General features: G+C 51.9%; 286 protein-coding genes across 286 annotated transcripts; 140 read left to right on the plus strand and 146 right to left on the minus strand.

Moving 5' to 3' along the window:
- Window positions 1-6: 6 nt before the first annotated feature.
- On the minus strand, window positions 7-1347 carry HER10_EVM0007453 (glucose inhibited division protein A; the record flags this gene model as incomplete). Its single annotated transcript, XM_035477008.1, is given in 4 exon segments — window positions 7-49; window positions 64-836; window positions 909-1173; window positions 1244-1347. The coding sequence occupies 4 exon segments, from the start codon at window positions 1345-1347 to the stop codon at window positions 7-9; spliced, it is 1185 nt and encodes a 394-aa protein (XP_035335085.1).
- Window positions 1348-3141: 1794 nt separating this feature from the next.
- Window positions 3142-4960, minus strand: HER10_EVM0001583 (Sec1 family protein; the record flags this gene model as incomplete). The annotated part of the gene is made up of 2 exons (XM_035471327.1): window positions 3142-3756; window positions 3821-4960. The coding sequence occupies 2 exons, from the start codon at window positions 4958-4960 to the stop codon at window positions 3142-3144; spliced, it is 1755 nt and encodes a 584-aa protein (XP_035334655.1).
- Window positions 4961-5797: 837 nt separating this feature from the next.
- Window positions 5798-7116, plus strand: HER10_EVM0005527 (uncharacterized protein; the record flags this gene model as incomplete). The annotated part of the gene is made up of 2 exons (XM_035475140.1): window positions 5798-5844; window positions 5910-7116. 2 exons carry the CDS (start codon window positions 5798-5800, stop codon window positions 7114-7116), a joined length of 1254 nt encoding a protein of 417 aa, XP_035334948.1.
- A 51-nt stretch (window positions 7117-7167) lies between these two features.
- On the minus strand, window positions 7168-8273 carry HER10_EVM0011157 (CAAX amino terminal protease; the record flags this gene model as incomplete). Its single annotated transcript, XM_035480595.1, has 3 exons — window positions 7168-7650; window positions 7721-8104; window positions 8178-8273. 3 exons carry the CDS (start codon window positions 8271-8273, stop codon window positions 7168-7170), a joined length of 963 nt encoding a protein of 320 aa, XP_035335351.1.
- A 6567-nt stretch (window positions 8274-14840) lies between these two features.
- HER10_EVM0005248 (uncharacterized protein) lies at window positions 14841-17848 on the plus strand (the record flags this gene model as incomplete). The annotated part of the gene is made up of 3 exons (XM_035474870.1): window positions 14841-17029; window positions 17110-17534; window positions 17589-17848. 3 exons carry the CDS (start codon window positions 14841-14843, stop codon window positions 17846-17848), a joined length of 2874 nt encoding a protein of 957 aa, XP_035334932.1.
- A 756-nt stretch (window positions 17849-18604) lies between these two features.
- On the minus strand, window positions 18605-21778 carry HER10_EVM0006388 (MBOAT family protein; the record flags this gene model as incomplete). The annotated part of the gene is made up of 4 exons (XM_035475974.1): window positions 18605-19035; window positions 19105-20126; window positions 20210-20323; window positions 21702-21778. The coding sequence occupies 4 exons, from the start codon at window positions 21776-21778 to the stop codon at window positions 18605-18607; spliced, it is 1644 nt and encodes a 547-aa protein (XP_035335014.1).
- Window positions 21779-22292: 514 nt separating this feature from the next.
- Window positions 22293-23631, minus strand: HER10_EVM0002353 (UDP-galactose transporter; the record flags this gene model as incomplete). Its single annotated transcript, XM_035472068.1, has 4 exons — window positions 22293-22726; window positions 22796-23176; window positions 23229-23319; window positions 23383-23631. 4 exons carry the CDS (start codon window positions 23629-23631, stop codon window positions 22293-22295), a joined length of 1155 nt encoding a protein of 384 aa, XP_035334714.1.
- Window positions 23632-24576: 945 nt separating this feature from the next.
- HER10_EVM0002990 (short-chain dehydrogenase) lies at window positions 24577-25694 on the minus strand (the record flags this gene model as incomplete). The annotated part of the gene is made up of 2 exons (XM_035472681.1): window positions 24577-25512; window positions 25572-25694. 2 exons carry the CDS (start codon window positions 25692-25694, stop codon window positions 24577-24579), a joined length of 1059 nt encoding a protein of 352 aa, XP_035334762.1.
- Window positions 25695-26808: 1114 nt separating this feature from the next.
- HER10_EVM0000230 (ARD/ARD' family protein) lies at window positions 26809-27541 on the minus strand (the record flags this gene model as incomplete). The annotated part of the gene is made up of 4 exons (XM_035470023.1): window positions 26809-26940; window positions 26991-27050; window positions 27106-27417; window positions 27512-27541. The coding sequence occupies 4 exons, from the start codon at window positions 27539-27541 to the stop codon at window positions 26809-26811; spliced, it is 534 nt and encodes a 177-aa protein (XP_035334560.1).
- A 6165-nt stretch (window positions 27542-33706) lies between these two features.
- HER10_EVM0011193 (uncharacterized protein) lies at window positions 33707-36027 on the minus strand (the record flags this gene model as incomplete). Its single annotated transcript, XM_035480631.1, has 2 exons — window positions 35892-36027; window positions 33707-35808 (listed from the first exon to the last, which is right to left on the minus strand). The coding sequence occupies exons 1-2, from the start codon at window positions 36016-36018 to the stop codon at window positions 33707-33709; spliced, it is 2229 nt and encodes a 742-aa protein (XP_035335355.1). The 5' UTR covers window positions 36019-36027.
- A 195-nt stretch (window positions 36028-36222) lies between these two features.
- HER10_EVM0009293 (uncharacterized protein) lies at window positions 36223-38233 on the plus strand. Its single transcript, XM_035478784.1, has 4 exons — window positions 36223-36703; window positions 36791-37122; window positions 37192-37460; window positions 37520-38233. The coding sequence occupies exons 1-4, from the start codon at window positions 36234-36236 to the stop codon at window positions 38114-38116; spliced, it is 1668 nt and encodes a 555-aa protein (XP_035335224.1). The 5' UTR covers window positions 36223-36233; the 3' UTR covers window positions 38117-38233.
- Window positions 38234-38625: 392 nt separating this feature from the next.
- HER10_EVM0006067 (uncharacterized protein) lies at window positions 38626-39649 on the minus strand (the record flags this gene model as incomplete). Its single annotated transcript, XM_035475664.1, has 5 exons — window positions 38626-38768; window positions 38838-39151; window positions 39230-39342; window positions 39403-39505; window positions 39570-39649. The coding sequence occupies 5 exons, from the start codon at window positions 39647-39649 to the stop codon at window positions 38626-38628; spliced, it is 753 nt and encodes a 250-aa protein (XP_035334993.1).
- A 1080-nt stretch (window positions 39650-40729) lies between these two features.
- Window positions 40730-41274, minus strand: HER10_EVM0009242 (uncharacterized protein; the record flags this gene model as incomplete). Its single annotated transcript, XM_035478734.1, has 2 exons — window positions 40730-40793; window positions 40847-41274. The coding sequence occupies 2 exons, from the start codon at window positions 41272-41274 to the stop codon at window positions 40730-40732; spliced, it is 492 nt and encodes a 163-aa protein (XP_035335221.1).
- Window positions 41275-41560: 286 nt separating this feature from the next.
- Window positions 41561-42713, plus strand: HER10_EVM0002009 (alpha-ketoglutarate-dependent 2; the record flags this gene model as incomplete). The annotated part of the gene is made up of 5 exons (XM_035471739.1): window positions 41561-41782; window positions 41840-42012; window positions 42070-42148; window positions 42199-42585; window positions 42654-42713. The coding sequence occupies 5 exons, from the start codon at window positions 41561-41563 to the stop codon at window positions 42711-42713; spliced, it is 921 nt and encodes a 306-aa protein (XP_035334690.1).
- A 3912-nt stretch (window positions 42714-46625) lies between these two features.
- On the plus strand, window positions 46626-49327 carry HER10_EVM0005103 (uncharacterized protein; the record flags this gene model as incomplete). The annotated part of the gene is made up of 9 exons (XM_035474728.1): window positions 46626-46787; window positions 46861-46983; window positions 47059-47162; window positions 47224-47424; window positions 47481-48031; window positions 48086-48359; window positions 48430-48605; window positions 48661-48844; window positions 48900-49327. Exons 1-9 carry the CDS (start codon window positions 46729-46731, stop codon window positions 49325-49327), a joined length of 2100 nt encoding a protein of 699 aa, XP_035334923.1. The 5' UTR covers window positions 46626-46728.
- A 1686-nt stretch (window positions 49328-51013) lies between these two features.
- Window positions 51014-53281, minus strand: HER10_EVM0007824 (uncharacterized protein). Its single transcript, XM_035477368.1, has 7 exons — window positions 53087-53281; window positions 52784-53027; window positions 52636-52725; window positions 52344-52555; window positions 51802-52276; window positions 51497-51738; window positions 51014-51405 (listed from the first exon to the last, which is right to left on the minus strand). Exons 1-7 carry the CDS (start codon window positions 53249-53251, stop codon window positions 51172-51174), a joined length of 1662 nt encoding a protein of 553 aa, XP_035335112.1. The 5' UTR covers window positions 53252-53281; the 3' UTR covers window positions 51014-51171.
- A 660-nt stretch (window positions 53282-53941) lies between these two features.
- Window positions 53942-55561, plus strand: HER10_EVM0006757 (uncharacterized protein; the record flags this gene model as incomplete). The annotated part of the gene is made up of 1 exon (XM_035476334.1): window positions 53942-55561. One exon carries the CDS (start codon window positions 53942-53944, stop codon window positions 55559-55561), a length of 1620 nt encoding a protein of 539 aa, XP_035335036.1.
- A 1763-nt stretch (window positions 55562-57324) lies between these two features.
- On the minus strand, window positions 57325-59055 carry HER10_EVM0007244 (uncharacterized protein; the record flags this gene model as incomplete). Its single annotated transcript, XM_035476805.1, has 1 exon — window positions 57325-59055. One exon carries the CDS (start codon window positions 59053-59055, stop codon window positions 57325-57327), a length of 1731 nt encoding a protein of 576 aa, XP_035335075.1.
- A 1224-nt stretch (window positions 59056-60279) lies between these two features.
- HER10_EVM0004751 (3-hydroxyacyl-CoA dehydrogenase) lies at window positions 60280-61255 on the plus strand (the record flags this gene model as incomplete). The annotated part of the gene is made up of 2 exons (XM_035474384.1): window positions 60280-60451; window positions 60483-61255. 2 exons carry the CDS (start codon window positions 60280-60282, stop codon window positions 61253-61255), a joined length of 945 nt encoding a protein of 314 aa, XP_035334891.1.
- A 784-nt stretch (window positions 61256-62039) lies between these two features.
- Window positions 62040-62939, plus strand: HER10_EVM0003123 (low-density lipoprotein receptor YWTD; the record flags this gene model as incomplete). Its single annotated transcript, XM_035472809.1, has 1 exon — window positions 62040-62939. The coding sequence occupies one exon, from the start codon at window positions 62040-62042 to the stop codon at window positions 62937-62939; it is 900 nt and encodes a 299-aa protein (XP_035334774.1).
- A 230-nt stretch (window positions 62940-63169) lies between these two features.
- Window positions 63170-64607, minus strand: HER10_EVM0012085 (epoxide hydrolase; the record flags this gene model as incomplete). Its single annotated transcript, XM_035481488.1, has 4 exons — window positions 63170-63262; window positions 63328-63613; window positions 63672-63861; window positions 63923-64607. 4 exons carry the CDS (start codon window positions 64605-64607, stop codon window positions 63170-63172), a joined length of 1254 nt encoding a protein of 417 aa, XP_035335428.1.
- A 1097-nt stretch (window positions 64608-65704) lies between these two features.
- Window positions 65705-66851, minus strand: HER10_EVM0005047 (uncharacterized protein; the record flags this gene model as incomplete). The annotated part of the gene is made up of 4 exons (XM_035474672.1): window positions 65705-65958; window positions 66020-66369; window positions 66438-66667; window positions 66747-66851. 4 exons carry the CDS (start codon window positions 66849-66851, stop codon window positions 65705-65707), a joined length of 939 nt encoding a protein of 312 aa, XP_035334917.1.
- Window positions 66852-67456: 605 nt separating this feature from the next.
- HER10_EVM0006202 (alpha-N-arabinofuranosidase A) lies at window positions 67457-69712 on the minus strand (the record flags this gene model as incomplete). Its single annotated transcript, XM_035475794.1, has 7 exons — window positions 67457-67728; window positions 67798-67930; window positions 67987-68481; window positions 68537-68715; window positions 68787-68863; window positions 68931-69507; window positions 69562-69712. The coding sequence occupies 7 exons, from the start codon at window positions 69710-69712 to the stop codon at window positions 67457-67459; spliced, it is 1884 nt and encodes a 627-aa protein (XP_035335004.1).
- A 3429-nt stretch (window positions 69713-73141) lies between these two features.
- On the plus strand, window positions 73142-74324 carry HER10_EVM0011592 (pyridoxal reductase; the record flags this gene model as incomplete). The annotated part of the gene is made up of 4 exons (XM_035481020.1): window positions 73142-73211; window positions 73278-73369; window positions 73428-73863; window positions 73933-74324. 4 exons carry the CDS (start codon window positions 73142-73144, stop codon window positions 74322-74324), a joined length of 990 nt encoding a protein of 329 aa, XP_035335384.1.
- A 611-nt stretch (window positions 74325-74935) lies between these two features.
- Window positions 74936-77664, plus strand: HER10_EVM0001695 (uncharacterized protein). Its single transcript, XM_035471435.1, has 2 exons — window positions 74936-77176; window positions 77252-77664. Exons 1-2 carry the CDS (start codon window positions 75110-75112, stop codon window positions 77579-77581), a joined length of 2397 nt encoding a protein of 798 aa, XP_035334669.1. The 5' UTR covers window positions 74936-75109; the 3' UTR covers window positions 77582-77664.
- Window positions 77665-77846: 182 nt separating this feature from the next.
- HER10_EVM0005046 (primary-amine oxidase) lies at window positions 77847-80174 on the minus strand (the record flags this gene model as incomplete). The annotated part of the gene is made up of 3 exons (XM_035474671.1): window positions 77847-77916; window positions 78610-79728; window positions 79789-80174. The coding sequence occupies 3 exons, from the start codon at window positions 80172-80174 to the stop codon at window positions 77847-77849; spliced, it is 1575 nt and encodes a 524-aa protein (XP_035334916.1).
- Window positions 80175-80847: 673 nt separating this feature from the next.
- HER10_EVM0002967 (uncharacterized protein) lies at window positions 80848-81847 on the plus strand (the record flags this gene model as incomplete). Its single annotated transcript, XM_035472658.1, has 4 exons — window positions 80848-80909; window positions 80988-81224; window positions 81305-81603; window positions 81663-81847. 4 exons carry the CDS (start codon window positions 80848-80850, stop codon window positions 81845-81847), a joined length of 783 nt encoding a protein of 260 aa, XP_035334761.1.
- A 326-nt stretch (window positions 81848-82173) lies between these two features.
- On the minus strand, window positions 82174-84690 carry HER10_EVM0005783 (uncharacterized protein). Its single transcript, XM_035475387.1, has 6 exons — window positions 84528-84690; window positions 83876-84319; window positions 83486-83793; window positions 83275-83408; window positions 82574-83216; window positions 82174-82517 (listed from the first exon to the last, which is right to left on the minus strand). The coding sequence occupies exons 1-6, from the start codon at window positions 84574-84576 to the stop codon at window positions 82470-82472; spliced, it is 1626 nt and encodes a 541-aa protein (XP_035334967.1). The 5' UTR covers window positions 84577-84690; the 3' UTR covers window positions 82174-82469.
- Window positions 84691-85422: 732 nt separating this feature from the next.
- On the minus strand, window positions 85423-86548 carry HER10_EVM0012720 (phytanoyl-CoA dioxygenase; the record flags this gene model as incomplete). Its single annotated transcript, XM_035482108.1, has 3 exons — window positions 85423-85774; window positions 85887-86262; window positions 86329-86548. The coding sequence occupies 3 exons, from the start codon at window positions 86546-86548 to the stop codon at window positions 85423-85425; spliced, it is 948 nt and encodes a 315-aa protein (XP_035335479.1).
- A 2709-nt stretch (window positions 86549-89257) lies between these two features.
- On the minus strand, window positions 89258-90746 carry HER10_EVM0010415 (brix domain-containing protein; the record flags this gene model as incomplete). The annotated part of the gene is made up of 2 exons (XM_035479875.1): window positions 90205-90746; window positions 89258-90154 (listed from the first exon to the last, which is right to left on the minus strand). Exons 1-2 carry the CDS (start codon window positions 90631-90633, stop codon window positions 89258-89260), a joined length of 1326 nt encoding a protein of 441 aa, XP_035335300.1. The 5' UTR covers window positions 90634-90746.
- Window positions 90747-90918: 172 nt separating this feature from the next.
- Window positions 90919-92969, plus strand: HER10_EVM0010213 (DEAD/DEAH box helicase; the record flags this gene model as incomplete). The annotated part of the gene is made up of 6 exons (XM_035479680.1): window positions 90919-91232; window positions 91293-91436; window positions 91677-91841; window positions 91903-92469; window positions 92532-92611; window positions 92660-92969. The coding sequence occupies exons 1-6, from the start codon at window positions 90972-90974 to the stop codon at window positions 92967-92969; spliced, it is 1527 nt and encodes a 508-aa protein (XP_035335288.1). The 5' UTR covers window positions 90919-90971.
- Window positions 92970-93426: 457 nt separating this feature from the next.
- HER10_EVM0003139 (kinesin motor domain-containing protein) lies at window positions 93427-96435 on the minus strand. The gene is made up of 4 exons (XM_035472824.1): window positions 95656-96435; window positions 95362-95595; window positions 94498-95097; window positions 93427-94439 (listed from the first exon to the last, which is right to left on the minus strand). Exons 1-4 carry the CDS (start codon window positions 95995-95997, stop codon window positions 93447-93449), a joined length of 2169 nt encoding a protein of 722 aa, XP_035334776.1. The 5' UTR covers window positions 95998-96435; the 3' UTR covers window positions 93427-93446.
- A 2423-nt stretch (window positions 96436-98858) lies between these two features.
- Window positions 98859-101572, plus strand: HER10_EVM0008736 (uncharacterized protein). Its single transcript, XM_035478246.1, has 2 exons — window positions 98859-100262; window positions 100324-101572. The coding sequence occupies exons 1-2, from the start codon at window positions 99461-99463 to the stop codon at window positions 101277-101279; spliced, it is 1758 nt and encodes a 585-aa protein (XP_035335185.1). The 5' UTR covers window positions 98859-99460; the 3' UTR covers window positions 101280-101572.
- Window positions 101573-101818: 246 nt separating this feature from the next.
- HER10_EVM0000952 (uncharacterized protein) lies at window positions 101819-102515 on the minus strand. The gene has a single exon (XM_035470716.1). The coding sequence runs from the start codon at window positions 102421-102423 to the stop codon at window positions 101917-101919; it is 507 nt and encodes a 168-aa protein (XP_035334612.1). The 5' UTR covers window positions 102424-102515; the 3' UTR covers window positions 101819-101916.
- Window positions 102516-104771: 2256 nt separating this feature from the next.
- Window positions 104772-107551, minus strand: HER10_EVM0009346 (Brf1-like TBP-binding domain-containing protein). Its single transcript, XM_035478836.1, has 2 exons — window positions 106511-107551; window positions 104772-106477 (listed from the first exon to the last, which is right to left on the minus strand). Exons 1-2 carry the CDS (start codon window positions 107126-107128, stop codon window positions 104930-104932), a joined length of 2166 nt encoding a protein of 721 aa, XP_035335231.1. The 5' UTR covers window positions 107129-107551; the 3' UTR covers window positions 104772-104929.
- Window positions 107552-108475: 924 nt separating this feature from the next.
- Window positions 108476-109219, plus strand: HER10_EVM0010606 (uncharacterized protein). The gene is made up of 2 exons (XM_035480060.1): window positions 108476-108673; window positions 108721-109219. The coding sequence occupies exons 1-2, from the start codon at window positions 108598-108600 to the stop codon at window positions 109215-109217; spliced, it is 573 nt and encodes a 190-aa protein (XP_035335312.1). The 5' UTR covers window positions 108476-108597; the 3' UTR covers window positions 109218-109219.
- A 138-nt stretch (window positions 109220-109357) lies between these two features.
- On the minus strand, window positions 109358-110534 carry HER10_EVM0007510 (uncharacterized protein). The gene is made up of 3 exons (XM_035477065.1): window positions 110142-110534; window positions 109832-110076; window positions 109358-109773 (listed from the first exon to the last, which is right to left on the minus strand). Exons 1-3 carry the CDS (start codon window positions 110379-110381, stop codon window positions 109503-109505), a joined length of 756 nt encoding a protein of 251 aa, XP_035335091.1. The 5' UTR covers window positions 110382-110534; the 3' UTR covers window positions 109358-109502.
- A 334-nt stretch (window positions 110535-110868) lies between these two features.
- On the minus strand, window positions 110869-112096 carry HER10_EVM0003481 (signal peptidase I). Its single transcript, XM_035473156.1, has 4 exons — window positions 111874-112096; window positions 111609-111823; window positions 111494-111546; window positions 110869-111439 (listed from the first exon to the last, which is right to left on the minus strand). The coding sequence occupies exons 1-4, from the start codon at window positions 111952-111954 to the stop codon at window positions 111270-111272; spliced, it is 519 nt and encodes a 172-aa protein (XP_035334808.1). The 5' UTR covers window positions 111955-112096; the 3' UTR covers window positions 110869-111269.
- A 938-nt stretch (window positions 112097-113034) lies between these two features.
- HER10_EVM0012160 (uncharacterized protein) lies at window positions 113035-114387 on the plus strand (the record flags this gene model as incomplete). Its single annotated transcript, XM_035481561.1, has 6 exons — window positions 113035-113136; window positions 113197-113418; window positions 113486-113822; window positions 113875-113993; window positions 114051-114228; window positions 114287-114387. 6 exons carry the CDS (start codon window positions 113035-113037, stop codon window positions 114385-114387), a joined length of 1059 nt encoding a protein of 352 aa, XP_035335430.1.
- A 2945-nt stretch (window positions 114388-117332) lies between these two features.
- HER10_EVM0007839 (uncharacterized protein) lies at window positions 117333-120189 on the plus strand. Its single transcript, XM_035477382.1, has one exon. The coding sequence runs from the start codon at window positions 117805-117807 to the stop codon at window positions 118750-118752; it is 948 nt and encodes a 315-aa protein (XP_035335115.1). The 5' UTR covers window positions 117333-117804; the 3' UTR covers window positions 118753-120189.
- Window positions 120190-121409: 1220 nt separating this feature from the next.
- On the plus strand, window positions 121410-127807 carry HER10_EVM0006925 (uncharacterized protein). The gene has a single exon (XM_035476496.1). The coding sequence runs from the start codon at window positions 124674-124676 to the stop codon at window positions 127347-127349; it is 2676 nt and encodes an 891-aa protein (XP_035335053.1). The 5' UTR covers window positions 121410-124673; the 3' UTR covers window positions 127350-127807.
- Window positions 127808-129447: 1640 nt separating this feature from the next.
- HER10_EVM0009789 (breast cancer protein) lies at window positions 129448-134624 on the minus strand. Its single transcript, XM_035479263.1, has 2 exons — window positions 131282-134624; window positions 129448-131219 (listed from the first exon to the last, which is right to left on the minus strand). The coding sequence occupies exons 1-2, from the start codon at window positions 133219-133221 to the stop codon at window positions 130910-130912; spliced, it is 2250 nt and encodes a 749-aa protein (XP_035335259.1). The 5' UTR covers window positions 133222-134624; the 3' UTR covers window positions 129448-130909.
- HER10_EVM0011396 (sterol desaturase family protein) lies at window positions 129635-130648 on the plus strand (the record flags this gene model as incomplete). Its single annotated transcript, XM_035480829.1, has 2 exons — window positions 129635-130050; window positions 130144-130648. The coding sequence occupies 2 exons, from the start codon at window positions 129635-129637 to the stop codon at window positions 130646-130648; spliced, it is 921 nt and encodes a 306-aa protein (XP_035335369.1).
- Window positions 134625-137057: 2433 nt separating the features above from the next.
- HER10_EVM0008516 (ubiquitin-conjugating enzyme) lies at window positions 137058-138426 on the plus strand. The gene is made up of 2 exons (XM_035478034.1): window positions 137058-137465; window positions 137553-138426. The coding sequence occupies exons 1-2, from the start codon at window positions 137442-137444 to the stop codon at window positions 138021-138023; spliced, it is 495 nt and encodes a 164-aa protein (XP_035335167.1). The 5' UTR covers window positions 137058-137441; the 3' UTR covers window positions 138024-138426.
- A 130-nt stretch (window positions 138427-138556) lies between these two features.
- HER10_EVM0011471 (TBC domain-containing protein) lies at window positions 138557-143391 on the minus strand. The gene has a single exon (XM_035480903.1). The coding sequence runs from the start codon at window positions 141571-141573 to the stop codon at window positions 138832-138834; it is 2742 nt and encodes a 913-aa protein (XP_035335378.1). The 5' UTR covers window positions 141574-143391; the 3' UTR covers window positions 138557-138831.
- Window positions 143392-148181: 4790 nt separating this feature from the next.
- HER10_EVM0009162 (uncharacterized protein) lies at window positions 148182-150102 on the plus strand. Its single transcript, XM_035478661.1, has 3 exons — window positions 148182-148983; window positions 149226-149338; window positions 149409-150102. The coding sequence occupies exons 1-3, from the start codon at window positions 148904-148906 to the stop codon at window positions 149687-149689; spliced, it is 474 nt and encodes a 157-aa protein (XP_035335216.1). The 5' UTR covers window positions 148182-148903; the 3' UTR covers window positions 149690-150102.
- A 4815-nt stretch (window positions 150103-154917) lies between these two features.
- On the minus strand, window positions 154918-157064 carry HER10_EVM0011096 (HIT domain-containing protein). The gene has a single exon (XM_035480536.1). The coding sequence runs from the start codon at window positions 156819-156821 to the stop codon at window positions 156231-156233; it is 591 nt and encodes a 196-aa protein (XP_035335345.1). The 5' UTR covers window positions 156822-157064; the 3' UTR covers window positions 154918-156230.
- HER10_EVM0011680 (aldo/keto reductase) lies at window positions 155078-156030 on the plus strand (the record flags this gene model as incomplete). Its single annotated transcript, XM_035481104.1, has 2 exons — window positions 155078-155575; window positions 155635-156030. The coding sequence occupies 2 exons, from the start codon at window positions 155078-155080 to the stop codon at window positions 156028-156030; spliced, it is 894 nt and encodes a 297-aa protein (XP_035335392.1).
- Window positions 157065-157336: 272 nt separating the features above from the next.
- Window positions 157337-157820, plus strand: HER10_EVM0012682 (DNA directed RNA polymerase). The gene is made up of 2 exons (XM_035482072.1): window positions 157337-157664; window positions 157739-157820. Exons 1-2 carry the CDS (start codon window positions 157462-157464, stop codon window positions 157761-157763), a joined length of 228 nt encoding a protein of 75 aa, XP_035335475.1. The 5' UTR covers window positions 157337-157461; the 3' UTR covers window positions 157764-157820.
- A 15-nt stretch (window positions 157821-157835) lies between these two features.
- On the minus strand, window positions 157836-162213 carry HER10_EVM0003281 (uncharacterized protein). Its single transcript, XM_035472963.1, has 3 exons — window positions 159469-162213; window positions 159101-159412; window positions 157836-159048 (listed from the first exon to the last, which is right to left on the minus strand). Exons 1-3 carry the CDS (start codon window positions 159548-159550, stop codon window positions 158249-158251), a joined length of 1194 nt encoding a protein of 397 aa, XP_035334792.1. The 5' UTR covers window positions 159551-162213; the 3' UTR covers window positions 157836-158248.
- Window positions 159905-162049, plus strand: HER10_EVM0003863 (uncharacterized protein; the record flags this gene model as incomplete). Its single annotated transcript, XM_035473526.1, has 1 exon — window positions 159905-162049. The coding sequence occupies one exon, from the start codon at window positions 159905-159907 to the stop codon at window positions 162047-162049; it is 2145 nt and encodes a 714-aa protein (XP_035334834.1).
- A 584-nt stretch (window positions 162214-162797) lies between the features above and the next one.
- HER10_EVM0000836 (glycosyl hydrolase family 53) lies at window positions 162798-164116 on the plus strand (the record flags this gene model as incomplete). Its single annotated transcript, XM_035470603.1, has 3 exons — window positions 162798-162865; window positions 162967-163934; window positions 163989-164116. 3 exons carry the CDS (start codon window positions 162798-162800, stop codon window positions 164114-164116), a joined length of 1164 nt encoding a protein of 387 aa, XP_035334607.1.
- A 1916-nt stretch (window positions 164117-166032) lies between these two features.
- HER10_EVM0005697 (Mpv17/PMP22 family protein) lies at window positions 166033-168554 on the plus strand. The gene is made up of 4 exons (XM_035475303.1): window positions 166033-166851; window positions 167116-167206; window positions 167287-167831; window positions 167887-168554. Exons 1-4 carry the CDS (start codon window positions 166783-166785, stop codon window positions 168001-168003), a joined length of 822 nt encoding a protein of 273 aa, XP_035334961.1. The 5' UTR covers window positions 166033-166782; the 3' UTR covers window positions 168004-168554.
- An 841-nt stretch (window positions 168555-169395) lies between these two features.
- On the plus strand, window positions 169396-171043 carry HER10_EVM0012106 (phosphoglycerate kinase; the record flags this gene model as incomplete). The annotated part of the gene is made up of 3 exons (XM_035481509.1): window positions 169396-169461; window positions 169788-170208; window positions 170277-171043. 3 exons carry the CDS (start codon window positions 169396-169398, stop codon window positions 171041-171043), a joined length of 1254 nt encoding a protein of 417 aa, XP_035335429.1.
- A 439-nt stretch (window positions 171044-171482) lies between these two features.
- On the minus strand, window positions 171483-172081 carry HER10_EVM0006301 (DSS1/SEM1 family protein; the record flags this gene model as incomplete). Its single annotated transcript, XM_035475890.1, has 3 exons — window positions 171483-171522; window positions 171584-171698; window positions 171940-172081. 3 exons carry the CDS (start codon window positions 172079-172081, stop codon window positions 171483-171485), a joined length of 297 nt encoding a protein of 98 aa, XP_035335011.1.
- Window positions 172082-173284: 1203 nt separating this feature from the next.
- On the minus strand, window positions 173285-179995 carry HER10_EVM0000608 (uncharacterized protein). Its single transcript, XM_035470382.1, has 4 exons — window positions 179878-179995; window positions 179741-179815; window positions 175726-179687; window positions 173285-175677 (listed from the first exon to the last, which is right to left on the minus strand). The coding sequence occupies exons 1-4, from the start codon at window positions 179878-179880 to the stop codon at window positions 173544-173546; spliced, it is 6174 nt and encodes a 2057-aa protein (XP_035334586.1). The 5' UTR covers window positions 179881-179995; the 3' UTR covers window positions 173285-173543.
- Window positions 179996-180552: 557 nt separating this feature from the next.
- HER10_EVM0011341 (uncharacterized protein) lies at window positions 180553-183760 on the plus strand. Its single transcript, XM_035483145.1, has 6 exons — window positions 180553-181158; window positions 181218-181344; window positions 181404-181534; window positions 181590-181870; window positions 181923-182920; window positions 182970-183760. Exons 1-6 carry the CDS (start codon window positions 181136-181138, stop codon window positions 183510-183512), a joined length of 2103 nt encoding a protein of 700 aa, XP_035335364.1. The 5' UTR covers window positions 180553-181135; the 3' UTR covers window positions 183513-183760.
- Window positions 183761-184254: 494 nt separating this feature from the next.
- Window positions 184255-185016, plus strand: HER10_EVM0008292 (uncharacterized protein). Its single transcript, XM_035477819.1, has one exon. It carries the CDS (start codon window positions 184274-184276, stop codon window positions 184922-184924), a length of 651 nt encoding a protein of 216 aa, XP_035335148.1. The 5' UTR covers window positions 184255-184273; the 3' UTR covers window positions 184925-185016.
- Window positions 185017-185493: 477 nt separating this feature from the next.
- Window positions 185494-188943, minus strand: HER10_EVM0001046 (nitric oxide synthase; the record flags this gene model as incomplete). Its single annotated transcript, XM_035470807.1, has 4 exons — window positions 185494-187599; window positions 187664-187802; window positions 187859-188407; window positions 188462-188943. 4 exons carry the CDS (start codon window positions 188941-188943, stop codon window positions 185494-185496), a joined length of 3276 nt encoding a protein of 1091 aa, XP_035334617.1.
- A 2957-nt stretch (window positions 188944-191900) lies between these two features.
- Window positions 191901-196204, minus strand: HER10_EVM0001678 (GMP synthase). Its single transcript, XM_035471418.1, has 23 exons — window positions 195857-196204; window positions 195145-195325; window positions 195044-195092; window positions 194978-194990; window positions 194807-194858; window positions 194655-194741; window positions 194563-194585; window positions 194409-194499; window positions 194262-194284; window positions 194200-194205; window positions 193815-194013; window positions 193729-193761; window positions 193529-193670; window positions 193277-193481; window positions 193126-193155; window positions 192859-192942; window positions 192698-192805; window positions 192606-192642; window positions 192503-192528; window positions 192431-192450; window positions 192264-192336; window positions 192119-192206; window positions 191901-192049 (listed from the first exon to the last, which is right to left on the minus strand). The coding sequence occupies exons 1-23, from the start codon at window positions 196049-196051 to the stop codon at window positions 192045-192047; spliced, it is 1770 nt and encodes a 589-aa protein (XP_035334667.1). The 5' UTR covers window positions 196052-196204; the 3' UTR covers window positions 191901-192044.
- Window positions 196205-196392: 188 nt separating this feature from the next.
- HER10_EVM0000753 (uncharacterized protein) lies at window positions 196393-198032 on the plus strand. The gene is made up of 3 exons (XM_035470521.1): window positions 196393-196486; window positions 196542-196722; window positions 196811-198032. The coding sequence occupies exons 1-3, from the start codon at window positions 196469-196471 to the stop codon at window positions 197575-197577; spliced, it is 966 nt and encodes a 321-aa protein (XP_035334599.1). The 5' UTR covers window positions 196393-196468; the 3' UTR covers window positions 197578-198032.
- An 810-nt stretch (window positions 198033-198842) lies between these two features.
- Window positions 198843-200745, plus strand: HER10_EVM0001829 (uncharacterized protein). The gene is made up of 2 exons (XM_035471564.1): window positions 198843-199976; window positions 200036-200745. Exons 1-2 carry the CDS (start codon window positions 199534-199536, stop codon window positions 200247-200249), a joined length of 657 nt encoding a protein of 218 aa, XP_035334677.1. The 5' UTR covers window positions 198843-199533; the 3' UTR covers window positions 200250-200745.
- A 308-nt stretch (window positions 200746-201053) lies between these two features.
- Window positions 201054-202850, plus strand: HER10_EVM0000729 (Mov34/MPN/PAD-1 family protein). Its single transcript, XM_035470498.1, has 3 exons — window positions 201054-201286; window positions 201412-201890; window positions 201956-202850. The coding sequence occupies exons 1-3, from the start codon at window positions 201233-201235 to the stop codon at window positions 202521-202523; spliced, it is 1101 nt and encodes a 366-aa protein (XP_035334595.1). The 5' UTR covers window positions 201054-201232; the 3' UTR covers window positions 202524-202850.
- Window positions 202851-205034: 2184 nt separating this feature from the next.
- HER10_EVM0009563 (adenosylhomocysteinase) lies at window positions 205035-207326 on the plus strand. The gene is made up of 2 exons (XM_035479048.1): window positions 205035-206393; window positions 206458-207326. The coding sequence occupies exons 1-2, from the start codon at window positions 205493-205495 to the stop codon at window positions 206904-206906; spliced, it is 1350 nt and encodes a 449-aa protein (XP_035335242.1). The 5' UTR covers window positions 205035-205492; the 3' UTR covers window positions 206907-207326.
- Window positions 207327-207979: 653 nt separating this feature from the next.
- On the minus strand, window positions 207980-209607 carry HER10_EVM0008625 (D-isomer specific 2-hydroxyacid dehydrogenase; the record flags this gene model as incomplete). Its single annotated transcript, XM_035478140.1, has 4 exons — window positions 209290-209607; window positions 208913-209127; window positions 208373-208791; window positions 207980-208324 (listed from the first exon to the last, which is right to left on the minus strand). The coding sequence occupies exons 1-4, from the start codon at window positions 209328-209330 to the stop codon at window positions 207980-207982; spliced, it is 1020 nt and encodes a 339-aa protein (XP_035335176.1). The 5' UTR covers window positions 209331-209607.
- Window positions 209608-210520: 913 nt separating this feature from the next.
- On the minus strand, window positions 210521-212121 carry HER10_EVM0009011 (glutaminase; the record flags this gene model as incomplete). The annotated part of the gene is made up of 2 exons (XM_035478514.1): window positions 210521-210588; window positions 211143-212121. 2 exons carry the CDS (start codon window positions 212119-212121, stop codon window positions 210521-210523), a joined length of 1047 nt encoding a protein of 348 aa, XP_035335205.1.
- Window positions 212122-213173: 1052 nt separating this feature from the next.
- HER10_EVM0004083 (uncharacterized protein) lies at window positions 213174-217915 on the minus strand. Its single transcript, XM_035473738.1, has 4 exons — window positions 216150-217915; window positions 215985-216041; window positions 214598-215081; window positions 213174-214504 (listed from the first exon to the last, which is right to left on the minus strand). The coding sequence occupies exons 1-4, from the start codon at window positions 217032-217034 to the stop codon at window positions 213624-213626; spliced, it is 2307 nt and encodes a 768-aa protein (XP_035334851.1). The 5' UTR covers window positions 217035-217915; the 3' UTR covers window positions 213174-213623.
- Window positions 217916-226576: 8661 nt separating this feature from the next.
- On the minus strand, window positions 226577-228413 carry HER10_EVM0008347 (beta-xylosidase; the record flags this gene model as incomplete). The annotated part of the gene is made up of 3 exons (XM_035477873.1): window positions 226577-226885; window positions 226947-228282; window positions 228340-228413. 3 exons carry the CDS (start codon window positions 228411-228413, stop codon window positions 226577-226579), a joined length of 1719 nt encoding a protein of 572 aa, XP_035335156.1.
- Window positions 228414-229147: 734 nt separating this feature from the next.
- Window positions 229148-231438, minus strand: HER10_EVM0003646 (uncharacterized protein; the record flags this gene model as incomplete). The annotated part of the gene is made up of 5 exons (XM_035473312.1): window positions 229148-229584; window positions 229666-229972; window positions 230072-230901; window positions 230964-231229; window positions 231272-231438. 5 exons carry the CDS (start codon window positions 231436-231438, stop codon window positions 229148-229150), a joined length of 2007 nt encoding a protein of 668 aa, XP_035334819.1.
- Window positions 231439-232673: 1235 nt separating this feature from the next.
- HER10_EVM0011642 (urg3) lies at window positions 232674-234378 on the plus strand. Its single transcript, XM_035481068.1, has 4 exons — window positions 232674-232957; window positions 233021-233348; window positions 233409-233582; window positions 233637-234378. The coding sequence occupies exons 1-4, from the start codon at window positions 232802-232804 to the stop codon at window positions 234272-234274; spliced, it is 1296 nt and encodes a 431-aa protein (XP_035335388.1). The 5' UTR covers window positions 232674-232801; the 3' UTR covers window positions 234275-234378.
- Window positions 234379-238105: 3727 nt separating this feature from the next.
- HER10_EVM0001589 (uncharacterized protein) lies at window positions 238106-243806 on the minus strand. Its single transcript, XM_035471333.1, has 2 exons — window positions 242507-243806; window positions 238106-242459 (listed from the first exon to the last, which is right to left on the minus strand). Exons 1-2 carry the CDS (start codon window positions 242947-242949, stop codon window positions 240605-240607), a joined length of 2298 nt encoding a protein of 765 aa, XP_035334657.1. The 5' UTR covers window positions 242950-243806; the 3' UTR covers window positions 238106-240604.
- Window positions 238488-240326, plus strand: HER10_EVM0003734 (uncharacterized protein; the record flags this gene model as incomplete). The annotated part of the gene is made up of 1 exon (XM_035473398.1): window positions 238488-240326. One exon carries the CDS (start codon window positions 238488-238490, stop codon window positions 240324-240326), a length of 1839 nt encoding a protein of 612 aa, XP_035334827.1.
- Window positions 243807-244145: 339 nt separating the features above from the next.
- HER10_EVM0007425 (tetratricopeptide) lies at window positions 244146-245279 on the plus strand. Its single transcript, XM_035476981.1, has 2 exons — window positions 244146-244431; window positions 244489-245279. Exons 1-2 carry the CDS (start codon window positions 244365-244367, stop codon window positions 245010-245012), a joined length of 591 nt encoding a protein of 196 aa, XP_035335084.1. The 5' UTR covers window positions 244146-244364; the 3' UTR covers window positions 245013-245279.
- A 349-nt stretch (window positions 245280-245628) lies between these two features.
- Window positions 245629-248887, plus strand: HER10_EVM0006930 (tetratricopeptide). Its single transcript, XM_035476501.1, has 3 exons — window positions 245629-246933; window positions 246982-248094; window positions 248149-248887. Exons 1-3 carry the CDS (start codon window positions 246030-246032, stop codon window positions 248586-248588), a joined length of 2457 nt encoding a protein of 818 aa, XP_035335054.1. The 5' UTR covers window positions 245629-246029; the 3' UTR covers window positions 248589-248887.
- Window positions 248888-248959: 72 nt separating this feature from the next.
- Window positions 248960-251025, minus strand: HER10_EVM0010543 (anthranilate phosphoribosyltransferase). Its single transcript, XM_035479999.1, has one exon. The coding sequence runs from the start codon at window positions 250297-250299 to the stop codon at window positions 249052-249054; it is 1248 nt and encodes a 415-aa protein (XP_035335307.1). The 5' UTR covers window positions 250300-251025; the 3' UTR covers window positions 248960-249051.
- A 1132-nt stretch (window positions 251026-252157) lies between these two features.
- Window positions 252158-254805, plus strand: HER10_EVM0005542 (diacylglycerol kinase catalytic domain-containing protein). Its single transcript, XM_035475155.1, has 4 exons — window positions 252158-252853; window positions 252921-252977; window positions 253043-254061; window positions 254156-254805. The coding sequence occupies exons 1-4, from the start codon at window positions 252685-252687 to the stop codon at window positions 254507-254509; spliced, it is 1599 nt and encodes a 532-aa protein (XP_035334950.1). The 5' UTR covers window positions 252158-252684; the 3' UTR covers window positions 254510-254805.
- Window positions 254806-256455: 1650 nt separating this feature from the next.
- HER10_EVM0013239 (uncharacterized protein) lies at window positions 256456-257197 on the minus strand (the record flags this gene model as incomplete). Its single annotated transcript, XM_035482603.1, has 2 exons — window positions 256456-257007; window positions 257138-257197. 2 exons carry the CDS (start codon window positions 257195-257197, stop codon window positions 256456-256458), a joined length of 612 nt encoding a protein of 203 aa, XP_035335520.1.
- A 1094-nt stretch (window positions 257198-258291) lies between these two features.
- HER10_EVM0008085 (uncharacterized protein) lies at window positions 258292-258723 on the minus strand (the record flags this gene model as incomplete). The annotated part of the gene is made up of 2 exons (XM_035477619.1): window positions 258292-258639; window positions 258697-258723. The coding sequence occupies 2 exons, from the start codon at window positions 258721-258723 to the stop codon at window positions 258292-258294; spliced, it is 375 nt and encodes a 124-aa protein (XP_035335134.1).
- Window positions 258724-263745: 5022 nt separating this feature from the next.
- HER10_EVM0001743 (uncharacterized protein) lies at window positions 263746-264393 on the plus strand (the record flags this gene model as incomplete). Its single annotated transcript, XM_035471480.1, has 2 exons — window positions 263746-263994; window positions 264064-264393. 2 exons carry the CDS (start codon window positions 263746-263748, stop codon window positions 264391-264393), a joined length of 579 nt encoding a protein of 192 aa, XP_035334671.1.
- A 417-nt stretch (window positions 264394-264810) lies between these two features.
- Window positions 264811-267055, minus strand: HER10_EVM0013278 (sulfate permease; the record flags this gene model as incomplete). The annotated part of the gene is made up of 4 exons (XM_035482642.1): window positions 264811-265494; window positions 265562-265702; window positions 265754-266652; window positions 266722-267055. 4 exons carry the CDS (start codon window positions 267053-267055, stop codon window positions 264811-264813), a joined length of 2058 nt encoding a protein of 685 aa, XP_035335522.1.
- A 4607-nt stretch (window positions 267056-271662) lies between these two features.
- Window positions 271663-273975, minus strand: HER10_EVM0006646 (oxalate decarboxylase family bicupin). The gene is made up of 4 exons (XM_035476226.1): window positions 273010-273975; window positions 272735-272949; window positions 272555-272679; window positions 271663-272501 (listed from the first exon to the last, which is right to left on the minus strand). Exons 1-4 carry the CDS (start codon window positions 273370-273372, stop codon window positions 271807-271809), a joined length of 1398 nt encoding a protein of 465 aa, XP_035335029.1. The 5' UTR covers window positions 273373-273975; the 3' UTR covers window positions 271663-271806.
- Window positions 273976-275822: 1847 nt separating this feature from the next.
- Window positions 275823-277202, minus strand: HER10_EVM0000262 (CFEM domain-containing protein). Its single transcript, XM_035470052.1, has 2 exons — window positions 276519-277202; window positions 275823-276459 (listed from the first exon to the last, which is right to left on the minus strand). Exons 1-2 carry the CDS (start codon window positions 276742-276744, stop codon window positions 276047-276049), a joined length of 639 nt encoding a protein of 212 aa, XP_035334565.1. The 5' UTR covers window positions 276745-277202; the 3' UTR covers window positions 275823-276046.
- Window positions 277203-278084: 882 nt separating this feature from the next.
- Window positions 278085-282122, minus strand: HER10_EVM0010207 (uncharacterized protein). The gene is made up of 2 exons (XM_035479675.1): window positions 278631-282122; window positions 278085-278571 (listed from the first exon to the last, which is right to left on the minus strand). The coding sequence occupies exons 1-2, from the start codon at window positions 281534-281536 to the stop codon at window positions 278487-278489; spliced, it is 2991 nt and encodes a 996-aa protein (XP_035335287.1). The 5' UTR covers window positions 281537-282122; the 3' UTR covers window positions 278085-278486.
- Window positions 282123-286224: 4102 nt separating this feature from the next.
- HER10_EVM0008400 (uncharacterized protein) lies at window positions 286225-288010 on the plus strand. The gene is made up of 6 exons (XM_035477924.1): window positions 286225-286572; window positions 286642-286661; window positions 286733-286769; window positions 286823-286890; window positions 286947-287419; window positions 287483-288010. Exons 1-6 carry the CDS (start codon window positions 286386-286388, stop codon window positions 287922-287924), a joined length of 1227 nt encoding a protein of 408 aa, XP_035335160.1. The 5' UTR covers window positions 286225-286385; the 3' UTR covers window positions 287925-288010.
- A 150-nt stretch (window positions 288011-288160) lies between these two features.
- HER10_EVM0000742 (uncharacterized protein) lies at window positions 288161-292112 on the minus strand (the record flags this gene model as incomplete). The annotated part of the gene is made up of 7 exons (XM_035470510.1): window positions 288161-288784; window positions 288850-289568; window positions 289610-291033; window positions 291098-291219; window positions 291279-291442; window positions 291640-291916; window positions 291984-292112. The coding sequence occupies 7 exons, from the start codon at window positions 292110-292112 to the stop codon at window positions 288161-288163; spliced, it is 3459 nt and encodes a 1152-aa protein (XP_035334597.1).
- Window positions 292113-293751: 1639 nt separating this feature from the next.
- Window positions 293752-294569, plus strand: HER10_EVM0005192 (uncharacterized protein; the record flags this gene model as incomplete). Its single annotated transcript, XM_035474815.1, has 3 exons — window positions 293752-294015; window positions 294087-294201; window positions 294265-294569. The coding sequence occupies 3 exons, from the start codon at window positions 293752-293754 to the stop codon at window positions 294567-294569; spliced, it is 684 nt and encodes a 227-aa protein (XP_035334929.1).
- An 843-nt stretch (window positions 294570-295412) lies between these two features.
- Window positions 295413-296447, minus strand: HER10_EVM0008742 (uncharacterized protein; the record flags this gene model as incomplete). Its single annotated transcript, XM_035478252.1, has 1 exon — window positions 295413-296447. The coding sequence occupies one exon, from the start codon at window positions 296445-296447 to the stop codon at window positions 295413-295415; it is 1035 nt and encodes a 344-aa protein (XP_035335186.1).
- A 664-nt stretch (window positions 296448-297111) lies between these two features.
- On the minus strand, window positions 297112-299867 carry HER10_EVM0005554 (uncharacterized protein; the record flags this gene model as incomplete). Its single annotated transcript, XM_035482986.1, has 3 exons — window positions 299608-299867; window positions 297220-298883; window positions 297112-297164 (listed from the first exon to the last, which is right to left on the minus strand). The coding sequence occupies exons 1-3, from the start codon at window positions 299712-299714 to the stop codon at window positions 297112-297114; spliced, it is 1824 nt and encodes a 607-aa protein (XP_035334951.1). The 5' UTR covers window positions 299715-299867.
- A 1170-nt stretch (window positions 299868-301037) lies between these two features.
- On the minus strand, window positions 301038-302938 carry HER10_EVM0003259 (salicylate hydroxylase). Its single transcript, XM_035472942.1, has 6 exons — window positions 302397-302938; window positions 301869-302335; window positions 301757-301817; window positions 301505-301700; window positions 301365-301443; window positions 301038-301309 (listed from the first exon to the last, which is right to left on the minus strand). The coding sequence occupies exons 1-6, from the start codon at window positions 302814-302816 to the stop codon at window positions 301183-301185; spliced, it is 1350 nt and encodes a 449-aa protein (XP_035334789.1). The 5' UTR covers window positions 302817-302938; the 3' UTR covers window positions 301038-301182.
- A 1695-nt stretch (window positions 302939-304633) lies between these two features.
- Window positions 304634-306578, minus strand: HER10_EVM0008748 (phosphate transporter). Its single transcript, XM_035478258.1, has 2 exons — window positions 305004-306578; window positions 304634-304951 (listed from the first exon to the last, which is right to left on the minus strand). Exons 1-2 carry the CDS (start codon window positions 306517-306519, stop codon window positions 304698-304700), a joined length of 1770 nt encoding a protein of 589 aa, XP_035335187.1. The 5' UTR covers window positions 306520-306578; the 3' UTR covers window positions 304634-304697.
- A 2785-nt stretch (window positions 306579-309363) lies between these two features.
- HER10_EVM0008934 (uncharacterized protein) lies at window positions 309364-310125 on the minus strand. The gene has a single exon (XM_035478439.1). The coding sequence runs from the start codon at window positions 310018-310020 to the stop codon at window positions 309685-309687; it is 336 nt and encodes a 111-aa protein (XP_035335199.1). The 5' UTR covers window positions 310021-310125; the 3' UTR covers window positions 309364-309684.
- A 530-nt stretch (window positions 310126-310655) lies between these two features.
- HER10_EVM0011180 (high-affinity methionine permease) lies at window positions 310656-312919 on the minus strand (the record flags this gene model as incomplete). Its single annotated transcript, XM_035480618.1, has 9 exons — window positions 310656-310959; window positions 311022-311274; window positions 311327-311638; window positions 311701-311794; window positions 311852-312114; window positions 312186-312251; window positions 312297-312453; window positions 312547-312614; window positions 312667-312919. 9 exons carry the CDS (start codon window positions 312917-312919, stop codon window positions 310656-310658), a joined length of 1770 nt encoding a protein of 589 aa, XP_035335353.1.
- A 2174-nt stretch (window positions 312920-315093) lies between these two features.
- On the plus strand, window positions 315094-316772 carry HER10_EVM0011977 (putative FAD dependent oxidoreductase; the record flags this gene model as incomplete). The annotated part of the gene is made up of 6 exons (XM_035481383.1): window positions 315094-315618; window positions 315672-315831; window positions 315900-316092; window positions 316159-316332; window positions 316381-316573; window positions 316635-316772. 6 exons carry the CDS (start codon window positions 315094-315096, stop codon window positions 316770-316772), a joined length of 1383 nt encoding a protein of 460 aa, XP_035335415.1.
- A 135-nt stretch (window positions 316773-316907) lies between these two features.
- Window positions 316908-318596, minus strand: HER10_EVM0012894 (histidine acid phosphatase; the record flags this gene model as incomplete). Its single annotated transcript, XM_035482273.1, has 1 exon — window positions 316908-318596. Exon 1 carries the CDS (start codon window positions 318411-318413, stop codon window positions 316908-316910), a length of 1506 nt encoding a protein of 501 aa, XP_035335494.1. The 5' UTR covers window positions 318414-318596.
- Window positions 318597-320448: 1852 nt separating this feature from the next.
- HER10_EVM0012495 (capsule polysaccharide biosynthesis protein) lies at window positions 320449-321411 on the plus strand (the record flags this gene model as incomplete). The annotated part of the gene is made up of 2 exons (XM_035481889.1): window positions 320449-320631; window positions 320698-321411. The coding sequence occupies 2 exons, from the start codon at window positions 320449-320451 to the stop codon at window positions 321409-321411; spliced, it is 897 nt and encodes a 298-aa protein (XP_035335457.1).
- A 358-nt stretch (window positions 321412-321769) lies between these two features.
- Window positions 321770-322648, plus strand: HER10_EVM0002351 (short-chain dehydrogenase/reductase family oxidoreductase; the record flags this gene model as incomplete). The annotated part of the gene is made up of 1 exon (XM_035472066.1): window positions 321770-322648. Exon 1 carries the CDS (start codon window positions 321878-321880, stop codon window positions 322646-322648), a length of 771 nt encoding a protein of 256 aa, XP_035334713.1. The 5' UTR covers window positions 321770-321877.
- Window positions 322649-323727: 1079 nt separating this feature from the next.
- Window positions 323728-325421, plus strand: HER10_EVM0013287 (flavonoid 3',5'-hydroxylase; the record flags this gene model as incomplete). The annotated part of the gene is made up of 3 exons (XM_035482650.1): window positions 323728-323938; window positions 324050-324668; window positions 324731-325421. The coding sequence occupies 3 exons, from the start codon at window positions 323728-323730 to the stop codon at window positions 325419-325421; spliced, it is 1521 nt and encodes a 506-aa protein (XP_035335523.1).
- A 76-nt stretch (window positions 325422-325497) lies between these two features.
- HER10_EVM0012572 (uncharacterized protein) lies at window positions 325498-328187 on the minus strand (the record flags this gene model as incomplete). The annotated part of the gene is made up of 4 exons (XM_035481965.1): window positions 325498-326227; window positions 326322-326572; window positions 326656-327005; window positions 328106-328187. The coding sequence occupies 4 exons, from the start codon at window positions 328185-328187 to the stop codon at window positions 325498-325500; spliced, it is 1413 nt and encodes a 470-aa protein (XP_035335465.1).
- Window positions 328188-329041: 854 nt separating this feature from the next.
- On the plus strand, window positions 329042-330205 carry HER10_EVM0010881 (ACC synthase; the record flags this gene model as incomplete). The annotated part of the gene is made up of 1 exon (XM_035480326.1): window positions 329042-330205. One exon carries the CDS (start codon window positions 329042-329044, stop codon window positions 330203-330205), a length of 1164 nt encoding a protein of 387 aa, XP_035335330.1.
- A 2236-nt stretch (window positions 330206-332441) lies between these two features.
- On the plus strand, window positions 332442-333218 carry HER10_EVM0009041 (uncharacterized protein; the record flags this gene model as incomplete). Its single annotated transcript, XM_035478543.1, has 1 exon — window positions 332442-333218. The coding sequence occupies one exon, from the start codon at window positions 332442-332444 to the stop codon at window positions 333216-333218; it is 777 nt and encodes a 258-aa protein (XP_035335208.1).
- Window positions 333219-333265: 47 nt separating this feature from the next.
- Window positions 333266-334879, plus strand: HER10_EVM0001875 (uncharacterized protein). The gene is made up of 2 exons (XM_035471610.1): window positions 333266-333631; window positions 333730-334879. Exons 1-2 carry the CDS (start codon window positions 333470-333472, stop codon window positions 334597-334599), a joined length of 1032 nt encoding a protein of 343 aa, XP_035334680.1. The 5' UTR covers window positions 333266-333469; the 3' UTR covers window positions 334600-334879.
- A 114-nt stretch (window positions 334880-334993) lies between these two features.
- HER10_EVM0002460 (benzoate 4-monooxygenase) lies at window positions 334994-336186 on the minus strand (the record flags this gene model as incomplete). The annotated part of the gene is made up of 3 exons (XM_035472170.1): window positions 334994-335308; window positions 335368-335650; window positions 335720-336186. 3 exons carry the CDS (start codon window positions 336184-336186, stop codon window positions 334994-334996), a joined length of 1065 nt encoding a protein of 354 aa, XP_035334721.1.
- Window positions 336187-336255: 69 nt separating this feature from the next.
- Window positions 336256-336684, minus strand: HER10_EVM0008256 (benzoate 4-monooxygenase cytochrome p450; the record flags this gene model as incomplete). The annotated part of the gene is made up of 1 exon (XM_035477785.1): window positions 336256-336684. The coding sequence occupies one exon, from the start codon at window positions 336682-336684 to the stop codon at window positions 336256-336258; it is 429 nt and encodes a 142-aa protein (XP_035335146.1).
- A 609-nt stretch (window positions 336685-337293) lies between these two features.
- HER10_EVM0008544 (glycosyl hydrolase family 43) lies at window positions 337294-339272 on the minus strand (the record flags this gene model as incomplete). The annotated part of the gene is made up of 5 exons (XM_035478061.1): window positions 337294-337326; window positions 337389-338390; window positions 338464-338742; window positions 338808-338970; window positions 339040-339272. The coding sequence occupies 5 exons, from the start codon at window positions 339270-339272 to the stop codon at window positions 337294-337296; spliced, it is 1710 nt and encodes a 569-aa protein (XP_035335171.1).
- A 2515-nt stretch (window positions 339273-341787) lies between these two features.
- On the minus strand, window positions 341788-342894 carry HER10_EVM0010535 (uncharacterized protein; the record flags this gene model as incomplete). The annotated part of the gene is made up of 2 exons (XM_035479992.1): window positions 341788-342515; window positions 342573-342894. The coding sequence occupies 2 exons, from the start codon at window positions 342892-342894 to the stop codon at window positions 341788-341790; spliced, it is 1050 nt and encodes a 349-aa protein (XP_035335306.1).
- A 1284-nt stretch (window positions 342895-344178) lies between these two features.
- Window positions 344179-345952, plus strand: HER10_EVM0003947 (major facilitator superfamily transporter; the record flags this gene model as incomplete). The annotated part of the gene is made up of 5 exons (XM_035473608.1): window positions 344179-344302; window positions 344462-344496; window positions 344544-344811; window positions 344862-345032; window positions 345087-345952. 5 exons carry the CDS (start codon window positions 344179-344181, stop codon window positions 345950-345952), a joined length of 1464 nt encoding a protein of 487 aa, XP_035334842.1.
- Window positions 345953-346239: 287 nt separating this feature from the next.
- HER10_EVM0007654 (uncharacterized protein) lies at window positions 346240-347623 on the minus strand (the record flags this gene model as incomplete). Its single annotated transcript, XM_035477204.1, has 5 exons — window positions 346240-346460; window positions 346513-346635; window positions 346712-347014; window positions 347110-347173; window positions 347243-347623. The coding sequence occupies 5 exons, from the start codon at window positions 347621-347623 to the stop codon at window positions 346240-346242; spliced, it is 1092 nt and encodes a 363-aa protein (XP_035335101.1).
- Window positions 347624-348310: 687 nt separating this feature from the next.
- HER10_EVM0003484 (uncharacterized protein) lies at window positions 348311-352894 on the plus strand (the record flags this gene model as incomplete). The annotated part of the gene is made up of 9 exons (XM_035473159.1): window positions 348311-348338; window positions 348394-348544; window positions 348598-348821; window positions 348893-349251; window positions 349310-349411; window positions 349467-349626; window positions 349691-350001; window positions 350061-350284; window positions 352681-352894. The coding sequence occupies 9 exons, from the start codon at window positions 348311-348313 to the stop codon at window positions 352892-352894; spliced, it is 1773 nt and encodes a 590-aa protein (XP_035334810.1).
- A 727-nt stretch (window positions 352895-353621) lies between these two features.
- On the plus strand, window positions 353622-354855 carry HER10_EVM0002484 (uncharacterized protein; the record flags this gene model as incomplete). Its single annotated transcript, XM_035472193.1, has 3 exons — window positions 353622-353722; window positions 353774-354377; window positions 354427-354855. 3 exons carry the CDS (start codon window positions 353622-353624, stop codon window positions 354853-354855), a joined length of 1134 nt encoding a protein of 377 aa, XP_035334722.1.
- Window positions 354856-355483: 628 nt separating this feature from the next.
- Window positions 355484-357715, plus strand: HER10_EVM0009034 (uncharacterized protein; the record flags this gene model as incomplete). The annotated part of the gene is made up of 1 exon (XM_035478536.1): window positions 355484-357715. The coding sequence occupies exon 1, from the start codon at window positions 355922-355924 to the stop codon at window positions 357713-357715; it is 1794 nt and encodes a 597-aa protein (XP_035335206.1). The 5' UTR covers window positions 355484-355921.
- Window positions 357716-357982: 267 nt separating this feature from the next.
- Window positions 357983-360257, minus strand: HER10_EVM0003702 (uncharacterized protein; the record flags this gene model as incomplete). The annotated part of the gene is made up of 8 exons (XM_035473367.1): window positions 360000-360257; window positions 359873-359944; window positions 359698-359811; window positions 359561-359635; window positions 359466-359493; window positions 358438-359409; window positions 358241-358377; window positions 357983-358150 (listed from the first exon to the last, which is right to left on the minus strand). Exons 1-8 carry the CDS (start codon window positions 360204-360206, stop codon window positions 357983-357985), a joined length of 1773 nt encoding a protein of 590 aa, XP_035334824.1. The 5' UTR covers window positions 360207-360257.
- A 527-nt stretch (window positions 360258-360784) lies between these two features.
- Window positions 360785-363933, plus strand: HER10_EVM0012531 (ENB1 protein). The gene is made up of 5 exons (XM_035481925.1): window positions 360785-361965; window positions 362022-362045; window positions 362122-363502; window positions 363578-363672; window positions 363746-363933. Exons 1-5 carry the CDS (start codon window positions 361625-361627, stop codon window positions 363771-363773), a joined length of 1869 nt encoding a protein of 622 aa, XP_035335460.1. The 5' UTR covers window positions 360785-361624; the 3' UTR covers window positions 363774-363933.
- A 1450-nt stretch (window positions 363934-365383) lies between these two features.
- Window positions 365384-366214, plus strand: HER10_EVM0003350 (uncharacterized protein; the record flags this gene model as incomplete). Its single annotated transcript, XM_035473030.1, has 3 exons — window positions 365384-365586; window positions 365648-365665; window positions 365759-366214. The coding sequence occupies exons 1-3, from the start codon at window positions 365479-365481 to the stop codon at window positions 366212-366214; spliced, it is 582 nt and encodes a 193-aa protein (XP_035334798.1). The 5' UTR covers window positions 365384-365478.
- A 623-nt stretch (window positions 366215-366837) lies between these two features.
- HER10_EVM0011275 (asparagine synthase) lies at window positions 366838-369167 on the minus strand (the record flags this gene model as incomplete). Its single annotated transcript, XM_035480711.1, has 4 exons — window positions 368966-369167; window positions 368352-368914; window positions 368034-368292; window positions 366838-367964 (listed from the first exon to the last, which is right to left on the minus strand). The coding sequence occupies exons 1-4, from the start codon at window positions 369150-369152 to the stop codon at window positions 366838-366840; spliced, it is 2136 nt and encodes a 711-aa protein (XP_035335360.1). The 5' UTR covers window positions 369153-369167.
- A 1638-nt stretch (window positions 369168-370805) lies between these two features.
- Window positions 370806-372462, minus strand: HER10_EVM0006903 (N-alkane-inducible cytochrome P450; the record flags this gene model as incomplete). The annotated part of the gene is made up of 4 exons (XM_035476476.1): window positions 370806-371227; window positions 371295-371832; window positions 371902-372109; window positions 372167-372462. 4 exons carry the CDS (start codon window positions 372460-372462, stop codon window positions 370806-370808), a joined length of 1464 nt encoding a protein of 487 aa, XP_035335051.1.
- Window positions 372463-373439: 977 nt separating this feature from the next.
- Window positions 373440-374411, plus strand: HER10_EVM0001839 (uncharacterized protein; the record flags this gene model as incomplete). The annotated part of the gene is made up of 2 exons (XM_035471574.1): window positions 373440-373475; window positions 373542-374411. The coding sequence occupies 2 exons, from the start codon at window positions 373440-373442 to the stop codon at window positions 374409-374411; spliced, it is 906 nt and encodes a 301-aa protein (XP_035334678.1).
- Window positions 374412-374584: 173 nt separating this feature from the next.
- HER10_EVM0004803 (uncharacterized protein) lies at window positions 374585-377092 on the minus strand. Its single transcript, XM_035474435.1, has 2 exons — window positions 376553-377092; window positions 374585-376489 (listed from the first exon to the last, which is right to left on the minus strand). Exons 1-2 carry the CDS (start codon window positions 376957-376959, stop codon window positions 374764-374766), a joined length of 2133 nt encoding a protein of 710 aa, XP_035334898.1. The 5' UTR covers window positions 376960-377092; the 3' UTR covers window positions 374585-374763.
- A 1027-nt stretch (window positions 377093-378119) lies between these two features.
- On the minus strand, window positions 378120-380135 carry HER10_EVM0005154 (uncharacterized protein). The gene has a single exon (XM_035474778.1). The coding sequence runs from the start codon at window positions 379591-379593 to the stop codon at window positions 378133-378135; it is 1461 nt and encodes a 486-aa protein (XP_035334927.1). The 5' UTR covers window positions 379594-380135; the 3' UTR covers window positions 378120-378132.
- Window positions 380136-384844: 4709 nt separating this feature from the next.
- Window positions 384845-385366, minus strand: HER10_EVM0012926 (uncharacterized protein; the record flags this gene model as incomplete). The annotated part of the gene is made up of 1 exon (XM_035482303.1): window positions 384845-385366. The coding sequence occupies one exon, from the start codon at window positions 385364-385366 to the stop codon at window positions 384845-384847; it is 522 nt and encodes a 173-aa protein (XP_035335498.1).
- Window positions 385367-386123: 757 nt separating this feature from the next.
- HER10_EVM0012636 (uncharacterized protein) lies at window positions 386124-387686 on the plus strand (the record flags this gene model as incomplete). Its single annotated transcript, XM_035482029.1, has 3 exons — window positions 386124-386654; window positions 386869-387132; window positions 387207-387686. Exons 1-3 carry the CDS (start codon window positions 386241-386243, stop codon window positions 387684-387686), a joined length of 1158 nt encoding a protein of 385 aa, XP_035335471.1. The 5' UTR covers window positions 386124-386240.
- A 426-nt stretch (window positions 387687-388112) lies between these two features.
- On the minus strand, window positions 388113-389951 carry HER10_EVM0009703 (uncharacterized protein; the record flags this gene model as incomplete). Its single annotated transcript, XM_035479183.1, has 1 exon — window positions 388113-389951. The coding sequence occupies one exon, from the start codon at window positions 389949-389951 to the stop codon at window positions 388113-388115; it is 1839 nt and encodes a 612-aa protein (XP_035335254.1).
- A 418-nt stretch (window positions 389952-390369) lies between these two features.
- On the plus strand, window positions 390370-391898 carry HER10_EVM0010520 (uncharacterized protein; the record flags this gene model as incomplete). Its single annotated transcript, XM_035479977.1, has 1 exon — window positions 390370-391898. Exon 1 carries the CDS (start codon window positions 390549-390551, stop codon window positions 391896-391898), a length of 1350 nt encoding a protein of 449 aa, XP_035335305.1. The 5' UTR covers window positions 390370-390548.
- A 194-nt stretch (window positions 391899-392092) lies between these two features.
- On the minus strand, window positions 392093-394642 carry HER10_EVM0010850 (uncharacterized protein; the record flags this gene model as incomplete). The annotated part of the gene is made up of 2 exons (XM_035480297.1): window positions 392093-393860; window positions 393921-394642. The coding sequence occupies 2 exons, from the start codon at window positions 394640-394642 to the stop codon at window positions 392093-392095; spliced, it is 2490 nt and encodes an 829-aa protein (XP_035335326.1).
- Window positions 394643-395144: 502 nt separating this feature from the next.
- Window positions 395145-397496, plus strand: HER10_EVM0012349 (glycosyl hydrolase family 7; the record flags this gene model as incomplete). The annotated part of the gene is made up of 3 exons (XM_035481745.1): window positions 395145-396738; window positions 396801-396940; window positions 396998-397496. The coding sequence occupies exons 1-3, from the start codon at window positions 396091-396093 to the stop codon at window positions 397494-397496; spliced, it is 1287 nt and encodes a 428-aa protein (XP_035335444.1). The 5' UTR covers window positions 395145-396090.
- A 441-nt stretch (window positions 397497-397937) lies between these two features.
- HER10_EVM0010327 (glycosyl hydrolase family 7) lies at window positions 397938-399111 on the plus strand (the record flags this gene model as incomplete). The annotated part of the gene is made up of 3 exons (XM_035479790.1): window positions 397938-398012; window positions 398112-398580; window positions 398639-399111. The coding sequence occupies 3 exons, from the start codon at window positions 397938-397940 to the stop codon at window positions 399109-399111; spliced, it is 1017 nt and encodes a 338-aa protein (XP_035335297.1).
- A 1443-nt stretch (window positions 399112-400554) lies between these two features.
- On the plus strand, window positions 400555-403260 carry HER10_EVM0008302 (ubiquitin domain-containing protein). Its single transcript, XM_035477829.1, has 3 exons — window positions 400555-401609; window positions 401759-402553; window positions 402625-403260. The coding sequence occupies exons 1-3, from the start codon at window positions 401607-401609 to the stop codon at window positions 402745-402747; spliced, it is 921 nt and encodes a 306-aa protein (XP_035335152.1). The 5' UTR covers window positions 400555-401606; the 3' UTR covers window positions 402748-403260.
- A 186-nt stretch (window positions 403261-403446) lies between these two features.
- On the minus strand, window positions 403447-407218 carry HER10_EVM0006627 (uncharacterized protein). The gene is made up of 4 exons (XM_035476208.1): window positions 406555-407218; window positions 406073-406493; window positions 404024-406019; window positions 403447-403961 (listed from the first exon to the last, which is right to left on the minus strand). The coding sequence occupies exons 1-4, from the start codon at window positions 406857-406859 to the stop codon at window positions 403813-403815; spliced, it is 2871 nt and encodes a 956-aa protein (XP_035335027.1). The 5' UTR covers window positions 406860-407218; the 3' UTR covers window positions 403447-403812.
- A 236-nt stretch (window positions 407219-407454) lies between these two features.
- On the plus strand, window positions 407455-408777 carry HER10_EVM0003797 (mago nashi). The gene is made up of 6 exons (XM_035473461.1): window positions 407455-407629; window positions 407684-407721; window positions 407787-407882; window positions 407938-408001; window positions 408056-408143; window positions 408205-408777. The coding sequence occupies exons 1-6, from the start codon at window positions 407481-407483 to the stop codon at window positions 408343-408345; spliced, it is 576 nt and encodes a 191-aa protein (XP_035334831.1). The 5' UTR covers window positions 407455-407480; the 3' UTR covers window positions 408346-408777.
- Window positions 408778-412647: 3870 nt separating this feature from the next.
- HER10_EVM0009096 (vacuolar import and degradation protein) lies at window positions 412648-413973 on the plus strand (the record flags this gene model as incomplete). The annotated part of the gene is made up of 4 exons (XM_035478595.1): window positions 412648-413211; window positions 413270-413420; window positions 413482-413839; window positions 413907-413973. The coding sequence occupies 4 exons, from the start codon at window positions 412648-412650 to the stop codon at window positions 413971-413973; spliced, it is 1140 nt and encodes a 379-aa protein (XP_035335213.1).
- Window positions 413974-414384: 411 nt separating this feature from the next.
- Window positions 414385-416190, minus strand: HER10_EVM0009689 (uncharacterized protein; the record flags this gene model as incomplete). Its single annotated transcript, XM_035479169.1, has 4 exons — window positions 414385-414545; window positions 414653-414858; window positions 414950-415800; window positions 416077-416190. 4 exons carry the CDS (start codon window positions 416188-416190, stop codon window positions 414385-414387), a joined length of 1332 nt encoding a protein of 443 aa, XP_035335252.1.
- Window positions 416191-416827: 637 nt separating this feature from the next.
- HER10_EVM0005396 (ribonuclease P 40kDa subunit) lies at window positions 416828-419013 on the plus strand (the record flags this gene model as incomplete). The annotated part of the gene is made up of 5 exons (XM_035475016.1): window positions 416828-416971; window positions 417051-417195; window positions 417251-417415; window positions 417477-417605; window positions 417667-419013. 5 exons carry the CDS (start codon window positions 416828-416830, stop codon window positions 418161-418163), a joined length of 1080 nt encoding a protein of 359 aa, XP_035334938.1. The 3' UTR covers window positions 418164-419013.
- HER10_EVM0009476 (ankyrin repeat protein) lies at window positions 418213-418908 on the minus strand (the record flags this gene model as incomplete). Its single annotated transcript, XM_035478962.1, has 1 exon — window positions 418213-418908. One exon carries the CDS (start codon window positions 418906-418908, stop codon window positions 418213-418215), a length of 696 nt encoding a protein of 231 aa, XP_035335234.1.
- A 275-nt stretch (window positions 419014-419288) lies between the features above and the next one.
- Window positions 419289-422637, plus strand: HER10_EVM0012662 (fungal tRNA ligase adenylyltransferase). The gene is made up of 2 exons (XM_035483184.1): window positions 419289-422139; window positions 422198-422637. The coding sequence occupies exons 1-2, from the start codon at window positions 419836-419838 to the stop codon at window positions 422447-422449; spliced, it is 2556 nt and encodes an 851-aa protein (XP_035335473.1). The 5' UTR covers window positions 419289-419835; the 3' UTR covers window positions 422450-422637.
- Window positions 422638-422897: 260 nt separating this feature from the next.
- HER10_EVM0010032 (uncharacterized protein) lies at window positions 422898-425236 on the minus strand. Its single transcript, XM_035479502.1, has 5 exons — window positions 424951-425236; window positions 424519-424881; window positions 424341-424463; window positions 424230-424288; window positions 422898-424178 (listed from the first exon to the last, which is right to left on the minus strand). The coding sequence occupies exons 1-5, from the start codon at window positions 425024-425026 to the stop codon at window positions 423171-423173; spliced, it is 1629 nt and encodes a 542-aa protein (XP_035335276.1). The 5' UTR covers window positions 425027-425236; the 3' UTR covers window positions 422898-423170.
- Window positions 425237-428010: 2774 nt separating this feature from the next.
- Window positions 428011-428711, minus strand: HER10_EVM0001561 (fungal hydrophobin; the record flags this gene model as incomplete). Its single annotated transcript, XM_035471305.1, has 2 exons — window positions 428121-428711; window positions 428011-428058 (listed from the first exon to the last, which is right to left on the minus strand). The coding sequence occupies exons 1-2, from the start codon at window positions 428568-428570 to the stop codon at window positions 428011-428013; spliced, it is 498 nt and encodes a 165-aa protein (XP_035334653.1). The 5' UTR covers window positions 428571-428711.
- Window positions 428712-432812: 4101 nt separating this feature from the next.
- On the minus strand, window positions 432813-435387 carry HER10_EVM0010147 (26S protease regulatory subunit 6A). Its single transcript, XM_035479616.1, has 4 exons — window positions 434883-435387; window positions 434392-434807; window positions 433705-434339; window positions 432813-433648 (listed from the first exon to the last, which is right to left on the minus strand). Exons 1-4 carry the CDS (start codon window positions 435191-435193, stop codon window positions 433628-433630), a joined length of 1383 nt encoding a protein of 460 aa, XP_035335282.1. The 5' UTR covers window positions 435194-435387; the 3' UTR covers window positions 432813-433627.
- Window positions 435388-435636: 249 nt separating this feature from the next.
- On the minus strand, window positions 435637-436930 carry HER10_EVM0003920 (uncharacterized protein). Its single transcript, XM_035473581.1, has 3 exons — window positions 436274-436930; window positions 435978-436142; window positions 435637-435907 (listed from the first exon to the last, which is right to left on the minus strand). Exons 1-3 carry the CDS (start codon window positions 436609-436611, stop codon window positions 435853-435855), a joined length of 558 nt encoding a protein of 185 aa, XP_035334840.1. The 5' UTR covers window positions 436612-436930; the 3' UTR covers window positions 435637-435852.
- Window positions 436931-437468: 538 nt separating this feature from the next.
- HER10_EVM0004892 (uncharacterized protein) lies at window positions 437469-438659 on the minus strand. Its single transcript, XM_035474520.1, has one exon. The coding sequence runs from the start codon at window positions 438516-438518 to the stop codon at window positions 437526-437528; it is 993 nt and encodes a 330-aa protein (XP_035334903.1). The 5' UTR covers window positions 438519-438659; the 3' UTR covers window positions 437469-437525.
- Window positions 438660-438996: 337 nt separating this feature from the next.
- HER10_EVM0004911 (MYND finger) lies at window positions 438997-440748 on the minus strand (the record flags this gene model as incomplete). The annotated part of the gene is made up of 3 exons (XM_035474539.1): window positions 438997-439891; window positions 439955-440207; window positions 440307-440748. 3 exons carry the CDS (start codon window positions 440746-440748, stop codon window positions 438997-438999), a joined length of 1590 nt encoding a protein of 529 aa, XP_035334905.1.
- A 1883-nt stretch (window positions 440749-442631) lies between these two features.
- HER10_EVM0012697 (uncharacterized protein) lies at window positions 442632-444122 on the minus strand (the record flags this gene model as incomplete). Its single annotated transcript, XM_035482086.1, has 1 exon — window positions 442632-444122. One exon carries the CDS (start codon window positions 444120-444122, stop codon window positions 442632-442634), a length of 1491 nt encoding a protein of 496 aa, XP_035335477.1.
- Window positions 444123-445000: 878 nt separating this feature from the next.
- On the minus strand, window positions 445001-445441 carry HER10_EVM0000616 (uncharacterized protein; the record flags this gene model as incomplete). Its single annotated transcript, XM_035470390.1, has 1 exon — window positions 445001-445441. The coding sequence occupies one exon, from the start codon at window positions 445439-445441 to the stop codon at window positions 445001-445003; it is 441 nt and encodes a 146-aa protein (XP_035334587.1).
- A 3062-nt stretch (window positions 445442-448503) lies between these two features.
- On the plus strand, window positions 448504-450408 carry HER10_EVM0012902 (uncharacterized protein). Its single transcript, XM_035482281.1, has 3 exons — window positions 448504-449057; window positions 449120-449975; window positions 450030-450408. The coding sequence occupies exons 1-3, from the start codon at window positions 448626-448628 to the stop codon at window positions 450344-450346; spliced, it is 1605 nt and encodes a 534-aa protein (XP_035335495.1). The 5' UTR covers window positions 448504-448625; the 3' UTR covers window positions 450347-450408.
- A 134-nt stretch (window positions 450409-450542) lies between these two features.
- Window positions 450543-453385, minus strand: HER10_EVM0012078 (uncharacterized protein; the record flags this gene model as incomplete). The annotated part of the gene is made up of 10 exons (XM_035481481.1): window positions 453245-453385; window positions 453061-453183; window positions 452908-453008; window positions 452726-452848; window positions 452124-452668; window positions 451785-452058; window positions 451556-451731; window positions 451317-451497; window positions 450999-451247; window positions 450543-450808 (listed from the first exon to the last, which is right to left on the minus strand). Exons 1-10 carry the CDS (start codon window positions 453307-453309, stop codon window positions 450543-450545), a joined length of 2103 nt encoding a protein of 700 aa, XP_035335426.1. The 5' UTR covers window positions 453310-453385.
- A 1116-nt stretch (window positions 453386-454501) lies between these two features.
- HER10_EVM0001246 (uncharacterized protein) lies at window positions 454502-455290 on the minus strand (the record flags this gene model as incomplete). The annotated part of the gene is made up of 1 exon (XM_035471001.1): window positions 454502-455290. One exon carries the CDS (start codon window positions 455288-455290, stop codon window positions 454502-454504), a length of 789 nt encoding a protein of 262 aa, XP_035334629.1.
- A 1012-nt stretch (window positions 455291-456302) lies between these two features.
- On the plus strand, window positions 456303-458204 carry HER10_EVM0010157 (general amino acid permease AGP2; the record flags this gene model as incomplete). Its single annotated transcript, XM_035479626.1, has 4 exons — window positions 456303-456802; window positions 456862-457024; window positions 457090-457652; window positions 457733-458204. 4 exons carry the CDS (start codon window positions 456303-456305, stop codon window positions 458202-458204), a joined length of 1698 nt encoding a protein of 565 aa, XP_035335283.1.
- Window positions 458205-458957: 753 nt separating this feature from the next.
- HER10_EVM0006536 (CVNH domain-containing protein) lies at window positions 458958-460333 on the plus strand. Its single transcript, XM_035476119.1, has one exon. It carries the CDS (start codon window positions 459105-459107, stop codon window positions 460233-460235), a length of 1131 nt encoding a protein of 376 aa, XP_035335020.1. The 5' UTR covers window positions 458958-459104; the 3' UTR covers window positions 460236-460333.
- A 110-nt stretch (window positions 460334-460443) lies between these two features.
- On the minus strand, window positions 460444-462159 carry HER10_EVM0009473 (NAD-dependent aldehyde dehydrogenase; the record flags this gene model as incomplete). Its single annotated transcript, XM_035478959.1, has 2 exons — window positions 460607-462159; window positions 460444-460555 (listed from the first exon to the last, which is right to left on the minus strand). The coding sequence occupies exons 1-2, from the start codon at window positions 461974-461976 to the stop codon at window positions 460444-460446; spliced, it is 1482 nt and encodes a 493-aa protein (XP_035335233.1). The 5' UTR covers window positions 461977-462159.
- A 552-nt stretch (window positions 462160-462711) lies between these two features.
- Window positions 462712-463863, plus strand: HER10_EVM0002191 (uncharacterized protein; the record flags this gene model as incomplete). Its single annotated transcript, XM_035471914.1, has 3 exons — window positions 462712-463052; window positions 463112-463427; window positions 463486-463863. 3 exons carry the CDS (start codon window positions 462712-462714, stop codon window positions 463861-463863), a joined length of 1035 nt encoding a protein of 344 aa, XP_035334701.1.
- A 4973-nt stretch (window positions 463864-468836) lies between these two features.
- On the plus strand, window positions 468837-469604 carry HER10_EVM0011452 (uncharacterized protein; the record flags this gene model as incomplete). The annotated part of the gene is made up of 2 exons (XM_035480885.1): window positions 468837-469126; window positions 469193-469604. The coding sequence occupies 2 exons, from the start codon at window positions 468837-468839 to the stop codon at window positions 469602-469604; spliced, it is 702 nt and encodes a 233-aa protein (XP_035335374.1).
- Window positions 469605-472379: 2775 nt separating this feature from the next.
- Window positions 472380-474456, plus strand: HER10_EVM0008797 (L-ornithine-N5-monooxygenase; the record flags this gene model as incomplete). The annotated part of the gene is made up of 7 exons (XM_035478306.1): window positions 472380-472806; window positions 472876-473070; window positions 473160-473491; window positions 473548-473675; window positions 473738-474039; window positions 474097-474198; window positions 474257-474456. The coding sequence occupies 7 exons, from the start codon at window positions 472380-472382 to the stop codon at window positions 474454-474456; spliced, it is 1686 nt and encodes a 561-aa protein (XP_035335189.1).
- Window positions 474457-474808: 352 nt separating this feature from the next.
- HER10_EVM0008674 (F-box domain-containing protein) lies at window positions 474809-476314 on the minus strand. The gene has a single exon (XM_035478187.1). The coding sequence runs from the start codon at window positions 476233-476235 to the stop codon at window positions 474970-474972; it is 1266 nt and encodes a 421-aa protein (XP_035335181.1). The 5' UTR covers window positions 476236-476314; the 3' UTR covers window positions 474809-474969.
- A 679-nt stretch (window positions 476315-476993) lies between these two features.
- On the minus strand, window positions 476994-478709 carry HER10_EVM0007837 (uncharacterized protein; the record flags this gene model as incomplete). Its single annotated transcript, XM_035477380.1, has 1 exon — window positions 476994-478709. One exon carries the CDS (start codon window positions 478707-478709, stop codon window positions 476994-476996), a length of 1716 nt encoding a protein of 571 aa, XP_035335114.1.
- A 5121-nt stretch (window positions 478710-483830) lies between these two features.
- On the plus strand, window positions 483831-485624 carry HER10_EVM0012889 (major facilitator superfamily transporter; the record flags this gene model as incomplete). The annotated part of the gene is made up of 2 exons (XM_035482268.1): window positions 483831-484097; window positions 484152-485624. The coding sequence occupies 2 exons, from the start codon at window positions 483831-483833 to the stop codon at window positions 485622-485624; spliced, it is 1740 nt and encodes a 579-aa protein (XP_035335493.1).
- Window positions 485625-487836: 2212 nt separating this feature from the next.
- HER10_EVM0001390 (uncharacterized protein) lies at window positions 487837-488604 on the plus strand (the record flags this gene model as incomplete). Its single annotated transcript, XM_035471138.1, has 1 exon — window positions 487837-488604. The coding sequence occupies one exon, from the start codon at window positions 487837-487839 to the stop codon at window positions 488602-488604; it is 768 nt and encodes a 255-aa protein (XP_035334637.1).
- A 665-nt stretch (window positions 488605-489269) lies between these two features.
- On the minus strand, window positions 489270-491310 carry HER10_EVM0002861 (phospholipid-translocating P-type ATPase). Its single transcript, XM_035472555.1, has 4 exons — window positions 490910-491310; window positions 490422-490847; window positions 489652-490365; window positions 489270-489586 (listed from the first exon to the last, which is right to left on the minus strand). Exons 1-4 carry the CDS (start codon window positions 491116-491118, stop codon window positions 489364-489366), a joined length of 1572 nt encoding a protein of 523 aa, XP_035334758.1. The 5' UTR covers window positions 491119-491310; the 3' UTR covers window positions 489270-489363.
- Window positions 491311-491944: 634 nt separating this feature from the next.
- On the minus strand, window positions 491945-496201 carry HER10_EVM0013006 (phospholipid-translocating P-type ATPase; the record flags this gene model as incomplete). Its single annotated transcript, XM_035482378.1, has 2 exons — window positions 491945-492395; window positions 492453-496201. 2 exons carry the CDS (start codon window positions 496199-496201, stop codon window positions 491945-491947), a joined length of 4200 nt encoding a protein of 1399 aa, XP_035335507.1.
- Window positions 496202-498439: 2238 nt separating this feature from the next.
- Window positions 498440-499948, minus strand: HER10_EVM0000202 (cutinase; the record flags this gene model as incomplete). The annotated part of the gene is made up of 1 exon (XM_035469996.1): window positions 498440-499948. The coding sequence occupies exon 1, from the start codon at window positions 499154-499156 to the stop codon at window positions 498440-498442; it is 717 nt and encodes a 238-aa protein (XP_035334555.1). The 5' UTR covers window positions 499157-499948.
- A 2064-nt stretch (window positions 499949-502012) lies between these two features.
- Window positions 502013-504589, plus strand: HER10_EVM0007986 (uncharacterized protein; the record flags this gene model as incomplete). The annotated part of the gene is made up of 4 exons (XM_035477524.1): window positions 502013-503489; window positions 503540-503617; window positions 503670-503842; window positions 503894-504589. The coding sequence occupies 4 exons, from the start codon at window positions 502013-502015 to the stop codon at window positions 504587-504589; spliced, it is 2424 nt and encodes an 807-aa protein (XP_035335127.1).
- Window positions 504590-505790: 1201 nt separating this feature from the next.
- Window positions 505791-506404, plus strand: HER10_EVM0010601 (uncharacterized protein; the record flags this gene model as incomplete). The annotated part of the gene is made up of 2 exons (XM_035480055.1): window positions 505791-506198; window positions 506303-506404. The coding sequence occupies 2 exons, from the start codon at window positions 505791-505793 to the stop codon at window positions 506402-506404; spliced, it is 510 nt and encodes a 169-aa protein (XP_035335311.1).
- Window positions 506405-508453: 2049 nt separating this feature from the next.
- HER10_EVM0003621 (uncharacterized protein) lies at window positions 508454-508912 on the minus strand (the record flags this gene model as incomplete). Its single annotated transcript, XM_035473289.1, has 1 exon — window positions 508454-508912. One exon carries the CDS (start codon window positions 508910-508912, stop codon window positions 508454-508456), a length of 459 nt encoding a protein of 152 aa, XP_035334816.1.
- Window positions 508913-509671: 759 nt separating this feature from the next.
- On the minus strand, window positions 509672-510550 carry HER10_EVM0012961 (Zn-dependent hydrolase; the record flags this gene model as incomplete). The annotated part of the gene is made up of 1 exon (XM_035482335.1): window positions 509672-510550. The coding sequence occupies one exon, from the start codon at window positions 510548-510550 to the stop codon at window positions 509672-509674; it is 879 nt and encodes a 292-aa protein (XP_035335501.1).
- Window positions 510551-513790: 3240 nt separating this feature from the next.
- HER10_EVM0012974 (uncharacterized protein) lies at window positions 513791-515515 on the plus strand (the record flags this gene model as incomplete). Its single annotated transcript, XM_035482348.1, has 1 exon — window positions 513791-515515. The coding sequence occupies one exon, from the start codon at window positions 513791-513793 to the stop codon at window positions 515513-515515; it is 1725 nt and encodes a 574-aa protein (XP_035335505.1).
- Window positions 515516-515767: 252 nt separating this feature from the next.
- Window positions 515768-518767, minus strand: HER10_EVM0011941 (uncharacterized protein; the record flags this gene model as incomplete). Its single annotated transcript, XM_035481349.1, has 7 exons — window positions 515768-516045; window positions 516110-516744; window positions 516814-517164; window positions 517222-517585; window positions 517644-517801; window positions 517853-518582; window positions 518650-518767. The coding sequence occupies 7 exons, from the start codon at window positions 518765-518767 to the stop codon at window positions 515768-515770; spliced, it is 2634 nt and encodes an 877-aa protein (XP_035335413.1).
- A 1351-nt stretch (window positions 518768-520118) lies between these two features.
- On the plus strand, window positions 520119-521153 carry HER10_EVM0004070 (uncharacterized protein; the record flags this gene model as incomplete). The annotated part of the gene is made up of 3 exons (XM_035473727.1): window positions 520119-520302; window positions 520366-520606; window positions 520646-521153. The coding sequence occupies 3 exons, from the start codon at window positions 520119-520121 to the stop codon at window positions 521151-521153; spliced, it is 933 nt and encodes a 310-aa protein (XP_035334849.1).
- Window positions 521154-521681: 528 nt separating this feature from the next.
- On the minus strand, window positions 521682-523925 carry HER10_EVM0011153 (cytochrome P450; the record flags this gene model as incomplete). Its single annotated transcript, XM_035480591.1, has 8 exons — window positions 523411-523925; window positions 523312-523348; window positions 523168-523259; window positions 523032-523116; window positions 522462-522969; window positions 522232-522398; window positions 521780-522177; window positions 521682-521726 (listed from the first exon to the last, which is right to left on the minus strand). Exons 1-8 carry the CDS (start codon window positions 523675-523677, stop codon window positions 521682-521684), a joined length of 1599 nt encoding a protein of 532 aa, XP_035335350.1. The 5' UTR covers window positions 523678-523925.
- A 616-nt stretch (window positions 523926-524541) lies between these two features.
- On the minus strand, window positions 524542-525830 carry HER10_EVM0007919 (uncharacterized protein). The gene is made up of 2 exons (XM_035477459.1): window positions 525307-525830; window positions 524542-525228 (listed from the first exon to the last, which is right to left on the minus strand). The coding sequence occupies exons 1-2, from the start codon at window positions 525706-525708 to the stop codon at window positions 524836-524838; spliced, it is 795 nt and encodes a 264-aa protein (XP_035335123.1). The 5' UTR covers window positions 525709-525830; the 3' UTR covers window positions 524542-524835.
- Window positions 525831-528421: 2591 nt separating this feature from the next.
- On the plus strand, window positions 528422-529617 carry HER10_EVM0005081 (zinc-binding dehydrogenase; the record flags this gene model as incomplete). Its single annotated transcript, XM_035474706.1, has 2 exons — window positions 528422-528635; window positions 528704-529617. 2 exons carry the CDS (start codon window positions 528422-528424, stop codon window positions 529615-529617), a joined length of 1128 nt encoding a protein of 375 aa, XP_035334920.1.
- A 542-nt stretch (window positions 529618-530159) lies between these two features.
- HER10_EVM0006756 (uncharacterized protein) lies at window positions 530160-532154 on the plus strand (the record flags this gene model as incomplete). Its single annotated transcript, XM_035476333.1, has 1 exon — window positions 530160-532154. The coding sequence occupies exon 1, from the start codon at window positions 530280-530282 to the stop codon at window positions 532152-532154; it is 1875 nt and encodes a 624-aa protein (XP_035335035.1). The 5' UTR covers window positions 530160-530279.
- A 519-nt stretch (window positions 532155-532673) lies between these two features.
- HER10_EVM0011890 (uncharacterized protein) lies at window positions 532674-533942 on the plus strand (the record flags this gene model as incomplete). The annotated part of the gene is made up of 3 exons (XM_035481303.1): window positions 532674-532788; window positions 532845-532997; window positions 533056-533942. The coding sequence occupies exons 1-3, from the start codon at window positions 532731-532733 to the stop codon at window positions 533940-533942; spliced, it is 1098 nt and encodes a 365-aa protein (XP_035335410.1). The 5' UTR covers window positions 532674-532730.
- A 179-nt stretch (window positions 533943-534121) lies between these two features.
- Window positions 534122-535920, minus strand: HER10_EVM0009740 (uncharacterized protein; the record flags this gene model as incomplete). The annotated part of the gene is made up of 6 exons (XM_035479216.1): window positions 534122-534331; window positions 534403-535080; window positions 535137-535301; window positions 535383-535482; window positions 535559-535678; window positions 535802-535920. The coding sequence occupies 6 exons, from the start codon at window positions 535918-535920 to the stop codon at window positions 534122-534124; spliced, it is 1392 nt and encodes a 463-aa protein (XP_035335257.1).
- A 1115-nt stretch (window positions 535921-537035) lies between these two features.
- On the minus strand, window positions 537036-538438 carry HER10_EVM0000699 (uncharacterized protein; the record flags this gene model as incomplete). The annotated part of the gene is made up of 6 exons (XM_035470469.1): window positions 537036-537376; window positions 537442-537775; window positions 537832-537912; window positions 537946-538052; window positions 538115-538327; window positions 538393-538438. The coding sequence occupies 6 exons, from the start codon at window positions 538436-538438 to the stop codon at window positions 537036-537038; spliced, it is 1122 nt and encodes a 373-aa protein (XP_035334593.1).
- Window positions 538439-539454: 1016 nt separating this feature from the next.
- Window positions 539455-541949, plus strand: HER10_EVM0005079 (C6 zinc finger protein; the record flags this gene model as incomplete). Its single annotated transcript, XM_035474704.1, has 7 exons — window positions 539455-539520; window positions 539574-539601; window positions 539976-540112; window positions 540159-540272; window positions 540331-540614; window positions 540692-541416; window positions 541498-541949. The coding sequence occupies 7 exons, from the start codon at window positions 539455-539457 to the stop codon at window positions 541947-541949; spliced, it is 1806 nt and encodes a 601-aa protein (XP_035334918.1).
- Window positions 541950-542079: 130 nt separating this feature from the next.
- HER10_EVM0000347 (elongation factor 1-gamma) lies at window positions 542080-542899 on the minus strand (the record flags this gene model as incomplete). Its single annotated transcript, XM_035470132.1, has 3 exons — window positions 542080-542235; window positions 542308-542606; window positions 542662-542899. The coding sequence occupies 3 exons, from the start codon at window positions 542897-542899 to the stop codon at window positions 542080-542082; spliced, it is 693 nt and encodes a 230-aa protein (XP_035334571.1).
- Window positions 542900-544262: 1363 nt separating this feature from the next.
- On the plus strand, window positions 544263-545810 carry HER10_EVM0012878 (uncharacterized protein; the record flags this gene model as incomplete). The annotated part of the gene is made up of 1 exon (XM_035482258.1): window positions 544263-545810. The coding sequence occupies one exon, from the start codon at window positions 544263-544265 to the stop codon at window positions 545808-545810; it is 1548 nt and encodes a 515-aa protein (XP_035335489.1).
- Window positions 545811-546641: 831 nt separating this feature from the next.
- Window positions 546642-548262, plus strand: HER10_EVM0005876 (cutinase). Its single transcript, XM_035475479.1, has 4 exons — window positions 546642-547300; window positions 547494-547611; window positions 547674-547753; window positions 547844-548262. Exons 1-4 carry the CDS (start codon window positions 546971-546973, stop codon window positions 548147-548149), a joined length of 834 nt encoding a protein of 277 aa, XP_035334977.1. The 5' UTR covers window positions 546642-546970; the 3' UTR covers window positions 548150-548262.
- A 409-nt stretch (window positions 548263-548671) lies between these two features.
- Window positions 548672-549516, minus strand: HER10_EVM0008257 (uncharacterized protein; the record flags this gene model as incomplete). Its single annotated transcript, XM_035477786.1, has 2 exons — window positions 548672-549260; window positions 549461-549516. 2 exons carry the CDS (start codon window positions 549514-549516, stop codon window positions 548672-548674), a joined length of 645 nt encoding a protein of 214 aa, XP_035335147.1.
- A 2600-nt stretch (window positions 549517-552116) lies between these two features.
- HER10_EVM0000358 (uncharacterized protein) lies at window positions 552117-553740 on the plus strand (the record flags this gene model as incomplete). Its single annotated transcript, XM_035470143.1, has 5 exons — window positions 552117-552373; window positions 552433-552454; window positions 552505-552833; window positions 552889-553305; window positions 553377-553740. 5 exons carry the CDS (start codon window positions 552117-552119, stop codon window positions 553738-553740), a joined length of 1389 nt encoding a protein of 462 aa, XP_035334572.1.
- Window positions 553741-554474: 734 nt separating this feature from the next.
- HER10_EVM0011383 (alpha-L-fucosidase) lies at window positions 554475-556926 on the minus strand (the record flags this gene model as incomplete). Its single annotated transcript, XM_035480816.1, has 2 exons — window positions 554475-556763; window positions 556837-556926. The coding sequence occupies 2 exons, from the start codon at window positions 556924-556926 to the stop codon at window positions 554475-554477; spliced, it is 2379 nt and encodes a 792-aa protein (XP_035335368.1).
- Window positions 556927-558803: 1877 nt separating this feature from the next.
- On the minus strand, window positions 558804-560877 carry HER10_EVM0001574 (uncharacterized protein; the record flags this gene model as incomplete). The annotated part of the gene is made up of 4 exons (XM_035471318.1): window positions 558804-559825; window positions 559899-559982; window positions 560053-560644; window positions 560773-560877. The coding sequence occupies 4 exons, from the start codon at window positions 560875-560877 to the stop codon at window positions 558804-558806; spliced, it is 1803 nt and encodes a 600-aa protein (XP_035334654.1).
- A 2705-nt stretch (window positions 560878-563582) lies between these two features.
- Window positions 563583-564950, plus strand: HER10_EVM0005146 (uncharacterized protein; the record flags this gene model as incomplete). Its single annotated transcript, XM_035474770.1, has 1 exon — window positions 563583-564950. The coding sequence occupies one exon, from the start codon at window positions 563583-563585 to the stop codon at window positions 564948-564950; it is 1368 nt and encodes a 455-aa protein (XP_035334926.1).
- Window positions 564951-568486: 3536 nt separating this feature from the next.
- Window positions 568487-570526, plus strand: HER10_EVM0010403 (C6 zinc finger protein). Its single transcript, XM_035479863.1, has 3 exons — window positions 568487-568718; window positions 568784-568792; window positions 568849-570526. Exons 1-3 carry the CDS (start codon window positions 568618-568620, stop codon window positions 570374-570376), a joined length of 1638 nt encoding a protein of 545 aa, XP_035335299.1. The 5' UTR covers window positions 568487-568617; the 3' UTR covers window positions 570377-570526.
- Window positions 570527-571481: 955 nt separating this feature from the next.
- HER10_EVM0001418 (uncharacterized protein) lies at window positions 571482-573331 on the plus strand (the record flags this gene model as incomplete). Its single annotated transcript, XM_035471166.1, has 3 exons — window positions 571482-571612; window positions 571678-572192; window positions 572241-573331. 3 exons carry the CDS (start codon window positions 571482-571484, stop codon window positions 573329-573331), a joined length of 1737 nt encoding a protein of 578 aa, XP_035334640.1.
- Window positions 573332-573701: 370 nt separating this feature from the next.
- Window positions 573702-574229, minus strand: HER10_EVM0008943 (FAD linked oxidase, N-terminal; the record flags this gene model as incomplete). Its single annotated transcript, XM_035478448.1, has 1 exon — window positions 573702-574229. One exon carries the CDS (start codon window positions 574227-574229, stop codon window positions 573702-573704), a length of 528 nt encoding a protein of 175 aa, XP_035335201.1.
- A 1889-nt stretch (window positions 574230-576118) lies between these two features.
- HER10_EVM0012200 (saponin hydrolase) lies at window positions 576119-578101 on the plus strand (the record flags this gene model as incomplete). Its single annotated transcript, XM_035481600.1, has 1 exon — window positions 576119-578101. The coding sequence occupies one exon, from the start codon at window positions 576119-576121 to the stop codon at window positions 578099-578101; it is 1983 nt and encodes a 660-aa protein (XP_035335434.1).
- A 791-nt stretch (window positions 578102-578892) lies between these two features.
- Window positions 578893-581566, plus strand: HER10_EVM0001877 (uncharacterized protein; the record flags this gene model as incomplete). Its single annotated transcript, XM_035471611.1, has 2 exons — window positions 578893-579350; window positions 579490-581566. Exons 1-2 carry the CDS (start codon window positions 579181-579183, stop codon window positions 581564-581566), a joined length of 2247 nt encoding a protein of 748 aa, XP_035334681.1. The 5' UTR covers window positions 578893-579180.
- A 4474-nt stretch (window positions 581567-586040) lies between these two features.
- HER10_EVM0012189 (uncharacterized protein) lies at window positions 586041-588043 on the plus strand. Its single transcript, XM_035481589.1, has 4 exons — window positions 586041-586420; window positions 586493-586756; window positions 586813-587449; window positions 587506-588043. Exons 1-4 carry the CDS (start codon window positions 586187-586189, stop codon window positions 587916-587918), a joined length of 1548 nt encoding a protein of 515 aa, XP_035335433.1. The 5' UTR covers window positions 586041-586186; the 3' UTR covers window positions 587919-588043.
- A 1783-nt stretch (window positions 588044-589826) lies between these two features.
- On the minus strand, window positions 589827-593495 carry HER10_EVM0008476 (fungal specific transcription factor domain-containing protein; the record flags this gene model as incomplete). Its single annotated transcript, XM_035477994.1, has 6 exons — window positions 592248-593495; window positions 592167-592186; window positions 591991-592091; window positions 591713-591937; window positions 591046-591660; window positions 589827-590988 (listed from the first exon to the last, which is right to left on the minus strand). The coding sequence occupies exons 1-6, from the start codon at window positions 592315-592317 to the stop codon at window positions 589827-589829; spliced, it is 2193 nt and encodes a 730-aa protein (XP_035335166.1). The 5' UTR covers window positions 592318-593495.
- Window positions 593496-597990: 4495 nt separating this feature from the next.
- On the plus strand, window positions 597991-601903 carry HER10_EVM0008875 (fungal specific transcription factor). The gene is made up of 4 exons (XM_035478383.1): window positions 597991-598872; window positions 598978-599482; window positions 599539-600280; window positions 600336-601903. Exons 1-4 carry the CDS (start codon window positions 598675-598677, stop codon window positions 601696-601698), a joined length of 2808 nt encoding a protein of 935 aa, XP_035335196.1. The 5' UTR covers window positions 597991-598674; the 3' UTR covers window positions 601699-601903.
- A 633-nt stretch (window positions 601904-602536) lies between these two features.
- On the minus strand, window positions 602537-604251 carry HER10_EVM0000636 (glycosyl hydrolase family 7; the record flags this gene model as incomplete). The annotated part of the gene is made up of 6 exons (XM_035470409.1): window positions 602537-602881; window positions 602966-603046; window positions 603122-603414; window positions 603485-603575; window positions 603634-603837; window positions 603871-604251. The coding sequence occupies 6 exons, from the start codon at window positions 604249-604251 to the stop codon at window positions 602537-602539; spliced, it is 1395 nt and encodes a 464-aa protein (XP_035334590.1).
- A 4383-nt stretch (window positions 604252-608634) lies between these two features.
- HER10_EVM0005408 (snf5/smarcb1/ini1) lies at window positions 608635-611094 on the minus strand. The gene is made up of 2 exons (XM_035475027.1): window positions 609165-611094; window positions 608635-609112 (listed from the first exon to the last, which is right to left on the minus strand). Exons 1-2 carry the CDS (start codon window positions 610809-610811, stop codon window positions 609017-609019), a joined length of 1743 nt encoding a protein of 580 aa, XP_035334941.1. The 5' UTR covers window positions 610812-611094; the 3' UTR covers window positions 608635-609016.
- A 549-nt stretch (window positions 611095-611643) lies between these two features.
- Window positions 611644-614367, plus strand: HER10_EVM0000564 (uncharacterized protein; the record flags this gene model as incomplete). Its single annotated transcript, XM_035470339.1, has 1 exon — window positions 611644-614367. One exon carries the CDS (start codon window positions 611644-611646, stop codon window positions 614365-614367), a length of 2724 nt encoding a protein of 907 aa, XP_035334582.1.
- Window positions 614368-616061: 1694 nt separating this feature from the next.
- Window positions 616062-617047, plus strand: HER10_EVM0006815 (SCP-like extracellular protein; the record flags this gene model as incomplete). Its single annotated transcript, XM_035476390.1, has 2 exons — window positions 616062-616345; window positions 616705-617047. The coding sequence occupies 2 exons, from the start codon at window positions 616062-616064 to the stop codon at window positions 617045-617047; spliced, it is 627 nt and encodes a 208-aa protein (XP_035335043.1).
- Window positions 617048-617641: 594 nt separating this feature from the next.
- On the minus strand, window positions 617642-619876 carry HER10_EVM0004752 (uncharacterized protein; the record flags this gene model as incomplete). The annotated part of the gene is made up of 5 exons (XM_035474385.1): window positions 617642-618280; window positions 618335-619188; window positions 619257-619417; window positions 619474-619538; window positions 619601-619876. 5 exons carry the CDS (start codon window positions 619874-619876, stop codon window positions 617642-617644), a joined length of 1995 nt encoding a protein of 664 aa, XP_035334892.1.
- Window positions 619877-620519: 643 nt separating this feature from the next.
- On the minus strand, window positions 620520-622658 carry HER10_EVM0007920 (major facilitator superfamily transporter). The gene is made up of 4 exons (XM_035477460.1): window positions 622183-622658; window positions 621917-622129; window positions 620999-621860; window positions 620520-620933 (listed from the first exon to the last, which is right to left on the minus strand). The coding sequence occupies exons 1-4, from the start codon at window positions 622630-622632 to the stop codon at window positions 620728-620730; spliced, it is 1731 nt and encodes a 576-aa protein (XP_035335124.1). The 5' UTR covers window positions 622633-622658; the 3' UTR covers window positions 620520-620727.
- A 1491-nt stretch (window positions 622659-624149) lies between these two features.
- HER10_EVM0003683 (uncharacterized protein) lies at window positions 624150-625712 on the minus strand (the record flags this gene model as incomplete). The annotated part of the gene is made up of 3 exons (XM_035473348.1): window positions 624150-624631; window positions 624693-625629; window positions 625695-625712. The coding sequence occupies 3 exons, from the start codon at window positions 625710-625712 to the stop codon at window positions 624150-624152; spliced, it is 1437 nt and encodes a 478-aa protein (XP_035334822.1).
- Window positions 625713-626339: 627 nt separating this feature from the next.
- HER10_EVM0010498 (uncharacterized protein) lies at window positions 626340-628415 on the plus strand (the record flags this gene model as incomplete). Its single annotated transcript, XM_035479955.1, has 6 exons — window positions 626340-626407; window positions 626475-627057; window positions 627112-627579; window positions 627633-627739; window positions 627787-628009; window positions 628068-628415. 6 exons carry the CDS (start codon window positions 626340-626342, stop codon window positions 628413-628415), a joined length of 1797 nt encoding a protein of 598 aa, XP_035335304.1.
- A 1082-nt stretch (window positions 628416-629497) lies between these two features.
- On the plus strand, window positions 629498-631328 carry HER10_EVM0000744 (uncharacterized protein; the record flags this gene model as incomplete). Its single annotated transcript, XM_035470512.1, has 4 exons — window positions 629498-629720; window positions 629771-630188; window positions 630242-630793; window positions 630839-631328. The coding sequence occupies 4 exons, from the start codon at window positions 629498-629500 to the stop codon at window positions 631326-631328; spliced, it is 1683 nt and encodes a 560-aa protein (XP_035334598.1).
- An 829-nt stretch (window positions 631329-632157) lies between these two features.
- HER10_EVM0002791 (peptidase family M28) lies at window positions 632158-633702 on the plus strand. Its single transcript, XM_035472486.1, has 2 exons — window positions 632158-632985; window positions 633041-633702. The coding sequence occupies exons 1-2, from the start codon at window positions 632285-632287 to the stop codon at window positions 633519-633521; spliced, it is 1182 nt and encodes a 393-aa protein (XP_035334750.1). The 5' UTR covers window positions 632158-632284; the 3' UTR covers window positions 633522-633702.
- Window positions 633703-636646: 2944 nt separating this feature from the next.
- On the plus strand, window positions 636647-637360 carry HER10_EVM0003495 (uncharacterized protein; the record flags this gene model as incomplete). The annotated part of the gene is made up of 2 exons (XM_035473170.1): window positions 636647-637307; window positions 637335-637360. 2 exons carry the CDS (start codon window positions 636647-636649, stop codon window positions 637358-637360), a joined length of 687 nt encoding a protein of 228 aa, XP_035334811.1.
- Window positions 637361-642195: 4835 nt separating this feature from the next.
- Window positions 642196-643426, plus strand: HER10_EVM0002180 (uncharacterized protein; the record flags this gene model as incomplete). The annotated part of the gene is made up of 3 exons (XM_035471904.1): window positions 642196-642820; window positions 642876-643105; window positions 643163-643426. The coding sequence occupies 3 exons, from the start codon at window positions 642196-642198 to the stop codon at window positions 643424-643426; spliced, it is 1119 nt and encodes a 372-aa protein (XP_035334699.1).
- A 243-nt stretch (window positions 643427-643669) lies between these two features.
- HER10_EVM0002778 (3-hydroxyacyl-CoA dehydrogenase) lies at window positions 643670-644518 on the minus strand (the record flags this gene model as incomplete). Its single annotated transcript, XM_035472473.1, has 1 exon — window positions 643670-644518. One exon carries the CDS (start codon window positions 644516-644518, stop codon window positions 643670-643672), a length of 849 nt encoding a protein of 282 aa, XP_035334745.1.
- A 1157-nt stretch (window positions 644519-645675) lies between these two features.
- On the plus strand, window positions 645676-647482 carry HER10_EVM0002999 (asparagine synthase; the record flags this gene model as incomplete). The annotated part of the gene is made up of 4 exons (XM_035472689.1): window positions 645676-646293; window positions 646349-646768; window positions 646819-647355; window positions 647411-647482. The coding sequence occupies 4 exons, from the start codon at window positions 645676-645678 to the stop codon at window positions 647480-647482; spliced, it is 1647 nt and encodes a 548-aa protein (XP_035334763.1).
- An 851-nt stretch (window positions 647483-648333) lies between these two features.
- Window positions 648334-650537, plus strand: HER10_EVM0009181 (uncharacterized protein; the record flags this gene model as incomplete). Its single annotated transcript, XM_035478679.1, has 4 exons — window positions 648334-649037; window positions 649095-649261; window positions 649322-650135; window positions 650198-650537. The coding sequence occupies 4 exons, from the start codon at window positions 648334-648336 to the stop codon at window positions 650535-650537; spliced, it is 2025 nt and encodes a 674-aa protein (XP_035335218.1).
- A 362-nt stretch (window positions 650538-650899) lies between these two features.
- On the plus strand, window positions 650900-652608 carry HER10_EVM0007221 (uncharacterized protein; the record flags this gene model as incomplete). The annotated part of the gene is made up of 4 exons (XM_035476783.1): window positions 650900-651276; window positions 651336-651806; window positions 651857-651998; window positions 652074-652608. 4 exons carry the CDS (start codon window positions 650900-650902, stop codon window positions 652446-652448), a joined length of 1365 nt encoding a protein of 454 aa, XP_035335073.1. The 3' UTR covers window positions 652449-652608.
- Window positions 652609-656152: 3544 nt separating this feature from the next.
- Window positions 656153-658474, plus strand: HER10_EVM0009895 (uncharacterized protein). Its single transcript, XM_035479367.1, has 2 exons — window positions 656153-657657; window positions 657713-658474. Exons 1-2 carry the CDS (start codon window positions 657425-657427, stop codon window positions 658368-658370), a joined length of 891 nt encoding a protein of 296 aa, XP_035335267.1. The 5' UTR covers window positions 656153-657424; the 3' UTR covers window positions 658371-658474.
- A 502-nt stretch (window positions 658475-658976) lies between these two features.
- Window positions 658977-661186, minus strand: HER10_EVM0005404 (uncharacterized protein). Its single transcript, XM_035475024.1, has 3 exons — window positions 659926-661186; window positions 659709-659873; window positions 658977-659651 (listed from the first exon to the last, which is right to left on the minus strand). Exons 1-3 carry the CDS (start codon window positions 660949-660951, stop codon window positions 659331-659333), a joined length of 1512 nt encoding a protein of 503 aa, XP_035334940.1. The 5' UTR covers window positions 660952-661186; the 3' UTR covers window positions 658977-659330.
- A 798-nt stretch (window positions 661187-661984) lies between these two features.
- Window positions 661985-663654, minus strand: HER10_EVM0008686 (CoA-transferase family III; the record flags this gene model as incomplete). The annotated part of the gene is made up of 5 exons (XM_035478199.1): window positions 663376-663654; window positions 663288-663319; window positions 663104-663230; window positions 662548-663052; window positions 661985-662490 (listed from the first exon to the last, which is right to left on the minus strand). The coding sequence occupies exons 1-5, from the start codon at window positions 663544-663546 to the stop codon at window positions 661985-661987; spliced, it is 1341 nt and encodes a 446-aa protein (XP_035335182.1). The 5' UTR covers window positions 663547-663654.
- Window positions 663655-663876: 222 nt separating this feature from the next.
- On the minus strand, window positions 663877-667525 carry HER10_EVM0007684 (CoA-transferase family III). Its single transcript, XM_035483045.1, has 6 exons — window positions 666484-667525; window positions 666107-666421; window positions 665642-665778; window positions 665443-665589; window positions 664873-665385; window positions 663877-664820 (listed from the first exon to the last, which is right to left on the minus strand). The coding sequence occupies exons 1-6, from the start codon at window positions 666522-666524 to the stop codon at window positions 664102-664104; spliced, it is 1872 nt and encodes a 623-aa protein (XP_035335104.1). The 5' UTR covers window positions 666525-667525; the 3' UTR covers window positions 663877-664101.
- Window positions 667526-667685: 160 nt separating this feature from the next.
- HER10_EVM0009185 (arsenite efflux transporter) lies at window positions 667686-670381 on the plus strand. Its single transcript, XM_035478683.1, has 3 exons — window positions 667686-667877; window positions 667966-669908; window positions 669988-670381. The coding sequence occupies exons 1-3, from the start codon at window positions 667802-667804 to the stop codon at window positions 670330-670332; spliced, it is 2364 nt and encodes a 787-aa protein (XP_035335219.1). The 5' UTR covers window positions 667686-667801; the 3' UTR covers window positions 670333-670381.
- A 4509-nt stretch (window positions 670382-674890) lies between these two features.
- HER10_EVM0008538 (transcription factor TFIIB) lies at window positions 674891-676690 on the plus strand. The gene has a single exon (XM_035478055.1). The coding sequence runs from the start codon at window positions 675622-675624 to the stop codon at window positions 676531-676533; it is 912 nt and encodes a 303-aa protein (XP_035335169.1). The 5' UTR covers window positions 674891-675621; the 3' UTR covers window positions 676534-676690.
- A 309-nt stretch (window positions 676691-676999) lies between these two features.
- On the plus strand, window positions 677000-679379 carry HER10_EVM0011352 (transcription factor TFIIB). Its single transcript, XM_035480785.1, has one exon. It carries the CDS (start codon window positions 677816-677818, stop codon window positions 678863-678865), a length of 1050 nt encoding a protein of 349 aa, XP_035335366.1. The 5' UTR covers window positions 677000-677815; the 3' UTR covers window positions 678866-679379.
- A 267-nt stretch (window positions 679380-679646) lies between these two features.
- On the plus strand, window positions 679647-682391 carry HER10_EVM0000371 (chromatin remodelling complex subunit). Its single transcript, XM_035470156.1, has 3 exons — window positions 679647-679837; window positions 680134-681220; window positions 681271-682391. Exons 1-3 carry the CDS (start codon window positions 679777-679779, stop codon window positions 681743-681745), a joined length of 1623 nt encoding a protein of 540 aa, XP_035334573.1. The 5' UTR covers window positions 679647-679776; the 3' UTR covers window positions 681746-682391.
- A 1586-nt stretch (window positions 682392-683977) lies between these two features.
- On the minus strand, window positions 683978-685348 carry HER10_EVM0008892 (O-methyltransferase; the record flags this gene model as incomplete). The annotated part of the gene is made up of 3 exons (XM_035478399.1): window positions 683978-684752; window positions 684811-685061; window positions 685124-685348. 3 exons carry the CDS (start codon window positions 685346-685348, stop codon window positions 683978-683980), a joined length of 1251 nt encoding a protein of 416 aa, XP_035335197.1.
- A 781-nt stretch (window positions 685349-686129) lies between these two features.
- HER10_EVM0011635 (uncharacterized protein) lies at window positions 686130-687553 on the plus strand (the record flags this gene model as incomplete). Its single annotated transcript, XM_035481062.1, has 6 exons — window positions 686130-686297; window positions 686363-686735; window positions 686804-686921; window positions 686974-687038; window positions 687099-687129; window positions 687190-687553. The coding sequence occupies 6 exons, from the start codon at window positions 686130-686132 to the stop codon at window positions 687551-687553; spliced, it is 1119 nt and encodes a 372-aa protein (XP_035335386.1).
- A 15696-nt stretch (window positions 687554-703249) lies between these two features.
- Window positions 703250-704245, plus strand: HER10_EVM0006069 (meiotically up-regulated 80 protein; the record flags this gene model as incomplete). The annotated part of the gene is made up of 1 exon (XM_035475666.1): window positions 703250-704245. One exon carries the CDS (start codon window positions 703250-703252, stop codon window positions 704243-704245), a length of 996 nt encoding a protein of 331 aa, XP_035334994.1.
- A 2210-nt stretch (window positions 704246-706455) lies between these two features.
- On the plus strand, window positions 706456-707446 carry HER10_EVM0011447 (uncharacterized protein; the record flags this gene model as incomplete). Its single annotated transcript, XM_035480880.1, has 3 exons — window positions 706456-706698; window positions 706729-706894; window positions 706936-707446. 3 exons carry the CDS (start codon window positions 706456-706458, stop codon window positions 707235-707237), a joined length of 711 nt encoding a protein of 236 aa, XP_035335373.1. The 3' UTR covers window positions 707238-707446.
- Window positions 707447-707660: 214 nt separating this feature from the next.
- On the minus strand, window positions 707661-709422 carry HER10_EVM0002793 (uncharacterized protein). The gene is made up of 2 exons (XM_035472488.1): window positions 709271-709422; window positions 707661-709208 (listed from the first exon to the last, which is right to left on the minus strand). Exons 1-2 carry the CDS (start codon window positions 709298-709300, stop codon window positions 707793-707795), a joined length of 1446 nt encoding a protein of 481 aa, XP_035334751.1. The 5' UTR covers window positions 709301-709422; the 3' UTR covers window positions 707661-707792.
- Window positions 709423-712392: 2970 nt separating this feature from the next.
- HER10_EVM0011199 (uncharacterized protein) lies at window positions 712393-716063 on the plus strand. Its single transcript, XM_035483141.1, has 4 exons — window positions 712393-714096; window positions 714160-714660; window positions 714713-715186; window positions 715236-716063. The coding sequence occupies exons 1-4, from the start codon at window positions 713432-713434 to the stop codon at window positions 715549-715551; spliced, it is 1956 nt and encodes a 651-aa protein (XP_035335356.1). The 5' UTR covers window positions 712393-713431; the 3' UTR covers window positions 715552-716063.
- A 407-nt stretch (window positions 716064-716470) lies between these two features.
- On the minus strand, window positions 716471-717804 carry HER10_EVM0012789 (splicing factor 3A subunit 2). The gene has a single exon (XM_035482174.1). It carries the CDS (start codon window positions 717596-717598, stop codon window positions 716876-716878), a length of 723 nt encoding a protein of 240 aa, XP_035335484.1. The 5' UTR covers window positions 717599-717804; the 3' UTR covers window positions 716471-716875.
- A 1189-nt stretch (window positions 717805-718993) lies between these two features.
- Window positions 718994-722505, plus strand: HER10_EVM0013142 (uncharacterized protein; the record flags this gene model as incomplete). Its single annotated transcript, XM_035482509.1, has 1 exon — window positions 718994-722505. Exon 1 carries the CDS (start codon window positions 719263-719265, stop codon window positions 722503-722505), a length of 3243 nt encoding a protein of 1080 aa, XP_035335515.1. The 5' UTR covers window positions 718994-719262.
- Window positions 722506-724878: 2373 nt separating this feature from the next.
- On the minus strand, window positions 724879-726117 carry HER10_EVM0005951 (uncharacterized protein). Its single transcript, XM_035475552.1, has 2 exons — window positions 725739-726117; window positions 724879-725686 (listed from the first exon to the last, which is right to left on the minus strand). Exons 1-2 carry the CDS (start codon window positions 726056-726058, stop codon window positions 724903-724905), a joined length of 1104 nt encoding a protein of 367 aa, XP_035334985.1. The 5' UTR covers window positions 726059-726117; the 3' UTR covers window positions 724879-724902.
- Window positions 726118-726387: 270 nt separating this feature from the next.
- Window positions 726388-727722, minus strand: HER10_EVM0010295 (GDSL-like Lipase/Acylhydrolase). The gene is made up of 2 exons (XM_035479759.1): window positions 727377-727722; window positions 726388-727304 (listed from the first exon to the last, which is right to left on the minus strand). The coding sequence occupies exons 1-2, from the start codon at window positions 727435-727437 to the stop codon at window positions 726574-726576; spliced, it is 792 nt and encodes a 263-aa protein (XP_035335295.1). The 5' UTR covers window positions 727438-727722; the 3' UTR covers window positions 726388-726573.
- Window positions 727723-730496: 2774 nt separating this feature from the next.
- Window positions 730497-731186, plus strand: HER10_EVM0007467 (C6 transcription factor; the record flags this gene model as incomplete). The annotated part of the gene is made up of 1 exon (XM_035477022.1): window positions 730497-731186. One exon carries the CDS (start codon window positions 730497-730499, stop codon window positions 731184-731186), a length of 690 nt encoding a protein of 229 aa, XP_035335087.1.
- A 105-nt stretch (window positions 731187-731291) lies between these two features.
- Window positions 731292-731825, minus strand: HER10_EVM0012267 (glutathione-dependent formaldehyde-activating enzyme; the record flags this gene model as incomplete). The annotated part of the gene is made up of 1 exon (XM_035481665.1): window positions 731292-731825. One exon carries the CDS (start codon window positions 731823-731825, stop codon window positions 731292-731294), a length of 534 nt encoding a protein of 177 aa, XP_035335439.1.
- Window positions 731826-732356: 531 nt separating this feature from the next.
- Window positions 732357-734060, minus strand: HER10_EVM0003388 (glycoside hydrolase; the record flags this gene model as incomplete). Its single annotated transcript, XM_035473066.1, has 2 exons — window positions 732357-733064; window positions 733164-734060. The coding sequence occupies 2 exons, from the start codon at window positions 734058-734060 to the stop codon at window positions 732357-732359; spliced, it is 1605 nt and encodes a 534-aa protein (XP_035334802.1).
- A 918-nt stretch (window positions 734061-734978) lies between these two features.
- On the minus strand, window positions 734979-737385 carry HER10_EVM0003651 (uncharacterized protein; the record flags this gene model as incomplete). Its single annotated transcript, XM_035473317.1, has 4 exons — window positions 736998-737385; window positions 736696-736796; window positions 735817-736608; window positions 734979-735462 (listed from the first exon to the last, which is right to left on the minus strand). Exons 1-4 carry the CDS (start codon window positions 737151-737153, stop codon window positions 734979-734981), a joined length of 1533 nt encoding a protein of 510 aa, XP_035334820.1. The 5' UTR covers window positions 737154-737385.
- Window positions 737386-738722: 1337 nt separating this feature from the next.
- On the plus strand, window positions 738723-740702 carry HER10_EVM0007060 (uncharacterized protein; the record flags this gene model as incomplete). Its single annotated transcript, XM_035476626.1, has 7 exons — window positions 738723-738948; window positions 739058-739393; window positions 739479-739867; window positions 739962-739996; window positions 740057-740250; window positions 740299-740476; window positions 740537-740702. The coding sequence occupies 7 exons, from the start codon at window positions 738723-738725 to the stop codon at window positions 740700-740702; spliced, it is 1524 nt and encodes a 507-aa protein (XP_035335064.1).
- Window positions 740703-742801: 2099 nt separating this feature from the next.
- Window positions 742802-744011, plus strand: HER10_EVM0010820 (polysaccharide lyase family 3; the record flags this gene model as incomplete). The annotated part of the gene is made up of 6 exons (XM_035480268.1): window positions 742802-743039; window positions 743157-743276; window positions 743325-743422; window positions 743477-743542; window positions 743597-743692; window positions 743754-744011. 6 exons carry the CDS (start codon window positions 742802-742804, stop codon window positions 744009-744011), a joined length of 876 nt encoding a protein of 291 aa, XP_035335325.1.
- A 1571-nt stretch (window positions 744012-745582) lies between these two features.
- HER10_EVM0004508 (uncharacterized protein) lies at window positions 745583-746603 on the plus strand (the record flags this gene model as incomplete). The annotated part of the gene is made up of 2 exons (XM_035474150.1): window positions 745583-745823; window positions 745891-746603. 2 exons carry the CDS (start codon window positions 745583-745585, stop codon window positions 746601-746603), a joined length of 954 nt encoding a protein of 317 aa, XP_035334879.1.
- An 89-nt stretch (window positions 746604-746692) lies between these two features.
- Window positions 746693-748827, minus strand: HER10_EVM0012056 (multicopper oxidase; the record flags this gene model as incomplete). Its single annotated transcript, XM_035481459.1, has 5 exons — window positions 746693-746894; window positions 746951-747176; window positions 747233-747809; window positions 747902-748396; window positions 748489-748827. The coding sequence occupies 5 exons, from the start codon at window positions 748825-748827 to the stop codon at window positions 746693-746695; spliced, it is 1839 nt and encodes a 612-aa protein (XP_035335422.1).
- Window positions 748828-749304: 477 nt separating this feature from the next.
- On the plus strand, window positions 749305-751547 carry HER10_EVM0003659 (plasma membrane iron permease). Its single transcript, XM_035473325.1, has 4 exons — window positions 749305-750158; window positions 750230-750678; window positions 750743-750941; window positions 751001-751547. The coding sequence occupies exons 1-4, from the start codon at window positions 750003-750005 to the stop codon at window positions 751298-751300; spliced, it is 1104 nt and encodes a 367-aa protein (XP_035334821.1). The 5' UTR covers window positions 749305-750002; the 3' UTR covers window positions 751301-751547.
- A 3634-nt stretch (window positions 751548-755181) lies between these two features.
- Window positions 755182-757041, plus strand: HER10_EVM0004186 (uncharacterized protein; the record flags this gene model as incomplete). The annotated part of the gene is made up of 4 exons (XM_035473838.1): window positions 755182-755384; window positions 755439-755591; window positions 755645-756522; window positions 756578-757041. The coding sequence occupies 4 exons, from the start codon at window positions 755182-755184 to the stop codon at window positions 757039-757041; spliced, it is 1698 nt and encodes a 565-aa protein (XP_035334857.1).
- Window positions 757042-759782: 2741 nt separating this feature from the next.
- Window positions 759783-760952, minus strand: HER10_EVM0012876 (uncharacterized protein; the record flags this gene model as incomplete). Its single annotated transcript, XM_035482256.1, has 1 exon — window positions 759783-760952. One exon carries the CDS (start codon window positions 760950-760952, stop codon window positions 759783-759785), a length of 1170 nt encoding a protein of 389 aa, XP_035335488.1.
- Window positions 760953-764793: 3841 nt separating this feature from the next.
- HER10_EVM0009505 (uncharacterized protein) lies at window positions 764794-765273 on the plus strand (the record flags this gene model as incomplete). The annotated part of the gene is made up of 4 exons (XM_035478991.1): window positions 764794-764855; window positions 764917-765035; window positions 765094-765104; window positions 765181-765273. 4 exons carry the CDS (start codon window positions 764794-764796, stop codon window positions 765271-765273), a joined length of 285 nt encoding a protein of 94 aa, XP_035335237.1.
- Window positions 765274-765514: 241 nt separating this feature from the next.
- HER10_EVM0007175 (glycosyl hydrolase family 43) lies at window positions 765515-767179 on the minus strand (the record flags this gene model as incomplete). The annotated part of the gene is made up of 2 exons (XM_035476740.1): window positions 765515-766576; window positions 766628-767179. 2 exons carry the CDS (start codon window positions 767177-767179, stop codon window positions 765515-765517), a joined length of 1614 nt encoding a protein of 537 aa, XP_035335071.1.
- Window positions 767180-772364: 5185 nt separating this feature from the next.
- HER10_EVM0001981 (intracellular hyphae protein 1) lies at window positions 772365-772969 on the plus strand (the record flags this gene model as incomplete). Its single annotated transcript, XM_035471712.1, has 2 exons — window positions 772365-772427; window positions 772547-772969. The coding sequence occupies 2 exons, from the start codon at window positions 772365-772367 to the stop codon at window positions 772967-772969; spliced, it is 486 nt and encodes a 161-aa protein (XP_035334689.1).
- Window positions 772970-773451: 482 nt separating this feature from the next.
- On the minus strand, window positions 773452-774399 carry HER10_EVM0003054 (uncharacterized protein). The gene is made up of 2 exons (XM_035472741.1): window positions 773981-774399; window positions 773452-773923 (listed from the first exon to the last, which is right to left on the minus strand). Exons 1-2 carry the CDS (start codon window positions 774360-774362, stop codon window positions 773538-773540), a joined length of 768 nt encoding a protein of 255 aa, XP_035334769.1. The 5' UTR covers window positions 774363-774399; the 3' UTR covers window positions 773452-773537.
- A 3281-nt stretch (window positions 774400-777680) lies between these two features.
- HER10_EVM0002787 (AMP-binding enzyme) lies at window positions 777681-779911 on the minus strand (the record flags this gene model as incomplete). Its single annotated transcript, XM_035472482.1, has 4 exons — window positions 779452-779911; window positions 778123-779369; window positions 777934-778058; window positions 777681-777876 (listed from the first exon to the last, which is right to left on the minus strand). The coding sequence occupies exons 1-4, from the start codon at window positions 779546-779548 to the stop codon at window positions 777681-777683; spliced, it is 1665 nt and encodes a 554-aa protein (XP_035334748.1). The 5' UTR covers window positions 779549-779911.
- A 610-nt stretch (window positions 779912-780521) lies between these two features.
- Window positions 780522-783685, minus strand: HER10_EVM0001387 (sugar porter family MFS transporter; the record flags this gene model as incomplete). Its single annotated transcript, XM_035471135.1, has 3 exons — window positions 780522-780700; window positions 780755-782179; window positions 783635-783685. The coding sequence occupies 3 exons, from the start codon at window positions 783683-783685 to the stop codon at window positions 780662-780664; spliced, it is 1515 nt and encodes a 504-aa protein (XP_035334634.1). The 3' UTR covers window positions 780522-780661.
- A 40-nt stretch (window positions 783686-783725) lies between these two features.
- On the plus strand, window positions 783726-784751 carry HER10_EVM0002698 (uncharacterized protein; the record flags this gene model as incomplete). Its single annotated transcript, XM_035472400.1, has 1 exon — window positions 783726-784751. Exon 1 carries the CDS (start codon window positions 783828-783830, stop codon window positions 784749-784751), a length of 924 nt encoding a protein of 307 aa, XP_035334735.1. The 5' UTR covers window positions 783726-783827.
- A 315-nt stretch (window positions 784752-785066) lies between these two features.
- On the minus strand, window positions 785067-786906 carry HER10_EVM0004594 (uncharacterized protein; the record flags this gene model as incomplete). Its single annotated transcript, XM_035474230.1, has 2 exons — window positions 785067-786269; window positions 786322-786906. The coding sequence occupies 2 exons, from the start codon at window positions 786904-786906 to the stop codon at window positions 785067-785069; spliced, it is 1788 nt and encodes a 595-aa protein (XP_035334882.1).
- A 7483-nt stretch (window positions 786907-794389) lies between these two features.
- On the plus strand, window positions 794390-796603 carry HER10_EVM0012378 (PhoD-like phosphatase; the record flags this gene model as incomplete). The annotated part of the gene is made up of 7 exons (XM_035481774.1): window positions 794390-794864; window positions 794918-795043; window positions 795106-795262; window positions 795316-795416; window positions 795465-795593; window positions 795650-795759; window positions 795818-796603. The coding sequence occupies 7 exons, from the start codon at window positions 794390-794392 to the stop codon at window positions 796601-796603; spliced, it is 1884 nt and encodes a 627-aa protein (XP_035335446.1).
- Window positions 796604-797038: 435 nt separating this feature from the next.
- Window positions 797039-798670, minus strand: HER10_EVM0004502 (uncharacterized protein; the record flags this gene model as incomplete). Its single annotated transcript, XM_035474144.1, has 3 exons — window positions 797039-797848; window positions 797906-798226; window positions 798296-798670. 3 exons carry the CDS (start codon window positions 798668-798670, stop codon window positions 797039-797041), a joined length of 1506 nt encoding a protein of 501 aa, XP_035334878.1.
- A 2704-nt stretch (window positions 798671-801374) lies between these two features.
- Window positions 801375-802622, minus strand: HER10_EVM0010941 (uncharacterized protein; the record flags this gene model as incomplete). The annotated part of the gene is made up of 1 exon (XM_035480385.1): window positions 801375-802622. The coding sequence occupies one exon, from the start codon at window positions 802620-802622 to the stop codon at window positions 801375-801377; it is 1248 nt and encodes a 415-aa protein (XP_035335338.1).
- Window positions 802623-803420: 798 nt separating this feature from the next.
- Window positions 803421-805199, minus strand: HER10_EVM0010024 (sulfite oxidase; the record flags this gene model as incomplete). Its single annotated transcript, XM_035479494.1, has 2 exons — window positions 803421-804897; window positions 804997-805199. The coding sequence occupies 2 exons, from the start codon at window positions 805197-805199 to the stop codon at window positions 803421-803423; spliced, it is 1680 nt and encodes a 559-aa protein (XP_035335275.1).
- Window positions 805200-808519: 3320 nt separating this feature from the next.
- On the plus strand, window positions 808520-810107 carry HER10_EVM0004321 (FAD binding domain-containing protein; the record flags this gene model as incomplete). Its single annotated transcript, XM_035473970.1, has 4 exons — window positions 808520-808978; window positions 809056-809483; window positions 809539-809747; window positions 809833-810107. 4 exons carry the CDS (start codon window positions 808520-808522, stop codon window positions 810105-810107), a joined length of 1371 nt encoding a protein of 456 aa, XP_035334864.1.
- Window positions 810108-811315: 1208 nt separating this feature from the next.
- HER10_EVM0009477 (methyltransferase domain-containing protein) lies at window positions 811316-812873 on the plus strand (the record flags this gene model as incomplete). The annotated part of the gene is made up of 9 exons (XM_035478963.1): window positions 811316-811417; window positions 811473-811496; window positions 811567-811660; window positions 811737-811778; window positions 811826-811980; window positions 812037-812074; window positions 812130-812267; window positions 812320-812739; window positions 812813-812873. 9 exons carry the CDS (start codon window positions 811316-811318, stop codon window positions 812871-812873), a joined length of 1074 nt encoding a protein of 357 aa, XP_035335235.1.
- Window positions 812874-813537: 664 nt separating this feature from the next.
- HER10_EVM0012321 (methyltransferase domain-containing protein) lies at window positions 813538-815099 on the plus strand (the record flags this gene model as incomplete). Its single annotated transcript, XM_035481718.1, has 8 exons — window positions 813538-813768; window positions 813830-813859; window positions 813928-814012; window positions 814060-814101; window positions 814159-814313; window positions 814375-814412; window positions 814473-814610; window positions 814676-815099. Exons 1-8 carry the CDS (start codon window positions 813715-813717, stop codon window positions 815097-815099), a joined length of 966 nt encoding a protein of 321 aa, XP_035335441.1. The 5' UTR covers window positions 813538-813714.
- Window positions 815100-816140: 1041 nt separating this feature from the next.
- On the plus strand, window positions 816141-818065 carry HER10_EVM0000466 (uncharacterized protein). Its single transcript, XM_035470247.1, has 3 exons — window positions 816141-816553; window positions 816618-817219; window positions 817276-818065. Exons 1-3 carry the CDS (start codon window positions 816268-816270, stop codon window positions 817867-817869), a joined length of 1482 nt encoding a protein of 493 aa, XP_035334578.1. The 5' UTR covers window positions 816141-816267; the 3' UTR covers window positions 817870-818065.
- Window positions 818066-818373: 308 nt separating this feature from the next.
- Window positions 818374-819557, minus strand: HER10_EVM0012545 (uncharacterized protein; the record flags this gene model as incomplete). The annotated part of the gene is made up of 2 exons (XM_035481939.1): window positions 818374-818816; window positions 818879-819557. The coding sequence occupies 2 exons, from the start codon at window positions 819555-819557 to the stop codon at window positions 818374-818376; spliced, it is 1122 nt and encodes a 373-aa protein (XP_035335462.1).
- Window positions 819558-824667: 5110 nt separating this feature from the next.
- Window positions 824668-830459, plus strand: HER10_EVM0012016 (uncharacterized protein; the record flags this gene model as incomplete). The annotated part of the gene is made up of 8 exons (XM_035481421.1): window positions 824668-825612; window positions 825673-825781; window positions 828004-828551; window positions 828604-828728; window positions 828792-828940; window positions 828993-829204; window positions 829256-829433; window positions 829493-830459. The coding sequence occupies 8 exons, from the start codon at window positions 824668-824670 to the stop codon at window positions 830065-830067; spliced, it is 2841 nt and encodes a 946-aa protein (XP_035335418.1). The 3' UTR covers window positions 830068-830459.
- A 260-nt stretch (window positions 830460-830719) lies between these two features.
- HER10_EVM0012324 (uncharacterized protein) lies at window positions 830720-832455 on the plus strand (the record flags this gene model as incomplete). Its single annotated transcript, XM_035481721.1, has 3 exons — window positions 830720-830897; window positions 830957-831660; window positions 831718-832455. 3 exons carry the CDS (start codon window positions 830720-830722, stop codon window positions 832357-832359), a joined length of 1524 nt encoding a protein of 507 aa, XP_035335442.1. The 3' UTR covers window positions 832360-832455.
- A 122-nt stretch (window positions 832456-832577) lies between these two features.
- Window positions 832578-833631, minus strand: HER10_EVM0005086 (protein tyrosine phosphatase-like protein; the record flags this gene model as incomplete). The annotated part of the gene is made up of 4 exons (XM_035474711.1): window positions 833287-833631; window positions 832959-833172; window positions 832730-832869; window positions 832578-832651 (listed from the first exon to the last, which is right to left on the minus strand). The coding sequence occupies exons 1-4, from the start codon at window positions 833501-833503 to the stop codon at window positions 832578-832580; spliced, it is 645 nt and encodes a 214-aa protein (XP_035334921.1). The 5' UTR covers window positions 833504-833631.
- An 897-nt stretch (window positions 833632-834528) lies between these two features.
- HER10_EVM0003006 (dihydrolipoyllysine-residue succinyltransferase) lies at window positions 834529-836339 on the plus strand. Its single transcript, XM_035472696.1, has 2 exons — window positions 834529-835746; window positions 835810-836339. The coding sequence occupies exons 1-2, from the start codon at window positions 834634-834636 to the stop codon at window positions 836104-836106; spliced, it is 1410 nt and encodes a 469-aa protein (XP_035334765.1). The 5' UTR covers window positions 834529-834633; the 3' UTR covers window positions 836107-836339.
- Window positions 836340-837097: 758 nt separating this feature from the next.
- HER10_EVM0003238 (oxoglutarate dehydrogenase) lies at window positions 837098-840343 on the plus strand (the record flags this gene model as incomplete). The annotated part of the gene is made up of 3 exons (XM_035472922.1): window positions 837098-837331; window positions 837395-839771; window positions 839826-840343. The coding sequence occupies 3 exons, from the start codon at window positions 837098-837100 to the stop codon at window positions 840341-840343; spliced, it is 3129 nt and encodes a 1042-aa protein (XP_035334788.1).
- A 530-nt stretch (window positions 840344-840873) lies between these two features.
- HER10_EVM0003804 (flavin containing amine oxidoreductase) lies at window positions 840874-843946 on the plus strand. Its single transcript, XM_035473468.1, has 5 exons — window positions 840874-841544; window positions 841616-841849; window positions 841924-842106; window positions 842162-842257; window positions 842338-843946. The coding sequence occupies exons 1-5, from the start codon at window positions 841066-841068 to the stop codon at window positions 843890-843892; spliced, it is 2547 nt and encodes an 848-aa protein (XP_035334832.1). The 5' UTR covers window positions 840874-841065; the 3' UTR covers window positions 843893-843946.
- A 480-nt stretch (window positions 843947-844426) lies between these two features.
- On the plus strand, window positions 844427-845437 carry HER10_EVM0001352 (uncharacterized protein; the record flags this gene model as incomplete). Its single annotated transcript, XM_035471102.1, has 2 exons — window positions 844427-845012; window positions 845082-845437. The coding sequence occupies 2 exons, from the start codon at window positions 844427-844429 to the stop codon at window positions 845435-845437; spliced, it is 942 nt and encodes a 313-aa protein (XP_035334631.1).
- A 963-nt stretch (window positions 845438-846400) lies between these two features.
- On the plus strand, window positions 846401-847219 carry HER10_EVM0002682 (uncharacterized protein; the record flags this gene model as incomplete). Its single annotated transcript, XM_035472384.1, has 3 exons — window positions 846401-846617; window positions 846675-847039; window positions 847106-847219. 3 exons carry the CDS (start codon window positions 846401-846403, stop codon window positions 847217-847219), a joined length of 696 nt encoding a protein of 231 aa, XP_035334733.1.
- Window positions 847220-849694: 2475 nt separating this feature from the next.
- Window positions 849695-851531, plus strand: HER10_EVM0002060 (uncharacterized protein; the record flags this gene model as incomplete). The annotated part of the gene is made up of 5 exons (XM_035471786.1): window positions 849695-850027; window positions 850083-850289; window positions 850486-850715; window positions 850848-851368; window positions 851425-851531. The coding sequence occupies 5 exons, from the start codon at window positions 849695-849697 to the stop codon at window positions 851529-851531; spliced, it is 1398 nt and encodes a 465-aa protein (XP_035334694.1).
- A 1673-nt stretch (window positions 851532-853204) lies between these two features.
- HER10_EVM0004808 (putative exonuclease) lies at window positions 853205-853963 on the plus strand (the record flags this gene model as incomplete). Its single annotated transcript, XM_035474440.1, has 2 exons — window positions 853205-853818; window positions 853906-853963. The coding sequence occupies 2 exons, from the start codon at window positions 853205-853207 to the stop codon at window positions 853961-853963; spliced, it is 672 nt and encodes a 223-aa protein (XP_035334899.1).
- A 202-nt stretch (window positions 853964-854165) lies between these two features.
- HER10_EVM0004848 (oxysterol-binding protein) lies at window positions 854166-855739 on the minus strand (the record flags this gene model as incomplete). The annotated part of the gene is made up of 2 exons (XM_035474479.1): window positions 855415-855739; window positions 854166-855305 (listed from the first exon to the last, which is right to left on the minus strand). The coding sequence occupies exons 1-2, from the start codon at window positions 855457-855459 to the stop codon at window positions 854166-854168; spliced, it is 1185 nt and encodes a 394-aa protein (XP_035334901.1). The 5' UTR covers window positions 855460-855739.
- Window positions 855740-856472: 733 nt separating this feature from the next.
- On the minus strand, window positions 856473-858894 carry HER10_EVM0010786 (serine carboxypeptidase). Its single transcript, XM_035480235.1, has 6 exons — window positions 858675-858894; window positions 858498-858610; window positions 857766-858435; window positions 857299-857686; window positions 857154-857225; window positions 856473-857090 (listed from the first exon to the last, which is right to left on the minus strand). The coding sequence occupies exons 1-6, from the start codon at window positions 858804-858806 to the stop codon at window positions 856600-856602; spliced, it is 1866 nt and encodes a 621-aa protein (XP_035335322.1). The 5' UTR covers window positions 858807-858894; the 3' UTR covers window positions 856473-856599.
- A 741-nt stretch (window positions 858895-859635) lies between these two features.
- On the minus strand, window positions 859636-860911 carry HER10_EVM0007275 (uncharacterized protein; the record flags this gene model as incomplete). The annotated part of the gene is made up of 4 exons (XM_035476834.1): window positions 859636-860064; window positions 860134-860425; window positions 860486-860746; window positions 860808-860911. 4 exons carry the CDS (start codon window positions 860909-860911, stop codon window positions 859636-859638), a joined length of 1086 nt encoding a protein of 361 aa, XP_035335077.1.
- Window positions 860912-863202: 2291 nt separating this feature from the next.
- Window positions 863203-865385, minus strand: HER10_EVM0008328 (major facilitator superfamily transporter; the record flags this gene model as incomplete). Its single annotated transcript, XM_035477855.1, has 7 exons — window positions 863203-863333; window positions 863395-863807; window positions 863873-864099; window positions 864136-864297; window positions 864397-864860; window positions 864914-864992; window positions 865053-865385. The coding sequence occupies 7 exons, from the start codon at window positions 865383-865385 to the stop codon at window positions 863203-863205; spliced, it is 1809 nt and encodes a 602-aa protein (XP_035335154.1).
- A 2639-nt stretch (window positions 865386-868024) lies between these two features.
- HER10_EVM0002456 (RTA1 like protein) lies at window positions 868025-871318 on the minus strand. The gene is made up of 2 exons (XM_035472167.1): window positions 870885-871318; window positions 868025-870815 (listed from the first exon to the last, which is right to left on the minus strand). Exons 1-2 carry the CDS (start codon window positions 871160-871162, stop codon window positions 870146-870148), a joined length of 948 nt encoding a protein of 315 aa, XP_035334720.1. The 5' UTR covers window positions 871163-871318; the 3' UTR covers window positions 868025-870145.
- On the plus strand, window positions 868932-869945 carry HER10_EVM0012534 (uncharacterized protein; the record flags this gene model as incomplete). The annotated part of the gene is made up of 1 exon (XM_035481928.1): window positions 868932-869945. The coding sequence occupies one exon, from the start codon at window positions 868932-868934 to the stop codon at window positions 869943-869945; it is 1014 nt and encodes a 337-aa protein (XP_035335461.1).
- A 5574-nt stretch (window positions 871319-876892) lies between the features above and the next one.
- On the minus strand, window positions 876893-878416 carry HER10_EVM0004375 (uncharacterized protein). Its single transcript, XM_035474023.1, has one exon. The coding sequence runs from the start codon at window positions 878053-878055 to the stop codon at window positions 876937-876939; it is 1119 nt and encodes a 372-aa protein (XP_035334866.1). The 5' UTR covers window positions 878056-878416; the 3' UTR covers window positions 876893-876936.
- Window positions 878417-879906: 1490 nt separating this feature from the next.
- HER10_EVM0011647 (membrane-associated progesterone receptor component 1) lies at window positions 879907-881057 on the minus strand. The gene is made up of 2 exons (XM_035481073.1): window positions 880751-881057; window positions 879907-880695 (listed from the first exon to the last, which is right to left on the minus strand). Exons 1-2 carry the CDS (start codon window positions 880807-880809, stop codon window positions 880236-880238), a joined length of 519 nt encoding a protein of 172 aa, XP_035335389.1. The 5' UTR covers window positions 880810-881057; the 3' UTR covers window positions 879907-880235.
- Window positions 881058-882171: 1114 nt separating this feature from the next.
- On the minus strand, window positions 882172-883080 carry HER10_EVM0000299 (scytalone dehydratase). The gene is made up of 3 exons (XM_035470087.1): window positions 882934-883080; window positions 882781-882878; window positions 882172-882710 (listed from the first exon to the last, which is right to left on the minus strand). The coding sequence occupies exons 1-3, from the start codon at window positions 882965-882967 to the stop codon at window positions 882267-882269; spliced, it is 576 nt and encodes a 191-aa protein (XP_035334566.1). The 5' UTR covers window positions 882968-883080; the 3' UTR covers window positions 882172-882266.
- Window positions 883081-884437: 1357 nt separating this feature from the next.
- HER10_EVM0000173 (uncharacterized protein) lies at window positions 884438-885491 on the minus strand (the record flags this gene model as incomplete). The annotated part of the gene is made up of 2 exons (XM_035469967.1): window positions 884438-885142; window positions 885180-885491. 2 exons carry the CDS (start codon window positions 885489-885491, stop codon window positions 884438-884440), a joined length of 1017 nt encoding a protein of 338 aa, XP_035334553.1.
- Window positions 885492-886253: 762 nt separating this feature from the next.
- Window positions 886254-887237, minus strand: HER10_EVM0000624 (alpha-L-arabinofuranosidase axhA-2; the record flags this gene model as incomplete). The annotated part of the gene is made up of 2 exons (XM_035470397.1): window positions 886254-886472; window positions 886551-887237. 2 exons carry the CDS (start codon window positions 887235-887237, stop codon window positions 886254-886256), a joined length of 906 nt encoding a protein of 301 aa, XP_035334589.1.
- Window positions 887238-888735: 1498 nt separating this feature from the next.
- On the minus strand, window positions 888736-890166 carry HER10_EVM0002452 (MIP family channel protein; the record flags this gene model as incomplete). The annotated part of the gene is made up of 2 exons (XM_035472163.1): window positions 889669-890166; window positions 888736-889525 (listed from the first exon to the last, which is right to left on the minus strand). The coding sequence occupies exons 1-2, from the start codon at window positions 889971-889973 to the stop codon at window positions 888736-888738; spliced, it is 1095 nt and encodes a 364-aa protein (XP_035334719.1). The 5' UTR covers window positions 889974-890166.
- Window positions 890167-890746: 580 nt separating this feature from the next.
- On the minus strand, window positions 890747-892095 carry HER10_EVM0004571 (uncharacterized protein; the record flags this gene model as incomplete). Its single annotated transcript, XM_035474209.1, has 2 exons — window positions 890747-891408; window positions 891471-892095. 2 exons carry the CDS (start codon window positions 892093-892095, stop codon window positions 890747-890749), a joined length of 1287 nt encoding a protein of 428 aa, XP_035334881.1.
- A 2391-nt stretch (window positions 892096-894486) lies between these two features.
- On the plus strand, window positions 894487-896973 carry HER10_EVM0009549 (kelch repeat protein). The gene is made up of 5 exons (XM_035479034.1): window positions 894487-894743; window positions 894797-894892; window positions 894955-895654; window positions 895709-896029; window positions 896095-896973. Exons 1-5 carry the CDS (start codon window positions 894599-894601, stop codon window positions 896606-896608), a joined length of 1776 nt encoding a protein of 591 aa, XP_035335240.1. The 5' UTR covers window positions 894487-894598; the 3' UTR covers window positions 896609-896973.
- Window positions 896974-897455: 482 nt separating this feature from the next.
- Window positions 897456-899111, plus strand: HER10_EVM0001388 (uncharacterized protein; the record flags this gene model as incomplete). The annotated part of the gene is made up of 3 exons (XM_035471136.1): window positions 897456-898018; window positions 898074-898778; window positions 898826-899111. The coding sequence occupies 3 exons, from the start codon at window positions 897456-897458 to the stop codon at window positions 899109-899111; spliced, it is 1554 nt and encodes a 517-aa protein (XP_035334635.1).
- Window positions 899112-899256: 145 nt separating this feature from the next.
- HER10_EVM0011822 (uncharacterized protein) lies at window positions 899257-902306 on the minus strand. The gene is made up of 2 exons (XM_035481241.1): window positions 901617-902306; window positions 899257-901556 (listed from the first exon to the last, which is right to left on the minus strand). Exons 1-2 carry the CDS (start codon window positions 901970-901972, stop codon window positions 899258-899260), a joined length of 2655 nt encoding a protein of 884 aa, XP_035335405.1. The 5' UTR covers window positions 901973-902306; the 3' UTR covers window position 899257.
- A 243-nt stretch (window positions 902307-902549) lies between these two features.
- HER10_EVM0005441 (uncharacterized protein) lies at window positions 902550-903532 on the minus strand. Its single transcript, XM_035475059.1, has one exon. The coding sequence runs from the start codon at window positions 903362-903364 to the stop codon at window positions 902687-902689; it is 678 nt and encodes a 225-aa protein (XP_035334943.1). The 5' UTR covers window positions 903365-903532; the 3' UTR covers window positions 902550-902686.
- A 3793-nt stretch (window positions 903533-907325) lies between these two features.
- HER10_EVM0010214 (glycosylhydrolase family 61-5) lies at window positions 907326-908463 on the minus strand (the record flags this gene model as incomplete). Its single annotated transcript, XM_035479681.1, has 4 exons — window positions 907326-907379; window positions 907438-908103; window positions 908167-908316; window positions 908371-908463. The coding sequence occupies 4 exons, from the start codon at window positions 908461-908463 to the stop codon at window positions 907326-907328; spliced, it is 963 nt and encodes a 320-aa protein (XP_035335289.1).
- A 3002-nt stretch (window positions 908464-911465) lies between these two features.
- Window positions 911466-912818, plus strand: HER10_EVM0005460 (mannan endo-1,4-beta-mannosidase C; the record flags this gene model as incomplete). The annotated part of the gene is made up of 3 exons (XM_035475076.1): window positions 911466-911636; window positions 911711-912037; window positions 912111-912818. The coding sequence occupies 3 exons, from the start codon at window positions 911466-911468 to the stop codon at window positions 912816-912818; spliced, it is 1206 nt and encodes a 401-aa protein (XP_035334946.1).
- A 365-nt stretch (window positions 912819-913183) lies between these two features.
- HER10_EVM0007883 (uncharacterized protein) lies at window positions 913184-914675 on the minus strand. Its single transcript, XM_035477423.1, has 5 exons — window positions 914519-914675; window positions 914307-914454; window positions 913986-914238; window positions 913801-913926; window positions 913184-913747 (listed from the first exon to the last, which is right to left on the minus strand). Exons 1-5 carry the CDS (start codon window positions 914622-914624, stop codon window positions 913187-913189), a joined length of 1194 nt encoding a protein of 397 aa, XP_035335122.1. The 5' UTR covers window positions 914625-914675; the 3' UTR covers window positions 913184-913186.
- A 1489-nt stretch (window positions 914676-916164) lies between these two features.
- HER10_EVM0012437 (uncharacterized protein) lies at window positions 916165-919049 on the minus strand. Its single transcript, XM_035481833.1, has 4 exons — window positions 918522-919049; window positions 917599-918255; window positions 917295-917474; window positions 916165-917240 (listed from the first exon to the last, which is right to left on the minus strand). Exons 1-4 carry the CDS (start codon window positions 918579-918581, stop codon window positions 916404-916406), a joined length of 1734 nt encoding a protein of 577 aa, XP_035335451.1. The 5' UTR covers window positions 918582-919049; the 3' UTR covers window positions 916165-916403.
- A 1371-nt stretch (window positions 919050-920420) lies between these two features.
- On the plus strand, window positions 920421-922561 carry HER10_EVM0004287 (fatty acid hydroxylase). The gene is made up of 3 exons (XM_035473937.1): window positions 920421-921611; window positions 921693-921759; window positions 921854-922561. The coding sequence occupies exons 1-3, from the start codon at window positions 921044-921046 to the stop codon at window positions 922188-922190; spliced, it is 972 nt and encodes a 323-aa protein (XP_035334861.1). The 5' UTR covers window positions 920421-921043; the 3' UTR covers window positions 922191-922561.
- Window positions 922562-923148: 587 nt separating this feature from the next.
- On the plus strand, window positions 923149-924274 carry HER10_EVM0008025 (uncharacterized protein; the record flags this gene model as incomplete). Its single annotated transcript, XM_035477562.1, has 4 exons — window positions 923149-923433; window positions 923506-923557; window positions 923614-923853; window positions 923933-924274. Exons 1-4 carry the CDS (start codon window positions 923372-923374, stop codon window positions 924272-924274), a joined length of 696 nt encoding a protein of 231 aa, XP_035335130.1. The 5' UTR covers window positions 923149-923371.
- Window positions 924275-924964: 690 nt separating this feature from the next.
- On the plus strand, window positions 924965-926926 carry HER10_EVM0003534 (uncharacterized protein; the record flags this gene model as incomplete). The annotated part of the gene is made up of 1 exon (XM_035473208.1): window positions 924965-926926. The coding sequence occupies exon 1, from the start codon at window positions 925268-925270 to the stop codon at window positions 926924-926926; it is 1659 nt and encodes a 552-aa protein (XP_035334812.1). The 5' UTR covers window positions 924965-925267.
- Window positions 926927-927023: 97 nt separating this feature from the next.
- On the minus strand, window positions 927024-928683 carry HER10_EVM0000521 (uncharacterized protein; the record flags this gene model as incomplete). Its single annotated transcript, XM_035470299.1, has 3 exons — window positions 927024-927941; window positions 928005-928591; window positions 928650-928683. The coding sequence occupies 3 exons, from the start codon at window positions 928681-928683 to the stop codon at window positions 927024-927026; spliced, it is 1539 nt and encodes a 512-aa protein (XP_035334580.1).
- A 668-nt stretch (window positions 928684-929351) lies between these two features.
- On the plus strand, window positions 929352-930896 carry HER10_EVM0004923 (uncharacterized protein; the record flags this gene model as incomplete). The annotated part of the gene is made up of 2 exons (XM_035474550.1): window positions 929352-929740; window positions 929771-930896. The coding sequence occupies 2 exons, from the start codon at window positions 929352-929354 to the stop codon at window positions 930894-930896; spliced, it is 1515 nt and encodes a 504-aa protein (XP_035334910.1).
- Between the last annotated feature and the right edge of the window lie 2026 nt (window positions 930897-932922).

Genomic DNA, 932922 nt, shown 5'->3' on the forward strand with positions numbered 1-932922 from the left:
AGGCCGCTAATTTGCTTCGTTTCGAGCGTCGCCTTGAGACTCCGAGGGTCTATGTAGTCGTACTCGACACCGTATCCCACTTGTGTCATGACGCACTTCTCCAGGCCTGGAATCGAGCGCAGAATCTGTCCCTGAGCCTCTTCCGGTACGGTCATGGACAAGCCGTTGGGATATATGAGGTCGCTGTCGAAACCTTCGGGCTCCAGCCAGACAAGATGCTTGTCTTTGTCAGAGAACCGGGTGATTTTCGCCTCTAGCGAGGGGCAATATCTCGGGCCCCTGATGGTTTCTCGGATGTGTATCGTCTTATCCAGGTTGGCCCTTACAATGTCATGCGTCGCCTCATTCGTATAAGTGACCCAGCAGGACAATTGCTCCTCCACGGCCACTCTATCGTTCAGGAAGCTGAACGGCATCGGCGGGTCGTCTCCGGGCTGCCTCTCCAGCTGCGAAAAGTCAATGCTGTCTTTGGCGATACGCGGCGGCGTTCCTGTCTTGAGCCTTCCTAGGCGAAAACCACTGTCATTCAACGACTTGCTTAAGCCAAAAGATGCATCTTCTCCTATCCGTCCCGCGGGATACGCTTTCATGCCGATATGTATCTCGGCGCTCAGAAACGTGCCCGTCGTAATGATTACTGCGCGTGTAGGGAGAACCTCGCCAGACTCAAGACGCACTCCTGTAATCTTTCTCTGGACGGTACTCGTGGCGTCTGCGCTCTCACTCGTGACGATATCGGATACACTACCTAGCACGATGGACAGGTTTGGGTACGTTTCCAGCTCTTCTCTCATGTGCTTCTGGTATAGTTTTCGATCAATCTGCGCTCGGGGTCCCTGTAAAAATTGACGGGTTAGCGACTACAAAGATTCCTCCGAGAAATTGAACTCTGCATGGAGCTTACATACCCAAACAGCCGGCCCCTTGGTCCGATTCAAGACCCTGAACTGCACGCCAGCCTTGTCGATGACCCTGCCTGCCAACCCGTCAAGAGCATCGATTTCGCGAAGTATGATCCCCTTGCCGATGCCGCCAAAAGATGGATTGCAGGAGCAGGTGCCGAGGTTCTCGATCTTCGGTGTGACCAAAGCTGTTCGCGCGCCGGTTCTGGCAGCCGCTGCGCATGCTTCTGCGCCCGCGTGGCCGCCTCCCACTACAACGACATCGAATGGTCTGGAACGTTCGTAAGCTATGTGCGACTGGCGCGCGAGAGGTGTATGTTCTCGGTATGCTGCAGACTGACCTGGTGCCTTCTGCGACGTCTGCGAAGCCGCGCCTACCGAGCTGTCGCAAGCTTCTGGCAGCAGGACGTGGGCGCAGCTTCAAGGCTGCTGAAAGGGATCGCATCGCCTATGTTAACGGGCTAAGAGACTACATGCGCTCCAGCAGATGAAAATGCGACTGACAAGCTCGTGCCCTGGGAACTAGAAGCGAGTTTGAAGGCTGAAGTTCTCCTAGTTTGTATCCAGAGTTCCTCTGCGCCATTGCTCCCCCATTGATTTTTTTGGCCCCTTGGTGCCACAGTGTAGTGACATGATCGGTGCACGGCGGTTACAAACACCGACTGCAGGGGGGTACTTTAGTTGTAGCTTCTTCAATTGACCAACGGGCTATCGTCGCCAATGAGCATCTTCTAAGGAGTGCTATGAGCCTCTCAACAAACTCATCGCTACCTTATTCCGTATATCACATGAAACTATGAACAATAATATCGCACCAAATAAACATTGCTTACTTTCTCGTCCAATCTTAGAAAGCATAATGGCTGAGCGTTTATTTATTTTATATTTCTACCTTTACTAGCTACTCGGGCGGTTCTCAATATCGGTTAAATAATATTAATATATAATATTAATAAATACTCCTACTATCTTATTAAACTATTTTTATAATTTTTTTATCTTTTTAATTTTCCTCTTATAAAGTTTATAACTACGGATTAATAATAATATTAAGTATATAATTATTTCATAAGCTTATTTATACTTAGTTAAGTTCATGGCCTTTTTAAATAATAATAGCTTATAATAATAATATAATAATAATATTAAAAATACCCTCGTTATTATTATTAAGAATAATACTAATTATTAATATTTAGTATACGTTAACTTATACTTATACTATATATTTATTATCTCGTTTTTTATTACTATTATTATATTATTATTATTATTATTATTATTATTATATTATTATTATTATTATATTATTATTATTATTATTATTATTATTATTATTATTATTGAACTATTTATTTTAAGAATATAATATTAAAATACTAACTTATTGACTTATAAAGCTATTTTAAAGCGTATATTTAATAATTTAATCTTATTAATATTATACTTAACGATCTTAATTTATAAAAATTATTTAAAAAGTATAAGTTAGTTATTATTAATTTAAAAATCCGAAACGTAAATACTTTTATAATTATTATTATTATTAATACTAAATTTATATAATATAACCTTAGTTAAATACTTAATTAATTTTAATATATAATTAATACCCTAGTATTATAATAATAAAATAAGAGATTTAGGAAAACTAAAAAGAGAAATTTAGAGTTATTAGAAAGGTTAGAAAATAAAAGGTGGTTTTCAGCGATTTAGAAGGCGATTAATATATTACAGCGGGATTATTAGTATCTTAGATTACGGCCGGCTATTATTAGTTGTGAAGTTTGTTAAGTAATATACGTAATAAAAACTCGATATTGACCCTCGTAGACCAGCTTGCCCGTAGGGCGAAGATGGCCCCCAATGAGGCGGGCCGACCCCAAAGGGGGCTGAGCGTTTATATCTGCTGGGGAATAGCATATTTGATGGTCGCAGCCAAGACTCCCAGTGATAAGTCATGTCCCTAATCCTCCTCCGTCTTCGTCTTTCCTTGCGCCATACGAGTACGTCACAGAGGGGCTTGTGGTCCTTTCTCCCGCACTCTGCCAAATTGCAAATAGAGTACAGACATTCATTCCACGCACAATTAGCCTAGTTGAAGAGCATCTTGGCGCACAACAAATTGATGCCCGGTGACCTTGTGTGTTGCTTGCGAAAGGGCCTATGAGTACATGCAGACATGAGAATTGCCGATGGTCACTGAGATCTCGAATGTCCCAAATCGACTGCTCTCCGTCTATCGCCTTGTGCCAGGTTTCTGCGTCTCGGGCCACGAAGATACAGCATCATCTACCTCTTCCAAGAAGGTAGCCGAGTTGTGGACTGTAGTGCCTCCTAGTACCAAGCGCACACCTGGCGAAGATGCGTTGATTGTCGCCACCATCTTGGCCTCCTCGTACGTTGCCCCACCGACTATGAAGACAATAACGTCTTGCGGCTTGTCTCGAGTAGTTCCTCCGCCCTCAACAAAGGGATACTGCTGTTCTTTAAGTCGTCCCCGAATCAGATTCTGAAGCGTACTTTCAAGTAAGGGGCTATGCTGTGTGTAAACGTTCTCGACGCCCTTTAGCCCCTTAAACCTGGCACCAGCTCCTCCAAATATGCCACCCCCCTCGAAAATGTCTGCAATGCCTGCTTGAGCCTGTGATTGCTGCAATGAAGATTGATACTTCACAAGCTTGGAGATGAGGTCTGCTCGCCGGACTGAGACCCCGCCAGCGGCCACCAAGAGGTCCACGAGCATGGGAAGTGCGTTGGACGGATTGCGCTCATATCGTAGAGCATAAAGGGCGACTAGGCCAACCTTGCTGTCGCTTGTCACCTTTGGAGACTGGATAAGCTTTTGAATATTCTGTTGGAAGAGTCAGCTTCTGGTATCTGCGCTGGGAAGCCGTACTATGATTGTCGGATAATACCTTGAGATCAGCCGCATGGTTGTCGTTGCAAGCGAGACTTTGTTCCAGCTCACTGACTTCGAGTAGGTTCTCGGCTCCAACACGTCTACTCAACTCTGAAACCAAGGTGACGTGCTTGCTAACATTTCCAGATAGCTTGCGGAACTCAGGGTATTCCTCAATGAAGCGCTTCATGTCCGATATTGACTCAATATTTGAGCTGTTTTGTGTCTTTGACTGGTATTGCTCCACGTAGTCTTTGATGTTGCCGCCCAAGTCACCAAAGTTGAGATACATGTTCTTCTTGAAGAAAGGATCCTGATCTTGCGACAAGACAATCTCCTTTAGCTCCGGGCGAATATCAGGTACATCGCTTAGGTCAACTCGGCCGTTGGTAATACCAAGAAGATGATGCACCATGGCTTGATATGTCCATTGCGTGAGAAGTGGTGTTGCTGGATCCTCGCGCCGGTCGAGCACGAGCAGGAGAGGAGGCGTGTCCACCTTCCGGAAGTCGAAAAGCTGCTCCTCTTGTGTAATACGATATCGCACTTCTGTAGCCAATTTCTTAGTTAGGGGGCTGGTCTTGGAGTATCTGATCAGCGGTTTCTTCTTGAGTGCAAGAAGCACAGCAACAAGTCCGTCAGCACTTCGTTGCAGGGCGTCTGGGTTCCACGTGTCTGGGTTGCTGCCCCACAGACGCTGATGGGGAAGGCTGAGTCCAAGTGAGAACAGATCGGGGTTGATGACGATGAAGTCGGCAAACTGCTCCTGAACCAGCTTCACAACCTCATGGTCGTCAGCCTCGGCAAGTCTTTCTAGTGACGACTTCTTGACGACGTTGGTGAAATACAGATGATACTCTCCGTACTTCGGCTCTCGTAGTTCATCAATAAGGAGTTGAATGGAGTCTGGCGATGGTCGTACAAGACATAAACATCGTAAGTGACGCATCTTCTCTCTGTTGGCGTTATCAATACGATCAATGAGATAGACCTCGTGATTCAGCAGTGCTGACTGAGTGATGGCAGTGGACACAATAGGAACTGTCTCGCGGTCCAGCAGCAGAACCTTCATCTTTGCCGACTGTGTCGACGATGAAGAATCAGCGGACTGAATCATACGAGAGACATAGCCAGCCACTGCTTGTGCCACGTCCATGTTGGCCAGCGGCGCAGAGCGCAAAGGTCGAATGCGTGTTGAAGTGTGTTCGATGGAGGAAAGGATGGGAGACGTCCTTCGGCTGGTGGTGGCGATGATTTGAGAACAGTAACCGATGCTCAATGAAATCCGTGAATTCTCTTAGCGTGGTATTCGGCGGTGTTGTGTCTTCGATGAAAAAAGACGAATCGCTGGATGAGCGGAAACGACGTCGTTCGCAGATGGCGGAGTTGACTGGGACAGCTTGCCTGAGCTCCCTGGCCTGCGTGCCTACCACGCCTGCGTACCTTAGGTACCTCATCCTTGGTAAAGTACCTTCGACATTAGGTCCCCCCACAACTCTAACAGCTTTCTAAGCTGGGTATACCACAGATTTCCCAGCGCTCGAGTCGGAATGCCAACTTATAAACAAGGATTGGAAGAAATAGGTCTTCTTCGTTAGATCTTTCTATGACTTGATTGTTGTGATATTGCATACATGTTGAGTGGTACTATATACTTCACCATAACAGTGGAAACTCCCGCGGGATGATTGTGCTTGATACAGTGACTAGCCTCCTCGGGTCAGCTGTGGGTCCTGCGAGCAGTGACGTCCAGGCCACTCCACAGTGTCAAAACTGTTAGTCAAACACCTCAAGGCCGGATGGCACTTCATCGCGGCATTCAAGCAGCATCTAACAGGCTTCTTTCACTAAGATCCACCTTCCAAAGCCACAAATCTTACGACGGTCAAGTCCTCGTCGATGATCCTGTACTTCGTCCCCGGTGAGCACATTTCAGAGACATACTGTCTACTAAGCTACTTGGACGATCGATTCATCTTTGGCCACCATCACGATGGCAGGCCTTGCCGCTGACACTTGCCCAGCAAAGGCAGAACCAACGTCAGTTCTTGTCCCATACACACGTTTCTCTGAAGAGTACTCTATACTAATTTACAGCGTTATAGCCTCTCCTTCACGCAAGGCCTCATTCTTGGCCAGCTATCAGTGGTTCTCGTTCTTACTGCCTTCATCAAATTCTTCATCTTCGGCGACCCTCCCTCACCAGAGGTGACAGCATCACTGAGAGCAACAGAGCGTCGGTCAAGGACACTGACTCATAAGCGCTCTCTTCTCAGTCTTCGGACGGCGAACGCAAAGCATGGCCAGCAGACGCTTAATCGGAAGAAGTCGAGCGTCCTCCGGAATCCCCCGAATCTTACCATCGGTTCCATCCTCAGCAAAACCTACTACAATGTCGATAGTCACCAGCCAGAAAGTTTGGACTGGTTCAACGTCCTCGTGGCGCAGACGATTGCCCAATTTCGAAGCGACGCACAGCATGACGATGCCATCTTGAGCTCTCTCACCAAGGCACTCAACGGAGGATCAAGGCCCGATTTTGTGGACGAGATTCGCGTGACGGAGCTGAGCTTGGGAGAGGATTTCCCCATTTTTAGCAATTGTCGAGTCATACCCGTTGATGAAGACGGTTTGAACTTGGGTAGCGGCAGAACTCTCAACGCGAGTGCCGCAACGAGGGATGGCGCGAAGCTGCAGGCCCGGATGGACGTTGACCTCAGCGACATGCTCACTCTCGCTATCGAGACAAAGCTTCTTCTCAACTACCCCAAGAACCTCAGTGCTGTCCTGCCCGTGGCACTCTCAGTCTCTGTCGTAAGGTTCAGCGGCACCTTGTCGATTTCCTTTATCCCGAGCAACCCTTCACAATCCACCCCGACCATGATGACTTTCAGCTTCATGGATGATTACCGCCTCGACCTGTCAATCAGAAGCCTTCTCGGAAGTCGTTCAAGGCTGCAAGATGTGCCCAAAATTGCTCAACTGATCGAGTCGCGGTTGCACCGTTGGTTCGATGAGCGGTGCGTGGAGCCGCGGTTTCAGGAGATCGCCTTGCCGAGCATGTGGCCGCGCAAGAAGAACACCAGGGGCCCTGAAGATGGACTAGCCGAGATCAACGCGTCGGTGAGCAGGGCAAAGGGAAAAGATATCAACCCGAATCTCCGCGCAGAAGCTCGAAGGGAAGTTGAAGCGGAGGCAAGGACGCAGACAGGTCGGGAGCACGATTCGTTACGTCGACGCAGGATGCGTAGTGACGACGGGTTGACGATGCCCGGCGCGATGCCAGGGCTAGATATCGATATGAAGACCTGATGTGGACATTGCTGGGGCAGTATCTAATGTATTTACAACCCACAACGCACCTCAGAGTCCCTGCGGAAACAGGCTCGCCGAGGTCTGGGTCAATGGTAACAAACTCCTCCACCAAGTAACGGCTCCAGCGAGTAAAAGCACATAGTAAATCAGCGTCCATTTTCGATTATCGGCAGGCGTATAGTGTCCACTGACGTGCCAGTAAGGCTCGACAGCCCCCCAGAAACGGGGCAGGCCCATTACATTGCAGAATGCGTGCACCAGCACGATGGCTAGTAGGCTCCCTGAGCGGAGGAAGAGGAATGTGGCATAGGCGCCGAAGAGAGAGGTGTAACTGAACTGCAGAATTGAGCGTGCCACTGCGGCGACCAGAGGCACCTTGGGGTGGGAGATGCGGAACTCATAAAAGTGATGAACATGAGCAAAGCCGAAGATGACGGGAGACAAGAAGACGGTTTGTGTCAATGACATGCGAGCGCAGAGCATCAACGGAACTGAGGCAGAGCGAAACAGCATTTCCTCAGTCAAAGGTCCCTTGGGATCGTATTAGCATCCCTATAAATGGAGCAAATGATACGTCTGGGGCTTCCTTGATGCAACTTACCATGACAATGTTCCGCCAGGTTGTCAACTGTGTCCAGATACGGATAATGGGGCCAAGACCGCGCCAGTCTTCCCAAACGCCTTCTATGAGAAGAGTCTCGTACAGCGGAGCAGCAAACAGGATTGCCGTAAGCATAAGGCATAATGCGGACTCGAGTATGCCGATGGGCCAGTATCCCATAGCATGAAGTGGTCCATAGGGTAGGGTGCCGTCAGGTAGACGGGCCAGGATGATGTAAGTCAGGGCGGAGCATGATGCAGTAGAGAACAGGACAGATCTGATGCGCGTGCGAATGACGACAGGGTCGTCTCTCGACAGCGTTGGTGATGGACGGCTGGCAGGCGAGATGTAGAGAGGGGCCACGTAGATGGCAGTATAAACAACCTGGGCAGGCGAATTAGCGATTGAACAAGCACGTTGACGGAGGTGGAAGGAAGTGAGAAATCATTCGCCCTACCAGCATCGCGCACGCCGTCAACGGCTGTATGAATGGAGGGGCGCTCCCGGGAAGACTTGTGCCAGGCCGCAAGTCGGGGCTATTGGACGAAGTCATGATGAATACCGCCGGCGCGACCGCGTTGCCCGAGATGTCTGTAGTAGTCGGGAAATCAACTCAGCACTTGGCTACCAATCCCCAAGGCATGTCAAGAAGCGGCTATGAATATCCCCTGAGTTGTTTCTTCAACCAGGTATCATGGTAATTACCTACTGGAAGAGGTGAAGTGAGGAAATTACATAATCGTTCGGACATTCCGGTGGAGCATAGAGCCCGCGTACCTTAAGGTAATTACAGTGTACGGATATTCGCAGCTGCATCCAGCTGTCAGCGTGTCACATACACAGTAGGCTGTAGTTACCTGACGCAGTCGAATCTTCTTCGCTTTCAATGACCCCACAACATCCAATGCGGGAACCTGCGCAGCACTTCTGAGTACTTGTCACACGACGGGACATGGGGGCCTGGAGCGAAATACGCAAGGTACAGAGTACGGAGTACGGATATGAGATCTCACTTTCGACTTTCAAGATGGGAAATGCCCCTGCGTCGTGCTTTCGAATTGGGAAATTGGATGCTGAGCTGTCAGACACCTGCGGGACCGCAGTGGCCATGATTCAATTTGTGCCTGCAGACTATTGTGCAGTAGCGCACAGGTGCTACGGATACATGTGCCTTTGGGCCCTTTGAGGGGGACACTACTGCATGCGCGAGGGAAGGGACACCGACAATATGCTGAACAGTGCAAACGCGAAGCGTCCGCGAGGTGGACGCGCCCCGTTGGTGTCGTGGCATTATCCATGGGCGGAAGGGATTGTCACCGTATCACCATTAACAATGACAAGGCACAATTGGCAGTCTTGGAGCAAAGCAACCTTACCTTTACTCAGTGGTGAGTGACCAATCAAAAGAGTCAATTGGAACTTCTCACAGAGAAACATGCTGCCAATGAGAAGGACGGGACGCCTGACTCCATCGCTGCCCCTAAAAGGCTGTTCATGGAAATTAATCCCTCTTGCAAGTTGCCAGTCTCCCGGTTCCAGTTATCCAGCATGCATCACGGCCTCAACCTGCAACTAGTCTTCCGCTCAAGGGCGTATTCGCAGTATTCTCATTATGTCCGCCTCATCTTAGTATACCCGGCTTTTCTTGTGCAAAAGAGACAGTGGCTCGGTGTATGTGGGGCAAGAGTTAAGACAAGTGACAAGCCTCCCAACTCTTGCTCTTGTCAATTTGTCCCCGTCCCACGTGAGAGGGTCCAGCTTTTGTTTCCTTGCCATGTGCATCTACCCATGCAAGTGCACGACTCAGGAATATCGAGACTGACATAATTTTCAAAATTTATCCGCGCTTTGGACACAACATTTCTTGTATTCGTACAAACATAATTGAATCACGATATCCTCTGTACGATTCGTGGATATCTAGATTCCAGAAGCATTGAGCTCAGATGTAGCCGGGTAATCGTGAAGCGAGCGAGTGTTTGAAGCTTCCCCGTCTTCATAGCAACGGGCCACCGAGCACTGTCAACGACGACCGCCATCGCTGTCCAAAGTCCCGGCCCAGGCGGTGTAACTTCTGCGTACGAATACGCGCTCGAACCTTTTGCGGTCGTGAACAGAGGCGGGGGGACTCAACAGGCTTTTGATAGTGATTCAAATTGGGACTCTGCCCCGGATCCCAGAGTTGTTTACAACACTTCCGTTTGCGGTAAAATAGTCAACAAAGTGGCCAAGTTTTATCCCCCGCCCGGTTTCTCTATCCGCTGTATCGCAAATACGAATAGTGCAAGTTGTGCTTCAAAAAAAAAAAAAAAAAAAAAAGAGCCCCGCACCTCATCAAATATTCGACAGACATGGGATGATGGGAATTGTGGGATAAAATCCACCTGCGCCAGCTGGCACCTTGTTCCCCAAGGTGCAACCCAGACGCGACCTCGGCCAAGCTACGGATGAATACCCTTTCACTGAAATGTTTGCAGTCTGGACATGCCACTCAGCGGCTATGGCCCAGAAGCGACAACCAACCACAGTGAGGTCGCAGATGGTGACAAGCGCCTGAAAAACCGCCCACGCCATTTCCTCGACTTCCCCGCGCATCCTGGAAGTCTCGTCCTCCTGCTGCTGCTACTGCTGCTGCGACTGGGAAATTTAACAAGTGCGAGTTACTTTGTCAGAACCCATCCGCTGGCAAGAAAAGAATGAAAGCAAAAAGCGACGTAACATCGGGACACAAGACTTTAGCTGTGTTTTTGCGGACCAGCCTCTTCTACTCCAGGTTACACCCTGCATCTCACCGCCAAAGCTCAGGTGTGATCCTGAGATGACGGTCATTGTGGCCCAGGAGGGGCTTATTTCGGACCACTGACGATACTTGGGAATGCCAACCTCCGCTGATGCCGGCGTTGGTGTCTGGACAGAGAGGTGGTTTTTTCCCTTCTTTTTTTATCTTTTTTATTTTTTCATCTTGCCAACCAAAGTCAGTGCAGCACGGCGCACCGGATGACAGGGCACGGCGACTCGCCGATGCGGGCCATATCCGCTTCGTCTACGGATACTTGCTTGCCTACATTTTGCGACGGCGTGTACTCAGGCCGCTGGATGGCCGCCCGTCACTGCAGCAGCAGAGGCCAGTGTCCAAACAAAGTGCTGCAAGCTGGTAGAACTGACAGATTTGGAACAGTGATGATGGTGAGCACGGATTCCCTAGAGCGAGAAGATTTTGAGCTTCCTGTTGCTGATGAGCTAGGTATGTCTCAGTTCACCTTGAACTAAGGTACGGTCTGATGCCTCTACTCTTTCTGGGCTAATGATGAGTTGGTACTCCGGGGCCACCCTGCTTCACCGAGGTGAGCCCACCTTAACGGTTTACACTTCCTAACCGTACACACTTATACATGTGATGATGGACACCGTATCCGTAATGTGCCAATGTCTCCGTTCTCATTGAGTTGTCCAGCTGTTCTCTGCAACTCGTCATCAAAGACCCAAGAAGCTGGGTGGACTGACAGGGAACAAGGGAACACGGGATCGTGGAAGCATGGAAGCATGGGTGAGGAAACAATGATGATGGGGCCCATTGGATTGAATTCAACGCCGTGGATCGTGCGTATCCGTTCTCTCAGTTTCCCTCACAGACATGGCGCGGAGAGCGGGAGCTAATCAGCTCACGAATGGGCGCTCCGAGGCCTTGAGGACTGGACGGTTCACCACATGGGATACTTTGTATAAATGCTGGATAACCTACCCTGGCTTCGCTGTGTTCCTTCATGTCTTGGGGCTCCGTTCCAAGGACCGTGTTTTCAAGGCCATGGAGGCGCGCTACTTAAGTGCAAGGGACGTGCTCTCAAAACAAACCGTTTTTTTTTTTTTTTTTGAGACTGGGAAAGCTGAGCTACCTAGAGCCTGCTCATTGTTTTCTCCCATCCCCAAGACTGTCCGGATACTGCGTGTGTAGGTAGGTATCCGTACTTCGTAACTGCGATGTTGGGGGCGTTTCTTTTTCCACGTTCACGCTCACTCTTACCGTGCTTCATTATGAACAAGCATGATGCTCCGCACTCGGCTCCGTCTGCCGGTAAGCCATGGTATCCCAAGCTTCAAGTTATCCGTACCTCGCCTATATCTTTCCCATTACTTTGGGATCTGGGTACGTACGCTACGCAGTAATTAGTGTTCCCGATACCCATATCTCGTTTGCTAGGCTATAGAGTAGTTTCAGTCTTCCCTGCCCTACCTACGTCGGTCACTAAATAGTGCGGCATCATCCGTATGATATGGTAACTTTACCCCAAAGCCGCATCTCGGGCTCTCAGCCCAGGACGCCCTTGACCTTCTGGCCGTTTTCCTTGGTGGCGCCGTTGAGCAAGCGGTTGTCCTTGGCCGGGTCATCCAGACCTTGTGCTGGCTCACGGGTCAGGGAGCTCCTTGGGGGTGACCTTGGATCGGGCGTTCCTCACAGCGGCGGTTTGTTTTGTTTTCCTCGCCAGACTCTGCGAACCACGTCAACGTCGGAGGGGCATAATTGATAATAATAGCTGCTGCTGTCGTGTGTTGCAATTAGCAGCCGTGTGTCAAAAAGGCCTCGACCCCATCGCCATAGCCGGATGGCACTGCTACCCTCCTCCTCCTTCTTCTTCTCCTCCTCCTTATTCCTCTCCTTTTCCTTGTTGGAGATCAGCTGGTGAAGATAAAGGACGTGGTTCTTTCCATTGGAGGACAGCTGGCGCGCTTCAGACTCAACAACCCGAACCATCAATCAACCCAGGGCCGATCCCATACGTCGAAACGGCTATCGAATCGTCCCCCTTTCCTACCAATACACTAAGTATTCCGCGTCGCCCACCGTGTCGGAGTGACTCTAGCCAGTTGGGTCTCCCGCCGCCGCCCCCCGGTTCTCTGGCTCGAGCCAGTCCGGCCGACATTCCACTTACAGACGGGTGCTGCAGCATAGCCGCCATCAACCATTGCCGCGCAAAAGTCTGGCCCAGCTTTCAAGCCCCTGATCTGGCTCGAGTGTCGAGTGTCGAGTCTCGAAAGCAGCCCTGGTCGGTTGGTATTTGAGGGTGTCAAGTGTCGAGGCCCAACCTTGCCGCTCATTCGGCCACTGCCACTGCCAATTCGAAGCAGCACCCCATAACTTGTGCAGAAGTCCCCGTTCTCCATACGACGCAACGAGCGCCCTCGACCGCCCTTTTCGCATCCAGGGCAGGCCCACTTCCGCTTGAGCGAGCAAGAATTGTCGTCGCGCTGTGCTGTCAGGAATCAGAAGTCGGAACCCAGGAGTCGGACCTGCATAAGACCCGCAGTCTCTCTTTCGAACAGAAATCGTCCAAAACGTCGGCTTGACTGGCGACTGGCGACGAAATAGCCGCTTGGCTGGAGACTAACTGTTCTTGCATCGCGATTAAGGTAGGCAGTCGTGGACGGGGAGCGACCTGTATCTATTTATTGGAGGGGGAAAGCGAGGTTAGTGGCCGACAAAATTTCTTACCTTTCTCGCCTCTCCTGCCTTCCATTCTTACCTGAGGTGCCTTCCAAGTCCAGAATTCGAGGCTTTTGGTATCCGTAAGTACCTTACCATTCATGAGTACCTACCTATCTTACTTACCTGTCCGTACGCTGTACGGTGTATACGGATACCTGAGAAGTAGAGGAATGGAACACCACCTGTTTCTCATCGTCTTTTCCTGCTTTCCTCCGGCTCCTACCTTGGTCTGCTTCCATTCCCACTCGTTCCTCTCCTCCTGCCCTGAGGCCTGCTCTGTCACCCTGTCTAGCTCTTCACCACGGGTATCCTTCACCTGCAAGATACCCTGCACTTGCTGCTTCACCCCGGTCGTTCATTGCGGGCCTGGTATCCGTAGTGTACCTGGCTGTACCTACCTAGCCTGGCTCTCTCTGTCTCTCTTCCCCCACACACACGCAAACGCACCTCAATCACCTTGTACTTGCAGGCTTGCAGCAAGGCTTGTAGAGCAGCAGATGGGAGAAGGGGAGGCTAGAGCTTCTTGTCCACTTCCATGAGGTGGCAGCCAGAGCTCCGAGGTGCCCACCCCAAGGTACCTTAATGTCGTCTGTCCGCCGTCGGGGTGTCTCTTCTGGTCTTCTACTCCTCCTCCTACGCTCCCGAAATTCTTTTCCTTTCCCCCTTCCTTTTCGCCCTCTGTCTCTCTCTCTCCTCCTCCGGCCCTGTGCCCATCTTTCGTCGTGCTTGCCGACGTCTTTTTCTTGTCTCGTCTGTTCAATTGCATCTCAAGGCCATTTCGCCTGTAATAATCTCACACTCTCATTTATCGTCTCTCGTGACGTCTTTTCTTTGCCTTTTCCCTTGTTCTTCTTCATTGCCACAATCTTTTATGCCTATAGTACATTATCTTACCCATCTCCGAATCCAGTCAATCACTCACTCATCTCACCAAATCTTGGTCGCCGCGGCTTCTCCATACGCAACAACGTAAACCACCAACGAAGAATTCCAGTCAGCCCACGCGCCATCCATCGACGACACTCTCTCAACCAACACACATTTACACACCTGTCAGGTATCTTAATGAAGAAAAGCGGCCTTCTCATGCATTTGGAGCATTTTCACCTGGACCGATTCACTCAAGTTGAGCAACACGGAACCTCCCAAGCTCAACCACGACATTGGACGTCTTCGATTCGACCAAATCTATTTCGACGGAATCCCCTTTGAAATTTTCAAATTACCACCACGAATTTTGACGGCCCTGAGCTACAGCTACAACTACAACAGCCAACTACTTCCACACACCCTTCTCTACAGCGCTGCATGACCTCGAGAGCCGGAATTCGCACATTCAAAGCCAACTGTGATTGTTTCTCACCCTACTTTCAATTCGAGATAGCTAGAGCACAGACCGAATCGGTGTCCGTCACATTCGTCCCCCCAGCCGTGCTGGTCTCGAGTCAGCCGCTCCGAGAATTCCATTGCGCTCGGCCCCCGCCTGCTCCCGCAACCGCCCTATCCCGTTAAGCTTGGGTGCCACTCGCACTCCATGGCCCGGATACCCCACGCCGACAAAGACTACCCGCCTCGACCCTTACGCTTGTCTGCGAAAGCCACCGGTTTCTCCTCCCTCCCGCATCCACCTCACGGAGCATGTCCGGCTCCGGGTCCGGGTCTGGGAGCCCCTCCCGGGGCAGCCCTTCCCGGTCCCAACGGAGGCCGTTGCATGAGCGCTCCAATTCCCAGTCTAATTCCCTAGCCATCCGCATCGTCCCCTACAGTCCGCCTCGTCCAAGCCACAAAAATCGAGACTCAACCGCCTCAGCTTCGTCATCTCGCACCCCCACATCGACGACCGCACTCCTATCTCCCAACCCATCAGGTTACGATCACACCAGCTATTCATGGACCGACGACCGCACCGCCAGCCGCGCCAGCGATCGCTACTCCCACAGACGGTCTCACTCTTCCAGCACACGAACCTCAGTGCTATCGCCAGCCTCCTCAACCTTCCCATTGGTGAGCGCCAAGGATAGCGGTGTTTCAGGCTCGAAACTGCGATCCGACTCCTTGCCCGGCGACGAATCGTCCCCCACCACCCCTGTCCCTACCACTCCACCACATCAGACCGATATTTCCCACGTTAATGCACGATCCCGGTCTGCCCAACGCAGCGCCGACAATGAGCCTGTCACACCCTCAGCAAAGCGCCCCTTGTCCCGCCGTCGCAATCTCATTACGCTCAACGCCGATGGCAAGACCTTCTCCCTATTGCCTCAGGGGCAGCGGGCCGGAACCCAAGGAGACCATGCCTCTAGCACCGCCCCACGGTTATCACTTTCGACTACCGCCTCGCATGAGCGCCTTTCAGACGCCTTCAGTGAAAATCGTCCCAGCTCAACCGTGACTTCCTACCCGGATCAAAGCTTCGCTTCCACGTTGACCCCGGCATCCTCGACCACGCAATTAGCAGGTGATTCTATTACCAGCACAGCCGGGTCTTCGTCGTCTCCCTGGAACTATCGAATGGTTGGTGGCCTACGCAAGGTTCCCAACACTCCTGATCTCAAGCAGAAGCAGAAGTCGACGCTACTCTACCCGGAATCCGATCCAGCCTCATCCTACCCGTCATCCCCATTAGGTTCTCGACTCGCGCCGCTGCCAGAGGCGCCGATCGCTGCTGATTCGTCTGAATCTTCCGAGCCCCACGATTTGCAGCCCAAAACCTCCTTTCAGTCATCCGTCACTGCGTCCACGACTTCAGAAAAGACGAACTACAAAGTCTACGGCTCCAATTCTCCCCAGGCGACCGACGCCGACAGCGTTTTACATGCGCCATCAACGACCTCCGAGACAACAAACTACAAGGTATTCAGTTCCAGCTTACCTTCTTCGCCCGAGCGGGAGGAGTCGTTGCAACCGCCAACCTCGAGCCACTCCAACTACATAGTCCTTGGCCGGTCTTCGCCTCCAGAACCATCTTCTGCCGAGAGAAGTCCCCCAAAGACGGCCGATAGCGAACAGAATTACGTTGTGCTCGGCGCATCGTCCCCAGCACCATCATCCGTCGCCTCTAGCCGCCGTTCCCGTATCAGGCCCGAGTACTCGCAGGAAAGCCTTTTGGTGGCTCCGCTGAAACCGTACAAGGCGAAGAAGAGGACCAACGAAAGGTTTGGATACTACAAGTCGCGTTCGAGGGATTCCTTGCGCCGTGCAGCGTCGGTGAAGTCGATTTCCGGCTCGCTCACTCTCGAAGCAGCCCAGAGTTTCCTCGCCTCTCCTGCTGCATTCTATCGATCCCGTGTTCTGGCCAGCCAGCCAGGTCGGCAGCCTGACGCGCAAGCTGCGCCAACGGAACCCGCCCCCATTTCTGTGCCTGCTGAATCCCACATGACCACTCATCCTCACCAATGGAGCTCACAACTATCCACCGTGATTTCGGAGAGTGAGGGGGACAGCGAGCCTCCATCACGTTCCGTGTCCCCATGGTCTGTACCTGGGAGACGGGGTAGCATACCGTTGAGCAGCCATAGCCGGCAGATGCTTAGCATTTCGTCGTCGCTAGCTGCAAACGAGGAGCGCTCACTCTCTCACTCAAGATCCTTCACGGACTCTCTTGAACGCCCTCAAGCTACACACAGCAGAGGGAATACGCTTCGCATGGTCAGCGATCGAGACGAACATGGCGACGGCCTGGCAGAGCTGAACCAGCTACATCAACGTCCTTCCCGGACCGGCCTTTCAAGCTTCTTCTCGAGTTCCTCGTCTGACCGGAACCTCCACTCCTCTAGTAGCTCCCGTGCGAACAGTTTGAACTCGGCGTCCATTCCCGCTTGGGCCAAGTAAGTCAACCCGATGTCCTGCAGGAAGCATTGTGATACCGGTATTTGGACCTCAAGCTAATGTAGTCGTCTACCTGTAGATTCTACTACGGAAGCGGAGAACGTCGATTCCTTGCCAGCTCGGGAGACTCAGTTATGTCAGATCCGAATGATAGCCGGCCACCAAGCTCATTCCAAAGCCGTTCCCCCAGTGTCGAACAGCTCGCCATGAACATATACAGCCCCAGGCGACGGCCAAGGGAGGTAAACCTTGCCAACCCTCGGCCGCTGTCAGATGTCGGCTCCATGGAAATCAGCCAAGCACCGTTGACAGACAACCGAATGCGCAGCGGGTTAAGGAAGAAGACATCCAGCATCTGGTCACCCCACTTGCGGCGTGATCAGAGGGCTGGTCGCCACAGCATCTGGGAACCACCTTCTATGACGTGGTCAGCCGAGACGAGCATGTTGGGGAAGCGAAACGTGCAGGTTGCTTTCTTCGCTCTGGGATTCATTTTCCCATTTGGTGAGACACTCCTACTCAACGGCACTGTATTGACACAAGGCTAATCTGAGCCAGCATGGATGATTGCTGCCTTCCTTCCACTACCCCCTGACCCTCAAGCTGAGATGGCCGAGCGCGACCCACGATCAAGCCTGTTGGACGAAGAACGAGACCTTCCTCGGAGAGTTGCGGCGGTTGACGAGACTCTTTTCCAAAGCGCCCGTTGGTGGCGTGCACTTAATCGGTACATGTCCGTCATTGGTCTTCTGGTCGTTGGCGCCATTGCGGCTCTCGTTGTCGTCGGCGTAAAGCAAGGCTGGGGCCAAATGGTGTAGCTGCCTACTCCAAGCCGCCTCCTTTCTAATTGTATGCACCACCTCAAACAAAGGGATTTGGTGCCCGAACACGCCGCGGTACATGGCTTTTGGCCTCAGCAACAAACGAGTATTCATCAAAAGCATCATTGGCCGTTGAAATTCAGCGCACCGGCATCACGACTGGGGTAACGACTTAATCCCTTCACGAATTTACGACATCATTTATTTTTTTTTTCTATTATAGACATGCACATACCAAGTTTTCTCGGCGGCCGGCCATGGGGCCTTTTCTATCGTCCAGTCTAATGGCTCCGCACAATGACGACGGTTGCTAGCCATACATAGTTCGCTGTAATTGTACACCTGGCCAGATTGAGCCATACCCTTGATGACAACATGATGGCATTTCCTTCTGATTTTCTCTCGTTGGGCGACTTGGATTGCTTGACGATACCCCCCTTGGCTTTACACGGGAGTCAAACATGCTGGGATTGGTGTTGGGTGATTGGAGACGACTGAGCCAGACAGTGGCATCACGTTGCTGTTGTGGGATATAGACATCATATTATAATGGTTTAGTTCTAGATCTGCATAGCCTGCAATGTCTAATGACCTGCCCTTGTAGGGCATCTTACAATCCAATGCCTGGCCCATTTCGCGACCTTGACAACAGTTCTAGACCCATCAACCCTGTTTTCATGTATGCAGAAACAAGGGCCGCTCTGGATGGAGACGGGAACAATTATCTGCAAAGATGCCGCCCTTTCCCGGTCTTCAAGTAGCTTTGCTTCTTTGTCTGGCTTCCACTTCGGCTTTGATTTCCTCCATGGCCTCGTCGATCTCTCGCTGAGGGTCCGCCGACACACCCAAGACTGGTTCCCGCCCTGTTAGACTGTCTTGGCTCAAGGTACGGGTCAGCTTGGCACCGCCTTTGCCTTGACGTGCCTCGAGTTGCTTGCGAAGGATTTGTTTTGCCGGAGAGGCAAAGAAGGCCATGGAAAGCGCAGTGCCGACAATGGTATAGAAGTAAACACGAGCCCACACCTGGACCGAACCGGAGAACTCTAGAACAAGGAATGGGGTGACAACGAAGGACATGCCAATTTGAGTAACGAAAAGCGAGAGGACGTCGTAGTAGACCTTGTTGGAAGTAGGCGCACCACTGGTCGCGTCGAGGAAGAAAGCGCGAAAGTAGCGGCGATAGTCTATCATAGATGTTAGTCGATCATAGCACTCTTCTAAGCCTGCAGTAGCTCTCTCGTAGGTGTACTTACTCTTGGCTACAGTCTGGATGAAGCTGGCTAGGATGAAGCTCATGTAATAGCCAGGATAAAAGCCGTGCCAGAGCGCACTAGTACTGAACGTGAGAAGGCTGGCACGGAATCCGGGCTTTTTACCAACAGGCGTAACCCGAAGGTATACATAGTTCCTCAACCAATTGTTGGTGTTGATGTTCCAGTTGCCAAGGTAGGCGCGCGTGTTCTGGGCTGTCTCGACGCCCCAAGGGTTGATGTTTTGTAACCTGTTCCATGATACTTTACCGGTGACAGGATCAACACCATTATAGCCCAGGCCGGCCAAGATACAGGCGCCCTCGGTCAGGCACCAAACTCCATAGTATTTCAAACGAGCGGTAAATCCGACCATGTGGAGAATCCATACCCTGTGGAAGAACCCATGATCCATGTACGAAGGACTCGTTAAGTAGGTGATTGGGTAGTAACCAGAGAGAATCATGAAAAGCGCAATCCACCCCAGACCACTGGCAGCTTTCAAGGTAGCAGGTGTCCCACTGCGAGGGATCTTCCTCTTCTTCCTGACAGGAGGCTTCTTTGAGGGATCGACTTGGGCCGGAAGGTCAAACATTGTAGTGTCTATCCATTTGCGATAGTCGGTGTAGTCAAAAGCAGGTCCGGCGAAGAGCGAAGGAAAGAAGAGTACGTACCCAGCATAGTCCATGATACTGGGTAGCTCGATCAGTCTTCTCTCTTTTTGGTACTCAGATACCTGGTCGTCCGGGAGCTGACCGTCCGCGACGTTCCAGCAGAAACCGCTAAGCTTCATCAAAAGCACCATCTGGGCGCCAGTGATATCGACGGAAGACGGGCTATTGGTTACTTGACGAGCGATGTGACTTATGGACATGTGGCCCATGAGAAACGTGAAGCCGACCCATGGCATGAATGGGCTGGTGCGCATGTACTTCGCAATGCTGTAGATGCCGGCAGAGGCAATAGCAAGGGTGCGCACTCCATCCCACAAATCGAAAAGCCCGACAAGATAGAAAGTAGAGGTGCTAGTCCAAGAGTCGAAGTGTCAACGACAAGACCAGTTGGAAGAGACAAAGGAAACAGCTTGGGTATCTGCTGGGTAGCATACCTTATTATGAAGAGGTTTTTGAGGTCAGGCCTGGAGTCGGGAACTCGTTTGAGATATGATATGAGGAACGAAAAGACGAGCTTGACTGGAAGTCGTGATGTCAGTGCTGGTGCTCTATTAGGGACGGGGCTTCGTAGAGCTTTGCGATGTAGCCGAGCTTGATGGGATGGACCGACGTTCGTCTGGAGATGCGCCGATGCGCGAAGCAAGAAGCTCGAAAGCTACAGAGGCAAGCAAAAGTTAGCAAGAGAGGCTTCAGTAGTGGAAGAAGCCGGCATAGGTAGAATTAGCAAGGTATTGGTCGAGGGTGCACTTTACGTACGCTTATGGATGAAGGGCAACATATTGGCTAGAACTGCCGTTGCCACTTATCGAATAGATCCGACAACGACGACAAGGTGCAAGGCTGACATGCAGTAGGAGAAGACGATGAAGTTACGCTTAGGCCATATCTCTTTGAAGATGAGTTAGAGGAGAAGCGAAACACCGAGAGGTGGAGGCTCGGAGAGATCGACCTTGCGCCGAGGGAAAATAAGCGATTACTTGGGGAGTTGTCGAATGAGGTTTTTTGACTCTGGTGATGGATGTTGGGATCATGTGGCGGCGTGCCAACTTCGGATGACGGGGCGGGAGCTAAGCGGGCAGGAGACAGCTGGTTATGCCAACACAGCTATGACTGCGGATCGTCCTAAAGAAAAAAAAACACGAACAGCAGCTTCGTGTGACGGCTGGAATGGCACGTGGACCTGTTGGCGATGGGCTATTGTCAGATCGCAAGGGGGAGGGGACGGTAAAGGCATCCCCTGGAACTTCTACCCCCACTTACTGAACAACGCCAACGGATTTCCTTGCCTCCTCTCATTAGAAGAAACATTAAACTTCGGAGAGAGAGAAGAAAAAATAAATCCTATTTTTCTAATATTATTAAAAACTCTCTTTTTAATAGAGAAAAAAATTAATACGAAATTATAATTCTTTTTACTTTATAAAATTTATAATAAGAAATCTTAACTTATATTATAAGCCACAGTACCTATATTTCATAAATTATTAATAAAAATACGAGAATTTCGAAATATATGTTTAATTAACTTATACTACTCTAAGTTTGCCTTATGTGGTTTTCCGAGGCTACGCGCTAGAGGAAGCTTGGAGCAGTGTCCACCCTAACGTACCGTGGAGTGTGATGTCACGGGTCTTGATGACTGGTAACTACATACCTCAGGTATGTTCTACCTTACTTCATACAGTTTTATAGAGAGCCCCACGGGCATCAGTTCCAATCTTTTCAACAAGAACCACTATTGCTTCCTCCCTCACCTAAGATTGGGGAGTTAAGTAATGAGTTACCTTAGGGTAGCCTAGCAGTTCAGGTGCGAAAGACACCTAGGTCGTCAAGCCATCTAATCAAAACATGTTGATGGCTCGCATTTCTCTCTTGAGGACCGTTTACTACTTCAAATCCCACGAAGCAAGCTGCCCCCCTCTAAGCTTTGACGTGGGTACGTGGGGCGCTGTCAGCGTCGCAATTTTCTTCAACCGATTGGGGCGCCTCGGAATATTCAACATCTCAACCAAACTCACCGCCACCTCTTGTTGAATCAATCGTTATAATGGATCGCAGATATGTCGCCCCCTGCCGACCATTTCCTAACGGGAATATTGTCAGGGCCTGTGTGGAATCAGTGTCATGGCATTACAACATTGCTACATACTCCATAGTACTGTGCTATCGTTCCACATTCATTTCGTCAGCAAACGAAATGTTGCAGTATTCTAACGCGCCTTTTCGTATCTTATCATCTCGTGCTTCTCCTTTTTCCGCTCTTCCGCCCACATCCCAAAGGCTGAAGCATGCATCGTGGCACAGGTTTTCTTGTCTATTCTGATCTCAAGAGCAGAGCGAAGCCGAACCTGGCCGAGTTCGAATTGTATTGCGCCCTCGGCCATCACTCCCACACGGCTGTCCAAAATGGGATAGATGACGGCCGTCATCAGCGTGCCACCAACACAAGGTTCTCACGTGGACAAGCTGCGCCCAAAACTTGCCTCTATTCCGGCAACCTTTCCATACTAGCAGCCACTACTTGTTTGCATCCCTATTGCTTTGCGAGCTCGCGCTCATGGGTTGTGTCGTCGGCAATGACATCTTGGAAGCCTCCGTCTGACGAATCCTTGCCCACGCGTAGACAATACCGCTGATGAAGCCAACAACAATAGCCGACACACTGCCAAATGTGACAGGGGCGTCGAAGAAGACCAGACCACTGATGGCGATGGGAAGCTTGTTGAGCGCGCCAACCACGGAGTACGTCGTTGACGAGGTCACACGAATGCACCATGCAGAGCAGTAGGATATGAAAATGGCGCAGAGTCCCGAGTAGATCATGCCGACAAACAGGCTGTTGCGCGACTCGACGGGGAAGTTCTTCTCGATGTTTGCCGAAGACCAGTCCTCGGCAAGGAATGTGCAAACGATTAGGACGGGAATCGTCAAAAGGTTGTTGTAGAACATGGCTTTATAACACACTCGTCAGCAAATTCTGCCAATCAGTGGGGAACGCCTGAACGTTCAGGGCAACTCACTGTCCCAGTCCTTGAAGTTCATCTTCTTGATAACTTTGCGCATGCCCAGCACATAGGCCGCAGTGCAGCAAACGTTCATGCCCATCCACGCGTACCCAGCGTTCAAGGTCGAAACGGCGGCAGAGGCTTCGGCAGACTGCGAGCCACCTCCAAGAGCATGCTGGACATCAGCCCAGGCGGCAACAACGGAGCTGAGGACCATCAGGCCAAAAGAGAGAAGGGCAAGAGGGCTAACACTGCCGCCGAACCACAAAACCTCGCCGTACGCGATGACGATGATGGTCAAGTTCTTGAAGATGGTGTATACCGGCACAGAGAGAAATTGCAAGGCCTTGGTGCCCGTGTAAATCATGCCAACCAGGAGGAGTGCGATAGGGAACCCTGCAGATAGTAAGCTTTGGCCGATGCCTGCATCACGTGAGACGAGACCAACATTTCTTTGCCTTGTCAGTGTCGAATGGCGCCAGGTTCGTAATCATTCCGAGGTTCTTGCACACGATAATGGTAAGGATGCACACGATGGACTGGATGACAGGGCTGAGTTAGAGGTGGTCGTGACTGGGGATTTGCCTTTGGATAGAACGCACCTGGACAGCAAGGTAAAGAAAGTTGAGGTTCCAGAACTGGCCTGAAACAACATATTTGTTGACGACTGTCATGCTGATGGAAGAGAAGCAGTAGGCGAGAATGGCAGCGCCGGGACTGTTGTCAATCTTGCTGATTGGCGATCCCAGAGTAGGACGCGGCCTTGGAGGAGGCCGAGCCAGAAAGCCATCCTTCTCTCCAAATGACTCGGAGGGGCGGAGCTCGTAATCCTCGTTCTTCTTGTCCGACATGATGGCGCTTGATGTACAATTGTCTAGACGGTATGTCAAGTTGGCAGTGGAAGCAAGCTGGCTTCAACGGGTTTGGCGCGGGATGCAGCCGTAGAGCTTGCGAATGCGCCGAGATTCGGTAACGGGGAGAATCGTGTATGAACGGCCTCGCGACTTCGACGAGGTAGAAGGTAGTGATGGGTTGATCGAGTCGTAGCTGCGGTCCTTCACGCTTCGTTGTCTGCGGACGCGGTGATCTGGCTCTAGGGGAAGCGTTGTTGAAGATCTGGGGTCAAGAAAGAAAACGGAGGTTAAGGGGGTCAAATGCTCTTGGGCATTAATTAGAACGAACGGGACGGGAACGCAGGGGAACACGCGTGCGCCTACCTATCAAGGGTCACGGAATTTCATCTCAGATTGGATGGCCTTAGTGCTTTCTACAGGCCAGGTGGAGAATTTCGGGGCACGTAAGCTCCCCAAATACCGCCCGCGACAGCCCAGTCAAGGAGCCATGAAAGTATCTTTGGTAAGAAGGGATGAATGCAAGGGACCACTGGACACCTGGCAGACCCAGGGGTGCACCATTCCAATTCGACCACAGGGCACAGTAAGGGAAAGTGTCACGCCGCCTCACCCTGTCCCTTTTTCCTCCTGGTTTTTTCCTCTTTGCTTTTCTTCTTATTCTTCAGAACTACATAAGGCAAGACCGTGAGGTTGGCCCCTGGCGCTGTCTTTCGGGATGATGCCTACCTATCCGTATATGCCTAGGTAAGTGAGATATTCGCACTACTTTCTTGTAGAAGAATATCCCCGATGTCTGGCAAAGCTTGAAGCACCGAGAACTCCTTGCGCATTGCAGTTTACGAGAGACTGGAGCCACCGTTCGCATCTTCGCATCTTCGCATCTTCGCCATTGAAACAGAAAAACGAAGAACTCAAATTTCACTATAACTCGGTACACAACTCCTACGCAGTCACCTGGCCAGGCGCATCCTGCCCAGAGTCGGCCATGCTTTCATCGTGATCTGCTCGCGCCTCCTTTCCCTCCCCTTCATCAGGCGGAGAGGGGAAATTCAGATGTTTCCAATCCTCCAATTCTTCGGTGACGGACCGCAGCCTATCACGAATACTCTCTATTGCATAGCTCCCCAGAAGGAGCCGCAGCGGGGGGTACGAGCAATGAGCTAATTGCCAGACGAGCTCCGCGCACTTGACGGCGCTTGTCGGCTGCCGGTCACCGAGCCACTGAACCATTCTTTTTGCATGCAATGCTGGTGATGTTGCCTGTGCGTAGGCATCGCTCGCAGGCTTGATGAGGAAATGACCCCAGGTTGGTAAGGGCGTCGCAAGGGTATCTGGCTCGTCCCTTCTCACGAACCCTGGCTCTACGAGTGTTGCCTTGACGTTGAATGAGTCTGTCTCGTAAAGCATAGCTTCTATGAGTCCCTCGACGGCATATTTGGTGGCACAATAGGGGCCGAGGCCTGGAACACCCAGAGCTCCTGACGTCGAGCTGAAAATCAGGTAGCGGCCGCCGTTTTGTTGGCGAAAGTAAGGTAGGCTGGCTTGGATAATGTTCAAAGTGCCCATGAAGTTCGTCTCGAACTGATTGCGGATCTCGTGCTCGTCCTGGTCCTCACATGCTCCAATTACGCCATAGCCAGAACAGTTGGCTACGACGTCAAATCGCTGAAACCGCTCCAAGGTCCGTTCAATGACCCGCGCTACTGAGTCTCTCGCTCGAACGTCACACAGCATCCCCAAACAATTTTCATTGTCCTGCTGTGCTACCATTTCCTCCGGCGTCGTCTCGAACACACGGCCCACGGAAGTGACGAGATCTCCTTTGGACAAGGCGGACTTGACAAGAGATCTACCCATGTGGCCGGTTCCACCAAATACCTGCACAGGAAGTGCTCAGTCAACGTCAGAAAGTAACATGAGGGTGTCCCATCACTTACAACCCAGACCAGCTGCTTTCTCTCGCCGTCAAGTTGTGGTGGATCACAGCTAGCTGGAAGTTGAAGCTTCACTCTTGACGGTCCATCCGCGGGAGTCGCGCTGTTCTCGCTACACACGTCCATCGCGCTCGTTTCACAGACACTGAGTGGTATTGCGAGCTCTACGTAGCTCTACAGATAAGCTCGCGGCCTTTTGGCAGTCGGTATGGAAGCAGTCTCCAGAGGGGCAATCGTTGCAGCTCGTTCGTTACGGAAGAGAGTTACTAGATGCACTATTGACGATAAGATGTAAGGAAAGGGAACGGTAAAATGCCGGTGGCTTTATAAAGTGAAGATATCCGAGCCATTAAACCAATATAGGGTAAGACAAGGTATGAAGAAGAAACGTAAATCGAATGCGAGATTTCAGCTTGCTCAGTGCATCCACGTGTGAGACGAGGTGAAGGTTAAGGTAAGAATTGGTGGCCTTGGGGAAGGCCTACCCGAGCAAGGTACTTTTGCCTGCTCCAATGATACTGAGACCGATGAGGATGTGGTTGTTGAAGGCCGCAAGGTGACCAGTGCTGATTGCTGAATGAGCCCGGCGATTTCGGTAGATGAGTACTGGTATATCCGTACCCCACTTCCCCATATCCCCTTTTCAATCCCGGTACATGCATGAGCGGCTGGGTAACTGTATAATTAACAGCATGTCTCTCACTCTCCATGCATCTAAAATTAGCTTCTGATGCTGGTTTTCACGATCCTCAGCCACAGGATGAATGTCGGATGATTATCGCATCGGCTCCTCATGACCGTCAAGGTAGGTGGGTAGGTAGGTAGTGCTGGATAGGCCACTCCCATTCTCCGCTGTGTACTGGTTCCAGCAGAGCAGTGCTTGATCTTACGGGTGAGCGGCCTTTCACCGTTGGCATCTCGGGGTTGGCAAGCCGGTCTTCATGTGATGGAGGAATCAGACAACAGGGACAAATCTCGTCAGACCTTGTTGTATTTGCGCCGTGCAGTAGAAGGAGATGTCAGTATAGGCATTGCCCAGTCTAGCGCTTGTCTGCCAAGTCGTACATTAGTCAAAGAGGTGCCTTCACAGCAAGACTTGCTGTACTCGGAAACATGATTAGAGTGCAAAGGATCCCGCAAGTGACACGAATCATCTCCATACTCCCACTAGATATCTTATCCACATGCTTCGCTCATGCCCACAGACTCTCCCACATGTACCATGTCCTTGGCTGGTTGTTCATGCTGACACGCCGTTCTGAAGGTATTGCTCAACATATTCTTTCCTGTGCGGATTCACATCAAGATCCTTCGTCCTGTTCAAAGGGGTCCACTTGGGCTCATCTTTGAAGAGCCTCATTGCCTTGATGTACTTTTCACTGTTAGCAAACTACACAACATCTGGGTACATGCACTGCTTACGTTCGACTCGTCGGTTGTAAAGCGGTGGTAGATGCCAGGAGGCAGGATGATTAAGTCGTCCTGCCAATGGTCAGCTGGTTGCAGCGCCATTTGCCGACGAGCATGGCGATATTACCTTCTCAACACGGATACGAACCCAAGCGTCATCGGCGCTTCTGACGTCAAAGAACCCTTGACCGTCGCGAACATAGCGAATTTCCTCATCCTCGTGCAAGTGCTCGTGGAAGAAGGATTTAACCTTTTCCTCATAGATCTCGCCCATCTTCTCTGGCGACACAACAATCTCGTCTCGGTTCCTATAGCCGCGGTCCGAAGCCAGCTGGTTGACCCCATCCAGATTGGGGATTTGGTGGTAAAAGACACCAAGCTTCTTCAGATCTTCGACGGTAACCTCCTTGCCAGAGTCATGTGCCAGGCGCTGGTCACCCTATGGTGTCGTTGATAGTCAGTGGTTAATTATTGCCGACGACTCAAGCTTTGGTCATTTTGAAGATTTAAAGAAAGGCTTCTTCTCAACTTACATCAAGGCCGTCATACCAATAAGCCCTCATGTTGGTGAGTGGGTAGTGTATCGCAAGCCTGAGAGCTGTGCGTAAATGAGACTTGGAGGTTTTGTATGCCTGTATAGATGGCACTGTAAGTATTTTGTATCAAGAATATTCCGCAAAGTAGAATATCAAAAGATTCTGTGGTTGGCAACAGTATTGAGCTGGTATTACTTCGATTGCGCTCTGGAGGCAGTAATGAGGTCGGGTTCACTTTTTGTATTTGAAATGACGCAATTGGCTCAGCAGGTGGGGTCATTAGAAGAGGTGCTGAAAATGAAGCGTGTCGTTGTCCGTCCATCCGTATCTATCCGTACGGACCTGGTCTACCTCTAGGTACCTTAAGGTAAGTCAGGTAGCACGTGGGCGGGGCTGCCATAGGTCATTCCGGCTGGACCCCACCACCGGCGCGCGGCAGCAGCCCGGCCTTCCTTTGCGACCGCGCATGGAAGTCAAGACGGCCGGAGTCGGAGCCAAAACCATCGCTTGAAATGTGAATTGGCTACCTCAAGGGAACTGAAGAAACAGCAATGCCAGCCGAAGCATATTGATTCACGACATATTAGAAGAGGAGACGCACGTTGCGAAGAGAACATGGATAACAATGCATGAAACACTTACGTTGACATGTGCTTTCGCCTGGCATAACTGTCGGGTGTGGAAGTTAGCTCCAAGGTATCTATGCTTATGGCGAATTCAAGCCTGAGGTGCTTCGTTGATGAAGATCATGCATGGATACAAAGACATGTGCCGCTTAATGGCGGTATTGATACCCCAACGCCAAGAACCATGCAAATATTGCTAATCCCACCAGCTTTTCCGTCTCCATGTTCTCTTCGCAACGTGCGTCTCTTTGCCCAACATGTCCCGTCATCGTACATCAGCAGCAAGCTCTGGGCCTCCGGCAATGGCAATCTCGTTGTTGATGCCATCAGCTGTTTCCTCCACCTGCCGCCTCGAAAAGCCTCCTCCACCAGCCTGGAGGGTCGAAAGGACGCGACCCATTGTGCAAAGGCGGGTATACATCAGTAAAGAAGTACCAGATGTGACCGATCACCACGCCCATAATTTCATCCTTGGAATAGAGCCATGGAGGATAAGACTGAAGGCCATCAAAACCCACGGTAAGTAGGGGCTGTGAAGACCAGCAGTCAAGGAAGCTCAATCTCGTATCCGGGTTACGCCGCGACCAAATATAAACGAGAGTTGAAGAGAGTGGGTGCCCCAAGAACGGCATCGAGACCAGTGGCGACAAGAGAAGAAGACTCGCCATGGAGTAAACGAGCAACCAGGAAAAGTGTGCTGGGAGCGGCCAGAGGACTCCTCGAGTAATCGCGCGTAGCGCTGAAGGAAGTAGACGTGGAATAGCAGATCGAGCGAGAATGGACCGAAGTAGAGGAACGTAGTAAGAAGACGCCAGTACTATGAGGACATTCAGTGATCAGCAACCCTAACCTAACCTAACCTAACCCTAACCCTAACTAACTAACCTAACCTAACCTAACCTAACCCTAACCTAAGCCTGTATTAATATAGTATTATTTAATAAAATATAGTATTAGTACTTATAAACCTCCTTTTTGGGGCCTACTTTATATTATAATTAATTAGAATCCGAGCTATTATTCAAGATAATAATAAGGTTTTATCGAGACTTAAGAATATTAATTTTATATATATACTTATTAAAATATAAAAAGTTAAAACGGGCTAAATAAGAATAGCTAGTTATAAAAGTTAATTAATTATATTAGTTATAGGGTAGAATAAGAAGGATTAATAAGGGTATTAAGTTTTGTATAATTATTATATTTTATTTATATCAAGAAGGAAATAAAGGTATAAATTACTTATTTTTAAAAAAATTTAAAAATATTTTAAAAAATTAATTAAAATAATAAAATAAAATATATTTAGTATATTTTTAAAAATATTTTTATATTTTTAATAAAAATATAGGATTTTTAAGTATAATATTAAGTATATCCTAAAGATTAAATAATATTTTAGTAAAGAAATCTATTCTAAATAATATAGGGTTTTAAGAAAACGTTTTAGTTTAAGAAGAGGATATAATAATAATTTAAAAAAACGAGATTTTATTAAAAATAAGGTATTATATATAATAAAAATAAATACGTTTTAAATAGCTTAATTAAAATAATTTATAATTAAAAATAGGATATTTTATAATTTATACTACTTATATTATTAGCTTTCTTAAATAATATCTCCTCCGTTTTTAAATAATTATAACTTAAAAGGAATAAAAGTACTAAATACGCTAAATATGATTCTAAAAATTAATAAACTACCCGTACTATTTAAGTATTTAAATTATAATATTAGTTTTTATTTTATAATCTTATTTTATATTTTATACTTTATTCGTTTTTAAAACTTTATAGCCTTTAATTATAAATAACTAGGTAATAACGGGGTATAAATTTAATTTTAATCTTAAAATAGTATTTAAGTTAAGTATAATTCTCGTTATATTAATTATAAAGGGTAAATAATACTATATAAATATTATATAAAATTAATAAATTTATAATAATAATAATACTATAATTAACAATACTATAGTTAACGATGCGTTAATTAATAATAATTTATAAATAGCTCTACTACTTACTATTTATATATTTATAATAATATAATTACTAGGATTTATATTTATATAGTGCGTTTATTATAACGTAAGCCTTACTATTATTTCGAACTTCAAAAAATAATAATACTTTTTATATATCTTAATACCTGTAATAATAAAAATAATAATAGAGGATACCTATAATTATTATTTATTAAAGAATTTTGGATATTTTTATTTTTATAAATAGTAATCCCTTTATATATTTAGAAAGGAAATTTATATTTTATTTTTAATTAGATCTCGAGATTAAATTACGTTATATTAAGAAACAACGGGTTACTAAAAATGAATTATTTATAATAAAATAGGGTATAATTTAACTAACCTCGTTATATTTAACTAAAAGTTTAAAAAGATATTTTATTTAAAACTATTACTTATATATAGCTATAAATTTAGCTAAGTCATTTTAAAAAACGACTATTTAATAGTATATAATTAATTATTAACTAGGTACGACTTTTAAAAATAAAATCAAATTTAAAATAAATTAAGTTTAATAAAAAAGATTTTTAATTATTAAGAAATAACTAAAAAAAGAGCGAGTTTTAAATAATATTATATAACTATTATAATAAGGGAATCCTTAAGGTTATTAAATATCTAATTTTAATAAATCTTTTAATTATTAAGTAATAACTAAAAGAATTATATAAATTATTACGATTTTTAGGTTATTACCTAGCGATTAAAAGAATTAGTAGATTTTATATAATTCTTTCAATTACTAAGTAATAATTAAAAGAATTAATAAATTTATTAATAATCTTTAGGTTAATACTTAATAATTAAAAAATTAATAAATTTTATATAATTTTTTAACTAAGTAATAACTAAAAGAATTAATAAATTTATTAATAATCTTTAAGTTAATACTTAGTGATTAAAAGAATTAACGGATTTATTACTAATCTTTAAGTTATTACTTAGTAACTAAAAGAATTAATAAATTTAGGTAATTAAAAGAATTAACGGATTTATTACTAATCTTTAGGTTATTACTTAGTAACTAAAAAATTAATAAACTTAAGTAACTAAAAGAATTAATAAATTTAAATAACTAAAAGAATTAACGGATTTATTACTAGTTTTTAAGTTATTACTTAGTAACTAAAAAATTAATAGATTTATTATAATTCTTTAGTCGCTTTAATTCTTTAGTCGCTTTATTATAATTTAATTATTTAAATAAAATAAAATACGAGTTTTTATTAATAAAGTATTATATAGCTACTATAATAAAGTAAGTTTTTATATTTAAAAATATTTCTTTTAAAAAAGTTTTTATATATATAAAGAAACTATAATCTTAATTATAAAATTATAGAGTCTTAAAAAAGTTTTTAAAATAGAAAATATATTAGTCTTTTTTTTTAAAAAAAAAGAAATAAGAATTTTAAATATTTATTTAAAGAAATTGCTTTTTAAAAAAATAAAAGTTGGTTTTTGAAAATTCTTTAAACTTAAACGGATTTTGCCTACTTAATTACTATTTACGATTACTTAACCGTTTACTAAACGGTTATTTATTTTATTTATATACGATTATTTATTTTATTTTTTATAAGCGTCCGTTTTTTATTTTATTATATAATTATAATTACGTAACTTATTTATAATTCTTTTATTTTAAGAAGAGTTATTCTAAGTTCGTATTTATATATATATAGTATAATAGCTGCTATAGGTTCTATAAGGCCGCCCTAGTCTTACTATACGTATTAGGCGTAATATTTAAAAAAACTATTTATACTTATAATACTATTTATTTAGTATTCGTAGCCTTAACTTCTATTAATATACTTACTATAACTAGCTAGCTATAATACTAACTAAAAAGTAAACCAGTTTTAAAATAACCGTATTTATAATTAAATATAGTACTATTAATATCAATTAACTCATAACTAATTTTTTAATAAGCTTACTTATTTTAAACTCGTTACGATATATATAGTATTTAGATTATTAATTATTATTAAATATTAATCTTAATTATTATAACCCTTATATTTTACTAGTGCCGAAATTTTTTTTATATAAACTTAATTATTAGTAGGCTATTAACGTAAATAATAGATGTTAGGGCTTTTTTTATAGAGTTATTATACTATTACCTTTTAGTAGTCGATAGCTTACTACCTTTTTATTTAGACTTATTTATTAGCCCTATACGGATAGAATGCTTGCTTCAGAGGCCAAGCGCCTTATAGCGCGCCCTATAGCACTTTTTGTGTTACACTTAATCCCCACAGAATCTTGTATACGAAAGGGCGCGCCCATTCCCAATTGACCTCCCCACCTTGTCCTTCATATAAATGCCCTTGGAAACCTAAGTTCTGCAGTACTTAAAGGCGACGCCGGAAGTCATAGCTGTTGTCTTGCTATTCGCTACTATCTATCTCCAAAACCCCACCACCATGGATCATTCTAGCCTTCACGAATTTATCATCCTTTCATTCCTTAGAAGGTCGCGCCCACCGACGATTGGCGAAATACAGATACAGTTCAGAGTCGACGAAAGAAGTGCACGTCAAAGTCTTCGAGCCTTAGCAGATTACCATGGTGTCGTACTACATCCTGAGTCCGACGAAATCTGGATCTGCCATCCATTCTCAGCATCGCCTACGACTTGTGTCGTATCCTCCGATAATCGTCAGTGGTGGGGGAACTGCGCTTGGTGTTCGCTTGGCGTCATGCATCTGGCAGATGGGACCACAACCCTCACAACAAGGGCTGGCGGGATCGGAGAAGCAATTTCAATCACGGCCAAGAACGGGTACCTGTCAGATGCGGATTATGTTGTGCATTTTCCAGTTCCTATGAGTAAGGCATGGGACAATGTCATTTACACCTGTTCTGTGCAGCTCCTTTTCCGAGACGAAGCTCAGGTGGACGAATGGTGTGCTACAAGGGGGATTCCGAAAGGAGATGTCCGACCTTTAAAGCAAATTTGGGAATTTGCGAAAGAATGGTATGGCCAACACGCCAATGCGAACTGGACAAAATGGACATTGTGCGATGCGATGAAGATCTTCCATCGTCACGGTTTAGACGGTCCAGTGTGGGATGTAGGGGAGACATCACGCCGCTTCTGAAATAAGGTCTCCAATGCTTCGCGGGACTTGTCTCAATACACCCTCTCGTGGCAATTATTCCTCATTATCACCAGTAACATCAGTCTGGGCAATTCATTTCCCTGTCTCACTGTCCTGATCTAGACATGTTTATCGACTGGTGCTTAAAATTTGCGTTTTACGCAGGGCTGATATGTGAGATTCAATATGTGACATTGCGCACGCGCATCGTGAACAAGTCTCCTTTCTTTGCTATATGGATATAAATAATAAATCAATTGCTTGAAGTACCTAAGACAATGTGAACAGAACGAAGAACGTACATGTATTCAGCGCGGGCTGCAACCTACCAGGTTCATTATGATTCATGAGCCATTCAGAAGCTGTGTCGAAGCCCCGAAGGGTTTGCCAAACACATCAGACACCGCATGACCTTTATTCGACACACCAGCCCAGGTCCATACCATTCACCATTGAATCAAAGAGGGCTTCTACATCTCGATCGGAATACGGAGCAGGTGCCGGCGTCTCGGAACGAACCTCGTCTTCCGTAGCCAAATCGCCAAGAACAACGGCAAATACACCAGACAAGAGAGACTTTTGATCCATGGCGAGATGAGCCAGCAAGTCTGTGCTTGCGAGATCAAATATCTGCACTGCCAACGAGATCAGGCGGAAGAGCAACGAGGAAGTTGTCTGTTGCTGGGGAAATGTCACGATTTTGGCATTGTTGTAGCAAAGGGCTAAAATTTTCAAGTCTTCGTCGACAATGTCGTTTTTGTAACACAAGACGAGAAACATGGTCGCAAAGCTGTACGAGATCCATGTCGAGTCTACTGAATATTTTAAGCGATTGATGGCGTCCATGTCGGGTGTGTAGCTACCCGTCGGCAGTGCTTCAACCGTCTTGTAGTTTGCCCACGGCTGGTGTGTGGATTGTTCGGAGAGCGCGAAGATAGTAAGGGCCGCTGTGTGTAAACTGACTTCCAGAGCCTGGAGCATGTAGATAGATATGCGACCAGGGCTTCCTGACGCGCGCAACAACGGCGTAAGACAGGCGCTATTGATGGAGAGACGATAAGACCGCAAAGTCGTGAAAGGCATTTGGTAGTGCTGGATTTGGTCGCCAATGACGGGGTTCCAGTCCGCCTCAAATGTATCCAGTTCCAGATTCACCTGTTGCAAGCAGGCGGCATCTAGGGAGCGCGCATTGGGGCTTCCACTGCGCCTTACGGCCCGTTTGAGAATAGAGACTAGTTCGCATGTCGCCGAACTCCTCGTGTCGTCAGGATGACTCGCGCTGTGATGTGATCTGAAGCAATCAACAACCGCCACCACCGGATCTGGGTTCAGTGTCGCTGGGAGACCGCTTGAAAGTGTCAAAGCAGCATCGCAAGTGAGCAAATTGATCCAGACACGCAACCGGCCTACATCCTCCAATGTTGGCGTTGAACCCTCGTTCGAGTCAAAAGGGAGTACAGCATTCTGGTGCAGCCCGAGAAAAAGGGCATAGCGGATAGCCAGTCCCAGCATGCTCCAAGCCGAGATGGCATTATATCTGGTCGACCGCGAAGGGTTGCTGATGTTATCAATCGGCATCCACTGTATATACAGGAGTATTGCGCGGATATGGTCTAGATTCACGTCGGCCAGGTTTGGCCTCAGCAGGAGACGGCTCAGGGAGTGGTCAAGAAGCGAGACGAGAGCCATGTACCGACGTTGCGCATCGGGGGTAGACGTATTGGTGAAGCGATATCCTATGCAGCAGACGGATATAAACAGCGTCGGGCAGGCTCGGCGGATGGCGGCCGCCGAGGTCTGGGTTTGTGGGCAGAGCACCGGAGCCCATTTGTGGCAGTGATTGAAGAACGTGTCGAAGCTTTCTTGGGCCTGATCCGTTGACATGACACCACACATTATTGGATCTAGTGCCTCGTTCTCCATGCTCATGTCACTGTTGTCGTGGCGCAAATGACGAAGCATCGACATAGGTGTACCAAAGTCCACTACACCCTGAGCATCGCTTCGGCGCCCTGGACCACCATCCTGGAACATCGCGGGCCCGCTGGCGAACACTCCGTCCTTACGGATCCTTGCTCGCTTTGGAATTGGAGGTATTGCTAATTCGTTGACCTCATCATACGATCTGCGAGTGCCGATCATCGTTTGCGGTAGATGCGAGTTCGTGATATCCGTCCCACTTGTGCACGAACCTGGAGTTTTGCCCCCCTGTGCGACGATAGTTGTGGCAGTCCTGAGATTGCGCACGGTGGTCTCCAGTTGGTTGATGCGATCGTTCTGCTCATTCATCTGCTTCTGCAGTCGATCAAGCTTGCGGGCGTTTCGGCTGGCAGCATCTGCATCATCCAATCCCTGGTCATTGGTGGCGGTGGTGAAAGAGCACTGAACGGCCGACTGTGCGCATCGCCGACAGGGTCGTCGAGCTTGGTCTTCCGGTGCCGATGCCGAGAGGCCGGCGCCGCTGCCACCGCCAGGTCCCGAGCACTTCTGCTTACGACCGCGACATTGGATACAGGCTACGCGAGATAGACTGGTCAGCGCGCCATGCAGCACTAGGAACAGTAGCAGGAGATGGCACTGGGGGAGATGGTAACGATACCTTTGGAAGCCCGATGAATCTTTGCCGGGCGTGGTCCCCCCGCGCTCCTGTCGGCGTCGGTCTCGATCGCCTCTCCCGGCAGGACCTCGTCGTCGTCGAAATCGGCAACCAACCGACCGTGATCCATGATTTCCTGACTGTGTCCCTTGCCCACAATTCCGTTGTCGGGTGCTCTTATTACTAAAAGAGAAAGCCAGCAACAGCGCTAATAGACTTGAGGTTCTTATCGCCGGCATCGGGCCCGTGCCGACAAAGCCGAAATTGATAACAGCGATAGTGATAACACAATGTTCCCGAGGTCGTGTGGAAGCCCGAAGTACTTGAACCACCGGGCTGGTACAGATGATGATGCAGAATTCTGGCCATTATTCCAAGGCTTCACCAAGGAACAGTCACCAGCTCGCTTGCATCATGCCCTCAACGTCGATCTCGTCCGCCGAGACGCCCAAGGCCGCATCTAAGAGCCCCATGGACGACAGCAAGAATTTTGAGATGCAGGTGGGAACCACCCTCGAGGTTCCGGCCCCCGGCATACTAGATGCCGTGCACACCGCCGAATATGTCGAGTATCTCCGCCTCAAGGACCACTTCACGGCCAACCCCAAGGCACACCGGAGCATGATCAGGCGCCTCGATGCCCGGATCCTGCCATTCTTGTTCATGTACTACCTATTGAACTCGATTGATCGGACCAATGCTGGCAACGTGAAGATCTACACCTTCATGAAAGACACCAACATGACCAACACGCAGTTCAACCTAGCCCTGACGTGGTTCATCATCATGTACGCCATGTTCGAAGCACCATCCAAGTAAGTCACTTTGCATCAGGTCATACTAACGACCACTTACCTCCGTATCCTCTCTTCGGCATTGCTGACCTTTATCATAAAAAACAGCATGATGCTGCGTCGTATTGGTCCCCGTTTCTGGCTGTCGTCACTCGTTATCTGCTGGGGCTGTGTGACTCTTGGCGGCGCCTGGGTCAAGAGTTACCACGATTTTGTTGTCTGCCGTGTATTGCTCGGGTTGTTCGAGGCGGGTATGTATCAAGGCTGCTTTTATACGATCAGTTGCTGGTACCTACCAAACGAGCTACAATCGCGTTGCGCATGGTGGTACTCGGCGACTCTGCTGTCCGGTGCCTTTGGCGGCCTGCTTGCATACGCCGTTGGCCCCCTTCAGGACCATCATGGCCTGAGGCAATGGCAGTGGCTGTTCATCATCGAGGGTATGCATCATCTCTGTTACTCGGCTATCATTGATTCGTTAGTTTGATATTGACTATATTTTCGTCCAGGATGCATCACCATCGTGGTTGGTTGCCTCGGTCTTCTGCTATGCGTAGACTTCCCCGAGAAATGGAGCTCCCGATGGTTCAGCGAGGATGAGATGAGGTATCTCAAACTTCGCGTCAAGTACCGTGATGGTCCTGTGCCTCCCGACATGACATTCCGTTGGAGTGTTTTCTTTGAGGCCGTCAAGGACTGGAAAACCTACCTTGTTGCTTCACTTCTCGCATTTGGTGGCTCTGTACCCACATACTCGGTCAACTACACCTTAGCAACGGTAAATTTTCCAGGGAGTGGTATTGGCAAAGGCCCGCTGCTAACATTCTACTGTAACAGATGGTAAAGAGTTTGGGCTATTCCTCCGTTCAAGCCCAGGCATTAACGTCTCCGCCATATGTATTTGCATTCTTTTGCGTTATCGCCATTGCATTCTACTCTGATCGGTACCAGTGCCGGGCGCGGTCTTTGATCATCAGCTACACGGTTGGCACCATCGGTATTATCATTCTGTGGCCTTCCCTCTACTACCCCAACCTCTCAGGGCTCAGTTACTTTGCTCTCTTCCTCGTTATCGCTGGCTATAACATGCAAGGCCCTGCCGTTGGCTCGTGGCTGGGCACCAACGTGCGTAACCCGGCCAAGCGAGCCGCCGCAATGGGTTGGATGTCGACTTGGGGCCAGCTAGCTGGGGGCTGCATCGGCGTAAATATCTTTGTTGGCAACGAAGCCCCTACCTATCGCTCCGGCTTTATCACCATCATCGTTCTCGTTGCTGTAGGTGGCTATGGCGCCTGTATCACAAACTGGTATTTACTCCGCCGCGCCAACCTTCGAAAGGATCGTATACCCCTTGCAGAAGTAGAAGGAAAGTACACCGAGAAACAACTAGCCGAGATGGGTGAATACTCGCCGTACTTTAGATACGTTTTGTAAATCGGAATCTGGTATGAGTGGACTGGGATAACACGCGTGGTGTGGGAAGTCTGCGTGTAGTAGACGGGCATAATAGAAGATGCCACCCACTTGGAGAATTTCTGTTTTCGGGTCGCAGCGATTAGTTGAGCACTGATACATTGTTCAAATAGCAACTTAATCAAATCCAATGTTAATCTTTTCAAATCATGTCACCATACACCTTTCAGCGCGCGATGATGTTGTCCCACATCAGCACTAGTTTCATGATGTCTTGTTGGTAATGTCAAGCTTAATAACAATGCTCAATAACATGACTGATCCAAGCAGTGATGTGACAACACTTGAGGTTTTGCGCAAGTCAGAAAATTCTCATTCACATTGTTTTATCAGTGAAAACTGCCCACACGCACTATGGAGACTCGAGCATCTGTCAGTGGCCTAAGCTTAGATTGTAGACACTCAAGGACATGGAATGACATTGTTTCACAAAGCCGTTGTGTCATACCATTAATCCCTTGATCTATAGGCTACGCCGTCTTGGAGTACTTTGCCTCCAATTGAATCATTTCTTCAAATTGTGACATCAACCTTTCTCCTTCAGTTTCTCCCAGTTTCAACAAGGGCCGTCTGGGGTCTATCCCATACCCATGTAGCTTGTGTAAAACATATTCTTCACAGGCTAGTGTCAGCAAGAGTAACACAATTCATCTTCACTTTGAACTCAAAAGTGACAACTTACTCATTCCCCTTACACCTGCAGGCACAGCTGCCACATCAGCATTAGACAGAATGGATTGAATCTTATCTGCTTCTTGTCTTTCATCTTCTGTCGGATTGGGCTTGCTCAGGAGTGCCCACAGCCGCATAGAAGCAGCCGGGGCAAAGTTGGGTATGCCGCTGACGGTGCCATGGCCGCCACTTTTCATCCACGGTGTCAGATCAGAGATCAGCCCATCCAAGAGAAGGAATGGATATGGCCGGCATGTATTGACCGACGGCTCGTTATTGATAAAGGATGAGAGGCGGACCAACTTCGAAACACTACCGCCACAGCTACCCGAGACGATAATAAGTATTCTAGAGGCCACAAGAAAACATGGGTACCACATTAAGTACCACATTATCACGTACGTGAGTTTGACGCCGCACAAGTTAGGTGCCTGGCGTATCACAGCCTCGATTACAGCCGATGACATGTCCAATCCTCCCGCATTCGCTGGGAAGTTGTATAGAAAGAGTGGAATCTGGCAGTGTCAGGGAATCTTTACCAAGGATTTGAATCATTCAGTGTCAGAGGCACCCACAGGCGATTCCTTGCAGATATCGACGTAATACTGAATGATCTGGTCCTGGTCGGTGCTCAAGCTTGCAGCGTAATAAGCAGGAAGGATGACTAGACCTGCATCTCTGTCGGGTGCACATCTTAGCAGAAAAATACGGGGGATATAAATAATCGATGCGCAGTACATACGCCCCGGCATTGCCAGCCGCATGTGCGAGTTGAACTGTCTCTCTGGTACTTGAACCGCCCACACCTGCCACAATGGGCATGTCCGTCAAGCCAGCATCGTCGAGTGTGCGTCGTATGAATCTGATGAGATCCACTCTTTCCTCTGGAGACTATGCATCTCGATGATTAGAGAATCGTACCCTGGGATGAAGTATCATCTAGAGTCTCTATGCATACCAAATGTACTGCTTCGCCAAGCGACCCCGCGCACACAGGATCTAGATGAGTCAATGCTGGGTACTTTATCTAGTGGATTGATAGGTTGTTATTGATAACCTACTGATTCCTCTTCTAGCAAGATCTTGCGTAGTTGCTGGTTAGTCAGAACTCGTACTCGGGGTGGTAGTGATGGCTAACTGAGTAGATGCTTCTCATACGATTCGTAGTCGATTTCTTGCTTTTCATTGAAGAAGGTCGGTAAGGGTCCATAAGCCCCAGGATTCAGTATCAGGCCCATTGTGATCGTCTTGGTGTAGAACAAGGACGTAATTCTAATGATGTTGTTTATCGAACAATACGTTTTGGCAATTAATTAATAGACCTTTGACGTTGGGCCAAGTTAAGCTGGGCCATCATACAAAGATAATGAGGTTAGGCACTCTTTGCGTGAAGGGTGGGGCTCGGTATCTAATCAATCGGCCCGCTTGCCGACGGAGCCGACGGGGCCGATAGGCCTTATCAACCGGCAGTGCTTATCAAGTTAGATTTCCTTCCGTCATTTGGAATTTAGAAGCTCCATTTCGAAGATAGCCAGTACGACTGTCTGACAGGACAAGGTACACATCTAGTCTTGGGACTTCACCCTGGCTCGGGTGAATAATGCTCTCAGGCTGCACTCAATGGGTCGCGTCCATAACGCCGGTAATAGTCGACGTAGCAACTTGTCGTTAGTCTGCTACCGTTGAAACAGTGATAAAAAAATTTGTGAACATGAATGGCTAGGCACACTTCAACTGTATTCGTGATAAATTTTATCTGTCCAAAAGACTCTGCAAGGTGCCTTCTTGATAGAACAAGTAACCGGAGAGCACCCTATAGAATCTCGGCCATCTTTTCGCGTAATGTAGAAATCTAATATGCACAATCCCGAATGACATCCACTATACGTGAATCCTCAACCTCTACAACTTGGAGATTTTTGAATTTTTCTGGCCGTTCAGTTGTTCCCTCCTGAATGTGGCAGTTCTGGATAGAATATGTCAGTTCAACGCCATCGGTTAAGTTCAAGGATAACGAACCTTTCCTCGTCTGCTAACTCGAAAAGAACGTCTTGTGCGCCTTGCCAAAGGACTAGCTGGCCCAACGGCCTAAGATTCTCACCACCTTCGGTAATTGTCAAGAAGTGATTTGCAGATAAGGCACCCATCTTGCTCGCGAACGATACACCGCCGTAGCAGAAGAGAAGCTCCGTCTCAGAATAGCCTCCGGGGTAGAAAAGAATCTGGCCGGCACTGGGGTGGCTCGTGTGGTTCTCAAACGTCAGGCCAAGATCCTGATCCCCCAGCGGCACCCAAACCGCTTCGCCGCTCCAACGGACGTGAATGACTTGTTGTCGGTACGGTAGTAGTTTTCGAAACACCGATACCGTCTTAGGAGCCGCCGGCTCAAAGGCGGCCAGGAACTGGTACGGTCCAGCTGTAATAAGAATTTTGTCCTGAGATGTCATTTTGCGACGGTAGTTTGAGTGGCGTGGCTCAAAGTTCACTGACAGAATTGTAATGAAGCAGTACTCAAAGGTTCAAGCAGTACGCGGACTTTGTGTGTCTGTTCGATGCAGGCTTAGGCCCTATCGGTTCGGTCGGCCTCTGCATCATCGGTCTAGTCGGCAACTGAGCCGCTGGCTAAGTGGAGACTCGTGTGTGAGATATAATCACCAGAGTTCTAGCGATGAAGCTCACTCCATCTGATAACTTTATGTCTAGAGCTACGCAGTAGGCTACCCTAGCGCCATCATGTCGGCCATTAAGATGATCCAGAGTCTCCCGCGGACGTATCCGAACACGTTCCCACCTTCCAAACAACCAAGTGCCGAGAGCCGCGGTGGCAACCACCAGCCGATTCAGGACGGGCATATTCTCATCACTCCCGTATTACATGATGGGATTTCATCATTTGGTGCAAAGATTGATGGGATTGATTGGTCCCGTCCACTTCCTGCCGATGACATCGAAAAGGTGAGCGCTTCTGATTGAGACAACCGAACTTTGCTGACCTTTTGATATTCTGAACAGCTCAAAAGGGTTATAGATAATTACGGCATCCTGATCTTCCGCAAGACTGGACTGGACAACAAAGGCCACATAGCCTTTGCTAAGAGGCTGGGCCGGGAGCTTGAGATCAACCCTTTCTTCTACGGCATTGAGAACGACCGCATAGGTGATCCGCTATTGTGGGACGTCAGCAAGTATGATGAAGCTAGGCTTGACAATGTTCTATAAACAGGGGACTGACTATTGTGCAGTATCAATCTCGATGGAACCATTGTACAGCCTAATCAGAGACGTTGGGATCATAGCTTAGGCAATGCTTTGTGGCATACAGTCAGTCCAGACATTGTCACATGGCCTCGTCACACAACTCACAGAAACAGGACTCTTCATTTCACCAGCACCGCTCGAAGTACTCGCTGCTTTTATCCCACGGCAGCCCAGCCAGAGGCGGCTCGTGGACGCATTTTGCCGACACGGCGCGAGCATATGCAGATCTCTCAGAATCCAAGAAAGACGAGTTGGAGGATCTGATCATTGAGCATGATTTGTGGCACTCACGCCGTCTTGCCTCTCCACAGGCCTTTGCACAGCCCCTAGAAAATGAGCGGGCCGCTGAAAAGTCGGCGTATCACCGACTCGTTCAGGTTGGCCCGGATGGGAGAAAGACGCTGTATCTGGCCGCGCACGCCAAGCTCGTCGTAGGGCGCGGCTTTGAAGAGAGTCAGAAGTTGATTTGGGAGCTCATCAATCACTGCACACAGTCCAAGGTAATCCTGAAGAACACCGATGAAGCTTAAATTAGCTTCAATGGATCGAAAATGCTGACCCCTACTAGTATGTTTTCAGTATGGAGTGGTTGGAAGGTGGTGATATGGTGTGGTGGGATAATCGGTGAGTGTGTTGTCCCTCTGCCCTGTACTATTGTTTCATTCCTAGAACAACTGAGATGGCACAGTATGCTTACACTGAACAACTAACAGAAAATCCATGCATCGCGCGAACCCCTACAACGCCGAGATGACTGCGCGTGATGTGCGTCGAGCCACCGTAATCGATGACGGGCCTCTAGCATTTGGTGTAAGCGAGGAGGAGCTAATGGTTCATGAACGCGTAAATTAGTTTGGCAAGCATTGAGAATGTTGAATATTGAATAAGTGCAGCGCGTCGTGTCTTCTCGGATCATACGATTAGTAGGCCGTCCAAAATCACAATTGAAGCTAGCCAACATGCGTCTCTAGCGATCGTGCGACGTGCCGGGTCCGAAGCCCCTACGCACCGCGACTAGTGCGCCAGCGATTCACGTCTATCCTGACGCCAGATCCTTGGTGCGACCCGAGAGTCAGCCTGATGGACTAGCGGTACAGTGTCCAAGCAACGGCGAACCCCGTCGACACATACTGAAGGCGAACCTTCTGGCTCTGGCCATTAGTGGTCCACTTGAAAGCACGGGCAAAATCCCGTGCCCAGTCTCGGTGGCTCCGAGGGGCAATGCGGGCTTACTGGTGTTTCTGCACCACCGCACTTCTGAAATAAGATACGGGCGTGTCACTCATATCATGCTACATGGGTTACTTAGGCTTGAAGACGCCGGTATGGCTATTCACAGCGGATAGCAGTCACATCATCGATGGGACCGCGTTATCAGGCATCCCATAGACGTTTGCCATGCTTTCTAGTGCTGCGACCAATCTCCATATGTCGCAAACGAGAGGCGTGGGGTATCAGGCCCTACATTAGCACTGCTGTTTGTAATGTGTTCTAACCGAAGCCAAATCTTTAGTATCTTGTTTAATTGCGATATATTTTGCTCTGGGATTATAGCAGGTACCAAACCGGCAGCTATCTCTAGATGTTCCTGTCAATCTGTAGATGCACCTTGGCGTTGCCCTGTTCGAGTTTTTTCTGCCTAGGAAGATATAACTCCCACTACACCTCCTGCTAACACCCGCACACCCGCCTACACGACACCAAATCCTTCGATTATAGTGAGCATATGGAAGGTTAGAAGCAGCCCGAACTCGGCCACCGTATTTGGAGACTTAAAGAAAAAGGGGGTACGGGGAGCAGGAACCAGAGACAGGGTATCAATCATTCGCTAGGTCTACGACTAGAGCCAAGCTCTACTTTGTGAGGTCACATGTAACGACAATACTATTTAAACTCATCTCTCATATTAAATGAGCCCTGAGGAGCGAGATCACAAGCTCATGTCCATGAATCAGCCAGCGGAACCGGAGACAATACGCCCTGCCCTTCTGGGCAAATAACCACTTCATGTAGTAACCACGAGAGGCGGTCAAACAACTAACCACAATTAAATGCTCGAGATTATAAAAAATGAATCTTCGGACCAGAAGGCATTAGCAATACCTGCTGTCAAGGCTCAAAGCAACACTTTCTCCGGTCCCCGTTAAACTTAACCACCTACTAGCAGTTTATCATTTTTCATTCAGACTCTGAGCAATATCTTTCGTGTCCTGATTCCTCTAGAGTGTTGCTTACCTTCTCTTCCGGTGAAAAAAGGCCGCAGGTCATTTCGCCTACGGATACTCCGTACGACAAAATGATCTTGGCAATGTTAGAGGCTAAATGCCCGGGAGATAAAGCATGTGCTCTGCCCATGCCCATGGCACGTCCCTAACACGTCTACTCCCTAGTTGACCCATGTAATACACCGGGCCGGCACCTCAGGGCAGAATTTGTGTACCCGGTGGGATAGCTTACTTTCGAGCTTTCAACAGACACCGATTCAAGCACCAATGCGATGAACCAGAAACTCTGAACGTCCTTCACAACAGCACAAAGCTATACCTTGGGTCAGCTGCAGTCAGGTTGTGCGGGCCCTTCGCAGCTGTGAAGATTTCAAGTTTGACCAGGAGAAGGAGGTTGGAGGGGAAGAGGGATGACAAAGTAGGGCCATGAAGAAAATAGGGACCTGACTCGAGGCCTCAACTTTCGCCCAGTGCTTTGGAGATACATACTATAAATATCATCGTGGGACGTGAAACCTTGGCATCAGTATGGAGAACTGAAGGCAGGATTTATCGAAAGGGCTTTGCTCAACACAGCTCGCATGTTGTCTATACTCCTTCATTGAGCCTAGACTTTGTGGACCATGGACTTCGATAATACATGTCAAACTTTCCCGAAATAACAAAGTTTACCCTTCCCATTCCATCCAGGGCAGATTATTGCTAAATTCGCCTGACTGAATTCCTGCGAAGCACCCACTTGCGCCTCTCCCAGAGTCATGATTATAATAAATATAAGAACACACAACTATCCATCGATAATCATTTCCATCATCGCCACAACCTTCATTGACAATCATCACTTCGGTCTTCACTTTCGTTCTCACTTTTACAAAAGTCTTTCTTTTACTTCTCTCTTCTCAACGGCATATCTCCAATTCCGTAAACCTCACTATGCATACCTCAACCATTTTCACGGTCGCTATTGCTGCTTTTGGCTTCTTTGGCGAAGCTTCAGCATACTGCAACTGGAATAAGAAGACTGTCGAGAACTGCTGTTATCGCGATAACGACGCAAGAGTCAGGCAAGGCGGTTATATTAACTTCCCGCAAGGCACAATTTGCCCTGAATCCCACTCCAATACCTGTGGCGCGGACTGCTGCACATTTGATACTGGTCTGGGTATCGGCTGCCCCAAGTAGGCATTTGTCCGTATCTGTTATGATGCAACTCGATAGTAAGCTTCGGTTCAAATTCTGGTCTTACCCAAGATGATCTAACATCAATTATCAGGCCGCCATTGTCAAATATACGAGCTCCAAACATAGAGGCCTTCACAGCAATCCTCTTTTGTCTTCTAGTCTTAGTGTTCACGTCGTTCTCGATATACCTTTGACGGTATTGCGTTGGCCATGAGTTGATCTGGGAACCTCAAGTGGTATTACAGACTTGAAGTAGGACTTGAATCAGACTTAGAATTAGATTGAAATTAGGATCGCTTATAGAGGCTTGGGCCTTAGAAAGGGAACTCGTTGCCATCTGTGCTTTTCATCCTTCACTTTGACCAGCTCCTATAAGTTGAGTCTGTTGTAAGAAGTGACCTCCATCAATTGACATTACCATTACACCTGAAGGCCGTCTTTAAAATAGTTTTATTGATTAATTTGGTTCATGTTTATCTTTTTCCTATCGTTACTTACATAATGACAGGGCTGTAAGATTTGATAAGTGAGTTCTCATGAACCATGACTAGAACAACGGATCGATCGGGCAGATATATGCAAGACAATCGATGTGGCTCAGATCACAAAAGATCTGCATGGTCATGATTGCTCAAAGTTTGCATCAGGTCAACGGAAAACCGGCAATAAGTTCTGTGAAGCTTTAGAAAGACAGCCATAGTTCAAATTCCACATGCTGAGTTATCCACGTAGTTCTGGTTTGGACTCTGTTGACCAACAGGCTATACCTACGGCACGGGAAAACTCGAATAATCTGGCGATTCTAGTAGTGGACTTGGGTACAAGATTCGCAAGCGGGCGATATCACCGAGGGAAATTCCACAAATTCGACCAAATATCCTGTCGCGGCGTCTATGCTCCCGGTGATGTATCTTCGTGCTATCATTCTTAGTTGAGATCTAGCACGGATCCGGGGATACTTTCCACATTACGCTCAGCGCCGGGCTCAGTCCCGAGAGCGGGGTTCGCATCCAGCCGGGGAGATGCTGTGGGGACGCATAGTCGGATACATGTCAAGTGGGGGTGTTATCCTCCGAGATAAAGGAACCCCACCCACAAAGCCGCCTATTTATCGCATCTATCATCTTCGAGTCATCATATCATCGTCTTCCTATCGTTCTTGCGCAAACATCAAGTAGCTGTTATACGCAGTGTTGTTCATATGACTGTCAAAGCCAAAGAAAATTGAGTCCGGCAATGTCAGCAAGGACCGTTGTTGGGAGAAACCGTGCCTCGAAAAGGCGCACACCGAAAGCGTAAGTTATCATGGCTGCTCCTGTCAACGGGACTTGATCGGTCATGTTTGTTGACGATTCTTCGGCTGCGAAGCTGCACAAGATGCCGCGATCAAAAGATTAAATGCTCGGGTTCAGACCCCTGTCAACAATGTAGCAAGAGAGAGCAGGATTGCGTCTTTCCTGACGAGTCGCAAAAGGTGGTGGTCACCAGGAGGTAAAACTTTAGTCTGGTCGATTTACTTCTGATATCAAACTACTAGTACTCGGTTCACTCACGAAATGGCTCTAGGTACATCAGCGACTTGCAAGAAAAGCTGGCCGCATCCGAGCGGCGAGCATCTTTGATGGTCTCACAAGACCCGCCATTGGATGAACATTCAAACGACAAAACTCGTCAGAGCAGACTGTTCTTTCAATAACTACGCTCAAGATCAAATACTAACAGATAATACAGTCGAAATCCCTGACGACGCCACTGAAAGTTATCTTTCGACACAGGACCGAACAGTGGGAACCATTTTCCCTATTACGCCCTCATCTTCGACTGTACTTGCTTCATCTCTTGGCGTTCATGTGCCCACAAACGAGGCACCGCTCACAAATCCACTTGCGTTCCATACAATAGACTGGGTTCCTGGTCCTAGTGGTACTCCCGGTACGTCTGAGGCGCCAGGTTTTTCCGGCGCAGTACGCTAATGCTTGCCTAATCAGTATTTATGGGAACGTCTTCCAATTGGGCTTTCAACCGACGGGTTTTATCTATGACCCATGAAGCAATCACCGGCACTGCCTTGTCCCCAGAGAACCTATTCTTTGACGGAAAGGTTTACGACTTGAAGTGGGATGGAGGCCGAATTCCATCTCCAGGGGATGATTTCAGCCTTGCCAGTTTGCCAACTCAGGATTTTGCAATCTATCTGATTAATTCCGTCAAGTTTCACTGCTGCCGGCTGTTCTATCTGTTTGAAGAGGAAAGTTTCATGGAGCATTTTGCCACATTCCACGCAAGTGCCGCGGATCAGTCAAAGGTCCCCCGGCTGTGGTTTGTTCATTACCTCATTCTACTAGCATTCGGCAAGGCGTTTATTGTACAGACATCAAAGTCACACCAACCTCCTGGGGCAGACCTGTTTGTGCAAGCTATGAAGCTTATGCCGGACTTCACCTTCTTCGAGTGTGACTATATAGAAAGGATGCAGGTAATTTGCTGTACCTCGCTGTATCTTCACTGCATCAGCTGTCGGCCCGCCGCTTATCGATATGTTGGTAAGCCATGCCTCTATTTCTGACCTCAGCTTCTGATAAACCTCTTCCAGATTGGACAGGCACTTAGCACAGCGTTTGAACATGGCCTACATACCGAGATGCAGAGCCACCACCTAAACGAGACATATGTTCAGAGGTGCAGGCTAGTATGGTGGACAATATATGTCTTGGAGCGTCAAATGTCAGCACTTATGGGAGTGCCTATGTTCATCTCGGATGAGTGCGTCTGCACACCGTTCCCCATATTTTACGAGCAAGCACAAAGAACCAGCGCTTTGCACATACAGATCAAGTTGGCGCAGGTACTGGGGCAGATCCATCAGAGTAAGGCGAAGAGTCATGTACTCACCTTGAGCTTACTACCATCGCTCTGGTGGCTAACATCTTGCACTAGCTGTTTACGGCATTGAAGGACAGCTCGACAGTCGCTACTTGGGTGCCACAAAGGCTGTTCTCCAAAGTATAGCAGGCCTCGCCACCGACCTCCATGGTTTGTTTGACATAGACTCCAGTGAGAACACATCCGGAGTCTCCCGTGTCTCGGCACATTTGCATCTTCAGTACCACCAAGTATGGAGACATCAAACTTCGGTATAGAGAGAATGCTAACTTGGCCTATACGAAGTGCATCGTTCTAACCACCAGACCGCTATTATTCATATTCCTACAGTGCAAACTCGGCCAATCTGAAGCAGTGCTGATGCAGTGGCTGCATTCCGATAGCATCAGAAGCTTACTACAGGTTTGCACAGATTCTTCGCGACAGATAATCAAAATCTTATTGAGATTGTTGAGTCATGGTTTACTGGGTAAGTTGCTCAATTATTCTTTACAAGAAGAAGTAGCTCATTTGATGGATCACAGAAAGCTTCCTGACATTTGATCTGGATGCTACATCAACAGCTGCAGTCGCCATGTCTATGGCTGCAGCCATTGAGCCGACTTTGATTTCCGACCAAGCAGCATGGTCCCAACGGGTGTTCCTCATTCTCGAAGAAATGAGCTCTCACGGTAGTAAGATCGCAGGAATGATCTCATCTGAACTGAGGCAGCTTGATAATTATCTTCGCCATCTCAATGCAGGCGAAGAAGTCCCAGCCCAAATTCATGGGACACAGCGTACTGCCTCTACAAATGATGTTGCTTTATACCCAACAGACCAGGCCCTAGGTTTAGAATTTGAGCAAAGCCTGGCGATGGAGGCCGAGCTTAGCACAGACCTTCTGATTGATATCGCTAACTCGCTGGATCCTGAGAGCTTGAGCTGGGATTTTCCCGTGGCTGAAGGTTAGCGGACAGCAGCAAGTCAACCAGACCTACGATACACATCAATATTGTCTAGGAGGAACACAAAGTGGCCATAAGTTGAATATAGTGTGCATCTTGGTCAATTGAAAGTATGTCTGTTCAGATTCCCTGGAATCATTTCCCGCCTATGGTGTCTTGCTTGCGCACAACACACTTTTGTAAAGATCAAGAATCATTTTTCTTCCACAGAGATGGCATCGGCCCTCCTTCTCCATATAACGGATCCTTAATCGGGCCAGGGACCTTCTCGCACCTTCCCCGTTTCTCGTCTGTTTCCTGAACTGAATCCAATGCATACTCCATATCATAAGGCTCTTCCCTAGAGTTGAAACCCGTCTCAAAACCTCGTCAGCTCCTTATGCACATATCGTATGATTGGAAGCGATGTTGAAGTAGTCCTTACCAAAGCATAGAACCCAATTATCTCATAGTCATCCTCAGATTCCCTGACAAAGTGTGTCACTCCTGCCTAAAATAAAGAAGTTGGTATAAGTAGCTCAGATCCTGATCGGGTTCTGCCGATGTTTAGTAACTTACTGGCCATGCGAAGACGTCCCCAGCACGAGCAACAAATTCGACACCCACAGGGTTGCCGAGCTCATCGGTGTCTGCGTCAAGAGGAGATTTCCCAAGAACATATGTGCCGCTGCCATGTAAGACAGTGTATGCCTCGTGTGTTGTCAAATGATAATGGGGAGTAGCTGCGAGTGTTTCGTTGGCGATCTTCCAGTGACCCCCCTTGACCCACTCCGAGGTGTTGATCGCCTCTAAAGCGCCTTCCACTGTTTTGTTCTCCAGCGCGTTTCTATACACAATGACAGGGAATTTGGAATTTGGAGAATGAGGGGTGGGTGGGACATGAAAGGTCTCTGGGGAGATTGGAGATGATGCCATTGGAAGGAACAGTAACTGTCTAGATGAGGGAGACGTTGTCGGCGATAGGGTGATGAATGGGTCAGTCAGCCCGACTACCTAGTTTGTGACCATCATGATATTTGTACCTTGCTTCGACGGAGCTCCAGCGCGATCGACAAGGATTGCCCGTCGTGCCTCGACCGTGAAACAAATGCAATGTGCGGGGGAGAAGTCACCGGGAACTGGGTCCGTAGACCAAAGCAGTGACGCCACAGTCTTGCAATGGGAAATCGGATGCGTTTCCCGAGAATCACCCCCCGCTTCAACATCACCCACGACGAGAGTGGTATGTCTATCCGAAAACCGGCAGTCCTACCACACCCAATAACCTGGCGGCATCCACGATATCTCATCATTTGCTGGGCGCCAATCAACGATACCTTGGCCGGTTTTGGCACCCAAGCCCACCAATGTCGAACACCTAGTACTACCGGCACGGCATCTTCAACAGCCAACTGTGTGACGATGTGCCCAAATCCGAAGCCGTTGACAGTGAAACAGAAAGAGCTTTGCGATACTGTGGTTATTCCAAATTCCGCTGTGCCACACAAACTTACCGGTCGGTTTGCCAGGCGTGCCTCACTTCACATCAAGCCGACAAGTAGAATCTCGGTTCTGTTACTGCATGAAGTATCATAGGCAAATGAGTACATCCAGTCGCCCAACTTTGGCTATCTACCTAGGTGGTTCCAACACGACTGGGTGCATCGTAGTCCAAAGCCACGTATAAGTGATTGATTTGGGAAAACTGTAAAGGTGGCCAAGTTCGTTTAGCAATGTTCGAAGGCTGAGGGACCTCATACACGAAATGATTAAGCTTCAAGATAAGGTGGTTATTTAGCTACTCTCTAGATCAATCTAGCATAGACACTCCTCTGCTATTATCAATCACAAGCTTGTTTAGCCCATGGGCTTACCACAATTGTACGTAGCTGAAGAATCTTCTGATCTTCGGCTGCTTGTAATATTCGTCCAGTTGCTTTATCTCCTCAGGTGACAGCTCTCGCCGACCAGTGATGCAGTCTGCTGAATTCGGATCACGCCAGGGTGTTCTATAGATAATCTTGTATCCAAGCGTTGCACCGAGGATGAGAATGAGTCCGATGGTGTATTGGAAAAAGTTCTCCGCCGTGAACCCCCCGCCACCCTAAGATAACCCAGTCAGCATCTTTGTAGGACAGAAGTGAGAAGACATAGGAAATCAACGATATCTTGCATCGAAATCTGAAATCACTTACGATAGGGTTGATGCCGCAGGCTAGACACGAAGCCAGTAGAATCAATGAAACGAGCATTAACCAGGCAGGAGCCAAAGGCCATGCATATGATTCCCACGCATATGTCTGCGAAAAAAGAAGGTCCCCTTGTGCCTTGATGGCGCATCTGAATCGCCAATTGGTGAAGGAGATGATGATCCAATTGGTGAAGAAAGACGCACTAGTGATCGAAACCAACCAGTTCAAGACCTTGATACCATCCCCTATAAGTATGTTAGCAGGAATTCGCAATCAGAACACTCTGCTTTCAGTCTCATGACACTTACCCGACAGCTGTATGTACGACAGCACAGCGGCAACGACGCACGTCACGAGCAGCGCCAGCCTCGGCCGACCCTTGTCGTCGACTCTGGCCAGGCGACCTGAGATAAGTTTCTGATGCGACATAGAGCGCAGGACTCTAGACGACAAGTATACTGATTCGGCGGCGATTGCTAGAACTCCACACATCATCCCAGCATTCAGGAGCGAGGATATGCCACGAATTCCAGAGCTCTCTACAGCGATAACAAAAGGAGATGCAGAAACACTACTGCCACCCAGCAGCCTTTCATCGTCCGAGGGTACCAAAATTGTAATGAATATGACACTAAGCATGTAAATGAAGTTGACTCGGAATGGGACGAGCTTTGTTGCATGGGCCATTGAAAAGCGAGGACTATTCGCCTCGCCTCCCATGATGCCGACGAAAACTTGGTCGCCAACGGCCCATGTTGCTAGTAGGGCACAATTCGCGAATCCCTGTACACATGTACTTAGATATTAGCTGCATCCAATTTCATTGCCAAGAACTGAAGTCAGTGCTTACGGTGAATCCGTTGAGAAATGGCGGCAGCCTTGTCCAGGTTTCTCCCCGGTGCAGATAACCGTTTGGCCCGGCTCCAAGAACCAACGCTAGTGAGAGTATAATTATGATCAGGAAGAGGAAGATTTTGATTATGGACGTGACATATTCAAACCAGGCGAAGGCTTTGTTGGGAAGAAGGAAGATGACGAAGCACGCGAATAAGAACAAAGAAACTGATGAGGAAAATCAGCTTCAATTCAACGCCAAGTAGAGTAGTTGGCATTCAGATCAAACGTATACGCGCGAGACTTACTAGTTGCCGCTTGTGGAAACGATTCTGGGGCCCAGAATCGAAGGAGAACGTGGAAGAATCCCGCTTCAGCTGCTACTATCGCGGCCCATCCTTCTCGAATGTTAGTAACAGCAAGGTCTCAATCAGGATCGCCTTTTGTCTCACTCACCAAGCCATTCAGCGAACCCAGCACCAAACGCCAATGCTGGATCGACCCAGCGGTCAGCGTAGTCTATATAGTTACCGGATACCGGAAAAGCAATTGTCATTTCGGAAAGTGATTGAAGGACGGCCCAAACACAACTGCACACCAAAAAATATGCAATGACCATATTGCCGGGGCCTCCAGTAGCTAAAGCCTTGCCAGTTGCGATAAAGACGCCGCTTCCGATGTTGGAGCCAAGAGAGATAATCTATTTTCATAGTGAGTTGAGCTTTCGCGAATGGCTTCTCGCCTGTATTGAAGACTGACATGAATTTGACGCGGAGAAATGGACCTATGGAACTCGCCGTTTCGGTCGTCTTCAACCTGACCCACAACAATACTACGCGTGGGTTGCAGGTCTTGCACGCCGGTCTTTTCATCCCCCAACTTGTCATCATTGCTGATGGGAAAGGATGATGTAAGATGCGACATCGTATAGCCGGTCAGGAAGACTCAGTGTGTGGAAAGCGGATGGTAAATCATGGTCAGTCGGAAGGCGGGAAATCGGGGACCCGTCTTATGTGTTGCCGCAATCCGCGAAATCCACATCACGTTACTGCCAGCTTAAGGGAGATAGCAAAACGTGTTCGGCTGGTTGTTATCATCGGCAATTAGAAAGTGGCATGTTATCCCGCCGGCGGCATGCGCCAAGTCAATATGCGAGATACTCCTGCCCTTTGCCCGTTTACGACGCATGTCCTCTGTTGAAGGGTTGATGGACCGTCCCTCCACAACCTGAGTGCCGCTACGGGAAACGCATCCGATGATAGTCAGGGAAGGGAGAGCGCCCCCAGGAGAGTTTGTCATCTAGTTGATTACTTGGTATGTCACTAACACTCTGTGCCTGAACTAATTGTTATCGGATGGCAAAGCCGTGGAACACTGGCTGATAACGTAGGTGCAGGGAGATGTGATCCAGTGTCTCTACCATTGGCGACACTCGCATTGATGTGTAGGACGCAGCTGAACGACAAATGCATTCGTCGATTCGATTGAGATAAAATAGGCAACATAAATATAAATGAGACTCCTATAATGATGATAATTCCTCGATACATCCTCAGACAATTCCATAGCCATCACGTTTCTAGACTTTGAGGAACAGGAAGCTTCGATTTGACAATGCCGTCACACACCAAAGAGCTGCATTCGGACGTTATCGTCATTGGTGCAGGGTTTGCCGGATGTTACCTTCTTCGCAACCTACGCAAACAGGGATTCCAAGTCCAGGTCATTGAAGAAGGCCACGGATTGGGAGGCGTTTGGTGGCACAATCGCTACCCCGGCGCCCGTGTCGACACTGCCACGCCATTCTATGAGTTTTCTGATCCTGAGCTCTGGAGAGAATGGGCTTGGTCAGAGAAATACCCCAGTCAGCCTGAGATTCTCCGATACTTCGAATTTGTTGACCGTAAGTGGGATCTTAGTAGGGACATCACTTTCGGCGCGAGGGTCACTGATGCAACATTCGATGCACACACCAACCGTTGGAATATTGTCACCGACCATGGCCAACTCATGTCAGCTCGCTTCCTGCTACCCGCGATGGGTTTTGCCGCCAAGACATACATTCCCGATCTAAATGGTCTTGACAGCTTCGATGGATCATTGATTCATACCGCTCATTGGCCTCACGAACCATTGAATCTTTCCGGCAAACGCGTGGGCATCATTGGGACAGGGGCCACGGGCGTTCAACTGGTTCAGGAGATAGGTCCAGTCGCCGAGAAGCTCATTGTTTTCCAGCGATCACCAAATTGTACCATGCCGATGAGGCAGAGGTTGTCGGTGGATGGAGAGCCAGACAAGAGTGGCTATGCAGACCTTTTCTCCCAAATGAAGAAGTCTAGGGCCGGCTTCACATACCCAGTGGTCACCAGGAAGGCCATGGATGACACACCAGAGCAGCAGCAACACCTCTTTGAAAGTCTCTGGGAGGAGGGCGGATTTGCGCCTACTCATGGCAATTACTCAGACTTCATGACAAACCTGGAAGCGAACCACCTGTTCTACAACTTTTGGCGGGACAAAGTTCGACAGAGGATACACGTGGATGACCCTGAATTGATCGAGAACCTTGCTCCATGGAACCCGCCCTACCCATTTAGCACGAAACGGCCATCCCTTGAGCAAAATTACTACGAGATTTTCAACCGAAATAATGTCAGCCTCGTCGCCTTAAAGAAGAATCCCATAGACCAGATTCTACCAAACGGAGTGAGAATGGAGGATGGCACTGTCCATGAGCTTGACGCTTTGATCCTCGCAACGGGGTTCGACGCCATCACGGGAAGCTTCAGCAGAGTCAACTTCCGTGGTCTGAAAGGCAGGTCACTGAACGAAATGTGGAAAACTGGAACTCGCACGTACCTGGGTATGACGACTTCGGGTTTCCCGAACCTATTCTTCCTGTACGGGCCACAGAGTCCGACCGCAACTGCTATCGGGCCAGTCATCTCGGAGATACAAAGTGATTGGATCATTGAGACACTAGTTCGTCTACGGGACAGGGGGCTGTCAAGAATCGATCCTCAGCCCGCAGCCGAACAGAGATGGGGACGTTTGACGGCCGACTTTTGTAGCGCAACGCTTTTATCACACAACAAGACAACCTGGTACATGGGCGGCAACATTCCTGGAAAACAGCGTGAAGCTTTGAGTTTCATGGGTGGAATTCCGGAGTATCAGGATGCCCTTAACAATTGTCACTCGAACGATTTGCTGGGATTCAACTTCTGCTAGTTCAGTCAAGGCTCTGAGTGGCCACCTACCTCTTACTTTAGTTAGCAATCTAGTAGAGGGTTGATGAACCATGATATAAAACCAGGTCTCAAGATTTCCATATTCGCTTCCTATAGATTCAGCTGGACTCCAAGGCGTCACAAGGAAATCAAGAACCCCATCAACCAATTTGATGTGTAAAATACCTAGTTCACCCATGCCTACATGCAAAAGCACCCCACCATCACCGCCATCATCTATTACCTTCTTCAAGTCGTAAGGTACATTCATCTTTTGAGGGGGAAGCCCTGGGACAGAGCTAAGTACAAAAGTTCTTCCTGTGACGGTATTGGGAATGACTAATCTACGTCATTGCCCTTTTCAACTGCGCCTCAACGTATTTTATCTTAGTGCTTACTCGGATCCATTCTGAACTGCAAACGTCATTCGTTAATAAAAGGTGTGTAGCATGGCATGCAAAGGATTGGGCATGACGAGTGAAATCATCGAGTATATAAGTACGCTCGCGCCTCTATGTCGGATCCCAAGTCTTGATGATGCTCTTTGATGAAGCACAACTTGTAGCCGTCAAAAGCCACCGACAGCTCCCCTCGGATAGTATTCGTCTTTACGGACCGGCCTTGGCTTCATGCTACGGCACTTAGATGGATATGAAGCTCATCATAACTGGTGCAAGCGGCTTCGTAGGAACGGAGTTGCTTAAACAGAGTCTTCGTATCCCTGCAATAAAGACAGTCATTGCTCTTACTCGACAACCGCTGAGGATATCAGCAGAATCCAGTTCCGATTCCGACCACTCAAAGCTGAAAAATATTGTTGTTGAAGGTTACGACCAGTACTCTGTCGAAACTAAATCAGAGTTCGCCACTGCTGATGCGTGCATCTGGTACGCTTATTCTATATGCTCCAAACTTGACTTTGGAGCTTGTGCTAAAAGTGATCTTCCGTGGGGCGATAGGACAGTGGCTATTACACCCTCAAAATCGACATTATATGACTGGAATGAGATTTGTCGAGTTTGTTACGAATCACCTCTCGCCGGGTTGCGAGCAATGCTGGAAGCCCGTAGCTCCTCGACGACTAACAACGACAAGAACACACCGTTCCGTTTCATATACATGAGTGGTGCCAAGACAGAGAGAGACCAGTCCAAAACTCCAAGCTTCAAGCCTGAGTACTCACTTTTGCGGGTGTGTCAATTATTCCCGCCCTCCCCATTCTTAGTGACACTCTGACACTAGCTCCGGCTTGTAACATTGAGATTTATGTATCACTTTGTTCATTTTGCTTCATTTCTGACGCTTTTGTACGACAGGGAAAAACTGAGACTGCGGTCTTGGCTCTCGCTAAAGAGCATGAAGCACAACTCGATGCCTGTGTTGTCAAGCCTGGGCTGATAACAGCACCCAACGACTTCCTGAAGATGGCTGTTGCGTGTGCATTGTGGTGGACTGTGTCATTACCAAGTATTGGGGTTAGAGAAATCTCGACTGCCATGTTGAACCAGTCCTTATTTGGCTTTGAGAAGGACACGCTTGAAAACGATGATCTTCTTCGTTTGGGGGAAAGTGAACTTTAAGCTGGCCCATTAAGAACCTTACCTTTGAAACTTTGGATGTGACGATATCTTTTTAATTTTCTAAGGGTCTTACGCCACCTATACGAAGACATTCCAACAGCAGCTACATCAGCCGTGTCACGTTGCTTTGCGTATATATAACATGAGTGTACTTTTTTGAGATGCAATTATTACAAACATTTATTCAACGAAACCTGACGGATTCGGCCTTCTCGAAGGCGTATGGAACGCTCGGAGTTTTCCATTCGGGGGATATTTCCTTTTCCCCCTCAAACTTGACCACAGGTCTCAAAATACTCAAGCGCTTCCTGTTGAAGGCACTTGAATCAAAGCTCTGGAACCATTCGCCTTCAGGGTTGAAGAAGTCACCAAGAACCTTTGTCCACCCATTCCAAACAGTCACTAGGAGATCCAGAACATGATGAGCACCTCTCATCTCACCCCATTGGAAGCGCTGCTTGCATTCTGCCACAGTGTTTTCAGGGTAGAGGCCGACCTCTTCGGTGAGGGCATAGGCGTTAACGCCCACGAGACTGGCGTGTGAGTAGTAGCTTCCCCCCTCAGTCGCGCGCCGCTTCAGTCCTAGCATTGCGCCAACCGCGCCCAAGACACCGGTGGACATGTCGGAAATGGGCAAGCTCGGAAGAACAGCCTCGTTGTTCGGAAGTCCCAAAGATCTTCCCGTAACATAGGCAGAGCCAGCCGCAGCATCGGCGATTTGTTGCCAGCCGGGCCGCTCAGCATAATATCCGTCCGGTCCATAGCAGTTCTCGGTGACATACACGATTCCTCGGCCACGGTCACCAGCCATCTTCAGGAGATCATTCAGTCCAAGGCCAAATTTGGGCATCTTATTGATGCGGAACCCCTGGATGAACACATCGCAGTCGGAAACGAGCGATTTAAGAATCGAAGCATCCTCCTCTTTTCGCAGATCGATGGCGATCGTGCGCTTACCAGCGTTCAACGAGAGCTGCATGATGTTGATGTCCGGAAGGTGGGGAGGGTTGACGCGAATTACATCTGCGCCGTATGAAGCAAGAATGGTCCCAATCTCTGGCCCAGCGATAACCCGGGTCATTTCCACAACCTTGACCCCTGCCAAGGGCCGTTTGTCGTCGGGGCTGAGAGGCGGAAACGCGATCGGCGGTGTGGGCATCGTCTGCTCCTGCTTCTTTACATTGACTAGAGGGTGCCTAGAAAGGGACCGTCCCATCTCAGACTCCCGCCACTGCTTAGGCGTGAAGCAGATACTGCCGCAAAATCCATTTAAGAGATTTGTGACCTCCATTTTCTCTGGGCTAAGCTTTGAGGTGCGCTCAGCAATGTGCGCGGCCGCCTCATCGTTGGAACTGATTGGTGCTGATGGGTCGACGCCGATAGATCGCAGGACCGGATCAGCGTTCATGCTGCCGTGAAGAGAATACCATACTTCAGGATCGCTGGTTGGGTAGAGGCCAGTCGCACGGTATTTGAGAGGAGTGTCGGTCCAACCCCGTTCCCAATCAGGCAGAAGGCTCTTGAGCTGGCCTTGCTTGACCATGCTGACAACATCGACACCATCGAGGAACGCAGTGGCTATACAGCCAAACCAGATAGCTGCGTGTGTGGTGTTGACAGATATCAGTCTGTCCTCCTTGTCGACGCCGCGGATGGACAGAATTTCATTTGCAAGCACGCCGGTCATGGCGTGAAGGGCGGCAGCGACAGAAACTGCCTTGATGGGACCGGGGATGACGGGGTACGCCTCTCCGGTAAATCTGACTCGAGAAAGAAGACGCTCATCTTGAGTGAAGCCCGGTGTTTGGCTTGCTATCAGACGAAAGATCCGCTCGGTGTCTTCGGGTACGGGGGTGAAGGTCTTGTCTGTGAAGGTACCCGGACCGTAAACATCGGGAATCCTTTCTGATGCCATAGTGACGGGCAAATTTGATAATTATGGAGTACGAGTCTGAACAAGGTGTATGGAGTTGTGCTGGTTCGAGAGGGATCCGTTCGAATGTGGTATGTGAATGTGTTGATGAAGAGGAAAGGTCGGTTAGCCAAGAGGGTGGTGGATATAAATATGGTGTTCTTCAACAGCCTTCGCCTCAAGAGATATACTGTTGCCAACGACGGGCCTTGCGGATGTAAAGCGGAAGGTGATACCAGGGAATTCGGAAGGACCGCAAAGTGACGCGGTGTGACCGCTATCGAAAATTTGGCCCCTGAAGCATTGCGGGAATATGCAGCACGAAGCCGAGGTTGTGGGGAAGAGGACGGAGAAAAATGACGTTGCTCGGATTCACATCGGTGCCCAGTGTGAGCCGAATGCTGCGGAAATGGGGTCCACATACCGGGTGCGATATCAACGCGAAAGCCGGAGGTCGAGGCCGAGGTCTCCAGCAAAGGCTAGGATTATTAGAAGGGCTGGTACTTGCTGACGTAGCGAAAATGACGTTGAGTCTGCAAGGAGATCATCATTGGCCACTCCGTATCCCGTGTCGGTGTGATGTTCACCTTCTTCCGCTTAGAACAGAATCATGGTCCAACTCGTGGAAATCCATTTTAACAGATTAGAAGTTTTCTGGAACATTTAGCGGCAGCAATGTGGGGGCCGGGAGAGCCAAGCTCTGGCGATCCGGAGCTGGCGCGTGAGTCGCGGACCCGCCTCTCTGATTCCGCGCGCGGAATTATTCCCGTTACCCCGTAAAACGGTGTCTTCATCGGTGTCCACTCATCGGCGTTGTGGGCTCTTCACAGTTCAACTCTTCGGAGTTCGAGACTTTGAGCCCCAACATCGGCCCGGTGATATTCTTCTCCCTCTCGGAGGCGCCGGCAAGCAGGTTCTTGTTCCATGTGCTCACGATGACCCGATCTCTTCATTTCATGATGCTGGCTTTGTTTTCAAGATCAGCCACTGCGGGTAATCTATAGATGCTTGCTATGCTGCTTTTTACCATAAATGTCAGACTTCACCTTTCCCCCCGGCGACTCTGCTGCTCCGTCTTGCTTCTCTCAATCTGGAAATCTTAATCAACTGCAACACTCAACCGTCATTGAATTTAGATACTGCAACATAGCAGCCTCTTTAAAACCCACGCCGTTCTAAATTTTACGAAAGAACTCCCCTGCCCGCATTTTGATCTTACTCTTGAATATGTCACATATTCAAAAGGTCGCCATTGTTGGCTGTGGCTCTATTGGAGCCTCTTGGGCTGCTCTTTTTCTAGCACAGGGCCTTCAAGTATCAGCTTTCGATGTCAACCCTGCTGCCGAAACGTTCCTTCGATCCCTTGTCACTGACGCCCTGCCTATTCTTTCGACGCTGGGTCGTCAAGAATGCCACAGCGAAAGTGGAAGACATTTTTTTCACGACGAACATGGCCGAGGTTCTCGTGGACGCCGATTTTGTGCAAGAAAACGGACCGGAGAAACTAGATTTCAAGCGGAGATTGTTCAACGACATGGCGAACATTGTTCGGCCAACCACAATCATTGCTACCAGCAGCAGTGGCCTGACTTGTTCAAGTATACAGCTTGGAATGGATAAATCAAGCCGGCCTGAACGATGCGTTGTTGGCCATCCTTTCAACCCTCCGCACCTCATTCCCCTTGTGGAGGTAGTCGCCGGTGAGCAGACATCATCTGAAACTATCAGTACCACCATGGAGTTTTACGAAAAGATGGGGAAAAAGGCAGTGCACGTTAAAAAGGAAGTTGTCGGTCACGTCGCCAACCGTCTCCAGGCAGCCTTGATGAGAGAGGTCATGTACCTACTACAGGAGGACGTTGCCGGGGTTGAGGACATTGACAAAGCAATGAGTTATGGGCCCGGTCTTCGATGGGGCGTAATGGGTCCGAACATGTTAATGCACTTGGGAGGCGGTGAAGGCGGAATCGAGTACATGGCGGATCATTTGCTGGGTCCCTTGATGTCTTGGTACGCACCTGAAGATCCTCAAGTCACGGCAGAATTGAGGCAGAAATGGGTCTCAGGAACGAGGCAGGCCGTGGATGACAGGGCTTACAGACAACTCGCGAAGCAGCGAGATGAGGAGTTGGTACGACTCCTGAACGTGAGGAAAGAGTGGGATAGCTATGCAGAAACAAGCAAGAACCCGGTCGCGGAGTAGCATGGAGGGTTGACTCACTGCATGCGAGCTTTTCGTAACTCTCCATCTAGATCTTATCCTTTGATATCCTCAGCATAGACTTGATAGTACAAATGATCCGTCATTTCGGCTTTACTGAACCAGAGCATGCAGCTTGAGTAAATGCTCAAATGGGTGAATGAACAATAGTACAGTCGCCGAGTGCCAAAAGCCCAGGCTACTAGCGCAAGTGTTCAGGCGCAGTGGAATCCGAGTTTTTGGTATGCCACGTTCTTTGCTCATCGATCCATCCTTCGTTCGTAGCAGTGATCTGCCGATTCTACCAAACGCTAATGGCCTCTCTACCGGGGTGCCATGTGGGCGGAACAGGGGGTGGATACCAGATTAGCGGAAAGGGAGGCTCCCTGATCAGTGCGGAATCAATCCCGTTCAGAAGAGGTTGGGTCCGTGTTGCATGACAACAATGTGGACACAATAACGTTGTGCGCGTGTCACGAAGACCGAAGTGCGAATACCGACTTCCATTTATCGGGAATACAGGAGTGGCCGAGAGCGAATCGACACGCAAAGCAGGGCAATGACGATACTACGAAAACGAAAACTTTTCCACTTCGTTTAATGATTCGAAGGCTTTCATGAAAACAAATACGTCCCCATGCAGGAAGTGCCAGGTCATAAAACAAGTCCTTGGTCATATATCTGATTCTAAAAAAATGATCGACCGAAGTTTTTTGATCAACTGACTATCTTAACTTATTGCATTGCCATTCGACACCTTAATTGTAACCCTTGTTGGGCAGGCGACATGGGCTCTCAAATCCAACAACGCCTGTACATCCTGGACACCGACCTATCTCACCCTCCCCAAAGTCGCCGTGGGCGCATCTTATCATGTCTAACAGACGGAAGCGACCTTCGAACAGTAGTCGACAACATGGTAAATCTGCCCGACGGGATTGTGATTGATCATGCCAAAGGTCATATGTACTGGACCAATATGGGATCTAGCTTGAAGTCCAACGACGGCTCAATCGAGCGCGCCAACTTGGATGGTTCAAATCGACAGATCATTGTGCCAGCAGGTGCCATTGGTGTTTTCACACCGAAGCAAATCACCATCGCCAAGCAGAGTATGAAGCTGTACTGGTGCGACCGGGAGGGTATGAAGGTCATGCGGTCCAACTTCGATGGGTCTGATGTCGAGGTCCTCGTCTCAACCGGCGACACCAATGAAAAGAGGGTGGATCAAAGAAGGTGGTGCGTTGGAATTGCTGTAGACGAACAGCAAAACGTGTTCTACTGGACACAGAAAGGACCATCCAAGGGCAACCAAGGGCGGATTTTCCGCGCACCTATACATGCCTCATTCGAAGACCGACTCCATCAAATCGAGATGGTGATCGGCGAGCTTCCCGAACCAATTGACCTCGACATTGACGAGGAAAGTGGCGCTCTATATTGGACAGATCGAGGAGATCCTCCTGCTGGAAATTCACTTAATCGAGCCATGATGCCTGATGGCGAGAAACACGAAACTCTGGCAATACGATTACACGAAACCATTGGTCTATCGTTGGACCAGCGGGAGGGTCTAGTCTACGTGACAGACCTTGCCGGTGGAGTCTACTCTGTTGATACGAAAACGTACAAGAAGACGGTATTATTTTCCGAACTGGGTGACATTACGGGGATCGCAGTTGTATAGTCCCATCAGGATAGCGAGTTTGAAGAAATCAAAATGGAACAACAAGGACAGAGAATCTAACATATGTTCAAATCTCCATCAATATTATGACTTTCGGAAGGCATTGGTGACCCAAAATGAACTGTGCCATTGTGATGAGACGTATCACTAACACGAGATGATTCATAGTTCAATCCTCTGATCAAGCACGACCAGAAGTGGACGACCTCACGCGCCTGGACGCTAAACCATCAAAGCCCAATCAGTGGTCGAGCAACCGCTAGAAACTCTTCAATGTTCTGCAGGAAGATGCTAGGTTGCTCTAATGCCGCAAAATGTCCTCCCTGTATAAGTTTAAAAGTTAGATGTACAACATGAACACAAGAGGTATTGATGGAACCAGGCATACCTTGTCATTGCGCTTGTAAAACACGAGATTTGGATAGACCTTCTCAGCCCACGCTTTCGGCAAGAGAATATTCTCTGCTGGAAAAACCGAATAGCCAAATGGCTTTTCTTTGGATGTTGAAACAGAAAAGAGGACATTTGCTGCTGCTGCGCTCGCGAGAGCACGATAGGGATACATGCTCCTTGGGAAAGTGTCTGTGTACCAGTAAAAGCTCACCATAGTGAGAATTGTGTCAACAGAAAGTGGATAACGGGAATCAGGCCACTCGAGGAACTTCTCGCCAATCCTAGATAGTGTTAGGCAACGACAGTATCTTGCAAGTCAAGCCGTCACATGGAGCTTACCAGGCCAACATGGCAAGTGGGCTTGATGATAGGACGAGGCCAATTGTCGAGGGTCTTAGACCATGTTCCAGAAGATACGACGACCCGGTAGCGCTAAAGTTCAGCATTCGCTGTACGTGCTGTGCCTCATCTTCGGAGATGTTGGCCGTAGTAAGAAGCTCGTCTTGGGATGATGGAGCAAGCATATTGACTGTCTGAGTATTAGTCCAAATCTGAACACCCACTGAAAGTATGGAGCAAATATTGCTTACTGTGGAAGGCTTTGCATTGTGGGTGATTCGCTGACAGAATTCTGGCGAGGAAGCTGCCGATATCGCCGCCCTGGGCAACATAGCCTGAGTTGAAGCCAAGAGTGATCATAAGCTCGTTCATCAGCCTCGCCGCTGTTTCAAGCGTGAGTTCAATATCGACTGGCCCACCCGAAAGTCCATAGTTAGGCAGAGAGGGAACAATGACATGGTAAGGAAGTGTCTCTGGAGTATATTTGCTTTTCAGAATGTCGAGCAACGGAAGAAACTCGAGAAAAGATCCGGGCCACCCATGCAGAAAAAGTAGCGGTAAGGCATCGCTTCTCTTGGAGTAGAGACCAACGAAATGGATGTTTGTCGGTCCAGCATCGACGTCATTAATGGTGATGTTGAAGTTGGGGAAGCTATTAATGCGGTCTTCTTGCTTTCGCCAGTCAAGCTCAAGCCACGCATCTTTTGCTTCAGCGAGCCAATTCCTGGTAGTTCCAAAGTCCTTATTGTCGTGTTTGTTGTACCAGGTTTCGGAACCGATCTTTGAAGCAGAGAGGAGAGATGCGAAATCTTCGATCCTGGAATCAGGAACGTGAAGGTTGAACTCCTCTTGGGGAGCCATTGTGACTCCCGGTGTCGTCTCGAGAGCCACGGTATACTGAAATAGGGTCAAGAAGGTGGGCAGTAGTGGCCACATGTCCTGCGGTTGTAATTGATATTAAGTTGACAGAAAGACTACGAGTGCAGGAAAAGAAAATCAAAGTTCATTCATCTGTTTAACGCACAACCTTATATCGTCAGAAAAACCACACAATGGGAACTAATCACTATCCGTGCTGATCTTTCAAAAACTGTTATCAAATGGCGAATAACAACAAGTTGGCCACCGAGGAAAGAATACTTTGGTACTAAGAACCCCCAATCAGGCCCATAGCAATGAGACTCGGAGCAATGTTAATGCCGCGTTCGACTCGGGCGCTATGGTATGGGGATAATGATCCTTGGACTGGAAGACTTTGGCGAAGGCGAGAGTGGGTATGATCATTAGTCACGCCTGGTCACGTTCGACCGTCGGACGCGGAGCCCGAAGCGGAGGACTGTCAGGATGAAAGAAATATGTTAGTCGTGTGCATATCTCACCCAGGGGGAAATTCAAGCCAGTCAGCTCTAACTTTACGCCCCCGCAAATGAACCCCAAGTCAGGGAACTAATGCTGCGACCTATGGGATTGTGCCAACTATAACAATTTGCCCATGCTCCTCATTGTCAATGGCGTTTCCTAGAATACCAGATTCCCATTGTATCAGCCATACAATATCAACCTGACCAGTTTTAGTCCCGGACCTATTAGGTCCCTAATTACTACGGTAATGCAAATGGTCCCAGCCCCCCTCGCGATAAAAGAGCAAACAAAGATGAAGGACCACACATGAGCAACATGTCCTTGTCTGAAACCGTGGGTTCTGCGATGACGACCTGGGACAATGTCTCCGGCACCCTAACTTGCTACCTTGATAATTACATGTACTTGAGAGAAATTGATCGAGTAGACGAGCCTTTTAGCTAGTCACACGGTTTCCGTGAACCAACAGCTCATACTCGACTCAGTTATCTACAATATTTCGATGAAACGTTCACTTCATTCGAGAGGTGCATGCGTCGATCCTAGGAACTCCAGTTGAGATTGAGCCATTCGCAGTGATGAGTGTGAAGCACTGATAAATTTTGAGCTACGTTGAGGGGAAAGACAGTTAGAGATGCGCTCGGTAACATTGCGCCGCCATTTCCGAGACACTATCGACCTTCCCATGACTTTTGAAGCATTTCCCTCACCCCAGTAACCTTTAGGTGTGGAAATACCTGATTCAGGACCCTATCCTTTGGGAAATCGAAGAGACCTTCAGTGACCCAGAAACCAAAGGTGGAGAATAGCTGTTGAGTCCACTGTTTCGGGAAATACGAGTATGCAGCAACCTGGCCTGGCAGCTCCGTGATCTCGCCAGATTGGAGCTTCTGAACGCTATCGTATGTCACATGAAATTTCTTCCCTATCAACAATCAAAGTCTTAGTAAGTCGATCATCATGTACTTTAGGGAACTAGATATCACCTCCACGAGCCTCTTCGGCAATTCCAATGAATTCTTCCCAGGTCATTTCGTCGCCAATGAGATATGTGTCGTGCTCCCAAGTGGCTAGGTCGAGAGCTTCCACGACGAATCTGGCGACGTCTTTGGTATAGGTGAATGTCATTTTTTGTTTTCCATCTCCAGGTATGGATGCTCGCCTGTTGGCCATGTCAACAACAAAGGTTGTTTGCGGAATATAGGTCTCGATATGGGGCATTGCGTAATAGTCGAGGAACCACCCGCAATTGAATGCTGTCCATTCAAGTCGCGATTTTTCCAGCTCTCTGTAAGAAGCAATGTGCTGGAACCCGTGTGGCAAAAGACTCAAATAGCTAGAAAGACTCTGGTTAAGTAGGTGCATACTTTTCAGACAAGCACGCAGCGACTAGAGTTCACTCACTGAGTAGACGGTCTCACTGCCCAGCTACTACTAATGAAACGCTGCGTAGAACTGCTCTTATCGGCTGCTTGAATGAGGTTGACTTGAGCCTGGCCAACTCCAATGATGTGGAGGGCTAGAGCTGATATCACCGTGTGGATCTCGTGGGTTTCCAAGGTCGTCTGCAGGGACGTTCTGTCGTCGTAATCAACTGCCACAACAGGAACTCCAGCTTCATCTTCTGCCGCTTCCTGTTTACGAATGACTATTGTAAGCACAAACGAATTTATAAAAGGGAAAAGGCTTCTTGGAAACACGATCATGGCGTACCGTACGAGAGAGGATGATGGTGGAGTGTCTCGGATCGTTTTTGAGTGCATCCACAATGCTACGCCCAACGCCGCCAGTTCCTCCGGCAATGGCAATGTTCACCATGTTGAGATTCGCCGTATCAGATGACGTGTGACGTAGAGAAAGAAATGAACTCCAGTCGTGGAAACCCAAAAGAAAACTTGAATTTGGCGGGTTGGTTTGCCGTCAAGCTGGACTTTTGACCAAGTATTTTGGGACGCTTAGAATTCAATTTAATAGGCGTAGTCTTCGGTCGAACTTCGTCCGTATAATTCCCCCACAAGAGCGTAGATGGAGCTGAAACTTGACACCCCCCGCCCGCACACCTCAGCCGCATGACGGTCAACAAAGCAGGTGGCAGAATTGGGCGTTGCAGGACGGATTGATAATTAGACCGTCGGTAAGATTGAAATCAGCTACCCATGTGATCGTCCTAACTGACTGGCCACTTTCACGACGCAACACCTCCTGGGAAAGATTTTGCAAGGGCTGTTGTATGAAATAATAGGCCAAGACAGTCTACGGACAATATTTAACCATATCCGTAACTATTTTAGAATGAATCGAAGTTCAGACCGTCGTATGATGACTCAACCGAGGCTATGAGCGTAATCACCAACGGTCGCACTTGTTGCATCAAGGTCACCGCAATGATCCTTTTAAGTGGTTTACGTTGACGTAAATCTACCTCAGGCTGCGAGAACACCAACGCCGAACTGCCCTAGTTCGATGGTAAAAACACCATCAGGGTCTCCAGAAACTTCCAGCACAGCGGGCGCGGAAACGAGCGTGGGATTTTCGACCGAGTTAGCATCATCAGGGCTGGCAGTGATTGAGGTAAACGATCCCTTAACGTCAGCCTTGCCAGGGATTTGTATGCGAATCTCGGTCGAGTTGGAAGCATAGTTGGCGAGTTTTACGATCACTTGGCCCTCTCCTTTAATGCTTGCTGCCCACCAGACTAGGTAGACAAGAATTTCGTGGTCAGTTGCTGTCAAAGGCTTGAGAGTAGTGAGCGAACTGAACTCACCAGGGTTGAGCTCTGCATCAGCTGTAACGGGGACAACAACATCGCCATGGTTATTGGCAAACATCCTTTTGACGTGATAAGATGGAGTATAAACGATGCCATCGGGTTTGTTAGTAAAGGGAATGAGGTTGGGCTAGCCAAGACAAGTCAGCTTAACATGTATATACAGTGAGAGAATCAGTATCTTACCGTCCATTGGCCGTTGACAGGGTCGTAATTCTGTAGTGTAGGTGCGTAGGCAGCTAGTTTGATCACATCCGCGTTACGCTCCCAACCCATCATATAGACTGCCTCGGAGCAGGCGCCTCGCATGTCGGACCATTTGACGCCCCACCTGGCGTATTCACCGATGAACACGGGATGAGCGCGATCCCAGTCGTCATAAAAGTCATATGCGTTGATGTAATTGTCCGGCACATTGTAGTCGTGGAAGTCAAGCCATGCGCCTTCGGGGATTGGGTCCGGCAGACAGGCTCGGTCAGACGTAGAGGTAAGGACAGTTATTTGCGGATATGCTTCCTTGATAGCATCGAAAAATTGCACAAAGCGCTGCTTATAAGACTCACAGCCGCCGGCGAGGTTGTCCTCGTTCCCAACCTCGACGAAGTTGAGCTGGTACGGCTCTGGGTGTCCCAGAGACGCGCGAAGTGCCCCACCTGACGTTTTGATGTCACCAATGACGAACTAAGGCGTTCTTTAGCAAGTACCTGATGCGTAGTAACGTAGGTAGACAACATACCTCAATCTCACGGATTGCGTCTTCAACATACGGCTCAAGCTCATCTCCTACTAATGGTGGGAGTCCCGCAAGTCCGAGACCGGCCCATACGTCCAGGATAGGCTCCAAGGACATGTCCTCACACCACTGCAAGTATTCCATGAGGCCAAGGCCGTCAGTGTTGGCATATCCCCAAGTCCCTATATAAGTGCCAAGAACATCAGTCGGTTGCCTCACATTGCAGTAACATCAAGGTGCAGCGAGGCCCTACCCCAACGTCCTGGTCGAGATTCAAGAGAACCTATTGTTTCATTCCATTTCCAGCGGTCATGCGGGCCGCCTCCCTCACTGTATAATAGGTAGTTAGTGATTGGATCTTGGACTTGCAGTTGATAAGGATACCGAGGCAACTCACAGATTGTTACCCCCAGGGAATCTCAGAAACTGGGGTTTGAGATCTACAAGGGCTTCGGATAGATCGACTGTCAAGCCGTTCTCTCTACCTTTGAAAGTAGGAGGAAACAAGGTCGGGTAACCAAGATTGATACTTCCGCTAGTCAGAGTCTCGGCCAAGATCTCGAAAACCCAGAGATTGTTCCCATCGGCGGCGGCTGTCGTCCAGAATCCGGCTTCATATCGCGTCCATGAATCGGCCTTGGAGTCGACGGGAATGATAGCCCAGCCATGTTCGACATCAGTCTCATTGCTTAGAAGACGGATCTTGACATTGCCCTGAAAATCACCACGAAGCCAGAAAGTGGTGTTGTAGTATCCGCCGTTCACGATGATGCCTCTGTAGCCAGGGTTCGCAACGCCAGTGAATCCACCAGCGCCGGTGGGGATTGTGATTTTGAGGGATGAAGTAATGGCGTCAGTCAGTGGTGTTTGGGCATCATGGGAGATTTCCGCCGCGCCATAATGAACTGTCCAGGGGTCGAGGGTAGTCACACCGCCTTGAAATGCGTTATTTCGTAGTTGCTGTGAATAGAGACCTATCACCGGTTTTAGCTAATTGTTATGTTTGACGGGCCAGGGGTCAACTGTACCTCCGTCACCACTGTTGCTGATATCCTCAAACATAAGACCGTGGAGCAAAGGGCTTAACTCATGGCCAGGACTTCCAGTATCAACCTGAAGCAGGAGTGCCCCTGCCACAGTAGCTGTAGCTACGATGCTAAAGAATTGAGAACAGTGCATGGCTTAGCTTGAAGTCAAAGTCTTGAGAGATGAAGGTTGCTACCAGGATTAACTCAGTCACAAAGCAGCCAGTATTCTTACTATATATCACCGATCAATATTGCCAACCATGACTCAAGATACTTTCATGTATTGGATACGCTCCAATGGCGCTTAGACGTCTGGCATATCATCTGGCAACTGACAACTTACGAGTTCCAATTACTGGGAAGAAGAAGGCAACAGGGTCGAAAGAGGAATGAAAGGCATCACTGTTGCCCATCGCCATCGTGATTGGTGGCGAAAAAGAACAGTTCGGCTCGAGATCTCTCCGTAGATGTTTCTATGTTCCTAGAAAAGTCGCGGAAGTCTGAATGCAAGACGAATTAGTGGGATTGCCAAGATCGAGGAGCTCGTTCAGGTGGAGGCACATATGACAAGCGACCACCCAGGTGGCCATCATGCCAAGGAGGCATTGTGAAGGAAGGTCAAGTTAGCGGAAAGTCGTGCTCGCTTCTAGCCGCAAGCGCTGATATACGCTCCTCTCCGAAGATTGCGGGTAGCTTTAACGGCAAATTGTGGAGTAACCACGAGCATCCCCTAAGTAGCATGTGGAGAGGTGCTTACTTTGGATGGCGCATACAGGGTGTTCGGCATCAAATATAGAGAAGTTACAACACAACCGAAAACAAAAGTTTACTTTAACATTCACATATGAAGAATTAGTTTACGTAGAAGTATTAGATTCTTCCTGGTCCTCATTTCTCCGCGTCTTATTCCTTGGGCTCGCGTGTCTCCTGACTTGGCTGGGGGCCTCATCCCGTGGGAGCCGACAGAGCCGCTCCAATAATGACCTTGCGTTTGACTTCGCAATGTGTTTACTCCCCGATGAACAATAATTGTCAACTTTATTCGGGAAAAACGGCCGTCTATCCTCGGAGGCCTGAATGATAACACGCCAACTCACATAAATGACTACTATAGATGTGTCGAGGTTGCTGGAAGCCATGCGGATCCTAGCAGTTGCTCGTGTACATGTCAATGGCCCAGGGTAGTGACAAGAACCGTTATTCTCAACAATTCCCACTAATCACAGCTTTATAAATATATCTAGATACTCTCTTCGACATCAGCCTCCTTCAAAAGAAAACTTGAGCTTTATGGCTAAGTAGGTATTAAGCGTTTGTGGTCTCCGTGGATATCTCTTCGTGTTCGCAAAGACATTGGTTGCGCGGACGTTCGAGAAATGCAGCTGATCGCTCGTGCAAAGAGAAGCTACTAGAATAAAAGTCCATGGGGATTAAATGTTTAGACGCAAAGTTAGAGAGCCCGTCAAGTTTGTTAGAAGCAGAGAGGGTGCAGAGGCCGAATCACTGAGGGATGTTGGTGTTTACACTATCAGGAAGTAGCATTCCTCTAAAGTAGAGCCTAACCTCTCTCAGTAGATTATCATGCCGATCAAATGCTAGAAGAGACTTTCTTCCTGTATAATAGATGCTAAGTCTCCCCTTACCGATATCCTCTTAGTGTTTTTGACCGAGATTTACGTCCATATCTACTCAATCAGTAGCAACACCTGCCTTAATCCGCACAAGTGCGCTCTCACTCTCGATGGTACGTCTAAGAGCGGCGTAGACCCGCTCGTCGCGCGCCATGTTATACTAGTGAAAGGGCCTTCTGAACTGGTCAGGCTGTGATCTTAAGATTGGCCTATTTTAAACCAGTCACGTAGAGATTCAGCAAGTCCTTAGTCAATCGACATAATATGTTTGAAGGAACGACTAAAAAACGTCAGGTATCACTGGGACAACATCGTAGACTTCTCGATTGACCCGAGCAGTAGCTTGTACCCCTCGCAACTTCATCTTGACGAGCTATAAGAAGAATACCATGGCAATGATCACGGATGGGTCCGCCTAAATTTGGAAAGCTAAGGTGGCTGAGCGTACTTCCAATCTTTTATCGCTTGATACTTATTATTTGCTCTAGGCTGAAAACACTTACGTGTCGCGACCAAATCCTCATCTTGAATTATTCTGATAGCTTTTTCGTGGAAGCTCAACCTAAAGCCCAATATCTGTCTGCCTATCCGCCGTAGCTTTTCATTGGCAACTGCACGGGGTTAAGTCTTGATGGTCCGACACGTTGAAATTATATAGGTATCGCACAGATGGCTAGAGGTACTCGCAAGGCCTTATTGGGATACATGTAGTAACTGTCCACCTGGAGGTGGTGATATGTTCTCACCTCCTTGTGCGCTGGACAGCGGAATCGTCATGAAATACCTACCTTATGCTAAGAATGGCCAGGCGACCAATTTTCCAGCCGCCATATTGAACGAGGAGAAAGAAGAGACTATGAGTACGTTGATGAAGGCAAATGGACTAGACGGAGCATAGGACCCCCAAAAGAGGTTAGACATCGTTAAGCAGCCTGGCATTGGCTTGAGAGACGTGAGATGCACGGCACCCAGCTAGATGATCGAGGTTTTTACGGCTGCGGCCCAATGTAAGGATCAATGCCGACTGTGTTGGTGAGATGACTCGAATCGGAATAGGGTCGACATGGAATGAATGGGGCGACTCAGCAAGGTCAGCCGCTGATGTCTGGAAGCCATAGCCATCCGGGCTCTATTTGCAGCGAGAGCAGGAGATCAGCTCGGCAGGATAGATGAGCCCACATCGTCGTGAGGAGTCTCGAGACTGGAGAGGTGATAGCAAAGACTGGGTTCGAGAGCATGCCAGGGTTTGAAGATCGTCTTGTATGGATATTCAGGCATTAGATACTATCTTACACAAGTACCTCAGATATTGTCTTGAGGTAGCATCATCAAGTGTGTCTGCCTACCTATCTCTCAAGACCCGAAGGATCTACATGTTTCTTATTTTAGGCAGCCAAGTTAACAGTGGAAACGCATCCACTCACATTTGGGTCTTTGGTAGACCACGCCCACCGAATTGGACCTTTGGTTAACGCTTAAGAATGCTGCGTCGTCACTCAGGGCATGTCGAGCTAAATCCGATAGAATCGCCCAATAAGGGATGAGATCTCCCTGCACCGCCAGCAGCAGCCTGTGAGTGAGACGGACCGGATCTTATCATAAGCTCCGTAAACCCTACCAAGGCCCACCCGAGACCGACAGAAGTGGCTGAGGCGGCGGCCGACCCCGGCCCATACGCCTGGAGATAATTAGCCGGACTTAATTTCTGGGGACACTGTACTCCGTACCTGAGCACTACCTATGGTGGTAGGCATTCCTGCAATGACTGGCGATGGCGACGGTTTGGATCGAAATCAAGTGTATATATACGCAGTTAAGATACCTCTCAACGATTTTGAACTTGGAGCATTATCAATCCAGCATTTTTTACAAGACATCTACTTTGTACACTACACCTTAAGCACCATACCCTGTCGAAGTTTGGTACCTCAATCTTGGTCATCGTCAACATGAGCTCCACTACAGCCACCAAGACCATTGTCGGAAAGTCCATTGGGCCAACCGGCTACGGACTGATGGGTGAGTTCGTTGAATTTAAAAACAGGCATCACAAGATTCTGTTCTTTTGCTGACAATGATGCACAGCATTGACCCGTCCTTGGGACCAGATTGACTTCTCTGTTTCAACCAAGTTGATGAAGACTGCGCTCGAACAGGGTGCCACCGTTTGGAACGGGGTATGATTACCATCAACGAAGGCCATTCTTGATAGAAGATGAACTAATACGGAAGCAGGGAATCCACTACGGAACTCCTGACAGAAATTCCTTGCACCTACTCAAACACTACTTTGAGCAAAACCCACAGGATGCCGACAAGGTCGTCCTCAGCATCAAGGGCGCCTATGACGGCAAGACCCACATCCCGGACTGCAGCCCGGAGGGCATCCGGGCCTCCGTCGAAGAAGCCGTACGAGTCCTTGGTGGCTGCAAAAAGATTGACGTCTTCGAGTGCGCTCGAGTCGACCCCAATGTCCCCATCGAAACCTCCGTCCAGGCCCTCGCGGAACTCATCAAGGAAGGCAAGATCGGCGGCATCGGCCTTAGCGAGGTCAGCGCCGCGACCATCCGCCGCGCGCACGCCGTGCACCCCATCGCGGCAGTCGAGATCGAGCTCAGCATTTTCACGCCCGATGCCGTAACCAACGGTGTCGCCGAGGCATGCCACGAGCGTAAGTCTTTTGCCATCCCGGGTCGCATTCTCACAATATAGCAATGATTAACTCGAACAACTATTATAGTCGGCATCGCTCTCGTCGCCTATAGCCCCGTCAGCCGCGGCCTCCTCACCGGCGAGTTCCGCAAGCCTGAAGATCTCCCCGCCAACGACATGCGCCGTATGTTGCCGCGCTTCAAATCGGACGCGTTCGTCCAGAACTTCAAACTTGTCGAGGCGGTCGAAAAGATTGCCGAGCGCAAGGGTGTGACGGTAGCGCAGGTGGCCATCGCTTGGGTGCGGCGGCAGGGAGCCATCCCGATTCCTGGGTCGACAAAAGCGGACCGAGTGGTGCAGAACTGCGTAGACGTGGAGCTGAGCGACGACGATTTGAAAGAGGTTTGGGCGCTGATTGAGAGCTTGCCCATCGCAGGACAGCGCTATGGTGGCAAGTTTGAGCAGTATCTTAACCAGTGAGGATTGGCCGTTTTTCCATGCTTTCTGCTTGATTTGTAATATATCTCAAAGTCTTCAGAGTAGCGGAAATGCTACTATAATATACAAATGTTGCCTTAGACGATGGTAATCGCTTGCTGTATTGCACACCTAGGCAAATGCCTGGAGTAACTACTTCTCACACATTGATTTAGCGTCCACAACAGTGTCAAAGCGCTGGTGGTTTACCAGCACGGCTGTCCTTTCGCCAGTCGCCAAGACGGCGAAGATGATGTTGGGAGAAATGTGCAAGGGCCAAGTGTCTATTTATAAGGCACGTTCATCCATTACCTGCCTTATTGCGTTCTGACTCAGGGATGGTGCGGCGCATGTTGCCTGCGGTTCATCCTCGACTTCGATTCCTCTTAGCAGGTTGAAACAATGTGCAAGACCTGATTTTTTGCTCTCCACGCCCAACAGGATCATGAACATTACTTAGTAGATATGCTGGATTACCTAAGTACCTTACCTTTTGTAACGGCCCACTGGCCATAGCCACGTGACTGCTCTTCAACCGGCCCTACTCTCTCGCTCGCAGGTGGTGAAAGCTTCAATGCCCATCTATTCACGAGCCTCCGAACTTCGGAAGATCCCGTCCGTCTCACCACTAATTGTTTACATGCTTGTGCCAAGTGTTCGAGTCGATCATTGAGGTTTCACTCCGATATTCTCTCTTTCTCTCTCTACCCTTGCTCCAAAATTGCGGTACCACTCTGATACCCCTCTCGGTGTCTTTCGCTCATCTACATCGGCATATAACCGCCATCATGCTTTCTTCAGGCTTACTTTCAACCTATAAACAATACAAGCGCGACACTGATGCCGTTGCCTCGTGGCTGGCTGCCACCGCGATAAGCTCCGGCTACTCCAAGCCCCTGAGTGAGCCACCCGCCAAGGCTACGTCTTCAGTGCCCACGTCTGAGAGGTTGAAGGGCAAGGCGCGGAAGGAGGCTAAGAAACAGGCTATCATCAACCCATTACAGGCACCCGAGGAGAAAGCGCATGAGGACACGACGCCGAAACACATCATCGCTATCAAGGATTTCCTGCCACTGGCCCAATTCGTCGCGGGAAAGTTGTCCGACTCCCTCAAGGTCCCAGAATCGTTCATGTCATCCCTCAACCGTGTCATTGAAACTCGCAAGCGGTTCTCAACCATGCTGGGAGGTATTCGAAGATTCAAGGACTACCGTGGGGACAATAAACATGCTTTCTTTGTCACCGTCCTTGAGCGCGTTCGCGATGCCTTTAAATCCCATGTGGGCGCGTTCGACGTATCTGCTCTACAAGACGCGACCCGTGGCATCGAAAAGACTCTCAAGAACGGTTCAAAACATGCTGACGGACCCAAAAATATGTTCGCTATCCTAGACGTGTACGAGCCATCTGAGGACTTCCTGGCGGCCCCGAACATCGAGCGTCAGGCTAAGGTTCCTGAAGTCTTCATGGCTGAGGAAGACGACTCCGATACAGCAGCCCTCTTCATTTATACTGCGTACCTCAAGGATCTCGGCCAACTTCGCGAAGAGATCCTCCAGCTCTGGACCGAGTATAGATCAGGAGATAGAGACCTCGCCGCCGTTTCAATTGCCACCAATACCGCTCTGCAGCTTGCACGCAATATGGAGCAAGAAATTGCCTCATCGATGGAGAAGCTTGGAGGTGCCATGGAAGCCATCCAAATGTTCTATGAGGCTGCTTGCGCAGCTCAAGGCCAGGACCCTCTTGATAAGCAGTGGGGTGATGATTTGAACTTCAACTGCTACCAGGACGCCTCCGACCTCTACTTCACTACTCTCAGTCTTCTTCACGCCTTCAGCAGCAGCGAATCGCCCTCAAACATTCCGAATTATAACGGGAAGTTCGGTTGGTACAATGATAAGAAAAGAGGAACCACCGCCCGCGAGCGATGGGCAGAGGATAAGGCAGCACTCCTTGAAGTCTTCGCGGATCAAACCATGCTCGTTCAGCTGTTTCGAGGATCCCCGGTTCAGGATGAATTCACCAAAGGATTGAAATACGTGATGGACACGGGTAAATTGGAAGTATGGCTATGCTTCTCCGCCCAAGTGTACCTCGACATTCTCAAGTCCCTCGGACCCTCAGTTCGAAACGGGGAGAGGGATTTCCAGCGGTCCCTGAAGCCGATTGCAGACAGTGTCGAAGAGGCTCTGCGTATTCGCAGCAACCGAGAGGGTGCGGTCAGGGAGAACATGCAGGATCTTCGCAAGCTGGCAATCTTATGGGGGCCCGGAAAAGACCCATTCAACGCCATTCGTATTGCATCGAGGCTTCAGACAAGGACTTCTAACTTCTTGGAACATCACCCGATGTACTGCGGTCTCTTCTTGCATTACGTCCGAACTCTCTTCCACCGCGTGGGGGCCGAGTATGCTGCGAAGCCGGGTAACGTGATGCACGGCATCCAGCTCTATCAAGCTCTCCAACAGGAAGGCTTCTTGCAAGACGGAGACAAGTGGGACGCTCTGGATTCAATGATGGAGCAACAGGGCCGGACCGCCTTCTTTGTCGGCGATCCCCCAGTGAACCCAGAAGCGTATTTCAAGAACTTTGGACTCTCAAAAGGAGTTTCGGCTGCGCAATGGATTCAGAAGCGCAACAAACCCAACAACAATCGCGTCATGACCTCAAAAGCTGGCATTCGGATCATGAAGTTCAAGGGAGTCTGTTCTTGTTTGTTTGCCCCTAGGGTCTTGGACAACTCGGATCCCAGAGGCCTTAACGCGGACGTTATTGATCAAATCCTTGAGCGAAGTGGCTGGCTTAACAAAGCAGGCAACGACGGCACCCCCTCCGACCCCGAAAAGCCCAAGGTAAGATACTATGAAGCTCTCTACCATTACCATCAAGTGTTTTTTATAGTCTATATGTCTGACAATCTCCAATAGAAGCACCGTGCCCTCCTCCTATCTGAGCTAGTTCGTCAAGTCGCCCTTGCAGTTCATGACGAGGTTCCTGAGCTCACTCTCGACTACTTTCACACCGACCACCTTTGCAAGGCTGTTTTGAAACGCGTGCGAGAAAACGTAGATGTCAAGAATGGCGGCTCGATCGAGTCCAGTCAGCTCCGTGCGCTTCAAGCAGACAACCCAGGAGATACTGTAGGCATCGTTTTCGCTGCGGTTGTTGGCCACGTACCCGTTCTTTTTCCAGACCAGAAGGCGCCTCTCCGAGAGGCAGCTGAAGCTTTCAAGAGCAAGCATACCTTGGAAGATTAGTCGGCCTTATTATGTGTCGCCCACAAATGCTCTAGAGAACGAACCGTAGCCGTCAGGTTATTATATCCAATGTATTGATCAGCATTATTTTGAAGTATCCACCCATGCTTGTGCCTTGCCATTAGGAGCTACCTCATCTCCTGACATGGCGTCAAGCGGGTGACGGGATGCTCTTTCGATAGACTGCTGATCAGTGCATGCAGTAATGCCAGCTTGGGTTGGGTCACAGTGAACTGGACAAGGTGGGATCGCAGCAATGGCGGTGTCATCGAGCAGTAATTTGCAACATGTTCAATTGATTCGGTCGGTGCTTCATTTCCCAATTATCAGGCACTCTAGCATTATCCACATGAGGGGCGTCCCAGATAATTGAACATGGCACAACTAGTAAAGATAGACAGCTACGTCAATGGTCCTTTACGAGTGTCTACATCCGATACTTTATATAGTTACTTGGACCCCATTGGCACTTTACAGACGTGGTGCTTATGGGTTCTAATGGCATCCAGGAGCAGCCGAACTCTGATCATGGAGCATCGATTGGTTGTCACGTTGGTTGGATCTCGGAACGTCGTTGGAAGGGTTGAGGTCGAAGAAACTTGTTGGCTTCAAGGTACATGACAACTTTTCCGCGGGCATAACAGGGAAGTCTAAGAATTTCCAAGCACGGTAAGTATCTTCTTCGTCAGAAGCATAGGAAGAATCATCTCGTACCTTCGGGGCGTGTGACGTGTGTCAGACCAAACGAGTGCCACAGAACAACATCTTCAGCCTCAACATTTTCCGCTCGTGCGGCATACTCTGCGAGGCCAGTATCCTCTCGGCTTTGATTTGTGAACTCTCCAGCAGCCCAAAGTTCGTCATCGCGGTACCGAGTAACCCAAATTGGCTTGGACGCGAAAATTCCGCGTCGATGATTAAAAGTCCCGGACCCCATCATCAGCATCTGGGTAGGCGAAGCATGAAGCTTGTATCCAGCCAGCTTTCCCGATATCTTGTTCCTGCGAGCCGGATTGATAATTTTGTACGTGCGAGCTTTTGTTAAATCGAGATCGTAACCACCTGGTGAAACAATAGGTGTGGTATCAAGTCGGAACGCACATCCGTAGGGGTCGAGCTCTGGATCGTCTCGTACAGGGATACAGTCCTCGTAAACAATTGTGTTCTTTCGTGCCCCATCAAGGATGGGGTCTATTCGGACACAAAAAAGATGCTGATGGTTGACAGCCAAGACTCCGGGTGCCACAACTGTCCCCCAAGGCGACGTCTTGAGTTCGGGACGGATTGGCATAGTGGAGACAATTCCAGTTGCTCGCACCTCGATGTGAATATTCGCGGCTTGATCCAGAACATATGCCAAGATGTATTCGTAGTTGGCTACAGTGGAAGTGCACTGGACAACGAGCTTTCGGTCCCGGACTACAGAAGACTTCATGTTGCGAAAGTTCGTGTGTTTCCAGCCAATTCCATCATCGATCTCGTGCATGCAGACAACGTTCGGCATAACAACAGGTTCTCCTGTTGCTGAAACCCGAACGCCATGGAAGTAGGCAATGTGGCCTAAACAGTCACAGCCAAGAGACAAGCTATTGGAAGTGAGACCGAAGCCGGAGTCGCCGAGGTCGAACGCTTGCTTCCGGTGGTAAGGTGTTCGGGGATCGCCATAAGGTACCGTCATCTCACTCATCGATACCCGGTAAAACAGAGGCCGGTCTTCGTAACGTACGTCGTGCAGAACTGGGCCTTCACGTAGAGACCATCCCAGTTGGAATTGCCATTTCTGCCATGATACCGTACGATTGCTGATGTCAAATGAAGGCCCTTCTGGTTGGGCGACTTGTAATGGCTTCAGGTCTTTTCTAAATGCGTCGGGTCCGAGAATGTTTGCGCTGTACTCAACTGGATCGACAGGCATCCAGGGTTGTGTTTCATCGTCGATCCCATCATCGATCCCCAAAGGAAGCTTTTGCAGCTCAACTAGCTCAAGAGTTTGAGCGTCGAAGATAGGAGCAAGAGGGAGTGGAATGGAATAGTGGTTGGCCTCGTCGTCATCGTTGAGGGCAAGATACATGTAACATTGGAAGAGACGGCGTCTCTCTTCGGCATCGTCAGTTCCGTAAGCCCAAGGGTCATTGAGAACTCGTGCTCTATATCATATCATGTTAGTTAGCTATGGCATATGGAACTCAGGGAACTTAAAGCCTCACCCCTTGGGCACTTTTAGCTTAGCGACCTCGGCCAAGACATCTGGATGGTTGTTGCAAGCGGTGGTAACGAGGTCGTATTCGACCCAGTCCACTGGCCCCTGGGCGTCAGGAAGGTCGTCCGTCTTCTCGAGAATTCCGCTGGTTATGTTGATGATTCCTCTGCTCATAAATTCCTTTCGCTTCTGTTGATAGTAGATCCTAGCTCTGCGATCGGGCACAGGGCCGCGCTCCAGTAGGTGAACCAAGGTCTCATCTTTTGAAGGCTCGGCGAGATCGATTACTTTGAACCTGATTTGATCTCTCTGTAGGCTCAGTCCTCTCAACAGGACCCGGGACGCTTGTCGCACTTCGTTGACAGATAGGGGATCAAGGGGGTGTTTGACCATGATGACAAGTTAATAAGGCTGGTGACAGATGAGAAAGTGCAGTGCTTGAGGGTGAATATGCGGTTGCGTTCAATTGGTAGCATCAAGTTCAGATGTTACATGTTTCCATACAAATATCTACAGAACTTAGGCTTATGATACACTCCTCTTGAGCTTATGTGTTCCGAAAGATCCTTGACTACCTGAAGTCATTCGATTCGTGTTGCGGACTTACATGTTTCCCAAACGGGACATACTTCCAGCAGCGATTCTCCACGTCCCAGTATGGAAAGAGGGGCAACCTGTTTTCCTCACGCGGGGTGAGAATGATCCCATCCTAATTACCAAACAGAAATAACTGCACTCTCAGACCCGATTGCTTTGAAAACATGGCATTAGAATAGAACACGCGCATCACCTGGCAAACCAAGCGTATCTTCTGGCTTGAACAGGAAAGACACCCAGCTGGCCCCTTCAGAGTGGACCCTCCGTCAGCACTGCGAAGGAACACAGCGCAACGCGGGGTAGCCCAACATGGCCACCATAACCGATCTTACATCTTGCGGCAGCCGCGACTAACAGATCCTCATGAGATATATATGCTTCATGCTCCAGAATTTCGCTTCCCTAGATATGATCAGAAGCTTCGTGGCCAAGTACCAACCCACGGCAACTTCAACAACTTCATCCCACCATGTCTGACTTCAGGGGCGTCGATCTTACTGGTAAGACAGCCATTGTCACTGGCGCTTCACGGTGAGGAATCGGCCTCCTTTGCCAGTCTTTTGGCTCTTTTCTTTTATTAGACTACAGCTAATGTTCTTCATTTCACAGGGGAATAGGTGCCGCAATCGCGAAACAACTTGGGAGGCGAGGAGCGAATGTCGTCGTCAATTTCGTGACAGACAGCAGTCGCCAGCGAGCTGAAGACATCGTCAAAGACATCCAACAGCACGGATCGAATGCCATTGCGATTCAGGCAGATATTGGGAAACTATCTGGAATTTCTAAACTCGTTGATGCCACGCTAAGGTTTGGCGGAAATGGCAAGATCGAGATTTTGGTCCATAAGTCAGTGCCAGTTTTCGGTTTCTTTGGCTTGCTTCTGGCGATTATGTGTATGGTTCTAATACGTTTCCTCTGCTTCTCAGCGCGGCCTTGGGTGTTGACGCCAACCTCAATGAAGTCACCGAGGACTTGTATCTCACTCACTTTGACACCAATGTCAAGGGACCAATCTTTCTGACCAAAGCTGTCGTGCCGCACATTGCCCGAGGCGGTCGAATAGTTTTTGTTTCTTCTGCAGCTGCTCGTCTTGGAGTCGCTGGGCAAACCGTATACGCTGCTACAAAAGCGGCCAATGAGGCACTTGCACGTGTGTGGGCCAAAGAGCTCGGTCAAGAGCATGGCATTACTGTCAACTGCGTCAACCCTGGCCCGGTGGCTACTGGTAGGCATCTCACATCCAAGACGCCCTTCGCAGCAAGACTGACATGTCTTGCGACATAGATCAGTGGAACGAAAGCGATGACCAGTTTAGAAAAGACATGGAGCCCTTGATCGAGTCTACACCGGCTGCGGCGAGAATCGGAGAAGTTGATGATGTCGCACCTCTCGTGGCATTCCTTTGCAGCAGTGACGCTCGGTGGACTACTGGGTCAGTCCTCTGTGCAAATGGGGGCTTGTATAATTAAGTAGGTAGACGAGAAGTACGCCGTTGACATCAGATGCGCCGATCAACGATGAATTGAAAACATTGCAATTTTGAGAGACTTTTGATACTATTCAACGCATCATATCAAATACTGAATCACGGCTTGGTCTTTCCAGACACACCGATGTGTCTGTAAATCTATCCAGCTCCTGCGTCGCTTCCATCCGGCCCATGCCAAACAAGCTCTATGTGGGTATCATAACTCTCACGGTTGAGAGGGCTGAATTACAACGGTCTAATATCACTTTCTTCCATATTGAAAGCCTCTCTTTGGTATCTGTTCACTATGAAACTTGGTGGTTGTTGCCCAGATTTAGTCAGGTAGGTGTATTATGGCTCATTGGCAACTTCCTTCCGAATCCCGCGCTAGGCTATTTGAACAAGTTGTTTCAAGGTTCCCACGACATATCATGGGCAGACTTCAAGGTGCCGGGACTCGGGCATCTCCATTAACGATTCTATCCCTTCAGAGATGTTTCCAGGGTAAACATTCGAAGACTGCCGTTCGGTGGTTGGGAAATCTTTCCTTCATCGCATCTTCCGAGGGTCTCTCGTGGTATTGAGAGTTGGTGAGCCATTTTGGCATATCTCTGCATATTTGTTCAAAAGAAAAGATAAGCGTGTTGCTGCTGCATACTCTCAGAGCATGTCTGTATTCAAATGAGTATAAATGTTGAACCAAGGGGGAATCCAGGTCTTTACTCACAAATTCCATCCAGGGAACATTCGTCCAGCCCCGGGTTTTCAGCCTTCTTTCCTCCCAAACCCCTTCAAGGACTTCCATCATGGCTGCATGTTGAAATCCCGTGGAGCGTCGAATATTTTCAATACAAAGACTAGCGTAGTGTATCTGGTGTCTTTCAGATGTCTCGGTTGCCGCCAGAAATAGAGGGAACAACAGCCGCTTGAAGAATGGCGAATCCATTGAAACGTTTGCACGGCAATCCAGAATTGCTGATACCGATGGCCTGATCCTAGGGTCTTCGCAGGGAATGGCGAACGTATCAGGCCATCGTAAGATTCTCAGCAGACTAGCATGTCGAAAAGCCTCTGCGATCTGTCTCCACTCCGGATGTGGTGTGGGATATTCGATCGTGTCGAGATCGAGGTCGCGAAGAAAGCTCTCTGCCTCATTTAATCTGGTCTGAAAGTCGACGGTAGATAACAATCCCTGCATATTCTGCTTGGCTGCTGCTATTACGTCCCCGATTCTCAAGAATATTACAGCGGGACAGCCAACCAAAGTGTGCAGGGCTGCGTGTGGACTAGTGATGTTTGCAACACATTTTCGGACATTCTCGGAGTAGGTGAGCTTCTCGGCACCACTGAATCCTCTTAAGACATCCAACCTGATCAACATATTTGTTATTAGAAAGTTTCGAGATCGGTCACGAGGACTAGACTTACCATGATAATGCAGACAAAAAGAAGATGGTTGCTGCAGACCGCCCTGCCCTTCCTGAAGGGGATGCAATTCTTCCACAAAGGAAGGACACACCATTCAAATGAACAGCATGAGCAGAGATTCCCAGCTCGCATATCTAGACATCATGCATATGATTGCTTAGCCAACGAGACTCGTGCTGTGGAGCAACTTGAAATGGGTCATGGGCCTCACATCATGAAGTACCAAAAGGAAGATTATCGCTAGTGCAGCCTCTTCTTCAGCTTCTGTAAGTCCGTAGATTTCTTCCTTGATTAAAAGGGAGCTTAGACCGTTCAATGCAGCAACACGGTGTTGTAGGGCAGTGGCCATGTCAACTTGGTTAGCACCTGATGGTGATAGGTGCAGATGGCACGCGGTAAGCCCCAGGACTGCATGGAGAACACCTGTGTGATTGTAGGCCAGTGGGAGGACATGTACGCGGAACGGGTTGTCAACGCCTTCAACGACAATTGTCAGATGATGGCTCAGCTCTCTGTCGACTACGAACGGTTGTCAGAAACGATGATGTCACACTGGCTGAAAGAAAGATGGAAGGTTCCGGGCGGTCGAAGAGCAACTTACAGTAAACCAGCAACTTCTGGCTGTTACTTGTGAGTAGTAGATCGTCGACAGGGTGCCCGGTGATTGTTGCCGGTGACGGTGCGCCAAGGGATCGGTCTTGGGGCGAGGCTGGAGAAGCGCCTTGTGACAAAGTCTGGAGGAGGCGGCGACTTTGGCTTGGGTGATCTGAAGAAAGTGAATTTGGGGTCGATGTTGGTGAGCTCAGGTTTTGGGCTGGAGTAAGCTCGTTGGTGGGTAGGACATCAGGCTGAACGCGCTCTTGCTCCGCTTCTGGGTCCCGCTCCTCGCCAGCGGTCATCAAACTGGGCGTCTGTAATGATTCACAGAATTGGAATCGAGGAGGGTAGCCCTCACAGTGTAAGCCCTTTGACTTGCATCGATTGCAGACAGGGCGCGCGCGGTCACACTTGCGGCACTTCTTTCTACAGGTTCCGCATGCTGGATCTGTTGACGGTCAGCGACGAAATCTGAGCGGGAGCTGAGGCATAATCGGGTAGTAAATCGCACGCTCAGAAATCATGAGCGACAGAATGTCTCGCTGCTGAAACTTGTTCCCAATCTGGCTCAACAGGACCCGAGCAGGGACTGAGTGCCCGCTAGTGCAGTTTTTGGGTACAAGATTCAGAGCAAGAGAGGGGAGAACCGAGCTGACCTTTTCTGACGGCTTTCGAGCCCCTGGCCATTGCAATGTTGGCACGCATTTCGCATCCGAATCTCGTAGACCTTGTCGTGAGGTATGATCACCAAATTCGTACGCAACTATCCGACCAAATGTTGGGAGCAAGTGGAAGAAAGGCCGGCGGACCAGAGAGTCTCGCCCGATGTTGGGTTCATGTTGGATGTTCAGGATTGGACGCTTGGGCAATCCATGTATTCCGTACAGCCTAAAACCTACCTTGCCGTAGAGAAGAGCGGTACGTAGTGCAGGTGTGCAGCCTGCAGGTAAGCAGCATCCGCTAAGGTGGCAGTGGAGTCATGACAAAGGAATCTGAATTCCGCGCCGGGGACAGCCACCCTTGAGACAACGTGTTGTCCCCAGTCTGGCGCCTCATACTAGCACCCACATGATATGAAGCATTACAAGTTCGGTCGAACTATGATCATCGTTAGTGTCGTTTCATTTGCTCTTGTTTTCGGGTGACTTTGGGAAGACTCGCCAAAGGCTTTGCCACTCAATATGATTCCGAATGACATGGAGGTGCCGTGGTGACCGTTGCTAGTGAAGCATTAAGAATGATGGTCATGGCTGACACCGTTGAGGAAACAACTTTGAGGCCATTTTATACAGTATTTCAGTAGACCAGAATATAAAATGATTAAAGTCTAGTGTTTTCACTGGTAAGGTTTGGCAACGTCGTGAATTTAATTGTTCCCTTGATAATTCATGTAGGCTTTTGACAACCGATGATTCAATGTCACAAACTACCTTGCTCAAGATAGGCGCTTCCTAAGCAGCCAAGGACTATATCCGCTGGCCCCAAGCTGAGAAGCTGAAACAGGGCTTCCAACTTCCATATAATCTCAACTGACTGCGATTTTGTTGTCCATTAAAAGTCGGAAGGACGCCCGTCGCCCTTCAACTCGGGACGGAGCACAAAGATTGGATCCATCTGATCAACGTACCCACAGGCTGGATCGCTCATTGAATATCCCATAAACTCCTGGATGGGTTGATCCAACTTTTTTGCAACATCTTGGGGCACAGACAAGAATTGATTCTCCTCCTGTCGGAGATAGCCTCGAATCGAGAACGTTGCAAACATCAGTCGTCTCTCATTCTTTGTTGTGTTGTGGCCTCCAGCATGGTACGCGGATGCCAGCATGATGAAGGCATCACCTTTCTCCATCTCGGCGTAGATGCACTCCTCTACTCGAGGTGGCATGTGTCTATCAGTGCCCCTTCAAGATCATGGCATCAGCTCATCTTTCTTCCTCGGTTCGAGGCCAGTTTGATCGAGAATGCGTCGACTATCAGCGCCTTAGCGCATGGATAAGGGACATTATTGCTTACCACAAATGGCTCCGGGGAATGAATTGCGTTCCACCGTTCTCCTTGGTGACTTTACAGCCAGCCACGAAGAGCCCAACAGCTGTTTCCCGGCCCTTGTCTCGCTCATCATCCCATTCACTCACCTCTTGATGATAGTTGTGGCTGATGTAGTCGTCTCGGTGCAAGGGCTGAGCTTTGCCCCCAGGCCCAATGCTCATAGCAGTACAGGAGTGAACATATGGCTTCGACACAGATTCCTTCTTCTCGTTTCCCCACCAGAACCAACTTCGGGTGGTCAAGAAGTGCTCACACACCTTTTGGTAGACTGGGTTCATGACTTGTGTTTTGGCATACGTAGGGCTGAGAGCCAACAAGGCTGGTGCCCGCTGAGTCTCCTCTGTGATAATCGTGTGTCAGCACAGATACATCAGTCCGTCTTGACGTAGACACTATAGATACTTACTTGGAAAGAAGGAGCCATTCCATTCCACATCATTTTCAAGGCGTTCGCGGCATTCTTCGTGAGCTTTGTCGACATCAGCGACAGGGACCAGATCTCTAACGAAGACGCCCCCGTCACGCTTGAGGAGGTAGATGATGTCGTCCAATGGTGTGTCGGCGGAGACCTTCTGGACCTCAGGTCCATACTTAGCCCTCATGTCAGACACTGTGGATGAAGACATGATTCGATTTCAGTGTCCGAAAACAATAGGTATGTCGAGAACAAACAATGTACCGAGCTTAGTCGTCGCGTGCTCAGGGCTAAGGGGACTTTGCAAAGAGAAAATGGTTTATAAACCACGAGGATTCAGTGTACAAAAGCTAATGCACTCCGTAACGTACCTTGAGCATGATGGGGGAATAGTATCCGTAGTCGTAAGTTGCAACAGGGCTATGCTTGCGACTCCGCACAGTAGTGTTAAGCTGGCTGCCGAAGTTTATCCTCTCCTTCAAAAAGGTTGAATATACTACCTAAAAAGGAATAAGAACACACTCATGCGAGATGGATGGGTGGGGTTAACAAGACCAGCCGTAAGCATGCGCTTTCCATTTTGCACTACCTACCTTAAGTATGTACTTTATGCAGCTAACAACTCTGGTCTAGTTCTGCACGGTCCGAGGAAGTAGAGAAACACAGAAACATCAACTTTCAATCTGCACCTATTGTCATCAAGACAGGGTCAATGTGGTGAGTCTGATTTTCGCATGACGACAAGAACCCAGAGTGGCATAGTTCAATCATGTCCACCAGCCGGCTCAGAATGATCACGTCCACAGATAGGGCGCCAGGTGAATTGTTGCAGTACATGCAAGCTTCTTTAAGCTATAAGCACCATTTGAAGACTGAGAATCCCGGGGTGGGACTCGACGCGGGGGGTAGACAAAGGTGTTTAGCGACCGTTTTGCCTGAAAATATCGCGAGCGTGTTCTCCCAGCCCGTTCTCTCGATACTGCACCGCCCCAGACATGGAAGGTGCGACATAGTGATTTATCATTACATCTCAGATAAGGCATGCAGCTAGGCCAAGATTGACGGGATTTCTTTGATCCATTACAACCCCAATGACGGTGTTATATGATAGATCTCATGGGATGTATAAGAACTGAAGAGAGGCTCGCAAACACCTGCCCAGCGAGTGAAGGTAACGTGTCGTACCAAATGCCTTTGATGTCCTCTACAGCCTACTTCTATGAGGCATCATTTGAGAGAGAACCATTTGGAACCTTGCAACTCGTGAAGCATAGCAAGATAGCCATTCTCAATCGCGTAACAACTGTCAGTTCAGGGAAAGACCTGAATGAACCAGCAGCAGATACAAACTCTACCCTCCTTCCCTCTAGATCACAAGACCAAGATGACATCTCTGACGGTACACTCGGCGGCCCAGTCGATCTAGACGATGCCATTTGGAGGGCTCATAGCAGTACCGTAGCCCTGCGGCGCCATTTCAGCTACCTAGGTGTCAGCTCTAGGCTTAGGGTTCTCCATCACCAACACATGGACTGGATACCTTGTACATTGTCGAATACCACGGATGGAACTATCAGATAACTGCTATAACACAGCAACTTCCAACAAAATCCGATTTACGCGGATTCGTTATCTTGCTTCTTCGGCCTCTTGGCTGCTTTCGTGGCTCACTTCATCACTACCCCACCCCTGGTCTGGGTGAAATTGCTTCAGCTTTCCTGAAAGTTGACTACGATATCCCATGCTTCCAGCCCACCTCAGTCCATAATACTCTAGAATCATTGATCTTACGATAACAGTCCAGCGGTGATTAACAACATTTCTGCTGCATCAAGGCACCTACCATTGGCTAATCAATATGAGACGATCCACGGGATATTAGTTTCGACGGATGCCAACTCTGGCTTGGTGGATCGCCACGTTCTTTGTTCTCTGGTCTTTCTTTGCATGTGAGCCCGACGAAGCTAATCAGATGCTGGCGAACGCTTTATTAGGACTGGCAACAAACATATCACTCTGATCCTGTCCGCATACATTCTGCTTGTAACCTAGGTTTGTCGAGGCCTCTGGCCCTCTACTAGGGCATTGTGGGCCGAAATTGACTTTCTTCAGTCTGCGTCCCATCTCAATGTTGTGACATCAGCAGTTTTATTCCTGAGTATCAACGTATGTGATGCCACAGGAGTTTCTCCTGTCCCAGGGCGGGAACAAATCACTTTTTTCTCGCTATCTGAACCTGGGCCGGTCAGGGTTCGTTTGTAAGGTGTTTTCTGTCCTGTTGAGTGTCGTTGTGAGGGCCACTATCTGCATGCCAACAGCGTTTCCAGGACAGCTGGGTCCAAGAACTAAGTTACACCCGAGTCTTGGGCTTTTGGGTATTGTGCTCCCGTTGCGGTTCTTTGAAACAAAAGAACTTCCAAGGGCCCATCAATGACTGGGACATGGTCAAGGCCCTCAAATCGGCTGGCACAGCGCAGAGTGTCAAAGAGACTAGATGATAGTACCTCTGTCGCTAGTAATGAGAATGTTTTGGCTTCTTATCGTTGAGTAGCCTCAATGTCACGTATGACTCTCACAGTTGGCTGGGATAATATCTCAAGACGCTTCTCCGCGCTGCAATCGGTCTGCGTTGACGGAGGGGCAACCCGGCCGTTCCGAGACGACGATATTGCTCTTGCTTCCAAAATGTGGCAAGGCGGGAATCGGGCTGGCCTTCACATCTGAGGTGGCAGATGCCACGCTTTCAACCTCTTCGAAGCTCCAACGGCTCTGGAAACTGTTTCGTCTCAGACGAGGGAAGTATGACTGAATAGCTGTTTTACTGCAATAGGATTGGCTGATATGCTTTAACAAATGATCAAAGTTGTCCATTTTGGGTATTATCTTAATAGGGGCCAAGAGACCACGCACATGGCACTTTTCAGCCTTTGGTAATCTCGTCTTCCTCGTCCTCCCACTCGCCCGTATCCTCCATGGCCTCATTGACCTGGTATTCGGCATCCCCAGCCAGACTCTCGCTGTCAAATTCGTCGTCATAGTCCATGTCCACGTCACTGTCATCAGCCTCCTTGCCCTTTCCGGCATTGGCTTTCCGCTTCTTTTCGACGTTCTCCTTTTGTTGCTTCCGCCTGGCCTCCTTCTCCTTCTGTCTCTGCTCCCAGCGCTTCTCTAACTCCTTTACCTCCTCCTTGGTCTTGTGGACATACTCGTGCCACATCACCTTTCCAGAGCACAAGCCCTCCTCAACCTTGGTCAGACGCAGTCGCATACGAGGACCCAACTCGACGAGCTTGACGGCACGCTTTTCAACGGCATCATCCTCATCGGCCATATCGTCGTCGACCGGCGCAGCGCTCTTCCTGATCTTCTGAGCCTTCTGTTCCTTGACCTCGACCTCGGCATCACTGTCGAGCTCGCTTCCGCTGGTTGCGTCGGTAAGATATCCGTCCCCGTTCTCTCCACCCTGAAGAAAGTCGGCGATATCTTCCAGCTTTCCAAGATTCGGCACACCCCCCTTTCCGTTTGTCTTTGAAGCTAACAGCTTCTCTGCCTTTTCGAGTCTTCGGAGTGGCCTTGAGATTCCTGTTGACCGTGTGGTAATGGCGTAGTGCCGCATGTTGATGATGAAAGATCCCTCATTCTCCGGGTCCTTTTCGCGGTTAAGCAGTAACGTGCGCTTAATCTTGTTCAGGGGCGTCGCATTCGGGTTCAGCGGAGGGAAGACACTGGACCAAACGGAGGTCACCAAGGACTCGAGATGTTTGGGCACCTTGGATGTTGCGTCGGCGTCGGGGGTATGGAAGTTGTTCATGACGAGCTGGAATGGTTTAGCAAGAACTCGAGCGGGTAGGGCAATTGATGTCGTACCAATGGCGGAGCAATCTGCTCTTTTCCACTGCCCTTGGGGCGTCTCTGGGACTTCTGTACATCCTTGCACAGAGAATATTTCTCGACCCGGAAGTTCAGTGTAGGGCCTCGAGGTGTGAGTGCCACGCGCAAGTTGGTATTGCCGCTCTCTGATCGCGAAAAAAGCATCAGGTGAGTGACGCCGAGGGGGCCGGTCATGACAACGTAGTCCTTCAATCGGTTTCCTCTTCTCTCCTTCATTCGACTGGCAGTCCCCGGCTCCATGACCTTTCGGAAATCGGCAGCAAGTTGGCTTACGCTGGAGCCAACCTCACCGGCGCCGATGCGGATGACCATGCTCTTGGGATCCTTTGCGCCATTGTTCTCGCCGGCGGTGGCAGGGTTGCTGGCACCGAGGTGCGTCCTCTTCTTGACTCTCTTGCGCGCCATCTTTTGTTGGGTTCGGGGTGGTGATTGGCTTGGGATAAGAAAATCTTGACGTTGATAAGTTGTCGAGGATCCAGAATCCGCAATTCGAAAAGTAACTGGGCCTGGGACGAGACCTGGATGCTTTGGTCGTCTGCAGGAAATTTTTTGGCGGGGCCCGGTCGATAAGAACCAAAAAAACAGCCTTCACGTGCTGATAACACTCATGTCCCCACTAAAAACTTTCCCAGAGCGTGGGATGTCATCAAGTCGCGGCCACTGCTAAACTTTTTGCACCGAGGCCTTCGACAACCGCTTTTCCTCTTTGCGCCACACCGCACAGCGAGTTGTTCACGACGAAGATGCCTTCCTCGACGACAAAAAAGGTGACATCGAAGGCGAACATGCCTTCTTCCAAGCGACAAAAGGTGGCGAAGACGGGCTCGTCTTCCAAATTGTCTCGCAAAGTCGAGGCGGAAGCTTCTCCATCCCCAGCAGCCGAATCTGAAGCCGGATCTGATTCCGAAGACAATGTCGCAGCCGATGCCGATTCCGATGTCGAGATCAATGCTGACGTTACTGCCGATGCCACTGAGGAAGTGACCAAGAGCTTCAAGGAGCTGGTAATTTGCAACCAAGACCCCTCCTCCGGCCCGTGATGGTCTCTAATGTCAATGTTCCAGGGTGTCGTCGAGTCCCTATGCGAAGCATGCGAATCTCTTGGATACAAGAAGCCCACGCCTATTCAGGCTCAGTCGATCCCTCACGCCCTTGCGAATCGCGATATTATTGGTCTGGCCGAGACAGGTTCAGGAAAAACGGCGGCTGTCAGTAGACCATTTCTTCCTTCCATGCACACCTTCAGCCCACCTCGGAACCGTACCATGAAAGCCATATAGGGTCGAGACGAATATGCAGGCTTGGCCAATTGTCCAAGACCCTTGTGGACTTGTAATGTGAAGAACCGATCGTCATCAGCTTTCACAAATACACTGTCGTTTTCCTCTACGCGTCACGACTGTACGGACTACAAGGTTACCCATGCAGCCGCTAACTATCATTCACAGTTCGCACTCCCCGTTATTCAAGCTCTCTTGGAGAAACCTCAACCGTTCTTTGGACTTGTTCTCGCGCCCACAAGAGAGTTGGCGGCACAGATTGGTGCGCAGTTCGAGGCACTTGGTAGCCTGATCAACTTGCGATGCGCCGTGATCGTCGGCGGTCTCGACTTCGTTGAGTCAACCCCCTCATAGATCCCCCCGCCGCAGAGGATGCTAACAGCTCGGACAACAGGTCTCTCAGGCCATTGCTCTCGGAAAGCGCCCCCATATTCTCGTCGCTACACCCGGACGTCTAGTTGATCACCTCGAGAAGACCAAGGGTTTCTCCTTGCGCTCGCTGAAGTACCTGGTGATGGACGAAGCCGACAGGCTGCTTGACATGGATTTCGGCCCGGCCATCACCTCTCTCCTTAAGTTTCTCCCCCGCGAACGCCGAACTTTCCTCTTCTCTGCTACGATGAGCACAAAGATTGAGAGTCTGTCCCGGGCCAGTTTGAGAGACCCCGTTCGCGTCAGCATCAGCTCCAACAAATACCAGACCGTCAAGGGGTTGATCCAGCACTACTGCTTTGTTCCTCATACGCAAAAGGACACCTACCTGATTTACCTTGGTAACGAGTTCGCCGGCAAGCGCATCATCATCTTCGCCCGCACTGTTGCGGAGGTGCAACGGTTATCGATCCTTCTGCGTGCTTTAGGATTCTCCGCCATCCCTCTCCATGGACAGCTCAACCAGACTGCGCGTCTTGGTGCGCTTTCCAGGTTCCGTGAAGGAACTCGCCAGATTTTGGTCGCTACTGTGAGTCTATGACATACACCGCGCTATCTCTCTCTCTCTTTGGCGAAGCTAATTAGTACCAGGATGTCGCTGCCAGAGGTCTTGATATTCCGCTCGTCGACGTTGTTATAAATCACGACTTGCCGCAGGACAGCAAGACCATGTATGTCTTACCCGCAAGCGAACAGGTTACCGTGGCTAACCACATCAGGATTCATCGAATCGGTCGTACCGCTCGTGCCGGAAAGTCAGGCATTGCCATCAGTCTAGTCACACAATACGACCTCGAAATCTACCTGCGAATCGAGGCCGCCCTTGGCAAGAAGCTGACCGAGTACCCCACGCAAAAGGACGAGGTCATGGTCTTTCAGAGTCGCGTTGAGGAGGCACAAAGACATGCTAGAATGGAGATGAAGAATTTGATGGAGAACCAAGGCAAGAAGGGCTCGACTCTGAAGGGTGGGAAGAAGGGTAAGGGCAACAAGAGGCGTCACGACGACATGGACGCTGAGGAGGGCTAATTATTTGATACCTATCTTTTTATTTTTCGGGAGTTTCCGGTGTTGCTAGTGTGTCTGAGATCGTGAGACAGCTTTCAGCACTGTTGAGGATCGAACAAAGCTTGGGTTGGCAGAGGGTTGCAGATGTCTTCCGTTTTTGTTCTGGTCAAGCATGCCGTTAAGATGAAGGCGTACTAAAAGTGATTTAAACGTGAACCCCTGTCATCAGGATTTCGCATCATGTTGTCTCTGCTAGCTGCGGCGGGCGGAGTTGAAGAGAATGGCTGACCAGTACTTTTGAGAATAAGTGAATTAAGTAGTGTAGTAAAACAGTCGTCTATCCTTCAGACTCGTTGCAACATCAGACTCCTGTCCTGAAAACAACGCCAATCCCGACAGAAAAAGAAAGAAAGGTCCAACATGGGTATATGCCGAGAAACAAGCGCAACCCCCGGCGCAGACAACTCCCCAGAGACTTGGTTGGTACAAAGCAGTCAATTAGAACTCATCGTCGGCGACCGTCTCCCATCGCTTCGTCGCGAGCTTCCGCATCTTCTTGGGACTCCCCGAGCTGCCACCAGTACTTTCGCTGCTAACGCGTAGTTGCTCCATCTTGCGACCGAGGTTGCTCACACCGGTGGGGCCGCCTTTGCGGCCACCAAAGTCTTCGCGTTCTTGGAGTGGCTTCCGCTTGCTCGGGCTTCTTTGCGCGAGCTCCCGCTTCAGGATCTCGTTCTCCCGTCGAAGTCTTTCGTTCTCGTCTTCAAGGTCCTCGACGAGTAGGTTTTCTTTGTCCTCGCCGGCCTCGTCGTCGATCGTTAGGCCAAGCCCCTTTTCGAAAAGCTCCATTTTACGATCCCAGTGCTCTTCGCCCTTCTCTTGCTCTGCAGCAAGGGTTGCTTTCCAGCGGGCCAGCTCTAACTCGAAGCGAGCGTCAAACTCAGCCATGCAATCCTCGCGTACTGTCTGCTCTAGCTCCAGCAGCCTGTCTTCCATGCTGAGCAGATGTGCTTCTGCGGTAACTCTCATCTCGCGTTCGTTGTCCAGCTCGACATGAAGGTTGGTTATCTCTTCCTGCATACGAGCAATTTCCAGCGCCGCATGCTCCATGAGCACTCTGTCTCCGTTATCTGAATTTGGAGAGAAGTTGCGATGGCCAGACGATCCGTGGCCAAAGTATCCTCGGCGCTGTGGAGGCAAATCAGGGGATCTCATTCCTGACGGCGGGTGCGCTGATGAGGGTGTGTCGGCCAGAATAGTCGATGTAATGCTGGGAATCCGAGGAATCGTTACTTCCCTAGCAAGGGCGCTATATCTGAGAATCTGCGAGGTCGCATTGGCGTCGCCGTGTGCATCGGCAGTGACGATCATAATGCCTCGCTGGGCATTCCGACGAGGCACAACACCCGCAGATGATGAAGACGACGCCGAGAATGAGTTTGAGAACAGAAGCTCAGTCATCTTACATTGCCGGAATGGCATGACAGTAGGCTATGTTGTTTTACGTTAGTTTTGTCCTGATCGATGGTCTGCAACCGACTTGACGTACCTTGCTGCTGTTGCCCATACCGCTCTGTGCCTGGAGACATTGACCGAGATACATCAGACTCTCGTTGATCTTGCCGGCTTCGGCGAGAGTTGCGCCTTGTGTCTTGGCATCTCGGGCACGCTCGGAGCCAGCCAAGTCAACAATAGTCAGAGTGTTGCCGGTCCAGGATCGGTAGCGTCCTGCTCTGGATCTTTTCTTCACCTCAACACAGAAGAATCCGTGGCTGCGTGAAGAGACACTATTGCTGCCTGTTCCAGCAACCTGACGCTCATGTAAACCTGCCTCCAATACCATGATAGCTTCTCTCATGGTCGTACACGCAATCTTCTTCAGTCCAGCCACAACCTTCCTATCGGAGGACTGCTCGGTTGATTTGAAGAGTAGAGGCCGACGCCGGTACTCTTTCGTAGCGTTGGATTTGATCGGCGGGGTTAGGAGATCGTAAATTTTGTCGTTGTAGACCTCGTACATGGACAAAACGACGGCGTAGTCTGAATCAGGGTCCGAAGACATGTTGACGGAGCTAATGTCAGGAGCTGAGGGAAGAGCCGAGGGTCGCTGCAGGGCGCGTCGAGGGGTTGGAGGCGGACAGTGTTCACCCTTTACTAGTTGTTTAGCTGTGTTCTTTACTTTGGATGCCGCAGTCACAGCCATGAAGTGCTTCTCAGCGACGTCTTCATGAATCTGGAAGTCTTCCCGCACTGGCGTGGAAAAGCGATCACGAGGCTTGCCCCTTGGATGGTCTGGTGTCGACGGCACAAGGCGTACACCTGTCAACTCGACTGGCGGCTGGGACTGCTTTTGCCTCTGGTTGTGTGCGAAAGGCTGAAAGGGAAATTCGAGGGGATGAACAGGGGGTCCTACAAGCATCGGTGTTCCCGCTCTTGAACCTCCGCCGCGGGACGAGCCAAAGTCTGCAAAGACAGTCTCGAGGAAACACGGTGCGGATATGATGGTGGCATCCGAGGCATCTGAAGACTGGAGAGATCTCTCCAAAGTCGGTGAATCGTACATGTTGGAGCCAATTGATCTGAAGACGACGTCGAGCGCGAGTTGTGTCATGCCTCGTGTTGAGCGTGAGCCAAGAATAGTGTGCGACTATACAATTTGTTAGCACAAGTAGGCCAAGATGGGTTACCGAATACAGCTCGAGACTACCTTTCCTGATCCAGTGACGCCCAGGGTGGCGATCAGAGCATCGGTACCATGTCCACCATGAGGAGCCAGGACACCCTCAACAAGTGAGGCGATTCCTGTGCAGTGGAAAACATCGAGCTGAGAGGCCTCTTCTTCGAAGACTCTGGTGAAGGCAAACTTTTCTGTCGATCGTTTGCGGTCGTTGGGAGGGTTCAGTGTGATATGGGTTGGATGAGAGCCCTCGTGGGACTCTTCGACATCGACGAATCTGTCGGACGAAGCTGCGCCAGCCGGGGGCGGTCTCAAGCGCAGGTATACCTGGAACAGGTTTGCCGACGACTTCTGCGGTAATGCGGAATCCATCTTTCGCTCTGTTGTTGAAGTCCCTCCAGCGTGGATTGAGTAGATTGGCGATGTTTCTGCTCAGGGGACACGCGATTGTCGTGTGATTGATGCTCTTCGTCGAGGTTGAATATCTAGAGCTGGGTCGTCTGGGTCGCAAACGATGCCGATGGGACAAAGAGACACAATCCTTGTTTACTGCGATGACCGGGCAACGAGATAAGATAAGCGAGGTGGAAGCGCCTGATTAGATAAGCCATTGGGAATAAGCAAGCACGTACGGTACCTTAGGAAGGGACGTGCACGTTGATGTGCCTGGCCCCCTGGCAGAAATCTGATCTCATCCCCACTAACTTTTTTTTTGCACGGTGCTCCCCGCTGAGACAAAGTCCCTAGTGGGGCCCGTCTACCTATACGTACCTTCCTGCATGTTGGCGCCGGGTCCGACCGATGGGGGGAGGACCTCGAGCTGGGAATTCACAGGTCCAGTCCAACTTCACGTCTCCTTTTGCTCACTTGACTTAGTCGGTAATTACCTTATGGCGAAGCGCCCTTTCTGGAAGCTATCCGTTGTCAAGACTCAGCAGCGGCACTGCACTACATACGGCCCGACTTGTCAGACAATTTTGTGTCTTTGTTCCTGAATGTGGCAGCATTATCCCTCGGTCATTGACTTTGAGTCAGACCATTAAAGTGTGTAGTCACCACAGGGGCAATCTTTAGGTAGGTTGACTGGTCAAGCCTAAGGCAGGAAATATAGACCGAGTCTCTCACTGCAGTTGCTGTAGGCATGACAAGAGCTATGCCAGCTCGCCTCCCTGTTTTACAGAGCTCTGCGTTTTCTTGCATGTAATAGTCCCTCGATCAAAGTTTTACTCAGGCTCGTAGGTAAAATGTATGAGGGCTGCACAGGCATCATCCGGCTCGTCAACCCCTCATTTCCCGTCAGTGAGTCATGAACGACAAGAAAGTCAGACAACGCGGACCAGTGCCGTCCAAGGCTGATCCCAATTCCTCCCGCATGACTGGTTGAAAATTTGGACATGAAGCACTGGGCCCTTTGGATGGATTGTGGTTGGATTGAGTTGAAAAAATTTACGAATAGACTACGGGCAGCACCGAACCTCCGAGGAGCCTTGGGCCCGCCTAGGCCGGAGCTCGAATACCCTTTTTTTCCTATGGGTTATTCCCAATCTGCTGGTTACCACACCTGAATCTGGTTGACCCCTCCGAAAGCTACGTACCTGAAAAGGACACTTGACTTTGAGTCTTCCATTGTAAGGTATTTGCAAGATATGGATCAGAGAGAGAGCATGGAGTTCGCTTCCCACAGATAGGAATGAGTCAACAGGTGACTCAACAATTCTCAGACAGAGCAACTGATGTCCAATGACTCCTTTGGATGACCGAAGTTACGTTGTGCTCAAGCGGCTGTTGGTCTCGAGACGTAGACTGATGAGTTGGCCCCTCGATTGCCCCTCGGTGATGCCCCTCGAACAGACGACCTTGCGAGCCGAGGCGAATCAGGAGACCGCCTACCTAATACGCATGCTGGATGCCAGATGCCTGTGCAGGCAAGCGGTGGGCCGTATCCCGAGCTAATACGGATACTTTGTACGGATACAGATGCATTGGGTGATGGGAAACTGCAAAGTATGTACAGATATGGCCAGTACCTACGGAGTAGTGAGTGGGGTTACGTGAGAGGAATTTGCTTGGTGCTTGTCAAGGCTCAAGAGGCAGAACTCAGGAGTCAGGAGCTTGACCCTGTGGAGACCGCAATGCACAATCTCGAGGCCACAGCTGCGCCTCTCCCCCATCTACGAGTAGTAGCCTATGGGTTGCTCCCAGTTGACACCTGGACTTGCCGCTGTTCATGAATGAAGCGTCAACGCTGCGTTGCGGTGTACGATGGGTGGTGACCACCTCCCTCTTCCGCTATGGTCAACCATTCGGATCAGCAAGACTACGACAAACAACTCTCGATACTGAGAAGAGCCTACGCAGTGTGTATGTGAGCCCAAGAGGTGTTCGGCGGGTCATGAGGGAAGGATTGGATATTGGATCTGCCACAATGGAGGAAGGATCAGCTTGTCCCCCCTCCCCCTCGATCTGGACCAGCCTGACGGGTGACAACAGATGGAGGGGTCAAAATCCATTACGGAGTACGTAGTGTGTTATGTGCCTGGAAGAAGAGCTTGGAACAGACGGGAGAGTGAGGTGACACAGGTCGAGGGAGGGGCAGAAATGGTTTGATGAGGTTGACGTTGCTGCCACGGTTGCGTGCTGTGCTGTGCTGTGCGTGCTGCCGCCTGTGAAAGGCACCTACCAGGTTCGAGGCGAGGAGGGGCGCGGTTGACTTGCTGTTGCTAGCCTTTCCACACAGGGTCCTTTCCTCCACATTTCACTGACATTATCCACTAAATGACGCCGTATCTCCAGCGGATTCTCAGCGCCTGCAGGGCAATTGTAGGAGCGCCGGGGGGGGGAACAGACCGCGAAAAGGCGGTGACGGCGTGCCGGATGAGGGATAGCGCCGTCTCGCTACCCACTCTCAGCAAACCAGAGTACCAGACAATGGCAGCAGTGGGAAGGCACTCGGGGCCGCAGATTCCCACACCTTGAGACCCCACCAGAACGGGAGACTTTCAGCATGGAGAAGGAGGCACGGAGGAAAAAGTTTGGGCGACAAACGGCAACAGCCACCAGGTAGGTACGTATCCCACACTACGTACCTACAGCGTAGCAGCCCACCAAAAAAAAAAAAAAAAAAAGTTCGATTGGGTGCTCCACACCCAAGGACGGGGCGACTGGGGGAGCCATATTATTTTCGGAATCCCGGTGCCTCTCGTCCTCTTCCCTCTTTTTTTTCCTCTCTTCCATCTCAACCATCAAAACCAATTTAACCCCACGAGACAACGAAGTCGCCCTACAACCTTGAAAAGGATCTAGAAACAAACACACACTTCGTCGAGAATCATGTCCGCCGCTTTCGCTGAGCTGTAAACGCCCACTGCGGAGGTGCCCCTGCGCAGGCACCTCTGCAGTCCAGCAGCCCATCGAGACATTCAATCCATTCTGTTTCCCGACGAAGTTCACACAGGCTTTCACTGTCCAGAGCCCTCATTGAGAGGACGTCTCTGGCCCATTGACGGAAGTCTGCATCGCTTTTCACTAGAATCGATCAACAAGCCCACTATTCACCGGGCTACGAGAAGCCTATTCGCTTGAAGAAAATATCTTCACCTCCACCTAATCCGACTACCACGACCCCTCCCTCTATCCGACCTAAGACACGATAATCCAGTCGCCGCCCTAGACCTACAAACAAGGCTCACCAAGAGAGCAAACTACATACAATACACAACCATACACATTGTTGGGCATTCGCACGGCATTGATTAGCGCCGGTTTTCCAGACAAACTCCCACCCCTCCGAATACTACCATATTGGGTTTCAACCCCTGCCTAACCACTACCAACCATGTCACGCAACGTTCGCAACAAGGCTTCTTCGGCCTCGAGAAAAGCCGCCAAGCGTCGCGACTCTATTACCTCTTCGTCCTCCTTCGACCTGTCTGACGAAGGAGGATATTCTGCTGTCGAAGATATCAGTGATTCTTCTGACGATGACGAGGAAGATGTCGACGCGGCCGAGGAGGAACATATTCTCCACGAGGTGCTACCTACCCCCAGCATCCCGATTCCTCCCCGGCCGCCCATTGTCCAAGAAGAAGAGGATGATGACGATGATGATGATGATGACGACGACGAAGAAGAAGAAGACGAAGAGGAGGGGCAAGAGCAAGAAGACGAAGATGATGGCGCAGCAGACATTGAGGATGCCGCCAGTTGGGATGGTATCATGTCAGAGGTTGACGAAAGTGCTGCTTCTGATCACCACCACCGTCCTGCGGAGCGCCACGTGCGCTTCGATGTTCCCTCGAGTGATTCCGACTCCACCGATACGGAAGATGATCATGCCGATTTCTTCCCCGACATCTTTGTCGATCAGAGCTCTCTCGATCCAGCCTTCCGTCGCGAGATTGAAAAGGATGATGAAAACGACGAGTCTGAAAACTCAAATTCATTCTGGGACTACCATGGCGATTATCATGGAGCCTATGGGTACGCCCCTGACGCAGACTCAGATATTGAGGCTGTCGTTCAGGAACTTGGCGATGATGATACGCCGATTGCTACTCCCATGACCACCGGCGAACTCTCTGAGATGCCCACTCCGGTCGCAGCGCTTGAGGAAACCCAAGAGCTAGACGGCTATGAGAGTGAGTTTGCTCTTTGTGACAAGAACAATGAGAATGTGTGATTGCTAACTCGCCCAACTAGCTGATGGTGATACCACTGAAGAAGATGAGCCGGAGCCAGTTGTCCGCCGCAAGATTAAGCGTCCCGAACCCTCCGCGGATCAGTGGGATGATTCCGACACGGATCATCCGGTCAAGGGCCACCGTGGACAGCCGCGTGTCGGCCGCTTCAACCTCGACAACTCTGAGCGGAAGCCCATTGCTGTTGTGAACCCCATTTCACGAAAGATGATGATCTTCACTCCCCATCGTCGCCGTCAGCTTGATCTGTCTCCCGAACAGTTCAACTTCCAATTCCTGGCCCCCATTGATGAGAACCAACCCTCTCCCATGATGAGCAGCTCTGCACAGATTATGATGAGTGCAATGTTCTCATCCAATACCTTTGGTGACTACCTCAACACTCAGGCCATGGGACCTACCGAGGCCTTCTTTCCCTTCCAGTCCGAACCCAATACTGCCGATGAGAGCTCGGATGTTGGATTCGATGAGGAGGAGGATGACGAGGTTGAAAAGTCTCTCAACATCAGCGACTTCATCGAGTTCGACGAGGGCCGGTCCTCTGCCGATGAAGACGAGGACAACCAGTGGGACGCCGATCCCCTGAACTCCACCCCTGCTCGACCACGCACCGCTTCCAGCGATGTTGACCTCCACTCCCACATCAACGCCACCAACGTGGGAGCATTCCGTCGCGACCAGATCAACCAACGTCTCATTCTGAGCGACAAGGCCACGCAAGACTCCCTCGCCCTAAGCAGTCCATACAACTACACTGCTCTGCGTGGTCTCAAGTCAGATCGCTTCGAAACTGCAGCCGTTCCCTTGACGCCCCTTCGACGATCCAAGAAGCAGATGCGTGACGCAGCGCGCAGTCCTCTAGAGTCCATGTCACAAAAACGCAAGGCATCTAGTGAGATGCCCATGGGCCACAAGCGCCATCGCAGCATCTCGGACGTCAACTTGCTACACATCTAGCCGATGCCGTAGTGTTTGACTTTTCCGGCATGTTTAATGCGACAAAAAACGGTTGAGGATGGCGTGGCAAGGTGTCCTCAAGTAATAGGCACCTGCCATCCCTGGCCTCATACACATTGGCTATCGTTGCCCTATTGTTTTCTTATGTTACACATTCTTACACTGCCCGTCGAATCGACGGGAATGACGGTAGACAAAAGCGCAAAAGTCATAGACCTTGAAAGCAAGTGTCTGAAGAGCGAACAAAGTCAGCCCCATACAACCGACCAGTTTTTATTGGTGGGAAGAGTCTCCCTGTCACGGTCTGAAGCTGCAGCCTGTTTCCTAGTTTCGTATCAATGAAAATCATGATATCCTACCTTGTGTGCCGTTATTATGTGCCTGTCTTGCATTACCTAATCAATCCTGTGACGACACATTGGTCCGCGCTTGGGAGCCATAACGATGGGTGAGATAAGACTCTAGATTTGCGTTTGCTCTGCACGAAGATATGTCCAAAGACATCAAGTATGTACAAGAAGGGGTTCATCGTCCAGTCTCCTCGAGCCCGCCCCAACCTCACAACAGTCGTTCTTCATTATAAATAACTCTTCCAATCCTCTCGCTCATAAGTATTCCAGCCGGCCGATGCATTGACTCAGCTGTAAGTGTCAATGGCATTGTTGAACGCCGTATCAATCGGCTCAATCAGCGTCTTAGCGAAGGCCTGCAACGCCTCGGGGACCTTCTCAATGACAGCCGCGCTGAACTTGTCCGTCGCGCTCTGCTCGGACTTGAGGTTGAGCAGGATGACGGGGCTCAGCAGGAGCTTGTCAAACTTGGGCTTCGCGTCGACGACGGCGGTGAGCGTGGTCTGCACGCCGCTCGACAGCTTCTGCGTCGCCTGCGCCACCCCGATGGCCTCGAGGGCGGTCAGGGGCTCCGAGTCTTCGGCGACCTTGGTGGCCTCGTTGATCTTGATGAGGAGCTTGGTGGAGTCGATGATGATGGGGAGCGTGCCGAAGAGGCCGCCATCCCAGGACGACACGGTGTCACCCAGCTCCGTGTTCTGGGCCGCGATCTCGTCCATGGCGGCCACGATGGCGGCGCCGTCGGCGAGGACTGAGGTGGCGAAGAGGCCGAGGAGGGAAAACTTGAGAAGCATGTTTTCTGTGGTTGAGGGTCTCTGAGGACTAACACAACCGAGAGCTTTGCTTTAGTATTGAGAAAGGTATAGATCTGGATCTGAATCTGAATCTGAGGCTGCTGATTGACCGAGACACCATCCTGAATATCGCGACCTTCACCAGCTCTTTATACTCATTGCTCGTACGATTCCAGAACATCATCGTTGTCCTCGTCACATCAACTACATTTTAGCTTGCATGTTGGCTCATGTTCCTCCGCCTATCACGCCTATTCAACATCTAGCGACCTTCCATCAAGGTCATATTCGCCCGCAAACACCATCGGTCAAGGACACTCAATTACCACATCAAGACTTAGGCGACGTAGGATCGTGCCGTCCCAATCCTGGAAACCAGAAAGCTTCACATGCCCCCTCGGCCGAGAACCCCATGTGCTCATCTACCCAACGTGCCCCAGCTCCCCCACAGAACAAACACCTACCCGTGTCGTCCCCATCACGAACACATGCTCAGCCAGCAGTTCACGACACCTCCAAGCCGAGGAGCGCAGGGATCTTACCCCAGATTCCGGCCTTCCTCCCCCCTGAACACCCCCGCTGATCTGCCCTCTTTCCCCTCATGCAAGCCTTGCAAGGTGCCTGCCGATGTGACTTGCCCGACACGAGAGTAGGTGCGCAAACGCCCGCCATTGGACGGCGTAAACACAGTCCGGCTCCGGCATTGGCCTTTTCTTTTCGCGACTCGGGGCGGGTGGCTGACTGTGAGGGCGGCCAGACATCATGGTTGGTGCGAGTTGGCGGGCTTTTAGCCTTTTTGGACCTGAGCCAATGGTTCCTCCGAGCTTTTACTTCGTCTAATGAGGCGGTTGACATTGGAGGATGCGATGGCAGGTTTGTCATTTCCTTCTGTTCTGACGAAATATGTAAAGGGCGATTGAGATTCGGGTTGGCTGAGTACGGCAGCCTACATACCTACCTACACTTTGGGGACCTTGTCACTCCAATTGGCAAAGTCTAAAGACAACATTGATTGAGCTTAATTGCCAACTACATGACCAGCTCCATCTCGCCTTTCCAAATCCGGTCTTTCCGTAATCTCGTGAACATGGAGGTCTTCTTCTACTGTACAATTATGTTTATCTTCGTGGGCATAATTCAAGTCAGACAGTCCTTCAAGTGATGCCAAATCCACCTCTGCACGTCTAATGCTCTCATACCCCCAGCTATAACTCGACGTCCAGCCAGGCAGAAGAGATCACAGGAAATGAACTCAGTCGAAGTGACAAAAAAGTGGCAATTTCAAGTCTAATTCTAGAGAGTCTGGCGGTTATGGGAACGAGACAGCAGGGGCGTCATTGAGTTGTCAGTCATACTTGATGAGAATGGTCCGAGGTACCTACCGTCAACACATGCCCCAACACATTGATGGTAAGTGACAAGAAAGACACCAGATAGTCATAATCAATTCTATGTTATCCCTCCCAAGAAAGATGTGGAGAACAGAACCATATTCCATGATCGTATGCGCCCAATTACCACATAGTTCTCCATCTTCTGCAAGACCAATTAAGTCAGATGTGTATAAGCAGCCGCTATTCGGAAACCGTTGCCATTCACACTACAAGACCCACTTATTGACAGCCAAAACAAAGCAAGTCTGGCCACCCTTACTCTCCAAATCTCATTCAAATTGATCAACATTGTATATCAAAAGGATACGGACAATTCCCATGGGAATCAAAAATCGAATCGACCGAGCTGGGACTCGAACCCAGAACCTTTGCCACCGGAAAGCAACGCGCTGCCATTGCGCCACCCGGCCGTATCCTTTGTTTTCCGATGAAAGCCGAGGCCGGCTGACTGCTGAAGGAGCTCTGCGTGTGCGAAGCAAGAGCTTCTCTGGCCTCCCCTTCGGCGATGCGGGAGCTAGGGGCCCTTGGCCCTTTAGCGATAGCCTCTGGTATATGCGCGTTATAAGTTCCAAGTCTAGGTGAAGAAGGCTTGAGGGGTGACGGATGGCGGCTGCTTGAAGGCTGCTTCAATGTCCGGCCGGAACAGGGTGGGTCGCGGACGGCCCAGCGTCTTAGACATGACGGAAACTTCAATGACAGCCGGAAAGGCAGGTGAAGGAAGCAAGGGGCATCCGCAATTTCCAAGCTTGTGACTTGTTGACATGGTAGCTTTTGTGATTTCATTTCAACAATATGGATGCCAGGGATCGTCCAAAAGGATGCTCCAAGTGCGGAAGCGGGGTCGCTTTCAAACCATCACAGCTGATGGTGAAGATGCTGGTGGTAGTAGATATCACAAACACGCCAGTTGAGTCGAAAGGTCCTGCCAAAAAGTCTATGCAGATTGCTGTTCTGGTCTAAGATGCTCTATCCATAAGACGCGCAATCATGTGCATGGGCAGCGCAGCCGGGCCTCGACAAATTCGAAGCTCATGGGGTATCAAACACAAGCAAGCCATCCTCCACGATTGGCCCAATTCCTAAAAGACAAGACATTGCGCGACTGAGTATGCTCACTCATCGTCGTCGTTGAGACCAAAGTCGTCGTCGTCATCGTCTTCGCCCATCCCCTGATCGTCCTCATCGTACATGTGGGATTCGTCGCCCATGTCATCGTAGTCATCCCCACCACCGTACTCGTCGTCTTGGTGCTCATGGCCCCCGTCGCCATCAATGGGCTCGATTTCCTCTTCTTCTTCGTCGTAGTGGTCATCCACAACACTAGGCGCCTTACTCGTAGGACGGCTCGCAGCTTCACTCTCAGGCCGGGAGCCAGGGTCACCTTGACCAGCGACGTCGAACATCTGCCGGATAGCCTCGTAGTTGATGCGCTTCGAAAAACCACGCTCCTTCATGACATTCACAGCAGCCTCGCCCGGTGTGCTGGCAGGTGTCGTCTGGCCTTCGCCAATACGAGGGCGCTTCTTCCGCTTGCGATCCTTCTTAGGCTTCTTCTCCTCCAGCTTCTTGCGGAACAGACGCTCCTGCGACGCGCGCAGCCAGTCTTTGTTTTCATTGACCCACAGAAGCTCCTTGATCTTGATCTCATCAGGAGTCAACATGCAGTTCGCAACTTCGGGATCATCGGCGAACTCGTCTTCGCCAACCTCCGGCGCCATTGAGACAGCCTTGTCTGGTTGCTGCTGAAGGGCCCAGATCGAGTGGATGCGAGCTCGTTGCTCGGCGTTGCTGAAAGCTTTGGCGTGCTCGTAGGTCTCGGGATCATTCATAATTTCCGAGATCTGATCTTCCATCTCGGCCTCATCTTCCTCCCACTCTTCGTTGATTGGCAACGACGGCTTCGGTTGCCGCGTCTTTTCACTACCAGCATCCGTCTGCGATGACTCTTCGTTTTCCTTCTCGGCGTCGCCGAATTCTTGAGCCAGGCCCTCAAGATGTTGGGTGCTGTTAGCATCCCTTAAAGCTGGCTCGTTGACGGCAATTTTCGACGGGAGAGGGGGGATAATGTAGCCGTCCTTATCTCGGCGATACTCAATAGTCGGCGCTGCAGACAGATCAGGCGGTGGCAGAGAGGGCGCAGGTGTCGTTCTGTTGTTATCACCGTCGTCTATGATAGTTCGCTTACGCTTCTTGCCAAGCTCTGCCTGTTGCGCTTGCCAAGCCTCGGTGTTCCGGTAGAAAGACGGGGGGTCGTGAGAGCTAGAGCCGAAATCTTGGGACAAGAAGTCTTCTACCGTCATTTTACTGGTCTCCGTCACGTTGAACTCCTCGAGACGTTCCTGGATGGTGTGGTTCGTGACCTTAACAATATAAACAACTTCTCGAACGGTTCGCCGGAAGTTGTGCATCCGCGCAGCCATCAGAAGACACGCTCCACAGATACCAGACGGACGACGGCCCATGACAATCCAATCTTGCTTCATGCGGCGGACAAGGCGGACAGCATCTTCGGCGACTCGATTGGTCATATGCTTGAATTCGAGCTTGGAGGCGAATCGGTAGATGATGTCTTCCGGGAAGACCGGAGACTCTCCGCTTGGGAAGAGGCAAAGAGTCCTGGTCAACGCCTTGAAGGTTCTTCCTAATACAAACACGTTGACCTGGATAATGTCACCGATATCGATGAGCATGACGCGACACGGCCTTTCCATTCTGCATGCAGCGTAGAGGCAGACAGCTGCGACGGTGATGATCTTTCGACCCTGCGTGAAACCTGACTGGGAGGCGAGCTTGAAACACTGCACAGCGGTGTTGACAGTGTTATCGCTGAGATTGAGGCGCTGAGCATAACCCTGCATCAGGGCGCGAGCCTCGCGGATGGTCTTCTCTCTGTCGTCGGAGCCACCAACGCGGCGAAAGGCTGGGCCCATGCTCCTCACACCAGCTTGGTCAGCGGCGATATAGCTTCCCTGTACCATGGCGGCACCGGAAGAGGTCTCGCCAAACTGAACTTCGGCAACAATGTTGCTGTCATCGGCGACTCGACCGCAGGTTTGACAGATGCCGTCGACGACATTGGGCTTGACACAGGCCTTGTTCGGACATTGTGGACGATTCGAGATGGCGACAGTAGGGGGTCTTGCTCGGTTCTGTTGTGCCTGAGCAGCAGCGTTGGCTGCGGCGGCGGCGGCACTAGCTTGCTGGCGTTCGGCTTGCTCGCGAATGGCTCGAATGCGGTTTGGTGGTTGGAAAGGCTTCGACTTGGCAGCCGGCTTTTGGGACTTCTTGGTGGGTGTTAGGAAGGAGGACATTGTTTCGATGTCGGCGCCCTGCGAAGGCGGAGGCGACTCGATGGGGTGTCGGGAGGCCTAGGAGAATTTTGTCGAGAAAAGTAGAGTTGTTTGCAGCATGGGCGTTCGGGAGATGCGGAATGCGAAGTTGTGAATGGCCTCGTGAACGTCCCCTTTCCTCCAGCACCAGGCTACAGAGGTTGCCAGTCTACTTCACCTTCGCACCTTCGACAACGTGGATAAAGACAATGGCGTGCGCAGGCGTGGCTCGGTGGGAAGTTGTCGACGCGTTCGGTGATGTGGGCAGTAGAAATGCGATGGGCGAATAGAGTGTAAGTGAATTGAAGACGGAGTCTGCTATGGATTGTCTGCAGAGGGATACTGGTGGTTGGCGAAATGAGGTGAAGAATGGGAAATTTTGTGGGGTTGGCGACGAGATGGTCGAGCGGGGGAAGGTGCACGTTTGTGAGATGGGAGGCAGGTGCGCAGTCAGTGGTGGGATGTAGGCATTTGCTGAGTCAATCTCCGTTACCTTCCATAAAAGGGAATATCCACTTTTTCGTGTTTGTTCCAGAGCTGCTGGTTCGAATCTGCGTCCGTCTTCACAACTATTTCAACAACGCAACGGAGATATCTACAGCCACATCTACCGCCTCACCGATGTGGCTGTTGAGATTGTTTGTCCCTTGAACTGAAGGTTGCCTGTTATCGACTTGAAGAACTCGATCGGTTGAACTTACCTTGCTGGAACTGCTTCCTAATTAGGCAGTATTCCCAGCAATGCATATCGGCGGAGACTCCGCTGGTAACCGGCGCCAGCCAATCCTCTGGGCTCTCCCACCTGCGGGCCGAGTCACTTCTGCTTTGCCCCGCGTACTGAGGGAATCGCGGGGCAACTTGCAGTGACATGTAGGTTCAAGCGAACATTCTCTCGACACTTGTCCTGATCATGAGGCCTCTTTGGATTCATAAGCATTCTAAGTGGGAATGAAGACTCGCGTAGCTTCTCCTTTCAGGTCTATAGCGCTACGAACTGATACTCCTCACCATGATTCTTTGTGTTACTGGCTCTTATGAAAAGCCCGGAAACCCAATTGCGCTTTAAGTACTGTGAAATCGGTTTCGGTATGGGCGGCTTATCGGCCCATTGCACCGTCACAACGACACAAGGTGAAGAGACCCTGCATGACACCTTAGATCGGCAAACAACCTACAAGTATGAATACTTCGTGTTGCTTACTGCGGGGCAAGTGCGTGAAGTCACCAAGTAGGTAGCTTACTTGGTAACTCTCACACCATCTGCACTGAAGTGTCCGGTGCAGAAACAGCCGCAATACCACTCTTGCTCAAGCCTATTTAAACCTCCAAGCACCCATCACTATTCCATACCTCATTTTCTCAACTTCGGTAGATCCACGCAATTCATACACATTAACTCTCTTTATTCTTGGCGAGTACCACACGATCAAGATACCCTAATCTAGTTAATCATGTCTTCCTTTACCCTTTCCGCTGCCCCCAACACAGACGTATGGAAGAAGCCGCCTGCTCACAACGTCTACGATGGTAACTTCGACTCCCTCCTCACATATGCCGCAAGTTAACAAACCCAGCTCCCACAAAGACGGTTCCGGCCAAGCCCCTAAGCCAATTCAAGTCTGCCAAAATCACATTCACCGCAGATTGGACCGAACAGTACGACCAAGCAGGCCTCATCGTCACCTTTGACTCTAACTCTGGCCGCGAAAAGAGATGGATCAAGACCGGCCTGGAATACTACCAAGGCACGCCACAGCTCAGCACCGTCGCCTGCGACCGCTGGGCCGACTGGAGCATTACCCCTCTCGCCGCCTTTGAGGACACCAAGAGCATCACTGTGCTCATCGAACAGGAGCGCGACTTCATGGGCCCGAGCTTCTGGGTGTACTACGTGAAGCAGGACGGCACCAAGTTGCCGCTGCGTGAGATTTGCTGGGTTTTTGGAGACGATGACTGCACTGGCAAGGATTGGAATCTGACTGTTGGCGCTCTGGTTGCTCGGCCTGCCAAAGATGCCAAGAGCGATCTTGAGGTTCAGTTCAAGGATTTTGACGTGCAGTGGTCTGAGTGAGCGTTGAACAAGATAGCTAAATACAAAGAATGTATCTATGACAATTTCGGTGCTCGAAAATGGTACAATGCACATCTTCAAAGATGCAATGGTCACAGGCAATCGAAGTCGTGATTATAGATTATTTATTATTTAATTAAGTCTAGTATGTCACGGCCCAGCGCCATGAACATTGTATTACATTGCTCGATGGAATTCAGCCCCCTATTTCCAATATTCGGGTATCATCCGTTTTCCATACCAAGTATCCAAGGTCCTCCTCTGCCCTCATCCAACAGTGCTTGATCAAGCTCGGCTTCCGGGGCCGTAGTACGTCCCGTCTAGGCCTGTTTCGGCTGCCCTCTCAGTTGTATCAACATTGGCTCCTGTCATTTGGCCTTTGTCATGCTGCGGTTGAAAAGAAGATTGCTGCGGCGAGTACGGGTAGGGCTGATATGAACCTGCAGGCTGCATCGGCGGCGGCCCGTTGATTGGCACCATGTAAACGGGAGGGGGGCGAGCATTGCGCTGCTTGCATTCAATACAGGCGCGGACGAAGAGGGTGAAATTGTCGATACTATGAGGTGTCAGCGATCATCCCGAGGCTTTCCGAAACACTCATATCGAGTACTTACAACAAGAGGGCAGTGAACGCCATTACAGTATCCTGCATAGAGGTGACCTGGCCACCACTCAACACCCACGACCGCGGACCGTCGCGGAGGATAACATTTGCAATCTCCCATCCCGTGGCCACCATGAAGACGAGCCAGAAGAGCAAGTGCATTCCGACGTGAGCTCCGGGATGGATTCCACGCCTCCCCCCTCTCGCGCAGATGGTGATGAGTTCAGAGGTTTCCCAACACACAAGGGCGGCTGCCTACAAGCCGGTTAGATATCAAGTGTTCCCAATTTCAACCGCCATGCTAGGAGCAAAATGCTTACGGGGAATCCGCTGAATACAAGATAGAATGAACTTGAAAATGAGTAAAACATGAGAGAGAGCGAGATGCCGAGGACGATGGCGCTGAACGCAATATTGAAGCCGCGAATGACAATCTTTGCTCGGTGCCATTTTGCGCTGAACGGGATTTCTCGAGGAGCTTGTTGCGCGTATGGCACGTAGCCTTCGAAGCCATCAGGCGGTGCGTACTGCGATTGTGGTGCGTACTGGGTTGAAGCCATGATGAATCCGAGTGGCTCAGTGAGCGTCTTACACACCTCGACAGCGACTTTGCAATACGAGAGTCCACGATTCTGGTGTAGTCCGAACCGCAAAATGAGCGACAACGAAGCCGATGGCGCTTTCAACGCGAACCGAAAAGGAGCAAGAGGCACAGGCGTTGGCTCAAATTTTCGGCACCGGAATTTTGGCTCATTTTATCGCACGACTGTGCCGCTCTTCTAACGGTTTGGTGCATGATACAGGCACCGGCGCGGTAACAATCGCGTCCCAAAAAGGACGGCGCCCCTGGGCTAGAACCAGTTGGCGGCGGAGATCAGGGTCTTGCCATTGGACCACTATTTTGGCTCATATGGGCCTTAAGCAGAACCCTGTCAGCTGTGCCGCTGGCTGCCTACACTACTGCGTAGACACAAAGAAACCCCAGTTCGCGCCACGAGAGCTGAAGATGCACTACGATTGCGAGATCGAGGGAATGACGGTCCTCGAGGGGATGAGAAATATATTGGGACTTATGCCTGGACCTCGGTTGCCGCTGCGCTGGAGGTTTTCTTCCACTGAAAGATCTGGCAATATGACTCTCTCATGTCTGTAAACCCCAGCATTGGTCGTCAGCTATACAATGGTAATTCTTCCGGATGTCTGTCTCAGTTCACAGAAGCGCAGCGGTGGCTGGCAAAGGCCCCACCAAATATTATGTACGAGACCGAGGCCCCCTCGGTCATCGAAATCAATCAATCCAAGTATCGCCGTCACGGCTACCCAGAAAACCGCGAATGTGCTGTTTCTCCAATATTGTTGGTCTCTGCAACGACTTTCGCGATTCGGGCGCTCGATGGCTCCTGGCTGGTCTCGAATGTAGGTATCAATTTTTGGCCATAATGACGAGTCTACTCTCTCTGCAGCACCACTACCAAGCCCATTATTCCCAGCATTGCCGTCTTCAACCACGGATATTCTGAAAGGAGGATCGTAACGTAGCCGACGAAGGGGATGTATGCGACGACGCTGCCGATGATGTCCTTGCGCACAAGGTAGTCCTGATCCTTGGCATAGAGCTCTGCTTTTTGTCAGTCTTTACTCACGGAGAACTCTGAGGGACGGAGCCACGAACCAGTGTCATCGGAGTTGTTGTTGTCGCCCTTGGTAAGGAGCTTCGCTTCCGGTCTTTAACGAGCCTCTCGGTCAGCAAGGAAGGCAATGGGAGACAGAGTGTAAAAGTAGCTTACCCAGAGCCGAATCTGCGAACCACTCTGTGAACAATGGGAATGTTCTTGCCCTTGACTTCGTAGACAACGATCTCGCCAACGTCGGTTTCCTGGATCAGGTTGCGGTTCCATAGGAAAAGGAGATCGCCTCTCTGAAAGGCAGGCTCCATGGAACCACTGAGAACGACTACAATCGGGCTGGGGGAATCGGAAATCACGGAAAGACCCTTCCACATCTGCCACTGAAGTTAGCAAGAGCTTCTTTGGGGAGGGCCGATGTGCACACCATAAAGGCAGTCGAGAGGATCAGCGCAAAGTTGAGCAGTTGCGACGCTGCCTGGCGCGGGTTTCCGAGACTCGACAACATGTTTCCGGCGGTTCTGATAAGTGCGGGCGGTGTTGTTGGTAGCGTCGTCGGTGGTGGCAGGTTTCGGGTCGTGATGGTCAGTTTGGAGTTGAGTTCTGGCCAGCAACGCACCTTCCTTGAAGCTGGAGGCAAGAGCAAGAGCACAGGCCAGCTGTTTTGCAGACGTGGAACGTGTCAATGGAGATCCTGAGGTACGTACTCTGCTTATCTTATCGGTTCTCGCCAACGGCCGGCTCAAGACGGGTGTGGTGCACAGACCACCGTTTATTCTCCTGCTTGGAGCTCTCTGGTCCAGTGAGCCTGCCTCATCCAACATCTCCAAGCTGCGAGCTGCACCTTCTTCGTAGGTAGAACCACAGAAGTCATGGTACATGAAGTATTCCTGCAGCTTAAGCATCAATCGAGTCCAATGTAAACCATAACATGCGTTGAGCACCATTCCTCCTGCAGGAATGTGCTACAGGTCAAACACAATAAGCTCCTGCTCACCATAGGTAAAGTTAGGATATTCGCGTTCAAGTGAAATACAAGAACTCACCAAAACCCATCCTGGATTTCCCAGTATCAAGTTACAGCCCTGATCTCTTTATCTGATCTCAATGGCTTACTTGCTATCTACCACAAGTGGCACGCACAATGTCTTCCTGACTGACTGACAGCCGACGCTGCCCGTTACCTTCCTTCCTAAACCTCAACTGGGGCATCACAGACCACTCACTTCCGTCCGCTATCGTGGATGAATGAGACAGGCACATATGTCAGACATGACTTCCTTCTTTGGATGTCATAGCCTACATCGGCAGTCGCAGATTCACCGACAGGTGGAAGGCAGCAGCTCCCTTCTAAAATATTCCACATGTCTCTGTCCCACGTTCTCCCATCGCATCCCCCTTCTCCTTGACCTGACATCCTCTCTCAGTCTTTTCCTCAAGCTCTTTGCCTGGTATTTGCCAACAAGCCGTCAGCCTTCTTCTGTAGATCAAGCATTATCAGGGCACCCAAAGCATCATCTCCCCCAGATTCCAAACTTCGACGACCTCTCTTCAGTATCCTGCCTACCCTCCGTGAGAAGCCACCGTGATGGACGCCTCCGTCACCACTCCGTTGCTCCACGGGCAGTCAGAATACCATGATGGACATGGTCTGCCCACGCCGGCATCCTATGGCCAGGTTCAAGACCATGTAAGCTCCATTGTCAATTACCAGGCATCTCCACGGCTTCGATTAACCTGTCTTCTTTAGCCTGCGTTTCTCAGAGCATGCCATTCACCCTGGCGGTCCTTCTCCCAGAACCACTTGTGCTGGGTTCGAGGTGGTATCGTTGCTTACTTGACCGCAGTCGGAGCTACGGTTCTTGATTACAAGCTGCGAAAAGAAGAGTCTCCCTACTCTGACTGGCGAGTGGTCTTTGACTTCTCCGTCGTCACCTTTTCTCTACTCTTGGCCTACCATGCGGTCGTACTGGTATGTCAACCAACAGCGTAGGTATCCTCGGTGATGACTTGTTGCTGACCTCGATCATTAATCCTAGGGCTGGACCTACACCCATCTCTATCATCCACACATCGAGGAGACCAGCACTGGCTGGGAGTATTGGGCATTGAGAACCCTGTCACTGCCTTACGACATGGCCAGTCTTCGCAAACAGTTCTACTTCACCTTGTTCTACACCATCACAACTGTTTTTACCTTCATGAACACAGTCATTTACTGGTTTGTTACCTTGGAGCACGACGACAAGAACACGGGAGAGCCCCCCAAGCCTCAGCCATCCGGAGGCTCCGCCATAGCCAACATGATTGGGGACTCTTTTGCATCCGAATGGACCAGCTTGGAAGACTCACACAAGAATGGGCCACATGAACCTTGTAAGCCATGACGTCTTGTTGATGTTAACTTGGTCTAATACCATAATCTCAGTCACGGAGATTTTCGGAAAGGGCTGGTACAAGGCCTTTGTCATCATCAACCTCTTCGGCATCACATCGGTCGTCTCTCTCATTGAGATCTTCTGGCTCAACAGCATCAAGCGCCCCTTTGTGAGTTGTCTTGTACCTGAGGCAAGAAACATACACTGACACGACTGGAACGGGCAGGGCGTTGGCGCACACACCTTGGGCGTCATCTTCTTCGCGGGTCTCTATCTCGGTTGGGCAGCCATCGGCAAAGTCGAGACTGGCGCCGATGCCTTTTACTGGCTGAACGAGAAGAATGTCGGATCCCGTGAGGCCGTGGTGGCATCGTCGATTGGATTTGTAATCCTTGCTCCCATCAGTGGGTTCCCTCTGGTACTTGGTGACTTTGACCAAGGTGATACTGACTTGTCGACTAGTGTACGCATTCATGTATGGTCTCGTTGGTATGCGCGAGAACATGGCCCGAGCTGCCCACACGAGACGGGTTGCCGCCGCTGCCGCGGTGGCGGGCCACTGAGGGACTTTCGGTCTAGACGGGTCTTGTCGGAGATGAACGGGGCAGGCGACGGGCGGTGAGCACGGCGGTGGTGGCCGGTTCCATCGGGCTTGGCCATGCGTCGTTGATAGGTACAGTGGACGGATGCCTCAGATTGTAGGATTGATAAGGCATGCATCGGGCTGGAGTCGAGGATGGTGTAGTGTACCGCTCGAGGCGGTGGAGGGCAAGATGCCAGGGAGGGTGAACATACGATTACCAAAATAACCTAGAGCATTATGACTTCCAACACGCAACTCCTAGATCTCCAGGGACCGAGGCACTGTCTGACGAATGAATTGTGATTGCTGGGAACTTGGAAGGGGAATCCACGACTAAGGTTGGCAGGTAATGGTATCATGGGGGTTGACGGGACGGGACGCGAGGGGAAGAGTGATGGATGGATCATGGAGCTGGGGGCAAGGAGCGGTGTTGAGGCGGTGATGCAGGTCACTGGGCTTACCGACGATGAAGACAGGCGGAGAGCAGGGATTGGGGGAGACAAGCGAGCGGGACGGGGTCGTGGTGGCTCTTGATGATTGGCGGCGGTGATTTTGTGCCTGAATCTGCCCGACTAGCGGCAAACGCCAATCTCGAAGAGGGATGCAAAGTTGACGATGTGATTTTGTCCGAGGAGGAAGTGGGAGGGGGGAGCAAGAGGAGGGGTTTGGTTGCAAGGGTTCGTGGATCGATCTATGGGCCAGAGAGACCAATACTGGGATATTGGGCTGAGAAAGGAGGAGGGGTTGAGAGTCGAGACGAGCCGAAGGAGGATTCTAGAAGTTGAGTCCGAAGCAACGGCATGACTGGCCTGGCAACTCAGAAGTGACTGAGGTATCCGTAGGTAAGGTAGGTGACTGATTATGGAAAAGAGTTGTCGTTCATGCGGCTTTGAGCGAGTTTGGATGGGGTTCAGAGTGGTTTGGATGAAATAAAGTTAGGTTGTGGCTAGTGAGACAGTGAGGTCTGAATGCGTTCACGACGGCGCTACTGAGACCAATGTGAAGCAGCCTGGGAGAGAGAAGGTAGACGCTGGCGAGCTCTCAGTCGTGGAAAGGCAGTGAACTGGGAGGAGGAACTGCGTGGTAAGGCACCTACACGCAAGTTCAGGTCTCCAAGTATTGCAGAGAGCATGAGGCTCTATCCAATCCCGCGTGGCAGGGCGGAAGCTTGGGCGATCCGGGGGAGGCGGCGATGAGGAGAGAGATGCAGAGGTGCAGAGGGTGCAGAGGTGCAGAGGGTGCAGAGGGTGCAGCATCTCGAGCAGTCCCGATCCTGCGAGGATAGAGTAGATGGCAACCATGGCAACCGTGGGCGGCATGTCCAGACGACGAACTCACCAACCGGAAGGGCAGATGTCGAGCCGTCAGTGAGTTGGCAGCTTGGCCGAATCAGTCGGATACCTTATCGATCACGGAATCTAGGTAGGTTGTTGGGCACTTTGATGAGGGTAGGTATGGGTGCTCATGACCCGGGCAACGAGCCAATGATGGTGCCAAGGGGTCGTCGACCGCCTTCTCGCGACTTCTTCTGGTGTTCATGAGGGATCCATGAGGCAGGTATCGTTTGACTCCTGAGATGCTGTCCTGAGGTGTTCAGGAGGTGACACAATCCTGAGGTGTCGAGTCCGAAACTGAAAGAGGGAAATGAGAAGAACCACCAAGGACTCGCGCAACTGAGGGAGCCCCGCGTTGCGACGACCTCACGTGCGGTCCTGACGACAGCGCATGCGAGGATGGTGAGGTGTCTCCGGATGAGGTTTCTTGGGCCGCCATTCCCGACTTTGGACCCTTCCGAATGTCTCTTGGCGGATTCGGGAGAAGGAACAAGAGGTACAAGATGGATGTACTTGAGCCAAGCCCAATTGAGAACATGAGGTGAAGAAAGATACCTGCCCAGAGGTACCTAAGTACTCCAGATCCAGTCTGCCAACGCACCGGGAGGCCCGTTCCCAATCTCGGGGGGGTCGGAGAAGGCACGGAGGGGAGGGGGAGGTCTCTGGTCTGGGCCCAGGGCCGATGGCCGGTGACCGTTTTGTTCCAGGGAGCCTCCACAAGTACCGGTATGTGTTATTGTACAGTACTTCTGGCACACGCATAGACATACTATGCGAGGAGGTACCTCAGATAAGAAGTTAGACTCAACTTTTAGGTCTGCTCCTGAGGCAAAGGGGGAAAGTGTCGGGTGCCTTAGCGGCTACTCCCCGGTTGGAGGCACGGCGGTTCCATGGCGGATACCCTGAGAAAAGATAGGTACGTATTTCTCTCACAATCATTCGTGTCAGTCTTCTATTGCGTATCCGTCCAGTCATAGAGCCGTTACATCTTGCGAGTAAGGTACTTGCTGCCATCCTGAAGTCACTCACTGCTTCCATGTCCTTGTTCCATTGGTGAAGCACAGAGAAGAGAGAGAGCCTAACAGTCTGCAACGGTGGAAGCTGAGTGGTAGACTGGCAGTTGGCAAGTACCGCGGGTGAAGTCACTGACATCCCCGACGTTCCATTTTGGTCGTGGTTAGGCTGAGATGCTGCCTGGGCTGTCCATGTCTGCCCGGTCCGCAGCTGGCAATGTGCCCCAACAGCGTTCATAGCCGTTCAGCTCTTTGCACCAGTTCCAGGTTTCCCCCTTCAAGCGTCAGCAACGCGCGCCAGTTGTTTACCCTGCCTGGTGAACATCAAGTACCTTCTGGCGTGAAGAGGGTGCTTGCGAGTACTTACAGTGAGTGCTTGGTGTTCGTCCTATCAAACACGCGGCTCGCACTACGCAACACACCTCCCGCCGCCACCCAGAAATGCGGCGGTTGGGAAGACGCCAACCAATGATACCCTACCAAAGAAGAGATCCAGCCTAAGAACATCACCAACTTAACGTGATGGTATAAATATGAAAGCCCCCCCTCCGCAATCCACCCCTCTTCCCTCTTGTTCTCCCCCTCCCCCCCCCTCAACCACAACCAAAAAAGGGTCGCAAAGTTGCAAGTTGGGAATACCTCCTTGGGCCGTTCGTTACTGAATTCCCTTTCCATAGGAGGCATCTCTCACCCCGGACCCCTAGTCAATCTTTTTGTGTGTCACTCGTCCCTCACTTCTCTCACTCTCTTCTCTCTCTCGCTCTATCCCCCACCACCCCCCTCCGATCCGAACACCCCTCCAACTTCGTCATTCCTCCCTCTCCTCTATTCGCTCATTTCGTCGCTCTCTACAAGTCTTCTTATCCCATAGACAAAGACATATAAGGTCCCTGGGCAACGCGCACTCCATCGTCTCAGCTTCCCTTGTCTTTAGTTTATCGTTCCCCATTCGAGTTGTCATTCCTTAATCAGAACAACAACATCAGCAACAGCAACAACAACTTCTTCGGGCCTACAACGCCCGCTCTCTCTTAGCAAACCACAACCGTCATGTCGTTGTTCAAGCGTACCTTCAGGTCGCAAGACCCCAATGTCCGCGTCGACAAGACGTCCAGGCTGAAGAAGTCAAGCTCGATCCGGGATCACCAGAAGCTATCGAAAATGCAGCAGTCCGTCAACGAGAAGCCCGCCATGGCCCCACCAGCCGCCCCCGCGCCGCTGCCGACCAAGACGGGCAAGTCCGTGGCCCCTTCACCCATCGTCACCTTGACCGTGGGACGCGAGGGTCGACTGTTTGCCGCTCACGAGGACGTCCTCTTCCAGTCGCCCTTCTTCGAGGCCGCCTGCCGAGGCCAGTTCTTCGAGTCGCAGAGCAAGAGAATATCCCTCCCCGACGAAGAACCCGAGATCTTCTCCTCCGTCCTTGAGTACCTCTACAAGGGTGACTACTACCCCCGCCTCGTCCACAACAGGCACCGCAACTCTTGGGAGCTCGAGGACGCCGTCAGAGGAACTCCCCAAACTTCCCCCAACCCCGAAAACACCCCCCGAGGCGGCCGCGCAGCCGCCGTTCCCTCTACTCCCACATCAACAACTACCGGTACCACCGCGAGTGAGGCAACAATCTTTGTCTCGGGCTGCGGGCAACACATCCTCCGCGACACCGTCATCTACTGCGCTGCGGAGCGGTACGGGCTCGAGGAGCTCAAGCGCCTGGCTCTGCGTAAGCAGGGTCTCCAGTCCGGTATTGATATCGGCACCATCCTGCGCTCCGCCCAGTACGCCTACGCCCACACCCCCGACTCGGACTCCCGGCTGCGCGCTCACTACCTCGCCCTGATCATCAGATGTCGCAAGACATTCAAGAGGAGCGGAACCATGCAAGCCGAGATGGAGCGCGGCGGTAGCAAGCTCTTCTTTGACCTGTTCGTGGCCATGTGCAACCACCTCGACGACGTTATCGACCACAGCAACGCGCGAACACCCAAGACCGTCTGAGAGGTTTCGGTTGACTTTCTTGGTCTTGTTGGTTGAGTTGACTCTCGACCAGACACAGCCAGAAAACACATGTACAAAAGCGATCATGGTACTGTCACGGCGTTCAACACGGTTGTTTTTCTTGTCATTTTGGTCCTTTGCCTTCCGGATTTGCATCACAAGGATAGGAGGTTGTCTTCTGAGAACTGCGATCCCACGGAGGTCTGCTTTTCATGCCGGCACGTCACTTTCTCCCCTCTCTCCCACACCAGATTGGAATCGTCACCATTTGGGAGCTGTCTTTTCTTTCTGAAAACCCATCTCCACTTCTCATCGAGGTTGGCCGAATAAACCTTTCTGGTGGATTACCGGAGTCGAGGAGGACTAATACCCCCCGCAAACGAGATACACTCCTCCCGCTCTTCTTGCTTTCAACTCTCTCTTCCGCATCATCTGGACAAAGATTCCCCCAAATACAGGATATACCGGGCCCGGGCGGTTTTTCTCTATCTCTCCATTTTACCAATCACTGGCGTCTACCCCCTTCTGAGCTCTAGTACTTTACTCCACGTTCACTCGTAGGTGGTAAGGGAACGGCTCAAACGGCTCATCAGAGAGCGAAAAGAGGAGGAAGTCGAAACGGAGAAGAGACTTGTTACCTTTTGATTTTACACAAAAACACAAAATAACGACAAAAAAAAAGACACCAACCCCAGCACCAAGTTTGTTCCACTCTTCAACTACTCTGCTTACTTGGGATCGACAATTTACGGGGGACGGCGCAACTCCAACAACAACTCTCATCTCTCCATCGGGAACAACGGATTTTGGGCGTTTACGGTATTAGACATACCGGGGCACATCAGTTTGGTGCCAGCTACCATAACAGATTGTGTTTTTTGTCTTCTTTCCATCATTTTCTGAGATTACGGATGTCTTGAGGATACGTACGGGATGTGCCCGCCTCCGACTCCAGGGCAGGCCGAGGAAAAGATCATGTACAACTCTCAACAGCGCAACAAGGACCAGACTTTTGCGCTCTTATTCTTCTTCTTCTGGCCTTGCCAAATCAACAACTCAACAATAACCAAAAAAAACGGAAAATCTCCCAAGCAAACAAAGCATGTCAAGACTGAACGACTTAACACACCACATGCTTTCGGATCTCATTTGTCTCTGGGAATTTTAGGAGGATGCAACTCTTGTTTTTTCACGCGGTTTTCTGCATTGGTTCCTGCTTTTGCGATATAGCCTAGGCGGATTGGGAATATCATCCCTAGTGGATTGGTTCTCTTGGACCTGGCTTGAGCCCTCGTCAGGGCGTGGTAATGAGAAATTTCGGCCACCTCATGGATTGTTCTTCTTATTCTATGTGACTGTTTGCATGTTTCCAAGTGACTATATGCCCTGTGTGATTGGCTCTCTTGATGTATACCCGCATGTTAAGTGACTCACGAGCCTATATCCAGTTATGATTTCAATCACCTAGTAATCACCACTCCAAGCGTTTCTATCAAATTGTGATTGACCAGTCACTCATGCCATGCTTCCTCTGACGATCCGCACACCTTCCAGAAGTCTCGGTCATAAGTTCAAGTTGCCTCAGCGATCGTCAGGCGACCAGAGACAACATGAGAAAAAGCAGTCATACAGGGGCCATCTGCCCATTTATTTGCTTTTCCAAGAGAGACAAGAACCTCAAACGAACGCCGATCCCCATTCGACAATGTAGCGAGACATAAAACACGACTGCACCTATTTGAATTAATCAACAAGTATTCGCACGTAAGCACGGGTTTTGACTCGACGTTATGATCGTTTCTCGGCTCTATCGCAGTGATAATATTGTTGTTATTGTTTGTCTCGCCACAAGGCACAGACGTCTGCGCTCGTTCGTGGTGGCAAGTACCACTCGCTACCCAAGCGACCCGAGTAACGTGCGACGTCGCCGGCGTGATGTTGCACGTTCGTCCCCTCTGGCGCGGCGGTGCCTGGGAGATGTGGTACAGATGTAACCTGCCTTTTGGTTATCGAGGCGCCGACTCGGCTCTGTGGCCTGTGTGATGGATATGAACCCCCAAAGTTCGGCACTTGAGTGAGGCTGCTCCGACTACCACAGTTCTGTTTCTTTGGAACATTGTAGACATGTCTGTTTGTAAATGTCGCGTAGAGATGGGATAATGTCACTACAGATGTTGTAGGAAGTATAGAAGTCATAAGCAAGATGAAGCCCGTCCTCTGCAGGTCCCGATTTCCCTTTTGCGCAATCTTCTCTCATACACTAGGTCCCCGAGTCCCTTCCAAACTGTAAACATTTGGCCGGTGAGACATTTTGCGGGTGGGAAAAGACGTCAGGTGCGAAACTAGTCAATCTGCACGACACAATGAGACCGCGGGACTCGGGAGGCGACTGCGTTAGGCTTTGGGGCCTTGCCAGCGTGCCATCGGTGCAGCAAAGTGTGATGTGATGCAGACTGACTAAATGAGACTATGAGAGACAGGTTAATCAGGGACGGGCGGGCGCTGCACCAGAACCGAGACTCGGAGGGAGATCGTGTGTGACCCCTCGCATGCTGGGTAGGCACGGCAGGGTTCGGTGAGGAGTGGGATATATAGTTGCTTTCGCCCGTCTGGATGTTGTGGTGTTGGGCTTGACTTGGAGTTGACCTGAATGCTCATTGTGCGTTAGCCACTTCGAACCCTCCAAGAACGACCTGTTTTGCCCCGGCGCTCGTTCAACCCAGCCACAGTCAATCGAACCCAGCTTTGTTAGCGTATTGACCGAATTCACCACTGAGAGAGAAACTTTGGCAGCAGCGATAAAACACGAAGGGTAAGTTTGCCATTTATCTCCTAGTCCTTGGCGTAGGTTTGCGCAGCTCGTCTCAAGTCCGTCAAGACTTTCGGGAGCTGAGCACCCCGGAACGTTTGCCGGGCAAGAGAAGCTTCTCTATTGTTAGCGATTCCCGCATCCCGCGTCTGCCCCCGCGTTCTTCCGCCGCTTTCGTTTTTGTTTGCTTTCTGGTCTTGTCTTCTTGGCTCGGATTATTGGATGCTGCGAGCTTCTTTGTATTGCAATTCCTCGGATGGAATTCCCGTCCCTTGTTCCCACCGAGTGGACAGGGCCCTTGTTGGTATCCGCACCGGGCCGGAAAAGCGGGGTCTGAAATGCTGCAGTTGGGATTGGTCAATTGCCGGAGCTTTGGGCCAGGGGTAAAATTGAACCCTTTTTTTGAGTTTTTGCGCCTTGCTCAAAACACGTGGTTTACCGTTTAGCAGTTACTCTTTTTTGTTTTTATTTGCAGAGGAAGGAGGGATTGAGTTGACTGGACTGTTTCAAGCTGACAGGTGTGATAAGTATCAATTTCAGGATCCTTCCTTCTGTTGCGCGACGACTTCCATGAGGCAGTTGCGACTCTGAAGCTATCGTCACTGGTGACCTCCCGTTCCTTCCTCTCGAATTTTGGCCCCGGGTGGCCCCTGTCATCTACCCCACTCTTTCGGTCCCGTGCGCCTGGATTGAGATTTGCACCTGGAGGGGTCGACTTCAGGCACAGGCAGGAACTTTCTATCGCACTTCCACTGCAGCAAGTTACACCTTCCACTGCAATCTGAGCATTGGGCAGCGGGCTTATTCGTACAGGTCTGCGGGTGAGCGAATCTTCTTTTCCTTCCATTCATCTTCCAATTTAATTTGCCCATCTCACCCTCGTTTCCCCTTGTCATCGTCAAAAAGTTCCTTCGAATACGCAGTCGAGAGTGGGTGCAGGCGAGGAGCAAGCCAAAGTTGGATGCCCATCGTCATACGGCACTCATCCCTCCCTCGTCTCGTTTTCATCCAGTCTTATCCAACTGCGCCGTCAATTCTCTCCAGAGTACCATTCCCCTGGGTGCTGGACATCAGCTATCGTTGAGCAGACATGGATGGAACATGATTCGCCCTTGCGTCCCTGCTATCTTGTCTGATGTGCTATCGGCATTGCGCAGCCATCCCAGTGGTGACGCCGCACCACGCAAGACGTTTCAATGCACACTGCGAAAAGAGAGACGCATTCCCCAGCCCAGCAGAAGGGGGGGGGGGGGGGCTTGGGGGTCAATAATACCATTCTGGGGCTAATAATACGGCCGTTGCGCCATGTTCAGTCACAACCACCACCTTATTCGACAGACCACCCAATATTACCTTCCGGTGAGATGAGGGAGCGCAATCAATAATTCAGGTCATACACTTTTGTCCGACTGTCCGTCATTTTCCCATTGACACATACTTTCTGACTTGCCGCCTTGGCTTGGGCTACCTTACGGAATACGGATACCTGCCGATACATCTCGCTTTTTCAAGATTCAACGCCCTTTGGCTTTGTCTTTGGGCCGCCGCCGCCGCCGTCGCCGCCTTTCTTTCACCTGTCAATGCGACGCTGGGCAACTGGATCAATCTGAGCCTGACTTTTGGCTTCCCACGTCTTCCGCGCTTCCATCGCCTTTCCCTTTTCTCTCGGCTCACTCTCAATTTTTCTGCCTGACCCCCCTTTATCGACTAAATCCTTCCTCCATCCCCGATCTGGTCAAGGGCAGAGAGATCAACGCCCAGAATTAAGAGTCCTGCCTGTCAACCATACTTTTGTCGTCACTCGGAGCAACCAATTAATCGATCTGGAGTCGGACTGTGTCAATCATTCCGCCCAATTCCAACCCACGCACCACTGCCAATCACGTCCAACAACACCCACCCACCATCTCTCTTCTCAATCTCATCTGATCGAGCGCAAGGGGCGGACAAAAAGTGAATTTTAACAATTCCAGGGGCATAACCACCTATGCTTTGAGGGCAAGGCCGCAATGCCGCAACAATAATTAGAAGACAACCAAGAAAACCTCGAGCACGGCCCCCTCTTGATCTCCTCTTCTCGGTCGATCAACGCGAGAATCGAGACAAGACGAGACAATCCGCAAGAAAACCAGAGACGCTATCCCGAACACGCTCCGCTTCACCCTGTCTGCAGCTGCAGCCACCGCTGCCCGCATCAACGTACTCGTACCAGGACGCCAGATCCATACCCTTTTTTTGCTTTCCTTTACACTACATGCAGTACGCCGCCAGTACCTGACAGCTACCTCGCGACCGCTGCTGGTCATCCTGCATGAACACAGACGCCGGCCTCGCTGGTTCTGGACACCGGACGCTCCAGAGTCTCCCTGGCTCTATCCACCACTCGCAGTTGGTCGCCCGCGCCTTTCCTCGTGCGTCTGCGCTCCCGTAGCCGTACCAAACCACCATACCTTGCCAGGCACACCAGGCTTGTCGACCTTACCGACTCCGCGTACCTGCGCCAACGTCTGCTGGTCACGTTCACGTTCTCGTTCTCGCCGCCGGTGTTCAGTGCTAGCGAAAAGACGCGAGCCTTTCCAGGCCTTTCTCTACACCCGATCCAGAGTGAGATCCTATCCCTTTCCTCGCCAATCCGCCGACACTCGTGGACCGTGGTGCAGCCCGGATCCCGATCGACGCACGGTAAGGGGCTCGCGGCCGCCCTAGTTCACCGTTTCCATTGTTCCTGCTGGGTCTGTCACTGTCACAGTCGCAGTCGCAGTTGCAGCTGCCACCCGGACCCTCTTCTCATCCCATCTCACCACCCGTTGGGTTGTTTGTACGTACAGAGTACTCTCGCTGTACGACTCTGCTTCTGGAACGGTACTGCATCCTGCACACTGCACACTGCAGCCTTTCTGCTTGCTGCCCACCACAAGCACGCCGCCCCGACCGCCCGCCCGCCTACCGCAGCAGTCAGTCCAGCAACTGTTCCGTGCCCTCTCCTGGATCCTGAGGCCGGTTCCGTGTCGTCCTGCGCTCGCGTGGTCTGCTGGTCTGGTTTGGGCACTTTGGTCTGGTCTGGCGTGGTCCGTCGACTACCCGTAACCTCTTTCTTTCTCCCTGCGTCGCCATGGACGACTACGATCCAAACTCAATCCCCCCTATCCCCCAGCGCTACCGGAATCTTCAAACCCCTGAACCTCAGCCGCGCAACCGCTCTCTTCCACCACCTCCTCCGTCGCGCCACGCCGATGCTGTTCCCAGCTCTCCCGAGGTCATCTCTTCTCTCATCACCAGCTTTGCCGTCATAACCAAGCCCGCCGACCAACACTTTGAGCGCAGCACCCCGAGCTTATCAGTTCCCGCAACCCCTCGCCAAGGCAGCTTTGGAGTCGACTACGGCGCCTTTCACCAGCCCTCACTCGAACAACTCCGGAAAGAAGACCTGCCACTCGACGAGATCGCCGCATCCGCCCCCGTTATTCGAACCGCCAAACCACCCTCCGGATTCTCGCCCTTGACCGCCCCCAAGTCCTCACCCGCTCGCGACGGATCCGGTGGCCTCAAGTCCCTCTTGCGAAGTTCTTCGAGGCCCTCTTCCAAAGGTTCACTTGGGTCACGGGATGATGCGCAGAGCATAGGCAATCTTTCTGTAGAACGTGGCTCTGCGCCCACCCCAGAGCTCAAGAGACAGCGCTCATTTGACAGTTGGGGTAAGAAGCAGGGTAGAAGTCACAGGGGATTAATGTACATGAGTTCCAAAGAGCGACTACGAGAAAAGGAAGAAAAGAAGCGCGCGAGTATTGGCGACCGCAGTTCCAGCAGCTTCACCGGAGCCTCCCTACGACCCGATCCCTTCCTCGCCGAGACGCCCATCAGCGAAGAACCCGCCTACACACCAGACTCTCCTACCCGTGGAAGCGCCCGCAAACACCACGAAATGGCGAGCCCAGGCCCCGAAACCGCCAGCAGCCCTAGAGCGATACCCGCGCGAGACTCGTCTCTCTTCAAGACGGGAGCGAATGCAAAGAGATCCTCTACGAGATCCTCTAGATCAAAGAGAGAAAGCGCCAATAGCACCAACGAAATAATATTTGAAGGAGAGGAACAGACCTCTTCAAGGGAGGCACCGAGGCGGAAACACTTGTCTCGCCATGCTTCCGAAAACGACCTCGCTAGAGCATCGGCCGACGCATCCGGAAGGTCTTTCAGCCGCCCATTCTTCGAGTCCAGGCATACCGAGAACTTTCTATCCACAGGACCGTTATTTGAAGAAGAGGACGTGGAGGATAGTGCACCGTTCCCCGCTGTTGCTCAAGGTCGTCGTCGGGATGAGCAGATCGCCGACCGGAATAGTAGGCGCAAATCAACACGCGAGGCCCCAGACGCAGGTGAAGCCATCAAGATGAAGCGCAGTAGCTCCAGACTCAAGCGGCTCTCCCAGCCGCTGAGTCCCAAGGGAGATGAGTCGCAGGCCAGCTCACGCAACTCTGCAGCGTCGCCCGATCCACGCAACAGCATGCCAGCAGGGTATGAGCGTCCCCGCAGTGCAGACTCGATTGACGATGCCGTTGAGTCGTACCTGTGTTCTCCTCGCCTATCGCAAAAGATCCGACACCCGCAAACCGGGCGTGTGATTTCCTTCTCTGAGGTGGGAGATGCAGATGGCTCGGCTGTGTTTTGCTGTGTGGGAATGGGATTGACGAGATATATCACGGCCTTTTACGACGAGCTCGCGTTGACGCTGAAGCTTCGTCTCATTACACCCGACAGGCCTGGCGTTGGCGATAGCGAGTCGTACGCCGATGGAACTGCGACGCCACTCAGCTGGCCCGATGATGTCTATGCCATTTGCCAGGCGCTGAAGATTACCAAATTTTCGATCCTCGCCCACTCTGCGGGCGCCATTTACGCGCTGGCTACTGCTCTCCGGATGCCCCAACACATTCGGGGCAAGATCCATTTGCTCGCGCCCTGGATCCCGCCGTCTCAGATGAACGTTTTTGGCACGTCGCAGGCGTTACCACCGACCAACGCGATTCCTACCTCGCAGCGCATCCTGCGAGCGCTCCCGACAACCTTTTTGAAGGCTGCCAACAGCTCGTTCATGTCTGCGACGAGTAGTTCCATCACCAGCTCGCTGCCCAAGAACCCCAGACGCAGCAAGCGCAAATCGACCGCGACCACTGGCCGGGACACCCCGGCGACGCATGGGAGCAAGCGGGACACGACACCCCACCTCGACAAGGAAAACCTTGGCTTGAATTTTGATCGCAACAGCACAGGTGACGACCTGTCTGGTAGACCTACGCTGCCCGCCACAGAGACCATGGATAGAATCAGGCCAACCGGCACGGCATCAGCGCAAGGGCACTACGATGCCGATGCACAGGTCATTGCTGCTGCGTCGGATGCGTTGATGGATAAAGAACGTCAGACAATCTACGACACGAGATTGACGCACGCCATTTGGGAGCTGGCCACAACAGGAGCCAACCCTGCCGTAGACTTACTGGTCTGCCTGGAACGCAGGCACACGATCGGTTTCCGGTACGTTGATATCACACGGCCTGTCGTTATACACCACGGCAGCCGTGACACCCGTGTACCGGTTGACAATGTCAAATGGCTTGGCAAGACGATGAAGCGCTGCGAGGTGCGCGTTCTCGAAGGCGAAGGCCACGGCTTGATGGCGAGCGCTGGTGTCATGGGCGCGGTGCTCATGGAAATTAGCAAGGAGTGGGACGACTGGCTGCGAGCCACTTCCAAAAAGGACGACCGCGGCCGGAGAACTGGTACGCGGTAAGGGGACCTCGATGTTGAGGTCAGGGATTCCCCCATTTTACGGTCACATTTTTTTTTCTCTTTCTTTCTTTCTACCTTGGACACTTGAATGACCTTGAACCATTGATGATTTGACCTACACCTCTGATTTATATCCAATACCTACGTAGGGGGGAGTTTTGTAATTATTCTCAGGCGGCCCATGTATGATGCGTGGTTGGATACCTTTTTGCGTGGCATCGGCGTCGAGCGCGTCTGCAGGCTTAGGGCGGGCTGGTTGGTTGATTGGGAGTCATGGGGACGAGCTTCGAAGGGGTTCCGAAGCCGTAAGGAAAAAAGACACCAGGGTCGGCAGGGTTATTTCATGAAGCGGCCATTGTTGAAGAGCATCGCTCCATAGTATATAGCAGTAGTACAGCATCGGCTTGTTTTACCGCACAGTAGCTGCGGACAAACACCGAGTAATGTGTTAATACGATCTCCTTTGTGGAAAATAATGTCTTTCGGCAATGTCTGACGGCTTTCTTGTGGCTCTTTTCCTTTTAGGCCTGAGTACCTAGTTGTCTTGAAGTCGTCCAGGTTCCATTGCCTCCAGAGACCTCAAGGGAATCGTAGTGAAAAACATGATCTACGACCCTCCTCGTGGAATCCATATCCCACCTTTGTTGGTGTGCTATTCTCTCTCCCTTGCCCGAGTCTCATTCGAAATAGATAATTGAGTGGAAGTTGACAAAGTGAGATTACCTCATGTAAGGTAGTGAGAACCAAATACATAAGACTACCCTCTCATAGGAGCTTCCATACAAGTTGCACAACGGCCACCCGAATTTCACAATGCCGCTTCCCGTCTGACCGATCTCACTCTTATCTGCGGCTGAGTCCCAGTGCGGATCTCGATCCAAGACATGCGCACGCAAGCCCACCCGCCCCAATATCCACCCACGCATCCACACAACCTCTCCCAGCCCAACTTAGTCCACAACAAGACCATGGATTGTCATCAAACCAGGCGAAGTGCCAGAGTGGTTAATGGGTGTGCCTCGAATTAACTCTGTATTTTCAGAGCCTTTGTAGCACATGGCTTCGGTCGCGCAAGTTCGAATCTTGTCTTCGTCGATATTTTTGGATTTTTGATGGTTTTGATTGGGTTTTGGGGGGATGTGTGTGGTTTTTTGCCCTTTTGCGCTTGAGGAAGGACCCACTGGGCCTCCTTAGCTTTATTTCTGGTTCTGATACTCTCTCATTGCTCTGTTGTGTCGTGCCGTTGCTGGCCGACCTGAGGAAGTCAGCTTGGCCAACTTCAAGTGAGAGATGTCACGGTCTACAGGACTTAAAGTATCAGGAGAAGAAAATGGTGGAGAAATGACACCACGTTATGCTTGAGGTCATTTAGAGTTATCTTGGACAACGACTCAAACAGAGTTGCTCTTACACATTATACCCCCTTCTGCTAGCCTGGCCTACCACTCTTTGTTCCTTGTCCTACCTATTCCCATCTAGCCCCCTCGTAAAATCCAGGGCAAAAAACCGCAGACCAGCGAGGACAAATACTGGAGATAATACTGGAGAGGGCGGGACTTAAGAGAGCGATCACAGCTGAAATCTAATGGACTCAAGAAAACTGTCTGTCACTGGCCAATTTGTGGACCGAATAGTCAAAGAAATTTTTGTCCAGGTCGAGGAGCAAAGGAAGGCAGAACACCAACCCTACGATATGTAGGATCAGGACGAACCGTCTTAAAGCAAGGTTTCGGGCCATGATTCTCCAAGACCAGCCCCGGGCCGGTGCGACGGAGCAAAGTGGGGCCAAGCAGTCCGCGACGAGGTCGGAATGCAGTCCGGCTTGGGACGATTAGGGAAGCGACCTCCTTCCTCTGCCGAGTGGTTGAAGTTTGATTAACGACCTAACTTTGAATGTACGGAGAAACACTCTCAGGCCTCAACCATCTCAAGATACCCTGTTTGATGCAGCTCTGGCGCTAGTTCATGGTGGGACGCAAGAATCAACACACCCATGCGACGCTACGTCATGGCTGCCAACGTGCGCCTGGATGATGCTGCTGCTGCTTATTTACCATGCGCCCTCCCATCCATAAGCGCAGCCCTATCACCAAAGCCATGAGTTCTTTGCCAAGTCGCAAAGTCTATCGCCGTTCTCAATCTTGAGACTGATATCTCCATCAAGACTTTGGTTTCATCCTCTTGAGTTGGACTCACCTACTCGACTCTAACTTCACTTACACCTGACCTCAGCCACACTCATCTCATCTTATAGCAGCAGCTCACCACACCTACACACTCAACACCATGGATATCCTCCTCTCCCTCCCGATAGTCTCCTACTTCCTCGCCCCCTCCATAACCTCCTGGACGACCTCTCTCAACCTCCTCTTCTTCTACATGACCTGGACAACCCTCGTCCTCTCCCACGGACCCCTCAAGATCCAGCTTCTCGGCGCCGTCGCCATCCGCCTCATCCTTTGGCTCATCCCCTCCCTCGCCTTCCTCCTCTTCGACACCCTCCTCCCCTCCCTCTCCGAATCGATAAAGACCGCCGGCGCCGCAGCTCTCCCGCCAACACACGGCCCAACCATTCTCAAGACCCTCGCCCTCGCCCTGTTCAATCTCGCCCTGTCCGCCGCTCTCGAGGGGGGCACAAGCCTGGCGTACGCATCCTACTTCCGCGAACCCCTCTTCCGCGCATCCTCAGCCCTACCGCTGCCGTTCCAGCTCATAAAGCACGTCGCCTTCCTGATCGCCGCACGCGAGGTCCTGACTTACTACATCCACACGCGCGTCTTACACTCCCGCGGCAGACGCCTCACTTCTACGCGCGTAGGCAAGCTTCATGCTTCGTACGCCCATGTCCGCGCCGCGCCGCCATTCTCGCTGATGCTCTTCGCCGACCACCCGATTCCGTTCCTGCTCCATCGCATCGTGCCCATCTTCGTGCCGGCTGTGGTCCTTCGTCCTCATCTATTGACGTACTTTCTGTTCGTTGGCTTCTGTACCATTGAGGAGACAATGGCCATGTCTGGGTACAGCGTCGTTCCGGGTATCGTCATGGGCGGAATCACGCGTCGGACAGCGATTCACTATGCTGGGCAAGGGGACGGAAACTTTGGTGCCTGGGGTGTGTTGGATTGGGCTCATGGCACGAGCGAAGGGCAGGACGTGATTGATGATATGAAAGCTGAGGCGGAGAAGCACCGAATCAAGGAGCGTAGTGAGAGGGCGGCCAACAATGGTGTTGGATTCGTGCAGGGTGGCATTCAGGAGTTGAAGAAGGGCCGCGGACGCAAGGGGAAGAAGAGCAGCTGAGGAGGATTTTACTGGTTTCTTATTTCCTTTCTTGTGAGTTTGGATGATTCTGCTGTGCGATGAATGCAGTTGCTTGTTATATGTTTCGAGGATACCCCCCCAAATCGCCAAACACGTCTAAGTATCTTATATATATACCGACAAAGTCTACACCAAACCGTGTGTTCCAGTCCCCCAGGTCCCTGATCCGATGCGCCCAAAGGCAGGCTCCTGTATATGTGTAAGCAAATCCAGTGAATCAAAATGCTGCCTACCGCCCTTCTACACCCAGTTGTTCTTCTTCTTGAACCACTTGAGCGTCTCCAGCGCCGCCTGCACACGCATGCCCAACCTGGCATCAAACACAAACGCCTCCCACGCGACGACCTTGTCGAGCCACTCCTGGCACTCGTTCATCTTCTTCTTGCGGTAGTCTGCCACCGCCTTGACCTGACCCTCGGCGTCTGTGGGCTCGTCTGCCGCGGCCTGACGCTTCTCGGGTTGGCAGCACTCGAACCAGGCCACGGCGGCCATCTCGTAGTGGGCTGTCGGCAGGGGATACTCGTCCTTTGTCGGGCCCTTGAATGCCGCTCTGTCATGTCGTTAGTACCAGTCTTGCGAATGTTACTTCTCAGAGGTCACAAGCCAACGTACCTGTCTGCGTTGAGGACTTCCGTCTGCAGAATTGTCCTCGCGTCCTCGAAGCGTCCCAGGGTCCTGTAGATAGCCGCAAGGCAAATCGACCGGATGGAAGCCTCGTCGGGCGTCTTCTTGACCTTCTCCAGGGCCTCGGCCGGGAGAGTGCACCGCTCCCATCCCAGACTCTTGATCGACATGTGCAGCTCCTCGTCGTTCATCCTCTTTGTACCATTCCACAAGCTGACCATTTCCTGCGCGGGGCTGACGCAGACGGCATCCGCCAAGTCGACCTTGAACTCCTTTGCGCGCTCCTCCCACTTTTGAATCTTGCGCGTAATAAAGGTATCAAACGGAAGCTGGCGCGCCATGAACTTCTTCCGTCCTGCCGTCGTCGGCGCCTTGCGGAACAGCTCCTCGGCCTTCTTCTTGCGGCGGCGCATCTCGTCCTCGTCCTTCTTCTCGGCGTGGAAGGCGTCGCGGTACAGCTCGAGCTCGGCGCACCCGGCCATGTAGTAGTACAGCGTGTGGCTCCAGTCGTTGAGCTCGAGGCAGCGGAGGAACGTCTTCTGCATCAGCTCCCAGTCCTGGTGCGACATGGCCGCCAGAGCGAGCTCAAAGGCGTTAAGGGCCGTGACCTGACGCATCTTGGACTCCTGGCCTGTCGTGAGGAGTTTAATGGCGTCAGCGAGGTTGCGCTGCTGCGCCAGGACGCGGGCTTCCTCCACGCGCCAGAGGCGGGAGTCTGGGTACCGCGTCCGCATGGAGGCGAGGAGGGCCTCGCACTTTTGCGCGGGGTACCCGACCATCTCGGCGTTGGCGTCAAAGTCCCGTTCCGCGGGCGTGATGTCTGCCTGGCCCAGGAGTCCGTTGTAGTAGCCCAGGAGGATCAGACCCGACACGGCACCGTTGAGGTTGTCGAATTGTGTGCTCTTCCAGAGCATGCGCACGCCGCGCTCGCGGTCGCCCCGGAAGCCAACAACGTACAGTAGGCGAGAGAAGGCGGGCGGGACCATGCTGAGCATGAAGAGCAGCATGCCGAAGCACATGTTTGCACCGCTGTGGATGAAGGCGTCGACGGGGTTCGAGAAGACGCCAGAGTCGGCGTCCGAGTCGTCGGCCATTTGCGAGGATACCTGGAGAGGGGCGAGCTTGGCATCGCCTGAGGGTGTCGATGTGCCGGAGTCAAGACTGAGCGTGGCCAGATCCTGTGCCGGTGTCTCCAACGTCGCTGAGTCGTTCACCTTCTTTTCCGCCGGGGTGACCGCTCCCGATTTGGGGACCTCGTTGGCGTCTACAAACTCAATGTCGCTATCGGACTTGCGCTCCAGGTCGGCAAACTCCTCGTCGTCAAAGCTGCCGGGCATCTTCTCCTCGCTCATCCGTTGCCGCAGCGGCGGCGGGTCAGCCTTGTTCTTGTCCTTCTCCAGCGCCTTGGCCTCCTGCATCATGATGCTGTCAAGGGTGACAAACGCCTTGCGGAGCTTATAGAACCCCTTGAGAGCTTCCGTCAGACTCTCGTGCAACACGGCTACGACGGCCGCCATGAGCTGCGACTCGGCATGGATGAGTAGGAACTCGGTGCCCGGCGCGTAAATCCTACTGCTCGTGGCGTCCCGTTCTGCCTTTTTGTAATCCGCCCATGCTTTCGCTTCCGTGTCGGCCAGCCGTTTTGAGGCCTCGTTCATGACTTCCTTTTCGAACCCTAGGACGGAGCGGAGGAACGTCGTCATGGCCAGGCCCAGCTGGTGAAAGGCCGAGTCGCCCTTGCGCAGACGTTCCTCGGCGCCATCAATGTCGTCGTTCATGATGAAGGCGGCGGCTACCATGGCCTCTTCGATATCGGCCATTTCCTTGGCGGAGAGTTCCTTGGAGGAGAGGTTGACTGACGACGCGGCCGGGCTCGCATTGCTGCTTACCTTGCCCGCCGAGCGGAACCACGAGCCCAGTCTACTCATACTGAAAGCGTGATGAGAAGGGCCAAGAGTGAGTGCGTATGTATTTCCTACGGGCAGATTGCAACGTGGCCCAACTACAAGAAGAACAAGAAATTCACGAGACGGGCTGGTTTGTCACTGAGTCGGGACCTCGGGAAGTCGACGGGGATGACTAGAAACCGGAAGTGCTCCGGCGAGTCGCTGACAGAGTGTGAGAGTGAGAGTGAGAGAAGCTCGCGGCAGGCAAAAAGGGCCGTGGATCCCCAGCGGCGGACTTTGGGCGCTGAAACAAACACGGGTCGACAGAGTCCGAATCTGGAATGCCGATTGGCGAAGGTGATGACGTCTTTTGCCTAGTTTGGCCGCCTCGTGGGAGTGAGTGAGTGAGTTGGCTTGGTTTTGTGTGCTTGCAAGTGTTTGTGAGTGTGAGTGTACCAGTCTGGAGCTCTCTGGTGGAAGCTTCGATTTCGTCCCTTTTTTTTCTTGGTGGCAACCCGGAGCTGGCTGGGAATAAAAAACGGACGCAAGGGTGCTCGATAAATGGCGCTGTTCGGCGAGGATAGAGATGGAGACAAAGACGTGGGAAGCTAAAAACTGAGATGGAGAAGTGAGAGCCGAAAGCGGTCGAGAGCGCGTGCTCAGTCACTCAGTGAGCTTGTGCTGCTGGTGGATCTTTTGCTTGTGGAAGAGGAGAGCTCTGAGGATCAGAAGAGATGTCCGGGTGTCCTCGGTATCATGGGGTAAAGGCAAGGCTGGAGGACGAGCTCTTGCCGGTGACGACGTTGATGTGACTGCTGACGATAAGGTGAGAAAGTTAGAAAGGCTGGCTTAACAACAACAGCATGCGGTAAGAAAAGGGAACAAATAAGCCAAGCCACGGCAAGGTATGGTCGAGTACATGTATGAAAAAAGGCTTAGGTGAGCGGCGGCGAGTGAGAGCGCAGCTTAGTTGTTGAACAAGTCAGGGGTGCACGTACTGAACCAGTGAACAGTATGCAAAAGTCATTACCTTCAGTAATACAGAAGCGGCGTCAGATGGGCCAAGAGTTCGCAACGGCCGTCATTGACAGGCAAAAGTGAGATGGGCCAGGGGTGCTTTGACAAAGTGGGTGTGGTATATGCGGTGAGCGTTGCGCGTTACCGTACAACTGACGAAGAACTGCCAAATACACGTATCCGCGGCTCCAGGGCATGAAGAGGTGAGGTCGGAGAGGGGTGACCGGGCCTTAAAGCAGTTGTACCTTCGATCCAGGTGGCGCGGGGCACGAGGGAGGGAGGTTGAGAGAATGGGCTCGGATGGGTTCCTAGAGCTGGAGCTAAGGGTTATTCGTTCATGCGCCAGCGAGTCCACCGGTCGAGAATTGAGACGGGGGTGTTGATGGATAGGATGGGATGGGATGGTGCCGGTGCTCGTGAGCGTTGTGTGGATGTATATTGGTTTGTGTACAGATATATTGAGTCTATGGGTACACAGGCGACTCTAGAGAGAACCTGTAAGGCGTTGCTGTAGGCAGATCCGGCTACATCGGCCGGAGTATTGTTCTCTTAAAGAGAGGCGCAGCTCCGTTCACGAAAGTACCCATACGGAAGTTGTGGTGAGCTCTTTAGAAAAGACTCTAGGTGAGTACGCAGGCACAGAGAAATTGGCCGGTCTTTCAAGCATCGAGCAAGGCAAAAGCGGCCAATTCTTCTGACCCCCGCAGGGTGAGAAAGGTAGGGCTCCTTCACAAGAGAGTTGAGTGATGAATCACACAGCTATCCACCACAGCTTCAGGGCCATTTTACCAGGGAAGATCCGCTAGCGAGAACCAGAAGAGAGACTGGACCTGCTGGAGAGAGTGAGCAGAAGAAGAAAGTTACGACCTGTGCAGAAATAGCGTCGTATTCCGTGCCTTTGAGTGGTGGCTGAGCCTGCCGCTTCCGCATCCGCATTCGCACTTTGGTGTGTCCTTGATCCATCGGCCCCAAGATATCCACGGATAGTTGGATAGCTCATTGAGTGTCACTAATCCAATACTGCGGTCAGTGGGGGATGGCCCCGGGGTTATCGGGTCGTTCGGCTGCTGGCAATCCCCGAGTTACATCGGGGGCGCGTGCCTTTACTCCCTCCGCTCCGGTCCTCATCAGCCACTTTCATTATACTGTATGTTGAAGAATTTTCGTATCCTCACAGGAGAATGGATTTGCTTATGTCGTACGGTGGATAATTATTTCCCGATCAGTGAAAGCTGGACAGAGGCAAAGTGAGAAGCAGCCGGGAAGCCCTGACGATGCATATGAGCTAGTCTGGACTGATCCCTCTGGTATTCTCGCGCGCGGGAAGCGATGATTCAAAGTCTCCGAGACTGAAATCGAATCAACGCCGGGAGACGCCATTGCTAAGCAGCCTAGGGCCTGGGCATCGCCGGACCCAAGGAACCCTAGCCAAGAGATCATCCGCTACTGCATCTTGCATTGCAGGCAGAAGCTGGCGGCGTTTTCCTTGGTCCTTCTCCGACCGTCTGGTCAGCATGCACAGCATGGCTGGTTGAATGAAATAGGGGACACATGTTAAAAGTCACATGTTCAAGGTTTGCCATGTCTATCACAGATGGAAGGGCAATGGTGTTCTCGACCGGGTGACCTGGTCGAGAGAACGAGGAATAGATAATGTCCGTGACATTTGCAAGATAGTGAAGTTCTGTCTACGGCACCATGAGCGTCGACTGACGAAAGTTTCCTTCATCTCAGCTCCCCAGACATCCGTTCCGATGCAAAGATCTGAGATGGCAAGCAATTCCCCCTTCAGGATATGCATAACGTGCCCGGCTCGTTGTGTCCCTTGGTCCCCGGCCGCGTCGGTGCCTCGCAAGCAAGCCGCGCAACCCACACAGTAGTGGGCTCGCGTGCTCAGTCCCCTCAATATGGACGAGGAACGCAGACAGCCGCTGCCAAGAGGTAACGTGGGAGGTAAAGGTGACAGCCATAAGTAGAGGCACAAGCATACGCCGTGGAGTGAGAAGGCGAACGATTTTTAGAAAGAGGACATGCCTTTTACATTAACTCTTGGTGACACGAACATCTCGCTTCGTCTTGATTTACTGACTGAGTGGGATTTGTTGGCCGGTGTTAGAGGAGAGGCCCAGGCTCCGATTCTGTCTCAGCGTCTGCTTCTGGTATTGATGCGGTGACAACCTTCGCTGGTCCTCAGAGGTTGAAAAGTCATCGCATTAGAGGATGAAAAGGACCTGTTGCGTGTATACTGAAGCGTGATACAAAAGGGTCACCGGTCCAGAGAGTATCATGGTCGCTACGATGTTCCATCCTAATTCAAGCAGTCCATGTGTGCAACTCCGAATCTAGAGGTTCAAAAAACTCTAATTCACTTGAAGCGACATCTTGACGTCCCAATGAGATGGAAGATGAACTAGATGATCGACTTCAGTCATGGAACAAACACAAAAAGGGTTGAGCTCGAGGCATCTCATGGCTGAGAATGTTGGTCTGCTCGCACAAGCTAAGTGTTGGTCAAATTCATGTTAGTGAATAGGTATTTTGGTCCCTACATCACTGAGATTGGTCCATTAGACAATCCCTTGGATAATAAGCCCATAAAGCAAGCTGAAGAACAGGAGTATGGAGGATCGTTGACCATTGTTGGATAGGCCCTGCTTTTCTCAAGTCTCCGGTACCTGAATGAATCTCAATTCCCTGATGCCTCAGCTGAATAGTGGCGCCGTGTGAGTCTTTACCCCGCTGCGTCACTACCTTAGGTACCTTGGGCTGGGCTCATGCTGAGTGTAAGGTAAGGGAGGTAAGAAGAACCGCCCTTGGCACTGCGACGCTCCAACCTGGCTGCCTCTGACCTCACCCCACCACGCCTTTGAGGCAGCTACCCCGCCATCGGCCGAGACACCAAGCTGACTACGTACTTTTCCAACCCAAAGCAGAACACCACTGCCAATCTGGAAACGACATCGTCGCCAACATCCTCACCAACCTCGACACGGTGTCTGCCATTTCTGCTACCAGTATCCGACATGCGAAACTGCCTTAAAATCTAACAGGAAAACTCTCCCTCCAAACCTCATTCGTCAACAGCTCTCCCACCCTCCAAAACTTCACCACCCAGCTGTCGTTCGAGAGCTTACAACCTTGAGGGTCCCCGGTTCCCACTCGGCAAAGCTCACCGATCACCTACCCAAACTCAGTCCCAGCATCAACACTCCAGAATACACAACCAACACGCAACATCGCCCATCATGTCGAGCAAGCGCATCGCCAAGGTACGCCAAACTCCCTCTCGCAACCCCCAAATCCTCCCCTACAAACGACCACCATCCTTGACTAACCCCCAAAAACCACACGCGCAGGAACTGACCGAAGTCACCACGACCCCTCCCACGGGCATGACAATCACCCTCGCCCGCGACTCCGACCTCCACGCCTGGCACGTCTCCCTCACCGGCCCCGAAAACACCCCCTACGCAGGCGGCACCTTTGCCGTCCTCGTCGACCTCCCCAAAGACTACCCCTTCAAGGCCCCCGTCGTCAAGTTCGCCACCCGCATCTACCACCCCAACATCACAAACGACGCCAACGGCAACATCTGCCTCGGCATGCTCAAATCCGAAAACTGGAAGCCCGCCACCAAGCTCGCCGCCGTCCTCGAGGCCGTCCGCTCCCTCCTCGTCGAGCCCCTGCCCGACGACCCCCTCGAGGCCCGCATCGCCGACGAGTTCAAGAATAACCGCCCCGAGTTTGAGAAGAATGCAAAGCAGTACGTCACGCGCTACGCAAAGGGCCCGGCTAGCTTTGCCGCCTCTGAACCGCCTGCCAAATGAAGCGAGCATCATGGCCAGTAATAGCACGATGTGCGTAGTGTCTTCTCAGCCACGGCGGGGCAGAAGAGGACGTAAGCACGACCAGAACACCACGAGAGCTCCTGGGGACTCCAACCATTTTTTTCGAGTGATTCAAGCAAAGAGTATAGAAAACGACGGCGTTGGTCGGTCCAGACAGTGAGCATTAACGGCGTTGGGGAGATGGGATTTCAAATTGTTCCATGCTTTTCCCATGGATTTGGAATAGTCTCTAGACTTTCAGAGGGCATGAGCAGAGCTTTGGCAGCCAACAGCCGGTCCATTGCGTGGATCGGTAGTCTGGACTGTCCCATATTATGCACTTTATCTAGGACGGCGTTCATATTAGATTGTTACAGGACGCTGAATCAAATCACTCATCATCACCTCCTGGAATTGACATAGTGGCATTGTGATCATCTGAACACTCGAAGCGTTGCTCATGACAACTGTTTAGAGAAACGAATAGCACCAATCATAGAGACTCGCAGGACTCAAGGGGCACAAAGAAAAAGCTTGGGCATTGTGTGATGCTAACAGACATCGTATCTACAACTTGGTGAGACTGTTCTTCACCCGTTCGGGCACTTCCTCCACATATGTTCTATGCCGAACCAAAAATCCAATATGCTAGGGGCGTGACCGCGCCGCCCTCTTCTAGAATGATATCCGTTTTCGCTTCCCAATGGTGCCGCATGCCATGTAGTCATTACCCTTGAAATGCAAATATTCCCTTAAACGCCGTGGCTTAATGCATGCATGCAACTTTTGTTCCTCCTCTGTGGCCGGCTCACGATACCTCTGCCGATCTGCCCAGCCTCCTACGTCCAAAAATGGTGCCTTTCCTACGGACCTCGCCTTCGGCTTCCGTAGCGTTGGCGCTGTCCACGGCGCCTGCGTACGTGGCGGCTCTTTGATGCTCTGTCTGGACTTTTACACGCCTTTCTTCCCGCTGCGTATCGATTGTATCTTGACTGATGTGCCCAAAACCGTTGCGACGCTTGAAACAAGCCTCCATTAGTGCATTGGCGTCCAGCAGCTTGCGAGGCATGGCTTGGATCACGGAAAACATCTCCATGGGATCCGTGACAGATCGAACCTCGTTTTCTCCAAGCTTGAAGATAGCCAAGGCAATGCGGAAAAGAGTCTTGGAGCCTTCGTAAAAGATGACGTCCCATACACGCAATGTGCTCTCAATAGGCAGGGTACCAATGAAACAGCTCATAAACCACGCCGTCATGCAAAGTGTGATGGGCGGCAGGCGGTTGGACGAGATGCTGGGTTGGTTCTTCCTCCTGACCCTTGGCTTCTTGACTGGCTTCACCGGCCGCGCTGCGTTCGGGTCGCCTTCCATATCGTCGCCAATCTTGGCCCAAACAGCAGGCATGGACTCCCTGATGGCATTCATCAAGACACCAAGGTCCACCTTGGAGCCTTCGAGACTCATCTCGTGGGTGCCGGGCAAGTATAGGCGGGTAATGACATTCAACAGCCAGAAGGCCTTTTCTTCCGAATCCATGAACAGAAGGAGCAGGCCAGCTAGGAAGTTGAGACTTTGGCAGTATCCGATGCGTGGGTTGTAAATAGCAAATGCGTGCAGGACCCGTCTCAGGGAAGTAATGATCGCAGGCTCATTCTTGGCCTCGCTCTCGGAGTCGTCCGTTAACTGAATGTCCCGAGTTGGTTCCGTGTTTGGCTTCGACGCCATGCTTGCAGGCTTGAACTTGACATTGTCCGGGAATGTCCGGTGAAGATCTCGCTCAATAGCCTCGACATCAATGTCTTTCGCCTTCTTCTGCAGGAGAGTGTCGTATAGACCTGAATGTTTCGCCAAAATGGCGGGGCCTCCTGCGTAGTAAAACCAGGCAGCCCCTCTCCACTCGGGCGGAATGCCTTTCCGCACAAAACGTTTCGCCTTCGCACTATGGGGAGGGAATCGTTCAGGTTGGTTCGTCATCAGTCCACTTTCCTTCATGAAAGTAGTCCACTTCTTGCGCCGTCGGTCAAGGTAGTCAGAGTAACCCTTGTCCCAGGCATCATACTGTTTCCTGGTGATATGTTGGTTGGCCTTCTTGAAGCCATATCGGTCTCGTGCGCCTGGGTCTTCGATTTCGACTGGCTCGAGATCTACGGCCGTTCGCGCAGAAGAGGTTGATGGGCTGTTCAGCTGCGGAGACGTAGCTGGTGTGTCGGCCTGAAGAGACTTGGCAGAGTCTCGCTTCTCATTAGTATCTTTGTTATCGTTGTTTCGATCATAGTCCGTCAAGCCGAGCTCCTTTGGCAAAGATGCTGGGTATTCAGATACCCTGAACATCTCGGTCGATTCGCGAACGATTGTGTCCGAAGTCGGGACAGTCAATGAGGTGGCGGCGGGCGCGGTCAATGGTTGACTCAGAGCCTCCAACATTCTCGTGTTCCGCCTGTTGATCTCCGCCGCCGGAACGGGACGCACGTCGTCGTCGTCGTGGTCTTCGGGGCTCGAGTCGTCTCGGAAGCCCTTTTCGTACATCCCCATAACGTCGTCGACACTAAGCTCCTCCCCGTTAGCGTACAGCGATGGAATCGAGCTATTCTTGGTGAGAACACTGCTTCTTTCCGTCACGTACGTTCCCTGTGCACTGGACGCAGTCATCTGAGATCTGTAACTCGATCTCATCTCGTCTTCACCACTCATCCATGGCGCCTCCCTGGCATATGTAGATAGGCCAGAGCTCGAGCTGTCGACACGACCGTAGGCCATTGGAGGACGGGTGAGGCCTGACGGAGGCGGGGCACTTCGTAGACGAGAGGGGGCGCGAGGTTCATAGAGGTCACCTCCCGATGCTGGAATCGAGGCAAACGTCGAGGCCGACCTTGCAGATGATCCGGACTGACCCCGTGGCCGCGGCCATGCTTGATGATGGGAATTGGGGTCAGAACGCGGCTCTGAAGGAGAGTAGTTGGCTCTAGGTCGGTATGAGTCTTGTATCGGTTGCTTGATGCTCGGCCTTCTCGGGCGAGAGAAGTTGTCGACCTGCATGGTGTCGATCGAGGAACGGTCGTCTTCGTCGTACGGGATCGGTGATCTGATCGAGCGAGCGGCTCTGCTTGTCCATTCGTCGGCGCTCAAGTCGTCGTCAAGGTCGTGACCCGGCCTCGGTGCCAGCGAGGGGAACGTAGGGGAGGAGGGGTAGTGCTGGGCGGAATCATAGGTAGGACGTCGAGGGGACTGAGGCTGCGACTGGGGGCTCGTCGAGTTTTGTTGCATCCCAAAATTGCTCGAGTTGTTGGCGAGCGAGTCCCAGCGCGGAGGGGATGTGGGCAAGGGATGTGCATGTGGTGGGTAGGCTGCTGGGAAGTCGGAGTTGGGACGCTCTGGAACGTCAGAAGTTGAGATGGGTTTCGGATGGGTCCGCCTTGAAGCATAAATACCGAATTGGCGATGCTTCATGCTATTCTGGCGCTGGACGGTAGGGTCCTGATCCGCCATGGCTCCGGGGGTGATCTGGGCGTCGGGATGGCCAGAGTCCGCTGCCATGGCCATGAGGGTCATCGTGGCTGACTCCCCAGGCCGTTATATGGCAGCAGCAAGTTTTACTCGAGCAATTGGATTCGCAGACAACGCGTTGAGACTGCCAGTGACGGTGTTCCTTTGCGGGTCTCTTTGTCGGCAAAGTTGTAGTTGATTGTAACTGGTGTTACGATAGCGAAGTCAAGTATCTGTAATGGTTTTGCAAGTTGATTGTGGTAGGGCAGTCAAAAGCGTTCCTGACGATAGCATTGCGGCACATGCATAAACCTTGCGTTTGGCAGCAACCCTCTTTGAATAGTCTCAGCAGGTCGCGACGGGTATTGGTCGGGCGGGGCTGGTTCCAGTGGTTGATCGCTGCTGGTAGCCGGGATATGGCGGGATGAAGAACGGTCGGTGCGAAGGTGGTGCAGAAAAAAGGGTGACTATCGGGACGAGTCGAGCAAGGAATGGCAGGTTTCCAGCGTCACAGGGCGTAGGAGACGAGGTGATACCCTGAGTACAGTTCATGCGCATGCGCATGCAAACTGGGGGCTGGATGTAAGGGGTGAAGTTGGACGTCAGAGATCGACCAACAGCTGAGTCAATGGGCGTCGTTTGAGCTGGGAGGTAGTAGGCCGGGAGTTGCGAAACAACAGATGCAGAGAGCCGGCGACGAGGCGCTCAGGCAAGTACAGACGGATCAATTGCAGATGCAGGAGATTGTCGTCGTCTTTCGCCGTGGTGGGCAAAGTGAGGAGAAAGCAAGGGAGCGGTATCCGATCCGGGTGGTGCGGTAGGCTGGCACGCTGGGTAGTATTGTGGTGTTGTGGCAGGTCTCCAGTGCTCCTCTGAAAGTCCCCAGTCGGCCAGAGATGTTGAATTGGATTGGACGAAAGGATGGTGGTTGGCGGAAGTGTTTTGGGGGGAGACCTGAATCTCCTTTGGGGGCGGATGCCTGTTGTCGCAGATGAAGATGCTAAAACTGAAGCGAGCGTTTGGACCCAGACGGGGGCGTCGTCATTGGCTCAAGCCCAGAACGGGAATATGAAAACAAGAAAAAAACAATAAAAGAGGACTTGTCGAAGGTCGAGAAACGATGACGGGATTCCTCAAGGGTTCCAGTCCCCAATTGTGCAAGGCGTTGGTCTCCTTCTTTTTGTTTTGGTGGCACTGAAAGTATCAGGGCGAGTTGGGCATTCGTGGCGGCGCCAAGTTTGAAGTGTCTCGGAGACGAAAGGGCGATTGACTCGTGCGTCAGATTTTGGGCGACGCTGCCACGAGGCAGAAGCAAAGAAAGACGGCGGTCGGGTATCGGAAACGGTTGGTGATTGGTTACTCTTTGACAGACGGATCGTCTCAGTATCGTGCAGTCAGCGTGCGAGTAGGTTGAAATACGGTCGAGAGTGGCCGAGCGATGGAACGAATGGGAAGTTTGCGGTGCTCTGCTTGGCACCTTGAGGAAAAAGTAGACAGGAAAGAAAGTGCAAGACAAACTCGAGTCCCAGGTGAACGAACGGACGGAATGAGAAGAAAGAGGAAGAGAGGAAAAGGAAAAAAAAGATGTTGAAATTCGGGCCAATTGCGCCGACGAGAAGCGCGGCGTCGGATGCCGAAAAAAAACGGAAAACAATCTTAGAAGGAGGCAAGGAACAACCAAGGCTGCATTAAGGAGGGAAAGAGCCGCCAGAAACAACGGCGAGGAAGCTGCCCTGGGCTGATGTCGCTCTTGCTGTTGCCGTTGTAAGGTGAGGTAGTCTGCACTAATGGTGGATTAAGAAAGAGGAAGGAGCGATTGGATGCCAGTGCGGACGCAAGTTGCAGGTGCAGCGCAGGCAGGAAGGTGCAAGTGCAGGTGCAGGTGTACCTCAGCAGACAAATGCAGGAAGGTGCAGGAGATAATTAGTTCTAGGTAAGGTTAAGGTAAGGTAAGGTAGAGAAGGAGGGATGGGAGGGGAGGAAGGGAGGGAGGAACGAGGCCCAAAGATGATGGAAGGCGAAGACAAGAGACGAAGACGACGACAGCAACAACGGCCCAAAGAACAAGGAAGGGAAGAACGACGGAATAAGATGAGGAGATTGGATAGACTTGGATCGTCCTCGCTTTCCCCTTGCTCTCTCGCTTGTCCTTCGCCTGACGTGGTCACTCCCTCGATATCATAATCCCTAACGACTGGAAATTCAATATGCTCGTCCACCAACTTTTTTTTTGTGAAGCGGACGGACCATCAGAGAATACGCCAAGGCAATTTGTTATCAAATTCCAACCTTCCGCTTATGATGGTGAGCAGACACCTCAATCTCTACCTTACTTCGCTGCTCGTATGCTTACTTACCAAGTTTCCACTGAACAGAACAGGGACACCTACGCCATAGTATAGGTACTCCGCAACACACGGAGTATCCGTACATTAAATCAGTTCTATCCGTACGATGGCGGGAGCGGACACTGAGAGACACCCGCCAACTCCGAAGGGTCGCAATCAACATGGAATGGAGTCAGTCATTCACGTCTCCCTCCTACCGAGACCGAGACTAGGACCAAGACCAAGACCAAGATCCCAAGAACCAAACAAACCAACGACCAACCTGAACCCCCATCCCGAAAAGGAAGAAAGCCGCCTTCGCAACGACACAGATTGATTAAAAACGGTGAGAGAAGAGAGTCAGTCAAAGCTGGTGCCAGCACCACTTTTGCAGCCCATCCTCGACTCTTGTTTCCCCCAAATCGTCGCTTCTCACAAGCTCCCAGGTGTGCTTCGTACAGGTGCTGAGAAAATCTCATCAATCCGATTCATCACTCCATCCATATCGTCACCAAATTTCGCACACCTGCTACTAAGGACCAAGGTGCCATCCTTCCCCGCAGTCACTCGTCAATCATCTCTCAGCATTCCACCTAGGCCTGGTCAAGTCGGTCAGCGCCTGTTTCCAAGGCCCCATGTCGCCCTGGTCGCCCATGTCCACGGTCCTCTTCTTCCTGGTCACGTCCCCGTTTCTTCCTTCGAGAAGCAGGATCCATCAACTCGGGATGTGGCCCTTGGACAAGAGTACCTGCATCTGCCACCAAATTCACCTGATGGCATGTGTACCGTCGTCTCATGTTTCTTCCAGCGGGTTTCTCGCCTCCCTTGCATCACCCGCGCCCAATAACGTCCTGGGTGTTATTACCACGGCGCCTTGACCATTTCCCTGCCTGGCTCGCGCATCCGGAACGTGCAACAATATTTCGATATGACGCCCACTCATGAGCTGGCGAGAAGAGCAAAATCGATAGCGACAGGGTATCTACACAGGCACAGGGAAGAACTTTACCCAACCCTTAAGCCCTGGACAGGGGAAACGCGGGCGGTGGGTGACTTCGATAAGCACTCTCATGGCATGGTGTCGCATTATTGACCCTAGTTCACAGGTATCCGTACTCGAGGACTAGGGAGAGCAGCAGCACAACCTTACCGATATCTCATACATATCCGAACGAATATCCGTACTTCGTACCGTTGGATGCCATGGTGACACAAAAGTCAGAGGAACAAGACCAACTCTCACCACCAGCAAACGCCGCAACGTCCCGATATCAGACGCTGAGACGCAACCCAACCGCTTGCAGGGGGCTCAAGCAGCGCCGTTACCTGCAGGGGCCAGCGAACAAGGCCTGTCTCCTGTCCGGCGCCGGCGGCCCTTCCCACTGGGACAGTTTGGGGCCGGCCCTCCACCTTTGGCTCGCTGGCTATTCCACTTCGCGGGAAGAGGGTTTGCTAGCGTCTCTGGTGCCTGAAGCTATTCCCAAACGAGTATTCATCATCCACTGCCCAATCACTTTACAATTTCCCGGCCCAGGGCCCGGTAACGTACCGTAACGATCCTCACTGGCCAACTCTCCCTTTTCGAGCCGTCTCCCAGAGAAAATCTGCACCGCCATCGGCATTCTCAGCTTGTTGACCCATTCTCTTCTATGGAGAACTCTGTATGCATCAGGTAGGAGAGGCTCTTTTTCCTCATGTTTTTCTTTCCCAACCCGTCGTGCTTTGGACCCAGAAAACGCCGTTGGCAGGGCTCTCTGGTCGCTACTAGCGTAGTCTCTCCTTAGTCTATTCTCGAATTTCTTTCTTTTTCCACATGACCCTATTCTGCTAGGTACTGTTCTCCATTTGGAGATGCTTTCTTTTTGATATCCAGTTGTGGAATGTGGACCGACTAAACGGTCTTGGGCATTTGCTTTTCCCGCCAACAGCATTGCCTTGGCTTTGGTTAGGGTTGCTTCTCTAAGTGCCATGTTCAATGGTGAATGAGATTTTCACTGAGAGAACCGAGGTCATGTCCCAAGTAAGATGTTTTCATTCAGCAAAAGTACCCTGGATGCTCTCCCACGAAGACTACGGCTTTTCGCCGCTAGGAGGGACAACGGGTACCAATCTGGCGGTTCTCATGCATATCGCTACCAGCGGGCATGCATCATCCCTTCTCACGCCGGCCGCTACTACATTGATCTCGATCATCGGCTCCATCACAAACAAGGCATGGAGAAGTTGTTCTCGTTTATTTTCTCGCTTCGCCTCGCCTGAATTCCATCTCGATCCTCGTGACAGAGCACTCGAGCTTGAGAGTTGAGCGTCGAGACTCCTGTCCCGGTTTTCTTACCTGTTTCTTTCGAGCAATCAGGACACTCCATTTTTACACGCTGCCCCGGCCGAGTACGAACACAAACACTACCTACCCTACTATCGCGCAATTTTCCAGGCCGCCATCTTCCGCGCATCGCCGACGTGTCATCGATGGACACTTTCGGCGGCTGCTCCGATGGGCGAGTCCAGCCCAGATACCTCCAAAGCATATCGTACCTCTCCCTTGGGCCTTGGCTGAAGCTGTGCCAAATCCGAAATGTTTCCGGAGAGCCGGATACTACCCAACATTCTCAATAGACTCCACAACCATACACACCATAAGCATAGTCAGGAACGAGCTCGGCCATCTCAGGAACACGCAGAGCATTGGGCACGGAAAGCGTTCAGTCCATATCTCTTCGGGCTGTCCCGTCCCCGAGCTTTCTATAACCTCTTTCTGTTACCGTTATGGCTTTCCCTTGCCTCGGACTATCGACGCGTCGGCCCTCTCAAGATATCAGATCGGCAATGTCTCATCCTCCCTAGAAACACCATGAGGGGAACCTTCAACCTTGGACTAGTCAGATTCGTGGTCCAACTACTGCCAAGATGCAACTCTTTCTTTTTCCAATTCTCGGTCACCCTACCCGAGCGGCTAATGAGTACCAATAGCCATGATCTTGCGATAAACCGATAAGAGATAGGAAGGAGCACTTATTGCCCGTCACCGTCGGCAGCACCCGCCAAACATAATGGGCAAAATCAGCAGGCCAATGGTGGGTGCTTTGAGAGCTTGCCGCCTGCTTCTCACATTTTTACACAACCCTTGTCGGTGTGTTTGGGATGCAAGTCGCAACCAGTGCTCAGTAGCACGTGTTGGCAAGCCAGGGCAGCCTCTCTGCAGCATGAGAGCACTTTGCGAGTGTGGTCACACGTCACGTACGCGACGCGCCCTTCTGCCAGTATGGCAAACCAGCTCATATCTATCCTTTCGGGTCCGCCTATCTTGGAGGATCCCTTCCAGTCATTGTGGACTAATTGGACGGACTCGCTACCTTTTGCATATCTCTCATTCTGTCATTTTCTACGTCAGCTCCATCATGGCATGCGCTGGTATTGAGGATATTCGCTATCGAGCCTCAAGGCTGTAAGTACAGACTTGAGCAGATAGCGGAGAGGCGGTAATGCAGCTCAAGGTCTACCTTAAGGTACCTACGAAGTAGTCCGGGTCGGGCGTAGGGATGCTACGCAAAGACGGATTAAAGACGGAGCGAATTGTCTTTGCGACCCGGATGGACTGGGAGTCACTGGACGGGACTTAGGTTGGTACCTGGACTCGGGAGACTAGCGCACGTGATGACGGCGTTCATGACGTCCCGTTCCGGGTAGAATCACGTCAGTGTGCGGTCGGCTATCATGGTGTACGGAGTACCTTAGTCCTTCACACCAAGGGTGTGTACTCATCGAGAAATTGCTAGCGATTGAGGACTGCCATTGGCTTTCCCTGCTACAGCTTTCAGCTACGGACGCGGCTTTTGATTGACACAGGGGGGGACACCAGCAGCAACCGAGAGCAACGCAAGTTGGAGGCGGAAAGGGGGGAGGGAAGACTGAGAGAGGGATATTGGGGAGGACTCTGGACGACGGGAAGAGGGGAGGGCTCTCTTCTCTGAGGGCACAGGATCGGAGCTTCGTCTTCTTGTCTCCCACCTCGGTGATGCTGCTGCTGCTGCTGCTGCTTGCTGCACGCACCTTAGGTTCCGGGCAGGGATGGTGATGCTGTTGCTTCCCCAGAAAGGTCCGAGCTCCTCGTGCTCGACAGACCAACCAGAGCGTCAGACTCCGAGTTCGAAAGCTGACCGTCGACCAACTTGCACCGCGCCAGTCTGCTTGGTTCCCTGTTTGGATCTTCCACCCAACCCCGATTCCTCCGCGCACGCCTACGTTCACGCCCGCGCCCGCGCACCCTCGCCCTCGCGCGATTCTCTTTCTCTCTCCCGTCTCTTGCGCTCACGTCTCTCCAGTCTCCCCGTTCGCTGGTCGTCTCGTCTCGTCTGTCTCTCTCTTTCTCTCCCCTCAGTCGCCCGCTTGCACCCCCCGACAATCGACTCGAAGTTCCCCCAGCCACCCTCTGGTCCTCCACCCATCCATCCACCTTGGTCTCCCTCCTCTCAGTCCTGGCCTAGTTTCTTGTCTCTGGGCCTGACTGGGTGACTGGGTGAAGCGGGACTGGGTGTTGCTCCAGCTCAGAGTCTCTGGCACTTTGTTCCTTGGGACCTCTACGGAGTAGGCTTTGGCTCTTTACCTTACCTCCGGCCGGCTCTGCCTCGCACACGCTCCCTCGCAAACAGGATGGTAGAACGCGCACCACGGAGCTGAGAGAGAGGGAGCTTCCCTACCCCCCTCCTCAGTCTTCACTCTCTGGCGCACCGCAACGCACCACACCGCACCACAATGCCTCGCACTCCCTCCTCTCTTCTCTTCCTCGCGCCCGCCCATTGCGCTCCCAGAGAGCCAGAGCTACCACCAGTCGACTCGCACCCACCCACCTTTGACTTTGCCCCGTCCTCCCCCCATAGCTTTCCTTGCGCCAACCTACCTACCTTGCCTACCTTTCGTCCTGGCCATCCCCCAACTCTCTCCCTCTTCTCTCTTTACTTCTCCTACATATCTCTCTCTCTTCCCATCCCTCTCTTGCCTGTCTCCTACTGAAATCTCATCCCGAGACAACCTAACACACCCAATTGAACCCTCCGGAGCTTCATCACACAATGTCCACCCGCAAGAGAAAGCAAGAAGAGGAGGAGGAGCTTGTCTCCCTTCCCGATGACGACGGTGAAGAGGAAGAGGAGTAAGTCGTTCCTATCCTGCCCATGCCGTCGACCTTCTTTGAAAGTAGTAAATATCAAGTGATGTTTCTACTCAGACCTTGAACTCGTATGCGCAGACACAGCTATCTTGTCATTGAAGCTCCAATGTTGCCGTAGCTATGCGCCGGGCCCATCCGAGGTACTGGAAGCATTTTCGCGTACACAACCGCTGTCCGGCATGCCATCTCCCTCAACCACACAACTAACAAGGCTCACCCATCAGGTATGAATCAGAGGAAGACGGAGAGGAGGGTGATGACGACGTCGAGGAAGAGGAGGAGGACGAGGAGGAAGAGGGAGATGCCGAGGAAGACGGAGACGCCAACGGCGTAGACGGTAAGCCCACTCGACAGCGCCCTATACACCAATCCATCTAGGACGGACAGCTAACGTGCAGGGCCCACAGAGAAAGCTCCTCCATCGAAGAAGCGGAAGACCGAGACCGCTGCCACGGATGATGCGGCCGACGCTGAGGAGGCCGCCGATGAGGAGGAAGAGGCTGAAGACGAGCCCGAGGGTGAAGACAACGCTGAAGAAGAGGAAGAGGAGGCTGAGGCCGACGAGGAAGCTGCCAACGGCGTCGAGGACGCCCCTGCCAAGGGTGATGTCAAGGCTGCCGAGGCACCTGCCGCTACCAACGGTGATGCCGCCAAGGCTGTTGCTGCTGGCGGTGACACCGAGGAGTAGACTCGTAGTGTGTTCTATATAGCAGTATCAATCTTCCACTTTAAGTCCATCGGTCTTTTCATGTGCGGTTATCAGTTGTCCAGTAATCTACTATGATGTAAGAAGGGGAGCGTCAAGAACATCCTACTTTGATGGCGTTTCCTCCGTGATGTGACGCGATGCACCTTCATCCGGGATGTTCTGCCAATGACAATATGATGTAAATCAGCATCTTCTGTATGCGATGTAAATACCTAGGAGCTGTGTTCAGCTTGCGACAGAATGCGACAGTCCTCAGCAATGGCCCTCACATGCCAACCACTTGGATCGCTCTCAAGCGCACGGATGTGGTTCGTTTCGCCTCCTTTCCTTCGGACTGAGGGGGAAACTTTGGGAACATTTGCGTCGAAACGAAAGAAACCCCAAAGGTAGACCAGCAATTTGAGGAAGACGTAAGATAATGTTCAACATGTATATATCTATATACTTCATTTCCATAGATTGGGTGTCAATTGAGATGCAGACATACCCGATACTCGACACTTGTTCGGCCTGCTCTTCTTTGCGCGCCTCTACTTGCAAGGTACCTTGTCCAATGAAGTATTATTCCCCCTTTTTTCCAACCCTTTTCGAAGACAGACGTTGGTCCTCTGTGCGTGTGCCTGTTCTCTGGTTGGTTTGATTGCCGAGTGCAGGAAAAGACGGGTGTTGACTGGCCGCATAAAAGGTCCCCGTCGGCCTTTTGAGCGACGTTCAATTGGGGGGCAAGTCTTGGGGGCTAAAAAAAAGGGCCGGGCCTTCCGTCCGGCTTTTCGGCTGAGGGTTGGGTTCCGGGGATCCGCTCACGATGGGCGGGATGGGGCCGGGTGGCCGGGGGTTTTACATCTTCGGCTCCGGAAAGGGAAGAGAGAGAGAGAGAGAGAGAGAGAGAGCGAAGGGAAAGGGGAAAAGGCTTTCATCTCACGACGGGAGAATTCTCGCCGTCGTCGATGAACGAATGGGTCATTCGCTGTACGCGCCACTTTTGCCAACCAGAGTGCTTGCTAGCACAAAAGGCAAAAGATACATGCAACACCAGGCATTCGCCGGTCGTCTCCGACCCGACTACTACTCCGGCCCTCGCTGGTTTATCGATAGGAGAGCGGACGGGATCCCGAGTTCTCCAGTGGGTGTGGTCGCATGTGCTGGATTGAAGGAGTGGCGATGCTCAAATTGTGTGGAGGTTGGTTGTGTGGCTCTGGAGAAGGGTCTGCAGCCTGGGCCTGAGCGGTTCCTGGATTCTATGGGTATTGAATGATATAGAAAGGCTGACTGGTTGCAGCTTAGTTCGGCAGATGTTCAATACCTCGTCCATTACTGTAGTGGTCATTGACTAGCTTGCGGACCTACTTTCGCTCGGCGTTCTCCATGTCCACTCTCGGTCAATACAGGATAAAAACTTGATAACGAGTACCAATGAAGCAGATACTTCCAGTGGGATATGAGGAGCAAGACCTGCTTGGTGATATGGACTTTGGGTGGCCGTGGCATAATAAGGCAAGGCTCCAGTTTCCTCGTAGATAACTTGATGATTAAGACTCACCAGCTAAGGGCCCTACAAATCATTCTATCTGCCTCTCGCTCACATGATCATTCAAAAATTACATGTTTCTGTCACTAGAAACACATGGTGACAGCGAATAGTCCGAAAATCACAAGCTCTCGAGCGTTTGGGACTGGATACCCATCAGCTCATATGCGTTCCAACGTGCTTTCTGTGTTTGAGTTATACCACTCTTTTGGAAAGACAACGCGCAAAACCCTTGGTGATTCTATCACGTAATGTACATCTCGCCGGATTCAGTCAGCAAGATGTGTCAATACGAAGTATCCTCAAAACCACACACAAAACACTGAAACCCAGTGGCACGACAGAGTTCCCGCACGACATACGGCTCAGACTTCTGGAGAATCCATGACAGGATTCGTATAAAAGCATTAGTAAGGAGTACTGTAATAGCAAATTTGTCTCGCGTTCTACAGTCCATAGACCCGCGTACGTCGTAAAGAACCCGGCAACGTCTCGTAGGATTCACAGAACATATCCGACGCGAATAAATATATCTCACTATTTATAGTTGTGTCACCTTCCAAGAACATTGTAGCCTTCTACATCACCTAGACTGGGTTTATGCTATGTAGAATACTCTACCAATAGTCCTAGAGAACGAGAGCCACTAGACTATCTAAGTGCCTGTGTCTCTAGAATTGATTCACGTTTCTGGTTGGTTTCAGTGAGCGTGTGCTTTTCCTATGTGATCAGAGTGGTGGTGAATGCTTAGGAGCGTTATATGGTGGCTAAAGCGAGGGTTTCTAGATATTACTTTGCGTACTAGGTGTGAGGTTGAAAAGAGGAGAAGAGGATGGGGAGAGATAAGGTGATTTAGTCAAATATCTTCTATACATTGATGAGCCAGATGTGAAGAAGGTAGCTCGTCTCTCAAGTCCTCATTACCGCCCGCTCACCTCTCCTTGCCTCATCCGCCCGGCGTACCCAGCAAGTAACATCACCGCAAGCGTAGCCAGCAACCTCTGCCGGCCGATAACCTCCCATTAGCGGCCTTCTCCCTAAGGGGCGTTTACTTTCATCAGCTGTAAGCAAGCTAGCTCCTCCCAATGATGGTAGCCGTTCCAGTCAGTGGATAGACTACCTCCAATCCTGTTCCACAGCAGCCGGAAAAGGTACCACAGCCCATGGCGCAACATGTACCAAGATAAACAAGGCCCCGGCACTAGTATGGGGTAGCTTGAACGGATCAAGCAAGGGTACATCAGTAATCTCGTGCCGAAACTTGTACTTGGCTAGATGAATATGGGGGATGCCATGATAGAGTTTGCGGAGTATCAGATGGAAAACAACCCGGCGTAGACCCGGGTCAATGAGAGGAAGCATTGGTGACCTCGGGTAGTCTAGACTAGGACAAGATCTAGGGCACTGTCAAGTGTGTTGTCACATGAACTGCAGGGACTTGGGAAGATGGGACTGGCAGGGGCTAGCTAGATGTATCCTGAAGTAGGCTTGGTCTCTGCGTATTGGGTAGCCAGTCTCTATTATGGCTGAGTAGACTTCAACAGCAAGCAATGTACGGTAAAATGGACCTTGTCAGTCTAAGACAGTATCCAGGCTGTTACCAAAGGCGCGTTGTGATGAGACTATTGAACAAGCAGGCCACACTGACCTGAATGACTCTGCAAACTCAATGTCACCATTGGCTACGGATGCATCAAGCCCATTCCGCTAACCTCATCTCATTCGACAATCACGCCACTGATGGGGTCAGTTGAGTACCCTAAACCGGGACATTTTGGACATTGCCGAATGACCTATCCGGCTGGAGGCGATCGGCCCGAGTCTCGGGGAGATAATGTGACGTTGTGCTTAAACCAACGACATGTCATCGCCTCTTGGCCTTACTGTGAAGCATTCATTGCAACTTGCCATCGACTTTTCCTGGCTTGTGATAACTTGAAAGGGAAGTCCCAGCAAAAGGTCGACAGCAATCGTGGGCGTCGTATGAGCCAAATATCAGAAAGGAGAGGGATGGCCGTGACTACCTCAGCCTAAATGCGTCTTTTTGATGCCAACATCCATGGAGCAAAGTCTTGGCTTGCGACTGTTACTAGAGAGAGACGTGACGACCTTCGCAATAAGGATACACGGAGCGGCTTCGATACGGGAGATGAGATGTGATACAGGCTCTCCGAGAATCGAATCTACACCCATACAATGCCGAAGGCCTGGGAGTTTGATGACTACATTTATATTATAGCGCATCAGCGGTGGGATGTAGCAGAGCATATTGACAAGAAGAGGCTTGGAGTATTAAAGAGAAATGAGCAGAAGAGGGGAGAAGACAGCGAGAGGGGAATGGTTTCCTTCCATGGTATTCTTGTACATTCTTTCTTCGCAACATTATTCTTCAGGAAAGAAGAAACAACACGAGTGTCACAGAGTGCAAAGAGTCGTGGCAAGGTGGGGGAATAGATGAGTTCCTGGCAAGACATTCGTGCGGCTGGAGAGGGACACCAGCTTGCGCCCAGGTTCCGCAGGCCCGGGAACTGGGCGTCAAAAGTCCACAACTAGACGCGCGATGAATTCAAGATTATTATCACAATGTGGCAGTTGTCGCATATGTGACGTCCTGGCGTCCTGTTGGTCCGGCAGAGGCGACGCCAACGGGGCGAAGTGTGAGTTTCATGGGAACTTGGGAGGTGAAGGCGCAGATTGAAAAAAACAAATATGGCGCGTCGGTAGACATTTGCCCGGTCCCAGCGACGCGGATTGGGACGGGTAACAAGCGGTGCCAATCAGGCGTGTTGGAAACGAAACGGCTGATGGTGACTAGGTCCAGGCTGGCTTGGTTTTTTTCTGCTCGGCGCGAATCCCCCGGCCGTTTCTTTATTTTCTTGTATCTTTGCCCCTCCATGTACTCACCCCGCTGAGTTGTCAATGACACAGTGAGAATGATGAAGGACCATGATGTAGAATTCTAGGTAAGAGGGGATAACGGACCGAGAGATGGAGGGCTGGAGGAGGGTTCAACTGGTAGAACTGCTCTCTCGGGGATAGCGGCGCCATAGTAGAAACCAGATTGCCAACTCTGACAGTTGAAGGATCCATTAACAAAGTCAAGAAGGCACAAGACAATGGAACAGAAACGCTGGAAGCGGATAGGTTGGCGGGTCGCAGGTTGGCAAGTTCCCGCGCACCGGCGCATCGAGGCGCATCCAACGCGCATAGAAGAAAATGGAGAAAAAAAGATACAGCCCCCGGTCCCCTGTTGCTCCTGCGTCATTCCCAGGCGCACACGAGGTGGGGGGAGGGGCAACTTGCCGCAACTCTGGACACTCTTTTGGAGGGGGCAGGATCAGGGGTTGGCTGGGGCCAAACAACTCAATGGACTGGACCTTCCTCTCCTTCACCACCTACCTCATGTACCTACCTACCTAAGGTAGATACCTAGAGAGAAGGAAGGAGGGACGGGAGAAATAGATACCTCGCGCTTAGGAGCGTTATCTACCGAACGCAAGTACTCTAAGTGACACTAACCTCACCTTCCACACTTACACCCGACAGTACTTCAGGTACTAAGTAAAGTACATGGCGGGTAGGTAGATAGATATGCGACCAAACAGAAAAGATCAGGTGCAAAGGATACCGAGCTCATTATCATCCAAGTCGTAGCTTCCACTGCCTGCTTACATGATTTCCCGCCGTCTTGAGCGCATACAAAAGAGCACTCCCCCATTCCTTCCCGAAGAATATCTTGCTATTCCACGATAACTCCTCTCTCTTCTCATATCGAGTCCTTTACGTTCTATCCCAAGATACCCCCGACTCTATAGTATACACCTCAAATACTGCCCAAAATGTCCCAGACCTCCCGCACCTTCACCCTCAACACGGGTGCCAAGATTCCCGCCATCGGCCTGGGAACCTGGCAGTCCGCCCCCAACCAGGTCAAGCTCGCCGTCGAGGCCGCCCTGAAGAACGGCTACCGCCACATTGATACCGCCTTCGCCTACCAGAACGAGAAGGAGGTCGGCGACGGCATCATTGCCTCGGGCGTCCCCCGTGAGGAGATTTGGCTCACCACCAAGCTCGACAACCCCTGGCACAAGCGCGTCCCCGAGGCCATTACAAAGTCCCTCGAGAACCTCCAGACCGACTACGTCGATCTCTACCTCATGCACTGGCCCTCTAGCACCGACCCCGACGACCTCAAGAAGCACTACCCCGACTGGGACTACGTCGACACCTGGCGCGAGCTGCAGAAGCTCGTCGACACCGGCAAGGTCAAGAACATTGGTGTCTCCAACTTTGGCCTCACCCACCTCGAGCGCCTCCTCAACGATCCCTCCACCAAGGTATTTCCTACAACAACATTCTCTCCCTTCAGCCATTTCCATACTAACTACAGACCCAGATCGTCCCCGCCGTCAACCAGATCGAGCTTCACCCCTGCAACCCCTCCCCCAAGCTCCTCGACTACTGCAAGTCAAAGGGCATCCACGCCACCGCCTACTCGTGCCTGGGCAGCACCGACTCCCCTCTCTACACCAACCAGACTCTCCTCGAGATTGCAAAGTCCAAGGACCGCACTCCCCAGCAAGTCCTCCTCCAGTGGGGCTTGGCCAGAGACGTCAGCGTCATCCCCAAGTCCGTCTCCGAGGGCCGCATCAAGGCCAACTACGACCTCGACGGTTGGTCCCTCACCGATGACGAGATCAAGAAGATCTCCGCCATCCCCGACCGCTTCAAGGTCTGCGACGGCACTTTCCTTCCCGACGGTGTCAAGGTCTTCTTCGGCGATGATGAGTAAATGTTCGGTTTGGGTAGCAGTGTAATGAGTGTGAGAAAAAAGTGGTGGACTCACATAATGAGTTAAAAAGAAACGAAACAACGCTACGGCGTGATAAGACATGCTGCTACGCATAGGCAGCTAGGACATGACAGTCCTTGGTATACATGAAATGAATAAACGAACTTAAAAAACAAGAAAAAGCCTATTCGTCCTACCCATCAAAGCTTCGGCTTGTGCTTCTCTTCCCTCAAGATATCAGCCACGTTCTCCCGCAACTCCTTTGCAAAATGCTCCGCCTCCTCATCGTCCAGCTCTTCCCTCCGGCCCCGCCCAAACATGGTGAAGCTCTCGCTATAGCGCCCGCTCGCGCGGATCTCGGGTCGCGGAATGAGGTGAAAGTGCATGTGCATCACGACCTGCGCCGCCGCGGCCCCGTTATTCTGCACCACGTTCCAGTCCTCCACGCCCGTCGTGCGCGCCAGAGCGTTGGACAGCACGCGCAGGTACCGGCCCATCTCGGCCGACTCGTCGGGTGAGGCGTCGGTGAGTTTCGGGCGGTGGGCGCGCGGGCAGAGGAGGAGGTGGCCGCGGGATAGCGGGAGGATGTCGAGAAAGGCGATGAGGAGAGGCGTGGAGAGGACGACGAAGGCGGGCGTTGGGATGCGGTTTGGGTCGAGGGTCGAATTGTCGCCTTCGTCTTGTGGGGGTTTGGAAGGGTCGTAGGGCGGGTATTCTGTTGCGATTACGCAGAAGGGACATTGGCCTTCTGGGTGGGATACGCCCGCGTCGAATTGGGAGTTTGGTGTCATGATGGGGTGGTCGGGGGCGGTATCGTGGTGTTTGTGGTGGTGTGGAAAGCCGGGGAGAGCTTTGGCATTATCGGGGGTGTAGATGTGTTGGGGGAGTCTAGAAACGCCCGCTGCGTTGTCTGATGTCGTTCTGAAAGTATTACAGAGTTCGAAGGTATTTTATGAGACTAGCGAGGAAAGAAACGAAATCCAGAGGACGGTGCGAAAGACGTGAGGTTCGTTGGACAAGCTGCTGCGTCCAAGAGGTGTTTCTTCCAAAACCCCAGGAAGCTCTCTCTCTCTCTCCCCAGGAAATCAGGGCGGCAGCAAGGTACGGGGGAAGGTACGGATGGCAAGCGATAACCTCGGGAAGTGGGCCAGCTCAGACGCCCCACCCGATTCATCAGAGCTCCACCACATCACTGCAGTACACACCGCCCAACTTTCTTCCTTTTTTCTGCCGCTCCTATGCGCCTTCACCGCCTGACAAATTGTCATCCCAGCCCCACCACGCCTTCTGCCTGCATTTCCAATCCCGCCGCCTCTCTGAAGAAAATCGCCAAAACTTCAATATCCGACGCGCCATACCACTACACCCCCCCGAACGTAACGACTCCCTCCACCGCCCTTTTAACCCTCGAAAGACGCAAATCACTGAAAAATGTCCCGCGAAGCCTACCAAGTCCCCACCGCCGGTGCCGCCTCCGCGCCCAGCGCGGCCGCCTACCAGTCCTACGGCTCCGAGGGCCCCCAGATGCAATACCTCTGCGGCGACTGCGGTCTCAAGTTCCAGCTGCGTCGCGCCGATCCCATCAGATGCAAGGAGTGCGGTTGTCGTATTCTTTACAAGGAGCGGACCAAGAGGTGAGCTTTTACATGCCATAGAGACGGGTAGGGAATGTGGTATTGGGAGAGCGTAGACTGACTGTGTGGGATAGAATGGTTCAGTTCGAGGCGAGATGATTGGGGAGTCAAAGAATGATTGGCAGAGAGAGAGAGAGAGTATTTGATATTCGCGCGACGTGTGTACGCTGGGGGCGGGATAGCAGCAGCGATGTGGCGCTGCGCAATCGAGAGTCGGAATTGGATGACACACGAGGTGGTAGACTCGAGACTGCATGGGAAGAGAGTCTTGGCTGTCTGCCAAAGAGCCGCATATTCTCCAGCAGGGAAAGAGTCTCGTACGAGGGACACGTATGACAAACAGCCAACTATCAAAGCAAAGCCACAACGCATGTGATGCGCAAGGGCTGCGGGAGTTCAAGGTGGGGGGACCAAAATCAATTCATAGAGCAAGGCATTCTTCTGCACCTGTTCCTTCTCCTTTTTTCTTTTCGAGGTATCTCATGATAATGCAGCAACCGTCTAAAACGCCATCCCCTTGCCCAATTGTTCGTTCATTCTATATCAAATAAATGTGACCTGCGCCGCACGTATGCTGTAGCACCTCATGTCGGTCGCGTGTGCAAGTACTTTGCAAAGCTGCCATCAGCCATGATGGAGTCGCCCTCAGCCTCCATGGCCGCCTCGTACCGGGCCTGAAGACCTTCGCGATCGTCCTCGTCATCCGGCATATCGTCGTCGTCCACGTCGCTGGCGACATCAACACCATCGTCATCGTCGTCGACGGGCTTGACAACCATTGGCTTCTTGCCCGCGTCTACCGACATACCCTTCATCATCTTCTCAACCTCGTGATCACGGGCCAGGCGCTTCTTTTCTTCACGCTCCTCGCGCCTGCGCTTCAGCTCGGGGAGGTAGTCCTGCTTGAATTCCTCGGCCTTCTCCTCCACCGCGGCGAAGAACTCGTCCATGCCTGTTCCCAGACGGGAGCTGACGGGAACGAAGCTCAGGTGGGAGTAGAACTCCTCGAGCATAAGACTCATGGAGTTGAGGAGACTACCCATGTAGCCAGAGCCGCCGCTACCACCCTCAGACGTTTCGTAGCCGCCAATGACGTCGCTCATCTCGTCTTGCTGAAGAGCTTGCTGGAAAGCCTCAAAATCGGTCATCCACTCCTTGGCAAACGTTGCGTCTTGCACGTCGGTCTTGTTGAATACCAGGATCATGGGGAGCTTGGTCTTGTAGAGAATACTGCAGGCGTACAGCATGTTGGACATGAATGTGCTCGTGGAGGTGGTTCGAGGGGTATCGATAACGTAGGCGATGACGGTCGGGAAGGAGGACGCGAGAGACTCGAGAAGAATGGTTCCACTGGCGGACCAAACGAAAACCTCAATCTGTCCGGCTGCGGCGGTGTTAGCAAAGGGTGAGTCTGCCGAGGTATCTTGCAGCCTTACGAGTATCGACAAGAATGTTCTTGATGGGCTTCTTGTCGGGGTTTGTCGGATCTGGCGCAGCGCGCTTGTCGAGCAGGTTGACAATTTGATCAACCTTGGTTGCAAAGAGGTTTAGGGACGTCAGGATACCACCGTTCGGTCCCAGGTTGTACTGCTTCATGACCTCCTCATAGTTGACCGAGTCGCGGATGTCAATGTTGCTTTCGAAAGGGACGTTGAGCACGGCGGGATCCAGGTTGATTACGTAGGGAGGATCCTGCTTGCCGTGCAGGTATGAGTTGATGCGTCGCATGAAGGTCGTCTTGCCGGAGCCTGGTAGTATTGGTCAGCGACACAGTGAGCGCAAGACGCGGTTGTGTATGCCTTACCGGCCATGCCGACGACGACGATGGCGGTCGGAGTTTGAGTGGCCGCATTCTCGGCGGGGGTTTCTGCGGATGTTGAAGCCATTCTGATGTGGTGGGAATTTGCGTGTGGCTCTCCCAGGCGTGTTTGATGTCCAGTAGAAGTGCTCTCTTACGGGCGGTCGCTAAGAAAAAAAGTTCTGGAAGAGTTGCAAGAGCTGAGTGCCCCGCGCGGGGCGTCGGAATGAACGAGACGCCCCCTGTAAGTTGCAACGACTACGGATACGCAGTAGGTAATCAGACGCCCCCCGTCATTGCCAAAATCTTGCTGGCCCGTGCTGGGAAAGTGACGTTCCTCCAGCGTCGCCAATTCGTTCAGGGAACCTGCAGAAAAACAGGCCACTGCAGCTGGTAGCTCCATCGTCAACTAGCAAGCTTCCCACCTCTAGGCACAGCAATGATGGACGGCCTCGACGAATTTGAAAAGGCCCTGGCAGCAGAGAAGGGCGAGAAGGAGCGCATCGAGCGCGAAAAAGAAGAGCGCCGACAGAGGAAGAAGCAGCGCAGCCACCATCACCATCACCGCGATCGGTCTTCTGACAGACACCGAGACCGCGATCGCGATACACATCGCAGTCGAGATGGCGACCGCGACCGAGACCATGACAGGCATCGACAGCACAGATCCCGCCGCCACGAAGAAGATGGGGATGATGGTCACAGACACAAGCGTTCTCGTCATGAAAGGGACGACGAGGAGCGGCGATCGAGGCATAGGCACAGAGAAAGAGACGACGAGCGGCGGACGGACACACACGAAAAGACGTCAGACCCGAAAGAGGACTTGCCTATTCCGGATGAAGAAACACCCCAGAACTCCAAGGACACAGAAGCACCACTGATGCGCGATTCTTGGATGACTGCGCCGTCGGCTCTCGACATCGACTACGTTCAGCGGAAACAGAAGGAGGTTAAGCCGCCACCACCAAAGGAAGAGGCTCCGAGAGTCATTCACGAAAGAGAAATCAACAGAGACTTCGCTGAAGTGGATAATATCCCGACATCGGATGAGAAGGCTGCGACAGCAGAGCGGACAGTCAATTACACATTCGGAGACAATGGCTCCCAGTGGCGCCTGACGAAACTCAAGGGTGTCTACTCCATGGCTGAGGAGTCTGGCCGGTCGGTTGAAGATGTTGCCCTTGAGAGATTTGGTGATTTGCAAGAATTCGACGACGCGAGAGAGGAAAAGATCGAGATGGACAGGCGCAAGGTGTATGGAAGTGGCTATGTGGGCAAGGAGAAGCCTACGGGAGACCTTTATCGCGAGCGCATGGAGAAACGCCGACAAGAAGAGACACCCGCCGCGCGAGACGATATCCACGATGTGGAACAAGGCGTCATCATCCCCGACAATGCCATGCAGCATACGCCCATGGACCAGACCGCGTTGAACAGAATGCGAGCTCAGATGATGAAGGCGAAGCTTCGCAGAGCACCAGATGCTGCCAAGTTGGAAGCCGAGTACAATCAAGCCGCAGCGAATTTTGCCACGAACGGGCCGCAGTCTGTTGTTCTCGGTGTCATGGATAACCGAATGCTGGCAGGGACTCGTGGTGAGGTCAAGGCCATCGAAAACAAGCGTGGGCGAGAGCGCGGGAACGTTGAAGCCAACGAGGACATGTCAATCGAAGACATGGTTCGCGAGGAGCGCAGGACGCGCGGTCAAGCAGGCGGCGAAGGTATGCGGCTCGCTGAGCGCATTGCCAAGGACGGTAAATTTGACGACGACCTCGATTACATGGACGAGAATGCGGACAAGCTTGCCAAGCGAGTTCACAAGTCCGAGGTTAACCTCAAGAACGTGGCTGTCAACGAATATCAAAAGGTGTCACGGATATTGGACAATTGTCCGTTGTGCCATCACGAGGACAAAGGACAGCCCCCTCTGGCACCCGTCATCTCTCTTGCGACGCGCGTGTTCCTGACACTGCCCACGGAACCTGAGGTCAGCGAAGGCGGCGCTGTCATTACGCCCATGGCGCACCGCAAGAACCTGCTGGAGTGTGACGACGACGAATGGGAAGAAATTCGAAACTTTATGAAGTCTCTGACGAGAATGTACCACGAAAAGGGCCAAGAAGTCATTTTCTACGAGAATGCAGCCACGCCGCAGAGGCATCTCCATGCGGCCATGATGGCTGTGCCGATCCCGTACGAAGAGGGCGCGACGGCTCCGGCCTACTTTAAAGAGGCCTTCCTCACCACGGAAGATGAGTGGTCGCAGCACCGGAAGATAATTGACACGGCCGCCAAGGCAAGAGATGGCATGGGCAGGACGGCGTTCCGGAGGAGCATCGCAAAGGAGATGCCCTACTTCCACGCGTGGTTCACGCTCGACGGCGGCCTCGGGCACATCGTCGAGAACTCTGACCGGTGGCCGAGAGGAGACCTTTTTGCAAGGGAGATAATCGGGGGCATCCTAGACGTCGGCCCGGACGTGATCAAGAAACAGGGACGGTGGAACAAGGGTGACCGGAGAGTCGAGGGTTTCAAGAAGAAATGGAGGAAGTTCGACTGGACCCGCGTCTTAGCCGATGGTTAAGCTTAACCACAAATGGAACGTAATTATCATGGCTATATCAATATCCAGAGCATCGACGTGATAAACCTCGGCTGAGAGTTCCGAGAGGGCCGTGGAAGGGTTGGTTCAAGGTCTGGGAGAGGCTGGCACGTTGGCTGGGCCCCCCAATTCCAATATGTTTTTCTCGAAGCTTCATCCCCGCCCCCGTCACCTGATGATGCCAACGGCCACCCACGTCGAGGCCCAGACTGCTGGAACTTGGCACCCCCAGCCAAACCAACGAAGCTATTGTTGCTACTGTAACTCGTTGGAGGCACAATATCCGAAAATTGCGGGCGAGCAGGGGCCCACCACCTCCAGGTCGCGCAGGCGCACCAATCGTCAGCGTGCCGAGTCTGGGGTCTCCCCCGGTAACCCCGCGATGAGTCCCCGCAGTTCGGGCCGTCTCCATTCTGTCAGCTGCTGCTTTGCCTGCCGTCTTGAGTGCTTCTGCCCGCTGGGAAATCTTCCGTCGAATGGTCACATTGGCCCGAGAAGTGAAAGAGAAAAAAAAAACAGAGATTGCCGAGACCCGTGACGACTGACAGCTCGCTTGCGTTTATTTTGAACCCTTGCCAGAGTGGTGAAATCATGGTTCGACTTGATGCCTAGCCCGGTGGGCGGTGAGGGGGTTGTTAAGATTGATATATAACACGGCTGTTGCGTCGTCGAGGGAGAGGTTGGAGGATTGGCTCTTTGTGTGTCTCAACCGCTGTGATATCATCTCATCATGAAGTTGCTCTCTCTCCTCGGCCTCACGGCTCTGGCCACGGCTGTTCCGGCCCCGGAGCCCGTCAAGTACGTTCTGACCACTTACATCTCGTCACTTACACCAAAACACCTACCGTGAGGTACTAGAACAATGTCAACAGAAGGCTAACATGAAGAAACGCAGACAGCCCCGGCCCCGGTCACGGCAAGCCCTTCTTCTACAAAGGCCACGACCTGAGCTCCCTCAAGATGCTCGAGGAGAACCAAAACATCTACATTGACACGGCGCGCGGCAACGCGACCCGCCCGGCCGACGACATCCTCGCCGACGGCGGCATGAACGCCGTCCGCCTCCGCCTGTGGGTGAACCCGCCCGACGGCACCTACGGCCTCAACTACACCATCGACCTGGCCAAGCGCTTCCAGGCCAAGGGCCAGCGCATCTTCTTGGACTTCCACTTCGCCGACAGCTGGGCCGACCCGCAGAAGCAGCCGCTGCCCGCGGCGTGGCCGACGCAGCTGGAGCCCCTGGCCGGCACGCTGCGCAACTACGTCCGCGAGACGCTCGTCGCCTTCAAGGACGCCGGCGTGACGCTGGACATCGTGTCGTTGGGCAACGAGCTCCGCCACGGCACGTTGTGGCCTCTGGGCCAGGCGAATGTTGACGTTCAGCCGTGGTCGGCGCTGGTCAAGAACTTTACCAACTTTGCGACGCTCTACAAGGCCGCGCGAGCGGGTGTCAAGGACGCGACGTGCGCGGGCGTGCCCAAGCCCGAGGTCATGATCCACCTCGACAACGGCTGGAACCTGACGCTACAGGAGCGGTGGTACGGCGCGCTCGTCGACAACGGGGTGCCGCTCTCGGCGTGGGACAGCTTCGGGTTTAGCTTTTACCCGTTCTACGGCACGTCGGCGACGTTTGCGAACCTCAAGAACACGCTCAAGGTGCTCGGGGAGAAGTACGGCAAGCCGATGCAGGTTGTCGAGACGGATTACCCTGCCATCTGCAACGGGCAGTGGAACCCGATCCCCGAGTCGTCGGAGCCGAGTATCCCGTACAACGTTGATGGTCAGGTGCAGTGGATGAAGAAGCTGCTCAAGACTGTGAGGGAGACGCCCAAGGGTCTTGGACAGGGTGTTTGGTACTGGGAGCCTGGTGAGCACCACTTCCTCTGGGTTGACAATGAGTTGAGATGCTGACTTTTGATAGCGTGGTTGAACAACACGAGCTTGGGAAGTGACTGCAACGACGCCGTCTTGTTCGAGCCGGATTACAGCCAGTGGCCCAAGACATTTGGGTACTCGCGCTCGTCTGTCAATGTCTACTTGGAAAAGTAGGCCGGTGCGTCGCACTGAGAGCAGGGAGGTCTAGGTTGAAATCTGAAGAGTTGCGGTCCGGACTTCGGATAGCTGCCGTTGAGCAAGGGCACAAGAGCAGAAGTCGCAAGTGGCAGGGGGGATATGAACTGCTGCTTGAGTCAGAATAGTTTCGATGCTAATGATAATTCAAAAATACCCGAAGGTTACGGAATCCAATTTGAGTTGGCTCTTGGGATAGTCTCAATAATTCTCACTTGACTCGTCGGTGGTGACTGTTTTGAGTGAACAAGGCTATGAAAGTATTTCCTTCCGTATGCTTTTGCTTCTATTCTTTCTGTACTCAGCTTACTGGCCAGTCTGCTGTCACTGGTGATGCTTGACTTCGTGTGAACTTTGACTGTGATAGCTACAGCAAAAGACTGAAGCGGGTTCCGTGGAAAGTGCCACTCATGCCCCTCAAACACTTAGCACACCCACCAATTGCGAGCCCCCTTTTCTACTGTTCAACTTCACAGTAATTACCCGGCTCTCGAGAAGCGAGCCGCATCAGGTTGCGGAAAAGGGGGGTATCTGTCCGGGAGGTATGTTGCGATGGTGTTGACGTTGCCGGCGGCCGGCAGCTTGTAGATGGTAGCATTGACACGGTGAATGCCCCGACTCAGTCGAAGGGTGTCTTCATCTCTCCATACTTTTCAACCATTATTCTCGAGAGATTAAGCAGGAGGGAGGCCTTGAGAAACAAAATGTGACAGATTAAACAAAGTGGTATGCCGCGATCAGGTAAGACGGTCAGGGTTCATCCTGCCAGGCAGGACCCCTATGTTTAACAAGCTCATGCTTTCACCGCAGCGCCGTTCCGTAACTCTGTTTCGATTGAGCGCGAGGCGGGAGGGCGTCATAGTCATAGCCTTTGGACACATGAGATTGTTGAGAAGGCAAGTGGTTTGTTCATCAGCCGGTCCGTTCTACAGGAGGTCTTTTGAACGAAAAAGCTTGACAAGCACACAAGCACACAAGCAGGCCAAGCTGGTAGTAAGTTGGAAAGTACGTGGTGAGAAAAAGAAGCTTCACCCTGGTACGTCATCAGCCATGCGATGGGAATGGGAAACAGCGGTTACCCCACGATTGTACGCGTGTATGAAACGGGAGCATTGATCGGGAGAGCGAGAGTCGTGTTTGGGGTTTCTGTGCAGGGACGGGGCTAAAGGGTGTCAGTCGGTTTGAAGAAACAGATGAAGTTTGTGGGTGGTAGTGTGTGCCGTTCCATCTGAATAAGGTGCCTCGCACACATGAGGTTGTTGTTGTTTGGATGAATACACAACACTGTTGGTATGAGGAATGAGGATGTGAGGGTCGGTGTAAGTGAGTGAGGTGAGGTGAAGTGAGGTGGTGAGTGACCTTGGATGGACACTGAACGGTGAGAGGACCCAGGAGGATGCGGGAAGGAGCTGGTGGGAGGCGCAGGCTGGTAAATGCACTGTGCGGTATACGGAGGGGTGCGGCTTCGGTAGGGTCGGGGCCCGTCGGGGAGCTCTTGAGGTCCGCTGTCCATCCGCAGTGTCGTTGTCTGCCCCATGTTTCTGTCCAAACTTGAGCCGTGAGACCAACTGGTCAAGACTTGTCAAGATCCATTTTTAGCCATCTTGGGTGGTTGAGGTTCTGCCTGATGGTGATCTGTGGGGAAGCGGAAGGCGCCAGCGACACAGTGTTAATCCTGAGGAAGGCGTGGCTTGGGCCGACTTTCCGCCGATGATTTCGCAGACAGGAGGGAGGAAAGAGCTCTGCTGATGCCTCACCTTCCTTTCGTGGACGGACATACCTAGGTAAGGTACCTACCTTAAGAGAGAGGACAGGAAGATACTTGTCGGTTGTATCTTTTAAAGTTCCATTGCTTTGAAGCACGCAAAGCAGCAAACCTGCAGCACCATTCCATCGTCTTATTTCCGCCTCTTCTTTACCACTCGAGCAAGGCAAAGAAACCAGGATTAATCTTTCTCGGTTGCAGCGCGCTTCATTACCTGCCGTGCCTGCCATTGCATTGCTCCATTTCTTTTTAGATCCTGTCCCTCCCTCTCCTATAACCCCCGTCGCATCCGTCCTACACTACACATTACTCTCGCCAAGTTTGAAGATCCTTCTTCTTTATTGCTGCTGCTTCATCGGCCTCGCCTCCCCGACTCTCTCGGTCAACCGTCTTTCTGCTTTCTGTCAGACCAGCGGGAACAAAACCTCCGTCGCCTCCCCTCCAAATCACCCAAACCAGCGATACCGGCCAATCATCCGCCTCCCGTGCGCCACAACGAAGCACATCAGTTACCCTTTTCTCGCTACGGTGTCGTCATTTGTCACTCGTCACTCCCCGTACCCAGCCTTTCGAAGCCATCCGCCTGCAGAAAGCACATCCAAGGGTCCTCGTCACCCTCGACCATATTTTTCATCCCTCCCATCGCCCGTCGATTTGCTTGCCAAATCGTTACCTCACGTCTGAGAGGCAATAGACGAATCGATAGCGGCGCACCTTATCGATCCGGCTCCCCAAGCCCGAAGCCAAAAAGCACAAACCAACAGAACCGAACCACCGCCCGGTCGCCGCCTCCTTCTCTCTCATATTATTCTTTTCTATCATTTCCTTCTTCTAGAACCTCTTTCCCACCCCGGGCGCCTCCTCTGCGTAATCCGTCACCATGTCGTGGGAACTCTCTCGCCGTCGCATTGTCCGAGCTGTCAACAGCAAATACATTTATGGACGTCTCGTATGCCAACCCCTTCCATAGCACTGTCGTACCTACCTGCCTGCTCCATTCGTTGCTTTTCGTGTTGCTCCTAGAACATTCCTCACACGATTGAATCTGAATCCTTGCTTGGCTGTCTTGCTTTCCCGTCCGCCACCTCCGTACTACCATTTGCACTTGCGCTTGCGCTTCCGCTGTCTCCTATCGCTGCATCTCCTCCATCTACGCCTATCGCGCCGCACCTGATTAAGTCAACTTTACGCTGACCTGCGAACCTACCTATAGCCACTGCTTCACGCAATCATCATTCTTATCGAAATGGCGCTCGTCGCCCGGCTGGTGTCCAAGTTCAACCAATACTACGATGAACGGCCACGTACGTGCCTCCAAGAATCCCACATCCAGAGTTCGCCACACCATGATCCATCATTCATACTGACTCTATTGTCGCAACAGTGCTCACCATGATGGTGACCAACGCCATCCTCGGTGGCATCGCCGATACGACCGCACAGACAGTTACCGCCCTTCGCCTGAAGGCCGTCCGTAAGCCCGGCGGCGTCGACAAGGACGATGGCATCGCGATCGAAATCCACGACCTCGACCGCAAGAACCCCTTCTACGAGAAGGACCTCATTCCCAACATTAGCAGCCTGCCTCCTCCATTCGATTTTGAGCGCCTGACTCGCTTCATGGCCTACGGTTTCGGCATGGCGCCCCTCCAGTTCCGCTGGTTCAAGTTCCTGTCAGCCACTTTCCCCATCACCAAGACCAGCGCCTTCGTCCCTGCCATGCAGAGAGTCGCATTTGATCAGCTTATTTTTGCGCCCTTTGGTCTGCTGTGCTTCTTCTCTGTCATGACGGTTGCCGAGGGTGGTGGACGTCGTGCCGTCATGAGCAAGTTGCGCGACATGTATATCCCCACGTTGAAGGCCAACTTCATCGTCTGGCCTGCCGTGCAGGTCGTCAACTTCCGCCTGATGCCCATGCAGTTCCAACTGGTAAGTTCGGAAAGTTGAACGGGAGACACTAGTAATACATGCTAACACTACGTAGCCCTTCGTCTCCACGATCGGTATTGCCTGGACCGCCTACCTCTCCCTCACCAACTCATCTACCGAGGTCGATAACCGCCCCGGCGCCCGCGAGGACGACCACATTCGTCTCAGCTAAACTCACCACCTATACTTGATTTCCTCGCATTTTCAGTCTGCAGGTCGGCATGGGTCAGGTCTGGTCGACACCATGGCGTGCACACGAGAAGGTTATACCAATGGAGCACAGTCGTGCTTAGAATTTATTCGATCGTTATAAAGAAAAAGACAGCAACGGCATTAACGGCATCGGCTGCTGCGAAGGGTACAGGCGTCTGGTGTTTTGGATCCGAATGATTGGTTTAGGAAGGCCCTCATTTTATCGTCTCTCTTTTGTAGTAAGCAGTTGTAAAATGCAACGAAATTGAACAAGACAGTTCATCGATGATATCTGATGCTTTGGATAAAGTGTGGTCTGAGAATGTTGTAATGGCTCCGATTTTGGACCGGCGGATCTCTCGGTGATATTTGAAGCTTGTCACTGAGAGCAAACCCCGGTCACCTTGGCTGTTGAAAATTATTGCTATAACATACCACAGCATGCTTGGTGCACAGTCCTCGGTTCAGGACTGTTATGTACCAACAATAGCGTCTGAAACGGAACCATAAGATAGCCAAGATGCTGCAGGCTCTTTCCGTGTGTTTTACCCTGCCTTACATGTCTCTGGTATCGGGCGATAGGTATTTTGGCTACGGTCCGTTGATTCCGGGCGGATGGCCGTGACCGGGGGATTGGTTGAGGAAAGCGCAGTTTCTGTGAGGTATCAGACTACCATCACGTCACACACCCATGGCGGGGCAGGCCGCAAGCACCAGCACCGCAAGCACCCCCGTTGTCGCAGCTGGCCGATTTAGTGGAAAAGAACTAGACAGGGCACCTAAGGCAAGGTAGGTAAGCAAAGCTCCCCCCACTGATAGGCCAAATCTAGGTATCTATCACCCGGGCATGGATAAGGTACAGTACTTGCAGGCGTGCAACAGCAGGGCCGAAAATCAACCCCGCCAACAGAAAAAAAAGTCATGCAAAAAAACCGCCGAGCGAAAATGCCCCTCCTTCCATCCTGCTTGCTCTAGGTACCTTACCTTACAGCGTCCGAGTCGCTGGCACTGAATGACAGTAACAGCAGCACCCCACCATTGCAAGCTTCCCAACGTGAGGTGCCCGTGTTGAACCACTCGAATTGACTGATTACTGCATGTTTTACCCCCCTGCCCGCGCCGTTCTTAGAAGTGTCCGGCGTGGTGTCCAGTCCCTCCCTCACTCACTCCATCAGGTCCAGCCATCCCACCTTGGGCAAGGTAGGTAGCGTGTGCGCGTGGTAGCTAAAGTACCTTAGCTAAATATACCTCAGACCTTTTACTACTTCCTCAACGTCTTCCCTCCCCTCCTCCTCTTCTTCCTCTTTCTACTTCTTCAACCTTCAACTCTACCCTTCATCCTCACACATTTGCGCCCCTCACAATCGCAATCATGTCTCTCGCCAACAAGCTCTCCATCACCGACGTCGACCTCAAGGGCAAGCGCGTCCTCATTCGCGTAAGTCATGCCACTCTTACCATGTCAACGTCCTGGCCTTGAGCGGTGCTGGGGACGGTTCTGGTGTTGGTGGTGGTTTTGTTGCTGCTGCTCAAATTACCCCACCATGCCACCATGCCACACGTACCCGCGCCTGAACCCGGGTATCACCTCACACCCGTTCCGTATTCTGGCGATACGGGACAAGCCGCGGGTATTCGACTCGGCCACCCTGCACATGCTTTCTCTGACGGCATTGGAATACACCGGGAACGCTGGGCACGCTTTCAAAAGCCACGGCCCACTAAGCCGGAAGGTTGAACTCCCCTTGCTAACCCCTCACCTAGGTCGACTTCAACGTCCCCCTCGACGCCGACAAAAAGATCACCAACAACCAGCGTATTGCCGGTGCCGTCCCCACCATCAAGTACGCCATCGACAATGGCGCCAAGGCCGTCGTCCTGATGTCCCACTTGGGCCGTCCCAATGGACAGGAGAACCCCAAGTACAGCCTGCAGCCCGTCGTCCCCGAGCTCGAGAAGCTGCTCGGCAAGAACGTCCAGTTCGCCAACAACTGCGTCGGCAAGGACGTCGAGGACCTCGTCAACAAGGCCACCGACGGCCAGGTTGTCCTCCTCGAGAACCTGCGCTTCCACATTGAGGAGGAGGGTTCCGCCAAGGACAAGGAGGGCAACAAGACCAAGGCCGACAAGGCCAAGGTTGAGGAGTTCCGCAAGGGTCTCACTGCCCTCGGCGACGTCTTCATCAGTGAGTCCTTTACTCTTGACTGCTATCGAGAACCCCGTCCTGTCTCGGAAGCTAATAAGTATAACTAGACGATGCCTTCGGCACTGCTCACCGCGCCCACTCCTCCATGGTCGGTGTCGACCTGCCCCAGAAGGCCTCCGGTTTCCTCATGAAGAAGGAGCTCGAGTACTTCGCCAAGGCCCTCGAGAACCCCCAGCGCCCCTTCCTCGCCATCCTCGGTGGCGCCAAGGTCTCTGACAAGATCCAGCTCATCGACAACCTGCTGGACAAGGTCAACACCCTCATCGTCTGCGGTGGCATGGCCTTCACCTTCAAGAAGACCCTTGAGAACGTCAGCATTGGTGACTCCCTCTTTGACGAGTCCGGCTCCAAGACCGTCGGCAAGCTCGTCGAGAAGGCCAAGGCCAACAACGTCAAGCTCGTCCTCCCCGTCGACTACGTCACCGCCGACAAGTTCGACAAGGACGCCAAGGTCGGCTCTGCCACTGACGAGTCCGGCATCCCCGACGGCTGGATGGGTCTCGACTGCGGCCCCAAGTCCATTGAGCTCTACAAGCAGGCCATTGACGACTCCAAGACCATCCTGTGGAACGGCCCCGCTGGTGTCTTTGAGTTTGACAACTTTGCCACCGGCACCAAGTCGACGCTCGATGCCGCCGTCGCCGCTGCCGAGGGCGGCAAGATTGTCATCATCGGTGGTGGTGACACGGCCACCGTTGCCGCCAAGTACGGTGTCGAGAGCAAGCTCAGCCACGTCTCCACCGGCGGTGGTGCCAGCTTGGAGCTTCTCGAGGGCAAGGAACTGCCCGGTGTCACTGCTCTGTCGAGTAAGTAAATCATTCCTCGTATAGTGGAGGATGAAACCTCTATGGACTCGATCGGTCTGATAGATGGGAAAGGCCGCGCTGGTAAGGCCAGTCTTTAGGACTCGGGATGTAAGAAATGCGCGTGCGGGAATGCAACGAACGCAGAAGCCCATGCCCGGGAAAAGGAGGGGCGCTCATGATGAACGTAATGCCCTCGTGTCATGTCCTAGGATCATTAAACATCACGATATCAAATAAACAGTAAAAGTAGAGACACGTCTCGTTCCAAGGGAAATCCAAAGGGGGATTTGGAAAACCTCGCGTGCCCAGTTGTGATTTCATTTCTGGTATGTCGCCAGTCGTATAGTGCTCGTTACGTAGAGTAGTCTATGCCGTGATTCCCGCCAAGTTCACCCATGCGTCATTCTGCCTCCTGTCATCGTACCACACGCACACACCGCGAGTAGCTTATCGTCTCTTGGATGCCTCGACCTTCTTCAACTCCTCCCTGTGGTGTTGTCAGTACTCCTGTTATGGGGGTGATCTCAGAGGGTTGGGGATTGCCATACTTCAACTGCGCCGAGAAGTCGTCGGTCGTGTCATCGTCGTCCCAGCTCTCCTCCCACAGGTGCTGCGTCGAGCCACTGCCGCCCGCAGCCGCCTCGGTCTCTTCCTGGGGCCAGTCTGTGGTAGATACGTTAGCATACTGTCTTTCTTCGCAAATAAAGCAGATACAGTGTGGCGTGTCTGTCTATGTTGGCCAGGTATGATGATTCCCCTCCAACGTATCTCGAGGTTTCGATGAGACAGATGGACCAAGTGATACCATCATCAGTCCTCAATCATAGTAAAGCCGAAGCAGTAGATGCTTCGTCAAACACCATGGAAAGGAGATTATCGCCAATGAAGGATGGAGGAGACATACCATCAACAGGGAAATCCTCGAATTCGTCGTCCTCGCCGAGCGCGGGCTTCTTCGCCGCCGCGGCCTGCTGCTGCGTCGTCTCGTCGGCCTTGGGGTCCGCGGCGGAGGCGGTCTTGTCCTGGGGCTTTGCGTCCGAGGCCATTGTGTGGGATGTGTGTGTGTCTTTGTGGTGTGTGGATTGAGGAATGCCTTGCGCTTCCCTCTCGGTTGTGCGAGATTGCGATTTGTCGTCGAAGGAAGGGTAAGATTGACCGGATTCCTAGAGAGTTTTTCTTTCGTGGGGTTTCGCAGGTTTCGCGGTGTCGCTGGTTGTGATTGTGGTTGGGTTTGCGGTGTTGGAATTGCGGGTTGGTGATGGCGATGGTGTTGGGAGGAGCTAGCTTGCTTGCAGGCGATGGAGAGGTAGCAGGCAACGCGGGCGGACGGTCGGTGGTGGAAGGTTGTCGACGGGCGGAAGTTGCCGGCTGCGGCTGGCTGGCGTTGCTGCTGCTTTGCTTGCTGGGTGCGGCGGGCTGAACAGGCGGCACTGGGAAGGCGTAATGCTGGCCCTGGCGTCGGAGGTGGGGTGTGGGATTAGCTTACCGTACGTCCCATAGGCTCAGGTGGGATTGACGTGCACCCCCATAGCAACTCTCCCCCACCAAGCTGAAGTCAAGCCGGTGAGAATAACTTCTTACTTGACGACGGTGTTTTGTCCCAAAAGTGTCTGGGTTACTCGGTTCATCTGACTGCTTCACTTTTTACGATTGAGAAGATCCAAAACAAAGTCGTAAACCTTGGGTTCGCGACAAAGACGGGAAAACTGCCGTCTGAAGCTAAGGCAAGCATCTACGTACTGTTGGGCACTCTGTTACATCGAATACGCAAGCGTGGCCATATTTTGTCCTTTTGAAGTGGACACTTATTCAGGCAAGAATAGGAAGTAAAGAGCAGGAGAAAATCAAGAAAGAAGATAGAATATTATGACGTATGGATAGCACTTTGAGAGCTGGCACTTTACAGCCTTTTGCCAAAGAGTGAGTGGTCCAAACCAAAATCCGGCTTGAACGCCAGACTCCCGTGATATTCAAGCATATCCATACTGATTCCGCCTCTCAACATCCCTCAAACAATCGTTGCAATATCCCGCCTCCCAGCGCGTCTCATACCTCAAACTCAGCAGACACCGACCGCGAGTCCTGCCCCGCGAACATATGTCTGTCCCGTGCTCCACCGTGTGGCGGCAGTCCTCCTTCTTTACCTTCCAAATGGTGCACATGATCATGAGCTTGCTGTCTTATAGAGATCAATAGAGAAGTAGTGCAGACCTAAGTTCTTGAGGTAAAAGTGATTTTGGAAACAACGGTGTGGAATCACTGAACTGTTCAAATTCATGTTTCGAGCATCTCATATATATGGATACCCCAAACGCTGATGACTGTGTGCTTCTCATGAATCGCACTTGCTATATATAACCTCTGACTGTTGAACACACTCGCCTTGACACAACCTAGCCGGTGCGGTATCCGATGTGACCAAGGAGAAAACACTGTGACAAATAACGCCTGTACACCAAGAAATTACTTCCCGACGTCCGCCAAGGTTTCTGAAGACTGTCGAGTGTTCTACGCATCCTCATCTTCGTCTTCCTCTCCCTCTTCTTCTTCGTCTTCGTCTTCCTCTTCGCCATCGCCTTCACCCTCCTCGGCTTCCTCATCTTCACCCTCTTCGGCTTCCTCATCTTCATCACCCTCCTCTCCATCTTCGGCCTCTTCTTCCTCATCGCCTTCTTCAGCCTCTTCGGTCTCCTCGCCATCTTCAGCTTCTTCGCCCTCTTCACCCTCTTCGCCCTCTTCACCCTCTTCACCCTCTCCGCCTTCCTCGCCCTCGTCGCCCTCTTCACCTTCGGCCTCGTCGCCTTCTTCGGCCTCGTCGCCTTCTTCGGCCTCGTCGCCTTCTTCGGCTTCGTCGCCCTCCTCAACCTCCTCGCCTTCCTCGCCTTCCTCACCTTCTTCAACCTCCTCACCTTCCTCGACCTCCTCAACCTCCTCGCCGTCGCCCTCTTCTTCTTCTCCTTCCTCCTCCTCACCCTCCTCTTCCTCTTCACCCTCCTCTTCCTCTTCACCGTCTTCGCCCTCTTCGTCATCGCCATCACTAGAATTGTTCGCCTCTTCGGCGCGACCAGAATCCACGCTCTTCCTGAGATTAGGGAACATGAGTGAAGGAGGGGGCTGCTCATCCCAGTCATCCGGAACATCGCTAAGTTCACTCTCATCATCTGCGGAATCGTGAATGCTGCCCCGCGGACTGGACGCTGCCGTGGCCTGTGCAAGCGTTTCGTCCCCTTCATCAACATCCATGGCAGTGTCGTCCTTCATCTCCGTGTCCTCGACCTCTTCGACGGTGTCTCCTTCGTTGAGCTCCTCGGTATCACTGCCCTCCCCGGCGTCTCCAACGGGAGTGCGCGTTCCGTTCCTGCCACTCGAAACCGAACCCACACGAGATTTGGAGGGAGCAACTGATGGCTTTGGCGCTTCACCGTACCGGGCAAACGCCTGTTCCGCCTTGCGAATGATATCAGGCCGACGAACGCCCGCCCTGCGCCTGGGTGCTGCCTCAAGTGCCGATGCCGTCTTGTCACCTTCACCATTGGCCCCCGAGTCTTGCGCCGATGATGGGTTCAGCAGGTTGCCCAAGGAAGTCGATGGCTTGAGCTCGATGCCGCCATCAGCTTCTTCTCTGGCGCGAGCCCTAGCACGTGCTTCGAGAACTTCGTGAGGCTCGGGGCCGGGCAGCGAAGGGCCGATTTCCTGGTAGATGATGGCGTAGCAGTCATTGATTAGGTCGTCAATTGCCCCAGCCTTCATGAGGCCGCCGTTGAGCTTCTTCAGTTCGATTGTCTCCTTCAAGCAGTTGAAGGCGGGAATGTCCGTTGCTGGACCTCCGGCCCACTCCGTGATACGATCTGCCATGATCTCCAGTTCCTCCATCGACGTCGACTTGAAAGCGTCTTCCAACGTAGGAGAAATTTGGAAGCCCTGCCGCAGAAGCCTAAGGTAGGCCATGGAGCACATCTGCCACAAGTCGCCAAAGTGGTAGAAGTCGGCGCCCTTCTTCCGAAGTCGTCTGAGAACCATTTCCAAGTTCACTCTGTCGTTCATGACCACCAAAATCTTGACCATGAAGCGAATATACTGGGATGTATAGACGTGGTGGCGTCCAGAACGCTCCGCGTCGCACTTCCAGACATTCATAACCATTGTCTTGGTAAACATGGATTCTCGAAGGACATTGAAGGCTGCCTTGGCTTGCACAAGCTCGGGTGATTCGCCATCCTCATCGAAAAGCAGGCGGGCATGACGCATAATGATACGGTGCTGCCAATTAGACTTGTCCTTATCCCGTAAGTGATGCAAATTCCGGATCACGTATTCCTCCCAATCTTCGTTGTCGTCAAGAGTGATATCGTCTCCGAGTTCCATACCAAATGGTTGCCTCGACAGAATGTCTGCGCCCTCTTGTGGCTTCAACTCGCCTCGAACAACCAATTTGTACACTATCGAGACGATCTTGTAGTGCGGCTCCAAGATAGGATCGCTATGCCGCGATTTGGGCACCGCCGCAACAACTTCGACGGCGTGTTCGAGGGCCGAAATCAAGTACTCAAGTGATGGGCGGGTCTCCCGGTCCTTTTTGCTAAGCTGGTCAATGGGCTTCTGGTACATTTTCCACAAGCATTTGGTAAGCATGTACGGATTCCTGTTCAGAGTCAGTCAAGTTTCGGCGCAATTATGAAGGACAACGAACCTCCAGTCCATTGGTTTACGTCTCATGGCCCGTTTGAACAAGCCAGCTGCGTATTTCCAGACTTTGTAGTCTTGCATCTGGTCGTGAAGGACCCTTTGGAAGGTTCCATTTCCCTCGCTTTCGATGAAGAATCTCTCTTGGTCCGCATGTTGGAAGGGCTCCATAGCAAGAGGCTCGCGGCTGGATGCGTACAGGCGCATAGCAAAGTTATGATAGAGCTCGTAGAGCGGATCCTCATCCTCGTCATCGATCTCTGCCTCCCAAGAGTTGGACAGCGCCAGGGTGTAGCAATGAATCGAATTCCGCTGGAATTTGAGCAATTCGCCGCGTTCCTTGTTCATCTTGTCGGCCGACCACAACACAGCCTCATCGAGCTCGTAGTCGAAGCACTCGGCTAGGCGGAACCAGGCATCCCATTTATCTGGGGTGAACTGAAGTTGCAGCCGCAAGAAAGTGGCCGCGAGCCGTAAGTCGTCAGTTGCACCTGGCGTTTGCCGCTTGCTCAAATCCACTTGCTTGAACCTCGTCAGGGCAATCATGCCTAGGAGGAAGAACCAGCCGTGTCTGGCTAGGGCGCTTTCGGGAGTGTTTACAGCTACGACGTCCAACTGAACACCGCCGGTGAGGGCTTGGTAAAGCCGAAGGGGGTGGATCGGCCGCTTCAGATACTCGGTAAAGTTCCTCAGGTTGTGAATCATCTGAGGTGTCGACTTTGTCTGTCCAATGGCTCCTTGCATGTGCTCGATGGTCGTTTTGAGGTCTGACTTGAGGAGGTCCTTTCGGGGCATTCTCCTTGCCAGGACCGTAATCTTGTCCACAAGCTGCATGGCGTTGCGCTTCTCGAGCTTCTCTGGGGGGCAGCCATGGTCCTGAACCTCTCCAGCACCGACGCCAAGTTTGAGACCGTGGAGGTCGTAAAGCACTTGCCCAAGATAGTCTTCCCAATTTTCGATCTTCTTGAATTTGAGCAACTCGACCCGCATCATCTTCAAGAAAATCTTGTTTGAGGCTTTACAGCATTTCCTCAGCCCAATTACCTGATGAATTGCAGACAAGAAGTCTGCCAACTCCATCTCAGGATTCGGGAATATCTTTCCGTTTTGGTTTACACCGACCTTGACGACTGTGTACTGGAGGCACCATACACGCACTTGAATCTCACGCAGCTTGTTGAGGAAAGGCTGGAATGAGGGACTACTCGGCGGGACACGTGTCATACCGATGCGAATCTCGTCCTCATGCATTGCCGATACGTGAAGCATGCAGCTCAACTTGATGAGAGCAGCCGATGTCGACTTGAGATGGTCTTCGTCGACAATGTCGTAAGCTGAGCTGTCATTCAATGCCAACGAAAGTGCCGTGATCAGTAAATCATCCAGCGATTTGAGCATCTTCAACACTAACGGCGGCCTAGTTTCTGGAGCGTTCTTGAGATAACTGTCGCTTTCCAAGTCCGCCGTGAGCATCTCGATGGCTTTGAGCTGGCATGAGAACTGTTTCGTCGAATATTTGATGCTGGCATACGCGTCGCTAAGTCGTGTCCAGAGGAAAAGACGTAGTTCCGTGCTAGTTCCCAGCAAAAACCTCCAAAGATCCTGGAGGCTCTGGCTTGCACACTCCTTGATGGGCACTTTCTTCGTTTTGGAGCGGCCAGATGACTCTTCTCCGTCTTCTGCCGAGTCTTCGGATGGCAGGGTGACGTAAACAGACCCTGGGTTCAGGACGGGCTCAAGGTTATCAATGACGGCGACTGGGTCGCTGACATTGTCCTGGAAGAGTCCCAAGAAGAAATCCATAGTGGTCAGCTTAGAGATCTCTCTATCGGCCGCCGCCTCCGAAATTTCAGGTATGACCGGATTGTTCGGAAGGAGTAGTTGATCAATCCCACTTTCTGCGAGGAAATCTCGTAAACTTGTCCAGCACTGCAAAATGTACTCTCTCGACGCGTTCTCCGTGAGAGTTGTCGAAAAGATGGCAGCCCAGAGGAAGCGGCCTGTCAAGTTTTCGTTGCCTTCTTCTGCGGCGTCCCTCAGCAAAGCTGAAGCCATGTCTAGCCATCGACCCAAGCGACCCCTGGCTTCAACGCGGATGCTGTAGTCAACGACACTGTTGGGGTTGGTGATTCTCTCATACACGTCAAGGTGGATCTCGAAGAGCATCTCGACGATGTTTTTTACAAACCCAAATTCCTTGTTCGCGTCGTCTGATTGTCTCGCGCGGTCCAAGTCGTAGTTGATGGCTTGAAGGATATCCTGATCGAACCTACTGATGACTTGGACGACGGCCGTCTTCAAGACATCTGACCACTTCGTTTGGAGATAGCTGGGACATATAGTCTTGATCCATTCGTACGCAACATCCTGGGCAGTCATCCAGGAGGAATTTACGCGCTTTACAAAAGCAGTGATGCCCTGCGTCTCCTTGAAGGGTGGTATGATTGACATCTTCTGAGAAACCCCTTTGGCATGCTCAAGGAAAGAAGACAAGCTCAGTGATGCCTGTGCCTGCTTATTGAGCAAGATTTTCGCATTCTCCTCGCTGAAAGAGACGATCGCATTGCGGAGATCCATGGTCGCTTGGTTTTTTATGGAAGCGCCGCGTTCCTCTGCAGCAAGGGAGTCCAACACTTCGCTGATGCGGTCTAGAGTGTCCTGGTTCGTGACTCCGATGTTTTCCAGCATGTTCTTAGTAGCTTGGAACAAATTTTGGTCGGCGGCTTGATAAGGGGCCAGCTGGGACGCAAGCACGGCGCTTGGGTCCGGGACTTCTTCTGCGGCTGCTGTCTCTCGCCTCCTAATACGCTTACTCCTTTTTTCGACGAGGCTCTCCTCCTCTTGGCCCTCGGGATTGCCAGCTGCTGAATGTGATCGCTTTCGAGAGGGCTGGGAGGCGCTTCGACCCTTGCGAGTGCTCTCAGCAGGTTTGGGAGTTTCCTTCGCAGCGGGCTCCACGCTCTCTGTCTTTTCCGTAGTTTCCTGCTTGTCCTCCTGTGCCGAGTTCTCGCCCTTTTCTTTGCCATCCGAGCCGTTTGCTTGTACTTCCTGCTCCGGTTGGCTTTCCATAACCACGTCATCATCGTCATCCGTTTCAGGAAGCTCAATGACAATGCCGCGGCTTGTCTGCCCCATTTCGAGTATGAACTGCACGAGTGCCATACCCAAATCGGCCCATGATGCAGTTGGGACCTCTACAGTAAGACGGGCGAGGCCAGCTTCCTCGACATTGGTGCGGGCGGACCCAGTTTCCTTGATCGGATTCGGCAAATACGGTATGGGATCAATGTGTCGTTTGATGAAGTTGGGCATGTCTCTCTTTACCCAAGGACCCATGATGGGGTGAGACAAGGCGACCTCGTCCGACAGGGCTTGCAGCTGGTCCTTGAGTTGTTGACCGGCGAATCCTTCTGCCAAAGATGGTGGCTCGACCTCAAGAACAGCGGGGTCATCGTCGAGTTCGATGGCAGCTTCGAGGCAGTATCTGTTGATTCTGGAGCTCTTCAAAGATGCAGCAACGCGAGCTGTACGACGCCACAACTCTGCATCGGATGGATCGCGGTCAAGAGCGGCATTGAAGTCAACCAGAGCGCTATGCATATTTTGGAGCGCATCATCCTTCTCGAAGTAAGAAGATGCATCGTCTCCGGCGGCTCGGGCGGCATGTCGGGTGCGATCAAGAAGAAATTGACCGCGATTCTTGTATGCAAGGAAGAAGGCTTGGGGAAGACTGCTGCCGGTGGTATCAACATCGGCGGATTGGAGATCGAGAGTGCCGGCGAGAGCGGGATCGGCGAGCAATTGATCTGGTTGCCTTTCTGCCCTTTCGTACTCGGTAGAGGCCTCGGGGTATTTAAAGATTTCGGACTTGAAGAGATCGTCGTAGGCGTCGGAAGCTTCATCGAAGAATCGAGGGCCTTGAGCATGCAGCTTCAGGGCATTCTGGAAGCGCTTGAGAGCTTCATCGACCTGGGGAGTAGTCAGTATTGGTTGGAATATCGGGGCGATACATTGGCGCGTACATGCAGCTCGCGGGTGGTGTCGACCTCATCATCCGAGTTCTCCTCGGCTTCGACGTTGATCGCTTGGAAAGCCGGCTACGTGCTGGGATTAGCTTTGGTCGCAAGGCCAAATGATTGATGACATTTCATAGACGAACCATATTGTCGGCAGGGTCTTGCGACCAGATTGATTAGAACGGCGATGTACTTTATATAATAATGTGCGATATGAAGGAGGGGATCGGATGTTCAAAAGGATGTGGTTCTAGACGAATGCGCAGCCATAATGACCTTGGGGAAAATCGATGCGCGTGGCTTTGAGGATTGACGCGACCTGAATCCAGGAACGTTAAATTGGTTGCTTGCTAGCGGTACGTATCGCATGGAAGGTACCTAGAGCCCACAGGGCACTTACAGCTTTCGCGTCAGACTCTGGCCAGGGGTTAGCTTCAAGCTTCCACCTCCAAAATCCCTGATAGGCTGATAGGCATACCTCAGGTACTCTGTATCCGTACAGGACAATGGCCAAGGCTCAAGGGGTTGCGCTGTTCGAGTGTCCGTGCAGCGACTCTAGCGAGGTGCCTTACGTAAGGATTCAACTCAAGCTGGCATCTCAGCACCTCAGGAACATGGCAACGCAGCTATCTTAGGTAGGTACCTAGGTAACGCCTACCTCAGGTACGGAGTAGTGTAGAGGTGCGTTGGACCCACCCGGTCCTGGGCCCGGCCACGTTTGAGTCCCGCCGACCGTCGAATGGAACTTGGGAAAGCGCCCGTGGTCTAATTAAATCGTGGCTCTTTGGCGGTTGGCCCTGTCAATCATCCTCCAGCAAAGCAGCGTGGCAGCTCCATCTGCTCTCCATCTCGTCTGTCCCCTGCCAATGACAGACCTCAACTCCCTGTCAGTTGCACAACGTCAATCATTATCGAGGTGTTCCAAGCTGGCAACACGTTCCCAGTCCTAGACTCCTGGCACACATACGGAGCACGGAATACGGAGCAGGTAAGTACCTATTGAGAAGAATACAGAGAGTCGTGGAGTCCAAGCTTGCCCACAGTGCCTACCGTTACCACCTACCTACCTTCCTTCCCCAAGTGTCCAGTTCACGCCGCACGCTGCACCGCACGCCGCAATCCCACCTCCAAGTCCACCTTGCACAAGCTGTGCACTTCAATCCTCCATCCCTCGTCAATCTCACCGACCACACCTCGAACCGCCTTCGATCACCAACACCCTTCCCTCTACTCCCAGCCATTCTCTCGAGCGTGCGGGCCAGAATCGCTCATAGGCGCCTTCTCCTGCGCGCACACATGCATCGAATCGTTCGCTCATAACACCGTATCCAGTCCATCCTCATCGAGAGCATTGCTTCCATACTGCGCGCCGCCAAAGCTTGACACGCAACAACCGCCGCCATGGTTGCGCCGGCTGTGCCCGAGTGAGTCTACCATCCCCATTCCATCCGTTCACTGCTTCTATTTCTAATCTGTTTGCCAGGCTTACCGAGGAGATTCTCTCTGAATCAATTGAAGCCCGAACCGAATCCCTCATCTCCCTTCGGGAGCTTGGCCCTCCCGATCTTGTCCATCTCCTGAAGCAGGCCACGAGAAACCCTGGCAAGCAGGTAAATGATAATTCACATCCAACAAACCTATATCTGTGCTAATTAGCGTCGTGCTGTAGATCGGAGTCTACCACCACGTCACCGGTGTCGACGCTTCGTCCTCGGCCAGCCTTGCTGCCTACATCAACACCCTGACCTACCGCGAGCATGGCCAGGCTGTGCAAACGAAGATCTCGGAAGGTCTCTACTGGTACGCGAACCTTTTCAACATCAACACAGAGTTCGAGTGGCTGATCTTCTGCTAGCTGTTACAATGCCTTCTCTCGACTCGACATGCGGGTTCATGTAACGATCCCTGGAACCGTCGAAAGCTACTGTGTGGACGAGCGAGGCGAGAAGCGCAAGGCGACGGATGACTTGTGGCTGGAGACCTACCTGTGCAGCGTCCTTCGAGCCTACTCTTACGCGGATGATGGTAGCGGAGAGACGATTCGGAAGATTATGGGTGTGCGCAGATACAACCCTGTTACCAACACCGAAACCGAACATCGCTTCCTCGGCGCCGCCGAGCAGCTCTTCTTCCGAGGTACGCATACATCTGAGAACAATTCAGGGTTTCTGTGCTAACGGTATCGTAGGCTGGCAGCTGGGCTCAGACTCTGTCGTTCAAGTGCCGAACAATGTCTCGAACCACCTGACCGCGGGCCTCTTGAAGTACTTCCAGACCACAGGGCGCCATGCTTCCGGCATCAACCTCTTCGAGAAACTCAGAGACCAAAACATCGAGGTCTCCTCCCTCTTGGCCAAGGTCCTCTTCATGGGCAATGAGGAAGTCCAAGGTGTCAAGGTGCTGCATCAGGCACTAAAAGAGTCGCCGATGGACTACGTTATGCTCGATACGCAAGCCGAGTTCCTCCTCAGAAAGGCGCAGACAGCCGCAACGCCAGAGTTGAAGGAGGAGAGACTTCGATTGGCCCTGGGCTGCGCCGACCGCAGTACCATTGCCGCTCCTAGTGAATTCGGCACATGGGCGAGACTGGCGCAAGTCTACGTGGCAATGGAGGACTGGGAGAATGCCTTGACCATCCTCAACTCTTGCCCCATGTTCACATATCAGGACAAGGACGCGCCTCAAATGCCTGAGCCCAAGGATGTTCACCTCCCAACTCTTCCCGAGACCCGCTTGGATGAGATTGACAGCGAACCCGAGTCTAGATACTCTGAGCAGGTCGATGCTAGTCTCCTGAACCTTCGTGCTTCGGTTTATAAGGGAACCTTCAAGCAGGCTTACGGCATCCTGACCGAGATGACTTCAAAGATTGGATGGGATCAGCTTCTCAAGATTAGAAGCACAGTCTTTGTCATGGAGGACGAATACCGCTCCGAGAAGCAGGAAACCTCGCAGCCTCAGCGTAACCCCAGCACCGACGGCCTTCGTGGAACCCCAGACGCGACAACGAATGGCGACCGATCAGACTCGGAAAGTGACGACGAAGAGGGAGATGAGGAGAAGAAGGCGAGACCAGCGGATACTGATTCCACTGCCGAGACATTGGCACCAAATGGACAGACAGAGGCTGTGGAGAAGCCTACCCATGCCATCGACCCTGGTGAACTGAAGGGCGATGCGGAGAATGTAAGTGTTCAGTCTTCCCCTTGGCTGAAGCCATGTTAACACTAATCAGGGTGCGCAGACCGACGACCATCTCTCTAAGCTGAACAACAAGCGGCTTTGCGAGCGCTGGCTTGACAGCCTCTTCATGGTGTTGTATGAGGATCTGCGCGTCTACACGATCTGGCGCACGCAAATGGCCCAGTATCGCGCGCAATCTATGCAGTATAAGAAGTCGGCTGAGGAGTGGGAAATTCTGGGCTCTCTGGCGGAGAGACTTCAACACCCAGAAGAAGCTGTCGAGGCCTATAGAGCATGCCTCGCCGCAAGATTCAGCCCCAAGGCCTTGACTGGCATCCTCCGTGTGTTTGAGGAGGGCAAGAACACTCGCGAAACCGTTGCATCGGTCATTCGTCTCGTCACCTGGCAGTACAGATGGTACTCTGAGTTCTCACCAGAGCTCCTCCACACAGTTCGGACACTCATTGAGGACGAGGGTGCAGTCAAGATCAGAAGTATCATCCAAGCCACCAGCCTCCCTCAGAACGTGCTCGATCTGACCCATCACTATGCTGCACTTTGCGCCACTTTCCGCAGCAGCGGCACCGACGGTTAGTTTGGGGCGTTTTTACGCGCCAGGGGCCGAGCAATAGCATCGGAAACAAGGCGTTGATGAATCGGAGGGATTTTGTGGTTCAAGATTTTCAAGCCTAGGATGTGATTTGCAGGATGCAGTTGGGCACTCACATGTTCGACCATCACAGCGTGCATCAAAGTCATCTCGACAGCACGCTATGCTGGCTTTGATTGAAAAAGAAAAAGAAACATAGGCTGCCCTTACTTGGGATTCAGGGCTGTAACGCAGAGTCAAATGATACCTAGTTCTTCACTTGAGAGATGAAAGTTCAGATTGGACAATATGATGTGAACAAAGAGGTTGTGTACTGAGAATGAGCTTACAACAGAATTCTGGGCGGGCCTCAACAACTTTCCGGAGCAAAGTGCCCGTAGGAACGGAGCCCACCGGGGCCGGCCCGCTCATTCAGATTCATCCTATGTATAGCGCCGATCACGCAGCAAAGCTTTGAAGGGGTACTGATATCACCTCTACGTCAAACCGTGGATTTTCTGTCCAAATCATGGCCGCATTGAGGGTCTCTGGGGTTTGGACGATAATGCGGTGGTGGCGTGGCATCTGGGCAGTTCGATCAGTGTCGATGAGATATCGATGAGATAAAACCGTCCCCACCAGCACCACAATTTGGCGGATGTAGTGATTTCATCGCACAGCGATGGGTGATATCACGAAGATGACGTCGCCAGGTTTGGCTTGAGATGGCAAGGCTGAATCAGAGTCGAAGAAGAGTACATAAGTTGATGATTGCAGACCGTAGAATGCCTACTCATCATTGCAGTATCAAGCAGACCAGGCCTCCAAACACAACCTTCAAACAACTCGTTCACAAGGATCACCATTTCATTCCACTTATACCCAACATTTCAAACCACGACTCAAGTCAAATCCTACAACTACAACATACAAAAATGGCACCCTCAAAGGATCAGCTCATGGAGACGGCAGCCCAGGCCCAACTCGACATGAACACATACCAATCCAAAACGGGCGCCGCCCGCCCCCAGGGCAACGACGACGCCGGCGTCTCCAACATTCAGACGGAGAATCGCTTCCCGGGCGCCACGGTGACCGTCCAGGGCGACCCGATCAACAACGTCTCGTACAAGCCCGAGCAGCCGCCCAAGAACCCGGCCGACAACGACGACGACGTCGTTCCCGCCAAGAAGATCTCTTCGCTCGGCACACAGGACCAGAAGGACGATATCCTGCTGCAGGGCGAGGGTGCCGTGCGGAATAATGTGGGCACCAAGGCGCCTGGTGTTGGCGGGGAGAAGTTCCGCGGTTCGGATTACTATGTTCCTGAGAGCGTGCCGGATAGCATCTCGGCGGAGGGGAACATTGCGCCTGAGAGCGTGACGCAGGCTTCTGCTGAGGCCGAGAACCCTCGGTAAAGGGTGAGGATTCGGGAGTCTGATAGGGATTACTTTGGTTATGTTATGGATTCTGGAAGGATACCAAGCATTGTATGGTTATTATGATCATGATGTACAACAGTTATGAATCTGCCGAAAGGCTGTAAATCATATGCATATCTGCAACGTGAATCGGAATCAAGTGATACAATCGGGAATGAAGTAAGAACATTGATCAAGGGCATTACGAGATACCTTGGACAAAAATGGATGGTCTCCGTCACCGAGCACTAAATATCAGCCACCCGAGATGCGTTACTATCGTATTCAGAGAGAACTATCTAGACCTAAAGGCACAAGTAAAGCCCAGTTACAGCATGTATGGTGCCACATAAAGACAGAGTTATTGATCAAGTTAATTGGATTCTAATATGACTTTTCATGAAGTACTTCTACATAGAATATTCGATTCTTCACCCTTCTTATAACAATATGAAATCCGCCAACGCCTCGCTTTAAATCAACCCAATCCGCCGTCTAATCTATAATGCGCATGCCATGAAAAAAGAAAAAAAAAAGGAAAATGAGAAAAGGCTCAAGAAACGCCCTCAAGTAGCAGGCTGGTAAACATCAGCAATAAACCGATCGCCCAACACCTCCCTAGCATCCCGACCCAACACCTCGCTCAAATTATTCAAGAAATCATCAACGGCCCTCGGCCTAGCGCACGCAAACACGAGAGCGCCATCCTCGATGCTTTTTACTAGCTTCTCCCTGACGCCAGCCTCGAGCATCGCATCCTGCGCCCTCCTCTTCTCCTTGTTACTCCCCGTCAGCCTGAGGATATCAAGGATGCCGGCCTCGCTTGCTTCCTGTACCGCTTCGCGCACGAGAGACTCGTCGGCCGCCTTGAAGCCGGCAAAGAGGCTGATCGCGGGGCCCTTGGCGGACTTGTCGCCCGAGGAACGAAGACGCTGAAGACGGTTCTGCAGGAGTCCGCGGACAGGAGCCATGCCGGATCCGGTTGTGAAGACGATCATCGGCTTGTCTTGGTTCTCGGCCATGGCCTGCAGGTGTGACGAAGGACGGATCTTGCAGGTCGCGGCGCCAAAGGTCTCGAAGCAGTTGAGATACTTGTCCGAGAACTTGCCGTTGGGGTGGTGCTGAACCAGAAGATCCAGCGTGTTTCCGTTCTTTTGCTTCGTTCTCGAACCGTCAGAGGCGATGGAGTATTCCCTCGGCTGGATCGTCGGCATCGCGTTGCACAGCACGTCCAGCGTCACGGACTGTCTCCAGTTGGCAGGAATCTGGTGGACCACATTCTCAATTGGAACCTTAGCCAGAGTCTCCGGCTGGGGAAGAGACAGCCACTCCGCCCACTGTGTAGACTTGAAAGGCTGGTCCAAGTCGGCAAACCGCTGGAAGAACTCCCCCACGGTAGGTTCACCGGGAAGACTCAGCCGCTCGTCGGCCTGCACGCCGAGGGCGCCCAGGACGCGAGACACCTTGTTCTGGGAGTTTGGCGGCAGAATCCAGACGCTGCCCATGGTCGGGTACTCGCGATCGCCCAGGTCGAGGGTGACCCTCTTCATGCCGTCCGCGGCGGTGCCCAGGACAGGCTGCCCGACGACCTTTGCCAGAAACCACGGACGGGTGTCAAAGGGTCTAGCCTGGCGAGCGGTCCGCTGCACGTCACTCGTCTTGTTCTCGTCTTGTGGCGGGCTCGACTTTTGAAGCCCCGCGAGAACCTGATCGAAGAACTGGCCGAGGACAGACCACGGAGGGTTCTCTGTCGCGGTGTCGGCTTCACGCATGCCAATGAGTCTCTGGGCGTCACCCTTGCTCAGGAGCTCCTCAATGTCCATGGCGGCCTGGTTGTAGGTGTCGGCGTACTCCAGCGAGCCGTTGGCGAAGATGGCATACTGGCACGAGATGGCCTTGGGGTTCCTCGCCAGCGCATCGGCGAAGGCCTTGCCGTTCTGTGGGATCTCACCGCGACCCGTCGTGCTGGCGACGATGATCAGCACGTCATCGGGCTCGACCATGGAGATGGGCAGGGCATTGAGCGTGCACGGAACCACGACGGACCCCAACTTGGGGTTGATGTCGCACGCGTGCTGCAGCTGCGCGCACAGCCTCTTGCAAAGCTTGATCGCGACGTTGCCCGAGCTGCAGAATCCGATATAGATCCTGCGCCCGGGCCCCCGGGGGCTCAACGGCGTCAGAGGCGTGGTGGGCCTGAATACCTGCTGCTGCTGCTGCGAGGCCGGAGGAGGGATGGGGAGAAAGGTCGGCGGGGAAGAGGCGGTGCCGAAGGGGGAGACTGGCGTGACGGGCCTCGTGAGGGAGATGGACGGCACCACGGGGATGGAGATGTTGAGCTTCGTGTCCGAGGCGAAGTGGTGAGAAGGCCGCGCCGCGGGGCGGGCCTGTCGTTGTCGGCGCCAGGCCTTGATGGGATCTTGGGCGTGGCGGCAGATCAAGGGCTTCGGTTGGTAGTTTGGTGAGCCGCCGCGGTGCCAGATGGGGATGATGGATCCTTGAGGCGGTGCCAGCCAGTACGGGTCAGAGGGGAGGCGGAAGCCGTTGTTCATGAGGTGCTCGTCATCGAACTGGGCGAATTGCTCGGCCGCGCCAAGGGAATCTGACATTCTGACACCCGCCTGAGCGAAGGACCAGTATGTGGCGTAGTTGAGCTCGAGCTGCGCGCGGGACTGGTTGGTAATGTTAGCAGACGCATCTCAGGTGTAAGCAATATGTAAGAGATGAGATGCTTACCAGCACCGCCAGACGCTCGTAGTCTGGGAGGTCATCTACATCGCCATCGACCAAGCCAATCGCCTTGGCGACCTGCGGAAGCGCGTTGTAGCGGAAGGAATCTGCGAGATTGCGAACACCAATCTCGGCGTCCATGAACCTGCGTTTGCTTTGTCAGTGATGTAATTCTTGCACCTCAGAATAAGTTAAACTCACCACCCAATAAAGGGCGCAGCGGTGTACTGGACACCGCCGATGCTAAAGCCAAGGCGGCTGAGTGCTGGCGCAGGAACCCAACGCAGGCCAAGGGTCTCGAGCTCGGGGTGCTTGGGATGGCGGATATGCACCAGAGGGAATGCGTCCTTGGGGAGCTCGGTGATGACGGGCTCTTCTCCCTCGGCCATGGTGACAAGGGGAAGCAGATCCCATTGTGAGCGGAAGCGCGGCGGTGTCCAGCCGAGCTCGATAATGGCGTTTGTGAGTTCCACGTTGGCGGGGTCTCCGAGGATTGTGCCGTTTGATTGTTGGTACTTTATCCGTGTTAGTCGACTTGTTCGGTTCTCGTATGGAAGGGGAGAAAGACTTACCCCTGCAAAGGACAAGAGTTGTGAGTTCCAGATCATGGGACCGCGGCTGTCAATGTCTCTGGGAGGGAAGACAAAGACTGTCGGGTTGATTTCACCCGAGTTGTAGGCCACTCTCAAGTTCTCAATAAGAGTCTCGGCCATCTTTTTGCTCGTGCGAACATGTCTCAGGTCGCATAGCCTGCCAGAGAGTATTAGTAACTAACTCAAAATCGCTTCCGAATCTTTCTCATACCTCAAGTTGCTATACTCTGATCGCATGATGCACTTCCGAGCATGCTTCCAAGCCGTCCGAAGCCCGAACTCGAGTTCTTCAAAAGTCTGCGTCCACAGGCCACCCACCAAGCCGACCGTTGCTGCCGGTGGCGCCTCCGATCCGCATTCGGACGCCGTTGTGAACTTGCCCTCTGTCGAGTTCTTTTGAATCTCCTGAAGGACCTCGTGTGCCCGGTGGTGCAGCTGCTCCGTGTCAATGAGACCGTCCTTGTACATTTGCTGGAGGAAGTCGAGCGCATCCTCGCGGACTTGGGCGTAGGACTGATTCCGGCCGACGCGCTCCTCGTCCATGTGCGTCATCCGACCGGACTGGCAAAACTTTGTCGTGCAGCCCGTTGAAGAGAGAGATGGGTATTGTGAGCGGATGTTGGCGAACTCTTGTTCCGCTGAGATTTGCCGCGGCGGCTGGGCGAGCGTGCCTTGAAGGAATGGACACGCCATTTTGTCGTGTGTGAGTATGTGTGTAAGTATGTAAGTTGAGATTGGTAAGACAGGGATATCGACCGGGGAAGTCGAATACTACTACTTCTTTTCCCCAAGACTTTTGAGGGTACAGATCCCAAAGAGGCTTAAAGCATAGAAGTGAGAATAAGGTATAGTAACTTTAGTGCGTCTGTAGATCGGTGTTATTCAAAGTGCGAGTCAGAGTGGAGTCTTTGAGTGAAAATTGGTGATGGCGGCATCGGCATCCAAGCGAATGACTAAGTTTAAGCGCCAGTTAGTGGTTGTTGGTGATCTTCCAGACGGGAAACCCAAAAAAAAGAGTGGACGAACCCTCCAACTTTATAACACTCCAATGTAAAACAAAGGAAATAAAGGACAATAGACTCGAGACCAAAGCAATCTTAGGACGACTTAGTGTTTTGGAGAGAGCTGAGCCCTGCCGTGGACGTCCATCTTCCTGATTTGGCTTTGCATCACCGTCTGATATTGGACACACCGGTCCCCCTTCCTTCTGGAGCAGCCACATGGGCCCGCTTCCCTCCAACAAGATGCTTGCACATCAGTCAACCTCGTGCTCGAGGTAATACAATCAACAACCACCACTATGTGGTGAAGGCGGGGTGGTACATGCTGTCTCAGGCAGGCTGGTGCAACTTTGGCTGAATCCATTGGCAAGGGCTGGTTGTCGAGAAATGTTGTTCAGCCCCCGAATAAAGGGGCAAGCTGTATGGTTCCAAAGCCACCGCAAAGTCAACACTTGTTCGTTTACGAAGCATGGGAATTTTGCACACGAGGCAGTAAACGGGCATGGGCTTTTACGAAAGTGGGGGATGACGGCGATGAGAGCGTCCTAGCGCTGCCATTCCATCTGACATGGAGGGCAGTCCTCGGGACCGATGTTGTTAGCTGACCGAAATGTTGTTGGTGAGGAGGAGGCTGAGCTGAGGGAATCTCTCACTTCTCACTTACAACATGCACGGCCGTTTCCCGCTCAAGTTAACCTTTTCCCAAACAAACAGCTTCAATCGTCGATGAGGGGTTTGTCTCTCTCTGTCTGGTGTTTGGTTTGTTGTGTTCTAACCCTTACTCTCTCTCCCAAAACCTCGGCCCAAGGACCACTTACACGGTACCGATCCATCGGAGTACACAGACGTACGGCACCGATTGAGTAATTATCTGTAGATCACGATCCGCGACATTATACGCAAGAAATGACACAAAGTTGGCTAATGAATACAACTGACGGCTGACTGCAGCGGGCTTTCTGCGAATGATTGGCAACTGTAGAGTCGCATTTGGGCGTAAGTCGGCAAACTCGAAGGAGTGTATCCTCCGGGCCAACACTCAGCCGTGCTGAGTGAGGCGATTCACACCCACCAGACGTGAAATGTCTCCCATTCGGCGTTAGGCGCAGATGCATCACGAGACCATTGGGCCTCATCCGCCAAGTGTGCGTGTGTTCGCTAAGTGTGTGCGTGTTATGTGTGTGCCTGTCTCGTCTGTCATACGGCGTAATTAATTGCCAATTTCTCCGCGGCCGAATCTAGCGCGCGCAACTCGCGTGGCTCGTCAACGCCATTGCATGAGACTCTTCAAGCCATGGCTGCCTTTCAAGACCTCAGCCGGGCCTAGACAGTCAGCCCATTTACCCCCCGTGATGGCTAATCATGGCCTTCCATCGTTGGAACTAACGATTTCGAAATGTAACAGAAACCCTTTTGGAATGTTCTATCGAGCCCGTGGCGTTGTCTCTGTTCGGATCCCGGGTTGCGAATTTCGTTCCGGAGGCCATGAGGAGGCGATATAAGTATGTGGGAATACAAAACTTCAGTAAATATAGTGAGGCGCTGATCTAGAAGGTCTCGAGGCGGACGAAGGCGGGCTATCGAACGTGAATATCGCGTGGAGGCCATGCCTTCTTGCCCTCACTTATTCGCCCTTCGCAGCTGGAGCCGAGGTGGCTGAGATTCGTGATCCAAGACAGGAGCAGGAAACGAGGCAAAACCTGAACTCATCTCCCCCTTGTTCCTGAGGCGCTCGCCTCAACTCTTCAGCAGCGCCTTCTGGAAGACCACATGGCAAATAAGTTAAAACAGCAATCTAAAAACGGGGCGCGTTTCGTGCGACGTTGCGAATTGTGGGATTTTCTAGAACAGAGTGAAGCCGCTTCCAGGATCAACTCATTCGGTCGCGAAAAGAGTGTCTGTCGTTCTCTCTTTCTCTAACATGACATCAAATTGCGTGAAACCAAACTCGAGATGTCAAGGCGGTGGCACAGCATGAAGATGGGACCGCCCCGCCCGGATGAGATCTGCAAGACCGAGCTTGACAGCAAGCAGACCCGGGGTTTCTTGCAGGGCAAATCCGCAGTCGGCGGGCCTTGAAAATCTGCCTTCCGTATCTTGCTGGTCCTTCCAGGTTAATTGTATGGTGCTGTTGGGGCGTTTCGGCCGATGACCGGTGGTGCAGCTCGACGTGCCGCTGCTGCATCGTTAAAAGAGGCTTTCGAAGCGGTGCGACGTCGCCAAGGCTGGAATGAAGACCTTCCAGAGACGAATGATACTCGTCATGTCGTAGATGTGCAGCAAAGATGCTCAAGGTTCTTGGCTCTCAGCAGAAACCGAGGAAGTTCTCCATCATTGGTGTGATTTGGGTTGGACGCCAGCGAATTCAAAGTGGTGTTACCGGTACGTCTGTTTCTGTTAGCGGGATGGTTTCGCAGACTAGGGAGATCGACATGCGCGGACTGCTGACTAGCTTGGGCACGCCAGGCAGCGTCTGCTTTGGGCATTGCCGGATCGCAAGCTGTCTTGCTTTCACGTTGGTTGCGGTCGAATGAAGGAAATGACAATGCTGAAGTCGTCAAAATGCTCCATTAGATGCAGTCTGAGCAATGATGATGCGAGATGAAGACACGAACACGAACGATAGAACTCTCGTCCAACGTGGCTTTTGCGGCAACATTCTGATTCGTCCTCGCGGATAATCCATGCCACGGTTCGGCTCGACTGATATTCACCGAGGGATCCAAAGTTTTGACGAAAAAAGACGTGAGTTTGCAAGCCTGAATCTACTTGTTCTATCCAAAGTTCCCAATTTTACTCTGTTCTCAGTTAGCGATGGGTCCTAATGAGTACCTGCAAAGATGAGATAGGTGATTCAAGCTACGAACCCATTTCGATCGTTCCGGGGGGCTTCGACGTGATGTCGTATGTGCAGCGGGCGACGCCGTCAACTTCGTTGATGATACGGGTCGAGATCTGGAGGATGAAAGTCAGTAACCAAAGACAACGAGGAGGAGGAGGGGCTAGTCATACCCTCTTGAGGAGGTTGAAGTCGAACTCGTAAGGCTCCGCGGACATGAAGTCCAGAGTCTTAACGGCGCGGAGACTAAGATTGATTGTCAGCCGATTGATCGAGGGAGATGACAGGGAGACAAGCGAGCAAGATTGCTAGCAAGAGGGGCATTGGTGACGGCGCTTACATGATAATGTAGCCGTAAACCTAGGAAAGTTAGTCATCTGCATTATCCGCATATTGGAAGGGGGGGACATACTCTGGCATCACCTTGAACTCCAACAGCTGCAGAGACATCACTCGTTAGTAAAAAAAACCGGCCGGCGTGACAGGTTTTGAACACCAAAAGTCTGGCGACGTACCCTTGTTGGAATCCACAGCAGCATATGCTTGGGACATCTAGAAAATGGTCGGTAAGCGACTGTGCCAGAAAAGTTAAAGGGCTGACACTCACCTCGTTGTAGATTCCGGCTTCCTTGATCATAGAAATGAAGATGTTGTCGGCAGCACGGGCAATGGCGACTCTCTCGGGTGTCACCTCTCCAATAATGCGGATGGCAATCTGACTGGTGTTAGACTAGCTAGGTGTTGGACGGCTGGCGATCTGGTACTTACACCGGGGCCGGGGAACGGGTGACGCATGACCAGATCCTGGTGGATGCCCAATTGTCTGCCGAACTCTCTAACCTCATCCTTGAACTATTTGTGAAAGTCAGTATGGGACGCAGAAAATACTCTAAGCGAGAGCGAAAATGCAGTGAAAGTGCGACGCAGTTTCGTGTCGATCAAATAGACAAAACCCCGCTTTGAGTACATGTCCTACTGTCATCCGAGTGTGACAGATCACAGGATGAGGACGGAAGAGGGCTTGGGGAAACGAACCAATTCTCTGAGGGGCTCGATGAGTTTGAGCTGCAAGAAAGTTAGCTAGAGTAAACAGAGGACAGAGATTGGAAGCGGTGTGGTCTAGCGACCAGGGAAGCGGAAGACCCCCTTCCCGTAAACACTCCAGCTGCTTCAGAAGAATCTTTACCTTCATCTTCTCCGGAAGTCCACCGGTGTTGTGGTGAGATTTGATAGTCGCACTGGGTCCCTTGAAGGAGAGGGACTCGATAAGATCGGGGTAAAGTGTGCCCTGGAGGAACCAAGTGATGGGTCCGGCATTCTCGGTGTTCTCGGCCTCCTTCTCCAGTCTAAGAGCCTCCTTCTCGAAAAGGTCGATGAAGGTTGCGCCGATGCTGCTACCGTATTAGAGAGGTCAATACATGTAATCAAATATACTGACATCTTGCGCTTCTTCTCGGGCTCGGTGACACCCTTCAGGCGGCCAAGGAACAACTCAGCTCCGTCAGCGACGGTGAGGTTAATGCCAAGGTGCTTCTCAAGAGTCTCCTTGACCTGCTCACACTCGTTAAGACGCATGACGCCTATCACATTGGACTCAGTATGCCGTTTTTGCGCTGATTGTGGTGCTGGAGTGCTTACCGTTGTCGACGAGGATGGCGTGGAAGCGGTCGCCTGATGAAAGGTTAGTCTCCTCCTGAGCTTCTTGGATGAGCATCCAGTCATACCAATGGCTTCCTTCATAAGCTTGGCGGCGACAGTGGAATCGACACCTCCAGAGACAGCGCCGATGACCTGTGCCTTGTCGCCGACAAGGTGTCTGATGCGGATGATCTCCTTCTGAATGAAGTCCTCCATCACCCAGTTGGGTCTGGCACCACTGATATCAACGGCGAAGTTCTTCAAGATCTCACTGCCGCGAGGTGTCTAAGTTGCTATGTCAGTGTGCGTTCGTGTCATCAAAACTGTGCGGATGGTGTCTGAGCCGGCGGTTCTCCATAATAATCAACGGCCCCATAACGGGCGCCATGCTGATCGCCGGAAGATGGTCGCCGTACTCGGCGAGGAAAACGCCTCCGTGCTAAGAGGATTTTCGGAAGTTATTTAACTTACGTGCTCCTATGAAGAATTAGTCGAATTCCTACAGAGGTTCAGGAGAATTTGGTAGGACTAACCAGCTCAGGGTGGAATTGGACGCCTGTAAGATTCAGAGTATTAACTTAGCCATAGTCCAAAGCGCAGAGAGGATAATAAATGATAGAACGAGTTGGCGTGGATTCGCCAGACTGCATGATGTTGGATCTTGATCGGGATCGACATACCGTAGATTGGCTTGGTCTGGTGGGCGATTCCGGCATACTCAGAGTTTGCCGTGCTTGCAACGACGGTGAATCCTTCGGGAAGAGCCACCAACTGCATTGATGTCAGATCAACTGCTTGGAAACGTCCAACCGCTCTCTACCAAGGCTAATTTACCTTGTCAAAGTGACTCATGTATGCTACCGTCAAAGTCAGCGTTGGGAAACAGAGTATCAAGGGACGTCTGCAAAATTCGGAAGCTCGCTCACCTTGCATTGTCTCTCCCAGACCAGCGAAGAGGCGATCGGTGTGGGAGTTGCCGGAGTTGAGGATAGTGACATCGGCGTGACCGTACTCTGCATAATGGACAGGTCAGAGTGACTGTTCTATATCCCAATTTGATCCCCTAAGAGTGACTGACCTCGGGCCTCTCCACGAGCCACGTTCTTGGAGTTGATTCTCCAGGCAAGTTCCTGCGCATAATCAGCCGGCTGTTCGTCTCGATAGAATGTACCGCCGGAGTCATGGTGTACGACGAGGAAGCGTCCCTGTGCAGTCGAAAATCAGGGGAAAATATCGGATCGAGTATTACCTGGCAACCGTAGCTACACAGGTCAATCAGTACATATTTTCGCAATGAACGTAATGGCTGACATACCAGATACCCAAAATGGGAACACCGAGATCAAAGATCGCGGGGTCGACGTCTTTACAGTATCAGAAAGAGCTCTACTCTACTTGCTCAAGAGGTTTCCTTACGAGGAGAGTCCTGGTCGTAGACGGATGAGGGACCGCCAGACAAAACGATACCCTTGGGCTTGAAAGGAAGATCGGCCAGCTTGGTTGTGCAAGGCAGCATCTCAGCGTAGACCTTGAGGGATCTCAGGCGACGGAGGATGAGATGGCTGGTCTGGGAACCAAAGTCGAGAACGAGGATGGTCTAAATCGCAGTTTGTCAGTTATCCGAAAGCAACATGACTTTTGCAGCCCCCAAGAACTTTGACTGTATCGACATCGTTGACGCCTGATGACTCGTTGTGGTTGTGTGGAGAATCGAGAGTTCGAGTGGAAGGGTTCGATAGGCGCGCGCTGTGTGCTAAAGCTCGTCGCATACCCGATTATACAAGTTCTGGTATTGAGGAAGTTCTGCGCGGTCAATTGACTGCTGCTTTTTCGACTCCTCCGGTATGACTCCCACTACGCCCTTAAGTTGTGTTGCACTCGCGCACGCGGCAGTAGTCGTGATCCAAGACTGTCGCAGGGTATTTCGATTCGCAATGTCGACTCAATGCAGAGCTTCTCGCGAATAGGAGATTTCGGGAGGTCGGTTTCGAGAATTTTAGCACTTTTTCGAGGTACTGGCTGGTCGTGTCGGTGACCGCGATGTGTTGTGGGCAGCGGGTTCCACACAGTCAAAGTTCCTGGGGGTCGCATTGGGGGGCATTGATGAGGGGGAAGGGAGTAGACGTACGTCAAACATGTTGTGAGGCGCCTCGGCCTCGGCTTCGATAGCGCTCGCCATCTTGAATGCTTGCTTGCTGGAAAATGGGAATATGCGTGTTGTTGGCGGTCGTGTGTTTTGCGGCGAGAAGAAAAAACGAAGGCGGAGGAGAAAAAAGTTTTGGTCAGAGTCAATCAATCGACCCGGCACGGCACACCAGCGCATGGCGGGGGCGGGGCACTTTCTGTTCCTTATCTTATCGCTCCAGGGGTCCACCTCAGCCACATTACCTACACACAGCTCCAGCCACTCACTCCATCGGTGTAAATGAATTCAAGCAGTTGAAGAAGCTGAAATGATTATGGTTGTAAATATTCCTTGTGATGTTTTCTTCAAACGAATCAAGGCAGTGTTAACAAACTCAAGCAAGGAAGCCTCCAGATGTAGTGAAATGATTGTCACTTTCAGATGCCTCAGGGCAAGTACTATCAAGGGCACTGGACTGAGCCCATTTCAGCAAGGATGATGTCATTCATCGCTCCAGTGACATGGCCAAACCTGCCGATATTTGCGACTTATCTCAAAGACATGAGCAGTGCTTCTCATCGATATTGGTGTCAAAATACATGAGAACATTCCAAAATGTATGAAATATACGCTGTGAGTACATTCTACCTGGGGCGGTTAAGCCCTCGCTCTCGACTGACAGAGCCAGGCCGGTGCTGCGGCGGCGTTCACAGTAGACTGTCTCGTCTACCCTCTAGACACCATCAAGACCAGATATCAGAGCCAAGACTTTGTCAAGACGTATGCCTCAACATCAGGAAGCAAAGCGCCCCTCTTCCGGGGCCTTTACCAGGGCATTGGAAGTGTGGTGCTGGCCACATTACCGGCAGGTTAGTACATCAAAAGTCTCCAATGTGTTCTCACGCATCACGGCGAGATACGATATGAACGGTACTGATAAGCTTGCAAACTTGCCAGCCGGGATATTCTTCGCCACGTATGAAAGCATGAAAAAAACTATCTCCAGCACTGATTTGCTCCCTCAACCGTTTGTGCATGCCTCGGCCTCGGCCATCGCAGAGATGGGCTCATGCCTAGTTCTCGCACCAGCAGAAGTCATCAAGCAAAATGCGCAAATGTTACGGAAGCAAGACAACAGCGGCAACGGTACCAGGCGATCAACATCCCTCGAGGCCCTGCGACAAGTCACAAGTTCCGGGGCGCAGAGGCGTCTCTTCTCCGGCTACACAGCCCTCGTCGCGCGCAACCTCCCCTTTACCGCAATTCAATTCCCCATCTTTGAGCACGTGCGAAACACGGTCTGGACCTCTCGGTCGCAAGGTAGGGCAGAGGGCGAAGAGCAAGGGCTCGTAGAAACAGCCGTAGTTACGGGTACCAGCGCGGGCGCAGCGGGCGCGTTTGCGGCCTTCATCACTACGCCGAGCGACGTCGTCAAGACGCGGATGATGCTGAGCGCGGGAGAAGCCGGCGATAAGAGCCACAGCACTTCGTCGCCTTCACATGTTGAGAAGTCGGCGAGTCCTAGGTCGAAGCCGAAGCGCGGCAGCTTGAAGGTGACGCGGGACGTGTATCGACGACACGGCGTGCGCGGGTTGTTCCGCGGTGGAGGGTTGCGTGCCGTGTGGACGGCCGTCGGCAGCGGTCTCTACCTGGGCACGTACGAAATGTCAAAGGTCTGGCTCACTCGGGGCAAGGACGAATCGGAAGTTGTCGGAGGGCTGTAAGGACGGGCGGAAGAGAAGCAGCAGAGAAAACGTGCATATGTGAGATTAGCAGGGTGCATTTCGAGAGAGATAACAACCGGCGGTGACGGCGACAGGAACCTAAGAAAGTTTGCTGTAAGTGTATCTCTCCGGATACGTGTATCTATAGAATTGGGTTTCTGTTATCAGCATCAACTTATCAAGGGCGGCAATGATATGAGATGCATGGAGGGAGCCGTTCCGAAGATCACGTCGTGCCAAATCGTCTGGTGGTTGTTGAAAGTCGCAGATGTGGAATAGGGAGATAAAGTGAAGCGGCGGGAGTGACTGAGGAAGACAAGAGAGTCTCCGAAACACGGCCTGGACATTGACACCCGACCACCTCAGTGACAATCCAATGTTGCCGCATTGTTGGGGTGGATATTTACCCGCCGGTACGTTGATGCCGGGATACGCCAGCCTGCCGATGCCAAAAGTTGTCGGCCAATAGTTTCGGTGTGATAGAGCACAAGTTGCAACTCTGCCGGCCCCTACAAAGTCAGAATGCAGAGATGAAGGCAAAAAGATGCGCACCGTGGCACCTTGAGGGCTTCCACAAACTTTTGCTTCTTTTCTTCCTTTTGCCATAAGGTACCTTTACCTTTACCAACGTTGCCAAACCATCCCATCCACCTCAACCTTTTTGTTAGCCCTACGGCTAGAACGGTTTTGGTCGGCCATGGCCCGGTGTAGCGTCAGTGAAGAATGCGGGGGAACTCGCTGCTCCAACTCGTCGTTTGGGCTTCTAAAGCAACACCACCACCAGAACCAAAACCAGCCAGGCTTGGCCGTCCGTTCTTTTCTCCAGAGACGAGCAAGCCATCCTTTGTCGTTAGCCCAGAGTCTTTCTGGTGAGTTTCTGGCCCCAAAATCCTATGTCTAGGTACGCCTAACCCAGCACTCCATGTTTCCCCCTTCTTCGGTGCTGCTCTTATTGCGCTTCTGCTTTGACAATTAGCAAACGTAACTCAAGTGTCCCGTACTTCTGTGTAACTCGACTCCCTTCCTTTACCGTTTTCTCGAAATGGTCGTGCCAATGAAATTAAAAGTCTAAAAAAAACCGAGTCCAAATCTCAAGAGGCGCATTGCGCATCATATCCAAAATTACACACGTCTCTGGCATCAGAACCACATCCGATTGCGCAATCCCTCCAAAACTGGTCGCTCCTCTGCGCCCATCGGTACCGTCCGTACTCCGTACCGAACCGCACCATCATCCATGGCTGTCCCATGCTTGCATGCTTCCCCCCTACTGCATAGCATGCAAACGTCCGGCAAAATTCTTTTTTTCTTCTCTCTTTCTCTTTTTGAGATGATCCATATCTTGGGTTAGCCCGCCGTGCCCGCCTGGCAGCCCACCCGGGTCGCAGATTTGCTACCTAGGCAAAGTCCAGTCCCATGCAAAAGCCCAGAAAAAGGGGTCCCAGACTGCCTGAGCATGGTAGAGGGATGAACACCGCTTCTTTGACCGGCACACCGGGTTGGTCAGCTGCACTTGACTCGCACCGAGTCGCTCGACGGTGTGTAAGGTGTTAGTCGCTCCCGACCCACCTGGGCTTGGGTTAGGCAATCCCGTGTCGAAAAGACGTTTCCTCGACGCCCCCTGCCCGACACGTCTCTGACTCTGGATGGTGTGCTGTGCTGTGCTGTTCTTATATTTCAGTCTCGACGCTCATTTTCGTCCTTTCGTCTTTTTGATTTTCAGATGTTTGTCGTCCTTCTGTCCCACATAACGAAACACCATAACGTAGCCTCAACTTGTGCTGAGCCGAGTCTGCCACTTACACCACTCGCTCGTTGCTTCACCCACATCATTTCTCGGCAATCTTGAACGGCAAAACCTTCAAGCGCCCTCTGGGATACCTTGATCCAACAGCTCAAAGCCATCCGGCTTTTCATTTCAGCACAATCACAGAGGCATTGCTCCAGATCATCGTCATGACTGCCGTTGTGACCACAGCCCCATTGGGCGTCGACCTTCTGGCCAAGAGCATCAAGGAGAACACAGCCATCAACATTGCTGAAGTCGACATCAACAACACGGACAGATTCCTCATCCACTCTCCCTATACAGAACCAGAGCACTTGCTAGATCTCGAGACCCTGGATGATGAGAACGCACTCCTCGCCAGGGCGTTGTCTCAGATGGAGTGCCTCCGCGCGGACTACGCCACGGCCGGCTACGTTGAATCCTTCAATTGGGACCAAGTTCTCGGCGAGCTCAAGCGCCTCGTCCAATCCACTGGGAAAACATTCAAGGAAACTTCCTTTTACATTGTGGCATTCCGCTCGACGATCCCGCCATCAACAATCTACGAAGATCTCGGCGTTCTGGACAAGGCCGCGCATGCCGAAGCCAACCAATTCGGGGGTTTCTTGAAGTAAGAGAAATGACGAGGAAACAGAGACAAAGAAGGACAAGAGACTAACTCGCCCACAGGTATTGGTTCGGAAGTCCCGACTCAGAAGGAAGAAATTTGGCAACGTGCGTCTGGCGGTCGAGACCAGATGCCGTCAAAGCCGGCCACGGTCAGGCTCATCGCCGAGCAAGTCGTGCGACAGCGTCCATGTACTCGTTCTGGAAGATTGACCGACACCGCCTCATCGTTCGTGACGGGGCCGAAAGCTGGGAGATTGTCGATTGGGTTGACTGAGAGCACCCTCTTTCAGACGGACGGGCAGGTAAAACAAAAGCGACTATTTGCGGCGTTTGGTGATTTTGAGAAAATGTCGCAATCGGGCTGGTAAATGAGCAATGAGACACCACAAACAGAGCGTAGGGTACGCCGCATAAGAGGGTATGACATGGGCGCATTTGAATACTTTAGCATTATACAGCCAAGAAACCATTGGCTTTTCCTCCATAGACGGCGTAATAGACAAACGCATAGATCCAACGCGCCGTACCTATCCCACCTTACACTTGCATCCAATTGATGGTCCTGTTGCAAATCAATCTGGTTGATGGAGCGAAAGACGAGGGGATGATCGTGAGTACTGAAGCAGGTGAGAGAGCTCGGACTCCCAGAGGCGCTGAATCACGGCCGTGATGTACCATTTCCATTTTATCGACATGTACAACTCGACATGGGCACATAACACCCCCCGAGTGATATCGCAAAATGATGCTCAGGAGCAGGAGAGTCGAATGGGCCAGGTTATGAAGAGGAAGATGGAAGGAGGGAAGCGCAGGACGACGAGATGAGACGACGTTGAATTTAAACTCGACTTGAGTGCTTTCGGCGTGGGGGCAATGAGTGGGATGCCCTCCCATTCAGGACGTGGCGTGTGGAATCTGTTACGGATCACCGTGGGAGAGAAAGACGGCGGTGTGGGTCCGTCCACGGCCGGTCCGGAGGGGGTGGGCTTAACGAAGCCTGAGGGGGTGAGAATATCACAAGACCTTTTCTCCAGTGAACTCTGCCGCCTGACACCGCCCGACAGCCCACAATCCCTCCCACAATTCGTTGTAGCGAAAAGTTCGATATTTCGCAACACGACGAGACGACTGCCGCCCCCCTCCTCGAATTCCGACCGCCAAGTTAACGCGACACCAACGATCCCGCAGCCGCAGACTCAAAACCAGGTCACCGAATTTTTGAACCTGCACGAATCTCTCTCCGATCGTATCGCAAATATGGGTGACGTTATCAAGGAGGTGCCGCTCACGGCGGTCCGCGTTGAGGCCCTTGTGAGTCCTGCCCGAATTCTGCCCCACCTCTCCTCACATTGGGGCTTCATGCTGCAGTGCAGTCATGATGGAGGGATATATGGTAGAGGATGTTGTAATGTCGCTAACCTCAGACGTGTCTCTAGGTGGTGATGAAAATCGTCAAGCATGGCTCCGCGACCTTCCCCACGACCGCCACCGGTTCCATCGTCGGCATGGACGCCGACGGTCTCCTCGAGATCACAAACACCTTCCAGTTCCCCACGGTCGACGTCGCAAGCACCGACAGCCACCAAAACAGCCACCAGAACGATGCCTCGGCCCTCGCTGCCGCCGCTCCCCGCCAGAAGGCCAACATCGTCTACCAGAACGACATGATCAAGCACCTGAAGGAGGTCAACGTCGACGCTAACAACGTCGGCTGGTACACCAGCGCTGCCATGGGCAACTTTGTCAACCTCAGCTTCATCGAGAACCAGTACCACTACCAGAAGGACAACGAGCGGACAGTCGCCCTCGTCCACGACGTCAGCCGCAGCTCCCAGGGCTCCCTGAGCCTGCGCGCTTTCAAGCTCACCCCGTCATTCATGGCCGCATACAAGGAGGGCAAGTTCACGACCGAGAGGTATGTTGGATTGTTATAAATGAAGATCTGGAAACCGACTGGGATGCTGACATTTCTCATTATAGCCTGAAAGCCTCTAAGCTCACCTTCAAGGACATTCTCGCCGAGCTCCCCGTCGAGATTCACAACACCCACCTCCTGACCTCGTTCCTGCACCAGCTTCCCGGCCTCCCCGAGCAGGACAAGATCGAGTCGCCCAACTCCTTGTCGGATCTGCGCGACGACCCCCTCAAGCAGCAGCTCCACCCCTCGGTCGAGAACCTCGACCTCTCGATAGACCCCTTCCTCGAGAAGACGTGCGACCTCCTGCTCGAGAGCATCGAGTCCCACTACACCGACCTCAACAACTTCCAGTTCTACCAGCGCCAGCTCGGCCGCGAGCAGGCCAAGATCACGCAGTGGCAGACCAAGCGCAAGGCCGAGAACGCGGCGCGCGCGGCGGCCAAGCAGGCGCCGCTGCCCGAGGACGAGTGGCAGAGGCTGTTCAAGCTGCCCCAGGAGCCCAGCCGGTTGGAGGGTATGTTGAACGCGAAGCAGGTGGAGCAGTACAGCAAGCAGGTGGATGGATTCACGGCCAACATCAGCGCCAAGATGTTTGCCGTCAGGGAGAACCTGCTGCCCAAGCGGGCTTAGATGGACGCTTAAGGCAGGCTTGGGTCATTATTTCGCGGCTCCGTGGATGTGGACGGACAAGAACCAAAAACGGAAGGCCGGCGAGAGACGAAGAAAGGAGGGGTGCAGTGCAGAGGAGGAGAGCAGAGTCGAGGCGAGGGCAGACACAAAAAGGAGAGGAATTACCTTAGAGAACAGGTGTTCTGGGAATGATGAATGATCTGGGGCAGCGGATCAAAGCATTCGAAACGGCGTTACGGTAATTAGTCCCAGGCAGTGTGTACTGAGTCGATATTCGATGTCTTTTCTTGCATTCCAGAGCGACGGGCTTTCCTCTCTGGGTCGCGGCATATTTCGGGCCTACCACGGTCTACGGCCGACGTCGACTGAAGTCTTGCGAGTAAAGGGGTATCTTGAAGCCGTGAGGCTGTGAAAAGACGAGGCTGTCATGGTATGGACATGGCATATCGGCGGTTCGAGGCCATCTTTCTGCCTGGGAGATGATACGTCCGGATACACGAGTAAAAGGTAACACGGCCAAGCAGTGGGTTATCGAGTGCGTTTATCAGTGGTAACATCAAGTTGTATGTGGCCCAGCGGTGAGGCGCTACCTACCTAGCTGGCTTTGTCCGCGGATACTCGTCCGTAAAGCAGAAGATGGAATCAAGCACATTGAACAGCAAATATGAAGTATCCGTCTATGTCTCCGGACAAGTCGGCTTCAGACGCCTCGTCCCAAAGACCACCCCCAGTATCGTCCCTGACCCATGCTATATATTAGCGACAGAGTGTACTCATCGGTCCTTATTAGCTTTGACAGCCCTGGCTTGCATGATTCGTCTGGTCCCGTTGAGGATACTGCCCAAAGTCAGTCTACTCGAGAGGGAGCGGTCCTGAAGTGAGGTACGTGGTGCGTTTGTGTTCCCCGAGGGCGATGGTTGGTGGGGCACAAATCGAGGGGTTTCACGCTCAAAAGGGACTAGCGCAAGAAAACGGTAAAAACAAGGGGAAACAAAAAGAGGTCGACCTCTCAGATTGAGTCTCGGCGGCACGCCTGGCGCGGCGCGGGCGGGCACAAGCGGCTGGCCCTGAAGCTGTTGCTGGCCAGATGGGAGAAAAAAAAAATTGAATGTCAATGAGGGGCACATTTCTGTATTTTTCTGAGGTGCCCGTCTTCTCCCCATCAGGGTAGGTACCTGCTCCCTATCAGATCTGCATGTATCTTTGCCGCCCACCTCAAGCGGATTGAGCGAGGCAAATGTATCTTTTCCCTTTGAATTCACTCACATTGGCAGTATTTTTTCTAATTACCCGACCTAACCTTACCTTACCTAAGGTAAGCTACCTTCCTTACATACCTTACCTCCGAGTAGGTCGGTCCCGGCCTACGGGGTGCTCTGAGCTTTCGCAGTTGTGTTTCCGAGCGGCAACGTAATAAGGGCCTTCCTTGGACTGAGGTGAGGTGAGCTACCGGTACCAGAGGTACCTACTCAAGGGATCTACCTACCTTACCTAAGGTAGAGCTTACATTCCAGAGCTTCCTCCCTTAGGTCTAGCCCTCCCTTTGCCTTCCATGTGCGCCGCCCTTTGTGGCTTATCAAAAATGGGAGCTTCGAATGGAACTTGGAAGGGTAGGGGAAAATGCAAAACGCCAATTGAACGACGTTGGATGAGACAGGAGTCGGTGTCTTGGGCCAGACAATGACTGACACCTCAGCCAGCACCTCAGCCAGTGACAGCGGACCGGAGAGAAAAGTCTGGCAGAAAAAAAAGAACCAAAAAAAAGTACCGGGGAATGGAAGCCGAGCTATCTGATTCGTATCCGTACCTTAGCTACGGCATGGTAGGGTAGGTACATTGCCCCTCCTCTTTTGCCTCCTTTCACCGCATGGAAATGGTCTGAGAGAAGCTCAAAAGGGAAGGGTTCTGGGGCCCTTGAGAAAGTCTGATTGTCAGATATGTGACGGAGGGAATGTACATCTGTTGCATTGTTGGACCCGAGTTATGGCGAGGGATAGCAGCAGTCAGTATCCGTAGGTGTCGGAGCTATCATCAGCCGAGGGGCATGTCCGTCTTTTCCATCTCAGTAGGTACCTGGTGTACTTGGGTTGAGAACAGCACTGATGGACAGATAGCATGTACTTCTTGCTATCGTCTTGTATCAGCTCCAAAGTCTCGCGGAGCCATGACCAGCAGACTGAGCATCGGTGACCAGTAGAGAGCAACATGGTGTGTCCACTGTCGAGGACGAGGTGCCCAGACAACGACCAGACACTGGCAAAACCCCACCCCGCCTGCCACACCTCGAGACTTCAGTCAATTGGAAGGCACGGCGTGGGTGAGGAGGAAAGAGCATTGGATCGAATTGTGAAGTTTTTTGCCCCGCCTCAGGCTTCAGGTGGGCTGCTGGCCTGCTGCAAAGGCAGGAAGTCCCCGTCCCCCAGTCACTTTTTTACCCCTCCTTCCCACCACTGGCCACCTGCGGATACCTCAGTCTGAACTTGTGAACTTGGGAAGTAGGTACGGAGATCATGTAGAGACAAGTACCTTTTTTATCACCGTACCTTACGCCGCGCTTCGCCGACACACAGCAACACCAGGAAGGCAAAAAAAGGCAAGAAGGAGGTACCTTTTGTTGACACAGCAGGAGCAGCAGAGATTTCTCACCTACCTAAGGTACCTTACCTACCTCAGGGCAGTCTGGATTCCCGACATCTCATCCCTCGCATCCCGCATCCCTCCCACTTCTGGCACTCCCACTCAGGCACTCACACACCGCCCTGCCTTCCTGCCGTCCCTGTCCGTGTCTGAACCCCTCCAAAGTCCAAAAGCCTTTTTTTTTACTTCTTCTACCTGCCCTCCCCCCGCCAACTACCTTTTGAATCTTCTCCTCCTGCTCTCCTTCTTCATCCTCTCTTCTTCTCTTCTTCCTCTTCTATACCCCCTTCCTCCTCCCCAAACCAACTTTTACCATCACCACAAACTTCACAATGGCTGCCCCCGCCAACAAGTTCAAGGTCGCTGACCTGTCCCTTGCCGCCTTCGGCCGCAAGGAGATCGAGCTCGCCGAGAACGAGATGCCCGGTCTTATGCAGACTCGCGCCAAGTACGCTGCCGACCAGCCTCTCAAGGGTGCCCGTATCGCCGGTTGCTTGCACATGACCATCCAGACCGCCGTCCTCATCGAGACCCTCACTGCTCTCGGTGCTGAGGTTACCTGGACTTCCTGCAACATCTTCTCCACCCAGGACCACGCCGCCGCTGCCATTGCCGCTGCCGGTGTCCCCGTCTTCGCCTGGAAGGGTGAGACCGAGGAGGAGTACAACTGGTGCTTGGAGCAGCAGCTGTCCGCCTTCAAGGATGGCCAGAAGCTCAACCTCATCCTCGACGACGGTGGTGACCTGACCCACCTCGTCCACGAGAAGTACCCCGAGATGCTCAAGGGCTGCTACGGTGTCTCTGAGGAGACCACCACCGGTGTCCACCACCTCTACAAGATGCTCAAGGACGGCAAGCTCCTTGTCCCCTCCATCAACGTCAACGACTCCGTCACCAAGTCCAAGTTCGACAACCTGTACGGCTGCCGCGAGTCCCTCATTGACGGAATCAAGCGTGCTACCGATGTCATGGTTGCCGGTAAGGTCGCCGTCGTCGCTGGATTCGGTGATGTCGGCAAGGGCTGCGCCCAGGCTCTGCACACTATGGGTGCTCGTGTCATTGTTACCGAGATTGACCCCATCAACGCCCTCCAGGCCGCCATGGCCGGCTACGAGGTCACCACCATGGAGAAGGCCGCTCCCCGCGGTCAGATCTTCGTCACCACCACTGGCTGCCGTGACATCCTGACTGGCGCTCACTTCGACGTCATGCCCAACGACGCCATTGTCTGCAGTATGTCCAATCTCCCTTTTTACCTGTTTCTTCTCCAGTCCAGTTGACTAACCCCCGCCTCCAGACATTGGTCACTTCGACATCGAGATCGACGTCGCCTGGCTCAAGGCCAACGCCCAGAGCGTCCAGAACATCAAGCCCCAGGTCGACCGCTTCCTGATGAAGAACGGCCGCCACATCATCCTCCTTGCCGAGGGTCGTCTGGTCAACCTTGGCTGTGCCACCGGCCACTCCTCCTTCGTCATGTCCTGCTCCTTCACCAACCAGGTTCTTGCCCAGATCATGCTGTACAAGTCCGGTGACGCCGCCTGGGGCCAGAAGTACGTCGAGTTCGCCAAGGCTGGCAAGCTCGACGTCGGTGTCTACGTCCTCCCCAAGGTCCTTGACGAGGAGGTCGCCAGACTCCACCTGTCCCACGTCAACGTTGAGCTCACCGAGCTCACCAAGACTCAGGCCGACTACCTCAGCATCACCGTTGAGGGTCCCTACAAGAGCGACATCTACCGCTACTAAGCGGCTTCCTCTTTGTATCGTCCAATCTTTTAGCGACTGGATTTCTTCAACATTCCGACTAATGACTTCAACGAGCGTACACCATAACATTTGGCAATGTGTGTTCTCAACAGCATGACTTGCATGACACATCTGGGAAGGGAATCTCGGCTGGGGGCGGTTACGGGCTGGAAACTCAAAAAGCTTGGGGGGCCTGGCTGCGAGATTTTTCAACAAAAAAAAGGCGTTGGCTTGTGAATAGTGATTCCCCAGACCATGGCATCTGTATTTTGCTTTCTTCGGCCCGACTCTTGGGGAGCGGGAAAAAAATAAGGGACTCAACCCCCGGACATGGGATTAGGGGTTATGGGTAGACAACTCGACGACTAGGGCCCGTCAACCGCGGTCCGCATAGATGAATATATGCGTCTTTCGAGCAACAACCTTGATGTGCCTGTTGATTTGTGCCCTCGTACTGTCTGATCTTTACCACGTCATACCTAGACATTCGACGCGTGAGACTGCATGCCCACTGCAAGTTTGCCCTCAATCATTACCGCACCACAGTTACGCCCTGAAACTTTGGACGAGTGCGTCCTGGTATCTGTATACGAATCACTTAAGTTGGTGCCGCAGGAGGGGCTCGGAGATGCCATCCTTCTGAATCCCGAAGATGGCAAAGAATTGCAGTAAGAAGATTGCAAGAGCAGGGATTTGCTTTGACTTACGTTCTATGGACCATAGGTCAGCGTGCGTAGTCGGGAATCCGGGGATCTCGCCTAGGGATCCGCCCTTTCTCGGTACGTATATCATGCAGTATACTTCCATGAGGCACAATGCAACTTGGGTGTTACTTATTCCAGCCCAGACATGGAGATGTTATCGTGGAATATGTTCCAAGCTAATGTCTATCCAACATCCATGTCAGACGATAACAATGTAGTCTTTTCCTAAGCTATACGTCCTAAAGATTACATGTCTCGTGTAACTTCCAGTTACATAGACAACCTTATTTTCGATATTTTTCTAACATCTTTAGAAGACAAAACGTCTGCCAAAGACTCTTTACCATCTCCTTTTTTCAACCACGGACCCTAAGCAACAAGCCCCTTTTGCTCAACAACAACACTGTCCAACTTCGCCTCCGTCACCGCCCTCCTTACATTCCCAATAGCCCACTTCTCCATCTTAACGGTCGTCTCGAGCGTCCAGGTGCCCATGTGCGGAACAATCAGCACATTGGGGTTGGCGAGAAGGCCGGGGTGGACCTCGGGCTCGTTCTCAAAGACGTCGAGACCCGCGCTGGCGACTTTTCCGGAGTCGAGGGCCGAGACGAGCGCAGCTTCGTCGATGACGGCGCCGCGGGCCGTGTTTACTACCACCACGCCAGGTTTCATGAGGTCGAATTGCGGGGTTGAGATTATGTGGCGGGTGTGGGCCTGGTTTTGTCAGTGGTGAAGGGGATACAAGGTATGGTGGTTACGTACGTTTAGAGGCAGGTTGAGAGAAATCACATCACTCTCCCGCAACAACGTCTCGAAATCAACGTAGCTGGCACCGCACTCCTCCTCCAAATGGCCCTCGAGCCTCGTACGGTTGAAATACCGCACCTCCATGCCAAACGCCCTCGCCTTCTTGGCCATGTTGCGCCCGATGCCGCCCATACCTAGGATGCCTAGGATTTTCCCCTGGGGGTCGCGGCCTAGCGGGGGAGGGGGTTGACCTTTCCATTTCCCGTCGCGGATGGAGAGGATGGAGGCGTTGAGGTTGCGAAGGGCGCCGAGGATGAGGAAGATTGCAATGTCTGCTGTTGCGTCGTCGACTGCGGTGGGGGTGTTTGAGACGAGGATGGGGTTGGGGGAGCGGGATGTGCAGGCTGGGATGTCGATTTGGTCGTAGCCGGCGCCTGGTGTTATTTAGTATCTGGTGTCTGATTCACTGCTACTGCTGAGGAAGTTGTGATGGGGAATGCGTGATGTCGAGTCTGTTTTGAGCGTGTGAGGTGGAAGAAGGGGAGGGAGGCTCACCATTGTGGCAGATGAAGCCTACGCTGGAGGGCAGAGCGGCGATGAGCTCGGCGTCGATGCGGCCGGTGATGTGGACGCTTGCAAAGGTGCGGTAGATTGCATTTACGCCGTCGAGGGCGCCGGACTTGCACTCCTCGAGGAACTCGGCGCGGTTGGTGGCCTTGGGCTTGATGATTTGGGCGACGTCAGCGAGGGAGGCCCAGGTGTCGTGGGCGCTTTTGGGTTGTGTATGTCAGCTTTGGTTTGGTGCGTCTGGTTGAGATGAGGAAGTGTGGTATAGGGGTTTTGGTGGGAGGATGTGAAGATGAGGCTGAAGGTTGGTTGAGGATTATGAGATGGGACTGGTTAGGATTAAATGATGAAGAGGGGAGACGTACTGCTCGATTTGGCCCAGTTGGAGAACTATGGGCTTCGACATGGCTGTGATATTGAGAAAGTTGGCTTGGGATGAGGTTCTTCTGAGGTGTATCTGTTCTTGAAAGAATTGGACATGAACTATGCGAGGTATTGGTTAGCTCCAAACAATGACATCCGGTCCACTGCGTCGCGTTCTATAGCAAATCGAAGACTCTTCCGAAGCAGAGGGAATTCTGTGCTGACTTTTGGCAAGAAGACTAACTCACTAGACTAGCCAGCCTGACTTGTGATGGCGAAATATGAGGTGAGAGCAAGTTTCGTCACCTCGCCGAGTTGATGCCGCGAAGTCGGAGTTGAGATACAGCGGCGCGGGGTGGCTTTCCCGTTGGGAAGTCGACTCAATTGGGAAAGTGGGGGTTGATCAGCGGGGTTGAGCTCAATTGGTCGCCCAAACTCGTCTTCTTTCGACAATTTCACCTGTACCTTATGCTTGAGGGGGCTGAAGAGAAGTGATGTTACTCGATTGTCTATAAGGAGGTTTAGATCGAGCTTCCAGATTTTTTGGTTACAGGGTTATCTGACAGGTTGGACTATGTGTCTCTGCAGGGCGTGAGAGGGCGTGAAAGGCACCCCGCCAGACCCGGCATCTTATCTCAGCCGCGAGTCGGGGGCAATGTCATACACTACGATTCCTTCGGGAAGAAGGCCGAGTCAAGACTCGGGGTAAGCGTCAGTCATTGCCAAGTAGATCGGTATCTTCAATGAATATGGTAGAGGTGAGAGACTCTTGTGACGTCTCAACTTTGTGCAGGATCTTGTTCATGTAAAAGTTTAGACAGGTGAACGCACGTACATTGGCGGCTCCAAAAACTAGGCCTATCTCTTGGATTGAGTTTGTTGAGATCAAGAGACCAATGTCGCCTAAACGTGTAAAGCCAGATCATCAGAGATGCTCATGAAGGGGGACAACCCCTTGTGCGTAACTCATGCTATATATGGCCCCCATGAGCATTGAGAACTTTTCCGGGGCCTACTGCAGCTCTGAGCTGGAGCAAAGGCGAGATCTATTTCTTATGGGAAGGCAGGGCGAACTGATAGAATGGTGGGTACTATAGACAAGCCCTCACAAACCACTGACTTGCCGTATGATTAACGCTGGATATGACAAGAGATCGAAACATGATCTGCTTGTCGTGAGAAGGCTCATGTATAAGACATCATGCTTAAGGTTTATGATCAGAATAAATCCACTCATAGCAGCCCCGGTCTTAAAATGGTCGGTTGGTTGAAAGAGACAAGTTGACGAGTGGGTATGCTGCCTTCTCATCATTGCGTTTCCTTCTCGAAGGCTATCAGAGTGCCCTAGATTAACCCCCAGCAAGTCAAGATTGGCGACGACCGTCTTCCCATAGGTCAGATATGAAAATGGTATCATTGAAGCACTGCGATAATCACCAACTATCCTCCTTAAATACAGCCTGGCAACCCATTCCACCAATGAAATCCCTGGCATCCTTCTCAGACTTGAATACATGCGGATGCGGCTTCTTCTCTCCCTCCGCATCAACCTCCATGCCCAACACCCCGTTCGGGTCAACGACAACAACACTCCGCTCATCCAGCAGTAACCTCCTAATATTCTCATGAACGATCCTCTTGGCGATATTATTCAACGAATACGCATCCCGAAACGAGAAAACAACCGCACACGCATTCTCATGCCTTCCCGACCCGGGATCCTCCGGATCCGGCGACCCCAGCTCCCTCGCCAGCGCCCTCGTCAACCTCTCTGAACCCGCGAACCGCACCGCGCCGCGAAGACTGAAGATGACCACCTCGCGCTGACAATTCGGGTTATGCGGCTCATGCGCACCCGCAACGAGCGTCGCCACCGAAGTCCTCACCGTCGCGCTGGCAATCTGGCTCACGTCCATCATATGCAAGCCCATATCGCGCGAGAGCTGCTCGCACATAGCCACCCCGCGCACACTATTCCCCCGCTCGTCGAGTTTCGGCGAGAACGAAGCGAGGCCGACTTGCCCCGGGAGCGCGCCGATGATCCCGCCCGCGACGCCCGATTTCGCGGGGATCCCGACGTTGGAGACCCAGTCGCCCGCGGCGTCGTACATGCCGCACGTGGTCATCACCGACAACACCTGCCTCACGCTGGTCTGCGGGATGACGGACTCGCCCGTCAGGGGTTGCACGCCGCCGTTGGAGAGCGTGGCTGCCATGACGGCCAGGTCGCGGACGTTGACGCTGATGGAGCACTGCCGGATGTACCCCTTTACGGCCTCGCGCGGGTCGCAGGTGATGATGCCCGCGGCCTTGAGCATGTACCCGATGCCCATGTTGCGGTCCGCGTCTTTGAGCTCCGCCTCGTAGACCTCTTCGTCTACGTGCAGCTGGCGGCCTGCTAGGCGCGATAGGGCGGTGAGGATGCGTTCTGTGCGCTGTTCCAGCGTCGCAGAGGGGGACACGACGAGGGAGTGCGCCGTGATGGCGCCGGCGTTGATCATGGGGTTCATTGGCCTGTTGGACCCGCGCTCTAGGGAGAGGCGGTTGAAGGCGTCGCCTGAGGGCTCGACGCCGATCTTTTCGAGTACGGCAGGGAGGCCTGCGTCCTCGATGGCGAGGGCGTAGACGAAGGCTTTGGAGATGGACTGGATGGAGAACTCGACGCGGTCGTCGCCTGCCGAGTAGAGGTTCCCGTCTACCATGGCGAGTGCGACGGCCATTTTGGACGTGTCTGCTTTGGCGAGCACGTCAATGTAGCCCGCTGGCGCCCCGGCCTCGTTGGGGCGCGCATTCTCGAGGACGCGGTTGAGGTAATCCGGGATGGGGGATTTCATTTTGGTGTAAGTGGGATGTGAATCGTGAAGCCACGGTGAGAAGGAGAAACTCATCGTGAGTTTCTTCTTTCGATTCGGGACAAGTGGGAAAGCGTATATGTTGTAGCTTGTACTTGGCGCTTACTAACAGCCCGTTTGTGCTGTTTTCAGCAGTTTTGCAGTTTAGCGGAATTCCGCGAGCCCACGCGATGGTACTGGCAAGAACGCCTTTTTCTGTTCTTGTCAACGGGAACCGTTTTCGTTCCGTTGGCAAAGTTTTCACTAAGATGGTCGTGTTAGATCAACTATCTGTCGGGCTTTGGAACACCCCCCCACCACCGGGACTCAACGGTGAGGCGAGCGAATGTAAGACCTACAGTTGAGAATGAAACGTCGAGTAGAATCCGTGAAGCGTACCGGTAGTTGGATGATAATGATGAGAATGATTGAAAAAAGAGCAACTCTAGTCCTTCGAAAATATCCCGGAAGCGCTGAGTCGCCGTGAGCTCTTTTGATTGTAAAAATTGCCAAATTCGGTAACCCTAAGTGTTCCACCTCGAGATCCGAAGCTGGTCGTAAATACGACAAACGCAAGGTTTTCCTTAGGTAAAAGGACCGGAAAATTTCGTATCTCGAGTTTCAACACCACAACCAAATTTGAATTAAAGAAAAAAACATCGCCGACATCGCATGGACCCCAAGAATAGGCACCTTGGCAAACAGAGGTTTGGCGAAAGAGTAGCATGCATTTCCGAATCTGCATCGAACCTCGCTAATCGCCGGCTAGGCTCTTCAATCGTGGTGACTTGCATGATCCCCGCATCTCATCGCTACAAAGGGTCCTCAATATCGATACGTTGATCATGCGTCTCGCTGGGTGGTCGACATCTCAGTCAACGTCATCATCGTCGTTTGGCATACAGCCTCGCAATACTTGACATCGATCTTCAGTTTCGACTATCAACCTCAAGTGGCATAACCAAAAACCTCATGGCGTCTACCAGACACAACGATGCTAGTTCAGAATTTCTTGATTTCTACTGGCCTTCCAAATCCAGGATCGAGGCCATGCTGTCTAATATCGTACAGAGCATCAGCAGCCTCTAGGTCTAGAAAGTCTGATAGCTTCCTCCCAGGAAAGTCCCAAGGGAGATCTCTACCAAGCCTCCCATCCCCCAAGTCACTGGTGCACTCAAAAACCACTTTTTCTTTTTCTTCCCGCCACACCGCCGCCATGCCTGAATAATCACTAGTTTTTAGGGGGGAACTACTTGTACAAGATGATGCCGTCGGCCGTGAAACTATAGGACGAGCAGCAGCGTATTGCCACCCGAATGCTTTGATGCAAAAAAGGAAATTGAAATCACAAAAGGGAAGAAAGCCATGCTTCCCTCCCATCCCTGTGAACGCCTCCGAAAATACACGATTTTTTGGTTCTCCCCCGCCCCCTTTGAGCCTGGAAAATGCTGCAGAGTGTGAATGCTGATAGGAAAAAAACGAAAAATCTGGTTGGATCATTATGATCAAGGCTGTGCTGGAGCAGCCTGGTGGGGGTGTGCCGCAATGTTGACCCCGGGACTGATGTACGCTCTGATGGCAATCTCGCCGAATCGCCGGACCACATTTGTTGTTCCGCCGGTCACTTGAGCCTCATCCTGAATGAACTTGTTCGCCACGAAGAGTCGGTTCTTAGGGTCGGACTCGTCCATATGCTGGGGCACATTCCGCTCGAAACCGACTTCCACGCGAGGAGAGAGCTCTCGCGAGATGGCGATGGAGTAGATGAGATCTCGGTTCTCTCTACCACCGAGCTGCATTCTGAGTTTGCCGAGAACCTCATCACGCTTTGCTGGGTCGTAATAACACAGATACTGTGCGAGGTTATACCAGAACTCAAACTCCTGCTCGCGATGAGGCTGGGTGTCAGGAACAGGAGGTGTGAGAGGATTTGAGGACAAGAAGTCGCCGCAGAGGAGGGTCTCCATGACCTTGACTCGGTTGGCTGCTTCTGTCAGGTCATCCGGAGGTGGCAGAACCTTGGCATCGGCGTTGGACGAAGGAGGAGCGCTGTTGCATGGCAAGATGGCCAGGGCCCAGATCAAGCGAGTCTCGAGAACTCCGGAATGGGTCATCTGGGTGTGGTCATTGGCCGGGACAGACTGAACAATCTTGAGGAACGAGGCAAATTGGCGCAAGAGTTGCTGGCTGTGCTCAAAGGCAAACTTTCCCTGGGCATCCTGCTTCTGGAAATAGTTTGCCTCGAAGAAGGACTGGAGGCCGACCGCGTAGACCTCGCGATAGACGTTGATGATCTCGGTGAGTAGCTCGGGAGTGAGGGCAATCTCCTGGGTGGGAGCAGCGGGGCCCAGGAGGCCGATAAGGTCATCGACCTTCATTCTGGTGGCTGTGTAGGTCGTGTTAGTATGAGGGTTTGAGAACGAAGCAACAACGGCTGAAAGAGAACAAGGCATGTACAATGATAGCGGGAGGGTCGCACCTCTGAGATGGTTGTCGAAGCCTGCCCTTTGCTCGCCCGAGAACGACTGGGTCTGAGTAGAGTGTAACGTTGCCGGGGCGGGTAGGTTTTGCAGAGCTGGATCTATCGGGGCCGCAAAGTCGTAGGCGGTGGGCTCGGGTTTGATGCCGGACGCAGCAGAATTCAAGGCTGGATCGAGAGGGGCGTGCGAAGATGGAACGGGAGGATTATACGAGCTAGGCAAGACGGCGGGCTGGTTTCCGTACGGGTTTGATGGAGCTACCGGCACGGGGACTTGAGGCGCGGCAGGCGTTGAAGGTACAGTCGGGACCGGAGGTGGGACGGATGATGGCACGGACGGGATGGTCGGCGTCGGCACCCGCTGGGCGTTCGGAGCGGGCTGGATTACGGAAGGACCTGGCTGCTGCTTGAAGATGGGGTCGTATCCCAAACACTCTCGCTTCGACTTTTTACAGTTGTTGCAGGACGGGTGAGCCTCGTCACACTATAAGAGATGGTTAGAATGGCGGCTTTTACTGAGAAAAGGGCTCAACCAAGAGAAGCCTCGTGAGCGAGGGATGAGAACGGCAATGAGTATGTATGTGTAAGACAACTGGGAATATGAGAGTGGAGGGAGGAATGCGACGGGTGAATATGCAGATGCCGTTTGCGGGCGACGATGGTAGGGCTGTGTGTGTGATGTGTGTGTGTGTGTACTGGGGACGATGATGAGGTAAGGTGAATGGATTCGAGTTGGAGTCGATGAATGTCGCAGATGGGACGAGGCTAGGCCCAGCTCAGGTAGCGGCAATCGTGACCGATGGGTGAGGGTGGCTGGTGCTTGGAGTTTTTGGAGGCGTGTCCGTCCAGGTTCTCAGTGGTGTGGTGGCTTGACGCTTGTCCTGAGGCCCAAACCAAGGCTTGGAGGCTTAACTGGAAGGGAAGGGAAGGAAGGAGGGAGGGGCTTTTCTTGCCGGGCAGGCGGGCGCGGCGGTCGGTTGGCCGTCGGTTCTGCAGGAACGGAAGATTGCTCCTCCTTGCGGGCGTGGGCGCGGGCGCGATCCCGGAACGTGGTTCAAAGGCATGGCTCCCGTCCTCGCTTCGCAGTAGCTCCAGACCAAGCGAACATCAAGCGACCGTTTTTTTTTTGGCGAAACCACGACTCGGTTCGCTTATCGTAAAGTTTGTTTGTTTCTTTGCCATCTTTTGCATTCCCGAGCTTTTCCAAATGTTGCCTTCCATGCGCCCGCGCGCTTTCTCGGATGGGGAGTCTCGAGAAAATTTCCCCAATTGCCTCTTTGCCTCGATAACGCCCAATTCGTAGCGGGGATAGGGTGATATGAAAAAAAAAAAAAAAGCTGGGAAAGAAGGACAAACAGAGCAGAACTTCACGAAAATCATTACTAACCTTGATACGGCGTTTACGACAAGTTAGGCAACCTGTCTTTGTGCGGCGCTTGATCTCCTAATAAGAAAGAAAGGTAAACCCCAACCGTCAGCTTTTATCCAAACGAGCCACTGCTACTGCCGGAGCAGCCTTCTTCCGTCTCTTTGCATATCCCTTCAAACATACCTTCTTCGGCCCACCGGGACCGCGCATCAATCTAGGATCGTGCCCGTGGGGGATTTGATATCTCAGGTGGTTCAGATCCTGCGTCATATATGGGTTGCTCTGTACTCCCGGCGGGAGGTAGTATTGCATGCCTTGGTTGGGCGCCATCTGCATCTGCATCGGCATCGTCTGAGGAGGCGGCGGCGCACTTTGTTGGTAGTGGTGTTCGAGGCTCTTCATGCTCGGCAGAGAAGGAATCGGCGCGCCAGGACTGGCTCGATATGGGTCCGCCTGAGCTTGCGTCTGCTGAGGGTGGTAGGCATATTGGTTCGGCGGCATAGGACCAGGTGACGGGAAGGCATTCGGGCTCGGGTAGCCTCTCTGGGAGCCATGAGGGTGCTGGTTATGCGCCATGCCGGGCGAGTGTGACTCCCTCGCGTCGCCGTTCTGCTGGCCGTTCTGCTGAGGAGGGAGAGGCGCAGGAGCTTCCACAGTAGGCGTAGTAGACTCAGTCGCAGTCGAAGTCACAGTCGCAGTCGCGCTCGTTGTCGAAGGACCAATCGCAGGTGCCGCAGCAGTGGCAGGTACGGACGCGTTCGCAGTCGCGACGGACGGGGTCTCGGTGGAGAGAGTCGGTGTATCGATGGAGGTCAAGGTCGGTGTCGTGGAGAGGGGAGCTGCACCAGGAGCAGGAGCAGAAGCGACAGGAAGAGGAGGAGAGGTCGAAGTATTCGGGGGAACGATAGAATTAGTAGAGGTTGTCGAGGGATCCGTACTAGGAGCGGCGACGTCGTTGACATCAGGCACAACTGGCACAGGCACAGGCGCAGGCACAGGTACAGGCACGCTGGAGGTGCTGGCACTGGTGCTGCTTGTGCTGATGCTTGTGGTGTCTTCTTGAGCCATTTCGATTTTAATTAGAAATTTTTATGGAGCCACGATTGGACTTGTGAGGTCGACCAGGGGAAGAGGCGTGGATGGAAGGAAGCAGCAGCGTGGATGCGCGACACCCTGGGTGCAGGTTGATCAGGAGCTGTGCCTGGTGCGTGGTCCCTGTTCTCAGCGTCGCGACTCGAGGCGAGATTTTTTTTTTCGTTTCCAGTCTGGCTTGTGGCTCGACTGCTGCTGCCACTTGCTGCTGGTCCTGGGACTGACTGGGAGGAGGCGGGAGGGGGTGCGGAGGAGCGGCAGCAGGAGGAGGAAAGGAAGGGTACGCGTAGGGGTGCCTGTGGGTGTGTGCGAAGGAGGAATTCGACCTGGGGTGGGCGCCTTTTCGGACCAGTGTCGTCAAGCAGCAGCGCGGAAGGAGGTCTTTTCGGGACCGGGACGAGCAGAGAAAGAGAGGAGAAGGGCGATTGTGGATGGCCAGGAGTTTCTCCTGCAGTTCTGGACCCCCTGTGCCGCTGTGTGTCGAATGTGCAGTGCAGTGTGCAAATCCAACGTCCACCTCAGTGTGCAAAGTCAAGCAAAGCACGGATTGTCTTGCGCGCAAAGTGGCAGAAGACGTTGTTCGGGTGGGTGGTGTGGTGTCGGCCGAGAAGGAAGGCCTGCACTAAGGCAAGGTAGGGAGCGGCGCGCGAAGAGGGAGAATCGAGCAAGCCAGTGGCCCAGCCAGATCTGCACAATTTTCGCGCGACGGGTGCTTGGGTGCGCGGGTACTTGGTGCTGGGAGCAGGACCTGGGCCTGGGATTGCTTGGATGCTGGATGCTTGCTTGGATGAAGGGGACTCGTCTTCCCGTTTCTCGGCCCCAATACTAACAGGCTGTTTCCACGCGTGCGCGCAGGACGGAGGGGCCAGGGGGTGGTCGGGGTACGGAGTATATCCGTCGTCGTCTACCACTCTGGGCTTGAGCCTTGAGCACTCGGTACTGAAGTATCCGTAGGTATGGCAGTCTGCGAGGTGTGACTGGGTAAGGTGGTCTTGGTTCCGAATGTACCTGCGCGTACCTTACAGAGAAGGCAAGCCGGAAGCCGCAAGAGGGGTCGAAGTCGGGACGAGGCCAGTCGAGAATAAGATGGTGTCTGGTATTGGTCAGGGAAGACGGCGTATTGGTGGTGCGGGTGGATCTATCAGAAGGAGGCGGTAGAAGAGGCGGATGATGTTAAGGGACGAGACGAGGAGACAGCGCGGGCGACAGGCACAGGTACAGGCACAGGCATTGGATGCCCATGGGTAAGTTTGAACGAGGGGGTGAATTGTGCTGACTTTCGTAGTGTATGTACGGAGTAAGGAAGTTTGGTCACTGCTTGCTGGTGGTGGTCGTGCTGCTAGGTACTCGTTGTGTTGGGTGGTGGGTAGTGCGCGATGTGAAGGTCCTATTCTTTTTTTTCCCTTTCTTCCTTCTCGAGGGTGGGTCAGATATTCGGAAAGTGAAGGCAAAGGCGCAGGCGCAGGCGCAGGCGCAGGTTGACGGGCCGGCGAAAAGTCTTGGCCTGGCGGCTGGGACACCCGGTTTGCTGGCCTCAGTGGCCTGTACGGAGTACTGCGTAAGGTAAGACCCCACCCCACACGACGGATCACCCCCCACGACAGATCACCTAAAATAGACGATTTTCTGGAGTTTAACTTCTTAACGTTATAATTATAAATTCGATTATTAATAGTACAACGCTATTAAATCTGAAATTCTAAATATATACTAATAAATTAAGCTTTTATTATATCGTTTATAAGCGTTAAAACTATAACTAAGCGCTACGAACGAGCTTTAGCCTCCTTTTTTATTTTTATAATAACCTTAATTTATATAAATTACTTATTTAAATTTTAATATATTTTTATTTTTATAATTAACTTATATAATTATACTTAAACCTCTAGTAACTTAATAACTAATTAAGTATTAGCTAGGGCTATATTTTAAGTATTTACTACTTATTTATTTTATTAAATATTAATTTATAAATAACGGAATTATAATTAACCTCGCCCTTACCTCGTACTTAGAACTTTTAATACTTTTTAAAATTTTTTATTTTTAAAGGTAATAATATTATAATCTTAGGTATTTGGCCTCTTAGTAATAAAAGTTTTTATAATAATGCTTATAAAATATTTATAAACTACGCTATAATAATAAATTTATTAAATAGGGTTATTTTATATTAACGGGCTATAGCCCTATTATTTTTAATTAATATATATATTTTATTTTATAAATACTTATTCTCGGGCTTAGAAATAATAATAAAAGAAGTTCTTTTTTAATTAGTATTAAGTTAAGTTAAAGACCGTAATTTATAAGCTTATTATAATAATATATTTTAAGTAATAAGAATACTAAGATATTTAAGGGCTAAGTATTATAATTAAAATACGGTAATAAATAATATAAATAAATACCTTAAAATAATATTATTATATAAAATTATTAAAAACGTAATTACTATAATTATTAATAATAAGTAAATATTTAGATTAGAATTTCTTAGCCTATTTCTATTTACGGGATAAATATTTTAAGTAGTTATTTTAATTTAATTATATTTAAAGTTTACTTATTTATAAAAATATAAAGCTTTATAAAGTATAATTTAATATCTTTTGGGAACTATTATTATTATATTATTTATTTTAAAGATAATTAATATAAGAAGTATTAGCTAATTATTAACATATATTTAAATATAAATATTTAAATACGGTCTCCGGGGTTTAGATATAAATATTTTTTTAAAATTACTTAGTATTAAATAGTCCTTATTACTCCCTTTATTAATCCTATTTTATTTATATTTTAATAAAAAGACTTGAGATTTTATTAATATCTAGGATTATTAAGATTTTTAAAAGCTTTTATAATATTAATAATAATAAACTTAACGTATTTTAAATTTATATAATAGGCCTATAATATTAATAGCGCAGGATTCTGTTATAAAAACCTATTTATTTACTTCTTTTTAAGTAAGTACTAGTTACTATTTTATTAAATAATATGCGTTATAAACTCTCTAACTTAAGTATAAGTCGGAGTAAATCCTAGCTAGCTTTATATAATTACTTAATAAGCTAGGGATTACTCCTAGTATTTACTAAGCTTTTAATAATCCTTTTTTAACTTCTTAATTATTATAATATTTTTTAGTTAGCTCGAAAAGGTTATATAGGGGATTCTTTAGTTTATAAAGGCCTTTTAAATCAACTTACTAAAGCTAACGTTTATTAGCGCGTTTTTAATATATTCTTTTATATATTTAAGTATAGCGAATCTATTAATAATTTTAGTACAATTTTTATAATTTTTTTTAATTATTTAATACTTACTTAGCGTAGTAGTAGTGGTGTTGAAGGAGGGAAAAATGCGGCCCAATCGAGTGATCTGTCGTAGAGGGTGATCCGTCGTGTGGGGTGGGGTCTTACTCCGTAGTGTAGGAGGATTGGAGTGTTTGGAGTGTTTGCTGCCCAGTCCAGTATCCAGGATGGTGGAGAGTGTTTGGGAGAGAAAGACGCGGGTCAGGGTTGACCGATTGTGTCGAGGTTTGCAGGGGGCCGTTCGAGATCAATTGTGGCCGCCGCCGCACGTTCGCAAAGGCCCAAAGAGAATTATGAAAAGAGGCGAACGGAGTGACGGGACAAGTGGGCGGGAAAGGCGCGGGATCATGGGATGGGGAGGCAGGAATTGGGATGGAAGGAAGAGGAAAAAAAAAAGATTTCGGTGGAATGGGCCAAGCTCAAGGTGTGGAAAGGTCAGCGGGAAGGAAGCTAAAACTTACCTTACTGCTCAGCTAAGGTACCTACCTTCCTTGGGTTACCTACGGGTAAGGTGGTGCTACCTTCCTCAGTAAGCTCGAGGTATGGTGGCCAATCATCAATAGAATTAATTGACTTTTTTTTTTCTTTCTCTTGAGGTTCTTCCGTCCCTGCACACGTTGCTTCGTCTTAGGTAAGGCAGGTCGCGACTTATGGTACCTAAGGTAGTCAGTTGATAGGCAAGCACAGCAGGGACGATGGTGCTAGGTGAACTTTGCAGAAAGAGGAAAAGACCAGCCGCGCGGAAGGCAAAGTCTAAAGACAAGATGGCGCCAATACGCGCGAAATTCACCCCGATTTCATTTGACCAAATGGCACGGCCGCTGTCCACGTCCATGGCGCCTGCCAACTTTGGTCTCTGTTGGGCAAGTAAGCACATCAAGTACCTTAAGTTAAGTACCGTACTACACAGTAATGGAAGGCACAAGCACCGACTGCAACTTCCTTCTCAGAACTCGGCCTGCTCCTTCCATCTCTTGATTTTTGTGATTGGCTCGGAATCACGAGAATGGTAAGTAACCACGCAGTACCTTACTTACTTGAAGGTACATTACTAAGGTAGATTGAGGTAACTGACCTCAACGTCACGTCGAGTATCGACATCTCAAGGATACCTTGCCTTCAGCCAACTTGCCATTGCCTGCCAACCTGGAAATGGCCGACTTTGACACTGACAGCATCTCGTTTGGGCTCTTTGCAGTTTGCTGCACCACTAGGGGATTTTAGCTCAGTGGAATTCGTCCCGACCTTTCCACTAAAGCGAGCCGCCACTGTTCGTCCCCGTCTCACTCTCGACGCACCTCATGTACTCCATGTACCTTTTTATGTATCCGAACCTCATCACACTCACCCGAAGCTCACCTCACCTATTAATTCCCTCCAGGTTGAATATTATGCTGGGTAAGGTACTAGGTATTCAGTGTGGACGTGGAAAACTTCCCGAATCGTCCCTCTACCCGCGACACGCCTCTAGCTTGCTTCCATCATCGATTCAACCGGGCCACTTGCAGCCTTGTTTGGTCCGATGCCCGGGACATGCCCTGATGCCACGCATACCGAGGTGCGTACGGAGCACGGAGCCATCCTTTTGTTTCCCATCCTCTTCCACATCATGAGATGAGGGGGTACAACATGTCAAAAGACGAACCCTCTCTGTCCCCTTGAATGCTTAACCACTTGACACTTGTGACCTCCAGGTTGACACAAGTTAGAAAGGCGCAAGAGGTCACCGGTCGACTCTTTCATAACCTCTAACCTGCCTAGACGCGATCCAGAAGGAAACCACTCATTCTGTGACTCGGAAGAGGGGCTCCCCAACTCCTGTCGGCCCCGTGTTGGCCACCCCCGAGCCTTGAACCCAGGTCGCCCAGCGAGTGACAGGCCCGTTTTCTGTGGCTGGAAGCTCGCTGCAAGGTGAATATCGAACCATCCGCCCAGGACCGCCCCCCTCCTCCCCTCCTTCAAACATCCTGGCCCGTCCAATCCCCAGCCGACGGGACAGTCTTAGTCAGATGCCATTCACAATGGAAGGCAGGCAGGTACGAATAACCTACGATTTCCCGTACCTACCTATCCTCTGTCTTTCCACCTTACCACACACGTGTCACAGTAGGTAGTGTGTAACTGTACCTACCTTACCTAACTTACTCCGTGAATAGGTAAGGCAGTTGCGGATACTCCGTACCTTCTTTACGGATGGATACCCACGAATAAGGTAAGGTACTTTGCACCTCGGTCCGCCTGCACCGAAATCGCAGGTCCCGTCGCATAGCACAATCAACACTTGTGCAACACTCGTCCATCAGTCACACCGAGCGAGGTTGAAAAAGGCAACATGTTTGATGAAATCGCTCTTTGCAATACGACTATATAATTGCCTTCTATATTCATCATCAATAATACCCGTTCTAAGAGAAGCAAAAAAAGGACTCCGATGCAGGCACCGCTACCGTACTGCTGCAATTCCCCGTCGCACACGATCAGGTACCAAAAGGAGACTTGCCTTGCCAGTTCCACCAGTATCCGAGGTACTTCTGTCAAAAGTCCCACCACCTCCTTCTCCAGCCACTCATGCGCCTGCAGTAGCTTCGTCTCACATGTGCGTTACGTAAAGGGGTACCGTGGCCGCATGTCCCACCAGCTGGTCTGGCCGCGTCTCCTCCACGTACTCTCGCAAATCCGATGCAATTTCAACACTCTCAGCCAAGCCACCGCGGCCACCCCCCCATGCAGCAAATCGTTGCTCTCAACGCCTCGTACCGCACCTCTTCGCATGAAGTTGCAATTCCACCAAAGCCACACTCGCAGCAGATCATTGAGGCGCTACCTTGAACTGACCTCATCTTCAATTTCAGCCCTGCACTTTCGAACCCTCTCCTGCTCTCTTGGGCCGCAGAATATTGACCGACGACATCATCGACATATCGTGGACGTCGTCAACTTGATCCAAAAGAACATGAGATGATTTCCGCAATCCCTTCTCAGTCCGTCGCAGTCTCCGTCCCTACGGATACATACCACGGAGTCTTACTACGGATACCCTCTAGTTGAGTCTAGCTTCTTCTTGCTGCTCTGCATCGTCATCTTCCAGGCCAAACCCTCCTCAATCTATCCCACTCTACACCATCCCCGGCCCTGGTCTCTCCTGTGCTACCTTGTCCTGTTTGCTCTACGGATACTCTCAAAGGTACTCCCGGTGAGCACCCTCCTATCATATCTCCTCTTCTTCTCCCCCTTTGTGTTCGTTGACTTTGCAGCTCCCCGTTGGGCCCCTTGTCCCGCTCGCGCGCCCTTGCTCCAAGTAGAGTTCTCGAAGCCCGGTGAACTAGCCCGGCGTCCTATTCGAGTCGAAGCTTCACACTGCCAATATATCCAGTTGCCTCAGCCAGTGCATACGGCTATTGTCTACTCGGTGTCTCCAGCCAACATTACTCTTGTCCCACATCCAGATCAGCATAGCATATGCAAAGAACTGGACACCTGTCAAGATGTGACTACCTAGGACATTACTGCCTGAAAGCCAGCACCGGCCGGCCTTCGCACCGTAGAGCTCCGGAGCACATGTGAAAGCACTAATAGGAGTTGATGCGCCGCGAGCATGACAGGTCCCAATAAGAAGACCGCCCGGGGAGATTATCCCGTCAATCGATGCCCGTCAATCCCCGTGGGATCTGCTTCAACGTCATCTCAGCGATCGTCTTTCGTCTCTATCCTCCGCAAGACCGCCGCCAGGTACGACTACTCAGTCAAGTAGGTAGTCAATAACGACTAACAACCAATATCCGCACGGCTGGCTTATTCCGCCCTCCCGTCACTGCAAACAAGCACTTCGTTCATCCCGCCTTCTGTCTTGCCCGCCTAGCATGACCCATGCTCGCATCCACACTCGACCAGCATCTCCTTTTTCAGCCTCCATCTCGTACCCAATAATGGGGGTTTCCAACACTCATCTCCAATCGTCCGTGCTTCTTCATGCGTCGCCCCAGGGTCGAGAGAACTATTGAATTCCCAAGCTCTTGTTTGGGGAATCGAGCATGTACGCAATGCTTCGTCAATCTCATTCGCAATCTCTGCCTACGCAGCTTGCTCCGTCTTTTACCCAAAAATCATCAAGATACCCATGGCTCTTAACGTCCCCACGGTGGTATTGATATAGCACAGCCGGCATCCCATGCCTGCACCATGTCGCGTCGCGTCGCTTCGTTAATCGCCCACCGTTGCAACCGCCCTTTTTTACCTTTTCGTTTCCCCGCATATCCGGAGCTTCTACGCACTTCCCTCACGAGGTTAGTGCAGACCTTCCGAGCTCATTATTGCCAGCCGAACCGGGTGCTTCCCCCGCCAGTATCGGACACCATCACCATGTCCGCCCTTTTGTATCTTGATGCAATTCCTCAGTCTTGCAATCGACAGTACGACTGTCTGTACATACATATCGCATTCGGAGTGACTTCCATTTCCGCAAAAAAGGCCCGATCGCCAGAAAGGTGTCACACGACATTGTGTACACCCCTTTCTCCTATCCGTACCTATGATGAGCCAGCAGAACTTCATACGCAGGTGGACTTTGCGAGACATTACCACGTTGCCGTTGCGCTGTGGCCCCAGCGTTTTGTGCCTGAAGATCCTTTCCGTCTTTGCTTGCCCAAATGCCGATAACCTTGTCTTCTGGCCGCTCTGCGTGGTGTATCGTTCAGAGGCTCAATCTACTAATGTCTGGACCGCCTATACTGAAGTCGGCTAAGTATGACATCAAGTCCGAGACGATCTCTGGCTGCGCAACACGGCAGTCTTGTACATATCTCTGCTACTTCCGGGTTTTCCGAGCGTGCATGTTCGTGAGACTTGGAGAGCTTTCAATCCCCAGATAATGTTGTCTGCCCTCCGAATCGAGCAAAACTCGACATGCCCCTCCCCGTCCTGATGAACACAGAGTTGTAAATGCATTCAGCTGTTCAGTACTTAAGGCCTAGCTTTTATTTTCGCGGGATAGCAATAGCTCACAATTCCTTCTTGTGGAGGTCGAGGGTCTGGAAATAGACAACTTCAAGTGGCTCGGGAGCGTCTGGAGCTTGTCGCCACGCCGAGCACTGTCACACTCTACCTTCTCGCAACGAAGGTGTCTAAGTACAGATAGTATTCATAAACAGCGGTCATTCTCCGGGGGGTATTCTTCATAGTATACCTATCTGCTGATGGACTTTGCTCATGATTGAAATGTCTTTTGGGACTCCTTGGTTTGAATTTCGCCAATTGGAATGACTTGCAATATGAAGGCTGGTCACATTGTTAAGTACAATGTCGGAGGTGCTTGTTCTCTGGGGCACTTGCCAAGCTCAGAGAATGGGCCAATGTTACTTGTCATTGATAGAGCCTTGGGACGTTGACAAATAGGTCGGTACTTATAGTATCACAACGAGAAATAGCAGCGGTCTTTGACTTTGGTAATAGCAATGGCAACAGATCGATTCGTATAAATACGCTGGTCATTCTGCGTACCGAAAGTCTATGGAGATCAAGTCGTCGCTTCCTTCCCAGAAATGGCGAAGGACCTAGTTCTCCTTTAAAGACTTCATTACGTGGTGGCTTGAGAGCAGCGGTCGTTAACACTGGATAAGTTGTCGAATGCTCACTCAGATTGCCACTTCCTAGGTCTGGACATCACCTGGCAGGTATTCCTGATTGTATACAAGGACCTGTATGGACTTTGCGAGATGGAACTCCCGCTACATTGGGTCAACTCGCACGTATATCAAAGCTCGACCAGAACATCACTCAAACCACTCTCATGACAACCGGTACGCATCCAGGCCAGATTATGTTGTGGTGAATCTCCTCGCCGCAACGGACCGAGTATAGACTGGAGTCTGGGCCGTCGACGGCTAAATAAGGGGCAAAGCGGTCAAGTTACCGACGGGACTCCATTTGCCGATAGTACACCACCTTGGATATCGTAGCCGTCGAAAGTAGCGTCTCTGAGGAACATAGGGGAGATGAATCAGAAGATCTAGTTCACGTTGGCTTCGTTTGTGCGGAAAATCCCAAGATGATTATCGGTCTCGCGTGAACATCACTACTACAGCTCATCGACATCAGACAAGCACAAGCGAAACAAACAAGGTACGGAAATCTTCTACGCAGCTGCAGAAGTGAAGGAGCGGCCTTTGAGCCCGCCAGTTTGCCTTAATTCAAGTACTACGCCCAATTATCATAGTCCGGTAGACCCTCGTCAAAGTATACCTCCTCGACGCGGTTGAAGCCCACCTCCGGAGCGTCGTATGGCCACGGTTCGCCGTTCCCGCTAGCGAAGAGAGCGAACATCGATCCCTCAAAGTTGGGATACCCGGGGTTTGAGCTCATCTGTTTGGAATTGAATGTCTTCAACCATGTGGGCGAGGTTGCGTTGCTGCGAGAGTAGCCGAGGGAGTATTCTAGAGGCGAGGCGCGGATGTGAAGTGTTAGATCTGCGGGGATCATTGACTCGCTGAGAGGGTATTCGGTTGACTAGAGGTAAGGTAAGAAAATAAGCACGTAGTTAACAATTTGAGAATGCGGGAGGACCTACATTGGGTCGAGTCGTCGGACCGGTGGAAGTCGGCAAGAGATCGACGTACAAACACAGCCTCGTCGTATTCCAGCATCCTCTTACGCCGATATCTTGATGGTTAACTTCACTCAGATACGACGCGATCCCAACCGAATGCCTCGGTCCCAGTCCAGCTGACGTCGACGACAGTCTAGCTGAGAAAGTCATGTTCAACGACGTCTGCTTTCGAAGCACAGCAGCCGCCGTATCTCGGTCCCCGAGCGTGAAGACGTTGGGATTGAACACGATCCCCGAGTCGTTGGCAACTACTCTCTTCCCCAAACCACCCGTCGCCGCCGCACCCTTGAGCCGGAAGTTCTCCGTGTAAGGCGTCCGCTGCTGGTACCAGCTGATTCCCAACTTTGTACCCGTGAACTCATCAACCCATTTCGCCTTGGGATACTCCTGATCTGGCCCTTCGACGCTCTTACTCAACAACAGAGGCTTTCCGCCGTTCATCGTCGGCCATCCGTCCTCCCAGTCAACCTTTACCAGAAACGCCTCGCGACCGAGCGGCGAGGCACCCTTTACGTTTCGTCTTGCCAATAGGGAGGCGTACCACTCCCCATCGGGCGTGTCAGTAAACGTCGCATGGCCAGTCGACTGCACCGTGAGCTTCGGGTCAGCGCCGTTGTAGATGAGCGGGTTCGTCGGGGAAGGTTCCCACGGGCCCTGGGGAGACTTTGAGCGGCCTATCGTCGCGCGGTGGCCGGTACTCGTGCCGCCTTCCGCTAGGAGGAGGTAGTACCACTCCCCGCGCTTGAACATCTTAGGACCCTCTGGTCTGGAGCTGGGCAGTTGCGGAAGTGTTCCGTTCCAGATATTGCGGTAGGGACCGATGCATTTTCCTGTGCTGAGATCGATTTCGCATTGCGTTATGCCCCATAGCCGGTCGTAGTTATTATTAGGCCCCATGAGGTTGAGGTAAGATTTCCCTGTCGCCGCGTCGTGGAAGAGGTCCGGGTCGATGCCGTAGGGCTCCGCCCATGTCAGAGGCGACCAGGTAACGAGGTCCGGAGAGGAGATGTACCATATCCGCGGCCAGGAGCGGGAATCCGGGTCGGAGCCCCATCGCGTCATGGAGGTGATGTAGAAGAGGCCGTTGTGGTGAGAGAAGGAGGGGGCCCAGACGCCCTCGCCGGCGGAGACGCCATAGAGGGCGAGTACGGAGGGGTCTTGGAGGGCGTGGGATACGAGGTCCCAGTTTGCGAGGTCGGTCGATTTATAGATCGGGATGCCGGGATAGTAGGTGAAGGAGGAGACGGCCATGTAATAGATATCTTCTACACGGAGGATGGCTGGGTCGGGGTTCCATCTGGTGGGGTGTTAGTAGGCTTCGTCGGAGTTGACTGCGAAGAATGGTGAGCTTCACCCTGGAAGGATTGGGTTCTTGATAGCTGATACGACAGCTGCTAGGACCAGCGTCGCTCTTGTGAATAGCTTCATCGCGTCAAGATAGAGAAGTTACTTGGCTACTTCGAACTTGCAGCCGACCTCACAAAGACTTATACCTCTGTAAATTGAGATCGACCTCTCTTATACGAGCGACCGACGAGGAGTGCAAATTTCCAGCTCTCATAAGTCAGAACACCCCTGTATTCAAGTGTCCTAGCTTCCGCCCGGCCTTCGGGCCTGTCCGGGCGAACCCCCGATGCGCGCGGTGATGGGTCCGCGACGCGGGGTACATCATCGCGGGGGAAATTTGGCCGGGTAAAGACAGAATTGCAGGCGCTTCTCAATCCGTGAGCAGATCCCACCTTGAATGGAGCTGCGAATACCCTGCCAATCACGTCATGGGCGTCAAAGTGATAGGCGGAAATGCGTTATACCGTTGCTCTGTACTGCAGTCTATATCTCAATGTCCTTGGCATCGCTTTTGCTTTACAATGCTCGGCTAAGCCTTGTCGTTTTTGATTCGGCCTGGTCGGTCTTTCCATAACAACAATATCGATCTCAGCTCAGAATAAGATATGATGGGCACTTTGAAGAATTGATTAACTGGTGGGCCTACCAGCCACCTGGATCTTGGGCCTTTGAACAGTGCATCTTCCGTCTTTCAAACCAGTGAAACTAAAAGTTAATATCAACCCATCTCACCTGTAAGCGTGGAGCGCTTACAACACGAATTCAATGTCTTTTTTGGCTTCCACTATCATTCGCATAGCCTTGCTACCTAGATCTTAGTGTAGTGTGACCTCTATCATAGTTTCTATCATGCGCAGACGGTCGCCTATGTCCAGGCCTACGTAGAGTCCAACACGACGGTATGTCCCATCTTGCGCCCTTCCAAGAATCAAACCTTGTGAATTTTTGCCTAGACGCTGGTCATGATGATCTAGCGGACTGTCATCTTCTATCACATAACCAAGTATATGGAAACAAATGAACTCCGAAGGCAAGTCTTTCAACGAATGCAACTCTGCTCCAGAGTCGAAGCGCATTTGGATATGCCAAGGCGTGATGACTTCGTTCATACGGCTAAAAGCCTTGCCTCGTAAGGTGATGCATCCTGATACGACACCTCCATATGGTGCGACGTCGATGACAGGCTCCACTGAGACAGCGACCACTTCCGGCAATGGCGAGAGACCTATGCCGTCCGCCCGCGATGTAATTGCTAGCTTCCTATAGTCAACGAAGCCTTCGCTATCTAAAAGCGAGGGCATTTTCTTTTCCTGTTCAGATTGTGTATGTGTACACGAGTCAAGGTGGGTTAAGTCAGGCAGGTGCCAGACGACGGCTCCTGGAAAGCTCGCCCAGGACCAAGACGGCGCTATGTAGGAGGAAGACAGCTGCGGAGTGAGGGGCTTCTTTGGCATCCACAAGAGTTGTAGTGGGAGGAGATGCGTATTCCATAGCCCTGCAGCGTATGGAGATGTGTCGATATCACCCGACGGGTTGACCAAGTTCCCAAGTGTTTGGGCAACTCCTGAGATGGCCAACAGCCGGTCTCCAGGAACGGAAAGTGTCCGCTGCGAGAACTCTTCCACAATCTTGGACCATAGCTGGAAGATTGCTTCGAGAGGTGGATAAAGAATAGCATGAAGATCTGGGATTAGATGCTCGGGGTTTCTTGGGTTACAGCCATAGCTTTTGTTGCGGACGATCCTATCCCTGTATCCCACCCAGTGGCGGGTCTTGAACATATCATCCCGGAGTGATGCAGCACCTGAGCTTGGACCGAATCTAGTGGTCATACAAGCCCAGGATATCCGGCGAGTGCCAAAGGAGACCAACCGAGTGGCCAACAGAGACTCTTGCAATGTCCAAGCCCGGGTATCGATATGGTCAATCTCGTCTCGCGCCTCACCACGAAAGAGCTTCAAGCGTCTTTTGGACGAGTCGTCAAGGCGAGGGTCACCGGCAAAAGGGAAGTAGAATCCTACATAACCATCCGGTCCTGTCGTGTTAGGCGGGCTGAGGAATCCTTCAGAACAACTTTTGGCTACTGCCGCGGAAATTGTGATTATAGAGTTGGCGTAGTAATGAGCCATATCACCGACCTCTCTGGCTAAAAGGGCAGGATCGTTTTGGACAATGCAGAGGCTGTCGACCCAGAGGAGTTTTACACCCAATTGTCGGGTGACATGAATCGCGTCCCGTATAGTTTTGGGCAGGTTTCTGACTTCTATTCCTCTCTGATGTCGCGCCAAGTTGACTGTAGTGGTCTTGATGGTCTGGTCTAGGCCCCAGCAGTAGGAGAGAGCAACGTATGGATCAACTCTTGTGCTATGGGCTTGTCTGATACGGACGGTTTTCTCGTCCCCGAGGGACAGTTCGATGAACCGCAGAGGCCGAGTACCTGTTCCTTGTCGGCAAGACGGGTGTGATTCAAGGCATACCTGGAGTCGACGACGGATTTGAGCGATGCCGCTCTCTGAAAAGGTACCGCCATCTATGGTTTGCCCTACGGCATCATCCGCGCAGGGGTCATCTGTACAACCTCAGCAAGACATACTGATAATGAGCGCTACCGCCAATAGAAACTCAACTTACACGCGTCAGACTCAATGTCAAAAGTACCCCCTGTTGGACTCCAAGAGTAGTCGCTCGTCGACAGAAAAATCGAGCATTTAGTAGCGTCGGAGATGATTCCATTGACAGATTCAATCACCAAGCAAATCCTTGTCCGCAAGAGTTGCTCAGGCGGTGTCCTGGACTTCTCGATCTGTCCCCATATCCAGATGAAGAATGGACATCCTTCAGCGTTAGCAGCGGCAACCTGCCGCATGTTATGAGGCAAGAGGTTTCTCCACCTCAGGCTCCCTCGTTGGCGTGTCTTCAGTGGGTCACTATGTAGCGACACCCATCTATTGATTCTCTCAGGGGCAACGCTTGAGGTTGATATAAGAGCTGAAGCACAATGATGACACGTGTGACCCGCGGTCGAGAACGCGGGAAAATCGGCAGGTTGCAAAGATTCGCTGCGCCACGGGTGGGGAAAGTGTCGTTCGGCGTAGAATCTATCCATCTCACTGTCCGATTTGGTTGGATAATATCCTACTTCAGAGGATTCCAGGCAATATTTTTGAGGAAACGGAATTTAAATCGGGCTTGATTGCGAGATTACTGAATTTCCTAGACTCTACCGGAATTTGAAGAGCAGCCGGGAGAAATCTTTCAGGCGCAGCGATGGGTGTTTGATTGAAATGAGGCTGAATGTCCTTAGTCGGAGGCCGCCTGGCACGTGATCTTTATGTGACCTCTACTCGAAGCGTTTGCGAACATCATGAGTCACATACTATCGACTGAAAGTTCTGACTTTCATTGTGAGGAGTTGTGTAAAGATGGCTTCGATACCAGATAAAAATATTTCCTTCTCTTTGATCAATGTAATGCTGTGTAACTACAGAAGTGATAGTAAACGCATGACAATGTCTCTGTATAAATTATGCGTTAGTCTCTCTAGGTTAGGACAAACTTAGGCTGCAGCTTGTGTAAAATAACTTACGTCTAATTTGCTGGTGTGATTCACTTACACTGACGATATCTATCGGTGGATCCGCAAGGATGTCGGTCTATCGCAGGTTTGGCAAGTTGGGCGACCTTCTGAGCTTGCAATGTGAGCAAGAGAAAAAGCACCGTTGTGCTATAACATTGGTATACCATGAATTCATTCATTATGTTTCTTGTGATTTCCTTGGAGTGCAGGTTGTCACAATATCCTACTTCGTCCATTCCAAGCAGGCACCTGGGGCGACATTCAGAAAACGGTGTCTCTGTTCGCAAACCCTCCACGAAGAAGCGATATAGATACCTTCACCGAGGATAAGGAATCCAATTGAACTTGCAGAACGGAAGACATCATGCCATATATTAGTCTTTGACCTTGAGCACCATAGTTCCTGGATCCTGAATGACTCTATTGTGCCCCACTTGGGTTGGCCAAACTCTATTCTAAGCCGTGGGTGATGGTAACGTCAAGACATTAGGATCTGGGATTCCAGGTATTCCGTTGTAAACAATTGAACCAGAATAGAGGCTATGTTGTGGTTTAATGAATTACTTGAATGTCTTACTTTACAACATCAGACATCACTTGGCAGTCAAGCAATAGGCATTAGTGCCTGAATGCCATGCGAAGGCCGCCAGTACCCGCCGGCGCCCGATGCGGTGTTAGTGTCTCAGTGTTTGTCAGGCCGATAAGGCGCTCCGGGCGCCGTCGCAGGTGCCCACCGCCTCCTCAGTGACATCGTCGGAGCTCCCCGCGACTTCTATTAGATAAGTGCGGAGTCGCCCTGCTAGTCCTTTGTCGTCGTGCATACATCGCTCACGAAGGGTTTCTCAACACTTTCATACTAATTCTCACATTTAACTTATTCAGATTGATCACAATGGATTCCGAAGTCAAGTACCTTCTCTCCTTGCGCGCCATCCGGGAGCGCGCGAAGATCGTTGGGGATGTCGCTAAGGCTGGGAACTTGAGCCACTTTGAAGTTCGTGAAGATAAGCTGGATGAGGTGGTCGATTTCGTGGCTTCAGTTATCAAGGTCGGGGCTAATTCTTCTATCACTTCGAAACCTCGTACGGCAAGCCTAACATGAGCTCTCTAGCGTGACTACGGCCCGGACAAGTTCCATACAATCCCTCCTCACGGGCGTTGGCAACACTTTGAAGTCGGCAATGTGCCCCGCATTACCAACATTATAGAAGAGTGGAAAGCAAGTGGAAGCGACGAGACCGAGGTCACCCGTCGTCTTATCGACCTGTTTTTTGTCTCCGTGCTTTTGGATGCCGGGGCAGGTGATCACTGGCGATACAAGGAGCCCAAGACCGACCAGATTTATGAGCGCAGCGAGGGCATCGCCGTGGCTAGTCTCCACATGTTCAAAGCCTTGGCCTACACAACGTCAACTGACAAGGCCAACCCTATAGTCGATGGTAAGTATTGAAACTCTTAATTCAATATTGAAGACATCTGCTAATTACCATCACTCACAGGAAAAGGTCTGGAGCGCTTGGAGACAAGTGCACTGGCAGAGGGTTTCCAGGTTTCAGACAGCAACCCTATGCTGGGAGTTGATTCTCGCGCCGGTCTCCTTCGCAGCCTGGGAGAGTCACTTTTGGCCCATCCCGAAGTATTTGGAGCTGAAGGCCGCCCGGGCAACCTTGTCGGTGCGTTCCATCCTGCTGCTCCTGAGATACTTTCTGCGTGCTAACGACGAGTAGACTATCTGGTGAAGTCTGCCAAGGGGTCCTCCAAAATTGATGTGCTCTATCTCTGGGACATTCTCCAGACTCTTTTGATTCCTGCTTGGCCCAAGGATCGCACAACTATTGGCGGAACACCCATCGGCGATGCCTGGCCGTTGAGTACTTTACGCAAGGGAGCAGAGGCCGGCAGTTCCGACTCCCCTGCGGCTGGCATTCAACCTTTCCACAAACTGACACAGTGGCTCACCTACTCCCTCATGGTTCCATTCCAACGGGTACTCGGTCTGGAGTGGCTTAATGCTGACTCTCTCACGGCCTTGCCGGAGTACCGCAACGGCGGCCTGTTCGTCGATATGGGTGTTCTGGCACTGAAGAAGGAGACATTAGAGCGAGGCCTGAAAGCATCAGGCAGCGAGCTGCCCATGTTCGAGGCTGGTGACGATGTCATCGTGGAATGGAGGGCAATGACGTTGGTGCTGATCGATAGCCTCTATGGCAAGATTCAATCTCGCATGGGAGAGGGTGTCGAGCTGAGCATGGCACAGCTGCTCGAGGCAGGGACGTGGAAATCTGGGCGGGAGACGGCAGCAAAGTTCCGGCCGCAGACCAAGTCAAGCCCAATTCTCATCAAGAGCGATGGCACTGTATTCTAGAGCTGCATGGGATAATGGTGCATCAAGGAAGGGCGGTCTACTAAAAAAAGAGGGAGCTACATCCAAGCTTGCTTAGTCTGGTAGAGAGACTAGTCGAACCCGCATACCCGTGATTCCAATTGCCGGAACATGCTTTCTTCTTCAATACTAGTAGAAGGGGAGTGATTGGTCCTGGACGTGGACAAAGGAGGGGAAACCGGAAACCTGTGGCTTGTTTAGATTTGAAGATCGTCACCGTGGCGCGCACCGTCTCCAATAACCGTGGCGCTCCAATCCCCCAGATGGCTCAGCTTGGCTTCGTACCTTAGGCACGGTAGGCCAGCAACCAGAATAATATGATGCTACTGGATGCTTCTGATTATCCTTTGGGCATGCGCCTTTTCCTGATGCATCTTCTCTCCTGCTCGCCACTCTCATACATGAGGTCAAATTCCGTCCCAGCATGAAACTACCTATTCGCGACCTTGTTTACTCATTACGCGCGACAAATGCGGGGGACTTTGGATACCAGTCAACCTATGATGTTTCTTGTATCAGGGACGGCATCCGGGGAATCGGCTGCGGGCTCGACAATGTGCACTGTCCATGTGACACAGACGGGCAGGAGGCCATGACATTGGTTCTGATATCATGTCTGGTTGAACGCACACCAGTGAACATGCCGAGTAAGTCTGACAACCAATTAGCATTTTCCTACACCATCTGACACCTTGATCTTAATAGGAGCTCGAGATGCTGTATCGTCAGCCTGCACTCATGTAGCTAAGAGGAAAAGTCCAACCTCGGGGCCCTTGTCTACCTTCAGCATACCAAGAACCGTTGAAGTTACCGTCGAGCAGCATGTATCGGCAAGAAACGCTTCTGTGAGCCAACAAGATCAACTTGGTGATACAGTATCAACGAAGAGTGGGATGTCGACTGGAGCCATAACAGGCATCGCCGTCGCAGTGGTTGCGGCCGTCCTCCTGATACTAGCCTTGGTGTACTTGGGACGCAAAAAGAGGAGGACCATTTTTGAAGAGGCTGGGTACGGCGGCGGGACTGCAACTGAGTTAACCGGGAAACGCAGTCCCATGCATGGGACAGGAACAGAAAGGACCATATCTCGAGAAGCACCATCGTCAGCTTACTAGCTCAAGAAATCTTGTAATCGGGTCGATCCAAGGGACTTCCTGGACTGGAGGGCGTCTTAGTATATCGATGGGCCGGTTCCTTCATTGGGGTAATGTTGATAGGGCGACTAGCAAAGGAATGAGGGCGGAAACAGTATTGGAATCTTAAAAACAGACCTGAGGACAAGGCAGATAATTGAATAATGTTCAATGAGAAGCTACACTGCCAATCAGTACCGTGCCTTGCAGTCTTGATATAGGGGTTTCAAATGAGTCCAGTCAACCAAAACCTGGACCGGCAGCCTGACAGATAAGCCGGGTTGTTGTTTTCTATTAAAAAGACATAGTTCTGAGCAAATCCTCTGTGGAAATTGCACGACGTATAACCTACAAGCTGCAAGTCACCAAAATATACGGTATGTTTATAGTCTCAAATAGACGAAAAGCGTTGGAGCGCAGTTCCAAAAATGATGCTATGACCGTGGCAGGGCTCGAACCTGCGACCTTCTCGGGATCAAGTGCACATACTTGTGAACGAGAAATCATAATCCACTAGAACACACAGCCGAATGGCGATGGTGGGTATACGGCCGTTCTGGGTCTAGGAAGCTGCAGGTCTCCGAAGTGGATAACTGCTCGTGATCCGTCTTGGTGTTACGACCAAAAGAGAGGCTTCTCATCGTCTGCTTAACAAATAACATGTGGGAAGAGGTTGCGAATGCGTAGTATTGAACGCCAGAACTCGTGATGCTTGCTGGCGCGAGACGCGTGTTATTACGCACCATGCGTTACGTAAGTGTGACAACCTCATAAGTTGACTCTGTAGCTTCGAGAAATCGTTTGGTCCGATTGGTAATTCCATGTGCGTGTGTTAGAACCTATGAGAAAAGGAAATTTGAACTGCTTATGCCGTAGCGTGTGTGACAAAGTTGAACCAGGTCTATTCTTATCCGAGTGACATATTCGCCTTTGAGACATATCAGTCTGTACAGGACAGAAGAAACTTACAAAGTGCAGTAGAGGTTGAGCGCAACATCAAGTTGGAGGAATTAGAAATAGAGAGTTGTAGACTCTCATCAAACTCACAGCCTTCAAAGATAGAATCCACTCGGGGCCAAGGTCCAGGTGTTGAGGTCAGATGTGAGTGGTTGCAACAAAGACATCTGCTCATGCGGTGGTGGTAGATTAATGAAACAAACCAACCGATAAAGAAAAGTTGCGATGCCATTCTCGGCGATATCTCTGCCGATCATGACGCTTCCGTGTAAGCTACTTTGTTTAAAGTCCTTAAAGTCGAGGATTTCTCTTTTTTGAATCAATCCGCATATGTAGCTCCTTTACATCTATGCGACCTGCAGTGTGCAACGATTTGTCATTGTCAATCGTAATGTGTCCAAGGGCTCTGGTAGAACCAAGCATATGGTGTTGCCGTCTTGGAATAGTATCAAAGCTCATATGCCAACTCGACGACATGAGTCAGAGAACCGCATCAGAGAACGCTGACGAGATTTTGTCCAGTCAACTGTCCGACAACACGAATGACTGCAGGATATAATGCTTCAGTAATACTAAGATAATATAGTCGGAAATGGATGTTTCAATTTAACTTTCAGCCCTGTAGACCGCCAAGTACACACGAAGCCGAATGAAGCCAGTTTATGTCTATCCTTCCCACCTTTAATCGAGCGCTTTCGCGACTTTTGATTAGAGAGGGCAGATAGCCTCAGCGCACAGATCCGAGACCCCATAGAAATTGCCGAACCCAGTAATTCTCATGTTCATAAATCAGACTGGTTATTAATTCGGTCTTCGGCTTCCTCTCAGGGAATCCGCGTATCACGCGGGCCCGCGACAACGTCTCGAAGTCCGCTCCCTGTCCGTTTCCACTAACGACCAAGATTTCGTATGTGAGTGGTTTTGATTGAATCAAAGAAGTTGTTCATTTACATGCAATAAGTTTCGGACTAGGATGCTGTATCATGCACTCTTATATAGGTTGATATGGGGTAGCAAACCTTCGCAAGTTAGCCAACCTTTTTTCTCTCTTCAACTCAAACTACACGTCATTCATTAAACCTTTCACCATGTTTCCATCCTTGTTTTCTTCTTTAGCTGTTCTTACCACCGCCCTCTTGACGGCTCACGCCGCTCCGATGCCGGCATCGTGTCGCGCGACATCAAGTACTCTGGCCGGCATGGGCATGTGCTTCGAGCCCTCTGTGGGGTGCAACCCAGGTCAGAGGTTCGGAGAGTACATTGCGAGGAACATCCGACACGAAAAGGGCATCTGCACGACGACAGTCGAGGTGAGTTGACTGGTAGACTTGGTATCGGATTGAATGCTAACTTGTGGACAGTTCACTTGCTGTACAAAGTGAGGTGTTCATTAGGAGGATGACAGTAGTGCTTGATGCAAGTATCATCTCTAGGGAAATCATGTACTGCTAAGGATGCACACATATTTGCTTGGGAGTTCATTGAGGATGAATCAATTTCATCTCACTTTAATTTTCTGCTTGACATCCCGTCTATCGCATTCGTCCGCCATACCCCATCGCAGCTACGGTGTCTGCGTCATTGTGAGACAGTCACAACTAGTAATGAGATGCCTCAATTTACGTGGCGCAATGGCATTGCCCTTTAGCTCTAACAAGGCGGCGACCTTAAGACTGATAGAATTTCTGATGGAGAATCTGGACAAGGTTGCCAATAACGCGTGGGTAGAACGCCACAAAACGCATATTTCCATTTCCATGTCCAATGACTTTGGACGTCGTCTTATCGCGATGCAGTGTGATCCATGTTCATTGGCTCTGCAGCCTCTGAACCCTGGTCGGTGGTGGCGATGCCCTGCTTCAGCTTCTAGCTCTATGCACCGCCGGTAAGGCGCATCCGGCGCGTGCCGTCAGCGCCTACGGCATGGGGTCAGCTCCCGCGGCTTCGCTTTCGTACGACACTCCTTGATGGTATGTCAACCATGATATAGGTACCGCGACTTCCCCTAATCTTAAGGAAGGCTCTGCCAGAGAGCTTCAAAGCCCAGCAAGGCAACTCCAACTAAAGCTTGCAAAAATGCAATATAAACACATCAACTCACGCTCATGATCTCCGCCGTCGCAGCCTATCTCCTCCTCTCGCCCCCCTTCGCAGCAGCGGCCCCTCCCTCATCCACGACCAACTGGGCTCCCGAACCAAACGGTCGCGGCACCTTCGGCCTAATCTGCTCCTGCGTCCTCACCCTCACGATATGCGTCTGGACGGCCCTCCACCTCAACGTCCCCGCCGCGCGCTCCACCCTTCGGAGCCGGTCGTTGGAACGGACAAAGTGGGTCCTGTACGGCATCTTCGCGCCGGAGCTCGTGGTCGCTACGGCGGCGGCTCAGTATATTGTGGCAAGATGGCTCAAGAAAGAGATTGAGAAGGATGCTGCGGATCGGAAAGGGAGTACAGGGGCAGATGGAGTGCCTGTCGATAGGGAGGAGACGAGGGCGTTTTCGAGGCATACGTGGGACATGACGCAGTGCTTTTACGCCGTGATGGGAGGGTTCGTCGTCAATGTGCCGTCTTCTGAGGTCGAGACGGCGCTCAGGAGAGTGACCGTCACGCCGGAGGGTATCAGGCTTTTATCCTTCATCGGCAAGCTGCCGCAGATTCACAAGTCGCAGATCCAGGATAAGAGCAAGGCGGATTGGATGGCCAAGTCGCTGGTGTGCATACAGGCCGGCTGGATGGTCGCCCAAGTCATCGGCCGCCTCATTAAGAAAATGCCGGTCTCGCTGCTCGAGATCAACACCTGCGGGCACGTTGCTTGTGCTGCCCTGCTTTATTTACTATGGTGGAGCAAGCCCCTGGATGTGCTCGATCCCACTGTTCTGGACGAGGGGAACGAGGATGCCATGGCGTTGATGATGTTCTGCTCGTCGATGAGCGCTGTTAACGGCGTAACTGAGATCCGGTGCTTCATGTACATACCGTCCGAAGACGTGGGCACGGAAGGGGTCAGAAAGGAGAACAAGGACAAGATTCTCATCACGACCCACTTGTCCATCGGCTCACCTGGCACCAGGGAGCCCTCTAGGTTTCTCGGCTTCGACGTCAGTAACCTTCGTCCCTTCTCGTCGCCTGTGGACGTCGACATTCAGCGGAAAAGAGTATCCCGAACCGCATACATGTACCACATCGATCAGGCGAAACCGACGGTGTCCCCGGAATGTCAACAGACATACTTCGCTTCGCCTTACACCCAGCTCAGTCTCCGGCACGGTACGATCTATTGTCGAAGACTCTTTGCAGATGTCCAGAGACACGAGAAACCTCACATGCCCGTCAACCCAGGACGATTGGCACAAGCTGCGTCAGCCGCAGATTGTCTCTGGGCAGAATGCATTTCCCGGCCGACGTATGCTCAATTCTACTTCACCTCCGTGCCGACCGTTGGCGTGTTTCTCGGCGAGACGGATTACTTCGTCCCTTGCATAGTCAACTTCCCGTCCATGTCGAACCTCGGGCTAGGCCAAGTCAACATCCACCGCGACGTCCTGCGGTCGGTCCTCGCTCTGACGGCAGCAGCGTACGGCGGGCTCCACCTTGCGGGCTGGCTCGACCACTTTCCGACGACAATTGAGCGGACTCTCTGGCTGGCTGCGTCTTTGGTGATTACATCCTCGGGCGTGGTGCTGTGGATCTTCTTCCTCGCTCGACAGGTTTGGCCGCGGTTTGATATGTTCATTTCTGGTGCGGCGCCGGGGGCGCAACTGGCAGGATCGACGTACCAGAAACCTTGGATGAAGAGAGCAAAGTCGTTTGTTCTTTGTTTTGTCCTGTTGCTATTTGTTGTGGCAAGGGTCTTCTTGGTCATTGAGGCGTTTATCAATCTGCGCGAGGCTCCTGCGTCGTTGTATGAGACCCCGGAGTGGTCTGATTTCTTTCCGCATTTCTAGCGAAAGAGGTGATGGATATTTGAAAGCTGCACGCTGTGATCAATATCGTTTCCCAGTCTTAGACTAAGTTGCATAATTCAGATGGCAGGAAGAGATGGTAAATATTGTATTGGAATAGGAAAATGGCGTATCGGCCAGTGGTGATGATCACGTCGTATTGACCAAACGCCTACGTGCAATCGTTGGGTATCTTCTGATATCAATGTAGATCTTAGGTCAACATAGGAAATGCACTGCTAGTGGGCAGCAAAAGTGGGAGCAAAGAGAGTATCAGCGCATCAAGTCTTGAACTTCCACCCCTCAATAAGTCGCGCAAGTTTCATGTGACCTTTCTGTCTAGCAAGGCCTGCAGCAGTGCCTTGGCGATACTTCGCTTTCGTTTTATAGTCTTGAAGAGACTCGAAGACGGCGCTGGCATGAACCAACCTCGCGCCATGTTGTAACAACAGCTTCACTGTTGCGTACTGACCCTTGACAGCCGCATAATGCAGCGGTGTTGCGCCGTGATGATCGCGCTCACGAACATCTAGTCCAAGGTCTATCAGAAGCTTTATCATTGCGGGATGCGCTGTGGCGAAGAACATCAGGTTCGCCCCTGACATTGATCGAGCTCTGAGGTACGCTCCGGCGGCGAGGAGAAGTCGCACAGTGTCGAGATGCCCTGCCCTCGCGGCAGCGAAGAGTGGGGTGAACCCTGGCCAGGTCCTAGTATCGAGGTCGACGCCCGTACTGATCATCGTCGCAAGCACGTCGTTTTGTCCGTAGTGGGCTGCAAGATGTAGCGGCGTCATGCTGGAGTTTCGCAACAACGGGGTTGTAAGGTCTGCACCACCTCGGATGAGGGCGATTGCAATTCGCGTGTTGCCGGCTTTGAGAGCTTGGCATATGATTCTCTCTGCTCCAGGAGCGGAGTGGTCTACCTCAGCACCGACCTCGATCAGGAATTGAGCGGCTTCGAAGCATCCCAAGTGCATCGCGATCGTGAGAGGCGTCTCTCCATGTTCTGTCGTTGGGTCAATCTGTGATCCAGCTTTGAAGAGAAGTTGCAACACCTCGACTCGGTTCTTATGGGCTGCCATGTGAATGGGTAGGTACCCCTCGCTACCGGTAGCATCAAAATTAGCACCGCGAGAGAGGAGAAGCTTCATGGTGCGCAAGTCCCCAGCTGAGGCAGCCGCGAGCAACGGAAAGTTGCCCTTCGAGCTCGGCAAGTTAACGTCAGCTCCGGCCCCTATCAGCACCTCAGCGATATCAGGACAAGCTGTAGATATTGCGTACGTCAAGGCGGTGTGCTCATTGACACGTCGGTCGAGGTAGGCGCCCTGATCTGATAGGAACTCCGTCATCGGGCTGCTTCTCATAGATATGGCGACATGGAGCGCTGTTCTGCCATTTTGTAGTCGGGCTTCCAGGTCCGCACCATATTCGAGAAGCTTTTCGATAGCGTTGAAGCGGTAATTTTGAACAGCGGCTATAAGAGGCGTTCGTGTTCCCAAATCCCTGCGGTCGACTTCGCCCCCAGCGCGGATGAGCACCTCCAAGGTGTCATCGTCTTTGGCTGACATGGCGGCGTAGTGTACTGCCGAGCACCCCAGCGTATCGACGGCATTCACATCTGCACCGAGTTCGCACAATAGCGAGACGACCTTCTCGGAGTATCCATACTTGATTGCCGTGATCAAGATTGTGTCGCCCTCGTCTCCTCCGCTCTCGAGATCTGCTCCGGCGATAGCTATGAAAGTTACTAGAGATGGAATTTGGCGATTCAAAGCTCGACGAAGAGGGCAAAGTTTCGAGCCAAAGCGAGGCGCATTCGGATCGATGCGCTGTAACAGGAGCTTCACCACGGCGGCTTCGTCTCCACGATCGATTGCATCGTGTAAGTCTTTTGTTGTTCTCATGCTCTGCTTGTATAGTATGCCCGGCGGTGGTCTGAGTCTCTTCAAAGCCGAACGAACTTCGAAGGAATCATTGACGGGGGTGATTTCTGCCTCTGGCCTTGGTCGCGGACCGATGGTCGATAGACGTAGTCGACTGCCTTTGTTGAGCACTGCCGGGCTGATCGCACAATCCCATGACACTAGGCGGGATGAGTGCATGAATGTGGAGTGGTTTTTGGATGTCACATGTTCGCTGTTTTGGTGAGCAACGTCCGCACAACTGGTCCGAGTTTGACATACCTTGGAACACAATTAAGAAGAAATGTAAGAGATTGACGGTTGGTCTTTAGCTGGCGTTGAATTTGCCTGAGAGAGTCTTCGTTCCAAATGATGGTGATTTGCCCCGAGGACATGTCGACAGCACTATCGCTCGTCGCCGGGCGAATTCGCGTACTGTAGAAGTCGAGAGACGACAAATCTGTGTTGATCGAGTCCAAGGCATCCTGGCAGGATTGGTCGAGAAGGACTGGATCGAAAACGAGGGTTTCCGGTATCGTTTCGCGCAGGTACTTGAATCGTCGGAGAGCATCTGTCACAGCGCGACATTCTTTGGCGAGATCAGACAGGGTCACCGGTGCCGTATTGAGGCTATTGGCAACAGTACTGTATCGATCGGTAAGAAGCTGTGATGTGCGTATCAGGTCGGCCAGGCTGGTGCCGGACTGGCGTCCCGGGGAGTCCATGACCGGTCACCTTAGCAGGTGGACATTTCTATGCGGATTTCCATCAAGGTCGGAGAATAGGCCCGTCGGTCTTTGAAGTCGGGAGGAAATGCCCTCTTTTAGGTTGGATCACAAGAGGGATGACGGGGAAAGTTGTCGCGGGGCCAGGGAACCGAATCTGGCAACGGCCCATTCCTTCAGCAAACCAGTACCAAACGGTTCGCACCCAATACGGTATTTGGGGCGATGCTAGCCAGGGGAGACTATTGAGTGCAATTTGGCGAGATGAAGAACAGGCGAGCCCAGAAATCCGGGAGCTTGTCAGGGCATGGTGGTCGCGCTAGGACAACGACCTCTCGGGAAGATTGTTCAAGATCGCATCATTGAGGACGGATAGAACATACGTTGGTTGGAACCACGGAAACACAAAAGTCGAAACACGCCAGGCTCATTGCTTGAGGCGGTTATATTGAGATCAGCCGGGAGATGATGGCCGGCTCGTCGTGGAGGTGGAAACAGCACTTGATTCCCACGGCTCCATATTGGTAGGGTTGCAAAGGACAAACCTTGACATGCGCTAGACGTGGGTAGGGATAACTGCATCGTCGTCCGTGTGTTTCCCAGGGGTCTGGATGGCATCCGTGGGTTGATTCACCTTGAAGCAATGAAGCCAGAAGATGCGGTTGACACTTGTCAGAAAGCACCGTGGCGAATCCAAGACTGATTTCGCGGGGTTGAAGATTGCTATTTATTGCGTGGCTTCTCGAACTATCGAAATCTGACAGGGCGCTAAAGTGCAATGTCTGCGTGGCTTTGAAGCAGAATGTCTTGACTGTTGGTGCTGGGTCTGAGCGGGCACACGTGGGTGGGAGGTCGAGAAGTGGGAGTCTGGGAGAGAGAGACACAGAGACAGAGAGACAAACCAACGACGAAGAAAGTTGATCCCTGAATTCCCACATACCTGGGAGCTTGGACCATATCGTGTTGATAGGTACGTTTCCGTGAAGCTCAGGCCATCCGTTCCGCGCCGAGGATCTTCCGCTACGACTCCACCAAGACCGGCCTAAATGATTCGATGATTTGAGGTGGGTCATCAAACGTAGAAATGATTGGTCCATCACCAGCACCCAGTCGGAGCTCTTCCAAAGTTTCCCGTCCTCAGGAATACGTACCGCTAGATGTCCCCAAGCTTCCACTCAAGCTTACCTACGGCTTTCCGTCGACGTAATCGAGTTTGCGGTGGTCACCACATGATAACCAAGTCTTTGGAGATTTTGGATCTCTATACGTGCTGAGCAGGGACACCTGAAATCGCTATCCTCCGAACCAAGCGTATTTTCACAACAATATCCACGCTGGCGAACATACTCTGGAAGAAAGAGTCGTCATCCGCGACGACCGGCGCAGTCCCCTCCAACCCCCCGACTGGCGACATCATGACCCAACCGCCGGCCCAACCCCATCTTACACCACAGTTCTGCTTCTCGACAGGAGCTCTGAGGGGTAAGCTGGACCATGTTCGTGGACTGCTAGATGATCGACACTAATGTACTTCTGAAGACTTTCTAAGGCTGTCTCGTGCCACGGTCGACGACTCCATCACTCAAAACCTCAATGCGCTCGTAACACCCGCGCGAGCCGGCTTCGACCCTACCTCGACCTCACAACGAACACCGCGATCCTTCCCTCGACAGATAGACTCGCAAGCATGTCAGAACTTCAAGGACCAGGTGCTCTTCCCGACATGGCATGCGCGAGCTGAAGTCCTGCACTATTGCGGAGTGGTGGCGACAAGCCCAGACCCAGACGATCCGGAGGCTCTGTTACGGCAGATTGAGGCTGCAAAGGACAAGGAACGAGTTGTCAACGAACGCTTGGATCCATACTCTGGACGGTTCTTCCCTCGTGAGCCCCGGACGGAGCAACTCGCGATGCTTATTCGGCAGGAGAAGGGCGTGGAGAACATTGTGCGGACAAGAACGTGGGATATGGTCAAGCAGCGATGCGGGGAGTCGGCAAATACGTGGGAGGAGGCTCTCGCGGGTTGGCGCTCAAGAGCTGCTGGGAAAGTCGATGGCCAGTAGGCCCTAGACTGCATCCTTCTCAGCGGCTGTACCACTATTGTATAAATGTACACCACATATTGTACCAACCTTGTAACATAACGCCATATGAATAACGATAGATATATACAAAATAAACACCAAAGTAATATCAAGCCATTTGAAGTTCGGCCGAGAGAGGAAATAGGGCAGAGGAGCAAAGACCGCAGAGAACGAGAACTCTTGCGCTTTGGGACCCTAAAGATGATACGAAATTAGGGTGCTTCAAGGTATCTCACCATGTCACGAATCATGGCATGCAACAGAATTGTAATGGAACACGGAGCTGTACACTATTCCTTTCGTCGAGAAACTTGATAGACCGTCCCCCACCAAAACGGTGGATTGGCCATTACTGAGCGGGACGTGCGCAGAGCATGCGGCCACTGGTGGTGCGATTTCGATGCGGTGAAAACGGACCTAATGGGACCGGACTCATTTTGCCCCGCCAAAAGCCCGCCGTCCCGCCAAACGGTGAGGTCCTGTTATGGTACGGACACCGTGGTGGCGGTCGCTGCAGGGCGAATACGGCGCGCACTGAGCCCCAAGGAGGGCAGCCAGCTCAGCCTTGGAACATGTGTGTGGCCAGAGTCTTCCATCCAGAATCCCACCCGTTTACGTCGAAACCTTTGTGAATACTTGCAGCTCCGTCCGTGGACTCGCACACGACCAATCTTCCACTTTCCACCCCACGCTCTCGAAAAGATACGAGTCCTCGGTCCCCGACACAACCGACCTCTACTCTTTGTATCTTATCCGCCTTCTACTTTTATTTCTAGCCAGTAGCTCGGTTCCGTCATACGACTGCAGCTAGCTACCCCTCCTTGACCTCCGAGGACCCCTCCAGACACACTGCTGCGGACCAGCCTTCCGAAGAGTTTGCATCTCTAGCGACTTTTGGGATAGTTTCAGCCTTGCGAAACTCACTTCTTCCTCGACGACTCGGCCTTCTTTTCTTCGCAGTGCCGGCGATACGATCCCCGGCCCACTACCGATCCGATGCCGCAACCTCTCAATTCGAAAGAGGCTTCCCTCTTTCGCGCCGTCATCCGCGCCTATGAGGACAAGCAGTACAAGCGCGGTCTCAAGTCCGCCGACCTCATCCTCAAGAAGAACCCCAAACATGGCGACACAATGGCCATGAAGGCCCTGATCATGAATGCGCAGGGTAAGACAGAGGAGGCTTTCGCTCTGGGCAAGGAGGCTTTGACGGTGGACATGAAGTCGCACATCTGCTGGCACGTCTACGGCCTGCTGTACCGCGCCAACAAGAACTTCGAGGAGGCTATCAAGGCGTACAAGTTCGCTCTCAAGCTCGAGCCCGAGTCAACGCAGATCCAGCGCGATCTTGCCATTCTTCAGGTGCAGATGCGCGATTATGCCGGATACATCTCAAGCCGCACTGCCATGCTGCAGGCCCGTCCCCAGCTGCGCCAGAGCTGGACTGCGCTGGCTATCGCTCACCACTTGTCAGGTGACCTGTCCGCCGCCGAGAACGTCCTTACCACCTACGAGGGAACGCTCAAGTCCACGCCCTCCCGTAGCGACTACGAGAACTCCGAAGCCGTCATGTACAAGAACACCATCATTGCCGAGCAGGGCGACTACCAGAGAGCTCTCGAGCATCTTGAGAGTGCCGCTAAGCATAACCTTGATAGGCTCGAGTATTTGGAGCTGCGCGCCAAGTACCTGGTCAAGCTGGGCAAGAAGGAGGAGGCTATTGCCGCATGGCAGGCTCTTGTTGAGCGCAACGCTGACCGTCCTGCTTACTTTGAGGGTCTGGAAAGCGCACACGCCTTTTCCGACAGTGATGCGGCTGCTAGGAAGGAGATTTACGAGAAGTACGCCAAGAAGTTCCCCCGTTCAGATGCTCCTCGCCGCCTACCCCTGAACTTCTTGTCTGGTAAGTGTTCGTTCATGTCTTTGTACTCACAGGTGCTAACTCGAGCAGGTGACGACTTCAGTGCTGCAGCAAAGGAGTACTTGACGCTCATGTTCAACAAGGGTGTTCCGTCGACTTTCGCTAACCTGAAGCACCTGTACTCCGACTCTGCCAAGAAGGAGGCCCTCGAAGCTCTCGCCCAGGACTACCTCAAGTCGAGCTCAAACTCGGAAGCAACCAACGGCGATCGCTCAAAGGGAGAGGCCGCAGCTCTGTACTTCCTTGCCCAACACTACAACTACCACCTCAGTCGCGATCTCACCAAGGCTCACGAGTACGTCGACAAGGCTATCGAGAAGGTCCCCGACAGCGTCGACTTCACCATGACCAAGGCTAGGATATGGAAGCACCAGGGCAACCTCCAAAAGGCATCTGAGACTATGGACAAGGCACGCACTTTGGACACCCGCGATCGTTACATCAACACCAAGGCTGCCAAGTATCAGCTGCGCAATAACGAGACGGAGCAGGCGTTGAAGACTGTGGGCCTCTTTACTAGGGCGGACACTGTCGGTGGCCCTCTCGCGGATCTCCTGGATATGCAATGCGTCTGGTTCCTTTCCGAGGATGGTGAGGCCTATGCTCGCCAGGGTGATGATGCCTTGGCCCTCAAGCGCTTCCACACGGTTCACAACATTTTCGACGTCTGGCAAGAAGACCAGTTCGATTTCCACAGCTTTTCCCTGAGAAAGGGCCAGATTCGTGCCTATGTAGATATGGTCCGTTGGGAGGATCACCTCAGAGACCACCCCTTCTACTCACGAGCCGCTTTGGACGCCGTCGCCATTTACCTCAGGAGAGCTGACCGCCCCGCAGCGAACGGCGTCAACGGTGACGCAAACGGCGACGATGCCTCCGAGAGGAAGAAGGCTGCTAAGAAGGCCAAGAAGGAGCAACAGCGCCTGGAGAGGGAGGCGGCCGATCGTGCGGCGAAGCAAGATCCTAACAAGGGCAAACCCGCCAGCGAAGAGCCCAAGAAGAAGGACGAGGACCCTCTCGGTCTGAAGCTGTTGGAGGCCGAGCCCCTCAGCGCGGCGATGCGATTTGTCGCCCCTCTTCTGCAATTCAGCCCGCAAAACATCAACGCCCAATTCGCCGGTTTCGATGTTTATCTGCGCCGAAGTAAGTCCGACCACGGGAACACTACCCTTTTGAATAGTACTAACGAGTCTACAGAGAAGTATGTTCTTGCGCTGCGTTCTCTCAACGCCGCCCGCGAACTTGATGCTTCGCACCCCGGTGTCCACGAGCGTGTTGTCGAGTTTGCTCACGTTGTGCGCCCGGCACTCGAGAGCTTGCCCACCAAGGTGCAAGAACTAATCAAGTCCGAGTTCACTCCCCCTGCCGGTGACTTGAAGAAGTACAACGAAGAGTTCCTCTCGAACAACAAGGCCAAGCCCACTCACATCGTCGCGGCCCTCAAGACACGGAGAGTGCTTGGAGAGGACAGCGCCAAGGCCGAGGCCGACCTTGCGAACGTCGTCAAGGCTCCCGATGCCACCTTTGAGCTTGCCACCGAGGTCTACAATCTCTTGAAGGCGTGGAGGAGCAGTGAGGCGGAGACACTGAAGAAGGAGGCGCACGCGAGGTGGCCTGAAGTAAGCCTCTTTGCCTAGGAGCGCAAGCCCCCGCCTATGTCGCCAATTCGGAGGATATGGAACCAGCTCAGGCGGAAATAAAGGCAGGGTTGCCGGTTTCAATATTGCGATTTGTGCAGTCAGATACCCGAACAGTGGGAAAGCGTTTCCAAACGGTCATGGGCGGATTTGTTCCCTCGGTGATTTGGAAGCCATGGCTGGGTAAAGGTCCGGGCTCTGGACGCGTGCTTCGTTGCGGCATGTGTCGAAATCAAGGACATAGTTGCATCATCAAAAGTTGTGATAGAAGAGAGAAGGCTACAAAAAAAGCGTACGAGACTCTAGATTTCGTCTGAGCAGCAGCAGCACCAACTTTTATTTCGTGATGCCTTTTGTGTTGAGGCCGTGATGTTCCATTTCCTTGCTATCCTTTTTATTTTGGCTGACCCCTGTCATCACACTTTTTGTCATCATGGTCTGGCACCCTCTATCTACACAACCTCTACTGACTGAAGCTGTTCGTGACGTCGACGAACGCCTTCCACTGCTTCCAGGCCTCACCGCTCTTGACAGCCCAGCGCGCCCTCCGCACACCTTCCTTCCAGCGACCTCCGCCAGGGCCCCTTTCGGTAATCACCTGGCCGTCGTCACCTGGACCCATGTTGCTCGTCTCGGCCTCGCAGATACCCGACGTGACAAACAGCGTCGCGGCGTTCATCAGCACAAACTCGAGAATGGGATCGTCGTCGGCCATCTCGCCCGCCAATATCCTCCTCAGAATCTCGGCATTCTCAGCCGGCTCTTTACCGGGGGACACGGTGTTGAGGGGGTGCGTTCCCAAGCCGAAATCGCTCGGCTGCACCTTGAAGTGATCCGCCACCACTTCACCGCCAGCCGACTCGCTGAGCCTCCAGACCAGCGTCGGACCCGCGCAGCTGACCTCGTCCAGCTCCTCCTCGCCGCAGATGATCATGGCCTTTTTCGAACCGCTAATCTTGAGGGCCTCGAGGAAGACGGGGCCGAGCTCCTTTCTCGCTACGCCAATGACGCGGGCCTCGAGAATATCCTCGACAGGGTTCGCCAAGGGACCGAGGAGGTTGAAGATTGTCCTCCAGGGGAGTTCTTTGCGGATGGGCGCGACGTAGCGCATGCCCGGGTGGAAGACGGGGGCGAAGAGGAAGCCGTAGTTTGTGGCGGCGTAGACTTGTGAGATTGTCTCTGGGGAGACGGCCATGAGGACGGGCGGGCGGGGCTGCATGTTGTTGACGAGGTCCGCGGAGCCGGACTTGGAGGTGCTGGCGCGGTTGCCGTGCTTGGCGACCAAGAGGAGGGAGGAGGCGAGGATGGAGGCGGTGGTGCTGATGTTGAATGTGTTGTGGGCGTCGCCTCCCGTGCCGACGATGTCGCACAGTCCGCCGGCGTAGGTTCCCGCGCCGAGATTCTTTTGCTTGACCACGCGAGAGAGATCGTCAAAGTCAACCTTGGCGGCGGCGCGGCGCATGTAGTGCGCGGAGCGGGCCATTACGTCGGCGCGGCGGTCGAGGTTGGTGAAGTGTAGGGCGATGAGGAGGGAGGCGGCCTGGGTGTCGGAGACCTGGTGGGTGAAGAAGTGGGAGATGGCCTCGGCGATCTCATCGGCGCTGACGGCGAGGCCGGCGTCCGGGACGGGCCAGAGTTTCTTGAGCAGCGGTTTGATGTCGATGAGTGGGAGGGCGGCGTCGGACCCCGCGACCGGAGGTTGTGAGGCCATGGCGGGGTTGAATTTTGTGTAGACTTTGGTTTTGTTTCTGGGTTTTGACGAGTTGGAGTGTTGAGGATTGCTGTGATACTGTTAGATGAGATCAATTGGCTTCCAAAGGGATGTCTTTACTTATGAATTAAGTCACTGAGAGAGCAATGAGATGTGAGTCAAGGCCCTTGAACAATGAGAGAGGTTGTTCAATGTGAGAGCCCAAAATCAATGTGAGCAATCCGCTATCTGGAGCGGTACCGAGGTACGTACTGCGTATCTTCCTGCTAAATGAGCGAAAGAGGTTGCGGCCCACAGCTGATTGGTCAATTATTGCCTGATTTAGACGGCACGGGGGAAGCTCATTGGGTGTGCATTCAGCTGGGCTACAGTGCTGTCGCCAATAAGGGAATCTCCGCTCCCGCTACCTACGTTGGAGGGGAACATACTTGTAGGCAAGAAAAGTATGGGTAAAGTGAAAGCTTAGGTAAGGCAGGGGGAAGTTGTGTTATCCGCAATCTAATAGGCATTTTAGTAGAATTTGGCGATGAAAGACGATGAATGCCATTCTCTTTACGCGTAGGTTTTCGATGTTTGCCCCGCGTGGAGCGTTGAAATTCACCATCGCGCGGATTGCGGTACGTACTTACTCATGTCTGACTTGCCTGACTAAAAGGCAATAAAGGCATTGTGCGGCTGTGCCCTTGTTCGATTTCTGTTGTCTTCCCAGTCGAGCTTGCGTCTTCTCTCTCCTTCTTGTCAAATTACTTTCGGCCAACGCAATGCAAAGAGGCGTTTGGACTTGCAGCATGAGGAACGCGCAGCCCGCTCGCCCATCGTCTGATGAATGGTTCACCAAGGCATACGACTTTCTCTTGCACGCACGACCACTGTTTCCGCCCTGGATTGAGGAACCATGACATCAGCAGCTTCATACCAGACACATACACTCACTACCTTAGAAGCCACCAGAGAGGCTTACAGAACGCAGCGAACGCCAGCGCAGCCAAGGCGGGAGAGTCGGGCATCGCGCAAGCTGTGTCGCCGGTGTTCTACAGTCAGTCGTCCGGTACCTGACAGACTGACAGTGAGTGGCCGGCTTACTCACACCACCAAGACGGTTGGACAGACGTGTCGCATTGTTGGCGTCCATTCCCCCTCAAGCCACTCCTAGATAAGGTGTTTGGTCCGACCCTGGCCTGCTGTACCTACCTCGATTGGGATGTCTACATCACCTCCCGTCACCTGTCCAGCCTGACTTTACGGGGAGTTACATCCCCAAAGGCACCTCACATGCCAACCTCACAGGCTCACAGTGCCTCCCAAACCCGAACATCTCGGTTTCCATCGACGCCCTCTCCTTGAATGGTTGCATCTATCCGTACCTACGGTTGCATCACGAGTGTGATGTGCGTCCGGGGGAGCACCTCCGCCGTGGTCAGGCGGCCGCTACGGGCGCCGCGGGCTCCTCGCATTGCCTTCAGGTTCTGGGCGGGTGGTGAACGGTAACGGCTTCAGTATCTAACGTGCTGAATACCTTAACTCGTGGCCAGCTACAGCGCGCATCCGTGCCATGCAATTCTCATGGTGCCAGGTTCTTTGGTGTTGCGCGTTCCTGCTTACCTTATCGCTGTTCTGCTATCAATGCCAACCACATTAGGGAGGTACACGAGTTGCCACGTAAGTATGTTGTAAAAATGAAGTAGTGCCCTATCCGAAGCAAGCGCGACTGAGGTTCAATCTCCGATTCATCCGTGCTGCCGCTGCCGGTGGATGGCCGTGCCATCCTTCCTGCAGCAGCAGAACAGCGTCGGCTTGGATGTTTTGTACTGTTGTAACTTTCTTTCCTGTTGCTTGTTGCTTGTTGCTCCCCCCCTGGCATCGCTTCAATTCTTTGCTTGGGCCTACAGGCTTCACACAGTAAGGTACCTTGCTGCATACACCAGCACAACTAGCACCAAAGGTCGATTTCCCTTCCTGGACTTCAGTCCTCCTTCGTCAACGACGGGCCTCGGGACGTGCTCTTAGCCTCCGACTAACCCAACTCCCTTGCAACTATTCCTATTCGGCTTGCGCCAACGCCCTTCTTCCCAAGTTCCTCCTCCGGCTTGGTACAACGGCGCAGTAATAATTCACCTTTATCCTCTTCTTCTCTTCTCTTTCCTCCTGCAACCCCTGGGAGCTTGTGACCACCCCATCAACAGCACCCGCCGTAGCGTCCGTTACCAACAACTAGTCAACGACTGACTACCATGTCTCGTCGCGACATCTGCTAGCACTGACCGATCTCCTTTTGCATCTTCGTCACCTTCGCTCGCCTATAACTCTGTCTCTCGCCGGACGTGAACGGTCTGTTCCGCCAGCTTCTACTCGTCTGTCGCTTATTTCACCCTTGCACACTTCACGATGGCCACCCTCGCAGGGGAACACAACACGGCCCCGAACGGGACCGAGTCCATCTCCGAGTCCTCCCAATCCTACGGCAAGCCCGCCTCTAGAAACGGCCCACCAGAGACGATCAAGGTCGACGGCAACAAATCTTTGACTCTAACCTCGGAGAATCTCCTTCTGAATGGTGTGTGGGAACCTGCAATATACCTACCTCGTGGCGATGCGCTCGGGTAGCTGACCCCCTTTCAAAGACCCAACAGCGAACAAAGCCAACCGGACTTGCGGTTTTGCTGGGTTTGGCGCATCAGGTCCGTTGTCGTCGACCTCCGCGGTCCCCATTCCCAGCTTGCTAACACTAGTCCGCACTATGCAGCACCCTCGATGCAAACCGTCCCCTTATACAACGTCCTCTGGGCCGAACTGACGGGAGAGACCCTCACGATCGACTACGCGAAACAGGCCGGCAAGCAACGAGTACAGGCTGCGAAATGGACTTTTACGGTTAACGATGCGGAGAGCCCGGATGTCAAGTCCTGGATCGATACCCTTATGAAAAAAGCATACGGCCCGGCGAAACTATGCAAGAGAGCAAAGGTCTTGGTTAACCCGCATGCCGGACCGGGAGGCGCGGAAAAGAAATGGCGTGTAGACGTCGAACCTCTGTTCAAGGCGGCGCGCATGCCCATGGACGTGGAGCACACCACCTACTCAGGCCAAGCTCTTGAAATAGCGCGGGAAGTCGACGTGAACGCGTTTGACACGATCGTTACCTGCTCTGGTGATGGTTTGGCTCACGAGGTATTCAATGGTCTGGGTCAGCGGCCCGATGCGTCCCAAGCCCTGCACAAGATTGCCGTCTCGCACATTCCCTGCGGCTCGGGCAATGCGATGAGCTGCAATCTTTACGACTCGTATCGACCGTCGATCTGCGCTCTTGCCATCATCAAGGGAGTTGAGACCCCAATGGATCTGGTCAGTATCACACAGGGCGACCGACGCACCCTCAGTTTCTTGAGTCAGGCCCTTGGCGTAGTGGCCGAGAGCGACCTGGCTACCGAACACTTGCGGTGGATGGGCGGCGCGCGCTTCACCTGGGGCTTCTTGGTCAGAATATTCGAAAAGAAGTGCTACCCCTGCGACTTGGCTGTAAAAGTCGAGATCGAGGACAAAGCGGGCGTCAAGAAGCACTACAAGGAGTACACGCGCAGCGCGTCGGCAACACATTCGGGCGCCAGCGAGCCTCCGAGAGCGGAGAATGCTGATGCTGTTTCGAGTCCTTTCGATGACCAGGAGGGACTGCCGCCTTTGAGATTCGGCACCATCAACGATGCTCTGCCGGACGGATGGGAACTGATACCCCATGACAAGATGGGCAACTTTTATTGCGGAAATGTAAGTTTACTGCCTCACCTTTCTTGCTGTCTGACTGGACATGCCCGTATCTTGGACATTGTCCCCCGAAAGAACTACGTACTGACCACCCCAGATGGCATACATGGCCGCCGACGCCAATTTCTTCGCCGCTGCTCTCGCCAATGACGGTCTGATGGACCTTGTCTGCATCGACGGAGACATGTCAGTCGGCGCCCAGCTGAGCATGCTAATGTCTGTGGAGAATGGAAAATTCTTTGATAACTCTTTGGTATCGTACCGCAAGATTTCCGCCTACAGGATCATTCCAAAGAACCAGAAAGACGGCTACATCAGCATCGACGGCGAAAAGGTGCCCTTTGAGCCCTTCCAGGCCGAGATTCACCACGGTCTTGGCAGGGTCATTTCGAAGCGTGGCAAGTACGAAGCCCCCGGTCCCCTAGGCTGGGAGAAGATGTCCCTACCCTAAGCGATCGAACCAGAGCTGCACAGGGAAGGGAGACGAAATGGGGTCTCCGGCTGTGATTGAGGTCGAGACGGCCAGCCACGATATGGCACGATGGTATTCCGGGCCATTAGCGAAAGGAGCAGAAGCGGAAGCGAAAGCGGAGTAGGGAGCAGTGATTTGTTTCTTCAAAAGTCGAGATACCCAGATAGAACAAGACGAGAAGAGCACAGCCGTCGTCGGGCTGAGCTGGAAGAGAAGGCAGCCAGGTTGGTAATAAGGACAGCCATTGGATATCACTGTATACTATAGAGTACAGCGTTGCACATAATACCTGATTTCTCTTTTTGGTTCCCACCACCGCTTCCTACGGAACAGAAACCCACGGGGAATCCTTGCATCAAAAATCACATGCCTCCCTTCTTTTTTTTCAAAATCCAATAAACGCCGTGTTCACCATTCCATGCAAAGACACGAAGCCAAGGGGAGAGCGCTTGAGCCCCCCCCCCCTCTATTGATCGTCAATGCCGCCCCATTCGTCGTCGTCCCCGTCCGCCGCCTCCGCCTCCTCGGTAGCCTTGTTCTCCGTCCACGGCAGCCTCTCGTCCTCAACCACGACCGCAGCCTTGGCTCGCACAGTCTTGACGGGCGACTTCTTGAGCGGCTCAACAAGCTGGCTCAGCTTCTTCGCAAACGCCATGGCCTTGGCATCCTTCTCCTCGAGCATCTCCAACCGATCCAGCTCGTCAACCCATATATCAAGCCCGTGCAGCCGCAGCCCGATCGGCACCTTTCTCAAATCGCCCTCGAGCTCAAACGGCCACTCGCCGTACACCTTCAGCAGCGCCTCCACCCTCTTTTCGTCGTATTCGCCCTCCTTTACCCATTGCAATCCCGAGGTAAACGTGCGTCTGACGAGGAGGAGGAACTTCTCCATGCGGAGGACGTCGATGTCCGTCCACTGCTTGGAGAGGATCTCCCAGAAGGCGGCGAGCCAGGTGGGCACGTCGTCGTTGCGGAGGCAGGCTGTCAGCGCCGCGAGCTCGGAGGCGAGGTTCTGTTGCGGGATGGGGCGGTCGCACATCCACATTGCGTAGAAGAGGCCCTTCCAGAGCTTGAGGGCTTCGAGGTGGGAGAGGGCGCGGTGGGAGCCGAGGAAGGTTTGGAGGGAGGTTAGGGCTTGGGTTCGGAGTTTGCGGTCTGTGGAGGTTAGAGGGAGGAGTTAGTTGAAGTGGTTCTGGAGGTTTGGGAGGTTCGCGACGGCAGAGTGGGTGGTTGCGATGCGACGGGTGACGAACCGCTGGAGGCCAGGTTCCTGATGAACGGCATGTTCTGTTCTTGAGACGCCATTGTGGCTGGGTTTATATGGTGGTTGAGCGAGGGGATGTAGCTCAATTGCGAGTGTCGCGGGTTCTTGACGTTGCGACGGGTAGGACTGTCGTTCTATGCACCGTCGGCGATGGGACTTGCAGGGCAGGGTGGGATGGGTTTCTCGAATAAAATTGTTGTTCACCGAGAAACTGCCCCGCCGATCCTCGGTGTATGAGGGTCCCGGGGTAACTCGATCGGGTGACCGCCTTTGAGGAGGTGGGGCCAGCGGTATGCAGGGGAAATGCGTGGCGTGTGGCGGTGCTGGTCTGGATTGTTCGGTGGTGTGGCTGTGTATTTGACGACGTTGGAGTCGTGGAGCCCTGGAGAAGGTACGACCCATTGATACCATAAATAGATGATCAGGAATTCAAGATAGTATGAGATGAGGCATCACGGAGAATCAGGAATCATTTTGGAAGCTTTGTAGTCAACTCATCGCCAGCTAGTGTTGTAATTCCTCTGTCAACGCGAGCGGCTCTCACTCCAGAATCATCAGTCCAAGCCAAGTCCTCCAAGCCAGAACATGTTCAAACTCCTCGTGCTGTCAGGTTTCCATCGTAGACCATCATTCAGGTCTCATTGAAAGATCAAAGTACTCGTTACGTCATGCTGCGCTCCCGATCGTAGCCGATCGAAGGAGAAGGAGAGGGAACACCCGAGGCCCTCACAATTCTGTCAACCTTCTTGCGAACATCCTCCAATTGAGCAAGAAGCTCCTTATTCTTGGCCACAGCCTCATCCAATTGAATTTGCTGTTTCGCCACCTCCTGCGTCTTCTGAAAAAGCTGTGCCTGCAAAGTCACCTGCTCATGCTGCGACTGCTGAATGACGGCGTCCTTGCGCTCGCTCTCCTTTCGGTAGTGATCAATGTGGCTGTAGTACTCCTGAGCCTGGGCATAGCTCGTGTGCGCCACATCGTAAGCGACCGAGATCTTTCTGCGAAGCTCGTCGACTTCGTGCTTGTTGGCTAGGGCGATCTTCTTGGCGCGGATCTGAAAGTGAGCGAGCTCGGAGAAGGCTTCTTCGCGGGAGGTGATGAGGATGGCGATGAGGTCCTTGCCTTTGAGTCCGCGCTCTTTGGCCTTTTTCTCGTCGTCGGCCATGAGTTGCTTGAAGAGCTTCTCGTGCTCTTTCTCGTCGTATTGGACGAACTGTGTGTATTTGTGCGTTGTCAGTGCTTGCTTTAGATTGAAGGACAGATTGAGCAGGTAAGGCGATCATCTCGATGGGGAGGTTTCCTCCAGGAACCCAGGGTGCTTGAAAACAAGTGGTGAAACTGACCTTGAGACCTTTGTAGGTCGAGGAATTGTTGTCGAGCATTGTAGTGCCGGAAGAAGCCATGAAATCGGTTGCTTGTGAGGATCGGTCTGAAGACGATCTGGTAATAGCGCGCTGCGCTCGTCTGACGGATAGGAAGTGGCAAACGTCTCAGCCTCAATGGTATGCCTTCCACCAGAAATGATCCTGAAGTCTGAAGTTTACTAAAGTTACTTGTGCTGGTCGTACAAAAATGCGACGTTGGGGATGATGGCTGGGGGCGTGGTACTGCTTTGAGTTCGTTGATGTTTGAAATGGGTACGACGCGCTTCAAGATTCGTGGTGTATTTAGAGGAAGGTACGACCGCGTAAAGAAAGAGGAATAGTTTTTGAGGGAAAAGGCGAGATACTGGAATCTGGATGGTATTCTAAAATGGAATATGCTTATCTTTCGGTCTCCAGGACCCCCGTACTGCATCAACAAAGAAGTCTTGCTACGTAAACAGAAAACAGACTCACCGGGAGGAGGAAAGTCTAAAGGGCGTCTTGTAAATCACCGGTGAACACGGCATCCGAGAACAGTCGGATCGAAACTACTTTCTTTGGCTAGATTCCATAGACACCTTTGCATGAAAACTTCAGTCTGCCCAGCACTCTATGCGCTAATTGGACCCAAAGTTATAGATTTGATACTGCTTTTTACCCAGTTCAAGTCGCTGCCACCTCGACCTAACAGAATCACGAACATAGAGTAGGGGCTCGCTTCGCATTCAGCCTCAACTCGATGATTATCATATCCGGATGAGACGACCTTCTCGTGGATCCAGCAAAGGACTAACCGCACCAATCATGCGATAAGCAATCATCACCTCCGGGCGTTTTCTGATGTTCAGAGACAGTAAATGGATGAGTGAATTAACATTTGCAGGCTGGATTCTCTGTGTCAGGCCATTTAGATTACTTGAGACCAACCCAGAGAAAGGACTTTGTTATCAATTGGCACGCACCATGGAGAGAAAAAAGTTCTATGCGCATTCACCTATATTTCTTAGACCCCATTGGTGGATGGCTCGTTTACTAGTACTCTTCTACCTGAAAGTCAAAGCCCAATATCCTACTGCTGAAACCGCTTCTGGTTGATGCAATGTTGGTATTTGTGTTGTTCAGTGGTCCTTACTTTATCTAGATGGACCAGGCATTCTGCCTCGAAGGTGAGGCGGAACCAGGGCCAGAAGGTGCGCTACCTTAGCTTTCTCGGCAGCAAGCTCGTTCTGGAGATCCTCGATCTCGCTCTCGTAATGCTCCTTACGGCGCTGAGCAGAGACCTTGTATTGTTCGACGGAGGAATTTGCCAGGGCGATTGCGTTCTGCGAGCGCCTGTGACAGCTATCTCTGAGGATAGCCAGCTCGCCAACATGTCTGTCGTTCAACTCTTTGACGACTTGTTGATGCTCCTTCTTGAGCTTTTCGAGAGAGATGGTGTGGTTGTCATCGACAACTACGAAGTCGTCTTCGGAATCAGACTTCTGTATTTCATGTTAGCACTAGCATAAAGGTACTGTCAGGATTGGGGGTGGTCTTACCACAGCTATGTTGCTGTTCTGAGACATCTTGACTAAGGTAGGCGATTGTTCTGGCTTTTTGCAATGCCCAGGGATTCTGAGGATCGTCGTTAGATTGCTTCTGTCAAAGATTGTGGAAAAAGGTCATGACCTGAACATACCTGTAAATGAACTGCTTGTAGGACAGTGAAAGAGACTGCGGGAGTGCAGAATGACGCCGAGAAAGGTAGGATCAATATCAGGAAGTGTGCGTAAATTAGCGGAAAGTTGCAAGAGCGTCAGCTTGTTGAGGAGGAACTTAATTGAGAGAAAGGGGCCCGGAGGAGGACTCTTTATACCTTTTGAAAGGTGAAGTTGGTGATGGGGACATTTCAGGACAAGGGTCCACTTACAACGTTGTCCTAATCGGGAGACAGTAGTGAAAGGGGCCATTTTACCAATTAGGGGTAAGCGGTGAACAGCATCGCGTCTTTCAGGAAAGAACGAACGTGAATCACGTTTCCCAGAGGGCATTAAGGGGTGCGTACATGTCCTTTGAGTGGCTGAATGCCCTCATTGTGGCCCACGGCAGACTTCTTGGATAAACCACATAACGAAGTCTCATGACAGACTGAGAAGGAGCACCAAGAGACACAATGGGGAATGGAAAAGCGAAGGTATTATCAGCGCTATTTCACAACACTGCTGGCTTAAACCAGCAAAGCCGACAGGCCAGAATCTCCAGGCATAATCATGGTACTTTTATAGAAACTAAGGTACCCAGTGTCAGCTGATGTTCACAACGAACCTGATCCCCAGGTTCTTGACATACCCATGTATGATGCATGGTAGATTTGATGTCACATTTGATCATTCCCATTGGGAGGGAAGGTCAAATATGGCTAATGAGCAAGGCTGCTGTGCGGTAAGCTCTGTTGTCACTTGTGTGTGGTAAAAAATGAGCAATTGATTGCGAAAATGCTTGTTCTTACTCAAGAGGGCGTTATATAGTGCCATTACATGACACTCCTGAGCCCCCTTACGATTGTTTGGTTTGACGTAAGCTTTGGGGGCAGTTTTGCTCAAAGGAAACGGAAGTCTTTGTGCTTTCCGTCAAGTTTCCCCAATTACACCACCCCCTTGATCAAGTCAAATTGTTCATTGAACCGCTAGTCCTGCAGAGTGAGTATGAAACAAATACTACAAAGTTGTACGAAGCTGACAGCCATGCGGCAAGAACTTATCGAACCTCCAGTATTGAAGTTGGAAAATTGATGTAGGAGGAAGGTGCGAACATCTAATATTTTGGCACCTGCCTTGCAAAAGGGTATTCAACGCGATGTGAACTCCCTCGATCAACAAAGTATCACAACAACGCGCTTTCCTACGAGGCTACCTTAAGTCGGTTGATGCGGTACGGAACAAAGATGATGCCAAGAGATATTTTCGACGAACATCCGCTATTCGCCAGGCTCAGTGACCACAGCACCGTATGCGCTGGAGCCGCATAATGACCGAACTGCCACGACCAGGCTATCTTAGAGCCCCAAAACGCCTGAAGTTCTATTTGATTAACTTCGCGTAAATTTCGTGGTTGTCGAAGCTTCTGCTCGCCCAGTGAAGAAAACAGTGACTCGCCGTAACGCGACTTTTCGAAAGAAATGTTGGGCATCCCCTAAGCAAAATCGCCAGGTCAAAAGCAAATTACCCCCTCTCAAGTAGTACGTCCAAAAGATATCAAGCACGAGGAAGAGATAGACTACACGGAGAAGAATCACCTGGTCCGACTCGGGAGCAATGCGCCGGACACATACGAGCATCCAGACTTGAAAATTGCCATTGCCCTTTGCCCGGGAGAAGGAGAGACCCCGTGATATCAGCAGAATATTGGCCGAGACATCACGGATGAACAAGGCACGAGCTTGAGTGAGATTATCACATGGAACAATTATGGCTTCATTGTAGAGCATTCTTCAGCTCGAGATGTATCATTCCTGGCTTCTTTGCCTCGCTGTTGATGATGTTTGCCGTCTGTTCTACTCCTGAGGCACGCCAGATGAGGGACGAATACGAACGCAATACAACGATTAGGGCTGGAAAATAATTTGTCTGAGGTTTTTCCGTTTCTGAAAAACGAACCACGTCTCGTTATCGTGCCTCGACCTGTCGTCACCGGGTAAAGGCAAATCTCAACTTCACACATCCAATTGTCAAACCGCGACTACAAGGACAATTCTATCTACGAGGCCAGTATTTTCATTATTTTACGTCTCATCGTTCTCGATCAGTCACTCAAGATTCCATTTTCCCGTTTTCTTTGGTGGCGTACGATTCGTTTTCCTGGATAATGACCCATTCATCTCCTCAGATCCCCCTTCGAGTCTGCTCCTTCTTCGACTGAAGCCTGAAGCCGCGTTTGTTTACTTCACCTTTCCGACTTCATCTTCTCACACGCGTCTAGGGCCGCACCAGATGCCTCATCCTCACCCGTGAGGCAGCAAGTCTACGCCCTGCGCCCATTTTGACCCTCCCACCTTGGTCTGCCCGAGATTTCTCTTCTTCCACCTCACATCCTCTACCCCCCAACTTCTCTCCCTCTTCCATCCTCGGGATCTTCTCAATTTTTGCTTCTTCTTCCTCTTCTCCGTCATCACGACACTTTCTCATCGACAAAGCAGCTTCGTCCAACAAGAGGCGACGGCTTCATCTCGCGATACGCGCCGCTCAGGATTCTGATCAAAGGTACGATATTCATCTTCTTCTCAATCTTCTTCTACTCGTCTCTTCCTTCCCTTCGCAAAGATCACTTTTTCATCTCCTTTCTCAAGACCTCGTCAGTCTGAGCAGTTGGGACCGATTTCTGGCTCCTTCCTCTTCAACTCACGCGTCTCACTCCCACCTTCCAACTTTCATCCCTCACGCGTCTTATTTTTTTTTTCTCGAAAATCAAAATATTCAGACCGCCCTCACGTGAGGGTGGGTGGTCGGGCAGACTCACTTGGCTGGTTTTTCCGTCTGCCACAGCTCACTTCCTCTTCCTCATTTTCTTCCTCTCACCTTTCCCTTTCTTTCTCTTCTTCTCAAATTCAACACCGCCGCCTTCCTGGCTGCCCACTTCGAAAGGTCGACCTTTTTCCAGCTTTGCTTCCATTCGATCCTCTTTTCTCTTCCTCTGCCCATTCTCTCACTCAACCTTTCTCTTCATTCCACCTCATCACAGCCATCTCATTATCGGCTCATTCTCATTTCTCTCGCCCGGATTGCTCGAGAATTCAGCGCAAGTTCTCATCTTAGCCTCGGGTTTTCTTTTCTCATCACTGACAAATATTTCACCCAGATCTTCCTCGCGATGGCCTCCTCTCCTCCCTCCGAGATCGAAGTTCCCAGCATGAAGCGTTGGCACAGCAGCAACATCATGGTAAGCCCGCAATCTTTTCATTTGCGTCCCGGACTCGTCTTCTCTCGTGTCTCTTCCCACCTGCCTGTCTTGCCGATTGGACCCTAAGCGGGCCGAGAATTCGTTCTTGGTGAGACGTCGGGAGCCCGGAACTGGAGAGGTGAATTGCCAGGGTGGCAGGGCCATTTGGACAGGCCAGTCACCCTTCTGTGGGCAGTCGGGGCAAATCACCTCTTCATTCCGGTTCTGCCTTCGGGCGGTATGGTCTCAACCACCTCGGACTTCCCTCGTGGAAGTCCTGGGATGGTCCAATCGGTTACTTGTTGCCACCAATCCGTCCTGCTGGGCAAGCAGGGTAGCGGGCCTTGGAGGTACACCCTACTCTCTCGTTTCCGGGTGTGGCTGTGAAAGGTGCCCCCTTATAACTTCCGCCTTCGGGCGGGTTCATGGAGCCAGTCCCAGCCATCTTTCAGGACTAGTCTCGCGACATCTGGATCTTTTTCCAGGTGACATTCTGGGTCCCCATCGATGTCTGGGTTCTCAGGAACGCTTCCTCACGGTTGCGTTCTTGAGGTAACCGCAACGTCCTTCCGTCAAAAGTTGGACCGCGTGGTAGCTAGGTGTCGCAAGCCAAAAGTGTTTCTCCATGGATGTTAAGAAGTACCGATCTTGGCGAGGCGCGGTGGTGGCGGCAGCAAAGATGCAGGATCTTAATGGCGTGGCACAACAGAGGATGACGAGTTGGGCTTACCAGTAAGGTTTTCCTTGCTGACTGGGTGAAGACACAGGACAACTCTTTCGATGATTCCGAGAGCCAGGATGATATGGCAGACAATTCAGTAAGTTGGGCCTCGACATCATCCTCAAAACAAGTTATCTCTTTTGCTGACATCTATCCGACAGGTTGACTCTGACAATGACAATGAGGTACGTCCACAATTCACATTGTGTCCCAGCCTCGTTTTTCTTTGCGTCTTGCGCTTCCTGTGGTCGCCCTGCCCTCCGAGTCCTAAGAAAATGGCGTATCGGGAGTCCGGCGATATCTCGAGCTCGAGGCATGCGTGGATGCCAGGACCATTTGGACCGGTCACCGACTCTACTTTGAGCCGGGGCATCGCCCTTCGAGTGACGGATATCGAGTGCGGGACGTGGCGTCAACCTCTGGTCCGACGGACTGGGGGATGACTTGTGAGGGTTCGGTCTCGTCGTCGTCATACCCTAGTAGAGCAGCTCGAGATCATTCCCTACTCTCCCGTTTTGGGGGTGATTCTTGTGGGACGGCCCTGATGGCACCTTCGGGTGTCCCTGCGGAGAGCTTGGAAGAAAGCCACGCGGTGGTTAGAAGAACTGGCCGCCTTCCTACCATCAAACCTTAGCGAAGAGTGCCCTTTTCTCAGACCACCGCGTGGTGTGGAAGCCTTGGAAACCACACCTGGCCGCGCCTGTGCCAATATCCAGGTTTTACATGGGGATGGGGGCGCCAGCTGGATGGTTAGATCCAAACCGTTAGGAAAATCAGATGCTCCGTGCGCTTAACGGGGACCTGCCTGGTATGGCGTCGATGATCAGGCTTCAGGAAGGCAGCAAGACGCAGACATTGAGAACTTCGAGTGTGGCGTACCAGCATAATATCTATTCTCCAGCTGACTGGGCGCAGACACTCACACAGGATGATCCTCTTTCGGCCAAGGGCAATGACTCCGTCCCTCAGAGCCATCAGGTATTGTCTCCTCCCTGGAACCCATTTCTATGTCAAGCTTCTGACCTTCAAGTTCAAGAGCTCCGCAGTCAATGATACGAGCCACAGCCAGACGGAGTCTGGTATTTCAGCCGATAAGCCTACGGCGCTACTGATGCTGGAGTCACGCGTCGACAAGATTGAGGAAACTTGCATTCAGCTCAAGGCAGATCTTCTGAACTATCACCGCATGGCGGCGGGCCGAGTGAGTTCAGTTGAAGGACGCCAAAAGAAAACGGAGAGAAACACCGATCGCGTAGACCAAGGTCTACAGCAGACCAAGGCAATCCAACAGCAAATCCAGAACACCCAGGCCGCTCAAGACAAGCATATACAATACCTCATTGCCTGTGAGGACGCCCGTGACGCCTCTAAGAACGGTAGTAATGCCTCTGAGGACGAACGCTACCAGCGACACAAGGAACTTCAGGACAGATTCGACGAGCTGACGATGAAGAGTATGCGATACGATGAGATGTTCATTTCTCAGGCAACCCGCATCCAGAGAATGGATGCTCTGGGACAGAATCTGGCTATTTGTACTGCTCTGATTGTTGTCATCCTTGCCATTGTGGGCTATGCTGTTTCCTGGTCTTGGGATTGAAAGGACCATGGGATGGGGAGTTGAGGAGTTGCAACTGAGAATTGGTTCGGGCATGGTTGAATGGAAAGGACATGGCACATCAGTCTCTCCGAACAAACCAAGCATAGACGGAATGCCCCAAAGTAATGGAAATCCCCCTCTCAACAAGCTTCATGGTGCCATACTCGTGCGGCTTGTTCTGCATTCAACCAGTATTTCCTCTCAAGGAGTTGGCGAGAGCCAGGAATGGGTCAGCACCTAGAACCTGTGACAGTGTGCAAGGTTGTGTAATGTCGAGATAAATTTAAGAAATAGGTATCTGGTAAGCTGCAATATTTATGTTACTCATGAATCATACTCCCGTCATCTTTGGGCGGCCAAGCTAAAACCAAGCCTGTTCGAGGAGACAGTGTTTGTAAGCTCCAGCTCGTCCGACGCTCAGCCCTTCTTCTCACTCGAAATGTCCGCTCCAGAGCCATCATCACGATCCCAAATTGCAGTCTCCATGGTAGGGTACACCAGGTCCGCGTCTTCCTCTCGCCACTCCTCCAGATCGACCAAATGCCAGTTGGCCCTTACGAATCTGCTCCGAACCTTGTCTGACATGCCGACCATGCGAATCTGCACACCCTTGCCAGAATGCAACTTGATCTCATCCTTGAGCTCCTTCAACGTCATGATGCCTGACGTATCGATGAACGGCACCATGGTGAAGTCCCATACAACAACAGCAAGCGGCGTCTCCTTGAGACGGATCTGCTTTTGCGCTCTCAATCTCTCTAGGCGCTTCTCTGCTGCTACGCTCCAGTGTCTTTCTCTGTCGTCTTGGCTAAGGCTGCTCTCGACGCGCGGGTACACGAGCTTGATGGCCGTGAGCGTCGATGTCTTTGCGCGCTCGGCGTTGGGGAAGAAGATGGCGTCGTTGAAGTCGACAACGATGGCATCGCCTGGGATGGAGATGCGCGCGTTCTCCATGCGTTCATCTGTGACTTGGCGACCGCCGCCGCTGGTGATGCGGGTAATGGGTTGTGGGATGGAAGTAGCGGTTTCTGCGCTGCTGGAGTGAATTTCGGGCTTGACGAAGGTGGAACGGAGGAGAGTCCAGACGATGCTCCACGCGACCTTGATTTCAAAGTTAGTTATGGCTTAGTTATGGCTGAAAGAAAGCCATCAAAAGGGGGGGACATACAGCAACACCGATACCGATCTCGGCAGAGACAAAGATGGTGACCCAGAAAGAGACCATTGAAGCAACAAAGTCGGGGAAGGAGATGCGCCAGAACTTGTAGAACAAGGACAAAGGACCGAAGAGATGGACAACTGCCATGATCTATGCCTTTTGTCAGTGGATATTTGTTGAGTAAGGTCAATGGAAACTTACGATGATTGCTGACAAAGTTGCAGAGGGAAGCCAGTAAAGGGCCGGAGACAAAACGTAAAGCGTCAAGAGAATAAAGGCAGCGGTGACCGCACCAGTCAGAGGACTCTTGACACCACACTCGGAAGCAACTGCAGTTCGAGACATGGCACCACCGACGGGCATGGTGCTGAAGAAACTGTTGACAATGTTGACGACACCCAAGTAGTTGAATTCCTGGCTCTGGTCGATCTGGTAGTTGTTCTTCCTACCAAAGGCCTTACCGACGGCCAAGTGCTCAAGGGTGCTGGCAACGAGTGGGGCAACAGCTCTGGTAGCGACCTTCTGGACCAAGTTCGAGGCGGGCACAATGGGGTGGGTGATACCGTGGGTGCTGACTTGGCTGACCTTCCAGGCGTAGTCTGACTTCTCGCGGTTGCGGTTGACGAGGTAGCTGATGAGAGTGAAGACGACCAAGACAATCACGGCTCTTGAGTTGGCGAGGAGCTTGATGGCAAAGTGTCTCTTGCCGTACTTCTTGCCCACTTTCTCAAGAATGACGAGAATGAGCAGGGTTCCGAAACCGATTCCGCACGTTGCGCCGTCCCACTTTGGCAAACGACGAAGGACATCGCCAATGACGTTGAAGACACCGGATGGCACGTTTGTCAAGCCGACGAGGGATCCGACTTGGCCAAAGGCGATGACGAGGGCTGCGGCGGAGATGAATCCGGTGAGGACTGGGAAGGAGACGTAGTCTAGGAGGAATCCGAGGCCGAAGAGACCGATGACGAGTGAGTAGACTCCGACCATGAGGGCAACGGATGAGGCAATGGCTGAGATGTCGAATCCTTCCTCACTGAGGTCACGCACGATTTCAGCTGTCAGGAGGCCCAGGATGGAGGTCGGTCCTGTTGAAAGATCTATACATCGAACCAAGAGTCAGAAACCAAGAATCACAAGAAATAGTCAAATTAGACATGCAAACAAACCTTTTGAGGTTCCCATGAAAACTGCAAACGCAGCTGGAAGCCAACTTGAGTACAGGCCGTTGGCAATGGGAATAGTTGCAATCTTTGCGTAAGCCAGAGACTGCGGGATGAGCATGACGCCCACGGTCAGACCGGCAATGAAGTCGGTGATGAGCCATTTCGGGTTGTATTTAGGAAGCCACTGGACGATGGGGACCTTGTCGAGAAGGTAGACTCCCGCAGCTGATGGAAGCTTTGGGGCCCCCTGAACGACAAAGTCGCGAGCTCGTGCGATGCTGGCATCTGTGGCAAACTCGTCCTTCACCTTTTCGACCTTTCGGGTGATCTTCTCCATCTTGACAGCAGGAAGGGGACCCAATGTGCCGTTGTTTGAGAAAAGATGAGAAAGGGAGAGTGAGGAAAGAGAAGAGTACGGGGCCGTCCGTGGCTGATGTGATGGGAACAGACAAAATGGTTTCAGAGCAGTTGGGATGATTATATCTGTTCAAGAAAGAGTCAAGTCATCATCTTCATCCGGTCTCAACTATTCGATATTTGACTTGATCCTAGAGATAACAATGTAGTTCAGTCAGACCCCTCCCCCTTCCCGCCACGCTGATGGAGGTGTTCTATATGCTTGCTGCATCGCATCTGACCCGCGCATTGCAGCTTGCCCGCTTGCGCAAGTTGCCCGTCCCCCAGTACAACACAGCAACCACATGGGATAGCGACCCGAACCTTGTAGGCGGATAACTATACCATCCAATACGTGTAGAGAGAAGGCGAAAAAAGGCAAAAAGGGCAAGAGGAGAAAGAGGGGGAGGCGTGAGCCAAGAAAACACCACCGCAGCAGCATCATGGGCTCCTGCGTGTGTACACAACTTGGTCCAATCTAGGCAAGGAACTGCCGTACCCTCCTTCGGACGACACTCGGTATCCCCTCACATGCCGATGACACCGGATCTAATGCAGTTTGATCACTGTTCAGCCCATGGAAGGTGTCGAGAGCCTCAGATTGGTGGGAGTTTGGGTAGGTCTGCGTTACGTCGAGCAAGGCCAACCAGCCAGCCATCCAGTCCCCTCGCGCGGAGTCGCGCCGCGATGAACGCCAAATAGCCTGGGAACAAGGGAGACATTAGACCAGAACTCCAGCTTTTCTCCAATAAAGGAACATGATAAGCTACATGTACAAGCAAAACTTCAGGTCTGGTCCCTGGATACTAGTCGGGTGCAGACGTCCATCCAACTCAAAGTGAAACTGACTGGTACCCATCCCGCGTGGGATAGCAGGAAAAGGACTTGTGAATAGTACCTAGCATGGCGTGGCAAAGAAACGGTACGTTGGTCACATGTGCACCAGGGTTGGGGGATAAAAGTCAATGGCTACTGGACGGGACGAGAATAGGATCAGTTGAAATATTTGGAGTAAGAGAGAACACCACATAATTAGCACACACTACATTTTGTGTGAAGTTACTAAGTAAAGCACGAACGCAGCTGGGCACGGAGGCTAGAGTTGGAGTCGTGGCAGCTGAGATGAAAGGTCCGCGCCATCTCATTCGTCATTTCACAAGACGGGGAAACCATGAGCATTGCATCTTTGTTTGAACGCCTTTTGTTCACTTGATTTTGTTTGATTTTGAGTTTGCACTCATTAGACTTTGTATTAGACTCGATATCTCGTCACTTGGCATCTGAGAGCCGCAATGCTAAGTCGACTGCCAAGTGCCGGTGTATCTTGGCCTCCTCGTGGCTATTGACGACTTACCACAGCACGATCCAGTCTTGGCAGGTTGCACATCGAATCTTGTGAGACAGCGAGGGCGTTGAAAAGGACGGACGATCGCCACCGGCAGACAAAACGGGCCGACCTCATGGGCAGCCAAGGCAGAATTTCTGGGTGTGTACGTGTGCGTATTGTACGAATGTGAGTGATGAGTGAGCGGGTGGGTGAGTGAGTGAGCGACAGTGAGTGAGTGAGAGGTGTGCGTATGATGACTGGGTGATGCCACGGCTAGCACTGCGGTAGTCGAAAAAGCGTCAAGCCAAGAAAATAGGCAAGTCCCAAAGCCCTTTACCGAACACCGACACTTGGTACCTAAAGCACGTTCTTGGGGGTTACATGCATTGGCAGTCTACACGGGAAGCTTGGCGGCAAAACACATATCGAATTTCCTCATCCGGATTGGTGACTTGAGATAACAGGCTCTCCCATCCAAGACATAGAACACTTGGCTTTCTCTGATCCTCTCTCTGGCGCACGCAGCGCATGCGTGGGACCCTTTCGGTCTCAGTTTCTTGTGCAGGACAGGAGTTGACCGAACGTGAAGGGTCGCAATGAAATATGTGTGGTATCCATATTCCCATATCAAGGTGACGACGACGACGCAATACGGAGCCCCATTTCTTTGGTATGCGAGATACCGCGGGCTTAGTCGTGCAACCCGAAAGCGGGAAGTGTGTTCGATGCTCTCTCTCGCGGCCCTATCGTTCCGTCAGGTCTCTATCTATCTTTGCCTCTCTCTCACACACTTCTCTCCTTCGACCTGCCTGTAAGTATCAGAGGTACGTTAGTTTTGACGCAAGACCGGAATTCCCGCGCGAGATCCCCCCTACCCAGTAGGCCCCCCTTCCCCCCTCCGTTGTCCACTTCCCTTCCCGTTCAACTAAAGACCAAGACGCGGGGTACATACCCGTCCAATAGCGCTCCCGCGGCGGCCATCGGCTCTAACAGGGCCATCTTGGATAGACGAACGCAATGACGAGGCGAGATGTCGTGTGCCGGGTGGTGGGCGCGGGCTCCCAGGACGGGACTCCACCGAATTGTTCCCACACGGCCACACACCCCTTCTTCCAGTCTCCGCTCTCTGTGCTCCCCCAAGTCTACCCCTGCAAGTAGCCTTCGATACGACGGGACAAGCTTTTGATTTCCCCGGTTGAGGTGGTATGCCAAGCCCGCGAATCAGGTGCCGTATTCCGGCCATGCAGACCGGGGTGAAGTCCGGGTTTGACCGGGGTTTAGGCCTCTGCCACTCGGTGCTAGCCTAACGGGAGTGACTCGCAAGGAAAAGCGAAGAGCGAGGAGGAGAAGAAGGAGGAGCCAGGGAGCCTAGGAAGAGGAGACAATCGAGCAACACCCGCTGCGAGAACCCATGGAGACGTGAATGCAGTTCGGCGGGCGGCGAGCGGCAAGTGGATTGTGGGCCACAGAAACAACTTGACAAGGGCAACAAGAGCCGAGGGTGAACGGGGTTGAGGATTACCTAGATTACCTAGAGAGAGCGTGTGAGAGACTATGCTATATGTAGCATCCCTAACTGAACATACATGTTTCTTCGATTAAGATGCTGCAGTCACACTGACGAGGGTTGTATTAGATCCATGCTCACTGGTCGAATCCCGGGTCATGTCTACCACGGCATGTTTGCGTATGTGCCAGTGCCGCCCTTTCTGCTGCAACCCCAACGAATCAGCTCACGTTGCCGTTGGGATGGGAATAGCTTTCCATCGACAACACCAGGGGGATTGTCGCTTTCGCGCCCTGCCTCCAACTCTTTTCACCTAGTCAGTCAAGTCAGTCAGTCACTCAGTCGGTGATGTGCCCAGTCCCAATCCCCCCTCATCTCTCATTACCCCTTGGTGCTCGCATTTACCCCTCTTTGCCATCTTCTTTTCTTGTTCTCCAGTCTCCTCTCACTGTCTGTCTCCAACTTTTCCAAGAATAGGAATGGGTGTCGTCAACCGCAACGTTCACACCCATACAGAAGTTCCTAACCCTACAGGCCTGCTGCCCGCACCGGAAAATGGACCGAAAAGAGTGAAGGCTCAAAGCATTGGACGATGCAGGTAGCGGAAACGGCCTTGTCAGCTTTTCTCCTCCTGCACCACCACAACCTCCACCACCACCACATCAGCACCTGAAATGCCTGCCTTCAACTCGTTGCTGAAACGGAACTATTGGCCCGGATTGATGGTGTTGTCGCCGTGCGGGGTTCGTTCCATGATGATTGCGATTCTTTTCTGCTCGTCGCTCTCTCGACGCTTCGGTCACCGGTCACCACCTTCTTGATCCATCTTACGGCTCTACGCACCCCTAGCCTCGAGGCCCCCGGCCTGATCCCCGGGCCCTAGGATCTCCTTTCCCGTCATTCTCTTATTATTTTCTGCGTTTCTTACCGCCGGCTCCCACCCTGCGATAAGCCTAAATCGGGCACGAGGGCCCAAGGGGGCGTGTCCAGAGGGGGTTCTCTCTCCTCGCATGCGACGAGAGCCTGGCCGCGGGTCACGAATGGGCGTCGCGAACCTGGCTGCTACAGCCTATTGCAGTCATATTCCTTCCGCACCGAGGGATGAAAGCTGCAATCAACTAATACGGCACCCACCCCTCTTTCCATTAGATCTATTTGAGGCACCGATATCTGGTTAGACTGGGTCCGTAGCTACGGACGTCTTTCGGAGACCTGTCGGTAAGAGAAACAGGTAGTTGTGTAAATGATCTGTCGGTGATGGAAGAGGATGGTGAAAGAGAGCAATAGTCGTGGCATACGGGGGCTCTAGTTCTAGTTTGAGAAGCAAAGGAGGCGATCTATGCGTGGCTGACTTGATGGTGATACAAGGGCCTGGACTTGGCAGCGGCAACTGAGTAATCCGATTGTGTTTGGACGAAAGCTTTCTGGAGTGGCTGGCATGGATACCCTTTGCAAGCCCAGTTCTGTCAGTAAACTCTGAGTAGGTTACCTTGACTTCATAGACTCTGAGCAAAAGAAAGAAAAAATGCTTTTTTGTCTAATGGCAGTGGGAGACACAGTATCAAAGACGCGAACAGCGTCCCAAAAGCCAAAGAGCGAAGACGCGAGATTGGTTTTGTTTCTAGACATCATAGACTTTGCTGCCAAGAATAATGAAATGGTATTATTGACTGATCAACAATTTCTGTCGACAAATGAGATGATGTTTTTGTCCCCTGGCTGTAGACGTTTCATCACCCAACGAAACAAAATGCCGCCAGAGCACAGACGATGACCGAGGGCAAAAGACTCAGCCACCTCGTTTCCGTTTCCAATGTTTCCATGCATGATGTTTCCGTTCCGTGTTGTTGTATGACCATCAGAGTTCCTCCGTCTCGGTCTGAACATCCTCGGCATCGACGCTAGTGTCCTTGGTGATCTCGTCCTTCTCGGCGCTCTTGACCTTGTCCCAGAATTTCTCTCCAGCATCGGGGTCGTTGGCGAAGAGGTGGTCGACGACCAGCTTCTTGGGCGTCTCGCCCATCCACTGGAACAGGGAGAAGTCTCTGAATTCGTCGGCGCGGAAGATTTCGAGCATCTCGAGGGGTTCGTCGCCAATGTTCTCCACAAAGTGACCCATGTTCTTCGGGACGATGCCAACGTCGCCTGGCACGTAGTCGAATGTCCTGGCGTTTCCTTCCGAGGCGAAAATCGTGACTCTGGCGCGACCCTTGATGAAGAAGGACCACTCGTCGGCGTTGGGGTGCCAGTGCATCTCGCGGAGGGCGCCGGGCTCAATGATGGCGTGGGCAGCAGCAATGGTCTTTGAAATGGGGAAGTTCTTGGAGTCGGTTACTCTGACTTCGCCGCCAGAGGTCTTCTTGGGTTCCTGTGCGAGCATCTTGTGCGTGAACTGGTGCTTTGACTTCTTGACGCCCTTTCCGTCAGGAGCCTCGTGGCTGATGGAGCCGGGTGTCGTTCCTTGGAAGATATACTTCTCTCCCTCGGGGATGTTGGCAAAGACCTCGGGGGCCAGCTTGAAGTTCTTTGAGATTACAGACTTGGGGGTGTGTGCTGTTGTGTTGTCAGTCAACCTGGAGTCTTCTTGTCTCTCAGTGGCACCATACCAAGCCAGTCCGTAAGGATGAAAGTAGACTCCTCAGAAAAGTGTCCATCGTCGAAGATCAAGAGAAACTCGGTTCCGTTCTCGCCGAGACCTTGAAGGGAGTGAGGAACACCGGAGGGGAAGTACCTGGCCACAATTGTTTAGTACGAGGATAAGAAGGAGGAAACAATTTCAAACAAACCAGAGATCGCCCTTTTGAACGTCATCGATAAAGTTGCCTCCCTCGTAGTCAATGGCGGTGATACGGCAGCTGCCATCAAGGACGTATGCCCATTCAGCTTCCTTGTGCCAGTGGAGCTCACGAACGACCCCCTCGTCTAGGCGCATGTTGACACCAGCCAGCTCGATGCTGGTAGGAAGCTCGCGAATCGTGGTTTGTCTAGTCCAACCGCCCTCCTACAAACGGAACTAGTTAGTACCATTATGCTTCAACAGAAGCTATGCGGACAAACGGACCTCGATGCGAATGTGAGAATCAGCAAAACTCCAACGCATGTTGGCAAGGTTGCCGTGATCAGTGCCTGGAGGTCGAACGAGATCAGGGTTCTGTCTGGATCGAGCCTCGTTCCAAGGGCCGAGAACAGAGGCTCCGAGGCCATTGCGATATGGCAAGGGATCGAGCTCGTCGCCAATAGAGTCGATGGGACTATCGTACTTGTCCTTGTGGCCAGGAGTGTAGGGAGGCGAGCCACTGCGGTACTTTGTAGGAAGGCCCTTGCCGTCGAGGAGGCGCTGGCGAGGACTGTCCTGAACAGGAACGGCGAGGGTCGGAGCGATGAAGCTCAAGACAGCTCCCGAGAGGAGCAGCGGGAGATGCATGATGATGGTGGGAAGCGTATAAGAAGAGGAAGTCAGGAAGAAGGAGCTGCAGGTGATCTGGTCTTCATTGCGAGAAAGGTAAATTGGTCGCGCTGGCTTTTATATTCCACACTTTGTAGCCAAGACGCGAAGATCCTCGGTCCTGAGCTGGGAAGATTTCGGAGCTCGAAGCTCGGAGGAGTTTCTGATTGACTAATGACCATACGGTTTCGAACCCCTGGTAAGCTGTCTCGACCAGTTACACTGCTATCGGAGGCCATAATGAGGTGCGGTAGGGCAGTCGACCATAGAAAGCCTGCCTCCGAGTGAATGCCGACGCATCTCCGCATACCATGGGTCGAGGACCTCAGGACATGGAGCTATCAATGATGTGAGGTGAGGAGGACGAGGAGCTCAACCGAGCGCGGCGAGGTGTCGATGCTGCGGGGTACCGCTGTAATCGACGCTGCCCAGGCCCCCTTTACCCCAAGCTCCGACCCCTGTAGGCGGTAAATGATTGGAGGCCACTGCGTGTCATTGGCGACCTGGGCTGGTCTTTTGGCATGTTGGACGGCACCCGAGCAAGAGTGGTAAAGCTTGGCTGATTCTGCAACGATTGTGAAGGGGGTGAAATGTGAAGAGCAAGTGGAAGATGCAGAAGACGAGTAGACAAGTACTGTGTAACTGATTATTGCATCAAAACGATGACGCGTCGTACCAGAGATATTCCGCTTTGATCACACTGCCGGATTTGTGCATAAAATACATGGGAAAGAATTTCTGAAAGGGCAAGACCTCTTTAAGAAGAGGTGCCTGCCGTGCCTGCCTACTTCCGTACCTGCCTTCTTTCCCTTCCTTGGCTTCGGTCACGTTACCTCGCTTGCCTGTGACTTCACTTTGGAAAATGTCACCCGCCTCTTTTTCTTGGCCTGGATGTACATACCCTGAAGTCTTCCAATCCGCATTGAGATCAAGGAGTCCGAGTCTTGGCATTCATAATATAATCATTCATTGAATCATTCTCTTGGTAAATGGCGACAGGATTCATATGGTACATGTGAAGCATGTTTGCCTACTGCTCTGAACGCACCCAGGTCTCGATACAAACTAGCCATGATCCGTCTCCTTGATGACATCCCAGTCAAGACCAATTTTTCAAGTCTCGATTTATGTATCAGACTGAATATTCAACAGCAAGGAAAGATATTCCTTGTGGGAAGATGTGATGATCGATGAGGAAATATCAATGGATTCTCTCAGCGGCTTAGGATCGAGTAGATTGGGGAATGAAGCAATACATCAAGAATTGAAGTACTGTGAGAACTGGAAATGATAGGTACTATGTGACTCAAACTGTTAGTAAAACTCTCAAACATGAAGTAGGCCTGTGGCAGTCATATATCATAACTTGCTAAACACACTTTCAAACCCTTATTCAGGGTATTACACCAGGCTTTACACTTATATCTTACATGATGAACTCGTTTTTGTACCTGTGAATGACGAAAACCACGCTTTATTGCTTAACATTCTCACTAAACTAAAGCATGAAAATATGTATCAAGTGCCTCATTTGTCAACACGGGGCAAATGTGTAAATGTTTTGCGTGACACTGAACTCATAAGCTGGCACGATCTCATACACACAAGAAACAACTGGCTAGAACCACATTAGAGAAAGCACCTCAAAGGACGCCTCGACCGAACCCGAGGCATCAGCATTCTGTAGCCTCATACAAGATCAGCCATAATAACGTAGACCATAAAAACTGCCTGCTAGGGCTTTGGCAAAGGCCCCGTGTACATGAATTCAGACAAGTTTCTTGTGATACCGTCACTGACTTTCTTTCAAAATCAAAACAACCCATCAAAGATTTCTTCCTCTTTTTATAACACCTCAAAGGCAATCACCAACTTGGGAACGCTTCGATTTGCCAGCAAAGGCTCCCTTCAGAGCAAGATGGCAGGAGCTCTGAAACCTGGCGTGTACGCATCACATACATAGCAACATTCAGGAGCTAGAAGTTCACCAGAATAATTGTGCCGTGGAGGCCCTCAACAACAACATCATCGCTGGACAGCAACCGCAAATTCTCCTTGGTCTCGACGACAATCCTTGATGACTAAACGCCGCGCTACTAGTCTCTTGAGGTTGGCTGTTTTGGCTACTTTTGCAACCTATCCCCACATCACAGGAAACGAGCAGGCATGAGATGACAAGCAGCAATGGCGAGTACAGAAATATGATCTTGGCAGTAAGAAGCATGATGAAGCTTGGGATCACTGAGGCTGTGGAACAATTCGGATGAGAGCACATGCATCTTGAGCACAGTCAGCAGTGATAGCCTGCGGGCATGTCTGCCGATAGAAAGAACGCTTCTTATTATCGAGCTAAAGACCTGCCATTTTTTCATTCTACTCGCTACCGGTGAATTATAGAATTTCCAGACGAATTGTCGAAGACGAGATGAAGCCGGGTACCTATAGCGTGCGCATTGTATCGGCGAATTCATTACGTAACACATGACATGAGAGGATACTATTTGAATTGCCACATGGATTACTATTATATCTATATTTTGTGCGCTTCCTTTTTGTAGACCAACGCGCCTAAGATGAGGTCGAGTTCGTCAAGAGAGTGGCCCAGTATATAAGCTATGCCATATGTTGAACCATGTGAACTTTGCGGACTCGTTTACAAGTAGGCAAGAGCACCAAGGGCAAGAGCAGCCAGGATGCCAACGGGGCCCTGAGTAGTAGCACCGTTGACAGTGACGGGGGTAGCGGTGGCAGTGGCAGTGGAGGTGCCGTTGCGGGTGGTGGTGGCGCTCGTGACAACAGCAGTGCGAGTGGTGCCAGCGGCAGCGGACGAGGCAGCGCTCGTGACGGCGCGGGAAGCACTTGAAGCAACGGAAGAGACGGAAGAGGCGGCGGAAGCAGCCTTGCTAGTGGCAGCAGAAGCAATGGAGGAGACGGCAGCGGAGGCTGAGGCAACGACGGAAGATGCAGCGGCAGAGGCCGAAGCGACAACCGAGGAAGCGGCGGAGGCGGGGCCACCACCTCCAGCAACGGCAGCGCAGATCTTGCCAGCGGCGGGGAGGACCTGGTCTTGAGGGGTAAAGTTAGAATCTTGGTGAGATAGACGAGGGCCTTGATGATGGACTTACTGACGGCAACGTCGGCACCGCAGCTTTGGAGGACGCAGGGGGTACCGGCGGTGACGATGGCCTGGTAGTTGGCAGGACTGCAGAGGCAGGAAATGTCACCAACAGTGCACTTGCCGGTGGAGGTGACGGCGTTGGCCAAGCACTGCTGGGCACAGGTGGGAACGTCGGCCAGGGACTGGGCGGCGGCGAGGCCAGCGAAGGCAATAATGGCAGCGGTGAACTTCATGTTGACGGTTGGGGTGATGTCGAGTGACTAGACTAAGAGTTGAGTGACTGAAACGACAGCGAAGATGTTGGCTATACCGGGTGAAGCGAGAGTTGAATGAGCTGATGAGGGAGAGAAGAACCGGGATTCGAAAAGGTGGAAACGCCATCTTCTCATATACACCCCGGACTACCTACCTTTGGGTCACCGAAATAAACATCTGCGGGGGGTTACACCCGGTCTATTCCTAGCTCGGGACTGAACAGCTTTGTCTAGGGTTGAGTGAGATGTTCCCGTGAGTATCCAGTTTCCGGGCTGGATGAGGAGCTCTGGAATGTTGCGATTCAGCGTTTGCAGCCACGCACGTTCCCACATCCGTCCCTGAGACACACGAGGCCAATCGGAGCCACCAATTCGTCTTCTCCAGCTCCTAGGTTCCTGTGGCGTCTAGACTAGACCGCAGCTTGTTGAGAGGTGTGCCTGACCGGACTCGAGCCGGATTCAGCAGCTTCATGTTGGCGCCGAGAGCATCCGCCTATTTTGGTGTTGAGCGACACGGCGGGAATCCATGGCTTTCTCAGGAATCCTTTACCTATTGCGTCTCGGTTGGGGTGGGAGTAGGTAACACAGATTGCTGCCGAGGAGAGCTTTCATCGGAGCTGCGTCATTGATCTACCTTGAGAGGTCTTGAGCTCGATGAAAAGATGAGGAGGTTATGACCTCACGAGAGCTCTAGAAGAATCAATACGAGTATTGGCGGAGCAAACTTCATGGCGTTCATCTCATTACCTAAGGTAGGGTGCCCCCCTCAAAGTAACCCACAAGGTGGGGGACTGGATAGATAAGACAACAATAGAAGCTTAACATTCTGGATCCCGCGGGGAAAAAAGAGAAACATACAGGGATGAAAAGTTTGCAGTTCGTCTAATAAGTCTTACTGGCTGGGTATCCTGTCTGTCATCGTACGGAAAACGTAGGAGAGGATATCTTTTCGCCGAGCCGAGGATGTGGTAAACTTGTCAGAACACCAAAGACGCTTATCGTGAACTATTGGAGCTGAATCTCCACGAGGTATGGCGTCGGCCAATCGGTTGGCGTCTCTCTTAGTGGACATGGCCTGGGTCGATCAAGCGCGCTGACGGAGGCAAAGGCTTGCGCTGCCAGCACCAACAAGTCGGTTCATATTGACTAACAATTAGTTCTTGCTCTAATATCTCCGGAGGAGCCACGTTGTTGAGCTAGTCGCTGGCGCCCCCGAGGACGTGATGGGCCGTGGCAATCTGACAGGTCGGGGGGCTGGGAACTACGACTACGACTCGAGCACGGCGTCAGGGGGATCCAATAGATGGCAATAATGATTACCTGATAACCTACAATGGCGCTATCTAAATACAAGACCAAGTGACTAGCTACACGACACAAGAAGTCTACAAGATGCATGCTGTTTCGCGCCCTTGAGGGCACACCGTCTTCCAGAATCCGCCCATGCGATCCGTTACATGTCTAGTCCGTTCCGTATCCATGCCCATTCCAAATTCCGCAGTGACAAAGGAGAAAGAGTAAAAGTATCAATGAAAGACCCAAGCGAGGAACCGATCCATCGCATGCTATGTTGCCCCAACACAGAAAAGGAGAAGAAAGAAAACACAAAGGAGACGCTATACTCGTGCTATCCGTCCGTCCGTCCGTCCTTCGCCACGCTAATCACTCGCCATTCCCTCGCTATTCCCATTTCCATAATCCCAAAAATAAGTCGTAAGGATTTAATCGCTCTTGTCACCCTCGGAGTGAGAGTGCTGAGACGACGACCTCTTCATACCCCGTAGATCGCATCTTCGTATGATTTGACTGAACGTGACAGTCAGCATAGTGTTTAGAAACATGGGTAGGTGATGAATTAGACTTACATTCCACCTCGCTCATTGGGGTTGCGCACAACCACCAACTGCTCCTTCTTCTTATCATCATTCTTCTTTGTCTTCGTCGACGGCGCCCTCGCATGGGACGACTCTCGAGAGCGCGACTGCACCGAAGGCGTAGACAGACGTCCCCGCAGCTGACCAATCTGGTCCTTGAGGCTGTTGACCTCAGCGACCGAGGCGTCGTAGGAAGCGCGCATGCCGTCGAGCTGGGCATTGACGAGAGACAGCTGCGACGTCAAGGTTGCATTCTCCTGGCGGAGCGCAGGCGCCATGACGGCCTCCGTCTCCAATCTCGCGACGCGGGTGACGAGATCGTCACGCTCGGCGGTGAGGGAGCCAAGCTTGACGGTCTCGGACTGGAGCTGATCGTTGCGGTCCGTCAGCTCGGCGATGCGGTTGCGGAGCTCCTCCATGACTGCCGGCTCGGAGGGCGTGATGGACTTGGCGGACACGGACTCGGCCTTCTCGGAGACGGCATCGGCCTCGACGGGAGCTGCCTCCGGCTCGGGAGCTGGGGCGGGCTCAGGCTCCACCACCTCGGGTTCGGGCTCCGGAACGGCCTTGGAAAGCTCAGAGGGTGCCGCTGAGGTGACGCTGGCGGCGTCGTCTTTGACTTCCTCGGGTGCCGGCGCCGGTGCATCTTCGACAACCTCAGCCTCCTCGATGACTTCGATGACGGGGACCGCAGGAGGCTCCTCCACTGGGGGTGCGGGGGGTGCTTCTTCGGGCGCTGGGGGAGCTGGAGGAGCCTCTTCGGGAGCGGGCGGGGCCTCATCATCCTCACCCTTGACAGTGTCTGTATCGCTGTCATCTGCCGAGCCGATGACAGACGGGGCGGCGGAGCCGATGACCGAAGGTGCAAGTGAACCAGGGAGAGAGCCGGCGATAGATCCCATGAGTGACTCGGCACGTCGGAGCTCGCTAGTGACGGATTCGTTCTCGTCCTTGAGCGACTCGTTCTCCGAGCGGAGTATGTCACGTTCCTCTGCGAGACTAGAGATCTGAGACATCTTGTCGTCTTGATCCTTGAGAAGCTCGCCGACCTGCCCTTGGAGTGTCGTGTTCTTGCCCTTGAGCCCTTCGATGCGGGTTCTGAGCTTGTCGTACTTGGTCTTGAAGCCCTCGAGGTCCTTCACCTGGGTCTCGAGCTCACCCTTGCTGAGCTCAAGCTCGCCCTTGGTGGCCTCGAGGCTCTCAAACCGGGTCTGGATGTCAGTGTTGGTGGTCTCGAGCTGGGTAAGGCGGACCTCAACCTCTTGCTTCTCGACTTCAAGTGCGCCAAAGCGGGTCTGAATGTCGTTCTTTTCGGTGTTAAGCTTCTCCATGTCGGCTTCGAGGCCCTTCTTCTCGGCCTCAAGGGCATCGAAGCTGGCTTGGGCGTCCTTCTTCTCCGTCTCGAGCTTCTCAATGTTTGCCTCGAGACCCTTCTTCTGTTGGTCGAGATCGTCGATGCGTGCCTCCAGGCCCTTCTTGGCCTCTATCAGGGCGCCGTTCTCCCGGTTGAGTTCGTCGACTTGGGGCTTGTACTTGTCGACTTCCATGCGGAGAAGGTCACGCTCGGCGGCGATGTCGCCAATCTCAGTGCCCTTGCGGATGAGGTCCGTCTCAAGTCCAGTGACTCGGATCTCCATGGTGTTCTTGATCATCTCGAGAGCGGCAATCCTCTTGATGAGGGATTTCTCAGTCTCTTTGGTGACAAAGTGAGCATCGCCGACGCTCCTCTCAAGGTCGTGGCATTGGGCCTCAAATTTCTTGGTGAGCTTCTCCTGCTCGGCAAGAAGCTTCTCCTGCTCGGCAAGAAGCTTCTCCTGCTCAACGAGATCCTTCTCAAGTACTGCATTCTTGGTGGTCATCTCCGTCTTGGCTTCCCTCTCTTGCTCAATTTCCTTCTCGAGCTTGGCGGCGTTGACTTCTAGTTGCTCCTTGATGCCCTTGAGCTGATCTCGTTCACGCTCAACATCATCGAGCCTCTTCTCATGCTCACCAAGAGCGCTTCTCACGTCATCGAGGAGGCGGCTCTGCTCACCATAGTCGCGAGTAATCTGGTCCTTGAGGGTCTTTTCTTCACGGTGTTGCTTCTCAGTCTTCTCCTTGGCGGCTGAGAGTTCCGAAATTTGGTCGAGAGCATGTCCGAGTCTTCTGTCTGTGTCGGTCTGCCTGGTGACAAGGCTCATGGCCTCCTCCCTCATGCGCGCGATCTGCTTGTTGAGCTCATCTTGAACCTTCTCGCGCTCAATGAGGTCGTGTGAGGTAATATGTTGGACAACGGGAGGGGCAGGAGCTACAGGGGCCACCTCGATGTGGATAGTTTGCCTCTTGGGCGCGACGACGTCGACGCGGGTGCCCTTGAGGTTGGCGGGCTTGGCTGGCGCAGGAGGGATGGTGCTAGTCCTGACGACCTGCTTTTCGGTGGTGAATGGCCGAGTTCGAATGGCTTGGGTATATGAGACGGACTTGGAGGAGTGAGAGTCAGAGTCGTCCACGCTCGTCGCGGTCGTGAGGGTTGAGGCAGTATCGGAGCTGTACTTGGACTCAACATCCGAGTCATTGGTTTCATCGGCTGTGGTGTAAAGGTTCTCAGTAGATCGCCTCCACGGGCGGCTGAGCTCTGGTCGGGAAGGGCGGGTGCGAAGCATGGGGGGTTTGAACTTCAAGGGAGGCTTTGCGGCGCCGTTCTTGTTTCTCCAGTCTCCGGCTGAGCTGACGCTCAAGTCGGATCCGCTGTCGTTTACCGAACGATCCATGGGGGCAAGTGAGATCTCGGAGACGTTGGCGTTGGAGAGATCAAGTCTCTCAAGAGGAGTGTTGTCTGGGATGGAGACTGAGGGCCGCCTGAGTCTGGCGAAGCGACCGCGGCCCTTCGCGGGCACCGGATCACGGGTAGGAGCCATGAGGACGGTGATGAAGATGTGTGAAATGGAGATTCGCTCAAGAGCCAAGTAGCTCTGGTAAATGATAATGTTATTCTTTTTTTTGGGATTTCTCAAGTTATGTGCCAAGCTGGACGTCTGATCTGGGGCTGGTGGACTCTGCGAGTGACATTGAAAGTGTATTGGTAAGTTGATGAGGGGTAAAGTTGCATATCGGGTCTGCTCGGATCTACAATCAAAGAATGATGAGATCGGAAGAGGAAGTCTGGATGTGGAGGCAAGTTGGTTTTGTTCAGAATATCCAGAGTATAGTGTTGTGGGATGGAAGAAGGGGGAAAAAGGGAGGCGGAGGGTGATCTACGTACAGGAGCCCAACCGGCAGAAAATGATATTCGACACTGCCCGCCTTCATCCGTGGCCTCCCACCAGCGCGCCTACCCCCGTCCAATAGGGCACATACGTCAAAAAAACAAGTTCGGGGGGTCCCTCGACTTCTCGTCCGCGAGCGACGGGACACGGGATGGTCGAGCCAGACGAGCCAGCGTCAGGGATGAGGCGTGGCACCAGAGCGGGACTCCCAACTGGCCCTCCACGGAACCGTTTGGCGGGATGCCCAGCTTACATCCGGGACACAAAGTAGCGTCGAATATTGCAAACGCAACGTCGTCACTCCGTCGCCCTTCGGGCAGAGAGGGCTTGGGTGATTGGGCCATGGCGCTGTCAGGAGGAGCAAACCCTGCTTTTCCTAGTCTATCGGCCGTGTTCACGGTCCACGGCGTACACCCCCATGGTTTCTCGAACCCCCCCTGTCCAGACCCCATCAACGCTTCCCGCCTGCCTGCCGGGGACTAAAAAGCGGGAGACTGGGGGGTGCCACCATCCATCAGCTTGGGCGAATGGGTTCGGGTTCTGAACAGGACGGAGTCTAAGAATACAACTTTGCAACATCCTTAAGTGGCGATGAACATGTGTAAGTCTCCCGTTGCTGGGCGGATTTGAATCTCTCTCGACGCTGCGGTTGAGCTTTGAGGCCAACTGCTTCCGTTGGATCTCTGCTATGTTTGGCGGCATGTTCGTACTTCCACCCCCTCACTATTGGAAAAAGACCCGCCAACGACTTGACGGCGGTTGTTCATTCTGATGTCCATTCTCATGCTTTAGCTTGCTCTGTCGAGGGCCAAACAGGCTTCAAGCCCTATTTTGCAGGGGCCGAACGGGCCACCAAAGGCAGAAGAAAACGAGTCAGAAAGTCTTCTGTAGGCTGGGATGAGTCAGGAATTTTGGGGAAAAGACATGGGCTTCACAACCAGTCGATTTGGGCAGGGCAAACAGGCGGAAATGAATTCGACTGGCGGCCGTCTATTTTCTCTTTCTCTTCCCGTTTGTGCGCATGGTGTTGTGGGTTGGGCATCGTTCACTTTGCTTTACTTGGGCTAGACCGAGACAGTTGGGACGCAACAAACGTGGGATGGGCCACTAGAAGACTGCACGTTCCCGGAGCCGACAGGGGACCATGACTTGGACGTGGGGTTTTCTGATTCGTCCGCTTTGCGGGCCGAGCCATGTCGTCGAGTCCGGACCCTGGCCGGCTTGTTGCCGGCCTCCCACTTCATTGTAGGTAGGCTCAACAGAGGTCTGCTCATTTGTTCAGCCTCCACGAGTATGAGGCATCATGGAGGTTGGGGAAGTGAACTGAAAAGATGGCTGATATCAAGCAGGATGTCTTCGCCCGGGTGCGTGGCTTATATGGTGGCAACAGCTTGAACAACGTGATCGTCTCCTGATGTCTGGCTTATCAGATGGAGCACCCAATGTGGGCGGCGATAAACTCGTCCCGCTCTCGACATTCGGGGGCTGGAATATCCACGAGCCCCTCACCAGTCTCCATTGGCCGACGGCTGATTCAAGTGGCGACGTGTCTCGTGCAACAAGTAACGTGGACCTCGTCAGGCGATACCTATAGGAAGTCTGGAATCTGGAACCCTTGGGGAATACAGATGGAACCTCCGGATTCTAGGTGGAGACGCGTCCGTCGCTGTTCGCGCATACTCCATATACCCTGGACAATAACGGGGAACCCATCTCCCAATCCCCTGGGTCAGTCGACGACTCCTTCTCCTCACGGAGTAGACATAGAATGATGACAGCTACGTATCTCAAGTTGAAGTGGCCTGTCTGAACATAGAGCTCAACTCACTTCCTCTAGCTTGTTGCCAGACCGACGAGGTGCCAGTCTCTCCCAACGCGATCTGGAAAGGGAAAGAGGCTACTGCAACTGGGAAATGAAGACATGATAATAGTTGCAGTAGCCACGGTGCTGGGCTTCACTGCAATCAATTGAAGCTACCAAAAGCAACAGACTGCAGATACCCCCTCACCTGAGACTGCAAAGGGCGCTTTACTGCGGCTGGCGTGGCGAGGCGGTCGAGAGGTCTGCAACGTCCCCGGTCCCTTGATCACCGTTCCTCAAGTGAGGCTGTTTTGCGATGGTTGCTGGTGTGACAACCCGCAGGTAGCATGCATATGCTCGGTGACGTACCCACATAGATTTACTTACCCCTTGCGTCTTTCAGTCCACATACGCAGCTTGACGATATTCATAGGCATTCTGACTGTTTAGTCTATAAGTCAACGCTCAACACAGACCCCGTGCGGCTACAAGTATTACGCCACAAGCAATTACCCTTCTGTTTAAAGCAGCGACGAAATCAAATGAAGGCAGTAACAAGTTGGTCGTGGTTTCATCAGCATGCACATAATCAACATGGCCACGCATGATCTCCAATGACAACCATCTTGAGGGCAACATTTGAGTCTGCTGAGTGGGTACAAGCACTTCGTTTAAGGCTTACGGCGTCAAAGGCATGTCGACACTTATGAGATATAGCTACGGCATCGGCAAGGCAAAATCATCGAGACTAAAGGAGAATAAAGCCCAAAGTCACTCACAGTAACTGACAAGTGGCCACATGGACACCCAATAGACTTTGATGCTCCATAGCCGCTTAATGATAGCCCACTTAACACAGCACATCCCTTTCCCCGCTGCTTGCGGGGTCGAGTTGAAATCAACTTCTTTGGACGGAAGTCTGGAGCTGCCAAACTACGTGCTACCGTCTGTGTCACCCCTCCCCATTGCATCAATTACCGCGTAGCATAAGCGGAACAAACAGAAACAAACAGACTCAAGTCGCACTGTTACACTTGTTCTTGCCTTGGGGGAAGGGTCCACAGCGACGGACAAAGCAGCAGTGTGCAGACGCGAAATCGTTTCGACTCGGTGTTCATCCGGGGTATCTCTCGCCTATCAAAGTCTTCTTGTCACAAAAGTCAAGCCAGAGGCAAAAGTATATCTTCAGATCATGCGCATAATTTAATTCCTTCCCGGAGCATGGAAGAGTTCGTTTCTCCGCTAGCCAGGATAGTATGATGAATCCGAGGACGGTTGTTAGTTCATATGATGGCAAGCAGTCGAGTTGGTGTTATATGGAGTCATTCAGAATGCGTCAAACTTCAGGATGCTTCAGCTATAAAGTTTCGTAAAACCGCCGGGACGGATTGCAAGTTGCGGGGTCCTTCCCGTTTTGATACTGATAATTGACCACTTTTGATGAGCCTCCATATTCTGTGATTGTAAGAGCTCAAAGTTCAAGGGGCTTTTGAGAATTGAGATATTCTCATACCTCTGGAAGCGACTGCCCCGTCGAGAAACGTCCGCTCGGTTTCGGCATGGATTATGACATGGTTGGCCTTGACTGAAAGTCGCATGTGTTCTGAGACCACGGGATCCAATTGCCAATTCAGGATGCGAGACGAGTATTCGGTATTGAGAGACTGTTGCGTCTGACTGCCCAATTCACCCACGTGTCGCAAAGCGAAGCTGGGATTGCTGGGTGAGAGACCACTGCCTGCTTCAGTGCCCAGCTACCCCGCGAACCCTAGTCCTGGCGTATCCTGTCCGCTCGATAGCAGAGCGTCCCAAAGTCTTTGAGTCAGTCTTGAGACATCACACCCTATCGGTTCGCGTGGCATTCACTGTAAGTACCTGAAAAGGCTGGTAGCAGCGACTTCGTTGCATGACCTGGATATGCTCCCATCCTGCCAGGAAGGAGACGTGGCGCAACATTTCTGTTCACGAGTCAACTCCAAACGAGCCAATCCTGAGATTATATCAATCGGAGGGAAGGACTTCATTCCCCGCTGATCAATCGAAGTCAGGTCCTTATCTAGGTGATGGACTAGTGTATCGAAGACGCCTCAAACAACGCGCTACTTCGCAGAGGGCACGGCTCAAAGTAACATCTTTGCCGTTTAATTTCTCCGCTGATGAGGCTTGGATAGCTTTTTAATCTGTTAGCAGCTCTTTAAGATTGGAACTACCGAGGAAGCTTCATGATCAGCTGAGAGGAAGCTTTCCCCGTCCATCGTAAACACACTTCTTCTATGCATAAACCTCTCCGGAGTGCGGGCGTCATAGCTGCCGACTTATCCACGAGCCAATCAATGACTGACGTTTCGGTGTAGCTATCAGAGTTTGACAATCAGGACATGGTCAAGGCTGATTACTACCAAAGGTCTGGGCTCGACTATAGTTTCTTGCTGGGGGACGCTCTCACAAGCATAAACGTTATGTGGCAAGTATATACGAGACGCTTCCCTCAAGTGACATCTCCGCGGAGACCTGTTTTCCGACAACGAAACTTGGTTGCACTACCGGCTTTCTTTTATGTCGAGTCGAAGGCAATCTTGGCAACGCCCTTCCGAATAGCAAAGTGATCATCTACGGGACGACTATGTCTCGCCCCGCACCGGGCCGAACCCGCCGACCTATCCCGCCGGTTTACCCACATTTCCCGGTCGCCGATGCGAGATGTCTGACAAGGAGGGGGCGGCCCCCCCGCCGGAAGGCGTAGTGCCTGACTTTCAGCATCCGCAGGACGTATTGCATACCATCAATTTGGTGTCGCAGATTCTTTCTATTGTGTCTGTCAGTATCTTCATGATGCTGCGCATTTATGCGAAAACCCTCATCGCGCCGCCGTTCTACTTAGACGATTGTAAGCCTCTGTCACTGGGATCTCGTCTCGGGTCTTTATGCTGTGAAACTTGTAAGCTGACAGTTACAGGGATGGCAGTGATTGCCTGGGTAAGTCCCTCAAACAAGTGGCCAAATGTGCTACCTCAATAGCGTCCAAGCGTGAGCTGATAGGTGAATAGATATTATCAGTCGGGTACAGTTCGACGGCACTCGTGAGTGAGTGATAATGGGGTATTTGGGCACTTACATGACGACTGATTCTATCTCAGTGCATCGCTATGGGGGTGGCTATCATATATATGAGATATCCAAGGATAAATTCGTTGGTTTCTTGAAGGTAACTACTTTCAACCAAGCGCACATCAATCAGCTCAACCGCTAACACCGCTACAGGGGCTGTACGCGGACACACTTGTCTACGGCCCAAACTCATATTTCACGAAACTCGCACTGCTACTCATCGTGATCCGAGTCTTCAGGCTGAACAAGAAGACCATCATCGGCACATATGCCGTCATAGTGTTCATGACTGGGTATTACGTGCCGGTCCTCTTTCTCAAGATGTTCATTTGCCACCCAATTGCTGGGTACTGGGACTCGACTCTCAATGCTACCTGCTTGAACCAACGAGCCATATTTGTTGCCGATACTGCCGTCAGTGCAATCACGGACACCGCCGTATTATGTCTGCCGATACCCGTGGCTTTGAGTCTACGAATGTCATGGACCAAGCGACTCAAAGTGATTCTCATGCTCAGTGCAGGAGGCGTCGCCACAGCAGCAAGCATTGTACGAATGATTCTCGTAATTCAGCTACAAAAGTCGGATGACGAGCCTGTCGACTTCATTCGTTTTAATCTACTTGGGTGAGGCCTGATGTTCACTCTCGTATCAATTTGGACAAGACACTGACTCTGAACTTTCCCTAGGACTGCGGAAGTGAGCATAGGCATGATCTGTGCGTGTCTTCCTGCAATCAACATCTTATTCATGCGAGGACTCAGTGGTTCGCAACAATCGAGTCACAATACCGGCCAGAGCAGCAAAAAGTACTTTGAGCTCAAATTCCTCATGGGCAGTAAGCTACAAACGCAAAATTTAACGGCAGTAAATACCACTGGGATAACCGGGCCTGTGGCTGTAAGCACTCATGATGCAGAGAGCATAGTGCATGAACATAGGGATTCCATCTTTCCGATAGAAAGGATGAGCCGAGTGACCTCACTCAAACCAGAAGATGTGGAAAGAGGGATCTGGTCAGATGAATGGTACTCCAAAGTCACGGCGTCGCCTTTCTCGGAACCTGGGTCTCCGGATTGGGCTCGAAAGGCTTCCATGGGCTTCATGGAGACAATAACAGAGTTGAGCTAAGTCCCACGTCCTGCGGCATTAAAGGCGTACTTGATTTATCAGAATATCATTGGGTTTATCTCGTTACGAATTACCCAGCAAGGAGGTACGTAGCCAGGAGCGAGCTTGAAGTTGCGAGATGTCGAGAGCAGGTAGACTAGACCGACACCTCTCATCAAGCAGGAGGAAGTGAGATGCGTTTCATTATATCCATATAATACAAGAAGGAATAAAATTACACAGAATGCTCAACAAAATCAAGCTGTCATCTTGCTAATCGGGAGCGCAATCAGTGTCGTTACCTTCCCCTGCCAGTCTGTAAGCTTGTCAGTCATTTCCTTAACGACTACTGGCGAGTACGTTGTTGCGGCAGCAGTCGATTTCCAAAACGCAAGCTCGCTCTTGACATAGCTCTCAAACAGCGTCCGAGCAGATGAGACCTGGCTCTCAAGATTGGCGGGAACAATCTGCTTCCATGCGGACGCAAAGTCGTAGCTGACGCCCTTGCTGAGGGCGTATCGACCAAAGTCGCCCCAGAGGGTAGCCAGTGAAGCATATGTCTTTTGGTATGAGGTGATGACGCTTGATTCACTTCGATACGCGAAGGTGTCAATCACATCAGACAAGATGGCGATGCGGCCTGTGGGGCTGTAGTTCTTCCACGTCGCCTGGCTCATGAAGTCGCTTCCAGCAACGATGAACTCTTTGTAGCGATTGAAATCGGCGTCGCAGACTTGAAGGTTGACTATGTTGGCGTTATTGAGACCTGCGTCTGACGTTCGACCAAGAAGACCTGTGAAAGCGTCGTTGATGTTGCCCGCCCAATCTTGGACAACCTTGAGAGTGGTGTACGTCTTCGAAGGCCAGATATCCTGGAACAACTACATATTTGATTTTTAGTTGAAACAACAAAATCCTTTCAAAAAGGAACGGAAGGTTAACTTACGCCATTGAGGTCGAAGACCCCAGTGAAGGGAGCTTTACCGGCTGTGAGAGCAACACCCTTTGGCGTATTGCCATCCATCATCCACTCAACTGCGTCACGAAATTCTTGCTTCTCGAACACATGCTCCGTAACCCAGTTGGTATTCGCATCAAGGTTAGTCAGAGCTGTTATTCCGACAGCGGCGCAGACACCCTGCTTAGCCACCGTGAAAGCCTTCCCAGTAGTGCGAATGATGCTGGTCGCACCGGGGTAGTTCTGAGTGTAGATGCTACTGCTCTGCTTGCCGGGTGCACACAGTTTCATAGCAACGTCTCTGGCACCGCGTTTCTCCAACGACCTCCCAAAGAGGTCCGATGTGTCCATGCCAGCGAGTGCCGGATGTTCTGTTACCTCCGAGCTTGTGTCATTACTGTCGAATCCCTTCTGATGCGGTCGAGCCGCTCGAATCATGTGTCGTCTCTTCGTAGTTGGCGGTAGTATGCAGTTATTATCAAAGATATCTCCTTCCTTGAAGACATTCTTAGGGCTTGAACCTCCCTCTGGGACTGTAGACAAGTCCGGCAAGTTTGCTGGGCTGGGACAAAGACTGATCTCTGGCAGTTTGGGCTCGGCTGGCGTGTTCGGATTACCACAGCAGAAATATGAGTATGTCCCAGAGCGACAGCCAAAGCCATCAGTTGCAACAGTCACTTCTCCGCTCTCACAGCCTGTTTTGCAGTCTGTTGAAAAGTCAAAAAAGAGGTTGGCGAGGGGGCCGGACAATATCTGCTTCCATTGAACCCAGGCAGTGTTTCCGGATCGCCTACAAGACAGTCGGTCAAAAATTCTGGTAGTATTTGGTGGAATAGTACTTGCCATTTGCATTCTTTCCAAGGCACGGGATCTTTGCAGCAATAGCTCTTGAAGCCTCCGTTGTAGGCACACGTTTGCTGGCCTCCCTCCCCCTGCTTCCCAGTGGTCAGCTCCTTCGGCTTGTCCTTGTTAGGACAGCCGTATGAAAGGAAGGAGAATGCTCCAGCAACAGGTGTCGTGCCGAGTCCAAGGATGGAACCGAAAGTCGCGCCTGCTGAGCAAAATGGGGCAGCACCGAGCCACTCGCAAGAGTCAAGAGTACTTGTGGAATCAGTCTTGGTGCAACACAAAGACTTATGCCCAGTCCAGCATCCGTCTGTGCTGGCAGCAATCTCGATCTCCTTGCCACTGCATCGGTTCTTCGCGAGCGCGCCACAGAACTTGGGGCTTCCCTTCCACTTACAAGTTGGTGGATTCTTTGACGGACAGCAGAAGTTGCGCTTTCCCTGATTGCATCCTAGCTCGATGCCAAGTGGACTGGCGTTGCTCCCTGAACTCTCGACCGGAACGAGACCAGATGGGCACGATGCACCGCACTCGCCCCAGACACACTGGCTGTGGTCGCTGCTGACTGCTTTGGCGAAGAGAGATTTCGACAAGTCGGTTCGGCCCGAAGCTTTCGCTAGAGCCTTGATGGCAGTCCCCTTAGCGTCATCTGTCGATGCAGCCCACACCATGACTCCTCCAAGACACTTGCCGTTGGCGTAGTCCATCTTCAACTTGAGTGTCTCTTCATCGTCGTAAGAGACCCACTGATTACCACCCCAAGTGACAATTTTGACGGCTGCTGTCTTGTCTGTTGTCACTTGAGCTCCGCCCTTGTCTATGATCTCTTGGATCTCAGAGAACATCAATGTCCCAGCAGACGCGGAACATCTGCCTGGGGCGCCACCGGCGCTGAAGCCACAACCGGCGGTCTTGCAACTTGGATTCGAGAGGGTGAAGCTGCGTCCGTAGAACCCCATGCCCATGACGACCTTCTTCGGGTCGACATCATTCCGCCATAGAAGCTCGAGGGCACGGTCGATTTCTGTCAAATTCGTGTGGCTGTTGACGTACGGCCCCAGATAAGGGTTCGTGCCATCCCAAGTGCCGTGTAAGTCGTAGCTCATCATGTTGAACCAGTCCAAGTATGGCTGGATGTTCTTGAGGTCGAAGTGCTGAAGGTACCAGTATGATGCCGGTAGCGTGATAGTGAGGCCCTTCGTTCCCAGTGCTGCGCGCAGATTCTTGAGAAAAGTGACCAAGTTCTTGTAGTCTTCAGGTGTGCCAGAGCGTTCCTCGGCAACGGGATATTCCCAGTCGATGTCGACACCATCGAAGCCATATTTACTATCGGAGGTCTTTTGTTAGTCAAGCCTCATTGAGATAGATTGTTTAGCAAATAATGACTCACTTCATAAAAGACAAAAGAGATGAGAAGAAGGCGTCTTGCTTCGCTTTTGATGCGGCCAGTTCAGAAAACGTGCGCTTGGTCGGCTGGTCAGGGTCGTTCATACTCCAACCCCCAATGGCAATCTAAATTGCAAATATGAGCGACAAGTCCTTCTAAACGGATCTGAAAATTGAAATCTCACCCAGACTTCCATCCCAGGGTTGTAGTTCTTCAGTGCTGTGAGTCGAGGCATGAACTTCGAGTCGGAGTCTTGCATATTCGCAATCTTATACGAGGTCGGGTCAATGAAGGCGAAAGCGTAGTTGAGATGAGTGTAAGCCGTGTAGAGTAAGTCCTCAGGGTTCACTAAAGAAACTTTTGTTAATTGCCTCCTATTTATCTTGGAAGAATTACTTGAAAAGGCAATCACAGGACTACTTTAAGAGGCAATAACCGTAAAGAGTAATTCGTCTTGGAAGGGAATTGCTCTTAAGGGCGATTCAATTTGGAGAAAACAAAACTTGGTCAAATGAAGATTGCCTTGAGTGGTAATTTGAACTTACATCCATTGCAGGCCTTTGTTGTTGACCACCCTTCATAGTAGCCGATCACTCGCTTGCCTGCAGAAGAGCCACCGGGGCAACTTGGTGCCTTGACCTTTTTGTCGCCGCAGAACTCCTTGGTAGTTCCGCAAAAGCCAAACTTGGAGCAGCATACGTTGAGGGGGCACTTTTCTCTCTGGCTCCAAGCGGATCCCCAGCCTGGGTCACATTCGCTCTTCGCACCGCAACTGGAAGTGCAGTTCGCGGGCGCGCAATAGCTAGGCCCAAGGCCACAGACCTAGTTCTCCAATCAGCAATTGTACCTTCCTCTGAATCTGGGATTTTGCGAAATCGGAGTCACTCACATTATTCTTACCGCAGCAGCCAAGTTTGCATGGCTTGGTGGGGGAACAGCTGTAGTCCTGCTGAGCTATCACGCCTGATGCGGCGAGTAGGAGACAGAACACCAGCACAGCCGGTTTGAGGAGCTTCATTCTTGCAATTGCGTGAACTTTCAGTGTAAGTGATTTCGGGTTGAAATGCCTCATATCCCCGAGATAAACTCATTCTTTTGTTTCTTCGTGGAAACCCTAGAAAAGGAAACGGCTTCGGCTGGCCCGGATTCCAAGGGGGTCCCAGATTTGATCACATGGTGACTAGAGACAAGTCGTATCACATTCGAACTGTGTAGGACTGTGTGGAAGTGACGATCGACTCAGACCTCAATCAACCTGCCTCCCTTCTTCGAAATCAGGGGTAGTCAATCAAGACAGGTGATTGTTGGTATCGTGGCAAGCTTGAATCGTTCCATCGTACTCCGGACTTCTAACAGCTTCTGAATATGTCTTAACTAGTCAATTGCAAATTGAAATTGACTTTGCCATCGGCATAAAAAATGATCTGATGTTCAAGTTGACAACGCTGATTTGGCGCCACAAGTGTGATGGAGCAAGGGGACACTTGGGATAAGGTGCTTCATGATGTCGTGTTTCTATCGCCCTGCGTATCTGTCTGCTACCTCATTATACATCACATGCGCCATTTAGTAACAGTAAGACAGTTCTTGCCAGTCGATCAACTACATAGGATGGTATTCTAAGTGCAATGTGTTGACTTAGGTGAGGTGGTAAGCTCATGCATGTCAGATTGACTCAAATGACTGTACATCGGGAAGCAAAGACAGACCTGAGACAACGATCAGCGTTTGACTCTTCCTACAGCTGCTTGGCAAAATTTCAGCTCATGTCTTGCTAAAAAAGAAGCTTTCAATATGACAGTGCACGAATGGTTGGAGGTCGGATGCCCGAAGTAATCCTCGACATTAGTAGGTATTCCACACTTACATAGACCTTTGCTCTCCTGATTCCATCCACCTTGAGGTTATCGGTCAGGAACACATCTCGAAGAAACCCATTTTACTCACCTAAACTTGAAGCAGTTGAACTCATTATGAAGTCAATTGTGGCTTTGAGCCTGACTATTTCGTTATGGCCAATGGCCATATTCGCTGACCCAAGTGTGAGTTCTCCCGGGCTGCTCTAGATATATCAGAGAGTAGTATACCGAATGCAAACGTCAACTAATCTGTATTTAGTTCTTCTTCTTTACCAATCAATCTGGCACTGTCTTCGATGGCATCTCGTCCGGATGCAACTTGGCAGTATCAGCCCCTGTCCCAGAATGCCCCCGAGAACTCTTGAACCTCCTCGGAGGTGGCAGCTATCATACGGTACTCAATGAGACTGTCATGGGCGTTCTTTGCGGATCTGAGTGTTCTCCAGCATTGGCCACTTATAGGAGCAACGTCGTCTCTCAGTGCGCCAAAGATCCCCAACCTAGGAGTGGCTATCCGCCGACCTACTGGGTTGATTCTACTACCGCTGTTAGAACGCAAATGTGTCTGAAAGACTCTAAGACCGGAGAGTACTGCACTCGTAAGTATGGATCTCTCGTTAAACATCCCGGGTCCGTGATCTGACTTCGCACGAAGAATACCTTGAGCGAGTACTCGGCGATGCCACAAGCCCAGCAGACCTGCTCGGCGGATACTCCACTGCCCAGCTGTGCTCCGAGTGTCTGGTCAACCTATTCCGCCATCAACAATCGACCCCGTACTCAAACTATGACCCCGAAATGGCTCAAGCGTGGGCCGCCATTCAGTCAAAGTGCAGTCTCAGTCTTCCAACAGCAACCCAAACGTTGAAGACAAATGTCACGTCGCTTGGCAACTATGCTCCACCTGGGTATGCCACTGCAGTCTGCGTTGCAGGCCGCACATACACGGTGGCTGCTAGTGACAACTGCATTGATATCTCCAAGAAGAGTGGCGTTTCGACGGGCTCATTGATTACGCTGAACAGCCTGCGGATGGACTGCACGAACATCTTTGCTGGTCAAGTAAGTTCTTGAATCCTCTTTGAGAAGGACCATTGCTAGGACTTCGTTTGGCTGAAATCGAGGATTTATAGAGTCTCTGCCTTCCACCTACTTGCGCTAGTTATGTGGTTCAAAGCGGCGACAACTGTTTGAAGGTCGCCTCGCAATTCAACACTACCTACCAGCAAGTAATCGCTTGGAATCCAAGTAAGCTTTGTCTTCTGAAAATTGTGGCTGAGATCAAATATCACTTTCTAACCGCGAAATCAGCCGTCGATAGCTACTGCACCAACTTGATCGCAGGCCAAAATATCTGCGTTGGGCCACCTGGTGGTGTTCTCAACTTCACGACGATCCCAGGTGCAACCGTAACTAAGACTGCGATCTATGCGTCCGCTACGGCTGATAGACCAGCGCCTGTCGCGAGCGGAACCACGACCAAGTGCGGCAAGTACTACAAGGTCCAACTGGTATGCCCCTCTGAACTGTGCAGTTACAAAGTAACATGGGCTCAGACGAAGCTCGTCCTTGAGGCCGAAGTATCAATCAACACTAACCGTCAACTTTCGCATTGATGTAGGGCGACTACTGCGAGCTTGTGGCTTTAAACCAGACAGTTTCGTTGGATCTATTCCGTGCGATGAATCCCCAGGTGAGGTGAAAAATAACTTATACGCTCAAAGGCCGGAACTCAACTAACGGCATGACCCAGATCAACAGTGGCTGCACTAATTTACAGGCCAATGTGTTCTATTGCGTACTGCCCACCCAAGACTGGAACACCACAGCGACTTCAACAACCGTGCCGGCTCCAACTACCACACCTCCCGGAACCACGGACAAGTGCTATCAGTGAGTCTTTCGGTTTTTGCTGCAAAATATGCAATTATTCCAGCTCTTCAAAGCTCACTCTTTTACTTTTTTTTCAGGTGGTATGTGATCCAGTCTGGAGACTATTGCGCCAAAGTCCAGGACAAATTTGCGATTTCTTTCGAACAATTTCGTGCATGGAACCCTGTAAGCCTAGGATTCACCGGGAACCACTGTTAAGTTGCTAACGAGGAGTCCTAGGCAATCGCAAGTGACTGCTCCAATCTGCAGCTGGGGGTGGCATACTGTGTCCAGGGCGTCGCTTCTCTCGCAGCACGGGCGACGGTTGACGCCGGCAGCTACTCCGACCCCAACCAGGTAGCTCATTATCGAAGGAACGGAGCCGGACCTATTGAGACGGGAGTGTCCGAGTCTGAAGTGGGAGGCGTTGCTATCGGGTGGCCTGGCGTGGACTCTCCAAGATTGAGAAGGGCAATGGGATTGTCAGAGAGAACTGAGTTGTAGAGGGGTTATTCTTTGCTTGTACAGACGTCAACCCTTACATCTCGCACATCTAGATTGTGCACGTCCCAACAATTGGATCCAGACTAAAATCTACGGCGCTTTCGCATTCTTTCTGGAGATGGTGCCGTAGACCACCAAATATCTTCCAAGTCCTCGCCCCCAGATGCACTGGCTTCGATGTCCGCTAGACTTTCCAAGCCTTTAACACTTCGCGTGATCCTTCTCAATGGCATGATATCCGAGTCGAGAAGCCACCAAAACTCTTCGACAATGGTCTCTGCGGCAACCTTGAAGATTGGCTTGAACCACTCCCTCTCTTCGTGGCCCTCCTCCAACCCGGGATCCGTGTCTGCGGCGACCGCGAGAAAGAATGGTGCCGATGCCCGCCACCATTTGGACTTGGTTGTCGGTCGGTCACCTTCGCCCAAATCCAATACAGATGCTACCACAGCCGAAGATGCGACGAGAAATACTTTCTCTGAAAGGCCGGCTGGAAGATCGGATTTCATGTTGTCGAACTTGTCGCGCAGGTCATCGGCGGTGGCACCGGCGAAGGCCGGATCCTCAACCCATCGTATCTCGAATTTAGACTCGGCATCATTGAAGTACTCTGGCACATCGGCTCCGTCTGCATCTCTTTGAAAGGGAATCTCAACGATTCTCTGGGCCTGCCTGGCGAAGGTCACCCATCGTTCCTGGTCATCGTAGCAGGCCGTTCGGAAGGCCACCATTCCCCACGTCTGACCCTCGTGGCGCTGCTTCCAATGCTTCAGCCAGTTCGGGGGCCTGTACTCGACCTCCGACTTCTTTGCAGTCTCAGCAGTCGACTCGTCGCCGGTTCTTTCTGCATCGCGTTGCTGCTCCTCGAAGACGTGCATCGCCAGCTGCCCTACACCTTCCTCTCCTAGGACATCCCGTAATCCGGCCTGCATCTTCAGCAGTTCGTCTACGGGAAGAGAGGTTACGTCGTCCGCGGTTGCATGTCGATAGCGGTTGTAGTTCCAGCCCGGTGGCCAGTAGGAACTGGATGCATCCGAGTAGACAGGTTGGGTGGTAGGAGTGGCAACCTGGGGCGTATCCGGCTCCGGTGCGTCCTCGGCGAAACTGGGGCGCGGCATCTCGTTTGTCGATCGATTCTCTCAAGCAAGTTCTCCACGGATCAATACACGGAAGTGTAGATGTTGGACTTTGTATTTGAGACGTCAATGAAAAGCTGGCGAACAAGTTGAATCGAACTGATGTCAGGAGCAGGAAGGAACCCCTCCGATGACATGCACCTTCCCTTACTTACACCACCTCCTTACATAAGAGCGGTACGTACTCCCAGACATCAATCAGCCCCTGATTGACTGAGTCTCACTCTCACTCTCACTCTCACTCAAATATCACACACGTCTGCGTCAACTTCATGCAGTCTCACTCTGCACGTCGTCATTTAACATCACACTGCCGGTCTCAACTGGGTCTAGCCTTTGTGGTGATGAGATACATCCGATGACCGGCTAATGGGACGATTCTTCTCAGGATCAATCTAAATGATGATGCAAACCCATTTAGGGAAATGCTGAAGTGGCCAGCCGTGCACTGGGATTAGTCTAAGTGTGATCATTATTTGGTGCTCAAATTGATTCAACAAAGGAGAGATATATGATTAGATCTAGACACATTCTAAGGGTATTGTTCGTAATGAATCATGCTTGGACACATCATAGAAAGACAAAACCATAATACGTAAAACTTTTATCACAGATTCCCACCGACAGGCTTCATGCAAGGAAACTTCTACTCCTCGTCACTCTCGGAGCTGGAATCATCGTCGTCCTCATCGTCATCATCTGTAGAATATTAGTAATTGTAATGCTGAGTTCATAGACGTTGACATGTGCTTACCATCAGCCGGGGTCTTGTTCTCAGCAACACCGTTGGCTCTAACGCGAACCTGCTTGTAGTGAAGAGGATCGCTCTTCAGATCCTCACCCTCGACAGCAGCGCCGCCATCCTGCACGTACTCCTTCAAGTCGGCAAAAAGCTCCTCGCCGAACGCGCCAGACTTCTTGGCTCTGGTAATCAACTGGCCCACAACGCTGGACGCCATCTTGGCAGGCGTGTTGAGGATCTTCTCAATCACCTCACGATGACCGAAGCCACACTTGGCGTGAGGGTCGTCGACGGGCGCGCCCTCGGCCGAGCTGTCTCGGAAGCGCAGACCGGGAGTCTGGTAGCGACGGATACGGACTTCGCCGTAGGCCCTGGCGAGATCGACGGCGCTGACCTTGATCTTGGCGGGCTCGGGAGGGGGCCACAGCTTCGACTTGGTCAAGCCCATGATGGCGGATCCGAGGAGGAGCTGCTCGCAGTCTTCCGCGGTGCCATCCTCGGTGCCCGCGTGGCAGTAGCGAATCTCCTCGCCAGGGTAGCAGGAGGGGTTCAGGAGGCGGTGGACGGGGTTGCTGACGGCCTTGATGATTTTATCAATGGCCTCAGCACGGGTGGTGGTAAGCATGCGGATGACTTCGTCCGAGATGGGCTGGTCCTTCCAAGGACGGCCCTTGGAGTCTTGGAGGGCTCCGTCCGGTCCTACACGGGACTTGTAAGCCGCCTTGGCCAGTACGCGACTGAACCAGCGGGCCTCGCCAAAGACCCAGCTGAGGACGAGAGTCTTGTCCTCATCGTTGCGGGCGCCGGCCATAAGAACGTGGCGGTTCAGAGCAATGACCCAGTCGTTCATGAAGGGGACGAGCAGGTGGGTGGCGGCGTACTTGTCGGAAGCGAGGGCTAGGTCGTACAGGTCGCCGACGTTGGGCATGGTGGGGAGCTCGTGGAACTTGAAGTGGGCAATGGAGAAGAGCACGTCCAGACCGCTGGCTGTGTCGGCAGCAGACTGGAGCTCAATCACGCTGGAGGTGTTGTTGGCGAGCAGCTCCTTCCAGACGCGGGAGGCAGATGCGAGAGCGGCGGAGCGGACGGAGTACACGATGAGGGAGCCATTTGAGTCGCGGACCTTGATGTGGAGGTCGGAGTCCTCGTGGTAGGAGATTCTCTTATCGGCCTCGGGGGTAGCCGGGCGAGGAGGGAGGATTGCGACGCGAGTTGCGAGCTGGGCGCCCTGCGGCTCCTGTGCCTCGGCCTCATTCTTCTCCTCATCTTCCTCCTCATCCTCAGAAGAGGAATCGTCGGCGTCATCCTCGGCAGTCTTAGAAGTCTCGGCTACGGAGGCAGCCTTGGGCTTCGCGGACTCGGCTTCGGCGGGGGCGGGGGCCGAGGAGGCGTTCTCCTCTTTCTCTTCGGGGACGGTCGTGGGCTTGACCTTCTCGTCAGGGATAGAGGGGACGGCGGGGAGGGCGGTCTCCTTGGTGCCGAGGAATGACTTTTCCCGGCCGGGCATAGCGGTCATGGGTCTCTTAACCTCATCGCCATTGTTTGATTGGACCAGAGAAGGGATACTCTGAGAGGAGTCGGAGCGCTTCATGAAGTAGCCATCCTTGACGGGGCCGAAAGTCGGAGTCGGAGGGCTGGAGGTGGCATTTTCGTTGGTGGTCTTTGTGGTAGGGGCTCTATACACTTGTTAGTACGAAATCTCACTCAACGTCGGTATAAGTAAACAACTTGTGCCGGTACAGATTCCTCGAAAAGGAGCTTATACAGTACTGGAGTGGCATGGGAAGCGAGGGCATAGCAGAAAAAGACCAAGGAACGCTACCGAAGGGAGGATATTCGCAAAGGCACAGACGGCGGCCGCGGCGGCAACACTCTTTTAGGATGCCTCACGATTGTGCTCGCAGAGCGGCGCCCTCCTTGAGGGTCTTCCGCCATTGCATCTTGATCCTGCCAGTGACGATGCTGGGCAAAGGAGTCATCAGGCGCGTCACCCTTGGGTGGTGTTGGCGGACTACGAACACCCGTGTAAGAGAGGGAAGCTGATTGGAGGCGAGTTGGGTTTGGTTGGGTGTCGACGTTGTTGTTTGGAGCCGCGACAGACACGTCAAACATGCAAGACGACGAACTCGTCGAGCTTGAGTCGATGGACCGTTGAACAACTGGAGGGGCATGCATCTTTGGTGGAGATATTCAAAGCCGCGGCGCCCGCTGTTGCAGCCGGTCCGGTCGAAGCGGGACCCCTTTCAGGGTCCAGCATAAAGGCAGGGGTCGAGGCGAGCGATGCTTGCAGGGGGATGGGCAGAGGATAGAGAGAAAGAAGAGCGGTGAAGCTGGATATCGTGGCCGGGACAACTGAAAGAAGAGAGAAAACAACTTTGAAGTAAACAAAACAAAACATACCTCTTGAAGCGGTTGTTGAGGAAGAGAAAACCACTTCCAGACTTGCGACGTTCGGGATCTTGACCAGAGGGGGTTCTCCGGTGAGACTCAAAAAGTGCGGGAGACATTGTGAGGGGGTATCAACGGCCGTAATTTCGGAAAACAGGAAACAAAAAAAGAAGACGGGAAAACCAAAAGCGAAATTCGTCACGCCAAATGAAAAGCAACTGCTAGACGGAGAAGCAGTTATGCAAAGGTCTCAGATGTCGTGAGTCGTGACCAAACAGAGATGAGGAAACAAGAAAGAAGAAAGGCAAATGCGAACACTGGACTTGATGCTCATATATATGTGCTCGTCGGTTCATCAGCCCGAGATAACCATGTTCGCAGTTCTCAAGCTCAGTATTCGTATGGTATCCACCAAGAGAGTCGGTATGGCAAATCAAAGTAATCAATACTGCCCGTCCACCGTCCGTGAACCTCTCGATGGCCAACATTCTGGAGTCGCCGAGGGGTGGTGCGGCCCACCGAAGTGGCTGGCCAACTAAACCTGAACCAAGATTAAACGAAATGGAAGGTCGAAAAAAAACATTGGGCACCGAAGAAAAAGCTCGCGAGTCGCATAAACAATCACCGCCCTCTATGCGTGCCGCCCTCTTTCTTCACCGCTGGCATCGCGTCGTCGCCTCGCCGGACGACCGCGTCCAGGGCTCCTGGGAAAGATTGGAAGATTTTCTCACGAACCCTTGCTGGATATGGCACTCTTCTCCCCCCGGGAGCTCGGGACACCTGCAGAATTCTTTTCGAGATCCACCCCGTAGTGACATTTTAGCGCAGTTCGCGTTGGATATCCTTGGACATCCTTGGATATCTCATCCATCAGCAGGGGGGATGCAGTCACATTTGGCGATCGCCTCCACCGCCCTTTGCATGAAGCACCCTTGGCTGCATGAAACATTGACGGCGGCCGTTTCTACCGCTCTTTGCTTGTGAGGATGGTTTTGAAAATCTGGGAAGAAGGAGGATATTCACCAACGTCGGGTGAGGCTGTCGAAGTTTTGAGGCGAGAAAGGCGACTCGAGGACTGTTCACATGTTGGTGGATGAGAACACATGTAGCCATATGGTGTGATGGCCTACGAGTTGTGCATGCACGAGAGTTGTGCATCTTTGACTAAGTACTTAGGTAGGTAGTCATTGGAGGGAAGACCGTTTCTGATATCTCTTGTTGCAAGCTAAAGCATGGAGGCTCTGCAAGAGAGGGTCGAGAAGAAGACTAAACCCAGCCTCCTGCAGTCACTCGCTGAAAGAATGATTGGGCAGATCGGAGGGTGCATCTAGATTCGGCGGGAGATGCAGGATGCGCGTTGAATCGTCAAACGATTTCTCGGCTTCCCATGACCCTGCAGTTTTTTAGTTCACGTTAGGCACAAATGCTTCATAACAAGAGCACGGTCCATGATGCTTTATACAAGTTGAATATTGGGAATAATTTGTTATGAACATGTCGCAATCCTCTCCTGACCCAAAACTCCAATTAATGCCCAAAGATTTAATAGAAAGAAGCAGCTTCAAGCTTTTGCAAACCCCATGCCACTTACTGCCCAACGATGACGCCAGGAGAAAGCTCCAATCCTATGGGCAGTCCCTTGATAAACTTCTGGGTAAAGGGAGCCCCCGACCGTTGAGCAATGACCTCCTCGATGTCCTTGTACATGTCGTATCTGTCATGTCATTAGTCATGATAAGAAAAATATCGTTGGAAGCTGTACAACTTACCCGTTCATCTCCTCAATGGTGAGCTTAGCTCTCTCATCCGCAACCTTGTATGTGCTGGTGCTGGTGTTGTTTGAGAAACCTGAGTGAGGATCAGCTTCATGTGTTTCTTCAAAAAGGTACCTTTGGTTTATCGGGCTTACCAATACGCTCGTTGATGTTGTACGCGGCCTTGGCAGCGGCCGACTGCACACGCGTGGCGCGGGGCAGACGGACAGTGTTGTAAACTTCCAAAGTGTCTTTAACATCTCCGTTGAAGTACTTGGGGTGGAAGAGAATTCCAAGAGCAGCGGCATCTTCAATGGCCATGCATGCACCCTGACTTTGGTGAGGCATCATCTAGAGGGCTTCAGTTAGATTTGGCTTCGCATCGGATGGATGGCTCGTTGACTTACAGGATGTCCCGCATCACCCAACAGACAAACCATGTCCTTATTGACGTAAGGGTAAGGGTCACTGCATTCAAGTCAGAATCATGAACTGAGAGTAAATGATTGGATAACTTACTGCATCCACAGACGCCAGGGCTGGATATCCTTGCCGATAGCGAGATGCGCAAGGACCTGCTTGTCAAGCTCAGGGTACGGCGCCAGCAACTCCTCGACGGGGCGGTCCTCGACACCCCAAGCCTGGTTCACGTAGTCGCCCTTCTCTCTAGGGAAGAAGCAGTAGTACGACAGCAGCTTTCCGCCGTTGCAGGGCGAGAGGACGATCTTGTCCCACTTGCCCTCCTGACCGCCCCAGTACTCGAGCGCGGCGTCTTGCGAGTAGTCGACGAGGCCGGCCTTGACGGCGTCCTCGGTGAGAACGTTGGCGTGCAGACAGCTCGAGTCGGCCGGGCGCTTCTCCGGCTTGACGCCGATCAAGCCTCGCACCACGCTGCCGATGCCGTCCGCGCCGACGATGAGGTCGTGTGTGGCAGTCAGGCCGGTGTCGAACTCCACCTTTCCGCTGGCCAGGTCGATGTTCTTGCACTATTATGGGGAAACTGATTAGCTGCTGGAAGAACGTCGAGTTTGGAAGGGAATGTCTCACCTTCTGGTTGACCAATAGCTTGGCCGGAATACCCTCGCCCTCCTCCTGCATCGCCGTGTCCTTGAGCATTGCGTGCATGTACTGACGGTGGAACATGTTGTAGACGTATCCCCAGCGCTTCTCGTAGTCGTCAAGGCTGTACACGCTGACGGGTTCGCCCGTCTTCCAGTCCCTGTTGATGAGGCTCTTCAGGACGACGGGGTCGCCTTTCTCGACGTCCACACCCCACTCGTGCAGCCAGCGGGTGCCGTTGGCGGCGCATGAGACGGAGGCGCCGACCTCACCGGCGAAATCGTTGCGCTCGTAGATGGTAACCTTGTGTCCGGCCCGGCGCAGCGCGATGGCGACGCTCATGCCGCCGATGCCTCCGCCGACGACACCGACATCAAGTTGCCTCCAACCAGCTGGAATAGATCCCATATTGTATGTTTGATGATGACTGAGCTTGTCAAAGAGGGTATCGCAAAGTTGTTTAGAATGGAGAAGTAGAAGAGTGCTCAGTCCGATGGCGTGTGAGTGATGAAACAGAAGAGACAGACAACGATGAGATTGCCGCGATATGTATACTCATGGACCGTCATCATTGTCGGGGCGGTACCTGTCAGATGAAGCATCACCACACCCTCCCGTCCCATCTCTACCCCATCCCGTCCCGTACGTGCGGCTTTCCGCGGTGTCGTCGATAACAGCCACCAGCTCTCTGAGACCATCTCACCCGCGCTGCGGCTACGGGATTAGGTGCAATAACCGCCGCCAACAGTGTCCCTCGATAACCTATTGAAGACCCCCAAACTAGGTACCTTCAATGGATGTTCCATGGAGGTCGGCCAATAACGAAGGCACTGGTTATCACCTAGTCCCAGCGGGTCGGGTCTCGGCTGGGATCCGAGATCCTATCTGCAAGCAGTGCGCGGCCCGCCCACCACTTGGTGCAATTACCGCAATCTTTTTGCACTGTCTGCTTCCGTCCTTCCGAATCACAGTGCATCCGAACAGTGTCGATGTGTCGATCCAGGGCAGTTGCTTGACTTCCCAGCTAATTATCGCACGGCTTTTTGGTCATCAGACTAGCCAAAGCCGCCAGAAAGCGAGCGGTGTTGGGAATGTTTCGACCCCAGACTTTGCAGCCAATGAGTAACATGAACAGGCAATGCCTGGCGATGCGACGTTCACTTTAGCCAACCAGCGTACGCGAGGAACACTCTTCTGGGCAATGTTGCACGCAAGAGGGGAACCGCACTTAGTTTGAACTAACGTTTAGGAAGTTCCGAAGCTACCAAACTGTCGTGCCTAGGTAGTCTTACCTCAGTATTACCTTTGTTCGCGGTTGATTATCCGACGTAACATTACCCGCCCGTCATGAGCTCTGAATACCAGTGCTACTAGGTAGTGTTCTGTCTGATAGCAAACGGGCTCTAACAACGGAATTCTAGAAAGTCATTTCATCATCTTCAGTGAAGCAACTCAACTAGGCTCTCTTGGCCATTCCATCAGCGCTTCCTCTCATCAAGAATACAAACTTTCTATCCATGCATCCCTGGATTTTTGAGTTGTGGTGGTCAGTTCCACGATGGTTCAATGAGTTTCTCGATAATTCCCAGGCAACCAATATATAAAATGTTCCAGTATCCAGAGCTAGCACGTCCTCGGTATGACGAAACCAATCATTGAAGCTGTAAAGTAAGGAGGTATATCATCTGCCGCTAAACCCAACCATTTACCGCTATGTGTGGTAGTCACCATAGGATAGAAATATGCTGCGCACTTCACGTCAATGAGACCATTTTCCAGAAATTCGGCTGTTGTCAGTCATCAAACACTTGTACCTGTAGGCTTATAGACGAAAGAAGAATGAATCATGATAAACAGCCGTATACCTCTGACTACCGTATCTTCATCTAAATAAACAAAATTGAAAATACCGCAAAGACTCAAAGCCCATGACTCGGGGACTAGGGAGCGTCATATCAGGATGTACACTAGAAGTAAGTATGCTACCGGGTACCGAGAACCTCCATCATGGTTGGCGCGTAGGTAAATCAGACGCAATGGTGAAGGTGGTTACTTAATCATACTTGTTTGCAACATTAACAGACACTGAAATTGCTCATGAGGTTTTGGTTCGGAAGTGTGAGAGAGCGACGTTCAAGATGAGAACTTTGGTCATAATTGGATTGCTATCCAAGCTACAATTCTGTCATCACACGCCTCTGACGTGAGCTCCAATTCATGAGTATCCCAATTTTAACCATCAACGCCATTAAAATGCTCAATATTCGTGCAACCTTGTGTGTAACAGTCTTAGCCCTGGCCAAACTGAGGGGTGTTGAGCGACATCGCCATCAGCAAACCACCGATGAGACCCGCGCAGGGCAATGTGACGATCCAGCCGGAGAAGATGAAAGCGACTTGGCGCCAGTTCACAGCACCAACGTCAAAGTTCATCAGCGCCACGCCAATAACAGCCCCGGTCAAGCACTGGGTGGTACTGACGGGGAGACCGAGACGGCTGGCCAAGAGCACGGTAATCGCGGCGCCGAGTTCCATGGCGAATCCTGAGAGCGGTGTTAGTGACAAGAAATCCCCTTCGATAGGAAGCTGGCTTACCTCTTGTGGGTGAAAGCTGAGTAAGCTTGTTTCCCATGGCCTTGATAATGTGGTGGCCCATGAACCAGAAACCGGCACCGAGCAAGAAGCCGGCAACGACCAGGATCCAGATCGGAGTGTCTCCCTTCTCGCTAACTTCACCCGTCATGTAAACCTGGTACGCAGCCACCCAAGGGCCGACAGCGTTTGCAACATCGTTGGAACCGTGAGCGATGGACATCATCATCGCACTGGCAACCTGAGCATAGGTCCACAGGTGCTCGACGCGGTTGTCGTACTTCTTGGCCTTGCCGTGGATGGCAGCGAGCTGGGACGAGGCGTGTGTGACGCAATCACGGGTAACTCCCTGCAGGAAGAAGTACTTGATGAAGCTCCAAATGCGTCTGGGGTTGTGGATAGGGAGGTGGGCGGTCGGGGCAAGGAAGCGCTCTTCGGGCTCGGGCATGCGCTTGTATCTTTGCACCACTGCTGGGTTCTCTTGAGTCTTCTTGCCACGTTCGACATCCTCAAGGGACATGGGGACGGGGGAAGGTGTATCAGAATTGCTGTCGTTTCCGACCAGCTTCTCGCCTCTATCGCTGCCACCCTCGGTCTTGACAGCTTGCTTCTCGACATCGCCTTCGTTGGTGGGATTTGAATCATCGTGGGCGCTTGCGTAGTAATCGATGACGACTTCGTTTCCTTTCGCGGGCAAGTAGATTGGTGGGTTCTCCATGTACAGCAGAGGGCCAAGGAAGATGTGACGGAGACGAATGCGAGTATCCTCCTTGACCAGCCTTCGGTGGACGTAAGGCACAAAGAAGATGTAGGAGAGGAGAAGAATCCCGAAGAAGACACCGAGGATGATACCGCATACTGTACCGGCACCAAGTTCCTCAAGCGACGGTGCACCGGGGGCCTCGACCGTGATGAAGAGAGCGAGGATAGCAGCCGTGAATGCCAGGTAGAAAGGAATGGCCTTCATAGCCTTCTCGAAAGAGTTCTCGCGTTCCAAGACGGTGAACTTGAGACTGCCGAACAGGATGGCGGCAAACGCAGCCGAGATACAAGGAGCAATGCCCCAGGATGCGGCGATCTGGGAGACACTGCCGTCACTCCAGGCCCAGGAAACCTGTGCCTGGGCAGCGATACCGACACCAACGAGCGCTCCGACGATGGTCTGCGTCGTGGAAACCGGATATCCAACTTTTGTAGCAGCAAGTAGCCAGAAAGCACTCGCGAATTCGGCGCAGCCCATAGCGAGGATGAGCGTGGAAGGTGTCGTGCGGAACCGGTCGAGCTCGATGATGTTGTTCTTGATTGTGCCAGTGACCTTGGAGCCGAGAACGACGGCACCGAAAAACTCTGTGCACATGGAGAGGAAGCCGACCTGGGGCATGGTCAAGGTCCTGGCTGCCACTGAGGTGGCATATGAGTTGGCGACATCGTTTGCTCCGTTGCCTATGGAGCTGCCGCAGAAGGCGATGGTGATTACGGCGATGATCCAGTCATACTGCGTAAGGACAGGAACAGCCATGATGAAGGCGGACTTAGAAAGTGTTCTTGTCTTCCGGGGGACCGGGGAAGAAAGAGTTCAGAGGAGAGGGAGAGGGTTTCACCAGCAAAGGTGAGAAAGCTCGGAGGCAGAGGCGCTCGAAGTGGCAAGGCTTGTCGACCTCTCTCTCAAGGTTGCCGAAAGCCCTGGAGCGCCACGATCTTTATACCGACAGCTTGCCGTTATTATTAAGACGACTGGAAGCTCTGACTGTTCTCATCCTTCTCCACAACCTCGATGGCAAGCCCTTCAGGGTTCATGTTTCTGGAGTTCTTGGCTATAGCCACCTCAGCTTGAGTCTTGGTCAAAAGAGGAGGGGGAGAGGAGGGTGAAAAAAACTTCTCAACGGTACGTGTCTGTTTCGATACTGTTCAGTAAGCTACAAGATGGCATTCTTGCCCCGACATGCCAGTGTCGCGAGTCCTCGACCCATTGCGGTGGATGTTCTTGACGGATGCCCAGTCTGCGCCGAGCTCTGCGCTCATCCACACAGCGAGCTGAGATTGGTGAAGCGGGTGCCACTGGAGGACTTGGCCCTCTTGGCTTTCAAGGTACCAAAAACAGATCCGTCAGAGAAAACCAGCCAGTCAGAGTGGTTTGTGGGAGCACGTTGTCGTCTCAATACGCTCTCGATGATCGAGCATGGCTTATTTCTCAGTGTCTCTGTTGAGTCTCTGCTCAAGATCCCAACCCTCGTCGTAATGTCGCCAAGCCTGCGATCTGACGCTAGCAGCGCGACACCAGTCCGCTGTCGCGTGCCCTCTTGCTTCTCTGAGAGCACGGTGGGAATCTACTGGGCAGGAGGGCACGCGAGCTTTTCCCTCTTTTGCAATTCTTTTGCGTTTCTTGAGCGAGGAGTTTCCAAGGATCCTTGGTAGGGTGGCGTTCGGTATACCTCTCTGGCGACCGAGGCAAGCGGCCAAGCTTCCTCCGGGTGGTTTTTGGATGAGCGCCGTCGGTCAGATTTTCTGACGTTGGGCAACACCGCCGCGCGAGTCACGTAGTGAAGCTCTGCCAGAAGATGTGAGCCCCAGCCAAGACTGAGCTACGAGGGTTAGCGAGTCTACACAAAACCAACTTGAAGCTACTGATCTGCCTCTCTTGGCAATAAAAATCGAAAACTACTGCGATGTTCGAAGATGATGGTTTAACTTCCACCCATCACAGCTATCGCCCTGCAGCAGTGCAGCTAGCTACCTTACCTCAGCCCCCATTTGCATCACGCCTTTGAACGCCCATGGCCCTGAACTGCTTTGCGGTGCTGAATCGAATTTGCGAGAGAATTCGACTGCACATAATTAGTGAATGAGACTTCACAGCCAAAGGGAGTCGAACGGAGAAGCCCGGCAGTACTCAGCAGGTAAGCATTGACAGCAAGTGCGCCTTCGTTTCTATCCCAGCGCAACGCAATATCTTCGGCACCTGCTTCGATGCAACCCCCGCTAAGGCCCCTAAGTTCATGAGGTATCCATGAATATGGAGTCTGCTACATCACGTTATGACGATAGTCAGGCATCTTTACTGAGACTGCAAGTTGATCCCACCCGATAACTCAGTACGGACTGTAGAGTGGCTCAGCACTACTGTCGCAACCACGCGATCACGACACTTATTGAGACATGAAGCTTATTGGACGTAGTTGTTTCTGGGGACCGCCAAGACTCTTAAGACGAGGAGAACTTGTGTGATCAGCGCTCCAACCTTTGAAGCTGTGGTATTTGTCTCTATTAGCGTGAGCTGTTCGGATTGCCTCTTGGCGCTGTTTGGACCCTCACCAGCTCCGTTGCTATAAATAAGCCTCCAGACATGGACTATCAAAGAAGAACTTCAGTTGACACTTGACATCCCGTATGCCAAGGCCGGCAGTCTTTCTCGGCGTGATGCGGGTTGATCAACATCGGACCATTTGTTTATTTTGCAACCTTACTTCATTCAAGCTTAATAGAGTCAACATTGGCATTTGTTTCATCACGTAAATCATGTAATACCAGGAGCTCCAGAAATTCCTCTGCTGCCAGTCTTTTGTAGACGACAGATGTGACTCTGTCAGAAACTTGCGAGCCAACATCAACTTGCTTACTACGCACCGTAGTTATACCTCAGAAAGAGTGAGGTGTACCACGTATACGTGCAACAAAAGTCGATGACGATGATTTAAATTCCGAGGATTCAATCTATTGCAAAGAGATCTCGACGATAACTTAAGTGATCAAGGCTCCTTTCCCTCCTTTCCAAATGCTGCATTCCGCGTGTGATTTGTGAAGAAAGTTTCGATGCTACAGAAACTACGCAACCCTAATTAAATCGCGGAAAACAGACGGTCAAAATCAATGTGATTGAACCCAAGCTATCCGCTGGTCGACTAATCATTCCCTTCAATATCAAACGCTTGGCTGTTCGTGGAACTCGTTCAGAGTCTTGGCACGCGGGATTGTCCCTCAACTCACTACCGGCACCTACATGTACCTTACCTTACTTACGTAGTCTGCAGCAATGATAGGCCGAATTCCCCCGAATGCAACTTCAGGTTGACTCGAAAAACCATCGTATCGTAATGCGCAGATGTGTAAGGTAATTTGCATTGATCCTCGAGGATGGGATCTCGGAGAGGTTTTCATTTCGTAGATTATGCCGGACCTTGGCAATAAGACACACCATTAGAACGGAACCTAATAATATTGCTGATTGATGAAAGTTTACAGGCATGAGTTTGAAAGAGGAAAAAAAGGAATCACCGATGGGTAATCGAACAAAAGGTTAAGCGATGGTGTATAATGGAGGAGTTGCCCAGGCATCGTCACATAGGCCCCCGCCTTTGACCACTCAGCCATTATTTCCCAGTCACTTGTTGAGGGCGGAGGAGCAATAATACAATCAAGTACCTTCCGTGCTGTATTCGAGGTATAGACAAGCGATGGGAGGTGAATATACTCACGTGCACCTCGTGGCTCTGCCCGGTGCGATCAACAAATGACCCACATCCGCCAGTATGTCACCTGAACTACTAGTACAAATAACATCGTGTAAACATTGAAGATATTCCATAGCATAGGCAACTGCTGCAATGAAGTTGAACAAAGCATGCTTCCAGCAAAGAGATGGCTGTTCGACACAGCTTCGGCCCAGCTCCTTTATCTGCCGCCATCTTTACTTATTCGACCAAAACTTCTTATCGACTTTGTCGTCCTCAGCGGCTGGTGCTGAGTCATGCTTCTTCTCAAAGTCCTTGTTGTGCTCGTCCACCTCTCGCTGTTGCTCCTCCGTAAGCTTCTCTCCGTTGACGCTGGCGTTGGAAATCTTTGGCTGCGGTGGCTTGGTCTTCTTAGCGTCTGCAATGTCCCTGATGTCCGTGGATGCCAGACCGGGCTTGTCGCTGAGAAATCTGGCGCCGGAAGCAGCTGTTGTACGTGCGGCGAGAGGCATTGGACGTGAGGCCGCCACCGCGGATGGCAGAGCCCGTCTTCGCATAGCGTTGCTCAACATTGTGAAGAGATGAGATGTTGGTCACAATTTGCTGGTGATTGTGATTCTGGCGAATGAGTTCCAGGGGGTATTTTCAAGTCGATATCTGTAATGGCTTTAATCAAATCAATCTCTCAATGAACACCTTGATTGTTGTCTCGAGCTTCTGATAAAGGGAGAGAGCTGCATGATGTCATTCAGCCACACAAGCCGAGGCCGGGCGCATGCAGTAGCGATCGCCGCTTGTGTGATTGGCCTAGCGGCACGCAGGATCATGATGACATAGCAGCCTAACGCGGTATTGTAATACCTTGTCGTAGTTGATAGCAGGGGGGAACATAAGGAGATTGCGTTTTGCCTGTGACCTATTGTTGAGCTGACGCCAAGACACTGGAGGTATGATGCGGTTTTGATAAACATGCGGAAGGGAAACAAGAGTTGCCCTACATCACAGACGGTATAAGTAGCATAGAAACAAACGCGTGTCAATTGCTGGCTGCTATCCGAGTCTGCGAGAACGATGTGTCCTTCCATTGGCCAAATTTCACGACAGCATCGAACGAGAAAGCCAAGAAGTGTAGCTAAATCACCTCAACAGGCATATGGCTTGTGGATATCCGCTGACCATCAGCTTCTTCACACTCCTCCCATCATTTTCAGACATTGTAAGTTTCTCGCACTGCATTTGGAACGTGTTTCCCAGTATCGGAGTTGCTTGCCTCGGAGGAGATGCGCACCCCCTTTTCCTGCACGAGAACCTCGTCGGCAGATGGCCCAACTAGACGACCACTCGCATCGTGAGTGCTGTCCCATTCGGGAACGTCGGCGTTGGGTATCTTCCGGAGTTGATTGCTTTGAGCCCCGTCATCGAAGCTAACGAGCTCTTGCCTCAGCTTGTAGCCTCTCCACTTGGGAAGAAGGGAAGCCCAGAGCCAGTAGTAGGCAGCGCAAATGAGGAGACTGTAAGTCCCGCAATCAGCGTTCGCTCAAGAAACAGATGCTAGAGGAGGGATTCCACTCACATGCCGATACCAGTAACGGCGTACGTCGCGTACCAGAAGCTGACATCGCCGGCATACTGTCCACCTGCCGGAGGGTACCACGGCATGATGAGAAGGTAGAGCTGAATGCAGATGTTGAAGATGATAACCACATGCCAAGCTTTGAACTCAGGCTCCGGAAGATTAGCCTTTCTGCGGCGCCAGCGAACGACGTAGATTCCCACGGCCATGGCCAGGTTGAAGGCAGCCGTTGGGAACACTCCGAGGTCATTCACTAATGAAAGTCAGTCTTCTGCATCGAGCGCCAACTGAGTGATGAAACTCACCAAAGGTAAAGGCATCTCCGGCAGGAACCGCCAGAATCATCAGAGCCGTCAGAGACCAGATGACGAGATAAGGCCCAAGGGGAGTACCGAAGGGCTTGGTGGAAACCCAGAATCTCGTGTATGGCAAGACGCCTTGTCGGCCACACTCTCTGATGCGTCGAGACAGTCCGATGATGACTGCAATCATGTTTCCAAATGAAGCTAGTGCGATAAGAAAGTTGAGTCCCCGAACATTGCCACTGTTGCCGAAGACTTGGGTGAAGAACAAGCTCGCCACAGTGAGGCCGGACTTCTCCAAGAGTTCTCTTGGGACTGTAGCATCCTTTCGTTAGATATGATGCTGAATCTTAATCCTAAAGACTTGGACAACCTACCGGCGGCAAAGAACGCGACATTGGCGAACATGTACAAAATGTACACAGTCGTCAGTGCAGCTGTCGCATAGATCTTGAGGGATCGCACAGGATTCTAACGGAGTTTTGGATCAGTCTGGGATTATTTTTCGCCTGGCGTCATGGCTCATACCTTGACCTCATTGGCAACGTTGAAGGCGTTATTGTAGCCACCGTAGGAGAAGATGATGCGGTAGAGAGCCGTGGTCATACCATAGGCACTGGCTGTCTTGCTACCTGACCAGGCATCCTGGAAATTGGCCGTTGGGTTCTCAACCCTGGTGCCACCACCGAGTACGACAAATCCAGTAATGATCACAAAGAGCAAGGTACATATCTTCACGATTCCGACGCCATTGGAGAACCAGTATGCATACTTTGTGTTGAAAACCAGCGCTGTAGGTTGTTAGTGGATGAACCACGCCATTTCGGGCTTATGCGAAGGGTCTGGTAGCGTGGAAACTCACTCAGTGTGGCCAGACTGTAGCAGGCCAAGGCGGTGCCCTTGATTTGCCAATTGGTTCCCTCGTGTCCTGAAATGGCAATAAGATAATTGGCCATGACGGTGGCATTGGCACTTCCGAAAGAGAGAATGACGCTCTGAACCGCAAAGGTAGTTGGAAACAACCACATTGGGCGGGGATATGCTTGCTCAAGGAACACGACCTCAGATCCTGATCGACTGGGGAAGTACGCTGTGAATTCGAGATAGACCGCTCCGGAAGCAAGGCACAACTAAATGTAGGGGTAGACGTGGTCAGCATTTACTTCATTCCTGGGGCAATTGCATTGTTCCATGCAGTCATGGGTAATACCACAGGAACGTACCAAATAGCCAAGAGTCCAATAGATGAAGCTGACACCGACTGATCCGGTGCCATTCAAGATAGAAGCCGCTGAACAGATTTAGCAAAAGTTGGGCGAAAATATCGAATCGGTCGAACCTACGAGTAGAATAGATACCCGCGCCAATCATCATCGTGATGTTTAGAAGCGTGATTGTGACAGGGCCGACATCGTATCCTAGAGGCGAGTTGTTCTCGACAGGCGCTCCGGAAGCATCCTGATAGGTAGGAGGCGCATCGTTTCCTCCTTTCTCGCCGATGTACTGTGTGCTGCCATTTGCGATCTGCTCTCGCTGGCCTTCAACAACTGTCCCTTGCGCGCTAGCGCGATCGCCAAACGGACGTCGCCAAGCCATTGAAACGAGTACCAAGACGCGAGGACACGGGTAGGGCTGAGTAGACGGCCTCAGGAAAGTAATTTTCCAGTGTAGTTGAGCCGGCGGTGTAAGACGGGCAGGTCTCAATCAAGGGTGCTGCACTGTGAGCTCATCAAAGGAATCGTGCTGGCTTCCACCTACCTTTTTAAACCAAGGGCCTCTCATTCTTCCTGCAAAGTTTTATCCTTGCAATTTGACTTTTGCCATCCGAAGAGGTTTGAACTCTTTGCGGTCTTCATCCGCTCTCGATGCCGACGAGCTCGGGTGGTAATCTGGTAAACGCTCGCTAACGGGCCGTTCCCGATTTCAACATCCGAGGGGTGGATGACACAACCAGCCTCCGATGTGGGGGACCAAGGGGTTAAACAGGGTCTGGCGATGACAACAACTGTCACCAGCATGGCGAATCTTCCCGGTCAACCAACATGAAGAAAGAAAACATGAGAAGACGAAGAAAAACAGCAATAGTTGAGCGCGGTTACTCAAAGCTTCAAAGCTCGTACAAAAGCGGCATTGATTTTAAATTGAAGTAATTCACCGTGCCATTATGACGTGGAAGTGTATTTATGTCGAACACCCATCTGTAGACCTCACATTACTTGATAATGATACTTGACCATCACTATATAATCTGCAATGTATTGTATTCGGTCGTTGGGTACTTGAGAAGAGACAGGAGACAGTAGGCCGACGGTCGGCACCTCGAACCAACACCACTTCATTTTTTGGCTGCAAAGTAGTAAAATGGTACGTAACAATGCGTTAGTGGTTATGGCGCAATTCAACGCTGGACTCCATCGCGCCGCGCGGGAGTTCCGTGTAGGGGTCGAAGTTGCGTGCTACCAGACATCGCCTCACCTTTCAGCCGTCGCCAAGAAGGGGATGAACTCCGGCACAACGGGAATCTGTATGCAGGTGAATGTTAGGATATCCACTATCAAGCCGAGCTTTTCCATGGACGCGGACGCCTTAGTAAAGGATGAGATGGCACGGGGGTTGCAGCGGCCTACGGCCGACGCCGATGGCCCATGTAGTACCGTTATCAGCAAAAGCTCTCGCAAGACTGTCGAGGTTTTAATGTTGGTACAGGCATTACGAAGTTTCCCACACCAGATCCGCTTCCATTACGTACTACGATGTGAAGTGAAGGTCTAGACTAATGATATCAAAGCCATAAGTTGAGCATGCCGATAATAAGAATTCTTTCGAGTTGAATGGGCGTCAACAAGACTACGTAACACCGAGTATGGGTTTGTGAATCTGTACCTGTATGTAGAGACAGGAATACATATGAGTAGATGCTGTATCAAGAAACGACTTCTTAGGCTTAACATTTCTGAGCTAGGTAGACTGCAGCTAATCTGTTCGGTCATGCGGAACAACCACTTCAGAGCCCAAGTTTCTACACTCCTGCCGTTCCATGTGAACGCGATGGAGGCTCATGACTGGCAAATATCATCCTTTCAAACATATGAGCCGGACTGTTTCTTGCGTCCCACATTTAAGACAACCGCGGGCCATTGTCAGGTACCCACTTACTAACATGAGCGAAACTTCTTGTCGGCATACTCTCCATGCCCAGTAGCTAACATCGAAGCATCAGTGCCTTGTTTTATAGAAAGATAAAGGAGTATAAGGGAATGAAGCTCAACGGGGCTTGCGACAATGCCATCAACTACGCAGCCGATTACCTTCGAATGATTTACCACTTATATAGAAACTCGGCCTTCAGTACCGCTTTTGAATACCCAGTTCACGTTCCGTCTCACCATTAAGCTTCGCTGTGGCCAATCATATCTGCCGAACAATCGTCTGATAATGTGGCCTGCCAATTGAGAGCAGCGGGGAAGTTTGCAAAGTTGAACTTCAGATGATCTGGATCCTTGCATGTCTGGGGATATTGGGCACTCGGCGTCGGTACTCGGTGAACATACTTGGCCGAAGCGGTAGTCTCGGGCACATAGGCTACCGAACTCCTGTAGTCTCGCAACATTAAGAGTCAAGACGTCGGCTTTCTTCTCCCTCGATACGCTTAAAGAGTAGGCTGTCAGCAGAGGTCGCAACTGGTTCTTTGATTGAAGAGAGGTACAGCAAGTGTTCAAATTCCCGCCGTCTAACTTTCCATTCGTCATTTGGATCGAAGCATCTCAGTAATGAGCAATTCCGCTACACAACCCCCTTTCAAAGTGATCATTGTTGGAGGGGGTCTTGCTGGCAGCCTTCTGGCCAACGGGCTAGCTCGACACAATGTCAACTTCGAGGTTTATGAAAGACAAGAGAAGAACTCCAAAAGAGAAGGTTATCAGATCCGCTTAGGCGAAGATACATTCATAGGCATGCGGGCATGTCTTGACCAGGACCAAATCGACTCAATTTCCAATCACTTCGGCAGGTCAGCATCATCGCAGGCACCCATCTTGTACGACAAACACTTTCGTAAGATTTTCGAACCCGGCCGAGACCCGAACTACACACAATCCTCGCCCATTAGCCGCGTCATCCTCCAGGATGCTCTTCGCGAGCCACTTGACACAATTGGCAAGATTCATTATCAAAAGAAGTTCAAGGACTTCAATATTTGTCCAGGAGTTCATCTAGATATAGTTGAGGTGAACTTCGATGATGGCACCTCTGACGTCTGCGACATTTTGCTTGCTGCTGATGGCAATAATTCGCAGGTAACTCGTCCTCGGTTCCCGCGCTCTTCTATGGATTTGCTTATTCATTCTAGATCAATAATCTCTGCGGACTAAACAACATCGAGGAACTGAGCTCTTTTAGGTCCTTCTTGACTAGATGCGACCTTCCATTGTCAGTCTGCCGCCGGCTATCACCGGATCCGAGTTCACCCATAGCTACTTTACATGATGGAAAGACCCTGTATTTCCAAGGTATTTAGTCACTGCGGAATCGTTTGAGCTAATTGGGTTGAAATTTGTGCCAATAATCATCTTTTCAGTCTATATGCGCGGTGACATGACAGCTCGTCTTGAAAATGCGGAGGCCGAAAATGAAGAAGAGTTAGCGTCGTGTATGCTCGGTGTTGGATTCTTCGTCGATCGCATGGCGACCTCACGCAGCTTCGAATCTTTATCGCAAACAGAAAAGTGGGATGCTGTTGACCATCTTTTTTGGGACTGGTCTCCGAAACAGTGAGGGTGTTTCCGCAAAGCCTGCCTCAAGTTCGAAGTGTATTACTTACATGTTTCTCTCCATAGCCGAGACATCATTGGAGTCTTCCGGGGTCAAGAGATGTACTATGGGGCACCTCGAGTGTCCTCACGCCCGTTGACGAATTGGCGCAAATCGGTCACATCAGCTGATGACAACCGGCTTGGGAATCCGCACATTTGGCTGATAGGAGATTCTATGCACTCAATGTTTCCCTCGAGGTAAACTCTTCGGTAGGCGATGCAGAATGCCGGAACTGACATCAACAGAGGAATGGGTGGCAACCAAGCCATGCGAGATACGGCCGATGCCTTGCCGTTACTAGTCCGATTAGCAGAGACGGCAGTGACGACGGAAGGTCTGAAAGAGGCCGACATAACACAGGCTTGCGACAAGTATGAGGGGGCTGTTATACCTCGAGCCTTTGAGTGGGTGAAGAGAAGCGGGGGCAAGAATCCAATGGTGAGCGCCTTGTAACGACGAATAGACAACAGTGCAGATGCTAATATTAGAATAATACAAGACGATTGACACATCTAGAGTCACCGACCGGACTATTCTTTACATACTGTCTTATGCTGTGGCAGCGCGGAGATTGTGGCTTTGCTTGCGTTCTTGGATAACGCGCATGATATTTGGCGTAAGAAGCAGCCAGGGATAGCAGCAAGCGCAGTTTCCTGCTGGCTAATCAGGGACAAAGAAGAAAGTAAACAACGCGGAGCTTCACAAGGTTGGATATCGAATGAAGTATGAAACATTATTTAATACTATGATTACAGATCATTCCATGCTACGCTTAATTGAGGAATGGCTCATAACGCTTGCCCACCGTAGTTCCATTGCCAACCGCAGCATCTGTGTAAATCGACAGGACGTCGGTACTGTTCTTGTACTCGACACCACACTTCTCAGAGAAGCCCGAGAACTGGTCCACTCTATCTTGCAAATACGTCTCGAAACCCTTTCTGGAGCAGGAAGTGCCAGGGCCATCGGCGCAGTCAGGAAGGGGTTGAGGTGCGCTGTTTACCAACACACGGTAGTAATCGCCGTTGTCGTAACCGTAGGCGCCGGTACAGTTAAGACGCTCAACGGCAATGTTGCCAAGGAATGGCAGGATGCTGGAGGCCTTCCATGCACGGCGGTAGTTGATGCGGTCAAGCGGCATGGTGTCGTTGATGGAAGCCTCGCTGCCGCCGAACTCAGAGTTGTTGAAAAGACCCATCGCGACGATAACCATAGGAGGCAGCTCACGGTGAGTGAAGCTGACGTAAATGTCCTCCTCGCTTGAGTCACCCATGAGCAGGTTTGCGGTGGCGTTCAGCCAGGGAAGGCCAACATATCCCGACGCCTCGGCTCCATAACCGACGTTGTAGTGGTAGCGGACGTCTTCCGTGTACTCCCAGGCGAGCCAATCGTCGGGGGTAAAGAGCTCCAGGTTGCAGAAAGGAGACTTTCCGCGGATGACCGTCTCGTATCCGCAAAGCTGCTGCATGCCAAAGATGTCGTTGGTGGTGAAGTTGAACTCGGGGGCCAAGTCGTTGAAGCGGGCAATGATGGGCTTCGTGAACTTTTCCTGGTAGACGGCCGACTGTTTGCTTCCCGCAGAGGAAGAGTAAGCCGGGCAGGCCTTGTAAGGAGTCAAGCTGTCTGCGCCTGACTCCTCCGATTCGTAGATGCTGACGACGTTCATGGTGTTGTCGTCGGTCTCGAGCCCGCGCACGAGAGACTGGGCAGACTTTTCTGTCCTCTCTGCGGAAGAGGTCCATACTGTCTTGGGGAGTCTGAGGTTGGGGTATCTGAACTCGAGGTCGACGCCGAGTTGAGTCGCCTCAAGTCTTCCAACCCGTGTCAAAATCTCGGCCTCGGCCTCAGATACCGGTGCATCCCAGCCCGACAAGAAGTTCAGGTAGGGAATCTTGCTCCATTCGATGCTCGTCTTGTTGCCCAGCTTTTCGAGGAAGGGCTCGATGTACTCTTCGAAGTCGAAGTCGTTTGCGTAAATGGCTGCATGTCGCACCAGGTAAGCTGCACGTTCTGCTTTGCATCCCTGTGGCGCGTCGGGTGATGATTGAGGGTCTTGTGATTCGAAGTACGGGGCAATGCCTCCCAGGTGTGTCAATGGGTTGAAGCTATAGGTAGAGTACAATGCTGATGCCGAAGAGTAGGCCACGAAGGGCAGCAGTTGGATGAGCTTAGAGCTCAGACTCTGTTGGCGAGCCATTGTTTCGCGCAAACGATTGTGATGAGATAAAGTCCGCACTTTGGAGATGAAAATCAGTGTGGAGCAAAAGCTTAAAATCATCTAAACATTCTGGGCAGCTGTACAGAGCTCATATAGCTTCCGCTGTGTTGACGTTTTGGTCCAATTTGGGTAGATTTTAGCTGCGTCCAGCCATAGGTGAGATCATTGAGGAGCCGGAAAAAGTGGTAAACCTCGTTTCCCACTAGATTCCCTGTTTTGTTGACGTCAAGAGCAAATGTCTCGAACTAGGCGACTGGCTGGACCAAATTGGCAATGTGGATGGGATGGGGCTCTTAAGTTCCCCACGAAAAACCGGCAAGTCGGCTCAAAGCCAAGACGGGTGAACTTGCTTGGCCTGTGCCTGGCCATTTCTACGTCATGGAGGGTGGGAAGATCGCCTCTATCGAAGCGCTGCGGCTCTTCCGTTCAATGTTAGCAACCACACCGACTTCTACCGAAATGAGCCTGGGTTGATGATTGGCACTTGGGTCCTCGGCCGATGCGTTGTGCCGCTAAATGACAGCACTTGTCAGGGGCGTCCGTTGGCCGCGTGGAGCGTCAGCTCAGCGGACCGGAAGTAACGTGGAGACAGACGGACTACCGATGGCGATGATCCCTTTACCTCGTGCTTTGACAAAAGCCTGATGGAACGAATACGGTCGAGTTCACTGACGCGCGTAGCGTGCTGTCATTCTGGTTTCCCTTCCTTGTGTTCACGGAGCTAGACAGCTGGCCGGGTCCAGACTACCTTGGTGCGTAGGGACCGTGTGTGTGTGTGTTCAGCTACCTTAGCTGAAAGGTCTAGCACCATGGTACCTGATGATGTGTCTGAGATGCCAAGAAATTCCCGAGGGTCATGCAGAGTACGCACAGCTGGATCTGCAGCACCATTGTCTCTCCTCGGATTATTAGTGCATTGTTTATTTGCTCTGCAAGACACAAACCAGGACGAACGCTCGTTCATCTATGGACCTCCGAAAAATCGATTTGCTCAACTACCAATAACTTGTACACGTGGAGTCTGTGCTCGCTACCTCCCCTGAAATTGGACGAATGCACCAGATCATTGTCCTCCACACTCCCGCGATTCTCTACCAAACACCGATCGCAGCCAAACCATCACCGGACATGCAGCCTCATAACCGGCAGATGAGGGCCACTGACTGGACAAACAGGAAGGGTAGACTCGTCTTCACGTTGCTCCTCAAATGAGAACAATAAGTAAGGTGAGGCATCGGAGCTGCAAACATTCTTGAAACCTTCATGAAAGCGAATTTACGCGACAAGGAAATGCCACAACTAGCATTTCCCAAAGACGGGGCTTGCAAAGTTCGTAAGACCGGCATGGCACCTGTATCCAAACCCGGTGTCTTCGATTTTGAAAACGGAGAGTTTCTACGCATTCATGCAGAACACCACAATGCCACTCAGAAAAGAAGAAAAGTCGATTTCAGCATGAAACAATACCGACTGCGTCTTGGTCAATAATAATGTCAAAATAGGCCTTTTCTCAATGATTTGTACCACATGAAGCATTTCAACGGGCTGGGTTTCCCGCAAGCTCGGCCGAGTTATCTCCACTCCAGATCGGACCCGAATCAAGTTTCGGCGCCGAGCGGGCCCATACGGGGCGAGCAGCTCCGGACCAGGTTTTGAGGCAGTCACCGCTACCGACGAGCTCATCCTTCCAGAAGAGTGCACCATCCATGCGATGGTATGACTGGGTACCTGTCCATGTAGAGTTCAAACCTCGTTCAATAAGTAAGATCCGAAGCGCGAAATAACTTGCAGTAACCTTACAAACGGCCCCGTAAAACTTGGAGTCAAGAGAGATTATGAAATCTTCAAGAGGGACTAGAATCAGTCATTATAAATCCGCGTGCTAGGCAGCGCTTCACAACGTCCGCTTTCGACAAGCGTATCCAAGCCTGTTTACTCAAGGTAAATGACTCGCTGCAACGACACTGCTACCTGACTGACTCGTGTGGCCACGTCGAGGCTTTGAATATCTTCCGTGGCCATCCGACTCAGCCTGGAGTCTTAGCTTTGAATAATCTGACTATCTATCCCATGACCTTCTACAGAAGTTTTCGAGATGATAAAGTCGAGGCTGCGGGAAACAATGTTAGATGTGCTGGGGGCTGCTAAGCCGTGCCTTCGTCGGATCCTCGAGCAGGTGGTAAAATCGATCGCCTCAAACAAAGCCCAGACAGCATGGGGAGTCGCCACAGCTGCACTGCTGTACCTGAACCTGAAGAGGATCCCGTTTGTTTGGCATGTGAGTCACAGCTGTGAACATGATTGACTACCGTATGGAGAAACCGGTTCTAATGTTGAATGCCAGTTTCGTGTGTTCAGCCACATTTGGTGGCCCAAGAATGGCCTCTTCGAGCACAAACCTGGCGCAATCTTCCAGCCGGTAGTCACACCTTCTCGCGTTGCTCTGCTGGAAACCGACTACAACTTGCACAAGTCAAACAGCACCTACTTCTCTGATCTTGATGTTGCTAGGACGGACCTTCTCGCTGCCCTGAGAGCTCAAGCAATTGATGGCGATCTATACAAGGAGTACAAGAAAGGTGTTCAAATTCTGCTCGCAGGCACCTCCTGTACCTTCAAGAAGGAAATCAAACCTGGTGCCGCCTTTGACATGCAAAGCAGAGTCCTCACCTGGGATAAGAAGTGGCTGTACATTGTTACCCACTTTGTCGAGAAGCAGAAGGAGGGCAAGTCGCCCACCTACAAGCCGTGGAGGAAAGCAGGTAAGGGCAAAGACGCCCAGACATCGCCTCTTGTCTACGCGACGGCGATCTCGAAATGCGTCGTCAAAGCCGGTCGTCTCACTGTGCCACCGCAGAAGTTCTTCCAGGCGGCAGGTGTTCTTCCTTCGGAGGACCAACCTGAAGGGTCCATTGCAGACGTCACACCAGAGGCAAATGACTTCGGAGGGTGGACTTGGGCAAAGGTTGAGGAAGAGCGTCTGGAAGCATTAAAAATTGCTGATGGTTTCGCCAGTGGTTTAGATGCGGCGCATGAGAAAGCCAATTTGTTGGTTTAGACGTTGACGGAGTGTTTCCATGCAATGCCAACATGAACGCGTCGAAATAGAGAGAAATCAGAATGGTAGAAGGCTGAGAAGTAGACATACCGGAAGGTGCGGCACATCATACAGACATGCGGGTGTAGAATTGAACATCACGCAACCATCGCTTTTGCTGACGTGAGGTGCTCATATGGTCGATGGATTGGCCCTAAGATGTTCACGTGCTTTTCTTGACCCCTTGCCCTGGGGCCTGATCCTTTCGATATTGTACTTATCTAGAGTGGATGCCGCGATTCCGCGGATCACCTCTTCTTCACCGCAACCTCTCCCTACTAAAGTGCCTTATCACACCAGACATCACCACGTTCCACCAATCCTTTGCCAACTCCCCGTCTGATAAGTTGCGTTGCGGACGACCGTTCATCTATACGCCAGCCTCGCACTCTGCAGTCTTTTAACCCAACGTAATCGCTATCCGACAATGCCAAACACCGTATATGTCATTACCGGAACCAACAAAGGCATCGGCCTTGGCCTAGTGAAGACCTTGTTAGCGAGACCATCTACAACAGTTGTTGCCTCCGTTAGAAATGATGGAGCTGCTTCTTCACTGAAGTCGAGCATCCGAGATGTAAACAAGGGCAACGGGAGCGAGCTTTTTGTCATGTTGCTTGACTTCAACATCGCCCCTGATACCACTGCCGTCCGCAAAGCCTTTGATACGGCGACTGGCGGCGCCGTCACCCGAATCGATGTTCTCATCAGCAACGCCGCCATATCCGCCACAGCATCGCGCTCAGTCTTGACCACCGCCGAGGAACTAAGGAGCGCATTCGAAATCATCACCATCGCACCCTTGATGGTGTTCCAAGGTCTCTCGCCGCTGCTGGAAAGACCGCAGGGAGCAGACGGCCCACCTGCGAAGTTCATCGGAATCACTTCATCACTCGGATCCATCGAAGAACAAGAGCCTCTTCCTGCTGGCGCTTATGGTCCCAGTAAGGCTGCCCTTAATTGGTTGGTTAAATCGTTGCATATACAACATCCGGACTTGGTTAGTGTGGCTGTCCACCCCGGATTTGTACGAACGTCTATGGGTGAGAATGCCGCGAAGCAGTGGAGCTTTGATCTCAACCGACTTGACACGATTGAAAGCTCTGTTACTGGCGTTCTCGAGGTCATCGACGGAGCGAGCCGCGAGTCCACGTCTGGAAAGTTGGTAACGCAGACTGGCCAATTGATTGCATGGTGATGGGGGACCCCTGATCTCACATCTCCGACCGAGTTTACTCATTGGTACGAAATCCCCGACAGACTGGATTTCAATGGCCTTTAAGCATATTCGAGATGCCTCTGGCACTATGATGCAAGTCCCTGGTAGCTGCGGGACAACTGGCTGTAACGGGCACCCTTCCGGGCACCTGGTTATGACTATGGCCATAAGTAAAACCCCCAAAAATACTCGCAAATTGTAGTCTAATACTGTCATACCGCGTATCGACAATGATAGAAGACGACTTGAAGATCTAAAAAGAATCCCTACCTTGGTTTTTGACGTGAGTAGTGCGGAACACAATTGTGTGCCGTCCCAAACCCCAACTCTGTTACTAAAGGTATTATTATGTCCTCTTATTGCTGTTACTTCAAGTGCGTCAACAATTACATCCGATACTCTCTATATCCCTCGGAGAATACGTGTCGAATAAAATCGTAAGGTGATAATTTTACTTAGTGATCTTCGGGTGACAGGCATCCAACTAAGGTTTATGTGTCTGCTTGAGGCAAGAAATGCGCCTTGTGGTGGGCGGCCGACATTATCTCCATCGTAAAGGCCCTGTGAAGGCATATAGTTGACTAGACTCTTTCGTCCACTTCTGGCGCCAGTGGCATCGTCTGTAATTTCCATCATTTTCTCTGATAGGTTCGCAGCCGTATCACTCCCTAGAAGTTTGACAACCATGGGAATCCTTCCACAAATGCCGATCACGGCCCCTGCTGCTCGCTACGACACATTTCCACAATTACGTCGCGTCTGTGGAATTAGCTGCGCTGTGGTTAGTCGGTCGGCTCTTAGCGGCGGGGAAGTTCAAGTGGATGCAACATCAAGCGGACTATGCCCGTCACTCCTCACCCACGAGACGATGTCACCGTTGAAGGGACCCAGTAAGAGGAACTTTCAGGCCTCCACCGAAACAGACCCAGCACTGGTTGCGGAGGAAGATCAGCAATTTAGGACTTTGGTCGAGATTGTGATGCCAATTTCAGATCAAGTAGAAAACATAGAGCCGAACTTTTTTTCTCTGCTACAACTCGTTCGCCATCGTCTTCAATATGGCTTTGCTCAGTCTTGGCAACATTTTGCTGCTCTCTGCAGCCTATGTGTTGTGGAAATTACTTTACCAAATCGTGTATTATCGCTTCTACCATCCGCTAGCCAAATTTCCCGGCCCTTTTTGGGGTTCGGTAACTCGACTGTGGATAACGTATCATAATGTTAAGGAGGATGAGTGTCGGGTGAATCAGGAGCTTCACAAGAAGTATGGTAAGTGCACGTCTACCAAGGCATCAAGTTCGCAATAAACTTACCTTGCATGCAATGAATATGTTGAGTCCATACATTCAAACAGAGTCAAAAGTTGACTCGCAATATTAGGGCCTGTCATTCGCATCACACCTACCATGTTGCTTGTCAGTGACGCAACCAAGTTACCGGAAATCTACCACCGAAATGCCAATAAGTCGCAACACTACATCACCGGCAGTTTCGGAAAGATGGAATCATTGTTTAACATGCAGGACCATGTAGTTCATGCTCGCTTCCGTAAGATCGCTGCGGCACCTTACTCTTTCTCAAACATTCGGAAGATGGAGCCTCTTCTTGACAAGCACATCGAGCACTGGATATCCAGACTAGATGCGTTCGCTAGTTCCGGTACCAAGATGGACTTTGCTCCATGGGCAGTCTACCTTGCTTACGACATTGTCTCTGAAGTTGGCTTCGGACAGCCTTTCGGTTTCATTGAACAGGGGAAAGATGTTGAAGGACTGATCCAAGGTTTCCATGACGGCCTTGTGCCGTTTGGCATTTTAGCACGGTGCTATCCGTTCACAAACTGGGTCAAGAGCACTTTCTTGGGGAAATACCTTGTCGCATCGCCGGAGCAGGACTCTGGAATCGGGACTTTGATGAGATTTCGAGACGGGCTTATCGTTCAAAGATTCAAAGCCATCGAGAAAGGAACGACAGATGGACGTATCGATTTACTACAAACGTCAGTATCCTGCCCTAAAGTTACCCAAAGTTTCTCAGTATCACTTACTCACATATTCCTAGCTTCATTGAAGCCCGGGACGAGGATGGAAACCCTCTTGATCTGGACTACATCAAAGCCGAAATCTTACTCGTCTTGCTTGCTGGAGCAGATACTACGGGCACTGCATTCCAGGCTTTCATGATGCATATCATGACACATCCCGAGGTTTATGATCGTCTCATGGCCGAGATTGACGAGCAGACTCGAGCTGGTAATCTTTCAGAGATGCCTCAGTACGCGGAGGTCCAGGAACATTGCCCGTTCTATGTGGCGTGCATTCGCGAAGCCATGCGATTGAATCCTCCAGCGCCCAACATCTTTCCTCGGCTTGCTGGAAAAGGCGGCATGGAGCTTTACGGCAAGCACGTACCAGAAGGAGCTGAGGTTACTTGCAATCCGTGGCTGGTGCATCGCGACGAGAACATCTTTGGTCCCGACGCTACCGAGTTCCGACCAGAGCGATGGCTGGAAAGCGAGGAGAAGACAAAGGAGATGCTCAAGTACAACATGGGGTTTGGCTACGGTGCCAGAGTTTGCCTGGGCAAAGACCTTGCAATGATGGAGTTGTTCAAAGGACCTCTGCAGTTCTTCAGGACTTTCAAGCCAGAGATCCTCAATAGTGGAGAGCCCGGTAAGTATGTTGTGAAAGGGGGCGTCAGTTTCTTCAAGGATATGTGGATCACCATCGAACGACGACCGAAGGCGCTGTAACTATCGCGTATGGATTTCTTACGATGTAACGGAAGACAGGAATCTGGTTATGTGACGTGTCAATTACGAAAGATTACTATCCTTGGCTTTCATATACGTTGAAGCAAGTGAAAGCAATAAAGTTGCGATATGAAGATGCTGTCTTGGTATCCATCGAGGCGGGGAAAGAGAGACACGATGTATACTCCGGCCGCAGCGGCGTACCCTGTGCCATGAGTTCCCCGGCGCTTTCGAGGAACTCGGGATGTTTGATGAAAAGCCTGGGATCGAGCTTGTATCTCTCTAGCCGGCTTTCGATCTGCAAATGGTTCGCAACCGCCCAGGCAACACTCGGCATGTCAAAAATGTCTGTTGCCTTGAATGTTGGCAAAGACACCGGCCCCTCGCTGGCGTCCCCACAATCAATCGTCCCCATTGCTTGCACAAGGTCCGCTACTTTGATGTACACCTGCATAGGAGGCGAGTTTACAACCAAGTCGCTTAGTAAAGCTTCGACAACATACATGCCGACGATGTCGCTGACGATTTGATCAATACAAGGGTTAGCGGCATGATAACGTATAAGACAGTCGCGGATGGAGGGGAAAGGAAGCCAATCAATAACCGCAGGGTATCCGCATTGCAGCTGCAGCAGAGTTGGCTGATACTGTGGATGGAGCCTATTGAAGGTTTCCTCACAAGGGCGAATCTTCCACACACTGATGTCCCGGGTATGATAAAGCTTCGTCTTAGTATACCAAAACATCACATCCTCCCGAGCAATGGTGTGAAACATTGAGAGAGCCGAAGTCGTGGCTAGATAGAGTCTGCAGTCCGTTAAGTCCGTTAGCTGAGGAAGAGAATGTAGGTGGGACAGGTGGCATTGCTGACAATGGTGTAGATAACTGTGAGTTGAGCAACTCTGTTCTACGTTGTATCTCTTGTTGGATGAAATTGATGTGGTCTGAAAATGAGGAATTTGAGTCGACCCAGATCTGGCGCCTCAAGAAACCCAGGTCTTGGGAAGAAACTAATGCGTCATGGTAGACTTGGGGTCCCATTTGATATTCGAACGACCAGATGTTGGGTACCTGCTGAGTCATCCCACACGAGTTCAGTAGTACACTGGGATCCGAAATCGGTTGAAAGCCATTTTCTTGGCCTAGGTCTGGCTCAGCTGGCTGCATCTTCCGCCATTTAGTTTTGACAACTTGCATGAATAAGGAGCCAAGATCGGAGGGCATACCGGTGCAACGGATTGGGACTCTGGTAGAAGATCCGCCGACATGGCCTGAGAATCAAGAATAGGCTCCAAATGAGAGGTTTGGTCTTCGGTGGACTTTGTTCTGGGAGCTTCGTCGTTTGCGTCTCCAAGCCTTGGAGCCGTGTTCAAAACCAGGGCTTGCACGCGAGCCAGCAAGCTATTCAGCTTGGCATGCGCTTCTGCGAGCTGCTCTCGGAGAGCAGCATTCTCGCGTCGTGTCTTGGCCAAAGTTTCGCTCTCATCTATGTTGTTGTTATCCGCTCGTTCGCGAAGATCGCGGATCAGATCGGCTCTGCGGCGTCGAAATGCCTGCTGTGACAAGCGGTTGCGCAGTTTTCTAGCTCGCGGGTTCAGTACTTAGTGTAAGGAGATCGGAGGTCGCGCTTTCTGGGAACAAACTTAATATCCTCAGAGCTCGTAGCGTTGCTTGCATGTGATTCCCGGTCCATGGCATCTACATAGATCGTCGAAGGTTACTACCTCGGGTGGATGTTACGCTTGAGAAACAAATCGTGATGTGAAGTTAGAAAGTTTCTTCTGGAGTTGCATGTACGTACTAGTCACTTGGCCCCGATGACTAATCTCCCTCTACGTCTTAATATCTATCTCTTCACTGCCGTTCCCGTCCTTCCGAGCTTCAACTTAGTTCTCCTTGGCGTTCCATTACTGACGCTGCATATCCAGGCAACCCTGACTACTAATTTGTAAAGATTTCACACCTTAGAGGGACGAACCCCAAGCTGTTCTTCGATGGTTATCAGCTCTCTCATGCCAGTCCGCAATTCCAAAACGGCCGCTTCGGACAAGACCTTGAGAGGCGGTCGCGGGCTGCCCCCATACCCAAACAAGTCAGTAAGCGCGGCCTTTGTACCCGAAATGCCACGCGCGGTATGTTCCCAGTCGCCGTTTGCCAGAATAGCCTGCATCTCCCGCGCTTCTTCCACTCGGCCTGCTTGCCACAAATCGAATACTCGGACACAGGTTCGTGGGGTGACGTTTGCACCGCCGGCTATCACACCGGTAGCCCCTGAAACGAGGGCAGGTAGGATGAAGTCCGCCAGACCTCCGAAGAGAGCGTAAGACTGACGGACTTTCATAGCCGTGGAGACTCGGCTTAGTTTACCAGTGTCGCCGCAGGTCAACTTCGTCCCTGCAACATTCGGGTGGTGGGACACGCGACTCAATAGACCTGAGTCCATCTCAAGACCTGCAGATACGGCGGGAAAGCTGTATAGAATGATGGGGATCGGTGACTGATCCGCAACATCAATGAAAAAGCTCTCGATGATGTCGGGGCTCATGCTATTGCTAAAGTAAGACGGTGGCAGGACAAGGGCGTAGTCGCTGCCAGCTCGGCTAGCCTCCTTGCAGAGATGAACTGTGCCTCGAACTGAATGCTCAGAGCAGCCAGCAATGATCGGTGTCTGCTGGCTGCCGATACTGTCAAGGGCCTGGCGGGTTTCGCGGATGATTGTGTTTCGCTCCTCGATAGAAAGGTGAGGCGCCTCTCCATTGGAACCCATGACCACAAAACCGGAGATACCCGCCTCAGAGAGGCGGATAGTGTGTTGACGCTGAGTTTGTATGTCGATGGTTTCGGTTGTCTTGTCAAAGAATGACATGCTCGCGGCATAGATGCCGCGAGGCAACTCCCTTGTAGTGCGTTCCATGGTACAAGTTGTTCGCTTGAAAAAGTACTCAATAATCAGTGGGTGAAGATGAAAATCATTTTCAGACGTTGCCATGGAGTATTAATATTCGTGATGATGCGTATCGGACGAGGACAAATCCTATGAATAGCCATAGTATGTCACCAATTGTTGACCAATTTCCACACCTACTCCAGCTTCATGAGGCACGATTCATGATGTCTCCTGCACATTAGTCAAATTAGCAGTACGTAAGTCGAACAGTTGATTAGCGTACAGTGAATAGTGCGTCCAAAAGAGCCTGGAGTAGTCCGTCTGTGGGGGGATGCGCCGTAAGTGTAATCCCACATTCCTGTTAGTCATTCAGCCAGTACGTAAGTCCAACAACTGAGATGCTTGCCCAGGCGCCATGACTCCACCACTTTATTCCCTGCGGATCTGTCAAGTGGTACTCGTCTGTACGGCTTCAAATATCATGATCAATTCGCAACCAAGCTCTACAGACTGGGCTCATGAATGCTTTTTGTCTGTTTGTTCATTCCTTCTTATCTCTGTAATTCAAAAGTCACTGAATTTCATGCATGCTCACGATGTTTCTCTCTACCCGAGGCGAATCTGCCGAAAAGGCTAGCGACAACTTACACATCTGGAAAGCTTTGGGTGATCTCTACCACCCCACTGTCAATTCGGCAGGCTTTGCAACTCTTGGTGTGTCGGAAAACACGTTGATGGCCCAGGAGCTATCAGAGCATATGTACAAACGTTTCAAGTTGCCAGTTCATTCATTCACCTATGGAGATGGCATGACTGGGTCTAAGAGGATCAAATCAGCCCTTGCTACGTTTCTCAACCGACATCTGCAGCCTGCAAGCACCCTAAAGCCAGCACACTTTACAATCACAAATGGCTGCAGTTCTGCCGTTGAACACATCGCCTGGGCCATAGCCAATCCTGGTGATGCCTTTTTGCTGGGACGGCCTTACTACAATACCTTTGTCCCAGACCTGGTTTTGAGAACTGGTTGTAAGGTCATTCCAGTGGACTTTGGGCTTATCGACCCCCTGGCCCCTGAGGCAGTCGACCACTATAAGCGTGCCCTCGAAAAGGCAGCTATGGGGTGCCAGCGAGTCGCAGGGCTTATTATATCAAACCCACACAATCCCCTCGGCAGATGTTATTCTCGCGACAGCCTGCTCAACCTCATGAGTTTCTGCTCCGAGAATGACATGCACTTCATTAGCGACGAAATCTACGCCTTGTCGGTGTGGGAAAATAAGGTGGACCAGGGACCTGAACCAGCGCCTTTCACTTCATGCCTGTCACTCACCTCAACTGACTTAACACCCGACCGAATCCATACAATTTGGGGCATGTCGAAGGACTTCGGCGCGAACGGGCTGCGGATCGGGGCTATCATCTCCCAGTCCAATCCGTCTCTGCATAAAGCATTAGTGGCTGTAGCTCTTTACAGCTCTCCATCTTCTGCATCGGATCACATCGCAGCCAACATTCTCGAAGATGACAAGTGGTCAGACATGTTCATCCAGACGAACAGGACAAGGCTAGCCGACAGGTACGGGCTTGTCGCGCGCTGGGCGAAGGCCCATGGCATCCCCTACACAACCGGCGCGAACGCGGCTTTCTTCCTCTGGGCTGATCTTGGGAGTGTTTGGAAAAGGCACAATCCTGGAACTGTCAAAGACGAGGACCTGGATGACTTCTTGATGAAGCTCTTTTTGAAACACAAGGTATATGTTTCTTCGGGAAAAGACTTTGGTTCCGAGAGTGTTGGGTGGTTCCGTATTGTGTTCTCTCAGGATGAAATTCAGCTGCTTACTGGCCTGGAAAGAGTCGCTGCTGCACTAAACTCCGGTGAAACAGCCAAACTATAAGTTAGTAGTCTCCTCGCCACGGAACCATTGAATTGATTTCACCCATCTGTAATATCCATGATCCTTCCCACTTCAAAACATTCGAAGGCTTTAGGTGTCAGCCTTAGCGAACATGTTTTGGATTGCTACGCAGCTCGCATTGCCGAACTCGTGAGAAAGGCTTATAATATCCGGGGGTTGTGATGCGTAACCTACCTAGGTATCGACGGCACCAGGACGGCCCGAAATTGTCGATTGCAGACAGAAACACACTGAATGCAGGGTGAATGGGGGTGCTGGGAAAAGGCCAGAAGTTCCAGCCATGAACCGGAACTAGCGTCTTATCGTTGTATCCAATTATGAACAGAAGTATGTTCCAGGCATAGGTGTGTCCGTACGATCCGTATGATTACCGGTATTGCTGTCTCCCCCTCCCCTTTGCCGAAGCTTGAACTTGCGGGTGATCGTCCTTCATGCGGGGTAAATCTGGAGAGTTCCCCGCGCGGTGAAATCTCGCTATCGGGGCAACTAAGACCACCCGGTGTTAGGCAGCATGGATACCTATGAAGTTCCGGAACACCCGACCAATGCTCAGTGAACCTCGTCTAGGCAAATGAGAAGGGGCTCTATGGTTTTATCCCTTCGTCCACTTCAAGTGCCCTTGCTCGAATTCCGACCATGTTCCAGACGACATTACGCTGAGTCTCCCGAAACTATCTCATCGTCTCTGACGCGCTTGATACTGTCAGGACTCAATCTTGCAATGGTGCCCTCGGACGGGAGCAGTGATCAGCTTACCGCACTGCGTCATCGACGGAATAGAAGGGTCCCTTACGTCAATCAAGCATGGTAGGCCTTCCGGAGACCCGCCCAGCCCACGAAAGTTCTCTGACTCCTTTCCAAGCATCGAATGCAAGAGGAAGAAGATCAAGTGCGACGGTGTTAACCCCTGCGCGGCATGCACACGGAATTCGGTCGTATGCCAATACCACCCACAGCGTCGATTACTAGGCACTCCGAAGCTCAGTTCAAAGTAAGTTAAATCCCTTCAATTACATGTAGTTATTCTTCAAGTAAACTCTTGAAATCTTCTCTCCTTCGTTGTCCCACCGCAGGATCTAGGTAGCTCACGAAAATCAAGGAACGCGGATACAAGCAGACCTTCTCACACTTCTCCTCAACATGAAAACTTACTCAGCGTCTCAAAAACTGTATCTACACAGACTCGATCATCACAATCGCCTGGCCAAGAGACGAGTCCTATCCTTGAGTCCAGGTCAAATCTCATGTCATGTGACGCAAGTAGTAATTCACCGGAGTTTTGTGGCCCATCAAGCTCTGAGTTCACTTTCGGAGTTGTCAAAGGCAATCTCGAGGCCATGGGAATCCCGCCCGCTATCTTGGACAAGTCTACTCCGAAGACCAACCCTACATCAAATATGCCATCTCAGCTGGCACAATATGGGCCACTCATGAAGATTTTGGCCCGAGATCCCCTATGGGAAATCAGTCTCGAAGATGCTAGCAACCACATTCAACAGTGGTTTTCGGGCACCGGCTTTCTCTACGCCGTGGTCAGCGAAGAGCAGCTGCTCAAGGTTGCTGGTAATGTTTTTGACACTCTACGGACCGTCAACATTCACGAGACGCGGGGTCGAGGAACTCTGGCAGAGTGTCTATTCCACAGTGATACCAACAAACTGAAACTTATCCTGGCCACTTGCCTGACTTTAGAGAGCGGCAGTTGCAATGACTTAGCTCAGAGGCTCTTTCAGAGCGCCACCGAAGCTGGCGAGGGGCTTTTATGGGGTAAAAACTCGATTAGCAACATACAGATGCTGGTGCTGATGGTGCGTATTGCTCTTACCTGAAACAGGTGGAATATCTTTCCCGGGTGATGTTACTGACGTGTGCACACATAGGCCCTTTACTACTATCACCTTGATGAAGAAGTACGGACCGGTCGTATCATTGGATTTGCAGCTCGGCTCTGCCTCGAAATGGGCTTACATCGCAGGACTTCTGTAGATCGCTTCGCCAACTCGGAAGAGCAAGCAGCGGGGCTACAGACGTTCTGGTGTGTTTACATGTTAGAAAGAAGGACGAGTCTGGGCCAGGGGATACCGTTCTATATACAGGACTGCCATGTCGACCCCACACTACTCGCAATGGTAAGACTACACTAACTCTGTGACGTTGCACAAGATTGTCCTCCAAAGACCTGCTGACAAGCCGATAGAACGGACATGATCCGGTTATGACCGCTCTTCTCGACTGGACCAAACTAGCGGGCAAGACGTGGTACGCCCTCAATAGCCAAGTCGAGAAAGAGAGTGAGCTTAACCTCGACGAAATCGACTATCTGGATTACCGGATAGAGCAGTGGTATCAACTTCTGGCTGACGACCTGAAGCTTGCACCCATCCAGCCGGGACAAGAGGTTCGACATGTTCAGGCCGTGCTGTTTCTCCGCAAGAGCCATCTGCACAACCTGATCTGTCGCCCGGTACTCCAGTCTGGTACGCGAATCACGCAGTATCAGAGACATGCTGACAAGGCCGTCAACATTGCCAGAGAGTCGCTGCGGATGCTCTCAGGCCTCAATGAACACACCGCCATCATAAAGCGTAATCCGCTTTTCTTCAAGCACCTCTTACTAACTGCTTTTGGCAACCTGTTGCTGGCGGTTGTGAATGCCAGCTCCATGTTCTGCGACAAAGTCACTGTCGAGTTTGACATCGCGCTTGATATGATCAGAGCCCTAAGCAATAGGTCGACGTTGCTGTTGACTCTTTGGGAGCGTCTTCAAGGCCTACGGAAACTCACGGCACGGCTGTCTGCCTCCTCGGCCACCGCATCGAGTGGCAGCGGGGAAGGTGAACAGAGAGATAGTGTCGAAAGTCCTTCTGATGCTCTATTGTTTGGAAATATGGGAGATATGATGGTTTTCGATCAGCTGAACGGGTTCTTTGATCTTACGCCCATGTCCACCAATTGTTCAATGGGCAATTGGACCTTTCCGATTGGCGATTGACCAAGTTCCGGTCACTTCCGAGCCGGAACTAATAGCGGGGTCAATCTAACTCCGGTCATCCCGTCAGAGTAAGAACTCATTAATTACCAAGCAAAAGAGTCAGCTCAGTGCAGTCAACTCCGCTGTCTCATCGAACAAATGCTGAAGTTGATGTGATCAAGATCTGAAGCAGTGTCTACTCTAGTGTTTGTTCAGCTTTAAGACCCTGCATTCTTAGCAATTGCCTCTCTACGATCGCAGCACTTCCTAACATGGGCTCCCCATTTCCGATGGAGACCTTGGCGGGGTACACGTCACGAACAGTGCCCTTCAAAGCTACCTCAGATATAACCATCAACGCCGATGTCGTATACCCCGAGAAGTCGGATGGCTCTCCCGCTGTTGTGCTGCTTCATTATCACGGCGGTTTTCTTGTAAGCAATTGCTTCCGCTCGAGCCGTATACCCAGATGAATTATCTCACTGGATCGCTTGATCTACGCTGTTCAGAGCTAACATGAGGACTTTACTAGATCGTCGGAGATCGGTATTCGTTCTTGCCTCACTGGCTTGTGCATGCCTCCGCCTCCCGTGGATGGGTCTTTGTGACTCCCGAGTACCGCTTGATGCCCGAGTCGACCGCACACGACTCCGTTGAAGATGCTGCGGACGCCTATAAATGGGCCCTGTCGTCACTGCCGGAAATTATAGGCCGCCCGGTCGGTTCAGTTTTAGTCGCTGGGTCAAGCGCTGGAGGGTATCTAGCTCTCAACACGGCCGTCTCGGCTGCTCAAAAGCCTAGCGCACTTCTGCTCATCTACGGGATGCTCGATCCTTCTGGAGCTCGATACACAACTCCCGGGAAAAACATATTCGGTCGGCCGCCAGTCGAGACTGGGCCAGTTCTGGAAAAGTGGCCCATGGCTAAGGCTTCGGGCGAAGAGAGGAAGCCTGTCTCAGCTTATCCGATATCTGGCGACCCGTCCGCTGACCCCAGATTTGCTCTTGCTTCGGCACTGCACATCGACGCCCTCTTCCCCGACTACATGACTGGCGTCTCTGGTCTTACTAGTCAGATTGCCACTCAAGGAGCTGCAGCAGTACCCAAGGAACACCAACAGCTATTCCCACTTGACTTTGGAGATTTTAGTGGCTTCCCGCCTGTCATGCTGCTCCATGGTGCGAACGACTCAGCTGTACCGGTTGAGTGTAGCACCAGAGCCGCAGAGAAGCTCAAGGCATCTGGAGTGAGTGTGTTGGCAGAAATCCCATCTGATGCGGAGCACGGTTTCGATGGAAGGTCCGGTAACGTCAACGTCGAGACATCAGCTGGGGATTCGGTGACTGCTGTGGAGTCTCTCAGGAAGGCGATTGGTTTCCTCGAGCAGAATGCGGCCAAGTAGCGGCGACTTTGAAAAGCCCAGCTTTCAATGGAGCTTGAACATAAGCCGCGTCAACTTACAATCGATAGGGATGTTAGAGTCAAAGAGTGAGATTCAACAGGTGGATACAACGTACCTCTTAGGATCGAATCGTGAACCTATTCAGAACCTATCTTGCTTGATTTATAGTTGATTGCACATTGATCATAAACTCTGGAACAACTTGAGTGTAGTCAGGTCATTCGAGATAACTGAAATAGTCAGCACTCGCTAGCACAGATAGAGGCATTCAAGCTTGATTAGTTTCATCCATGGCGCGGTCACATAACCGCCATTCTCTCATTCTTTTTCGACTAACTCATAATCACAAAGACGCTGATATGAGACACGTTACTCGATTTCTTGCACTTTTAACCTATCTTCTACGAACACGACACAACAATGGACCTTCTTTCTCCGAAATTCCAACGCTGATAGTAGAGATAGCTTCCATTGGCTCCACCGCCTCAAGATCATAACATCTAAATGTTGTCGCAACAAGCTTGAGCATGTTTGTCATGGCCATATTGCGTCCGATACACATGCGATGGCCCATGCTAAAGGGGCTGAGGAAACGCTGGAGCTTCTCTCCTTCTTGATCATAAAATCTTAAGGGGTTGAAAACATCGTGATCTTTGCCCCAAATGGCAGGGTTGTGATGAACAACGTGGTTTAGGCTGAACAGGCCGGTCTTGATATTTTTGTAAGCAAATCCAGATCCACCAATCTTTGGAGAAGGGAGAGACGTACGCCCTTGGGAACTACGTAGCCCTCGATTTCGAAGCCTTCCTTGGCAGTCACTTCCCGCTCCAGGGGCATAGTGAAAACAGAGTTCATCCGGAAGTTTTCATCTAGACAAGCCATGACGTATGGAAGCTTTGCTTCAAGGTCTTTGATAGGCACGATGGCCGAACCAACATCATCAACAGTTGCATCGACCTCCTCTACCACTTTGGCGTGTACAGCCGGGTTTTGAAGAATGTGAGAAAAGAGAAGAGTAAGGGTTCCAGACGTCGTATGGGAGCCAGCAACACTAAGGAGAAGTATGTTAGAGAGAACAGCGGAAAAGTTCATCTGAGCAATGCAACATCGGACAGCTTACATGAACGCAAATGCCTCTGTTTGTATGTCTAGCTCTGTGAGCTTAGAGCCTGTCTCCGGGTCCACGGAGTTGATCAGACTGGTGATGAGGTCTTTTCGAGCAGCACCAGTGTCAACTAATCGGTTTCTCACACACTCCGCGGTGAGTCTCTTGAGGTTTTGTCTAGCGGCGAGAAGCTGTTGCAGCCATGGAATCGGAATCCATGGAGAGATGGCTTTGATGAGCGGCATAAAATCAGGAATCATGCCCATCAGGCAAGCAAGAAAGATGTGGTCATTGATGGGGGGCAATTTAGAAATGTCCTTTTCGATCTGCGAGTCAAATTGACAGCGGAAGGCGAGATCTCCTAGGACATCAAGGACAAAGAAGGCTATTAAGTCCTTGAGGTCGAAAACTTGGCCTGTTTGGGAGTACTCGTCGAGGTTTTTGCGGAATTGAAGCATGTGACCGTCAATGTGCTGCTCCATTTCTTTGATCGACTGCAAAGAGAAAGCGTGTGCCATCTGTCGCCGCCGCATCGAGTGTACCTTTGGAAATTAGTGCGGGATCTCCAATACCTTGCTAAACTTCCTCCAACGACTCACCTCTTCATCTCGAGTTCCGAATAGATTGGGATTAAAAGAAGTGAAGCCATCATAAAAAGCTGTCTTCGCTAAAGCTCGGCCGGCCTTGTAGATCCTCGGTACGGCACTCCCTTGTCTGAAGGAAAGCATGTTGGGTCCAATGCGGACTACATCCCCATACTTCTCGTGCAGAACGACTAGTGTCTCCGGAAGATGCAAGTTCCATAGTTCCCGGAGTCTCCAGAAGTTGGTAACTGACGCAAGAAAAGGGCCAGGAAATCTGGCCAAAGGATGTATTTTCCGGTAGTAAAACGTATAGAGACCGATGAGAACAGCCAAAAATGCTGTTGTCGACCCGAAAGGGTGCGCGGTTGCGACTGGCAGTAGCTGTTTGGCGTCCATTTCAGCCTTGATTTCTGATCTTTGGTGTTATCGGGTCATCGGATCTACGCACATCTAGGAGGATAATGAAGGCCTATTATATGCCTAGTCCTTTTGACTTCAGTCGTGCAGACACTCGCAAGTCCATGTCTCTTCACATTCAAGTGCGGGCGGCCGAAATTCCGGAAACACACTTCGGATTGCTTCATACAGTTCGATGATTCCGTCTAGGCCAATCGGATTGCTCCACCGGCAGATCGAAACGGAATTCCAAAGGGTGGACACTAAGAAATGGAGAGGGACCGTTCCGTGCGAGCCAATCAAGTTGGTCTAACTCACGGAACCCCAACTTACATGGGTCATTCTGATCGTTCATCTCGATGGTCTTGAACCTCGGGCCTGTCAGAAAGTACTGCCGCCTGGTCTATGTTAAGTCCTGGGGTAGATCTGCCCACGTTATGATGCAAGATACCCATGTGTAGTCTCAAAGCATCATTTCAGATGTTCTCTCATTGTCAGAAATGATATCTGAAGGTGATGGCTACATCTATCCGGTGAAGCACATCCATTAGACTGATTGCCTCCATGCAAATGCCCCTCTGACCGCCCCTCTGACCTCGTACCGTCACACTAGTTTAGTTCAGTCTGGATGTACTCAAAGTCCTTGAAAAACAGGTGATGTTAGTCTTTCCGCCTTATCGAAGCTTAGGAGATATTCAACATACCGCAGGATTTAGAGTCGGAAGTCTGGTTCCAGTACTATAGATCGCGAAATGGGTTCCGACGAAGTTCTGCCAGCCCTCGACGTATGACTGGAGCCAGCGATTCTCAACAGTCGCAAGCCAACTTGGTGTTTTGTCTCCTGTAGAGTATCCTAAACGATATCCTACATCCTTGGCCTCGATGAAAAGCTTCACTGGCTCACCATTGGCAACATCCTCATCCTCAATGTAGGTGGTATTGAGTGTGGCGTCGGGACCCGTCCTAGTGTGCGTGACTATGCATCGCCTACCAGTATCGTTCGAGTAAGTAATGGCGACTTCGTTGTGGTAGTGGATGCTGAGATAGACACTTGCACCGGCCTCCTGTCTCCACGATGCCGGGCTGAAAGAGCTGACTTCGGTGCTAAAGGTCGTATTGATGTCGACCTGCTTGCGAAGTAGTGCTGCCGGGGTTTCGCGATCGTTCAGAGTGTAAACATTGCCTCTGATTCGAAGCTTTCCCTGGCTGGACTCGAAGTCTGTGAAGCCTTTGTATGGTGTCCGTGTATAGTAGTAGGCTTCATCAGTGAGTCCACCCTCGAAATCGTCGCGCCATATCTTGGGCCGGTCCAAGTCGTACAAAACGTCGGGCATGTATTCAGTAATGGGCTCGTTGTTGTTGAACATGGGCCACCCATCAGCGTCCCATGTTACAGGACACAGGAAGGTCTCGCGACCAAGCTGGGGAAGTCCGGTACTGTTCCTAGGATTTTGTGGTCGAATCGCTAGGAAAACTGCCCACCAGTTTCCATCGACGTCGTCAACAATGTCTGCATGTCCCGTCGCAAGTACTGGCAGAGACATATCTTCGCCATTCCACAATACAGGGTTATGCGGGTTACCTTCCCACGGGCCGTCCAAGGTCTGCGAGCGATACACATTTGCTTTGTGATTGGCCTCCGTTCCAGAATCGGCAGTGACCATGTAATATGTGCCGTTGAGTTTGTACAAGTGGCTCCCCTCAGTCTAACATAGTTTGGTCGACGGTTAGCTAGGACAGATTCATAATTTGCTGGTCGTTATGGCTAATGGGGCTTACAAGTGGGTAGCCAAGCTCTGGAGGTACTGTTGTCGTGTGGAGAACACGAGAGTTACTTAAGGAGTCGCCAGTCTTGATATCAATCTCCGTGATCCAGTTTGCAAAATTACCATTCTCGACAAACTCGGAGAATGTCGAAGTCAAATAGACTTTCCCATCGTCGTCGAAAAAGAGGTCTGGGTCGAAACCCCACTGGTCAACATATGTAGGTTCACTCCAACTAGCCTGATCGAAGATATTCGGGGTTGTGACGTAGAATGAACGGGGGACCCGTGTAACCTGTGGGAAGATCCCGTCAGTAAGTAGATAAAAACACCTCAAATACTACCTTTTAAAAACCTTACATTGTCGGGAGGGCTGATCACATCAAACACTGTGTCAATCAGGTAAAAGAGACCGTCATGGTGTCTCAGCGTTGGCGCAAAGATACCTCCACTCGGGGCAGTACCCCGCATGTTCAACTGGGACGGCCGCGATAGTGCATGGCCAATGTTTTCCCACTTCACGCTGCATCGATTGAGTGAGCATTGGGTAACACGGTGCTACGCAAAATCGCCTGGAAAGGAGTAGACTCACAGGTCGGTTGAGTGGTAAATGGGGACGCCGGGAAAGAACTCAAACGTGCTAGTTGCAAGGAAGAAGTCTTGACCAACTCTAATGATCGTCGGGTCCGGATTAAACCCCGGAATGATAGGGTTCACGAGACCTTGTGCGAATGCTATCCGGATGTCAGCCTTTGGTATTTTAGTCGCTGCTGATAACCTGATGAACTCACTCGGAAGCAATACAACGACTGAGGCCAGTCGCATGAAAATAGTGGACTTCATATCGGCTGTCTTAGTGTCATTGGACCCAAATGCAACACATAGATGGTACTACCCAACCTTCTACCAGATGTCACGGACCAATCTTCCCGAGGTATGGATGCTTTATATTGCTCTGAATGAATCCGGGGTAAATGACGTTGGGCCTGCACCCCTCACGGATAAATGCCTGGCTCAATTGACCCTGGGCGGGATGCCGGGTGTGGCAGGTTGCATTGCATTTAAGCTAAAAGTGGACGAACCTGGCTAAAATGGCTCCATTCGGTTTTCGCGATGATGCTAGCCGAGATGCTAGAAGAGCCATGCCGTAACCCTCCCAATTTCAGGGTTTCCGTTCTTCGACTTGTCGTGGGTATCATCGTGCTGTGAGCAAGCGGCGGCTGAGGTATCATCAGATCTCTGCAATTACCATATTTGCTTTCCAGAACCTTGGGTGGTGCGACCAACTTGGCATTTGGGCCAGACAACGTGTAGATCAAGGTAGGTGGTCAATACTACTTTATATCCTCCCGGCAATGCCTTAAGCAAGAGACGTCAACTGAGATAGCTCAACTGAGGCAAGCATACTTGTGATCAAGAGTTGCATGTACTATTTCTTTTCACGTAATTGTTAGTGCATTCGCGTTGATGTTGAGGGCGACACAGAAGTATCTTCCCCACGCACCGAAGACAATTGCGTTGTTGCCAGCCAGCAGTAACACGATGTGGGGCGCAAAGCTCAACTCGATGCTGATGCTGCCGTGGGATTATGCTTTGTTCGAAGGCTCGGTGGTACTATTCATCTTGATGACTTCAAAACAGATCAGTTTACTTTCAAAACTATGGTACTTGGGTTCAATCAACTCTTTGTAGGCACAAAGCCTTGGTTCCTAAATTCGTTGTTTTAGAAGCTGAACAAAGCCCTTTTCATGATCGTTCTCGTTACAATGCCACTGTCATGGCATTCATTGTCAAGATGACCGGTTTAGAAACGTAGATTAGACCTTTGCCAAATTCTCTAAAAGTGTAATGAATCCTCCACAGTGGAACACACAGCAGAACCCTACCCACGATACGTGTACCATTTCCACGACAACAGCATCTTATACCTACTTTACACAGCTGATCCACTGCAACCTCCCCAGACCCAAAACAACTCTACTCTAAGAACCTTTGCGGAATATCCTGCGCCCACCATTCGATATGTGTGACCAACCGTCCGTTGCATTCTATTGCACGCAATGCGGTAAGCCATACGCCTCAGTGTTCCTTCCCGGCAAGTTTGAGCGCTGTCAAAACCCCGAGCCTTGCAAGAAGATAATTGAGCTCGATGGAGGCAGCGTTGCTAGGGGCGTTTGCGAAGACTGCACCCGCCATCTTGTTGTTATTCCCGCACTCGCTTTGGTCGAGTCTGAGCTTCTGAGAAATCAGCGTAAATGAGCAGGTCGAAAAGCATACGATTTCCAGATCTAGGTTATTATGTACAATAATGGAATTACTCCAGTCTCAAAGAATTAGACATTGGTCTTCGACATTGAAGGGTAGATTTTTGTTCAACGGAAAACAGGTGGCTTATTTCCATTTTCGGCCGCAGTAGAAACTCAGTCTCTCAACTTAATGTTCATGTCGCCACTTAGTTGCATGTGGCATCGCATCGAAAAGTTACCTCGCGTGTGCCTGCTCTCCCTTATCCCACTCCACCTGAGATCCAGTCGATTGAGCAGCAGACTGACTTGCTGTAAGCGGACCCGAAACTCCAGCCAAGAGTCGCTCATACTCTCCTCTCGGACCACCAAATACTTCCAGGCTTTCCTCTTTTGTCATTGGCGCCCCTCGTCTAGCATGTGCTGCCCATATCACTAGCATCCGGTTCAGTTCCCTATAGGCAGCCTCTTCGGAGTCACAAAGCAAGGTCATTGTCAACATTGGCCCAAATGAACTTCCGTTGTCCCGCAGAACAAAGTACAGTCCAATATTCGTTCAAAGTCAGGGTCCCGACAAACTCTTGGAAGTTAACGTCACTTACACGAGATGTTCGCGCGTGTATCTATGGCCGAACTACCCTGCGGAGATGAGACAGGGACTACACATAGAATCACAGAGTCTCTGGCGGTCAGTCGACGACATTCAGCTGCGGCTGAGGAGGAATTGATGGAAACTGAAAGAGCATCAGGCATTAGAAGGAAGATGAGTACTGGGATACTGAGATAATTATTCGTTAGAGAAAGAGGAGTAGTCAGCATGAATCATACCATATCAGACTGTGCCATAGATGCCTTTCTGCGACATCCTTCTGATTTGATTTAGTCAAAACCTGGGCACCTGAGGGAGGCCGTGAAGCATGTTTACAAGCTGAGGCATGCACATGCAAACGTCCCGCATCCATCAATGGCCAGGTCTTTGTTAAGAGCTTGAAACCGTCATGAATGGTAATCACATAAGTATGCAATCAACCAGGACATACAAGATGATGCTTGGCGACGGAAAAGGGGAAAGCAGAGTATAGGTTCCTACGTCTCATCTACCTAAGTAAATGTTTGTTCACCGCCGTCAAAGGTTCCTTACCCAGTAGTACTTCAATGACGTTTCGGATAGCCAGATCCTCGAAGCCGATTCTTGTTTCAACAGCTCCACCAGCGGTGTGACATGTCAGACTCACATCTCTCATGGATATCAGACGCTTATTGATGTGCGGCTCGTTCGAGTGTACATCGAGTCCAGCAGCGAAAAGATGCCCTGACTCTAGCGCATCAGCCAATGCCTCTTCATCCACCAGGTTTCCACGCCCAACATTGACCAATCGAGATCCTGCTTTCATTTTCGCTAGGCGTGAGGCATCCACAAGGGCCTTGCCGCCTTCTGCGCCTCCAGGGGCTGAAATTACCACGCAATCTGCGACGGCGAGCATGGAGTCCAGGTCTGGGTATCTCACTGCTTTGACAGTGGCTTCCTGCTCCGCTTGCTTTGGAATAGGATCGACGTATGCTATCTTCATGCTGAAGGCGGCAAATGCCTTCTGTGCAATGCGATAGCCGATGTTTCCGAGGCCAATGATACCGAGTGTGTGCCCTGCAGGGTTGTGTGCTGCCTCGCTATTATGCCGGTGTGCATCAAGGAACTGGTCTGCATTACCACTACGTGCTGCCGTATTGGTCCATTGCATGTTGCGGAATACTGATATGATGTGGTAAAGCGCCATGTCTGCCACAGCTTCTGACGATGCTGAAGCTCCATTGCAATACAAGATTCCTGTTGTTCATGTCAACAAACGTCTCGAAAATGTTGAGAAGAAAGGCAGTGGTGTACCTTTCTCAGCCAAGACATCAACATCTGCCCAGTCATATCCAGCACCTGCGGAGGCAAAGACTTTCGCGGAGGAAGGCAGAAGTGAGATGAGCTCTTTGTCCCAACGGCCCATTTCTCCGCCTGAGTTCCAAAAGGGTCGCAAGATCGCTGAGAAACTGCCCCATTGCTGTTCCCTCAGGGCCTTCAAGAAGGCGTCCCTCTGCCTCTCTTCTATGGTTGGCCGGATGATTGTAGCGATCTCTTCCAACGCCTTGTATCGCTCTGGATTGTATTGTATCGGGTCTCCTATATGGAGCACGATTGGCTTGACAGCACTAGGCATTTTGTGGTCGTGTTGTGGATGCCAAGATCTTCTGAGTTGCTGGGCTGGGAATAGTCTCGATCTATCTTACAACATGTCGCGTACAGGTGAAAACACGCAGTCATAATGTGCTGATTCACAATAACGTCCGATAAGATGGGGATCCAGAGACCTTAAATCTTGGATGATTTCAAAACATCTGCCCATTCATGTCCTTCTACAGAGCACGGTATTCGGGCAAAGTTCCCGCCATACTCAGCGATATCGGGGACTTCTCCGAGCACATCATGCCAGCCCTCGGTTGATTTCCTTACATCCTCTCCCCTGTACTTGCATGCAGCTCAACTGATTGACCCCGCCGACAAAGCGAGGCTTGCAAGGAAGTGTGACGTATAGTGACAATACCCGACCGCTAGAACCTGCGATGCGAGCTCAGAACCTCAGAACTTCCGACTCCCGAGCCGTAGGATCAACCAGTGTTGCTAGCTGTGTTTCACCTGCGCCAACAGATTGTGATGTACTGTCAAAACCCCCTACAGATAATCGACCCCACGATCCGGGGTCGATGCTAGCGGGTATGGATATCCGGGGTTGCGGGGAAAGTGGGATCTTGATGCGCAAGTGCCTAATTTCACGAGGTCGGAATGCTGATGAAGTCCAAAATTTAGACATGAATGTAGTCCCAGGTACCAGAACGTGGAGCTGAGCTTACGGTGGTTCTGGGAAGTGTATCAAAGCCTCGAAGCCTTGCGCAGGCTTGTCTTGCAGGACTATGACTTCGATGGTCCGGGTCCGGATGTTGTGACAATTGCACTCGTTGCAGGTAACTTCTCAAGCACCACATGACACAGTTGATGCTACCTTCCTTCTAGCATCAATACCCATGTCTCAAAATAGCCAACAAGATTACTTTCCGATGAAGCCCTGTCGATCTATCTGTTCATGGTAGACTAGACCAAAATCATGCGAGAACCGACCGGCTCATAAGCCCGTTCCGACCAACCAATCTACTCGCCTGATCTGATTTCAGCACACATCTGACTATTGTTACCATGTAGCCATTCTTCTCGCACAAGATCCACTGCTAGAGCAGATTCTCCACGATTTCTTGCGGGGTAAGGAACTGAGTCTGGGCAATGGAAAAGTTGTATCCGTGAGTACCTAGGTTGCGGATATCGGCAAGCAGTCCGATGACCTCCCTTCGGTCAGCCGTAAATAAGTATGTGACTGCGTCCGAGCCTCATTCCACACCAATGCGTCCATCTCAAGATCGAACGCACTAGAAATTCTCATTTGCACACAAGGATGGCGTTGAATGACCTTCGTAAAGACGACACTCTTGGCCTTCATGTGGAAACGCTCGATCACCCACTGAAATCAGACATATCTCAGGATGTACCCATCGAGAGCAGGGCCTTGAAAGAGCGACGCCTTGTGCGGAGGATTGACGTTCGGATGTGAGTTGCTCGGTGACTTGTCGTAAGTAGTCTGGTGTTTCTGACCACTGTTCTAGGATGCCCTTGATGATGCTACTCTATAAGTTCACCAGATTTTTCATAGCAGAGCTCTCACTGACGTGGTTACCCAGAAGTACATGTGCTTAATTACTTGGACCGCAACAATGTAAAGCAATGGTCTTCGCTAAAAGAAATCACGCTGACTGTGATCAGATCGCGACGGCCCGTCTAGGAAACTTTGAAAAGGACATCGGTCTGGTTGGAACCCAGTACAATACCATTATCAGTGTCTTTTTCGTTGGATACATCCTCATACAGGTTCCCACAAACATGATTCTCAACAAGATGAGACCCAGCATCTTTCTTCCAGTCGTCATGTGCTGTTGGGCTGTGGTCAGTGCCTCCACCGGGGCTGTTCAGAACTACAAGGGAGCTGTAGTTCTCCGATTTCTCCTGGGCTTTGTTGAGGCACCCTTCTTCCGTTAGTTTCCACTAACAACTATCACAGACTCGTGGCTAACCACGCTATAGCTGGCGCCTTGTACCTCTTCAGCTCATGGTATACGAAGAAGGAGCTGGCTGTTCGTATCTCGGTACTATATGCTGCAGGGCAGATGGCAGGTGCTTTCGGTGGCCTTCTGGGCAGCGCCATCATGGGCGGCATGGATGGAAAGCTGGGCCTCGCAGATTGGAGATGGCTTTGTGAGTTTTCTCCTTGAAATCAGTGCCTGATGATATTCTGACTTATCTAAACAGTCATCATTGAGGGAACAATCCCAATTCCGGTCGCCATCGTGACGTATCTCACACTTCCAGACTATCCAGCAACTACCAAATGGCTCACCGATGAGGAGAGGAAGCTCGCTATCCTTCGAATCACGGAAGAAGCAGTTGAAGAAGATAATCGAGAAGAAGCATCAGCGTTGCAAGGTCTGAAGATGACGTTTACGGATCCAGCACTCTACATGATCTGGCTCATGCAACTTGGACTCAACACTGCTGCCGCTTTTACCAACTTCTTCCCCACTATTGTAGCGACACTCGGGTACAACCAAAGAAACACATTGCTTCTCTCTGCTCCTCCATACGTGTTCGCAGCGATGTTGGGCATCACCAACTCTTGGCACAGCGATAAGCATCGTGAGAGATGGCTGCACATCGTGTGGCCGCAGGTCTTTTGCAGTGTCGGCTTCATCATCTCGGCAACTACTCTCAACGTTGCGGCTCGATACACGGCGACATTCATGATGATGAGTGTATATGGCTCATTTGGATGTATCTTGTCATGGGTCTCGACGACGCTTCCTCGGCCGGCGACTAAACGGGCTGTATCATACGCTGTCGTGAACGCCGGATCTAACCTGGCTTCCATCTATGCAAGCTACTTCTATCCAAAGTCCCATGGCCCGCAATACTGGCAGGCGAACATCATCAATGTGGCCTTCTCCGGAATGTGCATTTTTCTGGCCACTTCACTGCACTTCTACCTTCGTTGGCGCAACCGTAAGCTCCGTATTGCCGGAGACGAGGATCTTCAGAACGAAGGCACACGCTTGGGATCACGGTCGACGAAGTTGGGTGAAAAATGGCAGTGCCACCCCGCCTATCAGTATACCTTGTAGGTGAAGCTCAAGACCCTGGAGGAGCCCCGAAGCTCACTCATTGGAAACATGAACCCTATCACCAACTCAGTCATGGAGGGAGCTCAGAGATTCGAGGAAAAAGACGTGTATATCAGTCGATACTAAGAAATGGAAGGGTCGCTGCGTGCTATGACTAAGGTAGCTCGTTAGATACTTCTAGAGGACTGAATAACAATCCAAGACTGTGACTTTATCTACTCCAGCTATGAAGAGATTCCTTTTGAAGACTTGATACCGGCCATTCATTGAGACTCATGCGGCGCTTATCAGTACTGCCCAATAGGGATTGACGTGTCCCACATTGAGACCAATATTTGCCTGTCGCCCTCCCATGGCTCTCTTCCATGGGATACTTGGAAGTTATCGACTAACAAAAGATCTCCCTCTTCAAGAATCAAGCTAATCTCTTCCTTATCAATGACGTCAATAAGCTTGTCAAGAAGCCTACGTGGGATCTCAGTATCGTCTCCATAGACGCTAGGAAGATCTGGCAGCATGTCAGTGAGCATGCGTCACGTAAGCTTTCTGCAAGAACTTACAAGTCATTCCGTCACGGCCGATATGAGGCGGATCAAGAGCACCAATGTCTCGCGTAATACCATGACGCCCGACCAGCCCGTTGAACCAGACTGGCCTGCCGCTCGCCGGTAGCCTGCGTATACCTATCGTTGGAGTTCACGTCAGAATTGAGGTTCTTGCTCTTCATGCTAGCTGAGAAACATTCCGCAGGAGCCTTACCGGGAATATGCTGCGTCAACTCCAGACTTCCATCCTCGTTCCACTTGAAATCTGATGTCAGCTTGCGCACTTGCTTTTCAACTTTCTGCTTTGTCGTCGCTTCGTCGTCTTCTGGAGTAAGTTCCTGCCCGAAGCTGTGCTCGCCAGCCCAGTTGAATTGATTGACCTTGGCTTCATTCCCAGGGGCACGAAAGACCATCTTCATCCCCAAGCCACGCTTGCTAATTTCTTCCACAAGCTCAGGGATCTCGGCTTGGACCTTTTCGAATACGTTGGCACTGCTCGCGATTGGTGTCGCGCCGCCTTCAGCACAGAGTCAGTAAGTATGAACTATCACAGGCACTCAGGTCAACGAGATCAATCTGTTTCGCAATCGCGCAATATCGGGATGAACTCGCCTTTGGGCGCTTTCTTCACACAGTAGAAGTGAATGTTTGAAGGAAAGCGGGTGTATCTAGAGTACTAACGATTGAACGTGAGTTTACTTGAACACTCAATACATCACCTGTGGCCAAACGTAAGCGCCCTCACCTCATTGTGTTGGTAGAATCTGGTGCTGGGCGACCCTTCATTGGCCGTCCAGACATTGTCCGCGAGTGGAGTTCTTTTGCCGGCCAGTCCAATTTGAACATGAGGATAGGAGCCTCTGCCCTTCTCAGCTGCGCCTACGAGTTTTGAGAAAGTCTCGGCTGAAGCGTGTCCTGCACCACGGATCAAGACGGCACCGTGCTTATCCAAGAGATCTTGTAGTTTTCCGGAGTTTCCCAATGCCCTAAGCGCCGCCGCAGAGTCGGCGACGGGAGGTGCGAGACCAGTTGGCCCGCTTGACTTGACTTGTAATCCATAGGGGAGCGCATGGCCAAAATAGGTCCTGGCGCCAGGGACCTCAAAGGCTTCGAGTTGAACTGCCATTTCGTTGCTGTATTGAAAGTTCTGTGGTCTTTCCGTACTTGGTTTGTATACAACGTTGTGGCATATTGCCATGCCTAATCAGGTTCCATGTCTACACTTATGCTACTTCATTAGCAGATACCGAATGCATTACGAGCAGTTCGGTCCGCAGTCGGATGTGCTCCGGGTGTTTGTTCAGCCTAGACAACGTTGCATGCCGATGTTGTCCAATAGTTTGTGAGGATCGAATGGCGAATCACAGGAGAAAAGCACGACATAATCGGAATATCCCCGACTCCAACAACACCCTTGTGTCGAGTAAGAGCATGTCGCCAGAAGCAGGAAAGCGTTCGGTATTGCCTCCCGAGCACTAGGACTAATTGAAAAAGGCCCTCTTGAAAGTATTATCAAGTCCTGAGTAAGTCCGGGAGTTGCGCTCACTTTACCATGTCTTCCTGGCTGACCTTCGGGGATATTCACACGACATCTTGGCTCCATAATGGCGTGCTTCGCTTCCCGCAGCTGTGCAGACATAGACGCACGCTGTTAGCTAACATTTTCCAGATTAACGGATACCACCACTGACGCTTGAATGAGCCTCAAGGTCATAAGAGTAAAACTTCTGCATTTACTTGCTCCAGGTCTTGGTGCTGCGTTAATCAACCGATCTCCTAATTGATTCCAAGGTTCGCCCTGGCGTAATTTGATATGGCGTCCAGACAAGATAGTATTCAAGGTCAGCAGAGTTCTCTGTTCGCAAGGAACAAGTTGTATCTAACACCTTCATCTAGCTGCGCCTTTCACTCGCTCTCTTAGCGATGGCGGCGAAGATTCAGACAAGGATGTCAAGCTTGGCGTTATCGAAGTCAACGTCTTGCAAGAGCGGACTATTGGACTCTTCGGAGCTGTCTCCTTGATTGTCAATAAGATCATTGGTGCAGGGTACGTCTCAAGATCTTGAATCTTGGCATCTTTCCCATTTCTGACAAGCGCAGCATCTTCTCGACCCCCAGCACTATCTTCAAGCTTTCGGGTAGTGTAGGTATGGCAATGATGTGCTGGGTGATCGGAGCAATCATCTCGACGTGCGGTATCTTTGTTATGCTCGAGTTTGGAAGTGCAATCCCTAGATCTGGTGGTATCAAGAACTACCTTGAGCGATCCTTTAGTCCCCGGATCATGCAAACTTGCATTTACGTCTTCTATTGCGTCTTCTTGCGTAAGTGTCCCTGATGCTCCGTTAAGAGCGTATCACGGCCAGCTCAAGGACCTCCCTAACACGCAACATAGAGGTTTCGGCAAGTAACGCCATCACGTTCTCGTCGTACATCCTTGTTGCATCAGGCGCCGACTCGACGACGTGGAAACTGCGTGGAGTTGCGATTGCTGGCGCCGTGTTCTCCGTCGGAATCCACACGGTTGCGCCTCGAACAGGAAGAGCGATCCAGGATTTGCTATCCGCGGTGAAGCTGTTCACGCTGCTCTTTATTGTATGCTGCGGCTTCGCAGCTTTGTCCGGCCATCTCAGGGTGGAAAGCCCTCATAACTTTACCAATGCTTTTGAGGGCACTTCCAACAGCGGATACAACATCGGATCCGCTATCCTCAACGTCATTTTCTCCTTTCAAGGTTATGATAATGTCAATGCTGTGAGTTTCAAATCAAATTTGGGCCGGTTGTTGCGGTTTACTAACCTGATATGCCCAGGTCTTGTCTGAAGTCCGTAATCCGCAGAAGACTCTGCGAATCGCGCTACCTCTCTCCATGAGTGTCATTGCAGTGCTCTACCTGCTAGCGAACGTGGCATACGTAAGCTCAATAACCTTCATCGCACTGTTAGTCGCTGGCTGACACAGACAATTAGTTTGCCGCCGTGCCCAAAGAGGCTTTCATCGCGGCAAAGGTCACCGTAGCCGCCACCTTGTTCGAGAATATCTTTGGACCCTCGGCAGGAGCCAAAGCTCTTCCAGCACTGGTCGCTCTGTCGGCACTGGGACATCTCCTGGGTGTTGCATTTACCATTCGTGAGTTCCTCAACCTCGGTCAGCACTGTGAGCTCAATCAACTGACTTCATGTTCGCCAATCAGCTCGCCTGCTGCAAGAGCTGGCAAAGGACGGCGTACTTCCGTTTTCCAACCTGTTCATGGAGAATAGGCCGTTTCGTACGCCCATTTACGCCTTGATTCTACACCTTGGAGTGACTGTTCTCTTCATTTGTGCACCGCCGGCTGGAGACGCTTTCAACTTCGTCGTCAGCTTGTCTAGCTACCCGACAACGGTCTTGTTGACAGCTATCACCGTTGGCTTGGTAAAGTTGCGTTTCACCGACCGGGAGAACTTCCAATCACCGCTCCGGGCACCCTGGATTCTGATTGTGATCTATCTTGCGGCGAATATTGTAAGTGTGCCTATGGATTCGAGGACCGTGAGGTTTGATCGCTGATACCTGGTGATTAGTTCTTAATCGTGATGCCGTTTGTAAGACCACCGAATGGTAAAGGCAGTACCTCGCTGCCGTATTGGCTTTCTTCTGTTGTTGCGTTGGGCATCCTTTCTCTTGGCGTCATTTACTACGCATTGCGGTTTGTGATCGCTCCGAAACTCTTCGGTTATAGACACCAACAGATTCAGCAAGAGCTCAGTGACGGGTCCAAAGTTACTAGGTTTCAAAGGATTAAAAGGTGATCTATAGGATATTACGTCGCCAATTATAGATGATATTAGTAACCATCTTTGATTTATGTTAAGCATCATATTCATTCGTTCATTGAAGTCGTTGTTGTGCTGTGGATTGATTGTGTTGTGCTGACGGCTGGAAAGGGGTCATGGGAGGCCCCTTCAACGCCTTGTGGGGTGCTTGGCATGTCGCGACGCACGCATGCATGTGCTCGTCATTAACGAAATGCAGTGAAAGGTAAATGCAAAATGACACTTGATCAAGCTTAAATTGAGTGATCCTGATAAAAGGGCTCAAGGTGAGGCCATCGTCATAGCTCTAAATCGCGGACAACAACAACAACCCGCCGCTATCCGCTGCATCACCATTCGATCGTGTGTTGTGACGTCGTGAAACACAGCCGCCGGGGTTCATTTGGCGCGGAAGCCAGCGTTGGCGCTGGTTGGTGGAGACTCAGCTTGGAAAATGCGTTGAGTTCATTGATGGAATTTTGGCTGAATGACATCGGCGGACAAGGGTCTCTCTCCCTCTTTACCTTGGCAACCAGCTACTACGTAGGTATGTACTCGCCTTCTCACCAGAAAACCGCGTCCTGGCGTCGGACTCGAGCCCCCCCAAAGAGCAATATGTAGTGCAGATGGAGACGGTGTCAAGATCAGGCTAAGCGTCTAGGTGTGACCAGGGTTGTTTGACAGAGAAGGAAATAGGGGAAATTGGGATTAGAGATGGAAATCCAGGGACCAGAGATGACATCAACGAGGGTTTTCGGCTATGTGACGAGCTTTCGGGATAAACTTGGGTGGAGCCTACTGGTTTTCGCGGGTGGAATCGGCTATTCCATAGTCCACGATGGAGAACATCTAGAGATACGGGCAGCAGATAGGCTTTGCGAATGGGGTCACGATAATAAGGTCGGGTGCTAATGTTGAGTGAGAATACGGATTGAAAATTAGAACTGAAAAAATCGAAATGTTTCGATCACCAACAAAATGATCCCGGTAAGCCACACACCCGAAGTTACTTGCCGATTGTTGTATCCGCACATGTCATAATCTCACGGTTCTCAACAGCTGCCACCAGCACCGGAAGACATTACGGCAACGGAGGACTCCGCTGGCCGTCCTCCGTCTGGTCAATGCTTCCACTTATGGATGTTAGTTGGTCTTGTGTGTGGCGAGACGCCGACTGCAAATGCCGTTAGTAGCAAGCAAGCAAGCAAGTTGCAAACCATACAGGCACGGGGATTGAGAGCATAGACTCTGGTAGCATCGGGCACGTGAGGAATAGCTACCACACCAGCCAAAGCCAAAACAAGTCTGCGGGGGCTGTGCTTGGATGGTCCAGGATCATTAGATGGACGGAGATGCACGAAAGATGCACAAACAAGGGGTTTCCTCAACCACCTCGAGCGTTTTGCAAAGCTCCAGCGAACCAGCAGCAGCCTTCAACACCAAGTTCCCCAGACGTCTTCCAGGAACTCCCCTGGCACTCCAATAACGATGAGAGTCTCCTCTCCTTGAGCACAACGTACAGCACTGTATCCGTAGCGCTGCAGCAATGATGAGAGAGAGAAAGCAAAGGTCCAGTCTTGTCCCCAGCGGCATCACGTTACTGCACCCGGGCTGTGCCGATTCCACCCCGCATATCGGTCGACATCACCCCACAATCGACACTCTGGAACGATGTCGACGCCATGCCCAATTGGGGCGACTGCTGAGCGTGGTGCGATGCTGGTGTCACACTGATTCTCATTCTGGCCGCGAATCCCGTTTTGCCTCCCTCCCCTGCGGAGATGCCTTGTACCGTACGGTGTACCGCTCAATGCTCATCTCAACCTACCTTACGCACTACGCAAGTGCTGTTAGCTACTGTGTGGGCGGGCGGTGCCATGCCATGCTTAGCCCCCCTTGGCCTTGGGGAGGGAACGGCTGGGGGTGACGGGGTTCTCAGACACAAGATTGGCGCGGCGCGAAAGGTCGAGACGGGACGTTATATGAATACATTGCTTGCCGCTGCCACCTCCTCATCAAGACGCTTGCTTTTAGCCCGAGAGATCTATCTAATCATCCCTTGCGATTGTTACCCACACGTAACCAAGATACAAATACCGATTTCATCCCCATCCCACACACCATCTCCTACTGAGATACCTGATCCCACAACATACAATGTTCAGACAAGCTTCAAGAAACTTCACAACCAACGCTCGCATGCCGCCGAGCTACTTCTTGCAAACTCCCCGTCGACTCGCCATGAGATGGTACGTCTTTTGATCTCTGATTCGGTCCTAACACCCCAACCTGGCACCCATTCCCCCTCTTCCCGGCTCCCCCGAATCCTGGGGTAAAACACCACAACCGCAACCGAGAGACTTTGGAACTGACGAATCCGGCATAATAGGATCCCGCCCACAGTAGCAGTCGTCGCCGTTGGCTACGGCCTCAACGCCTACCGAGAAGGCATGGTCGAACGTCGCCGAGCAAAGAACGCCGCGGCGGAGAAGCAGGCAATTGAAGATCGCATGCGGGCGGCAAAACTCATGGATGCCTACGGCGACCGATCGAGTCTCGAGGAGCTAGAGAAGGCGATGGCAGTCTACGAATCCCAAAATTAAGGATCGACCGACCTCGATGTCTCAGTACAATCACTTCAACCTTTCCTTTATCACCACAACATCATCACAACATTCGACATCATCGGAGAATGGATCAACCTCAGCATCGGCAACGGCGTTTTACAGCGATCAAGGATATTATTCGGCGGGATCACAAGGAAACGTTTTTAACATGTGATGGGCGCTGAAGCTGCACAAATTGACAGCTTGCATTTTCAGGGACGGAGGCATGGCGTTTGGGCAGGCGACTCTACATGGAACGCATCACCATGGTCAAAGTTCGTCATAAACTGGTGTAAATACTAGCAACCCGAGTACATATTGAATACTCAAAACAACACCTCTACATTCACAATGACTACCAAAATATTCCAATGATGCACCGACCTATTCCCACGTGCACCCGATCACAGAACAGAGGATCATACCCCAGTACCCCGCACGCGTCCCATGATGGACGGGATCCTCGGTGGCGCTCACAACGTTGAGAACGGCACCAGTCCGGGGGACAGATACCGCCACACCGTCCGTTCCTCTTGATTCGCCGGCGCAAGCCACGTTTATTAACGCGTGTTGCCAAGGCTTCCAGCTGAGCTGGTTGATGCAGACACGAAATACGATGCGAGGCATGCGAAACACGTAAGTCCAGCCTGGTTGACGATGAGCTTCGATGTTTGCTCTCCCTGGTCGACTTCATATAGGATGCGATGTGTTGTGAGATGCCAACATGGACGTGATTTTCTATGCATCGTTGGGAGCGCCTGACTTTCCGTCGGTAAAGCATTCAACGCCAAAGCTGCTTCGCAATATGGGTGGAGGTTCCTCCCGGTGAGTCTGTGACTGTGCCCGTGGTGAGCCCAAGTAATTGACATGAGATAGTCCGTCGCCGCCTCCGCGCGTCCCAAAGACGCTGCCGTCTACCACGATTTGGATCCAGCATTTACCTCCACTCATATCTGAGACAACTCGTCAAGCGATCCTGTCCATCAGACAGATACGCAGTCAATACTTAACGGGGGGCATATCGAACATCGCCCTCGAGGACTTGACGTCGCTCATTGAGAGACTTGAGTTATTGATTGAGGATGCTCGACACGTGGCCAACATTCGGGACTACATCACACTCTGCACAGAGGAGACCATGCTGCGATTATTGAACGATCATGAACCGATCTCGCAAAAGCTGCTTGAAATTTCCCATGCCGTAAATCCATTCCTTGGGTCACAGAGGACTGATGCGGAGAGACTGGGGGCAGCCTCTACCTCAGGAGAAGATGACAACCTGCCTATTCCTTTTAGACCGTCTGATACATGCCTGATAGATGAGTCTGAGAAGGACCTCTTGGTCTTGTTGTATTATTGCAATGTTGAGCTTCTCGAGGCTTCCGTCGAAGAGGCGCTGGGTCAGCTGTTGAAAATGGCGAAAAAGTACGGCACCGTCAAGGACTTGGATCTTCGCAAAGAATCCCTTTCGGAAACCGAGGTAATGTTAATCTAGCCACATATAGAACCTCGGCTTACCTGCGTTACAGATCAATATTCACTGGATCTTGTTCTACTTGGAGAATAAGATCTCCCTCGCGATAGCCGCCGGTGGAGACCCACCCGAGTCTGGAGCCAAGCTCGACTTTGAGAGGAGCACTCGAATGAGTCGATTGTTGACGATTTGTGAGATGTTGCTCTCCGAGGGAAGATTGGACCAAGTCTGCTTTCTCTTGATACCTTTGCGGCGGTGCATCGCAAGCCAGGACAAGACTTGGTGGCGGTCGAGGACAAGACGACTACTCAAAGGCATCAAGAAGACGCGGGCCGGTAGGCAGAAGTGGCATATACAGCTTGCGGATGAACAGCTGCTTTGTATCAAGAGCCTGGAGAATGATGGCGGAAAGTCGTGGGGTTGGCGTGGTTCTTCCACGATCCGGCCCGAGGCAATTGAGATGGGGAAGGTGAAGGGCGACTGAACCGTTGTGGAATCTGCCTTGCAAGAGCAATGGGCCAGGGACTAATTTCGTGACTGAGAATGGACTAAATATGTAGTATAGGTCTCTCAGAACGTCAATCATTCCATCTATATGAATGAAGCGCTCTGAATCGGTCGGGATCGAACGCATGTAAATGGATGGCCGCCATCCACCAAGCGCCGTGTTCACCTCCGAACAACCGGCGGATAAGTGGAGATTGGCCCCGGTTTTGGGGCCGATTCAAGTCTCGAGGATGATCCGGGCTAAACCAAAAGTCGTTTGGATTGCCATGGAATTGGTATTTCTTTTGGTCCGCGTTCCTTTTGTATTATGAAGGTAAGGCCTTAAATTTAGTATTTGAAAAGTCCAGTGCCGCGTTGGATCCTGAAGGATTGCCTTGCCTGACCAGCCTCGCGCTAATCTTCGCTGTCGTGTAACTCGTGTTCACCTGGTCCTGTTGGGAGGTGGTGCTCTGAAGTGGAACCTTTTCAATTGGGTTTTAAGGTTTACGAGAACGAAAACGCGCCCAAATTGACGATGGATGCTCATTTGTCAGACGACTTCCCAGTGCTCGCGTATCTCTTACTTCTTCTTCCCTCCTATTATCCATATTCCCTTCCTACGGACACGATCTCCGTCAATAGATTATGGATCAAACCAGGGCAGCCCCTGACTTACTTAAGAACGCCTCGAATCCTGTTTGGCTGAACTTGAAATCCACATATGCTTTGGTGCTGTGGACAGCCAGGCAATTGCGGCGCCAGTCTGCATCTGGATCCGGATCCCGGTAGCTCTGTTGCCTGCGATGGAGCCTTTGCTTAAGAAACCACCGTATGTTTTATCAAATTATCTGCTACTGTAGCATTCGCATGCGACGCGGTGTTGCCTGACCTTCACTCGTGCATGCTGTTTTGCCCGGCACTTGGACTTTCACTCCTGTTTACACATTTGTCTCTCTGTCAACGATTTTTTTTTACCATTCACAGTGGACCCTGAACTCAATCCCGAATGTTCACATAAACCATCCAGTTAAAGTGTCACTCGGGACGTTTGACAAACATCCGCCATGCTGCTGCATCGTCTGTATCTCGCCGCGGCCGCCGTCGCCAGCGCCAGCGCACAGATCCAACTCCGCTGGTCAACCGATCTCGGAGGGAACGAGAACAGGACCTATGGTCCCGACGGGCCATGGCAGGCGCCACTCCTCAAGCTCAACGACACTGAGATGCCTCTCTGGCCGGGCGGCTCTGGTATCTCTGAGATCCTGACGAAATCCATAGGCGGAGATTATACGCCACGCCGCGATACCCTCAAGACGGGGACTTCGAGAGCCTGGTCTGATGGCTGGTTCGCCAGCGCCTTTATGGGGGCGGGCTGGGCAGGAATGGAGGCCTCAGACGGCATGGTGATCGATTCGAGGATGGGAACCAGTCGCAAAATCAGTGTCAACGTGACTTTGGTCGCCGCGACTTCGTGGAATAGCTCTACCAACTCAGACACGACTGCCTACACGCCAACGGTCGGCACCCTTGGTCTCGGGCCCAGGAGCGAGAGAGACGAAACGGCCGTTCCGGGAATCCTCGAACAGCTCAGGACTTCAGGCGACATCGATAGAACCGCGTTCAGCGTGCAGATGGGGAGTGCCGCTCTCGGGATTCCTGGATCACTAGTACTGGGCGGATATGAGCAGAACAGGGCGCTCGGTCAAGTTGGCACGTTTGCACTCCAGGACTCGATACCGGTGATGTTCCTAAGGGATATTATCTTTGACTTTCAGATACGGAACCAGTCATTGTACCCTATTAAGTCGAATGCGAGCTTTTGGACGAATCCAACAGACCTCGGCATGCAGTACACCAAGTACGTTGGCGGCGCTGCTGGGTCGGCGGTCGTGATCCCGAACCCAGCTTCACCGTACATCTATCTACCGCCCGGGATCTGCGAAGCCATAGCAGAGAATCTTCACATGACGTACCACAACAAGTCAGGGCTCTACCTTTGGGATACTGACTTGAGCGCCCAACTATTTGTCAACCAGTCAGCGTACCTCGGTTTCGTCTTGGCCGACTCGAGTGCCACGAACATAACTATTAAAGTCCCCTTTCAGCTCCTCAACCTGACATTGGAGCCGCCGCTGATCGAGCAGAAGGCGAGCTACTTCCCCTGCAAATCCATCAACTCGAGTTACGGCTTCTGGCAGCTGGGCCGTGCCTTTCTCCAAGCCGCATTCCTCGCCGTCGACTACGAATCCAACGTCACCTACATGGCGCAAGCTCCTGGCCCACGGATGGAGCAGAGCATTGTGAAGAAATTTGACGACTCAGCCATCAGCACCAACCCGGCCGAGTCGTTCGTCACGACATGGGGCGACGCCTGGGATAAAGGGCAAGTTTTCCAGAGCTTCGACACCAGCGATAAGAGATTGACAGCTGGAGGAAAGGCTGGCATCGCAGTCGGGGTTATAGGCGCGGTCCTCGCGTTGGTATGGTTCTTGCGCCGCCGGAGAAAGCAGAAGATGGGACCTGATTCTCCGCCGGATGCCGTCGACAAGGCTTTCTTATGGTTGAACGGAAAGAGGGGCAAGAGTCAAAGAGCGCAGGTGGCGAGCCAGACGAGTTCGATGGCCGAGATGGGGGGCAACGGAGAGATGCATATGAGGTATCAGGCGGAAGCAAAGGTTCTGAGGGAAGGGAGCCACGTCAGCGAGTTGGATTCGCGGTCGCCTCTCACTGAGATGGGAACACCACTGTCGCATGAGATTGGCTCTACGGATCGACATCCAGTGAGGCACGAGGCACCGGACGACCACATGGTATACGAGATGCCGGCGAATGCCGAAAGAACGCACAAGACACAATGAGTGGTGGAGGTCAAAGAACAAATCGTCCTGTGATAGGTAGTTCCTTAGGTCGTTCGTGTTGTCACATAAATACCCAAAGTCAACTTCTCTTCTTGAATAGAATGACTCCTGAAAGTCGAGCCGAGAGGCAAGAGGAATGACCAGCCAGCGACGTGGCAACATAAGGGAAAGCGCAATCTTAAGAAAAACAAGAGCATTCTATATCTACGCAGACTGTACCTTAGGTATCTAGTCTCTAGATCTAAACATCAAATGGCATAGTTCGAGTTACATGAACAGTGATGGCTGGTAGAATTGAACTCCGGCTTCGGCAAAGGGCCCAAATGGGTGCGAGTCGCCTTCGCACTTTGTGTCAGGCTCTGGTAGTGTTCCAGTTTGGAAGTAAGCCCTGATATGACCTCTAGTGCATTCTGAAGGGGCTGCGAGAGTCGTGTGCTATGAACAAAGAATATCAGCTCTCCGATCTTTTACGTAGTTGTTCCTCTATGAGAATGCGACTTTTTCTCGGAGGGTACATGTACTCACGCCAAATGAGTTTTGAACTAGAAGCCTTGATCCGGGGAACCCAGCGGAGTTGTTGCGAGCACTGACTAGCGGCGTGATGTTGTCGGCCTGGTTGGCGATGAACAAGATGGGGTGGCTAGTCTTGCCCTCAAAGGGCCCTGAACCGGATTAGCATGGACGCGGTCAGATCTCTCCTTACAACCACTGCTAGAACTTACCACTAAATCGCCAGCGGGGACGCGTAATTCGCTGATTGCAGGTCATTTGGTACGGGACTTCAGTGGCTCCAGTCCCTGGACTAAGCTCCAGTATCCCATCCGTCTCTCGTTGAATCTCCTCAAGAGTCATATTACTGACAGCTGGGTGGTCGGCGCACATGATGACGGGGAAGGCATCTCCGGTGCCTTCGACGATACCCGGGGGCGGCTCGAACGGAGAAACCGGCTGCGGGGCGCAAGCCGGGGCCGGAGCCGGTTTGCTAGGGTTATAGCGCCTGTAGTATGGTCGCCCGTCCTTCTTTTCGAGCGCGGCAATGATATTGGCAAAATTCTCAAACTGCTCCAGTGGCTGGTAGAGCGTTGTCGAGAGAAGACGCATGACCTTGGAGTAGGTCACGAGCATAGGTACTTCGGGACCTTCCTCTGGATCGGCCGGAACGATGACTGGATGCCTCTTAAGAGCGTTGAGCAGGTCAACGAATCTCCCCATGATGGCTTCCGAGGTGGGACCGTGGAAGGCGCATTTTTCGGGCCCAGCTTGATAGCAAAACTCGTAAAAGGCGAAGAGAACCTTGTCCGTGTCGCGAATGAAGTTGACGTGTTCCGAGTTAAACCACTCTCTGTAGTCAACGTTGCCATCGCTGACCAGGCGTTCTACCTTGTCCGGATACATGGCCGCGAAAACGCCGCCGAGGATGGTGCCGTAGCTGAAGCCCCAGTACTTTAGCTTGCTGTACCCGGTCTGGTACACAATCTCGAGCATGTCCCTGGCGGTCGGGGTGGTGCTGGAGTGTTCAAGTATACCGGACGCTTTCATCGCGCTCTCGCATGCTTGGGAGTATGCCGTCGCTCGGGCAAAAAGTTCTCCGACGATACTTTCGTGGGAGTCGAGAACTCCAGGGTCTTGTAGACCCCAGTTTTGGCGCTGTTGTGGGGTTGACCAGCATTGGATTCTGGGGATGGAGGCGCCAACTGTCTCAGTATGTGAGCGATTGTCCACATATTATATCTTTGAAGAAAAGACTTACCACCTCTGGGATCGAAACTGATGAGGTCCTACACATTGTAAGATTTCCCGAACGAAGAATCTTGACTGGATCGGTAATTACTTATGCAAACTTACGTGGTTTACACCAATAATCTCCTGCAGCATTTTGCCATGGTTTTTCAGGGACCAAACCCCTGAGCCGCCGGGACCCTGAATACAGGTTTCAGCGCACCGTTGATGTCTTGGGAAGAGATCGTGACAAGTTTGCTTACACCAGGATTAAAGATGACTGGTCCTCTATAGTCAGATTTGTCCGTTGCCCGGATTCTCGTAATCGCGAGTACAACTCGGTGGTCATCAGACGGTTCTTGCCAGTCCATGGGGACCTGAGCGATGTTCTGTTAGACATGCTGGGAGTTTTGTGGAGACGGCTTCTCGGGCACTAACGTCTAGTCTGGCGCAGTCATATTCTCCGTTCTCGAAGCAGCTGTGCCACTCCAGGGTCCGACTCGGCTTGATCTATGAAGCTTGTCAGTTCTTCGGGATCAATATTGCGACTGGCATCCCGACGTACGCTTGACCAGGTCCATTCTGAATCAGCACTTTGTTTGAATGTGCTTCCGCTCCCGGCTAGAGACCATGGACCCGGGAAGAAGTTCCCTCTGACAAGCGCCGTCACAGCGAGTACTGATAGAGCAGCGGTGACCACTGTTCTACACTTGCTCCCTGACCTGATAGCCTCTTTGGGCAAAGGAAATCCTGAGGGAATCTTGCTGTCCATGGCAGTTCAGCACGACGTTCGGCTTGGTGATAGCCTCGGGAGTGATTCCAGTCAGGCAGCGAGGGAAAGAGGATAAGAAAGCGTTGAGCTACCCGGACCGGCTGTATTTCACAGTGAGCCCAGCTGATCTTTCTGTGGGGGTCCCCATGGTTCCCGGATCACCGACTCAGCAGCCAAACACGACTCTTGTGAAAGCCGGCATCTTGCTGGCTAGTTTAGGATTAGCGCTGTCCTGTGCGTGAGTGGTCTCTCGAGTGAGCCCAGTCTTGGCTCGTACGAATCAAGGGTAGATAAGGGGGAAAAGTAGGGGTGCTGCGGCAGCTGTGCTGTGCAGCCTGTGTTGATCCTCCAAACGTTTGTGCATTATCTTTTTCATCTGATTATCAGGGCTGTCGGGCGAAGAGAGTTTGCAGGGCGTCGGCACCCTTGATTCAGTTCCTGGGCATCTCATTTGGCCACGTTTACGCTAAATTCCAAGCCATCTCCCGCGCTTTTGAGATCAAGTGACACGGGTCTCAGAGCCAATCCTACGGTCCCCCGAGATCTTGAGGTGACATCCTCCTCCTGTGGCAGTTTACCTTAAACCCAAGAAAGGTTGACCGGCCGGGCGGATCCAGAATGACGGAGCGGGCGGCCCCATCTGACTCGAGTCGAATCTTCGGTCGCCGATGACATCGGGGGGGATTCCCACTTTGAATTGCGAGCGGCTTCGGGGGGATCAGTGGAGCGATTTTGGAAACTGGCTTCAGGGTCTAACCCAGCCGGTCGGTCCATATTTGCCGGGCACCTTATCTTAAAGCCAACAGTAGTTCAACACCAAGAATCCCACCGGTTTGTCATTCTCATAGGGTCGAGCATCCCCATCCTCTACATGGTAAACGTCTAGAAGCACCTGGGTCCTCCCATCGCACATCGTTACTGTAAGGGAAGACATGGTGCCTGATCCTACCCCATACATCGGGCGATGTACAGATAGCTTCGGATACCGAATCGTTCAGACGCTATCACCGAGTGCTATCACACGACACCTCGGAGGATGCACGAGGGATGACAATGTCCCCGATTTGATAGGCTCCTCGCCTCTCCGCGCCGACCCCGCGCGAGCAATTGGCCGGTGGGCGCAAGATAACGACCGCGAAGAACAATAACAGCCTTCCTGCAAAGGTAAAGTGAGTACAGCCTTTAGAATCCTTCTGTCGATGGGAGGTTTGTCGGTTCATTCTAAGCCGATGTTTTCAATTGTCGACCAGTCATCTGTGCTTTTTTGTGTTTCTCAAGTTGCTTCCAAACAAGGTTCAGGGTGCCGTCTCAACTGATAATCATTGAACCTTGGCCAAGAAGTTTGCGGTAGTTTCTGCAGTGCGGGCATGACTCAAAAATAGTTAAAGCTCTTCGCATCTGCTCTCAGTTTACCCAGCATGGGCCGACGAACCGGTCGTACGTATTCGTACGACAGTGACGAGCGGACGAGTCTACTGCCGACGTCTGAAGAAGAGAGAGAAGCAATGGGCTTTGTCACGTCGTTGAGGGGACACCTCCATGCAGAGGGGTCCTCGTCGGCAGACCCCGCCAACGGGGATATAGCTGCATCGGAAGCACCTCGGGACGTTGAGATGGCTGGGAAGACGGACGACACTATCGAGGACCACGATCATGTCAAAAAGTTTGACACCTCCGAGCCTCTCGAGTCGGGTGTCGGCACTATTCAAGCTGCTCAGACATTATGGGGGAAGAAGGGAAGATGGCTTGTTATTGTCGGGTAAGCCCATACAACCACTTGCCTCATATGCACGTTGTTATTGACATCTATACCAGTCTGGCCTTGGTGATGATTGTGTAGTAAGTACCATATTTCTCCTTGGTCATGGGCTCAATGGCTTCCTCCCCTTAATCCACCTGGCTAACCGTCATAAAGCGAAATCGACAACACCACCGTCTACATCTACAACAACTATGCGACGTCTTCCTTTTCAGCTCTTTCCAAGCTAGCAACCCTAAGCACCGCCAGCGGCATCGTCTTCGCTGTTATCAAACCGCCAGTCGCCAAGCTATCCAACGTCATCGGACGAGGAGAAACCTACATCATGAGTATATCCTTCTACGTTCTGGGCTACATCCTCATGGCAACATCGACAACTTTCAACGCCTATGCTGCAGGCGTTGTATTCTACGTTGTCGGCCAGTCAGGCACAAACATCATGAACGACATCGTTATTGCCGATATCACTACCGCCCGCTGGCGTGGTTTTGCTCTCAGCTTCTCCTTCTTCCCATTTCTCATCACACCTTGGGCAGCTGCCTTCATTGTCGACGACGTCGTCAAGCCCGGCGGTATCGGCTGGCGATGGGGCATCGGCATGTTCGCAATCCTCATGCCCATCGGCGCCGCATTCATCATTTCGACCTTGCTTTACTACCAAAAGAAGGCCAAGGACATGGGTCTCACCCCAAGGCAGAAAACAACGCTCTACAGCTTCTGCTCTCAGATCGACCTGGGCGGTTCAGCACTTCTCTGCGCGGGCTTCTCATTAGTCCTGATACCGCTAACGTTGGCAGCATCGACACCAAGCAGATGGGGAACAGCATACATCATCGTCTTAATCGTGATTGGCGTCATGCTCCTCGCTGCGCTGCCGTTCTACGAGCAGCGCTTGGCTCGCAACCCAATCATGCCCACACGATACTTCCGCAACAAGACCATCGTTCTTTGCCTCTTGCTCATCGCGAGTGACTCAGTCGGGTTCGCCTGCACGCACACCTATCTCTACTCATGGTCTACCGTTGCCCGTGGCTTCGTCGCCCGGGACGCTACGTTCTTCCAATACACCAACGGCGTGATGCAGTGCGTAATGGGAATCATCGCCGGATTGGCAATGGCATACACTCGCCGATACAAGTGGCTGCTCATCGGCGGCGCAATCATCCGTCTCGTCGGCTACGGTATCATGCTTCGCCTCCGCGGTGCTGATAACTCCGTGGCCGAGCTCTTCATCGTCCAGATGATCCAGGGTCTAGGTTCCGGCATAATGCAACTATCGATTCTTGTGCCAGCTCAGGTTGTTGTGCCTCACCGCGAGATGCCACAGATTACTGCTTTGGTCATTTGCTGTTCGGTCATCGGGGGAAGTATCGGAGGTTGCATAGCTGGTGGCATCTACACCAACACATTCAAGCCGATGCTGTACAAGTATCTCGGCGCCAGCGCTTCACCGGAGCTCGTCGACTCTTTATTCGATTCAATTGTTGGCACCGCACCTGCATGGGGCACTCCGGAAAGAAACGCGATCAACCACGCTGTAAGTTCTGACGTCTCAAGAGTAGGCAATTTCGCGTCTGTTCGACAAAGCTGACTCCATACCACAATGCCATAGTTCACAGATGTGATGAAATTCATGGTCTATACTGCCGTTGGAGCTTCAGCTCCGGGGGTTATTCTGGCTTGGTTCCTGCCAGATTTTGTACTACCGTAAGTCCACACATGATGCACAATCCTGCAGCAGCTCATGTTGTGCCTTTCGCCTTTACTCACAACCTTCCAGTGACCGAAACAACATGGTTGAAGAGTAAAACAGAGTCGACTCAACAGTTGTGAGGTATTCTTTTACATCGCCAACCAGTGGCAACAAGCGAAGGCTTATCTTCATCAACGCATTCATGACGGGCATACATATAGAGGAGGGCCGGGAGCAGCGACAGAAAAGCCTCTCATTTTCTCCATAGACACAGCAACAGATGAGCTAGCATTACGAGAAAGCATTGCGATCGTACCTTCTTTCCATGGCAACCTATGTTGTGCCCCGTTGAGCTTACCGAATGGTTCAAGCCGCGGTGATCGCGTCGCATTGATCGTTTGCCTGGCCCATGCTACAAGAACTCAATATCTTCTCGTCAGCTGGGAATGAGTGATCATCACCACCCTGTGAGTCAACACTGCAACCCACTCAGCTGGGAGAATCTACTATATGAGTGCCAAGTCACCAACCAGACTCGCCTGATCTAGCGGTTTCCGTATCTGAAAAGACTCTCAAGAAAGAAGTCGTTGACGTGTGCCAAGCCTGGTTGCCATGGGCACAATGGCTCCATCATCAAGGTTGAAATGGATGTTTACCTTAAGCTTGTTTTCTTACCCCATGTTTGACGAGCTAGACCTCCCGCTCTGGCTGGTGAAACCGGCTGGACGGGTATCCCGCCAGCGGCGTCGTGCCGGGCCAAACTTAGAGACTGGGACCTACACTATGTACGCCACCCCGCAAAGCTCGTGCGTGCCCCCTCTTCCATTTCCACATTCCTTTTTCAGCTTCAACATAAGCTTTCGCACGATGCGGCCCTCAGATGTGAACCCGCAGTCTGTGGGCCGTTACTCGATGCTTACCTTATTGTCACTCCAGCAATCTCACACATTTCCGAGTCCTTTGGGCTCAACTCCCTCTTGCATGTGCATGTTAACACACTCGAGGCATGGACAGTAAGTCTTGATTTCGATTTCACTTGACGAAACAATACTGCCCCTCTACTCCCCATTGTGATCCAGGAGGTTGGTTTCGTTATGAGTCAATATGTCGGCTCAAGAGAAGCCGCCGTTAGTTGCGTGAACACGTTATTTGGATTTGTCAACTACTTGCTCCAGCCTCAAACACATTGACAGAATCCAGACTTTCAGCTCGATTCACCCAGCTTTCTGGTGGGCCGCCTCAAGCTCGATTCCTCGTTCTAGCTTGTGGCGTACAGCTTCCTCGAAAATAAAATCAGACCCTGGGCTGAAACTTCAGTCGCAAAAAGGATATTGGGCGAGCGTTGTGATCGCGTTGAGGCCACGGAGCTTAGCATCGAGCGCCTCGAACCCACGATCTCGGAAGCGAGCTTGTGGGTGCACCTCGGTCTGGTTCATTGGCAAGCGCAAACCCATTGCCAAGAAGACACCAGCGGCCTTGGCTCAATTTTCACAAACGTGCTGGACCGTGACCAAGAGTCATGGACAGATCTCCAAGCCAGACAAGCAAATCCCATTCTCGCTTCACCCGATTCCGGTCGCAAGTAAGGCCCTGTCTCACAACATGAAGCCTTCAACGCCGATACTATACACAAATCGTTCAGTTTGAAGAGCAAGACGAAAACTTATAAATAAGCCATGTTCTCACCTCGATCGAAAAGGAACATCCTCCCCATCACACTCACTCTCAAGATCACAGTCGCTTCTACACACCTACTCATACCACTCATTCCAATTCTCCTTCTCTTTTCAAGAACTCCATACTCTCAACTCAATCTCAAGATGCATATCCCTACTTTCGGACAGGTTGCCACCATCGGCATGGCTTTCTTCGCCGCCGCTGCCTTGGCTGCTCCCATCGCTGAGCCCCTAGATACCGATCTCGTCGAGGTAAGAACACCACTCCATTCCCGGCCATGACTGCATGCACGAATAAGCTAACATTTCCCAGCGATCCACCAATCTGGCTGTAAGTTGTGAAGCATTAACGACACCGGTTCATGCCTCCCAAGAGATGGCATTTGATTTGCTAGACGCTTCAACTAACTTCCTGACCCAATAGGCTCGTGGCGAGGGACTCGCTTTCGCCGGTGCCGTCAGCGCTCTAGAGCAGCGCAACAGCAAAAAGAAGTGCAAGCGTACCAACAACAAGGGCTACTGCACCGATTCCGATGACAATAAGAAGGACAAGAAGAAGAAGCAGTGCAAGCGCAACAAGAAGGGCGATTGCTCTGACTCTGACGATGACAAGAAGGATAAGAAGAAGAAGAAGCAGTGCAAGCGCAACAAGAAGGGTGACTGCTCCGATGATGAGGACGAGAAGAAGAAGGGCAACCAGAAGGATGACAAGAAGAAGAACGACGACAACAAGTACGATGACAAGAAGAACGATGACAAGAAGAACGACAACAAGAATAACGACAACAAGGGCGACGACAACAAGAACGACGATAAGTTCGAGGACAAGAAGAACGATGACAACAAGAACGGCAAGGACAACAAAGGCGGCTACTACTAAGCTTCCGGCCTACTTAGAAATGAGGACAGGCTATCGCATACGTCTGACTGCTTAAACCTATGCTGGACAACAACCTGCTATCTGGCCTATGGTTCCCAACCGGCTTGGCTTGGATACATGTTCTTCACACGCAACACTGACATATCTAGATGAGAGAGAGAATTTTCTTCGATTTGTAACATCATATTATCACATGTATATACACTACGTACATACTCATTATACACATCTCTTTTTCTCATTTCTTCTCGGAGGCTTCTCCACAATGGAAGATGCATGCCTAGTCTTATTCATCTAAGTCTACTAATTGCACCCGGCTGAGAAATCGAGTTGTTCACTCAAATATCATTCACCGCCTGTAGGTGTCATGCTACTGGATGTGTGGGAATATTAGGCAGAAAAGGTGGATTAGGTAGGTAGGCGGTCTGGGCCCGTGCCTACGGGCCCTTCCACCTACTTACACCCACGGAGGAATCGTGGGCTCTGCCCACCAACTTCCTCCTTACACATCCCTACATACCACCCATATACGAAGTCAATATACGATTATTAACCTCGTACCGGCCGCAAGGCTGCCCTGCTGACGTGTATACCGACAGGATGAATGTTCACGTGCAGCTTGGCTAGGTACCTCGAGTAGCTTTTTTGACGCCGAACCTCTGGCTCAGGACAACCCACGATCCAGTGATGACCAACTTTCTGAAGGCGTTGGGGTCAGAATCATTCCCAAACCCATGCTCAAGCCAGCTTTTGACATCCTCCCATTCCAGAAATCCCAGATCGTTCACCGAGTCCTCCGTGATTAGCTTTCTAAAGAGCTGGTGTATAGGTCCTTCCCGAGGCCACTTCACAGGTGCTGAATATGGGTGTTTTCGACGATCATACAGCTCCTGAGTGATGAAAGGTTTGCCAGCTTCCTTCAGAATCCACTTCTCGCTCAAGGCTTGACGGGCAGCACTGAGATTCTTCCACCATAAACTTGATCCTGTCCCGTCTGTGCCGCCCTCTGGCTGATTGTATGCAATCTTTAGGCTGGGAGGAAGGCCGTTGACGTATTCGACCAAGTGATGGTCGAGGAATGGCGGCCGGGCTTCGATGCTATGTGCCATTTCGGTACGATCACCCAAGCAGGTAAGGATCATATTGGGAAGGGCACCGCGAGTGTAGTAGTAAAGTGAGGAATGCAGCGGATGCCACTTTTCGTCCATATTCTTGCGCACTTCAGCGGACATGGTCTCAGCGACACTGATTCTCATATCCTTCCGCCCGTAGGAGTCCTGGACCCAAGGGGCGAACATGTCCGCGTGGGGCTGCCACTTTAGAGCGTTATTTCCAATGCCAAGATGTCGGGATACTGGAGCCGTCGTTTCCCATTCGTGATCAAACATACCGACTCTGGTGAACATGTTCCTGAGGTCGTCTGCCATTTCCTTTTGCATGACCTCTCTCGCCTGGTCATTTTTTGCCAAAGCTGAGTCTGGCCACGCGTTATCCGGCTCCAAAAGAAAATCCGGCATCAGGAATGGGTACCCGGCGAAGTGTTCATCAGCGCCTTCACCTGTGAGAACAACCGGCACGCCATATTGCCGGGGCAGCGTGGAAAGACAGAATTTGCCCACGAAGTTGAGATCAAAATGATGGTGTTCAGTGTGGTAGACACATTCCACGAAGTTCTTTGCAAGCTCTTCCTCGTTCATGTCTTTCTTAAGGATTTGAACACCAAGCCAGTCTGCTGTCCGCTGTGCGATGTCTGTTAATTTAATTAGCCTCCGTATGCGTAATAAGATAAGTCCATGATAAACTTGACAAGGGAACAAACCAGCCTCGTTGAAACCGGAGTTCTCAGGGAACTGGATGCTAAAACAGGAAATTCGTTTCGTGGCATCTTGGTTGCCAAGCATTACACCCTCCTCGCGAACAAGTTTTGTAACGATTCCAGCAACGACAGAGGAATCAATGCCGCCTGACAAATAGATGCCTACTGGTACATCGGCACGCAGCCGAAGTCTTACAGCTTCTACGATCCTCTCTCTGACTTCGAGAATGATTTCATCTAATTGACGCGTTTCGACCTCATGCTGTTTTCTCTCAGCTTAGATTACGAGTAGGTGGTGCTTCAGGCCGGGTTGACACGTACCTTGTTCTTGTATTCAGGATCCCAATACTGATGGTGCTTGATCTCACCACTTTCAGCGATCTCCATCCACGAGCCTGGCTTCAATTTCCAAATATTTTTGTAAACCGTATGTTCAGCTTGGAGAGAAAGTCCGCTGATGAGACCGGACACGTTCCACTCGGGCTCCCAGCCAAGGGGTAAAAAGCCTTTGACCTCGGATGTCAAGAGAAGCTGTTGCTGTGAGCCGTCGCCGACAGTAGTCCAGTACATTGGCTTGATGCCAAATCGATCGCGGGCAGTAATCACCCGCCCATCTCTCTCATCAAAAATGACAAATGAGAACTCCCCTCTTAAATGTTCAAAGAACCCAGGGGCACCGTAAATTTTATACAACGCGACCAACACTTCACTATCGCAATGGCCCTTAAATTGATATCCATGATCCCGGATGCATCGTTCTCGAATGGCGTCATGATCATAGATCTCTCCATTGACGACGGCATGGATTTTCCCGTCATCGCTGTGGAGAGGTTGCACACCGTCAGGCGTCAGGTCATTGATGGCAAGACGACGGTGGCCGAGGCCTATATTCCAACGTCAGTCAAATTTACTGAGCCTGAGCCATATGGTCATACCAATGGTTCCATCGTCACTTATCCATGTGCCCTCGGCATCCGGCCCTCGATGAGCAATGCTTGCAAGGCTTTGCGCTAACTGATTGTGCAAAGCCTGGCGACTTGGCGAGCTGTCACGGCTATGCCCATTCGATCTGGGGAGTGTGCCACTTCGTCGTAACTTGATAGTTGCCGTAATGCCGCACATAGTGCTATTTGGCGGAAGAATCAGGAGTGAGCGGAGTAGTGAAATGAGAAGAGTGGCACAGAGAGATCAGCAACTAGGTAAGTAGTGTAACTAAAGCTACTTCTCGGAATCATCAGTCGTGGCTTCGGAACCAATGGCGAACTCAGCGTGGTCAGTTGCTTTAGAGTTCACATTAGTGAACTATGTTCAACCCTACGCAAGATCCAGTGACACCCGCAAGATCCAGTCATCATAAGAAGCGCTTCCGCTTAGTTAATCGGCTTACACGACTTTGTGGGAACATTTTCAATTCTCTTGGCCCGTCTGAGTTCCACAGCTGCCCTGGGCCAAATACGACCTTTCACGTTGCGCAGGCATGGTCGCGATGCTACACTTTCTTGGCCAAGGCCGCAAATGCCGCACCAGAAACTGTGGAAAGACTTGAGATGAGACGGATTAACGATGCGATTACGTATGACCAAGTCTTTGAGCTCGGTCGAAACACCCTCTGGGGTATTGGTCGAAGCGCGCAAGGCTAGGCAGTCAAAGGAAAGACCACATCCCAAACTCTAACCTGTCCGAGGGTCAACTATTTAGATGATCGGAACATCTCAACGTCTCGAAGACTCAATGAGTCCTGCAGCAGGCCTTCGCTTATTTCAACTGACTCAAACCCGGTGGAGGTGGGCTAAAGTCTGCTCTGAAGCGGGGAGGAATTTAAACTTTCCAAGGGTTGCCTTCAAAGATGTTTGTTGTCACATTTTCCAGTGACAGTTCTTGGCTCCAAAGGTGAAGTGTAACCGATTGTGGCAGCCATTACTCGTTCAACTATAGGTCTTTCGAACAATAGCAGAGGGGATGGGTTCATTCTGATTGGCGGACTTCGACTTGAAGATTATGTGAACGGGGAAGTCGAGGCGAGAAAGCGGGAGCTACTTGGTGCTTGGTTGTTCGAGAAGGTCAAGCCCTGTCGTGTCATCTAAATTTGGGACGAGACGTTACCATTCAGGTGGCATGTCAATTAGACCATGGCGGTGAAGAGTTGTAGCCCTCAGGGATACGAAGGTGATGCCTTTCGGCTTGGCTCCTTGCTGCATCCGTAACTATAGCATATTAAAGTCCCGCCTTGGCGTTCTCCTTACCCGCCTCCTCAGGCTGTTTGTATGTGCTGCGATGTCCTGGTGACATATTGGGGTCTCTAGATTAACATGCAATGTCTCTTGGGAGACCCTACGTTGGCATTTCCATGCGTGTACTTAGACGACTCATTGAGTCGCAGCTGCCTGCTTGTGGCAACATTCAATGCCACGATGGTCAAGCTCAGGGGCCGTTACAACCCTGTCCCACATAAGATACAGTACTTAAAGACTCATCTTTCAGTTAATCTACAGGACCTGAGACCTGCATCGCATGGCATGCTAAGTAGACTGCACTGTCAGTGAGCCACGGTGTTACCTTACGGGACTTATCGATGTTCCGAGAAGATCACGTCGGTCAGATGTCACTGACTGAAAGGGCCAAAAGCTGCGATGCGTTTCTCATCACCCTTTTTGGATTACTCGACTGGTCTGAACTCTTGGAAACTCTATGTAACAAGGCGTGCTAAGCGAAGAAAGGTCCCACACAAAGAACCTGGTATTGTTCGAGGCTATGAAAGAGACAACTTCAGGATCCCTAAGCTTCCGGGTGGAGTCGCACCTTTACCCCATTGTTCAACGTCAAGGATAAGGTGAGTTGCTCGCGCCAGTCAGTCGGATCCAGATTTTCAATCCCGGAGAAGGCATGCAACAACCTTGCAATGGTGTATGACGACTCAGTGAGGGCGAACTTCTGACCAGGGCAAACGCGAGGACCACCGTTGAAGGGCAGATATTCCCAGCCTGGTCGGAGGGTCTCCCAACGTTCCGGGATGAATTCCTCAGCATCGGGCCCAAAGAGCTCTGGACGACGGTGCATAACGAAAGTGCTGTAGGTGACCACATTATTCTTGGCAACGAACATTGGCGAGCATCCGTCGGGGCCACCGCCAACCGGAATTACGCAGTCTTTGTTGGCCATGCGGCTATTAGTGGCAATAGGAGGGAAGAGTCGAAGAGCTGAGATTGAGGTTAGCCAGACGAAATCATGTAACAGGGAAGATCGGCGGGCGGCCCGCAAACCTACTTTCTTGAAGCACATAGCGTAGATATGTCATCTGCATAACAGCATCGTAGGTCAAAGGCTCTGTGTAGTTTCCAAGCACGTCCGCCCTGAGCTTATCCCAGACCTTAGGATTCCGTGCCAGCAAGAAGAAGGCGAATGCTAGCAGTCCTGCTGTTGTGTCTCTGGCCGCGAGCAACATGTTGACAATCTGGTCGCGCAGCATGATGGGGTTGTCGGTGTCTTTGGCCAGTTCATTGAGAAAAACGTACTTCGTGCGAGCGTACTCGTCTTTCTTCTCCATAGGGTAAAGCTTCTCGTGCTCGCGGAACTCGAGGGCTTGCTTGACAAACTTGTCGGCATATGCGTGCACAATGCCACATGAATCCCTGAACTTGGCGTCTCTGTGCGCGAACATCAAATTACCGAGGCGAAGTCGAAGAATCGTTCCTTGCTGGGCGTAATCAAGAGCATGGTGGAAAGTATGGGCAGAGTCGGAAGCGTGATCTGACATTAAACCAACCGATTCTCCAAAAAGGTATTCGCTGTTTGAGTCAAGAACCTATATGTATAAATGTTAGCAATCCAGAAGTCAGAGGCAAGAATGGCTGTCGCGGTAAAACCGACATACCATGCGGAAAAATAACTGTTGCAAGTCTACGGTGTAATTCTCCCGGGCGATTAGCTGTATAAGCTGGTCGACGTGTGTTTCGAAGATGCTGAAGTCTGTCACCTGAGCTCGGATGAAGCTTGGTCTGATGAGTGCCCTCTGATGGGCCCATATCTCGTTGTCGGTTGTGAAAATGCCTCGGCCAAGGAGCGGTGATGCACTCTTTCTTCTCAAAGGGCCCATTCCAAAGTCTTCAAACTGATTAGATAGCACAGTCTGAATTAACTTTGGGTCGCAAGTGTTGATGGTAGTCCGAAGGTATGTGTTCGTGGTAAAAGTCTGGCCTTGCTCAGCATGGCGTTTCTTCAGGAGAGCAAGGAAGCCGAACTTCTTTGCAGCGTCCAGATTTTGAAGTACCACATCAGTTCCAAAGATGGGATCTTTTTGAGGTAGCTTCTTGGGCGGAAGTGTGCCATATTCTCTCTTCATGCGGTGACGGAGAACGTGTGTAGAGACAATAATGTAAAGGGAGTAGAGAACAGTTGCAAGAGACGCAACCAGCGTCAAAACGGGGATCAGCATAATTATGAGAGGTGGCTTCAAGATGATATGATGGTATGTGCTTGTGCCTGTCAAGACTCTTGATTTGAATTTGTTTCGGCCGACACCTCTGTACTTCTAGAGTGTCAGGTGAAGGGTACAAGGTCTTTTATACCTAAAACTCATCAGTCGTCTTGTCCCCAACAATGGACTTAGATACATTAATTCTGCTATTTGAAGATGGACACCATTGTGCTCGTATATCCTCCACTTCAACGGCAAGTACTTCCGTCCTCTCAGTTGCTTGATCGTTGCACGTCTATGCCCACACCTTCAGTCTCGGTGCTCAGTGCTTACCTGACGTGTCAACAACCTAGTTCTAACAAGGAAGTACTTGAAGCCTTGGATCTTGCTTTCAATCTGACCTCGTCCAAGTTTCGTGACAGCCAAGCTGGACCAAGCTGGGATGACACCAGGGTCATCAGTTGTTCTTTATCTGGTACGATGCTTCGTTGCCTGGTACAGTCATACGATAGTCCTCCAATCCGCCTGCAGAGCGCGCGTTTTTCACCGGGTCAATCCCGCTCCTGAGACTTCAGATCGTCGCTTCCTTGGCATTGCTTCGAGAGCTCTGCTGATTGCGGTATTTCTAAACGGGCAGAAACCCGTCGCCGGTGACCCGTCCGTCTGTCCGACAGGCGGTCCCGGTGAACTCTAAAGTGTGGGCTTACACGGGCTGTGTGATGACCCCGGCGTGATGCAGGCCGAGACGTCGGGTCTGAACATGTGTATCAATTGGGAATGAAGTCGAGAAAGCGAAGCCGTCATAGCCGTTTATTGTTAAATATGTCATTCATTCTTCTTTGAACTACCTTGTTAGTCCCCTAATCTTCATAACCTTACTAGTCTCCGATATTTACGGGTTTATCCCAAGGCTAAGGTAGCTAACGCAACATTCCAAGTATCAAAATCTCTTTCACCACCGCTTTGGGTGTTCCTCGCACAGACGATCTATCACTATGTCAACTCCAATCAAGCATGTTGCTCTTGCAGGTGTAAGTCAACCATCCCCCCTCGAGTAAATAAATGAGCAAAGTGTCACAAACTGACGAGAGTTGCAGGCGAACGGTTTCTTAGGACGTGTTCTTCTTGACGTCCTACAGAAGTCGAAATTATTCGAGCTCACTGTTCTCACTCGTGAGGGGTCTCGTCACGAATTCCCTGCCGGCGTTACAGTGAAGAAAGTCGACTACGAGTCAGTCCCCAGTCTCGAAGCTGCCCTCAGAGGACAAGACGCTCTTGTTTCGGCCTTGGCATTCGACGCAATCCATATTCAGAGGAACGTTGTCGATGCAGCTTTCAACGCCGGCATACGAAGACTTATTCCATCCGAGTATGGTAATGACACTATGAACCCCAAGCTAGCCGTCATACCCATCTACCAGCCCAAGATTGCAATTCGCAAGTACCTCGATGAAAAGGTAGCTGCAAGGCCATCATTTTCGTACACCATCATCATGAATGTCTCTTTCTTGGCGCCTGGGTACGCACTTGACTTTCTTGTGGATGTCAAGGGCAAGAAAGCTCACATCAAGGATGGTGGCAATGTCAAATTCTGTGCAACGACCATGCCGCATATCGGACAAGCTGTCATCGGCATCCTCACTCATCTTGAGGAGACAGCGAACCGTCCGGTAAAGATTAGCAGTGTTGAGACTACACAAAATGAGATCGTTGAGATTTCCAAAACCATCGATCCAACAGGAGTATGGGAAGTCAAGCATTCGAGAACTGAGGACTTGGAGAAGATCGCCCACGAGAGATGGAGCAAGGGGGACCACAGTGAAGAAGTGGTTGAAATGTTTATAAACCGTGCTTTCATTGGCACAGAGGCTGGTTATTTCCCTGTGACTGACAACAAGCTGCTCGGCATTGAACCGATAGGCCGAGAGGGGCTAGAGCAGATTATTAAGACTGCTATCGAAGGTTGAGGCTGGTCACCGTGCACTCAAGATAGTTGGGCTCTAAACTGAATCGCTATGTGATTTAGTAATAAGTACTTATTCAATGGGTATTGATTTATTTAAGCAGAGTTCAGACCAAAATCATCAAGCCATGTTTCAGTCGTGCGTTCTTATTCAGGATTAGTGGTTCAAGACCAAGATTGGTTACTTCATAGCAGCTTTTGATACGTGCGTTACTCAAAATATGGCATTATTACAGTATGCTTGAGACGTATGACCATCCATATGCATCACTTCTCCCGTCCAATAATATCAATCAGGCCTCGAGCACCTCCCGGGACTCCAACTCTCTATTGACTCGAGACGTAATTCATGGCATTTACGTTGACTTTTGCAAGCTGAGAGAGCCGACTTGTACAAGTCTCCTGGCGCTACTTGGTGGGCTTGACGCCCCAGCTTCCTCTAAACCAGTGGTCTCAACGTAGGGCGGTGGCATATCCGTCGCACTTTCAACTGGTCTAATCTGTGTAGTAGACGACGAAACTGGCCGCCTCGGGCTGACAGGCGTTGGTGGCGCTCTCGCCGCCGCTGGCCGCTCTGGGGCTTGGGCACCGCGGTCCGTCAACGACTTGATGGTCTCCGGGTTCTGAAGTAATCTCGCCAACGCCAACGGCTTGATCTGACCCATCTTGTTGACATCTGCGCCGTGGGCAAGGACTGCTTGTAGAATTGCGTGGTTTTCTGACTGAAGCGCTTCTAGCAAGGGGGTTCTGCCCTTGGTATCTGCTTCATTCGGGTTCGCTCCGTGTAGAAGAAGAACTTTAACGTCCTCGTATCTATTCTGATCGATGGCGTAGAGTAAGAATGTCGTATCCTTGACTTTCTTGTTTGGATTGCCGCCGTGAGCAAGGAACATGCGCAGAAGATCGGTGTTGCCGAGGGTGATTACCATGCTCATGATGGATTCTCCCCAATTATCGACTTGATTTGGGTTGGCCCCTCGTGCCAGAAGCGATTTGATGAGTTCAATCTTGATTCCCTCCTCCATATCTTTGTTTTGCAGCAAGGTCCATAGTATGCCTTTGCCCATCAATCCTGTGGCATTAGGATCGGCGCCTCGGGATAGCAAAGTCTTGACAAGATCATACTTCTTTTTGTGAAGGGCGGAAATAATCATCGTACTGCCAGTGAGGTCCATGGTGTTTGGGTCCGCGCCATGCTCCAGTAGAAACGTGACAATGTCCATCCGGTTCTGGCCTAAAGCCATATGTAGTGCAGGCTGCCCGCTGATATCTCTAGCATTGACGTCGGCACCATATTCTTTCAGGAGCTTTATGTGTGGAAGGCTACCGCTGAGTATGGCGTGAATGAAGATGGTGCGGCCACTAATAGCAGCTGTGTTGGCGTCGCAGCCTCGTCGTAAGAAGAGTTTTATGATATCCAGCTGGTCGCTGTTTGCCACCTCGATGAAGTACGGCTGCCCAGACCACGAACGCTCTTTCATCTCGAAACCGTGATTAATGAGATATTCTGCGATTGGCACAAAACCGCATTCGGCAGCATGAAATAAAGGGGGCTTCTTCTTGCCACTGCAAGAGTCTTTGGTTGATCGATCAGCTCCATTTTTGACGAGAAATTCAACAGCTGGTCTCTGGTTGGCTCTGATGGCACAAATGAGCGGCGTGTATCCTTCTTCGTTCTGGCCGTTAATATTTACCCCTTCCGAGACGAAGCCTTTGAGGTGTCCCACGTCGCCGCTCTTGGCGGCCTGGCACATGGCGATGACCATGGGTTCTGGTTTGGCGCGTAGGCCAGCGGTCATCGCTTTGAAAGAGCTTGAGATTGAGGAGAAGAATTGGCCGGATGCCTTGCTTTTCCCCTTGTTGGCTTTACCAGATGTGTAGTCTGGAGGTGGCTCATCGGCTTGGCCGTCCCCAAATTCTTCGGCGAAGGCTGCAACATCTATGGCAGATCGGCCAGCTTCGTCTGATGGTCCCAGTATGTCACTACGGGTCAGAACAATTTGAGACGCCTCTACTGCCGATTCCAACATTCCATGCCCGTCAGAAGACGAGAGTCTTGCATCCTGCTGGGCGACAGTTGACCTAAGTGAGTGAATCAGTACAAAGTACCTAGCCAAAAGGAGCGTAAATATCCCAGAAACTTACATGTGCGCTACGGAGACAAACTGTGCGAATAGGCGAGTATTCGTCAAATGATAAGTCTCGTACTGCAGAATCACATCGGAATTGAGGCCCGTCACGTTTGCTGGATCGAGCCTATGTATCTGCTTGTCCACGACTGCCGCAGCATCTGCACAAGGCTGAATAGCGATAGCCAGGGCATTTCGCAGACCGGGCGATATGGCTGAGGAGTCATTGAGCGACCTTCTGAGCTGCTCGGTGGTGTCTCTGAACTGATCGAGTTTTGCCGAAACTGAGATCAAGTGTTGCGCTGCTGTGCTCCCAGGATCGATGGCCTTCAACAGACTGTCGAGCTCAGCGGACGTGGAAACAATTCGGTGAGTGATGTCATCACAACTCGTGGTCACCGCTGCGGAGGAGAATCCCGCCATTATCAAGCTCGATGTTATCTTCAACAGAAGACGGAGTTTCGATGGAGTGTTAATCACGCCTACAATCTGCTATTGCTCTTGGCGCTGGTCATGGTCGTTGGGGGGTGATTTATGGTTAAATCTAGAGGCAGGGGGTTGCCTGACCCCGCCGATAATCAGTCAAACGGTGGGATGATGCTACGAACAGTCAGATGCCAAGTCTTGATTGGATACACAGCCATCATGCTAGGCAGGAATCCTGCGCCGCACTCTGGCAAGTTTGGTAGCTCAGCCGCAGGATTCGGCCGACCCAATCAAGGCCAGAGAACGAGCTAGCGGTGTTGAGACGCGCGTTCGGAACACGACACCCGCATGCTGTGGCTTGGTAAGGTTGACAAGAGGCCTCTTCGTTCAGATTCGTTGAATGAAGCAGTCGACTCGTTCTGCCTTTCGACCAAACGTGGCTTCAGTGATTCAGGGATTCAATTGGATAACGCCTGGAAAACAGTTGGATAGAGCACCACCGAATGTGGTAACCACGTGTGACGTGAGTGACAAAGCTAACGACTTTTGTATCCGTAGGGCTGGCTACCTTGGTCCTGCTAGCTTAAGACTAGGCTTTTCCGTGAGACCCAGCTAGAAAACCAAAGTTTGTTGCTCGACTTCGACCAACTAACACGATCTCAAACCAACTGATGAACCCGCGGACCGCGACAGATTTTCGGTTAGCAAATCTATCATCAGATCGTACGATCAGTGGATTCACCAATCATCGTCTCTTTGGCTCAGTCGGAAGAGCGTTGGTCTCATATCATTACCTAATTGATATGACTAGGCTTGAAGCCTGGGACATCCAAAGGTCGCAAGTTCGAGCCTTGCCAGGGACAGTTGCTTTTGCTCAGTCTTGCTTTTTACACTTTGGCTGCAATGGAGTCGGTGACTTGGGTCGGTAGCCTTATCCGTCTTCTTTACTCCCGATTGTAGTCCTGCTTGAACCCTTGTCGCGCCATGAAGGCATGGTCATGACATCACATCATCTTATAGGCTGTTTGCTGATCTTATGTGAAATTTGGAGGCTCATGCGTCATGGCGGCAGTGGTGCCCTGGAGTCTACATGTGGGTAGTATTACAAAATTTATAGAATATCATTATGCTGAAGAGCTATCTGGGCCAAAAGGCCCCTCCAAGTTTGATCTAGCCAAACTTCTTATCCTCGCTGACCCAATCCGGTGATGATGGGCCTGAGTACCGAGGCGGCGGTAATTCTACTCGCGATATTTGAAGTGCGTCGTCGATCTGTCTCGGCATTCCGTGATGTGCTGGTGCTGGTTGCGCTGGTTGTGCTTGCATTTGAGCCGGCGTCGATTGTATTGAACGCGAAGGCGGTTGCACCACCGGCTGAGCCTGGCCGACTGGTGTCGAGTCTGCCTCTACGGCTTGTATTTGATCTCCCGGCAACTCAAAGACGGGAGAGTAAGTGTTATTTGAGGGATGTGAAGGGTGAGGTGCGGGAACCGGAGCGGCTGCCATCTCAGCAGCGGCATGGGCGTTCCAGGTCCCGGCATGTGGTGACGGTTCGGGACCCCTGGATGAGTTCGGACGGTACTGAGAGACGGGCGAAACTCCCCACGTTCCCGTCGCCCCATCCCCATTGGCGACTGGTGACGGCCAGGTTCCTGCTTGCTGTCCGTAATGCCCAAGAGAGTTGTTGTTCTGCCAATGCTGGGGACTTTGTGGCCCTTGTTGCTGACGGTTCCATCCTGGAGTGCCCACTGCCATGTTCATCGTGTTTGCCGTATCGGGTCGTCGGTCGTTCACGCCGTGATATGCCGTCGTTGCCTGCCCTTGCGGTGGTGAAGCCGACATTGTGGTGAGACTAGTCGCACTAGATAAGGCTGCGAATTTTCCACCGGCTCCGACTTGCCCCTTTCTCTCCTTGCGTTGCTTCCGCCGCCTGTAGCAGAAGAACGCCAGCACGCCTAGTAGAATTGCTAGCCCTCCTGCAAGTCCTGCCGCAAGAGCAGTGTGGCTAGGTCCCTCATCACCGGTGGTAGCTTGGTCCCCCTCGGCGTTGCTTCCTTGCTTTCCACTCGCTGTCCCAGTCGACACTGTCTCAACTCCCCTCGTCACCGTAACTGTGACTCCTCCTGGCGCAACGCTCTTGTACGTTGTGAGGGATGTCGTTGTCGATGTTGTTGAAGATGCTAGTATTTCGGTCGGTGGTGCGGTCGTGAAGGTATACAGTGTTGTGCTGCTTTGTGAAGTAGATGAAGAAGAGGCTGTTGACTTGGTTTCGTCGTCGTCTTCGGGGTCTAGGAATTGTGCCTGCGAAATGCCCAATGGCGTTTTTGAATCCGTGCAAGAGGTCAGAAGCATCTCGTAAACATCGTCAAGTTTGTCTTTTGCCTCTTTTTTCACGCATTTTGACGTCGCCAGCACAAAGTTCCCGCCATTCCCGCACAGACATGTGTTCATCTCCGTCACCGTGTCACCGGTACACCCGGACGCTGCAGCGGCTGAGTCAAGACATGATCTCGCTGCTTCTGGGTACGCTGAGAAGTCATTGGTGAATGTGGCATGAGTTATCGACGCGAGATATGAAATGAGTATCGTCGAAGAAGTCGGGATGATTCGATTTCGATGCCTCGGAGACATCTTCGCTCCGTGATCGCTCGACGCACGATCGCGTCGGAAATCGTGTTTGTTTTTCTTGTTTGTTTTCTCTAGCAGGGCAACGCCTTGGCCGAATCCGTTCTCAACATTGGTTTCCTTTTCGATATGTCCAACACGTTCAATGCGTTCACCGGGCGGTATATCGGGGTTCAAAAGCGGTGGATTTCGGGATGAGGAAGATTTTTAGGTAACTGTGGAGGAGGGGATGGGGGACAACACTACTTGAAAGGGGACAAGTTCGAACGACAGCGCGCCGCTGGAGATGGCACGGTTCACTTGGACCTTGGTATTGATAAAGATCCTTGAGCTCCAGTTCTCCTCCTCGGGGCCCAAAGGAGACAGGACCCGGAGGCTCGGCCACTGCGGGATTAGGGGCACTTTTGACCCAGTGGTCAGAGGGACCAACCTGGCTCGTCCGCAGCACCGTTGACGTCTGTCGTGATCACTCGTCCGCTGTCTTTTAGCCAGGGGAACTCGATATTGTGTGGGGGCAGCATGAGACCCGAGTCCCGGTTGAAACCTTCACCCTGGTTGAGATACGAGTCAGGCACCAAGGGGAGATTGGTTGCTGGCCAGGGGCAGAGCTGTGAGTGGTTCCACTTGCCGGTTATTAGAGTTTGATTTTACTTTATGCGTTGGTTGCTGATCGTCTTGCGTAGATTGCAGCGCGCCTGTAGTGCGCCGTTGTGCCTACTTCACAATGCGATTGTGAACGGCTTGCAGTTATCAAAGTTGTTGGCTTTGCCCTGCCTTATATGATGCATCAAGCCTGGAGTGATTAGACTTGCCGAAGCCGCGAGAGGCCCCTTGGCGTCATCCCGGGACGTCAAGCCCGCCCTGGAGAACTGACAGGAGAACGTCCAGGCGAACGACGAGCCCTGAACAACTTTGAACTGAGCCTCTAAGCCAAGAGCTCTCCCACAAGCCGAGAGTGCCGACCGGGGTCCCACGGCGTTGCCGGCGCCCACGGGTCGCCGACGGAGCGGTGGTGCCGACGAGATACGAGCATCCCCTGACTCTGAGCCGCCATTCCCCAGATCTTAAACGTGATGGCATCCGCTCGTTCTCGCTCTCCATTGCCTATTGACAATTGGCGTAAATCCAATGGTTCAGTATCACTATCATCTAGGTACTAATACCATCTAGGTCGTCGAACGCGTATGACCGACCCTGAACCGCGTCAAGCTGCTCACGCGTCGGATCATCGCTACCACGGTGATACCACCTAGTCCACGCAAGCGGCAACTCCCACCGGTTAGCCGGTGACGATGCGGTGAACGCAAGCTTTTCGCCCAGAGAACAACCAACGAACCGTGCTTCGGCCCACCCCATTGCTAACGGTTTTGTGGGGTATTGCCTGGAATCTTCAAAAGTCATGCCCTAAGCGGCATTTCGGCTGTATTTTGACCATTTTCCACCAGTTTCAAAAAGTGAAATTGACCAGCCTGGGGGTCGAACCCAGAATCTCCTGATAACATATAGAATCGTAGTCAGACGCCTTGCCATTGGGCCAACCGGCCATTATCCTGAAGGGTTTGTGGTTGAGTTGTGCTCTTTTCCTCAGAGTGAGGCTCAAGTTGCGCTCTCGTAGAGGTACAGGTTTGCGTTTTCGTTTGGCTGTCATCTGAGGAATTTCAAGAGTTGATCCGTGAGTTGGATACAACACAGACCACTGAAAGTTTATCTCTTCGTCCGGTTTTTGTCTCCGATCTCAACCAGGATGGTCCATATTGAGTATCGGACGGAAAGCTTGCTTTCGCAACTTCGCCTTCGCTTACTCACCCATAGTTTCATATCGAAGTCAATAGCCCATGATGACTGAGAGATTCTATATTGAAAGTCTAGAAGACAGTGGCAGTGCCCTCGCGTCTCGCTTTCCATGTTCTGCCGACTCAATAAATCACCTCGTGGGCCAAATGCTACGCCTGAATAGGACTGTGTCCGCATAGCAGGCTTGCAAATACGGTTAAGACTTTGGGTTATAATGATTCCCTGCCCTAACTACATCAACTCGATCACTTCTTTGCGCCATGATAGGTGGACCAGCCATTATAGGATAATAGTTACTTGAGATGAGTTATGTTGTCAGGGAAAAGTCCGCACCAAGATCAGTCTTCCGCTGCCCATGTCGGAGAACGTTGAAATGCGGTACTACCCGTCATTACAGACCCGGGGAGTCCGTTCTCGACTAGGTAGTCATGGACGAGGCTCAACAGGCCAACATCAATCCCTTCAACGTCTCTGTGAGAACTTGTTCCTCTGTGTTGTGATTGGATAAGGAAGGGTTTCACTGACCTTTGGGTCCCATGATCGAGAGAGAAACGGGAAAGTACTCTTTTCGCCCGGAAATTTGAGACTGATATTCATATTGGCTGACTGCGTTGTTCTATCAGAATGCTTCGCATTATCCTTGGTCATTGTACGGTCGGTTCTTACCGGGCACAATCAGGTTTCGCACACCTGATAACGAAGCGTGAAGATTGGAGTCGAAGCCCTCAAAGCCTCGATTCTCGGGCACGCTGAAATTTTAGTCAGCCAATATTTTCACGCTGGTAGTCAGTTGCATCTCTTACGGCAAGTACTCATCCCGGTAGTCCAACTTGTATCGAGGGACAATCATAATGGTCTCCTCGTCATTGAGCAAATGTTCCAGAAACCAAGTATTGTGGAGCAATACTTCATCCACAGCCTCCTGCCAGCGGTCTTGGCTTATCAACTTGCCTTTATTCCTGAGACAGGACCGTCAGCACGTGTGGCACGAGATTGTGGAACTTGATGTTACCATAGGTACTGTGTGACTTTGCACACGCAAGGATCCGCCTTAAATTTTTCCTGGTATTCCGACCTGAAATCTGCAAGGTAGGTCCAGAAGTCGTGGTAGATCATGGTCATAGAAGTCTGAACAGTCCACTCAGCCGATGCACTAGTTCGAGAGCATCGAGAGTGCACTAGGATTCTATCAACTCACATCATTGAATGTGTCCAAAAAGCTCTTTTCAGCGCTAGGGGGCATCGTGGCTTTCCATGTCTCTTCCATGGAGATGTCGACTTTGTCTGCTCCAAGCCATTCAGTGAGGGATACCACCCAGTCCTCAGCAATCTGCTGGACACCGGCATGGTCGGACCAGTACTCCCGTGGGAATAACACACGTTTTGGCCTCAGGGTCTGTCGCGTCTTCAGTCCAGGCAAAATCAATGGCGTTTGTGGTGCTTACCTCAGCTTTGGAGGAGTTTTGGGGCCAATGACGACCAAACTCATACATTTTGCGGATGTCTCTCCCTAGGAAGCCGGGAGTGTGAAAGATCCTAGCCGTCTCATCAGTCTCGTGTCTTTTGAACACGAACATAAAGACTTACCCGCAAGGAAGAACCACGTCTAGAGTTGGCTTCCCGTCATGTGAAGGGCGAAAACCGAACACGCCGTGAGCGACTGCAGGGTCTCGAATGCTTCCACCAGCTTGTTCATCACCTTACTTAGCCTCCAGCAGTCTGAGTACTCGAGAATGCAAGATTTTCCAGCTTACCATCTGTACCCAAAGTGATATCAAGCCACGGATATGCTGCTAGGCTTGAAGCTGGTCCTGTGCTACTCCCAGTTCCAGCGAGATGACCATCACCACGGACCTTCATGGGATCAAAGTAGTCGCACCAGTCGCCAATAACCTCTTGGCTCCCTCCAAACTCAACAGTCTTGGTCTTGCCAACAATGACCCCTCCAAGGTCGATGATGCGCTGTACGGCGTCAGAAGAGGCATCTGCGGGTCCATACAGCCTACGGTAACCCCGGTTTCCACATCCCGTATGAACTCCTTTGAGGTGAAACAAGTCTTTGACTGCAACTCTCAGACCAGCAAGAGGCGTATGGCCAGCTCCAGAAGACTTGATCCTCGAAGGAACTGCAACACAGAGCGACGATGCCCCGAATGCAGCGGCTTTCAACGTTTGATACCTTTAATCATGTCAATGCCGCGGCGACCAAAGAGACAGGGGAATAGGGACTACGCAAAGTGATGGCTGGCCGGCCTGCTTACGTTTGAAGATCTTGTTGACTTGGTGTTGTGCTCAAAATAAAAGATTCGGTATCGTCGGAGAAGAGGCGGCAAGGGCTGAAGATTCCACGATTGGAGAAAAATAGGGCCCTGGAGGGATACGTTCGCTGCCGATTATGTGGAAGAGATGTTGGCAATCCCACGATGCGAGCAGCTGCAAGACAGATTCTCCAATCTCTACCTGATTTGAGAAAATGCAAACGTGCCTAAGAAAGACTTCACAGAATACATCGTCGTTCTGCACCCACGAGACATAGGCTTTCTCAAGATCATCTCTCAAATTGGATGTGCCACTGATCACAAAACATGACAAGGTGCTGACAGCAGGTGAGTCGGTGAGCTGGATCTTGTACTAATATCCACTCCGTCAGAAAAACCTTCAGTTACAAGCTAGGTGCTATCATTATGGTAGGTATCGTCCAGGCTTACATCGGGCTGGCTCTGGATGACGAATGCCTTCGTACCAAGCTCGATGACTGTCGTTGTTCGCACCACAGCTGGTCTCAGAGGGGAACTTGCGCTTTTGCGACTGCTATTTTATGCTTCTCGAATAGGCAGGAAATGATTGGAGAAAGTGGGTGTGAGTTGGCGGACTGCTTTCACTAGCACCCGATTCGGGGTTGTTGACTGGTGCCAGGACCGGGACCTTACGAACCAACATTCTGAATAGCTCTGTGCTTGAGAATAGAGAATGTGTTGAGAGAAATGTTAGTCGGGGCAGCTTCCAAATTAAAGCTCAGGCTGGCAGATCATTCGATTTTTGGTCCTTGCCTGGATTTCCTTTAAGGTCGTAAAGCCATCTACTGCACTTCGCCTGATCCGGGGGACCAACAAGACATCCAATTCGCCAGGTTGGTGCTGTAAGGGATTGGCCACTCAGCTCTTGACAAATATCTGTGGGGAGTCGTATATTTGGGCACACAAAAGTCGGGTTACATGATCTGAATGTCCTCCGTCTTTGTCCTGGGGTTGTGAGTAGAAATCTCTACTACAAAATGCCATCGATTTGACATCCCTACGGAGCCTCTCCATGTCCACACACACGGACGTGACTTTAGTCCAACGAATTATACACTCAGTCGGGTCATGTTCATTCTCATATTGCGTGAGTCTGTCAACGATCTGTACTTTCCCGGAATTAATGCCATGACTTGAGCCTTGATACATGGAGGGGGCAAAGATTTCTAATCCTTGAAGACACATCGAGAGTAGTCACTCTCGTCACGGGTACCTAGGTTCTCCTTTGGCAGATATCCCATAATAGCAGCCTCAGACGCGCCGTCAAACACACAGAAACGGTGAGTTATCCTCCATTCACCATCTCTCTTTTCCAGGTTGTCAACATACCGCACCAAGAAGGTAGTCCACTTCTCCTCCTGTCCGACTCCGACGATCGTTGTAGCGGTGCAGTACGTCTCGGCATGCGCCTTGCGACCATCCTCCTCAATCTCAATGAGAGATTGACCGATCTGGTGATGGGCGGTCTTGATTGAATCAGAGCCCATTGAGTCGAAGAAGTCCTTAGCTGGGCCGTTGTAGGTTCCGTGGTTATCTGTGGCATCTTCGTGGTAGACGGACTGGACGACGTCGCGGATCAGGCGATCTGCACCACGAGCGAATCGATAGATGGCGGTTCGAATCTCATCCTTATCTATAATGGTCTGGACTGCGCGGGGCAGGGAGGTCTTGTCGGCAGGAGGAACCATTTTTGTAGCTTCAGATTGTTTGAGTTGTCGAGAACCGATACTATTTGAAGTCGGCAGATGAATGAGAGGAGAGTGCGGAGATATACAATCGCTCGCGTTGCTGCCGGTAGTATTAGGCTTGATCGAATGTCTTCGGATGATACAGTTAATTAGAGGCTACATGTGCTTTATATCTGCAGAAATGGGTCAATCAAGTTTCAGGGATGGCTTTTAGAGTGAAGAGTAATTGTCTCATTCGCACGGATTCATCACAGTCCGCCATGGCGGCGGACTTTGGGTACGAATACGAAGGACGGCAGTTTATCACATTGGCATTCAGCTTTATAATCAAAGCGAACCCGAGATGTTGCATTCGTCAACTTGATGAGTTTTAAGACGGCTATATGGTTCGTTGAACTCAATATCCGCGGTAACTTGAACCACAAAATTAATTTAGGGCCAAAGTCTTCTCATCGTCGTCGAGCTGAAAGAGTGAGTAAGTTCGCCCCAAGTCCATTGATAAGTATATGATAGTGGAAATCGTGAGAAGTGAGATCATGCGAGCGAGACGCAATTCCCCCAATTAACTCTAGTTTGCTAATGACAATTCTGAACTTTGACAGAGTTGCTGGTCGGGACTCGGGAGAGACAGGAGTTGATGGCGGCATATCAGCCACTGTGGCTGTCAGCCACAATGTTGACCAGAAAGACAAATCGTCAACCCGGCGAAAGCGGCGCCCGTGTGCCTAGGATCAATACCCGCCATCTCTTCACGGACATCTCATCGGCTACCTTACACCCATTGAATCGCGCCTCCAATCACATATGTACCCATGACTGAAAGGGCCGTGCCGTGGAAAGTATACATGTACTCGGTGCTAAAGCGCTCCGGACAATGACAATGCCTCCCGGACGGCCCCGTCTCGACCTGGAGCCCTTCAAGGATGAAATCATTGCGGCGTTCAACCGGCGCGAAACGGTCGAGAGCATGTTAAAGGGCCTCGCCGCAAAGGGATACGAAGTCAACGGCAAGACGTTCCAGCGCCGACTCCGAGAATGGGGCCTATACCGATATTCCAAGACGCCCAACAAGAAGAATGGACGACATAGCACAGCCGAAGCAGCAGCAACAGAAGCAGCAGCCGTAGGTCAGTCAAGCTTCAGCGCGCGAGCAAGCGCACCGCCGGCAGCGGCAGAGAGCACGGCGCGAGACAGCAGCGCAGCGCAAACCCCAGCACCGAACGCGACGGCACCCGTCACAAAACCCCTCTTGCAGCCTATCATGCAACATGGAGAGAGGCCCGGCTCCGTAAGTTCTTGCACTCTCCATTCCCAATAGGGTAACTGTAACAGTTGAGAAGCACCAAGTGGGCTGCATGACGGTTGGGACCCAGCAGGTGTGGGATGGGATTGGGGGATGCATTCTCGTTAGGGAATTATTAAGAGCACAATAGCGCCGCTTTCGCTCGCCCAGAAGACGGAAGGGAAAGAATAGCTATCTAATAACTTGACTACTTCTTCAGTTGCAGGACAGAGACGACGACTCCTCATCAGAAAGCATTCCGTCAGCAGCTTCATCGCCAAAAGCGCCGCGAAACAACTCTTCACTCTTCAACACATATCTAGAAAGATTGAGACCGCTTCCACAAGCTTCAGCGCCCCAACCAAACATGTCTCAAAAAGTCTGGACCCGCCGACACCCCGCTGGCTTCGGCTTGGAGAAGTCACTCGCTGCCGTCCGCGACCCTGCCGCCGCTCCGACTCCGATCCCTTCGCCGACTCGCGACGTGAGTTTTACCCCAGAGCAGCATAAGCCAGCACAACGACAAGAGGCAGTAGCAGATTTCTAATAAGTTTGCAGGTCGAGTTGATTCAACAAGAGTGTGATTCCATCACCTTTCAGTCCTTCACATATGAGGATGCATTTGAACTAGGACATTTCCTTCATGCCCGGCTTCTCCCCTTCGCCCTCGTCAATAAGAAGCCCACAGTCATCTCGATCGCACTGGCAAACAGCCAACAGGTGCTCTTCCAGACGGCCGTCGGATCCGGCTCTCTTCCCGACAACGAGACGTGGGTGCAGCGCAAGCGCAATGCCGTGCTCCGATGGGGCTGCAGCACCTGGCTACTTCACAACAAGCTGGGCGGCGATGAGCAGCTCTTTGCCTCAAAGTTTGGTATGAGCACGGAACAGGCTGGAAAGTACGCCATTCACGGTGGCGGCGTGCCCATCCGTGTGCAAGGAGTTGAGGGCGTTGTAGCTGTTGTGGTTGTCAGTGGTTTGAAGCAGGATGAGGATCACGGTGTGATTGTTGATGTCATCAAGACACATTACCAATGATTGCAAAGAAAGCCAGCAATTATGAGAAGGATTGAAAGATAATTAGATTGAGTTTCAATGATTCCAGAGGCGACGTGACTTGTCTATCATGTCGGGTCGAGATGCATGAGCTACAAACAGCGTGGAATCGTAAAATTACAAATCGACGGCTTCTCTTCATTGTAACATCCACTATGGGCTTCACCGGAGTCACTACCTTCAGCCTCAGTCTTCGCTCAAGTTCTACTTCATTTCGGACTTATTTATAGGCGGATACAAGCGAAACGGTCGGACAGATACATATTTCGGCGCTGCCCGTCAGGAAAGTATGTTCGTGAGCAAATATGTACCAACGCCATCTACCTTAGCAACTTGTAGGATAGAAGAGCTCCATTGAATCATCCATCGATGCGATAAAACGAAAACAATTAAAAATAGTTGAGAGCTCTAGTGGAACTCAAAATCCACAGACTTCCAGTCGATGTCTTCGTTCATCGTGCGTTTCCCTTCCTCCTCCTTTGGACCCCAGGTGCAAAGTCCAACCCGCATGTAAGGAACGTCCGCCCATTCGCTACTGACACTGCTTGAATCGGTTGGCTGTTTTGCGGGATGAAGCAGCACAGCTATGCTCTCAGGGATATTCAAAAGCTCTCCTCGAGTTGAGTCAATATCTCCTACGTGGAAAACCCATAAGTCGCGGAGAACCAATGGCAAATTAGCTTTCTGAGGAAACAGCCAACGGAACCCCGGTAAATCGAGCTGCCACAAGTAGCCGTTGAGGTTCAGATGCTCTTGTGTGAATCCGGCATCTGTCATGATTCTGATACGGTCGTTTTCGTGGTCCACATCTTTGAATTTTGCATATTCGGACGTATCTGTTTCCTTGAGGAATTGAACCAGTTTATCTTGCACTTCAAGGGCATCAGTCAAGCGGCAAACTCGACCGCGTGCCCTCATGACATTTCGTCCCTGGAGATAAAACCGAGCTTTTACAACGTAGCCTTTTGGCGATCTGAAATTGGCTGGTACGAACGAGTTTTCCGTAATGCGCCAGCTTAGTGACTCGGCAGGCTTTTCTGTATGAACAAACAGCTGGCTGAGAACGGGATTTTTGTTTACTATTGCCAAGGCGAATTCTTGGACGAGATCTGCCAGGGAAGGGTTATCATGCGGCCGAATGACCTTGCCCACACGCAGGTTGTAGGCTTGCATAATACTATAAATGCGGTCTACCGGTCTTGAGGTCTGCCTAGACCACGCCATGCTGTAAGGGATGTTGGGGTTCGATGTAGGCAAGTTGTACATGCCGGAACGGATAAGAAGTGATTGCGTCTTTTCAATCTTGGTCTTAATGTCTACCTCCCAGTCCAGTAAGGTGTAGCCCATCTGTCCGTGGTATTCAAGGCCTCGTAGTATATTGACGACATCCAAGTAGATGTTGTTGCAAAAGTTGACAAACATTGCAAAATATGCTTGATACTTTCTACCGTCATCGGACGTGATCCAAACACAGGGAAGCCCCTCTGCGCTCAAGATCACAGCATCATTGCGCAACACGGCCTCCTGCAAGGTCCATAGAGATGAGAACCAGGGATCGTTGAGTACGGTCTGCAGTCCAGAACTAATACGGTCGATAGTCTCGCGTACGGCTGTCATCCTGTACTCCTGGTGGCGAACGTCTTCCCATGTCATGTACGAGGGCATGAGCTGGTTCTCTAATGTGCTGAAGGTACTGAAAGTGATGGATTCCAATTGGCCGTCGTTCATGTCGCAGAACGCCTTAGTGAGACTCTCCTGGGTTGCCTCACATAGCCAAACATGCACTTTGACTGCCTTGTCGAAAATGGCAACCTGGTGGCCGACCTCTTCCGCGTTCATGATCTCGTCTTCTTGGTCTATGCAAGCGATATCAACCCATGCCCATTCAACGTCCTCGAACGCCATGGAATCAATGACGGCCCGGAACGAGTCCACCGTGAAGTGAGACTCTTTTATTGAGGGGATCTTCCATGGGACGCCCTTCACAGGCAAAGCAGGGACGGCATGGTCGTCATGCCTGATTTTCCAGCGGCCCCAAGTGTAAGTAAGGATGCTGTACTTTGGCTTCTCCGTTGTTCCATAGACGTTGCGCTCGTCTCTCCGCACTGATGTCAGTGTTGGTATGTGTAGTAGTCGCCGGGGCCAGTAGTCATCGGCGTTTTCTGAGGCAGTTAACCGCGGCCAGAAGTCGTCGATGTCTTCCAAGGCAGTTAACTTATCCTGAATGTCACACATGTCAATGACCATCGCTATTAATGATTTACGAATCCGTCGCCGAGCTGCACTTACCATATCGGTAGAGTATTAGTGACTGGGAGTGGTGTATTCCCGATGTCGGCGTACTTCATCAACAACCCCCAAAAGGTGTTGTGTAGCAAAGTTGTGAGGCTCTCGGCGAGGCAGAAATCTTCCTAAAATCGCTTCATTGAGCGAAGAGGAAGACCAAAGTCCCAAATGAGGCATAATTACGTTGCGAAGAATGTCAGACGTAAGCAGCAATGACCTGCAGTACTTATTACACTTCATGTGCGTCAAGCCCCACGGCTCGCTCCTGGGACGAATGAGCAGACAAATCTGACATGCAGACCAGGGTCTGGTGCAGGACGCGGTATCACATCAGCTTCCCCAAATGTCAGTAAGGCAAACCAACCTCATGGAGCATCGACTCTTGCTTTGAATAAGAGAAGGAATCAAGTTGAGCAAACCGGAAATCATCCATGTTAAAAGGCGAGTTGAAGTCCACTCAATAGCCCCTTCAGCTCTTCTTTTCTCTTACCTCATCAAACATACCCAAGATCCCGTCATCGTGACCACATACTAGGTAGTGATAACATCAACGAGGAAATGTCAGCAACATCATCGGCCCTCGGCGCAGTCTTGGGTTACCTAGGCGCCGAAGTCGCGGGCATAAGCCTCTTCGAACACCTCTTATGGCCGGAACGCTTCTACAACGCCGTCGACGCCATCGCGCTCATCCGCCTGGCCCTCTTCATGCCCATGGGCGGGCCCCTCCACCGCGCAGCCCTCGAGGCGCTGGATAAGTTCCGCGATCACGGTCTGTACAAGGGTCGCCGGCGGGGCGACATGCTGGGGACCACCTTCTTTTCAGACAAAGCCAGCGTCCATTACCTCCACAAAACGGCAACCACCCCGGAAGGCCGGAAGCTGCCACGGGCCGTGCGGAATGGCTTCTGGATTGAGGTTTTGAAGCATGTTGACGATCGCATCGGTCTAGGCGGGTCTTGGACCGGGGCCGATCCGGCGCCGGTCCCGGATATTGTGCGACTGAAGGAGGGAAGTGAGGGGCCGGCAGATACGGTCAGGACTACAAGGCGGATATACCGTCTTGATCTGGACTTCCAATCCCCTCAAGGAAGCGAGGTGTCTCCACAACTCAAGACCTTTCACGAGAACTTCGGGTTCAGAACATTGCTGGGGATCATTGTATCAGAGCTATCCTCAATTCTGCTTGCAGTCGCTGCAGGAATATGGTCAACCCACCGCAGAGACGGACAGGACGCCCCATCAAAGTGGTTCATCGGCTTCCTGTGCATCCCTCTCTTCCTGAAGCTTTTCGCCGCGGTGGCACGCGTTCGTCGAGAGAGCTTGATACACGACGAAGCCTCACCCGAATCGTCGACCCTAAACGTGACAGCTCCATCTTCACCAGCAGCCGAAGCTCCAATCACCAAGAACGACCTTATCACCGCGTCCCCATCCCATCATCAGGAGACAGAAATTTTCGAAGTCGAGGTGCCCTCCATCGGCTTCCTCCTGATCTCGACCCCCTCGCCAGCCTCCCCGGCAAGCTTTCAGTTCTTCCGTCATTACGGTCACCCGATTCGCGACAGCGCCCTCGACCGTGCAAGAGAGGTGGCTAGCATAATGACCGTATACGCCTTTGTTCTCTACTTCCCTGCGGGACTGCTATTGCTGTCGTGGATGAACGAGCCTATGCAGTACCTCTGGCTGGGTCAACAGCTGTGGAGCGTCTTGGTTATGCATCTTGTGCGTCTTTTTGGGTGGGAGGGCACTTCGCGGACGGAGGAGGCGGTGGCGGCTGCACTTGTGAAGGACTTCAAGGTTGTGTTGGCTGGTGAGAAGGCGTGTGTTGAGGCTACGCTGCGGATAGAGGAGGTTACGTCGGTCAAGGAGGGGAGGAAGAGGGTGCAAGAGATTTTGGAAGGTATTTAAGGGTGTGGTGTCGATAAATGACAGGAAGATTCTTGGGTAAAGAGGAACACGCATACGTTAACTTCCTAGTTTTTCATAAGTCTTCCACATGAGAGAAGAAACAACAAACTCTTTGAGATACATGAGTTCCGACCGTGTATCTTACAATCTTAGCCAGCCCGTAACATGTGCAAGTCACGAATATTGTGCGGCCTCTACAACACCTTCCAATCGACTCTTGAAGTCGGAGGAAGAGACTCATTCTTCAAAAAGAATTGACCAATCTTGTTGAGATAGTGTTTCCCAAACATGGACAAAGGTAACTTCTCCAGCAAAACGCCGTGTACGAGGCCCAAGTCCTCATAGAGCGCAACCGCATAGATTCGCCTCGACCCATTACTCAAGTCCTTTAGCGTCGCCAGCATGTCCTGAACTTTCGCCGTGTATCTCTTCGATTCCATGTCCGCTTTCACGTCGTCCTGAGGTAGAAAGCAGTCAATGCTGCCCGATAACTTGCGCGGCCCCGGCTTGTCATCCGACGTCAAGGCGATGCCTACCGCGCGCATAGAAACGCTCGCGTCCTCGTTGATAAGCCAACCTGCCACGGTCTCGTGATCCTTACGATCAAGATAGGTATGGTCAGAGGATCCCGAGATACCGGCATACCAGCCTGTGGTCTTGGACACGGGTAGCATGGTCCCACCAGACTCGTTCCGCTTCAGAACCCGGCGCATTTCGTTGGCCGTGCCCGTGGAACGAACGAGATTCCTGGCCATGCTCTGGTAAAAGATTGCTCCAAACTTCCGCGAGCATTCACGGAGGAAGGCGAGCGGGTAGGTTCCGTAGACCATGGGGTCCGCCGGCGCAGGCTTGCCGGTGGACTTTGAGGCCTCCAGCTTCTCGACGTACCAGTCCGTGACGCTCACGGCCGACATGATGGCTGGAGCGCGGCTGGATGAGCAGTGTCGAAGGTTCGCATTTGTAAGGATCGTTGTGGGTGAGCCGGCGGTGAGAGCGTTGTCAAGCCGGGTCATTATGCAGAGTTGGTAGAGGTCCCTGACTGCACTTGGAAACGTCCGGTCGCTGGCGCTGTCTTGAATGGTCTTCCTGTTCGGATCATTCACGAGTTTCACATCGTACTGAAGGGGCTCGCTGAAGGAGGTTGCGATAGGCTCTGGCAGCATGTTGAAATCTCGAGTGTCTCTGAGGACCACCATGAGGGTTCTCAACGAAATTGCCGTCCCGCTCCGATCTTCCAGCCTGGTCCAGGTGCGGGTATACAGCTGGATCTCAGGGCAGAGAATGCACTCCTGCAAAGTCCAAAGTGAGGACATCCAAAAGGTTGGCTCGCCTGCCGTAAGGTCGTCAACAAGGTCGGGTAGGTCTTCCATTCCTTCACGGCGCTTTTTCTTAAGCAGCTCCATCGCCACCGTAGCCGCCTGCGTTGCTTCGGCTATTTTGTCTTTGATTGCGTCGGTGTCACGGTTCGACAGGATTGACTGCGACTTGAGGCTCATCCAGTCTAATGCGGCTAGCACGCCATGCCAGGACTCGACGTCGTTGATCCAGGCGATGCAGTGGCTTGATCCTTTGAAGATTGACGCTTGGTTCGCAATCTCCTGGGCGGCCCTCGGATCGCTCTTGTCCTGCGGAATACAGAATAGGTCGAACCAGATATAGCGGTAGCCAAGTTCCTTGAGCTGTCCTGGAAGATCGCGTACATCATATATGGTGTTTTCTGGGACCAGCCACGGCACTCCAGGAACAGTCGTGTCGGTTCGTGTTCGCCAGCGACCCCACGTGTGGCTGATACATACGTATGGAGGGCACTCGGGCAGCTCCTCCACGGTGACTGTCTGCTGACTTTCGTTGTCCCAAAGATAGTAGGGGTTGATGCTCGCTTGGGCAGCAGTGATTCTCTGGTGTTCCGCATCATTCTGAACAACGATAGGATACGGAACCTGCTCACCAGCAGGAGGATGGCTTGGATGTAACACTGGGTAAGAAAGTTTCTGGATGGTCGCAATACATGAAGATCGATACCGGGCATGCTGAAGTCTAGAAAGCTTCATATGGCAGAGGAAAGGCTCCCAAAACATCGGGTGGAATTCGAAGAGGAAGAGCCTGAATAGATGCGAGTGGTAGAGTAAGGTGTCCGTCTTGACTTCGCTGGCGATGCGACGAAGATCGTATGCATCGGAGGGATCCGATATCGTCCAAAAGGGTCGGTTCTTTTCGAGACGCGTAGTGGTGGCACTCAATAGCTCTGCGTCGCAATAAGCCGCCTTCCACCAGTACTGGAGAAGATCAAACGATCTTCTTTGGGCAGGCGAAAGTGAGCCGCAGAACTCAGGCTCATCTCGAATCAACCGTTGAATTTCCTCCCAGTCATCGAGGAGCGAGGCCCAGCCGTGCAGTCTCTTATGAGCATCGAAGTCTGGCCCTCCCTTGTATCTGGCTAGATGAACCCAGAGCGGGCATACCGGCCACAGCCTAGGTTCGAGGGGCTTGAAGTGCAAGTTCTTCAAGGCCGACAACGCCTTTCGGCTTTGGTCAACTGAGTCCTGCCATCCTAGTTGCGGTGCTCCCTCGGCCAGGCGTCTCTTTTCCAGGTCATCGTATGTGGCCCATCGAGGGGGAACTAGAGACTCCCACTCAGGGGAGAAGACGTAAGCAGTGCAAATGTCGTTGTCGGTCTGTTCGCTGGACCATTCCTCGTGCCATTCGGTGAGTTTGGAGGTGATGTCGGTGGTTGGTGACCCCATTGCTACTACTACTACGTCTCGAGCAGTGAGTGTCTGCGAAGAATCTTGACTCGTTCGTCTATACCTATTGTCAGTTGAAATTGATGTTGCCGTCGTTGACCGGACTACGTTCACTTGCTGTCGTTCAAATGAGGGATTTTCTGCCCTCTTTTGCTCAAGACACTGGGTCATGAGATATGAAGAAGTCGCATTATCTCGACAAAACCTCGTTCATACCTCGCTTTAGTATTGCTTGACGCAACAGTCTTGAACTCTGTTATTCCAGGGATTTGGTCCTTCTTCAACCCCTTCTGGCAATATTGTGGACTGATGTATGCAAGTAAGACGCAACTCACGAATCATCTTCCGACAACATCTTGCTGCCTGGCGCTGGTGATAGCGATATTTGACATCTCCACAATGAGGCCACAGATGATGGCCAATATTTACGATCCCAGGCTGAGCTCACGAATTTTTCCCCTATAACAGCACCAAGACTGAAGACTCATGGTGAGAAATAGGTTGCGTGGCATGTCTCTCTGCTACGGGCGCAGAATAGCTTGGCATCCATCCCAGAGGGCCAGATTCCGAACCGGAAGAGCTGTCCCCCCTCTTTGACTGTCCAAGATGGATCGCTTCACTAACCCTGGTCGAACACCCCTGTAACTGCTTCACGCGGAGAAATGGGGTAGTCGAGCGCAAGCAGCCATCCTTAATTCTAGTTCTCCCCGCTTTCTGCTCATCTCTAGGTACTTGTAGACTCCAACAAACACAATGAGTAAGATGACTGAAAGACCGGTATAAATGCCACCCCTGCCAGGAACGGTAGTCGGCTAATCGACGGACTTCTAAAGGGCGATCTGACTGGATGGTTCATCAAGTCGAGCAATCTACCAATGCAGGTTCATCTGCACAAAGATGGAAGAGGAGGGTAGAGTCGTATTCAAGCGAGCGGCCAGATCTGCCCCCCATGCACGGTTCCTGGCCCGTTCTACCGTGAAGCAATGAGGGAAGGGAGCTGGATGATAATGAATGTTTGACTACCCAAGCATATTTAGCATGGGACTAGGCCTGTTTTCAACTTACCTCGTGGCGGATAACCTTTGAATCAAAGCTGCGAACCCTTGTCGGCTATCAATGGCACAGCGCCCAGACGGCCAGACAAAGGCTTCGGAGGGTGACCTTCCTTCGCCTCAAGAGGAACAAGACGGAACAGGAAGAAGGAATAGAGCTCAATCACGGAAAGTTGGCTCCCTGGAGAGCGTGTTCCGTTGCCAATACACCCCTGAGCGAGTTCTGAATGGGTAAACGGGAAGAGACCCGATAGCCATGGTTAAGTTGGACAGAGATGTCTGAACACATATGAAGACCTCCTTCTCCCGACTCTTTGGTCGAGGCGCGTGCTGTTCTGTCTAACGGCGCAATCGTCGCATTCTCTCTCTTTCGGAACTCACCACGGCTTCCCAGTCATGATGGCCTCTTCTCTCTCCCGCTTGGGCCTTGCCACTCTCTTCATAGCCCTGGCAGCGGCCCAGCGTCAGATCGGGCCCGAAGAGAACCACCCTCCACTCACGACATGGCGCTGTACCAAGGCTGGCGGCTGCACTGAAGTCAACAACTTCATCGTCCTCGACTCCCTCGCGCACAACGTCTACCAGGCCAACGGTGGTGGAAGCTGTGGCTCCTGGGGCAGCCCGCCCAACGAAACGGCGTGCCCGACCAAGGAGGCATGCGCCGAGAACTGTGTCCAGGAGGGTCTCGACGACTATAGCCGTGTCGGCGTGACGACAAACGGCGGCGCCATGACTATGTACCAGCTTAAGGATGGCGTGCAGGTGTCTCCGCGCGTGTATCTCCTTGACCCTTCCAAGGAGCAGTATGAGATGATGCACCTGACGGGCAAGGAGTTTACGTTTGACGTCGATGTATCGAAGTTGCCGTGTGGCATGAATAGTGCCCTGTATACTTCCGAAATGGAAGCCGACGGTGGGAAGAGCGCGCTCAATACCGGTGGCGCCCGTCATGGCACGGGATACTGTGATGCTCAGTGTTACACTACGCCGTTTATCAACGGTGAAGCTAACATTGAAGGATACGGTGCATGCTGCAATGAGATGGTGAGTTTTCTGTCCTCGGATCGTGTACGGGCCCTCAAGAAGTAATTAACACGTTGTCACAGGACATCTGGGAGGCCAACTCGCGTTCTGCTCATCTGGCGCCGCACCCGTGCAACCAGACTGGTGTCTATCTCTGCGAGGGCGAAGACTGTGCCTTTGAAGGCGTCTGCGACAAGAACGGTTGCGCCTGGAACCCGTACCGGTAAGTGACCAGCTTTGCAGCCCAATAGTGTTGAACAGAACCTAACCCGCGAAACAGAGTCAACCAAGATGACTACTACGGCCGCGGCTCAGGATTCGATGTCGATACCACACGCCCCTTCACAGTCATCACACAGTTCCCCGCCAACGAAGCTGGCGTCCTCACCGAGATCCACCGCCTCTACATCCAAGACGGCCACCTGATCCGCAGCGAGGTCGTCAACAACACGGATCTACCGCAGGTCAACTACCTCAACGACGAGTTCTGCGCGGCGACGGGCTCGCGGCGATTCATGGATCTCGGCGCGCACCGGGAGATGGGCGAGTCGTTTGACCGGGGCGTGGTGCTTGCGTTTAGCATCTGGTGGGATGCCGGCGGCGGGATGAGGTGGCTGGACGGTGCGCCGGAAGCCGGGCCATGCAATGAGACGGAAGGATTCCCGGAGAATGTTGTCAAGGTTGAGCCGAACCCGGTTGTGACGTTCAGCAATATCAAATGGGGCGAGCTTGGGTCTACGTTCAAGCCTCAGTGCAAGAACAGGCCCAGGAATGTGTAAGTCGTCTAGAATATTGTAGTCCACTTTCATGCGTCGAGTTTGTTATTCTCTCTGATATGTCGCTCTGTTGGCATGTCCGTAGACCATCCTGTTTGATCAGGCATCGTGACTATCTCGGGGAAAGATGAAGATGTAGAAATGCAAGGAGTGAGAGAAGGGAGAAGAAGGTTCCCGGCCGGAGAAGACTCCCGATCGCCGAACGCGGCACCCGGGTGGCAGCTGAGTCAGCAGAGCAGGGAGCTTGGACGCGTCGCGTAAAGTGGTCGGTGGTTCCTGCCGCCGATGGTCAAGTTGCCCCGCGGTTCCAGCTCCGACCATGGACTCCGACCATGGACAACCTGAGCTGCGAACACCACCACCTACTTACACATTCCCTCTCCGTCACTCTCGGGATGCCGTTGAACATTTCCGAGCCATTACGAATACACAATAGCGCACAACATGGAGGCGGCAACTGAGCGCCACTTCTTTCACCATGGCGCTCCGAAGCCTGGCACGACCAAGACCGCCCTCAGGGTAAGGTATCCCAAAGTCCTATGAATGCAATGCACTTCCCAATCATTGGTGTGACACTGCTACATGATGGGAGCTTTCTCTGACTGGAATCTACTGCAGGCAATCGAGAGAGAAAAGCTAGACTGCCAATGGTGCCAAATACGAGCGTTCCCGAACCACAAACAATACCCAATCACTATAGTCAACGAAGTCGATGACGAAGTAATCCCGCCCAACTTTAGATTCCTCCAGCATTCGAAGCTCGGTCACGGCGTTCAAGCTGCCGAGGATAGTTTCCGAAGCGGATGCGAATGTGAAGACGAGGAAGAATGCCAGTACACGGGCTGTCTCTGCCTGCAGGAGCAAGAAGACGACTCGGACGACGAGGGCGAAGCGAGAAAAAAGGCCTACATGTACCATATGCACGGCGTCAAGGCTGGTTTGCTGCGGTCAAAGTTCCTGGGCTCGACGCGACCCATTTACGAATGCCACGAAGGCTGCGCATGCAACGTGACCTGTCCTAACAGGGTGGTCGAGAGAGGTCGTCAGGTTCCTCTCCAGATTTTCCGGACGGAGAAGACGGGCTGGGGTGAGTTGAGCTGAGAGGCTGCTGTTATCCTGGAGAGAAACTTACTTTCTGACAACAGGTGTTCGATCGTTGCTCGACATTCGACGAGGACAGTTCGTCGATAACTACATTGGCGAGATCATAACACCACAGGAAGCCCAACGCCGACGGGATACCTCGAACATTGCGCAACAGAAGGACGTGTACCTTTTCGCACTCGACAAGTTCACGGATGAAGACTCCCCTGACATGCGCCTACAAGGCCCCCCGCTCGAGATAGATGGCGAATTCATGTCCGGCCCGACTCGCTTCATCAATCACTCCTGCGAACCGAATTTGCGTATCTTTGCGCGCGTGGGAGACCATGCCGACAAGCACATTCACGATCTCGCCTTCTTTGCGCTTCGCGACATTCCCCGAGGAGAGCAGCTCACGTTCGACTACGTTGACGGTGTGAGCGACGACGCTGTTGATGCGAAGGACAAGAGCAAGCAAGGCGACATGGTCCCGTGTCTTTGCGGCAGCAAGAACTGCCGCCAGTTCCTGTGGTAGCCGTTCAGTATCAGTGATGTCTGTCTGAATTCGATCGCGTTTGTAGCTTCTGGTTTGTCGGAAGGTCGGATACCAATTCGATGCTAGCCGCGAAGTGCCATATACCGTCGGCGGTATGGAAGTCAAGAAGCCATCAATCAAGAAAGATGCCAACGTCATCGGCATCGGGCTTCTCCAGAGCTTACCTCCAACCTTGCTGATAGGTACGGACGGAAGTTTGGCTTCAAAAAAATGGGCCTGGATTGCAAATACCGGTAGACAGCGGGCAAGGAAGACTGGGTCAGGTGCCGAAACGGCATGACACGGAGGCTCCGTGGGTTGATGAAGCTTCAAGCCTACAAAGAGCCCACAATTTGGATCTTTAGGGATGGCCGGTGCGCCCGGTTCGTCTGAAGAGGCGGACAACTCGGGATGCCAAGGGGGGATGCCCTGGATGAAAAAATGAAGCATAGCCCCATTGACGTCCAACTCGTGCACGGCGCACATGTTAGTTGTCACGTCGAAGGGAGCATGACGCGATGAATGCGTCTGAGCCTGGGACGCAAATTTGAGGTGTCAGATCTGGTGTTGCGATGGAGACGCAGATCTTATGTGTTACTAAGGCAAACTTCCAAATTGGTTTGGAGTCAGGCAACGGGATCTCGGCAATGGCGTCTCAATTGGTGCAATACGAGACGGGCCCCGGTCGATATCCATTCTAGAAGCGCCAATTGGAGCACCGCTTTGACCTCTACGAATACTATTAGGAAAAGGCGAATGGATTAGTGAATTGCCTTTACGGATGGTGTCTCTAATTCGCGTGCGTAATCGAGATGTGCCGGTAGAGGCGCCTGCCATGATCTGATTCCATCGGTCTACCGTTGGCCGCTGTCCGTGTTTGTTGATCAGGCGTTCAGTTCATGGTGGCTCAGCAGAACTTTGGAGTGATCCCCTCACAACCAACACTGAGGGCCAATCGTAGAGCATGAGGGTGAAAAAGAAGGCCGATGGAGGGGAGAGGAGTCTTGCGGCATGAAGCGAGTGGGCTGGGCTGAGGAATGCCGGGGAGGACCCTGTGTTGGGCCGACTTTTCGGATGGATCTCGCCAAGGCACTTGTGACCAAACCTGGAAGAGCTGGACTTACAGGAATAAAATAGCTGTGGACACTGGAGGGAGTTTGTGTGTCTGTACGGAGTAGTGTACGGATAAGAGAGACACTTAGGGGAGAGAGAACCATGTGGCTGGGCCGATCCAATGTCTCGATCCATTGTCTCTTAGCGTCTATCGAATATTTCTCAAAGAGGATAATCCACGTGCAAACGGGAGACTCGAAGGAGCAAAACATGTCTTGATTTGGAGATGCTGAACCCAGAGATATCCCACGGGTGCGTGCATTCAAGTCATACATAAGGTAAGGTAAGGTGCCTCGGATCTTATGAGAGGAATGCCCAAAAGGGGGAAAAGGGACGAAAAGTCGAGGTCCACGGCTTTCTTGCCTTATCTTTTCGTAAGCGAGGCGGACGGGAAGCGAAAAACAAGCACAATTTAGGCGTCTCACAGCAGCAACCCACTGGACAAGCCTGGACTAGCACCACCCCTGCTGCCGAGATCCTCTTCCGGGGAACTGCAACCACTGATCATCTGCTGCATTCTCTCATTTTTACCTTGAGATGTACTAAGGTACCTATCCATAGAGGAAAGGACGGCACCGATAAGGTACCTACCAAGAAACTCACTCATCACACTCACCTTGCCTTCACCATCTCACCTCTCACCACTCACCTCACCTGCTACCTTACCTCACCTTTGGCAGTAATCCTTCCTTTCGTCACCACTGGACCCCAAGTGCCTCACCCACCCTCCCGAACACAGTCCCAGTCCCTCACTTTCTCTCGTCACTTTTCATCTTTTTCTCCTCTGCCCTCCTTCTGCCGCCTGCAACGTCTTTGAGGAGCTCCCCTCTGCTCTCTGTCCCTCTCACCACCCACCTTCTTCTCTCTGCTCTCGTTCCATTCGCGACGCCTCCCCCTCGAATACGTACCTTTCTTGACTTCAGCTACACCACTTCCCGTCGCTCTCCCCACGCTCCGTCCGGGACCAACACGACACACACACACACACACACACACACCTTTTAATACACGACAGCCGCAGCTCGTCGACCAACCAGCGTCAGATCGTCACGTCAACGACACAAGGGTCTAGACCTTTCCAACAGCCCTCGTTCGCTTCCTCTCCTCTTTCAACATCGCCCCCGTTTTCACCACTCGACCTCTCTACGGCAAAGCCACTAATTAGCTCCCGCCAACCTTTTGACATCTTTGTTCAGTACAGCTAGCCAAAGCTTGTCTTGACTCGTCTTTCATCTCGAGGTCAACAGCGACTCTTGATCATCACCAACAAGCCGCAAATCACAACCCGGGCAATGGCACGAGACGCAACAGCTTGCTAGAATCAATCTCCCCCGCCAATACAGTCCCGAACACCCCATCCTCCATCTGAAGGCGTTGACAATATGGTAAATATTGACTTCCCCTCCCTCTCGTCTCTATATCATACCGCCATCGGACACTACTCCGAACGCCCAAGCGCTCTTCCTGCCAAAACCTGCATATCTCGTCCGACCACCTCCCGCATGTTCTCAGACTGACGATCCTTCTTGCATAGGGCTGCTGTCTCTCCCGTCCACAGGGCTCTAACGCCCCCTACCCAGGTCCGACCAACACGGGCTCCGCGAGAGCTATCAACTCTGCGCCCGCCTCCGTTCATCGCGACGATGACTCCCCTGCCGAGACAACACAGACCTCCTCTGGGCGCCGTCGGGGCCGCCACTCCAGTATGCCTCTCGACAAGCACATCAACAAACCTCTGCGCCGCCACGTCTGGACTTCTAAGGGTCGCGCCTGGACCCGTGTCGCAATAGACCGCGAGCGAAGAGATTTCTTCGACACCCGCGTCACTGGCCGCCCAGAGGTCTGGCAGTCTTTGCGCGCAGCCCTCGAGGTTATCTGGGACCCGGTCAGCCAGGGCGCCGCTGACGACGGCACCGATGGTCTTGCGACAGCGCAAGGCATTCTCAATGCGGCTGAGATCACTCTCCCCACAGGTGATCTTGCTCAGGGTGCCTACGATCAGCTGGGCAACTACTATCCCCTGTCTGAGTGGCTTGTCGCCGATCCCACGAATTTGGTAGAGGACGATGCCACGATTGACGGTGCCGATGAAGCGCTCTCGACCAGAGACCTCAAGGACGATCTTGCGGGAGGAGAGGAGACTACGGAGGAGCTGGATGAGGATGACAACGTCCGCCGGAGAGAGGAGAAGGGTAAGGCCGTTGTCGATGCCCGGGACCAGCTCTCCGTCCTAGCCCGTCTGAGCGAGACTGCGCGCGATGTCACTGTCAGCTTCGTCAAGAGCGATAGCGTCAGAACTGTTGCTCGTAAAATCCAGGAGCAGTCAGGAGTAAGTTTTATATCTTGAGTTTCATCTCAGCCCACTCATTCTAGAGAAGATCACATCTAACAAGCTCCCAGCTCGCCAGCACCAAAAAGATTCGCATCGCCTACATGGGCAAGATCCTTAAGGACAATCTCTCCCTCGCTGAACAGGGCTGGGCAGAGGGGCATGTGGTCAACGCCCTCGTTTTCGACAGATAGCATCGTCGAGAATCGCAGGCGGACAGATATGCGGCCATTTGGCTTAAGACGACATGGGTTCGCCGACTGAGAACGTCGTCTCAAGACATGCAACGCGATCTACACTCTTCTCCTCAGTAAAGAACGACGACAAACACGAATCACATCGCCATGGCGTACGCAACACGGCTGCAGACATGGCGCTACCCCGATCACATTCGATTCGATTTGGTTGGGTACGCACCTCGGTATGGATTTTCCTTTGGTCTGGCTTTCCTCAGTCTGGATAAATACCCCCTTTCATTATCGTGCGGGACTCTTTTTTCATATTCCCTTATAGTCGATCAGGCGTTCCGGAGGATGGAAACCCACTGCCGCACAAAAGAAGTTGGTCAGCAAATTCATTGCAGGCGTTCGTTTTTCGTCATGAGCTTCACTCGCAAATGTGCGTGGTCTCTTTCTCTTTTTAGTTATTAATAGCGGTCATTACGATCATCCAACGAGCGAGCCTTTCTCCAAGGTATAGGACAGCGATGAGTGGCTGTCACTGCGGAGAGGTACAATATTAATAATTACCCAAGATCTTTTCAGCCTTCTTATGTGCTGCAATGACTGTTTCCTTGTGTGATGTAGGAGAGACAAGTAGAGACGATGGTCACCTTGGACTTTGACACCTCATGCACACGTTCATACATCATCACTCAATTTTCTTGCAGGAAAAAAAAACATTTTGTTGAACATCAAGAACATCTCATTTCTACCTACTCATGACGCCTGACCGGGCTGCACTTTTTACTCTAACCTCAAGGAGATAGAAAAAGGAGAGGGGAGTCTCTCCTTCTCGACTCCCATTCCCCCTTGTTCATTCTCATTTCAACTCAACTCGACGCTGTCGACAAGCCAGCCACCACCAGCACATGGTTTACTTTTCCCCGGCATACACCGTCCGAAAACTCAACACTTGTCTCTCTCCTTCCTGGCTCTTCATTACACCTGTAGCCATAGTGGGCCTCAGATAGCCAGTGGAACACACCGCAGTCTCCGTATATAGCCCTTCACCCCTTCATCACCCCTTTGACAGGTGTCTTATGCCGCTGAGCCAATCTTGTTGAGACCCTTGAGGGATCCCAAGCTCAGGGCCAGACCCTGCGATCTGCTTCTTATTCTGACGAAGCCGGTAATCGGTCCGTCTTCGCCTTCCTTCTCGATACTCAAGTTGGCCAGAGCATCCTCGCCTAATAATCGTGTTAGCTTACAAATGCTGTGAATACCAATGAACCAGGGAAAGTTAACTTACCGAATACGCTGCGAGCGTACAGGTTGGCACTCAGGAACTGGCAGTCGCCCTTCATGCTGGCTTCGGGGGTCAAGCAGTTCATGTTGGTCGCCGCCATCAGCTGCTCGAGGAAATCGCGCAGAGACTTGGCCTTGGAGTTGATGTTGACCTTATTCTCCCACTCAAACTCGGTCCACATGGTGCGGAACTGTGTCTCGGTACATGTTGCCGGCTGGATGTAGTCCATAATGTCGACGTGGAGGTCGTTGAGGATGACGACGTTTGTATCCGTTGAGTGAGCACCGTCGTAGACAACGTTGCCAAAGATGACACCAGTGTCCGTAGAGGACACCTTGATTGTGCACTGCACGTTGTGGAAGTCGTGAGGGCCCAGGTTTTGTGTCGTCGGCCGCTCGACGACCTTCAAGTCACCGAGGGTGGCAAATTCGACGGAGAGGTTCTGCAGCGTCTCCATCGTCTGGTTGACCAGAAGGACGTCCAGGACGATGTCGAACTGGTGAACCTTGACGTAGGCCTCGGCGTAAACGGGGTCGGAGAAGCCGGTGAGCTGCACCACACGGCTGAGCTTAGACGAGAGATCCTCAGCGGTGGCTTCTCCGCCTGTTGCGCGCTCCAGGTCAACCTCGATCTCGTCCAGGCCATCGCTGGCATTCTTCTTCGAGAGCTGGCGGATCTGAACGACGTCGTCAACCTGGATGGCCGTCTTGGCCTTCTCAACGGCCTCCTTGGCGGCCTTCTTCTTCTCCTCGGCCTGAACCATCGCTCTGAACGCCTTGCGGGTGTCGTCGAGGTAGACAGTTTCGAGCTCCTTGTTCTGGGCGAACTCGGCGAGCGAGCGGACGCAAGACATGATGCGGTCAACCGAGTCCTCGTCAATGGGGGCCTTGACGAATTGTGACTGGCCGACGCGGATGATCGAGATCATGATAAGCATGGCCTCACCGCGGAGAGCGTTGGTGCGCGCTGACTCGGCAGAGATCTCGGCGTGGCGCATAACCAACTTGACGAGGGTGGCGGAGAGAACGGTTGCGAGGTAGTAGTCGCCATCGAGAATGAGCTGGCGCAGAGGAGGCTTCTGGGCAGCCTTGACAGCCTCCAGCTTGGCGGCAACAGCAGACTGGCTGGTAAGGGCGGTCTCAGTCGCGTACGTTCCGTCGGCAAGAACCTTGCGGGAGCCGGTAGGTGCTGCGGGCTTTGAGTGTCCGTTGACCTGCTCCTTGTTCTCCTCTTCGCTATCGCCGTCCAGAAGTCGTTGTTCCGAAGCGAGGATCGGGATCTCGCCAAGGCTGGCACGAATGCTCTTCCATGCATCCCGAATGTCGCGCTCCTCCAGGGAGTATTCTCCTATGATCCACATAATACCCCTGTATACCTTTCCGGCACGCACCTCGCTGAGGGTAGCAACCAGCCTCTGGACGATCGGTTTGCGCAGCTTGGGGAACTTCTCCACGACCTCCTTGACGAAGTTGATGACATCGACGGCTGAAGTATTATTGAAGTCGGCGATGAAGTCCATGAGCAGGTCGACGACGCTAGCGGCAACCTCTGAGAACTTGATGGCGCACTGGTGGATGGTGTGGATGAGGAGCTGGCGGTACTCGGTGTTCTTCTCGTACTCCTGGTCGACAGTCTTGGAGAGCTCCTTCTTAAGCAGCAGGACAACCTCCTCGACATTCTTACTTGACACCATCTCGAGAGCAATATCCAGAGCCTTGCGTCTGACATCAATATCGGGGCTGGAAAGAACACGGAGGATCTCCATAACCAAGTCGTCCAGGATACCCTCGTTCTTTTTCCGCAGTTGATCAACGCGGTCAAGCACGATGAGCTTGACATTGTTATCGGCCTCCTTGATGCTGAGCTCGATGAACTTGGCGGCCGCGGCTTTGACAGCGACAGGGTTGTTTGTGAGGGCGGTTAATGAGGAAGCGGCTTCGTATACGACGGTCGAGGTGTTGGCTTCGAGGAGATCGAAAATGAGTCTGAGATACCGTGCCTAGTCAAAGTCAGATGTGCGACAAGGTAATGTCCGTTCTTGGTTCTCGTTACCTTGTTCTGAGAGTTCTGGACGGCATCCTTGCGGATGAACTCGAGCTCAACAAGCTGCAACAGCTCTTCTGCGTTGGGGATACCCTCAAACACCGTGCTCAGGTAGAGCAGTGCCTTCTCGTGGTCGATGGAGGCCAGCGCAGCGAAAGCGTTGCGCTTGCATGTGGGATCGTTCTCGGATTCGAGGAATGTGGCAATGAGCTCTGAGGCGTCGGGAATCAGGCTGGCGGAGTGTGTGTAGATGGAGGAAACCGCAAAGACGGCATTCTTGCGCACGTAGGCATGGCGGTGCTCGAGACATTGTCTAGCGGAGGAGAGGAGAGGCTCAATAAGCTCGGCTTCTCTAAGCTTGCACAAGAAGCGAAGAGTGTTTCCCCGGATGTATTCGTTGGGGTGCTGCAAGTCGTTTCTGATACCGTTGCTAAGGCCAGAGTGTCAGTAGGGGTGCCGCTGCGAAGGGAACGAACGAGCCAGCCACGAACCAGACCAAGATCATTTCCTGCTTCAGCTTGCCATTGGAGTCGAGCTTGGGGCAAATCTCGTAGTAAAAGTACAACAGCTTCTTCAGGGCCTTGTGCTTCGAGGGCATGACGAATCGGATGATGTGCATGAGCAAGTTCGGCATGGGATCGCCATTGAGCATGATCGTAAGAATGCGCTTCATGGTCTCGACTTTGCTCTCGTCGGTGCCCTTCTCGAGCTGCGTGCGCAGGTCCGAGAGGGAGGGAACGTCGGCGGCATTGTCCTGGTGCACCAAGCTGTACGCATTTTCCAGAAAGGAGGCCATCGTGGCGGGTGCGGTGTGATGTTGCTGGCGAGGTGCCGGCGCTGTGGTTGAGGACGTGTTCAAGGGGGAGTTCGGGGTGTTCGAGTGGGATGTATCGAAGCTGGGCGGTGGGGATTGGACGGTCTAGGGACGGGGGTGGAATACGTGTTAGCTAAGGGAAGCTGTCTATCGCTGCGAGTTCACTGCCCAAAGGGACCACACTTTAGGGGATTAGGGAATAAGACGAACATTAGGCCATCCAGCGAGACTGTCCTCTTCCACACGAATCCTAAGTGGTCATGCGTCGCCTTGTTGTGCTGTGTTGAAAGCAATCAATTCCGATATACGACTCGGTAGCTGGGCTCTCTCTCACACTCTGGCCTCCATTTCGTGAATATCTGTCCCTGGGCACCAGCGCCGGACAGGTGTCACTTACTTAGGTAATCACACGTGATTCAGGTTTTAATGGGACCTACTCCCTTGCAAGGTGCCTTCTACAAAAGTGGAGACGGAACGGATTAACTGACCAGAACCTCCCTTGGCGGGCAAGAGCTCTCCATTGGCGACTGGAGGAAGCTTGGACCGTGTCGGATCGGACCCCGCCACCCTACCGGCGAAGCACCGCGGGCTAGGCTGGGCTGGATGGAGACCATCCCGCTTTTCCTTGCATTCCCATCTCCAGCCTTGCAGCTCGAGGACATCAGCCGTGACATTTCACCGACATTGCCAATTGTCGCCAACACTTTTGTCACGATGGCGGCCCCCAACGACCAATTCTACCTCCGCTACTAGTATGTAGCCAGAGCTTTATACCATCTTATGAAGAAATGCTAATTGAGATGTAGCTCCGGTCACTCTGGGCGATTCGGACACGAGTTCTTGGGTAACACCGAATCCCAACCCCACCATCCGGTTCTTCGAGCAGCCTTCTGACGTTGTTTCTACCAGAGTTCGACTTCCGCGTTGTTGGCGATGGACGGAGCGCAGTCGCGCGTTATGCGAACAACTCAAACTACCGAAATGATAGTCTGATTCGCAAAGAGAGTATGGCGTCTTTGCCCCAAAGTTCACGTCGAGTTGCGCTAATGGCAACATTTAGTGTGCGTCAGCGCTCTCATTGTCGACGAGATCAAGCGCATCATCAAGACGAGCGAGATTCTAAAGTACGATACCCGACATCGACCATCTCCGGAGAGACGCTGACATACAGGGTGAAGGGAAGATGACTCAAAGTGGCCACAAAAGAACAAGGACGGACGTCAAGAGTTGGAGATTCGGCTGGGCAACGACCACATCTCCTTTGAGGTAGGTTGAAAGCGAGTTTGTTGGACCTGGAGCTTCGAGCTGACTGACGTGTTTCGATCAGACGGCCAAGATCGGCTCACTGGTTGACGTGACAGAGTCCGCCGACCCTGAAGGCCTGCGCGTCTTCTACTACCTGGTGCAGGACCTGAAGGCGCTGGTGTTCAGCTTGATTGCGCTGCACTTCAAGATTAAGCCCATCTAGAAGGGGGATATATCGAAGAAGTTGAAGAAGGCGTCGGGCTAATTTGGGCGGCAAACGACAAATTACTTGGAGATACCCCTGAGAACTGGGCCCGCATCTGTTCTCCTCTTCTCGTGCGAGAACGCTACGAGCCGGCTACGAGAACGTACCATGACGAATGAGCCCGCATGTGACCTGCGGAACGACTACTGTTTTCTGGAAAAAAAAATGCATGATGCTGCAAGTCGGGTGCATGGAGGAGGGGTCTTGGGCCCTTCAGCTCAGACGACGAGCTGGCGAACGGACAGACGGGCTGGCGGGAAATTAGACAGCCCTGCTGGTCGTCCCTCATACGAGGTCAGACTCGGGGAGACCAGACTGCATGGCTCCTGGTCATGTGTTGTGAGGAAAAAATAACGAGATACGGTCTTCACTATTGATGCACGCACGCGCCCCCTACTTTGATGGTGTTTTGAAGGTTGACTGTTGACGATGATGACAATGTTAACACGACTGAGAGACGAAGACGAGTTTAATTTTCCAAGTGGCATGTGGCCCGCTGTCAAAAGAATGGCACACTTATTGTTCGGTCAGTTTTGTCTTCATGGGACCGCCGCGCTTGGTTCGGGGATGCAGGTGGTGCGGTTCGCAGACGATGCCAACAGTTCGAGTCAGTGTTTTCGCAACGGCGCATTTATACCAGGCAAAGCCGTGTTACAGAGCACCTCGAGCTGGGACCAACAGTGGTGTCTTTCCTCGGGCCAACCATACTGAATGGCGGACAGAGCCCAGCAGGGTAAAGGGCCGTTGAGGCGTGACGGGAAGAAGCCAGTACCTGGTGTTCGGATCGCGCCAGAAGGGGGAGCATGGAAGGAGGGTGTAAAACTCGATGATGCGGCGTTGAACGGCGACGCCGATCCCAGATTGTCTCTTATGCGATGAATGTGTATGATGACTACTTGTGTGCAACTAGAGACACATGCCATTAAGCATACCAGACGAGAAAGCTGACCCAAGCTCTTCACCTGAGAAGGGGTGAGGTATTACAAGGGCACGGGAGGAAGGTGAGTTCACCGATGTAAGGTGCGACTGGGAGAACCCGTACTCATAGACAGTATCAACAGTGCAATGAAGAATGCGAGTCCCAAAAGAGAATTACGGATGGAGACAGGGAGCTGCTGGGTCGGACGTTATGACCGAATACTAAAAGTGTAAGGTTAGGGATAGATGAATAGAGTGAGTGTCAATTTGCACAGCCCTTCTTTCAACATGAGGCTGAGGCTAAGACCTAGAATATGGGGCGGGTAAGGTGAGCTCCTCTAGCCTCTTGAAAGTCTGGAGGTTCAACTCTTTAGGTGACCGGGGGTAAGGGCCGGTGAGAGTAAGGAGCACAGAGTTAAAGAGGCGAGACGACTAGACGACTGTCTGTAACCCAACTTGAGAGCATAAGGTAGCTTCTCTTGAAGCTGATTAGTTCGTGAGCACATCGTGTTTTGCAGGAGCTGTTCCTGTGAGGGGTACCTATGCGCGTCCAACGCCAACCCGAGGGGAGAAACACAGAATGAGACTATGGCGTGTACACAGCAAGTGGGATAAGTGACAGAGAGGGGAGTGAGAGTGCTTTGACAGTGTCTGAGGCCTTGGAGTGCAGGAAAGAGGCTGCAAGAGCACAGAGTTTGGCCCCAGTCTGTGCCCGTTTTCTCCAACTCTTTGGATTTCAGCGCCCTGCCGAAGCCTCCGTCCCCCGCCATCTGTAGCTCTTGGTGCTGTGTCCTTGGAAGGTACATGCTGGAGGGCGGGCGCAGAGTAAAGTCCGCAAGCCCGATGAGTGAGCCTTGGCCCCTAAAAGTTCAACTCATGGAGCGTTCATGTTTGAGAGGTATCCAAAGGGGATACTTGAGGAGCAGCAGTGGCAGCTTGGTGAATGCTTCAGGGCATACAGCGCAAGACTACAGGGCTGTATCGCGTTGGTGTCGCGTGCCATTGTCGTGTTCGGGACGTTACGGGAGGCATGTGTGGGTAAAGTATGTGAGTGAGTAACCTGGATGAGTGAGTGGGTGAGTGAGTGAGTGTCCGTGAGGACTCTGGAAGTAGGTACCTATGTACGGCTGTTGACGAAATTATAGGTATGACATAAGTTGCTAGAAGAGGATAAAACGGACGCTGGATATCCGCCAACCGCGCCTGTGGTCGCCGTCAACGTGAGTAGGTAGAATGGTTAAGTGCCTTTCTTTCGCGACGCTTGCAGCCCAGCAGTTCGTCTAACACGAGCCACCGAGCGAAAGGCCATTTAGCTGCCAGCCAGTTACTCGTCAGCCCGCTAAGGGACCAGAGTTTTTGTTAGCGTACGCCATGAGCCAACGCGTGGGACGCCAGAAGCGACAGGAAGTCGGTTCGTAGGAGCCACAGTCATGACAGTTGGAGATAATCCACGCCTTCCACGCTAATTTACCCACGATTACCGTAGCTCCGTGGCGTGGCAGTGACAACTTGTTAGTGCGTGCGAGAGAGTGGGACAGCCGACAAGCTTCACTCCATGTACAGCGGCGGCGTAGCGGAGAGAAGGAAAATGAGGGCGGCGCAGGGCTTGACAGCGCAGAAAATGGCACAGGCCGGGAAGCCCCTTCCAACGTGGCTAGCGGTAAACGACGCAGATTGAGGTGTCCCCGCGTCTCACACGTCCCTTCTTTTTCTCTCTCTTCTCTTAGCTGATTAAACTGAGGTAATTGGAGCACTCTCTCTTATGTACATAGTAGCACAGTAGGTAGTAGTAGTAGCTGGACGAGTGAGCAATGCGCATTCAGGCCGCGAACAGAAGGCGGGGACACAGGCGTCATCGGCTGCAATGCATTGACTGCAGCACCCGCCGCCCTCATTCTCCCGCATTTCGTCTCACCCCCTTTGGTCACTCACACCCAATTCATGTGTTATCAGATTGTCTACAGATAAATGTAATGCAGTTAACTGGTGATGTGTGATGGATTCAGTCGAGACATTGCTCTCACCTCACAACTCTCACTCTGTACAGTCTGCATACCTATCAACAATTCTCCAGTAAACTCTGCAAACGCCATCTTGTATGAACAATCGCGCAAAGTAAAAGACCTCACGGCCAGCATCATCGCTCACTTCAGTTACCTACCTACTACTAGGTACTACTACGTAGGTAGAGTACAGGTCATCCCGTCCCATCCCTCGTCTTCTCCGCGGGTCCCCCGTCCGTCCCAATGCATCCCCGGTCACGACTCACCCCCAATTCTCTCTCTCATGCCACGCCCTCTCATTCTCACTCGCACTCTCAGTGAAAAGGGCTTGTATACTAGGTAGCTACGGGAGTACATGCCCGTTGTACCCACGGTAACCTTACCACGCCTTCCACGCCTTCCCCCCTCCAATCCCGCATCCTAATCGTCACCCCCCGTCCCATTTCCCGTGCCTTGGTCACTTCATCGTCTTCCCGTCCTGCTGGCTGCATCCAGTCACCACCTTATTCCACCTTGCCTTGAGTTCTACCCGTCGCTGTCGCTGTCTCCTGTTGCTTGTTGCTGGCTACAATTCCTGTTGGCCCGGTTCTTCAGTCTACCTATACGGATACAGCCACTGCATTGCTGTGGACAACCCTCCCATATCTCTCTCTCGCCCACCTCTGCTACATACCTAGAGACTACGACCCAGACTCTCGCCTTGTCTTCGTCACATCATCAGTCATCCGTCCGTTGCTTCTACTTTGCATTTGATATTCCCCTCAAAGCCAGAAAAGCTTCGTCATCCGCGACGTGCTTTGCGACCACTCAGATTATCCTCTGCGAACTGTAACTCCAATCATCTTCACTCACCCACTTACCGTCGTCCGGCGACTCTGCGGCTACCTACAAACTTGTACCTCGTCGACTTCTGGGGTGGTGTTCTCTCTCGACCAATACCATTCTCGCTGCCCCCGACCGCTTTCTTCCGCTTGGCAGGCCTGTGACTTATTCGGCCCCAAAGTCACCGATTGCTACAAGCGGCCTGGCCCAACTCTACTCCTCCTCGCATCCTGTCGACCGAGTTGAGTTTATCTCGACTTTCGAGCCCGCGACCGCACAATTTCGCGGCGAGCTACCAACCATCACCGACATCGCACCGTCTCCCGCCCGTCACCGACATCGCCAACTCTACAGCAGCGCCATCGCTCCCCCTGCTGCCATCACTGCGGAGCCCTCGACCCCCTGCCGGCGGTAAACCCGCACCCGTTCCCCGTCGACGCGACCGACCCCATCGCCCGACTTCGACATCTACCGCCGTCCTCGACAACGACACACGACCTCGACTTCGACGCCCAGCATGCCGACTCCATCCTCCAACCCTCCTCCCGACCCTCATTCGCCCCGATCACACAGCTTCTCGACATGTCCTGAAGATAGCAGCTCAAGATCTCCACAACGCAGCTGGCGGCCGCCCACCGATGCAAATCAGGCCCCTCCCCAGATGGATCCCCATCACGACGACCTCATGGACGACGACTCGTCACCCGCCCCCGTCAGCGCTCCAATGTCACAAGCCGAGGGCATGAGCACAGAGGTCATACTCGACGACGAGCCCACATCTGCCGTCTCATCCTCAAGATCCACTACCATGTCGCCGAGGCCGCAGTCGGGCGACACCGCCAACTCGTCACCGGCGGCCGATATGGAGTCTTTCAAGCATGCCGAGTCTGACGAAGAGGCGCACACGGCCGGTAACAGACTAAGGACTTCGCGGCCAGATGGCGCGAGGCGGCATGATCCCAGGCTATCGCCGACTTCGGTCCAACACGAAGACAGCAAGGGCATGGAACTTGATGTCGACGATGTGTGGGAAGAGGAGCTCATGGCGCCGTCCATGGGTTCTGACTTTTCCAACATGCGGGTACGTGCCCCCAACGATGCAGACTAGCGCGCCAGTGACTAACAGAACGCCTCGGCAGATTATCCCATCCACGGCGTCTTCATATCTTCGACCAGGGAGCAAATTCCACGGAACGCAACAATCCGAGCGGCAGGTATATGATGTGCAGGTCGAAATCAAGCACGTCGATCTTCGGGAGTCGTTTTTATGCGGCTACCTGCGAATCCAAGGTACGAGACAACTAGCTTCCCCGCCCATCGTGTAACCCGTTGCTAAACTCTGTGTCTGCAGGCCTCACCGAGGACCACCCCACATTGACGACATACTTTGAGGGCGAAATCATTGGCACCAAATACAGCTTCATCACCGGCCACGAGAGCTGGGGCGCCACCGACAAGATCGATCTCAGCCATTGGGGCAAGTTCAACGCCTTCCGCCCTCTCCAGAAGCAGGCGCGCAAGGGCCCGGTGGTGATCCGTGATGTTGCGCAAAGGGAGAACATCTTCATGCGTTGGAAGGAGCATTTCCTCGTCCCGGACCACCGCGTACGCACGATTTCCGGAGCCAGCTTTGAGGGCTTCTACTATATTTGCTTCAACCAGGTCAAGGGTGAAGTGAGTGGAATCTACTTCCACTCGAAAAGCGAAAAGTACGTGCAGACGATTCTTTTCTACGACCTTTTGTGATTTCGTTGTTCAGCTAACAATTTTTGCCAGGTTTCAGCAGCTTGAGCTCAAGCACGTGGAGGATAGGGGCTGCTTCGGCGCCATGGAATTCAGATGAGATCAGACACCAGATCAAGGAGAGAAGGGAAGAGGGAGGTGGGAAAGGGTGAGGAGGCACGAGCGCGACGCCCAACTCTATTCGGTGTGTGCGTGCGCGAGCGCCTGCAGACTGCGGGAGTATGTCTGGCTGGACGCACACGTGTCTTATTCTTGTTGTCTTTTTTTTTGCAAATGATATCAAATGACGATGCCATGGTACGCCTTGGGTATGAGTATGGATATATTCCAAGGCCAAGCGATTTAAGGGAGGGAGGGGATCACGACACGTACAGAAGAAAGAGAAACGCATAGTATTATCATTATTATTTCTTATCGGGCAAACGGTCATGGCATCATCAAAGAAGGGGGCTGGGTATTTGCTGTACATGTCTTTTTTTTTTTTTTTTCTTCTTGGTTTCTTCTTCTTCTATCAGGCTTCTTCTTTTTCAAACTTTGTGAAGTAACCCCGTCGGAAGGGGTTCAACTCATCTGCTGTTGTTCCTGCTACGAATGTGCGTTTGTAGGCCGCCAGTCTTTCCGGGTCTACCTGGTTGTCGGGGATGCGCCGGTATGTGATGAGTCGACGGGACCCTATTCAGGAGTAAGCATCATGCTGTAGCCTGGGATTGGGGGCAATGACTATGGATGGAGGGATGGAGCTCGAGTAGGCAGGTATTTAAGGATGGAAAATAACTCACATTTATTGAATGGTTGTACACATGTGACGACGATGTCGAGGCGTGGGTGTTGCGGTGTAGGGATCTCCTGGTCCTCGTCGTTGGCGGTTGGCATCCAGAAGGAGAGGCGGCCGCCGTCGACGAGGGTCTCGGAGGCGAACTCGAGGATGTCGTCGAGCATGGCGAGGAAGCTGTATGGTTTCTTGGGGGCGATGAAGTCTCCCGACCTGGTGTTGTCAACATTGTTGATTCCTCGTCCATCATGGTAAGACTGAGAAGGATGGATGAAGGCAAAATTGAGGAAAAGGGGTCACCAACTTATACCGCTGTTTTCCTGCTTCAACAACCCACGGCGTCTTCTCCGGATCACGACACCCCAATACCCTCAACCCCTCTCTCACGCCATATGGCGGATCACACACGATACCATCGAGCCACCTTACCCTCCTCACCGGCGAATTCGTCAAATCCGCCGTCCAGAACTCGCCGATACGCTCCGAAAGCCCATACTGCGCAAAGTTCCCCTTCACGCTCTTCTCCCCTCCGCTCCCGCGAATCGCCCGCCCATCAATATCGCTCCCGAACCCAAGCGCTCCAAAATGCGCACACGCAACGGGGAACGAGCCCGTCCCGACAAACGGGTCGTAAAACAGCTTCCCGGGACCCGCGTGCGCGAGGTTCGCCGTTACCAGCGCGAGCTCCGAGTCCATTGACGTGGTACTGATGTACCCCCTCTTCTTTAGATCATACTTTAGCGAGAGGGAGCGTGCTCCCGTGGCGAGGAAGCGGGCTAGGTGGACGCGTTTCGGACCCTCTGTGCCGCGGAGGTCCCAGTCTTCGAAGATTGTGAGGTGCAGCTCCGGGGTCTTGAGGTCGATTGCGCCGTGGAGGGGGAGGTATTTGTATCCGTTTATGAGGGAGACGAAGGAGGCGTGGGGGCGGGAGGATTGGTATGTGTCTAGGGAGAATTTGAAGGTGGAGGAGCTGACGGCGGACCAGTCGAAGGTTGTGGGTGACGGGGAGGCGAGTTGGGATTTGAGGATGGGGTGGATGGCGTCGTGGGTTGGGGCTGAGGCGAGGAGGAGGTGGATGGATTGGGTTAGGAGGGAGCGGGCGACCAGGAGGGGGGCGAGGTCGATTGAAGGGAGGGTGATGATGCAGAAGGGGGACTGGATGGTGTTAGCTTTTGTTTGTGAGATGTTGTGTGAGGTGAGTGTTGGTGGTGAGGCTCTCGTCAGGGGTAGGTTATGGTGAGAGAGGCCATGTGTGGTGAGTTGAGAGGCGAGGGTCGAGTATGAGCAAAACGACATATGATGAGCTTATGCAGAATACAACGTGGTGGGTAAAGTCTCATTGTGCAAGAGCCAAGAATCGTGTTGAATAATTGTGAAAACAAATGAAGTCGTCATGTGTGCCATATGGAACTGGTGGAATTCAAGACTCACATCTAGGCTGTACTCCACAACCTTCATGTCGATGCCCTCCAAATCGGCGAGAGCCTGCAGCTCAGGGAGCCGAAAAGACTCGTGGGCCTGAGAGAAGCGGACGAGGAACTCCATTGCGAAGACGACTTCAGGGTTCTTGGTGGTGATCTGATCGAGGGTGTTTTAGGGGCCTCTCTCATGAGACTCAGGTCGACTGGGTGAGTGAGGAGGGGCAACCCGTTGGAAAATCCTGGCGCAAGCGCGGGGTGAAAAATGCCCCTCGTTTTTCTATTCTCTTGCGCTCCGAAGGCTTATTTGCGACTGTGTTTGGTATTAGCACTGGCACAACTCAGAGAAAGAAGAAACTAGAAGTCTCGCTACTCACAGATCTGAAAGGCCTCGGAATATCCTGTAGCTATGTAGGAAGCTTCTCTCTTGTGCTGTTTGGAAGAAACGTTTGCGCAGTGCCTCTCATCCCGCTGACTCGAAAAGATGGTATTTTCTGGGCGCAGAGTCACTCGGATGCGCACACGCCCTCTGGGACCAATAGTTGGGCACGAAAAGTCACAAAGATGGGGCCTGAAGCCGCTGCATCAACGCCCACCGTGGACACAAGAAGACCGCTCCAATATGCAATTCTCGAATCCGCGGTCAAGCTCTCGTCTCACTCACTCAATATCGCATCCAACTTACACGCCTTGATCATTGGTGCCAACTTCAACGCCAATCACCCAACCTCAGTCAACTTGGTAACAGTGCTGCTTCAGGCAAAATGCTCTCGTTCCCGACGCCTAGCGTCTACCAATCGCCAAAATGCTTCGTCACATACGGCACCATGCCTCACATTGAGCCCAAGCAGCTGCCGACAAGGGGAAAGCCGTGGGCGCCTATCCTGGGCCAGGGATTTAACTACAAGGTTCGTCTTTTTGAACCACTGAAAACAGAACCTTGACATACCTACTCTATGACTAGACCTTCAACTAACATTTCAAAAGGTCGACCTCGTCCTACCGCAAGAGTGCTTCGAGCTGGTCCGCCAAAAACTCGTCGAGGAGCTCCCGGCGCCGACGTTCCACCGCGTCATCATGACTCTCGGCCAGGTTCTCGACGGCGGGTTCTTCAACGAGTACATCAAGAGAGGTAGTTACTACCTCGCTGTAGAGTTTGATGACACGTGGGTACTGATTCTATACAGGCAACATCCTCATGCTCTCCGAGGGCAGGACAAACGTTGAAAACGTCTTTTCACTTCGCGAGGGCCTGTTAACTATGTATCTCGACAAGGAGACGTACGAGCGTGCCGGTCTGGTTGGAAAACCTCATGGCGTCAAGGGGAAGAGGGGCTTGAAGCCGCGATGGGGTGAGCACTATGAACATTTCACAATGCAGCACAATATTTCTCAAAACTAACGACCTTCAAGTTGTGAGCTACCAGTTGCGAGACCCGGCCATGTTTCCTGGCAAAAAGGGCTTCGACAGATTGGTGTACGCTTGCAAAAATGTTCTCAACACGCCCGTGACGTGGCTATTCTGCAACGCGGCGACCACTGGTAAGTCATTCGCCCAAGCTTATCCTGTCTCTGGCGCCTACTCTGACATGAATCTCCTCAGCACCATCACCAGATCCGCTGAACCAATATTTTCCAACAAGATACACGTGCGAGCCGTCCCTCGCACCCGACTTCCAGGTCCGGACACCACCACTATCACTACCCTTGGACATCATCCAAAACGGCGACAGACCGGGCCTCGAAGACTTTGCCACAGAGACGTACGAGTGGCTATCCCTCATCCGTCTGCGGAGCCCCCGCGTCAAGGCAGGGGACAGTATCGACCCGTACCTCTCGCGATACCAGGTCCCCGGGGACCCAGACACGCCGTCACACGCAAACGTGTGCGAGATCTCGTGGCAAGGCTTCTTCACCTCGCACTGGGTGCGCAGCGTCCTCATCAACGCCCTCGTCGCCATGCCGTCACGCACCTGGTTCTCGCTAAGCGCGACGTCCTTTTCAAAGGGTATGATGGGCGATAGCACCGAAGTCGCATTCTTCCGGCCGCCCGAGTCGCCTGGCCATTATCTCTTTTGGGAAATCAAAGGCGATGAATAGCCAGTTCTTCAAGATAAACGGAATGCTTTTCTTCTCTCTTTGACTTCTTTTAACCCTGCTTCTGACGCACACTGCGCTCATCACCCAGGTCCTGGCCGAGGACGGCATCCTCAACGAGGCGGCGTAGCTCGGCTTGGCCCGTGGCCGTGTGGAAGTCCTCTCGCTCGGCTAGCTGCTCTATCCGGCGCTTGAACTCGGGGTCGACTTCAGCAGGAACTTCCTCGGCTTGGTCCATGGTGCCGAGGGTCACGGCGAGACCTTCAGGGACGGGCGGCATGTCGATGGGCGGGGCAGCGGTATCGGTGGTGGCGGCGGCGGTGGTAGACGTAGGAGCCGCAGCCTTAGCAGCAGCAGCGGCAGAGGCGGTTCTCTGTGTCTCGATGCCCTGCAGGTACTCGGCGATCTCGGGGTAGTCTCCCTCGCCCTCAATCTTTTGGCTGGCGGTGATGCCGTCGGCGCCCTTGGCGTTGATATCGGCGCCAAGCTCTTCAACCAGGCACTTTGCAGCAGCAACGGTCTCGACAACGAAGAGCGCAGTCTCCTCGTCTTCGTCCTTGATGTCGACGTTGACGTTGAATTCGCGGATCAGGGCGCGAAGGAGCTCGAGGTGGTTGTAGCTCGCGGCGGCGTGGACGAGGGAGTAGCCGTGCTCATCCTGGCCGGAGGCGACGGCGGGGTTCTCGCGGAGGAGGGTAAGCAGGGCGTCCGGGTTATCGGCGGCCAAGAGGTAGGGATTGGGAGCCATGGTTGGTTTGGTCAAAGGTAGTAGCTTGAAACAAAACTAGAAGTGAGACTCTTGGGTCGGGAAATTTGAGGCCAAATTGGGTTTCGTCAGTAAGTAGTGTTTCTGTGTTTGCTTGTTGGAAATTTTCTGCCGGATGAGGGGAGCTCCCGGCGTGACGCACACAATGGAAAGTTCATTAACCCCTCCAAAGATGGCCCTTACCGCCTACCTAGAATGGATGAGGTAAGCTGCAGTGGTCGAGTGATGGTGGGGGAGGCCCTGGGACTTTGGCCCTTTGGAAGCTGTGCTGTGCCCCTCCAAGCCCCGAAGAATCCCACGACGTTGGTGGCAGTGGCGCTTATCCATCGTGCCTGCCCAATGGACCACCGCACCCCAATGTGGAAAGCGCAAGGCACACCAGGTACCTAACCTAAGGAAGGCACAAACCACCACGCCATTTCCCGTCGATTGGCCTCCTTCCCCCGGCGTGACTACCGACGACGTCTGAGAGTTCAACTTGCAGTGCTTTGAGGACTATTTTTCTCTACTTCTCTTTTAGTTCTCTCTGGTTTTCACACTCTGTCTGTCAGGGTATAGCCACACGCCAATATTTCGAGCTGAGGCCGCTTGATCGAGACCCCAACTTGGAACCTTCTCTCATCCGTTGCCAAAACGAGGCAGTAACAGTGACTCACCTCCTGTACTGCGTTTGCTGCGGTCTGTACCTACTCGACCTAAGGTACCTCAGTGTTCACTTTTCCTTTACCCATCTCAAGGTTGTTAGTCAAGGATTAGGCTTACATCCTATTCTCAAGTACTACAAAACAAACGAACATCTCACCCACCCAGGCCGAACGGTCAAGTGAGATCACCTTCACACAACTCGTCTCTTTTCCTTTCTCAACACAGAGAGGGGCAACACAAGCGTCGTTCTTTGTCGTCTTTTCCATGTTCATTGCCCGAAGGGCACTTTTCTTCGCTTCTAGACAATCCCCCCTCACTTTCAACAAACCCTTTACCACAACAATGGCGACAGCAAACGCAATGAATGCCGAGGCAGTCATGCCCAAGGTCCCCTATGTTGCCCAGGACGCCGGAAAGGTCTCAGAGATGGTTCACGCCCTAAATGACGCAAAGGCCTACAACAAGTTTGCAAAGTCAAAGGGCGGTGGCTTCTCCTGCAAGAAGACCTCTTTCGACGTCAAGAACTCCCAGGATGGTGTCACTGTCGACTCCTGGAAAATGCAGGAATGGGACTACAAGAAGAGAGGCCTGCCCACATACGCCAGAGGTCTCTTCACAGCAAGGAACCGCCGAAACGAGCATGAGATTGTGACGCGAGGCTACGACAAGTTCTTCAACGTTGGCGAGGTCAACGAGACAAAGTGGGAAAACATCATCCCGAGGACAAAGGGACCCTACGAGCTCACCCTCAAGGAGAACGGCTGCATCATCTTCATTTCCGGCTTGGAGGATGGTACGCTGCTGGTATGCAGCAAGCACTCTACAGGTGATAGGGCCGACGCCGAGCTCAGCCATGCTACTGCCGGAGAGCGCATGATTGAGAAGCAGCTCGCTGCCCTGGGAAAGACGAAAGAGGACTTGGCCAAGGAACTCCGGGACCGGAATGCTACTGCTGTGGCCGAACTCTGCGATGACTCCTTTGAGGAGCACATCCTCGAGTACGGCCCGGACAAGGCCGGTCTCTACATCCACGGCATCAATCTGAATCTCCCCGAGTTTGCCACCTACCCCAGCGCCCTCGTTCAGAGTTTCGGCAACGATTGGGGCTTCAAGAATGTCGGCTTGATCGTCATGGACGACGTCAACGAGGTCAAGAAGTTTCTCGAGGAGGTGGCAGAAACGGGCGCCTACGGCGATCGCGACGTTGAGGGCTTCGTCATCCGCTGCAAGGAGAGTTACAACCCGGAATCCGTTCCCTACCGCGACTGGTTCTTCAAGTACAAGTTTGAGGAGCCCTATCTGATGTACCGCCAGTGGCGCGAGTGCACAAAAGCAATGATCTCCGGAAAGCCGCCCCGCTACAAGAAGCACATCAAGATCACCGAGGAGTACCTCCTTTACGCCCGCCGGCGCCTTCAGGCCGACCCCAAGCTCGCCCAGCTCTATCAGCAGAACCACGGCATCATTGCCCTCCGCAACGACTTCCTCGCCTACAAGAACATGAAGGGCTCCGACGCCGCTAATCTCGAGCTCGAGGATGGACCCAACAACGTCAACGCAGACGTGACGGGAGACGTGATCCTGTGCCCCATTGCCACTATTGGCTGCGGTAAGACTACCATCGCCGTCGCCCTCCAGCAGCTGTTCAACTGGGGCCACGTACAGAACGACAATATCTCAGGCAAGGGCCGGCCGCCTCGCTTCACAAAGGCCATTCTCGACCTCCTCAAAGATCATCCCGTCGTTATCGGCGACCGCAACAACGCCCAGAAGCATGAGCGCAAGCAGATCATCACCGATGTCAAGGTCCAGCACCAGACGGCCCGCCTTGTGGCTCTCTACTTCGCCCACGACAACTCCAACGTCGATGAGGTCCGGCGCATCACCCAGGAGCGTGTCATTGCCCGCGGCGATAACCACCAGACCATCCACGCCGCCACCGACGCGTCAAAGTTCCTCGGCGTCATGGAAGGCTTCATCAGCCGCTTCGAGCCCCTGGCCGCCTTCTCTCCACCCGACGACGGCTTCGACAACGTCATCAACCTAGACCCCACAGCCGGCAGCCGCGAGAACCTCGAAAAGGTCATCACCGAGTTGCACCGCATGTACCCCAACCTCGTCCCCGAGGTTCCCTCCGCCGAACAACTCGATAAGGCCATCCAGTCTGCCTTTATCGAGTACAAGCCCGAGTTCAAGCACAACATCCCCGACCGCGGACCCCGCAAGGACAAGCAGGGCCAGCAGCAGCAGGCGGGTCCCAAGCCGAAGAAGAAGAAGCCCCTCGAGTACATGTCCGTCGAGGTGCAGTCCCAGGAAGTCCGCGGCGTCCTCGACGGTGCCTTCAACAAGGTCGACGCCTCGACCTCCCGCTTCTACAAGCAGCTTCACCAGACCCGCCGCGTCCAGCCCAAATTCCACGTCACGCTCATGCACCGCGCCAGTTCAAAGGACAACGCGGAGCTGTGGTCAAAGTACCTCGCCCTATTCGCCGAGGCGGAGAAGGAGAATGGTACCCAGGACCAGGCCAACATCCGCCCCTTGGGCGAGTGCTCCGTCGAGCTCGAGCGGGTAAGCAGAAAGAAACCGCAGTGATCCTTTATCTATAGACTGACTGACTCTCGTATAGGTGGTCTTTGACGACCGCGTCATGGCCATGGTCGTCCGCCTAGTCGACCCGACAGGCCAGTGGAAGTGCACAAACAACGTCGCCCACATCACCGTCGGCACCCGCGACGACGCCGTCAAGCCAAAGGAGAGCAACGACCTCCTCGCCCGCTGGCTGAACAAGGGCACCGGCGGCGAGACGGGGATCCAGGAGGTCGTCTTTGACAACAAGCCCAACCTGGAGGGAGTCGTCCGGGGCGTTCTCTCAAGGTAACGTGGATATGGCAATGTTTGGAGGTGAGATTTGGTGACTTTGCGTGAGTTCGCATTGAGAAGAGGCGTACCCGGAAGAAAGAGAAAATGGAGAGGATTCCTGAGAAGTGCTTTTAAATACCAAAAGTTTCAGTCATGACCTTTAGTTGAGGTCTACATCGTGGATAGTCCTTATTTAGATCAACCCCCCTTTGCGGTTTACTTTTACGGGCTATCTCAGTACCAAGTGATATGTTATGCGATTGTACGTCAAATCATATGGGTTGATTAATATCGAGGCGTTTCCCGCCTCGGACATTATTATTTATCGATTCGTTTTAGCCAACGTGGAGCGTTTCGGTTTCATGTGGCCGTAGTGCATTAAGCCCTATCAAATGTGAGGGAGCTGGTTCAAAAGCATCACCGTGACAAGTACATAGTAAGGTCACATCACAATCCTGAAATCAATAGTACTTTGAATGCTTAATTTCATGGCTCATTACTAAATGAATAGTGTACAGTCCTGGCCCAGGGGAAAGACTCGATAAACGTGCGGCGTTCATCACCCTTGTTACCCTGGGCTTGAAGGTATCCCCTCCGAACCATGGTACTTCCCAAAGCAAAGTCGTTGATAAAGCAAGCCGAAAACCCAAATTTTGTCATCCGTCATCAGTGTAACTCATGTGAGTCACTAATACCATCCTCATACGAGATGTGTATCAATTAGAAAGTGTGGGGAGCATTTACAGCTCCTGCTTCACCTTTTCCTTGGACTCGACGGCCTTCTTCTGGGCGGCGTCAGCACCAAGACCGATCTGGTTAGAAACCCAGTTCCAGGTATCCTTGACGTTCTCTGCGACCTTAGCGAAGAGAGTCTCGGAAGGAGTCGAGGTACCGTACTTGAAGTACGTGTACTGCTTGCGGGCATAGGCGCGGAGCTCGTTGACGGTGGATCCCTGGGGAACGTTGACACCGTAGCTGTCAAGGTAGCTCTTGAGCTCGCTCTCGCTCCATGTGTCAAAGAAGTTGGACTTGACCGCGTCGGTGGCCTGAGACAGGTAGCTGGTGACGGAGGCGTAGGAAGTACCACCGGCAGAGGAGGCGGAGCTGTAAGCAGACTGAGCAGCGTTGACGAGCTCATCGCGAGTAGCGTCCTTCTTGTCGGCAACATTCTTGACGGCAGCATCACTGCTGGAAGCAAGGTACTTGCGGAGGTTCTCGGTGGAGAGATCATCGTAGGTCCAGGCGCTCCAGCCAGTGGCGGCCTTGTGCTGGTTCTTGCGAACAAGGGCACGGAGCTCATCAGTCTTGGATCCCTGGGGAACGGGAACGCCACGGGAGTCAAGGTAACCCTTGAGACGGCTCTCAGACCAAGTACCAACAGCCTCGTTGAAGGCCTCGGTAGCAGCGTTGGAGGCAGCATCGGTGGCCTTGGCAGCAGCCTGGTTGACGTTGGAGGTGGCAGCACCAAAAGCACTGTTGGCCTTGCCAGCAATGTTGGAGTTGAGGAAGTCAGCACGGTGCTTGCGAACGAGGGCTCTCAGCTCATTGGCCTTGGTGCCTTGGGGAACAGGAATGCCGTTCTTGTCGGCAAACTCCTTGAGCTGAGACTCGCTCCAGGCGTCAATGACCATATCGGTGAGAGTGGCATATGCCTGTTGAGCAGAAGCGGAAGCGCTAGCGGCCTGCTCCTGAGCCTTAAGGGAAGCAAGACGGGAATTGCGGCGGACAGAGGCGATCAGCTTGTCACGCTGTGTACGGGTTAGCACATGTATTGAACGGGAATACTTGGGTGCACTCACGCTGGTGACCTGGGGAGCGGGGAATCCATGAGTATCAAGCCACTCCTTGAAGTCAGACTCTGCACATGAGGTTAGTGTGGGAAAGATAACAGGCAGAGTATTGATACATACCGGACCAGGTCTCATACAGCCAGTTGCCAGGGTAGGAGGCGGTCTCGCCAGCCTTCTGGGCAATGGTCTCGTAGTTGGCGCGGGCCTTCTGGAGGATGCTGTCACGGTTGCGGGGTTGGGGGACTAGAATGATGGTCAGTCGCGGGTTCTGGTGGCACAAGGATTGCTGTAAACATACCGGGGATGCCGTGCTTGTCGGCAAAGGCCTTGAGCTGGCTGTCGGTCCAGCTGTCCAAGATCCAGTCCTTGACACTGAGGTAGGCGTTCTGAGCCTGATCGCTCGTCTCGTACCAAGAGCCCTGAACCTGAGCGACGAGAGACTCCTTGTTGGCCTTGGCGGCGCCCTCGGTCTCGAGACCCTTGGCCTTCAGGTAGCTCTGAAGACGGTCGGTATCCCACGAGTTGTAGGGGGAGACAACGTAGTCGTTCCAGTTGTTCTCGATCAACTTCTCGAGATCCTTGCGATCGGCGGGAGTAGGGTAGGGGATGTCATGGTCAGACAGCCAGCGCTCAAGCTCCGTCTCGTGCCACTTGTTGTAGGCTGCGAGCGATGTTTGTCAGTTTCATATCAAACAAATCAAGACAGTGATGCATGCTGAATATGACGTACCGGCCTTGGAGAACCAAGAGCTCGCGATGGCGCCCTGGGCAGCCAGAGCCGTCAGGACGGCGGGGAGGAAACGCATGATGTTGATTTGCGATCAGTCTTCCAACGAAGAGCCAGAGATGGGGGTATCACGAAAAAAAAGAGGCCCGGAAAGAACTGAGAAGATGAGGAAATCACAGAGATGTTGATGTAGAGAGGAAGAAACAGAAAGGTTCAGCTCGGGGAAGAGGTTGCCAAGGGTGTAGGTGGTTTTTGTTGTGTCGACGGGAGGCGGGATGGCAAGCTACGTGCTTGTGTGCAGGGAGACGTAGACGCAAAGTGGACGGGGAACCTAGATGAATGTGGAGGTGCAGGTGCAGGCAATGGGCGGGCAGGTTGACGACAGGGAGGAGATGGAAGGCGTACAGACTACGGAGCACAAGAGAGGAAGGGGCCTTGGGGGGTCAACCAAAGGAAGGCAAGCGTCAAGCTTCAAGCGTCAATCGTCACCCAATGGACCACGGATGATCTAATTCACGGTAGGAATCCATCACGTCACTGCGGTGAGGTAGGTACGATATGGGGGAAATTGTGGCTGCATTTGTGACCTTGGGCGCCTTGGGTGCCTTGCCCGTGGATGCATCTCATCTCTCTCGTCTCGTTGCTGCGGTGGCCATGACATTCGAGGCCTCGTGGATGGAGGAATGAGCGAGTGGTTGTACATGAGGTACGTATTACATACGTACTTTCCATCTCTTGCCTTGAGTGCCTTCCTGGGTAAGGTGCGTTGCCATACATATAAGTCGCACCTGCCTGGCTCGAGAAACACTTGCCGCGTTCAAAGGAGTGACGAGCGAGGAGCTCCTGCTCTTTCGTACATTTACCTAGGTAGTGCACCTGCCCAAATCTTCCCTTGCCTTGCTAGGTATTCAAATTGTTTGGAGACAACCGGCTAGACGTTGAGACAATCAAACAAAACAAAGAAAGAAAAGACATCGTATCCATACATGGCGCGTCCAAGCTCCCCACGCAACTGAGCAACACCTACCTACCTTACCTTGGGGGCCAACAGTAAGTAGGTCGACAGGGCAGTCACGTCAATTCAATGCAATAGCATCGGCCGGGACAGGCCACATGCCACGATGATGTGCTTCAGAGACGATGGCGGAAAAGGGCAACAAAAAAAGCTCTCCCCTCTTCAGCCATTCAGAGAGCTCCGTGAAGCTCATCTCTGTTCAGCATGACGTAGCTACCCCCCTGTCTAGTGGATTTCCTACGCGGTGCGGTGCGGGTTCGCTGCGGTGTCCGGGCTCTTTGGTGGTGCTTGGCTGGGCGGTACGTACCCGGTGCAACGTGCATAGCGCTGAACATTAAGGTTGCAGGTCAGTTTGGAGCCAGGACGGTGAAACCATTACTTTGATGGGAAATATCGGGGACATGTCTATGCCATTCATGCCATCAGACTGAGATATTTGAATTGTCGTTTTGGATTAAAGACTCAGGATGGCTTCATTTTCGTGTTCATGTTGTTTGTAGATCAATACTCAACACCTTTCACGTTGACGGAGCTGGGGGGAAGAAAAGGTAGGCAAGGTGCACCTTCCTGCGTCATTCTTAGCTTCAGCGGGAAGCTGCGAGCTCTGTCTTACTCCCTGCCTGCCCAATGGCTCTTGCCCAGGACCAATTGCTCCGGTGATGTCACTCTGAGCTAACCCCACGGTCACCACAGCCAACGATGGGGTTTGGGAGAGTGAAAAACCCAGCCACTTCTCCGCACCGCCACCAGCTGTCACCACAAGGTCTTTCCTCATCGTGATCCTTGGCAATGACCTACAGGCAGGTAGCAAGGTGGTCGTTCTTGCCCATGATGCTTCCCTTTTGATGATGGGACGGACGGGGCCGGGTTGTGGGGAACACGCTGCCAGCTGGCGGTCAGTGCTCTCCCACACCGTAAACTCACATGCTTCACCGAGACTGCCAGACCGACCAAAGGCCTGGACCAGTCCATCATCGTCATTGCTCCGGCCCCCCTTTCCCTGCTGGCGCGTTTGCGGACTGGCCCTTTTTTGACAGCTGCTTCGTCTACGCTTCTTCTCAAGACGTCGAAATGTGAATACTCCTTTGCGCATTCTTAACTTCCGAGTTGGCTGTCTAGAGACCTTGAACGGTATTTTTCGGGGAGTATGTCTGTCTCGAGTGTCATTTGATGTGTAGACCTTGTGATCTGTATCTTGAGCTATCTTTCTCAGTCATATTCGCCAGTTGACCCCAAGGCAGCGAGATCCAACGCCTTTGCGTGTCTGAGGATCTCTCATCCGAACCAGTAGGTATGGATGTGATATTTCTGCTTCTGGTAAGTTAGCTGGTGTATACACTCTGCCCGTCTCGAGGCCTGTATAACGAACCATTCACCCTATCCATATCAACAGCCAGATCTCATGGCAGCAATCTTACCCTTTCGCAAGATGAATAAGTTACGAGAAATACAGAGCGGCTTGCTGGTGAAGAAGTCGGTGAAATTTGTAGCTGGTGATGCGAGCCCATGGTGCATGTATCATGTTGTGTGAAATAGGGGAGAAAAACTTAAGTAGAGACAGATTCGACGTTGAATTTCGCATCCAACGCCATCAGGCGACAGTCAATGCTGCAGCTTCCTGACCGCAGGGTATCAGCCGTTTGACCAGATGTTGTCGTCTGCCGTAAGCCCGTATACTTTCATACTGAAGGTTGTAAATCGCCGACACAAGCTATGGACCTTGCACTTCAACGAGTTCACCACCAACAAGGTCGACTGACTTCAACAAAACATTCATTTCCCTAGACATAGGTGTTGTACAAGCTGCCAGAAAGCAGCCTATATAGCCCTCACAGACTCCAAGCCTTTTCCGCCCCTGAACCCCCAGCCGTCTTCCCCATCCCAGCGTATAAAACAATTGTTGCCCATGTATATCGAATCAAGAGTACCGTTACATCCTCCTCAGCTCGTACAAAATCTTCGTGGCTCCCGAGTTCTTTCAACTCAAGAGCTGTCTCGTCAAGTAATGAAGCATCGTTGGCTTCAAGCCCACGTCCGATATAAGACGCTTAGTCGGTGACACCGGTGGGGGTGTTGCAGAGAATGCCCTGGTCAAGCTGTATCATCTGTCAGTAAACACGCTCAAATCATATAAATCAAGATACAGGAGAGAACTCACAATGGGCAGGACGCAGCAGCGGGCACGCTGTCCGATGGCGGAACAGATGGAGCTGAACTCGTCGGCCGAGGTGGGTGCCTCGGGCGGGTTGCCGCAGTCGAGGTCAGCGACGCCGAGGACGTCCGTCGCGCAGCACTGCGAGGTGCCGTAGAGGCCGGAGCAAGGGACGTAGACGGCCTGGCGCTCCTCGAGCGGCGCGGAGAGGGCGACGCCGGCGAAGAGGGCGGTGATGGCAATGGTGAATCTCATGATGGCTGTGGTGTTATTGGTTTGGTGTAAGTGGGTTATGTAGTAGATGAGAGATAGAAGAGTGATTGTTGTAAGCTGTAGGTGAGGCTTGTTGGTGTAATGGAGCTGATGAGTGGAGTGAAGGAAGATGGTCATCAACGGGGACTGACGTGCTTTCTTATATAGAGGTTCCAGACAAGACGTGACGACCGCAAAGACCATGGACAAGACACTCGTCTTGACCTTCGTCACAGGCCTCCGGTCTCGATGACGATGTCTCTCTGATCAAAATTCCCCAAGCAAACGACGCGCTCGCGCCGCCTCGACGACGAACTTCTGTCCCAATCCTTGGACAGCGTGACATCGTGATGGCCCCCTACCGTCTTAGACGGGAGACAGCTATATCCCCTCCCCTCCCCTTCCCTCCCCTTGCGCCCCCCTTTGATTGTGGAGTGACGAAGACGGCTTGTGTCGATCTCATGTTCGACAGGGTCTCCTCACTTGACAATGTGAAGATAGGAGCTCAGGGGAGGTAGCCGGGTGTAGGGGCAAGGTGATTCTGTGGTTCGAGACGGGGTGAACGGGGTATACAACCCCCTATTACTGAGGATGATGGAGGTGTGAACAGGAATGCTCGGATCGGTACCTGAAATCTCCCGTGGGACTCTCGAGGGTTGCCACCCACATGTACTTTGTGTAGAGTAGGCACACACTTTTGAACCGGCTGAGGCCGCTTAGCCGCTGCCTTGGCGAGCAAAGAGCTCTCTTCTTCATATCATAGGCCGCCGTCGTTGCCCGCGGCGGAGTGAGAACTGGAGAATGGTCGGTAGGCGGCGTGTAAGTGGTCAAGGAGACAAGCCATTGGACCGCAAGCTGATAATTCTTACCAAATGACTGTCCAACTGGCGTTCAGCAATGATCTTGTGAAAGGTAGATGGAAGCAGTCGTTTGTGTAGCCTCAGTCTTGAGATGACGGGGGTATTTTTGGCAGATATCGGAGTCACCGGACGACGCAGGCACAAATCAGCATCGGGCAGACCATCCCATCCCAAGACCGCGACAATGGGAAGGCTGCCACTGTGGCACTGCGTCGTCTCTGCATCTGCAGATGCGCCCGTGAAATGTCCGCAACCCCGGTCTACCTCTGACGCAGGGCTCTGCTGCAAGAGGTACCAGAAGGTGGGTGTGCCCATCCGACCTGAACTCCACATGGGAACAACGGTGCTCGAACGGGTTTCCTTGTTTTTTCGCCTTCCAGAATAGTCTGTGTAAACGTCCGAATAGAGAGGGATAGGAAACGAAAAGGACTGTGGGGAGCACTTGCTTGGTACACTGCGTTGAAGCGAATACATCAGTTGATCCGTTTGGCTGATACATTTTTGGACCTCTGTGTATGCCAGCGTGACATGGCGTTCAAGCCTCAAACCGAGAATGACGACGCGACAAGATATCGCTACCAAGACCCATGACTTCTTGGGTGAGGCACCAGGGCATGAAGAACAAGGAGATGAAGCCTGACGACAGTGGTAGAACCGTGCTCCGAGCCTAAACCTCAATGATAACCTCTCGTTCCAGAACATGGCAGAGACAGGATAAAGGGGGCGTCTGGGCGTGATCTGTCATCTCGAACATGAAAAAGACATGGGGCTTACAAGCCACAAAGTCGCAGTCCTCGTCCAGAAACAGAACCTTGTGATCTAGGTAGCAAACACCAACGCATGAGCCCCAATCTCGCATGGCAGAAAACGGCCACCGGCCCCCCAGCCAGTAAGGGACACTACGTCGCTTCTCTACTCTCCTCCAGAAACAGACTCCCTGTTCCTTGCGTGCCGGAGCTCGTCTGTCTGCAGCTTTCAGATGGGCGCTGAATACGTCAGGTACTACGCTCCTACGTTGCCAGATCGGGCCAAGTCGGTGAATTCTCTCCGAATCACGGTCCGGGGGATGTTGCTATGGCTGTCTCCAGGCTCCCCTGTCTCCCAAGAAAGTGCATACTTGCATTCGGGGATTCTGCCAGAACAGGATTTCGAGATAGAACGTGGCTAGGGACGTAGGGATGAAAGGCGGTGATGGTGGAGAGCAAGGAGAAATCCGTCCTGGGGTTGCGTCGATCGTAGACGGGGATGGTGGTATAGATGGGATAATACCCAGCCGCTGCCTCGCCTCGCCCTGCACTGCATTACAGTACCCATTACCATGCCTCAGCACAATAGAGATCGTCACCGCGGCGGTTGTTTCTCTGGGTCGCGGTGGCGAGACGACATAAGAGAGAGGAGGCTCGGGTAAGGTAGTATTGGTCCTTTCCATGCGCTCGACTTCAACCGGGTCTGCCTGACCTCATTCGAATACAGCCGCATGGAGGCACTCGGCACGGCACCGGCAGGCAAAGCAAAAGGGAAATGGGCCAAATCATAGCATAGCCAAGGAAAGGGAACGCGGGCAACGAGCTTGGGTTACCTCCAACAGAGTAGAAGCACTAACAAACAGCCAAGCCGAGAAGCCCATCAACGTCTTGAGACGTCGTTGGTCCGCGCCTACGGGCTACCGGGGCAGTCCATCACTTGGAGGAAAGCGGGGAGGCATGGAAGGACCTATATGTGCCGCTCCCCTGCATCTTAACTGCCGGTATTCACACCACACACAACAATACACACCCCCTGGCAAGAAGTCTACCACCCATGATTGGTTTTCTGGAAGGGGGAAAAGAGCGTCATTTCGGCGTATGCGGACTGTTCATTGGTGACTAGCAACTCTAGTCCCTATGCCGCCTCGGCCTTGACCGTTGAGGAGTCAGGCAGTAAAAGACGGCTTTTTGCCTCAATTGTCTGTGTGTTGCTGCTTTACTTTCTTTCCAACGGCCGACGATCCCCTCGTGTCAAACGGCAGGACAAGCGTGGCTGAGAAGATCAGCATCGACGCCACTACTAGCTGCTTCGTTCTTCTGGGAACACGCTGCATCTTGCATCCTCGTCTTTTCCCCTGAGCAGCTGGACAATGGGTAAATCTTGACCCTTTTAGAGAACTGTCAAGAAAAAAAAAAAACGTGTCAATCGTTCTAACAATAGATGAAGTGTCGGGTGCCTCTTTCGAGCCCATTGGAATGGAGACAGCTGGGAATAAGAACACTAGCTGTGAGGAAAAAGACGAGATGAACTGCAGCGACTACTCGCCCTCAACAGGGAAGAAAAATGCATGATTTATGACGATCAACAAGAGATTTAGAAATTTAGCCGCCAGGCTTTTCGTCCACACTCATCAACATGCCTGGACCGGTACAAAGGAACCAAGGTACTTGAGGTAGGTACGTAGTGAAGTCGGATGTGGAGCCCCGGGCGGCAGATGGGGCCGGCCGCGATACTTTCCCTCTAAACCTAACTCCCGCCGGCGGCTTCTCCCCCCCAGATCGGGGGCCGAAAAGTTCATGTCTCACCTTGTAAGGCTTACCGCCAACTTTGGCCCATCACGCAATGCATCGAGTACCTTAGAAGACGATAGCGTGGACAGTAAGAAACAGCGCAAGGGGGAACGGGAGAATGGGAGAGAATAAGCTTCTTACTTCCCATCTGCCCAAACTTCCCTCTCCGCCAGCTTTCCGCCCCTTCAGCCGCGGTGGCGTCATCGGTCTCGCCCCTCGGCCATGGTCCGAACTCTCGGTAACAAACTGCACACCTGGGCACAGCACACCGTGCCACCTCTTCCCATCTCCACGCCCGCCGCAACGGTACGGTGTCATTAACATGAGACCATGACACCCAGAAACGCAGCACCGATTCAGTGAATGAGGGGAGCAAGGCATTACTCGTTAGGAAAATAGCGAGAAAAAAAGGTTCCGAGAAAGCTGCATACTGGAACTCTGGACCTACATTGACGCTGCCGATTTCCACACAGACACGACACAGCCGAAGCAGCTTGCCGGTTTGCCCACTTGGACAGACAACTACATCGTCACCAAACTGGGTGACAAGTGGGCATCGCCAAAAACTCGCCTCCCACGATGTCACCCCAAACCCTCACCATCAAACGCCCTCATACCACTTTTCACAGCAAATTCACCCATCGTCGTCACCAATGCTGAGCAGAAAGCAAAAGAAGAAGCAACAAAAAAGCCACAAAAAGGGGAGCACGCTAGGACTTGACTTCCATCTTGAGATCCCCTGTCCACCAGCGAACCACCCCCCCAGAACCTCGAAGCGACCCCAAACCAGGTAGGGATCAGCCCTCTTCGGGGAGGAAAACCAAGGTCTGGCAACCCTCCAAGGAACGGCCCAAATCTCCTGTCCATCTGCATTGCGCACCTAGTCTCTACGCAGAGAATAATGTAATGAAAGCCCCAGACTTCGCACCGCCAATGATACTCCAAAGACAGCTCGCGGAAGAGGCTTAGGGAACGTACTACGATGCCGAGGTAGGTATACAACGCCACACGATATAGCAGCCCATTTACGAAGTACATACTCTCCTATACGCGATGCTCAAGATACTCGGCTACCATGGCCGTGCCTGCAACACCTCCCACAGGTTCCCAATTCCTCCTCATCAATGCCATTGACCTTCATCATTGGCCGTTCGTCCCAAGGACCCCAAGAAACATGGATCCCAGAAACGACAATACGGATGGCACCTACGTAAGCAGCCAGATCATAGCCCTTACCCGGGGGAAGATCGCAACTTGTGAAGAGCGTGCATGCCATGCATACCTGCAACCATCTCTCGAATGCCTGCTCACTCACAACCCTGTGCCTGTGCTGGCCTCGCAACAGAGATCGGCCTCAGCTCGACAAGGTCCTACGACCTGCAGTAGCCTGAGTTTTGATATCTTGCGAGGTGTTCCTGACAGCTTGCCGATCCTTTTTGGAGACCGTGAAGCTGAACGCGTATTTGCTTCTCGCCTCTCGGGTGCCGATCATTGATAACTATCGTAGGCTTCAGTCAGGGTGTCAAACTTTCAGTATACTTGGCCGTCTCCAAATGTGGATAGCTTCTGCCCCGTGTTCCCCTCACCGAGAACGCCACTTGGCAAGAGGCCTCACTTTCCCATGTTCAAACATCGAATTCACAAACGGCACATCCGCCATGGCAAGTATCAACGGGAAGCGTAATGGGACTGCTTGCTGGGATCACAATCACCCTGCTTTCCATTCCTATAGGGCCGCTTGAGTGTCCGTGGTAATCGTACAAAGTTGTTGTCTATCGCATTCGACTCCTCTATGCATTCCCGTTCCCGCCAGAAGCAATAACCCCAGATACCCAGCGGCGGCATCACCCAACACGTGAATGGATTAAGCGTAGAAGTTGACCGTCTGCAAAGAGTCAGTATGCATACAACAATGTGGGAGCTGCAGGTCTCAACACTCACGTCCTTCTTCTTGGCTTGCACCTCGGCAATGGCATCCACGTAATGCTCGTGGCTAATCTTGTTCTTGCCCATACGGAGAGCAATCATACCGGCCTCCACACAGACGGCCTTGAGCATGGCACCACCAAACTCGTCCGTGCTGCGGGCCAGCTCGCCCCAGTTGACGGCGGGGTCGACCCTCATCTTGCGAGAGTGAATCTTAAGAATCTGCGCACGCGCTTCCTCGTTCGGCAGGGGGAACTCAATCTTTCGGTCGAGACGGCCTGAACGAAGTAGCGCAGGATCCAAGACGTCCACACGGTTGGTAGCGGCCAGCACCTTGATGCGGTCGTCTGATGCGAAACCGTCAAGCTGGTTCAGAAGCTCAAGCATAGTTCGCTGGACTTCTCTGTCGCCGCTCTTCTCGCTGTCGAAACGCTTCGTACCGACGGCATCCAACTCGTCAATGAAGATAATCGCGGGGGCCTTCTCCTTTGCCAAGGCGAAGCAGTCGCGCACAAGCTTAGCACCATCTCCAATGAACATCTGAACCAACTGAGGACCGGCAAGCTTGAGGAATGTAGCGTCGGTTTGTGCTGCGCAGGCTCGGGCCAGCAGCGTCTTTCCGGTACCGGGGGGGCCGTACATCAGGGCACCTATAAGTATGGTCAGTATATCGCCTAATGAGCCTCTGGTATTCGGTCGTACCCTTTGGCGCCTTGATGCCAATCTTCTTGAACCGCTCCGCCTCCTTCATGGGCCAGACGATGGCCTCGACCAGCTCCTCAATCTGCTTGTCGAGACCACCAACGTCCGTGTACTTCTCTGTCGGCTTCTCATCGACCTCCATGGCCTTGACTCTGCTGTCGTACTCGGCCGGAAGCGTGTCGAGAATGAGGTAAGAGTCCTTATTGACGCCAATGAGGTCGCCAGGCTTCAGGGTGGTGGGGTCGACCAGACCGATCAACGGGAGGAAGATGGTTTGTCTTGTGGAGGTCTTGATGACTGCGGACTTGCCCACGCGGGTGGCGTCCAGATCGATGTTGGCACCCTCCTCCAATGACTCGGCAGTAGGGTCGAGATCGAGGAGTTCGACGACGTTGCCCACGAGGTAGGGTAATTGTCTGTACGGTGGCTTATGTCAGTTGTCCATTTCGTCATCGGTCGTCAAGGGTGAGGGAGGGAAGCAAGTAGCATACCGGTTGTTAGCAATCTTGTCGAGGTTCTCCTTGATCTTCTCCCCCATAGTTGCCTTCTCGTGCGTCAACCGTTGCAGCTCGCTGCGCATGATTCTGGAGTCGTTCTCGAGCAGCCGTTTGCGTGTCTGGATGTCCTGCGTGCTGAGGTTCAGGATCTCGTCGTCAAGGATGTCTTCCTCCTTCTCAGCATCCTCCATTTCGGCATCACCGTCGTTGGTGGGCTTCTTGTCCTTCTTATCCTTGTCGCCCTCATCTCTCTTGTCGTTCTTGTCCTGACGATCGAGGTCGTCGAGCTCTTCAAGGGTCGACATGGTGGCGGGGTGTGTGTGGGGGACGGAAGGGGGATATTAAAGGTAGATGTTCGTCAAAGATACAATTCGCCGTGTCTGTCGTCAAAGCGTGAGGGAGATTGGTGATGGGGTCGGGTCGGGTCGATACCGGTGTGTCGTCGTGGGTTTGTGATGGAGCAGAAAGGGACAGCTTCGGAGCTGCGTGGGTGAGGTACTGGGCAGTGAGGCTCGAGCTGGACCTCAAGGCAAGCAACAGTCGCGTAATCAGCCTGGTGTTGCCCTGTGCGTCCAGTGGCTAGGCCGGAAAGCGCTAGGAGGAAAGTCCGACCGGATCCGGCTACAGTGCTTTTGACTGTGCAGAAACGTACCAGTACACGGTACGATGTTGCTGAGCTCATCTCACCTCAACGATGAGATATTATTACTGGAATCACCTTACTTACTCATTTCTAGGTATCTTGTCGTGACACTCCTGACTCAATTCTCTTGTCATTCATACAGACAACATTGTACATCTATGAGACAAGAAGACCAGCTGGCCTAGGTCGAGATGCTTCTCTCTCTCCGACTGATTAAAAGGGTATATGATATGCACAACAATAAGTCATCAAGGCACTTCCCTCGCCATCTTACAACACAGTAATTCCTTTCCCTCAAGCTTCTCGTCGAGTCGTCAAAGTTCATTCGTCGTCAAGAATCCGGCTGGCCAGCGCGCCAAGTACGGGAACCTCGAATCTAAGTACTCATAGTCAGTGCAATGTCCCCTTAGCAATGGGCTCATTCTCCGCTCCACCAACAAACATACCTATCTAGCGTATCCGCATCTTGGTACGCCTTCAACGCCAACCACACCATGACAAATAGGTCGCCGATGAAGAAGAACCAGCTCAGGAACTTGGACCATGAGAGGAACACCAGGTGAAAGATCATGACGGCCGTGAACAGCAGTGCCGACTGCCATGCATGAAATCTGCTTGATGTTAGCGACCCGTTGTATAAAGCTGGACTTGAAACTCGAATGCCCTGCAAAATGCCTCGCTCGTAGAAAGGCCGCCGCATTATTGCCAGAGCCTCGAAACCCCAGGACAACACCCCACGTACCTCACATAATCACTATTCCGCTCCCCAATCAACAATAATATCGCACCCAACGGCGGAAACGCCAAATACGCCAGCGCAGCCTCGTAATCCAGCCTGATCCCTAGGCTCGTATCGAACTCGCTTACGCCCTCCCGGTGTGCGTCCGCCGTGGGATAGGACCCTGGCAGGTTCGGCTGCCATCCGCGCTGCGGTTGTGGGTGTTGCAAGGGCGGGGGCGACGGCTGGCCGTACGGCGAAAAGGGTCTTCGAATGTCGGCCGAGGCGCGCGGCGACGCGAGGGGCGGGGAGAGGGCTCGTTCGCGCTCCGGCGGGGAGGATTGGTAGGGAGCAAAGTCCATGATGTATGTTTCTTGGGTTCTGTTGTGTTGTTGTGGTATGGGTGGGAGCTGGAAGGGATCGCGGGGTTTCGCAGGGCTAGGCAGAGGTTCGGAGGAAAGGCTTCGATGTTGTACTAGGCGATTACGGGGTTCTCGAGACAGATTCGTACGCTGATGCTGTCGTGGTGTTGTTCGTCAGAGGTGGTGAAGCTGTTCAAGTCCGATGTTCGAGGTACGTCAGCTTGGGGACTTTTGGGAGCTCAGAAACGCGCAATGCCATGGCGTCAGGTACTGCGTGGAGGTAGCTGGAGGACACCTGGAACTCGCGCTCCAGGCTTAATTAGGGGTCTTTTTCCGGTTCGGCGGCGCGTTCATGCAGGTCACCTGCAGCGGTCGCTGTTAGTGGCTCTCGCCCCGCATTTTGCCGGCCCGGCCAGAATGAACCGTCCACCTCACTCTTTCGTCTCCAGGGCTCTTGTCAAACTTACTCTTAACTGAGGCGGCTGAGACGAACTGTATGTCTGTTAGTCTCGAATATTATTCGATACAAGATGTGCTGCTACAATTTCTTATGATCAGTCCCGGGTCTCAACAAGGCTGTGGTGCCTGGAATTATCTCGAGGAGGCTTGCCAAATGTTGCTAACGTCGCCTCCCCCGTCTTGAACGGTCATGTACGGCAGTCCATTTAGGCTTCTTCGATATCCGTAAAAGAAACGGCGCGACGCTTATTGATGCTCAGAGAAACCACGAACAACACTGCACTTTCATCAAGGGAATCATGACTTGGCAGTAATTCACATGCAACCCTGCTGAATACAGTCATACCCAACTTCAATGCCATGAACAAATAGTTTAGCTCTATAGTAGAGATCCGTATCCCGTGATAATACAGACTTTTACAGCACTATCATACACCATCCTCCCACGCATCCCTCTACTCGGACTTTGTCTCCTCCGCGCTCGCGCTCTCCTTAGGCTTCCCCTCATCCTCCAACTGCGTCCTCCGGCCCTCCAACGCCAACCAAAGGCTCTTGCTTCCGCCCTCAAGAGCAGTAGTAAGACCCAATCCAGCGCTCTGGAGCATATGCACAAGCTGCGCCCGCAGGCCATCGAGACCACCCTCGATACCACCAACCCACTTGACGCCATCAACGTCAAACACATCGCCCTCGACCCGTCCACCGACGAGCAGCAGCTTCTGCAGCGCGCTCTGGCACAGGGGCTCGTAGTACCCCGGGTTCTTCTTCCTCGGCGGCGCCGCAAACTTGCCCGGGCCCGGCGCCAGGATCTTGAGCGCGGCCGCGAGGTGTGCGGGCGAGACGGCGGGGAAGACCAGCGCCGCCGTGGGACCGCACAGCAGCGGCGAGATCTGCGCGTACGCCGAGTCCTCAGGGACCTCGAAATCCTTCATCGCCTCGTAGGCCGCCATACTCAGATCGTGTACCAAGGGTCCGCGGGGCCCCGTCCGCGTGCCGGCCTTGGCCTTGGCGACCTCGGGGTCGTAGAACTCGGCCAGCTTGAGCGCGACGTTGAACATGCGCGTGCGCAGGACCTGGAGGTGGACCTCGCGGCCGTCGAGGGGACTGTTGGTTCCCGCGGGCGTGGCGGCGACGAGGGCGCTGTTGAGCTCGCGGCGGACGGCGGACCACTCGTCTGCCGTCAGGTTGCTGTGCTGGAAGAAGAGGATCAGGGGCGTCGTGCGGAGGAGGGAGGTGTAGGTCCTGATGAGCTGGGACTTGCGGGTTTCGGGAGGACGGGCGGAGGGAGGCTTCGTCGCGGGAACATAGTCGGCGGGGAGACGGAGGCTTGCGGCAGCCGGGGCGGCGAGGAAGGAGGTCGTGGTGGTGAAGGATCGTGTGATGGGGGTTGAAGTCGTCGCCAGCCTGCGCAGGGCGCGAGCGGCCTGTTGTGGTAACCTCGGTGGCATCCTGAAAGAGCTCGTCAGTATCAATCCAAATAGCAAGTCTGCAATGATCGTCTGGGGAATTGACGTACGTGTCTGAAGAGCAGGAGATGTCTGTCCTGCCGGCGTGATGGGGTGCACCTGGTGATGGGAAAAAGTTGCTGGAGCTCCCGAGCTTCAATCGCCAGTCGGACAAATTTCATATGGCCCGTGCACGACATCGACGGTCAGCGCTCATTGGCCAATCACAGCGACTTGTTTGACGACGCTTCAGCATTTCGATTTCACCTCACTTCGATTCCTCAATAGACGGGAACCTCAAAATAAACTCTTCGATGTTCCATTTACCAAGCTCAAGGGTATTCTGCAAAGTCACAAAAAGACCGTTTTCTTCCTAACGAAAGCGCGCTTCCCAAATCCCGTTCTCTGCTATGCCATACCTAGTAGGGGCTGTGTCTCTGGTACTAGAAAGAAACGAACGGAGTTCATTTCACAAACTGCCTCACTTCTTGTCCCTGGCTTGCTCCGCGAGCTCCTTTCGTAGCTGCTTGATCGATGCACCGTTATGAGGAGACTCAATCATTGATCCAATCTCCAAGAACTCTTGCGCATCCTCCATCGACAAGGTCTGCAGGTACTTAGCGAGGCCGTCGGACGACGCCATTTTACTAAGCAGCTGATCGGGCGTCGCCGCATTCGAATTGATGTAGTCGGTGACGATGCCTTTGCACTGCTCAAAGAACTTTTGGGATGAATCCTTGGAGATACCATGCCACAGGAGCCAGGGCGTGGAAATTTCGCGAAGCTCGTCCAACGAGTGCGTGGTACAGATATTGTAGTGCTTGGCCATGCGAGGGCCAAGGAGCCCGACTGAGTCAAACTTGACCTTCTGGCCGTGCTTGATCAAGCGGTCGACCCAAAGTGCGACGAGGCGAATGGTCTCGGACCCCGCGGGCAGCAGCTGGTTTTGCTCGCTGAGCTCACCCTTGACGATGACATCGAACACGCGCCGATCCATCCAGATCTTCTCGTAGACATCGCACTCCTTCTGACAGTTGGTGACGCCAATGGCAAACTCGTGAGAGTACGGGTTCGGGTCGTGGACAAGGTACTGCCGGAAGAGTCTCTCCTCGCGCAGACGGTTGGTGGCCTCCCTGAAGATGTCGTCCGAGTGGACCATGAACATGTAAGTCCTCTCCCTGAACAACTGCTCCTTCAGATGCGACAAGGCAAAGGGTCCTGGAACGTTGGGCCACTTGGCGGCGATGTACGTCTTGATGCACGACCTCCAAGTGTAGGCGACCTCGTCACGGCAAGAGACGAGACCCTGCTGCTCGCGGGGAAACCAGTAAGGCGTCATGTCCGTGACAACCGTTGAGCCAACGCAGTACGCAAGCCTGCATCATTTCCTAGTTAGCCTCATCTTCGCCAATGGGATCGTGTCTACTTTGGAGGAGTACCTAGACTTGACCCATACCTCGCCCGGGAGGAGGATCTCGTTAAAGCCGAACTTGGCTCCAAGAAGGTCGATGATGAACAAATCGTCGCTTCCCTTCAGTCGGCAATTCAGAACGGGATGAGGCCAGAACATCGGGTCCTTGCCTTTGGCAGTATGGATGGCGGGGCCTTCGCGGCATCGATCAGCAGCAAGAGAGGTAATACTGTTGGCATTGCGCAGGAACATCTGCATCTCAACCACGTCGTCACAAAGCGCTATCGCCATGGGTTAGTTCAGCCTACTGTTCGTCTCCCAAATAAGATGAATGGGATAAAAAGACGCTGTGAAGACACAAGCCGGAGAGCGACACTTACGGGTGACGATTTGACGAATGATAGTCTGAAGGTGGTAGTAGAGGTTGTCACCGGCATCCCAAGCCAATGCTCTCGCGCGGTCCTCATTGCTCTTGTCCGCCAAGTACGACTTGCCGAGAGGGAACACCTGCTCACCCACCCAGGGTCCGACAGCACACGCAGCCGGGGTGACGGCGAAGCGGGGGACGCCGTTGAGGTCGAGCGCCTTGGTCTTGTTATCACGGACCTCGATCGGGGAGATATCAACGGCCTGGCCAGAAAAAGTCGCGGCCATGAACTTGTCCGCGATGCCTTTCAGTATCCAGACAGCTCGGATGAAGTGCTTGTGACGCTGACACTCCTCAAAGTGCGTCTTCCAGTCCTTCTTCTGGCACTTTGGGCCGCAGTACGTTCGGCGAAGGTGTGGAAACCACTCGACGTAGCAGCCGCTGCAGTGGTGCATGGGCTTCTTCGCTCCACAGCGAGACACCTGGCGCTCGTGACCGCAGGTAACGCACTTCTCGATGCTCAAGAGCTCGTTCAAGTCACACTTGCTGCCCAGACGAACCTTGATGTCGGCATCCTCGTCCTTTCTTCCACGATGAATCCAGCGGGCATACTTCAGCCACTTATGCTTCTGAACGTATGCCTCTCCGGGACAGATGTCACCATCAACAGCTTCGCAAAGGTGGTTTGGCTTGACAGGAGCAGGATTATCGACAATCTCAGAGTTGTGGTACAAGGCGATCTCGCCAAGAAGCTGGGTGAAGGAGCACCGAATAGACAAGTCGGATTTATCCCAGAGAGAGAAAGCGAAGCGCGCGGCCCACCACAAGTCAGAGGCAGCCTTGTCTTCGGACTTGGCAACGATATCCTCGATGCTGGAGTTGGCATAGGGCCAGAGGGCCAGGGCGAACCGGCGACTATAATCTGCAGACTTCTTGCTTCCCTTGAAGCCTGCGTCGTCCTCCTGGATTTGCGGCAGAGCCGAGAAGAGGTAGTTCACCGGGTCGCCGGGCAAGCTGTCGTACCGCTTGGAACGATCGAAATGAGAAGGAAGATCTTCCTGGAAGAGGGTATAGTCAAGCTCGGGAAGGCCTCTGCGAATGGCACCAGCCGCACTTTTTTCACCCTTGGGCTGCGATGAAGATTAGTCTGATAAACAGGAAATGAGGTATTGGGGTGGAAGGGCAATTTGAGAAATGGGTACTGCGGGACCAGATGCGTTCATCAGCCGGAGGAAATGGTTTCGGCCGGTCGATGGGAAGCAGCTGCGCTTCGCGTCCTTGTAAAGTCTCTGCTCTGACTTCTCGGCCTCCATGAGGATGGTATCAATGCTCTTTGCGGCACTGAGGCAAGAGTCGCTCGTAAGGTAAGTGATGATAGGTTGAGGGACGAATGCCTCGAGGAAGTGGACGAGGCAGGCCAGGGGAAACAGGCAGTTGCTCTTCGAAAAGTTGAGAAATGCGAAGACGATGCCAGCGGCAGGATCGTTCTCCTTGGATTGATGGACGATGAGATCGAGGAGTTTGGCGAATTCTTCGGGGCGGGTGATGGGAGTGGAAGTAGCGAGCTGGCAGCAGAACGATTCGGGTTCCTTCCTTGCTGGTCCGCCGTCGTCGCCTGAGCCTGAGGCGCGAGGAAATTCCTGGAGGCAGGAGGACGCCATCTTGGGATCTTATTTTCCAGATATTCTGCTTCAGATGAGAGCCCTCGCTGGGTGGCTGTGGTGATGGATCAGCTGCAACTTTTGGAGTTTCTCTTTTCTAGCAACGTCTAGAAAGAAAGAGGATGTTGTCGAGGAAAGGTTTATTTGGAATCTTCAACAGTAAGGAAGTTCTACTTTGTTTTTGAGCAATAGCCCGCCCCGTCATCTTGAAGAAGCCGCATGCTCTAAGGCCCGCAGCTGAGAGGAAGTGCGGCTTGACTCCTGTGATGCGGGTCACTCCAGGCCCATCTGTGTGAAGGGGGGCGCTTGTAGGAGATCCTCAGATCAAAGTATCAACGAGGAGGAGCTAATTTGCTTGCTGCTTCCATCTCTCGACCCTAGAAGCTCTCCATCGTCCTTGTACCTACCTTACGTCCCTTCACTGGACGAAGGATACCCAACAAAGAGACCACTGAAAGAAGTGATTTCTAGCAATTAAACACAACAAGGTGAAGGGTGTCCGGACAAAGACAAACACTATCAACTTCACGAGCTTATACAGCTTGTTGATGATCACGATGCAAGTCGGGTATTGACAAACTCATTGTTCTTATTCTGTCGTCCACCAGGGACGTTGCAAAAGCATCACTAACTGCGTTTGCAAGGAAACCATCGAATGTCTACCATCCCAAACTATCTCAAAGCTCTAGAGATGCGTCCAACCCAGGCGCTCTTGGCCAATTCGGCCACCAATGTGGCTTGTACTGTCCCACGCCTTCATAGACCACCACATCAGAAGAATTATTCCCTTCGGAACCAACCTCTAAACTCCTGTCTCTGTCAATATTGTTAGTATCTTCAAGAGCAGAAAGAAAGGCAACCTTACAGCTGGTCCAGGGACGGTGACGATCCCACCAGAGCACCCAAGCCTTGTCCTGCTCTGCCTGCACCGCAGTCTTCAGAGTCGAGAACCCCTTGTCGATCGATTGCTGATAAGTCTCGAGAATGGTTCGATACATATCGAGAGCATCGTAAAAAGGCCAGTCCCAAGGATATCCTTGCTTGATCTGGTGCTGTCTCCATGCCTCGAGGTGCATGATGAACTGAAGGATAAGACGCCATGGTGCAACAGCAGAGTCCGAACGCGAGATTTCCTTGTCCATCTCGCTGTGAAGCTTCTCGATATTGTGCGGATGCAATACGGGAAAGTCCCTGGTGCGCATGTCGGTGAAATACATCATTGCTGCTTGATAGTCTCCCTTGTCCCATCCCGTAGCGGTACCTCGTAGATGGTTGAAGCGGATGAGAAACTGGCCGACGGCATTCCTGACAGGAGGGGATGTTGCAAACGAAACCCGGCTGTGGGGCTCCGCCATGTAGTTCCAGTTCTGAGAGCCAAAGGCGTCAAGAAGATTCTTCAGAATGTCACAGTCTCTTCCTGAATCAAGAGGGGTGATGACGTATCCGGTCCCCCATGACAGAAGGAAATTGTATCGACAGGCACCGTTGCCGCAACCTGGGAACCCGCACCAGCGCCATTCGGGGTCCGGAACCTTGCCGGCATGTTCTCTGAGGTCGCGCACGCGGTAATTGGACCGGACGGAGCGGGATCGAAGTAGCTGTCGATAGTATTGCTCGTTAGCTAAAGCTTTGTCCTGCTTGGAGATACGGTTGGAGTGCAGAACCTGTTCGCGAAGATCTCCAGTCGAGTTCAAGCCAATTCGGTGAGAGGCTCTTCGCGAGGGACCGGCTTCCGAAGAGTTCGTGTTCCCGCCGCTCAAGGTTCGAGCTGGGCGACCTTCCCAGTCAATCGGCTTTCGAGCCGCCGAGTCGAAAGATTGGGATGCTGAGGACGTGGGCTCGGATTGACGGAGTGCCTCCTGGAACGTTGGGGCAGGGCGTGGTCTTGGGATAGTCGCAGACAATGCGGGACGTAGCCAGCTCTCTAATTGAGGGTCCAAGGTGCGGTGATGAACACCTGGGAAAGACCTGTCGGGTGAGGCTTTGACATCGATGGGCTCAGATGTGGCATCGGAGGAGCTGTCAGAGTTCCAAAGTATCGCCCAGCCTGTGGACATTGGGGAGGCTGGATTATTGATGACAGTCAGGGAATTGTCGCGTTCGTCGTTGTTTACTTCGGTAGTCTCAGGGAAGACGTAGTCGTCTTCGTCATTGTTGGGCTGCACCATTGTGGGCGGCCTGGTTCTTGAATTTGGGAATGCGTCTTGCAGAAGTAGCAAGTCCACTTGACGTTCTCAAATCAGTTCTGGGTGGGAGGTTACTCTATATAGTACTACGTATATAATTAAGCCAAGTTCAAGAGCCCCCAAGAAGTCATAGGAAGCTTCAGGACAGCAAATGAGGCAGACAGCTATGCTGAAGAAAGGCATATAGTAGACAACCGACAAGGGGACCTACGTTGTGTCCCGTAGTTCTTTGAGTAGCCTTGTTGTCTAGCAACACCAAGTACAAGCCCTTTGTGATTTGTCGTCTCAAATACATGTCAGCCTAGGGTCTAGGGTCTCAGGCACAAAGTCGCCAGGCCAGTGCGTAAGGTAAAGTCAATCCTTCTGACATCATGTTCAGATACCTACAAACTCGGCATGCTTCAATTCTCCCACTTTCTGAAGATAGCTCACGTGCTCTGTACCTCAAGCTATCTTGATGGAGAGAACAGGGTGCTTCGATGTCAGCTGCAGAATATGAAGGAGAAGATGCTTACATGCTTTACTGCTTGTCTGCCTGGTCCCTCGAAATGCAATGCCCGGTTAGTCACATTAAGAGCCAAGAGATCCATGTTCCGCAGAGACGACAGTGGGCCAAACTAGAGTAGTGAACATGGCCTACAAGTCATAGAAAGCCTAGGAGGAGTAGGTCGACAAGGCTTTTCCAAAATAGCTATTCAGATCAATCTCCGGACTCTTGTAGTCATGACTAAGCTTGTGGTTTCTCAAGTAAAGAGGAAATGATTCCTTAACCTTCTAGAATGATTGAAAGTCAACTAAATAACACGCTAGAAGCTCGAATGCCTGTAACATAGTCCAAAAGCATCAGGATAGCCTTCCGCTCACTCTAAGTCCGCATCAACGACCTTGATCCAATCCTTCTCATCCTCCTCACTTTCACTACCAGTTGCGGCATCTGTATCCTTTGCAAGCACGCGCTTGCGTCGAACAGATTCTTTACCTGTCTCCTCGTCACGATGAGATCGAGCTTCGTAGTTGGCAACGAGCTCCTTTACACGACCGTCGCCGAAGGAACTAGTGTGTTGGAGGCGGAACTTACCAGATTTGGAACGAGATTGAGACACAACAGAGGCATCGTTATTGCGCTGAATCAACTGGGCCTTGATTCTCTCAGTCTTTGATCGCTGAATGGCATTGGACTTCTCTGGTCGGGGATCTGAGAAATCGGCAGGTGCGTCAGAGGGGCGGTTGTCTTCTAGGTGTTGGAATACGCGCTCGGCGTATTCAGCAACAGATGAAGAGTCTTCGGTATGAGGCGCCATTTTGAGGGTTTATGCAAAAGTTGAGAAGTCGTGGGTTCTAAGTGAGCGTCACGGTAACTGCGGTTACTTCTTTGAGGAGGTGATATTGATATTATCCAAGTAGGGAGCTATTTCATGTAAGAAGTTGCCAGGGTTATGTAAATTGTCAAGTTTGATCTCTATTATCTAAGTTGGATTAGATGAGCGACACCAGTATCAATGGTGAAAAAACCAAGATTTGAAGATATCAAACAAATGCTTTGTGACAGTTGAATGTAAGACAATGTTTTATGATCATAGCCCTTGGAGAAGAATTTGTCTAGACAGAGGCAGAAAGTTCATGAAGAAAGTCCGGTAATGTTCTTTGTTCGCTGCTTCTACAAGACAAGAAACTTGATTCGCAATGCGAGGATTTCATCTTTCTCAGTTCAAATGTCATGCTCGCTTTCACGTGGTCGAAGACATAGGAATTACTCGTTGCAGTTTCTCTTTGTACCTAGCCCAACTAAAATGATCAGTCGTGATACCTTGCCAAGTCCAGGAGCTAAAAGCCTTTGAATGCCGGTCTTAGGGACTGAATGTTACTTCATGTGCCTTTGAATGCTCGAAAGGTTTGCATCAAGCTGATATTGTGTTGAGGTAAGCCCTCATCCGGTGTTGACTATAGACAATACGGTCTTCGCTTTGAGAGAGGTTCACATACTAGCTGGGGCAACACAAGAAATTGTCGGCCTCTACTTGTCGAATTCGGCCTGCAAAGATACTCATTACGAATAGAACAGTTCACATCTCAATTGCATGTTTAGTCTCGACTCGACTGAAGATGTGACGGATAATAGCCTACTTTAGCGCCCGGCTAATGAAACAGCCACATCGTGTGCCATTCTTTTCACATACCTTTAAAGTTATAGTATGGCCTCACTTCAGCCATGGCGCAAAGCTAGGCTGTGATACTATACCAAGTAGCTCAATCATATTCCGAGTCAGCCTTGAGAATATGCCCACGCTATCATGACCGATCGCTGGTTACACAAAACGGCCGTTTACGCTATTAGCCTTGCTCATAGCCTTCTTCACATTTACAGTCACGAATTTAGCTCTCAATCAGCATAGCCGGGAGACTTTGGGCTAGGCATTGGCGGACCAGGCACCGGTTTAAGTGGCGCATAAATCACACCGTTAGGGTTCTTCGTTTCCAGCTGCATCGACCCTGGTGGTATACCTTAGTTCCCGCTGAAACTGTGGAAACATCATACTTACTGAAGCAAGTAGAAGGAAATACGTCATTACATGGCCTTGAAGTGATACACAAGAATACGTGTTCCGGCTCTTCATAACCAGCAGCAATTTTACTTCTGACTGTTCAGTCGAGCCTTTGTTGATGGCGGTCCTCACTCCCAGGGGCAAAGTAGGTTGCCAGATGGTAAGACCAGACCCATGAGCCAGGATAGCTTGAAGTCTACTGCCTCAAAACTTGTTATCGGATGAAGCCTGTGCAATGCATACCTTCGGGCTGCAGGGCGATGAGAGATGGTGCCTCATTTAGAGTTGAGGCCTACAGCTGTTCGGGACCAATGACATGGATGGCCCAGCAGAGCCCAATTGCCAGTCCATTGAGCACTTGCCGCTTTATGAACGCACTCTTGAGCATAAAACAGCTCTCCTCCCTCGAGGACTCACTTTATTTTCACTCTTCTTGTCACGGCCGGCACGGTGGTGCTAAGCCACTCGTTCTTTTCAACTTTCGCCGTCCGTTCCTTCTCTCTTTTCTAGCTCTCTCCTTTTGGCCATAGGAACTCTGCTCTTACCGTCAGATTTTCTCAACAGGCTCAATACTCCTTCAAATCGTTTGGTAGTCCGTCTACATATCTAGTTCGACCTCGCAAGGCTCGACCGGTCAAACAAACGAACATTATCATCATCGCTTTGAGACCGTAGATCCGTCGTGGGTAAAGACCGGAAGTGGTGGGCCGCTAGGTGACTATGACTGGGGTATATCGTCAAGTTTACCTCAGCCTGTTGAGCAGGATGGGGAGCAGAGTAACAATGAGCCAAATTCATCTCCGGAATATGGGGCAGGTGCCCCGAGTCCGTCTCTACTGGAACAAAACCAAGAAGAACACGAGCATGGCAGCCAGTCAGGCTCGGAACAGACCGCCTTCAGCACTGTTCAGAGCGCTGAAGCCACGGAGCCAACTGAACTACGATGTGACGAGTGTGGGAGTGTTTACGCAAGGCCTTGGGAGGTGAAGTATGTCATCCTCAGACTGCCGACATGAAAAAAACCTCGGTGCTGACCTGTACGCAGTCGCTGTAAGATCAAGCATAAGAAGCCGTTCAAGTGTAGAGAGGGAGACTGTTCTTGGGCTTTCCGATACAGCAAAGACCTCGACCGACACTTCAGAGAGCAGCATTCGGGGGGTGAGGTTTATTTCTGCCCGTTCGCCGGATGCAAGTATTCTCAAGAGAAGGGTGTCGGTATCAAGCGGAAATTCAACTGGCAAAGACACGTACAGACACAGCATCGCAGCTAGCATGAAGATTGGCAGCCTCGTCGATCGATAGGGACAACAGCCCAATACAATGGAAATGTCATGCCGTGCAAATAAGACTCTTTCCCGCCCATTGCGACCGCAAAAAGCGACCCCGAAGAGCGGTTCTGAATCAAAGACCGAGCTCTAGCCGTAGGCAACAACAAACTTCCCCCGGCCCCCAACGTCTAGCTCCCACAGCTCCCTGCCCAACCCCCGTTAGCGGAGATTTCGCAAGCGAGATGGCGGTCTGAGAATGCAGTGAATGGCCAGCCTTATTGGAAACGTGCTAGGTGTGGCAGCTCGTAAGTCGCTTTGGGGATGGTGGCTTACGCTAGTCATCCCGCGTAGTAATTTAGTCGCGATGATTCGTTCCTTATCTGTCTTAGCTGTCAGCCCTGGCGCTCAGCTGCGTCGAACCGGCCCATTCTCAGAGCCCATTCCCAGACGCCCACGATAAAGAAAGGGTGCGGCTGTTAGACGGAGATTGTGGCCGCCAGAATGGGCAGCAACTTTGAATATCCTGATCATGCCAGCCTTAAGAATGTCTCTGTGCCCCGCGCCATCGATGGCTGCTTGTCCCCCACTCAAATCCACAGTTTCTTGCACATTACGTTCAGTTGTCGTGAAGAGATACTTTGAACAGGCGTGAGAGCCGCCGCCTCCACTCGACAATGAGTTCTTACGATCCCGAGACCATGGACCTTTGGGTTCCGGGTACGGAGGTCAAAGGCTCTGGGAACCTGACCTGGGAGCAACTGGACTTCAACCGCAACTGCACGAACTGGGGCCAATGGCTGGCTGCCATGCTTCAACCTGACCCTTGGGATCCAAAGTCGACTCGAGGAATGAGTGTTCAGCTGTCAATGACACTGTACTCGACGGCTATGCCGAAGGGATACGAAACTACCTACTCCGACGTATCATACTGGTTCGCCTACAATATGTATCATACACCATACCCGGAAAACTCGAGCGATCCCACATACTATCTTTTCAGCACACGATTCAATGAAACCGTTCTATGGGGCCCAAAGGAGCATTGTGAGGCCGAATTCTGCAAGGCCGTCGGATATACAGGAAGTCAAGATCTCTGCGGTATTGGGGTAAGAACAGAACACCTGAAGTCGCTAGGCTGTGCAAAGATCTCTTGGCTAACAAAGTGAAGGTGGTGGTATCCTACTACCTCGAAGCTATCTTAGCAACGATGTACCTCGTCGCATTCACGATTCATCAAGTACGACGCCACTTCAACAAGAACCTCTGGGAGAAGACGCGACCGAAGCAAAAACAAAGACTGAGCGGTCGCATCCTCGACTCGTTTCGCGGATCGCTCGACATGTTCCTCAGCGGCTCAATGCTGATCGCAGTGGCCATGCTGGGAGCTTCCGTATACTCGGCCGCTACAAACTTCAAGGAGAGATCGGAGATCAACCCCGACCTCCCATCAGCAGATGCGATTTACGAGCAAGCCTTGGCACTAATCGCGTCCAACTACTCTGTCTTCCCGGTAATGTTGCTCTACGCGCTAGCCAAGCACGATGGCCATCGCAAGTGGCTTCATCGATCTGTCCTTGGCCTGCTTTGGGGCTTGAGCGTGACTGTGGTGTATCTGGCGCCAAGGGCAGAGATAGACTACAAGGAACGAAAGAGTGGACACAGAAACTTCGACTGCGATCAACGTGGCTCGCAGTACTGGCCCGTCGTCAAAGCCACGCAGTTCTTGGTCATTGCGCTGCCGATGATATGGCTCCTCCTAACGCTGTTTGTGACCACTGGATTTAAGATTCCAGGCATGATTGATAAGCCGTGGGTCAAGAGATGGAGGTCTTGTTGGCGAATGCTGGTTGCCTGGATTAACTTGCTGGTCATGTGGGGGATACTAGGCTACTTCACTCACTTCCGCCAGAAGATCATCAACGCGGCTGATGGCATTGACAAGAACGACAAGTGGACGTTTGGACAAGTTCTGGCCCTGGCAGCTTGGGTACCAGTCATCGCTGAGCTGCTATACATACTGATCTGTAAGTCTACAGCGGGATGCTGCTGTCTACGTACGTTACTGACTGACCACCTAGTCGGACTTGAGGAGGGTCTGTCAGGGCATATGCCTGCCGACTACCATGCGACCCATGTCACGCAACCTGACCAGAACATGGGAGTACCTCTCCTCGACAGAGGTTCGATGTACGACATGAAGCATGCCTCTACCATGTCGGCAATGTCTGTATCCACAACGTTATCTTCACCAGCGACTCCTGGACAGGTGCAAACGCCCATGTGGCAGCAGAACTCTGGATACCAACACAGCCCTGTGTATCAGCCAGTTAACATGCAACAACCCCACGTTCAGCATCATCAAAGTTGGGACGGATATTATCACACGGGTTGGTAATTCACCAGGGTATACGATCAAGGACGCAATGAACGAATACTTTAAGTTATAGCGATTAAGGGCCTTTGTAGTGATGAAGATGGTGTTAATCAATAATGTATTGTACAATGAGACTGAGGAACTAGTCCAACAGAGTCTGGTCCGTTGTGATACCCACCTGCGAACATAGAAGCTCCTGCCTCCTGGGCGCCACTGATCACTTCCAAAAGTGTCCCAAGTCCAGCATTGAGAATGGAAGATCATCTTCGTCTCCCATCTGTTCCACAATTGATAGGAAATCATCCGATGAGATACCAATAGTCTCGAGAAACTCGGTGTTATCTGGTGTATCCGAAAACACGCTCGCAAGCGGCTGCGACTCACTCACTGTCGTCGTAGCTACCAAGTCAGGTTCGTTGACAAAAGTTTGAGTTGTGATCGGATCGATGATTGCTTCAATTGAGCCCGATGGTATCCCACTTACTGTTAGATGGTGTCAGTATATGTGGGCGTACTTTGCTAAAGGGTTGTAACGAGTTATTTCTGTCTGACTCCATTTCCCCCATACACTCCAATTTTAGTTCAGAGATAGACAGAGAAGTGGAAAAAGACGAGAGCTGGGACAAAGGTTGGGAACGGATGTACTGACGCCTTCTAGTAGTTGAATGGATACGGTCTTCAAAGTCTTGGTCGCGTACCCGCCGCGTGAATTCGCGAAACAAAGTCTCCAAATGGACCAACTCTGCTTTTCGAACCTCTGCCACCAAGTTTCCTTTGCTCATCATGTCATCCAATATGTTGTGTGTCTGCTCCATCTGGAAAAGTCCATCATCGCCTATTACCGTTGGGAAGAGTGCCTTGGCCATTATCAAGTGTATGGCAGCTCCATAAGCATATTCTAACTCAAATGGTAGGAAGACTTCTGTTGGTGGTTTGACGATTAGTTGGAATTTGGTGAAGGATCAGAGGGTCAGATTGTGCTCATACTTACCTAATAGACTATCATCCCCAGACAGGACTTGAAGACTCTTCACTGCTGATTTAATGCCCGTCTCGACCAGAGTCTTCAAGGGAGCTGAGAAGGTTTGTGGGTCTCTTCCACCCCATCCAAAGTTTTCGAGCTCTTGTTTCAAGGCGGATAGAAAGAGTGGCCTCGTAGCCATGATAACACACTACAAGAAGACTATTGTCAGTCGGAAGATGACTGAGTGAATGAACGCAACAGCTCACCTGATGGTATAGCAAGGTAATGCTTCTGGTTCCTTTCGGCATGGCATCCACCGAGTTTTGGAACTTGAATCGAGTGATCTTCTCAATCTCCTGTGCGTGACCAGCCAAGGCATGAAGAATGGACTTTGTCGAAGTGAGGAACTCCCCAAGTGGAGTCTTCTCGGACCTGTAGATAGCTTCAAAGCCGAAATATCAGCACAAATCTCTGTGAGAACTAGATGGGACTGACTAGTAATGATTGATGATAGCAAACGCGAGAGTTTGACTTGGAGACCAAGCGTTGCGTCACGCTGGGAGCATATACTCGGGGGGTCGAGCACAGTGGTAATGTCTGCGTCTTGAGTATTCATAGGGACTCCGACAGAGCAGGAGAAATGTCGATCCATAATGTACAAAGTCCACCAGAGATTGCGGCAACGAGCAACTGTTTGTGTCCCGAGTGCATCCTCAGGAAGTTGGGTATGTAACCCCTCTAGTTGAGCAATCCGAATCGCTTGCGCAATCTGTCAAATTGGATTAGTTGAGTTATGAAGCGTTCGATTGAACAGGCAAGATGATGAAAACTCACGTATAGTTGAGCAGACTCCCTCTGATAAATCGAATACAAATAGAGACCTGCAAGGGCCAACACCTCGATGGCTAGCAAACTATCTTTCCACAGTGCGTTCGGCTCTGGTAGTAGCGCCATGGCGCGAACGAAGAACTTTGCACCGGGCGGCTCCTTTGAATCCTTTGACCGTGAAAGGAAAGCTTGCCCAAAAGATAAGACAAGTAAGAATTGTACAAACCATAAGGGTGACTCTGCCGCTTTCTTAGATGCCAGGCCGTAGTAGAATTCTTCTAGATGCTTGACAAAATTTGTCTCGTCAATAAGTTGATAATTCTGACCAAGATGGAATTTTACGGTGTTGAAGAGATAGATAGCATGGTCAATGGAAGGAAGTCCACTGATGTCTGGTTGTCCATCTACCGTCGAGGCTTTCCACCTTAAGGGATATATTTCGTCATTGAGAAAGCTAGGTGCACTGAATGGGGTTTCAACCTGGAGTCTCTCAGCCATCATTAGGGTGAGACGGGCTGTGAAAGACCATGTTGACGATGGAGCCAGCCAAACTATTCACGCACGGCTTGTCAGTAGGACTGCCAATTCAACCTTAGACCTTCACTTACTCCAGTTACGTTTGTTCTTGTGGGTGTTCTTGATGGTCGTAGAGGGCAAGGTGAAAGGGCTCGTGTACACGCACTCAGAAGAGTCATGCAACTGAGATGACCGACACTCAACTGACTGAGAATCTGAAACTCATGAATTAGCTCATAATCACAGGTTCGAAAAGGAGCTTTGGTTTACTCACTACAGTCTTCGTCACCGGATCCAAACGCTGCACCGCGAGATCGCTTGCTTCCTGGTGTCGATTGTTGTTCTGAGCCATGTCTTCGCCGCCCTGAACTCCTTCTAGAGGCTTCATCAGACTTGAAGTCGTAAGATCTCGAATTCCTTTACAGACCTGTCGGTATTGACCGTGATGTTTGTTCCTTCCGAGTACTCGCATTTCATTAAACGCCGCTGGCAATTTGCGCACGGCTCTTCGCCGGAGCATTTGATCTTACTTTGTCGACAGCTAATACATCTAGCATATGGTCAGTGGACCCTTCCACCCATAGGATATCGGTACAAGGATTGGGATTTACGCGTTTGTCGTTCGCCTTAGCTTCCTTCTTTCGGAGTCTCCAGTTCCTCTGCTTGCGGGCGACATTTTCCAGGGTGCAAAACTGCGCAAGTCTGGATGCAGAGGCTGTGAGGATGAGGTTGTAACTCAAGACATGTTATCGACTTCATTTGCAAGGTAGCGAACGTATCACGAAAGCCAAGATGACAGTGAGGTCGACAACGTCAGCCATCCACACATCAGATAGTGTCCGGTAGTGTCGTATGACTAGGGGCTAGGACTGGACAGGCAGGGCTTGCCGGGAGGCGGGGTAACATGCATTTTACCCCGCAAAATCATCACAACAGTATTAGGGAATAAGCTCAGTTGTTAGCAGCGTTTACGGCTAACGAGTGGCAGCTCAAGGATGCAGCCGGAATTGGCATTCAAGACTACCACAGCAGCATATTCAGTGAGTGATTGGGGCTCTCAGAGAGTGGACGGGCTGTCAGTAATCCTATGTTGTACCTATTGTTTGGCTGAGAATTCCTCCGGTTTTTGTAAAAGGATGGCTCTCGGGGATGGGGCCGGGAGAGCTGCTGGATGGAGCTCAGTTCTTCATCATTTTGATGATGCCGTCGCTAGTCTTATGAGTTAAGTTCGACTCCGGCACGTCTGCCATTTCTTTTCAGTTCAAGATATCCGTAGCAATCACGGGATTAGGTCTGAAATACTCGGTAAATTGGTAGATTTACATGTAGGGTCTATGCGGGCTATCTTTGGAAGCGATCGGGATGACAGCCATTGATTGTATTTGGGTCTCCAGCATTGAGCTACTTTAGTTACCCGACTTAGTTTACAGGGATCGGGAGCAGGGATCGGCTCGGCTTCCAAGGCGTCGGGTGACTTATCAGGATTCGGAACAGCGTATCTGTTCACTATCTTAGGTTTGTCTCTCTTTTTGCTAACCACTTCCGGGTAGGTCTGGACTACGTCTAAGTTCAACCACAAGCCCCCGTGACTCTGTGTTTCTTGACAAGCACCACTTTCGCAGGGAGCGGATCTCTCGTATCCGGAGGTCCTTTGCCAACTTATGCCGGGTAAGTTTACGGCGAGTCTGGCGGCAGGTCACGCTTAAACGAATTCCTCAGGCGTTCTGGTGGGAGGTGGACTGTGTGCATGAATTTGGATGTGAATTCGTGTCTACTGGCTGTAATCAAATAACTGCAAATTTCTACGAATATCTGTCGAGAAGACTTCATGCACTTGATTCCTGCCTGCCAATTTGACACAATGACATCTATTTAGCGACATCGAACTCGACAGTCCCCCATCCCTCAAACGTACAAGACCAGCGACCAGCTTCTTGCATTGGCACTGCTTGCAGGCAGCTACCAGGCAGGATAACCTGCCCTGCATCGAACCCAACGTCGTACTTTGCAAGTTTATTCGCTAGCCAGGCCACTGCGGACAGTGGATTACCGAGTACGTTTCTGGTGTTACCCGACATGACCTCCTTATCATTGAAACGTAGCATCCCTCTCGTGTTGCTCAAGGTGAGATCGGTAAGTCGGCGAGGCGTACCACCTAGGATGACGGCGCCGGTTGATCCGTTATCAGCCAGTGTGTCCGGGAGGTCAATGGCCCAGTCTCGTACCCTGGAGTCGATAATCTCTATCGCGGGGATGGCGTAGTCTATGGCGTTGATGACGTCGGCGACGGTGACATTTGGGCCTCTCAGAGGGCCTTTGAGGATGAAAGCTGGCTCAAGCTCGACATAAGGCTTGATAAAATCCTTGAGGCTCAGAGTCGTTCCCTCGTAGATGAAAGTGCTCGCGAGGAGGAAGCCATAGTCGGGTTGGTCGAGGCCAAAGGCGTCTTGCATGACCTTCGCGATGTTACCCAGCTTATATCCAACGACTCTGTCGCCATCTTGACTGACGGCGTTCTTGACGGTGACTTTTTGAACCTCAAAAGCGCTATCAGGATCGAGACTTGTCCACTTCTTGGTTGGGGGATCGATCGGCTCTTTGCTGATACGGGCAGCTCGAAAAGCCGACGAGATCTCTTGGAGTTCAGAGTCCTGCATTGCGTCTCTTTAATCTTGGCGTTGGATAATTTGTTTGATTTGCGAGGGCATCCGATGAGTAGAATGATCGGTCGGGGCTCCTTGTATTTGTGTCGTGTGTCTTATGACAACCCATAGGCCCGGGCATCCAAATGAAGATGCTTCCGGCGTGGACCCCGAAAGTACAACATTACGAACATGTTATCAAAGAGTCCATCATAGTCACTATCTCCCATTATTGTTCGAGAGGCCAAGGACCTATCGTCTGTAGTCGAGGTCAATGATACCGGATCTGTCGCCTGGAGTCAACAACGGCTACCCGACCCATGTCACCCGAGACTAGGTGTAGCCGCCAATTCCCACACCTACCGGCTAGATCTTCCAAATGGGGACTTTCCACAAAGCGATCATAGTTTAAAGCTAGATCTAATGGATTGTGCATCCCCGTCTGTCCTCAGCTTCTTACCCCACACAAGGCTAGCAAATCCTTTCTCGGTAGAGCATGTAGCTTGCCCATCTTCCACTTGGGACTTTAGTGTGCGAGAAGCTGCCATCAAACAAGTCCCGAGACGGAAATCCACACTAGTCGCAAATGTAAGCCAGAGTATTGCAAGAAAGGTACTGGAGCAATCCATGTGCCTTCTCGCGGGGTTAGAGAGGCGGACAAGAATACTAGTCAGATACGTGGAGTCCTCGGTGAACCAGGCATATCACCTTGAACCCATGCCCGAAATTATGCCTAGCGTCCGAGCATTGCGTGTCGAAAACGATGGGACCAATCCGGGGTAGGGTGTAATTGGCAAATATTGATAGGTCCTCCTAAATCTCTTCCTTGTTCTCAGTGACATTCGATGGCCCGCGCTAAGATTTCCTGGTATACTTAAGCTGATGAGCCCCCTAGTTCAAGACGTCTGCCATTCAAACTTCACATACTCTTCATTTCAAAGCTGCTCCAGACATCTCTAGATCCGAAGTATCTCAAAATTTGTCGTATCAGCATCAGCATTGTGCCAACTCTGCTTTGCTGGGCAACATGAGCTTCCCGTCAATCGCCTTAGAGCCAAAGGCCTCGGTCACAAAGATGGATTCCAAAACCAGTGACAAGACTGAAGTTGTCAACGGTGAAATCTTACACACACCCGACCATTTGCAACGACATCTTACTCCGCGTCAAGTCCAGTTCGTAGCTATCGGTGGCTCTATTGGGACTGCCCTTTTTGTCAGCATCGGGTACGGGCTCATGCGAGGAGCGGCAAGTCTACTTATTGCATTCGTGCTCCACGCCTTGGTTATTGCCCAAGTCAACAACTCACTTGCAGAGATGACCGTCTTCATGCCCATAAGCGCTGCATTCATCCATCACGCCAGTGCCTGGGTTGATGACGCCTGGGGTTTCATGATCGGCTGGAACTTCTTCCTGTTCGAAGCGCTTCTCATACCATTTGAGATCACCGCTTTGGACATGGTCTTGACCTTTTGGAGAGACGACATCCCTTCAGCTGCGGTTATTACCGTTTGCATTGTGCTCTACGCGTATGTACTATCTTGGCAGTTGGATTCGAAGGATATCCTACTAAACTGCCCCCGGCCAGCCTTTGCAATGCACTCATGGTCAAGTACTTTGGTGAAACAGAGTTTTGGCTCGCAGGGGGTAAACTTCTCCTCATCGGGATACTGTTCTTCTTTACCTTCATCACCATGGTTGGAGGTAATCCGCAGCGTGATGCATACGGATTCCGTAATTGGTCCAAGCCTGTATGACACCATGACCTCCTTCACGCCTGTCGATGTTGTATCGTAAATCGCTTACTTAAGAACAGGGCCCTTTTGTTGAGTACATTGACGATGGTGACTTGGGCCGCTTCCATGGGTTTCTCGCCGCACTATGGCAAGCTGCTTTCACCATTGTCGGCCCCGAATACCTTGCCACCGTTGCTGGCGAAGCGCAGCGGCCACGCACAACCATGAAAGCAGCCTTCAAGTCCGTGTACTGGCGATTCGGGCTCTTTTTCATTGGCGGCGCGTTGTGTGTTGGCATCGTCTTGCCGGCCAACGATCCGACACTCCTGAGTGTCCTAAGCTCTGGCGAGACGGGTACCGGAGCCGCCTCACCTTTCGTCATTGCCATGAAGAACATGAACGTTGGTGTGCTACCCCACTTTGTCAACGCTCTTCTGTTGACGAGTATCTATTCGGCCGGTAACGCCTACGTGTACTGCTCTTCTCGGAGTCTTTATGGGTTGGCATTGAATGGCCACGCTCCAAAGTTTCTTACAAAATGCACCAAGCAAGGTGTTCCCATCTACTGCCTATTTGTTGCACTCGCCTTTGCCTGTCTCTCGTTTCTCAAGTTGGGCAGTGGCTCCGTGAAGGTTTTGACTTGGTAAGTTGATGATCCATCTTCACTGCGGCCTGTTCCAAAGATAATGTGCTGGATGCACTAACATGAGTTGACCTTCAAAGGCTCACAAACCTCATCACTGGCGGGACTTTGGTGACCTACATCGTCATTTGCATCAACTATCTCTTCTTCTACCGAGCTTTGAAAGCCCAGAACTTCAACAGATCCGATCTCCCCTACCGCGGATATCTCCAGCCTTACGGCACTTGGGTTGCTTTGGTCTGGCTTATGGCGGTGGAGATCTTCTATGGGTATGCCATCTTCTTACGGGGCCGGTGGGATATTGGCATCTTCTTCAGCAATTACACCATGGGATTTCTTGCGATCTGTCTGTTCTGCGGCTGGAAGATCCTCAAGCGCACTCAGTTCGTCAGGCCCGAGCACGCTGATCTGGTTTGGATCCGCCCGACAGTCGATGAACACGAAGCGGCGATGGCGGGTAACGAGAATGAGGTCGGGCTCCGCAGACGCCTAGCACAATTGGTGAGGGTCGACATGAAACTCAGTCGGGCGTCCCGGAGTCCTCGGGTTTAGTTTACAACCTTTTGTTTATGAATACAGTACACATCGGGCTGCACGCTGTTCTTGACACAATTCCGAGGTGTTGAGGTTCGGAAATCGGACTCGCACTCGCACGATTGATTCGTTCATAGCTACACTGCCCTTTTGGATTTTGTCGAATGCGAATACCTCACAGGCATATGTTGTACCGAGCACTGCATGCCGATGACTGCGGTGGCTTTCAATTGCCACTGCTTCGGCTGGTCCCTACGTAAACAACATCGGATATTACCTTTCAAGGCCTCTGACGCCATTGCTCTCCAGCCACTGTGCGGGGAAGGGGTCTCAGGGCGGCAGCAGGGTCCTATCATCTTGAGATGCAGGGCAAAGAGCTCATCGTGGCGCTGTTAAGGGGGCCCTGACAGACAATCAGGGGCTTTGTGGCGGGCCTCGTTTGGCTCCTGATGGTCCCATTGTGCATCCCTCTGGGTCTGTTTGGCCTGGTTCAGAAGCTTTTAGAAACATCAGAACAAGCTACGTGGCAAGGGCCCGAGAGTGCCCAGACTTTAACGTGTTCGTTTACATACCAAGAGCCGTGCCGACTCCCGGGGCTGTGTCTGCGCGGTGGGCCGTGAACCTTGACGCGGTGTTCCCGATTGGATCGACAGAGAGGATACGCGCGGACATTCTGAGTCGAGACTTTCATAAGCCTCACCCCACCATGGCGGCGGTGTAAATATTCTTAGGTACGGAGATCCGTACATGTATCACAAGCTTCGTTGACCCCATTGTTGGAGGCTCAAGGAAGTTTATATAACCTTCGCTTCCCCGCATCTTAGCTCTTGATCTCGTAGCATCTGATTCTGAGACATCTCTGATCATCAACATAATACCCAAGTTCGAATTGTATTTTTTGTAACAAAACCAATCATCATGAGTTACTACGGCAACAACGGTGGACACCAGCAGGGTGGATACCAGCAAGGTGGCTACCAGCAGCAGGGAGGTCATCACCAGGGCGGCTACCAACAAGACCGTCCTCCTTCTGGTGAGGCCGGCTCATACTACGGCCAAGGTCAGCAAGGCCAGCAGCAGTTTGGCACGCAACATGGATACGGCCAAGAAGGATACGGGCAGCAACAAGGAGGCTACGGCCAATCTCAGCACCAATCGGGACCTCCTCCCTACCAGAACCAGGGCAATTACGGCAACCAGGGCTACCGCAATGACGGCCCGCCTGGATCCAACGGCCCGGAGGGTGAAGACGGCGAGCGTGGCCTAACCGGTGCTCTCGCCGGTGGTGCCGCCGGCGCATTCGGCGGTCACAAGGTTGGCGGTAACTTCGGCCACAGCAAGACCAGCACCTTCATCGGTGCTGTTGCGGGAGCTTTCGCCGGACACAAGCTACAAGATGGTGTGTCCGACTGGAAGGACAAGCGGGACGAGGAGAAGAAGCACGAGCACGACCAAAAGCACGAGCACGATCGCCCTCACTCTCCGCCCAAGGACCATCACCACGGCCATCACGACGATCGCCATGGTGACGACAAGCCTCGCAGTGGAAACTACGGCGGTGGCTTCACCGGCTCATCTAGAGACATCCGTCTCGACGCCCACGGAGAGTACAACCTCCATGCCTCCTGCAGACGTCGTGATGGCGAGTGGCAGAGCAGCACCATCAGCTTGAACAGAATTCTCGAGAACGACCACGGCAGCTTCCGTTGGTCCTCTGGCGGTGGCGGTGGTGGTGATTCTTCCGTGACCGTCCAGCAGGGCGATACCCTCCGCAACATCGCCGCGAGATTCAACGTGGGATTTGAGGAGATTGCGAGACACAACAACATCCCCAACCCGGATCAGATCTGGCCCGGTCAGGTCCTTCAGATCCCCGGCCGTGGTGGAAACTCCGGCGGCAACTTCGGCGCCTCGGCGCGGGATGCCCGTCTGGTTCAGGGCGGCCAGGTCCTCGAAGCCGAGCTGTCCCGCAATGGCCAGTGGGTGCGCAGCTCTGTCAACTTGGATGAGAGAATAGGAAACAACAACGGAACCTTGTACCTTGTTTGAGGGACTACAATGAAAGAAGCATAAAAGCGGATTGAAATTTTATTCTAGCGATACACAAAATTGAGAATGTGACCGGACGGTCATAAGTGGCATTGTAACCACGTCAAAATCTTTGGCTTTCTTTCATGTTGACTCTCAGCGCGTGAGAACAATCGACAGCGCGCAGTCCATTTGACAGTCAAACTCACACTAAACTTGTCACAACCTACTATAGACGCGTGCTAATGCCGCCGGTCACGATCATCTTGATCGTCAAGTAGTCCTCGAGTCCATATTTGCTGCCTTCCCGGCCAAAGCCAGAATGTTTGACACCTCCAAACCTAGCAAGTGTTAGATTTCATGTATAGATGATTCGAATCACGGTTACTTACGGCGCAGAAGCATCTGAGATGACACCGGTGTTGATGGCCACCATTCCAAACTCTAAGAGCTCTGATACTCTGGTTGACCTCGCTAGGTCGTTCGTGATGACATATGATGCCAGTCCGACTTCAGACTCGTTGGCCCTCTCAATGACCTCTTTTTCAGTCGAAAACTTCGTTAGAGCCGCAAGAGGACCAAATGTCTCTTCTTGTGTTACTTTCATCGAGTCGTCGACGTCTCCGAGGATGGTGAGCTCGTAAAAATTCTTGCCGGCTGATGGTAATCGGTTACCTCCTAGCAAAATCTTTGCGTTCTTGGCGACGGCGTCCTTGATATGCTCTTCCACCTTGCCAACGCCGTTAGTCAGGGGTCCATGAGTGACCGACGCGTCTGTGCCGTTGCCAACTCGGAACTTTCTGACTTCCTCCACCAGCCTCTGACTAAACCTGTCATAAATGCCCTCCTGCACGAAGATCCGATTGGCGCACACGCATGTCTGACCAGTGACCTTGAACTTAGAGACGAGAACGCTGGAAATTGCAATTTCCATGTCTGCATCATCAAACACAATGAAGGGCGCGTTGCCTCCTAGCTCAAGGCTCAATTTCTTGAGGGTGTTGCTTGACTGCTGCATCAACAACTTGCCAACTCTTGTCGAGCCCGTGAAAGATATCTTCTTCACGACGTCTGACTCACACAGAGCAAGCCCAAGCTGAGGTGTGTTTTCGAGTGCAGTGACAACGTTGAAGACTCCAGGAGGTACACCAGCCCTCTCGCAAAGCACAGCTAGCGCGTTTGAAGAGAACGGTGTAAGCCCATCAGACTTCATGACAACGGTGCACCCAGCTGCGAGAGCTGCCGACACCTTGCGAGCGCCCATCGCTAGAGGGAAATTCCAAGGCACGATCAAGCCACAGACGCCGACAGGTTCTTTGATGACCCGGGTCCTATAAGTCGGGTTGCTGTGGGGAATGATGTCTCCGTAGATCCGAGCGGCCTCTTCGCCATACCACTCGAAGAAGCTTGCCCCAAACATCACCTCGCCCTCGGCATCTCCTTTTGCTTTGCCGTTCTCGGCGGTGATGATCTTGCCGAGATCTGTTTGGTTGTCGACTAAGAGGTCGAAGATGCGCCCGATAATACGGCTTCGTTGACGGCCAGATAGTGCTTTCCACTCTGGGAATGCCTTGGCTGCAGCATCGATGGCATTGATGAGGTCACCTATGGTTGACTCGGGGCATGTGCCGATGGACTCTTCTGTTGCCGGGTTGGTGACCTGGAAGGTCTTACCAGAGTCTGACGACGTCCATTGACCGTTGATGTATGACTTCTGGACAAATAGACTAGGGTCTTTCAAAGAAGATGCGAAGGAAGACATCGTATTGGAAGATCAGTTAGGAATTCAAAGCGGGAGGTAATAACGATCAATGCTCAAAGGCCTGCGTAAGATGGAGTGATCCCCTATTCGTGGCATTTCGCCCAGGTAGTTGACAGGATTCATCTTTATCGTCTCATGAGACCTGTAGTCGTTCATCGGTGTCACGTCCCACATACATTCTTGATAGGGAAACTGAAATGAGAGCCGGACACCCAAGCGCGTCTTCGGTGCGGGGTTCGGAGGGAGAAGCAGGTCTCGGGACTGATAACCGCAAGCGGGGCGCGGGTGACAGGGATCGGGTGCGATCTCGGATCGGCTTCTTTGTGAACATCACACTCAATGATGAGAAGCCGAGATGGTTGCATCTCAGATATCGCGGGTTTTCTTACTCGAAAAGATTAGAATGACAACGATGAAACGAGGCACACGTGAACGCATGCATTGCTTGGCCCTGGATGAGATATCGACAATATTTTTTGGCTCGGAGGCGCTGTCAGGCGGCCTGATGCCCAACCAACTCGAGGTGGCACACACACCGTCGGCGATGGCTGTGCTAACGTTGTGCCTGTGAAACATGAGCTGTGCATCACACCTCGATGTCTTAATTATATCAAGGGGCCTTCGTGATGGTGAGAAGAGAATATCGTAGCTATCAAGACATACCGAACATTTGTGTTGCCATATTTACTTTACTCACAAGAACTCATAAACCACCCATCAACAGTAAACACAGCTATGGCTGATATCGCGTTCGCAACTCCATCCCCTTTGGCAAAGCTCAGCTTCACGCCCATCATCAAGGACGACCTGAAGCCAGCAACCCCAGCCAAACCCGAGACATTCAACCCGGACAAGCATCTTGCATTCGTCAACGATCCCAAGAAGTTGTCTCTCAAAGATGTTTCACTGCCCGAGGATATTGGAATCTCCCAAGTGGCCTGCTCGGAGCCGTTCCCTCTCTTCACTGAAGAGGCCATCCAGCACATGAGACGAGAGATCTTCACGACCGAGGTCTGGGAGAACTGCCTTCACAGCACCAGATTTGCACCCTGTCAGTTGCGTGGCCACTGCCCAAAGTATGTTATTCACTATTTAGACGAGTCAAAAGTTATCGCAGAGCTCATATAGGAGGCAGGTACGCGCCGTTCATGAACCAAGCCTGGAACGATCCGAAAACTTTGGCTGTCATTTCCCAAGTCGCTGGGGTGGATCTCATCCCCAACATCCAGTACGAAGTTGGCAACATCAACATCTCCGTGCAGAGCAAGGCCGGCGACCAGGAAAAGACCCAGATGAATTCTGGGGACAACACCTCCGTTACAAAATGGCATTACGATGCTTTTCCTTTTGTGTGTGTTGTCATGATGAGTGATGCGACGAACATGGTAGGTGGAGAGACAGCTATCAAGACGGGAACGGGCGAGATTCTCAAGGTCAGGGGCCCGCAGATGGTATGTGAAAGTCTCCTGTATTCTTGTCGACTGCGACTGAGGTGATGACATTTGTTAGGGATCCGCAGTCATCCTCCAAGGAAGATATGTCGAACATCAAGCCCTCGCAGCCATCGGGGGTGCCGAGCGTATCACGATGATCACATCTTTCCGTCCCCGAAACCCTTGTGTGAAGGATGACTCAGTCCTCACATCCATTCGACCAATTTCTGAGCATTCGGAGCTTTACTACCAATGGGCTAAGTACAGGGTTGAGGTGGTGCAGGAGCGGCTCCAGGCATTCCTCAGGACTCTGGTAGAAGACCACGCAGGAGACCAGCCGACGGATGTCAGCAAGATCAAGAAATTCTTAGCCCAACAACGGGACTATATTGCAATTACTGATGAGGAAATCGTGGAAACGCGAGGACCACACCTTGCCTGGGAGGGAAGTTGATTTGCGGGTTGCCTTGTCAAGTATGTAGCTTCAAGGGCCAAACTTGTGAAATCTCTGGCGAACAGAACCCTTGTCGCCAGGATCAATGTGATCGGGATATACGTAAGCTGTTGTTCATACACATTCACGAGTTTCCATGAATCGATATGACTCCTAATAGAAGTTACTTATGCTGATTTTGTTGTCCAAAGTCCCGTGCATGTAGATACTATTAGTACTTTGGTGATCACTTCAAAGTATACATTTCCTTGAGTCATGAATGCGTAAGACTCAGTCTTTGGCCGAGTATCCTGGCTTCCCGTGAACCACCCCAAACCTTTCTCTTCCCCAGATCGGGTAGTGCACTATGCTGTTGATGAATCAATTGAGTCTATGCTAGGCTTGAGATCGTGACTACTGGATTTTGCGACGTGGAGTAAATGCCAGCATATCTGAGCGCCTAAGAGCAGGCAGCTCCAAAATCGGCAAGGAAAATGGCGAATGACGGCGATTATCGTTTTCATCCCTGTCTCTCGCTGGTCCTATATCGGCAACAAGCTGGCGGGAAATCCCTAATTCGGTTGAACTACTTAAAGCTCTCCGTGAAGCCGCGATAACGATGGCTGCGATGGCTGCACTGGTGCACAATAGCAAGGCTAAGAAAAGAATTGTAGGAGAAATGCGAGGAAGTGCAAGTTCGACACCACCGCAGCTAAATATGGCCGCAGCTATTACCAATGGTTGAGACACCTAGATACGGGTAAGATTGATCCACCGGGAGAGGAAAGGAGGAATAGCTTACTAGAGTCACCCAAGAAAGTCTGGTCAAATCCTTATTTTGATTACGTGCGAGATGAAGCGATCGGTTGGTCTGAACCTATAGATATACGAGTTAACCATAGGCAACAACGTTACGACGATTGGGCAGACCGATGCGTACATGGTCTTGTTCTAGAATCAGTATCTCTCGTAAGGCGCCCAGAGAGCGTTGACAATCTCTCAGTCCGTCACACGTTCTCTTCAAGTTCAGTCTGATCTCCTTGTAATATGACGAATCGCTAGCTTCCGATAATCTCAAGCAAAGCTCATGTGCCTGTTCGTATTTTCGCACGTCGTATAATGTGGCAGACAGTGTTGAGAACAATTGAGCGAGAATACTACAAGTGCGACGAGGCCAATCGAAGTCGATTGCCCTATCTTCTGTCCGAAAACCTGCACGCTTTTCTTTATTGAGAGCAAGCTGGGGAGACTGTTAGTGGATAATCCAAGTTTATTCACGCAGGTGTCATGGACTTGCCAGTCTGTTCACTTGACCCTCAAAGTGGAGTGTGAGGCTCTCCCATTCTTCCCAGATAGACTGTAGACGAATGCTGAATACACGAAAGAAGTATAGTCGAGGATTCCATAACGGTAGATCGCAGGTAGCTCTTCCGAGGGTTATGAGGTCCATTGGATAATCTTCTGGATCTTCAGCTGCGTACTCGGCCAGTGCGTCGCAGCTTGATTCGTCATTGAAAAACGTGTCGGCGAAGCAGAACACTTTCCAACTTTTCTCATCGTCTCCAACAACGATGCATGATACGTGGGCTTGATAGAGGAAGCCAATGTCCCCGTCTTGCAGGTAGTCTTGACTCCTACAAGAGGGGCCGGAAACCTTGATACACTGACGAAGGGGCGTCAAAACGCCACTATCTCGACGATCATGCATCATGTCAATGGACCTTCTCCAAGCAAAATAAGGCAGATGAAATTGCAAACAAAACTTTGCAGACGATGTTTGCTGCATCTTAAGAATATCAGACCATGTACTTTAACGAAGAGGGTTATACACTAACTCACATCTGAGGCAAAATCAAAATGAGCTCGAAATGTTAGATGCCTGAATATGCCATCGCTGAGAGCTGATCGCTCTGTCCGGAAACTTGTCGCAGCAAGTACTAATGCCGCCCAACGGTCAAAGTCTGTTATGTAACTGAAATAGTGAGTCCATGAACGCAAATTGTTGGATTGCATACTTGGACCATACATCAGGCGCCTTTCGTTGTCCATGCCACGCACCCCACTATTCGAACGCTGCAAATCGATGAGAATTTGTTCAGCTATTAGTATAAGTCAAAGATATCACTCACCTTGTGTTTCAGCACTCTGAGCAGGTGGTCGGCGCTCATAACTTTTGGCCGAGGCGAAGTGTCTTGCTTCCTGTACCCCCTTTGATCCATCCAGATGTTCAAACTAGGGGAGTTAATCTGACTCAAATTATCGACTGTAGCTCCTCGACAAAAATCCCGAAGGAAGTTGGTTTTGTGTGAGGAGCGTTCTTCATACGGGCCAACAAACGAGGCCCAGATATCAACATCAATGTCATCGTCCACTCGGGCAAGCTCTTCCATCAGCATAACGGCGTCTGAGGTTGAATGGGTTATAGTAGTGGGAACACAGCTCATATCAGATTTCGGAGGTGTCGGAAGTAGCCGCCACTCTGTCTGAGTAGATGCGTTTCTCATCGTGACTCTGGCCTTGAAGCCGTGTGCTAATGCCTGATGTGTGTTATTCTGTCGATTGTGATTCTGAACACTTATGTCCTCGAATTTTAGTTTAGGAAATAACCCCATAGACGATAGATCATGGAAGGTTTCGGCGGCTGGAACAATGTAGCCCGTTCCGCTACCTGGGCATCCTCTAATGACGTGGCCGTAGAAGGCACCCGATTGTTGGTCTATGACAGCTGTACCGGAGTCACCCTGGGTGAATTCTCCCTCATAAAGCTGCACAATCTGGAGCCTTTGGACTGTGTTGAAGTTTGGGTTCTGAAACAGAGTATTACCAGGTACAAGGAAGCCTTTGCGGACTACAGTGGCGTCCCCTATCAGAAAGACTTCCTTCGTGTCAAGATCGGCCGATGCCACGTCACAAATGTTGACACATCTGTATCCGTATCCGTGGGGTACAACAACTCTGTTAGAGAATTCAGACGCCGTGGGTGTAGGAGTCGAAACTAAGACGTAATCAAGTTCATGACGAGAACCTTCACTAGCCCGAAAGGCGATGAAGCCTATTCGAATTGGAGGTTGTTGATAAGTCGGGCCATCTAAGGTGTTGTGAAACTGTGATGCGTGGTTGGTATGAAGAGGCACCCTGAGCTTATCGGGGGTAGACGCGGTATCGGCATTCAATGGACGTGAATTCCTATCGTCGTGACTCAAGACAAGTTCACTGCCCGCAAAGTCTTCATCCCAGTAAGAGTCGGCGGATTGGGCAAGTGAAATCGAGCTTCGTGAGAAACGAGATGTAGGAGTTATGCTTCCTTGGCTCAGAATATCAAAGTTGGATTGCAATGTCTCCTCATTATCGAAGTGGCCATAATCTTCATCGTCGCTTCCGTTGACGGAAAGTGTGTCGGTGTCTAGGTCGAGGTGTGGTGCGATCTTCCCCTCCACAGAGGGACTATCACACTCATGCTCCGAAGTCAACTGATAGTGGTTGCCGTTGACTACTAGGAAAATTCCACCCGTGGCCCAGTATTCAAGTTCTCCAGTATGGCGGCAACGCAGTAGGTTTCGTCCTATTCTCAGGGAAGCTGACTGAGAATAAATATCGTTGTCGTACAGGGACTCTGTATTTGAGCTTCCTGGGAGAATGCTGGGAGAGCTTGTTCTCGCTAGTGCTTGTGCTGGGGTTCGTTGTTCCAGAGGATGTGGAATTCCGTGGATCTGGAATTCCGGAAAAGCTTGAAGAGCTTGGCTACCTCGCAGTTCGTCTTTGACCCGAGATCTAATAGTGTTGTTCATGCAACAGACCATTATCGTCGGCTCAGAGCTTCTGGGTGTTGAACCAATCATGTATAAACGAAAGTAGACCTCTGGGCGATCAAGTCCAATGCTCTTGAACACATCGTGAACGATGGCTTCAATATCATCCTTGTACTTTCTGAGTGCAGGTCCTTCAGCGTACCAAGCTTTCTTGCGTGTAAGCGTAGAGCTAACGATGGCCCTGCCGCAAGAGTGTTCTGGATCTCTCCATCTGGACCGTCGAAATAGTGGCATGATTTCAGGGAATGCTGAGAGGTTTGGTGACGATGCTTGAATTGTTAGCTCAACGTTTGATATGATTAATAAATGCGAGAGCAATGGGATGAAAGGGCCGGAATGGAAGTGTAAAAATACCAGACAAGTATTTGCCTGGCAAATCCTACCTTAGTACTTTAGAAGTGAGGCGGAATGAGCAACAATTTTTATGGCCTCTTGAAGCTTCATTGGTCGACAGAATAACGCTACTCTCAGGCGGCGTCCAAAGAATCATGGGTTTCGGTAAGACTCAATAGTTTGTCTCGCATGGTGGCCGCCAACGCTCTTGCATTCGCCCAATAGTAGAGGCTGCGGGTAATCACTGGCTATGACCATGCATGCCGCACAATTGTGCGGGGAGGAAATTCTCATGATTGAAAGGACTGTGCATTCTAATCGCGGCTACCAGGCATTAGTGGTCGCATCAACGCCCATATTCGCAGACATTTGATGCTTGGAAGGTTTTCCCAAGCCCAAAATTGGCTGCTAACTCCTAAGTATAATATCAGGTAGGGATGACCCAACAGTTGTACAATATTTCTTCATCCATTGTGTAGACCCTGATTGCATTATTCTACGATGATTGAATTTGGAGAACCCGACGCAGAAGAGCTTGTCAGTCTCCTCTGGAGCCCTCCGAAACCCGACGTCCACGGTCAATTGGGCAGATCACCCACAAGAGGTCCTTGTGGTACATCGGCGTAGAAGAACTACTGTCACCGTCAGTGGGGCTTGATTGCGGGATATTTCAATGGCCATTACATAACTCTCGACAGTCTCGCAGAGCTCAGCTCTCTCATTCGATATCTCCTGAAGACAGACACGATCACAAAAGGCCAGATAGATGCTTATTTGAAATCTAATCAGCGTCGAGTATTGGATCAAAAAGCAGTGGATACCACTATCAATCTCACTCTTCGCCTCCTGCTCATGCTTCGATTTGGCCCTGTTGAAGGGGAGGAATTTCTTGACCATTACCTTCGTTGGGGCTCTGGATCCTTGAAGGATTGCGTACGAGCTCATCTAGAGGATTTGCCTCATCTCAATATTGAAGGAATCCGTTTCCCGAAGAGCTTCAACGCGTGGAGTCTATTCACAATTGGGGGCATCAAAATTGAAGTAACAGACAATCTAGCCGACCACCTATTGCTGATTGAGGACGAGAATGATTTGAGAGTTTTGATATTCCACCATGTCTCATTTCTTCGATGCCACCAAAGGCGAGTAATGGAGCTCCTTGCAGAGAACTGATGGAAAGATCCATATTGATGCGAATGCCAAACCAGCTCGTTCTACCCACAGGGATTTCTCAAGGAGACTGAAGATACGTTGCAATTACTATTCCCCGAGGCAGAATTTGGGGGTTTGGGACGTTCCAAACGTCGTCGATCGTCATGGCTTCAAAAGCTGCTGTCCAAACAACCGTGTCTTCCAGCTGATTGGAGACTTGGCGCAAGCGGAACACTTCATGCGGAAGCCCGAAGGATCGAGAGGTTCAACTTCTGGAGGAACCGATTGGTTGTCCTCAAGCAGGCGTATGATGATGCTACTCCTCGTACGCTGACTCAATGGTGGTATGACCGGCGGAACAGGGTCATTTGGTGCACTTTCTGGTTGGCGATCCTGGTTTTGGTGCTCGGAGCGTTGGTAGGCGTCGTTCAGTGTGTTCAAGGCGGCTTACAAGTCTCGAAATCATGAACCACACAAACCTCGAAGAAATGTAAATAGTGGATGAAGAGGAAGGCATGCGGTGAGCGGTAATAATAATGCAATGAACATTGAATCTAATTGATGCACACCCCTCATCCTGGCTCAGGCATGCGTTCCTATCTTTTCGGCAATCTTTCTCAGCTCATGCTCCAGCTTCAGAATGGTATCCAAGTCTATTCCACATCTAAAGCCTTACAATGACGCGATTAGACTATTCTCATATCATAATTAATTCAACTTGACCCATCGGCTAATTTGCGACGGTTGATCAGATGTTCCTGCCTGGCTAGATGGGCGAACAAGGTACGAGAGTGCATCCAAGCATTGCTTGTGGCCCAGTGACGATCCCGCCACCCCACAAGTCTTGAGACTACGTTCTAGAACTTCTGAGTCAACAGACACAGCTCCAGAATGACGTTCGAAGGGAAACCAAGGCATTGGACGACTCGACTCGACTCGAGTGACTTCTCAGCAACCTTTAATCAGCAAACCCCCTAAAAAGGGACCAACTCAACACATAGCAGCTGAAGAAAACCCAAGAACAGACGATAGCCAAGACACCAAGCCGAATCGGCGAACTTGGCACACCAAATGCGGCGCCAAACCATGCCGGCCATCCGGCCCCGAATACCAACGGCGCCCCGATTGGTCACTCTTCGAAGACGCTCGGGTCCGCACCAATGTATCGGAATGTGGCGGCACCTCGGGGTTCTTCAACGGGGCCCTTCGGTGTGGCTCGGCATTGTCCGAGGTCCAGCAGCAACAGCACAAGGCATTGTGGCTCAGCACCCAAAAGCCACAATCACGTTGTCTGGGATGGACCTTGACTCTTTTAAGGCTTCGCCTTCGGCCGCTCGAGCCGTTTAGCGACTTGGGGGCGCTGGTTGCGGCGTTCTCAGTGACGTGGGACTAGGTTTTTCGCTGTCTTCCGTGCGGAGACCGATTGCGCGGCCCCTCATGACATGGTGACATGAGCCAAGTTGCTTCCATTATCCTAGTGTCGACTTGGGGCATTGGCAACTTAGCGTTCTCCGGTCGGGACAAAATGACGCACGAAGGGTCTGGCAGCACTATGCTGGGCAGATGGATGCATCAAGCAGGCGATCTATAAAGTGGAATGATTCTCCCCTTCATCAAAACTCATTATCATATTCATCATCACATCAAACCACAACTACAAGAACACTTAAGCCTCTCATTGAGCACCAAATCCAAACTCACAAACTTCCAACAAACACTCAATCTACCAGTTGGCAAAGCAACAATCAACTACTGTAAAGTCGCACAATCAAATTACCTGCGACAGACCTAAAGTCAACGAAATCTTCACAACCTACAAGGCTACAAGCTCAACTACCTTCAGCCTACCTTTACAAACAACACAAGATGTGCTTCGGCCTGTCGAGACGCAGAGGATACGGAGGTGGCTACGGCGGTCCTGGCTACGGCCCCCGCCCTGTTATCGTGCAGACCCACCACCACGGCCACCACGGCGGCGGCATGATGGGTGGACCTAGACCATGCGGTCCCCGACCCGGCTTCGGCGGTGGCGGCTTTGGCGGACCCGGCAGGCATGGATACGGCGGCGGCGGCAGGGGTGGAGGATGGGGAGGCCGCGGTGGTCGCTGGTAGACTCGAGGGTGATTTATGATGATTTTTACGGAATGATTTGCACGCGTTTAGAATTGTATACCACGGCGGGAACATGATTTCGAGGGCACAGGCGTTTCAAAGATTCAAAGCTTCAAGGTTTCGATATTCAGATTAGTAATCGGCATATATCAAAGACACATTACCTTACGTCATTACACCAAAAACCACTTGCATGTTTGATCAGTTCGCACTCGCATGGGATGACTGTTTGCCTTTCTTGAAAATACCCAAGTTACTCTTTGATTATTCCGACGGGCCGTTGGTAACGTACACACCCAGAACACATAGCCGTAGGTTAACGCGTGCCTCAAGGTCAAGGTGCACTATCGCTATCGAGATCACACACAAAATTGCGACCTTAATTAGAAGATGGTGATGTGTTGTGAAATACATTTAGTGGAAAATTCGAAGATCCAGAGAGAGCCACAGTACTTAGAGCCCAATCACATGCCTCGCCGCGTACACATCGTTTCCGCATGCCCACTCTATCGCGGGTATCGCTTGTCGTGCTGTATCTCATGTAGCACGAGGGCAGGCCTCAAGGCGAAAGAGAGAATTGTCAGTACTCCGGACGACACTGCATGAACAAAAGATCATGAGAGATCCCTTTCATTTCTCAACATCCCACCCCTTGGAAGTGCGAGAGCCTAATCCCTTCTCTCGGAATCTAGATCCCGTTCAGTCGTCGCAATTTCTAGTTCTCTACAGCATCATATGTGGTAGTGATGCGGGGAAGTTATACTACGCAACTCTTCAGTTCGTGCTAGAAACAAGGGATTCAACCAAGTAGCAGCATCTAATTTCTCCAAAAGTGCCTTGGGTCCCTTTAGTTATTGGGATCCGACGGGCCGCCGGTCGAACTTTTGCACATATTACAGGGCTGCCCCATGAGAGCATTCTTCGGCCATTACCCCAAAGTCTCCCCAGACGGAACTGCTACTGGTGTATCAGATGGTCTGGACACTGCACGGTCGAAGTAACCTGGCCTCGGCACCCGAGGGGAAAGCTTAGGCGGACGATATACTTAAGCTCCACCGCCCTGAACACCTCACAGATCGGCATGTTGATAAGTAAGGCGCAAACAATAGCGACTCGTCAAAACACGCCACTATGGAAGACATTTTATCTACACTGAGCATCACACTGGGCACTGGGATTGGCTTATCCTGTGCGCTGGCGGCGGGAGCTGGTCTCCTGGCACACTGGGGCTACTTCATCCGAGGGCACAGGAGCATGGAAGTCTTCAATATCTTGGTCGTCCACGGCGTCACACTGATGCTTCTCTTCATCAAGTCCGTCACAAGTCTGGGATTCGCAAAGGGTACAACGGCCCATCTTGCGATATCCAGCTCTTACTTCGCGGGTCTGTTTACCAGTATCGTGGTATACCGCTTAATCTTCCACCCTCTGCGCCGGTTCCCCGGTCCTGTTCCGGCCAAGATGATGAAGCCGTACATCATGTGGCTCAACAGAGATTGGAAATTGCATGAAAGATATCTCGAGATGCACGAGAAGCACGGAGACTTTGTGCGCGTGGGTAAGGATCCAACAACTTGAGCGAGCGCTGGTGGTTATGGAGACTGAGTACCAGCTAATAAGACCCCAGGCCCCAACGACATCTCCATCGTCAACCTAGACGCTATCACTAAGATCCACGGACCACAGACAAAGTGCACCAAGCGCAATACCGGATTCTACGACGCCTTGAGGACAAAGGGCGAGTTGAACTTGGATTCTCTTTCGCATAACGAGGTACACCGTGACAGACGTAAAGTTTGGGACCAAGCTTTAGGAAGCAAAGGTAACGCCGCACCCCCTCTCATTCCACTAGGCCTGAAATCTTCACAGAGTCTGTCCAAGTACAGGTCGCATATGCTAATACTCCTCTAGCTCTCGAAAGATACGAAGAAGAAACCCGCACCGTCCTCCGGACCTGGCTATCTCGTCTTGAAGAAGTCCAAGGAAAGCCCATCAACGCCTCGCACTACGCTAAACTCATCCCCTTTGACAATATGGGTCGCGTAGGCTACGGCCGAGATTTCGGCACCGTCCGAGACGGCAGAGAGGATAGGATGCTCGACCTCATCGAGACCACGTTCAAGTTGGGCTCTCGACTGGGGCAGACGCCTTGGCCCCTCGTGTTTCTGGCGAAGCTGCCGCGGATGGGTATGCAAAAGGAGTTTGAGGATTTGGGGGTCCGGCTTGTGGATGAGAGAATTGCCGTAAGTTGAGACTTACTTAGAGGTATTATGGTGAAGTATAGCTGATAATTGAACAGGTTGATTCTGATGAGTCTCACGATATGCTGAAGTACTTCCTCGACGACTACAAGTCTGAGAAGCCAAAGTCCTTCTTCAATGTCAACATCATGTATTCAGACTCTCAAGCCATCCTTATCGGAGCGACGTACGTACATGTACCTACAGGAACTTTTGCTTGGAGAAACTCACCTGCTAACCAAGAGTCAGGGATACAATATCTTGCACCCTAGGCTACGCTTTCTACTACATCGCCCGCGACGCCAGACTCCGTCAGCGTCTTTACGACGAGATTGCGCCTATGCACTGCAAGACTCTTGAAGGGGAGTTTGCTGTAACGGACCTCAATAAGCTCGAGCTGCTCGAAGCCGTCATCACCGAGACTCTGCGCATGTATGCGCCGGCGCCGATCAACGGGCCCAGAATGGCTCCGCCGGAGGGTGTGACGATTGATGGGACCTACATCCCTGGAGACGTGACGTTGTGTACTCCAATCCACTGCTATCATCGAAGTAAGTCCAGAAGTTCGCGTGAGGTGGACAAATTTGTAAGACTGATGATCCCCACAGGCCACAAGTACTGGAGGTACCCTAATGAGTTCATTCCTGAGCGCTGGACGACGCGGCCCGAGTTGATCATTGACCGCAGGGCCTTCTTGCCCTTTAGTTACGGTAAACGGATCTCGCGTATATCATCCGAAGAATGACTAGCTGACAATTTGATATCCAGGTCGGTATGACTGTGTGGGGCGGCGTCTGGCTTGGAACGTTCTGCGGCTCACCATCGCCTATACTCTCTGGAACTATGACTTTGAATTCGCCTCTGGAGAAGACGGCAAGACGTTTGAGGAAGAAGCCAAATTCCAGCTGATTATTAAGCCCGCAAAGTTGGATTGTGTTTTTACGAAGAGGCCCGAGACTCGGGTGTGAAGCTAAGGAAGAGAGGAGCCAAGGTTTTGCGTGCTCTTGATGAGTCTTTGTTCATAGTGAGGGAGGTCAAGAAGACAGCAAGGAGGGTCCGAAGGAGACACGAACGACAAGGTTATTCAGTAGCCCGATTTCTTTTTCTCAATGAAGTCCATTGTACTCGTAGTGACCATTATCTTCGTGGCTCATGTGAAGTCGTGTGACAAATGGGACCTCCCTTCTAGGAGCTCCGAATCACTGCCCGCTTCCCATTAGGCAAGGTAGTCCGTGGTACCAAAAAGTCAGTGCCCTCCCCTCATACCACAATCCACCCTCACAACCGCCCAAAACCTTCGAGACTGCTTCTAAATCAGGGCTATGGCAAATGAAAACCTCCTCTAATCTGCCTCCTGGGTGGGCCAAGCTGGTCTTGCACATCTCTGACTCAGGAATCAGCGGGCCGTCATAGTCCGTCGGATGATGACGAGCGTGGCACATGGCATGTGTACGGTAAGAATCAAGGTTCCTTTTAGCCTTCTAAGCCGGTCCCATCATCTGCTCGTTAGGCCTGTCCCGATTATGTGTGACGCCCCATTCCGGACCCCATCGCTTCGCGACCCAATCGAGGTCTCTATCGTGAAAGTCCGCCGGGATATAGACCCACTTCTCTTCGTCTTTGAGCCAGGTTCTTGCGGGCATGTACGCCTCGAGCATGTAATAGTTATCCCGCGAGTAGGGAAGATCGATGGTAGGCGGACCGTTCCCCTCCAAGAAGGCGTCTGTGAGGGACTCCGCGTCGGCCTCGGACATCGCGAAGTGCCGACGGCGGTTACCCTTGTTCGCTCTCTGTCTCTTGATCGCGGCACAGGTGTTGTTGAGATGGACCTCGAGTAGATGAGCGTAGGCGAGCGGAGAGCGGATGGCGTGGAGAACGATGTCTGTGATTCTGTCTTTCCAGACCATGTTCCACGAAGCGTCTTGGCCCCGGCGCATGATGGTAATGGGAACCCCAGAGTCGAGGTTGGGGCGCCACTTGTTGAAGTCGACAATGATACAGCAGGCCTGCCAGCGTAAGACGCAGGTGAGGCAGGTGCATAAGACGTAGGGCTCCGGTTGAGGGATGTGGACGTATCGCCGGTGGATGCCGAGCATGTCGATTCTGGCGTCATTCTTGAGGACTGGGTGAAGTTCTGGGTCGATCTCGTCAAGTGTGACAGGGAGTCGGAAGCACTTGGAAAGAACAGGGTATCGTTGAGAGATGATTTTGCGCGAGAGAAGCTTCTCGTTGTGTTGGATGAGCTTGCGGAGTGTCTTGCAGGTCTGGGCAGTCTTCAAAACCTCGCTGGGAAGCATGTTGCTGATAATGTCGACGAGAGTCTCATTGGGAAGGTCGAGGAGTTGAGTTGTCCGGCGAGCTGAGGACTTTGCAGTCTTCTTCTCAAGTTTTCGCTTCATTCTCTCGGTCTTCTTTGAGCGTAGATTGAGCGCGCCCTTTGCAGTGACACGGTCGCTATCTGTGACTTCCTTTGTGGCTTCGGTGGGTCTTGAAATCTCGCCGTTGATCAGCTTGCCGGTGCTTGTGTAGTAAGAAGTTGTGCCATCACTGTTGATGACTGTGAAAATTGAATCGTTGACGACTGGCCCTTCTGCCGTAGTTGCTGCCATCGTTGGTTGTGGTGAACTTTTTGCGCCCAGAGTTGCTTTAGCAGGGTTGACTTTTGTGGAGGAAATAGCCTTCTGCTTGAGAGACGACTTGGGTCCCTTCGATGAAGCTTCTGCGATCTCATCAGTTTCCTTCATCATCGGTGAGATTCCCGTGAGCCTCAAGCTCTGGTCTCTTTCTCTTTTCAAGTGATGGAGGTAAGTTGAGGGTGAGTATTCGATGCCGCCACCACCGAGTACGAAGGAAGGTGTGGGGGTTGCGTCACACCGAGCCTGTCCAATTGGATGGGTAAAGAACCCTGCGCACAGACCACTTTTGTACCTCCAAGAGGAAAGAGCAGAGGGTCTTATCCCTTCCCCAGACCATTCGCAGAATCTACGCTTATGTCATCATCAAATATCCTTCCTTCTGGAAGGCGCGATCAAGATGCAACATCCGAGGATTCGTGATAACTTAGAAGAGCAATTTTCGAAATGAATATTCTGATGTATAAGTGGAAGACGAACTGAGGGTAATGCGCGAAATCAAAAAAACAGTTCATTGTCGGAGGGCTCCCGCGACTATCCGTGTATCTGTGTCCATCCTGAAAGCCTCATCCTATCACTATCTGAAGAACTACCAAAGCAAATATTATCTGGCAGGCCTTTGTCCCAACACCACTATCGACCAAAGTCGGCGATGGTTCAATATGCCCAGCAGAAAAGCCAAAACGAACGCCTGGGTATCTCGTCACAAAACAAACTCAGACTCCAGAACTTTTCCCTTCCAAGACCAGTGTAAGTGAATCCATTTCCACTTCCAGTCCATCCGATCTGTGCTTTTTGCCTTGAGTGACTACTTATGAGCCACCATAGCGAAAATTTCTGCACTGAGTCGAGATCATGCCTGGTTCACGCTCTCAGACTGAGCAAGGGTCGACGCCGTATCTGAGCTCCCAAATTGGAGACATTCTGCCATCAGGAAGGGTGGCACCGGGAGGATACTCCTTACTCAGCGCTTGACGAGCAGACTCGGACTGGTTTCGATAGCAGGCGAACCGGATTTCAAGCTCTCCCATTCCAGTCTGAGGGTCTTGAACATGGGCGATGACATCCTCGGTGTCGAAATCGAGCTTCATGCGGAAGTAACGCAGCAGAGTGTCCTTATTGACAAAGGACAACTCGCCGGTAACGATGAGAACACGAGAGTGGTAGCCGCCGACATCCTCCTCAGCCTTTCGAACCCGGTTGCGAACAATCTTGACGGCGTAGCTACTGATGATGAGACGACGGGCCGGGTTTCTACAGTGAGCGTAGAAGCGCTGAGCCGCGGACAGCTCGAAGAACACCAACTTGGCGGCCGAGGTGAAATGCTCATGACCATCTGGAGGATTGATCACAGTGGCCCAGACGCGTCCCATGCCGCGAATTTGACCCAGAAGCTGGCTGTAGGTGACGTCCGCTGGGAGGTTGGTCAAGAAGAAGGAGACATTCTTGCACTCTGGAATGTCATCCGAAAGGTTGCGCGGGTTCAAAGCATCGCCCTTGTAGTTAGCCGAGACACCCTGGGCCATCTTGAGATCCTTCTGAGGATCGCACTCAGGGCGGAAGAATGTTCGAGTGACGGCGTTCATTGGCCGAAACTCGCCGACTGGAGCGTAAGATTGGAAGCCCTTCTGAGCAACCGCAGGTCGAGGCTCATGCTGAGCCCAGACAGAGGTGGCTTGAGGAGTGAGCAACTCCCTCAGGGGGTGAGGGTCCCAACGACCTGTGCCGATTGGAGCTTGGCCGTTCATGGGCTTCGTGCCATTGCGGTGGGTTGAAGGCATCCCAACACCTGGCTGAGGGATGAAAATCCGGTTGCGACTTGGCTCGGAGGCAGATTGCCGCGACTGTGGCTGCACCTGACCAGCCAAATTTGCACGAGGGCCGCCTGGGAAGTTGTTTTGAGCACCAGCATTCACGGGCTCTCGAACAGGCAAGGCTTGGCCGCGAAAACGAGGCAAAACCCAGCCAGGGGCTTTCTCGGGAGTTCCATCTGGCGCATTGAGCTTCTGGCCTTGAGACATGGTGTTGGAGCCGCCGTCGTTCGCAGAAGTGGAATCGGGAGAGATAGTAGTGGGTGGAGAGGAGTTGGTCTTTTCGCTGCCCTTGCCCTTATCGATTCCAGTATTCTCGCCAGCTTTATAGCCGGTGGCGTTGTAGCAGACTGGACCTTGGCGAGCGCCGGACGAGATGGAAAGCCGATCGGTGCTTGAAGACCCATGGCTGGACGATGAGCCAACTCGAGGGTGAACGTGGGCGCTTCCAACGATGGTGCGATGGCTATCTGTCCGAATGGCATGGGCATGGGCGAGATCAATCCGGGCCATGCTTTGGAGCAAAGTCGCTTCAATCGCAGGATCCATGACCAATCTGTGGTTGAAGTTGTTGCTCCCATTCTGATGGTTGGTCATGTTCTGATGAGTATCCCGGGCAATACCCGGGCAATAGACAGAGCTGGAAAGAATAGCTTGATCCTCGTTGCCTCCGGCAGCGTTGGCGTGCGTTCGAATATTGTGGGGAGCATTGATCAAAGCCTGGTAAGCAGCAGCAGTGTGCTCGGGAGATCCAGCGAGAAGATCGAAACCAGCCATCGTGAAGTTGATAAGTTGTCGACGGTAGTTGAGGTAAGTTACTGCGCGTGTGGTTAGCTTGAAACTGTACCGGGAAGAAGCCTGCTTTCTAGTTGAAGAGACTTACTAGGGACCGACGTAACGAAGGTATATGTCTTGAACAGCAAAAGTAACCGTTGTAGGTTCTGCGTGCAGTTTGTTGACGGCAGTTTACTCCGCAAGATGACAGGCAGTCTTTTGATCTGATTGGTGACAGAGTTCAAAGACTGGATGAGCAAAGGAAGCAACAAGATAATTGTTTCAGGCAAAATATTGGTTGTCCTTGAGTTGGATGGAGGAAGGAGAAAAAATTGACCTGATTGCGGGATGAAGGGGGGACGTTTTATGATGAAGAATGGGAGGATGGGCGGTTCCAAGGCGGTTGAAGGGCGGTTCGAGGCAGCAGGCAGGTGGAAGGAGGCAGGTATGGAGGTAGGAAGGAAGGTGCAGGTCGTCGGCCACGTGACGGAGTTAAAAGGTGGTTGAGTTAACTGCCTGGACAAGGACGAAAGGTGAAGTTGAGAATGTGAAGGACAGCTGAAAGGCTGGGGGCCTTGATTATTGTAGTCTAAACAGTGGGCTGCCTGGGGAATTGACCACCTTAGTACGTTACAACAGAGTTAAGATCTCAAGAATTCAGAGGTCAGATGGCACGTTTCTGAAATTCTTATCAAAGCTAAGGGAGCAGAGGCTCGGTACTCACAGGAATGGAGTGAAGTCTCACTGATTTAACATTAAATATATAAGGCTCTTATCAAAAAGGTCAAAAATCCAGCTTCTTTGGGGAATTACGAAATAAGGTCGAGACTGGAGGTTCGTAATGAAGATGAAGGCGAAGCTGAAGGTCAAAAGGGGCAGAATGCTCTGAAAGCCTACGTAAGGTCGAGTTTGTCCAGAGACTAAGATACCTTAGGCAAGAGGGCTGGCGGAAACAGATGGAAGGCGCAAAAACACTTCAAAACTTGCTGATCGTGCAGACCATGCCTTAGTTCTTGGATTGCCTTGTTCTACGTACTAGGTAGCTTAGAGAGACAGCTGAGGACTGTATGGAAAGCAGAAATTGTGAGGTTCTGGGAGGCGATAAGTCTCAATCTCCATCAGATCAAAGTACCTACTCACAATCTCGAGGATTCGGGATGTATCGGCTTAATCTTGCGCTTCAGTCAAGCCGACTTATGAGTAAAAGTGGAAGGAGTTATGTCAACAACACACTGAAGCCCCTCCTAGACCGACATCGTTTACACGCATAAGCCCCAGTCTTGTAGAGTGAACTCAATCCGAGTGGGCTTCGAGATGGAACCAGAAGCGACGAAGACTATCACGTGTTACTAAAACATCTTTCCTCAGGGCCCTGCAATAGTGCCACTCGCAGGAGGCTTCAGGCCGTTCAGAGCGATGGCTTATCCGTCTTAGCCTTTGTCTGAACTGAACAGGGCCGAAATGTGTACCCCAATACGAGAAGAGAACACTTGAAGGATCGAGAAACCACTGACACTCAAACAACGTGACCCCCGAATCGTGTGCTTGAACCAATTCCTCGATGGCCCTCAACAAACTCTACCAAATTGTCTTGCAAACTTTGGAAACTGAAATGAAAGATGGCGTCGCCTGCCTTCAGCCTCCGTAGAAAGGGGCAGCCTAAGCTGAAAGAGCATGGAATGGGCGAAATGTTTCTTTAAGTTCCGATTGCTACTTCTGAACTTTGAAAAAGTTTCACTATAGATTCCGTACATAACGACGATCTCTAAGCTCCTTCAATCTTCCAGCTTCGGGCCATAAAAACAATTAAAGGCTTCCGTGTTGTCTCACTGGAAGTAGCAAGGGGGGTTGCCCGCCGGTTCTTTCGACAAAGAATCAGCATAAGATTTGGTAGATACATAAATCCAAAGCCATTCTTCAAGAATGAAAGGAAATAGGCAAAACTAATCGATGACATTCGTAGACACATGAAAGTAAATGCAAGGTCCATCCGAGGTCTTTGGGTTTTCCAAGCCCGGTTTTCCACGACTTACCTTAATATAAACAAGGCACTTTCAGCATCTTCCCCTCTCGAAGGCCTTCTCAGGCTGCAAAAAGAGCCGTTTGAACACAATGATCTACCCATCTACCGTTTTGCATAATGCCATCATTCGTGGTTAGATTTGTATGGACTGCGTAAGCGATCCGGTTGCAGTGATGACTGGAGAAGAAAATCATCTTGACTTACTTGATGATGGATGGGAGTGAGGTTGCTTGTATTGATAGCAATTTGACCAAGTCTGGTTGTGCGTCCTGTAGGGTTTACAACCTCTTGTCTCACATTTTTATGGTATGGGGACGATGGTTACCCTGGGGCAAATGATTAATAGTCAAATCTGCTTCTCTTATTACTAAAACTATCATACCGAGACCTCAATGATACTCTTTCGGCCCACAATCACAATCCACTCGGGTGCTGCCGTCCCGTGGCCGAGTCTCTACCGGACGACGGGAGGGCGGCTGCGGCTCCCCGTCACGCTCCAGTCCCTTGCATCAACCACCGACGATATGCTTTCGGAAAATTCAGATCGAGTAATCTGCAGCCGCCCGTCAGTGGAAAGTAAAATTCACAAACCATGGAATCGGAACCCTGACAGTATGTCATTGGACAAGACAGGCGTCATCCCTTTCCCAAGAATTTGGAAGCTGTGTGTCAAAATACGAGATCAGCAAAAGGCAGGGCAACCGAGATCGGGCATCATTCTTTTCAGGCGATTCTCTCATGCCTGAATCGAGCTATTGAAGACGATTCGGGAAGCAAAGTCTCAGACGGAATGCTGTTCCCCGTCGCCCAGCATTACCGGGACCCTTGACGCGGCCCTCCCTTGGGGCTCACGGGCTCATAGTTATCTCATCAGAGGATGGGAAAAATCCTGTTCAGCGATCACTCATATGTCTCACAAAAGGAACCACTACCACGGAATGGGTAAGCGATTGCGCAAAGTCGAAGCGAGAGATTCCCGATCTCTGTGCCATGGATGACAAGTTAATTATTCAAGAGTCCCACAAGGACATGCGGGGGCATCTGTCAAAAAGAAAGCACCATTGAATCACATCTGATAGAAATTATTCACAGTCGCTCATGACCACTCAGTCACACTCATCTTAAATGCCGATGATGGTCTGAGCGGCAATACCCCAACAACAGTTGGTTCATCATCCTCGCACTCGCAAAAGGACTCGCGGGCACTTACATGATCTCAAACCACGGCAGGGTGCATCGCGAGGCTCCGATTTCTTGCTTTTCATAAGTTCCAGTCACCCGATGTTGTTTTCGTCCAGCATCTATTGTTACACACACCAATCATATATGCATGGCAGGGGGTGAAGGGGCCATCCCTCGGCACCTGAACGCAGATCGAGAAAGGGATCCTGCCGGATCTTGGAGGCTTTGCCCAACGAACAGGGGTATCGGGGAAGTAGATCTGTGAGGAAGAGGAAGACGAAAAAAAGCAATGGGAGAAAAAAGAGAATGATGGATAACGTGAGGCGCGCGCCATACCACGAGCTCAGCTCCCACGAATTTTCCATCGCACGCGTCCGTGAACGCCTCATTGTACACGAAACCTGGCATCATTGTCTGAGCCTCGCAGTTCTCGTTGCTTGTTGGATGCCCTTGAACCTCTGGGAGGACACTCGGATCTCCTGGATAATTGCTTTTTCTTCTGCAATCTGGATATTATGTGCGCATCCTCCTGGCCGGGGGGTCAGCCAGACCTCTGGGAATGCACCGGTTATTGTTATGTAACTCTTCTGGGATTGGACTGCTGCATCGAGCTCTCGCTTAAGTAGGTTCTTTTCTCAACAAGGAGGGGAAACATTGCGAGGCCGCAGCAACGCCAAAATGACGACCAACTGCATGAGGTCGTTCTCCCTTCCTTTCTTCACCAACACGAGGGGTGGGAGACTCACTTCACGCCTCGCTCTTCTTCGAGGCACTTTCAGGAAGCCCCGATGCGCCAATGTCTCGACTGACATAGTGTGCGAAATGTGCAAATGTGAAGCTGATGCCCCCTCCCGAGTCCCAAGAAAAAAAGCTCTGTCAGGTCTGTGTACTCACCTTCTCCCTACGTTCGATCTACCAAGTGGGAACATCTCAGACACTGCAGCGCCTCAGCTGTGATTATTGTTGTTGTTGCTGTTTTGTTTTTTCTCCGACGCAGGAAAAAAAGTTTTCTACGCACAAAGAAATTTGAACAGGACGTTGTATCTGTTGTGCTCCTTTCTCTAACCAAACAGGCGGCGGTAAGACTCGAAAGATCAACAAATGCGCTGTTCGGTGGTCAGACCAGCGTTGCAGCTCTCCTCCTGAGCAGTGAGACGTGGCCAGGAAGACTGCCGACATAAGCTCCGTGCATCATCCGGTGAGTCGTAGACTTTTGATTTGCGAACGCAAGCAATGGCGACCGTCAGGACCCAGGCCTTGGCCGCGGGCCATCACTTGTCGGCGCCAGATTTCATTCTTTTCTTCCTTGCGGACTGGAGAGGAGAAGTGATGCTCATTCCTCACGGGCCCTCGCCGTACAGGGATGCGGTCTCACCCGCCGCGGCGGAACATTACCCGGAAGCCTCTCCCGGGAGACGGACATGGGGTGCCAGCAGAGGGGGACGGCCACAAGGGCGGTGGCTCGCAATCATCAACCAACCTGTGTCTAGTTCGCCTTCCGGATCGAGGTTCCGCATGTCTTGAGATGTGCGCAAATCCCATCCCACTGGCTCGCGGGACTCCATCCGTCTAGGCCAGGGCGAGCCTAGTAGAACGCATCGCAGAAGAAAAGGATCCAACACCCTTCTTGGTGATCTCCACTACCAACTTCATTTGCAACCCTCCGATCCCAGTCCTGGCTGGGGTAAATTCGGTGGTGGAGGAGGTAAGCTCTCTCTTTTGGGAGGGATCTCGAGCAAACATGGCCGGGGCAAGGGTACGCATCCACATCATGATCTTGGATACAAAAGGTGAAGTCCCTCGCGCGATGTTGATCAGATCACGCTCCATCCAGCAGAACAACATTCTTTGAGCCTTCCAAGCATTCATCTGCTTTTCTCTTTCTCTTCTCATATCATTCAAGAGAGACCAGCGGCAAGATGAACGGCTCACAAGATGAGAGGGACGCCCCTCATGCGACAGTCCCGATCTGCGAAGAGAAGGACATTGAAATCATCATCACCCACAACATTGGTGATGTGACAGATCCGGAGAAAGATGTTCAGACATCAGCAGTCATGTCTAGCCAGGGATTCCAGACCGACGATGAGTCCTGCAGTGTCAGTAGCGGGCCAGAGAAGCAGGGCATGTCCAAGGCCCGTAGCATCGCCCTCGTCACAACCGTCAGCGGTGCAAGTTTCATGAACGTAAGTAATTAGCGTGGTACAACATCTACCGAACCTTCTAACGACGACATCTAGACTCTCTCAGTCCAAGCCGTGGTCATCATTCTGCCCACTATCGGTCGCGATATTGGTATCCCAGAGTCGCGTCTCCAATGGATCGTCTCAGCCTACTCTCTCACCTTCGGATGCTTCTTACTCCTCTGGGGTCGTATCGCCGACATCTATGACAAGCGCATCATCTTCATCGCTGGTACTGCCTGGCTCGCTGTCATGACTATCGCCAACCCGTTCATTCCCAACGAGATCGCCTTCAATGTCTTCCGCGGCTTACAAGGTCTAGGCGCCGCCGCCAATGTACCAACAGCTATCGGGATCCTTGGGACGACATTTCCGCCTGGAAAGGCGAAGACATATGCTTTCGTGGCATACGGAGCTGGCGTGCCCCTGGGAAGCACCTTCGGCACCATTCTATCTGGCTTCATCGCCGAGTACGCCAACTGGAAGTGGGTATTCGGCGTCATGGCTATCCTCGCAGGCCTCGTCGCTGTCGCGGGCATCTTCTTCATCCCTCCCGGTACGCCAACATTGCCCAAGAAGGGTGTCAGCGCCAGAAAGTCGGTTGATTGGATTGGCGGAGCTTTGATCACCGTTGGCCTCTTGGCCCTCATGTTGGCTCTCACTGAGGGTAACGTCGTCGGCTGGAAGACCCCTTGGATATCGGTTCTTATCGTCGTCTCGTTCATGATTATGGGAGTATTCTGGTTCTGGCAGCGTCACCTTGAGTTCAAGACAGATCGCCTTCCACTCATGAAGACCTCCATCTTCCACAGCGGAAAGTTCTGTGCCGCGCTCGCCATCATGGCCATGTTCTTCGCCTCGTTCAACAACTTCCTCATCTTTGCGACCTACTTTTACCAGGACTACCAAGCGAAATCCATCCTCACGACCACGCTGTACTTCCTTCCCACCGGCATCGGCGGCATTATGGTGGCCTGGGCAGCTGCGCTTCTAATCTCGCGTGTGCCAACCTACATACTCCTCGTGTGCGGCAATGTCTCCGTCTCCATCGCATGCCTGCTCTTCGCAACACCGATCCCCACGAGCACATCATACTTCGCCTACGGACTACCTGCTATGATCCTGTCAGTCATCGGCGCGGACATGGCATGGCCCACCCTCATCCTGTTTGTTTCCAAGGCTCTGCCCCAGGAAGATCAAGCTCTTGGCGGCGCTCTCGTCAACTCGGTGGGGCAAGTTGGACGTTCCATCGGCCTGGCCATCTCCACAGCCGTCCAGACGGCCATCATGGCCAAGGCCAGGGGTGTATCGGTTGAGGAAGCAGGCCCGGTGTTGGAGTGGGACCAACCGTCGTTGGACGGGCTGCGGGCCGCCAACTGGATGAACTTTGCCCTCGGCATCACCTCTCTGACGATTGTGGTGGTATTTTTCCGTAGCTCAGAGATTGTCGGCAGGGCCGAGCCGGCCAAGGATGCAGAGGCCGAAAGGCCTGTCGTGAATGGGAATGATGCGGACATCGAAAAGAGATAGGTGTTCAAGATGTCGTATGTCTAAGTTTAGATTTCACAGGTCTCACCACCAAAGTAAAAGTTCTGTTTTTGTTAGTAGAAAAAGCTTTTTGACCCTTATTGGTGTCTCATTTTCTGTGTGAGAACGCAAGGCGTGACGAAACGAGACTGTGGCCGCGACTTCAGGTGCGCCCCAACGGCAGTGGACACGCAGCTGAACGCATCGAGAGACGATCAAATTCCTTCGAGAAGCACTTGCTGCATTCCACAGAGAGACAATACCAAGGACGCAGCATCTCTCGCCAGCTACTACGGACATGTCACTCCGCTCCACCTGAAGTCTCGGCCGTACGGTAAATTGAATCCGCTCAAGGTCATGTCATTTTGCGATCGGTTACCACTCTCCGACACCCGTTGGGGGAAGCTCCGACGATTTATCCTGGCCTATTGGCTCTGTGCCGCAAGTTGATTGTTTGCTTCGGTCCTGCAGTCGAAGAAAGCCCCCTGTCCCAACGAGGATTTGCGCAGGCTTTCCAGTCTTCACCGCGGCTTGAATAATGTATGTTTGCGTCACAGAAGCTGCGGCGATGAATCCAACAATGCTCGCGGCGACGGACTTGCGTCCGTTGTGGATTACACAACATCACCTCTGACCGACACAGGAGTCAGGATCATACCCTTTGGCACATGGGCCTGAATAAAGCAGTGTTGCACAGTGAAGCACCCGCACAATCAGCACAGATGCTTTCGATTTGGGTTCAAGACTACGTTTCTGCCAGATTATGCAGAAATCTCGATGTCGAAGACAGGCACCTAGAGATAATGTGATTAATCCTCTCGAGGTCGCAGAAGCTCCGTTGGTTCTGCATCATGGCAAGTAGACATCGCGTAAAGGCCCAGGTTGAATCAAAGGATCACACAATATCGAGAATGGAAGAACACATATCCAGTCACCTATTGGTCAGGGTAACGCCGGCAACGTATCAAATCGTTTATAGGCTAAAGGCGAAACCTTATGATCTCGGCGCTGCCATATCACGAATCACCGACCAGAACTGCAGAATTTTGAGGTGAGCCGTGTCAGGGTGCTCACGTGAGTTCATAATTCAGTAACAATAGAACCTTGATAGTGACATGATGAGTATAATATGCCAACATTCCCATCTGTCAAGGGCCGCATTGTCCACGATGAACCACACATTGAACTAAGGTAGCCTACAGTCCATACCCTCAATCCTGAATACGCATTCTTCAATTTTGAAATATTTTCGAGTTGTCGAGCGCCAGATTCAACTTTAAAATCCTTCGCCACCAAGATGGGCCTCTTGTGCGTACTATTTGTCGGACTCTGTGGCTTGGTCAAAGACAGCGTCGAAAGGTAGATGAATACAAAGCCGGTGGAGGTTTCAGCCGAAACGGCCAACTCCTCCACTGTACCGTCTGAAGCGAAATATTCAAGTCATCTGGAATCAGATAAGGCCCAGGAAGCCTCTCAAGTTACGAACCAGACTAACACTCCATCAATCGAAACGACAAGCTCTCGTATTGTATCACCTAGAGCGAAAAGCCCAAGCCAACTCGCTTTGAGAGAGATTCAGAAAGCTCCAGAAGTCGCTGATCACTCCACCATCTCTCAGATCGAAAGGACTGAAACACAAACCATTACGCCCTCCAGTGGGCCATCGAGCTGGGAGATCGAATTCGATCGAAACCTGCGCCGTAGTCTTCTCATAGGACTACCAGATGAGTTGCTGTTGCGTATCATGCAAAGACTGAATACTGTCGACATGTATATGCTACGCCAAGTGTCATTCACCTTCTGGAGGATCTACCAAGATAAAATGTTCGCGGAATTCCACTGTCCTATCGAAAAGGATGAGTATATTTCAGCAAGATTGTGGAGATCAGAGGTGATGGGGAAAATATACACAGACAAGGAGACAAGTATTCGAGCAAAGGATACTGGGTTTTGCGTCGCCTGCTCAACTAGGAGGAAGATGCCCGACTTCAACAGATTATGCCGATCTTTCCACTGCACCGAGTTTCTGTTCTGCTCCGAGTGCGGACATCGACACCCAAAATTGCATTTTTCTCATCAACAAAGAAACCAGCCCTCCTCAACACGCAAATGTATTGGATCTGAAGGAGTGGCCCGAGTTTGCCCTCATATCGCGATATCGCCATCTTCTATTCGCCGGGCAATCTTAGACCAAGAAGGGGTCGACACCACCCGAATGAAGTTGGGAGATGGATTTTGTCTCGCGCGCTGCAAAGAGTGCAGAGAAAAGGCTTCTTCGACGCTGGCCAAGTCCGACCCCACCCATATGTTTTCTTTTACTCCATGGTACGCCCCTCGAGTAATGCTCAGGACACCACGCCGACCATGGGATAAAGACGCTTCATCGCACCACTCTTTAGGTCTACATTGGTGTCTACCAGTCTTTCGGGTGAGTGAGAAGGAAAATGTCACAAACATTCGTCTCTCTCAAGAGCTGAGAGCGTTTGGTCAAGAGTATGGCGACCTACTTTGCCCGCATGTCACCTATGACGATGGGCAACTCGTAAGGCCTTTTGACCCACAAAGTTGCGCCTGTCTAGGGGTGGATAGTCGGGTAGGCGCGGTTTCTGGCGCCAAGTCTCCGGTGGAAGGGTGCAAATTTGGGTGGAGGTCTTGTAAATCAATGGCCAGAGAAAATGAACGCGATAAAAGCATGTTTATACCATTTGGTGCTGAGGATTGTCACAAGGTTGAATGTAGAGGCTGTGACACAACATATCAGTGGCACCGTTTTGACGCCGACGTGTTTCTATCCCGAAGATCGCTTGGCGACTTCGTTACAGGGAAGAATGAAGATAGCGATGTGCATAATGTTGATGCGCTTCTCGATCCGAATACCTATTATTCGAATTCGGATCATGAAACGAAACACCTTCTGTGGAGTGACAACAAGGACTGCCGGAATGGAAGGCGATGGATTGAATATGGAAGGCATCTAAGTTGAGGTCTGTTCGTCATGCTTGGTAATATTGATTTGAGGGAGAGGTAACGAGTGTGTAAGGACTCGAGACCATAGGCCTTCAGTAGAAGACACTTCTGTAAACAGATACATGGACATCTCGCGAGAGAAGTAAAATGCCTAGCGATAATCTGACGTCCCAAAACCTCCACGCATATCACAATGTCATGCTCTACCCCGAAAACCACTTATTCCCTCGTATTCTTCTCGTCTTCAATTTCCATCTCGCATGGAACTTGGCATTTTGAATTCCCAAGGGTGAGGACTTGGAAGCGGAGAAGACGTAGTAGCACCCCTACATGAAGTGGGTGAGCTGGGCCTGATGAGCGTCAAGGTCGTTAGCAATGTGCTGGAAGTCGTCCTGGAGCTTCTCAATCCGACTTGAGCTTTTCTGATCTTCCGTCTTCAAGTTGAGGATGCTGTCTCTCAGTGTTGTAGCCTCGGCACTACTTCTGATCGCTTGCTCACTGAAGCTGGCCGCGAGGTTATTCGCCATGGTAGTCAGCTCGGATACGCGGCGCTCCAGATCAGTGACTCTCGCGGCTTCAGCCATCACGTCAACGCGGCATTCCAGACCAGTAAATGCCTCAAAATTCTTTTGACAATTGCAAACGAGGGATGAATGACAGGTAGTATGCTATGCATAGCTTGGGGATAACCACATGGATAGAAAGGCCTATCGTAATAAGGTGAATTGCGCCCCTTCAGGTAAGTTCTTTAATCCAACATCTGCACGATCATTAACTATGCAGCAACCTCCCACCTGACATCTTCCCAGCCCGCTCTCCTACGCATCCGTCCCTTGAGGTCGCTGCCCAGTACCGGCTTTCCAAAAGATCCAGTCAAAGGCACAGCCGTAACCTTTGGAACCACAAGTGGATTCCCCTCCGAACTAGTAACATCGAATCCAGCAACTAGCAGCGCAAGAGATCCCAACAGCTCGCCGCTCGCGAAGTAACGGCCGGGGCTAAATGCCCATCGTCAGCTTGAAAACGATCATCGACAGACGGATCGTGGGGGCAAGTAACTTACCAAATATGTTTTCCACCTCCAAAGCCAAGGAACCCTCGGACAGCAACATTGACAACCGCCTCCCCCTTCTCTTCCGCAACTTTCAAGAACCTATCCCCAACAAACTCCAACGCATCATCTCCCCAGATCCCAGAGTCAGTCTGCAGGATCCTTTGCGGTGCAGAAATCTGCCAATCCTTCTTCACCACGAAGCTCGTCTTCCCATCCGAAATAGTCGTATCAGCCATGACCTTCCTCGCGAGAACACCCGAAGCATACAACCGATGCGTCTCGCGGAAACACGACATTAGCAGCGGACACCTCTCCTCCAACTTTTCAATATGCAGCACAAACACTCTCTTCTTTTCCCCATCGACTACGTCCCGCCCCTTCTCCTCAATGACGCCCTGCACCTCCTCCCGAAGTCTCGAAAGAAGCTCAGGCTGACTGAACACTCGGGTGAAGAACCAGTAGAACGCAGGGAAAGTATTCGAGATGGCGCCGTGGAGGAAGATCAACTCAATCTTGGCTGCTTCTGCTGACGTCATATCGAAGCTTATGCTCAGTCTCCGACGATCTTTGACGAGGGATGGGACGTCGTCGCCTTCGTGGAGTTGGGAGTCGAAGAAGGATTTGAAGGCTTCTTGGAAGAGGGCTTGGCCGCGGTAGCCTTTTGGCGCGACGAGAGAGGGGAAGATGCCCAGCATGAGCTTGTTGACGTCTGCTTCGTAGTCCCTACTCAATGTCAGACCGCTTCATCTCAAGTCAGATTGTCATCTAATGGAACTTACCAGTACGCTTCGATGAGTTTCTTATCCGCTCTGAGCGGATTCCTGCTTCCATACAGCGAATCCGTGCTGGCTAGGGTAAACAGCTCCCGATTCCACATGTACAAATCCGCAACCTCGACATCGTCACCAATTTCGTTCAACGCAGTCGCAATCCCTCCCACAGCAGAGATGTTGAGCCCAAGAAGAGATTGCCCCGCCATACCCCCGTAGATACTCTTCACCCAAGGCCCGTAAAACGCGGGATCGTCCCACGCCTTCATGGTCTGCGCGCTGGCGCCAGCCATCCCCTTAATGAGGTCCCTTAAAAACGGATCGAAGCTGAGGGAGCGGTTGCGGAGTGCCGCTTGTGCGAGTTCGGGTTCCGTTATGACGTACATCTTGCCGCCTAGCATGGGCAGAGTGAACATGGGAGCCCTCGACTTTGCACTGCGGGTATGCATTCAGTATTGGCTGTGCAACGCATCAGAGGGGCTGACGAAGAATCTTACTAGGCGAGGTCAAGATATTCCCACGAGTGTTGGAAGATACCGATGATGTGGCCGATGAAGGGAACTGTCGGGCGCAACAGAGGCGGCTCTTTGGCGTCCATTGTGACGGGAGATCTGATGAGGTAGGCGAGGTATAGCATCGCAGGGATGGCGGTGAGCAGCGCCACTGAGGGCACGAAGCCATCGTCAAGCCCTAGAATGCTAAGCATGATGTCTTGAAGCCGGATTTACGTGTGCATCAAAACTCTACCGCAATTGAAACGGAAATGCCGGCAGAGGATGCTCTTTATGTACCTCGTGTCGCCTGCAATTGAACGTTCTTACCTCCAAGCTGATTGAATACAGGGGGAGAAGATGGCAACTTTTAGTGCTTATGGCGCCGTGCGACCAACCAAAATTCCTGGGAACTTCACCCGTCAGAAGGGAATGGGACTAGTTCAGTCCCGGCTTGTCGTAATTTGGCGTGAATGATTGGTTGTGGCCATTGTGCCCTGTCCTCCGCGACGGCACTGTAAGCTCCCACCCGGGCCGGTGCTCCGTCGTGTGGGGCACTCGGGTCCGGTGTGGTAGCCGTGTTCCGGCATGGCCGGGATTGGTGATAGTGACTGCACAATTGAGAAGCCATAGCTGTATTTTTGAAGCGATCTTCGCACCAGGATAGAGGCTGGCAGTACATGCACCGTTACTCCCAATGCCCCTGGATGGTCTTCCTTCAACTCAAATTGTCTTCTTCTCACCGACCCCATACCCATGAGCCTCTCCACCCCATGCGCCGCCTGTGTTCAAAGCAGGTTGCAAGCCATATTGGGTGCATTTGCAGAGACTCGTCATGGAGAAAAGCGTGTGACAACGGGAAGGATACAATACAGGGTGTCCTTCATCTACCGAAAGCTGTATGCCCTCAGTACGTACCTCTCACGTGAGTCAGGAATCTGGTGCTGCAGACGTGATCCAGTTGGATAAACCAGCTTGCATATATTCAGGTCTTTAAGCCAGTGTATAGAACAGAAGGGGTATCTCTCGCAAAGGAATGACTCAAGCTGCCCTCCCAGATTCACCAACCACAACATCCTCCTCGCAATCCTCCACCACCTCCTCATCCTCATCACTGGCCAACCTCTTCAGCCTCTCCCTCACAACAGGGTCCTTTTCGAGCTCTTGCCAAAGCTCCAAACGCCACTCATCAGCACAAACGTCGTCCTCCTTGCGAACCCATGGCCACCTCCACATCCCCGCAAGGATGAGAGAACGCTGGAGAGTGCGGAAAATGGTCTCCATGAGGATGAAGAGAGTGATCATTACAATCAGCGTCAGCCACCATGTCCAGTCCCGACCAAAGGTCTTTGAGAAACCGTCGCGTACGGCGTAGATTGACGGGGCGCGGGTGTAAATCGACGAGAGGAAACCTTGCCAAGCCCACCATCCGGAGAAGGTGAGAAGGAAGCATCCCATCACGACACCTGATTTGTGGTGCGTCTCGAGAATACTGCGGTAGAGTTAGTCTTCATTTCCAGACAGCAAGAAGTATGCTTCTCCCACTTACAAGCACTTGTAGTTGATCCAGACAACGCCAAGAGTGAACGCCAAGTTGCCAACGGCGTAAAGACCCTGGTCACTCGAGTGCGCAAACCAGACATAGCCCGCCCAGACGCCCCAGTATGCCAATACGCCCTGGAGTGCCGCTGACAGCATCCAGCCAGCATACTTCGCTAGGTTCAGGCCCATGTTCCGCTGACCGTACACATAAAGCTCGGGAACGGCAAGCAAGGTGTTTGCGCTGAGGTCCTGTTCCCAGATACCAAGACAGATGACGCACAAACTGGTGAAGAGCGTGTTGAAGACAGTCAAACTCGCCATTTCGTACAATGAAGTACCCGTATAACCGTTGTAACGCTGATACAGGGCCGTGGGGAGGTAGAAGAACATCTCCTTCCAGAAGGTACACAAGATGAACTTGGCTGTACGCACGTAGTTCCATCGCCCGTGAACGAGAAGCAGTCGCTGAAGATATCGGAATTGAGCGATGGCATAGTCGGCTACTCGAGCAGCTTGTAAACCCTCCTTTCCAGAGATGCCGACGCCGACGTGGCTAGCAGAAATCATTGCCAAGTCGTTGGCGCCGTCACCAATAGCAAGTGTAAGACCGTGGCCCATCCGACCTCTCAGCTTTCGTAGCTGGGAGCGAACAGTTTTGACCATCAGCGCCTTCTGCGCCGGAGAGGCTCGACAGCAGATGACGGAGTCGACAAAGGGAACCACCGAGTAGAACTGGGCTGTCAAGTCGTCCGACTTCTCGATCGTCGCCAGAGTCTGCCCATCGATGACGACAACACTGTGAATACAGCCAGAGTGCAAATCTTCGGACAGTGCCACGAGCTGACCTTGGAGGTCTCCCTTAGTTACGTTCAGAGTGTACAGATCGGACACCGGTTGGCAGATGCGTGTTGAATGGGCAATGTTGATTGCCGTTTCACGTTTGTCGCCTGTCAACATCCAGATCTTGATGTTGGCCCTCCGCAACTTGTCGATAGTTTCGGGGACGCCTTGTTGGAGCTTATCTTCAATCGCTGAAGCACCAACAAGGCTGAAAGACTGCTCGATCGTTTCCGCCGCAGCCTCGATCTTGTCTTGGCGATCCGTCAAGCTGGTAGATGCGGCGTCGAATACTTTCTTCCAGGTGAGGTAGTCCTGCTCCGAGATGAACTTTTGAGCGAAAAGCAGCGTTCGTAGGCCTTCAGTGGCAAAATCGTCAAGATGCTTGAAACATCTGGTAAAGATAGTCGAGTCGTCTGCGATAGCGGGGTCGTCAAGGAAGGCGAATTTCTCGGGAGTTTGGTATGGCAAAGTGGGAGGAGAACCCGGCGAAGCTTCAAACGACGTCGTGCGAATATTGATGGACGGCCGCAAGAGGTCGCCCGACTTGCGCAACTTACTCGTCTCGAAAGATTGACTGCGGTCCATAGGGGGCCGAACACTCGGACCTGGGGTACCGCGTGCGATTCCGATGCTTCTTCGCAAAGACATGCTAGCGCGACCACCAATGCTAAGTCTCGGCTCATGCTGTTCACTTTTGCGCAAAAGCTCGCGTTCAAGGTCTGCACTCTGCCTCACATCCTGGGCTTTTTGCAACGCCATGCTAGCCATCTTGAGTCTCGGCAGGATAACCGAGTCTGCACCTTTACAAATAATGCAGATACGACCATCGGGATACCGCACGACGATGGACATCCTCTTCCGGTGGCTACTGAACTCAATGACGTCCAAGATCTGGAACGTCATGTCTTTTCCAGTGTCGCCAGCGTCGGAGCTCTGTCGTAAAGTGATGTTTGACGAAGTCCGCGAAACAACAGTATAGCCGAGTTCTTGTGCCGCCTTGACCATGGCCAGCTCGTCTGGAGAAGAGGATTGATATTCGACCTCGCCGTTGCGAATTTCTGGGAGGCAAGTGTGGCAGAGTGCCATTGCAAGGATGTAGTCTTTAGCTCTTCTCGCAAACAGAGAATGAGGCCTCAGGGCAATGAACTCTAGAAGATCGCTAGTAGTGACGTCGGGCTGCACATGGTCCGGACGGCCTGTGGATCTCCACTGGGAAGACGATCTTCGCGTGGATGGTGCTCGTGAGCGAGCCATCGATGGTCTGCCGAGCGTCGTTGGAGATTGAACGTAGTCGTCTACGATAGCATCGGTTCGAATGTGCTGAGTCGAAATGCGCGGGATCCCCTTAGCCTCAGACAGGGTGTCTACAGAGCTGTTGTTTTCGCTATCGCCATCTGCAGCTTCAACATCCGGTTGATGCAGCCAAGCTGTGCCAGCGATGCTTAGTTTGCGGAATTTCATCACGTTTTCCGTCAGTGTACCCGTTTTGTCAGTGAAGATGTAGCCGACTTGGCCCAAGTTCTCGAGAATGGTGTTCGTGTTGCATCGAGCTGGAGTGTCCGTTTCGGCGTGGTACATTTCGACATCGGAATTGAGCATGAGTAGCTGTCCGACCTTGACGATCTCGAGACTGACGTACAATGCCAGCGGAATGACATTGTTGAACTGGATGATAAAACCAATGATGATTTCGTAAAACTTGACTTCAGCACCCTTCAGGTACCATGTCCTTCTCTCCTGCGACCGCTGCCACAGTACATATCCCATGGAGCAGCCGACAGAAAGAATAATGACATAGAGCGCCAGGGAAACTACGATCTTGTTGGCCACGGTCTCCAACGCGGGTTTCTTGGCCTTGGGGTGTTGATTGGCATTCATGCGAATCTTGCACTCCTCCCCAGTATTGACAACGATGCCAATCGCGGATGCCGTATTTCTCAGAATGCTGCCTCTGTATATGACCTCGGCGGAAGTCAGCGGCAGCGACTTCCCATTGACAGTCACTCGACCATCGAACTTGTAAAGATCAGGGTTCGGGTCTTCGACCACAAATTCGGCATCGCAGGCCATGATCTTCTCGACAGAATCGCATCCTTCCAGTGCAGCCGAGACTTGCTTGCTCTTGAGGTTGGTCTCGCCGTCAAGGGCCATCGTCTCGATGTAAGCAAGGCCATTCTCGCCGTCGGCATGGAGCAGTACGATATCAGCAGGCACGGGATCGTCTCTGCGTAAGTTGATGAGGTCGCCAACCTCGATATCACACCATCTCGTTGTTATCCAGGGCCCATCGTCTACTGCTTGGCCGGCGCCCGTTACTTGGCGACTTCCCGGCAGGACGCTTCGAAGCTTGGACTGCCAGGTCTGCGAGCTAGTGTTGCGATGTTTCGAGTGTTTGAGCACACGCGCTGTCTCCGCGTTCTCCACCGTGTCGAGCCGGTGGCGCTTGAAATCGTCATATCCTTCCTTTGCGACAGTGACCAGAATGAAGAAAAGCAGCGGCAAAATCGTAGTGAAGTTTCCCGTGGTCGAGAGGCCAGGAACGGTCTGCGGTACGCCCACGCAGAGGAAATAAAAATTGCCAATTCGGGAAAACTGGAAGAAGAGTTGTTTCGGGATGAAGTCATAAACAGTGTATCGGGAAGTTCGGATGGTGTTCGAAAGGAAGGGATGCCCGCCTCGTCGTTCGTCCGTTAGGGGCGCATCTTGGTCTAGCTGTAGTGGAATGATGCGGCCATTCTTCGAAGGCGGCAATGTCTTTCGGCCTAGGACAACCTCGTAAAATACACTCTTGCACCACATTACAGCATCGCGCCTCGAATTAGCGCCCAGCCACCGCGTTCTGTCGGGGGCTTCGTCGGGACCGGGCCGCGGTGCATCGCCCACGGTCGGTGGCTCGGTCGTTGGTTTCTCGTTCATCGTAGCGACGGCATCAATTGAGCGAGTGACAATTGCAAGAGTCGCGTCTTGCGTGATGGATCACTTCCGTGCGAAAAACGAGCGGTCGCATCGGTTCGGATCCTACGGAAATCGTAAGGGTGTAGCAAATTCGAACGCAACACTCGAGATCATCCGATTTTCTCAACCAGTCCGAACGTCCAGAGGAGAGAGTTCGACGATGCGCACTGCCATCCTGGTGTTTCCCCGGCCAAGTTCGATGACAGGAGAGGAAAACCCATGGGGAGCGGCAATGGAGAAGAAACAGCGGGAACCGAGTTCGTCATTAACGTCCTGCATCCCGCGCAAAGGTGGGCTGCCAAGGAAAACTGGCGAAATTAGAGGCAGCAGGCGTAATCTGTGGCTAAAGATATCAATCAGCCACGATTCTCCAGGGCAGAAATCAGCGGGCGGATTCCCCGTTGGTACCATTATCCCGTGTTGATCTCCCCACGTGGTGGGCACACTGGCCGGGGTTCTCGCTGGTCAGTGGTCATTGATGGATATTTGTGGTGGGCATTGCTGCTAGTGCAAGTGTGCATTCTCGGACTCGCTGGTCAGTGGTCATTGATGGATATTTGTGGTGGGCATTGCTGCTAGTGCAAGTGTGCATTCTCGGACTCGATTGATTAGATCGAGCGGCCAGGCCATTCTGAATTTCCGATTGAAGTCGACCGAAGGTTCTTCTAGAGTTCGACAAGAAGCTCGACGCCGTCATCTGCCAGCTGCCAGTAGAGTCTTTTCCCACGTGCGGTGCATGTGGTGATGGGCGAAAGCTTAACGTTGCGCTCGCTCACTCACCCTCCAATGCAGCGGTGCCAAGAAAGCAACGAGCTGACGCCAGGGATGAACTCCGTCCAACGCATGGCTTGGCTTCGGACACACTGCTCGAAGCGTCGCTAGCCGCGAACCGGTCAATCGGACCCGAACTGTCTGGTCTTGTCCCATCTCGAAGTCTTGTTTAGGTAGATCGGCGCAACGGCTGGCTGATGGAATAAATTCTGCCAGGCGGCTCCGCGTACTGGCGACAATCATGTTTTCCCCCGGTCCCGTCCACGTTGATCCGCGGATCCCACAGCAAGCGACATCGAGGCCCCGTGCGTCCGGAGAAAACAAGGCGTCCGAGGTGCGAATGGCAAAGGTCGAGCACGGATGCCATCTGGAGTCTTCAGACTTTCAGCCGCCCAGCCCTGGGAGTGTAAGGCCACGCTTCAGCCTTTCTCTCCTCGACGAGCGTCATACGAGGGCAGAAAGTTCGGCCGAAAGCTGAACAGGCAACACCCTTTGTCGCGACGTCGCACATTGGTGGAGTATCACGCACACACAATTCTCATGGCCGCCTTGAAGAGGAATGGTGGCCTTTGATGGAGGTTAATCGCTGGCGCCGCCGTCGGCATGTGTTTATCATTTCCAGCTGAGCGCCTCTATGCATTGCCGACGGGAGAATCGATGATACCTTCATCCCATCTGATGTGCTTCGAAGTGCGAACCGGGGATGAAAAATGGAACAAGACATTGGGGAGACGGAGGAACTGAAGGTTTGACGGTTGATAGAGGAAGAAGCAGCGGGATGTCAGAAGATGCCGCACCACAGTGCGACAAGGTGTGCTTCTGCCTCAGTCATCAGGCGCGGCAAGGCTGAATTTCACACAGGTACGTACAGTGTCATCAAGACCTTGACTTATGTAAGCACTGTACGTCAACGTCCTCCTCCACCTCCCCGTCGCCTCCTCGTCGCCAGCATAACCCCGTCCTTCTGAATCCCGAAATGCCGGGCCCTTCATTCACCAACTGTCACAGAGCACAGCATACATTCCTCAAGATGGAGCACAAGGTTCGGAGAATTTTCTTCTTTATTACACATCGATCAACGAGTGTCTGGGGCGTGTCTTGGCTGCCCATCTCCCATGAATCTGTACCCAGCCTCAGATAAAGTACCAAGGCGAACTCAAGCTCTCAACGGATAATCCGTCGTCAGAATGCTAAACCCAGGAGGCGTAGTAACTAATTATTGCACTGTTTCAAAACACACACAAAATGCCTTTCCCAAATATGTGAACTGTAGAAATGGATATCTCTTTATGCCTGTAGAGAGAAGTAGAAACAAGAAGAAAAAATAAGGCCGCCGCTCAATGCATGCAAAGCCACAGTGTGTACATGGATACTCATGAAATGTTCCCCTTCGTTCCGCCTCATAAACATGACGATCGTGATATGCGTCTACTTGCGCCTCTGCGCGCCAGCTGCAGTGAGCTTCTGGTTGATGAAGTCGGCCATGTTGCCAGCCTGGTTGCCGTAGGACAGATGAGCCGGCAGGATGGTGAGGGTTCCCTTGCAGACGGCGTCGCCCTGGGCGCAGATGATCTTGGTCTTGGACTTGGGGAAGTTGGGAATCTGGGCCTTGTCCTGGGTGTTCTGGGTGTCGCCGAACATGAAGGCCGCGACGATCTGGTCCTTCTGGGCCTGGGGCAAGTCCTCGACAGCGCGGTGAGTGACGGCGGCACCTTGACTGTAGCCGCCGACGACCAACATGGAGTTGGGGCACTGGGAGTTGACTTCGCCAATGATCTTCTTCATCTCCGCGACACCGGCGGGGTCAGCGCCGCCAGGCAAGAAGTTGGTGGAGAGACCGGCGGCATAGTCGACTCCCTCAACGGCCACGCTCGAGAATTGGCCTTTGACGTTGTTGGCGGTTTGAGGACCGCAAATGGTACCCATGTTGCCGATCTCGGTGGAACCACGAGCAAAGACCATGACAACATCTTTGCAGCCGCCAGTCGAGAACTCTTTGGCGGTGGAACCGACACGGCCGCGCTGGCGTGCTTCGATATCGCGAGCCTCGATTTCAAGAATATCACGCTCATCAAGCTCGGGCTCGGAAAGCGTGGGGAACGCAGCCGCGATAGACGCGAGGGCGAGGATGGCGGAGAACTTCATCGTGATGAATTTGAGAAAAGGTCGAAGAGAATGGCTCACAGAGCAGACTGAGATACAGCGTCGCGGAAGAGAATGACTGCCACCGGGGCTTGGAATGTTGGCGAGCTGAGTGCTGCGTGTTGTAGATGAGATGTGGTGATGATGATGATGAGATGAATAAAGTCAAAGGGTCTGGCCGCAACCTTTATACAGAGAGTTTCTGCACGTCAACCCACGCCGTTGGGCTGGTGTTGAGATGACGATTAGTGCAAACCTCCGCCTCGGCCGTTGTTGGCGTTTCCACATCAAGTCACCTTCGTCCCATAGCTCCCAACGTCCGGGCCAGTCGCATCTCTCGAATCAGCTCGAGTAAGCAAGAGACGTCCCCAAAAGGTGTCCCTTGGCGTGTAAGATGCATCTGGGGTCGATGGGATCTCCTGAGGCGCAGGTCGAGGTGGACTGTCCAAATCGCAAGTCTGTCCGTTTTGGGAAACACGACTCCCTTCCCGGAGGAGCACGGTCGCAGGTCTCCAGGATGCGGCAGCCAAGCCATCGGGAAGACCACTCCACAACGCCATCCCGTTGGATTTCCCCTGGCTAGTGGCGCATCCAGCATGTAGCCTGATCGATGTCGTTTATCGGAGATCCAAAGAGCGGGAGGCAGGATCGAGTGGACCGAGGCATGGCTTGCTTGATTTCTCTTCGGTAGCCTAAATCCGATAAGGTCGAGAGCCCCTCTTGCTTGATTCATTCGGGGAGGAGGACCGCCGTTTCGCAGATATTGTTTTAGAGAACGACCCAGGGTCGACAAGGCTCGGGGACTAGGGGAATTGAATGTAGAACTCTATCATTCGGGCCTCATGCAGCCGAAGGCCTCGGATGGGCCTCGTATTATACAACATAATGAATGACAACTAGGTCAGTTTTCATCAGATCAGGAATAAGAAAAGCATTAATGAGATGTGACGTGCCGTTGTGGTTGCTGTCAGCACAACGTTCACGCAGCTAAGCGCAAAGCTTCTCGACTCCAGATGCCCAGAGGAAGCTCAAAAAGTAAAAGAAAGTGCCTGCCCTCGTGACAGTGAACGCTAGATCGAGACTGACTAACATCAGGCTTCACGGGCTTCAGACCAGCCAGCTGTCAGTGACCCTCCCACACGATGTCTCTGCCACTGAGGGGAAATCGGAGAGAGGGAGGAAAGGGAAAGGGTGATCCATCAACCACGAGGTCCCCTGCCACGAGAACGGCGCTTGTCGATAAAAGTGTAGCTTGCGAAGTTGACGGCGTCCGTTGTGGACCGCTTGAGTTGGGAGGAACAGGATACGTTCTAGAAGTTCCAACCTGAAACTTGAGATGACCGGATCGAAACGAGAAACTGATCACAAAGCAGACTCCTGAACAAGGATGAGCCCGAAGGCTTTTTTTGGCGACTCAGAGCCCGCGCTGCCTACTACCAGCGCTTCGTTCTGACAGGTAAGACTTTACGCTCTCATCCCGGGTCTGACGTCTGGTGTGGTGGGCTTCGGCCGGCTCGGGGAGGTCAAGTCAAATGCTCTTTTGGGCTGGAGAAGAAAGAAGGTCTCGCCGCTTGACACTTGTCAGAGGACCGAGCGTAATGTCAGACAACGGGATTCGGACGCGGGAAACGCAGAGTTCTGGACCCCGAGAGGGCAGACGAAATAAAGAAAATGGAGATGGGCTGTTCTGGCTCATTGAAGGGATTCCGACCGGACGGTGGGCAAAAGCAAGAAGATGTCAAAAACGTCTGCTTGCTCCGCCGTGGGTCAGTCAACGGCGCAGTCGCAGAGGAATGGAGATTAAACAAAATGAAAAAGATGTGAAATTCATCCGTCAAAGCACCCCGAATAAGAAAGACCTGCGAGAGGTTTTGAGACATGCTCCCTTGCGCCGATCCGACAGTTTGGTTGATTGATTCTTGTGATAAATGGGAGGAGAGAGCAGAAATTCTCCCGGATTCATGGGCGCTTCAGCTCTCTGGTGCGCCAATGAGTCGACAGCGGCGAGGCAGTGTTTATGGGCCGAGGTTGAGGTCTAACAGGTAAGGTTGATTCCCTGTCAACGTCAGGGGAAGATGAGACATAACACTCCTCAAAGTGGCTCTGTGCGCCGGAACGGAAGAACAAGCCAGGAACGACAGCGGGGACTCGGCGGCGGGCAATGGGGCCATCCGGATCCGGGCGGGAGAAAGCGGGGCTCCTCTCGGCTCCGACGCGGCATGGTCCTGAAGTCAAGTGTAGAGAGCGGAGCGGTAGAATACTGTCTCCGATGACCCCACTTGATGATTTGAGGGAAGAAGGGAAGGAAGGAAGGGACCTGAGTGACGTCGGTCGGACCTTCTGCACCTGGGGACCCTGGATCTCCGGCAAAACTCTGGCCAAAACTCGCCCGCCCTCTTTCCTGCTGTCAGTCACTCGCTGCAGCGTGTGAGCGTTCGAGCGTGCAGTTCCAGGCCCGCCACACCCCACGAATTGTGGGGATCTCTACCGTTGCACACCAACATTCTCAGCCTTCTCTCCGCCGTTACACGGCCAACCCACTGCTACCTTGGACTGCTGATCCCATTCCCGTGATAGCTCAGCAACACACCTCCCACCGATAACCTCCAAACACCTCCCATCTGCAGCCAGGGTCTTTGATCTGCTGATTCTCGATCTTTGCTTCCATTCTACACCGAGCCACGGCCCTCACAGCTCGACTAATCCCACCGCCACACCTGCATGTCAGCGACTGTTCCTCCCTCCGCCTTTTGCTGAGCTCGAGCCTCGCCTCTCCCAAACCGACGCCGAACCCCGCTGCTCGGCTTGACTAGAGCTCACCAGAAAACGAACAACGATATCCTACGAGATCTGTGGTGTATGTCTTCTACAGATCCCACAGATCACTCCTCCGGCCTCTCTGGCGCCCCCCAAAATGATACTGCCGCCGCCCAGGTGACGAGCGCCGAGACCGCGGGGTCCAAGGCTGAAACGGAGCTGCTCAAGCTTAACAACCATGTTGAAGACAAACAGCCCGTGCTGTCAGCAAAAGCAGCAGGCAAACAACAAGCGACCGACGATCTGATCGATTTCGGCGAAGACGCCCCGGTCACAACGACCACCACGAAAGATGACACAAACGTGGGCGATAAACCTTCGAAGGACTCGCCCAAGACCGTCTCCAAACCCGCTCCCGTGACCATTCCGGAACCGATGACTTCGTCGATAGCGACTTTGAAACCTACGAGTCCTCTCCCTGCCGAGACTGCGACACAGTTTCTTACTATCGAGTCCACGACATATGTCGACCCAACACCTCCAACTCCGAGAACATCCCAGCCTCCCTCTCGAACTCCCTCAAATGCCAAACGCCGACCTACCTCTGCATCCCCTACACGATCTGATGCCGGCTACGATGAGCGCAGATATGCAAGCGAAGACGAGCAAGAGAATGGGTCGCGATCCGAAATTCAGAGTATCATGGAGCAGTTCACTGGCGACGGTGGGGGTCCTGGAGCTGAAGAAGTCATGAGCCCAAGGCTGGAGATTGCTTCGCCTATGCTAGGTAGCCCAGGCATACAGCATCCACCTCGGAAGTCTAGCCTCGAGCCACTGGTACCCTCACTGTCACACCAGGTACAGGAGCTCCAGGGCCTCAGAATACAATCGGCCTCCCCAGCTAGCATGTTCTCTAAAGAAAGAGCACCTGATGACCAAGGGCCGCCAGTGCCCCCTAAAGATGGGCCACCGGCGACACCAGCGCGGTCCCACGATGATCGACAGATGAGTATCGACTCCCAGATGTCTCCTGGCATGCCCGTACATCGGCCGCCACCCCCTGAACCCGAACCAGAGCCGGCGCTTCCATTCGACTTCCATCGATTCCTAGAGCAACTACGAAACAAGAAGGCGGACCCAGTCGCCAGATACCTCAAATCCTTTTTGTCAGAATTTGGTAAGCGGCAGTGGATGGTACACGAGCAGGTCAAGATCATTAGCGACTTCCTCGCCTTCATTGCCAACAAGATGGCGCAATGTGAAGTGTGGCGAGACGTTTCCGACGCAGAGTTCGACAATGCTCGTGAAGGAATGGAGAAACTGGTCATGAATAGGCTCTACACACAGACATTCTCACCAGCGATCCCTCCTCCACAGCCTATACCTGGAGCGAAGCCGAAAAGACGAGGCGGGGAGCGACCGATGGGGCCCGGACGGCGTGGTCAACACCAAGAGGACGTGGAACGAGATGATATCTTGACACAAAAGATCAACATTTATGCGTGGCTTCGGGAGGAGCACCTTGACATACCACCAGCTGGTGATAGTGGCAAGCGATTCCTGAAGCTCGCCCAACAAGGTACCCACTCTCCCAGACTCAACAAGGCACCGGTGACTGACTGTGCAAAGAAATCCTCAAGATCAAGTCATACCGAGCGCCGCGAGACAAGATCATTTGCGTATTGAATTGTTGCAAAGTTATCTTCGGTATGTCGCTATTCTTCATCATGTCGCTACTTTGGGGACTGATCTTTCACAGGCCTACTCAAGCACTCAAAGTCGGACTCTTCAGCCGACTCGTTCATGCCCCTCCTCATCTATGTTGTTCTCCAAGCCAACCCTGAACATCTGGTGTCAAACGTTCAGTACATATTGCGGTTCCGGAACCAGGAGAAGCTGGGTGGTGAAGCCGGGTACTACCTTTCATCACTGGTAGGTCTCAATGTGACTGTAGCTACGCTATACAATGCTTACGTGACGTAGATGGGTGCCATTCAGTTTATCGAGAATATGGATCGGACAACCTTGACCATCACTGACGAAGAGTTCGAGAAGAACGTCGAAGCAGCGGTATCTGCGATCGCTGAAAAACACCGTCTTGACTCGCCCGCTGTTGCTCAAGAACCTGTCTTCTCGGAGAAGTCATCAACTGGGTACCAGACCGGGGAATCTTCGACAAGGCCTTCCCTAGACATCATGGGAGAGTCGTCCACACCCCGTCGGTCAACGTCATCGAACGAAGGTGGAAAAGATTCAGACGACCAAGCTCCCATAACGGGGCTTCTTCGTTCCATACAGAAGCCTCTTAGCACAATCGGCCGCATGTTTTCGGATGAGCCGTCTCCTGCGCCGCCTGTACCTAGTAACGCATCAAGACCGACGTCGAGGCCGCGGGAATCCTCCGAGCGACTGTCCCCTAGACCGAGCGCCGAAATATCGCCCGATGGACGGCCACCATCTTCCCGTCACCACTTGTCAGCGGAAGAAGCTGCAGCGAGGCAGGCAAGCGCCGAAGTTGCCGAAGCTCAGCGTTTGAGCAGGGTAGAGCACAATAACGTTGTCGAGACTCTCCAAGGGATGTTCCCCGATCTGGACAGGGAGATCATTTCGGACGTGGTACACCAGAAACAGGGAAGAGTCGGGCAAGCTGTCGATGCCTGCTTGGCCCTGTCTACTTGAGGATAAGGAATAGTTGCATCAATAAAGTCATCGCATCCTCTTGACGATCTAAGAAGCGTTGCTCAGCCGGGTACATCAGTGACGTTGATTTTGCGCAGCTCTTGCTTCTCACGTCGATCAAGCTTTCGCCATTGCACGAGTGGCTAGCTGATTGCGAGCCTCCATTATTCAATTCACCTCTCAAAGAGCCCTGAAGGCGTCCCTGGGGGTCCCTGTCGTGTCAGGTCCGGTCCGCGCCGCGCCAAGGGAGGGAAGCAAGGGGAATGGTGGCGTGGGGGATTGCTATGCTTGGGCTCACGTGGATTCAACCGCTGGAATGTGAGCAGGTTACACGGTCTGGACGGTTCATGTTACACCCGACCCTGCTACCCGGTTCGCTGGCACACAGCTTTTGCCAAGTATCAACGTGCGGGTAGAGGTTACCTTGACCTGGAATACGAGCTGGGGGGTTTGTCAACATTTAGCTTCAAGCATCATGCAAAGGGAGCAAAGAGTCCGAGGAGACCCACCGTATTAACTCACTTGGGATGATGTTCGAGGGCAGGCATCGTGAAAATGGAGCGAGCTATTCAGGGCTGAAGTGGTTTGGAACGCAAGTTTACTCTCCTCCTTGCCAAATTGGTACAAGAAAGAGCTTGTCCTCGACCAGATTGCCCAAGATCCAGGGTTCAAGGTTTGATCGAGACACGAACTGGAACTTGGATTGGAATTAACGTCTCGACCGTTCACGATCAGGGCCCTTCCCGCAATCTTAATCCGCCGTGATCATCATTTCTCTTTTTGCATCCTTTCCGTGCCTCGTTTTCTGCTCACCTCGATCGGCGGCCCTTTAGTCGGGCCTGAAGGACGAGAGGCGTCGATATCGGATGATGTGCTAGACGCGTCTTGTTGGTATGCAGTCTCATGCCAAGAACTAGGGACTCAATTCAATTTCATAATTGCAGATGATACGAAGGAGTTGAGCCGACTGATGATTCTACGTGATACTTCGCGAGATGCCACGGCCCGATCAAATACAGATTCTGCGGCCTCGCCGCCGTTCACGCCCAGGACTTTCTTAACCCCTCAGATCTCTCTCATCTTCCCTACTATTTATGGGCCTCCAACACAGGCTACTCTAGTCATCAGGCCAAGCTAACTGAGCATCAGCGGTGAGACGCTGCCGTGATCCGTTCACCTACCTCCACGGCCTTTCTCCAGAATGCACATGGCCCAGTTCAAGATCCTGGCCACGGGCCTGGGACTGCTAACCCCCTTGGTTCACGCAGTAGCACAAGCGCCAGCGGCGTACAGCTATGCTTACAGCGCCTGTGGCAAGATCAACAACTTCAACGCAGTCTTTTCCAATTTCTATTCTTACTCGTATGGAGACGTCCAAGACTGCCAATTGGATTGTAACTCCTACGGCTCTGCGTTCGCCGCTGTGGGAAACGATGCGAATCAGCAGTGCTGGTGTTCGGATCCCAACAACGCCAACAGTTCACCGAGTCCTATTCTCGCATCGGTGCCAAACCCCAACGCCGCTCTTTGCAACGTTGCTTGCTTCAACAATAATGCCTACGCTTGTGGAGGAAATTCTGGTAGCGATATCATCTATAACGTCTACGGAGTGCGCCAATTCGCTTACCAGTCTACTACTACATCATCAACCTCCACCAGCACGTCTAGAACCTCGACATCGACGTCCTCTACTAGAACCACAACGACCACTAGCAGCTCTACAAGGTCTACGACTACCTCATCCTCGACGTCTTCTACGCGAACTTCGACGTCAACCACCACAAGTGCGGCACCAACCACTACCCTCCAACATAGAGCTCCTCGCTTCCGATACAGCTACAGGGGGTGCGGTGCCATTAGCAACTTCGGTACTGTCGGAACAAACTACATTTACGCGATTGGCAACACTACGCAGTGCCAACAGAGCTGCAGCTCTTTTGGCTCAAACTTTGCCTTTGTAGGCAACTACCAACAGTGTTATTGTTCCCCACCGAGCCCGAGTTCTTCTCAGGATATCAACCCCATCTTCTCCACTGGACCCGATGATAATCTGTGCACGACATCCTGTTATTTTGAAACTGGATACTCTTGCGGTGGTTCGAGTACTGGAACTGTCGTCTATGAGGTGTTTGCAGTGAGGGCTCTCGGGGTCTCATCTTCGACTTCGTCTTCGACCTCTACTACTTCAAGTTCATCGTCAACCTCAAGTACAACGACTACCACCACCTCCTTCAGCTCCTCTTCCAGTTCGTCGTCGTTGTCGTCAAGTAGGAATTCTACAAGTAGCACGACATCCAGTACCTCAACGTCCTCCAGCAGGTCATCAACGACTACCAGTACGACTTCGTTATCGAGTAGCTCGTCCACGAGCTCGTCTAGTAGATCCTCTACAACGAGCTCGTCCTCCTCCTCCTCATCATCATCGTCATCCACACGTTCCTCAACGACTTCAACTAGCACAAGCTCGTCTTCTACTTCGTCGATTACCTCATCCCCTTCTTCAACCCTCAGCAGCTCCAGAACGAGTACATATTCCAACTCGACAATCTCTTCAACTACATCTAGTTCAAGCTCTAGCAGTTCCATGACATCTTCTAGTTCTTCGAGGTCTTCGAGCACGATAAGCCCGTCAAGTTCATCCATCACTCCCTCTCCTACGTCGTCTGCAACGAGTAGCAGTAGTTCAAGCAGCTCCAGCCCTTCTAGCACGTCAACCTCGACGAGTTCGTCATCGTCATCATCCTCGTCTAGCAGTACGACAAGCTCAAGCACTACAAGCAGCTTCAGCAGCTCCAGCTCCAGCTCAAGCTCTGCGGTTCCATCAACCTCGCCTTCTTCAACCACAAGCTCCTCAAGCTCTACAAGCTCATCAAGTAGTTCGACAAGGTCTTCAACGTCTTCAACGTCAACCTCGCTTACGGCCCCGTTCCCCTTCACAAACACATCCGGGATTGCTTCGACCACCTTCACCCCGGAACCTAGCTCAAGCACGAGCACAACGAACACACCCGTGACTTTGCCTCCAGTACTACCATCTAGCTCCACCACGGTCATCACCTTGCCTTCAACCACTTTGACAAGCATTTTGTCTATATCGTTGCCCCCGTCGGTGACTCCCGTCGTCTCTAGTTCGAGTGCATCAAGCTCTCCGCTAGTTTCCCTGCCGGTCTCATCATCAAGCTCGTCCACGACTGCCCCTTCAAGCTCCCGGTCCACAACTGCATCGAGCTTCTCCTCGTCCGCCCTGCCTTCCTTATCATCCACTCCACTGTCGACCTCCTTGTCTACAGTTTTGCCTAACTCACTTACCCCGGTCTCTTCCCCAACTTCCTCAACATCCCTATCCACACCCAGCTCGTCATCAAGCTCGCCGGCGACTGCTTCAACCACACCTCCGGCACCCTCATCTCCTGCATCATCCTCCCCATCTATTACGCCTTCCAGCTCTACGTCAATCTCACCAGCCTCACCAGCGAGCTCTTCAGACCCTCAGACACCCAGCATCACAACGACTCCTAGTACGATAACAACGACACCTACCATAACGAGCTCAAATCTCGTGTCCATTGCAACGACCGAGATCCTGCCAAACACGCCAGTGGTCTTCTCTATTGTGCTTGGAGGAGGTGCTGGGGCTGCGCCCCCTGGGTCTGACCCCACCACCACAGCTTAAGAGTTGCTGGGATACGTGCAAGTTTTAGTAATGATAATGTATATGAAGCATTGAACTATCAGTTCTGGATAATGGTAGTTAAAGAAGGAGCGATTCGAGGTTTTAATAAATAGATCCCACAGCTGAATCAATTCTCCTAGCAGGACTTCGTATCGGTGACCAGACCTGATACACGCCATCAATCCCACAAATCACAATCTAGAAAGTTTCTGAACTTTGAACAAAGCTTCCTCATCCGTAACCCGATTTTCCTCAGCCCACTTCTTCTCCATCTCCGATCCCGTCTCAGGCGGCACAAGCCCATTAATCCTCCACAACTCCCTCCTCGCCTCATGAATCCCAGACTCCCACTCGACCCCCTTTGGCTTCAAGATGGGCCTCAATATATCATCCAGAGCCTTGAAGAAGAAAGCCTCGACCTGCGGGGTATCGAAGCCGCGCGCAATGTGGTAGATGGAGACGGTCGTCAGGGCTTTGGGCGTCTCGCCGCCGGCGTACATGTTTTCGGGGGCGAGCTCGATGAAGTGCGTGTGGCAGTAGAATGCGGGTAGACCGACGCTGGTGTAGAGCTTTGTCATGCCCTCGGCGATTTGTTTCTTTTCGGCGGCGGTGAAGACGCCGGCGTTGCAGTTGAAGACCCATTTAGGCATTTTGAGTTATTTTTATCGGGTTAATCTCGATGGTGCCGAATATGACCTTGATGACTGATGTTTGGCTAGCATTGAATTATCACTACGAAACAATATATTCCCTAGTACTTAAGCCATAGTTATAGTCTTCTTCATTTTCAGACTGGAGAGGCGCCGGCCGGCTTTCGCTATCACCGGCCGACGCGGGATGCCGCTCCGGGACGGGATCCGTGCATGCCGCGCCTGCTGGGCCTATGTATATCAGTAATCAGAGCTTCCGAACCAGCGTCGATCAAGAGATGGTGTTTTGAAACGTCACACCGATGTGCTCTTGCAACGCAAACCCCGCATTCAGATGTCAATGTTCTACTCGTCGTCGATCATTACGCCAAACAGGATCTATGAGCACCGAGGTTCGCGGCGGTGATTGTTGCGGGATCACAAATACGTGGCAAGGAGCAGATGTTAGAGACGCGCTGATGATGCTTTTGAAGTTCTCCTGAGTTGCAAACACACATCAACGGTGTATTTCTGCTCTTACGTCGGTATATTGACCCGAAATCCTTGCGTAAACGGCATACGAATTATCGCACTACCCAGCTCAACATGGTGCCATTCTGCTTTCGCATTTCGTTCTTCCGGTGGCATAAGGTAGCGACGGACATTCACCCTCAAAACGTATGATTGGCACATTACGACATACCAATCGAAAATGATTAACGCAGGTATAATGGAATGATAACCGTCACTGAATTAACATCATTCCTCACGCTTCTCATCCTAAATACGTGACTCCCTCGGAACCTGGAAGGCACCCATGGCACTCAAACGCGCGGCTCCCGGGTTGAATCTCTCGGGATACATCTTCAATATCTCCACAAACAGCTCCTTCTCAGTCTTAGGGTTCTTTTCGAGAATGTTCCCAAAGTCCTGTATGTACTTCTTGGTCGCAGCAAGGTGCCAGATTCCGTCAGTCTCACCCGCCATCTTATGACCAGCCACCACATAAGCAGGATCAAGTGCCTCAACGATTTCGACTGCCTTGATCCATTCTTCGCGCTTGGCTTTCGTGTTGGCTTCCATCAACATCTGGTGGCACTGCCCATAGACTACATCACCGCAGACGGCGAGTCTAAGGTCTGGGACCCAGAGAACGGTTGAGTCATAAGTGTTGGTATGACCGCACTCAATAGCTTTGAATTCCCACCGGTTTTCGAGCTTGAAGCTTCCGCCGCTCTTTGGGGACAGAGGCTGGGCGAGAGTGAAGGGGCGGTAGATCTGGCCTGGGAAGCGGGCCTCCCACATTTGACTGAAAACTCCATCTTCAATCTGCTGCTTCATGTGTTTGATGGTTCCTGCCGTAGCGACGGGGACGGCTTCTGGGAAACGCTTTAGTAGGAGAGGTATGCCGAACCAGTGATCTCCATGGCCGTGGGTGATGTAGATGTATGAGAGCTTCCGCTTTGATGCAATGTTCTCAATCCAGGAAATGAGTTCCTCTGTCTGCTTGATAGTGATGGGCGTGTCCACTAAGACAGCTTCGTTGGCCGAGTAGATGAGGGTGCATGAGATCGGGGACCATGTTGCGGTTGCGTTCGAGCCAGGAACTTTGCTGGGAATCGGCGGTGCGACGTAGACGGCGGATCTCAAGTCGGCCATTTTTATATGACTCGGGTTGTTGTAGCAGAGTGATGGATGAGTTTATAGCAATGCGAGTGGCTTCTGCGCAGTGGTTCCAAATATCACAGCGGTTTGTCTGATGCTTTTATTCGCAGGGAGGAAGCCAGCTCCAAAGCTCATAGGCCTGTTGAAGACAACCATCACGCCGACCGAGGATCGAGGCATACTGCATGTTGATTAATCGTTTTTCCTTTCATCTGAGTATAAGAGTGTAGATCAGATGGGTGGTCCAGTTAAGTTACTTCGGATAAGTCACCAGCTTTTCTTAGCGACCAAGAGTCAAAGCGGGGTTGATTATGTGAGGAATTAGAGCATTGGAAGCAAGCTACCATCTTGACAAGCCGCACTGGCACAATTTCTCAAAGGCAGGATCAAAGGCAGCTCGGCACATGTGTGCAAAGGAACATAATTCGTATACAAGTTCTGGTTCATAGTCGTCAATACCGAAACCCGTCCTACCAAATTGGGTTGGGGATCGGATTCCGGGACCAACGACCCCGCCATGCGTCACGTCCCCTGGTTGTAACATTTGGAGAGGGGTACACGGGAGCTGGAAGCGGAGCTAGGTATGACAAGGTAGCCTCAGACAACACGAGGTTACCTCTAGCACTGCTGAGCTTGATGTAAATTATATTCGAGGTGTTACTATCTTCACAGCGATATTCTGGAGAACCATGTAAATGGTCAAGCACTTTTCTTCGGGACAAGGCATCACATCATGGAGCTAAAGTACTAGTTATGCTGCCATGGGATTGTGCGATGACTGGAAGTTAGAAAAGACGCATGGTTGATCACTGTGTTGACACCTGTCCAGGTGCTGAAAGGCTCTATATGCAAGACCCGAGTTTTCGAATTGAGAAATCTCATGTTTATGGAATGCATTAAACTTTCATAAGGCGGACCGCATATACACTTACCCAACTACCAATTGAGGCATGTAACAAGAATTGCACGTATAAGCTGTTGTGATAGAAACATGCACTTAAATACTCGAGAGAGTGCACATGCATGCACAAGAGCTGCCACTGAGCGAGCATAAGCCAATCATCCGACTTCCTGGCAGTACCTTAGCTTTGAAACCGTGTCCGGGAATGGCTTCGCTGAATTGGACAGTCCATCGTCGCAATCAATTCGACTGTTATGACAGCTTTCTCCATTCTTGCTGGCGTCTGACTCGTACATCTGAAGCGTAGGAGTAGCCGAGTTTCGTAAGACAACGAGGGACTCACCAGGTTTTAATGATAAACAATTGCATTGAGCAAACGTGAGCAACGTCGTATTCACTGATTTCCATCTGTCAACCATAGCGTAAGACCGCGCGAAGAGACTCGTATCCCATAGATTCGATCCCTGCGTGGCCTTCGCAAGGGGTCCGGGTCACCTCGAAGCCGACCAGCGGCCAGGATACCGTTCAAGGGGGCGGACGGGCCCCATATGAGGTCACTAACAAAATAACCTTAATGCTTAACTCAAACTATGCCTCTGTCACCTCCAATTTCTCCAACCTAACCTCTTTGGACTGCTAACCACCACGACAACTTCCCCTTGCCAGTCTTTCGAAACTTCGGAACCATCCCAAGGCATCATCCTGCTGCCCTGGCTTGGTCCAACAGCTAGGCTTCCAAGTGGAATCTGACCTGATTTTGTTTCGCACAGCCCAACTTTTACGTCTGCTCGCGATCTCCAACTGTGGTTCTTACAGGGGCTTAATCTTGGCGGGGGTTTCGCATCGCCCAACCTGGAGAATTCAACTAGCCCTTCACACGCACTAGGAGCTTGGGACTCGCAAGCTTTGTGAGCTTTCCACCAACGTTGCAATGCAGTGGACCATGCTTCCCGATCATCCCTGAACGCCACCACCCACGTTCGTCTCGTCCTCGGAAAGCCTGAGGGTAGCAGCAGACTGCAGTGGCTGTTGACGTGTGTCAGGTTCCGTTCGTGGGGGTGGATGTCTGTGGAGAAGAAAACATTCCCGTATGGCTTCATGCGATACCAGACTTCACTCTTCAGAAGCGCAAAGGAAGAAGAAAGCTGTGTGGCGGACCACGGATTTTAACAACTTTTGCTACCTGTTTGTCCATGTGTCCATCATGGCATGAACACCAAGAGCCTTGGCCAACCACCATTCTCTCACGGTGATCTCTTGGGGAGAATGATTATCGCCATCGACTTGCCATTGCAGAACCTCCTGCCTTGGAAGCCATTTGCAGAGCCACAGTCATCCGACGATGCTAAGTTTCATCTTTTCAGCTCAGTCATGAGGAGAACCAGGAGATATCGTGCCCGCGAACGGCAGCACATGATTCCGGACAAGAACTTCTGATCTTAAGGGGTCAACAAAGGCGAGGAAACCTACCCCCTGCGCTCCCAAGCATACCAAGCCTCCCGTGCATCCGGGCCAAGCCTCGCGGCCGCCTGTGCCCTGATGTTCTTCAACCTTACTTGCTCGTCAGGTTCAGCCCTGGCTATACTCCCCTGCGTGAGCCGCAAACCTAAAACAAAGCGTCCCTAGTTTTTCATCCCTTCTTGCGGATCCGTACCATCACTCTTCAGATGGCAGCGCGACATTTGATCCCATCTTGGGTGGTAAGACATACGCAGCTGACTTGTTAGTCCGACTTGTACCCAATCTCGACTTACACGCTCACCGCCGCCAGGTTGAGTCCAACATCACCATAGACACCATCGAGCACCGCGTCGTCTCTTACACATCCGCCTAGGGCCCTCGTCAAAGCACTCCACGAATGACGATACCTCGCGCGCCTCCTTCACACCAAGCTCCAACAGCCCCATGCCCAGAGCTGACCTAGATCGAGAAAGACGTGCCATCACAACAACCCGTGCATCCGAGATTCCGTGCACCGGATGCTGCGGACAGCGGGCCATGTTCATCAGCCAAGGCGACGATGAACCAGACCCCTCCTGATATAATGACTTTTCCCCCTTCTTTTCTTGGTCTGCAGTGATCAGCAGGACTGTCACCACCTCTTCCATTCACCCGCGCGCCCTTCTTCATTCGTTTCGTGGTAGCCATCTCGTGATTTCATCACTTGGTTACAATTTGTTTACTTCGATTCATTCCATCCAGAGACCGGTATCTCGACTCCGTTCAGACCTCATACGTTCCTTTATTCCTTCTTGTGTCTTTCTTTCTTTGCTCAATAACGACAATCATCTCAAGTCCTATTCAAACAGTCCTTACTACTCGACGAAGATACGATGCTCACACGATACGGAGTCATCTCATGGCTCGCCCTGTCGACTCTGGCAGCCGCCAACCCTCCAGCAGCGCCTCCAGCCCAGCAGCAATGCGAGCCGCCCAAGACCGAGACGATTGTACACACCGTCCACGAGACCGTTCATGTTCCTACAACAATCCACAAGACGGTACACGTCACGCTGCCGGGAGAAGTGAAAACAGTCCACGTTCCCGTCCCGACGACGATACACCAAATCGAGACGGTCCACGAAAAGATACCCGTACACGTCACGGTTCATGTTCCGACAACAATTAAAGAGACCGTACACGTCACTCAGCCCCCACAGGTGGTGAAGGAGACAATACATATCACAGAAACGAAGAAGGAGGTCCAGACTCTTCCTCCTCAAGTGGTCAAGGAGACCATCCACATCACTCAGCCTCCTCAGACTGTGAAGGAGACGATCCACGTGACCCTTCCCCCTCAGACAATTCATGTCACTCAGCCTCCTCAGGTGATTAAAGAGACTATCCACGTCACTCAACCTCCTCAAGTCATCAAGGAGACGATCCACGTCACCCAGCCTCCCCAGGTTATCAAAGAGACGATACACGTTACTCTACCTCCTCTGCCTCCTCAGACGATCCACGTCACTCAGCCTCCGCAGGTGGTGAAAGAGACAGTCCACGTCACCCTTCCTCCGCAAACAATTCATGTCACTCAGCCGCCGCAAGTCATAAAGGAGACGGTTCACATCACTCAACCTCCTCAAATCATCAAGGAGACTTTGCCACCTCAGATTGTCAAGGAAACCGTTCACGTCACCCTGCCTCCTGTTCGGGAGACGGTCCATGTCACCTTGCCTCCTCAAGTAGTCAAGGAGACTATCCATATCACGCAACCACCTCAGGTCATCAAGGAGACGGTTCACGTGACGCAGCCTCCCCAGATAATCAAGGAGACTCTGCCACCTCTGCCGCCTCAAATCGTCAAAGAAACCGTACATGTCACTTTGCCTCCAGTCAAAGAGACAGTACACGTTACCTTGCCTCCTCAGATAATCCACCAAACCTTGCCGCCTCAGGTCGTCAAGGAGACGGTACATGTCACCCTTCCTCCGCAGGTGGTCAAGGAAACAGTTCATGTCACTTTGCCTCCCCACGTTATCAAGGAAACAATCCACGTTACGCAGCCTCCTCACATCATCAAGGAGACGATCCATGTTCCTCAGCCTGCGCAGACGGTACACATAACGCAACCTCCCCAAGTCATCCATCAAACGGTCCATGTCACCCAGACGGTCAGCCACTGCGCAACAACAGTTGCAGCCCCCGTCTTGGGCCACCAACCCTCCCCACCTCCAGCAGTGCATCCCTCGGCGGCACCAGTAGCACCACCGGCTCATGAAGCTCCCCCGCCGGCCCACAACATGGCTCCCCCGGTCCACACACCTTCACCGGTCGCGCACCCTGCCCCGGTAGCCCCGCCGGTTCACCAAGCGCCGCCAGCCGAGGCAATGCCCGTTCATACACCTCCTGCTGAGGCTATGCCGGTACACACACCTGCCGCTGTCCCTCCCGTCCACGAAGCCCCGGCAGTTGCTCCTCCAGCCCACGCGGCGCCTCCCACTGAGGCTACGCCCCCTGCTCATCAGATCCCTCCTATTGGGTTCACACCAATCAACCCTCCAGCAGAGGTGCCAGCGGCACACCCTATGAAGATGAGGTTTATGGCTCGGAGATAATCAAGGTCATTGGGTCATCAGATGGAGGGAGACTGACTTTGGAAGCGGGGGCAAAGACCCTGGACAACAAAGATTCTAGAATAATGTGCGCGTATAACTTTCTTACAGGTAATCTAAATACTAGATGGTAGCTGTGATGCTGGCGAAGTTTGATACCCGGTCAGCCGGCCTTGAATAGATCACTTAATCACTGTCAAGTCCAAAAACCCTGCACTTGAATTTGGAAATCGTGAGCCAGTCTCTATTCTCTGTCTAAAAAGTTGCATGGGTATCTTTGTCCTTTCCCTTCCTTCCAAAATCAAAAAAGTTTCCACCTTCACGTTCCTTGCCCTTCTTCTCCTTCTCGCTGGCGCGGCAAATCTCGTCGAACCTCTGTAGCGTCTGATGGATATCAACCTCCATGTTACGTGCAAGATATTCGCCCTCGACTCGTCTGGCAGCAGCAATACTCTGTCGGGTCTTGGACTTGACTGCTGTCCGGATACTCTGGTAAATTCCCTGGCCGGGGTAGGCGACAATCCCGAGAGTGGCTGTTTTCACCAGAGGTTAGCACTTTGAGTCGATAAGCAAGAAGGAATACCTTCTGATACATACCTGATGCTGTCTTTGTCGCCATGTTCATGACACCCTTCCCGACACCCAATGCTGCGCCTGCGGCACCTCCATCTCGACCGCCTTTGTACGGCTGGTAAAACAAGTCGGCAAAGCCTCCTCCGATTCCGGTCACGAAATTCTTCCCACCGACCAAGGCGCCAGACTTCCAATCGGTAATGGGAGCGCGGGCCTCGACCTTCTCGCCGTAGAGCTTAGGTGCCTCGCGGAGACCTTCCGTGACAGCCAGCGGCACATCGAGGTAGAACTTGCCGTAAGACTTGAAGAATGTGCCAACACCGGAAGCCGACGCCTTGAAGACCGCACCTGTTGTGCTCCCACAGCCGCGACCTGCGCTTCGGGGCCGATCGAGAGCGTCGGATTGCGGGGGCGCAAGACTCGGCGACCGGGGCGGTGTCTGCACGTCTAGACTAGACATACTTCTGGCGCTTCTCCTCTCAATGTCCTCCATCTCTGCGGCCTTGAGCTTGGATCGTTGGTTGTAGACTTGGACGGGCTTGACAACGATGTCGGTAGCGCCCTTGACCATTCCGTATCCGACCCCCATCAAGGAGGAAACGGTGCCCGTGACGGGATCCCATCGACGGTTCTCGATGATGTATGTTTTCGTCTCGTGTCTAGAAGTTGGGGTGCCATTAGTATGTAATAAGCGAGGAGGAATAATAGTTAATGACGTTGATACTCACAGTGACATGTTATTCTGGCCAATCTTGAGGTGATCAAGAAGAATCCCCGCAGCTTGTTTCGATAGTCTGACTTGCTTCTTTCCTCTCTTAAAATCCCAAACTGCCGGTTGGTTGGGGAAAACATCGCACCGAAGCAGTTCAAGGGGCAGGTTTGCGTGGAATGACTTTGCTGCCGTGGCCACACCATTCTCAGTCTTCATCTTGGCCGAAAGTTCGCCAGCTGCGGTCGCGGCTTCTGGTGTTAGGCAAAATCGAATCGCGTCGGCCAAGTTCTGGGCGTTTAGCTGCTTGTGTGGAATAGGCTTTGGCCCGGCGCCTGCAATGGCAACCATGTCTCCCCAGAAGGGTTGACTGAAAGTTGTTAGTTTCGACCTGGACCGAGCCTCTTTACCAATCTCAAGTACTCACTCGCCGAAGAAGGGGACGATTGTGGTTGGTCTTCCGTTCAAGAGACCACAAGCGGTGGTTCCAGCGCCGCCGTGGTGGAACACTGCCGCAACATTGGCAAACAGCCACTCGTGTGGGCAGTCTCCCAGAAACAGGATGTCATCCGCATCGATGCCTCCCAGATTACTCCAGCCCTTCGATATGATTGCCCGAGCTCCCGTTGCGCGGACAGCTTCGACGAGGATCTTTGTCATTTCGTCGGGGTTGTCAATGACGATACTGCCGAAGCCAATGTAGATGGGAGTCGGCCCATTCTTCAGGAAGTTTGCGAGCTCGGTGGGAGGCTCGTACTGGGGGGGTTCACGGAAAAAGAAGCCGCAAACATCTATGTGGGAGATCAGTACCATTTCCACAAATAATCTTGCCCAATGCACGAATCTTACCGATATAGGCAGGCCAGTCGATGGGTTTGGGTACAAGTGATGGGGACCAGCAATATGTAAATGGAATTTTCTGCGACTCTGCGAGAACCGGGCCTTCGGAAAATGGCACTTCTTCGAGATCGATCGTCCTTCTCCAATCGTTGATGACATCTCCGAGGCTGTAATAACCATCAGCACGAGAGACAAAAGACAGCTGGACAATTGCTTACCCTTGCCATGTCAGCCACTCAACGATACTGTAGGACACAAAGTTTGCCGTCATCTGGTCAACAACTCCCTTTTCTCCAAACTTGAGATTGGCCAAGGGATGCGGAAATGCTCTCGTGCTACTCCAAGGCATAGTAAACATGAGATGTAGCGGAACCCCAAGGGCTTGGGCGCAGTGGACGTGTGCGAAACTCGGCGGATTGGCAATGATTGCATCCGCCACGAAAGGTGCCCCAGTCTGTGTATCAGGCTCGATACAAGACCTCCAGCACCCTTCCAGCATTTCCTTTACCATCTTCCGCTTCTTCTGAATATCGCCACCCTTCAAACTCTTCAAGCTCGGGATCAAGCCTGGGTTCTTGACCATGTAGGCCATCAGTTCGGAAGGGTCACCGCCGATGGGGTAAAATTCGAGGCCGGATTTGCGAACAAAATCATCAAAGACGTCGTGTGTTGCAAGGCGTACTCTGTGGCCGTACGTCTGGAGCTCGTTTCCGAGCGCGATGAAGGGCTGGACATCGCCGCGACTTCCTACGACTTGTATGACGATGTTGAGTTTAACGGGAAACGTTTTCTTCTCGGCGAAGCGCTCTGCTGCTTCAAAGTACTCTGGCGGGGGGCCCTCGGCTGCGGCTGCTTGTGCGAGTTGGGCTGGGTCTTTAAAGTCGGGAACAAAGCGGGCGAGGGTCGTCGCCAGCCGCGAGTCGAGGTTCACGTTGATTCTACCGTCCGCTGTAGTGGTTCTTTTGGTTAGGATGTACTCAAAGACTTTATCAGATGGGTCGGCTAGGGTTCCTACTTCCGACGCTTTCGCTATGTTGCTGGAGTCCCTCGTTGATCGCCGTCTCGTAGGATGGGAGGTAGTCTTGAGGAACGGGATCATCCTCTATCATCCTGATGGTGTTTCGCTTCGACATCTTGTACTCTCGAAGTAGGCTGAGGGGTGGGTATCTGGTTGATGAGGAGGGAGTAACCGCCGTTTAGTAGACGTTGTCGGCGGGGAAGAATTGGAAATGGGTATCGAAAAGGAAGATGTTGAAGGACCGCCGAATCAATCAAGAGCAGAAAATGGCAAGAGCACGGTATGTTTTCAAGACGATCAAAGGAAAACTCAATTCCTAAACGTGAAATCACTAACCAGGGAGGGGTCTTGAGGAATTCAGCCAGGCAGTCATACCAATTTATCAAATATTCAGCTACCGCCTACTACTTACATCATACGCCGCCAGATCACCCCTCCGTAGTCTGTAGCCTTAGTCGCATATCTCGTACCTGACTCGGGTTGCCTGTAAGGCAAAGCCGAACGGGAGTGCTAAAAGGGACCAGGATTCGTAGGGCCGGTAGTTTGAGCCGCGCCACAACGCGCCGAACTGCGAATCCACGTAAAGAGACCGTGTCTGTAAAGACTTTAAAGCTCTTTGAGCCTATGCAGTTGCGAGGACCCGCGGACTCGGCAAGTTCCCGTCGGATCAGGGCCATAAAAATCTCATGGGTGTGGGCTTGTTGTCGCGATACGCGATGGGGGCGCCGGTCGATGCTTAATGATCAGTCAACGTAAGTGGGCACAACCTTAAACGTGTCATTGGTTCACTCTCGACCCGCGGCTTGTCGCATTGTCTCGCATTCATGCTGACGAATACGCGTATACGACCAACATAAAATCCGCGGATAGATCGTTGCTTGTGAGCCGCTAGAACCGTCGCTAGTCTGGAATTCTAAACTTGGACCGCTCCCCACTGCCGCAAAGACTCTGCACATTTCGCCGGATTAGGCACCGTCTTCCGGGCTTTATGGCTTCATCCTCTAGCCAATGGCTAGATTTGGATCATACGCGTACGGAGAATGCCGCATAGTGCTTGATCAACGTGGCTCAGCCCTACTAATACTCCGCGTACAATCTGAAAATCTGCAAATGTCATCCCTCAGAGGCTCAGTCTGCCTAGCGCCAGGGGGGGCTTCTTCGTGTTGAGGCTGTTTTGCATCACAGCAACACTCGTATGCAAACACAAAGGGGTAAAGGGGAAGAATTCAAAGATGAACGTAAACACTTACTTATATCGAGGTCTTTGGACCGATTATGGATGATGATAGAACACAATCAACAAGCTTCTACATCGCCCGCCCACAGCCTTTACATGAACGGAACACAGTCTCTATCGCCTTGGGATTGAAGCTTATACATTCCAGCTAAACTTTTCGGCCCGCCCAAACTCAATTTGAAGCCAAAATAGTACCTAATTGCGCCAAGGAGGGACTCAGGACTTCACAATGGCGGACAACAGCACCACGACAGAAGGTGCCTCCACTGGCTTCGTTTTCTACCACTATGAGCCGTCTATGGTAGCGGCAACCGTCTTCATTATCGTGTTTGGGGTTTCTTGTATGCTACACATCTGGCAGTTATGTCGACGCAAGACTTGGTACTTTATTCCCTTTGTGATTGGGTGCATATGTAAGTTATCACAGTCCAAACATAACCCCATCCTCAAGTATGACTCGGCTAACATTTTCCTAGTTGAAGCAGTTGGATACGCTGGCCGAGCCATGTCTGCGGGCGAAGCACCCGATTACACCAAGAACCCCTACATCATCCAGTCGATCCTTCTCCTCCTCGGTCCCGCTTTATTCGCCGCGTCGATCTACATGGTTCTCGGTCGCTTGATCAACCTTCTCGATGCCGGGGGATACTCTTTGATCAGACCCAACTGGTTGACCAAGGTCTTCGTGCTGGGAGATGTGCTTTCATTCTTCGCACAGTCTGGAGGTGGTGGCATGTTGGCGACTGCCAAAAACAGCGATAACGTGAAGCTCGGTGAAAACATCATCGTCGGCGGTCTCTGCATTCAGATCCTGTTCTTTGGATTCTTCATCATCGTCACTCTTGTCTTCCACCTCCGCCTCTCGCGCAACCCCACACCAAAGTCCCTTACAGTTCAAACCCCATGGAAGGGTCTCCTCTACGTTCTTTACGGCACCAGTCTACTCATCATGGTTCGATCGCTTTTTCGAGTTGCCGAATACGTGGGAGGCAAGGACAGCGAGCTACAGGCCAAGGAGATGTACATCTACATCTTTGATGCGACACTGATGGGCATCACAGCCATGGCCTTCAACTGGTTTCACCCAAGTCGTGTCATCAACAACCAGGCTACCGGCTTAAAGCAAGTCTCTAGCTCAGAGGTCCTCAATGAGGGATACCTGATGGAAAGCGGACAATACCCGAAGCCGCAACAACAACAATACCAAGACCCGCGGTACGAGCCTTACCAAGGAGCCGCCGGTAACCAGGGGTTTCGTAGGTGAAGGAAATCAACAAGATGGCGTCGAAGAAACTCGAGAGGCGATGGTAGAGCTTCCAGTAGCACCAGCGGGAATAAGAAAGCCGAGCGAAGAGAATTGGAGAGATTGGGCTTATGATCCGGTCACTTGACTGGGGTCTTTTTTCTTTGTTTTTAGTCTGCCCTTCTGGGTTTTTTTTCCCTTTGTTATTTGGCGACGAAGCCTGGGTAGACTCATGAAACATGTAGGATTACATCGTATTTGGTTTGCGGTTTGGAATTTTGTACAAAAGGTATACGTTACTGCCTTGGAGTAAATGGATAGGGATAGAAACCAAAATTGATCTCAAACTATGTACCAGTAACTCATTGAGACAGTTCCAGACGTATAGAAAGTCCTTTTTTTTTTTTGCGATATGCAGTCAGTCGAGGAGAATCCAGGCCACATGTATTGCTTCAAGTTCCAAAGTCTTCAATTACCATGTTGCGCATTGCGCATATGCTACCTTACACTGCTAAACAAATTATTGACTATCATGAAGTCCCGTCATCACTAAAGCTTCCTCAGCAAGACCTTCCTGTTGGGGTCCGGTTGAGTCTAGAAACATGTTAGCAGGCTGACCCTCCCACGATGGGTCCTAATCCACTTACTATCGCGCCGAATTCCAAGTTCTTGTATCGCTCCTTGCTATCCCCTACGTTTTTAATGTCGTAGTTAGCCAGCGTCGTCGCCATGATCATCTTGATCTCGTTTACAGCGAAGAAGCGGCCTGGGCATGCATGACGACCGTATCCAAAGGTCAAACTGGTCTGCCCCACGCTAACGAACTGGGCGTTTGCCACAACCTCGGCCTGTTTTGAGCCGGTCTCCTGTTCCGTCTTGGCTTGTCGAAGCTTGTAAAATCTTAAGGCGTCGAACTTCTCGGAGTCCGGGAAGATCTCGTCATCGTTGTTGATTCCAATCACGGGCAACTCGATTACGGATCCGCCGGGAATGACCTGGCCGTTCGATAGAGTAAACGTCTTCAGGACCTTGCGCTGGAATGATGCTGTACAGATGGTTAGTTTTTGAACTAGTTAACCAGTTAAGACTGAAAACTTACTGGGACCAAGTGCGTAGTATCTCATCGTCTCCTTGAGGAAGCTGTCCAGCTTCTTCATGTTCTGCATAGCGCCGCTGGTGAAGACACCGTTGCTCTCGGCCAGGGCTTGCTGGATATCGTCCCGGAGCATGGGGATCAGCTCAGGCATAGCCGCCAGGGTGTAGAGACTTGATTCACCTAGTCAGCGTCATCCATATTACCTTGGCTATCGTCAGTGTCAGGATACTTACGCATTGGTCGAGGTGACAGTTGTAGTGTGAATAGCAGCGAAGCTGATACCCAGCTGGTACCTAGCAAGCTCTCTATCATTCTTCTCACCAAACTTCTTCTGCGACTCCATGATCCATTGCAGCATATCGTCCGGCTTTTGGTAGTCGGGGCTTTTCTCGGCCTCCTTCCTTGCGGTCACCACAGGTCTCAGGAACTTGTCCGCCTCCTCGATTCGGTGGTGAACCTGCTTGACTTCCGGTGTTCTTGCTGCCAAGAAGGGGCGTAGCCAAGGAGCGATATCGGCAACCTTTCTAACGGCCTTCATCAGATCGAGGGTGTAGTTTATCGCGGCGTCTAAGTATTCTTCGTTTCGGCAGAGCTCGGGTCCAATGAAGACGCGTCCGGAGGCCATGGCGATGACTCGCATCATCTTATCCATGATCTTGACCTCGCTCCAGTCGCATGATTGGGGCAGCTCTGTTCGCAGAGCTTCGACGACCTCGTCGGCGATGATCGGGTTGAGTCGAACTGTATAGGTATTAAAATTGTTAGAGGAACTTAGAAGACCGTGTCACAGAGATATGACGCACCCAGAGCTGGTGTCAAAGCAGTCTTGACGGTATGGGGCAACAACGCGATATCGGTGTCTATACCTGTGTACTTCGCGTGCATTGACTAGAGATCCATCAGCGCTGCCTCTTTGTTGTAGGTTCTTATTAGCCTGACCTCTTCGATGGCCCGGTTGAAGCTGAGGACGTCGTCGGGAAGCCTCTTCAGCTCGTTCATAAACTTCGGGGCGACGACAATATTTGGCGATTCTGCGGGTTACTTAGTACAGGTGATCTTTGCTATCGAGGGGCTGAAGCTTACTCCTTGCGGTGGTGATCCGGAAAGCTCTCTCTTTGAACTATACGCATTTCCGGTTAACTCATAATGAACACCATTGGGACTTGCTGTTGTCTGCCGTACCTTCCTGTATCCTTTTAGGTAGAGGTTCCTGGCCTCACCATTCATAAATTGCTTTCGCCGGGCTTCGGATCCTCCAAACTCTGTTCCTACCATCGGAATATCTGCCCATGGATCACTCTTCCAGACTGTTTGAAGCAAGTATGCCACAGCGCATGCAAAGAGGGCGGTGGCGGCGACAGGCCATCGCTGGGCTACTTCGATAAAGAGGGCGCCGTCTACCGCAGCACCGGCCGTGGCGTTCATGTTGGGAAGCATCGACATCGACATCTTGGGTGGTTGACGGGTTGCGATGATGGTGTGCTCGGACAAGAGAATTAGACTCAAAAAAGAGATGGGACATAAGGATGTAATATAATCTCGCAGTACCCTCCATCAAGTCCCCTTGGCTGCAAGCTTGACAGCAACCACCGAGTACGTCCTGGGGACCCCGCCACGAGCCGTGACGAATGCCACCACCACAGCCGACGGGAGACGAACTACGAGCATAAACTAGTAAGTAGCCGGCGTGAAACTTGCCCGCGGATTGCGAAACCGGGTGGAACCGCTCAACTACCGGCCGGGGGAAAGAGAGAAAGATGGTGGGCTGTGAGCATGGCTCACATCTTGTCTTCTCCCCAACCAACACCCCCCTGCGCCGATCAACGGGACGAAGAACAATTAGATGTGATGGGTATGAATTAGCGCTGCCGCGGGACAAAGGGGCCAGAGGCAACAAAAACGCGGGGTGAGGGGCGAAGATAGTGTGAGGGCATTGGCCAAGCGGGCTGACGAAAAAGACCGAACCAAGGTTCATCGAGTGAGGTTCCCGTGTAAACGAGAGCAAACGACGTTTCCGGTTTCGTATTCGCGAGTCTGATCGTCATGAGAATACCAAGCGATCTGTGCGACGTGGTACGACGCGACGTCGCTTGTTAGCCTGGTCGCATCGATGCGTTTCTAGAGGTTTAGGGAGGGCTCCTCGAGTTACACTTCGTCAACTCGTTCTATCGGGCAGAAGAGGACCATCTCGTCTCGGGTGCATATGTCAAAAAGCAAGTCTTTCCTTGCTGCCATTATACTCATTGCACAGGAAGCGCCTGAAATATTCTCGGTTTCTCCTTCACTGGCGAATAGAGGCCGCCCTTAACTGTCATGCGGTCCAAGTGCGGACAATCTGTAATGTTTCGAAACCTTCTATTTGTGGCATCTTGACTCTCACCCGCGGCCCAAGCGGCACATCATTGGATGAAAGAATGAACATGAAAACGTGATGGAAGAAAAAGAAGAAACAATAGCACGTAGTAGGTACGGCCAAGACCGGATAGTTGGTGTGTTCGGCCCTTTCAGTCGGAACATCAACATGTCGGATGACTTGCCTCGCCGAACTCCCTAATTTACGCGTAAGAATGTGGTGGCATCTCCCACCGGAAGTGCTAAGCCGAGAGTTCAAGAGCCATAAACTTTAAGAAAGCCAGTAATCTCCCCATCAAACAGCGGTTTGCCGGTTGAAGGATCTTCACTGTTGGCGCCCAATAATCTGGCCTCCCAAAAAGTTCCTTGATCAGAAGTTGTCTCCTTCTTGAAACCCCACGTCGTATAGCCCTCAGATCCCAGGAAGACTCCGTCGATCTGCGTGCCGTTGAGCGTGTAATGCGAATACGGCTTGACCTCGGTGCCGTTGACAAAGTACATGAGTAGAGCGTCGTACGGAATCTCTGCGACCGCGAGGTTCTCCCAGGTATAGCCCGAGACGCCAGTGGGCACACGGCCCTGAATGCCTTGGCCGTCGACACACTGCAGCGGGATCTGCGCAACAGCGGCTTTGTCAAGTGCGGCCATCTGAGATGGATATAGTTAGTGATGTGACTTGACTTTGGACATGGCCAATCGGGTGATGGTGCCCGGATGTGAACTCACGTATCCCCATCGGATGCCAGTCGAGCCGCGAGAGTAAATGGCGGTCAACCCGTGATTGTCGAGGACACCGCCGTCGGTATCCTTTACTTGCATGGACCACGGCCCCGCTTGGCCGGCAGAAGCGTCGTAGCCCGGGTACGCGGAGCAGCCACCGGTAAGCTCCTTGACCGTGACGTTCCCGGCGGCTGAGACGAATGGTGACATGGCGATGCCAACGGCAGCAGCCGCGATAAACTTAGCGAGGGACGACATCTTGAAGCGACTGAATCTTGAAAGCGATTGAACGTGATAGATCGACACAAGGAGTTTGATACGCGACAAGTGAGGCTCTATTTGCTCAACCACTGTATCGACAGATTGCCAAGATTTTATAACAACTGCCCCTGAAAGGATTCTAGGCATCAAACGGCCTCATTCCGAACGCCATTCTCGTGAGATGGTCCATTCCCGCAAGCGAAGGAACTTGGGTGGTCCAAAGCCGGAGCTAAACATGCAACGGCGCGTTCCTGCCTAAATCAACAGCCTATAAAACCACGGGAGCATCGGGAGGGAACAGGATTCTAGGCTGAGAGAGAGGGGGGGTTGAGGCCGCTAAGGCGAAATTGAAGCTTTGCCCCCGCAAGCGGATGACGCTAATTGCCGTTACCCGCCTGTGCGATCTTGATCTTGAATCATCGCAGGCAAGACATTATGGCATCGAAAAGAGACAATGACGACAGGGTCCGCAATGCTGAGCGATGTGACCATGCTGCCTGACTGTGCCTGGAACAAGATGTAAAACAAGCAGGATAGCAACTCGAGCCAGTTGTCCTGGGACAATTGGTCTCTACGATTAGGTATCGGTATTCGGACCTTTGGGGTTCAAACAAATGGAAAAGGAAAATGTCAGCCCCTTAATTAGCACTGTTGATCTGATCAGCCACCTTTCCCTTCTCGCATAAGCCACACTAAAGACCGACAGCCACTTCGCCCCTGTCGTCATTCTGCATGCTGTCGATCAGGAACCTCATGATCCCGCAGGTGCTTGACTCAGGTGGGTATGCTAGGAGGAAAGACCCCTAAAATGGGGATGGAAACAGAGATCCCAGGTACACCATCACCGAAGACTCATAAACGAGCTTACCGAGCATCAGGAGGTATGTATGATTGCATGCGAGAAATACGAGCGTCAGCTTGAGACTTTCAGACGGCGAATGGACTGCCATATTTGGGGGTCTCTTAGTAAACTTAGGTGACGCTCAGAGTGTCTGGCCCTATCGGATGATCCCCATGCGCATTTACGTCGCAGTTTACGAGGCAAACCATACAACATGGGCGTGATCAGGTGTAAATCGATATAATTCGAGCAAAGCCATCACGTGGCCATCTATCCTCCTTGGGCCACCTCTGACGTCGATCATGATGTTGAGGGCAAGTACATGTAAGTTTCGCTAGGGAGCCTGACTTTAGCGGCGCGCAAACGCGTCTGTCCACGTAACACCGCCAGGCAATTGATCAGGTTAGTCAGCGAAACAAATTGTCATCATCACTGCATGAGGGCACGAACGCTAACGAATTCGAAAGCGAGTTGAGTTCTTCATTCCACCTTCTTGATCGCAAGACCTGATGGTCTAAAGTTGCAAGGTGAAGCAAGACGTTGCAATACGTGTGGGCTTTGGCCGAGAACCCGTCGGCAGCTATAATATCGATGGAGAGTACTTATTTATTTATTTCATGTTACTACCTTTTCTATGTCCATATCACAAAAACAATGATATTAATGCGGTCAATATTAAACCCAAGGTCGCATTCCGTCCTCCAACAATGCTCAATAGGTTCATCGCTCAATGAGTTATGAACCGGAAAATCATCCTGTTGTAGATAAACAAGCTTGACGAGCGACCAGCGCACTTCAGGTTCGCGCAACAGCGCCGATTTAGTACACCAAACTTGGAGGAAAGAATGGACTAAATTCGGTTTGACCGCAACGCAGATCGATGTTCTCACCGACCACTGTTGTCCGTTCTTCTGCGATAATTCTGAATCTAGAGCACCGCGAATCCATGTCCGAAAGTAACAATGTTGGCTCGAAGATTGATCAGAATGTCAAATTTATGAACTCAGGTTTGTCAGTTCTGCACATCGTCGGCGTTTTCCTAAACTTCACCTTGCGGCCAATACTATGCCGACGAAACTTGAATCTCCTTATCTGTTACTCGCGTCTCTCTTTTGAACGAAGGGGAAGCGACCGACTGTGACAATCACCTTTAAGTACCTTGTCACCCAAGACATTGAATCGTGACTATCACCTCGACAGCAATTCCTCCCGATGTTGGTGTCCTAGAGGGATTAGCAACAGAGTTGAGCGCCAAACCCGTGTCATTGGGAATTTCTTTTGGGAAAATTGACATACTAGGAGGAAACTTTAGCAGTGACCTGTGGAAAACTAACAAGTCTGAATTCAGCTCATTGGGTAAATGTATCAGTTGTATTCTCGGCTCCATGTACTCAACTGACATGCCTTAGCCTGTTAGACTTGTTGCTATCATAGCCTACTATATCAAGGTTCCTATCAGGCTATCATCTGGATGATAGCTGGAGCTTGAGATCATACTCTTCCTGGTTTATGAGTCACCTTTCAAGCACGCATTGAATGAGGATCCATTTACTCTATGGGGAAATCGTCACATGTTGCTGTATTGGAAGTCTGTTGTTCACAATTTCGAAGCTCTTGGTTCCATCAAATACAAGCTTAGTCGCTTCTCTGCCCAAATTATGCACCTCGACATCTCATTCAGGCGACGATTTTGCTTTTGACTGAAGATAGAAGTTTCCTTCAACCGGAGTTATGTGGTAATAGCCTTATCTAATTCGGTGGCGGCGGGGATTGCCTGATTAAGAAGTTGGGGTGCAGAAGTTGTTGCATGGCGCTTATCATCACGATGCAACCCCGCACCTCCATCTTCCCCGGTCCTTCTTCTACAGTCCATCACTCCGAGACAAATACAATTCATGCAATCCTTGTTTTTCGATACAAAGTGACACATTCTGACACTTTCAAGTTCCTCCTGATAAGCCATCAGTGAATTTGGCCCATCACCCCTGTAACGACATACTCTGACGTCTGATCCTCTCGATGTCCTTTAAGTCGGAAGCCATCGTCGCCAGAGGCCCCTTCTCTGAAGGAAAATGGGCCATCGAACCAGTCACTCTTCGGGATCTTCGCTCAGACGAGGTTCTTGTTGAAGTTGTCGCCTCTGGTATCTGTCACACAGACTTACACTGCGGTAACACGCCCGATGATCAGGGAGTTCCTGGAGTCTACTACCCTCGAGTCTTAGGACATGAAGGCAAGTGATCTTATTCTTTGAGCCAACCAGAAAGCCGTAGTGCTTCAGTTCGCTAACTTGTATCAAAGGTTCTGGATACGTGGTTAAGGTCGGAGATGGCGTGACAAAGGTGAAGCCCGGTGACGCCGTTTTCCTCTCCTTTTCATACTGCGGAGAGTGTCACGTCTGCAAGACGGGACCGCCATCTCACTGCACAAAATTCTTCGAGATCAACTTCATGGGAGAACCAGTCTTCTCGGACGGAATAGGCGGGCGCTTTTTCGGCCAGTCCAGCTTAGCCCACCACACCGTCGTCAGCGACAAGTCCGTTGTTAATGCTGCCGGCCTCGGACTGTCTCGGGATGACCTGAGAATACTGGCACCGCTTGGATGTGGTCTCCAGACCGGCAGCGGGACCGTCATCAACGTCGCCAAGGCCGGTCCGAAGGACTGCATCGCCATCGCGGGTATGGGAGGTGTGGGCTTGGCGGCGGTCATTGCAGCAAAGAATCAAGGGTGCAAGGCCATCATCGGAATAGACCGAGTCGAGTCTCGCCTCGAGCTAGCTAAGACACTGGGAGCTACGCACGTCATCAACACGACTGGACTCGAGATGGAGCAGGTGACGGAGAAGATCAAGGAAGCGGCTGAGGGGCTTGGAGCAACCATATGCATCGACACCAGCGCATTTCCGCCACTGCTCGAAGCTCAAGTTCAAGGAACGCGGTACATGGGGAAGATTATTCAGGTTGGCACTGGCATGCCAGAGGCACATCTGTCGCTTCACATGCAGAGTTTCATGGTCAGCGGAAAGCAGTATTTTGGAGCGGTTCAGGGGCACGTCAACACTGCCGAGTACGTCCCTCAGATGGTTCAGTGGTGGAGAGACGGGAAGTTTCCTATTGAGAAACTGATCAAAGTCTTTGAACATGGCGATTTTGCTTCAGCTGTAGAAGCGATGAAGCGCGGCGACGTTGTCAAGCCAATTATTGCCTGGTCATGAACCATGGCTCGTGGGCTTTATGGGGCTCATCTTATGAACATCGCCATAGTAACTCAAAACAGAGACAATCTAACGCCGGGATCCTCAACTCTACTTTATTACACAACTGCGCACAAAGCTTGATCATCTCAGCTCATGTCGAGCAGATCTTAGAGCCTCATCGCAATGCCGACATTTGATCTGAGCCTCCATTCTTCCCGTTCCCTTCAGCAATAAACATGTGCGCACCCAACAAAGCCAAGCCAAGCCGGGGTTCTTTCGGCTCATTTCCCGACTTATCAGTTCGCGTTTAAGCTAGAGGACCCCGAACAAACCGGGACTTTGTGATTGGTCAACAAGTTACGAGCAGTCAACTGACCATTCACGCGAGACTCTGATAAGAAAACGCGCGAATAATGTTGCATTCATTGTAATGCGAGAACCCCGCAATCCGGGGGGCATGGTGGAGACGGTGATTTTCCCAACTCACCGTTGCATTTATCCCCCAGGCCAGGGCCAATCTTCCCGAGCGGCTCAAGGCTTGAGCAGCCCATCTCTAAACTCCTTGAACTCCTTTTCTTTTACTCATATGGGCGCCAAAGAATCGCACCACTTTCTCGCCCGGTCAGCCAATCCTAAACCAAAAAGCCGCACCCAAGAGAGACAGAGAGGGGAGAAAAACAATGGAGAATCTCCTCGGCCCAGACCTGGCCTCCAAAATCGGTCCCTGGATCCTCCCTAAGCCGCTCGAGGCACCGCCGTCGCCCGAGTCCGTCTGCAATAGCGACCGGGCCTCGCCGACGGAGGAGACCAAACGGCGCAGGGCGGGTGGACCGAAGGCGCGTACCGGCTGTGCCACCTGCAAGACTCGCCATGTAAAATGCGACGAGCGCAAGCCCACATGTTTCCGTTGTGAGAAGGTCGGAGTCGTCTGCGAGGGCTACGTGGACCGCATCGACCGCCGGAGGAAACGGACAAACCAGAATGTGGTCCGCCGGAACACGCCGCAGCTCATCGCCCCTCGGTCCGCTTCAGCCGAGGCCGCCGACGTTTGCAGCGGCAACGGCAGCAGCAAATCCGAGATGATCTTGTCGCCTCAGATTCCTAGATCTCTCTCGAGCCTACCCAAGATCTACCACAAGGACGGCGTTTACTACGATTATTTTCGACATCAGGTTTCCACCAACCTGGCAGGTTACTACACTAGTCCCAACTGGTCATATCTAGTCGTCGGTGAAGGTCTGCAAGATGACTGTATTCACCACTCGATCCTAGCTGTCGGTGCGCTTATTCGCTCCACTCCACAGGATGCGAGACCAAGCACGCCTAGAAGGAAAGCGTTACCACCTGCCTCGGATGGCTACGCTGTAACCGAACATCGTGAGGTCGCGTTGCGACATCATCTCAAAGCAGTCAAGTCTCTAAGAGAACGAATGGAGTTAATCACGGCTTCATCACCAACCACAGTAGTTGTCACGACTCTACTACTGGTCGTGTACGAGCTGCTCCAGGGTGAACCAAGGACGGCAGAAATGCTCCTCAACTCATGCCTAGGAGCACTGAGGGACTCGATCACAATGTTCGAAAGCGATCCCGATAGTGAGGAGAAGTATCGTGACTCCGAATTCAACGACATGGAACATGTGCTCCCGTGCATAGCAGCCATGAGCCAGCTCTCACAATCCCTTCAGCCTCGCCGCCATCATGCGCACCCTTTCAAGATTGATCCTGGCTCTGACGTCCATAATCCTCATCACGAACCAATCTCAAAATTCTTCATTTCGTGGGGCAGGTTCTTCACCTTCGCCGTCAGCTTCATCAGCAACTCTACCGATGTCACTGCAGAGGGGATTTCCATGGACATGCTCCGTCACCTCACCATCCACCAGCAAAATTTTCTTTCACAACTACAACAATGGAGATCAGTCATTCAATACTATGCCGAGAGTCCGAGAGTAGATATCGCGACCAAGAAGGGCCTGAGAATCGCTCAAATTCACTGGCTCCTTCTCCACATCACACTCACTTGCTGCTTAGACCCAACCGAAGTGGCCTACGATGCATTCGAAAACGAATTCAGAGATCTGACGATGCTTTGCGTTGTGTTATATCGTGACTGCGTGTCACAGCCCCGCCCAACGTCTGTCTTGCTGGGGCAGGGCCTCATTTTACCGCTGTGCACTGTTGTGCGCGCCTGCAGGAATCACGACATCCGCATGACGGCATTGCAGGCACTGCATGAGATACCCCCGTCAATGGTTGCTTGGGATGTGGTGTCAAACATGGACGGGATCCTGGGAGCCTTGCTGCTTGAGGAGACTGGCCGTGACGCGAAAGGATTCGTTCCCCCGGAATCGAGATGGTTTTGGTTAAAGGATGTGACTGTGCCAGAAACGCAGAGGATCCATAAGGTCTACCAGAGGCTAATACCGGGGCAAGATGGCAAGCCTGTTCTGACGAAGTTGCGACCGACATCTAATGTACGATCAAAGATCTGTAAGGCGAGCGGATGTGAGAAAGACCATTTGCTGGGACCAGTAGTCGTAGAAGACTCATGAAATAGGACAGCGTCCGGGTTTTTAGGATCACCTTGCGAGAAAAGAAAGACGTGTCCAACAGTCAACCGTAAATTTCACGCTGAACAAAAGAAAAGTGATATCCGTGACAATAGCACCTCGGCCTGTATAAGTAGAAAGTATTTGAGAATCGTAAATACCAGCCAGTCACAACCAATAGGCTCGGTTCCTCCAGAGTTGAAGTCGGACGCTCTCATTTGATAGGCTAGCCTCGTATATATTAGCCAATCGGGCGAGACCCAGGAAGGTTGACAAGCCAAATGTGGCAAGTGGTTCTACAGACGTCCCAGCACCTCCACTCCACTTAGTCTGGTCCAACCCTCTGAGATTCGTAAGAATTACCCAATGAGACGATCAAGACCTTAGATACACCATGAAGGTTGTTCCAACTTATTCTATTGTGTTACACAATAGGGGTCAGAAAGCCATACATTTAAGACAGGATACCGTCCGCGGAGGCACCCCTCGACAGCCTCGCCCTTCTCCAACCCTCCTGGATTCATAGGCTGCAAAATATTGCCCCCTTTGATCAATTTTCGCAATCGCATAACTTTCGTCATGAGTGCCCCAGTAATCGCTCAACCAGTTGTGGTATCGCTGGCTGACTTGCAAAATGGTATGTCAAGATGTCTCTCCCTTTGGTCCGTTCTTCATGGCTGACATTAGATACAGGAAACGTGCCTTTTGAGAAACTTGTCGAGGCCTTCGGGCCGGATTCTCTAGGGATTCTGGTGGTCAAGAATGTTCCGCCAGAGTTTCCCGAGCTGAGACGTCAAGCACTTTCATATGCCTCGTATCTTGGAAACTTGCCGAAAGCTGAGCTTGGTGATTAGTTAACCCTTCCGTTGAGTTGAAAGATACGGTTATTAACACTGGCATCCAGACAAGGTCGAGAACCCCGCCGCCAAGTATTTGACAGGCTGGTCGCTGGGAAAGGAACAACTCAAAGACGGTCAAGTAGACACATTCAAAGGCTCTTTTTACGCCAACTGCGCCTTCTACACCGATCCAACATTAGACGCCGCGAAGCCAACGCCTGACTTCTCAGCTGAGAATTTCCCAGAGTATCTGTCACCAAATATCTGGCCCGAAGAAAAGGTTCTCCCAGGCTTCAAACGTAGCTTGGAAGACCTGTGCAGGCTATTGATTGACACAGCTGTCCTTGTTGCACGTGCGTGCGATCAATATGCGGAGCGGGAAATCGATGGGTACACGAAGGGCTACGTCGAGCACGTTGTCAGCACGAGCAACACCACTAAGGCCAGATTGCTGCACTATTACCCGCAATCACAGGAGGGCTCGAGTGAAAATGAGGACGACTGGTGCGGCGTGCACCTTGATCACTCGGTTCTGACAGCCTTGACATCCGCAATGTTCGTCGATGAGCACAAGACGCCATCGGATTCGGTTTCACACGCGAAGGATGCCACAGGGCTCTCTGCACTCGAGGAAATGGCAGGAAGCCCTGATCCCCTGGCTGGACTTTACATCAAGTCTCGGACAGGAGATACTGTGCAGGTGAAGATTCCCAGGGATTGCATTGCTTTCCAGACGGGCGAGGCACTCGAACGGATCACAAAGGGCAAGTTCAAGGCTGTGCCGCACTTTGTGAGAGGCGTTAGGCCTTCTATGAGCAATGGCCGGGTTGCGAGGAACACTCTGGCGGTGTTTACTCAGCCGAATCTTGGCGAGGAGGTTGACTCAGAGCAGCATATCACTTTTGGAGAATTTGCCAGGGGCGTTGTGAGCAAGAATACCGTTGAGGCTTGAGATTGGAAGAAGTTCCGATAAAGAGTATACTTTGAGAGTAATAAATAGTAATGCGATACCTCGGCTACCTACTGTTGGCATCTCTTGGGTCAAAACTCGCGCTTCAGGCAATGATATCTTTGCCATGTCAAGACGTCACAACTCATAATGCGCATCATATTGGAAGCCAGTACATCTGCTCAGTGTGAAGGCGGCTTAATATCGGAAACCTGGTTAACCAACTTAGTAGAGTCAAGCTTCGTACGCTCTTCTGACTCCAGACTTTGCTCTTCCACAACAGCCTCGATGACTTGAAGCTCCGTCTTGGCTCGCCGCTTTTCGACCAGGATAAGAACGGTAACCCAAATTGCCATGGTCGTTCCTACAGCAATCATGGCAATCATTCCTTTCTATCGTACTGTCAGCAGGATCCTGAGGGCCAAGTCCCGGGTCTTGACAAAAGAAGGCTCTTTCTACACACCTTGAACTTTGGAGCGTCATCGGCTCTGTAGAAAATGAGTGGCCACCAAGCTTGGAAGCAGTTGCCAGCTGCGTTCATGCATGCAATAACGCACGATCGTAGTCTCGGTGACTCATTCCGCATCGAGTCATTGGCCCACGCAAAGAAAGTGGCTTGAATGCAGTAGATCGAGCCAGCCCAGTAGTAGGCCCCAAACTTGGCTGCCGTCGACGTTGGCGCGAGAATGATTGCGGCATTTGCAATAGCCGTGAAGGAGACGTAGTATCCCGACAGCCACCGCCTACCCCAAATATCTGTTGAGGTGGCCCACAACAGCGTGCTCGTCACGCCCATGGCCTGTACGCCGGTGGGATAGTTGTTGCGTTGGTAAAGATTGTACTTCTCTGTTGGATGAGCTTGCATATAGAGGTTGAGAAGTGACTGGTTGGACTGCGATTCGGAGCAGTTGCCTAGAATCCACAGGAAACAGAAGGCATAGAAGTACCATGAGTGAACTACCCTAGAGAGGAAAGACTTGGAGAGGATACTCTCCGTTTTGTCAACCTCGTGGATCGGCACCCGTTCTCTTGCAAGAGCGATTTCTTCTTGGCTAAGGTAGAATGCCGTGGTCGTATGAGGTGTATCGGGGAAGAAGAAGTATCCGTATACAGCGACGGGCAGCGTGATGATGCCAGAAATCTGGGCGCAGTCAGCAAGTTTCGGTAGACAGACATAGGCATTATTCTTAAACTCACAATGAATAGCCATTTCCAACCTGGCAGACCATGCAGGCCGTTCATAGACGAATGGATGCCACTTTGGAGGAAGCCACCAAACATGCCACCAGCTAGACCACTGGCGGTGAAGAGTCCTGTGCGCTGGCCAAGCTCCTTCTTGGTATACCATGATCCCAGAATGTACTGGGTTCCGGCGAATATGCATGATTCAAAGTATCCTTGGAAGAATCGGATAGCCATGAGGTGCTGCGGAGTCTTCGCCACCGCGTTTAGCATAGTAATTCCTGCCCAGGTTGTGATCATAAAGGGGAAGAAGTTTCGAGGCTTAAAATAAGTCAAGAGCAAATTGTTCGGGACAATGCCTCTATGAAGTGGCAAAGAGAGGTCAGTATTTGGGTTCCCAGGGGCATGGTGCCTCATGCAGGGCTCCGAGAACTCACATGAGATACGCCGTCGCATAAAGAGTCGTTACGACAGTCAGTTGAGCACCTTTGAAGCCCAAGTCCTCTCGCATTCCAGAAACATATGCTTGGGTTATGCTGGCTCTGTCGAGATAATTCCTGATGCGAGTCATATTCGTCGGCACCTCTGTTATCAACATTGAATGTTGTCGAGTCATTCACTCACATGAAATATGCTGTTCAACATTAGAAACGGCAATTATACCACGGAGTTTGACGGGCATGAACATACCTAAACAGCAGAAAGTAAGAATGAAGAAGTCCAACTTGAGAACAAGTTTCCTCTCCAATGGAGTTGAAGCACCCTTGAAGTGCTCTCTCAATGATGAGAAGCACCCCATTGTAGTTATCGAAGTAATACCTTGCTTCCGCTGGCAATGCGAGAAGTGAAACAAAGAACTACTAGGCGCTGGGCAAGAGCTGGAATCTATGCGCTTTGGACAGCTGATGGGCGCCTATGAAGGAAAGGTTGGAGAGCTCTTCTTATGTCTAACTGCCTTTGGTGCACTGTCTTCTAGACGAAGTCGCCGTTATTGGCTTATCTGCTACTCCAAGACGCCTCCTCCCTGAACATGGGAAAGCATGCTTGGCTCGGGGATAAGGGGATGGGGCCCCGCCCTCCTAAGAAGCTTCCGTTATCAAGGCTCAGCAGCAAAACTTGGGGGTCTTGAGAGATACTACTTGCCAAATACCAATTACCCAGAGTGAGTAAGGCAAGGAGGCTTGGAAGTCTTGAAGTATCTCGTCCATAGATAAAGAAGTAGGCCGGCCACACTTTTATCTTGAACATGCGCTAATGCCAAGCTGTCCGACTGTTGTTGCTGACTTTACGATAAACGGGCCATTTCAGTCTTTTCAGTGCCATCGTTACCTGTATGTACGAGGCTGGAAGCTAAGACCGTGTGTTGAGATGGGTGAGTGGATCACCCTCTCGGAGGAGCTCCTCCCGTCGATCTCGACACAATATCGACGCAAGGTGATATCAACATATCTTACAACGCGCTGTGTGTTCCAGGTAGGTAGCCCACAAACACTCCGGGTTATCATTGACTCCAGTCGGTTATCAGGCCGACAATGAATGAGAGTGTGGTCGATCTCAGTTGGACGTGCCTAGTCATCCTTGACTTCTTTTCTGCCAGTACGATTCATACTTGCATTCCCCTATGAATGATCTGGAACAGAGCAGGAATTCAAAAAGACTAGAGATGGATGTACTGATGCCATAGGATGTATGAGACTTCCGTGGCATTTTGTCTCGAGTCTAACGGCGTGCTGAGGGCACTACGTAACCCGGTTTCTTTAGGGATTTAGGAATCGTTACCTGCGCCTGAATTACATTGACATGTACCCAACTGAAGGGCCTTGTTTAACGCTACACAATCAGTCGTATTCTGTTGACCCAGCATGATGAATTCATCATTCCCAGCTTCCGTCTGCAATGTCCTGATACTAGAGCCTAGCTAGCCTTCAAAGAGGGTACATAAACCTCCCGAGGAACGTTGTCGAATTTACCCAGGCTCTGATGGCCTTCGGGATCAGGATATTCGCCAGCAAAGAAGTCGGCGTGTTTTTGAGTGTCTCGCGGACGATCAAGATCATACTCATAACGCTTAAACCCATGTTTCCGAGCGTCTAGAAAATCCGCCATACAGAATACCTGCTCATCAATAGGCTTATCGCGACCAATTCGCTGAAGGAGAGGGGAGCCTTCGATGGGCACGAGTTCTCGCTCGTCAGCCGGACGTGAAAAGTAGATGACTCCGATTCGACGAAGATGGCGTTGATCCTCGGGAGGCTCTGCATATCAAGATTTAGTAATTGCTTGGGTAAGTCATCGATCTTTTCAGAAAACAATCACGTACGAACAACTCTATGGATAGTAGCCTTGAACAGGCCTCCGGTCAGTCGAGCAAGGGCATCGCCGAAGTTAACGACCAGGCCATGAGGCTGGTGCTCGACCCAGCGATACTTCCCATCATTATGGTCAAGAACCTGAAGTGCCGCTATGGGTTGCGAGAATAGAAAGGTCCATGTCCCCAGATCAGTGTGCCCCGAGAGGAAGATATCGCGGTACTTCTCGCTTTCTTCCTTCGACCGCGGCTCGCACATCATGTATCTGATGTACTCGGTCTTGGAACCCCCGGGTGCATGTGTTGACTGAATTATCTCTTCAGGGACCTCCAAGATCATAGCAACCTGGGTGCCACGATGATCAGTCTGAGCCATGTCCGGGAGTTAAGGGGCGAGCTTACCAAAGTCAGAAGTTTCCTGAGGATGTTGATTCGAATGAATTGCATCACTTCCTGCGTCTCCTGCAAATACGGTCGCATAATCTCAGGATGGGGACGGTCAAGCGGGTCGTGAACCAGAATGTTGTAATGGTCCAGCTGTTTAGGGAAGCCTCCCTTACGTCCCAAGGGACCAGCAGGTTTGTATCCAACATACAGTCCCCGTGCGTCTTCCTCGGGAGTTACTATCGCGCAGTGTCAATGCATACATTCTTGTATCTTGAACCGATAAAGTAGCTGTAGATACCTTCATAAGGCGCCTTCTCTTCCGCCGGGAGGGTCATCATGGCGTTTGCTATCTGCATTTGGCGAGCGTAAACCTGATCGGAAATGCCATGATTGCTCAGAGTGAGAAAGCCATAACCAGTCGCGGCTTCATAGAGGTCCTTTGCAAGTTCTTGTCGGCCAGTTTGGGTCTCAAACTTGGATAAGTCGAGGTTCACGAGTTTGACATAATCCACTTGTCATGTTGAAGTCAGCTAACTAAGGTCGATGGATTGATTCGCCCTTGAAGGTAAGACCTACACTTCTCCTTGGTAGGTGGAGCGGGTGTAAATGGAGGAAGAGACATAGTCTCTACACTGGTTGAAGCGGGAAGCCTCTGGTGATTGGGCTTGATACAGCTGGATATGTAAAAGAGGACCTTTTCTGTATGTGCTTTTTGAATAGTTGATGACCTTTACTCGAGCAACCGGGCTGGATCTTCACTGCCTATTATTATATTGTGAGTCGCATTTCTGTGAAAGGAGCGACCACATGAGCGCACTCTGACTGCATGACCTCTCACGGCGACTCTTACCCCCCATCAATGGCCCAAATGCCAGAGCTGACTTGTAGATCATTCATCTACGTGCGTGACTACAGGTGCTCCTTGAGCGCGTTCCTCCGAGCCCTCTCAACATGTCTTCTAGCGAGCCCAACCGGCTCAACCTTCCAGTCGTCCTCCAATCAGTCCTCTCGACTCATTCAAGAGGAGCGCATTGCCCGGGCTTGTCGTGCTTCCCGAGGTTGCATCGTATCTTCGTGGGGTAAAGGAGATGGTGGGTGAGAGGAGCTCCTCTCAAGTGGGGCACCTCTTGCTCAGACATTAAGTCCGGCATTGACGCTTATCAGGCCGTCACCTGCGAACTTGGTGGGGGCTCCTCCTCGGTGAGCTCCAGCTAGCCCCTTTCTCCGTATCTCACCTGCCTTGAGCAAATCTAGAGCCTTTCGGACTTCCTCATGCTGCATAGAAAGGAATCGGCCTTGACAAGGTTACTTCGGTAGATCCTTTAAGTTCAAGACTTGGGACACTTTATCCGATGCGGCCGCACTGGGCAATGAACAAGCGTGTACGGAGTAACTGGGAGCGATAAGAATTGTGAACCCACATTTTGCGGAGAAGAAGATTGTCCTATTACGCTGGCTCTATTATCACGGGATGCCCATCGAGCTTCAGTGCTTGCACGACTGCTGTAAGACATCGTCGACAATGAATATTGAAGCCTCGTGGAATACATCTCTACTTTGCAATCAAGAGTGAATCCAGAATCATATTTACAGTGCTCACATTGAAACATCATTATTGTCATGACGCCTAGTGTAAAAATGTCTCCCAGATCAACCGACAAACCATTCCAATGTCCTGCGTGCTCAAGTCGATTCACCCGACAGGTGATTCTCCCGTCCAGCGATAGCCCCCAATGCAAAAGATTGACAGTCAGCAGGAGAACTTGAATCGTCATACGGCATCAGGTACTGATTAGATGAAGAAATCGTAATGTCCAGTGACGAGCCAGACTGACAGACTCAGTACATCAGCGTTCAAATCTGAGGCCATTCCCATGTCTACAGTGTGAAGTCAGCTTCTCCAGAAGGTTGGCACTATTTCCAGGACATCAAACTACTTCAAAATGTTGATAGAGTTTGAATTGACTTGTATTAGTGATTTAAGGAAACGCCACGTGAGAAGATACCACGCAAACCCCGATCGCACTGTTGAGACAATCTATGTCGCCGGTGATGCTGCGCCAGCCGACGAACCAACAAAAGAGACAAACAAAGGAGTGGATGCGAACCGCTCAACCGATCGTTCAAATGGCGAAGGTGTAGGTGCTCCGTTCATCAAGCCCAACAGATTCTCAATCTAAGTTTTGTCAATGACTCAGTCAACACCGATTTCACAAGCGTTCGCGTCACGAGGCATTTCATGGTTATTCAAACTTCCTCAATTTGTATCAGCTTACTTCGATCGTTTTCAGCCCACGTTCCCGCTTCTACATAAGCCAACATTTGACCTCGATACGGCTCAGGAGCCATTGATACAAGCAATTGTTTGCCTTGGGGCCATTTACCAAGCTCAAGGTTCAGACCAGGAGATAAGCGCTACATTATTCTTTTCGGGCTTGAAGTCTCTGGACGTATACGTAAGTGAGCATACAGGAATGACTTTGTGCGAATGTTGAGCATTTGAATCACTTGTAGGTGCGCGAGAGTCGGCGGATAAGGTTCAGAGAGTTGTGGGTCATGCAAGCCTACCTGCTCTTCGAATACTACGCATTCTACAGCTGCGACGATGGCCGGTTCTCAACGGCTCTCAAGATCCACAGGAAGCTTGTTGATGCTGTCCGACAGTACCAGATGCTTCAAGATAGAGTAGCTCTTGGCGTGGACGAAGTGTCCAGCCCGAACGAACCTGCGATAGCTTCTTCAATGAACGTGACCGAGCACGCCTGGCGAGTTGCCATGTACAACGAGTCAAGAAAGCGGTATGGCCGCCTGCCAGCGCGCTACCAGCGGGGAAACCTGGCTTCAATTAAAGTCACGCTGACATTTGAGGTCTCAGGATTGTGTACTGTCTATACTACCTTGACGCTCAACTCTCAGTCTGTTGTAACATACGTCCGCTGCTCGCAGCTCTCGAATTGAAATACGAACTTCCGTGTCAAGACGACACATGGCAAGCTGCCACAGCCGAAACCTGGCAAGCCCTCATATTTTCTCAAGAAGGGTCATTCAACGAAGAAGATGACTATGAAGCCAATGGCGACCCACGCCCGGCGCACGGCGATCTGTACGCAAGTCTCATGTACTTGATGAATCCTAACCCGCCGGACCGGCCTCTGCGATTACTCTGGCACTCGTCTTTCGCGTGTCTGATGCTCATAACGCAAATATTGATGATGACCCGTGACCTCACCTTGGCAAGCTCGTTTTTGTACAACAACGTGCGTTGTGGCGAGTCAAAGAACAACTTGTCAATCATCTCAGAAGCTAGTCGGACCTCAATCATGCAAGCTCTGAATGCCTTGTCGGACATCATGCGCAAGCCATCTTTTCCTGGAACATATCCCCTTGGCAGCCCTTTAGATGATTCTGAGACTGTGGAGTCTAGCCTATGGAGCAATGTCTGGATCGTGTGGCATTATGCTGCTATGAACCTAACCCATCAAGAGGCATTACTCACAAGCGGCATCGTCGAGTACAGTCTTCCATCTGCTGTTTCAACTTGCTGGGAACTTGGTAAACCTCGGGTGAAGCAGCATCGAGATGTGTACGAAGACAGAGATGGTACGTATATGAGTCTTTCTTCATATTGACATCCAGGCGAAGGCTTCAGATGCAGTAGGACACCAGCTCACACTGTCTCAGTCATTCGTGTAGCTAGTAGCCTGGAGAGCATTCTTGTGCTTCTTTCTCACGACACTAGACCCATTAGTGTCGACTTTCAGTTGCAATCTGAAATCAACCCCAAAATAATCGAAGATCCATTCATCACAATGATCGGATACAAGGCCTGTCTGCTGGGCTGGCGCATAGTACGTCTGATGGCTGTTAGCCTGCAGACCAGCTCGGTCTCGTTCAACATCCAAACACAAAGCATCTACTCCATGTCTGCTCGTGTTGTTCTTACTGGTATACTAGCTGCCATAAGTCTAGAGCCCGCAAATCAGAGAGGCCAGTGGGACTCAACAGCGGCGGTAGATGATGCTGAGTCTCGATACCTAGCATGGATGGAGGCAACTTTTTTGGCCAGGGATGTGTGGCCACCGAGCAAATGGATCGTCGCTGTATTTAACGAAAGCAGACATGAGCCTGAGTAAGAGTGCGCAGTGTGTAGTCTATCTCAAAGTACGCGGACTCCCTTGAATCTTGCAGAATTTCTCGGAATCTCCTCTCAGTCTCAATTTTCAATATTGCTATGATCTCTGGAAGTACCAAGCTTTCCCAGGCTCAAAGGCCATCATAGTCAGGGTAAGTACCACCAGGCTCGTCACGAAGGACGTTAGATCCGAGGATGCTATCGAATATTCCATCTTTGTCGTTACGGACGCGCATATAATACTCATGTACCACAGGGTGCTTTTCAGCCCAGCTCTTCGTAAAGACCTTGGAGACAGTCAGTAACTTTTCGTATACTCGATTTAGGAAACTTGATTTCCTAGTCAGACAGGCCCTTACATATTGGTAGCCTCTTGCGAGACCAGAAACGACAAATAGGTCGGCCAGCGTCAACGTGTCTCCAACGAGATAATTCTTCCCTGCGATCTCCTTCTCGATGGCGCGAATGGTCAGCTCACAGCCCTCCTCACAAGTCTTGAGAATCTCAGGACTGCTAGGCGCCCGTCCAATGATGGGTCCTATCCATGCCATAATGGGTGGCAGGAGCTCATAGTTCGTGAATGACGCCCACCGAAGGACAGTTGTCTCCTCCTTCAATCCAGATCCACATAACTTTGTGTTTGGATCCTGCTTTGCCACTGTTGTATTGTGAGTTTTACCGAGCCTATCGCTTCCAATAAGCTTGGCACTTACGGAACCATGCAACTGCGTTGCTTTCGTAGGCAGTAAAGCCATCGGCGGTCTCCAGCGCGGGAACTTTTCCAGTGTGGAACTTGGAGAGATATTCTTCACCGACGCCGCCCTTTTCCGGGTACACTTTGATCGGGAATGCGTTGCAAATTTCGACGTCGAGTCTATTATACTTTGCAACAAAGAGCACCATCGTAGATCGAGGCGCTTTGGGATACGTGTAGAGCTTGCCGAAAGACATCTTGCTGCTTGTGGTAGCTTGTCTGAATGGAGAGTAAACGAACGTAGGGAGAAATTTTGCTCCTCGAATCTGAATTGAACTTATAGCTGTACTTGACCGGGCAGAAGGTTCTGCTCCCTACATAATGCATCCTGCATATTGTCGCTGATGATTATCGTCATAGGGAGGAGCTCCACCACAAAGGTGGAGGTGCCTCCCGCAAAAAGTGCTCCTCCTACATTCAAAGATTACCTTGACAACTATTGTTCGAGCCTTCAGCTGGACCTACGCGACTCTCTTCTTGCGCTGGTTCTGTCTCTGAAATTGCACGGTTCAGTCACGTTGCGAGTATCCTATCGACTGTAAGAAGCACAGATGCAGCACATCCGCCTCCAGTCTTTCTCTAACTTCTTAGGTATTTTGTCTCAACCTACTCATAGCGAACGAAAGCAAAACAAAGTCGGACAAATGTATCAATCATTACAGTTACTTGTAAAAGCGTATAGTGTTGTGTTGACGATATTCGGCCGCGGATAAGAGAATACCTAGGTGATTAGAAACGCAATGTCAACCCTACAAAAAAGGAAAAGAAAAAAAGCACAGTGCTCACTCGAATAAGGCCAAGGTGTTCTAGAGTTGGGATTCGAAATGAAGCGTTTGGAACGGAAAATGCCTTTCGAATTCGCGGCTTCTTCATTCATCCAAACTTCGTCAAATGGCTAAATTAGTCGACCAAAAGCATCAATCAAACAGGTTACACGAACGTCGAAATTCGTTGATCTCCCGAGCACACAAAGCGTTCCCGAGATGCGGGGAAGAATTCCATGTCATGCTGTGGCCGCTAATAGGCGCGGATGCGGCAGTCATCCGTGGGACCTTTACTGTAGCATTAGTTGTCGCTGCAAAATGAATGCTGTCGGTTCGGAGCTGAAAATGCAACCTTGCCTTGCGAACCGAGAGGAAACGGTTGGAGCGTGTCTGCCATCCCACCGGCCGAGTCTGTGGGGTTTAGCTAGCCATGCAGTCGGCCGAATGCAAGATGAAAATCTGGGGTCATCGGCTGAAGTGATGCCACCCTTTCGCATCATCCGCAGTCATGCAACTGCCGGAAGAAATATAATGAAGCACCGTAGCTGGAGCGCAATCTCCTTGGACTGTAGATCGACAGTCAAGATCTTACGACCCAATGAGATACTTGAAACTGGATTTCACGATGTCCTCGTACCGAGTGAAAGAGTTCCGAGATGGCCGAGAACCCATTATCGCGTTTGTGATGGAAATGATAAAACCGAACTAGCATCCCTTCAACTAATCGTTCATTTCAACACTCAAGGACACTCCAGCCTACAAATTCTTACATTGAGCCTATCAACACGTCCACACGATGAGATCCTGGCTGCGCTCACTTGTCACGATAGCTGCTTTGGCAGCCCCTATCGTGGCAGAGACCTTCACCAACCCGGTCATATGGGAAGATCTCGCCGACAATGAGGTTCACCGTGTCGGAGACACCTACTACTTGACGGCATCCACCATGCACTACTCCCCCGGTGCGCCCATCCTACGCTCCAAAGACTTGGTCAACTGGGAGTACGTCAGCCACTCGGTTCCGGTTCTCGATTGGAACTCGCAATACGACTTGGCGGATGGCAAAAACGCCTATGTCAAGGGTATCTGGGCATCTTCTCTTCGACACCGGGCAAGCAACGGTCTCTGGTACTTTGTAGCCTGCGTAGAGTTCTCAAAGACGTATGTCTACACATCACCTGACCCTGCTGGGCCCTGGACCAAAGCTGGCACCATCGACACGTGCTACTACGATGTTGGCTTGTTGTTTGACGACGACGATACTCCGTACGTGGCCTATGGAAACACCGCGATCTCTGTTGCGCAACTCTCTACCGACGGACTTACGGAAACTCGACGAGAGACGGTATTCCAGACGCCCAGCGATATTGGTGCTCTGGAGGGTGCGCGGATGTACAAGCGAGACGGAAACTACTACATCTTCCTGACGAGGCCGCCTGATGGACAATTCGTGCTCAAGTCATCCAGCCCGTGGGGTCCATACGAAGTCAAGGTTCTCGCAGACAGAATCGCACTTAGTTCGGTTCCGAATGCCGGGTCGCCGCACCAGGGCAGTCTCGTGGACACCCAGAACGGAGATTGGTACTACATGGGCTTCACGGACATATATCCCGGCGGCCGCTCTCCCGTGCTGGCTCCCATCACTTGGGGAGATGATGGTTTCCCGTCGCTCGTGACCGTCAACGGTGCTTGGGGAGACTACGAGTACCCGCTTCCCCGGGCGGATGTGCCGAGCGCTCTACGCACCGATGAGTTTGCCGGCACATCCCTCCGCCCCGAGTGGGAATGGAATCACAACCCTGATCTCAGTGGTTTCGAGGTGAACAACGGAATCACGCTCCGCACTGTCACTGTGACATCGGACCTGTACTCGGCTCGCAACACCCTGACCCACAGGATTCGAGGACCGATTGGAACCGGCACCGTCCACCTCAACGTTGCGAACATGGCCGACGGGGACCGCGTTGGACTCGCAGCGTTGCGCGATAAGTCCTCTTGGATCGGCATCGAACGTGAAGGGGATGTGTATTCCATCGTCACCGTTGGAGGTCTGACCATGAACACCGACTGGACCACGAACTCGACAGGGGCAGTTGTTGAGCGCAGGCCAATGGGAGACGCGAGAGACGTCTACCTCAGAATGGTGGCTGATATACGTCCTGGCGGGCCTGGTAACGCTGTCTTCAGCTACAGCGTCGACGGCCAGACTTTCGAGACTGTGGGCGCGTCATTCACGCTGTACAACAACTGGGAGTTCTTCATGGGCTATCGATATGGCATCTTCAACTATGCGACAAAAACATTGGGCGGCTCGGTGAGAGTTTCGTCGTTTACCAATGCTTAGCTGTTGGTGTAAAGTCTTGAGGCTCTTGTGTAAACTCCGCCCAAATAGGAAGAAAGAGGGAGTTTTCGGAATTGGAAATAGAGCCAAACTCAAGGAACACGTAATGTGGGAGAAAGAAGGGCGAGTTCACCATTGTATCTACTCTTGTTCTTCGTGTACAAATAATATTATCAATAATTCGCGACAGCTGACGCCCCTCGGTTCGTCCACAATTTAAAGTCACAATGCAAGGAATCGGAGAGAGCCAACAAACCGGGCAAAGCGCATCTCTTCCCCGCACTCAAAAGTCCGCAGGCTCCAACCTCCAACCCCGAGTTTGTGAGCCCCCAACCTCGCCGGGTAACCCGGACCTAAGCGGACCCAATAATGGAGCTTGATACGCGCCAAAGGGGACCAGAGACCCGGAGGGAGACCTGGGGTATTTGAACGCGATGCTTCATTTGGATCCAATGCCGAGGTTTGTTGGGTCTTCATGAGGAACCCCTCCTTGAAAATGTGCCTAGCTCGCCTACCAGATGTGCCATTTACGGTCACCTTCTCGTGCAGCAGGCTACATCCTGTCAATCCTAACCCCGCGCGGCAGCTCTTCGAAGCCAGTGTCCTGGTCTACACGTGTACTATCTCACTACGGGCCGAACATGTGTGAAGTAGAGAGGGTTATCGATGGCTGTCTGTTGACCATGGCACTCAGCTGATTCGTCATCGGAGAGCGGTCTGGGATGACCCCTGACGATCCGAACACCTCGATATGCATTAGGTAGTTTTCTGGAGGCTAGCTTTCCCCCAGCCCACTGATGAGTCTCCGAGCCTGTTGCACCTAAGAAAGCACGGCAATGGGGAACTGTTTTGGCCAAGTGGGTTTCCCATCGACAGCTTTCCGCAGCTGCGGGAGCAGGTCTCAGTGCGGATATCATTCTAGTTTGCTTGGCCGAAGGGGTCTCGGTGAGTATGCGACGTCATGCAAGTCTTGATAAATACCTCTCCGTTTCCCCCGAGCTTTCCTTTGGCGCTGACGTTGGACAACGAGCCTTTGTTCTCCCCGGTCGTTCCGCATCCGCCTCTTGCCCTGCCCTTTTAAGCCTCTTCTTCGAGTCTTTCATCCCCGAATATCTCTCTTGATTCTTCCAGTACGATAGATCCGAGAGTCGACGCCACCCAAAATGAGAGTTAAGACTAGCACCGCCCTCACCGGCATTCTCGCCGCCACCGCCGCCACGGCGCAAAACGCAACGAGCACCTGCGCGACCGGCGTGTACATCATCGTGGCCCGCGGCAGCAACGAAGCTCCCGGATCCGGCAGAATCGGCAGCGTCGCCAATGGCACTTTCGCAGCCATTCCCGGGTCCCAGATCGCGCCGCTCGACTACCCGGCGACGTTTGACAACTACTCGACCTCCGTCGCAGCCGGCGCCGTGGCTCTGAACGCCGCGTTGACCTCGTACAACGCGCGATGCCCGAACTCCAAGGTTGCGCTGTTGGGATACTCTCAGGTAAGCTCACGCCGTACCGAAGATTTCAATATCGCGCAGCCACCTGCATCAACACCAACCCAGCTTCATGGGATGACATGATCTCCCATTTTACCAGAGCGCCGGAAAGGAGGGTGGTAATTGGGCGAGAAAATTGGACGGCTGCTTGCAAATTTACTTTTGTTTTCTTCCGCTGACTTGCATGAAACTTTAGGGTGCGCAAGTGACAGGTGATACTCTGTGCGGCAGCGTTGACGAGGACGAGGGCGAGGCTCTCAACATTGAGTTCAATCAGACGGCGCCCGTTCCCGCATCCGTCGTCGACCAAAGTGGTTAGTAGCTGCCCATCCAGTCACTTTTTGTTGACATGATCGCGAAGCTTACACATCTTCAGTCATCGCCGTGATTCTTTTCGGAGACCCAACCCACAACGTCAGCGCAAGCTGGAACAAGGGCACGAGCAAGCGCAACGGAGTAAGTTCCACCTTGGCGAAACGTGGTGGCGGAATCAAGCCCCTACGCCGAATAGTGCAACGTCGTAGTTGCTGACTCGTTCGTCTCTAGCTCTTCCCCCGTGAAAACGTGACCAAGTGCGAGGCATACGCGTCCAAGATCGAGTCGTACTGCGACACGGGAGATATCTACTGCGATCTCGGCAACAACACCGCCGTTCACGGTTCATACTTTGCCAACTACACCGACGATGCAGTTGAGTTTATCTGGGCACAGTACAACGCCTCCAAGTCATCCAACGGTTCGTCGCCGACTGCCACCCCCACTACGGTCCCGGGATCCGGAGCTGCCGATTCTGCGCCGGGCCTGCTGATGTCCCTGGCTGGTTTGTCTATGCTGGCGGCCTTTATCTTGTAAGAGGAGAAGCTTGTATTTTGCAGAAGCATGCTGGACGGAATTCCATTGGCCATGGTAGCAATCCACCGGCTTTGTAATTATTCAATAATGACTGCTATGATCTGAAGGCCCCTTCTCAAGCTTCCAGGGACTTTCATCCCACCGGTATTCACAACCTTCCAAAACTCCACCTCAGAGGATGTACTCCATTATTCACTCGGTCCGTTGGTGTCGGTCCGACGGCGCTGCAAGGTTCAAAACTCCGTGATTACTGTGGCTTTGTCAAGAGACTCAAGACGAACGAGACACAACCCACCGTGCGTCATCTATCGGCGACAGGTCAGCATGTCATCCTGCGAATCACCCAGGCAAGATGACCATCTCAAGATAATGTAACATGGCCAAAGCAATACGACCATTTGCAGGCTAAAGCTCTCGATGTTCAATCAACTTCTCTGCTATAAACTGAATCATTTCCCAAAGAGTGAGAGGAGCGCGAATCGCGTATTCCAAGAAAAAAAAAACAGCGTGCCTCCTGTATCCCTAGATCACGGTTGCTAAAACAGCAACCAGCCACGGGTAATTCGTTGGCTCCGTGGAAAACTTGAGGACCCTCTCATTTGGCGACCGGTCAGCGAGTGGTAACTTTAGAAAGGTCAAATTGGCCTGTTTGGCGGGCGTTGTGCCGATGCTCTCCGGCAACGTGAGCTCAATGTCGTACCCCCAGCTTAACAACAACTTGGTGGTCTTGCAAAACTTGTGTCTCACCGTCTCTGGGGCATATGGGCTGAGATTGCCCGCCTGGCGAAGCTGCTTCACATCCCACATGCCCCTCTCAACATCGAGAACCTTGGGTTTCCCGTAGAAGATAATCTTGCCTTGGAGCTGATCCACGAGCGCTTGTTGATCATTCTTCAGCTTAGGGGACTCCACCGCATCGAGCCCCTCATGCCCCAGCTCTGCCCAAGTCACGCCAGGCAGGCCGTCAAAATCAATTGAGTACGAGTACGTCTTCGTTTTCTCCACGGCCCAATCATTGCAGATAGTCTCCCAATTTGCCAACGTATGGATAGGACGGTAGAATATGGTCGACGGGTCAACCTTGATCCTCGGGACGTTGTCGAAATACGCCCTTCGGACGAAGTCCTCACTCAACGCGGAACAAGGCATATGAATGCTGTTGCCGGCATAAACTTCAAAAAGTCCCATGTGAGTGTTTGTGAGAAGCAAGGTTAGTACTTACAGGTTTTTGAAGTCTATTCTGTTATCGGCTAACTTGAGAATAGAGATCTGTTGAGATATGGCTTCCATATCCCCTCCCTGCAGGCCTACATATCGCCGTTGTGCATCAAGCTCTTGTTGCCATGTCCTCTTGTAGTCTTCATCATCTTTAATGAAGTCTTGGAAGGTGGGGGTTTTAAATTCGTCGTCGATCCGAGCCTCGTATCTTGCTAACGCATTGTTCCAAGCAGCGTTCTTAGCTTCAGTGGCTTTCAATAAAGATTGTCGCGCCGCATCGATATGAAGGCTATCATCATCCTAGTTTCAATTTATTAGATTGACGAATCATGGCTGGATGGTTGATCGTAAAGTATATTACTTACTGAGACCAAGTTTCGCATAAATCTAGGAAGAGAAGTACATTAGTCGTGGTCATGGAGAAATCGACACACTTGACTCACTTGTTGAGCTCAGCGAAGTAAGATCCTTGGTCAAGGGAAAGCGCAGGGCGATTCAGGATTTGCAGAGCATCTGCTTTTTGGAAGACTTGAAAGTTGACTACCTCCGCAGGTGCAAGATCGCCACCTGGAATGCCTGTCTGCGTTGGGGTAGCGAGAAATATGGCCTGTTCCTCGTCAGAAAGATTTGTGGCGTTGGACAGGAATGGTGCTAAAGTTGCAGCAAGTGCTTTCCAGAAAAGTGTCGGCGTTGAGTGAGGTTTGTAAAGAATAGGAATGGGCACTCTCTTTGGTTGAGATGGTAAGAGCTCCCCAACTCCAATCTTCAAGTCTGGAATGGCAGCTTGAAGACAGCTAAATTGAAAACTCTCGGATGGTTGCTCAACGGTGAGTGTGAGCAGGCCAACATCGGCAAGTTGTTGTAGGAAATCCACGGGTTGCTCTTGAGGGCTTGACATGGTGACTGGATGGATAGTAGTGGGAACGAATTGATGAAGTCTGGTGTCCTCAAAAAAGCTTCAGTTGATTACGAGTCAAGGGCGGCTTATATACTATACAGTCTCAAGCTTGTCTCCTGCGGTATTCACATCGGTCTTATCTTCAGTTGCCCTTCCCTAATCAATTTTCCTACAAGATCATGTTATCGCCATCTTGCGATGAGATCAACATCAATGTGATGAGTTGAGAGGCTTGGATTGATGAGACATTGATCACCATCCCAGCTAGCCAGCCACATGAAGGCCTGGATCGGGCTTGGCCGAAGCTGAACGTACGAGAACGGTGTATGGGAGTAGAACTGTACCAAGACAACATGCTGACATCCTCTCCACCGACATGATTCCGTGTTGACTTGCCGAAGATGCCATTCGATTATGGTGATTACCATCACTCGCCGGGGCCCTCTCCTTACACAGCATCAACCTAGGAGTGTTCGACAGCTGCATCACATTCGTTTTCGGCCCACAGTCTTTGAGCACAGCTAGCTACTCACTTCGTCTTCAAGCAGATCATCAGCTAAGAAGTGTGGTAACATTGCACAGTGTGCCAGAAGTCATCTCAACTAGCTCAATTGTCATCAGCTCAGCCTTTACTAGCGCAGTATTGCAACCCACCTTGTAGTCATAAGTCACTCATCACAGCTGCCTGCTTCTCAATATGCAATAATCAGATTCCCAAGGGCAGCCACATCACACGCTGAAGAACACCAGGGAGACATGACCATGTGCTGAAGAGAAAGCTAATGCATCGGCTCGGCCCCTACCCACGGCCAAACGGGTCCGTTTGCAGGCAAGCAATTGAAATATCTGCTACCTACTCGTGAGGCTGATAGCAGTCGATCGCTTGGCTTTAGTGACGACTGCATATAATCATGAGCAGTGTGGTGCGCTAAACTTCCCGACATTGATTCTCCGATAATTAGTAAGATGAAGAACAGAGAAGGCATTGAATCAAGCAATGAAATGTCTGTTACCGATTGATATGAAAGTAACATTGGATGAAGCAGATCACAACAAAAGCCGGCTTCATGCCACCAATTAGTACTTACCATCAAACTTTGCAATCAGCAAACCATCGAACTAAAACCTCTATCCCAAAGTTATTTCGCTGAATGCAGTTGAGAACTAATCACAAGTCTCGCAGTTGTAGCCTAATTGTACTTGAGAAGCCCGGGTAGGTTCGATCCTCAGCCCGTCGCCAGTACTTGGAGCTGTTGACACGAAACGTATGTAACTCATCACCTTTCAAACGAAGTGTCATGCAATTCCACATGTACTATAGTCTCACAAGAGAGCAGACCCAATGTAATAGCGACATAGTCATCGAGAGCCTTCATGATGTGATTTCAAAATCAGCCCACAGAGTCACATCACAGAACTAGCACCGCCAACAATCCACTGCAATCGTCCAAACTGACTGGCAATGTCCCGGAAGCGACGCAGGAGCTGAACTCAGTATGAACACCAGAAGTGAAAGTGTCGATCTCTAAGGTCGGCAATGAAGTGATTGGGTACGCAGTGACTCGTCTGCTGGACCAGGAGTCCAGTGGATAACCGAACTGTCACAAACCAGCCTTTGCTGGGTGCTGGATGAGAAGAGACAACCGCATCAGGCGAAGCTGAGTCCAGCGACTCCAGCCCTCTCTGGACAATCACTTCAGTCGAGCCTCTACTCACATCACTGATATGACTATAAGTTTCGAGAAAGGTTCGTGCTCATTTCAAGATCATCTTCCATCAACACACTTCATTTCAACATCTTTCTCTGACACTAATTCTACAATATCAATCCAACACTCCTCACTGCTCATCATGTCTGCCGACGCTTCTGATAAATCTTTTTGGTTGGCTTACTGCAAGGCTATTCAGCAAGCTATCGGACCCAACCCCGGGTCTGACAGCGCTATTTTCTTTGCCACGAAGGCGCAGAAAGGCCCAGCCGCGTCTCCTCTCATTCCTCCCGAGTACACAAACTTCGGGATTTACAATCTTGCGGACAACCTCTTGTCTGCCAACAATCTGTTCTATGTACCGTCGACTCAGAACTCGTACATCAGATCGTTGAGAAAGTAAGCCTTCAGCGACCAAATTCGTTCTCTCACAATCATTGACACACATGATCTCTTAGTTATCTCGGCTATGTTGACCTTGTAAGATTTCCCCAACCATGCTTTCGAGACCTCTGCTAAACCAAGGACAGGGAGGCTCCCAGAGCCCTGGCGTGGTCACTCGAGTCGTTCTCACTCAGAAAGCCCTGGACGCTGCCCTGACCAGATGCAACATGGAGGTCGCCAAAGCTTTTGCAGACTTTCAGCAACAGCATGGATTCGGCATCACTGGAGACCAGAGCTTCATTCAATGGTATCCCACCCACGCGCCGGCATATGTGAATGCCCTTCAAGCCGCCGCTGCTGCTGCTGCCGACAATAAGTCTGCCCTCAATGACATGAGTGGCCCACTTGCGGCTCAGTACAATTTGGATAGCGACAAGCTCACTCAAGCCATGACTAGTCTTGCAGCGACTCCGGGGTATGTCACAACTTTTATGAAGAATCAGCAGGCCGTGCTTAACAAATTTCTTCAGGATATCCATGGCTGCCACTAGCTCCACTCCGTCTTCTGCCCAAGATGTTCTTAACGCTGTCAACTCGAATCAGGCTCTCCCAGCTCCCAAAGGAATCAGATACGTGCCTGAGTACAGCTCTGATGAGTATGTCACGGCTGTGAGTGATTGGATCCAAGATCCCAGTCGCGGCCGACCTGGCAAGAACTCTATCGAGATCAAGATGAGCGATGGAAAGAACACCAGCGAGAGTCAATTTGGCCAGGAAACCTTGAGCGGTAGCCTCAGCTTCTCCTATGCTCCCTGGGTGTCTTTCGGTGCCAACGCATCTTCTGATCACGAGGAAAAGCTTGATCAGAGCAGCTCCAACGAAAATGATATTCAGATCACGGTCACATACGATGAGATTAGGACCGTGGCTGTCAATCCTGGAAGTTGGTAAGTTTCACTGAGAGTAGAAAAGATGCTTTCCCAGAGATCCTCCGATAACTAATTAACACCGTGGCTAGGAACATCGGAGACCCAAAGAGCAGCTACCCTAAGCTGAAGCCCGGCGCCCCAGACACCGTTAAGGTTCTTGTCGCACCGACTCAACTTGTCGTAGTTAGAAATCTTGGCTACAGAATCAAGTTCAGCAACACCCTTAAGTCCACTTTCGACAAGAAAGTGTCCGACACTAAGCAGGCTGGGGGCTACGTCCGCGTCTTTGGAATTCCGATCCAAGTTGGCGGCGACTTCAAGAAGACTACTAACAACACTTCGCACACTGCTACGTGGGATAGCACCTCCGGCGAGTTCATCGTCGCGCCTACTGATGAGGGTGCTTTTGCTTCTATCATTGCCATCCGTGGCGACAAGATCAAGACGACCTAATGCTGCAGCCTGGTCTTGATTGGAGTTGTCGATTGTGACCATTATTGAACACCAGGAAACGACGTCAACTTCTTGTGCGATTTCATTGAGTTCTAGTTGGGGCATGATATTGGTCGAATTCAGGATCTTGTTGTATGCTGGGAATCAACAATCCCGTCCTCTCACTATTATCTACTAGGTACCTAAGTAATCAAACTCAACGCTAGTCACTCTTTCAAAATATTTGGTTCCAATATTAGCTTTGAGACCACCGTTGCCATTGCCAGGCCGACAGAACACCTCTTTGCCGCGAGATATCGATACGCGATGTCATGGGCTCAGACTTCCGGCAATCTGAGTAACCGGCCATCACTTCCTACGCAGCACGAGTGCCTCAGAGGACGAGGGATCACGCTCACCATATCGACGGCGGTTCGAGGCCATGCTGTCCCCCAGGCCCATGCCCCGCGTGGCCCCGACCACACCATCAAGCTACCGCATTGCACGGCTTACTCCTTAGGTAATAAAGCCTCTAGAGAAATCAAGCGTCGATGGTTTAGTGGTAAAATTCTCCGTTGCCATCCAGCAGCGTCGGGGAGCCGGGGGTTCGATTCCCCCTCGACGCATCTCCTTTTGCTCATCACTCAATTACTTTAGTTTTTGTCACAAGGGGCATGCCGTTTGCATTCCACTGCTCTGAATCGTCTTTATTACCAATGTGCAAGGCCTGGTGCTGACTTATTGCCATCCATGAATCATGCTGCGTAAAGAACCTTGAACACCCAGCCGAATTGATCGGCCTCAACAAGAGCCTCCTCCACCTTGATCTTCAACTCAGTGCTGACTCCTGATCCGCTAATCTTCCACTCGAGGTCTTCAGCACCTTCGACACTGAGGAGGCTGATGATATCTCCTTCAACGGCGGGGATAGGTGCGTTGATAGAGACCCAGCCGTCAACCACGGTCGGCTCTTCCAAGAAGACTGTGTAGAAAGCCTCATCGGTCTGGGTGAACCTCACATCCGGGCCACCAACGATCTCGCTCTGCACAAACCAGTACGTAGTGTTGAAGATGGCCTCCTCATGAGCCTTGATCCACTTGCCCGCCTCGCGTAGGTTATCCATCTCAGCCTGGACTATAGTACCATCAGCCTTGGGACCAATGTCCAACAGGAAGTTGCCGTTCTTGGACACCATATCGACGAGAGAGTACACGATCGTAGTGGCATTCATGTACTCCTCGGGCTTCGTCGCGCGGTTATATCCGTAGCTGTACGGGTCCATGCCGCGGTTGCTCTCCCACTTGCGTCGTTGCGCGGACGCAAAGGTCTGGTACTCGGGGGTGTCAAAGTCAGCCGCCTCCGGGATGCCGCAGCGGGAGTTGATGGCGACCTGTCGACCCTCGGCGCGGGCCTTGTTCCACCATGTCGCCGCGAAGTCTTGTGTGCCGTTGGCAGCGCCGCAGTCGCACCACATGATGTCCGTGCCGTAGTCGTAGGCCAGGGTCTCCATTTGAGGAACCATAAGGTCGGTGATGAAGTCGTTGACGGGAACGCGGCCGGTGTAGGGCTCAAGCTCCCCAGTGTAGGGGTTGGAGGCTAGCACACCGGGCCAGGAGACGGCTGATGGCGTGGGGAACTGGACGAAGCCATAGGGGCCAAAGTCTGGGTTGAACCATTCGGGGAGCGAGAAGTAGGTACCCCGCTTCAATTCGGGCTGGTAAGTCTTCGCAGCATCGAAGAGCTCCTTCAGAAGATCGCGCTTGGGACCGTAGTGGATTGATGAGCGGTTCGAAGTCTCTCCGGCATCGAAGAGCGCGAAGCCATCGTGGTGCTTTGTTGTGAGGACGAAGTACTTAGCGCCGGCATCGGCGAAGAGGTCAACCCACTCCTTGGCATCGAATTTGGAGGCGTTGAACTCCGGAAAGGTGTCGTCGTAAGCCCAATCGGGGCCGTAGGTGTCAAGCCGGTATTGGTAGAAGTTGGAACGATCGCCTTCGGGGTGGTGGGTAGAGTACCACCAGAACCACTCAGCGTAGCTCTCGTACGGTGTCGAATTGCCCCAGCCTGTGACGGAATACGGGCCCCAATGGATAAAGATGCCATACTTGGCATCATCAAACCACTCTGGACTCTCATGCTTCGAGAGACTCTCGCCATCGGCGGTCCATTCGGTCAAGCCGATTTCGACGTCGGCAAAAGGGGTCTTCTTTCGGACACTGCCGTCGTCGGCGTGGACAGCAATGTTGACAGGACCGGCTGATGCGCCATTGGTTCCAACGACAACAACTTTCTGGTCTCCTGGGCACAATCGCTTCAAGTGCCCAGGGCTCTTAGTGATGAACCCATCTCCAGTAAGCGTAATCTTGAGGCCGTCGCCAGAGACGCACTTTGACCCTGCATTGTTGACAGTAACCTCGACAACCTGCGTCCCGTTACCGATCCACTTCTGCGTCGGTCTCACCGACTGAACCGCCACATCCGGGGCTTGCTGCCACAGGGTAATAGCGAAGACGTGAAGCCGACCTTCAGTCGCGTTATTCTTGTCCGGCAGAGTGATTGAGGTAAGCTTCTTCCCAGGCGGCAGCGCAGTGGTCCGCTCAAAGATGTGCGAGGTGTTGAAATCAGAACCGTTGGCCGTGTACCGACTAGGGAAGATGATCTCTCCGCGGTTGATGGTCAGGAAGCTGAACCAGTTGAGCGTACGAAGCTCGTACTCGGACGTTGTGTTATCGGCGTAGTTGAAAGACACGTTCCCACTGACTGTGGCGCCTTCAACGTCTCCCGCTACGAGGAATGAGGCGGAGAAGTAGGAGCCGTTCTGCGGGACCGAGATCTTTTGACCGGTGCAGATGAGGTTGTCGGGGTCCGTGGGGCCGGTGTAGCCCGGGAAGCTGTACTGGATGCCCGTGTCTGTCGAGACAAAGTCCGGGCCCACGGTCGGCTCGGGGAAGGATTGGTTGAGGGCATCGAATGAGGCCTCTCCAGGTTGAGTACCGAATCCTTTGTTGTTGAAGAGGGGGGTCAGGTTGAGAGCGACGGATTTCTGCGAAAGATTTCAGCGATCGCGCTCAATTGCGCAGCCATGCCAAGCTACTGAGCTATCCAGAGCTACTTACACCAGAGGAAGTCGAATTGGTCACCGCTCCGAGCGCAAGACTGCTCAAAGACAGCGCCGAGAGAGCATTGAAGCTGCCGAATCCCTTCATATTGACAAGCGCAACTTTGTGAAGCTCAATTGCTCTGCCTAGACTGGATCGCAACAGCACATCACAACCCGCAGCCGAGGAAGCTCACCCATTCTTAACGGTTGCCATCAGCTCGGTAGCGGGGGACTCTGGCGATCCATCCCCTGGTGGGACGATTTCCCCCTCAATTCAGTTCATCCAGCATGTCGCTGCAGTTCGACTCCGAATGGAACGGTTACATTGTCCAAAATGAATGCCCACTATTCATGTTACCATCAACATTCGGGGAGAGGTTGGCACAGTTGGGGTTGCCGGGTAGTGAGGGGCGTCGCTGATAAGACTAACAAACATTGGAGAATGGAGATAGCACCACATCCCCGGACGTCATCGAGGCAGGGATTTCCACGTTGAGCTTCGTATCAATGGGGCTATTCTGCAAGGAACGCTATCGCGGTTGATTAGCCACGATGCCGATGCCGGCATGCATTTAGGAATACTGTCTCTTGTCAATCATACAGGCAGCAGAATGGCAGGGCACAAGCATCGCTTTAACGTCTCTCGTCGATGGCGAATCCATGCGCTGAACTCATTTTCTTCGATAACAAGGTACTTGGAATGGACCCTTTCAGGGCCTTTCACATTTGATATGTGGTTGTGTTCACTCCAACCATTGTTTTCCACAAATAACACTCAGACCTACTCATAAGTGATCACTCATCGATAGGCAAACGTGCAATTGGTCAAGATGGATCTCACTTCAATTGAATCCGTACGCGACTTACTTAACCTTTGCTTCTTGACATTTTCACAAACTTGCCAAAGCTTATCGCACCAACGCCAGTGCACTGGAAGCGAAGACATCTATTGAGTGAGAGACGTCAGATAGGCAAGAGCCAAAGTCAATGAAAGCAGTGGCCCCTCGCCTGGACGCACCCACTACTTCATGGATATGTCATCTCCTTAGAGTTAAATCTTCGTGTTCACAGACAATCATGGCTTTGAGTGCATGGTATCTGAGTTGCGTGACGTGACGCAGGGGCAAAACTGACATTTCGTGGGGTAGGAAAGTTCACGTCATCACCATCTAACCTAAGGCTTTCATTCACTCCTACTAACCGTAAATTTATGCTGCGTCTATTATTTGAGATTTTTGACTGAGATATTCACCTTACATGTACCCAAGCTGAATGATTTGATGAATGTTTCGTGGCCAATCCGCACATAGCCCTCGGCTTTGCATGTACATGAGAGCAGTTGACACTTGACAGCCGTCGCCCACAGGTGCTGCGAGTCTCGGTCTCGCGCTTGTTTAGCATTGTCCGTGTTGGCTGATGTTCGGCTTGGCACTCTCAGCCGGAAACGGTAAGTCGGGATGAGAGATGGCTGTGAATGAGTATTTGGAAAATAAATTCCCAACATTTGACAGGCGGGCCGAGGTTTAGTGTTTCTTCTTCTGCAAGAAGCGCAACGGGGTGATTGGGAGATCTCAGTGCCAGACAACGTGAGCCCTTCGTTTGGGTCGAAAACTGGAGACGGCGATCATGTTTGATGGAAGCCACTTTTTGTTTCTCGTGAGCAGCCGGGAACCGACAACTTTAATTCGAGTTCTAATTTGCAATGCTGGCAACAATACTCGAAAGGTAAATATCAATCGTTGATTGAATATCGAGGATTAACCGTACACATCTGTCGCCTTCAGTTACGTCTCTGAACATCACAGTAGCGTAGATAATAGATAGTTCACCAATAATGTTTCTTCTATTGAGTATTTTGAACCCCTCAAAGCCGTCTGAGCTTGCCCTGCAGTCGCCCGACCGAGGGTACTATGATGAAAAGAATACACATCGAATATTATTCGCCATGCTACCTAGAAGACCACCCTAGAACAAAAAGAGAGCCTAGAAATGCTGTCCCAGACGTCGTCTCACCGGGAACGACCTCCGTCTCATGATCTCAGACCTCTTCTGCTCCACCGGCTTCTGCTGCGCAGCAAAGTTGGTCATCATCTCCCACGTGGCCATGACGCCACCGTTCTTCTTCGACTCAGCCATGGCCATGAGGTCAGCCATCTTCATCTCGAAACCTTGTCCCATGGGGAACGGGGCAGCGGCCGGAGGTGCCGCGGGCTCTTGTCTGCGTGCAGGGCGGCCAGGCGCGCCGGCGGGCTTCGGGGCATTAGCGGGTCTGGGAACGCCTGCGGGTGCGATTCCGGGCTGGGCCTGTCCAGGCTGGGCACCGGTGATGCCGCCGCCTCCCTGTTGAGGGGCAGGCTGGACAAGACCTCCTCCACCCTGCTGAGGCCGAGGCTGGCCCTGCTGGGGCTGCTGACCGGGCTGAGCGCCTTGTTGAGGTGCGGGCTGAGGCTGGGTGCCAACGGGAGTGCCGGCAACCATCATGGTAAGGATAAACTCGCCGTCAATCTGGTTGACAGGAACGGCAATACGAGCGTTCTCTCTATCAAGGAGGACCTGGGCGTTGATCGGGCTGAAGGTTTGAGCCAAAAGGAGCTGGGTCGCGGCCGGGATCGCAGGACCGACGGGCTGCGGCTGCTGTCCGTTTTGAGGCTGGTTCTGCGAGTTTCCTCCGTTGTTGTTTCCATTGTTGCCGTTGTTACCGTTGTTACCGTTGTTGCCATTGTTTCCGTTATTGGGTCCAACGGCGGGAGCGGCACCGGCGGCAGCTCCAGCACCATTGCCAGAAGTGTTGCCATTGCCGTTGCCGTTGCCATTACCCGTCGCGGGAGGCTGCTCAGTCGCAGTGCCGTTGTTGGGTTCCTGACGCTTGAAACGAGGAGCCTGCAGACCACCAGTCGCACCGCCGGGGTTCTGGAGAACCGGGCGTTGGGCAATTCCGAGCGTGATGGAGGACTGGGGCTGGGCACCTGCGCGCATGGCCATCGCCATGAGTCGATCAACGTTGACTAATGTTTCATATTCCGGTCAGTGCCGAGTTCAACAATGAGACAAAGCTTATTTGCAGCAGAAAAGACTTACGCGGCATCTGGACAACGGCCGTCATGCTGTTGAGGCTGGGAACAACACCAGCCAAGTTGCTGGTGACGAGATAGCGGTAGTTGTCTGTCAAGATGTATTAGCGGGTTGCCATCCAAGTAAGCGTGGGCTTTGGGGTAATAGTTAGGCCACTCACTAATGGACATGATGCCGTTGGTGACCATGTCAGTGCTGATGCCATTGACGACATCCGTGCGGATGCTCATGGGCTGGCTAGCTCTGATGGACATGCGGAAACCGTCGTTGAATTCAGCTTCTTGGATGCCAGATCCAGCGATGTTGACGGGCGTGCCGAAGGGAGTCAATGAGACACCAAGTTCGCTCGTTTGGCGGCCGACCGCGACGTACTCTCCATCAATCTGGTTCAGCTTGACCATGCGGACGGTGGCGTCGGTGATGTTGACGCTCTTGGCTCCCTCCATGATGATCCACGCCTGACGGTCCCTCGAAAGCATCGCAACGAAGGTGTTGTCGGCTGTAACGCCCGCCTGCGACAGCATGTTCTGGTCAATGGGCAACTCGATCTGGGCGCCCACTAGGTCGGTGGCTCCATTGGTTTGAATAGTGAAGGAGTTGCGCGAGAGTTGAACGAAAGGCTGTCCCGTTGAACCGACGACATGGCTTGCCGGGAGAGGGTTGGGGTTCTGATTGACGATGACTTGGCGTTGCGTCTGCGAGAATGTCTCAATCTTGGAGTTGTCGGGGAACACTAAGCTGTTCAGTTGCATCTAAGATGTCGTGTCAGTATATGTGTATGACAGCGGATCGAAGATGCCTTGACCATCTTCCTCTTGTGAGGCGAACAAGACATGATGAAGACCAAGGGCCGGTGTGTGCCAAGAGGCTAGTGACTTACATCCCCATTCAGGTTGATGACCTGATTGAATTGAGCAGATTGAATCTGAGCCGCGACCAAGCCAGCAAACAGAAAAGAAAGATGTGAAAACTTCATGAGCGTCATTATGATTAACGAGGGTCAACCACCGGGGTTGTTTAAGCGCACGAAAAGGAAAAAAAGGAGGATGACTAGGGAAGGAGAGACACCGTTACTAAACCCACGGGTCCTAGGGGGAAGATGTTTGTATAGCAGCACGACCAACTCGAGGGATCATCAGCATTCAGACGAGGGTCAAGTAAGCTTAATCTCCTCGGGAGGAGAAGCGCGGCTGGGTCTTGGATATATGGCAAGGTACAGAGTCGAGAGACCCATGGCAATGATGACCTGCCATGCCACATGGCGGACGGCCGGCATGGAATTTGATCGGGTGGTCGGACGTCTAGAGGCAGCGCCCAGCCGAAGAGGAGCTCCATCCTCCAATCGCATGAGTTGTCTGGCGTCGGCTGTGCAAGAGAGATCGCTGCAGACGCCGCTCCCATTCTCTTCCGGCCGCACAATCTGTTGATGCTGATGCGCCCCTGGGAGGAAAGTAGGTGTAAGGGGGCATCGGGCTTAATCATCGGACCAGCACGCTTCCGACCAACATGGCCTGTCTGGGTGCCTGGCCTGACTGTGCCAGGCTGGTGCCAGTCTTTGCCAGTTCTCTCTTTGCAGCAGGCCAGGAGGAAACACAAGCAGGGAGAGTCAAGGAGGGACACAGATCCGCGCCGAGGGATGGGGGATGGGAGCATTCTTCGTCCGGTCACGAGTGGGAGGATGGAGAGGGGCAAAGAGGCTCAAGGCAGGGCTTCGTCGGTTTCGGTTGGTGTGAGACGAGTTTCGTCGTTTCGAGCCCGGCCGTGTTGGGTTTCATCAGATGAGGCCGGGCGGACAGAGAGGCAAACGTGTGACTATGCAGGAATTCACTGCTTATTACCTCACCCATTTCGCTATGTAAAGTCGAGCGCCTCCCAGTCTTGCTGAAGAAACAAGGTGGCATCATCAGAGGGGGCGAAGATCATAATAATGACGGATCCCTGGGTCCCGACTCTCCCGTTTGGATCTTTTTTGCCAAGTCCAAGTGGGGATGATTTTCGTTTCGTAGCGGCTGATGTGCAACTTGGGAAAATGCTTGGCGAATGCTTGACCTCGCGCGGCTCTGCAGCTGAACTTCTGCATGTTCTGACCTTTTGCTGTGTCTATGTGTTCATGTTCCCATCCCGCTTAGTACAACTCAGCTATAGGCTAAGGTAGCCCTCCTCTTAGACTCTACGGTTCTTTCTCTCCCACATTCCTGTCCCCCTCATCATTCCGCTTGAGTCCTTGACACTACACCTTCAGTTTGCCCACACACCTTCTCTGACTTGATGACATGACCCATGCGCTCTGCCTTGTTGCTTCTGGAAGATTGTCTGTCGTCATCACCAATTCGCTATCGCATCCATAGCATGAGATTATTGGCGGCTCGCCTTCTCGTGCAAGTTTGACTGGGCGGATGATTGAGCAGTTCCACGCTAGCGGGCTGTCTGTGCTGATTTACACGGTCGCATCAGAGGCGATCATGATTATGGGGGACCATTCCCTCGGAGTGGCCTTGGGGCTAGACAGCCTCCATTCTCTGAATCCCGTCAAGAAACTAGTCATCGCCTCAGAATGATACAGCCGGCGGGCAGACACTACAATGCTGAAATACAATGACGGGCTCAAGAATCGCCCGACTCGCCATCAAATGTGCTTCATTGGCCATTGGGGAGGGATCTTGCTGGTTGACGCCACAACCATCTGTACTCTACGAGACAGATGACAGAAGACTTGTTCTTCTCTCCCCATCTCTGCACTGGCGACGGAGATGCCAGATGGTGTTGACTCGGTCAGTCTAACCTGGTTCTCTACCCAATAACCCGAGACGACTTGCCCTTCTCGACTCGACTAGGCAGCACGCACCACCTCCTCCAAGGCGGACTAAATCTCCGACTTGGCGTTTGTATGCAGGCACCAAGCAGCGTTACCACGAGGTCCCCTGCTGAGTCGAGCAGAGTCTCATGAAGACGAATCCTTGCCCACCTGCCCAACACCAGACTTCACTCAAACCCCAGGTCGCCCCAGCTCACCCCAACTTCCTCAAACCACTTTGACCCCTTTCGTCTGCTCGATATCGTCTGTTCCCATTTCTCCCACACTGGCCCCCCCTTCTATCTTTTCTTAGAACTACATATCCTTAGCTAATGGTTGTTCGTTGCTTAAACACTCTTCCCTGCCATTCTCGTCTTGGCGTTGCAACACATTGTTCTTGGCCGCGACATCTGGAGTGCTTCGAACGCAACCATCACGACTCCCCAAGCGTTGATGCGCCTGATCTCTCTTCTACCCCTCACCCTTGACATCTTTCAGACCAATATCTTTTTCATCCAAGAAGCAGTCACTTTGTTCCGTCTTCAACCACCAACCTACCTCTTGTGGACATTTGATATAAGCCCTTCCACCGTCCTGTTCATCTGCACACGTTTCCGGGCCGGTGAACTCTTTCCGATCTCAGTCGTGTTTTCTTTACTCCATCTCACCTAATCAACTTTCTCTTTTTGTCATCGAAGTGGTCGGACGCCTTTGGAAGGCCCACCATTCAATCACTCTCCTTTAGGACCATCTCGCCTAATCATACACGCTCGCCACCTCTTCTTTTCGCGACGCCTATCTCTTATTTTCCTTTACACTATACGTGTGTGTTGTTTCTTGTTCGGTCCACTCGAGCTAGTCTTTAGTTTCTACAACATCCAAACAACACCGCCATAATGCAGTACTCCTTCGTTCACGTCTTTGTCTTTTCGTACCTGACTGCTCTCGGTCTCGCCCTCCCAGCTGCCAGCCCGGCGCAAGGCAACTCGTTGGGCAGCCACCGTTTCCTCGCGCGAGGTGTCAGACGTCTGGACACTCGGGCTCCTCAGCAGGACCAACAAGCTGGCGCAAGCCAAGGCGCAAACAACACCGCCAACACTGGCGGCGCCGGACGCAATGGCGTCAGCGATGCTCAGGTCATGAACGCCGTCATGTCCTGGATGCAGGATACCGCAAAGGTGACCAAGTTCCTCAACACCGCCACCTCCTTTACCGGCGCCGAGTTCACCAAGCAAGCCACCATTGCGCTAAACGCCGAGATCGACGAGCTCAACCACAAGATGGTTCTTGACGCCGCCTTCCAGGGAACAGACATGGTCACGCAAGCCAACAACGTGCTCGACACGCAGGGCAACTTCCAGCAGGTTGTCGATACTCTTCAGAGCATGGTCACCAATGGTCCCGACACCGCGCAAAGGGATGTCAACTCCATCAACCAGAACCGTTGTGTCAATGTCCTTCCCAACATCGACATGTACTTTGCTGCCGCTGGCGCCCCCAACATTCAGTCCGTTCGTCCCACGGGATGTTTGGAAGTTGAGGGAGCCAACGTTACTCCCTCGGTTCCGCCACCAGCGGGCGGTGCTCCCGCTGCACCTGCGGCGACCACCCCGCCAAAGGCCGGCAATGGTAATGCCAACGGAAATGGAAACGCCAACAACAACCAGAACCAGGGCAACAACAACCAGAACCAAGGGAATAACAACCAAAATCAGGGCAAGGGCAACCGAAACCAGAATCAGGGAAATGGCAATCAGAACCAGGGAACCGGAAATCAGAACCAGGGTAACGACAATCAAAACCAGGGCAATGATAACCAGAACCAAGGCAACCAGAACCAGAATCAGGGCAACAATGGTGGCCGGAACGGTGGTCAGGATATTGGCAAGGGAGTTGGCAACAACGGCAACACCAACGGCAACACCAACACCAACACCAACCAGAACCAGGGCAACAACAACAACAACCGTCCCCAGAACCAGAATCAGGGCAACCGCAATGGTAATGGAAATGCGAACACCAACACCAATACCAACACGAACACCAACAACCAGGGCAACAATGGAGCTCCGAATAGCAACCAGAACAACGCCAGCACTGGCCTTCAGCCCGCTACTCTTGGCTCCGGCAACGCCAACGCGAACAACGGCAACAAGAACCAAGGCCAGAAGCAGCCTCAGCAGCAATCACAGCAGGCGCAAAGCCAAGGCGGTTCGTCCCTCAAGCCCGCGACGCTGGGCTCGCCAAGCCCCGCTGGCAACTAAACGCCACACGATCTTGCCACGAGGGGTCACCTACCTCCCCTCATTTTCCCCCAAGGTGGCCGCGCGCAAAAATTCGAGACCCCGATACGATAAGCGCCCACTTCTCGCTGGGCGGACTTGACCGAAGAGGGGGTGACACTAGTATGAATCCCGCCATCTGCGACCAAAGTCTGATGTTGGTGACGGAAAGCCTGAGGCGACACGTGTGGTGGGCCCTACGGAGCTGGGTGTAAGTGGTGTGTGGTCTGCTTCTTCTTCTTCATCTCTGTGTTAGTCATGTGTTTATCAGGGGGGGTCAGTATTTTGCGACGGTGTGGGTGGGAAAGCAGGGAAAGGGTCCCTCGGTGCTTGGTGCTTTTTGGTATTAGTTTGAAGGCCTGCTTAAAACGTTGGTCAAAAAATCTGTTCTCTGTAACATATCATCCCGTTCTTCTTACAAAGCACTAGAGCATGGAATCTTCTTGTTAATCACGTTGTTGTACAAACCCTGTCAATTGTAGCTTGGAACGAATCACACCCTTGTAAATAATTGGAAAATCCTACAGACTCTGTGCTCGAAACTGGTCCAAAAGCTGGCGCCATCCTTGGAATGTTTAGAATATCGTGAAACGAAACGTCAAATTGTGCCCCTTGGGATCCAGGGGTCCTGCATGTAGGATGTCGCGCAGTTGAGCCGCTTGGATCGCTCGGCCGAATCCGCCAGTCCCCATTTGCAGATCATCCCCCACGTCGCGCTCCGGAAGTTGCGATTGGCTCCCTCGTCTAGGCCGGGGTCGCCTTCCTCAGTTTCGGGACGAGGGTATGGGAACCATGTTCAAATACAGCATCAATAATACGCGAGGTTCGAGTGAGCCTCAAAGGGCTGAAGTCTATTGTCTGTGCTTCAATCCTTCTAGCGCGCGAAATCGCGAGGAGAGGGCAGACGATGTGGTGCTGCGGCGCTCAGCCTCGATGTCTTTCCTCTTAGATGCACTCCTGTGGCTTCTATGCTTTTGTGTTCAGAAGAGGCCCAGTGCGCTTGAGAATCTGTCATGATAAACCTTTTCGTATTCGACCACGGGAGTGAGTTAGTCCTAACATGAATGATAACCAAAGGTTGAGACCAGATAGAATCCTGTCGAGAAAGCAAATGCCCAGACCGTCCCGGTCTCGCTTTCAATCTCGTACCTGATCCGACCTTTTTGCTCAACTTTCATCTCCTGACTGTCGTTCGAGCCCCTCTATCCGCGATGTAACAACCAGGTGCTACGATACCATGATCACGGCGGGCAGCAAACACCAGACTCTATCAAACATCAATTCCCGAGAGGCTAGGTCGGTTGAGTCGGATCTCTCCCTTTGAACCCCGATCTTAGTCATTCATCCGCTGCCGATCGGTAGCATTTCAATGCCCCCCTGTTAGGTCGAAACGGGCAACCCTGACCCTGTTTCGTTGTGTACGGCGTAAGGGTGTAAGGCGATTGGCCACATCGGCGCCTGAGACAGGGAGCAAGCGAACGCATGATGCTGTTCTGACAGTTAACGATGAAATTCGTCAGTTCGCTACCCGGACCGACAAGATTCTTCTTGGGGGCTCCATTGGGCGAATGCCCAGTTTATCTTGGCATGTCTCTGTATGCGTGGAGCTATCGTCTTTGCGGGATGTTCTCCGTCAGACGAGACGTTGGACTCGCGAAGCCGCCATGTCATCTCGTCGGCTATTATGTTGCATCCCACGCGTCCGTAATATGGTGGATCCTTCGGCCCCCGGAGAAAGTAGAAACCTCTAACGGCGATCATGTCGCTTTCCGTTTCGATGATCACCCACGGTCCATGAAGCCTATCTCGGAGATCTCAGGGTTACTATGAGCTTAAGCGATGGGGCCCGATTAGGGTTGTGTGTTTATGGTGGGCGGACTTAATGAATATCGAGTATGGCATGGATAGTCAAATCCCCCGGATCAGCATTGATCTGAGCTTGCTGGAACATCACAGTACAACTTCTGTGAGACCTGCTGCAACTCATGCTTTCTAAAAAGATCTGCGACTGTAGACAATGACTTCGAGTCTCGGGATACCGGTGATCCGCATTCACAGCTGCGTTTTGCCGGCCAGAAATATAATCACGAGGCCACGTAGCGGACATGAAGCGTCGCTTTTCAAAACCTGGTTGTCACAATGCCTCTCGGGGCCACTTACGATACGGTGTGAAACACGATATCCAGAAAGGCATTCTTATTTTCTGTATTCACACACTCTTCGATGTCTGACGAAGCCTCTTTAACGAGTTTGCTACAACTAAGTTGGCGATGTCATAATTTGCGGCTATAGCCTTGTTTTTCGTAGAAAAGAATGTTGGAAGCGAACATACATATATCGTTTCAATGATGGCAGCACAGCCCATGTACCACTTTCTTTTCTTCAAAGGGATGACCAGTTCCCACCGTATTTGAACAGTCGAGCACTTGAATCTTGCCCTTTGACCATCTCCCTTGTTTTGCTGGTTTTTGCGATATCTTTCGAAAAGGACAACATGAATCACACCTTTTGATATAAACAACAATAATACTCGACATTCTACTACAAAAAGTCGTAGGCAATTATCCCGGGTCCTCAATGCTAAGATATGTTTCTCACAAGTTTTGTCTTTGATTCCAGCTTCTCCATGGCAGATTAAGTTACGCACAAGCTCTAGCATTATGTAACTGTAATGGTTAAGTTCATTCATCGTTGCTGTCGATTGAACAGCAGTCTTGGCAACAGAAAGTCTCTTCAATATGCAGTCTAGCTTTCGGATCGCTCAAGAAAGCACCATAAACTCAGTAGAATCACACAATATAGAAGAAGATTGATCCGGGTTAGTAGACCAATGACTTGATGAGAATTGATACGCCCATGTCCAAGACTTTTCCAACTCTCCAAGACTGGAATGTCATATCCCGAGCTTGAAGTACCTTATTCAGAGAGACCAATAAACTAAACAGCGATAGACAGCAGTTTTTTGGCGGTCGAAACTTTCCTGGAAACCTTGCTCTACCACAAGCAGCTAGAACACCTAGCGTGACTAAGTGGTTTTCGCAGCTGATATCACCAACGTCATGATGGTCTCACAATTCCTTACAAAATGTTAATCTATTTCTCACTGTCAACACTTACAAGCTCGAAACCTTTAAATCCGATTCTTCCATTCTATTTCCATATACAGAAGCGTCTTTGTTAATTGTCGGCTCTTTTGCAATTGCTAGTGAAAGCGCCGTGTCATGGAAACCTCTTTCGGTACAGGTACTGTCATGAAAGTCCAAGGTTAGACAAAAAGCCTCAAGACACTCTTCCTACACAACTCTAACTCGAACTGGCCGTCAGATATGCTTTGAAAATCATCTGCCCTCTGAAGAAGCTGATGTTCTTAATATCATGTGAGCATTTCAACTGTCCTTCACTTCCACTTGAGGCTTAGCCATGTGGGGCTGCAAGTGGCTGTGCAGGGGTGCCGAGAATGACTAAAGAGGAAATGTGATGACTTCCCTGAAACACGCGTCCAACTCTCAGCTGGGTGCCTGATCTCTTCCTGAAAAGGCCGGCCTTGAGTCCTTGACACCTGTCAGTCGACCAAGACTAAGTTTTCCAAGAGGCTCACTAGGGCGTATGAAGGCAAAAGCTTTTCGTCCCAGTTTACGAGAATTCGAAAATGGCAGACACTAGCAGGTTCCACTGTTTCATCAGTCATTCGAACAGTCTTGCACCGGCAGCGTCAGCGGCACTTGAGCCGCTGACCGGACACAGCACGGGGTACGTGGTGCCACACTTGCGAGCAACGGAGTCTTCTTTGAACATTCTAGGCTAACTTTCTATAGCAATTCGAAGTAAGCGTTGCTGGCCCTGATGAGATCTTTGCACTGAGTTTCGCTCACAGTCACAGACAGGCTGTCCACCTGGCAGCGCGTCGGTTCCGCCGAACACGCAAAATACATCGGATGAGTGAAAGTCACGATGCGGCCCACCAGAGACACCTAGACCAGGCAATGCAACGACCCGGAAAACTGCCACCATCGCTTGACTGGGACATTGACGGAACTCTCATTGAGAAATGCATGTTCCATCACGTTCGTCGGGTTACCATTCCTGGATTTCAAAACCTAGCGCTCATGACCAAGCTTTGGAACAACTACATCATACCGCTGGGCTACTATTCAGACTCTGTCAAACATGCTTTGATAGGGCTCGGTCTATCGCACAGAGCTTTCCTTGATGGCTATTCGCATGCGAGCAAAGTTACGGAAGATCGAGACTTTGTAAGCCTGGCCATGTCGTACTATGGCAAAGCTCTAAAGTCAACACTAGCGGACAGTGAGAATCTTTCTACGACGTCCATCAGGATTTCTCTCGTCTCTTGCCTCGTCTTTGTCTGTTTCGAAATAATCGAGGGACGGTATGACAAAGCAATACAGCACTTACGGGGTGGCTCTAGGATCCTCGGCTCTATTCGAGAGGCAGTAGAGAGTCTCGAGATGAACGGGGCTGGAGCGTTATCCCCTTCACAACTTTGTCTCGCCAAGACAGCCAACAAGTACTTTGATCAGCTTTCTGATATCGCCCTCATGTTCTCTTGCATTGGGGTTGACACGGCCTATCTGCTCGAGGCTGAGGTCACTCCTGATCTAGACTTCTTCTTACGGTCTTCAGCCGTACTAGAGGCGTCTGAAAATGATCCTTTCAAAACCTTGGACGAAGCCCGACTTGAGCTTCACCGTGTTGAAAAGGCATTAGGCTCTATCATTGGCTTCAACTTTCGCCAGGCTCCACCACTTTATTGGGCCTCAATTCTGGATCTACCTGGCGACATGTCCCCTTTCGAAGATGAGGTCTTCGAGGCTTGGATGAAAGCGCGGTATCGTCTGGACAAGTGGAGCGCCAGAGTGGATTTGAGTATCAAGATTTGGGAGTCTGATTCGTCATTATCTCCAGAGGCTTTGAAAGAGGCCCAAGTTATGACATTCATCCAGAATGATTGGAAGTTGATCATCAAGCAGTGCGAAACCTCCACCATTGACACAATTCCTCCTGCCATCTGGAGAACTATGCTCGACAGGGCTGAAGCCTTTTGCCCGTCCGAGGAAGAGAACTCACAACAGCTACCACATTTTAATATTGCTGCAGATACGGTCCCGCCGCTGGTAGTGGTTGCTACCTTTTCGCGAGACCCCGAAGTACAATCGAGGGCTATCTCGCTACTCTACTCTATGAAGCGAAGAGAAGGTATGTGGGATAGCCGCGAGATTGCCAGTATTTTGGAGTCAATCAACGCAGTTCGGGCGAGCGATCTGTGGGACAAGGAATATGAGACAGCTTCGCTTCCGACCTTGGCAGAGAAGGTGCTATCTCGGCACCTATGTTGTAGAGACGAGCAGATGCCGCTGGCTACGTTGATGAATCAGGGATTCGCGTGAGCATGGGCATGTTACCGAAGAGCGTATTCGATGTTTGCATATACAATACCATTGAGACAGCTTATCCAGGTTTGAAGGAACAGGGCTTTTGTCGGAAGGGTGTCCCGGTTCCACGGCCACGGGTTCTGCTCTACGCCCTGGAAGATGGTGGAACTCTAGATCTCTACGTGCATTCTTTGATTCGCCCGCGTAGGCGCAAGACCACACAATAGATCGCACTCGTTATGTCACCATGTCTATGGTTGCAAATAACAGATGACCGATAGAATATCTGAACGTTGCGAACAGAAAAGCTACTAGAGACTTAGCGCAAAGCATGTTAAGGAGCCCCGATGATCGGAGTGAGTTAAAGTGACGGACGATCATGATTAGAGCTTCTATCACGACCCTTGCTTATCTCTACATCCCCACAATGGCCATCGCCGTCGGAATACCACCTTAACTATCACCCCTGAATGAGAAACGTTGGAGCAGCTTTCACCTGCATTCCAGCAATCCAATTGACTGAAGCAAGGCTGATGAAGAGACAGAGGAGCCATGTGGAAGAAAGCGGCCGCAAGATTGCCAAAGTACGCAAACACAACGTCCCAATTGAAGTCACTGAGGGAGCCGAGCTTTCCCTACCCGCGCGAGATGCCATCTAGTCAACACTGCACGGAAGCCCGGCCGATTCGCCGGTGATGCCGTCCCGCTTCTTCCGTCCTTTCGGCACTCTTCGTTCCCTAGTGCCGAAGTCTTTCCCCGCCCACAAACCGGCTAAACTTCCAAAGTTGGAGATTTGGAGAGATGTAACGTCGCTATTCAGAAACACCCAAGTCAGAGTGCCCCCCTCACTATGCGCGTTCCCCTCATTGCCATCCATGATAGCTTCCTGATCAGGGTCATGACGACGCTAATCACCCAGCGGCGATGGCACATCAGGCCATTGATAGCCCATCCGATGGTGGTCCACCTGATTTCATCTCCAAAGCAACAATCCAGCTGCGTAGCTTGACTGGGGGTCAATAGCTGACTTCCCCGCTCATATAAGTCCAATGGCTGCGAATCGTGAGCCAGACCAGTATGATGCTATTCGCAACACCTGTTTGAGAACGTTCACGACAGGATGATGTTCGGCAAGCTCATTCCGGCTATCACGGCCTTGATCGCGGCACTCCCGCCGGTCAATGGCCAGGCCGTCCGCTTTAACAACCCGGAAGGAGTTGATATTTGGTGTGGAAAGGCATATCGCGCAACGTTAGTCCCCTCCACCCGGTCGCATCAACTTCAGCCGGTCAAGTGCTCACAACTTTCAATCGCAGGAACTCGTCTTTTGACCCAGGTGGATGGTTCCCCGAGCCAGCCATCTCCAGCGTTCCCCTTCTGCGACTCAAGGTGCGACCGCGACTGAGCATCTACCTTGAGACCGATGCGACAGCAAGCCTGCTCATCGACGCCGCCGTCTCGAATCAGGTCGGCTCTCCGCTGCCCGTCGGCTATGGATCTAACTACACCAACTCGACATCTAAGCCGCTGACGGTTGAGATTTTGTTGGGCGAAGATGTCCTCGCGACCGAAGAAGTTGCGCTCGGATCTCGCGATAACGAGGTTGATCTCCCACTAGACTCGCTCACTCCGCGCATGGAGGCGTACAACATCACGATCCGAACCAAGTTGGACTCTTCGCATGTGTACGAAGGCTGGACCGAGTTTCCGTATCTTCCGTACCCTGAGGACTACGGCAGCGTGTCGCGTATCGATAACCTGTATGGCGGACTCCTCGCGCAACGAGGCAAGGATGCCGATTGGGACCTCATCTTCGCATACACCTACTACAGTAAGCGCTTTCCCTCGCAACCAAATCCTTCTGACTAACATCGAACAGCGCAATGGACCTTGTACTGGAACGACAGCGTTGACACCCTCAACGAGTTCGCGGCCATGGGCTACAACGTAATCCACATCGTGCCCACAGGCAGCCTCGGCGAGATCCCCTTCCCCTGGGACGAATTCGAGCCCTACCTACAGCGCGCCGACGAGCTGGGCCTCTACCTGCGCTACGACGTCCTCTGGACCTGGCCGAACCTCACAAACATGGTCGACCAGGTCACCCGGCTGCGCACCCACCCGTCCATCCTGCTGTGGTACCAGAGCGACGAGGCCGACGGCAAGGCGAACCCGGCCAACTCCACGGGAATGGCGTACGAGCAGATCAAGGCGATTGATCCGTACCACCCGGTCTCCCTCGCGCTTAACTGCTGGGACTTCCACTACGCCGAGTATGGTGCTGGTGCGGATATCATCATGAGCGATGTTTACCCCGTCGCTATCAACGCTACGTTTTCGACGGTGTATGGGACCGAGTGCAATGCCACGTACGGGTGCTGCGGGTGCGACGACTGCGAGGGCAACTTTGAGGATATCTCTGTGCGACTGGACGAGTTCTATCGCAGAGACGAGATCCTGGGATGGCAGAAGACGCAGTGGTTTGCCCCGCAGGCCTTTGGCAACGAGACCTTTTGGTCGAGGTATCCGACCGCCGAGGAGGAGGTCGTCATGACGGTGTTGTCGGTCAACCACGGCGCAAAGGGCATCGTGATGTGGAATTACCCGGCCACGCCGGAGCTTGAGGGTCTGACGAGCAAGTTGGCTGGTGTGTTTACCAACGAGGCTGCGGTAGGGTTCTTGCTTGGCACGCAGAGGACGCAGGATCTTGCTGTTGAGGGTGCGAAGAGGGTTGATGCGGCGGTGTGGGTTGATGAGGCGAAGAAGCAGGTGCTCGTTAGTGTGGTCAACCTGAGTTACGATGAGATTTCGGGCGAGATCAGAGTTGTTTTGCCGGATGATGTGGAGGTTGGCGAGGTTGTTGAGGTGCTTTGGGGAGATATCGCTTGGGAGATGGGTGACGGTGGCTTGGTTGCCACGGAAGGGTTGCTTGGTCTGCAAACTTCGGTGTTTATTGCCGAATTACTCTGATGAAAGCAATCAATACTTCGCGTACATCAGTACTTAGGTCATAGTGTTAAAGAACATGTCTCATGGACATGCACCTTCCATGGTTTCCGCTGCATTGTGACGATGTTCGCAACGCAATCGGGCTCTTCAGAGCCAGGTTTAGGGATTATTCAATGAGAAACCATTCGTTTCAGTTGAAGTTGTCATGTCAACTGGGTATGAGTGGCGAGCTGCCCTCGACTTGGTTTGCTCATGACGATGGTCTTGACTGGTTCCTATAGGTATACTATGCCTTGACGCTACTAGTGAAGCCTTTCAGTGCACACAGTCAAGATGGCCAGATCGTACAGTCAAAGTAGTCATACTCTCCATAAATATGTATATAATCACTTCAGAACCCCATAGCTTCGAGCTTCTTACCCGCCGCACTAACGTTCCTCACTACATTCTTCTGCCAGTTCCGTCTATCCCACAGATCTAGTGCGAACTGATCTGTCTGGTCCCTGCTATCATCCACGTCGACATCCCCCTCGGCATCATCGACAGCGTCCTTGGGCAGCTGAATACCCTGGGGCCAGCGGAAGAGGTTATCCTTGTCCCAGAGCTCCTTGACTCGGCGCAGCTCCTGCCTGTTCTCGCCAAAGTAGGCCCTCTCGTAGCCGCCCTTCGTGAGGTCCCGGTCGGGGAAGCTGAAAAAGGCGGCGGCTTTACCGAGGCTGTAGGGGCGGAATTTCTTCTTGAGCTTGCTCATGAAGCCGCGCATATTGAGCTCCATCCACTTGTCCTTCCAAAGGACCTCGATGTAGGTGTGGTAGAGGGCTTCGCGCCAGTAGAACGCAGAGTCGGTGGGCTTGGGCTTGGAGGCGGCGGAGCTCCTCGACGTCGTGAAACCGCTGACCTGGCAAGGCGACACGCCCATCGGCACCAATCTCAAGAGCAAGGTCCTGGAGCCGCTCGTGTACAGCAAGCTGCCGAATGACCTGAAGAGGCCGCTACTGGTGTCTATCATTACGGATGGCATGCCTGATAAGGAGCCGAGGAACACGCTTGTGGATGTGATTGCTGAGTGTGGCAATAAGCTCGAAGCGGGTAACCTTCCTCGGGAGAGTACGTTTGCCAAAGCTTGCTTTTTGTCATATCATAATCTCTTACTGATGTTTGTTGTCCAGGTGTCAAGTTCATGATCGGTCAGGTCGGTTCCGCCACTGCAGCGACAAAGTTTCTCCAAGAAGTCAAGACGGAGTCTAGGATCCAAGAGGTTTTGTTTGTGGCCTCTGGTAAGCGATGAATCACCCAATGCGTCTCTTCGGGAATGACCCTACTAATGTTGTCTCTTTAGAACGGCTAGACAGTTCTTCAAACCTCGAGAATGATTGGAAAATGGATGAATGGGTAAGTGTCAATGTGTTCCATTGTTGGCCAATCTCTATGATTCCGGCGCTAACTGTAACTTACACAGCTCATCGAGACGCTGTATGCGCCTATCATGAAGAGCGAGGGTAAGAAGAAGCAGTAGAGAACCCTCCTGCTTTGACAACGCAATACTTGGATGGCTTGGATGGAAGTTAAGACATGGATGATGACTAGGATGGTGGAAAACGGTACCCTCGACAATAAATACGCACCAAACAGAATCTTTTATAAGATACTGATTGAGAGCCAGTCCTGGTCATTGTCGTAGTTTCGGGCGAATGGTTGAACGTCTTGTGATATTCCTGGCTGGTGGAAGGTTCGGCTGATCAGAGCCTTCAGCGTGTTTTTCCCTGGGTGTCCAGATGATACAGAGTTGTGCATACTTTGTATCAATCTTGTCCGGAACGGCTCCTAGTGCGGAGTCCAAATCTGATCCCGCCATCGCAATCGTTGATCTTTGTTGATAGGACTTCTGATAACATGATAGGTAATACCCCCAAGCTGAAGGCAGTTGGTATGGCTTGCAAGTCTAATATGCAAGGTATTAGTTGATGGATTGATAATAAACGTCGGCGTCTATCATCTAGGACTGCCCAAGGATCACGTCGTCTTCCTAGGTGATTGGGTATGATATAGAAGAATAATCGTCGGCTCTTATATTCGTCGATATCAACAATAGCATACGTAATAGTGTCGATAGCCCTAGGTATTGTTATGTTAACCTTTCCGAGGGCTCTTGGTTACCTATATAGCAATACGTGGCAAGCGTAGTTCCTTAGCATAGGCGTCGCTAATCGTAGCGTACGTGAGACACCCGTTGTGGACTAAGGCATAGGTATAATGAGTGTTGTTGATTCCCAAGTTGACGAAGAAAGGCTCACATCCATGCTCTTTCTGCTACTCGAAGTTTTCCGTCATACTGATCTGGCCGTTCGTCGCGATTATTCATGCATATGCGCAGCCAAGGGTGCCCATGCGTATGACCCGCCTCCCCCGCCGTATTCGCCGTATTCGAGACTTCCGTTCCGCGTATAGCAGAGACCCGCCCGGCCCGAATTTTCGGAATACATACGAATATTCAAGCTTTGAGATCGGCGCTTAACACCTCGGGAGGCGGCGCAGTTTGCCTTGGTCTTGCGTTCTTGTCAGGCTTGGACCACCGGCCTTTGCGCATCTGGGGCCCTGCTAGGCGAGATCTTCCTGTGGTTCCCGCGGGGTGGATCTTCCGCCGGGACATCAGGTTACAGGGTAATCTCTCGGCAAGATGAGAAATTCAAGGTTCCGTAGATGCTCATAAGAAGCTGTTTCCGTCTTACATTCCTCCTTGGTCTAGTTCAGCATCTGGTTCAGCTTCTGGCGTCATCTTTCACAAGCAGCGCTGAATAGTTCCTCAAGATGCGTCTCACTTCTGCCTTGACTGGCATTCTTTGCGCCGCGAGCATTGCGTACGCCGCGCCGGCGGACGAACATGAAGACCAAGCCCGTTTCGGCAGACATACCGATAGCAATGACTTCAGTACCCAAAACTCCAAGATCGCGGACCGGGAAGCTGACGTTCCGCCTCCTCCCGCGCCGGAGCCAATCACCATCACCGAGCTCCCTCTACCCCCTGTCACCGCGGACGAGGGTGTTGGAGGTTGTACTCTGGAGATTAACCCCCGCGGCACCGGGTGTATCGGGAAATCTCCCGCTCTCCAGAACGGAGATTTCTTGCCGGGCGATCTCCACGTTGTAGCGACGGTGAACTTCACCGGCGCCCCTGCCTCGCCCGACCCGGCGAGCGTATACAGCGGACCTCAACTGATCATTGTCAAGATCGACAATAGCACGTTCCCGAACGGTGATGCGTGGAAGTGTATTACTTGCGGCGTATCCGTGGAGGACCAAGCTGTACTTGTTGCGCCGCTCGACTATCCCCAAATCTTCAAGGACGGCAAACGTCTGCTTGCTGGACCGCAAATCATCGAGTGTTCGGCTGAACTTGTCAGCGAAGCCTGCACTCCGGACCAAGTCCACGTCTACCCAATTCGATGGAACACGGCCGTGAACGGGTCAGGAATCGGCGGTACCATCCGCGAGTTGCGCATCCATCCTGGCAACGAGCATCTCGGCTTCAACTCTTTCACCGTCACGTCCGGTAAGGTCAGCCAGTTCGCGTACATAGGAAGACTGGCTTTCAACAAGGCACCGACAACTGGCGAGCCACTTGTGCCCCGTTATGATTTGGCCAATGTCAATCTGTTATTCAGCACAAACGATAAGCAGCCGGTCGAGATTGACCCAGAGGACAGCTCTCTGCTCCGGATCAACTATGATGCCATCACTGTTGGAGAGCTTCGCGGGTTCAGCGGTACCGGCAAAGAAGTCACATACATTGGGTACCCCGCTGAGTCGTCCAACATTGATGTCTTTGCTGCAGACCTTATCACTGGAAAGGTCCGTCGCTTGACTGCCCACCCAGAGTATACGGATCCCGTCGACGTGTCTCCAGATGACCAATGGACCGTGGCTATGGACACCCGTGGTAGTGGACGCCAGATGTTCATGGCGGGTCTACGCGGCATTCCTCCATTGACAGACTTGGTCTCCGCGAGCGCGGCCTCATCGACGAGAAACAATCAGGGGCGTCGATTCTTCCAGCCATGGCTCATCGATGGTCATGGTGATCGGGGTTCGTACTTTGGGCAACAACTCAATACCGAGGGGAGTGGTATCCCCGGAAGCGGCGCCATCAATGACCCCGAGTGGAACGGCCGCGCCGATCCGAAATGGTCCAATGATGGCACCCGTATCGTGTACTATCAGGCCCTGACCGTGTTTCCTGAGTGTGGAGGGGAGAATCCTCTGCCCTGCTATCCTTCCACGGCACCCGGAGGTCGTACCGAGCGCATGATGCTAGCTCATCTAACAAGCAGGCAGCCTCTAGCACCGCCGTCTGTCGAACCTCTGGGTGATACCATTCCCTGGGCAACTCCGTATGTGCCTGGAACCCACGCACCGGAGAGGCCATTCCCGACAAATGGAAACTTCACCCTCAAAGGCAAGGTCAGCGGCTGGGCAAACGTAACCATCACCCCGAACAGTGGAGGTGGTCTACCGGGAACAGTAGCCGTCGAGTACCACAACTACTCTGATGACGGCGTAAACGTGCTAGTAGGATCCGAGAAGGTCACTTCAGTGAACCCGAGTCCGACGGTGGAGGAGGTTGACTGGTACTCGGACCTTATCCAGACGGGACCGAACAATGGAACCAAGAAGACCAGCCCTGACGGTTTCCGGTTGACCATTGATATCCTGACGAACGTATTCCAAGCCAACGGTACGCTGACGACCACGATCGACGGCAAGGAGTGGTTCCAGCCTGCAAACAGGACTTGAGACCAGCAGCTGGGTCCGTGAATCCGAGAATCTTGGGAGGGGGCTTGGCGCAGCAGACGAGAACAAAAGTTCCTACTTAGTTTCAAAGTTCAATGAGAAACCACTTACCTCATCTGCAAGTGTGACAGTGACAGCAAGATCCTCCAAACTTTGGCGATGCAGATGCGAGGCGTATGTGTGGTGAGCCCGGTCCCCTAAGACAAGCACGGCCGACGCATTCGGTCTCCTGCGTCAAGCGTACAGTAATGATAGTAGATTTTCATCGTAAGATGCCATCGGAGCTCACTTGTGCTTTGAGTCCGAATACCAAAGCTTTGCCCCTCATCAGCTTCGACAGCTGCCATACCAGAATCCCGTGTTGAGATGAAACATCTTCAGACTGACGATGCCTTGAGCTGGACGGGCGCATGCCACGGGTAGCGTTTGGAAATGAGTAGCCAGCCACTCGGCAGCAGGGGCGATTCGATTTCACTAAATCATGTGTTGATCTGATCGTTTGACAGATGTCGCTGATGAATTCCAGATGTTGTAGCATGTTTCGGATCGGAGTTTTGGTGTAAGTTGGGCGCAGGGAAGTTTACATCAAGGTGAGCGCGGTGTGACAGGTACACGTACCTAGGTACCTTAAGGTACTAGGTAAGTAGACAAGGTTTAATCTAATCGATATCGTACTTATCTTATCTGTCACGTTACCGCGAGACCCATCACGTGAAGCGAGCTTTCCGGGTGCCCCTCGATGTGTCGAGGGAAGGAAGGATCGAACTTGTTCAGGGACAAATAATGGAAGGAAAGCGGCGGCCAAGCAGTCGCGCACCTCGCGCAGGAACGGTAGCAATTCAAAACTCTGTCGACGACAACCACACACGAGACACACGAGATTATATGCATCGGAATAAACAGAATTGCTACCATGAGCTCAATATCAATTGGACGATAATTCCCCACCTTCATCATCGCTCGAGTCCAGTCTACCTTGTAATCCAAGGGAAGCTGGTCGACCATCCTTTGTGCTTTCCGACTTGACAGCGCCGCCATTCTTTCTTTTTGCAACAAAGCCGTCTTGTTTTGCGCGAGGGATAATGGCAAAGAAGAAGGGCAAGCAGACTACGGTAGAAGATGTCGGCGACGGCGTGTCTAGTGAGAGCGCATCGCAATCCTCTTCCAATGGCTCATCCAAGAACTCAGGCTCCAGGCGATCGGCTAACGGAGCGCCCGATACTGCTCCTGCGCTCATAATATGTCGCAACAAGTCTGTTTTCCCTCTTGCAATCTTCCTCGGTTTTGCATTTGCGACAGAGAACATGAGCGACCAGCGCAGTGTGCGCTGCGCTACCTTGATTGACGATACTCTACTATGGATCACAGCTCGCTGACATATTGCGCGACAGGCATTGGCGCTTCATTTCATCCTTCCACGGTCCATGGCTGCAGATGCCCATTGAGATCCTCGAGACCATTGCGAACATCAACTACAATACTCCGGTACCCCGTCCCATCGACCCCGCCGTCTTCTTCGATCTTCTCAAGATTCGCCGATTAGTTGATGAAGCAACCAACTTGGCTGTCCGCGCTGCTAGCGACATCGCAACACCAACCTTGACGAATGTACATGGTGGGCTTAATGGACACATGTCGTCGTTAGGCTTTGGCGTGGGAAATGGTCACGGTACAAAACTGAGCAAAGAGCGGAAATTTCGCATGAGAGAGCAGGCAAGCCAGAAGCTCGCCCGCGCATATCGTCTGGATGAAATCGCTTGCAGTGTCGCTACCATGCAAGGTGCTTCGACTCTCGAGGAGATTGGCTCCCTAGTGTTGCAACGCAGCAGAGATGATCCCGATGCGAAATACGTTCACTTCTTCCACGAGAAGATACCCTCGCGACAGCTGGCCGAGTGTACTAGTCTAGCGCCTTTGGACAACATCATATCAGCGCATCCGACCGAAGCCGAGGCTCTACGAACTAGAGCGACTGTTCGGATCTTCAAGGATGACTACCTAGGGGCGGCTTCGGACTTGAGCCTTGCGCTGCAAGTGCACCGCTATCACCAGCCACCACATGGAGCACCACTTTCCCGAGAAGTCGAGTTGACAACAGGATCCAGAAGAAGTCCCGATGTCATCCTCACCGAAGACCAGCAACCTAGTAGCTTGGAAACACAGCTGCTGTTCCAAAGAGCTGGAGCGTACTTGACTATTGCTTGCCAGCATGTAGCCGCTAGTCTGCCTGATGCTCCTGCGAACGGAGAGACTGGTCGGGCGAGTGGAGCGAACGGAGCTACCAACTCAGACAAAGCTGATGGGCAGAATCCCGGAACCACGGCGGCGGACAAGGAGGCAGCGCACATTCGGCTGGAGAAACGGAAAGTGGTGAAGACATACGCTAAGAAAGCACTCCGGGACTACATGGCCTATCTGTCAAACTTCCACTACACGCCGGATCAACCGCTGAAGGTCGCCCGGGATTTTACTGAAAAAGTAAACCTCGCGGCGCAAGGCTACCGCCATCCTCGTGTTCCGGACTCGGGCAGCATCCCTTCCTACAAGGCTTTTGCCTTGTCCGAGCTATTTGCTGCCGTTCCACCTGCAGACATTCCGCCGTACCCTTCCCAGGACTTGGTCCGCTCATCAGGGCCCGTACAGCCGAATAACTATGAGACTATTACCTATCATCCACTACTGACCGAGGCCCTCCATTCTCTGCTGCTCTGCCATTGCTTGGTGCAGACCTCTACCAAGGAGCTTCTACGCCACGCACACATGGTCGCCCGTCTCGCTCGACTTGCTGACGGCTACCCGCTGTTCCAGGCTAGTCGGTCCCCAGCGAGGGCAGACTGGATTGAGGTGTTGCGTCGGGCAGAGAATTGGATCCACATGAGTGCTTCTTGGGAACTTTTGTGTGCTCCAGCGCCGCTCCCAGTCCTTGATGGACCAGTTGGCGTGCAGCAAGACAGTTCCCATTCATCTCATAAAGCCGCTGCCCTCGCAGCCGCTGCCATAACGAGGGACGCCAGCACGTTGCCAGATATTGGCGAGACTGAGGAACAGCGGAAGGAGAGAGTTCGGCAACAGGCTATCATGGACGCGCTTGATGACGATAGAGTTGTCGACGAAGTTACCCTTCGTGCAGCCATCACCGCTCGTCAGAAGCGCTCAGAGGAGGATCACGAGTACCTCATGAGCTTGAAGAATAGCTCGAATGGAAGGTCCGAGACTAATGAACTCTCTCCTGCGCTACGTCGTTGGAGTGTTGACGATGGACGGGAGTATCCTATACTCACTGAGCGTGCAGCAGCCATTGCAAAATGGATCATCGAGGCGCCGCCGGTCAGCCTCGGGACTGCGAAACGCAAGAAGAAGACCGCCTCGAAGAAGGGCAAGGAGGCGCTCAATGAAGAGGCTGGTGTCAATGGCTTGGCCAACCTAGCGATCAATGAGACCAGTCGGACGATTGATACTGCCGCTTAGGATCATGGTTTCTTGCATGATGGACGACTTGGATGGCATGGGACCAAGCGACTTAGGGTATATTCACTGTATCCCATATCAATAGCAAGTTGTCCTCAGCGACATTCAGCATCAAAGTGCGATCAATTATCATGGTTTACTCCAATATGTCGAATGACCCAATGTGTTCGCGTATTGCCCGGGAGGTACAGTCAGGGGCCATGTGGGCATACATGGTTCTTGGGTCCGTCTTGCATCGTTGCTATCATTGACATTACCAGTTATCTTCAATATCTTTCTCTCAGCATGTTACATTATCATCGGCTTCCCTTTTCAACATAATCTAAAACTCAGATGTTGGGGAGGCTGATATTGAAGTCAGAGTCTCGGTAGGATATGACCATACAGTGACACCAGCTTTAGGCATTCATGCAGATCAAATCGCGGATACCTTCTCAAGGCTGAGGTATGCTGGGGCTTTCCACTCAATGCAGAAGATACAGAGCTCCAAGCGAAGCCATCAAGACGGCAATTCCCTACATATTAGACACGCATAGCTTATGTGCTTCAACTTTTGCTCCTCCACCACGAAGTACGACTCGCAGAAAGGCATCCAGACGTACTGGAATGTAGCGCGTCTTCGAACCCAGAGGTATCGAACGTATCCTTTTTTGTTTGTCTACTTTATGTATAGGTAGGCTTGGAGGCTTAAGTGAGGTGATTATATTGTCTGGAAAGTTGTCGGGTCCATCCTGAGTCGGGACGTACTTTCAAAGGGAGAGACTCGTCGTCGTTTGGATTTTTGCATGAGAATTCGGGATAGGGGGTCCGTTGACGAATGACCGAGGGGGCTTCGTAGAAGCGTCTAGTAACATTGACCTGCTCAAGTTTAGTAGGACGATTTGAAAGATGGTAGGAAAGGAGATCGTTCCAAGCAGAAAGGAGACAAGAACCAGTTGCGCCGAGGAGTAACTCAAATGCTGAGAAGAACGGCGCGAGTCCAGCTCTCTCAAACTGGTCACACGAACATTCGCAAAGCCATAGTAGCTCAGCTTCTTCCTAATAGGTTGACTACGTGAAAAGAAGAAGCCTTGGTCGAGCCAACCACACCCTCCCTCCCGTCATGCGACCAGAGTTGGTGTGCAATCGGTGCCGAAGTCCGAGAACGATGCTGGGGTCCGGCCTACGAGGTAGGTTTCCGGAGGCACGTAGGGTCAGTAAGGTAGCCTTGGGTTTAGACCGCCGTCCCGTCCTCTCGGTAAGCTAATGGAATCACATAACACGACGATCGAGAGTCATTCTCAGCTACTCCTGGCCAAACACTTCCTGCTCTCGGCATCCTATCATACCCTTCATCTCCGCATCCGTCTGGTACGAACGGCAACCATGCCACAGACACGCAGCATGCGTCAGCTTCACTAGTCTCTTTTGTGAGAAATGTGTAGGAATATAGGACCAGATCTCGGACTCATCGACGAAAAGAGGCTTCACTGACACATCCCTCTCGTCAAGTTGTCACCTCCTTCTCGACAAACTACCTATTCGTACATATCCTAGTCCAGCCTAGACTAGACAGCCCCCCGGCCTCCCCAGCAGTCCTCTCAGGTGGTACCCGCAGCACCCTGGCGAGAACGGCCGCCCGCGGCAACGCCTTCGGTGTTTAGCGTGGGCGTGCGCGCATCGAACGCGCCAACAAGATCCTTTCTCACAGCTGTCGTGGACTTTGAGATCCTTGTGGAGGAGCAAGAGGCGGCGGCGCGGCGTCGTCGCTGCCCCCCTTCCCATCCCATCTGGAGCCGTCTGGGGAATGTTTATTTCTTCCATCAATCATGTTCGCGGGGAGAGCGGGTCCCCCGTCCCCTTAGGCCTCGTTTGACGGGTTGGAATAGATCATGGCTTACTCTTAGCTGAAATATCCCATAGTGTGGTTTGGGGACTCCGGATTTTCCAGTGGTTCGATTTTTATTTCTCTACTTTTTCGTCCTTTTGACTCCGGATTGCGGCACGGTGTTTTCTGGGGTCCGGGGGAGATGAAGCGGAGAGAGACCTGGAGTCACGATGGCAGTTGGTGCTAGTGCCAAGATGGGGATGGGTTGATTTCTTGAACAATTTCCTGGAGAGTTCGAATCTGTGCCGATGGGATAGAGGGTTTTTTCCCCCCAACTTTCAAGAGATGTCATGGGTGCTCACTGTTACGCAGCACAGGTGATCTTGGCCTTGCATTACTCGCCACGTTTCTTGGGTCCCAGGCTCTTGGGATTGAGCTAGCGGCAGGTTGCCGTTGGCGTAACTGGACCGAAAGTCTGAGTTCATGAGAAACTGTCATCAGCAGCCAGTAGAGCAGAATATGGCCGAGGGAGTTGAGATGCTCGGCTCAACATTGGTGTTTTCTTGGCGGCGCCGGGTGGCTTGCAGTGCCAACGCGGGAATCGCGGAATGGCCAGGCTTGGCTGTCTGATGGTCTCTTGGATAATCGCCGAAGGAGGGCAGGATTCTATAAGTGTGTGCTGCCATTCTTCTTGGCTTGCGCTGGCTGAAGCTTGTGTTGTCTCCTTCTGAGCCTCTTAACTTTCACCTCTGCTTTGGTATCTTGAGATGCCTTAAATGGCACTGACTAATCTCAGGGATAGAGTTCTGGTCACTCATATGGCGAGTCAAGGAAACAGTGAAATGGCGCCGGAGCAGCCCTCATGTCATTTACGCTGGAGATTAAGCGGAACGACTCCGGCGTCTCATGCGCGGAAGACTGCAAGCCTGGGCCAATTTTCTTTTTTGCCTCCTGCGCATGTAGGGAACGGCTGCAGAAAGAACTGGGTCACTCTCTCAAGATAAACTTGACCCAGGGCCGGGATGTTGTGACAACAGGCTTTAGCGTAACAGAACACATTGCCCTTCACATGCGAACCTCTCATAGGCAGAATTTCAGGAGGAAGCTCGAACGCGCTTGACATGGGGGCGGTAATTTGCGGCGCGGTCGCCCGCGCGCGCAAGATTCAAGAGCCGACCGGATTCAGTTCAGCATTGCATGCGCCAGTTGAGTTGTCTCATCGGTGGGATCTCGTTATGGACGGTAGTTCTCAATATGAGATATACACTACCGAGAAGAAGTGTTGAAAACAACTGACCGACACAGTCTGAGAGAGAAACACTGAGCCGGCCCCACGGATAGGCGTGTCCAGATACGGGACTCGGCAATCCGACGACGGACGTTGACGGCCATGTGCAGCGCCAAGGGCCATCATCGACAACGAAGCCCACTTGCCTACGCAGTAGACATTTGAAGCGAGAAGCGCACGCGTCAAGGACGTGCGATAAGGCGGGCTTGGCTGTCAGTCAGTCGCATAAGTCACTCTCCTCCTTCTCGAACTCGAAAGTAGCTCCGCCTGCAAACTGCACAAACAAGTCTCACGGCCCACGGGGGGAAACGGGGAACGTGTGGATTCGTTCGAGTCGAGTCGAGGAGAAGGGAAAACAAGCGTTTGCCCAGACCAGCCTCCACGCGGTGGTTGAAATTGTGTCCTTAGGAACTGAGGGAGGGCGTATCCGTACGTGAAGCCGATTCCCCAGGCGAAATTACCATTGGTGGAATTTTCAAAGTTGGGGGTTTCTCCGCAGGTTCAGACGCCCCCCCTTCTCCATGGGCTAGCCGGCTGGCTAGCTTTCTCCTTTGGCCCTTTCGCGGAGACAAGAGTCGAGCAAGGATTGTTGAAAAGGTTGGGGGTCTCTGGGGAAGAGAGGCGGACACGGCGGGCCACACGCGGCGCGGCGCCAAGAGATTCGTTCTGTCGCCGCATTCCTTGGGTTGTCTTGTCTTTGGACGACATAGTTGATGAGAGAGGGAATTGACACAGAGAGAGGCTTTGAAAAGCAACGGAAGAGAGTGTTTGGAGATATCACATTTGACAGTGTCTTCGGCCCTTTACCTGGCGGTTATGACAGACTCAAAGCAAGGGAACTTAACCTACATGTACCTGCGGATAGTCATATGCAACAAGACAGAAACCCGGCTCTAAACTAGGTATCTCTCAGTATTCGGTGTGCAGAAAACCAAACCCATCCAACCATGCCATCCAAACTCCCCCATCTCATTCTCCACTCCCCCAGAACCAGCGCTAGGCCTGGGGGCCCTCGACAATTATGGGGAAAGATGCCGGGTGCCAGCCCGAATGCCTCCTCCTTTCTCGGTTGGTTGCTCTTTCTTTCTCGCCATCTGATTCGAGTGTAGCGGCAGCCAGCCGTCTTCGTTCGAAGCCCAGCATCTTTTGGGCGGATAGTCAGGCCGGGGAATGAGGGGGACCGGGGGTGTGAGATGAGGGGATTTGGGGGAAAGGATTGGGGGAAATCTAAACTCTTGCGGGGATCCCTATCTGAACGGCTTAGGTTACTTTTGTGAGAGAAAGAGACCGGGTATAGCGTGGTATGGTGTGCGCCTTTGAGATAAAGGTTTTAAAGACAACCTCCCATCTCCCCTTCTTCCTGAATCGAACGACTCCCTCTCTCTCTTCCCTCCTTGGCTCTTCACCTCTCTGCCGGAGTTGCTTCAATCAGTTTCTCTTCTCTAGGTCGATAGCACCCTCCTCTTACCACACAGGGCGTCGTTATCTTTCTCTAGCAACTTCACCAACAACAGAGTCCGCCAAGATGGGTCTTCCGTCCGGCAAAAGAGTGTACAACTGGTACATCTCCCTGATGGCGGCCATGTGTATGGTCCTCTACGGGTACGATGCTTCCGTCTTCAACTCCCTCCAGGGCTCAAAGAACTGGCTCGCCTGGGTCGACGTCGACCTCAAGAAGGACACCCAGCTCATCGGCCTCGTCAACACCGCCTACACCATTGGCGCCATCGTTGCCGGTTTCTTCATCGGTGGTCCCACTGTAAGCACACCTTCTCTTGTCATCGAATGTAGTATCAGCTCGAGCCAGGACTAACACAATCTCTCAACACAGGCCGATTATCTCGGACGTCGCTGGGGCATGGCCATCGGCTGCTTCGTCACCATCATCGCGACCCTCATGCAGACCTTCACCCCCCACCACAAGCTCGGCGTCTTCATCGCCGGCCGTGTCGTGATCGGTATCGGCCAGGGTATGGCTCTCACCGCCGGCCCCGTCTACATCGGCGAGGTCGCCCCCTCTGAGATTCGTGGCCACATCATGGCCTGCTGGCAAATGTTCTACTCTGTCGGCTCCTTCATCGCCTACTGGATCAACGTATGTTCTTCTCACATCTCCTACAAATAAGCAAACCCCCCTAACACATCTTACAGTACGCCTGCTCCAAGCGCCGCGAACAGCTCGGCGAATGGGACTGGAAGATGGTCGTCATCTTCCAGATGCTCGTCCCCATCCTCATCATCATCGCCCTCCCCTTCCAACCCGAGTCCCCGCGCTGGCACATCCAAAAGAACGGCAACGTCGAGGCCGCCCGCGCCGCCCTCATGCGCATCCGCGACACCGAGGAAGAGGTCGAGCAGGAGCTCCTCCAGATCCGCGAAGCCATCGAGTACGAAAAGGAGGCCATCAGCAGTTCCTACACCGCCCTCTTCAAGGACCCCTCCATCCGCAAGCGCCTCTACCTCGCCTTCGCTCTCAACGTCGGACAGCAGCTCACCGGCCAGGGTACCCTCAACTCCTACTCCACTTCGATCTACAAGAAGGTCTGGCCGTCTACCGATACGATCAACCTCATCAACGCGCTCAACGCCACCATGGGTATCTTCTTCACGCTCAACGCCATGTGGACGGCTGATCGCTTCGGTCGTCGGTGGTTGTTCCTCGTCGGTGCGGCTGGTATGGCCGTGTGCATGCTCATCGTCCCCATTGTCGGCATGAAGACTCCCACCGCAGCAGACGGAACAAAGAGCGAGCCCGTCGGTATCTCCATTGTGTTCTTGCTATTCCTCTGTAAGTTCCTCTTTCAACACCCCCCTCCTCAAGTACACTTAACTAACACATCACAGTCATCTTCTTCTACAAGCCGACATGGGGCGCAACAACATGGATGTGGACCGCCGAAATCTTCTCTGTCAACGTCCGCGCTCAGGCCGTCGGCATGTGCTCCCAGATGCAAAACGTCGCAAACACAATCTTCCAGCAATTCTTCCCCACCTTCCTCGCCAACGAGGGCCTCAACTGCCTCTTCTTCTTCATGGCCATGAACATCGTCCTCGGCATCTTTGTCTACTTCCTCATCCCCGAGACCAAGCAGATCCCGCTCGAGGAGATGGACCAGCTGTTCGGCGGCGCCAACCACACCGAGAAGGGCGCGCAGATGTTGGGCGTCGGACCCGAGGAGGGACACCATGGTCACTCTGCGCTCGATAACAAGGACGGTGCTGAGATTCAGCAGTCTGAGAGGAAGGAGGCTGTTTAAGAGGTGAGAATATGTCGGTAATTGGAGATAGAAACAGGAGTAATGAGTAATGCGGATTGATGTATTATTATCAGAGAACTGAGGATCGGCCTGAAAGAGGCCCAGGTCCCGTCGCATTATACCCCAGATTGCGGAATTGAAGTTGTCATGATGAAACAATCTTTGGCTTGACGCAATGTAAAGTGACTTCGTTGAGAACTTCTCAATCCAGGTTGGAATGAGACTCTAGTGCAAACGAACAATGTCCCCTCTCGACCTCTGTCTTCATGAATCCCAAAGCATCACAAGTACATACACCGAGCTTGGAATTACTATTTGAACGCTCTCGTCAACGTTTCCGTATCCCATCCTGCTAACATTGGTCGTCATCAGCACACTGTTGACTCTAAGCTGAGATGATATCGCTGCGCGAGTGGGCTATAGCACCCTTCCCGACCTGTTTCCACTCTCTCCTCAACCGAAAAGTCCTACTAAATGTCAACCCAGCTTACTACACCAAGTGTGTTCTCATTCGTATACATACTTATATAAATACCCTCTCCAACGGCACCGTACCTGATTCTCTCAACGTCTTTCGTCATCAACCCACTGCCGAACTGAATTTGGAATGACACCGCTGCGTGACCAGACTGCAGTACCCTCTCTGGTTTGTATCCACTCTCTGCTGGATGCAAAAAAATCCTATTAAACGTCCAAACCACCTTCACTACTCCAAACGTGCCCGCGTTAGTATAACCTCGTCAGTACGCTCATATCTGAGCACGAATATGAGTAGGAGTAACGGCTTATAGTAGTGAAGAGTACTTTTCATTTCACACTTTCTTATTCTGAATAGTGCTTGCATCCGTTGAGTTTCGACGATACACTCGTGTTCGTGCTCTAATAAGGATGGTAGTGTCAGGGTGTAATAATAAACGGTAACTTGCTTAACTTTCCTGTCCCGGATAGCTCTCACGTTCACAGACTCTCGTGAGCACGCTTGTGTCTCAGCACGAATAGGAACAGTAACATCGGTACTATTAATGAAGGGCTCCTTAACGCTTAGTTCAATATGAGATGGAAGTGAACTGACATAGCTGCACTGTACCGGGTGAAGGCTAACGGACGTATAAATCGTAAAGTAAGTGGGAATGGATTCACCAGCAAGACCTTTGAGTTATACAACCGCTTCAAGCTCTTAGTCAATCTCTAGAAGTTTCAGAATTCCCCTGTATTGAGTCTCACTAGGCGGTAAGATTACATTGTCTATCAAAGACATCATCTACCAAAGACTGCTTACCATGATCAGTCTTTTTTTTTTTTACGTCTTCCGTGACGTCTCCCCCATGTACTTGTCCTGTATTCCGTATCTTTCATGTCCATACCGGACGAACTGTGGTATCTCATAACATCCGCCAATGCAACGATTCAAGAGAAGGAATAGATGATGGTTTATATCCTTAGCTTCTTCATCCCTAGCTCTCTCAATCCCCCTCCGTCTGTAATGCTAGATCTGCACATTTGTTCCTTACAAGTACTTTCACCATTGCCGTCTTTCTTCCATTACTATCCCAAAGCCTTTGTGAAATCGGACGTGGACATAAGAAAGCGACCAGAGGAATCAAGGCAGTGCTAAGGCCCAGAAAAAGTGAAGCTAGACAAGAGAGAAAGACAGAGCTTATACCATTGATGGCAGCGAATACTAGCCAAGGTGGCATTCCAACACGGCTTTCATGGACCTCATGCAATTGCGCGTCACAGGGGTACATAAGTTCAGGTAAGTTTGACACAGAACCTTGTTGTAGAGAAGACTCTGATGATGGAGTGCCATCTCTATAATCTAAGCATACAAATGTGCTGCTCCAATCCAGGTATCCATCTCGTTTCCAGAATTCAACGAGTATTGCGCAATGACTTTGTTCATGTGGCTCACATCGGTGGGCCTTGCCCCGGCGGACCAGGCATCATCTGCCCGCCCCCATCGCCGACCCATCTGTATTGCATCATCGGTTGCCCCTGAAGCTGCTGCTGCATCATGCTTTGCATCGACACCTGCTGTTGCCCCATGAGGGCCTGAGGATGGGAATGAGGAGGGTAGGACGGATGTTGGGCATGTTGAGGGTGTTGAGGGTGTTGACCAAGCGGCGGCGAGGGACCATGGGGTATAGGTGAAGACTGTTGGTGCGGGTGGTAGAGTGGTTGTTGTTGTGGTTGATGTTGTTGTTGCTGCTGCTGCTGCGGTTGATGAGGCGATTGCTGCTGATGCTGCTGCTGCATTTGTTGCTGGTGTTGTTGAGGCAGCTGTCCTTGCTCTCTCATCTGCCGACGTACTTGAAGCCAGGAAAACAACTCTGATGACAACCCTTCAAATGTAGTCTTGAGCTGTAGCGCAATGTCCCATCGCTGAGAGTATCTTGCAAGTGTTTCCACAACCTGCTGCAAGCATCGCATGCTTCTGTCCAAACTATCCTCGCCACCAGCCGGGCGATGCGGTAGAGGTGGCGGAGGTGCTGTGCCTGGACGAGTGATAGGCGGAATGATTCTTTGCTCCGATATAAGTAGCTCACGCTTGTCATTGAAGACGACAAAGAACTGTGTTGCCACGAAAAAGACCTTGAGAGCGTCCAGGGAGGAGTAAAATGCCGTGTTGACGGAGCCATGGACGACACTGTGAATGGTGTTCATGTAAGCAATGGCATGTTCGAAAATGAGTTTGCGGGTGTAGTCAGTCAGGTGTGGCTGGCGATCGCTAGGCGCAAGGCAGTGGATGTAACTGTATCTCAGCTCGAGCTCGAAGAACTCGCGGATGCCCGAGGGGAGGTTATCAGGCAGTGACTCGTGCCACTCTCTCATTTCCAGGCACATCTGCCAAATGAAGGAGGCAGCATCTGAAAGTGGCGCTGCGTCTCCCTGGAATAGTGTCTGATACCATTCGGACTGGAGTCGACGAAGCTGGAACAAGACTAAAGCCGAGTCTGCTGATTGAGGGCCAGTGATCGGCCCAGAAGTCAAGCCAGAGTTGCTGGGATACTCGACATTGATGGAATCATCTGTGAATGAGAAGGATCGGGCGCGAACCATACTGATCATCCTATCCTTGGTGTCAGCGAGTTGAATCTGGCATGCCATCTAGGCTCAACGAGCTTACCGGTCAAGTGCATATACGCAGTAAAACATTTTCCTCCGAAGGTCGAGAGCAGCCTTATCGGGAACCTGGAGCTGTGGCGGGTCTTGATGGAATCCCAAGTCAACCACAGCACGACTCGCGAATCCTATCAGATACCAGCTGTCGAAATGGCCAGGGTCGAGCATTGAGTATTGCGTGAAGAGGATGAGCGACTGAATCTGGCTTGGATATCCAGGCATCAGTGCCTTGTCAGCAAAAGGCAAGGCGCGAGCGACAAAGTCTAGACCGCGGCGAGAAAAGTCATCGTTTTTGTCCCTGCTCTGGGCCGCGTATCCAATAGCGAGAACCATGTACAGTAGCCAAAAGTCGGCATCCTTGAGCCTGTCCTTGACTCTTTCGTCTTGCTGATAGACATCGTCCAAGACGGTAAGTAAGTGAGTCTCCGAGAAGGACGGGAACAGTGAGTAGATGTTGGCCATGTAATACTGAACGGTAGCGAAGGCCTCTGCTCTGGTTGGGAAACTGTCCTCCGTCGGATCCGGTACCTCGTCGTTAGTCGCGGCAGCCAGCACCAGGCGGGCGAACGTCATGCCGCTCACGGACGGTTCAAAATCGCGAGTTGTTGCGTTGACGGATCTGGCAAATGTCAGCACGCACTTCAAAGTGCGGGGCCAAGAGATGGACGTACAAGAAGCCAAAGTCAGACACGAGTGCGTTAACGTCCGAGTCCTCCCTCTTACGGGCGGCTTTCCGGTGAATCGCAGCTCGAATATTGGCCAGAGAGTCCTTGCGGTCAGCAGGAGCCGCCGTCGCTTCATCGACATCGTGGAGATTGACCGATGCCTTGCGCGATCTCGCAAATGCCAACCGCTTCTCTAGCTTTTCAACTCTAAGCTCTAGAGCTGCTACATAACTGAGTCGCTGTTAACATCACGCATGCCGAGATCTCATGATGGGCGGACCAACCTTCTCTCCTTGCCTCTGGCGAACTGGTCATTGGCCGAGGAGCACTCATTTTCGCGGCCTGCCTTCTCACAGGCAGTACAGGCTGGAAGCTTGCCATCACACTGGACAAAGTCAAGTACGCATCAGCATAAGCCCGTTAGATCCATCAGGCTGGGCAGCGGGGGAAGGATAGCTACCTTGACTTTTGCAGCTCGACCTGTGGGGCACGATTAGCCTCGCATGAACACAAGCAGTCAGCCGCAACCATGACAACTCACATCGCGAGCAGGCCGATACAGGCCGCGATACCCGCAGCAGGGGGTTATCTGAGAAACTAGATCGCGGCATTGGGTGCGATTGGGGATGCGACGGAGGAACGAGGTGCCGTGCCTCGAGGCCGCGCTATCTTGAAGCTTTGAGATCGATGACGAATCGCAAGGGATCCACGATAGAGGATAGAGCCAGGCGATTGGGTTGATGAAATAGAGGCTTGTAGTTTAGGGGATGTGCAAGTATCTCTGAAAAGACGTGCGATCCGTAAAACGCGTAAAACGGAAGGAACCAAGTACGGATGACGTGGTGACCGTTCCGTCGAAAGTGAAGCGAAGCTCAGGCTGAGATCACGTCAAGTTGACTGTAAAGCTGGATCGTCGTTGACGGGGGCGCTGGAGTGTGTCCGGGATCCGGATGACGCTGCAGGGACTGGTGCACGTAAGAGAACAGATCGTCCTAAGCGCGGTATCGCGTGTAGTAGTTGGCGCGTCGGCTGTCGGGAAGTTGAATGTCGAGCCCTGGGCTAGATGCGAGGGTTCAAAATAGTCGCAGCGATGATGCGTACGATCAAAAGGCGGCTCGAGGTGTGCGGCTGTCGGAAGATCAAAACACGAGAGATGCTGATCTGTGGTTCAGAAGTGCAACAGAACCGAGAGCGCAGCGAAGCCACAAGTATCCGTAGAGAGTCAGTACGGATATTCGTAGAGAGAACAAGGTCCGGGGCAAGTGTCCGAGACGAGACGGTGCGCGAGTCGTTCACGGCTTCCCCCTTGCTGTTGCACTACCGCAGTATCCGTGGACCGTTTGGGTGCCTGTCGATGCTGCGTGCTTGCGTGCTTGCGTCGTGCTTGCGCTGGAGGACGAGGCAAGGGCTGTAAAGCAAGGCAGGCAGGGAAGGCCAAAGACTACGCAAGGCCAGGGCAGACAAGGCAGGACGAGGCCAGGGCAAAGGAAAGGTCGACCTGGACTGGACTGGACGGTTTGGGGGGCTCGTATTGCGCGGGGATCGTTGGTTGTAGCTTGTAACTTTGGTGCTGCCGCCAGGCGCATCCAACGGCGGCGTAATCTGTGGGAGCGAGACTCTGAGACTCCGAGTCTCTGTCTATGCTGGAGATCGGCGGCACAGTCGTTGACACGGCCTTTCCCCTCTCTTGTGCGACTGACGCCGACTGAAGGGTCGACGTTTACCCCGCCTGGGCTCCGTTTCCCTGAACCTGACGAAAGCTGTGGGAGGCGGGCAAGGCGGGCCACGGAATGGGCACTGGAAGTACAGAGTACAAGCCACCCCTGAACCCTGACTGCCCTTCTTTCTTTGCCTTGCCAGATAAAGCCCGTCCCGTTCCCCTTCTCTTTCCCCTGGGCAGCCACTGGCAGCTGTTTGTCGATGGATATTGGGCTGAGAAAGCTTCCAGGGTTCTCTGCAGCTTTATTTCTTGGACGGGGGATGGGCCGTCGTCGGGGCCCCCGATCTTGACGAGGATTGACGACACAACGTGCCAACGATGCAATTTGGAACCGGCAGATGCAGTATTCTGGAACAAAAATAGAAGGCGAACCGCGAATCCGACGATCCGCGAACGAGAGGAGAAGCTCAAGACGGTCAGGGGCCAAGGGGTGACAGCCTGGGGGCCGGCAAACCGAGAGTGCGGCCGCCGTAGGTAGTGATAAGGTTCTGCTTGGACCCGTCTCACATCCAAGACCGTAGACGTCGTCGACTTATTCGCCAGCGCCAGCCAGCCTCGAAGGCTCGACCTTGACCCTGAGCGCCTGTTCATATGTAGGTGAAAGCCTGCTTCGGGTCTTCCAGGCCGAATATTCGTATGTATTCCGATGTATTCCAAGCTGTGATAGGTGACTACAGATGGTAGAGGCGAAGCTAGAGGCGTTTTTTGATGGCACGAGGATCTTGCTGGCCCCACGCTCCTTCCATCACCAGATAGATGAACTGCCGAGCGCATTGCACGGCATTTCCAGAATCAATGTTTTCTTGAAAGCTCAGCTCATCGTTCTTCGGCCGCGCCGTACAACCCTTGTATGTGTTTAATCGATCGAAGCGACGAGGCCAGCCGCACAGGAGAAACAAGATGAGAGCCAAGACGATGCTTACAGCGAGTACCATGCGTTGCGGTCGTGAATTGCGTTTTGGCTTGCCGCGGTCTGCCAAGCACACGAGGTGCGCATCGCCGAATCGGGCATAGCGGGCAATGACACTGGCAACTCGGGACGAAAAAGACGGAGACGTGGATCTTGCGACGCGATAAGGTGATGATTATGAAGGCTCAAGAAGAATAGCTCTGTTTGGCTGCTGGTTCACCATACATATGCCCATCAGTTGAGGCGGGCTCGTCGAGAGAAAGCACCTCGAATCTTGGGAGATCGTCACTTGAGATAGGCAGAGGAAGGGCAGTTGTTGACTCAGAAGAAGCCGCCAACGCCCTCTAGTCTTTGCAATGGGCGTGTCCAGACCAAAGTGCCACGCCAGACTGACAGGTCCTGTAGAATGACGGTCAAGACAGTTGTATTGCTGCAGGTCCGGACTGAGACAAAAAGCACTTGAGCAGCGCCAATAGATGTGCATAATGGCGCAAGCCATGTTGCGTATCCCCCTCGCAAATGGGAGCGAGAGACTAGGTAGAAAAGTGCCGTGCCGTGCTCGTCCTGATGCTGGTGCTGGTGTCATGGTGCTCATGGGTGCTTGGATTTCCCCCACTTACTGGAGGGGTCCATGAAAAATGTCATCTCATGCAGGGCACGCCGTTGTTTCCGTCCCACAAGGCGATATTGTTTTGGACGACTGATGCTGACTTTTTTTCTTTCTGAAAAGTTTCTGTCATATTTTCCTTCCCTTTCTCTTCCCTGCGAACCTTGTCCTCCGGGTCGTCGATCTTGTGAGAAATACTGCGAGGTAAGTAGCGATTGAGGAAGGCCCTTGAAGTGTGCCTCTTGAAGAGGTAGTATCGTTCAATCAATGACACGATGAGGCCAGGAGCTGGATCCGTGGACGGAGGCAGGTAGGTACTCGGTAGCGTTGGGATACCTGCTGCGTACTGCGTACGCTACCTAGTGTAGGTACAATAAAGCGACCAAGTCAGGTCGAATCCTCAATGCTTGACAGAGAATTTAGAAATCGACAAGCCTGGATGCCAGGTCAGATATGGCAAGGGCAGCGTGTGCTAGTGCAGCCGAATCAAGGGTTCAGTCCAGAAAAGGCTCGTCGAGCGTCGGGAATCCTTCGAAATGAGGATTAGGGCGGGGTAGAAGGGACAGAGCCGCGAATGCATGCAGCGGCGTTGGGCGGCGGCCGCGGGCGAAGAGACGGTGTGACGAAGGATATTTCGTGCTCTGTATCCGCAATCTGCCTGTATTCTGCCCTGTACTCCGTACTCTGTAGGGTTCTGGAAGATCGGAGTACGGATAGATGAAGATCATGGGAGGCTGGTGGTTGACGACGGTTAGTCAGGTATCCGTCATTCCATCTGGGACATTTTCTGCTGGTGGACGTGCGGGCGCGTCTCTCATGGTGCATGGATGTGTTCATCGTATTTTCTGCATCAGTACTCCGTACCGTCGGCATCAATCACTACGGCGTCTTTCCCTGTCGATGGTGGTGGTGATGTGAGTCCGAAGCCGTGCTGCGTACCAAAGGATAGATATTGATGGTCGCCGCCTTGTAACGTGGACTGGGCGGCTTGGGGGGAAGCAAGGGACGGGATGGCGAGGTAGAAATGCTACCGGGTGGGTGTTCCGTCAGACCGGAGGTGGTGGTAGTCGAGTCCGATGAGGAAGTTGAGATGGGAATGTGAGAAAAGGGTGAGTCGGGCATGACATGTCATTGGCGGGCACTGGGACACACACACGCCTGGGAATGGAAGGATCGGCTGCATGTCTCTCACTCGCTCTTGCACTTGGAGTCGTAACTTTTTACGCTTTGCAAATCGCAGCTTCCTAGTTACCCAGTGCAGCTTCCCAGTGCAGCAGGCCAGCAGCAGTGCTTTCCCTGTCACCTGTGCCCTCCTGCCGCGTCTCGACAGGAAAGCCCAGCCTCCATGGTGTTTGACTGTTTGGAGAGGTGGGTCTCGCAAGTGGAGACTGCGGCGAATCAGATGATCAGAGTTTTGGGGGAGATGATCATGGAAGCAGAAAGGAAGGAAAGAGCGGGGCAAGGCCGACCTCTTTCGAAGGGCAGGGGCGGGGCACACCGGGGTGCTCAGGACGCAGGAGGTGCTGGGTGCCAGGTGGGATGAGGCAGGCACAGCAGACACACGGATCCAGAGATGGGAAGAAAGGACCGTCAGGAAGGACCGTCAAGAGTCAAGAGTCAAGCATCCAATGATCCAGAGACTTGGATGGCTGTGCTTTGACTTTTTGGCAGCCGGAAGGAGCTAAGGCCATGGGCAGAGGAAGGAGCGAAAGGTCCTCGCTCGACCTCCCTCGAGTAAGGTGGTGCAGGAAGGTGCGTTCTGCATCAGTCAGCCACAACGACACTCCTCCCCTCGCCCCTCGGATGAATTACGCACATGATAACCATCCTCACCGAATACACGTATATACGGATACAAACAAGTCAATGAAAAAAACAAGAAAAAAACACAGAACCGTCCAGGTTCCCAGCCGGGTGTTGTCAGTCAATAGCCGCTCCCATGCAGGCCATTTCCGCATGTGCCGTGCTATTACTGCCCGCCTTCATATCTTGCCCTCCTGCTCACCCACTCGGTTTGAGCCTGTTCAAACCTCGCGGACCCCAAACTCGTTAACCCACGGCTCGAAGCCAGGTAAGGCTGGCTTTCAGACGACGAGATATTTGGCCCGTCTGCCGGATTTGTTGGCGATTGTATGGATCTGTGTATCCACGGCCATGGATGGTGCCGCCATGACTATCCTGTATGGATACTGTGCCTGTAAGGTATCTAACGGCCCCAATGAAGCAGGTAAACCTCTTGGGCTGTCCACTTGAATATCCAGTCAGTGCCATTTCGCACCAGCGATTATCTGGCTAGTATTCTCTAGTGTGTAGTACCTATCCACGGCCCACGGGACATTTTTTGTCTGAAGTCAGTCAGTGTCCATACTCCGTATCCACGGAACGGACTATGGGATTATGGATCCCTTCATCCTGGATCCCGCCCACCTACCGCGCCCACCTCCATTGTGACTGTGACGAGTCCTGAGAGGCTTCATCCTGTTATTCGGTGTTCCCTTCTCTGTCACCTGTATCCCCCTCCCGTCACTCCTTCAAGTGTCGTGATGAAGCGCGGGAATGGAGATGATGTTACTATACAGGGTATCTCAAGAAAGGAACGGGAGTGTCAGGTCGTCCAGTCTTAACGAAGCTCTGCTAAGGTCCCCACTGCAATGGTTCTGAAACGCCCCTACCGACACCTGGTACCCGCGAACCTTGACCGTCGCCCTGGCCGATTCCTCTGATTAGCGAATGAACAGCCGAGACCTTGCGAGGTCGTGCCTTCCATTCCTCGCATCTGGGCTGTCGTCCAGCTCCCGCCTCAGCGCGTCTCCCACTCTGTACCTCGGCAGTACATCCCACTTCGCCTCATTGTGCCCTGGTCTGCGCCTAGTCTTCATGTACCTTTTCCTCTCTTTCCAGGATCTCTCCTCTTCACCCCCGCCACTTCCCTGTCCTGCTCTGCTGGACCACCACCCATGCCCATTCAACATCGCCCATAGGTAAGGTAGGTACCGAGCACGACAGCAGACTGAAGTACCTTTCTTGCTGTAGAGCGTCGAAAGTGACAACCTCCGATGCGTACCTAAACGTACGGCATACGGAGTACTCCATACCTGAGGTACCCCCAGCCTAGCAAAAGGTGACCACCACGCCTTGCGGAATTGCGGGCGGACAATCAACTGGACGGCACTCCAGGGCACTTCTCTCCTCCCGGTCTCTCTGCCCTGTACTCCGTACATTGTCACCTTTTTCGGCGCAGCAGCCAGCAGCAAACAGCGACACCTTCAATTGTGGACCTTGTCGTCTCTTCACGCCCGCTGCCCGTGTCCGTCTCCTCTTGCACCTATCCGTCCATACCTAAGCCCGACATACAAACATAGCCTACACAACCGCCGAGTCCACCACACACGCGACTGGCGAGACAAGAGGACCCTCTGTCTCTTCACGATACCCTCGACCTACTATCGAATCCCTCGTCAGCCGAATCATGAGACATTCTGCCCGCCCTTGCGCTCCACCGATCCCTTCGCCCACGTACGCCTCCGCCCCGTAAACGACACCCACTTCATCGTGAACAACTCTCAACGACGACTACATACCACCTTGCCCGCCCTCGCCGGCTCCCTGCAAGCTTTCTCAGCGAGGCAAAGGCAAATCACCGTCTATACCATAAGGCGCCTTTGTGATCTCCTCGCTTAGACACACAAAGATCGACTGGGCGAATAGCCTCAGTCTCTATATCCCGGCCCATGGACATCTACCGTCATGGCCTGGGCAACATGATGCCACGAAACCCGCCCTACCATCACCACCCGCCTCCCAACGCTCCTCCCCAACTCTACCCGGGCCCCTCCCGCGCTCCTCCTACCAGTCGCGAAGATCCAGAGAGTGACGGCCCCTCCAATCGCATTGCCCACACTCTGACGGCTTGCTGCCGCTGCCGCCAGGTACGTCGGAGCCTCTCCCCGTGAACCCGGCGCCTCCTGGCCTCTCGACTAGTGAATGTGTGTGTGGCGTTTCGTAGACCACGGCTGACTTGTTCAACTCTGTAGCGTAAAACAAGATGCGATCCTACTCTACCCCGTTGTCTGCCGTGCGAACGCGCCGGTTCGGTTTGCGAATACTACGATACGACCAAGGGAAAGAAGATCAATCGTAATTATGTCATTAAGCTGCAAGAAAAGGTGCGCGCCCTCGAGGCCGAGCTACGCCAGTACACCGACGACGACAGCGAGTTCTCCCATCTCGATGAGGACATCGTGCGGCCCGGTGGCTTGGTTCGCCTGAATGATACCGACGAGACTCCTCGTTATCTGGGTCCGAGTAGCGGCATCGCAATGACACGCTTGCTGGTCCAGGGCGCAAAGCTCTTTACCGACTCGAAGCGAATCTCAGAGTTGATTCCCGAAGTTCGAGCGCGGAGGATGACGCGCATGCAATCCATCGTCATGACGAGGGATCGAAAAAAAAGTTATCCCATGATCAGCGCCCATCCTGCCCAGAGCCTGCCGACTAGACCCATCGCCAATAAGCTCGTGGATGTCTTTTGCCAACGATGTAAGTGAAACCCCTCATTAGTTCGGGTCAACCCTCGACTGACTTCTAGTGAACAGCCCAAGTATTTTGGCCGACATTGCACGAGAAAATGTTCTTGGACGATCTAGAGGCAGTGTATGCCGGTGACCAAGACCCCTACAAGAACCTCATCGTCCGCATGGTGTTTGCCATTTCGCTGCAAAAGATGGATCCTCAGTATGCCGGTCTGGCCGACAGCTACTATTTGGCTGCCATGGAACATTTCGAGCAAGTGTCCCGGCCAAAGGACCTCAAGTCTCTACAGAGTTTGGCGCTCATCGGTCAATACTCCCTCTTGACCCCCACGAGAACCGCCGTATACTACATGGTTGGCATGGCCACGCGCGTTTGTCAGGCAGAAGGCTTGACTGATGAGAAGACCATTGGCGCCGGGAATCTCCTGGACCCCTTGACCCTGGACATGCGCCGCCGTCTTGCCTACATCATCACTTCCATGGAAGCTGGCCTGGCACATAGCATGGGTCGACCCAACGGATTTTCCAAGGCTGACGACCGGATGGATGTGGAGCCATTTGCGACTGTGGACGACGAGTACATCACGGCTGACGGCATTGGCAAGGGGCCTCCAAGCGAGAACAAGCTGGTGGCTTTGCATTTCTTCAAGATGCGCATGGAACAGGCCGAGATCAGGAGAGTGCTCTACGAGAAGAAGCGCGAAGAGCCCAGGGATGAGAGCCACCCCTGGTTCGCAAAGATGGAGAGAGACATTCAGAACTGGATTGATTCTTCACCTCAAAATCCGGCTTGGTGTAGGCCATGGTGCGTACTGGTCTCCTTCATTTCGAGACTGACCTTTCTGACCAATTGCTTGTAGGTTCACTGGACGATACCACCAGATGCGCATTTTCCTCTACCGCCCATCCCCGCAAGTACCGAAACCCTCTCCACGAGCTGCGGGCATCTGCTTCGAAGGGGCATCATACATCATCAACTTGTCGAAGCAGCAGATGGAAAAGGCAGCAGTCGATATTACTTGGGTGTTCCTCCTCAACCTCTACATGTCCCTCAACACACTGCTCTGGACGGTCTCGTACCCCGAGATCCGGCAGGCCCACCCCCGCGATGAGGTGGAAGAGCTGAGTGACCAGACGTTGGATATTCTAGAGCGATGCACTGAACGCTGGCCGGGAACTGCTCAGGCTGTGCAACTCTACTCCATCTTTGCCAAGGCATGCCTCCAGAGCTACGAGGCCAGAGATACCCCTATCCTACAAGCGTCAAGTACTTTCACGACGCCTCCTTCGCTCTTTGACGGCAACTCTCCTCAAGGCTCAGAGGTCTCGGCATCAACAGCGCCAGGTGGTGGGCCGACGTTCAAGGTCAACCCACCGCACAACCCACCACAGTTTGGCTTTGTTTTCGATGCTACCCCTGAGTCGATGAACACGTACCAATGGGATCCCAACTTCCCTCCTCACCCAACGTTCCGTTCCAACTCGATCTGGGGCAACTCATCTGGCGATACTAACCCCAACATGAATCCGGGCGGTCGCCGCTTTTCTGCCTACCCTCCTGAGTCACCGCTTGAAGACTCTACACCGCCGGCGACGACCACACCCGGTTACAATTCATCTTCGTCACCTCCTAGCACCATTAACAACGCCATGCCCACACCGCCAGACTCGTTTAATAGCGGCCCTGTAGGTACGCCATCAAGCTCGACCATCTCACCACCCCCGATGGGAACTCCGGCCATGTCACAGTCCTCGCCGCTTGTCCTTCAGCATGGAACACCGACCATGATTCAGCACAGCACCAACATGTCGCCACCTCCGCCACCTGTTCCTGGAAGTAGAGGACCTGGTGGTTTTGGTGCACCGCCGACATCGAATCCCGGTGCGCCACAACGCCCGCTGCCGAATTATAATCCAACAACGGACTGGTTCAATCCGCCGCCTCCGTTCATCAACCCCGATGCCTTTAGCTCGATGAGCAACAGCTTCTTTGGCGACTCGTTGCAGGTCAATGGCTTCAACTCTCAAAACCCCGGCTTGGGGCTTGACCAGTTTGGTGGTCCGTTCAATTGGTCACAAGAGCGACAAGGCAGTCTGAGCCAGCAACAGCAAGTGGAGCTATTGAATGTCCTAGAGAATGAGGGCATGAGCGATATCGATGCCATTCTCAATATGGGCATGAACAACCCGAGCCCCGCCGCGAGCGTTTGGCCACAAGCATGATTTGGTTCATGGGAACCTCGAAAAGAAGGAGAGCAAATAGCAGTGTCGTTGTTTTGGGTATTGGCGTGTGTGTATTATATACCGTATACCAAGGAGTCACAGGCGGCTGGAGGTTTTGAATTGATATTGCGGACAGCGGTTGCAGCGATGCGCCTCCGCATGGTAGGTATAGTGGGCAGTCACGGATCATGATTTACAATAGAAAGGCGTAACACTTGTCGTTACATTCTGATTACCACCTGCTTTTGCGCGCTGCAATCGGCCATCCAATGTTGAGTGAGACTGAGACAAACCATATGAGCTTGAGATGATTCCCCGCCACTAGATGAGCATACGTTGCAACCCCTTTGTACTGCCATGGACACCTTGACTTGGATGGCTGTAGCACCGAAGATAAGTGCAAAATTGGTGGGTATGGAAGTATTCATGTGACTAACTGCAGCAGCTAAAACGTTGAGATGGTCTTCACTAAACAACCAACGTCTAAGGAGTCGTGCTGAACGTCAAGAGGCTCAGTCAAAGTTTTCAAGGCAGTTAAGAAACAGATATTTAGTAAGCGAATGATCTGATTTATATACTGATACGCAAGGCGCGAGAAGCACGCCCGGTGTGTGAGAAAATGGTTGAGAATATGTACATGAAATATGTGTTGTTCATTTCGAAAAATTCCAAGAGAAATGCAAACAATGCGAAATAGAGGGGAACTTCCGTCGAGTTCCGCACCCTCCTTTTTATCCCTTTCACATATGCTTCCCTTTATATTCCCGTTGTATCCCAATCTTTCAACTCGTCACTGTCAAGAGGCTACCAAAGAGGAAGGCCCATCTTCAAGAGCCATCTAGAGACATTGGCTGTACCACTGGTTGACGACGGTGCAAGTGCTGCCAGAAACGCAAGCAGTAGCACCAGTCCACCCCTGGCCGCCACACTGTCCGTACTTGGCGACGGTGCCGGTAGCGGGCGCGGTAGACGACGTACGGACGGAAGTCGTGATGGTGCTGGGGCGCGCAGAGGTGGTGGTCGTACCGGTTCCGGGGGGAACGACGACGGAGCCCGAGGCGAAGGTGGAGTTGATGGGGCCGAACTTGATGTTGGAGAACTTGACGTTGGAGTTGGGGACGCTGGCCTCGATGTCGGCGGGGACGCCGGAGGTAGTCGGGCACGAGCCGCGCTCGGCGCCGGGCTTGCCTGCGCCGTCGGTAGGGTAGGTCGAGTCCAACCAGAGCATGTTGGCGTAGTGGTCGTCCCAGAGAGACAGAACAAGGACCATGGGCGCGGCGACGGCCTCGGACATCTTGGCGAAGCCGCCCTTTGCCTTGAAGACGTCGGTGTCGTTGAAGGCGAGCTTCTGCTTGGTGCAGAAGTCGGTGGTGAGGGAGTTGCCCGGGTTCGAGGCGATGGTGGACTCGGAGTTGGGGACGACGTTGCCGTTCTGGACGTAGAAGCGCTTGATCTCGGAGAGGACGCCGTCGGAGCCCTTGATGAACTGGGTGACGATGGAGAGCTTCTGGGTGGTGTCGAGGGTGAAGCCGGACCCGGGGCCGTAGAAGAGCTTGTTGCCCTGGCGGTAGGAGTTGAAGTCGCATCCGTCGGGGTCGCAGTCGCCGGCGTAGCGGTCGGTGGAGTAGGTTCCGCCGCAGGCGTTGCCTGTGCAGGAGTGGTAGGCGCTGTTTTGGCAGGGGTGAGGGGTGTAGGCCGTGGAGATCTTATTGGCCTCTGTGTGGTGTTGTTAGTCTGGTGGTTCATGTTGATGTTGTGATGAGTAGAATAGGGGGTTGAGACTTACCCCAGATATCCATCTCAGCGCAGCAGGCACCGAGGTTACCGACACCACCGTTGGCGTCGTTGCTGGAGGGGTTCCAGCCGTCGACGTTGGCCTAGAGTTTACTTGTGAGCTTTTGATATATGAGTTCGACAGTATGAGTTGTGACTTACAACACCGTTGATGAACTTGACGTCGCGGGGGCACTGCGAGTCGCAGTATCCGGTACCGTACTTGGCACCAGCCTTGTTGGTAGAGAACTTGGACAGACCACCGTCGAGGTCCATGGAGACGAAGTACAGAGCTCCGTTCAAGCCGCAGCCAATGTTAGAGACATCGACGTCAAAGGTGAACTCGTTGCCGAGCAATACGAAGCTCTGATACTTGGATTCGTTCTCCATGAGGTAAACACGGCTACCAATGTTCTTTCCATAGGCGTGGGTAGTTACGAACTTGAGGTTAAGCTCGTTGCCGCTGCTGGTGATGCCGTAGGTGCCCGGGTAGTCCGCGCCGTCAACACAGCACTTTGTCGCACAGGCGGCGCCCTGTCCGCTAGCGCAGAGAGTGCTGTTCCACGTGTTGCCCGTGTAGCAGTTCGTAGAGCCCTCAACAGTGTGCGCCCATCGCCAGTTAGAGTCGAGGACGACGGAGCCGGCGACGTTGGTGCAGGTGCCTCCGGCGGCGCACTTTTGCCAGGTGAGGGACGGGTGGGTCTCAGCTTGGGAGGTGCAGACCTGCTGGGCGCGGGCGGCGGCCGCGAGGGCGAGAAGGGCGGCGAATTTGGTCTGCATCTTGAATGCTTGGACTGTGGTGGTGTTGAGGGAGGGAAGGGTATCTGAGGATGAGGATGAGAGGGATGGGGAATGGGATTTTCTGGATGAGGAGTTTCGATGACTTATATAGGGATGTTTGATCAGTCTTTGATGATACTTCGCCATCGGATTCTTGGACTTTTCGCCTCTTCTACAGCCGCGTTCCACTCTTCAAGCTTGGTTCGATGTGACATTCAACCCCATGATCGACTAGCCTAGCGACGAGGAAGCGAGGATCCGAGGGAGCTCACGGCATCCGGGCCGCAAACGATCTGGAGCCAAGGTACCAGCTGTAGTTGAACTGACCATGTTCAAGGGGTATACTTACACACACTGACCTAGACTTGGCAGCCTAGGTAGTATGGAGCATGGAAGCGGGAGGGGGGGTAGAGCGTGTAAGTGCCAGGAACCACGGCTCCCACGATGCGTCGTCGTCAACCCAAAGTTTGTGCTTTGCTTGCCTAAATAGGCAATTGGAGAAAATGCACCGCTTTTCCTTCGATTTTGGGGTACGCCGCAAGGTACAGACAGGACCTAGCCGAGGGGGTGATCAGAGAGTATGCCGGCCAACACATGAGCAACACCCTTTTCTATCACATATACCTTCATTAGTCTCCCACTCCTTAGGTTATGAGAACATATTACTAAAGGAATAAGTAGAGAGCGAAGAACCGAAAGAAGAGGAGTAGTAATAGGGATGCTCATAGTAGTAGGGGAGAAACTAAGGACGTTTGAGCGGTACTCACTCGCTTGCTAGCATAACGGATGTTAAGCCCACACGCTGAGGCTCGCAGGATCTCGCCCTCAGTCCCGAGCCAGAGAGAAATGACACGATGTCACATCCGGCCATGCGGCTGGTCACACACTCACACATCCCATTCTCACTACGGAGGACCGGGTCGCACAGAAAATGAGTGCCATGTGTGTGTGTGAGATGAGGTGAGTTGAGGTGGTGGTGAATTTCTCGTCCCAATGCGGACTTGTCCCCGCGGCTTTCCTCATTGGAGCACTTTTCTTACCCCTGCGCACAACACGGAGGCCTTGCGCCGAGTACTACGCGCCTCGAATCGTCACAAAAGAAAATAGTAGGATTTTTTCGACAGAGTGGGAGGCCGATATCGTGAGATGGCACAACCTGAATCATCTCGCACGAGGAAGACCGGGAAAAATCGTGCATCCCTCGTGATCATAATGGCTTCCCGAAGATCCCGCCAGGCTTGGTATATTCATTATTAGTGAGACTTCACATGAATGCCCCTGAGTGAACTCTCACTCTCACTCTCAGTCTCACATACCTTCTTCACACCACCATGAGAACCACCACGAGGGACGCGCCTTTGAATTCCTTCTGGTGATTCGACTGATAAGAAAATTAGAGATACGCGAAGAGTTGTTTAAGGCATCTCGCTCCCCGCAATTTGCAGGGATCGCCCTCCAGACTTCCCGACTTTTGCGTTTGTACATCATGAGCGGGAAGAGAGAACCTTCTCCCCGCATAACGCTATTAGCCATCCGGCACTGACTGCCACGCGCCCGCTCTGTTCCTTGCTTGTGCGGAGAGAGAACGCCACATTTTTCATTCTTTGGGACGCCAGCAAGGGTTGAATCTCTATGCTATTCAGACATGTCGTTGACGAGAGGTCGTTCATGAATCTTGACGTCGTCAAGCTCTTTTCACAAGCGAAGCGGCTCTGTCCTGCCAATATGCTGGGCCCCAGCTTGGCTTTCTAAACTTTACGTACTTGATTAATTGATCAACGCTTTCAATCAATGACAATTAATGCCTACCAGACCGATGGGTTCAGAAACAAATTGGGGCGAGATTCAATGGAGCCCTGGTTCAATTTGGAGGCGGGAGGTGCTGTCCCATATTGCATGCGTTAAGAGCAGGGCCTGCCACCACACCACTTGTGACTGGTCACGTTGCCTCTCTACAGGTGTGTGTATGTACCTTGGGTATTTGTGTATGTGACTGAAGAGACTGCGGTACTTCGGTCTTGCGGTACGAATGTTGTAGGGAATCCTTACTTGGGGTTCATCACGGTGCGATGTCACTCAACGACACCCGGTTCCGACGTTGAGCAAGAAAGAAACCCTCGCGAAGCCAAGATTCAACCGCCGAGAGACGCAACGGCCCCACGTCGCAACTTGCCAAGAGGGCTTTTCAATTTACCCGTGATGACCAAAGAACTAGAGTTACTGGGCGACCAAGAGGCCAAAAAGCTTGAGAAGCTTGAGCTCAGCCTCCAAATGTAGCAATCCGTGGCAAAGGTCCAGAGCGTGAACCAGATTCGGTGATGATCAGCATGAATAGCCGCGACAAATTCAACGTCGTCCTTCAAACGACCATCTCGCTCTGATCATCCGGGACCTCGCCGATAATAGCTTCACAAGCGAGGAGGCTTTCGTAGGCGAAGGGCATCCGCCCCTGGAGCATGGGTTTCCGAAAGGCCTCAAGCGAAGAAAGATCTGAGGGATCTTCGCTGCGTGGAAGTGAGATGGCTGCGAGGAGTCAGGTACTGATGAGCTCTTTTCCCCTTGCGTACATCCGAATCGAGATCATTCCGTGCTTAGGCAGACATGCTGTCTTATGGAGCACCAACTTGCAGCTACCGGGACACGAACAGCTTCGAAGCCGAAGTAACGAGCCTCGTGGGGCCCCATTAGCTCTATTACTGGAAGTCTCACGGTAGCTTGACGAGAAGCCCCTCCGGCTGCTGAGCCGACTAGCTGGGCTGGCCGGCAACAAAGGGAACGAGAGCCGTGAGCGCTTGTAAGAGGCGCCTTATCGTAGGCACACAACACACAGACTGCACACATAATCTATCGTGAGGTTGCATGCATAGGAGATGAATAGCCCCCCTTCGATCTCGGGCCCGTCTTCCTGGACTTCCATGCGGTCGTCCTGAGAGCTCAGGAACCTGAAACCCTTCCCCTTCCCCTTTGCAACCCGTCATTGTCGGCACCAGCCGGGCCGCCGCAATATGGGACAGCATCGAAATGAAGCCGGAGATGAGCGGGATGCGACAGAGACCCTTTCACTCGCGTAACTGATGGGTGGTGTGGCTGGCAATATCGTAGTTCGCCTCTCTAGAGTCAATGATGACGGAATGAACGTCGTCAACATCCGATGAACGCAAACATGTCTCATCTGATAAGGCGAGCGAAAAGCTGGCAGATCCGCTTATCGCCAACGAGTCAAGTCGTGTCCGAACATATCCAACGGAATCTGGAACCACCGCGAATGTCGGGCGGTGCCCAGCACAACGACGCGCAAAAGCTGACTCTCGTTTCCCTCTTTCAGCGATGGAAGCCGAGCGCGAGCTTGGTATCGAGCGCCTTCTGGCGCAGCTCAATGGGCCGATAGAGCAGAAACGTCAAGTCAGCTCCCGTCGGCTGGCTGGCCGGCCGCGGTCCTCGAAAAAGAGTCCTCTCTCTCCAGGCTGCCTGCGGCCATCCCATGGTGGATATGCCAGAGTCACTTGACCATGCGCAGAGTCCTCCCCTTCGGCATAGGCGCAGAAGCGAGCAGCCACTTTCCCCCACTGCCACCACCACTACACGCCATTCCCAGATCTGCGATTCGCGCAGATTAGAAAGTGACGGGCCAGGGCGAGGCGATGCCGCCTCACAGGCCAGCCTGGAAGTCAGGTACCGCCCGGAGAAATCCCAGTCACTCGTCTCCAAGTCGGCAAACCAGGGGCGAGCGAGGGGAGGGCTGTTTAGCCAGTCGGGTTCTCCATGTTGTACCCAAGTTTGAGGGTAGAGGGAGGACACGCATTAAGAAATCGACGGGGGAAAGAAAGACAAGAGCCTAACTCTAAGTCTACCTTACCTACCTTACCCCATCAAAAGGGTTTACCCGGTGACATGACATGCCAACAAGGGGAAAGCGTCAAGTTTTTCTGTGGGAAAAATTGCGGAGGCTGACGGTCGTCGAGCTCCGTGGTTTTTCTCGTCCCGATTCGGCATCTCTGGCCTTTGCCCTTTGCCACGACGTCGCACTCGCTGGCCGTTGGACAGGGAAACATGTGGCCTGGCGCAGGCCGCGGATATTCGCCGGATTGTACTGCTTTGAAGAGCTCGGAAATGAGTTCGGAATGACGGGCGGCTGTCGGGATGATGAGTGACCTTCACGTGTTCCTTCTGAGTTGAAGAATGAAAGCTGGAGGGGTGTTTGAGAGATGAGAAGATCCAAGTGGTTCAAGTGAGTGAGGGGACTGTGTTAAGTGGTTTCTCATACAGTAAATTACACACAGTACCCTTATTCCAGTCTCGAGTTGCCCCTCTACTCATGATATCATCTAATGGTTGGTCATTGCCATCGGAGGCAAAGGAACTGAACTACCAGCCCCATGGATGCTTGTCTGTGTGTATATTGAATCTCTACACATAGTCTACAATACTTCCCCCTACGACAAAGGGACACCTCGACCGTAATTAGCCCGAAAACAAGTGGAATATCGCACAACCCTGCTCGCAGCCGGACTCCTTTGACTGCCCGGCCCAGTAGGCCAGGGCCAGATTATCCCCAGTAAAACGCCTGCCTGCCAGAACCGCCGCCTGCGCATCATGTACACAAAGAACTGGTCCACAGCGCACAGTTCTCCTCCTGGATCATCCGATGCGTCCTTCACACCGGATCATGTCTCATTCTCTCTTCCCCTCGGTTTCGTCCTGTTTGCAAAATGGTACCGACGTCGTCGCTCACGAAATGACAAGCGAGAAGCTCCATCTTGTTCTCTCATGCCGTTCGGATGACCGTCAAATGCATGTTCTTCGTTTGGCGGGGCAGCTTGCCATCCCGCTCGTACAGCAATCCACAGTTTTGGCATAGTGACTGTTTCCCTGTTAGCCCACATGTCTTCTTCATTACCAGATTGAGAACTTACCCGTGGTCCTGCAGGTCCAGGTCTCACCGCCCACACACTTGAGCCCCAGAGACAGCAGTGCCAGCATCTCCAAGATAAGCGCTCCGTGTCAGTCAAGCCGCTGCCTGCACCATATCCGGATCCCACGTCTGGCGTTCCGCGTCCGCCAGGGGTTCCAGATCGGCCTATCGGGCTCAGACTGCGGAAGCGACGCTTCTTCTTGGACCGCTCGCCTCTGCCCATACGTTCTTCTTCCGGAGCTTCCACCACGTTGCCAAATCCAGAGAATGGCACGCCGCCCACCAAGCCAGTAGTTGAGCTGAAGCGAGCAGTCTCGCGGCGGAGTCTGCGAATTTGCCGCTCTCTGTCGCCTTCTCGCTTCTCCATCTCTTCCTTGCTGAGGATCTCGACCTTGGGCTCCCAGGGATCGGCCAAATTCTCCGGATCGTAGCGCCATCCGGCGTCAGCTCCAGCCGTGGCATCGTTGGGGAACTCGCGGACTCCGTTCCAGCCCATCACCAATCCACCCGCTTCACAGGCCTCTTTCTTCAGGCGCAACACTGCTTCGTATATGGAGTGTGTGACGGCAGGAACCCACTCGCCCGTCAATCCAAGGTCTTGGCATGTTTGGCTGGCAAAGGCCTCCGGCATACCCGGGGGGTGCAGCAGAGACCACTCAAACTTGTCGGTGTACAATGCTGACTGGAGGTTGATGTTGAGAGTTACAATACATCGGTAGGCGTCGTCGTGGTCATACTCGTCCGAATCAATAGGCATAGGGCTTGCGTGGGCTGTGACGTCTGGTGCTGACGTCGCGTCCTTGCCTCGGGATGGCGTTCCAATGCCACCGTTCAGCATGGGAGTGTCGGAGCGGCTGATTACCGCGGCGGGAGTGGGCGTTTCGTCTTGGTTAATCATCGAGTTCGGCTTGGTCGCGTCGTTGGTTCCAGAGTTCTGTGACTGCGCGTGAAACAAGGGATGCAGGGCAACGCCGGCATATTCCTCAAGCTGGGTCCGAATCTGCCTGGCAATATCGAGCATCAGGTTGTGACGGTTCGGCAAGTCGAGGTCTTGGACGTATGTTTGCGCAAATTGTTCAGTCGTGATGACCGTCTCGTGTAGGTTCCACAGGAAGGTATCGCGAAGCCGGTAGGGCGGCGTCATTTCTTGTGCTCGGTATTGCGGGAGTGATGTGTCGACGGTGTGAGGCGCCGAAGGAAAGGCGACCTGGGGCAAGAAGGACGGAATATCGAGCTCGATTCGGATGGGGATCAAGGTCAACGGCAGGTCTGCTTGCGCCGAGTTCTGCTGGTCATTCCGCACCTGACGTCCCTTGCCGAACCAATCTCTCCAAATGCCCTGTACTTCGACGGGCTCGTCCGTGTCCTTTCCAGCCTTATCTAGCAGATCCTGGCTGATTGCCGAATCGTCCTGTCTTCTCAGGCTGCGTAGGCCGGTAGGACGACGGCGGCCGCTGTCCTCGTCATCGTCAATTTCATCGTAGCCGTCTTCCGCGTAGTTGATGATGGTTGTGCCACGCTTTGTTACCCGGGAGTTGGTCGTGGTCGGAGCGCTGGCAACGTTCGGGGTCAGGAGAGAGTTGTTGTAGGCGCGGATTCGAGGCGCATAGGTAGACAGGAACGCCTGTGGCTTCGGTCGGGCGTCCATGGTGGGAGACTATGAGACCCAATGGGTCATGGCAGGTTGTCGCAAGACGATGGGCGGCGGAGAAGTGACCGGGGACACTTCGAGGGAGAGAGGCGAGACGAGACTGCGCGGATCGGGGCAATCGTTTAGCACGCGCAAACACGAATTGGCGTTTCGTATAACTCTGGCGACTGACGTTGAGTGCGTGTGGAGCTGTATCACCGGATGTCTCGTTGCGCGCTGATGGAAGTATCCGTGGTGTTGAGGCTGGAAGGGGAGCGCTGCACCGATTGTGAGATGTGGATCGCGTTGGAAATGCATTGGAGAGCAGCAGAGCGCGTCAGAAAAATCAGGTCGGCGTTTCCCGACCCAGGCCCAGCTCCAAAAGGGCTTAGCGCAAAAGGCCCCACACAGGTACCAAGAGACTCACCGAGGTCACCGAGATATCCAGGTGAGGCACACCGAACTGACCGAGATCAACATTTACTCAAAGACAAGGAGTTGTATCATAGGGCAGCTGTTCTGAACAGGAAACACTTTCAAAATGTCTTTATAAGTCCTGAAACAAAGCGATTGTTAGTTATTCAATGGATCTGTGTCTTTGTGTAATCATCACAAGGCGACACAACTCATTTGTTGCGTTTAGGGGCTCACGCAGGAAGCAATTGGATTGTGAGAAAAGCGTTGGATACATATTCAAGACAAATTCTCATCAATTACAATATTTTTCATGATATGTAGATACCCAAAGATTTCTGGACAACAGCTGTAAATACAATAACAACACAACACCCAAAACTCGAAACTATTCCCTAACAACACACTTACAAGAAAGTTCAGGAAACGGAAGAAAATGGACAGGCTTCAGCAATCCAGTGACGGCCAACAGTTGAAGATCCGGTTTGTGCTTCAATTCCTCGTTCAGCGCCCCGATAAGGAGGCATCGTCACTAGCAGCATGTCGGTCTCCAAACGCCAGCATCGTGGACCGTATAATCTACGAAGCTGTGATCGAAAAAGAACGGCAAGATCTAGTCCACATCATTGCCAACTGTCTCCGCCAGATAGATCTACCTACCGCAATTGAAACCACAGACGATGCTGGAAATCGTCAAGACTCCGACCCAGGTGCTTGGAACGTCTCGTTGGACGAGCAAGAGCTCAACATACTTGGGTCCCCCAGATGGCACCTCGCCAGTATTCGTTCTCCGCTAATGCCCATGACACCGCAGACTTCGGCGATAATCATTGCAATTTGTTCCGCTCTCAAGGTCTCGAGGAACCTCACCATCGCCTTGAACGAGATTCCGCGCCTCCGCATTGATGTCAAGCCCAAGGAGGGAGACTTCACCCTCCCAGAAGTCCGTCGTATCCTCAACTTTCTATGGTTCGCTTCGCCTCGCCTGAACGAGCTGCATGCGCCATACTGTGGGCCAGGCTCACTGGTTGCTCCTGGCCTTGAGTTTGCACGCATGTTCAGCACCGATTTGCACGCCTACCTTTCTGATGCCGAATGGCGCGGTGAGCCCACCGAGGCCTTCTTCACCCGCGGTCTACCAACTGCTAACAAGGTTAACATGCTCGAACCACCGTCTATCCGCGGGTTGGACATTGAAAACGAAGCTATCATCCGCGTCAATACCGCCGAAAGCTTCAATGATATCATGAGTGGCGCCGAAATACACGTCAGGGACTGGGAAGGTCAAGCAGGCATCTTTCCTGGCGCCTACGACTTTTCCAGACTCCTTGACAAAGACTCTACCAAGAGGACCATAGATTTTTCCCAGCACGCTGGCACGTTGGACTCTGCCGCCATCGAGAACTGGATTAAGGTATGTCACGGCATCATCAGCTTTTGCCTGAACGAAACTGAGGATCAAGTAGAACGTGTGCTTGGACAGCTGAAGCTACCCATCTCTACATTTGGTTTCTCTGATTTGTACACGACAACTCAGTTTCTTGAAGATATTAACCTCCACGCACAAGCAGCATACTACGAACCTCTGGGCCGGAACCCATTCGTTCCAGAACTCGACAGCCACCGCCTTCGCAAACCCGCCATCAACCTCGAAGACGAAGAAGACTTGTCCCCGTACACCTTTGGCATCGAACTCGAGTTCCTCGTTCCTTTCACCAACACCAAGTATACTGGCAAAGGCATCAAAGACCAGCGCTGGGTCTACGACCACTTCACCCCGTATGTCATCCCAAGTCCAAGCAAGCCCACTACACAGGATGAGCGCGACGAGCTGGCTGACCTGATGGATCAATACCTCTGCACTCAACCCAAAGACGAGCGCGGCCAGGCCCACGACGAATCAGCGAAATATTTAGAGAGGCTGCTCTGCGACGCAGGCCACTTTGGCGCCACGTTCGACACCGTCTTTGACCTCCAAGACAAGTTCGAGGGTAAGGTCTCGATCCCTGGGATACAGTCCGTCGCGGACGCCGCGGGCTGCCACCTCCACTTCTTCGAAGATGTCCTCGCGATGTTCCAGTGCTGGTACATTGAGAGAGATCCTAGCCTTTCGGACTGGGCTTCCGGCGAAAAGGGGTACGCTGGACACATCGGGATAGAAATGTCCAGTCCCATAATGCGTGACTCGCCCAAAGATTTCGGCAAGATTGTCGACGTGTTGAGGATTCTCCGCGGCGGGCTGAGGCCGATGCTGGACATCAGCTGTGGCCTCCACGTCCACGTAGGTAGCGTTCGCGGCTTTTCTCTCCGCAGCTTGAAGCGTATCGCCACGTTGATCATGATTGCTGACCCGATTCTATATACACTCGTCCACCCGTCGAGGCAGTGGAATCCCATGACGGAGCCTCTCCACCTCGAAGCGACTGTCGCAAAGGCCGAGGATTTGCCCGACTATACCGCAGCGTTTGCATTCGAGGACGCAGGTGACAAGTCGGAAAGTAACCCCCTCCAGGTAGTCATGGCCAATGTGCTCTTGGATTTAGAGGCCAACGTCCCCGTGAACGACTTGCCCCGAAAGCTGCGGGGTCAGCTAGCCAAGCTCTGGGCTATGGATAGTCTCGCCGCCCTCCTAGGCCAGCTCGCCCCGTTCCGTGGATGCAAGGGCGGTACCGCCTTTGGCGCGCTCAAGTTGGATTTCACGAGGCCGAGCAATGAACCGCGAGCGAAGGGAACCATCGAGTTCAGAATGCTCGAGGGCACGCTCGATCCGGTGTTGACTACCTACTGGACCAAGCTGCTTCTCAGGATTGTGGAAAGTGGAGACGCCGCGACAACGAAGGAGTACTTCGAGACCATTTCTACCCTCGCAAAAGAGCGAGAAAGTGCTGGTCAGAAGCTTGCTGCGTTGTTGGGTGTCCTTGGCCTTGAAAAGCACCTGCCGTTCTGGAGCAAGGTCCAGCAGAGGAATCAAGCTATGGGCGTCGAGCTGGAAGAAAACGACTACGGAAGGAAGATCATGCCCGAGGATTGGGAGTTACCCATATATCTAGAGACTGAAGGCAATAGGCAGGAGTTTGAACGTAGTTGGTTTGAGCGGAACGTCGTCAGACTCCCAGAGCTTGACGAAGATATTTGGGATAGGATCACAGATATTCTATGAACGGATATCTTCTTGGGTATAAGGTAGATTTCGCCTGTTAGTAACACGGAGTGTCTCTTCTAAAACGAATGTGTCCAAATGCCACGCCTTCCTTACCTATGCCTAGCCTCCCCAAAGAGATTCCGCTGCCACCAACAAACATTTTAGAGCGACTGGCATACCTCAAGGTTTGCTTCAATTAATATAACAGCATACTGTTTCAAATACTCTAAACACTCTCACATGTAAGGAGTCGATGATTGCCCAATATAGCCGCCAAATCCCTTGAACCACCACACTGAAGCCATCTACCACCCCCATAGTGGTACTCCTTCCTTCCAACTGCTGAACTCAAATTGCCCCTTCCGCAACCGTTCCTTCTTTGCTCAGAACGAGGCGAATTACATTAGGCAACAAAGGAAGGGCCGTGCGGTTGTGGGTTACACTGTGAGCATGGCCCACATAGCTCGAGGAAGAAGGAGCGTACAGGCAGGATGAAGAGGCCACATCAACAATGCGTGCAAAATAGTTGTGATTCGACTTTGCAATCGCGAGATATTATCATTGAACGTCGCCTGGGACATGTTTTACAAGAGCCAAAAAGAGTCGGCGGTTGGGTGGTGTTGTGTTTGTAGGGAGCGCCCGGGGATGTAAGCCACCTCGCCTAAGGCAAGGGCCCATCACCACAGCTCATGGCAGCTCTCACAAAATGTCAGTCTGAAATCTCCTAGGACTGCTGTATGATTGATATGTTGCACAGGCATGAAAAACTGCACGTTTGTGCGGGGTGTCTTTGTTGCTGACCACGTCTGGGGATCACTTTGAGTGCATACGCAGTGCAACCATGCTCCTGCCCGCAAAGCTTGGCCTCACTGAGTTTCCACTCTTCCCAGACAGATTCCAATAGATTCGAATCACGTGCTTTTACTTCCATGCTATCCAGGAGTTGCCAAGGGAGGAAGGGACGTTCTTGCAGCTTAGGTAGGCAGAGCAGTCGAGAGATTACAGCTGTCCTTCCCCCTGGTCTAGCCTCTCATTTGTAGCTGTCGTGCTTCGGGGAAGATTCCGAGATGGCTTGTCAATTTGCTTCATCTAGATTGATAAACTGTCAGGCCAGCTCTACATCATTGGTCTCTCCATGTTGTGTCGCCCACCCAGTTCTCCAAGTGTGCCTCAACGAAGATGTGCCAGTTTCCCCTGAAAGACTCTGGCTTCTGCGTTCAAGTCATCCGGTATCACCACCATCGTGAGAATCTCGGAATATCTACCTGCCACCGTTACCTGTTGCCATCGATAACACTCTGAACGGGAAGGATAGCCCGGTTGGAAGTATGGCAGCAATTCTAACACCAACTTGATTCCTTCCGAATTTCTTTTGCCGCTAGAACGCCTTGGAATTCACTTCTTGACGAGAAACTTGCTCAACGGAAGGTACAGGATTTTGGGCTCCTTCCTCTACTTCTTGGGCCCTCCCTCCTGAGCCATTATATAAACCCGCTGTCTCTCCCACCCACCACCCTCTCTTCTTCTTCCTCCCACACACACACGCACACTTCAATCTCTCTTCTTCGTTGATACCCAACTTCAAAGACTGCGTCTTTCTTTTCCACTTCAACCTTTCCATCCAACACTGTCTCTTTCAGGCTTCTCATTCACTTCACTTCACACACGCTTCACTTTCCATCTTCCCACACACACTACCCACAACAGTCAACATGATCAGCATCAAGACTGTCGTTACTGGCATTGCAGTCGGCCTCACCGCCGTCGGCATAGCCCATGCCTCTCCCACCATTGCCAGTGGTGACGAGAACCGCGCGCTCTCCATGATCAACACTGCTCGTTCCGAGGCAGGTGCCCCTCCCATCCTTTGGGACAACAACCTCAAGGAGGACGCCGACACCTGGGCTCTTCTGCTCGCCAAACAGGGCTTCATTGGCCGTGCCCCTGCTCATCAGCGTGATGGTGCTGGCGAGGTCGTCGCCTACTTCAGCTCTCTGTCCGAGGACAGCGTGCAGGTCACCAACCCTCTGGTCTCGGCTGTCAAGCTCTGGCTTAGCTTCAAGGACATGAAGAATTTCCAGACCACTGTCGAGGACTACTATGAGACCCTCAGCACCACTGGTATGTCTTCGCCTCGTCTGCTGACTTTCTCGTCTAACCTTTCCTGCAGAGCAGCTCCTCTCTGACAAGGCTACTCACATTGGCTGCTCTACCCGCCTGGGCAAGAAGGGCCGCGCTGTCAACCCCCTCGCTTCCTTCACGGTCTGCCGTGTCTACAAGGATGTCGAGTAAGTTGCCTCTTCTTCTCTCTTCTTGCACAACCCTCTCTCAGATGCTGACACTGGCTTGTTGCAGGCCCCCCGCCGTCATGGCTCGCCAGGACCTCAGCCCCGGCCCCTTCCAGGGCGACATCACCTTCTTCAACCCTGGTCTTGGCGCCTGTGGCTGGACCGACAACGACGACTCCATGATTGTTGCCCTCTCTCACATCAAGATGGGCTCCCAGTCCAACGGCAACCCGCTCTGTGGCAAGACGGTCCGCATTCAAGCTGAGGGCAAGTCTGTCGACGTCAAGGTGACTGACAAGTGCATGGGATGTGCTGTCAACGACATTGACGTTAGCCCTGCCGTCTTCAAGGCCCTCCTGGGTGACCTTGGCCGCGGTCGCGTCGGTGGTGTGACTTGGACTCTTGTCTAGGTCTACCTTTCTATTCAACAACATTTCTCACGGCCCAACATGGATTGGGATTTCGGAAGGCACATTGACTTTCATCAGGACTGCATATTTTGGGGGAGATGAGGACATGGCATGGTTGTACCGTCAGGGGATGAGTACCTTAGTCTAGATATCTCCGCAATGCAGCAAAGAATCATTCGCACTTGTTTGTTCCTGGTGATGTTTGTCTGTCTCTCACTCTCGTGTGGCTACTGCGGCTAATTAGTGTCTTGTCATGAAGCTACCATTCAGCTATCTAGCTACCATCTTGCCTTACCTTGCCGATGAACGTTGAACTTAGCCTGAGGCTGCTCAGCCTCTGCTTGCCCAAGACATCATATGAGATACGAAGGATGCCAGTATCAACCTGTGTATCGTCATGAATCGTGGGCAATCATTTCATCTATATACCTTCTTTGGCCAGCGTATCTCCAGCCAAATCATCTATCATGACGCGTATATACACTCTTCCGACTACCAATTACCATGAAAACCGCCCAAGTAGATATGCAAAATTCCAACAAGCCGCCCATCATCGAGATCATTACTAGGCGTACACCAAACTCAAACCACACACTACACGGCAACAGTATTCCGCTGCCGGATACTCTGCGACCTCAAAAACGAAATCTGCCCTCTCCGCACAGTCATATCCCCACGCGGGGACCTCATATCATCCTTATCCTGCGACATGCTCGGCGACAGCTCAAGCGTATTACTCCCGTACAAATCGCTCGCCGAGGCAGCGGGCCGCTCATCCCGCCTCACAGACAGATAAAAGAAGTCCCACCAGAAAGAATGCTCCAAGTCCCTCGGCTTCCCATCAGCAGTCCAGTACCGCTCCTCCGATAACTCCCTCGACAGGTGCCGTCGGAAATACCGGTCCTGGCTCACCCACCACGCGCGCCAGGCGACGAGGATACCTATCGTCAGCGGGATGACGGTGGCCCAGTAGACCCAGAAGAGGTGGCTCAGCACGGGGATGGGATCTTTGGGGTTTGTGGAGGTGCCGCTCCCGTTGTCGCTGCTGTCTGCGTCTTCGCCCGAGGCTTGCCAGTCGAACATGGACATGCCGAAGAGGGTGCCGAGGAACTCGCCGAGGAGGAAGACTGCTGTTATCACGGCGAGGGCTTTCATTGAGGAGGAGTCGCGGGAGGAGGCGACGGCCATGCGGGCGTTGAGGACGTTGTCTTCTTGGGCCATTTTACTGTAGATCTGCGCGGTGTTAGTTTTGAGGAACACGGTGAGGATGCAGTACATGATGCTCACAATATCAATCTGGGCGCGGCACCGGGCCTCCGACATGCGGCGATCCGTCTCGAGGCCCATACACATCCGCTGTAACCCCTCGAGATACTGCCTTATCTCATGCCAATGGTTCCCCAACGGATCAGCCAGCGGATCCGGCGCCTTGGGCAGCGACCTGCGCCTCGTACTCGCAGACGACCGCGACGGCGGGCCCGTAGGCGGCTCGTCGGGCTGCACCTGCTGGTCCTGCTCATCTCTCTGGTCGGCGTCCGTCTGCCTTACGTGGAAATCGTCCAGTCGGATCTTGAGTTCCCCCGTCGACATGCGCTCCGCGAGCTCGTCGCCGGCCTGCAGCATCAGCTTGACCACCCTCTCCATCCACCGCACGGTGTCGAGGAGCTTAATCGATTCTTTAAGTACATCGTGCGCGCTCTTCATCAGGTTCGCCATGCTCATCGGCCCAGCAATCTGCGGCGTCTTCTCGTTATGCGAGGCCGCAGCCGTGGACGAGGCGAACGTCAGTCTGCGCATGAGCTTCGAGCGCTTCTCACGCTCCATTTCAAAGGCCTCGAAGCCGGCGATGGAGCTGACCTGCCACTCGAGGGCCTTGACGTGGTTGATGTTCTCCATGACGGCCTCTTCGGTGCGCATGAACTGGACTTGGAGGAGGACGACGGGGGTGATGAAGGGGTGGGCCCAGTGGGCGCGGCAGGCCTCGAGGCGCTGGTCGTACTCGTCTAGGTTCTCGAGGGAGTGCTGGCGCGGGTGGTAGGATTGGCGGACGAGGACGGAGGAGGTGCGGTTGCGGACGTCGTAGGTTAGGGACATGAAGTCGTAGGGTGTTCTTGGGTTTTTGGAGAAGGAGAGGATGAGGCCTGCAGGTGTTAGTTGAAGGTCATTGCAAGTAAGGGTGAGAAAGATGGTTGCTGGCATGAATACTCACTCAGTTTGGAGCGGTCGAGGGACCAGAAGCGGGATTCGTTTGTGACGCGGCGGGAGTATTGGAGGGTGGCGGGGTGAAGGTCCATTGCGTCGAGGTCTCTTGGGGTCATGGTGATGCCGTCTTCTCGGCGGTCAAAGGATTTGTTGCGGCGGAAGCAGATGCTGTTGCTGTTAGTCTCTACCTGTGATGAAATCCTCATTAAGGTGGGTGAACTCACACTCGTCGAACCCTTCCATCTAAAACCAACTCTGGATGCCGCACCGGCTCTTGTGTGAATACTCCCTTCTAAGACGTTAGTTACTCTATCCAACATTATCAATTGGGTGATATCAAGGGGAGACTACATTATGGTCAACAGAATACCCATGACGAAATGCTAGATTGAGCGTGTGGTGACCAGCCACCTCCTCTTTGTGCTGCAGCTGGAAACTGATATCCTCGTCGTCCTCTAACCCCGTCTTGGCGCCCGAGGGGATACCATTGTCCTTCTTGAAGACAACGTACTCATCGTACTCGACCTTGGAGACGGCGTTGTCGTCGGAAACGAGGATGTCGTCGCGCAAGGCGAGGGTGTCAAAGCGGAACAGGTCGGACGAGTCGAGGCCTTGGTAGCGGGCCATCAGGGCGTTTCGGGGATGGTGGTGAGCCGGGTGGTGTTTGACATGGCCAGGTTGTGGTGAGTGAGTGAGTTGTCGTCAGTTGGTGAGTGAGCCTTCAATTGGTGGTGAGTGAGGCTTATTCTGTAGGTGAATGAGGTGAGAGTCGGTGAGAATGAGGGTGAAAAGGGAAGTGAGTGAGATAATCATCCGCCTCACCCCCCCTGGTCTTTCTCTCACTCATCGATGAGGAACATGTTTTTTTCTCACTCTTTCCGCCGGCCAGGTTGCCTTGCCGATCTTGGCGGGTTGGTCGCAGGCCGCAGGCGGGTGGTTGGTGATTTTGGTGGGCCTCGATCGCGGGGGCGCTGTGCCGCTGATGTTGAGGCTTTAGGCCACAAGCAACGGGTTACAGCACCCGGAGCGACCCTTCAACGGCTGCCCCTCCCTAAAGCATGTGGTGCATTCGCCCCCCGTCCAGTGACATTCCTCGCTAAAGTTTGCCTCGCCTCAGCCACCACTCAATTCCCCCAGACGGCCTCATTATGGGTCTTGGCGGGCGTTCTTGGCGGGTCTGCTGCCCGGGGTCTCGCTGTAGTGGCTGCCGGGTACCATTTTCTGGCCTCGAGTCTTGCGCCGTTTGTTACCTCAAACCAAACAACTGCGTCATTTCTCCTTCAACTTCAAAGTAACCTTCTTCATCTCAGCTTCAGAGTCATCGAACAAACACATAAAGTTTCGCTTGATCAAGATTGCATTTGGCTAATCTGGAACACTCGATTAGCGTCTTCCGAAACCATGGAACGGCAGCTCGGCACGGCCCAACCACCGAATAGCTTCATCCCCCGGCCAGTTCCTCCACTCATCGGACCCTGTCACCGCCGATTTTCCTCACCACCGGCGCCGATATCCGTCATTTTCTCCACCGGCCCCTGCTCCGGCCCCTGTGCCTCTTCGGGTGAGGCCGGCTGTGGTTTCGGCGCGTCTTTGCGCAGCCTGAATCCGCCCCTCCATCCGATCCAGCTCTTCTCCCGTGGGCCTTTGAGCATGGTGATGATCAACGACAACCCAATGAAACCGACTGTAGAACGTTAGCAACTTCGGAAATCATGGTAAACAAGGAGACTCCGAGAGGGGATCACGTACTGGAGGTGCCCGCGCTGTACTTCCACCCGCCCTGCGCATACAGCCTATTCCCCACCGCCGTACCCGTCAACTGCCCGCAAAACACACACACCATGTACGCCGTGTTCACCCGGTTCCTCGCCTTGGGGTTGATAGTATAAATCGCAGTCCGGTTGGCAGTCTGCGCAGTCTGAATCCCAATATCAATGCAAATCGCCTGGATCACAGGCCCAGCAACGGTAAAAGTACCCGTGAAGGCACCAATGATGCACCCAATGAGTATAACAGTCTGCCCAAGCACAGAAGATAGCCACGGCACGTATCGATCCATGATGAGACGTCCATACACCGGCCCACCGCAGATCGCGGCGATACCAATCAGCGAGAACAAGCCGATTGTGATGGATGGGTACTCGTACGGCGGCGAAGCCAACAAGAACGTCAACGTCGTCCAGAAGGACGTGAAGATGGAACTAATAAAGAACCCAATCAGGCACGCCTGCACGAGTATCGGCTCGGTGAACAGCATCGTCACAATCGTCCACAGCGCGCGGAAGTAGTTGAGCCCGTCTGGGTTCGTCGACGGGTAATCCGGCACGAAGAAGAAGAGCAAGACCAGCAGCAGGTTCTGCGCTCCGAAAGAGAACCAGTAGATGTTGCGCCAGGAGGTGTAGTTCGCCACGATACCGGACAGCAGACGCGCGATGAGCATGCCGAGCATGAGGCCTGACGTCGTGATGGAGAGGGAGCTTGCTTTGCGTTCGGGGGGCGCCATGTCTGCTACGAGGGGGAGCATGAGTTGTGGTGTTACTGTTGTTGCGCCGACGATGAAGGAGAGGCCTAGGAAGGCTTGGAAGGAGTTTGTTAGGCACAGGCCGAGCCACTGGGAGGTGTTAAGATGATGGACTTCGCAAGAGGTCTTTGTGTTGGGTGGCCTACCAGCATTGCTGTCACCCAGATGAGGCCTAGGATGAATGGTCGTCGTCGTAGCATGTCGCCGAGAGGGCAGATGAAGAGCAAGCCTGCTGCATAGCCGGCTTGCATCAGCGTCGCGACGGATGATGCCCTCTCGAAGCTGACGTTGAATGTCTCTGCGATTCTGTTGAGGACCGGTTGGTTGTAGTACAGATTGGCGACTGTGAACGTCGCGGCCTGGATCGCTTAGCATCTCATTCTATCATTTGTGTATGATTGAGGTAACTTACAACCGCGAACAAAAAGTTGAGGCCTAGCGTAAATTGGGGAGGATTCTTGGGATCATATCGCAACTTCCTCGGCGTCCAGGTCAGAAACCCAACTGTCGCGCCAATCACTCCTTTGCGACCGCCCTTCTCGCCGGCATCTCGATGCGATTCGCAGTCCGAATTCGAAGGTGATGGTGAAGGCGATCTCGTCTCATTCCCACCGCCCGTGGATACCCGCTTCTCATCGTCGTCGCCGCCAAAGCCCTCATCCCGGGCAGAGTTCGCGGCTGAATTCCGTATTGCCTCCTGCGGCATGGAAGTTTCTTTTCCTTCCGCAGCAGCAGCCACCACCGCTTCATCGGGCCCTGCCGTTGCACCTACGCCTGCGCCTGTGGGCGTTGAGCCCATGTCCTTGTTGCTGGCGTCCGTGTCACCTCTGCTGCGCTCAGCAGAGTTTCGCTTCTCCAACATTGGGACCCTTCTGTACTGAGACTCTGAGGTCACCCCGATTAAGCTTCTTTCTCTTCAAGTTGAAGGTATGCGACAAAGTAACAGAGTCAACAGTCTCCATAGATTGTTTATCCGCTCGTTCGCGAAACGCTCTTAGCGTGCGGGAGTCCGTTGGGGCTAGTTGATTAGAAATGACGAAGTCATGGCGTTGAGTTGGCAATCTTTCAAAGTCGATATTTACTGCCTTCAGAAAGTCCCACTAAACCTTCTGTATCCTTATTCTCAGAGCGCAAAGTCAATTCGAGGTTGTAAACTCCATGGTCTTCCAACGGCGCATCTAAAAGAGAGAAAAAGCCCGTCGGCAAACATGCTAAACAGCTCGGAACTTCGTCTATGACGCGCGACTCATGGAGCGCTTAAAGCATTTACCGAGACTCGATTCCGGGGGATTGTCGCGGAGATAAGCGCTCCATTCGATGGCGCGAGACCGGGGCGGTGTCCTATCATCGTTGGCCTCAAGCTACTAAGACTCAAGTAAGCTTGTTCGGCCGGCACCGACTCGGCGTGGGGGGGTTGCTGCTGGGTGCAGCGGCTTCAGTACCGGGGCTTGTTCCGATTTCCGGCTTTTTGAGACATGCGCCGGGCCGTTGGGAGTGTGGTTTGGATGGAGGTTGTCTGGTATGGGGCAGAAGGTGTGTGGTGGTCTCGGAGGAGAGGTGGGGGACATGGTTCTCTGTACAAGCTTTAGGGAACTGGAAAGTTTGCCATTTCTCCAAAACTCTGATGACTTCACACCTAAAGAAGATGATTTCCGTGATAAACTGAAGAAAAAGAGTAAGAGGCGAAGTAAAGATGGCAAAAACGCAAAACAATTAGCACAACCTGGTTTCGATCCAGGGACCTCTGGGTTATGAGCCCAGCGCTCTACCCCTGAGCTATTGTGCTTCCTGATGGAAAATTTCAGAAAGTTAGTCTCTCTTGTAGGTTAGCGCTTGGGCCGAAACTTTTCCGGCCCAGGGGACAGTCCGCGCTCAACGTTCATCAAGCCCGTGAACTTCGCAGGTGCATAAATATGATGTGATGGGTACCTCGAGTGAATTTCTTTGCCTAAGGTTGGACACTGTCGTTGAATTTGACGGTATTTGTTATGCATCGGCTCCCGCACCCGGCGACAAAATGTCACTGAGGGTGGCAGCTTGTGATGGATACTTGCTTGTCCACCTCTCATTAATTTGTAATCAAAAACGCCATAGATAGAAATCTTATTGTGCATGGCGAAAGAGGAAAAGTAGGCCGATAGGGTAGAGTTGGAATATGAAGAGAGACCAGGGCGCGGTGATTGGGAGAGCTTCGATGGGTTGATCTGACATTTTAAGTGTTGGATTGCATGGCAACTTGCGACATCCGTTTGGGGAAGCATCTAGACAAAAACGCCGTCTTTTCTAATATAGCTCACTGTGCTACGTTCTCTGTCTCGAAATCCACGACTCTCCTTGCGTCTCCCTTCCTTCATGCGATGTGCGATGCTGAAGCATCGACTAGTCACAGACAACCCTTGCCTTGACTAGCAGTAGATCCGAGTCATAGCTGTCGCCATCAGCGGTGCCAACCTTCACTAGAGCCGGCGAGATGTTGCATAGCACGATGTTACCATCACCGAGCGGCTCCCTCTCCCAGCCCTCAGCTTCCATATACTTGTCGTCGAAATGAATGGGGGGTAAATCCGCCACTTGCATGTAATCCCAAGACGTGTAAAAGTGAGCCTGGGAAGCCATGAAGATCGCACGGAGCTCCAGCGCATCGTTGAATATCTTGCACATATTCTTCTGAAGCTTCTCGTACTTCGCTTGGTGGTCAGAACACCTCTTGGGAATGAAATTGATGAAGGCCGTGATTTCTATCTGCGTTACTGTCGACAGCTCCGTGTGGTCGACGCCAATAATCCGGTTGATCATCTCTCCAACCTCAGCTTTGCAACGCAGAAGCTTCGTGGGGTCCAGTTGCTTGCGATCGCATACCGCTGCCATTCAAAGGCTTTAGTAAAGATAATCACCAGATAGGCAACACGGGGATACTCTTACCTACGAGCTCTTCAAAGCAGGTAATGAAGCTCATTCCGATACTGCCGGCCCAACTTCCGTCTACCCCGAGGTCGAAGAATCGTCCCACGACAGTCTTCCAAATGTAGTGTTCCACAACGAAGGGTCTCATGTCCTCGTCTTGGAGTAGTTCGGTGTAATCATTGATGCCATCGGAACTGAGAAAACAGGAGTCATTGATGCTACCATCTTTCAGGTCTCTCTCTGAGGGAAAGCCGGTGAGAACGTTATTGGAAAGGTAGTTGATGTTGTACTGCATCTTCGCCCATATGGCCCTGATCGATTCGTCCGAGACCTTAGTAGAGTTCGCAAAAGGTTGAGTCTTCGATTTCGCGTCCTCATATCCATCATGTTGGGACTCGATTTTCTCAATCCGTCCGGAAAGCTTATGGTAAACCTGCTCGAGGTCGTCCATGGCATCTCGATGATCCGACTCTCGCTGAGCCAGCTCTGCTTCAGCATCAGCGGCCTTCTCAAGCGCAACCGCTAGCTTCCTGTCCGTGTCGGCTGCTTCATTATTTGCCTTGTCCAGGAATTCCTGGAGCTTTTTCTTCTCGTCTTCGCATTCCTGAAGACGATTTGAAAGCTCCGCAATGCGCTGTGCTTGTAGCGCGGCCTTCTCCTTGCCTATGATGACGAGGGTATGCTCCTGGTAACATGGCGTCGAATCACTGGGGCCCACAATCTTTTTCTCCCAGCGGACAACCTCGAGGTTCTTGCTGTGATAACTTTTGCGGATTCTTCGGCGGAGGCTCTGGTGAGGAGGTAACGCTGCTATACGCTCCCCAAAGGAAAGTGCCATCTGCTCGCTAAGAGTGTCGGTGTTCATTGATTGCGGAACCTCGCCCTCGCCGGGCTCATCTTCTAGTATGCTGATGGGAGATTCTACTTCAGTGTCATCGATGACCATGAAGCGTCCCTGAAAACCAAGTAAGAATTTGAGGGTGAAGACTTTCTGAAGTTTGAGTATTTGGGGTAGCTTACCTGTGTATGCTCAGCCATGATTCAGCTGAGCAACTTGATTTATCTCTTGCCGATGTGAGAAAACTTCGGGAGTCTTTGCGCAAAGAAGCTTCCATGGAAGGTATGATTATGTTGTATGAGAAAGACTCTGGGGATTCGCAAGAATGATTGTATGAGGTGAGGTAGAGTGGTAAGGCCGGGGCGGACTAAGGTGATGTGAGGTGTGCTCACCACCCAAGCTTCCTTCCTTTTCTTTTGGCAACAGGTACCTTCCTTTTGCTTTTCTTTCTGTGCCTTGTGGCCTAAGTGAGGCAAGGTAGGTACGATGCACCCATTCTTCTTGACTGCACTTTTTTGGGAGAAAAAAATCTACTTCACCCTCTCAACTCAACACCTCACCTCACCCTCTCACAACACACTTTTCGAACTTCTTTTTTTACTCACTATTCTTGCTAAGCTCTCAAAGTTTTCAGTACGTTGTTCTCTCTGATTTTTCCCTTCACCTCGTCAGGAAATGTCAGTATTTTCTGTCTCCCATCTTTTTGATGTTTTCTCTACAAGCCCACCACCGCTTACCCCCAGTTTCACAATATTTCTCTCTTTACTGACGAAGACAATCCAGACTGGAGATCAGCAGAAGCTCTCGGCGAGAAAGTGAAGCCCATCATGGTGAGAACTCGGAACTCTGAAGAAAATGAGAAGGCCATCATCATCGGCATAGACTTCGGCACGACGTAAGAATACCATACTACTTCCTTTTCTTTTTCAACCTCATTGGACTATCTTCTGACTACTCGAAAGCTTCTCCGGTGTCAGCTGGGCCTACTCAGGTCAGCCCGACAACATCGAGGTCATCAGCTCCTGGGAGTCCAAGCTGAAGCACAACTCCGACAAGGAGAAAGTGCCCTCTTCCATTCTTTTCCGAGGAAAACGCGGCAACTCTTCATGGGGATATGCCTTCCCCAAAGATACAAAGCAGGAGCCCTTGAAGTGGTTCAAGCTCCTACTTATCGATGAGCGTGACCTTCCCGAGAACGTCCGAGATTCTAGCCAGATTGCTACGGCTAGGAGACTGGCTAGGAGCGCGAACAAAGAGCCGGTCGAGATCATCAGCGGATATCTTCAGAACCTATGGAACCACGCCATTGAGCGTATTGTCAGCAAAGTTGGCGATGCGATGGTCAAGATGTGCCAGTTTCACATCGTCATCACTCTCCCGGCAATCTGGCCGGATTACGCCAAGGCCAGAATGCGTAGAGCTGCCGAAGAAGCTGGTTTGCTCGAGTCCCGTCCAGCTGGAAAGACGAGCTTGTCTTTCATCTCGGAGCCCGAAGCGGCAGCCCTGGCTACGATGAAGGACTTGTCGAAGATGCCGACCGCCGAGGTATGTGAGCCGTCATGACTTTGGGCGAAGAGACACTGACTAGTTACCTCCTAGGTTGGGGATCACATCGTTGTGTGTGATGCTGGTGGCGGCACCGTCGACCTCATCACCTACGAGATCCTGAGCTTGGATCCCTTCATCGTCCGAGAGGCTGTTCAGGGTGACGGCGACCTCTGTGGCGGCGTCTTCCTTGATGAGGCATTTGTCAACATGCTCAAGGAGAAGGTTACTCCTCAAGCTTGGAACAACATTCCTGAAGAGGAGGTTAGGAAGCTAGTGAATGACGAATGGGAGCATTGTATCAAATCTGGTTTCAAGAACCAGGACGACGACTGGCAGATCAATCTTCCTCCTGAATGTCGCGTACCTGGGTCTCAAAAGCGGGGAATGAAGCGCAAGCGCAACCTCATACTTGATCACGCGGACTTGCTCAAAGTCTTTGACCCTGTCGTCAACCAGACAATCTCACTGGTGGAGAAGCAGATCGAGGCTGTCATGACGAAGACGGAGTCGAAGCCCAAGGTAAGAGGCACTATCATTGATGAATAATGAACAACTGACATTGATTGTGAAAGCAAATCATTCTTGTAGGAGGGTTTGGTAGATGCCTGTATCTACGAAGCCGCCTTCAAGAAGAAGTTGGCAATAACATTGAGATTCTTCAGGGCGATGGAGCCAAGCCGTAAGTCTTCTTCTAGATTATTCCAAGTCGATGCTTACATGACACAGGTGGACTGCGATTTGTCGGGGTGCGACTATTCATGGACTGACGCGCCGCAACCTCGCTCCCGGTCTTGCAGTCGAGATCAAGTCCAGAGTCTCTCGCGTGAGCTACGGCACCTGTTGCACAATGGATTACGATCCCGACGAACATGATGAGAAAGACAAGTACTGGTGCGAAGATGAACTCTCATGGAAGGTTGATACCTGCATGGAGTGGTTTCTTGAGCGAGTATGTTGGGAAATACGGTCTTCTTCTGGAGGGTATTCAAAACTGACACTTATGCTAGGGAACTGATGTCTCTTCTGCGAATCCGGTTACCAAGTCTTACTATCGCCTTTGGGAGTCAGTTCCTAGTCAGGTCGACGGAACGATCTATTCCAGCGAGGCGTGGCCTCCTCCGGAGAGATTGGACCACCGCGTCAACGAGCTGTGCACCATTACTTGGAAGAAGAAGATCAACTTCGCGTCTCTTCCTCGCTTCACCAACCCCATGGGCAAAGTCTTCGCAAAGATCAACTACGACGTGGAGATGACCTGCTCCGGAAAGAGCGTGGACTTCACTGTCATTCATGATGGCAAGCAGGTGGCAGCTAAGAATGTCGAGGTGGTCTTCAAGTCGGACGACGACGAGTAACGGAATGGCTTACGGATTCTGGTGATTGAACCGTGGATACTGGCATCGTGAAGAGGCTTGTGGAGGGAGTGATTGGCTTCTACTGCATAGGGAGGAAGGGATGGCAGATGGCACGAAGGCTATCAGCCATCAGACCTGCTGGGAGAAGCCATGGTAGTTCCTAAAAGGGCATTAGAGAGGCAAAATTCATAATAGAACCTGATCTGCAACATAGATTTCACGGCACTGACCTACTTGACGACACGTTGTCTGTGGACTGGCTGCTGGTAAGCTCATCTCAGTCTCACCGAGTTGACAGGTTTCATTGCACCACGACATCGGGGCGTCCTGGAGGGGAGAAAGCGTGTACACTACGATGGTCAACATATCGAAAAGCTTGTATCTGATACGCCGGACCGTGCTCAGTATCTTCGAAACCCACAACTGTGGCGTTTACGACCTGCAACCCGTCAGCTTGGGCTCCCGGAAGCTTATCACTACCATCACCTGCTCGACCGGTCATTGTGTCACGTCAGCACAAAGCCGATCGGACAGCGGTACAAGGGCGGTTTCCCACATATTCGGGACGTTGAACAATCCTCATGCATGGCCCGTATGATGGGCTTTGTATGCATGCTTCGTCAATGCTAAAAGCTGGTGAAGTTGCGGTAAGCGCCGGCCGCGGTTCAAAGAGGCTGTTTAACGGGCCGACTATCCGCGCGCCTGTGTAACCTGAGATGTCTTCTCAGTGGCATTGACCGCAAGCTCAAAGGTGTCTATGGCAGAAGTCAAACGGGTTGTTTTCGCCTGGGCTGTCTTTGTTGCAGCCTGCGATTCAACGACAGCTCCAGAGTCTTGGCAATTAGCTGGTAAGCTCGCTTGCCCCAAAAGACAGCTTTGATATGCTGCAGCTGTATATAGAGCTTATATGCTGACTCGAAATTGAGATATACGACATGGGCGAGCCCATTGGTCCGGTTAGTTCGAGTACAGCTTATGGCTTGATGGCGCAAGAGCCTGAGATAACAGCTGCCCAAGGAGGAGCAAGTCGGGAGGGTCTTTGAGTGTTCGAAGATCCGGCGACGATGCATGTGACCATGATAATGTCTGCTCGGCGGCCATGCACTCGTACTCCTAAAGCAAGAAACCTCAACAGCAAGATAGCCAAGAGAGAAACTCGGCATCAGACCGGAGGGCAGCTGGAGAAGGGAGAACAGCCTGACTCCTCCTCCACCGAGGGCCCTCTCTCGGGAGACAACACCGGCGCAGAGCGAGGCAAAGATGCCGTCGTTATCGAGCCGTCCGTACCGTCACCGGAATCAACTAGTACCTCATCGTCTTCGCCATCCTCTCTTCAACCTTCCTCTTTACCCTAGACAACACCGTCGTCGCTGACGTGCAGCCTCAGATCGTGTTGCAATTCGACTCCATCAAGGATATTGCATGGCTTGCCGTCGCCTCCATCATGGTCGCGACGGCTGTCAACCTCTTTAACGGCCAGCTGTACTCGCATCTTAAGCCCAAGTGGCTTAACATCGCTAGTGTCGCTGTCTTCGAAGCGGGTAGTGCTCTCTGCGGTGCGGCGCCGAACATGAACAGCCTGATCGTCGGGCGAGCACTGAGCGGTCTGGGCAGTGTTGGTATGTACCTCGGGGTCATGGTCCTCATCGCAGCGACCACGACGATCCAGGAGCGGCCTGCGTATCTTGCTAGTATTGAGATTACTTGGGGGCTAGGAACTTTGCTTAGGCCTGTTGTAGGAGGTGCCTTTGCTGACTCAGATGCGACGTGGCGGTAAGTCATTTCAACCATGGTCGATAGCCTCCTCAGTGACTGACACTCCACAGCTGGGTCTTCTACATCAACCTTCCCATCGGCGGCCTTGCTGCGCCAGTGTATCTCTTCATGCTGCCATCCCCGGATCCTCAGCCCGGCGCGACCATCATGCAGCGACTCGCCGAGATCGACTGGATCGGTGCTCCGCTGATGCTCGGCGCCATTGTCTGCTTTACCATGGCACCCATGGGCATCTCATTCGGCGGCGTTTTGTATGAATGGAACTCAGGTTCCGAGATAGCGCTCTTCGTCGTCACAGGTGTCCTGTTCGTCGTGTTCGACATTCAGCAAGCATACTGCATCGGAACAACAAAGGAGCGCCTCATCTTCCCAGTCGAGTTCATCACCTCCCGCATGTACAACCGGACCATCATCCTCATGTTCTGCGTCACGGCCGCCGGAGGCTGCGCCGTCTTCGTGCCGGTGTACCTCGTTTCCATCTTCTTCCGATTCACGAGGGGTGACAGTGCTATTGACGCGGCTGTCCGCCTGCTGCCGTTCATCTTGGTCATGGTCACTGTGACCCTAACGCAGGCGGCATGCTGTCGCATCCGTCCGGAGAAGTTCGGGCTGCACATGCCGTGATTCACCGTCGGCGGCATCATCAGTGTCATTGCTTCCACCTTGATGCATGTCGTCAAAACTGACATCAGCACAGCCTGGGTCTGCGGGGCATCGGCCATGCTCGGGGCCGGCGTCGATACCTTCACGCAAGCGGGCTTCTCGATTGCCCAGGCCAGAGTGTCGGCTTCCAAGGCTGCTGTTGCGTCCTCTACGATTGCCTTGGCCCAGACCAGCGGTATCAATATCGCGTTGGCGGTCAGTAACGCTGTGTTTTTGAACAGAGCTGAGAAGCGGCTGACTGCGATTCTCCTGGACACTGTCACAGAGGGTCAGATCCAGGCTGCGATTGCTGGTGTTGGAATGGATTTTGTCACGACGCTGCCTCCGCGGATGCAGCAGGAGGTTCTCGAGGCTATCGTCGAGGCTCTGAATCTGCCTTATATCTTGGTCATCACTGCTGGAGCACTTGTCTTAGTCTGGAGTGTTCTGATGAAGAGGGAAAGGTTGTTCAAGACGGCTACTGTTAGGGTTTGAGAATCTTTGGCAGATGACGATGAAGAAAGAAGAGCAATGAATATATACGAAGACATTGAATCTTGGTGAAGAGGTCATAGATGAGGACACCATAATGTTAGGTTTGTCCGGGTGGGTATAGGGTCTGGATGAGATGAGCGCATATAAATGCCGAGTAACAGATATTGAATGCAAGGCCACCAGTTCTCTTCGTGCCCTCAGGAGCAACAGGCCGAGCCTCCAAAAGTCCCCATCTGAAAGGCGACTTGATATATCTGGTCATCAGCGACATCCGGTCGCTTGAGTGCCGTCGCTAGATTTTGTTCCGTGATGGTACATTCCCCCCGGCATCAAGCAGGTATTTTTCTTCGAATAATTCCTCAACGTAGAGACCAAGAGGCAAACGTCAATCGTCGCGCAGAAGAAGAGTAAGTTAATCCAGGAGGATGAGTACGCCCTAAAGTCTCATCCTGCGAAGCTCGATACGAGTCTCAGCACAAGGTCCCTCGACAGTGCTCAGGAATGAATGAGATGCACCTTATAAGTAAGGCAAGGGATGAGTGAAAGGGATGAGTGAGATGGAGAGTGAGATGGAGTGAGATGAAGAGTGAAGTGAGGTCGTCGCGGTGGAGCGTGCACCCACGGGGCCGTGCGGAGAAACGGGTCCCAGCGCGTCTTACCTAATGCGCTCGTGGACCCGTTATTTTAAAACAGAGCCACAGGGGGACTGCAGCTCCATGTTGCAGGACAGTTTCGCTCTAACCCGTTGCGGCCGGTCCATCCCTCGGTCGGAGGACGTCCAAAAGTTGACACCTCTTCGGAAACTCAACCACAGCTCTGAACCTCTCATCAAATCCCGGAGCTCCGTCGCGAACTCATCCAAATTCGCCATCTCCCCCTATTACCAACGACGACAACGACAACGAAGAAGAGACGCGCCGCCATCGATCTCGGCCCGCCAAACACAGCATGAGTTCATGAGAACAGGGTCCTATCGTGCCCTTGCTGCTGTCATTCGTCAGTCACAGCCCGCCATGGCCCTCCCTCTCGTGAGAGGCCATCCCGTCCGCGGACTCTGGATCGCGTTCCTCCATCTCCTTTTCGCGGCTTCGGTATGCGCCTACACACCGCTCTCGGCAGACGTGCTCAAGAACGTCACGGTATCCGAGGCCGACTTTGACATTCACAACGGCCCATTGCTGGCCCCCATTCTCATCCCCCGAGTGCCCGGCACGGACGGGCAGCTCAAAACTCAACAGCATTTCGTCGATTTCTTCACCAAGAACTTACCGAAATGGAATATCCAATGGCAAAACTCAACGGATAAGACACCCGCCACGGGAAATACCGATATCCCGTTTCAGAATCTCATCATCAGGCGCGAACCACCATGGACGAAGCCTGGCCAGGCCAACTATCTCACCCTAGTGGCGCATTACGACAGCAAGATCGAACCCAAGGGCTTTATCGGCGCGACGGATAGCGCTGCGCCGTGCGCTATGCTTCTGCACGTTGCGAGAGCACTGGACCCGATGATGACCCAGATGTACGATGAGATGGTTGCTCTCGGAGAGAACGGTGGCACAGTTCCCCAGGATATGGGTCTGCAGATCCTGCTTCTCGATGGAGAGGAAGCTTTCAAGTCCTGGACGGATACCGACTCACTATATGGTGCAAGGTCAGTTGAGGTATGACACAGCATCAGGTCTTATCGCACTAACATCATGCTGCAGGTCCCTGGCCCTCGAATGGGAGAACACATTCAACCCCGCCATGTCTCATTACAAGAACCCACTAGAGCAGATCAGCATGTTCGTCCTGCTTGACCTCCTCGGCTCAGCAGAGCCCAAGGTCCCTTCCTACTTTCAGTCAACCCACTGGGCCTACAAGGCCATGGCCGACATTGAGAAGCGCATGCGTGATCTCAACTTACTCGAGAGCAAGCCCAAGATGCCGTTCCTCTACGACATCAATAAGGTGAACCAGATGTTTGGGCGTAGCGGCATTGGTGACGACCACGTCCCCTTCATGATGAAGGGTGTTAACATCTTGCATATGATTCCCTCGCCTTTCCCCGACGTATGGCACACGACGCAGGATGATGGGGAGCACCTCGATATGCCGACGGTGAGGGACTGGACCAAGATTGTGACGGCGTTTACGATGGAGTGGCTTGATGCGATGGAAATAATGTCCGAAGAGGCTCAGAGGTAGCATACCTAGAATTACATCTTTGTTCGTGACCACCTCTGTTCATCGCTTGGTTTGGTGTAACCCGAAGCCAAAGGATCGAATCATCTTGCGGGTGGTGTTCCGACTTTTCGTTCTCACACAACGCCTTTGTTGCGAGTTCGGTATACCATTCAAACGCTTTACCTCATTGCGTTTCGTGGCGGTAAGCAGACGTTGATCAAAGAAATGAATGTAGCCTTGACCCTGTAGTATTCGGTAACCTTAAAAGCTGCCAAATCTACTGATGACTCTTTCCGCCCTGAGTCTGATTCAATTTGCGGTCAGGGACTCATCGCATAAGATGGCTATGAAAAATCCTGCTAACTGTAGATAACATCATAGTAGGAGACAGATACCACAGCTCTTCCTCATGTCATCGTAGTGTCCGCACCGGTATTCATCATCATCAAATCATTGTCAGAATATCACAGAGTAAGCGTAAATCTTTATCAAGAGGAATGGTGGGTATCGAATTCAAGTCCTAAAGCTTACAAGCAATAGAAATTGCGCGATTCACGAGACACACGATTTTCAAGAGTAGCCACCCGCACGCAAACATGACGCCTTCCCATAAGCTATGGCAATCTGTGACCGCAATGATTCCACACGATCGGATCATCAGGTTTTGTGACGACATGGACGATGACTTTCTATTCTTGATTGGCGAAGGCGACGAACACAAGTCTTACGCATATCACTCGGGGGATGCCGACTCCGATCCATGTTTCGAGATGTCTGACTTGGATGATGAAGGAGTGTCGGGCAATGCCAAACCGAAGTCCATGCCGGTCGCACTCGTCGTCTCTCGTGACAAATTATCGACAGACGACGGTGTCCGATTCGAGTGCAGCAACTTCCGTCCAATACAAGTCGTAGACGATGTGTGTGAAGAAACTCCTACGGCACGATTTCCACACCACTCTGTCGAGCCGATGATTGTTCTAATGTCAATTCTCCATAACAATGCCCAGAAATTCATCCCGAGTGCCTTATCTACCATGGAGCTATTCGACCTGCTGGTATGCGCCAACGAATGCAGACTGACGGATAAGGATCTCCTGCGCCTTTACGTAAATGAGCAGATGCCTGATGGGGAGAAGAGGAGAAATCCACCTTTGAAAGAACACATCGCCTGGATTGCTTCCATTTCTGGTGACGTTGCGGTAAAAGACGAGATGGTCACCGACCTGGGATACCGATGCTCTGTTGATAACGGAGATCCAAACGACGTCTTCCGCATTGGCGAGCAAAACGTCGAAGGGGGCCTAAAGATGAAGGAAAATCCCACGATCTTAGAATCACAGATTGTTGGTAAGTCTCACGGAATTGTGAACAGAGAGAGTTAAAGCACGATGGTCTAATAGAAACAGATGATGTAGCTGATACCCGCAAGCGGCTCTTGCAAGACCTCGTCGCACTGCTAAGAGATACTATGCGCTGCAATAAAGTTGAGGAACTTTGTGTAGCCAAGGACGTCACACGAGCGGTCCGCTTTCATTGCTCTGGCAAGATTCGGAGTTCTTTTATCGAAGCAAGCTCAAACCATCCTGTCATACAAGACGCTCTTCAAGAAGTTTCTTCCACTTATTCCGGCAGCGCTGAAGAGTTGCGGAGTTTACTATTACGTCTCAGCTGCGAAACCATTGACGGTCATAAAGCCTGCAATCCTCTGCCAAAGATGAGACACAAGTTGGAAGACAAAGCACGATGGCCTCCTCCACCAATGGCTATGGGCAGAAACTCTGAGGGCAATTAGCTCAATGCGTGGAGATCTCGGTAGATGGGTTTGGCAAGATGAAGATCACACACAGCCTGGAACAGACTGTTCGAGATGACAAATCGTTAATGAAGGGTTTCTGGAAATTCGAGGGACGGTTCTATGGGGCTTCATTAGTGTGTTGTAGAACCGTCAAATATAAGCTTGAAGTTACCCCTCTTCCGAACCGGCTTAGATTCGGTGGCGGCGCCAGCAATACACCAAATAGCTGTGGCGATCTAGAAGTGTAGTGCTAGCCTGTCACTGCATGATTCCCTCCGCCTTGCTAATCATATACTTCGTGTCCAAGATCAATGGTCTAGATGGTATCAGGTTGGTCGACACCTGTGACTTGGGCTTGTTTAGCAACCATCTTGCCTCTTACTGGATGTCGTACTATGTTGCAGGGCATGTCATATGACCAACTTGATCATCAGTGGTTATCATGGGAAACATTGGACTTAACGGCATTGAAAGATATGGGCTTTCAAATACGACTTCCAGTTCGCTATAGATAGTGTGAAACTTGTAAGATTCAGTGTCTCAATCCACCACTTCACTTAGATACGCGTTCTGAAGTTGAGCTTTGATTACCTCCCTATCTTCAGGTCTCTCATAAATATTGATCTCTCTGCAACAGTAACCCGGACTTCCATAGCGTGGAGACCTGTCGAGGACATTATATTCCGTGGTTTCAGTCCTCTGTATTGTTTCTCTTCCGGATGGCGGCCTTGGGAAGTCGTAATTGCAGGCCATCGGGCGAATGAAACGCGGACAGGTCATATTCTGTTCGTCTTTGTACACACTGTTCACCTTATTCCGTGATGTCATGTATTTGCCCCTTGGTTCTGCACTTCTAGGCGCCCAAGATTGAGAATCTATCTTTCGTGGTGCCTATCCCAGTCCTTGCCCTCACACAGCGCTTTTGTCGCTGAACAGTAGACCACAGGGATTTTCCACCCCCCTTGCCACAATCACACCACAAGAGGCAATCAGGCTATAAATTTCAAAGGAAACAAGACAGCCTTGGTTTCTTATGTTCAGCTAACCGCCTGAGGAGGCTATCAGGTGCGCAGGATACTAGACATGCTGTCTACATTTACTTTCGAAAATCACCTAAAAGCCAGCCTGGCTTCTGCTGCCGAGCCGGACAATACGACACAAGGTCTTCCTAAACGCATCATCAAACGCACGCTTGGATACACACAACACGACACGTCACACGTAACGCGTGAGTTCGCTTTTGAGATGAAGTTGGAGAATAGTCGGCATCGGTCCCAAAGCTTACGAATGAAAAGCAGCTTCACGTTTCCCATACTCTTCAAGAGCGTCCACGGGCGTCCCTACAGACATGGCGCCTACCTATGAGCTATGGCAGTCCGTCATCGCAAAGATAGCATCCGAAGAATGGATCGATATGCGTGGAAAGGAGCATGGAAATGACATGGACTCCCTTACCATTGGCGGCCAAAATGGCGGCCGAAAAATCACGGTCCTCGTGTCACCTGATCTAATTGAGAGCTCTTTCGAAGAGCTTCAGCTCCAAAATCGCAAACAGCTCGACAATAACTTGGCCAGGAGCCCTGTTGAGCCAATCCTGGTTCTCCTAGATATCATCCACGGCGGGCACATGTTCATTCCGGAAGAGAAATCCGAGGAGGAGCTCTTCGCCTCCAAGAGGGGTTCTGTTCAGGAGCTTGGCCAGCTGGTAGGTTGGGCTCAAAAGTACGAGCTCGAACATCTTCTGGTCCCGTACCTGAAAGAATGGATGCCCAATGAAGCCGAGATAGACGCCATTGACATAGATGTTGTAGTCATCGCTGCTAACCTCGCTTTTGGACTTGGGGACGGGGGTATGTACGACAAGTTGATCAACCGCCTGGGCTTTGAATGCAGCGTCAACAGGAATGGCGACATTTCATATCCAAACAGTATCAAGAAGACTAAATTTGCGAGAACTATGATGCCTTTCGGTATTGACGGGGAAGCCACAAAGTGTCCACCATTCCCAGGTAAGACTTGCGTCTTCTCATTGTCAGCAAGTCAACTACTCTTCATGATCTGACAGAAACAGACTACGCAAGTTTCATCCGTCGTAAGGTACTGACAGAAATGCTTAAAGAGCTGCAACGTATCATGCGTCTCTATATTGATGCTAGAGGCTGCATCAATAGGGAAATACCAGACGACAGTGAAGATGCGGAGGCTTGTACGTCCAGTATAATCACGTACATGTCTAAAGCACACAAAATTAAGATCGTTAAAACCCTCGGTATTTTTGACGGCGAGGGATTCTTTCGTGTCGTCAAATTACACGAAGAAATAATTGGCAGATTCTATTCTGGGAGTATCAAGGATTTACGGGAGAGAATGTTAGATATGAGTTGCCCAGGCAGCCATAAATCTTGCGATCCATTTGTGGAGATGAGAGATAACTTGAGGAAGGAATCCAGCATGCCTCACGAGCCAGCTGCTTCGTACCACGCGGAACGTCTTAAGGAACGGGCTGAGAAGTTCAAATGGAATCCGCAGTAGCAGATTCTTCCTCGACTTCATATATTGGTTAGTCTTTGACACTTTACAGTCCTGAAATATTTTATCAAGGGTTGTGATGGGAGTTTCCAACATCTATTACCGAAGCATCAAGTACAAGATATGGAGTATACAGACGAAGTATGTAGCGGGAACCAACCAGAAGACCAAGACCAAAAGTGCTAGGGTTTAACCAATCGATTTCTTTTAGCTACCTCCTTACATCTTGAAATGTTTCTATCATGGTATTGACGCCTAAATGGTGACATGGAACTAGCCATGGCGAGGTGAACTACAATGGTTCAGAAGTGTGATAATTGTACAGAAGTGACTGAAGATATCATTGTAATTCTTCGAGGAAGGCTTACCAAGCCCCCCTAACAACCTAGAACTTGAAGCTCTGAGTAATCCCCCCCCCCCAGCGGTGATCTCAAGCTTTTCAGAAAAAGCAAAAGGCTGTGCTGATGCCAATAAACGGGCAGTAAGTTCACATGGTGATTCGCTCTCTTTCGCAAATGATATTGAAATTATGCCAGCACCGATCATTAGGTCCAATGGCGAATAAGTACTCAAGCAATCTTTGCCTACTGTATGTAAGATAAGGTACGATATAGGTATTATCGCAAATTAGTATGGAGCTACAAGGGAGCTTCAGGGGACAGTTCCGTAGCGCAAGCAAATTAAGAAGAACCTAAGGATTGAGTCTTTTCAAAGTTGAAAAGAACGGAACAAACATGGGACTGGGCTTGAACGTCAGGATGCATGAATTCAGGCGCTGTACTGCACACCTGGTCAAGGCCGACCAAGTCCAGCCATACGTGCTGGACATGCACCGCCTAACAAAAACGTCTACCAGACTTTTCATCCTAGCCCCTGACTATCTGACAGTGTACTACCATCTTGGGCTGACCTCAGTGGTTTACGTTCAAGAAATTGGAGGAGAAGAGTTCGCGCAGTGAGCTAAGGTCTCGGAAATACGAGCTACAAACTAAACGCCAGGCTAAGTCGATGTATCAAGCACGAGGAACCAGTGATTCCTCTAGACTCGAGAGGTACTTCTCTGGACATCATATCATTTGATCCATTTATACGGGCATGACGTCTGGGGTAATACTAAGAACGAACGTTCGAGAAGACCACCAGATCATTATCTCTGCAACCTTTTCTCTAGTTCTTACCGATTTTTCAGGGGGCTTGGCTGCATAGAAATGTGGTTCTGTTGCCCCATGGTGTAGGTGGTCATGTTTAGTGCGGAAAAATCCAGATACTATCGTTCCTACATAAAGTATGGTTGGGAAAGTCTCATTCAAACGGAAAGCAAACATACTAACTACTCGAATTTCCCCTGCCACGATAGTATTGTTGGACGCTCCTTGAAACCTTAGATGATAAATCAGTGCCAATCGTCAGTTTCTTACACCTCAACTTCAACTAAGGCCAAGGAATCCCTCTCACTTATTGGTTAGGAACTCGACTGTCTAACCACCCAATCATAGGGATCATCGTAAATCTTAGGAAAGAACGCAAATACAATATGAATATAAAACCAGGTTGGTCTTGATAAGTCATATACAGAAATAGGCGGCGGACTTAGCTCCCTGTCAATTAACCCAAAACATCAGCCATGTCTAGCACCACACGTGCGCATGTGAGGCGTGCTTAGCCGCGCCGTCGTCGTCATCCTCATGAACTCACCCGTCGCCTCTGTATTATGGGAAGCCAAAGAGTTGAATTACTTCCTTTGTGGTGGAGTTGAAAGTGGTGTTCTTACACAGTGTCTTTGTTTCAAGTACGGTGAAACGGACGACGATTCACCCTTGTTACCTCCACGAGCGACGTGGAGCCAAGTGTCAAAGGAATGAACATCTTCTTGGTCCTTTGCCATATCCGCAACCAAATAAAAGTCTTTCAAGTGCGCGTATGTTCTCGGCAATGACGATGGACTCGATCCAAGTCGCGTTACGGATCTTTTTGCACAGGAGTATGATACAAGCCCGTCCGTTTCCTCTAGATCAAACAGGGCAAACGACACGGGCTCTTTCTCAATACCTTACACCACCGCCAGCTCTACGACACGTAAAACATCATTTTGCAGAGAGCGCGAGAGTTCCAAGTCAGAGCGACGGAGAGAAGATTAAGGAATCCTCGACGCTATTCCGAAAGCTTACAAGCTATAAGAAGCTTCACATTACACGGTTTTTAAGAGCGACCACTGGCCCAACATGACGCCTATCGAGACTGATGTGAGGCCTGCCGACACCAATTTCACGTCTACTGCCGACCAGAGGGAGCGGGAATCAGCCAGAGCAAAGATGCAACCGGATTATTTTTCTTTTTTCACACTAAGCCCAAGGACGGTCAAGGCTTCCACAGGTTAATTGGCTCTGGCTCTGAAAGAGTCGTCGATGTCTACATCTCCAGGAAGGTGATGAAGAAAGTTTCACCATTTATGTTGGAGAAAATGAAAAATGAGAAGGAATTGATGGAAGATGACGTGATTGAGTCGATGCTGATTCTCTTCGACATCGCCCACGGGGGCGAGAACCATTTCGTTCCGGAGAAGACCTTGCCTCTGCAGCTTCAAAATCTAGTCATACATGCTAAAAGGTACGATCTCATAGATATTTTGTATCCGCATTTCGAGAGATGGGTGCCCAAAGATGAGGATAGATGGAATATTCCGAAAGCAGAACTCGTAGAAATGTTTGCCTGGGCTGCTTGGGAAATCAAAGAGTGGGAGATCACAGAGTGGGAGATCAAAAAGTGGGATATGGAACAGGCGGAGATCGAATATCGGGAGATCAAACAGGCGAAGGTCAAAGCGAGGAAGATCAAAGCGCGAGGTATCTACCACGAAATGGTCAACCACTTAGGCTTCATATGCAAGGTCGATGGTGAGGGCAACATCCTTAGAGCAGAAAGGAAAGAGCCGATGAAGGTTAGTTATCTTAACCACACAGAAGTTCCTGGTGAGTATTGGGCATCTCCGCCACCGATAGCCAAAGTACAGATATGGTCTAACAATAATAGAGCATACAGCTGAAGTCCGCAGACAAGGACTGAAATTTGCATTCGAAGCGCTCAGAAATGTCCTCAAGCCCGACCTGCCCGGTCGGAAAGGCTGCCTCGCTATCGACAAAGGCCGCAAAGGCGGCCCGTTATGCCCTAGAGTTGCTACCAGCATTATGGATGATGCTTCAAAGGAAGGATTCAACCACGCAATCGGTATTCCCGGTTTCGATGTGAATACCTTCATTGCTGGAGAAGATCCATTTTGTTTACTTAGTGTCAATGAACTACGGGATGACTTCTTGACTGACCTGAAGGTTGGTGTCATTACAGGTCATGACTTTTGTGATCCTTTTCAAGAGATGAGAGCCGTGTTGGAAGACCATTCCAATTGGCCAATTTTGCCGCTTCATATCTTGGAAGGAGAGGCACATCTCACACACCGGGGTCAGAACTCTGGATGAACGCCCGAGTAGTGACACCGGCCTCGAAACGGTCAGGGAATAGAAACCTGAGATTCCATTGCTTGTTTGAGACCAAACGCATTTTCGGTAAAGGTTTCCCGTTAGTACGTTCAATCCATGAAGTTTTCAGTAATTCTCATAGCGCGCGAAATCTACAAGCAGAGCACGCGGGATACATGAGGGCCCGCCACCCGAGAACTGACGCTGAAGATAGGATACAAAAAGATTAACCATCATTCAACAAATTCTCTACTTTCATTTACCTCAATTGCATGTGGTTGGAAAAGGGAGCTGGTCCATAGGTACAGAACGGATCTTGATGATATGGTCTACAGAGTGTGAGTCACACTAGCATAGAAATGGATGTCAATTATTGTAGTGATTCATGTCAAAGATTGTTCAACAAGCTTATGAACTAAGGAGTCTTAAGTCTTGGTGTCAGGAATGGTCTAGAATTTGATTTCGGCAGAGCCTGTCTTTGATGGGGATCTGAGTTTGAGAACAGGAAGGTCGAAACGAAGTTGAAAGGTCAATTCAAGAACTCGTCACTACGACCTCACACATTACTTGAACCCCAAAAGAATTTGTCAAAGAGAGAAGAGCTCGGCCATTAGAGCAAGATTTTCTAGTTGAGGAAGTACGTATAACTAGCTTCTTCCCTCCGTATCTAGGTCTATATCATCAGCGCTATAGTATCAATTGGAGTTGGCTCAATCGGTTTCGGCTAGCTGCCTACCTAGGTCCTCCTGCACAGAGCGCATTCCCCACATCCGCATATCTACTACCTATTGCATATATTACATATTCACAAGAAAGCTGTTTAGTCGCATGAGCAAGACAGGGAGATTTGCATCTTAACCAACTCAAAATAATCAAACTCAGGCACTTACTCACCATGGCGTCGGCCGCGGACGACTCAATTAATGTCCCCGAGGGAGTGGAACCTCCCACCGCGAAAGAAAAGGTCTTCTTCGACGATCGAGGCGACCTCACTCTTAGAGTCGGCAATTTGGGGGATGGCGGCGCCGACGTGTTCGAATTCGTCGTCTGCTCTAGAGCACTCGCGCGAGCGTCTCCAGTGTTTCGAGCAATGCTCTTTGGTGGATTTTCGGAGTCGAAGCCCGAGGGCGACACCTGGATCGTGAAGCTTCCCGAAGACCGCCCTGCGCCCTTCTTCATTCTCCTCAACATTATCCATGGTTGCTTCAGCGCGGTCTCGCAGAAGCTGGAGCTGGATGAGCTCTACCAGCTGCTTGTTGTCACGAACAAGTATGACATGTTGTCGGTCATATTCCAGTGGGCGCCAATCTGGTTCGAACCTCACAGGTACCTCGATGAGATCTCGGAAGGGAACGAAAGATTATTGTGGATTGCCTGGGAGCTCGGAGAGGAAGGGACCTTTATATTGAAATGTCGAGACTTCGTCCTTAGGTCCAAAGTCAACACCGAAGGGCAGATCGTTGACAAGACAGGGGTCCCTCTCAACACTTACGATTGTTATGAAGCCAATGGCATAATAGGTGGGTTCCTAAACATAAAGTTGTTGAATGAGTTTGCTTAACAAGCTGCAATTAGATGACATCACAAAGGCTCGACAGGATATTCTGGATGAATTGGTTTCAGACTTTCACGCCGCCATTCGGGATGGATTAGAAGGCCGAGGATGCAAAAAAGAACGGCCCAAAGAGCAGCCTGAATCGCACTATGCTGGCTATCATGGATATGGCAATCCTCCTCCCAAGACTCATGCCCTGTCTGCGACCGATTGGAAAGCAATTAAGGACCGGTGCAACGACACTGCCCTGGTTGAAGTAATGAAAGCTGTCGAACATCTTCGTCTAGGGAAATTTGGGGTCCCGCAGGAAACTAGAACACGCTTTCTCGGATACGTCAACGACCTTTGGTATTTGGCTTCCGGCCTCCGATCTAAAAGTCAAGCAGTCCACAAGCATTGCTCTCCTTTAAATCAAATCTTGGACCGATTCGAAAATTCGAGGAGGGGCTTTAAGTCACCAATCTCGGACAACAATCTCGACTACATGAGGAACCAGGCCAAGAAGACTGCCATTGGCAGGGATATATCAGCAGAGACGGGGGAGCCGCAAAAGAAGAGACCCAGATTCTGAAGCACGTAAAGGGAACAAGGACTAAGCACCCTGACGCGGGGACAAAGGTCGCACGCATACCGTGGCTTTCACTGAGAATCAGACTGGATGATGGCTGAGCAGTGACTGCTGCTGCTGCTTCATCAAAGTATGGCTGTGTGTTATCAATTCTGTAATACGTTGCCCCCAAACCGTGGCCAACCAATTCTCCTTCCATCTGATAAAACAGAGAACACTACCCAGAAGCACACAGTCGGCCGTACTTCATCGGCGCAACTTCAGATACGAGCTGTTTGTCTGAGCCCTCTTCTCACGCAAGATCTTCCTCTCCTCCGCCGAGTACAGCCCATCTCCCGTCTTCTCCCCCAGTCTCCCTCGAGAAACGTAATTCTCCTCCAGCCAGTCCGTGTACCCAGCCTTCTTCGCATCCACCACCCCCATGTTCACCCTGTTCCTTTCAACCTGCCAGACAGTGTCCAGCCCAACCTCGTCCATCTTCTCACAGGGCCCTTTCTCAGCGTGGAAGAAGTCTCTGAAGAGGGCGTCAATATCCCGTGGCGAAGCGAGTTCCGCCTGTAGGATGCGTAGCGTGTCTGACTTAACGGCGGACCATATCCGGTTGAAGACGAAGCCGACTGATTCATGTGGGAGGGCCAGGGGGTTGAACCCCACACTCTTCATTTGCTTCTTCAGGAAGGGCATGAGATCTTGGTCTGTAACGCCGCAAGTCATAAGCTCGACGTATGTGTTCCTCGGTGGAAGGTGATAATGCGTGTTTAACAGGCGTTCCGGCCGGGTAATCAGATGCCTCAGAGCTGACGTTGGCCACGTTGAGCTGTTGGAAGCCAGGATGCAGTCCTCAGGAACGAGCGCGTCGACTTTGCCCAGCATCTCGCGCTTGATCTCTGGATCCTCGGGCAGAGCTTCGATCACCATCCAGGGATTGCCACTGCACGATTCCTCCAAAACAGTGCTGGTCGTAACTCGCCCCGGATGCGTCTCACGGACAGCACAAACTGTGGTGAGCGCATCGCCGACATAGGGCATCGCAGAGGAAAGCACGCTAGAGTCAACGTCGTGGAGAATGACAGGCCGGCCCGTAGAGGCCCACATGACGGCTAATCGCCGGCCGAGGACTCCTGCGCCGAGGATGACGACGGGCCGGGAAGTGGGGTCGCTAGGCGGCGTCCATTTCGGGGTGACGGGCGCCGCTGCTGCTGCTTCCGTCTTAGGAGAACGGCTTGAGAATGGGCGAGTTTGATGTTGAGATGAGAAGAAATTTGATTGCCGGCATTGAGTTGTAAGTCGGGCTTTGGGGAGGAGTATTTGTGTCGTCGTTGTTGGCAGGGTTCTGGCGATTGTTGCTGGTTTTGTGATGCTTCGGACTATGATGCCGTTTGTAATGGTGGGTTGAGTGCGGCATAGTTGTTGACAGGTTCTTCTTGATGCCATTGTGATGCTTAGCTTTTCTAGCGTTCCTGATAGAGACGAAAGAAACGTGGCTCATCTTATACTGTTGTTCTGTCACTTCTCGCTGAGCCGATGATGATGGCACAGTCGCATGATGAAGACAGCCGAGAGAGTGGCGTGATGTTGTCGACTAACACTGGGCTGACCTCAAGTGCCAAGTTCGGGTCTTCGCGGCTGGGGTTCCAATTGCATCACGCAACTGGGGAATCTCCCCAGATCTCCCCGGAAAAGCAAGGTCACTTGCTCGGGTAGTCTATGCCGCCCTACTACTAGCTTCCGCTCATTCCTCGTCTGCTTTGGGGAGGGGAAGCCCATGATCCATCTCGGGAGTTTTCGATGGCGATACGCCGTGGCGTCATATGAGTGAGGTCTGCTCAAGGCATACCGGAGGTGGCTCTTTTCGGGGTAAAATGTGACTAAATGACATCCTTGCCATTATTCAAGTCAACAAGGGACTAATAAGAAGAAATTGTAGGTTCTTTCACCTCAATGATGATGTTCTTTGGAGGAAGCTAATCTGACCATCACAAGAGCCCTGGGAGGTAAGGTACGTACCTAAAATGATGGTGGGGTTGGTGGTGCCCCATTGGTTCACAGTACCGGGTACCCAATCTTTGTTCCCGAACAAATTCCGTTGGCCGATTCTTGCATGAACAGCAACTTCATGACCAACATCCAACACCGTCGCAAGCCCCCTTCCCGTGCATCGCGAATCGCAGCAGCCCGGTTACAGACGTTGCCATCTCAGACTTATCATCTGTAGCCAGTGGCGAACTGCGTTCGGTGCCGCGTAGGCTATAATGTGCGGGATCCACGCGGTCGTTTCTCGCGATGGCTTCCAGTCGCTGCCCCAAGACGTCAAGACATGCCTCTGCAACCGCGGTCCGGATCATCTAGGCGAAGTTCGCTTTCAAACCCCAGGAGATAGCTCTGTCTTTCTGACTCTCACCTCGACGGTTCTGGCTCTGCGCGGTGACCACGTCACCCAGCAGCCCTTTCGCGACGCGTCTTCTGGGTCTGTCCTATGCTGGAACGGCGAAGCCTGGAAGATTGCAGGGGAACGCGTCCAAGGGAACGATGGAGAAGCGATCTTTGCTTTGCTCACAGCGGCCAGTAGCCGCAGCGCTGAAGAAGATGCGGTCTTGGATGTACTGCGCAGCATTGAGGGCCCATTCGCGTTTGTCTACTTCGACGCGACTTCGTCCCGTCTGTTCTATGGTCGTGATCGGCTTGGTCGACGCTCGTTGCTACTCAATGGGGAAGGAGATATCAGGCTATCCAGCATTGCTGAGAGCACTTCGTCAGCATGGTCAGAGGTGGAAGCAGATGGTATCTACGTCGTAGACTTGGCGGCCTGGGACAGTGACTCCCTGAAGTCAAGCGCACCTCGCTCTTGGACGCCAGGCCAGACGGAGACGGTAAGCTAGATGTCTCGCACGGTATGCATTACGTTTTTGCTACTTACGATATCAGGTCCTCAACATCGGAGTCTTCAACATGGCACTCCCGCCATTGGATGTTCAACCACTGTCAGCCGTGTCACCGTCAGTGCAGGCAGTCAAACAGCAGATGACCGAGTCGCTCAAGTTACGCGTCTTAAACGTTCCTGAACCCCCAGCCCATGATGCTGGCAAGGACACGCGTGTAGCTGTCTTGTTCTCCGGTGGGCTGGACTGTACAATCCTCGCGCGGATGGCTAGCGACTTGGTTCCATCTGATCAAGGCATCGATCTGATTAATGTGGCTTTCGAGAACCCTCGCCTAGCAGCGAAGGCTGACAGTTCTCCCGGTGCGTCGAGTCTCTATGAGGCTTGTCCAGACAGAATCACGGGAAGGAAGTCCTTTGCCGAGCTGACTGCTGTCTGCCCAGCTCGCAATTGGAGATTCATTGCCGTGAGTTCTCTCAACCTAGCGCAGCCATCCTTCATACTGATCTATGACAGGTGGACGTTCCGTATCAAGAAGTACTTGAGCATCGGAGCCAAGTGATTTCTTTGATGTATCCCCATAACACCGAGATGGATCTCTCCATCGCCTACGCCCTCTACTTTGCCGCCCGCGGTATCGGCATGTCACAAAGTAGCCCGTCAGACCCCGCTGTCAAATATGCCACGCCAGCGCGAGTGCTTCTGTCCGGTCTTGGGGCCGACGAACTCTTTGGCGGCTATGTACGGCATACCACTGCATTTTCACGGAGGGGCTACCCGGGCCTTCTCGAAGAACTCAAGCTCGATGTTAGCCGGCTGGGCAAGCGCAACTTGGGACGCGACGATAGAGCCATGTCTCACTGGATTCGGGAAGTACGATTCCCGTTCCTCGATGAACAGTTTGTCAAGTGGGCCATCGAACGCCCGGTCTGGGAGAAGTGCGACTTTGCGTATCCCGAAGGAGATTCGGGGGTCGATCCCGAGAAGCGGGTGCTGAGGCTTCTTGCAAAAGACCTTGGCATGGGCGCAGTCGCCCAGGAGAAGAAGAGAGCGGTAGGTCACACTTTCCGAGGCTGTTTCCGATTCTCCGTACTGATCATGCGACCAGATTCAATTCGGCTCCAGGACGGCAAAGATGGAGAGTGGAAAGACAAAGGGAACAACACTTATTGCTCCATGAATATAACTTGGAAGGCAAGTGCTTCCCAAGGCTGGCGATGATGACGTACAGATACTTCCGAGCTGGCGGTCCCTTGAACGATGTTGCCAGCGACTGCGCGTTTCTGCTCTGCAGTAACCCTTTGCTTGCAGCATACGTTCAAGTATATAATTCAAGACCGCCGGCAATGATGTCGTAAAGGCAAGTCTGAGCCAGATGATAGATGAGCTAAATATACGTTATATGACTAGACAAGAATTACCGGATAGTTTCGACGCTCTTCGCAATCATGGTTCCATTTCCTGAAGCTCAATTCGGCCACGTTGTTGGCCATCTCAACCAGCTTGTGTAACCAAATCCTCATTCACCACGACTGAAACTCGAGTGGCCAGAAAGTCTCACAGATCGAATGCCGACGGCAATCCTGTGAGACAGCGACACAGGGTAAATGATCCTACTGCTACCCGGCAGTGCCCCATGCAAGCCGACATCACGCACATGTCCCAGCCGCCCCTTGCCTGAGCCTCGAGGTTTCCTGCATGGGGTGCCACCAACAGCGTCCCCATCCCGGCTTGGCAGCAGTCGCTTAGCTATTCTCAGGCCCTAGCAGACACAAACGGCCCTGTCACAGCCTTTCTAGTGGGGAAGCCACGGGCTGTGCTGTCTCTGTGTGATCCTGCTGCCTTGACGATCAACCCACAAACAACCCCCGGTGGCAGATGATGTGCTGCATGTTTCTCAGCCGGCATTCTTACTTTAAAGCTAGCTGACCTTTCCCTTTAAGGTTGTCGAAGTCTTGACCACAATGCTAGACTGCGAGTGTTGTCTGTTTGTAATTTGAAGGCTCATTCCTGGTCACTAAATGAGCAACCATGCACCATCTTGAAGGTCCCTGGGCGGCGGCAAATAGCACCAGGCGTCCGCCATACAATCCAGAGGCATCGGACCTCTCGAGAGATGATCGGCGACCGCTCATCCATGTGCAGTCCACCGACTCAGCGGAGACCCGCACCGAGTCTTTAGAGTCCGCGCAAACCCCACGATCGAAGAGCTCCGTGACCGCCAAGTCGGGCGCCACCCATGTCGCCGGCGTTCCGCACGTAGCTTACAACAAGCTGTCCAACACAGAACGGGACTCGGCCGAGTCACCCCGTCACGGCGGGTGGGACTACACGCCAGGGAGAACAGACACAAAGTCCCATCTATCCCACAAAGAATCTGGTCTCACTCCTTCTGCACCGAAGCAGCCATGGAGCACATCCCTCAAGGGCTGGCTACCAGAGCTCATATGGTCAATCATTAGCATCGCCTCTGTCGCTGCTCTCGCCGGAGTGCTGTCCCGCTTCGATGGCCAACGACTGCCCGAGTGGCCGCTAGGCTTGACGCTCAACACGCTCATCGCCTTTCTCGCGACGCTGGCGAGAGCTGCGTTTGTGATACCGGTATCTGAGAGCTTGTCGCAGTTGAAATGGCTTTGGTATCGCAAGGAGAGGCCGTTGAAGGATTTTCAGGATTTCGACTCGGCTAGTAGAGGGCCTTGGGGGAGTATTCAGCTGTTGAAGACGACGAAGGGTTGGTAAGTTTGTGTTCTGGTTAGGGAGACAAAGGTTTAGTGATTGCTGACGTAGTATAGGTCTCCGAGTCTCATCGCGACGATCGTCATGATCACGGCAATTTTCACATCGACGTTGACGCAATCCGCCGTCACATACCCCGTCCGTCTCGCGCGCGTAGACGGCGATGCGACAGTACCTAGATCAACTTCGTACTTCTTCAGTACATCCAATACCTTCTCAAGTTGTACGTAATACCCTTCAATCCTCTACCATATCTCAAACCCACTAAAACGCATGTGTGCAGTACAACAGGAAAACTACGTCCAACAATCCATCTTCGAGGGCCTAAGCTACGACCATACCCAAGAATTCCCCCTCAGCCCAGCCCGCTGTCCCACAAGCGAGTGCCAGTGGGAGACCTACAGCTCGCTGAGCATCTGCGCCAAATTCTGGAACGTAACAGAATCGCTTAACGTCACGACTAGAGATACGCCTACTGGGTCACCGCGGGTGAAAGCTTCGCTTCCCAACGGGATATCTACGGACTTGAGCGGTAACTACTTCGGTCTCATCAATCTGCGAGGTACTCGAAAGCCAATTGCGTCGGATGTGAACCCTGAGGCGGCGCTCTTCAACTTTACCGTCATCTATTCCTTGAGAGAAGGGAACGACGCCGCAGTCGGAGCTACGGAAGCTGTGCTATACCTCTGCGCAAAGACATACAGCCTCTCCTTCACAGGCAACATTGAATCGCGCAGAGTCATCGAGATCACCTCAGACGTCGAACAGGGCTCTATAACATTCCCCTCCGGCCAAGTCCGAGACGACCTACCCGCGATACGCGATCCCCTCGACCCCAATGGGAAGAACTTCCCCTACGGCGGTACTGGGTTCGGGGCGATGCGGGACAGTCTCATAAATGCGCTTAACGGGTCGTATTCGGATCTCAGTAACGTGCCGAGTGCCCTCGGTCTTGCGCCGGCTCGGTACCTAGCCGCGATGCAGTACGGCGCCAAGACATTGGAGGCGCAGGGGCGGGCGAATGTGTCGCAGGAGGTTGTGATCAATGAAGCTGTTGCGAATATTACGAATAATGTTGCGAGGAGCTTGTCAAATCGGTATGTCTTCTGTCGATTCCCCTTATGTTGAATAGGTAGATAGGTTACTAACGCAAGAACAGCATCACGAATGATACCACAATAGCAAGGGGACAAGCACTCGCATCGGAGACGTTCGTACAAGTTCGCTGGCCTTGGCTTGCGTTTATATCCTGTCAGGCCGTGCTCTCCATCATGCTCCTGGCTCTCGCCATCGTTCAGACGAAGGCGGCGGGAATTGGGGTGGTGAAGAGCTCTACGCTGCAAGCTATGGTCGCCATCAACTCCAAGGATAAACAGGCTCTTGAGATTGGGCTCGCGCAGGGGCATCATCAGGAAGAGGTGGATGATGTCGTTAAGAGAGGGCCGGGAATAGCTTGGAGCTTGGGTATGAGTGATCGGGGATGGACTCTTCGCATATAGTTGTGTTATCATAAGAGTGGTAGTCCCCACTACCTGTGGCAAGCCCGCTTTGCCAATGCTAAGGCATTTCCATCTAATCACCATGCTCACAAGTTCTGTTCGCGCGACTTGATAGACTGACTACCTTAAAGCAAGAGGAATAAACATCTAAGAATCGCAGCAACTAGATTGACCAGGGGCCTTGCGCATCCTAATCGCGTCGCTGCAAGTGATAATCAGTCTCCACTTCCCGACAACCATCAATTACTTTAAAATTCGGTCCGCGGAGATGATTCATCCGCACCCACGATGACTCTTCTATCCCCTTTATTCCCGTCTTGACCTCCTCCATGTAGGCAGGCACAAAAGAGACAACATCTACAATGTCTCGACAGCTTCTGCACCGCGGACTCGCCGAAACAGGCCTCCTGGCCCTCGGCAGATCCCACCCCGACATCAAATTACTATGCCTCCAGCGCTTCGTGCGCATGTTCGCCTATGGCGCGACGACCTTACAGCTCGTAGCTTACTTTGAACTCCTCGGCTTCTCGGCGACGCGAATTGGTCTTTTCATGGCGTTTACGCTCGTCGGAGACGTCTGCATCAGTTTAGTTCTCACTTCCATCGCCGATGGCGTCGGGCGGAAGGCGGTGCTGGCTGCCGGCGCAGCTTTGATGGCTGTCAGCGGTGTTGTTTTTGCGACGTGTAGTTCGTTTTGGGTGTTGTTGGCTGCTGCTGTGGTGGGAGTTATTAGTCCAAGGTACGAATCCACGTATGCTCTCTCCAGAATGAAGAAGGTGTCAGGCTGATTGTGAGCAGTGGCGCTGAGATTGGGCCTTTCCGGGCTGTGGAAGAGAGTATCGTCGCGCATCTCACTACTACGGAGGATAGAAGCGACGTCTATGCCTGGTACAGCCTCATGGGCGCGGCTGGGACTGCGTTTGGGGCGATGACGAGCGGTTGGACGGCGCATTACTTGACGACAAGTGCCGGCTGGGGCCTTGAGCATGCCTACCGCGTAGTCTTTTACGGGTATGCGGCGCTTGGCGTGTTCAAGTTCTTCCTCGCGTTGCTCCTGAGCGGTGATATTGAGGCAGACCGAGAAGAGGCCGGGGTGTCTGCGGAAGAGACTGCTCCGATCCTAGGCGAACGGTCGGTTGAGAGGGAGGTTGAGGGCAAGACTTGGCGGTCGAAGATTGTTCCGAGGATTGAGAGGGAGAGTATGCCTGTTGTCGCTACTCTGTGTTTCTTCTTTGCGCTTGATTCCTTTGCTTCTAGCTTGACTACCCAGTATGTCCACCGTGACTATTTTTGTGACTATTAATGCTGACTTGTTCCAGGTCCTGGATCGCCTTCTTCTTCCGGTGGAAATTCAACGTGGACGATGGAACTTTGGGCTCTTTATTCTTCACCACGAGCCTGCTGGCAGCGGCCACAACTCTAGTTGCGTCCTCGATAGCCAAGCGGATCGGCAACCTAAACGTACGTAAACTCCATCAGCCCTCAGATGGATCCCTATACACTCGTTGGACGGATCTCCTAACATCTGTGACACAGGCCATGGTGTTCACCCACCTCCCGTCAACGATCTTCACAGCACTCATCCCCCTCCCGCGAGACGCCACCACGGCCATCGTCTTTCTGATCTTCCGCGCCCTGACGCATTCCATGGACGTCGCGCCGAGGGCCGCTTTTCTCGCGGGTGTGATCTTGCCCAAGGAGCGGACTACTGTGCTAGGCTTGATCAACGTTTTGAAAACGTGCACGTCGAGTGTTGGTCCTGTGGGAGTGGGAATCTTGGTAGATAAGAATCTCTTCTGGGTTGCTTTTGTGGGTGCTGGATGCCTCAAGGTTGTGTACGATCTTGGGATGTTGGTTTCCTTCCGCAAGCATGAGCGGGAGCTACGGGATGGAGAAGCTCAGAATGCTTAGAAGCATGGTATAGTCACTCCATGTGCAAGGCACGTACAACCCTTCCGCTGCGTAGAGGATGAGATCGTTTCCCCACGGAAAAACACTTGGTATAAGGACTGAGCAAAGCGAAGATCATTAGAACTAGTCATATGCATTCAGGCTATCAGCAAATGCCTCCATCTTTATCCATGTCTCTGTCAATTGCTGCAGAATCTTTAAGTCCACGGACTACACATCCTAGTCAAGATCCTACTGGACAGCTTAAGAGTCGCAAGATCCGAAAGAGCTGGCGATCCAGTTCTTGCAGCAAGCATCGAACTGGGCAGCAGTCTCCTTCCTGTTGGGGCAGTAGAAGGCAGCGTTGTGGAAAGGTCCAGTGACAACGTCGTCTAGAGTCACGCGTTAGTATACGGCATAAGACGTAGAAGGGTGGCGAGGGAGTAAGAGAGGAGGCACTTACTACCGCAGCAGTGGGCGGTAGATCCCTGGGAGCCCTGGTCCTGGTTGTTCTGGTTCTTGAACTATAGTCCCGATAGTCAGCTCTGCAACTTTGTCAACGCAACGGGCTTGAAAGCTCAAAGTTGCGAGAGTGGGTGATACGTACGAGACACACGCAGGTGCGAGCATCGACCAAGCTGCTGGAGATGAGCAGCATGGCAATGGTAGAGATGATGGAGGTCTTCATTTTGAGTTTTGGTAGGGGGGTTGGAATGGTAACTTGGTGTTGTAATGAGTTGATGAGATTGCGTTTGTCTACTAGTCACATTTTCTGTTCACTCATCCGCGAAGAATACCAAGCTCTATATAGGATTCGTCAACTCGCAAAACTTCTAAAGTTCTCAGATCGTGGGAATCCTTCTCGAAGCCAACCGTCGAACCTACGATACGAGAGTCCTGCAAAAGTTAATTAGATGTCAATATATTACCCCGGAGTCAGCGGAAGACAACAATCATCACTAACAAAGCTTATGCTTGGACTTTTTGCAGTTGACGATGGGTGTTTTCCATGCCCCGTGTATCCACATAGTCTGGCCCCCGAGTCATACAGGTTTCCCTACAGAGCCACTATGTCGTTGACAACTCACTCAGGGGATTAGGCGGTGTCGTGAAATCTGCCCTTCGAAACAGCACTCAACCCAGAGAAAAAAGCTAGTTTAGATTATCTCTGAAAGCTTGGCCGGCCCGAGAAACAGCGCGCATCACGCAGCGAATACGTCGGTTTCGCTCTCTAAGAGTTTCCGTTCAAGGTCCGGCTATCACTTTTTTAAGTCGGCCCAGTTCGGACCTTTCACGTCATTACCGCGCCGAGTTCCTCCCGAGTCGCCAAAAATTGCTCATGTTCCCCGGGGTCAGGATAGCTTGGCCCTAGGGGCCTATATTACCCCTTCAACGACAAGCCCTCATACTTTCAGTACCAGTGGTACATAGTTACGGCCTGCGGTAGCACCGCAACTTAGTTCCTGTAAGTCAATGACGCCCTGGAGCCTATACAAAGTCCGGAGAACGGTTTCCGGCAGTGCATATCCGTGGTATCTGTGGGGGAGGGGAAAAGGTCTATCCGTATCCATTTTCGCCGTGGAAGCCGAAGCCATGAACCCTGAAAGTCCAAGCGATGTGAGGTGATTCGCTATCTAGTATCCAAGAGCACTCAGAACAGAATAAGCAAGTCTCAGACGACTAGCAAGACTCGTACACACTTGTGCCCCAGACTACGGAATCCGGATAAAGCGCCGAGCGCCGGTGTTGAAGCCGGTCACTTGCGGGCCGTTTCTTGGCGCACCGAGTACCGGTCAAGAGCTCGATGCAGAATGCCGAAACCGTTTCATATTCTAGGATCAGTGATTGATCACTCGCCAAGCTTTTGGAAGGGAGAAAGTAACCCCAAGTTCATCTTTCCGTCAGAAGATGCACCGCCTTCTCGGCCTTCGGATCGGCCCCACATGGCCGGCAGCGCCGATATGACCAGTCGCACCTTCTCAAATCTCGCTCCGGAAGTTGCGATACCCCGATCAGCTCTTTCTCTCTTCTGAGTTGTCCATTTGATCTCGGTTTCTCAATCTTCCGGCTAAAGGCAACTCTGCGCCGTCAACTTCTCCCTCCCTCTCCACCACTCCCAAACTCAAAATCATCACCCACTTTCGTACTTCTTGTTGATCCATTGGCCCTGTTGGCCGCGATTTAAAGTTCCAACCCTCACCTGAAAGCCATGCGCCGAAGAATTGATAGACCGGAATCTTTTTAGCAAACTTACAGCTGATTATAATTTTGTCGTCCAGGCCGCATTACGTACATTCCTTGAGCCATGAATTAGCGACGAGGACGACTCCGATGACGATACCGGCCCATGCGACAACAGATAGCAGCCGTCAAAGGACAAAGGCACCCCAATATCCTCCAGGGTATGCTGACTCTAAATGCGTCAACCGCGAAACGATCTGCAATCGTGGTAAGCTCTCAGCATCCCTTGCGAATCCAGTATAGACATCACCACGATGGTGGCAGTTCTTCCCAATATGCTCCAGGTCATCATCACAACGCCCAGCCTACTAACACGGTCAGCAGTTTCGTGTTACGCCTTGCCTGCCAATATAGGGCCTGAATGCATGCATTCGACCGTCGAAAGGCACTGCCGGCCGGAGATGGCTTGCAGCGCATAATTCCAAGAACGGTCATCGATGGCATTATCAGGAATTTCTAGCAATGTCTGCTCTTGACTTTAGGATGTTCGAGCCAACAGGGTCGCTTGCCGAGGACACGAAGCATCTGGCAGGTGCCAAAACCGCGAAGCATCATGCCAAAGCTTTGGACGAAAAGATTGCGCGACTCGATCTCGCACTGCAATGCCAAGTATTGGAGGACCTGCCTCAGCAGTCCCTACGGACAATGCAGCTGCGATGGCTTGAGAGCGATAGCATACACGCTATGGATTTCAGAAATGGACTGGATCCAGAATTGCCTTTCACGGAAAGCAGAGCGACGTTTCGTTTCCAGGTTCCATGCTGTTTAGAGATGGGATGGAGAAGGCCTCGAGGGGAGAGAGGCTGTGCTTCGTTGGCAAGGATTACCCGCCATGCCTGACTCCTCAGATCTATGGACAGACAACTCAAATGATTCTTGACCGAGAGTGGACGAGTAGGGTTTGTTGAAAACACGAATTGGCATTGCGCAGCATTTCGCTGACCAAGACACGCAAGAAAATCATCATCGACATGTCTTCCTTTTGTCGGCCCGAGGCTGCGAGGAATCCGGATGGGTTCAGGTCCCGGGATACGATGAAGACAATCAAGGCGACGGTCCGGATACCTGTGTCTGAGCTTCAGAGAAGATGCCACCGATGGGGGCGTGGACTTTGATCGAGGTTCATCTGGTCTGAGACTCGTCCGAGCCAGAAAACAACCACCGGACAATGGACACTGGCGGTTGGAACTTGGGTTGCTGGCCCCTGGGAAGGACGGCAAGAGTCAGGGCCTCCTTGTAACGAACCCCACGGAAGCGAAGAAGAGTGTTGCGCTTGGCAAAACTTCAGACCGAGCCTCACCAGGGCATCAGGGGCCACCATCGACTGGACAGCGCCGCAGCGGGCTATTTCTGAAGATGGTGGAAGCTAAGAACAGTCCGGTGAGCGGCCCCGCACGAAGCGGTCCATGTTCAAGTGTTGTGGCACTTCGCGATGCCCCTGGAAACCAGACTACTGCACGGGACGGCGTCGAGTACCGGTGCAAGGGGGGGCGCACGCATAGGGTTGGGGAGCTGTATGATCTGCGCAGGGCCCATTGGCTTTGAGTGGCTGTTACCAAGGACCAAAAGATGCATGCTGCATTCGGGGACGCGGTGCTGTTGCAGCTCGCAGCTCCGTTGCACCAACAACACGGTCACACGGGTTCGGTTTGGACTTTGAAGAGACCGGCGCCCCTCCAGAAGAAGCCAAGAGATATCTGCATCGGACAGACGCCTGGATCAAAACTACGGCCCTCTCCCGTAGACGCTCTCCCGGCCAGAGTCTGAGAGTCTTTTCACTCGTTTTTCTTCTTTCCTACATCTCCAACGCCAGACATACATCGAAAGGCCTCGATCGATCCATTACCGCCTCGCTGGCCGTTGTCTCTGTTTCCTCGCCGAAGGGGTTTCTGCCCTTTTTGTCGTTTTCGTGTTTCTCAAACCTTGTCCGGACTCGCCCTGGCCCGGTACCCATCACCACCATCATCATCTCGTCCCAACCCGTGCGTGGTTGATCGCCGATTTGGCTGAAAACGGTCGTCCAATCGTCCACCTCTCCAATATTGGCTTCAGCCCAGGTTTAAGAAAAGATCAAAGTACAAACTCAACAACACACCGTCCCGTCTGCGACGTGAACCTTTTACGAATCCGCGTCTACTTCTTGCCTTCGGACCTGTCACGACTCTTGCTCGCCCACCTTCGCTCCCTCCCGCCCTAACACGTAGAGTAACACTCATCCCACCCGGCGTCATCTCATGCCACGTTCCAGAATCCCGAGGTTTATCTTATTTTGATAATCGCTCTGCACTGCGACTCTTATTACTACCCGAACTTGTCTTATCGCTTCTTTACTTCCCGTCTGAGACATCCGCCGCGTCGGTCACTAGTACCTATTCTCTATTCTTCGTTCCTCACTTTTTGCGCCTTTACCCTTTTGACATCTTTTCCCCATCGAATCTCATTTGGTGTCCCCATCTTCTCATAACAGAAAACGTCACTGGCATGCTGGGCAATCTCCAAACGGAAAACTAGTCGAAACAGAGGAAGGAAGGAAAGAAACGAAAAAAAGAAGGGGAAAAAATACAACGGGACTCGTCACCGCCGAGAAAGGATCATGCTGAAGGCTGTCCGCGCAAACTCTCAATCCTCTTCACCTCTTTTCGCCCGCCTTTGATCTCTCGGACCATCGTGTTGTTGTTCAACCAACTCGAGATCTCTGGTGGTGCAGCGGGCAAAAACACACCCATAATAGCCACCACCACCACCACCACAACACAATGGAGCGCCCCCACCGTCCTCCGCCGCTCACGATACCCCCTCCGCCCCGAAGCCGGACCCGAGTCCGGAGACCTCGCCGTCCCAACGCACAACAGGCGCGACAGTTCAAGCGATGGCTCCTCCGCGCCCAAATCGCCAATGACGTAGCGCACGTCGCCGCCGCATCAATACTCTTATGGATCATGTCGTGGTTCCTCTACAACGTCCCGTTTCCTCTGACATATCCCGCAGGGTTCGCCAAATTCCCACCTACTCAATATTCAATCCAGACTGACCGTGATCAATAGTCCCGCCGCCGTAGCCCTGATCGCAATCCTCTCCACAGACATCCTCCTCGACGCCCGCTCAATAGTCCACGCCCACGACCCCTGGCCAGGCTGGACGCTCCTCATCCGCCTCGTTCTAGGCGCCTCCCTCATCGCAATTTTCTGGGTCTACATCTCTCTCGGCGACGTCTTTGCGCGCGGGTTCACGTACTGGGGTATGTCCGACGCCTACGGCCGCGTGATGGCGTACATGTTCCTCTGGGGCATCGGGCTCTGGGATTTGCTCTTTGTGTTGCTGTGTCGGCATTGGCTGGGCAAGGAGGTCAAGAGGTACGGGGAGAAGGCGAGACAGGTGTTTGGGAACGAGAATGGGAGAAGGAGGGGGATTAGAGGGAGGATGTCGCCTGGTGGGAGCGCGATGAGGCTTGGGAGTGCGGGTGGAGAGCGCCCTGATCGGATTGGTGTTGTCGATCTCGAGGCTGCGAGGCCTGTTGAGGAGGGCGGCGGCGGTGATGTCGGTGGGGAGAGGGTTGGGTTACCTGCCCGGATGGGTGTGAGGAGAGTCAAGAACAGCGTGAGTGCCAGCGTCAACTCCGTCGCGAGCGGGACGGGGCCGGGGAATGGGATAGGAAACGAGGATTCATCGCCTCCTCCGCCTGCATTTATGAGGCCTGCATGACGATCGTCTGGAGTACGAAGCTGGAAAACAAGATACCTGGCATAGCATAGTTACTGCCACGAAAAGAAGTCTACATTAGTTAATGATAATCAATATCAAATGCCAACTATCACTTTTCGTTTGCATCTAAAATGTGACGTGGCATATGGGACGACGCGTCCGTCTGATGGCGACTTCGGTTCGTCTTGCCGAGTACCTGCCTCAATTCGTCTGATTTCTTGTCGGGGAGCATTAATGATAGACGGGCGCATGTCAGACGTCGTCTGTTGCAGCACGTCATTCCATTTTTATGCACTGGTGATAACAGGTGTTATGTGAACTGAGTCGTGAGGGTATATCAGTCTGCAGTGAATCTTAGTACGTCAAATTCAATGCTTAAGGGTAGCTACATCAGATACTTTCAAGTTTCAACTCCAACATAACAAAGACAGCTACATCACATGCTTTCAAATTGCCTCTCTAAGAAGCACTGAGAAGCACCATGGGAGTGAGACGATGATGCTGATGTAATGCAGTCAGGCTGCGGGTATCAATTCTACAAAGACTTCCTTCTATCTCGACATTTGTAACAATCCTACACTTCGCGACTGTTCCCTGCCTAGACTTCTGCGATCATTTCGGGTACTTTTACAGGTGCCATGGCTTCATGTGAGCCATCTCTTTGGATGTAGAGTACGCCTCTTCAGCGACGACTGTGCCGGCCCGTTTGCTTCGCTTCGTCTGCCGTCCCTTTGTCGAGGTCTCGATGGTATCAGCCTTGGGCGTGGTAGACGCAGGTGGCTAGCCTGCTTCCGTATCGGACTTGCCTGTCAAGTCCACCATCTGCGCATCACCATCCCCGGGAGTCGCTGCCGCACGAGCAGCACTGTAGGGTACACCCGCCAACTTCTTGTGCAGAAATCCCAAAGCCTTATCCCGCTGATCTTTGTCGAAGCTCTCATATTGAGGGTTGCCGGGCTCCTAACCCGCAAGGGGCTCCATAATCTGCTTCCCGTACTTGTCGACCATGAAGTGGCTAAACGCCTCCTCGTCGTTGTCGTCGTACAACATCGGGTCATCCTTCTCGGACTTCAGGCGCTGATAGAGACCATGTCCGGCTTTGGGCCAGGATTCGGGGAGTGCATCCTCCGAGTCTTCGGCGTCTGCTTCTGCTTGGTCGGCTGCGCCGGTGGGTGCAGTCTTGAGGATCTTGCGGACGCCGCCTGTTTTGGACCGCTGCTTTGAGGGCTTGGAAGCTGGGCGGTGGTCCTGCTGGCGGCGGGGCTGTGATTCTCGGTGTTGCTGTATTTTGTTAGTCCTTATGCTTTAGGTTGGGGCAGGTAAGGGCAGAAGACGTACAACTTTTGGTTCGGCCCAATCTGGCGAGCCGAAGAGAGGCAGGTCGGGGTGCTTCTTAGAGACAGAGGCGAGGACGTCTACGAGAAGGCCGGAGTGGATTTGTTCGCTGAATAAGAGGAGGTTGATGAGATCGCTCCTCTTGAGATCTGAAAAGTACTCTCGTCTCTGTAAGCGCGTCAGCATGGGTCCAGATCTTGCTTGTCTCTATGTCACTCACCTCACTGCCACTAGCACTGCCTCCTTCAAAGCCAATGAGGCTCGGCTTGGGAAACTCTGGCAGCGTAGCAAGCTTCTTCTCGCGCTTCCTCTCTACATCGTTGTGGTGCTTCTTCCACTCCGACTGCTCCTGCTTCGCCTCGCGGTACTTTGCAAGCTCTCGCTGATACTTGGCCTGCTGCTTGTCCTCCTCCTTGCAGGTGACGCACTTGAACTTGGAGGAACCGCCGCCCAGGGCGTCTGCTGAGATCTCTGGGTCATGGCAAAGCTGGTGCCAGGCCTCGCCGCAGCCGCAGGGGACAATGACGTTGCCGTCGGTGGCGGAGATGCGGTTGCACTTGACGCACATTGGGTTTCCGCTGCCGTCATCCTTGGTGCGCTTCCTCTTCACCGGCGGTCTGGGTACGGGACGCTTGAGGATGGCGGGTTCCTGGTAGGCGGGGATATTTGCGGATTTCCGGGAAGCCTCATCTTCCGCTACCGCGCGCTTCCGCTTTGCCCCAGAAGATGGTACTAGGTTGGGCGGGATTGATTGAGGTTCTGCGTACGGGAGATAAACAGTCATAGGCAGGTGCGAGTAGTCCACAGGTATCTCTTCGACTTCCTCTGGGGCGACCTCAGGAGTTGGAGGAGGAGGAGGAGGAGTTGCGACGAGATGGGGCGGTGGTGATGCTGGGGTAGCGCCTCTGTGACGACTCATGATGAATCGTGAAGTTGCAAGAGAGAACTGTGGCTGGTACGATTCTTGTTCAACAGCTGACGCTGGAGTTGACACACGAGCCGGTGTCTGTACATCGTGGTGATGCTCAATTGGCGCAGGCTCAATTTCTATTTGCGCGATTGGCGCAGGTAGTTGCTGGTGAGCTTCGACTTCGACGGGAGCTGTTTGCGCATCATCTGGCTGTGTTTCAACGGCCGTCGTGGGCAGGACTTCCATATCGACTGTGGTATCGATTTCGCCGAATTGAAACTCGTTTGTAGTTTCAGTATCGATTGTCATAAGGTCTAAAGCCGATGGGTCAGACATGTTGAGATTGAGAGATGTTGCTTGTGCCGCAGTACAGGCGTGTAAGGTGTGGATGGCTTGTGAGAGCTATCGAATGCTGATGAAGAAGCTAGCAGACCAAGAAAGTGGCCCAAGGGACGAGATGTTCCAGCTTCTGGATGCAGAAGCTCGAATTAAAGAGACTGGCCCATCAATTGATAAGAACAAACTTTTGACGTAATGGGTATCTGTTTCGAAGGAAGAAGGAAATAACGACGGCTTGCTGTGTACGCAGGAAGTCAATCGCAGAAATGCCTTCAAACACGCGACCACTGAGAGTCGAGAGTGTCACGTGCGCGATTGACCGAGCTCACCGAGAAGGCCCGCACCCTACGTGCCTTCCCACCTTGGAGTCCCTCGGTCAGCCAGGTCAACCAAGGTGAGGCAGGAAAGACGGAGGCCAGAAGCGCAACATGCACAATACATGGCGGCACTCTCGACTCCCGTTTCAATTTATTTCCTTCTTGCTTTTATTTTGATTTATCTTAGGCATCGTGCGCAAGAGACCATGGGACTGGTTCAAGTTTACATCGTAGTGCAGTGAGCAGACAGGCTTAGGCGATCGAATACGCCCATAGCATCCCACCTTCCGAGGATTAAGATTGCAGTGAAATGTTGTGCGTGTCATTGCAGCTTCTCAGGTGCTAGGAGGAGGCACGCATCTTTATCGGATTAGCCAATTACAACAACATGCATCAACGATCAAATCCGCTTCTTTGGTCATGTAGATGGCCTTTGGAGTGGTTAAAATTGCAGTGCTTGCTAGTGGGATTGTGTCTCAGGTGCCATCCACGCCGGGGTTCATAACCTTCCACGTGCCCTATCATCCTGCAAATGAACCAATTGAATGGCTCCTCTTCGAGATTCACAACACCTTTGTAGGAGTTAAAGTTGCAGTGAACAGAACACACCGAGCACTCCATGATGTGTTCTGGATGGTCCCTCTGCGAGATCACAACACCTTTGGGGGGGTAAAAATTGCAGTGAAGTCCTGAACAATGTACGGGACAACATGTCAGCCTACCACACCCTCCCCCTTCAAAGCCCGAATCCTCTCCTCCGAAAACCCAAGATGCCCCCCCAAAACCTCATCAGTATGCTGCCCCAACGTCGGCGGCACACTCCTCACACTCGGCTCGCTCTCGGAATACTTGACCGGCGTATTCACCATCCGAATCGGCCCGCACTCCTCATGCTCCATCTCGACAACCATGTTCCGCGCCTTCGTATGCTCGTGCTCCAGCGTGCCCTGCACATCATTCACAGCCGCGTACGGCATCCCTTTACCCTCGAACACGCGTAACCACTCCGCCGTCGTCTTGGTGACGGTGACTTGCTCGATGAGCGCCTCGAGCTCGACGCGGTTGGCGACGCGCTGGGCGTTTGTCGCGTATTTTGCGTCGTGCTGCCATTCTGGTTTGTTTAGGCCCTGGCAGAGGATGCCGTAGAGGCGGTCGTTGCCGCCGCCGAAGAGGATGTCGCCGTCTTTTGTCTTGAAGGATTTATACGGCACGATGGAGGCTGGCGAAAGTGTCAGGATCATATGATTGTGAACAATACGCCAAGAGTGAAACTTACGATGCGCGGTCCCCCACCGTCCAGAGTCCTTCTTCCCGCTAATCAGACAACTACTCGCGATATTCGCCAACGTCGCCGTCTGGCAATCACTCAGCGCCACATCAATATGCTGGCCCCTCCCCGTCCGCCCCCTCGCAAGCAACGCCGCCATGATGCTGTTACTCGTGTACAACCCCGTCGTGAGGTCCGTAACAGCGACGCCTACCTTGACGGGTTCCCCGTCGCGGCTGCCGGTAATGTGCATCAGCCCGAACTCGGCCTCGACCATGACGTCGTAGCCCGCGCGGTCCGAGTACGGACCAGTCTGGCCGTAGCCCGTGATGGAGGCGTAGATGAGGCCCGGGTTGATGGCGCGGAGGGTGTCGTAGTCCATTTTGTACTTTTTAAGAGTGCCGGGGAGGTAGTTCTCTACGAGGATGTCGCATTGCGAGACGAGCTTGTGGAGGATTTCTGTGCCTGATGGGTGTTGGAAGTTGAGGCCTAGTGATTTCTTGTTGCGGTTTACCTTGTGTGGATGAGTTAGCTCGGTTCATATATGTGGCTGGAGATTACTCACTGCGAGGAAGTAGGCTGATTCACCGGGTCCTTCTTTAGAGGAGCCGGCTTTGTAGGTTGCGTAGGGAGGACCCCATGCTCGAGTGTCGTCGCCACGGACGGGATGTTCGACTTTGATCACCTCGGCGCTTCAATGGCGTCAGTACGAGTTGCATAACATGAGAAGATGAGTGAGCTCAACTGACCCCAAGTCTCCCAGAATTTGTGTACAGTATGGCTACATCAGTCAATGTCAGCATCCAATCTCTCAAGTGCGGGAGAATTAATGCTTACTCCAGCCAAAACTCTCGTCATGTCCAGCACACGATACCCCTCAAGCGGCAGCTTATTGCTCGGTACCGATGAGTACTGACGCCACGCTCTCGGAAGGCGTGAGGACTGCAGACATGACCGCGCAGCCCTGGGGACCATCCGGGACGAAATTCTAAGTGATGAGGAAGCCATTGTCTAGGTCTTTAGACAAAATCATAAAAGAAACGAGGACAAGCTTTCGCGGGGAAGTTGTGGAACAAGTTCGATACCGGCATCATCGACGTTGATGACTTGGTTCCCCAGCTCCGACCCCGGTCTAGCTCCGGTCCGTTGGCGGGGATGCCGTTGGGTAGGCCTCGGCATTATCCTGGTCGCCATTTATGTGGCTTAGGTAATTTAGCACAGACCATCACAGACTGCCTTCATCGCCTCTGAAACTCGGCCTCAAATGTCCCGTCTTTGAGGGCACAACAGACATAGTATCGAGCCAAAGCGAGCAGCTCATTCATACAAAGCTTCTATCCTGCTATTTCTATTCTTACAAGTGACATTTCTGTATTTGTGGTCGGATATCGAGCAGCACTGACACCGAACGCCTCTAAAGATGCGGTCCAAGGAAAACAAGAAGTCCCAAGACGGATATGGCCAAACATTTTCAAACTCAAATTCACCATCCCAGTAGTTCTCCGTTCGGAAGTCAAACGGTACCCAGCTGCCATTTCAGTCGCCTCAAATGGTCTTGGAGATTCACAAACGACGTTGACCGGGGACCTCGAGAGTCTGCCGGCGTCGAGTTCGCGGACCTTCGGGCGATCCAGCCGGAGAAGAAGGCGAGCCTGGTCGCCGCCGCGACGGCGATCGTGAATAAACAGGCTCCGAATTATTCCTTGGCCTAGCTCTGGTCGGAGGCGGCGGGGACAATGGCGATTCCTGTGATATGGGTGATACTGGCCGTGGCGTCGCGGGCCCACCTTCGCTTCCTGAGTGGTGTCCCGGGGATACTGGCTCCTGCGGTTCATGTTCTCGGTATGTGCTGTACTGTTCAGCCGTGTCTTTCAAGGCGGAACTTCTGAATCGCTCTCCGGGAACTTCTGGCCACTGCCTTTCCCTGTAGTCGGGAGCCCCAAACGGATCTTCGGTGGTGCTGCCGAACCATTTGCCAACTTTGACCAGGCCGGCAGAGACCTTTCGTCTATGTCCCGGACCTTGCTTGGTTGCCTGAGTTCCGCGCGTAGATGTGCTCGTGAGTGGCGGCAAGCCATGCTCAATGTGGTCTGCATGCCCATCTTCACTTTCTCGGAAAGACTCCGAGTCTACCTCTCGAGCCCGATCATAGATCAATCGACAGTGCTCGCAACCACAGATGCTAAGCGGGTCTTTCGGGGCCTCATTTATACCGTCTAGTAGGTAAATGAGGAATGATCCTACGATTGCTAGCCCTGTTGCAACAATAGTGCCCCACTGGCCTAAAGAGAAATGGTCAGCAATGGAGACATCCCGTAGACGCGTAAGACTCACCAACGCTTCCAAATGGCTCAGTATGATAGTCCATCTGGGGACTCCAGAGATTGATCTCTCCGAGGATGAGGATGGCCAACGCAGCGCCGCCGAAAACAAAGATCTCGATCAGATTCAGGAACCCGCTAAAGGTTCTGTGTAGATCCTTAGAATCCTCGGAATCGTTTCCCTTCTCCTTCTGCGGCCCGTTCTGCTTCTTGATCCAATCGGTGATGACGATCTTGTTTCTCATAGAGATGAGCGAGATGATGGCCGGAACGCAGCATGCCACCGCGAGAAACATGGCATTTCCAAAGCGAAGCTCGTTCGGCCTCGGCACCACGAATATCTCACTTGCAGCCTTTTGCCTCAGGCGTGAGAAAGGACCGTCCGTCTGGGAACAAGTGATGCCGCATAATGGACTGTCTCCGTACGGGAATTTTCTCGGGTCCGACGATATCGGGTTGCCGTTGTTGTCTTGGTAACAGGGGATAGAATTGGATCGGTAGAACTCGACAGCCAAGCTCACAAGACCTATAAATGTTGGTCAACCTTTGAGCAGATACGTCTTCTAGATGTTTAGCTTCCTACCTGCGAGTAATAGACTCGTCCACACAAAGACGGTATTGCGTCCCTTCTCGTGGAAGTACGTCTCGGACTTCTTGACCGTCAACGGAACTGCAAGAATGCCAATGGAACAGAATTGAAGCGCCCCGTAGATATCCATATCGGCAGCGTCTAGGTAGTAAAGGTCAGTTAGAAATCAGAGACAATTTCGCTCCAAACTAACCATTCACGTGGAGTGAAGCGAGGACGATTCCATGCACCGCAGCCACAGCCGGTAAGATCAATGCCGCTGCTATGCAGACATCTCTGATCCATTTCTCTCCACGAGCTAGCACACATACTGCCAAAAGAATGTAATATCTAGATCACCTTATATTAGCTACGGCCCGCTTATCGTGGAACATCGTCTTTCGGAAGAGAATCAAAAACAGGAGACGGTCAACGCCTTCGCCCTTTAGCTGCGTCCGCACAATTAACCTACCGCTCTCCTCATCCTGTCTCCAATCTCGAACCAGCGCAGAGTTGGATGGCTACAGAAAGCGAGGTAAAGGGCCGATACACAGCATGACGGGGATGAGGTCTTGGGCGATTGCCCCGGACTCGTCCCCGGTTTTGTCCACCGCTTGGTAGGTTATATGTAATTCGGTTCCATTGCATTAGAAAGTGGAGAAAGAGAAGCATCGCTCACAGGATTCGCTGGCCAAATCCATATTGCCCTGATACTGGCCATCCGCAGAAAACCTCTATGCAATTCGCAGTCGATCCGCAAGACGCGGTGAGCTGATCTGTGGCCCGCTGGCTGATGATGGCTCGCAATAGAGGGGCAGGTGAAAGCGGTGGCATCGCGCGTGTCCCATCAATCTTCCCGAAAGGTTGATACAGCGTGGTCCGACCATCTAATGTGGGAACGCTCGGTAAAATAAGCTTTCGTTTGTTTCCTCCTCGGTAGCAACGGTGGAAGTTGTATATAGTCAATCGACGAAAACGGCTTTCGGCTGCCTCTCTAATCGGTAGTTAGACAAGACATGGAGGTCGTCTCCCGCCCCTCCATCCAAAGAAGTTCACCTTTTCTTCCGATTGCCCGAGTATCCGTCCAATGCTGGCATTGATTACCTCACTTCGCGGTAAGGCTGGGAGTGGAAGGTGCTCGTGTGCTCGCTTGCTCTTCCGGTGCGGCTCAGCGAGTAGAGCAGAGCAACGGCGCAAGGGGCAAAAGCTTGGGTTCAGATGGCAAGCATTCCAGAAACCCCGCGGTGGTGGCGCAGCCAAAGGATTCGGGTGCCCATCTTACCGTCTTCATCATGTTGTCGAGTCGTACGTTACAGAATGGCAGGTGCTTTAGGTGAACATCGCTGAGAATCTGACGCTGCAAAATTCCGACCAGCGAATCGACAATGCCAAGCACCATAATGATGGGAACACAGCAGATGTGAGAGCTTCTAGGGACGCATTGTCAACTGTTTCTGGCCAGTAGAGGTTGCAGTGCCCTGTCGGCTCTGACATTGACGAGAGACAAATGTTCAATCAGAGGCAATCTGACTTGCTGATGCTTGCTGATGGCATTGGAACCGTGCAGGATACTATGCCGGTTGAGGCACTAGGGCCAAGTTCAACTCGCCAGTCGGGCGTTGATGTCACCCCGCCAGCTCGCCCCGTCTCAGGTCTTAGTGCCTTTTCCTTCTCGAGTCTCCTCGTTCCCCGGACCTCACATGGCCGGGCGATCTCGCTGACGTGGGTGGTTGATGCTAGCTCGGGCAGCCTAGTTGTTGGTTCTGGGTCTCCGTAGTCGACTCCGTTCCAGCATAAATTTGCGCTGGACGTTCTCCTCTATAGTGCAAATCAGTCAGTCTCGCCCGGGATATCATTGACATGATGAAAGATACAGAAGAAGCAAAGTTTACAGAAGCGAAGATAGAAGTGCAGGGAGGTTATAGATGCGTACCGACGCACCGCATCTTTTGATCATCAGGCTTCCAGTATTCTTCCTTGCAATATTAGCTCAGGCGCGAGGTGGCAGTGTTAGGTTGGCTCCAAACTGGAACTTGGAAGATTTGAAGGAACGTCAATCACCCGGACCGATCGTCCCCGCGAATGAAGCGGCGCCGTCAAATGGAGAAGGAGATGACCCGACGTGAATCACCCGCGCCTTCTTCGTTGGCAAGGCGGGTAATATAGGTAGAGTACGTACATGGGCTCCACTTAATCGCACATTCCCCCGTCATCTCAATTCGGTGGTTCTTGCCTCCTTCACCGCGTTCAGAGACTTCGTGAGAAGTACTCCGTACATGGATCTTGCGAATTTTCTAAACCTTTCTCTCGTCAACGCTTGATTTCTGGGCCCCATGAGGGCTCGAAGTCTCTACACGCACTCTGATTGATTACGATGGCCATCGATACACGGACGGATCAGATCAGAGAATGGAGGTCAATTGTAACGTTGATAGCCTTCTTCCTTGCGAGTAAGTCGTGGTACCTTCGTTGAAAAGCCTTTATGTGCATCGCACATGTGTCGCAAATGGATAATTCATTGATTCAATGGGCGCACAGACATCGTCGTACTGTTTCCTTTTCACATCCCAATCTACGTTCCTGCGCGACTGTGGGATGCGGTGTTGAAGGTGCTTCGCAAGCTGCGGGTTATACCGCGCGAGGAAGACACCCACGATGACTTCAAGGAAGGTCGCTTTGAGGGAATATCCCCTCGACGCAAGCGTTTCAAGCGCTTCGACTTTCCGATGAACTCAATTACTGCGCCATTGATTGCCGACCTATTTCTGTTGGCCATCTTGGCAATTGGCAGAGAGGAAGTGTACGACGGGACCATTGGCCAAAACGGCATTCATCCTCTGGATATCATGGTCTTCTTTCTGACGCTGGCGTACATTGCTATTTCAATCGACGCCTCGGGACTTATTCGTTATTTAGCACTTAAGGTGCTTCAATGGGGAGGCAAGGTCGGCTACCGGTTGTTCTTCTACCTCTACGCCTTTTTCTTCTGCCTGGGCACTTTCATCGGCAACGATCCCATTATCCTATCCGGCACCGCCTTCCTCGCCTACATGACGCGAATCTCGAACAACATCAAGTACCCGAGAGCGTGGATCTTCACCCAATTCTCAATAGCCAACATCGCCTCAGCCATTCTCGTCTCGTCTAACCCGACCAACCTCGTGCTTGCAGGTGCCTTCGACATCAAGTTCGTTGAGTACACGGCCAACATGGTTGTGCCAGTCGTCGTCACGGCCATCGTCTTGTTCCCGTTCCTCCTCTACATTATCTTTGCCGACAAGAAGCTCATCCCCGAGTCCATTGAGATGTTCCAACCGCCAGAGGAGGCCATGCAATCGAAGCCCGTCAACCCCAACATCCCGAACCCCAGAGGAGCCGCAAGCAATGCCGATCAAGCGCCCGAGAGCAGTCCGCAAGCCCAGTTGCTCTCAGCCATTGAGATTTTGAACCCCTGGCTGGACAAGGGAGGAGCTGCCTTTGGCGCTGTTGTCATGTCGGTGACCCTAATTACGGTTCTGGCTCTCAATGCCGCAAACGTGAAACCGAAGGATGACCAGCACCTGCAAGTCTTTTGGGTTACCTTACCGGCCGCTTTTATCATGCTGTGCTGGGACCTGGCGTTCGGCTGGTCCCACAGGGAGGAGACTCGCAGGATAGCGCAACAGGGGCGAGAGGGACAGGATGAGGAGCTTGTCGGACCAGAGGTAGGTGTTATAGAGAAGGGCAATGCGGGCATATTGGGCCAAGAAGAAACAAGCTTAGCCCAAGAGACGACAGAGATGTCGTCAATGTCACATGCAACCAGACCAGAGATCCATATCCAAGATACCGACCTTCTGGAAGATAAGGAACGCCTCGGAGTTGCAAATGAGGAGGTTTCGCCAGTCAGCAACGATTCGAGCACGAATGCGTCGGAGCGGAACGCTACCGATGCCGAGTTCATGATTACTCCAGCCATCCCAGCACCAGGGAATAGCGACAGTGTGACCGGCAATGCAGGCCCGCAGCTCATATCTTCACAGTCTACAGCTGTGGAAAGAACGGAGAAGGTCGATATCAGCAAAACACCGAGCGAGGGTTCTACGGAAAGTAGGAGACGAGCTGTGCCAGCTGCGGCTAGTGGGCCTGGCGAAGCACAAACGCTGCCAGATGGGGTTACGGATATTGAGAAGGGGGTTGCTGGAAGACAATCCCGCCGAAGCTCGAGTTTCCGCTCCAAGAAGCAACCGGCGACGCTGGTATCGCGCTTCAAAGACGGGTATCGTTGGTCACAAGAGACATTCCCCACGGTGATGGCGGTGCTATCTCATCTACCCTTCGCCCTCGTCCCTTTTGCCTTTGCCATGTTCGTCCTTGTGCAAGCTCTCGTTACCAAGGGCTGGGTGCCGGTGTTTGCGTACGGATGGGATCACTGGGTTGAAAAGACGGGAACGATTGGTGCCATTGGTGGCATGGGGTTCCTCTCGGTCATTCTCTGCAACGTGAGTATTTGCCCGTCCAGATCTGGTTTGACCATGACGTTATACCACATAAAGGCTGACTTTTGCGATCCTTCTCTAGTTCGCGGGTACAAACATTGGGACCACAATCCTACTCTCCCGCGTGATACAGGCATGGCAGCAGATCCATCGAGAAAACGGTGTACCCATCAGCGAGCGCACTTTCTGGGCGACGGTCTACAGCATGGCTCTTGGCGTCAACTATGGAGCCTTCAGCACTGCCTTCAGCGCATCGTTGGCTGGCCTGCTGTGGAGGGACATTCTGGAGAGAAAGCACATCTTTGTCAGCAGGAGGGACTTTGCGAGGGAGAATATACCCATCATCGCCATTGCCATGACGGTCGGCTGCACAGTTCTGGTAGGGGAGATTTACATCACGCGATCGGACAAGGCGTATCCGCTGTGAGCATGAGATCAATCAAGCGGATGCCTGGGCGAGGTTCATGAGTTGACGGCCGTCATATAGAAGACTGGGGACGTTTTAGAGATCCAAAAGATACCCCCATTTGAATGGAAATGACCGTCGGTAAATGACATTCGTCTGGATGAGGCTAAGAAGACGGGTATTCGTTAACGTCATCTAAAGCTGAGTGATGCTTAATGTGAGAGAGAATGAGAGCACGCCAGACTACAGAATGACCCCAGGCTGGACGGCATCACACTCCGCCACAAGCACGATATCACCAACGGATCAATTGACTTATGACCAAAGAACAAGTCATTCGCCACACTCGAAGCGGGCATCGTGCAGCCGTCCCGTCTCGACTGCGGCATGAAGAGCGGGAGGGCTGTGTAGGAGGGGGGTATGCAGACTGTCACTGGATGCATTTCCGCGGGCAGGCGAGTACTGTACTGAACATTGGATTATTGCGGATGGCGTGCAGCAGGGCTGTGGCTGTGTTGGTGAACATCAACCTCGGGGGGGCTCTGCTGCGTGATGCAACGCTGGCTTCGTCTCTTGTTTTTGCCATGCGGTCTGCATTCTGCATTCTGCGCATACCTTATTGTATGAGGGGTTACTGAAGAAATCGAGTATCGCTTCTGTTGGCAGGGCCCTGAAAGATTTATCGGTATGCCTTGACGCGGCGCCTAGGGGTTCACCTGTTGGGCCCGGTAAAGTTGAGGGCCTTTGGCAGGCATCTTCAACTATGGTCTCATTCACCAAGACCAACTTACTTTTGTCGGATTCGGTCACTAGCGGGAGTGCAGCAAGAGTTATGGTCAGTAACCGCAAATCGCGGTTCAGCGCTTATCGCTCACTCGGGTCCTTGGTAAGGTAACATTGAGCAGAGTCGCGAAAATAGCACAGCCGCGCTGCTGTGCCGTCACCAGGTGCTCACTCACCGGCGATCCACAGTGTCGTAGTGTAGACTCGCGACAATGGGGTTTACCGTTCTACCGCGATCATGATCCATTTCCGGACGTCAGCGGAGGGTTGTGTGCATGTGTCTCAGTCATGATCTTCCAGTTCAGCCGGGCCCCAATTCACCAATGAGATTGTCCCGCTGCCGAAGGTCGGAAGCGTGGAAGCTGTAGGTAAGCTGAGGCAGCAGGATACAGCAGCTACATCCCTACTAACTACAACGGCTGCGGGGTTTCCCAGGTTGTGAACTTGTGATTGATGGAGCATGGGTGAGGGGACGGCACGGGAGGAATGGGAGGATGCCTGGGGAGGGGCAGAGGGGTTCGTCGGTTCGATGGGGGACGGAAGATCAGCGTCTGTCAGCGCGGGAGGGGACGGGGTTGCTTACTGCATGAGCTGGTCCGAGGAGCTCAGAACTGTTTGATTCGGTCTTGGGTGAGTACGCATTACCGTGTAAGTGCCTCTCTCCGGCGCGGACGGGCGGGCGCATCCGGATCAAGGTCTTGGATCTTGTTTCTGAATGAAGGCTGAGAGAAATTGTCACGCTGATGCTCCAAGCTGCTTGTCGTCCCGAGAAGACGAGGGTATTTCCCCAGCTCCAAGTTCCTCGGGGTTCAGAAGTGAAAGACTGGATGACCTTCAAAGTTCGACCCTGCTTTCGCTGGCCAAAGCACCCGGGCGAATTGAGTTAAGGGACGAGGAGTTGAGACGCTGGAATCATGCAGTCTTCTGCCCGAGAGATTGAAAATGTTTCACCCCATTGATGCCGGCAGGTCGTTGACGGTAGACCGTGCCAAGCGTGTTTTTTGCTTCAGTCCGCCATGCAGCGCAATACTCTGCTGAAGAATCTTTTCCCCAAGTTCTCGCCAGTCGGAATGTATCGATGGCTCGGGCTTAGCTATGGTCATTGACTTTGACTTGGAATCCCCGAAAAGAACTTCAGATAGAGGCAGGGGATGTTTGAGAATCGGGCGTTGTCTCTTCTCCCCCCACCCTCCGCACAGCAGGGTTGGGTTTGAATCCTTCGCGGGAAAGACGGCATGAGCCGAGGCTGTTTAAGGCTCTTTTGCGAATCGAACCTCTGAAAATAATCTCGACGAAAAGAAACGCGAGATGACTTTGAGTACTGCTCTCTTACGCAGTGTCGATAGGCAGCGCAGCAGATACAGTATTACACTGTCTGCCTGGGAAAGCCGTTGTAACTATCGATGGGTGGTGGTACCCCATATTCCATACTCCAGGGAAGCTCAGTCTGCTCGCGAATAAGTCAAACATTGTCAAGTCAACCCGAGGAGCATCCCATCTCCCAGAATCCTCCATCCCATTCTTCTTCCGTGGGGTCCAAATGTCTCCATCCGGACTTCGTAGGTAAGGCAGAGGGGGGTAAATCCCGCGGTGCTCACACGTCCGGATTCATCACGCTCGAACGGGGTTTGCAGTTGTAGCAACTAACATCCTCACCATCCTCTTGCATGCAGGAACGTACATCAACTCTCTTGCTCTGTTTCTTACATTGACTTTCGGAATGCGGCCTTCTCCCCAAGATTTCACCAATGCAAGCATGGTTATTATCATCAGATAGATCCCTTTCTTCTCACCGGGGGCCATCCCGGAGAGATCCTGCAGGCTCGTTGTTGATGCAGTCGCCGTTTTGAAACGGCCGCGCTGCAGCGAAGGAGGTGCGTGGGAGTGATCAATGCGCCCGTTGGATGAGATATGGACAGAGTTTTTGGTTTTGTTCTTTCAACGTTTTCTTGCCAAAACAGTCTGAATAGGTTGTGTTTGAACCAATTTCAGCTGGAGCGAGGGAGAGAAAGGGTTCAGGGTGCAAATTGGGACGATGGCACTGGATGGGATGTTGGACCCGACTCGTAGCACTCGCGGCTGAAAAAGCCACATATAGTGCCTCGTGCTGTTTTGTGTTACCTTAATACTTTAATTTGTTGAGTTTGAGTCGTTGATTATCCCCGGCCCGACTTTGGCCAAGCTAATTCTTCGCATCATGTTACTGCCAAGCCGAGTCTTTTCTTTGTGTGAGTTGCGAGAGGGCGGGCTGAGAATTTCAGAAACGGTTATCGAACGTTGGGACCTGTGGCAATTGAACAGGGGGGATGAGAGTGAACAAAGGAGCCAGAGTCTAGATGCGGCGGGCAAACAATGTGAGCGTTGTACCTGAGGGTGAGGTGTTTAATCGAGGGATTGTGATTTCTTTGTTTGACTGGGTAGAAACTAATCGAGGTAGTCGGATGATTGCCCGTTTTGATGCAACCTCGCTCAAACATCGGCTTGCAGAGTGAGTGAGTGGGGGAAAGGATGAGTGAGCGGGTTGCGTGAGTGAAGTCTTCAGTGAGTGTACTCATGATTGAGTGAATGACTTGCAGCAGTAGCAGCGCCTCACTAATACAACGGGGTCCGCATTCAGGTCACCACCGACAGGGTGTGTGTCCAGGATCTACACTCCAAGACTCAAGCACATACAGCTGCAGATGGTGGTGTTCCAGCTCCGCCCCGCGGGTCCTTCGCCTTTCCGCCATGGCGCCCGCGAACGAGCGAAGAAGGTTCTCCAGCGTGTGTGTTCGTCCACGGCATCCCGCTCGGCCCACGAAGCACACCACGCCGGGCTGCTGCTGCTGGACTGTACAAGTAAGGCGTCAGGGTTTATGGCTGGGCCGAGCGGATCTGAGAAAGCTGATTGAGCGCCCAGGCTGAGCCGAGTTGAGGTAGATCCTCGTGGGGCCCGTTGTGGTACCTTGTTCTAAGTTTGGGAGAGCCACGCTTAGGTTCTCTTCTTTTCTCTCTGTCAGACTGTGGTTCAGTGCAACATTGCTGCGCAGTCTCGTTCGCTCTACCAAGACCAACAAGCCTCGATGTGTCTCCAACGCAGATCAGCCAGGCAGACGAGCACCATGGCCCCAGAGACTGACGCGAGTGCAAGTGATTCTCGTTTGTGTTATGGATTGATAGATATGGAACGATCTAGGGAGAACATTAGGCATACGTTTAGGACAACCTTCGGCCTTATTCGTTTCTTCGCCGCCGCAGAGAAAGCCGCCGCAAGAAACATGAACCGCCCCAAAAAGTCTAGGTAAATCCCTTTCCAGACACACCACACACCCTTGGATCCCCGCGGTTGGTCGGGGGGCGGATCTGTTTCCCTGCTGCGGGAGAACAGGGATGGTAGCACGACGAGGGCTACACGGCCAATTATAGCCGCATCGCATGGCGCCGGGCGAACGATTCGCGACCATGGTTCATGGTCCAACCCAATGTACAGAAAGAGAAGTTGTAAGTTGTGAGTGGCATCGCTGCGGCAGAAACAGCGCCTTATGGGGCACACTCACACGGCTACGGCTACGATTCCCAAACATTTACCCTCTTTTTTCGTTTCTGTCTCTGCTTTTCCTTCCCCAGTCCCGTCCACATCCTTACCTACCACGCCCGCAGTTGGGCGATATGCACACTCCCAACCCATGAATCTTTTGCGCGAGTGTGAGTGTGAGTGGGAAAGGCCAAGGCATCGAGGGATGCCGGCCACTCAGCGGTAGAGATGCCCTCTCTGCCTTGCAGTTGCTTCGCCTGCTTCGGCTCGTGCCCTCCTCACGCTGGACAAGGGGTCTGATAGGATTCCTCCCCCTCCATGGCCATGCTTGCTTGCATGGAAGCTCTTGTGAAGCTCTCTCTTCTCAATGCAAAGAGAACCCATTGTGTCTCGCAAGGGAAGATTCAGAAACCATGTAATAAAGGGGACCTCTCATCCCTCCTTCTGTCATCCCTTTTCCCCTCACACTCTGATCACCATTCCCCATCATCACCACACGGGCTTTTTATCTAGAGAGGGTCCACGCACAGAGCTGTCTATTCTCGTCCCCGTCATCGAACAAAAAGCTCCGAGCGGAATCAACAGAACCACAACCCCATTCTACCTATACTTACACACATAAACATTGGTGATGTCCTCGCTTGGGTGCAGTCGCCCGGAGCATCATTGACCATCCGCACAAACACCCCACACGAACACACCCCTCCTTCTGGTCCACGCCCCTCTTCCGCCCACCTTACCCGTCACACTGGCACCACCGGAGACCGGCGCCGGCGTACACTATCGCGGCACCATCTTTTATCCACACTTCTCTCAACTTCTTTCCCCAAGCTCAGCTCAGCTACGACACTCGGATCTAGAAGGGGGAAGGGCAAGCAGAAGAGTCGAGACCCCGGGGCGGGGCGTAAACGGACTACGACTTGGAGACTAGGACTGCATGTTGTTCAAAGTCCCGCTGTCAACAAACAAAACGCCCAGTTCTCTTGCTGCCCGCAACGTCAACATAAGAAGACATGGCACCTGCCATCTCCGACATACTCAGACGAGAAGAAGCAAGAATACAAACAACATTTCAAGCAACAACGACAACAATAGCAACAGCAACACCTCCATCACACACATCACCAGCACAGACAACATCACCAACATCACCAACAACACCAACGCCAACACCAATAGACGCAAGCAACGGCATCGGCGGCACACCGGGAAACATTGAATCCCCCTCCTCCGCCGGAACAACAACGGTCCTCATCATCGTCATCCTCTGCTGCGCATCCGCCATCATGTCGGCGACGTTATTCTACATCTTTGACCGCAAAAAGAACGCCCAGTTCCGCGAGGCGTGTAAGCGGGACCCCTACCTCACGCGGAAAGAATTCGCCCGCCGGCGCAAGCTCAGCGCCCTGGAGAGGCTCGAGGAAGAGGAGCTGCAGCGGAGCATCATGATTCGCAAGTCGCTTGCGAGTCGTGGGCCGTCGAGGAGTAATAGCTGCGAGGACGTGTTTGATCTCTCTTCGATGCAGGAGCAGCATCACCGCCGCCACCACCACCACCACCAGATGACGAATATGGATATGCCGGAGCCCCCGCGGGGCAGGCAGCAGATGAGGGAGCATCAGGAGGAGTTACACCATGGGCGACAAATATCTGGGGAGTGGGCGCCTAGTGAGGGGAGGAGCAGGTCCGGGTCCGAGACTTCGAGTTCGGCTTCGTCTGCGCGGCGGGCTTATACTGGGCCGGGGTGTTCCGGTGTGGATGCCGAGGGGACCGGTGTCCCGTTGACGCCGGAGTCGAGTGGGTCGGGGCCAAGCCGGTCGGTTCTGGATAAGGAGACTGCGCCGCCGCCGATTCACCCGATGGAGGAGATTACGCGACCGTTACCGGCGGTGCCCAGAGCTGATGGCTCTTCACACTTTTCATGAGGCCAAGACTGGAGTTGGGGTGTGTGTGTTGTTACGAGACATGATGAGCGAAGTAGCTCTACCTTGAAGAGGACGGGGGCTGAAGGTTTGCCCCGGTGTGTATTCTTGTACCTTCTTTTACCGTACATTTCTTTTGTATTGATACCCACGACCGAATATACGTCAACATTTCTGACTCAAGTTTGGATTATTTGAAATTAGTGAGAGACCGGTGAGTTGCGAAGGAAGGTAGTGGTTGACTTACACCTTCCTCGGCGGGCTGGAACATTCGAGATGACAAAAATCGAAAATTCGAGGTTGACAGTAGACCCACTCACCTGATGAGGTAAGCAAGGTGAGGTTGACTGAAATAAGGTTGCCGAGTCTCTCGCACTTTGCCTGCTGAGTCATCTCCGAAAACTGCCTGCCTAAGGTCTTCCAGGGTGGTCAAAGTCCTCGTCCGTAATCCGAAACCTCAGCCTCGACTCTCTCCCACTACAACCCACTTCACGTCACTCGCTCGCCGCACGAAAGATCGTCGTCTGCATTCGCCGCAACGAAATCTCGAGAAATCGTCGCATCGACTTTTTTCCAGAGCAACTTTGCGACCGTCGTATACGAGTCCTTCGAGCCGCGCGACACTGGTACAATTGCGCCGTACCATCTCCAGCCTTTGTTCGCCACTTCCAACGTCTCGGACGCCTTCACTGGTAGAATCGGTCGGCTGGCAAACAAAGCCTTTCTCTCCCTCGTCTCCTCTCCTCCTTCCCCCGCAAAATCGTCTTTCGCGACTTCCGTCAAAGGACATTTTATTTGGTGAGAGAGGATATTTCCTGCCGAAAGTCAGGAAGTCATGGCTCACCTTTATCTCTTGAAATAGTTAGGGCATCCCCGAGCGCTTTCGTCATTCTCCCGCTGAACGCCCACCCCGTTCATCAAGAAAACGCCGATCAAGTAGCCTGAGGATTCTCTATCTATATACATTCGCCTACTGCCTCGGCGTGGGATCGAGACCTTACCTCGGTTCCGAAGCAGCTTCTAGCATCGTCCTTTGAGACGATCGTTTATTGAGCGAAGTAGCCGTCGCCCAAAAAACACCGCCAAGCTGCATTCACCGCTCTTCGTTCAGCTTCACACCGACCTTCTTTGGACAGCGCAAACCAGCCAACCGACAGAAGAAACCTACCAAGCAGTCGTCAATAAGCGAAAAGAACTCCGGCGGAGAAGAAAGGAGCTCAGACGTCGTCGCAAAGTCTTCGACGAAATCAACAACATCTACACTGCCAAGCCGTACAAGCCCAAGATGCTCGGCCCCAATGGAGCCGCGACGGACGAGAATGCCGAGGGCTTCAAGGATGACCTCAACTGCGTCGTGATGTGTCCCGACTGCAAGGAGTACCCTCCCAACTTAGTTGAGGAATTCTCCTCTGGCGATATGGTGTGCGGTTCTTGCGGCCTCGTCGTGGGAGACAAGATTATCGACACCCGCTCCGAATGGCGTACATTTGCCAATGACGACCAGGGCAACGATGACCCCTCCCGTGTCGGCGACGCCGTCAACCCCCTGCTCAACGGCTCACAGCTTGAGACCACCATCGCATTCGGTGATGGTAGAGACTCTAAGCAACTTGCCCGCCTTCAGAATAAGTCCCAGAACGACAAGGCTAGCAAATCTCTGATGCAGGCGTACAAGGAGATTGGTGCCTTCTGCGATAGTATCAACCTGGGCAAGAACGTCTCTGATGCAGCCAAGCACATCTTCAAGCTGACGTACGACCACAACTTCATGAAAGGCAAGCCGCAGGAGGCTGTTATCGCAGGCTGCATTTTTATCGCCTGTCGTCAGACTGGTGTCGGCCGTACCTTCCGTGAGATCTTCCAGGTCACCCATGTGTCCAAGAAGGAAATCGGCAGGGTTTTCAAGCAGCTCGAGTCGTTCCTGCAGAAGATCAAGGAGGAGAACCCGCGTGGTGCCGGCTCTCTTTCCAATCTGGACGGATACAAGGCCAGCGCATCTACCAGTGCCGAGGACCTCTGCACTCGTTTCTGCTCCAACCTTAACTTCCGCAATGCGCAGAAGATTGAAAACGTCTCGCGCGCCCTCGCACGCAAGACGTCGAGCGTCTCTGAGTTGGCCGGTCGTTCGCCTCTGTCTGTCGCCGCCGCCTGTATCTACATGGCATCTCACCTCATGAAGGAATCGCGAACCTCCAAGGAGATTGCCTCGGTGGCAGGTGTCAGCGACGGCACCATCAAGACAGCCTATCGCTTCTTGTACCAGGCTCGCGATAGACTCATCGAGAAGGAGTGGGGTGCGGACAAGAAGGCAATCGATAATCTTCCGGTTAACTAGAAGATTTCTGGTCGCCCTTTCAACTGCCTAGGCACTGCTCATCCCCAAGGCGAGGCAGGGGAAATGATCTCCATCAAAGTCGAGGCGGAAGATTTCGGAGAAGACGTGAAACGTTTGACTACCAAACAGGAGTAGGACATCACGTCAAGACAGATCTCTCGGAGCCTCGTGCAGCCGGCTGCATTATTTTGGTCGTTAGCAGCGACTGCAAAACACAAAAATATCCATGGGCGTTTAGGGGTGGTTTCCCTGTGCCCGCCGTCTCAGTCCGTCGATTGGTTCTAGTCACCTGGAATGGTGCAACCTCGAAGCTCTTGGAAGATTAGAGCTGGAGGGTCCGATTGCCGGCGAGACAGAATTGCTTTCTTGCTCGCTTGCGTGGAGAGGTTTGGGATGGGGACTCTGGAATTATTAGGACTGGGGTGGCTTAATTGCATAATCATTGCGGATATTCCCAGATTGCTGCTTGGTTTCTTTACTACCAAGAGGATTCATAGCATAGACAGCACGAATCACAACATGCTTTCAGTCATGAGGTTGCGCTGATATTCGGTGAGCCGGATATGTTTGAGCAGAAATGGCAATGAGACGAGAAACAATAGTGAGGCCATACAGGTACAGCGTAACAAGGTTCTTGTTGAAGGGATTCGTAGATAAGCGTGTATACAGTGTTGAAGGCCGTGTAACTCGATATTCGTACTGTCTCGTTAGCCAATTAAACGCCGGCTCAGCCCCCAATGACTTTTTCCCACCGCAGGGAAAGCTGAGCCTTGCTTCGCGACGCGACTCCATCTACCAGCGCCGATTGACCATCGTTCAGCCTTGCACTGCACTGAACTTGCGAATTGCGCCCACAAATACCCATCTCGACTTCACCATCCGCCTCGTGTCCCCGACTTGCGCGCTTCACAATGTCCGGACGTCGTTCTCGGTCCGGCAGGGCTGCCGCCAAGCGCGCCTCTGCTGCGCTGCGTAAGTTGAAGCTTTCCCCAACTGTTCACCTTTGGTCGCGACTTTAGGAGCTGTATGGCCCGTGATTGAATTCCGTGAATGGCCTGCAACATGCTGGAGATGGATCATCTGCTCGAAGCTCTTTCCACAGCTTGTTGTTCTGTGGGATGCGGGCGCATGACGGCTCAAGGGTTTCCGCTGCGCTTCGTGTACCCCTCCATCCACGACAGCTACCTCTCGAACAAGTCGCTATCCCAGCCATGACTGTTGTCGGCTTTCACGAGCGGAAGCTGCTTGCTGACCCATACCGAATATAGAGAGCACACCCAGAGCCTTTGAGGGCATCGACGATGATGAGCCCGTCCCCGAAGCTGTCGAGTCCGAGCCCGAGCACGAGGCGCCACCCGAAGAAGACGAAGAGGATGAGGAGGAAGAAGAAGAAGAGAAGGCAAATGAGTCAGGCGATGAGGAGGAAGCCGCCGACGAAGACGGAGAGGAGGAAGAGGAAGAGCAAGCAAACGACGAGGGAGAGGAATCCGAACCTTCAGCCAAAGAACCCACTCCCCCGACCGAGCCTGTGGTGCGTCGCAAGCGACTAGGACGGCCCCCGAAGAACAAGCCACCGGGCTGGGACAATATGATCACCGTACCCGCATCCGAAGCCGACACGCCGCGACGTAGAGGTCGCGGAGGCTGGCGCGGTCGCGGCGGGCGTCGGCCTGCGCCTGGACAGGCACCTCCCAAGCTCAAGCAGGTGATTGACAAGGAGGGCACAGAGGTCGACATTGTCGACGACGAGTGCGTGCTTCCCGAGGACGCGGAAGGCGAGACAAAGGTCGACAAGCTCGGTAACCTCCAGGGCGGCCGCCAGTACCGCTGCAGAACATTCACGGTCAAGGATCGCGGCGAGCGGCAGTACATGTTGTCCACGGAGCCCGCCCGTTGCGTCGGTTTCCGCGACAGCTACTTGTTCTTCAACAAGCACCCGAAGCTGTACAAGATTATCGTGAGCGACGACGAGAAGATGGACATGATTGAGCGGAATATCATTCCCCACTCATACAAGGGCCGTGCGATAGGTATCGTCACGGCGCGATCCGTCTTTGTCGAGTTCGGCGCGAGGATCATTGTGGGAGGTCGGAATATCGTGGACGACTACCGCGTGGCTGACATGCGAGCTTCTGGCATCATTGAGGGACACATTGCGGACCCGTCAGACGTCTTCAACCCCAACGAGCCGTACAACACAAATCAGTATGTTGCGTGGTTCGGTGCCAGTGCCGTGTACCATACCAACCAAACACCGGCTGCCTCGGATCCCCTTGCCGGTTTGACGGAGGTCAAGAAGAAGAGGGTCAACGTGAACGATACGAACTGGCAACTGGAGCACGCTCGTGCTGCAAGGTGGGTTTGGATCTTTGGGTCGTAAAATATGTCACACTAACAAGGCTCAGCGAGTTCAACAGTCGCCTTAACGCCATCCGCATGGCAACGTTGCGGAACGGCGCATACGACATTCACACAAATCTGATGCAGAAGCCGGTCAACACACAGCCTACCCGCGCCCGCGTCGAGAGAGTGACCCCCGGCGACACAAGCGACTCGAACAGCGCATTCCCCTCCGTACCCTCAGCCGTGCAGCGCAACTTCAACGTGGTGGATATCGTCTACGAAATACCGCGCGCGGGCGTCCAATCCGCCGGAAAGCGACCCGCCGAGGTCCCCGATTTCCTGAAACCCTTCAACGGCATCCTGGCCATCGGCGACGACCTCAAGGCCCTCTTGCCGCCGGAGTGCCGCGAATCCCTCGAGAGGCACCAGGACCAGCAGCGGGAGTTCGAGTCGCGCTTCGGCGACGAGAAGGACAAGATGGCAAGGGGGAACCTGCAGATCGACAAGGCGATTGTGCCGCAGGGCAAGCACTCTTAGAAGGAGCTGATTGCGATCCCCGGCTTCTATCCCACGCCTGACGGCCGGTTTGAATCGGCGATGGGCAGGCGCGAGTGCAGCTTTTGCGGCGGTATTGTGAGGGTTTGCGGTCACGGGAGGGAGAAGAGGGCGGTGTTTCATACGAGGCATCTTGGCGCTCTCAAGGCTGAGTCTGTTGCTGCTCGGAAGATGATGAAGTCGGAGTCTTCTCAGGGCAAGATGCCGAATGGACCGTCTACCCTTTCCAAGATGGTGAGCGCGGGTGTTGATTCTCCCAGGAGGGCGACGAGCGGGATGGTGACCCGAGGCGTGAAGCGCTCTTCGGATGGACTTGGTTCGGGTGAGGCTGCGGGGAAGAGGGTTAAGATCCAGTCTGATGTATTCCGCGGTGGCATTTGAAGTTGAAGGTGAAGATGAACAAGGAGAGGCATGGTATGCTCGATGGAAGTTACTGTTTGCTTGTTTTGGGGGGGTTTCCCCGTTGGCCTGGCGTTTCTGGGGGGGAGGTATATGGTGGTGGAATGGTTTCAGGGGTGACCAGCACTACCTAGGAGACTACGGAAAAACTATTACTGTCGATGTTAATACTGCTTTTCCTCTTTCCCGCTGTTGAGAGGAGAGATTGGGGCGGCAGATCTGGGCGTGGCTTGAGATGAGAGTTGCTTCCGTGAGGGAGGTGTTGAAGAGAGGAGGGAAGTTGTATGTAGGACTAGCATGATTCATGAATGGCTTATAAAGGATTCGCCTCAAGTTTACTTGTCTTGTCTTGGCTTCTTTGTGGCTGAGAAGAAAGGCTGAGCTATTCGGCCCCGCCCAGGAAATATTGACTCCTATGGATAACCTAGGTTGATGTAAATACCTGTGGCCAGGACAAGAAAAGTATCGTTGTAGGAAGAGGGGCACACTATTTTATTACACCCACTTGATTGCGAAGCTCCATCTGTGGGTTTGTATACCCTCAGCGGGTCTCGACCGCTCAACCAACTATCACTGGATGTCAACATCCACACTTCCCCGATAGTCTAGTGGTGAGGATATCTGCTTGTCAACGGGGAATTATTCCCTATAACAAAACGCAGGGGACCGGGGTTCAATTCCCCGTCGAGGAGTATTCTTTTGCTTTTGTGAGTTATAGGGACGATGTGGTGGTGTTTATGATGCTTTTGTTGTGGTTTTGAGTTGTGAGGATGTTGGGGCTTTGGCCAGCAAGATCAAGTAATGCCTGCCTGCTGGGAAGACAAAAGAAACATCAGCCGGTTAATTGATAAGTTTATGTTCGCCCAGGGGAATTATCGTCTTTCATCTGTCGATGCGTAATACCCCATCTCATCGTCAAATCCTATGCCGACTCGGCGTGCTTCATCTCGACGCCTTCCTGTCCTTCGCTCGCTTCACTATCGCTAGGTGCGCCCTCAACCTCGAGACCCTCCACATCGTTCTTCAGCTTGGTGGGTTCCTTGACGATCACCGTACCGTAATAAAGGAAAATTTCTTTATAATAGCGCGATAAAGTCCCTCGACATAGACTCTGACGGCGCTGTACTCGTGCTCGTTAGTCAACCCCCGAAGAGCAGTCGATGCCGTCATAGAAGGCGGCAAAGACTTCAATCCGAAGGTCCGCGCAGCTTCTTGCTCAATAGGAGCACCGGCAGTCTCTGCGAGTGCTTTCTAGGTATTTTGACCGTTCTTCTTATCCTCAATACTCGGCACCCGTTTCGTATTCACAAACACATATGACGAATACGGCACGAGAGGTAAGGTGCAAGAGGTAAGGGAAGAAGAGGGAGGGAAAATAGGGAAGAGAAGAGGGGCGAGGCACTATAGGCGAAGTGGCATCAAGGCCGTGAGATTGGACTTGTATGAGAAGCCCTAGTCATGTATTTAGTAGGAATTATGGAGTATGATCCCGACTGGGAGCTCGCTCAGTGACATGCATGTTTTGGGTCGGACGAGCAGGTCTGCTCAGTTTACCACTGATGACATCTGGTATCTCCCCCTCTTGGACCGCCTTTTAATGTCTTGGAGCTCTCTTGTATAACTCGACAGCGCTCATCATAAGGCTGCTTGCTTGCATAGTGAGCTGGCTTGGGCGGATGAGACCGCTCTGTTCTGAGGTTCAAAAACTTGAAAGATATTTGACAGCACGGCAAAGGTGAGATGCTCGAGGCCCAGAACTTTCTTTACTTCAGCTTTCCATGTTGAGCAGATTTCTCTCCTGATCCTACTCTATCTTCATGCCAACTCACACTCAATAAGCGACTCGGACCCCTCCCCCCTAGACCAAACCTTGACGATCCTCAACCCAGCAGCTCCCTCCAGCAACTGATACCACTCCTCCTCCGTCCTCTCTCTCGACGCAAACACAGTCATCATAACCATGTCGAGCGCCGTGACCTGCCAATCTGCGCCCTTGGAAGGTATAACGTTCTCGTTGATCAAGAGCCTGCTATACCCTGCCCTCATCGCAGCCTTGACCCGCGCGAGAATACTCTCGCAGACCTCGTCTGTCCAGTCGTGCAGTACAGAGTGGAGATAATACGCCCTCGCGCCCTTGACCGGTTGCTCGGTATCAAAGTCATACGGCATAAGCTCAATTTTGGGGTCGAGGTCCTGGACTTGCGCTTGTGAGAGAACGTGAGGGAGATCTTGTAGGACATGCCGGCCCGGCGCGGAAGGTTGCTTGCGACAGAACTCGTCCAGGTCGTGACCGATGCCGCCTCCGATGTCGACGATGAACGCCGCGTCCGATGAGGTGGTGTCTGCGCCGTTGATGAGGCGCTCGACTACGGGATAGAAATCCGGGTCCATCCAGAGTCTCCTCCCCTGGCCGTATCCTTTCATGAACTGCTGAAACTCGCCGGCGGGGTACTTTTCCATGATATGTGTGAAAAAATCCTTGTTGCTGCCGATGGCGTCTTGTAGAGGCCCTGTCTCTGGTGTCATTCTCCGCCCGTTCTTCTTGAGATACGTGGGGAAGTTGCAAAAGGTAGGCCACACGCCGCCGACTCTAGAAGAGGCCATTAGTTTTCCCGATCTCTCATGCCGACTGGCTGGTGTAGACTTACACGCAAGAGTAGGCGCTGCCAATGATGGGGAGGGTCAGTGATTTCGAAAAGTGGTTCGTCTCGTACTCGTCAACACCGGTCTCGCGTAGATATCCGGTGGACGCCAGATGCCGCATGGAACGCGCAAGTAGATCTTTGTCAAAGTCTAGTCCCGCGGCGAGTTGGGCTACGGTCTTGGGCCCTGGGCTCCGGGCCATGAAGTCGAAGAGACCCGATTCGACTCCAGAGGCGATGGCGCAGACAGTGGCAGGCTGCGTATCAAGTTCAATTAGCAAACTACACCGTCTGCTCCCTTTGAATGACCTTGTAATACCTGTGCCCACAGGTGCTTGATCATAGTCTCTCTGGGTGTCTCTAGAGCCTGGACAAGCAGACGAGCCTGCTTCAAAAGACTAAGGCGATTCTGCTCATTGTCAAGAGAGAAGGCGCCCAACGTGCCGATGCTATCCAACAACGTTGCCACATCTTTTAGGTTGCAGGGCTGGGTCGCCATGTCGACTGAGACCCCATGAGGAAGACTGTCCGGGACTGAGCCCATTGCGGGTGATCAATAGTACGGTATGATGAAGGGTCGTGTGATTAAGTAAGGTATGTGAAAGAAAATCTCTTTTCAATGCTGGTCGCAAATACGTCGGATATGATTTTGAATACATGGGGTATTGGGCAGTGGTGCAGGACATCGCCGAGCATATTTGTATGCTTTTCTTTGCATATACCCATATGTTCTTCATGTGAACCCTTGACGAGAACCCATGTCCGATGAATCTTTTCCCATGATCGCCAAGATTCAAACACGGAAGCTCCCATCTATTCTACACGCTGCCATGCAAGGTTCTGCTGCAACTCTGGACCAACAGACCTGTTGGTCATGCATCGTTGCAACAGAACCATGTCCAACGGTCGTCTGTGGGGTGAAGCATCCCGGAACCACTCCAGTTTGAACGGGAAGGGTTCATTCGCTACGTGTGTATGGGCCTGTTCGAAACCAGAAGGATCTTGTTGGTCCAACAAATATTGGTCCATCCTAGTTACGCAGCATCTCGATTTTGTGGACCGGGTAATCTGATGGTCTGATTTATCACATCTTCGGCTGGAAACTCCGAAATATCTGACTCGATCGGTTGGAAGCATCTGAAAATGGAGGAGATGTGATTCCTGGATTCCGGTTCCAGAACAGCAGCCAGGCCTGCGTGCGAACTCTGGGATGCGCAGTTTTTCATCGCAGATGGTATCTGTGTTCCCCCTTTCTCGTCCGTACTTTTTAGAATTGACTTTCTTCGATCCCATCAATTCTCAATTGCCGCCTTTCCACAAGAGCAATGTCAACATTGACATCAAATGACACCGAAAATAAGGGGCCTTCCTCCCTAGGGATCATCATCTCAGTCACAGCTCTCAGCACCCTCTTCACTGCAGCAAGACTCTATGTACGGAGCGTGATACTAAAGAAGGTCCATTCAGATGACTACCTCATCGTGGCGTCAGTAGTGAGTTGTCTCCAATCAAATACCCCAATATTGGCTGTCTGACTAGGTTCACCAACCGCATATAGATCTGTAGCTGGGTGAGCGTCGCGACCGCCGTGGTTGCTGTATCACACGGCATGGGCCTACACTTCGAGCTCTTGACCACCCAGCAAAAGTCCGGAGCCATCTTTTGGACAATCGCCGGCTTCCCAGCCGGCGTCATGTCGTTTGGCCTACCCAAGCTCGCCGTCGTCGCCCTCCTGACGCGAATTCTGAACCCGAGTCCATGGCACAAGACGTTCCTCTGGGCCCTATCCCTCTTCTGCCTTCTCAACCTGACGGCCAACATGATTCTCCTCTTCACACATTGCCAGCCAACGCAATCGCAATGGGACTTTTCCGTATCTGGTCACTGCCTGGATAAATGGATATTGGTCTCGTTTGCTATTTACACGGGAGGTACGAGGCTAAGCTTCCCTTGATAACGAGGCCAACTTAACGCAACGACCTACTGACATGTGAGATAGCCTTTGGCGCCTTTGTTGACTTGTACCTCGCTGTCTATCCAGCATTGGTGCTTGCGAGACTACAGATGAGCATCAAGAAAAAGGCAGCTTTGAGTGTTGCGCTGGGTATTGGGTCTATGTAAGGAGACAGTCGGTAGCCATCACGACAAGAATGTGCTGACATTGAGTAGCTCGTCCGTAGTCGCGGTTTACAAATGCACCCGCGTCCCAAGTCTTGCGAGCAGCGACTTCACATGTATGTCATGAACTCCCTTCGACTGCCACCTAGGATCTCTCGGCTGACGATTACCTCTAGATGATACAGCGGATTTGGTAATTTGGACAATGTGAGTAAGAGACGAGTCGTCCAAAGTACACGCAACGCTAATCTATCCCAAATCACACAGAGTCGAAGGCGGCACAATGATCATAGCCGCCTGCATACCCATACTCCAACCGCTTGGCGAGCGCATCTTTGGCAAGCGCATATTCGGATCCGGTCCCAGCGGAGGAAGACATACCTACGAGAACTATGAAATGGGCCCTAGTGGAAGGGCAAAGTCCGAGACGGAGGCGCAACCTCGCACATGGGGGACCAGCACGAGAGTAGAGAGACGAACTGATGAAGACAGTCTGGACGAGACGGAATCAAAGATCGCAGGGGCGAGAAGTTGTAGCAGTCAGGAGATGATACTGAGCCAGGATGACTTTGATAGGAAGATTATACGGACGGATACTTTCAGCGTGAGCACGGAGAGAAAGGGAGTTTAAGTGAGAGAGGGAAGGCCAGTACGTTGTATCAAGTATGGTGGAGGAACCGATGGCCTCGCAATGATTTCTTCTTTGTTGAGGAAGACTCTGTTCTTGACCACCAAAGAGGATCTATACCCAAGAACTGAGGGCCTCTGTATAAAACAGGAGTCTGACGAAGAAGCTAAGGTTATCCAAGACAATCCAATAATTGGCATCTCCTTGCGATGGGTTGAATGCTTGCGTTTTGTATCTTGATATCGTTCACCCCCTTGAACATTCAACTGCCTACCAATCACTCACATTCACATCTCAACCCACAAAGACGACCTTCACCTTTCATCCCGAACGCCCGTTCACCTCCCTCCCCGTATTCGTCACGCCAGCCTCACGAATACGGAACAAGCACGAACGGGCGCCGTTAAACAGAACCCACAGTTCCCAGCTTAAGAGATAAATCGAGCAGATGCCGATTTCAGCACCATCAGCAAGGCGGCAGTCATGACTAGAAGGACTTTTGGGACTGGGTCCTCCGCAATGCCCCCTGGCTGGTCAACGAGCTTGCCGGGTAGACGATTCCTGACCTAAGGCCTCGATATATACTCAGTGCAACAGCCCGTGTTTAGGAATGCAGGAGCAGACGGTTGGCGGTTAGGATCTCTTGCCTTCTACGGATGATACTTGGAAACCAAAACCAATCCAAAGGTCGTTGTCGATGCAGGTCTACAAAACAGACCTCCCAGCCTCGCAACATCACCACACCACAACATCGCAATCCTACAACATCACGAAACCTCAAAACACCTCTTCAACACCTTCCACATGCACACCCACCACAAACTTCTCCCTCTCCGTTCCCGTTACCTCTCAATCCAACCCACAGACGTCATCAACCCAACCATCCGTGCGCCTCAAAGTCCCTACCAAACCCTTCTCCTCCCTCTCACACTCACCCAACCACAATCAGAATATAAAAAACCCCCGACGCTGACTTGCCCATAGCTTCCTCAAACTCTCCTCACATCCGTACCCTACCCTCGCCCAAAGCCCTCCCACATCTCTGGGTCGCCTTCAAGAGGAAGGGAATAATGGCAGCGGCGACGACTCGGGCCGTCACCACAGACATTGCCAGAAAACATCCAAGTCAAAGCTACATCAAAACCACACATACCAACCCGACAAACCAAAATAATTACAACCACAGACTCACTGGGATTTCCCATCCGAAGAAAGGGCATATGCAGAACAGCGGAACCACAGCATCAAAACGGGGCACCCAGACGACACACTCCATCCACGGTACCGCCAACCCGAGCGACATGAGCAAGTCGTCGGCATCAAACTAGGTTTTCGAAAAAGCTTATCGTAGCCTTGTCCCTTCTTCTCTGTCCGTGGGTTCGTTTGCCCTTGGGGACATGACATCACTTGCTTCGCTGCTGCCTCGCCTCTCGCCCATCCATCGACTTTCACATTTAGTACTCTACTGTATCGATCGCTCGATGTGCCTTCTTTTCTTGTCATTGACGGAACCCGTAGCGAAAGGTATTGAGCAAAGCAGGGATTCATCATTCACTCTTGAAAATACAAGTATAAGAATGCATTCACAGTATTATGCGTGTACTTCAACACGCTTGGTTACGGAGTGCGGTAGACTGGCATCGGGTGAGCCATCGGCCGTAAAAGTAAGCACGTCAATGAGATCTCATAATAGATCTCCGGACGGTGCATTGCAGTAGATCCGCTTCTACGTTCTGCTCAGTTCTGCAGCAAGGCAAGGACAAGGAAGCGGCCTGCACTCTACACTCCTGCACCTCCGTGACACTCTACAGAAAAATGCCATGATCGAGAGCAAAGCTCGAGCCCGAGAATCTAGCGTCGTCGAGGCGAGCAATGAATGGGATACTGGCGACAACACCCGTCCCACGGATTAGTCACCCACCCTCACCTCCAAGGCTCGTCCAACCGCAGAAACGTGACCGGTCGTTCTCAACCCAGCCCAACGGCACGATCCGGCATGGGTGAGCTTTAGGATGTAGCGGACTGGTGGTGGGATCGATGAGAGAGAGAGGGTGTGATGCCACACCAATGGCCAGCGAACAGCCAACATGGATGCAGCAGCAGCCACAGGCCGCCTGCTGGGCTCAAGCCGCCGTCCCGACCAAGTAAGTCCACCACCCAGCCAACGCCAAACCACAACTTACCCAACCAGAAAAAGCACGAGACTCAGCACACCCCGAAATAAAATACCCACCGTCCCGTCCACTGCGTCTACGTGCTTCCAGCCCGCTCCGTCCGTTCAGCGTGCGTGAGCGTGAGTGCGTGGGTTGCGTGTGTGCTGCCTATACGTGGTGTGCAAAGCAAGATCACGCGCCTCGAACTTGGAAGCTCGCATGGCCCGGCTCTGACCACCGCTGCAGGACGCGGCGCAGAAGGGGGCAAGGGCAGGGCAAGGGCAGGGCAAAAGGATTAGTGTAGTGAGTCGTTCGGCAGTCACTAGCTATCGAACCCAGGAGCTACCGTTGGCTGCAGCCAGGGTTGACTGATGGTCTCCCTCTCTCTGGGGAAGAGACGAAAGACACGCTTGGCCTAGCAGAAGTGTTTGCCTGCGATTGCCTAGACAAAAAAATGTCCGTAAAGAGCAGAGTCGTGACGAGCGTCAGCTCTCACAGAGCGAACCAGACGAGAGAGTACTGGCGTCAAAAGACGGTAGGCAGGCAGACATGTATGTCTAAGTCGCGCCATGCCCTTTCTCACCGCTTGCAAAGGCCGCTATTACCAGCAGCAGGTCACAACAGGGGAGTTGCATGTGCCGTCTACCGCTATCCGGCCGAATCGCGAATCCAAGGGAAGCAGAGATGCGGTACGGCCTTGTCGGTACGGACGGACGCCACGCGCATAGCCGTTTTGCGTCTGGCGCAATGTGTTCAAAAACGAAGCGTGGCTGACAGTCTACCGGCTAGTGGGCTGCTTTTGCTTTGCCTTTCCTTTTTCGACTGGAGGCAAACAAAAATGAGGCATGATTGATGCGCAAGTTCACGGTGGCTGCAACAAACTCTCGGAGCCAGGTCGTCAGATCACCGACTGGTCAACGGCGGCCCGTCCGGATACGCTGGGTGGGAGTCACAACTCCCAGATCCGTCCAGTCCGGGGTAGACAATGCGATATTGAGCTCAGTGCGTGTTTGCCTGGAGGCAGCAGACAATCGCCCTCTTGAACGCGCACGTCTCGTCTCGACGGGGATGTGTAGTAAGCGCTTGAGTGATATGGGCAGGCGGGCGGATTAACATGACGGTGATGACGACTGGGTGTTCGCGTGTCTGGGCGGGGTGTGTGTGTGTGAGTGAGATGCGAGGTCAGGATCGCCGGCCGTGGGATTGGAGACGGAGCGGAACGGCTGAGCTGCCTGCGGCACAGAGGCATGATAACAATCCCGTTGGTGAACGGGTGCGTGATATTGTCCGGATGCTAGCCAAGTCGTCCGCAAGAAAGGCTTGCCGTCTCAATGCATGTGGTAGAGGGGAGGTAAGATACTCACCTAGTTCCAAACATTAACCCATCGCATCCTGCAGACACATCTTCCGAGACAGACAGCCAGGAATAGGTCAGGGACTGCGCGACTCTTCTCCGTCCATCACTACTGCTTTCTTCCGCTCAAAGGTAAGGCACTACTACTGCAAGCACTCTAGCAAGCGCGTCTTCCCTGGGTCTGGTGGCCAATACCGCCGAGACGAGGCTTGAGACCGAGTCTGCGAGGTACTCAGTCATCGGCGGCGGGGACTGTATTCGGCTGATGAACCTCCTTCCGACGGCCGGCATGACATATACTAGGTAGGGCGACAGGCCGGGAGGGCCTTTGTCAAAAAGGTTCCTTGTCACCATAGGCTGGTTGTGGGTGTGTGAACCGTATTAGCAGATCCAGCTCCAGAAACGAGCGTCGGAAGTTGGGGGTCACTCAGCCAGGCCGTCGACGTACCGTAGATGACGGCGGGCGTTGAACAAGACCAAAACGTGCATATTCTAGCACGTTGTCGATTCACTCTGGAAGCCTTGGCTGACCCTCCGTGACTCCCTTGCCTGCACTTCGTAGTCGTTGCGCCTCCCTGCCACTCCTGCCCCTCCTCCTCTCAGTAATAGTGTATCTGTATGCGTGTGTTTGTGTGTGTGTGTGTGTGTGTGTGTGTGGGGTGGAACTCGGGGGATGGACGACGAGCCGATTCGGGGGGTTTCCTTTGATGGTGGATAGGTAGGGTCATCGGTCACGGGCTGGGCTATGAGCGTGGCGACTAAGACTACGTCAAGAGGGTTGCACCAACACATCGATGAGCGTGAAGGATGGGTGGTGAATGGTGATGCGTCTCCGCCGAACGCCTGCTGGTCCCGATTGAGAGTGGTCGTGCGGAGCAGAGGCGGGCGGCTGGGGGCCGATAGCTCCTCCCGGGACCCGTCCATGACATGCTTTCGACTCTCGAGACCATTTGTTTGGATCCTCCGTCCCAGGCGCCGTCGCGGCGTTCGTCCATCGTGGGATCGCTTGCAGATTGGCCACAGCCAGTTGTGAACTGGGCTCAGTGCAGTGGGCTGCAACACTGGCGGCTTCACAGACACGCAGAATCGCGGCATTTTCTTCTCGAATATCCCCACTGGGACAGCGGTGCACGCCGTCCGCTCCACCGGTTTCCAGATACCCGGCCAGTCAACGGTCGCCAATCGTCGCCAATAAGGCATTTCTAAGCAGTAGGCGCTGTCTCTCAACGCCAAGAGCTGTGATGCTCTGTGGCAGGGGGGAGAGGTTGGTAGTCCAAGGGGGCGTCGAAGTTTGAAGACTTGGATGGCCCCCCCAAAGTCCCGTACGGAGTCGTTCCAGGTTGGTTTGCGGGGTTTGCGAAGAGAAAGGTTCCAAGTCGTTCGACTCTGTCAGGTTGAGCGGTTTCTTTGCTATGCGACTTTCCATCTAGGCAGCTGGGTCACGATGCTCGAACATGTATTGCCCTCGGCACTCCCGCAGTCTAAAGACCGTTTCTTGCCACGGCCAGTATCCGTACGCAGGTGGCAGGTTGGGCAACGATCGCATGACATACAGCTGCGTCAGTACGTTTGCACTGCCGCTGGTGTGCACGGCGAGACGAGTTCAAGAGTCTGGTATTCTAGCTATGAGATCCGACTACGAGCACGACGATGCTGTCAGCAAAGCAACCTCAACTTCCACGAGGCGCCTTCCAAATGTCGATAGCCGCGAACATCCAAGAGCACGCTACGACATCCCCACACCGCCAGAAGCTTGTAGGTAGTGATGGGGATGTTTTGTAGACGGTAAGACATGGTGACATTAGTAAATGGCCCCTAGCTAATAGGGAGCATTCGTGAGAGGTCCCGAGGATAGATACGTCTGACAACGCGGAACCGTCGGCGTCGGGTGTCAGGTAGCCGTGCCTCGTATGCAGACATGCCGCTGCCTTGGTACCTAGGCAGACGGTCGAATCATACAGTCATGCCAGTCCCGCCTTTGGTGACTTTGCTGGGCTGGGCGGCTGGGAGGAGGCACGCGAGTGTTGGTGCTAAACAAATGTGGTAGCAAACTGACGATGTGCCGGGACAAATTTGGGAGACGGTGCATTTCAGGCCTCTAGGCTCTGGGACTCGGGACTCAGAAGCCTGGAAGAGGGCGAGAACGCGGGCGATGGCAGGCATCGGAGACTTCATGACAGAGCAGACGTTGCGCCCGGCAGACCTCGTCATTGGCTGTCGCCAAAGCCGCAGCGGACGACAGGCCCTTCTTCGGCGTCCTTTGAGCAGATCTGGTCGAGAAGCGGATAAACGTCAGAAGATCGCTCGCGAACCATGACGAGTTGAACCGTGATCAGCCCACAGAGTCCGAAAATTGTTACAACGGCCTGGAGCCTGACGTTGTACCCTGAAAAATTCTCGTCGACGTGCATTTTTTTTTCTTTCTTAGCAAAGACTAGCGGAAAGTTTGGACAAGTTTTGACATCGACAACGTCCCGGATGGGTGTCCCTGATTCAAGCTGGCCGAATCCTAACAATCGATCTAGTATAGACTTTGATGCTGTCGCCTATCACTCTGTTGAGCATAGTGTGGGGGCCTTCCTATGGCCATCTCCGCGTCAGGGTGCCATCGGTAACTGCGGTTGCCTTGTCCTTGGTGTGCAGTGAACGATATTGGAGAAGCAGACGTACAGGAAGAGATCAGGAGTCTTCGTCGTCTGTACGGACGCAGAGTACGTGGTATCGCAACGGGTCCTGACCGCGAGGGGCATCTGATCGGGTTGGATTCTGGAGCTCTCGCCATGTCCAGCCCGGGTTCCCCTCGAACCTAGTTGCGGTGAAGATGCCCAAAAGCCCCATTCTGCAGGTAATCCTGTAGAGGCTGGCTTGTGCCCTCTCAAAAAAGAGGGGATCCATCGAGAAACTAGGACAGGACCGCAAAAATAGTCCCAGAAAAGAAAAAAAGGTCGAATCGATAGCTTTTCGGCCGGCCCAGGTTGAGCATCCACATGATGGGGCCCTCGTGCCCTGCCACCCACTAGAGACGGATGGTGGAGTTGGACCCTTGGACAGGCACGACAGGCACGACAAGTTTGGAGAAAGACCACTTTAGCCTTTGCGTCTTCTCTGCGTCTGTGGGCCATCGATAAAATTCGGCGCAGTTTGTTGGTATTGGTGTGATGAAATCCCACCCGATCTTCGGGTCTGGAACCAAGTGACACCAAATGAGTGACGACTACTCGCCGGGGACTGGGTGACTGGTTTCCTGATACACCACTCTGACTCCGTAGTGCTTTGTCTTCCCACCAGATGATCATTCATAGCGGATGAGTTGTCAACTCGACTGCCCGCAGAGTTCGGCGTGGAGTCTGAACCCTTCCTTGGAAGAGGCCAAGGAAGACCGGCTGTCATTCCGTGTTGAGACTTGGTTTTCAGGGTCCAAAGCAAAACCCCTAGTATCTCATAGCGTCGTGGTCAGTTGTCGGCGCGGTTGAAAGCCCGAGATATTCATAGAACAGGCGGCGGTGCAAGGGGAGCCTTAATTGAGTGTCACTATCCGTACGCAGTATGTCAGTGACGGCCAGCCGCGTGCCAAACCAGGAGAACCAGCTTGGGCCTGGCATTGGCAGACCTGGCGCGCTTGCTGTGGATTTCCTCAGCATGTTGTGTTTGACCGCAGGACCGCGAATTTTCTCCGTAAAATGACTTGCACAGCGAACCGGACTCGCCTGAGTGCGTTCAACACCTTAGGTGCTGAACACCGTTGACTTAGAAGGGCACTTCAGATCGCCGGCGCCTTCCCCTCGTGAAAGTGTTCCCGTCAGGTGGCTGAGCCTGAGAATTTCTCGTTGTATCACGTCCTGCATGTTGATGGGGTCTGGAGATTCTTTGCCAGCCTGCCAGGAAGCCCCCTAGGGTTGCGAACTTGCGGCGGTCCACGCGGTGGTTAACACGAGGCACCGCCCTAGACACCCCGTTCAAGGGGGCACCGCTAGGCCTAAAGATCCATGATCGAAAGAAGATGCACTGTGTCCTTGGCCAGCTGCACCCCGGGGTGTGCAGCTGTGTAGAGCCGGGTCTACCGGTCGGTCTTGAGCTGGTCATAATGAAGGCGCCTGATAGGTCGCACGTCTGAGCGGCCGTACTCTCTACACCGAGTCTCAAAAGACTGCGCCAACATTTTGCTTCTCAAGCAGCGGGTCAGCTTCGCCCTGGCTCGCGATGAAATGCAACGATGCGAATCCCTTCCAACTTCCAAGTTCTTCTTCTTTGTAGATTGGATTTGCGGGTATCGAGCCCTTCCAAAGCAGAATGAAGGTTGCCACCGGTGTCGGGAACACGAGAACTCAAGGTTGAGGGTGGCTCAGATCAACCTATAGCAATAGCCTCAAGACAAGCTCACTGTCCGTACTGCCACGACGTACTGACAGTGTACTTCCAAGGCTTCGAAGGGGTTTCTTCCTCTTTTCCCGTTGATACAACGGTGAGCGCCGTTTGAACGCAGGGCTGGAAATTCGTGGACGTTGTAGCGCATGGTTGGCCATGCAGACCGCCCAAGAGTTTGGGAGGTTGTCCAATCACAGGGTCGAGATTTGAATTCTCCAAGCCATGCAGCCTGCTCATATCCGGGGGATGGGCATTGTCTCCAGCGGCAACCAAGCGCAGGGCTGGGGAGGCTTTCTCATTTCCAAGTCGACGCCTCGATGCCTCGCCAGGTTGTGTTGATGATATCTTGCTTCTGTCAACAGTATCGTGTTGCGTGCGAAGTAGCAATGCCGGGTCATGCACCTGAGAAGACACGTCTCACTTGCGACCTCGGCGTTCGTTGACTTGCTGGAGATGCGACGCTGGTAACCATCCTCATGAGCTTGGTGCCCAAGGCACGTGATTCGAGGTCGTCGTTGCTGAAGACCGTGAACTTGGAAAGCTGGATGGTTTGTTGGCTGCATGGCAGCGATGGCCCTGGATGCGTGCCCGGATCTCACCTGAGTGGATTATGAATTCTTGATTCCTGGTAATTAGTATCCGTACTGCGATGGCACGGATGATCCAGCCTTCTGACCCCTGAATAAACTGAGTGGCGAGGGCCAGACATGGTTTGAGAACTCTTGACGGGCCACGAGAGCACCGAGCGCGTCGCAGCTACTCGCGAACCGTGAAAGCGAAAGTCCAGTAGGGGCCTGCATAATGGCTTCTTTCTCCAGATTGCAATGCACCTGGCTTAGATGAAGGCTTCCTAGACCACCAGCATTTTGTAACCGTCTTCGAAGCCTATATGAATACCCGTAGGCCGAAGAGCAAAATGTTTGAATAGCAGTGGCAGCAGTCTAGGAGGAAACACAACTCCTCTGCCCGAGGTGAGCCGTGATCCGAGACGACGAGAGTAGTGAAAGCAACGCGCCTGATAATGTCTGGTTTGTTTGTGAAGCGCGTAGGAGGATCATCATCCGGACACACAGCTACCGGTAGCCGTCCAGACTTCGGAGAGTGTGAAATTGTTTCCTGTGTGCCAGTCGCGTTTGGCCGATGGACCCCTTCTACTCTGAGTTACCCTCGGGGGTGCTGCTAGTTTGTAGATGACAGAACTGAAGTGAGAGAGGCATCTGGGCACTGTATCTGGGACGGTGCCTCAGGGAGTGGAGCGTGCGGTATTTCTCTTCCTCCGCTGCAATCTCATCCAACTTCCAAGTCGGCAGAAGATGAAAATGCAATATGCTCACATTTGCAGTACGTATCCGTACAGCTTTGTTTTTGCTGGGTCTTGCTGCGGGTAGAGACGATAATGCCAAAAGTGAAAATGCCGCGTTTGGCTAGGTCGTGGGCTCCTGGCAAGCCACCGCTGTCTTCGACGAATGGACGGTAGCACTGGTGGTCATTGATGAGCTGCAGGAATGAATCTTGGGGCAATGAAATTGGAAATCCATTTTGTGTTTTGGTACGAACCTCTGTACTTCGTGACAAGGTTTCGCCCGCGTGGCCCGAAGAGGTTTGGGAATTGAGTGCCACGTTTGCCAGAAAATGTTGATCAGGGTAGCGGGACGGAGGCCCGGAGGCAACTGAGACTGAGATACTCACACACGAGATCACGAGGCAGCCTCTTCTCGATGAAGCCAACTGGATATACGAATAATCGACTGCGCGTCGCAGTGGATGTCGCACGCTCAACGCTCGGTGCGGCTTAGCTAAGGCAATACGGACATGACCCTGCCACGGGAATACCCTGCGCACTCTGGTCAAGACAGGTGGTGTCGGAGGCGATGCTCCCGAGGCAAGCCGCAGAGATGAAGATGGTTGTACGAATAGTTGAATCCATACGAATATCAGCCCTTGCCTCGCTCACCGGTGGTGTTTCCAACATGTCGAGATCAGCGCCGATCCCATCCATGATCCATCTCATCCTGGGCGGGCCTGGCAAAAGAGAACCGTAGCAATGGGCCGAAGGTGAGGCAAATGCGAGGCACAAGGAGCGAGACCTCTCAACGCCTCATCACGGCCAATATCCGCCAGGCGCTGGCCGTTCAATGCGTTAGTGGTCGGTATGGTGACGGTGATTCGTGAGTGGGTGCCCTGCCGTCGTCATAGCCTGCCCAGCAAACCTGGGAGTCCGGGCTACCGGACTGGGGGGTGATTTTGGCTGGGGAAGACAGGTGCAAGCTCAGACTCGCACTCTGAGAAGGGCAAACTGCGTGCTGCCCGTCTTTGGGACCCTCGGGCGGCGAGCAGGCCATAGAGATCACCCAGCAGATCGGATGATGGGCACAGTCCACCGACTCAGACTGTCCCTTGCCCATTGCAGTCGGAATTGCAGGCCAAGTGTGATGGGCTCTGAACTCCCATTCGCCGAACCCCGAATTAAGAAAAGGCCATTGCCCAGAAGCAAGAGACGGAGTCACGGAGAGCCCACAGCAGAGACGCAGAGAACAGAGAGTGCCCAGTGTCACATTGATGCTTGGTCAATTGCCCTGCCCTTGCCCTTGGTGCGGGTGTTGTGTGTGGGCTCTGGACGACTGCGAAACCAAACTGCTTCAGTATGGATGCTTGTTGCTAGGTAATTGCCATCGAAAAGACCAGTCCTCTGTCAGGTCTGTGGCCTAGGCTGGGCAGCCCAGTAGGCTCTCAGGGATGAAGTGTGTATGTGGAAGATGAGGACCAGGGCGATGCAGTCGCCAAACGGGGTCGCGGGAATCGTCACTGGTTAGACCCAGAGAATCTCAGAGGTGCCGAGAGCTGCTACCAAGGCGGTCAGCGGTCAAGCCAAAGAGATGATGCTTGTCGATGCTGGTGGAGGGGAAAAGGTACCTCACAGGTTGCCTCGGTGCGTCTTGTTGATACGAGTACCTGCTATAGTCGCGACATCCCAGCCTCCTTGACCCATATGCAAGGTACAGGCGACTGGCATAAATTGCACAAGGCTAGCCCAATACTCTGTAGTACATGTAGAAGCCTTGCGAGACTGGGGCATCCCATTCTCAAGGAACGCTAGAGCCGAACCGCCATTAACGACTTTTTTTTTTTATTCCTTGCGCGCCGAATGACCTGTTTGGCTTTTGTTTCCATGGTGCACCCGGGGGTGTGAGGGTTGTGCCGGTTACTCGATCCGCATGGAGATGGGAAGGGAGACTCGGGATGATTCAAGATGGTGCGGATGGCTTGGTGTGTTCTCGACTACTGTGTTATGCGTACTATGTAGACGACGTCGTCGCCAGGGCAGTTTGGTTCGTCGTCAGGTAGACCAAATGCAGCAAATACGGCAGACTATTGAATGATTGTTGTTAGTCGTGACTTGTGCTCGTGTGCCGGACGACGGTTGACTATGGAAATCAGATCGAAGCTGCCATTGATGGTAGGTATTATGAGCTGTCATTGTTTCCTCGTGGATGAAGCCTATCTGACAGTCAGCTTTGCTTTTTCTTCATTGCCGTTGGTCCCCTCACGTGCATGCCATGCCCTCGACTTTGCTGCAGTCTCCGCGTCTTAATTGATGCCACGATGTGACAGGAAGAGGACTCAAAGTTTGTCCTGTCCATTCACTAATGGTTGGCAATAAGGCAGTCAACAATACAGATACAGCGTAGCGTCTCCTGTCAAGAGCGGTCTCACCTCTCTCGCGCCGTGCCAGTCTCTCTGGTACACCACCGAATTGTCCATATTCTTCCATTTCCATGACGAGAGGTTCGAACTTTTGACTGCTCTGTGTCGTGGTTGTGTTTTAGCGTGAGCTTTACTCCAGAGACACCACCAACTTCGGGCCATTCAGACGTGCACCCCCAGGCAGTGCCTTGGACTCCACCCATTCCGGTCTGATTGGAGGAAGTGGCCAGGCAGGACTGGCCGGGAAGGTCAGGTTCGAAGGAGGGCGGCAGCCATCCATCAGCAAGCCATAATAACAACAGAGCAGGAGCCAACCAGCCCAGGAGCAGGAAGGAGCGTGGGAGCAGAGGCAGGAGCAGAGGCAGGAGGGCGAGACACCGGCCAGCGCTCCTGCAGTGTGTGAGTGCCAGGAGTGAGGTGCAGGCAGGTGCAGGGCAGGTGCGATGCTGCAGGTGTGGCCCACCCCCTGCCTCCTGTCTCCCGTACCGCCCTCCTGAGTCCTGAGTCCTGAGTCCTGGCCAGTGGCTCCTCTTCCTTCCTGCCTTCGGGCTGCTGCTTCCTGCGCTGCCTCGACTGTCTCCAGCGAGGTCTCTCCTTCCCTCCTGCCCTTTTTTGCCGCCTACGTCTCCTGCAGTCCTGCTCTCTCCCGCGCCTGCCTGCGTCTTTATTGTAAAGCCATAGACAACTCCCTGTCACAAATTACAAGTGGCCCTTGCACCTGCACCTGCACCCAAGGCACAGATACACCTGCAACATGTTGCTGTCCCAGTCATGTTTTTGACTGCCCTCAGGCATTTCAACCCGACTGACTGCTGTCCCTCCATGAATGAGAGGGTTAATGAAAGACAGAGACAGATGTGCAGCATCAGAAATCCAATGCTAGAGCTAGGCCAATTATGTTGCTACCTCAGACAGCAGAGTTCACTTACCCAACACCACCTCCACCACCACCTTGACCCAAGTTCAACTCACATACATAGGTACTCACAAAATGGTGAGCGCAAGTGAAATAAATCCATGCATCAAAATGGAAAGTGAGTGCCCGTCCGGCGTGAGGTGTACAATGGCGGTTGGCGGTCCAGTGATCCACCCACCCAGCAGCACTTTCCCTGGACCATCACCAAACAACGGCTAATGACTGGTCGATGCCCAGTTCCTTCCCCTTCCAGCGTGGCCCCCCCGGTTGCTTCGCAGCAGGAGCGGTGTCGTGTCGTGGACTCATGGAAGGCGAGAGTGGAGCCGGGAGCCAGAGTGCCCCCTTCCCTCTTTCAACTTTGACGTCCAATCTGAAGATTGAAACCCACACTCGTTCTCAATCATCCGGTGCCGCCCTTTTCTGTCCTAAAACGGGGGTCGGGAGGTACGTATCGATCCCTCGCTTGTCCCGATGACGAAGTACCTCCGTACCTTCTTTTAGCGTCGTGGTCCCGTCGGAGCCAGTCACCCTGTCGTCTCCACGTTCGATCCAGTCCAAGGCCCGCCCATGTTTTTTTTTCTTCCTTTTCTCATTTGATCATCCATCATGTTTTTATTTTAATTTTCGTTGCAACGCATTTTTTTCTATACTGCCCGAGTTTGTAATTCCAGAGTGCTATGTAATTCCGTGTCTGGCTCTTACCACCGAAGTGAGCCGGGGGTGCCATGGGCAGCTGCCAGCCATACTCTTGTAGCACCACTCTTGCCGTCCGCCTCTCATCCCCGTTGCCAATGTGTCCCAAATTGCTCTACCTTATTGTCTACGTACTTGTACCAGTGAACGACGAGGAGTACCTAGAGCCATTCGGACATGGCACTGCCCATCCCACGAGCAGCGAGACGTACGAAGTAAGGTACATACCTACACTATCCGAACACTGCTGCTCACAACCGGCCATTCCTGTGTTGAGGTGCCCGTATCAGAGTACCTACAAATGCCTTGTTCTACTCTGTGCTCTTGCCTCAAGTGCCTACCTTACTCTGTGCTGCCAGCTGAACACTTGTAATCCCCTCCTCGTCTCGTCTCGTCTTGTCTCTCTGAGGTGTACATCCATCCAAAGTGTACAAGCTGCTCGTGGGACCTCTGGTGTGGAAAGAATACATAATACTGCGTAATGTCAGCGAAAGATACTTCATATTGCTGAACCGTCAATCGACACGATGTTCTATTCCTCAATTCCCCTAGTGTCCAGAAAAGGTGGGTGGTGCTTGCTGCAGTGTGTGAGTTTTTTTAATTCCCTCCAGGTCCGCTCTTGTTTCTTCTGGCCTGGTTCCTCCAGGGCGGTAGGGAAGTATTGAGGTACTTTGCTGGAGGTACCCTACACTGACAGCCAGGTGCACCGCACAGAGTATGGAACCGATGGGTGTCCACTTTGCTGCCGGGCTGTCCACTCCGTCACTGTCACCCCGTTTTCTTGGTCCTCCTACCTAGTCCCTCAAAGTACCCGTCACCGGCTTTTTGCCGCAAAGGTACTGGCCTCATCCCATGGAACAAGGTACCACGGCCAGGTACCGGGCTCGTCTGGGCTACCTGAGTCCTGGGTCCTCAGGTACCTATCCGCACTCCGTACACCACCCGACTACTGGGCTGCTACCGCCCCTTCCATCACCCCTTCCACCCTTCCCTCACTCAACTTCGCCCTCTCTCGCCTCCATTCACACGCGCGCCGCCATCATTCCTCTCTCCACTTTACATCCTCACCCCCGTCCCCATTTCTCTCTCTCTCCCCATCTCCATCCCATCCATCCCAACCCGTCCCATCCATTCTCACTCCTCGAGATTCTTCTTGTCCGACTTTATTCCTCCTTCTCTCCCCTCCCCGAAACCTTCTTCTCTTTTCAAACCTCCGAATCCGCCGTATCACGACGAAATTCCCTGTCCTCGACTCTGCACGATATTTCCATCCAAAGTCGTCGACAACCCAGGATTCAGGTTCTCATCTCTCCTCTCCTCGACCTCTGCACGATATTGTCGAATTCGATTGTCGCCTCTCTACAACAACAACCGCCGCCTGCCCCCCATACAGGCCCGACTACGTTTTAGGTGCACGACACTGAGCAAAAACACAACAACCCGAGTCGACTTGATCGCGTCTGCTGCTCGACACTTGGAACACTTCCAAGTTACACCGTCCTTTTCAAATTCGCAAACCTGTTTACGGTCCCCTTCCTCAAGGTAAGCTACAGTCCCAACAGTGCGAACCCTCAATCTATTCAGAGCCACCCCGGAGAGTCTGGTGCACAAGCTTCATCCAATCACTCGACCCCCGAAATGCGATCAAATTCCACGAGCGGTATCGATAGAAGGCATGCTTCGGTATGGTCTCGGAACGTCCTGCCCATGTGCTACGATTAAATCGGCCTCAGTCAATGACCAGCCCTTGGCTTCAAGCACTGCAGTTCCAAACGGCAGCATTCAAGCAGCAGCAAATGTTTCCTCCATGCTGGGTGCGCTGGAGCTACACAATGGCCACTGCATTGGTTGACCACAGGGGACCCCCTTCTCTGCTGCTGTCGCCTACGTCGCCTCCCAGCATTTCCTCACTCCAATACCGGCCCGCCACTACTTGACGCATCATTCGACGAAGCTTGTGTATCAGACTCAGGCACAGACAGTCAAAGTTTTTTGATTTCCTGGATATTCTCGCTGACCATTCACCAAACAGGACAGAGCTGCGGCTTTCCATTTCCTTTACACAACTTTCTTCGTCCCGTCTCTCGCGGCCCTTTTGAACTCCTCTGACGCCCTCGACGACCTTTCTCCGTTCAAGCATCCCTTTCCCGAGTCAGCCATCACTGCATCTCTTCCCCCCGCCCAAGATACATATCTTTCGCTGGGTCTTTCAGCCGTCATCAACTAGCGACACGACTGCTGCACCTTTTTCATCGACTCGATCTCTAGACGTCTTGTTTCTTCCCCTCGTCGCGATTTCAACCCTTGATGGCTATTCGCAGCTACTAAGGGCTCGTGTCACCAACCCTCAACCAATCGACACACCGACTTCCTTCGGCCTTGGATATCCATCGCTAGCTCGACGCGGCATTTCTCCCACTGCTAAGTGTCTCTTCCGAGTACATCGAGCAGTATCCCCAACCCGACAAAGATCTACGTTCGATCTTCGTCGGACTCCTCTCAATACCGCCATCATGCCCGGAGGTGTTTGTGCCGTCCTCGACTACGAGGTCGACCAAATGGCCGAGTTCGTTGCCGAGATGGCCACCCGCGTTGTTATGCCGCTGTCGACCACGGCCGTCACGCCCCCGTTCCGCAAGTTCGTCTCGCAGATCCTCTCATCGACGAGATTGCCCAAGAGCACCATTCTCCTCGGCATGAACTACCTGGCGAAGCGGGTCAACACCCTCAAGCAGAACAACCCCTCGTACACTGTACCCGAGGGACAGGTTTGGCGCATGCTGACTGTGTCCCTCCTGCTTGGAAGCAAGTTTTTGGACGACAACACCTTCCAGAACCGTTCTTGGTCCGAGGTGAGCGGCATCCCCGTCGCTGAGCTCAACGCTCTGGAACACGAGTGGCTTGAGCAATCCGGCTGGCGTCTCTACGTCAACCTGGATTACAGCGCGGACTACAAGGCCTGGCTCACCAGCTGGGATGAATGGAAGGTCCTCAAGGACCAGGCCGCGGCAAGAGTCACCCGCGAGAGACTCGTCCCCGCCATCGACACCAACATCAACAACAGATACGGTGGACGATCCTCCTATCATACGTTTGTTCAGCAGCAGGCGGCTGAATACGAGCGCTACGAGGCCATCAAGCGCAACGAGTTGGCTCACCAGCAAGCCTACGGCGGCAACTGGAACTGGCAGAATGCCCCGCTCACTCCTCCCGATTCTGGCTACGGCACGCCCGAGTACATTAATTCAGCCACTTCTGCCAACGCTCGCTACAACGATTGGTTCTCGCAGGCCGCCACCACGGGCCAGTGGAACACTCGCTATCAGCAGCCCTCGCACAACTACTACGGTCACCGCCACAACCAACAACACTTCCCTGGACACTATGGTTACCAGCAAACCATGTGGGAGCACGGTGTTGCGGAGTGTAGCTGTGCGAACTGCGTTGGTCCTACCAAGGCATCCTCGTACTTTGCTCACCCTACCTTTGGCCAGCCTGTGATGGGTTAAAGTTGTGGCGATTTCTGGCAGACTCACTCAATCGCCTTACGAACCTGGAAGAGATTTTTGCTATCGGAAAAGTTTGGGAGGTCTAGCGTCACCGGAGACGCGGACTTTGTTTTTTTTTTCTGGCATGAACGATACATTTGCATTCTTCAGATACCCTCTCACGACGAGAACCGAAAGAAGCGGTTATTTGACCGAATGGTCCACACGTCGGCATTCGACTTCACGACACGGGCACGTTTGCCCCATTCGATACCATTGCTACCATACGCGATTGATTTGGCTACTAGATTGTCTCGCAGCCACAATGCGTTTGGAGGTGGATGGTCACGACGCGCGGCTGCGACCCCTAATGACATATTTCTTTAATTCTTTCTCCCCTGGTATACGGATAAATTCATCACTGGCGTCTCACGGTCGCCACTCGCGATCCCAACGGAGTTTTCATTTCAATAGATTCTTTGGCTGTGTTTTTTTTTTGTGTGATGGTGGTGGTAGTCTGTTGGGAGTGGGCATTTGTCTCACTGCTCAATCTTCGTACATCGACTTATGGTTTCGATCGGTCATTACGCGCGACAGCAACTCTACGAGTTTCGATTACCGAGTCACCCGACGATTACCTACGCCAGCGACATCCATTTCCTTTGTGGCACGCCAGAGAGACCAACTTGTTTTTCTGTAATTCAACCTGTTTCGGCGACAAACTGGTTCTCTACCCCGGCTTGTATTCCGTCTGCGAAAGGCGGAAATTTTCAGCTCTCAATTCGACAAGACCTCACGGTCACCGGCGCTCGCCTTGTCGGCGCTGCCCCCTCAAAAAAAAAAATACGAAGTGCATCAAGTAAAGGGTACATAGGATCACATTTCACTTTACTGGCTGGCTTTGCGCGGGCATACGATTTTCTACTTGCGAGAATGAAAAAAAAGGGAGACTCAACATGGGGAGGTGTTTTGCATTCATGTTTACTGATCAAAAATGGGAGGCAAAGCCTTCAGGACGTGGGTATGGAGTCTCTTTTTCTTTTTACTTTGTCTGTTTGGCATTTCTTGTTCATTCGGCACGCTGGCCCGTCTCATTGCCCGGAAGGGACAATGTCGGAGGGCCACTGCTGTTTCTATGCCTTTTTACTGTTCATGACATTGTTAGACGTTTATTTTTTATTTTCTCTTCATGCCAACTTGTACCGGCATCCACTAGAGTGTTTGGGATCAGGGTCGGAGACATTCAGTCTATGGGAAGGCAGGTTATCTGCTCTTCGACATGTGGATGGTGATGGGAGTGGTGGTTTTACGGATATGAACCCAACGAACCAGACAGCCGTCGGGACTGGCGCTAGATTTGTATGTCGCCCAGTGGCCGCTGGCTAAATAGGCACATCGTCACGGGTATCGGGTACGCTATGATGTGAGTTACATCATTAGCAGGATTGGAAAAGTTTTCGCCGAAAGGACGAGATTGGAAAAGGAAAAATGGATGGAGCACACACGGCATACCCGCGGGCGACGACAAAGACATGGCCTACTTAGTGAAGACACTACAGTCCTAGACAACTAAACAAAATAACAAAACATGATGAAGCAAACACATCCGTCTCTGACGTTTCAATCGCGAATCTGGAGTGCTGTGAGAAGCTCATGTCGTAGGAGGAGGAATTGGGCGATGACTTGCAGTGGTGGTTGATGACCCAAGTGGCCAGGTTACTTTTGATTGGGCTGCTGCCCCACTCCAAAGTCGAGAGTGGTTTTCTGCTCCCTGATTCGCTCATTTGCCAACGTTCCTCCATCTTCTCAACTTCGACCTCGGCCTCATCCTCTCACTCGCTTGAGGCACTCACTCGCCCACAGACGTCTTCTTCAACCCCATCTTCCCTACTGAATCAGAGAAAGACTTTGGTGATAAGCCAAACTTTGTGGACCATTGTTTGACTGGAACATTTCCGTCATTTTGCCTAACGCCTGGCCCCCACTTTGAGAGTCTCTTACGAACACCTACCTCACTGACTAAGACGAGGGCGAAAAAAAGGCTGCTTTACATCGATTCAGGGAGCAAATCAACTCGGGCCGTTATTTCTCCTTTCCCCCTCTCTATTAGACGAAGGAGGATCCAACCCTTATTCTGCGCCTAGTCAGGATTCGAATATCGAACCTGGTGAGGAAGCAACTCTCAAGGCAGAACGGAAAGAGAGGGAAGAGGGAAAAGGCTACGAGAAACGATGTCGAGATTCGTATCGGCGGGGGCCATCAACGCCGAAACAGGCGAGGCCGTGACTCAAGATGCGACGGACAACACGACAACCACGAATACGAATTCCGGTGGTGGTGGGACCAAATCCGCCGCCGAAGCCAAAAAGAGCGCCGAGTGGGACCTCGTACAGAAGGAACTCGACGCGGAGCGCAAGCGTCGCGAGGAGGCGCGCGTGAAATCCGTCGAGGGCGGGGAGAAGAGCCTGTACGACGTCTTGCAGGCGAATAAAGCCGCGAAGCAGGCTGCGTTTGAGGAGGCGAATAAGATTCGGAACCAGTTCCGCGCGCTGGATGATGATGAGATTGGGTTTTTGGATGAGGTTAGGGAGGCGAAGAGGGCTGAGGAGGAGAGGGTGAGGAGGGAGACGGAGGAGGGGCTTGTTGCTTTTCGGAGGGCGCAGGGGGGTGGTTTGGGGTGAAGAGGGCTGGTGATGGGGAGGAGGATGTAGAGACGGATGCTGCGGCGCCTGTGGATGGGGGCGATGGCGGTGATGGGGAGTGGGCTGTTGGGCCTAGGAAGAGGAGGAGGAAGGAGAGGGAGAGGGGGTTTGGGGTGAAGAAGGAGAAGGGGGGCGAAGACAAGGTGGATGATAAGAAGATGGAGGATACGGCTGACGCTGAGAAGGGAGCCGTGAAGGCGAGTTCGACTGGAGCTGCGGCAACGGCTACGACTTCGACTACAGCTACGGCTGCACCGGTGAAGGGGAAGCTGAGTCTTGTGGCGTACGGGTCTGATTCGGATGATGAGTGAGAGGGGATAGGCCGATGGATCCTGGGACTTGTTGTTCCCATGCCAGAGCACTTAACGGGGTGCTATCGTCATGGAGGTGCTGCTTCATCTGTAGATATTGATACCTGCTTCATGCTTGGCGTGTTCTCTAGCTCGAGCAAGTACACAACTTATCCGCAAGAACCCACAGTCTCACGATGCAATGTGGACAGGGAGGGAGGATATCGGGGAAAAGAACATGGTGGAAGAAAGAGGAGTGTACAGTAATATTCGTACCAAGCGGAGCGTTCATAGCTTTCATCTTGGCCAATGAACCCATAGTCTATGATAACCTCCCGCGCTCCAATCCATGCAGCGAAAACATAAAAAGGGAGGAATATGGAAGAAGAAACGAGAAATGATAAGCTAGAATTACAATATGCTGTGAACCCCCGTTTACCCAATCGCTTTCTCTAGAGCTGTGTGGGGTGGTGGTCAAGATAGTTATACATCGTCTCCAACTCCTCTCCTCCGTCATACAGACAGAATGAGGGACGGACAGAGAGAGAGAGAGAGAGAGAGAGCGAGGAAAGGCTTTTACTCGTCGTCAATGTTTCCAACATTGGGCCCCTTACGCTCCTCGCCCTTAACGACGCTCCACCCCCACGTGCCCAACGACCGCAGCGTGCCCTTGATCCAGCCCTCAATCTGCGTCTCGGGGATGACAATCGCCTTTGCGCGCTCCTCGTCCTCAGCCCGGATCTCAAACCGCCGCATACGCTGCGCAATGCGCGAATCAATAACCATGGGCGAAGCCCAGATGCGCTCCTTGGTCTTCTCCTCCTCGTCGGCCGTCGCCTCGTCGACGGGCTTCCAGACGGATTTGACCCAGTCGCGTTCCTCGTGGACCAAGGCGCGTTGTTGCTCGTACGGCGTGGGGGCGGAGGAGTCATCTGCGGCGGTCTCGGGTTCGGCGTCGCGGTATTCGCGGGCGTGGGCGAAGCAGGCGGCCGCGACTTGGCGGCCTACGTCGTCTGCGAGCTGGCGGCGGTTGAAGAAGCGGCCCATGCGGGTGAAGGTGCCGGCGAAGCCGAGGAGGTGGGGGAACTGCACCGGTTCCGAGGGGGAGAATTCGGCGGGGAGGGTGGAGGGGAGGTGGGAGGCTGAGTAGTCTGCCGTTGTGTTGTAGGGAACGGGTTGGCGAGGGCGGTCTGATTTCTTTTCTTCTTCCTTGGGCTTTTCTTCCTCCTTCTTCTCTCCTTCCGCGGCACCACCCTCTGTTTCTGTTGATGTAGATTCTGAGGTCGCTTCTGATGCTGTCGGCTCAGGGGTAGAGACTACCTCCGGCTTGGGAGGCGGGTCGAGGGGACCGAGCCAGCCCTCGTGTAGGCCGCGAATGTACTCCTTCCACGCGTGACGCCCGATAACGATGTCGCCTCCGGGACCCTCGAACTCGGGTGTGTTGTTCTTGGCGCGGATGGCGTCGCGGATATTCTCCTCAGTGGGGAGCAGCTCGACCTCGGGCCTCTCCTCCCTGCTCCTGCGCCTCCGAATCTTCTCCGCTACGGCGGCGCGGACATCACCCTGCTGCCGGCCCTGGATAAAATCCCAATCCAGACCCGAGGCGGCGAGGATGGGCTTGACGTACTCGATAAAGTGGTCCTGCGCGACGCGCAAGCCGTCGCCGGGCGGTGAGGCGAGGATGACGGTGAGTTTGCGCGGCAGCTGAGAGGGATCGGTAACGGGTTCGCTGGCGAGCGGGGAGACGGCGGCGGCCCAGCGGGCTGTGGCGCGCTTCTTTTCGCGCTTGTCGTAGATGATGGCCGAGGAGATGGCGCCTGTGACGGAGAGGAAGATGAGCCAGTTGCGAGAGGGGAGGCGTTTGGGAGGGCCGCGGAGGCCCATCATTTGCCAGACTGGATTCGGTTTCGCGGCTTTGTAGCCTTCTGCGGCGGAGGTGGCTGTTGTTGTGGTTGTTGTCGCAGCGGTAGGAGCCGGTGCTTTCGGGGCCGCCTGGGAGATGCCATTGTCAGTTTGGAGGTTCGTGATGGTGATGGGGACCGTTGGATGCTTACCTCAGGCGGCGTGGGGTTCGAGTCCGCCATTATGGGTGTATATTAGGGGGGATGAAAGTATTTAGAAGTCTCCGTGTAAGACGATGTGGTGTCGCACCGAGAATGCGACTATAAAAATGGTGGCTCGCAATGCCTCGAGATGTCCTGTCCTACCTCAGGCCAGGAGAACTGAAGTGAGGTTTTTGGAAATTTTAGTCGCGATAAGAGCTTCGCCGAATTATCGGACCTATCTGTCCCTAAACGGCTTAGCGCAGTTAGAACACTGACCGCCTGCCATAAATGGAATAGTGTCCCAAGGGACGTACCGGGCGAGCTGTCACGGCATCTTCCTCTCCAGAGCCTCTTCTCCTACTATCAAAGCCAGGTACACCACTAAGTTGAAGATGAACTTCATATTCGCTTGAATTGGTGTAGAGAATTCCTTCTCATGTTGTCCGCTTAGATCCTGATCCCGGTAATTGACTGCCCCTGTGATGGGCGCTACACCGAGACCCACGTTGGTCCAGTTGTCTGGCGATCCCCGAAGAACAGTGGCAGATCTTGATGCATGATCGACTTATTGGACAATGACACTCCAAAACTCGCGATGGCAGGCAGCCGCAGAGCGGATGGGGCGTCGTCGGGCCGTGGTCATTGGGCGACGATGGTAGAGAGCATGGAGCTCAATCATGGATCACTAGGTAAACCTGATACAGGCACAGGGCATCACTTGAGCCCGGCGGCTGTCCTCCGACCAAGAGCTTCGTCATCCCAACCGAGAGCATAACGTGTGGCGGTGCGCTAGGCTTGTTGATTTCTCCTGTGCTGCTCACGAGATTCCGCCATACGAGGTTGAACGTGGTGGTTTGGGTGACAAGCGCGAGACACTGAAACCATGCATTGTGTGCTGTGAAGGGGGAACACGGCGTAATCGATAGACAGAGATGGTGCCAAGCTCACCAGGATGCTGGTGACATGCACCAGACCGTGGCATCGAGGACAGAAGAGCAAGAATGCCATGCCATGTATACGAGGACGAAGAGTGTAACGCTGCCATGTGCCACGGGATGAGCTTGTGAGCTTGTTCCTGTGACGGGTGTGACAATCGTATACGATTTGGAGCGGATGAGAGCGGGGCGGCAGGCGTTCGAAATGCTATTTATTGCTAGAGCCGTGTCTCACGGCGGCTGTACACGGCCGACGATGCCTCGTGCCGATGCCGAGCGTGAGCCAGGCTGTTGGGCTGGGTGGGTATGGTAGAGGACGACGACGACGACGACGCCGGACCGCTCGGTCAGGCATAAGTTGACGGTTGGCATACTTCAGCGGGGGTCAAATACTGTAGAATTCCTTCTTTGTCTTTAGCCATGAGAGAACCCTGTTGGAGCCTAGGGTCCAACCGTCCAAGTGACGTGCGGATGCGGGCGAGACGAGATGGCGACGGGAGAGATGAACTAGGTGGAAGGGATAGCCATGCTTGTGGGTTAGGCGGGCAGGATGCGTAAGTGATGCGACCGCTTGAGCTTTCCGAAGGGCTAACCGGTTTGACCATTCACATACGTAGAGAAACAATCCGAACTTTCAGGTTAGGCTGTCCGCGTCCGGTTGATACCCAAGTAACCTTGCGGCAAGGCACTTGACGTGCTCCGGTTGGAGAAGGGATGCGGCGAGATGCCGGAACGATGTTGCACGGAGAGAAGTGAAAAGCCAATCGCGGAGACGGAGACTGAAGATGGCGGTGGCACTTTAGTACGATCCAATGGGTAGTATCAAGCGAATGCTGGATCTCAGAAGGGGTCTCATGTGGTATGTCTGTTTCCCGGTGAAGAGGGGCGGTCATCTGAAGACTGAGGTTAAAAGGTGAGAGACGACTCGGAAACAGAGGCTTGAGATGCGGTAGTTGTAACAGAGTTTCCGCTGGGTAGTCGAGGTCCCCGTGGGAAAGTCAATGACTGAGTCGAGTGAGTCGGATTAGAGCTTCAGCTCCGGGGACTAGCTGTAGCATCCGGTACCCGATACGTTAGCGGGCCGAGTTCCACGATCCATGGCATACGATGATGTCGAATTGGACGTTGAGTCTGGAGCATCAAGATGGAATTCAAGAGTCGGTGAAAGGGGGAGAATAAGCGAGTTGTCGAGGTGCAAGTAGCTTTTCATAGTACGGAGTAAGGAAAGGTACATGTCGGCGGTCTCCTGCCAATTGCTTAGCACATCGTCCGCGCCCCTCCTTCCTCGTTGTTGTTTCCCGCCCCGCACGTTTTGTGGGTCCCGACAGAGGATGGAGATGTCTGGGAAGGAGCTAGAAATGCAATGCAGCAAGATGTAGACAGTGCATGGCATAGGTATTTACCAACGTGCTGTGAGTTTAAGCAATGCACATTCAAGGCTGTAGCGAACAATACTTACGGATAGACTGCTAGGAACCTAAGTGTACCTTACAAAGTAGCGAGTGTCATCCTCACAAGGCATAAGGCCAGATGCCAAACCTCCAAGTGGAGGAGGTGCGGCGGAGGCATATCCAGAATCCCAGTGGATGCAGCTCCGACCCCACCTCACCCCGCTCATCGGCCACTCACAGCTCGGCATTGGCTGAATCTCAGGGGTACTTGGGGTCCAGCGAGGCCCCTCGACTTTCAAGGCCGCGGCGCCGCCCCCCAAGTGCCCCCTCCCCTGAGTTCTCAGATCCCCGCCTCGCCTCAGGTGCTGGTAGTGTAAATTTGTACGTAGTAAGGTACCTTAGTATGTTGCTCGTGGCAGGTGCGGCGTGGTTTCTGTTCTGTTCAGGAGGTCCCTTCCCGTCACCCCGTCTGGTCTTGCCCTTTTTCTTGCTGCGACGGGCTGCATGCCTTCCTTCAAAAGTTAGGGGAAGGAACATCCTACGACACTGACGTTGAACCCAATTGCATTCCTTCCTTCCATCCAAGGCCTACACAGTACCTATATACCTACCTTACCTACCTTAAGTACCTTAATAGGTAGTTGACAGCGGAAGGTACCTGCTACCTCCTGCCTTTCCACTGGAAGTCCTTCCTGCATCATGACTCTGCTCCACCTCACTGCCGGGGCCGCTTCGCAGGTGTCCGTACCGTCCCTCTATGCAGTGTGCACCCCATCGTCACCCCTCCTCCTTCCCCCCTCCCCTCCCATTCTCAGACCGACCCCAAATCTCAAGGCCTCCATCAAACCTTGGAATCAGCCTATTCGTGCCTCCTTTGTACCAAGTCCTCGACCGCCTCCGCGTGTGAGTGCTGAGAGCAAAGTACAGAGTACATTCCAAAATACCAAACACCAAAAACCACGTTATTTCATACACATCCAATACCTTAGGTACCTTACCGAGTGCCTCGCCCAACATCAGCTATCCTGCCGGTCTCGTGACTTGAACCTCTCTCTCTCTCTCCCGTCCCTCCTCGACACCTCGACGTCTGCCAGCTTTACCTTTCCTCACCTCGCTCAAGCCACGAGGTGCTTCAACCTATCGCCTCCTGTTACCTGTATACACCGACTACACATAGCTAGCTTCCTACCTAGCTCTGCCCGGTAGTCGTTGTTCTCGCCCTGCACTTCTGGCACCGGGGAAATTCCACCCCTTGGAGCATCAAGCCCCTCTCCGCCACCTCTGCACCTTTTTGCTCCATCGGCAAGCGCCCTATCAACAAATCCTCGCCTCCTACCCCTTTTTTTTGCTGGTAAGCATAAGGATAGACAAACAAGCTTCCTCGACCGCCTTTACACTACATTCACTCAACTTGCCAAGGTATGTGGTGATACTCCAACCTCCAGATATCATAATCTTCACGTCCTGTCCCCATCCCTGGCCTATCCTCTCACTCACTAGGGCACGCACTTACCATTCATCAAGTTCCAGTGGGTTGCGAGGACCTCCCATCCACTCACCCGCCCACCGCAATCTATTCTTCTCGACTTCCGCCCCGGGGGACGACCCCAATCCATCCAACCACCCGCCTTGACCCTGCGCACTGCGGCTGCAACCTTCCCATCTCCTTTAGCAGCCTCCCCGCCGTCTACCACTCTAGTCGTTGCCTCACTTCCACGGTCCGCTCGCCCATAGCACTGTCAATTAAACTGCCACTTTGCTAGTCGCCCGCACAGCCTGCGCAACTACCAACCCCTACCCGCACACGACGTGCCCCCCCCGAGTCAAGACGAAACTTCTACACAATGGAGGGTAATAATAACCGTCTCTACCTCAACATCGGTAACCAAAACGATCGTCTGGGTCCTGGCGGCGACCGACAATATCCCACCACGCCTTCTACCTTTCCTCAGCCCGTCTTCCCTCACCAAGGCCAACAGCAGCAGCAGCACCAACAAGCCGGCGGTATGCAGCACCAACAGCAGCAACACCCGGGGCAGCAGCAGCAACAGCAGTATGCGACCGGTTATGCTCAACAGGGCTACTTCCACCCGAGCCAGCAGCAGGGTCAATATCCTCCCCAGGGTCACGGCGACTACAATGCGGGCTATCAGCCTCGATCCAACACCCCGGGGACCAATGATCCCAATGTCGGTCTCGCCCACCAATTCTCTCACCAAAACCTAGGCGGTGCTGCTCGGGCGTCGCCCTACGGTTCCCGTGGGCCCTCGCCCGCTCAAAGACCTCGCACTGCCGGTGCTTCGGGACAGACGCCTCAGGGTTACGGACACTATGCGACGCCGCCGATGCCGAACCAGCAGGCAGCTCCCGTCGAGGTCTTTGCTCCTGCTCCTGAGCGGCTCTACGAGAAGTACGGCCCGAACGCCAATAACAACCAGAAGAAGTGTACCCAACTGGCCTCCGATTTCTTCAAGGACAGCGTCAAGCGTGCCAGAGAGCGCAACCAGAGGTGAGTGCAGGACATAGACTTTCCAGCTCGAATGCCGGCACGTACTAATCTCTCGTTACACAGACAATCCGAAATGGAGGTGAAGCTTTCCGAGCCTGGCCAGAGCCAGCAAAGACGCGAGCAGATTTGGTCCACGGCCGGTCGCAAGGAGGGCCAATACCTGCGATTCCTACGAACCAAGGACAAGCCCGAAAACTACAACACCATCAAGATCATCGGCAAGGGTGCTTTCGGAGAAGTCAAGCTGGTCCAGAAGAAGAACGATGGCAAGGTGTACGCTATGAAGTCTCTGATAAAGACGGAGATGTTCAAGAAGGACCAACTCGCCCACGTCCGTTCCGAGAGAGATATCTTGGCCGAGTCAGACAGTCCCTGGGTCGTCAAGCTCTTCACGACCTTCCAGGACTCTTACTTCCTGTACATGTTGATGGAGTTCTTGCCTGGAGGTGACTTGATGACCATGCTGATCAAGTACGAAATCTTCTCCGAAGACATTACGCGCTTCTACATTGCCGAGATCGTGCTTGCGATTGAGGCAGTCCACAAGCTAGGCTTCATTCATCGGTAAGTCAAATGGTGTCGGTAAGCTCAGAGCCCGCGAAGCTGACAGGCCCAGTGATATCAAACCCGATAATATTCTACTGGACCGCGGAGGTCATGTCAAGCTTACCGATTTCGGACTCTCGACCGGTTTCAACCGCTTGCACGACAACAACTACTACCAACAACTGCTGCAGGGCCGATCTAACAAACCGCGCGACCGTAACTCTGTTGCCATTGACCAGATCAACCTTACCGTCAGCAACAGATCCCAGATCAACGATTGGCGTCGGTCGAGGAGACTGATGGCCTATTCCACAGTCGGAACGCCCGATTACATCGCTCCCGAGATCTTCACAGGTCACGGCTACACCTTCGACTGCGATTGGTGGTCCCTAGGCACCATTATGTTTGAGTGTCTGGTTGGATGGCCCCCCTTCTGCGCTGAGGACAGCCACGACACATACCGCAAGATTGTCAACTGGAGACAAACGCTGTACTTCCCTGATGATATCCAGCTTGGTGTGGAAGCCGAGAACCTAATTAGAAGGTGAGCAAATCTAAGAACGGAGGTAGTCCAGGGTACTGACATGGGGCAGCTTGATCTGTAACACAGAGAACCGCTTGGGTCGCTCGGGCGCCCATGAAATCAAGCAGCACTCATTCTTCAGAGGAGTTGAGTTCGACAGCCTGCGTCGCATCAGAGCTCCTTTCGAGCCTCGCTTGACTTCAGCCATCGATACCACGTACTTCCCGACCGATGAGATTGACCAGACTGATAACGCCACGATTCTCAAGGCTCAGGCCGTTCAGCAAGCCCGCTCGGGTGTGCCAGCGGTGGTCGAGGAGTCTCCCGAGATGAGCTTGCCCTTCATTGGATACACCTTCAAGCGGTTCGACAACAACTTCCGATAAGCGCGATAAGCGCATTGTTTTGGTGGCCAGCTTATTGCGACTCGCTCCCAATCTTGGGGATTACCGATGCCGAGCAAGACGTGGAGACCCGGAGGACTAGGAGACTATCAGTGCTTTGCTGGCGACTCCATTTTGCCTACTGCCAACCCAATACACCCAGATTCTTGTTTCACAAGATTTGCATTTCCCGTTTTTTTGTTTTCAATCACTGCATACAGGGCGTTCACTCGCATCAAAGACACCAAGTCGCACAAATCATGTAGATGGGAGGGGGAAACCGAGATGTTGTCTTTCAGGGGGTATGTAGTCGAGACGGCCGCGGATGACTAGAGTTTTCATTATGAGAAGCATGATGAAGGAAACAGAGAGTAGGGGCAGCGTGAGGAGGGGATGTCAGGATGTACTGGTAATGCTGGATCTATCAGTGATGGATGACATTATGGGATTCAGAGAGTCATAAGGACGTCTGGCAACGGTGGAGTGGTAGATGCAATGCAGACGATGCATTTGAGAACAAGACTTGAGACTTGATGATTCATGATGTTTGTGGTTGATTCACTGTTGTCTTTATCGGCAATAGATGGTGTATCTACATGTGTATGCTGCCTTCGGGCATGGTAGGTTGTTTAATCACGAACTCCTCACCATACTTTCATTCCACTTCGGCACAGGCGAAAAGCGGACTGTAGGTCCACCGTCTAGGAAGTGCTGGACGCCTCTTCCTCTCCTACAATCTTTGTGAGCCCCCATCGGGATTCCGACTTTGCATTGTCTGACAAAAGTCACTTGTGGTCGGATTGCATCCATTGTCGATGGGTCAACATTCTGTCTGTTCCGTCCTATTATTGGTACTCGTTTAATGAGATGCCTTCACAGGAATCTCTGAAAGTGCCTCGCAAGGCAAAAGTTTTTATAAAGTCTTGATCTCAGTGCCACGTCGAAACCTCTGTTCAAGGCTAACGTCAGCTCTTCTTTTTCCCTGCTCAAGGGCCTGATGAGCAAAAATAAATCTTACAAATTTTCTCCGTCTCGAAGTACCTACGCCCAACGCCGTGATATGACACCTCCTGATGCCACTGAAATTGGTCCGTACAGGCCATTGTTGACCAACTTGACCCAGAAAACAACTGCTTGCTTCAATGCTGTCCAGGGCACGAACCCGGATCACTATGAGAGATCGTCTCCTGGTCGTCCCTACATCTGAGGGAAGCAGGGCTTCCTTCCCGTCATGCCACAGATAACCCTCCCGTCATGTTGTGTTATACAACCCGTTTCTGACACCCTTTGCGCCAACAACAAACGCAGCTCTCCCTTCCCACCACTTTCACCTCCGCGTACCAGGCGCCGCAACATACCTCTCCTCGCGCTCCGACATGAACATGACCTGCAGCCAATACTCCTTCGCATCGGGATCCCAAAAGCTAAACTGCTTATCGTCGCGCTTATCCAGCTCGCGCGCGGGGATCTTGAACCCGCACGTCTCGTACGGCTCCGCCGCCACCAGCAGGTACTGGAAATTCTTGTCCGGCTCCTCGATGCGCTGCGTGAAGGCGTTCATGACCTGCCACTTGGGCTCCACGTCGGGCGCAATGTCCGGGTACTGAAGCTGGAACAGCAAGCCCTGCTGACGCGTGATCGGATCGCGGATCTTTGTAATCTTGTACCCCGGCCGTCCGATCTTGATCAGGTTCCGCCGCGCGCCTCCCGCGCCGAAGCCGGCGCCGACGACGCCGACGGGTAACCCCGTCGCCGGGTCGATGTTTTGTTTTCCTTCCTTTTGTTCGCGGGCGGCGCGGCGGGCGAGGTTGGTCTGGTGTTTTTTCCCCTGGGTGTGGGCGAGGTAGGAGCCGTCGTTTTGGTGGACGGTGAGGCAGAGGCGGCACTCGAAGGAGCCGACGTGGTTTTTGAAGAAGTAGGGGTCCTTGTCGAGGTCGATCGTCTCGAGGGCGAGCTTGCGGAGGCGTTCGCGGCGGTCTGCGTTTGTTGCGCTGAAGGAGGCTACGCCGCCGCCGCCGAATTTGGAGCCGGCGCGGTTTTGGTAGTCCATCTTTGTGGTTTATGGGAAGGTGTTTCGCGATGTGGAGGGTTGGTCGTGGGTTTTTGGTGGTTGAATTGAAGATTTTCGAGGTAGGACTTCTTCGCTATGGTATGGAAAGGCTTTCCTTGGAGTTGGAGTGGTGTAGAGGAGTCGAAAAGGCGGTGGCCTGGTTGTGGAAGGACCAGTATGGAAGGCTGAAATCAGCTAGATAGGAAAATGCGACAAGAGCTTGGAGTCGCGAAAAGTAAAGGTCCACTTCTGTTCACCTCGGTGAATCCGACACCAAAGCGGAGCCAGAGATTCTCCGGCCAATTTGATGTGGCCCGTGCACCGGTGAGCTCGGTCAGCTACCATAAGTTCACGACTTCACACGGCCCGTCCACTTACACCAACTTGCAACAAACAACAATCGCCACCCTTCCCGTACCCCTTTGTCGATATTTCACTCCCGGAACCTCCAGAATCCTCACTTTCCGCTCTTTTCATTTGATTGAGGGCTCTATTCTTCAACCATCCGGGGGCGTGGCGCAATGGTAGCGTATCTGATTCCAGTCCAGAAGGCTGTCCGTTCGAGTCGGGCCGTCCTCAACTCACCTTTTGCATTTTTGAAGATTTGATCAAATTCAAGCTTCAGTTGAAATTTATGTATTTAGAGAGTCTCGTTTGAATCGGCGGAACATCTTGGTTGGTGATCACGGCTGGCCGGTGAGAGGTGCACCGCGGAGTATCTAAGTGAAATTTGACAGCAAGGGGCTGTCAATCTTTGGTCATCATGTATTCCGCACTAACTCAAACATCGCACAAATCACTGCGTCAAATCATCAATCGAAGTTGGTAAGTTGCAAGATCGACTGAACCTTTCTTAGCTCAAGAGACTTGGGACACACAATCGTCGAGTAAAGGAGCTATTTTCAGACCCGTTCACAAGGTGTCATATCCAAACGAAAAAGAAACTCCCCAAGATTTTCGCCAAGACCACAAGACTGCCGAGGAGAACGCAAGTGGAATTCAAGTGCCGGACACCCTGTGGCCAAGCATCACACACCGATTGAATTCCCATGATTGTCTCAAGATATGTTCCAGCCTGCAGACTGTGGCTTTTCCAACATGCTGTTGCCTTCCTCAAAGCCAATGTAACATGGCGGCTAAATTGAAATAGATTCCACGAAATCATCAGCTCGATGGCAGCATCTCTGCGTGATGTTGGCAGTCTGTGATGCAGGATGGAGGCACAACTGCACAACCCCGCACTGCCGCAATCCAACATTCAGCTTTGTAACGGGGGCCAATTGACTCAGGCACGACAATCTTGCATCCTGATATGTTACACGATTTGATGCAGCGGACGCACACACTTTTGGAAGGTCAGCTTATGTTTTTGCTGGCGCAGTATTCAGATTGGTCGCCTTCTCGAGGAGGCAAAGGATCCTCCCACCGGCTGTCTTATGCGACACCAAATAACAGCAATGAAGCCAGCCTGATGGTTGATCGCCACCATTGGAGGTCCGATTTTTTGGGAGAAGGTGCGCTGTTGCAGCCCACTCAGTCTCGATGAGTCTGACTTGTTGGAATCCAGCCCACACCCGTCAACTGTTCTGAGGTGACTTTTAGATAGACCTCTCTGATTTCTGCTGTGGGTAACGTTGCTATCAACGTGGTTTTTTATAAATTAGATGCCCACAGCCACTCAAAGAGCCACTTGTTTCATGATATGCCTCGATAACCCGTCGTCATTCAACATATGGTTTGGATCTAGATTGTTCGTCACTATGGCCTTCAATTTCGATCGATTTCGAAAGAAAGTCAGCACCCAAGACAGCTTCCATGTGGACGCCGGTGGCAGCTCAAGCCGTCCATCCTTGGAACCAGCAGGGTCATCTTCTTTTCTGAGCAACGCCAGCAACAGAAGCAAAAGCCCCGACGACAGGCCCAGCGGCTCGCGCATTCACCCTGGCAGTCTCTCAAAGGACCCCAGTTTCACCACAAGCATTCGAGACATGGTTATTGGTGATAAGAAGCCCAAAGGAAACGCCCCTGCCTCAAGCTGCAAAACTTGCTCCGTCCTGGGCTTTGAGGAGTTTTGCCAAAGCAACACTATACCGACGGCGAATTCATGGGTTCTCGATCTCGAAGACGTCATAAAGAACTATAGGAAGAAGAAATGCAACTTCTGCAGCCTGCTTTTCGAAGCGATATGTGCTCATGATCCCTTCGAGCACCCTGCCATCAAAGAACACATGCCCCAAGCATTTATTGGTTGGAGCTTCGGGGAATGGGCCGAGAGCCTTGACTGGAAGCATAAGATTCCTTGGTCGAGTCAGCCTTTTGGGAGGGGTCGCGATGTCATTCACCTCGAGCTGGATGCGAAAGACAGCCAGGTGGGAGATAAGATGGGATGGACCACCCACGATCCGAACACAGTTCAGAAAGATCTGGCATTCGCGACCGAGGTGGCAATCGCCAATACTGCTGTTCATCATGCCATTGAACAATCTTCAAAGTCGGGTGATCCAGATACGGCCCGGATTTTTGAGGCTGTACGTGGAGTTCTACCGGCGGTTGTAACACTGGTTAATCGAGCGGACAACAAGTTGCCTGTTGGCATCTCAGTGCAGACAACTGACGCCCAAGATGGATCTGGCGTAGGTCTGTTCGTCATCGGGGTCTGGGGTTTCGGGTGTGGGCCAAAGCCACCACTGTCTTGCTTGGTCACTTTCAACCTTCGTGTAGCAGCGTCATACCCCGTCCAAGCCGCTAAATGCAGCCTTCGCTACGGCAACATCATTGGCAGCAGGATCAACGTGGAAGATGACTGCCGGAGCTGGATGATACACTGCCTCGAGAATCATCTTGATGACTGCGACAAGCCGGCATGGGCATGCAATCTCCCTGCTCCAGCAGGGGAGCATTTCCGACTGGTCGACGTCAAGAATGAACGTGTCGTACGCTTCGAGAAGCCGCCGAGATATGCTGCCCTCTCCTACGTTTGGGGAAAGGAAGGCAAAACAGCACTCAATCTCCACGTAACAAACCTAGCAGACCTCAGCACATCAATCAACAATCGTGACCGCACTGTTGCCAAAACAACCCGCGACGCCCTCGAAGCTACAAAGCGTCTTGGAATCGATTACCTTTGGGTGGATAGTCTATGCATCATACAGAAAGACAAAAACGGGCGTGACGACGAACCTGCTCGCTTGTCGCAAATCCATCAGATGGACAGAATCTTTGGGCATGCTCAGATTGTCTTGGTTGCTGCGGGAGGATCTCATGCGGACGTGGGATTAGCGGGCGTGTCTCAAAGTCGGATTTCGGGACAAATCGCCAGCGAAGTTATTCCTGGCGTCAATGTTCTGCTCCCAGTCCAATATCCTCCGACATACGGAAGATGGGATACCCGAGCTTGGACACTCCAGGAGAAGCTTCTCTCTAAACGAATGTTGGTTTTCACGGAGAACCATGTCAGCTTCCACTGCAAGTTCGGTGTTCTGCGCGAAGATCTACCAGCTATTCAAGCTGGAAACATACCCCCTCCGATCGCTCCTTTGGCGCCGCCGAAAACGCGGCAAGATGTTTTGACGGCTACGAAGTGGGATGGGACACCTGTTATTCTAAGGTCACCCCATTTCACGCAATATGTGAGAATTCTGGAACAGTACACGAGTCGAGGCATAACAGACTCAGCGGATGTCTTGAACGGTGTAACGGGACTGCTCAATGTCTTGGGGGCTACCAGCAACCCTCGGGGTAGAGACATCAACGGCGAATCTTTGTGCATTCCGGGATCCACCACAGTTCGACAGAAAGAGAGTACACTCTACGGTCTCCCTGAAAGACTCCTTGACCTCGCCCTTCTCTGGCAACCACCCGCGAGTGAGCAGGTTCATCTGGTTAGGCGCCATTTGGGTAAGACCGATAGAGGAGCTTTCCCCAGCTGGTCATGGGCTGGATGGGAAGCACATCCGACGACTTCAAATGGCTACGCCACAGAGACTCACCCAGGAGTTCGTTTTGAGGAGCCATTCTGGGTTTCCAGCTACAACGATCTATGTCTTCGAAAGATTATGGCATTTGGACCCGAAGCTGAAGAGCGCTACAGGCCATTGATAACATGGTACAAAATTCAGGAAGAGAGTATCCAGGAAGCAGACTCCCATACAAAAACGAAAAGACGACCTGTCGCCTCAAATAAGCCGGATCACTTGCGATCATCAAACGTGAGAACTCAGTTGAGCAACAGATCGTCCGAAGTTGATGTTAGAAGCAAGCTTTCTCTTATGCCAGTGAACAGCAATGGCTTGGGGATTGTTCTCGACGTGCCAGACGTAGCGAAAGGGCTCCTAGACCAAGCTCTGAAACTACCTACAACACAGACTTCGTCTGCCCCTGTTGGTCACAGAGGAGCAGCTCTTCCCCAGATCCCGCAGCATCTTCTCAAGGCACACTGTCTTGTCTGCGTATCACAGGTTGCGCAGTTTACCATGCATGCCATCGACAAGGCTCGTACAGAAATCCTTTGGAAGCAAAAGCAGAGACCCAACAGCCGATTCGAGATTCCCAAAGAGAATCAAGACATGAGCACTGGAGCACAAGACCCAGAACTCGAGATCGCCAAGGAGTTGCTCATTACGGAAGCTGAGATACGCGGCAAAGATGATGAGGTCGCTGGATTTGTGATTCCCACCAACAGCAAACAGTCAATACACCTGAAGGCGTTTGATTTTGTTCTCCTTTCGGAGTCTCAGTATTGGGGTAACGAGAAGAGAGTGGACGTGAACGGCTTTCCGCTTTACAACGTCATGATGGTGGAGTGGGATCATGGAGGCAAGACTGCTACTCGTGTCGGACTTGGCAAGATACAGAAAAATGCTTGGATGGCAGCAAATCCGGCTTTAAGAACGGTGATACTTGTTTAGATATCGGAAAGATAGGCCAGGCTCGCTATCCAGTCATTGATGTTGGCTAGTTTGTGGTGTTTAAGGGCAGGAGACCGAAAAGCCCTAGTCAAATGCCATGTCTGAACATTTACAGTCGATTAACAAATATCCCGGGTCGAAAACCATTCCTATCGGGACTTTGATACTGAGCCACTTGAATCTATGGTGAGAAGAAGCCATGCGTAAGGCGCAAGGCGCATCCACTGGAGAAGGCAGACTCCAAAGCTGCCTGAAGTACAGGACGTATCAGGAGCTAAGGCTCTTTCGGACGGCGGAATAGCATAAGGCAGTCTTCTCAAAATGACAGAAGACAGACAAGAGTGTGCCACGTATGCTTGTTTTTCTTTGGATAATGAGAGAGCCTTGCTCTATTGCGGCGCGGCGGCGCAGCAGCTTACGCGAGCTCAATCTTCGATCTTACGCATAGAGCAGGGCTCCAACACCCCCGTGCCTGACTACTTACACTTCTCATGCCAAGGTATAGAGCGCGCTGCGCCCGCAGGCTGGGGTTTCCTATATTGTTGATTTCCTCACACACACAGCTTTTCTCAGTGCTCGACAGGTGGCGATACACATGGTGGTTGCAAGTCACACCTTGACCGGTGGGTTTCCGCATGCTTGACAACAAGTTCCTTAGGCCACCGAAGAGCCTGATAAGCTTTACTGAACTCCTTTTACTTTCAACCCTGCACGATATAAGGTGGAATTACACTTCACATCGCCTCTCTCCCACTCGAAGCTGCCATAGCTCACTTCGCGAAATACAACCCACAACGATCGTTCCGGCCGGGCCTCAGAATCATATGCCCCCGGACTTGAAATTTTTCAGCATGGCAGATGGACTTGACAGCATTACTAGGTGGCAGATACCGCCATCGGATCTGACTTGGGACATTGACGCGAACTGTCAGCTGTTTGCAGACTTTGCAAACAACATTATCCGGAGATCCTCGGAATACTCTATGTGGGACTATTGTGCGATTGATCCTGACGCACTACGTGCCTACGTACTTTCCTCACTACCGCCTGATCTTCAGGAAGCTGCTACGAATGCTACATCATCTGATATTACACTGTGGTATATGCTCGGTTGCGACTATGCCGACTTGCAAAACGATTGCAATAGTGAGGCTTGCCGTAGCGCAGTCAATTTCAGAGATGCAGTGTTTGGTGGAGTGACAATGCCACAATTCTGCGTCACGGAATTACGGTCACGTCTCGGGATGCAAGGTAATGCTGACATTGCCGGTATCGGAGTAAGTTACACGACAGAGGCTCACTACTTCACATCTGATTCTGACCGATGCAGGTTGCAATATCATTATGCATTGAGGCCTTTCTTGTTATCGCATTTTTCACATCCCACATGGCCGATATTATCCGGGATCATGAGTCATCGTCTTCATCACCTCCTTCTAGAGTCAGAAACGCTCTCAGAGCAGTCTTACCAGCTTTTTATTGGAGCTCTGTCATTCTCAACTTGGGTATAGTTGCTGCATCTCTTAGGACTGCTACTGTTGTATCAGGTGATGATCAAACCGAAGCACTGATCAACTGGCGGAACGGCGGATCATTAAGCCCTTACGATGTGCAGCTTGCAGCTCTGGTGTCAGTGTTCAGTTTCCAACCAACTTTCATGGCTGGCTTGATGCTTGCTGTATCGGGAGAACGGAGGCGTGTTACACTGAATCTCGCCATAGTTCCTGTGTTAGGACTGCTTTTGGTGCCCCTTCTCTACATGACAATGACATGGATTTCTGTGTTCCCCAGGATGGTCGCCAGTCTGTTGACTGATGAGTTCGACCCGTCCTATATCAACTCAGTGGCGAAGAACACAGTTGTTGTTTCTGATTGTTTAACTTGGGCAATGCTTGCTATCTGTGGGATCAAAGTCACAAGCAGCTTTGCAAATCGCCTTATGTCGAGAAGACCGAGGCGAGAACCAAAACCCCTGAGCAGTCAAATAATGATTGGGGTCTACCTGATTCAACTGGTATCGATAATTACGATGTTGATCTCGCTCTATGTCTTCTTCTGGCTTCGAAGCATCACGATTGGACTTGGAGATGGTAACGATCCTCAACTTGACTGGGGATTTGGTCAGATTTTGGCCCTGACAACCTGGATCCCTGTGATAGTTGATTTCGTCTATACATACATTGGTAAGTCCATGTCCTTTCTGACTGAAGAACTGCACTTCAGACTAACCGAACTGAATTATAGTTGGGATGAGAAAGGGTCTCGAAGGCCATATGCCTGGTGACTATAGCGTAGTTCCCACGGCAGATCTCGAAGATCAGGATAGCCCTCCGGAAAACCACATGTTACAACCTATGGCTGACAGTCAAACGTCCCCAAGTTCCGGCTCGGAATCTCTCAACCAGTCTTCTTCTTCCCGTCCGCGCTTCTCAGAACCCGCACATCCCTTCCCCAAACAACAGCCAGCGCCGCTCCGCCAGGCCCAACGACGGCACTCCACATGACCAACTTACCCAAGTCCATCACAACCTGCCCGACGCCCTTCGTCTCATACGCCAAGTAGACAATCCAGCTCCACGTCGCCAAGGAAGCGCAGTACGTATCCCACTGCAGCAAGTCCAAGATACCCCTCTCCAGCGAAACCATCTTCACCTGAGACCACGGCGAAGTGGGACGAAGAATCTGCACCATTGACTCGAAAGCGGTCTCTGAAGCCCAGTCCGCTTTCCAGAAAACATAACCGATGACGCCGTAGGTCGTGACGGCAACAACAGAGAGGGCGTAAGCGTAGATCCTGCGGAAATCATTAATCTTCGTCAGCGGCCTCGACTTTGCGGCTGAAGGGACCACGCCAAGGGCGCCGATGAGTTGGGCAAAGATCAACTGCCAGATGTCGGACCAGAGGGGGAAGGCCTGCCAAACGGCGAGGAGGATCTCCTGGGTGCGCGGAGTGATGATACTGGGGCTCGGGAGCGCTGCGAGGAGCGTCGGGATGAAAGCGCCAAAGGTGAGGGAGCCGATGACCGCGCGAGCTTGGACTGGGTCGATGGAGATTGCGGCTGCGAGTTCGTCTGGTGTTAAGGACCCTGGGATCGGGGAGGTGTAGAGGTATGCGAGGAAGTAGAGGGGTAGAGTGGCGCCGAAGGTTATGAGTTGCCAGAGCATTCCCCAGGAGGTCGTGCTGTTCACTTGTTAGGGCTGGCTTCTACTGAGGTTGTCAAGGACGAACTCACTAGGAGACCAGTCTTTCTCGATTTCCGGCTCTCAGACCTTCAACTTGAATGAGAACATGCACGGCGAGCAGTTGGCCGGCCATGAAGATTGAGAACAAGGTAAGATTCGGGTCATTGCCGTCAAGGATGGGCTTGAAAAACCGGACGAGCATAGTGAGTAGGCTGTCCAGCGGCTTCAACGTGGTGAACGTAATCGGCTCTCCGGCAAGGGCCGACTCTGTGGAGCCCATAAGGCCATTGGTTACGGAGAGGTCGTAGATTGCGACCTTGGCTAGATAGAAGATGGATATGAACACGGCGGTGAATACTGGCCGAGACATGTTGGCTATATTTGTTGATGATTGGAGATGCGATGAAGTATTTGGTGATGAGAGAATGGAGTCTTTACGGTTGATCGTACCGGACCCGAGTGGAGTCATCCTGAGGTTAATCTCACCGTAGATCCCGGCGATCAGCTGATCGACGCAACTCATCTGAAGTTGTACCCGTTCACATCCTCGGGAAGCTACTATATTCCCTCGGCAAGAAAAGTCATAGCATCTCACTTGATGGGTCTCATTGGCTAGCTCATCGACACTTGAGTTGATTGAATTGTATGTGATTTGTCTGAAGATTGAAAGTAAAAAAGTATCCTCCAAGCCTTTTGTGGCCCATCCTGAACGCCGTTTTGATGAATTCCTAATTACTCTGCAGAGCGATGATGCAGTAACATTACAGTTATATCATGCGATTCCCCTCATACCCTTATTCTATGGCGTGCGCATTATGAGCTCGACGGCTCTGGGGATCCGGCGAAGCGGAACACGATGTAAAGTAGCGGCGCAATCTTTCTGAGTCATTCGGACCTCTTGCTTTCAGGCAGAGGCTGAGGGGACTCGAGCCAGCCGCGCGACGCAGCATCCTTGATGCCGTCGAACCAGATGTGCGCCATCTTTGCGTAGCCCGCGTCGCTGGGGTGCGTGCCATCGACGAGATCGCTCTTGAGTGGGCCCTTGTCGGAGTGCATATCCACGAGGACAACCTTTTTGGAAATCGCCTGCTGCTCCGAGGCGAGCGTCTTGTACTGCTCGTTGACCTTGAGAACGCACGCCTCCGTGTTGTTGTTCCCGTTCACGAGAAGAGTGGAGAGGACGATAGTTGCGCGCTTGGAGGTGTCCCAGATGTAGTTCATCATCTCGAGCATGCGAACGTGCGCGTTATCCGTGTCGTAGCTCTGCGCGCAGTCGTTTGTGCCGGCGTTGATGAGGACCAGGTTCGGCAGCGTCTCGGGGACGGAGATCTTGGCCTTTGCGAGAACCTGCTCGATGCGGAAGCCGGACCAGCCCTCGTTATCGTTGTCTTCCATTGTACCGTTGGGGTGGTTGCCGACCATGTCGACGGGGTTGCCGTCGGCGACGAGGAGGTCCCGGAGGACCTTGCGGTAGCCGTTGCCGTCTGAAGAGGTGAGGCCGTAGGTGATGGAGGCGCCGAGGGGCATGAGGCGGAGGGAGACGTTGCCGCCGACGAGGATGTTGAAGTCGGCTCTTGGGTGCAGTGCCGGGGCTTGCTGCGCGGGGGCGGCGTAGACTTTTTTGTGGGTTAGTGATGCCGTTGAAGAGTTGGAGTAAAACCTCGGGGCATTATGGAAGTTGAACTTACCAGCAGAGGTTGACGCCAATAATGTGGCTGCCCACCGGAGGAGGAAGACGCTTGAGTACATGGTGGTGGTGAGATATCTGATTGCCAGGTGATGAACAGCGATGTGAGTGAGATGTAAGGTATTCCCAAATCTGAGTGAGATGAGTGAGGTCAACGACTGCTACGATGAGACACTACGGACACGGGTTCACGATGAGACGCATGGGCAGTGGAGAGGTTAAATAAGTATACAAGATGCCCGAGTGAAAGGATCGGATACCCAGGGCCAAGGAAACAAGCTCACATAGGCTGGGAAACGGATCATGTTGTGGCAAGGACACCCCCTTGGTGCGACTCGGTACCTTGCTTTGCCAGCTTGCCTTGCTTCTTTTTGCGCTGTACGAAGCTGCACACTGCCAGCTCTAGTTCATCGAGAAACAACCCCCCTTCGGAAGGATCAGACGGCTCATTGCGATGTTCATTGGACCAATGCCGCGTTGGGAAAAGTGAGGTGGGCGGGAGGAAGAAGGGGTGAGGGGGGTGTGTGACACTAAGGCGTGCAAGGACGCGGGGGTGGTCGGACAAGGATGACGGAGGGGAGACTTTAGAGGAGCAGTGTCTGGATGACATGTCAAGGCGTAGGCGATGCCGAGGGATAGGATTATGTCAATGAGTCCGAAGGACGGGATGATGGGTTGGGCGAGTGACGGGAGCAGGACGTTGGAAGTTCGGGGAGGATGGACGAGGCGGCGGCGGAGGCACGGCGGTGCTACTTTCAATCGTCGTGATCCTTCTATCAGTCTCGTGAGTTGTTAGTGTGAGATGAGATGAGGTTGAGTGAGAAAAGAGATTGAGCATTGCGTGGACGGAGTGAAGAGCACCAAGGTCTCGTTCCTTCGACTGTTGCCATCCATGATCCATTCGTACCGTCTATGATCTATTACCCGCAAAGAAGCAAAGATACAGAGCAAGGGTCCGACGTTAGAATGTCTCTCGTCTGGAAGATACGGCACAGCAACACGGCAGAAGAGTTCCATTTCTTTGCATTTTACATCTCAGTGTCGGTACCTGAAAGTGATTTTTACACACTGAGTGCAACTCCCCGCAGAAAATTGAGTGATCTCTTGCAGGGAAAATGAGTCTTGTCCCGCATTAGGCACCTGCCAATCTGTTTCACCAACCCTGTAAGTCTTCCACTGAGCTTCCATTTTACCGCCATCTCACTTTTTCTCATTCAACCTACATCATTGTTCCTTGTATTAAGTTGGGAACTTATTCTCCGTGGCTGGGGCTCATAGGATCATTCGGAGTGTGAGTGGTTCAGTGAGATCCCCATGAGAGAAACAAAGTACGGATAGGAATAATAAGACGGCTGGGTTCGGATGGTGAGAGGAGACTGTTCGGTAAGAGTGCTAGTGAACTCGCGCCCCATAGGTGAGAATTTGGCTTCCCTGGCGGAGTCTAGAAGAAGATCCCGTATGGCTGTTTTTGGCGTCATCCCGCAGGCTTCAAGCACTGAACACATCCCTGACCACCCTCTTTCCCTTCCTCATCCTCATCGGTCGGTCGCCGTTGCATCTTCTTCCTTTATCCGGGAATAGCTGTGGCTTTACACGCGGAGTCCCTCCGAACTCTTGGTCCCAGCAAATAACTTCCCGACGGCGGCTCAGTTTCACTCTTACAAACACAGCCGCACGCCGCGCTTCTCCAGCCTCTTCCTGTTGTCTTCCTATTTCCCACTCACTCTACTCGGTACAGAAGTCTCTAATGCTGCGCGCCCACGTCAGATATTTTAAGCCCGGACTAATGTCCCCGACTCCTGCGTCAAGCTTGCTCTCGTTCCTGCATCTGCCTCCTGTCTGTCCCACCGTTTCGTGCCTATTCATTGCGCTGCTCGGATTCCCCTTGTCCGAGCCCCCTTCTGCATTCCAGGGCCTCCAGCTTCCAAGAGCCCTTCAAGGGGCCCGGCTGCCGACAACGCGAGGGATTCGGTTCAATGACGGAAACATGTCCCAACCCGGACGCCATCCGGACTATTGATGTGCGTTTACGAAAGCTGACAGCACCCGCGCTCGACAGCGCGCCAGAGTGACAGAAATGCAGAGAGACGCATGTCCCTTGCGGTCTGTCCGAGTCCCTGACGTCAGGGATCGACAAATGCCAGCAAAGACGCAAAACAGTTGAGAGTGTTTTTTCTTGTCGCGTGGTAGACCACCACCGGCGATTGCGCACTAATTCTCATTGGGACAGATCGGCGTTCAAAGTCGATCGCCTCAAACGATCTCACTTGAGGGTAATGCGGCATCGCGACGTTCGCGGTAGGTGTGAGAAGCCAAGTCTTGAAGGGCCGGCAGAGATGTGCCAAGACTGTAACCATGGTCTTTCACGTGAGACGACATCAGATCTGTTGTGCGTTTTAGTGAGATTCGTAGTCCTGATGCGTGATAATGAATTGCATGTTGAAATGCGACATAGCATTTTGTTGAAATTCGACTCTGCACTGCTCAAGGAGCCGGTCAGCCTTCACCGAAGGTCTTCACCGAGATTACCGTACTCACCGAGACTTCACCGAGGGGTCTATCCTGAACCTGAAGCCACATCCAAACAGCCTTCTCTTCCAATAAGCTCCTTATCTCATACAAGAGCTTCTGAAGTCATCTGATGAAGCTCAGGCATAGGTTCATCTCCGTCTTAAAAGACTCCACCGTTGTGAATGACCGGTAACAAGTGACTCTGGTCTCATCTCAACTTATCTGCGGCCAATAACCGTTGGCTCCGTCACACCCTCCAACGGCCCGCTGCAGTGTTCCGTGTTAGTGCACGTTTGGTTTTACCCATATTTTTGACACGAACACCATCAATGTGATCGGTTCGCGATATCAGAATGCAACCAGGAGCCTGGTCTTATAGTTCCTTATGACCTGATGCTTATCACGTCTTCAGGTCCGTGGGTTGCTGTTCCTCCCCAGCCATCCCAGCCATGACTGATGCGTTGGCCTTGATAAATGATGGCTGTCCTTGAGTTGCGGGATTCGAGGGTACATATCTTTCACTCGAATCTCGAAGCTCAAGGTTCCATCCCTCGATATCTCAGAGACCCTTGTCGAGACCAGAGTACCGAGTCGACTGCCGAAAGCAACCATGTCGAAACCTCTCCCCTCCCGTCCAAGTGAGGACGACAACGAGAACTCCCCGCTTCTACCCCGCGATGCCTCCCCCTCCTCTCCCCACGACGAAGCCAACGCCTCCGCCGACCCTAACCCCTCGACGCTGCTCCTCTTCCGCCGCGCCGTCGGCATAAACACCCACCTCCAACCTGCCGACGACTGCGACCTCGAAGCAGGCCGCACCTCCGCCCTCGGCATCTACGCCTCCACCATCGCCGCCCACCGCCGCTTCCGCACCCTCCGCATCCTCGCCACCGTGCTCATCTACAGCTGCCACGCAACGCAGATCGTCGTCGGCGGCGTGCTCACGTGCCTGGGCCCGAAGGCGGGCGTCCATCGGACGAGCATCACGGTGCTCGGCGGGGTGAATACCGTTGTCGCGGGCGTGTTGACGTGGATGAAGGGGCAGGGGATGCCGGATAAGTTGAAGAATAAGGAGATTGATTTCCGAAAGCTGCAGAATTGGATTGAGGAGACGGAGGCGTTGATGGTTCTCGGGACGGTCGGCGGGACGAGGGAGGAGGTTGGGGGGTTGGTTGAGGCGGCGTATCGGAGGTGGAATGCGGCGAACGAGCGGGGAGAGGACGGAGGGCCCGGGGAGGAGTATGAGGATGAAGGGAGAAAGGGAAAGGGCTCGACGATGAGATGGCTTCGGGGACGGTGATACTCAGGCTTGAGATGTCGAGGTTCACTCGGTTCACGCGAGTTGTGAGCAGTTCATTGAGCCGTTACCAAGTTCAATTAACGTCTCACATCAACTTATCATATCTCACAGCTTAGCCTTCACGACGACAGCATCACTGCCATTCTGCTGATTCCTCTGTCCCCTCCTCAGCATCGGAATATCATCCGTCACGCCAGGTATCTCGTTCTCACACCATTCATGCCCACCCAAACCACTCGCCAGTATCGCGCCAAACCCTCCCTTCTGACCTTTTTCCCCAATGAGAGCCTCCTGGTCAAGCGTCCCAAGACAGATACTACCCCACTCCTCCCCCTCGCTATGGTAGTAAAGCCACGAGCCGCATTCTGTGCAGAATCCTCGCCTCGCCAAGGGTGTGATACTGAACTCGCGTAGTGTTGATGTGCCTTTGGAAGACGTCCACTTCATGGGCCAGGGGACGCGCTGAAAGGCGACAAAGAGGGCACCGGATTGCTTGCGGCACTGGGTGCATTGGCACGTCTGGGCGTTAGCGTTGAAGTCGTGGGTGTCTGAGAAGGTGGCTTCGTAGCGGAGGGCGCCGCATAAGCAGCCTCCTGCTACCGTCGTGGGTTTTGGTCCGGATGGAAAGGATGAAGTCATCGTTGTGCAGTGGTGGGGGATCTTGAAAGGATATTGTGGTGTTGAGTTTTTGAGTGAGATGTGAGTGAGTTGCGACCGGTGAATGACGAGGTCTCAGACTCTAGAGACTTGAGATTTCACAAGGAGCAAGGGTTATGGAAAGCTTCGAGATGAACGTATGAGAGTCGAAGTTTACATGCTTAAAAATCTCGAAGGGCGTGAGTTTTGTGTTGTGTTTTGTCAGCGTCTACGTCAGAGTTGTCATTGACGCCCTTCGTGATGCGGGAGCCGATAACACGAGCCATAGTCAAGCCCCGCCACGACTTGACATCGCCAACACCTCAGCGCAAACTCAATTGGACTAGAGACTTGTGTATCATTGAATCGTGAATTGCATGTACAATCTGTCTACGAAGTCTTTCATACCTCTATATCGTACCCCTTTTGTACCTGTTCTAACCAGTCGGAGCCGTAGAACCATACCTTGCCCTAGTTTAGTATGCCATTCCCAAATGTCAATGTCTTCATCTCAAAGCCAATAGACAACATAATTCACCGGTCCTCCTCATCTTCTGCAACCCAGTACGCTTCAATCTCAACAATACACGTCCGCGCCGGGACCGTAACAGCAATGGGAAATCCGCCATAGTCTGGATCGTCATTAGGCATAATCAAAAACTCTCCGCTGCGCGTCTCATCACCATTGAACACCCGCAGCGTCCGTAGCTCTCCCTTCTCATCAACCTCTTTCTCAGCAGCCGCAAGAATTCCAGTAAACGTCGCTTCAGGCCGCACGCTCTTGAAGTGGACGTTGAAGCCGCGGCCCACGGCCAGGAACTTGGCGTCACCAAGGTGAATGACCATACCGCCGCCGGGACCAGGCTTGCCAAACACGAAAGCGCGCTCGACGATAACCTCAACGTCACCAATCACCTTTGTCCACCTCTCGCCCTTGCCCGCCGTGTTGATCTCCTCGTCAAAGAAGAAGCCGAACCTATCCTCGGGCTTCGCGGCGAGCAGGTACGGCGCCACCTGCGCGAGCAGCTTGAACTCGCGCCCGACAACCTCCGGGCCGGTATCGATGCCAAAGGGGCTCGCTCCGAGGGCGCCGTAGGTGCCGTAGGACAACCACACCCGCCGCGCGCCGTTCTCATCGCGCCGCTGCTCGGGGATGAAGAGCGGGTTGCCCTGGGCCGTGTAATCTTTGCACACGGCCTCGTAGTTGTGGAAGTAGAGGTCCGGCGCGAGGAAATTGAGGGACTTTTCGGCGGTGAAGATTGTGTTGTGTCGCCAGATATCAAGGACATGTGGGCAGGGACCGCCGGAGGGGTAGACTCCCGGTTCGGCGCCGCCGCCTACGACGATGGGAACGCCACGGAGATCGAGGTCGGAGGGATCGTCGAAGTTGAGCCAGGTGTTTGTGTAGAGGGGGATCTCGTATTCCTTCTTCCCGGCGGCGGCGACGCGGCCGACGTAGGAGGAAATATGGTAGGCCATGAAGGCCTCGTCCGCTGATGAGCCGGAGCCGAAGACTGATGTCCACGAGTGTGAGCCGGAGGCAGGCGGGTCGACGAAGCGGGCCTTGAATTTGGGGTGTAGGTCGGCTGATTTCTCGTTGAGGTGACGGAGGAGCGCCTCGGGTACGGGTGTGGCAAAGGCTTTGTCGGCGCGGCGGGAGCGGTCGCGGGAGTCGCCCAGCAGACCCGTCTCGTTCTCGACCTGGATCATGAGAACCGTGTTGTGCTCGGCGTCAACCTGGGCGAGGTGCTTGCACAGCGCGGCGAATGCCCTCGAGTCCGCCGCGCAGCCTTCCTCGCTGAGCGGTGTGACCATCTCAATGGTCCTCTTGACGCCCCCCTTCTCGAGAACCTGCACGCGCGGGAAGCGCTTGGTGTCTCGTTTTACCCAGTGCGGCGCGTACGTCGAGATGCCGTTTTTGTAGGTGCCGAACCAGAGGAGGACGAGGTGCATGTCGTGTTCCCGCGCGCCGGCGAGCACGGCGTCGAGCTCGGAAAAGTTGAAGCTTCCCTCGGTGGGCTCGATGTCCTCCCATGTCACGGCGCCGAGGAGGGTGTTGATGTGGTTTGATTTCATGGCGGGCCAGACCTCGGACATGAAGCGGGCGGAGGAGAGGGAGGAGTTGTGAAGCTCGGCGGAGAGCATGAGGAAGGGCTTGCCCTTGAGGTAGAGCTGGGTGTTGCCATTGGTGCGGCGGAGGTGAGGGAGTTGCGTGGCGGGGGATTCTGAAGCTGTCATGATGGGCAATGCAGAGAAAGAGAGAGTATGTGTGTTTGAAAGTGAGCTGTGACAAAGACAGCGTGAGATGAGAGAAGAGTGAGAAGGGAGAGGGCAGAGAGCTGAAGACTACGGATTAGAAACTCTCGTCGCTCGTCGTCAGGTTGAAATAATGCCAGAATGATTTCGAGTCAACATTATCCCGAGGAGCTTTCTCTATCAACGAACCGCTTTTTGGAGGGTCTCTCGCCGGCGCCAGCTCCGTCTCGGAGAATCCGAATATGGCTTGCTGTATGGTTACCCGGTGTGGGCTTCTATCTGCTTCCGGCAGTCGAAACGTCCGCCATTCGTCCGCTTCAAGACGTTTGTATGGAGAAGAGGATCCATAACTGCCGCGGGATGTCAGACGGGAGTTTGCAGATCGCCTGGTGAGCCGAGTTCGATCCCGTTAGATGGCTTCGGATATTCTTCGCAACTCGACTTACAGCTTCGGCTATTCTTTGACCTGTTACCATTGTCCCATGTTTTAGCCCATGTCAAAGTGGATTAACATCCAAGAGACGAGACGGTTTCCCCGCACCTCTGATGACGCATTTTAGTTGGGGGAATTAAAAGTTGAAAGAAGGCTTTTGATCCGAGTTCCAGGAACTAAACATGCGTTGGCTTCGGAAATACTTCGCATCTGTTGAGGCTTTGAGTCTCTCCACAACCCACAGTCTCCAGAAATAAAGTCTCCGCAACCCGCAACCACGCCGGATGGATTGTGGATGTGTGGAGTCCAACGTTGCGTTCGGGCTGCCGCCGAAGAGCGTTCCCGCCCACCATCACATCCTCTGGGGGATAGTGAACATCATTGGACGTTTTGGTTTATGCATGAGGCAGTTGTACTAGTTCGCGGGTCAAGTAGATACCTTGGGTCATTTGACTTGTCTTTTATTTTCATTGCCTATTACTCTGCGGACTCTCAATCCCAGGTAAGCCAGGCCAACAATCAATATCATCCAGCTTCCGCAGTAACTTCTCCAGCTTCAGCCTAGCGCCCTCACTCACCAGTGCGCCGTCGCCGACGTCCATCTGCTCCATGTACGCCGCACCGCAGTCCCTCAGCTTCGGGATCAGGCTGTTGCCGTTCTGCTCCAGGACGTGCTGCGGCATATGGTACAAGATTTCGAGCAGGTCGTCGACGATGCGCTGGTGCTCCTCCGCGCGCGTCTTGACCGTCGATCCAAACTTTTGCAGCAAGTTGGAGCGGATGTTGAGGCTCGTGATGAAGAGGTTGGCGATTTGCGTGTCGTGACCCTCTGTTATGTGAGAGGGGCGGGACAGACCCCCGCGCCAGCGTAGTTCGGGCGGAAAGTTGTCAATGATTGTTTGGATTTTGGCCAGCCAGTGCTTGAGAGCCTCTTCTTGGCCGCCGTAGAGGCTCATGGGGGCGGTTTGCGCCTCGTGCCATATAAGGAAGAGGTCGCTTAGCTGGTTCAACCCCGGGACGTAGGAAGTTGTATCGCCGTGCCACGGCGGTAATTCCGCGTGGGACAGCTGTGGCCCTGTCTCGAGTTGCGAGTCTGTCAGGGGTAAAGGGCGCAGGTGCGCGCGGTTCTCTTGATGAGAGACGATACTTACAGACAGTCTCCCGAATATGTCCGCACTACTGTTCAGATGAAGGAAAACGTCAACCGAAGATTGTTCTTCGTCTCGACTTTTGCAAGGTTGTGTTTGTGTTTGTGTGGGGGGGCAAAGACAGGGGTAAGTGCATTCAGTCAAGGGAGCAACGTACCAATACGCTGCAAAGATCAGCCAAAAGAGCCTCTTCAGCAGCTGCTGCTCGGACATATCCAGGTCCGCCATGCGGTAGTACGCAAGGAACCTCGCCCCCGCCGCCGCCTCGGACATACCATGGAACGAACCCATGTCCCCCAGCCCGTCCTCGTTCATCGAACTGGCCGACGTGCCGATATTGTACATTGCGACGCACCAGTCCAGCGAGTAGACGGGCTTCCGAAGGCCATGGTCGAGCAGGTGCTGCTCCTCTATGAAGTCCAGACACAGCTCGACCGTGACGGGGCTGTAGTCGGCCCTCCGCAGCGTCGCTACCGTCGCGGCGCAGACGCTCACGACGAGGGCGCAAAAGGTGCGGTCGCTGTTTGTCTCGCCGGCCTTGAGGCGGTGCAAGAAGCGACGCCTGTGGAGGACCGGGGCGAGGGCGTGTACCTTTTCGAACCAGTCGTGGAGCATCCGCTGGATGAGATCTTCGGGGGCGAAGAGGGCGAGACGATTACTGTGGTGGGATCCCGTGGTGGTGTTGGGACTCGGCGCGCCTGCGATGATGGCGCGCAGGTCTGTTGCTGAGTGAGGCGTGGCAGTTGTCTGAGGGTGAGGGTGAGAGTGAGAATGAGACTGGGGTGTCTGAGTATGGGTCGAGGATGAGGCGGCGGGTGAGGGTTGGTAGGCGAGGCCTACGTCTGGTGAGGTGATGTCTGATACTGAGGGACTCCTCTGGCTGGCAACCGATGCGGTAGCATTTGCTTGCTGTTGCTCGCGTTGTTGCTGCCGATGTTGCTGTGCGTGTCTGTCATGGTAGGTCAGTATGTGAGCTCTCGGCTGGATAGCGTCATCCCATGATGAGATGAGATGCAGGGCCGGGGCTTAGACGGACTTGTTTGGTGGTCCTCTCCTCCGCCGCGGCCGTTCATGAGTGCATTGTATGTCGAGGAATGTACAGCCTTGGCATCGACCCTCTCCCGAGCCGTAGAGACACTGCCGGTCCAGTCAGTTCAACAGAGTCTGGGGTGAGATGGTTGAACTTCGGGACGAAAGAAACATGGGATAGAATTGACCAATGTCGTCCACGGTCAGATGTTTACAAAAGTCCCTGTACGAGGTACCCGACGATGAAAACTAGTCATCATGGGTAGAAGTCTCGTGAGACATCAAGGGCTAGACTTTCGCGCTGCTCACTCTGACTTTGCGGGACCGACATGCGTCGCAGGCGTTCTGATTCCTGATAATCTTGGCCCTCGGCCGCCCACTGGCTGGCGAGGCGGGAGACGTCGAAAGTGGGGAGTGAGCCCCGTTTCCGTCCGGTGGTGGCCCAGTTGCTCGGTTGATCTCCATGATGTGTGGCTTGGGTGGTTGGTTGGTAGACGGCAGTAGTCTTTGTCAGACCGTATCAAAAGACCCGAGCCCGCTCACACTGATGAGTACCAGATTAGATCGGATCAGACAAGCTGCTGCCACTCATCAAACCTGCAAGCTGCGGGTGTGTGTTCGATCCCCCGGATAAACCTCTCAGAATCCGGGGAGGGAGCAGATGATCCAATGGTGGAGAACACAGCTTTCAGCTCTTTTGCCTGTTTAGGACGATTGGAACATGAAGCCTCCAAGCTGACGATGTGGTAGGCTGGAATGCGGAGAGGATGGATCAACGTCAAAACGTGGCCGCATGGGTCATGATTGTCCGGCGATATTCCCGCGTTTGCTCTGCCCAGAAGGAGACCAAGAGAAACAAAGATGTTGGAGACTTGGAGTAGTATGGGGAAGAGAGAGTGTGAGAGAGGCAACGGTCGGGGGGAGGGCAGAGGGACATCCGAGGAGAATTGTCGGGAGTTGTGTATTTTGAACCTTCTTGCAGGGCGCTCTGCGTCGCAGAAACGTCGGATTTACTCCTTCTCTCTGCTCCTCTTTGCTCTCGTTAGCCTCCATGTGCTCGGGAGAAACTTGCAGGGAAAAGCCCCGCACTGGGGCGTTACGAATCGAGTCAGGCCCAGACTCTGAAGGGCATAGCTCCAGACCTTCCAGGAACTCTAACATTCCCTGCTTTCTCATGCTCTTTGCTGGTATTCGTACGAAAGAAAGCAAGTACACTGTGATTCCCTTCTGCAGATGCTTGTCGCTCGCCGGGTACAAAGTCCAATTCTGTCACTTGGTTGGTTGGTTGAGGTTACCTTTTCCCCCAGATAATCCATTCTTCAGTCATTTTCATGGGGCTAGCCCATCCGGACCGCTGGGTTGGAGGAACTGAAACGAATTTCTTGTCCCTGACTAACTAATTGACCACGCCATGCCTACCTAACCTTACTCCTAGGATGTGCCACAGACCAGACCTTGACATGAACAGGCGGCGAACAGCTTTCCCCGGAACCTAAATGTGGAGAAATAATTTTGGATCTTGTACTTCCCATTCTCTTCTCTTCGTCCAGTGTCTTCCCTGAGATTCCCGCAATCCACCCCCACGGGGACTTGTCGCTCCAATGAACATCTAGTGTCTCGTGCTCCTATTTCTCGGTACTGGCAAAAAACTTGGATACCCGCTTTCTCTCAGTGACGTCTCATAGGGAGAGGAGCAGCCCATCTTGTTAAGTTGTGTGGCCTGTTTGCTCGGCCGCTATCGAGCCGTCATCGGATACAGCACCCTCGGTCTTCGCCTCGGGGGTGGGCTGTTCAGTTCGCAAGCGGGAAGGGGTCACGGCACGGTTAGTGGGCGTTGAGCAATATCGAGATGCCATTTATCCAGAACCATCTACCGATTTATTATAAGTACACTTGCCCCGGTCCCATTACCCAGGAATCATGGGATGCAGCAAGCCGGCATCTCGGTAGCGACAACCAGGCCCTTCAACTCTTCTATTCTGAGCGTTGCATTTTCCTTTTTGACTCGTATTATACACAACTCGCAACGAAGTCATGGATCTGAAGCAGAAGGAAAGTCACGGCGTTGACCACGTCGACGTTGCCACCATGGACGATTCGCATCTACAGCCACCTGAAGCATCGACGCTGCCTTGGTTCAAGCAGACAGAGCTGAGGAAACTCTATTTCATGATGGTCTTCCTCTTCCTGGGCTCTACAACACTAGGTTACGACGGAAGCTTGTTGAACGGACTTCAGACCATGCAGTCATGGCAGACCTGTAAGTTGAACGTTATGAGGTGGTTGTGGCATGTTGTGGTTACGCATGTCACAATCTTCACCCATTATCTATGCCTCCAACGTCTGTGTACTGATGAACTATCGTATAGTCTTCGACCACCCCTCAGGAAGTCGACTCGGTATCTTCGGTGCCATGCCAGGCTTTGGCGGCCTTTTCGTCCTCCTCTTCGCGCCCTACATCGCCGACGGCCTCGGCCGAAAATGGGGCACCGCCATCGGCTGCCTCCTCGTCATCTTTGGCGCGCTGCTGCAGTCTTTCCCCTTTGGATCTGGCAGGGACGCCATGTACCTCATCGGTCGCTTCATCATGGGCGCCGGATCCAACATCTCAAACGGCACTTGTCCTCTGCTCATCACCGAAGTGGCACACCCTCAGCATCGCGGCAAGGTCACGACTCTCTACAACACACTCTGGTACTTGGGCAGTATCATTGCGGCTTGGTCTTGTATGTACACCAAGATTGGACCCGAAAAGAAAATGACGTTTGGCTAACGATAGGTGCAACATAGGCTTCGGAACGCTCACAAGACAGTCCGGTGATCTACAATGGCGACTACCCACTGGATTGCAGTGCATGATGCCAGGCATCCAGTTGATGGCCATCTGGTTCCTCCCCGAGAGCCCGAGATGGCTGATTAGCAAGGGCAAGGAGGCCGAGGCGAAGAAGGTTCTCATCAAGTACCACGGCAACAACAACGAAAACGACGAATTCGCGCATTGGGAGTTTGCCGAGATCACTAGCACGCTTCAGCTTGAGAAGGAAGCCTCGGCGGAGAGCGGTTGGATGGAACTTGTTCGCACCCCAGGAAACCGTAAGCGTTGCGGGCTCATTATCGCAACCGCCATCTTCAGTCAGTGCAGTGGTAACGGTCTGGTGTCGTACTATGTGAGTTTTTTTGTTATCCCAAGGCAGCCCGCAGCGGCTATGAGATTTGTGGTCTCTTGAGTTGCAGAGACTATCTATAAAAGTTGAGTCTAATCGAGGTGTATAGCTCGCCGTCATTCTGGGCACTATTGGAATTAAGGAGTAAGTTTTCCGCCATCTATGATGGCTGCAGCCAAAGAAGTATCTAACAACGGTTTTCAGCTCCATCACACAATCATACATCAATGGCGGCCTAACCATATGGTGCTGGCTCGTCTCGCTCACAGCCGCCTTTTTTGTCGACCGAATCGGACGCCGAGTCCTCTTCCTCTTCGCCGGCGTCGGCATGCTCATCTCATTCTCCATCTGGACAGCCTGTAGCGCCGTATACGCCCAAACACAGTCTTCCTCGGCTGGTATCGCCGTGGTCGCTATGATCTTCGTCTTCTACGGCGTCGCGGGAGCCGCTTGGCCGGGTCTGACCGTCTCCTACACCGTCGAGATTCTGCCGTACAACATTCGCGCCAAAGGTCTCACGCTATGTTTCTGCTTCACTGCACTGAGTGGTGTCTTTAACCAATGGGTCAACCCCTTGGGGCTTGAGCAGCTGGAGTGGCATTTCTACTTCGTTTACATCGCCATGTAAGTGCCCTTGCTGGATTATGGTGTCCTAAATTGAAACTGACGAAGCGGTATCCACAGTCTGGTAATCGAGTGCCTGGTCATATACTTCTTCTTCGTGGAGACAAGGGGTCCTACGTTGGAAGAAATTTCCATGCTCTTCGACGGCAAAGATTCTGCGGCTGGAGTCGCGAGGGTTCACGCTCAGGCAAAGGTTGAGGAGGTTGAAAAGAGAGAGAGCGCATAAGCATAGCACATATTGATATAGCAAGGAAGAACAAGCAGCATCAGTACAAGCCAACACTAATATTGGGTCACAATCTGCTGCTATGACTTGTAGGAGTTTCGTAACCTCGTGACGCCCCTAGCTCACCGGGATTTCAAGTAAACGGCACATCCCACAGGCCTCTGATCCAATTTGAGCTTTCCACATCGTTCCAATTGGTCCCATTCTCTGCAAGGTTTAAGTTGATGTGGAGGCATGTAACAGCGATTCTACTCTGACCACTCACGAGCCACTGAATGGACCTACTCGGCAATGGAAGCCTCGAAAAAGCAGGCGTGGGGGTGTTGTAGCTGAAGGCTAGGTAGTCTGCAGCATCTAAGTTGTTGATCGATGACTAGACCGATATAATGCCACCTTAGATCTTAAAGCTGTACCTGAAGATTTTTGCAATGGCTGAGATACGCTTCGCTTCTGAGCAGATGTATCACGTCAGGTTGGCTTCGAGTATCTTGACGTGCGAAAGCCATGATAGACCACTGCCCAGTGACGCTGACACCACTGGTTTGGCTGGATGCGGACACACAGAATGTGTTCATTCATGGACAGGTGATAGCCATGATATTACCATCCACTCTCAGAAATTTCGGTCTCCGTGCCCTGGCATACGTTGCGTGAGGAAACTACGAGTATTGAAGACAGCAATATTTTTACCAACCGGGGACCTGAACGGTCGAAGTCTCACACGCAACCCTTTGTACTCTATTACTTACCTGCTTACCTAAAGGCAGGTAAATCGCGAGCATGTGCTCTGCTCATTTTCCGTATTACACATATCGTCCTTTGTTGCAGCCACGTGCAGATTGTGCTCACATATGCTCTCGGTTTCTTCATAACCGGTGATATGCAACGCACTATTGGAGGGAATTGTTTTGCCTGGTCAATCTTGGCACCGATGTAGTGGTCAGGCTCCCCAGTAAGTATCCTTGGTGACCTGGTGTAAGACTTCGCGATGCTGAAAGGTTGGGGCAAAGACAAGCCAGTGCAGACGAGACTTGGCTCGCAGCCTGCCAAGTACTCTTCTACTGTCTCTAGTGGTGGCAATGAGGGATGCGAGTACCTGTACCACTTAGAACACATGGCGTACATGGCTTGGCAAGCAACCATCACGACGCCACATTCTCCAACTCTCGTCTCTAACTTTTGACAGTTTTTGACTTATTCTTAGATGATAATCCTCTTCCACCAGTCTCGCCGGGTATATTGATTGAGAATACGTTATCCTAATAATCCTATGTTGGGGTTGTCGTGCGAATATTCTTCTTTCGTAAAGACAATGAAGAACGTTGCTTTCAGACGAAGCCCCTGAAAACAAGATAGACAACTCTTGTGACTGGCACTGAGGCCCTGCTTATTGTCCAATAATCTCCGATGCAAATGAGCGATGTATTGATAGCAACAGCCAGATTCTCCAGGTTATCATCTCCGCCCCCGCACTCCCAACGACGTCAATCTTTCTTTCCCCGCAAGATTGTCAGCCTCGCCTGAAGGCATCCAGACTTCGACCCATGAAGCCAAGCTTTTCTTTTCCCGGGGTAAATCCCACATCTCTCGCTTCCCCAATAATAATGAGCGGGGTGCGGGTCCGGGGCCGCGCCGGCCGGCTGGGACATCAGGCTGGCGTTCACCAGACCGCTCAAGCGTGGGCATCTCAACAAACGCCAAGCTTTGCCAAGGGGCTTGTAAGCCCATCCTCGAGCAGTGATTCATGGGAATTTTGACCTTCAATCCTCCGTTGCATCTTTTCCTACATGTTCCCTTCCCCATGAGGTTTTTGACGATCTAGTAGGGTAGCACCAATGACGGGGTTGGATGTGAGCTCTTGGAGCTATGTCATCCGTCAACTACGCAGCTCGGAGAGCTCTGAGAGGTTTGGACTGAAAGCTCAAAGATGTGGAAAAATTAGGTATAAATGAAGCTCGAGGACCTGAAAAAGACTTGCGTTACATCGAATGGTGAATATTATTCTCTCAGGCTCTTGGTCGATCGCAGAAAGTCTGAGGCCTTTGACGCTTTCAACGCGACCTTATTTTTCACCGAGATAGTGGCATATAGCAGTCACCATGAAGGTCACCAGTGCCTCAGCTTTCTCTCTTCTGCTTGCTCTGGCTCAATCCGCTGCCATTGAGCGTCGCCAGCAAGGCGATGGCCCAGGCGGATCCGCAGATGCGACGCAAGGCGACCTTGGTGAACGGCCACCACCGCGGTTCCCCTTTCCCGTTACCAAGTTCCCGGTTCCGAATGAGACTGTAGTTCTCAAGGAAGCAATGTACATCCTTCCTGGGCAGGTCTTTGACGGAGGCATGAAGCGCTACGAGCGTGTTGAAGGCAGCTGCAATGAACAGGCTGGTATGTTTGACCCCGGTGTGATTTCTGCCATAATCAGAGAACCTATATTGACTCTGTCCACCATTGCAGAGGGCACGGATGCCGACGCGGTCTTCAATCTTCTGCCGGGTTCGACAATCCGCAACGTCATTATTGGCAAACACCAGGCTGAGGGTATCCATGCATTGGGCGACGCATGGGTCGAGAATGGTGGGACAGTGTTCTTACTTTAGAAGTGCCAAGCTGATTGTGTGACAGTGTGGTGGGAGGATGTTTGTGAGGATGCACTCACCTCGAAGGGCTTGAACACCCAACTTAGAGTGATTGGTGGCGGTGCTCGCAATGCCACTGACAAGGTTAACATTGCTCTCTGCACAATTTCCGCGAAAAAATAGCTGACCTTTCGGAAGATCTTCCAAGATAATTCTCTTGGCGGGAAGTACAACATCACCGGCTTCTATGCCGATGGTTTCGGAGTTTGTCAAGCCTCGCTCCATTTCATGAGACACCCTGCTGATTCTATGGCGCAGACTTTCTATCAATCCTGCGGTAACTGCTTGAACCAGTCAAAGCGAAATGCCACTATCCAGAATGTGATTGCACTTAATGGCAATAGAATGGGCATCGTAAGTAACCGATTATCATGCGTCGGTCGTTGACATGCGGCTAATCTCCTCTCATCAACAGATCAACCCCAACTACGGTGACGAGATCCGCATCAAGAACACTCAGCTGAAAGACTTGAAGGTGATGGTCGACAAAGAGATCGCAAACAACATGCAAACCGTTCCAATCACGGTTGGCACCGGCCCAGACCAGAAGTACGCCCTGTACAACGAGACGAGAGATGCTATCACCGAGTGGGAGGGAACTGTGGAGAACGCATACGAGCCCGAGGAGCCATACGAGTGGCTTGAGGCTTATTGGCCGGATGGATTCAACTGATTGCCTCAGTTGCAACATGGCTTCAGGCCAACTGTGATGTGTTGCTGGAGGCATGGCGCTGGTGGCCAATATCCTTACTAATCCTCCCAATAATTCGGTATACAATATCAATATGATGAGCTAATCAAGAACGATTCTTTTGTTATACTGTGGCGTGGTTATCGGCATTCCTCGATCCTCTGTGGAGGCCGAATCTCATGGCCGAGGCCCGGAAGCCCGACCGGCCCCGGCTCCGAGTGACCCACTGAATTCGGCGTCCACCTTGCCGGTACGGCCTCCGGGATATCGCAACATCGACGAATTCGGATGTCATGTGAAGCGGATGGAGAACAAGAGAATATGGAGCTGTCTCGATTGGTGCTCATCATTGCATCTTGTCATGCAAATATTGGTATTAGAACCTACTAAATCTGTCGGGGAGAAGGCCATTCACGCGCCTCTCACGCGTGCCGACTTCCGGCTCAAATCGGAATCCATGCATATTCTCCCCTGCAACCACGTTGCTGGTCTTTGTGACCCCCAGACTTCAAAACCCGATTGTTCCTTGCGGACACCGAGATCATTCCGGATGGGCTTTGAGTTGGCGCGTCAAACCCAAGCCCTGCTAGCCTCCCTTGCCCCCGGGACAACACGCCACTGTATCGCAATGTCTTACTCGGCCGCGAGCCTTCAAAGCAGCCCGCGTCAATGGCCGCATCGGTGCATGTCCCCGCGTCAGTCCCATGCAGGTCGCACTCGTTGGCCTCGCTTACCGTCAACGGCGAAGGAGACTGAGTAACGACGCATTTTGATTCTTACAGCTGTGCTGGCCGCGTGGAGCGAGACTGCAGCTGAGGAGTTCGAAGGCAAACGAATTTGCAATAAATCCCTGCTGAGTTGTAATTGTCGGAGGAGGCGCAGTATTCAACGGGTAGCTGCGTGCAGGAGCTGAGCGTGGCACCATGCAACACCAACAGAGTTGTTCGTTCGAAACCGTCAAACGGTTCGTCCCCTGGGAGGTGACAGGACTTCGTTCCCCACTAGTGAAAACGGCGTTTGGCATCATTGGCTACATTCCAGAGAAACCTCTGTTGGTCGGATAAAGGCCAAAAGTCTAGAGCTAAAACGCATTAAAGCTGGGAGGGCTCGTATTGACAGCAGCCGTGACAAGTCTCGGCTTCGGACGGACTCAGCTCCAAGGGGGGTTAGAAAGTTGATCATTTTCTTTTTTGGGGTGATGATGCACAAAGTGTTCGTCCACGGGACCGGATGCATCTCTTTGCACCAACACGCCTTGGCAATCTGCCCTGGCAAACAGTCCAACCAGCCAACCTAAGACATGGCCCACGCCGTCATAACTAGGAGCGCAAGGGATATAGCTACCAACGCTTTTCCACCTTTTCCCTCCCGCATTGTTCGTCACCGTCCCAGCCATTCCTTTTCTCCGTGGCGAGTGAGAACCGAATTGTTGCCCCTCACGAACTTCTCTCATCACGAAAAGAGGCATATTCGCGAAAGTCTACAGGTGGACTGCGACGACAACGAAGGAGATCTCTTGTTGACGGGGGAGGAATGTGGGACAGGAAAACATCATGAGCTCGTCAAATCCCTACATCAGCAATGGTACATGCTACCACGGGCCAGGGGATGAGGTGGGAGAATGGTTTCCATGTGGTAACGCAGACCTTGGGTACAAGACCTGCTGCCAGGGCGGCGACATGTGCTTGTCCAGCCACGCTTGCTACAATGGTCGGTTCGGAATCACATATCTCGCGGGCTGCAGCGACCCAGACTATCGAGACGCGAGTTGTCCCGATAAAGGAGCCATGAGTGGTAAGTCACAGTCGCCATGATGGGAGAGATGTATCGATGGGCATAAAACTAACTATTTGGTACCAAGATCAACCATGGGCAGGTCTAGTTTACTGCAACGGCACTTCAGAACAATGGGTGGCTTGCGAACAATCGGCGAAGCCTACGACTTTGACATCAGCAGACGCGTGCTGGTGCCCACAAACTTCCCGAACCGTCGCCTTCACCGATTCCTCGATCCTCCAAAACGTTGTACAGCTTCCGACCTCACTTGGAGGAAGCGTCATCTGGCAGCCCGGCTATGTCCCGATTCTTACACAACCCAATACAACCCCGACTCCAACTTCACCTGCCTCGACGACCGCTCAAGCTCAGCCTCCCACAACGACGGCATCGAGCACAACACCACAGCCGACTGCGACGCAAACCTCTTCATCAAACGATACGGCGGGTATGACGACAACTACCAAGGTTGGGCTCGGCGTTGGTATCACGGTAGGATGCTTGGTCCTCATGGCTGCTTTGATATACATATGGTACTCCAGAAGGAAATTGCGACAAACGGGGGCTGGAGAGATGGACAATGCGACTGAAAAGGGAAATGGGTATGAAGGCGGTATGGCCAAGCCATATGAAGCGAACTCGGCGCGGCCAGAGTCCGAAGCAACTGAGTTGGACGGCACCTCCCGGCCCTTCAAATTTGAACCGGCGGGCTTTGGATACAGGGGCAGTCCGAAGTTGGAACATGATAAAGGTTGGGCACAATCGCCGAAGACTCCAGTGGCAGAGTTGCCTGGATAAGGCTGGGATGGAAAGTGCTTGGATATACCAGAATAGATTAAATAGGATTGTTAAGAAATAGGTATCGTTTGGGTATCCACCGTGTCATTCTAGTTCTCGGTCGGTCCGGCAGGTCGCTTAGTCTCGCCCTCTGTGGCCGAGCCGGATGATTCTTGGACATTCAACATCGTAGCGGCGGGGTTGTTGGTCTCTGAGACGTGGTTCGCCATGCCGTACCAGCAAACAACACAGATGCCCAGAACGCCTGAGATAATACTGAAAACAAATGCGACAATTCCCTTGGTCGTGAACCTGAGCTCTTGTTAGATGTATATCCAGGCCGTGAGGAGCTTGATACTTGTACTTACCCAGCTGGGAGCGGGTCGGGAGGCGCATTCTGCCCGCTGAGGTCCAGAAGATCCTTAGTGTTGCCGGCAGCATTACCTGCAACGGGCACGTTTCCAGCTGCACAAACATCGAGATGGTTTTGCGGCAGAGTGAGGGACTTTTGGATCTCCAGCAGTGCCTCCACAAAGGTTGCCAGCAACCCAGAGGTAACATGCCACTCAATATGGCAATGGAACAGCCAGATGCCTGGAAAAGAGAGCATCAGTATAAGTGCTGGCCTTCTCAGAGCTATTGATTCTTACCTGGGTTGTCTGCCTTGAAGCGGAGGACGATGTTTCCATCAGGCCAGAGGACAAGAGTGTCGCGGCGCATAGGCACAGCGGGGAAATCACTCTCGGTCATGTTTGAGTCAGCAAAAGTACCGCTCTCCTCTTCGCCACGGTAGAGAGATTGGAAGTGATGCCCGTGAAGATGGAACGGGTGGCGACCGGAATCCAGGTTGTTGACCACGATTTGAACGATCTGGTCCTTCTCCAGAACAAAACTGTGGGTGTATTCGCCGTAGACTTCAGCATTTTCCGCATCAGCACCGGTCGTAAGTGCAGTATATAATGACGGAACCACTGGTGCCTTGTAACTAATGTTGTTGAAGAACGCATAGTTGGCACCATCGCCCAAGTTGTCCATAATGACGTTGAGCTCAACGGTCTGGTCTGGCTCTCCGAAACGCGCCAATTCGTCGTGTGGTACCAGCGTCATGTCGTCAAAAGGATTGAGCTCATCGATCAATGTCGGTTCCGGAAGTGAGTTGCTCTCATTGTACACCAACCAACTTGTGACATTCCAGTTCAGATCATCGGGCAAAGTGTCGAACAATGTCTACAGATGACGAAGTCAATGTTAGCATTTGAGATGGTTTCTTTCACAGATAGACTCATGTGTATGCATTCTCATAGAGGACTTAAGCTTACCGTGTCCATGCTACCGACGATGGCAAAGTTCTCGGCCGTGGAGTTCTTGGTTGTAAGCAGGAAGCTGCAGCGCTGGGCAACGGACAGGTAGATCATCTCAGCAGTCGCTTGTTGTGTGTAAACACCATCAACTTCGATGATAGACATGTTATGCCCCTCAAACCAGAGGTATTGTCCGGCAAAAGCACCAATATTGATGACGCGCATCAAGTAGGTCTTGCCAGGCTGGATTGAGATCGTGAGATTCTGCGTCTCATTCATCAACGCGGCCTTTGGCACAGGCTCCGCACCGGTGGGGTTCGTCTTGCTCATGAACGGCGGAATGAGGTTCTGCATCTGCTCATGGTACCAATCCGAAAGCGTCAAAACGATCTCTTCGTCGTAATCCCCTGCATAAGGATTGTCCGGATCATGGATGATGAGACTGCCGCGGAGCCCGTCTGGGTACTGGGACATGGTGTGCGAGTGATACCAGTATGTGCCCGGCTGGGTGATCTGGACCACCGTGAAGATTGGCATTAGTAAACACGCCGTTGCTAGAGTTCGTAGTCATGCGAACTCTAACGTTATAAGGTGGGAACACTCACGGTGAAGTTGTAGAGGAACGATGAGCCCGGCGGGATGGGGCATTGCGACACCTGGGCCGGACCATCCATGTGCGTGGTGCCGTTCATGAACAACCCGTGAAAGTGCAGCGAAGTGGACTGGTTGCCCAAGTCGTTGTGCACGTTGATCACAATGTTGTCGCCAATGTTGGCCTCAATCTGGGGAATGGGCCATTTTCCATTGATACCAATGACGGGGCGGTCGAAAGCACCGTCAGGGTTGGCAGTGACCCAGCCGACAGTGAAGTCGTAGTTGACTGTTGCTGCGGCAGCAAGCCGCGACGCCAGGCACGCGAGCGCGAGAGACAGAGTCTTGACCATGGCGACCTCAGTTCACTCTATGTTTCAGTGAAGATGGTTGATGGCGTGTCTTTCGCAGGCTGTCTCGAATGACAGAAGTAGCCGCGATGGGGATTGGCGAGGAGTGCGGTGACCTGGCTATCCTTCGATGAGAGGAAGACGAGAACTTATCTCTGGCTCTTCGACAGAAAACGAGGTGGGTGGTACCCTACTGTAAGGAAAAGAAGGCAAGATAGGAGGAGCAACCGTTGCCGCCGATATCAGACTTCGATCCTCTCAAGTTGAACGGGTTGGGGTATCGGGCGACATATCGGAGTCATCTGATTTTCTTCCCCCCCGGAGGCTGGCCGACTCTAAACGAACAGGGTCTCTCAGAGGCAACGTTTCCGGGACGCCACTTTCCATGGAAGTAAAACCAAATCCATGTCGGTACAAAAATCACTCAATTATCTTATCCATCTGATCAGCAAGCACCGGGGTTAGACTAGTAGGGCAGAAATGCTTAGCACCGGGAGACCCTTCGGGGCCTCTTCCACCCGTCGCCCCCCACCACCACACGACCGGCCTGCGTTTGTGGAGACATCTTCGGTTCGAGCTTGCATTTAGATCCATCTTGTAGCGGTACGGTCGAGATACATTCAACGACATGGCTACCAGGATTGTGTTTGACCGCCGCTGTGTTGGATGTGGAAGCAATTTTAACAGCGTAGTACGAGTGTTACGACTCACGTTGAGCGCCAATGATCATCGCAAGTGTTTGGAGGAGAAAATACCTGATAGGACTAGCCGAGAAGCACCCGCCCTTCTCGGTCTGTTTCCTGCCCAGCTCGGACCTGGTAATCCAATCTAATCGATCCATCAACCACCCCTGAGGTGATGGGAGGAGAATCAGCACACCTTCAAGATCCGCAGAGTTTTACGATATCGACCTCCCATGTATTGGTGGGTTCATCTGGATTCTTTGCCCTCCGATGGCTGCCGCGTCGACATACCTTACCTAGACCCCTCCGATTCCGAGCTCGGTTTGGAGAAGCACCAGACTCGATCCGATAGGCACGACTACTCCCCTTCGATCAGCAAGCCAGATTGATAAAGTCTTTCATCGCCTCATCGATCCCGGCTAAGAGACCTCCCACCTTCGCTCTGAACTAGAGTTCATCCAATAGGTTCACACTGATACCATCATCACGAGCAAGATGGCCGTCAACGTGTTTTCCGTCCCCGTCTTCCTCGTCGTTTTCCGCGAGTCCTTGGAGACTGGCATCATTGTCTCTGTTCTCCTCGCTTTCTTGAAGCAGACCCTTGGAGGTCCCGGACGCGATGTCACTGTCTACAAAGCTCTTCGTAAACAGGTAAAGTCTTGGCCCAGCTTTTTTCCTTTTGCAAACTTTGTCGCATTATGCTAACTCGTCACACGACGCAGGTCTGGATGGGAACCGCCCTCGGCCTCACCCTCTGCATCATAGTCGCGGCCGCCATCATCGGAGTCTTCTACGGAGTCGGTCGAGACAGCTGGCAAGCGCACGAATATTACTACGAAGGCTCGTTTGCGCTTTTCGCCTCCATCATCATCACACTCATGGGAGTTGCTCTCCTTCGAGTCGGCAAGCTGCAAGACAAATGGCGCGCCAAACTTGCCAAGGCCATGGAGCCCCAAGCAAAGACAACGACCTCGACGTTTGGCTCTCGATTCAAGCGGAACCAGGAGAAATACGTCATGTTCTTCCTGCCGCTCATCACCATTTTGCGAGAGGGGATTGAGATGATCGTTTTCATCTTCGGCGTCACTTTCGCAGCACCTGCTACTGCTGTACCCCTCCCGGTCGTTGTTGGTTTGATCGTTGGCGTTTTCGCGAGCTACCTCCTCTACAAGTAAGAAATGTTATCACATCAGAACTGTCGGCCAGGCCAAATGGCTCTAACGCGAAATCTTTAGGAGTGGATCTACTTCCAAGATTCAAATCTTCCTCGTCGCCTCTACCTGCTTGCTCTACATCGTCGCCGCTGGTCTGTTTTCCCGCGCCGTGTGGTTCTTCGAAGCACAGGAATGGAACACAGCCGTCGGTGGTGATGCGGCTGAGGTTGGCGCAGGCCCTGGATCCTACGATATCGACAGAAGCGTTTGGCACGTTAACGTAAGTACCCAAACTCGCGCTGGATTGGGACATGTGATCGCGAGACTGACTTCTTGCAGTGCTGTAGCCCTCAATTGAACGGTGGCGGTGGCTGGGGTCTCCTGAATGCCATTTTCGGCTGGAACAACTCTGCCACCTACGGATCTGTCATCTCGTACAACGTCTACTGGATCTTTGTCATTTGCTGGCTTGTGCTTCTGAGATTCCACGAAGTCAATGGTCACTGGCCCCTCATGAAGCCAAAGGCTGCTGGCAAGGTCGAGTCCACTGAGGAAATGCCAGGAACATCTACGCCTACTGAACACTCTGTCAACGAACCCAAGAAGGATATGTCAACCACCACAAGCGCTCTCAAATGATTAGGCACGATGAAGGGCTCGGAGTTGACTCGGTTTGGAGATCTTGGTGCTGCCGGATCTCATTCATGGAGGGGACGAGGATTTTGGTAGAGGGGCACACACATTATCAAGATTTCGATCCCGGTCCCAACACTGTGGAGTTTCTGGCTCAATTACCTGGTAATTCGAATAAATATCTGAATAGTCATCATCCTTGCCTCTTTCACTAGCCTCAAACCTTCAACGACTTTCAGTCCAAGTCTACAGCAATAAACCTCGTGGGGAACCTACTCCGATGTTAGGCAATATTTGTTTACCCATTCTTCATCCTTTCCTTGGCCGTGTTGATGATTTGATCCCTAGCAATTTGCTTGGAGCATGTCCTACAATGCTCTTCGTGGATCAGCTAAGCATTTGGACCCCGCTCCATATTGCCCCATGAACACGCGAGCAATTGTACGGGGCCATGGTATGAAATGTTTTCTCATCGCCTGAATCGGTGAGGAATACAGCCACACCTGCATGAGGCATAGGTTTAGATCTACTAGCCTCTATCTAGACCCAACGGCCCACCATCCTTCGGATAGTAGCGTTCTACGACATAGGAAGACTACAGCGTTTGACTGGGCGGATCCGCTAAGGGGAGCTGCAGAAATGCAGAAAAAGTAACTTCAGGGGGGTATTTACCCAACCTCCACTAGCATCAGAAGACTTTTTGAGGCCGAAGCGATATGGTTCCACGGGCACGCAGAGACATTGCTTCATATCAAACGCGCCTGGGTGGCGCGGGCTTCCTCCCGGGTGGGACTTTGACCAGAACGTGGCGTAGGCTGTAGCTGTGATCCCTCGGCCTTCCGAGGTGTCAACTCGGCGATAGATACCAGGCCTCTTCGACTTAGCAAGCCACGCTCAACTCAGACCACTGGCATTTTCTTGGGGTTTCATTACCTGTTCTGGAAACCATGACAAAGATACTTAGTAGACTATGTGCGAATAGGTCGGCGACAATATGGGCGATCAGTGTCCACAGTCGGGCACCTGGTCACTATCTTCCTGACATCTCCCCGCAAGCCAAGGCGGATGGTTTGCCGGGACTATGCGGCAGCCAGCCTTTTTGCTTCCATCACAGGTCTTCCCAAGAACTTGGTAACCAGAGTTCCCTGTAGAGTCCGTCTTTTTCATTACACCCCCACGATTGTCAGCAAATCCATCTATACTGGTATTGGCTTGGGCAAACTCCACCGAAATCGCACTTCTAACCCCCTGATCCTTACCGACTTTCACTGGGAGTCGGGAGTCATGCGAGGGTCCTTGCAAGAACCCGTGTCATCTCAAAAGAGACATCGATTCGAGGTCGAACCATTATAGTCACAACTTGGGAAAAGCGCCCACGGCTACTACGTTGTAAGTCCCCACGGTTTCATTTATTTTTGCCTACTCCCCATACTTGCTTCTTGAGGTATTCTGGGGCGAACGACATGCCTTGTAACATCGAATATCCGCGTGTGCCCGGGTTACGCCGTGTGGCCTCAGTTGAATTACACCGCACTGCTTCCCAGGTGGATTACACTTGAAAAGCCACTTACATTAGGTGGCAGGATTGCTGGGACGCGTGGTCATGTCAGCCATTAGCATGGCGAATGCTGCGTCCGGTCCGTTAACTCCATGAACGAGCACACTTTGCCTCGAGGTATCCACGAAGCCGCAGGCCTTATGTTTCTAGAACTCCGTCCTTCACCAATACTATTATCAACTTCACAATAAGGAAGTAGGCATCGAAAGATTCCCCTGTACACGTGTGCTCGATCTCTCTTGTAATTGGTTCAACAGGAGGATTTAGTCGGCTTCTGAACGATCTTCTCGTGGGCCATTGTTTAGAAATCCAGAATAATGGCCCAATTTTGTCCCACTGTGTAGCCGTTTGTGTGTAATCGTTGTATTCAGGTACGCGGAATAGCCTACTTGCGTGTTGTAAAAAAGTGGTCCAGAGAAGGTTACCCGAGGCTCTCTATCTCATGCATCCAAAATGGATTCCGCCCGGTTTCAACGAGACGCTGTGAGGTCGTGGCGGACTATACCAACACCGTCGCTTGAGAAAGTGAGATATGAGCCTTTGTGACCCAAGAATAGTTAGAACATGTTGAATTCTTACAAGCGACTTTTACACATGGCGGGGACCTTGCCACTCTATTCCAAAATCTAAAGTTATTGCAACCGCCAATGTGAGGTAATGTCAGACATGATTAAGAAATATGGTTGCGACTAACAGACAGGGCTCGGTCGTACGAGCTCAAAACTGCTCGGAGTTGCGATCTCGGAGTTATGATCAAAAAAGCTTGTCAAGTGGTGCCCCCCAAAAAGCCAAGTCGGACAGACCCGAAGCACCGGTTGGGGCTGAAGCCGGGACGGTTTTCTGATTAGCAGGACTAAAACATGGGCTGAAAAGTTTTATTCCCGATCCCACTTTGGCACGGCTGTTGAATGCTTTGTCGATTGGTTGAGTCGAATGGGTATCCGTAGCGTCTGTCCACAAGTTCGTGTCTGTCCACCCCCCCAGATGCCTTTCTCAGACGTAGTTTCGAGTATCCACGTGGAGCGGAGAGCTGTACCCGCTTTTTAGAACTATGACAAGCAACTTCCTGATTCATTCCTTCGCTTAGCGATGATTCGTTCCTTTCTACGGTAAGCGTTTCCGCGCCCGGAGTCCTGATACGCAACCGACACGACTCTAAACAACCGTCGTCCACCAGCCATCGTTCACTACGGAGACGGATTCGCGTCGGCTCTTGTCTAACAGGAATACATGATATAGTTTAATTCCTTCACATGGCGTCTACAATATTCCATGGTTTGGGAAAACTAGGATAGGAAACAAGGTTAGGTACTTTGGGCATCGTTTGTCGTGACAACCTGCCGAAATTAGCCTTTGGACCCTGCGATTAGTGTCCTCTGACGTACGAGGTCCCAAGCGGCGCCCAACAGACTTTTTACTAGTCTGTTTTATCCGTCACAATTCCTCCGATGAACCCGGCAAAAGTCAGGATCGTGTTATCCTCAAGGGCGGAATTAGTATGATCTAATGAGTCCACAAGGCGAGATATCATTCCGTGGTCCAGTCGACCAAGGTAAGAATCTTATCGAATCCACTCAAGCCGCTGGAACCTTGGGAATTGTTGGGGGCGTACGTGAAGGAAGTCTTCAAGTGGGTATCAGATGCAATAGAATTCGTAAGCGTAGAGTCCTCGAACCTACCAACCTTACACATGACAACTTGTTGGACATCTTCGTGGGTCCTGACAGTCTTTTGAATACCCACTGGCACCTACCCGAAGCATTCAAATCTCCTTTCTCGCGTCAAAAAATCAATAAGTCACACAAGTCACTGGCAAGTAGATCGACATCGAAAGCGAGTCATTTCTTTCCAAGATACGATCCAGGCCAGAACCTAACCCACCGGCGTGTGTAGCTCTAGCGCGAAAGATTATCTAGACATCTGATTAGATCCAATCAGGATCATCGTGAAGCTAATGATTGACTTTTCCATGTCACATTCAGCCGTCCGATGTTCGCAGTCTCGCAAGCGATGCGGTATTTTTGGTGGGAACATGATACGAAATGAGGTTCTCGACCAAGGAAGTTGTCCGTGATTGAAATCAGTGCATCTGATAGTGGAACACGGGATGAACGTCCCGCACTTTGGACATTTTGCCGGAGCTAGATTGATACGTAGGCAAAGATTTATTTTCTTAGTTTCTTTACCGAGATCTGATATAAGTGTATGAGGAGACTCGCCAAATCCCCTTAAGGTACGGCAGTTTGATCTGAGAGAGAGTCTGCCACTTTTGCTTATACCAATATCGCTGTTGTCTGGACGCTTTGTCCAGCACTCAACGTTGGCAAACATGATCGAATCCCGTGCAGCCAAGCAACCGAAGCCGCCCAACGCACGACAGCTCTTGAATGAGTGGAATGTCAAGGTATATGCGGGAGTAGTCGCAGGTGTAATTGCGGCTCTTATTATCTACCATTGGGCGCAATGGATCAAACGCAGAACATCAAGGTCGCCAAGAACTGGCTCGTCATCGCCCCTTGCCAAGGCTTCTAGGTAGGACTATCGTCAGAAATGACTTGGCGCTCGATCAGCCCTAACAACCGGCAGAAAAATACGAAGCCTACTGGTTCGCAAGGCGCCGGGGTTTCCAACAGGAGGCCATGCCTTGCTGACTATTGCTTTCGTTGGTATCAATATTGTCATGTCTTTTCATCATGTCGACAAGGCAAAGATGAGCAATTTTGCTGCAAGATTTGGATGGTCAGAATTCAAGGGATCCTCTGTCACCTTCTTGAGTGCTGACACTTATACAGGATGTCGACGGCGAACATGACGCTATGCGTCTTCTTCGGTCTGAAAAACACCCCCCTCGGTGTCTTGACCGGACACTCTTATGAAAGGCTCAACTTCTTCCATCGTTTGGCCGGGTACGCGGCCGTACTTCAGATGCTCCTTCACGCCATCTTCTACATGGTATACTACGGAATGCAGGACCGGTGGAGCACCCTGCTCGAAGTGCAAAATTGGGAGGGTATTGGCGCAGGCTTTGCCATGCTCCTCCTGCTCATGGGCTTGGCAAGAAATCTTGGCTACGAATGGTTCTACGTGAGCCACCTGGTGGGATTCCTGCTGGCCGTTATTTTCACTGGGCTTCACAGGCCCTACTGGATATGGAAGATCCCTGTGGCAATGGTTTTCATCGCCGCAATTTGGGGACTTGACCGTCTGATTCGGGGGTCGAGAATGCTGTACAACCTTGTCAACAACAGCGCTACCATTCACCGGTTGCCAGACAATGGTGTTCGTCTGGTCATCAAGAAGCCTCTGTCGGGTGCCACTCCCGGCTCGCACTGCTTCGTTTGGATTCCCGGTGTTCGCCCATTCCAAACACACCCCTTTACCATCGTATCCAATACCCCTCACGGGGGGCTGGAGCTGGTCCTCAGCTCCTATGATGGTTTCACCAAGGCTTTGCATGATCTAGCTAATACCGAGGCTGGTACAACTGTGTGGGCTTCTGTTGACGGACCCTATGGAGCGTTCCCTAACCCGAAGAACTACGACAAGGTGGTCTTGATTGCCGGAGGCAGCGGGGCGACGTTTACCTTCGGCCTGGCAACCAGCCTCCTACAGCACTTGGAATCTGAATCGCACAAACGCGTTGACTTCATCTGGGCTGTCAGAAAGAGGGGTTTGTCTAGTCCGATCAACGACACGTGTGGAGTGAACGCTGACGTGTGTGACAGAAAATCTGGAATGGTTCACGGATCACCTTCAGTCACTGAGCCAACACGGCGCAGGGGTGAACGTGTTACTGCACGTTACCCGAGAGGGCTCCACGGCCTCCTTGAGCGAGTCGTCCGAAAATGTCTCATCGCCCACTTCCCTAAAGTCACCGAACGAGAAGGTTGACGCTCTTTTACCAGAGTCTGGCATGGAGCAGAACAAGGAAGCTGTCCCTTCGACTGCGGCAGTACCACAGGGGGATAGATCGTTGGGTCTTGAGGGGCTGTGCGATATCAAGTTCGACAAGTTGCGGGCTGGGGAGGCCATCACTCAAACGCTGCAGTCAGCTGCGCCTGGTCAACGGGTGTTGATTGCGGCTTGCGGCCCGCAGTCACTGACCGAGATTGTCCAGAACGCAGCTGCACACTGTATCGCCACTGGGGACATAAGCATCGAGGTACACTGCGAGAACTTTGGATGGTAATCTTAGAGGTTCGATTATACATGTCGAGATCGTGATTTGAAAGAAAGCCATGGACTTTCATGACAACGGATGGCTTTTATGGCTGGTCAAGAAACCAGCATGACAGGAGTATCCATCGCAGCGACTTCAGTATAATACAAAACGTTTCACTAATCACTCATAGAGGTGACCACTAAATCCATGAAACTTTCGCCTGTAAGCCTCATTCTCAATCCCAGTGAGATTCACATTCTTTCGGAACTGCACGATGTAAAGATCCGGGCATGGGATTGAAAACGGTATAAGTCAAACCCCCCACTTCCTGGCACCCCCCTGTTTCTGGCACCCACAAAAACGATGGGATCACAACCCAACCTCCTCATTACTATTAACTATTGATCCTCAACCACACCCACTACAATACAACTGCCAGCCTCACTAGGGCATTCAGAGTCGCTGGATTCAGCCGTAATAACCTCCTTTTCACCCGCTTCGATTTGAGCCCGATGGATATCCCTGATGTTCGCAAACTTCGTGTTGGGATCGATCTGAACAGTCTTCCTCTTCCTAACTGCAGCGTTGGTAACTTGGCCCTCAGGTGAGCCAGCTGCTGCTGGGCAGCTGCCAGTTGCCAGGCCTGCTCTGTGAAGCCTTTTTTCACCTTCCTGAACAGCAGCCGTTGAGTGCTGGTATCATTGTCGAGTTGGGTGTATAAGTGCAGTTGACCGCTGAGCTCTGCCAGCTTCCTGGGTGTCGACCAGACCACTGCAGAGGAAGCAGAATCCCATGGCTCAACAGGGGTAGTTTGTTGACCATTATGGCATCGCTTTTTGCCCCGACTGGTTGGTTTGGGTGTGGTGGGCAGCAGAAGGCTCAGGTAATACCATAGGGTTCATCAGGGCTTAACCATCGCTACAGGGTGTAGACCAGTCCACTTCCAACCACTTCTGATGTTCGAGACTGATAGACCAGCAAGTCGAGCCTTCTGGTAACAGTCCAGGAAGTTCCTTTTACCTATAATGGTAGAGTCGTTCCATTGAGACAAGTAACCGAGCTCCTTCCGATAGGCTGACTTAACAGGGCTGAAGACAGACTGGTCAAGTGGCTGGAGGACATGAGAGGTGTGGTGGTAAGAACAGTAAATGGATATTGTTAATATAGCAATTCCACATGAAGTCTGTCGTCGTATGACTCCCATGCCCATCCACAATCAACAGTCGAGCCTCGCCCTCAGCCTCGGGCATAGTCTGTGGGATAAACACCTTCTCTAACCATTCAATGGCAGTTAAGTCTGTAGTCCAGCCATTATCTGTTGCTGTAAACTCCCACCCATCGTATGGAACCAGATGTAATGGAAACCACTGTTGTTGGACCGTCTTCCCTTGAAAATGATAAGAGGACGAAGTGCTACCCAAGGCTGAGATACACTCAATGATAGAGACCCATGCCCTCGACCCAGGTTGTTTCTTGCGAACAGACGTCGTCTCAGCCATGCCCAGCACTAACCCATTAGCTCCCTGACCCTCGAGGATGCCAGTCTCATCCATATTATATCTGTTGGCTGGTTTGATGTCCTTGATCTCAGGGATAGCAAGGAACTTAAACCAGTTCCTAATGACCTCAGTAGATGCCCCATTAACGCGTCTAGAATCGATGGAACGACTTCTCTGAACCTTAATGATAGGGTTCCTTCTCACGAAGGCATAGATCCAGCCTTTTCCTAATGGTTTGGTATCCCCAGCAGCAGCCAGAACTCGCTCTGCGAATTCCTTCACCTGTTGGTGCGTTGGTGCGAGGCCCAGCGAAGCCTGAATGCGAACCCATTGTGCCAGCTCTCCTGGTCAGGAGACAGCCTCTGCCAGTCAGCAAAAGCCACTTTCCTAGTCTGACCACCTTGGAGACGTAGTTGGAGGGTTGATCGTGGTATCCCATACTCCAATGAGGCTCTCTTTTGACTCTTGCCGTTTGAGATGTCCTCGAGAGCCTGACGAAGCTGATCTTCGGTATATTGAGGCATTAGATATAGAAGAAGGTATGTGCAAAAAATGAGCCCATTTGGACTCGAATTGAAAATGTTGTGATAAAAGGAGGTTGGGGGTGGGCATTGCGTTGTGGTGGATTTTCGCGTTTTTGTGGGTGCCAGAAACAGGGGGGTGCCGGGAAGTGGGGGGTTTGACTTACCATCTTCCGGCATGGAGCACGTGGGCAGTCTGGCCAGCTTTGGAAACCTTATGAGATTATTGATGACCTCTAGGCTCTAACGTAGCAAAGAAACGGTTTCCTATGAATTCATGGCTAGTCGATACCCTAGCATGGGTCTAAATTTAGCTGGTGTGAGCGGAGAGCTCGGTCGTTGTGGCAGGATTGACAATCCAGACATGACAAGTGCCCCCTCGCTCGGTCTCCGGGCATCTAGGAGCTAAATCCGAGCCCCTTGACGGCTTCGAGATCCCACATTCAAACGATCAACTAGTACGAATACTCTTTAGGTCGAACATCTCAACAAATCAGCACCTGCCTGGGCAGATTCCTCGAAAGAGACCTTGAATTGTGACGTGTAACATGGTAGATTCAAGCTATCAACGCTATGATTGACTCCCCAAGCAGGTACTCGCTTTTGGTCCCCTGACCATGAAATGAGAAGCCATCTCTACTGTACATCAATGCGTGCTAGTCTGCGCCATTACTTGTAATACAAATGCGATGATTGGTGGGTTCGGCTGAATTCTTTTGGCCCGAATGTACTAAACGGGGAATGTCTTTCAGCATACAGAATCTTGCCGAAGCTTTGTCGAACTGTGGCGATATCCTTGTTTGCCCACACCCGCCCAGAACGCGGAATCTTCGCTTCGAGGGGCCCAAGCCCAGCCTGCCCCTCCACTAATAGGTAGATGATAGAAGCGGAACGCAACGTAAGATGAGGTAGCGCCGATAGCGAAAGCGAACAAGATGTCGAAGCCATGGTGTTGGAAGTCGTACCATCTGGAAGCGCAGATGAAGATGCACAACGCAAACGGAACAAGGGTGAGGACCACTAGATAGACGGGTGGAGCTGCTGCTTGTCTTCGAAACGGTATAATCTGCTCAGGGAGCCTGCCCGCCTGGCCTTCTCCCGCCAAGCTCCCCCCATCGATGCGCGAAGGGAAGGCAGAGTGATGCGTAGCTCCCAGGTGTACCCCCTGAGGTGCCCACGGGGCGGCTACCCCAAGTTTGCTCGCCAAGAAGAGCATGAGATAGATGAGTCCTGAAGCTGCAACGGATGAGTGTCCGGAAGGAAAGCTGCGAAACCCCTCATCAATAACACTCTTGTCAGGGTTGGTGCAGATGTCGGCCGATACGAGCTGTCCCATTGCGACGGTGGTGGTGTTTGATATGCCACCAACAATGTACCGGGCCAGATTGTCGAGATCGGGCTGGCAGCGGGCCAATGCATTCGGTCGAGGTTTCCCGAGTAGGTTCTTTGTTGTGCTCACGATGAACCAGGTCATCACCACCGAGAGGATGAGTCCCAGCCATCCTGCGTGCACCTCCCAAATCTTCCTACTCCAGACAAGGGATCTTGGAGTATCTCTGGGAACTGTTCCCCCGGGTACGAACAGTATGACTACTCCGAAGATCACCACTATTGGTAATGCGACGCTCAGGAGCAGTAGATTCGTCACAGAAACGGTATCGCTGTGGAGCGGAAAGCTGATATCTGGGTTTTCCAGGTTGAAAGGCCGTTTTTGTGGCGACAGATTGCCAAGCAGCAGGCCTGCCACGGCAAATGCGATGAGTAAAACCCAATCGATGGCATAGGATAGAATCAAGATGAAATTCCCCATTGTCTGGTGTTTGCGATGTGTACCGCTGGGATCCGAAATCGATGAATAAGGTCGACGGGGTTCGAAGGGACCACGATTCTGGAGGTCCTCGAGGGGAATATCGAGCATTCTGTTGTCCAAGCCGAATCGTAATGAGCTGAATGTTGTTCAAATTCATCATATTGAAAGCGGAATTGAACATCTATATATATATGTGCAGCCCAGAATGGCTGCGTTCAAATGTGACTTAGACCTCGATGCAGGGACAGCGCCTCTTCCATAGACTCGCCCGGTTGAGTCGCCGTCTCATTCCCCGCCACATGACAGGCACACTCTACTCCAACCTCACATACGCGTAGCTTAGCAAGCCAAAATACGGCCTAATACTAGACCGCACCCAGTGAGGCTGTGTTTTGCTCTGGACAAGGTCTTAATTTTGTATCAGTTGGGGAAAGGGGCTACAAGAGCGGCACAGATCGTCGGGGCCTAAAAATGGCCAGTGACCCCCTCCGTACTGGACGGACCTCTCATCTCCCCGACAGCGAGAGTTTTGACTTGACTACCGATACTTTATTTGTCTTTCAAATTTGGTCCAGAAACCTGTACCGCCAACTTCTCCTATACTTTTACTCCCTTCAACAACAACTACCAGACACTTCCTGGAATCCAAGCTTGCTTTGAATGATACCCACATAACCAATGCTAATCGGCTGACGCGTTCCACAAGCCACTCGCCATTGGGGATCCCAAGTTGTAGATGCCTGGATGTGTAACTCCTGCCTTGATCGGTGGATATCATCCCGTGAACATTGAAGATTCACGTTGCCTCAGATGTCCCTGGAGTCATATCAACGACTGCAGAGGCTTCGCACAGAATACTCAAGAATCCAGCCCTTTTGCAGCGCCAACGCGTTTCTTATGTCGACAGACGATCTGCATAAAACGGTGGCGGTTACACCTGGCGCGTACGGTATTAGAAGCGAGGCAGCGTATCACAGCCCCTGAAATAAGGTAGATGATGACTCGGTATGTAAGAAAGTTGCTATCCTGCCACTCTAGGCTCAAGTCTCACAGGGTGGGCAGCGATGGGCTGGCGGGTGGCGCTTTCTCCTCGTATCGAACGCTGCGATGAATGATGCTTCTTTGAAGTGCCTCACAGTCTCAGGGGTTCACTCTGTCCCAGCTTTCTTTCCGGCACGGGGCTTGGATGGAGCTGGAGGAATACTATATCCGTCGAAATTCAGCTTTCAGGAAGATCGAAAGCCAACTATCAAAACCTCTGCCTTCATCACCGTGCAGGGGCCTGGTCAAGTTCTGGTAACGTCTTGAAGAGTTACTGTGTACATGTATCACTTTCGGAAACTTGTCAGCAAGCAACCTATCGTGGTCTAGGTTCCCGTCAACGGTTCCAATGGAAAAGATAGCTAGAACAGGGAGTGTGGAAATATCTAGCTCGATATTGCGGGTGGCTGTCCGGGGCGTGTGGGCACAATGCGTTAAGAAGGGCAGCACGTGGTCAGAGAACCAACCACCTCTTGGCAGGGCAGTCCCGATACCAAATCTTTCTAACTGCTGCAAGTCCTCAGATCATCCTGTCTTTTGAAACTACTTGGGATGTCAAAGCAAAATCTAGATACTTGCTGCTACTTTGCCAAAATCATGATTCTTCGAAAAACAAGCCTACATCCATTCTTCCTTACAGGTAGCCAGGACGGTGAGTCCATCTCCTTTTGTCGCCATCCTCGACGTCCTCAGACATCCACATGGTCCCAAGTAGAGATTAATTGTGCTGGAATCTCAGATGTCACTAAGGTATCTTTCCAATTGCACTGTTGATAGCGATCTATTGCATGTCGCCATCTAAGGCTCTTTGGCTAACTCACACCAGTGTGGTAGCAGATCAAACAGACACCATCCATACCTTCGCTGCGCGACCGCTCGTTTCTATTTGCAAGTCTGCCTTTGATCGCAATTATTGGAACAGTCCACCGAGCCGATTGTCGAACATCGAATAGGGAATATTCAAGTATCCTATAACACCCATCACGTCAAAACAAAGCATCGTCAGCCATGGCACCATCATACGATCCTTTTTCCTTTCCCGTTCCAAAGTATGCTTCAGCCAAGTTCGGTCACGGGTCTTTTGCGAATACAGGCGATTGATGCTATGAAGGAGAAGTAAAGGACTATACCGTTGCTGAGATAGCTGGATCGAAGCTGCTGGATGGCATTCTTCGCGAAGAGCGGCAACAGAACTTCGGGTTAATAGTGGAACATCATCGTATTCGCGCATCATACCCTTGGAAGAAAGAAATATCTCAGGAGACTCGACAAAATCTTGTGGACCTTGAATGAATTTGAGAAGCTATTACAGCTTGGCCTAGGCTATCCATTCAAGCACGGTTGGCTCCATGGAGCATAATGGCCGACTTCATGCTCCAAACACAATTGCCGAGGGCAAGGGAACTTTCAATACTCCGCTGACCAAGTGGCAGATAGCTATGAATCCGACGATTCCGACTATTATTTCCCAGAGAGAATGATGGCATGGCACAATATCAACCAACCTTTTGCTTTCCTTGTTTACTGGAAATTGTTTCCTGGTTTCCTTCCTTCCTTCTTTCTTCATCATTGAAACTTCAATGATCCCAATGACATCCAGCCGCGGCTCACTGAATGTCTTCCTCCTAGATAATGCTGCAGACCTTCAGTATTATGACGTAGTCGACTCGACGGTTCTAGTATTCTTCTCTTTTCTGTTTCATGTCAATTGAGCACCCATTGTGGAAGGTCGTTTGCTAGATCTGGCTGCGAATCTTTATCGAGTGCCTAGAGGGCTGGTCACAGTGTGATTCATTCGATTTGAAAGTAAATCAGAAACTAGATGTCCTGGGCCTTATCCCTTGGATTCAGCTCGCTAGGTCGAGTAAAAATACGTTCAACACAGCCTTGCCGATGACAAGTGCGTAATTCACAAACACACTCTCATCGCTAACAAAATGGGTATCTCTCCAGAAGATTGCGTAGTATCAATCATTTGATTTCGTTGTTGAAGTTGTGCGAACTATCCCTTCCGTCTTGTTATTAAGAAGTAGCTAATTTCCTTGATTCACGTCCCCTGGCGGAGACCTATGTCAGTCAGGATTATATCGGCTTCTATTCTTGGTCAATTGGCATGGTTCTCTGTGTAAGTAACGCAGCTATCCACTCTGGACGGTTCTGCTAAGGGCAAGCTTGCATTGACTTTCAGTCCTGCGATCTGTAATGGCAAGAAGCAAACAGATGGCGCTTAGGCTAGTAACCGACTACTAAGAATGTAGAACACTCACAGTCTAAAGACTGGACTTTTTTCGGGGCTGCGCTTGCTTTCAAACATATCTATTTTAGGTACGCCGGAATGGAGCTTGGGAATCATTGCGCTGACAACTCGCCCTACTATGTCTTTCACAGCTCCTTTCGAAAGCCTTCTCCAAATCGTGCGGCTCCTTCACCAGCTATGCCGCCAGGCGCCTGAAGAACACTCATCGAGCCTCAATAGACAAGTCATCTTCGGTAAAAGCTTTTCGAGAGTTTGATAGCCGGAGTGAAAGGTTAGACAGCCTCATCTCGGCACGATCCTCAGCAGCATGACTCGAGGTCTCTGGTCCAAGCCTCTCTGGTGGAGATCACTTGCCTTGCATCCTATCACATGAGCTTGCGAGACCGATGCAAATCAGGATGGTCCAGTGTCTTGCCTCTAAGTTGAAGTCTATTGCAATGGTTCGTCCAAAACATCACTATCTCCAAGCTAGATCGTCAAGAACCGCGCAGCTTGGCATATCTGAGCGCTTACTTAGATATAGTAAAACTTCAGAGACAAATAGATTTGATCATAGCGCCGCAGTCATTGAAGACAGATGTGTCCCATCGAAAGATGGGATATAAGTACGTCTCCCACATCCGGCCGCTTGAATAGTGACATATGGTTTTCATGACAAAACCCGTCGAGTCACCCCACGCGTCAAAGATGTTAACCTATATTGTCTTCCTTGCGTAAGAACGCCGCATCTGAAAATGACCGTGCCAAAGAATACATGTACTGACGCACACCAAGGACCCTCGCGGCGGGTACCCTCGCCCAGCAGGAGATCAGCTGCTTCTGCCGCGAACAAGCATCCAAGAAAGTCCGCGTTGACTGGACAACATCTGCATGCCACGACCAAGGCTATATGAGTAAGTCATTTCTCTGAGTATCATGATAGTGAAAAAAGACTGCTAACACTAGCCACAGGAGGCGATGCCGTAAGCTGACGATCCAACATCCCCGCCGCAATCCCAGGTCTGCCCTTCGCTAATTGTGCTTTCTTTCTTCACACAGTGCATCATCGTATCTGACCCCGTACGAAACAATGATTTCCAAAACGATTGCCTTGAGATCGATGGCTTGCAAACTGCAGAGTGCGGACCCTGAGTCGACTTTCCTTAAGGACGAGCCATCCCAGAAGAACGTGTCGAGACGGCCGGAACAATGTACATAAAGCACTTTAGGAAGATGTTCAGACAAGCAGCGACCAGAAAGGAATGATCCAAAGCAAGATTTCAGATTTATGTCGATAAACATACTAGGTAGCCGGAACAGTGCACCGCAAAATCCGCAGTATCATTCGGACTCGTTTCTTCGTCACAAGGATTTCTATTCAAGAAGTGTTGAACTAATTTACAGAATCAAGAGTGAACTCCTTTACCACGACTGAACCCCCAAGAGACTTTGTAGCATAGTTAAACACTGCGAAACGGAACGCTAGGAAGAACTGCCACCTGTTGTGGAGCGGGTAGTCCGGTCCAAGCTGGGTGAAGTTCTCTCCGTCGAGGCTGTACAGCAGCTGGCTCGGGTTATCTGCCTCAACCCCAAAGGTCGGGTGGACGTCTGCGACTATGCGAAGGTAGATGTCAACGGAACCATCGGCAACCCCCGACAGGTCGACTTCAGACTCAGTGGCTGTGGCTACGATCGTGCCATTGGAGGTAGTCTGCCAGCCAGAGCTCTCGGACAAGATAACGTCATGAACCGCGACGAGCTTCAGAGTGCTGCCCTCCTTGCGGAAACCTATGTAAGCTGACTCGTCGCGGAAGATTGAGACGCCTGATACGTCGCCATCAGCCATATTGCCGAGATTCAGTCGGAACGTGCCGCTGCTCTTTGGCCCTTGAATTCTGTGGGCAAGAGTATTTCTCGCTCTGTACAAATCGTCTGTGATAGTTGCCGTGTGCAATGTGAGACCATCAGGGCCGAGCTCCCAGGCAGAGTTGTCCGGGTTGTGGTTGAAAGCCCATTCGGCTGAGAGAACAGGGCTATCGAAGTTGTCCGTATACGCTCCAGCTGCCTTCACCTTCTTCTCTGTCTCAATAGGCATCGGATACGTCTTGCCCCAGCCTCCGGCCTCATCCGTAACAATTTGAGGCCAGCCTTCTTCGTCCCATGCAAGCGGCGCCAGAACCGGGATGCGACCACTCGGATATGCGTCTAAGAATGACATATACCACCAGTCACCATCAGGGGTATCCACAATGCCGCCCTGATGAGGTGTTCCGGAGTTCGGAATGGGGGATGCCATCCTGTCGAGAACCGTACGATTGGTGTACGGACCCCACGGGTTATCTGCTTTCAACACATGCTGACCATCCGCGGGCTTGGTCAACCAGATATAGTAGCTGGAACCAATGTGATAGAATCTTGCTCCTTCCAGATATCGTACTGGGTCGACCCACACAACCTAGAAAGATAAGTTAGAGATGCGCCTGTATGTTCCAGATTCGGAACTTACCTCGTTCCTGACCGGCTGCAGCCCATCGGGTGAGAGTTGAGCGACGCTGATGTTGTATCTTCCGTACGCGACATACATAGTATCATCGTCATCAACAAGGACACCCAAGTCGTAGAAGCATTCGTCGATGGGCGGTTGAGCAGTCCAGGGCCCTGCTGGATCACTTGCGGTGAAGATCCAGGTCTTCATTCCGCCAGACTGAATACACCCGTACCAGTAGAAGAGGCCATTGCTTTCCCGGTATTTCAAGGAAGAAGCCCAAATTCCGCCTACATAGGCACTGGTACTTCCATTCAGGTAATACTCTTCTCCAAAGATGAGCTCAGGTACCGAGTGTCCCACATACTCCCAGTCGACAAGGTTGTAACTCTTGAGCACAGGTGCTCCCGGAGAGTAGTGCATTGTCGAAGCCGTGTAGTAATATGTGTCGTTGACCCGAATGACCTCCAGATCGGCAAGATCCTGCCACAGGACCGGATTCGTGAACGTGGTATCCTGGGCTAGGGCCACAGAGGCCACTAGCACCAAGGCTGAAAGGAGGGAGAACATCATGTTGGTGGCTGATCTAGATCATAACGAATCGGCATCAAAGTCTCAGAAACACGAATAGTCATGATAAGCTTATTATTATAGTGCCTGAACCTAGTTAATTCTGACTTCTGTCATGGCCGAATATTGACTCTCTTCCCACTCGTTGACACGGGTCAACATGAACCATTACACAACGCCGAGGAACGACCACTTGCGCACAAATAAAACGATTGCGTGAGGTGTGATCCCGGATCAGATCTTTCCTGCAATTGGTGCGCAACATCTGAGTTGGGGTTGATCTGGGGCGGCTAAAGGCGGAGGCTGGGGATGCAACTGATGAGATGAGGGGAACGGACGGAGATTCTCCAGCATCATGCGGGGAAGCGGGCCACGATCGTCGACGTTCATACACATTGATCGGTGAAATGACTCTTTAGCCACGCTTCCGAGGATGCCAGAAGATGAACGTAATGGCACTTGTGCAGTAGATTCTGGAGCTGTATAGGGGCTTCACTGTCCATCACAATTGAAGCCCATTCGTCCTCGTGCCATCAGGCTTTATTGCTTAACTTACGCGAGATCAAACTACCTTGCATAAACCTCGGAGTCATTAACTGGATGGGTATGATCTCTGGGGCTGTATGAGATGGCGAATCCTACGAGAAGTAAGACAGAGCAGGCGATGATATCTAGAGCGCATTCAAGGTGCTATGAGAAGGGGGTCGTCGGGAGGGTCCTTAAGCGGGATCAGCTGTGTACTTGACCGCTTCAGTAAGGACGAATAATCCGTCATCGACATGGTTCCATCAACTTCCGGGCACCAAATAATGTGACCTGCCCTCAATCTTCTCACCTTACTTACATAATGACCCTCGTCATTAAATGAGGTAACAATCTCTGACCGATATCGCCTTCATCAATGCTAAGCGCGCGGCTGCCTCCAAGTTTGCGAGTCATTGTCGGAAAAGGGGCGAAAATTCGATTGTGCTTCCAGGGGCCAAGTCATGCCTTGTTGTCCTACAACAGCCTCGAAAATGAAAAAAAAAAACAGCATGATCCAAGGACTCATCATCACATCCACTCTCAATTTGATGGTACAGCATAGTGAACAGAGCAGTAGCTTACGCCTGCAAAAAGCTGCCCGTAGCTAGCATGGATCTAAGTCAGGGTGGAGATACTCTGAGCATGAGGATGTCATTATTAATTGACGACTTTCATGTGTTCAATACAGCTTTCCTCCTCTCATGGCAAGCTTCAAAAAGCACATCAGTCCAGTTGCTGGGTGGGCACTGCACTGCTTTATCAAAACTGTATTCTAGTACTTGTGAGTCACAGAGAATTCCTTTCCTTCGATAACGAAGTTAGACTTTCATCTGTCCCGACTGACGAGTTACACGTGAGAGTTTACAGAGGGGGCTGCAGGTGGCTTGGCCACAAACGTTCTTTCCAGCGATGTGATAGTCGTTTTCTAGAAGGGGAGTTCTCAGAAATAATTTGATCCGCGCGGCTTAGATGTAGATGCCACGTCGGATATGATCCGACAAAGAGACGCAATTCCCCAAATCGCCTCCGCTAGGAAAGCAACCCTCCCCAAGGCTTCTAGGCGAATCCATTCAAGTCAGCGAATCCTCGGCGAGTACGGCGGTGCCGGTTGAACAAAGGCGACCCGCCATTGGACTCAAAGCTTGACAGCATCTCAACTCCAGAGAAACTTTCAAAAATAGACCGCCGAGCTTGACGCGGCATACGATCATGAGGGTATTCGTGCCAAGACTGTAGGACTGACAGCAACATGCCAGCGAGATCGATGGATTGCAATATGAAGACAAGGCTTTGAATGCAGAAATGGGAAGTCTGGTCCGCTTTTGCCCCCTTCATGACCCTTTTTCGGACAACACGAGGTTGCATTCTTGTTATGGCTACCGCTTTCCTGGGTTTTCTCTTGTCCGTTTGAACGTTGTCCTGGTAAAAAGCGTGAGCACCGCCTCAAGGTCGCAACACGGCGAACTGGTCGGAAAGCCCGGGACTCCTGGGTAGCATGGCGTGGCTTTGGGGTATGTGGACCCCTCCGCGATCTCCACATGGAGTCTAAGTTCATCAGTCCGAGACCGATCTGGGAAATCCCTAGACGATTTTCGGTCGAAAGTGGAGAGGCCGTCCACCGTGTCTACGGGATGTGCAGGAGTCTGCCAATATTTCGAACCAACAAGTAGCTATCGAAGTTGAGGATTTAAAGTCATCTAGAGTACGTCTAGGCATTGGTGTTATCGGAAAGTGAATGAGCAGAAATGCTCAGGCAAATAATTTCGATGCAAACAGCTGAGCCAGGCTTTGCGAGAGATGAGACGATGGTTCGGACGGTGAGAGTGGGGTGACCTTGAATGAGGCTCAAACCTTGATTGATTGCCCCGGCTATATGCTCCGCGTAATAACCCGTCAACGCTGGATCGCGAACACGGAGCCATCCAGTACTTCGACTTTATCAGGAGACTTCAGGCTGTGGAGTGGGTGCTTTAACTTCAAGTTTGCTATTTGAATTTTATTTTAACATGTACCATTGTATCCAACTCCTAAAAGCCTTTGGGTCGGAAACGCCAATGCTCGGCCATCGTCGGCTCGTAGGCGCCAAATTCATGGAGTCGAGGAGAGCCACGTCACTCAATGAAATGTAAAAATTGCACGGGAGGGATATTGAGTGAATTCATATTGAGATTCTAGAAACATCGTTCTGGCCTCCTGGCAACCGCAGCAAATTTGCAAGGGCCTCCCCAGACCCAACGTCTGGCGCGAGTCAATCAGGGGGCCACGATCTCCAGAAGTTTAGGTTTACTTGCTTGGCTTGCTAGGAACACGATCATGCCCGAGTCTCCGAGTGACCCAAGCCCAAGGCTCGGGAAGTAAGTCAAACCCCCCACTTCCCGGCACCCCCCTGTTTCTGGCACCCACAAAAACGCGAAAATCCACCACAACGCAATGCCCACCCCCAACCTCCTTTTATCACAACATTTTCAATTCGAGTCCAAATGGGCTCATTTTTTGCACATACCTTCTTCTATATCTAATGCCTCAATATACCGAAGATCAGCTTCGTCAGGCTCTCGAGGACATCTCAAACGGCAAGAGTCAAAAGAGAGCCTCATTGGAGTATGGGATACCACGATCAACCCTCCAACTACGTCTCCAAGGTGGTCAGACTAGGAAAGTGGCTTTGCTGACTGGCAGAGGCTGTCTCCTGACCAGGAGAGTAAGCTGGCACAATGGGTTCGCATTCAGGCTTCGCTGGGCCTCGCACCAACGCACCAACAGGTGAAGGAATTCGCAGAGCGAGTTCTGGCTGCTGCTGGGGATACCAAACCATTAGAAAAGGCTGGATCTATGCCTTCGTGAGAAGGAACCCTATCATTAAGGTTCAGAGAAGTCGTTCCATCGATTCTAGACGCGTTAATGGGGCATCTACTGAGGTCATTAGGAACTGGTTTAAGTTCCTTGCTATCCCTGAGATCAAGGACATCAAACCAGCCAACAGATATAATATGGATGAGACTGGCATCCTCGAGGGTCAGGAGCTAATGGGTTAGTGCTGGGCATGGCTGAGACGACGTCTGTTCGCAAGAAACAACCTGGGTCGAGGGCATGGGTCTCTATCATTGAGTGTATCTCAGCCTTGGGTAGGGCACTGTCCTCTTATCATTTTCAAGGGAAGACGGTCCAACAACAGTGGTTTCCATTACATCTGGTTCCATACGATGGGTGGGAGTTTACAGCAACAGATAATGGCTGGACTACAGACTTAACTGCCATTGAATGGTTAGAGAAGGTGTTTATCCCACAGACTATGCCCGAGGCTGAGGGCGAGGCTCGACTGTTGATTGTGGATGGGCATGGGAGTCATACGACGACAGACTTCATGTGGAATTGCTATATTAACAATATCCATTTACTGTTCTTACCACCACACTCTCTCTCATGTCCTCCAGCCACTTGACCAGTCTGTCTTCAGCCCTGTTAAGTCAGCCTATCGGAAGGAGCTCGGTTACTTGTCTCAATGGAACGACTCTACCATTATAGGTAAAAGGAACTTCCTGGACTGTTACCAGAAGGCTCGACTTGCTGGTCTATCAGTCTCGAACATCAGAAGTGGTTGGAAGTGGACTGGTCTACACCCTGTAGCGATGGTTAAGCCCCTGATGAACCCTATGGTATTACCTGAGCCTTCTGCTGCCCACCACACCCAAACCAACCAGTCGGGGCAAAAGCGATGCCATAATGGTCAACAAACTACCCCTGTTGAGCCATGGGATTCTGCTTCCTCTGCAGTGGTCTGGTCGACACCCAGGAAGCTGGCAGAGCTCAGCGGTCAACTGCACTTATACACCCAACTCGACAATGATACCAGCACTCAACGGCTGCTGTTCAGGAAGGTGAAAACAAGGCTTCACAGAGCAGGCCTGGCAACTGGCAGCTGCCCAGCAGCAGCTGGCTCACCTGAGGGCCAAGTTACCAACGCTGCAGTTAGGAAGAGGAAGACTGTTCAGATCGATCCCAACACGAAGTTTGCGAACATCAGGGATATCCATCGGGCTCAAATCGAAGCGGGTGAAAAGGAGGTTATTACGGCTGAATCCAGCGACTCTGAATGCCCTAGTGAGGCTGGCAGTTGTATTGTAGTGGGTGTGGTTGAGGATCAATAGTTAATAGTAATGAGGAGGTTGGGTTGTGATCCCATCGTTTTTGTGGGTGCCAGAAACAGGGGGGTGCCAGGAAGTGGGGGGTTTGACTTACCTCTCACTCCCAGCGCGAATTTGCTGCTCGCAACAGCCTCGTTTACTGTTGCTTGTTGTCTCGCGCCTTGACACATTGCGAATTAGCCTGAACAAAACACGGAGAGCTTCAACACACAGCCCCTCCTTGACCAAGCCCCTAACCAATATGCCCCCACAAACAGACACTGCCGTTGCCAAGTGCTCCTGCACGGGATCTAGAATGCTAGCGTCCGAACTGTTGGTTCCCTCTTCTCTCAGGGGCTGTTCATTTCCATATAAGTAGGGCGAAAGATCGTCGAATACTACAGACCTTTTAGGAAGTCATCATCAGCATCCAGCTTCTCGATCCAGTCTTTCGCTATACCAACACAATCGTTTTGATACTACCATCTTTCATTCCTTCGCTCAACTTCAATAATTTTGGTTCTCCCAGATCAGCCACAATGCAGTTCACTTCCGCCCTCTTCTCCGTCCTCGCCATCGCCGGCCTGGCCGCTGCCCTTCCTGTAAGCTTCCTCAACTCCTAGCATCACACCAGATGAAATAATATTCCACGCCATGGACAACCGAGTTCAGCTCCGGTTTAAACACAAATGAAGTTGAACTCAAACTAACAACCAAACAGCAGGCAACTCCTACGGCCACGGCCTCGGCCACCGCCACCCCTACCTGCTCCCCCGGCCCTACCATCGACTACACCGTCGTTGCTAACGACACCCTGACCATCATCTCCCAGAAGTACAGCTCTGGCATCTGCGACATCGCCAACGCCAGCAACCTCACCAACCCCAACTTCATTGCCCTTGGCCAGGTCCTCAAGGTCCCCACCTATGTCTGCAACCCCGACAACACCTCCTGCTTGTCCAAGCCCGGCACCGGTACCTGTGTTGAGGGCGGCCCGGCCACCTACACCATCGTTGCCGGAGACACCTTCTTCATCGTTGCCGAGCGTCTTGGCCTCGATGTCAACGTTCTCCTTGCTGCCAACCAGGGTGTCGACCCTCTTCTGCTCCAAGTTGGCGATGTCATCAATATTCCCGTTTGTTAAAGAGCTTTTACGCTATGGATCTGATGGATTTGTCTCGCAATAGGAACATTGGATTGACAAAAGTGTCTGGGTCGAACTTGTAGAGTGGTATAGACGGTAGCTCACCGCATTAAAATTGAACTGGATACAATGATACACTTGCTGACATCTATCTAACACCTGCGACGTATGTACTTCGAATCTTGAATAACGTGAGCAGTTTTGATGTTACAGTAGCCACTCGTACCTCGCCAGTGTTACTGATAAATAGATACAAGAAGGACTTTTGGGGCTCCCAAAACCTGTTACGAAGACTAAAGTACTTTGTCCAAGTGAAACTAAGGTAGCCAGCTCAACTCGCCCTTCCCCGATGTGATTGAATGAACGCCTTTGATTCAATTGAAAGAGAAGTAGCACCGTGCATGATCGGACAGATAATTTGATTCGAGATATCGCTGCGTACATAATTAATTCGACAAGACCTTGAGACGAAAGAAGTAGTCACTATCCAGCCAATGTTTAGATATTTAGACGGTATTTGCCACGTTCAATGGTAAATACTTTCAACGTGTAGAATCCTTCCGACAGTTTACTGGTTGTAGTACATATAGATGTCCTTAATCTTGAAGTCGGCCTGTGTGGCAGGAGGCCCGGCACTCCAGCCCTTGTCGCCATTGGACCAGTTGTTAAACACCCAAGGACCACTGGCAGAGGGCACATCGCCAGTCGTAGTCCACACCTGAACGCCATCAACGTACCAGGTGACACGGCCAGGAGTCCAGTCGAGACGGTACTCGTGCTCGGTGGTAGTTGGGCTGGCAGGGGGTGAGATGGCGTTGTATGTCTTGATACCGTCTCCATCAGCATCCTGGTTCGTCAGCCAGAGTTTGCGAGTTCCCTGGTTGCTGAGGGAAGCCGAATCAGAAAGCCACTCGATGTCAGTCTCCTGGCTGTCACTCTGGTAGAAGAAAGCTCCTGTAGTCTACTGTTAGTACCGAGTGGCAGATTCTGGGGTTCGAATACGTGACTGACCATTGCAGACTCCAGCAGGCTCACTGAAGATAGCGACAGTACGAACAGAAGCGTACTTGACGTTGAACGTCGTAGAAACCTCAGCAGAGCTATAAGGCATCGCTGTCTGACCGCCGGGAACCTTAAGGTTCATATATCCACTGCCGACAACGACATTGGCTGCGTCGAAGCGATGGGTTGGCGGGTCAGAAATGTTCCATGTGCTCTTGTAGAGGCCACTGGGAAGGGTAGTGCCACTGGCAAAGTTGAAGATCTGGCGCTTGGCATATGCGTAGCCGTCAACGACATATTGGCCATTTGTAACAGTCGGTGCAGGAGACCTAGTCAAAGCAAGAACTGGGGTGATTGCCACCAGGGCAGATGCGATGGATGAGAAGTGCATTGTGATTTGAATGATCTATGAGAATAGGGATTTTGATCTGGATAACTTGAGTCTCTCTTCCATCCTATCTTCCCAGGAGTAACACTGAGTTACTTATAGTCTTCAAACATAGCATCTACTTTTGTTCGTGAGTTCTAGCCAGGCCTCATAGTCTGGGCACGTCATGATCAGTTTCTCGATCATGAGGGCGCAACGTTGCCTGGATCCTGTCACGTAAGTCCATCGCATCTCGCATATCCCCTGCATACTGGCCGATGACCTGCTTGAAGGAAGGCGAGGGTATCCGAGGAGACGAATGACGCTCTCGCGAACCAACAGGGTCACGAAGGTGGGTTGCGCACTTTCTCAAGGGATGAAAATTGGAAATCACTCAAGGCTCCGCGCAGCCAAGAAGAAGTGGTCCCTTCCAACCACCAATCCTAACGTTCCGCTGCGAAACATGTAGCACACCCTTTCAGACCATTTCGAGCAGTTCTCTCATTGCCAAGTCCGAGACTGAAGGGTCTATGAGGCTGGATTTACGCTGACGGATGTGGCGTTGTCATGCTAATGCGAAGCTGGCATTCTCCCTTGCCTAGATCGGCTCGGAGTTTCCATATGATATTACCGGGTTCTAGGGAAGCCTTCACCTTTACTCCCTTGATGTTGCCACCGGCCGAGAAAAAGTCCGCACTTGATTATCGTCACAACCTTAATTAGGGCGAGAAGTGAGACATTCTGGATCCCGCGTTCGATGGCGGTAAACTGCAGCGATGGCAAGAGCTGCATGACCGAGTTCGATGAGGAATCATCCATGCGCCTGCAATGGCAATACTAGGACCGAAGCCCCTGCTTCTCGGACTAGAGGCCCGCAGCCGCTCCCTTGACGGGCTGTCCCGCCCCGCTGCCGGAGTTACACGCGTCTTGTCGACTGGTCTACTTTATCTCACGTCAGTGCAGGCACCCCGGACTCTGTCTGACTACATGTGACCCCGCCTAATATGTCGGTCAGCAATGATGTATTGGGAGAACGACGGAATGAAGGATCAGAGCTGGTGAATCATGTCATTCCTCGCCCCATCCACCCATGAAGGCGGGTTGCCGATGATGGTCCGGTGGTCTGGAAGACGAGTGCATGGTCACATTGCATGAAATCCTAACCCTTGGGTCATGGGCAAGATGGGATGAACTGACACCAGGTGAAATAGGAAGGTGGGGGGAAACAGGCGATCGTCTTGTCTCGGTTCCTCACGGAGTCGCCTAACTGGCGGGACCGAGCTGCAAGGTGGTAGGCAAGAAAATCACTTCGTCAGCCTCGGCCTACTTAGAAATGTGACAAAGTCGATAAATGTGATCACTGTCTCAAAGCAGATGATGTAATGACCTCAGATCTTGAGTCCAGACCATGATGTGCACTCTTGTTGGAGAATGGGTCGACTAAGGCAAGGGCCGGCTGTAGGCTGTACGAGTTCATGCAGGCTGGCACAGCTGGAAGGCCGGCTGGGCCGTCGAACAAATCCATTTCACTTGGCAAAATGCTACAGGACCCCCTCGAAGGATCAATATCATAAGTGCTTGATCAGCAATGCGAGTAGTTCGGCGAGAGCCCCAAGTTGAGATAGGCCCCGAATTTCACTTCTTGAACCACACCTCTGTCTATTGTGAACCAGCTACTGATGGTTCAAAGCGCTCCAATTATTTTTGAGGGGCTCTCTCAAGTCAAACATTATAACTACTCATCAAATGACTGGCCATGCTGCGTCTGATTTTGATTCTCATATTTCGATTCTTGTGATAAAAAGATGAGTGCCATTAGCACACCATCCATCAACTTATCCTGAGGAATCCATGCTAGGCATGCATACCTTTTGCTTCATCCTTGGTAGACAATGGCGCTCTGGGACTGAAGAATCTACTCGTCACAGATATATTGGCTTTAAAGACGTCATGTTGGTACATCATGGGGTTGAAGTCCCTTCTTAAGAAAAAAAAACATGCAATTCACTATTTACGAAAACTTCTTTTTTTAAAGTACATGTATCCTACCTTTCGCTCCTCGAAGACCTGTACTTTCACCACTGATTTCTCTTCTACCCTACTTCGAAGTACCCACGACTCTCTTCCGCATTGTGCCTCGAGTAAGGTGGCTCAAGGCAGCCGGTTCATACTTCAGCTTCTTCTTCTTGTTCACTGCCAGGGGCGCGACCTGTTTCTGAGCTGCTAGTAGGAGTGCTCGTCGAGCTGCCGTTTGAACTGCCGTTCGGCCTGTGCCTTCCTCCGAGATAACAGAAAGAGGTCGGTGGGCAGTGTATGGCGGGGGATCGTAGCTGACAGGCCAAACTGCAGCATAAGGGTGCATACTGTTTCCGGCGTTGACCACATGCGAGCGACTGCTCCCATCGACAAGTGTTGCAGAACGGTCGGTTTGCCTACTGCTTGTCTCGCTTCGGTGAGGGCTTTGGGAGCCGGATCTACTGGAGCTGGGACTCGGTGTATTCAGCTGAGATCCCTCAGCGTGCTCGTTCATCGTAGTGCCGCTATAGTGGGATGAGGCGCCGGGGCTAGTGTCCCGAGAGGTCGACTGGCTAGAGGGAACAGGCTTGCGTCTGATCCCGAGTGTCGGGTCCTGACTTTGAAGATGGAAATGCCACTCATCACCATATCTCTCTCGATAGGCAGCCTCGACGATCTGGTTGACGAGGACCTGCTCTCTCATTCTCTCTTCTGCCATAGTTTGCGTGAGTTGGAGAAGGCGTTGGTTTTCCTGCTCGATGGGAGTCAAATTCGTCGGAGAGCTATAGGTAGTTGGACCAACTGTGGCTGGAGAATATGGCATAGGCTGCTGCACATGGGTTGATGCTTGAGGAGGAGGCCTCGGCTTTCCCGCACCGGAACGACGATTTCTGATAGATGCTAAGAGTCCCATGACTGCGGTTTTTGAAGGAGGAATGTGCAACTATGATGGCAGAAGTAATTAGTGATGTTGAGTACGAGTGGATTAGATGTAGCATGGAAGCAGTTTAAGGGATGAAGCTGCGGATGGCAAGAAGAAGTCTGAAGGGGAATTCAGTATACCATATCTAGGGTAATACCTCTCGGAGATAGATCCAACATGGCCGTACCAGACGTAAGGGCTCACTCTGGTACTTACCATCGCGGCCTGGATTACAACTGACGGTAGCGGACATCAGAGTTGATGTTAAACTTCACGTGGACTTCGGAGAAAGGACCTTCAGACAAAACTCAGTGTTAAGTCCTCAGGCTTAAACAGCGCATGGAATTTTATGAAGTAAGGCTTTCTCCGTTCACATTCGATCAGGGCTATCTACCTCATTTCTATCAGAGCTTCGCGCCAGCCTCGCGCTTCACAAGTGCCCTTAGATCTTTGCGCAAGATCTTTCCAGAGGGACTCTTTGGGATGGCATCGATAAAAATCACGCCGCCACGAAGTTTCTTGTAACTTGCCACCTGATCTGCCACCCACTTCTGGATTTCTTCTGCAGAAATTTGTTTCTTATCGGCGACCACATAAGCTCTGGAAGGACGTTAGCTCACTGTTTTATGCTGGCTAGCGGAGTTGGAAGTTGCGTACCTTGGAAGCTCGGTGCCTTCGCCTTCGACGCCAATAACGGCCGCATCTTGGATTTTTGGGTGCGTGACAAGTAAGGCTTCAAGTTCGGCTGGAGCCACTTGGAAACCATTGTACTTGATGAGTTCCTGAGGTTTGTTAGCTATAGTTCCATCTGAGGTAGCGCGTATCAAGAAAGCAAATGATACGAACCTTTTTTCGATCCACGAAGTAGAACTTTCCATCCTTGAAAGACAATCGGTCGCCAGTGCAGAACCAGCCATCAACAAATGCCTCCTTATTGGCCTTATCGTTCTTGTAGTACCCCTTGGTGATAATTGGCCCGCGGCACCACATCTCTCCCGGCTGTCCAACCTCGACGTCCTTCCCCTCATCATCGACGAGCCGAGCTTCGCAGTTGGCCACAATCATGGATACGCTTCCTGTATCATCTGTGAGATGGCGGGGAAGGATCGTGAACCCGCCCGTAGTTTCGCTGAGACCCCACGTCTGGCCGAGGATTGCTTTTCCCTTGCCCATTTTTCGCTGTGCTTCGGCTTGGGTTTCGCCTCCTAGAGCCGCGGCTCCCGTGAGGGCGAATTCCACGGTGTCGAGATGATCCTTGACCAGCGGTGATTTCGCAATCATGAGATAGATAGGCGGCACGCTGAAGAAGGATGTGATTTTGTACTTTTTCGCGTAGTCTAGAAATTCCACAAAGTTGAACTTCTTCATCCAGTAGACGATGCCGCCCATGAAGGTCTGGTTGACGATGTAGGCTTGGAGACCAGAGATGTGAGCTGCGGGTAAATGTGCGAGCGTGATATACTCCATCTTCGGGTGCGTCTTATAATATTCTATCGTCGGCGTCGAGATGAACATGGTCTGCGCAATCATGTTTGCATGAGAAATTTTCACCGCCTTGGGGATACCAGTCGTACCACTGCTGTAAATGTAGCAGCCAACAGTGTTCTCGAGTCTCGTTTGGTCCGTCACCCGTTCCCAGTCGAGCTCCTGTGACGAAAGAGGCACTCTCTTATCCGTCTTGGCCTCGAAGAGCTGGAACTCGTGGCTGTCGCCAATGTAGAGAATCCGATTGTCGGGTAGTCCCGCAGCTGATCCACCAGCAGCGGCGAGCGCCTTGAGGTCAGGGCTGCAGATGACCATCTTGCTCTCGGTGAGGTTGATCTGGCGCGCGACCTCTGGCGGGGTGGAGGACGGCGTTGACGCCGCGACGGTGCCGCCCGCTGCCATGATGCCGTAGAAGACGGTGGGGGCCATGTAGTGGCCTGTGAAGATGACCTGCACCACGTCGCCCTTGTTGATGCCGTACTGGTGGCGGAGGGTGTGACCGAGCTGTTTGAGAGCCTTTACTAGGCGGGATTTGGTGATTGATCTGGATGGGTCTGCCGCGTCGGCGTGGAGGACGGTGTCATCGCGCAGTCTTTCATTTGGTGAGTCTGCATTCTGTCAGTACGTGCGGTTGACGAACGGCCGAGGTCGGCCATCTAATAGGGGGGTTTGCGTAAGAGTCAGACTCACCGAACAGGAATGTTAGAAGGTCGACTTTGGGGAGATCGATGTGATCTGGGGACTTGTAAATCGTCTGGCCGCCCCGCTTCTCTACAACAGTTGCCATCTTGCGTGCTGCTGGTTTCCTAAGATCTGGAACGCGTTGTGAGGATAGGACTTCGAGCCTGTAGCGTAGGTAGATAGGTCGTATCTAAAGCTTCGCTCTACTCTAAAGTATTTCCAGCTTGCTGTGTCCTCGTGTCAACGCGAAAAGGGGGAGAGGTAGGTGAGATGTAGATGAGGAGCTTCGAGAAGGTTAAATTGGAGTCAGGGTGAGCGACGTTGGAGGAAGTGATTGTCAGAGGTCAATGCACGCGGAACGAATTACTACTCAATAAATCAGAGGTGAAGAAGTGAGTTTTTGGAGAAGAGCTGACCGAGAAAAGAAGACGTTGTGTGAATCGAGCAGCTCACTAAGATAGCTTTCCCCGCATTGCATCTGTTATCAAGATCCGGGCCCGTCTCATGCACCGAAGCCGTGGCAAGCCGCAGGTTCCATAGTTCCCGCGCACGCGTTTCGCGAAACCATAGCTAATTAGAATGGCCGCCCAGTGCCGAGGGTGATTCTACAAGAGGGAGGATCGTTGCTCTGCCCGCTCGCCGACGTTCCAGTCTGCTTACTCGTTGGGGTAACCGCTTCGTTAGCGTCGTGTCTCCGAAGCTTGCCAGCGTGTTGGCTGCGCCCTGACGCCCTTTGGTGGGGGAGAGCAAGCTTGACCGGGGTCTTTCGGTCGGTGTGTGTGTTTTGCCCTTTTGCCTTTGGGCTGTGGATGTGCGGGGAGACTCCGTGGCGTTGAGCTATGATCCCTGCTCTTTGTGTGAGCTTCTGCCGGATTTGAATCGAGGTTGACGAGTCAAAAGGTCGTGGCATCTGATGTACAAGCGTGACTGCAGCTTAACTATTCATAGTTGATGGGGAGACCTCGGGATAGAAGAGATGGCTTCAAAACATGCGTAACTACGTCATAAATAAAGAAGCTGTCGCATGAGGGCTCACTTCATTGCCCCAAATCGTAAAGAAGCGCTCTCCGACCAAGATCCCCGATACTAGGTGCACAACAATTACGAAAGAGATCAACCCATCGCCAGGGAGAAACGATTATTGGTCAATGGGGTGTATTCTTCTTATTCAAGCCAGAAGTGATTCTTATATTCCGTTCTCTCCACGCATCCAAGGACTTTAACTGTCGCCGTTTTCTCCCGGTCGGTAGCTTGGATCCTACTTTACAAATTAACATACTTGAGGAACTCATCGAGAGCTTGGTGGTGAAACCTTCTCATATCCTCCTTCGAAAACATCCACCTCTGTCTTATCGAATTGCCTTGTTGCAGTATTGTTGTGAAAGAGATAATCCAGCTCCTCATACGTGCGTCCCTTTGTCTCCGGCAGCCGGAAAAATGCCCACACAAACGTGAGAAACGCCGATGTCCCCCAGACGAAACCTGTGGTACCCTTTAGGTTCAGCGCGTTCGGGTTGATGAAGAATGGCTGGAAGGCATTGGCCAGTAGATTCATCACATAGTAGGTTGACCTCGCGACACAAATGGTCTTCTGTCGTAGACGTGTAGAGCCAACCTCGGCGGGAATAGCCCATCCGAGTTGACCAACCGACAGCTGGAAGATAAAAGTCCACACAAGAGTAAGACAGGCTTGGACCCAGCCTATGGGTGACGATGGTGCATTGGGTAACCGGCCTATCCTGTCGAGGATGCCGATGATGAAGAGTATCGTGGACATGCAGAACATGCCCCATAGATAGATGCGGCGACGGCCAAAGTACGGCATCAGCGCAACCCAGTTGACAACGGTTCCGACCAGAGCTAGCGCGGTGCCGCCGACGTTGAGGTTGTAGTCATCCTGCGGGTTCAGTCCGGCTTGCTGAAAGAAGTAGACTGAGTTATAGGCGAAGCTCGAGCCGGAGAGGACTTGGCCTGCGAATGCAACGCAGGCGATTTCTGTGCGACGGCGCTCGACGCCGCGGAAGCAGTCCCAGTAGGTTGTTCCTGTTTGGTGCTCCTGCTCCATTCTATCGGTTTCTATGATTTCACGTAGACGAACTTTGGCGTCTAGGTTGTTAATTTTTCGCCTCTGGAGGCGTAGTAGAGCCTTCTCCGCCTTATCGAGCTGGCCGGTCCGGACAAGATGCCAAGGGGATTCCGGTGCAAATACCAGCAGCGGGATAAGCAGCACCGGCCAAGACCATTGCAATGCGAACGGGATCCGATATGACCATTCGTCTTTCCGCGGCAGTAGGCCCGCGAGTACAGCCGCAGACATAAGCTGGCCGATGATGAAGCACATATTGGTCCACGTCGTCAGATACACCCGCAGCGTCAACGGCAAGACCTCAGACGCATACGCGGGTGCTGAGGATGCGAAGACGCCCCAGGGCAGGCCGCACGCGATCTGACCAAGCATGAGCATGATCTTATTGGTTGCAAAGAAGGTGATAAAGATGCAGCCGGAGAGCACGAAGAGAGAGCTGATGAGGGCTGTCTTTTGGCCGCACCGCTCGACGAGGAAGCCGTTGGCGATGACGCCGATGATGCAGCCAAAGGTGCTGCTGTTACCGAGAACAGCTTGCCAGAGTGCAGAGAGCTGGTCTCGACCTTCATCGTCCTTGCCGTCGCCAAATTTCTTTGCGAATTCTGGGTGGGCAAAGAAGCTGCCGATGAGGATGGTGTCGTAGCCTATGAACTCGTCAGCTTGGAGTACTCACGTAGTTGCCTGTAATATTGAACCGACCTTCCATGATCACACATAGAGACACGACGAGACTCCAGAATACGGCCATCGGGTAAGCGCGGATGGCATCTCGTGGCGTCATATTCCGCTCGGCGTGGATGGCATCCTGGAACCGTTGATCCATCTCTGACCGGGACTTAGCCGGACGAGAGCCCGAGCCGGCGGATGGCCCGGCTGTGGAGATCTCTTCGAGCTCAATGTCATCTGAAATAAGAGATACGGCATCGTCGTCGGATAGAAGTGCGAAAGCTTCGTCGTCGGCATCGTTGGGGTCGGACGTTGAGTCAAAGGACGACCTAGAGGAGCTAGAGCCCGGCCCTGAGGGTCCCGAGGGGAGCGGCTGGAAGCGGGCGCCATCGCGAGAGGCGGAGGCCATTATGAACCCAGTTGAAACTTATCGGCCCGGCGATCACAAACAGGTTTCCTACGAGGCTCAAGGCTGTGAATGCGTGGCTCGCTCAGTTGCCCATGGTCGGAGGGTGATCGAAGCAGGCTGAGAGCTGGTGGTCAACGCTCCGGTGTGAAGTGGAGCGATCTCATCACACTTGAACTTACACAAGGTGAGTGACGATCCAATAAGACGAGAAATCCTGCTACTTCGCCTTCAATACGTCGATGTTAGCTGCACAAAGGTGAGCATGGGTGAGCGCATGCTGCGTCTCCGAATGCCGTCAGCGATGCGCCGCCGAATGAGCTGGGAGAGCACAGGCGCGTTTCAGACGAGGTCGACTGTTGCCAGCTGGTGACAGGCGCAGCCGGAGACATTTCGAAATTGCGAAAATTGCAATGGCCGGTCGGCTCGCAAAGTTAATTCCTTCACGGGGAGCAACAAGTCATCTTTCGATGAACAGAACCACTGTCCACAAGTTTTTTTCTCGACCTTCCTTGGCCATGAGATGCTCAGCTCCAGCTGGCTCAGCTCCAGCTGACAAAGATAGGTAGTGAAGCCTGCAGTCTGATCCTTTCACGGCACGAGAGTCCCGGGGATGTCATTCCAAGAAACAGTGAGTCGTCTCACAAACTTCACAACGACGGGAGCTGGATTACTCAGATTTGGGGTGCCTGCAGAGAGGAATTGCCCCAAATCAACAAAATGGGCAACTCAAAAGTCCGAAGTCTCGGAGCTGAAGCATCCCAACGTGGCTAATTTACCCCCGAACCGCGCGGTGTGGACACCAACCAGCCACATCTGGCCAGGTTTCGGACCCTTTTAAGTTAGCTGATCCCAGGAGCTTAGCAATCAGCCACTCCATTTGTAAGTTGTCAGCAGCACTTTGGGTGTTGTCTGTGCTCGCCGGATGCGTTTTCATGGTGGTGGAGGATTCAATGTCTCTGAAGGCTTACACACTATCCGGGTGCTGGAAGCAATAATGCATTGTTTGTTGAGCACGGAAACGGGGACACTACTTGTGCCTCATTGAGATCTGTCAGTATGTCAGGAATATTAAAGGATGGCATCTGCCCTCTTGTGGATGAAGGAGAATGCAGAACACAACAGATCAATCAGTCAAGACTTGAAGGTAGCAAAATTCGAGCATCAACTTCAATTATAAACCATCAATCGACATCGTATCGCATTAGACTAAGATCATCTCAAAAAATGTCTGGACAACAAGGACGCAAGATCGCCATCGTCGGTGCCAGTGGTAACCTCGGCGGCTTCACCCTCAACGCCCTCCTCGACAAGGGCATCCACACCATCACCGCCGTCACCCGCGCCGAATCTTCCGCCACGCTGCCAGCCGGCGTCATCGTCAAGAAAGGCGACTATGCAGACGAAGAATTCTTGGTTTCCGCGTTCCAGGGCCAGGATGTGCTCATTCTGCAACTCGGCTTCGACAGCTTCATGACCGGCCAGGCACCTCTCATCCGCGCCGCAGCCAAGGCCGGCGTCAAGTGGGTCCTGCCTACCGAATTTGGCTCCGATCCCGCGCCGTCCAAGTTGCTCGAGGCCAGCCCCATGGTCGCGGGCAAGAAGCAGTTCCGCGATTTGACCGAGGAGTTGGGCCTGAGCTGGATCGCCATTGTCAACAACCCTTGGTTCGACTGGTCTCTTGGTCAGGGATTCTGGGGCATCGATATCAAGAACCGCTATGCGAAGCTATTTGATGGCGGCAACACAAAGTTCATCACCACCACTATTGGCACGACCGGAAAGGCCACTGCTGGTGTTTTGAGCTTACCTGATGCTGAGCTTGAGCAGTTCCGGAACAAGCCTGTGTACTTGAAGTCTTTTTACATCAGCCAGAGGGATATGCTTGATAGCATTCTGCGAGCTACGGGCACGAAGGAGGCGGATTGGAAGGTTGAGGTTTTGGATGCAGAGGCTGTTGTAGCTGATTCGAACGAGAAGTTCAAGAAGGGTGATCACATGGCTATGTTGGTTGGCTTCTATGTCAACCACATGCGCGAGGGCTGGGGCGGTGACTACAGCGCCAAGGTCACCGATATGGGCAAGCTTGGTGTTTCAGAGGAAGATCTGGATGAGGTTGTCAAAAGAGTTGTGAAGGAAATCGGGGCGTAGTGTATTTCCAACTGAATTTCTCGCAAAGCAATATCGTACTTTTGTACTCTACTTAGCAACCATTGAGTATTACATGTAGTCTTATTCAGCTGATCGGAACAAGCGCATCCACGTCGTGCAAGGCTATCACTTCAAATGTGCATTTGATACTCTTCAACTTTTCTATATGAGGAATAAGAAAGTAGAGTCTAAAAAATTGAGTCCGCTAGGAACAACTGTCATTGCTGCCAATCAGCCCACGTGCAGACAAGAAAAACCACCAATTTACAGATAACAAGGGAAATCTACCTACCAAGCTTGTGGGAGTTGAAAACCTCAGACTTCCCATTTCGCCATGTACCAGCCCAGATCGCGTACTTTCCACGAGTCGGTACTTCTCCCCCTTCTACCAGCAGCGATACCCTTCCGAGCCTCAACACACGCCCTCTCAACAGTGCCAATAAGACCTGCTGGGCCAGAACTGTAGACCCAAGCATGTCCGACGGAATCCACTTTGGTGTGCTGGCCGTCAATGAGAGCTCCACGGATACATGAGGTGGGTTCCAAACGACCACTTTCTGAACTCACGTGGGCAACCACTGTAAGCTCCGGAACCGAAGAAGCTGCCTCTTGAAGTTGAGTCCACTCCGTGATCGCCGTAGTCTCTCTATGACGCACAGCCCATACGAGAGTGAAGGTTGAGTTGGCTGGCCTCTTCTCCAACCACCATGATGCTAGACTCAAGGCGCCGGTGATTCCTGTTCCACCTACAACACATACAATGTGGGAAGCGCTCTTGAAGCCGTCGTCGCCGACACTGTAGGGCCCTTCAACTCGGACTTCAACAGCTGTGGTCTCAAATGGTTGAGGAACGAGAGCGCCCAACTTCCAAGTCCATTCCTTGTCCAGCCTCTTTTGCTTCTTTCCGGTAGTGGGTTGCAAGAGAAAAGTAGGGCCAGCTCCGGTGGAAGCAGAAACTGCAGCGGTGAATGCGTGGTTCTGGAATTTGCTGATGGACGGGATGCTGAGATAATAGTAGCTGAGGGGTTCATGCAGAGTCTCTCCCTTCTCCTGGACGAGGTCAAAAGTGCTCGCTGATGCTTTCTTTGAGACTGGCAGGTGTATGGATATCCTGAGCCAATTGTTGCCTGCATTCTCCAAAGTCGCGCCCGTCTTCGAGGCAATGCCGCCGGTCTGTCCGCCAAAGAGTCTACATGCCCAGTCGGCGATCCAGAGAAACAGTCCGGGAAGTAAGAGATAGAAGTCGGTACTGGCGTGGATGCATGCTGCGATGAAGATGATCAGACCGAATATGACGTGGGTGTAGTAAAAGAAATTGTAGTGGTTTCTCCGGATCCATGGAAGTGAGGTGACGATAATCAGCCACACGGGCAAAATGGCAGCTATGCCGGTGTATGTGGTCATGGTAAACCATTCGCTTCTGTGCTTGCTCTCCGACAGAGTCATTGCCGGATTGCCTGTTGCGAATGCTTCTTCCTTTGCTTCATCACCCTCGCTGCTGGAATCCGTCGCGTACAGCTACTAACTGTTAGGATTTGCACAAGGTACCGGGAGTGAGCCGAAGACTTACAATGTAGGTAACTCCATGAGCGGTTGCTGATGCCGAAAAGAGATAGGCAACGATCTTGTGCGCATACAATAGCGTGCTATGATGCAACGAGAACCCCCTTCCAAGTAGACTGTTCCTGGAAACCGGGATCACCAATAGTCCGAGCAGGATATCGGCGTAATGGCCAGTCACCCCCGTGATTGTGAGTCTAAGCTTAGCACTCGCCCATCCCAAAGGGTCTGCTCTGAAACCCCAGAAGTCCCGCTGAGCTGGTAGCCAGAACAGAGTCGTGGAGGCAACCACCGCGACTATCCAAATACTTGCCAAAAGACCACCAAGAGTAACACGTTTACCTCCCAAAGGTATGCGCATGAGATGGTAACTGCTTAGGGCACGAGCCCACGTGGTATAAGATCGAAGGAGGAGGAAGCAGCCGAAGCCAGCGACTAAGCCGAAGTAGACTAAAAGGTGTAACCTAGTTTCGAATTCGAAGTAGTCCTCGGAGCAAAACGTTGCGTAGCATGGGGCAAAGGTGAGTGCGATCGTCCCCGCGGACGAGAGGACAAATGTCAAGAGCAACAACAGGATGTGTACTGGGTGCTTCATGGTTGCTGGTAGTTTGAGGAATAAGTAGACGGCAGTTGAATTATGGAGAGAACACGGTTATCAAAGAAAGAGATGTAAAGTGATTTCATTTTATCTACTTGAATTGGAATATCGCCAGTCCTTTAAGCCCTGTGGTGAGCGAAGTGTTCGTCAGCAAATACACTCCGTAAAGTTCAGATTGATTAACCTCGACTTGGCACTCATCTGAGCCTCCCTCTATCTTTGGAAATCATAGCAAGAATGATAGGCTTCTCCAGAAGTTGCATACTTGCCAAGATAACTCGTGTTAGGAGAGACCATGTCATGGGTAGTTTTGTATCATGACGGGGAATAAAGTCAAAGTCCGACGGAGTTCTCGAGTCGTGAGTGCGCCCAGCGGGTGAGGAGCACTGGGGTTGAAGATCCTTACGACGGGTGCCAAGAAGAAAATCGGCATTGTAAGCCATTGAAAAGTGTCCGAAGAGCGACTAAGTCTCTGCCAAGATCATGAAGGTATAAGCCACTTACCGCCAATCCGGATCCGGAGTCTACAGAGATACCTACAAATAGCCAGCATCGGTACCTATCTGGGAGTTATGGTAATTGATGCTGCCTCCCCGTTCTGAAAACAATCTGCCTGTTTGAGCGAAATCGCCCTGCATCCCTCAAAAGCTGAACTTTCTGTTAGTAGGTAAGTTCATCGTCTGGCTGTTTCCATGGCCCAAAGACTTGCTCCAATGCCTTGGCCTCCAATTTCTGTCTTGAGATGACACAATAACACGCGAAATGCCCTCAATTCCAGTCGTCGCATAAAGTAGTCTTTCGAAACTCGTGCTGCGTCATACGAAAACGCGGTTGAGTTCTCAAAAAGAGAATACAGGGAATCATATGTGTCATAGCACGAAGTCTTTTCAAACCATTGATTGCATTCCGTCCTTTGATGCCGATTATAACGTTCTAACTTTCTTGCAACTTCAAGGCTTCCATCATTAAGAATCAACTGCCAGTACTCTGACGGGCAGGTGGTGACAGCGACAGTATTGGAACGAATAGTCTGGGTGCTGTTTCAGTGCTCACCAATATCCATAAAAGTCCCTGTGACTGCCGCGGAGGTGATTAGCAGACGCAAGATTCAATTGATGTTGAAATTGGCCTGTGTAATTCGCGTAGTTGAGGCACAATCAAGACGCGTTCTTGCACAAGTTGTGCATGTCTGAAATTTGTGTTGTTTGGCCCAAGTTCGGAAAAGAAGTCCCAAATGGGGCCGTTGGCTTCGGTCAAGGCTCCTCCTCGGGTAGGGCGGACTTGGCAGCTACGAAGCTACTGCCTAATAGGCAGGTCAGACGATTTGACCCTGCATTAAGACCCTGCGATTTCAGCTCTTCGGGATGCTTGTAATTTTATCCACCAAATCGACCAGGGACAGACGCCCGGTCTTTGTGAGAAAATTGTGGTCAAGCCTTCTATCGGAGTCAGTATCCCGACGGTATGTTTTGTACACTAGGCAGCAGTTTATGTGTTGATCATCAGGCTTAAGCTTATTTTGCCAGCCCTACCTACTGGTGAACGGACATGTGCCCCAATGCAGATAGCTAATTCAGTGGAGCTTTGGAAATAACGGGGGGTTTGGTTGTCTTTAAGGACGTCAGCGCCCACTCGCCAATGGGTTTGCTTGCAACTGATTGTAGTTCGGGTCTTTGCAACATGCTCGGGTCATCGTCTTGGAGGAATGGGTTCTTATTAGCCCTCATTGCTGGCCAGCATCGTAAGAAGTCATGAAATGAGGCCTGCCAGTCACTCGACTAACGACCCTTTGAACCAACAGAAGTCATCGGCCAGGAGTGTGGTTCCGTGGTAATCACTTCACAAGCGGACGCAGATGCACTGCGGAACTGTCCCGAGATCTTCGGAAATGTTACTGTCACCACCGGAGCATCCACTCAGGGGATTGCCCTCGAGGGAGTCAAGGTTATTCATGGCGACCTTGTGAACGACTCTCAATGCCCACAAGTATCAGCGCAGTGCATCGGATATAACCAGAATATGACAAGCATTGCATCCAGTACCATCACAAGAGTCAATGGCTCAATGATCTTAGCATACGACGGATGGATCTCAGGCCTCAGCTTTCCAGAACTGAAATCGGTCGGCGAAAATTTTGTACTCCACAGCCTGGAAAGCTTGAAGTATCTCGACGTCGACCGGTTAGAGTCAGTGGGATATATGCGACTCATGTACGCACCCAAATTGACGAATTTGAAGTTGAGCGCCTTTCAAAATGTCACCGGTATCACGTATCGCGACAGTTCAATTGTTGGTAGATCCATGGAGCTCGGATTAGGCGGTCTCGAGTCTCTGGACGCATTCTTCAGGGAACCTCAACTCGGAGTTGACGAAGTTTCCATCTACAACTCTGGCAAAGTCAAGCGCCTTCAGATTGGCGCCGCGAAGATTGGCACGGTAAAATTCGCCTATAGCACATTCGGAAAGCCAAACAATCTCACGCTGGTGCTGGGCGGATCCGGTATCACTGAACAAACAATTGGCAGTATTCAAACAACATACAGCCTTAACGGCATTGAGCGGCTGGCAAACCTCAAGACGTTGAGTGTGGGTAGCTTTAGTAGCTTCGGCGCCAACTTTTATCAGCATCTCGATTTACCATTCGACCATCTGGGCAATCTCACAATCAGGAACGAACGGGAGTTGATGTGGCTTTCGGTTCCACCACAGGCAGCCCAGTGGGAAAACTTTAGCCTCGACATTGGATACAACGCCAATTTGAATCTATCAACAGAGTATCGAGTCTCTGAGAAGGGTGAGATGATACGGTCGTGGTACTGGCCCCAGCCAAATATGGGGGAAAGTTATCTGAGGGGGAATCTCTCCAACCTATTTTTGTAAGTTCTTGCGCAGTCTCTGATGATGGGGCGAGGAATACTCATGATAAGTTGAAGCGATTCCTATTTCCAATTTCGAAACGCACTGAGCAAAGAAGCACTCGCCAACCGAACAGAAAACCTCGAAATTTATGCGGAAGGCTCTTTTTCATGTGAGCCTTTCGAAAAGCTTGAGAAGAAGAGGGCCGGGCAATATCACGTATCTTGCTCCGCACAAGATCGGATTGATTTGCGCTCAGGAGGTTTGGTTCAGGCCAAAACTCTTACGTTTGGATGGATCGTGACTGTGGTGATTGTAATGGCCGGAATTGTATCTGTCTGAGCATAGTTTTAGTCAGATGCCTGACTAACGATGGAGGGGATTTCATGCAGTCAGCAAGTCACTCGATCCTAGCAGTGATGACCTAGAACTGCCCAGCTCCTAATAATAGATCCTCCGACTCCGTCCTACCCCGCTCACATCGTTTCTGAGTGACTTCAAGTCATCCTCTGATCTGACCCTAACTTACATAGGCACCTTGCATGTTCCCAGGTGGTCTTCTGGTTGGATGGTACTGAGAGCTACTGATCATCTCAAACAGCGTATGATAAGCTACCTTCAAAGTAAGTCTGCAGCCTAGAAAAGGTACAGCGTGAATCTTAGCTGGTCTCCAGTCTTCCGCAAGTTTAGTCGCCTACAAATGATAGATCTTTTTACCGCCAAGTACGACTGGAGAGGAAAGGGTGCGGGAAAGGCTGCACCGAAGGTATCTTGTTCCTCAAGATCTCAACCCGAGGCATGGGATGTGCCATGAGCACAAAGTGCAATGTACTCATGCACATTAGCGGTGGGAACTAGGGGCTTAATCAGGCCTATCAGATGTGACTTCTCCCGTCACTTCGCTCGATTACGTCAGTCTAGGCTACTACCCGGAGCCTTTCTGCCAAACAGCCTGATCAACAAACGTTGGCCGCAGACTTCACATAAGGTCGAGCGAGCCTAGTGTTTCCCCCTCATCCGCGTGCTTATCTCATGAAGATTTTCAAATACACCAGGTCCAAAATTCACCAGCCAAGAGTTATCGTCTACAAAGAATGTCTACTACTTCAAGTGCGATACCCACGCTTATCAGCCAGGAGACAACAACGATAACGTTTTGCACATTCGGAACTGCAGCGGCCGAAGCAGTGACGAGGATCACCACCGAAACCTCTACTGACTGGAGTGGAAACGATGGTCCCAAGCTAGTCTACTCCCCCAATGTTCTAGTCAACCTAGTTGAGGCATTTGTGGACAATTGTACACGTTATTTAGATTGTGAGGTGACCGTTTACCCGAACCCAGACATCTCTGGGAATGGGGTAAGTCCGATAGTGTCACATGATATCAGAGGCCTTACTTACATAGCCTACAGGTGCTCACGGCCTTTGTTGTATCCGCCTATTTAGTTTTTGCTCTCATTGTATGGGCTTACTGGTTTGGAGCCTTGCCTAAGGGTCTGGTTCGCAATATTGACCGAAGGCTCTTTTTCGCTCGCACAGAACAGTCGGACGATGGATGGAGGAAAATGGTCGTGGAGCTAGTCCTGATGCTTAGCGATCAACAGCTTCTGACCGGTCTCACCATCCTCATAGCCGGTTATGCTCAAGCATTTGGGGCCAATCTTAGCGCCTATCACTGGAACGCCGTTATATATCTGGCGTGGCTTAGCTCAACAGTCCATCTCATGTCATTATCAGTACTTCGAGATAGACTACGGGCCAGCAGGGCATTACGATCTATTCGAGTGTCCGCCATAATGTTGATTCTAGGACTCCTTCTCGTGGCCCTGCTTCCGACCGTCTCATCGAAATGGCCTGGCAATTTGCGCCATGAGTATTTTGACTGGCGGTTCATGCAACCAGGTCTACCTGTTCGTTGTTTTTGGGATACGCGAACTTATGGCTCAAAGAAACACAGTGATGCCTGGGTTTCGTATGTCTCCTTGATCGGTGCCTTCGCCTGGAAACTGTGTCAATTTTTCGACAGTAGTCGGGATTGGGTACGATTTTGGGGAAGATCCCAGTTGGAGTACTTTCTCGAGATGGCTGCGAGGCGCACACTACAGAAACCACCAGGCTGGCGTAAACGAGCCTTGTATAAGGCGATTATCAGCATCTATATCGTTTCAGTTGCTTGGCTGGAGCTTTTGGAATCTTTTATGCTGACTTTGTTCCTACTCGCATTTACTTTGGCATGGGGTACCTTCCAGCTTTTCTCTAGTAAGAGTGACGTTGGGAAGGAAATACGGTCAGCTGAGCGAGAAATGGGTTTTGGTCAACTACTCCCCGTGCTTCTTCTTTCTCAACCTGTTTTCGTGGCTCTCCAGTTGTACCTAGGTAAGTGTGAGACCTGTCGTACTGAGAACAGGGCCAGAGTTTTGTCACAGACTAAAGTATGTACTGACTTTAGTATTAAAGAACAAAGAGCACCCCAAATCCCCCCATCCTCAGCGATAGTCTCCGTCGGAAGCTGTGCAATTCATCCACGTCAAGCAGCAATGACAGCAGCAACAAAACTATCAGACGTACTTCAGAACGATCGTGGGCTACTATCAGCCTCAGAAAAGGCTGCCGGGCAGCTTCATGACCCCGTCATTGGTCATCTGTACCAGTCGAAAACCTTCATACGCCTCATCGTCTATATGTCTATCACTTCATTAGCTCCTGTGATATTGCCCTTTATGTTACCTGCTAACAGGAGCCTTGGTATCGCGTTCACAATACCTTTCGTCGTCTTCCTTCCATTAGTGGTATTTCCTATGTATTTCCATCCGAAGTCTAATCGACTGAAGTAGTCGTTTTGTTCTACGAAGAGTTCCATGAAGGCATGGAATTATTGAGTCATGATAGCCCAGTTCAAGACTTCGAGCCGTCTTGAACTTTCGAAGACCCCTTATTTGTTACTAAGTATAAGCTTTACGCGGATGATGTGTTCGAATCAAACCACTATGGTAGCTTCTGCATGGGCAAATTTTCACTTCAGTCTTCTTCACAAGGGACTAGTCAGTGTATCTGAAACCTTAGAGACAATACCACTGCAAGTTCAATACTCTTTTCCAGAACCACATCTTCCACGTCCGCTATAGTGTATCACGGCTAGCTCGATTATTAATGGGTATAGACTCTATTGTCAAAGCCTGGTACTTCAGTAAGACGTTTGTGCGAGCCATGTTTACTCATTTTATATGTATGTATGCTTCTGGGAGTCTGTTGTCACGTACTATGGAGTCACACGAATGAAATGGAGAATGCTCAGTCTTAGTCCTACTCTCTGCTTGTTCCGCATGGAAAACAGGGCTGCTCGGGATGAGACCAGCCATATCAGAGCTCACGCATGGTCGTGGATGATTACTAGTAATGAGTCCGGGCCTGGGCAGAGCTGTCCAATCGGCCAGACCGCACGAGAGAGGGGATTTTGTGCGCACGAATCAAATAATTTGTTTATTCATGGTTGTTCGCATTCAAAAGATATAGAATTGGCAGCGATCTCCTTAGTCTACATAGCGAAGTCACTGCCTAACATACTTCATAAGCTAGGCACCTCACTGTGTACAAGTCTTACCAATGCCATGTCCTTTGAGAATCTCATTTCTTATCGAACGCAAAATAGCGCGAGCATTGCATCCCGAAGGTTTACGTCTTTCAAGTCTACATGTATGTACCAATTCCCCCAATAATATTGACCCGTGAAATGGGAGGAAACAATGTACGCTAAACGATGTGTGTCATTACGCCATAAGAGTATAGTATACGAAGTAAAGTGCCATTACTTTTTGGGAATAGATTTCAACGTAACCTCCATGAACTGTGGGAAGTGGCTTGTATTGCAAGTATGCAGAGCTAGTTACATTTAGGTACCTTAGGAAACAAACAGTATGCGCCAGCAGACTTTAGTCCCACGTCATGCTAAACCGATATTCCAAAACAGCGATGTTTTTCGATGGAGAATACAGGCTGTCTCTGGTCAACAATATATCATTCACGACGCAACCCAGCTATGCACGAGTTGACAAAGGCCGGATCCCAGCTAAGCAGAGCCGAAGAACCGGAGCAACGGCCCCGCAGCGCCAAGACCACCAATAACCTCTAGAGCCGGGCGCACGTGTGAGCCGCGGTTCAAGATATGCCCTTCATAAAGAGGACTTATTTCCGTGCCTTGCAAGCCTGTCAACCTATGCCCATCTCAGCACATGCACGATTGATAAGAAGAGGGGTTCGCGAATGCTACTCTGCGATAATCCCTGGTGATTGTCGTCATTGAGAGAAGACTAACGATTCTTGATGTCCGGTGAAGGGATTCAATGTCCAATCACTGTTGAGATGATTACCCACGAGCATGGCCGTCTGAAAAACGCACGTGGCGAGCGTCCATCCAGAGCGAGAAACAAACGGCCTGAGATGGAAGCTGCGGAAGCTCATCCTAGTAATCTCGCGCCTGGAAACCTTTGTAAACAAAAGCTCATAAAGGGCGGCTCTCGCCGTCAAAGCTTAATGATAGTCCCTTCTTGGCAACCAACAAGTCAACTCTTTGTGGTCACTTCATTCGCGTCTCAATCCTCCAGAGCGTGATAGCCACCGTCATCATGGTTCAGCCCATCTTTGCTGTCTTGGCTCTAGCCACTGCGGCGTCGGCTGCCTTCACAGGTAACCTCAACTACCTGTCGCCATCGAAGCACCATGCGTCACTTGGTGTCTCTATCAACAAGGTCGCCAAGCGCACCTACGCCAACTCCCACTGGGATCCAGCCAAGCTGAACTTCACGCACGGCTTGGCTTCCGGTGATCCGTACGAGGACAGCGTCATCCTGTGGACGCGAGCTGCTCCGACAGCTGACAATGACAAGAGCAACCTGACTGTCAGCGGCTACGTCCCCCTATATGACCACAGCACGGAAGACTACGTGAAGAAGAGCGACTCTCCGGTCTGCGTTGATTGGAAAATTAGCACAAGCAAGGCTCTTGATGCTGTTGTTGACTCGGGTACTGCTTACACGAGCTCTGACGTGGATTACACTGTCAAGGTAGAGGCCAAGCGATTGGCACCTTTCACGGTCTACTGTGAGTGACGACTGTTCGACTTGTCCAAGAAGGGTAATTAACTTGCAGTAAAGACTACCAGTTTAGTATTTGCAACTCAAACAAGACGTCACCGATTGGTCGCACAAAGACAATTCCTTCAAAGAACTCCCGAGTTGAAACACCAATCAAGCTTGCCGTCTACTCATGCAGCAACTACCGTACGTCGTCGTGAAACTCCCATTCTAGAAGCCCTATAACTGTTCCGACTGACTTTGTGAAGCTTTCGGTTTCTTCAACGCGTACGGCAACCCAGTCCGAAAAGACTCGGTCGACTACGTGATCCATCTTGGAGACTATATCTACGAGTACGGCAATGGGGAGTATGGTTGGGGCAACTCAATCGGAAGAATTCCTCTTCCCGATCGCCAGATCTTCACGTCAGTAGCTTGTGTTACTTCCCTAGGGGGCATTCGAAGTTGACTGTTGGCAGTTTGTATGACTACCGCAAGCGCATTGCAACCTACAGGACCGACTCGGACTTGGTGGCCAGCCACCAGAGCTTTCCCTGGATCCCGGTTTGGGACGACCACGGTTCGTAGCAGTCTTTCGTTATGCGCCGCATTGACTAATGGGAAACAGAGGTTTCGGACAACACGTGGCGCGATGGTGCCTCTGAGCTCAACAACACTGAGGATTCCTTTATTGCTGATGGAGGTGTCTCGGTTGATCAGCGCAAGATGAACGCCGTTCGTGCATACTTTGAGTGGAGTATGCCTTCAACCTCAATCTAGCTTTGATAGTGATGCCATACTAACACCTACCAGTGCCTATTCGTCAAGTCGATATGGATGATAACCTCCGCATTTGGAGAGAGTTCAACTTCGGCAACCTGTTCGACCTTGTGATGTTGGATACTCGCCAGTATGACCGCGCTGTAGGTTTCACTCTTCTTCTTCGTGTCTCAGGAGTCTCACTAACTCTTCCTATTATAGATCACGGATGTTTACACTAACACCGACTACATCCACGCCATCTCCAACGACGCAAGTCGCTCCCTCATGGGTCCCCGCCAAGAAGCCTGGTTCTACAAAACCCTGCGCCAAAGCTCGACCCGCGGCGCGACCTGGCGCGCCATCGGCAACCAAATCATCTTCAGCCGCATGAACGAGAGCCTGGCCCTCGGCGCCGAAAACCCGATGAACTACGACCAGTGGGACGGTTATCAAGCGAACCGCAACCGCACCTTCCAGGTCCTGTACGAGCAGAACGTCGGCAACAACATCTTCCTCGCGGGTGATTCGCACGCTTCGTGGGTATCGGACCTCGTCTGGCTCGGTGAGCACGAGTACGATCCAAAGACGGGTTCCGGGTCGGTGGGCGTCGAATTTGCGGGTTCAGCTGTGAGCTCGCCATGCCCTGCTGGGCAAAACATTTCACTGGCGGCGGCGAACGCGGGATCTGCTTGGCTTACGGCTGCGAACCGAGAGTTGCAGTGGCAAGACCTGTTCTACAGGGGATACTATGAGCTCAGCATTGACTACGATGCTGTGAATGCTTCATTCTTTGGTATTCCTACGACGAGGATCAAGCAGGGATACGAGATTTCCCTCGCCAACTTTACTGTACTGGCTGGTGAGAACAAGCTGCACCGTTTGAACGGTACCGCGGCTGTCGGAGGTGTTGCTGAGAGTGGTAGCTTGAAGAACGGTCGTGTTGTGCAGACGAACCTGACGCATGACACTGGCAGCGGCGCGTACCTCAAGTACGACTCGCCTTGAGTCGGTGCCTTGAGAGAAGACTTCTAGGTCACTTATCAATAATATTTGAACTTATTGCACCCTTGCCAATGGCCAGCTCCTATAAGTTAAGCAATTCGAAACGGGCCTAGAAACCTCAAACCTTACTACCCTATCGTGCAACCACCGGGTGCGACCAATGAACTATCAAGGGGTTCGGTTAGCATGAGCAATATACTGCTGAAGAGGTCACTCAGTGTTTAAAGTAAGGATGTGAGGCATGAAATTTTGACTCAATTTGAAAAGTCACCAAGACTCCAAGAAACACCTAAAGCTACTCCTGACATTGACCCGTGCGGAGGATATCTCAATGTTGCCACCAAACTGCCACCGGAAGCGTAACCCAATGCAAGCCTAAACACCTTCCATGTACCCATCATCGAGTAGCGATTCGAATGCACTTCTGAAGTACTCCGATTAGTGGAGTCTGAGCTCACCACGAGCGGTGACGTTGCCACTAGCCGAGCCGCCAATAAGCATGCTGTTGAACACATTCGCAGCAGTCTCATCCTGAGTAGCAGCAACAGCCGCAGATTGAGCCTTGTTGCAGCTCTCGACGGTAGCAGCAGGCGCCTTGCAGCTGTCAGAAAGGCGCTGGCAGATGAAGCCAGCAATGATACCAATCTTCTGCGCAGATCCGTGGTTGAAGTCGCCCTGGTTGTTGGCGATGAAGGCAGCGGCCTGGCGATCGGGCAAGCCATCCTTGAAGACGACGGAGGGGTCGCTGCAGGAGCCGAAGTCGGTGGCCTGGCGCTTGAAGAAGCGCTTGCGGAGGCTGGCTTGGGCGCGGCACTGAGTGTTCTGCTCATCGCACTGAGAGACCTCACCGTCGAGCTGACCACTGTTGACGGCGCGGGCGCAGGCATTGTGCTGAACGTCGCAGGATCGGCCGAGGGCGGCGCCCTTTCCGACGAAGGTGTCACCGTTGACGGAGAAGGGGCGGTTGCCGGAGCTCTGGATGACCGGGGGAGGGGCGCCACCGAGAGAGCCGGTGAAAGTCTGGACGTTGTTGCCGTTACCAGTGTTAGCGTTGCCGCTGTTAGCGTTGCCGTTGTTGTTCGAGTTGTTTCCGTTGTTTCCACCGGCAGTGCCGTTGTTGGCCTGGGTCTGGGCCGCGCCGTTGTTAGAGCTGGTTGCATCGCAAGAAGCGTCGTTGGTGTTGGTGTTGGTGTTGGTGTTGGAGTTAGAGTTTGTGTTGCCGCTAGCAGGTGTGGCACTGTTCTTAGCCTTGGCAGGAGTGCTCGAAGTCTGTCCTCCCGTAGCACCTCCGGCCTGGCCGGCGACGGCGAGGCCAGTGATGTCGATGTGAGTTGCCTTCAGCTCACCAGTGCCGCCGGTGACGGTCTGAGTGACACCCTTAGCAGCGGCGGTGATCTCGTCGGGAGTCGCATCAAGAACAAGCTTCTTCTCAGTGAAGATGCATCCAGTAGGGTCGGTGTCAGTGTCACAGCTCAGACCCTTAAAGGTAGTGTCGGACTTGTCACCAGGAGCGAAGGTGCCGCTCTCGAGAGCAAGCATGGGATCACCGCCGACTGCGGCCAACTGCTTGGCGAGCGCGAGAGCAACTTCCTTGTTGTTGGCTGCAGCGCCATCGGCGGCAGGGTCCTGGTGCTTCTTGGACAAGGCGGCGATCTCAGCGTTGACAGGCTTGTCGGTGCAAGCCGCGCTGTTCACACCAACGCCCGCGGTGTTGCGCTCAAGAGTCTGGTAAACGAGAGCAGCGGACATGCCGCGGATATCCTTGGCGGCCTTAGCGTTGGTGAAGGCTTGGTCGGCAGTCTCCTGCTGGAGGCAAGCCAAGTTGGTGACCTGTCCGGCACCAGTTTTGGCGGCTGCGTCTCCGAGGAGGCCAAAGACGGGGTCGGCAATGGCCTTGGGGTTCTCCTTGTTCAGGAACTCGCGGGTGATGTTGAGGAAGATCTCGTGAGAGTGCTCCTGGGGAACCTCACGCTTGCTGATACGTCTCACATGGTGGTGACGGTGGTAGGGACTGGCCGCCACGAGACCGACGAGGGTCGAAGTGGCGAAAGCGATAGTCTGGTACTTCATCTTGATCGAGATTTGGATTATCGACGGTCGAGAGTGATTAAGACAGAAAAGACCGGCCTTCTGCGTGCTGTCGACTGACGTGGTTTGAAGCGAAGCGTTGGTTGTAAGATAGTAGAGTAAAACGAGGTCAGATCTGCTGGCGATGCAAAGAATGGAAGAGCTCACAGAACTCGAAATTGAAAAGAATGAAACGAAACGGTGCAAAGAGAATGTCGTATGAAGATGAGAAGCTATAGCCAAGAAGAAGAACTTTGGTGCCGAGAGGGAGATCAGCCAGGTTTATAAAGAAGAGATTGGACGGAAACCATGATCAGAGCAGATCCCTGGTGCATCAGTGGAATTCAGACGGTCCAGAGCAAGAGCCTCATGCTCGGCCAGCTTTGGTTAGCACACCGTTGCGATGAGACTTCGAAAGTTCAGACAGACGACGCTCTCCCCGGGGTATGGAGGCCGAGGGGTACGAGAGTCGAGACAACATGAGACGAGCCGAATCGGTTAAGACGGCGACTTAGAAGATTGTCAGGTACAGGAATCTATCGGACCCGAAATCATGGTATGGCATGTGCAGGGGGTTCAAAGAACAGACGCGACGGGTGACCATGTCATCGCCAAGTCAACCACTCATGAAGCAAGTCTGGTGGGGGCGCGAGGCCGTCATGGTCTGAATTGGGCGTGACCAGCTAGCGAACGACTATGGCGTGGCTTCATTTGCGTTCATTATTGCAACATGGGTCGCGATATCGGCTGAGTTTTTGGAAGTCTTGCGACGGGAGGCCGGCGCATTCGGTAAGGCGCCGCAGACTTCAGACGCCTCGACAACGATGTGGACGGAAAGATGAGGCGGAAGATCAGACAGATTCAGCCGCAGGTTGTCATAGAGCGAGTTTCGCCTGGGGTAAGGGAGGGAACGTTTTGCGATGGTGGCATGGGTGGGAGGGGAGAGAAGAAGGGGGAGGGTCTTCACCCGTGCGTCTCAAGAGGACCACCGCCGCTTATTAAAGCCGAGTTCCCCACGACCAAATGCTTAACTCATTTCGAGGCCAATAGCAAACCTCGGTGGCCTCCGGATCGCAAGCTCGCCGGGCGGGTAACTGGTTTGTAAGGGGTCACTTTCGCGTTCTCTTAGGGCTTAGCGCAGGGCCTACCCGCGCTACAGATGACTGGAAAGCTTGATTACTGCGTAATTCTGTAGGCGAAATGTACTCCAGATGTGCCTCTTCTCCCTGAAGATGCACTTTCTGGGGACAAGGTCACCCTATTCGGCATGTCGCTCCGAGCAGCAGATGGGATTCAACCGATCTTGCTCAGCGGATACTCTGGCCGCAATTCCTGGCCAGCTTTGATCCGAGTCCAGACGATATTGCCATCTATCTCTGCATTCTCTGAAAATGGGGAAAGTTGCCGCTAGTTGGTAAGCTTATTATGGTAGACAAGCGGGCATGCCCCTCAGTGCCTGCAGGAAACTTCACGTCAGACACAGTTGTCAAATGGAACTCAAAATGAGTCTCGACAACCTTACGAATGCAATTGAACCCCCAGACCACTGTCGCCCAGTTCCCTTCGTCGTCTTCTGCGGGAATGCGAGCATGACACCATCCCACTATCTGGCCAGAACTCTGTCTAACCCGTCGCGGGACCAACGTCTGTCAACGCTTCTGCGGCACCGAAAGTGGAGACTTGGACTCGTTGCCTGCCTTAAGATCTTCTGTTTCAGGCGATCAGAGACTTCAGACGCATCAGTGCCAAGGGGCGAAATCTCAGACACCATCGCCATGCGGCCCTAGCCACCCTAGTGCACATGTCTGGCTGGCAGGAAATCATCGCATAGAGCGACCATCAAAGCGGGGATGATTTACTTTATTGGCAAGCAATCATCTCGCATCACTCCCTCCTGTGTAAGGTAGTATGATCTACCTCGCCCTTCGGAGTTCGGCCTATGGCGCCGTGAAGTCCTTGATCGATTTTGACGTGGAATGACTCGGCTCTCGTCCATGGTGGATGGGTTCTCCAAAGTTGCCTAGCTATTGGACGACCGGACGATTCGATCACGAAATCACTCTCGTTATTAACCACAAAATGTGAGCCTTTCCATTCTCAGGCCTGATTCGATGCGAGCAAGCTGTTCTCACATAGACTTTAATTTGCTTGATGTTTTGATACTTGCTGCCAGTTTCCTTTACTTCAGTCATGATAACTTATTGTTCCTTCATGACTGTCGACGATGAAATAATATCGAAGGCGACTTATCATGAACTTTATCGGTTGTTATCATGCGATGGCATGCGACCACTCGTTTCTGGCTCCGTCTTCAGTCCGAACGCACCGGCCGAACTCTTTATCGGCAGTCTCTCTAGGAGAATCCCAACTTTGTTTCCTCCACGAACGATGAACTTCATCCCATTCTATACGCCTGAAATTTGGGATGCTCTCAATATGCAGCATACGAAACGTTGCTTATCAATATTGTGTGATGAACTGCCGTTCATGCTCCCATGACATGCACTGAATCGCCGAAACATGCCCCAGTGCAAACCTGTCACGCCTGCTGCGTTTCTTCTTTCTTCTCTCGGCCTACATATTTGGACCTCTGACGTTTGACAGCACTTGGCAGTGGAGACCTCAACACACCACGACTCTTCAACGCCTTCAGTCTCGACATTCCCATACATCCTACGCGTCCATTCGACTTATCAATCATGATCTCTCATGATACATCAATGCTGATTGTGTAATCATCGCCGTCTTGCTCCACCACCGTCACCGTCACACCCAGATCTGTCGAGGTGTATGCGCTCGCGCCCCCGCCATTCAAGCTCAACGGCGCATTGTCAAGATCATCGTTGATGCAAGAAGCCGTTCCCCATCCGGGATTCCCATCGAGGACTCGAATCGGACCCTCACCAGTACCAAGATCCGTCGCTACAGTATAGAGCAAGACGCCAGTCGTACATGAGTCTAGGTTGTTGCCCTGCTTCGACCTCACCTCGGCCACCAGCGCCATCGTCGCATTGTGCTTCACGACAATGGCTTTCATGCCGCCCATAGTCTCGAGTGGCTTGAGCTTATGCGTAGTTGATGAAGTTATGTTGCTGCCGTTGGGGGGAGCCGCCGAGGTAACGACGCACTCGATTTGATCGTCCGCAAGCCAGCCTAACCTCCACTTGTCCCATGCGAAGTAATCCGGGCTGGAAGCCCCCACGTTGGCCATCATGTCCCAGTTGCCGGCGTACATACCCGTACAGCCCGTCGGCATAGGGTATAGATCCGGCAAGCAGAAGGTATGGCCCGTCTCGTGATTCACCGCCTTGTAACCCCACCAATCGAACGTGTCAATGCCCATTGTGACAGCCTTTCTCGCAATGTAGTTCACATTCTTGGTATATGCGCCACCGGTGAGAGCTGCAGAAAGCTCAATACCCGTCGCGTTTCTCGTCGGAATGACGTAGAAGATATCAGTCAGAGGGCCCTCAGTGCTATTGACCTTGGGGACCGGCGTGTTAGTGACAGCTAGCCACTGCTCTAGCGCGTCTTGGACGTAAGCATAGTGAGCTTGCTGCGATAAAGGTCTGACGAAATTGTATTCGGCTGCGTTCTTGGGCATGCGGTAAAATCGACTCGTGTCTGCGGTGATGTTGAGCGACAGCTGGCCGTACGATGATGTGTTGAACCATTGCTGGGCTTGAGGTATCAGGAGGTCGTAGACTTCTTGCGGAGAAGCTTCTGAAGCAGTCTGATCCGGAAAGTCGATGAAGATGAGGATCGCATTGACGGTGCCCTTGCTGGGAGCGCAATCGTACTTGTAGCCAAAGCCAGAGCTGAAGAAGACGCCGTTTGTCGCTGGCAATTTGCAATATGAGATGTCGGCTCTTCGGTTAATCGACAGACTTGAGGCGACTGTGGTGGTAGCGAGCAGAATAACCCGTTGAAACCACCAACTGCTTGAGGCTCTCATCTCGTACAATTTTGAGCTGTGTCATAGAGGCGTCAAGTACCTTACAGTATAGATAGATCACGCAAAGAACCAGAGCGACTTGAAATTCCCATGCTTGTAATATGGGAATGTGCGTTCTTAATTACTCAAGATCGACATCCATCGCGGAGCAGCCCACGTGAGCCAAGACACCATTAAAGTTCTATGTAAAGTGCTTTTAAATATTGGTGGATCAGCCGCCGGTGAATACGAGATGAGCTCGCGTTCGCCCCAGCCCAAGGAATTTTACTCCACTCAGCTAAAGACGATCGCAAAGATATGCATGCTGGATATCCTTGCCTTCCGTCAGCTCCGATTCATCAACTTACCTTATGTATCGGTCGGAAACCCTGGTACTGGGGAAGTGGTTCAAAGATTCGGTAGCCCCAATGCGATAAAGCTATAAACAACGACCTGTTTTTTATAGCTTTATGAACATCCATGGCTTGCAAATGGATGTGCTCTTTGTCTACGATCTCAGAGGTCATAGTAGTTGTACCTTTTGTTGCCAGTGTCTGATGGATGTAGAGGGGAGTGAGATTTGCACGTAATGACATGGATTAATACTAGACCCGTGAGAGACGCCAGCAGAAAAACACCGCGTGGCTGACTTGGAGTGACGATCACCTAGGCGCCATTGTCACTATTGTCAATAGGTAGCTACTCGCCATTGGAATACTTCTTACGATCAAAATCCGCATAATCATACATGTACTTCAAACTTCTGCACCGCATGATGTCCGACATTAGAGAGATTTGGATTGACTCTCCAATCAACTATCAATCCTCGGCGTCCCGTGGATCATGCCGCTTCCAGTACTCCTCGTACTCATTCCAAGACTGAGACGGGAAAGCCAGAGGCACAGTGATCGGAGCAAATGGAATTCCCTTTTCCGAAAATTCTCGCAGGCGCGCTTGGGTGTTTGGCCGGGTGTTGTTCACGCTGTAAACCGAAATTCTGTGACAAGAACTGGTCACATGTAAGCCCCAATTCCATGCGGTGCGTACGTCGGGTGGTTGAGTGTTGAGAGAATTGTCCCAGCAGCGACAGACGATCTCAATCCAGCCTTCGACATCGCATGGAAGTTCTATCTCCCAAGTTCTCCAGGTCCACTTGCGCTTCTTCGAGAGATTTTCGACTGGCACAGTGTACCAGCTAAACCCGCCGTCGGCAGAGAGCTCAACCCGTTCTGGCCAGCGACCACCGCCCGAGTAGGCCCATCCCTTGCAGCGAATTTTGCCGTTGTGTATGACAACCTGCTTGGTCCAAGGCGACATAATGGCAGAACTGACTGGCATCTCCTGGATCTGTATGCCGTCCGTCATCTTGAGGTTATGCTTGCCGACTTGCTGAGGGAAGTAGAGGTACTCTTGGCTTTGAACAGGCGCACGTGTAGGGCTCTTGATAGCCTTGATGCGGTAGAGCCACTTGACGCTTCGTGCTCCAATGTAACCGAAGACGATGATGCGAAGGGGGTATCCATGAATGCGGGGGAGAACGTCGCCGTTCATCTCCCATGCCAGCATAACCTCGTTTGCCCTCACCTTAGACCAAGGAACACTGACGAGGTAGTTCATGGTCTTGTCATCTTTGAAGTAGGTGTCCGCACCGTAGAACTCAAGATGTTTGGCCCCCTCAATGAGTCCACCACAAGCCTTAATGACTTTTTTGAGGCTGATACCAACGTACTTGGCAGTCCCAATCGCGCCTTCGGCCCATGGGGCCTGAGGCACCTCGTCGCCTTGGCCAGGGTACTTGAGGATCTGTTCGATACGACGGGTTCCAGAGCATTGCATCGTAACAGTCTTTTCCATCCGAGGAAACTTAGACTCGTCCATGAGGTCATCCAAGGTGAAAGATCTCGGGTTGGCAACAAGTCCGTCCATCACGAAACTGTAGTGCTCTTTATCAATAATCGGGATGCCGCCGTGGTTTCGGACGAAGTGAAGGGGGTTAGGTGTGATCTCCTTGTCGGTCACGAGTCGCTTGGGAGGTTCGCCATTGTAAGGAAATTGAAGAAGATGGAGCATGTCGGCATGTTTTTCCTTGAGGACGATGTCCCACGAGTCGTCGGGGATACGAGAAAGAGCGCCGCCGACCGCCTTGTGCCACATTTTCCAATGGGTACCGGGCAGAACAGGATTACTCGCTGGGATAGGGCCGAGCTGGAACTCCGGGTTGGGAGGAAACGTCTGTGACGTCAATATTTTGTGCGCTGCTGCCTTCTTCTCAGGATAGTTTTCCCACTCTACGAAACTATTTAGTTCGGCGTTGTTAGCTATTGAGTGTGGCATCTTTTCATTTGTAGTTGACGGAAGTTGTATCGAGAACTCATCGACATCCAAATTCACTCACCCGGTCCAGCCCTGCCGCTCTTCAGCGAAGAGCCTATCGGGATCGCCTACTCCTTTGATGGCGGCTGCATCCTTTGTGAGCTCACCAAATATTTGAGGGGGAAGAGCCTTGGTCTGGGGCCCGGTCATGTCAAGAACAGGAAGCTCAGCCCCGGCTAGGCCCTGCTCGATCTTCCATTCATCGGGCCTGTTAGTAGTCTTCATGATGACTGGTGCTCTGTGGTGGAGTTGTTCTGGAGTAGGAAGACACTTCGAGGACAAAGATCAACCTTTCTTGAGACCTTTTACGCAGTATAAGAGAAGCCTCGGGAGTGCCGCGGTATTCGTACTGGGTCTTTAGCTTGAACACCTCCTTGCGTACTTTTCATCATGTGCTGAGCAGTTAGTGATTACGGATCCGGGTACTCAAACTGCGTGCTAAAAAGACATCCAAGCTCTAGATCTTTGTCTCCTTGTATCTGCATCGAGCCAATGATGACTGTCAGTCATTACACAGAGTTCAATTTGGCTGCATTGGTCAGGGCGTAACTCGAAACCCTGCTACGGCGCAAGAAGGATGTGCCTTCCGTCTCCAAAGCTAATTTGTGAGACGTTACTGGGGATAAAATCCGACTGGACGCAGCTGGTCAAACATACTTCTGAGCCAGGCGGGAGTCCTAGCGTGCAACTTCGGCATTGGCCTAGCTATTACGCTACGCATTATTGGAGGGGGTCCTAGCATGTTCTCACTCTTGAGAGTAACGGTCTCGCAAACCTTATCAGGACCGAGACACTGAGCACCGCAGCAGTACTTGGACAAACCGGTTGTTCGAGCGAGGGGAATGTCATGACGAACGCGCTGAGAGTGGTGCGGGGTTGATATGTGCAGGAATGACAGGAAGCATCTTATTTGCGGAAGAGTATTGCCAGTTAGAGGCGGTCGTTGGATTCGGGCATTCTTGGTACACTCAGCGGTAAGTCATAATCAAAAATTGCAGTGATGTAAAGTTCATCAAGGAATCAAGGAATATTGAAGCCTGGACAAGACTGGGGGTAGTATTTGGGCTGGCAAACTACTCCATAGATGCTAACAAAGCGACTTTCTACTGATGACAAATTGGCCATCGTTGGATTACGGATTCTGAAATAAAATGATACACCTATCAGCAATATCATCAAGTTAAACTCTGGCACATCAAAAAAGACTTGAAAGTCCAGTTGCCCTAAACCCTAGTCCGGTGAAGTTCAATGTGCAGTATTTCATTGCCTATCAATACATCGTGATGGGAAAATCATACAACTTATACAACACATGTATAAATACTTCCTCCAGTCTCATAAGGTTGTTCCAATCGACAAGATTCTATTTGTTGAAAAGGTGTGGCTTTCAGTGAAGCACGGGAAAATTTTATCCGAATTCGATATCTTGGTGGAAACTCGTCAATTCTAATGTACACATCCCAAACTGCAGTGACGACCTCACGCGCCTTATCGATATGAGCGATAGCAGACCCAAGTTTCTCTGTTTATAGGTCTCTCTTCATGGTTGTTAGCGAGCCGTGGTGTGCAAGCTCACAGCAACCAGATCCCCCTTCTTATTCAGTTTGAGATGTCTCGGCTATAATCCGCCCGCGGCAGCCAGCTGTACGAAAGATAACGTGCCGTTGTTCATCAGCTCGAAGTCCGCGAGAGAGTGGGAAGGCTCTGGATTTTGATCAAATGGGGTTGGACTCAGTATCCGAAACGTCGAATCATTGCGATTAGATGCGATGATGAATTTGGTGTCCGGCTGTAATGTCTCAAATTAGCTTGATAGATCGTCGGAGGAAAGACAGGTGGTTCATTACGGAAACTTCTATCTCAACTGCAATACCACTGGGTGTTACCGAAAATGAGCCGTATGAGATGATGATGCCAGCCTAACCCTCCACGTCTCGGCGCAATGCCATTCGATGATTATTAGTGGATGAGATTCATCTGCTCAAGCGGTTAATTAGCCACATCCGCCCATTCGTCCTAAATCTTACTTGGCGGTCTCGTTGAGACGTCCTAACCCCGGCATGTCAGCAGGTTGCATTTGAGATAGTTCCACCTAAACATTAGCCCCGATCATTCTTAGCTTCCCTGATCCGGTTCAGCCACCACAAACGTCGTAGAACCGAGCAATGGCCGGACTACCCTGAACTTCTTCAGCCCACTCAATTGTTTAACGAATAGGTTTCGGGTGCTTCTACAGTCCAGTTCCAATTTCATGACGTCATTAGACAAATGAGAGATCCCTTCGGCGATCAATAACTTACAAGGTAGTTGCTGATCACGACCTGGGTCTGAGCTTCATCCTAAGTAGGTCGTTGAGAACCTGGTTCGAGCTGGTGCGGGTGAGGGGTTTCATGCAACCTGCTGACATTCTCGAACTCTGACAACATTACATTTCGGGTGAGAAATGCTGCGGTGGATGGACTCCCGAAAAGCCATGGTTCCCAACTCCCAGTCCAGTCCCCTTCCCTTCAGTTCTAGGATTGGTCAAATTGACTGCACTTATTCACAACACGGTCATCTCATGACTGTATTCATAATTGGAAATTAAAGTAGATACGTACGACTTCCATCCTGTTACATAGATTCGACGCTGGCCGTGCGATCCAGGAAACAACGTCTGTTGGACAAGCCTATCTGACTAACCGACATCTACGGGAGGGGCCGCACGATGGGACATTGCGCTAAAACATGATCGGCATCTGTCCCCTGCCCTCGTCCTGGGTTTCTCGGATAGCTATCTGAACATTCCTCTTTGTGCGGTGTCTTTTTTTTTTTGCAACGTCATGCATTTAGTCACTTTGAGATGAGCTCCTGGATCGAGCTTCTGGGCAGGCCGCGTGGATGCGACTTCGGACTTGACCCATTCGTGCAAGTATTTGGCGGTGACTTTTAGCCAAGCACTTACGGATGCCTGTCCGGACGTAGCATGTTGGTTCCGATGTTGGATGGCCCATAGAAATAGGCAGTTGAAGAGCATCTTCTTAGTGTCAACTCAAAAGCCCGTGGATTGCGCGGGGTCCGCTCGACTGCACTGATCCCACTTGACGACAGTCTTTCTTGTCGCTTGCATATATGAAATGGATCCCGACCTGAGCTGTCAGCATACGGCTATACCCAGATTCTTTCCTAAAGAAGCAGCTCGGTCTGGAATGATAGGATACTTTGTATGCTGGTGACCAAGTATAATCGACATCCATCAGGCCCCCGAAGTCACAGGCTGAGTGCAGTGACTTCGTCTGGAAATACATAAATGCAGCAACGATCCTTCAAAGTGAATCGATTATTCCTCACACTCATTCCATTCATTGTTCAGATTGAGAATTCTTATCCGCAAATTATTACTATGGCAATCGGGTACCTCCTCGGCCTCCTTGCCCAGACACGCTTGGGTTTTGCGTCTGAAACGTCCATAACTGCGGGCTGCAGTCAAGCAGTGAGATATCCTCAGGATCATAGACCCTCTCAAGAGTTCCCTATACTGATCGACCAGCCAGTGCTCTCAACTCATGCAGGAGTTCGGCTCTGCCGTACATCTAGGTAGCAACGACCCTTCCTTTGCGATATGGGACATGAAGCAGCAGGAGGTCCTCCCCGCCTGCCGCGTAGAGCCGACCACCGCGTCTCAGGTCTCGAGAGTCGTTGAGATCACTGCCAACAACTGGTGCCGATTCGCGATCAAAGGCGGCGGACACATGACGAACCTGGATGCCTCCAACTCAGTCGGCGGTATCACGATCGACTTGCACCTCATGGATCACATTGAGATCTCAGAAGACCGCACCAAAGCTAATCTCGGTCCTGGTCATGTTCTTCGTGACGCTTACTTAGCACTGGAGAAGCACAATCTTACGATGGTAGGCGGAAGAACTGCAGATGTTGGACTCCCGGGGTTCACGATCGGTGGTGGACTCTCTGATCTCGGACCGCAATATGGCTTAGCCGTGGATAATGTTTGGGAATACCAAGTAAGCACCTCGACTTGATGAAGTTCCCAGGTTTTGGTACCTCATGGAAAGCTCTGAGCTAAATCACACTGCCACAGCTCGTGCTGCCCAATGCCACCATTGTCAATGTGTCGGAGACCGTCCACCCGGACCTTTACTTTGCTTTGAGAGGAGGTGGCAACAACTTTGGCATCATAACTAACTTTCGCTCGCGGCTCGTACCGCAAGGACAGAAGTGGGGTGGTGCAAGGACCTATCATATCAACTTCACCGATCAGCTGGTCGATCAGTCTTATCAACTCGCGACCAACTTGGCTACTGACACATACATGTCCTTCTGGACTCGCAACTCTTACGATGTCGCCAACGACCGATTCAGCATAAGCGTTTCGCAAGCGTACTATGAACCGGTCGTTGAACCTCCTGTCTTCACTGAGCTGAACAAGATCCCATATGAGACGAGCAATCTTCGGGTTGATTGGATGAGCAACCACAGTCTCGATAGCGTCTCTCCTCATGGTCTACGGTAAGTCGAGGTCCAAGGCTCAAGCCCATACAAAGAGAGTCTGACTGGATAACAGTCGCGTCTATGCTTCTATCACGTTCCGCCCCTCCCGTGTTCTGCACAAACAGTTGATCAACATCTACTCGGAAGAGGTTGTGGGTGTCAAGACCACTCCAGGTCTTTCATCGTCGCTTGTTGTTCAGGCCTTGCACAAGAACTCCATCGATGCCATGAAACTTCGGGGAGGAAACGCTCTTGGCGTCGAGTCTGACGGGCCACTGATGAGTATGCTTCCTCGCTATTGTCCCCTTCATTCAAATGCCCTATCTGGGGATTGTATCACTTGCTAATTGTCTTTACTGCCAAAAAGTTGCCCTTCTCACTCTTGGATGGTCTAACTCGGGGGATGATGCGGCCATGTATGCCTACGCCGACCGCATCATTAATCGAGGCAAGGCAGAAGCCGAGTCAATGGACTTACTGCATCCATGGTTGTACATCAACTATGCGAACCATAACCAAGATCCGTTCACAGGATATGGCGAGAAGAACAAGAAGAGACTCCAAGAAATACAGAAGTCGATTGACCCGAAGGGCATCTTCACCTCCCAGGGCTTGGTTAGGGGATCCTTCAAGCTCAACTGAGTCTGGTCTACAAATTTGAATTTTGCTATCGGGGGTTCGTCTACTTGCTCATACCTCCTCCGTATCGTACTGCGAAACTAAGCGATATCACATGAGGTAAATAATACCTGATGGCATACTACTAGGGTATGTTACATAGCTCGATGTATCTTAGTTACTCTAAAATCGCAAGTAATGTGTTCACAACGCCGAACCGATGTCTGAATTTTGTAATGAGTGAAAGTTATTTTATGTTTCTACAAGAGCGTATCGTCAACTCCGCCAAACCAATAAGGACAGTGTAGTGAGTTCTTGGTCATCATTGGCCGCGGAAGCAATGTGCCGAGTGCCCAGAAAGCGGAGTGGATTTCCGCGGACTCGGACGACTCTCCGATGGAATACATGGCTGCAAAACGATCTTGCTCAACGCCTTATGGACGCCGACAAGTCTTAATCGAGCACCATTTCACGGACATGTTGACCCTAATTGGTATCTGGCAGCAGGAATCCATGTGCTAAGGTTGATAATGACTGCATCTACAAGGTCCACGCCAATAGGATCCTATGCGACGCAGTGATTTCCCAGACGCCCCCCTCCGATCGTGATGTGATTCCCCAAACGCCACGACATGTAGTATACACAAATGCACCGGGAATAACATGCAGGTGGGTCAGTCAATTGATTGATTGAGAATGTGAAGAAGTTTTCTGGCCGCACATCCAGACGGAGTCAAATCCTTGACGATGTTTGCTCGGGTCAGGCGACATCATTCATGCATCCTGCTGTACAAGCCGTACAAAACTTCAGATTTTTTATCGCCCATGCCAACAACTTGACTATTTATGCATGATCCCTTGTATTGGCGTATGGCCCTGAGCCCCTTGAACCTTTCTGCTGCTATCCTGCTCCTCATTCGCCTCGTTTGAAGGATGTAATGCCTCATTCAGAAATCCAATACCCCTTTGCCTGTGGGGCGACTAAAGACCCGTACACGTATAGTCCAGGCTTCCGACGCGAAGGTGCATAAAGGACGAAAAGAGGGGTCAACAACCTGGTCTTTCATATTCAGTGTTAATTGAGTGCTCCCGTTTCCCGACGACCCTTCACTCAGGTTGGCTCGAATTTGACTTTCTTCGTATAACAGACCGCACCACCTTATCATCAAAAGGTCTCGCAAGCTCTCGAAGTCCCAAATTCTCTACACGTATGCTGAATCGTCAATCTCACAATGTGTGTTGACCACAATAGTGGAACCGGTCAGACACCGGGAACAGTCACACAGCCCAACAATCTTACCGACCAGGAGGTCATCATCGAAGCCGATGAACAGGTATTTGCTCCTGCCAATGCTGTTTCCTCGCCACGCTTTTAACTCCCATACTTAGGATGACGCTTCTGAGATCGGGACGGTGAGTTGACGTCCAGGTAAACATCGCTCAAGGTAGGTAGTTGATCTAACCATCAAAGTGGATGATGTAGGAGAGCGTAGCATCATCAAGCACAAGCGTCACTAGCTCTATTCTTGATTATCGTATTGAGAATGGGAGAACGTATCACAAGTATAAAGACGGAAGTGAGTTCCCGTATACTTATCGCGTTGGCATGAGTTATCCTTTTTGGGTATGTTGTCTAACTGATAATACATGAAGAATACAATCTTCCCAATGACGAGGCGGAACTTGAGAGACTTGGTAGGCCTCTTCTAAGCTATCCATCAACAGCATGACTGATATCTTAGATTTGCAACACACTCTATTCCTGCTCACCTTCTACGACAAGCTTGGCAATGCTCCTCCAAATGACCCAGGATCAGGGGTCAGAAGGGTTCTTGATGTCGGTACTGGAATTGGCGCTTGGTCGATTGACTTTGGTGATGAACATCCCGAGGCCGAGGTGCGTTATCAGTCAACCCCAATAGGACTTGACCTGGCTTTTGACGAATGAATCAGGTTCTTGGCATTGATCTTTCCGCGACGCAGCCATTATTGTTAGTTTGTCATGTTTGAACAAGCACTAGTCTCATTGACTGATTGACCCATCAGCACGCCTCCCAACGTTAAATTCGAGATTGATGATCTTGAGGAGCCGTGGACTTTCTCGCGACCCTTCGATTACATCCACAGCCGAATGATGAACTCGTGTATCAACGATTGGAAACAGTACATTGATAAGTGCTACGAGTATGATTTCTTAGTCGCCTATTTTGTGACATTTTACTGATCTGAACAATAGAAATCTTACGCCGGGTGGTTGGCTAGAGGTGAATGAAATTGACGTTGCTCCTCTGTCAGATGACGGCACCTTGAAACCTGAACACTCGATATCGCGCACTGTGCGCTTGCTTCAAGAAGCTTCAGACATATTTGGTCGTGCCTATCAAGACGTCAAGCAATTGAAGTTCATGATGATGGAAGCTGGCTTTACGGACGTAACCATGCGACACTTCAAATGGCCAACCAACTCCTGGCCGAAGGAAGCCCGACACAAAGAACTCGGGGTATGGCATAATGAGAATCTCTCCCAAGGGTGGGAGGGGATTTGCATGGCGCCTCTAACGAGAGCTTTGGAATGGACTAGGGAAGAGGTCATTGTTCTGATGGCAGAGAATCGCAAAGACTTCGCGGATCGGAACATCCATGCCTATTTTTCAATGTGAGTTCAACCGTTATGAACAGGACCCATCGCCTTCTCCCGGATGAAGGGTTTCACTGACAACCCTAATTAGCTGGTCGATTTATGGCAAGAAGCCGGAAGAATCTGAAGAGGTGACGTCGAATAACACTTGACATGAAAGAAACTCGCTAGTGTTGGCTCAACCTCGCCACACGTCAAATAATTAGCATCTCGCGTTCTATTGCAAAGTTACTCGATCATCAGTTTTTCACATCCTGCAACTCAATCCAAAGCACATGAATCCTGATTTTATGGTGCATTGACATCATTATCTATACGAAACTTGAAGATAACGCTCGATACGGCATGTGCCACCAATATGCTTTTTCCGACAAAGGTACCCGACAAGTCTAGGGGGTGTGACCGCCAGCAGAACCATGATCAACTCTAGGCGCCCGTGAATAGAAGATCTGTTAACACGTTTTTTTTTTATTTTCATGAAATCACAATCGTAAAAAAAATAAAGCCTTCAGATAGGCATGTTATGCCAAAATTCAAATGGGAGGGGAGCGGGCGACGCCTGTCGTGCAACTGTGATGATCACGCCACCCAACATGTGGGCTATGTGGGCTTTCGCAGGACTCAAATGTTTGCTTTCTGTGCCGCACGCTAGCCGCCGCTTAATGAGATATGCTCCTCACGTACCAGGATCCTTTCGCCAATGCCTGTTTGAGTCCAAGAGTGGGCGTGCAAGCAACCAACAGAGATAGCAAGGTAGTTGGACGACCTTGAACCAACACGCAATGCGCACCTGTCTCCAGTCAAGAAGAGGGGTAAGTTGAGTCCCCAAAAATCTGGCATCAGGCCGTTCTGCATGTCTCCTCCCTACTTTCAATTGCGCAGACATGAGGCCGTAGTCTGTGAAGTCAGCAAATTTGACTTAATGCATTCGGGGATCAAACGACTGCTGTAGCCGACAGCTTCTTCATCCCGGATGGGGAAAGAGAGAACAACATGTCCCACAACATAAACTCCACTTTCGCATCCGCCACCATTGTGGCTGACGAGGTGAGTGGTCTCCGAGTTCGATGGACCAAGGCATGCATATTGACTGGACACTCCGGCTTAGTGCATATATGACAGTGCATCACCAAGCGATGTGAGTACATGTACCGATGCGACGCATCGAGATTGGGCGATTGGAGCAGGCTGATGAAGTGACTTCAGGAATCGGGTCAGGGTCGCGTCGCAGCCTCGATACTCGAATCCAGAGTAGAGAATGGAAGAACGTATCACAAATATAAGGACGGAAGTATGAGCGATCTACTATTTGCGCCTGTCGGTGTGCTAACTGATTAGAGTACTGGGCACCCAACGATGAGCGAGAGAAAGAAAGACTCGGTACCTACTATGATGACGCTCTCCCTGTTCATCAATCTCGGCTGACAAGAGAATCAGATCTAGTGCACAATCTTTACCTCTTGACTTTCGACAACAATCTTGGAACTGCACCGCCTAACCAACTGGACTCGGGCGTCAGACGTGTGCTGGACGTGGGGACGGGGACGGGGATATGGGCGATTGAGTTTGGAGAGGACCATCCCGAGGCCGATGTTAGCAAAGAAAACTGACCATCCTCCTTATTAGTTGCAGAGATTCTGATCTTCATTACAGGTTTTGGGAATTGATTTGTCGGCTTCTCAGCCCGAATTGTAAGAACTGTGGCATGGACTTTGCCCGGCAAGCTTCTGACAAGCCTTATTATGTTCTAGCGTCCCACCCAACGTTCTGTTCGAGATTGATGATATCGAGGAACCATGGACATTTACGAGGCCCTTCGACTATATTCACAGCAGAATGATGAAGGGTAGTATTAGAGATTGGAGAACATTTCTCCAAAGATGTTTCAAGTTGGTTCTCTTTAGTTTGCTCACCCCTGTCACGACTTCAACCGTTAACAGCTCGGTGTGCCTAGTAATCTCAGCCCTGGGGGTTATCTTGAGCTGAATGATATAGACTTCTTCCCTCACTCGGACGATAACAGCATCCCGGAAGGCAGTAAGCTCATGAAGGCTTTTGAGCTCTGCTTCGAAGCACTCGAAGTTCTTGGCTCCCCGTTCGAAGAATTCGGGCGGTTTGAGACTCTTCTCGCAGAGGTTGGCTTCCAAGACATCCAGGTCCATCGCTTCAAGTGGCCTACAAACACGTGGCCCAAGCACAAGAAATACAAGTTATTAGGCGAGTGGAACCATGAAAACTTGTCACCCAACCTAGACGGGCTCCTCATGGCACCATTAACGAGAGCTCTAAACATGAAGCCAGCCGAGGTTTATGTCTACGCCATGGAGGCTCGTAGGGAACTCGCCGATAGAACTATTCATGCCTACTTCGATGTGTAAGACTGAACATTGTTCCTGATTTCGCTCTGATTTGTTGCATATTCTCTAACTTACCACTCTACAGCTGGTCAATCCATGGACGGAAGCCCATGTGGTGCTAAGATCAGGCAAACCTCTACTTTGCCAATATGAGATTCTCATGACGCTGTCACTTTTCGGATTACATCATGACTGCAGTATCTCTAAACGCTTCCAATGATGGAATCCTCAGCTTCAGAGCACCGTGTTAAGGCGAATATGTCTATGGTGGTAGGAGTTGAGGAAAGTTATCACGGCTGAGCGCGAACTATATCGAGCTTCCATGGCTGGTAGTACTGAGTGACCAATCACTTTGGGAAAGGTTGTCGTATGTGGCAAAGGCGTCTAAATCCAATTGATCAAGTGACAGAATGCCTGATTGTCACTATGGTGTTTCAACACAAAGATGAAACGAACGAAAAATGGTTCAGGACCTTGGTGGATAAATCTGGTGGTCATTTTTCACCCGCATCAGAAGATGGAAAGTCTAGACCATCATATGATGCAAATACAGATGCAATTTTCCAGCTTTCATATATTCATTCAGAACAATCATTGTCATGCCATCGGGGCCGGGCCGGTGAATTCAAGTGGTCGGAACCCGCCGGGCCGGTTGACCCACATGATATGGGGCCGGGCCGGCCGGAGAGCGAGGGAATTCCCGCTCTATCCCGCGCGCACGATGGGATAGAAAGGCAACCTGGAGTACCCATGACTAATATAATGGAGCCGAGGATAATTCTCGATTGATCGAGCCCATCTGCACTCCTATAGTGTCGACTGAGGGGAAGGCATTTCGACTGCGGGGTTGTATATAAACTGCCCTCCGTAGTTCCGAGGCACTCACTAGCGCCAATATCTCCTGCATGAGCCTCGGTGGGTTTGATGCACGACCGGCAGCCGGATCGCCGTCGATTCGCATCCCCGCAATGCTCCGAATCTCGGCTGAGACCGCTTCGAGAATGGGGCGATTCAATAAAAGTAAGAGTTGTCGCACATATGGTCAACGACGAATCTGGCGGCGGGATATATAAGAACAAAGTTGCCGTGTTGAACGGTTTTGAACCAGCTGTTCCACTTTTCTTCTTTTCTTCTCAGCTGTTCACAAAAGGCCAGAGATAAGTGCACATCACATCACTCAAGGCACAAAATGGCAGACGTCTTCGCAAAGCTCCAGGACAAGAGCCTACTGGTTTCTTCCGGTCTCGTCGCCGGCGAGTGGAAGAATGGTCAGGATGGCAAGACATTCCCAGTCTACGAACCGTCAAGCGCAACGGTCCTTCAAGAATGCGCCAACTTGAGCCGGCAAGACTTCGTCGATGCCATTGAGAGCGCTAAGAAGGGGTCAGCCAAGTTCCACGAGTCAACAACAGCAAAGGAGCGAGGTGCTCTGCTCAGAAAGTGGTTCGACCTGGTTATTGCCAACGCTGACGATCGTGAGTGGATTTGCAACATTAAATGACCATCTGCTCAGGAATTGACACACTGATGCCCTCTCAGTGGCCTTGATTCTTTCCTTGGAGAACGGCAAAACCTTTGCCGAGGCTAGAGGCGAGGTCGTTTACGCCGCCTCGTTTATCTCTTGGTTCGCTGAGGAAGCGACACGGTCATACGGCGACACTATCCCCTCATCCTACGCCAACACCACCGTCTTGACATTCAAGGAGCCTGTGGGCGTCTGCGGAATCATCACCCCTTGGAACTTCCCAGCAGCCATGATCACCCGCAAGATTGCCCCAGCCTTCGCCGCGGGATGCTCAGTCATCATCAAGCCACCAAGCGAAACCCCTTTCAGTGCACTGGCTTTGGCCAAGTTGGCACTCGCTGCTGGAATTCCGTCAGATATCATCCACGTGGTGCCTACCAAAGATAGAGAAGCATCGATGGAGCTCGCGAACAACCCCATCGTGAAGAAGCTTAGCTTCACTGGGTCAACTGGGGTCGGCAAGATGCTCACGAAGGCTGCGGCGGGTACGATGAAGCGCGTGAGCATGGAGTTGGGGGGAAATGCCCCGTTCATCGTCTTTGATGATGCGGATATCGATCAAGCTGTCGAGGGTGCCTTGATTTGCAAGTTCAGATGTTCCGGACAGACATGCGTGGTAAGTCTCTCCAAAGGTAATGAATTCCTAGAAGTCGGATTAACAGATTTCCTTAGTGCGCAAACAGATTGCTCGTCCACGAGGCGGTCAAGGACCAATTCATCGAGAAGCTCGTAGCCCGCGTAAAGCAGTACAAGCTCGGTCGAGGAATCGACGAGGGCGTCACACAGGGCCCCCTCGTTAACGCCGCCGCCGTCCAAAAGGTCGACGCCCACGTACAAGACGCGCTGAAGAAGGGTGCTGTCCTTCACACGGGCGGTAAGGCACCAGAGGGGCTCAAGGGGTACTTCTACGAGCCTACAGTGATCAGCGGAGTCACAACCGACATGGAGGTCGCACATGACGAGACCTTTGGCCCGCTGGCGGCTATCTTCTCCTTCAAGACGGAGGCAGAGGCCGTGGAGCTGGCGAATGCTACAGAGTACGGCCTTGCGGGCTACTTCTTCAGCAAAGACATCTCCCGAGTCATGCGTGTAGCGAGACGATTGGAGTGCGGCATGCTGGGCGTCAACACCGGTCTCATCAGCGCGGCGGAGGCACCATTTGGTGGTGTTAAGGAGAGTGGACTTGGCCGGGAGGGCAGCAAGTATGGACTGGCAGAGTACCAGAACATCAAGTCTGTTACGATTGGCAACCTTGGCTTCAACTGAAGAGTCATGGCATGTTGGCTTCTGATAATGGGCAAATCTGGGGCTTGGGACTGGGCGTTTACTCTGATGACATGGTCTGCGGGATGGTGTAATGGCACAAAACAAAAATTTCGAGGTTTTGATTCAAGTGTTTATCCCATCTTTACGCCGTTTGATACAGCATGATGACGTCCGTGAACACATAGTTCCACACCGCGCTGATCTCCCAATGCACAGACGAAGCTAGAATCAGCCTACCCCGTGCTCAACTGTCGCCACGCATGTTTTTCTGACTTGACTTGGTTGAAATGTTCTAATTAGACTCTTTGCGAGTAATTAAAGAGATGGGGTAAGAATATATAATCTTCCTGAATGATTTCATACAGTCTCCCGTAACTCTGCCCAAAACTCCAGACGTAACCGTTCCCAAACCATGCACCCTCCCAGAAATAAGGTACCCCAGAAACAGTAATCCCTATCCCAAAATTCCATTTCCATTACACACCGATGATGCAACCGACCTTTTTATCCAGCCATGACAACTCCGGTCTTGCTAGCTTGCTTTTCCAGATATCCCCGATGCTCCGGTTGAATGACAACCAACTCCGTTTTTGTTACGCCGGCGGCAACTGCGCCCTTTGCCAGCTCCTCTTCTATCCTCTTCAAACATTGGTTTGCTGGAGATGGCTTGTGCACTGTCAAGAGCTTGACGGCGCCAATGGCCTTCTCCAACGATTCCACATTTCCTCTGTACGATTCACAAGGGCTCGGGAGGGTAATGTCGACCTTTCCCTTGGCGAGACACCTCACCAGTGACCCGAGAAGCATGCTGTTGCACTCCTCGGCGTCTGGTGAGCTGTGGTAGTATCCTTTCATGTATCTGCATCCGTCTTTGAGACATCGGTAAAGGAGGACGAAGTGGTCCAAGTAGGCCGAGACCAATGTTTGGCGGTGCTTGGCGATGGTTTCTGTTGACTGCCGTGTTAGCGATTTGAGGACCTGACTGAGTTGATCGGCGGAGCAAACTTACCAAAGACTTCCGGGGGGCGAAGGTAGACAATTTTTTCGAGAGGAAAATTGTATCCCTCTGGCCCAGGCTTCCAGATGCGTGCCAAGTGTCCAAACACGATCCTTCCTTGGAGGTCAATCATAGACTCGTAGGTGATTTTCTTGTACATGGTCTCAAAGACTTCTGTGTCTCCCAGCTCCCAAGCAACGCATAGCAGATGCGCATTGTCGGTCTGGTGCTTGACGCCCTGCATCCACGAGCGCGCCCATGGGCGAACGATGACGGTCATGTCGTACTTCTCCGTGATTGTGAGGACGTTGTAGAGACGCATCAATGGTAGCTTCTCCGGAACGAGGTTGAAGTGGCCGTGAACGATGTTTAGTACGATTTCCATTGCTTCTGGCGAATCTTCGGGCAACTCGACGGACCACTCTCCGGTACCCTCCAGCGGACGAGCCTCCAGGAAGCGACCAAATAGCATGGCCTTCAGCACAGGAGAGCTTCGACCAAGGGCCCTTGAGCAGACGACGAAATCTTGTGGGTGTTCTTCAACGTCGCCGCCGACGGAGAGTCTCAGGTCGCCGCTGTCATCGAGATAAATGGTCGGCGGTGAAATTAACTGAGCCACTTCTTCTGTTGGCTCCGTCACTTCTGTGATCTCAGTCACCGATTCCGTGACCACCATGGTGGAAGAAGCCATCTTGCTAGCGATGACAGCTCCATCGAGGGTATGATAGGGCAAGGAGAAGGACGCGCCCCCGAAGAGGCTGTTGGCCGGAGCTGTTGAACACATCGCGAACTGGCTATACGATCATCTGAGGTTTCGTCCAAAAGTTCTGCTCACAACAGACCTCGTGAGAACGGAAGAGCGACGGGGTCGCGTTCAGTTTATCATTACTTGACGGACGCGCGAGATCTAGGGTATCACACACTCGACGAACCGACCGGGATGTCGTCGCATCGGCAGAGGCATAAAGGGGACCGCAGATCACAACGTTGATGCTCCGATGACATGACTAGTCTTTGTTCGGGAATCGGTCCCCTCTTTTTTCTAACTTTAGGCGAGAGATGGGGGGACGGCGCAAGTTTTTGGGACGAAAGGTATCTTAAACAATGCGTTATACCTGTTGGTCCCAATGACCGTTTGCTGCCCGACCGGGCGAAAGACTCACGAGGCATGAACCCGTTGAGTGTCAAGGCATGTACACAAATGACAGTAATTAGGAAGGGGAATACATATCATGGAAAGGGAGGAAAGCAAGCCGCCCTCTCACAAACGGTGGTGCTCCAGCGCGGGTGCGACCCTAGGAGCCTTGGAAAATCGTAATATTGTCGCTTTCAAGAAAATCCGGGTTCTTTGTGAGATGCAAACAAGGAACACGGTGGAACGGAGGTCGGAACAAGCAAGATGTTGAAAAGCAGGGCAGAAAAACGGCGTTCGGACCCTTGCTCGGCCAGGATGGTGGCCCCTTTGGTTCCCGTTACGCCAGGGCGGTTATGTGGGTGTTGTGGTCCCTTGCTTCCGTACCACACTACAAACAAAAGAGTGCCTGGCGATGAAACCCCGGGCGGCTATCCTGACTCGGGAGCCCTGGTGTTATTGCAATAACTCTTGCGACGAAGAGGCATAGCTTGCTGTGTGAGGTTGGTTTGGCAGCACGAGCCGATGTAAGACCCTTTTAGACCTCTGCTCTGCCGGATTGCAAAACGTGGTTGTCAAGACCCTTTTAGACCTCTGCTCTGCCGGATTGCAAAACGTGGTTGTCGTCATTGCACGTTTCCCGGCAAACCCTAACCGTTCTGAACTTTTTGATATGTCACCCCCTTCTCGACTGGAGTTGAGTCCGAGGTTTCTTAACCCATGAATCGTCAACAACAGAAGCACAAGATTTCTTCTGCGTCGACTCGGTTACCCACTCCCAAAATGACTTCGGTCCCTGAGCCTGGGCTACCCTGGACGAGTTTCTAAATAGAAATCTTGTCAGCTCGAAAGTTGGAATATCTGGGAACGGGTTAACCCCCGCAACCCCCGCCTTCAGGGTCCTACACACCACAATGGGAATCGTATCATTTCCTACTTGAGCCGGCAGGGCACCCCTCCATCTGCAGACTTTCCCAATTGAACTCCGAGCTCCCCTGCGCAAGTGCCGTCCGTCTCCAACCGGGTCTCCAAGGCACGCGACACTAAAGAATTTTGACTGCAAGCTTGGCTTTTAGCGCCGTTCGGGCGGCGGACCCGAATACTTGAAAGTAGCGTGATATTCCGGTGAGAGTTGATGACTTGAGAATGCGACCTTCCCTACTGGACAGCATTGAAGCCAAGTTTTCTACATCTCCTTCTTTTTGACTTCGATAATCTCGGTGAGCCGGCTCGGAATCAAGGCAGCACCAGTGTTCCCTGTTTTGTTGTGTCCCGGTCAGCATGACTGATCTCTTGCGTCTCCACAAATGTGCACGACATTCTTCGTTTCCACATGATTAAGGCTGTGTATTGTGCACTAGGAGGTCCCGATGTGGAGATGTCCCTGGAGGTCAAGGGACGAAAGGGGGGCCTACGGGGAAAACGTCCACTTACACAGCTCTCCTCTTCTTCTCGTATGGTAAACTTGGCATAGAAGCGCTGGAGATTCGGTAGATGCTTTTTCGAGGTGGATCACAACAGCTTCTGCTCCCTCCTTTGTTTTGACGCGCTCCAACGCGCCAGGATCGTCTGGTCTCACATTCAACATCCATTTACACTGCTTATCTTGTAATCTGAAGCACCGAGAGCCTCGGACCGACGGACTCAACAAAGAGTGTTGGATGTTGAGTCGAGTCGCGCATCCCTTACTCACGACGTGCATTTGACTATCGTTCATGAAGCACAAGGGCGGCTATTGATAAGCCTTCCTTGATTATGTGGACTTCTGTAGGTACTAGATAACTTGGGGTGTTCGAGAAACTGAGTAGTACGCCGGGAAGCATGGGCATGTAAGGTTTCGAATTCGTCGTGTCACAATCTCAAGTACGGCTTCAGACTCAGAAGGAAGGCATCCAGAGTATGACTGTATGAAAGTTACACCCCTGTATGGTCTGCTTTTGTTCGCGAAGGTAGATGTACATGCGGACGACTCGAGATGCGGATGTCTTGGTGGTGATGGAACACTCTGTAATGAGTCTGAGTAGACTGATAGTCGGCTTGTCCATGCTGGCAGCAGTAGTTTCATGCACCTGAGAGTTCATCGTGAAAACCCCGTAACAGATGGCGTGACCCCAATACAGCACCGATCACAGCAGGATACTGATGGCTCTAATATCACAATCTTCAACTCTTCATGGCGTCTGGAGTCTACAGCCGAAATTCACTTTATCGTGCTACCTGCAAAACATAAGGCGGGACTTTCCACCCTAGGTACTCAGGTATTACTTACCATTTCTGACTTGAACGACCTTACTTCATGCATTCAATCATACGGTGCATCCGATCGATAGCGCCATCTAACCTCACAGATTTGGGGTTGTAGCAACCCTAGGTATTCATATTTGACAGCTTGAAGAAACGGCGTTTGCCTGCTTCGTGTTACGCCAGCAAGCGACGGCAACCCGCAGGATAGCGAGGATCACGCAGCTCTGTTTGCAATCGCCCTGGCCAGTGCATCTTCAACCGGAATGACGTCTCGTGTGGCACTGAAACCAGCGAAAGGTCTCATCAGCAATGTGCCGTGTCATTGTTATTCTTCTCTCTTGACAACCTATGAGGTCGTATTGATCACACGCTAATTATTGGGTGCCTCTCACTACAACCACCCAAGGCTTGGATGAATAAACGTCTGAAGTCACGCGAAGCTGGCCAAGTTGCTCAGGTCTGCATACTCGTCCTGCAGAAAAGACGTTGTAAGCTGCAGCTCAGCTACCCCAGCTGGATACACTGCAAGGTCGACACCGGAATGGATCATCTATGGGCATATGTAGCGATGCGGGGGATCTGTAGGGGCATGGGCATATGTCACTGTATGTTCGCCAGGCTCCAGATTTTCCCGGATCATCTGCGTGTTAATGATCGCCTCGCTAAATCCATTAGTTTTACATGAGCGAGAAATCAGTCCCTTTGTCCCATTCAAAGTGAGACTGTAAGAAAGATGGCATCGGTAGGCGACTGGCAGGTTAGTATGAACCCTGAGTTCCTTGAGCTGTGATAACAGATGAGATATGATGCCAGAAAATTCCTTGTCACTCGGCAAGGCATTGGAGGTTTCTAAAACCTCCCTTTCTTTGGCGTTCCATCTCTCGATCAGTTTTAGTCATGAACCCATAGCTTGGCCTTCTACTTCGCCTGCCGGAACCAACAGGTACCTGACATGAGGCAGGTAAGGATAAGACGTTTGCCGAGATGCAGAAAAGCTACGATATTGGGACTTTCAAGCAACAAACATCACATCATTTCTGATTGAAATTGAGCTCAACTTGTCGTGAGTTCCGGGGACTCGGTCCTTTCCAAAATGGTAGGTACCGGTATGAATGCAAGCAAACACTCAAATACAGTGCGTGCATTCAACCAGACTCTTGGATCGCAAAAGATCGTAGAGAAAGTTGAGTGAGTGACCCATGACGCGATTTGATCACACGACCACCAAGGGATCTTAATTCACAGACGGTCTACTCTCGTTCAGAAACCGATAACTTTACACCCATGTGCTGTTTGGCCGCGAAAGTTCTGGTGTAGATACCTCTGACGGTACGTATCTAAGTAGGCAGCCAGATGCACGTGGTTGATTCGGACTTGGGAGAAATATGTAAATCTCATACTGCGTAACACGCCAATCAGCCCCGCTTTACCAAAAGAAACATTGGAAAAAGGGTCAAAGGTCCCCGGCTTGCACTCATATACGCCATCATGAGCCCATAACGATTCGGCGGACGTCAAGGCAGACACATGAACGAGCGTACCTTAGGTACCTTGGGTAGCTTCATGCAGTTGAAGCTGCCAGGTGCCTGATGGGAGGCAACCGTGGGGGTGAATGCCTGCCCTGCACGCTACCTAGGTACCTATCTTAGCAAGGGACTTTGGCCTCCGGGCGGCTGTGAGTGGCTGAGAAGGTTAAGCGAACCGGCAGTCCCACTGTAACGTCCTTGCGTTGGTCCGTGCCCAGCTGTCGGCAGTGACGTGCGTTTAGGCTCGATCAAAGTTCCCCCTCGACGCGGTTGACGGCCCATGCTGAACCATCTTTTGACTGTCTTTGGAATTCATCAATCGAGAATCTAGAAGAACTCCGGAATATCTGACGACTACCTTACACCTGAGATATGGCATCTTGGGTCATATATATGCCTCAGATCCAACAAATGCACCTCGACTCCCACCAGAACTTTCGAACCATCCATCATAGGTTACTCCGTCGAGGTTGAAGACGCCACCATGGCTGCAACGGCGCTCTTTGGCCGGCTTTGACTCACCGGCATCTGGGGCTGAGTAGTCCTAGATCCCCAAAGTCAGCACATACGGACAGTACCTTTACCTTTGCAGATAGATCGGATCAGCCACTAGGACAACGCCGAGGCCAATCTCATGCCCCATGGGCCGCGAACCAATATGCCTCGAGTCCTATCATATGCGCCGTTGGCGAGTCTGATGCAGCTTATGTGGCATAAGCTGTCAGGCTTCAGGCTTCAGCATCAAAGCAACAAGGCTGCCAGTTGAAAAGGGATTGATCCTCTTGATTCAATTCATCTCTCATCTCGCCATCTCGCCATCTTCGCTTTCCCTACTCGGTTCAGATCCTCAGCCTGAGATCTTCCACCATTTCCTTCCACGGCATAAACAAATCGCCAAGATGCATCTCAGCGACATTCGCGACGCGTTTGACAAGGAGAACCTTTCCGAAAAGGCATGGCAACTGCGGTGCAAGCTTCTTCCCCACAAAGAAGAAGTCGGGCGCCCCATTTCAGATATCGAGGGGAGTCTCTCCGACGACGACCCAAAGAAGCAGCAGTCGCCTAAAAACCCCACCTTCGGCGTCGATGCCACCGTCAAGACCTACTATGAGGGCAAGAACAGCTGCAACGGCATCTACGACTGGGTCGACTTTCCTCCCAAGCAGATGAGCAAGAAGGCCGCAGAGAGCCAAGATCGGCCCGCCATCAAAGTCTACAAGATCAAGGACATCGAGAAGCCAGTCATGGCAGGTCGATACTCGTTGGCCTATCACCAAATCTCTATCCAGAACCCGACCCTCGTCGCCGCTCTGGAGCCCATTTTCAAGAAGGAAGATGTTCACCTCGATCCTAGCGATACTGCTACCTTTGAGGCTCCGTTCCGACCTCTCTTTTTTTGCTACGATGAGATACTAGACCTGTACAAGACGACGGACGATAGCGCGCTCAAGGGGTACCTGCAGCTCCTAGTACGGACTCTGGATGACATGCTCGGCGAGACGCGCGAGAAGAAGCGCAAGCTTCAGGCCAGCGGTCTTATCAACTTCAAAATGGCCTGGACGTACTTCCCGCGAAACTCCGTCGTGTACAGCAGCGCTCAGAACACGGAGCTGTTGTGCAAAGTAGAAGATACATCGTACGAGAGGACGGATCAGGGCGTCTTCCTAAACATCAAGTGCAAAATTCTAACATTCAATGGGGAGAGCTTCGTGTGGTCCGACCAAGAGCTCCAGATCCCCAAGTTCGCGGGAAACCGGCCGATACTAGAGCTCACTCACTATCCTCTGCAGTTTCATTTGAACAAAGAAGAACTACTGCAGAGAACTCTAACGAGGGGCAAGAAGGTCTTGGATCTTCAGGGGCTGACATACTGTACCTACAACGGCATTGCCATGAGCCCGAAGAGCAAGCACAATGTGGAGGGCAGAATCCTCATTGATGTTGTCGGGTTCAACAAGTACGAACGGACTCAGGGCAAAAGAGAAAACGACGACGCCGAAACGCGACGGAATCGTGTGACTAAGAAGCGCATTATCTACGATGATCACGGCGAGCCCGAATTTGAATCGGAAGGGAAGGAAGCGAAGAAATCAGAGGTCAAAAACGGGAGACATCTTGGGGAGAAGACGCAGTTGAAGAACAAAGAAGAGATGCTTGCCCGTCCGGACGACCTCGTCTTTATGTCTCCACTGATTGAGGGGTTCGCCTTAAAGAACAAACTTTGGCGTAAGTTGCTCAACTCGAGATTCCTAATTCAATTTATTGACATCTACAGTCGGTTTCTACGTGGAGGATATCGAGCCCATCGTCTGGAATGCCCAAGCCTACGATCACCTCGTCTACGATGAACAGCAAAAGGACCTGGTGCTATCCTTCGTTGAGAATCACGGCCACGCGAACAAGAGCGCAATGGAAGATGTTATCGTTGGCAAAGGCCAAGGCCTCATCATTCTCCTCAGCGGCCCACCGGGAACTGGCAAGACACTCACAGCCGAAGCCGTCGCAGACAGGACTCAGCGCCCGTTATTCTACCTGCAAGCCGAGGACCTTGGCATCAACCCATCGACGCTAGGCGAGAAGATCAAGCGGGTATTCGAGATGGCAACCGAGTGGAACGCTGTGATTCTACTCGATGAGGCAGACGTATTCATGGCGGAGCGGAACCCCAACGACATTGCGCGCAACGAACTTGTGTCGATCTTCCTACGCGAGCTAGAGTACTTCCGGGGGATCATCTTCTTGACTACGAACCTGTACAACACCATCGATACGGCGTTCCGGAGTAGAGTGAGCTTGCACTTGTTGTTCAAGGCGCTGAGCCCTGATGCAAGAGAGCTTATCTGGCGGAAGTTTCTTGGAAGGTTGCCTCAGCAAGAGCTATGTGAGGAAGGAAAAGGCCCAATGAAGCTGCTCTCGGACGAGGATATCAAGGAGCTTGGGCATTGGCAGCTCAACGGTCGGGAGATTAAGACGGCTGTCAAGATGGTTTCCAAGTGGTGCGATCATAAGAACTATGAGATGAGTCTGGCTAGGCTGGAGAATGGCATTCGGGTGACGAGCCCCCACGCTTCGAAGCAAAAGGAGTCGGATGGGGACGATGATTTGTATGTTTAATCACGGGTTGAACGGGAATGAACTGGATATATGGGCGATTGATTTCACATACCGCAGCACACAGCTTACAGCTTTCCTTTCCTGTCGACTTGAACAATTGGTGCTCCCGTCCTCCATGGACGCTTCCGGATCTGGGGTTCTGGGTCCATAGGTGCACCTTCCCTCAATTAGCGTGCAAAGTACCCGGCGCCGGCCCCACAATCCACTAAATCAACTTCGTCTCATGAACAACGTCCCACGGATACGTCTCCCTTTCACCCCAACAACACCACCAGATCAATCCGACCCATTTCCCCGAATATCTCATTCGTGGCACAGATATCTTGGAAGAGCCTTTCAGCTTTTTCAGGAAAGATGACAGACATGGACGTCGATTCAACACCCAATCGACGAACCAACACCCGCACCTTGGCGAGCCCACCAGCTGGGGGCACTTCGACGCCAACGACAGCATCCAGACGCTTCCGTTCGGCTTCTCAAGCCGAGGCTGCTCGCACATCCAATGCGTGCCAGATTTGCCGGGACAAGAAGGTCAAGTGCTCCGGCCAGCGCCCGTGCAAGTATTGTGCCAAGCGGGGTTTGGATTGTGTGTTTTCCGCTTCGGAGAAGAGGAAGCTGTATTCCGTCTCGTACGTTCTGCCCTTGGTCCCCCGACGGTGCTGACGGTCGACATCAAAGACGGTTCGAAGTAGCTAAGAATAATTTTACATGATACAGACAGATTAGGGAGCTCGAGAATAAAGTCGCCTATTATGAGCGACGAAGAGAAGAGAGGTCGGCTCCCGAGGCCGCTTCTTCGACGCCCCCGGCTATAGCACCAGCACCGGCGTCGTCATCAGTGCAGCTGCACGATGTCGAAGATTCTTCGAATGAGATCACGGTAATGCATATGTACGACCATCTAGATGGTACCATTCCATGCCAATCTCCCGCTACACTGGGCCAGCCTAGGCCGATAATGTCTCAGTCAACATCATCTCCCACACTTGAGAGGACGAGAACTTCCGAGGCCCAGCCTCACACCACATCATCACCTGCTCGCGCAGGTAGAGGTAAGTGCAGATTTTTATACCGTCTATCAGGCGACCTCCCGGGCCTCGGATACTAATCCCGGCGAATAGCAATCGCACCCGAGTCCGCCCTCTCCTCAAGCGAGACTTTCGGGTCCGAGATCAAGACCCTCCTCGTTTCCCGCTCCAATCCTGGCTCTACCGCGAGTCCGCAGTCCACCGTCAATGCCGCGACTCCGCTTCCGCATATCGACAGATGCGCGCTAGAGATCGCGATCGGACGTCAGTGGCCGCCGGAAGAGGAGGCCCACGCGATGCTCGAGATCGTCATCTTCAACGTTGGTATTTCGCAGCAGCTTTTCGACGTACGTGCCTTTTCGGACAACTTATCCGTCTTGTATCACGAGTCCAGTGCCGATGTGCGGTTGACAGAGACTTGGATTGTGGAAGCACTGCTTGTCTTTGCGGTTGGGAGGCTACTGCAGGGACGGGATGATGAGGACGGAGAGCTTCCGGGGACGATGTACTTCAGGGAAGCAGTGAAGAGGACGCCTTTACTGAGTGACCTGCGGAAGCATGGGACTATTGGGGTGGAAATCATGGCTTTGACCGCGTTATACTTGCAAATTTCAGATCGGAAAGATGATGCATATCTGCATGTAAGTTGAGTCCCAATTAGAGCCGGGGAGTTGCAGCTGCTGACGCGTATAGTCTAATACTGCCTTACGGCTGGCCATCAGCCATGGTCTACATCGGTCCAGCAGCTCTCAGAATCCACGCCGCTCGGAGAATGTCCATCGGAACAGGTTATGGTGGTCTATCTACATGCAGGAAAGGTACATCCCATTGTGAAGCCATACACCGGCGTCAAGCTCCCATGCAACTAACTCTCTACCTAGGAGGTTGTGCGCCGCAGGCGGATTCCCCATGTCCATTGAAGACTACGCGATAACGACAAAGTCCCCGTACGAGGTGTTGGGATTCCCATCCGCCACAGCATTGGACGTCAATGTTCAAGCGGCGAGGATTACCGGAAAGATAACCGCCAGTCTGTTGCATCGCATCCCGCATGTGCTGGAATGGGACTGACTCCATGATAGCAATCTACTCACAAAGAGACGAGCCTGAGACAACTTTCATCAATAATGTTCAAGATATTCTGCACTCCTTGTACGAAGTGGAAAAGAACATGCCATCCGAGTACTCGATGGAAATCAAGCCCTCTGGGCTGACCGTTGCAGGACGGCCCTTCATGGAAGCCGCCACCACAGTATCAAGAACTAGCTCCAGCTTACATGTCTCGGTCTACTCGGTACTCGAAGGTCACTGCCTATAGACAGAAGACGTTGACTAACGCATGTAGGCTGTAATACATACCGTTCGGCCAATCCTACTGTACATGGCTCGAAATAGTCGCGATCCAGATCGCGAAGACCACAGCGGTGTCAGGCCTGCACTTGTACGACTTGCAGAGATTTGTGTCGAGACGGCAAGCAAGATCCTCGTCATCCTGCAAGAACTTCGGAAGAGTGAGATACTCGGTGAGTCTGGCTTTCCGTTTTCGATATGCTTCTTTTCGTTGACAGTGTTTGGTGCATAGCAAAGAACGCATTTCTCGACCTAGACGCAACATTCTCCGTGGGATATGTGTTTGTCCTCGTTCAAGCCATCAATCCTGGTAAAGGGCTTGGGCACAAAGGTATCGACGGATCAAGGGCCATTCTCAGGTACCTTGCCGCCCTGGGTAATCGACCTGCAGCCAGACGCTTGGCAGAACTCGACCAGATGTGTTCGCATCTCGCCCTGCCTGTCTATCAATCTGGCATTCAGCCCCTCGAAGAGTCACTCATGGACCTCATGGCGCAGCCCTTTTCATTCTCGACTAGTCGCAGACACAGTTATGCGGGCCCAGAAGGACCATCAACAAGCGAAGGTTCGGCAATAGCGAACATCCAGGGGCTATCAAGCGTCCAGGATAGCACTGATTCAACGTCGGAAGTCCAGGACATGGATGGCCAGCACGACTTTGGCTTCAGTGGCGCTGACTTGGCGAGTATACCTCTGGAGGGCGAGAACAGCCTGTACTGGGTCTACCACACCCCCGGATTCTCGTTTACTGGAGTCGAACAGACGGATTGGGAAGCTTTAGAGAACCAGATTCCGTGGCAGCAATGATAGCTGGATCCTTCGGCCTCTAATGAAATCTAGTCCACCGCAAAGGGCCCGGTACCCGGAACCGACATTTTAAACGTATCCCGGTGACTTGTCAATGTGGAAGGAGGCTGTTCTAACGCGGACACGTCTAGCTCAACGCCATCATTCCGAGCCCGAAGAACCTGACATGTAGCAGTGCTCGGGTGTAGTTCCCGAGGGCAAGTGGACCCGCGGTCTATGCCCCGGGCTCCTTGCACACGATACAGCCAGCCGATAGTAGAGGACGCTGGCTTCGTATCCCGAGCGACTCGCTGAACTGCACCTCTCCAGATTGCCGGTTTGCGGAGAGTCTGGGGCAAACCCCGCAATCCTCTGAGCTCCACGATGAATCAAGCGCTTCCCCAGATAATCACCCCGGAATTGGGAGCACTAGAGAGCGAGGAGGCAGGCATCTGGGCTACTTAAGTTCCTCCTGGCTGTCGACTTATTTCTCCGTTCCCCAGACCTGAGACTTCTGACAGGACACTATCTTGTCGGGCTTCCACTCTCCATTCTACTGGGCCAAAGAATCGACACAGTCGCCGCCGACTACTTGGCCGTGCCACCTTACCGAAAGATAATTTTCGAGTTTCATCAACATTGATTTGACAGTTGGCGACTGGAGCACGACGAGATGGCGAACAAGAAAGACGATCCACAAGTCGTTATGGCTGAAGAGCTCGAGATGACCAAGACGCAAGACGAGGAGCATGTAGCATTTGAACAAATTAGCCCCGAGGAAGAGGCTGCTCTCGTTCGAAAGCTTGACCGAGTCCTGATGCCCTTGATGGCTTTTGTCTACTTCTTTCAGTGTGAGTATCTCTCGATCCACATTATCACAAGCCTTCGGACTGACCATACTCCCCGACAGATCTCGATAAGCAGTCCATCAACTACGCCTCAGTCTTTGGTCTCCGCAAAGACCTCAGCCTTTCAGGCCAAGACTTCTCCTGGATTATTTCCCTTTTCTACTTTGGACAGCTTTGCTCCGAGTATCCCGCCGCCTACCTCATGGGCCGTCTCCCTATAACGCTCTTCGTCGGTGTTACAATTATCGCCTGGGGTGCCGTCGAGATGACCCTCGGCGCCACGCATAACTTCTCGGGCCTTGCGGCGGCTCGCTTCTTTCTCGGCTTTGCCGAGGGCGCTGTCTCCCCGGCCTTCATCATCATCACATCAAACTGGTATCGCCGTCGCGAGCACCCAATTCGCGTAGCGACGTGGGTGTCCATGTCCGGTGTTTCGCAGATTCTCGGCGCGCTGATGATGTACGGCATCGGCGGGGCCGCGAAAATGGCGCTGGAGAAGTGGAGGGTGATGTTTCTTGTCAGCGGCGGGTTGACGGCGGCCTGTGGTGTTGCCTTTTGCTTGCTCATGCCGAGGGATACGACTACAGCGTGGTTCCTGAACGAGAGGGAGAGGGAGATCGCGACGCGGAGGCTGGCCCTTGATCGTGGGACCAGAGACCGCGCGGAGTTTAATACGAAACAGATGTATGAGGCGTTGAGGCAGCCCACGACGTGGTTGTATTTCATGATGGCGCTTTGCATCACATTGACAACTCCTATTCTCAAGGTAAGTGCTTTTCCTCATCCTTTTCCCAGTAAAAACACCTAACATTTGCTTGAACAGTTCTCCTCTCTTGTTATCAACGGCTTCGGCTATTCCCCCTTCACTACAATGCTCGTCGGCCTCCCCGGTGGCGCAATCAGCTTCGTAACAATCTGGGCCAGCGCCCTCATCCCGCGATCCTTCCCAGGCACGCGAGTTTACACCTCCATCGGTCTCTCGCTCGTCCCGCTCCTCGGATCCGCCATGCTCCTCGCGCTGCCGCTTCACGGCGCAGAGTGGGGCATCGTGGCAAGCACCTGGCTCGCTGCTTGCTGCAGCTCTCTCCTAAGCTCCACGGCGTCAATGATGGCGTCCAATGTCAAGGGGAATACCAAGAAGAGTGTGGTTAGCGCTGGGTTCTTTATCGTGTACTGCGTCGGGTGTATTGTCTCCCCGCAGGCCTGGACGGAGGGGGATGCGCCGCGGTATACCAAGGGGTGTATACTCAGTATTGCGAGCTGGGTGGGGTTAATTATCACGTATGCCGTGTATGGGGTTGTTTTGAAGAGAGAGAATGCGAGGAGGGACCGGCTTGCCGCGGAGGGAAGATATGAGTACGATGTTGGTGGCCATGACGGAGGCGCGGAGGCGGTGCAGATGGGTGTTGCGGTTGATTCTGACTTGACGGATGTGCAGGACAAGGCGTTCCGTTATAACTTGTAGAACTGAGCGCGAGATGTGCGTCTCTTTCCGAGAGTTGATGGAAGATGGCTGGAGCTTTGTATACATTCTGTTTGGATTCACGCTCGGGGTAGAACCAGATTCTAAGGTAGTTGCAAGCTCATCTCGTTTACGTCCATTCATTACCAGTACCTGCCCTCTCAGAGCGCATCTACCTTGATGGAAGTCCATCACCTCTATGAAGCCAGAGCCTTGCTGGGCTACTGTGTCTTCTTCGTCTTTGCGAGTGTCTTCTTGCGCTGCTTGATCATGTAAGTGTACATGGTGTAAGATCCTAGACCCAGACGCATGTATTAGCATCAAGGAAGCACGTCGTGGGAACCCCCAATGATGGGGTGGGGGTAGGGCTTACCGGGGATATACAACAGCAAGCAAAAGTAGAACAGAGGCGGGATTAACGCGCTGATGCGCGAAGCGGGTTCAATGGCGAGGTAGAGCAGCCAGAATTCCGAGGCGATGCCGATGGGGTATAGGGGGTAGAACATGGTGTATCTTTTTCATCATTAGTCTAAACATGCCCGCGTTTGCCCCTGCGTTACTAAAAGACACGGGAAGGCAGGGAGAGAGTGTATGAAACGTACCGCACCCAGACGAGCGCATCAGACGCCTTGCCGTGGAGGTTCAGAGCCAGGTAGGCGTAGCGAATGGAATCGGCCGTCGCCCATGAGAGCAGGAGGGTTAGGTAGGCTGTGGAGGAGGCTGTGGTGGCGGGGAAGCTGTGGCAGACCATCCAGACTATGATTGTGCGGGCGACTACTTGGAGGGCTGTTGTGCCTACGGGGGATTTGACGAGGCCTGAGGGGGTGAGTTAGTTTTGTCTTTGAGAGTGTGATATCTCATAATCTTATAGCCCAAGTTTTTGGCGGAGTAGTTTGGGAGGATTGTGAAGGGAGGTGGGGTGTTACGTACCTACGGCTGAGTGAATCACTTCAATGAGGGTGAGTGTCTGCACCCATCGCGCACGAGGTTCTGCTGCAGCATAGACGGTGAGTTTACCATGGGAAGTGGCGGTGGAGATGACGGTGAAGAGGATTGATGCCCATAGTGCGGCGGAGAGGGTGTTGTAGAGGGTTAGGTATGCGACTCTTGGGCTGCTGCCGCTTGTTTGTAAGTCTTTGGCAGCCATTGTGCTGGTTGGAGGGGTACGATATCGCACGAGTCACGTAGCGGTTGTGAATAGCCTCAGTTTTCACTTTCTGGGTGCATGTGAAGGATGGAGCTCGGGCCATCAATTGACTTTTTTTTTTTTTTTTCCTTCGTTGCGACGTGGTCTGCAGATTGAGAGACCCCTGTCTGGCAGAGGTGTGCTGACTAAGGTAAAGTTGCTACCTGCCTGTGCTGGCGCAGAAATCATCCACCGCGAGAAACCACAGGGGAAAAGGCAGAAAGGAGCTGTCGGAGGAGAAGAAGCCGTCTGGCCGGGTAAGCCGCAAGGGATGAGTAAGAAGAAGCCGAAACCCCCTGCAAGGCGGCGTGGGCGGTACGTATCCCTTTGGTGCCGTCTTTCGGCTGTCAACTGCGGGTGATGAATTGGCCAATGATGCGGCGGTTTTTGGCAAGCTACGGATCCACTCGGGCAGCTCGTCCCGGGATGCGCATGCGGAGCCTTTCCGATTTCTTCCCAGGTGGTTACCGGGGGCCACCGAACGCGCCGCTGCTTTTGCAGAATCGACTTAAAGCTTTGGTACAGATAAAACATATTTGGGGAGATGATGGAGAGCAAGGTAGCAAAGAAATATCACAAAATCTAGCTTAGGATTATTGACTGACAGTTATTGATTTCTTGAGGTACGCTATCGCGAAAGATCGAGTGGCTGGTTAGGTGACTTCTGAGGAGGGAACCAAGCCCGCAGACCCCAGGTACCACAGTGGTCGCACGGCACTGAGATGCCATCAACATATGTGTAGGAAACTTGCAGTGCCGTACTTGACGAGCAATAGAATCAAATTGAATGAATGTTCAAGTGAGTCTCGCAAGCTCCTTCATGACTGATTACCTTTGTCAAGAAAGTAGCACTAGGTATCTAAGGTATTTGGTACCAGCTCTGCCTGTAATCCTAAAGCGGCAGGTGATTCTGTCACAGCGCCTAGCAAAGCTCCAACGTCAAATTTACACTACGATTTTCCCAGTCCCTTTTCTCTGACCGGGGTCAAAGACTCATTCAACACCACCAGAATCACTCAAACCTCTCGTCGAGGATCGCCGGGCGCTCAACCACCACGCTCTTCCCCTCTCCTCTATCTACAATCGCCAAGATGATGCGCTCCCAGCTTCATGCTGTCGGCCGCCTGGCCAAGCCCTCCGCGGCCTCTCCTAGACTCGCATCCGCAGCTCGCACTCAGATCACCAGCGCAGCATCAAAACCGACAGCTACAACGACGAGATCCCTCACGACCGCGACGCGCACCACCTCGAGACCGATCGTCCACGCCTACGCCGCCCTCTCCTCCTCCCAATACCGCTCCTTCAGCACCACCCGCATCCAGCATGGCGAGGTCATCATCACCGTCCCGCAAATGGCCGAGTCCATCACCGAAGGCACCATCGCCTCCATTGGCAAGCAGGTCGGCGACCGCGTCGAGGCCGACGAAGAGGTCGCCAGCATCGAGACAGACAAGATCGACGTCGCCGTGAACGCTCCCGAGGAGGGCACCATTGTCGAGCTCTTCGTCGCCGAGGGCGACACTGTCGAAGTCGGACAGAAACTCGCGCGCATGGAGACGGGCGGCGCACCCGCCGAGAAGAAGGAGGAGTCTCAACCGGAGAAGAAGGAAGAGCCCAAGTCCGAAAGCAAATCCGAGCCCGCTGCCGCGCCGGCTCAGGAGCAGGAGAATGAGCCCGAGGCGCCCAAGAAGGAGGAGAGCAAGCCCGCACCGGCACCACCCAAACCCGCTGCTCCCCAACAACAACAGCAACAACAGAAGCCTGCGTCCGAGGTCCCCTTCGGCGCGACGGGCTCCTTCTCCCGCGGCGAGCGCGTCGAGAAGTTGCCGCGCATGCGCAAGACCATTGCCACGAAGCTCAAGCAGTCGCAAAACATGACGGCCTCGCTGACGTGCATCGAGGAAGTCGACATGACCAACCTGATGGCCTGGCGCGCCAAGAACAAGGAGGCCGTCATGAAGCGCTACGGCGTCAAGCTCGGCTACATGGGCGCATTCACCAAGGCGACGTGTCTTGCCGCGGAGCGTGTGCCCCAGATCAACGCCGCCATGGATACCGAGAAGGAGCTTATCACGTACAGGGATTACGTTGATATCAGCATCGCCGTGTCTGCGCCCAAGGGTCTCGTTACGCCTGTGCTGCGTAACGTGGAGAGTTTGGATATCGTTGGTATTGAGCGTGGTGTCGCTGAGCTGGCCGACAAGGTAAGTCCCACACAATGATTGTGCTCTGGAGAAGTACAGGCTTTCTAACAGCAAACTTTACAGGCCCGCAAGAGCAAGCTCGCCATGCCCGATCTCGAGGGCGGCAACTTCTCCATCAGCAACCCCGGCATCTTTGGCTCCATGTTCGGAACCCCCGTCATCAACTACCCCCAGGCCGCCATCTTCAACATGAACGGCATCAAGGAGCGCGTCGTCGTCGTCGACGGCAAGCTCGAGATCCGCCCCATGATGTACATCACCGTCACCTACGACCACCGCCTCATTGAGCAGCGCGAGGCCGAGGCCTTCCTTGGCGCCGTCAAGGGTTACATCGAGGACCCCTCCAGCCTTCTTCTCTAAACATGGAATAAGGTCTCTGTTTGTTTTGCGTTGAGGAGAGACAGTTCGTGGGTGAAGGGGCATAGACTGCGCACGGCTACGGTTTCTTGTAGCATCGTGCCGAATTGTATTTTACTTTGTAAATCGGTGGAGTGGGATTGGATTGACAGCATTGCCGTGCGGGCACTGGGGGCGTACGATTGCTGCATCTTAGAAACCTTAGATGGGGGGCTCGGTCATAGATAATCCGGAGAATCCAGCGTCCAGCATATTGCCCTTTCTTCATTGCAACTACTTTCTAACTCTAATCACTCTTGGCTCACGGAGACCTGATGGAACTTGGGCTTTTGATACCAGGCATCTAACAAGGTAGCAGCATTAAGGGTGATAATGGAGTCAGTGTTTGACCACAGTTGCCATTATGTCATGCAGTGGCTTCTGGAATACTGCGATTCAAACGCCATTCTCTTTTCAGCATGATTCAATTGGCATGACAGAGATATGTTGTCGTCGTTGTTAGTTGTCCGGGTGTAGAAGCCGGAGGAGGCTGACGTTGGTGTCACGGTGGATCCACGCAAGAGTCTCGGCTTCGATATCCGAGGGCAACTTTCGACATCCTCCAAGCCAACAGCAAGTAAAGCGCTTACCTGCGAGGAGCATCGCCTCGATTTTGGCTCGGGATCGAAGCCAAATGTCTTCAGTACATCCGAGTTGCCGACAATTTGCCCGATTAGCCTACTCGGTTGACTTTCAACTCGAACGACGGCATGGAGATCGGTGCACCATCGGTATGGGGTTTGTCACGGATCTTCCCCGCGTGTAAGTCGCGTCGAACTTGTGGATATGTATACTTTACATCTAAACTTCAGTCTTCGTCAATCATCGAAAGAGCGAGCATCGAGAACGGAGACATGTCACATTCCTCTCAACTCGATTCTCCTGTCAATCGTCAAGGTTCCAGATTCTACCAAACTGAAAGCTAATACCCATCGTCAGTTAAACAACCGACACGATGATTCGACCCGCCTGCTCAATCTGTAAAGGCCATACAAAACGAAACCTCTTGCACGCGAAGACCTCGTTTTTACCTTCTTCGAGCTTCCGCAGCATCTCGTCCCCTCTCAGCGGACTCGGAGGGTCAAGAAATGGCCGAACGTTCACGTCTACCAGATCATGTAGACTCGAGCCCTCGAGAGGTAGATCCTATGCTACGGCAGCAGAAGCAGAGGAACCAAGGGTTCTGCCGGTAAGATCTTGTCCAACAGTTCCTCGGTTATGCCCTCGGGACTAACGATCTGCCGCCACCCAGAATCCCATAGACTCGTTCCTTCAGGGAGGAACAGCGAACTACGTCGACGAAATGTATCTTTCCTGGAAAAAGGACCCTGAAAACGTCCATATATCATGGCATACATATTTTCACAATATGGAAGATCCCTCGGTACATTCGACGGAGGCCTTTCAGCCACCGCCCGGCATAATCTCGCCCAGGCACACACCGGCTATCAAATCGTCTCTCGGTGCGGATTCGAGTCACGTTGTCGACGCTCTGAAGACCCAGAATATCGTTCGAGCGTTCCAGCGACATGGTCATTCAGCCGCAAAGATCAGTCCCCTTGGCGAAGTTGGCAATGCGACAGTCAAGCCGCACGACGATATTCCGAGCACAACAAACTTGAGCAAGTACGGCTTCACCACCGCAGACTTGGACCGCGAAATCGTCCTAGGTCCAGAGCTTCTCCCCCATCTCGCAAAAGATCACAAGACGATGAAACTCCGCGACATCATCGCCACTTGCGAGAGGATTTACTGCGGCTCCATCGGGGTCGAATACCACCACGTCTCCGACCCCGCCAAGCGCCAATGGCTCCGAGAGCGCATCGAATCGTACCACACTTCGCCCCCCTCTGCCGAAAAGAAGAAGCAGATTCTCGACAGCTTGATCTGGGTGACGTCACTTGAGCGCTTCCTTGCGGCAAAGTTCCCCAACGAGAAGCGATTCGGCCTAGATGGCGCAGAGGGGCTGGCTCCCGGCTTAGCCGCGCTCATCGACCGCTGCGCAGAGGCGCATGGCGTACAGGATATCGTTATGGGAAGCTGCCACCGCGGGAGAATGAACCTCATGAGCACAGTGTATGGAAAAGACTACGAGACGCTTTTCAGGCAGTTTGCGGGCACGGAGGCGTTTGACACCGCAAAGGGCCAGACTGGGGATGTCAAATACCACTTTGGCATGGAGGGCGAGAGGGCGACTTCTGGCGGGCAGACGGTCGGCATCTCCATGTTGCCGAACCCGTCCCACTTGGAGGCCGTTGATCCGGTCGCCCAGGGTAAGGCTAAGGCTGTACAACATCTGAAGGATGATGTTGATCAGTCCAAGGTGATGTTCTTGGCTCTCCACGGCGACGCCGCCTTTTCTGGTCAAGGTCCCGTGTACGAGACGCTGAACCTCTCGGCTCTGAAGGGCTATGAAGTCGGCGGCACAGTCCGGATCATTGTCAATAATCAGATCGGATTTACCACCGACTCCCCAGACTCCAGGTCAACGCCATACTGCACCGACTTGGCCAAGTACATCGAGGCGCCGATCTTCCACGTCAACGCCGACGACCCGGAAGCTGTTGTGTTCATCAGCAAGCTGGCTGCGGACTGGAGGGCTCAGTTCCGTTCGGATATCGTCGTTGATGTCGTCTGCTACCGGCGGTTCGGACACAATGAGATTGACCAGGCTAGTTTCACGCAGCCTGAGATGTATAAGAAAATCGCCGAACAGAGGTCGTTGATGGACCTATACATTGAGAGGTTGATCAGTGAGGGCGGATTGTCTGCTAAAATGGCAGAGCAGCAGAAGACTTGGGTCTGGGAGCAGCTGGAGGAAAAGCTGGCGAGAAGCAAGCAGCCAGCTAATCGATCTCTGGATGCTACTTCGGAGCCTACTTCAGCCGCTGGCACTACTGCGTCTGCGAATGCAGTCAATGAAGCCGCGCTTTCTACAATTACCAACACAATCACCAGCGTTCCAGAAGGCTTCAACCTCCACCGTAACCTCCAACGTATCCTCGTCGCCAAGAAGCAGGCCTTTGACGAAGGCACAGTCGACTGGTCTACAGCCGAAGCCCTCGCCTTTGGAACACTCCTCCAAGACGGCAAGTCCGTTCGCCTCAGTGGCCAAGATGTCGAGCGAGGCACCTTCTCCCAGCGTCACTCCGTCCTGCACGATCAAGTCACCCACGAAGAGTACACCCCCCTGAACAATCTAGACACTCCAGGAGCAGGCACATACAGCGCAATCAACTCCCCTCTCAGCGAGTTCGGCGTCCTGGGCTTCGATTACGGGTACTCTCTTGCTGCGCGAGACTCGTTGGTCATGTGGGAGGCGCAGTTTGGCGACTTTGTGAATAACGCGCAGGTTATTGTCGATCAGTTCATCTCTTCGGGGGAGGCGAAATGGATGCTTGAGTCAGGGCTTGTCATGTCCTTGCCACACGGGTATGACGGTCAGGGGCCGGAGCATTCTTCTGCTAGGCTGGGTAGGTTTCTTGAGTTGGGGAGCGAGGATGGGCGGGCTTGGCCCGAGGATTTGGAGAGAACGAGGAGGGAGGGGAATGTCAGGATTGTGTGTATGACGACGCCGGCGAATTTGTTCCATGCGTTGAGGAGGCAGGTCTACTCTCCTGAGAAGAAACGTAAGTACATGTTCACGTGAGAATTGACTTGGAATTGTCTGCTAACACTCTCAGCTCTGATCATCTTCTTTTCCAAGTCTCTTCTCCGACATCCTATCGCCAGGTCTTCCGTTTCTGACCTCACGGGCTCATCGATCTTCCAGCCCGTCCTCGAGGACCCGGAACACGGACGGGGTAACATACTCCCCCGTGAAGAGATTGACCGCATCATTCTCTGTAGCGGTCAAGTCTACGCAGCACTGCACAAATATCGTGAAGCAAAGGGCATCAAGAACGTTGCCATCACACGTATCGAAGAACTCCACCCATTCCCCTGGGCTCAAGCCAAGGAGAGCCTAGAATCGTACCCCAACACGCAGAAGATTGTGTGGTGCCAGGAGGAGCCGTACAACGGAGGTGCGTGGCAGTACATGCGGGACAGGCTTGAGACTGTGATTGAGAATTCGGGTGTGCTTGGGGGTAAGAAGATCGTTTACGCTGGGCGGGGGACTGGGGCTGCTACTGCTACTGGTTCCAAAAAGGTTCACCAAGCTGAGGAGGCCAAGTTGCTTCAGGATGCTTTCGAAGGCTAGGTTCGAGACAGAAAGATGTACTGGTAAACATGGGGAAACTGCGTTCGGTTCTCGAATTATTCCTCGTCGGTGCGGGAAGTGGTCTCGACTCGGCGGTTGGCGGGCGGAAACTAAGACATCATGCCAGCGGCCCGACCCCTGAGTACTATTGATAAGGATGGTTCCAATGATTGCCGTTCCCCATCGTCCAGTTTTGCGGGGTAAAGAGTCGAAATGTCTGAATGCAGGACGAGTTCGGGTCGCAGCTGAAAGCTGGCAGCGCGGGTTAAACTGCTTTCAGTTAGGGTGCGCGCTTGCCAGTTGATTCTCAACGTCAGCTATTCAAATTTCAGCCAGCCTCTGTGGGTGATATGGACGGGTCTCGATTCAGGTAAAGGTCCATCACTGTCTCGCGTGGTCAAAATATGGGGTGATAGGTTCAAAGTACGAGCAGGGCATTTTCTTCCCGCAAACATAACATTGCACTAGCAGCGGCTGAGAGTGAGACCAATTGAGAAATTTGACACGATGCCAGACATCAATGAACGAAGGGAAAGTATGAGAGGAAAAAGTACGAGATTTGGCCGCCGACAGTAATGAAGTTCTTGTTATTGAAAATTGTATAAATGTCCATAGGCCCCGCGCCGAATGTTACTCTCTGCAACTCAACCACCAACGACTAAAGCAACTCCTTCTTTTCCATCTGATAGTCAGTCCACGTAGTTCTGATCAGTAGAGAAAATATGGCGCCTCCAGAATCCCCTGATACGACTCCAAAAGTCTGCTATAAATATATCTGGGCCGAATTTGTCGCCCAGTGGAAGCTCGAGAACGACCTTGAAGCATCAAAGAACGGCTATGCTGATCTTGTAGACACAGATAGTTTGAAGCCGGAAGCCGAGACCGTCTCCGGATTGGCCGAGACCCTCAAACCGGTCACCGGTGGCGGCGTCATCCCCCAGAAGCCGGGACACTTCAACGTCGGTATCGTCGGCGCCGGCACGGCTGGACTATTTACAGCGTTGGCCATTGACTGGATCAACGACACCATCGCAAAAGAGAAGGGACCTGAGCACCTTAAAATTACCTACGAAATTTTGGAGGCTTCAGATGAAGAACGATTCGGCGGCAGGCTCTATACCCACCGCTTCAGCAAGGATGGCGTGCACGATTACTACGATGTCGGAGCCATGCGTTTCCCTAGGAACGCGGTCATGGACAGGTATGTTGCGCATTTTTTGTCGAGGGAGAGCAGTTCCGGTATAAAATAAACTCAACTAACACAAAGTTTAGAACCTTCAGCCTCTTCAAGATGCTGGACATCAAGGAGGGTAAATTGGGCGACCGCACGCATGTCGACGATCCTCCACGACTGATCAAGTATTACCTGAATGATGACAAGAATGTTTGTCCAACGCTATTCAATAACGTCCGAAAGGTCGGCAATCCATACCCGGAGGGTTCAACAGAGAAAGATCCTTTTGCACTCAATGTGGGCATTGCGAAAAACAAGCAAATTCCAGAGCAGTAAGTCACCAGACGTTATGGACTCGGTATAGACTTGACCAACATCGCTAACTCTGCTTTTCCCTTCTACTAAGTCTCTTGCAAACGAGCCCAAGCGAGCTTTTTGAGAAGGCAATCGGTAGATTCATTGTATACATCAAGAAGTACCTCGATGCCTACATTGACAAGAAGACCCATATGCCTCGTGCAGCTGAGAAGAAGCTCTGGAAAATCCTGATGAAGTGTGATAAGATGAGTGTCCGCCAGTACTTACGCACGTGAGTAACTCTCGATTCTCCGTTTAGTTGGTGCGCAATACTGACTTTTCAAAAGGGAGGGAAAGGTTCCCGGCTTTCCCGACGGCCCCGACGTTCCCGACGGCCCAGGCTTGAGCTACAACACCATTCAGTGGTTGGAGACTGCTACCTAGTAAGTACTCCTCCATTTGGTATCTTAAAGCTGCCAAAAGCTGCCATAACTAGATGAATAACTAATTGCATCTTTCCTAGCGGCACTGGCTGGTACGATCAGAGTCTGACGGAGGCCGTTCTGGAGAGTATCGACTTTTACACCACCGAAGATGCCAAAGAGGTCAACAATAATTGGTTTTGCATCGACGGCGGCGCTCAGAAGATTGCGGAAGAGATGCGCAAGAAGATGAAGGACCAATCGGCCATCAAGTTCAATACTCAGGTCGTGGGTATGGATGCTAACCTGCAACTGAACGAGCGAGTGACTAAGTCCATGACTGTGATGCTCCGGGACAGTATCACTGGTGAATCTCTGCCTTCGAAGGACTACTTCACAGTGTTCAGTTCGGCAACGTTGGCATCGATGAACCGAATGGATCTTTCCAAGGCTGGTCTGCTCTGGGATACCAAGCAAGCCATTCGCTGCTTGGGCTACGGAGCTTCTTGCAAGGTTGGCATCAAGTTCAAGACCCCCTGGTGGCAGAAGGAGCCGTACAACATTGACCAAGGCGGCCTTGCCCGTACGGACTTGGCTCCTCAGGTCTGCGTCTACCCTTCCTATAACATCAACAAGGACGTCGATCCAAGGGACGAGCCCGCAGTTCTTCTCGTCTCCTACACCTGGGGACAGACAGCCCAGCGCCTGGCTAGTCTCATCGCATCGAAGCCGCGCGGCAAGTCCAACGCGGACATACTCAAGGAAGAGGCTGAGCTGAAGCAAGTCATGCTCCGAGATCTCGCTTTCCTTCACACTGAAGACCATAACAACAAGGAGAAACTCGATGACACTTTGAAGATGCTCAATGAGCAGTATATGGAACACCACTCTTACGACTGGTACCATGATCCCCACATGGCTGGAGCATTCGCCTACTTCGGCCCTAGCCAGTTCAGCGAGCTATACCCGGCCATCACCAAGCCTAATGCAGGTGGTCAACTGTACTTTGTCGGCGAAGCAGCTTCTGCGCACCATGCCTGGGTCGTCGGGGCGCTCGAGAGTGTTGTACGCGCACTCTACCTGATGTTTGATGCTCTGCACCAGGGCAGTAGGAACGACCCCAAGATGAAGGACACATACGAGGCATACAAATGGGCCATGGATCTTCTCGAGTTCGGTTACATCAAGGACCACACAGCCAAGGGGGGGAAGCCTGCAACCACAACTGCCCGTCCGAGTCCTCTCCCATTCTTCCCGCTGCCTGCAGAGATGCCTCGGCGCCGCAGGAATTTTGATCACCTTAACCTCAATGAGCCTGACGACTCTAGCGATAAGGGCGACTTCAAGGCAACAAGTGCTAGGTCTGCGACGACTTCCGAAAGGCCTTATGACCTTTTGGTCAGTGAGAGTGCTCGGTTCGACGCCTTTTCTCAACCTTCCGCGGGAAAGAGCGTAGAGACAGCCAGTTCCCCGACCAGAGAGGAATTCTCAGATCATCCTGCCATGAAAGGCAATGAAGAGGTGCAGCTCACGTATGGCGCCGCACTTGTTGCTCTGAGTACGGTCGAGTCGGCTATATTGACATTGGCCGAACTGAGGGGAGAGGAATTGGAAGATCAGTTACAAAAGATATCGGGCGAGACGGCATCTACCTAGTTGCTACGTTATGTAGTTGTTCTCAAATTGAATAGTTGATAATTACACAAGCCAACTTTTGAACTCTTTGACCATTCATTAAGTGCAACCAGCTGGTATGGTTGACACCGTCAGATCAGAGTAGAATCCTACACAGGCATGTTCTCTAGGTACTATTTAAAAGGTACTTCGGTACCTCATGATTTGTCTTGGGCTATGCCAAGAGACCGCGTCGCCAAGCATGAATCCTTCTGTCTTACCCCGGCGCTGAGATTGACCACTAGAATTGCCATAAAGACCAACGTACGTCATTGCTGAAATACCAAAGTCCCAATTTTGGCGATCTTTGAGGCAAGGCAGAAGATAGTAGGCGGCTTATAAGGAGTGACTGATCTTCCTGCGCCACTGAGTTTCAACTTGTTCTGCTTCCCTTCCAACTAATGGTGCGTCTTGTATGAGACTTTTGAACTTTGCCAACGATTAAGCCCTAATAACATCAATAATTACGTAGCGAGAATATTGCCCAAACTTTCAGAAGAGTTAAGAAAGCTCAACATGAAGCTTCTCATTGGCATCCTTGCGACAAGCTTGCCGTTTCTGGCAACAGCCGACAGCGCCCGAATTGGCCGTATACAAGCTCGGCAAAGCAATTCGACTAGCATCAATATCCGCGACGCAGTAGCACACCCAAATGCCACAGGGAGGTGGCCCATCAATGGCATTGATGTGACGGAGCCACTGCTGGATCCACCGACCGACGACTATGGCCCCGGAAATGGTTGGAGCATCGATATCGCCGTTGCGACCAACATTTCTGCGGACGACATCAGCACCTCAGTATCGAATCCCGCAGTCATAACTCTCGAAGGACCAGAGAATGCCTTTCAAAGCCTCAACTCAACGACGAACTACACTGAGAATTATGACATCTGTTCCTTTGCCTGGTTCGAAAACGTCTGGACCGTTAAGGAGCTGGAAAAGCTACAAGACGATGTTAACGGGACGTGCAATGGTGTTATCTCCGAGGATTGCATCAAGGAGACTAAAGAGGCCCTGGTGCGCCAGCCGTGTAGCACCTTCAGAAGCTTCGAAAAGCCTAAGAGCTGCCCTCAAGCACTTTCATCCCCTTCGTCATTTCGAAGTAAGTCACTAACTTTCGTTGTGACTAGCCGTCACAAACCTTGTAGCGGAGACTAATAAGGTCAGTCAGGGAACGTGACATTTGATCTACACAACGGAAATTCCACCAATGAAGGTTCTTCTTCTCACCTCTTCGGCATCTGGGGACCTTACTCGAATAGATCCGAAGCTGGTCTGCGTGATGCGTACGATACGGCTCTTACAAATGTCTATCCTGTGCTTCTTGCATACAACTATGAAGACGGAGAGACTCGGACGAATCACAGCGTATTTCGATGCATTCGTGCTAATAACATCGTAGACGGAAGCCGTGAGCCAGATTCGTTTGGAAGCAACAGAAGGAGCTCTGCAGGGCGGGTTTGTTGGTCAAAAGCCTCTGCAATGATTAGCATGCTTCTATCCTTATCGCTCACTATGCTCCTGTAATGTAAAGTAGCTGCACATAGAGCGGAAGTTTATCAATGCATCCAAGGGATTTACCTACTTCAATCCTTTGAATGCTGTCAGCTGGCTAATTGAAGCGCGTTCCCGAATCATTCGTGAACCTCGAATTCCAACTGGGAGACATCGAGCCACAAACTTTTTCGTTTTTGAACCAAACGCATGTCGGTGATTTGCTAAGTTGTCAACGACTGACACAAATCATGTTCATTGTATCTTCAGGAATTCGCGCGGGCATAGAACAAGCTTGACAAATAGAAGGATTATTGGCGAGACTTCGAGTTACATTGAACTATTCATTGATCTATACACCTTCATTCACCGCTTACATATATCTTATTAGCATGCACCGTCTACCGCCTTAGCCTTGATTCTGTTCCGCATATGGAAACCTCTCGTGGATACTGGGGGTAGCTTTATGCTTGAATTGAGCGTGGAGTCAATACATGCGTGAAGGTTTATTCTCCAGATCTCATACTACATCTGGTAATTTGCGTTTCGTGTCGGAAATGGAATTCCTTCACTAGGCTTTCCTCAACCTACTAAGCCTAAGGGGTGCATGCCAGCATCGCTCAAGGAGAATTCCACGTGTCTCCTGCTGTGATTCGTAACCATCTGAACTACCGGGAGTCTTTCAAGTTTATCAATGGATACACTTACGTGTCGATGAGGCGGGAGTGAGCTCGGACAGTTTCAATTCCAGTGTGTGTAAACAGGGGACGAGGGATGATGACACGGGTCATGCAATTACTAAACAAGCTCTGGCTCTCACTTTCCCTCCCATACCGGGTTGATGAGGAGAGCCGAACCCACTCCCGCACATCTCCAGTTCTCCGTCCTCGCTATCGGGAGGTGTTGTGTTGTTCATTCAAGCTCAAGGGCTGGCTACTCTTACGCTGTCAAGCCCGTTATTGAGTATGTCTCATGTTGCGACGTTGTGAAGAGATGATGACCTCTTTTTCGTCATACACCAAACTCGGGCAGGTGGAGGACAGCACTGAGGGCACGAAAACTTGGCCCAAGCAGCATCTGGCCCGTGGAAAGCTGCACCTCACGTATATTCTCCTATTGGTCTTCGTGGCTGGCGTCAGCAATTGCTTGCCACCAATTCTCATGACACGGCCCGTTTACTTTGGAGCCGAGCCACTCAGGTCAGAGGTTCGTCGTAAGTAGCTGCGAGTAACCATTTCAAAGCATGAATGTAGCTGACAGTGGGCAATAGTGAAAACGTCTACACGAGTCTTCAAGCAAGACTACGCCTACGCGATGCCACCTTCCCCCGAGGTCGATGCTGCGTGGTCTTCCCTTCTCCCGCAGAACGGCGGCTTCTTCACGCACCCGACACTTGCACCAACGGAGAGCTGCGTAGCAGTGTTCCATCAGATTCACTGCCTAGACATGCTACGCAAGGCACTTTACGAGGCACGAAATAATACAATGGAACATCGAGGGCACGAGAAAAAGAACACTGATTTCAGCAACGAAAAGATTTATGCAAGCGAGGCGGAGGAGCTCAATGCATCGCACGATATGGATCATCTCGGACACTGCTTTGACCTCCTGCGTCAAGTTATCATGTGCAGACCTGTCAGTACACTCTTCTGACTGAAATGACTTGCGTTGGTGGGTCTGGTGCTAACAATGTTTGGACAGGATCTCACGATTGAGGTTGCCAACGTCGTAGTGGACGGCGTTACGGGGTTCGACACGGAACATCAGTGTATTGACTGGTCGGAGTTGATGGACTGGATGAAAAAGAACGAGTGAATGACAGGGGGTTTGGATGTGTGTCATTACGAAGAAAAGATTGGTATTGATGCATTCACGATCTGTACCTCGGTTGCAAGGGAGAACACGCATGTATCCACGAAGATGACTACATAAAATCTACCACCTTTCCTCTTGATTGATAGACCTCAGATCTACACCATGAGCCCAAACGCTTCGAATGACGTAGGCGTGGACTTTTCTCGGACTACCAAGTACAGGGAAGAATGTCATTCCATTTAGCTCTTCAACTGCTAGCGACAAACGATAGTACACCCGAAGGGATGCTAAAATCCTTTGAACGCTAGTACCCAATCATGAGAACGACAACATGATCAGAGCTTGGCCTTTTTTTGTTGCTCGCCTGAGCGGCAATCTTGCCGCCCACAATTGTCTCTCGAGTGAGAAGTGCGGCACCTTGGCCCATGTCATTTGACTTAGATGAGAGTATATTCATGGCGAAGGGTATCCGCCACCCATGTTTGAGTACTTATCCCACTCAGAGTCGTCTCAAAATTTGTCTCACAGCCACTTTTGAGTTTCCCCCAGAAAGTCCCAGTCCCTAGGTCGGTTCGAAACATGGCATATGCCGCAAACTCACTCGCCATCCTCTACTTGCTTAGCCTAGTCAACGGGAGCTATGCACTCAAGTCCCAAGTCTCCTATCTCAAGCCACGTACCGATACTGCGATTCAGAATAGCTCCTCCATATTGACGGAGAGCCTTTCGAATCCGAATGCCACGGGAAGCTGGCCAATCTTCGGCATCGATGTGTCGAAGCCACTTTCAGAGACGCCAACAAACAATGAGTTTGGTCACGGAAACGGGTGGAGCATCGACGTTGCGGTTGCCACGAACGTTAGTGGGGGAATTGTGAGCAATTCGAACCCGTCAAAAATCAGTCTTGAATCCTCAGACAATCCGGTCGAAAGAGGAAACGCAACTGACGGTTACCGTATCTGCTCATATGTTTGGTGGCAGATGAGCTGGACTGAGAACACGATCAAGAAGCTCAATGATGATAACCAGGGCTCATGTGGTGGCGTCATCCCACAAAATTGTATCGACGATATCAGAGAAACTGCAGCGAAGGTTCAGTGCGATAGCTCTTTGGAGTCATCGCTGTACGGTATCGGATTCGACATTCCGGCGAGCTGTAGCGACTCGATGGCTTATACAACGGCAGAAAGAAGTAAGTGACTCCTCAATTTCTAATTGACGCAAGGATGTTAACGCAGAATCTCAGGAAACCTAACAACGGAGTTCATCTCAAACGCCTCGGCCTCTTCGCACACGTTATTCCAGTCAACTGCACCCTACAACATTCCCGGCAACGATAGTAATACCAGACAGGTCTATGACTACGCGGTGACGCAGGTCTGGCCCGTGATGCTCTCTTACAGTTATACTGAAGGGAGCGCGGTCTCAAACTACACGGTCTTCCGCTGCGTTCGCGCCAATAACATTACTGCTGGAAGTCGGTCGCCCGAAAGCTTCGGAAATAGACCGAGTTCATCGACTCAACACAGATCATCATTCGCGGGTCTTTTCGTTGGCTTGCTAGTTGCTACGATCGTCTCGTCTTGGATGTAAAGTACCTTAGTCATTGATACCACATCAATCAACGTTGAGGACACATCCATCGGTTTACGAGGGATTGCAGTATCTTGAGATACGCCGCATAGGTGCTAAAGGTGTAGACGTATCTCGCAATGGCAAAACTTTGCTTACATGCCCCGAGGAATCGAATCAACATTGCACCGGTAGAAATGATCAATTCGCCGACATTGAGATGATGGCGAGCACGAAGACTAATATGCATACAATAACATGCCCGTGAAAAAGTCTCGTTTCAATTGAACGTGAAATTTTGGTAACCATCTCAATTTTCTTCTTCTCCTCAACACAGACATAATCCTTGTGATACCAAGAAGGCTAAATGAATTCCTGCACGTCTGGTGCCATACATACTGTTTGTGCCTCTGGTTATGCATCACACTCTAGCTGCGGATGATCTGAGTCGCAGTTACTGTCTTACGGTCCGCGAATCAGAGTGCGACGAGCTTCGGGCGTGCAAGCGAAGCACGACGCTGACTGCATTTGAGTCTGCAGTGTGACGGGGAAAATACCACTTGCCACTTTGTCTCTGTCTCGGCTCGTACCGTAGCGAGGATCCTTACACGAGCTGCTCGCATAAATGACCGTTATTCGGACTCTAAAATTGCCTAACATGCGCGTCGTATGATCGGTGAAACTTGTGGTTTTATCTGTTTGCGTTGTGATTTGGATTCATAGAAGATACACGGCCGTGACAGAGCCATCATGACGTTGCCTACATCCTCCCCTAGACGCGTCGCACCCGAAGGAAACTCTACTGAAAAGTCAATGGAGCATGGCAAAGTAGAACAAGGTTCGTCATTTTTCGAAATCGTCTTGAAAACAGGCAATCGACTAATCTTACGGGAAATTTTCGCAATGGCAGGTGCCTCAACTCCTACTACTTCTGACGAAGACGCCGACCTGTCTCGCCTAGGGCTCCAGTCGCTGGCGAAACGAGACATTGGGCCTTTGGCTATCGTTGGATTGGGATGGAACATTTGCAACAGCTGGTCCGCAATTGCAGCCACGCTCGTGATTTCAATCAGCTCTGGAGGGCCCGTCACCCTGCTCTATGGCATCGTCCTCATTTTCGTGTTAGGAGGCGCATGTGCATTGAGCATGGCTGAGATCGCATCCGTCTATCCTACCGCCGGGGGACAATACCACTGGACAAGCATCCTAACACCCAGACGGTACAGCCGTGGACTGGTAAGACTTTCCGTGGCTCAATTTCCGTCTGTTGCTGACGTGTGCATATTTCTAGAGCTATTGTTGCGGCAGTATCAACTTCCTAGGTTGGATTGCCAATGGAGCGGGCTTCATCATTCAAATGCCGGTCATCATTCTTTCGCTCGCATCGTACCTCGATCCGACGTATATCCCAGAAACATGGCATATCTTTCTAGTCTTCCAAGCATTCAATATCGCGTTTACAGCGTACAACATTTTCCTGATGAAAAGGACAGCTTGGGTCCACGATATTGGCTGTAGGCACTGCTGTTGATTACTGCACCTCGCAGACCATTCAAAGACGGTGCAAGGGCTGACTACCTGATTTCTTAGTTTTTCTTTCTTTGACGGGCTTCTTCGTGATAACGGTCACATGCTTGGCGCGCTCGGGACAGAAACAGAGCGATTCCTTTGTGTGGACCACATTCGTTAATGAGAGTGGTTGGTCTTCAAAGGGCATAGTCTTTCTGACCGGTCTACTCAACCCTAACTTCATCTACTCCGGCCTCGATGGCGCCATACACTTGGCCGAGGAATGCACCAATGCTTCATCTGCAATACCGAAAGCACTTATATCGACGATAACTATCGGGTTTGTTTCGGCTTTTACGTTCAGCGTAGCTATGCTGTACAGCTTCACAGATCTTGAGCCTGTGCTCTCATCACCGTATGGGCCCCCATTCTCTCTGGACCTAAGTGTCTAGGCCCGGATCAGTAACACCTAGTTCCAAGTCACGCGGGGCGGTGATCTCTGTTGCGGGCATTGGAAGTTTGCAAAGCTGACATGGACTTACACTAGGCTGCCTATTCTCGAGATTTGGTCGCAAGCAACTGGATCCAGCGCAGCAGCAACGACGTTCGTGATTGTACTGTCTTCTTGCGGATGCTTCGCTTGTACGGGAGCACTCCAGACGGCCAGTCGACTCACTTGGGCATTTGCTCGTGACAATGCCATTGTATTCTCCCCATTCCTTTGCAAGATCCACCCTGAAATGGGCGTGCCAGTCAACGCACTTCTTGTCAACTGGGCACTCATCTTCGCTCTCGGTTGTATATTTCTAGCGTCTTCGACGGCTTTCAATGCTCTTGTAGCTACCGGTCTAATTCTCCAGCAAGTGAGCTTTGCCTTTCCAGCCGCCCTAGCTCTATATCATCGGTCACAAGGAGGGACGGCTTTCCGTCGAGTACTGCCGCGGCGAAAGTTCAGCATGCCGCCCCTCATTGGTGCCGCTGCCAACATTCTGACGATTGTCTTGGGACTATTGGCGCTGGTGTTCTATGACTTTCCCGTTGTGATGCCTGTCTCGGCTTCAAACATGAGTGAGCTAACTTTCCCATCCCAACTGGACAGCCATTCCTTGCTAATTCAAAGACAGATTATGCTTGCGTGGTTCTCGGGGTCATGGGTCTATTTTCTGTCGCGAATTGGTTTGGGTACGCGAACAAGAGATATAGAGGGCCTAGACTCAACTCAGTGTACTAGATTGTATCGCCCAGTGAAGGTATTGGAGGGCTTTTAGGACTATTCTCTATAGGAGTATAAAGTTTCGCAAGGTGGGGTGACGGAATCGAAACGAAGACGCTGGATGATGCCATCTGTGGACATAGCTCCAGGGGAAATTGTGTTTCTTGACTGGAGCCTCCAAATAGTAAACATGAAAGCCTTGCCCTTGTTGTGGTGTTTCTATCTCTATAGAAGGGAAAAACAGAGGAGATATATTAGCGGCGTTGAGGAGTACATGCACTCTCAATCGACGTGACTATCTCATATGACACGCACCGCCACCGGACGCATTTGGCATAACTCCGCCTCTGGCTGAATACACTCACGGTCTTGAATAGCGGCATTATCGTATTAGCTAGGCGAGAAAAGTTTATGTCGTTATCAACAATCCAACTCGCGTACCGCAGCAAAGCCAACAGGAAGTCAGGCAGCTATGCGCATGCTACGACGTATTTCCAAAGACATGCAAGACACCCAAAGCAGCAAATCAACAGCAATAATCAGACGCATGAGCTTCTTTCTACTTGGCACAGGTTAGCGCGGAGATTCGTGGCAAAACCCTCTTGGTTTGTTTGAGATGCCAAATTCGGACAATTGCAGTTGCCCTGCACGAATGCTCCCAACATCACTTGGCAGTCTTTATATCTTGATACTTCTTTCCGTCGCTGATTTGTTTTAAAAGTAGCGGACGCTTCCATCGACGCCAACAGTTTTGGATGATAAGATAGCAGTAGGTTTTTGGATTGACAATGCCTGTACCCGGTAGCGGAGTCCCTGTGAAGATAGATCAGCAAGGTCTAAGAAACCTTGGAAACGTTCGATTCACCAGAATCACGACTCAATAAGTGAGACATGAGCAGTTGGCCTCCTGCAGAAGTGTGTCGATCACAAAAAAAGGGAGCCCAATCACGCAGTCGATAGAACCGCTCTTGCACCAACAGAGACCATGTCGCTGGCCGCCAACTTTCCACGCAACCAGATCCTAACCGATGTAGACCACGTGAATGTACCCAGGGTTCCCAGTTATAAACACACTAATGGTAAATGTTTGTTTTCCCCGGGGCTTTCATTGCTCTTCCTCTCCTTGCCCACAGTCCTCAGCTGAATTCCTGATTATGCCGCCCTATCAAACAGAGAAAAAGCACCAATGTGCTATCTGCAAGGAACGATTCAGTACCAAAGAAGGTCAGCGACAACATAGGCGCGCAAAGCACTTTGATGAGGTTCCTGCTCAATCGACTAGAACTGCTGGACTTGTACATCCTCTTGCGGTTATTGCCCAGCCAGCCAGAGCCGCCGAACCTGTCCGCCCACGTCCGTTGGTAGTACATCTGCCAACCAGAGCCAAAAGACCTGAGACCCCTGAGCTGCTCATGACCCAGCCAGTGAGAGCTACCGAAACTACTACGCCTATGCACACCATATACAGGGGCAACATGTACTCGCCAGCAGTCGGACGAGATGCTATTTGGAGCCAAATCTCGGATCTCTGTCACTCAGAAGAGAGACTTCGAAAGGAAGGATATCCTCTGTCGACTGCTATGATCAATGCCACGCACGGCTCATCCAGCATGGCGTCGAGGATTGATCGTCCGTGTCCTGATAAAGTCAAATCGATTTCAAAGTATGCCGCTCTCGTCATAGACTGCGAGATGGGCGGTACCGAAGGAGGCGAAAATGAACTCATTCAGATCACTATTCTCGACTTCCTGACTGGCAACGTGTTGCTAAGCCGCCGGCTTGTAAACCCAACAAGACCAATCCTAGACTGGCGTGAGAATGTCACCGGTCTAAACGCGAACAAGATGTCCGCAGCTCTCCTACGGAACGAAGCTTTGGACGGTTGGAAGGCCGCACGCGCTGAACTTTGGCGCTACTCTGACAAGAGCACGATCCTCATCGGGCAGTCAATCCATAATGACCTGCGAGTGCTGCATACTTCTCATGCGAGAATCATTGATTCCGCCATCATCACTGCAGATGCCGTCCTCGGGGCGGAGTCGAAGATTACGAAGAGGTTGGGCTTGGAGGTGCTGTGCAAGGAGCTGCTTGGCATCCAGATCCGTTGTCCGATCTGGGCGGCTGACGGCGTAGCACACGATGATTTGGAGGATTGTCTGGCGACCAGGGAATTAGTGTTATACTGTGCCCAGAATACGGATCAGCTGGAGAGATGGGCTCAAAGGACGAGAATATCCTTCTTGAAGATAATGACGAAGACAAATAAGAAGAACAGGGGAAGTAAGCCACAAGCTGGGAATGCGTCGTCTGGTGGACCCTCCAGGCAAATCGTATTCGTGAGAAGTGCGGCGCCCGAGGATGAATGGGAGGATGAAGACTGAAGTCTTTTGAGGGGGGAATATGTGTTGGACTGGGATACATGGCCGAAGTCGCCACCAGACTCAGATTAAACCTGAAATGCCAGATCCTACGACTACTTCATCACCTCCAAAGAACAATTTGTCTAGCATGATAAGCTGACTTGGTTATCAGACGCAATGTTCTCGACCTGAATAGCAGGCGGAATGTTCAAGAAATAACAACAGAGATCTTATGCAAGTACTTTAGTCAAATAGTCATAATGCATCAAATTTAAATCTAGACCGTATGCCTTTAACCCAGTGGTGTTGATTCCCCTCTGAACGGCCGCTGCACCGAATCCCTCTTTGAATCATCAATCTTCCAAACGCCTTTAGTATGCTTGTCATGTAATTCCCAATTTACGCCCTTTGCCAACCGATGGAAAACCTCGTGTTCCTCACCAGGAATACTCTTGAAGAACAACGGCTCCCATGTCTCGCCCTTCTTCTTTTCTTCCGCCCTCATCCGCCGCTGCGCCTCTTCGACCTGGCTCTTTGCGCTGACCGTCTCGCGGAAGTCATTCTTGCTGAGCCCTTGAATGACGCCGCTCCACGCGCGTCTGGACTCCCACGGATCTTGGGTCGCAATCGGCTCCATCTCCATTGGCGCTGGCAGGTTCTCCAACGCGTCGACCTCGTACTTTTCGAGGATTTCCCCTGTCCTTCCGTCCTTGACTGTCCAGCCTTCGCTCCAGCATCCTTGGAGCTCGTAAATTGTGTTCTTCTTGTCGTTCTTGTGGTACATCCTCGCCTCGAATGAGTTCTTTTTGCCTCTAAGGAATCCGCTGCCAGAGAATTTGATCTCTGAGATGTAGCCCGTGTTGGAAACGATGTAATATGTTCCCAAAACCTCTGGGTAAAGACACGCGTTGAGGAAACCCCGAACCTTGACCTCTGGCAACGGAATCAGGTAATCCTCGTTGTATCGATCAATGTGAACGACAGCATGGCCAATCTGTCGAATGTTGACAGTACTCGAGAACGTCATCTCCACCCTCGCATACCCGTCCGCGCGGATCCCGTGCTCCTTGCTACCCATGTGCATCGCCGTGATGGGCGGATGATGGCTAACCTGCTCCGCCACGAGCTCCGTCCTTGCCTTCCGATCGGAATCCGTCCACGAAGCGAGGAACAGCTCACCCAGGAACGCGTTGAGGGGCTTCTTGATGCTAACGTTTGGCGCGCCGGCGACATAGAACTGGCTGCGCATGGCGATGAGGATCATACGTAGCACCTTCAAGCTGCGCTTCTCTGGGTCTGATTCCAGTGCCGGGGCGACGAAGACGCCTGGCCGCTGGCACCAGCAGTGGCCGACCTCGACCACTGACGATGGTGCCAAGAAAGAAGGCGGCGCGGTGACATTTGAGAGGTCTCCTTGGACAGAGGAAAGGAACTAGAGCGGTTTGTTGTTAGCGGGTTTGGTTCTTTTGGGAGTGCTTCAATCATGTGGTGGAACCCTTGCTGATGGGCAACCAATGGTTCTGGAATGCGGTGCTATTTACCTTCACGAGATCGCTGATCCGTGATGAGAATGATTTTGTGTCCATTTTGCTGTGTTTTTGTATGATTTCCGTCTACGATTCGTCTTCCGTACTTTCCCTCTTCTGAATGATCGCTTTTTGTTGTTGTCGTTGTTATTAATGAGATATGAAAGGGCTAGAGGCCTATGAAATGGCCAAATGTCTTGACTCTGCCAGGAGAAGTTTGTTTCAGCGCCGTTTCAGTCGACACTGGGCACGTCCAAAAGGCTTCAGCAAATCAGTGGAGTTGAGTGACAGAAACAATAAGAGGCTGGATAGATCAACGTAAAGTAACAAGGAACAGAACACACTCGAGACCGATTCTGTCGAGGGAGGGGTTGGGAACGCTGCTTCTTTTGAGATAAGAGGCCCTCAGTCCCCATCTTCAGACTAGCATGTGAAAGGGTCGTACAGTCTCGTAGTGTGCCATTACTCCATTGGCACATACCAAGAGCTCTCTAGAGAAACCAACCCCGGTCTCACCCGCTGCCCCGTCACCCGCGCGATGACCGCCATGCAGACTCTTGTCTCTTGCTGTCTGCAGTCGAGACCAATCCCCCGTCCCGTCTGAAAAACGCGGCCGCGTTTCCCCCCTGCTCAGCCCTCGCTCGGCGCTGCGCCTCCCGGGGGGCTCGTGCTGTCGTGCCGCCGGCGCAACAACGTCCCGCCAGGGCCATCCACGTCTTCGGATCGGACGAAATGGCCGCCAGCTGGCGGATCGTCTGTCTCGCCGAGTCTCTTTTTGAGTTTCTTGTTCAGACGACTCAGGTTCACTGTCTCTCCGGAACAGAAACGGCACGTCGCGCACCCAGAACCACGGGCACGCCGCACACTGACCCTGGCAACCCTCGAAATGCGCGCACACGAGATGAGGAGAACCTTAGTTTATTGAAGCTTGAGGAACTGGAGGGAGCTAAAACCCGTCGGACCGCAACTACAACACAGTTAGACACCGGCGCTAGGGCATAGGGCAGATACCAGCGCTGCATGTTTCCTGACGAGTTCCCCTCATGCGTCCAATCACTGAAACACACTTGTCCCGACCGTCTCTACTTGTTTGGCCCCAAAGTGTTGAGCTTGCGGCCTGCCTCAAACCATGAATTGCGCTAACTACCTCAAAGTGCATGTAGTCTATTGAGCAAGTTACCATTCCCTTACCCATCTTCTTCAGAGCTCCTCGGAAATCTGTTGGCCCTGACTCTCTCGAGTAGCGTCAATCACGTAGTAGTCCTTCACCAATGCGGTCCCGTCCTCGACCGTCTTCCACACATCCTCGGGGCACGTCTCGGGCTTGAGGACATAGCAAATCGGATCCGGCTCCTGGGGCGGGATGTTCTTGATGTGCCACGTGTCCTTGACGCCGATCGTCGACAGCTCGTCCGTGACGGGGATGAGTCCCGTCGCGATGTCCCGGTTGAACGTCGCCCGCATAAAGATCTCGTACGCCGTCACGGGCTGATAAGACGGCACCTCGTGGCCGGCTTGGTAGACGCGCGAGAAGCTGTAGTTGCCGAACTGGCGCGTCATGCCTGTCACACCATCGGGGGTGATGAGCGGGGCGTACCCGGCGTTGGCAAAGTCTATCGATCGGTTGTAGGGGATCGCCAGACTAGCCTTCTCGCCGCCGACCCAGTTGCAGGCGTAGTCGCGATCTCCATCTTCACACAATAGCATTAGAAACAGTATGCAATTTTCAAAAAATTGTGACGATCAAGACTCACACATCATGTGAACTTTAACTCCGCTATCGAGGAGATACCCGATTGACTCCCCAAATCCACCCAGGATCATATCTATAACAGCAGATCAGTATAACGTTCACCTGAAAGCACGAAGCTCTCGCTAATGGGAATGTAACCATCTTACCGAAAGTATGCTGGAAGCTGATGCCCACTGCCCCGGATGATTCCGAGTAGTTCACAGGCACGCCAAGAGACGACAAAACCTCGCCCTCGGTGAGATACCCGTACAAGTGCGGGGCCGGGAAAGGGTCATATTTGCTGTGTCCGATATCATACCAGCCCCTTCCGTCGGCTTTGCTCTGGTAGATTTCGACGGCGTTGAAGCCGCACTCGGTGAGGAAGTCGCCGCAAATTTCAGTGTAGTTCTTCTTGACACCGTTGGCGACCAGCGGTCCATGTTCTTTGAGAGCTTCCTGGCAGTCGAGAATTCGGTCTTTGCAACCGTCTGGGCGGGTCCAGTTGTGCATCAACGCATCGTAAACCGATTCGTTGAAAATTTGCATTCCATAGGTCTGAACAGATAGTCAGCATGGTTGCTCATCTCATGCACCTAGATGATCTAGATCATATCAAAGTGTAGGAATTACGCACGTTATTATACGGGAACGTGATCCAAGTCTCACCTTGGATCGACAGGTCAATGAGACCGTTGACGATTCCAAGCGTGTCAAGGTGGATATACTGGGCATTCTCCTCGGGCGAAGAGCCATTCTGGATCAATTCGTTCTGCGTCTGGAAGTGTCGGAAGATACCAGGCGCATAGTGTCCTCCGTACGACTCGGCCCACAAGCTAACCCGGTCGTCAATGGGCTTGTAGCCAGGGAACTCAAAGAACCACGTCTGCGCAAAGTGCCACAGAGCGTGCGCAGCATGCGCCGTGGTGTTCGATGTCTGCGATAGCTTCTGGCTGGATGCCGTGCCGTAACGGTAGGTGTAGTTGCCCTCGGGAATTCCGTCGCTAAAGTCGGCGGGGAACATGCCCCATGGCCCATTCTCAAAGTTTTCGTCGGCGTGGATGGTGACGTTGGTTGGGATGTCGTAGGAGAAACCAACCTGGGTCGGTTGGTCGATGTAGAGGAGGTTGACTTCATTGTTCCAGCTCCATGGGTTCAGACGGGTCGTCTTGGAGTCTTCATTGACGAAGCATGGCCCGTTTTCTTCGAGGAGGCCCATGATGGAGGAGCCTCCCGGTCCGCCGTTGAGCCAGATTGCCAAGGGGGCATTCTCCGGAGCTTTGCGCGCTTCAAAGAACCAGAAGAATCTGAGAGAGTCAGTCAAGTCTGGTCCAATTGATGTCAAATAGAACTGGGAGAGGTTTTCTACGTGTTGATTGGGTAGTCCTGAGCCTCCCCGTCGACGTCATTCAAAGTTCCCGACGGTAGCTGCACGTATCCGGCGTACGACTTGACTCCGGGCGTGGTCTCACAGATACCAGGCTAGAGGGAAAGAACCTCACTTAGTCAAGCGTACCAGAGACTATCGAAAACAATGTGCGCTCACCTCTTTGTACGAAATAGTGACATTTTCGTGAAATTTAGACTTCAGGACCTTGATCCCCTCGGGTGTGGGCGGGAACTGCGCGGCCGCGAGACCGGCGAGCCCGACAAGTGCGATTGAGGCGGAGGACAACATCTTCACAAACACAACTCACGGGATCAAACCGCCATTGACTCTCTTTCGACGTGATGGATGACTATGACCGTGTATTTATCGGAAGAGAGGCTAATGGATCAACCTGTCTCGCATGACGTGACGCGTTGCACACGTCCTGAAGGATCGCGAGAACGACGACAGGTGGGGTCAGAAACTCAGATAAACCTCTATCCCGAGCTTCTGATTCGACCAGAACTTTGACCTTCCTATCTCGGCCGGCGTTTAGACCTGATCGGCTTCGCGGCACGGGGCGGCACGGAGCAATTATCATTCAGCATCACGGAAATCTAGCTTTAAATGGCTAATGCTGACATTTTTGACGTTGCAGAGTTGTGCCAACTTCAAGACCGACAATGTCAGCCGTCTAACCGGATCAGCTTGCCTCTTACTTTCTATGATTCGTTGTTACAATAGTTTTCTTATAAACAAGATCTGTTGAATTGACACCAGACAATTGAATCATTCCGGTCAATTAATACCTTCTATGTAACTTTCTGAGAGCGGCTCCGAGCATATTCTGAGAATAGAAAAGAATCTGAACTTCCCACAACTCTTGTTTTCGATATCATCATCTAGGACGCTCGAGGTGGGGTTCGAAAATCAGGAGTCTTTCTTCCCGGACTAAAATTTGAGAGCCGACAACGTTTAATTACATCGCTCCGAGGCTCGGGGAGATAGGGCGCCGGACATTTGCTAGCGACTGCTTGCAATAAAATGGACCCTCTAAGCAATTGTCTTCGCGAAGGCCCATAATGAAAAATCTTAATTAATCAACATTAATGCACCGATTTTACATTGTTCGCAGGATTCAGGTTGACTCTCCGCCGATCCATCTTGTCCCCCACGCACTTAGCGTCTGATTCTTCCCACCGCATCCGCTGGCGCTCTTCTGAACTAGGAACTCCTTGACCTTTTGTGCCAGAAGTTCATGCACATGGTATGTAATGTGACCCGAATTATACCAGAAGTACTCGTAAATCGGCTGACACCCGTATGCGGCATAGTTTGTATCGATATCCCAGGCCTTGTAGCTAGGGCAGAAAGAGCTCGTATTGGTGAACCCGTACGATGCCGCATTATCAAAAACTTGTGTAAGCCAGCTGTACGTGTCGAAAACCAACGCAGTCGCGTCAGGGTGCTTCTCTGAGAACGCCTTTGCGGTCTGGTTGACTACGCCGTTGAATGTCTTGATCATGTCTGTGTTTGGGAGACGGGCTGGGTTGAGTTGCGATGCGGGCTGTGGCAGGGTCAGTAATGAATCTTGAAACGGTTGTTGAAATAACAACTAGGGCCGGTTTTGACGTACGTTCTTATCGAGCGGAGGTAAGTTCAAGAACAGGAAGTTGCGATGCCCGGCTTCATATACCGTCTCCAAGGCTGCAAACTGCTCCGCGATGACTGCAGTGTACAATTCATCCCAGCTGTTCAGCCCGTTGATAGGGAACTGGAAATTGGCCATGTCGTTGATGTCATTGATTCCAATGTAGGAGGCCACGAGTGACTTGGTCGGATCGGCGTTAATAACCGACTTGCCGTAGGTATCCCATTGTTCGACCTGCTTCTCATACGAGATGGTATGATTCCAGTGCAGCGGCACGCTGTAATATTGTTAGCTTCATCTCATGCGCTTTGCGTCGAATCAGCTGAGGAGTTCTCACAAGTTAGTCGAAATATCAGCTCCGGCGTATGCAAATCCCCATAATTGCTTCTCGCAGTCCCGAGGGTGGCCCTCTCTGCAGCCAGTGAGCTCTTGAACCCAATTAGGCCCGCCGGCAGAAGACGTGTTCTGCCCCGGAACAATGCGGTCACCGAGGAGCTGCTCGGGTGTGAAAGAGATGTTCAGCTGGGATCCGATGAAGCTGTATGCCCAGCGACCTTCGGTTCCTTGGACGAATGTATAAGAGTCGCCGAATGTGAGTCTGAGCCCCTTCCCGCGTCAGTGATTTCAAGTAAACGCGTGTGTGGATCTTCAGAACTCACACATATTCCGTATTTCTCCAGCTGAAAGGAGTTCCAACATCGACTGGTGAAGCAATCGCAACTGCTGCTACCCAGCTGAGCAGGTAGGCCCTCGAGACAATCATCGCGACAATTCACCAACGTCGAGTCGCTACCAGAAACCGGAAAGCTGGAAACTTATCACAACGCGCATGACATTATCAGATGGATCACATCAGTAGGTAGACTTATAGGGCAACATCTCGACCCCTGAAAGCCCTCCGCCCCTCCATCTTCCCCGCTTCAGAGCCAGATGCAAGCTTTGAAAGGTAGACGCAACTGAAATGAAATGCCACCCGTGAAAACCGGTGGAATGGCGCAAACACCACCTAAAATTGCGGCTCGCAGGGGACGGCTCCCCATCGTTCCAGGGGATTGGGAGAGTGATTGGGCGGACTTTTTCGTCTCCACCAGTGAGCGTGGGGGGAGCCTAGCATCCCATCGGGCGTTCGCTGAATCGCTTCCCGAGCTCACCGGATCTGCGGATAGAGTTTCTGGGGTAATCAATACTGGCCTTTGGGGAAAGGGGTCAAAATTCAATTGCATTATGTACTTGGTGTCATTAATATTAGGGTCTAGAAGGTAAAATGTCTAAGTGTTCATAGCTTTTTGCTGATTGCAATGGTGATTAATAGGCGTATCATGATCGTTCGGAAGATTGAGAAACCCTTGTTCTCGGCAATAGCTCCAGTCGTCTACCAGAACATCCAGCCGGCTGCAGCGACTAGAACCAAGGAGCCCCGCATCATCAAGCGCTCAGCAGATCCGCTGCTCGGTGTAGCAGTTGGAGTGTTGACGCCCGCACTCAGTGTGGGTGCTATCACTGGAGTTGATGCCATTGTGGTGGCCACCAGGACAGATGAGCTGCCAGATGCCGATGGCACTGAAGACTGAGTTCCCGCTCCGCCGGTAACAGTGACTGTAACGGTGGGGGCAGCGGACGTGGATGTTGTCAACTTGATGCCGCATACTGCGTCTGTGTCAAATGTGAAGGGCATATTCCTCGCTTCACATTCGAGAGTCTGTCGCTGAATGGAATCTAGACAGTACTCCCGTCAGTGCTAATCTAGCTTCACGCCAGTCGGAGATATTTACCGGGCAATACAGAAGCGGCGCATTTCTGGGCCATGCAGCAGAAGTATCTCTCACGATACTTTTGCTGGGTGCACATGCATGCAGCATCATTTGTGCAAGAGCCCCCGGGGAAACTGCCGAAGAAGCAGCCATTCTACGTCGCGGGGATATCAGAACCTGATAAAACGTTGGAGAATTTTCATACTTACATCGCACTCAGCGTTCCGGTTTTGTTCCTCCTGGTCAAAAGGAATCCCCATTGCCACGTTGGCACCAAGGCCAACCAATGCCAGGGCAGTAAGGAAGCGTGACATGGTTACAATATGGGTGAATAAACGAGTGACAGTAACGTAGCGAGCGACGGTAGCTAGTGACAAGAGCGAATTAATATGGAAAGTAAACGAAGTCCGTGATCTCAAACCAAGAAAAAAATTCACCAGAGAACGCGAAGATGTCGTCTATTCATACTCTAACGAGATGCATTGACGAAAGACAAAAGTCCCAAATTCTCGGACAAGTTTATTGCTGTGCCGCTAGAAACGTTGCGTCGGTAAATTTCAGCTCACGTTGCCTAGCCGGATCTAGGTGGTCGGTTCGTGTTTTCACCCAGGGGACTATTTTTGAATCTCACTGCAGACTAGCGCAACCGCCTTTGGTTGACACTGGCAAATCGAATGATGCCTGCTTACTCGGCAACTTGAATGGATGCTACCCTGGATATTGCGACCTGGACGTGCTGTGTGGTTTTGGCCTCATCTGAAGGCGGTGAACTCTTGCGCTTCCAGCTGATATCTTGAGAGGGGATACACCTGTGATTAATGACCTACCTTATGGTTCGCGAAAGGGCCTGAAGAAAGTCACGATGCACTCAAAGCAATAGACCCGAATGAGGCTTGGTAGCTCTGACCACCTAATTCAGACATAACATGATTCCGCCTTTTAAACTTATTTACATTCAAGCGCCATGCTGTTTCGCGCCCTCCTGCGGACTAAAGTCAATGAAGCCATCTTCCATGCCGATTCTTATTAGTTTCCCGTCCCCGAACCATTAAACTCCCGGTATAGATAGCTCATCTACCAATTGAAACATAATACAAGTCTCACAGCGAACGTCGTACCGTCGAGACACAGACATATCAGCTGCGAGAAGCCCACGTTCAAGATTCTACGGCAAGGATCTAGCCCCTTCTAGAACAGAACCGCCAGGGAAAAGACAATCCTCACTCAATGTTATTGTACGGGCTGCTGTCTGTGGCGGCCTCTAGTGCAAGACTCCAATTAGAGTACTTGCTCATGCAATGGTTTAGTATTTCCTCTTTGAAACTTTGTCGGATGTCTTCATGCGTAACTTCTTGCCGAAGATGAAGAGAATCGGAATACCGGTCGAGACGACTAGGAGCATGATGGACAGATAGACTGTGAACTTCATGGGACCTGTCAAAAAGCATTCTTCGTTAACAAGATGTGCAACACTCGGAGCGAAATTCAGACCTACCTAATTCTTGAAGCCAAGTTGTCACCTGTGTGTTAAGAGGAAAGGATATGAATACACGTAGAGTCGAGACGTTTACCAGCACGGGACCAGCCCACTGGGGATAACTCTCAATGACATAGTTTTGCACAATTGGCGCTGTGATCAAGGTTGATGTCATAAGAAAGAAGGTCCCGAGCAGCAAGACGGCGTAATGTAGGTGGTTCTGGTCGGCGTACCCAAACACTAGAGCACCCGTGATGGCGAAGAAAATGGGCAGGATGAGATTGGGAAGCTGGTGTTCGGCTTCACGGCCACCCTTCTTCTTCGAGATCCAGAGAGACACTGAGTCGGCGACTGGTCCACCGACGACGAATATGACGATAGTTGACAAGATCTGGGGAATTTGCGAAAGACCGGTGAGTTCGAAAGGAACGCTATTGTTGAAAAGAAATGCATTAGTATTCTGGACCCAGGACGAACTACAGTGATAAATGCTTACCCAGCAGCGAGAAGAGCGAATGAGGTCGCCTGTCCTGTCGCACCCATGACCATTCCAAATGCAACCTGCAATAGAGTGCACCACAAGACAGCGGGGAACATTGTAGTCTTGAGAGTGGCAATGATCTGGAGGCCGGCATCCTTCCAATGAGTTCCGCTCTGGAAGAACCCAAGGTCATCCCATCGCGTACGCGCTCCGTATGTGGCGTAGTCTAGCTGAGTACGGTCCTCGCCCGCAGCTATGGGCCACAGCTGGTGTCCGGCAAGCTCTGCTTTAGATCTCTGTCTAAGTGTCTCGGGGACAAACAGGATGAGCATGATCCAGGTCAGGACGCCGACGGCGGATGTGATCCAGTAGATCCATCGCCAGTCCCAGTTGACAGCAATGTACGGACCAAGGATTCCGAAGAGCATAATCATTGGGCCCTGTGTCAAGATGTCAGTTACTTGATATGGTTAATCCTTACCGCTACTCGTGGGGTTTGAATAGTTGATGGTATGACGTCTCAGATGGCATAAACCTACCTGACTGGCAATGATGGACGCCACAGCTTTGTTTCTCTTGTGAAGAAACATCATGTCCTGGACAATCAAAGGAAGCAAGGCCTCGACAGCACCGGATCCAAGACCATGAAAAACTCTGGCAGCAATATGGCTTGTAAGTGACTTGCTGTATCCGGCCCAGAATCCTCCGCCCCAGGAGAAAGCCGACGTGAGGATGAGTACCGGACGTCTACCGATGGCAGCCGTAAGAGGGACCAAGAGATACGTAGCAACACCATTACTGAGCATGGGAATGGTCGCCAGAAGAGAAACAGACGTCAGAGAGACTGGAGTCACGCCGGGTGGCACAATGGCAAGAGGGTTTGGGTTGCCTTTGAGATCGGCATGCTTGAGAGTTGAAGCTGGATCGACTCCAGAGTACTCGAGGATGAACACGGGCAGGAGACCAGCGACAGCGATCTCGGCAGCAAGCGAGACGGAGCCGACTATGTGTCGTTAGAGAGGAACGTTCCACCCAAGTTAGCTAGGAGAAGCTTACAGAAGCATAAGGAAGCGACGGCAAGCCACTTGCGCCACTCAGGCAGATTGAGAGGATCCTTGGGATCCGGAGTAGGAGTCTTGATAGTCACGGTCAGTCTCCCAATGCATTTCGGATCCATTCGCGGTCCTTCACTCACGGGCACAAGCCGGATATTGCCATCCTTATCATAAATCTCGGTACTCCCAAGCACTTCCTCTTCATGAACGGCAGCCTCCTGCTTCTCAGCTGTGATCGTATCGATGGAGTCGATCCTCGCGAGCCCTCGTCCGCCTTCCTGCAGAGTCTGCATCGGATATCGCAGGGATGCTGGGTTTAGCGCCTGGGAATGTCGAAAATCCACGACGCTGAATGGGATAAACATCTGCGAGCTGCGCTTGGCGTACTTATCGATCCTCGATTCTCGTCTACCGCCACTGACATTGCTGAAGTCGATTGGGACGAGAAGCCCATCGTTTTTGTTGTCGTTCATGATTTTTTTGAGTTTGAATTAGGGAGAAAGTATAAAGGTTAACGTCAATAAGAAAGGGGGTTGAAACAGTCGCCTCGAAAATAGGAGAAAAAAAGTCAATGGCAAAGACACGGACGGTATTTTTCGCGTCCGGAAGTCTCCAGCCAGCGAAAAGGGAATTAAATGAGCGAAGGAATCGGACAAGAAAGCATCGAAAAAGGTTGGGAGGAAGAATCCGGACCGGCCGTTTGGAAACTAAGTTGTCCTGATATCAGTATTTGATCTCTTCATTGAGGACTGGGACGCGCATTTGCTTTCGAATGAGGAAGGTAGCAGACGGAAACGTTTGGATTGAAATTGCAGAGGCAAGACGGGGCATTTTTTACACGCGGCAGACTAGTGCAGATCATCGGTAAGGCGCCCCCACGTACCTTGTGTTGCGTGGTATTTTCGATCTCGTCCAGACATCTGGAAGTTCTCTCCGATCATCTTCACGTTGTCATGAAAAATCCCTCCTTATATGAAGTAATTGTTGGAAACATGTTACCAAGAGACCCGGGATTTCCAGGAACCTCAAGCCAGCCTCCTGGTAAAACGAGAGTCTCATCAGGATCCGTTCCAAGACATTTGATGGGATGACAGCAAATGTTGTTTATAGATGGCGGTACCAGGAAAGTGATCATGCCAAAACATCCAATAACGGTCCTCTCCGTGACCTCTTTTTGGTATTTTCTGCGTTCACGGATTATCCGGTGGCATCAAAAGTCGAGATGAAGCTCTGGGCCCAGTGACCTCCCCCACACATCCCCAAGATCATGTGCAGTGAAGTACTCTGCGATTCTCACGCGGCTTGTGGATACATGTAGATGGGATGGGCCGTGAAACAGCAGCCTTCATTTCAGTCGTCCCATGTTTCTATAGTCGGCGATGCTCTTGCAGCGGAAAAGAGGGACAATGGCATGAGGAGATGGCAGAACCTGCGGGCCCTATGCTTGTTCTGACGGAAAAAGATGAGGCTCAAAAGCGCGTTGTGTGAGGTGCCACATTTATGCATTTCGACGTGCGCCTGTCGACAGTTGGTTTTACCATTGCTTTGGCTGTAAGATCATCGCCTTGTTGACCGGACGTCATGAACGCGCAATCTGACGAGGAAGAAAGCAAAGACGATGAGTGTCCCAATTTAGTAAAACTTGTTACATGGTTCGTCATGTCGGGTGCGAGTCCCTAGCAATTGAGAGTCTCGAGTAGATCGAGAAGAGTTCTAGAAAGTCTCAAGATTAGGGCATGCTTTATCTAGGAATAGGTCAAATGTCTGGTTGTTGGTGTGGTTGGCAAAGAAGATCATTCGATTGGTTGCTCCTCAAAGTCTGATCAAAAAGCCCCGAAACCTTTCGAGTCTTCGGGGCATGAGAAACTGGGATAGGGCTGTCAACAGCATGGGCCGTCGAAAACCAAAAGCTGGACTCTGGAGCCCGTGCCTGGACGCGCCGAACCGGCGGCCGTTGTTAATTGACTTTCGATTTCCCAGTTTCGATGAAGTCTGACTTTGAGTTTTGATTTCTCTCGGTACCTTACCTCATCTCACCAAGCGTCGTTAAGCCAATTCGGCCACCAAATCATAAGTGCCAACTCTAGATACTAGATGCGAAATTCTGTTGCAAAGTATAGTCACAGCACTTGCAACTGGAGCTGAGGGGGAGGGCATAGGCCTCACCCGGAACGCCCATGCTTCTTCCCCGCTAAGCTCTCGACGAAAGCAGGGCTTTGCTGTCACAACTGTCTGTTTCTGTTTCGGACAAGTATCCACATCCCGTCTCGGAAGGAGTTTATGCTGTAGATCACCCACTTCCCGTGTCAATGATGACAAACCCCAGCGATGGAGGGATTGAGTGAGACGCTGCGAGTTTGGTAAACTTCGCGACGCGAGACCAACAGCAACGCTTTCGACACGATACGAATTCATAGCGACCGTTTGAACATACCGTACAATCCTCACATCGCACCCGCCATGAAGAGAGGCGACTCAGATGATCTCGTGAGTAATAAATCAAACCGAAGTTCTATACATTTCCGATCAAGAAGAAGAGTTCCATCAGTATTGACAAGGACCATAATTAGGAACGTCTGCTGTTATGTCCATATTTTCATACCATCTTAGTAGAGGTAGACTAGGTCGACCCAAGATGGGTGTAATGGTCTTTAGGTCCTGATGAGCATATTGTCTGTCTGTTCGCGACTGCACAGGACCCTATGATACATAACCAGAGTCTTTTACTATAAACATCGTGGGTTTGTCGGTAGAATCCTAGGTCTCCTCAACTCATTTCACATCTTGCGACTTTGCCCAATATCTTGTGGAAATTGACTCTGCATTCCGTTCAAGCTTTCTTACTGACACCCTGTTCCCTAAAGCTGGTGCACTTCTGGCTTTCTCAATCTTCAATATCTTCTGACGGTACAGGCCTTGACGGCCCCTCGCCGACTGTGGATCCGATCTGCAGGCCGAGTTCTTATCGGATCCGGCGTGAATCACCGTTCAAATGCCGGCATGACGTAAGACTCGCGCTGTTGCATCTCCTGAGTGTTAGGCAGCCGTTGGATAAAGCCCTGCGGGCGGCATCGAATTAGTCCTCTCATGTCATTGGTTTAATATCGAAGCTACAAGGCCAACTTCAATGTGGACACGCTGCGCCTTTGAAGGAAGGGCGCTAGCAAGGTAAGCATTTTTGGCGCAGTACTTATTAGAGACATGTCTTCCCCATTCGTTTAAGCACAAAAGTTCCAAGTTGTTGACCTTTCGTAGTCTGTGGTGGCTGAGCGGCTCGCAACGGGCTGCGTAATTTTGACCTCGTATTCCCTAGTATTTGCGACCTGAAGCTCATTCCTGCCGTCGTCGGATGTCTTTCATATCTCGTACGGAGTAATAACCTTTCAAAACCCGGGGTTGCTTCCTTTATACAGCATACAGCAATGCTCACCATGATTGTCGACACAAGTTCTCCGCCCAAAAGAACCCGGGAAAGCACATCCAAAGTCCGAACCGGGTGCAGCACCTGCAAAGCTCGTCGCGTAAAATGCGATGAAGCGAAGCCCGTTTGTCGACGGTGCACCGTCGGAAGCCGGAAATGCGAGTACAAGTCGACAAGTCCAGCACGATCACCCCGTCATAACGTGATCACCGTTTATGTTCCCCCTACGAAAAGTCAGCCAGCCTTCTTCGAAAACACAAGTGGCCTTGATTTCTTCCACACCAACATTGGCACGATCCTTGACGGACAGTTTGATTCAGAGTTTTGGAGGAAGCTTGTCCCACAGTTATCACACTCTGAGCCGTCGATCCGACATGCAGTGTCGGCAGTTAGTGCAGTTTATCGCGATGTAGAGTCATCATTGCGGCATCCATCAGGGTTTGTGAAGGCCAATCCCGAGGCACAGAGAGAATGGAAGCTCGCACTGAAGAGCCTCTCAGCTCGAATTCAGACAAATCCAAACTCCAATTTGGTACCTTTGGTCTGCTGTCTTCTGTTCACATGCATCGAGTTCCTCAGAGGCGATGCCGACTTATCAATGCTTCACATCCACAACGGGTTCAACATTCTGGCCCCCCTCCGACCCAACAGTGGCGCCACCCCGGAGACAGGGTCAAGCCCCCCCTGCAACGATCTGAAAGTAATTGAGGATCACATCTTTCCGATGTTCTCTCGCCTGGGCATCCTCTCCTGTCTGGCTGGTAGGTTTACCCCGCCAGTCTACATGCATACGGACGAGGATGATTCTCCCCATAAGGACTTTGAGGACGCTAGACGGCGGATATTCGCTATCGCTGACAACTGCATTCGGTTCATCAACTCGGTTACCCCCAAAGCAGACACGCTCCTTGTGGGTATTGATGACCTTGTCGAGCAGGCCAAGCTGCAGACAAGACTAGACGTATGGCTCAGGCAGTTCGATGAGCTGTTGGAACGGCTGCAGTCTGTCGGCAACACGCCCAGTCCAGACGCGGTCAACATCCTTCTCGTAAACTACAAGGTCGTCTACATTTGGATACGAGTCTGCACTACATCTCAGGAAACAGACACAGATGTCTACCAGTCAGACTTTGACGAACTGGTGACCTATGCAGAGCAAGTCATCAAGCCAGGCAAGGTACAGGCAGCACCACAACTTCTGTCGTTCGACGTCCAACTCCTGGCACCGCTATTTTACGCTGCGCTGAAATGCCGTCACTCCTCAATACGAAGGCGTGCCCTGGAACTGCTCCGTCTAGCACCTCGACGAGAAGGTTTATGGAACGCGCATCACGCATACCTCACCGCCAAGCGCATAATCGAGCTGGAAGAACAGAATCTAGGGGGAGAAGGATCATTACCCGACGAGGCATCGAGACTGTTCGGTCTCCCTCTGCCAGATGACCAGTCGCGGGTCTATAACCTGTGCGAGCTGCCCTTTGACTTTCGGACTTTCGATCATAACGTGGTGGCTAGCCCAATGTGCCCAGGCACGCTTGAGGCCAAGTTTCAGACCAGACCAATGGGTGTGTTTGGAGAATTCCAGAATTTCACGGAATACATCAAGTTATGATATGGGGGATATCTATCAATTGCGCCCATATCTTCTATGTTCTAGAGCCTTTCTCCAAGTTATTATACAGCCGGTACTTTCCTTGTCTTCAATCCAGTCCTATACTCCAGTCCAATCCACAGTCCATGTTCATTACTCCACCTGTTACTAGAGACTCAAACAACTCTCAAATCCGTGCATGTGCCCTCTTCTGAACGATCTCAAGCATGATTGCCTTGAATCTCCTCCATGGACGAGCTGCTCATTTCAAAGGCAGCCTTCCTGGAGTGCTTAACAGACCAAGCCGCGCTGCTCCACTGACCATCAAATCCAATACCGGGATGGAACACCGTTACCGCGAGAATTGCCAGGAAAATCATGGGCCCCTCCAAGATCATGAAAGACACCTCGTCATTGGCAATAGGCCCGTTAAAGCCCTGCTGCAACTCCGCAACACGATAAACCGAGCGGATGAAGACAAGCAGAACAGCCGCCCCGAGCGCCCACTGGAACAAGAAGAACTTCTTCGTCGACCTGAGCTCAGCGAAGCGTGATCCACCCTTGTTGCCCTCGGTCGTCTTGCGGAGGCGGAAGACGAACTCTAGCCACAGGAGCATGAAAACCAGCAAGGATACGACTTGAAACACGACACCCGCGACCATCATTGCTCTGCCTGTCTCGCTGCCGGAATGTGTGTTTGCAGTAGCTGCGATACCACCACCGGCGCCCTGTAGAACGAGTGAGATAAAGTCGCTCGTCATGAATGTGATTGCGTAGGTGCGAGGGCTGAAGCGAGAGATGTGCTGGCCGTGGACGATGATGATACGGGAGAGGCAGAGGTAGAGGGCGCCGGCGAGGAAGGCGGGTGCGATGGTAAGAGGGACGAGGTAGCTATTTTCATTCTGTCAGACCCCTTCGAAGGCTGTGGAGCTTTGGGAAAGGGCTGGATACAAGACTTACATGATGAAGTTGTTGAAGTCGAATGGGTTGTTATGCAGCATGATTCTGCCGGCGTATCCGACGACCTCGAGAACGAGACCACAGACCATGCCAACCATGAATCCCCATGTTTTATACCGGATACCGAGACCAATCTGGGCGATCAGAAGCAGCCCAAAGGCTGCGGCGTAGACTGCATTACCGGCAAGTGTTGGAAGGTACTCAACCTGAGCGCAGCTGAGAGGACATGTTTCCACCGTGCAGTTGGCGTTGGTTAAAAGAGGGCAAACTTCCGACATGTTGTCTGCGGATTTACAAAGATCAAGAGGGTAACAACGTAGGGGAGCTGAGACAGAAAGAACTTTGGGTGCACTGGTTTGCAAGGTTGGTGAGCTGATCAGATTGATGCGATCCTGTCCACATACATATATCTCTACGCGCCTCTCCGCCCTTCGCATCCTCGAAAACAGCATGTTCGAAATTCCAATCCTCTCGCACTCTCGCAGTCGACAGCCCTTTTCGGAAAGGGGCTAGACAGTTACGAGCTCGTCGCTAGAGCCTACAATCCTTATGTCAACATAGCCTCAATCCCGAAAGCCACATGGCATGATTCGCCAGTTCGCATCTGACACCGAAAGACTGCGAAATCAAGTCAGCGTTGACCCCTTGCGCCATCTTCTTGGCACCTAGCCAAGTGCAGTCAGAGCCTCCCGAAGCGAGAGCTCCCGATTGGTGAAGAGGTCGGACTCTCGTATCCAGCTAACCAAAAATCGTTTAGCGACCGCCTGGGTAGGCGCCCCAAAGATAGACTCGTACAATCCTAACGCAAATAGGAGATAATGCGACTCTCAATATACGGGCCGCAATGCGGTTGCACAGAGGGAATGCGGTTTGATAACATGTCAACATATCAGAAAGCCCGTTGGCGTTCTTGCTGACATGGTACGCGTCCATTGCAAAAGTCGTGCTCCTGTCGCTGTTCAGCCGCGTCATTCTGCTTCGCCACTTATCGTCACCAATCCCTTCTAGAGGTCATTACCCCCTTGACTATTTAATCCGAGAAGCAAGTTGCTCTCCTGTGCTGTTTGAGCTGGCTGAATTGCGGATGTCGATGCCCACAAATGAATCGCGATGCACTGGCGCCAACAGCCGGCCTACTCCATATATGATGTGTCCAAACAAAATGGAAAGGACCGCAGCTGAGAGATTATGAACAAACCTTGAACATACGGCTGGTCACCAATCATGTGCTTGGTCCGGCCGACGCTAAGGGAAGCAAAAACTCACCAAAGCCCATTACGTCTTCTTGTCTCTTAAGTATACTATGAGTACAATTGCATCGTCAATCTACGTGTGGAGTAGTGTTATTTGCAATCGAACAGCGAGTAGTGCAGGCAGGGGTGGCCAACAGGGTGATGGCAGATCATGCATCGCACCAATAACCAGGCTGAATAAGTACCTCTTGCGCGTAAGAACCGTCATGCTATGCTATCGAAAGTTGATTGAAGGACACGAATAACCTCCTATCAGGAAATCTCAAATCGTTGCACAATGATGTTCCTCAATGCAGCCGCCTCCAACTTGAGGTTCGAGATCGACGTAAACAGGATTCATTCATCTGCATTAGCAACCGACTGGGATCTGCCTGGAGCCGATCAAATATTGACGATGTGTTGGGTCGGGTGAACATGCTCCTTTGTTCATGGTGGAATGTCATTAATTGAACAAGCCCTGTTTACCGCCGTGTAATACCTTAGGTACCTCCCTTGCCAATCATATGTCACTTGGAAAAAGACTGTTCACTAGAGGATTTTGACTTGGCCGGGTATGAATTCTCCGGGGAAGATCGGGCAGAAATATCATGAAGTCTTCATTTTTGTCAGTTCTTCCATTCTTATTTGGCCGCTCCGACGAACTGTACTACATACCAATTCCAGATCGACCCAATGGAATTACCACTTATAATAAAAGATCCAATGCGATGAACATTCATTATGATAAGGAAAGAGGAAACGGCGAAGCGATGTCCAAGGTACCCAAAGTTTACACCTCGTGGAGGCTCGGTCGGACTAATCTGACCTCTAGGATCGGAAGGAGCAGCAGGATGGGCAAAATAATGTTTGGGCAGCAAACGGATACAACGGGCATCGCAGAACTGGACTAAGCTACGAATGAATCCTGGGAGATCAAACCAAATATGTTGACAAATGTTCGTGCCGTCCTAGTCCTGTTGCCATCCTATCGAACTAACGGGATGCATGGGAACGAGTTTCTGAGATCAATGAGACTGGTAATATGAAATGGACTACTCATAAAATCATCAAGGCTTTGGATCGTAGGTCAGGCAGCAAAGCAGCCAAAGAAGCCTGAACATACACCTTTGACAAGCAGACTAGTCCTGGCAGTAGCTTGCGTGGTAGAGGTGATACCCATCTGGCTTAGCCAATAGCCGGTTTGATGACTCGTGACAGATGAGGAAGTCATGGGGCAATCCTGCAAGCAGGTGGTATTTTATACAAGGAATGCTTCCAGTCTCTAGTAAACGGTAGATGATTAGTATTCTTAGTACCATGTTATTCAATCATATCCCGATGGACTTTATTTGCAGCAGGCCAGAGGTATTCTGCCTGGTGTTTAACAGATATTATTACGGGCCAGACCTGAGTTGTGGATCCAAGCTGGGGACGGGGTTTTGTCACGACTTTCTCTACCGTGCCTAGCGCGCGTAGATTCTCTGTGAACGCTCTGCCTCCCTGGGAGCCCTGCTTTAGAAAGTGTTAAGCCATCAACTTAGGTTCCCAACATGGATATCACTCTTACGCGGCTTCACGAGGGCTGAGCTCCCAACATATATCGGGATTGAGTCGAGATCTGCCTCCTGATTCCTTCGCTGTGAGATGTACCTACGGCTAAAGTAGTCACCAGATGGGGTGTCAAGATGTTTTGGACAACGAATATATGTTCACGCCCCTCGTACACATCATGTGTTTGCCGAACTGCCATTTAATGAACTGCGGTCTTCAGTGACAAGCTGCCACCCAGTGCTGTAGCATGACTCCCCCAAGCGAGTGTGAACAACGAAAGAGAACAAGGAATGATAGACGCTTCATCATGGGTTTAATTACACCTACTTGACCGCCCCCAAGCACCTGCTGCGCCCGCAATCTGCAAGCCACCAAGCTTGGCTGTGCATGTGCGAAGTCCCTGAAGGTCACAAGACTCTCCAGATGCCGAATACATGCTGCGATCAGACGTTGAACAAGGAGTCCTAGAGTACAAACCTATGGAAGAGCTACTTCCGGAGTGAAACGTTGGCAAATGTTTCTCCGCGTCGTGAATGTCTGCGTCTGGCGGTATAGCCAGCCCATTCTTTGAGAGAGGAAAGCGATTGAGAGCAGCTATTCAGGCACTTTGAGCAAGCAAAATCTTGAATGCGGCAGAGAAAGAATTGAACAGGGACCTATTCACTTTGGTAAGATCGGCTAGATATTATGGGTTAGAATTCATCGCTGCACCTGGATCGCATCATATTGCCTCCGAAGGCATGTGCCTTTGTTCCTCTTGAACAGACCTCAATTCAATGGATCGCATTTGCCGCCACGCGCAAACTTCTGGGGAAAATGCCAGGCTGCGTGATTCAAGTTCTCAATGTCTGACGCAATTGGGTTCGCTCGATATCCAGCTTGAGCATGACGTGTGAGGATGGGAGGCATAAAAAGCTAATCACTAGCCATCATTTTGTAAGCTTGCCAGATACCACTTCGCCATCACAGCCTAACAACCATACACATACGAATCACCTGCTAAGCAGAACAGACACGGTCTTCGAGCATAAGGAGATATCCAAGCTGATAAACCTTCACAATGGGGAAACATGTAAGGAAGTTGAAGAATTCGAAGGGATTGAAACACCAGCAGGTACAGCATAACTAATGAACTCGAAGAAAAAGGAGAAGATGACACCAGAGGCTGTGCGTCGCTTCATTCACCATTGGGGTAGGAATGTAAGAGTCACCCAACTCTCCCATCATAAAACATTGAATTCATGCACACCAGGAACTAATAGGCATACTAGGACGAGAGAACCCAAAGAGCTATCACAGCAGCTCAGATGCACTTCCCCAATGATCCTCTCTGGGAAGAATTGGGCATGTCGACTGGAAGCAACTCGGCCGGCTCTGGTGGTGGCTCTTCCAGCTCTGGCGGACAGTCTGGTGGAGGTTCTGGTGGTAGCTCGGGCGGCGGCGGCGGCGGTTCGAAGAATTAGCCATGGGAGCCTTGCTACGGTTGGAATATGGACTGAGCTCAGTAATGACTCCAGTCATGCCAGTATCTCAACTTATCTGCTAAGTAGGCAGGAGTCACGTAGCCCATAGTATCTCGACAAGCTCTACCAGACGTAGTTCCCCCGCAGGTCAACTCAAAATCAACACAATGAGTATTGCCTAATTATGATAAAATTGCACCGTGAGAACTTGTGTGTGCCACATAGGAAAGATGGATCAAGTGATTATGAAGACTTCAGAATTGCTTCCAAGGTGCAGTCAATTGCGGGGCATACAGACTCGTGGAAATGCCGAGAACACCTCTGGTGAGAGTGCCAAGACGTAGCCACAAGGATCGTCGTGTCAAGATGGGCATTCGCCCATGGACGACTCGAGTCGGGAGTGGCGATGAGAAAAGGTTCTGTGTTTAACCAGATGTACCCTCTCTGGCCCGCCGTAACTGTCATATTTCAAGACATATCTGGATCCTGTGAGAACATTCAGGAGTATCTACAAGCAGGGACAGGCTGGGAGGATTCATCTATGGATATGTACTCATTTCGGGGATGGCCCTTATCACCAACACGACATGCCTGTACTCAAAGCCGAATTATCATGTGAATACCACCTGCGTAGAAGCTCACTCATTCAACGCTAACACCAAAGTCAGGAATCCACTTGGACTTTATGTGAAGTCAATGCCTGCATCATGAGAAGCCAGTGGATAAGTCGCAAAATGTTGCGTTATCATCCAGTGAATCACGGGAGAGATAGTCCGCAGCCAGATTCAGAGCACCTCAATCAATTCACTGATACGTGTATCTTCTACCTCCAATCTATTTGATCTAAAAGGATATAAAATGGAAAGTATTTGACCACAGTCACATCCATTTCATCATCATCATCATCATCAACAACATCATTATCATCATCACTTAAAGCACGCAACAACTCTACAAATACAATCGACCTCCAATCGACATCAACATATCCAACATACTCTGCAACAAAAGACAGACCTATCCTCAAAACAATCACAATGGTCAAGGAAAAGATGACCCCTGAGGCTGCGGCCCGTATTAAGGCGGGGAACAAGGATGTAAGAGAAGCCGGGAAGGGCATCTTTCCCATACATCAAAGACAACATTGAAGTATTTCAGAGCTGACAAAATGAATAGAAGAAGTTCGTTCAGAAGGCTGCGGCTGCTGCGCAAAGAAACTACCCCAATCACCCGACCTACAAGTCGAGTGGCGGCTCTGGTGGCGGCTCGTCTGGCTCCGGCGGCTCGTCTGGTGGAGGTTCGGGCGGTGGTGGCTCGAAGCAGTAGTCATGGAGGCCTTCCTACAGCGGGGATATGAGTTCAGCTCAGTCCAGTAATGACTCCAGTCATGCGAGTATCTCAACTTATTCGCTGAGTAGCGGTAGCTTACATAGCCGATAGCATGTAGACAAGGTCTGCAAGTAGTAATCCTCAGCGTGCCAATTCAAAACCAATACAATGAGTATCAGTTACCTATGATCAAGGTTGCATAATTAGGTCTCGCATGTGTCACATAGATAAAGTGACCATGAAGAACTTGATATCGCTTTCAAGATGCATTCAATCGTGGGGTATGACGAAGGTTCAGGTGGCTCAAAAGTGCTATTATATTTCATGGCTTTTCCGTCTCTTTTCCCCCATCTATAAGTCCCTACCTAGAACCAGAACACCGACTCCCCGTGAGTGTAAATGCTTCCCAAGGTATCATAGTAGTTTATACATCCCCCAAACACCCCTTTAAGCCCATTTTTGGTCACCCCTATGCTCTCACTGCCTCTGTGAAGGATACTGGTACCGCGCAGGTTGTGGCTGCACCTCCGTCGCCGGCATCTCAACCGCACCAGGCGGCGGTTGCGGCACTTGTGAAGGAGGCTGGGCAGCAACAGGTATCGAAGCCAACTCAAACACGCCCTCCTGCTGAGCAGGTTCCTGCGGCGGAGCAACGTACGCAGCTTGCGGGTGGTGGCCCCAAGCACCCAAGTTTGCCCCCTGCTGCGGTTGAAGATGCGCATACGGCGGCTGCGGGGAATTCGTCGCCCACGTCTGTCCACCGGGACTCGTAGCCGTGATCTCGGAAACGGGCCTCCAGCCGGATTGCTGCTGCTTATTCTCGTTCTTGTATTCTTGCGCGCCGGTGTATGCGGCGTATCCACCCGTCCCGGCGCCGGCGACGCTTGCGGGTGGGCTGTATTCGGTAAAGGGCCCGTGTTGTGGGTTATTGTGGCCCGTGGCACCGATGCCGCCGCCGAGCATCGGGCGGTGGGACTCGTCGTGTGCGTCGCGGCTTCGCTTGATGCGCCAGATGAAGGCGGCGAGGCAGACAAGGGCGATGGCCCCTGCGCCGGCGCCGACGCCGACGCCGATTTTGGCGGTCGTGCTTAGGCCTTTATCTTCCTGTGCTGGAGTCGATGTCGTGGGTGTAGGTGTTGATGTGAGGGTGATGGTTGCTCCGCCGGTGGTGGTCGTCATCATGGTAGTGGGCGTGGCTGTCTTTGATGTGGATAAAGTAACTGATAGCGATGCTGTCGCGCCTGTCGCGCCGAGGTTGAGGAATTGGTCTTCGGTCATGGATATCGGCGTCTTGGAGTCTGAGCAGGCGGTGCTCATGGACTGGTAGACTGTGCGGAGGGTATCCTTTGCTTCCTTTCCTAGACATGTCGCTGCGTTTGTGACGAATTTGCCCTTGTCGTCGCTGCAGAGGCACTTGTTCATCGTTGCGACTGTGTCGCCGTCGCATTTACTTGCGTCTGAGGAGGCGTAGAGGCATGGTTGGGCGGCTGCTGGGTATAGGTCAAAGTTGTTTTGGTATTTTGCGAGAGCTGGTGCTGCGAGGAGGAGAATGCTCAGCAAGCTCCTTGTCGTTGTGGTCCTCCGCGCCGATGCCATTGTGAAGAGTTGTGGAGAGTATCTCTCTCTGTGCTTTAATCTCGAGTTGATGATGGTGATGGTCGAAAACCAGGGGTTTTGGGGGCCGGAAGATAGATCGCTTTTGGGTGGTGACTACTGTAGAGCTAGGGATCGACAATGCGCGTCATGCACTTGAGCGGCGTCGATGAAAGTTTAACTCGAATTTCGCTCAATTGGGTTCCGATTCAGGTTGAGGCGGTATCTCAGTGCTGTTGGTTCTGTCGTCTGAAAGAGTTTCTGTTGTGTATCCACGCATTCGGGTCTGCTCGCCAGAGATGGTGATGGCCAGGTCAAGGGGTGCTGGTTTAGTTCGGCGGAAGTGGGGGAAACAAATTCGCAGAGATACCGAGTACTTAGTAGAAGGAATGATGAAGGAGGCGTGACGGAGGGTTTTAAAGAACACCGTCCGGAACAACGATTATGAATCTAGATGGAGCCAAGCTAGAGCAAAGGAATGGCTGGACTCGCTAGCGCAACAACGGACGGATTGACGGATTGGAGGCTGAGGCTTGGATACCTCTCACATGGAGACAATGGGCACGGGGAGAGCGCGTAGAGAATGACGGAGGGTGGGAATGTAGCTATGCAGTGCAGATGATGTGACTAGGGGGGAGAAGCTTGTTTCCCTTCTTTCTTTGCCATTGCTCGTTGATGTTTGGTTCGTTTCTCGTTTTGCCTATATGTAGGGCTGAAGGCTGAGCATCAGCGCAGGTACATGTAACCATTCATAGACACACATTGAGAACCAGATGCATAAGGTGACAAGATACTGGTCGAGGCACGAAGTAATCTTGTCCAGGGGCTGTGTTTGCTTCTGGACGTTCCGCAGGGAAACCTGAGCAAACTTTGAAAGATGCTTCTCTATGAGGAACGTGGGTGAGATCGAAGACATGGAATCGGGACGGGACAACGAAGCAGACTGGAGCATAGCGTCGGAGGATCTGTGACCCTTGCCGGATTCGACGAACCGGGGCTAATTTTAGAGGCTCATAAGCCCCAGTCGTCTGGGCTGGCTGGATGACCGTCAGCCACACACCCAGTTCTGCTGTGTTCCTCTGGTTTCATTGTCAAGAGTGATATATGGGAACAAGACAAGAAGAAGAATGAAATGGCGTTCTGTTGTGGCATCTTGGTCGCCTGTGAAGAAGGCGCATCGTCGTACTCTTGCTGAGGAAAGTGAAGAATATTGAACGCTTTCAGGTCGAGACGGCTTGTCTCAGCAGCCTGGTCAATCGACATTCCAGAGCAACCTGTCCAAGACCATCAACAGAGAATTGACATAAGCACATCTTCGGGTACTTCATCTCATCCTATGCCCCAACCCCTGTGGCTCAGCTTCCCCAGCAACCCGGATGCCGCTGGAACCGGAGGCAGTAAGTTGACCATACGCAAGGTGGTGACCGCGGGCAACAACAGTGTGCCCAGAGCGAAGGATCACTCATGGAGTCGTGGCACGGTCATTCGGAGGCTGCAACAACGGCCTGAAAATAACCGTCAAGCCACGCGAATCTAATCTCCTGAATATCGCTGCCTGCGCTGGAGCTTCACCGCAAGCCTCGAGGGGGGAGAGAAAGGGAACTGGTACGGAAGAGACAGGGGGAAGGGAGGGGTCCAGCCACCACTGTCAGGCCGTCAGCATCATTTCATCTCACTCACAATTTTTCTTCGCTGGCTCCTGGTGGTGACGCTATAATCTGACTAACCTGAAAGCGGCCCTCTTTTGGCGGCTGCCTCCCCACGCAGCTCCCTTGCGTCATGTCATTGTGTCTTAACAATGGGGAGCGCAACAATGCATGCTGTGGAATCTAATTCTTCGGGCCGGCTGTCAATTTCGTTCGAGGCACTGGGAAGAGCCGTGGGCGCTTGACTGGTCATCAAGTCCGCGATGTCACAATGCCATATCGAACGCGTCCAGGTTCCTGTGCGGCCTTCGAGAATTGAAGAGGTACTGGACCTGTTCCCGAACACTGTACAGTGTGTGGAACAAAGGGAAGTGGCTTGGATACCTCCTGGTTGTCAATCTCGAGTCGAGTGACACCGGGATTATCAGAATTTTGCGAAACCTCGTCGGGGACAGCTCTCTTTCAATGTTTAAGTTTATTGAAGCCCTGCTGGGAAACACAACGTTATCAGTTCTACCAACTTTACCAGTATGGAGTCTATTTCTCCTCATCACCGACGGCAGTAAGCCTGCCGACAACAAGATACTTGCTGTCGAAGTTCTCTTCCCATCCCTGAAGCGCCTCAATCTCGTCCGGTCCCAGCCCTTCAAGCGGATCCAACGGGCCGTCCAGGTCCTCCGTCAACATATCCTCGTCGAAGCTGCCGAGTGCCAGGCCGCGCGAAGCATCCCGGCCGGCGAAGTTGGAATAGGGACCGCCGGGGCCGTAGAAGTTGCGACCGTGTGAGACATCAAAGACGCGGCCGCGAACGGCGAGGTAGATGGGTGTATCGTTCTCCCCGGTGTAGGGGAGGAGGGTTCGCGGGTTGAAGACGCGGAAGACAGTCGCGGGCGGCTCTTTCGGAAGGACCGGAGGCGTGGTCGGGCGGAGGAGAACGTAGATTGTGTAGAGATTCACGAGGAGGAAGAGGATGTTGAGGGGGGTGAAGAAGGCGTTGCTGAAGGGTGATTGGGTTAGCTGATGTCTATAGCAGAGTGAGTTCGTTGACTTACCCTTGGTCCACATGCAGCTTCACTGCTTCCTCCTGGAGTCGCTTGTCGACGTAGTCCATGATGGTGGTTCGAAGGTACGGTTTGAGGGTTTGTCGGAGCTGTTGTCTAACTGAGGTTCAAGGTATTCTAACTGAGCCACGACTTTGTTCTATCCACGAGTTCTAGAAAGAGAGTATCGGAGAAACATTGGCCAGTCCCGCTTCCTGTCGCAAGATGAGGCTGTTCAAGCTGCCGTCGACAAGAAAATCATTGCGAAAGCGACAACTCGCCAGACTCCGTCGGAGCTCTCCAAGTTCCCGTCGATGGCTCGGGCCCCTGCTGCTCCGTGCACTGCCGAGCTGTGCCCCTCCAAAGCCCCATCTTATGTCATCATCAAGCTCGCCCCATTGTTTCCACGTGATGTAGTCTTTGTCAGCAATCCGATCCAAAATTGCGAAGCTATCACGACTTCCCCGTTGAGCCTTGGAGTCACGGCTGATCACCTCAGTGGCTTCTAGAATCTCATGATGTCTTATGAGTGATACTACATATAGTTCTTACATATATCCTGTTCAAAGCGGTTTATATTGGGAATGGAGCGCTGCTAAAGCCTCTGATGAAAGCCATGTCGACTGTAGGCCGTGTTACCTAGCTTGAAGGCCGGGAAGCTCCGTCATGTACACGGATACGTACCACCCTATGAAATTGTCTTTCAGTCGATTGAAAGTTTCTGTACCGCTATTGCTCCACGGTGTCGCTGAGCACTTGTCTAATTTTACAATTCGTCCCTTTTCTCAGGTTAAGGTAGGTAAGGTACGATAACCTTGCGCGAAAGGGCAGCAGGTTGCTTTCACCTAATCCAGGTAAGACCAATACCAAGCCACAGTGAAAGTTTGTATCAAGCGCGAATTTCGAGTATTGAATGATCAAAAAAGCCTGAATTTGATTACATACATGATTCAACGATGTTCCACAGATGACGTACATTCAATCGCGGGGGAATATGTATCCTCAAGACCTTCATGTCAAATGTCGTAAGTTTAATAGCCAATCCGACGTGAATCCTCTGTTTAGTACTACCGCTACCTATTATGTTCTATATCGTCGATGGGACGGTGTGTTAATAGCTTACCCATACCTTGATCTGGCCGCAGTTGAAGTGAAATTCGGAACCAAAAACTTCGTGCAGAAAGTACCCACCAATATGGTGCCAATGTTACAAATTCACTCTGACAGCTCGCTTAGAAAGTTGCAGTTTTAGTACGCCCTGTCTGAAATGTTGCTCTGTCATCGAATGACGGACCACCCGACTGGGTTGTAGCCCATTTCGACGACAGTTTCAGAGGTTCTACTCATGAATTGACATTTTGATGAGTGATGCAAACTTTTCATGTTGCACGTGGCTTTTGGACTGTATCTCATGTACCCATATTCCATTCAAAGCCTCAACTTATGAATCCAATTACCCATAGTAAGTTACATATCCCGATTCGCCATTCCCATGACCGGAGGTATTCCCTCATTACATTGACATTATTTAAACAGCAGCGGCAACCTTGAGCTCCTTCTCGACAACAGAGACATTGTTCTTCTTGTCGGTAGTCTCCTCAGCACCGAAGGAATCACGTCCATCAGCGAAGACAGCCTCAAAGTCGTACTCTGACCAGCGGATCTCGGGAGCGAGACCAGCGAACTTCCAGACGCCATCGACCTTCTTGTACCAGTGCTTGTTGTAGCTGTGAGCGTGGCCCTTGACGGCAACCTCCTTGCGGGAGGCGTCGGTGTACTTCTGGTGGGGTACGCGGAGCTGGTGGTGTCCGATGACCTCGGTCTCGGAGACCTTCTCCCAGCGGGTGCCGCCGATGAAGTGCTGGGTCTTGAGGAGGGGGTTGCCGAGGACGGACTTGTCCGAGATCATGGCGATGAACTCCTCCGCGGGCATGGCCTCCCAGATCTTGTCGAGGAAGGAGCGGTAGTCAATCTGAATTCGGTCAGTACAAAGGCCTGATTTGAAAGCAGGGAACAGCATCACCGTGTGACGAATGACTTACGCGAAGCTCAGGGGCAATGCATTTCCTGAGACGGTCCCAGTCCTTGGAGTCGTAGCTGTCGGCCCACTCGAAGATGCAGCCAGAGAGGCCGAGGTAGTCTGAACGAACCGGTCAGTATTTATCCCGCCATTGTGCATGGTTTTCATGACCTACCCTCAAAGGAAATGTTTCCAGCAGGGCTCGCCATTGTGTCTGAAAGGTATTATGTAGAAGTAAATACAGGGAATTAGCTGGGATGTCAAACGAGGGATAAAAAGGCAAGTTGAATGCACTTTAGAAAAGGATATCGATGAAGTTTATAGTTTATCAAAAGAGGAACAGACAGGCCGCAATGAACTGTCCGATGTCAAGGGATCAAGGCCCATCTCATGTTCGTTCCTGGCAACCGGACTGCCGCCAGACGCCCGGGCCCCAGGTACGGAGGCCCGGACGTCGAACTAGCGGCCCCCGCACCCTTTCGTGCGTGTCCGAGACCCCTATTTTTGGCGCCTTTTCACCGGACTCAGGTGGGGAGATGCCGGTCGTGAGACCACATCACCTTCAGGTTTCGCGGCTGCGACAAAGGCGCGAGGTGATCTGCCGTAATACGTCAGCCATGGAACGAATACTTTGTAATCAGTAACATCCTATGCGAGTCTGTTGGTTTGATCACGGCTGACGGGTAGGAAATGACTTGAACAGTCGCTGCGCGCTTGTGTGCGGGGCTTGCATTCGTGAAATCAGATAACGGTGCTCCCTCGCATGTAGCTACCAGAGTATAATGACACAGCATTGATCTTGTAATACAGCGGACTTTACGAGTTCAGCCATTCACCTTATGTCCTATTCATCCATGATTCCTACACTGCCCGGGTATAACTAAATCTAATATCCACTTCCTGGGTTACAAGTCGAGGTATGTTCACCTCTTCAACCCCCTCGCCGCCTGCACTAAATGAAATCTTTCCTCTATTCTTACTTTTCTTCGTGCTTCCTCAGCTGAGAGAGATTTCTTTGTCAGAAGCGCATCCCCCTTTGAAGGAGGCAAGGTTAATCGAATGTTGGAATCGAATACGTCCTGGGCCCAGGAGGCACCCAGCTCACCATCGCCCCAGGATATCTTCTCTTCCCACTCCGACACTGATAGCCCATTATGAAAGACCTCGTCGAATAGATACATGTCCTGCGGTATCAGTTTTACAAGTAGGCGTACGGACACCAGTGCCAGCCCAAGCTGATCTGATCTCTGGGAAGGTACCAACTCCCACTCTAAATCTAGTCGTAAGGCGAAATCGAGGCCAGAGGATAGGTCCCAAAATCTCATCCAGACAGTGGCGGATGTCGTTGGTGACGCCAAGTCTTGTACTACTATCAGTGACTTTGATGTGGTACACAGCGGATACCAGCTGGGTGGGTACATCTCAGCAAGCTTAACATTGCCTGGGGCGCTCGTGAATTGAACAGTTGTAGACTTTTCCACCCGTCTTAACATATGTCCCGGCATCGGGAAGTCCGTTTTGAAGCTGTCGAAACTTCCGGAGACGTGGATGTAAAGATAGATAGCTTTTGTGCCGAGGTCGGCTTCGTCAATCAACAGAGGTACGGCACCAGGTGGGCGGATGATGAGGTTGCCCACATAGTAGAGGGGAATAGCTATGCAATTCTTCCCCGAAGTTGACTATCTGTCCGTGCAGTGTAGCATGGCGTAGATGAAAGTTCCCATCCTCCGTTGTGTATCTGAGAATCGTGTCTGAATATGCAGACCTTTGTTCGTTAGATAGTAGTGCGGGGTGTTGCCCGCGGTCTCGACCATTGTGACATTCCGGCACCCCAGGAAGTCGGCCGGAGATTTGGCGAACAACCCTCCTTCAAACCGAGCAGGTTCTCCATAGCCCCAAGAGAATATCGACTCGTCATCGGTCTTCTTGATGATTTCTTCCTGGAGCCTAAAGAAAGCCTTTTCACCTTCTCCGTATAGCAGCGGCATATTGACATCGAACAGCCCCATGAGGGAGTAGGCCTTATCCTCTAAACGGGTTGTCTCTCTTCTCGATGCCCAACTCATTTTCTCCGCCACTGAGAAAGACTGATGCACATCTTCGAATTTCCTGGTTAACGCAATGAAGTTTATGTTCGTTTTACTGCCGAGAGCCGAGGCGAAATTATCCATGTTGGAATTCATGTCGAAGCTCTCGTTATCGACTTGGCTTATCTTCCTTTTCCCAAGTACCATATTCGATGGACGAGTCCTACCGTCAGTCTCACCGGACTTTTCAATCCACTCCACGAAGTTCCAGGACCGGTCGTAAAAGAATACCGTGGTCGCTGCCAATAATTCCTGCAAGGTCCAACCGCGGCTAAACCAGCGACTGTTGGCAAAGACCTTGTCTTTGGGAATTAAACTTATAACCCCCGGGAACATCTTCAAGGTACACAAAGCATGTTGCAGCCTGTCTGTACCATGCAAACATAGAATTGATGGCCTCGGATAGCTCCGTGCTACTGCTCTTGTCTATGCAGCAAGTGTCTATCCAGACCCAAGAAAGCCTTTGGTCTCGAGCGACACGACACATGCCATCGATTTTTGTGATCCCACCGCGGTAACCAGCTCGTTGGAAATCTCGGAATGTGAACTCATTGCGCCCCCAAGTATGGGACAGAATGCCGTACGGAGGTGTTTCTGTGCCGGAGAACTCTCGCAATTTAAATGTAGTAGTATGTAATAGCCGCATGTTACCGATTTTGCCTCTCTAGTGAGCTGACTGAAGGACGTTGGGAAACCTTGACGGGGCGGCTGTAGCCTGTATGAGTTAAGCAATCAACGAGGCGTTAGCAAGCCCTTTTTCCATGCGACAATTCTGACGTCTCTCATCTCGAGTGCGGGGTAGGTGTAAGGAGATGCCCCTGGTAAGGCGCCGTGGTTCGCCAAAGACGAGGAACTGCACTGCATATAGGCACATGTAACCAACAGGTTTGCCAAGGCTGTTCGACCTGCTTACTTGATGCATATCTCATCCGGTGGTATGCAGAAAGTACGATGAGTGTGACCGACTGTCCGTCTTGCCTCGATATCACTATCACGAATTTTATTGTCGTGCGGCATATAAGTTCCAGTTTATTGTGTGTTTGTATGAAGTAGCAAGGTCATCGCAGGCCTTCATACAGAAGAACCAATGACTGAAGCTGAACTTAGGATCTAAGTAGATTTGAGGCAAAATCATGAAAGCTTGGTAATAATATCTTACGTTCAACGGTAGGCGATCAGTGAAGACCTCCTAGCCTAGATGTGCTATATGTTTGATCAATATTTACATGTGAAAGGGAAGCCCCTCGTTGCGCAGACACTCTCCTGGACTGACTCCGTACAGGTTTTTCCCGGTTGGCAGTCTGGCCCACCACTGAGCTATGGGAGGACTCAAGAATATCAAGAACAGTTCCTAGTGTTAAGTTTAGTGCCACAGGTGTCCAGTAGGTTGAGGCCCGGCGGAGGAGTTCTATCGCTGCAGCGTGAGAACTGCCGGGCGGTAGGGCAGCAGGCCGTAGTCGCCGCTTGAACTAGGGGACCGTCCCTGGTAGAGCAGTTGAAGGTTGCACGGATCGATAGTCATGGTCTGATCTGGATCGCTGCGAACCAAGTCACCGTGGCTGATATCGTTGGTCCAAGTAGCACCGCTGTTGGCCTTGCCAGCAAAGGGGTTGCTCTCAGTTGCGGCCTGGGCCGTCCATGCTCCGCCGAGACTGGTGGCCGTGAAGGAGCGGAAATAGCGGCCATTGGCACCGATAGCCTCGACAATCATGAGGTACTGCTGCTTGCCCTTGACGGTGTACACTTGGACAGCCTCGAATAGGTTGTTAGTCGTGTCGCTCATGACAACCGTCGAGGCGGTGCCAAAGTTGCCCGGGAAGTTTCCAATTGGCATGCTTGAGCGGTAGATCTTGCCATTGTCGCCGGCGAAGAACAGGTACATGTTCGTGCTGTCGCCAATGAGCGTCTGGTCGATGGGACCGGTGCTGGAGTCGGAGATGGTTCCGGAGAACATGGGCTGCGCCGCGGACCACCCATTCGCGATGGAGGGGTCGCTCGAGGTCTTGTAAGAGAACTGAGTTGGACCCCATTGGTAGGCGAGGACCCAGACATTCTTGGGCCGGAAGTAGAAGATGGTGGGCGCGACGGCAGACTGGGTCATTGTGTTTTGAGATGCAGAGCCCATTTGAGACCAGTCAGAAAACAGACCAAAGTTCATCGAGCCCCAGGTTGAGCCTTGGTCGTGAGTCGACGCGTATACGAGGTGCTGACCGTTGTAAGTGACGGTGGTGAAGTCCTTGAGCGAAGCCCATCCGGATTTGGGGGTGGCCAGCGCGCCAGTCGATGTCCAGTGATAGGTAGACGGGAGGTCGCATGTCTGGGCGATGACATCCGTCACGGACGCAAGGAACAATAGGGTGGTTGAAACCACACCCGCATTGGCTTTGAGCATCATCTTAGCGTTGTGGAGTATGTACAATTGTTGAAAGAAGCTTGAGTCTCTGGAAGAACTCCTAGAATCTAATGGCAGTCGTCCGATCTTTATATATATGAGAAATGTTTGTATTTTTACTTGGCGGTGATTGGCTATTCAACCCTTAATTGCAAGTTGTTCTTCCTTGGTCGAAGACCGGCAGTTGCTCGCCAATGCGAGAGAGTCCGAGAGAGTCGCACTGGGATACGAATCTAATCAATCTGGCATTCGTGGGTTAACCAAAGTGAAACTGGACTATGCTCCATGCAGACTGCCGTTCGTGCCGCATGGCATACCAACTCCAATACTACTTGTCATATTGACGAAAGTAATTTGAAGAGTATGATCCTGTGCTACAAGCCCCCTGCCGACCTAGACATAAACGGGTTTTGCGGCTCCGGGGCCGAATTAAGATTGTTCGCGAACGTTTTCGAAAGTTTTACATTCAGCCGGCGGATCGCATATGATGCGCACCAATTGCGGTCTCTCGGTTCCGGGTGCATTTCTCCTAACACTCACGCAGGGTTCCATCGAAGTCTGTATTGATCTTGGTTTCCCCAGACTTCTCCTCTTTTCGGACTGATCGTCATAGCGCCAAATTTTCCCCGACTTGGCGGTTGTGCAACCGCCAAATACCGATTGGTAGTAGACGCAATGGAAGCTGGTCGCCATGATGAAATACTTCGTTCGCCTCATGTTAGAACCATAAGCTACAAAACTTAAGTCAAGGTTGATTAAAAAAGGATTGAGCAAGTGTGGTGTTCGGCCGCGTCCATGAGTAGAAAAGGGTTTCTGATTACGTCAATGAATAGATCTTAGTATGAGGTATTGCGGCATGAACTTTGTCCAAACTTCATAGGTTGAAGTTGGTTGCTAATGTGAAATGCTCTCCACCTGGTGACATAAAGCTCGCACGAGCAAGCCGGAGCTAACCGTGGACGCATCGAAAGTCTTGCTGCACACCTTGATATTCCGAAATTAAGTGCAAAGCAGTTGGAAAAACTCTGAGTTGTAATTACTTCAGAATTTCCATCACATGCAAGACGACGAATAAACTGGCCCTGCTACTGGCGAGAACTCGAATATAGCGCACAATTCGAGTGAAGTTCAAGAGGGTCTTTGAGTTATGCTGGGTTGGGCGTATGTCTATAATCCGAGTAGATTATCTGCGGGATGTGCTCAATACTTATTACTCTGACCACTGACGATATCCTGGTGCGTCGTTGATGAACATGCTGAAGGAATTCGTTATGATTTACGCCTTTCATCAGTCTCTATTAATGCCTATTCTGAAGATTGCTGTCGCTATCTAATGTCTAGTCGTTTGCTATTCTGCCTGAGGTGGTAAGCCAATTTATATTGACCTGGTTAAAACCTCGGTACTCAACTCATGACCTGCAGAAACTCTCCACGCAAGCTATGCTACACCATTTGGCTCTAGACCCTGGGTATCAATATGACTCTCCAACCACGCTGTTCAGTCGTCTTCCTTCCTCGGGATATTGAAGGGAGAGTCACGCCCAGTGTAGATGAAGCCATCATAAACACAAGCACCAGCGATACCACCAACAATAGCGGCAGCCCAAGGAGCCCATAGCCAGTAATAAGAGTCATGAGTGAAGACATCTGAGCCATAGCCAACAATAGCCAACGCAATGCGTGGGCCAGTATCTCTAGCACCGTTCATGGCATACCCAGTGTTGATGCCCAAGGCGGAGCCGATGGCCAACAGAGCCAAAAACATGGCAAAGGGCTGCGTGCCCTTGGGGGGCGATAGGTTATTCTTGTCAGCCAGAGCAAACACGATGGCCACCAGCGCGGCCGAGGCAAGAAACTCGGTGTAAAAGGCGCCGACATAAGGAAGCCCAGACTTAGGGAAGGTAAAGAAGAGACCGGCAGTGGCGTGTTCACCGATCAAAGTGCGGGCAGCACCGCCCTCGTACTCCGCGATGCTGGTGGAGTAGTTCAAATAGACGGCAAGACTGGCGAAGGTGGCACCCAAGACCTGCGCGGCCAAGAAGCTGGGTACCTTACGCCAGGGGAAGCCGCGGAAAAGAGCCAGGACGACCGTCACGGTTGGGTTGCAATGTCCACCTGACACGCCGCCGGACATCCATACGGCCATAGCTACGCCGGCTGCCCAGGCCAAACGGCACTGCAAGAAGTCACCTGCGTTTTCGCGGATGTCGGCAGACTGGTAGTTCAGACGTGTCTCGCATTCGACGCCTGCTCCGAACAGCAAGATCATAAAGGTGCCCCAGAACTCACTGTGTATGTATGCGATCAGCATAGGACTAATTCTGAGAGCTTCATTGCCGTGAGTGATCCCGGTGGAGAAAGCTCCGGCGGGGAACCATGTCCGCGATTGAAGTGATATAAGGATAACTGCAGCCAATATTCAGGTACTCACGCGAATTCTTCCCGCCAGTAATGACGGATTTGTGCCCATGTGTTTGGTGGCCTGTCACTGAGCGCCCATTGCGGCTTGTGTAGGCGTGTCTCTTGATGGGCGGCGACTGGCGCGGCCGGCAGTACCGGCTCGACGTCTTCGTGGTGTGGGTGAACTTCCTGTAGGGAGGCACGTCTCATGGACAGGGGCGAAACGAGTCGCTGGCCACTGAATGATGGTAGTTGGAATGTGCCGGTGCGTCGCCTATGCCTTGAGAGGAGCGGCTGGCTTTCGCCTGGATCGTGAATCGATGACGCGGGAGACATATTGCCGCGCGTTTGTCTTATGGCAAGCTGATTGGATTTGATGCTAAGATAGCCCTATGAGTTTGTCGCCTGATAGATGCTAATATAGTATGCCGAAAGCGTAGGGACAAGTTCTCAACGAGAAAGAGGAAGTGTATGGACAAAATTTCTCTGTGAAGATGACGATGCCTTCGCACGAGGTGTGTTGTTTTTGTTTGCCTCTCGTCGATCCACCAAAAACCAGACGGCAGCACGGTTACTTCTGCATCCCGTATCAAGTTGATCTACATGTTGCATTGCGTACCCGCTCACTAGTCCGTGTGGTTCCCGAGGCCAAGCTCCGATTTGGTGGTGCAAGGAGCTGCAAGACAACAACTCCGTATTTATCTGTGGATTTTAAACACTATTATGGAGAAGGCTGATAAGTTATCGCGCAAGCAAGGCCAGTCAAAGCGTGATTTTTCTGGGTCAAGACAGCTAGGAATTTGGACGTTCCCTGTTTTTTTTCCAAAGCTGTCGGACTACGTGGCTCACCGACATCTCTGATGTCAATAAAACTTCGTGATTGGTGAGATAGAGTTGGGAGAATGTTGAAAAGCTCTTCTTGGACTGCAGGTTTTGTCTTTAGGCTCGCTCATGAGATGAATATGATTGCAAATTGGTCTACTTTGTAAGTGCTGTAGTTGTGTACTAAGATGGTTCGATAAAATGCTGGTAAGAAATGAGAAAAGAGAAAGAGCTTGTGAAACCAGTCGACAAGCAAGTCGATCTATCAATGTGCAATGATTCTGCGATCACTTCTGTCGGAAGCGAGCGCTTTGAGCTCGTGGTTGTTTGGCTGCTCCCTTCGATGGGCTGGCCGGCTGAAATTCCTGGAGGTTTGTGGCAGACTCATTAAGTTTAGCCTGTGCCATCCCGAGCTGTTTGTTCTCAAGATCAAATACTGTGTACACAGCCGAGAGCATAGGCGCACCAAAAGACGCTACGTTGCTATCAATAGGCTCCAACGGAAGTGTGCACAGGGCACTGCCGCTCTTGTCGGTCATGGGTGCCCCGTTCTTCATTAGGGGGATGAAGATCATCGACAGAGGGACCTCGACCTTGGCCGCCTGGAACTCGAAGTTGAACTTGGCACCCGAATCACCGCTGCTGCATTTCAATGCTTTTGTTCCATCCTGCAATGTTTGAACTTTGATTGCCGGTCCGATCTGATCCAAGATCTTTGCTGGGAAGGATAACGACGGGTTGCCTGTGTCAACGAGGACGGGCGGGAAATTGTTTCCGCCAATTGCAGTTGGTTTAGCATTCTTGTCTGCCGAGAAGGAGAATGATGTCCAAGGTACGATGAAGTCACTTGAGTTGAATAGCTTCTGTCCAACGAGAGGAACCATCTGCATTGGACCTGTAAACTTAGCAGTGTCCATCCCACCAAACACGACGCTTCCAGTAGGCGACCCTATGCGATGTCAGTAAAAGTACATACTTAGGTATAAACAGAGTTCAAATCTGTGGACTAACTGAAATCGTTCAAGTATACACTGTAAGCCAACGACTTGGTGAGCCCCTGTGCTTTGAGATTTTCCGGAAAGTTTGTGTATGGCTTAGCATTATTGGCAAGAACGGACGCCTCTGAGCTCGAGGGGCCAACACCAAGGATGGCAATCAGAGGCGATGTCAGCTTGCCGGTCTGACCCAATCCCATTGTGTTATTCGAAACGGACGTATTCCCGACTGTGACTGATTCTGACATGAAAGTTCCCTGAATTTCAACGCCGTTCGCATACGTCGCTTCAAATGGGGAGCGATTGGCATTGAAGGTGGTCGATTTTGCGGTATCAAATGCACCTGAGACGCTAGAGTTCTTGCTGTTGCCGGTGGTGCAAGTTGCCAAGCGGTCTTTGCATAGGCGGCTGTTGAGCTGGGGAACCCAGAGATCACTGCTTCCCGTGTCGAAGATCGCCATGACTTGTTGCGGCGGAGATCCAACCGAGATCTGCATCGATGCAACGAACCTGCTGTTCGGGTCGTTCATGCGGGTGAAGGGGATCTCGACCGTCTTCAGACATTGTATGGACTGGATTAGGCATATGCTCGTGACCAGCACCTTCAGTTCAAGCGTAAAAGACGACCACATCGTGCTCATCGATTGTGAACAAGAAGTACACGCGAATTAGAAATAAGTATTGCAGTGTTGAGTTGCACAGCAACTGATTAGCTTGAATTGTATGATGAGCTTGTTCAATTGGATCATCCCGGCGGTAGATCAGATCGTATTATAATCTTGTACGAGATCCCAACATAGCCGAATTTCTATCTCTTGGATTCTTTCGATCCGTCACTTGTCCTCTGACTCCTTTCCCGGCCGAGTTTCGGGTTTACCTATTCAGGGGAAGAGTCATGAATCGTCGTGACACACTGGTCTGTTTTGTATCAGCGAGAATTTTCCGCGGCTTCAGGATAAATATTTAGTTACGGCTCAGCTCGCGTCCCGCTGTGGCACAAGCGTCAAGCTTGGGCGCCATACAACGACATTCAAGTAGCCAAGACTAAGTGTGCATCAAGCGGTGGCCCCATCAAAACCTTCGATTGTTACCTAAGTTGACTTCCTTCAGCAGCATTAAAGTTTTCTTTGAGCTGGGTTTTGACTCGGAAAGTCTTTGCTTCTATTCCTCGGAACCACTGTTTGTTTGCTCTGGGTTTTTTCGGGAAGGCGGCTGAATTCTGATGAAACTGGCAAGATTAAGACGTTCGGTGCAGATTAGAGTTGGAACTTGCAAGTTTGTCCGGCGAATAACTACTTGAGCTAGATACGCTGTCAGTGCTGCAAATAAGTTAAATTTTACCCTGAACTCGACCTAACACTCCGTCTCGTGATGAAGGCTAATGCATAGGCTAAGTCAACAAGCTCCTGTGGTTGAATCCTGACAAAAGCGTGTGTGCATCTTCTTTCCCACAATGGCGTATGAATGCATCCGAATCATTCCTATCTTGCGTCGCAGATTCTTTATTGAGCGTTTGATAGTCTCTATCGAAATACCTCATTTTCCGAGCCAGAACCATAAAGACGAGGCCCTGCGGGGCCGCTGCTTCGGCTCACTGAGTGGCTCTTGCTGACCTGATTCTACTTTCACTGTCGGTTGTTCCTTTTCACTCTTTTTCAGAGTCTCTGCCTCCCCCAGTGGTTGTTTCCTTTGGGTTTCTTCCAACGTTACGCCGTCTGGTTCGCCAGTAAATGGGGGAAACGAAGTATACTTGTTTGCGTAACTTTTATCTGAATCCTGTTGAGCGTCTTTTTCTGGCTTACCTTTCGGCACTGTAGTCTTAGCTTGTAGTTGCAACGCGCTCTCGGCGGTCTTTGGCCCTTCTAGTTCAGCTGGGCTTTTCTCATCTCCGGAGTCAGCCATAGTCGTGGCTTTGCTTGTGGAAAAGGGTCTGACGATACAGAACGCAGCTAATGATAAAGGGCAGATACTGAAAAATGCAAGTATCTCTCATTAGTCTGATGCCATGATATTCTGACAACCTTTCCTCTTTATAACGGCCGCTATCATACTTTCCTATAGATCTCGAAGCCTCTAGATGCGGCTGTCTATCTCCTCTGTTGAAGGAAAGGTTGGGCTCTAACAATGATCTTTCGCAATTTCATGCAACTTGAATAGTATTTATTCATGTAAAACCGAGCCTTTACGGTTCTCGCCAGACGCAACTGGAATTACGGAGACCGTTCGGGGACTAGTTACTCAGAAGTAGGTAGTCTAATATTTTGTGGTGAGAATGTGAGCACATTGTCTACAACAATGTCGGAAACACCGTGAAACAAAGGTAATTGGATCACCTTTGCCATGTCTGAGCCGAACCAACAAAGAAGCTGGAAAGTGCTGCACAGCCCCTGGAGCAGCCCCCAAATCGTCAAGGGTCTGTCTTACAGGGATGACAATCTCGCTATTCGGATAGCCGCGGGCGATTTAGGTCCACGGACTCACGGAGCAAGGCTTGTTGCACCTTAAGTTGATTAAGCTGTTGCCTGTGTGTTCGGTCCGTAGAAGATTCCAGGGGTCATCTGCGCTAATCTGCCGCCGTCGCTGTTCGACAAGAGCTTCAACTCAAGATTCTCTGGCGGTGCGTTTTCAAATGGCAAGCTCAGTTAGTCAGAGCCAAACTATTGCGTGTCATTTAGTCCAACACATCACCGCCTTCGTCTCTGACCAAGCCGTTACCTAAGACAAGCCATTCAGAGACAGTGAGACAATGTTGCTAGGTCTTTCTGAACAACGTGCCAAAGCCACATCAGGCTACGAAGGGGACGAGGATTTGAAAGCCTGTCAGCATGCCAAGGGCGCTAACGATCCTTCGCGAGCCGTTTTGCCCAATACCAGGGCATTTTGCTCATCGCCTCTGATCTAGCGTCATGGGTCTGCAGGCTTTCAGCATGATTTGGGTTTGATGTTAATTTCGGTAACACCAGCCTCAACCAAAGCCAACATTGAGGCCACTCCCATTCCCAGTTTCTTGGAGCCTTTCCTTCAAACATGGCGGGGAGCTTGTTGGCTGGGGATTGACTTTCTCCTTCTCGTTCCTCACTTTTTCGTTGATTTTGGCATCTTGTCGCGTCGTTCGTTTCGTGATTGTTTTGTTCACTCTTTGCGATGATGCTCAAGCCTTCGGTAAAGGGAGCTTTGCTGGGATGTTTGCTGCATCTGCCCAGCCTCTCTAATGCGCAGTCGAAACGCGCTTGGGAACTGTCAGACGTACCCTCACCAGAGATCTTTCTCCGTCGAGCAGAAGCAAGAGGTAGTGGATATCATACTCTAAGTAATCGTATTCAACTGATTTTGGCCGTTTAGTCGCGGTTCTTGGCGACTATGCCTACATCGATGGCGGCGAGGTCTCTCAGCTCGACGCGCGAGGTAATCCGATAACGGCGCGGGGTTCCAACGCAGGTCAGTTACTTCAATGACGAAGCGATCAATACCGACACCTTCTCACGCGGCGCGAATACTAGTCAACTCCACATTATCGATCGACTTGACAACGTCATGGTCCGCAACCAGCGTCAAGATCAGAGAGATTCCGAAGACGCCGAAGACTATGGATCAACAGGCGATGTGGAAGAACGACGCGAAGAATACATTCTGGATCTGGGGCGGGCATAGCCCATTTGGAGCCCCGCTGGACGAGCCCACGTCCTGGAAGTTTGAAGCAGACGGTAAAGGAGGTGGGACTTGGTCAAAAGAGACGCCAGCGAACCCAACACTTTTCCAGGAATTGCGACGAAATGAAGGGGGCGCATTCGCTAGTACTCCCGACGCCGGGTTCTGGTTTGGAGGACAATCGTCGGGCTGGACGACATCCAACCCTTATTCGCAGCCACTCCCCGGTATCTTGTCCTACAATATGACAACGAAGTCGTGGGCGAACGAGACGAATGACGCCTTCTCCAAGTACGGCACTTTAACGGGAGGCTCAGCCGTCTACATCCCGACTTTCGGTTCGAACGGTCTCATCACCATTTTGGGCGGCGCAACGTGGGGTCTCGAACCTGATCAGGCAAAGCCCCTCGGATGGCAGGATTTCAGCAACTTGACCTTCATGGATCCAGTGACCAGGGATTGGTACTGGCAAAAGACAACTGGAAACGCGCCCACTCCCCGCAGCAATTTCTGCAGCGTTGGAGTCGAAGGCAACAACGGAACCTACGAGATGTGAGCATTCTAATTGATCTCTTACAACTTTCGTTGATGCTGATAAAGGTTTAGCTTTGTGTTCGGCGGTACCAACAGTGAGACAGGTTCAACTTATGACGATGTCTTTGTTCTAAGCCTCCCGGGGTTCTTTTGGAATCAAGTCGCTTACGAGTCGGAAAATCCGAGGAGGAATCATTGCTGCGCAGTAGTGGGCCGTCGTCAAATGCTGTCAGTTGGAGGAGCGGATGGTAAGACGGGATATACAAGTGCCGACCCCTGGCCGCAAGGACTCGGTCTCTTCGACATGACGGACTGGAAGTGGAAGACGGATTACGACGCAGACGCCAAAGACTACGAAAGCGCGAAGACAGTCAGTGACTGGTATCAGCAAATGTAAGAGAAATGAGCCTAGTACTTGAAAGCTGACGGCATGTGCCAAGGTGCTAACATCAATCTAGTGGTATCAGTTCCGTCCAGTGGTCATCCAACGACGTTCAGGCACTGTTTAGGAAGTTAAACACAAACACGACCGGAGAAACCAATCAAGATCCAGCAGAGAACAAAGATACCAAGGGATCTACCCCAATAGCCGCCATTGTCGGCGCTGTAGTTGGAGCCGTCGTTGGTGCCATCATCGGGCTTGCTCTGTTCTGCTTCGTCAAACGTCGGAAGCAGAAGCAAGCAGCCGAAGCAGCGACTGCACTTACTCCATATCCTGACCATGCAAAGGGTGATGGAGCATACCATGCTTACTATCACCCTGTGGCTCCAGGGGAGTTGCAGTCGGATGTACCACAAACTGAATTATATGGTGGATCAATACCTAAGCATGAGATGTGGGCAGAAGTACCAAAGCATGAGATGAATGCCTCTGGAGTTCATCACTACACCGTTACTGAACTCGACTCCCACAACACTCTATTGGGACAAGGAGATAGAGATCACTCCAAATTCAGACGTGATCTGCAATAGGACACGCAATTTCAATAAACACGAATTTTCAAACACCCGCTGCAGTTTAGATGTCAGAAAAACGCAAGTAATCTCGGCGTAGCATCAATGTTGCCTTCAGTGCAGTTGTGATCCAATCAAACAGGCTCACAACAAGTTCGACTGCACAATTCGGGTACTAATGCTCAATCAGTCTCCGCTCGCCAGCATATCTGACCAAAAATGGTATGTTCATGACCTGGGACAAGTGACGACTCGGCCCGGTTGTCTCCCACCGGCTTCGTGCGCCCATTCGAGCGGCAGATGATCGCCACATCACTCAGACTGCAATGTCGCACAAACTCCGCTTAGAGACATCATCCGAACGCATATCGCGTAAATCTAATGGGACATTGAGATAAGGTACCAAACGGGAATCCTTCCGCAGTGAAGCTGACGCGCACTTCCGTCCACATCCTCTTGCCCTTTTGGCTTAATTTGTAACGTTGAAGTGCACGATGCCGGTCTATCTCACGTCAGCGATGTTGAGTTTCTTGGCTGCGTAGCATAATCCAACGAGAAGAGCGCAAAAATCCTTGATTTCGTTGAAATGGATTATCAGAACAATGTTTATACCATTTCTGCAAGTGATGCACCTACACTCAGTACCCACAGCCCACGATGTCTTGGCGTGCTTCCGAGCTTTTCCAGGGAGGAAGGCAGGTGGGCAACCTAAAGTAACAGAAGAGAGCCAAAGGTTTTCCATTTACTATTGAAGACTGCCTTGTATAAAGCTCAGGCTACCTCGAAGATAGCTTCATCCCTCATGACCTGATTAAGCTACATCATACGACACCGTACACCCAGCAGCCGGAGACCACCCTTCAAGATGTCATCAACCAAGAAAAAGATCTTGTTCCTTTGTAACAAAGATTACGGTCAGGCTAATGTCATTCTTTCAGCTACCTACGCCTTGATAAAGATCAACCCCAATGTCGAAGTACACATTGGCTCACAAGCAGGCTTTGATTCTCAGCTCCGCCGCTTCGTCGACCAATGCAACAAGATAGAAGGAGCCCCGGCTGGGAACGCCGTCAAGTTACATCCAATCGTCGGACTCTCCCACTTCGAGGCCGTGGATAGACCTGACAATCCGGCGCTGGCTACCTGGCTTACAAAGCCAGGGCTCATCAATACGTCCCGCAACATGCTCACACTTGCCGGCCTGGCACTTCCTTGGAGCCCGGAGGAGTTTTTCGAGACTTATAAAGCTATCGAGGAAGTCTTCGACGAAGTGAATCCTGATGCGACTGTGGTGGAGGCATTCTTTGCGCCAGCTACAACATTTGCCAACCAAGCAAACATCAACTGGATTTGTCTGGCTCCAAATACCATCAAAGAATTCGCGCTGCCGATGCAACCCAAGCTCGCAATGCTGTGGAAGTATCCCATGTGAGTGCAGGTAAAGTAGAGTCGAAGCCAGTATTCACAACTAACATCAGCCAAGTATACAATCAAGCCTGCCATTTCCGATTCCAATCCATCTAGTCCCCCTCAACGTTTTCTTCAATCTCGTCGCCGGATACGGACTCTTCGCGGATTCGAGATATAAGCGTGTCTCGGCATATCTCACCAAACATGCTGGACCCGGCATCGAGATCATCACCTGGAACGAGCTTGGCCTTCTGAAAGCACCACCCAAGGGCCTTCGAACCCTTGTCGCCAATAGTCCCGACATCGATTTCCCCTTTGAGAGCATCCCCGAGTCCATCACCCCATGTGGTCCTATCACCCGCGCTGCCCCCAAGATTGAAATCGAAGATCCTGAACTTGCTGAGTGGCTGAGTCGAGGGCCAACAGTCTTCATCAGCCTCGGCACACATCATTTCTATGATCTTCCGAAGGCGACTGAATTTGCGCATGCGATTCGAAATCTTCTTGATCGAGCTGAAGAACACAAGGGTGATTCTGAAGATGAAGCTAGACTCCAAGTGCTTTGGAAGATGCCGCGCAAGTTGGACGAAAACGAGGACGCAACCGAAGACTCTGAGCCATGGCTCGACGTCGAGGCAATTATGAGTCCCTTCATCAAACAGAATAGAGTCAAGATCACGGACTGGTTTACTGCCGAACCAAAGTCCATCCTAGAATCTGGCCATCTGGTGTGCTGTGTCAGTCATGGCGGCTCTAATTCCTTCCATGAGGCTTTGTGGTAAGCACCTCACTCAACTCAAGAGCTCGCGCTAACTCCCAAACTAGTACTGGTATACCACAAGTCGTTCTGCCAGGTTGGGGCGACTGCTATGACTTCGCTATTCGGTCAGAGATCCTGGGCATTGGGAAGTGGGCCAACAGGAAGGCCAAGCCTTACTGGGAGAGAGAAGAACTTTCCGAAAAGCTGATTGAAGTCGTGCTTGGCCCTCAAGCGCAGGCGATGCAGGAACAAGCTCAAGCACTAGCCAAGCGGCATCCGGAAGGCGCTGGTCGAGAGAAGGCTGCAAGAGAGATTCTGGATCTTCTGGATAAGGTTGAGGAGAAGGTCTGATTTTTTGGTTCCTGCAAGATCACAGTCTTGTTATGAATGTCAATTGGATGCGCAAGAAGTGCAAGATTTCATCAAACCCAAACGTTCTGAGTCTCAATGACAAAGTCTCAACCCAATGTAAGGTACTATTCAACGATGCCCAATGGTCACTCATCCTCCACAGTAGCCGCGAACCTTTTATCTCCCTTCCACCACGGACGCTCTTCTGTTTGAATGGACTCAGCACTTTTCGCTTCCTCGAAAAGAAATGATGTGTTCGTCGCTGTGAATGATTTCTCTTTGCCTCCTCCAGTCAAGTCCTTTGACTTGGACCTTTCGGGATCCAGGTGTTGTGTATTTGTGCTACTCATCCTCAGGCAATCCACGATCACGCCATGTCCAGCCTGAAGCGCCAAATGCTGCGCAGTATACCCTTGTCGATCTTGCGCTTCAACGTCTGCCCCGTTACTCGTGAGCATCTCTACAATAAGAAGACTTCCTGTCCAGGCTGCAAGGTGCAAAGCCGTCCATCGCTTGTTGGTGTTGAGGATCTGTAAGTTTGCACCTTTCTTGACTAGCAATTCGGCAACACTAGGATGGTCTTGGAGGATTGAGAGATAAAGTGGTGTCTGACCCTGACGGGTCTGAGCATCTATATGCGCATCGTTGCGTAGGAGCATTTCGACAATCGGGAGGGACCCCCCTGAGGCCGCGTCATGCAGAGGCGTGCGCCATGACAAGTCCTTGGAGTCGACGAGATGCTCCGCTTTCTGGATCAGAATCTGGCAGCACCCAAGATGGAGTCCAGTCACGGCCTTGTATAATGCGTTGTGATTATTTGTGTCAATTTGAGTTGGGCTCGCTCCGTTTTCGAGTAGTAGCCAGACGGTTGATGCGGTTCCTCGGGTCGCTGCTAGATGCAGAGGTGTCATTCCGTGTTTGTTCTTAGCGTCGATTTCGGCCTTATTCTGTAAGAGTATCCAGATGATATTCAGAGAGCTTCTGTCTTGATTGCCGCTGGTGTTGTGTACTGCCAGATGAAGAGGTCGGTTTCCCTTCTTGTCTGGCTTGTTGACGTCTGCACCGCCCTTGATCAGCTGCCATATGGTCATCTCTCGCTTGTACTTCACGGCCCAGCTCAAAGCAGTCAGTCCCTCGGAATCCGAATCATCCAAATTGATACCTCTTTTAGCTAAGCGGCTGATGATGTAGTCTTGGCCCTCTTGAGCTGCCCATCTCATCAGTGTCCACTCCTCTGAGCCCGGTGACTCGATTGTTGAGCCTCTGTCGATAAGAGTCTTAACGATCGACTTGTACCCCTCTCGTGCTGCCCAGCGTAACGCTGTATATCCATCCTTGTCAGATGCGCTGATCTTTGCTCCGGCCTCCAGCAGGATATTTACAGTCCTCTGGTATCCATAACGGGCAGCCCATCGCAAACAAGTGTATCCCTCGGAGTCTTGGAACTCAAGGTCTGCCCTTTTCTCTACTAGAATATTGATAAAGTGCTTGTGGCCCATCGCCGTCGCCATGTGTAGGGCCGTCTTGCCGTTGGTGTTTTGGATGTTGAGATCCGCCCCTGCATTGATCAGAAACGACGCAAAGTCTTGTTGGTTATGGGCTACTGCCCAGTGTAATGGGGTATCTCCGCTCCTTGTTCTGGCATTGAAGTCAACATTGCTGGCCTTGGACATCGCTCTCCTGACTAGATTGTCAAGCCCAAAGTAAGCAGACACATGCCCTCCGGAAACTTTTGTCTGGTGCGAGATCCTTGGGTCTTTCATCGTTCTCAATGCATTGTCTAGCTTAACTTGGTTCGATGCAAAGTCCCAGGCCAACTTGTAATTACTTCCTTTTACTTTTGGCACCTCGGAGAAGTGGTGTCCCCAATACGCCGCTGCGTAGCGGAAGAGAGGATACATCTCGCAGTGCTTATTGAGCTCTTCCCCAGAGTAGCAAGATTTCTGGCTTGAGGCGTGGTAAAGACAGTTTAAACAGGTTTCCAGAAGGGTAGACTGCTCATCTCTGATTATCTCTTGAGCCAAGAGGAATTCCGCTGCAGTGGCATGAGCCAATCGAACAGTCCTTTCGGGTGCAGATCTACCGGGGACAACGACGATGAGGCCGATGCAGGCTGATAAAAGAACTTCTTCCGTACACATGTTGGATGATGTAGGCAGGAGATAGTTCCTCGGCTCATTGTTGGTGACCAAAGTTGGCGGGGCACTACGAATTGCGACAGCGTGTAGAAGCTCATCGACAGTGAGAGCTCTCTTAGCATAAACGACCCAGGATAAGGCATGAATAGCCAAACTCCGCTTCGAAGCGGAGTTGCTCTTTATGCGGTCCATTGCCTGATGATAGACCTCCTGCGGGCTTGCTGAGAGGTGTGACAATTTGTTGATGAGCTCAACGAGACTCAGAGTTGAAGCCAAGGATTCGATATGAAGATGTGCAAGGAGGAACCTATGTCAAATATGAGCAGGGTTTAGTATATTTGGCTCTTGAATGACTTCGATGACTTACATTCCTTGAGACTTTTTCATGACTGCTTCAACAATCTTGTCTTTGAAGCACGGATCCGCTATGCGGCCGTTCTCTACGACTGATTGAAAATCGTAGTGATTTTCGATGAACTTTTCGAAGTAAGCTTTGACATCAGCTGCATCTGCTTTGACTTCACATTTATGATCTGGGCTTATCATTCGATGGAATTGGGATCCCGGCCTCGACGTGAAGACCATCCTGAAGTTTTTCGGCAAGTCCTGGCATCTCCTTAAGAAGATCGCAAGAGTGTTTTCGACGGGGCTGTCGAGACATTCGTCAAGAGCGTCTACCACGAGATAGATAGTGGAAAACAATTCCGCTTGCGATGCAATCATTTTGAAGTAGTCCTCCTCAGTTGGGACTTGTCGAGTCCTTTTCCAGGTACTAACGACGCGCTGGGTTTCGGGAGAAAGAACGTCCTGATTTTGCAAGAGTTGCAACAGTAACGTGGATAAAATGTCGGTAATCCCTTGTTCAGAGTGTTTTGTGTAGTCAAAGTAAAAGTAGACGCAGACTTCCTTGCTGCGATGTCCTATCACCCGATTGGAGATATGATCGACGATGATAGATCTGCGAAGCTTTGATCAGTACAAGCTCATTAGATCAAAGGAGGACTGTGACAAGATCAAAAGCTTGATTCTTACGCAAGAACTGTTTTCCCAGATCCAGCTAAAAGCGCCCTTTCGTTAGGTCTTTGATCTCATTTTTGCAACAAAGACATAATCTTACGGATTCCATAGCACCAAAATTTCCGAATATCTCCAGCACACCATTTTTCAAATGCCGGCAGTTGAATGATCGCGTGCCCTGCACCGGGAGTCTTCAAAGCGATTTGGAATGTTTCGGTTTGGATCTTTGCAACATCCAGCGGCCGTGACACTAGCCTCAGCCAGTCCGCGATATGTAGTTCTGGACGGTCCACTTTGGTGAGAATAGGAGACACAATCAGTTCGGACAGATGGAAACGAACCAGTAGCACCAGAAGTTTGATAGTAATGATTTGCTACACAGAATCCACTGGTCGTCAGCTTTTCTAAACTTGAAGACCTTCAGTCAGAATCGCTGTCTCTTGATCTCCTACCAAAGTACATATTGTGGCCTGATTGATATTTATCTCCCATCGCAATGTCAGCATTGCTGCCTGTCGAAACCAACCCTTTCGCTTTGCCGTAGTTATTCATTGAGATATTGTTAGACGCGGCATCAAAGTCCGAGTCTGGGAGGGATGGGTCCACTTCTGACAGAGACCGGATTGCGTCCTCTAGGCCGCCGACTTGCTTTTGCAACTCCGCACTTGCCTTGAATATCTGACGAATAGCAAGTACCTTGAGCTTTTTGAGTATGTCTTGCATCAGGCTTTCGACTTTGTGAGCCTTGCCCAATGGTACGACTTTGTTGTGATAGAACTTGACAAGAGCAGACCACTCTTTGGCCTCCTTTTCCTGGTTCTTGCCGCCCTCAATGTCTTTGAAGATGTCGCGTAAAGTGGAAGCCCGCTTTTGACAATCACCCAGTGCGGGTATAAGTTCCTTCTCAGCCGCGTCGTCTGGTTTCTCGGCTTTCAGGGCTTCATGAGCGAGTTGCAGTGTGTTCTCGACGAGTGGGAGGCTTTTCCCCACCTCCTTGAAGGCTGCGGGTAAACCCTTGATGTGTTTGATGGCATCGAACGTAGCCAACAATGACTGGATGACAGTAAGAGTGCTTGCTGTGATGCTCAGAGGATCCATGTTGGAAAGCTATTAGTCCAAGGTAGGTATCCGAAATAGCCGCCGTTGGAGAGTTCCTAGAAATAGATGCGCAAGCTCAAGCATGTGCTGTAACCAACATCAAGGGATAGCCGCGATTGACTAAGACGGCTAAGTTGCAGACTTCAAGATATGTTCCAAGTAAACAACTCAGCGACAGAGAAGAGTTAACGGAATCAGCAGCCTCTCTATGTTTAAGCATTTGGACCATGCTCTCGGCCGAAGAGCTAACGAATCACAGAGCACATTTCGCGCCCACATCATTGCGCCAATCCGACTTGCAGGGGACTCGAAGAACAGAAGCATGTCATGGGGGCTGAGCTTCACACCATGATCTCGGTGGCATTGGGCTATCCTACTGGCTCAAATCCCCACGTCGCTTATCCCAAAACACGTCAACACTGCCACCATCATCAAGCGGCCGGCTGCAAAGTCTTACCACATGCATATATATTGCATGCCAGCCTGCTTGAAGTGTTCGTTAGTGTGTAACGTTCTACAAGCGTTTCGCTCTGTTGGTTTGAATGGAATGTTGGAAATGCTGTTAGAAGAGATGCGGCCTCAATTCAGGGTCCAGCTTTTGAGTTGATGACAGTAACGCAAGATCATTTCCCAGCTTCGGTTCATTGCGACGCTGAGCTCTGAATTCCAGCGTTTAGCAGAGCCTCGTTTGTCCCTCTCCGTAAGTCGACGTTAGAGATCCAGTGGCTTAACCCAAGTATAAGCAAGTACTCTACTTCTTGACATGGTTTTCTACACTTCGCAGTACATTAGCGCCTATCTAGCGCCACTGGCCGCATATGTAAGCTGCGACAAGCCGGTTGACTTCAAGGCAGAATTCAAGGCGTCCATGAGGCAGCTGCATTTCTAGCATAGCCTGCTCGAAAGTCATGTCCGGTCCCTGTGTCCAAGGATGAAACGGGGTAAGTGACGGCCGGAGCGGCGACCTGTCTAATCGGAGCAGCTGGATAAACGGCGAACGGGTGGTCTTCCTTTCATCGCCGCACGACACATGACTGCCAACACGAACCAACAATCACCCCCAGAGCCAATGACATGAACGCTCGATGGCGGTCTTCAGAAGCCGACCGGCAAGAAAATGTTTCGAAGAGAGCCGAACCTATCCCGCGCGTTTTCTTTCGGAGCGGCGTGGATCGGGATGCGATGACGAATATAATAAAGCAGCAGCCACACCACGCACCCCGACTCTAGCAAATTGGGACCATGTCGCATTATCCACATCTGGCAATTGAAAGTATGCTTTGAAAGTTAACAGTTCTTCGCTCCATCAAACATCCATTCACCTTACATTTAATACCATGGTTTCAGCGCTCCCTTATTCTTCGCAAAGAGAACCAACCCAACAGGAAGATATTCCAGAAGAAACGGACTGGAGCGAATCGGAACCCGACGTAACACGAAGATCCTACAGACAACATCAACGTCACACAGAACCAGTCGGCAACTTCGAAGATCTTTCCTCACAATTTGCATGGGACGGAACATACGCCGATCCAGATAGCTTGAGCCCTCATCACGAAGCAAGATTTGCTACCGGTCAGACAGTCCCGTATAGGCGCGGTCACCTAGAAGGTTTCGCAGATCCTTCACGACACAGAGGTCCCCCGCCTCCCGGTCCCGACGAGCCTCAAGGGTTCAGTCAGCAGCCTCAGGGCCCAGCCATGAACTACCACGGAGTTCCTCCTCCTCCACCACCTCCCCATCCTGGCGTATATCCAATGCATGCGCCTCCAATGCCGCATTATACTCCAGCACCTCATACTGCTGGTTGGAAAAATTCGATGGGCGGGCCCCGGCCTATGAGACCACCGCCATCTACATATCCTCCACCGATCGAGCCTTACGGTCCTTACTATGTACCGCATCAAGGACCAGTACATCCTCATCCATACGCTGCCACACCTCGCAGTCATGCTTATAATACCGGCCCTCGCCCACAGACTGCTCTTCCCCGTCAACGCAAAAATCATTACCCCCAGTACCCCGCACCGCAAGAGCCAGTCGAGGGATATTACGAAGAAGCAAGCGCGCCCAAATCGAAGAAGCATCCTAAGCCAAGGCAGGAGAAACCACCCAAGCGATCAAGCAGAGACGATGAGATGGAAGAGATGAAGAGGGGGTTGGAAGATCTGGCGTTCAGGCAACAGCAAGTGCATGATGTTTGGAAAGCTCAAGAAAGACGCGAAAGGAAAAAAGCATCAGAAGCAGCTCTGAAAGCCTCTTTGGTCAAAGAGGTGACAAAGACTGTACGAAAAGAATTCCAGAACGGTGCCAATGCTCAACTGAGAGATATTGACATGCGCTCAGAGTCCAGCAGGCGTATGCTCCGCTCCGATATTGGCTCTAGGGGGTTTTCGGCGCCTGTTCCGTCAGTCTATGATGACCAAGATACTGGCTCCATTATACAAGCTACTGTCATGGAAACCTTGCGGGCGGTACGCGGACAGTCGCTGTCAGATCTTGGAGGCTTTCAAGCTCCTCACAGACCATCTCATCGACGAGCTGCATCAGAACTTCCTTACTCTGGCGGCGGTCATCCACCACTACCAGGAGACAGTGATCCTACCGCTACTAACAACCCCTTCATGCCTAACCGAACAATCTATGGTCAACCCCCTTACCAGGGACCCGATCCACAACAAAGACAAGCCCAGAGATCCGAAGCTTATTGGACCGGAACAGTAAGGAAACCTCGAGCGAGGAGTGGAAGCCACTCTGGGCCGCAATTGCAAAGAGATACCAATATGCCACTTCACGGTAGCCTGTCTCCCGGTGACAGCGGCTATGCTTCACCGGAACCGCTGAGATCGGAAAGACCACACGGCCAATCAAGAGCACGAAAGGTATCGTTCCGAGATAGCGACGGAGCATCTCGCCCCAGACATGAGCACGTTCGAGATGAACAAGCGGTTGACTGGTCGGAAGATGAGGTCGAGGTGCTAGGACACCCCCAAAGACAAAGGAGAACATACACAACTGGGGCGCCTGGGCGGCCAAACTTCACAATCGAAGTAATGGGTCCACCACCAACAGCGCCAGAGGTTGGCCACTTCTGAGAAGCTAAGAAGGGGAGGGTTGTAATTATTTTCTTTGGGAGGGGGGGCTAAAAACTATCACCAGAAGGTAGTACGGGGTATAAAAGTGTGTTCTTATGTCTGTACTACACCCCTAATCACTTAGCATGATTTTGTCATTTTTGCAGTATTGAAGTATTTTGCCGACCTAAATAGAATGACGGTTATCGTATTTTCAATATCACTAGCGAACTCCTTTGATCTCCCACGCACCACGCGAAAGTACATGAAGAAAAGAGTAAGCTCTGATCCAGTACTCTATACCTGAGTGGAACTGGCAGCACGGAAGACTTCCATTTCGATTACAGCTAGTTGCTATTGATCAAGCTTGATTTTGCTATTTAATTTCCTTTGAAAACCAGCCCCGTACCCTGTCTAGACTGTCCGGTATATCCTTTTTGTAATTGTAGAACACTATTACTTCAATATTGCATATCAATGTTATTTATTAATGGGTCGCAAAAGCCTTGAGGCTAGCAGTTCACGGAACCATATTGTGAAAGCCGGGCTTCAAGAGTACATGTACTGTCACATGCTTCCAGTAAAAATTGATATGTCACTAATATAAAGCCAACTAAGCTTAAAAGTAACAGGATTCGTGTACGGACACATGATAGAGGCACTGCACGAGAAGTGACGGTGTGATGCTAGACTTTGGTTGACAGACTAGGCAGCCTCTGTAAACCTTATGTGTGACATACAACAAAGTAACCCCCAATTTAGTAACTCACCAGCCTAAAGAATAGTAAGGTCTCTCGGGCTTGATGCGACCGTTGTTCTCAGGACGTTCCACTTGACGTTCAAAGATACAGCCCGCCCCTTGACATAAGTTCGGGCTTTTACAAAGTTCAACCACATTGGTAATAGTAAGGAGCCGAAACAGCTTGACATGTCGAGCCCGACTTCTCACATCGTCAGCATCAAGTAATCTCCTACAATCTCAGAAGAATGTCAACTTACAACACAAGTGGTGCAGCCAGTGTACCCTTCGCCGCCACATTGAGCATACTTGGCAACAGTGCAGCCAGGCAGCCCACCAGAGGCCGTTGGGAGTGGCACGCTCGATGCGGTCCCAGTAGGTCCAGAGCCAGCGGTGCACGTCGACTCGCAGCCCACGCAGGCAGCACCGGCGCTCTTAGTCGAGCCTCCGGCGTACACAGTCGGGCCCGGCACGACGTAGGTAGTCAGTGCCCTGTGAATGTCGACAAGAATGCCAGCATCAGAAGCCTTGTACGCGCCCGGGAACGAGACGGTTCCGGGTGAAGCACTTCCGCCGCCAGTTACGGTGAGTTGGAAGCAAGTCATGTACAGCTGGGCGCCACCGCTCGAGCCGGCCGCGTGCAGGGCGATGGACTCGGCGCGAAGGAGGTAGTCTCCGGCGGGGATGTCTGAGGGAATCTTGACCTGGACTTTGCCACAGCAGGTGTTCATGTCCTTTGATCCCCAGTTGTCGCCGTCGCCGTTTGCACTGCCGGCCGCGGCGGACCATCCGTCTTGATAGATCTTGAACCAGCCGGTCGAGCCGTCGGCGGTCGTAGCGTCGGAGACCTTGGTCATGTAGGCGAGGACGGGGCCGTAGTGTGCGCCTCCGATGGCTTCTTGGGTGCATGTTCGGTCATTAGGTTGCTATCGGCAGAGACGTTAGATCTGACATGGAACAGTGAAGTCAAATAGTATGCTTTGGCGTACCTGATGCATCTCAACCACAACTGAGGACCCGGCCTTGACCACACACTTGCGAGCAACTGGGCCGCCATTGGCATTGCATCGGACATCGTTGGAAGTGACGTCCTGAACGGGTGAGTTCGAAAGCGGAAGTCGGGCACATTGTCCCCCAAACTACTATCAGTCAGCACAAGCTTGCGATTTCTTGTGTCAAATGCTTGGGCCTACGTCTACTCCATCAACCCACAGAGCCTGGAAGGTTGCGTGTGCTGAAACCTGGTTGGCCGCGATCGCCAGCAAGGATAGAATAGCGGACTTCATGACGATCAAAGCTTGGTATACGGGAAGGGTTGATTGATGTCAAGGAGGATGGCGTGCGCAAGAAAGAGCTCCAACATGCTCAACCTGGGTTCGCTACTATATACTCGACATCTCAACCGACTTTTCTCCCGGCCATTTGTAATGAAAGTAAATGAATCGTCTGATCCAACTTAGGAATTCCATGGCTGTGACTCTTGGCTAGGATCCCTCACTGCCCTTGACGGAGCGACTCGACGAGTGAGCGAGCGTATTGTAAATGAAAGTAGGACCCCGTGGACGTGGAAGACACACCGCAATCAACTGATCCTTGACGCATGCTACGTGCCATGCTCCAGGACTTCCCCAGATTTTAATGATCAGATTGTCAGCGGCAGTCTACTAGTGCCGGTAATTGGTGGATTTCGGCAGTGGGATGGCATCACGGAGGACGAGCCCCGTCGTTGGTGCGCCAAATGCGGGAATTGTAGCTTTGGTTCCGTTTTGTTTAAATGGGCCGGATTCCAAGGTCAAAGCATCCATCTCGTTAGGTCAAAGGAGAACTCAAGTTTCAAGTCGTGTTAGAAGTAATTTTGCGAGTGGCCAATGTTTCTATAAGTTCGAGTTTGTGCAACTTTTGGTCGCCGGCTAACGCAAACAACCATTGTTTGTATTCTCTGCTTGAGATTGGCAACTTGACAGAATAGATGCCAAGAGAAAACTTGGTCAATATGATAGGAGAAGGCAAAAAAGAAAGAAAAGAAAAAAAAAGTGACAGCTAGCAGTCTAAGCAGTAGTCTTGATGCAGCTCATAAGTTATGCACACGTTGTCAGGCCTCATACCTTGTCCCTGGTCCATCACAGTACGGCTAACTTTGACGTGGCATTCTGATGGCCGTTGCCATGAATTGCCGAAATCAAGCGAAGCCAGTAGAGCAGAGCATCGGATGTCTAGTCTAGCTTTCAGGACCAGCGTCAAGGCTGTGTGGAAACACACAACAGTTACTAACTTCTCCTCCGGTTCATTTCTACATTTACTTGCTCCTGCAGATTTTCAAACAGTAATCCCCTGGTTCTCGTTTTGAGAGTATTCAAGGTAAGGACGAGGCTCGCGACATTCATGCTATTGTTGCATCTCTGAACTCTCTGTTGACAACCTCAGATTGATGGGTTTCAACAGTGATTCATACAAGTAGTTGCAAAGCCTCCGTCTCAAAACAGCCCATAGGTTCTCCAGCTCAACCACTTGAGTTGAGCATGAACTTAAGTCATTCCCGATTCTATCACGAAGGTCACACTCTTCTGACTAGTACACGTTGTACTTGTCGAGTCTGAGTGGAAGGTTTTCCCTAACTCACGACTCAATCTTGGACTTGAGTATATGTATGGATCAACGTTCCCAGAACGATACGCCCTGCCGATATCGACCAGTTCTAGCGAGGAATCAATCAAGCTACTAGGGACTCTCAGCCTACTTTGCAGTTCAAGCGCTTCTGGGCAAGGCCTGCATGTCCTTCCATATTGGGTTGTCCTGGGTCAAGTTGCCAGGCCCCAGTTCTCGAAACCCACTCAACTTCCACCCATCGTCCCACTCGTCGTCACCCAACATATTCCGCATTCTGGGCACGTGGAAGCAAGCCTTGTTGGCTAAGTGGTATAGCGTCTCACTAGTAATAGTGACATGAGAAGATCGGCGGTTCGATTCCGCCACGAGGCAATTCGCGATTCACTCCATGAATTTCATTTTTGACCTTTGCTATAGCGATGATTCTGACAGACGCTACGCTATCGTACTGTTTCTACCGTGAAATCTCAGGCAATCATTGATACATGGTTATGTTTTTGATTTGCCAGATAGAACTTGCAAGGCTTCACAGTGGTGATTCACTTCATGTCATTTACATGGTTGCCAACTTCATCTTCATCGTGAAAGTTGTCAACGATTTCACAAGCCCACGACCAAACTCAGAGCTACCCCGCATTGAAAGTAAACAACCCCGCACTTTTCTGGAAGCAGAAGCTGCACCAGTATGAGATGAAGTGCGGCCCAACATGTTTTGCCAGTAGAGGCACATTTATCTTCTTACTTTCGTTCCAGCAGAGTGTTGGTAGAAGCGCCCACCTCACCTCATATTAGTGTAGGCAGCATGCCAGGTGATGCAGGCGGCGCAGTAATCAGGAACATTCCCGTCTGGGTGGCCCTTCAATCCACAGGAATTGCTCTGGAAGACAAGCCGGCTATCCGCCGCGGGGACATAGCATGATTGTGGGTTGGGGAGGCGAGACTGAGATCTGCTTTGCCAATTCTCCATGTCAATTGTTCGGACGAGCAGGGCGTTCATCCCGTCGGATAGATGGCCCTGACGCTAGGTATCTCTTGGCATGAACATGCAGTTGAAGGTTGCTGCACTTGACTGTTGGCTCGAGGAGCTGTCAAGCCCTGAGGTGTTCACTCGAAGGTTTCTATTAACCTTTGCGACGCTTTCCAAGGGATGAATATCTCTGGATGGATAAGTCAATGCTCATCCGCGACTCACCATGAAATGAGAGTCAGTGAACAATCGCGTCAATGGCACCATGGACGCTACCCACTTTGACATCTCAAGTTGGAATTTCAACCAGGTACGATCGCATCCTAGCGGTCTACGAAGTATGGTTTGCCAATTCCCCTCCTCGATCTATCACCGCCTGGTCTCATTTAACAATTTGCCCCGACCCCAACTTTCGGACAACCATCCTCCGCGTTAAAAGCAGCATAGCGTCCCCGTCCCTCACCTTGGCATCTCCAACTTCCCCCCGCGTGCCCCGGTCGACGCACCCGTGGCACGCGGCCCAACGGCCTCCGTCGTTCGAATCGGGAAACGCCCCGGATCAGATGGTATGGTTCGGGTCGCGTTTCCTGCAATGATGTAAACTTTTCTGAGAGTGAGGGTCAATATATATGGCACGTAGCCACAACGTACGTCTCCGTGAGAGGGAGAGTCTCCTGGAATTGGTTGCAGGCATTCCCGTCAACTGATCCAACAATGCTACCTCAACTCTCCGGTCTGCTCTCAATTGGCCTCCTGGCCAGCGGAGCCGCGTCCGCTGCGTGCATCAGGAAGGGCTTCGTCACGGTCAAGGGCACAAAGTTCCAGCTCGATGGCGAAGACTTCAACTTTGCGGGTAGCAATGCCTACTATTTCCCTTTTGACAACGTATGTGACCTGCAAAGAGCAGCCCAATTGATTGACTTTAGCAAGATGTCGTGAAAACTGACTATGCTTCCTAGAACCAAGCCGATGTCGAGGCCGGCTTGACGGCAGCCAAGGACGCCGGATTGAAGGTCTTCCGCACCTGGGGCTTCAACGACAAGAACGTCACGTACAATGCTGGTGGTCTACCACAGTATGGCGGCGAGGGCGCCGGCGACACGGATATCGTCTTCCAGAGATGGGAGAATGGCACTTCCGTCATCAACATTGAGGCCTTTGACAAAGTCGTCAACGCCGCGGACAAGGTCGGCATCAAGCTGATTGTTGCGCTCACCAACAACTGGGCCGACTACGGCGGCATGGACGTCTACACAGTCAACTTGGGCGGAAAGTACCACGACGACGTGAGTAGCTCCCGATTTTCTTCCACAAACAAAACCCCACGGTGCCCGAATGCTAACCAAAATACAAACCCAGTTCTACCACGTCCCCGCGATCAAGGACGCCTTCAAGCGCTACGTAAAAGAAATGGTCACCCGCTACAAGGACTCACCAGCCATCATGGCCTGGGAACTCGCCAACGAGCCCCGCTGCGGCGCAGACGGCACCCGCAACCTCCCCCGGAGCGACGACTGCACGCCCGAGCGCCTCGGCGCCTGGATCACCGAGATGAGCGCCTACGTCAAGTCCCTCGACAACAAGCACCTCGTAACCTGGGGCGGCGAGGGCGGCTTCAACATCGAGTCGGACGACTGGGCGTACAACGGCGCCGACGGAAGCGACTTTGACCACGAGCTCGCGCTGCCGAATATCGACTTTGGCACATTCCACTCGTACCCTGACTGGTGGAGCAAGACGGTCGAGTGGACGGAGCAGTGGATCCGGGACCACGCGGCGTCTGGGAAGAAGGTTGGGAAGCCGGTTGTGCATGAGGAGTATGGGTGGCTGACGGCCGATAAGAGGCTTGAGTACCTTGGTAAGGTGGATGATACGCCGAGGACGGAGGTGCTGGGTAAGTGGCAGGCGATTTCGCTGGAGGAGGAGATGCCGGATATGTACTGGCAGTACGGCTTCTCCAACTACTCGTATGGTCGGAACCATAATGATGGGTTCACCATCTACTTGGATGATGCCGAGGCCCAGCCGCTTGTTTATGAGCATGCCGCCAAGGTCAACGCCCTTTAGACGTAGTGTTCAAAGTATATCTATTTGTCTATATAGTAATACGCGCCGCTGTACAACAATTGAATGATACTGGCAGTTCATTCAAAAACTTCAATCGACTTTCGTGTGAAGATTTCTTGTATTCTCGGCCCGAGTCATCAATTCCCATTAACGCAACTTGGACCACGATATGGTGTAAAGTACCTCGGTAAACTAAAGTACCAAGCAGGTTCACTTGACATTTCTTACTGTGGACGAGTAAAGAATACATGTAAGCGAGTAAACTTCTAAAAAAGGGTATGTACACCTGCTAGGAAAAGTCTATGTGTCATAAGATGATCAATCTATGCTTAAAATCAACGCTCATCAGTCTCGATCCATCATTTCCCTCATCTCCTACCCATCTCATACGGCTCCTCAACAGACTGATACTTAGTCGACTGCCACCCACGCCCCCTAGCCCTAGACTGCTTCCTCTCCTCCGCCTTCATCTTCAACCCAAACACAATCGCCTCCACAATCTCCATCGGATTCCACATCTCCACCAGCGCCCACACACCCCCAGGCCCACCAGAATACGTCTGCGGCTCATACGCCTCCAGATCCCCCGCCAACGGCCGGCGCGTGTTCCCGCTGCCGATGACGTACGGCCGGTGCGAGTACGCGTAGTGGAAGAACGCCGCGAGGGGGAGCATCTCGATGCAGATGAGCATGGAGGGGATACCGATGCGCAGGTCGGCGTCGGTGAGCGTCGCTGTCGGGTTGAGGGCGCCCGTGTCCTTGAGGATCCAGAAGATGATGTTTTCGAGAAAGGTGAGGGTGACGACGAGCTTGAAGGCGAAGAATTTGGCGAGGGGTTGGTGGTGGGAGAGCTTTGTTCGGAGTTGCATAAAGAAGCGGATGACTGTCGTGAGGGCGATTGTGAGGGAGGCGGTGCCGATGATTTGTAGCTTTGGAGGAATTGTTAGGTGGGTTATAGGCGGGGACTGAAGGTTTGACTTACCCATAATCTAGCGAAATGCACTTTACTCTCGAACTCACAGTAGACTCCGGCAGCTTGGGTGATGGCGGTCAAGATGGCGACGAGGAGAGCGACGACTGGATACTGGAAGACGGCGAACCACATTTTCTGCGACGGGATGTTAGATGTATACCCCTATAATACTTGATGGGGTATGGTTGACTCACCCTGTACCACTCGAGACCATTCTCCTCCCCATTGGCAGCCTTCTTATTCTTCACAGTCATGCCGGCGAAGAATACATCCCTGTGCTGCTCGCTAGGCGAGACGAATTCGCACAGGAGGAGGAAGAAGGTGGCCAGGCAGATGGACTGGACGAACTCGAGCCAGGGGTGGAGGTAGACCTCGGCCGTGGGGAAGCAAATCGACAGAAAAGAGATGATGGACCAGAAGGGGATGATGAGGGAGATTCTGAGGATTCTAGTTTCTGCAGTTAGCTCTACCGTGTCTGGTGTCGTAATGTTTATGGATAATGGAGGGGGACGCACTTTATTTGCTCGTTGCTCTTGCTGAGATGCGTCGCGTGGAGGATCATGAGGGTGAAGATGATGAGACATGATGCGGCGGCGAAGCTACCGGAGAGGATCATGTTGAATGTGTAGAAGGACATGTTGCCGAAGAGGGGCTGAGATGCATCTTGAGTTGGTGTTAGCAGAGAGACCATGATGATGACACACTGAGTAGAAGTGTAAAGACTAACCTTCGGCGAGGGAGATGTGTGGGCAGGTATCTTTGGTGCTGTTCGAGCTACTATCGCTGTCGCGAAGAAGGCCCCTGGCCTGGATGAGAGCTTCGTAAACAAGCATAATAAGACTAAAGTACTAGGTATGTAAGACTAGTCGTATTCTAGAGTGAAGTAGAATGATGATGATTCGAAATACTCCAGATATCTAGAGCTCCCAAGCCAGGTAATTATATCATTTCCAAAACCACCATACCTTACACGCGAGGGAGTCCTCCCATGCATCCATCCCCCGGCCCCATACCAGCAGGCAGCTAGCTGTAAGTCAGAAAACAAGCCTTCGGGGCCCCATCCGCCAGCCTGCGCGTCCGTTGCATCGGCGTCCCCATCCATCGCATTCGCTTACTTACATTCGCTGGGAAAATCCTCCGCTAACCACAACTTCGCCTTCCTCCAAAGCCAACGGTCGCTGCGGTATCCAATAAGCCGTCGAAGCGCATCAGCGGCGCCCCGGGGTGTAGCGCCGTACCTTATCTAGACGCAATCTAAGCCCGCAGGAGCGGGTAGGCCTCTTATCGATTAACGATGCATCTCACTGATCATCTCTACGGGGAAAGATCTTTTCCGTTTCTGTATGGAAGCTCACCTATTGCTATTATTTGTCCTTTAGTTTCGTAGTACGGAATACATGGGCATGTAATTGAGATTGATGTAAATCCACAGGGCGCGTCAATCCCGTGGCTGAGCCCACCAGAGTCTTGACTCTTAACTCTACCCCCAAGAACCTCGAGAAATGCTACTATTCAGGAATGGTGCCAGAATAAGGTACTTTCATACCGCGCCCTATCCCGCGACTCGGATAATCGGCACGCACCCAGAATCCTACCACCACATCTCACCAGCGACCACTCACCACCACGCAAATACGTCAAAGTTCAAAGGCGCTCTTAGGACCCAGATCAAGCAAAAAATCGGGGTCGAATGGATTTCCTCTTCCGGTATGGGGCAGGCTTACTCGGCCCAGAAGTGCCGGGCTCTGCTTACGCCCTGCAGTACTCTACCGCAAACTGATCAAACTCTTTCATTTGCACCAGTAACTCTACACCGTAGACATGCTCCCTCTTTCAACGCCGCAAGACCGCAGCAACGCGAATTTGGCGCTAACACGTCGAAACAAGCTTCTCGTTCCCTGAGCCAGTGAGCTGGGGTAGAAAAGGTTGGGATGCACGATCGATGATGCATATTTACGGTGGGCTGCGCGCGTTTGAGGGTCGTTGGTGCCTAGTCCTATACCTTGAACATATTGAGGGGTCTATCGAATCCCTTGGATGGGTGCAACATAACCTCCGCTGTTCGATGGCATTCACTGAGGAGCTTTCCCTTGAATTCAACGATCCTCGTGGAGTGAGATCAAATCCACAGGCGACCCTTAGATAGCTAAAAAGAATCAACCTGCAGACACCTACGGCAGTCCGATTTCGAAGAATGGGTACAAGACGGAGATGCGATCGTCAGTGATCGACCATAGGGGGAGCAGCAAGCTATGCGAGCGTAAGCAGCCTTCAGAGCCCCCAGAGCTAAGCTGAAAGGACTAGGCGCACGAACATCATCTTTTCCACTTTGGCTGGCAGGGCTGTGTACTTGGGTATTGATGTCATGTTTATCGGCGAATTGAGTTTAGCACCGACTGGCGAATACCCCGAGGGAACAAGCCGACGGCGGGTACAACTAGATGATTATGTCCGTAGAACCCACAACAAGAAAACAGCGATATGTCGGGTCCGTACCCGGATGACGGAAGTTACTAAACCCCGACTTTATCATTCGGAGATCTCATAGAAGTCAACATACGCGCTCCAAGCCTCGGAGCCCGCTCTCATTCGACCTTGTTTGTGGAGTATCATCAATCCTGCGCCTCGACTTTGGTCGCAATCTGATGCACTCTTCCGCCGCCCTCAACAACATCTTCCAAATTATCCACCGGGATCCCCCTCAAGGCCGCCTCCGGGAACAGCATCCCGCCCGCTCTCGGCTTCAACGCCGTCAAGATCCCCTTCTCCTTGGCGATTCTCAACAATGCATCCCTTGCCACGATTCGCAGGTGCCGCGGCGCCGTTGGGAGAATGTACAGGTGGCTCAGCGGCCAAATCAACCTCACGCCATCGAAGTACGACGAGGGCAAATCCGGGTCCAGGTCCGGCATTTTCCCGCCCAACGACCTCGGTATCCCCTCCACTACATCCCGACCGGCCGTCGCGATGATGCCCATGCAGAATTCCCGGCGGGCGTGAAGGACTTCCGGGTTCAACAACGGACAGCCACCACAGTCGGCATCGTACTCTTCCGGGACCAGCGACGGCTCACCATACTCGACGAGATTCGAAATGAGAATGATCATGTGGTGCACCTTGATCCTTGCGCTCCGCCACGAGTTCCAGAAGTAGCCCCACATCGGCCCCGGTTCGATTTGGAACTCGGGCGCCGCGCGCATCCACTCCGCCATGGCGAGGTCCGCCCGGTCGCTCTCAGCAATGAGGGCCGGGTACGCTGCCCGGGCGCGGGAGGCATCGCCGCTGAGTGTTATCGGGATCAGTTTCGATAGAAGGGAGCATGCTGCAGAGAGGTAGCGGGCAGTGTGAAGAAGGAGGCCTTCGCTAGGTTGGAGGGTTGCTTCGATGATGTCGAGCCAGCGTTCAAAGTCCGGGGGACAAGGCGTGTTTGCAATCGTGAGTTGGACTTGCTAACATGCGGGTTTAGTAAACCAGTACAGGTAGGTCTGAGGTGCCTTGCTTACAATCATATTGTGCATGACCCAGAAGATTTGACGGCCGGACCGGGTGTAGAGCTGCCGGTCCCCCCTTGCCCGCATGAGGCTGAGGAGGCCCTGGCCGTGGATGTGCCAGGGAACTTCGGGCGACGAACCCCTTTCTTTATTGGTAATGAACGATCTCCGTTCCAACCCGCCAATCATCAGCTGTCAGAGTTTCGTTTTAGTCCCCTGGTCGCCAAAAGCAATACAACAACAACCCAGCACAGTTGCACACCGAGGTTTGGGCTTGGCGTCTTGCAAACAGCATGTCACAAGCTTCTTCACTTACCTCATAGTTTCCAAGCAACCAAACCGCAACGATCGTCGAATCAGAAGTATACGTCTTCGGGTTTCTGATAGCCTCCTGTACCGCGGCCAGGGCATGGCCGAGAACGATGGACAGCTCGCGGTAGTCGGCCCTGGGACGAAACTTGTTAATCATATAGGCCCTGGTGAAGACCTGGCCGGTGAGCACGAGGCAGTGGTTTTGGCCGGCACCCCGGAACAAGCCTGGAAGGAAGTCCAGGCTCTCATAGAATCCCAGGACCAGCGGGATGGACTCGGCAGTCCAGTGTTGACGAAGGGTCTTGAGCACGGGAAGTGCTACAGATAGTTGCGTCGAGGTAGTGGTGTCGGTGGTGATGCTCGTGGCAGGTGTGGACTGCCGGCTCGGTTGGCAGCTCGACGCAGGGGACGCCGAGCTTGAGGTCGATGCCGCTGTCGATAATTCAGGTGTGAATTCTATGATCTGTAGGGTCCCGGTCCTCGAGTTGGTCACCGACGTAGCCTCATCGTCCTCGTCTTGGTGCTGGTGGTTCTTCTTCTTCCGTCGCTCAAACGAGGTGGGATCGGCGTTTTGAAAGCGCATCCCGTCATCGTCGCGGTAGCCGGGGCACTGGACCCCGTACTTGATGCATCTTTGACACTGAGGTCGGCCTAAATCGCACTTTTTGCATGCCGCGGGCACGGCGCGCACGGCCGGACCCCCCAGTTGTCAGCTGCAAGGCGATGGAGACTTGAGATGATTGTTCACACGTATAAAGCAGAGTAGGTACATGGATCCATCCGTAAACCATAGGCACAAAGTAGGTACAAAACGCGACGACGCTACGCACTTGCGAGCGGGAGCGGGAGGGCGGGAGGGACCGTTTTTGATTCGGTTTTGTTGAGTACTCATACGGAATTGTGTGTCTGATTGTCTCATTCTCTCACCTTGACCCTTCGGCTCCGGCACAAGTGGCAGTTTGGACTCGGCCTGCCTGTATTTGGCATCGCGCGGCTCGGCTGGCTTGCGGATAATGGATATGCGTGGATGGATGGGTGCGAACCAACCGGGGCCGACGGCGGCGAACCGCTCTGCTGGGAGACGTCGTCTGTCTAGGTACCCCCTTATCGACGCCAGGAACAAGTGGGAGTAACGAGAGTCGTGTTATGCAATTGGCTTGGGAACGAACGTCCGAAGACGGTCCCCACGTCCGATCTTGGCGCTGCGAGGCCGGATTCCGCGCCGTTGTTGGAGGCGGGCAGAGAGAGAGACGGAGGTCGATGGGGAGAGGTCTGAGAAGATGGAAGTGAATTGGGACGAGATTTGCGGAGAAGGGAAGTTGTTCATCTCGAATGAGCTTCCCATAAGGGCTTAGGCAACAGTGCAGCAGCGACGGGGGGTTGCAAGTACTGCGATGGCTCCTTCCTCCCATGTTCATGGCAATTACATAAGCAACGTTATCGCCATGATACCGCACCTCACTGATAGCACCATCAATCATTCCGTATCCCACATGAGCCTGGATACAGGTATCTATAGGTCTTTTGAGAGAAGGTTGTCATTAGAGTTTCTGCCAGAACCTTTGACAACTACCATCCAACGTTCTAGACTTGGGATAGATATTCCACCACAGCTTTGGCTCAATGTCTAACGTGATTGGGCAGCTGTTCAGCCTGTTCTGCTGCCACACTCCGTGAGGCGCTAGAGTTAAAATGTCGATCGTGTGGAGCGCCCGAGCTCTTGGGCGATCCGAATACGAAAAGTGCGCTAAGAACCATCATCACCGAGCTATCGAGAAGCTGTAAGCAATTGGGTCGATGTTGAGAGCTTGCCAACGGGTGATTCTTTCGCTCTGATCAGTGTCCGTTTCATTCTCAAACGAGCGAGCCGTTGCAGGCTGTAGCATGGTCGAAACCGGCGTTTGCTTTGGATCCCTGCCTGAGTCGTCCGAAAAGCAATTGCCATTGTTTTTCACATTGGAGGGGCCAGAAGGATGCGGTATTCTAGCAACACCAGAAGCATTGAACAGAAGGCCCAGTAAAGAGTCGTTCAGGTTCAATATCATCGCGCCACAAGCGTATCACTCATCATGACTATATCTGCCATATGGATAAAAGTGTGATGGCAGGAAATCCAGATGGCAGAAAAGGATAACACATCCTGAAAGCTGGGATATGCCATCCACATGTCTTCCCCGTGCTCACCCGTGGCGAAGATGGAGAATGGCCATGGAAGAATGGTGGCAGAATGGTTCGACTGGCAGCTCGAATTCCCGAGAGATCCGCCCCGCTTTCCATTTCTCCTTGAAATCCCATTGGGAATCCAGCGACATAAGCCCCACCTTGATATTTCGTAACTCCGTCTTCGGGGCGCCGCACGGACACCGAGTAGCCCGAAAGTCACCAAATGTTGCGGTTGCTCGATGTTGTGTGCAGCTCAACAATCTGCTTGATTGCGCCAAATCAGCGCATTCAATTGAGGAGAACCCACAGGTGGTAATGGAGGGGAAGGAACAGGTCCGGTATACTCGAGAAAGGGATTGGCAAATCAGATTGCACACGCACGGCGTTGGCGCACTCTGCCATGCTGCTGTGATGGGTGTGTCCAATGTCCATCACTGCGCAGTGCGGCGGCCACTACCAAAGTGACACCACCACCACCACCACCACCAGAATGCGCCGGGAGTGGGCACGTATCTGATTGAGAAGCTACGTACCGATGAGAAGACCCCGCCAGAGGGGAAGATGCAGGGCAGACGCTGTTGTGAGTGGCCAACACGATCAGCCCGACCTCGTTTAAATGAACAGATGAAGCTTAGCGCCATCATTTCATCTGGCGGGTCCCTTCTTTTTTTTCCTTCCTCCCTCTTGCCTGATATGCTGATTTTATTGTATTTCGTACCTTTGCAGCAGTGCAGGCAGGTGGTGGTCGCACTTTTTCGCCATCCCTCTTTCCCGTCCCGTCCCTTGTCGCCCAGTTACTGGTCGCAAGCGCGCACCACGGAAGGAGCTCTTTGGTGGGAGGGGTGGGCGGTGGTTGACTAATTTGCTCCAATGTGCCAATGTGGGTGAAAATAAACGGATCCCAAAAATGTTTCTGCCATTTCCTTTGCCCCTGAGCAGAAAGCAGACGCCGAAGCAGCAACAATAGCACTGCCAGCAACGGTAATAGAGGGACTGCCAGACCGACCGACCGAGCTGCGAGCGAGCGCAACTTCATCGGAACACCTTTATCGGCGACGTGACTCTTTTGTCACTCCTTTCCTTTCCATCTACACCTCGCCTCCTCTCACATTCACTTCTCTTCTCTGCCTCACCTCGCACACCAACAGCTGCCATCCCAACAACCTCCTGCACGCATCCCAACACCTGCGTCTCTCCGTCTATCTACCCAACTCTCCAGCGCATCCCATTGCCGAACAGAGACACCAAACAACGAACAACCACGCCACACCCAAAGCCGGCCCATCATGGATGTCGCGCTCGAGCTCCTCGACCCATTGGTCCTGGACAAGGCCTACGCATACTTCGTCCCTGCGCCCACCACTGCCAGCACCGGCGCATACAACGCGACCGGCGACGCCTTTGCCTCATCATCACCAATAGACCTCTCGAACTCGTATGGCTCCGCCTGGCCCCGCGATAGTATCCTACGTCAAACAATCTCCATCCTCGCAATCACCCAGCTGGGCGCCTGCGCTCTCTACTGGATCTTCAGTCCGCTGTCTTACTACCTCATCTTTGACCGACGCCTCGAATATCACCCGCGCTTCCTCAAGAACCAGATCCGCCAGGAGATGATCTCCTCCATGAAGGCCGTCCCCGTTATCAACATCCTGACTTTGCCATTTTTCCTTGCCGAAGTTCGCGGAAAGAGTCTGCTGTACACCCACGTTGAGGAGTATGGTCTCTGGTGGATGGCCATTTCAGCTACCATTTTCATGGTCTGGAACGATATTGCCATTTACTGGATTCACCGCCTCGAGCACCACCCCGCCGTCTACAAGTACATCCACAAGCCACACCACAAGTGGATTGGTATGTCACCCCATTTCCCTCCTTTTTTTCCCGGTCGATTGACCGACACCCATTTCTATGGCCTCAACTGACTGTATCTAGTGCCTACGCCTTGGGCTGCCCTCGCCTTCCACCCTCTCGACGGCTACGTTCAATCTTTGCCCTACCAGTTAGTCAGCCCCAAAGAATCATCACCACCAATTGGGAGCCACTTGAGCCTCAACTTGGTGCCAACATGCCACAATAAAACTAACAATCCCTAGTGTCTTTGTCTTCTTCTGCCCTATCCAGAAGTACCTCTACATGGGCCTTTTCGTCCTCGTTCAAATCTGGACCATCCTCATTCACGACGGCGACATGATTTCGGGTCACTGGCTCGAAAAGTACATCAACAGTCCCGCCCACCACACCCTCCACCACATGTACTTCACCGTCAACTACGGCCAGTACTTCACCTGGGCCGACAACTACTTTGACTCCCACCGCGCGCCCCAGCCCGAGCTCGATCCCCTCCACGACGCCCTCAAGGTCATGCGCGCCAAGGGTCTCGTTGACGAAAAGGGAAACCCCATTCCTCAGGAGCAGAAGAAGGATCTGTGAGGGGAAAAGACTCGCAAGAGAATGTTTGGATTTATGGGTTTGGGGGTTGAATATCGGTCATGCTTCAAAGGACCGAAGCCCCTTGTTTTGAAGAAAAGGATGCATGGAAGGAAGCATGGCGACACGTTGATGTTGAGATGAGATTTTCTTCATTTCACCGGAAAGCATCGGAAGGCTCCCCCAAAGAGTGAGCGAGCCTTCAACGACTTTCCCCGTCCACCACAGGTCTCTGGTGGGCTTTTGACACATTCCTCATGGCGAATGAGCATTGCATATCTAACATAATCATAATTAAGCGAATACCAATGGCATATCATATCTTCAAACTCATTTTTCCCTCAACAGCAACAGCAATTGATTTTGATTTCCACCGACTTGGTGTTGCTCACTTGAGTCGGACGAAGCTGGCCTCAGCGCCGGCTGCGCCTGCCTCACTGACGCGTCCCGTGTCTGGCTGACAATTGAAACATGGGACATTGGAGAAATAGAAGAAGCAGTGAGAAAAAAATGCAGTGGCCAAGTGTTTGTCCTCTCGCCACTCATCCGACGTCACTCCGGTGGGAGGGAAGGGAAAGGTTATATGTAGGTTCACGCATGTTCGGATTGTCGCACAGGTTCCCGTAGGGCGGATGATCTACGGATAGGTAGCTCTGCGGGGAAGTGAGAAGAAGTGTAAGGGTCCCGCTGTCGGTCTGTCTTCCGTAGTCAGGTGAAATACGTGTGCAATGTGGTTGGAGTTTAGGGGTCCTTGGCGAGATAGCTCTCTCGGTCCCGGCCTTGTTCTCATCTGTGGAGGACATGAGTTGGCGCCGGCACGCGGGGTGAGTGAGGTTTGGCATGCTTGAGCTTGCGCCCGAGTTTCCCGCCTTGCCTTTCGCGGAAAGTCTATGCGATCTTATCTCCCTTTGATAATCTTTCTGGACTGACACTATCTGTACCCCGCAGACCGCACGCGACCTGGAGATTGGGGGTTACTTTGTAGTTATCAGACACACTGGGAATTGATCTGGTCTTGATGTTATTTCCATCTCAATTGATTACTTGTATCTGATTGAAATCATTGCTTCAAGTATCACAAGACGCTCGCGCTGAATTCCCTTATTCTGGAACCTTGGATCGCATTGATCAGGTGTACCTCACTGCCATCCAACCCACCATCGATAGTTCACCCCACGTCTAAGATGTCGATTAAAGTCTCGGATCTCACAGAGGCGGATATTCCAGGGGCAGTAAAGGCAGTGCAGTGAGTATCACAGACATTAGCACGGTGCCCACGTCAACATCAAATTCGATGCTAATGATCTACGCCTCACAGACAAGCATTCAGCGGCGACCCGTACAATGTCTGGGTGTACGATCAATCAAAGGTACAACCTTGTCCCTAATCCTGCCTACATTTCCAAGGATGCTTACCATACTATAGTTCAACCAGCAACGAAACTACGAGTCCCTAGCCCTCCGGATGAGATGGGGCATGCGCAACGGCATATTCCACGTCGCAAAAGAACAAGGCAGTGATGAGGTCCTCGGCGTGGCGATGTGGCTTCCTCCACAGCCTGCCAACGCGCCGCCGACGTGGAATGATTGGTTCGAGGGGTGGCGGCTCTGGTTTGGACAGGTGAATTATAACTTGTGGTATGGACGCGGGGGGTTGAATGTCAAGGTATGCGTCCTCGTCTCATTTCATCTCATCTACATCTCACTCTGAACTCATTGGAATCTCATTCTGACGAAGAATACAGCGATACTACATCTGGAAAGAGGCCCAAGCCAAAGCCCAGCGCGAGATCTGGACCGATCCCAGGGGATACTACTTCCTCAACATCATGGTCGTGCTGCCTTCCGCTCAGGGGAAAGGTGTGGGAGCAAAGATGATGAAGGCTGTTACGGACCGGGCTGATGAGGAGGGTGTGAAGTGTTATTTGGAGTCTAGTAAGGATGTGCCGAATGTGAAGATTTATGGGCGGTGGGGGTTCGTGTTTGAGAGGGAGATGATTTGTGATGATGAAGGGGATGCGATTCGGTTGTTTACTATGGTGAGAGAGCCTGGTGCTAAGGCTGGGGATGGGAGAGGCGGTGGCTAAGTGAGTGAGTGGGTGAAGGATTGTATTTGATAATATGAGATTCCAATATGAGTGTTAGTTGTGCATGAGTTGGATCAGGGAAATTGTGCGAAGAATGAAATCCTTGATCAGAGACGCCTTCTCTTCTTCCAATACTTCAAAGGATGAGAGCGATGCTTATTGCCAAGAGCCGAGTTCCGATGCTATCCAAACTTTGAGTCTGAAATGCCGTCTGCCGGAGAGACCCCTCCCCCCGCATGACCGGGTTCGCGTTAGACGCAGTAGAGAATTGCGGGGGATTGTCGCAACGCTGGGCCGGGGGTCTCGGGATGCGCTAGCATTCGTTCATTACGAGTACCTTATTAGACTCGAATGAGATAAGAGGTTTAGGTTGGTCTACTCAGTGATAACTTATCTACTCCAACCTCCAACTTTGACTTCTCACCCACTACCTTGAGCACTCATCAGGCATTTCCCACTGCGAAAATCACGCATTCATGTAGATTGCAATATTCGAAATCACGTCCGTCTCATTACCGAGACTCTCAGAATATCAAGGGTCTTGGCTCTACCCCACTTCATGCAGTCCTCTAGAGCAATGCATACCAAATCAAGGGGCGGATGCCTCAGATGCAAGTCGAAAAAGGTACAGACACTCTGAGATCTCTCTGGTGCTCTTCCATTACATTACACGAACTAACGCGCTACTGTAAGACAAAATGCGACGAGAGGAAACCTGGATGCGCCCGGTGTGAGGAGCGAGGAATCCAGTGCCCAGGCTACGCCCTCAACGTCCGCTGGTCGCGAAAGCACCAAGTCCGCGTCGACCAAAAAGCCGTAGCTGAAGGCTCACCCAGACAACGAGGACCTCGAGAGTCCGCATCTCAAACAAGTCCACAGCCCATCGAAGCCGCTTCGCCAACCTCAAACCATGTCGACACCAACGTACTGCAACACGTGGACCCATGGCTCGCAAATCCCTTACAGTGGGATCTTCCTGCTCTGCCACAGGACATGCCCTCCCTTAATGCTTCGTCGTGCGCTTTACTTCTTAGCAGCCAGAATGCAATTCCCACAACGCCATTCTGGGATGCGCCCTTTGTTAGCTCAGCCTGGACTGTTGATGGCCACAGCCCGACGACGTCGTCATCTCAAGCTGAGGACCGGGAGATGGATCATCTGTTCCAGAGTGAAAGCTCCGCGGTCAATGTTCAGGAGAGCAGTATTCTGCCCTCGTTTGATGATACTCAATCCAGGTCATGTAAGCAACTTCTAGAGAGCAGCCCACGAGAACTCTCCCATCTCCCAACCTCGCTCTCCGAATACTTCTTCCGCGAGGTCATCACACTCTACTGCGCCTGGGACAGCAAGACAAACGTGATGCGCAACATTGTCGAGACAATGTGGCAGTCCTCCGGCGCCTTATACCACACCATCCAGAGCATGGCCGCCGCCTGCCTCTCAGAAGACTTTCCGCACCTCTTACCCGTCGCCCGAAGAGAACATGGCAACGCCCTCAGACTCATCCGCGATCGACCGTCGGCATTACCTTTGTCAACCTCAATGACTACAACACACAAGCGGGCCATGCTTCTCTCGTCAACGCTCCTAGGCCACACATCAAGCTGGCTCAGCCCCCAGAACCTCGCAACAGACATGTTCAGAGCGAGCTGCAGCATGCTCAAAGACGTCTCCGCCGAGACGTGCGGCAGCGACGCAGACGCGAGCTTATCCTTCTTCAGCGATACCATGGACTACTGGGCCATGCTGCTCGCCTACCTGACGGACAGCACTCAACTGGGCGACTACCACCACACCACATCCATCGGCCCGGCGGACCCGTCAAAGTCGATTGTGCCGCACCCGTACTCGGGCATATCCCACGCCACCGTCCGACTGCTGACTGACACGGGCATCCTCATCTTCCAGTACCGGAAACACATGGCCTCCGTCAAGTTCCTCACCGAGACGGACCTCGATGTCTTCCGCGCTGCTCTACGCTCCGCACGACAACTCGAGCGCGCGTTTCTTGCGCATCGTCCGCCTGATTTGTCTCGCGTCACGGACCCGGGTGATCCCAAGACCCCACTGCGGCATCTGGAACTTATCGACGAGGCGTATCGGTGTACCGGTCTCCTACAGCTGTATCGCGTGTTTCCAGATTTGTTGAATGAGCGGTATGCACCGTGGGACAGGGAACGGCTTCTACGTCCGGTTCCGATGTCTGCGACCGCGGGATCGGGGTTGGACAGCAACAAGATTCCGTCCGCGAGAGAGAGGAGGACGTGGTTGACGAAGCTTGCAATGTACATCCTCGGCATCTTGCGCGATATACCCTTCGAATCACGGACGCGTAGCGCGCAACCTTTCATCATGGTGGCTATCTCGAGCGAGTTGAGGAGAGAGCCGCAGCACCTAAGACAGCCTGATGCTATGTACGGTGAGGCTGGGGCGGATGTGCTGGATATTGATCCCGCGTCTATCGAGGTGGCGAGGGCGCGCAAGTTTGTGCGGTCGCGGCTGGCGGCTTATACGCACATTTTGCCGCTTCGGAAGAGTCGAGTCATTTCTGAGTTGATTGATCACACGTGGGCGGCGCTGGATGCGGGTGAAGAGGATGTGTATTGGCTCGATATCGCGCGTGAGAAGAATCTTGGGACGATGATGGGCTAGCTTGGAAACAAATATGCATATGTATCTTTTATGAACTATATTCTATTTGGCCAAAACAGCTTTCTATCTATCTCTAGATCGGCAGATCGGAACTCGTTCAGAGTTTGGACAGCTTGGCCCCCTGAGGGTTCGCGAGCTTCGCAAACTTGAGCAATGTCTCATCTGACGTTAACTTCCCTCGCAAACGCTCCTCCGTGACGATGTACGCCTGCGGGAACCAGTCGCCAACGTCTTCCCCAAACATCATCCTGACCAAAGCCTCGCCCGTCAGCCAGCACTTGTCCATCCCGTAACCATTAAACCCAGCTGCGATCCACTGTCCGCCACCGGCGTCTCCAGCGATAGAGTCTGGGATCCGCCCCACGATCGGGAGACCATCGGCTGTGTGACCTTGGATGCCAGACCAAATCGCCTCCACCTCGGACGTCTTCGCCTCAGGTGCCCATCCCTCAAGAAAGAACTTCGGCAGCACCGTCGACAAAGCTTCCCTCGCCTCTTTCGGGACGTAGGTGTCATCCGACGTCAAGATGTCCTTCATGTACGCCGTCTCGTTCCCGATCCAGATTGCTCCCGTCAGGGGGTTCTGTTGCAGGTAGTAAAGGCCCGTCACGTAGAGACCGCTCCGGACATCCAGGGTCGGCTTGTGAGACAGACTCCACGAGCGCGAAGCACCCAGGTTCTTGAGGGTCGGGCCGGGTTTCTGGACGGACATTGTGCCGCGGAAGGGATATATGCGGCCGGCTAGTTGTGGTAGGAGGTGTGATGCGTGGCCGTTGGTGCAGTGTATGACCTTTTTGGCGCGGATGATGCCCCTTGGCGTCGTGATGAGATAGGGGTATTCTGGGTTGCCGGACGACGAGAATTTGACCTGAAGCACGGGCGTGTTTGCCTCAATTGCTAGTCGGTCTTGGTGTTGACTCAGAAGACCTTCGTAGATTCCCATGAGAAGACGGTACGGCCAAATTGCTCCGGCGTTGTGCTCCACGGCCCCGCTTGCATCTTTGATGTTCCATCTCTGTGATAAAAGGGTCAGTAATCCAAGCTCAGAGACCCTGCCCCAGCATCCTGAATCACGTACTTCTGGCACATCGTCTCTCTCGACGATTCGGTGATATTGGCTATGCTCTGGGACGGCCTTTTGGAATCCCAATACCGAGCTCTTGGCAGCGGCCCATGTCTCATCATCACCAACAGCCATGACTTTGAGAACATCACGAATCTGGCACCGCTCCTGGGTCTCCGGGTCCATTTCTCTAACCATTTTCATGATCCGCTCAACGTTGAGAATTGAGAAGCGGGTAATCTGCTTCGCTGCCTCGACACCATGCTGCGCAGCTATGGGGCCGTAAGTATGCCCCGAAGCAGTGACGAGATGCCCGCCATTCCTGCCCGTGGCACCGCTTACGAGCGTTCGGGCTTCGAGGATCGTGACGTGGGAGTTGCGCGATACCTGGTGTTCGAGGAGCGTCTTTGTGACGCTGCAGCCGGTGATGCCGGACCCAATGACTGCGAAGTCGGTTTGCTTGGGGAGTGTGGGAGATTGGATTGACGCCAGGCGGTGCTCTGGAACTTGCCATGCTGATATTGTTGGGTTTGGCCTGGGTAGGCCTGGGTTTTGGGAGATGGCCTTGGAAACCTTTAGGAGAAACCTGGCTGTTTCGGGATCTTGGAGCAATTGGTTAGCAATGCATGACTTTGAGGTTTGATTGTGATCATTACTCACTGAGGTAAGAAGAAAGCTCATCTTCAACCCCCATCTTGAAGTTCCGGTGAGATTTGATGTAAGTTGATGGCACCGTGGTAAGGACTGGAGGGGTAATACTGATCGCTACTCCAGAGCTTCTTGAGTAAATTGGCAATGAACACAGATCCTGAGCTCTAAGGACGCAATCTTCATCCACATTGACCTCGGTTTCGATTCAGACGAACCATATGATCGTGCCCATTACTACTCTCATCGTCCCGCTGCAGCTCACCCGCGATCTCTGCCGGTGTCGGCGAATGAGGGGGTCGGGATGCGGGGCACCGGGAGCGGATAGGGGCCCGCTCTGGCTTGCCGGATCGGGCAACTGTGTGCGAAATGCGAGCCGATAGCGCGGCAGCCCCAGGAAACGAGTCCGGGATATGTTATCTTCAAGCTGTCTTCTGCGGACGAGATGGTATCTCGGCTTATCAAACTGCCTCTGATCGGTCAACGCGAGTCTCGTGCTGCCATCTAGTTGCATCAAGTTGGTCACACAAGCATGCACAAGAGACGTGCGTCTACTTAACTTGGTCCCTCGATACTCCACCCCCAAGACTTGAGGGAGGCAATCTCCCTCTAAGCCCCTCCCTCTATCCTCCACTGCCCACGCATATATCCACAGAGTCAGTCATCTTGGACGAGACCTCGCCCTTGGCGAACACTTCAGCCAGCACTATCACAATGGATCAGCGATCCTCCTCACTCGACAAGGCCTCAGCAGCGACAACTCGAAACACCGTCGCCGCCATGCCCGAAAAAGCGGACAACGAAGCCACGGAGCATGGCTCCATCGTCCACGGAGACGTCACCGTGCAAACCATGAAGCCATTCACAACTCTTTCCGCCCTCGGTATCGGCTACGGAACCACGAACACGGCCATCGGCCTACTGTTAGTGTTTGGAAGTACCCTGCCCATGGGCGGCTCGCCGCTCTTCTTTTGGGGCTTCCTCGTCATGGCATTTGTTGGTCTTGCAACTGCCACAACTCTCGCGGAGCTGGCCTCGGCTATGCCGCACCCGGGTGGGCAGTATATCTGGGTCCACCGGCTGGCGCCGCCGAGCTCTCGCCGGTTCTTGTCATACATCACGGCGGTTATCAGCTGGCTTGCTGCCGTCGCCACGGGCTCGTCGGCGTGTCTTTCGGTCCCGGTCGGCATCTGCTCCATCATCACGCTTCTCGACCCAACTTTTGTCTATAAGCGGTGGATGGGTTTCTTGGGTTTCCAACTCCTCAACATTGTCACCGTCTTCGGTGCGAGTTTCGAGAGTCTGCTGCCAAAGATTTCCAAGATCATGTTGCTGTTCAGCTGCACCACCATCGTCGTCATTTTCATAACCCTGTTCGCCATGTCGGACGAGCACGCCTCCGCAAAAGACTTCTTCGCTACCACAGTAAACATCTCGGGCTGGCAAAACGGCATCGCCTTCATCATCGGAATGAACGGCGCCAACTGGAGCTTTTCGTGCCTCGACGTTGCGACTCACTTGGCAGAGGAGATGCCCCGACCCAGCACGGATATTCCAAAAGCACTGATGTGGACTATCGTCGTTGGCCTCGTCTCCGGACTCCTTGTTGTCACATCTGTTCTCATCAACGTCCCCATCATTGACGGAGCCGACGACAACTCGGCCCTGGCCCTGTTCTACCGCATCACAGGCAGTAAGGCTGCTTCAGTGGGTCTCTGGGTGCCCGTCATGATCACAACCATCGGCGCCGTCTGGTCTATTCAGACCTGGCAGTCTCGGCTCGCGTGGACCATCAGCCGCGAGGCCGGTTTCCCCATGCACCGTCACCTGAGCAAGATTGCGCCCTCCCCGCTGCATACGCCTACCTGGTCGTTGATATTCTCCGCATCAGGGACTGCCATCTTCGGCTGCCTTTACCTCGCATCCGACCTCGCTTTCAACTCCCTCATATCTACAGGATTGCTACTTCAATACATCAGCTACAGTATCCCCGTTGTCCTGGCACTTTCCCAAGGTCGCTCGAATTTCAAACACGGCCCCTTTTGGTATCCTAAACTTGGCTTTGCTGCGAACATAGTCATGCTTGCATGGTCGGCTGTTGCACTCATCTTTTACTGCTTCCCTTATTACCTACCTGCTGTTGCAGATCAAATGAATTATGCTTCGGCTGTGCTTGCGGGCATTGCCATTATCACCATATCACTGTGGTTCTTTTACGCGAAAAAGAACTACGAGGTCAAGGAATACCTAGGCCATTAGCACAACAAACCATTTTACTCGTTACCTCAGTATTGTAATGATCATATACCCAGCAGTCATGCGCTTTTATTATCTGATGCCTACACCTATGTCCATGCTGTGAAAAGTTTGATTTCTCTTCATTTTGTCTGCAGTAGATATGTACCAGTCGAGGCTGCGAGATGGCGTGATAAGCGAAGCCCCCCACGACACGGTCATGGCAAAAATTGTTGGTAACAGAATTCACAGGGATTATGGCTGTGACGTGCCTTGTATGGCCATTCCATTCAACGTAGAGCTTGTTGGTGGCCTGGTTTAACGGGAGGGCTGGTGCGCAAGATCTTGATGTCGTAACACGTACTTCGATCAATCTACTTTCTCTATGTTATTCATTGAGGAGCTCGCGATTCAGCAGGTCGGATCCATAACCAATAGTACATCATACCTTAGGAATTAGAAGATGTCATGTCTTATGTCACTAGATCGAGTACCCGGTTTGCATGTTGAAAGCGCCAGCGTCGTACGAATGTGCTGCATTACCACGGGAATACCTCCCTCTAGCTTCTCGGGTGGAGGAGGAGATTATGCCGGTGGGATCTGATAATTCCTCAAAAAGCATTTGTCTTTTCTCTTGAAATCATTTCTGTAGATGAAACACTCTTAAGTACCATGACCAAGTGCGTTGCACTGGCCGATGGACAGCTATGGCTATGCTTAACGAGACTTGGCTACCATCAAGGGTGTTCACAAGCCCAACTGACCGGTCGATCGTTGGCTTTGCGACACAAGCTCTCCCCTTTTGAGCCAAGACAGATCTGCAGCGGGCAGAGAAGGAGAAAAAGAAGGCCACCTGCATCGGATGAAGCCGCACGCGCCAACGGCGGGCACGCATGCACGATGGCATTGTGGCGGCATTTCCGCATCGCAAGCGGCAACTCAAATCGTATAAGCATCCAACCACAGCGACATCCGACGACTCAGCCAGCAGTGATGTCCCGTTTGGGTACAAAACAAGCTTTGGCTGTATTCAGCTGCCTTTATGTCATGTTGTGAGGCTTTATTTAGTATCTGCCATCGCTCATCGCGTAGACAACGTTGCATTCGTCTCATCTTCTGAACCTTGGACTTGGGCCATCTAGCAAACCTGCCAGATGACAGGCCAAAGTTTCCCCTCTTCTGAGAATGATGCAATCTTGTACTTTTGATGAAATGACGTCCCGGGCTCCAAGTCTGCCGGACCCGATTTAGCATTCAGGCACCTTGTAGGTGTAAAGGACCTGGAAGCAAGCCCAGACCTACTGCGAGCGAGCAGAACCCCAATCCCATGTTGAGCACACATGCTTGTACTCGTGCAAGAAGTTTGCGGCATTTGTAATTTCGATTGCTCACATTTCGCCATTCACATGGCTGGCGCGTCACTAAACTCTTACAAGCTTCCTTCCTCTGCCCGGGTGAGGTTAGAGGCCGGTGGCAGGACGCTAGCAGCCGAGTGATCAGGGAGCTAGAACTTTTGAATTTTGAATAAGTCTGGTGTAAGCGGACAATCCCGAGCTTTCTGCGAGACACCGTAGCTTTTTTTCATTTCACCGAGGTGTTCGTCACACCCTTAATCATCCCAGGTAAGTACGTTTCTTCTGCATGAATAATCTAAGGTAACCCACAAAGAACACACGTCAAGAGGGTTCCGCGGTTCAGACGAATCGCGAACGGACCATTTCTAAGAGCGGTGACTTCACAACGCAGCCAGACAATCAACTGCCGTCTTCGGCAATAGGGGGGAAATGCAACGTGGGGCGCTACCGAATTCCCGCTATCAGATTCGATGATCCGCGCTGGAGGCGCTCGGGGGGGCGTCGACACCACCAAGCCTTATTTTTAAACTTTTGCTGAACATTTGCACTTTGCAAAACAACTTTGATCCTAGTAAGGCCAGCTGAGTTGATTGAGGCGCGATGGACTTCCCGAAGCCTCCGTGGGCTGTAAGCGCTTTAACTGAGACAACGTGGTGAGCGCTGTGTGCTTTTTCGGAGGTTGTGAGTAATCTCAA

This window comes from Colletotrichum scovillei, assembly GCF_011075155.1.
Source record: "Colletotrichum scovillei strain TJNH1 chromosome Unknown Contig00004, whole genome shotgun sequence".
Taxonomy (NCBI): domain Eukaryota; kingdom Fungi; phylum Ascomycota; class Sordariomycetes; order Glomerellales; family Glomerellaceae; genus Colletotrichum; species Colletotrichum scovillei.

Bases quoted from the DNA above. Each gene is read 5' to 3' on its own strand.
- HER10_EVM0009293 (XM_035478784.1), top strand. From the start codon at position 36,234: ATGATGATGCAGAATTCTGGCCATTATTCCAAGGCTTCACCAAGGAAC. The intron at 36,704-36,790 runs GTAAGTCACTTT...CATAAAAAACAG, and splicing joins ATGTTCGAAGCACCATCCAA to CATGATGCTGCGTCGTATTG. The intron at 37,461-37,519 runs GTAAATTTTCCA...CTACTGTAACAG, and splicing joins TCAACTACACCTTAGCAACG to ATGGTAAAGAGTTTGGGCTA.
- HER10_EVM0007824 (XM_035477368.1), bottom strand. From the start codon at position 53,251: ATGTCGCATCTTACATCATCCTTTCCCATCAGCAATGATGACAAGTTG. The intron at 52,556-52,635 runs GTAAGTCTCGCG...TTTCCTCATCAG, and splicing joins GTTTCCACAAGCGGCAACTA to TTTCTTTGTTCTTATTCGCG. The intron at 52,277-52,343 runs GTAAGCACTGAC...ACATGTGTACAG, and splicing joins CATTTCTCAACGGATTCACC to GGATTCGCGAATTGTGCCCT.
- HER10_EVM0001695 (XM_035471435.1), top strand. From the start codon at position 75,110: ATGCTTTCTTCAGGCTTACTTTCAACCTATAAACAATACAAGCGCGAC. The intron at 77,177-77,251 runs GTAAGATACTAT...AATCTCCAATAG, and splicing joins CCGACCCCGAAAAGCCCAAG to AAGCACCGTGCCCTCCTCCT.
- HER10_EVM0005783 (XM_035475387.1), bottom strand. From the start codon at position 84,576: ATGCGTGCCAACATTGCAATGGCCAGGGGCTCGAAAGCCGTCAGAAAA. The intron at 83,794-83,875 runs GTAAGTTGCTCT...AACCGTTCGTAG, and splicing joins CCAGAAGTTGCTGGTTTACT to TCGACAGAGAGCTGAGCCAT. The intron at 82,518-82,573 runs GTGAGTAAAGAC...ATTTGAATACAG, and splicing joins ATGTTCCCTGGATGGAATTT to ACATGCTCTGAGAGTATGCA.
- HER10_EVM0003139 (XM_035472824.1), bottom strand. From the start codon at position 95,997: ATGGATTCCGCATTACCGCAGAAGTCGTCGGCAAACCTGTTCCAGGTA. The intron at 95,596-95,655 runs GTAGTCTCGAGC...CAAATTGTATAG, and splicing joins GCGTCACTGGATCAGGAAAG to TCGCACACTATTCTTGGCTC. The intron at 95,098-95,361 runs GTAGGACCCCCT...CAACTAGTAAAG, and splicing joins GAGCGGGAACACCGATGCTT to GGTGAACACTGTCCGCCTCC.
- HER10_EVM0008736 (XM_035478246.1), top strand. From the start codon at position 99,461: ATGTCACGCAACGTTCGCAACAAGGCTTCTTCGGCCTCGAGAAAAGCC. The intron at 100,263-100,323 runs GTGAGTTTGCTC...TCGCCCAACTAG, and splicing joins AGAGCTAGACGGCTATGAGA to CTGATGGTGATACCACTGAA.
- HER10_EVM0000952 (XM_035470716.1), bottom strand. From the start codon at position 102,423: ATGCTTCTCAAGTTTTCCCTCCTCGGCCTCTTCGCCACCTCAGTCCTC.
- HER10_EVM0009346 (XM_035478836.1), bottom strand. From the start codon at position 107,128: ATGTCCTCCTTCCTAACACCCACCAAGAAGTCCCAAAAGCCGGCTGCC. The intron at 106,478-106,510 runs GTCATGCTCATC...GACATTATCCAG, and splicing joins GAATGGAAAGGCCGTGTCGC to GTCAACGTGTTTGTATTAGG.
- HER10_EVM0010606 (XM_035480060.1), top strand. From the start codon at position 108,598: ATGTCTTCCTTTACCCTTTCCGCTGCCCCCAACACAGACGTATGGAAG. The intron at 108,674-108,720 runs GTAACTTCGACT...TAACAAACCCAG, and splicing joins TGCTCACAACGTCTACGATG to CTCCCACAAAGACGGTTCCG.
- HER10_EVM0007510 (XM_035477065.1), bottom strand. From the start codon at position 110,381: ATGGCTTCAACCCAGTACGCACCACAATCGCAGTACGCACCGCCTGAT. The intron at 110,077-110,141 runs GTAAGCATTTTG...ACCGGCTTGTAG, and splicing joins TTGTATTCAGCGGATTCCCC to GCAGCCGCCCTTGTGTGTTG. The intron at 109,774-109,831 runs GTAAGTACTCGA...GACACCTCATAG, and splicing joins GCGTTCACTGCCCTCTTGTT to TATCGACAATTTCACCCTCT.
- HER10_EVM0003481 (XM_035473156.1), bottom strand. From the start codon at position 111,954: ATGTTGTCGAGTCTCGGAAACCCGCGCCAGGCAGCGTCGCAACTGCTC. The intron at 111,547-111,608 runs GTAAGCTACTTT...GGCTCGTTAAAG, and splicing joins GTTCGCAGATTCGGCTCTGG to ACCGGAAGCGAAGCTCCTTA. The intron at 111,440-111,493 runs GTTCGTGGCTCC...GACAAAAAGCAG, and splicing joins CAACAACTCCGATGACACTG to AGCTCTATGCCAAGGATCAG.
- HER10_EVM0007839 (XM_035477382.1), top strand. From the start codon at position 117,805: ATGTCGTTGTTCAAGCGTACCTTCAGGTCGCAAGACCCCAATGTCCGC.
- HER10_EVM0006925 (XM_035476496.1), top strand. From the start codon at position 124,674: ATGGACGACTACGATCCAAACTCAATCCCCCCTATCCCCCAGCGCTAC.
- HER10_EVM0009789 (XM_035479263.1), bottom strand. From the start codon at position 133,221: ATGAGTAGACTGGGCTCGTGGTTCCGCTCGGCGGGCAAGGTAAGCAGC. The intron at 131,220-131,281 runs GTACGTTGGCTT...ACGACATGACAG, and splicing joins GAAGTCCTCAACGCAGACAG to AGCGGCATTCAAGGGCCCGA.
- HER10_EVM0008516 (XM_035478034.1), top strand. From the start codon at position 137,442: ATGTCGAGCAAGCGCATCGCCAAG. The intron at 137,466-137,552 runs GTACGCCAAACT...CCACACGCGCAG, and splicing joins CGAGCAAGCGCATCGCCAAG to GAACTGACCGAAGTCACCAC.
- HER10_EVM0011471 (XM_035480903.1), bottom strand. From the start codon at position 141,573: ATGACCCTCATGGCCATGGCAGCGGACTCTGGCCATCCCGACGCCCAG.
- HER10_EVM0009162 (XM_035478661.1), top strand. From the start codon at position 148,904: ATGTCCACCCGCAAGAGAAAGCAAGAAGAGGAGGAGGAGCTTGTCTCC. The intron at 148,984-149,225 runs GTAAGTCGTTCC...CTCACCCATCAG, and splicing joins GACGGTGAAGAGGAAGAGGA to GTATGAATCAGAGGAAGACG. The intron at 149,339-149,408 runs GTAAGCCCACTC...CAGGGCCCACAG, and splicing joins AGACGCCAACGGCGTAGACG to AGAAAGCTCCTCCATCGAAG.
- HER10_EVM0011096 (XM_035480536.1), bottom strand. From the start codon at position 156,821: ATGACACCAAACTCCCAATTCGACGCGGGCGTATCCCACCCAGAAGGC.
- HER10_EVM0012682 (XM_035482072.1), top strand. From the start codon at position 157,462: ATGTCCCGCGAAGCCTACCAAGTCCCCACCGCCGGTGCCGCCTCCGCG. The intron at 157,665-157,738 runs GTGAGCTTTTAC...TGTGTGGGATAG, and splicing joins TACAAGGAGCGGACCAAGAG to AATGGTTCAGTTCGAGGCGA.
- HER10_EVM0003281 (XM_035472963.1), bottom strand. From the start codon at position 159,550: ATGGCTTCAACATCCGCAGAAACCCCCGCCGAGAATGCGGCCACTCAA. The intron at 159,413-159,468 runs GTAAGGCATACA...CAATACTACCAG, and splicing joins CGTCGTCGTCGGCATGGCCG to GCTCCGGCAAGACGACCTTC. The intron at 159,049-159,100 runs GTAAGGCTGCAA...ACACCGCCGCAG, and splicing joins GAACATTCTTGTCGATACTC to CCGGACAGATTGAGGTTTTC.
- HER10_EVM0005697 (XM_035475303.1), top strand. From the start codon at position 166,783: ATGTCGTGGGAACTCTCTCGCCGTCGCATTGTCCGAGCTGTCAACAGC. The intron at 166,852-167,115 runs GTATGCCAACCC...ACCTACCTATAG, and splicing joins AATACATTTATGGACGTCTC to CCACTGCTTCACGCAATCAT. The intron at 167,207-167,286 runs GTACGTGCCTCC...TTGTCGCAACAG, and splicing joins ATACTACGATGAACGGCCAC to TGCTCACCATGATGGTGACC.
- HER10_EVM0000608 (XM_035470382.1), bottom strand. The intron at 179,688-179,740 runs GTACGCGCCAAT...ACTACTCCCCAG, and splicing joins ACACCACCCGCGAGCTGCAT to GTCGATGAAGCTCTCAAGCG. The intron at 175,678-175,725 runs GTTCGTTGTCCT...GACTCTGAACAG, and splicing joins CGTAAACCAATGGACTGGAG to GAATCCGTACATGCTTACCA.
- HER10_EVM0011341 (XM_035483145.1), top strand. From the start codon at position 181,136: ATGGTTGCGCCGGCTGTGCCCGA. The intron at 181,871-181,922 runs GTACGCATACAT...ACGGTATCGTAG, and splicing joins CGAGCAGCTCTTCTTCCGAG to GCTGGCAGCTGGGCTCAGAC. The intron at 182,921-182,969 runs GTAAGTGTTCAG...AACACTAATCAG, and splicing joins TGAAGGGCGATGCGGAGAAT to GGTGCGCAGACCGACGACCA.
- HER10_EVM0008292 (XM_035477819.1), top strand. From the start codon at position 184,274: ATGATTGCAGACCGTAGAATGCCTACTCATCATTGCAGTATCAAGCAG.
- HER10_EVM0001678 (XM_035471418.1), bottom strand. From the start codon at position 196,051: ATGCGCTGGTGTGCCGTGCCGGGTCGATTGATTGACTCTGACCAAAAC. The intron at 195,326-195,856 runs GTACGTCTACTC...ACTGCGATTTAG, and splicing joins CGCCTCACAACATGTTTGAC to ACCATCCTCGTTCTCGACTT. The intron at 193,482-193,528 runs GTCAGTATATTT...ATACGGTAGCAG, and splicing joins CCCGAGAAGAAGCGCAAGAT to CATCGGCGCAACCTTCATCG.
- HER10_EVM0000753 (XM_035470521.1), top strand. The intron at 196,723-196,810 runs GTTAGTACATCA...CAAACTTGCCAG, and splicing joins GCTGGCCACATTACCGGCAG to CCGGGATATTCTTCGCCACG.
- HER10_EVM0001829 (XM_035471564.1), top strand. From the start codon at position 199,534: ATGACTGCCGTTGTGACCACAGCCCCATTGGGCGTCGACCTTCTGGCC. The intron at 199,977-200,035 runs GTAAGAGAAATG...ACTCGCCCACAG, and splicing joins CAATTCGGGGGTTTCTTGAA to GTATTGGTTCGGAAGTCCCG.
- HER10_EVM0000729 (XM_035470498.1), top strand. From the start codon at position 201,233: ATGGGTGACGTTATCAAGGAGGTGCCGCTCACGGCGGTCCGCGTTGAG. The intron at 201,287-201,411 runs GTGAGTCCTGCC...ACGTGTCTCTAG, and splicing joins CGGTCCGCGTTGAGGCCCTT to GTGGTGATGAAAATCGTCAA. The intron at 201,891-201,955 runs GTATGTTGGATT...TTCTCATTATAG, and splicing joins GGCAAGTTCACGACCGAGAG to CCTGAAAGCCTCTAAGCTCA.
- HER10_EVM0009563 (XM_035479048.1), top strand. From the start codon at position 205,493: ATGGCTGCCCCCGCCAACAAGTTCAAGGTCGCTGACCTGTCCCTTGCC. The intron at 206,394-206,457 runs GTATGTCCAATC...CCCCGCCTCCAG, and splicing joins CAACGACGCCATTGTCTGCA to ACATTGGTCACTTCGACATC.
- HER10_EVM0004083 (XM_035473738.1), bottom strand. From the start codon at position 217,034: ATGGCTCAAGAAGACACCACAAGCATCAGCACAAGCAGCACCAGTGCC. The intron at 216,042-216,149 runs GTATGTTTGAAG...CTTTCTTATTAG, and splicing joins GTCCCGGTGGGCCGAAGAAG to GAGATCAAGCGCCGCACAAA. The intron at 215,082-215,984 runs GTTAGTAATGAT...CATCTCTTATAG, and splicing joins GTCGTAAACGCCGTATCAAG to TGTGACGAGGCTCACCCGTC.
- HER10_EVM0011642 (XM_035481068.1), top strand. From the start codon at position 232,802: ATGGATTCCGAAGTCAAGTACCTTCTCTCCTTGCGCGCCATCCGGGAG. The intron at 232,958-233,020 runs GTCGGGGCTAAT...TGAGCTCTCTAG, and splicing joins TCGTGGCTTCAGTTATCAAG to CGTGACTACGGCCCGGACAA. The intron at 233,349-233,408 runs GTAAGTATTGAA...CATCACTCACAG, and splicing joins GGCCAACCCTATAGTCGATG to GAAAAGGTCTGGAGCGCTTG.
- HER10_EVM0001589 (XM_035471333.1), bottom strand. From the start codon at position 242,949: ATGGACTCCCCGGGACGCCAGTCCGGCACCAGCCTGGCCGACCTGATA. The intron at 242,460-242,506 runs GTATGTCAAACT...TCACCAAAACAG, and splicing joins CTTCTTAATTGTGTTCCAAG to CGAACATGTGACATCCAAAA.
- HER10_EVM0007425 (XM_035476981.1), top strand. From the start codon at position 244,365: ATGACCCAACCGCCGGCCCAACCCCATCTTACACCACAGTTCTGCTTC. The intron at 244,432-244,488 runs GTAAGCTGGACC...GTACTTCTGAAG, and splicing joins CTCGACAGGAGCTCTGAGGG to ACTTTCTAAGGCTGTCTCGT.
- HER10_EVM0006930 (XM_035476501.1), top strand. From the start codon at position 246,030: ATGCCGCAACCTCTCAATTCGAAAGAGGCTTCCCTCTTTCGCGCCGTC. The intron at 246,934-246,981 runs GTAAGTGTTCGT...TAACTCGAGCAG, and splicing joins ACCCCTGAACTTCTTGTCTG to GTGACGACTTCAGTGCTGCA. The intron at 248,095-248,148 runs GTAAGTCCGACC...ACGAGTCTACAG, and splicing joins CGATGTTTATCTGCGCCGAA to AGAAGTATGTTCTTGCGCTG.
- HER10_EVM0010543 (XM_035479999.1), bottom strand. From the start codon at position 250,299: ATGGCCTCACAACCTCCGGTCGCGGGGTCCGACGCCGCCCTCCCACTC.
- HER10_EVM0005542 (XM_035475155.1), top strand. From the start codon at position 252,685: ATGGCCACCCTCGCAGGGGAACACAACACGGCCCCGAACGGGACCGAG. The intron at 252,854-252,920 runs GTGTGTGGGAAC...CCCCTTTCAAAG, and splicing joins GGAGAATCTCCTTCTGAATG to ACCCAACAGCGAACAAAGCC. The intron at 254,062-254,155 runs GTAAGTTTACTG...TGACCACCCCAG, and splicing joins GCAACTTTTATTGCGGAAAT to ATGGCATACATGGCCGCCGA.
- HER10_EVM0006646 (XM_035476226.1), bottom strand. From the start codon at position 273,372: ATGCATCTCCCGCTGCTCCTCTCGGGAGCTGTCTTGAGCTTCATCGCT. The intron at 272,950-273,009 runs GTCCGTTTGTCC...TTCCGTTTGTAG, and splicing joins ATTCTCACATTCGCATCGAG to GAGGGCGGTTGGACTAGACA. The intron at 272,680-272,734 runs GTTTGTTTGAAA...AATTGTGGCCAG, and splicing joins GTTCAAAAGGGCGATCTCTG to GTACTTCCCCTCCGGTGTTC.
- HER10_EVM0000262 (XM_035470052.1), bottom strand. From the start codon at position 276,744: ATGAAGTTCACCGCTGCCATTATTGCCTTCGCTGGCCTCGCCGCCGCC. The intron at 276,460-276,518 runs GTAAGTCCATCA...TTACCCCTCAAG, and splicing joins CGGTGCCGACGTTGCCGTCA to ACCAGGTCCTCCCCGCCGCT.
- HER10_EVM0010207 (XM_035479675.1), bottom strand. From the start codon at position 281,536: ATGGCTCCTACCCGTGATCCGGTGCCCGCGAAGGGCCGCGGTCGCTTC. The intron at 278,572-278,630 runs GTAAGTCTAATT...TGTCACGTTCAG, and splicing joins CCCAATGAGCGAGGTGGAAT to TCAAATCATACGAAGATGCG.
- HER10_EVM0008400 (XM_035477924.1), top strand. From the start codon at position 286,386: ATGTCTGACAAGGAGGGGGCGGCCCCCCCGCCGGAAGGCGTAGTGCCT. The intron at 286,891-286,946 runs GTAACTACTTTC...ACACCGCTACAG, and splicing joins AATTCGTTGGTTTCTTGAAG to GGGCTGTACGCGGACACACT. The intron at 287,420-287,482 runs GTGAGGCCTGAT...AACTTTCCCTAG, and splicing joins ATTCGTTTTAATCTACTTGG to GACTGCGGAAGTGAGCATAG.
- HER10_EVM0003259 (XM_035472942.1), bottom strand. From the start codon at position 302,816: ATGGGATCTATTCCAGCTGGTTGGAGGCAACTTGATGTCGGTGTCGTC. The intron at 301,818-301,868 runs GTAAGTTATCCA...ACTTGAATGCAG, and splicing joins CCCTGGCGTCTGTGGATGCA to TGACCCTTACCCTTACGTCA. The intron at 301,444-301,504 runs GTAAGCCCGATA...ATCCTCACTCAG, and splicing joins CAACATCAACGAGCGTATTG to GTTTCTCAAACAACACCAGC.
- HER10_EVM0008748 (XM_035478258.1), bottom strand. From the start codon at position 306,519: ATGGCTGTTCCTGTCCTTACGCAGTATGACTGGATCATCGCCGTAATC. The intron at 304,952-305,003 runs GTAAGCCAGCTT...CACCGCTCTCAG, and splicing joins TCAGCTTTCACCCACAAGAG to GATTCGCCATGGAACTCGGC.
- HER10_EVM0008934 (XM_035478439.1), bottom strand. From the start codon at position 310,020: ATGTTGAGCAACGCTATGCGAAGACGGGCTCTGCCATCCGCGGTGGCG.
- HER10_EVM0001875 (XM_035471610.1), top strand. From the start codon at position 333,470: ATGGGCTCCCCATTTCCGATGGAGACCTTGGCGGGGTACACGTCACGA. The intron at 333,632-333,729 runs GTAAGCAATTGC...GGACTTTACTAG, and splicing joins ATTATCACGGCGGTTTTCTT to ATCGTCGGAGATCGGTATTC.
- HER10_EVM0012531 (XM_035481925.1), top strand. From the start codon at position 361,625: ATGGGCCGACGAACCGGTCGTACGTATTCGTACGACAGTGACGAGCGG. The intron at 361,966-362,021 runs GTAAGCCCATAC...CATCTATACCAG, and splicing joins AGATGGCTTGTTATTGTCGG to TCTGGCCTTGGTGATGATTG. The intron at 362,046-362,121 runs GTAAGTACCATA...ACCGTCATAAAG, and splicing joins GCCTTGGTGATGATTGTGTA to CGAAATCGACAACACCACCG.
- HER10_EVM0004803 (XM_035474435.1), bottom strand. From the start codon at position 376,959: ATGGCGGGATTCTCCTCCGCAGCGGTGACCACGAGTTGTGATGACATC. The intron at 376,490-376,552 runs GTAAGTTTCTGG...TCACTCACTTAG, and splicing joins TTTGTCTCCGTAGCGCACAT to GTCAACTGTCGCCCAGCAGG.
- HER10_EVM0005154 (XM_035474778.1), bottom strand. From the start codon at position 379,593: ATGTCTCCGAGGCATCGAAATCGAATCATCCCGACTTCTTCGACGATA.
- HER10_EVM0008302 (XM_035477829.1), top strand. The intron at 402,554-402,624 runs GTAAGTTTTATA...ACAAGCTCCCAG, and splicing joins AAATCCAGGAGCAGTCAGGA to CTCGCCAGCACCAAAAAGAT.
- HER10_EVM0006627 (XM_035476208.1), bottom strand. From the start codon at position 406,859: ATGGCCTCCTTTCTGGAAAATGCGTACAGCTTGGTGCACCAGGACAAT. The intron at 406,494-406,554 runs GTTCGTGGCTGG...CTCTGGCCTTAG, and splicing joins CAGGAAATGATCTTGGTCTG to CAACGGTATCAGAAACGACT. The intron at 403,962-404,023 runs GTAAGTTAACTT...CACGATTATTAG, and splicing joins GTACGCTCGCAGCGTATTCG to GCGAGGATGCTCTGGCCAAC.
- HER10_EVM0003797 (XM_035473461.1), top strand. From the start codon at position 407,481: ATGGAGACCATCCCGCTTTTCCTTGCATTCCCATCTCCAGCCTTGCAG. The intron at 408,002-408,055 runs GTACGATACCCG...TACAGGGTGAAG, and splicing joins AAGACGAGCGAGATTCTAAA to GGAAGATGACTCAAAGTGGC. The intron at 408,144-408,204 runs GTAGGTTGAAAG...TGTTTCGATCAG, and splicing joins ACGACCACATCTCCTTTGAG to ACGGCCAAGATCGGCTCACT.
- HER10_EVM0012662 (XM_035483184.1), top strand. From the start codon at position 419,836: ATGTTCATTGCCCGAAGGGCACTTTTCTTCGCTTCTAGACAATCCCCC. The intron at 422,140-422,197 runs GTAAGCAGAAAG...ACTCTCGTATAG, and splicing joins GCTCCGTCGAGCTCGAGCGG to GTGGTCTTTGACGACCGCGT.
- HER10_EVM0010032 (XM_035479502.1), bottom strand. From the start codon at position 425,026: ATGCGTTTCCTCCCCGCCGTCCTGACGGCTCTGGCTGCCCAGGGCGCC. The intron at 424,882-424,950 runs GTACGTCATATT...CATCGCTCGCAG, and splicing joins CTCTTGGTTCTCCAAGGCCG to CCTACAACAAGTGGCACGAG. The intron at 424,289-424,340 runs GTATGTATCAAT...CCTCATGTGCAG, and splicing joins GCTGTATGAGACCTGGTCCG to AGTCTGACTTCAAGGAGTGG.
- HER10_EVM0010147 (XM_035479616.1), bottom strand. From the start codon at position 435,193: ATGTCGACCCTTGAAGAGCTCGACGACCTCGATCGTCAGGACAAGAAC. The intron at 434,340-434,391 runs GTACGACCGAAT...CCATACTTATAG, and splicing joins TGGCATCAAGGCGCCAAAGG to GTGCCCTGATGTACGGCCCC. The intron at 433,649-433,704 runs GTGAGTGTTGAG...GACTCTTTGCAG, and splicing joins TGCAAGCCAAGAAGAAGGAC to ACGGTCAACTTCTACGCTTA.
- HER10_EVM0003920 (XM_035473581.1), bottom strand. From the start codon at position 436,611: ATGGACTTTGCTCCCTACCAATCCTCCCCGCCGGAGCGCGAACGAGCC. The intron at 436,143-436,273 runs GTACGTGGGGTG...AACATCAAGCAG, and splicing joins CGGAATAGTGATTATGTGAG to ATTTCATGCATGGCAGTCGG. The intron at 435,908-435,977 runs GTATGTTTGTTG...ATGAGTACTTAG, and splicing joins GATGCGGATACGCTAGATAG to ATTCGAGGTTCCCGTACTTG.
- HER10_EVM0004892 (XM_035474520.1), bottom strand. From the start codon at position 438,518: ATGCCACCGAGGTTACCACAACAGGCCGCTCGCGCCCTGCGCAGGCTG.
- HER10_EVM0012902 (XM_035482281.1), top strand. From the start codon at position 448,626: ATGAGTTCTTACGATCCCGAGACCATGGACCTTTGGGTTCCGGGTACG. The intron at 449,058-449,119 runs GTAAGAACAGAA...AACAAAGTGAAG, and splicing joins AAGATCTCTGCGGTATTGGG to GTGGTGGTATCCTACTACCT. The intron at 449,976-450,029 runs GTAAGTCTACAG...CTGACCACCTAG, and splicing joins GCTGCTATACATACTGATCT to TCGGACTTGAGGAGGGTCTG.
- HER10_EVM0006536 (XM_035476119.1), top strand. From the start codon at position 459,105: ATGAGTTACTACGGCAACAACGGTGGACACCAGCAGGGTGGATACCAG.
- HER10_EVM0008674 (XM_035478187.1), bottom strand. From the start codon at position 476,235: ATGATGAAGGAAACTGATGAGATCGCAGAAGCTTCATCGAAGGGACCC.
- HER10_EVM0002861 (XM_035472555.1), bottom strand. From the start codon at position 491,118: ATGCTTAGCATTCTAGGGCTTGACGATGGCTTCGTGCCCTCAGTGGCG. The intron at 490,366-490,421 runs GTAAGTTCCATT...GACATTGAGTAG, and splicing joins AAACTCATCGAAGCGTACTG to GGACTACGAAGCAGACGTCA. The intron at 489,587-489,651 runs GTAAGTTACTTG...ATGGGCATTTAG, and splicing joins GGAGGTGGAAAACATATTTG to CCCCGGCCGTTACTTCGCGA.
- HER10_EVM0007919 (XM_035477459.1), bottom strand. From the start codon at position 525,708: ATGCCTAGAATCCTTTCAGGGGCAGTTGTTATAAAATCTTGGCAATCT. The intron at 525,229-525,306 runs GTGAGTTCACAT...TATCCATCTCAG, and splicing joins CTGGCATCCGATGGGGATAC to ATGGCCGCACTTGACAAAGC.
- HER10_EVM0005876 (XM_035475479.1), top strand. From the start codon at position 546,971: ATGAGAGTTAAGACTAGCACCGCCCTCACCGGCATTCTCGCCGCCACC. The intron at 547,301-547,493 runs GTAAGCTCACGC...ATGAAACTTTAG, and splicing joins CGCTGTTGGGATACTCTCAG to GGTGCGCAAGTGACAGGTGA. The intron at 547,612-547,673 runs GTTAGTAGCTGC...ACACATCTTCAG, and splicing joins ATCCGTCGTCGACCAAAGTG to TCATCGCCGTGATTCTTTTC.
- HER10_EVM0010403 (XM_035479863.1), top strand. From the start codon at position 568,618: ATGGCAGACACTAGCAGGTTCCACTGTTTCATCAGTCATTCGAACAGT.
- HER10_EVM0012189 (XM_035481589.1), top strand. From the start codon at position 586,187: ATGGGTCTTCCGTCCGGCAAAAGAGTGTACAACTGGTACATCTCCCTG. The intron at 586,421-586,492 runs GTAAGCACACCT...CTCTCAACACAG, and splicing joins TCTTCATCGGTGGTCCCACT to GCCGATTATCTCGGACGTCG. The intron at 586,757-586,812 runs GTATGTTCTTCT...CACATCTTACAG, and splicing joins TCATCGCCTACTGGATCAAC to TACGCCTGCTCCAAGCGCCG.
- HER10_EVM0008875 (XM_035478383.1), top strand. From the start codon at position 598,675: ATGGACATCTACCGTCATGGCCTGGGCAACATGATGCCACGAAACCCG. The intron at 598,873-598,977 runs GTACGTCGGAGC...TCAACTCTGTAG, and splicing joins CTTGCTGCCGCTGCCGCCAG to CGTAAAACAAGATGCGATCC. The intron at 599,483-599,538 runs GTAAGTGAAACC...TCTAGTGAACAG, and splicing joins GGATGTCTTTTGCCAACGAT to CCCAAGTATTTTGGCCGACA.
- HER10_EVM0005408 (XM_035475027.1), bottom strand. From the start codon at position 610,811: ATGGACGCCCGACCGAAGCCACAGGCGTTCCTGTCTACCTATGCGCCT. The intron at 609,113-609,164 runs GTAAGTTCTCAA...ACAGGGAAACAG, and splicing joins CTGGACCTGCAGGACCACGG to TCACTATGCCAAAACTGTGG.
- HER10_EVM0007920 (XM_035477460.1), bottom strand. From the start codon at position 622,632: ATGTTGGAGAAGCGAAACTCTGCTGAGCGCAGCAGAGGTGACACGGAC. The intron at 621,861-621,916 runs GTAGGCCACCCA...AACACCTCCCAG, and splicing joins TCTGGGTGACAGCAATGCTG to TGGCTCGGCCTGTGCCTAAC. The intron at 620,934-620,998 runs GTACGTGATCCC...AACGTTCTACAG, and splicing joins GTACAGCGCGGGCACCTCCA to TCGGTTTCATTGGGTTGTCG.
- HER10_EVM0002791 (XM_035472486.1), top strand. From the start codon at position 632,285: ATGAGAACAGGGTCCTATCGTGCCCTTGCTGCTGTCATTCGTCAGTCA. The intron at 632,986-633,040 runs GTCAGTTGAGGT...ATCATGCTGCAG, and splicing joins GACTCACTATATGGTGCAAG to GTCCCTGGCCCTCGAATGGG.
- HER10_EVM0009895 (XM_035479367.1), top strand. From the start codon at position 657,425: ATGGAGCGCCCCCACCGTCCTCCGCCGCTCACGATACCCCCTCCGCCC. The intron at 657,658-657,712 runs GTTCGCCAAATT...CGTGATCAATAG, and splicing joins CCTCTGACATATCCCGCAGG to TCCCGCCGCCGTAGCCCTGA.
- HER10_EVM0005404 (XM_035475024.1), bottom strand. From the start codon at position 660,951: ATGTCTGACCCATCGGCTTTAGACCTTATGACAATCGATACTGAAACT. The intron at 659,874-659,925 runs GTGAGTGACATA...ACGCGCTTACAG, and splicing joins GCAGTGCTAGTGGCAGTGAG to AGACGAGAGTACTTTTCAGA. The intron at 659,652-659,708 runs GTACGTCTTCTG...AACAAAATACAG, and splicing joins ATTGGGCCGAACCAAAAGTT to CAACACCGAGAATCACAGCC.
- HER10_EVM0007684 (XM_035483045.1), bottom strand. From the start codon at position 666,524: ATGCCAGCATTGGACGGATACTCGGGCAATCGGAAGAAAAG. The intron at 665,386-665,442 runs GTAGGAAGCTAA...CAACATTTATAG, and splicing joins GACGAGTCTATTACTCGCAG to GTCTTGTGAGCTTGGCTGTC. The intron at 664,821-664,872 runs GTGAGTCTTACG...ATTTCTCTTTAG, and splicing joins TGAGCCATTTGGAAGCGTTG to GCCAGTGGGGCACTATTGTT.
- HER10_EVM0009185 (XM_035478683.1), top strand. From the start codon at position 667,802: ATGGCCATCGATACACGGACGGATCAGATCAGAGAATGGAGGTCAATT. The intron at 667,878-667,965 runs GTAAGTCGTGGT...ATGGGCGCACAG, and splicing joins GATAGCCTTCTTCCTTGCGA to ACATCGTCGTACTGTTTCCT. The intron at 669,909-669,987 runs GTGAGTATTTGC...ATCCTTCTCTAG, and splicing joins TCTCGGTCATTCTCTGCAAC to TTCGCGGGTACAAACATTGG.
- HER10_EVM0008538 (XM_035478055.1), top strand. From the start codon at position 675,622: ATGGCACCTGCCATCTCCGACATACTCAGACGAGAAGAAGCAAGAATA.
- HER10_EVM0011352 (XM_035480785.1), top strand. From the start codon at position 677,816: ATGCTCGGCCCCAATGGAGCCGCGACGGACGAGAATGCCGAGGGCTTC.
- HER10_EVM0000371 (XM_035470156.1), top strand. From the start codon at position 679,777: ATGTCCGGACGTCGTTCTCGGTCCGGCAGGGCTGCCGCCAAGCGCGCC. The intron at 679,838-680,133 runs GTAAGTTGAAGC...TACCGAATATAG, and splicing joins GCGCGCCTCTGCTGCGCTGC to AGAGCACACCCAGAGCCTTT. The intron at 681,221-681,270 runs GTGGGTTTGGAT...AACAAGGCTCAG, and splicing joins GAGCACGCTCGTGCTGCAAG to CGAGTTCAACAGTCGCCTTA.
- HER10_EVM0002793 (XM_035472488.1), bottom strand. From the start codon at position 709,300: ATGGCGGACTCGAACCCCACGCCGCCTGAG. The intron at 709,209-709,270 runs GTAAGCATCCAA...GGCATCTCCCAG, and splicing joins CGAACCCCACGCCGCCTGAG to GCGGCCCCGAAAGCACCGGC.
- HER10_EVM0011199 (XM_035483141.1), top strand. From the start codon at position 713,432: ATGGAGGGTAATAATAACCGTCTCTACCTCAACATCGGTAACCAAAAC. The intron at 714,097-714,159 runs GTGAGTGCAGGA...CTCGTTACACAG, and splicing joins GCCAGAGAGCGCAACCAGAG to ACAATCCGAAATGGAGGTGA. The intron at 715,187-715,235 runs GTGAGCAAATCT...GACATGGGGCAG, and splicing joins GCCGAGAACCTAATTAGAAG to CTTGATCTGTAACACAGAGA.
- HER10_EVM0012789 (XM_035482174.1), bottom strand. From the start codon at position 717,598: ATGGACTACCAAAACCGCGCCGGCTCCAAATTCGGCGGCGGCGGCGTA.
- HER10_EVM0005951 (XM_035475552.1), bottom strand. From the start codon at position 726,058: ATGTCTCGGCCAGTATTCACCGCCGTGTTCATATCCATCTTCTATCTA. The intron at 725,687-725,738 runs GTGAGTTCGTCC...ACAAGTGAACAG, and splicing joins CGAGAAAGACTGGTCTCCTA to CACGACCTCCTGGGGAATGC.
- HER10_EVM0010295 (XM_035479759.1), bottom strand. From the start codon at position 727,437: ATGTACTCAAGCGTCTTCCTCCTCCGGTGGGCAGCCACATTATTGGCG. The intron at 727,305-727,376 runs GTAAGTTCAACT...CCCACAAAAAAG, and splicing joins ATTGGCGTCAACCTCTGCTG to TCTACGCCGCCCCCGCGCAG.
- HER10_EVM0003659 (XM_035473325.1), top strand. From the start codon at position 750,003: ATGGCCGTCAACGTGTTTTCCGTCCCCGTCTTCCTCGTCGTTTTCCGC. The intron at 750,679-750,742 runs GTAAGAAATGTT...CGAAATCTTTAG, and splicing joins GCGAGCTACCTCCTCTACAA to GAGTGGATCTACTTCCAAGA. The intron at 750,942-751,000 runs GTAAGTACCCAA...GACTTCTTGCAG, and splicing joins GAAGCGTTTGGCACGTTAAC to TGCTGTAGCCCTCAATTGAA.
- HER10_EVM0003054 (XM_035472741.1), bottom strand. From the start codon at position 774,362: ATGCACTTCTCATCCATCGCATCTGCCCTGGTGGCAATCACCCCAGTT. The intron at 773,924-773,980 runs GTCAGTCACGTA...AGTAGACTACAG, and splicing joins GCCTGCTGGAGTCTGCAATG to GAGCTTTCTTCTACCAGAGT.
- HER10_EVM0000466 (XM_035470247.1), top strand. From the start codon at position 816,268: ATGGCAGACGTCTTCGCAAAGCTCCAGGACAAGAGCCTACTGGTTTCT. The intron at 816,554-816,617 runs GTGAGTGGATTT...ATGCCCTCTCAG, and splicing joins TATTGCCAACGCTGACGATC to TGGCCTTGATTCTTTCCTTG. The intron at 817,220-817,275 runs GTAAGTCTCTCC...AGATTTCCTTAG, and splicing joins GTTCCGGACAGACATGCGTG to TGCGCAAACAGATTGCTCGT.
- HER10_EVM0003006 (XM_035472696.1), top strand. From the start codon at position 834,634: ATGATGCGCTCCCAGCTTCATGCTGTCGGCCGCCTGGCCAAGCCCTCC. The intron at 835,747-835,809 runs GTAAGTCCCACA...CAAACTTTACAG, and splicing joins TCGCTGAGCTGGCCGACAAG to GCCCGCAAGAGCAAGCTCGC.
- HER10_EVM0003804 (XM_035473468.1), top strand. From the start codon at position 841,066: ATGGCGCCTCCAGAATCCCCTGATACGACTCCAAAAGTCTGCTATAAA. The intron at 841,545-841,615 runs GTATGTTGCGCA...CACAAAGTTTAG, and splicing joins AGGAACGCGGTCATGGACAG to AACCTTCAGCCTCTTCAAGA. The intron at 841,850-841,923 runs GTAAGTCACCAG...CCTTCTACTAAG, and splicing joins AACAAGCAAATTCCAGAGCA to TCTCTTGCAAACGAGCCCAA.
- HER10_EVM0010786 (XM_035480235.1), bottom strand. From the start codon at position 858,806: ATGTTGTCCTCCGCCTCAATCGCACTTGTCGGGCTCGCCGGTCTCGCG. The intron at 858,611-858,674 runs GTGAGCGCACAT...CTTTCCCTCTAG, and splicing joins TCACTATTTCGTACAAAGAG to CCTGGTATCTGTGAGACCAC. The intron at 857,226-857,298 runs GTAAGATGGTTA...CTGCTGTTATAG, and splicing joins CAGCTTCCAGCATACTTTCG to ATATGATCCTGGGTGGATTT.
- HER10_EVM0002456 (XM_035472167.1), bottom strand. From the start codon at position 871,162: ATGTCGGAAGTTTGCCCTCTTTTAACCAACGCCAACTGCACGGTGGAA. The intron at 870,816-870,884 runs GTAAGTCTTGTA...GAATGAAAATAG, and splicing joins GACTTCAACAACTTCATCAT to CTACCTCGTCCCTCTTACCA.
- HER10_EVM0004375 (XM_035474023.1), bottom strand. From the start codon at position 878,055: ATGGCATCGGCGCGGAGGACCACAACGACAAGGAGCTTGCTGAGCATT.
- HER10_EVM0011647 (XM_035481073.1), bottom strand. From the start codon at position 880,809: ATGGACTACGTCGACAAGCGACTCCAGGAGGAAGCAGTGAAGCTGCAT. The intron at 880,696-880,750 runs GTAAGTCAACGA...ATCACCCTTCAG, and splicing joins AAGCTGCATGTGGACCAAGG to CAACGCCTTCTTCACCCCCC.
- HER10_EVM0000299 (XM_035470087.1), bottom strand. From the start codon at position 882,967: ATGGCGAGCCCTGCTGGAAACATTTCCTTTGAGG. The intron at 882,879-882,933 runs GTAGGTCATGAA...CGGTTCGTTCAG, and splicing joins TGGAAACATTTCCTTTGAGG to ACTACCTCGGCCTCTCTGGC. The intron at 882,711-882,780 runs GTAAGTCATTCG...GACCGAATTCAG, and splicing joins GCATTGCCCCTGAGCTTCGC to ATTGACTACCGCTCCTTCCT.
- HER10_EVM0009549 (XM_035479034.1), top strand. From the start codon at position 894,599: ATGATGCTCAAGCCTTCGGTAAAGGGAGCTTTGCTGGGATGTTTGCTG. The intron at 894,893-894,954 runs GTCAGTTACTTC...CGCGAATACTAG, and splicing joins GGCGCGGGGTTCCAACGCAG to TCAACTCCACATTATCGATC. The intron at 895,655-895,708 runs GTGAGCATTCTA...ATAAAGGTTTAG, and splicing joins AACAACGGAACCTACGAGAT to CTTTGTGTTCGGCGGTACCA.
- HER10_EVM0011822 (XM_035481241.1), bottom strand. From the start codon at position 901,972: ATGATTGCATCGCAAGCGGAATTGTTTTCCACTATCTATCTCGTGGTA. The intron at 901,557-901,616 runs GTAAGTCATCGA...TATTTGACATAG, and splicing joins ATGAAAAAGTCTCAAGGAAT to GTTCCTCCTTGCACATCTTC.
- HER10_EVM0005441 (XM_035475059.1), bottom strand. From the start codon at position 903,364: ATGGATCCTCTGAGCATCACAGCAAGCACTCTTACTGTCATCCAGTCA.
- HER10_EVM0007883 (XM_035477423.1), bottom strand. From the start codon at position 914,624: ATGCTTGTTTACGAAGCTCTCATCCAGGCCAGGGGCCTTCTTCGCGAC. The intron at 913,927-913,985 runs GTGAGTCAACCA...ATCCCGTCGCAG, and splicing joins ATGGTCTCGAGTGGTACAGG to AAAATGTGGTTCGCCGTCTT. The intron at 913,748-913,800 runs GTAAGTCAAACC...ATTCCTCCAAAG, and splicing joins TGCATTTCGCTAGATTATGG to CTACAAATCATCGGCACCGC.
- HER10_EVM0012437 (XM_035481833.1), bottom strand. From the start codon at position 918,581: ATGCCAAATACAGGCAGGCCGAGTCCAAACTGCCACTTGTGCCGGAGC. The intron at 917,475-917,598 runs GTAAGTGAAGAA...AAACTCTGACAG, and splicing joins GGTTGCTTGGAAACTATGAG to CTGATGATTGGCGGGTTGGA. The intron at 917,241-917,294 runs GTAAGCAAGGCA...CCCGCATGTTAG, and splicing joins GGGTCATGCACAATATGATT to CAAGTCCAACTCACGATTGC.
- HER10_EVM0004287 (XM_035473937.1), top strand. From the start codon at position 921,044: ATGGATGTCGCGCTCGAGCTCCTCGACCCATTGGTCCTGGACAAGGCC. The intron at 921,612-921,692 runs GTATGTCACCCC...GACTGTATCTAG, and splicing joins GCCACACCACAAGTGGATTG to TGCCTACGCCTTGGGCTGCC. The intron at 921,760-921,853 runs GTTAGTCAGCCC...AACAATCCCTAG, and splicing joins GTTCAATCTTTGCCCTACCA to TGTCTTTGTCTTCTTCTGCC.